We start from the raw sequence: 1144088 nt of genomic DNA on the forward strand, positions 1-1144088 counted from the left end.
GGAAGTACCTGATGATATTACAGGATTTCAGTGTTAGAAGCACTGGATGAATGAACATTGCTTTCCAATCAAAATCCCTTAGTATCCTTTGGGGAACAGATAGGAGATGATCTTGACCATCCATCTATATTGTAAACCCATTTGAAATACCTTCTGGCCTCTAGAAGGACTGTGGGAAACCTCTACTGGGATCTGATCTCTCCTGAGATCAGTTGGGATTTGTTTCATTCTCTGTTAACAGGAAATTAGGAAATAGCACTTTGTTTTCTGTTGACAGCAGACATTCTATCTCCTCTCCGGGTTGGGTTGTTTATGCTTCTTGAAGGGAGGGCACTCCCCGTGGTGCCCAGCTTTGTGCCTTGCTTGGTATTCCATCAGCATCTGTTGCTTGAGCATGAGTAACAGTGAGTAGAGAAAGAGCAGGTCTTGGATCTTTGTGGGTGTATAGTGGGATCCTCAGTTCACACCATGGTGGGTTGTCCATCCATAGGAATGGCCCAGGTGTGAGAATGGACCACTTGACCTGGGGAGGCAGTGTGGGAAGATGACTGCTGGAATGTTAGGAAATAGTCTTTAGGTGGGGGTTTGTAATTATTATGGGATGCTTTCGGGTGAACTAAACTTTATGTGAATGGCTTGTCTGGCCACTATAGTATTTGACTGGTCTTACTGAAAACGTAACTGGAGGTAAATGTCTGGAGAACACCTGGATTTTGGTGGGATTGGGTAGGACCCTAGGTTGACTCTCAGTTCCTGCGTGTCTGGAAATGATAAATGAGGGAATCTAGGGTCCGTCTTAGACATCAAGAGGCTTTGTGCCAGGACACTGCTTTGGCTCATTAAGGGATGAAGGTGTGTACAAGTTGGGGCGGGGACAGGGCAATGTGGGTAGCCTGCTTCACCCTCGCTGGTGTGGGTGTTAGACTGACAGCCTTGGAGATGGGGGAGGTATGAGTATGAATATTATGGGATGCCTGCCTGGAAAGGTGTAGGGGTGGTGGAGTGGAGGTGAAGTATTATGGGATGTGACTCTGGGTTGTGCTGGGAGTATTATCGTGTCTGGTTGACCACGGGTTCTTTGCAATTATTATGGGATGTCAGAGTGTGGGTGGGGGAATAAAATTATGGGATATCTTTCCAGTGTTAGAGCGAAGGAGATTAGCTGTCCATCTGTGGGGTGACAGTAGGGCTGGTGATCATTATGGGATAGCTCTTTGATAGGGGAGGAGTGGTTATTATGGGCCGTGCAACTGCAATGAATGTGTGAAGCCTGGGGGTCGTGTTGTGAGGATCTAGCCTGCAGGGTCTGAGGACAGCACCAGGGGGTTGGTTATTATGGGATGTCAGTATAGAAAGTGGGAGACTGATTATTACGGGATGTGTGTGGGAGGAGGCCGAAGTGTCAGTTGTTGGTGGGGGGGGTTGAGTTTCTGACTATTATGGGATATCAAACTGGGGGTGGATGAAGAGTGATTATTATGGGATGTCTGTGGGGGATGGGGATTGAGTATTATGGGATGTGAGGCTGAAGGGCTGGGAGGCGTGCTTATTATGGGATGGCCATGGGGAGGGAGAGGTGACGAATTATTATGGGATGTTAGCATTAGGGCCAAGAGTGAAGAAGTTGGCAAAGGATGCCTATTATGGGATGTCCGGGGGAGGGGGTAAAGGGTTAGTTGCAGAAGGTCTGCAATATCAAGAGATGTCAACAGCCCTGGCATATATGTGTATGGAGTGTGTATGCGTGGGGGTGGTGTGTGTGTGTGTGTGGGGGGGGTGGGGGTGGTGTCCGTGTGTATTATGGGATGGCCAGGAGGTGGGTGGTTGCCCGGGTGACACGCGCGCGCGCGCTCGAAGGGGCGTGGCCAATGGTTGCCGGAGCGACGAGGGGGCGGGGGTTGCCCGGGAGACCTAAGGAGGCGGGTGGCGGTAGTGGGGGGGGGGGTTGGAGTTGGTTGAGGTTATTATGGGCTGTCCGTGGGGGGGCGGGGCTTGTGCGGTGGGATTTCCCGGCCGGTGTTTCGGGCCCTTTAAGAGGCGACGCCGGAGCCGGAGCCATTTTCCCCCCTTCGGCCGCGGCGAGGAGGAGCCGGAGCGGGAGTGACACCGGGCCGGACCCAGAGCGACCTGCGGCGGCTCCGGGGTGAGGAGAGCGCGGGGTTCCCAGAGAGACGCCCCTCTCAGCCCGACCAAGCCCCGAGGGTCCTCCCTCCACCCAGCCGCTCCTCGGGTGTCCCCGGACCCGCGGACCGCCCCCTGCCCGGGGAGCCGACCCTGCCTCTCCCTTCGCTGCAGGGCGCCCAGCCCCCGCCCTCTCCCGGCCCGAGTCTCGCTCCCTGCGACTCCCACTCGGGCTTGGCCTCCCACAATGCCCGGCGCCCCCCTCGCCCTTTGCTCACTTGCCCCCCGGGACACGTGGCCCGGCCCCCTGCCCGGTGGGAGCTCCGACCCCTCACGCCCCTGCCTCCAGCCCCCCAGAGCGCCGAGCCTCCACGCCCCCTCGTCCCCGCTGCTCCTCCTGAGAACCCGAGTTGTCCCAGAGGACAGCCTTTGGAGAGCTGCCCTGTCTGGGGACTGGCCCCTCCCCAGGCGCAGGGAGGCGCCCCCCCCACCCCCAAGTGACCTTGTGTCCCCGAGCGCCTCGCCGCCGGCCGCCTCCCCCGGCCCCCCCCCCCCCGCGCCGCGGCCACTCGGACCCCCTCCCCCGTCACGCCCGGCTCCGTCCTGCGGCTTTCTCCCCTCCCCACGCCGGCACCGGCCAGCCCTCGGGGGCGCCGCTCCCTCTCGTCTGGGGGGCTCCAGCCGGGGAGCCGGCTTCCGGGCTGCCCCCGGGAGTGTGGAACTAAGTTCAGCCTGAGTGGTTCGGGTGCCCTGCTCGGGTGGCTGGGGGGGGGGGGCCGGGGGTGGGCGGAAAGCGCGGCGGGGTGGGGGAGGGGGCCGTGCGCGTCACTGACTGTTCTCTTTCTCTCCCCCCTCCCCCGCACAGTGACTCGGGCCAGTGTTGAGGGCCCCAGGCCGCAGGCAGGAGCAGCTGGGCCAATTCCCTGGCCGGGAGCGGAAGGGGATGGCGTCGGGCCTGGGCTCCCCGTCCCCCTGCTCAGCGGGCAGCGAGGAGGAGGATATGGATGCACTTTTGAACAACAGCCTGCCCCCACCCCACCCAGGTAACATCTTCCCCAAGGGCCCCGGGCAGGAAGGAGCCATCTGGGCCCTCCCTAGTGACTCTGGTGAGGCAGGGTTGAGTTTCTGGGCTTTCTCAGTGCAGTCTGAGGTGGAGGGCATCCGAAGGGAGTGGTTCCCTTCTGCGGAGCTCTTGTGCGAGGGAGGGGGGTGGAAGCCATGTGCCTCCTGGGCTCCGCGGACCCGCGGTGCAAGCTCGCTGCACTGTCTTCGGGAATGCTATGCAGATCCCGGTTGAGGGAGCTCGCCAAGCTGGCAGGCTTTGCCTGGTGTGGGTCCTTGGAGGAATGCAGGTAGCTGGGACCCCTGGAGGCTGTGCGGCGGCGGCGGCGGCGGGGTTGAGGATTGCTGTTGGAGGAGACTGGCCGGGCATCACTGCTAGCAGGATCCTGTGGTTGCTGCTGTGGAAAGGAAAGAGGGAGTGCGGGTTACTCTCTGATTATTTTTAGCTTGTGATCAGTTACCGGCTTTCTGTGTAGTTTCAACTGTGTGAAGTTTGAATTGCGCTCCTCAGCTGGGATCTAGAGCGCTTTTAGTCAGGCAGATGCTGGAATGTTGAGTGGGGTTAGGGGTAGGATGTCATAGCTTGTAGGATATACTAGGAGGGGCAAAAAAAAGGGAGGTGACACGCTGGGCATCTCTCTTCCCCTGGCAAGTGTACTTAATCCTGACTTTTTTCCCAGGAGGCTTCTGCCCTGTGCAGGTAGCCTGGGGTTTGGACTGGTGGCATGAAGTGTTTGTGTAGGTGTGCTGGGGGTTGTGCTGTCTGTGTCTTGGGGTGGCTCCTTGGATTGGTGGAACCCGAATGGTTATTACCACCCTGCCTGATTGGAATGGTTCTTGACTATTCTCAAATGATGATTGATGTCATGTTTCTAAGAGGATATCTTTTTCCTCTGTGTTTTCTTCTTCAGAGCACCTAGTTAAGTCACCTGTTTATTTCCTTGTTTTTTTTTTTTTTAGCTTTGTTTTTTCTACATGCCATCTTAATCTTCCTTGCTTATATTTTTTACTTTTTTTTTTTTTTTTTTTTTGGCACACGGGCTTAGTTGCTCCGTGGCATGTGGGATCTTCCTGGAGCAGGGATCGAACCCATGTCCTCTGCATTGGCAGGCAGATTCTCAACCACTGCGCCACCTAGGAAGCCCCCTTGCTTATATTTTTATTCTCATTCTGGAGTCTGCTGGTCCTGTTTTTGTTTCCCATCAAACATCTTTCATTTTTGCCTTCAGCTGCAAGTTGAGATGGTCTGGGAGAGATATTTCCACATTTGGCACTTTCTAAGTTGGAAGTCTTCTCTTCAACCCGAGGCCACTTAGGAGAGGGTCAGTCTTGTTATTGAGTCTTCAGCTGTTGGGATAAGAAACGTAGGCTTGAGTCTCATCGATGTGTAGGGCAAGGTGGCAGATTTCTGTGCTGTGGCCCAAGGTGGGGGGTAGGGCAGTGGAAGTGATGAGGTGGTCCCATCCTTTCTGTGCGGGGCGTGAGAAGTAGCAGTGACATCCAGCCAGTGCTGGTTCCACATCTTGGTTTCCCATTGGCCCCTTGGTCTGGGGCTGCCCCTGTGTTGATTGGGAGCCATGCGGGCTCCCAGGGTGAACTCTGCCCCAAGCTGTAGCGTGACCCAGTTTTTCCACTTGCCACACCCCATTCCTGCCCCTTTCCCAAATCTTCCTCTATATCTCAGCCAGTTTTCCGCTTGCCATGTCAGCACGTGTGGCTGAAAAGTCTGAGGGTCTTATGTGGGTGGTAGGGTGTCCCCTTTGCCTCCATGGATTTGTTCTTGTCTCCGCTTCCAGCTTTTATGGAGGTGGCAAAGAGGAAGAACCTAGAGATGTGGCTGACTGGGGAAGAGGGCAACACAGGGATTGCTGGGGAGAAGCCCTTAAGAAAATGATTCTTTCTGGTGAGATCCAGGCTGGTGTTCTGTTCCCAAGGGAATGGGAGGAGCTGTCTTGGGCCTGGCCCGATTCTGGGCTGAGAGGGAAAGGGGGAGGCCGATGGTGCTTTGTCCAGCCTAATATCTCCTGTTCCCTAGTATCTGCCTTGCACAGGAAGGGTGGAGCCAGAGGCATTTTAGGGCCAGTTCTGGCGGTCAGGAGCTGAGAGCATGTGTAGGAGGAAAGGAAGCACTCTGTTGTCCACCGTTCTCTTGGTGCCGCTCCTTTTTTCTCAGTGTATTGGGGTAGGTGGCTGCCTCTCACCTGTTGGAGGTAGTTTAGGACCTGTGGCCTGCACTCCAGGTTGAGGTGATGAGGAAACAGTTTCAGAGAGGTCTTGTGGGCTCCCACTCCTCAAGGTAAATCTTTAGGGTGTCAGAAAGAAAGTTGTGTGCTCTGACTGCAGCTCCACTGAACTTTTGTTAAATCCCAGCTCTGATGATCGAAAGCATAACGATTGAGGGAGTAACTCATTCCCTCACATGGTGTCACCCTTCAAGGTGTCTTGGGTTTTCTTGCCTAGGACGTTGTTAGGATGGCTTCTTGAGAACTGTGTCATCCCACAGTAGGTGTTAGGAGAGGTGGCATTTGGACCTGGGGCCAGGTAATAATTTGGGAAGTGCTTTGTGAGAGGGTAGTCTTTCCTCGGCTACCTCTCTCAACCCCACCCCCCTCCCCTACCACTTCCTGTCTGTCCTCTGTTGGCAGCTGGGTGCCCTGGGCTGGCTTCTGTGGTCAGGAGCCATTTTCCCTCTCCTCAGTGGGTGAGGCATTCCCTCCTCCTCTCTACTCCCTTCTTCACTCCCCGCTCCTTGGGTGGGGTGGCTTGGGAAGGAGGAGAGGAGGAGAGGAGGGAGCTGGTGCACTGGTGTGAGTGTCTGTTACATAGGAGGCTGCCTCCTGGCCTCTCCTCCCCCTCTGTGCCCCTTCCCACCTATGCCTGCCCAGGAGCTCTCAGTATTACCCCAGGCTTTGTGTGTGCTCCCAGCCGGGGAGGAGGTGGAGCCAGATGGGAAGAGGAGAGGGGGAGGGAGATGGTGACAGCTGGGCTGATTTGGGCCCCTGGGGAGAAGAGGCTACTGACCCAGGAGAAGCTAGGGAGGAACAGTAGAGCTGGAGATAAGGAAAGGAAGTCAGGTTTGGGAGTGGGTGTGAGATGGGGCTGGCATCCGAACCTGGGGCTTGGAGGTTCTCGTTGTTTTGAGTAGTGATGAGCCTGTGGGGTTGGTGAAGGCTGTGGTTTCTGGGACCCCTGAGCAGATACTGTTCCGGGAATGTGCTGAGGGTATATTCTTTAGTTTTTGCTTTCTGAGTAGGACCTTTTATTCTTATTCCCTGATTTATGGAATATTTGGTGACTAGTTGCAGGAGGACTAGACCTGTTTCTCTTACTTGGTTAACTGTATGCAGCTTGATTCAGCTGCCCTGGTGAACACATAGAGGACTCGTGTTAGGGATGAGGGAGAGGAGGCAGGGGTCTGGACAGCTGCCCGAGGTGGGCCTGCTCTGGCCCGGCAGACCTATTTCGGGCATATACAGCTCTCTCTTTGTCTGTTTTTGTCCTGAGTATCAGCTTCCTTCTGTGGCGTGTATAGCAGTTCTCTTCAGTGGAATCTGGGACAAGAGGTGGGGGAATAAAGTCTAAAGCCTCTGGATTAGGCTCTAACCTTTTGCTATTGATCTTTTCTCTGCCTACCTTTCTTTGCCAAATATATGTAGAAAACGAAGAGGACCCGGAAGAGGATTTGTCAGAAACAGAGACTCCAAAGCTCAAGAAGAAGAAGAAGCCTAAGAAACCTCGGGACCCTAAAATCCCTAAGAGCAAGCGCCAAAAAAAGGAGGTGAGTGGGTGACTGGATGTTCTGGGGAGCAAGAGGAAGCAGGGAGGAGCTCTGAGAAGGGCTGGAGGGGTGGGGGCCTTCGTTTCTTGCCCTGGAGTGGTGGGCCAGATCCTGGGCGTGAGCCTCAGGGCTGTCCTGAGGTCAGCATGTGTGTAGCATGTGTGTGTCTGTCTCCCTCTCCTCCCTTCCCTGCTCCAGCGTATGCTCTTATGCCGGCAGCTGGGGGACAGCTCTGGGGAGGGGCCGGAGTTTGTGGAGGAGGAGGAAGAGGTGGCTCTGCGCTCAGACAGTGAGGGCAGCGACTATACTCCCGGCAAGAAGAAGAAGAAGAAGCTTGGCCCTAAGAAAGAAAAGAAGAGTAAATCCAAGCGGAAAGAAGAGGAGGAGGAGGATGACGACGAGGATGATTCAAAGGTGCCTGGGCCTCCATCCTCTTCTCTGTGTTGTTAACTTCTGTCCTGTGTCTCCTGGACACTCTGCTGCCCCTTAGAGTGTTTTCTCCACCTATTTCAGATGATCTCTTCTTAGCCCTCTTACCCTGGACTCGCCAGCCTTAGTTTCAGTTCAGATTTGCTTAGCAAGTGTGGGCACCAGGAGTCAGGGCTTTGACTTTGCTCTCTCTGTAGGAGCCTAAATCATCGGCTCAGCTCCTGGAAGACTGGGGCATGGAAGACATTGACCATGTGTTCTCAGAGGAGGATTATCGCACCCTCACCAACTACAAGGCCTTCAGCCAGTTTGTCCGGTAAATGGGGGGGGCGGGGGGGGGGGCGGGTCTTGGGGGCAGGGGATGGAGAGCACTTGTGTAATCTTGTCTCACATCCCCCCCTCTTTTACTTTTAAACTTTTTCTCTTTTCTCTTCCTGCCATTTTTCCCCCTAGACCCCTCATTGCTGCCAAAAACCCCAAGATCGCTGTCTCCAAGATGATGATGGTTTTGGGTGCGAAGTGGCGGGAGTTCAGCACCAACAATCCCTTCAAAGGCAGTTCTGGGGCTTCTGTGGCAGCGGCAGCAGCGGCGGCAGTGGCCGTGGTGGAGAGCATGGTGACGGCCACTGAAGTGGCACCCCCTCCGCCCCCTGTGGAGGTGCCTATCCGCAAGGCCAAGACCAAGGAGGGCAAAGGTGACATGGGACTCAGTGGGAGTGGGGACTAATGCGAGCTTGGGGACTAGTGCAGGCTTGGGATGTCGAAGTTAGAGGAAGCACAGACATGCTGTTCCATCAGCCCAAAGATGGAAGCTAGGAGAGGGGAATGAACCATGGAATAGGAGGGAAACTGGGGACGCTGACCACTTAGACATGTTTTAGGTGGGGAATATATTATTGGGTTGGCCAAAAAGTTCATTCGGTTTTTCTGTAAGCTGGCTCTAGTAGTGCTTAGTTGTCTAACTTCATTCAAAACAATTTTGTTAGATTGTACTGTGATAGCTGTCATATCAGCGTGCATTTAAAAATACTTATCAAAATTGGTGAATTTTTGTGTAGCCATTTTAATATTGAAGATGGAAGAAAAAAAGCAACATTTTCGGCGTATTATGCTTTATTATTTCAAGAAAGGTAAAAAGGCAACTGAAACTCAAAAAAAGATTTGTACAGTGTATGGAGAAGGTGCTGTGACTAATCGAACGTGTCAGAAGTGGTTTGCAAAGTTTCGTGCTGGAGATTTCTCACTGGATGATGCTCCTCGGTCGGGTAGACCAGTTGAAGTTGATGGCAGTCAAATTGAGACATTAATTGAGAACAATCAACGTTATACCACACGGGAGATAGCCAACATACTCAAAATATCCAAATCAAGCGTTGAAAATCACTTGCATCAGCTTGGTTATGTTAATCGCTTTGATGTTTGGGTTCCACATAAGTTAAGCAAAAAAACCCTTCTTGACCGTATTTCCACATGCAATTCTCTACTTAAACGTAATGAAAATGTTCCGTTTTTAAAACAAATTGTCACGGGCGGTGAAAAGTGGATACTGTACAATAATGTGGAACAGAAGAGATCATGGGGCAAGCGAAATAAACCACCAACAACCACACCAAAGGCCAGTCTTCATCCAAAGAAGGTGATGTTGTGTATATGGTGGGATTGGAAGGGAGTCCTCTATTATGAGCTCCTTCCAGAAAACCGAACGACTAATTCCAGCAAGTACTACTCCCAGTTAGACCAACTGAAAGCAGCACTTGACGAAAAGCGTCCAGAATTAGTCAACAGAAAATGCATAATCTTCCATCAGGATAACGCGAGACCGCATGTTTCTTTGATGACCAGGCAAAAGCTGTTACGGCTTGGCTGGGAAGTTCTGATTCATCCGCCATATTCACCAGATATTGCACCTTCGAATTTCCATTTATTTCGGTCTTTACAAAATTCTCTTAATGGAAAAAATTTCAATTCCCTGGAAGACTGTAAAAGGCACCTGGAACAGTTCTTTGTTCAGAAAGATAAAAAGTTTTGGAAAGATGGAATTATGAAGTTGCCTGAAAAATGGCAGAAGGTAGTGGAACAAAACGGTGAATATGTTGTTCAATAAAGTTCTTGGTGAAAATGAAAAATGTGTCTTTTATTTTTACTTAAAAACAGAAGGAATTTTTTGGCCAACCCAGTATTTCCCCCATGTTCTGCTCTGTGATGTGCATTTGGATCGTATGATCTTACTTGCTTTCTCTTGATTTAGGTCCCAATGCTCGGAGGAAGCCCAAGGGCAGCCCTCGTGTCCCTGATGCCAAGAAGCCTAAGCCCAAGAAAGTAGCTCCCTTGAAAATCAAGCTGGGAGGTTTTGGTTCTAAGCGTAAGAGATCCTCGGTGAGAGCCCAGCCCATCCCCTGGTGAGGGTGCCAGGTGCCTTAGCTAACGGGGAGGATGTTGTCTTATGTCAGGGTTCAGCCTTCACAGTAGGCGCTGTAAGGATGTGCGGAGTTGGCTGTAGAACAGGTGACTAGGCTCCCTATGTAACTGTCCTTGCTGGGATTCCAGCACCCCTAGTAAAAGAGTGATCCCTTCTCCACCACTCTCTGCTTCCCCTTGGCCTGAACCTCTAACCTTCTCACCCTGCCAGAGTGAGGATGATGACTTAGATGTGGAGTCTGACTTCGATGATGCCAGTATCAATAGCTACTCTGTTTCTGATGGTTCTACCAGCCGCAGTAGCCGCAGCCGCAAGAAACTCCGGACGACGAAAAAGAAAAAGAAAGGTGTGTTTCTTTTCTGTGTCAGTATGTGATGGGCCTGAGGGGGGAATGATTGGGGAAGCATCTCCCTAAGGAGATAGGGGTTGGGTTTGTGGGGTGGGGGGAGGTAGTTTTTTTCTAATAACTGGGCTTTCCCTCTTCCTTGCCTAGGCGAGGAGGAGGTGACTGCTGTGGATGGTTATGAGACAGACCACCAGGACTATTGCGAGGTGTGCCAGCAAGGCGGAGAGATCATCCTGTGTGATACCTGTCCCCGAGCTTACCACATGGTCTGCCTGGATCCGGATATGGAGAAGGCTCCCGAGGGCAAGTGGAGCTGTCCACACTGTGTGAGTGCCTGGCCATCGTGGTCCTTTGGAACCCTCGAGAGGGAGGGTGGGATGATAAAACTCTTCTGGGCCCGGTGGGGGTAGAAATGGTGGTGTTGTTGGCTGTGGGCTTTGGGAAGCTTTCAAAGGCTCAGACTTGTGGGGTGGGGGGTGGTAGTAATCTGACTCTGTGGGTCTTGACTGCAGGAGAAGGAAGGCATCCAGTGGGAGGCTAAAGAGGACAATTCGGAGGGTGAGGAGATCCTGGAAGAGGTTGGGGGAGACCCTGAAGAGGAGGATGACCACCATATGGAGTTCTGTCGGGTCTGCAAGGATGGGGGGGAGCTGCTCTGCTGTGACACCTGTCCTTCTTCCTACCACATCCACTGTCTGAACCCACCCCTTCCAGAGATCCCCAATGGTGAATGGCTCTGTCCCCGTTGTACGGTGAGTGCTTGGCCCCAGCTGGTGGAGAGGTGAGGGGGGGTGTGGTCCAGCAGAAGGGTTTACCCCTCTTCCATGTAGGCATCATGAGGCTGAGGTGTGAGAGAGGCTTCTGGAGAACTACAGGCTTTTTAGCCCTGAGACTGGGATTTTCCTTCCTCATATAGTCATGGGATACCCTTGTCTTGAGAAACTGTAGGACTAACTTGGAACAGAGTTGATGCGTTGCCAGCTCTCCTAAGTGGGATGCAGCAGTATTCTTTTAGCCCAGAGTAACTTCTCCTGTCTTGACACCCAGCCTCGAGGTGTTGGTAGCTTGGTGATATAATAGGGCCACCTACTGCTGTTAGATCGCTTAAGAGAGGGATTCTGGGCTCCAGGTTTGTGACTTTTCTGTGCCTACTTGTTCTGGGTTATTGTGGAAGTCTAGCTACTGGCTCTGTTAGGCAGATAGGAGTGATAATGTCACACAAATCCTGGGTGAAGTCCAGAAACAGAAAGGGAATTCTATCCTTCTTTTCCTAGAAGGGTCCCGGGATTAGATCTTACTTGAAATGAGGTTTTTTGTTTGTTGGTTTGTTTGTTAAATTTTATTTATTTATTGGCTGCGTTGGGTCTTCGTTGCTGCACATGGGCTTTCTCTAGTTGCAGCGAGCGGTGGGGGGGGGCTACTCTTCATTGTAGTGCGTGGGCTCCTCATTGCGGTGGCTTCTCTTGTTGCAGAGCATGGGCTCTAGGCACACGGGCTTCAGTAGTTGCAGCACATGGGCTCAATAGTTGTGGCTCATGGGCTCTAGAGCGCAGGCTCAATAGTTGTGGCGCACGGGCTTAGTTGCTCCGCAGCATGTGGTATCTTCCTGGGGCAGGAATCGAACCCGTGTCCCCTGCAATGGCAGGCAGATTCTTAACCACTGCGTCACCTAGGAAGTCCTGAAATGAGGTTTTAATAATCCTTTGATGAGGTTGAAGCTGCCTGCGGGCTGTGCAGTCTCCTCCCTGTGGTAATGATGCTGTTGGGTCATCTCTTTTTCTCTTAGTGTCCAGCTCTTAAGGGTAAAGTTCAGAAGATCCTAATCTGGAAGTGGGGTCAGCCACCGTCTCCCACACCAGTGCCTCGGCCCCCAGATGCTGATCCCAACACCCCGTCCCCCAAGCCCTTGGAGGGGCGGCCAGAGCGGCAGTTCTTTGTGAAATGGCAAGGCATGTCATATTGGCACTGCTCCTGGGTGTCTGAACTGCAGGTAAGTCTGGGATAGAGGAGATGTGGGGCTGCAGAGAAGAGGGTAGTGAGAAAACAGCCTTGTGGATAGAAGGAGTGGGTGTAACTCCTGGGTGACTTCTTTCTCCTTCCGCTTGCAGTTGGAGCTGCACTGTCAGGTGATGTTCCGAAACTATCAGCGGAAGAATGACATGGATGAGCCACCTTCTGGGGACTTCGGTGGTGATGAAGAGAAGAGCCGAAAGAGGAAGAACAAGGACCCTAAATTTGCGGAGATGGAGGAACGCTTCTATCGCTATGGGATAAAACCTGAGTGGATGATGATCCACCGGATTCTTAACCACAGGTACCAGGGGAGCTGGGCCAGGCTGTGTTAGTCTTGGGCATACTGGACATGGGCAGCATATCCTCGGGGGGTCAATTAATTTTTTTTATTTTTTTATTTTTTATTTTTTGGCACACGGGCTTAGTTGCTCCGTGGCATGTGGGATCTTCCTGGAGCTGGGATCGAACCCACGACCTCTGCATTGGCAGGCGGATTCTTAACCACTGCGCCACCTAGGAAGCCCTCGGGGGGTCAATTAAGAAAATGGACGTCACCACTAACTTACACTTGGAGGAGACACTCAATATGTTATTAACTGACTGAATCCTGGTATTTGAGCCATAGACTGTAGGTTAGAGATCACTTTGGTGCAGAGACTGGTAGACCAGATGTATTTGGTTCTGAATACATGTGGTGTCTGGCCTTCTTAGAGCTCTGGCTTGGAACATCTATTGTTGGCAGTTTTTGAGAGAAGGTGAGCAGGGTGGCCTCCCGGCTCTGAGGGTTTTCTTGCTTTGACCTTGCAGCGTGGACAAGAAGGGCCATGTCCACTACTTGATCAAGTGGCGGGACTTGCCTTATGATCAGGCCTCCTGGGAGAGTGAGGACGTGGAGATACAGGACTACGACCTATTCAAGCAGAGCTATTGGAATCACAGGTGAGGCACTTGGGTGAGTGGAGCTGCTGCTTATTGAGGAGGACCCCAGGCAGCTGTGTGACGTGTCTGTCTTCTTTAGGGAGTTGATGAGGGGCGAGGAAGGACGACCAGGCAAGAAGCTCAAGAAGGTGAAGCTGAGGAAGCTGGAGAGGCCTCCTGAAACCCCAACCGTTGACGTGAGTCAGCAGGAGAGGGAGGGCAGCTTGTCGGGGAGGATGACGTGTTTCGTGTGCTCCAGTCTGACAGTGGGTTCTAAGGCATGATGTCAAGTGATCACTGTAGCTAAGATGCTTCACACAGTCTGCTTCTTCCCTACCTCTCCACATCTCTGTAAACCAGGGGAAAAATACTAGCATTACTTTATTTCCTCTTTTCCTCGTCAGAAAAATAAAAACATAGGTGTTCGTGTTTCTGTGACTGAGGAGGTGTTATATATGGAGGGGTCACACAACCAAGCTTTTATGAAACCTGATTTGGAACCTGGGTCTTCTGACTCCTTGGTTCATGGCTCAATTCCTCGGGGTTTTGTGTAATAGAATGTGGGTATAGCTAAGGTTAAAAAGAGAAATTTAGAGGGGGCATAGGTGGATCCTGACTGGCAATTACCGTATTGCCCAGGAGACTATGATGTGTCCTCCTTGGATATCTGTGGGACCAAGATCTCCATCTTGCCTTGCTTCCTGGAGCATCCTAAATGGAACACAAAGTTGTAATAACCGTTAAACACCTCTTTCCTCACCATTTTTTGTGACTCCTTTAAGTAGGATCTAGTGAGGAAGCGTAAGGAGAAGGCAGCTGCCATCTTATGGAAGGAAGGGAGTTGCTTGCCAGCTCTTGAGTTCTTTATTTCATCCTTCAGCCAACAGTGAAATACGAGCGACAGCCAGAGTACCTGGATGCTACAGGTGGAACCTTGCACCCCTATCAGATGGAGGGCTTGAACTGGTTGCGCTTCTCCTGGGCTCAGGGCACCGACACCATTTTGGCTGATGAGATGGGCCTTGGGAAGACCGTTCAGACGGCAGTCTTCCTCTACTCCCTCTACAAGGAGGTAGGAGAGCCGGGGCTGGTGGGTTTTGTGTGGGTATTTTGTATTCGTGGTCTTCTCTCACACTCTGAGGCAACAGAAGAAGGAAGAAAAAAATTAGTCTCTGACCCTGGAGAACAGTGTTGAGTGATAGTAAGACAGACACAAGTCCGCAGAGACAGACTGGAGGGAATGGAGCCGTGGGCGGGATTAGTGGTAGGTGCCTGGAGCTTTATACCCGGGGGCGGGGGGTGGGAGGGTTGTGCGCTGAGAGAAGCAGAGCTGTGGGCAGGACTGGTCTGGAGAGACTTTGAGTGGCAGGGGCACGTATGGAGGTGGGCGTGGTGCTGTGGGAAGGAGGAGGCAGGGCCTGTTCATGCCTCGGGAGGGGAGGGGGAGGGGGAGGAGCAGCGTGCACACGCCAGACCTCCACCCGCTCCTGGGCAGGGGTGGGGTGGGCACTGGGGTTGTGTGTGGGGCCTTCAGTCCTTATTCTTCTTCTCTTCTTCCTCACAGGGTCATTCCAAAGGCCCCTTCCTAGTGAGTGCCCCTCTTTCTACCATCATCAACTGGGAGCGGGAGTTTGAAATGTGGGCTCCAGATATGTATGTGGTGACCTACGTGGGTGACAAAGACAGCCGTGCCATCATCCGAGAGAATGAGTTCTCCTTTGAGGACAATGCCATTCGTGGTGGCAAGAAGGCTTCCCGCATGAAGGTACCTCAGTGGGAGGGAGACCACCCTTGGAGTGGGGGGGAATTGTTGCCCTGGGCCCCTCGTGCCCCAGTCCCTGGGTTGAGGCAAAAGGACAACAGCTGGGAGGAGGGAAACGCTCCCTTGACTTGGCCTGTACTGGAGGAGTTGGACATAAGTGACCAGGTTGCCGCCTTGTGCAGAAAGAGGCATCTGTGAAATTCCATGTGCTGCTGACGTCCTATGAGTTGATCACCATTGACATGGCCATCTTGGGCTCTATTGACTGGGCCTGCCTCATCGTGGATGAAGCCCATCGGCTCAAGAACAATCAGTCTAAGGTGAGGGGGGGAGGGAGGTATGGCTTCCAGTTTTAGTGTTCTAGTACCACCTACTCATTAAGGGGAGACCTAGGAGGACAGGAAAGGGAGAGAAAAAGGGTCTCTGCCTTCCTTCCTCACTCGTGATAGATAATCCTTGGAGGCCAGGCATTAAAAGAGAGGAGGACTTTCCTGGTTGTCCAGTGGTTAAGAGCCCATGCTTCTACTGCAGGGTGCACGGGTTCAATCCCTGGTCGGGGAACTAAGATCCTACATGCTGCACAGTGCTGCCAAAAAAAAAAAAAAAGTAACTGTGGACAGAAGATAAATTATTATTATCATTATTATTATTATTATTTTTTTTATAAATTATTTTTAAAAAAAGAGAGAGATGGAGGGTAGGGATGGGGACTTAACTGCTGGGTGGTAAAGCAGGATTTTGCAGATGTACTGGAGCTCTCTTTTTCATTGAATTCTACTTCTTTCCTTCTGCTTCACCAGTTCTTCCGGGTCTTAAATGGTTATTCGCTCCAGCACAAGCTGTTGCTGACAGGGACTCCATTACAGAACAATCTAGAAGAGTTGTTTCACCTGCTCAACTTTCTCACCCCTGAGAGGTTCCAGTAAGTGTGTGCTTGTTCATAATTGCTCCAAATTGTTTTAATTCTGCCTTTTGCCCATTTCCTGTATCACTTTCCTTTCTTCCTTTCCCCCTCTCCAGCAACTTTTTCTTTTCTCTTTCTGAAGCAATTTGGAAGGCTTCTTGGAGGAGTTTGCTGACATTGCCAAGGAGGACCAGATTAAAAAACTGCATGACATGCTGGGGCCTCACATGTTGCGGCGGCTCAAAGCTGACGTGTTCAAGAACATGCCATCCAAGACAGAACTGATTGTGCGAGTGGAGCTGAGCCCTATGCAGAAGTGAGTATGAAGGGACAGAAGCGCTAGCTCATTTTGTGGACACGCTTAGACATTTGTCAGTCTGAGCAGTGTTTCCCGCTCCTCCCCATACTCCACTGCAAGGCGTATGGTGACAGGAGCTAGCAAGGCCTAAAGAAACCTGTTGCCAGGTTGCTGGGGCCCAGAGTTCTTAGTTATTCCTTACCTTGTTTAGAATGGTGGTGGTGGCGCTTCTTAGGTTTTCTCAGTGCCAAAGTGAGCTATGTTGGAAGGAAGATCCCAGACCCGGGGACTGCCTTATGAGTCATATAAAGGCTCTTGAGTGTGGCTTATCCTGCTCTCTTGCCCACATAGGAAATACTACAAGTACATCCTCACTCGAAACTTTGAAGCACTCAATGCTCGAGGTGGCGGCAACCAGGTTTCTCTGCTAAATGTGGTGATGGATCTTAAAAAGTGCTGCAACCACCCATATCTCTTCCCCGTGGCTGCAATGGTATGTTGTGCCACCTCTTGTTCCTCCCTGGGTGGGAACCACTCCATTTGGGATTTCTTTTGATATTTTTTTCTTCTTTGCTTCTTTCTTCAGGAAGCCCCTAAGATGCCTAATGGCATGTACGATGGCAGTGCTCTAATCAGAGCATCTGGGAAATTATTGCTGCTTCAGAAGATGCTCAAGAACCTTAAGGAGGGTGGGCACCGTGTACTCATCTTCTCTCAGGTATTGTGTGGGGCCTTTTGGGGGTAGCAGTGGACAGCTCATTGACACAGGGGAGAGATTGTCATCTGATTAACCCTGTATTTAAACTGTGCTCCTTTTCCAGATGACCAAGATGCTGGACCTGCTAGAGGATTTCTTGGAACATGAAGGTTATAAATATGAACGTATCGATGGTGGAATCACTGGGAACATGCGTCAGGAGGCCATTGACCGCTTCAATGGTGAGAGGGGAGGAGTGGCTTTGATCCCGGCATCTTCACTCACTCATGGCTCTGGACCGATCACTTGTTCTTCTTGTGCATCTGCTTTTCTGTGTAGTGGTTGAGGGTTTTTTGTCAGTTGATGTGGAAGAGTACTTTTGAATGTCTTGATTGGAAGGATGTATTGGATTATTCCTAGGAGACTGTTTATCCCCTTTGGAGTCTTTGTTCTTTCTGCTGAAAAGCAGGGCACTTTATTTAACCCTCCTCATCGCGTCTTGAGGCCCAGGAGGGACCAGGACTTACCAAGCCCAGATAGCAAGTTAGTGGCAGGCTTGTCTCAGTAGCCACTACCACCTCCTTTTCTTTCTTAACTTTTTTTTTTTTTTTGGGCACACGGGCTTAGTTGCTCCGCGGCATGTGGGATCTTCCTGGAGCTGGGATCGAACCCGTGACCTCTGCATTGGCAGGCGGATTCTTAACCACTGCGCCACCTAGGAAGCCCCTTAACTTTTTAATTTGAAATAATTTTGAACTTAAAGTTCAAAAAATAATAGAGAGTCCATGTATACCCTTCACCCAGCTTTTTAAAAATAATGACTTATTATAAACACAATATGAGGATCAACCCCAAGGAATGAACGCTGGTGTCATATACTGCTAACTAACCTATAGACTTGAATTCAGTGTCCCCACTATTCCAGCGTCAGGATCCAGTCCCAGATCCACATCGCTCGTAATTGTCGTGTCTCTTCCGGTTCTTCATTCTTTCCTTTCCTTTCATGACGTTGATACCTTTGATGATGACTGGTCAGCTCTTTTGAAGAACATCTCTTAAGCTTAGCTTTGTCTGATGTTTTCTCACGATTAGATTGACATTAAACGTTTTGGGCAGGAATTCCACAGAAATAATGCTGTGTCCTTTTCAGTGCACCGTTCCTGGGGAGGATGTGATGCTGATAATGTTCCATTGCTGTTGTTGACCTTGACCACTTGGTTAAGGTGGTGTCTGCTGAATTTTCCCCTGTAAAGTTACTCTTTTTTTTCATTGTGATTGATATTTTGAGGGAGATACTTGAGACTATGGTGACATCCTGTTTCTCCTTAAACTTTCACACTGATTTCAGTATCCATTGGTGGACCCTGCTTAGGATTATTACTTACAGTTATTATTATTACTTTTGTGTTTGCCTAATGAGGCAGTTTTTTTTTTCTAGTTCAAGTATAGTTGGTTTACAATGTTGTGTTAATTTCTGCTGTACAGCAAAGTGATTTCGTTATACATACATACACACACACACACACACTTTTTAAAAAAATATACATTCTTTTTCATATTTTCCCTTATGGTTTATCACAGGATATTGAGTATAGTTCCCTGTGCTACACATTGGGACCTTATTGTTTACCCATTCTATGTATAATAGTGTGCATCTTCTAATGAGGTTTTGTATTTCTGATATTCCTTATACATTTATTAATTGGAATTCCAGAGACACCTCTAATGGTGTTTTTGGTTCCTCTCTTAGCACCGGGTGCTCAGCAGTTCTGCTTCTTGCTTTCCACTCGAGCTGGGGGCCTTGGGATCAATCTGGCCACTGCTGACACAGTTATTATCTATGACTCTGACTGGAACCCCCATAATGACATCCAGGTGAGCAGAGGTGCAGCCTTGGTCTAAGTAACTTATTGGAAATGCACGGTGTTCTGTGTGAGGGCTCTACCATCTGGAATTAGTTGTTTCAGGGGAAAACAATAGATTCTTTAAAAATGTCTTTTACCTTATTGTAATCCAGAGAGTTTGGGTTAGCTGTGGTCCTATTTTGGGTAATATTGTAGAGGGTGGTGTCTGGGGGCAGGGGTGCAAAAGGAAGTTTTGTGTGAAGGCAAGCTGCAGCTCCTGCCTTATGCTGTATTTAGCTTATGTGGAAGTCAGGGCAAGAGTAGAAGTAAGAAAATATGGTTACCTCAGTTTTTGGCTTCATTTTGTGCCCAACTCCAGGCCTTTAGCAGAGCTCACCGTATTGGGCAAAATAAGAAGGTGATGATCTATCGGTTTGTGACCCGTGCGTCAGTAGAAGAGCGCATCACGCAGGTGGCAAAAAAGAAGATGATGCTGACGCATCTGGTTGTTCGGCCTGGGCTGGGCTCCAAGACTGGATCCATGTCCAAACAGGAGCTTGATGACATCCTCAAGTTTGGTACTGAGGAGCTCTTCAAGGATGAAGCCACAGATGGAGGTGAGCTAGTCAGGAGCTTGTTTTGGTGTGGGGCTTGGCTTCTCTAAAGGGTATCTTTGATACCTAGGGTCCTCTGGGACTTGCTTTTTCCACTGCAGCTGCTGAAGCTAACTGGGGGTATGGACCCCTGATTCTTTATAGGAGGAGACAACAAAGAGGGAGAAGACAGCAGTGTTATTCACTATGACGATAAGGCCATTGAACGACTGCTGGACCGGAACCAGGATGAGACAGAAGATACGGAATTGCAGGGCATGAATGAATATTTGAGCTCATTCAAAGTGGCCCAGTATGTGGTGCGAGAAGAAGAAATGGGGGTGAGTATGAGTCCAAAGCAATGCTGTGCTTGGTGATTGGACCAAAAATTGGAATTGAGACCACGATGGTATTTGAGACAAGAGGAGAACATCTGTCGGCAAATTAGTACATTGATGAATTGATATACTTCTTCCTTTGAAAAGAAGTTCTATAACGTGAGCAAATCACATTCTCATCTTTGATGTGGCTCTCTGGCCACATTTCACACTCAAAATATTTACATTAGCTCTTCTTTATCAGAATCTCATCTTATTTTCTCTTATGTATTTTATTAGCTCTAAATAAATATTGGATTGCTATCTCAAGTCTCTCCAGAGAAAAGGTAAGAGAGAAGATACATACTGAGCCTGTCTCCCTGTGCTTTTTAAAACATTAGAATTGTTTTCCCTTTTTCTTTTCTTTTGTTGGTCTTTTTTAGTACAAAACAAAACATACTCAGTTATAAATGTTTGGCCTCTGTAATGATTTTTTCCCCCTAATGATATCATGGGGTATAAATTGGGGAAAAAAAAATTGCTTTCTCTCTCGGGTCCCCTTTTAGCCACCCAGGTCAGGGTTCTTTGAATTGGCATCAGTTTCTGATGGTCCTTGCCATCTTTTCTCATCTTTCCAGTCCACAGCCATCCCTCTTGTTGTATTTTTCTGATACATATTATCTTTGTTCTTGAAAGTGAGGCTACTAACTTCAGTTGTGTGTAACTGTGGCTGAAAAGTCTGACAGGTCATAGACCAGTAGTAGTGAGTCAAAACTGTCCTCCTGTTAGGGTGGTGACAGCATATGGGAGTGACTGACTGGGGAAGAACGTGCTGAGTGGTTTCAAGGGTGGGGTGGTACTCTCTCTCCCATTGATAACCTCTCCTGATGACTGCACAGGTATACAGACAGCCCTCTCGTTAGTGGCTGTGGCTGCTATTTACTTTATAATGTTCTTACATTTTATTTTTTGAATAGATAGTATAGCTCTCCATATCCGTTGTTCCTCCACATCTGCAGATTCAACTGACCATGAACTGTGTAGTACCATAGTATTTACCGTTGAGAAATATCCTTGTATAAGTGGACTTATTATGCATTTCAAACCTGTGTTGTTTAACGGTCAACTGTAATTCACCTGGTTCAAAATTCAGAAGTTACAGAAGTATCTTTTTCCTACTCCAATCCTTTGGCTACCTAGCTGCCTCCCTGGGGATACACAATTATGTATATGTACACACAAATGCCTTTTTTCCTTTTCAATTTAAGGAAAGTAGTTTCTTTCTTTCTGTCTGTCTGTCTGTCTGTCTGTCTCTCTCTCTCTTCCTTTCTTCCTTTCTTCCTTTCTCCCTTCCTTCCTTCCTTCCTTCCTTCCTTCCTTCTTCCTTCTTCCTTCCTTCCTTCTTTCTTTCCTTCCTTTCTTTCCTTTCTTTCTTTCTTCTCTTCCTTTCTTTCCCTCTCTCTCTCTTTCTTTCTTTGTTTTTAATTGTAGTTGATTTACAATGTTGTGTTAATTTCTGCTGTACAGCAAAGTGATTCAGTTATACATATATATACATTCTCTTATTTTACATACACTCTTTTCCATTATGATTTATCACACAGTTCCCTGTGCTATACAGTAGGCCTTGATTATCTATTCTATATATAAAAGCTTACATCTGCTAACCCCAACCTGCACCTCCATCCCTCCCCCAACCCCCTCCCCCTCGGCAACCACCAGTTTGTTCTCTATGTCTGTGATTTTGTTCCTGTTTCATAGATAGGTTCATTTGTATCATATTTTAGATTCCACATATAAGTGATATCATATGATATTTGTCTTTCTCTGACTGACTGCATTTAGTATGATAATCTCTACTTGTATCCATGTTGCTACATAAGGAAAGTAGTTTCTCATACAGGACGTTCTGTACCTTATTTTTGTCTACCTAATAAATCTTGGAAGATTTCGTCCAAATCAGTACATAAAGAGCTTCTCTTGACCCCCTTTTTTGCTGCATGGTATGTCATTTGGAAGTACCATAATTTATTTACTTCAAAAAAGTTGAGATATAGTTGACATATACTGTTATATTAGTTTCAAGTGTACAACATAATGATTTGATATTTGTATATATTGTGAAATGGTCACCCCAATAAGTTGAGTTAATATCTGTCACCCTACATAGTTACACATTTTTTTCTTGTGATGAGAACTTTTAAGAGCTGCTCTTTTAGCAACTTACAAATAAACAATACAGTGTTAACTGTAGTTACGATGCTATACTTAAAATTACCATGACTTATTTATTTTATAACTGGAAGTTTATACCTTTTGACTCTTCACCCATTTCACCCCCTAAAATTTATTCAAGTTCCATATGATGGATATTTAGTTTTGTTTCTAGTATTATGCTGTTAGCAGCAGCTTAATTCTAATGTAAGGGATTTGGAATTAGTGGTCCTGAACTCTCTGAAAAAAAAGTAAGACTGTCAAAGGAGCATAAATATTATTGGGATATAAAAGGATATATATAATTTTTTTTCATAGTTGGTAAACTTTTATGAAGTTTATGAGGAACAGAAAGGGCTTATGGCCCTTCTGTTTTATCTCTTGGGAAAATCTTTTTTCTAGTATTTCAGAAGCTTATCTATTCTACCTTGCTAAGCCTCTAACCTCTCTTTTCTGCATTTTACGGGCTCCGAACTGTATATGTGTCAATAAAAGGGGTTAAAAGAAAGCATAATGGTTCTTCATTCTTCTCTTGTGATAACAGCTCCATCCTATATTTTTTTCAGTTACCTTGACTGCTAATCTGTACATAATTACGAGGAACCATGTCCTATCAACTAAATTTCTTTTAAGTTCTTCGGTCCAAGCATTTCAGAGTCCAGTAATGAAAAGGAGCTAGCAGAATGGGAACTGTGAGGACCAGGGGTAGCTGGTGGTGCTGACTTCAGCACCCCTGAGTCCTGGCCCTCCCTCTGTCCCAGGAGGAAGAAGAGGTAGAACGGGAAATCATAAAACAGGAAGAAAGTGTGGATCCTGACTACTGGGAGAAATTGCTGCGGCACCATTATGAGCAGCAGCAAGAAGATCTGGCCCGAAATCTGGGCAAAGGAAAAAGAATCCGTAAACAGGTCAACTACAATGATGGCTCCCAGGAGGACCGAGGTGTGTGTGGCCGGCCCCGCCCCCCACCCATGGGCCGTTCCACTAGAGCAGTGGGCCCCGCTCATCTGCCCTCTCTCCCTCCAGATTGGCAGGACGACCAGTCCGACAACCAGTCCGATTATTCAGTGGCCTCAGAGGAAGGTGATGAAGACTTTGATGAACGTTCAGAAGGTGAGGGCTGTGCCTTTCTGCTGTATTTTTAAATACTGCTTCATCCAGCACCCCTAGCAGTGTTGCTCACGCATCCTTTTCTTCTTGCAGCTCCCCGCAGGCCCAGTCGTAAGGGCCTGCGGAACGATAAAGATAAGCCATTACCTCCTCTGTTGGCCCGTGTTGGTGGGAACATTGAAGTAAGTACCTTTCTGTTCTACGGATTGTTGGGTGAGTGCTGCTGTCGGGTCTTTGGTGGAGTAAGATCTGCTCTCTCTCACCTAGGTTCCTTCTCCCCCCAGGTTCTTGGCTTTAATGCTCGCCAGCGAAAAGCCTTTCTTAATGCAATTATGCGATACGGGATGCCACCTCAGGATGCTTTTACCACCCAGTGGCTTGTGAGAGATCTGCGAGGCAAATCAGAGAAAGAGTTCAAGTAAGTTGAGAGCTGGAATGGCTGATATGGAGCAAGCACTTTTAGTCTCTGGTCATTCTATAGTACTAGTGCAGGCTGTACAGGGAAACTGGCTGTTTCCTCTGCTGATGTTGGCAAGTGAAACTGTTAGTAATAGGGTTCCTTGTGTTCCTAGCGTCCCTGGAAGAGGACATGGGGCACGGTGTGGGTCTGGAGACCAGCTTTCAGTGCGATGGTGGGCTTTACCTCAGATGGAGCCATACTTGTTGTCTGGGGTGATGCCTGACTGCCGGGGGGAGAGAATCTGATCTAGGAATTGGCATGATTGCTGTTTAACCCATTCCCTACTTCTTTACTGCAGGGCTTACGTCTCTCTTTTTATGCGGCATTTATGTGAGCCGGGAGCAGATGGGGCTGAGACCTTTGCTGATGGTGTGCCCCGCGAAGGCCTGTCTCGCCAGCATGTCCTTACTAGGATTGGTGTCATGTCCTTGATTCGTAAGAAGGTGAGTTCAGAACCTCCCTCCATCATTCAGGGTTTCTAGGGGAAACTGTGGGGCCAGCAGGAAAGGAGCCTAGATGGAATTTGGGTCTTCAGCGTCTTGTCCCATTGCTGCAGGTTCAGGAGTTTGAACATGTTAATGGGCGCTGGAGTATGCCCGAACTTGCGGAAGTAGAGGAAAACAAGAAAATGTCCCAGCCAGGGTCACCTTCCCCAAAAACCCCTACACCCTCCACTCCAGGGGACACACAACCCAATACTCCGGCACCTGCCCCTCCTGCTGGTAAGTCTGCTTGGACTGTCATTTTCTGTCCTCTTCTTCTTGTCCTGGCCTATGCTTTTCTGCTCCCCTGTACTCAGTTCTAACAGGGGAGGCTGGCAGGACACACAGCAATCTCCCTCTCAGTTTAGGAGAGTCGTCCTAAGAATAGGGCTGGCTCTTAAAGGCACGAGAGGACAGTTTAAGATGAGACAAACTGAGGAGGCGTGACCTTCTCTCTGATCTGGGACCTTCTTCCTAATTAATGTCTATTATTGGTCTGCAGAGGATGGGATAAAAATAGAGGAAAATAGCCTCAAGGAAGAAGAGAGTGCAGAAGGAGAAAAGGAGGTGAAACCTGCAGCGCCTGAGGCCACTGTTGAGGTAAGAGATGGGGGTGACTGGTTGCCACACCAAAGGCAGATGGATAAGCCCGTTCTTCCTCTTGGATGCTGGCCTGTCTGCTTCAATTTCTGTCTCTTTCCTTTGCAGTGTACACAGCCCCCTGCCCCTGTTTCAGAGGATGAGAAGGTCCTTGTTGAGCCTTCCGAGGGAGAGGAGAAGGTAGAAAAGGCAGAGGTAAAGGAGAGAACAGAGGAACCTATGGAGACAGATCCCAAAGGTATGCACATTTTCACACACTGCAGATCCCTGTGAACCACAGTTATACTTGGACTTGCAGCCTGGCTGGAGGGAAGTCCGGAGGGAAGTCCAGAGGAAGTGACACACTGAAGAATCTTGTACTCTTGACTTTTTTATTATTTATTTATTTAATTTATTTGGCTGCATTGGGTCTTAGTCGTGGCACGTGGGATCTTCACTGCAGTGTGCGGGCTTCTCTCTAGTTGTGGCATATGGGCCCCAGAGCATGAGGGCTCAGTAGTTGTGACACGTGGGCTTAGTTGCCCCATGGCATGTGGGATCTTAGTTCCCTGACAGGGATTGAACCACGTCCCCTGCATTGGAAGGCGGATTCTTAACCACTGGACCACCAGGGAAGTCCCTGTACCCTTGATTTTTTTAATTTTATTTTTTTTTTAAATTTATTTATGTAGTCTATTTATTGGCTGCATTGGGTCTTCATTGCTGCACGTGGGCTTTCTGTAGTTGCAGAGCACGGGGGCTACTCTTCACTGCAGTGCTCAGGCTTCTTATTGAGGTGAATTCTCTTGTTGTGGCACATGGGCTTCAAGTTACAGAGCATGGGCTCAGTAGTTATGGTGCACGGGCTTAGTTGCTCCACGGCATGTGGGGTCTTCCTGGACCAGGGCTTGAACCCATATGCCCTGCATTGGCAGGCAGATTCTTAACCACTGTGCTACCAGGGAAGACCCGTGTACCCTTGATTTTAAACTGTGGTCTTTTTCTCCCTCAAGACATCTTTAATGACTTTAATCATCAAGATTTAGGTTTAGGATATAGTGTAGAACAGAGGAGAACACACTTCCTTAGATATGCTCTCAGTGCCATCTGTTCCCCCAGGTATTGCTGAGGTGGAGAAGGTGGAGGAGAAGTCAGCAGTTGATCTGACTCCCATTGTGGTGGAGGACAAAGGTGGGTGTTTGGAAAAGCGGACTGCTTTTAAAAGGATTCTAAAGCTGAAAGGAAGGACCTTATCTTCTGGACACCCCGCCACCCCCAGGCTCCCCATCCATAGCCATAGAATCATTTTATCCCAAGCGGAAGACTCCATCTCTCCCCACATGCGGCTGTCAGTGGGCCAGTGGCACCTTTTCCTGGGTTTAAGAAACACTTATGTGGAGAAAGGGTGGAGTAGATGGGTAGCTTGTAGCATATGGTGCATATGTATGGGTAAGGGCCATGGTGCTAGTTTCTGTCTGGAGCTGACATTTTTCTTCTGCATGTCCTGTAGAGGAGAAGAAAGAAGAAGAAGAGAAAAAAGAGGTTATGCTTCAGAATGGAGAGACCCCCAAGGACCTGAATGATGAGAAGCAGAAGAAAAATATTAAACAGCGTTTCATGTTCAACATCGCAGATGGTGGTTTTACTGGTATGAAAAAGAGGGGCCGCTGGGGTTAGAAGAATTCGAGGTGAAATCAGGGTTCTTGTCAGAAACCAGGGTACAGAGACTTTACCTCTCCTAGAGGGAATGCCGGGCTGACTGCACATTCCTCTGGGGTCCATTTTAGAAAGCCAGAGGCATGTTAAGTTGGGGATCAAGAATAAACAGCTTTTTGAATTCTCACAGATGTCTGCCTTTCTTTTTCTCCCCAACCTTCCCTAAATGCTCCTTCAGAGTTGCACTCCCTTTGGCAGAATGAGGAGCGGGCAGCCACAGTCACCAAGAAGACTTATGAGATCTGGCACCGACGGCATGACTACTGGCTGCTGGCTGGCATCATAAAGTATCCTTTGCCTGAGTCTGGGCCCATGTTCTTGTGAAGGTGTCTGAGGGTCCCATAGTTTGAAGTTCTTACTCTCCTTGTTTCATTTTTCCTGAGCAGTTAATTTTTCAATAGCCATGGCTATGCCCGGTGGCAGGACATCCAGAATGACCCACGCTATGCTATCCTCAATGAGCCTTTCAAGGGTGAAATGAACCGTGGCAATTTCTTAGAGATCAAGAACAAGTTTCTAGCCCGAAGGTTCAAGGTGAGCAGGATGGGGAGGAATACAGCATTGATGTGACGGCCTTTAAAGTACAGAAGGGACTGCAAAGGAGGAAGTCTGTTCATTCGGCCATGCTGATTATTGTGTTCTCCTGTGTACTTAACTCTGTATTCTGTGAAAGGCTTTGCTCCCAAGTATCTTAAATATTAGAGCTCAAGACATACAGACTTGAAAATTAACCAGTTGTTTAAGGGTTGACGATGACTGTGCCTGATGAATGACACAGAGCAGTGCAGTGGGTGTGCTGGGGGGACACTATAGGTTGGAGTGTTCAGGAGAGATACAGAGGTGGGATTGAATTGGATCTCTGAGGAGGCAGGGCTGTCAGTGTGCTGGTGGTACTTTTTTCTGCGATGAGGGGTGGGGTAGATACACAGGTGTAGAGCTCCATTTTCAGAACCACTAGGGCTGATACGCCCAGGACTGAAGGGGAGTTTCCTCAGGAATTCAGCAAATGCATATTAAGGGTTAGACTTGTGTGCAGACCATCAAAATGGGATACCATGAAGATGAGCCACGTGGCTCTTATGCGGAGTAGAACTGGGGGAGTAAGAAAGGCGCACTACAGTAAACCTTCAGACATCATGTGCCAAGTAATGGATGGCTCGGGGACAGGCCTGGTGCCTGTTCTCAGGGAGCTTCCAGTTTAACCTAGAGGCAGATGTGTGGTCAAATGAATGTCACTCTTTGTGTTGTAAAAGAGACTGCTGAATCCATAAGAAAGTTCTCCAGAGGGCATGTGGGGAGTGGGCAGAGAGAGCTCACAAATGCTTCAGGGAGAAGATGCCATTGGAATGAAGTTTTGGTGAATGTAATAGAGATTGCTGGATAGAAACAGAAGGCCCTTTGATCAAAAGGATTAGGTTAGGCAAAGACAGAAGCTGTAGAGCTGAGGGTGTTTGGAAACAGCAAATACTCCAGGTGGGTGTAGGAGACACTTGTGTTGGTGATGGTGGGAGGTACGTTGGAGAGAAAGGTATAAGGCTGGAGGTTGGCAGGTAGATTTTTGGCACCAGATAAGAGAGTTTGGACTTAACCTTATAGTTCATGGGCAGCCATTGAGGGTTTGTGTACAGAACTGTCACATAGTCATGAGGTAGTAAGGGCTCAGCTGTGATGCTGGTTGTGGAAAATGGATTAGATATGGGGAACAAGGGACTTCCCTGGTGGCTCAGTGGTTAAGACTCTGAGCCCCCAATGCAGGGGGCCCCGGGTTCGATCCCTGGTCAGGGAACTAGGTCCCACACGCTGCAACTAAGGACCCACATGCTGTAACTAAAGATCCTGCATGCTGCAGCTAAGATGCAGCTCAGCCAAATAAATAAATAAGTAAATATTAAAAAAAAAAAAGGGAATGAAACATCAAGGAATTTATAGGACTTATTGACTTACTGTAGGGATCAGGAGACTTTCTATTAGGGGCCACAGTATTTCAGGATTTGTGACACTCAACTCTGTCATAGTGTGCAAGCAGCCATAGGTGATAAACAAGTAAGAATGAATGTGTTCCAGTAAAACTATATTTACTGACACTAAAACTTTATATAATTTATATGAAGTGTTATAAACTATTTTTTTTATATAAACTATTTTTTGACTTTCAACCATTTAAAAATTAAAAACCCATCCTTGCTCTTGGGCCAGCCAAAAGCAGCAGTGGCCCAGATTTGGCCCACAGGCCATAGTTTGCTCACCCCTGAGTTACTTTATTGGATTTGAGATACAAAGGAGTGAGACTCCAAAAATAACTGAAGTTTTGAGTCTGAGTCACTGAGAAAGTTAAAGTATCATTGGTAGATCAGGTAATTGAGGAGAGGGAGCAGTTTGTAGAAAAGAGTAAGTTCAATTTTAGGCAAGTCATTTGGTGTTTTCCACAAGAAAATAACCTCCCAGTATCCCCACCACCATTAAACAAGTGGGATCAAAGTGATCAACCATGCATGAGTGGGATCAGAACAATCAGTGCTTGAGATACAGGTCTGAAAAGCACCAATTCACTTGTGTAGAGGTGCTGGCTGATGCCAGGATGGGAGAGAGCTCTTGGGAGAGTGCTGATCCTGGAGAAGCCCATAGTTTGGGGCGGGAGGGAGGGGGGTTGGTGAAGGAGATAGGGTATATAGGTTGAAAGTAGGTGCTTGGTCTGTTTGGGGGTAAGTTAGTAGGCCTTGATGGAGCCAGGTCTTGTGGAAGAGACAGCAGTCCATTATTCTCATACTGTCTTTTTTCTTGACCCCTAATGGATTCATTCTTTTTAAGAACCAGTGGATACTTGAGTAAAGTAAGTCACGTAAGTCATGAATCAACATTCTGTCACTTGGAACGTATTTCAAAGGACCTTTTCTACAGCTCCATCAGGCGACAAATGCAAGTGTTCACTGCATTATGATTTCTGGTGGTGGGGCCTGGAGGCAACCTAGGTGTTCGACATTGGGAGTGTGGCAGGTAAAATGCAGATTCACATCATGGAGCATTAAGCAACAGTTGGAAGCAACAGAATACACGTTCTATAACATAAATGGACCTTTAAAAAAGCTATGAAGTTGAAGTGGGAAAGGAAAAAAGCATCTTATAATGTACAGAAAAACATTCTGTAAATGAGAAACGTGCACATGAAACTATACTGTCTTCAAGAAAACTCAAAAAAGACACACAGTAGGTATATTAAAAGGGTTGCCTATTGAAGGAAAGGAATGGGAGTGAGATATGGAGATGAAAGAAAAGAAACAACAGAAATAATTTTAAAGAGTAAAACAACTTTAGTGCTAGGGTAGGTATATATCCATAGGATGGACTGCCAGGCAACCATTAAAAGTCATCTGTATTCTGTAATAACCTAAATGGGGAAAAACAATTTGAAGAAGAATGGGGGAAAAAAAGTCATTTTTTATAAAGAGCAGCTAATAACAAAGGAAGAGTCTTACTATGTAACTTTGAAAACAATATAAATAACGTACATAGAATCTTAATTTTGCAAAAAACATATGTAACGTAAAACCTCAAAATGTTAACAGTATCTCTCGGAGGTGGAATTGTGATTTTAATTCTTTACACATTCTGTATTTCCTAAATTGAGTATCAATTGTGTATAAGACTGAATAAAGGGTAACGAGCTTTAAAAACACGGGCCTCCAAAGTGGGTTAAAAAAGGCAGTGTAATGTTGAACTGGCCAGGTGTGGGGGAGCCATCCGTAAGGTTCTTTACAGGTTCTGAGAGGCCCATCAGAAATGAGCAAAGTGAGTGTCAGTCCAACTGCTGTCTCTTTCTCTCTTGTCCAGCTCTTAGAACAAGCCCTGGTGATTGAGGAACAGCTGCGTCGGGCAGCTTACCTGAACATGTCAGAGGACCCCTCTCACCCTTCCATGGCCCTGAACACCCGCTTTGCTGAGGTGGAATGTTTGGCGGAGAGTCATCAGCACTTGTCTAAGGAGTCGATGGCAGGAAACAAGCCGGCAAATGCGGTCCTGCACAAAGGTAGCCAGTGGCTCCCCTGCCTCCTCTGCCCCTTCCTACCACCCATGTACTTCTCAGGTCCGAGCCTGTTTCAGAACCCCTTTGTCTGGGAGCTTAGGGTATCTGGGGGATCCCTGCCTTCCTTCTCAGGAAGCTAACATCTTAGGGGCAGTCAAGGACAGTAGTTCTTTGCCTCTTAACTCTTGAATATATTCAAGTCCTTGGAGGTGGAAAGCAAAGCAGAATAATGTAGCGTCATCTGGGATAGTTTAGAGGTGACTCAGGTGATTAAAGATCTCAAATTCTAGACCGCTTTCAACATTCTGTTTCTAATTAAAGTTAAGACATTGTGAGGAGGTGGAGGGTGAAATGAGGAAAAGAAGGCTGTTCTAAAGGAAGAGAGAGACAGCTCCAAAGGTGCAGAGGAAAGATACTGAGAAAAGTAAACAATAGGAACAGCTATTCAAGAAGTGGAGAAAATAGAGACAATGGGATAAAGGGAGAGATGACTTTAAAAAACACAGACCCGTGGACAGTTGGAACTGGAATATGAGGAATAGGAATTTGAGTGTGGTGGAGCCAGGTCAGGTGACTCAGTGACAAAAAGACAATACTCCAGCACATCAGTCACTTGGTCATGGGGGGGGTGGGGGGGTGGGAAACTGGCCCACTTAATGGTAAGATAGAGCTCCGTCTTGACCACTATGGCTCACTGCCTCTTTTCTTCCCCCATGCAGTTTTGAAACAGCTAGAAGAACTGCTGAGTGACATGAAAGCCGATGTGACTCGACTCCCAGCTACTATTGCCCGAATTCCCCCAGTTGCTGTGAGGCTACAGATGTCAGAGCGTAATATTCTCAGTCGCCTGGCAAATCGAGCACCTGAACCACCTCCACAGCAGGTAATAGGACCATTTTCCTCAGGCCAGCTGTTCCAACAGAGCCATTCTGGAACTTGTAACTTTGCTATGTGTCCCTAGCGGTACATACAGGGTAGGTGGGGCTGGCTTACCAGTGAGTTCCCTTAGCATCAGGTGGGTTCCTGTGGTCTGGAATTCTGACTCCCTTGGCTCTCTCTTCCTATAGGTAGCCCAGCAGCAGTGAAGATCCAGATTGATGATACCACCTCCACCGCTGAGCAGAGACCATCCTCACTTTCCCTTGCCCAGCTTCTCCCCTGGGGGCCCGAGAGACCCTCGCCTTCCTTCTGCCCCATCTTCCAAGTTGTAGAGGAACAGCTCCCAGCACACTGGGGGAGGGAAGGGAGTGAGGGGCAGTCGTGCCCTTCCTGCTGGAGAGACATACAGCAGTAGCGCCGGCGCCATCTGCAGGGAGCTGGCAGGCTGGCCTTCTGGGCCCTGGCTTCTCCCCACTGTAACGTCTGTTACACACAAACTGTTGTGGGTTCCCGCCAGGCTTGAAGAAAATGATCTGAATTTCTTCCTCCTTTTGGTTTTATTTTGTTGGTTTATTTTGTGTTTTCTTTTCTCCTTTTTGGGGGTTATTCACAGTGGGCCGGGCCCCTGGGTGAGACACAGCTACCTCTGTTGGCATCTTTTTAATACCAGGAACCCAGCGGCTCCAGCCCCTGAGCAGCTAGAATTAAATAAAGTGGAAGGAAAAAAAAAGAAAACCAAAAGCATAAAAAACCACAGCAAATTTCTTGACGAAAATTGAAAATAAAAGTTTCCTTGTATTTTAGTGCTCTGGTTCGGTGTGGGTGCAGGTGCAGGTGGATGAGTGTGTCTGACGGGAGCCCTGGGACACGTGTAATTGGAGACTGAGGGTTTCCTTGTGTCCTGAGATGCCACGGAAGAGCCGAGTTCCGACCGTGTACGTGCCCCGTGCTCCGGGCAAGACGCCGCCACCCGAGCCCAGCGGGGCCCCCGGAGCCCCCCCGGTCTCACGGCCCACGCCGCGGCCTCCTGGCTCCGCGAGCGTGCGGAGGCGGATTTGTCCGGGCTGTGGAAGTCTCGTGTATAAAATGAAGGGGTCGTCCTCGCAGAGCTGTGAAGACAAAACCAATGAGGGGCTGGAACAACTTTAACAGCTAAGCACCACCTTGGTGTTCGCTGGAGAAAGGCTTTAGTCGGTTTTTCTGTTAACTTGTGGAAAGAAGTGAGGATGAGAGATGCCTTCCTCCCGATCTCCAAGATGGGGACGTGGGCACAGAGGACCGTTACCTGAGGGGCAGCGCGGGGTCGGGGGCCAAAGAAGAGGCGTGGGGTCCCCCGAGTTTGAGGCGACGTCGGGCGGAGGAGGGCCGGGCTCTGGCGCCTCGGCTTTCGGGTACCAGTATTTCCGACTGAAGTCTTCAGCGAAGCGGAAGGTCCACGTCCGAAGGGGAGGGCGGGGAAGCTGAAGAAGTCTCTTGGGCAACGCCTTCTCCGCCCGCGGGGAGAGCAGAGCGGTCCTCTTCGGAATCTTGCCCGGCCGCGCCGCGGGCCCTGGCGAGCGATAGTTCCGGCTGCCGCGGCGGGCTCGAAGGCCGGAAGAGGCGGGGCCTCGGCGGGCAGGCAGCGCGCCTGCGGGAGACGTTTCCGTGGTGTGGCGTCGGAGCTCCTGCCCCCGGCCGCACGTGGAGCACGGCGCCTGCTTCTGAAGCCCGTCTTGGGGCTGGATTGGCTTCCAGGAGAGTCGAAGCTTCGGGCGGGTCTGGAGGAAGTCGCGGAAGAAAGGGTGAGGCGCTGATCTGGACTGGGGTGTGGGGAGGGGGACGCGGTAGGGCGTGGGACCCAGGTCCCGGAACTCAGCGTGGAGTCTGGAGGTTTGTCCAGGCCTCCAGGGGCTGTGGGGCTGCGGAGTCGAGGTTCTGGTGGAGGCGACACCCTTTCCCGCTCCGATTGGCTTCGTCTGCGCACTACCTTTTCCTCACAACACGCGCCCCTTTACCGTCTCCCGTTTTGTTTTGCACAGTACCATGGGGCGCAAGTTGGACCCTACGAAGAAGGAGAAGCGTGGGCCGGGCCGAAAGGCCCGGAAACAGAAAGGTGCTGAGACCGAACTCGTCAAATTCTTGCCTGCAGGTAAGGGTCAGGCGTGCCACTCCCCACCCCCCGCCGCGCTTCCAGATTCTCCACCTTTTGCTCTGTTCTTCCATCTGTAGCGTAACCGCTTCGTTTTTTCAGTCTTTGTGTTCATTTCCCGTTCAAGCGGAATTTTCTTTTAATGAGTTATTAGGGAATAGTATGAATGAAATCTTCTCATTAGTGTTTAGAACTTAGGGAAGGTGCAACAGGGACACAAGTACCCATGCAAGGAGAGCAGTGGTTTAACATTGAGGGCGCTGAGGACGGAGTTAAGAGAGTTTGAAAAAATTTTGTGAAGAAGTTGGGTTTTGAAAAATGGGTGACATTTTAGCAATTGGAAGTTGGGCAAGGGGATAGTCCAGTCCCCGTGAACCGCACTGTGAAGGGGATGGAGGTGGGAAAGCAGAGATCTGGTTCTGCCATGGTTCTTAGTCTAGTGCATAAAAGACGGGGAGGGAGGGAAGAATGGGCAGGTAGTTGTGTTGACCATCCTATAAAAGTTGAGGTTTATTGAGGCGTTGGCAAGTGCTAAACACTATAGTGAACCTTTTGGACACATTATGTCACCTCATTCTCAGTGTCCTGTAAAAGAGGCGATGCCAAGGAAATGGATGCTGAGAGGTTAACTTGCAGACGGTTATTGAATGACAGAGCTGAGATTTAAACTTCCTATTTTTTGGAGAATATATGAACAGCAGTTTTAAAGCTAAAACCTACTGTGATTGGTAACTGATTAGTTGAGAGAAAGGGCAGAAGAAAGGTAAGTTTTGAATCTGTGTTACCAGAATGGCGATGATGCTATTTATTGAAATAAGTCTAAAGGGAGGCCCAGTTTGGGTCTGGTTCATGAACAACCAGATGGAGATCAGCTCCTGGTAGAGCACAGTAGAGTGAGTTACAACCTACTCCCTTTAACTAGTATCTTAATTCTCTCCTTTTATTTCCTCTCCCATTGCTTTTTTTCATTTCCCCCGTAAGCTGCCTGTATTGTTTTGTTTTGTTTTAAACAGGTGGTGATGAAAATTTCAAGAGGCTCTCCAGCCGTGCTCGAAAGAGGTGAGTGTGCATGTCCAGACTTACATTAGACAGATTAAATTGGTCCGGCTCATCTTTAGGCACATGATCCCATGTGATTATGCTGATGGAAAGGACTGTTGGGACTGTCAGCTTTCCCTGCACTGGGAAGTGGCAGAGCCTGGGTGTGTGTTCAGTTTCCTCACTCTTTATATGTTTTCAGGGCAGCCAAGAGGAGGCTGGGCTCTGCTGAAGCCCCTGAGATGAGTAAATCCACTGGGGCCAAACCATTGCTTGGAAAGGTAACAAAAGGTCAGTGGAAGTAGGAGCTGGGTGCTATGTGAGGAGTCTCCTGGGTCCTGGGAAGGGAGGGGCTTGCTGAGCATTTCTGAAGTGAAAGGAAAAGCCAGAGTACGTTCTTGGGGGTAGAAAGTACAGACTCCATCAGTATGTAGCCGCCATCAGTCCGGGATTCTTCAAACCCTTTGGGATCTCTGCAGGAGCTGTCCAGACACCCAGTAAGAAAGGAATCCCATCCTTACTTAACACTGCTCGAGGCAAGAAGCGCCCAGCACCAACCCATAGCAGTGAGGAGGAAGAAGAGGAGGAAGACTCTGAAGGGGATGGTGTGGTGAACCAGGGGGACCTCTGGGGCTCCGAGGACAGTGATGCTGATATGATAGATGACTACGGGGCTGCCTCCAACTCAGAGGATGGAGATGAGGATGACGGGGAAGAGGTGAGTTTTATCTCTCTGGGTCTTCAGGAAGCGATCCTTGCCTTTTAGAGTCTTTCCAGGTCCTTGAGACTATCTCCTGGTGACAAGGATAAGCCTGAGGAGTAGAGAAAAGGAATTTTAGTGTTCCATCACCATCACTGGTTTCATGGCACCTTGCCTTCTCTCAGCGCACATGCAGGTTTAGAAGAGCTATAGGATAGAGCACTTTAAAATACGAGGTTGCTCAGTGCTGGTGAGGGTATGGTGAGTACATGGACATGCTCAGTGCTGGTGAGGACACTTGTACGGCCCCACTGATGGGAATAGAAGTGCACACACTTTTTTTTTAAAAAGTGTTTAGTGTCTGAGAACCTAAAAAAGGTTTTTCTTTTTCATTTAGTAATTCCACTTTAGGAGGGTGATCCAGAATGCTTACTTGCCGATGTATAAGAAGTTATTATGTATCATACAATTAGTATTTGAGTACATTAGGAAAGTTCAAGCAAAATCAAATTGTATGGAATAAAAAGGACCGTTCCCATTTGCACCTCTCTCCCTCAACCCCCCCATTCTCTCTACAGAGCTACTATTTTGAGATTTCCAGGCACCATGTGGACTATAATGCCAAAACTCTGGGAACTTCCAAATTGCCTAATATGCTTAAGTGAATATTATGGTTCATTTGTGTTCTAAGTTAACATTTGGCCATCATGTCTGTGAAAATGCTTGTGCCCTAACTGAATGAGAAAAGGCAAGAAACAAAGTTGAAAATGCATCATGATTTTGACTATGTGAAAAATGTAGAGTTAAGTGTGGAGGAAAATATGGCAGAATGAGTGCCCAAGGGCAGTTTTTGTGTGTCCCCCCTTTGCCCCCCCAATGTATGTATGGGTATGGGAAGAATAGTTTAATGAACCTTTTCAATCCATCACTTTACTTCAATAATGGTAAATATTATGTCAATCTTATATTTACTTCTTTAAGGTCTGTATTTTTTCCTGGGAGCAAGAGTTGTGTTTTTATTTAGGAAAAAAACAGAGGTAGGAAGTATTACATGGGCTGGTAGAAGGGCAGGCTTTGCATCACCAGCCGCTTGTCTCTCTTTTCAGTTGCTGCCCATTGAAAGGGCTGCTCGGAAGCAGAAGGCCCAGGAGGCTGTTGCCGGGTGAGTTTTGGAAACTCTTAGGGTGGTGCATAGGCAGCGGCTGGGATGAAGGAAAGTGTGAGGAAGGAAGAGGTGTCTGCTTTGATCTGTGAACCACTCTGTTCCTGAACCTGTTTACAGGGGCCAGTGGAGTGAGGAGGAGACTGATGAAGAGGAGGAAGAGGAGAAGGTGTCCCCTGAGTCAGGCCCCAAAGAGGATGATGAGATGGAAGGGGGCCTGCAGATCAATGTGGATGAGGAAGAGCCTTTTGTGCTGCCCCCTACTGGGGAGATGGAGCAGGATATCCTTCAGGCTCAGGGGGAGGGGGAAGGGGGGTGCTTGGGAAGCGATTTCCAGGCCCCAGGACATCAGGCAGCAGTTCCTTAACAGGTCCACATGCCCAGGTTCCAGACTTGCAACGAGTTCACAAGCGCATCCAAGATATAGTGGGAGTGCTGCGCGATTTTGGGACTCAGCGGGAGGAAGGTCGGTCTCGTTCTGAGTATCTGCAGCGGCTTCGGAAGGATCTGGCCACTTACTACTCGTACGGAGATTTCCTGCTTGGCAAGCTCATGGACCTCTTTCCTCTGTCTGAGGTACTGGCTTGTCAGCCTGATGCCCTTCCTGCTTTTCTTTCCTCATTCTCTCTCCTCTTACCCTGTGTCAGAAGGCAGCCAGCCTCCTACTGTCTGCTTTTCTGGCTGAGCTCCTAAGCCAGCCTGACCTGCTCCCTGCCATCCTCTGTCCCAGTTGGTGGAGTTCTTGGAAGCCAATGAAGTGCCTCGTCCCATCACCCTCAGGACCAATACCTTGAAGACCCGGCGCCGGGACCTTGCTCAGGTGAGGGGTAGGCTTTGAGATTTGCTTGTCTCAGGAGGCACTGACTTCTGTGAACCCCAGAGACTCCCTCATCCCACTCTGACTGGGGGTGGGCTCCTAGTACCTAAGCATTTCTTGGTGCCGGCATGATCCCAGGAGGCACACCTAGTCCTAGTGTCCTGCTGGGTCTGTGTGGCCAACTGAGGTCCAAGGACCTTTGTGGAATGGGGAGCTTGACCCTTCAGCCTCTACTCCCTGTCACAGGGCTGAGACATCTGCATCATGATGGAAGTGCTACGTCACAGAGAAATGGGAGGGGGTTGTCTGCCTCATAGGTCATTAAGAAGGTGGTGAGACTGTGATTCCTGCTTCAGGAAAAGACACAACACACACGCGCACGCACACACACACACACGCACACACACACACACAAGCAATATTTTAAGCTCATCGTTCCAAGGGGTTCAGGGGCCCCAGGTTAAAAACCCTGGTTCCATGGTCTTCCCTGGTGGTCCAGTAGTTAGAATTCCGTGCTTCCACTGCAGGGGGTGCAGGTTTGATTCCTGGTTGGGGAACTAAGGTCCTGCATGCCACGCAGCGCAGCCAAAAAAAACCAAAAACAGAAAAAAATCCTGGTTCCAGAGGCAGTGTTGTGGCCCTGTGTGTTGTGTGTCTCCTGATGCGGGGTAACCTGGTAATTACCTTAAAACACTATAACCAATAATGTTAAGTTTTAGGATGGTAAGGGCACTGAGGCACTTGGAAAAGTGGGCTCCACTTCCAGGAGATAAAAGAACAGGAGCTGGCAATCTGCTCCTTTGGGATGGAGTTCAGACCTTGAGTTAGAATCTGAGGTTAAGGAAAAGGGCATCACGGGGCAAGACAGGAGAAACTGCTCAGTGCATCTGTGATGACTGTGTCCTGACTAAGCTCTAGCAGTTGTGGTGCCTCAGACCTCCCAGCAGGACCAGGGTTTCACGTCTCCATCTGCTTTTGGGGTAGAGTAGCCTCTGAGGTTTTAAAACCTTCATCCATCTTATTTTCAGGCGCTAATCAATCGTGGGGTTAACCTGGATCCCCTGGGCAAGTGGTCAAAGACTGGACTCGTGGTATATGATTCTTCGGTGCCCATTGGTAAGTGTTCCCCTACCCAGAGCCTTTCTGCCCCTGCCCTCGTCCCAGTGTGTCACAGGTGGGTCCTCCTCACAGGTGCCACTCCCGAGTACCTGGCTGGGCACTACATGCTGCAGGGGGCCTCCAGCATGTTGCCTGTCATGGCCTTGGCGCCCCAGGAACACGAGCGGATCCTGGACATGTGTTGTGCCCCTGGAGGAAAGACCAGCTACATAGGTATGAGAAGGGCTGGCGGGCTAGGCCTCAGCTGGCTCTCTGCTTATGAAAGGAGGTGGGGTCGGTGACTTGACGGTGCTCAAGAAACAGGCACAGGTGGTCAGCAGAGTGGGGAGGAGCACAGGCTCTGGAGTCAGCCCGGCTCCAGCTCCAGCCCCAGCCCCACATGTGCCTCTTACTGTCCACGTGGGCAAGCCCCTGGTCCTCTTTGGTCATCCATAGAATGGCGAGTGATGGTGCTGGGGTTGGCCATTAAGTTATGCTTGGGTCATGAGGGTTGGGGTGTGCATGTGCAAGTCCCTGCCACAGAAACCATTGCATAGTTGTAGCCATTTTTTTTTTTTTAAGCTCTTTATTGGAATGTTATTGCTTTATACTCTTGTACCAGCTTTTGAGGTACACCAAAGTGAATCAGCTGTATTTATACATATATCCCCATATCCCCTCCCTCCCGCGACTCCCTCCCACCCTCCCTGTCCTGGCCCTCTAAGGCATCACCCATCATCGAGTTGATCTCCCTTTGTTATACAGCAGCTTCCCACGAGCGATCTATTTTACAGTCGGTAGTGTAAATATGTCTATGCTAAGTTGTAACCACTTTATTAAACTGTTATCACTTGGAAGAAGTAACTTCGTCTGTAGGATCAGTACCAACGGAAGAAGCACCCTGGTGGGCTTGCTCATTACAGGGGCCAGTGCAGACTGGGTAGACAGTGGGGATGCAGCTTACTGAGGAAGGGATGAGACTTCGCCAGCAGATAACTAGGCTGGAGGGTGGCCAGCAGGTGTGGAGGCAGAGGAGCTGCTGGTGAGCACTGTGCCCTCCTCCCTTCAGCCCAGCTCATGAAGAACACAGGCGTGATCATCGCCAATGATGCCAATGCCGAGCGGCTCAGGAGCGTCGTGGGCAACCTGCACCGGCTGGGAGTCACCAACACCGTCATCAGCCACTACGATGGGCGCCAGTTCCCCAAGGTGGGGCTCCTCTGTGCGCCTCTCTCCTGAGGCATCTCACCTGCCCCTTTCCTGACCTCAGGATGTTGAGACTTGCCCCTGGGAAATAATCAGTATGGTTCAGGTTGCCAAAAACATCCAATGAGCCTACCCTTGTCCCCAGGTGGTGGGGGGCTTTGACCGAGTCCTGCTTGATGCTCCCTGCAGTGGCACTGGGATCATCTCCAAGGACCCAGCTGTGAAGACTAACAAGGTGTGGGGGTCAGGGGACTCGCTGAGAAGTTGGGGGTGGGGGTTTGCAGAGCTGAGTGGGAAGTGGGCAGCCAGCCACTCACTTCTCCCGAGGCCATCTTTTGGAATTCCAATGCTGTGGGTCTCTCCATCTTGGGACAGGATGAGAAGGACATCCTGCGCTGTGCTCACCTTCAGAAGGAGCTGCTCCTGAGTGCTATCGACTCTGTCAGCGCCACCTCCAAGACAGGGGGCTACCTCGTCTACTGCACCTGCTCCATCATGGTGAGGCCCTTGTCGCAGAGCGAGAGGGGCAGGGCTGGGGCTGTCTGCCCTCAGCGCCTCTTCAGCTTCAGCTCTGCTTCCCCTTCTGTCTCTGTCTCCCCCAAACGGCAGGTGGAAGAGAATGAGTGGGTGGTAGACTATGCCCTGAAAAAGAGGAACGTGCGTCTGGTGCCCACTGGCCTGGACTTCGGCCAGGAGGGCTTTACTCGCTTCCGGGAAAGGCGCTTTCACCCCACTCTGCGCTCCACCCGCCGCTTCTACCCTCACACCCACAACATGGATGGTTTCTTTATTGCCAAGTTCAAGAAATTCTCCAATTCTATCCCCCAGTCCCAAACAGGTAAGCAGTCTGCCCTTCTTTCCCTTCATCACCACCTTTGCTCTTTCTACCTCTCCAGAGGCTTTATAGTGTGACTGCGAGGAAGGGTGGATCTCTGCCTCCCTATCCCAGCCTCTGCACGCTTGGGTGAGAGACCCCTTTCATCCCAGCTTGAGTTGTTCCCAAGCCTGGAGCCCGTATGGGTATGTTAAAAGGTCGTGTGCATGGGCCTCTTCCTTGATTCTGCCAAATGGCTGCAATTATTCGGCACTAAATGCGTTCCCACTGCGGGTGTGGTTTTCTGGCCGAGGGTTGCCTTACTGGTAATAGACCGCTGCCGGTCCAGCCTTGTCAGCAGTGGGTTGGCACACGACTCCTCAGAACTGTCAGTTCTCTGAGCCCATCACACTAATTGCAGATCGTTTTCTCAGCCATCTTGAGGAGTCTGGCCTGGATCTCGGGGAGAAGGGTGGGGTTTTCTGAAACAAGCCTGAGGGTTCTGCCCGCTGGGATGTCACCCTGGGTTTAGTTGGAAGGGGGAGAGGCAGACTTCTTTGGACACAAACCTCATGGCTTTTTTTTTTCCTCCTCTTTATAAACAGTGCCTCTTAACAAAATTCACATCTGAATGTTAACAGAACAAAAACCTCTTTTAAGAAGTAGCCAAATTTCCTATAATTTTTTTTTGCTGTAATTGTAAAGATACATATTTAATATGTCAGTCTTCGTTAATGAAAACTAGCTTGTTTCTTGTTGCTCTGTGTGCCTTCTTATTTTCCTGCATGTCATCAAAATCTGCATTAAAAAAATATCTTTTCTGTTTAAAAGAAAAGCCCAGTGCTTCAAGATTTATTCAGGATTCATCTCCTGCTTAGAGTGTCTCATTACCTGCTGGCCTCAAGGGGGCACAGCTTCCTCTGAAAACCTTTTGGCTGAGGTATGGGTAGTGATCCCTTCTCTTTAATACAGGGTTCAAATACGAGTTGAGTAAAGGCCAGGTGATATTAAGTAATATGAATCTAGGCAGTCTGCCCTTAGGCACCTCCCAGTTGTGTGGAACACTTGGCCAAGAGATAGTACCGAGGCAGTTTCCTTATTTTAATGCCTCTACTTACCACCTCCACTAATGATCAAGACCCAGGGATGAGGCCTGTTTTCTCAAACCATCTGTTTAATTTTAACCTCAGGAAATTCTGTGACATCAACCCCTACAAACCTAGACTTGCCCAGCCTGAAAGGGCAGGTGACCCCCCAGCCTGAGAGCGGCAGCCAGCCTGCCAAACAGGCTGGAGTGGCCGGTCAAGCAAAGCAGTGGCTGCAGCAACGGCAACATCCCAAGAAGGCTTCTGTCCGGAAGCAGAATGGCATCTCCAAAGGGACAGACTCCGAATTGTCCACTGTGTCTTCTGTCACAAAGGCCCAAGCTTCCTCCAAGCTCCAGGATAGCAGTCAGCCTGCTGAAAAAGCAGCAGTGATCAGGGAACCAAAGGTGGCCGGGAAACTAAAGCAGCAGTCACGCAAACTGCAGTCCTTCAAGAAAGTTGCCTTCCGGAAGCAGCGTGCTCCTCCCAAGGGCACAGACAGAGAAACGTCTGCTGCACTGACCGTCTCCAAGACCCAGGCTGCTCTCAAGCCTGAGGACCGTAATCAGCCCCTTGGGAACACCACAGGGGCTGAGAAGGTTAAGCGGCAGGTACCAGAGCAGCCTTTCCAGAAAGCTGCTTTCCAGAAACAGAACGGCACCCCCAAGGGACCTAAAACTGCCACCACGTCCCGCCGCAGTTCCAGCCGGCCCCCACCAGCAAAGAGGAGAAAATCTCAGTCCAGAGGCAGCAGCCAGCCAGTGCTGTCTTCGATGGATGATTGAATTGGACTGGGGTGGCTCATTGCCATTGTTACTGGGTTGGAACTCTTACCTCTGTGAGGATGGCTTCCCCACTGGGAACGTGAGATTTAATAGACATTTTACAACCTCTGGCCACTGCGTGTTTTTTGAGGGGACTGGGTACTGGCTTTGCTGCTTAAAGGGTAGAGGTGGGAGGGTGGGACAGGGATCCTCTGAAGAGTGGGAACAGTGTGGTGTACTGAGAAATTAGGTCAGTTCCCAGGGACCCAGGGCAGGAGAGTCACGGAGTCAGAGCCTAGGTCTTGGAATTCAGGGGAGAAGAGGGCAGTTGGGGTGCAGGGAAGATGGATTTCGTGCCACCAGAACCATGGAGTACTGGAGGACCTGGGTTTTGTGTCCCTCTGGGACTTTGTCGGGATTCCAGGCATGGGCCTGGGTCCGCTCAGCTCAGGTCTCAGCTGCGGATCCGGAAAGCTCAATTCAGGTGCCAGCCTCCAATCGAGCCTTTCATTGGCTTCTTCCCTGCCCTCCTCCGCCCAGCTGACCTCTGCCCCTTCCACCGAGCCGTCTGATTGGCTGCCCCCGCGTCCCCCTGGCGCCTCATTGGCTCTCCTCCCTCTCCCTCCGTCCCTGCTTCTGCCAGGGTCTCCATCTCCCAGCAGAAGGCGCAGCCATGAATCCGTTATTCGGCCCCAACCTCTTCCTCCTGCAGCAGGAGCAGCAGCAGGGCCTGGTCGGGCCGCTGGGGGACCCCTTGGGAGGCGACCACTTGGCCGGCGGCGGGGACGTGCCCCCGGCGCCGCTCGCCCCGGCCGGCCCGGCTCCCTACTCGCCTCCCGGGCCGGGCCCGGCGCCCCCCGCCGCCATGGCGCTCCGCAACGACCTGGGCTCCAACATCAATGTGCTCAAGACCCTGAACCTCCGCTTCCGCTGCTTCCTGGCCAAGGTGCACGAGCTGGAGCGCCGCAACCGACTGCTGGAGAAGCAGCTGCAGCAGGCGCTGGAGGAGGGTAAGCAGGGCCGGCGGGGCTTGGCTCGCCGCGACCAGGCCGTGCAGACCGGCTTCGTCAGCCCCGTCCGACCCCTGGGGCTGCCCCTGGGCACCCGGCCGGCTGCCGTCTGCACTCCGTCGGCGCGGGTGCTGGGCTCGCCCGCGCGCTCGCCGGCCGGCCCCCTCGCGCCCTCCGCGGCCTGCCATCCGGCGCCCTCCACCTCCACCGCCTACTCCTCGTCGGCCCGCTTCATGCCTGGCACCATCTGGTCCTTCTCTCACTCCCGCCGGCTTGGGCCGGGACTGGAGCCTACTCTGGTGCAAGGGCCTGGCCTATCGTGGGTGCACCCCGACGGGGTGGGCGTCCAGATCGACACCATCACCCCCGAGATCCGTGCGCTCTACAACGTGCTGGCCAAAGTGAAGCGCGAGCGGGACGAGTACAAGCGGAGGTAGGGACCGGGAAGGTGGGGACGGGGGTCAGCTCAGGCCACACTAGGACCCGGGCAAGGTGTGCGTCCAGGAGCCGGGAGCAGTTGGGGCCCAAGAATCGGGGAGGAGTAAGTATGAGTACAAGTTCCTGCTGTGTGAGGAGGAGCTTGGAAGTCCTTAGACAGAGTCGGATACCCGGAGGCTAGAATCCACAGAGAATGCAGAAGTCAGACTCGTGACAGGAAGGAGGAGCCTAGGAGCAGAATACTGCGGGGGGGGCGGGGGGACCCTTGTTTTTCGTCTAGGCTGCAGTGTTTGGATGACTCTGTTAACTGTGGGGTTTTGTAATGTGTAAAAGGGACATGGGTCAGAGAGGCCGCATCTGGGCTACTGCTTACCCCCCAGTCTCAGCCCTCAGAGCGATTCTGATATAAGCTCCACATACTGATCCAAAGTTAGAGGCAAAGGGTGTAGCGTTAACTTGGGAGTCTAAGTGAAATGAGAAGCGGGTGGGGTGGGGCTGCACCTTGCAGTAGGTGATCCTGCCCAGAGTTTCCCAAAACCATCTCCTTGGAAGCAGCGTGCCTGCTCCAGTTCCATCCGAGAGGCTCCGGGGACCTCAGGGCATTTCTGGGAGTAGGTAGAAAAAAAGGGTGGGGGTGGAGAAAGAGTACAGGGAATTCCCTAGGGAACGGGGAAGGGACTGTAGTTGGCCCAGGGCAAGTGGAAGCTGGGGGATCTGAAAGTGCAGGGCCGAAGGCAGAGGAGGTGTGAAGAGGGACCCGAGTAGAAGAAAGTTGGAAATATGGACACACCCTTGATATAAGGCAACTGGGGCAGGCCTGGTCACTCTGAGGATGAAGCATTGGCTTTCTTCAGGGAACCCTGTGGGATAGCACAAGGGGCCAGGACTGCTGGCTGCATCCAGGTGGGTCCCCTAGAGGGTTGATAACCAGGCTGTTAGGACGGGAGCATGAGCATGGCCAGCACTTTGTGGACTCTGTGCCCAGGATACCGTGGTTGAAGACTTAAGATGACCATCGGAAGGAGGCTTTGCCTTCAGGTTTAACCTCTTAAGGAGCTACTCTGACCCCTTGTGGGCAGCTCTGGGAATTACCCTTGCAGCCCAGAGGAGCAAAGATTTGTCTGGTGGAGATTGGCTGAATGTTCTTGGAAATGACTGCTGAGTCTGGGGGCGAACTTCAGGGATATGGAACCTGCCAGAGTCTAGCAGATCACAGATCAGCAGGCTTTCTGAGGTTGAGTCCTGTCCTCATGCTGGCTGGCTTCCTTAGTCGTAGTCCATGATTTAAGTGTCTTTGGGAGTGTCAGTTATCTTAAAACCATCATTCAGATGCCGCTCAGAACCATCCTGCCCCAGCCCCTGTAGGAGTTAATTAGCACACTCAGCAGTGGAACATGGACAGTTCTGGAATACACCCATAACCACAGGAACAACTGCTGTTGTTGGGGCATTTTGTTTTGAACTGAAAGAGTATTTGTCCTTGGTCCAGCTGTCCAGGGCAGCAAAGAGTTATTCCTCAGGGGCTGATGAGCTCATGGCTCTGCAGCACACTGCTGTGCAGAGGGCCCCACGGCCGGACTTGGACGGTACGTGACACTGGCAGTTACTCCTTCTTCCACCCCAGATCCCCTGCTCTCATTCTGTTCTCTTTATAGCAACGCTATCTCCTGTCTGTAGCCTGGAAGACGGGGCACCGCTGGAGCACTAAACTGGGGAGGGGCTGAGGCCTCCTGCTTCTGTGTTCAGCTCCCCTGCCTTGTGTGACCTTGGGTGGATCTCTTTTTCCTGGTCTCAGTTTTTCCGATATAGGAGTGGTCCCTGCTTCCTCGTTTCACTCAAGGATGCCGTTTATTTGGAAGAAAAGTGTTTGCTCAGTGTAGAATACATGGAAATTGCTCAAGTTCTGCCCATGTTTAGAGAACCTTGTAAGTGAGACCAGATTTGAATGGAGGTCAAAATGAACCCATTTGTGGGAAAGTCTGGCTGGAATACAGATAGAATTCTAGTGAGCTTCCAGATGGTTTCTTTTCAGATTTTTTGTTTTAACCTCGTAAGATTTTATTAATCTTAATTCTTACCTAACTTCCTCAAGTTTCTACCTGAAACAGTTGAGTTCACTCTCCTGTCCTTCCTGATGTGTCTTGTCCGGAGTTATTGTCCCCTTGTCAGTCTCGCTTGCTTCCTCCAGGGATGCATGGACCCCAGGGGCGTCAGGGTACCACATCCCATGCCCTCATGTTGCAGATGAAGAAACCAAGGCCCAGAAAGACAAAGGTCTTATCTAAGAAAATACATAACCTGATGCTGCTGGGGCCCTTCGCTGGTCCTGACTGTCTGAATGAGAGTGCCAGAGCGAAGGGGAGGAGGACGTGGAGCCGGCAGGGAAGGCTGGGCAGGGAGCCAGGAAGGTGGGAGCTGGGCTGTGCTGAGCCAGCAGCGGCGGCCGGTGGAGTCCGGGCTGGCTGCCTCCTCTCCACCCAGCCTCCAGGAGGGGCAGCCGCGGTGATGTCAAGGATTTATTATTAGGAACACTGCAGTGCGGTTGTGAGTGAGGAACAGGACAGCAGGAGAGATGGGCCTGGAGGAGGAGCCCCGGGAAGAGAGCTGAGAAGCACCTGGGAACAGAGATGGAGGGAAGGGGAGGAGAGGACCGAATCCTGGGCCTGCAGAGTGTGTTCTCCGTGCTGCTTCCTCACCACCTTTCTGGTGTTGCAGTTTCTCTTTTGGTGCAGTTCCCCTCCTTTCTCAGCCTGGAGGAAGCTTTTCCAGGATGGGGGAGAAGTGCTGGGCTATTTCAGTGGGGTCTGAGGAGTCCTACTATTCCAGCCGACCTTGTGAGGCCCCCAAATCAACCCTAGGCAGGGGTGTTGCCCCCGCCATAGCCCTTCTGTCTCCGTGCTGAGGAGGACAATGCGCTGGCTTGCTCCCAACCTTGGCCAGGAGTGTCTTTTAGCCAACCTGTGGCCTTGGGCTCTGCATTCTGGAGCCCAGGAGGCGCTGCCTCTAGTTCTCATCCACCACGCTAACAAGGCACTTTTCCACGCTCCAGTTGCCCTGTCCCTCTGGGTGTGGGTACTTAGTGATCCCAGGCTCTGCTTGCACCCTGCATCTCTCTGTGGCTCACCTAGGGCCTCTGGGTGGGCAGTTTCTGGAGCCTGTGGGGATGGACTTCGAGCATCTCCTACCAGGCTCTTGACCAACTTCGTTGACGCCATGTGTGTCCCGCAGCTGCTTTTACAGGGTTAATGGTACCACAGAAGGTAGGGCAGCGAGCTAGAACGAGCTCTGTTCTGGTGTAGGCAGGAGGTGGGAGCCCGGATCTGAGGACTGAAGGTGGGAGACTGGGCCGGGTGGTGTGGGCAGAAGGAGGGGGACCAGGCCAGCTAGACAGCTGGTCGGGCCGGGGCCTGAGCTGGCCGGGCCCTGCCAGGAACCAGAGCAGCTGCAGTTGCTCTTAAATGATGCAAGGCCAGAGGTTCCCAGAAGGCAGCTGGTGAGCTGGGCGCTGGCGGGGAGCCTGGAGCCACACGTTCCTGCCTGGCTCCTCCCTGCCCGGCTCCTCCTGTCTGGGGAAGCAGACCCAGGGCCTCGGCCTGAGCCAGACAGGTGGGGGGCAGGGAGCGGAGGGCGGGGAGGACCCTGCACCCAGGTGCTCGTCCTTCACTGTCTGCAGGTGGGAAGAGGAGTACACGGTGAGGCTGCAGCTGCAGGAGCGTGTGAACGAGCTGCAGGAGGTGAGGGCTGCCCCTCCCTGCCCCGCCTTGTCCCGCCTTCCCCTGCCCGCTGCCCGCTGCCCACAGGCAGTGAGGCTCACGTCCGGTGTCTCCTGACTGTAGGAAGCCCAGGAGGCTGATGCCTGCCAGGAGGAGCTGGCCATGAAGGTGGAGCAGCTGAAGGCCGAGCTGGTGGTCTTTAAGGGGCTCATGAGCAATGTGAGTGTGGCCACACCACCCCTCGTCCCTCACCACTGCCGCTCCCCGCCACCTGCCCGGCTCAACCCCGAGGCTGCCCGAGACCAGGGAGCCGGTCTGTCTAGCTCCACCCTGTTCACCGACCGTCCCCTCACTTTATGGGCTTCCATGTGTTTCCCCCTTGCCCACCCCCGCAATGAAGAGAAGAAGAAAGAAGTCCCTGTGGCCTCCTTCATTATTCAAGGTTGTTTGCTCGCAGTGTGGCCCTGGGCAAGGTCCTGAACTGCTCTGCCTTAGTTTCTGGGTCTGTGGAATGGGGGAGTAAAGTATCTGCTTTGCAGGATGGTTCGAAGGTCGTGATGAGTTAGGACAGAGCTAGTTCACTGTCAGCTAATGTTGCCATCACTACAATACTCTCTGCACTCTCACAGTCAGTCCCTCTCTCTCTCTCTCTCTCTCTCTCTCTCTCTGGGAGCCTGCGTTCCAGGAGGGAGCCCCCTGCATGTCCCAGGCGCTGAGCCACGCCCTCCAGAGGTCGTCTGGCCAGGGAGCCAGTTGTCCTGGGCAGAGTGCTGGAGGGCACCCAGGAAAAGGGGAGCCTTCTGCTGGGAGGAGCTGCCTGACTGGGAGGATGCGAGGACGTTGCGGGGCCCTGAGGGCCCCCCTCACGTCTCCCTGTGCTCCCTGCACAGAACCTGTCCGAGCTGGACACGAAAATCCAGGAGAAGGCCATGAAGGTGGACATGGACATCTGCCGCCGCATCGACATCACTGCCAAGCTCTGCGACTTGGCTCAGCAGCGCAACTGCGAGGACATGATCCAGATGTTCCAGGTGAGGGCGCCTCGGCCCCGCCCCGCCCCGCCCCGCCGCCCCGCGCCCCGCCCGAGCTCCGCCGGGGAGAGGATGGGGCCCCCGAGAGCCCGGTCCTTGGCCGGAGCAGGGCCCTGCCCCTTCCCGGGGACCTTGGCGCGGCAGCCGGGCCCTGGCGGGACGAGACTGGGGGGCGAGGGAGAGGAGGCTGGAGCTGTCTCTAACGCCGTCTCTCCCCTCCCCTGTCTCTCCCGTCCGCCTCCTCGCCTCTGCCTCTCATCTTCTCTTGCTTCCTCCACAGAAGAAGCTGGTTAGTTTTGCTCTCAGGCAAGCTTCTTGCGTGCCCGCCCCGTTTCTCAGCTCCCCGGGCCTCCTGACCCGCCGGGCGCTCAGCGCAGACCCCCTGCCCTCGATCCTGCTGCTCTCCCCCTTCTCCCCCCCCCACGCCCATTCTCTCCGCTCCATTTCTGTCTCTCCCCTAGCCCCCTGGCTTCCAGATCTGGATGTGACTCAGGGTCTGCTTCGTCAGCTCCGCGTCCCCCTCCTCCTTGCAGCCTGAAACTTCCCTCTCAGTTCAGTCATTTCACTAGAAGACTTTTTTTTTAGAAAAGCAAGCCTCCGGGCCATTATGCACACCTTCCTGTGGTCACGGCCAGCCATTTCCCCCGTATCTTACTGCTCTGTTTTCTCTGTTTCTTGTCTGTCTTCCTCCTAGTCTGCAGCCCTGTCCCCATCCGCATCCGTCTGTCTCGGCGACGCTGGTGTTTCTGTTCCGTCTTGTAACCGTGTCTTCTCTCTGTCCGCCCGCCCTTCCCGCTGGTCCATGCTTCCCTCCCCCGCCGGCGCCCACGCCCTTCTCCTCACGCACCCGGCCTCGTCTCTGTAGTCTCTGCACTTGTCTCCCATTAAGGTCCCGTCCATGGGGGGGCGGAAGCGGGAGCGCAAGGCCGCTGTCGAGGAGGACACCTCCCTGTCGGAGAGTGACGGGCCCCGCCACCCCGACGGGGATGAGGAGGAGAGCACGGCCCTCAGCATCAACGAGGAGATGCAGCGCATGCTGAACCAGCTGTGAGTCCCGCAGGCCCCTCGCCGCCCCCTCCCCCGAGGCCGGGGCTCCCCCAGCAGCCCCCTCCCTGCCACCGCCGTAACGCGGGGCTCCCTGTCTCTAGGAGGGAGTATGATTTTGAGGACGACTGTGACAGCCTGACTTGGGAGGAGACTGAGGAGACCCTGCTGCTCTGGGAGGATTTCTCGGGCTATGCCCTGGCCGCCGCAGAGGCCCCGGGAGAGGTAACCGCCCTCCCGGCCGCAGGGCCCCAGCTCCTCCTCTCCGGGCACCAGGCCTGTCTCCTCCCTGCCCGCTGTCCACCCTGCGCTCTGTCTTCCCTTTGTGGCCACCGTCCGTCACCTGCTTCTCCCTCGTCCTTGTCATCGTCCCCTCTTCTCTCCAGCTGCCTTTAACCTGACTCTCTCTCTCTCTCTTCCCCTGCCTTGCCCTGTGGCGACCCGTCCCACCCCTCCCCTCTGGCCTCCCCCTGCTTCCCTTTCCACTCCAGCAGCCGGAAGACAGTTTGGAGAAGGTGATTAAAGATACCGAGTCGCTGTTCAAAACCCGGGAGAAAGAATATCAGGAAACCATTGACCAGATAGAGGTAAGGCCATGAGCTGAAGCCAAGGGGCCCAGGTTCCCGGTGGGGCATGAGTGGGACTACAGGTGCAATGGCCTCACCCCTGTGGGACCCCAGACACCGAGGCCTCTGCATTTCTTCCTGGCAGGGGAGGAGTGATCTCCCCACCGTAGCACCTCTGGTGGGTCCTTAAGACCTCAGGCTGAGGAGGGAGGCAGACAGATGTGGGTTCAAAGCTCAGCTCTGTCACTTGCTTCCACTGTAACTTTTAACAGACCTCTTCTTCTCTCTGAGACTTCTTTATTTGTAAAGTGGGGTTTGTTTTTTGGCTGCATTGGGTCTTCATTGCTGCGCACAGGCTTTCTCTAGTTGCAGTGAATGGGGGCAGGCTTCTCAGTGCAGTGGCTTCTCTTGTTGTGGAGCACAGGCTCTAGGCGCACGAGCTTCAGTAGTTGCGGCGTGTGGGCTCTAGAGAGCAGGCTCAGTAGTTGTGGCGCACGGGCTTAGTTGCTCTGCAGCAGGTGGGATCTTCGTGGACCAGGAATTGAACCCATATAAAGTGGGGTTCTTAATAATATCTCCCTCAGGGTTGTTTGACGGTCAAGTGAAATAAGGCACAGGAGGAGCGTGGGGCAGTGTCTGTCTCGTAATCAGCACACCATGTAGTCATTGCTTTCTTTTCATTGTTGTTGTTATTATGGTCAGTGCTCTAGCTGAGTCCACGCAGATGGCCTTGAACTTTGCTGCTGTCTCCGCTCAGCCTTTGAGCCGGTGGAGGAATCTCCATTCTTATTCCCTAGCCTTGAGGAACCTTCTCGAGATGCTAGTGGAGCTGGTGCTGTAACTTAAACTCTAGGCCTCTAGGGGTGGGGGGAAGGATTTGTGGCACCTGGGACAGAGGGGTCTTCGGGGCGAGCCTTGCATGTGATTCCCGTGAGCCCTCCTGCCCGAGCGTGAGAGGGTCCTTTCCAGGCACTCTGACTTGGAGATGAAGCTGGGGGGCTTCTGGAACTCTCAGCGTCTCTCTAAGCCCGTTGCCCTCACGGTGGCAGTGCAAGTTGAGGAGTTATTTTCCTACATTTTCATTCTCCCAACACACATCGGCTGGACCTACTCCTTTAAGCAAAACCTGTTGTCGTTGCTTTGCCCAGGCAGACAGATGCTCAGTTTTAAAGACACAGCCAGGGACGTCCCTGGTGGTCACGTGGTTAAGACTGTGCGCTACCACTGCAGGGGGTGACGGTTCGATCCCTGGTCAGGGAACTAAGATCCCCACGTGCATGGGCGAGGCCAAAAAAAAAAAAAAAATCACGGCTGGATACGTGTCACTAGCTGAGGAGCTGGGAGGGGGAACGGCACTCAGCTGCCCCGTTTACCCCATCCAGCTGTCCTCCTCCTCTCTGCACCTAGAATGGCCTGAGGGGAGGTGTCGGGAGGGCACACACAGTGGTGTTGGTTGCCGTGTTGCTTCTGACCATCCAGATGGGGCACCGGAGCTCCCTTTATCTCAGTGAACTTTGATCTCTCAGGGGCCCTGGGATGGAGGCAAGGACCATTTCCATCACTGGATGATAGGATCAAGGCCCAGGCGGAGGGTGGGAGGGAATTCCTTCTCCCACCCCTTCCCCTCTCCATCTGGCCCCAGCCTCACCTCTCTGCCCTGCCCTGCCGTCCACCTGGGGTTTTCAGTGTGGCTTTTGGGGTCGTCTCCTTCCCGCGCAGCCCTGCTCTAAACGTGTGGAGGCTGGCGGCTGTCCTAGCCTCGTGTTCTGCTGGAATGTCTGGTTCATAACCTTCCTCCCTGCCTTGCTGTGTGAGGGGCTGCAGAACCCACCTCTCCTCTTTAATGCCGGCTCTCCTGAGGTGCAGGAATTGAGATGCAGGTGGCAGCCGGTCTGGTCGAGAGCTGGCGGCACCATATCTCCTTCCTGGCTGAACAGTCCGCGTGTCCTGCCCCAGGACGTGCTGCTGCTGGGGGCTCCGACGGGGGTCCCAGCTCTGGAACCAAGGCTGTCGTTCAAGCCGTGCTCGCCAGGGCTTCTGACCCACCCAGGCCGCCACCTCATCCCCACGCTGCTGTCCTGACCATCTCTTTGTCTGGCCCTGTAACTGTTTTCTTTTCTCTCTGAGTTCCCATCCCCTCTGCCCAGTTCACATCATTCACGGGTGGTTTCCCGCCCTTTCTCTTTGCTCTCAGGCACTCAAGCAAATCACCTCCGAGCAATTTTAGTCTGCCTCCCCCTCTGGCCCCTGTTCTTTGTGCCCAAAACAAAGAGAGGCAGCAGATTGCCTCTGGCCCAGATCTTTTACCGCTGCTGCGCCCGCCACTCAGCTCTGCCTCGGGGCCTGTGGCACAGAGTCGGGCTCTGGGAGGGAGACTGCGTTTCCTTGACTCTGAGCCCCACATCTTGTCACGTGTAATGTGTCTCGAATCGGGCTGCATCTCGTGGCCCGTCGGACATTCAGCGCGGCAGGCAGCCCTTTCGTTCGTCTCTGAAAAGGGCTTGCAAGTGAGAAGAGTAATGAAAGGAAACTGGTGGTGAGAGAGCAGAGCCCCTTTCAACAGGGTGCAGCTGGCCTCGTGTGTCTCGTAGCTGCTTCTCGAAGTTACGTAGTGAGTCTCTGTCGAGGTGCGGGGCGTGCACACAGGGATGAGAGGCCCGGTGGCCAGCCCTGCCAGGAGCTGCCAGCTTGGAGAGGGGGACAGGCCAGGGGCACAGCGCTGTGTGGGGAGTAAGGGCCAGAGCAGGCCCTGTGGGAACCCTGGGAGGGGGCAAGGCTGTCCCCATGTGCCGCCCACCTGCTCAGGAACACCCCTCTTGTTTGCGCCCACAGCCCCCTTCCTCGCAGCTCTCGTGTGAGTCTGTTCAGAGAACGCAGGCTTGGAGCAGATCCCTTAGCAAAAGCCTCTGCGGGCGAGGCTCCCGGGGAAACTAGGAGCAGCGATGGTGTACCGGGTGCCTTCTGCCTTGAGCTGGTTTAGTTTAAAATCTGAGCCCTTCACCTCCGCGCCCCTGCCCGGGGTGCCCTTGGCAGGTTGGCCTCCTGAGGGCTGGGGGCAGGGGCCCTGCTGACCCAGCGGCCCTGCCCCGCCCCCGTCACAGCTGGAGCTGGCCACGGCCAAGAACGACATGAACCGGCACCTGCACGAGTACATGGAGATGTGCAGCATGAAGCGGGGCCTGGACGTGCAGATGGAGACCTGCCGCCGGCTCATCACCCAGTCCGGGGACCGGTAAGGGCACCTCCCAGGTGCAGGTGGGGAGGGGGCCGCATCCGGCACCCCTCGCGGGCGAGCCCTGAGACCGTCCGGCAGCAACTCAGCCCCGCCTTGCCATGGCCCAGCCCCGCGGCTCCCTGCCCTCGGCATTTGGACGATGTGGGTGTCCATCTGAGGTTGGACGGCCGAAAGCTCGCCACGCCACCGACTGGCGGTTCCGCTGCTTAGAAAGGCTGCTAAAACCCGGCAGGGGTCACAAGGGGCCGGTTTCTGTGTAAAGTCAGGGCCATAATTTGTGCCTTTGACCCTGGGTAAGTTTTTTAAAAATCACAAAACTGCTACATGGACGTGAAGCTGGGGCCACAGAGCCAGTGCGCTCAGGCTCAGGCGGCGGTGCATGCTGGGACTTCGGATGTTTCTGAATTCAGCCTCTCTGAGTCCCCAAGTTAAAGTGGGGACTGTCTCGCCCAGCAGGGTGGGTGGGGAGGTTCCTCCCTCCCCTCCCCTCCCCTCCCCACCTCCCTCACCTTGCATCCGCCCTCTCCCTGCATCTGCCCTCACCCAGTGATCCTCCTGCCCTGCCTGAGATGCTGCTCACCTGCCTGCCAAGGGTGGGAGGGGATGCCAGCCTTGTCGGGATTCCTCCCTGCCCCGAGGTTACAACCGGTGTTTTTTTCTAGAAAGTCTCCTGCTTTCACTGCGGTCCCGCCTAGCGACCCGCCGCCACCGCTGCCAAGCGAGGCTGAGGACTCCGATCGCGATGTCTCATCTGACGGCGCCGTGAGATAGGGACCTCCTCCAGCTCGGCCCCCTGGGACTCACCTAGGCGGGGGGCTGGGGGGCTCACGGAAGGGAACGCCGTTTGTCCTGCAGCACCGAGCCTGGCCCCGGGGACTGGGCGCTCCTCCCCAGCTTCCTCCCTCAGTCCTCGGCCTCTCTAGTGTTCTGGGGTGTCTGGAGCGAGGCTTGGCCTGCCCTTCCCGGGCGACTCCCTGCACAGCCGGCTCTCCTGCCTTCATGCGTGGGTGTCTGCTACTTGCCCATCTTTAAAACGCTGCCAGAGCGCTCGTGGCCCCTCATCCTCTCCACTGAGTAAGGAATGTGATTGTCCTTCCTTCCGTCCCTGTGGCCTCGAGCCAGCTGGCCATCTTGATTCTGTACTGGTGCTACCTGGCCCAGGCACTGGTATGAAGGGGATTAGGCTGGACGGACCTTCTGTGGCTTGTGCAACAGAGGGGGCTTCCCTCCGTGTTGAGAGTGGAGGGTGTGGGACTGAGCAGGGCACTGTGTCCCCGCTGTTGTCCAAGTGCTCATGGCTGGCTGCCCGTTGACAGCAGAGAGATGTGACTGTGACCCTTCCCTGGTGGAAGTGCCACGCATTACAGGGGCCTTAGTGCATCTGGTCCAGGCGGCTCCTGGGTCTGACTGGGTGCAGCATCGTGGAGGGAGAGGGAAGCTCCTGCTTGTCTCCCGGTCACCATCGGCTGACAGAAGGGTGAAGCCGCGTGTGCGCACGCACGGGTGTGTGCGCGTGCATGGGAGCATGTATGTGGGCGTGTGGGCGCGTGTGTGCTCAGGCATCAGCTGAAGGTGTGCTGCCTCCGTGCCTGTCACACACTGAGACCAATAAGCTGAGTAAGAAGACGTTCTGGACTCAGAAAAGCTTGGAGAACGGGGGCAACGAGACCGAGGGTCCCTCAGCATCACTGCCTGAGACAGGCTGGGTTGAGCTGACGTTTGAGTGGAATCTAATAATAATGAAACTGGCGACTATTTATTGAACACTTCTGTGTCACTGTTTCTAGTACTTTCTGGTGGTGGCTTCACAGTCCTTTCTGTGGGGTGCACTAGTTCTCATTGTCTCATAAACTCAGGTGCAAGGCCTGCCGGTGCAGAGGTTTTAAGTAACTCGCCCAAAGTAATGGTAACTCAGGTGGCAGAACAAGGGCCTCAGCCCTGGTCGCCAGCACCACGTCTGTGCTTTTTCTCATTAAACCCACATGTATCCAACGGGTGACAGATGACACGGGAGTAAAGCCATCCAGACCCTTCCCTTGGTTCAACCTACTGCAACCCCTCTGGAGACCCTAGGGCACCCACGCAGCTGCACTGCAGATGGTCACTAGGGCACTGAGACGTGCAGCTGCCAGGCAGAGCTGGCTGTGCTCCATGCTGCTGCAGAGGTCAGCTCGCTGGCCGGAGGCCAGGTGGACTCTGCCCTTCCTGTGCCAGTGTCACCCTCCAGGGAGCTGCAGGTAGAATGGTGTCTGGATACATGGAACCCGGCCATTCCTGGCTCGGCCACTGCAGTCTGGAGCACAGCAAGTCCCTGTAGCACCCAAAGGCTTCAGAGAGGAAACTGGGGCAATGTGAGGACAGGTGGCTCTCAGAGGAGCAGTGTCCAGGCAGCACACCTCTAGACCAGGGGGCAGTTTCTGCCTGGTTGGGTGTTCTCAGCAAGATCTAGTTCTCCTTGGCCCCAGGCCAGCCTCCCTCCCCTTTATCCCAGACCCTGGAGCAAGACAAAACCATAGGCTGGGTACAGTGTACTTTATTGATGGTACATGACAAGGTAGGGCTCCCTAAGCCCCTCCCCTTCCTCAGGGGGTCTAGGATGGAAACTGTGTGGAGGTCGGGAGATTCTCAGTGTGTTGGAGGATCGAGTTGGGGCAAGGACTCCCCAGCAGCTGAGGACCTCTCTCTTCCTCTCATGCTCTTGCTGGGGCTGGTGGTCCAGGGACTCACTCCTTGGAGGCCATGTGGACCATGAGGTCCACCACCCTGTTGCTGTAGCCGAATTCATTGTCATACCTGAAAGGAGGAGTTAAGGGTTGCTTTCCTGAGCCAGGCACCAGGGGGCAGCAGACAACCACATTCTGAACCATCATCCCCCACGCCCCAGCCACATACCAGGAAATGAGCTTGACAAAGTGGTCATTGAGGGCAATGCCAGCCCCAGCATCAAAGGTGGAAGAGTGAGTGTCACTGTTGAAGTCGCAGGAGACAACCTAGGAAAGGGAGAGGACCAAGTATGGAACCCAGTCTCGCTCACTGGGGCCAGATGGACACCAAATTCCCTGACCCATCAGTACCTGGTCCTCAGTGTAGCCCAGGATGCCCTTGAGGGGGCCATCCGATGCCTGCTTCACCACCTTCTTGATGTCCTCATATTTGGCCTGACAAGGTAAATAAAAACAGATGGTTATTCAAGTTCCAATCTTGCAACCAACCCCCCAGCCCACCAAACCACTTCAGCTGGAACTTACAGGTTTCTCCAGGCGGCAGGTCAGATCCACGACCGACACATTAGGGGTGGGGACACGGAAGGCCATGCCGGTGAGCTTCCTGTAGACACAAAGAAGCTGAGTCAGCACCACGCCTCCTGGTTCCCCAGGTCCCCAGGGCAGAAAAGCAGCAAAGTCTCACCCATTCAGCTCAGGGATGACCTTGCCCACAGCCTTGGCAGCGCCAGTAGAAGCAGGGATGATGTTCTGGGCAGCCCCTCGGCCATCACGCCACATCTTCCCAGAGGGGCCATCAACAGTCTTCTGGGTGGCAGTGATGGCATGGACCGTGGTCTGGAAACAAGGAAGAGGAGTGAAGGCCCTGCCTAGTGCTCACCATGCCACACCCCTCCTCCCTCCTCCCAGGGGAAGAACTAAGGGATACAGTGACCTGAGCAGATCCCTTGATGCCCCTCGGCCCCCCAGGGCCCCAGGGCTGTGCGCTGGAAGGGAGAAGGATCCCATCCTGGGTGTGAACAGAACGTGCCCTGGCAAGCCCGGGCTGCTCCCCGCCCCCTCCCCCCGGGTCAGTCATACCATGAGTCCTTCCACGATGCCGAAGTGGTCATGGATGACTTTGGCCAGGGGGGCCAAGCAGTTGGTGGTGCAGGAGGCATTGCTGGAAACAGGGAGGCAAGTCAGGGGCATGTCCATCGTGTACCACACAGCACCATCTGCCCACGTCTCCACCCCCTCTGCCGTGCTCACCTGACAATCTTGAGGGAGTTGTCATACTTCTCATGGTTCACACCCATCACAAACATGGGGGCATCGGCAGAAGGGGCAGAGATGATGACCCTCTTGGCTCCACCCTTCAAGTGGGCCTGCAGCAGAGGAGTAGTTACAAACCAAGGCTCTCCCTCTGCTGGTCTAAGTCCGCTTCCCCCAGTCCTCCTGTTACACCAGAGCCCAGTCAGCTCCCCTCCTCCACCGCCTGCCCGCTGCTCACCCCGGCCTTCTCCATGGTGGTGAAGACACCGGTGGACTCCACCACATACTCAGCACCAGCATCACCCCATTTGATGTTGGCGGGATCTCGCCTACAAGGGAAGACAGGACAAAGCTCAGGGACACGGGGTGCCATGGACCCAAGGGGGTCACTACGTTCTAGTACCTCCTCCAAGGAGAATTTCTTCCTGTTCTGTCTCCCACACTTACTCCTGGAAGATGGTGATGGCCTTTCCATTGATAACAAGCTTCCCGTTCTCAGCCTTGACTGTGCCGTGGAACTTGCCGTGGGTGGAGTCATACTGGAACATGTAGACCTGGGGGAACGAGGAAGAGCATCAGGCACTGCGCCTTGGCCAGGCTCTGCTCCCCGCCAGCCGCATGGGCGGCACTCACCATGTAGTGAAGGTCGATGAAGGGGTCATTGATGGCGACAATGTCCACTTTGCCAGAGTTAAAAGCAGCCCTGGTGACCAGACGCCCGATACGGCCAAATCTGAGGGAGACAAGAGGTGAAAAGGCATGGGAAGGGAGGAGAGGGTCCTCCTGGGTGTGTAAGCCACCCTGGCCCACTCATCCTCTTTCAGAGGGAGGAAGATGTCACTTTGCTACCACCAGAAAGTCCCAGGAGGGCTCATTCTATCTTCCTCCAGCAACCCTGCCAGGCCAGGCTGGCCACAGAATGAAGGCTCACATCCTGCCCGAAGTGAGTAGGCGGCTCAAAGACCTGCCCACCCCCGGTCATCTGAAATTTGCTGAGTGACAGGGTGGTGCACTGCTGCTGCCACCTACAGTCAGGCACGTGGCAGGCACATGGCATTCATCACGCCCACTATCTGCAAACGCTTTCCTGCTTTCCTGTCCGGCCCAGCTTCGGGCTACACCCTCTAGAGGGCAAAGACTTGTACACTCAGCATCACCAAGCACAAAGGGTAAGAGCAAAGGTCAGAAGTGAACGGGCCAGGGAAAGCCACCCCCCCTTCCCCACGTCCCTCCTACAAGAGGCAAAGACAGAGGGAAAGTGAACGGTCTCTCAACCCCTCATCCCAGCATTCCGAGTTGCTAAGTACCTGTGCCCCCTAGCTCTTTTCTAAAAATCAGGAGTGGGAGCAACAGATGTTTCGGTGTTGGGGGGCAGGGGCAGGAGGTGGAAGAGAGCAGAAGCCCAGGCCTCCAGCTGCAGAAAGGTCAGGCAGCTATATTTAACCCCAGCTCAGGGTGGACTAGGGATCTGGTTTCTGGAAGATGGGATGGGGAGAAGGGCAGGATTCCCGAGCCTCACAGACACCTAATCCTCCTGGTGACCTTTACAACCTGGCCTTTAGGGTTGGGTCAGCTCTAGGCATGGATGGCAAAAAGGTGCTTCGAGGAGGGCCGGTGTGAAGAGAGGGGCTGCAGCTCTGGGAGCCATTTTGTGGTGGAAAATTTCTAAGTACCCATGACTCAGCTTCCCCAGCATGGCACCAAGCCACCACTACCACACCTCTCCGGAAAAAGGACAGGAACCGCCCCCCCCCCCCGAAACACAGGACCACCCCCATAAACCCACGTTTTTGATTCATCAGAGAACCACTTAGGAAAAGCATCCTCTCATTCCTGGGGGGGGAAATCTGACTGGTGGTTTAAAGGATGGTCTAGGGTTAGCTTGTCAAACCGAGGTCTAGCTGAGCAAGAACGGAAAAGCCTGGCCTCACCTGGCTTACAGGAATAAAAACGACTCCACCCCATGAGGCAGGGGTAGGAGGATTAGTCACAGGCAAGGAAACACAAAGACTGAAGGGCTAAGGAAGGTTTCCTAACGGCGGTTCATTCATTTCCTTCCTAGTTGCAACATGGCGGCTGGGTTACCGCAGACCACCCCTCCCCGCTGGTTCCGCGAGCAGCTGTGCGTCCTGCATCCAGGGCTGGGGGCACCGACTGGGGGTGGGGGCATGCTCCTCCCCAGCACGTGACCCCGCAGGGCGCGAAAGGAAAGAAAGAGCTGGGGGATTAGGGGATGGCTCCAAGAACTGGAGACGCCTGTGTATCTGCCGCAGGTAGTGGAAGGCTCCGCCAAAGGAGGCGCAGCAGCCGGGGATGGGGACACGAGGCCTTGCGAGGGCCTCCTTCAGGTCTGAAAGCTGACCTTGAGTTCTCCTTGGCGGGGTACGACCACCCCATCCAGGCCCCCACGCTCTTGCAGAGACCTAGTAGGGCAAGACCTACAGACGCAATTCGGTGGAGACCGCAGGACTTACTGCCCCACCCCACCCCGTAACTCACCCGTTCACTCCGACCTTCACCATCTTGTCTCAGGGACGCAGCTGCGGGCAGAGGAAAGTGAGCATCAGAGCGCGGAGCCAAGCGGCTGGAGTCCGGCGCTGCCCTCCCCGCCCCTCCCCCAGGCCTCCATCCCCGACCTGCACTTCCGCACGTCCTTCCTCCCGCGCCAGCAATGCGGGGGCCCGGCAGCGCGCGACCCCGACCCCGGCCCCCGCAGCCGCACCCCCGGCCCGCGCACGCCCCTCGTCCCTTTCGGGACCGTCCCCATGCCCTTTGTGGCGCCTCTCCGCCAGGATTTACCTGGCACTGCCCAGAAGATGCGGCTGTCTGTCGAACGGTAAGGAGCAGAGAGCGCAGGGGGAGGCTGCAGCCCGGATTTATTGGGCAGGGGCGGGGCGGGGGCGTGGTGACGCGGGCTGGCCTCGCCCAGTCCCGGCCTCGGGGCGCAGAGGCCTGAGCTACGTGCGCCCGTAAAGTCGCGAGTAGCCGGCCTCCCGCTTCTTTTGGACCCGCCTGGTTCTTCAAATCTGCACGCACCGCGCGTGTGGGTTGAGGACGGAGAGGGGGAGGGGACTGAGACTGGTCCAAGGGAGGAGGGGACTGGGGATGGTGCCTGGCGGGGAGGAGGGGGGGAGTGCCGGAGACTGTGAACTCAGGGCCGGGGGCCCTGGTGAGAACTGAAGACATCCAGGAGCCAGGGACGTTAAAGTTGCTGCACGGTTGTAACGGGAGGGCTTGGGGAGTCGGTTGGATGGGGAATTGGAACTGGAGCCAGGGACAGCTTGTGGCTGCAGACTCCCCCTTCCCCTCCCCTCCTCCCCCCTCCCCCGCCGCCTTCGCTCCCCCACCCCCCGCCGCCTTCGCTCCCGCTGCCCAGCTTTCAAAAGCTGAGGAACTTCTCAAGGCTCTTCGGTAGTGACATAGACACTTCAGAGGAAAAGGCCCAGGAGGGGCCTCCCGCAGGGCCCTTCCCAGCCCCCTTTACCTCTCCCCACCCTTTGGCTTCGGGCCTCTCTGGGCCGGGGGTCGGAGCTGGGCACTGGGCTCTGGGGGCCTGGAGCGGAAGGAGGCTCAGGAGGAGGCATGAGGGGGAGGTTTCTGCACTGAAGGTCACGATGTCCTGCAGCGCGGGCAACCTGGAGACCTGAGAATCCGGGCAGACAAACCAGGCCCAGTGTGCACCGGCTGCTCTCCCCCAGGCCCGGGCTGGGGCCCTGGGGGCGGGATAGCATCACCGTTGGGGGCTGGGCCGGTAGAGGGCCGGAGGCCTCCCACAAAGTGGCTCCTGGGAAACCGGAGGGTTGTGCCGCCTGAGCCGGGAGACAATGCCCCTTTCACCCGGTCCAGCCCCTCCGGCCCTGGGCGAACAGCAGGACTTGAGGGCGGAAGTCCCTCCCCATCCTGGGACGTGCAGGCCAGCCCTGGGAGCCAGGGCCTCTCCTTCACTGGCTGCGTCCAGGGGATGTTGGGGGCAGGGTGAGGAGTTCAGAAGAGGGAAAATATTGGAAGGTCTTGGGCACATGGTGGGAACAGGCCCCCAGCCCCTTCCCAGTATGTGATGTGGAGGAAGGAATCCATTTCTCTCCAAGCCCAGTGAGTCAGAAGCCAGCGCTGTGCTGGGTTTGTGAGCTGAGGATGGAGGAAGAGCTGATTCTGAGGACTTGAAGGGTTGAGGGTTTAGAGGGGGTGGGGTAGAATGGACATTACCCATCAGCAGGTGCTGGGGGATGGAACTGGGGCCTCTTTGCTGGCCCAGCAGTAACCTGAGACCAGCCCCCTTTTCCAGCTGAAAAGCCCGTGGCTAAGTTTAGCCTGCCTGGTGATAACCTTTGCTTAAAAGGAAGAGAGCACGCTGTCCTGCACCCCGATGCAGCCTGTCTCTTCCCTTTCAGGGATTGCCCTCCCTCCTTGGGGCCCCAGATACGAGGTCAGCTGTGGCTGGCAGCCATCTGCATGGTCCATGCCCAGGCTTTGCAAGAGCAGCAAGAGCAGGGCCACAGGGCACCTAACAGTGAGGGGAGGCGGGAAGCGCCACCCTGACGAGTCTGCTGGGGAAGTGGAGGGGAGACAGCTTCCTCCTCAGGCTCCACTAGAACCACAGCGCTCTCCCTGACAAGGGCCAGGAGGCCCCCCCACCCTTCTGTGCTACCAGCACTTTCCCCTTGGCCGCATGCTAGTCATTTCTCATTACCATCCTTTGCTGAGAAGGAGCTCAGTGCTTTGGGAGCATGACTGACGCAGTCTGCTGTTGTCATGACAGCAAAGACACCAGTGTAGTCATGACAGCAGCCTCACTGCCTCCAGTTCAGGTGACTCAGCAGAGAGGGACTGGGGAGTAGGAGGGGGTGGACCAGGCCTGCATCTGAGGGGCTGACTTCCTGCAGACCCTGTAACATGGTGAGGCATCCCTGGAGACAGTCCCCAGAGACTGTCTAGAGCTGAAGGGGAATCATGACCTGATCTCCCATCAGCCTGGCCAGGGGCACAAGTCGGGGTAGGGGCAGGACAGAAGCCAGCCCTTGGTGGAGAGGAGGGTTTCTCAACTTCAGCTTCACTGACTGACATTTTGGGCTGGAGCGTTCTTTGTGGTGGGATCCGTCCTGTGCACCGCAGGGTATTTAGCAACATCCCTGGCCTCTACCCGCTGGCTGGCGGCTGGTAGCGCCCCTCCCCCTAGGTCGTGACCACAGAAATAGTCTCTAAACATTGCTGAATGCTTGCAGGGCACTGCTGAATGCTTGGAGGGCAAAATCACCCCCAGATTGAGAAGTGCAGATCTGGAGTCTAGACGCTGCCTACTTTTGCAGTGGGGCAATCCTGCCACGTGTGCGGAGTGGGGAGGTCGAGGGAAAGATGAAGCACTGAGGGGGCATTGAAACTGAGCAGACGTGGGGACAGGCCCCAGACTCCTGGGCTCACCTTCTCCTTCTGGATCAATAACCCTCTATCTGCTGCCTGCCTCTGGGCTAACAAGAAAGATGAAACAAAGACAAGCTTAGGAAAAACCTGTAAAAGTATATAAAGATATTTATTCATTAGAAAACAAGGAAACTGGCAAACATATATTTCAAGGAAAGCAGATCAACTGTTCAGTTAGGCTAGTTTGAGAATAAAGCTGCATGTTATATAAAGACCATTTATGCATTAAAAAAACAAGGAGACAGGCAAACAAGTATTTTACAAAGGGGATGGAATTCAAGGTCACTCCACAAGACACCTGCACAGCAGGGTAGGGAATGGGCAAGGCTGCCCCTAGGACCTGTGCCTGCGAGCAGATGCTCGGCGGATGGGGGTGGTTTTCTTGGGTGTCTCGTCTTCTGTCATCTCTGCTGACAGTTCTATTCAAAGAATTGGGGGAAAAAGAAAAAGCTGAGTCACAAAGACGGTGAAGCATAGGTCTCAGAACAAATGGGACAGTCCCAGAACACACTGCACAGGGAGGAAGGTGACCTCGGGGGTGGGGGCTACGCAGCAGGACCCCATCAAAGCCAGCCTCCCCCCAGCTGTGCTTTTCCTGGGCCGGGTCTGGAAGGGAGGGAGCACCTTACCTTCCTCACTGGACTCATCACTTGAGAAGGTAACTCTGAGTTTCTTTCTCGAAACTTGCTGCCAGGTGTTTGGATGCCGAAAGGTACTATGGCGGTGCTCAGGTGTGACAAAGTCATTGTCTGACGCTGCAGAAGCCATACGCTGGTGTCTAGAGACTAGAAAAGGCAGAAGCATGAGTCTAGACAGAAAAAAAAAAAAAAAAAGACCCTCTGTCTGAGAGGAGGGCCCTGCCTGGTCTCTCCTGAGAGGGGCTGCGCACGTACCAGCGGGTTGTTTCTTGGCTGATGGGGCTCTCTGGCTACTCCCTTGGCCAATCTCAAGTTCCTCTATTGCGTCCAAACCTCTAGTGTGACAGGCCCGAAGCTTCTGCTCAAATTCATCTATTACAGTCTGGAGGGAAAAAGAGATTAAAAGCAGGCCTGGAAATATAGTTGTTTCATGACTAAAAAGAAACAAGTCCGTGAAAAGACATGGAGGAACCTTAAATGCATATCACTAAATGAAAGAACCCAGCTGAGAAGAACACATACTGTGTGGTTCCAATGATATGACATCCTGCGAAAGGTGAAGCTGTAGCGACGGGAAAAGGATCAGTGGTTGCCAGGGCTGTGGGGAGGTGGGGTTAACAGGGGAGCAGAGGATACTCGGGGCAGGGAGTCTACTCTGAACACCACATAGCAGTGGGCACAGGTACATTCGTGGGAACCCTCAGCGGGCACATCACCGAGAGCGAACCTTCCTGGAAGCTGCGCTCTTTGGGCAATGGTGATGTGTCAAGACAGGTTCACTGATGTCCTGCTCTAGCCTCTGGCGGGGGACGTGGGAACCTGCAGAGGCTGTGCCTGCATGCAGGCAGGGAGCACATGGGGGAACTCTACTCAATTTTGCTTTGAACCTGAAACTGCCCTGAATAAAGTCAAAAGAAAGAAAAGAAACAAAGAATCAGGAACTGGAGACAGATCTCAGGTCACTCTGGTTACTTGGTTGCAATCAGCTGGGGTTAAGTCAGAAGCCTCAGAACACTGTGCAAGAAGGGCACAGCAGCTGGAATGCAGGAGGGGCTGCTCACCTTGCCCTCAGGCTTGGCTCCACGCCGCAACTTGCCCACAACTGACAGAAAGGTGCCGAAGACGGACTCGTCTGACAGTTTATCTCCAAAGCAGTCAAAGTTGTCCAGCATCTTGCGGAGGCCCCGCTCTGTGAGGGGCAGCTGCGACACGCAGTAGGCCAAGTCCCGGTACTGCCGCTCGGTTCTGCGGGTGGGAAGGACCGCTTTGTGAGGAACCAAAAGACCCAGGAGGGAGAGGCCTCCTTCCTCATCAGCCTCCCACAGCCCTGGGGATGCCCCGGGGGTGGGGGGCACTCTCCCTCTCAGCACAAAGAACCCTCAAGGAAGGCAGCCTACTGGGCCGTGCGGAACCGCTGACACAGCTTCTCCACCAGGCTCTCGGTCTGCTTGTCCTTGGTGATGTAGGAGAGGAGCTGCCTGCAGGAGGGGAGATGCAGAAGTGCCATCTTTGGGGGCAGCTCCAAACCCACTCACCTCCGGCACCAGCCCCGTGCCCTCCCCAGCACCAGCTTCCTGTCATCCTCCTGCCTTCGTAGCAGGCTCTTCTCTGCCGTGGCCCATGCCCAGGCCTGTCCCTCCTGCCCTCTCCCACACCTCAAGGAAGGGTCCACCCCACCCTCCCGAGGAATTTTCTCTGTGACTGAAAATTTCTAACAAAAGCAGCTGCCATCCAGTGAGTACTATGTATGTGCTTACCACTGTGTGAGGACTTTTACCTTATTGAATCTTTTCAAGAACTAATAAGGGGCAAGTATTTCTGGCCTCATTTTACACAGGAGGAACAGGCACAGAGAGGTGGTTATTGCTGAAGTCCACATGGCTAAAGAGTAGCAGCACAGCCAGAAATCACATATGGGTTTGTCTGATTCCTCAGCCTGCTCTACAGTGGAAAATGTGCCTCAAGGCCCAGGGAACTTACTTCATGATGGTGTGGAAAGGCTCCTCCTCCACTCCTCCCTCAGGGGCTGACAGGCGGCTGATGATATCTGGAAGGAGGTTATAGACTGCGTTGCCCTGAAAAAGAGAGTCATGTCAAAGAGACGAGGTGACCTGCATGCTCCTGCAGCAGCAAGCCCTAAGCTGCCCCCTGCCTCTCACCTTGTGGGAGAGCTCATTGAAGAAGTTCTTGGCCAGGGCAGCAACCTGAGGGGCAGGGTCGATGAGCAGCACGGCCATCTCGCTCACCTGCCCCTTCACCTTCACCATGTCCTTCAGGATCAGGTGGGTCATCACCAGCCCGGCTGTTTTCCGTACTTGCTGAGCAGGGTCCCGGAGGCTAGGAATGCAATCTTGAGTCATCAGGACCAAGACCATGGGCTACACCTGATGCTGGCAGGGAGGCCCTCAGTAGGAATGTATGGCCTCTTCTTCTAGTGCCATTTTAGAGGCAGTTAGAGGCTATCTAGAGTGGAAAGCTGGGTTTGGGGAAAGAGGCCAAGCCTGTCACCAAGGCTTTAGACAAGAGGCATCAATCCCTTAAGGGGCCACACTCAGCCAGGGCCTGCACAGATGTTCAAGGGAATGCTAAACCCCAGGGGACACAGTTCTGGGGATCTCACACTGACTTCACCACAGCCTCCAGGCTGGTGGGGATGGCGGACGTGTGAGGGTCTCTCACCGAGCATACAGATGAGGTGTCCAGGGGTCCACCAGGTTGGGGAAGCGGATGGCCAGATCCCCAGTAGCAATCATGAGGTTAGATCGAACGATGGGGAGTGAGGACTTTTCTAGCATGGTGAACAGAAGACGAAGCTGGGAGTCACAAAAAGTGGCGCTAGAGGCAAAGACAGAATCATCAGGGACACCATACCATCCCCCATCCTCCTGGAGCAGGTGATACCCACCCCAAGGCCTACCTGATCATGCAGAACTTGCCGAGGGCAAGTGAAGCAGCTGCAGAGAGCTCTGGGTTGCTATAGAGACCAGGGTTGTTGCAGACTTTAAGTAGAAGTGGAACAAAGGCAGCCAGTGTCTGTTTGCCTGGTGGAGGAACAACTCCAGGTTTGGGACAGGCCACCTAGCCAGGGAGAGGCTCACTCAGCAATCCTTCTCACCATCCAGCAGCTCCAGCTCACAGATGCCTCGGATGAGTTCCGCCTCAGTGTCATCAGCCGTAGCCCCGACCAGCCCCATCTCCTCCTCCATGGTGGCCTCAGAGCTTGGATTCTGACGGGAAAGCAGTCAGGGACCATGGTGAGCAGACAATTTTGATTCCAGCCTACCCTTCATTTCGTACGAATGGATCTGGGGAAAAGCAAATTCTGCAAAACCATTCACAGGCTTGTCACATGTATCTAAAGAGGAAGGATTCTTTTGAGTTAAATAGGAAAAGAATTAGGTCCCCTACGTTTGCGTTTAAGTTACCAAAGCATCCCACATCTCTTCTGAATTGATCCTCATAGGAGCATATAACTTCCTGTACACAGTAAAACAGATGGAGCCTGCCAGACAATGGTTCAAGGTCACAGAGAAAGTCAGACTTGATCTCACTGCTTGCAGGAACTCTGTGTCTCACCTGTCTGCCAGACATCATTGCCTCTAGTGGCAAGAACACAAGGTCCCATCAGGTGCCAGGCCCAGTCACCAAGGTTGCCGGAAAGGCAGTGGGGGCGCGCAGACTCTAACAAACACTGCCTCAGGCACAGCCTGTGTTTTATGCCAAGGTCCCTAACTCGATGCTCTTCCTGGGTGATCCCTCTTTGTTCTCACTAATCGTTTCCAGAGTAGTAGCAGCAAGGAGGCAGTCTCCATCAGCTCATTTAACAGGAGAGAAGCAGAGATCCCCAGAAGGATATGTGAAGGACCCAAGGGCCGGAAGCAAATCTGGAAAACACCTGGGACACGAACCCAAACGCCCAGGGGCGCCCTTCACCTTCTCCTTTGGGTTTTTCGTCTTATGCTCCTGTTCTTCCCGAAGAACTCGGCGCCGAGAGAGCTCTCCACTCACTGCCTGCTCCAGATGCACCAGCTGCTGCAGAGCCACGTCCCCGGCCAAGGACAGCAGGTTCATCAACAGGAAAGTGGGCAGCACGGTGGTGTCCTCTGCTGGACGGGGAGCAGGAAGGCAAGGAGAAAAAGACAGTCAAGTCTCACAGGCCCCCGGGCTGTTTTTACTGATGGCTCCCTTGCTCACGTGCTCTGCACCCCAGTGGAGAAGCAAGAGGTGGGAGTGGAGGGCATGGTAGCAGTGACTGGCATGGGATGAGTGACAAAAAGGGACAGGGTGGGCTGAGGGGGTCCGGGGTTGTTGAGGACGTGGTGGTGTCAGTGGCTTCTGGCCGGCAGCAGAAGCTGCCTGGGGCCCCTGGGCTCACCGACCCTCTTGCTTACTTACTCGGGGCCTCCTGGGGGGCGCTCTTTTCCCCCAGCTTTTCTAGGGCCTGCTTTGCACAGCCCTGCAACATCTGGGCACAGATCGCCTCAGGGCCCTCTGCCAGCTGGTAAATAAGGGTCACTGCCGCCTCTTTAAATGGGATCCAGAGTGGGTCTGGGTGGACAACGCCTGTGCAGGAGAAGGGAGAAGTTGCCACTGCAGACAGAGGACCCATTTCTGCCCAAGGCCCTTCATGGTAGCTCACCTTTTGTGACTATCTCCCGCAGTCGCTCAAATAAGCAGTGTTCCTGAGGCAGCCGGAAGGGAGGCTGACGTTTGCCCAGAGAAGGCTGTCAACAGCAGGGCAGACAATGTGGGTGGGTGGATGGTGGACAGGAGGACGCCCACTCTCCTGAGTTTGGACATCACCACCCCACATACCTTCCTCCTGTCAGAGATGCTGGTGATGGCACGGCACACCTGTTGGGCCAACCTGTAGTCCTGTGGAAGCTTCTCCTCCAGCCCTATGCTCACCAGTGTGTCTAAGTTGCTTCCCACGATTTCTGGTTTTCCTCTAGAAGAAAGCCATAGGGTTAAAGCTGCTCACGGACAGCCCCTCTGCGGGGAGGACAACACCAAGGGGGTTAGGAACCAGCACCCAACTCGGGCCTTTGAGAGCCCTGGAGCGCTACAGAGAGGCTCTGGCATAGGGCTTGCCCCGCGGCATCCCTCTTGCTCTGCTGACCCCACCATTTCTGCTGGCTGGGGGTAGACTGGTATGGTCGCTGTTTTATTCTCCGTTTAGGTGGCTGGGCCTGACTGCTATTACTGAAGTAGTCAAGAGAGAACCTAAAGGAACCTTCCCTTCCTCTCATCCGCCTGCCTGTCTGGATCTGAGCCTCACCGTGCCATCATCCCCAGAAGCATGACAGAGGAACAGCGCTCCAGAGGTGAGCAGGGCACCTTCTCGGTTGCCTGCTCCCACAGCACTTGGATCACTGGTGGTTTCAACTCATCCTTCTGCACAAACTCACAAAGCTGAAGAGAGAAGAAAAAGGGCTCAGGCCCCAAAATAACAATCCCCCTGATGCTTGGTCCACCTCCTCTGAAGAGAATACTGAAGTGGGTAAAGGCAATGTTTAAGAGCAGGAGAGGAAGGAGGAGCTCAGAATGTAGAGCAGGGGTCCAGGGAGGCACTTCCATCTCTGCTACTTTTCTACTCTCATGGCCTCAAAACTACACTTATTAAGATGACATACTGAAACTGATCTCATTGAGTTTGTGTGGATCTATAGTTTGGACTATATTCTGGAGATTTCTAGTAGGTTTTCTTGTTGTTAGCACAAACTCAACAGGTCTGAAATGGACGTCATCATCCTTTCTTGCCTTTTCATTTTGCCAACGGCACCAACACCAACAGCCACATATGCTTCAAACTTCAGAGTCACCTAATTTTTTGTATATCAGTCACTTAGTCCGACCTATTCTTCCTTTTAAAATGTATCTTCCATTAAAGTACAATTCTACAGATTTTCCTCCCGCCCCCAAAGTCTAGACCCCTGTCACTGCACACCTACAGCAGCCTACATGGACAGCACCCTGTCCCTAGCCTCTGCTCCAAGCAACCTGGATGCTGTGGTCTCCCCAGATGTCTATTCAACATGCCACAGCTCTGCTCGCCATGTAGAAATAGCTCTCCTTTGCCTACTGCATGGGCTTCTGGCCAGTAGCTACCCTAGGAGATCTCAGGCCAGGTGCCATCAGCAGGCTCTCCTTTTCCACAGCGAGGAGGAAATGTGGCCGGTGCTGGTGCTCCTCCCAGTGGACACTGGTGGTCAGCACCACCTCTGCCTTTGTCCCATAACCCAAACCCTTCAAAGCAGCTCTACCTCACTAGAATGCTGGTTTCCCTGGCTGACAAGGTTCAAGTCCTCGACTCTTGAAAGGCATCCAGGGATCGTCCCAATTTAGTTCCAACCCACATTTCCAGCTTTACTGTCTCCTCCAGATAACAATTTTGAGCCAGAACACAATCGCTTTCACTCTACAAAATAGGCAGTGCTCCTTCTTGCCTTTCTGTGTGAAATGTTTTCCCTCCTTTCTTTAATTCTCTAAATCCTACTCATCAAGACCCAAATTAAGTCCTGCCGCCCTCAGGAAGCTTTTCCCTCGAGTATTCCACCTCACTGCTCTTTCCCACACTACTCGTCAACATAACATACCAGGTTAAGAGTATGTTTTCTGGAACTCTTATGCCTGAGTTTGAATCTCAAACTTTGTCACTAAGCAGCTGAAATTAGCTAAGTTCCTTTATCTCTCTGTGCCTCAGATTTCTCATTATAAAATGCAAATAACAGTATTACCTCCTAGGGCTATTGTGAGGATTAAACAAGTGAACATTAGCAAAGTGCTAAAAACAGTGCCTGGCATAGCGTGTTATTATTATTATATTACTATTGCTATCATAACCATTACCTGTGCCACTTAACAATCTGCCGCATTGCTTTATAAATGTCTTGGGTTTTGGGCTGCTGACTAGACTTGAAAGCGAATAATCTTAGACTTCTTTGTGGGGCTAAGTAAGTTGCTGAACACACAGTAATCACTCACTAATACCTGCTGAATGAGTTTGTCGAAGTGAGGAGACTTACAATTTCCTCGAGACACTCAATGGTCCCAACTGAGGCATCCACTAGCAGCAAAGAGAGATTGTGAATCAAAGTCTGGGCATTGGCTCTGTGGGAACAGCAGAGATCAGGGGTCATTACATGACCAAGAAGCTGAACCTGGCAAACAGGTTATTAGGCAATCCCCCCACAGTGTCAGATAATAAATAACTGCTGTAGACTCACAGATTAGAGAACAAATCAGCGGCCACCAGTGGGGAGAGGCAAGGGGGAAGGGGCGCTATAAGGGTAGGAGATTAAGAGGTACAAACTATTATGTATAAAATAAGCTACAAGCACATGGGTAATGTTTTATAACCATAAATGGAGTACAACCTTTAAAAATAGTGACTTACTCTATTGCACACTTATATAATATTGTACACATCAACTATACTTCCATAAAATGAAGATAAAAACAAACCAAATAACTGCTCAGAATGGGTTTCACCGGAAGTTCAGCCCCACCCTAAGCCCGTTACAGACCTACTGCCTCTGGATCTAGAATGCCCCTAGAAGGATGCCCACTCCCCCACCTTCCTTCAGGAGACTAGACACATCCTGTGAGAAGGTGACTTCAGAAAAGTTAGCTAAGACAAACGTAGCTCATCTACCTGGCGGAGTCCCCCTTAGGTTTGAGGTAAAGCTGGCGGTAGGCGTTCAGCACAGCTTCCCGGACACCAGGCTCCTTCGACCAGATGAGAGGCAGCATGCGGCGCACCCCGAACAGGGCCTGGGGTACCCCAAATTGGAACACCATCACAAAGAATTCAATCACCTCCTGTACCACTGAGAGGACAGACACAAATGTCACCTATCTGCTTGGCAAAACTCCTCCAATACTTAAAAGACAGAACGTTTCTTAATGTAGTCACATGCGAGCCGAGGCCTTCCTCGTTTTCCCTGAGGATGCCAATCCCCTAAATGCCCCGTGAAATACTATATGCATACTCCACAGGGCGACACAAAGCAAACAGAAGAAAGAATCCAGGCCTTTCAAAGGAGCAAAGAGACATTAGTAAAATATGGACAAGACTGGTTCTTCCAACTCCAGGACCCAGTCCTTGCAGAGGAGACGCTGGTGTACCTGTAGTTGTGTGTTCATACATCATCTTGCTGATGATGCCAATGGCCTCTGTGATCTTCAGAGAGAAGCTGTAGGCGTCCTGCAGATACTGCACAAGCATCTCCTGCTTCACTAGCTCATCATTTTCCCTGCATTTCTCCGGCTCTGACATACTGGGCTTGTCTTTACAGCCAGTCTCTCCTGGGCCCAAGTTCTCCGCAGTCCCCTGGGGATTCTTCTCCTGGGTGGGAGCTGCTGGGCCTAGAGTTAGAGAATTACAGGATGGTTTTGCTTCAAGGGTATATGGGGAAACCCAACAGCTCTAAACACAGCTGAATATTTGTTTCTACAATAGGAAAGTTTTTTTGGGGGGACAGGAGGGGGGTTGTTTTTGTTTTTTTTTGCCACGCCACGTGGCTTGCGAAATGTTAGTTCCCTGATCAAGGATCGAACCCGTGCCCCATGCAATGGAAATGTGGAGTCCTAACCACTGGACTGCCAGGGAATTCCCAACAGGAAAGTATACATTTAGAATTTATTCTAAAATATGTTGGTTCGTTTCTCAAAAAGATTCCTTGAGTCCTCTATGGTTTGGAAATGCCCTTTCACACCCTGTGACTAAATCACAGGCCTGTGGGCTGCTTCCATTCCAGGGCAGAAGCACCACTAACTCCCCTCTGGCCTCTTTCAGCACCAGGTTGTCGGCCACGCCAGTGTCTGACATAAAATAAATGGTCCATAAATACAGCTGAAGTGTCTTGTTTGCTGAGTGAAGAAGGAAAAGGAATTTACCTTTGAACACAGTTCCTAAGAGATTCAGGAACCTGGTCTCCTCTGACTCCTCTGGGTCCATATGACAGAAGGGTTCAGACTCCCGGAAGTGGCCTAGGGCTTCTCGAGTGAGAATGATGGCCTGCCTGACAGAACATCACCTGTCACCAATTCGGCACCCACAAGAGTATCACTGCAGCCTTGTGTCAGGGAGCCTACCTCATGATTCCATCGAAAACCTAGACCTACTGATAGAGAATTCTGTCACTAGTATAAAAAGGGGGGGAAAAATGAAGATGCGTTTGACTGTGGGACTATACATTACCTCCAGAAGGAGGCTCCAGAACGACTAGTGTTGCCGCCCCACGGGAAGGGAACTGAGTGGCTGGAGAGCAGGTGTGGAAGGGATTTTTCATGGCACATTCTTGTTCTAATTTTAAATATTGTACCATGTGAATATATTGTCTAATTTCAAAAAAGTAGATTCCTGCTTAAAAAACAAAACAAAAACTGTGCCATTAAACTGTTAAAAAGTTATGTTGTAACACATTGGAAGCCAGAACCCCAGCTATTAAGAACTTCACCCAGCATTGACTGCCAAGGATTGCTGAAGGAGGAGGTGACATCTTTAACATGAGAAGAAGCCTTTTCCTAACTCAGCACTAGTGTGCTTGGAGGCAGAGCAGTTTCCCTTTAGGCTTCATCAAAGAGAGACACCAGAGGGGCGTGGTGAGTTACAGAGCCAGCTAGCCACCTTCTCGTCAGCCTTTTTTGAACAGGTAAGAAGTAAACTAATAACCTGTGGTTGAGGTTTAAGAATACCTGTGGACAGCTATAAGGCTTTTGTTGCCAAGCTGCTCTCAAGTTCTAGTCACAAAAATCTTTTCTCTAAGATCAGGGTTCATACTAGGTTGATTTAAAGATTAAGGCAGGATTGAGCAAGTTTGTTATTATTTATCAGCTCACAGATTTTGGAATTAGAAAGCTATTAGAGATCTTATGATCTAATCAATTATTTCTAAATAAATAATGAAACTGAGGCCCAGAAAGCTTAAGCAACTTACTTTACAGAACTAGAATTATACTTACAGCTTGCCTTCTTCAAATGAAGCAGGACTTTGGTCATATTTAATTATAACCCTATTTATATTTAGTAGTTTCTCTTTAAACATTTGTAAAAGTAGAAAAGCATGCTTAATTGTAGACTTTGCCTTTGGCCACAAATCTGGTGTTCATACTATTACTGCAATGAAAACACCTACTATCATCTGGTGACAGCATACCTGAAGTGCAGTTCATTTAAAAGAATATATTATTAAAGAATGTATGTGTGTGTATAATGGAGTCACTTTTCTGTACAGCAGAAATTAGCACAACACTGTAAATCAACTATACTTCAAAAACAAAAAATACTGTCTCTCAAAGGTTAACTCTAAACCTAACAGAGCATGAGAGAATAGCGCATTCTTTCACATACTTGTAACTAGCTTTGGCTAGCAACCGACGGATGCGTCCTTCCACCTCTTCGACGGTCTCTGTCTCGGCAACTTCCTCAGGCATCCCCTCTCCTTCCTGGGGCAGCTTCAGCAGCTGCTGCAGGGTAGCCTTCAACTCTGGCAGCATGGCTTCCCACTCCTCCCCTGGGTCCAGCACTGCGGCTGAATGAGAAAGTCTCACTTAGACTCTTGCACTGAGTTTCCGGCTGCAGGGAGAAGGATGTCTGGGGTGAGAACTGCCCCCATAGCAACTACTCACAAGCAGCAGCAGCTCGCCTCTGGGCCCTCATCTCTCGTAATTTCTGGGTTTCCTTTTGCAGTGGTCCAGCAAGATCAGTATCACTAAGCTACCAAGGTAAAATGAACATCAGGGTCACTAAGTCATTGAATTTCACCCGTTTCCATTTAATTTCTTCTCTTTTGGGTGGACCCAGACTGCTTACCTTGCAGGAAAAGGGATTATTGGCGAGAAAACTGGCCAGTAGCTGGATGGCATTTTTACAAACCAGCACCGACTTGTCTGCCAGACGCCCCACTGCTAAGGCCACCACTGCCTGGAAACGGGTCAGGGGCAGAGCCTATGTGGGACAGGAAGAGAGGATCAGATCCTGCCCCTCATCTTCCATTCTGCTTAAGATGATTGTGAGCTAGCCACTCATTCTAAGAAAACTGTTCTACGGGATGTGAACAGTTTAGGAGTACTATTTGTAGTGGTTAAGACATACTGTAGTCCTTAAATGGAGTCTGGAATTCTTGTCCTTGATCGAGGAAGACAATTACTGGTAGTAAAATCCTGAATTCTAGACTCTTCTTTGACATAGCTACTTTTCTTTGACCCTGGATTCCTCTTTTCTTCGGCCTGTACATAGAGGGGTACCGTGTATCTTTATTGTGTCAAAGGCCACTCACCTTCTGCTGGACGATTCGAGTAAAGAGTTGCAAAACACGGCTCCTCACAAAGGAGTTGACGTCATGGCCGTGGGCTTGCAAGGTGTCCAAGAACTGGTCTCGGGTGTCTCGGGCGGCCGCCTCCAGCTGATCCCCACTCAGAACCTGCAGCACCATCTCCGCCATGGCCGCCAGCACGGCATTGCGCATCATGTGATTCTGAGAGGGAAAGGAGGCTGGTATGAGCATCTGCACCCCCATACTGACTGTCCTTTCCTTAAACTCTTGTGCTCCTCCAGACACAAAGAAGCAGTAAGGCCTTTAGGCAAGGTTAAGGTTGCTTTTCTTAGCTCTGACTTTTTCTGATCAACTGCCCAGCAGGTATTCACTCCCAAGGTCAATGGAAAAAGCTGAATCCCAGAGGGCCTTGTCTGCTTAGAGGAGGATGTAGGGACAAAATAAACAAGAGCCCAGAGCAATCCTTCCCCATAAGGCTCACCCAGGTAACCATGGTGGCAGCTGAATATGAAGTCACATCCATCCACCAACACGTTTGAAAAACATTAAATACTACCTTTCATCTCAGACCTCAAAGCCTGGATCCTTACTAATAAACACTGCCTTTCCTGCACACTTCCCTTCCCACATCTTACTGACAGAGAAGCAGAAATCAACCCTAATGCTGCCCAAGTCCACTGCAGAATCTGGAGAATAGTGTTTGGGGTTTTTGCCAGGCCAAGACCCCAAGAATGGAGTCTTGCATAAAAAGTTATAGTATATGAGATGAACGAGAAGATTGTCTTTGTTCTTGACATTCACCAAGGACTGCCAGCAACAATTAGGGAAGCAGCCAGGTTAACACTGAGGGATAAGAGAGAAGACGTGTGGATCTGAGAACCAGGTGGCAGAAAGGGGCTTCATCCTGAGGAACGGATGGGACCACAGCTGAGTCACTCTCACTAGACTTAAGCTGTGGAACTGTCATCTCCCTGACCAGACCTGGATGAAACCAGCGTGATACTGAAGTAGGATTAATAAGTGCCTCTTTAATTCAATAAACTTCATCTGCTTCTCATAGGAAGGAACTGCCACAGTAATTAGTGCAGACAGCTTGACTTCATGTGAAAGTTACCTTCTTAAGAAACAGCCATGGACTTAAAACCCCTAGAAAAACCTGAGATCCCTAAGAGACCACCTACCTCTCCATCCAGATGATCTAGCAAAACGCACATGCTGGACATCAGGATGGCCGGGACACGCTCTGCTAATTCTGTCAGAAAGGCAGCGAAGCCCTTTGCCCCTGAAGGGTCCCGACTCAGCTCCTGGGGACACTTCTGTCCAATCTCTCTACACAGGGGAATAAATACAGCCACAGCAGTACAACTTAATTACTCAGGTCCCAGCAAGGGAAGGTAAAGCTGGTATCTAATATCTGAAGGAAACTAGTATTACACAGAGAATCGATTTCCAATCTTTAGCTTCTCCCCGAGGGAAATGAGAATTAGAAACTTAGAGAAGGAAGAGGCACCTTACAATCTCTCCTACTATGCTCTTCATTCCATAATCAGTTGCCCACAGACTCACAGCTGCCACCAGTATGGGCGCTAGGTGTTCAAAGTGCTGCAGCATCTGGATGATCTTCACAGTGGCGCCTGTGGAAATACCATCCATGAGAAATCGCAGCCAAAATGAAGAGGGTGGGGCAAAGTGGAGGGCTAACTCACTCAGCATGTGGTTGTAACGTGTCAAGGCGACACCAAGCAGGCATGTTATGGCTTCCCGGGTGGGGCGGTTCTTCTGGTGACTAATGGTGGGGTTCTCCAGGAGGCGGTAGCAGCAGCCAGTAACCAGACTGAGAAAGGAAGAGTTGAGATGATGACATCAGCTGTCTGGACTCAATTATATTGGTCTTGCCTCACTTATTCTATCTCTGCTGCCCCAGGCAGGGTCTTCTAGTTTTCTTTATTCTATTACCTTCACATCAAGTTGCTATGCTTTGGTGACCCCCAGATAGGTACTTCCTCCTTCCAGATTACCAACTGTCAGCCAGTTATGTCTACACAGAAGCTGAATATATGATAAAAGACAGGACAAAATCACTGATGACTTCTCATTGTTAAATGGCCAACTCAGTCCTCATCTTAGTTGACTTTTCAGCTACATCAGACATGGCTGCTCACTTTGTTCTCCTTGAAACATGCCTCATTTGGCACCAAGAGGCCAGACTCCCTTCTCAGTTTCCTCAGCTGGTTCCTCCTTCTCATCTCACCCTCCTGATGCTGCAGTGCCCCAAGGTACAGGTCTTGGATTTCTGCTCTCTTCTAGCTATGCTTACTGATTTAGTGATCTCATGGCTACAAGTACCATTTCTATAAATACATTATATTCCCAAATGTGTGCTCTAGTCAGATCTCTCTCCTGTCCTCCTCTAGCTCTGTATATTCCACATCCGAATCTGACATTGTTTGGATGTCTAATAGGGACCTCCAACTTTCTATGTCCAAAGCATTACTTCTACTGTTCCCCCAAACACGCTCCCACAGCCTTCCCCATTATTTCAGTTACTGGCAGCTCCATTCTTTCAAATGCTCAGGCCAAAACCCTGGGTGTCACCCTCAACCACGCCCTCCCTTAAACCTCACACGCATGTCAGCTCATCCTGTAGACTCTCCTTAAAGAACAAATACAGACTACATCCACTTCTCCCCATCTCCATCGCCCTCTTGGGTCTAAGCTACTGTCATCTCTTGCCCAAGTTACCACCACAGCCCCCTAACTGGTCTCCTACTTTCCTCCTTTCCCTTCAGAGTCTATTTCAACACAACAGCCAGGACGACCTTGTTAAAGGCAAGCCAGACCACCTCAACCTCACTGCTCTGCTCAGAATCCTGATTGGCCCCATCTCACTGAGAAAATGCCAAAGTCACCGCGATGGCCTATGAGAACCTGCAGTTGGCTCCCCACTGCCCCAGCCTCACAGCCTACCCCTTGCCCTGTCTCAGCTGCCAGCTCTGGCCTCAGAGCTATCACTTGTACGTGTTCAACACACTCCCTCCTTTGTCCTTGCTATTTCCTGCCCTTGCCCTAGCTCGCCCTCCAGATGCCCTCATGGCTCTCATTGCCTCCTTGAGGGCTTTGCTCAAATGTCACCATCTCAAAGAGGTCTTGCTAGAACCACTGATAAAAATTACAACCTTTTCCCATCAAACTTCCCATCCCCTCCACTATTTTTCTCCACAGTAATAAACCATAAGACATACTACATATTTTACTTATTTAACAAATTGTCTTCTGATCTAAAATATAAAGTCTAAGAGGGCAGAAACGCTGGTTGTCAGTGCCTTTAATGATATCAGCCATGCACTTTAATGCATGGGCATTAATGGCAAGAAATTCAAAGCAGTTTCTAACCTTCGTTATCTACTTCCTAACAACTCAATGTAACAGGTATACTTCTATGTATTACAGACAGAAGTAAGGCATGAAATGAAACATTTGAAAAGCATATCTAGCAACAGAGCCTTCATTCCTCACAGCCAGTAGCACCTGTGGCAATCAACTACCCACCTGACAAACTCCTCTTCGATTACTGAGTGGTTCCACAGGTGACAGATGTCCAACTGGAGCAGCTGTGTTAACAGCTGAAGAACTGGCTGTCTCTCTTCTTCCCAGTCAAAGCCATGGGTTGCCTTGGCCCGGGGTTTCCTACCCTAAAAAAGGATATATTTAGGAAAAAATAAGGAAGCAAAAAGGATCACCATCTGCTAGTCTGAGTGCCCAAACTATCCAGCCTTGAGACAAGGTAGAAGGTAAGACAGAAGTATTACAAGTTCCAAAATATAAAAGAGCTGCTTGTCAGTGAAAGACACATTGGGATACTTTTGAGTACCTCCTCATAAACCTTAAACAAGGCCAAAGGGAAGAAAGGGGAAGGATTCTCAGAATCACTGAATTCCATCTTTCCCACCAATTCCTATCTCCCTTGCCCCTATCTCCCCAGTGAGCCAGGAATACCAAATTACCTTCCCGCCAAGGTCCAGGTCCATGAGATGTGTCTGGCTGGTCATGGTCTCAAAGGATTCCAAGAGGCGTATCAGAGCATAGCAGTTCATCTTGAGGGCATTCAGGTGGGCGCTTCTATCTGACACGCTCAAAGTTGCATCATCCAAGATGGCAGGAAGTTCCTGGGAGTGGCGGGATACCACTGCGAGGGGCAGCATCTAGAGTCAGTTTCTTTCACTTTCATCATACGACCCAACTTCAAAACCCCCAGCACTTGCAGCCATCAGATTACCAAAGATCTGTGTTTCATCTCTCAGTGGCCACAAAACAAGCTAATTCCTTTGGGACCCCTGACCCTGATATCCCGAACATGCCCTATGCCTACTCTCTCACTCCAGTTGCCCCAATTTCTCTCTGGCAACGGGAAGAACTGCCTCTACTGAAGAGAGGCAGTTCAAGAGCAGGAAGAATTTATTGTTGGTCTGCCCTTACAGTGAACACACATAACTCTGTATTGCCCACCAAGATTACAGACCTTAATAGGTCAGAGGTCCCCGGGCTTAGCCAAACCAACTGAATCACCACAGCCTTGATATCATCATGTGGCTGATAAAATGCAAGAAACAGTAAACAAACAGCAACACACACCTTCCATCCCCTACCCCCTGACCCATAAACACCTTTTATCAGGAATTCCAGAGTATCTTCCTTGAGGCCAGGGTCTATACTTCGAAAGTGACTAAGGGAAAGAAAGTGTGGGGGGTGAGACAGGAACTTACAGAGCCCAACCTAACAGATCAGACTGAACCCGAGGACTCTAATGCTTAAAAATACACGTGAAATTGCTCAACTGAATAAATACGGTGGCAAGCTGGGGAAATGCTCATGAATAGAAATATCATCACCCAGAACCAGTTATCAGTGAACTATAATTTGGAACTTCAGGACTACATGCAAACTTAGGGCAACAGCCACCAGTTCTTTTTAAAGTACCAGAGGAATACTTTACTTACTGCAGAATGCTATAGATGGTATCAAAATGCTCCAGCATAGCCAGGGGCCCCTGAGCTCGAAAGGCAGCCTGAAATGCTATAAAGATGAAAGAAACTAATCAATACAAAGGGGAGAGGCTTTTTTGGTAAGTTCTTTTCACAGCAGAAAATGGAGTTAATTGCTTTTATTGGTAGAATCACAAAAGTAGACAGCTCATTTCAATGTAACCTATTATTTTTTTAAATTAATTAATTAATTTATTTATTCATTTTTATTTTTGGCTGCGTTGGGTCTTCATTGCTGCACGTGGGCTCTCTCTAGTTGCGGAGAGTTGGGGCTATTCTTTGTTGCGGTGCATAGGCTTCTCATTGTGGTGGCTTCTTTTGTTGCAAAGCATGGCTCTAGGTGCACGGGCTTCAGTAGTTGTGATGCATGGGCTTAGTTGCTCCACAGCATGTGGAATCTTCCCAGACCAGGGCTCAAACCCATGTCCCCTGCATTGGCAGGCAGATTCTTAACCACTGCACCACCTGGGAAGTCCCAATGTGACCTATTTTAATAATATCTGACACTTTGTCCTGTTTTACAATAAAGCCTTACTTGAAGTTTTTTTAAAATACTATTTATTTTATTAAACTTCGACCATTGAATACATACCCTTTAAAAAAAATTTATCTATTTACTTTATTTAATTATTTATTTGGCTGCACCAGGTCTTCGTTGTGGCACACAGGATCTTCATTGTGGTATGTGGGATCTTCAATTGCAGCATGTGAACTCTCAGTTGTGACATGTGGGATCTAGTTCCCTGACTAGGCATCGAACCTGGGCTACCTGTATTGGGAGCGTGAAGTCTTAGCCACTGGACCACCAGGGAAGTCCCCTTACTTGAGTTTTATGACCATATCTATGAGCTAGATGAAGCAAATAGTACTATGACTATTTTATGGGAAAAGAAATTCAATGTCAACATAGTTATGTGACTTGTCCAACTCAGTAATGAAAACAAACTCAAGATCTTTTTTTAAAATTTTGAAACTACAAGAGTAGCAAAACAGTACAGAGATTCTGAATTTTTCACCCAGATGTTAATATCTTATATAACCACAGTACAAGGATCTATTCTAAGTCAGTAAATGAACATTAATTCAATGCTATTAACTAATCTACAGCCTTATTTGAATTTTGCCAGCTGTTCTATTTTTGTCCTTTTCCCAGACCAGAAGCCAACCTAGGATACCACAATGCATTTAGTTGCCATACCTCCTTAGACTCCTTCAATCTTTGTCTTTCATGATCTTAACACCTGAAGTGTGTTTGCCAGCTATTCTGCAGAATGTTCCTCACTCTGGGTCTGTCTGCTATTTTCTCATAATTAGACTGAGGTCATGCACTTTTGGCTAGATCACTGAGAAAGGGAGGTTGGGTCCTTCCAATGCATGATACCCAGAAGTACATGATGTCAATGTCTTATTCCTGGTGACGTTAACTTTGTTTGCCAGCTATCTCCACTGCAAAGTTACTGTTTTCTCCTTTGCAACTAGTAAGTATCTTGTGGGGAGATACTTTGAAATTATGCAAATATCATGTTTCTCACCACATTCTGCCCACTAACTTAAGCATCTATGGCAGATTCTTGCCTGCCATAATTATTACTTTTACTAAATGGTGATTTGTCTACTTCCATCATGCCTTTTTATACTTACTAATGGGAATGCCACTATCAGGATAAGCTGTCACTTTCCCTTCATTTTTGCATTCAATTATGTTTATATCGGAAAGGGCTCATGGATGTTTCTTTTATCCTGTGTTTTAATCCATTCCTATTACTATTTATTTTGTTGCTCAGACTACCCCATACTTCACCACTAGGAGCTCCTTCAACTTGGCCTGTGTCTCTGACATGCTCCCTTCACTCTTGTTCTCTTATTTCTTATACCACCAGATGTTCCAGGCTCTTGCACCTTCCCTAGCTCAGTCCTGGAATTAATCAAATAAGCTTTGTACATTAGTTAATGGCATCTTCCTTGATTTATGATGAGGTAACATCTTGAAAAACCCACTGCAAGTTGAAGACATTGTAAAGTCAAATACACCTAACATACTGAATATCACAGCTTAGCCTAGCCTACCTTAAACGTGCTCAGAACACTTACATTAGCCTACAGTTGGGCAAAATCATCTAACACAAAGCCTCTTTTATAATAAAGTATTGAATATTTCTTGTAATTTATTGACTACTACACTGAAAGTGAAAAGCAGAATGGCTATCTGGGTACAGGATTGCTCTAAGTTTATGGGTTGTTTACTCTTGTGATCATGTGGCTGCCTGGGAGCTGCTCTCACTGCTGCTGCCAGCATCAAGGGAAAGTATCCTACTATACATTGCTAACCCAGGAAGAACTAAAAATTCAACATTTGAAACGTGGTTTCTACTGAATGCATATCACTTTTGCATCATCATAAAGCTGAAATATCACAAGCTGAACCATCATAAGTTGAGGGACGTATGTACTTGCATTACATTTTGAAATCTCAGCTTTCCCCACCCTTCCCCGGCTGCAGTTCCCCTCTCTCTGATTATTCCCATTCAGCATATATACATGTAATGTTGCCCATCTTAAAAAAAAAAAGTCCTCCCTGGACTCTGCCTTCCCCTCTAGCTACATCCTATTTCTCTGCTACTCCTTAAAGCAAAACAACCAGAAAGGGTTATCTAAACTCACCATTTCTAAGCTCTCTCCTCCCATTTTCTCATATATTCCAATCAGGCTTTTGATCCCATAGTGTTCATCTCGGAAACAGTGTTCAACAAGGTTACCAGCAATCGCCACACTGCTAGGTCCGGCAATTAAATGCGCAGCTGATGTTTCCTTTCCCTTTTGAAATTTCTCTTAATTTAGCATCTTTGCTCACTTTTTGCCTCAATGACTAGTCCTTAGTTTCTTCTACTGGTTCTTTCTTATCTTCCCAGCCTCTACACCTTAGCCTGTCTTAGGTCTTATGTCTCGAGACTGCTTTTCTGCACCATCAATACTCACTCCAATCTCATGGCTTTAGATACCCTCTATATACTGAATATGAAATCCCAAATGTGTATTGTTGGCTGGCGCCTCTCCCCTGAATTCCACGATCACATAACCAACAGTCTAAATCTCCTTCTCTCATATTCTACCGCATCTCAGTAAATAACAGCTCCATTCTTCTAGTTGCTCAAGTCAAAAAGCCTTATAATCATCCTCGATTCTTCCTTCTCTAACCCTGTAAATCCAGTCCAGTCCATCAACAATCCTGTTGGCCCTGCTTTCAAAATTTACAGTGAATCTAATCATTTATGATCACCTCCACTGCTATCACCCCAGAAGCTACCTGGTATGATTTTATCAGCCTCTTAATTAGTCCCCTACTTCTCCCCTTGCCCCTTACAGTCTCTGCTCAACACAGCAGATATACCTTTAAAATGTCAGACGATGTCACTGCTGTGCTCAAAACCCAATGGCTTTCAAGCTCACTCTCTCTGAAGCTAAAGTCTTTACCATGACCCACAACACCCTAGATCAGTGCTTCTCCAACTTAGATGTACATCCGAATTACCTGGGCATCTTCTTAAGAAATGGACTTTCTGATTCAGTAGTTTGGGGATGAATCTTCATCCTGCACTTCTAATAAGCTCCTAAATCATGATACTAATGCTCCTGGTCTGAAGACCACACATTGAGGAGCAAGGCTCTAGAATAATCTGTACCACTTCCCACCTGACCTCTTTTTTCCTAGCGTACTCCCCTCCAACCACATTGACACCTCCCCACCTCAGGGCCTCAGCACTGGCTCTCCTGTCTGCTTACAATGCCCTTCTTTGAGAACCTGCATAGTTAACTCCCTCACTTGTAAGGTCTCTGCTCAAATGCCACCTATCAGCAAGCCTTCTCTGATCATCCAACATAAAATGCCAGTCCATACTGTAATCTTTTTTCTTAATTAAATTAATTAATTCATAAAATTTAGGGGGGGCTGCCTTGGATCTTTGTTGCTGCACATGGGCTTTCTCTAGTTGTGGTGAGTGGGGGCTATTCTTTGTTGCAGTGTGTGCGCTTCTCATTGCAGTGGCTTCTCTTGTGAGGCACGGGCTCTAGGCATGCAGGCTTCAGTAGTTGTGGCATGTGGCCTCAGTAGTTGTGGCTTGTGGGCTCTAGCGCACATGCTCAGTAGTTGTGGCGCATGGGCTTAGTTGCTCCGCGGCATGTGGGATCATCCCAGACCCGTGTCTCTTGCATTGGCAGGCGGACTCTTAACCACTGTGCCACCAGGGAAGCCCCTGTAATCTTTTTATCTTGCTTTATTTTTCTCCTTGGCATTTACAACCATCTGACATACTCCATATTTATTTATTAGTTGTCGAAAGCCTTGAGAGAAAGAACTTTGTCACCTTGTCTGCGTTATTTACTATTGTATCCCCAGTGCCTAGAACACTGCCTGACACATAGCATAACATCAGTAAATACTCGAACAAATTAAATGATCTGATCTTGTATATTTACAGTAGAAGTTGTACTTATGGTTCTAAATACCAAAAGCAATGCAATTGTTATAATAAAAAGGACTCTTAAAGGGAGCAAGCATCCATGTAAAAAAAAGTGATGCAAAATAACGACTGGAAAGCAGCGTGCTACAGCATGCAGCTGTGCCGCTGGTGCCGCAGAGCCACGCAGCACAGAGAGAACAGTCTCTCTGTGGCACTGTCGGCTGGCCACCCACCAGTCAACTCCACACTCTGCCCTCTTCTTTGCTTACCACATGGTGATAGGTTCAGATTTAAGGAAGCTCCTAGGTAAGGATCTTGATCAATTTAGCCAATCGGGGTAATTCCATTTCCCTTAGTAGTAGTTAGGGAAGCAGGCACACGATCTAATTCTGGCTAAGTCTGTTATAAGGCTTCTGGTAGTTTTAAAATAAGAAAGAAGAAAAAGCACAAGATAGAAAAACCCCTTTTTCTAACTCTGCACGTCAGAGCAAGGAGCTGTCATCTGGCAACAATGATGGGAAGGCCAAGAAGAGAAAAGCTGGAGTTATATTATCAAGCTGCTTGATAATTAATGAACCCTACTTGTTGTAGAAGATAATAAACAAAGTAGATTATTATTCAGATGAGGAAACCAAAGCACAGAGAGAATAAGTAACTACCCAAGGTCAGAGCAGTGGAACCAGGATTCAAATCCAGGCAGCCTGGCTCCACAGACTTAATCTCTACTCTCTCTAACTCTCCAAAGCAACTGAATAGATAACAAGACACTTCCAAGAAGTACAGTGACATTATGGATGGGGTCTTGTGGATAATGTATGAATTGTTTTTGGTCACCTACAGGTTTCAATGGGTAACTGCACTGTGCGTATATTGTACTGTGTTGCAAATGTGCACATATGCTTTTTTCCATTATTGCACACTCTTGGAAATGTGATCTAGACTCTAAAAAAGTATTACCTGAAACAGGTCAGGTCAAGTCCCAGACGTTCTAGGAGCTATCTTCTCCTACAACTCTTAAAACCACCAGGACTTTATTTTGGCATAAGGTAAGAAGTAAAGATCTCGGACTTCCCTGGGGTTCCAGTGGTTAAGACTTCGCCTTCCAATGCAGAGGGTGAGGGTTCAATCCCTGGTCTGGGAGCTAAGATCCCACATGTCTTGTGGCCAAAAAACCAAAATATAAAACAAGCAATATTGTAATAAATTCAATAAAGACTTTTAAAAATAATCCACATCAAAAAACAAAAAATCTTGAAAAAAAAAAAAAGAAGTACAGATCTAAAATAAAATTCTCCCCAAAGACTAATGTATACACTAAGACTGTTTATTGAATAATCTAGCAAAGGTGGTCAGTGAACGTACTCTTCGTGTAACTCAACGCTAGGGAGAAAACAGTAAGGAATAGAAAAGACATGTTCCTTGCCCCCATGGAGCTTAGTGGTGCAGAGGAACAGATAGACAACATAATCACATGTGGGTGGTTGTTTTGAAGTGCTAGGCACAGTAGCAGCTATGGAGTCTTACCTTTAAGGTGTGATGGAAGATGTCTGATGGACAGTACCTCTTGCACCACATACTGATTCACCCCTCCACTTTTCAACAACTCCTCTGGGGATAAGGGCAGATGGAACTCGCACAGTTGGGGAGACATCTTTCTCCCAATGGCTCACAGGGCTGGAAGCCAAACAGCAAACAAGTCACGGTCTATACCTAAGGCTGTCTTTTTAATCTGGCTCTATTATTCCCCTCCTCCAATACATAACACTTTTTAGTTTTACATCAAGCTAATAACATTATCTTAGGGGGTGTGAGATTAACCCCGGACTAAAATCTAATTCTAGTTGTGACTCTGACTCTTGGCCATATCACTTAACCCCCTGGGCCCCATCTGAAAAACAGGATTACTGATCTCATTACTTTACAAAATTGCTCTCAGGATCAAATGAGTTAAGGGGTATTAAAGTATTTAAAGAACTGTAAAGTGGCAGATCAATGCATTAAATTAGCATTGTTATTTCTGTTTTCATGGGCAAAACTTCTTAAGTATATAGAGAATGTCTCATCTGAGGTCAGAACAGTGACCCAGTACGGGCTAACTGATTTCCTGTCTCCTGAATGAGAGAACATTAACATTTACTATTTGTTTACTCTGTGCCAGGTTCTGTTAGGCTATCTGAACATCATATCTGATATACGGTCTCCAAATGACAATCTCATGCAGTGCACAGTATTGATAATATACCTCAATTTATAGATGAGGAAGTTGAGACTTAAGAAAGGTTAAGCGATTTGCCCAAATTCCACTGCGGATCTATGAAACCTACTGTTTCTACCACGCTGTACCACAAGGACACACCCACTAGACCTCCCAGCCTAATACCGCGTCCTACTGCCGGATGCCAGATTTTCCCGGCCTCTCCTTCCCCGCTCCCCGCGAACACCACACCTTACAAGAGAACTTCACCCGCGGTTCCTCCAACTCGGCTCGTGGGGCTGAAATGAGGGAAAAACCACGGAGGGCACAACACGCACCAATCTGTGACGCAGCACTCCCGCGGGCAGAGTAACTGGCCAATACCCACCAAGCCGAGGCAAAAACCCGCCTCTGAGCCCAGGGCTGCGCGGGCAAAGCCGCAAGAGTGCAGTTCAAAACTCAACGGCCGAAAGGGGGCCAATCGCGACGCTCGCTGCAGAGACCGGCCAGTCAGAGCGCAGGAGCCCGAAAGCCCGAGGAGGGCGGGGCCTGGATTCTGGCTCGCACCCGGCTCCTGCCCCACAGGGGCCTCCTTCGCTGCGGCGGGTGGAGCGGAGGCCCTGGCGGTGCCTGCTGGAGGTACCACGCTCCTAGTTGGGCAGTGGCCGTGCCCCGGGACAGTGACCCACTCAGTCACCCCCCAGGACAGGAAGCAAGTTCAGGCCCGCAGTCAGAAGGCTAAGGCTCTAGTCCAGGCTCCGCCATCTCCTCTGCCATGTGACGTCCAACAGGTCACTTCACTCCCTCAGCCTCGGGTTTCCTCTCCAGCCGAATAGGGGGAATAAAAACGGCTACAGCGCAAAACAGCTGTGGGGCACAGAGAAAGAAAGCTCTGGGTTCCAGGTTCTGGACCTTCATCTCCGTCAGTTGAGGGACACCCAAGGAATCAGGAATGGGTGAATTTTCTTAAAATTCAGTTTTGGGGTGCCCTAAACACGAAGACGAGACCCTCAGTTCTCCTTGCGCTCCAAAACGTCCGGCGGGCAGACCGGAAGGGCCTCGGCGGGGCGGGGCGGGGCGTCTAGGCCCCTCTGCGCCGGAACCTGGGGGGCGGGGCTCGTGGCGGGGGAAGGCGGGGCCAGGCGGCCCCTGCGCCCGGAGCTACCTGGGTAAAGCCCAAGATGGCTGCGTGCGCGTAGTAGCCTGTGAGGCCAGCGGGGACGGTTCTTGTTTTCTCCTTGAAGGCCACGCCTGACTCTCCCTCCTGTGCTCGTGCGGTGGGCTGCTGTAGGGGAGAGACGAGAGCAATGGCCGGGAGCCTCTCTTGGGTGGCAGGCAGGAGCCTGTGGGGCCAGGTGCCGCTGGCCTGCAGAAGCTTGTTTCTGGGTAAGTGGCTGACGCAGAATGACGCCCCGAGAACTACTACTCAGTAAGCAGCTCAGATTCATTCCTTTTTCTGCCACATCCTTAGGTGTTCCTAGGTTGTTCCATGTAAGGGTCACCCTCCCACCCCGTAAAGTGGTTGATCGTTGGAACGAGAAGAGGGCCATGTTCGGAGTATATGACAACATCGGGATCCTGGGTAAGATTCGACTCCGTGGTGCAGAATTTCAGAACAGCAGTTATGCCGTAACGACTATCTTTTTTCACCCGTGTAGAAATGGTACCCTGTTCGATAGTAAGAACAAACACTTTTGTGGCTATTTACGTTGTGTTTGGCACTGTCCTGTGTGCCCTTTATTCATTAACACATTTAATTCTTATAACCTTTTCACTTTGCAGGTGAGGCACCTGAGGCACAGGGAGGTTAAGTAGTTTTTCCAAAGCTAGTAAACGGCGGGGACAGAATTTGAAGCAGTCTTGCTCCAGAGTCTGTGCTCTTGATACTGTAGTGTAATGTGTCTTGTCTATAAGTGCTACTCAGGGAGATGCAACTGTATTGGAGGCTTAGCTGGTGAAGGCTGGCTTCTCTTCTCTTGGAACTAATACCTCCTCTCACATTACACAGGAAACTTTGAAAAGCACCCCAAAGAACTGATCAAAGGCCCCATATGGCTTCGAGGCTGGAAGGGGAATGAATTGCAGCGTTGTATCCGAAAGAAGAGAATGGTTGGAAATCGGATGTTCATTGATGACCTGCACAACCTTAACAAACGCATCAGCTTTCTCTACAAACGCTTTAACCGACACGGAAAGTACCGGTAGAAGGGAAAGCTGGAACTGTGGAAGAGGCATATCTATCACCCAAGAGAAAGGGACAGTACTTTTCCTTATGAGGATAGGGATTTGTATGTTCTCAGTAATAAAATGGGACTTCTTTGTACTCTGTTATCCACGTCTTCATTTTTCTCTGGATGCTGATTTTATTCATTCATGAGACTAGGAAGTGGAACTCTTCCCTAAGTCTCATCATCTTAGGTTTGGACTTCACCACTTGCTCTTTGCAGTCTAGCCATACCTATGATGTTTAAAAAGTAGAAAATTATTATTGGCATCTTTTGACATTTGGCCCTTCATGTATTGAAAGTGGTAATTTTCGGTTGCCTCAGGGAGTTCCCTGGTGGTCTGGTGGGTGGGACTCTGCGCTCCCAATGCAGGGGGCCTGGGTTTGATCGCTGGTTGGAGAGCTGGATCCTGCATGCGTGCTGCAGCTGGGATTTCCCATGCCCCAAGTAAGAGATCCTGCAGGTTGCAGCTAAAAGATTCCGCATGCCGCAGCTAAAAGATTCTGCATGCCGCAATGAAGATCCTGCATGCAGCAACTAAGACCAGGCGCAGCCACAAAAATAATAAATAAAATAAATATTTTATAAATAAATACACGAATTGCCCCATAGTGCCATCATGTTAAATGATGCGGTGCATATAGTTAATCAAAAAGAAGGGTAAGTTAGGACTTCCTAGGTGGTACGGTAGTTAAGAATCTGCCTGCCAATGCAGGGGACACAGGTTTGAGCCCTGCTCTGGGAAGATTCCACATGCTTTGGAGCAACTAAGCCTGTGTGTCGCAACTACTGAAGCATGCATGCCTAGAGCCTGTGCTCCGAAACAAGAGAAGCCACCACAATGAAGAGTAGCCCTGGCTCGCCACAACTAGAGAAAGCCCGTGTGCAGCAACGAAGACCAAACACTGCCATAAATTAATTTAAAAAAGGGGTAAGTTATATGACAAAAAACAGCAATCCCTGGGGCTTCCCTGGTGGTGCAGTGGTTAAGAATCTGCCTGCCAATGCAGGGGACATGGGTTCAATCCCTGGTCCAGGAAGATCCTACATGCTGTGGAGCAACTGAGCCCGTGCACCACAACTGCTGAGCCTGCGCTTTAGAGCCCGCAAGCCCCAACTACTGAAGCCCATGAGACCTAGAGCTGGTGTGCTGCAACTGCTGAAGCCTGGGCACCTAGAGCCTGTGCTCCACAACAAGAGAAGCCACCGCACTGAGAAACCCGATCACTGCAATGAAGAGTAGCCCCCGTTCGCCACGGCTAGAGAAAGCCCACGCACGGCAATGAAGACAGAGACCCAAGGCAGCCAAAAAAATAAAAAAATAAAAACAGCAATCCCCTGCCTAACCCTAGTCTACCCTCCAGACTATCTTCTCAGAATGGAAAGCTTTCACTTCTTGGAACGGTTCCTGTATTTGTCATCATCATTTGAAATCATATGCCTCCAGCTCTTCATGGTTTATCTGCTTTACACATCTATTAGCTTCCTGTTATGAAAGAAGAAGGTTTAGTTCTCCATGATGATCTTAGTCGATAAAGAAAAGGGAATTTAAATAATTCAGCTCCTATTTATAATAATAAAAAAAAACCCTAGGAACAGCAGGAAATTTCCTTAATTTGGTAAAGGTGATGTCCTAAACAAACATTTAGTGGATTTGTATTCCCTTAAGATCAGCAAAAAACAAGAATGCCTACCATTACTGCTGTCCTTTAACTTAGTACCGAAGGTCCTAGTCAGTGTTATTAAAAACAAAAAAGGAAAGAAAGGAGGGAGGGAAAGAAGGAAGGGAGGGAGGGAGGGAGGAGGGAAGGAATTAAATGGCTATGAGGACTGGAAGGAAAGAGCAAATTATACGATTTTTACCTTGAAAACTTCATGCTGAGTGGAAAAACAGAATGAGATTTAAAACAAGATATCATTTATGTAAATTAAAAATACTTGCAGGGACTTCCCTGGTGGTCCAGTGGTTAAGACTCCGAGCTTCCACTGTAGGGGGCACGGGGTTCAAACTAAGATCCTGCCCGTATGCGGTGTGGTGAGGCCAAAAATAAAAACAAAAACATACACAGAAGACAGTACACATTTTGCAAAAACACAAAATTATAAACATCGAAGAATTTATAATGTTGTCTATGGTTGGGGAGGGGCATAAGAAAAAAGGGAGTTAAAAAATGAAATCTTTCTATGCATAAATGGAGATCACTGAAAAATGGAGTAACTCTGCCTTCTGTACCTGAGGTCCCCCAGAAAAACAATGTTCTGTTTTTGTCTTCAGGGTGATTCATGCTCTAAGAAACACTCATATTTGTTTACTCCTGTTGGTTTCTTAAACTTATCAGTATTCATAATAAGTCAAACACTTTAACACACTCTAAAGTCCCTTCTGGTATTTTTACCACATGTATGTGTAGTATCTGTGTATAATATTTGTTGTTTATTTTGGGAATCTAACACGTGCTGGATCAAGATAGCTGTGTTAGTTTTCTGGGGCTGCCATAAGTACCATATGTTGGGTGGCTTAACAGAAATGTATGGACTCACAGTTCCGAAGGCTGGAAGTCTGAGCCTATGCATTACGAGGGCTGTGAAGGAGAATCTGTTCCCTGCCTCTCTCCTGGCCTCTGGTGGTTTGCTAGCTATCTTCAGTGTTCTTCAGCTTATAGACTTATCAGCCCAATCTCTGCCTTAATGTTAACAAGGGGTTCTCCCTGTATGTGTGTCTCTCCCAATTTCCCCATTGTATAAGGACACCAGGCATAACAGAGTAGGGGCCTACCCTACACCAATATGACCTCATCGCAACTAATAACATCTGCAGCAGCCCTGTGTCCAAATAAGGTCGCATTCTGAGGTCTGAGTGTTAGGACTTCAACATTTTTGGAGGATGCAATTCAACACACAACTATAGCCTTCAGTCTCCCTAAGGCATTCTTATACCTTTGTTTTTGTTACTTTTCGAGATTCGTGATTCCTTACGGCTTCTATAGATTCTCCACGTTTGATTTTGGAGGAGGGAGCCGATGGTCCTTATTAATCATCTTGTTAGGAATCTGGATTTTCACTCCCCAGTGCCCCCCTTTCTTATAGCACCCATCCCTCACGCCTCTTCATTATAGTTATAGCAGCATTTTGGCTTAAATCAACAGGCAGTGTTTACATTATTAGGACTATTAAATGTTGTTTAGTACTGAGCCAAGTGTGTACTGTGGGATAACTTATGCTTCTTCTTATGCTATAAAACCCTCTTTATATCTTTATTGAGATACAATTCACATACAGTTCACCCAATTCGATGGCTTTTAGTATATTCCCAGAGTTGTACATCCATTACCACAATCAACTTTAGAATATTTTTATCATTACCCCGAAATGAAACCCCCTACCCCTTAGCTTCCACCCTCAATTCCCCCTCCCTCCCAGTTCTAGGCAATCGCTAATCCACTTTCTGTCCCTATAGATTCTTTTTTTTTTTAACTTTTTATTTGTTTATTTTTTACAATAAACTGCATATATTTAGAGTGTACAATTTGGTATCCCAGTCTCCCAATTCGTTCTCCCCCCAACCCTCTTCGCTTTCCCCTTTGGTGTCCATATGTTTGTTCTCTACATCTGTGTCTCCATTTAGATTCTTGCCTGTTTCGGATATTTCATCTAAATGGAATCATACAGCATGTGAGCCTTTGTGATTGGCTTCTTTGTCTTAGCATAGGTGCAAGATTTCTCCATGTTGTAGCAAGTATTAACACTCCCATTTCTTTTTATTGCTGAATAGTATTCCATTGTATGGCTGTATCACACTATATTTATCCATTTATCAGCTGGTAGACGTTTGGGTTGTTTCTACTTTTTGGCCATTCTCAATGATGCTGCAGTGAACATTCGTGTACTAGATTCTGGGTGGGCATTTTCATTTCTCTTGGGTATATACCTGGGAGTGGAATTGCTGGGTCACATGGTAACTCTATGTTTAACTGTTTGAAGAACTGCAGGCTCTTTTCCAAATTGGCTGCATTATTTTGCATTCCCACAAGCAGTGTATGAAGGTTTGATTTCTCCACATCCTCATCAACATTTGGTACCAACTGTCTTTTTGATTATAGCCATCCTCGTGGTTATAATGTAGTATCTCACTGGGGCTTTGATTTGTATTTCCATGATGGCTAATGATGTGGAATATCTTTTCTTCTGCTTGTTGGCTATTCGTATGTCTTCTTTTGAGAAATGTCTATTTAGATCCTTTGTCTACTTTCAAATTGGGTTATTTATTATTATTATTATTGAGTTGGAGGGGTTCTTTGTATATTCTAGATACAAGTACTGTATCAGATACAAATTTTTTTAGCTCTTTATTGGAATATAATTGCTTTACACAGTTGTGCCAGTTTTTGCTGTAGAACAAAGTGAATCAGCTATATTTATACATATATCTCCATATCCCCTTCCTCCCGTGACTCCTTCCCACCTTCCCTATTCCAGCCCTCTAAGCCATCACCCATCATCGAATTGCAGGTACAAATATTTTGATTTGCAAGTATTTTCTCCCATTCTGTGGGTTGTCCTTTCATTTTCTTGATCATGGCCTTTGAAGCATGAAAGTTTTACATTTTGCTGATGCCCTGTCTATTTTTCCTTTTGTTGCTTGTGTTTTGTTGTCATATCTAAGAAACCACTGCCTATCTAAGGTCATGAAGACATACAGCTGTGTTTTCTTTTAAGAGTTTTATAGCTTTAGCTCTTACATATAGGCCTTTGATACATTTTCAGTTAATGTTTGTCTATGATGAGGGGTAGGGATCCAACTTAACTTTTTTTTTTTTTTTTTGCTTATTGCTATCCAATTATCCCAGCACCATTTATTGAAAAGACTGTTCTTTCTCCCATTGAATGGTTTTGGCACTCTTGTTGAAAATCAATTGACATCAAGGTGAGATAACTTCTAGTCCTTATTCAACTTTTTGTTTTCCCTTAAGTTTATAATGGCCTCTTTTTCAAAATATGATTTTCTATGTATCTAGCTCTAATTTTTTTGTAAGTCCCATCAGATTTGTAGAATACTTGTTTATATTCTTTTTCAAATATTTAAACATGTCAGATACTTTATAGATTTTTTTCCCCTCTGGAGACTGTCCTGCAGTTTCCTCCAACCTCCTACTTCAGTCAGGACAGGTTGTTTCTAGGTCTGTGGTGCAGCTTTCATTCCAAATATCTCCTTCACCAGTTTGTGAAGGATCCAGCATTCCATTCCCTAGCTCTTCTGCCTTTCTCCTTCCTGTTTCCCAGAACACATTTTATGGTAGCCTACTTGGAAAGAGAAGTAAAAAATTTCACTCCTTGCATATCTGAAAGATGTCTATATTCTTTATTTTATATTGATACATATTGGTCTTATATTAGTTTGGCTGGTATAGAATTCTAAGGTAATGATCACTTTTCTTCAGAATTTTAAAGGCACTGTCACATCATCTTCTATCTTTTAATACTATATTGAGTTGCCATTCTCATTCCTGTTCCTTTTCCTTCCCTCTCTTTTTGAAAGCTTTTAGGATCTTCTTTTTCCCCCCAATATTCTGAGATTTCACAAAGATGTGTCTTGATGTGATTCTTTTCCTTTCATATGCTAAGCACATAGTGTGCTATTTAATCTAGAAAGACTTGTTCAATTCAGAAAATTTTTCTTTTTCTTTTTTTTGTAATATTTCTCTCTAATATCCTATTTTCAATTTTTAGAACTCCTATTAATCAGACATTGAACTATTTGGCTTGATTTTCTAATTTTGTTACTTCCTATCTCCCTCTTTGTTGGCTCTTGCTCCTGTTTCTTTGTTCCTTATTTGTTTCCAATTTTTGACCACAATTTATTTTTCTTGGAACTGTATCTGTGGAAATTCCCCAAGGCCTAGATTGAAGATGAGCTTATCCAGAAAGGATTTGCATTGCTTTGGCTGGTGCTTGGTGGCATGGGCAACCTGGAACCATTTAAAATTCTTTCTATTTTGTTTTTAGAATCAACAAGCAATTCAGGCAGAAAAGCCACACCTTTGGTTATAAATTGTCTGCATATATTTAAAAGGAAAAAGAAAAGATCTCTAGTAGGCACGTAGGTTCCAGATGAACAAATTTTCTATGCAGTCCCCCAGGGGCATTTCAGGTGTTCGTGTATTTTAAATCCACTCTTACATGAGGATATAGTCCTTTGGGGTTCTAGCTTTATGGTGGGGGCCTTGTATTAGACTTCCAACCTTATGCAGGCCCTGGCTGCTGTCTCCTATGCCACAGTGGCACCCTATGAGGCCACCATGTCTAAATTCAACTTTTAAGCAAATGTCCTCAAGGTAAAACAGGCTTCAATGCTCAGTTTACCTCTCCAGGTACCAACTTTCACTTAGTTTTTTTGTTTCTTAAATACTCTACTTTCTTGCCAGTTTACATACATGCATTTTTAAAATGATCTTTTAGGCAAAGGACCTAGAATAGCTCAACCAATTTTGAAAAAGAACAGTAAAGTGGGAGAAATAATTCTACGTGATATTAAGGTTTACCATAGCTACAGTAATTAAGACGGTGTGTTATTGGCAGAAGGACAGACACATAGATCGTGGATCTGAATAGAGAACTCAGAAACAGATCTGCACAAATATGCCCAACTGATTTTTGACAAAGATGGAAAAACAATTCAATGGAGGAAGAATAGCTTTTTCAACAAACAGTCCTGGAGCAATTGAACCTCCATTGACCAAAAAAAAAAAAGGGAACTCTTACCTAAATTTCACACCTCATACTACAATTAACTAAAAATGTATTATGGGGCCTCCTTGGTGGTGCAGTGGGTAAGAATCTGCCTGTCAATGCAGGGGACAGGGGTTTGATCCCTGGGCCAGGAAGATCCCATATGCCACGGAGCAACTAAGCCAGAGTTACTGAGCCTGTGCTCTAGAGCCTGCAAGCCACAACTATTGAGCCCATGTGCTGCAACTACTGAAGCCTATGCACCTAGAGCCAGTGCTCTGCAACAAGAGAAGCTGCTGCAATGAAAAGCCCGCTTACACAACGAAAAGTAGCCCCCGCTCGCCACAACTAGAGAAAGCCCGTGCACAGCAACAAAGAGCCAATGCAGCCAAAATAAATAAATAAAATAAATCTTAAAAAAAACACCTAGGGAATATCAGGATCATATTTTAAAAAATGGATTATGGACTTACAAATGAAACAAAACTATACAACTCTTAGAAAATAAAATAGGAGAAAACTATGAGACTCTAGGGCTAGGCAAAGTGTAGCACCAAAAGTGATGCATTAAAGGACAAGTTGATAAACTGGATCTTAACAAAATTAAAAACATTTGCTGTACAAAAGATTCAGTTAATAGCATGAAAAGACAAAAGACAGACTGGAAGAAACCACTTATCTGACAAATTACTTTATCTAGAATATTTAAAGAATTCTTAAAACTCAAAGGTAAAAAAATGAACAACCCAATTAGAAAATGGGCAAAAGACATGAACGGATCTTTCACCAAAGAGGCTATATAGATGGAAAATAAACACATTAAAATATGTTCAGCATCATTAGGAATCAGGGAAACAAAAATTAAAACCACAATGGTATATCACTAAACACCTATCAGAATGGATAAAACTTTTTTAAAAAAGTGACTACACCAAATGCTGGTGTGAGGATGTGGAAAAAGTGGATTCCTCATATGTTGCTGGTGGAAATCTAAAATGGTGCAGTCATTCTGGAAAACAGTTTGGCAATTTCTTATAAAACCAAACATTCAATTACCTTACTTCCCAGCATTTGAAATTTTGGGCATTTATCCCAGGGAAATAAAAATTTATGTTCATGCAGAACTGTACATGAATGTTCATGGCAGCTTTATTTGTAATAAGCCCAAACTGGAATAAGCCCACGTGTCCTTTAAGCAGGTAAATGGTTAAACAAATGTGGTATATCCATACCACTGGAATACTACTCATCAATGAAAACTATTGATACACGCAACTTGAAGGGATCTCAAAGATATTATGCTGTGAAAAAAAACAGTCTTAAAAGGTTATATACTGTGTGAGTCCATTTATTATAACATTCTTGAAATAAAGTTATAGAGATGGAGAACAAATTAGCAGTTGCTAAGGGTGTGGGATGGGGGTGCATGTGGCTATAAAGGGATAGCACAAGGGAGTCTTGTAGTAATGTAATAGTTCTGTATCCTGGTTGTGGTGGTGGTTATAGGAACCTACACATATATTGCGTAAAACTACACACACACACACAAACACACACGCATGTAAAAGAGGCAACATCTGAATAAGCTCTGTGGATTGTACCAATGTCAATTTCCTGGTTTTAATATTGAACTGTAGCTATACAAGATGTTACCATTGGGGGGAATCTGCGTGAAGGGATACAGGGGAACTTGTCTGTACTTTTTTTTTTGCCACCTCATGTGAATCTAGTGGGCATATTTAGCCATTCACGCTGCCAGAAACAATTTCTTCCATTTTGTTTGTCTTTCAGGGTTTATAATTTGTTTTCAATATTTACAAATTTTCATTTTGATGTAGTTTCAGAAGGGGGATGGGATAAACACATACAATCAATACATTATGTTTCTAATTGTTTAAAGGTTTTAAGCTGGTTGTAACATTTGGGTAGATCACCCTGGCAGTTTCTTAGAGGATGGTTACAAGTGAGGGCAAGACAAAACAGAAAGATATTACATTTCATTAATTTTAAGAGGTGCTTGGCTTTTTTTTTTTCTTAACATCAAAATTGGGATGTTTGACTATAACTATTAGCCAGAGCAGTCATACTGTATTTGTCATACTGGCTCATAAGAATCAAAATTTGCCAAATGGGTGTGTGAGGCTTGGAAGAAAATTCCAGAGACAGAAAAGGAACATTCCTTTAAGAAATGCTGCATCACCAAAGCCCTTGATAGCACGCAGAGAGGACTACATTGTGTGGAAATCATGCCCATCTGAGTCAAAGAAGTGAATCATAAGAGTCAGTGTCTGAATGTGAAGTTTTATGAACACTATTAGCATGTTACTCTTTTCCATTTTCCTTTTTAATGTAATTTCACGAGTGAAGTATGATAAAAATCTGTATCTAAAGAAATCTACACTTTCAATCAATATAAAATAAAAATGCGAAGTAATAAAGTATTACGCCACAATTTATTTGCTACCCTTTTACTTATCGGAGCATAAAATAATAGTTTTACTGATGGCGTCCAGGTAAGGGATAATAATCTGAAGTAGGACAGTGAGACGAGGGGGGAGAATCTTTGAAATACAAAGAAGGAAAACTTGATGAATTATTAGAGGACAGGTAAAAATGAAGAGGGAGAAAATCTAGCATAGTTTCCAAGTTTCTGGTTTGGGCAACTGAGTCGATGTAGTAACCAAGCTGGGAGGGGTCAAAGAGCAAGTTTGGGGAGGGGGAGTTAAATTTAGGATACAATGCGCGAGGGGCTGTGTAGAAAGGATGAACAGAGCTCTCCCGTATTTACTTTGGCCCCGGGAACCTGCGGTTCTGCCTTGACGGATTCTGCCTTGACGGATTCAGCCTCCGCAGAGCTGTCTGTCAAAGACGGGGAGGTGGGGTGGAGGCCGGCCAGGGCCCGGCGCCAGGGCAGTGCCTAGAGCGCGGAACCTCCGCAGCTCCCCTGGCTCCAGAGTCCCGGCCACCTCTGGCCCGGGCCCGCCCGCCGCTGTCTGCGGAAAAGGCGTGATTGGCTGGAGACGCCGGCGCTGGGGGCCACCGGGTTGCCCAGACTTGAGGAACTGCTCAGCGATTGGCTGGGAGGCACCTAAAAGGCCCCATTCAACCTGTGGAGCCTAGTTCCACCCCGCCCCGTCGCTTAGTTAGACAGGTAAGCAAACCAGAGACGTATTGATCAGATCTTGCCGGCACCGCACCTTTCCAGAGTCAGGAGGAGGAGAGAGCTGTGATTGGCCGATTTTCAGGGGCGGGCACTCTAGGGGCTTCGCTTCGGGACTGGCGCCTGTCCTGAGCGTGGATTGGGCTGAAGGATTGTCAGTGTGATCGGGGGGCGTGACCAGCACTAATAAAGACTGGAGCCGAGGCTGCAGCCGCAGCGAGTTTCACAGCAGCTACAGCTCCGGGTGGGTAGCCAGCGGCAGAGCTCGGCGGTGCGGGCGGCTTCACTGCAGCGTTTGCCGGCCGGGTGTCTCGCCGCAGCCTCGGGAGAGGAGACAGACCTCTCCTCCCTCTGTCGGAGACATGTGAGTTGACGCTGGTGTGGGGGTGCGCCACCTCCTTGCCAGCTCTCACCCCAGCGCCGGACTCTGCTGGACCGAAAATGGCGCATTGCAGCAGCTGCGGCGACGCGGGGAACCACGGCCGCGCGCCGCCCCCGGGCCGGGCCACCCCCCGGGGAGGAGAGGCAGCACCCCATCCCTGCACCAGCCGCAGCCGGCACCCCACGGGCGGAGCAGGGGCGCGGGGGTCCCACATTCATTGCCCCCTCTCCTCGCCTGCGGGGCTCCTCAGTCGAGTTTCGGGCGAAGGTGCAGCGCGCGGACACCTGGGAGGGGGCTCCTGGCCCTTCCTTGTCGTTGATTGAAGCTGTACTTGGGGCCTCTGGAAGGACTGTCATGGGTGCACCTGCCAGTTAGTAACTTGAGTTGCTCCTTAATCTCTGGATTTGTATACGCCCCTCACGCCGACCGTGACGCGTACCCCCCTCTTGGTAGTGACCAAAGCTCCAGAAACTTATCTGCCAGTTCTCTGGCGCCAGGTGAGCAGCTCACGGAGACCCAAGGGACAGTGGCTTGTGACTCCAAGCAGCCATTCATCCCAAGGCCACACGTATAGGAGGTGTTTTCCTGTCATTGAGTCTTAGCCAAATATTTGGCAGAGAAATAGAGCTGAAGATCCGTCCCCCAACCCCCCACCCCCGCCTTCCCTTTACACATTCAGTTTAGTCTCTAATCATCAATTTAGTCATCTGATCATAGTCACCCCCATCCCAAGATCCTGAGGGAGAACTATAGCTAGACAGATGGAGAACTTCCCGTTCTTTCCTGGAGTCCTGGCCTGGTCCTAGATGTTATTTGTGTTGCTTCTCTTGGTGACAAAAAAGGGAAAAGATTTACTTATGTTACATAGGGTTATAACTATCCCTGGATATGTTACTCCTGTGTGTTCCCAACTTCCAACAAGTAGTAAGTGAAATGGTCCCTTCAAATGCTTTATAACTATTTCCCTTTTTCTCTATTTGATTTCTACAGTTTTAACTGTATATAATATTCTACGCGTTTTGGCCAAGCCCTAGGATTCCTTGTGTTTTCATTTTGGAGAGGGGGAGCCTTCTCAGCTGACTGGTTCCCAGTAGCACCCATGTGGGATGAAAGGAAGGAAATAGGGAAAGCATGGTGACTAGAAGGGCATCACGGTCTCTGACCTTAATATTGTCATTGGTGCCACCAGCCTGGACTGCTTCCAAGACCAAACACCGGCTACTCCCTACTCATTGAATTTTCCACTTTCACCAGAGAACTAGATTGCTTAGCTTGGAGTAGCATAGGAGTTTGGTGGCTTCCATGGCATTGTATCTTTCCTTTGCCTCCTTTGTGCCTTAAAGGGAAACGGGAAAGCAATTCTTTTAGCTGGGATGAGTCGGGTGTAATCTGCTGGTATAGCCTCTCTGAGGGGTTATTCACTGTCTTTTTAGACTGAAGTTTATTTACTTAGAGAGGAGGAACTTCTGGATATTAGTTCTGTTGTGCGTAGTCAAGGCTTTTCCTTTTTGGTGAGTTTGTGATGGTTTCATCTGCAGTGCATTTATTCTTGGACTACTCCTATCAGGTAGGTTTTGTGAGATTCTGCTTCTGTTTGAGGAGTTTTTCTATCCTCCATCAGATTGGAGAGCTCTCTCTCCTACCTATGAGTTCTTCCTTGGCAGAGAAAATCTCATGCCTGAGGTTAGATTTCTGGGAATTCTACTTTAGGAGGTGAATTTAGCTTCCATGTATTGGGAGGTGGAGAGGAGTTTATTCTGAGGACCCCACACTAGATTATTCCCTGCTGAGGCTAAGGGAAAGAGAGAATGGTCTCTGTGTATAGCAGTGTAAACCAGGATTTCTCTTTGGGACATGAGGAACTAGGAGAGTCTCCTGAGACTTGATGCCAAGTCTAGAAAAGGAAGGGACAGAACGTCTCTGATGTGTGTATATTGAGGACCATTTCCAATATTTTTGCTTCCTGTCTATGCTCTTGGAATGCTTTGACAATTAACACAATTGCTTTGGGCCCCAGTTCTATCTAAGTGAAACCCCAGTCTTCTCTGCCAAAAAACAAAGCAAGCAAACAGTCCTGACGCACTCCAACTACAGAGGCCTTTGGTGATTCTCCAAGTTGTCCTTACAGCGACCATGATATACTAATCATTGTGTGAAACATAACCAATAACTGACTCCCCCCTTCAGCAGAGTCTGTCAGCTTGGCCTTTTATACTCAGGCTTTGCCAAAAAAAAAAAAAAAGTTGTTCAGTCTGTAAGCTTGTCCTGAGGGTTTAGTTTTTTGTAGGTAATTCTCCTAACCAGGACTGGAGTTTTCCAGTTTGACTTCATGTGAAAGGCTTCTGGGAGGCAGAGAAATGCCATTTAAGCCAAGGCTGGCCCATTTGTCCCTGTGGCCACTGTGCCAGAGGAAGTGTGAGTTTGGGTCAGAGGATAGCCCGAACAAGAGCTCTCGATGCCACCCTGGATGTCGCCAAGCCCCATCTGTTACAGGATCTTTCATCTTCTGTTTCGGGCCTCTGTGCTGCATCTCCCCGCTTGGTATTGCCAAGGAGCTGGAATCCCTTCTGTCTGCATGTAACCTTATCACCCTTGCTTTGGTGATATGGGGTGAGAATGTACGTGATTCCTTTCTTGGTCACTCTGCTCATTTCTCTGCACAGGTCTGCACCAGCTCAGCCACCCACCGAAGGGGCAGAAGGGGCTGCCCCAGGTGGGGGTCCCCCTGGCCCTCCTCCTAATACGACCAGTAACAGACGACTACAGCAGACCCAAGCACAAGTAGAGGAGGTAGGTGGATAGCTTTTTCTCTGAGAGTTTTCAAATCATGGAAGTTTGGAAATGTCTCTTTATCTAGAAGGGCAGCTAAAGGCTCTGGGAGACAGGGCACCCCATAGAGCTAGGCAGGGCGGACTTGCTGTTCTGTCCCTGGCTCTGGGGGAGCTTAGCCAGTTTGTTCCTGTGCCCCACTCAGGTGGTGGACATCATACGTGTAAATGTGGACAAGGTCCTGGAGAGGGACCAGAAGCTGTCAGAGCTGGATGACCGAGCCGACGCTTTGCAGGCGGGAGCATCACAATTTGAGAGCAGTGCTGCCAAGCTAAAGAGGAAGTATTGGTGGAAAAACTGCAAGGTGAATGTTCTTGTCCTCTCCCTCTTATTTTCCTGGGTCTCGACGCATAGGAGGCAAGAAAACCCTCAGGTTCCAATCTGTGCCCTGCAGGACCCTTGGGAGGAAATCTGGAAAACCTCTTTCTTGAGCTGCATTACCCTCGTTGGCCACCAGGGTATGCTAGAGTGCTTGCTCAGAACCACTAATGGGGCCTGGGGAGACCCTGAGGAGTCTGGAGGGGTTAGTCAAGCTGCTTTTTCCCAAAGGACCCCTGGAAAAATTCTTACCTGACCCTTCCTGAGACACACCAACATTGACACAATGGCTGGGGTAGATATATATTTAAATACCTGCAGCTTTTGGGAATGAGCTGAACACTTAAATGAACCAGTTGACTAAAGATCCAACGTCTGCACCTGCTCTGGTGTTCCTTTGAAAGCCTCCAGACAACAGGAACTAGGGGAAAAGGAGCAAGCTGCAGACCCTCTGATGTTTTCGAGAAGCTCCAGCTGTGGTGCAGGGGTTATTGTCTGATGGGGAGCACAAGGGGTTGGGAGGCCTTCGGCTGTCCTGGAGGATATGTGGCTTCTTCCACCGTCCCAAGGACGGAGGAAGTGCTGCTCCTGAGTCCCTAGCCCTGGCTGCTTTTCTCCTTCCCCAAATCCAAGGGCTCATTTTTTGTTGATGTTTCTCAGATGATGATCATGCTGGGAGCTATCTGTGCCATCATCGTGGTAGTTATTGTAAGTAAGTATCGCTGAGGTTGCTGGTGGGGTGCAGAGGTGGGAAGGTCCTGGAGTCTTCTCCCAGCCCTGCCTGCCTGCCTGCCTGCCTGCCTGGGGAGTGGGGCTGCTCTGACTGAGGTATGAAGATCGCTGCCAGGGGACCATCATCTGGTTCTGGAGGGCGGAAGGGCAGAGGTAAGGGACTTCCTTGACGGATGAGCCTTCCTTCTGCAGGACTGTGGGGGAACGTGGTCCCTCCTGTTCTGGGGAAGTGAGGCTGTGGTCTTTGTCACTGGCTTGGGTTGGAGGGAGACTGTGGGGATGGGACACCTACAACTACATCTGGATGTCTAGTAACCTGATGTAATTTGCCCTCTTGTTTTCTCCTGTCTCTTTCTCTTTTCCATCTGGGACCTCCTGATTCCTGTGTCCAGTCTACTTTTTTGCTTGAGAATGTGCCACCCCATGCCCTGTTCTCCATCGCCATCCAAACTCACGTCCCTCTCCCCGTTTCACCCCAGAACTTCCCCATCCGTCTTCCTCCATCCCAGCCTTGCTTTTCCATCGGCCACTCCTCCTCTTCTGTTGCTTTCATTCGCACTCTGTCCGGCGACACTAGAAATGCTGCTCGTGGTGCAGTCTTGAAGTAACTACCTGAAGAACAACAGCTGGCATCTCCTTCCTACCCTCTCATGTTCTCTCAAGTTCCCCCAAAGCCAAAAAGAGTTGGAGACCAAGGGATGGGGAAGGGGCGTAGCTGAGGTGATGTGCTCAAGAAGGGGCCAAGACTGGGGGGAGGGGTCACGACACTCTTCTCGTGTCCATGGTGTTGCCAGGAAAGGCCAGGCTGCTGGCCGGAGGAGGCTGGGAACAGCTGGGAGGATGCCCCCTCACCTGGAGCTCTTCTCCCATGCCAGGCCTGCACAGGAGCCTGGGCCAGGCCCAAAGTCCAGCTTGGTCCTGGTGCAGGACCCTCTTAGAAAGTCAAACCTATCTTTCAGTTATTTCCCATCTGTTAGTCCAACATTTTCTATGTCTTCAGGGATCTTACAACCTTTTACTTTGTCCTCCAGAGACCTGGAGAACACATATTAATAGCAAAAATACCAGGACTCTCGTTCCAATCCTAGAAGCAGTCCCACAAGCTCATACCTGGAAGGGGCTCTTGTTCATGTTTTCTACAGCATTCTGTATTGTTCATGAGGGCATCAAATAATTTCATTTATTCAAAGTTGGAGACTCACTTAATTTTAGTGATTGGTATAGATAACGAGAGAACGCCTGTTAGTTACAGAGAAACAGCGAGTCAAGGGCCTAATCTGAAAATAACAAGCTCAGAGGAAGCCACTTATTGCCCTCTTGTTGTGAGGGTCCTGTACTGTACGTCTCTTCCTGGTGATGAAGGAGGATGAGGTGTCAGAGGTGAGGAGCCCCGGATCCTCTGGGAGTCCTTCCCCTCACACCGCCCCCATGTACTTGCCAAAGACAGGGATGCGGCGAGAAGGCCTTGAGGCCCAGCCGCTGCTGAGTGTTTAGAGTTCAGTGCCCCTGGCGGCCCAGCCTTGGGGTGGAGGTGGGACGTCAGCAGACGGGCCTGCTTGTGGGCTGCTGTGCTGCTGTGGGGCCTTCGCATCCAGAGCGGCCTCTGTGTTCTTCCCGCAGTGCGTTCCCCTTCCACAGCACCCTGGCCTGTCTCGACTCCCTTTCCTTTCCTCCTCGTTGCATGGTTTGTGGCACAGACAGTGGGACCTGAGGACGGAGCTGCTCAGCCTGCCTCAGGGGCTGGTGCTGGGCTTCAGGACAGGCACTGAGTAGGACAGACCCGGGTGTGAGGAGAGGAGGGTCGGCTGGGAACAGAAAGGGGACCGCCCATGTCCCTTTGTTCTTTCTGTCCACGGTCGCCAGCAGGAGGAGGCGGAGGCCAGGCTGGGCCGGCTCACTTTCCATGCAGCCCAGCAGCATTTCGTGACGCAGAACCATTCTTCCTCTCCTTTTGCCCTGTTCCCACATTCCCTTCGTCCTGCCCCCAGGCAGGACAGAAGAGCTGGACGAAGGCAGTCAGTGTACCCTCCTAACGGCCCCCTCGAAGGCCTCCACTCTCCTCTGGGCTCCCCTTGCCTAAGGCAGGGGGTCACCGCTGGAGAAGAACCACCACTGTCCTCGATGTGTCCCAAGCCTGGGGCAAATCCACCCTCTTGGCCCGCCCCGTCACAGGAATCACTCCTGGGTTTCTGTCCCATCTGTCCCAGGTGTAGTTTGCTGTGTTCTTCTGGGGACGTTAGCCCTCCTACTCTCTTTCTCAGCCCTCCCTGTACCCTCTTCTGTGTCTTCGCTGCCCTCCTTCCCTCCCACCACCCATGTGCACGAGCAGATATGCAACTAAGCCCAGGGCTTGGCAGTCACGTGAGGCCGAGTCCCCACAGCCCCTCTTGGGTTTGCCGTGAGACGATGTGGGGTCTCCACTGTGTGTCTGTCATCATCTCTCTTTTTTCCTAACCCGTCTCCTATTTGTATAGAAATAATTACGGTTGTACTCCCACCAAAGGCATGTGGCATATTTACCAATTTCCTGTATTCTGAACAAAGGCAAAAAAAAAAAAAAAATACAACTTCCTACCACTACACCGACTTGGCTATTGTTTGGGTTGGAGTGAGTGCAGTGGGGTGGAGGGGACTTGTTTCTCTCTAGATCCTTTCTGAGGGTGCTCTGCGCCGGAAGGGTGGCTTATGCATGCTGTCAGTCTTCTTGAGATTAAAGATCTGGGTGTTGGCAGAGGAAGTGGGCTCTGCTGTCAGCCTTCAGCCCAGCTCTTCCAGGTGTGGGTGACAGGAAGCCATGGCAGGAAGCCGCGCGGGTATCTCACTGACAAACACCGCAGGTTTTCTCAGACATCTGCCACCTCCTCCCTCCAGGTCCTGGGCCAGGCCCCGAGGAGGCCCCCAGTGGACACGCTCTGCTCCCCACAGCCCCCATCCCCATGCATGGCTGTCTTCTGCCAAGTTCCACTGTGCTGACCAGGCCGGTTTTAGAAATGACTAAAAGGAGAACTCTCTCCCCTGCAGCCGAGGGAGTCGGCTGTCCTGAAATGCCCAGCAACTCTCCAAAGGTGCAGGAGCTTAATTGCGGCTCAAGGTTACACTGAGCAGCTGGGGTGGCCCCAGGGCCGCCTCTGAGGGACTTCGTTTCATACCTCGAACACGTTGCCAGCCAAGCAGCCAGGCTGGGGGGCAGGGTCCAGTGTGGGGAGAGACAGGAAAGTGGAAAAGCTTTGCTTCCCAGGACATGAGGGGCTTTTATTTGGACAGAGTTCAAAGATGGTGTGTGGTCGTCCAACCCTGACCCTGTCCCACTGTCCCTCACCTGCTCCTTTCTTAATTTTTTTCTGTTACTTTTTCCTACAACCACACCTCAAACCTGGCTCATGTTTTAACCTCCACCCAGACCTCCTGCCTTCCTGCCACCCTCTCACCTCTTCACGCTTTGTCTCCTGGCATATCAGCCCAGGGCAGGCAGTGAAGGAAGGCAGAGGCCCGCAGAAATCCAGAGCCAGAGTCAGTGATCTGTGCCTTCTTCACACCTTTTCCTGGGCGTCTGGGACTCGACTTAGAGTTCTTCTGGAAGAATGTGACTCTCTCTCACACCTAAGGCAGGAGAGGGGCTACCCAGAGTGCCTCGGGGTCTTGGCAGGCCTTGGTGAGGTAGCTAGGAGAAAACGGGAGGGGACGAGGTTGGTGTCAGTTGGGGTAGCCCCAAGAGCTGGGAGCTTGGAGTGGGGCTGGCTGAAACTCCGGGTGCTTGGGCTTCATCCCTGGTCTGGTGTGGCGGTGCCTAGAGCAGCTGATCTCCAAGTAAGGTCGGTCAGGGCCAGAGCTGAGGGCGTCCAGGCCCTTTCTTACCTTGGCGTCTCTGCAGCCCCAGGAACAGCAGTGCCAGGAGGAAGAGGCTGCTGGCGAAAAGGACTCCAAAGGCCGTCCTCTGCTCTGTAGGTGACAGAGGCGTGGACAGGGATCAGTGGCAGGAGCACACTGAGCGCTCACCCACAGCATCTGCCCTGGCAGGAGGGATGGAGAGCGAGAGAGAGAGAGTGAGTGTGTGCGTGTGCGTTCACATGCGTGTGAGTGTCCCTGGTCAAAGAGCTATCAAGCGTTCTCCTGCTCAGACACACAGTGGCACTGGGGCCTGCTTAGGGTGGACGTCTGTGTGTTACTCCACACAGAATCCTCTACCTCTTCCCACCTCAGCAACATTTTTTCAAATTGCTTTCCACGAGAGATTTAGTTTAGATTAGTTGTTGACAGTTAAACTGAAATTTTGTAAATAACTGGGGGATGATGTAAGCTGAGGCAAAACCCCAGTTTCAGGGAAGCTTACAGTCTTGTGAGCCACCAAGTAATGCATCTCGAGGTGCCAACTCTTCATGGTATAAGACCTTTCGACGGCATTCTGTGGCCTCACGATGAAGTTCCAGCTTAAAGGCCTGTTGTTATCTGCCCACCAGTAGCGGTAGGGGGGTTGAGGCTGCAGGGGAATCAGGCTGCCTGTTTCTCACGTTTTCTGTTTTACCATTTCCTAGGCAGGCGACCCTGGGCAAATTACTGAACATCATACTCATCTCTAAAATGGGAAGCATGAGAACCCGTGTGGGCCCACATCTGGCTGCTCAGTGCAGTGCTGGCTTGATGCAGAGCTCATTAAATACCATCACCTCCCAAACATCACAGTCACCACCCCCTTTCCCCACATACCCTTGCCTCTAGCCACGCAGGCCCCCCAATTCTTTTTAGCCTGTTTTATAATGAGGCCTTCACACCTGCCGTTCCTTCTGTCCTGGTGTTCCCCGCTTCCCGAGCCAGCTCACCCGGCTCATCTTCCTGACTGCCTAATCTGTCCCTCCAAGTGGGCTAAGGTCCTCAAGGGCAGGATGAGGAATTGTTCAGCCTTGGTCTCCAGCTCTCAGCAGTGCCTGGTACCCTGGAACTCGGGCAGGGAGTAATAAAGTCTTGGGGGACGTGTGGTGGGACCTCTGGAGGCCGTCACCTTGGGAAAGAAACAGCTGAAACTGTGGGAAGCAGAACAAGGCCGGAGGGCAGGAGCCATGAGCCCAGGTGTGGAGGTGGGGAAAGGAGGGTGCTCCCTTACCTGGCAGGGCAACCCAGGTGTTGGCCCTCAGGGGCTCCTCCAGGGAGACATGGGTGACTTGGCAGGTGTAAGTGGCACCCGCAGAGCCAGGCTCTGCTCTCAGGGAGGAGGAGATGCTGTAGGTGCCTGCCGCATTCTGCCGGAGGCTGGAGAAGGAGGCGCCAGAGACTGGGGCCGGGGCTCCACCCAGCCCCTCCCGGATCCATGTCACAGTCACATCCAGAGGATAATAGCCAGTGACACTGCAGATGAGGGTGGGTGGCAGAGCTCCGTTCGCCAAGCTCAGTTGTACTTTGGGGGAAGCTGGAAGAAAGGAGGAGTAATAAAACCCCACAGGGATCACTGGGACAGCAGAGGAGCCTAGAGCCTTCTCCTCCTGCCGCGCATAAGAGTTGTGGAGGTGGAAGTTTCCTCCTCAGTGAGGTGCCAGTGGGGGGTGGAGTTAGTGGTGGTGGTAAGTCCACCCTCGATGCAGGACATAAGGGGGTACAGTTCCCACAGGTAACTGAAAAACAATAGCAAAACCAAAGGCTGGCTTGCTTCTGTGCGTCTCTACAAGCCAGTGATTTTAAAGGCTATCCTTGCTGAAACAGTCCTCCCAGTCGGACCGCTCCCACGCCCCTCCTTGGTTTGCTGCTGCTCCTCCTTTGGATGTGGTCCAAAAGGACTGGGGTGACTGGAGACAGCCAGCCAGGGCAGGGCAGCAGGAAGATCTCAATGGAATTATTATCCTAGAGCCTGATGGGAGACTCCATCGGATGCCATCTGCGTGTCTAGGAAGGAGAAGGCATTCAGGTTGTGGGAATGCAGTCTGTCTCTCAGGAAAGTGCCCTTGTGTGTGTTCCCATTCTGGAAAACGCTCTCAGTAGGCATATCCCTTTCCCTCTCCCCAGGATAACTGAGTCCTGGCCTCACCTTGGACGTCGAGCTGGATGATCTGCTGAGCTCGGTATAGGGAGGTCGTGATCTGGCAGACGTAGGCCCCCTCATCCTTCAGAGTGAGGCTGGGTAGGGCGAGGGAGGCGTCCCCAGCCATGAGCAGCTGCTCAGGCTCCAGGGTGGCGCCCTCCCGCTTGGCCTGCCCCTGCCCAGTGGTCCACCTGTACACCAGGTGGCCACTGCCCTTATGCTGCAGCCGCCACTCCACAGCGGTGATGTCCAAGCCTGGTGCCACGGAGAAGCCACAGTGCAGGGAGGCTGAGGAACCCAGCAGGAGATTCAGGGATGGGGTCTGTGTCGTCACCTGGAACTCCACTGTGGGAGAAAGAGAGGGGTGATTGTGGGCTGCTCCCTCCTTGAGGCCACCTGGTCTCTGAGCTGCGGCATGCTGGGGGCGTGTTGAGAGGCAGCGTGCACACGTGGTGCTCTTAACCATTTTGGAGTCACTTATCTGTTGCACAATCTGATGAAAGTTATGGACCAGACAAATACACATGCAAAACTATGCGTTACTGCTGACCCTCAGGTGAGAACTACTGGAGTAGCGGTCAAAGCATTTGGAAGCCCGGCTCTTCCACTTAACTTGCTGTGACCTTGGGCCAGCCACTCAGTGTTGCCAAGCTCATCTGCTTAGGGCAGGGCTGCTGAGGAGACTACAGGAGTCAGAGTTTAGAAAAGCACACAGTGGTGGTATCTGAGCCAAACATGCTGAATCTCAGTCTAATGAGGAAAACAACTGGACAAATCCAAATGGTGGGACATCTATAAGACAGCGGCCAGGCTCTGAAGACTGTTCTGGAGTAGAGGCTGAAGGGACAGGACAACTAAATGAGATGCACAATCCTTGTCTGAATCCTGCACTTCAAAAACCAAACCAAACCAAAGCCCCCAAAGCTATAAAGAACACTACAGGGGCAACTGGAGAAGTTTGAATTTGGATTTTATATTTGATAGTATTACCGTACCAATTTTAAAATGCCCTAAGTATGACAGTCAGGGGCAGACCAAGCCGTGGTGGGGGGAGGTGGGGAGAGTGTGCCCTGGCAGGGATGAGTGTTTATCACTGATAAACTGCCAGTGTAGGCTGATGATGAGAATGTGTTCTTCGGTTATCTGCACACTGCACCCCCTTACTGCCCATACCCCGCTCCCCACCTTGCGTTGCTGCTGAGGCAGTGGTTCTACGATTATGGAGAACATTTCTGTCTTTGGTTGTAAACTAACACTTGCTATCCATGGAAGCATTTGGGATGAAGTGTAGAGATGTCTGCAGTTTACTTTGAATTAGTTACGCATGGGAGAAATGGAGAGAGGGTGAGGGAGGGGCAGAGGATGTGCAACATGTTAACAATTGGTGCATCTAGGTGCACAGTACACAGGTGTTTATTATATTATTCTTTCACCTTTTGTTTTTATAGGTTTGAAATATCCCGAAATAAAAGGGGGCAATGCCTAGCCATGCTAGGACTATGGTTGACACTGGACAGACATGAGGACCCCTTTTCTGATGTAGCAGGATAAATTTAGGTTGGACCACAGAATAGTTTGAGTGTTCTCGAGCTTTCTCAGGATAGGAGGGTTGGCCCCTAATCTCTGGACGTGGCTGTCTTTTCTTGGAGGCAAAATGTTGGATTCGATGAACTTTGGAGAAACCTATCATCATGTTCTTAATTTTCTGTGCCTTCTCTGATGTGCAAGGTTGGAGAGGACAAGGACTGGGTCCCACTGATAAGAGAGAATTTAACAAATTCTGCCGGCCTGTGCTCTCCTGTTTCCTCTCGAAGCATCAGACCAGGCTAGCTGTTCCCTGGGAGAAGCTGGTGCTCAGCTCACTAAGACAGCTGTGGACAGCATATGCAAATAGAGCATCACATGTCTTATGTCTTCCGGTCACCAGGGCAGGTGAAAATTATTCCCATTTCGGGTCTTTAGGAAGAAAGGACTGAGGCCTGGGGACACCCTGAAATGACCAATGTGCATGGAGGTAGACTTGTCCCCTTCCTTCTCCTACTATTCCCCCATTTCTGAAAATGAAAACTTTCTTTCTGCTACTATTCATTTTCTCACCTTCAGTCCGCACAGTCCCCTGGGGGCTCAGGGGCACCTTCAGTGTTGGATGCAAGACAGCCCCATTCTCAGCATCCCCGAGAGTCTTCATCACCATGGAGAGACCAGGTCCCCCTCCAGACACCTGCACATTGGTGATGAACCAGGCTGCTGTCTCCACGGTGGCCTCTGGCCTGGCCTGGAGAAAATAGCGGGAGATCTCACAGGTCACCTCTTTCCCACTGCAGTCAGCATGGAGCAAGGCCTCGGCCTGGGGAATCTGTACCAGGTTCACTGGGGGAGAAGAGGGCGGCACAGAGATTGAGTTGGATGGAGAACACCTGGGCTGATGGGAAGCAGGTGTGGGTGGGTGTCCTTGGGAACTGGGCTCAGGGACTGGAGGGAGCCCAAGACTGGGACACAGGGTGGAGGGGTCTTACCTGAGGCCTCGAAGGTAATGAGGGGGTCATCCTTGGCCAGTGTGCCCCCTTGGAAATCCGTGAGGCCTTCCAGGGAGCCATCATCTGGCACTGGCACCTGCTTCAGCACCAACAGGGCCTTCACCATGTTCTCACTGCTGGCAAAACCTCCATGGTGCCCACCTTCCCCCATCAGGAAGCAGTCCAAGACCACGTCCACTGCCCGCCACTGCCTTTCTGCTGTAGGGAACAGGCTGGGGTGAGCACCCGCTAGCCCAGAAAGTTACTTCTGTACTTGCTCCCCCTGCCCCAAACTGTTGAGTCATCAAGGGGTCATCTCGCCCATTCCTAGCTGCCTCTACGTCCAGCTCTGATCCTGTTTTACCCAGAACCAGCTTTCTGGGAAGCACCTTCTCCAGATACATATTTCTTGGTGTGAATTATTTAAAGTCCTGGATTTCCCTTGCTCAGAGGGATTTATGAAACTCTTATTTCCAACTATCAATGAAAACTATCTCTTCAAAGGAATTCTCAGCAAAAGCAAATAAGTGAGCAAAACTGCATTGGGAGAGGAGGCACGCTTGGTAGCTGGGGCGTTGGTAGCCTCTCGACTTCCCTGTCAGTCCCTAGGTTCTGCTCACTCGCTCGCTCTGTGGCACCGCAGGTGGCTCTTCCCTCCCCCACCTCTGGGGAGCACCTCCCGCGTGATCTCCGATCTACCAGCCAGGGGCTCCCCCTCCTCTCCTGAAGGTGTTCGCTCCCAGGCCAGCTGCCTCTCCTGTAGGACAGCGGCCCCACCACATCCACTGAGGAGGCCCTGTATTCCTTCGTTTGGCCCTTTCCCCAGAGTTCTTGGCCTCTCTCCCTGGCACAATGGGTTCCTTCTGTCACCAGCCGCCGAACCTTCCACCTGCTGGGCTTGGAAGGCGATTGGAAGTCATTCCCGGCCCCTTCCCCCTTCTGGGACCTCGGGAAGGGTGGCTACCTGATGCTTCTTTACCGCAACACACCCCATCAGCCAGCCCCCGACTCACCGGCGTCTGCCGCCCCGGAGAGAGCCAAGCAGACCAGCAGGCACCACCCCCGGGCGCCCATGGGGGCTGCTCTCAGGCCCTCCTCCCCCGCCGCCCTTCCTTTGCCCCTCGCTGGCCAGGTCCCGGCTGGAGAAGGGGCTCCAAACACCCCTGCCTGGCCAACCGCCGGGCCCCGTCAGTCCTCTCCGCCTACTTGGCTTTCGCTTTCACTTTGAGGAAGTGTCACCGCGGCTGCCTTGGCCTCTGGCTGAAGCCATCGGTGCTGGAGCCAGTCTGGTCACTGTTCTTTCTTTCCACCTTCTCCCCCGCAAAAAAATCCCCTGGTGATTTCGGGACCTGACTTCACTGCATGCGCCCTTTTGCCCTTTTGCTGCCGACCAGCCCCGAGAAAGTGAAGACAGAAGTACGAGAAGGGAGGCGGGGTGGCGGAAGGGAGGGACGACGACAGACGCAGGCTCCCCGAGAGCCGGGACCTTCCCCCACTTTCCGCGGACGCCCTACCTGCCCGCCCCGCCCCCACCCGCGTGGGCCCCAGCGCGTCTGCGCCGGAGAAAGCTCCGCCCCAGACCTCGGGTCTGCGCGGAGGGTGGGCGTGGCCTGCGTTGGGAGACTGACATTTCACAGCTGGAGAGCTGCCGGCGCTGCGGTCCGTGCGTTTATTTCGCCAAGCTTCTAGGTCAGCGCTACATACAGCACAGGGGCCTTCCGTAGGCGGAAGTATGTCTTCCACCTGGAGCCCCAGCCCTCTGGCAGCACAGGGGTGCAGCTGACACGCCCGGGCTCCTGCTTCCCGCCCTCCACCTCCTTCCCCTGGATCCTCGCCATTGCCAGTCTCGAAAAGGCACACAGGGCAGTTTCCCAAGTCTGCACACACAAAAGAGTCCCGGTGAGAGGGTGGTGTTGAAATTGGAGGTGCCAGCTCTCGATCCCCCTGGATGGCCGATGGGGCGAGATGGAGGCTAGGACTTGATTGCAGTGACGGCGCCCCCTCTGCGGAGCGCTGGCTCAGGGGTAGGAAGCGGGCTCTGGTTTTCTGTAATCCTCCTGAATGGGGATGGCACTGCCCTCTTCCTCCCTGGGGCAGCTGTAAGGACAAGACTCTGCAGGCGCCACTGGACTTTCTCCTGTGTCTGCAGAGGAAGAATCGGATGAGTGGTGATCGGCGGTGGAGGGAGGGTGAAGGGAGAAGAGGTGAGCAAAGGCTGGCTGCCAGGAGGGCCCCAGCTTAGAGGAGGGGAAGAGAGGCCACAGGGTGGGAAAGATGGAGCTGGAGAGGTTCAGATTGGGTGGCAAAGCCGAGATGGGGGGGGGGGTACAGAAGCCTGTATTTTGTCTCTTACTTAATCTAGATTTTCTTTGTTGATAGAGGAACAGGGCTCCGACCACGGTGAAAGCAAGAAACATTCCAGAGAGGAGCACAAAGATGCGGATGCAATCCTCGCTGCACAGGGACCTCTGGGCTGTGATGGGATGGGCAGGGGTCATGAGGGGGTTTGGGGGAGGGCCTAGCCCTTGACTCCCCTCAGCCCAGCCCTCCAGTCACCCCTGCCTCTCCCTGTTCCCCACCTTCCTCCCCTGCCCCCACCACTGGACCAAATTCTTTCCTAATCTCCGGACTCTGCTTTTCCCTCTTCCTACCCCAGCTCCTAGGAGCTTTCTGGCTGGCTTTCCTCCTGGACCCTCCTGGCTGGCTTCCCTCCTGGACTCTCCTGTATGCATTCCCTCTCTCTCTCTCTGTCTGTCTCTCTCTGTCTGTCTCTCTTTCTCTCTCTCTCTCTCTCTCTCTCTCTCTCTCTCTGTCTCTCTCTCTCTCTCTCTCTCTCTCTCTCTCTCTCTCTCTCTCTCTCGATGGGGGGGTTGGGGAGAGAACTCACGTGACCAGTGGGTCGAGAGAGTTGGGGCAGGCAGCCACCTGGAGTCAGCGAGCGTCTGAGTGTGCCGGCCTGTCCAGGCCTCTGGTATCTCTGGAAAAACAGAGACAAGATGGGTGGCAGCAGGGGGCCCCAGAGGGCACAAGGCTAGGCTGAAGGCCTAAGAGGCCCTGGGGGAGATGGGAAGGCGGAGACAGGATGATGAGGCAATTTATGTGAGGCTGGGCATGGGAGAGGGAATGCTGGTTGGGGTGTGACCTTACCCCAAATGACCAGACAAAGGGTTGCCTAGAACTCACTTTCAGCGTAAGGTGAGTGCGAGGGTAGTGGGTGTGGGCCTGGGGTCTGGGCTGGACCATCACACTCCGTACACTCCTTGTCCCTGCACTGCCAACCCTCGGGGCAGGCACACTCCGCGTTGGTGGTGAGAGTGCAGTTTCGGATGAGAATACCTGGTGACAGAGGAGGGGGAGGGAACACACAGGGTCCACTGGCTTAACCCCCTCCCCACCCCTCCCCCACGCCAGGCCTGCCCCTCCCCCACTGTCACCCAGTGCCTTTGCCATTTGGGTTATTGCTATTCAAGAAAAACTCAGGCCTTTTAGGAAATTCACGGTTCAGAAGTAGAAACAGCTTACATGATTTTTCCTCTCACTCATTGATGCTTTTAGAACTTCTTATTGAAGTATACTTATACAGAGCTATCCATGTGACAAGTGTAAAGCTTGAGAACTGGAACAAATTGGACCCACAGCTGTAACCAGCATCAGTTTACGAAAAAGATGACCCGTCGTGTTCCTTTCTAGTCACTAACACCCTCCCCACCAAGAATAGCCACTGACCTCCTGACTTCCTAACACCGTGGGTTGGTTTTGCCAGTTTTTGAACTATAGACATGAATCATGTGCATGTGCTCCTTGTGCTTGGCTGCTCTAACTCAGCTCTTTGTGAGATTAATCCCTAGTGTTGAGTGTGATTGCAGATCCTTCATCCTCACTGCCCTATTGCATTCCCCTGTGTGAATACACCACGATTTATTCCTCCATTCTGCCGTTAATGTGCACTTGGGTGGTTTCCAGGTTTTAGCAATTGGGAATAGTGCTGCTGTGGTCCCCGACAGGTTTTTAACTTTTCTGACATCCTTTGCCTCTAAAGTATAAGTTGTGTTCAAGTGTAGAGGTCAGGTGCTGTGTGGCTGCCAATCAGGGATCCTGGAGGAGGTGGGTAGGAAGGGCACTGCGTGGTTTAGGCTCATGGGTGGTTGGGTGTGAGAAGAGAAGGGTGACTCTGGGGAAGGTGATGGCACCGGATGTGGGCCAGGCCTAAGCGAGAGCCTGGTGGGGCAGGTGCACTCATGGGAACCCAGGGAGAGGAGCCCTGACAGGTGGGAGAGGGGTGCAGAAAGGGAAGTTTGAGGATGCCAAAGACTACCATCGACCCTAACAATTTCTTTAGCGTGTGCCTTTTGTCAGGTAGGGGCATAAATTCCTTATCATTCTTATTCTGTCTCATCTTTATGCCCCTATGGCTTCTCCTTTCTGAATTCTGATTCATTGTTGCCACTAGAATTTGGTTTCCTTGTGGCTCACCAGGAATTGTGAGCCAGCCTGGACAAGGATCCACATGGGAAGAGCAGTGATGGGGGAGGGAAGGGTGGTGGTGGAGAAAGAAGGGGGTAGGAAAGGTAAAGAAGATCAGGGAGGGTATCTTCCCAAAGGGATGGGAAGGGTTAAAGAAGGGACAGGGATTGGTTAAAAAATGAGTGAACTGCCATTGTTTTCAGTGGAGTCTCCAGAAACCTGGGAGTTCTCTTCACTATGTATAACCTGTGCACAGAATTCCACACTGATTTCAGGTACTTGCCCATCTTACAGATGGGAATACTGAGGTCCAAGAGGACCAAAACCATTCAGCCTCTCTCTAGTGTCCCGGAGTCCTGCAGCCAGGCGCTGCCTGAGTGCTTTGGGGATCTATATGCTGAATCTCACAGAGGAGGACTGTGGGTTGGGCTGGTCTAGAGAAGAGTGGAGGGAGCTCAGACTGGCTCGGTATTGGGAAAAGGCCTTCCAGTGGGGCCTGCAGAGTGAATTGGGGAGGCTTTGGCTAAGAAAGTCCCAATCTTGCCTGCACTGTTGCCAAAAGAAGCATCCATGAACAATCATATTTGTAAGTTAAGTAGACTGAGGAATAACTCTCGTGTGTTACAGATGTTGCCGTTTGACTGATTTGCAGAGGCAAACCCTTGTATTTATTTTCAAGAATACAGTATTAAAAGGCCTAGTCAGACTAAATGCATTTACAGGCAAGTAACGTCATGGTTCAGTTAAATAGTCCTCAAAGTTGTGCTGCTGGAGGATATTTGTTCAAAGGGACCACTTTAAATCTGCTGATCTCTGTACACTGGTACATACATAGTTTCTAAAATTCTGGCTGAAATGGGGAAATAATGAAAGTATTCATAATGCTGCTGCTATTTCATTTCTTAATTTTGAAAAAGATGAAATTACAAAATAAATAAAAATACAAGCCACATACATGTTCATTTCCCAAAACTGACTTTTGGACAAAAAAAGGTTGTTGTCCACTGGCCAGTATTGTCACGTCCTTAGGAAGATATATGCCAAGTTCCAAAACAAACGTGCACTCTGAGAATACTGCCAGCTCATCAGTGGAGGGCTGGGGGTGGGTTGCTCATCTGAAATCTAGGGTCCTAGAGCCACTTCCTCCTTTGTATTGTCTTGATCCTAGACCCCTTCTCAGCAGTCCCTCAAATTCCACTTGCTCCTTCCCTGAATCACTTCACAGCTCCCCCACCACATCAACACGCCCCACCCAGGGCCCCCAGTTTCCCACCATGGGCTCCACTTGCCGTAGTCTTGAAGCAGCTGAAGCTCTGATCCCCCCCTTTGCTTCTCCACACCCACCTTGCTCCCCCAACCGCTTGCCCGTCTCACCAGAGTTACAGTGCCGGCAGCTCTCGCAGTGGGGCCGGTTGTGGTGGTCTGGCGAGAAGGAGACCCCCGGCGTGCATGCACCACACTGAGTAGCCTTTCCGTGCTGGTCACAATCCTTTACCAGGAACGTTCCTGCAAGCAGAGGTCCAGGGTCAAGGCCCAAGGAAGGCAGCTCCCCCACCCTCTTCAAGGTGCTGCCTCTTGGCCTCTGCAGGATTCTGCTCCTCGCTTGGGCTCAGACTCCATCTCTGTGTCTCTCCACCCCAAGCCTGGTCCTCTCTCTCCATACGCAGCTGGCCCCTGACAAGACCTCCTCTTACCTGGCTCGCACATCTGGCAGCACCATTTTTCTGAAGTCAAGTAGTGCTTCTCTGGACAGCTCTTGGGGGCTGGGGTCGCTGAGAGCCCCGCCAGGGTCCCCAAAACCCACAGCCAGCAGGGAGGTGGCCGGGCCATGCCTCCTGCCCAGGGAGATCTTCCTGCCCCGGCTGCCTGCCCCGACTGTGGGCCTCGGGGGAGGGAGCTGGCACCTCCCCAGCCGGGCGCTGGTGCCTCTTTGCACCCCCCGGGCAGGTTTTGGAGTTGTCCCTGAGTCAAGTCAGGTGGCAGGCTGACCTCTGATGCCGTTGAAGCTCTATTGTAGCTGTTTTGCTCTCGGGGAGCTGCTGGCACCCCTCCCCCTTTCCCGTGCGCTGGGTGCTGGGAGGGTATTAAAGGGCAAGCTGTCAGAAGACCTGCTCTCTTCAAAAACGCCCCCGACACACCAGCCTCTCCGTGGTCTCTGTCTCTCTTCCGCTTGCAAATAATGTAACTCTGCCTGCTGCTTTTACAGAATGTTGGATGTCCACAGACACCCACTCTCCTATTCACACACCTGCACAGAGAGATGCCCCCCCGCCCCCCGCCCCCGGTTCATAGCTGCGTGTCCCCACACCTCTCCGCACATTGCTTCTTACACCGAGAACACAGCTGTTTAGGGAAGGAAGGGGAATCAAAACTGAGTACAGTCTGCACACTCTGAGCTGAAACTCCTGGCAGGCCAGATACATTCAGAATTTTTCCGATTTGGGGAAGAAACTAGCACCAACGACACCCTCGCGGGGCTGGGGCAACACTCACCACCAAGCCCAACATTTCTGTAGCAAAACTATTGCCTGTTTCAGGGGGGTGGATAACAGCTATAACATCCTCGCATCAACTGAAGTCTAGTTTTATGGCCAAAAGAGTTTGCTATGGGATTGTTCAGAATTGCAAACAAAGGACTTAAACCTGTGTCTCTTCTCTGTCAGGCTGTGCGCTAGGAGCTCACATGTGATCATTTAACCTTCCTGCCCGCCTGTGATACAAGGGGCACCCACTCCCAGCTGGCCCTCCTCACCCTACTACCATCTTTATCCTCCCCTTCCCACCTCCGGCTGTGTTCGCCATTGGTTCTGGAGCACCTGGGCATCTGCCCTCCCAGCCTCGGGCAGCGGGAATTACAGGTTGCTCCTGTGGGTCAATGCTTTCCTATTTCTGTGGTTCTCCTGGGAGGACTGATTTGGGTTTATTGGAAATAGCTGGACTTTCCCTTCTTTGAGTCCCAGGAACACATGGGTCACACAACCCACCCCCTTCCTCTTTCCCCCAGAGACTGGCTTGTTTCTCCAGGCCAATTTTTCATGCAGGGGCTCTGCTGTTGTTTCCACACTGCTCATAAAATCTCACACCCCTGTGGGCTTCTCTGTTAGATCTGGTCTCTGTCTCATTCTTCGGTTTCCTTTCTCTTCATTTTTTCCATCCTCCTGTCTTTCCCCAACCTCCTCTACTCTTCAGGAGGGTCCTCTCAAGTGGGAAGGCACACAGGGGTGTGATCTGATGAGTTACTTGTGCAAAACCATCCTTTTGGCTGTATGTGGCCGGGTGCCTGAATTTCCTCCTTAGAGAGCATTGCCCTTGGGACCTGAGGATTTTGCTGTCACCAACAGTCCTGCCCACATTCCTAGATTATGGTCTATATCTTCACTGTTAGATTTTTGTTTTTTGGCTATGTGGCTTGTGGGATCTTAGTTCCCTGACCAGGGATTGAATTCAGGCCCTTGGCAGTGAGAGCTCGGAATCACAACCACTGGACCACCAGGGAATTCCCTTCACTGTTAATCTTAAACTCCAAGGCGGGCATGGAGAGAGATGTGGGGACAGAGGAGACCATGGAAGAATGATGAGGAGTTGGGGACCTTTAGGGAGAAACTTGCCAAAGGGGGAATTGAGGATGCTGAGAATTAACAGCCTCCGCTAGACCCTGGGCTCCTCCACAGGAGGCCTCTGTTCTCTGGGCCAAGGCCCATCCCCTCATCACTTCTCTGGGGGGGCCTGGGGGAGGGCAGGAGCAGGGTCTGCCTGGCTTTCCTGGAGTACCACTGGCCAGGAGGAAGGCCAGGTTTCTGACCCTGACTCTTCTCTGGACGAATGGAAGGACTTCATCTGCCTTCTGTGCTATTTGCACCAAATGCTGGTGGGCCTTGGCCTGTCCTGGGCTGGCCCCCTGGACTGAACAGCCCTTCCTCTTCTGTACAGGCCCTGCAGGTACAGCCTGCTGACCTCTCCTTCCAAGTCCTCCACCATCCCTTTCTCTTTTGGGGTTCAGCTTCTCCTCACCTCTGGCTGGTGCAGAGATACACGATGTCTTCCCAGCAGCTGCCTCCCTTTCTTGCATCTCCGGAGACCTGCCCACAGAAGCCCTTCACCTTTGACGACTTTCATTACTTTTGAGAAGGTAATCTGGAGCAGGGGCAGCAGCCTGGATGTCAGCTGGGGTCTCCCTGCTCCTTATTCTTAGACAAGATATGCTGTGTCTTCCGGTCAGGGCTGGTCCCCGGCAGAGTGGGAAGGGGCGGTGCTGTGGAACTGCACGGATTCCAGTCAGTCGGGTGTGATGGTCACCTCTGCTTCTGGTTCCTCTTTCACCTGAAGCCTTATTCCTGCCTCTTTGTTCCTGGTTACTCCCGTACCTCTGCCCTGCCACAGGCCCCCGACTGGGGACAGAGGGCTTTCTTGAATTTTCCTCTGAACCAACTATAAGCAGAAGGCTGTTAGATGTGGCAGAACTTTTACTGAAGCTTTAGATCTCATAAGGATACAAGTTAAAATTGCATTTTCGGTATTCTGGTTCTTAATGGTCCTTCCCACGAAGCAGTAGGGGAGCTGAGCATCCTGGCTGTTCTCTCTCCTCCTTTTTCCACAGACTGCCTTTCAGAAACCTGTCAGACAGCATCTCTCCTCTCTCTTCAGTCTCTAATCCCCAAATCAGTCTTGGCCCTTTAGGAATCTGTAAACACGTCCTCAGAGGAACTAAACTCTCCCTTAGAAGAAAGTTCTGTTCTGTTACATAGACATCAGAAATCATGTTCCCCAGCCTTATCAGCCAAACCCTTAGTTTTTTTAGCCTTCTTCTCCCGACCCCGCCCCCCCAGGCCCTCAACACTTTATTTTATTTTATAAATTTATTTATTCATTTATTTTTGGCTGCTCTGGGTCTTCATTGCTGCATGCAGGCCTTCTCTAGTTGCGGAGAGTGGGGACTACTCTTCATTGTGGTGCATGGAGGCTACTCCTTGTAGTAGCTTCTCCTGTTGCGGAGCACCCACTCTAGGTGCATGGGCTCAGTAGCTGTGGCTCATGGGCTTAGTTGCTCCAAGGCATGTGGGATCTTCCCGGACCAGGGCTTGAACCCACGTCCCCTGCATCGGCAGGTGGATTCTTAACCACTGCACCACCAGGGAAGTCCGCCCAACACTTTAGATACTCCTTCCCAGCAACGCTTTGAAAGACCCACCAGGCAGGACAGTGGGGTGAGCTGCTTAAGGGTCTGGGTGCTCACATCCCAGTTCTGTAGTCCTGGGACTCCTCAGTCTGGGTGAAATGGGGCAATTCTGGGCAATTCTTCCAACCTCTGGCTGCTTTTTCTCAATCCCAGCTCCTAGTGTCTCCTAGCACATAAGGCACCTACTACATATTAGATGGTCCAGCCTCAGCTTTGTTCCCTGGCAGTTCTTTTTTTTTTTTAATTTATTAGCTGCGTTGGGTCTTTGTTGCTGTGTGTGTGCTTTCTCTAGTTGCGGCGAGCCGGGGCTACTCCTCGTTGCAGTGTGCGGGCTTCTCGTTGCGGTGGCTTCTCTTGTTGCAGAGCACAGGCTCTAGAGCACAGGCTCAGTAGTTGTGGTTCATGGGCTTAGTTGCTCCGTGGCATGGGGGATCTTCCCAGACCAGGAATCAAACCTGTATGCCCTGCCTTGGCAGGTGGATTCTTAACCACTGCGCCACCAGGGAAAAGTCCCTCCCTGGCAGTTCTATCCACAATTATAAAATTGAAGTTTCGGGGGGGCTAAGGCCACATTGACCTTGTAAATTCCACTCCTCATCCAGTTGACAGGTATTTGTTGCATGTCCATTCTGTGTCAGGTACCATCTAAGTAATGGGACACAATGATGAAAAAAAAAAATAAACAGCTGTTTTCTGCCCTTGTGGAGTTGACACGGCAGTGAGAGGCAGACATTGATCAGGTAATCTCGAAGACAAATGTGAAGTTCTTAGCAATGGCCATTAGTGCAGCACCATGATGGGGAGAGTTGGGGTACAGGAATTGGAGGGCTGGCGGGTATTTCAGCCAGGAAGCAAAGTTTAGCTGAGGTATGTGGTCTCTGAACTCTTGCCTTCTTGAGAACTGTTTCTTCCTTTGGTTTGGTTTTCCGGATACCATCCTATTCTTCCTTTGACCACTTCTCTTCTTTGCTTGGTGGTAGTTTTTCTTTTCTTAAATACAGATTATATAAAAGAGGGGTGATCTGTCCCTTGAAGACTTGGTAGAATTGCGTGTGTGTGTGTGTGTGTGTGTGTGTGTGTATTTGGAGTGTAGGTTTTTCACTACTGATTTAAATCAGGTTTTCAATTTCTTCTGGAGTCAGTTTTGGTAGGTTATATTTTTCTGGGAGATTGTCTAATCTGTTTCAGATTTATGGCCAGAAATGTTGAAAATCACCGCTAGACCTGTAGTTATTTTCTCTCCCAATATTTGTTTATACTTTCTCATTTTTTTCTTGATACACTTTGCCAGAAATAAGTCTAATTTATTAATTGCTTCAAAGAAACACCTTTTGATTTCGTTGTGTTTTCCTATTATGTCTTTGCTTTCTGTTTCATTTTACACTCTGGTCTAACTTTTATTCCTTACTTTTACTGTCCTTGGGTTTATTTTGCTGTTCTTTTTCTAATTTCTTGAATTGAATGCTTAGTTCATTAATTTAAAATTTTCTTCTTTTCTAATATAGGCATTTAAGGCTGTAAACTTCCCTCTAAGAATGGCTTTAGCTACATCTCATAAGCTTTGTTACATTGTGTTTTCATTATGGCTGGTTTATTTTTTCCTGTTATTATTTATTTTTGATCTATGTATTATTTATAAGTATATTTTAAAATTTCTAGATTTAGGTTTAAAATGTTCTCTTTTATTAATTTCAATTTTATTTTAATGTGGCCAGAGAATGTCATCTGTATGTGTAATATGGTAGGCAGAATGCTGGTCCCCTACTGATGTCTCCAACTCTGGAACTAAATATATTTTGTTACATGGCAATGGGGAATTCAAGCTGCAGGTGGAGTCAAAGTTGCTGATTAGTTGACCTGGAGATGGGGAGGTAACCCTGCATTATCCAGGTGGACCCAATGTAATAGCAAGTAGAAGAGAGAAGGAGAGAGAACCAGAGAGGTGTCAGCCTGAGGAGGATTCGGCCTGATGCTATGGACCTTGAAGATGGTAGAAGAGGGCTATGAGTCATGGAATGTGGGATGCCTCTAGATACTAGAAAGAGCAAGGAAACTGATTCTCTCCTGGGGCCTCCAGGAAGAAACACAGCCTGCTGACACTTTGACTTTAGCCTAGTGAGAGCCATTTTGGACTTCTAACCTACAGAACTCTGATAGCAAATCTGGGTTCTTTTTAGCTACTAAGTTTGTGGTAATCTGTTATATCAGCCACAGAAAATGAAAACATATAGATCCTTTGTTTGAGATTTACTATGTGGCCTAGTAGGTGGCTGTAAATGTTCCATATGTGCTTGAAAAGAGAAGTATGTTCCTAATTCATGGTCTCCAAACTTTTTTGATTTTGTATTTCATCAATAAAATGATTTTGAGCGTGTATCCTCAAATATATATAATACTTAAATATAAATTATAGGGACTTCCCTGGCAGTCCAGTGGTTAGGACTCTGTGCTCTCACTGCGTAGGGCCTTAGTTCAACCCCTGGTTGGGGAACTAAGATCCCAGAAGCCATGCAGTGAGGCCTAAGTAAGTAAGTAAGTAAGTAAGTAAATAAATAAATAAATAAATGTCATAGATTTTTTTTTTAAAGCTCTTTATTGGAATATAATTGCTTTACACTCTTGTACCAGTTTCTGAGGTACACCAAAGTGAATCAGCTGTATTTATACATATATCCCCATATCCCCTCCCTCCCACGACTCTCTCCCACCCTCCTGTCCTGGCCCTGTAAAGCATTACCCATCATGGAGTTGATCTCCCTTTGTTATAGAGCAACTTCCCACTAGCTATCTATTTTACATTTGGTAGTGTATCTATGTCTATGCTTCTCTCTGACTTTCTCCCAGCTTCCCCCTCACGCCCCCCCACCCCCTGCCCCCCACATGTCCTCAAATCCATTCTCTACATCTTCATCTTTATTCTTGCCCTGTCACTGGGTTCATCAGTACCATTTTTTTAGATTCCATATATATGAGTTAGCATACAATATCATAGATTATATACTCAAATATAAATTTTATATGAGTGTATATAGACATTAAAAAGGATGAGATAAAATTATAGTCATAAAAATATAAAAAGGATGAGATAAAGTAGAAGAAAATAAAGTTAATATGATTTTTACTTGTTTACAGCATAAAAGATCTTTTTGCTCTCACCTAAATATTAATATATAACAAAATATACAATACAATAATATTTAGTAATAATGTATTTAATAAGAGCAATGTAATTTAATGTTTCGTTAATTTTTTAAAAATCTCCCCATCATATTTTATACATAGTGACTAGGAGCTCTGGGTCTAAGTTCAAATATTTGGTTTTGATGCCTGACCTGGATGAAAAGGGGCTGTAGGTCAAACTGTTTCAGGTGTGTTTTCTGATCTTGGATCTCTTAGTGCCTCAAGACTTCTTCTGTTGGAATACTCTGGGACTCAGGTCAAGGGCATATTTCTTCAAAGTAGTTTTGCAGTTGATTTTATCAGACACTCAAGAAGTATTTTTGGCCTGAGACTAAGTTCTGTGTTATTTTCTTGGAGGCAGAGGATGTTCCCAACCATGTGGATAATATAAATTTGAACCCTAAATCGGAGTGAGCACAGGCTGGTAGTTACACATTTTTTAAAGTTAATTAATTAATTAATTAATTTTTTTTTTTTTTGGTTGTATTGGGTCTTATTTGCTGCGTGCGGGCTTCCTCTAGCTGCGGAGAGCGGAGGTTGCTCTTCGTTGTGGTGCAGTGGCTTCTCATTGCAGTGGCTTCTCTTGCTATGGAGCACGGGCTCTAGGCTTGTGGGCTTCAGTGGTTGTGGTTTGCCGGCTCTCGAGGGCAGGCTCAGTCGTTGTGGCGCACGGGGCATGTGGGGTCTTCCTGGACCAGGGATCTAACCCATGTCCCCTGCATTGGCAGTCAGAGTCTTAACCATTGTGCCATCAGGGAAGTCCCTGTAGTTATACATTTTCAAGACAATTTTTCCTTCACCCAAAAGTCAGACAGAAACAGATGTTTCCTCATTGAGGCTCTGTGTTGATGAGTGGATTTTTCTAGAGTTCCCCTAAAGGTGTCTAGTTTTATGTGGGAAGGTATGTTTTCCAACTTCTGGTCTTCTCTTCTGGACCCACGTGGGTGTTAAAACCTCAGCCCCCAGGGGACCAGAGCCCCTCTTTGGCAGCCCATGCACTTCCCCCAGCAACTTCCACTTCTGCTTGCTTCTCTGGCACCTGGCATTTCCCTTCCTTTGTTGAGAGCTTACCTCTACATGTAAAAGAATGTTATGTAGCTTTTCAGGGTTTTTTTTTTTTTTTTTGGAAGTCCCTTCTTCATGGGTGTTCTGTGGCCCTCTCCTCCCTGAGTACTCTTTCTGCTCTAGGGCTTGTAATTGTATGTGATAGATGGTTTACTTCTTTATCATTATTTTTAGGAACTTTATTATTATTTTTTTAAATAATTTTATTGAGATATAATTGACATACAATAAACTGCATATATTTAAAGTGTACAGTTTGATATACTTTTTCTTATTAGTAATGTATATATGGCAGTTCCAGTCTCCCAATTCATCCCACCCCAACCCCTGATATTTGGTTTAAAGAATTAATTTTGGTTTAAGATAAAACTGATCTCTGGAATCAGATATTGTGTAAATTGATATGTAAAGTATGAGTACTGACTATTGAGGTTTTCTGACTGCCAGTTATAAAGCCATCAAAGGGCAAAACCAGTAAAGGGAAATTCTCAAAGACGTCAGGGCAAGGGGAGAGAGGAGGATCCCAGGACCCAACCCACCTAGACCAGAGGATCCCGGGGTAGGTGGAGTGAGTATGGCTTTCAGAATCACACAGATTGGTGGTCCAAAAGCATCTCTGCCAGTTACTACCTGGATCATTTCAGGCGAGTCCCAGAACCTCTTTGAATCAAGTCTGCATCTGCTTGGGGACTGTGTCATGTTGGGAGAATTAGTTGTAACAATATGAATGAAGAGCCTTGCCCCGTTTGGGTACTCAAAAAATGTTCATTCCTTCCCTCCCTTTCTTGGTGTTTGAGGCTGCAAGTCCCAAGACACGGGCTTGAGGGAACAGCCAGTTAACCTGGGAATTGAAACAAAGGAGCATGAAGGAAATAAAGACTCCCTGGATGGGCCAGCTGTGCCCTGCGGTATGTCTGCTCCACGCGGCATGTCTGCTCCATGTGTTACACTCAGAAGGGCTCTGGTTATGCAGAAGTGATGTTGCAAGGCGGTGGGTGAGTAAGAGTCCATATATATGAAGTGTAAAACCAAACAAAACTAAACAATTTAGTTGTTCAGGGCTATACACAATAGGTGGTAGAACTAGAAAGAAAAGTAAGGGAGTGAGAGACACAACCCAGAGCTGCCTCCCCTGCTGGGAGGAGAATGATATGATCAGGAAGCTTCTAAGGCTCTGCTAATGTACTGGTCTTAGCATCGGTTTGCATATTGTTATTTCTGTATACGATTTAGTAAATTTGGTATAGTTCACGATACAAATTTTTAAAAATATAAATAATATAAATATATTTATGTATTCATATTTTGTATACAAGTAAAACACCTGATAGAATCAACTGCAAAACCACTTTGAAGGGACATGCCCTCGACCTGGACTTGCGATTCAAAATCAGAAAATGCACCTGAAACAGTCTGACCTAGAGCACCTTTCTTCGTCCAGCTCAGGCATTAAAACCAAATATTTGAACTTAGACCCAGAGCTCCTAGTCACTATATACAAAGTATTGGAGCAAAATTTTAAAAAAGTAATGAAACATTAAATCATATTGCTCTTACTAAATATGTTATTACTAAATATGGTTATATTGTATAAGATGTTATATATTAATGTTTTAGTGAGAGCAAAAAAGATCTTTTATGTTACAAATAAGTAAAAATAATATTATGTATAAATATTGTTCTCCCCAACTTTATCTTTTTATTTTTATTTTCATTTTTTTGGCTCTGTGGCGTGCGGGATCTTAGTTCCCTGACCAGGGATCAGACCCGTGCCCCCTGCAGTGGAAGCGTGGAGTCTCAACCGCTGGACCACCAGGGAAGTCCTTTAAAATTTATCAAGGTTTTTTTTTTTTTTTTTGGCGGCACCACATCTCTTACTCACAGCTCCCCCCGGCCAGGGATTGAACCCTGGGCTACGGCAGTGAAAGCCTGGAATCCTAATCACTAGGACACCAGGGAACTTGTTTTCCCCAACTTTATGTCATCTTTTTTTAATTTAAAAAATTAGAAGTGAAAATGGAAAAAATATTGAACAATTATAGGTAAGACAAATTCCCTTTGATCAATCTCCTCCCCTCAGCCCTGGTGCTGGTCCTCTCCCTATCCCCTCAGGGGTTATCACTGTTTCAGATTAGTACGGATTCTTGCAGAACTTTTTCTAAGCAAACAAATAAATTATATGTGTGTGTTTTATTTTAGGAACATTCATGGCCCAAAATGAGGGAGATCCCTTTCTCTTGTTAGGCTGTCGATAATAAACTAGTCCTTTTTATACAGCAGGGGATGAAAGTTCAGAACTCCCAGAGCAGACATCTGTCAGAAAAACAAACAAAAAACCCCAAAACCAAAACCAAAACCAAAAATCAGATGGATTTTTCTAGTAAAGTCCATTTTATTTCCTACTTAAAATATTATTAAGCAAAAATGAAATATTTCTCACTCTGATCTCAGCCCCTCTCCTACTGGAGACCCTTTGCTTGAATTTCTCAGAGCAGGAAGAGCTCCGGTCTCCAACGTGGTGGGCGAAGGGACCCTTGTACAGCCTGTGGTCACTACTTCTCCCTGGCAAGGGGCTTACCCCCGCCTTTTATACCTGAGATGGTTGTCGGCAAGGACTCCTAATTTTCACTTTCTCTTTCTTATTTGGGAATAGGAAGGTACCTCTCTTCTCTAAAGGAAATAATACACAAGCCTGCAGTAATTCTAACACAGAGTCAGAAAGAAAGCTTACAGAGCCAAGTCATGTGTTGGTTCTCTGCACTCGTTAAAAATGGTCTCTTGGAAATTAAACATCCCAAGGCTGGTTAACCCATGTTCTTCTCGTGTTGCTTTTAAAAGTCCATCTTTCTCCAGATAAAGCAAGGATTGTTAATTGGCCTCACACCCCAGCCTGCCAGGCAGAATTCTCCTAGGGCCCAGCACACTTGTGTTTTGGGTTTTGCTTTCATAAATGATATGTAGCACACATCCTTCTAAAATTTGCTTTTTATATCCAGCAATATGTCTTGGAGATCATTTTATGTTATACATGTAGAACTGCTAATTTTGATAGAGAATGGATGTACATAGGCTTTTTAGCCATTCTCCTATTTATGAATATTTAGATTCTTTTCCCATTTCACTATTACAAATGGTGTTGCATAAACATCTGATACTTCTCTGTGCCTGTGGAAGTGTCTCTTTAGCATAAACTCTGGGCATTGGTATCGCTGAGTCATAGGATGTGCACATTTTTTCACACACCCACCAGCCATGGGTTGAGAGCATGTCTCCTCACATCCTGCCAGCCTTTCATGTTAGCAAACCATTTTGGACAATCAGATTGGGGGAAAATGCCATCTCACTGTTGTTCAGAGTACATCCCTCTGATGATCAGAGAGCCCCAGCATCTTTCCGTGATCGTCGGTTGTTTGTATTTCCTCTTTGTGACTGATATCTTTCGATCCTTTGGTCACCACCAGCGTCTTCAAGTCCACTCTCGGCTCTTCCCTGCAAAAACCCTCTGTTTTGGGACCCAACCTACAGGACCTCTGCCAGTCCCGTGGATCCCTTAGGGTGTTTGCCATCCGCTCTAGGGGCTGAGACAAGCCTCCTTGTGGCGGGAGAGGTCACTTCTGTTCCCCCTGCAAATCTCCAGAGACCAGATCTGTGCGGAGGTGGTATCCCTTACCTCACTTGCAAGATGCCAGTGGGACTCTGGGGACCCCCAGACCCTTCTACTTCAGCACTAGACGCCTTCCTAAGATTACACTTTCTTCTGGCCCAGACTGAAGGGCAAATTGGTGCATGTTGACTCTTTTAAAGTTGAGATAAAATTCAACATTTTAACCATTTTATAATGTACAATTCAGTGGAGTTTAAGATTTTTCCCAACGCTGTGCAAATAGCACCACTGTCTAATTCTAGGACATTCCCACCTACCCTAAAAGAAACCTCATACCTCCTAGCAGTCAGTCCCACTTTCCCCCTCCCCCATCTCCCGGCAACCACGAATCTATTTTTGATCTCTGTGGATTTGCCTATTCTCAACATTTCCTATAAATGGAGTCATCTATGGTCATTTGTCTGGCTTCTTTCACTTTAGCATAATACCTTCAAGGTTTATCCATGTTGCAGCATGATTCAGCTACTTCATTCTCGCCTATGGCTCAATCATATTTCGTTGTGCAGATCACCCACATCTTGTTTATCCATTTACCAGTTGAGGAATGTTTGCGTTGTTTCCACTTTTGGGCTGTTAACGAAGGATGCTGCTATCAATATTCACGTACAAGTTTTATTTGAACTTTTTTTTATACAACTTTTTGTTTATTTATTTATTTATTGGCTGCATTGGGTCTTCGTTGCTGCGTGTGGGCTTCCTCTAGTTGTGGTGAGCAGGAGCTACTCTTGTTTTTGTTTGTTTTTTTTTGGCACACGGGCTTAGTTGCTCCGTGGCATGTGGGATCTTCCTGGAGCAGGGATCGAACCTGTGTCCCCTGCATTGGCAGGCGGATTCTTAACCACTGCGCCACCTAGGAAGCCCAGGAGCTACTCTTCATTGAGGTGCATGGGCTTCTCATTGTGGTGGCTTCTCTTGTGCAAAGCACAGATTCTAGGGTGCACAGGTTTCAGTAGTTGTGGCACGCAGGCTCAGTAGTTGTGGCGCATGAGCTTAGTTACTCCTCGGCATGTGGGATCTTCCCAGACCAGGGATAAACCCATGTCCCCTGCGTTGGCAGGTGGATTCTTAACCACTGCGCCACCAGAGAGGTCCCTGTACGTGTGTTTTTGAATTCTCATATTCCTGCGATTGGTATGGCTGGGTCATATGTTAATTCTATGTTTAGCTTCTTAAGGATCCGACAGACTGTTTTCCACAGTAACTGAAACATTTTGCATTCCCACCAGTGGTACATGTAGTTTCTCTACTTGCTTACCGACCTATGTCAATTTCCATTAAGAAAATTACAGCTGCCCCAGTTGGTATGAAGTGGCACCTCACTGTGGTTTTGATTTGCATTTCCCTAAGACTAACAATGCTGAGTGTCTTTTCATGTGCTTATTAGACATTTGTGTATCTTCTTTGAGAAATGTCTATTCAAATCCTTTGCCCATGTTTAAATCAGATTGTCTTTTTGTTGTTGAGTTATAAGAGTTCTTTGCATATTCTGGATACTAGAGTCATCAACTGTGTGACTGGCAAATATTTTCTCCATTGTATAGGTTGTTTTTCATTTTCTTGGTAGTGTCCTTTGCTACACTAACATGTTTAATTTTGATAAAGTCCAGTTTATCTATTTTTTCTTTTGTTGCTTGTGATTTGGGTGTCATAGTTAAGAAATGGTTGCCTAATCCAAGGTCACACAGATTTACACCTGTTCTAAGTTTTATAGTTTTATTTCTTTGATCTATTTTGAGTTAATTTGTGTATATGACTTGAGGTAAGGATTCAACTTCATTCTTTTGCCTGTGGACATGCATTGTCCCAGCACCAGTTGTTAAAAAGACTATGGTCTTGGCACCCACGTCAAAATCAATTGACCATAGATGTATGGGTAGATGTCTGGACTCTTGAGTTTATTTCATTGATCTGTATGCCTGTCTTTATGCCAGTACCACACTATTTTGATTACTGAAGCTTTGCAGTAAGATTTGAAATTGGGAAGTGTGAGTCCTCCAACTTTGTTCTTCTTTTTCAAGATAATTTTGGCTACTCTGTATCTCTTGCATTTCCATATGAATTTTGGGATTAGCTTGTCTATTTCTGCAAAACAAGGCAGTTAGAATGATAGGGGCTGCGCTGGATTTGTACATCAATTTGGGGAGTACTGTCATCTTAAAAATACGAAGTCCTCAGACTTCCCTGGCAGTCCAGTGGTTAGGACTCCATGTTTCCACTGCAGGGGGCACAGGTTTGATTCCTGGTCAGGGAACAAAGATCTCGAATGCTGTGTGGTACAGCCAAAACAAAAAAAAAACCCCTCTCCCCCCCCCAAAAAAAACAGAAATCCCCAATCTATAAGAACATAGGATATTTTTCCATTTAATTAGATTTTCCTTGATGTTTTTCAATATTGTTTTGTAGTTTTCAGTGCACAAGTCTTGTGTTTCCTTCATTAAATTTTTTCCCAAGTATTTTATTCTTTTTGATACTATTGTAAATGGGATTGTTTTCTTAGTTTCATTTTCGAATTGTTCATTGTTCGTGTAACACTTTGACTTTTGAAGGAGGCAACTGTTTTTCCCACAGAGTTGGAACCTGGTGCCTTGGGGGGTAGGTGTGTTACTGTTACAGCGTGTGGGCCTTTGCTCGGGGTTACCTGTGACTTATCTGAAGTCACAGATGGAGAATTTGATTCTGTGATGCAAAGGGAAACTTCTCTGACTCATCTTCCCCATACTTCCTTTTCTTCTAATGTCTCCCTCTACTGGGAGAGGAAGAGAGTGGTTTGGTGGCAGGGGCTTCCCCATCTCTCACAGTTGCTTCTCCTAATCTTGGGGCACCTCTGATGGCATTCCTCAAGGTGAAGGGCTGTGGCAGCCTTCCCTCTTATGTATGAGTTAGTCCAGAGTCATCCCTCCTTTGATGGGCATCTTGTCCATAGAGGAACATGGAGGGTGACAGGCAGGATCCTGGAGGCTGGTGGGGTCAGAGGAGTCTGGGGAGGGAGTGTAAGGATCAACCAGATGGTGAAAATGTGAGAAATGGAGGACTATTCAAGGTAAATCTGTGCTGCCTGGACCACATCCAAGGCCATCTCTTTGCTTGGTCACTTGCTAGTGGGCCCGTTGCTCAAGCTGTGAGTCTTGTTTCCACTGAAACATGAGATGCTGATGCTTACCTCATAGGGTGGAAATCAAGCACTGTTCCTTCTTGGGGTTGGGGCAGTGTGAGAGCTCAGGATTCCTGAAGTGCTCCAGAGCTCACATGGAAGGGAGAAGTCCAGCAGGAGGAGGTATATGGGACAAATCTCACCTTTACTAGAGCTCATAGTTAGCAATGGGAGCTTTAGGATGGGCAATGAGGAGGCTTCTGTGGCCGAGGAGACCCCATCACATTTTCACAGTAACAGAATGGGATAGGCTTGGTGCAGCTGCAAGAAGCAGGATGTTGCAAATTTGTATGTTTTGATATTTGAGGGCACAGAAAAAGTCTATGCATAGTTACTGGAATTTTAAACAAATATTAGTTTACTAAAGTAATCAATTGCAAAATCTAATTTTCCTTATACCCTTTAAGTTCAAATTACAAATTTTGTTATTCTATTATGAGTACAATAAAATCTTAAATCTTGCTTATTATTTTGCTTTAATTTCAGCCATAGATTTTGTTTGACTATTTGTAATAGAGTAAAACAATGATCTTCACTTGGGCATTTTTTTATGGTGGTAAAGTACACATAAAAATTACCATCTTAACAATTAAGTATACAGTCCAGTGTTATTAAATACATTCACACTGTTGTGCAGCCATCTCCACCGTCTGTCCCCAGAACTATTTTCATCTTGTAAAACTGAAACTCTATACCCATTAAACAAAACTCCATTTTCCCCTCCTCCTAGCCCCTGGCAACCACCATCTTACTTTCTGTCATTATGATTTTGACAATTCTAAGTACCTCATGTAAGTGGAATCATACAGTTTTTGTCTTTTTTTGTGACAGGCTTACTTTACTTAGCATGATGTCCTCCAGGTTCACCCATGTTGTAGCATACTGCAGAATATCCTCCCTTTTAAAGGCTGAATAATATTCCACTTTATGCATTTTGCTTATTCATTCACCTGCCAATGGGCACGTGGGTTGCATCCACATTTTAGCTATTGTAAATAATACTGCTGTAAACATTGGTCTACAAATCTCTTCTAGATCCTGCTTTCAATTCTTTTGGGTATATATCCAGAAGTGCAATTGCTAGATCATATGGTAATTCTATTTTTAATTTTTTTAGGAATCACCATACTGTTTTCCACAGTGGCTGTACCATTTTACATCCCCCTCAACAGCGCACGAGGTTTCCAATTGCTCCATGTTCTCACCAATACATGTTTTCCATTTTTGTTTTGTTTTGTTTTGTTTGATAGTAGCCATCCAAACGTGTGTGAGGTGATATCTCATTGTAGCTTTGTTTTGCACTTCTCTAATGATTAGTGGTGTTGAGTATCTTTTCATGTGCTTATTGGCCATTTGTCTGTTTTCTTTGGAGATATGTCTATTCAAGTTCTTTGCACAATTTTGAGGTGTTTTGTTGTCTTTGTTGTTGTTGTTTTATTTTGTTATTGAGTTATCAGAGTTCTCTCTACATTCTGGATATTAATCCCTTATCAGCTACATGGCTGGCAAATATTTTCTCCCACTCTGTGTGTTGCCCTTTACTCTGTTGATAGTGTCCTTTGATACACAAATTTTGAAAATTTTCGTGAAGTCCAATATGTGTGTGCATGTATATATATTCAGATTCTTTTCCATTATAGGTTATTACAAGATACTGAATATAGTTCCCTGTGCTCTACAGTGGATCCTTGTTGTTTACCTATTTTATGCGTAGTAGGGTGTATCTGTTAATCCCGTACTCCTAATTTATCCCTCTCCCCATCCCTTTTCCCTTTGACAAACATGTTTGTTTTCTATGTCCACGAGTCTGTTTCTGTTTTGTAAATAGATTCATTTGTATTATTTTTTAGATTTCCACACATAAGCGATATCGTATAATATTTGTCTTTCTCTGTCTGATTTACTTCACTAAGTATAATATTCTCCAGGTCCATCCACATTGCAGCAAATGACAATATTTCATTCTTTTTTTATGGCTGAGTAATATTCCGTTGTGTGTATATATACAATGTATGTATATATATCTTTTTTTTTTTTATTTTTTTTATTTTTTTGGGGGTACACCAGGTTCAATCATCTGTTTTTATACACATATCCCCGTATTCCCTCCCTTCCTTGACGCCCCCCCCTCGAGTCCCCCCCACCCTCCCTGCCCCAGTCCTCTAAGGCATCTTCCATCCTTGAGTAATGTATGTATGTATATCTTTTTATGCCTTTTTTTTTTTTTTTTTTTGTCACACGGGCTTAGTTGCTCCGTGGCATGTGGGATCTTCCTGGAGCAGGGATTGAACCCATGTCCTCTGCATTGGCAGGTGGATTCTTAACCACTGCGCCACCTAGGAAGCCCATATATATCTTTTTAAGCCAATTGTCTGTTGATGGGCACTCAGGCTGTTGCCATGACTTGGCTATTGTAAACAGTGCTACTTGCTGAGAGATTTAATTACTGATTAATCTCCTTACTAGCTATAGGTCTATTCAAATTTTCTATTTCTTTGTGTTTTAGTCTTGGTAGGTTTTGTATTTCTAAGAATTTATTCATTTCATCCAGGTTATCCAGTTTTTTGGTGTACAGTTGTTCATAGTACTGTCTTATAATCCTTTTCATTTCTGTAGAATAGGTAATTATGTTCCCATTTCATTTCTGATTTTATTTTCTTTTCTTTTTGGCTGCCCCTTGCAATTTGTGGGATCTTAGTTCCCTGACCAGGGATCGAATTCATGCCACTTGCAGTGGAAGTACAGAGTGCTAACCACTGGACTGCCAGGGAATTCCCTCATTTCTAATTTTAGTAATTTGAGTCTTCTCTCTTTTTCTCTTAGTTCATCTAACTAAAGGTTTGCCAATTTTATTGATCTTTTCAAAGAACCAACTTTTGGTTTTAATGATTTTCTCTATAGTTTTCCTGTTCTCTATTTTGTATATCTTTACCCTAATCTGTATTATTTACTTCCTTCTGCTAGCTTTGGGTGTAGTTTGTTCTTTTTTCTAGTTCCTTAAGTTGTAAAGTTAGGTTGTTGATCTGAAATATTGTTTTTTTTAATGTATAAAAAATTTGCTATAAAATTTCCCCTTAACTATTACATTCACTGCATCCCCCAAATTTTGGTATGTTGTGTTTTCATTTGCATTTGCTTCTACGTATTTTATAATTTCCCTTGTGATTTCTTCTTTGAGCCATTTGTTGTTTAAAAATGTGTCGTTTAATTTCCATGGCGTTGTGAATTTTACAGTTTTCCTTTTGTTATTTTTAAAAACAATTCTTAATATGTTTATCAGCCCTTTTGGTTTTTTGTTTGTCTTTTTAAATTGATTGATTGATTGATTGATTGATTGATTTCCTTGGCTGCATCAGGTCTTAGTTGCGGCACACGGCATCTTTGTTTCGGCACACCAGCTTCTCTGTAGTTGTGGCCCATGGGCTTCGTTGCCCTGCAGCATGTGACATCTTAGTTCCCCAGTCAGGGATCAAACCTGAGACCCCTGCATTGGAAGCTGGATTCTTAACCACTGGACCACCAGGGAAGTCCCCTCCTTTTGTTATGAGTTTCTAACTTCATTTCATTGATCAGAGAAGATACTTCATATGATATCTATCTTTTACAATCCACTGAGGGACTTCCATGGCAGTCCAGTGGTTAAGACTCTGTGCTTCCACTGCAGGGGGCACAGGTTCGATCCCTGGTCGGGGAACTAAGATCCCGCATGTTGCGTGGCACAGCGAAAATAAAAAGCTCTATTGAGATTTACTTTGTTTCCTAACATAGTCTATCCTGGGAAATGATATGTGTCATCGAGAAGAACGTGTATGCTGTAGTTGTTGGTTAGTGTTCCATGTACGTCTGTTAGAACTAGCTGGTTTATTGTGTTAAGTCCTCTGTTCCCTTACTTATCTTCTGTCTGGCTGTTCTATCATTATTGTGAGTGGGGCATTGATGTCTCCAGCTATTATTGTAGTACTGTTTATTTCTCCCCTCAATTCTGTCAGTTTTTGTATTATAATTTTTAATGATCTGTCATAAGGTGTGTGTATGTTTATAATCATTATATCTTCTTGCTATATTGAACTTTTTACTAATATGTAATGTGCTTTGTCTCCTGTAAACTTTTCTGATTTAAAGTCTATTTTTTCTGATATTAGTGCAGCCACTTCTGCTTTCTTTTGGTTACTATTTGCATGGAATATCTTTTTCCATTCTTTCACTTTCAGCCTGTTTATGTCTTTGGATCTCAAGTGAGTCTCCTGTAGATAGCAGATAGTTGGGTCATGTGTTTTTTGGGGGGGTTTTGGCTCATGTGTTTTTATCCATTCTGCCAATCTCTGTCTTTTGACTGGAGTGCTTAATCCATTAATATTTAAAGTAATTACTGATAAGGAAGGACTTAGTTCTGTCATTGTGCTATTGTCTTCACTATGCTTTATAGCTTTCCCCCTCCTCCATTTCCTGCATTCCTATCTTTTTTTGTGTGTTTAATTGATTTTGGGGGGAGTGAAATATTTACATTCTTTCCTCATTTTCTTTTGTGTATATCTATAGCTATTTTCTTTGTGGTTACCAGGCAGATTACATTTAACATCCTAAAGTCATAACACTATAGTTTGAATTTATACCAGCTTAATTTAAATAACACACAAAAACTATGCTCCTTTATAGCTCCATCTCCATATCCTTTCAGCTGTTTTTTTTTTAATAAATTTATTTATTTATTTTATTTGTTTATTGGCTATGTTGGGTCTTCATTGCTGCACACGGGCTTTCTCTAGTTGCTGCAAGCGGGGGCTACTCTTCACTGTGGTGCACAGGCTCCTCACTGTAGTGGCTTCTCTTGTTGTGGAGCACGGGCTCTAGGCGTGTGGGCTTCAGTAATTGCGTCACACAGGCTCAATAGTTGTGGTGCACGGGCTTAGTTACTCCGTGGTATGTGGAATCTTCCCAGAGCAGGGTTCGAACCCGTGTCCCCTGCATTGGCAGGTGGATTCCCAACCACTGCGCCACCTGTTGATGTCACAGAATTGCATTTTATATTGACCACTCTTACAATAATACCAGCTTTTATAATTGCCCATGTATTTACTTTTATTGAGATCTTTATTTCTCCATATGGCTTTGACTTACTGTCTCGTGTTCTTTTTTTGGCGCACGGGCTTAGTTGCTCCGCTGCATGTGGGATCTTCCTAGAGCTGGGATCGAACCCGTGACCTCTGCATTGGCAGGCGGATTCTTAACCACTGCGCCACCTAGGAAGCCCTCGTGTTCTTTTAATTCACCCTGCAAGACCTCCTTGAGCATTTCTTGCAGCGCAGGTCTAACGGTCATGAGCTCCCACAGTTTTTGTTTATCTTGGAATGTCTTAATTTCTCCCTCACTTTTGAAGGACAGTTTTGCTACATATAGTATTCTTTGTTGATAATATTTTTTCTTTTAGCATTTTGAATGTATTGGCCCACCGTCTTCTGGCTCCAAAGCTTCTGATGAAAAATGTGCTGATAATCTCACTGAGCATCCCCTGGATGTGATGATCTGCTTTTCTCCTGCTGCTTGCTTGCTTGCTTGCTTGCTTTTTCTTCTTTCTTTCTTTCTTTTTTTGGCTGTACCATGTGGCTTGCGGGATCTTATTTCCCTGACCAGGGATTGAACCCACACACCTCAGCAGTGAAAGTGCAGAGTCCTAACCACTGAACTGCCAGGAAACTTCCTCCTTTTCTCCTGCTTCTTTTAAGACCCTTTCTTTGCTTTTGCCTTTTGAAAATTTGATTATAATGTGTCTCATTGTGGGTCTCTTTGAATTCATCTTACTTGGAATTTGTAGAACTTCTTGGATGTGTATATCCATGTCTTGGCATCAAATTTGGAAAGTTTTCAGCCATTATTCCTGCAGATAGTCTCTCTGCCCCTTGCTCCGTCTCTTGGCCTTCAGGGATTCCCATGGTGTGTGTGTTGATCCTCTTAGTGGTTTACTACAGGTCCCTCAGGCTCTGTTTGCATTTCTTTTTTCTTTTTTTAAATATATATACATTTTTGGTTGTGCCAGGTCTTGGTTGCAGCAGATGGGCCTTAGTTGTGGCATATGAACTCTTAGTTGTGGCATGCATGTGGGATCTAGTTCCTTGACCAGGGATTGAACCCAGGCCTCCCTCATTGGGAGTGTGGAGTCTTAACCACTGCGCAACCAAGAAAGTCCCTCTGTTTGCTTTTCTTCAATCCATTTTTTTCTTTTTCCTCAGACTTCATAATTTCCATTGTCCTGTCTTCAAGTTCAGTGACTCTCTTTGCCTGCTCAGATCTGCCTTTGAATCCCTGTAGTGAATTTTTCACTTCAGTTATTGTAGTTTTCAGCTCCAGAATTTCTTTTAAGTTATCTTTAGGGTTTCAATCTCTTCATTCATTGTTTATACATTGTTTTCTTGACTTTCTCCATGTCTTCCCTATAGTTCTTTGAGCATCTTTAAGGTAGTTATTTTATAGCCTTTGTCTAGTAGAGCTGTCGTTAGGTCCTTCTCAGGGAAAGTTTCTGTTGATCTTTTTTTTTTTTTCCTTTGAATGGGCCATATGTTTCTGTGACTTTGTATGCCTTGTGATTTTTTAAAAAATATTTATTTGTTTATTTATTTATTTATTTATAGCTGTGTTGGGTCTTCGTTGCTGCACATGGGCTTTCTCTAGTTGTGGAGAGCGGGGCCTACTTGGTAGTGTGCAGGCTTCTCATTATGGTGGCTTCTCTTGTTGTGAAGCATGGGTTCTAGGCACACGGGCTTCAGTAGTTGCAGTTCACTAGGCACACAGGCTTCAGTAGTTGTGGCTCAAGGGTTCTAGAGCACAGGCTCAGTAGCTGTGGTGCACAGTCCTATGTGGGATCTTCCTGGACCAGGGCTGGAACCTGTATTCCCTGCATTGGCAGGCAGATTCTTAACCACTGCGCCACCAGGGAAGTCCCACCTTGTGATTTTGTTGTTGTTGTCGTTGATCACAGGATATTTGAATCTAATAATGTGTTAACTCTGGAAATCAGATTCTTACCCTTCCCCAGGGTTGGCTGGTTTTTGTTATTGTTATTGTTTGTTGTTGTTTTATTGTTTTTGATTGTTGTAGACTCTCTCTGTGCTGAGGATCAGTTTGAAGTATAAGTTTAAGATCTTCTCAGGTCTTTCCTGAGCCTTTCCCTGGGCATACATTGTCACTTTCTAATTTTCCCCATATATCCAGTTGTTTTTCAATGTCCTAGTCTTTCATGTCTGGCTCCTAAGAAAGGGAAAAGCAAAAAATGAAGAGGGGAAAAAGGCACTGGCCCTTTAAGTCCCCTGGCAGTCACTTCAGCTGGAGGGGGAGGGGCTTCTGACAGGTGGGGAAGGTGCAACAACAAAGGCTGCTGGCCTCTTTGCAGCTCTGTGATCCGAAACAGCAATCAACAATCAGGGCACAGGTTCCCAATATTTAGAAGACAGCGTCCTTTTCGCCCACCCTGGCCTCCACAAGCTGTGTGTAAGCTGCTCCAGGAAAACATGCACAGCTGCCTTCCACCTGGCTGGGGATAAGGGACGGGTAGCTGCTATTGTGCTAATAGCTGAAATTGACCAAAATTAACCACAATTTACCATCCAAGTGTCCCCCTGGGCATTGCAAGCCTTCAACAGACTCCGGAGTTCGAAAGCGGTTACATCAGACGGATTCTGCCCATGCAGTGGCTGTGTCAGAAGGAAGTCAGATTCCTAGTGCTTCCTACTCCTCCATCTTCCCAGAATCTTCCTCACAATTTTCACTTTAAAAAAAAATTACTTTTGACCATGTTGCGTGGCTTGCAGGATTTTAATTCCCTGACTAGGGGTTGAACCCGAGCCCTTGGCAGGGAAAGTGCCGAGAACTAACCACTGGACTGCCAGGGAATTCCCTAATTTTCACTTAAAAAAATTTCTTTAAAGCTCTTTTTGATGTAGACCATTTTTTGAAAGACTTTATTGAATTTTCTACAATATTGCTTCTGTTTTATGTTTTAGTTTTTTGGCTGCAAGGCTTGTGGGATCTTAGCTCCCCAACCAGGGACCAAACGCGGACCCCTGAATCGGAGGGCAAAGTCTTAACCACTGGATGCCAGGGAAGTCCCTCACTTTTTAAAATTAATATTTGATTAACTTAAGTTGAAAAATCTAAATTCCATTATCAGCTCCACTTACAACTAGAGTCCACTGAATGCCTTTAAATAGTTTAAATTGCATATCTAAATTTCACGTATATGATTTTCTTTTTAAGTATTTAGATGTACTACTGAACGGGCTCATGACCCTGACAAGAAAATACTCCCTAAATACTTAAGTGCTTTTTGTAATTCTAATGAAAGTTTAGCTATAGTGACTCATAAGTTCCCTCAAACTTTATAATTCTGTTCACCATCAACACTTTTTACCCCCTTCAACTTAGAATCATTCATTGAAAATCAGTTACACATTTTAATAGAATATTGAGGCTAATTTTATAGCTCTCCCATGCTAAATTCTTTTAAGCATTACAAAAACTTTAAATACTAAATATACACAGATTATCCCAATGATTAAAACATATGTGAGGAAATTCCCTGGCAATCCAGTGGTTGGGCCTCCACAATTCCACTGCAGGGGGCATGGGTTTGATCCCTGGTCAGGGAACTAAAATTCTGCACCAATTTGCCATGAGGTGCAGCCAAAAAAAGTAAAAAAACCCAAACATATGTGAAGCTTAGCCTGAATTTGATTTGCTTCATCACTTTTGGTAGGTATCAGTTAAAGTTTGACCAGAGAAGCAAAACTGCTGTAAGTGATATGGAATAAGGAACTGGTGAGGGGATCTGTGGGTGTCTGTTTCCTCTGCATCTGTGCCGGGCCTGAGATCACCATAGGTCAGCCAGGAAGACATGCTGGCTGTGAAGTGGGGGAGAGCTTGGACGGACCAAGTGGAACCTGCATGTGTCCCTCGCCACCTCCAACCTGGATGCTTTGGGTTGTCTGCAGAAGGACCTGGCACCCTCTGCCATGGAGAGGCACGAGCCTGGCCCAGGAGCTGGTGCAGCTGAAGGAGCAGATCTGACAGGAGCTAGAGGTCCTGCAGGATCGGCTGCTACCTGGGCGGAAAAAGTGAACCAGCTGAGCAGCTATGGTGAGTGGGGACCGCAGCAGCCTAGCACGCACGCTGACCTTCAGAGCAGCAGCTGCTGCTTCATGTCTGTCTTTCCACCTTTCAAACGTCACACACATTTCTCTCCTAGCCAACCTTAATCGGGAACCACACAGGGAGGGAATTCCAAGAAATGTGGTTTCATCTTAGCTAAGCTGACACAGGACAATGCCACCACGTCAATTCCAAAACTTCCTGGAGTTAAAAGGACACCTGTCCGCTAAGGGAACAGGTTTATCTCAAGTGGACAATGTCTGACCATGATCTGTGACTACCATCTCAAGAAGGCTTAAGTTAAATCTATTTGCCAGAGATTTGAGGCTAGGATGCTAGACTTGGGGACAACGTACATCTAGGTGAGTCTTCTCGATTGGATACACTAGGTTTCCGGAAATGTTTTAACCTCCATTTATAAATTTAATGTTTTTGATTTCGTCTAAGTCCATACCCTTCCAGGTTTAGATTTGCATCCTGCCTTCTGGATCCAAATTGCATCATCACTAGTGTACGTGGCAGCCTGGGATCCCCACCCACACAGCTCTCTAGAGATGTTTTAATAACATCCACGTGCATCTGCAGACCTCTGCAGGGCTCTGCTCACAACCCTGAAATCACGCTAAAGACAGACCTGGGTGAGGACCCTGCAGGCCCAGGAGTAACCCAGAGAGTGGAGAGGAGAGGTGTGTGCTCCATTTACCTCAGATCAGGATTTTCACAATTCAAATGGATTTTCACAATTCAAATTACGCATTCCAAGTAGACCCCAGGGAGGAATGTGGAGTCCAGGGTCACCTCTAGGGAAAGGACTGAAGCCAGCAAGAACATACACTAACTTTGCACTAATAGGAGTGACGAGGCCTCCTGGGGGACGCTGGGCGTGGGTAGAAGGGCTTTGCGGGCCGATTGTATAACCAGGAGCTTCAAGTTTTCGCTCGGAGCAGAAGCTTCTCAGAGCAGAGATGAGGCGCGTTGTCCCATCTGCCTGGGCGTTGGGTGCCCCCTCGTGGCGGAATAATGATTCTGTCTTCAGGGAGTCCCATGCCCTCTCAGGAATCCAGTCCTCTGGTTCCAAGGCCGGCACGGTTACAACATAAGGGCAGGGATGCCAGGCATCTGGCATCCCCCAAAGCTTCCCTATTTCTGCAGAGCAGGTGGGTTTCAGCAAGTCCCAGGGGTCTGGGGAAGCCCCTGAGGGAGGGCCGCTGGTATGGGCAGAGGGACTCAGTTTCAAGCACTCTAGTCTGTGGCTGTTGAGGAATCTGTCCATGGTGTGACCCAAAAGAGTATTATCTGATCTTAAAAGCCCCTGTACTTGCCAGCCTATTTTATCCCAGACACTAGACCAGTGGTTCTTACTCAGTTTTTCTGGGTCAAGGGGCTCCTCTGAGATTCTAAAGAAAGGATGTTGATCTCTGGAAAATGCGCACACACACAATATTATGGATAGAACTTCAGGGAGTTAGCAGACTCTCTGGGGATCTAGGGGACAGTTTGTAAAAGCTGCTACTCTAGACCTCTGCTTCTGTTAGTTTCTCAGAGGCTTGATGCCCTCGAATAGATTGGCTGCCTTTCTGGGGAGACGGACAAAGTCCACTTAAGAACAATATCTCTGATGAGGGAGGAAGAACTCAGGGTAAAATTTCCTCTCATGAGAGAAGTAATGTTAGCTTCAAAGAGGCTAAAGAGCTGCCTTGTGGAGAGAAACAGTCGTTCCTTTTGTGAAAATATCTGAGAAAGATAAATACCAGAAATAGTTAATGCAGATAATGAGATGAAAGACAATCTACTCTCTGGAAGGGTTTCCCAAAGCACTTCCTCTTAAACTCTGTTTCAGATGGTCTGAAATGCCTCTGAAAAGTCTCAGAGGCAAAACAAAATGTTTAAGAGATTAAAAAAACTCACAGTAGCCTGCTTCTAGAATAGAACTGAAACAAATTGATCCATGTTTCTTTAAGTTGCACCTTTAAAGGGATTTTCTTTTGGTTGGATTCTGTTCATTTACTCACCAGCCATTTATTTAATGCATATTGGACAAAAGAATTCTAGAGTTGGTAGGAACTTCCAGCATCTCTTATTATGATTCCTTTATTCTCATACAAGCATCTTGAGGACAAGAGAGGTAAAATGTCCCTCATTCATTCATTCATTCATTCAAGTTTATGAATCACTTCCTGTGTGTTAGGAATTGGAATCTGTATGAAGAATAAAAGAGGAAAAAACATTGAGAATAATTTGATGGGGGTAGACAGGTATGTAGGCAAATAACCATAATGCAATAAAGATAATTGCTTTAATGGAGGCGATTCCAAAAGCAGAGGAAGCTTAGCCAAAAATCCCAACTACATCCGCTAGAGTAAGATGACTTCACAGAGGAGGCAGAGGTTGAGCTGAGACTTGGTGGATGAGTAGGGGGTTGTTAGGTAGGCTGGCTATGTTTGCTCCAGGCTTTGGAAATGGTATGCAGGTTAGTCCGTGCAATATGGTGCCAGGCCAGGGGATGAGAGGGACCTGAAACCCAGCCATCTCTCCATTGGGAGGAGGAGGTATCTTTTCCTAATTTTCACAAAGGCACAGTATGGAGCACCAGTCCCGAGATATGGGCAGAGGCATGGACATGTACAAGAGCAAGTTATGTTCTGAGACCATTAGCTCAGAATTGCTAGTGTAAAAGCGGAGGAAGAGGTAATGAGTCTGGCAAGCGGTCTGGACAGGTGAGCGAGACCAGGTCATGATGGGCTTTCTCCATGGCCAAAATGCTAGTAGTGGCGATATTGGGAATGGAACCTGGGTGTCTTCCCTCCAGACCATTACTCTTCCTGCAGCATCAAATTAACTGCCTCTAATTAGATGCTGAGCTCTGTGCCGGCTGCTGGTGAGGATATGGTGAGGAATACGCACTGGCCTTGCCCTCAGGGTTTACAGTCAGAGAAGAGCATGAGACCTATGGACAAAGAGTAAAATGTGGTAAGTAGCAAATAGAAAGAGAAGAAGGAGCACAGGGCAAAACTCAGTACCCAGAAGTGATTTGCCTAAGGCCATGTGCCACAAGCCAGGATTCAAGATCAGGGATGTCTGATTTCAAAGCCCTAAAAATGCCCACACTTTTTAACTCAACAATTCTGCATCTAGGAATCCACCCTAAGGAAATAAATGAAGAGGTGTGCAGAGATTTAGCTGTAAGGAAGGATGGTCTCTGAAACATTTTTTGTAACAGCAAAATTTCCTTTTTGAAAGAAAAACAATCTGAATGTCCAACAATAAGACACTGGGTAAATCTATTGCATTATAAATGATGGAATACAAAAATAGCTATTGTAATGATGTTTTTAAAGTATATTCATTAATAGAAAAAAAGACTCAATACATTATTGAATGAAATAAGCAGGTTAAACCACATACTGCATAATACTCTTTTTATAAATGTATAGAAGACTGTATCCCTGATAGGGCATAGTAGTGATTAACTTAAAGAGATGTGACAACGGGTAACTTTTATTGTATACTTTTTGCTAACCTAAATCTTCTATTTTTTTCCTGTAATACTAGGTCTTACTTATGCCACAACAACAAATAAAGTTAGAGTATTTGCAAAGAGTTTCTAGCTCCTCTTCTGTAAGATGAGACATTTGTTAGGATTAAATAAGATAAAGCATTTAAACATTCAGCACAGGGCCTAACGCATAGTTAAGTGTCATTGTTTTCTTTTTTTTTGGATGTGGACCATTTTTAAAGGCTTTATTGAATTTGTTACAATATCACTTCTGTTTTGTGTCTTGGTTTTTTGGCCAAGAGGCATGTGGGATCTTAGCTCCCCAACCAGGGATCGAACCCACACCCCCTGCATTAGAAGGCAAAGTCTTTACCACTGGAAGCCCCTAGTTAAGCATCATTAAGTGTCAGCTACTGATGCTGCTATAATAACAACTACAACATCAACTACCACTGCTATCTAATTACTAGTCCTGTTACAACAGTACTACTCCCACACTTTGACTGTCACTACAACTACCATTACAGGCTGTGGTTCAGGGCCAGGACTTGAAACCACAAAGGGGACAGGCTGGGGCTCCACTGCTCCAGCAGCAACATTCTGATGGGAGGCAGAGGCAGAAATTAGAGGACACAATGGAGACCCCACTCTCAAGGCAGCTCCTAGTCTTGGTGACATCGGGTTCAGTGCCAGAGGGCTGGGTTGGAGCCGAGCACTTCTGCTTCAGGTCAGGGCAGCCCTGGTGGGAAGACCTGGGTGGGGTGGAGGGGCACAGGCTGGGGACTCCTCAGAGAGCTGCACTAAGCCTATTATTGCTGTGAAGTTGGTCACCCTTGCCTTTGTCAATATCACATCTGAGCACATCACACTGAGAATCCTGCTCCTCTCGTGCATCCACCCTAATGAAAATCTTGCCCACCAAAAAAGATCACCCTAACCCCCTGTACCACTTTCCTCCAAGCTCTAACCCAGCTCAGGGTTCTCCTCCCAAAGCCAGACCTTATCCCATCTTATCATCACTTCCCAAGTCTGCATTCAGTTGGTGGTACTCTCTGGACTCTGGATCTTCCTCTTCCAAAATTCTCTCCCATCTGAGGCGATGGACTGCTCCCCAGCACCTGGGTCCAGGTCAGCTCAATCCAACCACTTTTGGCTGTTTGATGGATGTGTTAATAGTACAACCCTTAAATTTTAAATACCCCAAAGATAAACTATTGTGCACTCTGCACCTGTGATAACATTTTCGAGGAAGATTTGCAGTGTGTTAGTATGCAGAAGCCCCTGAAAAGAGCTAGATTTTTTTTAAAAGAAGCTGACATTTGTTTTGAAGTGTAATTTACACACAATAAAACACATAGGTTGTAAGCATACCGTTTGATTGATTTTGACATCGTTATACACCCACATGACCACCGTTCCAATCAAGTTACGGAATAGTTCCACCACCCCACGACGTCCCCTTGTGCCCCTTTCTACTCTGTCTCCCTCACCCCGCCAAATACACCCATCATTCTAATTTTTATCACCATAGATTGGTTTTGCCTGTTTCTTCTCAAGCTCTATCCCCCTGCGCACCTCATTAAAACCTGTTTTAAAAAGTCAGTTAAAAAAAAAAGTCCGTTAAATGTGGATATCACCCCGTGTGTTTCTCTTCTAAGTACTAAATATCTTCCAATTTTTGCCCTTTGGGGCACTCTCCAGTGTAGTCAAACAAATATATTTAATATTTTGTTCAGAGTTTATATCTATCTATCTATCTATCTATCTATCATCTATCTATCATCTATCATCTATCTATTCAATACAAGCTATTCTGCCATTATCAGAACATGGTTTGATCTTTTAGCCTTGTTGTCAGACTTCACCTAATCTGTGTACAAGAATACTGAAGAACTAGCTAACTGTTTTCTGGACAAGAAAGTTCAGAAAATTCTGGCAGAGTCTAACTCTTATAGGGGAGCCAACTCACGTGTCCATCCTTGTAACACACTGAGATTCACCAAGCACTTATCGGCATCAGGCACTTTACTTGGAGCAGGAAGGTTTGAGGCACGATTCCCGCCTTCAAGAAGCTTACAATCTAGTGAGAAACCAGCAAACAAACCAATGCTTTGGTGTCCAGCAGTTTATGAAGCACATGCTCTGTCACGTTTAGTTTTCATTACAACTCTGTTGTTTCCCCCACGTTACAGATGTGGAAACTCTATGACCACAACCCCCAATTTCTTGCTCAACTGCTCCCTCTGTGCCTGTTCTTCACTCAGGGCTGTGGGTCTGTGGTCTCCTCTGCTTGGTTCCCAGCCATCAGCTCCCTCCATTTTCACTTCCCTTTCTGTCCATCTTAGATCCTACACTATTTCTGTCTCGCTCTTGTCAACACTGTAAAACCTTTGCCTCTTTTTTTTTTATTTAATTTTTTGGCTGAGTGGCGTGTGGGATCTTAGTTTCCTGACCAGGGATCGAACCCACGCCCCCTGCATTGGAAACGCAGAGTTTTAACCACTGGATCGCCAGGGATGTCTCTCCCTTGCCTCTCTGACCTTTAATCACACCTTTGTAGAGACACCCCAATCTTGGATGAACAGAACTATTTCCTTCTCCGTGTGTGTGAGAGCACCATGGGGCGGTCCACATGTCAGCACAGATCAGTACTTCAGTTTATCACCAAACTGAGCCTTCAGCTCTGCCTGGTGATCCTGCTACATCCTTCTGGTCAACCTGCTCTTTCCCTCCCTGCAATGACTATTCACGCTTCCTCTACTCAGACTTCTAAGCACTATCTCATTTTTTCACTCTCAACAGATGACTTGGCCTCCATCTTTGCCAAAAACCCAAATACTGCCAAACCTGCATTTCCACCCATCCTCACTCTCCTACCCCCTTTACAACAGACAAAGGTCCCTCCTCCGGTCTAAGGCCAGTTCCTCCACATACACTCTGAACCCCATTTCTTGTGGCCTATCAGGAACCTTCTGCTATTGATTATTCCCTCCCTTCTGAGGATCCAACCATTTCTTCTCTACTGGCTCCTTACCCAAAACTTTAAAATATGTTCAAGTTTCTCCTCATCTTAAAAAAAAAAAAAATCTTCCATTCTGTATTGTTAAGATGTCAGTTCCTCCCCAACTTGATTTGTAGATTCAATGCAATCACAACCAAAATCCCAGCAAGTTGTTTTGTGTTTATTGACAAACTGACTTTAAAGTTTATATGACGAAAAGACCCAGGATAACCAACTCAATATCAAAGAACAAAGTCATAGAACTGACACTTCAAGACTTACTATAATGCTATAGTAATCAAATTACTAGGGGATGGGTAAAAGAATTAACAAATAGATCAATGGAACAGAATAGAGAGGCCAGAAATAGACCCACACAAATGTAGTCAACTGATCTTTGGCAAAGGAGCCAAGGCAATTCAAGGGAGAAAGGATAGTTTTCAACAAACGGTGCTGGAACAACTGGACATCCACGTGCAAAAAATGGGTTTAGAACAAACCTTACACTTTTCACAAAAATTAACTCAAAATGGATCATAGACCTAAATGTAAAATGCAAAACTACAAAACCACTAGAAGATAACATAGAAGAAAATCTAGGTGATCTTGGGTTTGGCAATGACTTTTTTTTTTTTTTTGGTCACGCCACGCAGCTTGTAGGATCTTAGTTCCATGACCAGGGATTGAACCTGGGCCCTTGGCAGTGAAAGCTCAGAGTCCTGACCACTGGACCGCCAGGGAATTCCCCTGGCAATGACTTTTTAAATGGAACAACAAAAGTAACAACCATGAAAACAAACTGATAGATGAGACTCCATTCATACGTAAAGCTGCTCTGTGAAAGACGCTGTTAAGAGAATGAAGAGACAAGCCACAGACTGTGAGAAAATATTGGCAAAATACAAATCTAGTTAAGGACTTGTATTAAAAATATACAAAGAATTCTTAAAACTCAACAATATGTAACAAAACAAGCCAATTAAAAAATGAGCCAAAAAGGGAATTCCCTGGTGGTCCAGTCCTTAGGACTCTGCACTCTAACTGCTGAGGGCCTGGGTTCAGTCCCTGGTTGGGGAACTAAAATTCCACAAGCCATGTGGCAGGGCCAAAAAGAGAAAAAGGAAAAGCTCCCCTGAAAAAAAAAAATGGCAAAAAGATCTTAGCAAACATCTCACCAAAAGATATAGAGATGGCAAATAAGCATATGAAAGATACTCCACATCATATATCATTAGGGAAATGCAAATGAAAACAGCAAGATATACATACCTATTAGAATGGCTAAAATCCAAAACGTTGACAATACCAATCACTGCTGAATATATGGAGCAAAGGAACTCTCATTCATTGCTTGTGGGAGTGCAAAATGGCATAGCTACTTTGGAAGACAGTTTGGCAATTTCTTACAAAGCTAAACATAGTCTTACCATATGATCCAGCAACTACAATCCTTGGAATTTACTCAAAGGAGGTGAAAAATTATGTCCACCAAAAAATTTGCATGTGTTTGTTTTAACAGCTGTGAATATAATTGCCAAAACTTGGAAGTAACCAAGATATCTCCTTTAGGTGAATGGTTAAATATACTGTGCTACATCTACACAATGAAAAATTATTCTGCAATAAAAAGAAATGAGCTATTGAGCCACACACACAAAAAAAACATAGAGGAAACACATGTTGCTAAGTGAAAGAAGCCAGTTTGAAAAGGCTACAAACTGCATGATTCAACTATACGATGTTCTGGAAAAAGCAAAACTATAGTGACAGTGAAAGAGTCAGGGGTTGCCAAGGGCTTGGGAAGAGGGAGGGATGAATAGGTGAATCACAGGGGATTTTAAGGGCAGTGAAGCTACTCTGTGTGATACTATGATGATAGATAGTGACATTATACATTTGTCAAAACCCATAGAAGTGTACAACACAAAGAGTGAACTCAAAAAAAAAAAAAAAAGAATGAACTCTAATGTAAACTATGGACTTTAGTTAGTAATAATGTATCAATATTGGTTCATTAATTATAACAAATGTACCACTAAAGCAAGATGTTAATAGTAGAAGAAACTTTGTGTGTGGAGGGGGAGAAAGAGCATATGGAAATTCTCTGTACTTTCTGTGCAATTTTTCTCTAAACCTAAACTTTAAGAAATAAAGTCTAGGGACTTCCCTGGTGGTCCAGTGGGTAAGGCCCCATGCTCCCAATGCAGGGGGCCCAGATTCAATCCCTGGTCAGGGAACTAGATCCCACATGCATGCCGCAACTAAGAGTTCTCATGCCACAGTTAAAGATCCCGTGTGCTACAACGAAGACCTGGCATAGTCAAAAATAAATAAATAATTAATAAATAAATTTTTTTAAAAAAGAAAGTCTACTAATTCTAACAAAACAAAACAAAACCCACATTTCTTTAATTTCACGTCCCCTTGCAGCTACTGTCATTTTTCTTCTTCTATCATAGCATAGATTAGTCAAAGAATTTGTGTGATACAGATAATAAGAATTTAACTTACTGAATTCTTTTTTTAAAGATTTATTTTATTATTTATTTATTTATTTTATTTTTGGCTTCTTTGAGTCTTCGTTGCTGTGCACGGGCTTTCTCCAGCTGCGGCGAGCCAGGGCTGCTCTTCGTTGTGGTGCATGGGTTTCTCATTGCGGTGGCTTCTCTTGGTGCAGAGCTCGGGCTCTAGGCACGCGGGCTTCAGTACTTGTGGTGTGTGGATTCAATAGTTGTGGCACATGGGCTTAGTTGTTCTGAGGCATGTGGGATCTTCCCAGCCCAGGGCTCGAACCCGTGTCCCCTGCATTGGCAGACGGATTCTTAACCACTACGCCATCGGGGAGCCCAATTTATTGAATTCTTACTTTATGTAGATTGTTGTATTTACTCCTCACAAAATCCTATTGTATTGGTACTATTATTATAGGCTTGGAGCTTAACGTGTAAGATGTTTGAGTTACTTGGCCAACTTCACATCGTTGGCAAGTGGTGGAACCAGTGTTTGAGGACAGGCTGCTGGTCTTTAGAGGTCGTGCTGTTCAATCACTCTTCTCAAGGGCTCCATTAAGTCACTGTCCAGGGTCTCGGCATCGCATGGCCCTCTGGGCACCATTAAACAGTAGTCCGTGTAGATGGTGCCTCCTGTGGCACAATCTGAAAGGTGCCCTCCGCAGCTGTGGCATGTGGTGGCCCTGCTTTCTTCCCATCGAGCCTTCATCTCATTCCATCCCATGTCTTCATTGGACCTACTCTTGCTGAGGTCAATGACTACATAAATCCAAAGGACACTTTTCAATCTTCATCTTATTTGGCCTCTCAGGAACATCTGACATAGTTGACCACTTCCTTCAATTTAAAACATTTTTTCCCCAGACATCCTATTTCCTTGGCTTCTTCCTACTTCTTTGACTGTTCCTTTTCAGTCTCCTTTGCCATCTCTTCCTCCTCTACCTGACCATTAAATGTGGGAGTTCCACAGGGTCTTGTCCTAAGCCCTTTTCTTGTCACCTTCATACACGCCACAGGTGATCGTATCTATTCTTATGTTTCAGTTATTATCTGTGTATCCAGGACTCCCACATGTACGACTCCAATCTATTCAGCACCAACATTTGATTGTCTTACAGGCCCTTTATACTAAAAAATGCTCAAAACTGAATCCCTCAGGTCCTTCACCATGCGTAACCCAAAACCTTTCATTGCACTGTGTGAAATATACATCCTAGCAGAAAATTGCATAAGCATGTATGTATAGTTTATGAATAACTATAAAGTGAAATGACTATGTAATTACCATCTAGATCCAGAGATGTAGCATTACTGGAAGCTCAGAAGTCATCCATCCTCTTCAGTCGTAATCAACTTCTTCCTTCCTGGAGCGATGACTACAGTCTTTAGTGATGATCATTTCTTTGCTTTTTGTTATACTAGTTTCACCACTTAGGTATGCATGCCTAAACAATGTAGTTTCATTTTTTAAACTCTGTAAATAGAATCCCATTGTATGTTTCCTGTTTTGTCTTGTTTTTTCTCAACAAGATGTTTATGAGATTCACGTATACTGTCATGTTTCACTATAGTTCATGCATTTTTTCACTACTATATAGCATTCCATTGTGTGTCTACGCCATTATTTATGATGGTGAACACTGGGTTCACTTCCTGCTTCTATTGACACAATTGCAGGTGTACACTGGTAACCATATGTGTGTGTCTCTCTGGGTATATACCTAGGAGGGGACTTGTTGGGTCAGAGGGCGTTGTCAGCTTTACTAGATAATGCCAAACTGACTTCCAAAGTGATTGAACCAATTGGCACTTCCTGGACTGTATGTGGGAGTCCCAGTTGCTCCACACACTTATCAGCATTTAGTACCATGTACTGGCAGAGTTTTGAATTTTTGCCAGTCGGGTGGATGTGGTTTTACTTGTATTTCTCTGATGTCTAACAAGGCTGAGCACATTTTCATGTGTTTATTAGGCATTTGGATTTCCTTTTTGGGTGAAGTGAGGGTTAAAGCTTTTGCCACCTATATGTCTGGATTTTCACTGTCTCTTAGATGTTTTTCTGGGTAACTCCTTACTATCTGGTCATTTCTCTGGTACTTTTTCCATGATTTAAAAAAAAGTCTATTATTTTTAGTTGCTTTCAGCCAGAGGTTTGTACTGAAAGACCTAGTCTGTTATTACCGGAAACTAGACATTATTGTTTTCTTTTAAAAAGTATTTTTAATGAAATATTTCTGGCATATAAAAAAAGTGTAGATAATAATGTAACTAATCACACACGTAGCCATGACTCAGCTTAAAAATGAAACATTGTGTATAAAATTGAGGCACATTTGTATGTCCCTTTCCTCTCTCTTTCTTCCCAGGATAATATCCTAAATTTGGTTTTATCATTTCCGGGCATATTTTAATAATTTTCTACAAATATCTCTATAATCTATGTATATTTTGCATGTTTCTTAACATCATATAAATGGTATTAAACTATGTGTATCTTTTTACCAACTGGCCTCTTTTTTTTTTTTTGTCTCTACTACTTACCAACATGGGTAAATTTCAAACATAGGTGTATGTATGTTTTATATATATATATAAATATATATATAAACACAACATAATAGTAAAAATGAAAGAACTAAAGCTACATGTATCAACATTTTTTACTATTTACTATATTACTATATTTCACAATTGTATTTTATATTACATTGTATAAATATGCTCCAATGTAAACATCCATTCTGTTTATATGGCTTTCACCTTTTCAACTACTGCAAAACAATGCCAAAATCAATATCCTCACCTAGGTTTCTTTGTGCATGTGAACAACAAGAGTTCCTCTAGATTATACACCTAGAAATGAAATGTGTATCACATGTAAGGAAATGTATCTTCTGTTTTGCAAGTTATGGCCAAATTGCTCTCCAAAAGAATTTTATTCATTTATATTCCCATTAACAATGCATGAGAGCTCTGGTTGCTCCAAATCCTTGCCAATGCTTGGTTTCATCAGATTTCTTAATTTTTGCTAGCTCTGATGTGTGAAATAGTATCTTGATTTTTTAATACGGATTTTCGTGACTACTGACGAGGCTGAGCATCTTTTCAAAAAAAATTTTTTTTGGCATTCTTCATGAGTGAGTGGCTAGTTCATATCTTTTGCCTATTTTCTGTCGGATTGTTTGTCTTTTTCTTATTGATTTTTTTTTTTGACATTCTGGATAGTAATTCTTTGTCAGTTGTAAGAGTTGTAAATGCCTTCTGCTAGTCTGTCCTTTGTTTATAGTGTCTGTGAAAGGACAGAAGTTTTACATTTTAATATAATCAAATGTCTTAACCCTTCACATTGTTCCAGTTCAGTAAATGTCACCATCCATTCAGGGCTCAGGCCACAAGTCTGGGAGTCATCCTTTTCTCCCCGACTCTCCCCTACTTCCCACATCCAACCAGTTAGCAAGTTCTATTTACTCTGCTCCCCAAGTATCTCCAGAACCCATCTTCTTTTCATCCTCACGCCATAAGCCTTGTCTCGGTGACCTTCACCTCCTTTAAGTATGACAGCAATGGGCCCCTCCTAACACTGCCACCCCCTTCCTCTCTTGCTACCACCAAATCCATTCTCCCCACTGTCGTCACAGTAGCATTTAAAGTTGCATATCTGGTGGTGATCATTTTGAAATGTATAGACATATCGAATCACCATGTTATGTACCAGGAACTAACATAGTGTTGTAGGTCAATTGTACTTCAGAAAAAAAACCAAACAAACTCATAGGAAAAGAGATCAGATTTGTGGTTCCCAGAGGAGGGGGAATTGGATGAAGGTAGCCAAAAGGTACAAACTTCCAGCTGTAAGATAAATAAGTACTAAGGATATAATGTACAACATGACAAATATAATTGACACTGCTTATGTTATATATGAAAATTGTTAAGAAAGTAAATCCTAAAAGTTCTCATCACAAGGAAAAACATTTTTTTCTATTTCTTTTATTTTGTATCTGAGGTGATGGATATTCACTAAAACTACTGTGGTCATCATTTCATGATGCATGTAAGTCACATCTCTATGCTGTACACCTTAAACTTATACAGTGCTGGATGTCAGTTATATTTCAATAAAACTGAAAGGGACATAAATAAAGTTACATATCTGATCATTTTATTCTTCTGCTTAACACTCTTTAGTGGACTTCTGATCCAAACTGAAATGCTGGGAAGAATATTGCTCCCATCTGCATAAGAAAATAGCCAAAAAAAAACTGCACATGAGTTTTCTTGATCTCATCAGAGAACTGAGGTCATAGAACAAACAACCTGAAATCTAGAGGGTGACAGGCTCCTACACGGAGAAATAGCACCTGTGATTTGCTTCCCTGAGAAAGAGGATTAAACTAGAATTTTTAAACAAATTAATAAAGGCATCAGTATTGGCTATTGAGAGAGTGTGGATGCGCTGGGAGCTGAAGACCCAGAGGGGTTTACATTCTCTTTCAGGCTTTTCCTCCAGGAGCCCCACTGGTCACCTGCAGGAAGGCAGAGAAAATGGGGGAGGGTTCTGAGAAAGTTCACCCCCACACCCACTGCTGCTGGCTATCACTGTTAAAATTCCACTCTTCTCAGACAAGACTTAATCTGCAAGAGAAAGGTCATCAAAACCCCCAGGCCGAAGGCAATGATGGAAACCCACTGAAACTGGGGGAGGGGATCAGGGGAAAAAAAGAAGCTCCACCTTTGAGGGAGGACAGGAACACCTGCTGGATCCAGCAGTGCATCTGGAGAAGTGTAGGGAATACTCATGTAGGCCACTGCCCCAAGACCCAGGTGCATAGGGCCCGCCTAAGACTGTGGCTTATCGATAACACCAGAGAAAACGAATCCTCCACTTCCCACCACCACATGAACAGGCATCCTGTCAAATGAGCAGAGATACATCTGGGATAGTTTGCAAGAGACAGACTCTCTCTGAGGAACAGCACAAAAGAAAAATGCAAAGCCAAGGTCGGGGGGAGATACAAACAAGGGCATCGCTAGAGGAACTTGAAGACCCTGGTACTTTGAGGTGACCATCACAAAGCGAATTTTAAACCCAGTCCAACTCCTGACTAAGTGAATGGAAATGAAACCACACAACTTGGATTGGGACTGGAACTCACATGCTGGGACTCGAACCCAGCCAAAACCCAGATCGGGACTTGAAACCTCTGTCTTTTTTTTTTTTTTTAATTAATTAATTAATTAATTGGCTGCGTTGGGTCTTCTTTGCTGCATGCAGGCTTTCTCTAGCTGTGGTGAGCGGGGGCTACTCTTCATTGCGGTGCGCAGGCTTCTCATTGGGGTGGCTGTTGTTGCGGAGCCACGGGCTCTAGGCATGTGGGCTTCAATAGCTGTGGCACACAGGCTCAGTGGTTGTGGCTCATGGGCTCTAGAGTGCAGGCTCAGTAGTTGTGGCGCACGGGCTTAGTTGCTCCACGGCATGTGGGATAATCCCGGCCCAGGGATTGAACCTGCATCCCCTGCATATGCAGACGGATTCCTAACCACTGCGCCACCAGGGAAGCCCCCACTGTTTTTTAATTAAAATCACACACCTGGTCTCAGGACTTAATGAAGCTCAGTTTCTTTATGTTTCATTGCAGAAAGAATTCAGTGAGAGACAACGTGATAGGTAAGAAGTGGATTTATTTAGAAAGATACACATTCCACAGACAGAATGTGGTCCATCTCAAAAGGTGAGAGTGACCCTGAAATATAGGGTGGTTAGTTTGTATGGGCTAGGTAATTTCATAGGCTAATGAGTGGGAGGATTATTTCAACTCTTTTGGGGAAGGGGTGGGGATTTCCAGGAATTGGGCTATTGCCCACTTTTTGGCCTTTTATTGTCAGCCTCAGCACCTGTTGGTGGTCATTTAGCTTATGCTAATGTATTATAGTGAGTGTATAATGAGGCTCAAGGTCTACAGGAAGTTGAATCTTCCACCATCTTGGACCTAGTTGGTTCTAACCAGTTTATGTCATATCCTCAATGACTATGTCCCAGTTTATGTTGTATCCTCAATGACTATGTCATTCTTTTAAGGTTGTCCTGTCCCCTTCCCTCCTGTTTCAGCAACGCCTCACACTTAAAGGGCTGGCAGAAGGAAAAGAAATGCTCATCTCTAAGCATAAAAAATATTTACATCAGAATCTATGGTACTATACAGCATGTCCAGATTCCAACAAAAAAATCACAAGGCACACAGCAAGGAAAGGTAAGACACAATCTGAAGAGACAAAGAATCATCAGAACCAGACTCAGACATGATATCAGATGTGGAATTTAAAACAACTATGATTAATTTGTTAAAGGCTTTAATGGAAAAGGTAGACAACATACAAGAAAAGATGGGTAATTTCAGCAGAGGAAAGCATAAGAATCGAATGGAAATACTTGAAATAAAAACACAGTAACAGAAATGAAGAATGCCCTTGACAGGCTCATCGGTAGACTCCATACAGCAAAGGAAAGGACTAGTGAACTTGAATATAAGTCTATAGAAATTACCCAAAGGAATACCAGGTACAGCTTTATGGTCATGAATTTGATAACTTAGATGAAATGGACTGATTCCTTGAAAGACAACTACCAAAACTCACTCAAGGGGAAAAAGATAACCTGAAAGAAATCAAGTTCATAGTTAAAAACCTTCCAATAAATAGAGATTCCAGGCTGAGATTATTTCACTGATAAATTATACCAGAACTTAAGAAAGAAATAATACCAGTTCTACACAGACTTTCCCAGAGATTAGAAAAGGGAATACTTCCTAGCCAATTTTATAAAACTAGCTTTACTATAATATCAAAAGCAGACAAAGAAATTACAAGGAAAAAAAATTACACACACCACTATTCCTCATAAACATTGATGCAGAATTCTTCAACAAAGTATCAATGAATTGAGTAACGTGTAAAAAGGACAACATATTTGGTTAAACATTTGAAAATCAATTCAATGTAATATATCACATCAACAGACCAAATAGGAAAAACCATATAATCATCTCAGTAGATGTTGAAAAATTATTTGACAAAATTTAACATTCATTCATGATAAAAACTTTCAGCAAACTAGGACTAGAGGGGAACTTCCTTAACCTAATAAAGAATATCTATGAACAACCCACAGGTAACATCAAACCTAATGGTGACAGACTGAATAAAGATCAGGAACAAGACAGGATGTCCTCTCTCACTCCAGTGACATAATAAGACATATGTATTTGGTCTCTGCCCCCAGTTCCTGACACTGAGCTCCTAAAACCCTTTGTAATTTCCTGAGAGATAGGGCTGCTAGGAGCATCTTCTATTCTAAATTTGATCTTTGACTCTGGTTCCTGGCAGGGCTCTTAAAACCCTTGGGATTTCTTAGGTAATAGGAGTGTCATTTGTTCTAATGAGGTGACTCTGGGTGGGCTTCTGAGTGACTTCAGGGTGGGAACTGGTCACCCGAAAGACTAAGCCATGATTAGCAGCTTGGAACTTTCAGCTCTACCCACCCATTCTCCAGGAAAGGGAGGGGGCTGGGGATTGATCATGCTTACATGATGAGAACTCCATAAAAATCCCTAAACTACGGGGTTCAGAGAGCTTCTGGGTTGGTGAAAACATCTATGAGCAGGGAGGGTGGTGCTCCCTAAGCTCTGTGGGGACAGTAGCTCCTGTATTCTGGACACTTCCATGTTCTATGTGTCTCTTTATCTGGCTGCTCATTTTTATCTTTTATAATATCCTTTATAATAAACCTATAATAGTAAGCAAAGTGTTTCTCTTAGTTCTATAAGTTGTTATAGCAAATTATGGAACCTGAAAAGGCGGTCTTGGGAACCCCTGATTTGTAGCTACGCTGGACAGAAGTGTGGGTAACCTGCTAACTCTGGGTGCTTAGTGTCAAAATTGAACTAAATTGTAGCATACCCAGTAGGTATCTGCAGAGAACCGGAGGGTATCTTGCTGTGGAAAACCGACACATTTGGTATCAGAAGTGTTTTGAATAGAAACAGATCCTATGAATCGCTGCCAAAGAAGTGGAATTTGCTAAAAGAGCCTCCGCTCATGGAAACTTGTGGTTTGGGAAAGAGAAAGTATGAACGGGCGGAGGATGAGGAACCTTTGATCCCTCATGGCCATCCAGTCACGCACAGTCTGAAGCTGCCGCTGTGCTGTGACAAGTTACCAGTGGGATTTAGAAATGGTGGTGGACTCGATTCCCGAGGAGTTGGCTGACTCGATTCCTGAGGAGCTGGCTTATTGGATACACATGGAAATGCAAAATAATCAGAAGCAAATGCAAAATAGTCCGAAGCATGCTAAACACACAGTTCCCTGGTTATGGTTAGCTGACATACGGAAAATGAAAGTAGAAGAGAATGCTGTGGACCAAGCTCAGCTTGAGGTCAGTCTGAGCTTTGGGCACCAGCCTCAAAGCTGCTCCCAAGGGAAAAGTTATGCCAGGACAACAGAAAGTACCTAAGGCCTCTGCTTATTGAGAAGGTAGTCTACATGCGGGAAGAACAAAATCAAGAAGCTGCTGAAACCAGGGAGTATAATGAGAAGGAGCTGTCTCATTTTGTAGACTGGTATCGTCAGTTTCCTGAAGAACCTTTACTGAGATGGATTGTGAGAATACCTAATCTGGGGGCTGTGTCTTTGGTTTTGATGCTGCAGAGTGGAAGAGTGTGTTTGGGTTGACACAGGACCACTGTTGAATAATCACAGAGGGCTGGATGAAAGTGTGATTATCCTGAGAGGAGGGACTACCCACTCCTCCTATAAACACCAAGTGGAACACCCCAGATGAAGCGGCTTATATGCTTCATGTGCAAGCCCTGTGGGACTGGCTTTATGATGACCAGGTTATTCACCTGATGAACTTGCTCGTTGCCCAGGTCATCGGAAATGCTGTGATTAAAGGGGCCCCTTTAGACACATACCTTATATAACCTTCCTGCTGCAAAAGTGGACAACAATCCCAGAAGCCCTATCAGATTTGCTGTCTCAGCGTCCTTGTGTGATTCTTACTGACACCGAGACCATTAAAGTAATTAACAAGAAAATGGGGTGAGACAGAGGGGAGCAGCCAGGGCAGTCCCATTATGGTGGAAGTCTTTAGATGGTTATTGAGAAACCAGGTGAATGATGGTGGACTTAGGATGGTGTTGAAACAGCTGTTGATAAACTCTACTGAAGGTTGGACGGACCAAAGGTATCTCCTGCTGGTCCCCCAACATTAAAAGGCCCCAAATTAGTTTGTTCCATTTCCCCCATTTTGTAGGAGTTTTGAAAGTCAGAAGGCGAAGATTATGTTGAGAATTGTGTGGGGCAGTCGTTAGCTTAATCAAAGTAAAGACTGATGGAGGGGCCAGAGTCTTCTTGGCCCCACCCCCCCCAACTGGGGACTCAAGGCCATATGCAAATGAGTGGATAAAATGGCTGGGGTTGGGGGAGGAGGCTTTTCTGGGACTCCTTGACAGGAGAGCCCAATGCACTGTGGTTTCAAAACCTGTTGGTGAAGTCATAACAAGGCTAAGATTTGATTAGGAGGATATGCAGATGCCATGGTTGATGGAATTAAGGTGAAAGTTGGGATGAAAATTGATGTTGATGGTAGTTCCAAGACAAATGGAGTATCCTGTTGGGAAAGCTGCATTAAGACTGCTGGATAGAAAGACTGAGAGAAGGTCATCTCTCATTGGGCTGAATTGCATGCTGTTTTCTAGCAGTGATGAAAGAATTGAACAATGGTAAAAAGCCCCTATGTCTGGCTTTTTACAGACTCATGGGCTGTAGCCAATGGCTTGACCATATGGTCAAGGTAAACGGGCAATGGAAGACTGGACCAACATGGGGGTGCCTGTATGCGGCACGGCCATGTGGATATCACTCTGGAAATGCCCATCAGAAGAACCCCTTCCAGATTCAGAAGGTGATTGGAATGGCCAAGTGGACTCTTGCACTGATGCACTCCCTTGAGGTGGCCACCTGCGTCCATGAAATGAGTGGACATGTGTTTGTTGCAGCAATGCAGGGTGGGCTGGATCCAGACAGAGTCCTCTTCACATTCCCAACAGCAACTGTCCTCTCTGTCAACAAGAGAGACAGACTGCAGACCACAGAGATGGCTCAAGGAAGATTCCCCAGGGAAGCCCCGCACAGAGCTGGCAAGCGGATGACATTGGACCAAGGCTGGTAGTCCCGGGGGGCTATAAATGGTCTCTTCTCCATATCACCATGATTAAAAAAAAATTATTTATTTTGACTGCATGGGCTCTTAGTTGCGGCATGCAGGATCTTTAGTTGTGGCATGCAGGCTCTTTTTTTAAATTAAATTTATTTTATTATCTTTAAACAAATTATTTATTTATATTTAATTTTTGGCTGTGTTGGGTCTTTGTCGCTGCACACAGGCTTTCTTTAGTTGCAGCAAGCGGGGGCTACTCTTTGTTGCCGTGCACAGGCTTCTCAGTGCAGTGACTTCTCTTGTTGCAGAGCATGGGCTCTAGGCGTGCGGGCTTCAGTAATGTGGCACGCAGGCTCAGTAGTTGTGGCTCACAGGCTCTAGAGCACAGGCTCAGTAGTTGTGGTGCACGGGCTTAGCTGCTCCATGGCATGTGGAATCTTCCTGGATCAGGGCTTGAACCCATGTTTCCTGCACTGGCAGGCAGATTCTTAACCACTGTGCCACCAGGGAAGTCTGGCATGAGGGCTCTTAGTTGCGGCATGTGGGATCTACTTTCCCGATCAGGGATGGAACACAGGCCCCTTGCACTGGGAGCGTGGAGTCTTACCCACTGGACCACCAGGGAAGTCCCACCACGACTTTCTTTCATCTTGCCTGCCGCAGCGGTCCCAGGGCCAGGGATGCAACGGTGAGTGCTGGAAATGGGGATGATCCCTAAGCCAGAAACTATAACTATACCTTTAAACCTTTATGCCAGAATTCCTAAGGGCCTGATAGGGAGCAGTGAATGCTGCTGTGTTGTCTAGTGGTGGGAAGAGCCCACTAGTTCTGTACCTGAGTCACCCTCCCCTTATGAATGATGGGAGTGATCTGCTTTGTTTGGGGGATGGCAAATTATGCTCGGAGACAGAGACTGTCTCTGCCAATAGTTTCACACAGGTTCACTGCAGGAATCATAGCAATTTCACAAGCCAATAGTGTTACAGGGGAGAGCTAAATCGGACTCCATGTTAGATCTGTTTGTTTTACATTAACCTTCGTATTCTATTGCTTTTGCTACAAGTTTAGAATGTCACTTTATAGCCTGAAATATACGGGATAGCCCATTCTTGAACCTCTGACCTTTAAAGGTATAACACTTTTCCATTCATTGAAGTTGCAGAATAAAGAATAACATTTGCCTTGTTGGAGGTTTACAGGAACATCAGTGACTTGACCTTCGTGGACAGCTGCAAGAACAAAGGATCCTGGCACCAGGAAGTCTGCAATAACCAACAACACCCCCTTCCCTTTTTAGTAAAAAGAAGCCTGAAGTCTAACTCAGGCAAGATGGTTTTTTGGCAGACACGAGTCTGCCATGTTCTTGGTCTGCTGTCTTTTCCGAAAAAGTCGTGTTTCTTGCCTCAACACCTCATCTCTGATTCATTGGCCTGCTTTGCGGCGAGCAGATCGAACTTGGACTTGGTAACAATAGCGTACAGGATAATGTCTCTTAATAAGCCAATAAACTTACATACTCCAAACAGATGATAGATTGATTACACTAGTTTTTCCAAGACAGGGGGAGATGAAATGAATAAAATCCAAAGTTAGTTCAAGTTTTATTTTTATACAGGTTCGTACTCTGGAGAGACACTTGACCAACGAAGAGCTGACTTGCAGCTGCCAGTGCAAAAAGTGAAAGTCCTCATTGTAAAGCATGTTGCTAGGGAACGAAAGTACCAGTGTTGGGGGCAGGCTGGGCTGCTCCGAGGGTTATCACTCCAGGGACTGAGTGTTATCACTCAGTGACCAAGGGTTATCACTCCAGGGACCGCTGCTCTGCTTGCAACACTGCCTACGAGGAGTGCGTCATAGAGGCAGGAACAGATGTCTCCTCTCTTCCTGAGACTCCCGTGGGTTTATCACCACTGCCCACCAAGAGCGGCCTGGCCAGGGCAGGTGCAAGTGTCTCAAAATTGTCACAGAGCTGGATCAGCAAAGGGTAGCTTTTTTCCCAGACCGAACTCTGGATATTCTTCACAAACTCTCAGTATTTACAGTCTAGATGTTCTCCCTGCCACAGCTGCTTCTCCATGTGTTCTTATCGATTAGCCCCCAGCGGGGCCCCTCAGCAGCTGAGCTCTGCCTGCTTATCAGAGACAACAGATGAGATGGTGACACACAATATACTTCATTCTTACATCAAAACAACTGTACTTCTAAAAACAACTCTTTTTTTCCCTCTGTCATGAATAAGTGGATTAAAACAACTTCGCTGACATCATAAACAAGTAGATTTCAAATCTTATCAAACCAGTACACAATTTCAATCTAGAATCAATTTCGAATTTCAATCTAAAATGGAACCTGGGGGTAGGAAATGCAGACTCTCACGTATGTGCTCTCAGGAGAATGGAACGTAAGAACCGGAAGACTGACTTCCATCAAATGCCTGACTTACAGACTTACCTCTTGACCGATGAAAACCCACCAAGAATCTCTCCCCATCTTCCAGCCAATGAACTCACTGCTGGGACCCTGGCTGGACATCCCCCTCTTTGCCCTCCTTGCCTATAAATCCCACCCACCCCCAACCCTCAACCTGTAGCTTGCTAGAGCTTGTGTTTCCCAAATTGCAATTCCTCTGCTATTGCGGAATAAACTCAATTTCTGGTCATTGGAGCTTGCCTCAGTTTACCTCCTTTGTTTAGGTGGACACTGACAAGATCAAATGACAGCCTGCAAACCTGCATGGGCGGTGCTCTGGGAGACATTTTGCTCATATGATATGATGGTGAACCAGACCAACTGTCAATGACCAGATGGAATGTAGTGGTGGCCAGTGCCTTTGAACTCCTATTTTTCAGGCTACATCTATTACAAAGGATATCACTTGGGAAGCAATTTCTGAGAACTGCTTCTTATTGGGACTCCAAACCAGGTGGTGTATGGCTCCCAACAGACTGATGGCTGTGTAACTATAAATCTTGATGATCAAATTCTTAAAAAGGTCCCTGATTACAACTGACAAGATACAATGGCAGGATGCCCAATGTGCCACTGCCATTGGGTGCTGTGCAAAAATACACATCAACCTTGTTTCTGTGGATGGAAACCTATTAAGCAAAATAGGGGAAAACAATGAGTTCTGGATGGAATTAAATGGGTGGGTATCACGTGGTGGACTCAAGTTCCTGGAGGTCAGCCCCATCCTGAGACAAGGGAGGCTGTGAGAGGCCCTGGGGCACACTCAGACTAAATTACACCTAGGTACCACTCATCTAACCCCAGTATGGTGGACCCAACATTTTTGGATGCAAAACACGTATCGTAACTGTACAGGGGCACTTAGTACTCAATGGCAACAACATGCACAGTGCACTAAACAACACTGGCCCACAAGACAGAAAAGGGCCTTAGGGGACACAGGTGCTGGTCGAGGTATCCTGGGACAAATGGAGTTTGCTTTTAATGAAGAGTGTCATTCAGAGCAAAAGATTTATTAATTAGACTAGGCAGGGTGGAGGGAGTTCTCAGGAAGAAGGCAAATGATGTGAGTCAGCCTGGAAAAATAATGAGGCATTAGCAAAGTGGGTCAGGCAGACTCAACAAATACTACTAGATAATGCTGGGACCCAGCAACCAGGAAAGGGCCTGTACCCTGGCCCAACAGAGTCTCTTGACTATTTGATTACAGATGGAGGTTAAAATGGCCATGGAGCTGTGCCCCTCCATCCTGGTTGTGGAGGCTCAAAGGCCACACCCATAGGAATCTTGTGGCCCTACAAACTTATGGAAATTCTTTGGAGGCTTGTCTCACCCCAGATTAGGTAAAAATAAAACATATCCTGGGGACATACTAGGTGGCGCAGTGGTTAAGAATCCACCTGCCAATGCAAGGGACACCGGTTCGAGCCTTGCTCCAGGAAGATCCCACATGCTGCAGAGCAACTAAACCCACGCGCCACAACTATTGAGCCTGCATTCTAGAGCCCGTGAGCCACAACTATTGAGCCCATGTGCCACAACTACTGAAGCCCACACGCCTAGAGCCCGTGCTCTGCAACAAGAGAAGCCACTGCAATAAGGAGCCTGCACACCACAATGAAGAGTAGCCCCTGCTTGCTGCAACTAGAGAAAGCCCGTGTGCAACAATGAAGACCCAACGTAGCCAATAAAAAACAAACAAACAAACCCTGTAGTATAGTTAGTAGCTATTCTATAAGTCTAAAAGAACACATAATTTGTTCTATAAGTGCTGCACCAAATGTGAATGCTCTGACAGATATGATCATTTTGCTGTAAGGATTCCATTGCCAGAACTCCTATTCAATACTACACTGGCAGTCCTACCTAGCCAGTGTAATAAGGCAAGAAAATAAATAAAAGGCATACAGATTGGAAGGGAAGAAATAAAATTGTCTTTGTTTGAAGATGTCATGACTGTCTACATAAAAATCCTGAAGAATCTACAAAAAGGTTCCTGGGACTAAGAAGTGTGCTTAATGCGTTGTAAGATACAAGGCCAAAATACAAAAGTCCATCATATTTCCATATATCAGCAACAGACAATTAGAACTTGAAGTTTTAAAAATATAATTTATGATAGCCTCCCCTCCTCATGAAGTACAGATCCTGCATACAAAAGCTATACGCAGGATCTGTATGCTGAAAATTACAAAACACTGATAAAAGAAATCAACAAAGATATAAATAAATGGAGAGATACACTGTGTCCATGGATTGGAAAATTCAATATTGTAAAGATGTCAATTCTCTCCACTTTGATTCACAGACTCATTGCATCCTCACTAAAAAATCACCCGCAGGTTTTTTTTTTTTAAATAGAAATTGGCAAGTGTATTCTAAAACATATGTGGAAAAGAAAGGAACTGAAAGGAACTAAAAAAAGAACAATAGTTGGAGAAATTACATCACCCAATTTCAAGACTTAGGAAGCTACAGAAACCAAGACTATGGTGTTAGCAAAAGGATAGATACAGAAGCCAATGTGAGAGTCCAGAAATAAACCCACACAAATATTATCAACTGACTTTTGACAAAGGTAATTCAATGGAGAAAGAACAGTCTTTTCAACAAATGGTGCTGGAATAATTGGACATTTATATGCAAAAACAAAAAACTTCAACACATACCTCATTTTTTACACACAAAAAAAGTGGCTCATGAGCATAAATTTAAAAAGTAAAACTGTAAAACCTCTAGAAGAAAACCCAGGAGAAAATCTGAATTTGTGCGACTTTGGGGTTGGTGGTGAGTTTTCAGATACAACATCAAAAACACGATCCATAAAAGAAAAAAATCGATGAAATGAACCTTATCAAAATTTAAAACTTTTGCTCTGTGACAGATATATTGAAAGAATGAGTAGACAAACTGCAGGCTAGGAGAAGATATTTGCAAATCACACAGCTGATAAAGGACTTGTACCCAGAACACGTAAAGCATTCTTAAAATTGAATAAAAAAAAAAAGCTTAGTTTAAAAATGGGCAAAAGATCTAAAAAGACACTTCAGCTATATATGGATGAATATATCTGATTATATCTGATTACATATATGAATATATCCAGATATACACATGAATAAGCATGTGAAAGATGGTCAACATCATTCGTTGTTAGAGAAAAGCAAATTAATATCACCATGAGGTACCAACAGTTTACCTGTTAGAATTGCTAAAACCACCATCACCACCACCAGCACCACCAGCACCAGCAAATGCTATGGAGCAACAGGAACTCATTGCTGGTGAAAATGCGGGTGATAGAGTCACGGTCAAAGACAATTTGGCAGTTTTTAATCATGAGAAAACATCAGGCAAACCCAAATAGAAGGACATTCTATAACATATTAGTGCTCTTCAAAACTGCCAAAGTCATAAAAATAAGGAAACTGTCACAAATGAGAAAAGACTAAACAGTCATAGCCATTGAATACAATTGGTATCCTGCTTCAAATCCTGGAACGGATAGAGGACATTAGGGGAAAAACTGGTGAAATTCGAGTAACGTCTGTGGTTTAGTTAATTTGTATTTCAACAATGTTAATGTCTTAGTTGTGACTCATGTATCTTGGTTATGTAAGATATTAAAATAAGGGAAGCTGGGTAAAAGATATACCAAAACTCTTGATACTCTCTTTGCAACTTCTCTGTAATTCTAAAATTATTCCAAAGTAAACAACTTATTAAGAAAAGAGACCCCACAGTGAGGAATACACCCAAGAAAGTAGCTGATATTAGGCCGATGGACAGTACCATGTTTTGGTGAATATGTGAAGCAATGGGACTCTTGCGTTGCAGGTGGGATTGTAAATTCCTTCCATCATTTTAGAAATGTTTCAACAGTATTTACTATAACTATACATATTTCAACCTGATGATTTAGCAATTTGACTTCCAGGTATATACTCAAGAGAAATGAGAACATATGTCTATAAAAGGACATATACAAGAATGTTTGTAGTAACTTTATCCATATTTGCTGAAAACTTGAAACAACCCTTAAATTGGAAAAAACCAGGAGCGTGGATAAATAAATTTAGGTATATTCACACAGTGGAACACTATACAGTGAAGTTAAAAAAAGAAAACAAACTACTGATACTAGCAACAATAAGGATACATCTCGAAAATATGACATTGATCAACAGAAGCTAGATACAAATGGTTAATACTATATGAGTCCATTCATATGTAGCTCAAGTACAGGCAAAACTAATTGATGGGGATAAGCCATAAGTCACATAGTGGATATCTCTGGGAGATATCATGTGATATCACATATATCTCCCAGAACATATCAATGAACTGAGTCCCAGGCAGTAAGGATTCGAGTGGGGAGGGGCATGAAGTCTTCTTCTAGGATACTGAAAACATCCTATATCATCTGGAATGGCATCATGGGTATATACATAGCTGACAATTCCTCAGATTGTCCGCTTAAGATTAGCACACCTTATACACTTTACTGTATGTTATGACTTAAATAAATGTGAAATAAAAGAATACAAACTACAATGGGAAAAAAACTTAAGTGGTTTCCTACTGTTCTTAGGGTAAAGCCCCAAACACTTACTGTAGTTTATGTCTGAATTATCTGCTTCCTACCTACATCTCCAGCTTCATCTTTCTATTCCTAAGCTCCAGCCAAACTATTCTTCCAAATTGTTTGCACATACCGTTCCCTCTACCATGAGAGCTCTTCTTCCCCTCCTCTCTTCACTTAGCCAATCTTGATTATTCTTTGGGTCACATCTTAAATGTCCTCAGGGAAGCATTTCCTGATCTTCAAGCCTAGATTGGGTCTCTGATTATAGGTTGTGTTTCTCCTTTATAGTGCATATTTCACTGTAATTATTTTTCAAGCTTCAGAAGATTAGGTGGCAGGTTTGTCTTGTTTCTTGTTGTATCTTTAGATGTCTAGTACGTAGTAAATACTCTAATATTTACCGAATGCTAATTTTGAAAGTGAGGCTTCAATTAGTTCAACAAATGAGTGCTCAAGGTCACAGAATATGAACAGGACCCAAGCCCAAGATACATCCCCCAAACCATCTCCCTTTCTCCAGCTCCACATTGTAATAGCCTCCTACCTGGTCTCTCTGTTCCCATTCTTTATTCACTCTCCACTGGATTATTATAGATAATAATCCACCATTTTCTATTATCCATATAGCGGCCAGATTGATTTGTTTGTTTTGCCTGCGTCGGATCTTAGTTGCGGCGTGTAGGCTCTTTGCTGCAGCCCAAGGGCTTCTCTCCAGCAGCGGTGCGCGGACTCAGCTGCCCCTCGGCATGTGGGATCTTAGGTCCCCAACTGCTACTGTGCCCAAGCTCTCTCTGCTCGCCGCACGACAGGCCAATGAATTGGAGAGGAGGTGCTGAGGCAAGGAATGTGACTTTATGTGGAAAGCCAGCAGACCAAGAAGATGGCAGACTCGTGTCTGTCAAAAAAACCCATCTTGCCTGAGTTAGAATTCAGGCTTCTGTTATACTAAAAGGGGAAGGAGTGTTATTGGTTATTGTAGACTTCCTGGTGCCAGAATCTTTTGTTCTTGCAGCTGTCCACCTAGGTCAGGTCACGATGTTCCTGTAAACCTCCAACAAGGCAAATATTCTCTGTTCTGCAACTTTGTAGGTCAGAGGTTTGAGAATAGGCTATCCTGCACATTTCAGGCTATAAAGTAACATTCTATACTTGTAACAAAAGCAATAGAATACAAAGGTTAATGTAAAACAAACAGATCTGACATGAAGTCCGATTTAGCTCTTCCCTGTAACACAACCAGGGACCAAACCCATGTCCCCTGCGTTGTAGGACGGATTCTTTACCACTGGACCACCAGGGAAGTCCCCAGATTGATCTTTCTAACATGAAAAGAGATTGTGCCTCTCCCTTGTTTAAAACCTTCCAGTGGCTTCACTGCACTTAGAATATAACCAAATCCACACCTTGGCTTATGAAGTCCTCTGTGGTCTGACCTCCTGACTCCATCTGGAGCCACTTTCGCCTTTACCCACCAGATTTTAGCCTAGACTTACAGATGCCTAATTCCTCTACTATCCCAAGGGCCAAGGGCCTTTGCACCAGCTGTTCCCTCTGTCTGGAACATCCTTCCTCTTGGTCTTCAGCTCTGATGTCACTTCCTCAGGAAGGACTTGCATGACCACTCAGTCTCAAGTAGCTATAGGGTGACTGTCACTTTCTGTATTTCATTTTGATACTTATTGTTCCTTATTTATCTTCATTATCTGCCTCATCTCATGTGAGAAGAACTTTGTCTTTTTTTTTTTTTTTGGTTCAGCAGAAAATCTTTATTCTTTGATCAAAGAGTGGAGAGGGGTGAACTCCTGCTCTAGAGGATACACTATTCCACACACTATCCCCCAGAACTCTGTCCTTTTAGCTCTGGATCTTCGATACCTAGAACAGTGCTTAGCACATAGTAGGCGCTCAGTGAGTAAATATTTGAAATTTAATGAATGAATACCTCCACACTCCAGCTCTTTCTACAATCACAGATGCTTTCCCAGCTGTTGGCAACCACAAGCTCCTTGAATCAGGTTTCTCCACAGACCACTTAGAGTCATGCTGTCCGGAACAGTAGCCACTAGCTACATGTAGCTATTTAAATATGAAATTAAATTGAAGTAAAATTTCAGTTCCTTCACACTAATCACATATCAAGTGTTCATCAGCCATGTGTGCTGGTGGCTACCACGTTGGACAACACAGATAATACTTTTTTTTTTTTTAATTTTTTTTTTAAATTTTTTTTATTATTTTTTTTGGGGGTACACCAAGTTCAATCATCTGTTTTTATACACATATCCCCGTATGTCCTCCCTTCCTTGACTCCCCCCCACCTCGAGTCCCCCCCCACCCTCCCCGCCCCAGTCCTCTAAGGCATCTTCCATCCTCGAGTTGGACTCCCTTTGTTATACAACAACTTCCCACTGACTATCTATTTTACAGTTGGTAGTATATATATGTCTGTGCTACTCTCTCGCTTCGTCTCAGTTTCCCCTTCACCCCCCGCCCCTCCCATACCTCGAGTTCTCCGGTCCATTCTCTGTATCTGCGTCCTTGTTCTTGTCATTGAGTTCATCAGTACCATTTTTAGATTCCGTATATGTGAGTTAGCATACAATATTTGTCCTTCTCTTTCTGACTTACTTCACTCTGTATGACAGACTGTAGGTCTATCCACCTTATTACATATAGCTCCATCTCAACCCTTTTTATAGCTGAGTAATATTCCATTGTGTATATATGCCACATCTTCTTTATCCATTCATCTGTTGGATGGGCAATGGGCATTTAGGTTGCTTCCATGTCCTGGCTATTGTAAATAGTGCTGCAATAAACATTATGGTACAAGTTTCTTTTGGGATTATGGTTTTCTTTGGGTATATGCCCAGGATTGGGATTACTGGATCATATGGAAGTTCTATTTGTAGTTTTTTTTTTTTTTTTTTTTTTTATTATTTTATTTTATTTTTTGGGGGTACACCAGGTTCAATCAACTGTTTTTATACACATATCCCCATATTCCCTCCCTTCCTTGACGCCCCCCCCTCGATTCCCCCCCACCCTCCCTGCCCCAGTCCTCTAAGGCATCTTCCATCCTCGAGTTGGACTCCCTTTGTTATACAACAACTTCCCACTGACTATTTTACAGTTGGTAGTATATATATGTCTGTGCTACTCTCTCGCTTCTTCTCAGTTTCCCCTTCACCCCCCGCCCCCTCCCATACCTCGAGTTCTCCAGTCCATTCTCTGTATCTGCTTCCCTGTTCTTGTCACTGAGTTCATCAGTACCATTTTTAGATTCCGTATATGTGAGTTAGCATACAATATTTGTCTTTCTCTTTCTGACTTACTTCACTCTGTATGACAGATTGTAGTTCTATCCACCTCATTACATATAGCTCCATCTCATCCCTTTTTATAGCTGAGTAATATTCCATTGTATATATATGCCACATCTTCTGTATCCATTCATTTGTTGATGGGCATTTAGGTTGCTTCCATGTCCTGGCTATTGTAAAGAGTGCTGCAATAAACATTATGGTACAAGTTTCTTTTGGGATTATGGTTTTCTTTGGGTATATGCCCAGGAGTGGGATTACTGGATCATATGGTAGTTCTATTTGTAGTTTTTTAAGGAACCTCCAAATTGTTTTCCATAGTGGCTGTACCAACTTACAGTCCCACCAACAGTGCAGGAGAGTTCCCTTTTCTCCACACCCTCTCCAACATTTGTTGTTTCCAGATTTTGTGATGATGGCCATTCTGATCGGTGTGAGGTGATACCTCATTGTGGCTCTGACTTGCATTTCTCTGATGATGAGTGATGTTGAGCATCTTTTCATGTGTTTGTTGGCCATCTGTATGTCTTCTTTGGAGAAATGTCTGTTTAGGTCTTCTGCCCATTTGTGGATTGGGTTATTTGCTTTCTTGGTATTAAGCTTCATGAGCTGCTTGTATATTTTGGAGGTTAATCCTTTGTCTGTTGTTTCATAGGCAATTATTTTTTCCCATTCTGAGGGTTGCCTTTTAGTCTTGTTTATGGTTTCCTTCGCTGTGCAAAAGCTTTTAAGTTTCATGAGGTCCCATTTGTTTATTCTTGATTCAGATAATACTTTTTATCATAACAGAAAGTTCTATCGGACAACGCGGATAGACCTTTATGAACCCCAAAGGGAAGCTTTTTGGCCTCAAGTATGATTGCCTTTTGGGGTCTTGTTGCTCTGAAATGGCTTCTGAATAAACCATCCTATTTGACTGAATAAGCCACTTTATCGAACAGGGGTTTTGAGGGTCACTTTGTGATTTGAGGACCTCAGATGTATGCTACTTGGGACAAGTAACTCTTTTCATGATAAGTACATAGAAATGAACAGATGGCTGGAAGAAGATCTCTTAACATAGAACCATGTGACTCTGTGCTGAGAAGCGTAACGGGGGATGAGTTAATAACAGGCTGGGGAGGGTGAGAAGGTGTCAGTCCTAGATATTAAACTAAATTAACTCTAAAGTATAATTCCTTTAGGATGGATTATTACATCAGAAATGCCTTCAGGATGGACTTAGAGTCTGTCATACAGAGTGAAATCAGTCAGAAAGAGAAAAATATCGTATATTAATGCATATGTGTGGAATCTAGAAAAATAGTACAGATGAACCTATTTGCAAAGCAGAAATAAAGACCAAGGGGAAAGACGAGGGGTGGGATGAATTGGGAGATTGGGATTGCCATATATACACTATTATATATAAAATAGATAACTGATGAGAACCTGCTGTATAGTACAAGGAACTCTACTCAGCGCTCTGTGGTGACCTAAATGGGAAGGAAATGCAAAAAAGAGGGGATATGTGCATATATATAGCTGATTCACTTTGCTGTAGCAGAAACTAGCACAACATTGTAAAGCAACTACACCCCAACAACAACAAAAAATTAATTAATTAAACCAGAAATAAAAAGAAATTCTTTCAGCTATGAGACCGATAATGTAGACTAAGCTCACTTATGAAAATATAAAAGAAAATATTAGTAAACAGAATCCCAGAATTATATTAAAAGAATACTTCAAGATCAAGTGTGGTTTATTCCAGAAAGGTAAAGATAGTTTAGTATTAGGAAGCTTATTTATGTAATTCATCATATTGATAGATTTAAGGAAAAAAGTGTAATCATCTCTGTAGATGCTCAAAGGACATTTGTGTCCGTCTCATTAAAACTCAGTATCCACTGTTAATTAAAAACTCAGTGACATGGTAAGAGATGGATATTTCCTTGGCATAACAGAATAAATATATCTACTTCAACTCCTGCTTAATAGGAAGATACTGCAAGCATTTCCATTAAAATCAGGATCAAGACAGTGATGTCCAGGGACTTCCCTGGTGGCACAGTGGTTAAGAATCCGCCTGCCAATGCAAGGGACATGGCTTCGATCCCTGGTCCCGGAAGACCCCACATGCTTCGGAGCAACTAAGCCCATGCACCAGAACTACCGATCCTGCACTCTAGAGCCCGCAAGCCACAACTACTGAGCCCATGTGCTGCAACTATTGAAGCCCACGCGCCTAGAGCCTGTGCTCCACAACAAGAGAAGCCACTGCAATGAAAAGCCTGCGCACCATAACGAAGAGTAGCCCCTGCTCAGCAATGAAGAGCCAATGCAGCCAAAAATAAATACATAACTAAAGTACAAGGCAATGCATTTACACAGAATTAAAATATATTAGAAGTACAAAAATTAGACAGTAGAGATTAATTTCACATTACTTATAGCTGATAATTTAAGAAAATCAACTGAAAAAGTATTAAAGATGACAAGAAAATTCAGTAGGTGGCTGGGTGAAAAAAAAACAAAATAAAAATAAATTCCATTTCTATGGCCCTTACAAAGATGAAACACCTAGGAATGAACTTAATCCTCAAGATCTATATTAAAAAAAATTAAACATTAAAATACTACTGAGAGACAGAAAAGGAATCAAAAAACAGAATGGTATATCATATTCTTGAAAGGAAGACTAGCACCAAGAAGACGTTAGTTCTTCCTAACTAATCTATAAATTTGGTGCAATCTCAACAAAAATACCAAAAGGAGTTTTTTGTTTTTGTTTTTTGAATGCTAGATAAGCAGATCTTCAAGTTCATGTGGAAAAAGAAATAAGAAAATATGGCTGGGACAACTTTGAAAAAGAAGATTAAGAGGAGTCCCAGTAGATACTAACATATAAAGCTAAAATAATTAGAAGACTGTGGTGCTAGCAAATTAAAAAGACAGATCAAAGAAAGAGACTTGAAAACCCAGAAGTAAATTCAAATTCATACACAAATTTAGTTCATGATAATGGTAGTGTTTTAAATCAGTGAAGAAAAGAAAAATCATTGTTCAATAGATGATTTGGGGGAATGACAAGATAACATTTCATAATTATCCAGTAGAAAAATGGTAAGAGAAATGAACAGTTAGTGGAAAAGACACTACAAATGACTAACATATGAAAATGTTCCGTCACAATGAAATGAAAAATTTCACTCACAATAAAAAATGCAAATAAAAATTACTGAGTGGTAGTGAGATACCACTTTTCACCTTTCAGATTGGCAAAGATTAAAATGTTTGAGAGCACATCAAGGTTGGTGTTTCTGCATGAAAATGGCAGTTTAAACTGCTGATGTTCAATTACTATGGAGGGCAATTTGGCAATATTTATCAAAATAAAATATATGTATCTTTTGACCCCCAATTTTATTTCTAGCAAATTTTTGACAGCAATACTTCCACATGTGCAAAATGAGGTAGGTTATTGCAGAATTGTTTTTAATAGTAAAAACTGGAAATTAGTTAAAAATCCTTAAAGGGGTCTAGTTAAATGGTGCAGACATTGGGATCTCATACAATGGGATACTATGCAGATATAAAAATCAAGGAGAATGTTTTGATACCAATATGAAATTATGGCCAAGCTATTTTGATAAATGAAAAAGGCAAAGGGAAAAATACACAAAGAATATGCTACCATTTGTGGGAAAAAAAGAGGAAGTTATATACATGTATATATTTGCTTGAATATGCATAAATCAATAACAATAACAATAACATTGGTCCTTTCCAGGGAGGGGACTTTGGTGGTTGAGGGACAGGAGAGAAAGAGGGACATTTCACTGTTTACTCTTTGATACTTTCTGAATTTTGAGCCATGTGAATAAATTAACTACACCAAAAGAGGAAATAAATAAAGTTAAAACTAAAAAAGGAAAACTTTTTACTGTGATTTACACATATGGGTTTGCGTTTTCTCTCACAAAAGGAAGCCCAGAGGTAGCTGCTCACTGACGGCTGGGTCAGCTGCTCAATGATGCCTCACAAGCCAGGCTCTTTCTTTCCTTCCAGGACTTGCATCCTCAGAGAACTGTTTTTTTATCTCCATGGCTTTTCCTCATGATAGCAAGATGGCTGCCACACTCAGGCATCATGTACTCACACAAACATCCCCCAGACAAGAAAGAAGGGACAAGGAAGGCCAAAACATTTCTCCTAATGATGCTTTTTGTCCTGAGAAGGAAGACGTCCCTGTACATGTCATTAGTCAGAATGAATCCCATGCTTACCCCATTTCCTAGCAAAGGGGAATGGGTTTACTGTCCTGGAACTGGGGGAAGGGCCTCCCCTCGTGGTATCAAGGAATCTCTGCCCTGGTACAGAAATAGGGTTCTGTTCCTAGGAAAGGTGCAGAAGTACTGTTGGGTGGGTAGGGGAAAGAGTCCACTCAGCTGTCAACATGAACCACTCCATCTTTTGAAAAGAGAAATTCTTAATTACCCCAGGACCACATACCTTCATATCTCCAGCTACATTATCTTACACTTGATTCAGTCCATCTCCATCGTGGACTGTGGCCTTAGCTTCACATGGGTCTCCTGCACCCATGTTGACATTGGCTAGACTCAGTGTTGGCTTTTTCCTCCATGTGGTATAAGAGTGGAGCTCTCTAAAATAACATGAGATGGCCGAGGCTGTTACTGTGGAGGTTGTGACAGTCCCGGAGGAGTCCACAACACCCAGGATGAGGCCTGGACCTGGAAACGACAGCACTCTAGGAGCTGCTTGGTCCCTGCCACCACCACGCGGGTGCAGATCTGGGCGGGTCACTGCTGGCAGAACTTCCTCCACCACCCAGACTGTGACTCAGGGAGCGCCAAGGCTGCTGGAGCACATCAAGCGCATCTTCCAGGCCTACGTGGTTCTGGGCGGGGCCACCCTGCGTTGCAAGCTCAGAGACCAGGACCTGCACGGCCCAGCGTCGGGCCCTTCGAGGTGCCTGCCGCCTACCCGACTTGCCCCAGCCCGCCGCCCACCGCTAGGGCCGAGGTCGCGCAGCAACCACAAAGACCCCAGCTTTGATGCCTTCTACCAGGTGCACGGCGGTGAGCAGATCCGGCGGAGAAGGAGTTCTGCTGGGACAAGACCTGAGACACTTTCACCTTCACTCTGCTCACAGTTTTCATCATTAGGGCCTTTTGTTTTGGTTTTTTTGTCATAAATTTACTTATTTATTTATTGGTTGTGTTGGGTCTTTGTTGCTGCACACAGGCTTTCTCTAGTTGTGGCGAGCTGGGGCTGCTCTTTGTTGCGGTGCAAGGGCTTCTCATTGCTGTGGCTTCTCTTGTTGCGGAGCATGGGCTCTAGGCGCGTGGGCTTCAGTAGTTGCGGCATGTGGGCTCAATAGTTGTGGCACACAGGGCATCATTGTTCCATGGCGTGTGGGATCTTCCTGGAGCAGGGATTGAACCTGTATCCCCTGCATTGGCAGGTGGATTCTTAACCACTGTGCCACCTAGGAAGCCCGCGGCCTTTTGTTTTTAATCGCAGAGTGGAGGGAAGGGGAGTGGCCCCCAGCCAGCATCCCCCACCCCTAAGAAAATGGCCTTTCCCGTCGTCTTGAACTGGTTGCCTTCCATTGTCTACCTCTGCTGAGGTGCGAAGGAACTGCTCTCCCTCCTGGCTTCCCTGCCCGGCCCTCTTAGCCATTGACCTGCACATCCCTTTGGTCCAGAAAAGGAGGCTTTCCGATGCCTAAGAAAGAGGCCCCCAGTGAAGAGTCAGGAAAGCTTGAGTGAGGGGTTTCCAGAAGGTCCTGGGGTGCCTGCTTCCAGATGTTGTCAATTTCTGGAACTCTTGCTGTGGCTTCGTTGTAAAGCCCTGAGCAAGACGCGTCTGCTCCTGTCCCACGTGTGCAGCGTGGGGCTCCTCTGTAACCTTGAAAAGTGCAATGTGACCAGTTGTGGCTGCCAAAAGAAAAGTTTTGGGGTTGTACGAAACTCCTCTTTCTCTGGGTTCCCTAAGCCGCAGGTGAGATCTGACATAGTGTAAGGATGGGATCTGTGGGAACCTAGCCATTCTTCAGTGGTCAGCACCAGACCCCATACCAAGGGGGCGTGTCCCATGGGAAAGAAAGCAAGGTCATGAGCATAAGGAATGAGCCTTCCTGTGCCCATGCTGATCTAATGTGTGACCTTGGAGAAGTCTTCTGTGGGTGAGATGTTAGAGGAGCCAGTTGTTTGCTCTCTTGAGGTCTGCCACACTTGATTATCCATGTTCTAATGGGCTCAGTGATTAAGACACTATGCCAGTAGAGTCAGCTCTCTCCTTGGGACAGTGTGCCTGGCACCTGGTTATCCCTTGACCAGCCGGCCCCGTTGATAACTGTGCAGTTCATCCCTTCCCAGAAATAGAGCAACAAATTGGGAGTTTGAGTTCCCTGAATGTGGGCAGACCCCACAAGCCAAGTGTTTGAAACATGGCAACTTGGGGCTGTGGGAACTGGGGAGTCTGAGTAGATACGGCTGCTGAGGGACACGTGGTGGAAACTCACTTCCTTGGCTGAGGCTTTTTTTTTTTCTTTTTTCTTTTCCCTCTATTCCTAATGCTAACGCTAGTTCGCTTGCCTGACGCACAGTGAGGCCAAACAAACTGAAACATCATAGTTTGGAGCAGAGAAAGTTTTATTGCAGGGCTGTGCACGGAGATGAGGCAGCTCTCGCCCTAAAAAGCCTCCAGCTCCCGCAAGGGTTTTGGCAAAGCATTTTTAAAGGCCAGGTGCCTAGAGGGGTGGGATAGGGAGGGAGGGAGGGAGGCTCAAGAAGGAGGAGATATGGGGATATATGTATAAACACAGCTGATTCACTTTGTTGTACAGCGGAAACTAACACAACATTGTAAAGCAATTATACTCCAATAAAGATCTGAAGGGAAAAGAAAAGCCAGGGGTGGGATTGTGCAGGGTACGTGATCAGCTCGTGCACAATTCTATGATTGGCTGATGGTGAGGCAGCAGTGGTGTCACAGGGTTAACAGTTTCAGTCCCTGGGCTCCAGGAGGCCTGGGGCTATGTGCTCATGGTCATCAAGCAGTTAACATCTTCCATTTGGTGGGGGGTTTTCACATCTGCAAAACAACTCAGGAAATTTGTATCAATTACTATTATCTAGGTACTTCAGAGAGGAGCTAAAGCAGAGGATATGGGGGAAGGACTGTGCCTGGAAGGCCCCCATGGGGTCCTGCTCCATTATACTAGTTGGAGCTTAAACAATAGGTCATCAGTTGGCTATGAGACAGGCTGGGACCTGGGACCTTTGCTGCAGTGTTGCAATGCTTGCACACGGACACACCTCTCTTGGAGCAACAAACTACAAAGAAACTGTACGGGACTAAAAATAACTGTGTGCATGCCAGCAGTTGGGGCAAATTCTGGACCCCCAAAATACAAAGAAACCAAAAACCCAGCTGCCACTTTTGAGGAACCTGGAGGAAAAACAGGGTTTTGGGAGCACGAGCAGGGTACTGCATATGCCCCCTGCACACAACACCACCTCAGGGGTGGGCAGAACACCTAAGCCACCCCTCTGGCCTGACCCCTGGACACACCCCTACCCTCACCCCATGTAAGGAAAGAGGTTGCCCAACCTCAGGGAGCTAGCAAGCTAGGGAACCTGTTGTATGTTCTCTCTCCCCTCTGCTGCAGCGGGGGCCCCAATACAGCCTTTCCTGAATTTCTTGTCTGGCCTCTGGTCAATTTCTATTGCTAGCGCAGGGCCAGGATCCCTAGTCCTTATCAGCTAGAGCTGTGATAATCAGCTCTCTTAACTCTGAAGCACTGCACGTGGGCCGTGGATTAGCTGTGAGATGGTGGGTACTCTATAGTGTGTATGCACTATGGAGTGTAAAGCATTGGGATTGGAAAACCTTCGCAGGACATCTACTGCAGGGTGAGAGCCTAAGTCTAGGTTCTAAACAAAGCCAGAGGTGCTTTGCTACTATTAATACCAATTTCTGCACTCAGTATTTAGTGTGAAATCCTTGCATAACTGGGGATAAACCCATAGCTAGTTCAACTTGATCTCTTAGAAATCATTCAGTTTTCTCTAGCCTTGGAGGTCGAGGGCAAGCTCTTAGTCATGGCTTTGCAGTGACCATATGATTCAGTAGCAGAGAGTTAAGCCCACTCTGGTTCGGATATGCTGGGTTCAGCGAGCCTTAGTTTGGGGGAAAGGGCATGTGTATTTTCAAAAAGAACATTTAATGTTATTGTATTTTGTATTTGGAAAACAAGAGGCAAAGTCTATTTTTTTCAAAATACAAACTACTGGAAGTGAAGTTTAGTAAAATGTACAGAGGCTAGTGATTCTCAACCACGGAGTTGAGGCATAACAGAGTGTCCCTGGGGCAAGATTCTATCACAGTTTCTATCAAATAGGGTTGGGGTTCTTTGGGGTTTGTAAAAGCACTAGTGGCCTGTGATATCCGGGGCCTTTCTCTTGGGCTCTTTGACATAGACCTCTGAAGTTGTTTCTCTCTCAGTGAGGATCACAGCCAAGAACATTCCCTGGGGTGCCAGAACATGGAGGTACATAGAAAATTCCAGAAGGTGAGGGGTGGGGGAGCCAGACTCTGTGAAACTTCTAGAACATTCCATGCAACTCCAAACAGGGTAGTCAATAAAATTTATTAACCAGCCAAAAATAAATAAATAAATAAAAATAATAGAGAGAGAGAGATGAGCTGCATTCAGACTCAGTCATCCCATTATTAACTACCACTGTATCCACTTCCATCTTTTGAAGGCAACAATCAAGAGGCTGTCTTCACTAGTTTTCCATCAGCTTTCATTCCAGGCAGGAGCGCGTCTCAAAATGAAGGGTGTACTGTTAATGTGTCTTGGAGCCTGTATTAACCCAGCACTCGCAAAGTAAGGATGGGCAGTGCTACGGGCTGAATGTGTCCTCCAAAAGTCATATGTTGAAGTCTTAACCCCCAATATCTCAGAACGTGGCAATATTTGGAGACAGGATCTTTAAAGAGATAATTAAAGTGACGTCCTTCGGGTGGGCTCTAACCCAGTAGGACTGGTGTCCTTACAAAAAGAAGAGGTTAGGATACGGACACACACAGAAGGAAGACCATGTGAGGACACAGGGAGAAGACAACCTTTGGAAATCCAAGGAGAGAGGCCTCAGGAAAACCAACCCTGCCAACACTTGATCTTAGACGTCTATCTCCAGAACTGTGAGAAAAAAATTTTCTGTTGTTTAAGCCACTGAATCTTCAATACTCTGTAATGGCAACTCTAGCAAATTAACACAGGCACGTACAATCCTAAATTTGGTGTCACGTGGGGCTGCGCCTTAGCACCATTCCTGAAAAGATTTTCCCCTCTTTTTATTTTGTTGGAAAAAAATGTATACATTTTGTTTTTTATCTAAACACCTTGGAACAATGATGAAGGAGTCACGTCCTCTGGCTCTAGCATGTGGCAAGAGCAGGAGGACTTAACTCTCTAAAAATATAGCTCACATTATTCACTTCTCAAAAAAGGAAGTTGGATTGAATACTTTCAAGGTCAACCTTAAATAACCCATCCACTCAGTTGGATCAGAGGACTCCTGGAGTGTGTGCTTTGTAGCCTCCCCACCTTGAAGGGCCCCAGCAACAGTCATAACATTAGACCCAGATGGTGGCCTTTTATGGAAGGAGCAGTCAGCTGGCAGCAGCTACAATCCTTCAAGCTAAGACTGTCTCTACTAGGCAGCATGGTAGATAAATTCTGGGGGCCCGAACATTTACAAACAACAAGAGAGCTTGAGGAGGTCTAAAGTTCTTTTGGGGAAAAAAGAAAATATAGGCATACTTGGAGATGTTTCGAGTTTGGTCCCAAACCACTGCAATAAAGCGAGTCACACGAATTTTTTGGTTTCCCGTTGCCTCTAAAAGTTACGTGTACGCTCTATGTAGTCTACGAAGTGTGCAATCATATGGTGTCTAAAAACCAATGTACATGGCTTCCTTTAAAAATACTTTATTGCTAAAAAATGCTAACCATCATCAATAATGCAGGGTTGCCACCATTTGTAAAAAAAAAAAACCAAACCAAACCTCAATACAGCAAGGTATGCCTGCAAGACAAGCAGAAACAAAGTAAAAGTCACGAGTGCTCCTTCTGGGTTGAAGGAGGCCAGCCTCCATCTCTTCAGCAATAGAATGTGAACTTGGCCTCTCAATTGATGTCGATTTATGTCTAAAGCGTGTATCTTTCCCTTCATCCAACCCTGCCAAACACTTTTGCGCTTTGCCTTGAGCCTGGGGATTTGAGAGTTGGCTGAGACTTGATGCCTGGGGGACTCGCAGGAGGTCTGATGATTTGAGAAAACCAGCCCATTCAGAGAAATTCTCTTTGTATCCAACAGGCCTCTAGAGCAGGGGTCCCCTGCTCTAAAGTGTGTGGCAGGAGGTGTGGCCCTGCTAGGCCAGCGAGCAAAACTTCATCTGCCGCGCCCCATCGCTCACATTACCGCGTGAACCATCCCCCCCACCCCCACCCCCATCGGTGGAAAAATTGTCTTCCGTGAAACAGGTCCCTGGTGCCCAAAGGCTGGAGACCGCTGTTCAGAGCCAGCCTAACGGGGGGCACATTGAAGCCAGGGGAAGCTGAGCTGGGCAAGTGACTTACCCTCTCTGAGCCTCAGTTTCCTCATCTGTTAGATGGAAAGAGTCATCGTACCTGCCTCCCGGGGAGTCTTGAGGGTTGCTTAAGGTGATGTTGCACAGCACTGAGAACACTGCCTGCCACGTTTTTTTTTTTTGGCAGTGATCACTGGCCAATACTGTCGTCACCCAAATTCCCTATACTGGCCTCTCACACCAATACTTTGTGGGATTATAGTTTACAGTTTCGGCCTGTGCATTTGACATGGCCCCAGTGGAATAGTGTCTCTCTATAAATCCCAGGGAAGGGACTTCCCTGGCGGTCCAATGGTTAAGACTCCAAGCTTTCAAATGAGCGGGTTCTGTTCCTGGCTGGGGAACGAGAATCTCACATGCCACGTGGCGCAGGAAAAAAGAAATCCCAAGGAAATCAGCGATCTAGGTCTCAGTCTCTTTTTTATTTGCATGTGGTTACAACTCATAAATACACTCACTGTTTTCCTCCCCCTCCAAAACTCTCCTTTATACCTAGAACCCCACCCAAGCCCCTGGTCATAAGGACTCCCTTTTCTGTCTGGGAGGAGAGGGGAGGGTGGTCCTCTTGTCACTCTATCTTCATGTAGGGTCTCCCTCAGTCCACGTGAAGTGTGGGCCCTCGAAGGGCCCCTGAAGCTTGGGGGTGAGCACCACGGATCTGCCAGAGGTCCCGGCTGTGTCCTTGATCAAGTGACCATGTGGCTGGTTCCCTTCTGTGCCATGCTTGGGGTGCAGATGCCAGGGGGGCAGCAGTTAGCGTCACATGCCCTGTCCGTGCCTGAGGCCGAGCTGGTGCTGCCCCAGTGGGCGGGGGTCTGCGGTGGAGTCCCGGGCCTGCCCAGGCGCTGGTGAGAGTCCTGCGGGGGCACCGTTCCCAGCCAGTGCCGGCCCTGCTCTCGGAGATGCATCTGAGGCCCGGCCGCTCGGGGTCCAGCTCTCAGGGGCCCTCGGTCAGTCCTGTGCGGGGAGGGCGGCCTCGGGGAGGAAACGCTCTTAGGCCTCCCTTCTCCTGGCTTCTCCAGACACCATTAGGCGTGGGTGACGAATTGGGTCCTTGGCCCCGTTAGAGGGCGTGGCACCCCAGTGTCTCTGTCTCAGCCAGGTGCCAAGCTTTGCCATCCTCTTGGTAGGGTGTGGAAAGCCCGGGAGGGCCAGGGGCACCCTCTTCAGGGATGGGGTATGGAGGCTCTGGGGGGGCAGAGGGGTCTCCGGGGCCCCGTGCTCCCCCCAGTACCGGCCCGTTGTAGATGTAGATGTTGCCGGTGACGGTCACAGAGCCGCCGGTGACGTGAATGCCATTGGTACCTGTGGGAAGGAAGGAGGGGTGAGGGGGTGAGGGGGCAATGTTGAGGGGAAGGCCTAGATGCCCCCTTCATTGGACCTCAGCTTCCCCGGGGCCCCTGTCCGCCGTCTGCCCTTTCTGCTCTGTCCCCCTCCATCTGCTTTGCTTCCTTGAACTCTGTGTTCATTCCTCTGTTTCTTGGTTTTTAGTCTCTTCCCTTCTCTGTAGTCCAGAAGCTCTGGCTGCTGAAGTCTCCTCCTGTACCCGTGCTGGTCTCCTCATTTCTGCCTGGCTCACGCTCCCTCTCTCTGCCCACCCTCCCTCCCCAACCCCTCTGCTCCCTGCGCCCGCCCCAGGCTCACCATGGGCCACCTGGCCTTGCTCTGGGAGCTCAGCCTCCGGCTCCCTGGCCTGGCTCAGAGGACTCTGCTGTTGTAGCACCTCTTCCTCCAAAACTGGGCTCGCTGGGACCCCGGCCGAGGCCGGGGTCAAGTCTCCAGAGGTGGGCAGAAGTGGCTCTACCAGGTCAGGGTAGTGTGGGTTGACCCTCGGGGGCTCCCAGCTTCCATCAGCAGTATTTGATTCCTCTCCCTGCAAGACAGAGGCCAAGAACCAAGCCATGAGTGGGTCGCAGACCCCACCTTTCTTTAATTGCACACCCTGCCCCCCACCAACCCCATGCTTAGGTAGCTCAGTGTCCTCCTCTGCTCCGCCTCAGGCTCCCTGCCTCAGGGCCTTTGCACCTGACATTCCCTCTTCCTGGAGCACTTTCCCGGATACAACCTGATGGCTGGCTCCCTGTTTTCTTCAGCTCTCTGCTCAAATATCAGCTGATCACAGAGGCCCTCTCTGTCCACTCTGAGATAATACACCCCCATCTGTTGCCACTGTCACTGTCCCCCTACCACGCTTTATTTAGCAGTTATCACCACCTGAGCTATAGTTGTCTAACTTTATTCCGGCTCCACTGGTATGTAGCTCTGGGAAGGTAGACAGTTTGTTTTGCTCATTGCTGTTTCCGCTGTGCCTTGAACAGTGCCTGGCACAGGGTGTGCTTGATAAATTGTTAGCTGAATGAAGGAATGGATGTTGAAGCTGCAGACTCTTTTCCCGCCTGCCCCCCACCTGGTTCACTGGTCCCCCTGCCCCTCCTTGCTGCCTCCTCTGCCTTCCCCATTACCTCTGGATGCCTCTTGAGCAGGGATCCTGTAATAGAAAATGAAATGGCAGGCCTCAGACCCCCAGGCTTTCCCCCTCCGCACCCCCCACCATACGGCGCGGCCCACCCTGGGCTCCCAGAAGGCTCAGGCTCTCATTACCCTTATCTCCAGCCTCAGAATGGGGGGGCTGGATGAGGTGATGTCTATGTGGGGCGCAGATGTTGGGCATCTTGAGGGTGTGGAGGGGTAGACGGGTCAGCCCTAGGGGAGCTGAAGCTTCCCTCCAGACCCCTCTCCCATCTAGGTGGGCACAGACCCAGGCCGGCATCCCTGCCTGCAACCGGCTCCTTCCTACCCAGCTTTCTGCAGAGGGAGGGGTGGCTCTTCCAGGTGCAGGCGAGGACGGCGGTGAGGAGCAGGAAGGAGACCAGTGGCAGCAGGACGGCCAGCAGCAGCATGGGTCCTGCAGGACAGCAGACAGGACAGGGTGTGAGGACCCGAGGAGGGCGGGGCTGAGGGCCGCTCAGGAGCAGCTCTCCAGGCCTCAGGCCACCCAGACAGGACCGGGGGAGCAGCTGTCCCCTTCCAGCCCCACTGCCGTTCCTAAAGGAGGAGTTGGAGAAACTTCCCTTGGGTTACAGCGAAGGGGCACTAAGCCTGACTAGTGCCAGGAGAAACTCTGCCGTGGATGGAGATGTTTGGGGCAGGTGCGGGTGGCCACCGGCACGGGGGCAGCCTTCTGGGTGAGGACAGGCACTTGGGCAGCTGGTCTGCAAGGGCTGGAAGTGGGGGTGGGAGGCAGTAAGGGAGGGTGGGCTTATGGTTGCAAGCAGACTCAGGCCATCGGGTGAAGCCACGTTTCTGCGGACTTGACCATCTTACAGAGAGATCTACAGTAAGAACTGAGGTTGTCCTTCTGTAGCTGTGGGGGTGTTTACAGGGGTGACAGAGTCGGGATCCTGGCTTCTGAACTCTGCCTGTGGCTGCCTGGGAGAGGAGGGCTGCCAGGTCTCCACCCGCTGCTCAGGGCAGGTCGCAGGAGCGGGAGGGAAGTGGAGGCTGGGTTTCTCAGGTACCCACATGTAGCCATGGTGACTGCTGCCTTCCTGTGGACCTCATGCTGCCATCAACAGCATGGAGTCTACTATGCGCATCACCTGTGTCACCTGTGCCTGAGGAAGGTCAGGAGGACTTGGACATTTGCACACTGGGAGTTTGCCCTTGGTGGTCCATCTAATTCCGTGGCCTAAGGGAGTCCAGAATAGGAGGTGTGGGGAAAAATTAGACCCAGAGTCTTGGACACCTGGGCTCCTGCCCTGTTGTGTGTCTTTCATATACAAGATGAGGAGATTAGCTTACATACTTTCTAAAATTCCAGCTCTAAAATGCCAATTGTTTTTGATACACAGTTAAAAATTAATGAGGATGTGGAAAATATTTATGATATAGTTGAATGAAATATTGTTACAAACGTTCAAATGATTCCACCTTTAGAAAAAAAATTTATTTTTTTCTATGGCATAGAAAAATGTCTGGGAAGATATATTCAAAAGCATTGAGTGGATATGCTGGGTGATGGTTCTGTGAGTGATGTTTAGTTTTGTTTACCTGAATTTTCTAATTTTCTGCAGTCTGTATGTATTATGGGATGGACTTTGGAGTGAAAAAGATCTAAAACAGATCTTTATAACACCAGTTAACACATGCACAGTCTTGGGCAAGTCACCTACCCTCTCTGGGCCCTGACATCCTCACCTAGTCAGCAAGCATAACAATAGGACTATTTCATAGGATCATTACCAGGGTTAAATGAGTTAGTGAAAGTCAAGTGTTCACAGAGTGCCTGACACACTAGCTCTCAATAAACGGAAGCCATGATTATAAATACTTGGCAATTTTTTAAAGTTAAAGAAATAAACTTTCCCCTGATTAATAACGATTACAGTCGTTAGAAACATCCTGTGATCCTCTGTTAGGCCAGGAAACCATTAACTCCACAGAGAAGACCAAGAAAGCATCAAATGTAGAATCTTCTAATGATGGAAAGTGCAACCTACTACAGAGACATCCAGTGTAGTAAATGGATTATGTGATGTTGGCATGTCCAAAACGATGACAGGGATGTCAGTTACAATTACATCTCCTTGTGGGTGTAATATTATATATAACTTATATGTAGAAATACAGAATGTATAGCTTAAAAAGTGTGTGTGTGTGTGTAAGTAACCTGGCCCAAGGATACTCCAGTTTCTCTTTGAGGAGCTTTCCTTCTTGCCTCAACTCAGAGGAAAAGATTCATCGTTTCCTCATTTTCTTGGATGGTTGGAATCAAGGCATCTTGCCAGATGCCCCCTCCCCGTGCCCCTGGCCCCTCACCTGGCATCTTGGGGGGCTCCAGTGGATTTCTGCAGTTGGTGTCAGACCAAGCGGTGCCTGGCGCTGCCTCCACGAGGCCCTGGTCCTCACACCTATGGAGGAAAGAGCCCAGCTCAGGTGGGCTCCCGGCTGGAAGTGGGAGGGGGTCTGTGGAGCTGAGCACGGGGCAGGGCTGTCAGCAGCTGGGGCTGGGAGGGTGGGAAGGACGTGGACGGGGCCCCCTCACCTGGTGTGGGGCTGGCAGCGGGCACTGGGGGAGGAGGTGTTCTGGAAGTGCCCTGCCTTACAGGGAACACAGTCGTTGTTAGCCTCCTCGACTTCATCTGGCAAGAGAAAGACACGGCCGGCCAGGGTGAGTGGGCAAAGGGAGCTTCTGCCCAGCTGTGAGCTTCCTTTCCACCCACTATGGCCCCCTCCCCGCCCACCCACCCCAATCTGTAGTTTGCAGCATCCTTCCTGATCTCCGCATTGCCTAAGCTTCCTCTCAGTGCTAGGAGGACTCTGGAACCCTGCACCATCCCAATCCCATTTTCTGCAGCTCCCTTCTGTAAGTAAGCCTTTCTCAGGGAGGGAGAAGAGGCATTTCATGCCACAAAACTAACTGCCTGGGGCCTCACCATGGACACCGCACCATGCACCCTGACCCCATTCAAGATCACCCGCCCAGCCTCCTCCCCACCCTCTGCCCCCAGTGACCTCTGATGGCTTCGGTGCCAGGCGGGCAGTCGGAGAGTAGCTCGCAGTGTTCACACTCAGAGTTCAAAAAGACGCAGTACATTCCTGGCTGGCAGCGGCACTGGGTTTTGTGTTCACTAGTGCAAGGCGTGATCTCCACGAAGCCCAGCACTGGTGGGAAGACAGTGTTCAGCAGAGGGGGCTGCGCTCCAGGGATCCCAGCCCCCCACCCCCACCCCGGAACACCCCACTCACTCTGGTCACAGGGGCGGCACAGCTGGCAGATGAAGAGATGGTTCCAGTGCTCGTTGTAGGAATTTTCGGGGCACGTGGAACAAGTGGTGTCCTGGTCATGGCTACACTCAGCCGAGACGTGCGTGCCTAGGATGCGAGCAGGGCAGCAGGAGTGTCAGGGGACTGGGGTTCCACCGTCCCCTCTGCTGCTTGCTGTGTGACCCTGGGCCTGTCCCGGTGCCTACATGGGAGGGACAGCCAGTGTTTCTCACTCTCTGTTTCTGCCAGCTGGTTTTCCTGGGAGCTGGTGTTCACTTCCATCCAAGGCAGTGAGGCAGGCTGGAGCCCCCTGTAACCCACCTCCCTGTCCCGGACTTCCTCTGGCCCCCGCCTCTCACCTGGGCGGCAGCGGGAGCAGCAGACGTGATGTTTGGGCTCGTAGTACTCCTTTTCCTGGTCCCGGCAGGTTTGGTTCTCCGTGCGGTACGGGGGTATCTTCAAGGGGCGATGGAACGGGGGGGGGAGAATTATTCAGGGGTCAGCCAGGAAGGGCAGAGGGACTACAGAGAGGGCGGCCCTCACCCCTCTCCCCTAGCCAAGCCCGCCCTCACCCACCTGCACGGGCGTCTCCCTCACCAGCTGGGGCTGGGATGCTGCCAGGAGACCCCAGAGGCCCAGTATGAGTGGCCCCCAGGCCAGGCCGCAGGGGGAGGCGGCCCACAGCAGGCGCATGGCGGCCAGTCGGCCGGCCAAGCAGATGGGTGGAGGCCTGGGAGGAAGGTAGGAGGCCTGGACGTCCCGGGTAGTGGTGGCAGCAGCCTCCCGATCCCAGAGGCTGGGACAGGACTCAGGCCGACGTGCCCCCCGGGGGCTGGAGCGGCCGGGCCTGGCCTGGCCTCCAGGGCTCCAGCGCCAGGCTCAGGAAGTGGGAGTGGAGCGGCCGGCGCGGGGCGGGGACAGGGAGCGCTGGGAGCCCAGGCGGCTGTCTGTCGCAATCGGGAAGAGGAACAGGCTTGGCTGCCCGACGCAGGGCGGGAGGGGGTGGCCGGGAAAGCACGTGAGGGCAGCACGGCCGGAACCGGGCCTCCTCCCTTCTTCGGAGGCCTGACTGGTGAGGAGGATGCAGGGACAGGCCAGGCCCAGCTGGTGGGAAAGGGGTACAGACACTCCTCGGCTGGGTCCCTGGAAGCCCAGCTGGGGCACAGCTGACCTGGGAACAGATGGAGTTCCAGACAGAGCTCTGTGCAGCCGGCTGGGCATCAAATCCAAACAACGGCGGGGCCTGGGACTGTCAGACTTGGAGGGTGCAGAGACCCACGGAGAGCCTTGGATAGCCAGCCAGGCCAGCATCTGGGAACCAGAACTCCTAGTTGGCAGACTGTCTGCACTCCCTGGTTCCCGCCCTGTGGTGTGATTTTTAAAGATAAACTACAAAGGAGTTACAAGCCAGCCAGCCCTCCTCATACCAGCCCCCCTCTCCGCCGCAGTCCCCTGAGTCAACCCAGCCCACACATCAGTGGGCACGGGTCACCCACGAGATACTCCAGAGGGTACAGCGGCCCCTGCTCCCCTGTCCTCAGAGGATGAGGGGATGCATAGGCCGAGTTCCCACGAGCGGGCGGGCAGTCAGCCTGGGGCTCGGCAGCCACCGCCCTCAGTCCCAGCCTCTCCCATCGGGAGCCTTTGAATCCCTTTGAACTGGAGGGAGCTGACAGCCCACAAGACTAGGCCCCTCACGGTAAAGGCGAGGACACTGAGGGCAGGGTGCCATGTAGAGGAGACCAGGATTCCAGGGGTGCTTGGTCTGGTCCCTGCCCCGTTTCTTCCCACCATTTCCCTGCAACCCATTAACAGCATTCCCGTCCTCCCCCACCCACACCAGGGTGTCTGGTCTCCAAGCTCCTGAGCTCCTGGCTAACCAGTTGTCCCTGAAGATCACCTGGGCTCTGGGAAGCACCCCCACCCTGGGCTGCACAACCTGCACGCAGACCGCTCCCTGTGACCCGCTGCTTATTATCCACTGGCCACCGGGCCTTGAGCTCGGCAACGGCCTGCCCTGGATCTGCAAGTCTGGGCTCCTGGAGCTTCACACAGAGGCTGTCATGGACCACGTGTCCAGTACATATTCATGGACTAAACTGGTGATGCCTCGCCCACGTCACATAGCCAGTCCGCAGCAGAGCCAGCCTAGAGTTGGGGCTCCAGATGTCTGGGTCCCAGTTCATTCCAGCAACCAGGCTTCCTCCTTGTGACGCAGGGGTGCTTCCCTAGGCATGAGGGGCTGACTTGCTGTCTGGAGAGAGATCACCTGGGCACGTCCCCGCCCTCTCCCTGGAGGACCCTGTTCACACATCCTTAATCCTTAGCCTGGTTGGTCTTGCTGGCTGGACAGGCTCCTGGTGGAAGAGCCGCAAGTCCTGGTCAGGGATGTGCCCGGGGTGGAGGTGGGGGGGATCACAAAAAGGTGAAGTGGCCTGCCTGAACTTTAGACATCTCTCTCTTCCCCTGGCACAGGCCTAGGACCCAAACTCTGCCAGTGAACGTCCGAGGCTGCCCGGGAAGGGAAGGGAAGAAGTGTCAGAAAGGCATGCAGTGCTCAGGTCAAGGAAATGTGGGCGGGGACTGGATGCACCACTGAGCTCTTTTTTAAAAAATAAATTTATTTATTTTATTTTTGGCTGTGTTGGGTCCTTGTTGCTGTGCACGGGCTTTCTCTAGTTGTGGTGAGCGGGGGGCCACTCTTTGCTTGGATGTGCCGGCTTCTCATTGCAGTGGCTTCTCTTCTTGCAGAGCACGGGCTCTAGGCGTGTGGGCTTCAGCAGTTGTGGCACGTGGGCTCGGTAGTTGTGGCTCACGGGCTTAGTTGTTCCGCAGCATGTGGAATTTTCCCGGACCAGGGCTCGAACCTGGGTCCCCTGCATTGGCAGGGGAATTCTTAACCACTGTACCACCAGGTAAGTCCCCACTGAGCTCTTAAATGTAGAAATGTCTGTGTGAGTGGTGGGCCTTTTTCTATTTAAAAACAAATTTTTTAAAATTGAAATTTAGTTTATTTATAATACTAGATTAGTTTCAGGTGTACAGCAAAGTTATTTTTTCAGATTCTTTTTCATTATACGTTATTACAAGATATTGAATATGGTTCCCTGTGTTATACAGTAAATCCTTGCTGCTTATCTATTATATATATATATATATATATATATATATATTAGTGTCTATCTATCTGTTAATCCCATACTCCTAATTTATCCTTCTCCCCTTCTCTTTCTCCTTTGGTAACCATAAGTTTGTTTCATATGCCTGTGAGCCTATTTCTGTGTGTTTTTTTTTTTTTTTAATATTTTTTTACTTATTTGGCTGCTCCAAGTCTTAGTTGCAGCATGTGGGATCTTCATTTCGCATACAGGATGTTTAGTTGCGGCATGTGGGATCTTAGTTGCGGCACGCAGGATCTAGTTTGCTGACCAGGGATCGAACTCAGGCCCCCTACACTGGGAACATGTACTCAATCACTGGGCCACCAAGGAAGTCCCTGTTTTTATTTTGCATATAGATTCATTTGTATTATTTTTTAGATTCTACATATAAGTAATATAAAATATTTGTCTTCCTCTGTCTTACTTCACTTAGTATGATATTCTCTAGGTCCATCCATGTTGCTACAAATGGCAATATTTCATTCTTTTTTATGGCTGAGTAATATTCCAGCCATAATATTATTCTAATACTATTCCAATATTATATATATACCATATCTTTTTAAACCAGTTGTCTGTTGATGGGCACTTGGATTGTTTCCATGTCCTGGCTATTGTAAACAGAGCTGCTATGAACATTTGGGTGCACATATTTTTTGAATTAGAATTTTTGTCTTTTCTGGATATATACCCAAAAGAGGGATTGCTAGATCATATGGTAGCTCTATTTTTAGTTTTTTAAGGAACCTCCATACTGTTTTCCATAGTGGCTGCACCAATTTACCTTCCCACCAACAGTGTAAGAGGGTTCTCTTTTCTCCAGATCCTCTCCAGCATTTGTTATTATTTGTAGACTTTTTGTTGATGGCCATTCTGACTGGTGTGAGGTGATACCTTATTGTGGTTTCAATTTGCATTTCTCTAATAATTAGTGATGTTGAGCATTCTTTCATGTGCCTGTTGGCCATCTGTATGTCTTCTTTGGAAAAAAGTCTATTTAGGTCCCTTTTTTCTTTTTATTATGGAAATCATGCATAATTTATACATACACAAAAGAGGAGAAAATAGTACTGTGAATTCCCAGCTTCAATTCAGGCAGGTCTTATTTGTCCCATAGAACCCTCTCCTACTCTTCTAATCTCCTTTTAATTATTTTGAAGCAAATCCCAGACATATATCATTTCATTTGAAAACATCTCAAGATTTTACTCAAAGACAGGGACTCTTTCTCTTTTCATTGGAGTGTAACCTGTAAACAATGAAATGCATAAAGTACACTAATCTTATGTATACAGATCAATGAATTTTCACTTTTGTGTATTCCTGGGTATCTCCCCAGAATACTTCCTGCACCCCAAAATGTTCCTGCATGCCCTTTCCAGACAAAGCTCCCTGGTTCACAGGTAAGTAGCATCTCAGATCCTTTTAGCGCCAGCTGGTTGAACTATACTCTTCTTTCTGCTGCCAGTGTCATGTTGTCACTGCAGCCTTTAAGGACTCTCTGGGTCCTACGGAAAAAGTCCTAAGATCTGGACTTTAATCTTGGTCCCATCACTTCACCTCTTTGGACCTCTTTTTTTGTGCCAAATCAACAGCTGCTTTGCTTGCGGATCCGATCCGTTCTCCACCCTTCCCCTGCTCTGTTCTGTATCACTATTGGGAACTACATTTCCCAGAGTGCTTTTCCCTCTGGCTTCCCTGTAGGCTCAGCCAATAGGAAGACAGGTGGGCGGAGGACTTGGTGGGAAGAGGGAAGAAGCCAGGCAATTTTTCTGCCCCTCTGCTTTCTGACACCGCGTGCCTCTGGTCGTGTTGCTTTCTTCCATTCTTCCACAATCCCATTTCCTGCCAGGCAGCCCCCACTATTTAGTTTCTGCTACATAGCTCTGAGACTTCTGGGTCTGTAAGGCTGCATTATAAGGTTGTCTTTCCAGCCCTAGAGATGTGGCTGCTTCCTGCTTTGCTGTTTTCTGGGTTGCCTTGCTGTTCCCCATTGGGTGCTCAGCTCTTCCATCAACCACGAACCGATTCCCTGTGTTAAACTGCTTCCACTTGAGAGAGAGTGTTTCCTGTTTCTGGACCCTGATGGACAAATCTCATCTGTAAATGGTTACCATGCCTGCCCCAGCCTCCTCTGGGAGGATGCGAGGAGCCTCACAGGGTGAGGAGGCCATGAAGTCTTTGTGGGCAGGCATTGTCTCTGCTTCCTCCCTTTCGTGTTCTTCACGGACTTCCTTGACGTTTTGTTGATTTCCACGCGGCAACACCAGACTCGGACTGGGTGCCCCATAGACCCCCAGAGTGCATGGGAGTGAGGCTCTTCTCCAGGCCCCCTCCGGAGGGGGTTGCTGTGAGATCCTCCTTCCCAGAGGCCCATGAGGGATCCAAAAAGAGGGCTGGCAGGAATGGATTCTTTTTTTTTTTTAATATTTTATTTAAAAAATTTTTTTATTGGGGTATAGTGATTTACAATGTTGTGTTAGTTTCAGCAAAGTGAATACATATACATATACCCACTCTTTTTTAGATTCTTTTCCCATTACAGAGTATTGAGTAGAGTTCCCTGTGCTATACAGTAGGTCCTTATTAATTACCTATTTTACATATAGTAGTGTGTATATGTCAATCCCAATCTCCCAATTTATCCCCCTCCCCCCCGGGATTCTTCTAAATACTCTTCTGTCTCCCCTCTTGCCCACACTGCTCTCAGCCAGCTGCTGGCCTTGAATAGGGTCTGGTAAACACTGAGAAATGTGTAATTGATGAGAATCGTCCTTCTCCAGAATCTTTTCACTGGGGACAATACCTCAGCCCACTTGTTCTCAACTGGGGTGATTTTTGCCCCCCAGAAGACATTTGGCAATATCTGGAGGAGTTTTTGATTGTCACAATTCAGGGGGTACTATTGGCATCTAGTCAGTAGAGGCCAGGGATGCTGTTAAACATCCTACAGTGCACAGGACAGGGCCCCCACGACAAAGAATTATCCGAATGTCAATAGTGCCAAGGTTGAAAAATCTGGCCTTAACCCAAGGGAATAAACTTCTAATGGTGAACTTCTAGGCATCATGCCAGGTGACTGGACTAAGAGTGGCAGGGAGGGATTTTCTGAAACATCATTTTAGATTAAACACAAACTCATATTACGTAAGTGCAGGTAAAAGGAACACAGTTCTCCACAATGGGCAGCCAGGTGTGGAGAGCCTAATTAGCTCTAAGCAGTAAGAATAAAGAGCTCTGATTAACTGAGTGACTCATTTTCCCCTAGAAAGGGTAGAGACTGAAATGAAAAAAGTGAAGGAAATTTAGCTATATTAACAAACCATAAATTAAAGTGTTATCAGAGGAAATTAGGCTGTTGGATGTTTTGAGGATACTTTCATTTATTTTTTTTTAATTTATTTTCTTCAAGTATAGTTGATTTACAATGTCGCATTACTTTCTGCTGTACAGCAAAGTGACTCAGTTATACACATACACACATTCTTTTTCATCTTCTTTTCCACTGTGGTTTATCCCAAGATATTGAATTTAGTTTCCTGTGCTCTACAGTAGGACCTTGTTGTTAATCCATTCTATTTATAATAGTTTGCATCTGCTAATCCCAAACTCCCAACCCATCCCTCCCCTGCCCCCACCCCTTGGCAACCACAAGTCTGTTCTCTGTCTGTGAGTCTGTTTTGTAGATACGTTTATTTGTGTCATAGTTTAGATTTGAGGATTCTTTCTCATAGCACATCACTCTGTCAAAGATACACCTTAGATCTTACCCAACATGTTAATTCTGCTGTCTTCTGCCTGGTGGTGTGGGGGGTGGGATGTCAAAAATAGTGGCCACTAGACCCTGCGGCCACTGGTGAACAAGCCTAGCGCCTGTCCTCAGAGAACTCATAATATGATCCGTGCATATGGAAACACACACATGCACACACGCATACACCAAGATAAGAGTATACAGCAGTGCGCACTGCAATAGAGTTCTCAACAAGGCTCTCTTCCGGAGTGTGGGGGAGAAGGCGATCACTTCCACCATCTCCTGTTCCCTGGGGAACGAGAGGTAAGAAGACCTTCTGAACTCACAACCCTCATCCCCCTGCAGACCCTCTGGTCCCCCCTCTCTCCTTGTAGCCTTTGCACAGTTTATGGCCAAACCACAGGGTTAGAGGATGGCCGGTTCTGGGAGGGGGAAGGAAGGGCTAGGGCTGTGGTAGAGGCTGGGGGAGCTTCCAAGATGTGGCCCAGATCCACCACAGAACAGGACTCCACTCCTCTGGAAGTCTGGGAGTGGCACTGAGCTTGGAAAGGGGAAACTCAGCTCTCAATCTGGCCCCACCCCCAACTCCTGGATGACGTGGGCAAGTCATTTTGCTTCTGGGGCCTTGGTTCTCTGATGCATCAAGCAAGGGCTAGATACAGAGCCACCTGGAAAAGGCTTTTGTGACCATCTGGGCTGCCTTACACTCCCCGACCCCCTCCCTTTTATTGAGAGCCCTGGGGCCCAGAGTGGTAAAGTCATTTTTTTTAATTCTTTTTTTTTTTTAATAGTATTTCCCATTGTGATTTACCCCAGGATAAAGTATTGTTTTCAAAGTCACATCGTTTAAAAGCCAAAATGGAAGTCGTAGGATAATGCCTATAACATGGTCCCATTTATGGAAAAAAACTATATATTTTGTTTTTAAAAAATACACATAAGCCTATGAAAGCACACAAAAAGATGCTGATGGACATAAATGACCGTGGCTCCCTGGGCCGAGGGGTGGGAAAGGAATGGGACCGAGGGAGGTTTTTATTGTTCTGTAAACTTCTGTGTTGTTGGAAAATTGTGTTGTGAGAAAAAAGTGTTCACGTATTTTTTTCCTGCACCTCAAAAGATAATATTTAAAACAGGGCTGTGACACAAGTGCAGGTCTCAGATTTCTGTTTTTTTTCACAACAACACGCTTGCTCTGGCCCAATCCAGATCTGGAATGCTGCTGTCTCTAAGCTACCGCACCCTGACAGGTGCTACGGGGACACTTGCTCTCCGGCTCAGCCCAGATCAGGCCTCGAGATCCTGCTCACTGAGCCCTCGAGAGGAAAACTATTTGCCGTGCAGCCTTGGGCCAGTGGTTGGATTTCAGGCACCAGCCAGCAGATAGAAAAGGCAGGGAGGTGCCTCTCTGAACCTCTGAGATGGGACAGGCAGGGTGCTGTGTACCCTACCTGTAGGTGGGATGTCCCTTGGGGAGGTGGGGACAGTAGAGAGAGCTTCTCACAGGCCCTGAGGGCTGGTGGATCCAGGGACGCGCTGTGGGAGTGTGTGAACCTTCCTGGCGTTCAAAACCAGGTGCAGGGGAGCCCCAGTTCCCCAGGAGCCTGTGGCTGGTCTGTCTCGGGGTGCATGGCAAAAGCCCTAAGCTGACAGCCCCTCCCCGCAACAAAAGAAGAATTCTGCTTCTGCGCTGCGCTCTACTGCTATTTGCTTTTGTGTTCACAGAAAACTCGCTTATCTTTGCGAAGGGCAGTTTCTTCATCTGGAAAATGAAGAAAAACCCAGGCTTTCCCTTTCGAGGGGGTGTCCCCTATCAGGGAAGCAATGGGACAGCTTTGCAATCCTGATGGACAGCAGCTCTCACTTTATGAGGCCACAGGAGACCAGCCACAGACAGGGTTGTATCCGGAGCCCGTTGTTCCACAAGACCCAGCTGAGATGCCACTTTCTCCGGGCAGCCTTCCTGAGTCTCCCGGGTGGGTGCTTCTCCCTCCCTCTCCGCCCCCAGGCTCCCTGAGCCCTGGGCTCCCTTGGCTGTCACTAGGATCCTTGTCTTGCAGGATGTAGTCGGGGCCTGTCCTCTGCCATCCAGCTACATCAGTGCCAGGCGGAGCCGCGACTGCCCGTCCCAGGCCCGCTCCTCCAGGAGGTGGGAGAAGCCAGTGAAGTGCTCTGGGCTGCCTCCTGCGGGGCCGCAGTGGCAGCCCTCTCGGCCTGGGCTGTGTGGTTGGGTCTCTGTGCCTCCTGGGCCTGATTCTCGGATCCCTTCCCCCTTCACTGCTTGGCACTTCACTCTTTATTCTCTTGCTGGGTTGTTTGGGGCAGAGATTTTGGAGGAAAAACAAGGCCCCCTCACGGAGCTTTTCCTTCCTTCCAGGGCTGGTGCGGCCTTGAGCCAGGCCCAGCCTCTTCCTCCAGATCTCGGGCGAGGCCCACATCCCCTCTGCCTCCTCAGTGCCCACCGTCCCTGAGCTCCCTGGGCTCCGGGGCTCTGCCCAAGTGCCCTGCCTGACCCCTGTCTCCGAGCACACATTCCTGCAACCCCGTGACCACAACCGGGGACACTGCACATTCCTGGCCTGGCAGCCGATGGTGTAAAAAAGAACAGAATGTCCCAGGGCCCCGCCCAGCCCCCAGCTCCACCTGGGCCCCTCCCTGGGCTGGACAAGGTAGGGGTGGTGGTGAGGAGTCAGAAGGGAAGAGGCTGGACCAGCTGGGTGCTCCTTGTCTAAGTGCTGGGCAGGGCCAGGAGGCATTCTCACCTTAGTGATCGGGGAGGAAGCTTGCGGGCGCCTCTTCTCCTTCCTCTCCAAGGCCTGGGGGTGAGGCTGACCCAGGGGTGCCCGTGGAGGGATTCCCCAGGGAGGGGCCCTGGCTCCTGGAAGCCCACTCTGGGGTGCCCTCCCTGCTCTCCTTGGGAGGGAGGAGCTCCTTTTGAGGCTGGCTCCCTCCTCCTCACTCCCCCTTCTCTGCCTCTCCTCCATCCCTCCCTCCCAGTCCTCCAACTTCTCCAGTCCATCCACTTTCCTTTTCCTGCCTTCCCTGTTCTCCTGGTCCCCCCACCTAAGTCTCACTCATCCTGACTTGCCCTTTTCTCTTTGCTTTGCCTTCCTGGCTTTATGTTCAGGATCTTTCACCTGGTTCAAGACCTCTGACCCTCACCTGCCCTTCTGTCTCCTGGTCTCCCTGCCTGCCAGCCCCCCATCACTCCCAGGCCCTGACTCTTCTCCTGCCGCTGCTTCAACAGCCCCCCCCAGGGCCTTCCCAGTCCCCGTGCTCCTGGTCACCTGCCCTCAGGAGCCCTCCTCCCTCTGGAAAGCGCTCAGCTCTGACTCCTCCTCTGCCCCTCCCCCTGCCCAGCTCACCTTTAATTGAGATGCTAATGAGGCTGCTGTGGCTCCATCCCTGGCCTGCGGGCGGGCTCCCCGGGCCGGCTGCTGCACCTGTCAGGTGAGGGGGAGGAGAGGCCGGCCTGCCAGATTCAACTGGAAAGCAACCGGTCCCAGTCCAGCCACTAGCTGGGAGTGGGGAGCAGGAGACAGCCCAGACCTCTAGGAGCCCTGCAGTCCCTGGGACCGAGTGGGAGTCAGGTCATAGCCGGAGGTCAGAGCCAGAGACCGGAGGGGAGAGCCCAGACCAGAGGGGAGAGGGGGCCAGGCGGGGAGGAAGAGGAAGAGGGGCAGGATCAGAGAGGCTGGCACACGGAGAGGAGACAGGCAAGGAAGAGAGCCGAGAGAGACCTAGAGAGAAGAAGAAGGCAGAGAGAGGGACAGAGACAGAGAGAGGCAGAGACAGCCCAGGAGCTAAGACACGGAGCCCAGAGGAAGGAGACCAAAGAAAGGGATTGACTAAGCAGGGCAGAGACTGACTGCAGGGGAGACAGAAAGGGAGATTCTAGGACAGGAACCAAAAGGTGGCCTTATCAGGGAGGCTGAGAGGCCACTCCAGGGAAGCTCCGCTCCAGCTCTTCTGGCCCCGACTCCTGCAGGTCAGCTGGCTCCTGGGGAGGAAGGCGGGGAGGAGAGGGAGAAGGTGGGCTCAGGGTGGGAGGAGGGTGGGATGAGGGCATGGCCCCGAGATGATGCTGGAAGAGCACCCAGAGCCCAGAACTCAGCCCTGCCCTCCCCCTCCCCCCAAGCCATCCAAGGGCTCATGAAGGAAGACAAGCGTGAGGAGCCGGGGCCAGGCCCCGAACCGGAGGCCCCCCCGCCACCCACGGAGGAGGAGGAGGCCCTGCTCGAGTTCCACCGCTCCTACCGGGAGCTCTTTGAGTTCTTCTGCAACAACACCACTATCCACGGCGCCATCCGCCTGGTGTGCTCGCAGCACAACCGCATGAAGACGGCCTTCTGGGCCGTGCTCTGGCTCTGCACCTTTGGCATGATGTACTGGCAGTTCGGCCTGCTCTTCGGAGAGTACTTCAGCTACCCCGTCAGCCTCAACATCAACCTCAACTCGGACAAGCTTGTCTTCCCCGCCGTCACCGTCTGCACCCTCAATCCCTACAGGTCGGTCTCCTTCCGCCGCCTCCCGGGGCCTGGGAGTGGGGTTCAGAGGGTACAGGGGTGCCTCCGGGGCAGGCAGATGCTCAGACCCAGAGGCAGGAGACGACACTCCTGTCCCGAGGCTCCCTTTGGGTAGGATAGAGCCCGGACCTGATGGGCTGGCCGCCCTGCCCAGTGACGCCTTCCTAGTGCCCAAGGCTTCTGCAGAGCGGGCTTGTGGACCGATAACTTCCTCCTCCAGCCCTTCATCCTCCCGCAAGTGGGAGGCAGTGCTGTTAACTCCGGAAGGGCAGGGTAGGGATCAGCCCCTTCTCTGCATCTGGAGATGAATCTGATGGTGGTTCTGCAATGAGGCCATTGCCATCGTAGGTGCGGTGGGGGTGGGTGGTGGCAGCTGGCAGGGGCTGGGCCCTGGTATGGGGTCTCGGTTTAGAAGGGGGGTTTGTTTTGGAGAAAGCTAAGTGGGGGGTGGTGGTAAAGCATTCCGTGAGCCTCCAGGTGGGGGGTGGAGAGTCACAGATCCAGGAGAACAGGGCAGGATAGAAGCAGCCCTGGTCAGGCTGTTCCCCGAAAGGCCCAGGTAACCCTGCTGGGCTGTACAGTCCACCTGCCCAGGTGCCTGACTTTTACGTGCTTGGGTGTGTCCTGAAGTTTTAGGTTTCATCACTCTTCCTTGCCAATTTTCAGTCCGGAAGCCGGGGGAGGGGGTAACCATAGAAAGGACAGGAGGGCAGGGCTCAGTGTTTACACACACTCACCTTTTCTGTGTATTCACTCAGTCCTGCCACACCTTGGGACAGCCGTGGCAGGCCAGGCACGGCACTAGGCACCCAGCGAATGGGTTCGTCAATAATTCCTGCAGTTGTTGCTGAAGGCCAGGTACTCTGCTAGGTACTGAAAGATAAGATGGAAGAGATAGGCATATAAACAAATAACTTCAGCACACTGAGATAGGTACCATAAAAATTGCGAGGTGTAGTCTCTGCCTTCAAGGAGTGTAAGATTTATGAGTGTGCGTGTGTGGGATCGCATGAGTGTGTGTGAGCAAACAAATGGGGTGTGCGTGCGATTGTGGGTGACTGGCACTGGTCACACGTGGCGGGTAGTGTATTCCGTCGTGTCCGAAGGTGTGTTATGAACTAGTCAGGGTTGGGACGTTCTGTCCTCCAGAGAAAACAGTGCCGGGCCATTTCACTCATTAACCCTCTTAGAAGGTCCAGGGTAAGAGGCCAGTTACTGAGAAGCTGCCTCCTGCACCAGACACCACTAAGTACCCCTCAGGCGTCTCCTTTAATTCTCCCAACCGTCCGACGAGGCAGGCGCTGTTATTATCCCTGTTGTACATGTGAGGAAACTGAGGCAGAGAGAGAGAAGGCACCAGGTCACAGAGACAGCGGCTCCACTGCGACTCACCCTGTTTGCCTGATCACAAACCGCTGCCTCTTCTTAACACCCGAGATGATGTGAACGTGGAATAAATGGAATTTCAGCTCAGATGCTTACGTTTCTTTTCTGAGCTTGTTTTATTCCCCTTCTCAGCCTTCTTTCTCTTCCCCTGGTCCCTGTGGCTTTGTGTCTCTTCTTCCCAACCTGGGAGCCCCGCCCCCCCCCCCCCCCCCGCGGCCCTAATCTTCCCCCCACTTCCCCCACCCTCATCCCCTGGGGCAGTCAGGGAGGGGAGGGCAGGCAGACGTAAGGACTAGGCTCAATAAAATACTGGTAGTTGAAAGATGTGGGTGAGAGATGGACAGGGCAGGGGTGAGTCTATTGAGATGTGCATATTTTCCAAGGTTCTACAGGGTGCAGGGCCCTGGATGTAGTGGAAAAAACCCCCAGGGAATGAAAACCAGAGCCCCAGCCTCTGGGGCCTGCAGGCTGGGAGGCAGGTGTTCAAACAGAAAAAAAAGATCCCTCCTGCAGGACTTAGTGGGGAGTCAGGGAAGGCTCCTCAATGCCGGGGAAGGATATTGAACACCTACTATGTGCTTGATCCTGCACTGGGCACTTTATAAGCACTTTAATCCTGACAGGTCCATGGAGATGGGCATCATTATTTCCATCTTTGCCGATGAGGAAGTGGAGGTGAAGTAATTGAGCAGGGTCAAACAGCAAATGATAAAAAAATAACAATAATGGCTGACGCATATAGTACTTAACATGTTCCAAACAAATTAAAATTTTCTAACAATTAAATGATTTAATCTTCACAGCAGACCTCTAATGTAGATACCTGTATTACTCCCATTTTATTTTTTTTTAATGTTTTTTCATATTTATTTATTTATTTTTGGCTGTGTTGGCTCTTAGTTGTGGCACTCAGGCTCTTTGCTGTGCTGCAAGGGCTTCTCTCTGGTTGTGGCACACGGGCTCCAGAGCACTTCGGCCCTCTAGTTGTGGCAAGTGGGGTTAGTTGCCCCGTGGCATGTGGAATCTTAGCTCCCGACCAGGGATCAAACCCGCGCCCCCTGCGTTGGAAGGCAGATTCTCAACCACTGGACCACCAGGGAAGTCCCTACTCCCATTTTATAGATGAGGAACTGAGGCCCAGAGAGGTTAAGTAACTTGCCCAAGTTCACACAGGGAACTGGTGGTGAAACTGAGATTCAAAAATCATCCCCCCCTCACCTAGGAGCCAGGGCATCCTAGGTCAGCAGCTGAGTCGAAGACCAAGTGTGTTTGATCTCAAAGCTCTTTCTCCCATTGCGCTTTAAGGAGGGGCCAGGCAAAGGTTTCTAGGGTTGGGGGCTGGTAGGAGTCCAGGAGTTGGGAGGAATGGGGGAGGAGGGAAGGGTCCGGGCTGTTGGTTCCTGTTCGAGGAGAGAGGCAGGGTGGGTGGACAGGTTGATGCAGTCCGGTGGGTGATGACCCGAGTGTGACTCACGCTGCTAGCTGGTGTGGGTGCTCCAGGCAGAAGCGAGATGGGTGACTCGGACAGGGGAGGCAGGGAGGAGGTGGAAATCGTGGATGAAATAGAGGAGCTGGTGAGATAACTGGAGTAAGGCAAAGTCAGACCAGATGACCACCTGCAGGCACCTGGGCGTGGCCACCAGAGGGGGAGGGAGAAGGAGGAGGGTGGTTCTAGGCTGCTCTATAACTGCCAGGAAAGGGGACAAGACTGAAGACCTTCATACTAAGCAAGGAGGTGCTGAGAATCCAATGTGAAAGGTCAGCCACAGCAGTCCCTCCTTTCCGGTTAGCAAAGGGCTTTTTTCACCCAAGAGACAGACCCAGACACATCCACGTCCATGGCAAACAAAGCCCAGGAACATGCTTGGCATTCTTAGACAGCAAAGAAAGTCATGGAATCTTTCTTCCCAGAGATGGCAGAGCAGGAAGCATGGCAGTGAGAAGGACAGTGCCCCAAAGAGTTGCATTGAGGTAGGGGAAGGCTCTGAGCCAGCCATCCATCCCTGACCCTGGGTGGAGACCCCCGCAGGATCTGGAAAGCAGGCTCTCCATTGGTAGGCCTGCCAGGGACAGAAAGTCCAGACTCTTAGACCTGGTACTCCCCCACCCCCCCCACCCAGGGATGGACTCCTTCATGTCAGGAACCTTACTGCCTCTGTAGCAGCTGTTGCTGGAAAGTTCTTTCTTAGATAAAGCTGCAGCTTACCTCATTGTCGCTTCTACCCTCTGGTCCTGGTTCTGTCTCTTTGAAGCAACTCTGAAGACAGCTCCTTTTTCTGTGCCCGATGGCCATCAGTGCAGGTGCACTTAGGACCGTAGTAACTGCTGCAGTTCCAGAGTCCACTATCGCTACCTGATCTTCGTCACAAGCTTGCTGGATAAGGAGCGAACCATCAGCCCAGAGTCAGAGGAGAAGACGGAGCCTCTGAGAACCTAAAGACTTTGCAAAGGTCACCCAGCTGTTAGGTAGACGAGTCAGAACTGGAATCTGGTCTTAGGCTCCACTTCTGTTAAGACTGCAAAGTCACGGGGCAGACGAGTGGCAGGCAGTGCTCCTGTGTCTCCTTGGCTTTCTCTTCCTCAACACTAGGTTACTATTATTGTTCTCTTTAAAGAACAGTCATGATAATAAAAATAACAGCCGTAGTTATACAGTACCCGCTCTGCCAGGTATTTTTCTCAATACCTTTCATATATTAATTCATTCAATCCTTAGAACCACACTATGCGGCAGGTACTATTAGTACTCCCGTTTTACAGATGGTGAAATAGAGGCACAGAGAAGATAAAGTAAATTCTCCAAGGCTAACCATCTAGAAAATGGTGAGGCTAGGAAATGAGCATAGAGAGCTGATTAGAATTTAGTCCTGTAATGTTTCCTTTTACTGCTGTTCTTTTAATGACCAATAACAAACAAATCCCAGAATGTCAAACACACACCTTCCACCTGAGTTACATGTTCTCCTGTGAGAGAATAAGGGGCAGCCGGCTAGGCTAAACTTTTATGAGGGAAATAGCAGAGGAGGACTGTGAGGATGTGGACTAGGCAGTGATTATTGTAGCTGCACATTAGGACCTCCTGGGGCTCCTGTTAAAAACTACCTTGTTTGGGCTCCACCCAGTCCCACCAAATTTGACTCTGGTGAGTGAAGCCCTGCACTGATGTTTGACTTTTTCTTTAATTGAGGCAAATTTACATACAATAAAATGCACAAATCTTAGGTGCTCTTTGAGGCTTGGCAATCAAGATCTTGAACATTTCCATTAGCTGGTGACCTTTTGTAGTCAATTCCTTTCCCTCTCCCACTATCATTTTCTGACTTCCATCACCATTAGTTTTTTCTGTTTTTAGACTTCATATAAATGGAATCACACACTATGAATTTTCCTATATGTATGTCTGGCTTATTTTGCTCAACATCATGTTTCTGAGATTCTTTCATGTGTTTTGTTTTGTCTGCATCAGTCCCTTTTTACCGCTGAGCAGTATTGATGGACATGTGGGTTGTTTCAGGCTTTTTGACCATTATGAGTAAAGCTGCAATGAACATTAGCGTACAAGTCTTTACGTTTTCATTGCTCTTGGGCAAATAGCTAGGCGTGGAATTGGGGGAAATATCCAGAGGTTCATAAGGTAGATACAGACTTAACTTTGTAAGAAGCTACCAAACTGTCCTCCAAACTGGTAGTACCATTTTATACTCCCACCAGCAGCAATTCCAGATGTTTCACATTCTCACCAACATTTGATGTTGTCAGTCTCTTACTTTTAGCCTAATGGATGTTAAATGGTACCTCATTATGGATTTCATTTGCATTTACGTGAGGACTTATTATGTTGAGCACCTTTTCATGTGTTTAGTGACCATTTGTATATTTTTTGGGGGGGGTTCATTTTTAGAACAATTTGTCTTTTTCTTGTTGATTTGTAAGAAGTTTTTATATTTCAGGATTTCTTCTTTAGATATTTTTTATTCCAAGAAATTTTGCCTACCCCAAGGTCATGAAGACATCCTCTATGTTTTCCTCTACAGTCTTTACGGTTCCGAATTTTCTGTTTAGGTCTATGATCCAACTTGACTTAATTTCTGTATACAGACTAAGGTTGAGGTTTTTTTTTGTTTGTTTGTTTGTTTTTCATACAGTATCCAGTTGTTCCAGCACCATCTGTTTTAAAAAAATTATTTTCTCCATTGAGTCGAACTGGTGCTTTGGTCAAAACTCAGTTGACCGCATATGTATAATTTTATCTATTCTGTTCCACTGATCTGTTGTTTATCCTGACATAAGCGCTACACCTTTCGATTACTGTGGCTTTCTAGTCTTAAACTCAGGTAGAGTAAGTCCTCTAACTTGGCTCTTCTTTTCCAAAATTGTTTTGGCCATTCTAGATTCTTTGCATTTCCATATCAATCTTAAAATCAGTCTGTCAATTTCTTCAAAAATATCTGCTGAAATTTTGATAGAGATTGGGTTGAATCTAGAGAGCAATCTGGAAAACCTCATGAGTTTCTGATCCTTGAAAGTCTGCAACTCCTTTTATTTTGGTCTTTGATTTGTTTCAGCAGATTTTCAGTGTACAGGTCTTGCATATCTTTCATTAGATTTATTACCAGTATTTGATGTTGTTTATGCTAGTTAATATGGTTTTGTATTTGTGATTTCAGTTTCCAGATTTTTGTTGCTAGTTTGTAGAAATACAATTAATTTTTGTACATTGGTTTTGTATCTTGCAGCCTCGTTTTATTTCTAGGTGTTCGTTTTGTTTTGGTAGATTCTATCCCTAGGGCCCTGCGACTCTGGACTTTCATGATGGAGATGGTAATAGGCCCTGTATTGAGAAGAAGCAATGTAAAGATTTATACTGGACATTGCTTAATTTACGGTGTTTGGGCCTGCCCGAAACTCATAAAAACCGAGTCTCCGGTGTATGGGGGCGAGGGGGAGAGGGGTGCGGCCCGGAGTGTGCGGCATCTGCATTTTTAAAGTTCCTCGGAAGATTCTGGAAGTGCAGTTGAGAACCCCCGGATTTAGAAAGTGTCAGGTGGCAGATGGGCCCAAAAGCCACGCTCAGGGGGTAAGGCCCGCGCACCGCGGGTTCGTGGGAGTGTCTGGGCCCAGCGCGCCCACCCCCCTCTCCTGCCCTGGGAAAGGGCAGACAAGTTCCGGGGTTCCTTCCAGGCCAGGTCGAGTGGTAGGAGAGCGCCTCCCGCCTCTCCCTTACGATAAACAGGCGGCAATAAATGCTGTCACCGCCAGAGCTCACAGTCGCCTCCAGCCACCTAGCAAACACCCGTCTGCACGCCCTCTCGCCCTCACGATAGCCCGGGAGACCCCAGAGCTATTCCCTGCAGGTTTCTCTGGGATGAGCCGACCTCATCAGTTACAGACAGGGAAACTGAGGCCCAGGGGGGCCGGGGCTGCCGTGAGGCCGCCGCCTCTAGTCCGACCCTTTGCCATCGCCCCTCCCAGGTACAAGGAAATTAAAGAGGAGCTGGAGGAGCTGGACCGCATCACAGAGCAGACGCTCTTTGACCTGTATAAGTATAACTCCTCCAACACCCTCGTGGCCCACGCCCGCGGCCGCCGCGACCTGCGGGAGCCCCTGCCACACCCCCTGCAGCGCCTCCCCGTCGCGGCTCCGCCCCACGCGGCCCGCAGAGTCCGCCGCGCCGGCTCCAGCGTGCGGGACAACAACCCCCAGGTGAACAGGAAGGACTGGAAGATCGGCTTCCAACTGGTAAGGCCCGGGCCGGGGCCGGGCCCCGCCCCTCGCCCCGCCCCGCCCCTCGCCCCGCCCCTCGGCTTCAGCCAGCGGGGACTCGGCTCCGCCCCCTTTCCCCACCCGTCTCCGCTGCCAGTGATACGAAGGCTGACCCCGTCCGCTGGCTGGCAAAGTAAATAAATAGTTAAATATGGTTTGAAAAATAAAATTAAATAGCATCTCTCTGGGTGCCAGCTTGTGGCGGTTCCTCGCTGGGGGCCTCTGTGGGAGTGTTTATGGGGGCGGCAAGTCAGATCAACTGTGGATAATGCACTTTCTGAATTCCAATCCTCCCACCCCGCCAGTGGGGCTCAGTTGGGACCCTCCAGTGTGATGGGGCACTGGGGCTCCACCGGCCTAAGACAGAGAATAGGGAGACAGTAACAAGGAAATTTAAAAAGTAAATGGGAGAGAAGCAGGGACCGTCCAGTCTCTGCTCTGCTGCTGGGACAATCCGCTTGATTCCCCAGACTTCCCGATCTGTGAAATGGGGAGAAGAATCCTTGCTCCATCCTCCTCGGAGGCTGTGTGCAGCTCCTGGTCTCCTCCACTAATCCCTTGCTCTCCGGGTCTGCTCTCCTGGGGGCTTCTGTTTCTTCCCACTCCTGGTTCCCCACCCCTGTCTATCATCTTTAGGACCCCAGACCATCCATTCCTTGACCTTGGCCCCACCCTGCTTACCCTTGCTGCTGGTCCTCTGAATCTCTGGTCTCTGTGTCTAGTGCAACCAGAACAAATCGGACTGCTTCTACCAGACGTACTCGTCAGGAGTGGATGCAGTGAGGGAGTGGTACCGCTTCCACTACATCAACATTCTGTCCAGACGGAAGGACACCTCTTCATCACTGGAGGAGGACGTGCTGGGCAAATTCATCTTCACCTGCCGCTTCAACCAGGTCTCCTGCAATGAGGCGTGAGTTCCTCCCGTCCCTCTGGCCTGGCTTCATGCTCCCCATGGTGTCTCCTTTCCTGAGCCAGCCCGAGGCCCAGCACGGGCGGCACCCCGGAATGCTGGTTGACTAAATAAATGCCTGCAGGTGGGGAGGAGGGGGAAGCATTGGCTTCAGGTCCTAACCTCTGCTCCGGGAATCATCCTGCAGGACTTCTGCTGCTCCCTGCAGGGCTGGGTTTGAGTGAAGCAGCCTCAGATAGATGCCCTGGGAAGGCTGGGGTTGAGGTCTGGTTTTCAGAAACCAAGGGCTTTGAGAACCAAGTGTTCTCCACTTTTCTAAGTCCTCTTTCTCACTGGCATCCAACTCAAGAGTGTCTGGAAGGTCATCTGGTCCCCTGCCCCACTTTCTCAGATGACACGGGCAGTAGTGGTGTAGTGGACTGAGTCAGGGACTAATCTTCAGTTCCTGCTCTGGCTCTGTTTCTTCCCGGCAGGGTGACTCTGGCCATTTCACGACACCCTTCAGAGGCTTTTTCTTTGTTTGTAAAGTGGGGGTTGGGGGGGGAAATGAGATTCATTCAGTGCTCATTGAACAAATATTTTTGACTGTCTGGGCTACGTGCCAGTCTCTGTTCTAGGCATTTGGGATACATCAAAGAAGAAGAAGAAAAATCCTTGCCTTTTTGGCACTTTTTCTTTCTTTCTTTTGTTGTTCTTGTTTCTTTCTTTGTTTCTTTGTTTGTTTCTTTCTTTCCTTCTTTCTTTCTTCCTCTCTCTCTCTCTCTTTCTTTCTCTCTGTCTCTCTTTCTTCCTTTCTTTGCCACGCCACGGGGCATGCGGTATCTTAGTTCTCTGACCAGGGATTGAACCCATGCCCCCTGCAGTGGAAGCTTAGAGCCTTAACCACTGGACAGCCGGGGAAATCCCTTGGCACTTTTTCTTTTTTATTATTTATTTATTTATTTATTTATTTATTTTTTATTTGGGATATAGTTGTTTTACAATGTTGTGTTGGTTTCTACTGTACAGCAAAGTGGAGTTCCCTGTACTACACAGCAGGTTCTTATTAGTTACCTATTTTATACATATCAGTGTATATATCTCAATCCCAATCTCCCAGTTCATCTCCCCCACCCCACTCTCCTCCCTTGGTGTCCATACGTTTGTTATCTACATCTGTGTCTCTATTCATGCCTTGGAAACCAGTTCATCTGTACCATTTTTCTAGATTCCACATATATGTGTTAATATAAGATATTTGTTTTTCTCTTTCTGACTCACTTCACTCTGTATGATAGTCTCTAGATCTATCCATGTTTCTACAAATGACCCAATTTCGTTCCTTCTTATGGCTGGGTAATATTCCATTGTATCTATATGTACCACATCTTCTTTACCCATTCATCTATTGATGGATATTTAGGCACTTTTTCTCAAGGGATGAAGAGGAGGATAACATCTATTTCCAAGCGCATGAGATAACGAGTTGAGGGCACTTTACACACTGCAGCGAGTGGCGGGTCTCATTAGTCATGTGAGGTGACACTCACACAGGTGAAGTGACTTGCCCTAGGTCACCAGGCCAGCCCGAGCCAAGGGTCCTCCCCACTCTACTGCACTGCCCTCTAGGCATTCTTTCAGTCACATCTCCTGGCATAATGTCCTTGCAAAGAGGTCATGGCAGCTGCCAGCTCTCTGAGGGCTGGGAGAGGCTAGGGGTAAGGGAGGTCCCCTTCTGAAGCCTCTGGCCCCTCCTACCCCAGCCTTCCCCTCCCTGTTCCTCGGTGTTCAGGCACCATCTCCCTGCCTCTGCCTGGTGAAGGAAAAGTGGTGAGGCAGCATCTCCACTCTACAGGGACCCCTGCTTTTCCTTGTCCCTGTAGAATGTCAGTAGGGCCAGGTGTCACCTGCTTCTGCCCTTGCCCCTCACATGGAGCACACACTCTGCCCAGCACACACCTTTGTTCCTGTCTCTAGTTTTTGTGTGTGTCTAGGGACAGAAGCTGCCACTGGGGAAGTGAGACCCGCACCTGATCCTGGCTCAGCCCACAGCTGCCGCTGAGTGGCTCCGTCACCGTCTCACTTCGCCTGCCCCAGGCTCCCGCCTCTCCATCCACAGAAAGTCCATAGTTCATCTCAGTCTTGATGCTTAGGTCACTTCCTAAGTTCAGAGCCTCATCATTTCTCACCGGGGTTATTATAACTCTCCTAATTTGTCTCTCAATCCTCCCTTTCTTCTGCAGCCACAGGAAGCTTTATACTTCAGGGTCCTGCCTGCATGTCACTGTCCTTAACTACTCCAGTCAGTCCTGTTTAAAATCCTTCAGTGTCTCTCTGGCCTTTGGAATCGAGTTGAAGCTCTTTATCATGACTTTCTCAGCCCTCCTCGCCCCCGTGCCCAACAACCTTTCCCGCCTCCCTACAACCTTTTCTTTAATAACTTCTTTATTGAGAGATAATTCGCATACCACAAAATTCATCCTTTTAATGGGTTTAATGGATACAATTCAGTGGTTTTCAGTATAGTCACAGACTGGTGCAACTATTCCCACTGTCTAATTTTAGAATATTTTCCTCACTCCCTATTCCCTCTCCTCCTCCAAGCCTCAGGAGCCACTAATCTACTTTCTGTCTCTATGGATTGCCTTTTGGGGGCATTGCGTATAAATGGAATCACACAATATGTGGTCTTTTGTGACTGCTTCTTTCACTTAGCATGGTGTTTTCAAGGTTCATCCATGTTGCAGCGTTATATTAGTAATTCTTGCCTTTTTTTGGCGGGGGGGCGGTGCGTTGAAAGGCATGTGGGGATCTTAGTTCACTGACCATGGCTTGAACCCCGCCCCCCCCGCCCCGTTGGGGGACCTGTGATTTGCTGTCAAATCGTGTTCCTATTGCAGCAACATAAATCTGTGATTCCCTTCTCTCTGTTCCCAAACCTGTCCCAGCCCAGCTTTGGACCTACTGGTGGGAGGGACGCTGATGCGAGAGGCCCCGTTCGCCTTCGGATCAACCTTCCTCCTCGCAGCTCCGTGCTCACTGGTCTCACTCTCTTCCTTTTGACCACCCCCCTCCCCCTCTCCCCCTCTTCCTTTCCCTGCCATTCATTTGTTTGTCGACTATTTGTTAAAGACCTTCTGTATCTTCTGTATGCCGAGAACCATGCCGTTACCCCAGAGATGATTTGGACATGAGTGAGATGTGGCTCCTGTCCTCAAGGAGATTATAATCCAAATGGGGAACTAAGACTTAGACATGTGAGAAGCTAGGGATGCTGCAACAGTTCACAATGCAATGCAGCGACAGGAAAGGTCACAAGGCCAGGGAGGTCAGTTAGCCTGGTGGAAGGAGTCTGGGCTGGAAGCTTGCTGACCTGGCTTTGAGTCCCGTCTCATCCTCGCTGCTTGTGTGACCTTGGGCAGCTACTTGACCTCTCTGAGCCCGTGCTTCCTCTTCTGTGAAGTGGGGATGATGCCCACTGGAGTGACTGAGGGAGGCGTGGGCAAGACTCCCAGCACTAGTAGGAGATCAGGAAACAAAGGGCTCTGAAAGTTTTGCTCTCTCTGACCCCCTGCACTTTCCCCTCTGACCTCTCTCTCTCTCTCCTGAATAGGAATTACTCTCACTTCCACCACCCAATATACGGGAACTGCTACACTTTCAATGACAAGAACAGCTCCAACCTCTGGATGTCCTCCATGCCCGGGGTCAACAATGGTGCGCTGTCCCTGACCTTGGCCCCAGCCCCTCCCCCACTCTGTGCACCCACCTTGAGCTTCTGTCCTAGAGATGCTCGGGGCCTCACTGCAGCATGCCCGTCTGTATCCTGGAAAAATACGTCCATACATCCGTGGGCATTACGTCCATTCCAGGTGTGATAGGAATCCTGTCCCAGTCCTGCCTCCCCCTGCCCCTCGCCCCGAGCCCAGCTCAGGGGTTGCCAAATTCATTTGCAGGCCTTCCTGAACTTGCTGCCCTTGGAGCCTTTGAAACTAGGCAGGGTGGGAGGGCGGGTTTCCATCCCCTGATGTTTCTCCCAACCCCCCTCACTCTGTTCCCTCCGCACCCCCCAGGTCTGTCCCTGACGCTGCGCACAGAGCAGAATGACTTCATCCCACTGCTGTCCACCGTGACCGGGGCCAGGGTGATGGTGCATGGGCAGGATGAGCCTGCCTTCATGGATGATGGTGGCTTTAACCTGCGGCCTGGTGTGGAGACCTCCATCAGCATGAGTAAGGCAAGAACGCTGACTGGGAGGCCTGGGAAGAGAGTCTCAGAGGAGGGGTGGGGAGAGGGCCTGGGGGTGACAGCCAGAGGACCGGAAGAGGTCGTGCAGGGTGAGCCCCGACTGCATGGAGGTCTTCAGGAGCAGAAATCAGGGGTGAGGGGCCTGGCCAAGTGGGTATCAGCAAGTAGGGATCTGAAGAGTGGACATGGAGTGAGACTGTTGAGAAGGGGTTCGGGACATGCTTAGAGTTCCAGGGGATGCTCTGGGCTCAGTGTCCTTGGAAGTAGTCCTGGGGCGTGTTTTGAAATTATGAGGCAGACAGGAGAGGCAGCAAGGTAGGACATACAGCGTGGGACTGAGGGAACAGGTCAGGAAGATGCCTGGATCACCTGCTCTGACCTCTGACTTCTTGATGTCTCTGGGTTCACAGGAAGCCGTGGACAGACTTGGGGGCGACTATGGCGACTGCACCAAGAATGGCAGCGAGGTCCCAGTGAAGAACCTTTATGGTACCAAGTACACACAGCAGGTGAGGCCCAGCCTGTTTCTATGGCGACCATCTCCCAGGCCTGCAGTGTAGGTCAGCCAAAGCCACTGCGTGTGCGTGATGGGTGATGGCGATGGGGGAAATAGGAGTGGAAGGAGGGATGGAGGCACATTGCAGGGACTGGTTTGTCCTCCCCTCCCCGGCAATTTGGGGCTGTGTGGGGGAGAGCGGGCCTGACCTCCTCCCTCTTCACTCTCCCTTCCTCCAGGTGTGCATCCACTCCTGCTTCCAGGAGAGCATGATCAGGGAGTGTGGCTGTGCCTACATCTTCTACCCACCGAGCAACAATTCGGAGTTCTGTGACTACAGGAAGCATAATTCTTGGGGTGAGACTGCGGGAGGCCCACCCTACCCCCAGCCTGAGCCCAGGACAGTCCCAGGAGCCCTTCACCCTCAGTGCCCCTGCTGTGGCTTCTGGTTCCCACGGTCCCCAACAGGTTCTCCTGCCAACTCTTGCCTTCCAGCCCTGAGACGCTGCCCCTCTCTGTTTTCCGCTCACCCTCTGTCTCTCTCCTCTCTGTTTCTCCTTCACAGTTTCTCTCTGTTTTCGCTTCTGTGTGCTTATGATGGGATGGCCCCACTTAAAAATAACTTGCGGCAAAAGGAAGGAAGAGCACATGAGGGAGATCTCCGCGGGTTCCGCGCTCTACCTGTAGCTTCCCGGCTCAGCCCAGGACACCGGCAGGGCTGGTGCTGGGTGCTGGCGAGGCAGCACTGGGGGCAGGAAGAAAATACTAGAAGTTATGTGCATCTGCTTCAGTCCCTAACATCTTCTATTTTATGTATGTTTTATCGTGTACATAATGTATCAATTCAATAGGAGCAGGTATGTCATTTAGAAGTACATATGAGGGTGCGTCAAAAATTATCTGCACTCTGGTTATGTTAAAACTACTGTTGGCTACACAGCCAGCGTGCGGATGATTTTTGACGCACCCTCGTAGATTGGAATGGTTTATGGATGAATGTTTTACCTACAGGAGGGCACGATCAAAAGAATCTGGAGGGCACTAGAATCTCCTCCTGACCCTGGTCTAGGAGCTGACCAATCTTTCTACAGTGAGTTATTCAGCAGGGAAGCCGTGCCCAGAGAGAAAGAAAATTCCCAACAAGAGACTAGAAAATAGAGGGTGGGCGTCCCGGTGCACATGTCCTTGCCTGGTCCAGCCGACCCCTCTGAGGGCACATGGCAGGGGCACGGCGGACCCCAGAGTTGCGTGCCGCCTCTCTCTTGGCTCTGCTGTGTTCATCTTTCTGCCTGCTTTCTTCCCTGGCTCTGCTGCACTCAGCTCTCCCCCCGCCTGTGCTCTGCAGTCTCGGCTTCCAGATGCCCGGCTCTCTGGCTTTAGAGAATCACAGCTCACTAGAGCTGGAGGGAAGCTCGGAGGCCATCTGGCCTGACAGGCCCATTTCTCAGAGGAGCAAGCTGAGGTTCCCAAGGAAAGACGCAATGTCCCAGGACACGCAGCGCAGGACTCTGCCCGCTGCTCCCCCAGCCCCCAAACAGCGATTGCTAAGTGGTTGTGAGTTTGAAAAAGATCTGAGAGAAAAATAACCTTGCTGTTTGCTGAGAAGCTGTGAGGATGAGGGAGAGGAACGTGGCTGAATCACAGTCTGTTGAGTTTCCTAAGGACGGCTTACTCCCGGACTTCCCTGGCGGTCCAGTGGTTAAGACTCTGTGCTCCCAATGCAGGGGGTCAAGGAGCCCGGGTTCGATCCCTGGTTGGGGAAGATCCCACATGCTGCGTGGCATGGCTAAGAAATAAAGAAAGAAAGAAAAAGGATGGCTTACTCCCCAAAGAAAAGGGCCTAGCTGCTTCCTGCTCTTCCTAATTAGAGATTAATTATGTAATTAATTATATAAACCCTGGTAGAAGGATTTGGATCAGAAATGAAGAAGGACTTCTGGACTGGGTGACTAAAAGTAGTAAGAATGATAAAATAACCTTACTTAGAACTTGGGAAATAGGGGTGAAAGGGGAATTCATGGTCCCATTATTATTATTATTAATTAATTAATTTATTGGCTGCATTGGGTCTTCGTTACTGCACGGGCTTTCTCTCGTTGCCGCGAATGGGGGCTGCTGTTCATTGTGATGCGTGGGCTTCTCATTGCAGAGGCTCCTCTTGTTGCAGAGCATGGGCTCTAGGCACATGGGCTTTAGTTGTTATGGCACACGGGTTCAGTAGTGTGGCTCACAGGCTCTAGAGTGCAGGCTCAGTAGCTGTGGCACATGGGCTTAGTTGCTCGGCGGCTTGTGGGATCTTCCTGGACCAGGGCTCGAACCCATGTCCCCTGCATTGGCAGGTGGATTCTTAACCACTCTACCACCAGGGAATTCCCCTGGACATTTGTTAAATCACAACATGAGATCCTTTGTGACTGGGTTCTTTTAATTAGCATAATGTTTTCAAAGTTCATCCACTTTGTAGCATATATCAGGACTTCATCCCTTTTTATGGCTGAGTAATATTCATTGTGTGGGTAGGGCCACATCTTGTTTATCCATTCATCAACTGATGGACATTTGGGTTGTTTCCACTTTTTGGCTATTGTGAGTAGTGCTGCTGTGAACATTTGTGTACAAGTTTTGTGTTGAGTTGTCAATTCTCTTGGGTGTGGAACTGCTGGCTCGTATAGTAGTTCTATGTTTAACCTTTTGAGGAACCGCCAGCCTGTTTTCCACGGCGATGGTACCATTTTACATTCCCAGCAGCAATGAATTCCAATTTCTCCACATCCTCACCAACACTTGTTATTGTCTTTTTTCATTATAGCCGTCCTAGTGGTGTGAAGTGGTATCTCATCGTGTCTCATTATTCTTACACAAAAATTGGTCCCATTTTCCTCTTTGACTTTTAAATGTCTGTCCGTATTGTGCACATCTTTACAGAGGTGTATGCTGGTTGTGTTTATTTTTTATTGGACTAAGCTTAATTTCTTAAACATTTTCTGGTGCTGCCACTCAAGAGGCATCACTGTAATGCTACGTAATATTCTTGTGAAGTGGGTGACAGAGATCTTGGGAGACCTCTTGGGTGTGGGGTGGAGAAGGTGGAGGGGCCCTAGGAAAATGAGCAGCTCTCTGCACCCACAGGCTACTGCTACTATAAGCTCCAGGATGCCTTCTCTTCAGATCGTCTGGGCTGTTTCACCAAGTGCCGGAAGCCATGCAGGTGAGCATCCCCTCCCTGGAGCACAGGTTGGGCAGCTGGCTGCTTGGCTGGGTAGAATGCAGGGTCCTCAGCTCAGCTTTGAGTGGGAGAGCCCCCACGCCATCACTGAGCTCCTTCTCCATTCCTAGTGTGACCTCTTACAAGCTCTCTGCTGGTTACTCACGATGGCCCTCGGTGACATCCCAGGTAAAGTGTGTGTGTGTGTTTGTGTGTGTGTGTGTGTGTAACATTGTGGTCTTCTCTGGGCATATGTGTATGGGTGTGTTTGACCCCACCCCAACCCTGTAAGCCTGAAGACTATGGGGGTGACCCCACTGACACCCCCATCCTTTCACAGGACTGGGTCTTCCAGATGCTGTCCCGACAGAACAATTACACCATCAAGAACAAAAGGTCAGTCCTACCCTGGTTCCGGCCCTGGAAAAGAATCTTTGGGAGGGAAAACAGACCTAGGAAAGAAGTGGGATCGTTGATACAGTTGATTGGAGAGAGGTGTTTTTGAGCGGCAGAGAAGTTAACCCTCGGTTGTTTCTTCCCACCCTCTCCCCCACTCCAAAGGGATGGAGTCGCCAAACTTAACATCTTCTTCAAGGAGCTGAACTACAAAACCAACTCAGAGTCTCCCTCTGTTACGGTGCGTCCTGCCTCACTGAGGCTGGGATTCTCTTGGGCGTCTTAGCAGGGTGGCTGTCCGCGAACAAAAGGGATGACCTCTGTGGGCCAGAGGGTTTGGGCCTCGAAGGTGGGGGACCAAGCAAAGGGGAGAGGGTGAGGGTGAGGATTAGACGGGTGGAAGAAGGATGCTCGCTGGGGGTAAAGTCTCTGGGGGAGCGGGTGCCGGATGACGGGGAGAAGGCCCCTGAGACAGGTCTGGGTTTCAGCCATCCCCACGGGGGCCTAATTCTCAGTTTTCCCTGGAAGAAACCAACCAGCAGGCATGTGCTCCTGGGGGAGGGGGACAGAGGCCAGGGGCCTGGGGGCCAGGAGAGGTTGAGTGGGGTGGCTGGGGCCTCCAGGAAGGAGGGTGGGGCTCCTCTGCCGCGTGGTCAGCCTGCCTCTCTCCCTCACAGATGGTCACCCTCCTGTCCAACCTGGGCAGCCAGTGGAGCCTGTGGTTCGGCTCCTCCGTGCTGTCTGTGGTGGAGATGGCCGAGCTCCTCTTTGACCTCCTGGTCATCACGTTCCTCATGCTGCTCCGGAGGTTCCGAAGCCGATACTGGTCTCCAGGCCGAGGGCGCGGGGGTGCCCAGGAGGTGGCCTCCACGCCGGCCTCGTCCCTCCCCTCCCGTTTCTGCCCCCACCCCGCGTCCCCCTCCTCATCCCTGCCGGGCCCTGCCCCGTCCCCAGCCTTGTCAGCCCCTCCACCTGCCTACGCCACCCTGGGCCCCCACCCGGCTCCATCAGGCTCCACGGAGGCCAGCTCCTCTGCCCACACTCCAGGGGAGCCCTGAGAGGGAAGGACAGTGTCCCCTCCCCAAGGCGGCACTTCCACTGGTGGGCGGGGACCAGCCTTGCCAGGATTAAAGAATGTTTGGGACTTCCTCTCAGAGCTGCCCAACTGCCTTTGATGTGGGGGAGGGAAGCAGGATGGATAAGGGGCTGCGGAAATTGCCTGGAGAACCACCGCCAGCAGCGCCTTGGTTCCTGCCCTGTACCCGCTGGTCCTGCCTCAAGAACACTCTGGTTTCCCCACCCAGAGGGCAGACACATCCTTTTTTCCCCTGGATCGGCCAAGCCAAACTTGGATCTTTGACAAAGAACTTTCCTAGGAAACAACTGACGACCAGAACAAAACACAAACAAAGGCGCACAAAGGCACGCGCGGTTTCCTCCTCAAAGATGACTGGATTCGGCCCCCGAATGGCCCTGCACGCTGCTTTCCAGGGACACAGACGTTTGCTCCTTTTCTTGAACTTGGGTGGGGAACCCCACCCAAAAGCCCCCTTGGTTAGTTGCTAGGCAATTCCCTGTCCCTGACTCCCAGGACAGGGGTTGGAGCAGCCCAATGTAGTAAAATTAAAGACTTGGCCATTCCCAGTAGGAGTCCCAGGACTCTTCTAGCCTCACTACCCCATCCCCCGATGGAGCCACACGCCAGTGCCTCTGCCCTGTCCTTGTGCTTTGTAACTCTGCGTATTTGCTCAAGCTATTTCCGTAGCCTGGAAGCTTCCCCCACCGTCTGCTGGAGAACTCCTATGCATCCCTTAGACCCCTGCTCAGATACCATTACTTCTGTGCAGGCTTCTGCCCCATCTTGTCTTCCCCAGACTTGACCACTTCCCTCTCCTGTGGACTCCCACAGCATACCATAACATCCATGGAAGTGCAGATGCTGCATTTTACTTTCCTGTTTATTTGTGTCTGCGTCCCCAACTAGACTGAGCTCGTTGTGGTCAGGAATCAAGTCTTGTTCATTTATGTATCCTCAGGGTCTAGCCCAGTGTCCTGCTCAGAGCAAGTAGGCAGGTACTTAATAAATGTTATTGCCTAAAGAACGTCTGGAGAGCCGGATGGGGGCACCATGAAAGGGCCAGACAGTGGACGCCAGTCCTGGGTCACTGTCTGAGCACCTGGGAGGTCCTGGGTGGGGGGACGGGACAGTCTCCCACAGCCCTGGCTGCACTATGGAAATGACCATTCTTTGGGGCCTTAGGAGAGACAAACTATCTTGCTAGTTCTTCTGTGGGCATTGCTGAGCAACTGCTATGTGCCCATCACCATGTGCAGGTGGGAGGCGAAGACAAGTGCCCTCCCGTTAGGAGACGGGCTGTGCAGTGCTTGAGATGATGTGCCCCTGTCCGTGGCCTGAAACTTCATTCCTTCCCAACTTTGGTTACCATCTGTAATCCTCCTCTCCATTCACTGAGTACCACTCGCCACCCAGCTGCAACACCCTCATCCTCGTCTGCCTCATCTGAGCATCCTCACCTGCCCGCCTCCCCATCAACTGCCCAGTAGTGGTGGAGGAGGCAGAGGCTCAGGCCAAGTTCCTAGGAAGCTCAAAGCCTGTATATTCTCATCCTCACAGAGACAGCAGCATTGGGAATCTTCCCAGCTTTTATTTTAACAAAGGAGAAATTGAGGGATGTCTGAGTGGAACCCTGGTTTCCAGACCCCAGTTTCCTTCCCTGGTTCCTTCCCCGACTCCAGCATCAGACCTGGAACTCAGAAATCACTCTTCCTCATCCTCTTTGGGAATCACTTCCCCTGCTTCCTTGGTGTCACTTCCCTCAGTTGTAATTTCCCTGTCCTGAGGAGCCATGTGAATCTTGGGCAAGAGGGGGAGATGATGGAGGGAGCGGGAAGGTAGGAAAGGTTGTGACAAGGAACTGACGTGATGACGCCTCACTTCCTTTTCCTAGACTCAAGATGATGAGGGGAAAATGCTGGTGTCACAACAGGTTCCTCCCAGAGCCCTCAGGTTCAGCCTGCTCTTGTGCTCTCCGGCCACAGCCTAGCTTCAGCCCTGCCCCAGCCCGCCGGCTCCCTCTCCCCTGGCTGGGTGGGCAAAGCTGCAGCTGTTAAGGGTGACAACAATCAGCCCCACTCCCCTTCCTTGCTCTGCCTCCCCCAGCCCTTCTTGAGTGTCTCCTGCCAAAAGCATGTCCACCTTGAGGTGTTTCCTTCTCTCCTCCATCCCTCATCTATGTGTTCCTCCTGGACACTAGGGTTTTTTTTTTTTTTCTTAAGCTTTAAAAATAGTTTATTTCCTTCTTCACCAACACACAAAGACATGCACCTTCTGACCATTATTCAAGGCGTCACGAATTCCATAAAAAGTTATATTAATGTATCTGTCTTACATGATTCAAGACAAAGTAGATTTTAAAATCAAAAGAGGGGGTTGGGGTGGGATGAATTGGGAGGTTGGGATTGCCACATATACATTACTAACAAGAAAAAAATATCAAATTCTACACTTTAAATATATGCAGTTTATTGTAGGTCAATTATATCTCAATAAAAGTTCTTAAAAAAAACCCAAAAGGGTGCCAATTACGGGGGCTGGGAGGGGACTAGGGCAGGTACCAGTAATATGGGGCATGCGTTTTTCTAGAGTGTTTACTGAAGTCAGCAGTAATCAGCGCACATGCATCGTATGAGCAGTTATCCAAAATTAGCACATCCAGGAGAGGTGCTTAGACTCCTAGTTTCTCTTTCTCAGCTTGATCAGACTGGTAGAGAAGAGAATTCAAGTTGTGTCTTTTTCCTTAGCGAGCTTATCAGGTGAAGTGACTTGCCCAAGTTTATTATTCTTACAGAACCAGCCTGGAAGCCAGGTCTCCTGTGACTCAGCCTGTTTTCTTTCCTGTGACGCATGGGGTTGGAATGGCAGAGGCTGGAACCCACATCACCTTGACTGAGAGTCCAGTGCCCTTTGGATGACTCTGTGCTACTGGGGGGTGTATCAGTGTGTGTGACAGGTGATGGAGAGAGGGGGCTCTGTTATCTGAAGCTCTTTCCTCTTCGCCCTTTACTCCAATCCTATTTGTCCCTCTCCTATTTCCAGTCCTAGTTTGCCCCCTCCTATTTCTCCATCTCTCCCATTCTCTCCTTCACCGTGATCTCTTCTTCCCCGGAGGCGTTATGTTCACACTCTCACCTCCTCCAGGAGACTAGTTCACTGTTCATATTCCTGGATCCACCCACCTCTCATCATCTTTTTATAAACAGAATTTTATTGAACAGTTGAATACCACGTGTCTCAAGACTTTAAACTTGCTGAGTAAATAGGCATTTCTCCTAAACAATGAAAGAAATTCTCCTTTTGTGCCGGGCTATGTGTAATGGCATTGACAGTTGGCACAGGCTACTAAAAATTCCTTGTAACATTAAAAATTGGACATTGGCACCTGAAATTAACACAACATTGTAAATCAATCATATTTCAATAAAAATTTAAAAAAAGAAAGAAAAAAATAGGATATTGAAGTTGTTATGGTTAATACAAACTAACATTGCTGCTACCGATTGAATGCTTAGTATTCAGCAAACCCTTGCTACAAACTTTACATGTATTGACTCATCAATGCATACGATGGAAGGGTTTACCGGCATGCTTCCCATTTTCTACGCAAGAAGCCTGTGGCTCTCCTAGCTACTTTACACTGGAAACTGAGCAGTTTGACTCTTGCACTTTATTTCCATGACTCTGCTTCTTTAAGAGCTCTGCTTTGGATCCACTTCTATGGTACTTGGAGCCTCCTGTGTGTTGGTGGAGGTGACATTCTTCCTCTGTGAGTCCAGCTTCAACCCTCCTGTTCCTCAGAAGCTGGAGGATGGGATGGAGTGAAGTCAGTCAGAAGTGGGGGCATCCAAGCCCCTGGGACCACAGGGTGGGTGGCCGGGAAAGGGCCAGGGAGGGTGTGTTCCAGCGTGGGGGTGGGGTCAGCTGTTGGATCAAGAGGCGAAGGAAACCAGACCTCACTCCTGTCTGGTCTCCCTGTATTTCAAGCAACTTTGGCAGCTGGAGGACCCAGGGCCTGGACTGGGTCTAGGCAAGGTCACCGTGTCCAGAGAATATTTGGGTGAATGTTGTACCCCTGTTGTGGGATTCTTTGGGAGAAGTCCTCCACAGATAGGCCTGACATAAAATACCCCCAGAGGGACTTCCCTGGTGGTCCAGTGGTTAAGAATTCGCCTTTCGGGGACTTCCTAGGTGGCACAGTGGGTAAGAATCCACCTGTCAGTGCAGGGGACATGGGTTCAATTCCTGCCCCGGGAAGATCCCACATGCTGCGGAGCAACTAAGCCCGTGCGCCACAACTATTGAGCCTGCGCTCTAGAGCCCGTGAGGCACAACTATTGAGCCATGTGCCACAACTACTGAAGCCCGTGTGCGTAGAGCCTGTGCTCTGCAACGAGAGGCCACTGCAATGAGAAGCCCGTGCACCACGAGTAGTCCCTGCTCGCCGCAACTAGAGAAAGCCTGTGTGCAGCAACGAAGACCCAACACAGCCAATAAAATAAAGAAATAAGTAAATAAATAAATAAATAAAGTAAAAAAAAAAAAAGAATTCTCCTTCCAATGCAGGGGATGTGGGTTTGATCCGTAGTCAGGCAACTAAGCCCACGCAACACAACTAGAGAGAAGCCCACACACTGCAATGAAACATCCTGCACACAACTAAGACCTGACACAGCCAAACAAACAAACAAACAAACAGACCCTTAAGGAGTGAGAGGGTGGGGTCTGACTCAAAAGGACACGAGCCCTTCGTCTGAAGTCAGGAGTTTGGGGGCTGGGCTGGCTCTGCTGGACACATGACCTGCGTGTCTCTGGGCCTCAGTTTTCTCGTTTATAAAAACAAGGTGGCTGCAATGGATTATCTCTGAGGGCAATTTGTGATGATCTATGTACTGGAATATTTGGGAAAAGAGCATGAGGAATGTCCCAGTAACACCTGATGGAGAGAGCTGTAATTCCATAGCCCTGTCACGGATGTGATTGGACCTGATCTCATTAGGCCTCGTGACGTTATCATCCCCACCCACGAAGGTAGCCCAGGCACTACTGATCTCATTTCATAACCGAGGTCTTCTGAGAGGTCTCGCCATCGTTTGGAGGCAGAGCCAGGATCCGCACCTGGGGGGTCCCCGCCCAGTAGAGACTGGATGAGATGGGGGGGCGGGTGGGCAGGGCCCCAGGTCAGGGTTAGGCTTTACTCTGAGGTTTGGGTTGGAGGTGTAAATTCCTAAGAAAGTGAGAGATTAGGGTGTCGGGGAAGAACTCTGGGGAAAGAGCAAGAGGTTCTAAGGAACACTGAGGACTCGTTCAGCATCAGACGCTTACCTGCCGGTGTCAATAAATCCTGACCGCAACCTCAGGAGATAGGGGCTCTCCATTTTGCAAACTGGAACACAGGCTCCTAGAGTTTGTCCAAGACCACCCAGCTAAAAAGTAGACAATCCTCACCTGGAACCCAGCAAGTCTGACTCCAAAGCACTGAGTCTTTCTACTGTTGCTCATTTGGGAAAGGCCAGGCGATGGGGGAGCAGAAACGGCCCCCCCCAGAGCACCTAGGTGTTTGGGTGGGAGTGGTCAGACCCGAACACGTGGCTGCTGGATCCGGGCGCCCGCGCCTCTCACTGGCTGCAAAGGGTTAAGGCACCTTGGCCCCCTCCTCCCGCCTCCTCCTGCCTCCACCCCCGGCTCTTCCTGTCCTGAAGTTGCGACACCCCACTCTCCCTTCCCCGCCCACCTCCTCTCGCTAGACTTTTCTCCGAGTTCTCCGAACTCAGGCTGCAGTGCCGGCCTTCCGGGTTTGAGGTACCCGGGACCGGGCTGTGATCCCCGCCCCAGTCTCAACTGTTCACTCCCCTGCCCGCCGCCCGGGCTCCAGTCCGGACCCTGATCCTCCTGGGACTGTGTCGCTGCCCCTGTCGCCTCTGTCCGCCACCGCCTGAGCCCTGATGGGGGAGTGAGAGGCCACAGCTGGCCGGACATGGGCCTCCCCACCGTGCCTGGCCTGCTGCTGCCACTGGTAAGACCCAGGATGGCAGGCGGAGTGGGCTGGCGGGCCAGGGGCACGCGGGGCGGGAGAGCCGAGGGCCAGGCCCAGCCTCAGGCCTGCGCGGCCTCACCGCAAACACTGCCCCATTCATCCACCTTGAGCGGGGGGCAGGGGACACGTTTGAAAGGCCGGGAGGGAAAGGGAGCCCAGGCCTGGGCTGGGGGCGCCCCGGAATGTGGGGGCAGGTGCTCACGGGCTGGGGGGGGCAGTTTGTTAGGAAACCGAAAGGAGTGGGTGAAGGATGTTCGATGCTCTCAGAGTCCAGCGGGTCAGCGTGTTGGGCTGTGGGGAGGCGAGGCCGCTGGTGGGCCCGGCTGAGCATACCCTGCTGGAGGGCAGGGGCAGAAACTGAGTCCAGGAGAGGCCCTGGCTTGGGTTGGGGGAGGCTCGGGATGCTGTGCGTTGGGGGCATTTGGGAGGGGAGTGGGTAACTGGTTGGGGGCGGGGCCGCCCCGTGGCCTCCCCAGGCCCAGGCCTCCCACCTGGGGGGCACGCTTCATCCTCGGCCTGTGGCCTCTGTCTGTGAGACTGACCCTCCCCCCCCCACCGGCCTGCCCCCCAGCCCCCTCGCTAGGACCCAGACAACAGAGCGCTTGGTTTCTTCTTCCACAGCTCAGTTTGGGGAAGTTTGCAGACAGTTGTTTTCGTCACTGGAAAATGTCCCTTTCTCTTGCCTCAGTCTTGTTTCAGTGTATCCCTGACCCCTCCACATCCTGCGGTCATCCTGGGCGGAGACCCCACCCCCTCACCCCTACCTAGCTGGGGGGACTGCGTTGGCCACTTTCTTCAGGGTCCCTGCTCCTCCCTGGCCCAGGCACCACACCCCACCTCGCCTCCCCCGACCCCTTCTCCCCCCCACCTCTCCTTCCTCCAGGGGCTTATACTGTGTCTGCTCATCATTCCTTCCTTTTCTGTCAAGTCTCCCCAGGAGTCTCCTCAGAGGTCTCGGAGTCTCCTTCTTGAACCTTTCTCTCCAGTTCCTCCTGCTCCCTCTGCTCTAGTCGACATTTCTAGACCCTAGTTCCCTGCGCAGCAACTGCCGCCCCCCATCTCCTTCTTCCATTCTCCTCCCTCCTGTGTCCCTGGGCCCACCTTTCCCTTCTCTGTAGGCTGTCCTGCTCACAGGTTCCCTTGCTCCCATGCCTTCTCTTGTCTCCTGGGGGTAAATCACACCATCCAGTCCCGACCCCCTCAGGGACTAGCTGCCTGGACTTGAACAGGTTATGTAACCCTCCATGCCTTGCTTCTTTAGCTCTAAGATGGACAGAATCATCACTACCTTGTAATGTCGTTTTGAAGTTGAAATAGACGGATATATATTAAGTATTCCATTCATTTGTGCCTGCTCGGTGCTAGATACAGTTTTAGGTGCTGGGATTACAGCAGTGAACAAAATCTCTGCCTTCATGGACTATTCCAGTAGAGGAACGGCGTAGGGCAAACAGAAAGCACTCCATAAACGTTAGCTTTTATATTGTTAGTTAGCTTTTATATTGTTAGTAGTATCAGCAATGGCTGTAATTACTCAATGGATTCCACATTTGGAAAACAGAGGTGCAGGGACCCTGAACAGATGAAGGAGTGTGCCTGGGGCTGCGGCTGGTCCAGCCCAGGTGGGGGTGTGACAACTAAGGGACCAAGCTCAGCCTGGAGCTGGAGGGGAAACAGGAGGTGTACAGTGCTGGGTGAGGCTGTCCACGGGCTTTCCAACTGCCTGCCACTCAATGGGCAATGCAGGGAATGCAGGGAACACTCTGTGTGTGTGTGTGTGTGTGTGTGTGTGTGTGTGTGTGTGGTGTGGAGGTGCGGGAAGAATGCAGGGGAGACTGTAACAGAGCACACAAGACCTTGCTGCTCTCAAAGAGCTTACATTCTTGGAGCCAAGATAGCTTATAGCAAAAAATGATTTTAGAGCACTCTGGGGAAAATGGCCACAAAAGTGTTATGATGTGGTGCCCGTGGGAGGCAGAACTGGGAGGGGTGTGAGTGGTGTCCTGCTGCTTTTTCTGCTTAGCAGATCTCAGCTCCATTGCCGGGACTCCCGGAGCACTCCCTGCAGAGACGCAGAGACGCAGAGTCCACAGTTGCCTGTCTTTGACCCTGCCTAGAGCACAAGCCTGTTTATCTTGGTATCCCTGGCATCCCTATGGGACCTGTGCCTCTGTGCCTCTACCGTGCTCCTTAACTGTTTGTTGAATGAATAAAGGATGGAATGAGGGAGGGAATGCCTCATAGAAGAGTGGTTTGGGACCTGAGATTTAAAGCCACTGACTGGCAGGAGGCTGGAAAGAAGGGGGCCGGGTTTGAAGGAGAGTGGAGGAACGGAGAGATGGGATTTTGCGTTGGGGGCTGGTGGTGGAGGAAAGCTGAGCACCTTGGCTGCAGGGAAAGGACCCTGTTGAGGAACAAGAAGAAGTGAGAAAGAGAAAATTGGAGAAAGTGGGGGAAGGAATGGAGAGCATCTTGACTTTGGTCCCAGGTAGAGGAATTCATCCATTCATTCATAAATGGTTCTTTCAGGGCTGCTGCGTCCGGGAGTGTGTCCAAAGTAGCGGTGAGGTACCTCTGCAGGTTCTCGTTCAGGAAAGGAAGGAGTGACCCATGGAAATGATGTTCGAGGTCAGGCCCCGGAGAGGAAGATTCCCACACCTGTGGGTGCAAGTTGAAGCTTGAATGCAGATAAGAAAGAGTGTAGAATGGATCGGAGCAGAAAAGAGGCAGGAAGATGGTCGCAATGGTCTGAGTGTGAGGCAACCCATGGACTTGGAAAGAACTGAGAGATGAGGGAGGAGGTCTGGCAGGATGGACCAGATGGCATCCCAGGAGGGATGGGGGCCTTGATGAGAGAAGGGTGGCAAAGAGAAGTTGATGGTGTGACATTTGTCCATGTCAGGAGGTTGACGGATTCCATTTGGGGCCTCTTGAGGGTCTGGGGAATAGCCAAGTGAAGTGCGTATCTAACAAGCTAGAGCCGAGGTTCTCAGGCTCTTATCTGCCTTTGTGTCATTTGTAAGTGACACGAAACCTTCACTCACCAGGGATGCTCAGAAGGAGAGGAAGGCTGGTCAGCATCTCCTGTGAGGGTGCTTCTGATCGTGCATGTGTGTGGAAAGGAGAGGGGCACTCTCCCCTGGAGTTAAATATATTCCTACAGGGAGGCACTGACTCCCATCTTCCCACGTTGGTTATCACTGGCTTTAACTGGAGTGGAAGACAGATAATCATGAAATCAACAAATCAAACCACACTTATTTTACTCCTCCAGCCCTAGGTATGGAAGATGAGACTTTATCTCTGACCAAAACACTCTTTCTCATCTCTCATCACACAGTTTATGGTCTGTTTGGGGAGATCATATCTACTCACCCAAAGTGGTTATGTTATGGTAAGAGCCACAGTAGATATAGTTAATTCATGGCTTTAAAGTTCACAGGGTGGGGTGTGCATCTAAAGAGCTGGAGTGGGGGAAGTCTCATTAATGAGGGGCTTCATTAATGAGGGAGGGAGGCCGGGTCTCAACGGGGCCTTGGAGGAGAAACTGTCCTGAGCCCCCCAAAGATTTTGACATTGAGTGGACAAAACACATTTTAATTTAATGAACAAATTAATGCAGGACAGGACAGTGAGGCGGCTGGGTTGGAGCTAGACCACAGGGTCGCTCCGCTGGCAGCTCCTCCGCCCCCAAGCTGCAGCCCCAGCACAGGAAGTCACACTTAAAAGCCTCCCCAGGCGGAAGTTGTGGGGGAGTCGAAGGGGTGCTGGGCCACCCCCTCAACTCTCTCTCCACAGGCACCCCAGCTTCCTGTTCCAGGCGACAGGCACCCAGGCTGGCCGGAGTCTGGGTGCTCGGAGCTCACCTCCTATCTCTGCTGCTTTGCTGCAAGATGCAGCGGCTAAGCACTGGAGCCAGCCAGTGCCAAGGCCTGGTGCCTGCCGGTGGGGTTCTGAGGCCCTGGAGTCAGAGCGGGCTGCCTAGGGCGCTGCCGGGGACCGGGGTTGGGGGGCTTGTGAAATGGCGCTGTTTATCTTACATCTCTTCTTGCTTGTTGCCTCCCTCCTGGAACTGGGCTTTCAGGGCTGTGGAGTTTTTCCTGTGCTGCCAGTGGGCTTGTGGGAGGGGCTGTGGCGCCTCAGAACTGGCCTTGTTTCCTAAGGATTGTTGGAGGACCCCAGGGAGGTCCCCAAGCCCAATGCAACTGGCTGGAACCAGCCAGGCTGTGGGAAGGCAGTGAACCCGGGTGGGAGGGCAGCCTTGGTTTGCTCCCTTTTGGAACTGGGGAGTGTCAGGGGGCTCACGTGAGAACCCAGGGAAAGGACAAACCCGTGGGGGGACTGGCTGAGTGGAGGGACTGGCTGAACTGGGAGGAGGAGCCTAGGTGGGGCTGGGTCTAAAGGAAGGATGCTGAGGGGTGGGAAGGAGCTGAGTGGACCTCTGGGAGGGGCGGGTAGTGACCCGATGTGAGGAAGCCAGGGGTCGACGGAGACTTCCCTTTGGGATGGAATGGGATAGGGAGCCGTTTCCCGAAAAATTGGGCCAAGAGGGACTGAGGCCTGTTGCTTGGCCCTTTGGAGGAGAAGGGGAGGAAAGGGGGCTCTGAGTAGGGATTGGAGGGAGAGACTGGCCCACAGGAGGAAGGGATCAGATGGGGTCCCACTTGCGGACTGGTCCCTTCAGCCTTTCTGCTGACTCATGACCCTTGAGGAGCTGGGGGAACTGCTGGTTCCCTCTCCCTCCCCTAGATTCCCTCCCTCCCTGTGGCCTGAGTCACTGGGCGGAGCTGCTGGGAAAAGATTTCCCTTTCCCGGATCTGACTTAACCCCTAAAGTGCTGGAGATTGCGGTGGGAGGCATGTGGCCTGAGAAAGCCTCTCTCCCTTCTTCCTGGGAAGGATCCCCACTACCCCCCCCCCACCCCCACTTTCTTTTTCCTGATGCTGTCTTTGCCGGTTGGCTTTGCTCCCAGGCGCCTGGATGGAATTCCAAGTGCCAGTGACCTTAGGTGCTGTGAGCCTTCTTCAGGGAAAGGAACCACACTTTCAGGATTGGGAAGTCTTTCCCATAAACACCCCAAACTCTTCCTGTTGCCCTGGAAGCCCCAGGCCTGTTCTCAGGGGAGGTGGCACAGTGCTGGTGTGGCCAGGGAAGGGTGCTGCCTCTGGGTGGGAAGGGTGCCCTACGCCCCTTCAGGGTTGCAGCTGTGTTTCTGAGTGTGGCTTTCCCTGTCTGGGGCTGGGGCTGGGGCTGGGGCTGGGGCTTCCGGGCCGCTGCAGCGACACCCAGCGGGGGGCTGGGGCATGACCTGCCTGCAGCCTACCTGCTTTGGGCTGCCAGGCCCTTCTGCCCTGGGCTGGAGTTTCTGGGATCTGATTAGCCTGTTGCTCCCAAAGTTTAACATCCTTGGAGGACATCTTCTTATCTTTACATAAAGTGGCTTCTATAGCAGGGAAAACAAAATCAAGGCCCAGGGAAAGCCAGGAAGAGGCTGGTAGGAGGTGAAAGAGCGAAGTCTGGGTTGGAACTCAACATGGCCTCCTGGCTATGCCGTTTCTGCTCTGAAGCCAGGTCTGGGTAGGTGATTCCGGGGCAGGGGGCTTGGCCTGGGGCTGGAAGACAGGCTCCCAGGATGCCCTGGTGCTCAGAGGGCAGAGGGGCTCCCTGGTACCCCCTGAGCTCCTGGCTTGGTGATCTTTGAGGCAGATCCCCCACCTCTGGCTGGCTCCAATTGCATGTAACCTCCATGCTTTTGTCCGCTCCCGCCCCCGCCGAAATCTCATCACCTTTCTACCCGCATCCCTGACCCCGAACTTTCCCTTCTTCTCCGCTCCCCATTTGCCCTGGCCAACCTGGGGTATTTGTGCAGGTTTAGTGGTGGAAGGGAATGCAGCATGGAGTCTGAGGGCAGGATCCTGAGTGAGGTTTTGGTACATTTTTGTAAAGAAACTCTTCCTTTGGCCTCTGCCCACTGCCCAGGAAAGGTACCCACAGGGATATTACTCACCTCCACTCCAATCTGATGTTACCAAAAACCTTTTTAATGGCATAACATCATACAGGAATGTGCACAGATCCTAACTGTTCACCTCGGTGAATGTTCACAAAGTGAATACACTGTGAACCAGCATGCAGATGAACAAACAGCACCCCAATCCTTAGGGCTGCTGCTTGGAAGGAAAGGCCTGTTCCCAACCCCCAAAACTCCTGAACATCTGCCCTGGGTCCAGCACTAATTGCTGCTTTGGGGAAATAAGGATAAAATACAGCCTGCGACTGGGGACTACCAGCCTTGAGTTGGAGAAACAAAAAGGAATACACAGGACAACTCAGGAACAGTGAAGAAGGCACAGAGCCAGCAGCCTAGGCTTAGAGGGAAACGTGGAATGGGAGCGGGAGTGGCCTGGGGAGAATGTTCTGCTGAGAAAAGACTTGAGTTGGGAAGGCTTTAGATTTGCTGCCTCTAAGACCCCCACCCCTCCCTCTCCTGACGGGGCCTTCTCCATCTGACTCCTCCCCAGGTGCTCTGGGCTCTGTTGGTGGATGTGTATCCTGAAGGGGTTCATGGGCTGGTCCCTAACCCCGGGGACCGGGAGAAGAGAGAGAGTGCGTGTCCCCAGGGAAAATATAGCCACCCTCAGAATAATTCCATTTGCTGCACAAAGTGCCACAAAGGTAGGTAAAAGGGATACCTGTGGTGCTCCTTAGTTAGGGGGCCCTGCTTCCTCCTTGGCTGTTCCCAGATGTTCTAGAACATGGGGTCCCTGACTTGGCTGGCTCTCCCGGGCTGGGAATTTCTCCCTCCTTTCCTCTCCTATTGACTTTGAGGAGCTGCCAGGGCTGTCCTCGCGGGCCTGGGGCTCCCGGCTGCAGCCTAACCCCGCCCCCGCCCCCCCATCACAGGCACCTATCTGTACAATGACTGTCCGGGCCTGGGGCTGGACACAGACTGCAGGCTGTGTGCCCGCGGCACATTTACTGCTTCAGAGAACCACCTCAGACAATGCCTGAGCTGCTCCAAGTGCCGGAAAGGTGAGTCTCCAGAGGGGCGGGGCTCTAAACAGGTGGGTGTTCAGAGGAGGGTGCATGTCTGTCTCCAGGGGAGGGCACGAGGCTGAGCTGCTGGGGGTGGGCGGGGACGCGTGTACACAAGTGAAGGAGTGCATGGGTGTTAGCTTGTCTTACACAGAGAGGCACACCCGGTGGGGACGGTGTGGGCTCATACCCCATCTCCTCCCCTCACCAGAAATGTCCCAGGTGGAGATTTCTCCTTGCGCAGTGGACCGGGATACCGTGTGTGGCTGCAGGAAGAACCAGTACCGGAAATACTGGGGTGAAACTCTGTTCCGGTGCCTGAACTGCAGCCTCTGCCCCAACGGCACCGTGCACCACCCCTGTGAGCATGGCTTTCCCTACTCCCTCCTCGCCCCATCTCAGGAGGAAGGTCTCCACCTGGCTGTACCCCTGCTCCTCCTTGCTCTCTATTTAGCCCTCTGAGTGCGGGGCTGTCCTCCTTCACCTGTGCTGCATCTCTCCCCACAGGCAAGGAGAGACAGGACACCATCTGCCACTGCCACGTGGGGTTCTTTCTGAGAGATGCCGACTGCATCTCCTGTGCTGAGTGAGTACTGCTGCCAGTTGCGGGGCACTGGATCAGGGCGGGAGGGGGAGGCTGTGGGGGGTGCTCTGGCTCCTACTGGCTGTCTGAATAGGAGACACTACATGTCAAGATACCAGACAGTCCTCCCTGCCCCGCATTTGTTCCTCAAATCTTACAAAGTCTTTGCGGATAGAGGCTCATACCCCCAAGGACTTGCAGTTCTTTTTTAGACATTCAGACTTTTTTTTGAAGACATGCAGATTCTTGGGCGACAGGCTCTACTATCGATTCTAGGAATACACTTTTAAACCTCTGAAATCAGACTGCATCTTACAAAAGTTGACAGTGTATCATGGTTTCGTTGGCACGTGTGTGTGTGTGTGTGTGTGTGTGTGTAAGATGTAAATAATGATGCTTCTGATTACTGATCTTAGGTTTAATGTGGTGCGGTCTTTCCTCCCCAGTCCCTTTGACCGCGCCGCCTCACTCCTTCTGGCTCTGCAGAGGCTATTCTTGCATGCTTGCTTGCAAAGAGGAAACTCTGAAAACTCTAAAGTTGAGTTGCCCTGGGTTTAAATCTCAGCCTATTCATGTATTGACTGTGTAAACTTGGGCAAGTGACTTAACGTCTCTGAGCCTTAGTTTTTTACCTTTGAAGTAAGGATAATGACATCAGGTTGGCAAAGTTGTAAGAACCACACACACACAAAAATAGCTATAGAGTGTCTGACAAGAAACCATTTTCTTTTTCCCACTAGTCTCTTCTTAAAAGCGCTTTTACATCCCTTCCACATGGTTCTCACCATGAGCTTGTGAGATGGGCAAAATGACCTCTCCCTGCTTTCAGATCCCTGCTGAGAACTCACCTCCTCAAGTTCCTTCTAGGACCCCCGATGTAGTTCTCACCAGTCCATGCTGCCCAGTGCCAGCTCCCAACATGGGAAGATGCACTTGTTCTAGAGTGTTCTCTGGCTGCCCCAGCAAGATGTGTTTTTTTGTTTGTTTTTAAGATTTTTTTTTAAATTTTATTTATTTATTGGCTGTGCTGGGTCTTCGTTGCTGCACATGGGCATTCTCTAGTTGCTGAGAGCGGGGCTACTCTTCATTGTGGTGCACAGGCTCCTCATTGTAGTGGCTTTTCTTGTTGTGGAGCACAGGCCCTAGGCACGTGGGCTTCAATAGTTGTGGCACATAGGCTCAGTAGTGGCTCACGGGCTCTAGAGCACAGGCTCAATAGTTGTGGCGCACGGGCTTAGTTGCTCTGTGGCATGTGGAATCTTCCCAGGGCAGGGCTTGAACCCATGTCCCCTGCATTGGCAGGCGGACTCTTTACCACTGTGCCACCTAGGAAGTCCTTAAGATTTTTTTTTTATGTGGACTTTTAAAGTCTTTATTGGATTTGTTACAATATTGCTTCTGTTTCATGTTTTGGTTTTTTGGCCAGGAGGCAGGTGGGATCTTAGCTCCCTGACCAGGGATGGAACCCACACCCCCTGCACTGGAAGGCGAAGTCTTAGCCACTGGACCTGCAGCGAAGTCCCCAAGATGTGTTTTTTAATTGTTCACATGCGTGCTAGACCCCTCTCTAAAGTCAGGTGTTGTCACTAGCAGTGTCATCTAGAGGAAAAGCTCTTTAATCTCTCTTTGCCACTGGATTCTCATCAGTAAAACAATAATAAAATAACAATTCAACGACAGCATTTATTGAGCGCTTACTATATGTCAGGCATAATTATCTCACTCAATCTTTATCCCTGTTTTACTGATGAGGAAACAGAGGCTTACAGTGAAGTGATTTGCCTGGAGTCACACTGCCAGCCAATGAATGGGGCTGGAATTTGCACCTCTGACTGCTTTTAACTCTTTTTCTACATAACCTCTTCAAAATCTAATCCAGCTCTAAAATGAAATGGTTTGCAGGTTAACTAACGTTTCTTTCCTCTGCATCAGTTCCCAAGATAGGATTAATTTCCATGATATCAACAGATAGCTAAAATATTTGTGAAACCAAGAATTTCCAACAATCTGTGTGGTTTTTTCTTTTTCTTTTTTTCCTGTATTCCTCTTATGGTGGGCCCCTACTCACCAGCGCTCTCTCTTCTTTTAGCTGTAAGAACACGGAGTGCGAGAAGTTATGTCCAGCCCCACCTATAGCTAGTAGCAAATCTCAGGACCCAGGTGAGGAGAACTATCCTGGTGCCCATGCCCACGGGCCCTTTCCTCGTCTCACCCCTCCCCATCCATCCCGCCCTCCTACCTCCTGAGCCTCTCTCCTCTGACCACAACCTCCTCTGTCTCCAGGCACGACACTGCTATTGGCCCTGGTGATCGTCTTTGGTCTTTGCCTGGCATCCTTCCCCCTCATTGTTTTAGCATGCCGCTACCAGCGGTGGAAGCCCAAGCTCTACTCCATCAGTGAGTGGGGCCTTTGGGAGGGGAAAGGGTGCTGGGTGGAGAGGCAGGAGGAGGCTTCAGGGGAGGCGGGAGGGTGGGATGCACAGGCATGGAGGGAGATGAGGAGTGTCCCCTTAGTTTGCTGCCAAGGACCCCACTGGCACGAGGTGGTTCCGGATGGCTGGTGAGAGCTTGTACTGCATCAGTAGTTCTTTTGTCCCTGGGGCCACATAGGCCCTGAAGCATGTCACCACAAGTGCCCGGCACCAGGGCTGAGAGAGGAAGCGAAATTTGTGATGCTCTGTTTCTTTTTTCTCAGTTTGCGGGCAGTCGACTCCTGTAAAGGAGGTAAGATGAAACCCGGGAACTACCCCCAGCCTTCCCTGACTGTCCACTGTCATCTTGTAACACCCAAGTCACCCAGAAACACCTTTCGTCCTGGGGCTCCCCTGAGTCCCTCTAGCCCCAACTCCCATCCGGAATCCAGAAGAATGAAAGCTGGGGCTGTTTTTCCTCTTCCCCGCTAATGCTGTGCCTTCTCTCTCTCAGGGGGAGCCAGAGCCCCTGGCGCCGGTCCCGAGCTTCAGTGCCACCAACTTCAGTCTCACCCCCGGCTTCAGTCCCATCCCAAGCTTCAGTCCTGCCTCCAGCCCTGCCTTCACCCCCTGTGACCCGTCCAACCTCAGACACGCATCACACGCCAGAGAGATGGCCCCGCCCCACCAAGGGGCTGGTCTCATCCTCCCTGCGCTTCCAGCCTCCACCCCCGTCCCCAGCCCTGTGCAGGAGTGGGAGGCCAGCGCCCATATCGCCCCAGCACCCCCAGCGCCCCCAGCGCTCGCAGACGGTGAGTTCCTCACTCATCCCAGCAGGGCACCCCGGCCCGGGATGCGGGTGGGCGGGGCGCCCGAGGCTTGTGGGCTGGGACCGCGCCGCGAGGGCCGCCGCTCCAGGCTCACCGCGCCGCCTCCCCGCAGCCGACCCTGCGACACTGTACGCCGTGGTGGACGGCGTGCCCCCGCTGCGCTGGAAGGAGTTCGTGCGGCGGCTGGGGCTGAGTGATTACGAGATCGAGCGGCTGGAGATGCAGAACGGGCGCTGCCTGCGCGAGGCGCATTACAGCATGCTGGCGGCCTGGCGGCGGCGCACCCCGCGGCGCGAGGCCACGCTGGAGCTGCTGGGACGCGTGCTCCGCGACATGGACCTGCTCGGCTGCCTGGAGGACATCGAGGAGGCGCTAGGCGGCCCCGCCCCCCTCGCGCCCGAGGCCCGCTTTCCCAGATGAGGCCCCTCCCCGCCGCCTGCGGGCCGCTCTCTGGACGGCTGTTTCCTGCCCGGGGCAGCCCGGAAGGACCTGCGAGATGCCCTCTGGACCCCCTTTTTTCTGGAGAGGAAGGGTCTTGGAGGAGCAGGCATGATCTGGCAGACACTTTCCTGGTGCTACTCCCTCAGTGTACATAGCTTTTCTCAGCTGCCTGAGCACTGCCGGCGGGTCAGCTGTGTGTGTGTGTGTGTGTGTGTGTCTGTGTCTGTGTGATGTGGAGTGTGTGTACTCGTGAGAGAGGCTGAGTGTGCCAGGAGCCCAGGGCAGTGGTTGCAGGGATGAGAGGCACCATGCCTCATGCCCACTTCGGACTTAGAGAAGCCAGCAAGGCTGCTTGGGGGCCCCTGGTTGGTCCCTGAGCCTGTTTCCCAGTAGATAAGCACTCTTTGTATCCATTATGTACACTAATAGAACCTTTGTCCCCCTGCCTGGACAAGCACAGAGTAAGCTGAGCTGTCCCAAGGCAGGGGAGGCACAGAACAAAGGGGCCTCCCGCTGAAGCTGTGGACTTTTGTAAATACACTAAAACCCTGGAATTAAAGCCCAGCTCCTGGAGGGAGTGGTCTTTCTGAGTGGTGCGTGTGGGAGGCGGGGCCCCAGCCTTGATCCTGGCAGGTGGGATACCTCTGCCACCATGCAGCCGAGGGACAGAGGAGTCATCTGTACTCCGTCTGTGACACCCCACCCCCCAGGTTCTCTTTGCCCTGCTCTCATCTAGTGCTGGCTGGACAGTCATTTTTATGCACAGCTTTATGTGGGGCTGCGGTGTGTCTCTGATACATAAATGTACAGCTCTTGATCCCCAAAGTCCTCAGAGCAGGAAGGGCAGGGTGCCCGGAGAAGTGTCCTTGAGGTAGCGGCCAGGGGTGGAGGTGGTGACCAGCACTCTTAGGGAGAGATTTCCTCCGGGAGAAATGCCCAGGGTCCTTAGCGTTCCTCACGCCTCTCTGAAAAGGCAAGAGGCAGGTGTCAGGGAGTCAGACCTGGGGTGATGCATGAGGCTAAAGGCCCCTCCTGGCCACGATCCCCCTCTGGTCGCCCCCCCCCCCCCCCCCCGCCTCCTGCTCTGGCACCACCTCCGGCTCCATACTGGCCTTCCCCTCTGCTCCCTCCCATGCCAGCTTCCCTTCTACACTTACGATGTGGACAGGGGTGTGTCCAGATGTACGATGTGAATTCCGCGCATCCTCTGCAGTTGGACCCGAGTCAGCTTCCGAGGCCTGCTGTCCCCAGGCTCTGGGATGCCCTCAATCCTTTGGCTGGCCAGTTCCTCCCGGATCTCTCGGAGCATGTCCTCAGCCCGGTGGGGGTGGGGGGAGGGGCTGTGGCCGGGTCTCTGGAATAGGGGACCCTGTTCTTCCTCATCCCCTGAGGATTCCCAGGGGCTCTCCCCAGCAGAGTCAGCATGGGTTGGGGAGGGGGAGAGCTGCCCCCGAAGTTGGGCCCTATGCAAAGTTTCCACTACCACATTCTCTCCAACTGAAGTCCCATCTTCTTCCTCAGACGAGGTCGGTGGGTCTCCCCTGGGAAGACTGTCTCCTTTCCGGACACTTCCCTCTGGCAGGTCAGGGGCGCTTCGGCGATGGGGAGCTTGGGGGTCAGGAGGCTGGGGACGCAAAGGAACATCTCGGAGGTCCAGGGTGGAGAAGGTGAGGCGAGGGTCCCGACGAAGGGCCCTGGAGTGTAGATGGTTCAGTGGGGAGTAGGACTCCTTGGGGGAGCCTGGGACCAGAGTGCCATAGCCAGAGTCCGAGGTATCATCTGGTACCGAGGGAGCATCTTCATCTGTGTCTTCTGTCACCACCAGGTGAGGGATGACGGTCGAGGACTCAGGAGTCCTACAGTTAATAGCAAATGGTCAGAGTCAGATGAGATGCTGAGGGGTCAAGTTCAAGTCCTGGGAGGCTCCCTTGACCCCTCCATCCAGAAATGGCCCCTCCTCCAAACTTATTTTGGTATTACTTTTACACTGCACTGATTGTTTCTCTCATCTCACTGGCTAGACTGTAAGCTCCTTTAAGGCATTTTAGCCCCTGCACTTGGTCCAAAAGCTCGTTATCAAGTCTTTGCTGAGTGCTTCCTGAGCTCCCCTGAGGTTATCCCCTCAGTGATGGAGTCTTTTTTCTCCATAAAGATGCGGTGCAATAGCTGTGTTATTCTAGGTCAACCTCAAACTCTCGGGATTTGAACTAGCTGGGTCCCTGCAGCTCTGACATTCCGCAAATCCATACTGGCCTTCGGTTTCCATCCCTGGCCTGGGGAGCCTGTTCCTCTCAGGGATTTCATGTCTCTCGTGTCTGTTTCCTTCACCCTGCGCCAACCCTATGCTGGCTAACCCCATAAGCTGTCCCATGGGGCCTTTCACACAGCTGGTGCCAACATGTAGCCTGGGTTCCTCAATCTGGTCCCAATCCCCCCCAAAAGCTGTAATGCCATCTCCCAGCCTTGAGGGTTCCTTTTCCCTTCCTCGCTGCCTGTATGTAGTGCCCTACTCTGGGAGACCTTGTGCTCCCTGTGGTCTTACCTCCCCTCTGCACTGCTCTCAGAGCCCTCCGGGGAAGGCGTGGAGGGCCTGGTGCCTGGGGGCTTGCCGTCCTGGTCCCGATACAGGGCCAGGAGCTCCCTCTTCCGTTGGATGTACTCCTCTGCCTTCAGCTTTTGCAGGGCCACCTGGGGTGGGGATACTGACATTAAGAGCTCTCATTTATTGAGCACCTGCTGTATGCCAGGCACCACGCTGAGTGCTTTACATACATTATCTCACTTCATCTTCACCATTGCCCCACGAGGCAGATTTTTTTGCTCCTACTTTACTCCTGAGAAACAGAGACTCTGAGGTTAAGTAACTGCCAAGGTCATGCCATGGGGAAGTGGGACGGAGCCAGGATTTGAACTCTTGAGCTGCCCCTGAAGGCGGGTGGGATGAATAGAAGTTCCCTTTTCCTAGCTGGACTGTTCTTCCTGCCTCTCACGCCCCCTTGGCAAGCTCTCTATCTGGTCTGTTTCTTCCTTCAGGAAGCCCTCCCTTATTGGTGGTGATGATGGTGTAACTGCTCTGAATGATGCTGGGTCCTCGGGTAACTCTTTCTCCTACCAACAGGGCAGGCAGGGGCAGGCTGTGTCCTGGGCTGAGGACCCTGATGTCCTTCAGAGATGAGAGCAAGACAGTCCCAAGAGGAGTGGAAAGAGGATACATTACATTTTGTCTTCCTTAGCATTTTCATACAGGAGCCATCAGAATAAAATAGTGACATCTGAGAAGTGGTTTATAAAGCATTTCTACATGCATGCGGTCATTTGATACACACCATCACCCTGCAGTATATTAGCCCATTTTATAGAGGAGAATACAAGACAGAAAGATGAGTGAACTTGACGCAGGTCGCACAGGTGGAAAGAAGCAGAGGCCCCTGGGGCTGGGCCTTTCTCTGTGAGTCCTAGTTCAGTAACTGCACTGTTTTTCAAGGGCAGCCTTAAAGGGTCAAGAATTACCAAAGGACAACTTTCTCCTGGGGGAGGGGAGGGACGGCAAGGGAAGCCTTGGAGAGGCTGAAGGCGGAGGCTTGGCCAAAAGAGGCTGTGGCGGTGGCTGCTGCGGGCAGCTCTGATACCAGCACCGGCTGGAATGGCCTTATCATCATGGAAACATTGAAGCACTTTCATGCTGGTGAGCAAAGGGCTACTGCCTAAGCCTCCCACCTTCCTTCCCCAGGACTACCCTGCCCCCCAAGATCTAGCAGCAGAGGGATAATATCTGGCACAAGGGGCCTCTAGGACCACCCCACCCCCCAAGCTCTACTCTGATTTGTTGATGCCCATGCCATTCTGGTTATTAACTAATTTGAATATTCCCCTCACCCCACCCCTTGAGGTATATGAATCAGCAACTCTGAGGCACCTGGACCTTCCCAAACCCTCTCCAAAAATACGATGGGGTAGCGGGTAGCTGGGTCTGTACAAGGGACATGGTGGAGAAATGGAGGAACGGGGACAGGAAAAAGACCTCAGGCTTGTACTTCCAGTTTTCCTGCCCTGGCTTCCCAGTCACTGTCTCATGCAAAGATTCTTAGCAGTCTCATGAGACCTGGTCCGTTGACCAGAGCCAGGGATGATGGTGCCTGGGGGTAGGAGGCCAGCATGGCAGGCCAGGTCCTGTGACCTTTCCACATCTCCTAGCTCTGCTGAATGTGGGGAAGAGCAATGAGGGTGTTTTGGCCCCACTTGACCCACGCTCAAGTTTATGCTTGGGATGTCCAGGATAAAGATGGTGTGTGGAAGAAAAGAACTGGGAGGAAGAGGGGGCGGTGGTCTGGAAGGAACAGCCAATACCAGCATCTCTACTAAACTTACCAGTGGCCCCACCTGGGAAGAAGCAGGGAGGCAGGGGAGTGGAGTGGGGGTGGAGGAGCCGACACCTCAGGTACCGGGGGACAGGGCTGTTTGAAGTGCCCCCGGCCACTCCAAAGGCTCTCCAGCAACGCTGGGAGAATTTTCTCAGCTTGGGTAAGAGGAGAGACGTGTTGGGGGTAGGGTGGGAAAGGAAGAGGAAACTGGTGTCTGGGCCAGAATGTGCTGCCCCAACAAAGCCAAGAAAAGGGAGGGCTCTCCCACTACAGTTCTTCTTCCTTCGTGGAGAACTGAAGCCTTGGAAGGAAATGCCTCCTCTCCCCGCTGCCCCTGGAGTGGCTCCCAGATTCACCCGCTCTCCTCCCCAAGTCCCCCATCGCGGACTAAAACCATCTCCTGCAGATGCCCTTGGACTCTGAACGCAGACGCATTTCGCCAGTCAGCACCACCCAGGCACCACCAGCCAGGCACTCCTTTCTTCTAAAGATGACAACAGTAAACATGTATGGAGCCTCCATTAAGTGCTGGGCCGCGTGCCAAGCAGCTTACAAACATAACTCTCCCGCCCTGCAAGGCGGTTCCCATTATCCCTGCAGTTCCCAGGTGGGGCCTGGGCTAAGAGAAGTGAGGTAACTCCCGCAAGAACGCAGATCGTGAGTGAGAGCTGGGCTGGGGGCCCTCAGAGCCTGCCTTTTACCTCCATTCATCTCTTGGCCTTGTCTCTGATAGCTTTTTGTTCCTGGCACTGGTTCCTTTTCCTCTTCCCAGCCCCTAAATATGGGCATTTCCCAAGATTCAGTCTCTCTCCTCTTGAGAAGCTCATTTTCCCTAAAAGCTGAAGCCACTGCAGCCAGACCCTCTAGGAATAAACCAACATATGTACGTTTCGTAAGGCAGAGAAAAAACAGTCTGACCCCTGGGATCAGTAGATATTCCACACCCTCTTCAGTTTACAAAGACTGGTGGTAATGGAGAGAAGGATTCCCTGAGATTTTGGTGAGAGAATAGCAGAACAAACTCATTTCCAAGTTTCAGGTTTCTTACTTTTGTGAGGGGAGGTGGGGAGCTTGTGCACTGCTTGATTAGGTATCAGAAATGACATCCTCACCTCAGTTAGCCTGGAGTAAGACTCCTGGGTGGCTAAATTAGTTTGTGTAATAAAATACCAGCAATTTTTAGTGGTTCCCCTAGGGGTTCTAAAGAGAAGGTGGGGGGGGGCGGTCTCTTCCTGGGCTCAGGGGAGAGGTGTAGAGAGAAGGCCCCACCACACCGAGAGGGGGGATTCTGAGCCAGCCTGGAGCAGAGGTCAGGGGAGATGACCCCCATCCTGTCCCCTGCCTCTGGCTTCCTGGGGGCTGTCACCATCTTGTTTAGGTATCTAAGGAAGTGGCTAGAGGACACAAGACCTTGAGGTTCTGCCTTTCGTCCTTTTTTCTTTTTCTTTTTTTAATGGCAAAACCCTCCTATTTATTTTTTACTTTCCTAATTCCGAATTTTAAATACAGTGTTTAAACAGAGACTAAGCCTTGGCTTTCCTTTTCTCGAATGATCTCTCCACATTTTGATACGATATCATAGGTAAGACTGTGGGAAGAATGCTTAAAATTATTTAAAGAACAAGACTATTTTTATGCAGCCCCCAAAGTTTCAAAGCCCTAATTACCTAATGTGTAAATGACAAATCATTATAACCTACTCATTAAAGCAAGCCCTATAAGAAGCACTACTTTGATTTAAACTCATTAAAAATAGTGAAGTTGCATTCTTTAGAAATTGTCCACACTATGATCTCTTAACTTGTTCTAGATGCCTTTTCTTTTTTTAAAAATCGAGGTATAATTGACATAATATTATTTTAGTTTCAGGTGTACAACATAATGATTCAGTATTTGTGTATATTACAAAATGATTCACAAGTCTAGTTCACATCCGTCACCATACGTCGTTACATTTTTTTCCTTGCGAAAAGAACTTTTAGGATCTGTTCTCTTTGCAAGTCTCATAGTTCATCCTTATTTCTCACCTGAACTCTAGTCTGTGTTTCTATATTTCCACAAGCCCCTAAGAGAGCTCCACTTAGCTCTCTTCCAGTACCTCATTTCTAAAGTGCTTCTGTTTAAAACTAAATCTTGCTACCCATGCCCCATCCCACCCAGAAAGCAACAACTAAACAGACAGGTTTCCCTTTCTTATGATTTCAGTTCTGTCATTGCCAAAGCAGCCTTTCTACACAATAGGAACCTGGAGCAAGTTATCCTTTGTCCTTGTGGACCTGAGTTACCAAGAGCTGGCACCATGTTGCCTGCTTAATCTGAATGATTTCTTTGAATCTTCCCTATGAGATAAGGACTATTATTTATATCCATTTTGTAGGTGAAGAAATGGAAGACCAGGGAGGTCACATAACTCACCCAAGGTCATCCAGCTAGTAAGAGGCAGAGCTGGGGTCTGAACCATGCGTTCGGTATAGGAGTCTATCAGTCTCCCTAAGGCTCACCTGTCTCTTCCTTCTTCTTCAGCTCCTTTCTTCTTTTCTTCTTTTCTTTTTGCACCAGGTCCCTAAGGCCATGGCACTCAACCTCAGTGTTTCATACCCAGACTAGTACAGTAAATCTCCTGCCACCAATCTCTCCCTCCTCCAGCCCATCTGTCACACTGCCACCTGACAATTCAAGACAAAACACATGGATTTCACCATGGCCTTCCCTTGCTCAAGAATCTATGGTGGCTCTGGTGTCAACTTGCCAACCCAATTCAATTCAGTCTGGTCCAGTCCTCACTCTTCTGCAGGCCCTGGGGTCCCCTAGAACTCGGCCTCTCATCACTGGCTCCACACAAAACCCTTCCCTCCAGATTCAGACAGACATGGTCACTGTCCCCCAAATAAACCCAGCCCAATTTCTCCCTTGAGTCTTCTGCTCAGGGTCTTCCTCATCCTTAAAGTCCAACTCAAATCTACCCTCTTCTTTGGCCATTCTGCCCCTGTAGTGGGCTGAACAGTGGCCCCAGAAAGACAGGTCTGGGTCCTGACCCCCAGAATCTGTGAATGTGAGTGGCCTTGTTTGGAAAAAGGGTCTTTGCAGATGTGTGTAGATCCTAAGTACAGGATCTCAAGGATGAGGTCATCCTGGCTTTTGGGTTAATGACTGGTGTCTTTCTAAGAGACAGGAGAGGGAGGTTGGGACACAGAGACACATGGAGAGAAGACCACATGAAGACAGAGGCAGAGAGTGGAGTGATGCTGCCACAGGCTAAGGAACACCTGGAGCCACAAGGCGCTGGAAGAGGCAGCGAAGGATGCTCCCCTAGAGCTATGGAGAGGAAGCATGGCCCTGCTGACACCTTGACTGTCAACTTCCGGCCTCCTGAACATGAGAGAATACGTCTCTGTCACTTTAAGACACCAAGCAGTAACCAATACAGCTCCATCTGGGTCTCCCTTCTTTTGAACTCCTCTAGCTTTTGTTGCATAAATCTGTCCACGTCACTCCCATGGTTAACATTTTTACTGCCTCTGTGTCATTTACCAGACAAAGTTCAAGTTCCCGCAGCACGGCATCCAGAGATGGTCATGATCTGGCGGCGCCTCCCTCCCAGCCTTTCTGCCTCTGGGCTGCCCTGTGCTTGTTGCCCTGGTAATGCCAACCACTAGGCTGGTGCCGCTCTCAACACACGCAAGTGCGTTTGATTTCCGACACCTTCGACATGCTCTGCTCTCCATCTGGAATGCGCTTCCTGCCCACCTCGTTCCCCTGACGTGCTCCTAGGTATCCGCAAATGGTGCTCAGAAAGTAGCTCTCCTGTGAAGCCTTCTCCGCGTCCCTGTCCTCTGCACAGTCCCTGTCCCAACCAACCTGCCAGATAGAGTGAACCCTTCTCCGTCCCAGCTCCATTCCATCCACACGTTTCTGTTATTTGTATACTCGTTTGCATAGCTAGGCTGCAGTGCATATTCCGTGAGGGCAGAAATATCCTTTCATTCTTTTCTGACTCCCCAGCACCCAGCCTGTGCTCACCCAGCCGGTGCCCCATTCATGTCTGCTGAACAGAAGCTCAAGTTAATTGCTTCACAGCCTCAAAATCTTCAGGGGAGGCTGCCTTGGCTCTCCCAGGGACTGGCACCCTAGCTGGCAAACGGCTTTCTTCTGTGCTCTTTTTTTTTTTTAATACTTTTTTTTGGCTGCACTGCACGGCTTGCAGGATCTTAGTTCCCCAACAAGGGACTGAACATGCACCCTCGGCAGTGAAAGCACAGAGTCCTAACCACTGGAAAACCAGGGAAGTCCCTCTTCTGTGCCCTAAGGATGGTCAAAGCTGTGTCTCCCTCTTGAGGGAGCATCAGAGGGGTGGAAGTTCTGGTCTGAAGCTGGGTGCACCCCAGTCTCTCTCTCCTCCTCCTCCCCTCTTTTGCACCGTGTCTGAACTCCAGGGCCCCTGCCATCCCCCTGCCCCCTGCACCTGGCTTCACATACCTGGGCCTGCTGGGTCTTCTCCAGCCACCGGGCACGGTCTGTAGCGCTGGGACAGTGCACAGTGAGGGCACTGGAGACACACTGGAATTCGGTGAGGTGGACCAGTAGGAAGCTGCCTGGGTGGAGGAGAAGGTCTGCTTCCAGGGCTGGACCCTATCTGATCCCCATACCCACCTCTCCTTCCTCTGCTGATGGGAAGGGAGAAGGAAAAGGTCCTCCCAGGAGAGACATACTTGGGTCTCGGAGTGGTCGGCACACAAGCTTCTCCAGCATGAGGGGTGGGCGGATAACCTTGGCTTTGTCTGCCCTGCGAGGGGGCTTGGTCACCAAGAGCACATCAGAGAAGAGGAATAGGTACACATCCAGCTGGGGGCGAGTGAGGAGAGAGATGAGGGTCAGCTGGAGCACGGGGCGGGTGGGACAGGGCTCGGGGCTCACGCCTGGGTGTGTGGGCGGGTGCAGAGCTGTGGGACAGGAGAGCTGGGAGCTGTGTCAGTGTGGGCCCATCTCTCGCTTTATAGGCAGCAAAGTGGCTGACTCAGGGTCACACCAACAAGCAGAGCAAAGCCAGAACCACGTCTTCTTCCCAACACACACAGACACAGTCACACACACAGAGACACACACAGACAGACACAGACACACACATACACGGACACATACATACACACAGACACACACAGACACAGACACACACACACCCCTCTTCTCCCATTTCCAGCCTTCTGACCCATCCCGTCTCCCACCATCTCTCCCTTCTTTCTCTTTACTTCTCTCCCATCTTCTCTGCTCTCCTCTGCTCCCCCATAGCCCCCTCACCTTCCCTTCTCGTCCCTCTTTCACGCGTGCGGGCCCCTCGAGCAGCAGCTGCCTGGTGTGCTCGGGAGCAACCCCCAGCATGGGGGCCGTCAGGTCCAGGGTGGAGAATGGACGCAGGTTCTGAGGGGCGCAGAGAGCAGAGGAGCAGGGCACTGGGCATCCTGCCTCTTGGAGAACAGGAAGCATCCCAGGGCCTCTGTTTTACTCCTTTGAACCTGGGACCCCCCTGGGACCCTTCCCCGCCCCCCACCCCCAGGAAGGAATGATGGGCATACACACAGCTCGTGGCACCTCTGCCCCTCCCCCTCCAGGCCTCGGCTTCACCCCTTTTCCTGGGGGCCTTGCTTTCTCGGAGCGCCCTTCCCTCTGCCTCTCTCACCTTCTCCACCTCCTCGCTGGATGGCTCCAGAACCTCGTAGGGCCCGAGGCGCTGGGCTGCAGCCACCAAGCTCTCCTGCTCTTCTCCCTGGCGCACCTGCTTGTTGATGTGTCGGAGGAATGACTCCACTGCTGCGATCTAGGTGAGGGTGGGGCGTGAAGGGAGGACACTCAGCTCGTCGCCCGTACATCCCACCCAGCCAACGAGTCAGTGCCATGCTGTCACACACACATGAGGAAAGAGACCTCCTGGGGATGGGTTCCCACGCACCAGCCCCCAACTCCCGAGGAGGCAGGCGCTGCCGGCCCCTACCATGGCGCTCAGGGCCTCCCGGGCACGGGCCTCGGGGCTCCTCTTGAGCACGGCCTGGAGCAGCAGTGGGTACTTGGTGATGCGCTGGTGGGGCTTGATGAGCAGGTCCCCCAGCATCTGCCGCCCCGAGCGCTTGTGCTTCTCACACCACTGCCAGGGAAGGTGGGCAGGGGTCAGGCGGCTGCAAGCTACCCTCCCGGCCCGCCCCAGGGGCGCACTCAGCCTTGGACCGAGGTCCGCCGCGTCCCCCTTCCCCAGCAGCCCCCTCCCACCTGCACGAAGGTGTGAAAGAGAGGGTTGTTGTCCTGCTGCTTCCGGGCATAGGCCATGGTCTGCTTCACGCGCAGGCAGTACAGGACGTAGGGCTGGAAGCGCTGGCTGAACTGGAGGGACAGGTGTGGGGGCGGGAAGCAGGCGGGGGAAGGAGGGATGAGGTGCCAGCTGCGCAGCATGGGGAGCAGGCGGGGAGACCCTTAGTCCAGCTCCCGCCACTCCTGACCCCCCACGACTTCCAGCCTCCCTCTCTGGGTTCCGGGGAGGAGCTGAGGTCCCAAGGGGCCGACCTGCTGCTGCCCTGAGCTCCAGCCTCAGCCCCCGCCGTGCTCTGCTGCTTCGGACCTCACCCGCCATCAATAATTCAGCTGGACCGTTTTCAGGACACCGCAGATCCCATTTCGGCCCCGCCGTGGGGTGGTGACCTGAGGCTTGCCCAGAGCCCTGCTCCGGGGCAAGGGGGCCAACAACAGTGCCCAAGAGACTGTCCCCCTGCCTTGTTTCCCTGGCCTTGTTTGCAAGGCCTTGTTTCCCTGGCCAGCGAACTGGGAGGAAGTGGACCCTGAGGCTCTCACTTTCTCTTGTCACCCTTCATGCCCCGGCTGCCCCGTGGCCTTTCACATCCGCTGCCCCCAGCCCCTAACGAACACGTTGCCTAGGCCCCATTCTTGCTCCCCGCTGCCTGACAATGGGTCTCTGCCCCAGACGTAAGATTTCATGGTTGATGAGAGCTTAGATGTAGCCCTTCCCTGAGAGAGCTTCCCTCCGGGGCCTCCAGGAGCCCAAAGAGCCTTTGGGACAGAGGTCATACCGGTGGAATGAAGGTAGCAGGTAAGGTGGTACTGGAGGCAGGGTCTGTGCCCTTGGACCCCTAGAGTCGTGGCAGGATTCCAGTCTCCTGGGCATGCCTTGTAGACAGGATCCCTGAGGGCTCTCCCAGTCCCGCCCCATCCAGACGTGGTCCTTCTCCCCGCCTCACCGTCAGGAAGCCGTTTTGCAGGCTGACCGGGTCCAGAGGCTGGCCTGAGGCTCGCGTCTCCTCCAGGGTGGGCCCCAGCACCTCCTCCCAGAAACTCCGGTGGGCTCGAATCAGGCTGGGGACATTTCCAAACAGGGTCTCAGCTGACACCTGGAGGAGGGAGCTGGACTCAGCAACATGCCTCGGCAGGTGACCTGTGCGTGGCACTGGACATGGAGAGGTGGGGATGGCTAAGCCTGGGGGGGGGGGTGGCTGGGCTGGGACCTGCAGCCTGTTTGGGGTCTCGAGCAAGGAGGGGCGTGGGGAGGGCAGTGGGCGTCCTAGTAAACGGGGCTGTAGCAATTCAGCTCTCTGTGACCTCGCCCCTTGCCCCTCACTCCTTGGGCTCAGCCTCCCCCCCGCCCCCGAGTGCCCACTCACTTCCAACAGCAGACCCACTCGCTGCAAGTTCAGCAGACCGGGGGCTAGGAGCTGGAGGCAGGGAGAGAGGGGGTCTCAGCGCCTGAACGCCTCCTCTCGAACCCCAGCCTAGCCCTTCACAGCATCCCCACGCCCATCTTCAGTACCGAGAACCTCTCTCCTAAGACCCCGGGCAGGGCTCAAATCAGGGGCATCTTGGTATCCGGCCCCTCCCTCTCCAACAACCCTGCCCTTTCTGGTCTGGAGGAGGGGGGATGATTCGAGGGAGTCAGTAAACGGCCAAGGATGGGGCTGGGGCCGGGGCTGCGGGGACGGCTCACATCTGTCATGATCTTGAGCTTCCGCACGTAGATGAGCTCTGTGGTCAGTAGCTCCCACAGTGCTTCCTGCTGGTGGCAGAGCTCCCGGCTCATCTCCTGGGTGGGGATAGGGCTGGTTCAGCTGGGGAATGATGACAAGACCAGCAGCCTCCATCTGCTGAGTGCTACTGATCTACTTCATAGGCAGCATTTAACCCTCCACCAATCCTCCAGTGTGTAGGGGGTGTGGGGTCGCAGAGGAGCGACCAAGGCGACCCAAGCTCAGAGAGGCTTGCTGTCTTGACTGAGGTCTCACTGGTACGTGATGGGGCCAGGATCTGAAGCTATAGCACAATGCCTCCAAGTGCTGTCCCCACAGATCCCACTTCCCAAGGCCTTTCCCTCCTCCAGGGCAGATGTGAGATGTGTGCGTGTGTGTGCGCGCGCGCATGTCTAGGACCCCATGAGGACAGAAACCGTGTCCCAGGCCTACCTTGTGCCCAGGCACCAGCTCCTTCCAGGACTTCTCGATGGCCAGGCCGCTGTCGCTGCCCTCTCCGATCTCCCAGTGCCGCCGGTCCTCGGGAGGCAGGCGGGGCATCCCAAACATGCTGAATGTGTGCAGCCTCACCTCCAGCTGGTGGGCCTTGGTGACTTCCTGGGTGAGCCAAAGGGGGATTAGTCCTGGCCACGTCCTGGGCGCCCAGACCACCTGGCCCGGGAAGGGCTGAGTGTGTGTGTGTGTGTGTGTGTGTATGGGAGGTGGTGAGCAGCCCTGAGTGTGAGTGGGGACACGAGGGCCTGGGGGACGAGGATCAACCCCAGCTGAGATTACATGGGACAGGGTGTTGCTGGAACACGGATGGAGAGGCACCTTGTCTGCAGAAAGGTCCCTGGACAGAGGGGTCTGACCCGGGCTCCCTGACCAGAAAGATAGCTTTCAGGGCTTTCCTGAGACAGAACCCTTCAGTGGGACCTTCAGCTGGCGACCAGAATGGGACTTAGGGGACCAGTGGTCTCAGGAACATTTTGACACTTGACCATAAAGCAGACATTTTTACGAGGCAGCCTGGCTTAGAGATGCTCCCCGAGAGGGTCTCTAGACAGAGCTGAACCCCGCTTCTTGGAGGGGCTCCCATGCTCTCAGCTCTGAAGGTTTAAGGAGGACATCACGGCTTAGGCTGTGAGCTTGGGGATGGGAGGAGAGGGACCCTTACCTTGAGTTTAGGGGAGTGAGGTATCCCAGCCCCAAAGGGGCCTCCATGCCTCTTCTCTGGCTCTGGTTCTCTCAACTTCAGGGGAGACAGGCCTCGGGCCGGGCCAGAACCCTTGGTAAAGGGGACATAGCCCTGGAGGCGTCGGCGACTGGGATCCTGGAGGGGGAATGGGGAGTGTCTCGGGGGCGTCCTCGCCCCCAGAAGTCCCAGACAGGCAGTGGGGCCCAGCTTGGCTCCGAACAGCATCCCCCACGCCCGCTAGTTGGGCTGGCTCACCTCTCCCCTCAAACCAGTTTGGTGAGAGCTGCTCTGGCCCTGAGTCACCGCGGCCACCGCCAAGGAGGCCGCTGAGCCCGGCAGAGGGTCCCGGGGTAGAAGCGGGGCCTCATGAGAGCAGGAGCACAGGCACACACACGGCCGGGCTCTGCGTGTGCCCCAGGGTCCCCCCCAGCCCCCCGCTGCTCCCGTGTGCACAGCGCCCAGCACACACGCATTCTGGGGCCCTCACAGCTTCCCGAGCACGTGGGGATGGGGGCACACACACGTGCGGCCTGCTCCCCAGGGCGTGTCCCAGCCAGTTGGGAGTGGCTGCCCTTTCGTGTGAGGAGTTGAGGCCTGGGCCAGAAGTCTCCTCCCGGGCAGGCCTGGTCACATTCCTTGATCTGCCTGTGGCCTGATTTACCCCACAGACCTCCCAGTCTCCCTTCCTGCCCTCAGCTGCTTCCCAGGCCAAACCCTCCTCCAGTCAGGCAGGGGATACCCCCGCTGGAAGCAGAACTGATCTCAAGGTGGAGGGAGAGTCTGGAGGCTGAGGGAAAGACCGCTGGGCCTCCACGCCCCTTTCCTTGGTCAGCACTGGAGCCTGGCCAGAAGGGTGGAGCCAGAGTGGAGCCAGGCAGGCCCCCACACCCCTCCCCACCTGTAGAGTAGGGACACCTTGAACCTTTGCTCTTCCTCCAGGCCTGACTCAGAGGGAGGCAGGTCTCAGAGAGCCCACAGGCTCCTCCCATGTAGAGGTGAGAGTTTGGGAGGTGCCAAACCCTGGGTTTGATGACCTTCCCCACCAGCTCCCTGCCTCCGACCAGTCTGACAGCATGGAGGGCCTGGGCCCTCCTGGCTCTCTCTGCCTCACCTGTCCTGTCTGTCTGGGATGGGTGTGGAGTCCTGGGAGCCTGGCCCAGCAGGGGTGTCCTCTCCCTCACAGCCCAGGAAAGAAGGTAGGGGTGCGGGCCGGGAATAGAGCAGCCCAAGGCCTGGCAAGGGGGCAGAGATGTGAAAGCCGGGGTGTCCCCCCAGCTGCTCCACCTAGGTCACATCTGCCCCACACATTCTGGACTCACCAGCACGAGGTCTCCTCGGGGATAGAGGCCACCAGGAGTGCTCAGTGTGGAGGTCTGAAGCCGGCCCCCGTAGGTCTCAATGCGAGAGGCCACCAGTCCTTGGAGGGGACCCTCATCGGGAGGACCGAAGGGCTGCATCCCTTCTCTCCTGGGTCACCTCCCAAGGGTCATAGCTCCAATGTTCAGGAGAAAGGGGCCCCCTGAGGCTGCAGAGAATAAGGAATGGAAGGGCCAGGCTTTATCAGTGCGCGGCACCAGGCTGGAGACAGAGGGGGAAGGGGGAGGGGAAGAGAGGGAAGAGGAGGGGCGAGCGCCAAGATTACTTGGGAGAGCACAGCCGCCTCGTCTAGGACTTGGTGCGGGTCAGGTGCACCCCCACATGCTGCGTAGAAAGCCCCTTGGAACTATACCCGCTCCCTCACATATGCGTATTTCTGATACCAGCTCCTACACTGGCCTCAAAGGATGCTAAAGTCCTAAAAGTAGCTGGACGCAAGGGTCACGGACCAGTCCCTTGCTTTCCGGATGCCCCCCCCCAGGGGGGGATGCCCCTTGAACACCCTCCTCTCCTCCATACGTGGGAGTGAGGGTGGGTTTGGGGCGGGGAGCCACAGGGGGCCTGGTGGACACAGCCCCACCTGCCACCTATTTTTGCACAGCCCACAAGCTAAGAGTGTTTTTTACATGTTTAAATAGTCGGCAAAAGTCAAAAGAAGAATATATTTCACAACATGTGAAGATTATATGAAACTCAAATTTCCATGTCCATAAATAAAGTGTTATGGGAACACAGTCATCGCTCCTCCTTGGCCAATTCTCTGTGACTACTTTCCTGCTGGTTGTGACACAGACCATGGCGGCTTCAAAGTCTGAAATATTTACTATCTGGTCTTTTACTGAAAAGCTTGCCCCACCCCTTACCTGGACTCTCCGGGCCACAGACAGCTATCAGGCCGCTGGCCTTACAGACGAGCCAAGTAAGAGCAGGTTCTGTTTGGTCTTCCCCAGCCTCTGGGAACTCCTCCGTGGGGCCGGAAGCCGCGGGCGCGGGGCTCCATCCCCTCCTCCTAAACCTGGATAGAGGACCCGCTCTCTTGGTGGGCAGAGCCTGCAGAGGAGAGCCCTCCTAAGCGGATGCTGGTCTCCCTCCAGGTGGGCCCCAGAACCCCGCTCAGCCCTCCCCTTACTTTTCCTCTGATTTATGAGCAGGGGACAGCAACGTTCCCTGTCTCCCGGCCCCCTTCCCCCAAATCCTCCCTCCTAGGGCCCTGAGTCCCTCTCCCTCTTCCTCCCCAGGGTCCTTTCTGAGCTTTGACCCGGCTTCCTTTCCTCTCTGCCCCGCGCCCCCCGCCCCCGCCCTCCCGCCGCTCACCTGTGCTCGCAGGTGTCCCGACGCCCGCTGCCCCCGCTGCCAGCCCCCCGGTCGCCGATGGCTCCCCCGGCGATGCCGACCCGCGGCCGGGCCGGGTTTGGGACCCAGCGGCCCGAGGGACCCGGGCAGCGAGGGGCCGGGCCTGGAGGGAGGGGGCGGAGGGGCGGGGCCGCGACCTGGCTCCTCCCTCTCCCGAGGGCACCGGACCAGCGGCGCAGCGGGCGCGCGTGGGCCCCCGGGGACTGAGCTGCTCTGCCGGGGCTGCGGCCACCACCCTCCCCAGCGAGGAGGGCTAGCTCCGCAGGGACCCCTCCTCTGTTCCCCTCGCCCCCGAAGTGGCCACCCATCCTGGCCGGCCGGCCGGCCTCACGCGCTGCCCTCCGGCCCGGGGGCGGCGGTGATGACCTAGTGAGCCGCCGCAGGTGCCCACCTCGCTTTCCGAGTGCCGTGCGGTGAGTGGCCGGCTAGCTCCCCTGTCCCGGCCTCATCTTCCTCCTTTAACCAGACAGGGGAGCAGGACCTGCAGCAGAAGGGGTGTCGGGGTTCAGGGACCCCGGGGGCACTGCCCGCCTCTGGCCGTGGAGTCCAAAGTGTGACCCTTATCTCTGCTCTCCGGCTCCAGCCATCTGGTGGAAGGCTGGACTTCACCTTTGCTCCAGGGATGGTGCCTGGTGCCAGGCTGGGGCTGACCCAACACTTCTCCCAGGAACCAGATCTGGGGGTTGGGGGACAGGGGTATCAGGAGGGGGCACCCTCCCTCTTCACTGGCAAACAGCCCTCCAGGTCGTCCCCGCACCTACAGCCGCTAGTAAATAGACACTGTTCAAGGAAGGGCACATTTTCACATTCCCAGATCAAGACACATCATCTGACAGAATCGGGCATCAGGAGTGTCCATGAGTGTGTGGCCATTGTCGTCTCACAATCATGAAGCCGAAGACCCAGTGGGAGGTGAGGGGAGGGGGGCAGGTCTGAATGCCTCCAGCATTCAGAATACCTGTCCTGAGGTCGTCTTCCTATAAAATGGCTATCGGTGATGGATACAGCTCTGAAGTGTACGGACACTTTCAAAAGCATCCTCTCATTGTATTACAGGCATATTAAACCCACAAATGATCTGAAGTGTTCCAGTCCTCGCTGACTCTGATGACTCTGTTTTATGTGGAGGAGGAATCTTTATCCTTTGATATGTTGTAATTTCATCGCCCTCCTCCTATTCGTCCTCCAAGATTCTCTTGTTCTGAGCTTGCTGTTTATGGTGTTGCTCTGTTAGTTCAGAAGAGCTATTGGTACCTCCAGCTCTCCTTCGCATCCTACCTCCTGCTTCCTGCCTCCCAGTTGATCCGGATCAGTTTTAGGGAGAGAAGTTGGGTGGGGCAGGAACTGCGGCGGAGAGAAACCTCTTTTCCCATTCTTGTGTGTGTGTGTGTGTGTGTGTGTGTGTGTGTGTGTGTGTGTGTGAGAGAGAGAGAGAGAGAGAGAGAGAGAGAGAGAGAGAGGGAGAGAGAGAGATAGGTGGATCCAGGAATGACAAGAATAGCCATGAGGGAGAGAGAGCCAGTAAACAGGAGGTGGTGATTACTGGCAGGATTAAATGACACTCCAGACACTGCTGGTGCCAAGGGTGTCCTCCCAGTATCTCCAGGAAGGAAGTGGAAGGAGTAAGAGGGGAATTGAAATTGAGAGAACACCAGAGGCAAGCCCGGACTTACAGGCGCTGGGGAGAGGTGGCTAGACCGCCGGGTGGACCAGAACGTTAACCCTTTCACTTCCCTCCAGGCTGAGATCCCGTCTGCATCCGCCACTGCCGCGGGGCCTGTCTTCAGCCTCTCTGGGAGGAGAGTTTCCCACGGAAAGCTGGAGTCTAGAAGCTGGAGGAGTGGCAGGAGCGTGTGGGCTGGGAGGCGGGACTCCTGTGTTCTATTTGTTCTCTTCTGGCCTCCTCGGATGGGTCTGCTCACAGCCTCCCTTGTCCCTTCTGTGCTGTGGAGAGAAGACCCCTGCCTGTGACAGGCTGAGAGGGGGACACAGCTCAGGGTGCTGAATGAAGCCAGAAGAGTTGAGAGGTTGGCGGGTTGGCCTCTACTGAGTGGCGCTGTGGGGGCACCTGCATATGTGTCTTTCTTCCTGGCTGGCCCCCGCCTTTCCTCACATCCTTTCCCCCCTTTATTTTGGCCTCACCGCACCGCTTACAGGATATTAGTTCCCCGACCAGGGATTGAACCCGCGCCCTCGGCAGTGAAAGCATGGAGTCCTAACCACCGGACTGCCAGGGAACTCCCCCTAGCCTGAGTTCTATGCCTCCTCTGTGCATTGGTTTCTGCGGCAGTGCAGATGGTCCTAATCAAGTCTCCAGCTGGACCCCACGGCTAACGAGGCGTCTGTCTGTCCAAGATCAGAGGTCTAAGGATCAAAAGCCTCTGACTAGTACAGCATGAGGGTGACTCTGGGGCTGGCATAGGGACCCCCTGCTGCCTTCTCCTCTCCCTTACAGGCAGAAAGGTCAGGGAGACTCCCTTGATTCCTGAACTCTGCCCAGCCCACACCTCTCAGGGCAGGGTGGGGGTCAGCTGGGTTAATGAGGTGCTAGCAGGCACTGGCAGTGAGGCAGCTGATGGGAGGTGTGTCCTCCTCACTCCAGAGCTGGGGCGGGGTGGGTTGGGGAGGGAGTTGAGGGCTCCAGCTGGAGGCACCAGATCACGTGAGGCAGATAAAACCATGAGGCCAGGCCACGGGGCATAGCCGACAGTGCCTTAGACCAGAACTGATGCCCTCCTTGTCTTCCCCACTTACTGACAGTGTTCTCTGTGCCAAGGTGCTAGGAGTATATAGAATATGCATTCCTAGTATGAGGACTCGTACAAAAATAGTATAATTCCTAGTGTAGAGATAGTCTCTGAGTTCCAGGAGATTACAAATGGAGAGACAGACAGACTGATGGGGAACAGAACATTGATCTATAAGTTACAAATAAGGAATGAGCCAGGAGCTGGGGGAGCACTTTGGAGGGACTAAAAACTACATAAGGGAGCCAGGGAAGGCTTCATAGAGGAGGTGAACTTTGTGCTAGGACTTTAAGGATGAGTTGGAGTTTGCTGAGCAGAGTAGGAGGGAAGGGCATTTCTGCAGGACGGAACAGCATAAGCAAAGACACAGAGAGTGTTTAGAAAGAAAGAGGGAAAAGGCAGGCTTCCCAAAGACCTCGGAGAGTCTGCCCTGATGGTCTCCTGGGAACATCCCTCCCCCACCCCCCATCCTCCCCCCTGACCCCTGCTACCGATTTCTGGGTGGTGGCTTCGGAGGACAAAGCTCTTCCCGGCATTCAAGGACCTTGAAGGTATGGCCCCAGTTATACTTCCTGCCTTTCACCTGCTACTCCCCTGCTCCATCCCTGGATGTGTCCCCATTCTCTAAATCTGCCTCAGCTTCCCTGCCTCCATGCCTTTGCTCACTGCCTCAAGTCCCCCCAGCTGGCATAGCTAACGTTCCTGACCTCTTGTCTCCCCATCTCCACTTCTGCCTCCTTCAATGTCGTGCTTCCTCCAGGACATTTTCCTGATAATCCCTCAACCAGAGTGTCACTTTCCCCCTCACTTTCTATGCCTTGGCCGCTGTGTTTCTTTGAAAGGCACCACTCGTATTCTGCCTAATATGGCTGCTGTTGCCATATGTGCCCATGCACGTCACTGGACTCCCAGCTCCTTGAGGTCAGGGAGCCCCTAGCACAGAGTCCTGTGCAGGGCTGGCATCGGGGTCTGTGGAGTTGAACAGCCTTGACTTGCTAAAGGACCCAGATAGAGTGGACTTGTCGGTAGGCTCTGCCTACACTGTCATCTCACTGCTCCTGCCCAAAGGGATCGTCTTTGTTTTTTAAATACCTGGAATTCTTCCCTAACTTCTGTTGTGCATTCCTGGTCCATTACTGTAGCTTCAGCATCTCCTCAGTGGTGCTCCTTCTTTGTTTCGTTTTTTAAAAATATTTATTATTTATTTATTTATTTTTGGCTGTGATGGATTTTCATTGCTGTGCACAGGCTTTCTCTAATTGTGGCGAGCGGGGGCTACTCTTTGTTGCGGTGCGCGGGTTTCTCAGTGCAGTGGCTTCTCTTGTTGCGGAGCACGGGCTCTAGGTACACGGGCTTCAGTAGTTGTGGAGCACGAGCTTAGCTGCTCTGTGGCATGTGGGATCTTCCCAGACCAGGGCTCTAACCTGTGTCCCCTGCATTGGCAGGTGGATTCTTAACCACTGCACCACCAGGGAAGCCAGGTGGTGCTCCTTCTAAAGGCTGCATTTTAGCCCTTAGGATAACCACACCACACAAGTTTTATCTTGCGCACCAATGCTGATGGATGAGTAGTGGGTGTCCTAGATTATTATGTCCAGAAGGATTCTGTGGGTGACGAGGGCTCAGGAGAGAGAGCCCTGGCTTAGCTGTGCCTGCCTTGGTGGGGACCAAGGGCTCCCTCTGCCTCCGGGAGTTTATAAGATGCTTTTCTTACATTAGGCCAAGCCTGGGGCACTGGGAGAGTGTGGGGGCTTTGCATTTGGTGGAAGCTGATGGGGGAAAGTGTGTGGGAGAGGAGCTGGGGGCCCCAAAGACACATGAATCCTCTTGGGATTTCCTGAGGCAGATTTTGGAGTCTGGTGTGTGAATGTCCAGGTCTGTGCTCTGACTGGACCCCCACTGCTTTTTAAATTTTTTTTAAAAATATTTATTTATTTATTTATTTATTTATTTGGCTGTGCTGGGTCTTAGTTGTGGCGCACGGGATCTTTAGTTGCAGCATGCAGGATCTAGATCAAACACAGGCCCCCTGCATTTGAGGCACAAAGTGTTAGCCACTGGGCCCCAGGGAAGTCCCCTGTCCTGCTCTTGACACGATCAGTCCCCAGAGGCGCTCTGGCATCCTAGCCAGACCTGGAGGGCCTCCATGGTCAGGACCCCCGGCAGTTCCTTAGCAGGTGAGGCCAAGGCGATGACACCGAGTCCCCACCTGTGGAATACTCCCCGCTCCTTTCTCCTCCCACGTAGCTCAGGCCTTCAAGAATGATGAGAATGTGGCAAAAGTGAATAATCTCTGGAGGTGATTTAGCTGGTGGCTTTGACTTGCCTCCTTGCCCCCGTGGCCCGTGGTCTCCCCTGGTGGCGATTCCTGGAAGTGCAGTTAGATTTGACTTGGTCTGGGGGCCAGGAATGGATAGGCCCCAAAGCCCTGGCCTTTCCCAGTGGGATGGCGGCCATGTGGTCTCACCCAACACTCCTCCCCGTGCAGGAAGGCTGCCTCATGTCCTTGGCAGATGGTCCTCACTGCTGCCTGACAACCACCAGCAAGGCTGTTGCCCAGTCTGTGCCTTTGTTCAAGTGGCTCTGATTTCCTTCCTCAGGTGTGTGCTGACCCTGGGTGTCCACCTGCTCAGCCCCAGAGTAACTCAAAAGCACACGGAATGAAGCATTTTCAGGCTTTGGGTCGGTCTTTGCAAATGTTTTCAAAGCTAGAACAACTGGCCCTGCTCCCTCAACCATGGTCAGCTTCTGTGAGCTCTGTGGCCCTTGTCACTGAGGCCAGGCTTACGGCCAACCCTTACTTGTGACACGTGTCTTTTGAGGCTCATTTGCCCAGAGAGATTGACTGTGTCAGCCCATCTCCTTATGACACGTCTTGCCCAGCCCAGGAAGATGGGCAGGTGTTTCACTCCTAGAGCAGACACTAGCACAACAGGCGTAAATCATTTCTAACTTAATCTGACAAGCCTGAATTTCAGGAAGTTCTTTCTCATGCTGACCCAAATACCTCCTGCTCAAGGGTAAAATGATTTCCTCATGTTCTGGGGAATACCCTTCTCTGTATCACGGGGCCCTCTTCGGATAATTGAACCACAATTCGGGTCATTTTAGCAGCATCCAGAAGCCTTGGATCCTCTCTCCATCCTTCAGAGACCCAGGTTCTCAGTCTGGGACCACGTGAGCCGCACCTGGGTCTCAGGACCCATACTGTGTGCCCGGCGCCATGCTTAGCATAGACTAGGCAACTTTCTCCTCGGCACAAGCCAGTGGAACAGGGCTGCTGGTATTATCCCGCTTGATAGATGCAAGAATGAGTCTCGGGGGTAAAGGAATTTGGCCAAGGACACAGAGCCAGCACATGGAAGAAACTGGATTCAATCCCTGCAACCAACAAGCCTTCAGAGCTGGCATTTGGTCCAAAGGCTAGCCTCCACCAGGAGGCCTCTGTGAGCATTTGGGGCAGGTGATCCTCTGACCTCGCCCCCACTTTACTCCCATTTTATGCTCCTCTCCACCCTGAGTTTGCATTGATCCTTTCCCTCTGCCTAGATGACCTTCAGTCGTGGCCTCATACCTTCCTTACTGTCTTCGTTCAAAGGCAGGTCCTTCACAAGGGCTTTTGGGGCAGGTGAACTTGACTTCCCCAAGTCTCCATCCTTGTATGTAAAATGAGGATAATAATACTACATTTTAGGATCGTTATAATAACAACAGCTAAATTTTAATACAGCAATTACTAGGTGCAGTCATAATGTGGTGCTTGATGTGTAATTTCACTTAGTCCTCACAAAACCCTATGAGTTAGATATTATCCTCATTATAACAGATGAGGAAACAGGCTCAGAGAGGTTATATAACACGCTCAAGAGGATGAAATTAGCAAGAGGAAAAGCCAGGACTTGAACTCACCTTTGTCTGATCCCAAAGCCTGCACCTGTCACTGCTCTCCTGTAGAAAATAAATGGGTTACTGTGGGTAAGTCTGCAGTGGGGCAAGAAAACCAGAAGAAACCAGCTGCCTTGTTTCCATCCCAAAGGTCAGCTCAGCATTCAAAGAAACAGAACTGTAACTCTGAAGCCTTGAGAAGTGATGTTGGCCTTTGCCCAATGCTGTATCTTGGAGCACAGGGGCCTGCAGCTCACCAGCAGTAATGTTTCCTTGATAAAAAGCATCTTTATGGGACTTCCCTGGTGGTCCAGTGGTTCAGACTCTGCACTTCCACTGCACGTGGAACATGTTCGATCCCTGGTTGGGGAACTAAGATCCCCCATGCCTCGAGGTGTGGTCAAAAAGCGTCATTACATATCACCCCATCCCCAAAATATCAGTCCTCACAGCATCTGTTCAGCCTCTCCACTCCTCCTGTCTCCTCCAAGCCCTATTCCTGACTGTCCATCCCAAAGCCCCATCCCCTTGCCATTTTAAAGCCACCTGCCCTGGTCCTCTCTTTGGCAGGTTTCTCTGGGAAGCCACCATGTTTAGAAGCGAGTGCTCAACTCACATGAGAATGGAACACGCTTGTGCTTGGCATCTGGACTCAGAGCACGTCCAAGGCCAAGAGAAAACCCTGATGGCTGAGGGACCAACCGAAAGGCGATTTAGAGAATTGCGTTTCTCATGAGCCCCCCATTCCATCTCCCTTTTCCTTCCCCTCCTTCCGTACCTGGTGGAGGGAGGAAGAAAGAGTTATTTGTCCCTCCTGACTCACCATAGGACCCAGTTCTGTACATTCTCATCACCCAGAGCAATCCCCGCCTGACCCTTGGGCCTCTCCGGTTCCCGTGCCCTTTCCTACCTTTGATTCCTGTTGCTTTCACCACACGTGACACTTGTCCTGCCTTTACTGTTACCAAACTTTCCGTGGTGGGTGTCGCACCTCCTTAACTAGGCTGTGTGCTACTTGAAGGTAGGACCTTGTCCCTTCTGTGGAGCTCATGAAGGTGTTGGCTGCACTAGCTGATGGAACTTGAAAGAGATCCTAACTAAAGGTTGGACAGGAAGGTGGCTGTGGAATGAGGGTTAAGAATGAGGTCTCTGGAGCTTGCATCCTGACTCCATCATTGTGGTAGGTCATCCCAGGGTCCCACGCCTCCGAGGAGCATCGTCCCGTGCTGACTCTGGGTGTGGCCTGGTGATTTGCTTTGGCCAACAGAGTGGAAGACCTGATGATGATGGACCAGTTCCGATCTTGGGCCTCAGAAAGCTTTGTGCACGTTCCTTCTCTCTTGCAACCTTCCCACCATCCTGAGGACAGGCCCAGGATAGCCTGTGGAGGACCAGGTGGAGGGAAGCCATCCTAGGCCACAAAGGCATGAGGAAGTCCAGCTGAAATCAGCCTAGCCTGGCCCAAGTCAGAGAACCATCAAGCTGACCTATAGACTAACCCAATAATTATTATTAGCCTGTTATTAGACATTTGGTGGATAATTTTTCTGGGAAAATGCAGTATGAACGTGGCAACGGATAACTGCTACAACCATTAACAAGCTCGGTGACATTGGGCAAGCTGTTTAATCTCAATGTACCTCAACTTCTTTGTCTGTAGAATGGGGACACAGTGAACATTGTTGATAGCTTGCAACTGAGTCTCCCCTCCCTTGGTTGCTTCAGCTGAAGAGCTGCTTCACCTGTTTGTGCCCCCTTCCCCGGGGCAGCCTGCATCCGCTGGCCAGCTAGTGTGTGTGCAAAGGTCGGGTCTCCTTGTTCCAGTTTGGGACGAGTCTGCAAGGCCATCCTGGCTCCAGGGCTGTCTGTGGGATCAGTCAAGGCCTCTGTTGTGACCGTATTGTCTTCCTACTCCTCCCTATGCCCAGTCCGGCTCCATTTCTCCTCCACAGGGGTTGAATCCAAGAGTGCTTCCAATACACGTCTTCCATTTATATCTCCGTCTTAGAGTCTGATTTCCTGGAACTCACGAGTGAGAGCACAGGATCACGTGCCAAGTTCTGGTCACTGAGATGAAAGCAAAAGAATCACGTGATAATTTCCTGAAATGTTCTTAGGACTGTTGTCGTCTAGAGAACAGACTGGTGGTGCTCTACCAGGGGGAGAGGGGGCAGGGAACGGATTGGGAGTTAGTTAGGGGTTAGCAGATGCAAACTATTGCATATACAATGGCTAAACAACAAGGTTCTACTGTATAGCATAGGGAAATATATTCAGTATCCTGTGATAAACTATAATGGAAAAGACTATGAAAAAGTATGTACATATATGTATAACTGAATCCCTTTGCTACACAGCAGAAATTTACACAACATGGTAAACCAACCATACTTTAATAAAATAAATTTTTAAAAATACTATTGTCTTCAAACTTTGTGTTTGTTACCACCACCAGAAGAATTTTGGAAAACTGTATACATTCTTGCATATTCTTTAGGTCTAAAGTTTTTCTTTACAGTTTTAAATGTAATTTTTAGTGCATTATCTATATTAATGTTTAAAAGTAAAACTATTCAATTTATTTTAATTTTTTATTTAAAAAACAAGGTTTGTAAAAAACTTGCAAAATAATATACTGACTTCTTATATGCCTTTTCCTAGATTCATTAATTATTAACGTATTGAACTTAAAAAGAAATGTTTTCTTGGCATTGGACTTCCCCAGTGAGGGGGACAGAGCTTCCCTCGACTTCCCTACAGTTTTTCAGATAGGCAGCAGTAGGACAGTTGTTTAGCTCAAGTGTGGAGTCAGACAGCCTTGATATGAATCTTAGTTCTGACACTTATGCGGTGTGGCCTGGGCAAGTTATTTAATCTCTGTCTCAGAGTCTTTATAATAATAGTATCTATCTCATAGGGTTGTATGAGGACCAAGTGAGTTAATATTATAAAGTGCTTTGAATGTTACCTGACGTGTTATATGATCAATTTATATTTATGGTATAAATAAAATGCACCAATGGACAAATAATTATTATTAGAATAATTAGACTTTGGAGGAAATTAACAACAAGAAGAGAAGATACTTTAATACTCGTAAGTTGCAGAAAAGATGTATTTAATAACTGTTATTAAATGCATTATTTACAAGCTAATCACATCACAGTGTTGTTAAAGTTCATCTAATAAGAACAATGACAAACAAACAAACGAGCAGAAAAATGACTGATGATTGACAGCAAGCAGGAGACGTACCCAAATTAAAAAAAAAAAAAGAATGATTTTTCCATTATCCAATAATTTGGGGGCAAAAGTTAAGGAAACATTTTTTCCACAGGTCATTAAATGTTTGCAAAAATCTAAAACACCAAAGTGCCTCTGGTATATGTTCCTTTTATTTAAAGACGTCACGTTCAGCTGTCAAAAGTAAATGTGAAACTTTTCACTTCCTCCTGCTGGAAGTCATGCAAATACACAAAGGAGAACAGACCCAGACAGGAAGGCTGAGGGTGCCCGCCAAGCTCTTGCATGACTGAGAACAGCCAGGGCACGTGTGCACCTCAGAGCAGATCAGCACTGATTGCCCAGAATATTTGTAAGAATCATGAATATTTTTATGATAGACAGATAAAGCATGGCACTGGGCCAGGAGTTTGTCACTTGCGTGATATAAAGTACCATCACCTTTAGGACTTCACCTGCTTTGTGCTCAAGGGATTTACCCCCAGGAATCAGGTGTTCTTGGACAATTGGGGGTGTATGGAAATACATACGATCATCAGGCTTCCCTTGTGGTCCAGTGGTTAAGACTCCGTGCTCCCACTGCAGGGGTGGCAGGTTTGATTCCTGGTGGTGGAAGTGATGCATGCTGCGGGGTGTGGCTCCTTTGTGACATATCTGAATCCAGAACACCCCAACATGGGCCAAAATATCTTATTTTTTTATTTTTATTTTTTAGCACTCATTATGTACTCATTTTCTGTACCTGAATCCAGAACACCCCAACATGGGCCAAAATATCTTTTTTTTTTAAATTTTTACTTTTTAGCACTGCTTTATGTACTCATTTGCTATTAAATCCTTAAAAATTTTTTTATTGGAATATAGTCGATTTACAATATTGTGTTAGTTTCTCCTGTACAGCAAAGTGAATCAGTGATACATATATATATATATATCCACTCTTTTTTAGAACCTATCCCTATATAGGTCAGTATTGAGTAGACCTCCCTGTGTTATACAGTAGGTTCCTGTTAGTTCTCTATTTTATATATAGTAGTGTGTATGTGTCCATCCCAATCTCCCAATTTATTCCTCCCCCCACTTACCCCCTTGGTAACTATAAGTTTGTTTTCTACATCTGTGACTATTTCTGTTTTGTAAATAAGTTCACTTTTACCCTTTTTACAGATTCCACATATAAGCAATATCATATTTGTCTTTCTCTGTCTGACCTACTTCACTCAGTATGACAATCTCTAGGTCCACCCACAAAATATCTTCTTTTTAATTTCACATTGAGCCCATAACAAAAATACATATGTGACAGAAAAGACATGAACAAGGGTCACGGGCTTATGGTGATTCGATTAAAAGAGGATTCATCAGAACTGATATTTTGGTGTCGTTTTGTTTGGGGCCACAAAGCTTTTGCATTTCAAGCATTGATACTAATTAATAATAATTAATAACAAAATCCAGGAGGAGTGAGAGGCTGAGGCACACCCGAAGTGTCTGATGTGGTGTGGATTAAACATCTTCCCTCTCCATTAAACAAAATTATTTTCAGCAATAATCATGAAAAGAAATGATATTTCATGTTTGTCCTGACTCAACAAAAAAAGTTTAACCTGTAATTTGCCCTTCTTTTCACTGTTTAAAAATTTTAAACTCACATTAAAAAGTCCAAGTAGACAGAGGAAAGTAACTCAATTCATTTCTTTTGTTTTTACAGGCAAGGTGCTGTCATGGTTTGCTTGGAATCTACTGATTGAACACAGATACATGTTGCACAGAGATGGAGGTGCTGACCTATCGTGAAGGGAACTTGGATGATTCCAAAGGAGGGAATCCTCATAAACTCACTCTGGAAAGGGGTTCACGGGGCTGAGCTGGTGGGTGTCGAGGGCCCACTTTATAACTGGAGTTTTCTAGATTAAATTCTAGTTGAATATAATTTTTTTAAAGGTTAAATGACACAAATACGCCGATTTGAAGTTTACATATCTATTATTGAAAGCCAGTGGTAACCACAACATTTGTTTAGATTTAGAACTTAGACCAACAAAATATTTTTTCAGGGAGGAATATGTTATCACCGAGGTTGTTTATTTTATTTTTTAAAACTTTCTTTTTCAAATATTTATTTATTTTTATTTGGTTGCTCCTCTGGGTGTTAGATGTGGCGGGCAGGCTCCTGAGTTGCAGTTCGAGGGCTCCTTGGTTGTGGCATGCAAACTCTTAGCTGTGGCATGCATGTGGGATCTAGTTCCCTGATCAGGGATCTAACCTGGGCCCCTGCGTTGGGAACAAAGAATCTTAACCACTGCGCTGCCAGGGAAGTCCCTACTGAGATGGTTTAGAATCGCCCCTGGGTGATAATATAGAGCAGCCGGTTTAGGGTGGCGGTTAATGTTTTAAAACTCTCTGTGGACGATGAAGCCTATTGCCTGCCCTTGGTGGTGGTTGAGGGTGGGGGGCGTCCCAGTACCCTCCTCTTGCACATGGTTGATAAGAGGCTACCTTTCCTTTATAAAGTGGCAGAGCAGTCAACGGGCAGGTGGGACATGAGAACCAGCGGATGCCTTGAATGCAGGTGGGAATATTTTACAAAGAAAGTGATAGAGAATTTGAGGTGGTGGCAATCGATTCTCTTCCAGGAGTGTGCTGAGTACTCCTTGTAGATTTAATGCCCTCTATTCCCCGGGCAGCCAGCACAAGCTCTTGGCCCCTCTTCTCCTTATTCCTGTCTCCATCCAGCTGTCTGGGATGCAGACGCTGCCCTCCTGGACCATGAGGCTGAGGGACTCGTGGCTGAGGGACCACAAGGGCTGGCAGAGCGGGGAGGAGCCTGGGCCCCTGAGGACACCGTGGAGAGTGCCCTGACTTCACTAATGTGAGAGAGAAATAAGATTCCACCTTTCATGGGGTTTCTGACCACTTCCAGGGGTCAGGGAAGCCCCCGACATTTAAGGCGCCTGAGATCTGAAGCTCAGGCAGGAAAGCCAAGAGTGAAGAGCTAGCGTGGTGTGAGTTTGAGGAATGGAAATAAGCTCAGGTTCAAGGGGACCTTGGGGTTCGCGAGTAGGAACTCTAGAAGAACGGCTCGTAATTCATCTGTGAATTTGTTGGCCGGGCCCAGTGTCTTGGTCTGGTAGCTCTGCTGTTCTAGGAGGTTCTCGGAGGCCAATTCAGAAATCCAGGAACCTGCCCTTTCAGGGTTGCCCCGGGCAACCCCTGTTAGTAAAGATTCCTGTTTACTACCTTCTGACTCATACTCACCTGCGGTTTCTATAGTTGCCACCAACAATGAAACATAAATCCATTCCTGGAGGGTGGGGTCCTCAGGGTGGGGCTGTCCTCTTCCTTTTCTGGCTCGGAACCGGCAGAGTTTCCCAGACTATAGCAGAGGTGACTGGGGGAAGAGAGAGTCTTTCTCTCCGGTATCTCAGGTGTGGGTTTCCTTGGGAGGGGATGCGCAGAGGCCCGGACAAGGAGCTAACTGGGGTAGAGAGATAGATTTCTGTAGTCAGGCCTGGGGGTACATGCAATGTGTCCCTATGCTGATCAGAAGTCCCCTCTCTCCAAGTAATTATGGGGGGAGCCCAGGAGATGGAGAGAGAGAGAGAGAGTGCGTCTTGGGGTACAGAAGAGTTAGGGCAAGATTCACGAGACCTGGTGACTTTTTTCATCAGAGACGCACAGGGTTTGGTTCCCAGGGTGGCGGTGGGTTGAGAGGTGAGATTTATAAATGCAAAACTGAGGTGTGGGTGGGGGCACGGCGTGGGGGAACTGGTTGATGACAACTGGTGGGAATGTACATAAAGGAACCAAAAGAAAGGAAGCCAGAGGGACAGATGGTCTTTTTAAAAGACTATCTCATATTTATAACAGAATCACTTTGCTGTACACCTGAAACTAACACAACATTGTAAATCAACTATACGCCAAAAAAAAAAGACCACCTCATCTCATATGTTTGCACAAAGTCTTACAGGTTACAAAGCACCTGAGCGCCCACTTTCTCATTTACTTTTCACAGAAACTATGTGAGGAAGCCAGAGCAGGAAATACAATCTATCCTGAATGGGGAAACTAAGGCTTATCGAAGTTGCCTAACATGGTCAAGGTCAAAAGCAAGACTGGAATCTAGACCTTCTGGCTCACAGTCCAGTGCCCTTTCCACTCAACCAGTGTTTTTCAAACTTTGGCATCTACGGACCATTTTAGCGGGTGTCTGGTACACAAAAGCACCAAAATTTTTTATACATTTAAGAAATTATCACAAGTTTAAAAATAGCACAATGAAACATTTAAAAAGTAAATCAATGACAAAGATATATGTGTAACCTTCACTAAAGTATTTATATTGAGCTTGATGTTGGATAGTTTGAGTCATGGCTCAGGTTTGAGCTATATCCAGCCAGTTTGGGGTTTTTTTTTTCCTGTTTCCACTAAATTAAGACAAGTTAAGGAATGGCATTGAGTGCTTCATGAGAGAGTCTTAGATAACAGATGAAACTTACACTCAGAACTGTGCAGAGCATTCTCAGGCAAGATGGTTTGCGCAACCATCAGGACCCAAGTCTGCAAGTTGAAAGATTGACGGTTTCACCTGGGAGGTGGGGCAATTGGATTCTTTATTCAACCCTTGGCTTGGTTCAGCTTTGGAAAGTACTTCTTGTTCTGATGTACAATTACAAGTGTGTGTGTGTGTGTGTGTGTGTGTGTGTGTGTGTTAAAATATACATAACACGAAGTTTACCATTTTATCAAAGTGGTTTTAAGATATGCCCAATTATGTGTTTTTTACTTCTTTTTCAAAGAAATGAAATCTTGGGACATAGTGAAACTTTGACGATGCAACTGTGCCAGAGTTCTAGCTTTAAGCAATCCTGATATTTTATGTCCAATATTACAATTGTGAAATATTGGTCCTGGGTGACAGATTTTGAAATATCTCAAAGATATATTACTTGAGCAAACCATTTACAATTGGAGAAATGTTCTGCATTGGCATCATCAGTCATGAAGTGGCACCCCACATTTGAAAAACTCATGTAATGAAAAGGAAGAGGTAAAACTACATTTATGCACAGATGACATGGTCATATATATTAAAAAATACTCTAAAGAATTTACCAAGAAAACCCACAACCACAAAACCCAAAACAAAAAACAAAAACCCAACCCTAATTAGAGCTAATAAATAAGTTCAGCAAACTGAAAGGATGTAAGATCAACATAAAAAATCAGTTTCACTTCTATATACTGGCAATGAATAATCTGAAGGTGAAATTAAGAAAACAATTCTATTTATAAATAAGAAGAATAATGTACTTCGGGAGCACATATACTAAAATTGGGATGATACAGAGAAGGGTAGCATGGCCCCTGCACGAGGATGACACGCAAATTCGTGAAGCGCTCCATATTTTTAAACAACAAGGACCTACAATACAGCATAGTGAACTATATTCAATATCTTGCAATAACCTATATGGAAAAGAATCTGAAAAAGAATATATATGTATATGTATATATATATATATGTATATATATATATGTGTATATATATATAACTGAATCACTTTGCTATACACCTGAAATATTGTAAATCAACTATATTCAATAAAAAAATTAAAAGAAAACAAAACAAGAAGAAAATAGGAATAAAGTGCAAAACTTGTACACTTAACCAAAGAAGTGCAAAACTTGTACACTATGAAACTGTTGAAAAAAATTAAGAACATTTAAACAAATCTAAGGACATCCTTATTCATTGCTAGAAAACTTAATATTGTTAAGATGGCAATACTCACTAAATTGATCTACATATTCGATGAAATCCCTGTTAATACTGCTTTTTTTTTCCTTCCAGAAATGGACAGGCTAATCCTAAATTTCATATAAAATTGCAAGGAACCAAGAATAACCAATAGAATCTTGAAAAGAGAAGAACAAAGTTGAAGGATTCACACTTCTCAATTTCAAAATTTACTACAAAGCTACAGTAATCAAGACAGTGTGGTATTAGCATAAGAACAAACAAAGATCAATGGGATAGAATTGGGAGTCCAGAAATAAACCCATACATTTATAGTCAATCAAGGGTGCCAAACCATTAAATGGGGGAAAGAATAGCTTTTTCAACAAAGGATGCTGGGACAACGAGATATCCACATACAAAAGAATGAATTTGAACCGTTGTTTCACACCATATGCAAAACTTAACTCAAAATGGATCAAAGATCTAAATGTAAGAGCTAAAACTATAAAACTTTATTATTTTTTAAAATTTTGGCTGTGTTGGGTCTTCATTGCTGCATGTGGGCTTTTTCTAGTTGTGGCAAGCAGGGGGTGAGGGCTACTCTTCACTGTGCTGCGTGGGCTTCTCAGTGCAGTGGCTTCCCTTGTTGCAGAGCACAGGCTCTAGGGCTCTTGGGCTTCAGTAGTTGCAGCACGCAGGCTCAGTAGTTGTGGTTTGCGGGCTCTAGAACACAGCCTCAGTAGTTGTGACACACAGGCTTAGTTGCTCTGAGGCATGTGGGATCTTCCCAGACCAGGGATCAAACCCATGTCCCCTGCATTGGCAGGCGGATTCTTAACTACTGCGCCACCAGGGTAGTCCCTATAAAACTTTAGAAGAAAATATGTGAAAGTCTCTGTGACTTTGGATTGGGCAATAGATTCTTAGAATGTCAACAGAAGTACAAGAAATCAAGGAGAAAAAACCAGATAAATTGGACCTCATCAAAAATAAAACTTTTGTGTGTCAAAGAACACTGAAAAGAACGTGAAAATACAACGCACAGAATGGGAGAAAATATTTGCAAATTATATATCTGGTAGGGAGCTAGTGTCCAGAGTAGAAAAAGAACTCTTACAACTCAATAATAAAAAGACAACCCACTTAAAAAATGGGCAAAGGGTTTGAATAGATATTTGCCCAAAGAAGATAAACAAAGGGCCAAAAATCACATGGAAAGATGTTTTTAACATCGTGAGTTACTAGGGAAGTGTAAATCAAAACCACAGTGAGGGACTTCCCTGGCGGTCCAGTGGTTAGGAACCTGTGCTTCCATTGCAGGGGTTTGGTGCCTGGTTGGGGAACTAAGATCCCGCAAGCTTCCGTGTAAAAAAAAAGAAAAAGAGAGAGACGCTACTTCATATCCACTAGGATAGTTGCAATAATAATACAACAACAACAACAAGTGCTGGTGAGCATGGAGAGAAAGTGGAATCCTCATGCATTGCTACTTGGAAGGTAAAATGTTTCAGCTGCCCTAGAAAGCAGTTTGGCAGTTCCTCCAAAGGTAAAATATAGAATTACCATATGACTCAGCAATTTCATTCCCAGGTATATACCTGAGAGAATTGAAAACATATGTTCACACACAAGCTCGTGCATGAACATTGGTAGCAGCGTTTTTCAAAATAACCAAAAGCCAGAAACAACCCAACATGCATCAACTGAGGAACAGGTAAACAAAGTGGGGTCTGTCCATAAGTGGAATCTTAATTCAGCCTCAAGGAGGAGTGAAGTACTATTATGTGCTGCCACATGGATGAGCTTGGAAAACATGGTGCTGAGTGAAAGAAGCCAGACACAAAAGGCCACATAGTGTCTGATGCCATTTACGTGAAATGTTTAGAACAGGCAGAGCCATAGAGACAGAAAGTAGATCAGCAGTTGCTAGGGATTAGGGAAGGAAGGGAGTTTGGACTAAGAGCTAATAGGTGTGGGGCTTCTTTGGGGGGTGATAAAAATGTTCTGGAATTAGACAGTGGTGATGGTTGCACAACATAGTGAATATACGAAAAGATACGGAAGTGTACACTTTAAAATGGTGAATTTTGTTATGTGAATTATATCTCAATAAAAATGCTAAAACAAAAGAAAATTCATGTGAACTCCTTTGCCCTCGAGCATCCCTGTACTTCCGAGGGGTTGAGGGGAGGAAGCAAGTTCTCGTACTTTGCTGCCTATTTCTATGACCAGCTTGAAAAGAATGTATCCTTTGTGACTGCAGTTTGACTCATGGTGAAAATGTTTTCTATTTCCTTCAACACCTAATTGGGTTCAGGACACATATTGAGGGCTGTCAGTGGTTCTCTTTGGATTAGACAGTGTTTGAACTGGCGTTCGTATGATGATAATAACTCACCTTCAATGAGAGATTTCTATATGCCAGATGCTGCCCTAAGAGCTTTATATGTAGTTCTTCACTAATCTTTACCACAACTGTATGAAACAGGCATTTTTATTACTCTTATCAACATCATTCCCAATTTTCAGAGGGAAAAGCTGAAGCTCAGAGTCAGACAACCTCCTTTATTAGAATTTCCACCTCCTGCCTTCTTGCTCCCAAAGCCAGTGCTTCATCTGTCCTGATTCCAGTGTGTCTTTTTTCATTTACCAAATAATCTCTATTAAGACAAAACATTTTTCTCTTGCAGTAGAGAATTTTAGAGAAGTGGGAGAAAAACTTATTGACCCTTTTTTTTGCCATCATATACGTTTTTCCCCTTCTGAAAGCTACTGCACAGTGTGGGTATCAGGATTCTCCCCAGCCACAAAGAGAACTGAATGCTAGCATCCTTACAGGATGGTGATGACGCTTGAACCTGATTTGCCGTTGTTCTCTGACACCCAACAGTGGCATTTAATACAACTGCTTTCTCTCTAAGTATCTGTGTCACTAACTTCACAACTGGTTTGTCTTTCTTTTCTGTTGTGTGTCTTGTACTTGTGTTGGCTCTGAGGAATGAGGGAACCTTGGAGTGATGTGCTCTATTCTTGGAGACTTTCTCTGTCTCTATCACAAAATTAAAGTTTTATTCTGGGAAATGCTGTATTGCACTTATTCTGGAAAAAAATCTGTGGGCTCTAGCTATGACCAATACACAAGCTTTGATGACTTTGAGCTTCTTCTTCTTCTTTTATTTTTTTTTTTGCTTAGATCCATTTATTGATAAGGAAACTTGACAGCATCCACCAAAGCATTAAAAACAGGGAGAAAAAGAAGGGAATTCTAAGCATAAATTCCTGGACAGACGTCTCTGTTTAAATTGTGCTTGATGATGTTGAAAGCAGAGGCTCTGGATTGAGGCCTGCCCTGGCTCTGACAAGGGGGTGTGGCTGGGCAAGAGCGGGAAATTTCAAAGACCTCTTAGTGCCTCATGGAGACTTCATTTCCTGCTTGCTGCTGTAGCAAATTACTACTAACTTAACTCATGTTTACTTTTTTAAATTAATTAATTAATTAATTAATTTTTGGCTTCGTTGGGTCTTCGTTGCTGCGCGTGGGCTGTCTCTAGTTGCAGCAAGTGGGGGCTACCCTTCGTTGCAGTGCACGGGCTTCTCATTGCAGTGGCTTCTCTCGTTGTGCAGCATGGGCTCTAGGCGCACGGGCTTCAGCAGCTGTGGCACACAGGCTTATTTGCTCTGCGGCACGTGGGATCTTCCCGGACCAGGGGACTTTGAGCTTCGATCTGACATTTTAGAGCTGATAATGCATCGGGGACAGGGGTGAATAGCCAATAAAACCCAGTTTCCAGATAACGTTAGTGGTAGCTCCTATTTGCGGTTTCTTTTTCTATTATGTGCAAAATAATCACCCTTACGTTGTCCTTTGTCCCAGCCCCTTTAGACATTATATCCCCGCTGAAATCCTGTTCGTGGTTTATGGATGGCATTGTTCTGAGATGTCAGGTCCTCATTCCTAACTTCATTGCTACTTTTATGAGACAAGGAAGCAGTTTTCCTAATTTGGGGATATAATAGCACAACGCTATGGACACATAAAGGACATTTTAAAAGATAAACATGATGCCTTAGAGGGCTGGGATGGGGAGGGCGCGAGGGAGTCGTGGGACGCAGGAGATATGGGGATATGTGTATAGATGCGGCTGTTTCACTTCGTTGTACAGCAAAAACTGGCACAGCGGTGTGGAGCGATTGTATTCCAGTAGAGAGCTTGAAATAATTTTTTAAAAAAATGGATAATAAAATAAAATAAAAGATAAACAAAAACACGTATACAACAGGAAAATAAGATTCACCAGAGTCAACTGCTCCCATTAATTAAATCTTTAAGAATCTGAAATCTTTAGGATTGCAGCAATTATTAACATCGCGAGATGCCACGATAGCCGTAATCAATGGCATATTTCAAGCTTGTGAAAAGTGGGGAACTAAGGTGCTTATTACTTTTTTCTCTGAAACTACCAGTCTCCCTGAGGGCCCGGTAATACAGCTTTCCTTGGAAACATTTCAATGCTCCAAGAGATCTTTTTTTATTTTTATTTTTGGCTGCGCCACATGAGGCTTGTGGGATCTTGGTTCCCGGACCAGGGATCGAACCCGTGCTCCCTGAAGTGAACGCGTGGAATCTTAACCACTGAACTGCCAGGGAAGTCCCTCAATGCTCCAAGAGATTTTAAATGCCTAAGAAATAGGCTGTGGGGAAGATGACTGAAGGACAGAAGACAGGTGGACAGGGGCCATCCGAGATGCTGAGGGTGGGTTAGGGGCGGAATCCTGCCTTTCTCACCCTGCCTGGGAATCCTATGCAACAAGTCCATCCCACTACCAGGGGGCGCTGTAGAACTAAGGATGACCGCCTTAGACTTCCTGGGTTGCTTTATTCCCCAGGCATTTTTGACCGCTAACTCCTAGCGTTGTTTTTCTCCCTTATATTCAGAGTTCCTAACCTGGTGACTCTGGTTACACTTCTGGTGGACAGTGAACATCTAGAATTTATATGTAAAATAGTTGTGCCTGTGTTTAGCTGCATTTCTCTATCAAGACTCTAGAGGGAGGTTTTATAGTTTTGATCAAACTCTCAAAAGCAATTGTACCCCCTTGAGAGAGTAGAATGCAATGATGTTAGGTACTAATTTGCTGACATCTATCAGTGGCAAGCACTTGTAATATGTAATTTAACATAACAATCCTCAAAATTACCTTGCAAGATATCCCCATTTTATAGAAAACTAAACCCCCCAAAACCCTGAGGTTCGAAGAGATGAAAGTACTTTGCCCCATGTCACACAGCTAATAAGTGGTGAGGCTGGGATTTAATTCCAGGAATGGCTGCCTCTCACTGTGCTGTTGCTGCACTGAAAAAAAAAAAAAACCAGAGACTCACTCATTCATCAGCAAAGATGTAGGCGGGACTGCGTGTGTGCCCGGCACCCTGTACTGGGTACGGGGGTAGAGGGGGAACAGGGCAGTCCTGCTTCCTGCCTTCTTGGGGCTTAGTGCCCAGAGGTGATGGTGGTGATGTCAGCGGGAAAGAGGCAGTAAACAATTAAGCCTGTAATTGCAAATTGAGAAAAGTGCTCTGAAGGACATAAAGGGGACAGTGACATAGAAAAATGGGGGAATCTACAGATTGTTTGGCCAGGGAAAATCTGACCATGTTAGCTCAGAGTAAAGGGTGGGGGTTGCCATGGGAAGAGGTGGAGACCAAGCCTTCCCGGGAGGGAGGAGCCTGATCTGGGTACACATCTGAGAGGTGGCTGGCGTGACTGAGCAGGGGACCCAGAGCAGAGGTAAGAATGACAGAGAAGTCATTGGGGCTTTCTAGACCAGGTAGGGAATTCAGATCCTATCCTCAGAAAACTAGGAAGCCATTCTAGGGTTTAAAGCAGGGGAGAAACACCAGCTAATTTATGTTTTTCTTTAATTTAATTAATTTATTTAAATTTATTTACTTTATTTTATTTTTGGCTGCGTTGGGTCTTCGTTGTTGTGCTTTCTCTAGTTGTGGTGAGCAAGGGCTACTCTTTGTCGTGGTGCGCAGGTTTCTCTTCTAGAGCACAGGCTCTAGGCGCGCAGGCTTCAGTAGTTGTGGCTCATGGGTTTAGTTGCTCTGCAGCATGTGGGATCTTCCTGGACCAGGGCTCGAACCTGTGTCCCCTGCACTGGCAGGCGGATTCTTAACCATTGCACCACCAGGGAAGCCCCTTATTTTATTTTTAATTGTAGAAAAAACACACACACACAATGCCAAATTTACCATCTTAAATTTACCATTTACCAAATTTACCATTTTTTTAGGTTTACAGCTCAATAGTGTTAAGTACATTTACATTTTTGTGCAATTTCCAGAACTCTTTTCATTCTGTAAAAGTAAAATTCTGTACCCATCGAACAACAACCTCCCATGTCCCCCACTCCCACCCCTCTGGCAACCACCATTCCACTTCTTTCTGTCTCTATGGATTTGACCACTGCAGGGACCTCATGTAAGGGGAATTCTGTATGTGTGTGACTGACTTATTTCACTTAATACAATGTCCTTAAGGTTCATCTATATTGTAGCCTGAATCAGAATTTCCTTCATCAGGGAGGAAGAGGACCAGGATCAGAGGCCATGGTGATGGATGCATCTCCCACACAGATGCTGCCTGGGAGAGTGAGCAGAGTCGGGGGAAGAGCAAGCCTTGAGCCAGGAGTCTTCACGGAAGGAGAGGGAGTGGCCAAGAGGACAGAAGACAGCAGCAAGGAGGGGGACCAGGAAGAAGGGGGACGCGAGCTAAAGCTGATTGCCCGAATTCTTCAGAGATGTTTATACAGGGGTGGCAGGGGTGGTGGTGGGACAAAACTTCTAGAAGCAGCCATGAGAAGCCAGGAGGATGCAAACCTCACTTACTGCCCCTCAGGTACATAGGGAATGTGAGAATAAGATCAAGGATAGGTTTGGGGAAGAATTTTCTGACCTGGACAGGGCATGAGGCATGAAGACAGGCAGCTAAAGGAGCCCTAGGAGGCATCTTTTGTTCCCGGAGAGGTTTGGGAGCAGAACCGACCCCCTCCTCCATCCTTCATTTCCTGTCTCCCCATTTTTGGGGGCAACGGGCCACTGATGGGCCTGAGGCATGCGGGATCTTAGTTCCCCAGCAAGGGATTGAACCGGCGTCCCCTGCAGTGGAAGTACAGAGTCTTAACCTCTGGACCTGGGCCAGGGAAGTCCTCACATCTCCTTGAGGCCTGGTGGGGCTGCCTGGCCTCTTTGGTGGAGAGGTTTCATTTACCTATTGAACCCCATGGAATGCAGACACTCACTCTTCTAGGTACTGGGGAGACAGGAGTGAATAAAACCGAGGAAACGAAATCCCGGCCCCACGGAGCTGGCTTTCTAGCAGGGGGATTTGTTTAGGCGGGTTTCCATGCAAAAACACCCAGCAGAATAATGTACTCACCGGTGCTGGAATCTGGATGTGGGCTGAATTCAAACAGCGAGTCACGTGTATTGCCTGGGGGAAGGGAGAGGGCGAGAAAATGGAAAGGGTCCCAGCAACCTTGAACAAATCGTTTACTTTTCCTGGGACTTTTCCTGTTAGTTGATCTATAAAGAGGGGGGAATAATCTCTCATTCCCCAATTGTTGTAGAATTAAATGAAAATGTTGCCTAAATAATTAAGTGGTCTACAAATTGTCATTACACCGTGACTTAAGCCTTCATTTCCTTCTCTGCGTATGGATGCATCATGGCACCTGCCTCCCTCAGGGGGCTGTGAGTATGAAATAAACGCATAAACTAAGCATAAACGACTTCTGAAGCTCAAGAGCTGGATGGTGGAGACGCAGAGGGCTGAGAAGGGCGCGGGGCAGGGGGCGGAACGGCGGCGAGGCCGCCAGGGGGCGCCGTGGGGCGGCGGTGGTGGAGGAACCGGGTCTCGGGGGAGGCGGGTGACTCACCGCGGCGGGAGGGAGGATGAGTCAACCGTCCTCGGGCTTCCCGCGCCCGCCACGCCCCTGCCGCCACCTGACCCTCGGGAGGGGCCCCGGGGGCGCCGCCCTACCGCCGGCCGGGCCCGGGCTTCCCCGAAGTGGGGGTGCGCTGGGCCCAGCGCTCGGCGTTTTCTCCTTCTGGGCTCGGGGCTTCGGGAGGAGACTTCGTGCGCATCTGGGGCCCGGGCGCTCCCGGGCTGATCCCAGGGCGGCGAGTGCCAGCTCGGGAGCCGGCGGAGGCACTGCCCTGGGGCGTGGGGCTGGGCGGGGGAGAGAGGATTCCTTGCGGAACCGCTCCCGCCAGGCCGGCCAGGTCGGCGGGGGTGCCCTGGGTGCCGGGGATGCTCTGGGTGCTGGGTGGGCTGCGGGCGGCGCGGAGAAACGTGCGCCCCAGCCAAAGCAGAAAGCCAGCTCTACCTTGGGCGCCGCTGTTTTCGCCTCTTCCCAGACTAAGTCAGAAGGAAGAGACACCCTGCTCCCGGATGCAGGTGCCCGGTGCCCAGAAGGGCCTGGCTCAGCACCTTGGGGATCAAAGCTGCCTGAGATCTCACGGAGCCTGGGTCCCGGCCTCCCGAGCGACATCCGGCCCAGGCAGGGAGGTGACTTGTCCAGAGGCCTCAGAGAGGAGGCCGAGCTTCTGGGTCTGGACCTCCTGCTCACCAGGCCATGAAAAAATGCTTAAAATAGTGCCTGGCGCATAGTCAGCCATAATGTATAATAAACAATAAATGTGTATATATGTGCCTAATAGTTGATCTTTATGGGACACTTACTGCGTGCCTGGTATTGTCGCAAGTGTTCTTCATGGATTAGTTGTTAGATTCTCACAACTGCACTAAAGCATAAATACTGTTCTTATCCACATATGGCAGCTGAGGAAACATGCTCAGAGAAGTTAGGTAACTTGCCCCAAATCACACAGCTAGGAAGTATAGTGTGGGAGTTAAACCCAGACCCCCTGACTTCCGAGGCTGTGTGCCTGAGACTGATTTCAAATACTGGTGACTTCCAGGTGTTGACACAGAAATTAAGCAGCCAGTCTAAGAAAGAAATGGGAAATTTTATTCATGCCAAACTGAGGGTTATAACCTGGGAACAGCCTCTCAGAAAGCTCTGAGAACTGTTTGGCCTGTTAGAGGTCAGAGCACAGTTACGTAAGTTTTGAGAGAGGGCCGTACATTAAATGACATATTATTGCCAGTTTATACAATCCAGATCCCCTCATACAAAGCGTGGTCATGGGTTATTGTGTCCTCTTACAAGATTAAGCAGGAAAGTTATCTCTTAAGGAGTTGTGACCCTTTATAAGATTAAGAAAGAATGTGATCTCCAAAGGAGGTCAGGGTAATGCAGATGCAACACACACACATACACACAGACAGACAGACAGACACACACACACGGAGGGAGGAAGCCCAAATGTGCAAAGGAAAATTTTATGTTTAAATTTTTCTTGTCTTGCCATAAAATTTGAATTTTATCTCATCACAGGAGTGTGCTGAAGATTGTTTGCTTCTCAGGGTGCGCAGTGTTCAACCAAGAGCTAGCTGGGTGCTGGGGGAGGGGGTCCGATGAGCTCTGCCCCTCCTGCTGGGGCCCAAGTTCCCTGTTTCCCAGTCCACAGGACAGAAGAGAAGCACTGGGCGTCACTCTTGTCCAGTCGTTGGCTACCCCTGTTGTAACCGAAAGTGGGGTCTGGCTGCTCGTCGCTCAAAAGCCAGTAAAGAGGCCAGGCTGGTAGAAAGGAAAGTTTGCTTTATTTTGGATGCTGGCAACTGGGGGGGAGGGCAGACACCTATCCAAAGGCCAACTCTCCCCCCTACCCCGCTGCCCTGACCATCAGGGGGCAGGAGCTTTTATAGACAGAGGGAAGGGGCTACCTGCAAAAACAGTAGTCTGACAGTCATCTTGAAATTAACCATGAGGTGGTCTGATCAGCGTCACCTTGATTGTTTTAAGTACAGTTAGTCTTCAGTTCCAGGGTTAGTTTTTTCTCGTTTCCTTGAGGCCAGTTCTTGGAATTGTGGCTTCTGTCGTGGTTACAATTTGGTCATCATGTCGTTAACTACCTGGTGGGGGTTTCAGTATCTACAAAACAGCTCACGGGTATGGCTCTGAATATTATCTATAGCCCTTGAGGAGGAACAAAAGGTCCTTGATCTTGCTTAATGGCTAAATTATTATTATTTGGTCTCCTTTGACTGTTTTCTTTTGTTTCTGCATTTTCTCACTTCTCTGATTAAACTTATTCTTTGGCTAAAGTTTTTCCACAGACAGAAGGCAGGCTGAGGACATGGGGGCAAGGACCATAGGGTCCTGCTCTATTTCACTATGGCCCCAGGACCTGGTCTCCGGCCCCCATCCTCCCCCCTGCTCAGTCCAGTGGACCACACTCGCTGCTTTGGGGAACGTTGCCTTTAGCAGAGTTTCCCAGTTACCTGCCAACAGAATGAGGCCATCTTGGGGTTCATTAGAATCAGCTGGGGATCATGTTAAGCACACAGATCCCAGCCCATAGCAGCGCCGTGATCCCCAGCCTTGATCGTACACTGGTACTCAGCGGACTTGATGCCTAGGTCCTCCCCGCCGGAGATTCTGGTTGAATAGATGCGGGCGTCCCCCGGGGCATCGGCATGATCCTTGTATGCAGCTGAGATTGAGCACCGCTCCTCTGATGGTTGTGTCTGTAGGATTGAGGTGGCCCTAGGAATCTCTACTTTTAAGGACCTGCTCCTGTGATTTGCAGGTGCTTCCGTGTTTGCAGACCTCTACTGTAGAACTCATTTTCTTCTAATTGGCTTTGAAGAGTGTCCCAGATTCTTCTAACGGGACCAACCTCACAGGTTGTCTCAGAAACTTTGCATCAATTCTCCCGTACGAGAAAGGGAGTAGGATCCCTGCTCAGCCTTTCCTGGCCTCTGTCTCAGTTTATAGGATTTCTCTTCTTACTAGGCACCAGCATTCTCACCCACCCAGTCAGATTCATTTCTCGAAGTTTCTGGGAAGGGTGGCCAACTCCTCTGAGCTGGTGGTCACCTGGAGCTGAGACCCATGAATCCAGAAGGCTCAGACCAGAGATGTTGGCAGCCCAAAGACCTTAGGGAACCCTCACGTCCATCCTCTTTCCCCAGGTCTCAGTAGACTCTGTTATGACAAGTGATCTGGGTAAAGTGAATGCTTCTCCCCCTCCTCTGGGATGTGTTGTTATCACTTTTTTTCAGTGTTGCCTTTTGCCCTGGAGTAAAGTTACATCTGACATCTCCCAGCTTGATAGCCAACCTGTGTCTTTGGCTACTACGTGTTCTCCCGGATACTTGGTGCACATGTTAAATGTGAGGCTAGAAGTCTAGAGACCTGCATTCTGGACTGTGTGTCCCAACTCATATTGCAGCCCTCCTAATCCTCTCCTCTTCACTCTGGGTTTTCTGGCATCCCTCTGCGCCGCACCCCCCCCCCCAATCTCTGCCCCTGCCAGAGTGCTCCACCCTCCACCCTGAGCTGCCATCCATTGTTCTCCTTGGGAATGGATGCATCAAGGGAAATCACTCTGTTTGGGGCCAAGGAGGAAGGAAAGAAGGACGGGAAAGGAATGGGTGGGTGATGGAAAAAGTGACTGTCAGCCATTCCTGGACTTGGGCCTGGAAGGCAGCTCAGAGTGGTTGCCGTGGTGACCGTCAGATAAGCACACTGCTGTTTCCCTGTCCTTGGAACTGAAGGGTATTTGTTGTGCCTTTTCCTCCCTGCTCTGATAGCCTCAGGCCCATGCCTGGGATGGGGTAGAGACCCCTCAGATTTAACTCTCATGCCTCAGTTTCCCACCCTGACCAAAGGAAGATAAAGAGAATGTGCTGACTATTCTGTTTGCCCCTGCAGACCTTCCAGCCTTCTGCACCTGCTCTGCACCTTAGCCTGCTGACCTTTGTGGAACCCTTCTCCGAGCCTCCCTTGCCCTCTGGCCTCGGGAAGCCACCACAGGAGGCTTCATCATCCTGGGTGGTTTCAACCCCACCTGCCCCTCTATGATTAGCCCCGTCACCAAACTCTCCCTGGTCAACCCTTTCTCTCTGTTTGCTCCTGGGACCCTGACTGCTGGAGAAGTCATCTTAACAAGGAGGAAGGAAGGAGGGCAGTCACTTTAGGATGCCTTTCTCTGCCGTCAGGCTCTGGCAGGCTGGCTGTGTGGGTGGGGTAGCCTTGCAGGTATAATCTGAGATATACCCAGAAGGCTGCCCTGCCCAGAAATAGCCAGGCTGAAATCCTGAAGTTCAAGGGTCACTCTCTGGGTTAAAAAGTTTCTCTGTAAAGATCCCATATTCCCTGGGAAGGTGAGCACATTACCTTCATTCATTTCTCAAAGTGTCTTAGTTTTAGCAGGTAAGAAGCTTGACCGTAAGCTTCAAAATGCAAGGACTGTAGCTCTCTTCCTTGTGTAGACATGGGTGGCATGGGGCCTGGTAAAGAGTAGATTTGAAAAAAAATCTGCTGAATAAATTCATTCCCCATTCAATACATGTTCCTTGAGCACCTACTGTGTTCCAGGTGTTCTAGGTGCTTGGGATACATTAATGAACAAAACAGATAAAGATCCCCCTTAGGCAGAGAGACAAGAGACAGTACCTTTTATATACATACATAAACATATATGTATGTGTGCTTGTGTCCAAAGCCTGCCACCCCCTCTGAAGAACCCCACTGAACCCCACAACCCCACCCGGACTTCCTCTGTCTCCATTGCTCTAAGCAGACCAGTCTCCCTGTGTTTCCTTGGTATATCTGATCTCAGAGACAGTTGACAAGGAAAGCAAAGGCTCTTAACAAATGAGATGATTGTGGCTGCTAGGAGTTTTTAAAGTGAATATTTTATAATAAACCCCACGTTGCTGAAATTTAATGCAGTTTAACTGAGTGTATTAAAAACAATCAACTAGGGACTTCCCTGGTGGTCCAGTGGTTAAGACTTCACTTTCCAATGCAGGGCGTGTGGGTTCAATCCCTGGTCAGGGAGCTAAGATCCCACATGCCTCAGGGCCAAAAAACCAAAACATAAAACAGAAGCAATATTGTAACAAAGTCAATAAAGACTTAAAAAATGGTCCACATTAAAAAAAAATGGTCCACATTAAAAAAAAAAAAACTTAAAAAATAAAAATAAAATAAAAATCAGGTACTGGGACTTCCCTGGTGGTCCAGCAGTTAAGACTCTCCACTTCCACTGCAGGGGGCACAGATTCAATCCCTGGTCAGGGAACTAAGATCCTGCATGCCTTATGGTGCTGAAACAAACAAACAAACAAACAAACAAAAACCAATCAGGTACTGTCTGATCTAAGATGGAGATATAGGAGACTCCTGAACTTGTCTCCTCCCACAAATATAGCAAATCTAGAGCAACATGTGGAGAAATTCCATCAAAAGATCCAGAAATCAATTGAGTGACTTCTACACATTGGATGAATGAGAAAATATCCACATCAAAATGGGTAGGAAAGGCTGAGACACACTGGCCATAAACTTGATCCTATACAGCATCTCCCAGTGTCTCCCTGAGGACCTGAGGCTTTGGACCTGATATCTTGCACCCCAACTTTTAAGACTTCTACCTTTGAGGGATGGACCCCCAAAACACCTAGCTGTGAAAGTCAATAGGACTTGCATCCATGGAACCTGCAAGACTATAGTAAACAAAGAAATAGTTCTTAATGAGCTCCCCGCCCAGGGCTTAGTGTAGAGGGAGCAGACAGAAACACTCATCTCCGAGTCTTTTCCATAAAGAGTCCTATTTGCTTACCTTAAAAACTGTTGCCTCAAACAAACACCGACAAAAACAAAACAAATGAACAAACAAAAAACTGTTGACTCAGGGTCTGGCTTCCAATCAGCCTGCATCTAGATGCAGACTGAGATCCTCCACTTTGGGATGCTGGAAGTTCTCAGCATACCCTCAACTACTGGGCTATGGAGAAAAAGAAGGCAGCTTGGGCAACCACACAGGCTTGAAAGGCAACCAAGAACTCATTCTGAGCTGAATGATAAAGTTCATCTGCTACATCAGACCAGCCTGTCAAGACTGGGAGAGGTGGCTGTTTTGTCTATTGCACAGAAAATAACACAGAAAGTAAAGGAAAATGAAGAAACAGGAGAATGTAGTTCAAACAAGAGAACAAGATAAAGAAATGGACATAAGTGATTTACTTGACAAAGAGTTCAAAATAATGGTCATAAAGATTCTCACTGAGGTCAGGAGAACAACACATGAACAAAGTATAATTTCAACAGAGATAGAAAAATATAAGGAAGTACCAAACAGAAAGCACAGAGCTGAAGAATTCAATTACTGAACTGAAAATTTCAATAGAGGGGATCTATATCAGACTAGATCAAGTGGAAGAAAGGATCATTGAACTCGAAGACATGACAGTGAAATTCATCCCATTAGAAGAGCAAAAAGTAAAAAAGAATTAAAAAGAGTAAAGATAGCTTAAGGAACTTATGAGACACCATCAAGTGGACCAATATTTGCATTATAGGAGTTCCATGAGGAGAAGAGAGAGAGAAACGGGCAGAAACTTTGTTCAAAGAAATAATGGCTGGAAACTTCCCTCACCTGGGGAAAGAAACAGACATTCAGATCCAGTGAGCTGAGAAAGTTCCAAACAAAATGAATCCAGGGCTCCTCCCCCCCGCCTGTGAGCCTGCAGCCTCCAGCCGCCATCATGGCCAGGCAGCTCTCAGGGGCAGGCACTCCTCGCCGTGGACCTCTTCCCTCCTGTCCTCTCGGTCCATCACCTTACTGGTAACAATGTTTCTCGCCCTGGACCAGCTCTCCGGTTCCCACGCTCCTGCTCCCAGACCCTCTGTTTAGCTGTGGATCAATGTCTCGGTCTGGGAATGCTGGGCTGCGCTGCGGACCCTCCGTGTGTTTCTCACTCCCTCCCGTCTGCTGCAGCTCCGCCGCTTCACCCTCTTTGAGCTGTCGTGGATGCCTCCCTACCGGTTATGTCGGGCTCCTTGCGGTCCTTTCTGGCGTCCAAGGCCGTCTGCTGGTGTTCAGCTGGTTCTCTGTGGGAATTGTTGCATCCTTCGGTGCATTCCCAGTGCGTCTGTGGAGGGGGATGCATTCCGCGTCCCTCTACTTCGCCGCAATCTTTTTCCCCCTCCCTTAGCTTTTTAAGATATCATTCTAATATCATCAAGCTTCTACTGCTGCTAATGAAAAGAGCTCCCAGTACACCAATGCAGAAAATCTCAGAAGACCCAGTTGTCCTGCAGCATTGGCCAGCAGAAATATTCTCAGCTATTACCAACGTTGTAGTGCTCTCACTTAATATAACTCCATGAGCATCCCTCTTATTAGTTTTGTTAAGACTCGGTGAGCAAGATAGCTTCCTCCACAAGAGGGCAGACAGCAGTATCAAACAGTATCAGCAGTATTTCATCTTGTAGAACTGAAAACCACAGCCACAGAAAGAGAGAGAAATGAAAAAGCAGAGGACTTTGTACCAGATGAAGGGACAGGATAAAAACCCAGAAAAACAACTAAATGAAGAGGAGATAGGCACCCTTACAGAAAAAGAATTCAGAATAATGATAATGAAGATGATCCAGGACTTTGAAAAAAGACTGGATGCAAAGATCAAAAAGTTTACCAAAGACCTAGAAGAATTAAAGAGCAAACAAATAGAGATATGCAACACAATAACGGAAATGAAAAATACACTAGAAGGAACCAATAGCAGATTAACTGAGGCAGAAGGGCGAATAAATGACCTGGAAGACATAATGGTGAAAATCACTGATGCAGAAAAGAATAAAGAAAAAAGAATGAAGAGAACTGAAGACAGCCTAAGAGACCTCTGGGACAATGTTAAACACACCAACATTCACATTATAGGGGTCCCAGAAGGAGACGAGAGAGAGAAAGGGCCCGAGAAAATATTGGAAGAGATTATAGTTGAAAACTTCCCTAGCATGGGAAAGGAAATAGCTACCCAAGTCCAGGAAGCACAGAGAGTCCCAGGCAGGATAAACCCAAGGAGAAACACACCAAGACATATAGTAGTCAAATGGACAAAAATTAAAGACAGAGAAAAGTTATTAAAACAACAAGGGAAAAACAACAAATAACATACAAGGGAACTCGCATAAGGTTAACAGCTGATTTCTCAGCTGAAACTCTACAAGCCAGAAGGGAGTGGCATGATATATTTCAAGAGATGACAGGGAAGAACCTACAACCAAGAATACTCTACCCAGCAAGGATCTCATTCAGATTTGACGGAGAAATCAAAATCTTTACAGACAAGCAACAGCTAAGAGAATTCAGCATCACCAAACCAGCCCTACAACAAATGCTAAAGGAACTTCTCTAAGTGGGAAACATAAGAGAAGCAAAGGACCTACAAAAACAAAACCAAAACAATTAAGAAAATGGTACTAGGAACATACATATCAATAATTACCTTGAATGTAAATGGACTAAATGCACCAACCAAAAGACACAGACTGGCTGAATGGATACAAAAACAAGACCCATATATATGCTGTCTCCAAGACACCCACTTCAGACCTAGGGACACATAGAGATGGAAAGTGAGGGGATGGAAAAAGATATTGCATGCAAATGGAAATCAAAAAAAGCTGGAGTAGCAATAGTCATATCAGATAAAATAGGCTTTAAAATAAAAATGTTACAAGAAACAAGAAAGGACATTACATAAAGATCAAGGGATCCATCCAAGAAGAGGAGATAACAATTATAAATATATATGCACCCAATATAGGAGCACCTCAATACATAACACAAATGCTAACAACTATGAAGGAGGAAATGCAAGAGAGAAATAGAGACACAGATATAGAGAACAAACACATGGACACCAAGTGGGGAAAGTGGGGAGGGTTGCGGGGGGGAATGAATTGGGAGATTGGGATACCAAATTGTACACTCTAAATATATGCTGTTTATTGTCTGTTAACTGTATCTCAATAAAAGTTCTTAAAAAAATTAAAAAAAAAAAAGAATCCAAAGAGACCCACACTGAGATATATTATAATTAAATTGTCAAAAGTTAAATACAAGGAGAGAATTTTAAAAGCAGCAAGAGAAACAAACAAACAAAACCCCAAAACTTGCTACATGCAAGGGAATCCCCATAAGACTACCTGCAGATTTTTCAGCAGAAACTCTGCAGGCCAGAAAGAAGTCACATGATGTATTCAAAGCGCTGAAAGAAAGAAAAAATAAAAACAACACACACACACACACAAACAAAAACAAAAATAACAAACCTGCCAACAAAGACTACTACCCAGCAAAGCTGTCTTTCAGAATTGAAGGAAAGAGTTTTCCAGACAAGCAAAAGCTGAGATTGTTTATCACTATTAGACTGGCCTTATAAGAAATGCTAATGGGAGTTCTTTAACCTGAAATGAAAGGACACTAATTAGTAGCAGAAAACACATAAGAAAGTATAAATCTCACTGGTGTAGGTAAATATATAGTGAAATTCACAATACTCTAATGTAATGGTGGTGGGTAAATTATTTATAAATGTAATATAAAGGTTAAAAGAAAAAAATATTAAAAATAACTATAACTACATTAATTTGTCAATGAGTACACAAGGTAAAAAGACATAAATAGTGACATAAAATGTATGTGGGGGAAAGTAAAAATGTAGAGCTTTAGTATGTCTCCAAATTTAAATTGTTATCTTAGGTTGTTAGCTTAAAATAGAGTGTTATAAATATAAGCTGTTTTATGTAAGCTTCATGGTAATCCAAAACCTGTAGATAAATACACAAAAGATAAAAAGAAAGGACTCTAAAGATACTACAACAAAATATTATCAAGTCACCAAGGAAAAGAGTGAGAGAAGAAAGAAACAAAGGAATTAGAAAATAGCCAGGAAACAATGAACGAAGTGGCAATAGTAAGTCCATACCTATCAATGATTATTTTGAATGTAGATGGACTAAATTCTCTAGTCAAAAGACATAGAGTGGCTGAATGGAATGAAAAACATGACCAATTATATGCTGCCTACAAGACACTCACTTTGGCTTTAAGGACAAACAGAGGCTGAAAGCAAAAGTATGGAAAAAGATATTCCAGGCAAATGGAAACCAAAAGAAAGCAGAGGTAGTTATACTTACATCAGACAATATAGTCTTTAAGCCAAAGACTGTTACAAGAGACAAGGGGGTCAATCCAACAGGAAGATATAACATTTGTAGCTATTTATGCACCCAACAAGGGAGCACCTACATATATAAAGCAAATATCAATAGATCTCAAGGGAGAAATAGGGAGCAGTATAATAACAGTAGGGAACTTCATTACCCCAGTTTCAACAATGGACCAATCATCCAGAAGGAAAATCAATAACAAACATTATATCTGAACTACACATTAGATCAGATGGACTTAACAGACATTTACAAAACATTCCATTTAACAGTATCTGAATGCACATTCTTCTCAAATGCATATGGAATAGTCTCAAGGAAAGATTATGTGTTAGGCCACGAAACAAGTCTTAATACATTTAAGAAGATTAAAATCATATCAAGCATTATTTCCAACCACAATGGTATGAAACTAGAAATCAATTATAAGAAGAAAAATTTGGAAAATTCACAAATATGTGGATATTAAACATGCTACAGAACAACTAATGGGTTGAAGAAGAAACTGAAAGAGGAAAAAAAAATCTTAAGACAAATGAAAATGGAAATACAACATACCAAAACTCATGGGATGCAGCAAAAGCAGTGCTAAGAGGGAAGTTCATAGTGATAAATGCCTACATTAAGAAAAAAGAAAGATCTCCTATAAACAACCTAACTTTAGACCTTAAGGAACTATGAACAAACTAAACCCAAAGTTAGTAGAAGAAAGGAAATAACAATAATCAGAGCAGAAAGAAAAGAAATAAAGCCTAAATAGACAATTACAAAGAGCAATGAAACTAAGAGCTGTTTTTTTGAAAAGACAAACAAAATAGACAAATCTTTAGCTAGACTCACCAAGAAAAAAAGAGAGAGGACTCAAAATTACAAATGAAAGTGGGGACATCACAGCTGATACAAATGACCACACAAATACAAAGGATCATAAGAGATTGCTATGAACAATTATATGCCAACAAATCAGACAACCTAGAATAAATGGGTAAATTCCTAAAAACATACAACCTGTCAAGATTAAATCATGAAGAAACAGACAGTCTGAACAGATCAGTTAGTGCTAGCAAGGAGATTGAATCAGTAATCAAAAACCTCCAAGATGGGAAAGTCCAGGACCAGGTGGCTTCACCAATGAATTCTACCAAATGCTTAAAGAAGAATTAATAAAAATCCTTCTCAAACTCTTCTAAAAAATAGAAGAGGAGAAACACTTCCAAACTCATTTTATAAGGCCAGCATTACTCTGATATTAACACCACTATGCCACTATGGAAAACAGTATGAAGGTTCCTCAAAAAATCAAAAACAGAACTACCATATCATCCAGCAATCTGTCTTCTGGGTATATATCCAAAGGAAAGGGAAACAGGATATCAAAGAGATATCTGCACTCACATATTCATTGCAGCATTATTCGTAATAGCCAAGATATAGAAACAACCTAAACGTCCACTGATGGATGAATGGAGAAAGAAGATATATATACAATGGAATATCATTCAGCCATGAGAAGGATGGAAATCCTACTGTTTGTGACAACATGGATGGAACTCGAGGGCTTTATGCTAAGTGAAACAAGCCAGACAGAGAAAAATAAACATTCCATGTTATTACTTATAGGCGGAATTTTAAAAAGAAAAAGAAAGTCAAACTCATAGGAACAGAATGTAGAAAAGTGGTTGCCAGGGCCTAGGGTTGGGGGGCGGATAGGTAGAGGTTGGTAAAATGGTATAAACTTTCAGCTATAAGATGAATAAGGTCTGAGAATCTAATGTAAAACATGGTGACTTTAGGTGGTAACAATGCATTGTATAACTGAAATTTTTAAGACAGTGGAACTTAAATGTTCTTACCAAAAAAAAAAAAAGATAAATATGTGAGGTGATGGATGTATTAATTAACTACATGCAGGGAATCCTTTCATAATGTATATGTAAATCAAATAACCATGATGTACACCTCAAATATCTTAAATATGTCGATTATACCTCATAAGCCTTGAAATAAAATAAGGTAGTTTGTATGTTTGTGTGTCAGTGTTCTTAGTTGCAAAATATAAAACTCATTCTTGTTTTGGTCAGAAAAGGAATTTATTTTAGGATATTTGATTCCCAGGGAACTTCCAGGAGGACCAGAGAACCCAGCTTGCAGGATACACAGACCCTATCTACGACTAGGTCGGCAAAGGCTTGCCTCCATCTCTGGTCACTGGCAGTGCATCTCATAAGGTCAACACTGGTCCGCCAGACACTGGAACCCCCTCTACAGCACGCCTCCATCTCCTCCATTACCAGCAGATGCAGCACCCCCTGGTACCCGCTTCCTTACACTCTTTCTTCACTTTCCCAATTTTAAACCTCAGTTGGTTGCCTCAGGTGGGTGGAGCTGAGGTCACATGCCTGCTACCTGGCTACACAAAAGAGGCTGAGAAAGCAAGTTTTCTCGCTTCTACCAAGCTCTGTTAGTCTGTGTTCTTGGTTTTAGCCAACAGAAACGGACTCTGGTTAATTTAAGCGGAGAGAATTTATTGCAGGAAAGACAGGAGGAAAGTGTGGGGAGAGGGACGGGGAAAGGAGGGCACTCTTTTGTGGGGCACCTACCAAGTGCTTTGTCATTCGCATTCTTTCTTTTAATTTTCATGTCAACCTTGTGAATTAAGTGTTGTCACTCCCACTTCACAGATGAAGAAATCGAGGCTCAAGGAGCTTCAGTGGCTTGCCTGAGATCATATAGCTAGTAAGTGGCAGATGTAGAAATAAAATCTAGAATTTTCTGATTTAAAATCCCATGCTGTTTCTGGGGTTTACGTTTCTCTATTTTTGTGTGTATGGATTGCCCAAAATCTCCAAATATTTTCACTACTGCTGGAGTCCTGGCACCACGAGCAGTTCGGGTGGGTGGCTGCCAGGGGCTGTGGTGGCGGAGGCGACGGGAAGCCGGGCTGTGCCTCTGTGGGCCCTTTGTAGTCAGGTATTTATAAACCTGGACCTTCTCCCTTGTAACAAATAGCAGAGGTATTTCTTCTGGCTTTCAGAGTTGGGAAAGGTATCCTCCCCTCTGTTCATAGGAACGCTTCCAGGAGAGGCAGTGCCCGGGGGTCAGGGGAGGCCAGGCCAGCATGCGGGGTGAACGAAGGCTCCCAGGCTGCAGGTACCCCAGGGATGTGGGGTATAGGACAGGACACCCAGGCCACAGCCCCTTCTGAGAGATACTGTCCTGAACCATGTGGCGCTGCCTCCTCCCACCATGGATAGTCGGTCCCGCATCAGTACTCGCCCAAGGGCAGCCCCACCACAGGGGCCCTTGATGGGGCTTTGGTGTCAGGGCTGTGCCCACATCGGAGCGCTGGGGATGGGCTGGGCCTTGTGGGGGAAAGGGGAGAAACAGGAAGATGCCCAGAAAGAGCAGAAAAAGAGGCAGCCCACCCGAGATGGGGTCAGGCCCTGGAGCGCCCTGGGTCCAGGGCCCTGTCCCCTTCCTGAGTTACGGGGCCCCTAGTATGGCTGTTCCTGGGGTTCTCTGGGATCCTTCAGACTCTTCTTGCTGTGAGTTCCTTACAAGTACATTTCTAGACCTAACTGAGAGAGAGTGATTGTGGCAACCGAAGGAGGTGAATGAGGACAGTCCCAGATGGCAGGACCTGATGTGGTCTGCCCACCACATCCTCGAGGGCTGTGCCTGGGGGGCTGTGGCTGCCCACACTTGGGTCCCTGGTTCCTGTGCTTCAGGTTCACAGGAACACCTCAGGGCCAGAGCCTGAGGAAGGGGTAAGACGTGGACTGGAAGTCCAGGGGGAGGGAAAGGAAGGACCAGAGGGCCCAGGGGTGGAATGATGGGCTTCTGGTCATGACATCACCATGGAGCTCCATCGTGGGGTGTGTTTTCAAGTAGTGTGCTCCTCACTAGAGTTAAAGTCAAAATACTAGTTTGTATTTTAAAGCGTATATTTACTCATTTAACTCTTTCAAAATTCAGACGGCACAGAAGGGAATCCGCTGAAAGTCTCTCTCCTTCCCATCTGGCAGCTCCCCTCCCCCACACAACCTTTGGTGAGTTTTCGGCATCCTTCCAGAAGTGTTTCATGCCCAAAGAAGCAAGCACACGCACATCCGCCTTTTATTACACAAATGTTAGCACACGATTCCCATTGTCCTGCACCTGGTTTTCTTCATTGTGGATAACTGACTAACTTTCCCCCTGGGTGAGGGGAGATTTGAGGTCATCCAACAGGAGCACTTTCTGAAGCGCCTTTCTGCCAGGGGAGGGGGGAGTGGTAGGTGGCAGTCCGTTCTGGCCAGGCCCTGAGGGAGGGTGTGTGTGCGCGAGTGTGTGTGAGTGTGTGTATGTAAGTGTGAGTGTGTATAAATGTGTGGGTGAGTGAGTGTGTGTGCGAGTGTGTATAAGTGTGTGTGTATGTGAGTGACTGTGTGTGACTCTGTGTGTGTGTGTGTGCAAGTGTGTGTATATGTGTGTATATGGGTGTGTGACTGTGTGTGTGCGAGTGTGTAAGTGTGTGTATGTGAGTGTGTGAGTGTGTGTGCGAGTGTGTATAAGTGTGTGTGTGCACGTGTGTGTGCATGCATGCCTCCAGGAAGACCTCGGGAGAGCCCTAGCACAGTGGCCCCATGCTGCACCTGGTTCTAGGTCTGTTGTCTTAACCCTCCTCACATTTGGTTTCCTTCCCACAAGGGGTTGTGACAAGAATATCATTCGGGGTTGTTGAGAGGGTGGAATGAGGATGTATTGGGAAACTGTCTGGGAACCGTCATGTCCTCTGAGGTGAGCGGTTATTCTCAGCTGGACAGATTGGAAAAGGTTCTCTATTTCCCCTCCAGGGCAGGCTGCCCTTCTCTGCTGGCCTCCCGCCCACCTCCTCATTCTCCAGATGGTGACATCATCTCACCCCTGGGAGTAAAGAGAGCGTGGTGTCCCAGCCTCCCACTCCCACCCACCTGCCCACTGACTGGCACATGCCCCACCTCACCTCCCTCTCGCTGCCCATCAGAAGGTGCCTGAATCCTTCTGCCTTCACCCCAGCTCTCTAGGTCTTCCACCTTCCCTGTTTTCCAAGCTCCTTCCAATCAGCATTCCAACATGCTCAGGTTTTTGAAAAGTACCAACCCCCACACCACTGTCAGCTGCTGTTTTCCTCCCCCACTTCAGAGTGAAACTCCTTGAAAGATGAGCCTAAGCTCAGACTGTCACCACTCCACTTCCTTCACTCCTAGGCTGGTCTTTTTTTTTTTTTTTTTGGCTGGGCTGCCCGGCATGTGGGATTTTAGTTTCCCTCTGGACCAGGGATTGAACCCATGCCCCTTGCAGTGGAAGCGTGGAGTCTTAACCACTGGACTGCCAGGGAAGTCCCCTGTCATATTTTTTAATCCAACATTTATCAAACTCTATATATCAGGTGCTGTTCTAGGCACTTGCGTGTAGCGACCCACTGAATTCCTCAGAACAGCAACCCAAAGAGGTAAGTACTATTACTAGCCCATTTGACAGATGAGCACATTGAGGGGAGGATGTTAAGTGTGGTCACACTGAGTACAATCCACACCCAGGGAGTGAGCAGTTTCAGAACTCTGCCATCCACCTCCCGCGTGCATGGGTCCAGTAAACGGACTTGTGCTAGGTCAGCAACCAGCTCCTTGTCCAGACAATGGCACTGGTTGGTGAGATTCGACTCCCCCATCCTGCACCGGCTTGGGACACTTTGGTTTCTTAAATCCTGGTGTTCCTCTTTCTCTTCCCATTGTGCTCCCTTTCCTTGGGTGAGTGCACCCATTCCAGGGCTCACTGTGGGCTCACTGACCTCCTTCTTACCCACCCCCCACCCCCAGATCTGCATTCTCACCCAAGTCTCCTGCTGCCATCGCCACTCTACTTGCCATCCTTGTTTGGATGCTGCAGAGAGATTCTAAATGGCCCCCAACTGGACGCAAGTCATGCTCAGAAGTTTGTATTTTCTCATTCCGTCATGAGAGGCCAAGGAGGGCTGCTAGCCAGAGGTGGGGAGGGGCAGGGCGCTGTTGGATCAGATTAGGGCTTTAGAAAGACTCCAGCCCTGCGCTGTTCACCGCGTCAGTTAACTTCTGTGTAATACTGCGGTCTCAGTTTACAGGTCACTTTCTCAGGAGGTTTTCCCTGAGACAGTCTCCCCGAGTGCTCTCTGCGTCCTCGTCTGGCACTGTCAGATCGCTTCTTGTTCTGCACTGTAATTGTCCATTTCCTGGTTTGTCCCCCGCCCCCCACCCGCATGTTTGGTGAGTTTGTTTCCCTTTAGATCTGATGGCCTTGCATGGAGAGAGCACTCCACAAATGTGTGCAGAGTGACATTTTAATGACACGGATCTGCCTGGAGCTGTGGGAGGGAAAGGAATTGCAAGGTGGTGGTTTAGTTTAAGAGAGATCAAAGAGGGGAGGGATAAAGTAGGAGTTTGGGGTGAACATACACACTACTATATACAAAATAAACAACAAGGACCTACCGTATGGCATAGGGAACTATACTCAGTATTTTGTAATAACCTATAAGGGAAAAGGACCTGTTTATCTATTTTATATCTACTATATATAAAATACTATATAATACACCCTGAAACTAATACAACATTGTATTGAACACTGGGTACATTTGTCTGTGTCCGGCATCTCTCACCTTCCCCTCCAGGGGCAGAGAGAAGAGCCTGGGTTCAAATGGGGAGGATCTGGGTTCCCATCTCACTCCACCACCTGCTGCCGTGTGATTTAGAGGAAGTTCCTTAACCGGTTTGTTTCTCATTGACATAGGTCACCTGAAACCACAGGGCAACGGGCCAGGGCTCTGCTCCTGCTCTGTCCCCAGTTGTCCTTGTGCAAATGGCCCCCCTCTTGGTGCCCCTGTACCCCAACTGCAAGAGGAGAGCCATGACCAGACCCTTTCCAAGGGCACTTCCGCGTGTAAGCCCCTTTACCTCCATGTATACTTAGATTTTGCCTCTGAAAGTTCAACCCAGCAGGGAATATCTCTCCCAGAGGAAGAAAGTGGTGATGTTTCACCTTGTCATCCTACACCCATAAGACAGCACGCCCATGCCCACCTGGAGGAACGATGACAGAAGTTGTTTATGCAGATGGAGTGGCCTCCACCACAGAGTGTGCTGTTTACCCTCAGGGCTGCTTGGGAATCACACTGACTATGGATACCAAGGCTGGATGAGCTGATAAGACCCATGGCTGATAGAACCCCACAGTTTTCATGCAAAGCTTATCTCTTTCAGCTTCACAACAGTCCTGGGGGCACTGACCTAGGCTGCAGGGTGGGCTGTCGGCCTGGAGCCCCAGGAAGAGCTGATGTTGTGGTTCAAGTGCAAAGGCTGCCTGCTGCAGAACTTCTTCTTGCTCAGAGGAGGTCGGTCTTTTTTTCTACGAAGGGCTTCAACTGATTGGATGAGGCCCAACCACATTATGGAGGGCAGTCTGCCTTACGCAAGCCCACAGATTAAAGTGTACATCTCATCCAAAAACAGACCCATAGAAACACCCAGAATAATGTTCGTCCATATGTCTGGGCACCATTGTCTAGCCACATCAGCTTAACCATCGCAAGGGCTTTCTACTTAATCCCTACCACCTGGGAGGTAGGTGTTGGGTCTCTATTGACGGTGAGGAAACGGAGGCTCAGAGCAGTGACGAGGTTAACTCAGGGGAGCACGCTCTCACCAACGGGCATCTCCTGTGACTGCAATGAGAACGCTCTCTGGGTGTTACTCGAAAACCAAAGCAGGGACCCATGAGGCCATGATTAGAACCTGATGGAAAGGGATACCCCTTTCAATTTTTATTCACAGCTCTGTTTCTTCCAGGACTGACAAGGGTCTGGGCTTGGGAATCATGTATCAATTAGATAACCTATTTCTAATAATAATAATAATAATATCATCATCTTTGATTTGGTGCTTTATAGTGTTACAGCTTCATAGTTTGTTAAAGCTGAGCATCCGCAGTGAAGAGGGGAAAATACATCTCTGCTGTGTGGGTTGTAGTTCCTTAGATGAGTCTGTGTATCAATAAGCTAAGCACATCAAGATCACTCACAGTGCTGGAAATATTCCTAGTGGAAATAAGGGTGAATCCTTTTTATTTATGTAACAAGCTTTCCCAGGCTTCATTAGATTGTGGGTACTAAGGAAAGTCACAATTAAGTTAGCAGCTACAGGGAGAAAAAAAAAAAAACAAAAACAGAAGGGAGGCACTGGGCAGCTTCAACATCTAGATAAGACTGGCTCATTTCTTCATCCCCCATTTGGGAAAGTCCAACGTCTTCCCCACCGTTTCTAAGATGGTCTGGGGTGGAGGTCGGGGTTCCTTCTCTTGGTCAATTGGCCCTGACTTCTTGCTTCTGCCCAGGTCGTGATTTTATCACTGTGCTGTTCCTGTTTGTCAACTTAGCAACCTTTTTCCTTTATTTCAAAATCCACCTCCTCCTGCCCCTCTGTGAGGCATCTGTGTTTGTGGCAGGCTTTCCAGGTGCCCGGGGAGATGGAGGGAATGTACAGAGCAGCAGCGACGGCTGCACATGGGATATTAGCCCACGTGTTCTTATGAAACAAGCTTCTCACAGCATTTCCGCAGCCCAGCTCCGGCATCCCTCCCTTCCTTTGCCTTCCTCTCCCTTCCTTTGCCCTCTCATCACTATCCTCTTCCTTTAAGAAACAAAAATTAAATTCCTCCCATTTTCTTTTGCGGGGAAATTCCACCTTCTCTCGCCCAAAGTGTTCATCTTGGCTCCAGGCCTCGCCCTGGCTGTCCCGGGAGTGGGCAGAGGCTTTCTGAGAATTCTTTGTAAGAGAGGCTGGCCTCTTCCTGCCGGGTCTGGCTCCTTCCCCCACAGGAGTGGGCGCTGCCCTTCCCGCACCGGCCAGGTGAAAAAGCCACCTGTCTAGCCTGGGCAGTGGCATCTCCACTGTGAGGACAGATCCCAGTCTACCTCAGCTGGAATTCCTCGGCTGTGACCCCCACATGGCTTTGTGATTCGTCCTCCCCGTGACTTTTCCACCCTGGCCTGAGGGCAGGAGGGTCTGGTCTGGAAAGTGCACTTGACATTCTGGTGTCCGGCCAACTCTATGCTTAAGTGGACACCCAGCACAGTGTCCACAGTATCCCCCTCCACTGGGAATACTTCGGGCTCTTGTATTCGGGACCCCTCCCCTGCCTCTTAGGCATTTACGTACCCCATTCCCTGTTGTGGGCATTGAAGCCTGGACATCAAGCACCACGGAGTTCAGACTCCCAAGGCTTTCTCTAGTTGCAGTGAGTGGGGTCTACGCTTTGTTAAGGTGTGCAGGCTTCTCAGTGTGGTGGTTTCCCTTGTTGTGGAGCACGGGCTCTAGGTGTGTGGGCTTCAGTAGTTGCAGCATGTGGGCTCAGTAGTTGAGGCTCGCAGGCTGTAAAGCACAGGCTTAGTAGTTGTGGCGCATGCGCTTAGTTGCTCCGAGGCATGTGGGTTTAGTTGCACCAGGGCTTGAACCCGTGTCCCCTACAGTGGCAGGCAGTTTTGTAACCACTGCACCACCAGGGAAGTCCTAGCTCAGTGTATTTCTGCAATGATTTTTCATGATATCTTCTGTTTGCGAGGCAGTGCTACCTTTAGATCAGGGCCGGGTCCTCATTTCCCCACTCCCCACTCAGTGTGCTCTCCAACCCTCAACCCCTGCATGGACTTGACCCCAGGAGCTCTGGGCCCCAAGGCCAGGCCTATTCCAGGTGTCAGCTTGTGCCTCTGGCTGGTGTGGGGTCACGGGAGACTGAGCTGCTGGAATGGTGCTGACGTGCTGATTTCACGTGACTGCAATTGTCTGTCTAGACAGGAGCCCAGAAAAGGAGTATCTGGGCAGGGGCTTGGCCGACCTGGGAGTGGCCCTGGTGACAGGATGATCCAGACAATGTCCCACCTTCCAGGAGCCTATATTCTCCTTGGGGGAGACAAACTGGGGTGACGGGGCTGTGAAAAGCAAGCGAGCAGGTTAAGGGGGATAGATTACGATGAGGAGGCCCGTGGGAGTCCCCACTGATAAGATGGCACTTGAAGAGCAGTGAGAAATATGCCTGTGTGTATCTGGGGAAGAACTTTTCAGGCAGAACAGGAAGGCGGCTGCGTGCATGGCCTGAGCCAGAGGGAAAACGATGAGGACAGAGAGGTAGTGAGGACCAGATCCAGCAGAGAGCTCACAAGCCCTTGTACAGATTGGCTTTCACTCCAAGAGAAACCCTTGGGGGGTTTGAGCAGAAGAGTACATGATCTGACTTATATATTTAAAAGCGTGACTCAGACCCATTTGTGTTCACTGCTGTATGGTACTTCATCACGTGAAAAACACAATTTACTTGTCCACTGTCCTGCCATGAACTCTCGGGCAGTAATAAACAGCACTGTTAATACCATGGTTTACACATCGCCCATGTAAGCATTTGTGTTGGGTAGACACCTAGGAGAGGAATTGCTGGGATGCACATCATCTTGTAATGTCATAAAAAAATGCCAAGTTGTTTTCCAAAGTGCTAGTGGCTATTTACACTTCTGGCCGCACCCGAGAGAGCCGGCTGCCCTGTTTGTCTCCCAGTTTAGAGCTCCTTCCCAGATTCCCCTCCTGAACTTCATATATGAACTTCTGACCACGTATTGGATTCCCACCTCTGCTTAGATCACTGACTGATGTGTGTAAAATTCGACTCCTGATTCCCTTACCAGCAAAACTCTTCCTAAAGTCTCCCTGTATCTGTATAAGGCAACTGCATACTTTCCGCTGCTCAGGTCAAACACCTTGGCATCCTCCAGACTCTATCCTATCAGCAAATCCTATTAGATTGACCTTCTTAATTAGATCCTCCTCCTCTACTACCCTGGTCTAAACCTCCATCATCTCTCACCTGGATTAATCCAATAGTATCTTAACCTGCATCCTCTTCCTTGGTTTCCCTTGCAATCTATTCTCCAAACAGTGGGAACTTTTGAAGACCTGAGTCAGATCAGGACCCTCCCTCTCCCCAGATCCTGCAATGCCAGCCCACCTCATTCAGATTAAAACCCTAAATCCTTGGAATGGCCTGTGAGACCATCTGTCTCTTGTTTCCTATTTGACCCTCTCCTTGTGAGTCTCTCGCTCTCGCTGGCCTCTGCGCTGTCCCTGGGACCTGCCGGTACTCTGCTGCCTTAGCCTTTGCACTGGCTGTTATACTGAAATAGCTTCAATGTTCTGCTTTATTTGTTTATTGTCCGTTTCCCTCAATAAAAAGGACTTCACAGGCTGGGCCTTTGTTTTTTCACTGCTGTATCTCCAGCACCTAGAACAGTGCTTGGCACAGGGTGGGTCCTGGGTAGCTGTTTATTGAATGAATCAATGCGTGGATGATTATTATGAGCTGTATAATCTAAACCAGACAAAGAGGAAGTGACACCCGGAGGGGTGAGAGGCAGAGAGCAGGTGACAAGGTCAAGGGATGGAAGGCTCTGGGTAGGGCAGGAAAATAGTTGGGTTTGGAGTTCTAGAGGAAGCAGTTTGAAAGACAGGAGGAGATGAGAGGGTGTATACCTGGGTTGAGTGATGAAGGGGCTTTTTGTTCCCTTGCCTCATTGGCTTCTTTGTCTCAGTCTCCTTTGCTTGGTTCCTCCTCAACTTTTTGGTGTCTAAGACTAGAACGAAGTCATGAAAAAAATCTAGGCCAGTGTTTTTCAAAATGAGAGACACAGCCCATCAGTGCATTGTAAAATTAAGTTAGTGCAAAATGAAACAGAACAGAACAGGAAAAAGCAGAGCTCAACGTGCGTAGGAAGGGTAAGTTTCATATGATAAAGCTTTGTTTCATTGAGGTCTGTACATATGGTGAGTGTGTGTCCTGAGTCACATGTATGGTTGGGTCATAGACAAACAAATTTGAAAGCCATTGGCCCTGAGAGTGGGTGAGGAGGTGGAAGAACTCAGAGGTCAAGTGACTGGAAGGACTTTATTGTGAATCTTGAAATTACCAATGCTTCATAGGGATAGTGCTGGAGAGAAGGATATTTTACCAGGGTCAAACTCTTCAAGAAATGCCCGGGAGTCTGAAGGTGGTCTTTCCTCTTTGCCCCAAGATTTCTGCTTCTGACTCCCTCCGGCGGTCCTGCAGCCCTGAGCAGCTGCTGGCTCCTTGCCCACCAGTGATTCCAACCTGCCTCAGTATCCTAGCAACCTGGCTCTGATGCTGGGTCACGGCCCTGGGCTGGGTTTCCTCACTCAGACCTCTCACTCTTTCCAAGTGTGCTTATCAGGCCAGCAACACAATGTCAAGTTCAGTCACCATCTTTGGAGCCCCTCTGTGTGCCTACAAGCAACCCTGCAAGGCACAAATTACTCCTCATTTTATAGGGGAGACTCGGAAATTCAGACAGAGTACCTGTCCCAAGGTCACTCAGCATCAGAGACAAGATTTGAACTCAGGGCCATCTCACTCCCCAGTGTAGTCTTTGCAAAGCACCTCCCAACCTCCCCTACCAGCTGACTGATCCCCTCTTACAGACCATCCTCACAGCATAAGATTCAGATTTCATGCTTCAGTATAACTACAAAGCACTTCATTGCACGACTGTTGGATTCTATAGCTCTGACACCAGTTCTCTGACAGGAGCTGTTTGTCCTACAGGTCAACACTGTTCTGACACCAGCTCCCCAGAGACAGCATCGGATCCCACAGGTTGGGGGCTCAGTCCCACAAGACGCCGCCCCGCGCCCCCACCTACTTCAGATGTTAATACACATCCAGGTTGTTAACTATGCTCTTGACTAACTGGCTCTACATCGGCTATAGTGACCACTACCCCATCCATGGGTTCCAATAATTCGCTAGAGTGGCTATGAGCACTCAGGAAACCAGTTTACTCACTCGATTATGGGTTTATTACAAAGGATATTAAAGCATAGGAATCAACAGCCAGATGAAGAGATACATGCAGGGAGGTCTCCAAGGCAGGAGCTTCTGTCCCTGGGGAGTCTGAGGACCAGAACACACACGTGGAAGTGCTCTGTTTCACCAATCTGGAAGCTCTCCAAACCCCATCATTTTGGGGTTTTATGGAGCTTTCATTATGTTCACATGATGATTGAATCGTTAGCCATTGGCAGATTCAACCTCTAGCCCATTTCCCCTTCCCAGAGGTCAAGGGGTGGGACTGAAATGTCCAACCCAACGAACCTGGTTGGTTCCTCTGGCAACCAGCCCCATTCTTAGGTGCTTTCCAAAAGTCAGCCCACTAACATAACCTCAGGTGTGGTTGAAAGGAGTTGGTTAAGACAGTGGCGGCTTTATTGTTCTTATCACTAAGGAAATTCTAAGGGTTTTAGGAGCTCTGTGCCAAAAACAGGATGAAGACCAAATACATTTCTTGTTATAAATCACAATATCATAGGTTCTCCCACAGAGTTGAAGTGTAAACATTAAAATTCTTTTTTTAAAAATTAACTTTTATTTACTTATTTATTTATTTGGCTGTGTTGGGTCTTAGCTGTGGCATGTGGGATCTTTCCTTGCAGTGCATGGTCTCTTCGTTGTGGTGTGTGGGCTTCTCTGTAGCTGTGGTGTGCAGGTTTTCTCTCTCTAGCTGTGTTGTGCGGGTTCCGAAGCACATGAGCTCTGTAGTTTGCGGCATGTGGGCTCTCTCGTTGAGGCGCGTGAGCTCAGCAGTTGTGGCACGAGGGCTTAGTTGCCCTATGGCATGTGGGACTTAGTTCCCTGACCAGGGATCACACCAGTGTCTCCTGAATTGCAAGGCAGATTCTGTACCACCGGACCACCAGGGAAGTCCCTAAAATTCTTGACTGGCTACTGTCCCTCCGGAATGCTGGCCCTGCACCCAGAACTGCGATAGGGATACAGGGAAAGAAGGAAGACCTGGTCCTGGCACCGCAGGAGGATACCATCAGGGGACTTGAGATCTTAGAGAGCTTCCACACCTAACAAGTGACAAAACAGGCCTATGTCACAAGGCAGGAAAGAGTTAGAAGCCTTGGAGCAGGGAGTAATCATTGTTGTAATTGTTTACAGGCTCCCAGTCACTCCTTGTCATTTCTTGAGGTTTTAGTGCCTGGTAACATACCTCTTCCTCCAACACTGTCCCTATAACATCTTGGTGGCTTCATAGTCCAGGTCCCCTGCCCAGTAGCTTATACCTTTCACAGGCTGAGATGATAAAAGAAAAACATAGGACACATATGCATCTGGTTATAGTGTTAGTGAAACTGAGCAGGATCCTGTGGGGCTCCTGGGCATGGAAGCCTTTCTGTGTCCCCCGTTTCTTATTTGTAGGGAATAGACTCCCGCCTCCATGACCTTTCCTGAGTTCCAAAGGACAGAGGCAAACAGTTGCTAATCAGGGAAGTGGGGGCGGCAGGGGGGAATGCCGAGACAAGAGAGGAGCAGCCAAGAAACAACAGTGCAGCCTTGGGGCAGGGTACTTGTTCCCCTTCAAGGGGTACACATAACAATATGTTTGAAGATCTTAGCTTTTGGTCGTGGCTCATGGCTTGCAGAATCTTAGTTCCCCAGCCAAGGATCAGGGATCAAACCCGGGCCCACAGCAGTGAAAGTGCCAAGTCCTAACCACTGGGATGGCAGGGAATTCCCAGCATTCTTCATTCTGGAGAAGAGCACAGTTTGTAACCTCAAGAAGCTCATCAGGAGACCACCTGGGACCAGATTAAAGGAATGCAGGCCCTGCACTCACCCTGATCTTTATCAGCAGCCCTCCCTTGAACCAGTGCTATAAAACTCCTCACCACATCTCCCTGGGGTTGGGACACACAGTTTTTGAGGCACAAGCTTACTGTGTCCCCCTTTGCCTGGCCAAGTAATAAAGCTATTTTTTTCTACTTCACCCAAAACTCTATCTCCAAGATTCGATTCGGCATCGATGCACAGAGGCTGAGTTTTTGGCACCATTAGGGCCTGTCCAAAACCAGGTCCTACCTCAGGTCCAGGTGTCCAGAGGCCATGTGCCCCAGGTGAGGCTGGGACCCTCCCCAGCACTGGGCTTGAGTCTGGGGGAATGAGTCTGGCTTAGTCTGACCCATGATGGTAATTCAACTCCACATGCTTTGATTTCAGAATGTGTATGTGATCAATTCTGGCCAATGAGATGTGAGGGGATGTCTTCTGAGGAGATTCTGAGAATAGTTTTCATACTCTTGAAAAAGAGACACAATGAGGAACCATTATTTCTTCCATTTTTTTAGACAGAGACATTGTAGGAGATGAAGCCTTGAGTTGCTTCTGGCACCTTGTGACCTTAAAGGGACAAACTCAAGTGCAAAAGCCACAGAGAAGCTCTGCCTCTGAACTTCCTGTGTGTGAGGTTAAGTTCCTTATTGCTCCTGATACCTGTAGCCCAAAGCATCCTAACCAGCATCAGTGGCCCTGCCTGTAAGGACTGTGGAAGGTCAAGCAGAGCAGCTGTCAGTGGCAGCTGGATCTGTGATGCTAGTGTGACTCGAAGAACTGGGTTCGCTCCTTGGTGGATGTCGAGGCAAAGAGCATGAGAGGGTAGGACTTATTATTTGCAGCAAGTAAGGAGAACACCAGGGATTTTTCCCAAAGCAGTGTCTCCCCAACAGTAAAATTGGGGAAGTTTTAAGCTAAGGGTACATGTGTATTCATGGAGGGGCTTGGGTGGCTGACAGAGGCCAAGCGTCACTTGACTGAAGTCACGAGGGTCAGAAAAGGTCAACATCATCCTCCCTTAGGTTCCAGTTGATCTGGTGGTTGAGAGCTTCAGGCTAATCTTTACCACTGAAACAGAACTGGGAGTCTTCACAGCGGACATATGATCTTCGCTACTGTTACTTCTCTAGCCTGATAACAGTCCTTCAACCTTGCATTCTTTTGTTCCCTTCAGAGCGTTAATTACTGAGATCTGTTCAGGGGCAATCTCGGTGGCCAGGCTCAGATCCCCACAGGACTTGGGTCAAAAATGTCTTCTCTTCTGTCAAGAAAGCCATGCCTGGTTCTCTTTCTCGGGGGTCGTGTAACTGCTTACACAACCAGTTAAAATGAAGTACGGCATCGATGGCCCTACCGGTAAGGACGGTACAAGGTCAAGCAGAGCAGCAACCAGTGGCAGCTGGATCTGTGATGCTAGTTGCTGTAACGACAAGCCTAGAAATCTCAGTGTTTAGTACAAAGTATTTCTCACTGTGTCACTGTCACTGCACAGTCAGTCCAGACAAGGTGGCCTTTCCTGTGCTCCTTCAGGGATCCAAGATCCTTCCTTCCTTCCTCTGGGTCCTCGGGGTTCTACTCACTTAACTGGTGAGGAGGACACACCTGCTTCTTAAACACATGGCTGCCGGGAGACTGGCTGGGCAGCTGTTCCAGCAACAGCTGCTGCCTCTAGGAAGGGAGCAGGACCTCTGACCATCAGCGGGCGGTCTCTGCCACAGCTATTGTCGGGGGTGATGAGCATCTGAACTGGCCAAGGAGGAAGGAGGGACATAGTGAGGAGGAGAGGGAGGATTTTTCAGTGGGTGGTGCTGTGCCGATTGGAAGAAGAACTGATTGGGGTAGGACCTGCATTTGGGATGGAGAGTTACATACATTTGAGTAGAAAGAATGAGATCAGATTACAGTGTTTTGAATGTGTAAGTCTGCTTTGTTCTGTGTTTGGAATTCTTATGCGGATGGGCTCTATCTGGGTCCCCACCTGCTAATCACTAGGATTAGGGATGAATCCCACAGTAACCCACTGCATGGATAAAGGAAAGAGCTTCATTTATTTATTGGCGGGTGGGGGGTGGGAGGGGGTGGAGGAGTGGGAGGGGGGGTGGGAGGGGATGGGGACAGGAAATATTCACAAGTCCAGGGTCAGCTAGACCAAGTTGGCATGTTTCAGGGAAGGGCCCCTGGCCTTTTTTGTGGGGCAATTTCTAAAGCAGCCGTGTTAGTGAAGGACCTGTTAGTGCAAGTTCATGTGCCTAAGGCCAAACACACCAAAATCGTCGGGAGTTTGGAGCAGAGAAAGGTTTATGGCAGGGCCATGCAAGGAGACGGGTGGCTCATGCCCTAAAATAGCCCCGAGATCTCCAAAAGGTTTTGGCAGAGCATTATTTCTATTTTTATTATTTTTTAAATAAAATTATTTATTTGCTGCACACAGGCTTTCTCTAGTTGTGGGAAGTGGGGGCTACTCTTCGTTGCGGTGCATGGGCTTCTCATTGAGGTGGCATCTCATTGTGGAGCATAGGCTCTAGGCGTGCGGGCTTCAGTAGTTGTGGCACATGGGCTCAATAGTTGTGGGTTGTGGGCTCTACAGCGCAGACTCAGTAGTTGTGCTTAGTTGCTCCGCGGCATTTGGAGCATGTGATCCTCCCTGATCAGGGCTTGAACTTATGTCCCCTGAATTGGCAGGCAGATTCTTAACCACTGCACCACCAGGGAAGCCCAGCAAAGCATTTTTGAAAGCCAAATGAGGGAGGAGGGTCACAGGGTAGGTTAACAGATCGTGCACAATTCTCTGATTGGCTGATGGTGAGGTAACAGGGTGGTGTCACAGGGTTAACAGTATCAGTCCTTGGGCTCCAGGAGGCCTGGGGCTATGTGCTCATGGTCATCAAGTAGTGAACATCTTCCATTTGGTGGGGGGGTTTCACATCTGGAAAACAACTCAGGAAATGTGCATCAAGTACAGTTATCCAGGTCCTTCAGAGAGGATCTAAAGCAGGGGTTATGGGGGGGGGGGGGACCTGTCCCAGGAAGGCCCCATAGGGTCCTGCTTGGTCATAGACCCACAAGCTGCTTGGGGACCAGCCAGCCTGGATTTCGGTGATAGCCTCTGGAAACAGCCCAGCACCTGGAGACCTTGGCCTGGGATGTGGCTGCTCCCTGTGAGTTGTGGAAAGCTGAGAGTGGGGCAGCCCCTCCTGCTCAGAGTGGGGAATCCCAGAGACACCCTCAGACAGCCCTGCTCCTGGCAGAGCTGGGCCTGAAGATTTTGTAATCTTCGAGGAGGTGGAGTTCCAACGTTCATAGATTACCTTACCTTTGGTGCAGCCTCATGGGAGGAGTCAGAGTCCTGGGATTCAAAATAACAATTCTGTCTAGTAAGTGTCTACTATGCGGCACCTAGTACAACATAGTAGTACCTTATATTTGCACCTAGTAGGTTAGCAGGGCCTCTGGGTTGCAGTCACAGCAACTCTGCTCTGTTCCTAACGCGTGCTCTGTGGGTCAGTTCTCCCTGGCCCATTGGTGATGTGCAGTCCCAGCACTTCCCTGATGTCTTTTAGGATAAAGTCTACAGTGGCTTTGAGTTGCAAAACAGTCATCATTCCAGAATGACAAGGTTCAGCCTCAGATAACAGCCACAGCTTCCAATTATAGACAAAGTTATGACCCTTTTTCTTTGGCTGTGAGGGGCCTGCCCCAGGGGATGGGGTGTATGGCTTATCTCTGCTCCCCTAAGTGCATTTTCTGAGCTCCCAGTCAGTGCAGGTTTAGGAATCCCGTGCCAATGATCAGAAGCAAAGGAGGTGGTACTCCCAGAATCACCTTCTCCACGGAAAGCAGAGGTGCCAGTGGCAGCAGGGACGTGGCCCCTCCTCGGGGTCTGTCCCAGCTCTCAAGGCCCCTCCTCTGAGCTTCTAGGGCCTGGGAACCCTGCCTCTGGTCTCTGTTCCCCTAGTCCTATGGCTGGTAGCTGTTTCCTGTGGTTATTCTTTCTTTCTTTTTCTTTCTTATTTTTTTTTAAATTGGAGTATAGTTGCTTTACAATGCTGTGTTAGTTTCTGCTGTACGGCGAAGCGAATCAGCTATACATATACATATATCCCTTCTTTTTTGGATTTCCTTCCCATTTAGGTCACCACAGAGCACTGAGTGGATTTCTCTGTGCTATACAGTAGGTTCTCATTAGTTATCTATTCTATACATAGTAGTGTATATATGTCAATCCCAATCTCCCAATTCATCCCACCCCTCCTTTCCCCACTTGGTGCCCATATGTTTGTTCTCTACATCTGTGTCTCTATTTCTGCTTTATATATAGGTTCATCTGTAACATTTTTCTAGAGTACACATACATGCGTTAATATGAAACAGAGCAGGACCCTATGGTCCTTGCCCCACCCCAGGGTCCTCAGCCTGCCTTTTGTGTGTGGAAAAACTTTAGCCAAAGAATAAGTTTAATCAGAGAAATGAGAAAATGCAGAAACAAAGGAAAACAGTCAAAGGAGACCAAATAATAATAGTTTAGTCGTTAAGCATAGTCAAGGACCTTTAGCTCCTCTTCAGGGGCTATAGATGATATTCTGAGCCATGTCCTGTGAGCTGTCTTATAGATGCTGAAACAAGGTGGAAGAAGTTAACTACATGATGACCAGGCTGTACCCATGACATAAGCTGCCACAATTCTGAGAACTGGCCTCAAGGAAATGGAGACAAACCGACCCTGGAATTGAAGATTAACAGTACCTAAGACAACCAAGATGATGCTGGTCAGACCACGATGACCAACTTCAACATGACTGTCAGAGCTGCCTGTACTGTTTCTGCATGTAGCCCCCTCCCTCTGTCTATAAAAGCTCTTGACCCCTGATTGTAGGCAGGGAATCGGCCTTTGGACAGGCATCTGCCGTCCCCCAGTTGCTGGCATCCAAAATAAAGCAAACTTTCCTTTCCACCAACCTGGCCTGTTTATTGGCTTTTGAGCAGTGAGCAGCCGGACCCAACTTTTGGTTACAAATGCACGATATTTGGGGACTTCCCTGGTGGTGCAGTGGATAAGAATCTGCCTGCAATGCAGGGGACATGGATTTTAGCCCTGGTCCAGGAGGATCTCACATGCTGTGGAGCAACTAAGCCCATGTACCACAACTACTGAGCCTGCGCTCTAGAGCCCTTGAGCCACAACTACTGAGCCTGTGTGCCACAACTGCTGAAGCCCACTCTCCTAAAAGCCCATGTTCCACAACAAGAGAAGCCACCACAATGAGAAGTCCGTGCACCACAACAAAGAGTAGCCCCTGCTCGCTACAACTAGGGAAAGGCTGCGCGCAGCATCAAAAATCCAATGCAGCCAAATAAATAAATAAATTTATATTTATTTAAAAAAAATACAATATTTGTTTTTCTCTTCCTGACTTCCTTCACTCCGTATGACAGTATCTAGGTCCATCCACATCTTTACAAATGACCCAATTTCATTCCTTTTTATGGCTGAGTAATATTCCATTGTCTATATATGCCACATCCTCTTTATCCATTCATCTGTTGATGGACATTTAGGTTGCTTCCTATTGTAAATAGTGCTGCAATGAACAAAACTACAATGAGGTATCACCTCACACCGGTCAGAATGGTCATTGTCAAAAAATCTACAAACAATAAATGCTGGAGAGGCTGTGGAGAAAAGGGAATCCTCTTGCACTGTTGGTGGGAATGTAAACTGGTACAGCCGCTATAGAGAACAGTATGGAGGTTCCTTAAAAAATTAAAAATAGAATTACCACATGACCCAACAATCCCAGTACTGGGAATATACCCTGAGAAAACCATAATTCAATAAGATGCATGTACCACTGGTTATTATTTCTACATTCCCTCATTCTCTTTTTGATTTTTCAGTCCTCCAAAACTTGTTTAACCAATTCCCTACATTAAATTCTCTCTGTTGAATTACCTACTTTGGATTCTGTCTTTTTGACCAGACCGTGATTAAACATTGGTTATTTAACAATCTCCAACCCACCACAATTAAAAGCAGATGTAAATAATGCTAAATATAACAGCCAGTTATTTATGAAGGAAATGATGAAATATTTGCTTATATCAGCCAGAGTTTGATAAAATACTACTCTTCTTTGCCTTTGTCTTAAACCAAAATGTGCCCAGAATGTCATTCATGGACCAAACTACAAACTGGACAAGAGCTGACTCGAAGTTTCAAAACTGCTTAAGCCACCTGCCCGCCCCCCCCAACACACCCAGTCACTATAGCGACCCTTGGGTCAGAGGTATTATCTGTAGGGATGGTTGAGTCAAAAGATAATGGGGACTTCCTAGGTGGTGCAGTGGTAAAGAATCTGCCTGCCAATGCAGGGGACACAGGTTCGAGCCCGGCCCTGGGAAGATTCCACATGCCACGGAGCAACTAAGCCAGTGTGCCATAACTATTGAGCCTGTGCTGTGGAGCCCGTGAGCCACAACTATTGAGCCCATGTGCCACAACTATTGAAGCCCACACGCCTAGGGCCCCTGCTCCACAACAAGAGAAGCCACTGCAATGAGAAGCCTGCGCACCACAATGAAGAGTAGCGCCCGCTCTCAGCAACTAGAGAAAGCCCGTGTGCAACAATGAAGACCCAATGCAGCCAATAAATAAATTAAATAAATAAATAAATAAATAAATAAATAAATAAATAAATAAATAAAGATAATGGAAGGCAGGTTACAAGCAGAGGTTTTCGGTTTTGGGGTTTTTGTTTGTTTTTTAAACATTCCATTCCCTTATCTGCTGCTGTGTAGGACAAGCTCAAGAGTTTCTGTTCGTCACCAGTTTCTGTTAACTCTGTGGGGCATGTTTCCTTTTCCAGAATGTCATGTAGTTGGAATCACACAGTAGGTAGCCTTTTCCGATTGGCTTCTTTCACGTGGTAACATGCACTTAAGTTTCCTCCAGGTCTTTCCACAGTTTGATAGCTCATTTCTTTTTTTTTAAATTAATTAATTACTTACTTATATAGGCTGTGTTGGGTCTTTTTTGCTGTGCGCGGGCTTTCTTTTCAGTTGCGGTGAGTGGGGGCTACTCTTCATTGCAGTGCGCGGGCTCCTCATTGCCGTGGCTTCTCTTGTTGCAGAGCACGGGCTCTAGGCACGTGGGCTTCAGTAGTTGCAGCACGTGGGCTCAATAGTTGTGGCTCATGGGCTCTAAAGTGCAGGCTCAATAGTTGTGGCGCATGGGCCTAGTTGCTTCGCGGCATGCGGGATCTTCCTGGAGCAGGGATCGAACCCGTGTCCCCTGAACTGGCAGGCGGATTCTCAACCGCTGCACCACCTAGGAAGCCCCTCTTTTCTTTTTAATACTTTTAATTTTCAAAACTAACCCTGAGATATGTTTTATCAGCTCCAACTTACACATGAAGAAACCAAGGCCCAGGGCCATGTTCGTTGAATGCCAGGAACAGGTCTTTTGAATGTAGATCTGTTTCAGTGTCTCTGCCCTCGGGGGGGGGGGGGGGGGGGGGGGGAGACCAGAATTTGCCACCCCCAAATGTGTCTCTTTGGCATGTTAATTATTTTAAGTTGGTTATTTTCTAAGAAACAGGGAACCTGAGAGAAACCCTGCAAACCATAGAGGAGTAAGAAACATCCTTTTTGTAGGAAACATTGACATTTATAAGGGAAATCTCCATTTGTAAGAAACATTTTGTAAGAAATAGCGACATTTACAAGGAAAATCTTTTTGTAAGAAACATCGATACCCTTTTGTAAGAAACATTTATAAGGGAAATCTCCGTTTGTAAGAATGTCTTTCTTGTTGTACCAGGAAGAGAATGACCAGATCTCTAGAAACTCTTATCAATGGAGAAGGGATGACTTTAATCTGCATCACAACCTTACCCTGGTTTGCTGGGCTTTTCCTGGTCACCTCCCCTAACTGGCTATCCCCACCCTCCTCATTCTCTTTTGTCTTCTGCTGAGGATGGTATTTAAGGTAAGGATTACTCAGGTTTCCATCTCCCCTGTAGGCGGGTTAGAAACTTCTGTTTGATTTTCTCTTGTTAATCTGTCTCATGTCAATTTAAGCAGCCAGAGGAGCTTGGAGGGTAGAGGAAAACGTCTTCCTCCCCGACAGCCTCTCCCCTATGACTGTGGTCTTGGGCAAGTCCATGCCTCTTTGCCTGTCGATTTCTCCATGTGTTGAGGATATAGTGAGGCAGGTTAATAACAAAAGCAGGAAAGGACAAGACAAACGTAAGAGAACGCAAGCCTCAGGGAATAAGTAACTTATGGCCTCTTTCACAAGATCCTGCCATGGGCAGCCCAGACATCTGAGTCAAGGAGATAAGGGAAAACCTAATGTCTGCACTCTGGCTTCTGTACCTTGCTCCTGCATAGATAAGCATAGCTATAGGCTCCCAAAAAGCGCGGGAACTGGTTTATAAAAGGAGAAACTTGCCTTTGGTTGGGAGCTCAGTCTTTGGATGTGAATCCACTGGACCTGTAACGGTACAATAAACATTGCTTCCTGTATTGCAAGCCTCGGTGTCCTGCCTACATCTACCGATCCCTCCAACAATAGAATAATTCACGTTTCTCCCTGTCGACTGAAAAAAAAAAAGCACAACCTAAAAGTTGAGAATTATGTTTTATTCGGTGGATTTTCTGAGGATTTAAGCTCAGAAGGCAGCCTCTTAGGTAGCTCTGAGGGACTGCCCTGAAGAGGTAAGAGAGGAGCCAGGATATATAAGAGTTTTGGCAAAAAAAACCCAGGTAGTCGGAACGTCAAAAGATTACTGTTGGACTTCCCTGGTGGTCAAGTGGTTAGAAGTCCATGCTTCCACTGCAGGGGGCACGGGTTCCATCCCTGGTGGGGGGAATTAAGATCCCACATGCCACGTGGTGCAGCCAAAAAAAAAAAGTCACTGTTAATTAAAGAAAAATCAGACATCTCAAGTTAATGAATTTAGTGCTTTTCTATATATGAGAAGATGCAGGAGTCTGGGCTCCGTGAAATCCATCACTTTGATATGCACCTTAACTATCTAGGGCCAGCATATATCTAGGGCCCGCTTTTCTCCATCCTGAATCCCTCAGGGTACGCAGTCTGGGCAGCTGCAGTGACTGATGGCTTGGTGGCTGCAACATCCCTTGTTTACTGATATAGCAAGAGACATTTTTTCATCCACAGGGAAAAATGAGAACTTTAGCTTGGGAGACAGACTCTCAGGTAGCCCTGAGGAACTACTGCAAAGAGGTAAGGGGAAGGTCATTATAGGTATGATTCTGGTGAGGGGGTACATGCAGCCAAGCCCACATTTTGGCAGAAGGTTTGTAACAGGGAAGAGCTAAGTCGGACTCCATGTTGGATCTCTTTCTTTGACTTTAACCTTTGCTTTCTGCTGCTTTTGTTATTATAATCATACGTGATGGCCTGCCTCTGGGAACACTGCCCCTCTGCCTGAATGTTAAACTAAAGTGCCTCTGTTCAGCTCACAGGCAGACTTTCTGTCCTGCCCACCTGTGTGGATGGCCGCAGAAAAGGAGAAATTAACATATCCCCTCAAGGAGGCTGGTCATTCCCAGAGATGTTTTGCAAGACGGCTGGCCCCTTCACTTTACTTCCTCACAGCCTCTCCCTCTATGATTCTATAAAACAAACTGGTATCCAGACTCGGATAAGGTGGTTTTTTGGAGACACCAGTCTGCCACCTTCTCAGTCTGCTGGCTTTCTGAATAAAGTTGTATTCCTCGCCTCAACACCTCGTCTCCAATTCATGGGCCTCTCGTGTGGCGAGCAGAGCGAGCTTGGACTTGGTAACAGGTTGCTGCTGGCCTCGAGGAGCAGATGTGTCTGTTCATGATTTCAGTGCTTTTCTAGATTTGACAAGAGGCAAGAAATTGGGCTCGTAAAATCTTCTCCTGAAAATATCTAACTATCTGAAGGCCTGCTCTGCCAGCTTTTCCCAGAGCCCAGAGAGCCTCATTCCTGAACTCCACCTTGAACCCCTTTCAGGATGTGCTGAAGGTCAGTGGCTGCAGTGGCTAGTGACTTCATCCTTATAGAATTGGATAATAGCAGCAATTTTTAGCTGGCATCCCTGACTCTCAGGGCAGTCCTGAGGGGCAGCCAGACAGCCCAAAGTCTGTTGAGATCTATGGGTCCTTGCTGGGGGTGTTAGAACAGCCCCACTGGGTCCCCCACTGCCTGGCTTGGCCAAAAGTTCAGCTCTGCCTCTGTGGGGCATTGCAGAGTAGTGGGGATTCTACCCTAGGATAAGATCTGATCCTGTCTACATCGCCACAGGAGAAGCAGATGCTTTGGGGAAATTCAATTTAAAAGGAAATAAATCGAATTAGCTCTCCAAGGGTCTGCCAGCCAATGCCTGAGTGAAAACTATTACATTAGCTGCTCAGGCCTCTCCAAGACAGCATTAAAACTGAGGGTGGGGTGGGCTGAGCTAGAGAGCAGAGGACTTAGCTTGATGGTATAAAGTCCTAAGACTAGGATGAGCCCTGGCTTGGGACCCATGAACCTGCAACTGACTCTGCCACTGACTTTCCACGGTTCTTAGACCCTCGCTGTGACTTCCCTTTCCCAAAGACGCACATGCATAATCCCAGCCCTCTCGGGGTGTGGTCACACTTATGTAAAGAGAACACCCCTCAACAGGCCTCTTTACTCCGAGAGTTCCACTGCAGATACCCCTCGGGTGTGAATGTTATGGGGTGGGCTCTTCTAGGGAGGCTGTCCCAGGTGGTCCTCGAGCCAGTCAGCTCTAACTGGGAAAGGTGTCCAAGGAAGTCCTTTTTCCCTAATTTCCTGTGCTTGGGAGGCCATGGGGCATCCTGAACATGGACACTGCTCCCTTCACCGTAACCCCTGGAACCAGGGATTGGTGTCCTGACAAGAGGTGCCAGTAGGGATGCTTCTTATAGGATAGTGCCAACTACTGTTTAGATTCTTTGTTTGTTTTGGCTGTGAGGGTCTTTGTTGCAGCAGGAGGGGTCTTCATTGTGGTGCGAGGGCTTCTCTCTAGTTGTGGTGCACAGGGTCCAGAGCAGGTTGGCTCTGTAGTTTGCAGCACGTGGGGTCTCTAGTTGAGGCTCGTGAACTCAGTAGTTATGGTGCATAGACTTAGTTGCTCCACGGCATGGGGGATCTTAGTTCCCTGACTAGGGATCGAACCTGAGTTCCCTGCATTGGAAGGTGGATTCTTTTTTTTTTTTTTTAATAAATTTATTTAATTATTTTATTTTTGGCTGTGTTGGGTCTTTGTTGCTGTGCACGGGCTTTCTCTGGTTGTGGTGAGCGGGGGGCTACTCTTCGTTGCAGTGCGTGGGCTTCTTATAGCTGTGGCTTCTCTTGTTGCATAGCTTGGGCTCTAGGCATGCAGGCTTCAGTAGTTGTGGCACGTGAGCTCAGTAGTTGTGGCACACGGGCTTAGTTGCTCCACGGGCATGTGGGATCGTCCAGGACCAGGGATCAAACCCGTGTCCCCTGCACTGGCAGGTGGATTCTTAATCACTGTGCCACCAAGGAAGCCTGGAAGGTGGATTCTTTACCACTGGATCACCAGGGAAGTCCCTAGATCCTTTCCGCTAAGGGAGCTTGAGTGTGAGATCAGAGAGAAACAGAGATGCCATATACAGAGCCAGGGTGAGCCACTGTCTCGGGCTTCTGCCAGGTCTGTTGCACAATCCAGGCTAGAAGTACAGAATCGCAGAAGTCATGATGTGGGTGCTGAGATGCTGAATACCCTTCCCCCAAACCCCATTATTCAAGGGTTGAGGAGCTCTTTTTCTTTGCATCTTTGTTACCTGAAAAGTGGGTTTGCCTCTTGGTGGGTGTTGAGCCAAAAGACCCAACTAACCCAAGGAGTGGGAGGAGGAAGGATTTATTACTTGCAGCAAGTAAGGACACTGGGAGTCTTTCCCAAATCAGGGTCCTTCCCCAAACAGCAAAACTGGGGAAAATTTAAGCTAAGGGTCCATGCATATTCATGAAGGGGCTTGAGCAGAGGAGAATTCAGCCTAGAATTGGGGCAAAGGATGACAGAGTCCCAGCTTTAGTTGATTGAAGTCCCAAGGTCAGAAAAAGTCAACATCTGGGAGTTCCCTGGTGTCCCAGTGGTTAGGATTTCGGGCTTTCACTGTCATGGCCCGGGTTCAAAGATGCACGGCGCGGCCAAAAAAAAAAAAGTCAACATCAACATTCTGACCTCCACCTGGGTGGAGGCCTTAGTTCAAAAGTATGTATCAGACTGTTACGTTCCTTGCGGAGGAAATAGGATGCTGTTTTGTGGCTGGACTATTGTTTCTTGACTGCTTTTCCTGTGTTCCTGCATTCCTTTGTTCCCTTAAGATCACTGATTACTGAGACCTGTTCAAGGGCAAGCAGTGTGGCCAGGCTTAGATCACAAAACGGCTTAGGCCAAAGACAGCTTTTCTTAGGTCAAGAAAACCATGCCTGGTTCTCTTCCTCCGGGGACCCCCTATCCTATCTGCTCACATTCAGTCCAACAATGGCACTGAACATGGGAAAGAACACAATGATTTCAGAGAGAAAGCACTATTTTGAAATATTGTAGGGTTGTCTGTGGAAATATCCACTATTCCTATTAGTTTAATCTTTACTAGAGGTCCTCCCCTCACCCTTGCCCCCACCCCTGCACCCCAAGTGAAAAAAAAAAAGAAAGAGCGCTGGTTTCATGGGTATTCTCTTGGAGACCTATATCTTTATGAGATCTCTAAGATGCAAGGGATGTAGGAGTTCCTCAAGTTCCCATCTCCAGCTTCTCCTGGGGCCACCTTCATATCCCAGAGCCCATTGCTCTACTGGACAGCCCTGGTTTCAAGGAGTTTTCTTGGCATTATGACAAAATCTGTTCATCGTGCGTTCTCCTTATACCTCTGGTCCACCTTATAGGCCTCTAGATACTTGAAAACTAAGTTTGTCGTGCTGTTGGTTCGCCACCCTTGCCCAGGTTCAAATCCCCCTGGTCCCTCACTCTCTTCTTGGATGATGGGGTTCTGGGTCTGCCCCCTCCTGGTCTCTGGAGTTGACCACCGTCCTTTTTGAGGAGGCCCCAGACTGGAGCAGCATACTGCCCCAGGGCCTGCCTGCTGCATCTCTGGCTTTATTCTTTCTCTCTCCATCTGGACACCCACCTCTCTGGATGGAGCCCAGGACAGCCTTACCTCATAGTGTTGGCTTCTCTTAGGTTTGTACTAAGCTACATTTTCATATCTTTTTCCAAATGAAATTGTTTTCTATCTTGTATTTATGGAAGTGAGGTCTTCCAATCTAAAGGTGCTCCAGTATGTTTCTGTTAAATTTTCTCCTGTGATATTAATCCTGAGAGGCACCACTGTGTAAAATGTGCAATAAGACTAAAGAGATATAGACCTGGATTCAAATCTGTATCCAGTGTATTAACTGGATGATCTCGGGGCAAATATGTAACTTCTCTGGACCTCACGTTCTCCAGCTGTAAAATGGAATAAAACACTCACTCCTCTTTTGCTCAAGGAGATTCTTTCTGGACCCACAGCTACTGTCGCTGTTGGTTATCTATTGCCTTTTTGTGACCTAAAACTTCCCCCCAAGGTCCTGAGAGCTCTGGGCCATCTTGGTTTTCCCTCAGCTGGCCCTGGTGGCCAGCAAGCAGGGCAAGCTTGTTTTTGCCGGATGGAGGGCAGTGAGTGTGGCCCAGCTGCTCCTTCCCGGGTATCTGCCAGCTCTCACCATCCCTCCTCTCCTGGTCCTGGGCCTGGCCTGCAGGTCAGAGGGCGGCCGAGTCCTTACAACACACTCCACTCCCCCTCCACCTACCAGCTGACTAGTCAGGGGTAGATATTCCACCAATATTGGGTCAGACTTTCTCTCCTAAAACTTCAAGTGGGGCTGGTGGAGGTTGTGTCTGTATAAGCCTGGGAGTGAAAGCCTGCCCTCTTTCCACCCCTCGTAGGCTGAGTAGCAGAGACAACTGGTGTTGTTGGAGAACAAAACACAGCACCCAGAAGCGGAGAGCTGCAGGAGCACCCAGCCCGTGGTTCTAGTACCTTCTACAGCTTGGCTGTGTTTCCATGCTTGGGTTCTATGAGATACTACCTGTGTCCCTAATAAAGTGTTTGCTTTCGCTGAAGCTAGCCAGGTGGTCCGTTATTCACGACAAAATGAAAGGGTATGACCCTGGGGTATTTCTCGGTTTAAGCAGAACCAATCTGTTGTGCTGACTCCACCCTCTCCAGCAAAGAAGCCAGGACTGGGAAGTGTGTATATGGGACCTGCTTTTCCTAGAAGGAGCTGGCAGTCACAAGCAGTGTGGATATTACCATTTTTTTTTTCCCCTGACATGTGGGACCTTAGTTCCCTGACCAGGGATCAAACCCGTGCTCCCTGCTGTGGAAGCGTGCAGTCTTAACCACTAGACTGCCAGGGAAGTCCCCAGGGCGGGTATTACCATGAATCAAAGATCGTGATGCCATGAATTAAGACAATCTCATTCATTCTTACATAAATGATTGACCTGTTATTTCCGCTAATGATAGTTAGCACTCAAGTGCTCAGATTAATAGGGACTGAAGCCACAGAACAGCAGAGAGAACCAAGGATGCTAACCCAGCTGGCATTTTTTTTTTTTTAGTTGTGGTAAAATAAACCTAACACACAACTGACCATTTTAACCATCTATAAGTGTACAGTTCCCTGGCACTGAGCACATCTCAGTGTTGTGCAACCAGCACCACCATCCATTTCCACACCCTTTTCTTCATCCCACGTGGAAACTCTGCACTCATGATACAATAATTCCCCATCCTCCCCTCCCCAGCCCCTGGTTACCTCCAATCTACTTTGTCTCTGTGAATTTACCTAGTCTAGGTGCCTCATATAATTGGAATCACACAGTATTTGTCCTTTTGTGTCTGGGTTATTTTGCTCAGCATAATGTCTTCAAGGCTCATCTGTGTTGGAACTTCATTTCTTTTTAAGGTGAAATAATACAGTAAGTCTCCTGCATACAAACGAGTTCCATTCCGAGAGTGTGTTTGGAAGTCCAATTGGTTCATAAGGCCAACAAAGCCTAGGTACCCAAATAACACAATCAGCTATATACCACTGCTTTTACACTTGCTTCCGGACATCCTGGGCTTGAAATAAAAATACTGTACTACTGTACTCTCTACAGTACTGTACAAAGTACACAAAAGCATAACCACTTGTAGAGGGTGCACACATGTGACAAAGTATGCCAGACGTGAACTAACACGTGATTGGACATGTGAAGGCAAGTTTGCATCTTTGGTTGTTTCTGTTTGTTTCTTTTTAAATTAAGTTTATTTATTTAGGCTGCGTTGGGTCTTTTGTTGCTGTGCACGGGCTTTCTTTAGTTGCGGCAAGCAGGGGCTACTCTTCGTTGCCGTGTGCGGGCTTCTCATTGTGGTGGCTTCTCTTGTTGCAAAGCGTGGGCTCTAGGCACGTGGGCTCAGTAGTTGTGGCTCACAGGCTCTAGAGCACAGGCTCAGCAATTGTGGTGCACAGGCTTAGCTACTCCAGGGCACGCAGGATCTTCCTGGACCAGGGATCGAACCAGGCGGATTCTTAACCACTGTGCCACCAGATAAGTCCCATGTTTGCATCTTTGAAAGTTGGCAACTTGAAGGCTCATATGTAGGGGACTTTATTCCACTGTGTGCATCTACCACATTTTGTTTATCCCTTTATCTGCTGATGGACATCTGGGTTGTTTCCACCTTCTGACTCTCATGAATAAAGCTGCTGTGAACATTGGTGTTCTGATTTTGTAATGTAATGGTGTTCAGGGACATTTTGATTCTTTTTTTCTCTCTCTCTTTAATGTTAAGAAAGAGCCCAAACTGAATTAAGAAGAGGAAAATAAAAACAGGTTTGCTACGCTTCCATACTTCCCTTCTGGTGGTGTTTATCTCACTCTGTTGCAATCGCTGGCTTGACGCTCTGAACTGCTCGCTAGATTGTAGACTTTCTAAGTGAAGACTGTCTCTCACGTGGTGGCTTGGTGAGGGTGACTGACACCCCCCAGCGTGCCTCTTCCTGCTCCTCTCTGGTTAGAGTGGAGCACGACTGGAGGCGGAAATGGAGCAGTGCTCATTCCGCAGCTCACACAAATTGCTGCTGCTTTGCTGGGTCACTCAGCATCTCCATGTCCCAGCCGGTGTGTGTTTGATCCCACTGCATCGGTCCTGGTCTCTGCAGGACCCACAACACCAACGTCAGGAAAAAGAACGGACACGGATTTGTCTGTCCTCACGGGCTCCACGTTCTTGCTCTTGCCCATGTTACATCCGTCTGTCCTCCCTGACTCTCTGCTCATGGGTGTCAAGTTCCAACGTCAGAAGCAGACAGTAGTCTTACAGAGACTGCTTAACCAGTTCTAGTGATTGTGTAAGGTCAAATCCCTGTAAAAAAGTATTTAATATTCTGCTTCTGTTTAAACCCTGATGGGTATACCCTCATTTATTTAACCAACTAATCTCGAGTACCTACCATGCACTAGACAATAGGTGCTAGGTGCTGAGGGTACAGCAGGAAATAAGACAAAGTCCCTGCCATCAGGGAGCTCATGTTTACTGTGTGTTTTTTTTTTTCCTGAAATTTATTTTTATTTATTGGTTGCATTGAGTCTTCGTTGCTGTGCGTGGGCTTTCTATAGTTGTGGAGAGTGGGGGCTACTCTTCGTTGCAGTGCGCAGGCTTTTCATTGCTTTGGCATCTCTCATTGCGGAGCATGGGCTCTAGGTGCATGGGCTTCAGTAGTTGTGGAGCATGGACTCATTAGTTGTGGCTCACAGGCTCTAGAGCGCAGGCTCAGTAGTTGCGGCACACGGGCTTAGTTGCTCTGCGGCATGTGGGATCTTCCTGGACCAAGGCTCGAATCCATGTCCCCTGCATTGGCAGGTGGATTCTTAACCACTGTGCTACCAGGAAAGCCCTTTTAATTTATTAATTTATTTTTGGCTGCGTTGGGTCTTTGTCGCTGCACGTGGGCTTTCTCTAGTTGTGGCAAGCGGGCTTCTCAGCGTGGGGGCTTCTCTTGTTGCAGAACACGGGCTGTAGGCGCACAGGCTTCAGTAGTTGTGGCGTGAAGGCTCAGTAGTTATGGCAAAAAGGCTTAGTTGCTCTGCAGCATGTGGGATCTTCCTGGACCAGGGATCAAACCCCTGTCCCCTACATTGGCAGACGGATTATTAAGCACTGTGCCACCAGGGAAGTCCCACATTTACTGCTGTATCCTCAAGACATATCACATTGCTTCAAGAAAGAGTCCTCGACTAGGTTCCAGTGTTGATGCGTGAACAAAGGTGAGATCTTGGATCAAAATCCCTTCATCTCTCCATGCCATGATTTCTTCACTAGTGAAGTAGGGAGACCAACCTTCCCACCCACTTCTCACATAAACACAGAGCAAAGAGCAGGTGAAAGACATCTGAAAAAATAAGTAGCTCTAAAAGAAAAAGTAGGGAGGCAAACCCCCAAACCAGTTTGGGATGTTGTCATCATCTTTTATTATGTATCAAATTGTCTTTAACATAAGTTACAACCTGATTAAACGTGATAGATATTTTTTATCTATTTAAAGACACACACACAAATCTCTTTATATACAATATCTTTTGTCTAGAGTCTAGCAAATATAGTACCTTTCATTGCAGGATTTCTGCTTAACATAATAAGCAAAAACAAATGACCAAAACAATATAAACTGGAGCAAACCCAAATCCCCAAATCCCTTAACTACAAATATCAATACTGAATAAAGCCTTACACACACAAACAGAGAATAACGTTCGTTTAGAAACGCAGAATGAATACTAAAGTTAGTGGCAAGGAAAACCAAAAATTAAAAAACAACCACCCCCCCCCCCACAAAAAAAACAACAAAAAAACCCCAGAACCCCGAGAAAACAACCAGCGGTCTTCAGGGGTGAGCCTTCCTGCTCAGGCTGCAGTGCTGACTCTAGACCATCTCTCGGTTCCTGCGGATGGCGCAGCAAAGGATCATGCTGAAGATCATCCCAAATATCTGGAAGACAGCAAGGGGTGTGAGGAATTGCGCGGCTCGGCTGCGGGAAGGCAGAGGGAGAGGGGAAGACAGGAGCCAGTCTGGCCAAATGACAAGGAGAAGGTGCCCGGGAGGCCAAGCGAGGTGCAGGGTGTGAAGCAGGAGAGATGTAAGTGAGACAGTGGAGGGACCGCTGACCCGGGGGCTTCTGAGTCTGCAGCCACGGGCTACTGCAGGCTGTACAAGCCAGCTCCCTGGGAGCTCTCAGGGTGAGACAGAGAAGCTCAGGGCTAAATTAAATGCTCAGATTCCAGCTCCTCCGATTGTCTCTACAGGCCAATACTTTCACTTCCCTCTTTGTGTATGTCTGTGTTTTCTATTCTAGCTTTAAAAGTATTGTTATGCCTTTTACTGAAAGCTGCTTCAAGTCCTTCCCAGATGCAGAGCAGGGGTGTCAATTACACTGAGAGAGGAAGCTATTCTCTCTCTGGGAGAGTCTTGGCAAGGGGCAGAGGAAGGCCACGTCCTTTACAGAGTCTCATCTCTCTCTCATGGGGGAAGGAGGGGGACCCTAGGGAACCTGATGGGTTCTGGGGGCAGACTGGCAAGAGAGTAGGCTGTTGGAAGTTTTCAGTCTCCTTCTGTTTGTCCACTTTCGGATATCTTTCCCACCACAGTGGGAGGTGAGATAGTTCACATCCATGTTGCTTTTACTGAACTACTTTCGTGGGGCAAAGAAAAGCAGGTGTACAGTGAAGACATATCCTGGAGGTTATCCCAGGGTCACTAACAGGTCTGGGTGATCTACATCCTTGCTATTCCAAGTGTAGTCCATGAACCAGACACCGTGGAATCACCTTACATTTGCCCCCGAATCTTAATGGTTATGGGAATGGGTTCCGGAGACACAGAGTTCAGATCCCAGATGCTTCACTCCTGACCTCAATGTACTCAACTTCTCTGTCTCTCCGGGCCCGACTCTGTAAAATGGGAATACGAATAGTTCCCACCTCACGGGTATGGCGAGAGTTAAAATTGTTGATACATCCGTCGATTAGTTAAAGCAGTGCCCGGCCAGAGCAAGGGCTTCGTCAACCTTGATCCCTAAGGTTCCCTCCCAACGCCTCCGACACTCACCATCACCACAGCAATCCCGATGCCCACGGCGCCAATGATGTGGAATTTGTTTTGGAAGACCTCCTCGATGGCCTCAGGGCAGGACTGAGGGGGACAAACCAAGACCCAGGTCTCACACAGCCCCTGCTCCAGGCTCACCCTGCCCTCCCATGGCACCCATTTCACACCGGGGCGCTGGTGGTGGCCCTCTGGGGACTGGCTGGTGGATGGAAAGGAGAACCAGGAGGGAGATGGGAGGTGGGTCCCCAAAATCTGGGCAAGAAAGCAGGGAAAGAAGAGGGGTGAGACCCTGCTTTGGGGTCTATGTCTTATCTGGCCAGGGAGTTATTATTCTGACGTTTGGACATTTCTTCCAGCTCACAATAACGAGCTGCTCCCAGGTCTAAAAAGCAGGAGTCCAGGGACTTCCCTGGTGGCGCAGTGGTTAAGAATCTGCCTGCCAATGCAGGGGACAGGGGTTTGAGCCCTGGTCCGGGAAGATCCCACATGCCGCGGAGCAACTAAGCCTGTGCGCCACAACACTGAAGCCTGCGCTCCACAACAAAGAGTAGCCCCCGCTTGCTGCAACTAGAGAAAGTCCATGCACAGCAACAAAGACCCAACGCAGCCACAAGAAAAAAGCAGGAATTCAGGCCTGGGAGCATCACCTGTACACAACAGCTGGAGGGCCCAATCGTTGCAGGCAACTAGAATGCTTTGTTATTTCCCTGGCCTTTGTTTTGTTGCCCTTGAGGAAACAGAGGCCCAGGGCAGGGGAGAAAGGAGACGGCCACCCTGGGTCCTTCCCAGGGGAAAGAGGTGTTTAGGAAGCACTGGGATGTTGTCCTCCCAGAACAAGGGGGCCAAGTGCACATCCACTTTGGCAGGATTTGCCCAGAGCAGCTGGGCAGGGCACCAGGGTCATGTGCTAAGCTTACCTTCGTTGTGAGGTTTTCGAGTGCGTTCTTTTTGGGGCAGATGTCCGAGATGAACTGTTCCACTCCCCCAGCCAAACCACAGCAGTCCAGCTGCAGAGAGAAGGACAGGGATGGGGGTGAGAGAGACAAGTAAAGAGGACTGAAATAGAGATGCACACGCGTTCTGAAGAACGGCAAGGAGAAGGGCGGCGTCTTAGCGGAGTCAGCGTACCGCGTAGTGGATGGCTTTCAGCGTCTCCCGCTGGGGCTCGTCTTTGTTTTTCAGCTTGCTGTAGGTGTCCCTGTAAAATTTCTGGACTTCCTTGATCACCTGGGATGCACAGACAAGAGAGGAGCAGAGATGGCTTCTTTATGAACAAATGTCACCTGTTCCATCTTGTTCACGCACAGCCACAAATTCTCATGTGTGGAAATGTCACAGAGCAGACAAGCCACCGGGCTAGGGCCCACCCCCCTTGGGGCTTCCGGGTCCCCCCAGTTCCTCCCACATCCTCTAGGAACTGCTCCAGCCACTTTCCCTTCTTCTTGCACCTCTGTTTGGTCCCTCCAGCCCACCTTGGTTTGTTCCCTTCAAGCTTAGAAACAAAATTAAACTGCCTCAATCTAAGATATTAAAAACAAGCATTCTACTTCGGACCTGACTAGCTCTTCAGGCTTCCATCTTTGTTCTCCACTTAGAGACTGTGTGACTTTTGGCAAATCACCAAATTACCAAACATGAGTTTCTGCTTATGTGGAATGGAGATTATGACAGTCCTGATCTCAGAAGTTACTGCAAGGATTTCAAGGTGATAAAGCCTGCAGCACAGTGTCTGCTGCAGAGTAAATATGGGATAAGAACTAACTATTATATTCTAATATGAAGGAGACATTGTTATCCTCCTGCACCTGGTTGCATCCCTGTTTAACGAATGCCTGTCTCTTGGTCCCCACACCCAACATCAGAGAATTGACCAACATCCAACATCTTCCTTAGCATCTTTCTTAATTAGCGCTTCCTATTTCCATGGCTGTAGATTTTATCATCTGGATAATTCAATCTTCTTTTACCCCCTGTGTCCAGTGTCTCTTTTTTGCCCCTCCTGCTAAACGTGACAAGATAGCCCTTCCTACAACACTGTTCTGATGCAGGGACCACCCTGGCCGCCCCCACCAAGCCCATGCTCAGCTACGCTCAGACCCTTTCTTTGCCAGGAAGGCCCAGCCTCCAACTTTCCTCATGAAATCCCCTCTCTCCTTCAAAGTTTAGGTCAATGCCCCGCTCTCCATGAAGCCAGAAGAGAGTCTCCTTCCCCATCCCAGCTTTCACATCCCAAGGGGCTTCTGGATACAAATGACTTCTGTGACACTAGTCAAATGCACATCTTTCTCCCACACTAGGTGGCAAAGTTCCTTGAAGTGGGGACTACAGCTCACGCATCTCTGGACCCTCAGAGAGTGTGGTGCAGTCCTTGGCGGGTGGTGGCATGCATTCATATACTAGGGGAGGGAGCAGGGGGGTGTGCAGGCCACACAAAGCCATGTTTTCCTAAGTCGTGTTCCAGAGAAGTTGCAGGGAGGGCTGCTGAGGTGTGAGAGGCGGACACACTGACCCAGTGACACTGCCTGAACACCTGCTCTGTGACAGCAACGTCCAGGGCACTGGAAGCAGCAGCTGGCACTCATCCACACAGGGAAGCGTAAACGCTCACATCCCCTGCCCTGGGGAGCTCCCATTAGAGGCACATTTGATGGTTGAAGGCTGACCCAAGTGACTAGCCGGGATACCCTTCTGCCGCCATCACCCCATCCCCTAACTCCCTAGAGACCTAACGAGAAAACCTACCTCATCCTTGTGGGAATATCCCCAGATGGCCGCAGCTATTTCAATGGCAAATATCACCAAGAGGAAGCCAAAGAACTGGAAGGAAAAGGGCTGGGATGAGGCACAGTCCCAGCTGGCCAGCTGGGACAAGCAAAGAGCATTTTGGAGATGGGGCATCTGGGGACCTGGCATCCGGGGGCAGGAAGGGATGCTCGGAAGGGGCAGAAGGAGATAGGGATGCTCGAAGGGGTGGAAGGAGGTAGGGATGCTCGAAGGGGTGGAAGGAGGTTCACAGAACTGCCAGCACTCAGTCAAGGCCAGGAGGGGAAAGCCGCAGGAGGAGAACAGAGGCACAGATCCCAGAAATGGTATTTCTAAGGTGTTAACGAAGAGGCAGTGATAAAATACCCTCACCCACTCACAAAAATCATGGAGATTTGAGGAAAGAAGGAAGTAAATACACTGTAGAGTTCGAGGAAAATTGTAACAAATTTTGAAACAAGGAGGCAAGGGTACCTGTGGATTCAGGGAAAGAAAGCAAACGTGGTCCTCGAAAAAGGGAAAAGCAAAGTCCTGGCATTTAGTTGCCTAAGAGAAGTGATAAGACATGAGGCTCCAGAAAGGAAGAGGAGCAGTGTCACCACAGGGCAGTGGGGGAGGGGACAGGACAGCGATGGGGGCACGGCTCGGGGCTGGGGCCCTGGGGACCCGCTTTGCCCCATCCCACCCCCTGGTCTATGGGATCTTGGGTGGGGTACCTGCAGACCCGGGGCCGTGGGCACAGAGGGGACACTCACCAGTCCTAGCATGCACTGGGACTCCTGCACGGCCCCACAGCAGCCCAGGAAGCCCACCAGCATCATGAGGGCGCCGGCTCCAATCAGAATATAAACTCCTGAGGGGACAGGGCAGAGGACAGGAAAAGGAGCCGTTAGCCGGCGCGGGGGGTGGGGTGGGGGGAGGCCCAGGTACTTCCTGATCCCTTTCCCTCTCCGCATCCTTACTGCATCAAGCCCTCACTCCCACCTTACCCTCAGCCCTTCTGGAAGGTGTCCATTACCCCTGACCTAGGACAGAGAACATCCACGGGATGCCCAGATTCTACTCAGGACAGACTGGTCCAGTCTTGTCACCTGTTTCCACCTGGATAGATCCATTCCTGCTAGTTAAGTTAGACTCTCCTGACAAGCCTCCTGCGGGCCTCTACCTGACAGAAAAGGCTGTCAGAGCAAGCCTTCAGCAGGAAGGGGTATGCACATGCTCTGGGGGGGCCAGTTCTGCCAGATGCCCAGAGGGGATGTGTCCCTGCCCTACTGTCCAGTGGCAGCCAGGCCTGTGCATTAGCAACACCCGAGGGCATGAGAACCCAGCTCTAGTGCAAAGCACAGCCTGAGGGACCTTTATTTTGGTCCCAACTCTGCTATTAACTACTGTGTGATCTTGGATAAGACAGTTTCCCTCTCTGGGCTTCAATTTCCTTATTAGCAAAATGAGAAGTTGGTTGCTAGAAAATTTCAAAAGCTCCCTTATAGCACACCAATGAGACCTTACAGCTGCAATTCAATTACCCCAGGTTAAGGGTGGAAAGGCTCCTCCTTGCTAGAGGGAGGATGAAGGGCATGGTTTCTAAGCGCTCAATTGGGGTGTCCTATGGGGGGTGGGGGGGTGAAGGGCTGTGAGTTCCACAACTCTGGCCTGGGACAGGCGAACATAGTAGGACGTGGCCCTGGCCCTAGTCACTCCACACTCCAGGGAATGCCCAGAGGGGCCCATCGTGCATATTCTTGGGAAGCACAGCTGTCCTACAGTGACTGTCCCCTTACCCGGCTCCCCCGCCCACCCCTGTCTGGCCCCACGGGAAAACTGGCAAAGAAGTCCCAGGCCTCCCTGGCTTACAGGCATGTTCTGTCCACCCCTGGGAGAGCCTACTGTCACATGTCGAGAGCACCAAATGCCTGGGTTTGAAAGCCGGCTCTGAGACCCTGGGAAAGCCACTTATCTCTCTGCGTCACTGTTTTCCATCTGCAAACTGGGGACAGGGAAAATGCCCACCTCAAGGATTGCTGTGAGGATTAGGCCACATGCTCCAAATGTCCACAACAAGTGCTCGCTACTGTTAATCCTTCTAACTTTAATTTTTAAATTTTTTTAATCTTTTTGTTAAGGTACAGTTGATGTAAATCAGCTACTGTCACTCGTGACATGAAGAACGGATGACAATTGTGATGACGAATTTCACAGACACGCTGCTCCCTCCCTGCTGTCCTCTCACTGGGACCAGGCAGAAGCAGGGAGGCTTCCCCACAATACACAGCAGGACACTGAGATGAGAACCCTAGCAGGTGTCACCGTGATTTCACCACGCGACATCCGTACCCTCCACGCGGGCCCGAGCCGTGCAGGCAGCAAATGGTGCAGCGAGCCCCCAGCGGAGGCTCCGGGGCAGCACAGCGTGGACCGCACACAAGGGAGCGTTTGTCCTCGGCCCGTCCCCCCACATCTGTCGTGATGTCAAGTCACGTGGACTTGCTGGCAAACCCGGATGAATATGGGTATTGTTTCTGTGCACGCCTGGCCCAGACTGGGCAAGGGGACAAATGCAGCTTGTCCTCAAGTCCTATCCTCCTAGGCTGTCCACTCTGTGGGGCCACAGGCTGGACCTGGGGAGGCAGGACCGCCCCGCCCACGCAGAGGCGCCGCAGGAGAAGCGGCGGCGCTTCTGGGTCTGGGCTCTGACGTGGGGACCCCGGCGAGCGGGGGCAGGAACACGGCCCCCGTTTCTCCTTATCTCTCCATCCTCCCCATCGGGGCAAGATGGTAAAGGATGAGGTTGTTCCTTTGAGCTCCATCGCAGGGGGTGAATAAACAGGGGTGTTAGGAGATCAAAAGGATTTACAAGCACATAAAATAGAATTGAGAGGGGATGATTAGACAGACACGTTTTCTCTCCATCCAGAACCCAGTCCAGAAGCCCGGGCGACCCTGGCAGAAGGCAGGGGAGTTGGGTCGATGGCAACAGAGAGCCACTAAAGGAAAAAGCATTTCCCATGCAGAGAGAACATTCTCCTAATGGGCCTGTCAGTTAATATTAAATATTCATCCTTGGGCTCAGCAGACAAAGATTTTAGGACCAAGGGTCTCGGTTTTACATCTTGCTCCGACAGGTGCAGACTGAGGTGCCTCAGCCTCCCGGCTCCCCCGCCGGGATTAAGGTGAGCCGTTCCCTGGGGGCTGTTTATGGGGATTTTGACAGCGGCCATCAAGCTATGGGGCGGCTCCGCTGCGAGCAGCAAGCCCGGAAGCCTCCGATCTACCGCAGGGCGGGGGCTGCTGCTTCAAGGGGCCATCCAGGGCTTCCCCTGGGACAGGCTCCTCCCGGCCTGCACCCTGAGCTTGTTAGCAGACGCTGATGGTGATAAATGACAAAGCATTCCCATTTTTAAAACAAGTGGATGTTAGCTTTTGGTCTGACTCATGGAAAAAGTTATTCGTCACGGAGCCTTCTCTGGGATGACTGTATTCATTTGCTTCAGGGCTGTTTATTCTGCCTTTTTTCAGGCTGACATTATAGGCCTAGTCCAAAAAAAAGCTTCTGGTGAAGTGGTAGCATCTGCCAGGGTGTCTTTTACACAAGAGCCTTCTTTTCCACCTGTTTATTGGGGCTCTTGGCCTCGGGAAAGGAGGGGACACATCAGCCTCCTGTCATCACCCCCACCCCATCCTGCAAACAGCGCTCCCCACACCTGTTCGTGTGCAGAACAAAATCTGGCAGGGCCTCTGGCCTCCACTTGCTGAGAACAGTTTTTTATCTCCAAGCAAGTCAAGCAGGGGTTCTGAGCAACCCTAAGTCTGCTCCCCAGTGGCTCTCTCTTTGTCCCTGTCCATCCCACCGATGGCCGTTCTCATCAATGAGGCCACAGTGAACTCTGTGTGTCAGGCACGTAGGTCTCTGCCTGGAGAGGTGGGTGTATAGGCCCTGCCAGTGAGGATGGGGAAAACCAGGCACAGAGCAACAGAATAAACCACCCCAGGCTGTGAGCTGGACCAGGGAAGCCAGCTTAGCACATCTTGGGAATGCTACTGGGGGGTGGCTATGCCGGGCCTCTGGTGGGAGCCCCCCAGACACCCTCATTCAGTGGCTCTGGTTCTGGAAGGTCACCAAGGAGTTAAGAAGGGCTGCTGGCCTGGGACCAAGAAAAAGTTCCCCAACTTGTCTGAAGCCTGGGATTACAGACACTGCTGACAGGCTGAATCTCCAGGGCCCCAACTGGTGAGAAGGCCCATATAAGGCTGTCAGTCGTTCTGCATCCACTAGAGACTGTTCTGAAGGTTGCAAAGTTTCTTTCTTTTCTCGCTTCTCTGCCTGCTTATGCATTCTTTCTCTTCTTTGAAAGCTGTGGGCCTGCTGAAGAAAAGACACCCCTGGGTCCTTCAGGTTTCCTGAAGCGTCAGCTGTGTGGCCAGGCTGGCCTGTGGGTTGCCCCACAGATGGTCTGTGCCCCCGTGCAAGGGACAGTCACCCCATGCTGTCAGCAAGAGCAGCCGGGGTGAAGCTGGCACTCTCTGCTGGAAGAGGGGCTGCGGGTCATTGCAAAGGCTGATGTCATAGCCCGAGGGGGAAGGGGACACACAGGATGAAGCTTCCTTGGCCCTTTGCCTGGGGACGACAGTTATTCAGTTGCCCAAAGCACTCAACGAGGCGTGAGGCCCAGCCGGGCCCGAGTGGTCAGTTACTGACTGTGTTCTATGGATGTCACTTGCGTCACCCTCCAGGCCCTGGGCTTCTGCCAGGAGAATGAAGTCTTCAGAGCTGAGCCCTTTGTTAGGAAGGGGTCCACAGTAGAGGGTTCGTATCCATCTATCAGAGCTCAGGGGGCAGTGGCCACGGGGCCCCGAGTAGGGGTTGCTGTGTCTCTTTGGGATGTGCCTTCAGACCAGCTCCTGGTCACCTCAGGCAGGCACACGGGCCATCAGAAGGGCCCTGCAACGACCAGGGACGTAAGCCCGGGGGGTTCCCAGAGGCAGGCCTATATGCTCGCCATTCTCCTGCCACCTGCCTGACTTTCCCACCTGTCACCTGCAGGTACTGGGGGCCTGTCGCCCCTGACCACAGCTGGGGTGAAGTCAAAAGGCCTAGAGAGGGAATTCCCTGGTGGTCCAGGGATTAGGCCTTGGCACTTTCACTGCTGTGGCCCGGGGTTCAATCCCTGGTCCAGGATCTGAGATCCCACAAGCTGTGCAGCATGGCCAAAAAAAAACCCCTACAACAAAAGGCCTAGAGAGTTACTTTCTACTCCCATGCGGGGTGTCCTCCCCACAGTTCAGCCTGGATAGTCCCAGATGCAGCTTTCCTGGGCCTGGCTTCAAATCTGAGCCCTGATTCTGGGCGGGGTGGGGGAGGCATGAGCACGGGGGCATTATTCCTCATCCCCCACATCTAAAAATACAGAGTGGCGTCGGGAGGGGAGGGATAAATTGGGAGATTGGGATTGACATATACACACTACTATGTATAAAATAGACAACTAATAAGGACCTACTGTATAGCACAGGGAACTCTACTCAATACTATGTAATGGCCTATATGGGAAAAGAATCTAAAAACGAGTAGACTGGGACCACCCTGGCATCCCAGTGGTTAGGACTCCACTCTGTCACCGCCGAGGGCCCAGATTTGATCCCTGGTTGGGGAACGAGGCTGTCACAAGCTTTGTGGCAAATAAATAAATAAATAATAATAATAAAGAGTGGATATATGTATAACTGATTCACTTTGCTGTACACCTGAAACTAACACTACATTTAAATCAACTAAACCCCAATTAAAAAAAAATACTCAGAATGAGCCAGAGTCCTAGAAAACAACACAGATACCAGTTGCTGGGAGGGACCAGAGGTGTGGAGCCGGGCACCTGCACAGCATGGGGAGGCCAGGGACTCTCTCTAGGTCAATGCCACCTGCTTGCACGTGCCAGCCCCCAGCTCTGCTGTCTCCCAGCTTCCTGTTGTGACGTGGGGTGGAGAGCTCAAGGCCAGCCCTCAGCCCTGCCCCCACCCCGCGGCCCCACTGCCCCAGCTCATGGGGTGGCATTCCAGGCCAGCCGCAGCCACCGAAAAACTCACAAAAAAATGCTGTTGCTAAAACAAGTCAGGGCACTATGGAAACCTGCTCCGTAAAAACTCTGCGTGTGGAGTTTTAAAAAAAAAAGTGTGTTGTGCTTTTCTTTCCCTCACTTTCTTTCTGACAATAGGGAAACAAAAAACCCCAACTAACATCACCACCAAAAAGTGGAAGGCAGGGAAGCCATCCCCAGACCCAGGCGCCTGCCGGCCCATTGGCTCAAGGCAGGTGCTGGGAGGCGGGTGGGCGTCACGCGCTGCCGAACACCGAGCTCTTCCTGAAGGTCTGGGTGAGAACGCTCTTCAGACTGTCTGCGCCGTCTTTTTTTAAAAAATAACTTCTTTGGTGGGTGGAAAGGAAGTGACCAAACTTACACTTTGAGCTTGATGACATGACAGCATCCTCCTAAAAATAGGGGGCTGCTTTTGTTTCTCGCAAATGAAGTGTTTCCTATCCTTCAACCAGGCGAGGGGAGAGCCACAGGTTCTGTGAGCTGACTCAGAAACTGGGGAACTGGCCCCAGCACCCCCACTCCTGTTAGAGGTGCTTACATGGCAATATGCCGGTAAAAGTGACAGAATGATGCTAGAAAAAGATGCCAAAGGACCCGTGTGTAGAAAGAAACCTGCTAAATCTATTCATGTTCAAACTGGAAGCCTTTGCCCTAAAGCAAAAGCACTTTAGAAAACAAATAAGACCGAACACGCATGACCTGTGCCCTGGCGCGGGGGTCTGAAGGGCTGGCGCCTCTTCTAGTCTCTTGTATTAATCTGACTGCCATCCAGGAGGCAGGTCCTCTGGGTCTCTGAGCCCCTGTCTGAACCATGGGGAGATGTTCCCTTTCTTTCCTGGCTCGTTGGGTCCCCAGGAGAAAGCTTTTTAAATTAAGGAAATGAACCAGCCTTCTTAGATATGAAATTCAGAGAGAAATTCACGGGCAAGAACAGAGGTTCTGAAACCCTCCAGAGCGGCAGCAGCTTTGGCAGCCCTGACTTCACATCAGAGAATGGTCCAAACATCAGGCTTGGTCAGCGTGGAAAAAGAAACCACATCGGTCAAATGCAAATGCACGGGCGCAACTACACAAAAGCACAGCTGGCTGGAAAGGGACCCCACTAGCAATGCGGCTGGAGCAAAAGTCCTCCCCAGCCCAAGATCCTGGATCAACATGGACTCTCTGCAGCTGGAGGGAGCGGCAAGGTCCCCCACTCACCCGTGTAGAAGCTGGAATTATTATTTTCTTGCTCGAAGATGCTCTTGGTCTGCGAGTCGAATCGGAGCCATAGTCCGATGGCAAGGACTGCGATCCCGGCGAGCTGCAAGACACACAGGACGTAGGTGTGAGCCTGGCTGCCAGGGACAGCACGGTACCCTACCCCAGGTGAGCCACCCTCGGCCCCTGCCCCTCACCAGGCACCTGGTATAGCAGCAGGCGGCTGGGGGTGGGGGCAGGGGATCAAGCCATTTGCTAAAAATACCAGCTGGTTGGGAATAAACGATTATCCATCAGCAGTACAGGGATGGAGACATTGTGGACAACAGAATATTACACAGCAGTGAAAATGAACCAGCCACAATACTACCAGTGCATCTCATGATGTCAAACAGAAGAAGCAAAAGGCCCCGAACACACACAATATGATTCCATACAGTTAAAAACTACTGTTTAGGGGCGCATATACATCATAACAGAAACAGAAGAAAGTGATGACCATAAGGTCAAGTGAGTGGTGGCCTGTAGGGAGTGCAGGGTTTCTGATGAGGGAACAGCCCTGCGGGGGGTCGGGAGGAGCTTTGACTTGGGTGGTGGCAGCTCGGATATTCGTTTCATAATTATTCTTTACACTGCTTGTGTTTTCTGCACTCCTCTGTAGATGTACCATACAATAAAGAAAAGAAAAAAAATCGCCCAAAGGGCAGGCACACCCCTGGGCTCTGAGGGCAGCTGTGATTCCTGACCAAACCAGGCTGCTCAAGTGAAGCCTCGCCCACATCCGGCCCCTCCCTCTTCACACAGGGAAGCCTTACACGCTGACCCACCCGACTCCAGGTTTAGGTGGACACTTCCTTTTAAGAGTGATCCTTATAAACATCAGACAAGAAACCTCCAAGGGATTGTCCAATCTTATAATTTAGTGAAAATCCCATTTCATAGGTGGGCAAGTTGAGATACTGGACCCTAAAGGGCTGACTCTCCCAGTAAGGGAAGACTGAGGCATCGATCCTGGCCCCTCCCAGGCCAGCTGAGCTCCCCTCCCTTCTGCTGGCCTGTACCAGGGCTTGCCGGAGTGACTCACAGGCTGTGGGTGGTGGCCGGCTGGACAAGGGCATGTGGGCTCGGGGCCAACGCCCAGTCCCAGGTTTCGCCTGCCCGCCCTCAACAGAGGCGCCCTGTGTCAGAGCCCTGCTCCTTAGGGAGCTGGGTTCTCTGCCCCAAGGGCCAGGACAGCCTGCAGTGCAGACTGGCCTCTTCTCTCTGTTTCTCTCCTCTTCCCATGACTTTGCAGCGGGTTTGGACATGCTGGGTGGAGAGTAGAGACAGCAACAGTGGGAGAGGCGGCCAAGACCTCAAGACCTCAGACTGCAGTAGAGTTAAAACCTGTCTGTAGGGAGTTCCCTACCAGTCCAGTGGTTAGGATTCTGCGCTTCCACTGCAGGGGGCCCGGGGTCGATCCTGAATTGCGGCACAAAGATCCCACACGATGTGCAGCGTAGCCACCTCCCCCCCTCCAAAAAAAAAAAACAAACCCTTGTCTACACCCACAGTGGTGTCCACAGTGAGGGTCTGGAATTCCTTAGAGTTTTATCACTTCGGTTCTCCCATTTGGCAAACAGGAGTGGTAAGCTTGGATGCTCTGGTTCAGTTTGGGCTCTCCTGACTCTCAGGACCGCCTAGAACAGGGGCCCAGCTGGGAAATCTCTGTGTACTGGGGACTAAGCCCCAAGACCCTGGCCTAGCTCCCCTGGGGTCTTGGAGAGTTATAAAAAGAAGGTAGTACTTTCCCCTTCACTACCCCCAACACAAGGAGGCCAAATCAGACCCCTGAAAATGGAAGACAGAGACCACTGGCTTCTTTGGGGACATGAAAGCATTAACCTGAAAAGCCTGGAGGCTGAAGCGTCACACAAACTTGCAAGTAGTCCTAGATTGTGGTTGGAACTGAGCACAAACCCTGGCCTCAGTCTCCCCTCTCGCCCTCATCCTGGTGGGGCTGTCACTGAGAGCACCTGGGCCCAAGAGAGGCGTGTCCTTTCCTGTCCTTTCTGCTCTAGGCTGCACTTATCCAAGAATTATCCTCCAGTGGTTCTCCTTGTGGATAAAGTTACTCATCCACACCTTGCTCTGCCAGGGAAATTCTTAAACGAGTCACCACAAAAAGAATAAAAACAATCCCATTCGAAAGAACAAAGTTACAAAAGATGATGACGTAAAGATAGTGGTTCTGAAAAAAAAAATGATGATGGCTCCACTCTACCCACTCTGCTTGTTAGGGCAGGAGCTAGGTCTCTTTGGGAATGATTCCACGCACGGGTATGGCACCCAAATGAAACTTCCATTTTCAGTTTCAAGGATCCTGAGCCACTTGTCTACCTGCTCCACATGCACAGGTAGCAAGAAGAACACTGTGTGGAGAACTGGACCCAGAAGGTCCCACCCTGGTCAAGGACAAGGCCAGATGCAGGAGAGGAGTCCAGGGTTCCACTACATTTGGACCCCATGGCAAACCTAACATCAGGAGGGAAGAAAAGCGGCTGTCTCTGCAGAAGTGGAAAAAGCAGTAATAGATGTCAGTTTCTTATGCCTAAAAACTCACCATAAGCAAGGAGGAAGGTTCAAGAAACCCAGGAGGAAGGGAGGTCAGGGGCGGGACTGGGGGACTTGGTTCACCAAAAATCACAGAGAAATGAACCCTGCTGCCTGTTTTGACTGAATTTCTGAGTTAACTGGCCTGAGGCAATGCTGCCAACAGCTGCCCCATTTTCTGTAATGCTACTGGAGAAATTGCTTCAGTTGGCTGGAGGTCACAGGGGACTTGAGGGAGGGTGGGGGGGGGGGAGTCAAGGGAGGGAGGGAATACGGGGATATGTGTATAAAAACAGATGATTGAACTTGGTGTACCCTCCAAAAAAGAAAAAAAAAAAAAAATAGTGGCCTTCCCGGCCGTGCAGGCAGTGCTATCCAGGGAGTTCAGAGCACTTCCCAGGAGGGCCCACTTTTTGGTGTGCACAGAGGGCCTCCCCAGGCCTCCACCTGGCTCTTGCCCTCAGCTAGGAGAAACCAAATGGGAATGACCAGAAAAAGAGCTTTAACCTTTAGAAAAGGGTGCCACCCCAGTGTTCACAGCAGCACTATTCACAACAGCCAGGGCATGGAAGCAATCTAAATGTCCAACGACAGATGAATGTGGATAAAGAAGATGTGGTACATATATACAATGGAATATTACTCGGCCATGAAAAAGAATGAAATAGTTCCATTTGCAGCAACATGGGTGGACCTAGAGATGATCATACTAAGTGAAGTAAGTCAGACAGAGAAAGACAAATACCATGTTATCACTTACACGTGGAATCTAAAATGACACAGATGAGCTTATTTATGAAACACAAACAGACTCACAGACACAGGAAACAAACTTACAGTTACCAAAGGGAAAAAGGGATGGGGGAGGAATAAATTAGGAGTTTGGGATGAGCAGATACAAACTACTATAAATAAACTAGATAAACAACAAGGTCTTACTGTATAGCACAGGGAACTATATTCAATATCCTGTACGGGCTTCCCTGGTGGCACAGTGGTTGAGAATCCGCCTGCCAGTGCAGGGGACACAGGTTCAGTCCCTGGTCTGGGAAGATCCCACATCCTGTGGAGCAACTAAGCCTGTGAGCCACAACTATTGAGCCCATCTACGTGCTGCAACTACTGAAGCCCACACGCCTAGAGCCCGTGCTCCGCAACAAGAGAAGCCACGGCAATGAGGAGCCCCGCGCACCACAATGAAGAGTAGCCCCCACTCGCCGCAACGAAAGAAAGCCCGCACACAGCAAAAAAAGACCCAACACAGCCAATTAAACAAACAAATAAATAATTTAAAAAAATATCCTGTAATAAACCATGTTGGAAAAGAATATGAAAAAGAATATATATATATATGTATAACTGAATCACTTCACCGTACACCAGAAACTAATACAACATTGTAAATCAACTATACTTCAATTAAAAAAAAAAGTGCCAGCAAGTTATTGAAGGACTCCATAAAACAAGGGCATAGGAATCCGGGGGGCCAAGAAGTGGATGGTTCCCTCCCGCTATGAACAGCTCACGGCAGGAATGTCGGCCACACCGATGCCACGGCTGTATCTTACCCATCATGGCAGGACTGGAGTACACTGGGCGTGGATACTCAGACAATTTCCTGCTCATGGGGTCCCTGAAAGAGGGCAGTGACCTGCCCGCCATCACCAACTGGTCTGATAGGGATGGAAATAGAAGGTAGAGCCCGTCCACTCCCAGCCCCAGGCTCTGCCCTGTCGGCCTGGTTACTGCTTTCCAACAAAAGCCAAAGGGACACATTCCACTTTTGGGCCAGAAACCATTTGATAGTGCAGGGAAAAAGGAGAGTTTTCCTTATGGTTTTATTGGAGATTTCCTTATTTCCTGATGCATGCTTGTTTTCTTCTTAGAAGAGGGGCAAGGAGAAAAACACGAAACAAACCTAACCTGAGGTTAACATTCTACAAAATACTTGACCAGAATGTTTCAAAGCTGTCAGGGCGAAAAATGAGAAAAGACAGAAACTGTCACAGACTAGAGGAGACAGAGGAGATAGAACACCCGTCACATGGTATTGTGGGTGGGATCCTGGAACAGAAAGGGGACAGGACTGGAAAAACAGGTGAAATCCGAGTAAGTCTAGTTAAGAGTAATGTACCAATGCTGGTTTCTGCCGTGACAAATGTACACTGGGAATATAAGCTGTGAACAAGAGGGGAGACAGGGAGGCGTACACGGAAACTCTCTGTAGTATCTTTGCAACTTTTCTGTAGATCTAAAGCTGTTCTAAAACTGTGTGTGTGTGTGTGTGTGTGTGTGTGTGTGTGCATGCATGGTAGGGCCTCTCCTTCAAAGCTTCCTGTCTCCTTCAAGAACCTGTTCCATTAATCCACCTCTTTCCTGCCTCTGTTGTCTGTCTTGGCCACTGTTTCACTTTTTGTCAATATACCCAGGCAAGTCTGTCTATCCTAAAGGAAAAACCAAACAGAAAACAAACCCTCTCTTCCTCCAACCATACTGCTCCTCCGGGCTGCTCTGTGCTTTAACTCCTGAGCCTGTAGCTAACCTACCCCCGAGTCCTTAGTAAGGAGTCCCCGCAGGGCCCTCTGCCCTCCTCTACCTCCTGCATTTCATGCAGGATGGTGGCTGTTTCTCTGAAAGGCTCAGATGGCTTGGGCTGTCACCAAGTGTTAAGGCTTCTACTCTGTCCTCATACTTTTGGATCTCTGAGCAATGACACCATTGAACCCTGCCTCCTCCTCCTCTGCTCTTTAGGTGGAATCGCTCAAAGTTTCCCAAATAAGTCTCGTGCAGCCCCTCCTCCTGGGAGGCCATCCCAGCCACCAAGTCCAGCTGCTTCCCCACCAAGACATCCTCAGCTTCCTCCGCAGGAAATGCGACCCTGGCTCTGCACTGGTCCTCCCCAGCTTCCACCCTCCCTTCCTTCCTGTCTACACTCTCCTGGAGGGCAGGGTGACTTAGTCATTTCAGTAGCTCCCCTGCCCCATCCATACTTGGGACCGAACAGTCATTGTATGACGTCAATGAAAGAGAAGCTCTGAAGCCCACCGGAACTTCCTCTCCTGGGTCCTCTAACCTTGGACTTCTCATCTAGACCCATCTTCCAACATCTCACAACAAGGGTCAGAAACTACAAAGAACAACTACTTGCCCAGAATAAATACTGAGAAAGAGCCACGAGGGTATGTGATAAATGTCACGACGAGATTTAGGGGCAAATCCACATCAAGTCTTTTGGAAAATGAGTTTATAAAAAGTCCATGCCGCCCTGTCCAGTTAGACCCTTCAGTCCTCGACAAGCACACAGGTAACCCAGTTGCCTGGGGCGTATGCCAGCTTTAGGAGGTGTGAAAGCCCAGCCCTGCCGCAGGACCAGGCCCTCAGAGAACAGTTTCCTGTCCCTTCCTCTCTTGGTGCTGAAAGCACAACGCGTCCAGGGCACCCACGCAAAGATGGGGATTTCAGTGAGTCACACCCAGATCTATAGGGACAGGCCCAGAAATCTTATAATAAAACAACACACCTGGGGTTAGAGACACGTCTCCAACAGAACTGAAAACAAATCCAAAGCACAGTATTGCTTAGGGGCACCTGGCTTCTCTGGACCCCCTGCCAAGTTTGCAAAGCTGGTTCCAACTAGAACCTGAGCAGGTATTTGTGAACAGCAGCCCTACCTACCGATGGAAACACCTGAAGCAAGCTTGCAGAAAGACGGGGAGGTGACGAGGAGGTGATACGGAGGAAAAGCACAACCGGCTGCTGCAAGAGGAGGTTTCAGCGCGTGTGTGTTTGTGTGTGTGTGTGACCCTGCATCCCATCCCTCAGGTGGAAGAAACCATGTCTCCTTGTGGGACAAACCCCACTTCAGAGAAAAGTCCTCCCAAGGCAAACACACTGGGTGGTCTTGGCTGGCCCTCTTTCCTCGCAGTCCCCTCCGTCTTGACTTGTGTGACTTGACTGGTCACACATTTTTTAAAAGGACAAAGTACTCATGGACGCTTTCTTCATCCAGCTGTCTCAGCCCCGGAAGTGCTGGGCAGATCATTCTCCATAAGCAGTTTCCTTTGAGGCCGACCTCAGACTGCAGGGGTCCCACGTGCCACGCTGGGAGCGGCTGGAGGTGGGCGGTGGTGACAGGAGGGGGTCAGGGGAGAGGGCAGTGCTTTCTTCCTACGTCCCGCTGTCCTTCTGTGAAGCCCTGGCTATTTGGTGACTTTGGTGAGCCTGTGGTCATGGTCAGAGAGGCGGCAGACTTTTCAGTGAGGGACAGGAGGCATGATGGAAGGATCGGGGGGGCCCTGGCTCTGTCCGCCCACTTGCACGCCAGTGCCAGCCCCAGAGTGCTGTGAGAATCACCTGGTGGAGTTCTAAACACATACGAGTGCTCCCAGGAGAACACACACCTCTGCCGAGAATGGCTGCACACGTGGACGGCGTGGCCTCTGGGGCTAATTCTGGTGCTGCCACCCAGGAGCTGCGTGACACAAAGCTCTCTCCTTTGCTTCTCCGAACCTTAAGAGTTTCCATATGTAAAAAAAAAAAGAGTTTGATACCTTCCTGCCTTTGACCCAGGTTGAAGGTGAAGATTAAATGAAGTGATACATGTTAAACACTCTAAAAACTGTGATTGCTAGAACCAGCCAGATTCTGTGCGGAAAATAATGATGACGACAGTGGGTAAATCTTGGGAACGACACGAAGACCACAGTGGGGCGATTCACGGCACTCAGCGGCCTCAGCTGTGTGTCCTCTTCTGATCTGAGAAGGCGGCTGGGTGGGCGCAGGGCCACTGAGGATAGTGGGGGTCTGTCTTCTGTGAGTCTGTGTGAGTGTGGTGGTGGAGGGGTGGGGAGACACCTCCCAGAGCTCCACTAGGACCGGGCAGGATGGGCTGGAAAGAAGTGGGGCGGGAAGGATTGGGGACGGTTGCTAAGAGTGGAGGCCTCTGTGCTTCCTGGGATCTGAGGCTGTTTCCATGAGCGAATTAACTCTGCAGAAAGCAGTTATTAAAGGAGTGGATCACAGAGAGGGAGGGGATCTGACCTTTCTACTTCCCTCCTTTGGTAAAATCTGTATCAGCCCTGGATGTTTTTGCTTGTTTTTGTTTTTTTAAAGATTTTTTTTTTGATGTGGACCATTTTTAATGTCTTTATTGAATTTGTTACAATATTACTTCTGTTTCTTATGTTTTGGTTTTTCAAGGCATGTGGGATTTTAGCTCCCTGACCAGGGATCGAACCCACACCTCACCTGCACTGGAAGGCAAAGTCTTAACCACTGGACTGCCAGGGAAGTCCCCACCCTGGATTTTTTTTTTGTTAATGTACTGGGCTTGGGAGACCTCAGCATAGTTGCCCCCGGCACCTGGGAGGTCACAAGAGGCTGAACCCCAAGGATGCAAGATGCCCCACAACTCACGCTTGAAGGAGCCTCGGGTGTGCAGATAAGGGCCTCTGTGTTCACACGGCCTTTAAAAACAAGTCAGGCCACCTAGACCTGTGGGCTCCAGCCTCACCCATCTCCATGGCAACCCGGGCTCAGCATGGCATGCCAAGCCTTGATGGGCTGATTCACAGTCAGGAGCCTGGGCCGGGCACTGCCGGCAAGAGCAAACAGGAGCCAGCTCCCCACCGCTTGTCTCACCCTCTCCTGGCACTCTCCTCCCCGGAGCTGGTGTCTCTGGAAGGACAGAGCACTTGGGCAGGAGCAGAGGTCTCTGAGTCCTGCCTTCTCCAGGCCCACCACACAGGATAACAGCAGCAAAAACCAAACTCCACGCTGATAGGAAAAAAACTGCCATGACGCGCTTTCCTTAAGGATCACAAGTAAACTGTTAGTTCATGGCAGAACTGAAAGATGCCAACCAGGGCACATTACTAGCTTTAGTTTTATTGGAGACGAATGGAAAAGCCCCAGAGATCACAGTCCTGGAGAACCTTCCCAGTGAGGATGAGCATCCTAGGGGCCACCTCGTCCCCTTGGGGCTTCTGCTGAGCTGCAAATCTACAGAAGCCTGTATCCTCAAAGGCCACTGGGAGACTTTTTTCCAGGCTGGCGGCTCTCAATCCGTGGTCCCCAGACCAGCTGCAGCAGCAGCATCACCTGGAAACTTGTCTGATGTGCAAACTCGCTGTCCGTATCCTGGACGTATTCGATTAGAAACCCAAGTGAGGTGAGGCGCAGCGATCTGTGTGCGTGTGTGTGTTTTTTTTTTTTGGCCAAGCCACGCGGCATGTGGGGTCTTAGCTCCTGGACCAGGGATCAAACCCGAGCCCCCTGCAGTGGAAGCGCGGAGTCTTAACCACGGGACTACCAAGGAAGCCCCAGCAACCTATGTCTCAACAAGCGCTCCCAGATGATCCCCATGCCCACTTGAGTTTGAGAACCACTGCTCTAAGGCTTTCATTTAAACACTGAACAATTGGGAGGACATGGAAAAGCTCTCTCTGGGGGTTCAGAACTCAGAGACCAGCTTTCGAAACGCCAGTGCCAAAGGGCACGAAGCCACAGAGCAGGGACGTGAACCTCCCCTGGGCACAGGGCTCCTGCCGGCACTGGAAAGCCAGGGGGACTGGGGCTGAGGACCACCTTGGCTGCTGCATGGTGACAGGTAAGGGGGAGGATACAGGACAGGTAAGCAGGAAGGAAGCAAGAGGTAAGAAAGACATACTGGCTGGACAACGCCCTCTTGAACCCTCTGAGCGGGGAAGTCATAGTAAATGCTCGAGTCAGAACCTGCATTTGGCTTCTCCACGCACCTCCACCCACAGACTCACTCAGTGAACCCTCCTTCCTCAGACGCCAAAACGACTCAGGCAGCCCCTGCAGCAGGGCGCTCTTGGCAAAAACTTCCCCAATTCCTGCAGCCTGTGCTCTCCCTAGGACAGGCTGCCGTTGTGCACAGAAGTGGACTCTTCCTCAAATCACCCCAAACTCTAGGAAAACAACATTTAAAAAAAAAATCGAACATGTGCAGAGGCTGATGGTGAATGACCTTGTAGGTTATCTAGAGTTACGGTTGATGTGATTGTGGCAGGCTTTTCTGTCCATTAGTAACTCCTCCAGAGGCTAGGGAAAGGAAAATAATATAATAATAGTAGCAGTCACTATTTATGTGTACTCACGCGTGTCCTGCAACACGGGAGGTGATTTATGTACATCTCATTTAATCTGCTTGTCACACCTCATAGATGAAACGGAGAGGTTAAGCAACTCGCTCAAAAAGACATAGCCAGCAAGAGGCAGAGCTGACTCTGAGCCAGCAGCTCAGAGCCACACTCCTCCCAACACTGTGCTCCCTCCCTGCCAGCTGAACAGGAAGAGTGGGAACCCTCAAGGACTCTTCTAGGGGGACAAGAGGTCTGGTCTGGACATGCTGAATTTGGCAGGATGCTCTGACCTAGACCTTCCCCTGCCTGCTAGCTAGACGATTCTGATTCATGGCATCAATGCTGCCTGAGGCTAGGGCCAAGGGAGGGAATGACCACTGACTCCTCCTTTGGGTCTGTTCTCTCTCTCCCCTCCCCACTCCGTTGAGAATGGGAGAGGTGGTGGCCTCAGCGGGTCCCACCAGGCGAAATGCACCCTTCAGGGCCAGCTCTGTCTTCCTTTCTTTGCTTCCCACGGTGTCTACACAGAAGCAATGGTGACTTTGGCTCTGTGCCCTCCGGGACCTGACCTCAAGGTGTCCATAAGTTCTCCATGAGAGCAACCCATCCCTTTTGGGAAGCAAGAGGCAAGCGCTGAAGGAAAGGTGCCTCTGGGGCAGATTCCACAAGAGGGGCCTCTGCCGACTGGACATCCTTATGGGCCATTTCCAGCAAAGCCCCAAAGTGGTACCTCCCTCCCCCACCTTTCCCAAACCGGGGAAATCTCTGAAATGGGCATTCTGTAGACAGATGGAAAGATAAGTCCACTATTTCACCTTCAGAAAGGGAGGAAGCCTAGTGGTAAAATTTCAGCTTGGAGTAATGCCCTATGATGCGGCTTTGCAGAACTGAAGCAACACGATGTGGATGAATGTGAATGCTTAGGACCACCTAAACCTCTGAAAAATTCAAAGGAGAGGTAGCTCCTCAGGTAATCATAACCACACAACAGCGGCAGAAGCTGACAGCTGAGCTCTTGCTGTGATGTCACGATAAACAGCTTTACGTTAAATATCTTGTTATTGCTCCCAACGACCTTGTATCTTCATTACCCACTTAAGGAACATGAGGCCTAAGGAGAGTCATCAACTTGCTGCCTCCCCCCAGGAATCTGCCCTTCTAACAACAAGTCAACCCGTCCTTCCCCGAACAATCCCCCTGGGTCATAAAGGGTCCCTGACGCTCTGTGTTGCTCTTTTACGCAAGGCAGCACCTTGGAGATGGAGGTCTGAAAAGCAACAACCACCCCTCCCGCCCCCCGCAAAGCCAGGACCTCAGGGAGGCAGACTTCTGCTCTTTAGTGCCCTAAACACTGAAAAGGTTGTGGTACCTACCCCACCACCTAAATAACTCAACATAAAAAAAAAAAAATCGAAATTGTAGGATAAGTCTGAAGAAGTAACTCTGCCCAGGGCTCCTGAGAGCAGGCTCAGCCTGCCTGAGGACCCCTCGGCCTCCTTCCCGGTGATGCTGATGCTCCCGGGGGCCTCCTGGGTGGACGTGGGGAGGCAGCTCAATAGCTACAGCCGATGGGTGCCACCATCGTGCTCTGCTGGCCTCTTTCGGGCAACTGTGATCAGTTTGCTAACAGGGAACATTCCCTGGAAATCTCCCCTGGGAGACTGGCCGGGGAGAACAGGACTGATGGGAGACTTGAGTCCTACTGTTAGATCCTGTTGCCATTTTTAAATCTGAGGATGCTGGTGGGATGGCCTTATACCCTTCCAGGTAGTTCCGATCAATTCAACTTGAGATGAGCAAACAGGCTCAGAGACACAAAGTAACCTGCCCATGGTCACAGAGCAGACATGCAGTGACTCAGCTGTCAGCTCGCTCCCTCTGTCACAGGCATAGCACGCGCCAGGCAGAGGTCAGTTACTCCACTGCCTGTCTCACCCCTGGAGGAAGGGAGGTAGCTTGGTCCCCTCTCTGGGGTGTGACCGAGGATGAGGGGCTTTGTAAGCTTTTTCTCAGCACACCTTTATGGAAACTAGGCAATGACCTGGTCTGAATAAATTCAAGACTTGAGAAATCCTCCCTTCTGAGGACTGAGCCAGCATCACTTGAACACCAGAGCCCTTATTCTGCCTAAGAGGAGAAAAGTTTCAGCTAATACGAGGTGCTGGTGTTAAGTGGTTTGGGGCTGAGAGATTGGGAGGGAGGCCTCCGGCCAAGGTAACCTCCTTCTAAACAAGAAATCTCATTTTAAGTTTCCACTGCCTGCTCACCAGACGTGTAGCAGACATCAGCCAGCCCATAAATCCATTTTCTGCTGAAAGCATGCATTCTGATCTTAACCAAAATCATCTGATGTGGGGGATTGTTTTGGGGATGTTTTGCTTTAAAATCCAGAATATTGTGTTGTGTTTTCCATTGTGTACGCCTCACTAAGATGCCTGGTGATCTCCCTCTCTCTCTTTCTCTCTCTCTCACACACACACACTCTTGCTGATACACTTTAGCCACACTGACCAGCCAGCTCTCATTCCATCTGTAGAACTGGTTACCACTTGCTCATATGGCCCCAAGTGGTGGGAGATGCCCCTTGCCCCTTGCCCCATTCCTCTGCTCTGATCCCCTCTTCATTTTAGTCTCAATGATTAGACAGCAAGCCCTCCACTCTCTGCTGTGTCCCCCGGCCCACCTGAAGCACTTCACCTGACTCATTACATTTTCTCAATAGACCCACCAGGTAGGTAATATTAACTTCTGTTTTTCAGGTGAGAAGTCTGAGGCACGGAAGTTCAGTAGCTTGTCTTGAGATCACATGGTAAATAGGTGACTGAATGACAACCTGGACTCGGAAGAGTCTGACTGCAAAGCCCAAATTCTCCATCATTTTGCTAAACTCAGTCTTTTTGATTTGTTTTGTTAATTTCAGCGCTGGACTTTTTCGCTTTTGTCCTTTCTCCTTCCTAGTCATTTCTAATCCCATTTCAAAAGCAGCATCTTCTATCCTTAAGGGCCCCAAGAGAGCCCACATATAAGAGGAGAGGACCTACTTTCTCACGACAGGAAGGCACCCGCCACAGCCACCTGGCCTGCAGGTGCCATCGGAGTCTGGCCTCTCTCTGGGGGAGCTGTCTGATGGACAGAGTCTAGAGAGAGCCTGTGAATCCTCCTGCTGGCCTCTGGCTGGAGAGCTCTGTCTACACTCTGCACTGGCCAGAAATTGACTGCGGACACAGCACTGCTCTGGGAAACAGATTCTCCAGGATAACTTGGTACATTTTCTTCTCGTCCTCGCTTTGCCACTGCTGCAAGCCTGGCAAGTACAGACACTGCTGCAGCTGCCCACTGGCCACTGGCCTTGCATCCCTTATAGGAATGGCCCCAAGGTGCGACCCAGGGCCTTTGCCCTCCCCCCACAGCACCATCCTGCCAGCAGAGGACAAAGGGAACGAGAGGGCATCACTGCAGGCCCGTGTCACCGCCCCCGGAGGCACCTGTAACACATGGATCGTGCCAGTTCTCCACAGCAAGGGTCCCTCTCCCAGAACGGGAAGAGAATCTAATTTCTAGCTGAAATGAGTTTTCTGGTCTCTTAAGGGTTATCTGTCTTGGGGAGTCAGGGCTATAAGTGGATTGAAGGGGGGAAAAAGTACAATGTGGGACGATTTCCCCAGCCTTGTAGAAAGGAGGCTTTAAAACGTTTAAGCATAATAGTGATAGACTGAAATCCATGGCCCCCTCATCAAAAGAAGGCGCTTACAGTGCATCAGGGTGAGCAGGAGGAAGAGTCTTAGGGGGACGGTTTCCTGTCCCTGGAGGGCACATTCTGCTGAGGGTTTGGGGCATCAGATTGGGGCATGGATGTGAGGGGCACACTGTAACTGTTCATCAGGAAGGGAAGAGGTGTTTTTGATTCGGACCGGTAAATAACTATGTCTTAGTCCATTTGGGCTGCTATAACAAAGTACCGTGGACTGGGGAAAAATCCAAGATCAAGGCTCCATCCTCATGACCTAATCACTCCCCAAAAGGCCCTGCCTCCAAATACCACTGCATTGGACTTTAGGATTTAACATATGAATTTGGAGAGGTACAGTCTATAGCAAACTATCTTTAGAAATGCCAAACTTCCCAAAGAAGATGTACAGATAGCCAACAGGCACAGGAAAAGATGCTCAACATCACTAATTATCAGGGAAGTGCAAATCAAAACCACAACCAGACATCACGTTACACCTGTCAGAATGGCTATTATCCAAAGGACAGCAATCAACAAGTGCTGATGAGGATGTGGAGAAAGGGAAACTTGTGCAGTCTTGGTGAAAATGTAATTTGGTGCAGCCAGCATGGAAAAAGAGTATGGAGGTTCCTCAGAACATTAAAAATAGAACAACCATGTGATCCAGAAATCTCACTTCTGGTTACATATCCAAAGAACATGAAAACACTAATTCAAAAAGATACCTGCACCCCTATGTTCACTGCAGCACTATTTACAATAGCCAAGATATGAAAACAACCTAAATGTCCACCCATAGATAAATGGACAAAGAAGATGTGGTGTATACATACAATGGAATATTACTCAGCCATAAAAAAGAAAGAAATTATGCCATTTGTGACAACATGGATGGACCTGGAGGGTATTATTATGCTAAGTGAAATCTGAAAACAAATGAGTGAACCAAACCAAACCCAACCCATAGACACAGAGAACAAGACTGGTGGTTGCCAGAGGGGAGGAAGGCTGGGGAGGTGGGTGACATGGGTAAAGGGGATCCAGAGGTACAAATGTGCAGTTATAAAATGAAAAGGTCATGGTGATTTGATGTACAGCATGATAACTATAGTCAGTGATATTGTTTTGCAAATTTGAAAGCTGCTCTCATTTAAAAAAAAAAATTCTGTAACTTTGTATGGTGACAGATGGTAGCTAAGACTTACTTTGGTGATCATTTTGCAACATGTACAAATGTCAAATCATGTTACACACCAGAAACTAAAGGAATGTTGTATATCAATCATACTTCAATTAACACACACACACACTCCAAACTTCTATTGAGTTGAAAAGCAGTGGATGTGCAACTATGCATAATTTTGCCGATCTTTCATTAAAAACTTTAATAAAGCAATGGTACCACTTACCATGCTATTGATTCAATCAACATTAACTTTAAAGATAAATTAAAACTAAAATGTTATAGAAATCTGTTTTTAATTCACTAAAATGGTCTAATTTACTTTCTTGTATCTTTAACCCCCAGTCAAGGATTTTCTCCTACGATCCACATGTGTCGTTTCTGCCCTTAGACACTGACATGCAGCTCAGACTGGGAGGAAAAGGGGCCTCCTCCCAGCAGTCTGGAGGCAGGGGTTTGGTAGAAGTCATGGCCCCCATCTGCCTGGGTCTGAGAGGTGAATACTGGGTCCTTGAAAGTGTAGCAGGAAAGCTGTGGAGGGTGACTTCCCTAACACAGCCAGTATGCTCCCTTGCACAATGTTTGGCAAGAGGACTGAACAAAAGGACTTACTGACTTTCTCCGCGTCAATAGTCCACACACCTCTCCACCCAGGGATCGTCTCTGGAATCAGAGAGATCTGGCCCCTCTCCTCCAAGTCAGCAGGCTTCCTCCTCCCCACTACTTAGCCAGGTTGTACATCACGACTCAGGGGAGTCTCCAACGACCCCTGAGAGATGCCTCTCCCTTTCCAAGGTCCTCAGAGGCAAGGCCAGGGAAGGTTGGCCGAGACTTCTAGTTTCCATTGGGTATTCCCAGCAAAGACAAATCACTCAAACTCCAGGGCTAGGAATACAGAACACTCCTTAAATTAATCTCGAGTCCAAGCCACTCCTTGGGTGAGGATTAAGCTGGGAGTGAGGGCAAGGGTGGGTGGGGCAGCCAGCGCTCCAGTCAGGGCAGCTCTTGGTCCTTGGGGAACTTAGGGCTCTCTAATGCCCTCCTCAAAGTCCCCCCAGCTCCCCTACGCAGTCCCAGAGAGCAGTGAGGCAACCCACATCTCATGGCAGAAGTGGGGGACTCAGGACAGAGCAGGGGTTGCCTGGACACCAAGGGACAAAAATCAATTTGGGTTGTTTGATATGGGGAGGTCCATGGGTCTCTGGAGAAAAAAGCAAAGAAACAGGGACTGCATGTTTCTGGAGGCAGGTCCCATTGATTTCATGGGATACCCCCAAAATGTTCAGACCCGCCAGTCAAGGATGACAGCATGTAGTAATTAAAAACTATCCAGAACTCAGTATTTTTTTTTTTGGTGGAGGGGAGGAATTACTGGATGGATGTAATTAAAATAAAATTATCTCATCTGGAGACAGGATGCTGCTTTCCACAGCTGCCTGCCATCATTTGATGGAAAATGAACATGTCCCTGGACCAGCAATACTTTTTCCACAGAATGAAACGGGCAAGTGATCTGCAGTCAGACTTTAAAAACATAAATTAAAAAAAACCCTATTGTTTAGATTAGTGCTTGTGGTCTCCTGAATTCCCTCAGTTGCAAACAATTATCGCTGGGTGAACCTGGGTCCAATAGACTCTTCCTCAGATTTTCAAGCCCCCAAACCATGAAGTCAGTGCTCTTCTGTAGGTAGGAGGAAAAAAGACGGTTTCTGAAAGTTTTGGGTTGAAAAGACCTGCGGTGATCCAAATAAAGTTCCCCTGACTCCACCCAGGGGGAGGCAGGAACACCAAACAAAAACATGTAGCTTCCCGAAACTTCTCCACACGGCTCTCCCCAGTCTATCCAGAACACGCAGCCATCAAGGAGGCAACAGGACCACAGAGGCCATGGTAACCCGTGACCTCCGGTCCCTCGCCCTCACAGCCAGACACACCTAAGAAAGTCAAGGCTTGTGCTCTTAAGCAGAAAAGGTGCTTTTCTTAAGTCCCATGCATATTATTAAGTCCCAAACTGGGCAACCAATTCCAAAAGCCATGCTTCCTTGTAAAATGGAATCAAACAGGAAAACAAACAAACCAAATACAGGCACACAGATCTGTGTGTAAGAGGGAAGATTCGGGGGACTTCCCTGGTGGCCCAGTGGGTAAGACTCTGTGCTCCCAATGTAGGGGGCTCAGGTTCTATGTCTGGTCAGGGAACCAGATCCTGCATGCCGCAACTAAGAGCCTGCATGCCTGCATGCTGCAACTAAGACAGGGCGCAGCCAAAATAAAATAAAGAAATAAATATTAAAAAAAAAAAAGAGGGAAGATTCGCATCCGACACAAAAGGAAGCTGTGAGAACAGTGATGTGTGAGGTCTGAAGCCACAGAAGACTCACTTGGCAGAGTAAGTGCTCCAGTGAGGACGGCCCTCGAAAGGGCTGCTTATCAAAGCAGTTCCAAACTCAGGTCTGAACCAGCAGCCGCTTCCTTTGAGCGCAAAAGAGTAAGGTTTGGAATGGTGCCGTGGGCCACTTTGGAAAGAAAGGGTTGTGTGTGTGCGTGCGCGTGCATGTGTGCACATGTGTGTATGTCTGTGTGTGTGCAGAGGAATCCTCCCTGTTCCCAAAATCAGAAGTCAGATTGGTTGTTGACAACCAATGCAGGGCAAAGTCAGGGGAAAGCCATCAAAAGCCCGGGCAGGGAGAAGCCCTATTTTCCTGAGCAGATGCAGATACCTGGCCTCCCCTCCCCTCTCCTCAAACCTGCCAGCCTCTGTGCAAACACAGCCGGCTCTCGCAGGGCTCTGGCTGTCTGGGTGCCAAAGGTGGAAGCCATTTCATGTAAGAGCCCCAGCTGCTTGCTCAGCCCAGCACCGAAGGCAAACAGCTTCTGCGTGAAGCAGCAGGTTGGGTGGGAGGGGCTTCTGCCAGCACCACCCTGCTCGCCCATCCACGACCCTGGACCCTGAATCCCGGCATCTTTGGCTTTTATTTTCAGGAGTGGGGCTGCCCCACAGCCAAACATGTGGCCATGCATGAAATGGAGTCAGTGTCCTGATGTGGGAATTGCAGAGGCGGGTGGAGGAACGAGGTTGACAGTGATGTAGGAGGAGAAGGAGAAGAAGGGGGGACACGTGTAGACGTGGGGTGTGCACTTGGCTACCTCTCTGGTTTCAACTTCCGCACTTCTCAGGCAACAGCCGCTGCCCTCCCCATCTCATTTCCATGCAGGGATGACAAGTGCTACAGCAGCAAGTTTACTCTGCACCCAGGACTAGGCTCCTGGGCTAAGTGCATCACATGCATGCGCTCATGCAACCCACAGCAACCACAGGGGGTAGGCACCAGCTCTACCCCGTGATGGGGAAATGGAACCCAGAGCTGGTACTCTGAACACTAGGCGGCACTGCCACAAAAGGCTGAGGGCGGCCAAAACAGAGGACCTCTCTAGGCAGAGAGACCCCATCCAGGGGAACTCCAAGGTTAACAGGAAAGAGACGCGAGACACAGGCCCCAGAGGTAAAGGCCAGTGAAGCCACACTCTGAGCCAAGCCTGGGTACCCACTGCACACTTCCATTTCCTGACTCCTATTTTGGGTTGTGTGGGAATGTTCTTCACTGTAGGCCATGGGGGTGGGGCTGCTTTCATAGACTCAGCTTCTGGAGCGACCTTTTGGGACCATTTGCTCCAATCCACTGCTTTTACAGATGAGGAAACTGAGGCATGGAATTCAAAAGTGACCTGCTCATCCTGCTGAAAGTGAGCTCGGGGCAGAGCCGGACTACCACCCGGGTCCCCGAACTCTGGTCCAGGCCTCTGTCCATGTTTCCACGAAGCCTGGCTTAAGCCCTCAAGACACTGTTCCTCGGGAAAGAGAAATCCCCTGCTATTCCCATCGGTGAGGGAGGGGACGGGGTGAGAGGCAGTGAGTGAAGGGACATAGGGAGGTGGGGGTAGAACGTGAAAGCCTCGCTCCTGACCTGGCGCAGCCCCGGTTCCCCACCATACAGCTGAGGCAGCCACTCTGGCGTTGTAACATGTTTCCCCTCGCAACCTTTTTTGGAGGGTGGGTAGGCAAAGAGGTCTGAAGGAAACCCAGAAACAACTGGAACAGAGCTGGGAAGTGAGGGTCCCAGGGGCACTGGAAGGACAGAGTGACTGCTGGCTTGGCTGCAAGCATCAGAGGCCCTACTTCGGGAGGGTAGACAGTGAAGGCCCGGCTGTTACTGAGGGTCCCACAGGGATGAGCGTGTGCTCCAGGGAAGAGGTGCACCACCCCCCTTTCCTGCCCCAATCATCCCACTGCCACTAAGGTGGGCTTCTCTTCTCTGGACCCCTGCTGGACCACCCCTCAGCATCCTCTGTCCAGGAGGTGCTGGTGGCCCCAGCCTCCCAACTCCTGCTCTTCAAGGCCCACGTCAGGTCCCAAATACCAAGTTTATAAATTCCTGGTCTCAAGAGAGAAAGGCAAGTGATGACATCATAACAATCCAAGCAAGCAGTTCCCTCAGGTCAGAGCTTCCCTTAAAAGTTATTGAGAGCTTGTTGCTACCCTCCTTCCATTCCCACCCAGCTGGGTATGGCAGCTGGTGATGGAAAGCGCAATGGACTTGCAGTCAACCAGGCCAGCCTTCAAACTTTCCTCTGATGCTCTCCTGCCACACAACCCCAGCTAAGTCACGGAACCTCTCTGGGGACTAGTTTCCTGGGCACCAGTAAAATAGGGATAATGCTTCCTGCTCTGGCTGTATTGTGGGACTTGGAAAAGGACTTTGCAGGCTGTAACACACTGCACAAGGGGATCACGGTGTTCCTTTATTCCATCGCCTCCTAGGAGATGAGGGCTTCATCTCTACAGGGACCTGAACACAGGACGACTAAACAATAACTGATTCAGGGACATGCAGCTACTGCTGACCTCCCTACACCATCTGTTACCAGGTCCCCTTGTTGGTTTTGTGATGGAGACGGAAGAGGACAGGACTTAAGGGACCAAGGGGTTGGGAGTATTGGCTCGGTTTCTGTGACGCTGGGCAAGTCAGCCCCTCTCTGGTTCCTGCTTCCTCACTGTGAACAGGCCGGACTGGATGACCTCAAAAGTCAATCCTAATGCTACAGCTAACCGTTCCCAGAATGAGTTCCCAGAATGAGTCACTTCTGTTTCAGATGACACAGCCCATCAGCAGCACCTAGCCCAGACAGGGGCAGCTCTGGATTTGGGGGGGTGGGGGTGGGGCAGGCTGGAGTTAGTGAGAGGCTGACCACATACCGGAGTGGCCTGGGAGCCTCCCACCAGGCTCCTGCAGGTGCCACGGGGCAGGGGGAATGGAGGCACCCTGGGAGTCTGTGGGTCCCCACGCCCCAAACCGTCACACAGCCTAGGCAGATAGCTGAGGAGTAATTCAGAGACGGTGCTAGGGAGGAGGGAGAGGAAAACTCCTTAAAGGGCAAGGGTGGGGTGGGGCGGGGCGGGGCTAGTCCGCCTTCGACATTCTTTTCTTTTCTGGTGCTGGGGCTGGGGAGAGGGGGGAGTCAAGGCTGGCAACTCGCTGGCTGGCTGCTGGGACTGGTGGAAACAACAGGAGGAAGAGGGGGTGCCCACCGCAGAAGGGTCTCCCTAGAGCCGGCCATCGGCTGGGCAGGACACACCTATGCACCGTCCTCACAAGAGGAGGTGCTGGGTGTGATGACTCTTGCAAGGGCAGGTCAATCTCACACCCCAGCTCCAGAGAGGATTAAACCTCAGGAGATTTTCCCTGGGGTTCATGGGGAAACAGCTCCAAGGGAATAAGTACATTTTTGTTACAAGCCTCTGGTGGCATGTCCCTGCGTCTACAGCCATCTCTCTCCAGAGTGGCACAGGGCCTGCCTTTCCAAATGCCTTCCTGACTGCAAAGGGGCAAATACTGTCCACCTGTGAGCAGGGGATGTAGCCCTTGAACCAGGACACCAAGGTCCCCTATTCGTTGCTTCTATCTCTGGGTGGTCCCTTAATCCCCCAAGGGAGGGTGCTAGAGAGGCCACTCCCCTTCTCTGCTGCACGTCCTCAGGCTTCCCATTTGCAGACAGGCTGAGAGTGGCCGGCAGCGGGAGTCCCCCGGAGCTCCTTGGCCTGCGTCCTCCCCAAGTGACAGTCCACTCCCTATGGCCCCGCCCGGCCGCCGGGTGGGCTGGCAGGGGAGGGGGTGAGGCCGGCACCTGATCCCTCCCGGAAATGAAGAAACACAGGGCTCATCTCACCCATCTGCCCCACCTCTCCCCAGCTCTCCCGGAGTTCTCTCCAGTTCAGATACTTATCGCCCTTGGGGAAAAAAAAAATCAAGACAAGCTAGTCTTGCAGGTAGTTTCGAGGGAGCTCGGACTTTCTCACGGCGGCTCAGAGTCAAGTCTGAGATCATGGGGGCCTGAAGGTTCCTCCTGGGGATGGAGGAGGGACCTCGACTCTCATTCAGGGACGGGGTCCCGGCACGCTGACTTCCGCGTCCCGCGCGCGCCGCTTGCTCTCCGGCGTAAAGGTGCCAAAAGCTCTTGGCTGAGCCCCCCGGCGCTCAGTCCCTGGGAGCGTCCGCATCCCCCCTTCCTTGCGGCCCCGGCCATTCGGGGGACCCCACCCGGGTCACGAGCTGCACTGCCAGCCACAGTGCCCCCCGGCCAAAGCCTTGAGTCCCCAGCAGTGGGGTGCTCAGTTTCTCCCTCCTGCACTCGGAAGGGCTCGGGGTGGGAGCAAACACAACCCCCACCCCCGGCTCACTAGGGCCCCGCGCCCCCTGCCCGCTCCACCTCGGAAGAGCCCTGGACCAACGCGTCCGCCCCGCCCGTCTCAGCCCCGGCCGAGGAGCCCGCTGGCGGCCGCAGTGCCCCCTCCTCCCTCCAGGAGTCTTCCTCTCGCGGACGGGGTGTCCAGGGAGGACAGGTGGCCCCGGAGAGGAGCGCGCGGCAGTTGCGCCCACTCACCCAGAAGATGAAGTTAAACCCGAAGAGCAGGTATTTGATGCACTTGGTGCCTCCTTTGACCGGCATGGTGCGGGCTTGACTGGCCTGGGCCGGACTGGTGTGGGACGGGGACGCGTGAGGCCGGGACGGGCGGGACCGGGCTGCGGACCGAGGTGCTGGCGGCTGCGGGCTGGTCTCCGGGCTGCACTTTTAAAAAGTGCCACTCCTCGGGCGCGCGCCGCCGCGGCGCGCAAGTGCCGAGCCCCGCCCCCGCCCCGCTGGCCCCACCCTGGCCCACCTGCCCCGCCCCCGTCCCGTCCCGCCCCATCCCGTCTCGCCCCGCCCCGGTCCGCGGGCCGCTGCCCCTCCCGGCTCTGGCTGGGCTTTCCGCACCCAGTCCGACGGCCTTGACTTCCCGACTTCCTGCCCCTTTCCTCCCAACCGTCCTGGGGTCTTTCCAGGCTGTCATTCCCGGCCGCTTTCATCCCGGAGTTATGCGGAGGCCTCGCCCTTCCGGTTACTCGTCTGGATTCCGCCCTTCCCGAGTGCTCTACTTTGAGAGACCTTCCGCGGTGGTCGGGGCAGAGGCCCCTTACCCAAGGCCCACAGAATGAGGGTTCTTCTTGCTTTGGCTTCAATTTGAAGGGAAGCTGCCTGGCCCTCTGTGTCCCTGGGGCGGCTCGTTGCAAACCTTCAGTCGTGAAGCACATCAGGCGAAACAGGAGGAATTACAAGCTTGCCGTCTAGGTGGAAAGATAGGTCCGAGGCTTATAGGAGTAATTCTCAAATACCATCACTGAATAGTAATATGTTTGAGGGCTGGGCAGTCCTGCGTGCTTCCTGGACTTGCGGTTCAGATACCCTAGAGGAGAAGACAAAGGCTGTAGCCTGGCTTCTGTTCTTCCCTCTACTCCCCATCACCTGCCCTTTTGTCCTTTGACTCTGCCGACTTTGATGCACCAGTGCCAGAGTGCTTAGGGTATTTCTCTTCTGGTCAAAAATGTCCTGCAAATGACAAATGTTGGCGAGGATGTGGAGAAAAGGTAACCCTACGCTGTTGGTGGGAATGTAAATTGGTGCAACCACTATGGAAGGCAGTATGGAGGTTCCTTAAAAAATTAACCCAGCAATTCCACTTCTGGGTATTTATCCAAAGAAAATGAAGACACTACTTGAAAATATATTTGCACCGGTGTGTTCATTGTAACATTATTTACAGTAGCCAAGATATGGAAACAACATATGTTTCCATCAATGGATGAATGCATAAAGAGGACATATATACACAATGGAATATTACTCAGTCATGAAAAAGTGAAATCTTGCCACTTGCCACAACATGGATGGACCCAGAGGGTATTATGTGAAGTGAAATAAATCAGAGAAAGATAAATACTGTATAATATCACTTATCTGTGGAATATAAAAAACAAAAACTAAACAGAAACAGAGTGATAGATACAGAGAACAAATAGGTGGTTGCCAGAGGGGAGGTGGGTAGGGGTAGATGAGAAATCGGTGAGGGAGATTGAGGTACAAACTTTCTCTTACAGAATAAATAAGCCATGGGAATGAAATGTACAATGTGGGAGATGTAGTCCATAATTATGTAATATCTTTGTGTGGTGACAGGCGGTAACTAGACTTACAGTGGTGATCATTTTGAAATCTATAGAAATAGCAAATCACTGTGCTATGTATCGCAAACTAACAGAGTGTTGTAGGTCAATTATACTTCAAAAACGAGCAAACAAACTCAGAAAAATAGATCAGATTTGTGGTTATGGGGTGGGTAGGTGTGTGGAGAAGGGCAAGGGGAATTGAATGAAGGTGGCTGAAAGGTACAAACTGCCAGTTATAAAATAAATAAGTATACTAGGGATGTAATGTATAACATGATAAATATGATTAACACTGATGTAAGTTATAAAGGAAAATTAAGAGAATAAATCCTGAGTTCTCATCACAAGGAAAAAACATAAATATTTTTCTGTTTCTTTAATGTATGTGTGTGAGATATGGGTATTCACGAAACCCATTGTGGTAATCATTTCATGATGTATGTGAGTCCAATCACTATGTCCTACACCTTAAGCTTATACAGTGCTGTAGGTCAATTATATCTCAATAAAACTGGAAGAAAAAAATACTTTCTTCAGCTCCCCACATTCAATGACATAAGTCAAATTCCTCACCTAGGGACTTCCACTGTTGCGCAGTGGTTAAGAATCCGCCTGCCAACGAGCCTCCTAGATAGCTTCCTCCACAAGAGGGCAGACAGCAGTATCAAGCAGTATCAGCAGTATTTCATCTTGTGGAACTAAAAACCACAGCCACAGAAAGATAGAGGAAATGAAAAAGCAGAGGACTTTGTACCAGATGAAGGGATAGGCTAAAACCCCAGAAAGACAACTAAATGAAGAGGAGATAGGCACCCTTACAGAAAAAGAATTCAGAATAATGATGGTGAAGATGATCCAGGACTTTGAAAAAAGACTGGATGCAAAGATCGATAAGTTTACCAAAGACCAGAAGAATTAAAAAGCAAACAAGCAGAGATATGCAACACAATAACTGAAATGAAAAATACTCTAGAAGGAACGCATAGCAGATTAACTGAGTCAGAAGGGCAAATAAGCGTCCTGGAAGACAGAATGGTGATAATCACTGACGCGGAAAAGAATAAGGAAAAAAGAATGAAAAGAACTGAAGACAGCCTAAGAGACCTCTGGGACAATGTTAAACTCACCAACATTCGCATTATCAGGGTTCCAGAAGGAGATGAGAGTGAGAAAGGACCCGAGAAAGTATTGGAAGAGATTATAGTTGAAAACTTCTCTATCATGGGAAAGGAAATAGCTACCCCAGTCCAGGAAGCGCAGAGAGTCCCAGGCAGGATAAACCCAAGGAGAAACACGCCAAGACATATAGTAGTCAAACTGACAAAAATTAAAGACAGAGAAAGGTTATTAAAAGCAACAAGGGAAAAACAACAAATAACATACAAGGGAACTCGCATAAGGGTAATAGCTGATTTCTCAGCAGAAACTCTGCAAGCCAGAAGGGAGTGGCATGATATATTTCAAGAGATGACAGGGAAGAACCTACAACCAAGAATACTCTACCCAGCAAGGATCTCATTCAGATTTGACGGAGAAATCAAAATCTTTACAGACAAACAACAGCTAAGAGAATTCAGCATCACCAAACCAGCCCTACAACAAATGCTAAAGGAACTTCTCTAAGCAGGAAACATAAGAGAAGAAAAGGACCTACAGAAACAACAACAAAACAAGTAAGAAAATGGTAATAGGAACATACATATCGATAATTACCTTGAATGTAAATGGACTAAATGCACCAACAAAAAGACACAGACTGGCTGAATGGATACAAAAACAAGACCCATATATATGCTGTCTCCAAGACACCCACTTCAGACCTAGGCACACAAACAGACTGAAAGCGAGGGGATGGAAAAAAATATTGCATGCAAATGGAAATCAAAAGAAAGCTGGAGTAGCAATACTCATATTGATAAAATAGACTTTAAAATAAAAAATGTTACAAGAGACAAGAAAGGACATTACATAAAGATCAAGGGATCCATCCAAGAAGAGGAGATAACCCTTATAAATATATATGCCCCCAATATAGGAGCACCTCAATACATAAGGCAAATGCTAACGACTATGAAAGAGGAAATGCAAGGCAGAAATAGAGATACAGGTGTAGAGAACAAACACATGGACACCAAGTGGGGAAAGCGGGGAGGGTTGGAGGGGGAATAAATTGGGAGATTTATGAGATTGGGATACCAAGTTGTACACTCTAAATATATGCTGTTTATTGTCTGTTAACTGTATCTCAATAAAAGTTCTTAAAAAAAAAAAAAAAAAGAATCCACCTGCCAGTGCAGGGGACACAGGTTTGATCCGTCGGCCAGGGAGATCCCACATGCCGCTGAGCAACTAAGGCTGTGAGCCACAACTATTGAGCCTGTATGCTGCAACTACTGAAGCCCGTGCGTGTGCCTAGATCCTGTGCTCTGCAACAAGAGAAGTCAAAAATGTTGCAGAAAAAATCTGATCCCACGAGAAACCAAGCACAACACTCAGAGAGTTGGAGAACTCAGGTTTATTGAGCCGGTGGACCCAGACGAGCTAACGCTCCAAAATTCTGGGGCCTCGTTTCAGGGGAGTCTTCTCTTTATATAGGTTAAAACGTACAGCTATAATTGATACAAACTGATTGGCTACAAATTACTATAGGTCACGGGCAGTTACAGAGCTTGGGAGTTGCCAGGGGTTACACACATAGTAGGGGGTCCTAACAGGAACTTGTAGGAGCCGGACATTCCATTCCTATCAGGACTAAGGTCACAATTTGCATTCTCACATTGGTTGCAGGTTGAAGTTAATGGTCACTTAACAAGTCTATGTGCAAAGGGTCTCAAACAAAGGCTTGGGATGGGTGCCTGAGAGCAAGACAGTCTTCCCTTATCTGATCACTCTTAGTAATTCATTTTACTGCTTAACTGAGGGTGTCGAGCAGGCCTTTGCAAGATAGAGGAGAGGACGTTTCAATTTCCTCATCATCACCACAATGAAGGGCCTGCACACCACAATGAAGCACAGCCCCCACTTGCCTCAACTAGAGAAAGCCCGTATGCAACAATGAAGACCCAATGCAACCAATAAATAAATAAATAAATAAATAAATGTATTAAAAAAAAAGTCCTCAGCTTGCATCTGTAGGGAACAGTCTGCCCTCCCCAGCACCCCAGGCCTGCATGTGGCATGTGGTGTGTGCCCTCTGGCTGGCCTGTCTTCCCCTCTTCGCTTGTAGAAATTTTGTGGCTCCTTAAACATTGCTTTCCTGTTTCTCACCAAAGGATGAGGAGATTGCCCCTACTTTTGAAATCCTAAAACCCTTTCATATTTTTTTCAAAATGAAGTTTCTTTTGGTGTTGTTTATTTTTATTGCAAAAGCAAAACCTCCCCAATTACCGAAACATCAGAAGATACCAATAAACAAAAAGAATGTAACTCAAAATAACACTCACCAGAAACAGCTGGTGTTACCACTTCGAAGTTCATATTTTGTCCTGTTTATCGTTATTGTTAGATTTGTCTCATTGATCCATTCATTTGATAACACGTTTAGGTATCCTTTTACGAGGGTATATCCTTAGGGCAGGAAGGGGATGAGCGTGTTACAGGAGGTCAAGGAGAGAGGCTTGAAGGCGGGGGGTGGGGGTGGGCGGGTGGGCGTGGGGCTCAAAGGAGGGGCCTCTGACCCAAACTGGGATGCGTGCTGCAGAACCCCAGGAAAAGTGGTTGCATCCATGGGAGAATCGGGCAAAAGCTGGGGCCGGGGCTGTCTAGCGTCTGGGCTGGAGCTCACAGTGTGTGTGTGGGGGGATCATGTGGGGAGCTGAAGGCGGGGATGTCGCTACGGGTGCCTCATGGTCCTGGACTCTGCACTCGGGGGTGAGGGGTCACTGAGGTGTTCACGAGCAGGGAAACTGTGGTTTAGGTAGTTGGGGGGCGGGGGGTGGGGAGCAGGCAGGAGGCTCCTTGAGGACAAGGACCATGGTATCTCTGGGCCTTGGCTCAGAGCTTTGGGGGCTTAGACTGAAAGGTGAGGTGTATCAGGGCACCTGCAATCGGGGAGGGGGACAGCAGGAGAGGAAGGTGAGCTGGGGACCCGTGGAGGTACACTGGGAGGCTGTGGAGTAGTTCAGGTAGAGACCAAGGAGTGAACTAAGGTGGGGCAACGGGGGTGGCGGCTGGAGAGAGGGGGGCAAACGGGGAAAGGGGACAAGTGTGCAAAGGGGCGGTGAGGGCGAGAACAGAGTCAGGGCAGTGGGAGCCGCTGAGGATTTCATTCATTTCTTCTTCCAGCATTTCTGGAGAGCCTGCTCCATGTCCTGTACATACTGGATGCTGAGACGACACACTCTCCATCTCACCTGGAAGAGTCTCAGTGCAGGCCGGACCCGTACAAGCCCCGGAGTCTTTGCTCAGGGCCTTCCCAGGACAGGCCTCTCCCATATCCTCTGCTTTAGCTCCTCTCTGAAGGACTTAGATAACAGTATTTGATGCACATTTCCTGAGTTGTTTGCAGATGTGAAAATCCCCCACCAGATGGAAGATGTTAACTACTTGATGACCATGAGCACATAGCCCCAGGCCTCCTGGAGCCCAGGGACTGATACTGTTAACCCTGTGACACCACTGCTGCCTCACCATCAGCCAATCAGAGAATCATACATGAGCTGATCGCATACCCTGCGACCCCCCTCCCTCACCAGGCTTTTTTTTTTTTTTTAAATTTTATTTATTTATGTATTATTTTTTGGGGGGTACACCAAGTTCAATCATCTGTTTTTTTATTTTTTTTTATTTTTTTATTTTTTTGGGGGTACACCAGGTTCAATCATCTGTTTTTATACACATATCCCCGTATTCCCTCCCTCTCTCGACTCCCCCTCCACCCTCCTTTGAGTCCCCCTCACCAGACTTTTAAAAATGTTTTGCAGAAACCCTTCGGGGAGCTTGGGGTTTTTGGGGTGTGAGCCACCTTGTCTCCCTGCATGGCCCTGCAATAAACCTTTCTCTGCTGCAAACTCCCTTTCGGTGTGTTTGGCCTCACAGTGCCTCAGGCACATGAACTTGTGCTAATGGGGGAAGACGTGGCCTAGAACGCTCAGGGGCCGGGGTGTGTCCCCCGGTCTGCCTGAGCGGGGAGAGGCTTCCAGCGCAGGGGATGCGGCAGCTGCCTTTGGAAGGCGGGCCAGCAGACGAGGCTGCAGAGGGAATTCCAGGCAGAGGGCACCGTGTGCAAAGGCACGGGCATGAAACCACAGGCAGCCGCAGGGGAAACCGCCACAGTGGGTGAGACAGGGAGAGAAGGAGGACGGGGAAGGAGCAGCAGAGCAAACAGAGTTCCCTAAATGTTGCCAGGAGTGGCACGCAGAGGGTTTTGGTACTGCTTCCCCACTCCGCACCCCGGTCACTGCCCCTGGCCCACTGTGGCCGAGGATGGTTGGGGACCAGCAGCGCGTGGGGCACTCAGACCGGAAATCAGACAAGGTCTCACGGTGCAGTTCTCAGCCAGGGTCCACCTGTCTTCGGAGGACAGGTCTGAGGAGAGAAACGATTTTATCTTTTTTATATTCTCCTCTCGCCGCCCCACCCTCCGCCTTCATTCACACGCCCAGATGGGAGGAGTTGAGTAAACATTTAAGCTCATAATAGAAACTCCTTCTCAGGGTAATTGGGAGCACCGAGGTCGTCCGCCTGCCCCAGGAGTGCCCAGGGAATGGTGGCTACGGCCACTGTGACTGTTATTATTTACCCTCAAGAAGCAGTGGTGGGGGGCTATGGGGAGACATCAAATTACATACAGTCAAGGGGGTCCTTCGAATGCGGGTCAGGAGATCTGAGTTCTGTTCTTGCTCCCACCCTTCCGTTCCTGTTGGAGAAGCCACCTCCTCTGTCTGGGCCTGTGTGCTCACCTGTACCATGACATGTGGAGTTAGGAGATGTCAGGTCCCCTGCGTTCTGTGGTGCCCTGAGCCTCCGCCCCAAAGTGTGTTTGTTACAGGCGTGTAGTCCTACAGGCAACCAGGAAAGGGAGTGACGGAAAAAATATGGTTTGCTTTAACTGCAAGGGGAAAATCTGGGTAAGCCCCTGAGTCAGACATCACATGAAGGCGGTGAGGCCTTCCAGGCTCTGAGGCGATGGAGTGGGAAAATTTTTCTTCCGTTCCCTCAGGACATCCTGCTTCTGGAAAACCCCCTGCTTAGGCTGAGGGGCCACGTTGGCTCTTGTGTGCCCCCTGGTGGTAAGATTTGAACCCAGAGCTGGGGAGCTGAGGACGGGCCACACCCGTCTGCCTGGGACCCTGTTCTTGCTTCCTGCTGTGGGAGGAGGCAGGAGGGTCCACTCTCTTGGGCCACTGTGGCCCCCCAGCTGCCACACCAATGGCCATTTCTCCTTGCCATGACCCTGCCGGCCAGCCCTTCTTTCTAGACACCTCTTCTTTGCTGTGCCTGGTGTTGCACCATCTTGGTTCACTCCCTTCCCTTCTAGAAACGTCTTTGCTGCTCCTCTCTCTAAGCTCAAATGCCACCACTCCACGAAGGCGTGAATGCTCCGGTCTTTTCCTTCATGGATTTCCTTCATGTTTGGATCTCTGCTGTGTGACTCATGAGCCTTCATTGTGATCTCTTGTGTGTACACGTTTTGGAGGCGAGCTCCTCTAAATACACTTACATTTGTTAATTTCTGTGTTCTCCAAGCATCCAGGCCCTTGCTGGGCCAAGAAGCCCTCTGCAAACACGTGGAAAAACTTCCAGGGGGTGGGTGTCTCTCGGGCATGGCTCCTCCTTCCTCTGCTCCCCTCTTTCTCTGGACATGCATCCTCCCTTATTCTTCCCAACATGTCTCTTTTGAGCTGACCTCTCCCTAAAGTCATCATGATATCTGAGGGCCTGTTGGACATTTCCACTTTAATGTCCCCCCACACATGCCCACCTCCCAACACTCCAAATCTGTGAAGATACCACCTTCCACGGCAAAAAGGATTTTGCACATGTGATTATGTTAGGGTCTTGGGATGGGGAGGCTATCATGGCGTGCACACATGGGCCCAGTGTAATCCCAGGAGTCCTTAGAAGAAGAAGCAGGAGGGTCAGAGCCAGAGAAGGAGATGTGGAGGTGGAGGCAGAGGTGGGAGGGATGAAGGCAGCTCCAGAAGCTGGAAACAGCAAGGGAGTGGATTCTCCCTTAGAGCTGCTGGAGGAAGCAAATGTCGCCCTGCAGACTCATTTTAGGCTTCTGACCTGCAGAACTGTAAAGTCATGTGTGCTATTTTCAGCCAGTGCATTTGTGGTAAATTGTCACAGAAGCAATGGGAAACTAATAGACATCTCAAAATAAACTTCAAGATCAGACTTCCTAATTGCCAAGGGCCTCCCTACACAAGAAGCCAGCTTCCTTTCTCCTTGCTGCCCGCCACCCCCATCAGCCCCGAACCCCCACCTCACCTGTGAGTCCTCTGCCTCCTCTGGTCCCACACCTGCTCACTGAATGTGGTTCCTGCTTCCTCTACTGCTCCTGTCACTGGTAGGAGGTGCCACCGAGGCTGTCTGATCTGAAAATGAAGAAGCAAGCCTAAGGCAGGAGAGAGTGATGTATTCTGTGTATTATTTTTTTCTCTGTTAAAATGACAGGATTTTATTGTTGATGTCTTTTTAAAATTTTTCATCTTTTTCAAGGAAGTTACTTTTATCTATTTTTTCTTTTTTTAAATTAAAGTATAGTTGATTTACAATGTTGTGTTAGTTTCAGGTATACAGCAAAATGATTCAGATATATATGTTTTTTTCAGATTATTTTCCCATATAGGTTATTACAAAATATTGAGTGTAGTTCCCTGTGCTATACATTAGGTCCTTGTTGGTTATCTATTTTATATGTAGTAGTGTGTATGTTAATCGCAAACTCCTAATTTATCCCTCACCACCCAAGAGGTAATGATTTAGAGTAAAGAGCGGACGTCAAGGCTTCTGAGTCGAGCCCCGTGTTTGTTGCTCAACTTTCCTGCCTCCTGTACCACCCAAGATCGGGCCATGTCTTTGAAGCTCTTCCTCAGTCCAAACAACTGTCCCATCCTCCCTCTCGCCTTCCCGTCATTCACGGGTCCAGTCTGCACACATCAGTGGACTGACTGCTTTGCCATGTCACTGGACTTGGACTGCCTCGGGCAGCCCTCCTCCCACCATAACTTCTTTTCAGTGCGTTGAACACATGCATAGTCAATGTGCAGACCACCCACAGAGTATGGAGTTTATGATGCTTTCACAGAGAGCTGGGTGAGGAGTGACAGCTCTCATGCCAGAGAATACCATTCTCAAAACCCCTTTGGAACTTTCTTCAAACTTCCATTCTGTGAGGCACAACTGCCAGGTCCCCTGCACCCCTGCCCAGCCCCTGCCAGGCCTTGGCCCTCACCCTCCGGTTCGTGGGGAGCAACGTAGCCCTCCCTCGGCGTTTCCAGTCTGCATCCTCTACTTCCCACTACTCCAGCTCAGCAAAACAAATCAGGATCTGTCCTCTTTAGAAGATGGAGGGAAAAAAAAAAAAAAAAAAGGTGAGGGAGCAGGGAAGAATTGTAAGTAACTAATATTTAATATCATCCTTTTGTTTTAACTCCTAAAGCTTTGCATCTCTCTTTCCCACTCATTTTCCTGCTTGAAAACCTCCCGGCTCCACTTGCTTCTACATTGTTTGCCAGAACACTTATCACCCTCTAAGAGAGGAAAGAATTTTCTTAGCCTGTGTACTGTTTATAATCTGCCTCCTCCCTCTGGAATGTAAACTCTTCTACAGCAGGGATCACGTCTTATTCTCAGATGTATCCCAAGGGTCTTGAACAGTGTCCAACACATAGCAGGTGCACAGTAAATATTTCCTGAAAGCAGGAAAGGCTCATATCCTAATGCTAAGCTCACCATAAAGGCCCTCTGCTCTTTTGTCATAACCTATATTTACAATTCTGGTCCCTCTCTTGGGACACTGCATGCAGGCCCGCAACCTGTGGCTGGGTTCCCACCTCCTCTTTCCTCTGCCCCATCCTCCTCTTTTCTCCCCCAAAAGTAGCCTACCCATCTTTGAGGCCAGCTCAGCCTCAGCCTTCCCTGCATCCTTGATCATCCGTTGCACTGGCCCTCCCTCTCAGCACTCCTGTAGCAATTTCTTTCTGAAACCCGTTAGACTCTGATCAGACGTTGTCCTGGATGGTAATTTTGTGTTTCATGCATCTTTTTTCAAAACTCTCCCCGAAGGGATGATCAGCTCCTGTAGTACCCACAGTAGGCATCCTGCAGACACTAGATGGAAAAATAAGTCCAAAGAACTAACACTTGGATGGGCACATTTAATCCTCAGACAGCCCTCTGAGGTTGATACTCTTAGCATGTCCATGCATGTCCATTTTATGAGTGCGGAAACAAAGACCAGCATGAATTCACTTGCTAGGACACAGCAGAGTCAGAATTTGAGCCCTGGTGGTCTGGATCCAGAGCCCAGGTGCTAAACTGCCTCTCCCTGGGGTAAGTGGCTGTGTTAACATTGGCATGCTCTCTCTCTTTCTTGTCCGTTGGTTGTGGAGATTGGTGAAGGGGCTGCAGGTGACGCCACAGGGGTTGTCCCATCTTGAAGGTACCCCCAGCAAGCTGACCCTCTGAGTCTTAGGGGCCAACGACAGGTAGAGAGTTTGCATCTTGGTCCTCCCCTTGCTGGTGCCTGTCCTTCTTTCACAGCTGCGGAGACGGGCGGATGACTGCTTTTCCTCCACCACGTGGAGTGGGGATGGCTGCGGACCTCTGTTTTGGGTGATGGTTCTAGATTCCCAAGGAGGATTAGAGGCTGGACACAGGCCCCTCCTATGAGCTGTGTGTGTGTGTGTGTGTGTGTGTAGCAGACCTGGGACCTTTGTGCTTGGGTTCAGGCACATATGGGTGGGTGAAATATAGTTAAGATGAACATGAAGGAAACTAGCTGTGGCTGACGGCCCCCTGGGGCCCGTGGGAAGGGTTCAGAGAGAGGGGACATCACCATGGAGTATTGCCTGCAGAGAGGTGGGGTCTGGACCCCCTGGTGGGGCACAGGAGGCCCCGGTAACCTGGCCTCTGCTGATGCCCATCAGCCGTTCCTTCTTCTGACATCTTATATGCTTTAGCTATTTTGTACTACTTTTCTTTTTGTCCTTTTTCCTTCTCTCTCTTTCTTACTAACTCTTTTATTTTGGAATAATTTTAGGTTTACAGAAAAGTTGCAAAGATAGTACAGCTTCCCCCTAATGTTAACATCTTAAAAAAACCATGGTTTATTTGTCAAAACTAAGTACAGTACTATTAACTAAACTGCAGATTTTAGTCTGATTTCACCTGTTTTTCCACTAATGTCCTCTTCCTGTCCCAGAGTCCAATCCAAGATCCCATGTTGATTTAGCACTTTGCGTTCCTTTTAATTCTCTGAAGGCTCTGGGCTCATTCCCACCTCTCTGCCTTTGACCCTGCGATTCTCTTCATCTACAGTAACTTTACTGTTCCTAGCAAACTCCTATTCATCCTGCAGCAACCCTCCTTTCAGGGCAGGGATAATGTAGGGATTGGTGGTAGGAGCGGGGCTTTGGGATCTGGCTGTCAGCAATATTAAGTGCGGAGAATTTCCACCACTCCTTCCGTACTCAGGATCTCATTTGACTCTCATTTGGTTTTTATGTAACCTTCTTCATGCAAATCCAAGCAAATGCTACAGGATATTATCACTCACTTCCGGCTCCCCCAGCCATGGTTACTCAAGGTGCTGCTTCTACAGGTGACCTTCACAGGACCCTGCAGGCAGCTGGAGGCAAAGCTGGAACAGAGCTCAGGTCTCTGACCTCCAGGAGTTTCAGCTGATCCTCTGTCCTTTGTGATTATCTGCCTGCAAGTTTTTCCACTGTCTGGTCTGGGGTGCTTTGGTGTAACACTTGGCCGTGTGGTGGGTTTCCTGTGGTTTCTCAGCAGGCTGTACATTTAGATAAGATTGCATCATTCTCAGCTTTGGGGACTTTCCTCAGGCTGCTGCAGCCTAGACAGTTGTTGGTGTCCTCACAACCCTTCCACCCAGCTCTGCCAAGCAGGCCAAGAACCCCCCTCAGAATGGCAGACTCCTGGGCTCCCTGACTTCACCCACCTCCCGGAGCTTTGGCAGGACCCCGCCACCCCCACTGTCCTCTCTGCCCCCGACCCCCTGCATGGGATGCTCTTCTTCACCTCTATCCTTTAATTCTCTGTGTAGCATTAGATTTATGTTTTCTCCTGGATTTAATTTCTATGTAGATCATTCATTTACATGATTGAGAAATAAAGATATAAAAGATTAGAGAAGGAAGAGTATATCTCCTGGAAATTGTTATAGATTGTGCGAGATTTAGAACTCACATCAACCCAGTGCAACATGAGGGCTTTGGGTCCTGATTCAAACAGACCAATTATTTAAAAAAAAAAAAGTTTGTAGGCAATTAGGGAAATTTATAATTATTTAAAAAATTTATTTATTTATTGGCTGTGTTGGGTCTCTGTTGCTGTTTGTGGGCTTTCTCTAGTGGCTGAGAGTGGGGTCTACGCTTGGTTGTGGTGTGTGGGCTTCTCATTGCAGTGGCTTCTCTTGTGGAGGAGCCCGGACTCTAGACTCAGTGGTAGTTGTGGTGCATGGGCTCGGTTGCTCCTCAGCATGTGGGATCTTCCCAGACCAGGGCTCGAACCTGTGTCCCCTGCATTGGCAGGTGGATTCTTAACTACTGAGCCCCCAGGGAAGTCCCATAGGGAAATTTAAATACGAACTAAGTATTAGATGCTAGTAAGAAACTATTGTTAATTTTATTAGGTGTGATGACGGCATTGTGGTATATTTCTGAAAAACCGCCATCTCTTAGAGATACATATGGAAGTTTTTAAAGCTAGAGTGATATGGTGTTTGGGATTTGCTATACGTTTTCAGTCCTTTCCCAAAAGGTGGGGAGATAAATGAAACTAGAAAGGCAAAACGCTGGTAACTGTTGAAGCTGGGTGATGGGTAGAAGGGATTCACTAGACAATTCTTTCTAGTTTTGTGTGTGTTTGAACACTCCCATAATAACACAAAATATCTCCATCCAGCCTTGTCCCCCATCAGTCTGGTTCTCCTCCAACAACCGATGCTGGTTTTATGCATCCTTTATGCAAATACTAATACATATAATTCCTCACTCCTTCCTCCCTCCCTTTTAAAGCACCCTGCTCCTGGTGCATTTGCTTTTTCTCCTCTTTATCCTATGTGGTAGGCAGAATAATGGCCTCCAAAATGTCCACACCCTAATCCCTGGAGCCTGTGAATGTGTTACTTTATGTGGCAAAAGGGATTCGCAGGTGGGGTTAAGGTTAAGGACTTTGAGATGGAGAGATGATTCTGTATTAGCCTGGTGAACCCAGTCTAGCCACGTGGATCTTTAAAATCAGAGTCTTCCCTGGCTATAGTCAGGGGGAGAGGTGACAAAAAAGTCAGAGAGACATGGCAATGCTGGCTTTGAAGCCAAAGGAAGGGGCCACATACTGAGGGATGAGGACTGCCTCCTGAAGCTGGAAAAGGCAAAGAAACGAATTCTCCCCTGGAGCCTCCAGAAGGGAAGGCAGCCCTGCTGAGACCTTGATTTTAGCTCACACTCTGAACTACACAAGTGTTATATAATAAACAGCTGTGTTTAGGTTTGTGGTAATTTGTTACAGCAGCAATAGGAAACAATTACATTCTGTCTTGGAGCTATGTCTATATCAGGGCAGAGATGGCAGAAGCACCAGCTCCTCACTTATACTCAGAGTCTAGAGTCTTGACAGATCTGGGCTTGAGTCCCAGCTCTGCCACGTTCGCTGTGCAATTTTGGGCGAGTTACATCCCCTCTCTGGGCCTGTCTCCTTGTCTGTAAAAAGGTGATAAGAGCACCTGTCTCACAGGGTCGCCCTGAGGGTTAAATCACACAATATATCCAAAACATTTAGCGCAGTGCTTGGCACATAGTAAATGCTCAAGAAAAGACAGCTGTGGGACTTCCTGGTGGCACAGTGGTTAAGATTCCATGCTCTCAATGCATGGGGCTGGGGTTCGATCCCTGGTCAGGGAGCTAGATCCCACATGCATGCTGCAACTCAGACTTTGGATGCCACAACTAAGGAGCCAGCCTGCTGCAACTAAACCGCGGGGCAACCAAATAAATAAGTAAATATTAAAACAAAAAACAAACCAACCAAACAAAAGACAGCTGTGAATGATACTATTAACATTATAATTATTAGTAGCAGGCACTTCCCCTGGGTTCTCCAGGTCCCATTGTCCTGTGTTTTGACTCCTTAGAGACCTGGGGGGTGGCATGTAAATGAGCCCCTGTTTCTGCAGCAAACACCCTCTCTTGCCTGGGTCTGGTGTGTTTGTTTCTCTCTGTGTGGGAGCCCTATTTCCCTAGTTCAAGGTCAGCAGCTGGAGGGCTCGGCTCTGCTGGGTGTTAGGGTGAGTAATTGACCCATTAGTAGGCAGCTTCCGAGATACTGTTCTCTTACTCTTCACAAACTCAAGGTTCCCTCCTTCCCACACCAAGGGCAGGTCAAGGGCAATGTTGACCCAGGAAGGGCAGGCTCCGTGCTGCTTCCACACAGCACAGCCCCTGAGAGGGATGGCAATCTCCTGGTCCCTCTCGTTATCCCCAGTAGCCAGCTTTTGCGTGAGCTCACAGCCTCCTGAGGGCGGCCACTTACTGTCAGGCAATTCTGGTTATTAGAAAGGTTTCCTCCCCACCTGTGATCCCTATCCCTGCTTTGCCCTCTGGGGCCACCTGGAAAGGGTGCGCTTCCTCTTCTGCCTTTTAGATACGTGACCAGTGGCAGAAGGAGCGTAGGCTTGGGGGGCAGAGCTGTGGGGTCCAGTCCCAGCTCTGCCAGACATCCTGGGTGGCCTTGGAATTCAGTCTTTTTTGAACACTGTTTTCTTTTTTTTTTTTTTTTCCTTTTTTTTTCCTTTTTGGCCGCACCTCGCTGCATGTGGGATCCTAGTTCTCTGACCAGGGATTGAACCCGCACCCCCTGCCGTGGAAGCGTGGAGTCTTAACCACTGGCCCACCAGGGAAGTCCAGAACCCTGTCATCATAATCTATAAAAAAGGAGTGACATACCTACCTTTCAGGATCATCGTGGGACCTTACGGAAAACACCCCTACCTAGAGAACACCGGATAAATGCTGTGTCCCTTCCCTCATTCCAGGCCACTCCTGGGCTCCTTAACTCCTCCTTGGGAGGAGCTCTGGAGGCGGCCCCACCCCTCTCTGCTACTCTGGGAGGGATGGGCCAGCCTGGGGTGGGGGCCCGGCCGGCCGTTACTGCGTGGAGTCTTTCTTCTGCTGCCGAACAGCTTTCACCTCAGCGCTTCCCTGCCTGACTTCAGCCTTCTCTGGGCTTCGGCTTCCCTGCTGGGAAGAGGAGAGAGGTCTTCTCTTTGGGGGACCCATCCTCCTCTCCCACTGCGGAGACTGAGAGGCCCGGCCGACCCCTCCCTGCCCGCTTCTCTGGCCTCACTGTGCCTGATGGCTCTGGAACGCTCCTCCCCACCCCCAGCAATCCCACAGATGCTAATGCTTCTGCCCGACAGAGAAGTGCCGTCATATTTTTAGCTCCGGCCCTGGCCCATCGTACTGCACCCTCCCTGCGCGAACTTGTCCAGATCTGCAAGTTGTTTTCCCAGATCCTTAGAACCGCAGGAATGCTCTCGGTCACCACATGTACGTGGGCTCTGCTTACATTTCTCTCTCTCTAGTGGCCCCGTTTGCTTGCACACAATCTGTTTCTGCCACAAACACTCTCCAAAGTGTCTCCCAACGCCTTCCCCATCTCCTGTGCCCACACCCTGCCCCTGCCTCCAGGAGAGAGGAACAGTCCCAGGGAAGCCGCAGAGCTGGAAGGGACGAGGGAAGATGGCAAAGTGTTGATCCACACCCCTGCCCTGCCCACCCCCCACCCCCCAGCACACACATGCACACGCGCTGTGTTCTGCTTTCCGTGGCACGGGGTTGGCCACGGCTGGGTCAGCTCCGTTTTCCAAGGCAAAGCGGTTAACCGAGAGATTACGACACTTCCCCCCCCAGCTTACATGTATGATGAACAAATAAACAAGCACCCGCTTTGGGGACAAAGAGTCTTAAGCTGACACTCACTCAGCACAGCAGGCTTCTAAACTGAGACAGGCGGTCTCCCCGGGGCTGGCAGAGAACACTCCTCTGCCTTGAGGCTGAATTCCAAGCATCTTTAGCAGGAATCCCACTGTCAACATAGCTCCTGCTGGGAATTGCTCCACTTTCTGATTCTAGATGGGAAGCTCCTTGAAGACATGGGACATTTTGTTCTCAACTTTTAAAGTTTCCAGTTCCTCAGGGTAAAGCCCCAATTCCTCAGGGCCTACAACATGATGCTCACACTATATGGTGCATCTGGTCCCCTCCCCTCCTCCCCTAACCCGCACACACCCTGGACTCTAGGATGTGTCTTGAAACTGACAGGTACACTGTGCCTCTGACCTGGGCCTCTGCTGTTCCCTCAACCTGGATCCTTCTCCCCCAGGAGGCTTCCTTCTTTGGGCCTTGCTCCAAAGGATGCTTATCTGAGATGGCGTCTCACCTGGATGTATGGCCCTGCTCAGCCCATGCATTCCTGTCACCTCCCCTGCTCTACTCCCTCTGTTGCCTTTATCAGCTGCTGACATGGCAGCCATCGATGTTTTTGGTCTTTGTCTGCATCCACTTAAATGTGAACTTCACCGGGGCCACGGCTGGTCCTTACATTTGCTGCTATATCTCCAGGGCCTAAGTAGTGCCCACACTGGGTGTTGATACTTATTTGTGGAAAGCGAAGCGAGGGCTCAGTACGTGTGGTTGGATGAGTGACTTGCAGCAGAAGCCTCTCAGGACAGCTGGGCCCCCGGATAAGGGACTGTCCAGGGAGGGAGAGTGAGGCCTTGTGGCCTCCCCCCACCCCACCAGAGGGCTGAGTGGCCACCTGCTAGCCAAAGCAGGACACCCAGAATGGGGAGGGCTGGTGTGCAGGGGCTCCCCTGGAGGCTGGCCTGGGCGTGGCCAGAGGTGAGGGGTCCCTGGTCGGCAGCCAGCCATTGCTGACGTTCCCTTCCTGTCCAGTGACTCAGCCAGCCGGGAAATGTGCTAGGGAAGCGGCCCTGTCAGGGGTACAGTGGGGCTAGGGGTCAACAAAACAAGAACCTGCTCACCCACCCTCCCACTCTGCCCATGAGAAGGAGCCAACCCACCCACACCTCCATCTCAGACTGCTGGCCCACAGAAAGTGAGACAACGCATCCCTGGTGTTTAAGCCCCCAGCCTGGGGTCCCCTGTGTTGCCACCCCCAGGAATGAAGGCAGAGCCTCTCCTGCCCACTGATGCTCGACTCCTGGTCCCTTGATTTCTCCTGGTCCTTTGAGTTCAGGCCTGAAGGAAACGAGGAGCTACCTGTGAGGACCCTCCTGCTTCTGGCTTTCTTCACCTGTTATCTTGTTTCCCGCCCCCCCTCGCTTTCTCCCCTTCTCTCTGGCCGCCCCCCGCTAGACTGTAGGTCCTTTGTACTCACCCACTGCTGTGTTCTTGGTGCGTGGCACCCTGGAGGCACTCAGCACACCGTTTGTAGATGAATGAATATGTGAAGGAAGGAGGAAGGAATGGATTTCATATCCTTGGGCTGGTTAGAGAGGCTTTGACGAATGTCTGTGCTTATCGTAAGCAGGGGCAGCAGAGTCTCCCTCCTGATCCCACCAGCTGGTCAGGACCTCTCCCGCGTGGGAGTGATGCTTGGCAGAAAGTCCTGCGGAGGCTGCCTGGGTAGCCCTGGAGCTCTGCGGGCAGGGGGCCTGGTGGATAACACCTTTGCCTTAGGTCCACACAACTCACACCCAGCACTTGTCCAGCAATCGAAAGGCCAAGGAGAAAGGTTTCCAGTATTATGTAAGGCAGAGCCTGGAACTGGATCAGGAGAGGAAAGTGCGGGGGGATATTGGGGTACTTATTCCTCTTTCTCTTTACTCTTGCCTACCCTGCTTCCCTGTTGTGGGACCAAAAATTATGGGGTGGGGATGAGAAGGAAACAAAAGTCTTCTCATCTTTTATTCATAGATTCAACAAATATTTATGGGCTGACTATGTGCTGGACAGTGTGATTGGGCCTGGAGAGATAAGTAGACTCAATGCCCAGCCCCAGGGAGCTCAGAGCTGGACAGGGAGACGGACCAGTAAACCATCCCAGGACAAGGCTACGGCTGCTCTGAGTAGTGTCTGCGGGAACAGAGGAGATACTGTGAGTGCGGGACTTGGTGCAGTCTGCATGGAGGCGGTGCCATCAGAAAAAGGCCTTGAAGGATGAATAGGAGTTTGACATGTAAAGAAGGGGAGCGTGTGGGGAAGGGAGAGAGCACATTACAAGCAGGGGGAGTAGCAGTTGGCAAGGTGGAAAGATGTGAAAGGGCTGCGTGGGTCTGAGGTAACGGGCTTGGGAGTGGGGGTGGTTGGAGGGGGACCTGAGGCCGTAGGGAGAAAGCGTGGCCACAGCACCTGCTGAATTCTCCAGGCTGAGAACTCGGGCTTGCTCCTGAGAGTGTGGGGGGAGGGTGGTGAATCTAGGCCTCATGTGGACGTGCTGGTTATTCTCTGTTTGTCCCCCCTCTGCCAGCTCACCCCCTCTCTGCCCTGCTCTGACCTTGTACATTGCTTCACCCAGGCTCCTGAGCCCCCTGTCTGGAGGGCAGGAGGAGAGGGAGGTTGGGGTATCTATCTTCCATGGCCTTGTCACATTCCGGGCGGTGGCTGCGTCCCTCTGTGGCCACAGCTCCTGCCAGGCACCACTGCTCCTCCTGCCCCATCCATGGTTCCAGCTCTCCCGGGCTCCGGCTTCCTCACTCTTGTTCCCAGACCTAGGCATGTAGAGACTCCAGCCGCTGGGAGTCCCTGGGGACACCTCCACCCCTTAACCTTGCGTTAAGCTCTCTTTAGAAAGCCCTGTAGTCAGTGTTCCCTCTGCTTCCCTCTGGAAGCTGCCCTGGCTCAGTCAGATTCGGTGGGGAAAACTGCCTGGGGGTGGTGTGGACAGGAGTGGGGAGAAACGCGCAGGGATGCTAGCGGAGACAGGGGTGAAAGTCCAGGTGGGGGCTGGCGGGCTGGCAGTGGCCGTAGAGATGGAGGGAAGGGACCAGAGCTGAGAGGCCTTTCTGAGTTAGAACTGCCAAGTTTTGGTGCCACTGAGTAGATGGGGGAGGTGAGTGAAGGGAAAGATGGACCCTCCCTACCCCCAGTACCCTCTTGGAAGACAGAAAGTGTCGGTCTACAGTTGCTACGTAACAAGCTGTAAAATCTAGTATTTCTAGGTCAAATTCAGGACTGTGAAGTTTTTACTCAGCTTGCCCTGTCTTAAAAATACTTAGGTACCCTTGGAAAAAAATTTTTTTTTTTGGCTGCTCTGTACAGCATGCGGGATCTTAGTTCCCAGACAGGGGATGGAACCTGTGCCGCTTGCAGCGTAAGCACAGAGCCCTAACCACTGGACTGCCAGGGAATTTCGAGATTGTTGGTTTAGATACTAAAGGGGTGAAATTGTCATCCACGAGAGGAGGTTCAGAGAATAAGAGACAAAGCCACTGGATCGAGACGAGGCTGATGACCGTGTTTAATCCGTTTTTACACATGTGCACAGTCAGGCCACCTAGCGTCCATTCACCCTTTGGAGAAAAGGGCATCTCGAATTTCCTTTAAGGCTCTCTCCCTCCCCACCCTCTGCCCTTTTGCTTTGGGTGGGGTTGATCCAGCTCTATAAGTCAGCCCACTGGCCAAAGCCATGTTGGATCACCAAAGCCACAGTGATGGGTTTGGGGAGGGATTTGGGCTCCACCCAGAGCCAGTGAGACTGAAGCTGGGGTTTCTGGGGGAGAGGCAGGGGTACCTCCCTGATGGGCTTGAACCTGGATACGTAAACACTGGAACCATTGTCTGCGCTAGTTATCACCTGTGGCCTGAGGAGACAGCCCCTGAGAAATGGGGAGAAACCAGGTCTTTGAGGCGCCAGGCAGGCTGCACTGAAAGGCAGCCCACCCCAACCCCTGTTCTTTTCAGTTGAGTAAGCTCCCATTTGGTTTTTCTTTTTCCTGTTTCTTCCCCCTTTTTTCTTTTTTGTCACTTGCAGTTGAGAGAGTCCTACGTGAAGCAATGACCATCCTCAAATTTTGTCTTACATTCTAGTTCTTTTGGAGATGGTACCTCAGGTGGCAAGTACAATGGGATTTGGTCAGAACATCACAATTCCCCACTTAGGTTACACCTTCCATCTTGAGCCCGTGTTAGTACAACAGCACCAACGACACCGGACTACTTTCAAGGAAAAGTGAGAAAAGGAAAGGTAAACTGTAGAGTGATGTTCAAACTTTAATTATTGTTGTGATATTTTATGCTCCTCGAGGGCAGAAACTGAGGTATTTTGTTTTTGTTTTGTAGGTACGCAGAGACGGCCAAAGCCCCTCAAGGGAACTGAGTGTCCTTGGTGCTTATTCTCTTCACACAGCAGATGAGGACCAGGGATCTCAGAGAGGAAGCGTCAAGCCCAGGCCAGGCGCAGATGCAGGACTCCGGCGTTCCCACTCAGCTGAGGCCAGCAGTGAAGCCTCTTTGCTCTGAGATGAGGAGGAGGTACCCGAGGAGGACTCTGGCCCTGGGACTGGCTCTGTCACTGACATGCTGGGTGACTTTAGGTCACTTCAGCACCTGGGCCTCAGTTTCTGCATCATTCAAATGGGGTCAGCCCTCACCTGCAAGTTCTGTGTGCAAGTTCACTGACGAGCACACAGGGCACCCCCAGTGCCTCTGCTGCCTGCTGTGTGGAGCCACAGAGCCTCAGGGCTGCCTAGGGAGGGAGAAAGCTGGAGGGCTCTCCCCACCCCTCCATCCACCTGGGTTCTTTGATTCCCGGGATGTGAGATTTTGCAGACAGGCCTGTTCTCCCTGGGATGGGGCAGGAAGCTGGGGCACTGAGGGGTTAGAGACCCTCAAGGCCAGGTGGCCGTGGCCGAACTCACGCCCCAGCTGGCCCTGCACAGTCCTCTGCCCCGTGTCTGGACGGCAAGTGCCCCCCACGGTTGCTCACGGATGGACATATTCCATAAACTCAGAGGGGTGGGCTCAGGGCCTTGCTGGCCTGGCTGCTCTAAGGTGGCCTTGCTGTGGCCTGGCTGGTGGGGGCGCTGGAGGCCCAGGTTCCCTGGGGTTTCCTTGCGGGGTGGTGTGGCCAGTGGTCCTGGGGAAGGTGGGGACCTCACGGGGAGGCGCAGACGCTGTCTGTTTTGCTGGGCCTGGACTGTGAGCAGCTCTTCCGGCCATTGTGCTCTGGGTCATGAGAGACCAGGATGCCTTTGTAGCTGACACAGCAACACCCTGTACTTCCCCGCATTCCAAGGAAGCCCCTGAGTGTGGTCACTTACGGGAGGTCTCCCGGACCCCCCTTCCTCCCCCTGCCCTGGACTCCATCCTCCTCAAGAGGATGTGACCCTCTTCGTGGTGGAGGCCTCTGGCCACTCAGCTCTCCCCACGATGGGCAGCTGCGCCTCCAGATGTCCTTAGGTCCCGGCCACACGGCAGATCAACAGCAGAGCCAATGTTTTCTGACTTAGGGACTGCTTAAGACCTTTACACACTAACCTTGTCAGCAGTTCCACGAAATAGATATTATAGTTATCGCCCTTCCCGTTAATATGAAGGAAACTGAAGCTTAGAGGGGTCCAGTAACCCCCGCCCCCCAACCCCCCAGGACACAGCAGCAGTGAGCAGAGCCAGGTCTCAGACCTCATGCGTCTGAGGCTGGAGCCTGTGTTCTTAGCCTCCTGCCACACTGCTCTCTAGTTAAGCCTGGTACTTTGTGCTTTGGAGGTGGGTAAGGATGAAACAGAGCCATTCCTTCATGAGTCTTTTTTTTTTTTTTTTTTGTATAATATAAACTTTTAATTTTAGAACAGTTTTATTTATTTATTAAAAATAAGTAAATTTATTTATTTATTTTGGCTGCATGGAATCTTCGTTGCTGCGCACGGGCTTTTTCTAGTTGCGACGAGCAGAGGCTACTCTTCGTTGTGGTGCATGGGCTTCTCATTGCGGTGGCTTCTCTTGTTGCAGAGCACGGGCTCTAGGCATGCAGGCTTCAGTAATTGTGGCACAAGCGCTCAGTAGTTGTGGCTCGCAGGCTCTAGAGTGCAGGCTCAGTAGTGGTGGTGCACGGGCTTACTTGCTCCACGGCATGTGGGATCTTCCCGGACCAAGGATCGAACCCATGTCCCCTGCACTGGCAGGGGGATTCTTAACCACTGAGCCGCCAGGGAAGCCCCTTAGAACAATGTGACATTCATAGAATTACTGCACAGAGGCAGCACAGAGAATTTCTGTATATCCGATGTCCAGTTTCCCGTTAGTGACACCTTACATTAATGTGGTACACACACCACTATTAATGAACCAATATAGGTATCTTATTATTAAGTAAAGTCCACAGAGTTCTTTATTTTTCACGTAATGTTCCTTTTCCATTACAGGATCCCATCCAGGACCCGACCCCACATTACATTTAGTCATCCTGTCTCCTTAGGCTTCTCTTGGCTGTGACAGTTTTTCAGACTTTCCTTGTTTTTGATGGCCTTGACAATTTGGAGGAATTTTTCAGAGTGTTCCTTAATCAGGATTTGTCTCATGTTTTTCTCATGACTGGGCTGGGATTATAGGTTTTGGGGAGGAAGATCCCAGAGGTCAAGTTCCATTTTCATTACACGTCAAGGGTACGTGCTATCACTATGCCCTATGATGTTGATGTTGACCTTGATCACCTGGTCGAGGCAGTGTTTGTAGCTGTGAAGCTCCCCTTGCTTTCCAATATTTACCATACTTGAGTTATGCTTTGAGCAGTAGGAGGAGAAGCAGCTGGTAACTCTCCTGGGAGCAGGGAGAGGGAGAGAGGGCAGAGCAGGGTGATGGCAGGTCTCTTGGAGCAGAAAGGGAGTTTGCACCTGGCCAGGAAGAAAAACTGACAGCCTTCCAGGCAGGCTTGATGCAGGAGAAGAGTGACCAGGTCCAGGATTCCGGCAAGAGCAGCCACTCAGCTAGGCTTAGCGGCAGGAGGGCTTCTAGGAATTCCCTGGAGAGCCCAGCGAGAGGAGCTTCACCCCTGGGCTTCTGTCTCATTTTTCCGGGCTTCTGTCTCATTTTTCCGGACTTCACCTCCCAACAGAGTGAGCTGCAGTTATCCCAGAGATGTGCCCATGGAGCTGAAAGAAGTCGCTGCTGTTCCATTTTAAACTCCCCTTTACCTCCCCACTGGACCACTTTGCCTGAGAGTTCAGGATACGTGAATATTTGTTATCCTGAAATTATTCTGAGGATCAGTACCGTTAGATTGCATTGTACTTTGGGATCGAAAGTGTAAACTTTGCAACATAAATGTTTAAAATAGACCACAAGTTCCATAACCCTGTTTAGGCATTTCTTCATCTTATAAAATATATGTACTGGTAATCTCAAAAGATGGAAGTGGCCCGGGCCTCTTCATGTGACCGCAGAGAGAGTCTGCATCCTTCAAGCTTCAGGAGGCTGGGGAGGGAGGGGACTGGAGGGCCAGCTGGACCACAGCAGAGCTGGACTCTGTGATCAGACCATGTGTTTACTTTTGTCTGTCTGTTCCAGAGCGTGAGCTAAACGGGTGAGACAGAATTTGGTCCCCCCCTTTTTTTTTTTGGCCGCATCACATGGCTTACAGGATCTTAGCTCCCCAACCAGGGATTGAACCCACGCCGTGGCAGTGAGAGCCCAGAGTCCTAACCACTGGACAACCAGGGGATTCCTGAGATGCTTTGTTTTGAAGTGGCATCTGTGATTTTCAGCACAGCTCCTAACACTTGGGCTTGACGTTACACAATTAGAGAGAAAAACCTGTGGGTGTTTGGGGGTCTGGGAGTTGCATGTTAAATGAAGATACCCCTAGGACAGGAAATGACTTTAGCTGTTGGCACTAACAGAGGTGGGCAATCAGCTTCTTGAAAAGAGCAAGGGCCTGCGAGAGTGGACCCAAGACAGAGAAGTGGAGAAGGCTGCGAGAGCAGGGGTCGGGGAGAAGCGGGGGTAGGGTGGCGGGGGAGCTGAGTGGAACAGAGGCGCCAAGGGCCTTCACGAGTCTGTGGGAAGCGGCCCTGGCAACATCCTATTTACAGCCGAGTGACCTCAGATGAGTCACCCCCGTGATTCAGTTTCCCCACTTCACTGTAACAAGGGGAAGGTCAGCGGGTCAGGGGGGGACCCCTTTCCTCACCCTCCCATCACACTCTTGGTGCCACCACCACTGCCGCCGCTGGCTAACAGAACGTACCACACGCGGGAGCCCAGGGCGCTCTGGGCTGAGGGCTTGGCACCCATTACACACGCAACCCTGGGCCATGGGTGCCGTTCCCGCCTTAGCTTTACAGGTGGGGAAACCGAGCCTTCCAGAGGGTAAATAACACACCCGATGTCACACACCATGGATGGGCAGGTGCAGGGCCTCCACAGCTGGGGCCAATCCCGGTCAGGGGTGGGCACACTTTTTCTGCAAAAAGTAACTGTTTTAGGCTTTGTGGGTGACATGGAGTCTTCTGCTTTCTTTTTCTTCAATGTTTAGAAACGTACGAACCGTTCTCAGCTAGTGAGCTGTACACAGACAGGCCGACGGCTGGATTTGGCCCTCAGGCCATAGTTTACTGACCCCTGCTAACAAGTAAACAGAGATGCAAATTGCTGCAGAATGGTACCTCTTTCCAGCTTTCAAAGGGGATCTCAAACCCACTCAGAGACTCCTGGGCCTGGGAGGGTGGCAGGGCTACCTGTCTGGTTCAGGTGGGTGCCAGCTTCTCTGAAGATCTAGTGGGTTGAGGGCACCAGGGTCCCTCTGCCCCTCACCCTGCCCCGCCATCTGCCCAGCCTCCCCTCTGCTCCCTGCTCACTGGGGCCGTGCCTCTCTACCTCCTCAGCACCTATCTCTCTTTCCTTTCTCCTGGGACTTCTGCTCTCGGTGGGGTAAGGCCAGCTGAGAGGATCCACAGTCAGCTACTTGTCCCAAGCCTTTCTGCCAGGCTGCCTTGGTGGCTGGCGTGGGGTGGGAGGTGCTGAGGCAGAGCGGGGAGAGAAGGCCTGGGGGTGGGGGAGCTGCAGCCAGAGGGAGGAATGCCCCAGCCCAGGCAGGAAGCTGGAAAACCTCTTTGTTCCTCAGGCCTCCTCAGAGTCAAGGAGGTTTGGGAAAGGAAGCTCTGGTGTAAACACAGGGGATGCTATTTGTGTGTGTGGGGCCAGCCCGCCTGAGCCTGTGCAGAGGCAGTGTGGGAAGAGCTGGGGTCCTGGTTCTGGGCAGCATAGAAAAGGGTTAAGCCAGGGCTGCATGTGGGTTCAAGTCCTGACACCACCACTGACTCACTCTGTGACCTGGTCCAGATCCTCAACCTCTCAGCTGCTCCCTTTCCTCATCTATTAAGTGGGAATAGCAGTATCCATCTCAGCAGGTATCCTAAAGCTTATAAAGTACCACAATTCATTGAATGCATCCTACATGCCAGGCCCTGTTCCAAGGGCTTCTTCTATGCAGTTGATCTTCACTATTTGTGGATTCTGTATTTGCGAACTCGCCTACTCGCTAAAATTTATTTGCAGTCTCCCAAATCAATACTCAAAGTACTTTGAGGTCTTTCGAGAGCATGTGCAGAGTGGTGACCAGTGTGAGTTGCTGGACACTCATGTTCCCAGCTGGACAGGGAGTAGCTCAGTCTTGTTTCAGCTCAGACTCTCCTGTTCACTGTCTACTTGGTGCCATGTTTTTCCCACATTTGTGCTTTCTGTTGATGTTTAAAATGCCCCCCAATGGATGATGCCTTAGAGGACTGGGAAGGGGACGGTGGGGGGGAGTCGAGGGAGGGAGGGAATACGGGGATATGTGTATAAGTACAGATGATTGAACTTGGTGTACCTCAAAAATAAATAAATAAATAAATAAATAAAATGCCCCCCAAGCACAGCACTGAAGTTCTGTCTATGGTTCCCATGTGCAAGAAGGCTGGTATGTGCCTTGCAGAGAAAGTACCTGTGTTACGTCAACTTTGTTGAGGACTGAGCTGTAGTGCTGTTGGCCGTGAGGTCAATGTTAATGAATCAACGATTATATTAAAGTGTCTTTATTTTTTAAATTAAATTAATTTATTTATTTATTGGCTGTGTTGGGTCTTCGTTGCTGCACATGGGCTTTCTCTAGTTACTGTGAGTGGGGACTACTCATCACTGTGGTGTGCAGACTTCTCATTGCTGTGGCTTCTTTCGTTGTGGAGCATGGACTCTAGGCACGTGGGCTTCAGTAGTTGTGGCATTGGGCTTAGTAGTTGTGGTGCACGGGCTCAGTTGCTCCACAGCATGTGGGATCTTCCTGGACCAGGGTTTGAACCCATGTCCCCTGCATTGGCAGGCAGATTCTTAACCACTGCACCACTAGGGAAGCCCCTAAAGTGTCTTTAAACAGAAACACACATAAAACAAGATAACATATTGATTGGTTGGTGAAATGTGACCGCTCGCGGGAACCTAGCCCTCCCTGATTTCCCCCAGGAGTGGTGGTTCAGTATCTGCTAATTCAGTGTCCACAGAGACTTCATAGGGCATCACTACCTCAAATGACAAGAATCAACTGTGCTAACTCACTTCATTGCGACAGCTCTGTGGGCAGAGCTCTCATTGCGTGGTGGCTGATGATAAAAATATTTCACAACTGGGTGGCACAGACACCAACCCATAATCCCAGAGGCTGCTGTAGGCGGGGAGGCCATCTGCCCTGGGGTGTCGGCTGAGTCTGTCCTGGTAGCTTGATTCTGCCTCCTCTGTCTCCTTGTTGCACACACTGATGTGCACAGGTGGTGGAGTCTCTTCTTCCACAAGTGTGATGACATTGTTTTAGTTCTATCGAGTTGCATCAATCTCTTAGAGGCTGTCTTTCCTGGAAAATTCTGGTAGTGGTGGGGTCACCTCTGCCCCACATCACAGTAATTACCCATTAAATGTCCTGTTAGTGAGAAGAGAGGGCAAGGAATCTGGAGTAAAGGTCAGAGTTCAAACCCCAGAGGTTCGCCAGCCTGTGACCCTGTGCACACCCTCCCACCTCCCTAAGCCCTGGTTCTCTCCTGGGTAAAGTCTGTTAAAACTACCTCCCTCACCGGGTGTGGTGAAGATCAAATACAACGTCATGGGTGAAAAATTCTGTAGGAAAAAAGAAAGGGATTGAGCTCGACCCTCTCCTGAGCAGCTCACACAGGGAGTAGGAATTGAGCTTCAGGACATTGACTTTCAACCCACGTGGGGACCCACAGGCAGAGCTGCTACCTGCCCTTATTCTCTTTCCCTTCTTCCCCAGCCAGTGGATCCAGGTGGGGACTGGATGTCTCAGAATCCAGTCTCTATTTCCCAGGCTCCTTGGGCCACACAGCCAAGTTCTGGCCAGTGGGACAAGAGTGTGTCCTTAAGAGCAGGGCTGTCCCTGCCCCAGCCCTGCCCGTTCCTTCCTTCCCCATCCTGGCTGTCCCAGGCACGGATGTGGTGAGAAGCTTTCTAAGACCATGAGATATGGCCGGTCCCCTGGGGGATGGCTGAGCGGAAATAGATGGTGCCGGGTCTCCGCAGCCTGGATGACTTATGTACTGAGTAGTAGCTGAGGGAGAAAGGTTTTACATCTCATTCACACCCTGGTTATTTGGGTTGCCTGTTACAGCAGTCAAAGGTATAGCCTAACCCTGTGAGGATCAACTGGTGGTGAAGCAAAAGTGGTAGAACCAGTTCTCAGACAGGCCAGCACACCGCTTTTATGCAAGGATGGGAGCTGGGGTTGGGAGGGCAGGTGGGTGTGAGAATAACCTCTGGAAAGGGCCAGGCCAGCCCCCAGCACTCTTTGGGTCATTCTAGGAAGACTTGCTGGGGAGGCAGGTCTTGGGGATATCAATGGCATGAGTACACTTTCCTCCACCTGCCCATCCCCCCAGGCCTCCCCTCTCTTCCTGGCCCCCTTCCCCTCTCTCTGATCATTTGCGGCCTGTACCCCACCCTCTCTCCCTGGGAATACAGTCAGGAAAAATAAGACACGGTCCTGCCTTCAAGGCGTGATGTCAGACAGACTCAAGCCACTGAGGTCCCAAATATCAGGCCATCCTTGACCCTCTCTTTCTCTCATGCCCTGTAAAGACTTCATCAGCACATCTTGTCAGATCAGCCTTCAAAATGGAGCCGGGGGACTTCCCTGGTGGTCCAGTGGTTAGGATTCCGAGCTTCCACTGTAGTGGGCACGGATTTGATCCCTGGTCAGGGAACTAAGATCCTTCAAGCTGCACAATGTGGCCACAAAAAAAAAAAAAAAAAAAGAATAGAACCAGGCCCTTGATACCACAGCCACTATCCTGGACTAAGTCGCCACCACCTCTTGCCTGGCCTTTGCCATTAGCTCCCTACCTGGTTTCCATGCTTCTTCCCTCATCCCTTCGCCCATGGTCTGTTCCCAGCAGAGCTCCCAGAATGATCTTCCTAGAACATAAATCAGACCACGTCCCTTCTCTGCTCAAAACTTTCCGGTGGCTCCTGACCTCCCCCTGAGTAAACACTAAGTTCCTTTCACTGGCACACAAAACCCTTCATGATGGGCCCCCTGGCCTCTCTGGCCTCGGCCCTAACCATGCTTCTCTGTTCCCCTCATTTGGGGCTGCCTCGGGCCCGGCAGGTGTGCGCCCACTCAGGCATTTCTGTGCAGCTCTCTGCCCTGAATGTTCTTCCCTAGAGATTCCATGGCTTGACCCTCGTATAGGCCTCTGGTCCTGTGTCACCTCCTCAGAGAGGCCCTCCTGACTACCCTCCATAAATATCACTCACCCCCATCACTGATCCCTTTACCCTCTATCCTCCTCCTAGTGCTGTCACCATCTGACTTATATTTGTTTCCTTGTGTCTTAGTCAGCTCAAGCTGCCATAACAAATGCCCGTGGATTGGATGGTTTAAACAACAGACATTTATTTCTCATGGTTCTGGAGGCTGGAAGTCCAAGATCAAGGTGCTTGCAGATTCAGCTCTTGGGGAGGCCTCTCTTCCTAGTCTGATTTCTCGCTGGACCCTCACATGGCCTTCCTGGGTGCAGGCAGGCAGAGAGATCTTGAGTCTCCTCCCCTTCTTATAAGGGCACTAATCCCATTGTGAGGACCCCATCTATTCTAGTCCTAATTACCTCTCAAAGGTCCCACCTCCAAAGACCATGGCTTGGGGGTAATGAGGGTGTCACCATATGAATGTTAGGCGGATATAAACATTTGTTCATCAGCTTCCTCCCTCACCAGGTACAAGCTCTTGGAGTGGATCGTCTGACACTCTGGGGTCTCTATCACCTACAGTGATGCCAGCGCACAGGTAGGGCTCAGCTGATGTTCCCTGGATGGGTAGTAGGGAGTTAGAGCTGACAGACAGCTCTAAGAGAGTTAAGAACAGAGCTGCCCCTGCTTGGGGTTCAGGGAAGGTAAGGTGGACCCGAGCCCTGGAGAGTGAGAGGGAGAGAACAGGCAGTCAGGAGCTGGAGGGAGAGCTGGGTCCATTAATGGTGGAACTTTGCCTGGGGTGGTCAGGGGAGAGAGGTAGGGGTGGGAGGGAGAGTGAGAGTGCCAGTGGCGGGTGGCTGTGTTGGGGGAGAGGCGGGAGGCAGGGGGAGGTGGTCGGCTGGGCAGAGGGGATGGGGATGTGGGCGGAGCCTTTCCCAGACCCTGGCTGGCGCTGAGTCCCGGATTCTGCTGGGCGCCTGCTGTCCGCTTCCAGGCCAGACCGTTTGTTTACTTGGCCAGTAGTTTGGGCAGCCTTGGGTTTTTCTTGCTGAATAGTTCTTGCTGGACTCCAAGGGAGGAGTTAAATAAATACTGGCTCCCAGATACGGGAACCAAAATTCTACAGGAAATGTTGAGGTGGGAGAGAGGGAGAGGACCAGTCCTGGGCTTCCCCTGCGGGCGGGGAGGGGTGGGGAGGAGCCCCCACCAGATTCTTTTATCCCAGCGTACGTGGGAAGTGAAGCGGGTCATCCTGTGTTTTCCAGTGGAAACTTCTTGGTTCTTCTTTATAGCATTCATTCTTCCATAGAGCTGGTAAACATTTATTAAGCACTACCTGCCACTAGTAAGCTAGAATGATTTAGAAAACCTTAGTAGGGCAAAATTTCTATTCAATGTTCATAGCGTCCCTGTTCTGTAATTCTTAAAACTTTCCCTGTGCTGATCCCATGCCCTAGAGGGGCACTCTATGCCCCGGAGCAGCGTGTGCTGATAAATGATTACCAGCCGGCTTTCTGCAGCCTCCACTATGGCTACGTTTTCAAGCTACTGATGTGATGTTACTGAACGGGTTTGTTTACCTGACTCTCAGCAAGCCAAACGGTGAGACACTGGGGTTTGCAGCAAAGAAAGAGTTTATTCTCAAGGCAGCCAAGTGAGGGAACAGGAGAATAAGTCTCAGATCCACCTCTTCCAGGGCTAGGGGCTTGGGATATTTATGGGATAAAGAAGCAGGGGAGTCTTACACGTGGGGAAAGGTGATTGGAGGTAGAGAAAAGGTGAGGTAATTGGTATTCTGCACACATGTGTCTGGGCCACGTGCTTCTTCATGGGATGCATATTAAAAAAAACGGAGGCACTCAGCATGATCTGAGGTGGAGTTTTGGGCCCTCTGATGTCAAAAGGTTGTTCACTGGACATTGGTACAGGCCCAGTTTTAGGGTCAGTGGTCCTAACTAGTCTTAGCCGTCTCAAACTGGACATGAGCTGACTCCACGTTTCTGAAAAACAACTGAAGCCTCCATTACTATGGCAACCCATATGTCAGTGGTGCAATCTGTAGGGGTGGTTAAGGAGTCTTGCAATATATTATTTAAGCTATATGAAAGTAGGAGGGTAGGCAGTTAAACAAAGAAAAATAATAACTAAGTTGAGCTTAATAAGTAAAGACAGGTTATAAGCAGAGGGGGTTTAACAAGCTGTTCCCTTACCTGCTGTTCTGTAAGACAAACTCAAGAATTTCTGTTAGTCACCAGCTTCTGTTAACGTATGGGGTGCGGTTTCAATGTCACTGAATGTAAAATTGGAAAGAGTTGTGTAGTAACCACACCCCATTGTACTGAATTCCCACTGTACGGATATATATGGATGTATAACCTCAAGATTATAGATAATTGTAAAATGTAGAATAATTGGGAAATGATGAGTTTTTAGTGTTTGTTTTCTCTGTTTTAAATATAATTTATTTAATTATAAGTTTATATGAGTAAATTTTTAATAACTACCTAATAACAGATTTGCAAAATTCTTAAAAATATAGCCATCAGCTCTTGCAAGCCAGAATAAGCTAGTTCCAGTTCTCACTGCCTGGGAGCTTGTGAGAGATGTAAACTCTCAGGCCCCACTCCAGACCTACTCAATCAGAATACGATTTTAACACTTTTAACGATGTCCTTAGGTACTTTGTATACATGTTAGAGTTTGAGAAATGTGGCCGTAGAGGTAACTCCTGTTTTTGATTTTGTTTGTATCTTTTAGGCCTTTTTCACAACATAGATGTATATATTTTAAAATGATTTTTTTCTGGATTTTTCTTTGGACAATTTAAAATAGATTTTATTTTTAAGAGCAGTTTTAGGTCCACAGCAAAATTGAGCAGAAGGTATGGAGGTTTCCTATGTACCCCCTGGTCCCACACATGCACGGCCTCCCCCAATATCAGCATCCCCAGCAGAGGGTACTTTTGTTACAATTAATGAATCTACCTTGACACATCGGTATCACCCAGAGGCCACAATTTATATTAGGGTTCATTTGGTGCTGTACATTCTATGGGTTTCCACAGTGTGGCGTCTTAACCAGTGGCCCACCAGGAAAGTCCCTAGATTTTCAAATATTTATCTTATATGTGGTTACCTTGCCAACATTTCTATTAATTTTTAATATTTTGTCTGTGGATATTTTTGGGACAATTATATCATATGTTATTAATGATAGTTGTGTTTCCTTATTTCTGATCTTTATGACTCTAATTTATTTTTCTTGTCTTGTTGCATTTACCAGTGTGCTTTAAACAGAAGTGGTAAGATGGGCATACATGTTTTTTATTTGAAGGGGACTGATGTTACATTCTTACATTTCCTCATTAGAACAGGTTTTTTAAAAAATTGAAATATAATTGATTTAATGTTATATTAGTTTCAGGTGTACAACATAGTGATTTGATATTTTTATAGATTATACTCCACTTAAAGTTATCATAGAATGTTGATTATATTTCCTGTGCTGTACATTAAATCATTCTACAATTTATTTTTCTTGTCTTATTGCATTTGCCAATGTGGTTTAAACAGAAGTGGTAAGATGGGCATACTTGTTTTTTATTCGAAGGGGACTGATGTTACATTCTTACATTTCCTCATTAGAACAGGTTTTTTAAAAAATTGGAATATAATTGATTTAATGTTATATTAGTTTCAGGTGTACAACATAGTGATTTGATATTTTTATAGATTATACTCCACTTAAAGTTATCATAGAATGTTGATTATATTTCCTGTGCTATATATTGAATCATTCTATCTTGTTTATTTTATACCTAGTAGTTTGTACTTCTTTAACTCCCTCTATCTTGCCCCTTCCCCCACCCTTCTCCCCACTGGTAATCACTAGTTTGTTCTTTGTATCTGTGAGTCTCTTTCTGTTTTATTATATTTGTTCATTTGTTTTATTTTTTAGATTCCACATATAAGTGAAAATATACAGTATTTGTCTTTCTCTGATTTACTTCACTAAGCATAATACACTCCAGGTCCATCCATGTTGTTGCAAACGGTATCACATACATTTCTGTTAGTTGATATTAGTTAGATTATTTTCTCCTATTCACAGTTTGCTAAGAGTTTTTATGAATGAGTAAATTTGTCAAATGGTTTTTCTGCATCAATTGAGGTGCTTAAGTTTTTATGCTTTAATTTTAGTGTGGTATGTGATGATAATAGATTTTCTTTTTTTTTTAAGATCTTTAAAAAATTGTTTGTTTGTTTGTTTATTTATTTATTTATTTGCTGTGTTGGGTCTTTGTTGCTACACACGGGCTTTCTCTAGTTGTGGCGAGCGGGGGCTACTCTTCGTTGCAGTGCACGGGCTTCTTATTGCAGTGGCTTATCTTGTTGCAGAGCACAGGCTTTAGGCATTCGGGCTTCAGTAGTTGCAGCACACGGACTCAATAGTTGTGGCTTGTAGGCTTAGTTGCTCTGTGGCATGTGGTATCTTCCTGGGGCAGGGATCGAACCCAAATCCCCTGCATTGGCAGGCGGATTCTTAACCGCTGCTCCACCAGGGAAGTCCCGATAATAGATTTTCTAATGTTAAACCACTCAAATTTCTGGAATAAATAAATTTTGGTCATCATGTATTATCTTTTCAATATACTGTTGTATTTGGTTGCTAATATTTTGTTTAGGACTTTTTTACTTTGACACGTTATTTATGGTCATGAGTAAGTCTGGCCAGGGATTTTTTTTTCTTATATTGTTCATGTCTGGTTTTGGCATCAAGGTTATATTAGATTTATAGTCTCAATTAGGGATAATTTTCTTTGTGGCAGAGTCTGCTGCTGATTCTCTAATAATTTTTCTGACCCTCTTTCTTTAACAACAGAACTCCAATTTTTAGCCGGACACATAGCTAAAGATTATATTTCCCAACCTCTCTCATAGTCCTTCATGTGATTAAATTTTGGCCAGTATCCCCTCATCAGTATCATAGTAAGTCAACTCTTTATAGATGAAAATCCCGAGATTTATGATTCCTGTTTTGAGAAATAGCTACCTGAGTCATTTATTTCTAATTGTGACTAGTTTCATTAAACTAAAAATATGATCTAGTATATAGACTTCATATATATTTATATTTGTACGTTCGGGTAGGATTAGAGAAATATTTTCATTGCTTCTTTTTTTTTAATTTTTTTTTATTTTTTTATTTTTTTGGGGGGTACACCAGGTTCAATCATCTGTTTTTATACACATATCCCCGTATTCACTCCCTTCCTTGACTCCCCCCGCCTCGAGTCCCCCCCCACCCTCCCCACCCCAGTCCTCTAAGGCATCTTCCATCCTCAAGTTGGGCTCCCTTTGTTATACAACAACTTCCCACTGACTATTTTACAGTTGGTAGTATATATATGTCTGTGCTACTCTCTCGCTTCGTCTCAGTTTCCCCTTCACCCCCCACCCCCTCCCATACCTCGAGTTCTCCAGTCCATTCTCTGTATCTGCATCCTTGTTCTTGTCACTGAGTTCATCAGTACCATTTTTAGATTCCGTATATGTGAGTTAGCATACAATATTTGTCCTTCTCTTTCTGACTTACTTCACTATGCATTGCTTCTTGATGTATACTTGCAGCTTCTCTAGGTAACGTAAGTGGAAAGAATATCAGTTATTGAAGTCATTAAACCAGTCACTATTTACTTGAAAGAATATCAATTATAACCACTTTCCGTTTTTAAAAAGATCTTTAAAGATTTTTATCTTCAGTTGTAAGAAAGCTTGCTCGTAAACATGTGAACTGACACAACTTTCACACTAAACCGAAAATATTCCAAATTTTACATTCATTGTGGCCAGAACCGAGAGAAGCTGACCAAATGCAGAGCAGTATTTTTCAGTTTCTACAAAGAAATATGGCCTCTTGTTTTTCTCGAATCACAGCTCTCTTGCTGTGTCTGGTTTTTTCCACGTTAGACGGAGAAGTGGCTACAAAGAAATTTCTGCGCTCTAAAAAAATGATGAGGCCAGTGGAATGGTAAATGGCAACCCATGATGGGCCTCATTGTTGGAGATGAAAGAGCAGGTGGAAGGACTGGCACATTCTAGAGAACATGCCCATCCAAAGAGGCGAGACCCTCATCTGCTGATTGTTCCCTCATGAGGATGGGGTCCAGTCTTCCTGCCAGTGTTCCACGTGACCTGGAAGTCCACATTTTAATGTCAAAGATCCTGAGATTTTAATATTGGCTCCAAATTGAAAAACAGAGACAGTAATTAAACACACACACACACATAGTTACACACACACACACACACACACACATCTGACTCTTTGGGGGAAAGCAAGGGCCAGAGAAGTTTCATATCTTTCTCAAGGTGGAGGATAAAGTAGGTGGAGACTCTGACCTCCAGGACTCTGAGACTTCTTCCGTTTCTGAGATCCTGTGATTAAGTATATGCAGCTATTAATTACAATCAAGGGCATGATTATATCCTACTGTTTGCTTGTTGCAAGGGCAGGAGCCTAAATGTCCGAGGCTTTCTCTTCCAACAAGAGGCTCCATCCTCAGTAAATGACGTGAGGCAGGGGTGGTGGCAGCTTGCTCAAGGCCCACGGTTTAGGATCTGTTAAAGTTTTTCATGCAAATTATAGCAGGTAAATTCAGTCACACAGAAAGAGAGGTTGGAAGTTTAGGAAGACAGAAGAATTTGTCCTTGAGCATTTGCGGAGGAAGAAAGAGATATGTGCTTTTTCCTAAATCAACAAATGTTTTATAGCATGGGAGAGGCCGTTTCACATACAGAATGGTTGTATTTCAGGAAGGCATAAAGATAAGGGGAGAGTTCCCGTGGTTCCCGAATGAGAGGGTAAAAGCTTCCTATGAGAGGATGTGGCTGGTTCACAGAGGCGTTTTCTATGTTTCAGAGCAGTCATCTGGAAACGTGTACTAATGGAATTCAAACCAAACCATATCATCCCAAACCCTTTTCCCGCCAATGAAGTCTGAGCTCAAAGGACTCAGCCTGTGTTTCGCAGTAAACCAGGGAGAGCTCAGTCGGAGATTCTGGGACCCTTCAGCCCTTTCAGGATGCCCACTGGGAGAGTCCTAGAGAAGGTGCCCTTCCAGCTGTGAGACCTGGAGTCTCCGCTTTGGGATTTGAGGGCGGGGCCCTAAGAAGGCTCAGCTTGGACAGCATCCGGGGGTGCAGTGGTTGTGTGAGGCAGAGAGCAGGAGTCGGGGGCTGGGGTGGACTTGGGCTTTCCCACTTCCTCTCTGTGTGGCCTCTGGCAAGTCACTTTCTTGAGCATTCACTTCCTCATCTGCAGATTGGGAACGACCCTGGCTTCTCTAGTTGTGGCGCACAGGCTCTAAAGTGTGTGGGCTCAGTACTTGTGGCATGTGGGCTCTAGAGCATGTGGACTCAGTACTTGTGGCATGCAGGCTTAGTTGTCCCACGGCATGTGGGAATCTTAGTTCCCCCACCAGGGATCAAACCCGTGACCTCTGCATTGGAAGGTGGATTCTTAACCACTGGACCACCGGGGAAGTCCCCATGCAAACCATCTTTTGGGTTCTTTATAGGTAGCTTCCTTTTGCCCCTGGGCCTTTGCACATGCTGGTTCCATGGCCTGAAGTGCTCCTCCCATCTTTTGCTTGGTTTTAGTCCTATTCATCCTAGACCTCAGCTCAATTGGTGCCGCCCCGCCCCCCATCAGTTTAGGCTGGAATCCTCTATTACAGGTAAGCATCCAGAGCACCACTGCCTTATAGACATAGGTCTCATCTCCATTTGTAGTTATGATTTGTTTAGATTTATGTCATCCTTTTTTTCCCCCACTGAAATACTGATCATTATTGAATTGACTGAAGTGACTTGCCGATTTCTTTTTTTTAAATTTTTCTTTATTTATTTTATTTATTCACTGCGTTGGGTCTTCATTGCTGTGCATGGGCTTTCAGTAGTTGCAGAGAGCAGGGGCTACCCTTCACTGCAGTGCGCAGGCTTCTTACTGTGTTGGCTTCTCTTGTTGCGGAGCACGGGCTCTAGGCTTGCAGGCTTCAAGAGTTGCGGAGCATGGGCTCATTAGTTGTGGCTCACGGGCTCTAGAGCACAGGCTCAATAGTTGTGGCCCACAGGCTTAGTTGCTCCGCGGCATGTGGGATCCTCCCGGACCAGGGCTTGAACCCATGTTGCCTGCATTGGCAGGTAGATTCTTAACCACTGCGCCACCAGGGAAGCCCTAGATTTACGTCATTCTTGTCACTAGACTGTAAGCTCCACGAGGGCAGAGGATGACGTGGTTTTGCTCAACTTTGTATCCGCAGCCCCAGCCCAGATACGGGGTAAACGTTAGGACTGCAGGGTGATTTCGGGAGTGTAGGCAGCGAGGATTCTGGGTTAGGATCCTCAGCACGAGCTTATCCTCTCTGGATAAGCTCTGTGTTCACACCTTTTCTTCCCCTCCCTTTAAGCCATGCTGTGCCCCATCCTGTGATATCACATTGACGTCCGTATATAGTGCATACATCAAATTATGGCAACTAATTATTAGTGATAGGTGGGGGTGCCTCTGTGTCCATCAGGAGAGGCAAACAGCTCTGGTCCAGAGAACAGCCAGTTGGAGCAGGAAGTGGGTTTCAGAACAAGGGGCACAAAATTAGTAGATGCTACTCTGTCTGGAACACTGCTTGGGAGACTTGAATTATTAATAAAAATTCTAGGAAGCCCGGTAGCTTTTCCCTTCCAATTAAGGGAAGATAAATTCCAAGCACGCTTCCAAGCACCATTATTGGTTTGTTTGGTTTTTTTCTCGTTTTGAATACTTTATGTTGATATAATATTCATAGAGAAAGTATACAGATTATAAGCTCCCAGTTTAATACTTATTCACAGACTAAACACCCCTTCTCATCACCAGCACCCAGGTTAAGATATAGAACATCACCAGCACCCCAGAAGCTCCTCTAATACTCCCTTCTAGCCACACCCCTGCCCCCCTCCATCCCACCCTACCCCACCCCTGCCCCACCCCCTGCCCAGGGAACACTCTTCTGACTTCTAACAGCATAGGTCTGCCATTTTTCTGTATCCTATGCAAACGGAATATCCAGTAAGTACTTTCCTGAATTGGGCTCCTTTTTCTTTTCTTTTAATTAATTAATTTATTTATCGATTGCGTTGGGTCTTTGTTGCTGTGCACCACCTTTCTCTAGTTGTGGCAAGTGGGGGCTACTCTTTGTTGCGGTGCTTGAGCTTCTCATTGCAGTGGCTTCTCTTGTGGAGCACGGGCTCTAGGCCTGGGGGCTTCAGTAATTGTGGCTTGCGGGCTCTAGAGCTCAGGCTCAGTAGTTGCGGTGCACGGGCTTAGTTGCTCTGCGTCATATGGGATCTTTCCAGACCAGGTATCGAACCTGTGTCCTCTGCATTGGCAGGTGGATTCTTAACCACTGCGCCACCAGGGAAGCCCTACATTGGGCGCCCTTTACTCAATGCTATATTGTGAAGTTCATCCACACTGTTGTGTGTGGTCGTAGATCATTCTTATTGCTATGTGATAACCCATGGTGTGAACAGACCATAGTGTATTTTTCCATTCAACTGTGGATGGACGTTTGGGTAGTTTCCAGTTTGGGGCTATTACAAATAGAAGCATTGCTAAGTTTAGTTCATTGTAAAGAGGTATTAAAAAGTAAATCTAACTTTTTTTTTTAACTATGCTCTTTTAACATTTTTCTTTACATTTTTCTCCTCCCAAGGAAGCGAGAATCTGATTGGGTCAAGAAAGAGCCTATCCTTTTCCTTGGAATTCACAGTTCATGCTTCTTCTTCCTTCTTGGATCTGCAACTTCACCTGTAAGCTGAATTCTTGATAACCTTCTGGTTTATTCTCCCCTCTCCTCCCTTTCCTAACATTAAAAAAAGAAACACCCCTTTAAAGACATTGTAAGCACATTGCCAAAAAAAGTGGTAACTCCAGAAAAGTTTAGATAAGAAAGCAACAACCTCCTGCCATCTAGAGATAACAGTGCAAATATGCTTAGCTGTTTCTCCCCAGTGTGTTCTTCTACATCTGTTTCACCTGGTTGAGATCACCTCCTTTCACTTCAGATTATACTGCAAGTATTTCCCCATGTCGTTTGTTACTGTTCTTCAACATTGTTTCTCCTGGCTACGTGATAATACCTCCCATGTGTATGCCAAAAGTTATTTGACTAATCTCCTAAAATGGGACGTTTAGGATACTTGTGCTTTCATTTTGACAATCAGAAACAATGCTGCGGTGATTATCTTGGAGGCAGATCTCTGTCCTCATTGAAGACAATTTCCTTAAGCTACTTCCTAGAAATGGAACTTACTGGATCAAGAATATGAACACTTTGAAGAAGTCAGGTACAGGTACATCACATGTCGTGAAGGTGCTGTGTTTGGTACAGACAGGTGCTATTTTAATTCTCCCACCAGCTTTAAGAACTGAGAGCTGGAAAGAACACAGTTCACTGCCTCGTCACACATTTTTGAGTATTGTTTAACATGGAGTATCTTTGTATGGTGTGGTTTTAACTATTTTTGAATCTCTCTTCTGATTTATTTTTTGACCTGTGAGTTATTTGAAAGTATGTTTTCTTATGAAATTAAAAAAAAACGTTTATACAATTTTTAAAGGTTACACTCCATTTACTGTTATTGCAAAAGATTGGCTGTATGCCCCATGCTGTACAATGTATCCTTGTAGCCTGTCTTACACCCAGGAGGTTGTGCCTCCCACTCCCCCACCTCTATATTGCCCCTCTCCCCTCCCCACTGGTAAACACTAGTTTGCTCTCTGTATTTGTGAGTCTGCTTCTTTTTTTTGTTGTTATATTCACCAGTTTGTTGTATTTTTTAGATTCCACATGTGAGTGATATCATACAGTATTTGTCTTTCTCTGCCTGACTTAGTTCACTTAGCATAATGGCTTCCAAGTACATCCATGTTGCGGCAAATGGCAAAATTTTGTTCTTTTTTATGGCTGAGTAGTATTCCATTGTATGTATGCACCACATCTTCTTTATCCATTCATCTGGTCATGGTCACTTACATTGCTTCCATGTCTTGGCTCTTGTAAATAATGCTGCTAGGAACATTGGGCTGCACGCATCTTTTCCAATTAGTGTTTTTGGTTTTTTTTTTTGGATATATACCAAGGAGCAGAATTGCTGGGTCACATGGTAGTTCTATTTTTAGCTTTTTGAGAAACCTCCATACTGTTTTCTGGAAGTATGTTTTCAAATATACAAATGTATAAGGATTTAGTACAGTCTGTTTGCAGGACATATATTAAGTTAACCTTAAAAATGCATTCCAATATACATTAGGTACAGACAAACACTGTTTGATTCCACTTACACGAGGTACCTAGAATAGTCAAATTGATAGAGTCAGAAAGTACATTGGTGGATGCCATTGGACTGGGGATAGGGGGTGGGGAGGAGGAATGGAGAGTTAGTTAGTGTTTAATGGGGACAGAGTTTAAGTTTAGGAAGGTGAAAAATTCGGGAGATAGATGATGGTGAGAGTTGCACAATAATGTGAGTATACTTAGCGCCACTGAACCGTACAGTTAACTATGGTAAAAATAATGTTTTATGTTATGTGACTTTTACCACAATAAAAAAATTTTTTTAAAATCTTTTAAGATGACTTTTAATTTAGTTGTATTATAGTCAGAAAATACAGTGTGTATTTACTTATTCTTTGAAATGTGCCGAGAATTGTGCATAATTAATTTTTGTAAATGTTAGGGTGATTAACCATCTAAATTTTGGGGGCGCTGAGGGGTTTCCTGGGGCAAAAGACTTTCAGTGCTACAATCAGGAAAGTCCTGAGCAAACTGGGCTGATTTGGTTCCTCATGTATACCTGAGAATAATGTGGATTCTTTCATTATTGGGTGCAGAGTTCTAAACAGATACATTAGTCAAGTTTATTTATTCTTTTAAAACAAATTTTAGTTAAAATTTTTATTTTGAAAATCATAGATTTGCATGCAATGGTAAGGAAGAGCAGAGAGAAATTCACTGTATCCTTTACAGTTTTCCTTCATGGTAACATCTTGCAAAACTGTAATAGAATATTGCCAGAAATCAGTGTTGATACAATCCACCCACTTTTATTAAGGCTTCGCCAGCTTTACTTGTACTCATTTGTGTGTTCGTGTGTGTGTGTATTTTGCTCTGTACAATTTTATCACATGTGTAGGGTTGTGTATCCACCACCAGGTCAAGATATGGCCGTCACAACAAAGGTCCCTCCTTTTGCCCTTTTATCACCACAAGCATCTTTCTTGTTCCCCCTCCCCCGCACCCCTCTTTCTTACCTGTAACCCTTGGCAACCACTAATCTGTTCTCCATTTCTAAAGGTTTGTCATTTCGAGAGTGTTATATAAATGGAATCGTACAGTATGTAACCTTTTGGGGTTGGCTTCTTTCACTCAGGTAATTCCCTGGAGATCCACACATGTAGTTGTGCATATATCAATAGTTTATTCTTTCTTATTGTTGAGTAGTATTTTGTTTGGCTATTAACCCAATGAAGGACACCCGGGTTGTTTCTAGTTTTTAAGTATTAACGAATAAAGCCTCTATGAACATTCACGTATAGGATTTTGTGTGAACCTAAGTTTCTATTTCTCTGGCATAAATGCCCAAGAGTGCAATTACAGGCTTTAACAACTGCTTAAAAAAAATCTTTATTTTACCAACTTTACCTGCTTGACTAATGGATAATTGAGAAAGACTTTAAAGTTGATTTAGTGATGTATGTATTTTGAAACTATTTTATAAGATGCATACGAATTTAGAATCTATAACTTTCTGTCTATATAAAATTATCAGTACAGCCCCAGCTCCTGGGAGAGTGGTTCAGGAATTCTACTGGGCTACTAGAAACACCACAAGAGGTAGGGGGTTAAGCCCTCTCTAACTGTGGCAATAATAATGTGGTGTCCTAGTTACTGAGAACATGAGAAGATTAGTCTGAAGTTGTGCTTCCTTTTGATAGTGGGCATTTCATTACCATGATGGTCATCATGAAAGCAGGAAGTGAGCATACTCTTTCACCCACAGATGTCCCTCGAGAAGAGGAAGTGGAGGAGGATGGCTTCCCTTTAGCTGAGGTGCTGGCTGGGAGCTGGGAGCCTGGCTTGAGAAATTTGGCCTGTTTGTTTGGCATAAACTGCTAAGAAAGTTCTTTTTCCTCTGGAGTTGGCATAGAGGAGATGCCACAAAGTTACAAGGAAAAGGCAAAGATGAGCTCTGCTAGGAAATCTCTCCTCCCTTGAAGTTCTTTTGCATTTGTGTTAGCTCCACCCTGAAGAACTTACTCCCCAGGGACCGTCCCCCTGCCTCTGGGTAGCACTGCCCCGAGTGCCTCCAACAGTCATACCTTCCCATGTGTCCTTTTTCTCTAGTTGCATCTGCTCATCTTCCCAGCTCAATTCTTCAGGCTCTTACACCCTGACCCTCAGGGATCCCTCTTTCTTGAGCTCATAGCACTTCCTGTTTTCTCAACACCAATTTAGCCTGGAATCACCCCCCCCCGCCCCGCCCCCGCCCCAAGAGAGCAGGGTGCTCTGCCTGTGTGAGTTTCCTATCGCTTCTCTAACAAATTGCCACCAACTTAGTGGTTTAAGACAGCAGTAGTTTGTTATCTTACAGTCCTGGTCAGAAGTCTGAAATGGGTCAAAGTCAAGGTGTGGGCAGAGCTGCATTCCTTCTGCAGGTTCCAGGGGAGAATCTGTCCCTCGCCTTTTCTGGCTTCTCCAGGCTGCCCTCACTCCTTGGCTCTTGGCCCCTCGCCACTCCAACCTCTGCTCTGCGACCACCTTCTCTGACTCTGGCCCTCCTGCCTCTCACGTAAGGACCCTTGTGATTAGACGGGGCATCCCTAGGACAATCTAGGATAATCCCCCATCTCAATATCTGTAACTGAGTCACATCTACAAAGTCCCTTTTGCCTTGTAAGGTGACATTCACAGGTTTGGGGACTAGGATGAGGACGTCTTTGGGTAATTACCTGGTTGAGTGTACCTGTTCTTCTCTTCTCAAGCCCATGGCCCTCTTAAGGCTCTCACTGTGCATCTTCTGGAAGAGTCCATCAGCCCCCTGACTGATCTTCCTTGTCCATCCGGCCCCTCTACAATCCCTGCCCACTGCAGCCAGAGTGTCTGGCCCAGAAAATACAAACCTTTAACCCTGACCCAAGGTCCTTGACGAGCTGTCTTACCAGTTTTTCCTATCTTATCTCTTACTAGTTTCCTTTACATGTGTTAACTAACATCCTATTTTGGCATTTATTTATTCTAACGTGCCCCAAGCCTTCCTGCTTCTATGGTTTTAATTCTTTCCTTGCATCTGAAATGTCCTTTGCCCTCACTTTCACTTGTCACAATCCTATTTGGCCTCATCATCAAAGACTTTAAAATGTGGATGACCACTGACCCAGAAATTCCACATGTAGGCATTTCATACTATGGAAATAATCCTAAAGGTTATGAATAGATACATCGTCAAAGATGTTCATTGCAGCATTGTTGTTGTTTTTTTAAAATTTATATTGAAGTATAGTTGATTTACTGTGTCTTGTTAGTTTCAGGTGTATAGCAAAGTGATTCAATTTTATATATATACACCAATATATATGTATGTATATAATATTCTTTTTAAGATTCTTTTCCATTATTGGTTATTACAAGATATTGAATGCAGCATTGTTAATAAAAACAAAAATGTAGAACCAACCTAAATAAACATCCAACAATATGGAGCTGGTTAAATTGTGGAATATCAAGAAGTGAAATACATAGTGAACAAAAGCCAAAATATTAATGCATTCAAAAACACAAAATATTCAAAAGCAAATAAAGCACATTACAAAACCCCCTGTATAGGAAGACTTTATTTAAAAATTATATACACACACTAAAAAAGACAGGAAAGCAACATTCTAAACTGTTGATGATGTTGTTTCTGGGTAGTGGGACTATTGGTAATTTTTATTCTCTTATTTTTTATTTGTCCATACTTCCCCCCACCATGACCACATGTTACTTTTATAATAATAAAATAGTAACTAAAAGCATTAAAAAAAATTATTCTACCCACCCTACCCAGGCCAAATGAATCCTGTTCCTCCTTGAAGCCTTCCATAGCCATCATCCTGGTTGAAGGTGAGGGCTCTGTCCCTTGACCCTTAATGTCAGGAAAAGGGGGAAAAAGGAGAATAAATACAGAAGGTTATTGAGAATTCAGCTTATAGGCGAAGTTGCAGATCCGAGAAGGGGGTAGTAGAATGAACTATGAAATCTAAGGAAAAGGATAGGCTTTTTCTTGACCCAATCAGATTCTTGCTTCCCTAGGGGAAAAAAATGGAAAGAAAAATGCTAAAAGAGAACAGAAAGAAAAAAAAAAAAGAAAAAAAAAAAGAATTGGATTTACTTTTTAATACCTCTTTACAATGAACCAAGCTTAGCAATGCTTCTATATGTAATAGCCCCAAACTAGAAACTACCCAAGTGTCCATCCACAGTTGAATGGATAAATACGCTGTGTGAAGCTCTTATCTTGCCCCTTTTATTTGTGTTTAAGAAGTTGCTACAGAGCAATGTCTAGGTGTGGGGCTTCGTCTCTGTGGTGTGAGGCTGTAACACTGCTCTGCCCTGGTGGGGGGAGCCCACTGGAGAGGGGTGTCCTCAGACATCCCAGACATCACACCACAAGGCAGGCGGGCTGTGGCTCAGGGATCTGAAGGGTCATTTTTGCCAAGGGTCCTCCCCCTATGTCTGGAGGCAAAGTGTCATCTGGGAAGGCAGGCTGTTTTCAAAATTCCATTCCTGTTCTCGTGCAACGGGTGTTCTGATTAGGGAGATAAGGCAACAGCACATCGTATGTTTATAGGAAAACACAAAAATTGCTGACAGATATCTTGTGGGTCCTTGCCAAGTGGTAGTAAGAGGGTAAAGGAAGGTGAGGTCGCCAGGGGTCAGGGCAGAGGAGCCTTGCTCTGAGTTGGTGAACCGTCCTGTCAGGTCAATGCATTTAGGCCCCAGACTGTATGTAAATGTAACCCAAACAGTCAGGTAGCTCAGGGCTGCTGTGGGCCACAGTCTAGAGCTTTCATTTCAAATAGTGTGTTTTTATTTATTTTATTTATATTTTTTAGTCTGCGCCGAGGCATGCAGGATCTTTGATCCCCAAACAGGGATCGAACCCACACCCCTTGAAGTGGAAGCGCGGAGTCTTAACCACTGGACCCCCAGGGAAGTCCCTCAAATAGCATGCTTTCGTAAGCAAAGAACTTTACAGCATTCCAGGAAAACCAGCAAGCTCAGTGGAAAGAGTAACTCAGAAAAGGTTCCCTGGGCAATTTTCAATTGTGTTAACTGATCAATTGCATTTAATATATAAAATATCTATTGAAACCACTGGGCTTCAGCAATCCCACTACTGGGCACATACTCTGAGAAAACCATAATCCAAAAAGAAACATGTACCACAATGTTGATTGCAGCACTATTTACAATAGTCAGGACATGGAAACAACCTAAATGCCCATCAACAGATGAATGGATAAAGAAGATGTGGCACATATATACAATGGAATATTACTCAGCCATAAAAAGGAATGAAATTGAGTTATTGGTAGTGAGGTGGATGGCCCCAGATTCTGTCATATAGAGCAAAATAAGCCAGAAAGAGAAAAACAAATACCATATGCTACTTCACATATATGGAAGCTAAAAATGTGGTACTGTTGAGCCCAGTGACAGGGCAAGAATAAAGATGCAGATGTAGAGAAAAAAGATGCAGATGTAGAGAACGGACATGAGGTAGGGGGTGAAGGGGAAGCTGGGACGAAGTCAGAGAGTAGCACTGACATATATACACTACCAAATGTAAAATAGATAGCTAGTGGGAAGCTGCTGCATAACACAGGGAGATCAACTCAATGATAGGTGATGACTTAGAGGGGTGGGATAGGGAGGGTGGGAGAGAGGCTCAAGAGGGAGGGGATATGGGGATACATGTATAAATACAGCTGATTCACTTTGTTGTACAGCAGAAACTGGCACAACATTGTAAAGCAATTATACTCCAATAAAGATCTAAAGAAACAAACAAACAAAAAACCCCAACAAACCACTGGGCTTAAGCTGTCAAATGTAAAACGTGATGGCTTGGCCTCTGACTTGGGAATTTCCTGAAGAAAGTGGCCCCTGTGGTGACGGCAGGAGTCTAGGTATGCTAAATGGGGTCGGAGGTTGGAGAGCTGATCCCCCTGCAGCCCTGTGCCCTCTGCTCGCAGCACCAGCACACTTTCCGCTGCAGGTGGTGGTTTACACAGCTCCCTTCTTAGCCGATCAGGAGTCCCAACTGTACTCATCTATGTTCCCCTGTATTTAGGGAAAATAGTTTTAATATTCCAGTCAAGAATGTTATACTCTGACAGAAAAGAAATTCCAGTGTCATTTAGAAAGAGTCCTGAAAAGTCATACTCGTTACGGCTGCAGAATGACAAATGGGTGTGTGACTCTGGTCTGATGTCACTGTCTGATGTCACTGTCCCCTAGCAGAGCAATCCCATGACTTTTTCTTTGCAACTTCCCCCTGACCCACTGGTGAGTGCTTTTTTAAAAACCTCTGTGTTGGCAAATTGGAGAGCAGCTGACAACTTCCTCAGATTTTGAGTAATTCTTTCCTTGTGATGTCAGCCCTGGATCTATTTTTTAATATTTTATGCTAATTAAACATCACAGGGAGTTCAACAAGCATTTTCCGGAACACTTAATTGAGATTTGCTCAGAGCCACGCACTTGGAAGTTACAGGGATGGGTAAGGCGTGGTCCTTTTTCTAGGAGAGCAAAGAGTAGAAGAGATAAGATTTAAAGAGGAAAATATACGGCAAAATGAGTTCCCCTAGAGACATCAGGGTGGTTCAAAGGCAGAAAAGTGGTTTCTAGACAGGTAAGTGGGGGATGAAGTGGGGAGGAAAGAAAAGTCTCCTGGAATAGTTACACATGTAGTAGAAAAAACATGAACTTTGCATCAGACAGATGTGGATTCAGAGCCAGCTGCCTTTTTGTATTGGAGTGATCCTTTGTAAGTTACTTAGCCTGTCTGGGCCTCAGCATCCTCATCTCTGGGGTGAATGGTTGTTAGAAGCTGTAATGGGTTGAATGGTGCCCCCTCCCCAAAGGATACGTCCACATTCTCACCACTGGGACCTGTGAATGTGATCTTATTTGGAAAAAGTGTCCTTGCAGATATACTTAAGGATATCAAGATGAGGGTACCTTAGATTACCTAGATGAGCTCTCATGACAATTGTCCTTTCGAGAAACACAGAGGGGAGACATAGAGGGAGAAGGGGAGACAGTGTGAAGACAGAGGCAGACATTGGAGTGATGCAGCCGCAGCCAAGGAAACTCTGGAGCTGCCAGAAGCTGGAAGAGGCAGGAAGCTCTCTCTCTCTCTCTCTCTCGGAGCCATTGGAGGAGGTTGGCCCTGTTGCCATCTCGGCTTCAGACTCCTATAGAACTTTGAGAGAATACATTTTGTGATAGTTTGCGGTAGTTTGTTATGGCAGCCCCAGGAAACTACGTAGGAGGATTGAGTGAAAGAACGCATGTAAAGGACGTTGCAGAGTGCCTGGCGCCAAAGGCCGAAGGGAAGGATAATGAGCAGAGAGGAGGAGTAGGGGAGAGGGAGGGCCTTTTGGACGGTGGAACCGTGTGAGTGAGCACAGGAGGTGCCTGGGGGGCGAGGCCAGTGGGCGATGGGTGGGGTGCACAGTGGGATCGGGTGGGGATGTGCATGGGGGGCCGAGAGGCAGTTAAGACTGTTGGACGTGAGGCCCTAGGAGGAGGAAGGTCCATAGAAAGGGAAGTGGTGGAGTCTCCAGGGGTCATTGGCTGCCAGACCCAGAGGTCATGCCAACAGGCCCTGGAAGTTGCTGGACTGCTTTTCTTTAAGGAAGTCATGTTGGGGGACTTCCCTGGCGGTCCAGTGGTTAAGACCTCGCCTTCCAGTGCAGGGGGTGCAGGTTTGATCCCTGGTCGGGGAGCTAAGATCCCACATGCCTCATGGCTGAAAAACCAAAACATAAAAACAGAAGCAATATTGCAACAAATTCAATGAAGACTTTAAAAATGGTCAAAAACAAACAAACAAACAAACAAACAAAGAAGTCATGTGGGCTTGGGAAGGAAGAAGGAGCAAGAGGGGTGGACTAAAGATTTTAGATCAGTGTTTTCTGAGCCCTCTTAACCCCCCTGGATTCTTGTGTCACCCTGACTATAAAGAAAATTAGGTTCAACTTGATTTAAGAAATTCAAGAAAAAAAAAAACAAGAAAGAAATTCAAGGGATGTGACATATCTTGCAAATGCAAGCTTGCGGACTAAGATTCACATTCCCCACAACAGATTTGAAGATGAATTGAAAACTTTTGTAATAATTTTGGAAGGCTACCCAAGAAGCTGGAGACAGTATTGCCCCTGAAGAAGCAACTAGGGGACTGGTAGGGTGACCAACTATCCCAGTTGGCTGAGTAATGAAAATCCCATGTCCCCAAAAGTCCCTCAGTTCAGGGTAAACTGGGACATTTGGTCACCCACTTGAGAGGAAGGGAGATTTAACTTTTCGCTGTGTTTCCTTTCAAACACTTTGTGTTTGTGCTTTTACTTTGCACCCATGATACCTAACATACCCCACCCCCAGAACATCAAACAATCCCCCAAACCCTTGTAACACAAAAAAATCCCATCATAAATAAAAATTGAAGGTAAATGAAGAACTGAGAAAAACATTCACATATTAATGTGAGGAAACAAAAAGATTATTCCTAATCTCTAAAGAGCTTTTACAAATCAATAGGAAAAGATAAACATCTCTGTTGAAAATGAGCTAAAGACACTAGCCAGAAATTCACAAAAGAAGAAATACAAATGGACAATATTAGAAAACGTCCCCCCAATAACTAAAGAGATGAATATTAAAAAATAATCTTATACCAGTTTTTGCTGGTTAAATTACCAAATAACAAAAAAAGAATTGTCTTAGCTCAGGCTGCTGTAACAAAATACCATAGACTGGATGGCTTAAATAACAGACATTTATTTCTCACACTTCTGGAGGCTGGAAGTCCAAGATCAAGATGCTTGCAGATTCAGTTCTTGGTGAGGGCCCACTTCCTAGCTTTGCAGATGGCTGTCTTCTCTCTGTGTCCTCATATGGTGGAAAGAGAAAACGCTGGTGTCTCTTCTTCTTCTCATAAGGGCACTAATCCCGTCATGGGGGCCCCACACTTATGACCTCATCTAACCCTAAATACCTCCAAAAGGCCTCATCTCCTTATGCCATCATCTCATTGGGGGTTAGGGCTTCTACGTATGAATTTTGGGCGGGCTCAAATGTTTAGTCCATAACTAATAAAATGCCATGGAAGGGTAAATTGGGATAGTTCCTGGCAGGATGTATATAAGTCTTAACAACTTTTGTGACTTTTAACTCACTGATTTCTTTCACATCTAGGAGTTTGTTTTAAGGCAATAGGTCTTGTTTGTGAAGATGGGTGTGCAAGGATGCTGGTCCCTTTGCTATTTGTGAAGGCAAAGCCAACACACCAAAGTCACTGGCTTCAGGGCTTTATCTTATAAGTGAAAATTTCAACTGTCCAGAAAACTAGAGTGGATGATATAAAGATATCCAAGTTCCAGGCATCCTTTTTTAAAATTTATTTTTTATTGAAGTATAGTTGAATTACAATGTTGTGTTAATTACTGCTGTATAGCAAAGACTCCGTTATACATACATACATACATATATATATTCTTTTTCATATGCTTTTCCATTATGGTTTATCACAGGATATTGAATATAGTTCCCTGTGCTATACAGTAAGGGCCTTGTTGTTTATCCTTTCTATATACCAGTTTGCATCTGCTAATTCCAAACTCCCCGTTGATCCCTCTCCCATTCCCCCCTCCCTTGGCAACCACCAGTCTATTCTCTATGTCCCTGATTCTGTTTCTGTTTCACAGATGGGTTTATTTGTGTCATATTTTAGATTCCACATATAAGTGGTAACATATGGTATTTGCCTTTCTCTTTCTGACATGCTTCACTTAGTATGGTAATCTAGTTGCATCCATGTTGCTGCAAATGGCATTATTTTATTCTTTTTTATGGCTGAGTAATATTGCACTGTATATATACACCACATCTTCTTTATCCACTCATTGGTTGATGGACATTTAGGTTGTTTCCATGTTCCAGGCATCTTAACGTGTTTCTATATTTGTCTCATATTTTTTAAATTATTAAGTAGATAAAACATATACAGAGAGGTATGGCCCCTCATGTACCACCCTCTGGATCCCATCATCTCTCTTCCTCCATAAAGGTGACCACTACCCTGAATTTAGTGGTTATCTACCATGTATATTGACTTCTGCAATTAAACATTTGTAAGTAGTAATATACTGTTTTCTTTTACATGGTCTTTATTTAGCTTTACATAAATGCTGTCAAGGTGCAGAGAACCACTGACACTTGCTTTTATTTTCTGCTCAACATTATTTTGAGGATTTATCCATGTTGGTAGATGTAGCCTTGATTATTTTTGACTGTTGTTTGGTATTTCATAGAACAAATGTACCACCATTTATTTATTCATACTTTGAAGTGTATTTAGCTGTTTACACACTTGTGAACTACATTTGCTTGCTGTCACAGTGAACATTCTGTGCAAGTTGCTTTGTGCACGTAGGTGAAAGTTTCTCCAGGGGATATGCCCAGGCGTGCATGTACTGGGCCATGGGAAGAGCATCTTTAAATCTAATAGCTATTTTCAGATTTTCCTCCAAAGTGATATACCACTTGTCCTCGCAAGAGCAAATAGTTCCAATAGGTCCACATCCTGGCCAATCTGATGGGAAGATAACTATGTGGTTTTATTTTGGATTTCCCTAGTGACTAGTGGGGTTGAATGATTTTTCATATGTTTACTGGCCAGATGGGTTTTCTCCTTTTCTGTGAATTGCCTTTTTATATCGGTTATCTGTTGCTACTGGGTAATTTGTCCATACCTTAAATTTTAAAAAAAAATTAAGATGTAATTAAAAAATAAAAAGAAAGTGAATTCCCTGGTGGTCCAGTGGTTAGGACTCTGTGCTGTCACTGCCATGGCCCAGGTTCAATCCCTGGTCGATGAATTAAGATCTCACAAGCTGCGTGGAGCGGCTCCCCCCCCCCCCCCGAAAAAGATATAATTGACATGCAACATTAATTTGGTCAGGTATACAGTATACTAATTTGATATTTGTACATATTGTGAAATGATCACCTCAGTTAGTCTAGTTAACATGTTAACATCTATCACCACACATAGTTATATTTACAACTTTTTTCCTTGTGATGAGAACTTTTAAGACTACTCTCTTGACAACTTTCAAATACGCGACACTGTTTTATTAACTGTCGTCACCATGCTGTACAATACGTCCCATGATTTACTTCTTTTATAACTGAAAGTTTGTACTTTTTGACCCCCTTCACCCATTTTGCCTACCTCCTACCCCCTGCCTCTGGCACCCACCAATTTGTTCTCTGTTTCTGTGAGCTTGGTTTCTTGTTTTGTTGTTGTTGCTGTTGTTACTTGTTTGGTTGTAGATTTCACATATAAGTGAGATCTTTTGGCATTTGTCTTTCTCTGACTTATTTCACTTAGCATAATGCCCTCAAGTTTCACTCCACGTCGTTGCAAATGGCAAGATTTCCGTCTTTTTGTGGCTGAATAATAACATTCCATTGTATATATACCACATTTTCTATACCCATTCCTCTATCAACGGACATATCAGTTGTTTCCATATCTTGGCTACTGCAAATGATCCTCCAGTGCACATGAGGGGGCAGATGTTTCTTTGAATTAGCAATTTAATTTCTTTCAGATATATACAGAGAAGTGGGATTGCTAGATCATACGGTAGTTCTATTTAATTTTTTTGAGGAATCTCCATATTGTTTCCATAGTGGCTGTACCAGTTTATATTCCCACCAACAGGGCACAAGTGTTCCCTTTTCTCCATATCCTCACTGACATTTATTATTTTTTACCTTTTGATAATAAAAACTTACCTTTTTGATAATAGCCATTGTCCACTTTTATTGACAATTTAAAATTTGAGATTGTCTGAACTATTCTTAATCTTTTGCTTTCCATAAGTATTTTGTATCAGCTTGTCTAATTTCATGAAAAACTCTGTTACGTTTTGATTGGAATTGCATTTAATTTACATACGAATTTGGAGATAATTAGTATCTTTACAATCCTGTAGTTTAAGTAAGTATGAACACAAGTGTATCTCCCCATTGGATTTTCTATTATGTCTTACAACCAAATTTATGATTTTCTGGATAATGTTTGTGTGCAGATTTTATTGTATTTATTCTTAAGTGCCCTACCGTCTTTGTTGTTTTACTAATAGGGTCACTTCAAAGATTACATATTGTAATTATATAGAAACACAATAGATCTTAAAGATTAATCTTATTTTAGCAAACTGCTGAATTCTAATAAAATTCCCTTATGTAGAACTCTCTGAAATTTTTCTATGTGGACAGTCGTATCTTTAAATAATAACTATCTTGCTTTTTCTTTTTGAAGTTATATACCTTATATTTCCTTTTCTTTTCTTTCTTTCTTTCTTTTTTTTTCTGTACTGGCCTGGACGTCTGATCCAATATTGACTAGCAGTGATAATATTGGGCATTTTTGTCTTGTTCTGTCTTGTTTTTAAAGGGAAAGTGAGTGGCCTACATTTTACCATAATTGCAAGGTTTGCTCTATTACTCAGGTCAAGGACATTACCTTCTTTTTGTGGGTTACAAAGATGTTTTTGTGTGCTTGTTTTCCATAAGTGGATGTTGTTGATTTTTACCCAAAGCTTTTCCCACCTTGCCTTATAATTCAATAATTTTTTTTTCTGTATACATTTTGAGCTGATATTATGAAGTGCACATAATTATAGCTTCCCGGTACATCTATCTTTTTATCATCTTTGTATCCTCTTTGTCTCTAATAATGACTTTTTTCTTTGCGGTCTGTTTTGTCTGATAGCAATAATCAGCTTTCTCTTGCTTATCATTTGGCTTTTCTTTCTTCTTCTCTTTTTTTTGATTTACCGTCTTTGTGTCTTTCTGTTTTAGGCCTAGCTCTTGAATATTGCTGGATGTGTGTCATCCAATCTGATAATCTGTTTCTTTTCACTGTTGGTTATCATTGTTTGGGTTTTTTGCTATCTGATTTTATACTATTTGTCTTGCTGTTTCTATGTTTTCTCCTGGGTCGATCTGGTTTTCTTTATTTCCAGTTGCCCTCCCCACCCCCCCGCCCCTCAATGGGTTGGAAAAGGTACATTCACTTCTATTCTTTTAGCATCCTCTCTTAAAACTTGACTGTGTGTTCTAGCCTCCACAAAGCCTACGGTTATCACCTCTTTCTTTCTTCCGAGCAACACAAGGACCTTACTACACTTTCACTCTCATCACCCCTTCGCCAGCCTAGGTGCTATTGCCGTCTGGCATTTTGGTTCCATCTTGTATTTTAGCTCTCCAGTTTAGCATTACTATTGTCATTGCTTTATGCAGTCACTGCCTGCTCCTCTTTACCCCTGTATTTACCAATTTCTTTCTTTATCTTTTCCTCTGGCATTTTCTTTGTGGGTTTAATTTTCTTCTTCCTCAAGTACTTTCTTTAGTAGTTCTTTCAGAAAGGACAGTTAATAATAAACACACTGCTGTTTTTCTGAAGAACATGTATCTACTTTCCCCAATCTCTGAAAGGTAATTTAACTACCTGGTTAACCCCTTCACACATCCCCCTGACCTTAACCTTCCAGTGCTTCTTCGAGACTGCCTGGGTCTGCACCTCTGTGCCCGCGGGCCGAAGTATTGAGGCGCTAATGTACCCAGGAGCAGCCTTTGACAATTAAGGACCAGTGTAGGGTATTTTAGAAATACCTTTGCTTTCTTGACCCAAGAGTGGGATGATTCTGAGGCATGTGTCTTACCCTTTGTCCTAGACTTTCTTGATGGAATTAAGCTCAGTTGCCCATGTGGCGGTTGGCTTAAGAAATGTCTTTTATTCCCCATATCATGTCCCCACTTGCCTGCTAGTGTTTCCTGCTTTCCAAAATGAATTATCTGCACTAAAGTTCTCAGGGCCTGGTTTGGGGGGTGGGGAAGTGGCGTTTGAACTAAGGCAGTGTGGATGGGAATCTACATTGAAGGACATTTTCTCAGCACTTCTTTTTGAATCTTCTCCTTCTATCATTTTTCATCTCCTTATCTCTTTGAATAATTTCCTCAGCTCTATCTTCCAGCAAATTTTTCTTCTGAAATGTCTGGTGTTTGTATTTGAATTTTTACGTATTTATTTATTTATTGGCTGTGTTGGGTCTTTGTTGTGCGTGGGTTTTCTCTAGTTGTGGCGAATGGGGGCTACTCTTCGTTACGGTGCGCAGGCTTCTCATTGCTGCAGATTTTCTTGTTGCAGAGCACAGGCTCTAGGCGTGCGGGCTTCAGTAGTTGTGGCACATGGGCTCAGTAGTTGTAGCTTGCAGGCTTAGTTGCTCCGCGGCATGTGGGATCTTCCTGGAGCAGGGATCGAACCCGTGTCCCCTGCATTGGCAGGCGGATTCTTAACCACTGTGCCACCAGGGAAGTCCTCTAATCCTGCTTTTGATTGCGATGACTTCTTCTTACCCGTGACGGATTGTGCTGCCAAGTGTTGTAAAATTTGTGATTTTGACTTCATTCTCTAGAGAGCTTTATCTGTGGGTATTGTATGTAACCTGAGAAGAAGGTTTATCTTTTTAGATACTTTTGTGCTTGTTTCTGCTAGGAACTCCAGGTACTGGCCCAAGACTCACATCTGTGTCCACTTCTCAGTTTGGGAGTTCCTGGACGGTGTGATCATGTCAATTTGAACCTGAAATCTGCAGGAGTGCAGGCCCATGGCTACAAATTCTAGAGAGAGACTTAATTTTCCCACCACCAACCAAGACAGATGGAGACAGACAAGTTCCGTATCTTCTATATTGGTGGCTGGATTTTTTTTCTGTGTACCTTTGGAAGGTGGTTCCCTTCCAGGGTTTCAGCTGTATGCAGGGGACTTGTTCCAGCTCTCTGCTTGGGCCAGACCCAAAGCCTCATCTCCTGTTCTTGCAAGGCTTGGCCTCGAGCCTGTGGGGTGCCCAGACTCACGAGCCTTGCGGACCTGAGCTGCTTCCTGTTCATTGGAGTGTCTCTTCCTCCTTAATCCTTGATCCTTGGAGGTAGTCAACATGTTCCTCCCACTTTAGCTGCGCATTTCTAGAACGTTTGTTATATTTAACACAGCATTTCAAGGTGTTTTGTAGTGGGTGGATTTTCAGGTTATCTAGTTAAAAAAAAAAGTTGGAAATGGAAATCCTTAAGTGCCTTTTCTGCTGCATCATGCTAATTATGCCTCTTCTACCATTTCTTCCTTGAGAACATTCATCTTCCTCTCCTGGGGCAGTAAAGGGAGTGGTGAGGTGTGAGGCGTGTGTGGAGAGGGGAGGGGTTTGGGACAGAAGGTTTCCCAGACACGCAGGGCAGGTGTCATGATGTGAGAAGAGCGGGGTGGGATTCCTCACTGAGATGTGTCTTAGGCTTCCTGTCACAGAGCCTGGGGTCCCAGCATGGGAGTCCCCATCCTCCTCTGTTTTATTGGCTACTTCTTTTAGCAAGAATTAGTTTAGCAGATGATTGAGAATTAGGCTCCAGAGAATTGGAGGTTGGGAAGGATTGGTATGTGTGGTGTGCATGTATGTGTTGTGTGTATGTGGTATGTGTGTTGTGTGTGTGTTGTGTGTGTGTATGTGATGTGTGGTGTGTGTGTGGTGTGTTTATATGCAGTGTGTGGTGTGTATGTGTCTGGTAATGTGGCGTATGTGGTGGTGTGTATATAGTGTGTGTAGTGTGTAATACGTGTGTGTGCTGTGTGTGTGGTACGTGTGTATATGTGGTGTGGTGTGTGTATGTGGTGTGTATATGGTGTATGTGGTGTGTATGTGCTGTGTGTATGGTGTGTATGTGGTGTGTGTGGGGTGCATGTAGTGGTGGTAGTGTGTGTGTGTGTTGTGTGTGTGCGGTGTATGTGTGTGTGTATGTAGTGTGGTGTGTGTATGTGTGTGTATTTTGTGTGTGTGGTGTGTGTGTTTGTGTGTGTGTTGTGTGTATGTGGTGTATGCGGTGCATGTGGTGGTGGTGTGTGTGTGTATGTGGTGTATGGTGTATATGTGGTGTGTATGTGGTGTGTGTATGGTGTGTGTGTGGTGTGTGTGTGGTGCATGTAGTGGTGGTAATGTGTATGTGTGTTGTGTGTGTGCAGTGTATGTGTATGTGGTATGTGTGTGTATGTGGTGTGATGTGTGTATGTGTGTGTATTCTGTGTGTGTAGTGTGTGTGTATGTGTATGTTGTGTGTATGGTGTGTATGTGTATGTGGTGCATGTGGTGTGTGTATGTGGTGTGTGGTGTGTGTATGTGGTGTGTGTGGTGCACGTGGTGGTGGTGTGTGTGTGTTGTGTGTGTGTTGTGTGTGTATGTGATGTGTGTATGGTGTGTATGTGGTGTGTTTATATGCAGTATGTGGTATGTATGTGTCTGGTAATGTGGCATGTGTGGTGGTGTGTATACAGTGTGTGTAGTGTGTAGTATGTGTGTGTGCTGTGTATGTGGTGTGTGTGGTGCATGTGGTGGTGGTGTGTTTGTGGTGTGTGTGTAGTGCGTGTATATATGTGTGTGTTGTGTGTATGGTGTGTATGTGGTGTGTGTGGTGCATGTGGTGGTGGGGGGTGTGTGTATATATGTGGTGTGTATATGGTGTATGTGGTGTGTATGTGGTGTGTGGGGTGCATGTGGTGGTGGTGGTGTGTGTGTGTTGTGTGTGTGTTGTGTGTGTGTATGTGATGTGTGTATGGTGTGTATGTGGTGTGTTTATATGCAGTATGTGGTATGTATGTGTCTGGTAATGTGGCATGTGTGGTGGTGTGTATACAGTGTGTGTAGTGTGTAGTATGTGTGTGTGCTGTGTATGTGGTGTGTGTGGTGCATGTGGTGGTGGTGTGTTTGTGGTGTGTGTGTAGTGCGTGTATATATGTGTGTGTTGTGTGTATGGTGTGTATGTGGTGTGTGTGGTGCATGTGGTGGTGGGGGGTGTGTGTATATATGTGGTGTGTATATGGTGTATGTGGTGTGTATGTGGTGTGTGGGGTGCATGTGGTGGTGGTGGTGTGTGTGTGTTGTGTGTGTGTTGTGTGTGTGTATGTGATGTGTGTATGGTGTGGGTGGTGTGTTTATATGCAGTATGAGGTATGTATGTGTCTGGTAATGTGGCGTGTGTGGTGATGTGTATATAGTGTGTGTAGTGTGTAGTATGTGTGTGTGGTGTGTGTGTGGTGTGTGTGTATATGTGGTGTGGTGTGTGTATGTGGTGTGTATGTGCTGTATGTGCTGTGTATGTGGTGTGTGTGGTGCATGTGGTGGTGGTGTGTGTGTGGTGTGTGTGTATATGTGTGTGTTGTGTATATGTGTGTGTTGTGTGTATGGTGTGTATGTGGTGTGTGTGGTGCATGTGGTGGGGGTGGGGGTGTGTATGTATGTGATGTGTATATGGTGTATGTGGTGTGTATGTGGTGTATATGTGGTGTGTGTACGGTGTGTATGTGGTGTGTGTGTGGTGTGTGTGTGGTGTATATGTGGTGTGTGTATGGTGTGTATGGTGTGTATGTGGTGTGTGTGTGGTGCATGTGGTGGTGCAGGTGGTGGTGGTGGGGGGTGTGTGTGTGTAAGGCCAGGGCACCAGAGGCAACTGGAAGCATCTTCGGGAAGAGTGCTAGCATCTGACGGTCCCGCCATCATTTCAGAAAGGCCTGGACTAGTGACCAGGCTCCTCATCTTTAACTTGCCCGTTCTCTGGCCAGGACCCAAACGGACGGTTCCCGCCGGGGCCGTGGGGACCTGATCCCGCACACCTAGCCGGACAGGAAGCGCTAGCTCTCTCCTTCCTCCAAACACGCAGCTACATTGGCTTAGGTTGAGGTGTTTTTCCAAACTTCCCTGGAGCCTGGCCCTGGAAACCGGATCCAGAAGCTCTGCTGCTCTGCCCTGGGTTCCTCCCCAGCCTGGACCAGCCTGCCCCGGACCACCAGCCTGCCTCGTCCTGCTGTCTGTGGGGCACCGTCTGTGGGAGGACCAGGGCCTGTGAGGGGCACTGGGAGGGCCGGGCAGCTGCTAGGAGGCCTCCCACCCACCCGTGCAAAGCCTTATCACCTTGGAGGTGTCGCCGATACCATTTCCGTTCATTGTTTCCTCTCAGTCAGCAGGAGCGGCCTATCCCGTGCGTGGCGGCTCACAGCTACTGTGGTGGGAAGGGGGGGGCTGACGGACGTCACGACTTGGGCTTTATCTCCCCTTGGCCGCAGGGAGTCTGCAGCCTGGGGATCGCTCACCAGCAGGACGGTCCCAAGCCACAGCAGTGCCCAGAGAGCATGGCCTAGGGCGGGCGGCACCACCAAGGAGGCTGAGTTTCCTGAGGGGCCTTGGAGTCACCCGCAGCCCCCATTTGCAGGGGAAGGTACGGTCTGTGGGGAGATGGGCTGGCTCATGGTGGGAGGAAGATGCAGGACTGATTCCCACCCCTGGGGAGCCGAGGTTCTCAGTCCCTGGGCTAGTTTGGCGGGAGATTCACAGCCAGGGCCCCTCCTAACGCCGCATCCTCCACTGGCCTCTGGGGGTCCTGTGGCTGCTTCTGTGCCTGCCTGGGCCTTACTGCTGTGACACTTGACCAGACAGGACAGGAATGAACCTTGCCTTCACCTCTAGGAATCTTCTGGAAGCAGCCTGATGTACCTGTGTGTTGGGCACCTACTCTGAGACCAAACCTGGCCATATCAGACATCAGAGTGTTCCTTCCACAGATGTATAATGGATGGGGTTTTCCTCTCCCTTGTGTGGCCGGAGGGGGGCATTGGATGGGAAAGGAGACCACCCCCCCCCTCCACCGCCCCAGGGAATCTTAGGTGACAGACTCTGGGTGCTGGGTACTGTGCTAAGTGCTGGGGTGGGGATGAAAGAGGAGCTGGTGTACATGGTGGGTGACTGACGCGCAAGCCTGATTCCTGAACCTTCTTGAAACTGGCTGCCCGTGGTAGGAGCAGAAGCGTGAGACAGTGCCTGCTCCCCAGTGCGCTGGCAAGCATGAAAGGATGAAGAGGGGGAAGGAGTGGGGTGCCCCAGCTCTGAGCTGCGGCGGGAGCTCAGGGAGTGATGGAGGTCAGGCTGGCCTGGGGGCGTGTAGAGGCTGAGCCAGGCCTTCCTCTCGGTACGCCGCAGGGACCGCTGTTTGGGGAAGGGTGCCCGGGGTCCTGGGTCATGGTGAGTGACTCTTGGGCCTGGCCCTGGCCGCAGGATTTTTTGGGGACAAGCAGTTCATGTTTAAGGGGCAAATGGAAGTCATTCTTTTCTCTTGATTAAAAAATTCTCCCCACTTCATGCACGGCCAGTAGCAGGTGTGGGCAGCCACCTGTGTGTGCAGCGATGGCCGCTCACCTCTCCTGTTTCTCCGCAGATGAGTCCTGCCGGGCTCGCCACGGTGCTGCTTGCTCTGGCCCTCGCCTTGCCAGGTAGGTACCAAGGTGCTGCCACTCTTCACTCCTGCCTCAGGGCCATTGGGAACCACACCCGCCAGGGATCAGCAGGTGTGTCTGGAGCTCACCCGTGTGCCCAGCCCCATGTTTGGCTCGCGTTGGGCTGCTGGGGTCACTGGTTGCCTGGTTAATTCCTCTTACGAAGGTTCTGCAGGGTCCACTGCCCCTGACTTGTGTTTCTCAAGGAGCAGGTATCTGCAAATGTCTTCTCTGACTGGGGAATTAAGAAGCTCCAGGGCCACGTGGAACAGTCCTGTATGATGGGGATGGAGGAAGGGGAAGAAGGAATCCAAGACTTGGGTAGATTATTAGCTTTAGAATGGATTGTGGAGCTCATCTAGTTGTACAGATGTACATCCCATAGTACCGATGAAGAGACAGAGGGTCAGAGAGGAAAAATGACTGCTCCAAAGTCACAAAGAACCAAGATCAGAGGTCTTTTCTCCTGGGTCCCAGGCCAGCTCTCCTTCACTGTACAACACTGCCTTTCTTCCTTCACTGACATGCTGAGTCTGTGAAAGGCAAGAGAGACCCTTTTCTGACCCTAGTCTGACCCTAGTCTCCACTTAGATGAGCTTGCTGCTCACACGTTAGTCTGGGGCAAAATGTACATTTGTCATACCCTCTGCATCTTCCTACCAGGTGGGTCCCGTGTATATCGGGGGATCCACAAAACTTGGAGATTGACTGCTGTGGTTTCCTACCTGCCAACACACACACACACAGTGTGAGGGTGGCAGGAGCTAGCATATGACCCTGCAGGACTTAACAAACACTTCACAGATTCTCTGTGTCAGGCACACAGGTTGATCTGTTTAGAATCTGATATATTCAAGATATACCAGTAGATTAATACACAAGAATGCTCATTACAATCTATTTACACATCAGAAAACTGGAAAATGCTAGAATCTATACCAAATACATTTTGATGCAAAATGTAATGCAGCCACCAAAAATCATGTTTTGGAAGTATGGCATGATAAATTCTTTACAATGTATTGAGAAATAAACAGGTTATAAGTAGTTTGCTCAGTATGCTGACAAATTTGCAAAAAATTTGTAATTGTATATACACAGTAAAATAGAAATAAAAGATAAACACTAAAATGTTAATTCCAGTTATTGCTGAATGTTGGTTACAGATGATTTTAACTTCTTTTTACCATTCTTCCATATTCTCCAAATTTTCTCTAATGAACATGCAGTACATTTAGTATCAGTGAATACATGTCATTAAAATGAATGGATTTCCTGAAAAACAGTTCTTCCATTATTGCTGAGTCCTGGGTCATATTTGGGGGCTGAAAGCAACAGTTCTAGTGTCATTTAGGATGGAAGGTACTTTTCCGTGGCCTGATTTCTAACAGATGCAGCCTCATTTCTACCAGGCTGCAGTGGTTTGGGCTGGTGGTGCCCACTGTGCTCACGTGTGGCCTTTCCCTCTAGGAGCCCTTTGTGGAGAAGGGACTCTTGGCAGGCCGTCGATGGCCCGATGCAGCCTCTTTGGAGGTGACTTCATCAACACCTTTGATGAGAGCATGTACAGCTTTGTGGGAGGCTGCAGTTACCTCCTGGCCGGGGACTGCCAGACACACTCCTTCTCACTCGTGGGTGAGTCCGGGGCTCCTGACGGGAGGAATTCAGAGCCGGGGACAGCACAGCTCAGCCCTGGCAGGTGGGGGCCGTGGGGATCGGGGGTCGAGATTCTCTATTCTCAGGACAGTGCCTGAGTGGAGAGGATGGTGAGGAATGGCCTCTCCGTGACGTGGGGATTCCCCCGGCCTCTCCGTGGGTCTCTTCCTGTGGGAGCCTGGTGGATGGAGAGAGTCTTTGTGCTTCTCTGGTTGTGTCTGTTGCTCTGGGTCCAGGCAATGCTCTGGAAGCCCCAAAGCATCAAGAGAAACGATGACCCGGAAGGTGGTTTGTAACAGCCAAAGCCTATAGAAAGGGGAAGGAAGGTTGCGTGCTCTTGCTGGAATTCAGAGTATCCGCTGACATTGAGCACCTCCTGTGTTCCTGGCAAAGTGCTGGTACCTTGCCCGTGTTATCTCTGGGCCCACGCAGCAGCTCTGAGATGCAGGGGCAGGGGCCATCACCCCTGCTTCACAGGTAAAGAGCTGAGGCCCAAGGAGGTTGCGTGATCCTCCCAAGGGCTGACAGATGATAAAGGAAGAGCTGGATTTTGATGCTGGGCTTGTCAGGAAGGATCTTTCTTCTGTATTAAGGAGAGAGGATACTTTCCAAGGCTGGGGGTGGGGCTGGAGGCAGTGATGGAACATTGTGGTTTGGCGACCTTCACACTCTAACAATTAACGAGATGTGTGTGGTGCATGAGGGAGGGATGCTACAAAACCCAGCAAAGGTGGAGTGCTTAGCCTTGGCGGGAGGAGGGGGCAGCGGTGGGGGAGGGAGATGGCAACGGACAGACCCACACTGTTACAGCAAAATTTTTCGTGACAGTTGTTATAAGGACAGTGAGGAAGACTTACTCAGGAAGGACCACTGCAGTGAGGGTTTTGCAGTAGGAGAAAGAGAAGGGCTGCCCTCTGAGTATAACACGGATGAGTGGGGATTTATAGCCAAGGAGCCTGGTGAGGGTTGCTGGATGGAAAATGACTAAGAGGAAACAGCAGGGGGGTGTGGAGGAGTCTGGCTAATCCTGACAGGATTCTTGCTGAAGGCAGGCCGGGGGATACAATGTCCAGGGTGGGCTACAGGAATGTGATCGGATATTGAGGGTAGCGGATTTCTGCTAAACAGACGTGAAGGATTCTTGCTAAAACTGGACGAAGCAGGCCAAGGACAGAGCCCAGATGGGGACCTAACCTAGCAGAGGGCTCAGAGGAGCCTGAGTCAGGTTTGGTCAAGGAGATTTGGTCAAGGAGAGCGTCTTGGTCAACATCCAGACCCACATGTGAGATGCAAGCTGTAGGGCTCTTGGGGTCGTTACTCCATCAGTCAGGAAGGAAGGGAACACCACCCTCGGTGTGCCCGACGCTGGGCAAAGTTCTGCTTGGTTGCTGAGTGAGCTGACAGCGGGTCTTAGCTCTGGGTTCTCCTGCTTCTTTCTTTCAATTAATTAATTAATTAATTTTTGGCCGCACCCCCATGGCATCTGGGATCCTAGTTCCCTGGTCAGGGATCGAACCTGCAGCCCCTGTGGTGGAGGCGTGGAGTCCTAACCATTGGACTGCCAGGGAACTCCCATGGGGTCTCCCGCTTCTTTGACTGCCCCACTTCCTGCCCAGCTTCTCTGCCCCCCCACCCGCCACCCTACCCCGCCTCTGCTGGAAAACCTATCCCAGTGCGACTTCAGTGCTCTGGACTTCCCTGGAATGCCATTTTCCCTACTCCGCGAATCCCTCAAGGACAAGAACAATGTCACCCTCATCTTTGTTTCCTTAGCTCCTGGGGTCTCTGTCAACACCGAAGGGGGGAATCCAGGAAGCACAGTGCTCTGTTGTACCGAAGCGCTGGTTTTACGAACAGCATGGCATGCTGGTCGTGGGGAGGGGGTTTTGCTCCTGCCGTGGGGACAGCAGGAGCACAGGGAAGAGTCTGGAAGGGGCGTCTGTGGGTGCTGTGCAGCCCAGTGTGGCGGGAGCCATGGTTCCCTAACTCCAGCGCACATCAGGCTCACCTGGAGGCTGGTTAACACAGATTGGTGGGGTCCCCCCCAGGGTTTCTAAGTCAGTGGATCTGGAGTGGGGCCTGAAATGTTCATGCCTGACGAGTTCCCAGCTAGTGCAGATGCTGCTGGCTTGGGGCCCCGACTTTGAGAAACACAGACCTGGGGAAGAGTGGGGTGCGAGACTGGGTCATGAGGGGAGGCGGAGGGGACTGGCCTTTGCTGTCTGATGGGGGAGTTTGGTTCTTGATTCTGCAGGCGATGAGGGGCTCGTGCAGAGCCTCAGCAGCAAGCATCAGGAGGAAATTGGTTCTTCACCAAGATGGTCTTGAAAGGGAGAGAAGCGGGAGGCAGGGTGGCCTTGGCCATGACGGCCAGGACCAGAGACTCCCCTCGGGCATGACGAATTGAGGAAGTCATCCTGAACTCTGAACTCTGGGGACCCACTTTGCTTCAGAGGCAGCAGTGGAGAGAAAAAAAAAACCCTCACCTTCCCCAGGAAGCTGAAGGCCCAGGTGGTCTTTCTCCTCAGGTGGTCCCGATGTTAATTTTTGGTGGATTTCTCCACCTTAAAAGTCATGGTGCGTTTGTTTCATTTGTTTTTTCAGAGTCCACATGTAAGATCATACAGTGTTTGTTTTTCTGTGTCTGCCTTATTTTGCTTAACACAATGCCCTCAAGGTCCATCCATGTTGTTGCAAGTGCAACCGTGGGGACCTGGGGGCATGTCTATCAAGGTCAGGGTGACACCGACCCCTCTTCTACACAGCCATGCGGGTTGGTGCAGAAGTCTGGCCTCTCTGGTCGCCCACCTCGGGGTTTCAGGGGCCGAGGAGGAAGGGCAGGGCTGAGTTAGGCCTCTCTCATTCAGAGCATGTCTGTGGGGTAGGCCCTCTCTGTCCTTCTTCTTTTCTTATAGCAGCTTGCTCTTATCAAGTGTCAATTTTCTGGAAGGTAATTGGCCTAAGTCAGGCTGGGTGACTCACATTTCAATGTAGATTGGTTTAATCCCCACCTCCCCCCAAAATCATGCTGCTAACATCAGAGAGCGTGGGTGGCTCATTTCTCTGATTTTGGTGGTGGTGGTGGCAGGAGGGAGAGAATCTGAGGAGCTGGGCTGCGCAGGGGGCCTGGCACTGCTGCTCTGGGGTCTGGAGGCGCTGGGTCAGGGGAAGGGGCCCGGCAGTCCTGGATGCTGCCGTTCCATCCTGCACGCACAGCTGTGCCCTCCGCCACGCCTCTGCTCCATTGTTCTCCAATAACATCCTGTTTCCTAGCCTCAAAATCACAAATTCCCGTTCCTCTCCTGCGGACCTTGTTCACATCCTGGGTAAAGTGTTTGTGTCTGAGCACGGAGGGCCACCTGGTGCAAAGGGGAGGCCCCTTGCCCTGATCTTGGCTCCTCGTCCGTCAAGCTCCATCCAAGGTCCCAGGTCAAGTCTTCTAGCCCGCCAGCACGGGGACCTGGGAGAGACCTTGGGAGCGCTGGTGGCCCCCGAGCCACGCTGCTGTTTGGGATCTGGCTCCCAAACCAGCCCCGAGAGAGCCCCGGACAACCAGCAAGGTTCTGAGCGAGCTCCCAGCCTGAGCCTGTGTCTCCACGGCAGCACGTGGCCGGGTCAAACCAGGTCGCTGTTACGCGACGTTCATAGCTGTTGATGATGATTGCTGTTTTGGATGATGACGCCTGCCTCGGAATCCCAGGAGTGGAGGTTGGAGTGTTTGTTAGAGATGCAGATTCGTGAGTCCCACACTCTCGAGTCAGAGAAAGCGCTGGGGTCTGACTCCACTTCCAGCTGCCACCTGCTTCCTAGGATGCTCCTCGCTTACCTGGGAAGGAGCGAGGGGCACACTTGCTCCCTCACTTAGAGCCTCAGTCCCTGAGTTCAAGAGGCCAGACAGGAGATGGGCCCGGGGGGGGGGCAGAGCTTCCGTGGCTTGCCTCTGGGATGGGCACTTCGCCCAACTTCCTGGCAGGTGCAGGAAACGCAGACCTGCAGCTCTGCGGAGCATGGGCGTGTCCCCCGGCCCTGGGCTCACTGGCAGTTTCTTTTCTTTTTTTGACCGCACACTGTGGCTCGTGGAATTTTTACTTCCCCGACCAGGGATTGAATCCAGGCCCTCGGCCGTGAGAGCGCGGAGTCCTAACCACTGAACCTCCAGGGAGGTCCGTCGCTGGCAGTTTCTAATGGCTCATCTTCCTAATGGCTGCATGTCATCAGATGCCCTCCCGAGTTCTGCGGGGGGGGAAGGAAGCAAATAAAACATAAGGCTGATAGAGAGTTCTCCCCTGCATTAGTGGTTAACTGAATCCCGAGTGCTCAGATGCCCCATCAGGTGGCTTTGTATTACAAAGGGAGGTTTGGACTTGGAGTTAGAAAACCCCAATGTGGGCTCTGCCCCGTGTCAGCCGTGTAAACCAATAGTTCTTAACCAGGGTGATTTTGCCCCCAGAGGACACTTTGGTGCTGTCTGGAGACATTTTGGGGTTGTCACAACTCGGGAGAGGGGTGGATGCTAGTGGCATCTGATGGGTAGAAGCCAGGGATGCTGCTAATTGTCCTTATGTACAGAGTGGCGCCCACAACAAAGAAGTATCTGGCCCCCAATGTCAATAGCGCCAAGGTGGAGAAAGCCTGTTGTAAACGTGGGCCTCAGTTTCTCCATCTGTAACATGGAGTCAGTCTAGGTCAGTGTTTTGCAAACTGAGTCACAACCTACGAGTCATAAAGTGAATGTAATGGTTGCAACCAGCATTTAAAAAGTTACATGGAGGACTTCCTAGGTGGTGCAGTGGTGAAGAATCCGCCTGCCAAGGCAGGAGACATGGGTTTGAACCCTGCTCTGGGAAGATTCCACATGCCACATAGCAACTAAGCCCGTGCGCCATAAAAAAAAAAAAAAAAAAAGTTACATGGAACAGAATAGAAGCCATCAGAAAGTACCAGAGTACAGGGCTAGGGTAGGGATGTTATGTGAATTGTGTGTGTGTGTTCACTGGGTCATGAAGTCGTCGCGTATTTACTCCACTTTCTGGGCAAAAACATTTAAAAAAATTCTTTTATTGAAGTATAGCTGAATTACAATGTTGTGTTAATTACTGCTGTATAGCAAACTGACTCACATATATATATACACACACGTTCTTTTTCATATTCTTTTCCATTACGGTTTATCACAGGATATTGAATATAATTCCCAGCGCTGTACAGTAGGACCTTGTTGTTTACCCATTCTGTATATAATATTAATAGTTTGCACCTGCTAACCCCAAACTCCCAATCCAACTCTCTCCCACCCCCCTCACCCCCTCAGCAAACACCAGTCTATTCTCTATGTCTGTGAGTCTGTTTCTGTTTCGTAGACACGTTCATCTGTGTCCTATTTTAGATTCCACATGTAGGTGATATCATATGGTACTTGCCTTTCTCTTCCTGACTTACTTCACTTAGTATGATAATCTCTAGTTGCATTCATGTTGCTGCAAATGGCATTATTTCATCCTTTTTTATGGCTGAGTAGTATTCCATTCTGTATATGTACCACATCTTTTTCCATTCATCTGTCAATGGACATTTAGGCTGTTTCCATGTCTTGGCTATTGTGAATAGTGCTGCTATGCACATGGGGATGCGTGTATGTTTTTGAATTATAGTTTTGTCTGGATATATGTGGGCAAAAACGTTTTAAAGCCACTTGTTTAGATGGTCTCCAAGCTCCTTCATGCTGCCACAGTATGCGTTTCTGAATTGAAGCCTTCTCATTCCAAACCTCCCCTTGCTGCCCCAGCCTTCGGTGTGCATTGCCCGCTCTCAGGCCCCCCTTGGCCGTCCAGGGACAGGAATTCCACAGCCTCCTGTAGTTCTGTTCTCACGGGGGATCCTGATCCCAGCATCCCTGCCCCCACCTCTGCCAACGGTCCCCTGCCTCATGTAGCGCTGGGCCCCGGCAGTTACCGGCAGTCTCCTCAGCTTCCAGATGCCACCCCTCTTGGGGCCACGCAGAGGCCACCCTTCAAATGCTTAAACCAGCACCTGGTTTGAGTCCCAGCTCCCGTCAACACTCACCAGCTCTGTGATGATGGGCAAGTGACCCCGAGTGTCAGCTACCTGCTGGACTCAAGTCCCACGGTGGGTGGAGTCAGGCTGCATCCCCTTTTACCTGGAAAGGGTGGGAGCTCCCTTGCACCCCAACAGTGGGAGGCGCGAGGCTCTGTCTCACATTCTCCTGGTTCCCTCTCGTTTGACTTCCAGCTGGAGTCTTGGCTTGCCCAGCCTGCAGGCCCTTTCTTCAATGTAGTAATGACCTCTTGGCTTTCCCACAGCACCTGTTGAGCCCTGCTTCCTGTGGAACAAGTGATTGTTTAGGTGATCTTACATCCTTGAGAGCCTTGAAGAACTACATCTGCAACTGCAGGATGGTGGCTCACCCCAAGCTGCCTGATTTCAGGCAAAGTGTTCCCTACTCACCCTCCAGTAAACACCCCCACCCCACCTCCCACCCCACCCCCACTGGCCGACTAGCTCTCAGGAGCCCTTTCTGAATCCTCATGATGGGGAGGGAGCACCTTTGAGGAGAGGCACCCAGGGTTCCTCTCCTGTTTCCAGGAGTGAGATGCCTGTGGCTCAAGGTGATGTACTGGTTGAGTTACCCAGTGAAGCAGGGGAAGAACCGCCCATCTCTCTTGAGAATGGGGATGGACAGGAATTGTACTGATGAGGAGGAGGTGGGTTCTGTGGATGGGAGGAGACTCCAACCTCTTGGGCTCATTGTACCTCTGCCAACAGGCAGGTGGTGAATGGGGCTCCCTCCAGGCTGGGGTGTGGTGATCAAGGTCAGCTCCAGCAGAGGCCGGGAAGGGATGTGGTCATTGGCCCATTGTGAATGTCGAGGGGCAGAGAAAGCTCCTGGGAGGCACCACAAACTGAAGGCTGTTGCCACTCTGTCCCATTTGTTTGCTTTTTTTCAACATTTTATTATGGAAAATTTCAAACATAAAGAAAAGTTGAGTGAATAGGACAACGAACACCATATACCCATCACTCAGATTCTACCCTTAACACTTGAGTCTATTTCTCTTATCACTTATTATTTTTTTCCTTTGACTAATTTGCTGTCAGAACATTTGCTCATCTTTGGAAAGATTCACTTGCTGCAAAAACAGTTGCAAATGAAAATGCAGTTCGGGCAAGACTCCTCAGTGGGACAGGACAAAGCCCTTCCCCGTGGTTGGCACCTCCTTTGACCCCTGCCAGCGTTGGTCTGGGCTCTGCAGATTGTGGCTTGTGGGCTGTGGGTGGGCTCTAGGAGTGGGATTGCTGGATCATATGGCAACCCTACTTTTAGTTTTTTGAGGAACCTCCATACTATTTTCCATAGTGGCTGCACCAATTAACATTCCCACCAACAGTGTAGGAGGGTTCCCTTTCTAAGAGAACGTTTTAAAAAACACATCCCAGAGTTCCTGTCACCAATAATTCACATTGTGGCTTTGATTTGCTGCCTTACAGTGCATTTGACTCATGCTTATATTATCTGTATACTTTGATTGTAAACTCCCAGAAGGAAGATGTCAGGATTTTACATTTTTCTTTAGAGAATTACAAGAGACTACTAGAGGGGTATGTATCCAGAGGGCCCTTAATCAATATTTTTAGATGAATGGAAAGATGAGGGAGCAAATGAGATTTTTAGGGAGATTTTTGTTGCCCGTTTGTTAAATCTTTGGGGAAAGTTTTCCACTGAGATAAGATTGTTGAGAAGATTGTGAATAAATGTATTCACTTTTTTGGGTGATAATTGCTACCAAGGTTGAATAATTCTTTTGTCTTTCAGGGGACTTCCAAGATGGCAAGAGAGTGAGCCTCTCAGTGTATCTTGGGGAATTTTTCGACATCCATGTGTTTGTCAATGGTACTGTGCTCCAGGGGGACCAGAGGTAAATCAGAGCCCAGAAAGTTAAAATTAGAAGGGGCCCTGAGAATCCCCCTGTACTCACCCCTCATCTTTTGGATTAAGGAGTGGGGCCCAGAGAGAGGAAGTAGATGTGCCCAGAGGAAGTGAGCAGGGTGGGTGAGAGCGTGGTGTCCCGAACCCTGGACTAGGCCCTCAGCCTCTGCAGTGCAGGGTGGGGTTGGGTTTAAAGGTGGCGGGACACCCAGAAAATGGATGAGAAGGCCACTTCCTGAGCTCCTCCTGTCCTTCCAGCGTCTCCATGCCCTATGCCTCCAAAGGGCTGTACCTAGAAACCGAGGCTGGGTACTACAAGCTGTCCAGCGAGGCCTATGGCTTTGTGGCCAGGATTGATGGCAGCGGTAACTTTCAAATCCTGCTGTCGGACAGACACTTCAACAAGACCTGTGGGCTGTGCGGCAACTTTAACATCTTCGCTGAAGATGACTTCAGGACTCAAGAAGGTAAGTTTTTCTGGGACACTGTTCCCTGAAGGCGTGGTTGCGCTGCCCTGCTCACCAACCTTCGCTATGACTCCTCCCCTGGTGTTCCACCCTCTCGTCCCCACCAGCCCCAGGTCCTCACCTCAATTTATCCTGCCAACCTTATCTCTTAGTGTTCTACCTCACTGCCTAGACCCCCTATCAAACCAGATCTTGGGGCTCCTAAGACCTGATTTGGTTCAACTTTGATTTCCTCACATGGTGGATGGTTGATAAATGCTGAATGGTTTGAACAGATCCTCCTGAGCCACTGTGATGGAACTTTGCAGATGAAATCTATAAAGGATGGTCCTAGGAAGTCCCTGGCGGTCCAGTTGTTAAGACTCCGCGCTTCCACTGCAGGGGGCCTAGGTTCAATCCCTGGTTGGGGAACTAAGATCCCACAATCTGCACAGTGTGGCCCCCCTGTCCCCCCCCCCCCAAGAAAAAGAAAAAATAAGGATGGTTCTCTAAACTGTCCAAAAAAGCTAGTTTATGTGTGTTTGTGTGCATGTGTGTATTCATGAGCAACAGGAAGTAATATGGACAATGTGAAAACCACTGCTAATCTTTATTCTTCTGTTAATTTCAATTACATAAATTTTCAAGTAGTTATGCACCTTTGCAAAAGCTGAACGTTTGTGTATAGCTTTTCCTTCTTCTTTATGATTAAGGGGTAAGTGTGTAGAGAGACGGTTGATGATTCCTTTCATTGGACTAGAAAATAGTAAGATCATTTGTTTCTGTCTTCTCCAGCACTGATTTCTTAAACTTTTTATTGTTCAATATGTACACTTGAGGCTATCAATTTTCCTTAAACACTGACTTAGCTGTACCACATCAACTTTGATCGGTAAATATTTTCATTTTCATTTAGTTTAGAATTTTTAGTTTAGAATTTTCTAATTTCCATTCTGAGTTCTTTCTCAACCTATTAAATGTGTTTAAAAATGTTAAATGTTTAGAATTTTAAAAGTTATCTTTTGTAACTAAATTGATTTCTGATTTAAATTAGAAATTTGGGGAGATTTGTTTGTGGCCTCATACATGATCTTTTTTGTAATTGTTCTATGTATGCTCCAACAGAATGTTTTCTGATTGGTGCTGGATTCTGTACCTTTTTGTTGAACCACCTTTTTTAATTGAGTTATTCAAGTCTACTATTTTTTTTTTTTGCTACTTTTTGTCTGCTTCATTTACCCATTACTATACGAATAATGCCACAATGAACGTGAGTGTACAAATAGCTTTTCATGATCCTGCTTTCCATTCTCTTGGGTATATACTCAGAAGTGGAATTGCTGGGTCATATGGCAATTCTTTGAGGAACTGACATACTGTTTTCCACAATGGCTCTACCATTTTACATTTCACCAACAGTGCACAAGGGTTCAAATTTCTCACATCCTCCCCAACACTTATTTTCTGGTTTTTTGATAGTTGCTATCCTAATAAATGTGAGGTGTATTAATATATAGATTTTTGTGTAGACATATGCTTTGATTTCTCTGGGTGAATAATTAGGAGTGGGATTAGTGGGTGGTATGACAAGTGTGTGCTTAACTTTATAAGAAACTGCCGGATTGTTTTACAAAGTGGCTGTATCATTTGCATTTCTACCAGCTATGTATGAGTTCCAGTTGCTTTGAATCCTTGCCACCATTTGGAATTGTCACATTATTATTATTATTGATTTTAATAGATATGTAGTGGTATCATTATATCTCACTATTGTTATTTTAGTGTAACCTAATCTTTTCTGTCTTGTTACTGTGAAGTTTTGTCTCTTTTCATTTATTTTATATTAAATTGTGTTGTTGATGTATTTGGATTTATATTAACCATCTTATTTTGTACTTTCAACTATTATTGCTTTTTGTACGCTACTTCTTTCCATACTACCCTCACTATCCCCCACCTTGTTTGCATAACCACTAAATTTGGCATTATTATCATAGTTATACATAATCAGTGCTTATTTGGATATGCCTTCATGTTTAACAGGCTCTTTGCTCATAATTTCTCCTTGTATGTTACTATTTTTTTGTAGGTTCAATTTCTATTTTTCTAAAAAACATCCCTTAATAGTTCCTTTTCTCAGGGTCTGGTAGTGATAACCAAAACAAACACTCCTTCATTCTTATGTGATACTTTAGCTAGGTATAGAATTCTAGGATATCAGTAATTTCTTGTAGTGCTTTGAGGATGCTGTTCCATTGTTGCTGTGGAGAAGTATGTTGTCAATCTAATTGTCATTTCTTTGCATGTCTTTAGTTTTGTGTATGTCACTTCATTGATTTTCAGTACTCTGAAATTTCACTGTGTTCTTTCTATGTGTGGGTTTTATTTTTATTATCTTGCTTGCAACTTATTGTGACTCCTGAATCTGATGTTCCTACCTTTCATCAGATATAGGAAAATTTCAGTTATTTTCTCTCTTCTTTTATACATATGTTGGATGTTTTTATTCCACATTTTCCTCCTCTTTACCTTACTTCTATTTTTATCCCTCTTTGTTCCTTGGATGTTGTGCTAGTGCTTGCTGATGAGAATCAATCGTGTGCATCTTTTCCAGCTCCACCTTCAGTAATGTCATGTTGGTAGATTGAAATTGGCCATGGTGGGAGTATTTACACCATGGAAATGAGCAAATCCTACAAATCAGGGCTTTGCTACGCCCCCCTCCCCAAGAGCTGGCTTATCAGCACATCACTACTGAGATCTATCTTCTGTTCACTAATTCTCTCTCAGTTCTAATTGACAGATGATGTCTAATCCATCAATTGAGTTTTCTTTTTTATTTTATTGACTATATTTTTAATTTTAAAAGGTAAACCTGGCACTTTTAAAACTCTATTATTTTTCTTATTGTCTTGTCCTTCATCAAGTTTTGATTTCTTCTTTATAACAATAATTTAAAATGCATTTGTTTTATAACCTCTGTAAAAAACTTTATTATCTCAAATTTTTAGACCTCAAATCATGTTATCTTTATGTCTGCTGGTAGAAAGTAGATTGTTGTCTATGTTTCATTATTTTGGATTGTAAGCTCATCTTTAGAAGGGTTTCATGCTAATTTTTCCACATAGAGTGACCGAATCTCACCAAAAAGTATAAATTGGAATCTCAAGGCTACATGAGGACTTTCCCACAACTATAAATTCTCAGAGGAGATGTTTCCCCTCCTATCCAGAGTGCAGAGGAAGAAAATAAACTTCCATATTATTTTCCTGCTTCTCATAATGGATTTTTTTCTTGTCACCTTTCTCTTGGAAGGGGTAGTCCTTCAAGACTTCCAGCTTCACAAAGGGGTCTAAGCCCATCTCCCTACATCATGCATACCCAAGACTCATTTTCTCCCATCTCCATGGAGCTGTTAAAACCCAAGCCCCTTGGTTGGCAAGATTGCCACCGTCACTCTAATGCCCTGTAGTCAGAACATTAAGTTATATTTGCCAGCTCTAAAACTTTCTTTACTTATTTTTGAACTTTCTTTCTTCGATTCCTCCTTTCCTTCTCTTCCTTCTTTTTTGTCCCTTGTAACTCCTTCTATTTTTTTAATGGGATTAAGCACAGATTCAACAGGATATTTGTCCTTTCAGTGGCACAGTTTTCAGATTTTTCTAATCTGCTGTACTGCCAGAAATGGAAGTCCCAGCCCTAAGATGCCTTTTCTTTCCCCAGGCTTTAAGTTTTAAAAAACTAAAAATGGTTTGGGATTAACAGATACACACTACTATATAAAAAATAGATAAACAACAAGGACCTACTGTATAGCACAAGATATATTCAATATCTTGTAATAACCTATAATGGAAAAGAATCTGAAAAAGCATATATATGTATGTATAACTGAATCACCTTGTTGTACACTTGAAACACTGCAAATCAACTATACTTAAATTAAAAAAAAAACCCAACTAACTAGGGACTTCCATGGCGGTCCAGTGGTTAAGACTCCACACTTCCACTGCAAGGGGCGTTGACCTTTGGTTGTGGAACTAAGATCCCACATGCTGCATGGTGTGGCAAAATAAAAACAAAAACAGAAAACAAAACAAAGCAAAACACCTAACAAAAACAAAAAAGAAAACAAAACTAAAAACGGGACCTATGTTACTAGGGAGAAGGTGGTGCTTATTGAGGGGCTCTGGTGATATTTTGGAAATCACCCACAGAGGACTGTGGGTTTTGTTTTTTTGGTTGGCAAAGACTTGAGAGTTAACCTTGCTTCCTGACATCATGGGAGTCTGTTTGGCTGGCTTTAACTCTGGCTCTCAGAGATTTTTTTGTAAGCGAGATGAATTGTAATTCCATCTATTAGACATCCTTATGCCTCACTTCAGAATTAGGCCATAGGGTTTCACTTCCTAAAAGGTCAGGGATGGAAAGAATCAAGAGGTCCTCTAGTCTAACCCATCATTTCACATATGAGGAATCAGGCTCAGAAGATTATGGGATCAGCCCAAGATCGCAAAGTTTGATTGAAGGAGAGCTGAGACCAGACCAGGGATCTTGATTCTCTCTTGGTTTTCCTCACCCAGCACAAAGCCTCTTCTCCGCCTCTTCCTTGAGATGGTGTATTAGAAGCTGGGCAAGCCTGTGTGGTGTGGTGACTAAGAACCCAGAGAACACCTATCACAATGCCTGGCACACAGTAGAAACTCCACAGATTTAAGTGCATTCCCTTTGGCTTCTCCATGTATTAGTTTCCTGTGGCTGCCAACAATTTACCACAAGCTTGGTGGCTTAAAACAACAGAAATTTATTCTCTCACAATTCTAGGAGGCCAGAAGTCCAAAATCAAGGTGATGACAGGACCATACTTCCTCCAGAGGCTCTGGGGAGAATCTGGAGGAAGTATGGTCATCCTTGACTTGTGGCTGCATCATTTTAATCTCTGCTCTCTCTGCACATCACCCTCTCTCTGTGTGTCTCTGTCTGATCTCCCTCTGCCCCCCTCTCTCTCTTTCTTTGTTAGGATTTTTTTTCTTTTTTGATATGGACCATTTTAAAGTTTTTATTGAATTTGTTAGGCTATTGCCTCTGTTTTATGTTTTTTTTCCTTTGTTTTGGCTGTAAGGCATGTGGGGTCTTAGCTTCCTGACCAGGGATCGACCCCACACCCCCTGCATTGGAAGGTGAAGTCCTAACTACTGGACCACCAGGGAAGTCCCTGCCCCTCTCTTTTAAGGAGACGTGTGATTACATTTAGGGCCCACTCAGCAAATCCAAGATAAGCTCCTCCTCTCACAATCCTTTATTCAATCACATGTTTTGCCGTATAATGCTCACAGGTTCTGGGAACTAGGAAGTGAACATATCTTTGGGGGCATTTTTCCTGCTCACCACAGCCCAAAGGCCAACTCACTATACTTCCAACGTCCTGCTTTTCTTTTCTTTTTCCAGGGATAGTTCCTTTCCTATTTCCAAGTGCATGATTTGACCTTGAAGTGTGCTTCACTCTTCCAGACCTGGCTATGCAGAGGGACTGCTTGCCCTGCTGTTCCACTAAGTCCCTTTGCAGTGAAGAGGCAGCAGTGCAATTTGGCACTGACTCGGCACTAGGCCGGGCAGGCCCGGAAGGCCGTCACAGTCTCTTGTGGGTAGCTGATGGGAGCGTGACTGCTATGAGTACCAAGGCACAGATGCTGTGAGAGCACGGGGGATGCAGTGATGGGGATGCTTAGGTCATGCCACATCCTTAACTTCATTCCTCAAAAATATGTCGAGTATCCACCATTTAGCAGCAGATAAGAGTTTAGAGATAAGAGGCACAGCCTGGGCTTTCTCACTTTTTGAGATGACCCACACTCTGTCTAAATAAATCCACTTCTTACCTATCAAAAAAAAAAAAAAAAAAAGAGGCATAGCCCGTGCCATGAATTATGGAGCTCACAATTGAATGAGGGGTGAATATAAGCGAAAAGGATATTGACACAGAAGACGAAAAGGACTTTGATAGAGGGATGGCCAGGGTGCTGAGGAGGCACCCAGCCAGGCTGAGGAGGGAGACAGAGGGTCGAGCTAGTTCAGAAGGGCTTCCTGGAGGAAGTGGTTCCAGGGCTGCATCTCCAAGAATGAGTGGCAATAGTCAGGGTGATAAGGGGGTAGAGAACATTCCACACAGAGGGAGGAAGGCGAGCAAAGGCCTGAGAAGTGCGAGTGGGTGGGCTTGTTCCTCATCTCCTTTCCTGGCATCTTCCTCACTGCGCCCATCTGTCCCGCTGCCCCCCACCAGACGGTGGCCAAGCCAGAGTGCCCGTGCCCTGAGCGTTAATGCTGGGGTACCCCCGCCCCAGATGCCGATGTTGGAATCTAAAGAGAGTTGATTCAGGTGACAACAGACCTAGAGATCTCACTTAGAAGTCCTGGGTCTCATGACTGTGTCTTCATCCTCCTGAAACTATCTCCACAGGGACCTTGACCTCGGACCCCTACGACTTTGCCAACTCCTGGGCCCTGAGCAGTGGGGAACAGCGGTGCCAGCGGGCATCCCCTCCCAGCAGCTCATGCAACGTCTCCTCCGAGCTGCAGAAGGTGGGTCCTCCCAGGCTGGACATGGTCTGGGTGGTGCGGGACTTCTGGAGTCAAGAGCCAGAACGACATCCGGTCGCAGGTCCTCCATCCAGGGGAGGAGTGGGCCCACCGGCTGCTCAGTGTCCCATGGGCCCCGTTCCTGCTGAAAACCAGCTGTGGCTAGAGTCAGGCTGACTCTAATCCTGATACTGTCCTTGGCCTTGAACTCTAGAGATGGGCCTGGTGCAGAATGAATTGGTACAGAGAGTGACTATACTTTTCTGTTTTACATTCCACCCCCCTCTCAGCCCCAAATACCACCATCATCACTTGCCACCTGTCTGAAATTCTGCGGTAGAAAACCATTCCTTTTTAAGGGCCCAATAAGTGGTTGTTATAAAGCACAAGTGAGAGGCAAGGCCGCAAGGTCTCACCAGAGCATCAGCAGGAAGGGGGTTACTTTACATTTGGACAGGGGAGGGAGGAAAGCAGAGGGGAGGGAGGAAAGCTGGAGGGAGGGGAGGGGCAGGACCTGATGCCACCAGCTGGGATGTTGTAATAGTTTCCTGAGGCTGGGGTAGCAAATTATCTCAAACCCAGTGGCTTACAGTGACAGAAATGTATTCTCGCGGTTCTGGAGGCCAGACGTCTGAATTTGGTTTCAAGGTGTCTGCAGGGTGGGCCCCCCCCCGGAGGCGCTAGGGGAGAGTCCCCTCTTGCCCCTTGCAGCTCCTGGCAGCTTGTGGGGCTCCTTGGCTTGTGGCCACATCTCCCCACTCGCTGCCTCTGTGGTCACACGGCCTCCTCGTCTGTGTGCTTCTGTCTGGAGACTCAGAGGAGGTGGTGGCTCCTCCTACCCCTCCCTACATGGCCCTGCTTCTCCCCGTACTTAGCATCTCTTTCCCCTTCGGGGTTACCCTTTGTGATCCCACTTGGAGAGAAGGGGATCTGGGTGGGAGGGAGTGGGCAGGACTGCACCGTCTCCTCCTCCTGCAGGTGGAGATGGCCTTTGTGCTTCTGTGTATGGGGTGTTGGGAGGATGACGCTTTAGGTGGGGAAAGACCTCCCTCAATGGATGACCCCCTCTCTGCCTTTGGGGTCAGGCTGCTGGGCTGAGGGAGGAGGAAGCAGCATGGCCCTGGGATGCAGCTGAGCCCTCGTCAGCACATAGATGTCCTGTCCCGGCTGCGCTGAGATTTACAGTCTGGGGAATGGGTTCCTTGGAGGTGTTGTGAGTCAGGTTCCCTGGAAACGGAGGTTTGTGGGCAGGGGAGGCTCTCGGGGAGTGAGAGAGGCAGGGCTGGGCAGGGGGAGAAGCTGGACACTGTATAGTTACGACTGAGGCCTCAGCTGGTCCTTCAAGGAGCTGTGAAAGCTGGGGTGGCCCCATGGGGCAGGGAGGCCCACACTGGCCCATCGGTCACTGGGTGCAGGCTGCCTCTGGGTGAAGAGGCAGAGCGGCTCCCCTGGACTGAGGGGAGTGCCTGCAGAGTGACTCAGCTGTGAGGCCCCAGCAGCCGACACCCTCAGCTTCTGGTGGGTGAGTCCTTCTGCTCTGAAGGGCATCTATACCGCATCCAACATCCCCCGCTGCTTGTCAGCGTGACCTCCCTGCCTCCCATCCAGGGAGCAACCACGCTGTTCCAACCCACAGTCGTGCAGGGAGAAGGCGGCCCCTGCTTACCCCCAGGGCCACCACCATGATGGGACGTGAAAGGCCAGATAAGCCCCTCGCCTGGACCTGTGTGGTTCTGCAGGGCGATGAGGAAACCAGAGTGGGGTGGGGGGTGTGGGAGGGTTGAGGGGTGCTTACTGGGGGGGGGGGGACGTGACAGGTGGTGGTGGTGGTTAAGGAGCTGCCCTAAGTCACCAGCTAGCATTGCGGAGTCAGAATTCACACCCTGCTCGCCTCCTCTCCCCTCTGCTGTTCTGCCTGCACCATCTCAGGCTGCCCAAGTGATTTCCACCCTTGTGTTTTCCTTCAGGAGTTGGGCTCCATGAATCTTTAAGTTCCTTTCAGCTCTAAAACTCTTGGATTGTGTGTTTCCCTGGATTGGGCTAAGAGATGGTTGATAATAAGTCTCAGTAAATATTCGATGGATGGATGTAAATTAGGTGGTGTAGTTTATCTAGGGATTGGGACACTCCCACAGTCATAACCCCGAATCCTTCATTTGTAGAACAAATCTGCATGTAAGCAGAGAAACTCCAGCCTTCTCCTACTCCAGACGCTAAATAACTAACACACACACACACACACACACACACACACACACACACACACACCCTCCACGTTATCGTGAGAAAGCTTCATTATTAGTTACCCAGTCTTTTTATTTTCACGGAAAAATTTGATCTTCTGCACCTAGGGGTACGTCAGGCCCAGGAACATGCTCTCGGCTCTGCTCAATCCAGCTGCCTAGACAGTAAACACAATTTCCAGTGTATCGAAAAGTACATTCCTAATGCTCCTTCTTCCTGGGCTTCCAGCGTTTCAGTCGTGCTAGGTTTTCCAGCTCGTCCAGAATCTCTGTCACCTGGAACGTAGCCCAGTGCTGGCAAGGGACAGAGGCAGCGTTCTAACCCCGGAGGGGGGGAGGGTATTTTCCTGGGGAAGGGGGTAGTTTCCTCTTCTTTCCAGGAAAACTTTGAAGTAGCGATGCTTGTCCTTGTAGTTCCTTCAGTGTTTCCCATCCCTGGGCCACTTCCTGGCTTTGTAACTCTGGGCAAGACACTTGCCTTCACCAGGCCTCAGCTTCCACATTTGTAACACAGGCATAGGACCAGCCCCTGCTCCGTGGGGCGGCTGTAAGGATAGGAGAACGCGTGTGGAGTGCTTAGCCCCGTGGGGCTCGGCTGTTATTATTATTGTTATTGTTATTATTATTACTGTTGGGTCTATGTTTGCCCCTGCAGGGGCAGCACTTTGAGAGCAGGAGTGGGAGAAGCAGGCCAAGCACACGAGGTGCTTTAAGCATAAGATCAAAATTCATTCTTTCGTTCCTCTCTCCTTCCAGATATAACTCCGATCTTTTGCGGGGGGGAGCTGAGCACAGCCTGGGGTTAGAAGGAAAGCAAGGTGCCTAAACACACGGACATGGAGGCGTGGGAAAGTGCAAATGCCAGCTTTTCTTCTGGAGCTGCTTGTACCCCAGGCGAATTTCAGATTCAGGGTACTCCAGGAGCTCCGTGTGGCGAGGACAGGGGCGGGGAAGGGATTTTATCATCTCTTTCTTTTATTTCCAAACGTACACTTCCATAGTTGGCTGGTGGTTCGCAGTCTCCTGCCCTTTTCAGTGTTCTCTAGGCAGGCGTAGGATTGCAGGGTTGTTGTGAAGGGTGGGAAGAGGGGAGGTTAGTTTGTGAGCTGGGCGCGGGGCACTGTAGGTACCTCTGATACCAAGGATGTGGGCTTTGTCTCACGTTATTTGGCAAACACAGGCAAAGGACAAAGGAATACTCTCGTATACAAAGGAATACTCTCATTTACCCCGAAGAAGTGGGAGGTGAAGACAGGATTTTCAAATGGGGAACCTGATACAAGGACCGGGTAGAGGAGGGAGCCGGGCACTTTGTCTCCAGGAGACAAAGAGGGCGGGGGCGGGGGAAGTGGGGCGAGAACCCAGAGAGGCCTCCTTTGTCTCCCAGGTGTCTTTGGAGGCTCCAGCTGTACACTCGCTACTCACTTTGTCTCCTGGGTGCCTTAAAGTTCTTACTAACCAGTGTCCTGGGAGCAGCTTAAGAAATTGGTTACCAAGTTCTTAGTGCTGGGCCAAGGCCCCCAAACACTCAGACCTCCCAAGGCACAAGCTCCTTCTAGCTCCGGACTCCTGTTTCAGGTTGTTTACCTGAGAAGAGAGGCGGGGCTTCGTCTCAGCCAGTCAGGCTGTGTTTGCCCACGAGCGGGGCGTCCTCATTGGCTGGGAAACACAAAGACATCTCCTGGGAGGTGATTAATGTGATCTCTGGAATTGTCCACAGCCTGCTTAGTCCCGCGAGACTCCTGGGTTCAGAAGTCCGGACTGGTAAATGGCATTATTTACAAAGATTTGCCATTGTGGCTTCAAGAGCCGTATGCAGTGGCAAGATGTTCCGTGGGGCAGACGGTACTGACTGAAAAGCTCTCCTTGAGCCGCCAGAATCTATTCTCCCACTTCTTTGGAGCTTTCTGTCTCTGTAAGGTGGCAACAAGGAGTCAGCTTATTCTGAGAGCCAGGTCATATTACTCATACCCGGGGGATGAATGTTTCCTTGTTATGCCAACAAAACCCGGAGCTTCTCTACTGGGACAGATAATGGCTTGTTTGCACGCAGATTTGAAGTTTTATTCAGCTTTTCAGAGGGCAGGACTGCTGGAGGCTGGGACTTAGGGTGCAGACCTAGTAAGGAAAAGCTACAAGCTATAGATGCTCAAATAGTTGGTGTTAATTTGCTGGTAGCTCTACTACACAAGGAATGTTTTAGAAAGACCCTTAGGTCACTTAAAAAAAAATTAAATTCTGTCAGTCTGGGGAATGTCAGCAAGGGCTGAACCTTATACAGGGATCTTGTTTTTGTCCTGCAGTCCCATCTGCAGCATGAAGCCCATGGCTGCAGGAGGCTGGATGTGGGTTGCAGCTGGTCCATGCAATGCTCTTTCTAATTAGCAAAAAGGCACCTCTTTCTGATGATGCTTTACCATCACCTGCTGGGAAATCAGCGTAGTAAACATTACAAATGTACCTAGAACACACGTGCATCTGTATGATGTCTGTCATGGGAACGGTAGCCTTTGGTGTGCTGCCACCACCCTGTCTGACCTGCAGAACTATACTCAGTGGCCATGACCTGGGCCTCGCTTCCACTGGGAGGTGTAGTCGATGCAGCCCTGCTCCTCCTTAGGATCACCTTCTTCAGAGTGGAGAGCCATCTCCTGCTTCTGTCACTGGCATCTGAATATGAGGCTACTCATGTTACCGAACTCCAGTTTTTAAAGGGAAAAAGGGGAAGAATTTTCAGTGAATCATTGAGATAGAGGGTCAGATTCATTGCCGTCTCCTACTGGGTGCAGGCTTGTCGACTCCTTGTGATCTTTCTCTGAGATGCTATATTGTTCACACAGTTTGTTCGGGAGATTACTGAAAGGGAAGCTGGGGAAAAGATTGGTCTCCTGTTAATGACTTATTCTTCATTTCTATTTCTTTGATCTAAGGAAAGAACCAAGAGGTTAGGCAAAGTATTGTGTGATCAAAAGATTTGAAAGGTGTGCTTGGGTTGGAGGGTGGTTAAAATATAGCTTTGCTAATGTGACAAGACAAAAGGGACCTCCTGCAGAGAGCTCTTCCTGAAAAAAGCTGCTTACACTTTCCTGCTTCTGGCCCATTGAGTTCTCTCCATACTCTCCTCAGAGTTGATTCTCAAGGTGACTTGTCTTTCTTTTCATCAATGTTAGGAATCTCAGACTCATCATAACTCAGAGTGAGATGAGATTCGAGAAGCTTTTAGTCCAGCCCCCTGCCCACTGCATGAATGCACCTCACAAACTATATCCAGATAGGCAGGTGGTGCTGTAACCTGGGCTTTAAGAGTCAAGTCTCTGAGGCATCCTTGCCAGGCTCTTTCCAGCCCTCATGCAGAGCTCAGCCCTATGTAGCCCTTCTTGGCTCCCTGAGAAGTCTCGCCTTTCTTCTGTCCCCAGTTGAAGATGAAGCCCTCCCTTGGTGCCCTTGAATACTGGAGAAGCAAGATCCTTGCAGTCTGGTTTCTCCAAATCTCATTCAGGACTTCCCGTCCAATTGTACTCCCATCAGTTACCTGACAGTCCCAGGTTTCCTTGTTTTCCACTGGATCTGAATTTGGTGTTTATTTGGTGAACACAATCCTTATTCCTTTTGTTCTTTTGCTGTTCATGTCTGAACATTTTTCTCCCCCTCTCCTCCTCCTCTGAAAGAGGCTGCTGTTCACCTGTAATTCCTCTTCCCCCCAGGAAGTCACCTGTCCCTACTGGAGCTAACATTTGTAAATACTCATGTTTACTTTGAATGATGGTAACATGTCCCCTCCAAGCACAAAGAGGCACATGGAGTACCCATTCTGTTGGGGACAACGCAATTTGCTCTACACATCCTCATGAAATATTGCCCAGGACTTTTAGTGGCAAATTTCGTACCCAGCTCTTTCTCCTGTTTCTGCTCACAGTCGCCCTGGAAGGAAGCTCACAGGCCTGGAGTGAGGTGATTCGGCAGGGGAGGGGCTGAGTGCCCTGCAGAGCTGGGGGCTCACTGGCCGCACCCACTCCTGGCATCCTAGTTTCCTCTCCCGGCCTCCTCCATTCACTTCATTGGGTGACTGGCCTGGAATAGACTTTTCTTGGAGATTGGGAAGAATTTTGTTATGTTTGTTTGTTTGGTAGAATAGTTGTGATTCACAGACCAATTGTGATTGGAGAGTCTGGTCCGGGGAAGGTCAGTAAATCTCAAGAAGAGAGCCTTGTAACCCAGGAGCCCCAGAGGAGCTAGTTGTCAGGTGACCTTACCTGGTTCTACAGCTGGTGCCCACCCACTGTGTCCCAGTGTTGCTTACATCCGAGTTGGGGTTTAAACACAAGTACACACACACATACACACATACACATACAAACACATACACACAGATACACACACACACAGATACATAGATACACACACATACACACAGATACACACACACATACACAGATACACACACATACACATATACACATATGCACGCACACACACACACACACTCCCCTTTTTGCACCGTGAGAACTGCTCTGTAAGTCATCCGTAAGCTAAGAAGTGAAGATTTATTTTGGGTGCTTTGCTGAAATCCAAGAATCCAGGGCACAGGCTCTGGTGTCGCTTGCTTTGCTGTGTCCTCGTGTGGTTGCGCCCCTGCTCTACAGCTCAGTCTCCGCTCTGAAGACAAACAGAGCTCTGCCTGACACTGACGGAATAAACACCCTTTTCCTTTCAAGCAAATCCCCTCAACCCACCCAAGTGCAGGGCAGCAGAAGGGGCGGTGATCCTGTGGGCTTTGAGGGGGACAGTGACCTTGGCCACTCTGCCCTTGGGGGTCTAGCCTCATAGCAGAGATTGCAGTTGCCATCGGGTTTCAAGATCTCCATCAAATTAACAAGATGCAAATGCCTCCCTAACCCAGCAGCCTCAAAATCCTCCCACGAAACATTTCCTAAGTGGCTTTCTTTCCCTTACTCTTCCCCCTGGCGAGGACAGAGCTCTTATCACAGAGCTGATTATCCTTCCTGACTAGGAGCAGGATGGGTGGAATGGTTCCATCCCCAGAGCTTGGACAAGACCCAAAGTGGGAACCTGGGGCTGGTACTTGGCCCTGTCCTCCCAGCCAGCTGGTCTTGCCCTCATCCCTGCTCAGATGCTGCCCAGGAGAACAGGGCGGAGGGGGAGAAGGGGCCCTTTGGAGGGCTCTGTGGCTATCTCCCTTGGCACTGGGGACTTCAGTGACATATTCAGTTACCCTACTTCTCACGAGGGCTGTACTGCAACTATCTCAGAGAGAGGAATGTCCAACTCCACAAAAACCCTCCATTTAGTGGAAATCTATCAGCCAGTTTCATGGGGTCTTTTCAAGATCTTGGAATGTGGGTGGGAATTCCAGGCCAGGCAGAATTTATAAATAGAATCAGCAACCCTCCCCCACCCATCCTTGCAGGCTGACCAATGAGAAACTGTGCCCTGCCACGGAGAGGGGGTGAATTCCTGAACCCACTACTTTGGACCAGTTCAGATCCAGGCGCCTCCAGACCTCCCCCAGGGGCAGTCTCAGGACACCCACCCCAGGGCCTGGCTGAACAATCTTGCACTTTATATATTAGCCTCCCCTTTCTTTGTTCACTTTAGACCTAGGAATGCCCTCCTCCCTTCTCTTTTGTCAGCTGTTTGGGAACCAACACAATAGCTAAGCTCCAGATCTCTTGGTGCTGTTTTCTTTCCCTCCCTCCCCCCCTCCCCCGCCCCGCCCCCGCCCCCGCCCCCATCTGCCCCTGGGGAGGTGTGCTTCTTTTCTCTCCCTCTCCCTTGAACGGGCTTGGCATCTCCAGGGAGGAGGCCTGGTTTTCTCTAATGAACTGAAAATGTGATTAAGCTGGGCTCCAATTGGGTCTGCACACCCACCCAGGCAGGGTGAGGTCATGGCTTGATGGAGCTGGGCTGGCGCTCTCTCGCCAGCCTCTGGCACCACAGACGAGAGATGCAGGAAGACGGGAGTAGCTGATGCCAGGCATCAGAGCCAGGGAGATGCTGGAAGTGAATTAGCGGATCCTCTTTGGTCTCCCTGCCAGGATGGTTTAGCAGAGAGCTGAGGAGAAGCCATTTTCGAGCTGTTTGGCTAGTATTGACAGCAGGCCAATGATAAGATTTACAAGCACTTGATTGCCCTCCCTGTGTAACGTCATTTAGTTTTGTTTTGCAGCAAAGTCTAAGGCAGGCTTTGCTGTCTGTGTGTGTTAGGACTAGGTCCTGCAGTGCTGGGACACCTGAAGTAGAAACAGCTTACACAGTGTAGAAGTGTGTTTCTCTGTCGTTGTCAAGGAGTTCAGGGTGGGATGCCAGTACGGATGCCATGGTGTTGGGGTGAAGGGTCCTTCTGTCTCTTTTCTCTGTTAGCCTCAGCCTCATGGCCCAAAATGGCAGCTTAAGTGTCAGGCATCATGATGACATTCCAGCAGTAGGAAGAGAAGTGTTGAAAGAAGCATCCCTCCTTTGGAGGCTGCTTCAGGGGAGTTGCACACGACCGTCCTGGTTGTGTCCTGGGAGGGGCAAAGCTTAGTCTTATGGCCACTCCCAGCTGCAAGGGAGGCTGAGAAATGGGATCTTTATTCCCAGTGGCCATGTGCCCAGGGGAAGGTTGACAACCAAAGGTTTTCTGACTAAGAGAGAAGGGAGGGATAGATCCTAGACAATTTTCAATCTCTTCCACAACCTCCCTCTTTTAAGGGTGAAGACATAAAGGTGCAGAGGGGAAATCATTTTCCTGAAGCCACACATTTTGTGAATGACGGGGCTGGTGCATCTAAAACCTGCACTCCATCCACTGTCTTCTAATCTGCTTGATGGGAAACAAGGTGGGGAAGGTGGGTGCATCAGGGGTGGGGAAAACCAGGCAAACTGTGGCTGGGTGGCCGTGATCTCAGGTGGCCTCTGCCTGCAGCGGCTTAAAGCAGGGTTTCCGTTCCCAGCCAGAGACTGAAGTCAGGCTGCGGCAGTGAGAGCACTGAATCCTGGCCACTAGACCACCAGGGACCAGTGGCCAGTGACAAGGCCCTGGCCCGTCAGCTGTGCAGAAATGAATTTCCACATAGAGATGGAAAGTAGTAAAGCAAGGAAAGTGTTTATTAGGAGGAAAAAGCGTACTGTATGTGTGGACGGACATGCGGGCAGACTCGGAGAGAGAGTCGTGCCCTCGTGGCAATTTGAATCACTTTTATGGGGCATTTCTCCTGGGTTTCTTCGGCCAATCATCTTGTTTTGCCTGCTGAGTCCGTATTTGGTTTATCTCAGGGTCCTCCCGCCTGTGTGTGCACGCATCTCTTAGCTGAGATGGATTCTAGTGAGGAGGCCTGTGGGTAGGTTGACATCACTTACTATGGGGCGGTGCCCCCTCCCTCTTTGACCTCCAAGGAGCCTTTCTGGGCATGTGTGGTTGGGAGGTTTTCCTTGGCCTTGAGAATGAGGAATATGTGGTCTCTTATCTGGGCAGGGCTTAGCTTTGCCTCCCTCCTGCTACTTTGGAGTTTCTGTCCACAGGGGACAAACTCCAGCTGTTCAGCCTGGGGCCATCTATCTCCGGCCTCAGCAGGAGCCTGACCTGGATGGAATCAGGGTATGAATCCAGCTCGGCGACCCAGCTCGGTGGCTCCTTCACCACGACAGCCATTAGCAAACTAAATCCACCAAGGGTCCCTTTACATTCTAAAAAGTGATTGAGGACCTCAAAGAATCGTTGTTTATGTGGCTTCTGTCTGTTGATATTTGCCATGTTAGATATGCAAATGGAAAATTTAAAACATATCGATTCATTTAAAAATAAGAAACATTATATTTAACATGAAGACCATCTTTTGAATAAAAATAGCTAAAAATTCCAGACCGAAAATAAAGTTTTGGGGAGAAGAATGGCATTGTTTCACAGTTTTACAAATCTCATTACTGTCTGGCTTGAGAGAAATCAGCTGGGTTCTCACATCCCTGTCCACAGTGGGCCTGTTGTGATACCACACATCATGTAGCCTTTGGAAAATTCCACTGTGCATTTGTGAAAGAATGAGAGCGTAAAGGTCAGATAACATCTTAGTGTTATTATGAAAACGGTTTTGACCTCGTGAATCCTTGAAAGAATCTTGGGAGTCTGTATGGGCTTTCTGGACCAGGGAGCTGATCTTTGAGACGTGTTGACCTACTGAATTCTTTACTCTCTCCTTGCCTCAGTTTCCAAATCTGCAAGGCTGTATTCAGACTTTCTCTGAGGTTTGTGTTCTTTGAAGGGGTCTTCAGGCCTCTGAAGGGCCCATGTTTGGGAGCAGGTGACGTGGTGATCTCTGAAACAGCTTTACTTGTTGGGTGATGGAGAGTGCAGACCACCATGGAGGGGAGGAGGCGTTTGGTCTGCCCGTCCTTGAAGCAGGGAGATGGGCGGAGACTGTTTGGAGGGCTGTCCGGCTGGGGGTTCTCTAGGGCAGTGGCCTTGGGTGGGTGGTGAGAAGCTGCCCAGCTACCCAGGAGCTTGTGTCCGCATAGCCCACCCAACACTGCCGAGCTTGACTGTGCCAGCTCCCGTGGATGAGGGGTCACAGAGACATGCCTACGTCGTGCATGGCTTGGGTTCCAGGCATGGGAACCCAGGCCTGCTCACCAAACCTCTGAGTGAATGGACTGGCCTGGGATGAATCAGAGAAGGTACCTCCGAGTGCTCTACTCCGGATGTTACAAACAAAGGGTCTGGAGGCACGAGCTTAGAAGAAAATAGAAACTGATTCAAGGAGAGTCTATAAGCTTGGGAATATGACAGGGGCCAGAACTAGCTGCTAAGAGAAGCTGAGGCTACTGACCTATGAGAACAGTGTCCCAGGAACAACTGTGCCTTTCTTTCCTGGGGTGTCTGTAGGCAACATTGGGTTTGACTCGACCCTAATTACTCTGTTTCTCCTCCTGCCTGAACCTGGCTGTCGGCCTTGCCTGGTGTGACCTGAAACCTAATCCTGTGTAGCGTCCAGAGCGAGGTTCAGACTGTGCATCCTTCCCTGCTATCCCGGCTGCAGGTTCCTTCCTGGCCGCACCGTTGAAAAGACAGCCTTAAATTGAGATTACATCTTCAGGGTCTTCAGGCTGTTATGTAAACCTTTCCTGTGGAAACACCAGGTGCAAGTAGATTGAAAGCTCCCTGAGAACTGGAGGGTATGACTTTCTCATTGTTGTGTTCACGACTGTAGATCCAGCATTTTCTAATTTCCTACTATTGTGCGTCTTGGGAATACACTCCTGTCTTTGAAAAGCCTGCAGGGAGATGGGGGAGACGGCCCCAGAAATGGAGACAAGAGAAGATGCACCTAGAGGCCTGTGGGAGCATCGAAGTCCGGGACTGAGTCTGTGGGCCTTGCCTGCCACAGTACCTACAACACGTAGTATGCCCACAACACATAGTAGGTGTGCAAGAAATTGAACAAGACATTGGGGTATGTTCAGAAAACCATCAGTAATGTGGGACGTGGAGGAGGGGTGAGCCAGAGAGGGAGGCTGGGCTCAGACCGTGAAGGCCAGGCCTCCCTGCCTCCCTCATGTGCTGAAACTTTGCCCTCCAAGCTGGGGTAGGACTTAGACTTGCCTTTTCTATTGACCACACAGCCAATGCTTGCTGAGCAGAGGCTTGGTCACCTCCTACTGGTCCATGTCTCTCCACTGGCTCTGCAAGGACACCATAGCTCCATCTTGGACTTGTGTCCATGGAGATGTCCTGTCTCGGGACGTGGCCTGGCCTAGCAGGGTTACCTGTTGTGTATCAGGAAAGCCTGGGAGGCAGAGATGTCAGGCTAGGTGTGCTGCTGTCTGCCACTGCAGGGTAAGGCCAGATGGGCTGCTGGGGCTGGTGGATGTCTGGAAGTCCTCCCTGGCCTTCACACTGTGGTCACCCTAGTGACAGAGCTCAGGCCAGGGCTAACCAGAGGAAGGATGGAAAGACAGACTTTACCTTTTGTCTGAGAAAGAAATCATCGACAGATTTCAGGTGCAAATGGTCGAGGCCATGGGAATTGTTCTAAGGGAGGTGGCTGTGTCTGCAGAAATCCACTCCCATCCCACAGGCAAGTGATCAGAAATCACCCTTCTTGCTAAGGCTTTCTGTAAACCATTTAATACCTCCAGGGACTTCCGGGGAAATGTGCTGGAGTACTGTTCCCACTTTTCCTTTAAGCAGGGAAAAGACAAAGGTGGGCCAGCTGGAGACGGGCCTCGCTGGACTCTGCCTCCCTCCCCCAGCCCTGGGAGGAGGAGGGGGCACCTGGTCTCCTGGGTCTCTTCCTTCGTCTGGCTTGTTCTGTGTCCACTGAGGTGCCTGGTCCCTGTGCCTGCGGGACTGCTCTAAGCCACTGTCCTACAGCCCCGGTGATGGCAGCAATCGCTAGATAAACCCCATGGAGTTGCCTTCGGGGGCTTTTCTCTGTTTCCAAATTGTGTGGGGACAAGAGCTGGGCAAGAGCCCAAGCACCTGGCCCTCCTGGGGGTGCCCTCAGCTGCCCTTTAAGAGTCCAGTGACCTCACTTTCTGAGTGGCATTTCTGATGGGCCAGGCAGTGTGACAGAGTGGAAAGAACCAGATACAGCCCTTAGCCTCCTTTCCTGAGTCTCACTTGCCAGTGATAATGGAGATTTTTAGACCTGCCCATTAGAAAGAAGAGTGGGTTCCTCCCCCAGCCCCCCACTGGAAAGAAACCCACTTTGTTCTGGAGGAGTGTGACTCCCCCAAATGAAAGATCAATGAGAGCAGCCCTCTGTTCACCAGGGAGCTCCCAAAATACTAGTGAATTGATAGTGTTGCTGTGGCAACCATTCATCCCTGTACAACCCAGGCAGATGGAGGTGGGCAAAGGGACAAAGATGCCCTTCTGTCCTGCTGGTGACCTGCTCACGGTTCTGAAGCTAAGCCTGATGGTGGGAAGGACTGTGGAAGGGCTCCCTCTGGTGGCCAGAATATCCATGACAATGCCAATGATGGTACGGGGGTCACCATTTCTTAGGCTAACCTTTTACATGCATTATTCCATTCAGTCTTCACTTCAGTCTTTCCAGACTGAAGGCACTGTTATTATTGTCCCATCCACAGAGGAGGTGGGGTTAAGTAAGCAGCCCAGGTCTCACAGCCAGCACGTAAAAGAGGCAGGAGCTGGGCCTGGAGCTGTGAAGTCACAATGAGTCCAAGGTGGGACTCTCCCTGGCAGTCTTCAGAAACCTGTTTCCCCGTGTGAAGCACTCAGGTGGTGAATGGAAGGATGCTTGTCATCACCTGAGGCCTCAGGGACTTGGGACCCATGGCAGCTGCCTTTGTTCATTGGCTGTTTGCTTGGCGCCAGGCTCCGTGTGTCCACCCGCGAGGCAGTGTCTGTAGTTAGTGTTCTCCTCTTACTCTAGGACACCCGTCTCCAATGAGGGGCGAGGTTTGCCTCCATCCCCACGCCCTACCACCAGGCAGTGCCAGAAGTGGGCTTAAGCCTTGGCGTTTTCCCGTCCACACAGGGAGCTAGCTCAGAAGGGTTGGGGTCATGGAGGGAGGGAGAGGTGCTCATTGTCCTGCCCACAAGCCTGCCTGATGCTGCAGCTTTACAATTAAGCAGTCCATGCGGCTGCTGCTTTTCTGAGGTGCAGAGGGAACCAACTACACCCAACTGCTTGGGCCAGCTGGCCCTGGTGCTTCCCTGGGTGGTTCTCCTGGGTGGTGAGAAGCACTGGGTCAGATTTCCATTCCTCCTGATGAGGCCACCAGCCTGGCTCCTGGTTCTTCTTTTACACAGTTTTGCTCTGACCATCCTTTGTACAGTTTGAGCAGAGTGGATTTTCCTTTCCTTAAAACTGGTCACTTCTTTCCTCTTTTTCATGGTCCCCTTTAGGAACGTCGATTTGCTCTGACTTACCCTCCAGGGCTCAGCCTTTCCTTCAGATGCTCTCACACTCCTTTCATTTTCGCTGAAGTCCTTTCACCAACAGCTGACTTCCATTCACTTGGAGGCATGTGTATGCAGGAATGGAATTGTGCACCAGTGGGGATCACTTTATGGCAACAATACTACGTTGAGTCAAATCTAAGACAAAGCGTGATATTGACTGTAAGATGCGCCCCGATTGCAGAGGTGTTAACTTGTGGAAAAGGTGTGCATTTAAATTACGGAAACACGGAACACAGAGATGCTCACAAGTACGACATACAGGGAGGGGTGTTTGTGCTAACGTGTCCGGGAGTCGTCAGTGAGAACAGTTCCAAACCTGCCTGCGTTATGGGGCTGAGGTTGTCAACAAAGTGATAAAACCCAGGAATATCCCTAGCCTGGCCGTGCCCCTGGCCCACTCTGTAAAGTCCTGGCATGTTTTTGCTGATGGGAACGGGTCCGGCCTGCTCCCAGGAACCATCTGCGGAAGGTTTGCTCAACTCCATCCCCGACACACCGAGTTTAAATCTCTGAGGATGAAGCCTGGGAAGCTCTACTTTATAAAACTCCTTGTCCCACCTCCTCGTCTGTGGTGGAGGAACCAGGGTCAGGGAGGCGAGGTGACCCGGTGGGTGCGGAGCAGATGCTGACTGGCCTTCCTGGACTCTGAGCCACTCGGCCTCCTGAGAAGTTCAAGTTCAGCTCCTTTTACGCGTCTCTCTCTGCTCTTTCCCTTCAGAGGACGCTGCCTGCAAGTGCAGGTCAGAGCTCTGGCCTCTGCATTTCCAGGGCTCAGTCCAGGAGGTTGCCCTGGTCTCAGGACACCCTACCGAGCAGGGGTCCAACAGTGTTCCACTGACCGCTGGACTGTTTCATTGGACAGATGTTGACAAGCACCTTCTAGGTGTGAGCGAGTGTGCTTGGGTTTCTGGGCAGGACGGGTCTCCAAGCACCAAGGTCAGGGGATGCCAGGCCACGTGGGGTGGCGGGCTCGCTTAGGTGGCCTCTCCCTCCCGCAGGGCCTGTGGGAGCAGTGCCAGCTTCTGAAGAGTGCCTCGGTGTTCGCCCGCTGCCACCCCCTGGTGGACCCCGAGCCTTTCACGGCCCTGTGTGAGAGGATGCTGTGCACGTGTGCCCAGGGCCTGCAGTGCCACTGCCCTGCACTCCTGGAGTACGCCCGGGCCTGCGCCCAGCAGGGGATGCTGCTGTACGGCTGGATGGACCACAGCGCGTGCCGTGAGTCAGCAACGGGACCCCCACCGGCTGGAGTGAGCGGTGTCCGTCCAGAGTGTCACTCCACAAGTGTTCAGCCTGTCACACCCCAACCAGCCAGTGCCTGCCAAGACTCACGTCCTGGGGACCAGTTCCCACCCAGCTCCTGCCCTCTGTCTCCTTATAACAGAGCGAGTCCCCCCCCTTAATGGCTTCAAGGAGGCTTGAAAGGCCCCCTAAGAATCCCTGAATTGCTTCTCCTGCCTCTGTTCTCACTCCTCCCCTCCCTTGCTTTCCCCATGAGGAAATCAATCCCCTGGACTCAAAAACTGTAGAATCTCAGCAGTTAATGTATGAACTGACCGGGAGCAGGGCAATGGCCAAAGTGTCCCCGGGTGATCTTGGGATCCTGGCAGGCTTTTCTCAAGTTCCTCCCTTTCATTTAATCCCTTCTCTCCTCCATCTGGTGCTCACCATCTCTCCCCCTCCCCCTCTAATCTCCTGGGTCCCTAGTCACTGTCATTGTCACCACCCCCAAATTATGGTGATTAAGTAGGAGCTTCTCCAGTCTGCCTTGCAGGCAGCCTCCTCTCCCCCTCAGACTTCCCACAGATCACACGGGCTGATCTGATCGTGCAGGGGAGCAGCCCAAATATTTACACTACACGCATGCCTTTCAGTTTGTGTTTTTCAGCTTATAAATTAGAGCTTTTCATCTTTGCTGTGGGGGCGTGAGGAGGGTGGCTATTAGCAGATGTGTTCTGCTCTGGAAGGGGGAGGGGCTTTTCTTTTGGGTCTTTGAAGGTAGGGTGGAGAGATGCCTGAGGTATCTTGGAAGAGAAGTGATTTGGGATGCCAGGATGCTCTGGCCCTTCTGGTCCTTCAGCCTGAGCGTCAGTCAGCAGTGGGTGGAGAGAGAGAGGAGAGCAGGCCTTGTCCAGGAGGGGCTGGGTCTAGCGGCGGGGTGGAGGCTTAGGTGAGGGCCCTTCTGCTGCTCGGTGGACACAGAGGGGAACAAACATTCCCTGTGCGGGGAGTGGATGTGAGGCTGTGCGCCCGGTGTTGGTTGGGGCGTCTGATTGGGCCCAATTTCTTGAGGAAGAGGAGCCCTCAGAGGAGGGATGGGATGCAGGACACCATTTACCCCTGGCTTGGCCTTGGGGGCCTTGCATTTTCAGCCCAGAGGCATTTGGTATCACCCTGAGGGGGTTTTAGGCAAAAGGGACAGAGCAGAGAGAACCCAAAAAATGTCCACTAGTTGTTCATGGAGATCAGATGACCGAGGGTAGAAATGGTGGTCCCAGGTGACCCTGCTGAGTCAGGCCCCACAAGATGGAAGATGCTCCTTCAGGGCAGGAGTGGTCGGCGGGGTGGCCTTGGGGGTGACGTTGGCCTTTGGGGTGCCACTGAGGTGGAGATGGCCCCTGGGTCCCTGAAGACAGATGGGGGTGGGGCAGACAAAAGGGGAACAGGGGCTCTGAGCATCGCGAGGCTTGTGAGATACTGCCCTGGAGGGGAATAGCTCCGGGGAGACTTCCGAGTTTTCCATTTCAGGACCAGACTGCCCCGCGGGGATGGAGTACAAGGAGTGCGTGTCCCCCTGCCCCAGAACCTGCCAGAGCCTGCACATCAATGAAGTGTGTCAGCAGCAGTGCGTGGATGGCTGCAGCTGCCCTGGTAACAGACTTCCCACTTTATTTACAAACCCGAGACCTCACCAGTGCCCTTGGCTTGGGGAAGCCAGATGAAGGCCGCTTGTGTTTGTTCCCCGTTGCCGAAATCGGAGACCTTTTATTTATTTTTTAAAAGTCTTTGTACAGAGTGATCAGGATCGAGCTGGTATTTATTTTTAATTTATGTTTTCCTGTTGTACTGTATCCATGAAATCACATGTGTCTGGGGAATAGAAGGACGGTTTGGGTTCCAACAGTGACTTTATTTGGGGAGCACGTGGCCCTATCTGAGCTGCAGTGTTTTCTTGGTTAAGTGTCAGGGGATGGTCTGGAAGAAAGATAGTCTAAACTGTTTCCTGGGTTTGCCATGTGAGCTCAGCTGAAAAAGAGCTTTGCACGCGGAAGTCTTTCTCAGGAGAGACCTTGTGAGCTTTGATGAAAAGTTCTGGTGAGTTACTGACAGTGAGTCCTGTGTGTTTTGACTCACGACTGCTTTACTGGAGGACCTTGAACAAAACACTTGTCTCCATGTCTTCATCTAATAGGATGGAGATGAATAATCTTCCCCCTCTCCCAGTGCATTGCTGTGAAAGATTAACAGAGCACAAGTTCTTTGAGCTTCCTGGAAGAAGCCTTCAGCCTAGACTCATGGCTTCTCTACTGGAAGGCCTTGAACAAAACTCTTTCCCCAGTTTCTTCATCACTAGAGTGGAGATAAATAGCTCCCCTCCCTCTGACTGCAAACTGTGAAAGATCAGCATCGCAGAACGAGTCCTTTGAGCTTCCTTGCAAGAAGCTCTGAGCCCGTGATGATCACCTCGGGGGCTTCTGTGGTTGTGAGATGAGTAATAATGATGACAAGTTTGAGTCTTTGCCTTGATGCCCTTGACCCAGAGGGACAGCTCCTTGATGAAGGCCGCTGCGTGGAAAGTGCCGAGTGTTCCTGTGTGCATTCTGGGAAGCGGTACCCTCCAGGTGCCTTGCTCTTGCGAGACTGCAACACCTGGTAATTGGGGCTGAGCAGTGTGGTTTGGGGGAGCCACCAGGGGCTGTGGGAGGGGCAGCTGGGCCAGCAGGGGCAGTTCGGGCACCGGCAGGTGGCACAGAACCTGGCCTGGGCTGGGGGTGGTTTGGGGAAGGGCGTGGAGGGGGTGGAGGTGGATAATGGGGAGAAAGGATTATATACACGTCTGCCTGGAGGATTCCGGTGGAGGAAGGCCCCTTTAGGTGCAAACAACATCTCTAGCATAACCTCCCCGCCCCGCCCCCCCCCCCACCCCGCAGCCCCAGCTATGCTTCACTAAGTGACCCTGCTTTGCCCCTGCTTTGCTCAAGCCATTTCCTCCAGAAGCCCCTCTGGGTGTTCCCTGGATTGGCTCTGCCTGTCCCCTGCACGCCGGGGGTGGGGTGGGGGGGATGAGGACGGGGAGATGAGAACGCCTCCAGGCCTCTTCTCTGGCTACCTTTCCCTACTGGGGCAGGCTTCCAGGAGTCTTGAGAACTGCCCAGTGCAGACCAGGGTGTTACCCCTGTCAGCAGCCTGCCCTTCCGGTCTTCCACCAGCTCTGTGTGCGTGTGTGTGTTGGAAGGGTAGGAATTTGACTGCTTGGTGCCTGGGTAGAGCCCCTAGGTTTCTCTCTTCTTCTATCTGTCTGTCGGGGTTTCTTCCCCTTGGCACTGTCTCCATGATTCCTCTGTGGCCCAAGCCCCGTCCTGTACACCTTCAGCCTCATGAAGCGCCCTCTGTCGTGAGCGCCTTTCTTCTCCCCGACCCCTCTCCGGGGGCTGTGCGGTGGGTGGGCGGTGCCCTCTCTAAATCCGTTCACAGATGCCTGCGTTTGCAGACCCACCCCTAACCCGTGCTTCTCTCCCCAACAGCATTTGCCGAAACAGCGAGTGGGTCTGCAGCAACGAGGAGTGTCCAGGTAGGCGAGCTTCCCTACCCCCCGCCCTCCTCCCAGTGGAGAGGTACAGCCTCCCTTACTAAACAGGGAGGACCACGTGGCCAGGCAGGGAAGGTGGCCTCTGCACAGGCTGGATGCAACCCTCCACCACAGCTCGTGTGCAGAACCAGCTGTGCTAACCTGCTCCTCCCAGGCAGCAGAGGGAGGCTGCAAGACGGCACCCAGGCAAAGCTTTCATTGTCCTTTCCCCTTCACCTGTTTGCTCAAAGGATTACGGTTGAATGAGCTGCGAAAACTGCAAGATCACAGGTGACTAAACAAAGATGACACAAATTCCTTGGAAAATTAAGAGGAAGAAGGGCCTGGTAATTCTTTAAGCGTGAAGTGAGAAATTTCTCGAATTTTCTGGAATGCCCGATCCAAAGACCTTGGCAGGATCTGCGAGCTAGGAAAACCAGGCCACCCAGGGATCCCTCGATCCTGTCCCCGCTCTGGAAAGTCTATTTAGGAAACGTTTCCTTATAATTTCTGCCCTTTACTTTCTCTGTTTACCCCCAACTCTATTCTATTTACTGCAAATTTTGCCCATTCAAAGCTCCCTCTGCTTTACCTTCTCGATGACCCTGGCTCTTCTCCTGATGCTTCTCCCCTTTCGGTCAGTCACGCGATGTTTGCTACGTGTTAGGCACGCTCTTCAGTACTTTACACGCATTACCTCATCACCACAACCTGTGAGGCAGGTGTAATTTATTCTCGTTTTACGAAAGAGGAAACAGATCCAGAGAGGTTAAGTAACTCATCCAAAGTCACACAGCTGCTGTGAAACAGAGACAAGACTCAAACTCACAGCTCCCTGACTTCTATGTTGCCTTTCCCTTTACTCTCCTTCCTAGTCCTTGATCTATCCCTTTGCAGGAGGACCTCTGCCATTGTTCATGAGATCTGGAGAGGCCCCACACTTAAAGACCAGCTCAGCCTCAGTTCCAATGCTGGATACTACTTTGTGGGTCCCTGTGTTTGTAGAATGCAATAAAAAACTGGAAGGCAAATAGCCAGATGATAGACTCCCCTCCTGTTGGCCCTGAGAGGCCATGTTAGCTTTGGTGAGCTGGCAGGGGGTCGAGTGTACATAGCTGGGATCATATTTGGGGTCTGTGGCTTTAGAGTCACTTAGGACTTGTCCAGTGCCCACTGTACTGGGAAAATTCTGGAACTAGATGGAAACTAGAAGGAAAGTGGACACCAGGACGAGGTCAAGTAGTCTGCCCAGGGATGGCCAACCGGGCAGTTTACCTTCTGTGCAATTCTTGAAGGAAGCACGAAGAACAAAAGATGCTCTTGCAAGTGATAGCAGTACCCCAATTTAACAGAATCATACCCTGTGAAAGACCTAAAGAGCCCTGTGAAAGACATGAGGTTGCTGCAATGGACCTGTGAAAAAACTTTTAATATCTAAATAATAAGCATTTATTGTATAAGATCTATGAGGTACAGTGGGTGGAATTAGGAATTTAGCTTATCGTGTTTTGTCAGATTGACTACCAGATTAGGAAGTCTTGAAAACCACTTTCTATGGGGAGGGTCTTCTACCCATCCATCCATCCATCTATCCATCCACCCATCGATCCATCCACCCATCCATCCATCCATCCATCCAACAATTATTAGATTATATCAATAATCTAATTATTATAAGATCTTATGGAAAAACCCAAACAAACTTTTTGGCCAACCCCAATGTTTAAACACCCACTGTGTACTTGATGGACTGCTTGGTCTGGGGTAGACAATGAAATCCCCTGGTCTTCAATTTAAATTTTGGATGGTAACTTTGCTGAGGATTCAAGAAATTTTCTTGATGTCTTGGTGGGAAGATAGCTAGTTCCAACTCTGCAGTCTACTGAGTGGTTGGATGTTTTTGCCAGCACAACCAATAAGCGCTGCATGCTCAAAGGCTTGGCCCTGACCCTCTTTTTCTGGTTCTGGAGCTTAGTTGGTCCTTGCCTCCCAGCCCATTTCTACCTGTAGCGCACAGCATATTCCTACACCTGCTGAGAGTCAGCTGGCGGGGGGCTGTCTTATCCCCCAGTGTAATGATTGCTGGCAGAGCTTCTAGGGGAAGGTTCTGGAAGGGGATATGCCTGACTCTGCTAGTAAAGCAAAGAGCAGGCTGGGGCTTCTCTGCAGTCCCTGGAGGAGATGACATTGTGATTCTTAGAAATAGAGATCTGGGTTTTGATTCCCTGGAGTAAGATGAGTGTGTACTAGTTGTCTATCACTGTGTAACAAACGGCCCCCAAACTTAGCAAACAACAAACATTTATTATCTCAGAGTTTCTGCAGATCTGGAATCTGCGTGTGGCTCAGCTGGATGCCTCTGGCTCAAGTTGTCTCATGAAGTTGCAGTCACGTTATTGACTGGGGCTGTGGTCTCATCTGAAGGTTCCTCTGTAGTAAGGGAATCACTTTGAAGCTCACTCATGTGATGGTGGGCAGGCCGTGGTCCCTCATCTTGCGGCTCTCTCCATGGGGCTGCCTCATGACATGACAGCTGGCCTCCTCTAGGGTAAGTGACCTCAGAGAAAATGAGGAAGAGCAAGACAGAAGCCATGGTCTTTTAAAAACCTGCTCTCCAAAGAGACATCTTTCACTTCTGCTATATTATGTTTGCTAGAAACAAGACCGCATGTCCAGTCTACACTTAAGGTGTAGACTTTGGCATCACACAAAGACATGAGTACAGGAGATGGGGACCATGGAGGGGGCATCTTGAAGTCTACCTAGCACAGAGAATCTCGTGCTTGGGAGTGGGAGGGAGAAAAAAGTTGCCAAAGAGAGCCTCAGTCTGCACAGAGGTGGGCAGGAGCTTCTGTTACATGCTCCCTAGGCCTTTAAAGCTCCCGGCATACCTCTATTCTGGTTAGGATTAGGGCAGCCCCAGGCAAAACTGTGGTTCCCCCACGGCCTGTAACCCTGAGCCTCTCTCCTCTTCCTCTGCAAACCATACTACCCAAGAGGCTCTGCTACTTTAGTTTCCACTGAATCATAAATGTTTGATTAGGATTAACGAGGAAGGAGCATGCCTGTTAACAGGGACTCTCCCTCAAACAAATAAAGCTCTCGTGATAGAATTTCAAACTCCTGATGGAAGAGTGTGGAAGGTACTCTTCTGGAGCTGGGAAGTTTATTTGTGGCCCAAGTCCTGTGAGCATGGAAAGGTAGCATGGTCCTGTGGCTGGGAGTGTGGGCTGTGGACTCAGGCAGCCTGGCTGGAGTTCCAGTTCTGCTGCCTATAAGCTGGGTGACTTTTGGCAAACTGCTTAGTCACTTGCAGCCTCAGTTTCCTCATCTGTGAAATAGGATGATAACAGCAGCTTTATCCCGTGAGAGCTGTTGTTACTTGACACACAGCAAACACTCAGTAAACATTAGCTGTTTTCATCTTCACAGCCACACTGTTTCATTAAGCAGGGTCAGAGAAGGATGGAGACAGGAAGGAGCCGGGGATGGGGAGGGGAGGGGCGGTGCGAGGCGGGGTGTGGCTGGGGAGCACCCCCGGAGGGCAAGACAGAGCCAGAGCTTCCCGTGGACTTGGCCTTGGCGTGGGAGGCTGTGCGCCTGCCTGGTCTGGAGTGGGAGGGAGGACCTTCGTGCAACGCATTACTCATTTGGTTTGGGTTAATTTCTGAGTTGTTCTAACCCAGTCCTGTCATTCAACCTTGGGATTCAAGCTGGCTGTTCTAAACCTTTGGGGAGGAAGATAAACTTCCTTCCTGGCTAAGAGGGAAAGCAATGAGTAAACCAGGACGATGCCTCTCCAGTAAGAGCACACATTTCTAGGTACCTGGGCTCTAGGTACCTGGGCTTGCCTGGGGGATCTGACTCCCTGAGTTCATGGCAAGTGTCCTGTGGCTGCCTCTGCCCACATTGGGGTGTCTGGAGTCACACCAGACCTCCTTCAGGCCAGGCATGCATCACCTTTCCTGGCCAAGGCTTTCCTCTGCTGTCTCCATGTCCAGACCTGGGTGTACCTGTGCCCCTTGGCACCTGCCACGTGTGCCCAGTATCCCCATGAAATCAAGCTTCTTGAGAACCGCATCTGACCCATGCAGCAGTACTGGGTGGTGTCAAGTGCGTTGAGCTCTGGAGTCAGACAGAATACCCATGTTCAAATTCCTCTTGGGCCACTCTGGGGCCTTGGGCGAGATTTTCTCTGTGCCTCAGTTTTCTCTTCTGTAAACTGGAAATAATAATGCCAGCCTCATGAGAGGGGAGCAGTAAATGAGGTGGTGCCCACAGAGCACTTAGACATGCATCTTACACTTTTGATCGAGATTATGCTATTGTGATTTAGAGGCAGGTTTGGTGAATATTTATGCCGGGAGGAAGCCTGAGTTGCTTTGCAGAAGGTCTGTGTGCTGGCCTTTCTGTAGCTGCGTGGAAAAGGGTAGAAGCCAATGAGCTGGGCAGAGCCGCCCCGTCGAGGAGACTCCTTTCCTGCAAACAAAACCTCTTCTTATTTAGAAGAGGTAACGTGTTCCATCAAATGAGAGACTTTTTCTTTTCTTTTTTTTTTCATTAGGAAGGATTTTTATTCCTGTAGTGGACTTGCTTTAACTTCTGGCTGTTCTTGGTTTTATGCTATTTGCTATTTTAAGAATCACCTGCTTTTCATCCATTCACCAACCTTTTATTACCCACCTACTGTGTCCGGTGGTGGCCAGTGGCTTGTTGGGCTGCCTTTTGCTGACTGGCTGCGAATGTCTTGGGTGTCCTCTGGGCAGAGCTCGGATGAGCGTCACCGTGTGGCTTATTCTTCTGGCTCCTGTTTCAGCCCCCAGGCTCATGGCTCCCCAGCACCTCACCCAGCTATGTTCCCGGGTTTCCTGGTGGCAGCCCCATCCCTCAGTTGTACCAAGGAGATAAGCTAAATACAGTATGTAGGTTTCTGATTCCTGAGAAACTTCAGAACACTAGTCAGGGGAGGTCAGAGCAGGAAATCAGATCAGAGGTTTAGATTCTGGCCAAAAGTTTTTGCTTTTGAATCTTTGCGTATTTTCTCGTTGACCCCCCTTTTCCTGAGCATTGTCAGAGATAACGCAAGTCCAATTTCTTTGTCAGTTAAGAGTGCTGTTGAGAAAACAGAGAGAGGTTGTGGGGGAGAATTCCCATCCATTGCACTGCAATGGGGTCGAGACATTTGATACAAAGGGTGTGTCACTCTGTTTGTAGAACGATGGTGGTTTCTGAAAAATAGCTGTTTTAAAAAGGCTTTCTTGTGACACCCGTGGATTTGGGATTCCAGCGTGGCTACAATCGGCCGGGACGACCCTTGCCCCTAACTCATTGCCTTTCCTGCTCGGACTTCCACCAATAGTGGTCCCTGACTCGTGCCCTTCTTGGGGGGCAGTACAGTGGCACGACCTGCCTCTATTCACACGTGTGACACCGCATGTGTGTGCTTTTCCCCCACAACAACCAAGTCTCTGACTTTCTGGACACCACCCGGGTGTCCTGCAATGCAATACAGTTCTGACCCTGACTACCCAGAGTGAGCACAGACCCTGCAGGCAGAGGTCTCCGGCCAAGTGCTCCTGCTTCTGATGTCAGCCGTGCTTGCTAGAATGGCTCGCAGAATCAGGCGAACACTTTACTTACTATTACTGGTTTATTACAAAAAACCTTGTAAAGGAGACAAATGACCAGCCAGGTGAAGAGGTACACAGGGTGAGCTCTGGAAGGGTCCTGAGCACAGGAGCTCCTGTCCCTGTGGCGTTGGGGTGCATCACCCTTCTGCATGTAGATATGTTCACCAACCCGGAAGCCCCCCCAGCGTTGTTGTTTAAGGGTTTTTAAGGAGGTTTTACTATAGGGTTGGCCAAAAAGTTCATTTGGGTTTTTCCATACGCTGTTACAGAAGATGTTTCCATAAGATGTTATATATATATATATATATAAATAAAAGCATGACTGATTATTAACTCAATCTCCAGCCCCTCTCCCCTCCCTGGAGGTTGGGGGTTGGGGCTGCAAGTCCCAACCCTCTAGTCGTGCTTCGGTCTTCTGTAACCAGTCCCCATCCTGAAGCTGTCGAGGGACCCGCCAAGAGTGGCTTCATTAGAATAAAAGATGCTCTTCTCACCCAGAACATTCCAAGGGTTCTATAAGCTCCGTCAGGAATCAGGGACAAAGACGTGTCTATTTCTTGTTATCACAGAAGCTGATGCTGGTGAGGGTGAGCTGGGGCCTCCCAATTTTCTCCTGATTTCTCTGGGTTGAATGTGCGCCTCCTGGAAGGGGTCAGCTGCTCTGGGGACCAGGCAGAGGGACACTCACCATAACCTGGGGCTACTCCCCTGCCCCCCCCCCCACCCCCGCCACCCGCACAGGTGATCTGTGGTCCGAGGTACACTGGGCCAGCAGCACGGGCCTGCACTGGGGTCTGGGGAGGATGGAGTAGTGGTTGGGTGGGGGTGAGTCCAGGGCTCGAGCTGCAGGGTGACGCCAGGGAGTCCCCGTACCCGCCCCCAGACGTGTCAGCCTGGCCAGGGAGCTGGCTCGGGTGGTGGTGAGATCACGGACCGCTGGCGTTCTGGGCCCCCACTGGCCCCCGCTGAGGTCACAGATGGGTTTGCCCAGGAGGAGACCTGAGCGCCACCCCTCAGCAGGGGAGGGGGCGGGGACGGGGTCTGGGCTCCCCCTCCCCCCCCACTGCTCTGGGCTGCCGTTCTGTGCGTTCAGGGACTCTGCTGGGGGTGGGGCGCCCCGACAATGCCGCACTGAGAAGGGCCTCTGCAGGCCTGAGGCGCGGGCCCCAGCAGAGCCGGAACCCGGAGCAGCTGTGGGCGAGGGCTGGGGGCCGCGGTGAACCGCGAGCCCGGAGCCGGCGCCGTGGGTTCTGGTCCCGCTCGACCACTCCCTGGGCGTGACTGTCACTCCCCTGAGGCGTGCAACGGACCCATCAGGCCCTGGCCTCTCGAGGCTAGAGGACTGGGGCCTGAATAGAGTCCTCCCGTGGAGCCCCTCTCTAGACTGTGGGGAGGAGCGTCCCCGGGAGGCACCCTGCTGGGACGCCCAGTCTCCCCTCCCCTGAGTCCCCCCGAGGGGACCCGCTGGAGCACACACTCTCCCCCCCGCTCTGTGCTCCCCCAGGGGAGTGTCTCATCACAGGACAATCCCACTTCAAGAGCTTTGACGACAGGCACTTCACATTCAGTGGGGTCTGCCAGTACCTGCTGGCCCGGGACTGCCAGGACCACTCTTTCTCCGTCGTCATAGAGACCGTCCAGGTGAGCCCCTCCAGGCAGCCCCAGGGCCACCGCGGGGGTGAGGGGGGCAAGGTGGCCCCGTGTGCACTTCCTTTCTCTGGGCAACCGAGCAGAGGGGAGGACAGACAGGGCACACAGGGCTCCCCTGAGGACCCAGGTCTCTGATTCCCTTTGGAACAACAGGCCCAAGGAGCAAGGACAAACAAGGCCTAGAATGCTGATCAAGGACCAGAGCAGGACGGCACTGGGCGTGGGGAGCACAGGGAGGTGGTCACGGGGAGGCCTGGGCTTTGGGCTTCCCCATCGCACAACCCCAGGGCACTTCCCAGAGATCGTCCTGGGAGAAGGGAGTTGTTCCGTGTGAGAAAAGCTGAGGCTGCCTGCGTGGAGGTCTTTCCGAGTGAGTGGCTTGGGGGTTGGGCTGCTGGGCGGGGGTGGGGGTGACATGCCTCTGCGTGCCCCTCCCGGCAGTGTGCTGATGACCCCGACGCGGTCTGCACCCGCTCGGTCACCGTCCGCCTGCCCAGCCTGCCCAGCAGCCTCGTGAAGCTGAAGCACGGGGGAGGAGTCGCCGTGAACGGCCAGGACGTCCAGATCCCCCTTCTGCAAGGTGAGCGCCCCGCTCCCTGGCAGACCCCCCGCCCAGCTCGCCCTCAGCACCCCCGCCCCTCAGCAGGGCTCGCTGCCGCCTCTTCTTCAGAAATGTGAAGGAGAGCTATCTTTGGAGGGCAGGCTGGGTGTCCTGGCCCGCCTCCTGCAAGAAAGGAAGGCTTCCTGGAGGAGGAAGACGAGCAGAGGAAGCTGGCTGGGGGCAGGGTGGCTGGTGAGGGGTCAGACCCCAAGACGTCATGGAGCAAAGCCAAGTGACCCCATGACCTGTGGGAAAATCTACCTGCTCAGTGACTTTGCCAGGTTGCAGTGTACCATTTTGCACAGCATAATTCTAACCTTCTCCCTCAAAGTGGCTCCCAGACCCCTCCCTCTTCTTCTTCACGACCCCACGGCCCAATATCCTGGCACTGCGCATAGTGAGTGAACTTGGGCCAGTGGGCACACAGCGTGTCTGTGTGCGTTTAAGGCTGTGCGTGTCTCCCCAGAAGATATGTTCCCTAGGGAAAGAGGTGTGTCTCCTACCTCGTCTCCAGAGAAAACTGGAGCTTTGCACACAGCACCGTGCCACCGTGAGGACTGAGTAACTCAGCCTGGAAGCACGTGCAACAGCAGAGGGCCCAGGGAATGCTCAGGGGTTAGGGGTTCAATGCAAAACGGATCCCAGCTCAGGGCACTTGCTTCAGCTAAGGATGCAGGCCCCGCTGCTGCCCCCTTGTGGCAATATTGGGGAATGGCAGGCTACAGCAGGGATATGGAGGTACCTTCCTGGGGAGCCGGATTTGCCCTACACCCATCTTGATCACCTTTCCTCTGAGACGCACCCCACCCCCCAACCTTAAGCCTCATGGACATCCCCAGCTGCCCCCTAACTCACTGCTTTCATTGCTACAGTCCTTTGAGAGATACCCCATGTCTCCCTACAATTCATCTGCCTGCCACCCCCCCTGCCCTCTCTCCATCTTAGCCTAAATCCCGCCCTTGTTGGGTTCCAGGTGACCTCCGCATCCAGCACACTGTGATGGGCTCCGTGCACCTCAGCTACGGGGAGGACCTGCAGATAGACTGGGATGGCCGCGGGAGGCTGCTGGTGAAGGTAGGTGCCCTCCCGAGCGTGGCCACCCTGCAGCCAGGCCTTACAAAGTCCCCGTTGTGCTCTGGTGGGCGAGCTCAAGGGTGGGAGGGGAATTCCCCTCTCCCCTGGCCCTGTGCCCCCAGAGCGAGGAACAGGCCTCTCTGTGTACGAGAGGCTGGGGTTTGCTGTGCAGATCTCCCTTGTGCAGCCTGGGAGTTCCTGCTTCTGCGCTCTGGTACCCAAGGGCCTCCAGACTGGGGTGGGCTGGGGAGGCAGCTGATTTGCTGCCCGGGTTTGTGGCTGCAACAAGGCCTGGGATCAGGGGGTGTTCCCTGCGGTGCCCACTGTGCGAGTCACAGCTGAGACCCCGCGTCACGTACCCACGGCCTGTGAAGGGTTGTCCTGGGAAAGGCCCAAATCCCTCCCCTGGTCCTGGGGCCTCTGCAGCCTAGGGCCCACTTCCCCTCCTCTCCGCGGGCCTAGAGTCACACTTGGATAGGGATGCATCTGTTTCACAGGGCTTCTAAATATGGTTTTTCCTCTGGAAATTTCCCTAGAAGGTATTGTCACCGCCATTTCATAAACGAAACAAGCAAGGCTCATGGGGGTTGGGAGACGTGCCCAGGACTGCACACCCAGATCCGCTCTCCGGGCAGGGTCACCCCCACTAGACCAGTGCTTCTCTCATCTTCAGATGCCTTTGCACTCTTCAAAACTGTTGAGGACCCTGAGATCTTTCATAGAGGTTATATCCATTGATACTTACCAGATTAGAAATTAAATCAAAGACATTAATTAATCCATTAAAAAATAACAATAGTAAAGCAACCACACATTAACACAAACATTAAAAAAATCTGTTTTCAAAACAAACTTAGGTTGTGAGAATACCATTGTTTTATGTTTCTGCAAATTTCTTTAATGGCTGGCTTAACAGAAGACAGCTGGAGTCCTATCTACTTCTGGGTTCAGTCTTCTGCAATATTACATGTCATGTAGGCTCTGGAAAACTCCACTGTGCACTTGTAGAGAACGAGAGGGAAAAAGCCAAATAATGTCTCTGTATGATTATGCAAACAGTTTTGGCCTTGTGGCCGCTTTGAAAGGGTCTCAGTGATCACACCCTCCCACAGGTCCCAAGACCACACTCTGAGAACCCCTGCCCTAGATATATTAGGGTCCCTGGAGGGTCCCTCCTGTGTCTGGGGGCTCCCGTGTTCCATAGGCCCTTGGTAAGATCCTGTGATGGGCGTCTGAGGTGTCCCCGATGTCATCCTGGTGACCTCCATCCTTGTGACATCATGTTCTTTCTATTGTCTTAAAGTCCCCGAGAGAGTTCCAAATGAATGCCTTTTTTTTCCCTTTGATAAAATATAAACCTATGACCAGACCACATGGCATGAAGGTCTTAGGGATGTCCTTGCCAACCCCTCATGCACGATTGGAAATAAAGGTCCATCATTTCTGGAGCAAGAAAGCGACTTGCTCCAGGCCTCACAGTTATTTGGTTACAGAGTGAGAGCAGAACTCGGGTCTCCTGCATCCTGGTCTTCAAGGGAGGCACCCCCATTAGCCGCCCCACTTTCTCAGGCACCTCCACCACCCCAAGAGGGTGCCCTTGATCTGCGTGCCCCCCGCCCCCAGCCTTCAGCAGGCCCATAAGTGTCTCGTCTTGGGTGGCTGACCTCCCACCCCCCCTCAGGTTTATCTGTCTCTTTTGAGGAGAGAAGGAGGATTTTCTGGGAATGGGATGCAGGGTTATCTCTGGGGCTGGGTTTGGTCAGTTTGGCTAACAACAGCAACAACAACAACAACAGACTCAGGATGGGGCAGACAACCCCAGGGCCTGGGGAATGTCCTATGTGTTTTGGTTGGAGGAGGAAAGGGGGTGTTTGTGGATGGGGCTGGAGGGGGTGCATCCCCGTGCTGGCCCCGGGGTTTGTGGGGATGCCTAGTGGAGGACTCTGGCTAGAGGAAGGACCCTGGGGAGCGGCGGGGGGGGGGGGGGGGGGCGGCACACCCATCCCCCCAAAGGCAGCCGGATGAGATGCTGCCAGTGGCTCCTTGGGAAGGTATGGATGCCCCGACCTGACGTGCGGGGCTCGAGGACCCAGGCAGGGGGGCCCGGCTGGCTGGGATGCAGGCCTAGCTCAGCCTCAGGCAGAGTGGAGTAGAAAGGACCCTCTGACAGTTTTCGCTTCATTAGAAGTGTCCCTGATGTGAGGTTTATTTCAAATAGCAAATAGCAAACGTGTTCTCCAAGCCCCTGATCTTGGGCAATGGAGGCAGGGCGGGGGGACGGGGGTGGCAGCCCTGACCTGGCGTCCACAGACACACCCACGCTCCTAACCCCACCAAGCCAACCTCTGAGACGGGCCCCAGGGACAGAAGGAGACAGTCTTAGAGAGTGGAGGATGGTGGAGGTGGCAGGCCTGGTGGGTGCTCTGGATGGGACTTGGGGAGCATGAGGTACTCAGGGCCTGAGAATCAGGAGGGAAGAGAGAGGACGCTGGGATGGGGGCGAGGGGACAGACGCATCCCCAGCTTCACTGCTTCACCGGGGCTGGCCTTGGGTGTTAGCGTCCAGAGGAGAGCCTCGCTCACTCACGAATCTGTCCAGACGCTGTTCAGCCATGCACTCCCTGAACACCTGGCTGAGGCTGCAACAGTGAAACAAAGCAGACCAGAATCCTGGCTTCATTTAGTTTAAATTCTAATGGGGGGAGATGGACAAGAAGCAGAACCAATAAGGAAATTAGAAGGTGATAAATCCCGGGGAGGGAGATAAAGTAGAGCAGGGGCAGGAAGTGCCAGGTGGGGAGGACGGACATTTTCATTGGGAGGTCAGGGAAGGGCTGGTGCCTGACGTGCCAGCACCTGCTATTTGTCAAGCAAACAAGGTAACGTTACTCCATCCTCTTTCCTATTAATGACGTTTACTTGGTACATTTTACATGGGTCCAGAGCCCTCAATAGATTGTTCATCCTGCATCTTATCGAGTTAGAGCTGGGAGCTGGAAGGGGCTCCAAGAGATGACCGTACAGAGCCCGGCCCAAGCAGGTGTCAGAACACAAGGAGGTCCCGTGGCCACAATTTAACTCTGGTAAATTGCAGAGCAGGAGTCAGGGCCCTGGGGTCCCAGCCTCTGCCCTAGTTTGAACCAGGACCCCCCACCCCCCAATAGAGATGGGGAGATGCCCCCGGCTGTACCGTGAGAGGCAGGCTCAACTCCCCAAGTCATCCCTGCGTGTGCACCCTGGGTTCAGAAGCATGGAGAACAAGCCACATCTGTTGGCCTGCACCCCTCCTGGTCACCCTCACAGGCTGCCCGGGGTCCTTGCTGACCCCCAGCTCCTTCCATTGTGATCACAACCCTTAGGGTCCTCTTGGCTCAGGGCCGTTTGTTTCTCAGTGATGCTCAGTGGCTGAGTCAAAATCAAGAAGGTAGGAAGGTGTTTGTCACCCAACGTATGTTCCGAGAAGACTTGGACCATAAACGCTCGGCCTGCTTTGCCCACGTGTGTGACAGAGATAAGTGTGCAAGAAAGGGGCACTGGCTTTGCACTCCATTCCCCTGGGTGTCTCCTCTGACAGTCAGGGTGGCAGCGCTCCGCCCATGGGCTGGCCCCAGCCCTGTGACCTCCATCTTTAAGTGACAGGATAATCTCTAAATCCCTTCCTGCAGGACAGGTCTCTGATTCTAAAGATTTCAGCGCGGGCATGGAGCTACTGGTTAACAGACCTCGCAGTGCCCCTGTTTATTTTCTTTTGCAGCCTAGCGCTTAGCTGTGGTTTATTAAAGTCATATTTATTCCCCCCCCCCCCCCACCCGGGGAGCGTTTTCTGATGAAAACCGTCTCATGAGGGCAAGGAAGCTGCGGCTGCTTTGGCGGCTGCTCCAAGGCGGTCTGTCCCCCGCAGCTGTCCCCGGTCTATTCGGGGAGGACGTGTGGCCTGTGCGGGAATTACAACGGCAACCAGGGGGACGACTTCCTGACGCCCGCGGGGCTGGTGGAGTCCCTGGTGGAGCACTTCGGAAACGCCTGGAAGCTGCGCGCCGACTGCGAGGACCTGCGGAAGCAGCCCAGCGACCCCTGCAGCCTCAACCCGCGCCTGAGTACGTGCGCCCTGGACGTAGAGCCTAGAGCTCCCTCGGGTTCCAGGGCATTCCGTGGAGGGTGCGCCCACGGCGGGAGAGGGGGGAGGCGGCCCCCAGAGCCCCGAGCTGCCCGGAGTTCCAATGCGTTTCCTGGGCTGTGCGCCCGCCGTGGGGGAGTGGCAGGTACGCCCCCAGGACCCTGAAATCCCCGGGGTTCCAGCGCATTCCATGGACGGTGCGCCCACAGTGAGCCGTGGAGGGGCGGGGGGGGGGGTCTTTGTTTTCACCGTCAGCATTTAATTATCTGTATGTGGATCATTTATTCTTCAAAGTCTCTTTACTGAGCACCCTCTGTGGGCCACACCCCGGGCAAGAAAAGGTGTGGACGTTCTTCCCCTGGATGTTCTCAGTCTGTCGCAGCAACAGCTAAGATAGATGCGTAAGATAGATGCGCGGGGCTGCCCAGGGGCAGATTCGTCTGCGGCAGCGTCTCAGGCCTGCATCTACTGCGCCCTCTTAGCCGACTCCTCAGGGAACCGTTTCTCCCTGGGAAATGCGGTTGATGATGTTTTTAAGCCATCAGGAAAGTATATTGGCTGCGGGAGAAAAATCACAGTTATTCCCAGAGGAGAGAATTTGTTTTTGCTGCGGGTGCGGCGAGGGAGGGGCTGGAACGGGGACTTCGAGCGGGAGCCGGTGGCGCTGGCCTCCGGGTGCGCGCGCGCGCGCGCGTTCCCTGCGGTCTACTCGGGCGGTGCGGGGGCGCCCCGGACCAAGCCGCTCCTCTCCCCACAGCCAAGTTCGCGGACGAGGCCTGCGCCATCCTGACGTCCCCCAAGTTCGAGGCCTGCCACAGCGCCGTGGGCCCGCTGCCCTACCTGCAGAATTGCCGCTACGACGTGTGCTCCTGCTCGGACGGCAGAGACTGCCTGTGTGGGGCGGTTTCCAACTACGCGGCGGCCTGCGCCCGGAAAGGCGTGCACATCGGGTGGCGGGAGCCCAGCTTCTGTGGTGGGTGCCCTCGCCGCCTGCCACCCCTCCATGCTGCGCCACCCAGCACGATCCGCTCCGCTGCCCTGCAGGCTCTGCCCTGGTCCCGTTCAGGGCACTCCCTCTGCTTGACTGCATCTGGAAAGCAGGCCAGGGCATCCCCTCTCATCCCCCTCCCCTCTCATCTCCCTGAAGGACAGGGCAGTGGGGATGGACCTGTACCTGGAGGGCAAGTTGACCCCCTACCTGGCCTAGAACCTTGGCATCCCTGCCTGGCAGAGATTTTCCTGTGGCTGCTGCCACCTAGTGTGGGATACACATAGGGCTGGGTTGAGGAGTCAGTGGGTCCCAGATGCCCGTGGGTCCTTGCATCCCTGGAGGGTTGATGAAGTGATGGGAGATGCAGGTGCCAGTCCTCTGCTTATAACTTCAGGCAAGCCATCGGGGCAGTCCCCACCCATATCTCTGGCACTGTGTACAGTCACGTAAAGTAGAATAACATCGTTGTGCCCAGATGATGTGAGAATCTTACCCCTCACTGTCAGATGCCTGGCACCTGAGTTGGTATCTGCCCCACCATCCAGTCCCTGGTTGGTTGTTATGTTGCTCTGGGAACGTTTCTCCAGTGCCCTTCGTGGTCAGGCAGTCACAGTGCTTTAGGGCCTGGACCTTCCTTTTTGAGGCAAGTTGGAAATTTCCTACCTACTAGGTGCCTGTCACACTGAGCAAAAGAATAGTTAGATTAAGGCAGGGGCAACCAAGGGAGGCTTTCTGGAGGTGGTGCGCTTGACCAGGCTTTTAAAAGGCACTTTCTTGGCAAGAAAAAGTATGTTTTTGATGGTGGAATAGTCATACTGATGTGTAGAAGTGAAGTCATTCAAGGAGGATAAGGTCTAGTGGATACTCTGATTTATGGGGGGAAGTAGATGCGTTTGGAGACTAAAATGTCAGTGGTTCTGACAGAAGCAGGAAAATAGGAACCACAAGAAACAGTAAAGGACTTAATATTGTGTATTTCAAGAGAAGTTTAGGTTTCAGGGCTCTAGAAGTCACTATTTGGGGTCAAATGAGCCGACTCATGATTCGTGTCTAAGAGACCTTATAAAAACGAGACGCAGAGACACAGTAAGGACGAAAGATGCGTGTGGTTGTGTCCTGTCCCTCTAGCCTTGGGGGGTCACGGGGTCACGGGCCAGCAGCTGGCAGAACTGAGGCTGGGACCTCTCTGGCAGCTCACTTCAAGCCCCTCACTTCACCCTCCAAAACCCTTATTAGCATTTGCTGTTCAGAAATTGGGGGACGGAGTTTGGAGTAAGTGGCACCTGTGACTATGCTTTGGTGGTCCGCCAGTGTTGGAACATATACGCTATGGCTGTGCTACAGCATCTGAGGGATTTCCTAATTTAGGACAGTCTCCCAGAGTGCTGAGGGCTTACCAACATATTCTTTAAACTCTAGGAGCAGCTTTCTTTTTTTTTTTTTAATAAATTTATTTATTTATTTATTTTATTTGTTGGCTACGTTGGGTCTTCGTTGCTGCACACGGGCTTTCTCTAGTTGATGTGAGCGGGGGCTATTCTTCATTGTGGTGCAAGGGCTCCTCATTGTAGTGGCTTCTCTTGTTGTGGGGCACAGTCCCTAGGTGCGTGGGCTTCAATAGTTGCAGCACATGGGCTCAATAGTTGTGGCTCACGGGCTCTAGAGCACAAGCTCAATAGTTGTGGCGCACGGGCTCTAGAGCACATGCTCAATAGTTGTGGCACACAGGCTTAGTTGCTCCGCAGCATGTGGAATCTTCCCAGAGCAGGGCTCGAACCCATGTCCCCTGCATTGGCAGGTGGATTTTTAACCACTGCGCCACCTAGGAAGTCCAGGAGCCGCTGTTTTTAACCCCCACCCAGAACAGAACAAGAGGGGGTGGGCTGACCCCACAGCAGCGGGTGCTGAGCTTTGGCTGTAGTTTCCTGATTCCTGAGGCTGCGTGGAATGGCAGGAAGTGTGGGTGGTGGGAAGGACCTGTTCCCGGAGACTCTTAAAGACAAGAAGGGTCTGTCTTTCTGAGATGAACCAGAGAAACCCAGCCAGTGGCCCTGGGTTGTCCCTCTGAGGCCCGAAGAAGGTGGGCAGGATGCCTGGGTTCCTGCCTCTGTCCTGCACCCCATGTTCCCTTCCTGAGAAATGAACAGACTCCCTAAGCCACCAACTCCATCCCTAAGAAGAGGCCACACCCCTGGGGACACTCAGGGAGCAAGGCCTGACTGTGTAGCAGCTTTGCAGGGTGCCGTGGAGAGAGTCCAGAGAAGCACAACAAACGTTTTCCTTGTAAACTGGTTATGTTTCCTTTAGAAAGACAAGACCTGGCAGTCAGGGACCAAGTCTTACCCAACCTGGTGCAGCCCCGGCGGCACTGTGGACACACACTCAGCCTCTGTTAAACTGATGCACGTTACATCTGGGGAAGAAGGAGAAATTTAACACAGCTCTGAGCCAGCTCCCCAGAGGGAAAAGTCTTCTCGGCTGCTGCTCCTCCTGGATGGGGGAAATGTGCCCTTAGAGTCGTAGGTTCGATGGATTGAACGGGATTCCCATCTTTACGGCCCAGCGCGTCCCATCTTAACCTGCCTTTGCTCTAAATATTCATCCGGTGACCCAGCCTCTGCTGGTTCAGAGGAAAGTCTGTGTCTGATATGGTTAGAGCCCCTCCCCTCCCAGCTTCCCTCAAACACTGCATCTGGAGCAGTTGTAGGCGGGGAGGCTGCAGGGCTTGGCCACTTCTGAGGTTCACGGCCAGACTTGCCCTGTACAGCTTCCGTGGGACACAGCCAGTGAGTTTCTGCCGTAGAAGTGGCTTCTAACAGGGAGAGGAAGGGGTCTGATGGTCCCGGGAGGAGGGTCCCCAGAGTGAGGTTCTCATTTCTTGGGCGACAGCTGATCAGCAACGGGAAGGTGTATTGAAAGAGCCAAGTGCCCCCCCACGCTCCCCACTGAAGAATTCCATCCTCAGGATGCTCAAGAGAGGGCCGTGGGCACAGAGTGGGCTGAGTGCTGGCCGGCACCCACCCGTGCTGGGTCCTCTCAGGAGAGGACCTTTGTCTGGAGCCTGTGGCGCTGGGGCTGCGTGTCCCGTGTTATCACAAGGGCAGTAACAGCGACCGCTCACCACGTGCCAGCGTGACTCTAAGCTCAGCGTTCACGGCGACCCAGGTGGCCATTATCTTTATATTCCGGGCGGACACCGCTCACTAGCGGCAGGACTGGGACTCGAAGCCGGGAATCTGGAACCCAGCGCCCAAGCTCTCAGCTGCTTTGCTGCACTTCCTCTTGGCTTCTGTCCGTTGTGCTGTTTCTGTGTGGGAGGCCGGGGGTGGGGAGGGCTGTGGGTAGGTGGGTGCGGCCCGCTTTGCTGGGGCAGGGCGAAGAGTGTCCCGGCTCTTTGTGACAGGCACATCCCCAAAGCCCGGTTCCTAGGGGACTGTTTCCTTTCTAGAGCGTAATGGTTAAGAGCCTGAGCTTTGGGGGTCACAGAGAGGTGGGTTCGGATCCCGCCTTGGGCGCTTCCTGGGAGGCGTGACCCTGAGGAGTCCCTAAGTTTCAGGTTTCTGACCTCTGGGGGGTGGGGTTGTGAGATCTAACTCACTGAGAGGCACCAAAGGCACAAAACGCACGTGAAGAGCGGGGTATTCAGTAGGTGCTCAGTTAAGGGAGCTGTAATTGTTATATCGCCAGGGGAGAAACGCCCTTGCCCATCCGTGCCAGTCCTTTTTAACATTCAGAGCCCTAAAAGCCACCAGGATTTCTGCTGTGTCCCAGGCTTCGAGAATTCAGAGATGACCAAAGCATGGTCCCCTGGTTAAGCAGGGGAGAAAATGTGTACATCTGTAAGTAGAACAGACATTTGTGAGCATAAAGACACACTTTTGCTCCCGGTGGGAAGAGAAGGCAGTGCCCATACAGATATAATTGGGGGTCCCAGTGGCTAGGGGTGGTGCCCCCGGTCCTAGAACCACAGTCCTAGTCATCTTAACGCGTCCACTGAGGACCGTCCTTCCCCCACCCTCTCTCCCCAGCGCTGAGTTGCCCACGCGGCCAGGTGTACCTGCCGTGTGGGACCCCCTGCAACCTCACCTGCCGCTCCCTCTCTTACCCGGATGAGGAATGCACTGAGGTCTGCCTTGAGGGCTGCTTCTGCCCGCCAGGGCTCTACCTGGATGAGACGGGGGCCTGTGTGCCCAAGGCCCAGTGCCCCTGTTACTATGATGGCGAGATCTTCCAGCCTGCAGATATCTTCTCGGACCATCACACCATGTGGTAAGTCAAGCAGTGGGACCGGGGACCTCAGGAATGGCAGGGCTGGGAAAGGTGCTCCACGTCCTTCATTTCGTGGATGGGTAAACCAAGGCCCAAGACAGGAAGTGCCTGTCCAGCATTGCATAGCAAGTCGGGAGCAAAGCTGGCCTTTCACCTTTTCTTCTGACTGCTGTGCTGGGCCGGGCACTGGTGCTCCAGGTCGGCAGTGGGAGTAAGTCATGAACAGTAAGCCAGCTGTCACGCGTGCAGCCCCATTTCCCTGCACTAGGTCTCAGCTTCCCTTTTCTAGAACAAAAGATGGGAGTTCTCCCTGCCCCCCTCCCCTTCAGCCTCCTGTCAGTGTTCTTGGACTGAAGCATTTGAGCTGGGAGAAAATATACTGTAGCAGCATCGCCTCAAGGGTGCATCCCTGTCCTGACTTGCTTCATGCATTTCCCCAAAAAACAACAGGTCGTGCACGCTTCCTTCTGTCCTTCGCCCAGGCCTGTGGTCATGGTCAGTTTCAGCAGGGCTGTCACGGTCGCAGAAAAAATTTGTAACAGAACATTTATAAACACCTCCTTGGCACTGGTCTTGTCCTGGGTGCTGGGCTAGAGATTGTGATCTAAAGATGAACCAGTCGCACGGCGGGCCCCAGAGAAGCTGACAGTCTGTGAGGGAAACCAGTTGAAATGTCCTGATTACGGAACATTTCAGACATCAAAGTGGAGATATTAGTATAAGGAGCCCTAATGCATCCCGCCCCAGCTTCTGTGATTATCATCACTTTGTTGTTTTCATTTGATCTGTTCCTTCCTCCCTTTTGTGGTTGGAATAGTTTAAAGAAAACCTCAGCTATTATTTCATCTCATCTGAAAATACTTCAGTGTGTATTTCTAACAGATAAACACTTGGAAAAATAAACCTAACCATAATACCATTGTTAATCTAAACATTAATGGTCATTTCTTAATAACATCTAATATTCCATCCATGTTCACTTGCTCCTGATTGTCTCAAAATTTCTTTTTATAATTGGTTTGTCCAAGTCAAGACCCAATCAAAGTCTGCACGTTGCATTTGGTTCATCACTCCAGTGAAATTAATTTGCCATCCCTCCCAATCTCTTACACCCAAAGTAGGTTGTCTGCACTTGTATTGGGTTGGCCAAAATTTTGTTTGGGTTTGTAAGCTGTTATGGAAAAACCTGAACAAACTTTTTGGCCAATCCCATATTAAAACAGTGATGGTCCTTGGGCCTGGATTTTAGCAAAATGTGTTAAAATCTCCCCTCTAAACTGTGACCTCATAAGGAGTAGAGACCATATCTTTGGCCCTGATCCCTAGTACCTAACCATTCTGACACAAAGTAGGTACCATTTCTGTTTACTGAGATGAAATAACTATAATAATTGGTAGACTCACCATATCGGCGCCATAAAAATTCCCGCTCATTCAGAAAAGGGAAGGATCTCTTCTATTTGGGAGGAATTGGGGAAGACTCAATGCAGGAGGTAACTTTTGAGTTTGAGGAGGATTCTAATAGCAGAAGTGAAGTGGAGTGAAGGGTTTTGGGGGTGGTGCAGAGGTCCAGGGATGGAAATGCACAAAGCATGCTCACCAGTCACCAAGGCAAGTCCTCTGGGGGAACATGTGTGTGCATAAGGGAAAGATAAGACTTGGGGGAAGTTGGGCCCAGCATCAGGGGTCGGTCTTTGAAAGATAAGGTGAGGACCAGTGCTTGAGCAGGAGGCCCTGGGACCTTGAAGGGTTTGAGCAGAGAGCAAATAGAATCAAATTGTAGCTTTAGGGAGTGGGCTTTGGAAGCTGCATGAGGTATGAGATCAGTTGTGGGAAGATGTTGACAGTCTGGTTGGAAGGTAAGGCCCTGGGTCAAGTCATAGCAGCGGAGATGGAGCAGGTCATCAGCTGGAGATGCTGGGAAAATACGCAGAGCGGTAGGATGTTTGGGAGGAGGAGGCATGTTGAAGGTGGTCCTAGGGTTCTGAACTTGAATGCTTAGGAGGACAGCGAGACCAAGAGCAGCAAGAGGCTGTTTGTAGGTGGAGGGAACATATCAAGTTTGGTTTTGGCTTTGACTACCTTGGGTGACCAAGAGGGCATCCTGGTGAATGAATGGAATCAATGGCTGGAATTATGAGATTGGAGCTTGAATCAGAGGTTGAGGCTGGAGGTGCCAGTTACAGCCATGAGAGTAGCTAGGCTTCTAAGGGGAGAGGACCAAAGATGCGGGAATGTTCAGAGCACCAGGGGAAGAGAAAGGGGATCCCACAAGAGAGGCCAAAGAAGAAAGGCCAGCGGAAAGAACAGAACCAGGAAAGGCCCAAATCATGGATGTGAAGGGAACAGGGGAGTAGTAGCACCTTCTGTTGGCTTGGGCATTTGGCCTCAGCCCAGCGGTTGTTTTACTATAGTTGTTGGGCTATAATATTCAAAGTGTTTCTCTCTGGGACCTTGAAACAACACTCTTAGGCAGGCAGGGCTTGCTTTTAGTAAGGAATTCGAGGCTTAGAGAGATTATCACTTTCCTAAATCATTCAGCAAGTGGCTGGAACCCAGGGACTCTTGAGCTCTTCATGTTACACAGAGGAGAGGCTGTTGAATTTGGCCATCAGAAGGTCACCGTGGCCCCCTTGTTTCGTGGTGTGGTGAGGAAAGAAGCCAGAGTGTAGGAGGCTGGGGTGACTCAGAGGGTAGCGGTGTGGCTGGTTATTTTACCATATCGAAGGCACAAGGAAGGTGGGGGGTGGGTGCACGGCTTCTGGGTGGGTGGGGCCGGGGGGTGGCCCTGTCTTCAGGCTCTTCTCAAGGTTTGAATATCAGTGGCCTTTCTGTGACCACCTCCTCTTCCTGGCCTCCTCTTCAGGCACCAGTGCTGAAAACTATAGACCATTCATCTCTTCCCTTCATTTAGAAAATTGGATTTCAGGGAGAATGTGAGTTGGAGGGAACTCAGGGTTTGTCTGTGACTGTTTATTTTATTTTTTATTTTTTTAAAAATTTACTTTATTTAGTTAGTTATTGGCTGTGTTGTGTCTTTGTTGCGGCACATGGGCTTTCTCTAGTTGTGGCGAGTGGGGGCTACTCTTCATTTTGTGGTGCACGGGCTCCTCATTGTGGTGGCTTCTCCTGCTGTGGAGCACGGGCTCTAGGCACGTGGGCTTCAGTGGTTTTGGCACTCGGGCTCAATAGTTGTGGCTCACGGTCTCTAGAGCACAGGTTCAGTAATTGTGGTTCACGGGCTTAGTTGCTCTGTGGCATGTGGTATCTTCCTGGTGCGGGGATTGAATCCGTGTCCCCTGCATTGGCAGGTGGGCTCTTAACCACTGCACCACCTAGGAAGTCCCTGTGGCTGTTTGTTTTTATTCTTCAGACAGCACACTGAGGAATCAGCCCTACCAGGGCAAGTGCTAGTGACAACTGCCTGTGGAGAGGTGGTAGGAAGGTGCAAACACACGTGGCCTGGAGGCTTCTCCAGACCATTCATTTGGTCATCTAAACAGCCATCACAGTGGCGTGCTCACTCCAGGTAGGCCAGGTGTGGGCCAGCAGTTGACTTTTAAACTACCTGCAAAGGTTGTTTTTTTTTAAGGAAAATTAAGCTTTTGGGTCATGTCCAAATGACAGATACAACATGGCATTTGGGGGAGGATCTTTTTAAGCCAGGTGTTAGTTAAAAACCAGAAGGCAGGGGCTTCCCTGGTGGCGCAGTGGTTAAGAATCCGCCTGCCAATTCAGGGGACATGGGTTCGACCCCTGGTCTGGAAAGATCCCACATGCCGAGGAGCAACTAAGCCCGTGTGCCACAACTACTGAGCCTGTGCCCTAGAGCCTGTGAGCCACAACTGATGAGACCGTATGCCGCGACTACTGAAGCCCATGTGCCTAGAGTCCATGCTCCGCAACAAGAGAAGCCACCTCAAGGAAAAGCCTGCACACCGCAACAAATAGTAGCCCCACTCACCACAACTAGAGAAAACCCGCATGCAGCAATGGAGACCCAACACAGCCAATAAATAAATAAATAAATTTATAAAACAAAACGAAAAAACCCAGAAGGCACAGGATCTGCATGTACCCAGAGAGGGAAGGGCAGATTCCCTTGTTCATTCAACAAATGTTAATTGAACAACAGTCACATTAAAAATGTTCAAAGTCATTATAATCAGAGAAATGCAAATTGAAACAATGACCATGACTTCATATCTGTTAGACTGGGGAAACTTGAAACCTGGATAGCGCCAAGTGTTGGCAGGGCCGTGGGACATGGGACTCCTGACCTGCTACTGGCAGACACAGACTTGTTCAGATACTCCTAGTATCGTTTCAGAATCTCAGTCTGATAATGTCACATCCCTGTTTGGACTCCTTCCATACCTTCCCCTCACGGGGCCTTAGGATGAAGATCAAATCCCTCCCACGGCCTCCCAGGCCCCACGGGGTCTGACATCTGCTACCTCTTCGCTCTCCAATGCCCGCCTTTGAATCCTGAAGGTGTCTTGCTCCCTTCAAACACAAGGCCAGTTGCACCTGGGAGAGCCACCTGTACAGTCTGTGGGAATTGGACATACACACCTGGTAGTCCCACCTGGGCACATGTACCAAAGAAGTTCTTACGCAGGTTCTAAGGGCACGTGTTTGAAGATGTTAATCACAGCCTTGTTTGCCGTGGTGAGAAGTAAGGGACGATCTTCCATGGCTTCTACCCTCTTGGATCTTTTTTTTTTTTTCTTCTGTTTTTTGGCCATGCCATGCAGGATCTTAGTTCCCTGACCAGGGATCGAACCTGCAGTGGAAGTGCAGAGTCTTAACCACTGAACCTCCAGGAAAGTCCCTACACTCTTGGATCTTACAGTCCAATGGCAGAGAGAGATGTTAACCAAATAATAACTCAGATGCACGTAAAGTTACAAGTGTGGTAGGAAATAAAGTATGTGGTCTATGAAAGCTAGAAATGGGATGGGGACAAAAGTGGTTTTGCGTGTGTGTGTGTAAGTGATGTGAGATCAAAGGAAGCAGTATGTGCAGCAACCCTCGCATTTGAGGGGAGCAACATACCTTCAAGATTAAAGGAAGGCCAAAGGGCTGGAGGGGAAGGGGTAGCTCAGACCGTGTGGGGCCTGGGAGGCCATGGGAGGAACTTGACCTTCATCCTAAGGCCTATTGAGGGGAAACTATTGAAGGATTCCAGCAGGAATGTGACACAATCTGATTTGGGTTTTGAAAAGATACTCAGGCTGCCAAGGAGTATGTTCTGGAGGGAGGCGAGGAGGGATGCCGGGCATCAGTCAGGTTGCTTTTGCACCATCCAGGTGAGAGGAGGCGCCTCAGCAGTGGAGATGGAGGTGGGTGTGGATTCCAGAGATACTCCGGACACCAAGCCCAGGGCTTGGGGATGGATTGGGTGTAGGGGGTGGGGAGAAGGCAGTGTCAGGGCTGAGCCCTGGGTTTCGGGTTTGTGAAACTAGGTGGATGGTGGTTTCATTTAAAGAATCCGAGCCCTGGAGGAAAACTTGCTTTGGAAGGGGGATTGTGAGTTCAGTTGCAGATACACTAGGCCACACAGGTGGCCGTTACGTAGGCATTTTTTTTTTTTGTCCTCATAGGCTTTTTTTTTTAATTTATTTTTTTAATTGGAGTATTATTGCTTTACACTGTTGTGCCAGTTTCCACTGTACAACCAAGTGAATCAGCTGTATTTATACATATATCCCCCTGTCCTTTCCCTCTTCAGCCTTCCTCCCATCCTTCCTATCCCACCCCTTTAGGTCATCACCCATCATCGAGTTGATCTCCCTGTGTTATGCAGCAACTTCCCACTAGCTATCTATTTTACATTTGGTAGTGTATATATGTCAATGAATGTTACTCTCTCACTTCGTCCCAGCTTCCCCTTCCCCCACTCCCATGTCCTCAAGTCTGTTCTCTACCATATGACCCAACAATCCCACTACTGGGCATATACGCTGAGAAAACCATAGTTCAAAAGGATGCATGTGCCACAGTGTTCACTGCAGCAGTATTTACAATAGCCAGGACATAGAAGCAACCTAAATGCCCATCAACGGATGAATGGATAAAGAAGATGTGGCACATATAGACAATGGAATATTACTCCGCCATAAAAGGGAATGAAATTGAGTTATTTGTAGTGAGGTGAATGGACCTAGAGTCTGTTATACAGAGTGAAGTAAGCCAGAAAGAGAAAAACAAATACCATGTGCTAACACATATATATTGAATCTAAAAAAATGGTACTGATGAACCCAGTGGCAGGGCAAGAATAAAGGTGCAGATGTAGAGCATGTAAGCATTTGAATATGTGGATCTCAAGTTCAAGGGAGAGACCGTAGCTGCTGATGTGAATCTCTCTGTAGTTGAGGCTGGACCTGCAAATGGCACACACAGTAGGAGGAGGAGAGAGGGGCTGGGATGGGCCCGCAGGGCGCTGAACTATAGTGGAGCCTGAGAGGAGCAACCAGCAAAGTGGGAGGAAAACCAGGAGGGGTGTTTTGTTTTCTTTTTCTAGAAGGATGGAGCAGGCAACAGGGCTGACGAATGTCAAAGGGGCTCAAGTAAGAAAAGAAGTGAAAACAGTTACACTGGGTCGAGTGGCAGGGAGGTCCCTGGTGGCCTTAGCAGCTGCGTTTCAGCGGGAGCCCGGCTGGAGGGGGCAGAGCACCCTGGGGGAGGCGGGGAATCCCTCCAAGTCGGGCTGTGACCTTCCTCCCTGCAGCTACTGCGAGGACGGCTTCATGCACTGCTCCACGAGTGGACCCCCCGGGAGCCTGCTGCCCGATGCGGTTCTCAGCAGCCCCCTGTCCCACCGCAGTGAGTACCGCCCCATGGGCTCTCCCCTCCCTCTGCCCAGATGGGGTGGGCGAGGGAGCTGGCTGCATTCAGGCACGTGTTCGTGTATGTGACTTCCAGGCCTGGATGTGCCTTTGCACGTGCACATCCCAATTATTGAGGCGGGAAGAGTTTTCCTGTGATGGGGAAAGGCTGACTTGCCCACAGGATGGACCAGGGAGATCTCTCTTCTGCCCACGGTGACCTTAACCAGGGAGCAGCTGTGGGTGCGTCAGTTCTTCACGGCCTCATTTTACCGAGGGACCTGCTGGCCAGGACACCTCTGTAGAAAGCGTCTCTGATGGATTTGAGAGCAAGGAGTGTGGACTCAGCGCCTTCAGTCTGAAGGTCCTAATAGATGCTGCGCCATTTGAGGACAAGGCGCAGGAGGGAGACCTGGTGGGACCACATTCGTGGTTATGAATCAGAGGGTCCAACACCCTTGCTTAGAAAGGAGCCTCTTAGTAGGAGGGAGCGCGTTCCCTTTAGGCAGATAAATGGGCTGTTTTCAACCTCCAGCTTGACTTCTTCTCCCTGCTCTCACCTTCCTAAGGGCCTCCCCCCCCCCCCCCCGCAGTGACCCAGCTCTGTGCCTGAGTTTGTTTGCGGCGGGCCGGGTGGGGAGTCTGCCCCCCCACTCTCCGTGTGATTGACGGGACAGCATCTCAGCCTGGAGCCAGGGCAGGATCCGAAACACATAGGCAGCGCCACAACTGATATCAGAGCTTATGACCTCGTCCCAGCCCGGTTGGGCTGCGGTAACAAAATACCGCAGACTGCCGTTTATTTCTCACAGTTCTAGAGGCTGGAGGACTGAGAGCAGGCTGCCTACGTGGTCAGGTGGGGGCCCACCTCTGGGTCCTCGCCGTGTGCTCACGTGGTGGAAGGGGTGAGGGAGCTCCGTGAGGTGTCCTCTAAGGGCGCTAATCCCATTCGTGAGGGCTCCGCTCTCATGACCCGATCACTTCCCCCAAACCTTGCCTCCTAATAGCATCACCTTTGGGTTAGGATTTCAAGTTGCGAATTTTGGGGGGACACAAATGCTCAGTCCATAGCAGACCTCAAGGTCACTGCATCTCTCTGCCTCTTTCTTCTTCCCGCTGTCTCTCATTGTAATGTTTTTTTTTCTGACATTGCACGCCTCTCTGTTGCATTCTGCCTCTTAGGTCTGTCTTTCACACCTCTCTTGCCCAGGGTCTTCGAGCCTAGTCACAGAAAGTTATCTTTTTTCAAAGTCAGGAAACTCCTAGAATTCTGTGCCATTTGGAAAAGCCATTTAACCTTCTTAGGGTTTCAGTTTCCTAACAAAAGTTTCCATATAAAAACAAAGCTGGAAATCCTTGTCTGTAAGAGATAGTAAATGCTATATATGTAAGATACAAATGCTAGTCAGTGCGTCAGGGTTTTTGAAAGTCAGGTGCTGTGTCATCTGCTGTCATCATTTGTTCAATCAACCAGTGATACCTACCAGTTGTCAGGGAATAATACATCAGTGAACAAAGCAGACCTCTCTCCCCGCCCCGCCTTCATGGAGCGTATGTTCTAGCGTGTGGGTGGGGTGGGGCTGAGCAGCCAACAAAGAAGGAAAATAAATGGTACATTGGATGGTGATGTCAGACGGTGATCAGGTGGAGAATGACAAAGCAGGGGGCCTGGCAGGTAAGAGTGTCCAGGGATGGAGTGTTATAGGTTTAAACAGAGTGGCTGGGACAGCCAGGGGCTGGGCAGAGGATGCCACGTGAGCAGAGCCCCCTTTAAAGGGTTTATGATTAAGTTAACTAATTTGGGGAATGGTTGTGTTGGGGCAAAGTTTCCTTTTTAGCACCCAAACCCAGGTCCTTTAAAGCCTGGCTCTGGATGTTTCTGGAGTGTGTCCTGATTCAATGCAGCGGGCAACAGCAGGGTCCAGGGGAATGAGGACCATGGACCATCAAAGGGATGCTGAGCTTGGCAGAGGGATTTTCAGGGCTAGGCAGAGCTCAGATGAGTAGGTGTGGCTGCTGTCCAGGGCCCGGCTGGAGGTCCGGCAGTGCCTTGTCCCAGGGCGTGGGCAGCCTGAGCCTCTGGGAATGAGTGACCCCACGCAGGTGGCAAAGGGAGGTCCATTCACCCCTTCGCTAATTGCCTCTTTGGTTTTCCTGACTCCAAGGCAAAAGGAGCCTGTCCTGTCGGCCCCCCATGGTCAAGCTGGTGTGTCCTGCAGACAACCCTAGGGCTGAAGGGCTCGAGTGCGCCAAAACCTGCCAGAACTACGACCTGGAGTGCGTGAGCATGGGCTGCGTGTCCGGCTGCCTCTGCCCCCCAGGCATGGTGAGCCACCCAAGCCGCAGAGGGGTGGCGGTCTGCGGTGTTCCTGCGGGCAGGGGACAGTGATGTGGGCTGTGGAGACAGAGAGAGGAAAAAACAAGAGCTACGCAAGGATGGCAGTGGGGCTGCAGGGAGTGTGGGGGCGGTGGTGGGGGGAGTCCCCTGTGGCCGAGTCAGCCGCCAAAGGCAGGGAGGGAGCTGATGGGAGAGTCGGGGTTGATCTTGATCTTGATGAGAGCTGACAAAAATACAAGAACGTAGCACAATGGGGCCCTAGGAAGCAAGGCAAGTATTTCCAGAAAATATTTAAAAGAGCAAACAGGCATTTCCTCTAGAATTTTCCCAAGGGCTGCATTTCGTTGTGTGACGATAAGAAGACACACACACACACACACACACACACACACACGCACATGCACACACACCCTTGCACGCACCCTCACACACACACACATTTTTGCATATGATTTGCATTTACGTGTGTAACTTTCTATATCAAGGGAAGACGTTGCCATCAGCAAGCCCCGGTCCACTAAGTTCCACACTGAGCCTTGTTTTCCTCATCTGCAGGGTGAGTCGTGAGGTCTTGACCAGCTCTTAACGTTCCGTGACTCTGGGACTGGGGCTGCGGCTGCAGACCGTTACCATCGGCCAGCTCTTCCTCGTGGTCCCCGAGCTGCTGGTCTGCAGCCGCCTCGTTCCTGGTGCCTCCTGAGCACACCCAGGCCCCCTTACCTCCCTCGCAGGTCTAGTCTTAGGACATTTGTATATTAAATATACATCGATTACTCTTGTCACCCTGAAGGATGCAACTTCTGGCTTTTTGTCTTTCAAATGCATCCTATCTTCTTTCTTTCTCTGACTCCAATTCCCCATACCCAACCTGAGCGGTGAGGGCTGGGGCGGGGGTTGTAGAGGCCAGAATTGGTGAGGAGAGGCAGGATGGCTCTCCTATGGCTGTAAAAGGCATTCGTGATGCCCAGGCCTCGGCTTGGGATCAGCGTCCTGGTCTGTGGGAGCTGAAAACTTGGACCCGTTGCCAGCGGCCCTTGGGAAGGCTGCGGATTGGGGTGTGCGCAGGGCACATGGTCTCTCTCCTTTCCCTCCAACCGTCTCTCCTCCAAGATGGACAGACTAGCTGTTATCCATTCTCCCTGAGTGCTCCCCTCTGTCTTAGCCTCGGAGGATTCTAGAACTCTCTTTTCTAATGGGGGAACTAGAGAACTAGGGAACACCACCAAACTGAAAGGTCTTGTTTGGTGCCTTAGCAGAAGGAGGTATAAAGGAGGAGGAAACTCAGATAAGAAATAGGAGGGGGAAGGGGAAGCTTCCGCATTGTTCTTTGTACCCCGGCGGGCTTTTATTTTGACTTTCCCTTCTCCATACTTGGAGGAGAGCTCCTGACATCAGAGAAGGCTCTGGCAAAAAGAGGGACGCCACTCAGAGGCTGGCAACGTCAGCTGGGGCTCTTTCAAATGAACCTTTTTTTTTCCCCACGCAGGAGATAGTACAGGTAGTCTTAAATGTTAGTAACCACAGGAACTGTGTCATCATCCCCAATCCCCAGTGGAGAGTGAGGCCCCGGGTGCGGGGGGAGGATGCACCCTTAGGGACGCGCGGGCACTCCTGCAGCCTCTGGCCTCCCGAGGACAGTCTCTGGACACCTGTCACCTAACGAGGTGTCTCCCACCCCAGCCGCAGGGGGTTGTGATCTCGAGGCTTGTGGAGTAAGAGACTGGGCTGTTTTCACAACTGCTTCATCCCGATGCCGGCAAACAGTTGAGGCCAGATCGGCCGAGCAGGAGAGTCTGGGTGATTTATGAAGTGCGTGGGTGCTGATCACCACCCGGGACGTGTGTTCTCGGCCTCCACGTAGAGGAAAAGGAGCCGAAAACACCGCCTTCGGGCCTGTGGGACCGTGGGCACGTCCTCTGAGGGTGTTTCTCGGTTGGCCGTCCCCTGTGGGAGGTGGGAGGCTGTGGCATGTCCCTGAGGGTTTGGGGGAAGAGGTCAGGGGTTCTGGGGACTGAGGGGGGAGGGAGCAGCTCTTTCCCGGGGGCAGGTCTATGGGGAGCGGGAAGAGTAGGAACAGGGGCCTGAGGGCTGAGCTCCCAGCCAGGCCTCACTGCTTCCTGGCTCCTCGCTTTTGCACAATCATTCACTTTCTCTGAACCTCAGTTGCCTCGTCTGTGACATGGGCACAGAATCCCTCTTCTGCCTTCATCATGTGTGGGCCTGAAGGAGTCATGTGTAAAAGCATTTTTAAAACCAGAAAGTGTTATGGGATCATGGTAGTAGCTTTAGTTGTTCTTTTCACCCACAACCAAGGCTCCGTCTCAGAGGCTGGGCTGGACCCCTCCTCTAGTCCATAGGAGAGATCTGGGAAGGACCTGTTTTCATAAATTTCCAGTCTGTTGTGGACCAAAGCTTTTGTAAATACAATAGAAATGAATTATCAGAAAAATGAAGCAAAAGGTGATGATATACAAACATGAATAACAGACATGATATATTGCACATAATTTTCTAAACACCTACCCTCCAGTCTGCACTCACATCATCACAGACCCTCACTCGTCCTGGGGACCATCCCCCTCTTTGCAATTTGTTCCAGCCCTGGTACCCACTCAGATAAGGCTTTCTGCTTCACTCCGTCTGCTGCTGACACTGGTGCCGGGGTCTCCTTGCATGGGACGAGGGAGGGATGGGGATGCTTTTTGACCACCCTGATGGATGGTTGGTGGAGAAACTGCGTGGGTTGGAGCCCCGAACATTCAGACTTGAATCTGGGCTCCTTAAAGGAGTGGCAAGTCACTTCACATCTTTGTGCCTGATATTTCTCACCTGTAAAGTTGGGTCAGAAGGGCTGTGGGGAGGACAGGGGATGACAGTGATGGGCTCATGGAAAGTGCTTTGTAAGTAGTGGTTTAATGACCACGATTGTGAGAAGTTCATGGAGGAAAACCATGAACCATATTATGGACAGAGATGCTATAGGAAGTTAGTGTACACAAACAATTTCTTGGACCTCAGTGTCCACTTGTAAGACCCACTAGATCAGTAAAATGAGGGGGTTGCCCTAGAAAATTTCCCAAGTCTTTATCTATGGTTCAAAAATTCTTGAGTGGATTTCCTACCTTTAAATTAGACTACTACCTGCTTCCACCACGAGGTGGCAGCAAAGCACAGCCCACTGACCGGCTCACTTCCACCCAGTCACTGCTCTGATTGTCTCCAGGCAGAGCCAGGAGCCCGAAAGACTCACGCTTTCAACCCCTCCTACCACACAGCAAGAGAGAAAGGACACAAAACCATTCAAGGCTACATAATTTTGTAGTGGAAATCCTGGTTTCCTGACTCCCAGTGCAGTATCACTGTCTGGGAGATGTTCACTTATGCTCTGAAGTCCAGTGGTCACATTTTCCAAACTGGTACCCAGTTCTGCTGGTATTAGGAAACCTCTCAGCAGCTGGGAAGTGTGTTCATTTCCCTGGTGCTTGGACGCCCAGTTTTCTCACTGGCCCACTATGAAGCCGGAGAAGACTTTGGTGCTGCTTTTCGTGTTTTTGTGTTTTTTTTGTTTTTGATTTTTAATATTTATTGGAGTACAGTTGATTTACAATGTTGTGTTAGTTTCTGCTGTACAGCAAAGTGAATCAGTTATACATGTATCCACTCTTTTTTTAGCTTCTTTTCTCATATAGGTCATTACAGGGTACTGAGTAGAGTTCCCTGTGCTGTACTGTAGGTCCTTATTAGTTATCTATTTTATACATAGTAGTGTTTATATGTCAGTCCCAATCCCCCAACTTATACCTCCCCCCCTTTCCCCCTTGGTTGGCTCTGCTTTTTTTTAAAAAATTAATTAATTTAGTTATTGGCTGTGTTGGTCTTCATTGCTGCACACGGGCTTTCTCTAGTTGTGGAGAGGGGGGGCTACTCTTCATTGCGGCAAGTGGGCTTCTCATTGTGGTGGCTTCTCTTGTTGTGGAGAATGGGCTCTAGGCGTGTGGGCTCCCGTAATTGTGGCACACAGGCTCAGCAGTAGTGGCTCACGGGCTCTAGAGCACAGGCTCAATAGTTGTGGCACATGGGCTTATTTGCTCCGTGGCATGTGGGATCTTCCCAGAGCAGGGATTGAACCCATGTTCCCTGCATTGGCTGGCAAATTCTTAACCACTGAGCCATCTAGGAAATCCCTGGCGCTGCATTTTGAAAGCTTGGGCTCAGGGGCCCATCCAGAGAGGGCCTCTCATGTGCGCATTGTAAATCCTACGAGATATAATTCTAAAAGGCCCAAGAAAGCCCTCCCGTCTCAAAGACATCTCCTACAGTTCCTATGATTTGCCACCTAATCAGATTTACTGAAATATAATGGGTATGAATTTAGTTTGGTTAACAAAAAAGAACTTTAAAAAAGCTAATCTTATAAATCCTCATAGGAAGTCATTCACACTTTAGCATGAGTTGTTTCATCAGATTCTTTCCTTCTAGCAAACATCTACTTGAAGGTAACTGCATTGAGCTGGAGGTATTGGTGGGGAGGACAAAAGAGAGTTGGAAGGCAAAAAAAGAATTTGGAAAATGGGTCCATATGGCAGGGTGAAGATGGGGCCTTTTCAGAGAAGAGTAACAAAACCAATTTTTTTCTACTTCATAATTTTTCTTGGGGCTGATCAAGACCCAGAACCGTATTCTCAGCACGAGCCTTTCTTACTCAAGGTGTCATGAGCTGATGAACAATAGTGACAACTATCTCTGCCTGTTTTCTTCTGAAGTCCTTGAAGGACGTTTGTCAACTTTATCTTATCCTTCTGGTGTCCCAAAGGGACAAACACTAGGCAGGAATGGTTTTCTTCTTTTTAAAGATGAAGTGTAAGGAAGTGACTTAAAATTCACTTCGGGGCTGCTGTACTGGCCCACCGTACACGTGGACCAGTTCTCATCTAGATCCTGTCCATCTCCTGTATTGCGTCTTTATCTTTCTATCTCTGTGAAGTTTTTTTTTAACGCTTTAGGATTCTGGGTGCTTTTGGCTGGGCTGGTGATTTTGATCTTCTCTCCCAAGTTGGCAGCCTCCTGCTGATAAACCTCTCCTCCCCCTTTAAGGTTATGCTTTGCCTCCCCTCCGGCTATGACGTAGGTCTAACCCACGCCCCGTCCTCATTCGATACCAAGGTCCTATTTTAATATCGTAATCCATTAGTTAGTCATCTCCTTTCACTAAAATAAGCAGGGCAGAGAGGAGCCACGTGGTTTGTCAGTGAGAACTCAGAAGCGACGGTCGTATCTCATGGCCAAGCTAGGATTTGAGTTTTCTGTCCCCTGGAGGGGGGCTGGGCTTCCTGGGACTCACCTCTGGCCCGGGGGAGGGCCCTGGAAGGGAGGGGCTACCTGGGCCCTGGGTGTGCAGGACTTTTTGTCAGTGGGTTGACCACCCTGGAGAGAGGTAAAAACATCCAGCGCACAGACCAAGAGGCCTGGGAAACCTGCCCCTCCACCCCCCACAGCCTGCTTCCGCTCAGGGGAGGTGAGCGGGGCTGCTTCCTGGAATCCATCCTGCACCGCTTCGCCTCACATCAGGTTTCCCATAATGAGGCTCGTTGTCTGCTCTCCATTAACTGCAGCAGTGAGGGCTGGCGAGCGGGTCCGGTCCCCAGGGAGGTGGCCGTCATTCCCGGAGTAGCCATGAGGTGGCAGGCCTGGGACTTACATCAGAGCTTGACAAGCTTGGGGGACGTGAGGTGAAGCCTGATCTTGAAGTCTTTGAAGACTTAGGGTGGAGGGATGTTTCCTACCCTCCCTGTTCCCTAATGGGCGCCTAAGCTCCTTCTCTTCCAAGGATGTTGTGGTCCCGGGAGGTAAGAGCCACCCTAGAGTGTGGTCCACCTGCATCTTCCTCACTCTGGCTCCCATTCTACCCCTTCCCTTAGGCCCCGGGGACTCGGCAACCCGCTGGAGGCTGGTGGTGGTTGAGTCCTGGAGGTGGTTCTTCCCACCACTTCTAACACATGCACATGTATACACACACGTGCACACACACATGTACCCACAGGCACACACACATGCACCCATGTATGTACAGGCACACATGCATGATCACGCATGCACACACACATACACACATAGGCACGTACACACACACACATGCACCCCCACACAGTGCACCTCCCCAGGCACACACCCGCACACACCCCCCCCACAGGTACACACCCACACACGCACACAGGCATACACACACACAGGCACACATGTGCAGACACACACATGCAGGCACACATGCACACAGGCACACGCATGATTTTAGTCTGTGATCCTTGACATGAAAGCCCTTTGTGCAACCCGAGACCGCCCTGTCCCAGGGCTTTGTCTGGCTCCAGGCCCAGGGAACCCAGGCTTGTCTGCGGAGTGACGGGGTCGCACGGATGCTGGGGGGCCCAGACCAGCAGCTTCTCACCCCTCAGGTGGCTCTGGAAGCAGAGTGCTGTGGTCCCCTCGCCCAGGGTCACACAGAGCAGGTGTCCAGGGCTGCCTCCTGGGGTTGGGACAGAAGCAGATCTACATGTGGGAGCAGAGTGGGTTTGGTCAGCTCTTCCGAAGGCCACTGGGGCCAGTGTGTCTCCATTCTTTTCCTCTGGCTGCAACATGCCTGAAGAGTGTCACTTGTCGCATAGTAACTCCTTCACTGGAGGGCGGGGAGGGAGGGCAGGCCCCGAGAGGGTGTGTCAGACCCTCAGGGGTCGCGGTGACGAGCATGCACAGGGGCTTGAAGACCCCCAGGCTCTGGTTCTGGTCCATCCCTGCCTGTGGCCACTATTCAACTTTCACCTCTAGGGCGTTAAGTACATTGTTAACTAATGAATTCATTTTATTAAATATATTATCCATTTTCTTCAACTATAAAACGTAGTAGAAGCTCCATGAAGAACATTCAGAAAAAAAAAATTAAAAAACCAAAAAAGAAAGAAAATAAGATTCCCTTATCCCAGCCCACCAGAGGCAACTTCTATAATTCCCAAGCCTTTTGGAGGCAACGTCTATATTTCCTTCAAGACTTTTTTGGAAACATATACATATATATATTCTTAATTGGGACCATATGTGTATGCAGTTTTTTCTCTCTCTTATTTTAAAAATTAGCAGCATAAGTAATTCTCAAAACTTTTAAGATTTTAATAGCTGCACAGGATACCATCACCTGGAGATTCCTTAATGGGTTTAATCATTTTCCTATTGTGAACACTTTATTGCTTCCATTTTTTTGGAGTGATAATCTTTATGGGCACATTAATCTTTGCCCATAACTCTATTACCTTTGGAGAGATCCTCTGGAAGAATTACTGGGTCTATGGAGATGCACATGTCAAGGGCTCCTGATGTGTTGCAGAGTCTCCACCAGGTCTGAGAGCAGAGGGGGTTGGAGTGTCTTCATCTGAGCTGGGAGGACCAGTGTAGATGAGAGAGAGCTGGGATTCCAGCCCCAGCCTGGGCGTGGACTCCCTGGGTGCGGCTGTCGGATCACTCGCTACAGCCCCAAGACTTTTGGATTGCTTTCCCTTAGGTCCGGCACGAGAACAAGTGTGTGGCCCTGGAAAGGTGTCCCTGCTTCCACCAGGGCAGAGAGTACGCCCCTGGAGAGATGGTGAAGGTGGACTGCAACACTTGGTGAGGCCAGGAAGGGTTCCGGGAAGGCTGCGGGCAGATGGCAGGGAGGGGTGGGGGTGGGGGTCTGGCACTTGCCCCGTCCACCCGTGGGAATGTGGCTGCTCCCTTCCTCCTCCCTGTGCCTCTGTTTCTCCATCTGTCAAATGGGAGACTCTTTATGATCCTGTGTGCTCACCCTGCATGGACACTCTCTGGAGAGCAGTGTTTCCGTGCAGGGAGATGGGCCTGGGGAAGAAAGGGCCATGTTCATCACTGCACCTGTGACCAAGCTGCTCCAGAGCATGGGATCAGGGTCCTTCTCTGGCCTTGTGTTGTCCCCCAGGCATATTTGCAGTGTGCTTGCCTGGAAAGGGACTGTCCTTCACACAGCCCCAGGCTCTGCTCACTCACCCCGCCTTACTTTGAGGCTGTGCAGAGCTTTAGGGGAGAGCCACGGGGACAGGCACGAAGGGTCTGAGTGTCTGGGGCCGGAGGTCTGAGCGTTCCACCTCTGACACCCGGAGCGGGCTTCCTGATGTCTGCTCTGTCACGGGGTGGAGGGATGGGGCCGTACGACAGCCGGCAAGTTGCTGTGGATTACACACTGCATACACCAACCCTCTCCTGGCAGAAGTTCACTGCTGGTCGCCATTTCCCTGACTCAGAATTTTCCTGTCATTCTGGACGTGTGTCCCCTTAGCCTCAGGGGATTTCAGCTTCAGTGCCTGTTCTGTAGAGACCCCGTGGCCTTTCCCAAGTGATGTCCCAGGAGGCACGTCCGGAGCAAGTGGTGACAGTGTCCCCGGGTCACCTCGGACAACCAGAGCCCTTCTTCGCCTGTTTCCCCTATGTGATGGGAGGGCAGCGTGGCTTCCCTCTCCTCCTGGGCCCCCTGCCCTAAAAATGTGTGGGTCTATGACTGCAGGGCCCCGTGAGGTCCCATCCATAGGTCACAGACCTGCCCACTTCCCGAGGCCTCCTGGAGGATGGGTGGCGTGCTTGCTGTCCCAGTGCCCGGACAGTCCCCACTCCCCAGCACCCCCCCCTCACCCCCCCCACACCTTTCCCAGTGTCTGTCGGGACCGGAAGTGGAACTGCACGGACCACGTGTGTGACTCCACGTGCTCCGCCCTGGGCCTGGCTCACTACCTCACCTTCGACGGGCTCAAGTACCTGTTCCCCGGGGAGTGCCAGTACGTCCTGGTGCAGGTGAGAGCTGGGGGCCGTGGGGGGCCCCCAGGCTGGATGCCACCCGATGGGTCTGGGGAAACAGCTCTGGGGGCTGGTTTCTACGAGAGTGACCGTCCAGCCCCTGGAGAGGCAGGGCTCAAGACTGCCGTGTTCCTCCCGCTCACCGGGACGCCTCTCGGGATGGGACAGAGCTTATTTGTTGACGGGCCTTGGTGTGGGCAGGCTCCCATCAGCCCCAATCCCAGCACAATGGAATGAGAGAGGCTCCCTTTACTCCTGGTAGACAGGGCCTCAGTCAGGGGACCAGCGGGGGGTGGAGCCCGGGCCGGATTTCCGCCCTGGCACCCTCCCTGCCAGCATCCTTGTGCAGTGAACAGCCCGCTTGAGGATGGTTGAAATGACCCCTGGAGTTTGCTTCCTGCCTTATGATTCTATTCTATTCTATTTTTTTTTTTTTTTTGCCGCACCGCGCAGCTTGTGGGATCTTAGTTCCCCAACCAGGGATCGAACCCTGGCCCTGGGCGGTGAGAGCTCAGAGTCCTAACCGCTGGACCGCCAGGGAATTCCCCATTCCGTTCCACTCCATTCCATTCCATTCAATTCCACTCCACTGCATTCTCCACCTTTTACATTTCCAACCTCGTGCAGCTCAGAATAGGGAGGGGGCGAGGGGTGTGGGTACAGAAGGTTCTGCTGCCCGGCAGGGCGAGAAGCAGCCCGGGGCATCCTAGCTGCTGAGTGGGGCCGCTCTGCTCCCTCTCCCGCCACGTGGATTCCTGTGAGTTTCCCTCACTGGTTGACACCGATGTGGGTGAGCAAGGAGGGCTGAGCGCTTTGCCTGCGAGGATGAGACGGCTGGACTCCGAGCAGCTTGAACAAGTGTGGTCTCTCTGTCTCCACTCTCGGGGGAAGAGGGGAGTGCTCGGTGTTGTCTGCAGGGAAGACCACAGACTCGCAGGAGCCTCAGCCCCAGAGGTGGAGCTGCAGGGCCCGAGAGCGTGACGCCCACCCAGCGTGCAGGGAGCAAGCCCCCCGCCTCCTCCCCCAGCCCTGGGCTGGCCGCAGAGAGGCGGGTGGCGTGCTGGGGAGACGGGCACACCCCGCCAAATGGTTTTACCCATACCCAGGAACCCTCTAGGGCGTTCCCACATACCATCTTTCGGTTACCTGTCTGCCCCCCGTCTTGATAGCAAAAGACAGGCTGACACCAGCTCTGGGGCGCCACTCCCCAGCCAGGTTCAGATCTGGGCACCCAGAAAAATACGACATTTCAGTGCAGTGAGGAGGGGCTGGTCAGACCTACCGTCCCCGCTCTTTCTGCCCAGGTGAAGCTGCCCAGGTGGGCCAGTCAGAGCCCCTCCGAGCCGTGCCCCTCGTGGGGCCGCTTTTCCTGCCCCGCCGCCAGTGCCGGTGTCCCCTCTGATACTTTGTCCCGAGTCCCCCTCCCTTTCCTGCCTTCCTCCTTGGGAGGTGTTATCAGGACTTTCTTCTTCAGAGAAGTCTAGGCTGGTGACAAAGGACTTGTACCTTCGCTCCCTCTTTTAACCTTCACGACCCCGTTAACCCACAAACCTGTTTAACCTAGCAATCCCAGTAACCCGAGGCAAACCTGTTTAACCTAACTGTGCCATCAAGTTGGTGATCCCATCTTACAGAGGGGCACATCGTGTGTGTGGAACATGTGTGTATGTGAGAGAGAGAGAATGTGTGTGTACTTGTGTCTGTGTGTACGTGCGTGCGTGTGTATTGTATGTGTGTGTGTGCACGTGTGTGCACGTGTATGTACGGGTACATGTCTGTGTGTGTATATGAATGTGTGTCTGTGTGAGCCTCTGTGTGTGTGCATGCGTGCGTGTGTGTGTGTGTGTGTGTGACTACTCGACATTATCCAGTAAGTGGCAGAAACAAGGCCCACACCTAGCTTTTCTAAGTTGACTGCTTTTTTTCCCATCACACCACAGTAATAGCTGCCATGGGAGGTATTTGCCAGAAATGTGTCCCTTTTGCTTCCTTTCTGTGCAGTTCCCCAGCGAGGACCAGTGCTCCCTCACCCTCTGTTCTGCTCTGGAGATGGTAGTGTTGAGTTAAAAATATATACACACACAACGTGAGCTGCGAGTTGAGTTTTATTTGGGGCAAAATGAGGACTGCATCCCGGGAGACAGCATCTCAGATAGCTCTGAGAAACTGCTCTGAGGAGGTGAGAGGAGGAGCCAGGATATATAGGAATTTTGCAACAAAGGACAGGCAGTTGGGAATGTCAAAAGATTCTTGTTAAAGAAAGAAAACCAGATATCTCAAGTTAAGGAATTAAGTGCGGTTCTATATATGGGAAGGTACAAGCTCTGGGCTCACTGAAATCATTCCTCTGATGTGCGCCTCAGCTATCTGGGGCCAGGATCCTGTGTTTCCACATCCTGAGTTTCCTCAGGGCTCACCGTGGGGAGTGGCTGCAGTCTTTTCAGCCCTGAGTTTTCTCATCTCAGTGGCTCCCGTTGGAGGGCCGCAATCGTTGATGACTGTGACATCCTTTGTTTATTAATATGGCAGGAAACCTTTCATTTATCAATATTCCATTTATCGGTAGCTCAGCCGGTGTTGCTGGGTCCAGCGGTCTTTGGATCCAGTTCTGGGCCAGCAGTCCAGAGGGCCTCCACCAGAGCTTAGAGCCGCCAAGCGCCATGTGGCCCGACTGTGCTGGTTCCCCGGCGGAGGCTGGACGAACAGGCTCGGGGGGCTGCAGGCTGATGCGTCCACACGCCCTCTCCCTGTGTCCCTCCTGCTCTCCCTCCTGCCACTCCCCACCCCCACCTGACTGTAGGCACCTGGTTCATAGGCTGAGGATGACACACCTGTGAGTGTCCTCTGTCTGTGTCTCTGTCTCTGTCTCTCTCTCACACGCACACACATGCGCACACACACACACGCATGGACACAGCTGCCTCCTGTAACATATCTCCTGACGACTGTCTTTCCCCAGGATTACTGTGGCAGTAACCCTGGGACCTTCCGGATCCTGGTGGGGAACGAGGGGTGCAACTACCCCTCCCTGAAATGCAGGAAGCGCGTCACCATCCTGGTGGAAGGAGGCGAGATTGAGCTGTTTGATGGGGAGGTGAGTGTGGGCTCGTCCCTCCAGCCTCACGCCGCCCCTGTGTCACCTGATGAAGAGTACGGGCGAGCGTTCGTTCACGATGTGTGCAGCCGGTGGAGACAGGAGGGAGCGCTGTATCCCCTGACCTCAACTCCTCCTGTGAGGGGGCAGGTGGCAGATGGAGACAGATTACACGATCCATTTTAGTAGAAGGAAGTGCAGACTTACATGTGGAGAAGGGTGTGTAACTGTATCTGCACCAGCATGGGAAGGGCCAGGGCTGACCTCCAGAGGGCAGCAGAGATGGGGGGGTGGGAGGACTTTCATATAGGAATACATATATTCACACGCATATATATTATATACCCACAGTTGTGTGCATTATAGATACAAATGTGCACACACCTATGCACATATATTATGCATACAAATATATTATATACACACATACATGTTATATACCCATAGTTGTATTATATATACAAATGTGTACACACATATATGCACATATACTGTATACATCATATATATTATACACACATATACATATATATTATAGCCCATATTTACCCATATTATATGTACAAATATGTACACAGGTGTACACATGTATACACATATCTTATTCACACAAATATGTACATACATATATACACACATATATAAGTATATACACACATATACATACAAATATATATACACACATATATAAATGTATGTTTTGGGAGGTGATGGTGTTTGGGAGGATTTTTGCTTTTATGTTTTTCAGTTCTTTTCAGATAAAATCTTTTCTAAAGAACTTGAAGTGCACAGACTCAGGCCCTGTGTGCTAAGAGCTCACGGAGGGGTTCTCAGAAGTCTGCTGGAGAACCACCCAGGAGATCTTGTTTAAGATGCCGACCTTCAGGTCCACCCTGAGGTTCTGACTCAGGTCTGGGTGGGGCCCAGGAGCCTGCGTCTGAAGTGGCAGGGCTCGCTGGAGCACGGCTGTGGTTGTGCTGGTCTGGCCACATCGGTACTCGGGAGACCCGGGTCTGGGCTCATCCCTTCCCTGTATCTGCATTTTGTTCCGTGGCCTTAGCTCGTATCCTGCTGTCTGGCAAATACCCACCGCTGATATCAGGAGATGGGAGGTGAATTCTCCTCCCTTGGAGAAGTTAGCTGTTGAGCAAATGGGATCTGTTGACTTGGGCCGGAGGCATCTATTTCAGAGACAGCGCTACTTAGGACAGAAGACAGTGGTGACATTGAGTGGGAGGCTCTGCCTGTGGTGTGTCCCCAGGGAGAGGGCCTTTCGAAGGGGTGACAAGTTCTTAGTATCAGCCTCAGTCTTATGGGTTAGATGGTCAGCCACGCACCATGAAACAGCCCAGGAGGGCTCGACAGCGGCAGCGAGTCAGCCCGGTCGAGGGCTCAGGTCCTGTGGAGGCTGAAGTCTGGGGTTCCTGCCTCCAGTGCTGAGCTCTCCTGTGCCCCTGTTCAGCTCTGACTCCTGATGACAGCCTGGGAGTGGGAGATGGAAGGAGAGGCGAGAATCTAGGGCTTATTTTAATAAAGGGGTAGATTTTTAAATCAATTGCCTAGAGGTGCTTAAAATCATCACCACATCAAAAACCTGTTTAGGGTATCACGTTTATTTAATGATCAAGTGTTCAAAAAATTCTTTTCGTGACGTGGTGGGTGATCTTCTGCCAGTTGGTTTCATTGTATTTTTAGTCTCATAATTATGATTTTGCTGCCACCTCTTCATCCTAGGGTTCTTGGAGAGAAATAGGTGAGATGAATGCAGCTCTGGCCAAACGGGGCAAATGACCAGCTGCTCTGGAGGGCCGTGGGACGGGGGAGAGCCATGCCTCAGGTCTGACTGTCACCGTGCTGGTCTCACAATGCATCCTCCCTCAGGTGAGCGTGAAGAGCCCCATGAAGGATGAGACTCACTTCGAGGTGGTGGAGTCTGGCCGGTACATCACGGTGCTGCTGGGCAAGGCGCTCTCCGTGGTCTGGGACAGGCGCCTGGGCATCTCTGTGTTCCTGAAGCGGACTTACCAGGTGGGTGGCCTTTCTCTGCTTCCTCCTTGTCGCGTCTGTGTGTGCCTTCAGCTGCCTGAGCAGCGGCCCAGGATCCCCACCTGCTGTCTCGGGGGAAGGTGGGTGGTCACCTTGTCCAGGCTTCCACGCGGCGCAAGTAAGACAAGTATTAGAGTTCACCTTGGCTGTTTTCTGAGACAGGCTGTCTGCGGAAGGATGGAGGGTCCCTGGATCCTGCAAACAGTCCCTTGACTGGCCTTGCTAGGCAAGCAGTTTACATACACAAATGAAGGAAGGAAAAGATTGGGCACTAGCTATTCTTAAGGTTTATTAACCTAAAGAGGCAAACGCTCACGCGTGATGGGTGTGATTATAACACCGCAGAGCATTCCAGGTGCGCCTCCCACGGAGACACAGGCCAGCACCTGCCGAGGGCTGCGATGAAACTGCTTTGGGGAAGGCTGCTTGCAGTATCTGTCCAGGTTCCGATGGTTTGCTGGGACTTCATTTTCTCTAACCAGCATGAGTGTGACAAGTGCTCTGTCTGCCCTGGTGGCAGGACTGACCTTCCTAACATCTGTTCTACACACTGTGGATACTGCAGGGAAATAACTATATAAAACTATGTAACTATATATAACTATACATAACTATATATAACTATAACTGTATGTAACTATATAACTATATGTAACTATACATATATAACTATATATGACTATAACTATAACTCTCTCTCTCTATATGTATATGTATATCTTAACTTTGTGTTAGTTTCCCATTGCTGCTGTAATGCATTACCACAAACTTAGTGGCCTCAAGAGGCAACACAAATAGATTATCTCTTCTGATTCTGGAGGTCAAAAGTATAAAATTGGTCGGCAGGGCTGCATTCCTTCTGGAGGCTTTAGGGGACACTCTATCTCCTTGCCTTTTCTAGCTTCCAGGGGCCACCTGCATCCCTTGGCTGTGGTCCTATCCTCCACCTTCAAAGCCAACAGCATAGTATCTTCTACTCTCTCTCTGCTTCCCTCTGTCACATCACCTTTCTCACTCTGACGCCTCCTGTGCTGCTTATAAGACCCTGTGATTACACTGAGCCCACCTGGAAGATCCAGGACAGTCTTCCCATCTCACGTTCCTTAACCTAATCACACCTGCAAAGATGCAATCACATCACATCTTGTCACATATGGTAACATATTCCTGGTTCTGGGGATTAGGACATGGACATCTTTGGGGGCGGGCATGGTTTTGTCTACTACAACCCTGGTGGAGATCATATTCTAGGGGGGATCTTATGTGTTTTAGATTGGTTGGTCTGATGAGACCTGTCTCGAAAGGTGTGAGTAGAGTCTTTGGGGAAGGGAGGGAGGGGGCCGTATAAATATGCTGACTGGAGAATTTGGGTGGGCGGAGTAGCAGGTGCCAAGGCCCTAAGGTGGACAGTGTTTGTGCTTGGACAAGGAGGCCAGGGTGGCTGGAGAGGAGGGGCCAGGGGTGATCGGTAGTTAACAAGGGCAGGGCTGGGGCAGGGGCCATACCATGGGGGCTGTTAAGCCACGTAAAGATCTTTGTCCTTTCGTGCACCTGTGAGAACACTCTTCTTGCATGGTTCCCAGCAAAATAGAATAAGTCACATCTCTTTGTCCCAAGGCAGGGCTCCAAATATGTTCTAAGAGCATCACACCTTTTCTTTTCCTGGCCAAATAGTTCCAGTTTTGTCCATGGTTCTTACGTGGTGGTTTCCATCCACTCAGGACTTGTATACTGCAGCCCATGATAGGTGAACACAGAGAGAAATAAGATACTATGTCAGCCCTGGTGGCGTTTAGTATACAGCAGAATCCTGGCCAACGTGCTCTGAACAGGCTGCAGTTGTCCAGGTAAGGGACTCACTGTCCACAGTCAAGTAGGACTAGAACGCTCCCTCCTCGGACCTCTTACACTCTCATTGATGTAACGTTGAACCAGCTTCTCTTCTGCTCAGACCCTTACTGGGGCAGCTGATGGTTTACACTGCAGAAACCAGGGCCCAGGCTGCCGAGTTGGCCATCCAAGGGACATGGGTGGGCTGCCTCTCTTTGTGAATGGCCTTGGTCTCCTTAACCTTAACCTGGGGTTGATGTGGAAGCCGATAAAAGGCCTTGGCAAGGTCAAGGCTTTGCTGATCACCCTGGTCTCCTCCTGGGTCTCTTCTCCTGTCCCCTCCCATCTTGCTCTTCCTCAGGTAAGCCTGCCTCCCTTCCTGCCTGGAACCCTTCTTTTCCTGACTCAGCGAGCTTGCTCTGAGGTTCACAAAGCTTACACTCCCACCTTGTCCCCCAGGAGCAGGTGTGTGGCCTGTGTGGGAATTTCGATGGCATCCAAAACAACGACCTCACCAGCAGCAGCCTCCAAGTGGAGGAAGACCCTGTGGACTTTGGGAATTCCTGGAAAGTGAGCCCGCAGTGCGCCGACACCCGGAAAGTAGGTCGGGGTCTCTGTGTGGACCGTGGGCGGTAGCGGTGTGGCCTGCAGGGGGTCAGGGCTCGGGGAGAGGGCCTCTTGGAGCCCTTCTGGGTTGACTGTCCTGGGCCCATCAGTGTACTCCTGCCCTGTTCCCCAGGCACCGCTGGAGTTGTCCCCTGCCACCTGCCACAACAACGTCGTGAAGCAGACGATGGTGGATTCCTCCTGCAGGATCCTCACCAGCGGCATTTTCCGGGAGTGCAACAGGCTGGTGAGGGCGGCGGGGCCCCTGGGGGCAGGAACTTCTAGCTGTGGACGTTTCCAGGAACTTCAGAAATGATCTGTGGCTGCTCACCTCTCTTGGCTTCAGGCGGGGAAACAGAAAGAATAACCGAGGGTGTATAAGGAGAGCAATGCCTGGCAAATCATTTTTCTTCTGTGCGATGCATGCTTCTCTGTGCATGCGCCAATGCTGCTCTTCCGGCCTCGTCTTAGGGTTTGTCCCCCACGGATTATCTTGTCTCTAACATTAGAGCAGAGGTGGTTTCCTTCTCCCATCCCGTCATGTCTCTGGCCCTGGTGACCCAACCCCTGCCCCGGGTGCTCAGATTGTCTCATGGAAACTCTTTGCTGGTCTTAAAGCTAGGTTTCTTTCTTTCTTCCTTCCCTCCTTCTCTCCTTCCTTCCTTCTTTCCTTCCTTTTTCTTTCTTTCTTTCTTTCTTTCTTTCTTTCTTTCTTTCTTTCTTTCTTTCTTTCTTTCTTTCTCTCTCTTTCTCTCTCTCTCTCTCTCTCTTTCTTTCTTTCTTTCTTTCTTTCTTCTTTCCTTTCTTTCTTTTTCTTTCTTTCTTTCCTTCTTTCTTTCTTTCTTTCTTTCTTTCTTTCTTTCTTTCTTTCTTTCTTTCTTTCTTTCTTTCTTTCTTTCTTCCTTTCTTTCTTCCTCCCTCCCCCCTTCCCTCCTTCCTTCCTTCCTTTCTTTTCTTTTCTTTTCTTTTCTTTTCTTTTCTTTTCTTTTCTTTTCTTTTCTTTTCTTTTCTTTTCTTTTCTTCCTCTTGGCTGCACCACACGGCTTGCAGGATCTTAGTTCCCTGACCGTGGATTGAACCCATGCTCCCTGCACTGGGAGCGTGGAGTCCTAAACATTGGACTGCCAGGGAAGTCCAGATCTTGAGCCCACATTTTATGGCTTCTTTTTGTGTCTGTATCTTTTTGTGTCTTATCACATGGTGATAAGGAATTTCCCAAACAAGGTTCCATGCTGTTTTCTCTCTGTCTCTGTCTGAATGTATATACGCAGCCTTGTGTATGTGTGGGTTTGTGTATATTTGTGTATGTACATACACACGCTTGCACACATGGCCGGGTACACACGCGTGCTGCTCTGCGGCACCCCCCTTGTGGGAGTGACTGGTTGAACACCTGTATTTCAGCTCTTTCTGTCCATCCAGTGATTTGTAGTCTCTCGGGACCCCGAGGGATACTTAGGATCCCCGGTTTGGTGGAGACCCCAGGCACCTTAGCCAGGAAGGTGGAGATGGTGAGAGGGTCAGGGAAACCAGGGCTCTTGGGCACAGTGACCTGTTTAATGTCCGAATTCATTCTGACCACAGCTGCCCTGAACGAGGTGGGTGTGTGGTGGCACGTCTGGGGCAGGCGAAGGCAGGAGGTTACTGAAATTAAACGTGGATCGAGGAGGGGCTTCTCCTCCTGGGAGATTTGGGGTTGGAGTCAGGGAGCACCGGGCTGGCCGCGGTCCAGCACGCTAGCCCAGAGCACCTCAGCGAGACAGTGTGAGTGGTCCTCATGTGTTTCCTTAGTCTCTTTACTGAGTGGAGGCCAGGAAAGTGCGTGTGTGTGTGTGTGTGTGTGTGTGTTGTGTTTATGTAAAACACCCAGACACCCATGAGGGTGGGAGTGGCTCATGGGGATAGATAGATGTCTGAGCAGGTACGTGGACAGATGGATAGAAAGGAATGTTCTTTTGAAAAATTCTCAGGCACATCTCTTCTAGGAGAGGCCGGCAAGGCTGCTTTTCCCCCTTTTCTTGCTGGAACCCAGATGAGAACATAGGATTTCTGCCTTTTTACCCATTCCCTCCTTGGAACCATTGCCTCCCATCTCTCCTTCTGCCCTGGAGCCCCTGTTCCTACTCTGACCACAAGAACATTCCCGCCTAGACCAAAGAGGGCCAGAGTCCCCAAGTGCAGCCTGGGCCACCGGCATCTCCCTTGCAGGTGGACCCCGAGCCATACCTGGATGTTTGCACCTATGATACCTGCTCCTGCGAGTCCATCGGGGACTGTGCCTGCTTCTGTGACACCATCGCTGCCTATGCTCACGTATGTGCCCAACACGGCGAGGTGGTGGCCTGGAGGACAGCCACGTTGTGCCGTGAGTCCTGCTGTCCCTCGCGTTCCCAGACCCGCCCCCTCCCTCCTCACGCATCTAGACCTTGAGACCTTGTGGGGTGAGGAGGGACACCTGGGAGGGCGTGAAGACAACACCTGTGTGGGGGTGATGGCCAAGGCTAAAGGGGGTTAGCACATGCGTGTGCGTGAGGAGGGACAGGATTGAAGACAGTAACGGGGAGAGACTCTTCTGGAGAAATTCTGGGAGAGGGAGACGCGGGAGTGGTGACAGAGAGAAGAAGGAGGTCAGAGTGTCTAATTGGACACGATCACGTCTGCCATCATGATCGAGCAGCTCGGACATTTATGTCGCGTCTTCCTTCCTGCGTATAAGTGGCTGATCGTTTTTGTACGGAAAACGGATTCCGAACCACTAGGTTCCTGGTTCAGGGGCTCTCAAAGCCCAGATGCCTCTCATGTGGGTGACTCCATAGTTCCCCAGCACCTTCCTCCCCTCCCCGGGGCCATCTGTCCAGGGTTGCCCAGGGTCGCCTGGTGCTTTGATAACGGTCCTGCCTGTTTTGGGGTCTGCACAGCCCAGAATTGCGAGGAGCGGAACCTGCGGGAGGACGGGTACCAGTGTGAGTGGCGCTACAACAGTTGTGCTCCTGCCTGTCCGGTCACGTGCCAGCACCCCGAGCCGCTGGCCTGCCCTGTGCCGTGTGTGGAGGGCTGCCATGCACACTGCCCTCCTGGTGAGGCCCTGGCCCTGCATGGGAAAGGGGTGGGGGGCCAGGATGGTCCTCAGAGAAGCTTCATCTCAGCCTCGTCCCGGGGCTCCCTGTCCCCAGCCCCATGGCCCTAGGTCCTGTTTCCATGTCCTTCCACCAAAACCTGGCCAGCTGTGGTTTTTGTCAAGCTGAGCTCCCATGCAGTGCTTCTGGGAGCCTATTTATGGGCTTCTTATCTAGAGCAGCACTTTCTGATAGAACTTTCTGCAGCGCTGGGAAATTTCTATTCACGTGTGTGTGTCTGAGGAATTGAATGTTCAATTTTACTGAATTGAATGCTACTTAATTTAAATTTAAATGTAACCAGCCACACGTGGTTACTGGTTATTATTGGTTACTGTTATTAGATAGCACAGACCTAGAGTTATCAGATGTATTCTTGGCTGGAGGAGCAAGAAGACCCTTGGAGATAAGATTTGCTTTGTCCTGGGGTTTGGAGGAGATGAGGTGGGGGAAGGAACACCCGCTCCCAATTTTGCAGAAGGAAGGATGCTCCTTAAGTAGTAGGTGACCCTTGCAGGAGGCAGGCAGAGCTGGGACAGGCCCTTTAGTGCAAGGAGAGTCTTCCTTGTGGGAAAGGTGGGAACTTTGGCTCCTAACAAGGGGCTTCTCATGCAGGAAAAATCTTGGATGAGCTTTTGCAGACATGTGTCAACCCCGAAGACTGCCCTGTGTGCGAGGTGGCTGGCCGGCGCTTAGCCCCTGGGAAGAAAATCACCTTGAACCCCGGGGACCCTGAGCACTGCCAGATCTGGTAAAACAGCCCCCACCCCCTGGTTGCCTGAAGTGATGAGTCTTTCTGTCTAATCTGGGGGACTGCTCAGAAGTGTCGGTTTGGGGAAGAACGTCCTGTTCTTGTTTACTTTGCTTCTCTGTCTCTGAGGACAGGCTATATTTCTTTCCAGGAAATTTCTCTCAAGAGATTTAGGTTCTTTACCTCTTCTTGCTGAAGGAGGGGTGTGGTCTCTTGTCCTCGGAGGTGGCACCTAGTCCGGGGACAGGTATCTATGGAAGTCCGGTTTCTTTTTTACTGGAGGTGGGGATACGGGGGAGGAAAGTGAGGTGGAGCCCCTGACCTCACAGTGGGGCACAGACACCTCAGGCCACGGCCAAGGTCCCAGGATGTGGCTCTCATAACTGGGGGAAGTCATGGGTCACTGCCCCCAGGCTCCCACCCTGATTGCCTCTGGCGGCTGGCCTTGGGGAGGTGAGGAGGAGTCCGGGGGTGAGCTCTGAGCTCTCTGAAGCCCTCCTTCTAGGTTGGGAACATGTGTTCCCGTGTTGATATGTTCAACACCACTCCTTATGGGATCCGAAACTCGAGAACGTAAACTCGCCGGGGAAAGAAGGGGCTGTGGCCACGGCTGCCAGAGTCAGATCCTGCCGCCACCATCTGTGCAAACAAGAGCGAGCACTGCCCGGGGGAGATTTTCTAGCAAACACAGGAAACTAGAGAGTATGTCACTCACGCTCTATTAGCCAAGGATGGAGGCCCTAAATCATGTGGACCCCATGAGGAAGTAGAGTTAACTTCCCTGTAAAACCCTTGCTGTGCTGAGACAGGGCGTGGAGGGGTTGTGAGCCGCAGGGCACCCGGGGAGGGCGGCTCCCGGGGTCCGCGCTGTGGCTGCGAACAGGTGTGGACAGCAGTCCCAAAGCAGGCTGGGAACATCACTGGGAGGCACGCCACAGGGATGCTTCTGGGCTCAGGGCACTGCTGTCCCCTCTGCCACACTGTTGAGAGCAAGTTGCCACAAAGGCCGGGTACGTGAAGGAGAATGGTCTAGCCTGTGTGGGTTTCCGCCACAGGCATCTTGATTTCTCCTGTCGTCTGGCAGACCCTGCCACTTTCCAGGACACGGGGGAAAGGGAGAAGTGACCAGGGGATTGGAAGTTTGGCCTGATGGGGTGTGAGAATTTGTGTGGGGGTTTGGGGACTGGGCACAGGGCATAGCCAGACCTTGGCACGTGATGGGTGTAAACCATGTGTCTGTTACAAGAAGGAATGAATGAGTCATTGCCTTTCTAACATCTTGGAGACCCCCGAATACCACTCCCAATACTTTATTCTGCCAGATGAAGCTGGAATGTTGAAACTTTTTATTTTAATTTATTTTTTAAATTTTCTATTTTTTTCTGCATCAGGTCTCAGTTGTAGCACGTAGGATCTTTCATTGCGGTGCATAGACTCTTCATTGCAGTGTGCAGGTTTCTCTCCAGTTGTGACATGTGGGGTTTTCTCTCTCTAGTTGAGGCATGAAGGCTCAGCAGTTGTGGCACATGGGCTTAGTTGCCCCACGGCACGTGGGATCTTAGTTCCCCAACCAGAGATCGAACCTGTCTCCCCTGTATTGGAAGGTGGATTCTTTACCGCTGGACTGCCAGGGAAGTCCCCTGGGATTTTGAATATTTATTCATCTCTCTGAAATCATTTTACTCCAGTTTTCCTCTCTTCCTTAAGGCCCAACATGTTAACATAGTACAGAATTCATGCAGCTTAAATTCTGTTATAATAAATACGGAAAAGCATTTATCTTCGATTGAACATTTACGAGTCCCAGTCAGCGTCAACATTTTAGACCAATACTTGTCTTTGGAGATATTTGGGAGAAGCCTTGGATTATAACTAAATATTTGTGTTGCTAGCAACCTAGGTTGAAAAAAACCAACTTTGAATGTCTGTGTGGATTGCTGAGAAAGAAGAAAGATTCTTTTTTAGGTCCTAGGGTGGGTGAAAGCTTTGACTTTCATGGTAATCAAAACTCAAGGGGTGAGTGAGTGTGAGTGTGTGTGTGTGTGTGTGTGTGTGTTGGGGGGCTGCTTGGGGAATGTGTTAAACATGGTGTCTCTCTCAGGTGGGGAGTGGTCCTTGGTGGCTCGGCTTCAGTGGGCTGGGAAGTGCCCAGAGGTTCTTCCTGAAACGTTTTGTCCTCTCCCCTCCTGCAGTCACTGTGACGGTGCCAGCCTCACCTGTGAAGCCTGCAAGAAACCGGGGGGCCTGGTGGTGCCCCCCACAGAAGGCCCGGTCAGCCCCACCACCCTGTACGTGGAGGACACCCCGGAGCCACCCCTGCACGACTTCTACTGCAGCAAACTTCTGGACCTGGTCTTCCTGCTGGACGGCTCCTCCAAGCTGTCCGAGGCCGACTTTGAGGCGCTGAAGGCTTTCGTGGTGGGCCTGATGGAGCATCTGCACATCTCCCAGAAGCGCATCCGCGTGGCCGTGGTCGAGTACCACGTTGGCTCCCATGCCTACATCGCACTGCAGGACCGGAAGCGGCCGTCGGAGCTGCGGCGCATCGCCAGGCAAGTGAAGTACGCGGGCAGCGAGGTGGCCTCCACCAGCGAGGTCTTGAAGTACACGCTCTTCCAGATCTTCAGCAAGATCGACCGGCCTGAGGCCTCCCGCGTGGCCCTGCTGCTCTCGGCCAGCCAGGAGCCCCCCAAGCTGTCTCGGAACTTGGTCCGCTACGTCCAGGGCCTGAAGAAGAAGAAGGTCACTGTGGTCCCCGTGGGCATCGGGCCCCACGCCAGCCTCAAGCAGATCCGCCTCATCGAGAAGCAGGCCCCCGAGAACAAAGCCTTTGTGCTCAGCGGTGTGGACGAGCTGGAGCAGCGGAGGGACGAGATCATCAGCTACCTCTGCGACCTCGCCCCTGAAGTGCCCGCCCCCACGCGGCGCCCGCTCGTGGCCCAGGTCACCGTAGTGCCCGAGCTCCCGGGGATTTCAACGCAGGGACCCCAGAGGCGCTCCATGGTCCTGGACGTGGCATTCCTGCTGGAAGGGTCGGACAAGGTGGGCGAGGCCAACTTCAACAGGAGCACGGAGTTCTTGGAGGAGGTGATCCGGCGGATGGATGTGGGCCGGGACGGCATCCACGTCACGGTGCTGCAGTACTCGTACGTGGTGACCGTGGAGCACTCCTTCAGAGAGGCGCAGTCCAAGGAGGACGTCCTGCAGCGGCTGCGGGAGATCCGCTACCAGGGCGGCAACAGGACCAACACTGGGCTGGCCCTGCAGTACCTGTCGGAGCACAGCTTCTCGGCCAGCCAGGGGGACCGAGAGCAGGCACCCAACCTGGTCTACATGGTCACAGGAAGCCCGGCATCGGATGAGATCAGGCGGATGCCTGGGGACATCCCGGTGGTGCCCATCGGAGTGGGCTCCCGAGTGGATGTGCAGGAGCTGGAGAGGATCGGCTGGCCCCAGGCCCCCATCTTCATCCAGGATTTTGAGAGGCTCCCCCGAGAGGCACCTGATCTGGTGCTGCAGAGGTGCTGCTCTGGAGAGGGGCTGCACCTCCCCACCCTTGGCCCCGTCCCAGGTATGCAGGTCTTAGCTGGGGGTGGCCTTGGTGGAGACACGATTCTCAGGTTTGGATCCTTGCTTCCCTGCTCTGACCCCTCGGTCAGACCCCTGCATTCAGAGTGCCTGTGTTTCCTCATCTCCCAGGTGGGAGAGGCATCTGTCATCTTTTTTGGGGGGGAAGGATCTCTTTGTCTGAGTTTGAAAATCCAAAGGGAATGCAAGCCTATTATTAAAATTTAAACAATACCAGGATATGGAGTAAAAAAAAAATACAAGTCTTATTTATCATGTAGCCTCATCCTCACACAATTCCGCTCTCTGCCTTGGAGGTAACCTGTTAAATTTGGTGACTGTCAGCTTTTTACTAGGTGGATAAAATTATTCTCAGTAGCTGACATTCTTTGGGGTAAGGCTAGGAAGTCCGGGAGATTCTGGAGCCAGGCTGGCTTAGTTTGAATCTCACCTCTGGCACCTACTAGCTGGGTAATTTTTGGCAATTATTTTGGTGATAATTTGGGGGTAATTTGGGGCAAGTACCTCTGTGTATGTAGTCTCCTTGTCTGTAAGATGGTGGTAAGAATAGCACTTACTTGTAAAATGCTTAGAACAGTACCCAGTACTCAGCAAGTGCTCAAAAATGGCTTAACTCCACTGCTATTATTATTTTCTTCTTAACCGATACTAAAGACGAAGCAATCCCTAGTTCGTGCACATCTTTACTGGGTGTGTTTGGGAGCATCCCTGAGTCACTAGCCTTCTTTGCCTGTCTCTTGATCCTCACATGTGTGGTACGTGCCTTTGTTTCTCTGTTTTTGTTTTAATCAGAGCCACCGGTCTATCTCCGTTCTCGTGGTATTTCAGTAATGGCATCATAAATCTCAGAGCGGCGCTTAGGCCAGAGTTTATTTCCTCACTGAGATCGTGACCCGGTTCCCAAACACTAACACGAGCTTTAGGCGTGTGGAGTCAGATCACTTTCCAGTTCCTCGCCTGCCCCATGAGACCCGAGGACACACAAGCCCACCTTCCAGGGATGCGCTGCACCGTTTCCTTTTGTCAGCTGCCCATTTTCTGCTCCAGTATTTCACTCAGATCTAGAAGAGCTGCAGCCTCTGAAACGGCGGGAGAGAGGCTCCCATCTGTAACGTTTAAACTGCCTTTGGGTGGGGTTGGCGTCTCCCCAGTGCCTCCAAACCTGGGGTCCTACGGCCCCCTGCCCTGCTGCCTGGCACCAGCTGCCATGGGACAGGACCGGGGGACACGCCTCTGTGGTCGGTAGTGCCCTGCACACCCATTGAGTGTGTGTCTGCTGCAGGGGCCTGGTGCCGGTCCCCTGATGCCCTTGGCTGCTCCCCTCTGCTCTCTTTGCAGACTGCAGCCAGCCCCTGGATGTGGTCCTCCTCCTGGACGGCTCCTCCGGCTTTCCAGCTTCTTACTTTGACCACATGAAGAGTTTCGCCAAGGCTTTCATCTCAAAAGCCAATATAGGTGAGTGAGGTGCCCGAAGGGGCTCTTCTGGGGCTCGCCTTTATCCAAAGTGTGACTTCTGTGCTCCCTCTCCCGTCAGGCCCTCAGCTCACCCAGGTGTCGGTGCTCCAGTACGGAAGCATCACCACCATCGACGTGCCGTGGAACGTGCCCCCGGAGAAGGCCCAGTTACTGAGCCTCGTGGACCCCATGCAGCAGGAGGGAGGCCCCAGCCAAATTGGTAACGTGCTCTCGGTCTGGGGTGCAGGGCCCGCGTCTGGTCCCAGTTCTTGGCATAAGTGACCGAGGGACCCTAGCCGTCCGCTTTGTTCCTTGACCTTAGTTTTCCTTTCTGTAAACCGAGGGCCAGGTGCCCTTCCTGATCTCACTTGTGTGTGAGACTGAGTCTCTGAGTCACTCCGTTTCGATGACTTAAGGACCCCCTTTGGAGACAGGATGCTCAGCTGGCCTCAGAACCAGCTTCCCTGCATCAGGACTGACTGTGTGGCGCGCTCTTCGTTCTCAGGGAATGCACTGGGCTTTGCTGTGCGATACGTCACGTCCCAAGTCCACGGTGCCAGGCCTGAAGCCTCGAAGGTGGTGGTCATCCTGGTCATGGGTACTTCCACGGACTCAGTGGTTGAGGCCGCTGCCGCTGCCAGATCCAACCGTGAGTGTCCAGGGTGCAGTCCTGAGACAGCCGCCTCGCCCCCACCAATCTGCTAGAGGGCTCAGAGTGGCCACTGGTTACTTTTGGACATCCTGTCTGATTTTGAATACTTAATACTCACATGTGGCCTGGTTTCAAACAGCAGGAAATTGCCCATTCCCTGTGTTATTTGGAAACCAAGCAGTAATAAATGTGTGTTTATCCTTCATTTGTCTGCATGCTTTCGACTGTAACTTTCATCTTCTCCAAATATTTCCTCTGTGTCCAGGGCTAGGTCATACCCCTGCACCTGTGGCATCCTTGGCCCCTCTCCACTCTGAGACTAGAGTGATTTGTTTTGGCGCCTTGAGAACCTTCAGGGACCTTCCTATATTCAGAGCCCCTGTCCAGTCCCAGCCTAAGGGGCTCGGGGGTGCAGGATGGACAGGAGACCAAGGCTGCTACTTTAAGAAGGGGATGGATGCAGGTGTGCCCCAGGCTCAGTGCCTCGTGAGAGCTTGTGCTGTGAACACCAACAGCATGTGAGCTGGGGTGAACTGGGGGAGTTGTCGAGCTGGGGGTGCAGTGGGTGAGTGGGATGACGTGACATCTTCTCATGCCGCCTGGAGAATGGCTTACCTTTCCAAACCCCACTCTGTCTTTCCTCTGATGTCTTCCCGAGAGTTATTCGCTCCCTTTTCTGTGCTGCTGGAACTACTCAAAATGTGCAGACCACATTGTTTTTATGTTATATATCTGTTTCTTGCATGAACTGGGGATTCTTTGAAGGCATGGGCAAAATCGTGCTTATTTTGTATCATCTATGCATGATGCACAAGATCGGTGGCCATTTAGTGTTTGTTGAGTGAAAGAATGTGATGTATTGGTGAAATCTATTATTTTAGGGAAAAGGACCCCGAAAGGGAAAGAATGTATATTAGGATGGTACAACCAGCTTAGAAGAGCTGACAAGCTGCTGTTAGGAAATCAGCTCTAATCTTAAGCAAATTGCAAATACCTAGAGAGCTAATTGGGAGAATTTCAAGATGGAGACTTTTCTCCTTTAGTATCAAGAGTCCAAGAAAGACTTTCATTGGGGAAGGAAGCAGCTGTAGTCTGAAGGAAACAGATGTGTTGCAGGGCACAGCACTGAACCATTCAAAGTCTCAGTTTCTGTCTGTAGTTGCACATACCTCGGGCTCAGCCCTGTGACTGTGACATTTTCTCTTCTCTTCTTACACTCACCTCCTGGGTGGTCTCATTCCGTGTCATTCATGTAGATACATTTATGCACCGTTGATGTCAAAGTTCCTGTCTCCAGCCTGGGTGTCTCACCTCAACTCCACCTACATGTTCTAACAGGCAACTCAGTGTAAACTGAATTCCCAGCTTTCACATCCAGATCTCCTCTTCCTACAGTCTTTCCCATCTTAGAAAATGGCAGTTCCATCCTTCTGGTTGCTCAGGTCAAAAGCCTCAGCATCCTTAATTCCTCTTTTTCTCTCATACCTCCATCCAATCCATCAACAAACGATAGCTCCGTCTTCAAAATACACTGAGAATCCCGCCACACCATACCGCCTGCACATCACCTCCACCACTGTCTCCTGGTCCAAGCCCCCATCATCTCTCACCTGGATTATTGTAATAGCTTTCTACCTGGAACCCCAGCTTCCACCCTTGCCCCCTGAAGTTCATAATCAGCACAGCAGCTGTAGCGACCCTTTAAACATTGACATCAGCTCACGCATGTCTCGCCTCTGCTCCCAAGTCTTGGCTGGCTCCCATTTCTTTCAGGGAATATGTTAAGTCCTCCTCATGGCCTCTGAAGCTTTGCATGATCTGTGTGCCTCTCCTTCTCTCGCTTTTTCTTTCCCCACCCCCATGCAGTTTTCTGCCCCAGAATCTTTGCACTCACCGTCTCTCTGTTCAGGATGTCCTCTGGCTCCCTTGTGTCCTTCATGTTTTCACTGCACACATCTCCAACCATCCCGTATGAAACAATAACCCTCACCCCTACCCCTGTAACCCTTAACCTCCTTAGCCCATTTTGCTTTTTCCTAAGCATGCATCCATGTCTGAAATACGAGACATTTACTTACTTGTGTGTTTGTTGTCTGTCTCTCCCCAATGTGAGCTCCACGAGGTCAGGACTTGATCTGCTTGGTTTACTGTTTCCTCACTGCTTAGGATAATACCTGACACAGAGCAGGAGCTCACTAACATATGTTGATTGACTGAACGTCCTCCTCACAGGGTCAGTGTGAGTGGCCAGTCTGAAAAACACGAGGCTCTATACAGACGCTGGGTATAGCTTCAGCCCAGCCCCTTTTGAACCTACCTGACCAAAGGTTGACACAGACCCCTTCTTGCTCCTCTGTAACCCTAGGAGTGACGGTGTTCCCCATCGGAATTGGGGATGGGTATGACGCAGCCCAGCTGAGGATCTTGGCGGGCCCAGGGGCCAGCTCCAACGTGATGCAGCTCCAGCGGATCGAAGACCTCCCCACCGTGGTCACCCTGGGCAACTCCTTCCTTCACAAGCTGTGCTCTGGTGAGTCTTGTGATGTCTTTCCCCCTCAAAACAGAAACAAAAGCAACCAAACCCATCTAGAGACTCAAGAGTTCCATACACAAGATTTAGCCTTGAAGTAAGATTGTTTTATAGGCTAAGACCTGTAAATTTCTACTTGTGGGAGGTTGTAAGACAAACCTCCAAGGGGCTACCAGGAAATTCTCTGAGTATAGCTCTCCTTCCATCCTTATTGTCCATGCTAACTTATGCACAGGGCTCTTGGACAGAGAAACAGAAGACAGAGGCAGGGAACCCTAACGTCTTTAGATCATGGACCCCTTCCCCATGCCCTGCACTCACCCTCGGCATGGGATTTAGAAAAGCAACAAGGATTTACCATATAGCATGGGGAATTATATTCAGTATCTTGTGGTAATCTATAATGGAATATAATCTGAAAAAAACGTAACAGTCTCTTTGCTGTACACCTGAAACTAACACAATATTGTAAATCAACTATACTTCCACACACACAAAAAAAGAAAAATGAAAAGATTAAAAAAAAGAAATACAACAACATAGAATCTAACATCAAAATGCCATAGTTAAGTTGATTTAAGTTTAGAAAGTTTTTAAATTTTATGTATTTTCCTCATGTAATTAGGTGTGAGCCAAAACCTACCACAGAGTTATTGTCCTTCCTTGCTAGATGATAGCTCTCCAAGGAACCTTGAAGATCTCTCTTTTTTTGAAAAAAATATGTATTTATTTATTTGGTTGCATGCAGGCTCCTTAGCTGCAGCAGGCAGGCTCCTTAGTCGCAGCAGGCAGGCTCCTTAGTCGCAGCTCACTGGTTCCTTAGTTGCAGCACTCAGACTCCTAAGTTATGGCATGCAAACTCTTAGTTGCAACATGCAGGGATCTAGTTCCCTGACCAGGGATTGAACCTGGGCCCCCTGCATTGGGAGTGCAGAGTCTTACCCGCTACGCCACCAGGGAAGTCCCTTGAAGATCTCTTTTAAGTTTCCAGGATCTTGCTGCATTTCCCTCCTCTCACTAGGCACTGATCTACATTCAAAAGACGACAAGGAGATGTTGACTGTGGTTGTTGCCATGTTATCACTGTTGTGTCCCCGTAATGACTAATAACCACAAAGAGCATAGGATGACCACCTCCTAGTCTGCTGTGCCTGCATCCTCACTGCTAAACCCACTCATGTTCTTTTCAGAGTTAATCTAACTTCAAGGACCAGCCAGGGAGCTGAGTGAATGACTCAGAATTTCTGGGTGGTGAGTGGGAACGGAGGTCTTACTTGTGTCTGTTTCAGGGTTCGTCAGCGTTTGCATGGATGAGGATGGGAATGAGAGGAAGGTACGTTCCTTTCTGTTGATTTTGAAGGAAAGAAGAGGAATGTAAATTTGGGGCCCTCATTCCCCTGGTGAACTTTTCCTCCTTTGGTCTAGGTCCAGTTCTCCCTCTTACCATTATAACCTTTTTTTTTTTTTAATTTAAATTTTGGTTTGGGGTGGGGATGAACCCATCTGTAAGTCCTACATTCTGTATCCTGTCTGCCTGCCATTTAGGCCCAAGGCCTAGTCTTTATGTCTCCCAAGGGGGTCAGTTGCCTAGTGGATATTGAAGTGCCTCAATCCATCATTCCCTGCCTGAACCTGGTTCTTTCTCTGCAGCCTGGGGACGTCTGGACCTTGCCGGATCAGTGCCACACAGTGACCTGCTTGCCAGATGGCCAGACCTTGCTGAATAGTCACCGGGTCAACTGTGACCAGGCACTGCGGCCTTCATGCCCCAACAGCCAGTCCCCCATCAGGGTGGAAGAGACCTGTGGCTGTCGCTGGACCTGCCCCTGTGAGTTCTCTGCTTCCCCAGCCTGGACGGTGTTCAAGAGGCAGCACTTTTACCTTATCTGTGCAGAGAGGTAGACCAGAAGCCCATTTCCCACCTCCACCCATATTCCCTTCCTCTTGTGTCCTCGGGATGTGTTTCCATTCAGTCCCAGGTTTCCCTGTTCCCTTTTTGTGCCTTTTGGAGGGCACGTCTCCAGATAAGGCATAACCAGGAGGAAGAACTGATTTTCTGAAGTCAGTGCTCAGCTTGGCTGTTGGAGAGTCAGTCTTAGGGGGTCTATGCAGTGCAGGTATTGCAGTGAGAGAGTTGCCCCCAGGAAGCTCTCCCATCACACCTGTAGCTGTTTGAGCGTTGGATGCAGGGTGTATCATCACAGTGGCCTGGCTTAAGAGGAAGACGTAGTCAACTCCATCGCATGCAGACCTATGGAGAGTGTTCATCTGTGGGGTGGGCCAGCCCTCGGTCTCGTGGTTGGGAGCAAGGGTTGCTTATGGCCTGCTCAGCAGTAGATGGATGAAAATGTGTTGGACAGACACAACTTGTGGGCTGAAATCAAAACTGTATCTTGTATCTCCCTCTCCCTTAAGAATTTACTGAGGAGGATAAATGTTCTTTTTGCCTGACTGAGAACGCTACCGGACCTCACGTCATTTCTGTTTGTTTATAAAGAGTTCTGTGGTTGCTTTAAGACATAAAACACAGTCTCAAATTGGTAATTAGATGCCCGCTCCTGGGTAATAATCAAGACTGTGAACTTGAGTTAGAGTTGGAACACCTCCCTCATCCCAGTGTGGGCTGCCTGTATCTGGGAAAGGGGCGTGGTCAGCCTCCCTCCAGCTTGGAGCCCAGAGGGGGAGGGGCTGGAAGGGGATTCTGTGAGAGGACCCTGCACCCTCTGGCCTGGCAGGTGTTTAAGGCAGCTGCTTTTTTCTTACCAGCTCTCTTGAGTGTGTCTTTGGTATCAGTTGCATAGTCTATGTTCTTTGGCTGTCTACTGCTTCACCCTGCCATCCTTCTGGTTTTCTTGTTTGTTTTGTTTTGTTATTTTGTTTAGTTATTTGTTTTTGCGTGCAACACCTCATTGGCTCTCTTTCTCTCTCTCTTTTGATGTCCTCCTTACTGTGTAGCAGAAGTTCTCTTAGGATCACTTTTAGAACACCACCCCGGGCCATCATTCCTCTGTAGACCCTATACAGAATACACATAAAGTAGTTTCAGAACTGCTAACCAATACCTTTATGAAAAACAAATCTACTAACTATAGTACACCATTGTACACAATTCTTTTTGTTTTTAGCCTTTGGGTATATAGTAAAAATTTCCTCAAAGTTATTTAAACTCGTTTCCCCCTTCCCTTCTGTGCACTTACTTTATTCATTACCATTTATTGTTTTTCTAAGTTTTCTTTCTCTTTTTTGGATGAGGACCTTTTTTTTTTTTTTTTTTTTAAGTCTTTATTGAATTTGTTACAACATTGCTTCTGTTTTACGTTTTGGTTTTTTGGCCTCGAGGCATGTGGACGCTTAGCTCCCCAACCAGGAATCAAACCCACACCCCCTGCATTAAAAGGTGAAGTCTAAACCACCGGACTGCCAGGGAAGTCCCTTGCATTTGTTAATTTGTATCTGTTTGTATTCCATCTTGAATTTTCCTCAACGGCCATCCTAGCTGATTCTATTTGTTTACTTTCTATATGTGAAGCATTAACATGGTTCTTAATGTCAGGAGTCTATAGAAAGATATACCCAGAAGTCTCCCTATCAGTCCAAAGAGAGCAGAGGAGATAGGAGAGGATCACAGAAGTGAAGTCATTTACCCAAGGTCACAGGGCAAGCACGTGAGGGGACAGAATTCAGACCTGAGTTCTCTGGCTCTGAGGTACCTATTTCACAGGGACAGTTTATCTCTGGTGGGCAAAGCCATTTGCATTAATTTGCCGAGTTAACACCATTTCTTTGCCTTGTGACTTACTATGTTCTCCTAGCAGCTGGGCTGGACTCCTTAAGACTTGACTGTATTCCCAGCTGGAGTGTCTGGGACCACTTGCAGCGTGGATGTCAGTGGGGTGGTTGCATTCAGGACCGTCGCTTGGAAGTGACTGACTGCTCAGGACGTGGGGGACTTTGAGTGGAAGAGCATCTAGGGCTACTCAGCCCTGACCGATGGTGCATCGTTTGCCAGTGGCCGTGCTGTCTTGGTATATGGGTCACTCGTGCCGGTGGAGGTCACCCGGACCTGGTGGAAAGTGAGGGCCGTTAGTGGGACCTCGCTGACCTGCTGGATCTGCCTCTCAGTTCTTGGGTTTCCATTTCCCCACCACCATAGACGTGGTCATGGTTTGTCTGGAAAGCTCATCTCCAACTTCACTGAGGTCCTAGTTTTCAAATCATGTGTGACTGTGGTGCCTTCCATGGGGGGATTCTTACAGAATCATCTGATGTAGATGCAAGGTGATCAGTCTTTCTAAATGGTATTTTAATAGAAACCCTGAGAACTTGCTGATCGTGTGAATGAACAAGTGGTGGACAAGGGTGTGCTGAGACCCGATCATTTGTTTTGGCTTCAGGAATATTTCTCTTGCGCCATCTCTTAAGGGATCAAGTCAACGTGGCCACTTGTACCATTAGTCACTTGGCAGCTGAAAGGACATGTGTTTCTTTAGGGGAACTTTCTTTACAATGAGATCATGAGCTCGTGGTTTGCTTAGCTTCTCGTGGTTTCATCGAGTCATAACACCCCTGGAGCCCCTTTGTTTCCTGGGCCAAAGCATCCTTGTGGAGGAGATCATTAACTTTGCACGTTACATTTTTTGGACGCAAGGCTCTATAATTTGCTACATTTTAATGGAATACTTGTCCTTCTAAACCTTCCCTAGGAAAATATTTAATGGCCAAGTGTTACCTAAGCTGCTCAACCTCTCAGAATCTCCATTTCCTAATCTGTAAAAAGGAGGAAATTAACCTCTATGACTTCAAAAGGCCCGTTCAGCTCTCAGCTCTGGTTATCTGTGTGCAGCGTGTCAACACCTGCCTCTTCGTCCCGATGGGAGTCTGGACAGGTCATATCCATCCTGTGCTCTCCCTGTCCAGGTGTCTGCACGGGTAGCTCGACTCGGCACATCGTGACCTTTGATGGACAGAATTTCAAGCTGACTGGCAACTGCTCATACGTCCTATTTCACAATAAGGAGCAGGACCTAGAGGTGATTCTCCATAATGGTGCCTGCAGTGCCAGGGCGAGGCAGGCCTGCATGAAATCCGTGGAGGTGAAGCATAACGGCCTCTCGGTCGAGCTCCGCAGCAACATGGAGGTGAGAGGTGCTTTCTGTGGGTCCCGTGGTGTGGCCGCAGCAGACGCTTGGGGGAGCCGCATGGACCTGGTGGCAGCTGTTTTTAGCTGGCGCTCCTATTGGGGACTCAGCCTTCTGCCCGATCAGCAGAGCGCCACCTTGTGGGAGGGGCTTATTGCTGTCTCCTTCGTGATGTGGTTTCATGTTGTTCTGGGCCCAGATTTGAAAGAAAGGGTCCATGTTCTTTTTTCTTTTTCTTTTTTTGGGTGTGGCTTGCGGCATGTGGGAACTTTTAGTTCTCTGACCAGGGATCGAACCCAAGCCCCCTGCAGTGAAAGCACAGAGTCTTAACCACTGGACTACCAGGGCAGTCCCAGAAAGGGTCCGTTTTTGATAGCATTACATTGTGAATGTAGTGCCAAGTTTCTGGTACTGGTAGAAGATTAAGGTTGACACCAGGCTGTTTGTCCAGCAGGCATTATGTGCCCTTGTACCTAAGGCCTGCGACCCTTCCAAAGGAAAATATTTAGGGCCTAGATGAGGGCCTTTGAAAATATTTAGGGCCCAAACTAAATGTGTGGCCCTGAAACTCAAAAATAAAACTGCAAAACTGATAAAAATAAATGTTTGATTAAATGTTTATAAGAAGTTGCATCACGCCAACTTCTTGACATGTTCATTTAGAAATCGTAAATATTTCATTAACGTGAAAGCAACTTATGGGTTAGGTCCTCTCCTCTTGCAAGAATTCTTAAGTGTGCACAGTGATTGCTGAGAAATCACAGCTCCTCATATATATATATGTGTGTGTGTATATATATTTTTAAAATTTATTTAATTTCTTTATTTGGTTGCACCGGGTCTTAGTTGTGGCAGGCAGCCCCCTTAGTTGTGGCACGTGAACTCCTAGTTGCAGCATGCATGCGGGATCCAGTTCCCTGACCAGGGATCGAACCCAGCAGTCCCCATCCCCTCGCCCCCTGTCCCTGCACTGGGAGTGCAGAGTCCTATCTACTGCACCACCAGGAAAGTCCCTTGTCATATATTAAACGTGTAGCTCATAGCCAAAAATTTAAAATTATAAAAGGCTTTCCAAAATTTTTATAGCAAAAATTTTATTCATTGTGGGATGTGAGTACATTTTAATATGTTTGATATGCTATATTGTGGGGCCTCCAAAGAGTTAGTGACTAAAATAAAATAAAATAAAATAAAATAAAATAAAATACTTAAAGTAGTTCTATTAGATGCTCCTGGAGATAGAGCCCCGATGAGTTGGCAAATAAGCAACTTCCCTAGCTTATCTTGAGGAGTCATCTTCCCTGTTGTGTGACTCAAGGTTCCTGTTAATCCCTGGGCTTTCGGGTTCCGGATGCATGGCTGTCTGTTCAGTATTATAAGAGTCCACTCTTTCGCCAAGCTCTGCAAAGCCCTTTTGTCTTAGAAGAGCTATTGGAAAATGTCTGGCTTTGTGGATAACAGTGGAGTTGAGTGGGGTGAATGTGTAGTGTCTCTACAGAACTTCAGAAAGAGGCTAAAAGTGAAATCCTAGAATTGCTTGTTGCCATGACTACTGATGGGTGGTTTTCTTCTTTGGGCAGGTGATGGTGAATGAGAGACTAGTCTCTGTCCCTTACGTGGGTGGGGACATGGAGGTCAGCGTCTATGGTACTATCATGTATGAGGTCAGATTCAACCATCTTGGCCACATCCTCACCTTCACCCCACAAAACAACGAGTTCCAGCTGCAGCTGAGCCCCAAGGCCTTTGCCTCAAAGATGTACGGTCTTTGTGGTAAGAATATCTTCTGACTCTCCTCCCTGACATAAACCGTCCTTGTTCTATTCTCAGTGCCCCTGGCCACTGCTATTTCTGGGTCCAGTAGCAAAGTTCAGATGCTGGCGGGGGTGGAGAATGGCCAGGTCTCCAGCATCAAGGGGTTGGCACCCTGAGCTCCCAACCGTGTCTTTCCTTGTTTCTCTAGGGATCTGTGATGAGAATGGGGCCAACGACTTCATGCTGAGGGATGGCACGGTCACTGCAGACTGGAAGAAGCTGGTCGAGGAGTGGACGGTGCAGCAGCCGGGGCAGACGTGCCCGCTGGGTCCCCAGGACCCATGTCCTGTCTCCAGGGGCTCCAACTGCCAGGTCCTCCTCTCGGCGCTGTTTGCCGAGTGCCACAAAGTCCTTGCTCCAGCCACATTTCACACCATCTGCCAGGACAGTTGCCACCAGCAGCAAGTGTGTGAGGCCATTGCCTCTTATGCCCACCTCTGTCGGACCAAGGGGGTGTGTATCAACTGGAGGACCCCCGATTTCTGTGGTGAGTCTCCATAGGCACCCCCAAACGCTGTGACGACCAACAAAATAGGGGACCTGCTCAGTCTCTCCCAGCCTCACATTTTTTAAAATAGTTTTATTGAGATACAATTCACATGCCATATAGTTCACCCATTTCAAGTGTATAATTCAGTAGTTTCTAGTATATTCACAGATGTGTGAAACCATCACCACAGTCAATTTTTGAACATGTCCACCGCCTCAAAAAGAAACCCCAGGGACTTCCCTGGTGGCACAGTGGACAAGATTCTGTGCTCCCATTGCAGGGAGCCCAGGCCCCATCCCCGGGCAGGGGGCTAGATCCCGCACGCATGCCACAACCAAGAGTTCACATGCCTCAACTAAGGAGCCCACATGCCGCAACCAAATAAATAAATAAATATTAAGAACGGCCTCATATTTTGAATCTGGGCAGTGAAGATCAAAATCTATGCACCCCCTGTTCCCTAGGATTCCCCATTCAGGATCAGATAAGATGGTAGACGTATAAGTACTTTGAGTGTAGAATTTCTGTGTAATGAATTTCTATGTCAATGAAAGCATGGTCCTCTCTAGCAGTAGTTCTGCAGTTCGTACAAATGTGATTTTAATGTATTAGACACATCTAGGCATCAGTGAAGTACAGAAGAAGCAGTCATCTTGAACTTGGAATTGCACCAAGCTTTAGAATTGCACCAAGCTTTAGCAAAGGCTCACAGAGCAGCGCATGCCTGAGCAGGATTTTGAAGTGTGAGTGGAATTTTACCATTTGAATACCAAGAGACTTCTTCATTACAAACACCACAGGATTGCTAGTGTAGACACCTCCCCAAGGTCAGCTTCCTTACTTGGACTTGGCATGTGTTTATTATTTAACATGTCGGGGATACCAATATAAATCAGATATGGCTCCTGCCCTCAGGGGGTGCTGGAGTGATATGAATACTGAACTTCAACATCCTCAGTTTCTAATGTAATCCCTGAATTTTTTTTTTGAGGGAAATCAGTGTGTACAAGCATCTCGGAGTCTCCGAGCTTGCTATTATAATGCTGTCATGGCTTTAGCTGGGGCTGGAGGACTTAGGCACTCTAGCCTCTGCTCAGCTGGTGATCACTTTCCCTTAGTCTTTCTGGACCTCAATTTCTGCATCTTGGAATGAGCTAGTTGGACTAGAGAACCCCTAGATGTCTTGGCACTCTGAGTCCCTGTGGATGACACAGCCTCCTTCCAACCTGCCAGCAGATGAAGGGGAAAATGCTAGTTTCTGAGTTACTGGTCTTGCCTTCTCGGCTTATTAATTTGTCTACCTCCTGGCAATTTGCCGTGCATTTATAGGAAGGTGTTTGGTGCTCTAAATCCTTGGAAACCTTCTCTACCACCCGCCTTGGCACCGTGAAAATGTGAGGAAGGGGTTGAGCAGGACCAGAGTGGGAGAAGTGGATTACTTTGTAGCTTTTCTCCCAGGGCAGCCCTCCATAGCTGTGGATTCCTTATTTAAGTCTTAAGAGAATTTTCAAAGCATTAAGTATATGTGTATTCAAAGAAAAGAACCATGGAACTTCCTAAGGATACACAGACTCACATGTCAGTTGGGATTAAATTTGGCTACAGGTAAGAGAGAAGTAAAGCTCTGTGGCACACAGCTGATCGGGGGAGGCGGCTCCAGCTCTTTCTGGGTCTCAAAGTGAATTCTAGTTCTTTGCGCCATCCTCACTTGGGTGTGCCTTTTCCTCATGGTTTAAGAAGGAGCTCTGGCCATCACATCCAGGTTCCAAGCGGCAGGATGAGGGGAAGGAAAGAAAAGGGCCAGAAGCACAGCTGCCTTTCAAAAAGATTACTGGAAGCTGCTGTAAGAGTCTACACTTGCTCTTATAGTTCATTGGTCAGAACACAGTCACATGACTGCACTTAGTTGCAAGGGGGATTGGGAAATGTTGTCTTTATTCTGGGCGGTCATGTGGTCTATTTCTGTGGAAGATGGAGAGAATGAAAATTGGTGGAAACTAGCCATTTCTCCCCAGCAAGATCGTGAGATGATCAGCTGCCTTGAACCTGAACTGCTTCGCACTGATGGTGTGGGGCCTTGAGAGTGACCCCCTTCTCTGTCTGCAGCTGTGTCGTGCCCGCCATCCCTGGTTTACAACCACTGCAAGCGTGGCTGCCCTCAGCAATGCGAGGGCAACTCGAGCGCCTGTGGGGACCACCCCTCGGAAGGCTGCTTCTGCCCGCCACATGAAGCAATGCTGGAAGGCAGCTGTGTCCCCGAGGAGGCCTGCACCCAGTGCGTCAGTGATGATGGGGTCCGGCACCAGGTAGGAGCCCTGGCCTCTCGCCCTCTGTGGGGCCAGTAGAGGGAAGTGATTGGCCCCTTCTAACCTTGGCTGCAGGGCTCGGCTCTTTGGGGGGGTCCCTGAGGGGTAGGGAAATAGTACGGCACAATGGCTTTGGAGTCAGACACATCTTGGTTCAAATCCCGATCTGTCACGAGATGAGTTAACTGTGTGATCAAACACCAGAGTGTAGCAACACATCACTACTACTACTGTTTTTATCATTATATTCATGTAAGTAGAACGCTAAGAAGCCGGAGGGGATGGGGAAAGAATATTTTATATGGTGATGTCTACCATTATCAAGATATATAATGTACCTTGCATTGTACTAAGCACTATCTACTCATTATTTCAACATTTTTCATAGGTGTGTTTTGCAGGCAAGGAATTGACAGTTACCTGTGGTCAAGAGGGATTAAAGAACACCAGCTAAGCAAGCTAGACAGGTTTCTTTACTGCATGCCTGTTTAGAGCTTTTGATATGCTAATGTACATTACAAGGTTTTGCTTCTCAGACTTACTAGACCATGGAATTTGTGTGTGTGTGTGTGTGTGTGTGTGTGTGTGTGTGTGTAGCATCCCCTCGGACTAGGGTTCCACAGAACACACTGAGATATCTTACATCATCTCACTAATTCTCACAAAACACCTATGAGAAAATGAAGGCTTAGAGAGCTTGGTACCTTGCCCATGGATGCAGTTTGTACGTGATGGGGTTGGGAGGTGGAGTCAGTATCTGAAGCTCTGTCTGACTCCACAGAGCTTGCTTTTTCCGATATATGAAGTTACCCTTTTCCTAGGTCCCCTTTGGGCTGATTTGCTTGGAAGTCATCGAGTCATTGAGTCGTCAGTTCTCTTAGCCTTTTAGGAGTCATTATTTTGAAAGGCTATTTATTTACCAAACTCTATTTATTTACCAACATCTTGGCCTCAGATGGCAGTCACATCTCTCCAAAGTTGCCAATGTGTGTATTGTCATGCCTGGGGCAGTGCGTGTCTGTGGACATGTGAGTGTGGGCAGTGGGCACTGCCCTTTATCCTGGCAGTGATACCACAGAGCCTGGTAGAGGGGGAGCATGTTTGGCTTCTAGCAAAGGAGGATGTGTTCTGTGACTGTGGGCCTCACCCGAGACCTAACATCTCCATCATCACCAGGGAAGACCTTCATCACTAAGTAGACCAGGTCAGGTGACTTAACACTGAACTTAACACTTGACACTTGAACTAGGCGAATAGATGGTGAAGCTAGCTAACCAACCGGAGAATGACGCAAACAATCATTCCGAGATTACAATATTCTGTCCCTGACACTGAAGCCAGGAAATGGACCATTTCATTTGATTCTCCCCAAAACTCCATAGGGTAATTATTACATGTCCCACTGAGTGAATGAGGGAACTGAGGCTCAGATGGCAAGAGGTGACTTAATAAGACTCTATTCACTACACGAGGTCACCCCATAGTGTCCTGCCATTGATCTCATGGAAACTGTGAGCTAAACTCTGAGCTGACTGGGTGCCCACGTAAGCATGGCGTCCGTCAGGCTATGGCTTGGATGGTTCCACTAACTCCGTTTTGTTGTTGGGCTTTATCATAGTTGGACCCCTTTTGTTCTCACAGTGTAGTAGGTAAACCAGGAAGGAAGCCCAGTCACACTCTACTGCCATATTTCAACTTGCCAAATTAAGTAAATATCTATTCCCCCCCAAAGTTGACCAAACCTTACATGGTTCTGCCTGACTTGCACAGCTCCTGGGCTCCTGCTGGGAGCAGATGACATGTACTGTTGTCATGGGGTGCTGACACCCAGTGGTCATTTCAGGCTGATTTTGCTGTTGGTGGCCAGGTGCTCTCAGAGGGAGGCAGAAATGGTCTTTACTCCCTTCCTTGGCATCCTGGGATTGGAAGGAAGCTCAAGTTTGCATGTCTGGCTCTGTGAGTCAGATGTCTGCAGGGTCCCGAAGGCAGGAGGCTTGTGAACTTTATCTTAGGGTCTCCACCCCCTATCCCACTCCTCCTTCCTGGCCCTATTTCCCCTTTTCACTGCTCCCCGCCCCTTCAGTCCAGCCCGTTGGAAGATGCATCAGAGTCCCTCAAATTAATGCAGTATTTTGACATAGAAACAGTCTGATAAATACATTTTAAAATCAAGTGACATAAAATTCATTCACAAAAAACCATGAAGGGAACACAGCCGGTTTTAGTTATTTCAGAAAATATGGTTTAAACGGATGAAAACAAATATCCAGCCACCTGCAACGCCAGCTTTTACTCTCAAAGCAGAGAGAGAATAAAAATCTAATATGAAGAACATTTCCATTAAATGAACTTTCTTGAAACTGAAAAATAAAGCCCAGAAAACTTTTCTTCAGGGAAATAATCCAGGGTAGAAATCTCTTGTGGTAACTTCGGAAGGGCAAAATATTTACCAGTTTCCATAGCTCTTGTTTACTTTACAGAATGCACTCTGCCTTTGTAGCCGGCTCTGAAGGGAGACAGAGTCACACAGGGGCTGTCCCGCCATCAGTGTTGGGGGGTCCCCCACCCACACCCCGCTGTGCTGGGCAAGCACTGCTCCAGCTCCGCTAGGACTGTCTGAATCACCCAGATGGCGACCCTCATTTCCTCTCTGGTCTCTGGTGTTCTGTCACAGCTCAATGATTTGCATCTTCCCTCAAATCCTGGCTGTGGTGGGTGGCGCCTGGTGCCTTGCTCAGTCCCTTCTTTGACCGTGGGCTCTGAAGACTTCAGTTTTCCCTTGCCACATCCTCTGCAGGCTGTTCTCCTGTCATCTTTATTTAGTCTTTAACCCCAGCCAGTTCGCTTACCTGTTCTGTCCAGGTGACAGTCCTGCACCAGCCCTGAACCTGGGGACTGAGACAGGGCTGCCTGGAGTCGGCTTGTCCTGATACAGGAGTGCCCTCTGCTGGCCTGTTGGCTTCACAACCTGAGGGGCTTTCAGAAGCTCCGCCTTTGCCGGAAAGGGCTGTTTCTCAGGGGCCATAGAATCTGCCGCCTGCCTCATTAAAGCTTCCCGGGGAAGATGGAAATCCCTGAAACAGGAGGTTTAACACCCTCTTTGGGTCATCTATTGTGATGTTGCCCAGGAGAGCTGGAAAACTGCATTATTCATTCTTGAATTTTAGATGTCTGGAGTTCATTTTAAAAAAGAGAAAAAACCCCTAATATATAAATATATATCTCCTTTCTTATCACGTTTGCCATTTAAACATCTAAATATAGGTCCCTAGATTTCCGGTTTTCTTGGCATCACCATCAGTGTAAAAGAGCAGGAAAGAGGCCGAGCAGAGAGAAGCCTGGGGAAATGGAAGCTCCACCCCCCCCCCCCCCACCACTCTACCCAGTCTCCCTGTCCCTGTGCCCCTCCCTGGGTCTTCCCAGCCCCTTGGAGAAGGTGGAATAGTAGCTGCTGCAGCCTCTGTTCTGTTTCCTGGTCCTTGTGCCTCCCTCTCCACCTGCTGGCTAGCACCAGGCTTGTCCTTGTTGAACCCTCTTCCCTTTGAGGTGGGTCCTGCTCACCAAGCCTCAGGGCTTCGCCTTGCCCACCAGGTTAAGCACAATATCCTACACCGGACAGGGAAGTCCCCCAAGGATGTGAGGCCTCTCTGGAGCCCCCAGCCCTAGTGAACTCTTCTTTTGCACTCCTGGGGCTCTTTGATTTTTTTATTTTAAAAATCAGGTGTATTGAGAATTCACCGACAGTAAATAGCACCAAATGTAAATGTACGCTCTGATGAGTTTTGACAAATGTGTGCATCTGTAAAACCATCATCGCAAGATAATGACATTTCCGTCACCTCCAAAAGTTTCCAGATGCCCCCACCTCCCATCCCCAGGCAACCACAGGTCTGCCTTCTGTCACTATAGATGCATTTACATTTTCTGGAATTTTATATAGATGGACTCATGCGGTGTTCGCTCCTTTTTTGCCTGGCTTCTTTCGCTGCTGAAAGATTATAATGCTCTTGAGAGCCATCCATGTTGTGCGTCCCATAGTTTGTTTCTACGGCTGAGTAGTATTCCGTGGTGTGAGTGCATCACAGTTGAGCGATCTCATTCAACTTTTCATGGGCGAGTCCTATTTCCTCGGCTTGGCCGTCAGCCATTCGAGGGCTGGGACAGTGTGTCCAGTGCCCGTCACTCCCACAGCCCCACAGGGGGCCGGCTGAGCCTGGCGGTTGTGGTCTGGAGAGAGAGCGCGTGGTGTGAGGGGCCAGGATGCCCAGTCCACCTGGTCAGGCTCCTGGTCTGTGCCTCACTGTCATCGGTGGTCAGTGTAGGTAACGGTCATATTCACCCGATAGGGTTATTGGAAGGAACATACAGTGAGTCAGTGTAAAGCCTTTAGGGAAATATCTTGAACATATGTAATGCTACTTATTACCAGGAGGCAGCAGAACACAGTGTTAAAAAGTGGATTCTGGGTCTAGATCCCGGCTCCAAGCTGCAACAGTGTGACCCTGAGCGAGTACCTCCGCTGTCTCCTTGGACAAGTGGGGATGATAGAATATCCCGGCAGTGGGGCTGTGGTGAGGATTAAATGAGTCGTTTACGTAAAGCCCGTCAACTGTGCCACGTGGCACTCGCCCCTCTGATGTGGGCTGTTGCATGCGTGCAGTGAGTGGAGGGTGTCAGGGGAAGCATGGGAGGTTTAGTCCCGCAGGAGGAGGGCAGCCCCAGGCGGGGATTTACCTGGAGATCTCCCATCTCCCACCCTCTCAGCGGCTGGTGCTGACTGTGGTCCGTGGAAGCAGACAGAATAAGTAAGACCTTCCTGACCTGGGAACGTTTTAACGGCCTTTGAGCGGCTGGATAAGAAGGCATTTATTCAGGGGTGATTTCACTGGAATTCCTCTTGATGGCCGGGTCTAAAGGGACTCAGTCCTGGCTCTGCGGTCCCGTCTGTGCTGTTCACAGCCTCCCGCTCCTTGCAGAGTCCTGGGAGGCAGGCTGGGGGGCCCTCACCTCACAGGGGAGGAAGCCGGGCCCTGGCACAGAGGGTGAAGCCGACCTAGGAGTGGGGGTCTCCCTGGCTCCGAAGCCCTTGTGCAGTGGGGGTGCCTGCTACCCTGAGGATGCTGCTGTACCCCCGGGTGACCCTCATCTGGAAACTGGACTCTGTCTCGAAAGTCACCCTCCGTCCCAGCAATGTGACGGTTCTGAGAGGTCTGCTGTCCCCGCTTCAGCTTTTCCTGCCACGTAGTCTTAAGTCCATTGCAGAAATGAATGGAATCTTTGTCAAGCTGCATGCCAGCTTCTCCTTTGGCTTGGAAAGCGGGCAGGGGAGTGACACAGGCGTCTTCATGTCTTGCCTTGCTTCGTTTTAGCGTCACCATCAGAAGGGCTACGATGAAAGCGCCACATTTTCTGAACCCCGTGGTGTCTCCTTCCCCTGAGTGTACAAAGCAGTGTCCCTCCACCCCCCCCCGCCCCACCGCCTCCCGGGCTGATTCATCTGCGCGGCCCTGACCCAGGCGAGGCGCGGGCGTTGGGCCTCCCTGGGGAGACTGAGCTGGGGATGGGGAAACCCGACTTCCGTGAACTCCCGGGCCTTCTCTGAACCTCATTCTCCCTCAGCTCCTGGAAACGTGGGTCCCAGACCACCAGCCCTGCCAGATCTGCACGTGCCTCAGCGGGCGGAAGGTCAACTGCACGACACAGCCCTGCCCCACGGCCAGAGGTGAGGCCGCCTCCCGAAAGGCTCCCTCCGGGCCCTGAGGCCACCCCGTGTCCAGACCTGGTGGACCAGATCCACGGGTGGATTCCCTGTGCCAGCCCCATCCTCCTTCCCTTGCGGGGCTGGGGTCCCCTCCCTGCATGCGGGTAGAACTCTCGGGGAGCGGGGATGTGTGTGTGTGCCTGTCCTGTTGTCCCCCCCCTTGGCCCTCAGCCTCGGTCTCCCGAGGGCCCGTCTGAGGGGACAGCAGGACACACCAGGGAGACTCATTTGTCAGCGGGCCTGGCTGGCTCCTGCGGCCGAGAGTCTGCGGTGGGTACCGCTGTCTCTCTCTCTGACTCTGCGGCGTCTCCTCCCCCAGCGCCCACATGCGGCCCGTGCGAGGTGGCCCGCCTCCGGCAGAGCACACAGCAGTGCTGCCCCGAGTACGAGTGCGGTACGTGTCACCCAGGGCATGTCTCCGGGTCCACCCCCACCCCCACCCCGGGGGACCAGGTGGTGGTGCTGAAGGGGCGTGTGGTCAGGAGCAGGATGTGGGTTTTCCAAAGCCTGGGAAGGGTAGCCTCTGGAAAATAGGATTTGCTTCTTAGAAAGATTCTGCAGTGACTTTTTAAATGTAAGGTTTGAGAGCATTAAAGAATGGGGTACAGTGTTCACAGAGGCATGATTTGCAATAGCCAAAACATAGAAGCAGCCTAAGTGCCCATCAATGGATGAATGGATAAAGATGTAATACATATACAGGATGGAATACTACTCAGGCATAAAAAACAATAAGATTTTGCCATTTGCAATGACATAGATGGACTTGGAGGGTGTTATGTTTAGTGAAATAAGTCAGACAGAGAAAGACAAATACTGTATGATATCACTTATATGTGGAATCTAAAAACTACAACAAACTAGTGAATATAACAAAAAAGAAACAGACTCACAGATATAGAGAACAAACTAGTGGTTACCAGTGGGGAGAGGGCTAAGATAGGGATAGGGGATTAAGAGGTACAAACTACTATGTGTAGAATAAATAAGCTACAAGGATATATTGTACAGCATAGGGATATAGCCAATATTTTACAACTATAAATGGAGTATAACCTTTAGAATTGTGAATCACTGTGCTGTACGCCTGTAACATATAATATCTATCTATCTGTCTGTCTGTCTATCTATCTATCATCTATCATCACCCCTCCCCTACCCCCTCCCCTTCCCTCTATCTCCACCTCTATCACCATCTCTAGTTCTGCTTTCATCTCATCATCACCACGCATGTGGACCAGGAGAGGTCTACATGAGTAGGAATGTAGTGTAGGGAGCCACTCACTAGTACAAGAGCGGCCTCGCTGAACTCTGCATGTCTCTCTCTGGGGCCCTCAGTGTGTGACCTGGTGAGCTGTGACCTGCCCCCGGTGCCTCACTGCGAAGGTGGCCTCCAGCCAACACTCACCAATCCTGGCGAGTGCAGACCCAGCTTCACCTGCGGTAAGTCCTCCCTCTGTGGGTGAGGAGGGGGTGGTGCAGTCACTGTCTCCTGGCCTGGGAAGGCGTCCTGTATTCTAGTGAGCTGCGACTGGGCTTGGGGTGTGTCTGGAACAGAGGGGTCAAGGTCACACCTGGACTGGATCCTCTAAGAATCCTCCCAGCTGCAGGCTGTGATGGGGAACCCGGCATGGGCACAGCTGCAAGCACCCTGCTCTTGGGCTTTTTAGGCGGCAGTTGGACCTGAGATGAAGAAGCCTCCAGATCTAATCTTTCTTTGTTCCCATCCTCCCGTAAGCCATGGAGGGAGGCGATGTGCTCTTGGTTTGTCCTCATCACGGAATCTTATTCCCAAACATATTTATAGATTTTTCTCCCTCTGTATGTTTATGTATTTAATTTCTAAATACTATGATTTAAGCGTAAAGTGGGACTAAAGAAAGTTTTTGGACATGTCAAGAAACTGACTTCTGTGTTTAGCTACTGAGAATATCCACTTTAAGTCAATACCCACTTCTTGTTCTGTTGATTTGGAATCTCACGCAAGGTCCCAGATGGAAGCCCTTGAGGGTGGGAGAACACATTGTATCGGAAGGAAGCTGGGAACAGGCAAACACACAGGGTGGGATTTGGCCTGGATAAAATGGCATTGTGGATTTGACAAGACTGCTGTCATTTTTCATTCAACTTTGTAGGTCATTTATTATTCCAGGTACTGTGGTTGGGGATAGGATCTCATAAGCTACCAGCTTATAAAAATGCTAGCCAGTACCTGTGTGCCCAGGGCTCTCTGGGTCTTAGAAATGCTACAGCTGTAGTCTCTGAATATCTGCAGCTGGAGGGACCCCCACCCCTTCCAGGTGTGCCTGGAAAGGTGATGGAGTGGACACCTCGCAGCCTTCTCTTCTCCATTAAAATTGCTTCACGTTTCACGTTTGCATTAGTGTTCTTATTTTCCTGCAGACTAACTGCTTTTTGGTATGATGGACCATCTCACACCTCCTGAGCTGGGCTCACGTGTGTTTCTGACTTAATATACTGGGGCTAGAGTTCCCTGGGACCTTATATCATAGCTGAATGCTTAGGAACCCAGGCTGAGTCCAGTGCTCAGTGTGGCAGGACCGGGGCATCACCTCGTGCCGCCCCTCAGCCTGCAGGAAGGAGGAATGTCCAAGGGGGTCCCTGCCCTCCTGTCCTCCACACCGGACACCGGCCCTTAGGAAGACCCAGTGCTGTGATGAGTACGAGTGTGCTTGCAGCTGTGTCAACTCCACGGTGAGCTGCCCGCTGGGGTACTTGGCCTCCACTGTCACCAATGACTGCAGCTGCACCACCACCACCTGCCTCCCTGATAAGGTAGGGGCTGCTCGACTCCATCTGAGACACATGCTCCTTGTGGAAGGCTTGCCTTCCTGCCCAAACAAGTGCTATGTGGCCTGGTGCCAGGGGTGAGGTTTTGGGGGGGCGATGCTGTCTGCATTCCATCTCAGCCTAAATCTAGTTAGCTCAGGAGGTTAGTACAGAGACTCTACCATGTTCTCAGCATGGCCAGGTACCATAAATGATTCTAAACACATACATGATTGTAAAACCTGAATTATAAAACAAGATGCACTCCCAGAAATCTCATTCTGCCCTTTAACTGAAGGTGGGGTCCGGCTGCTCACCGCTCAAAAGCCAGTAAAGAGGCCAGGCTGGTGGAAGGGAAAGTTTGCTTTGTTTTGGATGCCAGCAACCAGGGGGGAGGGTGGACACCTGTCCAAAGCCTGACTCCCCCACCCCCGCCCTGACAATCAAGGGGCAAGAGCTTTTACAGACTGGAGTGGGGGGGGCTACATGCAGAAACAACACAGGCAGCTCTGACAGTCATCTTGAAACTGGTCGTCGGGGGTCTGACCAGCATCGTCTTGGTTGTTTTAGGTGCAGTTGATCTTCAGTTCCAGGGTCGGTTTGTTTTCATTTCTTTGAGGCCAGTTCTCAGAATTGTAGCAGCTTATGTCGTGGCTACAGCCTGGTCATCATGTAGTTAACTTCTTCCAGCTGATGGGGATTTCAGTATGTATAAGACAGCTCACAGGACATGGCTCAGAATATTATCTGTAGCCCTTGATTGGAACGAAAGGTCCTTGACTTTGCTTCATGACTAAACTATTTTTATTTGGTCTCCTTTGACTGTTTTCATTTGTTTCTGCATTTTCTCACTTCTCTAATGAAACTTGTTCTTTGGCTAAAGTTTTTCTACAGACAAAAGGCAGGCAGAAGACATGGGACTGGGGGGTGGCAAGGACCATAGGATCTTTCTCCGTTTCACCCTCACTTGCTCTACCTTGTTCCGTCTCTCCCCTCATAATTTATAATTTTCATTGGTGTATCCATCTATTTTTCTTTTTGAAAATATAAGCAAATTTTATAGATTTATATTGATTCCTGTTTTTCACCAAAAGGGTAGCATATTATAAATTCAGTTTTGAATGTTTATTTTTTCATTTAACAAACTTAGTAGAATTATCCTCTGTCAGCATATGGAAATCTGCCTTATTCCTTTTCACAGCTGCTTAGTAACCTCTTGCAAGGGTGCAGCTTAGTTCATTCATATCGACTGACATTTGAGTGGCTTCCGTCTTTAGCTATTTCTAGTAATGCTGTAACGAATAGCCTTGTGCGTCTGTCATTTTGTATTTTTGCCAGTGTGTCTTTTGGGATAGATTCCTAGAAGTAGGATTCTGAGTAGTAACATTTTTAAGGGCAGCTTCTTAATCAAAGAATAAGGGGTCTCATTCACTGAGTTCATTGCACAGAAGCTGGAAGACTGAGCAGGTATAGGGAAACGGTTTAAAAAATGTGTACTGTTATTATGTGGATAAACGTGGAGACATGTTTGTAGCTTTGGAGGACACATTTGGGATAATTTAAAACCTACCTTTAAGTCTCATGATCAAAGAGTTTCTTTAATACCTCATTTTTAGAAAATAAAGTCTGAGTGTCGTATATCACATGCATCACAGGCTTTACAATTCTAATCATAAACAACCGTCAGGATCTTATGTCCCACGTTCCATCCACAGCCCACAACTCTTCCAAACAGGATCTCTTGTCTCTCAAACACATCCCACACTCTGTGCCTGAATCTCTGCTTGTCGTTGGTGGGCATCAAGGAGACACTCATTCATAACCCCTGCCCCCCCACACCCAACCTTCGGCCACTCCTAATGGGGCAGAGGACTATACATGGGTGGGTCCTAAGGACATTACTAGGTCTGAGAATTAGGGTGCAGCTTTCCGTGTGATGCAGGAAGGAGTTAAATGCAGTCAGGGCAGTGATGCTAGAGGGTCAAGGCAGCCAGTGTGTTACATCCCCACCTGAGGGCTGTGAAGGGCTCACAAGGGCCATTCCCGGGGTGGACCTTCCTAAGGCAGGTGGGCAGGGGAGGGAAGAGGGCAAACTCTACTACGTAAGCATCCCTTCACGTGGGCGGAGACCATGTTGTTTCCATTTATTGCTGTAGTCTCAGCACCTGCAGTAGCTTCCAACACGCCATAGATGCTTACTCACCTGTTGTTTAGATGAACCGCGTGAGCTTACTCATGGAAACCTTGTCTACAGGTGTGTGTCCACCGGGGCACCATCTACCCCGTGGGCCAGTTCTGGGAGGAGGGCTGTGATGTGTGCACCTGCACGGACCTGGAGGATGCCGTGATGGGCCTGCGTGTGGCCCAGTGCTCTCAGAAGCCCTGTGAAGACAGCTGCCAGCCGGTAAGGGGGAGCAAGGGGGTAGGGAAGTAGGGGAGGGGATCCCAGGAACGGGCAAGGAAGCCCCTTTAGGAACCTCTGGTTCAAGGCCAGAGGGGAGGGACATGCAGGGGAGTGGGGCTGGATAAAGGAAAGAAGCATGAGGAAAGGATTGCTGTGTCGTCCTTCTGTGAGCAGTTCTTGCCTGATGGTCACGTCTGCTGTGTGGCCTTGAGTCCATAGGGCTAGGAAGTTGGTCTAAGCAGAGACGTGGATTATTTGCCTAGAAAACAGCGCTTGATTTTTTTTCCTATGTCTTCCCCCTTTAGACATCTCCTTACCCTACAGCTAGTACAGACATATGTTCTGAATTTTCTGAGATGGTCCCGTGTCAATATACCCTAGTGTTTCTACACAGGTTGGTGATTTTCCAGAGCAGTTTATAATTTGAGGTATAGTTTGGGGGTTTGAACCCCCAATTCAGTTTTTACTTCTTCTTGTGGTGGCCTGCCCCTAAGGCTCCTATGTGCTTGGGGCGCTCTATTCTTGCACACTGAAGACTGATCAGACTCTAGAAAAGGGGAATCGCAGTCTGCAGGGGGAGTTACGGGTCAAATTCTGCTCGCTGGTTAAATGCTGTTATTGTGAGCGCACGTTCTTGTGCCTGACGCACCGAGAGGCCAAGAGAAACCGAAACGTCAGAGTTTGGAGCTGAGAGAGGTTTATTGCGGGGCCACGCGAGGAGGTGGGTGGCTCCACTCGAAAAAACCCCCGAGCTCCCAGAAGGGTTTCAGCAAAGCCTTTTTAAAAACCAGGTGAGGGAAGGGGGTTGCAGGGTACATGATCAGCTCGTGAGCAGGTCTCTGATTGGCTGATAGTGAGGTAACAGGATGGGGTCACAGGGTTAAGTCCTTGGGCTCCAGGAGTCTTTCACATCTGCAAAACAACTCAGGAAATGTGCATCAAGTACTGTTTTCTAGGTTCTTCAGAGAGGAGCTAAAGCAGAGGCTGTGGGGGAGATCTATGCCAGGAGGGCCCCACGGGTTTCTGCTCAGTCCCATCACTGTTAGCACTGCATTATTATCAGTAGAAAGTGATGATAAGAGAAGAGGAGTCGGGGGCAGGCTGCTTTGGTAACGGCGGTGAAGGGAAGGCTCTTGATGCTTTTTTCCAGAAGTGTGTGTGTGGCTTGGTGATGGAGGGGAGGGCCTGAGAGTGAATCCAGAAATAGGGGAGTCCGTTCAGTTCATCTGTGTCTCTACCCGCTTTGCTGGTGCTGAGGAGGAGCGGGGCTGCCAGGCCCCTTGGGAGAGGAGGATGCTGTGGTATCCAGGTGTGCCTTTGGGGAACACTAAGTTTTGGAAACCCATCAGTCTCCATCTCCTCCCACAGGCCACAGGAGGCAGTGGAAATAACTTGTTACCAAGTAAAGAGAGTGCTGTTTAGAGGTCGTTTTTATAAAATGGGCACCTAGTGTGTTTTGTGTTTTGGTAGGGAGTTTTGATTGCAAAGAATGGAATCTACTCAAGCTCGCTAAAATAAAAAGGGGATTTATAGGGAAGACAGGAATCACTCAGAAAGGAAGTGCAGGGTATTTATGGATGGGCCCTGTGGTTGTACAACTTTTCTCTCCGCTTGTCCCGTGAGCCCCTGTCTCCACTTTTCTCTGCCCATCTATCTGGCTCCTCCTTGCTGCGGGCCTGGAAGGGAGTTTCGCTTTCTCAGAAGCTTCATTTGCACATGGCTTTATTGAACCTGGCTTCAACTCAGTGTGGCTTCTCAGGTCCAGGGTTCACCCTGTCCAGTCGGACCTATTCAGTCTCTGGCTCCAGAGATGAACTTCTCAAGAAGAACATAGATGGGCTCAGCTTGGCCCATAGATTTTGGACCCTCTGTTCAGTCCCCACTCCGGTCCAGTCAGCTGCTGGGGAGGGTGCGGGGCATGGGGTGTGAACCTGGCTGTCTAGAGGCTGTGGGGCTGGAGGCAGGTTCAGGAGGATAGTGGGTACTGAGGTCAGGAATGCAGGAGAGGGCATCACGTCCAGAACTCCTGACCCGGTGATGGCTCCAGGAAGGAGAGTGGCCTGCCTTAGACACTGAGTGTTCACACTTTCTGGGAGGAGAAGGAGACGCTGAGGTTTAGTTACAGCTGAGGGAGTGGGGAGGCTGGGCTTTGGTCTGTATTGTGTGTTGAGTTGAGGTGGGAGTTCAGTGAATGGCCTCAGGCTCCATCCTTCAAAGGGAAGAGTATCAGCTCTGGTCAGACCCCAGAGACATTTAGACTCATTTACCTGAATTCATTTGTCATCTAGGCTGTGGCCAAAAAAAAAAAAAAAAAAAAAAAAAGTGAGAGAGAACATTACCACCATATCACCCTCTGATTCTTCCTTTATAAGACACTGTCTGCAGCAGTACACTTTCCCCAACCACCTCCATAATTAGTTCTCTACTTGTCACGTCAGAACAGTGATGTAGAGCAAGCAGCAAAGGGCACTGCTGGTGTCCCAAAGCATTTAATAGTGTACTGTGGCCTTGCTTCCACGTTGACGACAGGAGGAATTCCTGCTCCTTCATTTGAACCTCAGAGGAGCTTTTCTTTGAAGGCTTATTGTTACTAAGTCCAAGCTCACGCTGCTCACCACAGGACAGGCCTGGCGGGCTGAGAAGTTGGCAGGCTAAAGACTCAAAAGAACCATCTTATTGGGGTTTGGATGCCAATTTCTTTCATAGCATAGGGAGGGGGAGGAGGTGAGGAAGTAAAGTAAAAAGGCGGTAAGATTTCCAAATATCCCCTGGAATGGCCAGCCTCGGGGACGGGATGTGTTAATTTCTTCTTTCTTGCAGCCATCCACAGGTGGACAGGGTCCGGATGCTTCCCTGAACAAAGGCACTTTGGTTTAACATTCAGGCAGAGGGGCAGGGTTCCCTGAGGCAGGCCATTATGTGTAGACAGTATCCGTTTAGTGAACAAAAGCAATAGGGAGCAAAGGTTAGAGTGAAAGAAACAGATCCAACATGTAGTCAGATTTGGCTCTTCCTGTTACCTTTTGACCACCTAATTCCCCACCCTTAGACCCCAGGATCAGACTAAATCGCGGCTTTAGGAACTGTGTTCTCAGCGACTAAATGCAATCCATATGTTTAATTCATCCTGGTGATATTCCTCCACAAGGAAGAAGAGGCAGGGCTGCTCCTCCCACTTGCTGGAAAGCAGAGGGGCGGCACAGGGGGTGGAGTTGGCCGTAGCTCTGCGGCTCATCCGAAGCCAGCAGACATGGGCGAGTCCTGGCCCCTGGCCCAGGGCCCTTGCTGTTGGGCTGGTCCAGCCGGCAACACCGGCCTCGTGAGGCCAGAATGACCCGGCCAAGGGACAGGGGCCAGCACTCCGTGCTGCCACCTCCATCTCAGCTGTGGCAGTTGTGCTGCTAAATCAGTGAGGGGCTTATTTTTCAGTGGCATCTGCTTCCAGGTTGGGTGGATGTCAGACCTACCTAATTCCACTCTTAATTGGGAAACCAGCGAAAACAAGATAGAGAAGAAAGGAGAAGGGTCTCAGATGTCTGTTTTGGACAGATATAAGCTAGAGGGTTTGGAGGAGTACGGGGGAAACAAAGAGAGATGAAAGTATAGGATGAACCCAGGTTGTGCAGGAAGAAACCTGGGTTGTTGGACCTGTGGAGGGGCATCTTGCAAAGAGGGCAGCCCTGAAAGCTGGGGGCGTGGCCAGGAGCATCTGAGCGTGAGAAGCTGGTGGGGTTGTGGGAACCGGGCGTCCAGCCTGGGTCATGCATAACCCGCAGTGTATTTGCCCGTGGGGAGGGGGGGCAGCAGAAAACATGAAGAATGCACGAATCCAGACCACTCCGCACCCTGAGGGGGACGCCCACAAGTGACTCTAGATCCCTAAAGGCATTGATGCCTCTGTTCTCTGCTCCCTAGTGTCTCGGTTTCTTTTGTGCCATTTTGTGTATCCTGCCTTGTAGCGGAGGACGTGTTGATCGTATCATCCTAATTTGTTGGCTCCTCCAGAGCACCTAGTACATCACAGGTGCATGATAACTAACTAGATCTCAGCTGATCAAAGACTGAGGACAGCTCACCAGGCACCGCTGTGACGTGGGTTGGGGTGTAAGTAGGTCCCATGGAGATGCCGTGAAGTTGAGCCAGGTCTCCGAGGTCCTGGTGTTCCCCTGGGAGAGGCACCAACTGGGATGGTACCGAGTGTTGAGCGTGTCCTCTGACTTGGCCCTGCTTGTGAGTGCACTTGGGGAGCAGAGCAGGCGTGGGGCCCACCCCCACCAGAACGGCTGCAGTTCGTCCTCTCTGAGATGCTGCCCAACCCTGGGTTCTCCTCCCTTGGCCCCTGGAGACAGCCTCATGCATCATCATTTTATCTGTGTTCTGTACATTGCTTCAGAGTTTTCATTGGAGGGTTTCAATCCAGGTTCCCCATGCTTTGGCCAGGTTGGAGGACCTCCGAGATAGGATAGGCTGGCAGACTTCAGACTTGCAGGTTGCTGGCTGCCCTGGCAGGCTTTCTAGGGAAGGTTGGCCTCATCTCCCTGTGCCCCATACTACTAGGTAAATGTCAAGTGACTACCTGGGGAAGCCCAGCTCTGCACGTTGGTGAGAAGTCCTGTGTCAAGACACTCATGTCATGCAGGTAATTAGCCCTGTTAGAGCAGAGCCCGGACTCCAGGCTTCTAGAATGTTCTCCCCTGTCAGTAGGGGACCCTAGATTTGGGCTGTGATAAACACCAGGTCAATTGGCTGCTGCTGTGTGAACTCGGAGCGTCTTTTATACTCTCGTAGACTGGCTCTTGGTCTTAGGTGGAAGCTTGCAAAGGGCAGGGTTGTGTCTCTTCTGCTGGTGTAAGAAACGTAGTGACTCAGTGGGTGATGCTTCCTGAACACTTTGCACGATCGTGGGGCTGGCAGAGGACAGAGATGAAAATCTCCGGTCCAGCTGTCCCTCTGCAAGCCCCAGGGCTCCTCTGCACACCTGCCAGGTAGACCAGACGCCTGTGTCTTTGCTGCCGGCCTGTCCTGACGCACCGCCCTCTGTGTGTTTTCAGGGCTTCACTTACGTTCTCCATGAAGGCGAGTGCTGTGGAAGGTGCCTGCCGTCTGCCTGCGAGGTGGTGACTGGCTCCCCGCGGGGAGACTCCCAGTCCTACTGGAAGAGTGTGAGTCTGGGCCAGGGAGGGTAGGACGGAGGGCAGGGGCCTCACCAGCCTGGTTGTCCATCTGGGGTCCAGTGCTGGCCTTGGTTTCAGCCATAAAGTAGAAGCTCATTCCCTGCCTTTTGCTTTCCCCACAGAGAGTTTAATGTGGCTGTTGGTTTATCCAGATGTCAGCTGGGATTACCTTGCTCCTGGGGAACTAGTTAAGGTTGCCCCAAACTTCCCATTGTGTGGATTTGGGAGAAGCCCAATTCCCTCCCTGTGAGTTGTGTGAACTCCTGTGGGTGGGGGTTCTGTTCTCCTGTTTAACCTGTGAATCTGAGGACCTGCTTCCCCTGGTGGCTGGTGCAGGGCTGTGCTGTGGGCCTGCCACCTGCCACCTGCATAGGCGGCAAATACTGCTCGTACCGCACTGGCCACCTCTGACCTTTTCACTGATTTCTATTGGAGAGAGATGTAGGCCAGAGAAGCAAACTGAATTTCTGTTCCTGGAGCCCCTGAGCTACTTCTGCAGCTCCGGCTGCAGCCCCCGACCATCTCCCCACCCTTGTCTTCTCCTGCCCAGCCCCCCACCCCACCCCAGCAAGATCCGCTCCCCCGAAGCAGAGCAGGGTAGCTTCTCCTTCATGGCCCAGAAGGCTCTCACTTTGGCTGTGGACACTCATCAAGCCGTTTTCTGAGACACAGAGGATCCTTCCCCGGGAGTCTTAGCCCAGATGCCAGGATGCTAGCAGTCCTTTTACTCTGATGGATAAAGGTGAAGTGGGGATGCTAAGCCCTGGAATCCTTAGGAGGTGGGTGCTGGGAGGGGGTGAGGTGCACCTAGGGGCCTTCCCCTCCTGAGTCCTCCAGTGAGACCAAAACACATTCTGTTTAGAAGGAGGGCAAAGGGTTAACTGTCCTGCCCTGAACATGCTCATCTCCTACCCCAGCCCACCGGCCTCCTCCCCCTCCTCCTCCTCCTCAGTGGTGACAGAAGCACTCGATGAGTTTCCCACAAGGGTTCCCATCTCCGTCTTCTGATCCCGGTACCTGTGCATTTCCCTGCTGCGTCCCTCCTCCCAAAAACTTTCAGTTTTTCTGCTCCCCATCCATCCTGGAATCAGGCTGGTTTTGCACCTCCTCCCCAGGGTCAGAGGCTGCTCCATCCTGGTGGGGGCTGACAGCTGGTCCCTTTGAGGCTCAGCATCCTGCCCCCCACCTGCCGTGCCTCATGCCGCCCTGGTCCCTCACCTCCCTATGGGGCTCCCTCGGCTCTGACTCACATCAGTATTTACAAAAGAGTTTCCCTCCAATTCAAGCCTCCGTCTTGCCGACAAGACTAGGGAGTCTGCAGTGGCTCTGGGAACACAGAGGGACCAGCGGGTGTGGGTAGGCACAGGTCCTCTTGAGCATCCAGAGTTTGGCAGGTAGATGATCCGAGTGGGGCGTGGCCTGCCGCGGGAAGGTGTGGGGACGGCGAGGAGAGGGGAGTCAAGAGAGAGGCTGCAGTTGCTGCACTTTCTGCTTCTCTTCTGGAAAGGGAAGAAAGGGGACGGCAGCCGGGAGATGTCACCAGGCGCCCCCCGCTCGGGTGTCTGGGAGCTGGTTCACATAGACCGTGCTCGCGGTCACGCATTGTCCAGGCAGAACCTCTGCAGGGACCTTCTGAATGGTGTTCTGGACACTCAGTGCTCCTTGCCTGTGGATCCAGCCCTGGGGACAGGCCACCTGTGTGTGGGCTGGAAGCTCGGGGCAGATTGCAGGGCCGAGGGTCAGACACCAGCATCCCTGGTCTTCCCGGCTCCCTGTACCAGAGGAAGCAGCACGAGGCTGGTGCCGGGCTGAGTTTTCCTCTGTATCTTCCTTCTGCCACCTCCCCATGCAGCCATCCCTGGTCAGTCAGCTCCCAACCGAGCTGAGGGCGGAGAGAGCATCCTCAGGTGTCCCCAGGTGCTTCCTCTGGTGGCTCAAGACTCTCTCTTGGGAACACACTGGGCTCTGAGCTGGGATCTTGGTCAGGGTGACTCTGACCCAGACTCACTGAAGGACCCGGGTGAGCTGTCACTCCCTCCCGCTGTGGGCCTCATCCTGTGGGCAGGGCTTAGCCTTTGCGCCGCGCTCACCTCCAGGGCCGACACCAGCTCCTGAGGGGCCCGCCCACTCCTATGGGAGCTTGGCTCCCAGACCGACTCGGGTGCTCTGACCACAGGTTGGCGCTCACTGGCCCTCCCCCGAGGACCCCTGCCTCATCTACGAGTGTGTCCGAGTCAAGGAGGAGGTATTCGTGCAACAGAGGAACGTTTCGTGCCCCCAGCTGGATGTCCCCACCTGTCCCTTGGGCTTCCAGATGAACTGTCAGACCTCGGGCTGTTGCCCCACCTGTCGCTGTGGTAAGACGTGCTGCCAGGCCCGCCTTGAAGGCTCTCTTTCCTCTAAGGCGCCCGAATCCTTGCCTTTTGAGCCGCTCAGGGACACAGGCAGGATGAAATCTTCCCGTCTGTTCCTAACACTCTGGGGAGAAAGCAGATCAGATGAGGGAAGTGGGACAATTTCCTGAAGGTCATCACTGTGCTCAGTGCTGGCTTTGCACCTTGTCTCATGTCATCCTTATGACAGTTCCCACCGGGTGGGTACCATTATACCTCAGTTCACTTCCCTGAATAGTAGAACTGGGATCGGACCCAGGCTTCTCTGATTCTGGAGACGCCTTCTCAATCATTCAGCTGGAAAAGGTATTCCAACTGCCCCTCCCTCTAACTGCATCAACCAACCAGCCAGCCAACCAACCAGCCAACCACACAATCAACCAGTTAACCAACCAACCAGCCAAACAACCAACAGCAGCAGCAACAGCCAGCTCACCACCACCTGCCGTAAATTCTTTGTGTGATTTTATCTTGGGACTTAAAGTTTCCAAACTAGAATTTCGTTCTTTCACAAGTTCGAACCTCCTCCCACTCACCCTTTCAGTGTGAAGCACTTAACCAAGGGCCCTCCCCTCGAGGCCTCCAGAGTGGGGAGGAGGCAGCCGCCCTTCCTCTGCGGGCCTGGGGTCAGCATGGTCACGTGGGCTCTGGCAGAAGGACCCACGGCGGGTGGCGTGGGGTGGGGAGGAGGACGGGCAGGTGGAGGAGGGAGGCCCAGCCCAGGGGGAGCAGCAGGTCTCGGGTCTGCGCCGGCTGTGCTGTGTTCCGCCCTCTCACGCCTGCGCCTGTCTCTCCCCAGAGCCCGTGCAGGCCTGCGTGCTCAACAGCACCATCATTGAGGTGAGCTGCCGCCTCCTCCAGGGCATGTTGGGGTGCAGGGACAGCGCGCTGTGGTAAGGGTGGGCAGCTCAGCCACCTGGAAGTGCAAGTGAAAGGAACCAGAGAGACCTGCCCCACCCACACTTTCGTTTCCTCCAGGGCTTCCCAGGTGGCCTGGAGCGGAGCCCCTAACTCTCCAGGGCCTGGGCCCCGCTTTCTAGCTCTCACCTCCTGCCCCCCACCCCAGGCATGAGCATTTCTTCTGTGCAGCTCCCGTCTGTCCCCTCTCTCTCTGCGCCAGCTCCGTCTCTGCCGGAAAAGCCCTCACTCTCACCAGAGCATCCTTGAGGTGGGGGGCGGGAGAGGGAGCGGGCCTCCGGGGACAGGAGGTGAACTGGGGTGATGGGTCCTGGCAGCGTTGGGCAGCCGGGCCCCCACACCTAAGGCAGACAGCTCATGGGGCTGAGGTGAGTGGGAGGGTCGGGGGTCAGGGAGTCGGGGTGCCGGGAGGCCTGACCCTGGCCCCGCCCCTCTGGTTCCAGCCCGGGAGAAGCCTGATGATTGACGTGTGCACGACCTGTAGCTGCACCGTCCAGACGGGGCTCATCTCCAGATTCAAGGTGGAGTGCAAGCAGACGAACTGCGAGGCCTGCCCTGTGGTAAGAGAGGGTCGTGGGGGGCCTGGGGGGTGGACGGGTCCTTGTGGGACCCAAGCAATGGGACCTCACCGGGCGCTTTAAATGAAAGCGTTCGTGATGTTCTGATTATGGACAATATTTGGCAACTGTAAGGAAGAGACTAAAAGTCAGCTCCCCAAACTGCATTTCTCAGAAATAATTATAATTTAGTTTTGGAAATTTTAAACATTTTCCTCCTGTGTTTGCACAGGCTGACATCACTACCGTTCTTTGAAAACATTAACAATTAGTCAACAGATATCCAACACTTACTAGTGGGTCCACAATTATTTATCGGACACTGCTGTGTGAGAGTTCTACACAGCATTCTTTGGAGGGGATCTGCCTCAACATATACCTTTATTATTGGACGTTGAGGTGGTTTAAAATAGTTCACCCCGTTTTTGCCAGGTCAAGATGACTGTGTTTGCTCTGAGCACCTCCAGAGGGGGAGTTCTGGGAAGCGGAATCATCATTTTCTAGCTGGGTAGAGGAAAGTGTGCACTTCACTCTTCTAATCATGACTCAGACCCATTTCAGGGAGCTGGACCCAATGCTCAGGTGGACGCCTTGGTTTCCTCCGCAAACTGCCCTCTGCGTCTTAGAAAATACAGCTGGTCAGATGAGCTTCTTGTGAGCTAGATGCACAGAATATAATAATCGCTCTTTCAGATGGTGGGGCAATGGGCGGGGTCTGGGCGGGGTCCGGGAGGAATCCTTCATCAGAGGAACTGCCCAGTGGCCAGTGGGGAGGGGCGATGGGGGGGGGGGGTAGGAATGAGGAGCACTCGTGCTGGTGCGGTCAGTGCTCTTGAGGACAGGGAGTGTTCTGCACCTGTGCCCTGCATGGCACTTGGCACCAGGTAGGGGCTTAGTAACATACACAGGGAGGGAAGGGGTCTCTAGGAGACACGGCTGTTTCTGATAGAATGGCTCAAGGAGAACATTCCTGCCTCAGTTGGAAAGAAGCCAGCGAAGTATGCATTTTTGCTTTTTTTAATTTAAAATTCCAGTTGTTTTAGGGTGTGTGTGTGTGGAGGGGGGCCGTGTGTGTGTGTGTGTGTGTGTGTGTGTCCTGCTCTCTACCAGTGCCCTCTGGTGGTCAGATGGTGGCACAGCCACCTCCCCTGCATCTATAGAAATCCAGCTTTAGAATCCAGTCTAGATAGATTTCTAAATATATTTAAATCCACGGCCCCTTTTGGTGTGTGTACTCTTCCTTGCCGCCCAAATCCCTATGTCTCCCCAGGGCACTGTACTCACGTTCTCCCTCATGAGAGCCCCAAGATTAGCCCTGCTGTGTGGCTCTCAGCCTTTGCTGAGCTCTGCCTCTGATGCCCCCATTCTAGCTCAGCATCCTTACCTGGTCCCGTCATGTGCCTCTGCCATGAAGGGCCTCCGTGAGGCCTCCTGCAAGTGGGGAGCCGTGATGGGTCAAGTTTAGGTCAGTCTGTTTGAACTGCCGACGTCCGATGGAACTGTTAGCCTCCTCAGAGAGGTGAGTCCTCCGTCTCCTCCAGGGGAGATGATGCTGATACCTGAAAGGAGCCCAGCAGCTGGTGTTTGTACTGGTGGGTGGTAGAGACGAAGGAAGGCTTGAGGAAGAGAGGTGACCCTGACCGGGAACATTGAGAAGGCCTCCTCAGGGAGCAGGACCATGGGCTGACCTTGGGCAGTGACCTCCCAGGAGGGGGGATGGGGACAGCCTGGCAGATAAGCAAGAGTTAGAAAAGGGCAGCAGGGAGATAAGGCTGGGGTCCTTGAACAGCCGATGTAGTTTATGAAAAAGGTTGAGGAGAGTTTGGGGGGCATCCCTGGACACGGGGAGCAGGGCTAGTTGGCCGCTCAGACCTGAGCAAGCGACCTCTGTGGCTGGCTGGGCACCTGGCCGCTCCTGATTGGCTGCTCCAGCGAGAGCCTGGTCAGCACTCCCTCCATGTCCGCCTGGCCACCGTGCAGTGCGTTCCCCATCAGCAGTGGCCGGAAGCCCAGTAGGGCTCAGACAAGCCTGTCACCTGTGCAGCTGTGTTCTCGCCTCATAGGGTCTGTTCTGTTTACTCCGGTGAGTGGGTTCTGCCTGCTCCCTGTCCTCCTCCTGTTCCTCTTTCCCCAGTCCCACTGCACCTCTGAAATCATTCCCCACCTCCTGTCACCTCCCACCCCCTCCTCCACTTCCTGCTGTCCCTCTCCTCCCACAGCGCTCACCATCGTTCCCTGTTCTTGGCTTCACCGTGCCCTCTGCCTCTGTTGGCTGGGGGGGATTGTGCCTCCACCACCCTGTCCCTTCACTGTGCAGCCCCCTCCTCCGTTTGTCCCCCACCCCTCACTTCTCCTGTAAAGATTTTGGGCACATTTCTCCTTGGGCTTGCTGAGTGGAGGGTGTTTCCTAGTCTCTTCTTCTAACATTCACTAAAAAATGCCCAAATCCATGCTCCTATGAAATTTTGCCTGATTTAAGCCTCATTTTATTTCTTCTTTCTTTTTTTTAAAAATTAATTAATTAATTAATTTTATTGGCTGTGTTGGGTCTTCGTTGCTGCACACGGGCTTTCTCTAGTTGCAGCGAGCTGGGCTACTCTTAGTTGTGGTGCGCGGGCTTCTCATTGTGGTGGCCTCTCTTGTTGTAGAGCACGGGCTCTAGGCACGTGGGCTTCAGTAGTTGCAGCACATGGGCTCAATAGTTGTGGCTCACAGGCTCTAGAGCACAGGCTCAGTAGTTGTGGCGCATGGGCTTAGTTGCTCCGCAGCATGTGGTATCTTCCTGGGGCAGGGATCGAACCCACGTGCCCTGCATTGGCAGGCAGATTCTTACCCACTGCGCTACCTGGGAAGTCCCTTATTTCTTCTTTCTGACTGTAACCACTCACATGCACTCATGCTGTTTTTTCCCAGCTCTTTCTTCCTTTCCCATCCACCTTGGTCCACACCTTCTAGGAATTGTGCGTTTTTGAAAACACAGTTAAAACTCACCAGTGAAATACTACCTGATGGCCTCAAATGTCAGCAGTGTCTTCCTGCCTGTGTGTTTTCTCTGTGGCTTCCCCAGTGAGTTCAGTGGCCCCTCATAAACTCCTAACCTCCCCTGCTGGTTGGGAGCCGTCAGTCCACGTGCAATTAACAAGGGAGCCATGTGAGAGGACCAGGTCTTCTCTCTGGGGCTCCAAATTGACCTGGAAGATGTTCATAGGAGAAAAACCTCAGGACCCCAAGGAATGAATCTCTAAGTGGTCATTACTAAATGCAGCAGGATGAAAAAAAGAATGACACTGTATTTGGTTTTCACAGAATGAAATTTAGTCTTTTAAACACCCCTACTTTACCCCGTGTAAGGAACCAGCTTGCCCCCTCTTTGGGAGGGAGTGAGCATGGGTACCTGTTACTTGTTCTCGTTCCCCGCTTGTTGCAGCAGGGGCCCCAATAAAGCCTCGCCTGAAAAACAAACAAACAAAGCAAAGCAAACAAAGAAAACTTTACTAGACTTTGTTCTTCCTGGTTCGGCTTCTGCGTGTGTGGGGTGGGGGGGCGGGGGGGAAGAGTGAAAAGAGCTTTCATTTTAATGGAGGGAGGAGACCACTGATGATCACTTTTTGGTTGTTATTTTGTTAACATGGTTTAAAATACTTTGCAAAATAAAAAGTTGGTTACCTTATGTTGTCTCCCAGACTGGGGGGCATTTTGGTAAAACAGTGAAATCCTGCTGCCTGGAAGCTGCCGCTTCTTTCCCTACTGTAGGCGGGAGGGATGGATCAGGAAGGCAGTCACGACTGTGACAGAGTCCAGTGGGGGAGGATGATTGCTTGAACTAGGTGACGACAGAGGACCCTGGAATGAGAAGCAGTGAATGAATTCAAGATGCACTTTTTGGCAAAATCTGGTGATGAGTGGGGTAGGGCTGGGGTGGGGGAATGAGAAAAAGAGAGAAGACCAGGATGACCCCCCCAGATTTCTGGTTTGAGCAACTGGGTTATGAAACCATTTACCATTTGGCCTGCTTATGATTGGGATCTTTGGGGGAGGTTAACTGAGGCTGCTTTTTCTCCTGGATACAGGGTTACAAGGAAGAGAAGATTCAAGGCCAGTGCTGTGGGAGATGCCAGCCTGTGGCTTGCACCATTCAGCTACGAGGAGGACAGATCATGATGCTGAAGGTGGGGGCACGTTGAACTCAGGAGTCCCCTTCTGATCACCATCTGGTTTCCTATTTGGGGATCTTTTCTTTTCTTTTTTCTTTTCTTTTCTTTAGAACTTTTATTGAGATATGGAGATCTTTTCTTCAGGAAAGAGGGACTAAGTTTGGGTCGATATTGACTTTTTGTACCTATTTCTGATTTTATAAAGAAAAGATGGATAACCTTTAGAAGGTACAGAATTTTCTCTTTGATTTAATTATTTTGTCACTCTCCTTGACAAGAGTGTAGTTGGTGTAGAGCCCCATGACTGGGATTTGGTTGATCTTTAAGATTTTCTCCAGCCTTGATCACCTATGAGACTGGACTGGCAATCAGGGTGACACAGACTCGGACCTGTGAAAGCCAGAGTGGGCTGGTGGGTCTGGGAGGTGGTACCTGGTTCACCTCTAGTTCAGTTATTGATTGACTAATTTGCCTTCACTGTGTCTTAATTCTTTAAGCTGTTAAGTGGTCAGAAGAGTTTAGGGATTCCCTGCACGTATGCAGCCCTATTCCCAGTCAATAAGTTGTAAAACTGGACGCCACCTCTATTCTGGGTTCTAGGTGTGAAGACTTTGCACACACTGTCTCAGTCTTGTTCCATAGTCCTCGAATTGTGTCAACAACTCCAAGGAGTCAAGGTCATGGTCTGAAGTGGCTTTGTAACCCCAACACCGTCTTCAAATGTGCTCTGCCCCCCTCCCTTCTTCCCTTTCAGCGAGACGAGACGCTGCAGGACGGCTGTGACAACCACTTCTGCAGAGTTGACAAGAGAGGCGAGTTCATCTGGGAGAAGAGGGTCACGGGCTGCCCGCCCTTTGATGGACACAAATGTCTGGCCGAGGGGGTGAGTAGCCGGAGCTCAGGCCCTGCTTTCCTCTTGACTGTCTACATCTTTGACTCTAAGAAGAAGGTTCTTCTGAACAGCAGTCAAGCTCTGCCGTGAATCCCCGTGTCCAAGGAGCACCCTGACCTAGTTTAAAAATCAACCAAATTACAGAATTAAAGCCTGTGGAAAGGCAAAGCTCTCTCAATGATACGATGCTTTAAGAAAATACCTGCCCTTGGGGGAGACTGGATCTGGGATCCTTGAATGGGAAGGTGAGAGAGAAAACGGATTTCCAGTCTCACCTGGGAAGGATGATCCCGCTGACTCAACTGGAAGAGAATTCGGAACAATCAGAATCATTTCAGCCTGGCTGCGTGGGGTGGTCAGTGTGCTCACATTTGTGATGGGAAAGCCCACTTACATCTGGGAGCTTAAGCTCAGGGCTGTGAGTCCAGAGGCAGGACTTGGCCTGGAGTGGCTGAAAGTGTCCACTGTGTACTATTCGTGCCTAATCTAGGGCTTTGCTGTTTTCTTAGGGGAAAATCATGAAAATTCCAGGCACGTGCTGTGACACATGTAAGTACTTTACCAATAGCTTGTCCCTTGAAACCCATCTGGTCCAGTCCAGGGACAGTTCTTTGGAGTGAACTTTATTCTAGAAAGATATTGCAGTCATTGTGTTCCATTCTGCAGGGAATGGCCACCCCGCCCTGCATGTCCTCGGACTGCCCCCTGCTCAAGTCCCCTTTCAGATGCCTGCGAAGTGGTCTCTTCCTCCTTCCTTCCAAACTCCTGACAATCTCTAGCCTCTTACCCGCCTTTCCCCTCTCGGAGTCTTGGGTTGGTCACAGCCCTATCACGAGAGAATGTCTTCTCTCGGCCACTGGAGCTCCTTGAAGACAGGCACCTTGATTCACAATCTCGACAGAGCAGACACTCTATATGCCTCTAGTCTTTGGGTGTCGTGCAGCCATCCCGGAGAGAAGGGAAGGCAGCGGCTGGCTTTGTTTTAGTTTAGCTGGCTTTTCTTTGTTTGTTTTGGGGTTCGTGGGCCCATGTTCCTATGTTTATTTTGGGGTAAAGGAAGAGTGAAAACACGAATACCTTCAGCATTCAGTCATTCATTCTTTTCTTGAGAGCTCACTCTGCCAGTCCCTGTAGTTGCTGTCACCACATTGCAGGTTGCTGAAACACAGTCTGAAAGCATCTCTTTCTATGGCTCCTGTCTGCATGGTGGAAGAATGTGAGGTCAGGAAACCATCAGAGGAGATGCATTCTCTCTGAGGCTATTACCTGCAAAACCAGCAGCAAGGCAGAAAGGGGCCTGTGTTGGTCTGTGCTTTCAGGAGGTGGGGACCCTCCATAAGTAAAAGAGGCCAGACTCAGGGATTTAAATCTACAGCGAAAGAATATAGTGTGTTGGCCTCAATATGTTTTCCTTATTCACCCTCTTCATGTGGTTGGTAGGCTTTCACTTTCAAATGACATTATTTGGAAGCTGGGAGGCCAGCTAATATGTACTTAAGGTTGGTTTAGATTTGGAGCCATCTACGCATGGAAAACTCCCAGCGTTTGGATGGGCAGTGGTGAGCTGGCATTAAATTTTAGAACTATCAGTGGGCCAAGCAGAGATTCAGATCTGAATGCCATTAACCCCTGTATGTAAGGAAACCCATGCCAGTGGCCTGGAGACAGCTATACCCAAAGGGGAGACTCCATAAGGGCTCCTAGAATCAGCCCCCACGGAGACAATGACATTTGCAGGGATGGATAGATATTAATTGTATTTATTGGCTACTTCATTGCCTATTAGCTTTTGGATATAGTTAAAAGCACAAGAGGGTTGCTCTGATCATTATGGTTTTTAGCGTCTACAGTTATATAAAAATAAGTCTCCTCCATCGACTTCGCTAAAGCACAGCACATCTAGGCTCCTCCTGTAATCAGAATTGCGCCATTAAGTGAGTTAAACCCCGTGATAACTATATCTCTGAATATGAAGAGCCAGGAGACGCTGAGGGGAGCCAGGACCGTAGACGTGCCCTCCGCATGGCTGGCTTTGGTGATCTGGTTACTGTGAAATTGACCTCTTTCCAGTAAATGAGGGAACTGGGCTGGAGAGTATTGTATGGAAGAACAGGTCCCATCTCTCACCTGTCCTGTAGGTGAGGAGGCTGAATGCAAGGACATCACTGCCAGGCTGTCCGTCAAGGTGGGAGACTGTCAGTCTGAAGAGAAAGTGGACATTCACTACTGCCAGGTAAGAGGTCCTCAGTGAAAGAAACTGGGAGCTTTTTTTTTTTTTTCTTTTCTAAACTGGGAACTTCTGACCCCAGAAGGAAAAAAAACTGAGCAGTGATTCAACATGTCCTTTGAAGAGAATGGAGAGTTACTTACGAAAGATGGGAGCTATGTTTCCTGACAATCAATCAGGCATAGAAATTGCAGCTAGAGGGCTTGGGTGTGAGCGTTCCATCAGCACAGGCCTTTCAGACCTCCCGAGAGCTATGTCTACACATTGCCTGGCTGGCCTGGATTTCTCTGGGCGAGGCCAGGCCTGCTCGCTTGGAGGAGGACAGGTGGAGGAAGCAGGCTGCCCCAGGGCCCTCCCCACCCTGGGACTCCTCAGCCCCTCAGCGGCCTCCTCTCTCTGCCCCACTGTAGGGAAAATGCACCAGCAAAGCCCTGTACTCCATCGACACGGAGGACGTGCAGGACCAGTGCGCCTGCTGCTCGCCCACGCACACAGAGCCCATGCAGGTGCCCCTGAGCTGTGCCAACGGCTCCCTCATCCACCACGTGGTCCTCAACGCCATGCAGTGCACGTGCTCCCCCAGGAAATGCAGCCAGTGAGGCGCTGCCCCGCCGCGGACACCCGACGCCACCAGCTCAGAGACCCCTGCTCGCACGCGCGCTCTGCTCCCGGGCCTTGCCGGGCTCACAATAAAGGCCGATCTGTCACCTGGCCAAAGGCTCACGGTTCATCCAGGCTGAGACGGTTGTTGTAGGCTGGGCTGGCGCTCTGAGGCTGGTGCTGAGGGGGGCGAGGGGAGCACAGGCTCCGTCCGTCTGGAAACACTCGAGCCCCAGGGTCTGCAGGAGGCACCACCCATCTCGGGGAGAGAGTGGCATCTCGGCTTCCACGGGGAGGGAAGGGGACAGTGAAGGCCAGGCCTCCTCCGAAACAGCCCAGTGGCTGAAGGAGAAGGGATTTGCTCGGGAACACCGGGGTCTCCAGTCTCTGAATCCAGGGGCTTCTGAGCAGAGCAGAGGGGGGCCCTGGGGCCAGGCTCCTGCCCAGCTCTGGCCAGTGTGGCTGACGTGGGGGGGAAGGAGTCCCACCACATGTGCAGGGGCTCCTCTGAGCCCTCATCTGACCCAGTGCCTGTGTCCTGCAGCGGCCCCTTTGGGAGGGCAAGAGGCTGGGGGCTGGGCAGCTGGAAACACGTAGCTGGCAGGTGCGGAATGTGGTCCCTCCCAGCACTGGCTTGCCCAGGTTCCACATATGGCCTCCACTTGACTGTGTGTCCTCAACAAGCCCCTTAGCCATTCTCAGACTTAGTTTCCTCAACTGGAACCAGGAACATCAGTCTCACTCTTGCAGTTGGGAGGGTAAAATAAGCGAGAAAGTCCCAGAGTAGCTGTCAATTGCTCTGAAATAACGGAAAAAGTGACAAGAAAAAAAATGGGGAAATCAGGTCTCAAAAGGGGACCCTAAATATCTCTACTGTTAGTGACAGAATGTTGAGGATTTCCTTTGTTCTAGGGGGGTGAGGGAGCCGAGTTTCTTTTGGGGTGGATGCCAGAGGCCAAGGATCCTGCCCACTCCAGGATCCTTTATTGGACGGGGAAGGGGTGTAAATAACACCAGACCTCACCAGGTCCCCAAATCACTAACTAATGCTGTCGCTCTCAAGAAGAGATCGTCCTTTCTTAAACTTTCATGAAAAAAGCTTACATGTATATGCTGGTGAGACGGTGGAGACTCTAGGTGGGGAGAGAGCACCCACGAGAATAGAGAACCCATCCTTGCTAGGAGGGAACTGATGGAGGGCTGGCCTTCATTCAAGATCCTCCTAACCCAGGAGAGACTCAGCTCATTGAACGTACTGGACGATGGAGCTGGAAAGAATTTAGACATCATCTCATCCACTGCCCTTTTCTGCCTCTTTACAAAGGAAAGAGCAGCTCAGAGAACTCAGTGACTTGCCAAAAGTCACACAGCTGCTGGGTGGCCGGGCCAGGTTCAGAACCCAGGTACCTGTGTTGCAGAAATCGGTCTGTCAAGAAACGAAGCACCACACTCGGAGGGTTGGAGAACTCAGGTTTATTAGGTCGGCGGCCCCAGATGAACTAATGCTTCAAAGTTCTGGGCCCCCAGCTCAGGGTGAGGTTTGCTTTTATAGTGCACATGTTTACAGAGCATGGAAGTTTCCAAACAGAAACTTACAAGAGCAGGTGCAGAACATTTCATTTTTAGCAAAACATCTTAAAGTTACATTGGATTGTTAGGTCATCCTGTTTTTCTCCGTGCAGCAAGCATATTTCACAAAAGCAAAACAAGCAGGGAGTTATTTTTAGCTGAGTGTAAGTTTCTAACTTTCCTCTTCACTTGGGGACAAGGACTCCTGGGCCAGTCCACTAGTGCCACACCCCCCCCAGTGCTGACAGGTTCGGCCCTGTTCTCACAGGAACCAGTGACGGCTGCATTTCTAGGTCTTTCCGCTTCTGTCACTGCTGGGGAAGAACCTCCAGGGAAGATACATTACAGGCAAATGGCATGGGTTGTGTTGAGTCATTTTGGTGGGGAGTTTAGCCGGGTAGTGGGAAGGAGGAATGGAGAGAAGTTTTATGTAACTGCTCAATAATTCAAAGGCTGTCATCCTCCATCCATCACCCCACCTCCAACTTTGAGTAGCCTCTAAAATCTCTGTAGGAATCCAGATCCCTCCAGAGAATTACCTGTCTCTCTTCTGACTGATCGCCTAGCACTCCACCTGGGGAAGAGGTGCCACTGGAGGCATTGGCACAGAGAAACTCAGCAGGGAGGCTACCTCTTCAGTAGAAGGTGTTAATTTTCCAACTACCTCCATAGCCTGAGTTCTCCTCATATTTACAGATAGGACAATTTACTACCAGGAGAAAAGCTGAGTCAGAAAATTGCATGCTTTGATTTTAAAAAATGGCAGGGAGCAGGGTAAAAAAGATGCAGAAGGAGAAACTGGTAGTTGGGTGTGTCAGGAGCTCTCCCCACTTTGCATGCATTTCAGGGTGGGTCTGCCTCTGGTTTCAGGGACTCTCTTTTTTGTCACCCTCAGACCAGATGGGACAGTCCCCTAAAGTGAGAGTCTTAGGGGGAGCCTCAAGGAGAGAGTATGCAGGGACCAAGGGACTAAGAAAGTGCTAGAAGGAGAGAAGAGAGGGAATGGATAAGGAACCACCATGCTGGAAATGTTTCCAGTCCTGTTGACATTGAAAACACACAGAGGAGGGTTCCCAGAAGTGATGGAGAAGAGTGTTGTCTCAAGCAGCCAGGAGCCGTGTTAAAGCACAGACTTGAACAGATACAGCCCTCAGAGGCACAGTGCCTGACTGCTCACACTGCAGTCTCCTCATCTGTGAAATGGGCTCACAGGCAGTAATTACCTCATAGAACTGTTATTAGAATTAAATATTTCCTCTGGGGTGCCGAGGCAGAGGAAGTCTGGGTCCACATCAGCCATGAGTAACTCACGGTGGCCAGGATACAGCCCGGGGTTGGCACACACTGCTTTTGGTTTTCCTTCTGCTCGCCTTTACTGCCTCAGGTTTCTCACCTATCAAGTGGGGAGCAATCTCCACCAGCCCCCCCTTATCAGCACAGGAGACAGGAACATCCGAGGTCATTCAGAGCCCACCTGACATGTATTGTTAATAATACCTTTTCAGTTTCGGGGTCCCTGGTGTTAATGCACTTGTTTAGCTTGGGGGTATCTTGGAATTGTAGATTCCGTTATCCAGAAAGGCTCTTTGGAGGTCTTCTCTTCTACCGCCCGGCCCATGGCTAGGTACCAAAGCCATTCCAGAAGGATAGAACTCCTCTTTTTCCTGGGATGGACCTTTCACCACCTACCTCCTCCGCTGGTCCCAGCATCTCCCTCGGCAGCTTTTCTAAAACCTGCTCCTCCCCTTGCTTCTTGCAGACCCTCTTCCTGTCCCTGGGGCAGGGTTCCTCCGCTCCTGCTCTGTTTAGTCTAGAGAAAGGTGGGGACAGCTGCTGACAGGTAGAGTGCAGGCAGGTGTAGTGGGAGGGTACGGGGGGTGGGGGTGGTGGGGGGAAGCCTCCTACCCCCACCCAGGCGATCAGGGACAGGGCAGCGGGAAGCAGGCTTCCCGGGCAGGATTGGAAACTAATCAGCCAGACGGTTCACGACGTAATCCGGCTGAATGATCACACCCGAACCAGGTTAGGAGGGGCGGGGAGAGCAGCAGTCTTCATGTCTCTACCCTCAGCTTCATTAACCCGAGCGTGTCCCAGACTCAACCCTCCCGCAGGCAGCGCGCTCCTTTCTCCACGTGGCGCGACGAGCGCCCGTGCGCCCAGGGCGCAGCAGCCAGAGGCCGGGTGGCCTGGGAGGGATGGGGGAGGAGAAGGCGGCGGCGGCAGCAGGCAGGGGCGGGCACGTCCAGACGGAGTTGAGCCGCGATGGAATTAGCCCCGAAGCTGAATAAGCCAGTGCACACGCCAGCGCCAGCGCAGCCGCGGAGCAGTCCGGGTTTCCCGTCCTGTGCGCCCGCAGAATGGCCACCACCGCTGGGCTGCGTGGTGAGTCTTCCCTCTCCAGGACCCTGGTCCTGGGCATCTGGCAAGCTGTAGGAGGGAGTGGGGCTGGGAGTGAAGGAGATGGCATCTAATTTCTACCCCTCAGGACTGGTGACCCCAGGTGATCCTGGAGGGGGTGGTGCATGAGCTGATCCCTTTCTCCCGGGGTAGGGAAGGTGGGGGACACCCGAGCAGTTTCCTGGACACTCATTTCTTATCAAGGAGAGGAGAGGTAGGACAGGAGGCAGAGGATTGGTGCAGCGGCTTTTTGGTGATGAATTACCAATTCCTACCTCTTTATCTTCTCCTTGTTACAAGTCAGGGGATGTTCAGTTTAGCGCATCTCAATGTGAAGCAAACAACCGAGGTTTAATTCAGAAACAGTCTGCTGAGGACAGAGGTTCAAATTCAACCTCTGTAATTTGACTTTTGCATCCCTAGAGAGTCTTCACAGTTTCAAGACGTCTCCTCCAGCCCTTATCCAAACCCACACCCAGGAAGGGCATTTACATCTCCGGGTGCAGGGAAACACAGGCGAGTCTTTCCTGGGGGCTTTTTTATTTTTCAGAGGAAAAGCAAATTAAGGCAGTGTTTGGGGGAGCAGGACATGCTCCTGCTGCACCACCAAATGATGCTGAGTAGACAGATCCCTTAGGCAGGGTTGACCTTGCTTGGGAAGGGATTTTGTTGGGTGTCTTGTTTCTGGTGGTTTGTGAGAGAGGTGTGGAGTGGCAGGGAGGGGGGGTGCCCACTTCATTGGCATGAACAGTGGGCAGAAGGGACTGGAAGGCAGGCATCAGCTGCAGTCCTGAGACTGTGAGCAGGTGTGGAGAGACACCCCGGGGCCATGTGGACACTGGTCCAGGACAGAAGTTCCCATGGAACATGGTTAGGTCTCAGCCCAAAGGCAGGTGGCAGGTGAGAGAGGATCTTAGACAAGGTGGGGCGCTTCTGGAGGACGATGAGATTCTGGGTCCCTGCACTGGCCTGGGCTTTGTTCTTGGGACCGGACGTCAGAGCCCTGCCCCAACTGCTGGGCGTCCAGGGCCCAATCACCCCCTCACTGTGTCCTGCCAGGCACCGTCATTTTGGAAGCCAAGCATCTGAGAAGGTCCTTTCCAGGCATCTGCACTGCTCTTTGAGTTGCCTCTATGTGGGCTCTGGGCCTCTTTGCTAGCTGATGGAGGAGGCTGTGAAAGGAGGGGATGGGTTCCAAACACCAGCCTCAGGTTCTGGTCCAGTTTCTCCCTGTCCCTTCTCTGCCCTCTTCCACTACAGGGCATGGCTAGGGGGCCAGAGGCACTGGGGACTAAAGTGGAGCTCGTCTTTCATTTTCTCTAATGAGGACCCGATTTTCTGGAAATCCACCCATCCTGTGGACGCTTCTGCTGGCTGAGAGGAGCTTGTCTGTGCCTGGCATCCCTAGAGTACACAGAGAAGGAAACCTGACCACTAGAGATGAGAATCTTGCCTCTAGCTACAAAGTAGAATCAGTCTCTATTTGTGATCAGGTGGTTGGGGAGGAGGAGTTTGAACAGAGATTGCATTCAGTGAAAGAACCAGCCACTGGGACACCTGGAGAATGTTCTAGCAAAGGCAGGAGAGGTGAAAGACCCCGTGACAGCAATGTGCTTGGGCTGTCCAAAAAATAGGGGGCAAGCCCAGTACCTGGAGGAAGAGGGAGAGGGTGAGAGTGAGTGGAGTCTTGGGGCTCAGGCTGTATGTTTTTGACTTTCAAAGAGAAAGGGAAGAGTAACTTTTATCAAGCATCTCCTGTCTGTATACCAGACACCATGCTTTGCTTCCCAACAAATTTGGGGGTCAGTATTAAGTCCATTTATTGAGGAGGAACCTAAGGTTCAGAGAGGTTAGGAAATACCCGTTACATTGTATTAACCTCCGAATCATCAGAGAAGGATAAATTTGGAATTCAAACTCATTTCCCCACCACCTTGCCTTGATACTTTTGTTCTGTTCTTAAGAAGCCATTAGAGGGAAGGGTAGAGGCAGCCAGGGAGGGGTGGGTGGGAAATGTGGATGGAACTGAGGCCCTTAGGGAGATGCTAATTTTGCAAGGCTGTTAGGTGGTGCTGTGGTCATACTCCAGGCAAGCCTTGCCTTGACGTGACTTCCAATCTGAAATCATCGTGGTTAGTTTATTTAGTGGGGTCAAGCCCAAAAAGGCGAGTTGGCATCAACAGACTCCTAAGGCAAGATGCCACTGTAATCTCCGCTTGGGACATGACTTCCTGAGCACAGATTTCCTGAGTTCCTCATCTGTGGTTCACAGGCACGTGGGAGAGACTGACCCACGGGGGGCAGAGGACTTGCCCAGGGTCTGATGGGCTCTGGCAAACCTGGCTTATGCTCATTTCTGTGGATATGCACACCAGGCACCTGGGCACGCAGCTCACATGAGTTCAGAGCACACCTGCCAAGCCAGTGCTCAGTTCTGGAGCTACAGCGATCAACAAGGGCACACACTGGCCCTTCAGGACCTTACATTCAGGACTCTAGGTGCCCTAAGATGATCTAATAGTGTAGCAGCCACATCCACACGAGAAGGAGGAGCCAGAGTCACGTATGGGCTTGTTTCAGGCCACACCAATGAAATTAGCCCTGTCCATACTTCAGGTATTTCAAGATGTACTAGAGGTCTTTCTTTGGCTCCTACTGACAACCCTGCCCTTCCACCAGAAACTCTAAGAAAATAATTTATACGTCTGTCTGGCTGACAGCTCTCCAACTAAGTTAACTTGTGCTGAAACTGAGAAAGGATGGCAGTTCTCACAAGCAGCCGGGGTCAGATCCTCCCTCTGGGTAGCAGACACAGGTATAAAACATTCTTACATCTTCTGACTGGTTTACTGAGGAAGGGATAATTCCCACTTTCTAGCCTGTTATTCATCATTAACTGATTAAAATAGCTTAAAAATTAAGAAGTAATGAACCAAGCCCATTGTGAAAAAAATTAAATGCAAATAAATAAAATACCTATTTTTAAAATGTTGGTAATTATTCTTCATCCTAACTTTTTTTAAGCAGTTGAACTTTAAAAAAGATTATTTTATTATTATTATTTGGCTGCATTAGGTCTTCGTTGCTGCACATGGGCTTTCCCTAGTTGTGGTGAGTGGGGGCTACTCTTCGTTGCAGTGTGCGGGCTTCTTATTGTGGTGGCTTATCTTGTTTTGGAGCACGGGCTTAGTTGCTCCGTGGCATGTGGGATCTTCCCAGACCAGGGCTCAAACCCATGTCCCCTGCATTGGCAGATGGATTCTTAACCACTGCGCCACCAGGGAAGTCCCACCCTAACTTCATTTTAACCCATTTTTACTTTTGCCTATATCAGTAACTATTTCTATTTGTTATTTATTAATCTTCAAGCAAATCACACAAAAGGAAAACCTAGATACAATAGAACTTAAATCAAGGATAAATTAACTAAATGCTAAATAATGAAAGATTGGAAACATATTCTATCAGAGCACAAACCTACCCATGAGCCTCCTGACAGGCAGATCAGAAAAGAGATAAGTTATGTGGGTCTCATTGCCTAAGAAAAGGAGACTAGTTCATCACTGTTAAACTTTTTAAGAAGAATGTCACAGTGGTATCTGTGTGACATATAAGACACTGCCCAGCCTGTTGAGCTATAGTTTCATTAATAGCTTTTTGGAAAGAATATTATTTTTCACATGGGCATGTATTATATTGTTTCTGATTTTTTAAAAAAATATTTATTTATTTATTTGGTTGCACTGGGTATCAGTTGCAGCACTTGGGATCTTAGTTGTGGCATACATGTGGGATTTAGTTCCCTGATCAGGGGCCCCCTGCATTGGGAGCACGGAGTCTTACCCACTGGACCACCAGAGAAGTCCCAGGAGCAACTCTTATCCAAGTCTCTGTTATCATTTCCTTTCATTGTGGATAATGTGCTTCAGCATTTCTTTTTTTTTTAATTTTTATTTATATTGGAGTATAATGGATTTACAATGTTGTGTTAGTTTCAGGTGTAGAGCAAAGTGATTCAGTTACACATTTACATATATCCCTTCTTCTTCATTTCTTAAAGTGCAGTTCTGCTGGTGACAAATCCTCTCAACTTATTTACCCACCTAAAGCTCCAGAATTCCAAACCACAAAGCACAGAAGAGATGACTTAGGCCAGAAATCCCTCTCTGAGCATCTTTTCAGCATCTTTTCACATCTACTATGTGCCAGGCTGCAGTAAAGGTCAAAGGTCCCTACCTTTGAGAGTCTCGCCCCATCTGCAAGTGTGAGGGGGCTGTCCGGTCTGTCAAGTTGGGGGAAGTTTGAGCAAGGCTGTGAAGCACAGGTATTTGACGTGGATGGTATTTCCCTGGGCTGAATTACTGCACTTGTAAGGGGAGTTACTTACTATTGTCTACATTAATGAAGGGTGCGTTAGGGTAATGCTCAGCTGTATTTAGTGTTATCCACATAGTGAAGGGCACTCTATTAAGATAGTGCTCAGCTAGCTGCTCCAACGAATAGGCTAAAAAATAAGGAGTAAAATACAACAATAGTTTACATCTTGCTAAAGTGATAGTTCTGGGTGGGTAAACAAGTTGGTGGGGTGGCTCTTTTCCACAAAGCTTTTCAGGGACCCGAGGTGATGGAGGCCCAGCCAACTTCAGCCATGACTTCCGAGGTGGCCCTGAGAATTGCCATTCCAGTTATCTGAGCGGGGGGAAAGACCGCGGAGGACACAGAAGCATGCGTGGAAGGTTTCTATGGGCCAGGCCTAGAAATAGCACATATCGCTCTGCTCACATTCCTCTGGCCGGAATTCAGTCTCATGGCGACAGCAGGGAGGCTAGGAAATATGGTCTAGCTGTGTGTTCCGGGAGAAGAGGAGGACATGCATTTTGGTAAGCAGCCTGTAGTCTCTGTCATAGGGGCCTATCAAAAATGGTTAGTTTGGTGTGATACAGTCACACTTACTATATTGTACTGAAGTTACAGATTTAGACATTTGTCTCCCCAGGTAGGCTCTGAGATCTTCAAGTTTCAGCACCCCGGACAGGACAGGGTATGTGGTAAATGCTTATTAAATGGTTTTTGAATGCTTGAATGAATGAATGGTAAGGTGGTGTGACAGTAGCTGATGAATAGATTCAGCTGCTTCTTTTTATCTTTTTTAAAATTATCATTGAAGTATAGTTGATTTACAGTGTTGTGTTGGTTTCAGGTGTACAGCAAAGTGATTCAGTTACACACACACATGCACATTTTTTTTCATATCCTTTTCCACTGTGGTTCATCACAGGACATTGAATATAGTTCCCTGTGCTACACAGTAGGACTGTGTTGTTTATCTATTTTATATGTAGTAGTTTGTATTTGCTAATCCAAAACTCCTAATTTATCCTTCCCCCACCCCCTTTCCCCTTTGGTAACCATAAATTTGTTTTCCATGTCTGTGAGTCTGTTTCTATTTTATAAATAAGTTCATTTATATTATTTTTAAAGATTCAACATATAAATGATATCATATGTTATTTGTCTTTCTCTGTCTGTCTTACTTCACTTAGTATGATAAATTCTAGGTCCATCCATGTTGCTGCAAATGGCATTATTTCATTCTTTTTTATGGCTGAGTAATATTCCATTGTATATATACTACATCTTTTTTTTTTTTAATTTTTATTGGAGTATAGTTGCTTTACAATGTTGTGGTAGTCTTTGCTGTACAGCAAAGTGAATCAGCTATACGTATACATATATCCCCTCCTTTTTGGATTTCCTTCCCATTTAGGTCACCACAGAGCACTGAGTAGAGTTGCCTGCACCATACAGTAGGTTCTCATTAGTTATCTATTCTATACATAGTAGTGTATATATGTTAATCCCAATCTCTCAATTCATCCCACCCTCCCTTTTCCCCCTTGGTGTCCATAAACTTGTTCTCTACATCTGTGTCTCTATTTCTGCTTTGCAAATAAGTTCATCTGTACCATTTTTCTAGATTCTACATACATGCATTAACATACGATGTTTGTTTTTCTCTTTCTGACTTACTTCACGTTGTATGACAGTCTCTAGGTCCATCCACGTCTCTACAAATGGCACAATTTTGTTCCCTCTTATGGCTAAGTAATATTCCATTGTATATATGTACCACATCGTCTTTATCCACTCCTCTGTTCATGAACATTTAGGTTGCTTCCAGGTCTTGGCTATTGTAAATAGTGCTGTAGTGAACATTGGGGTGCAAGTATCTTTTTGAATTATAGTTTTCTCGGGATATATGCCCAGGATTGGGATTGCTGGATCATATGGTAGCTCTATTTTTAATTTTTTAAGGAACCTCTATACTGTTTTCCATTATGGCTGCACCATTTACATTCCCACAAACAGTGTAGGAGAGTTTGTTTTCTCCACACCCTCTCCAGCATTTGTTGCTTGTAGATTTTTTGATGATGGCCATTCTGAACTGGTGTGAGGTGGTCCCTAATTGTAGTTATGATTTGCGCAGTTGCGTCTTTTAAAATAATATTTAAAAAATTAAAAAAGTGATATCTGGCTAGTGTAAGTTAGAGAAAGTGAAGGCATTGTGAATCTTCTTTTAAATGTGAAATACATACTTCACTGGTCCTTGAAACCCAAGCAATTTGATTCTTTGGGACTCAGAATTTGAATCTGATTTGTCCTTAGGGAATTCAATTCTTTGCAGCATTTAAGTACACACCTTTATGAAATGAATACATTGGGTTAAAGGAAAGAGAAAAAGAGAAATTATAAAAATAATTCATGAATCAGAGGTATGGTTGCATATTAAAATTTTTTTCCAATAAAAATTTTATTATGAAGGATGTAACCAAGGTGTTTAGCTGTGGGACTTGGCTATGAACCTCTGAAGTTACGTGAAATGATAAAATTCTACCCGAGGGCTACATTTTAAGAAAGCTGCTTTTTCAATGTGTGGTGTGTCACAATGGTGTTACATACTTATCTCTACGGTCCTCCTGGAGAATCACGTATCTGTGCTGTCAATTCAGAGGAAGATGCGTGCCTTCCTGTTTGTTACGGCAGGTAGGTGTGTCTCCAGTTCTTCTATAAGGTGTGTCTCTAATTGTGTCACGTGGGCTTCTCTAGTTGCAGTGTGTGGGCTCTAGAGTGTGCAGGCTCAGTAGTTGTGGTATACAGGCTCTCTAGTTGGGCTATGTGGGATCTTATTTCCCCGACCAGGTATAGAACCTGGGCTCCCTGCATTGGGAGCACAGAGTCTTAACTACGCAACTAGAGAAGACTGCAAACAGCAACAAGGACCCAACACAGCCAAAAAAAAAAAAAAAAAAAGATATGCTTTTATGCTTATAAAGTGTATCAACTCATCAGGCACAAGTTAACTACCTTTAATGAAATCTAGCATTTGCCTTTACTTGGCTTGTGTAGACCCATTGCTACCCCTTTTGATTCTCAAGCTGGTTTTGTGATCAAGGCTCTAACTTTAACAGTCAGAAGCTGCGTGGGTGGGTCCTTCCCCAGGTAGAAGCACACATCTCTGCTGTAGCAGTGGGCCAAGCTCATGGGTGCCAAGTGTGGAGATTTTCCTTCTCCATTGAGACGCTTCCCTTGCTTCTAGGCTCAAGCAGCACCCAACTTTTTTTTTTTTAACACTGAGGCCAAGGCAGGTCTCTAGTTCTAAATATTTACCTTCACTGTGCTAAGTGGCCCTTCGTTTTATTTGTCCTAAGCTTCCCTTGTTCACATTCTAGGTGATGCTTCTTCCTTCTAATATTTCAGGACCTGTGACTAGGTCTGTGCTCACATTTTTGACTCTGTTAGTGATTCTATAGACCAATGGTCTCAACCCTGGGAGCACAATAGAACACCCCAAGCAAATAAGTCCGGATCTTGAAGTGGAACCAGACATCAATGTTTTAACCTTCATTTAAACTTTGTAGGTGATTCCAGCGAGCATCCAAGGTTGAGAACCACTCTGTGCCCATTTGTCCTCGCTTTTACTGATCGCTGAATCCTCATATTTTAGGTCTGATTTCCCATGGCACGTTGCCCTCTACCCTCCCCATAGAGTGGTGCTTCTATTTCTCCTTCTCCAGAACTTCTTCTCCTAGTTCTGTCCTTTGGAATGTGCTGATTGTAACTTCACTGATAGGCAAATGAGGACACATCTGGTGAGGGCAATCTGTATTTGGCTAGGACACCTAGTAGAGGCGAAGTTATGAGACATTAAAAAAGATGTCTCCCAAGTGTTTCCCCCACTAGTTATTACGGGATCTCCAGTCCCCCTTAAAGTCCCACCCAGTAATTATGGGAGTCCCTAGGAGTGTCTCAAGTGTGTACATGAACATTTTTCCAAGCTTCTGCATGGTGTTATCATCGCAAAGGATGCTTGCTGTCGAGACTTCCCTTTTCTGAAGCTGTGGGAAAGCACTTGCCCTACTCCCAAAGCTGATTACGTGCTCGTCGTCCTGCTTGGGGCTAAGGATTCAGTGGTGAAGAAGACAGGCACGAGTCCTAGCCTCAAGGCGAGTACAGTCTAGCAGAGGAAGGTTTGTCTATATGATATGAATGTACTTATACCCATTAACAATGCTGTAACATAGAGAAAATTGCTGAGCAATTTCTAATAGACTACAAATGTGCCTGGGATGTTTTATAAAAATCTCAGGTTCATCCATATCCCTCACATAGGCTGAATCCCTCTAGATTCATCCAGGCTCCAGCAGCTTCAGCGGGGAGCTATGATTGAAAGAGCTGTCTTAGGCATTAACCTTAGGGCCAGTACATTTTGGGCAACAGAAATCTGTTCCACCTTCTTTGGAGAGAAGGGAATAAGAAAGAGATCATCGGTCTTGGTTACACCCAGGAGGAAGAGAAGGGTCAGAGATGGGAGATGTTTGTGGGTGAAGGAGGAGGATGAGGGCTGTATACCCAAGAGAGGAGTCAGTCAACCTCATGAAAGTGGGGTGTGTGTGTGTGCGCGCGCAGAGGGCTGGGGGAAGGATTACAGTTTGCTCACAGTTGCATCTTCATGCTCTTTCATGTTAATGTACTTGCAAAACAGGTTATAATTAACTAGCTAACAGAACAGCTTTGACCAGTTATGTTGTAGACGGGCCACATCCCCATGACACAGAGGGAAGGGCATCTATACCTCAGTCTCATCAGTCTCACACTTCAAACCACAGTGTAGGATGGGCTGCCAATGAATAGGTCTCATTTGGGCACCTTATCTAAGTCCCGATCTGTGGATTTTGTCATGGTGGGAAGCACTTCCTGAAATGATTTTCTTATACCTTTCTTTGTCCCTGGTCTTCGTTTTTAGGACCTTGGATCTGAGCATTGACTGTAAATGCTGTTTCTTAAAAGCCTTTTTTAAAGAGGTGAGGGATGTTAAGAATGTCCAGGTAGCAAAGGACGAATGGAGTAGTCTTGGCTGTCCCTCTTTCTTTTGCACCGTAGAGCCTAGTGGTTAGAAGTGTAGACTGTGAGTATGTCACTTACTAGCTGGTGACCTTGGGAAACTCACCTGACCTCTCTATGCCTGTTTTCTCATCAGTAAAGTGGGGACAACAATAATACCGATCTCATGGCATTACCATGAAGACTAAATGAGTCGATACATGGAAAGTGCTCAGAACAGTGCCTGGCACATGTCGGGTGCCAGCTGTTAGTGTTGTAGTTGTTGTTATGATTAGGGAAGGTCTGTGCCCAATTCAGAGGGCACTCCACTCATTCACTCACAAGAAGGGATTCTCTCATTCCCTGTATTGTTATCTCCAAATGTTTACTGAGCCCCTATTGCATCCAGAGTTCTGTGCTAGGAATACACAGATAAAAAAGGCAAATTTTCTGAACTTCTTGAGGACTTTCCTAAGTGGTTAGGAAAGGCTTGGTGTAGGAGTAGGACTTTCTCTGGATGAGATTTAGACAAGTGGAGAGAACATTCCAAGCAGGGGTGACTGTGTGAGCAAAGGCACAGAGTGAAAATCAGTTTGGAGGCAGGTCTGGCTAAAAAGGAATGTTATTATCTGATGGATGAATTAGGGACCAGAGATATGTAACAGCCAGATATGGAAGTCTTTGAATCCCAAGTTGTTTGTAAGCCCCAAGACAATGGAGGTTTTGAGTAGCAGAGTGACTAGTGAAATAAAAGTTTTATACAAGGTCACCTGTGGTGGCAAAGGAGTTAGGGATCCATCCATCCAATCATCTATCCATGCATCCTATCATCCATCCATCCATCCATCCATCCATCCTATCATCTATTCATCCATCCATCTATCCATCCATCCATCCATCCATCCATCCATCCATCCATCCATCCATCCTATCATCTCTCCATGCATCCTATCATCTGTCCATCCATCCATCCATCCTACCGTCTATCCATCTATCCATCCATCCATCCATCCATCCATCCATCCATCCGCCCATCCATCCTTCCCCTGACACTCCACTTATCCTCACCATAGCCAGAGTGATCTTTCTGATGTATCTAACCATGTTGCTCTCCTGCTTTAATGTTATTATAACTTGCGAACCATGCATGTTAGCAGAGTGGGATTTGCGATGGCTGTCGCATTTAGGAGAGACATTTAGGGCAGAAGGGAGAACCACTCCAAAGACTAAAGATCAGGAAAAGCTGGTCACCTTCTAGAAGCTGCAAGTAGTTCAGTGTTTCCAGGGTATGTGTGTGCGCGTGTGTGTCTGTGCGTGCGTGTGTGTGTGCGTGTGTGCGTGTGTGTGTGTGTGTGTGTGTGTGTGTGTGTGTATGGAGTGACTGGCAGGAAATAATTGACATGGGGAAGATTGACGTGAATGATAGTAAAGAGCCTTGCAGGCCATGTTAAAAATTGTGTTCTATAAACCAGAAGGATCCTTTCTTTGCCCCTCAAATCCCACCACATTAGTGGCCACCTCTTGGGACTATGTGGGAGGAAAAGGAGCGGGAGGAGGGAGGCAGTCCCTGCTTTCAGGAGGTTGATGATCTGAAACAGCCAAGACCAGCGGCTGTTTGCAAGGGACCATGTAAATGATTGCCTTTCTCCCTGGAATCTCCTTTCCTCTCTTGCCCATTGGAAGATGCTTACTTATCTTTTCTAGGTGCATCTCAAAAGTTGAGTGTTCTGGAAGGCCTTTCCCAATATCTTTAGGCAGAGCACTTCTGTAGGTCCTTGTTCAGATTCCAACTTTAGCTCTTCTCTTATTCTTGAAATTATCTCCTTATTAGTCTATTTTCCTTCCTTACTTGTCTGCCTTCCTTGGGAGCACCTAGGGCTTGACAGGAAGGAGCGTGTGCTATTTACCTTGTCTTTCCAATGTGTTATTCAGTGCCTGGGAAGTTAAATGGTTCTAGAATGAATAGAGACGTGGAAGATTATATATATGTACATTCCCCCCTGTCTTCCCCCCATTCCCAATGGTCAATTGTACCTGGAGCATGACATGACAATGCAATGGGGGAGGGGCTGGAAGGGGGAGGGTAGGCTGTGTGTGGGTGTTGGGAGATGAAGCAGCTTAGACAGGTAGGCGGGGCTCAGATGATGAAAGGTCCTGTGCACCAGTCAGGCACTTTGGTCTTCATCCTAAGAAGAGTGGGAAGCCACCGCATGGGAGTAAATTGTCACCAGCTGCATGGTGAGTGGAGATCAGAGCTGCATGGGAGTGGAGAAGATGAGTGGCAGGGAGGCCAGTTAACGCTTATTATCCAGGTTCAAGGCAGGGATGCAGACTGTGGCGGTATCATCTTCAGGAAGCGGGCATTTGCACATCAGGGGAGAGAGGGCTGCCTTTGAGCAAGGCGGTGAGATGGGCAGAGCTGAGGCAGATCGGCAGATGGTCCTTTAGCGGGGAGGGGACTGGAGGGCAGTCCTTCTGTCACTTTGGCCGCGTTCGGGGGCTGAGAAAGGTGACATTCAGCAGGACCTATGGGGCAAAGGGTGGGGCCATCAGCAGGGCCATGGGGTCCAAATTTTGTGTTTAGCGTCTCAAATTTGGACTGTTGTCCTGGATCAAATTCATGCAAGAATGCAGGGTGAGACCTCAGGGGAAGGGTTGACTCTGAAATGAAATCCATCCATCCCAGGATGCTTGCGAGGCTCCAGGTGAGCCTCTCAAAATCTGAAAGTGCTCAGGTGGCTCTGAGGCTCCCGAGGGCCTGCCTGTCAGTAGGACCACCCCTGCCCGGTGTCTTGTCCTCAGCCTGGGAGGGCATGGCTGCTCTGTTCCCCTCAGGGCAGCCCTGGCCTGTCTGGTTTTGCTGGAAGCAGTGGCCTCGGAAGGCTGGTGACGGGGGCTACCCTATTTTTCTGGGCATCTCACACTCATCTGCCAGTGGTTGGTAATGAGACAGTGATGATGCCATGAGAGAAACTTCGAGGGAGAGCCCTGCTGCCTGGAAGCCCAGCTCCCACGGGAAACCTCCTCTTGCTGCTGCCTCTCTTGGAGGCTCTGGAAAGCTTCTCGGGTCCTGATAACTCACCTCGTCCTCCTCTGTGCCTGGGGAGTCCACTTCCTGCTCTTTCTCTGTCCAGCCTGGCACTGCCTGGCTCTTGACTGTGTGTCCTGGTCCCTTTGCTCCACTTTTCCCACCATCACCTACTGTCTGAGCTTTTCTCACCCCCGCTAGCTCGCCACATCCTCCTCTTACCCTTCTGCCCTATTTAGAGGCCCCTCCTAGCTCTGAACCTTTGCTGAGACCCTGAAGATTCCTGCCACCCTGTCTGAGAAGTGTGGCATGATTTGAAGGGTCTGGAAAAAACTTCCACCTTCCAGCACCTCCCCCCTTGCCTATCTCAGTGCACGGCGCCCACTATTAGATGGTGTTCCTTCAGGCAAAGCCTCCTTCCCTGTAAACATGCACGTCTAGTGATGTCTATAGAGCCTTTAAGTTTTCAAAATGCTTTCACTTAGATTATCTCAGGGTGTCAGCATGGGGTGTTCATGCTTTGGGGTGAGTTAGCTTCTTAGCCAAGGCAGTGGGTGTTGGAAGCCCCTGGTAGTGGATGTGGAGGGAGGGATGCAGGCTCAGAATATGGGGACCAGGCTGGGGAGGGGCCTTGGGCAGCCCAGGGAAGGGACAACAAAAGGGCAAGACTCGGAAAACAAGCTCTCTTTGTTTTTCCATTTAGATTTGGGCTGTTCCCTGCCCCGAGTCTCTGTCCTTTTCTTTCAAAATCTCCAATCCTGCTCCTTCTCCATCTGCCTCTGTAGTGCAACCTGAGGTGCCTGCAGGCCAACTTGGTGATGGAGATTAGATCCAACTAGGAGGGGCAGAGTTCATCCCGGAAACACCCTGCTCTATGGGGTAAAGAAGTGTGTGGTGGTCCCAGATGTGTAAGGAAACCAGCTCCCCTGTAGTGATGGGGGGGGACAGCGGGGGCCTCTCCTGCCTCATCCAGGAATGCTTCCAGGAGGAAGTGCATAGCAACCAGCAGCGGAGTGCAGGGGTAGGGGGAGCAGAGAAGTCAAGGTGGCCAGAGATGGATGGAGGGGCGCGCACTGCAGCTTCGAAGTGGGATTCGATAAAAATCCTGTCATTTTCTGTAGCTCACATGCTTCCAAGGTGTTTTACTCTTTCCTCTTACTGTATCATCATACTCCCTGAGGAGGAAAGAAGCAAAATGACATCCTCCCCCAAATCGTGGAAGTAAAAACTGAGCTCAGAGAAAATACAGTATTTTTACAAAAATGTGGCCAGGACTAGGTGCCCAGGGTCCTCCTGGCTCTGTGTGGGGCTTGCATGGGGCGGGGGGCTGGTGGCTGCTTCTGGGAGGGTAGTGGGGTGGGGAGGGTGTGGGTACGTCCACCTCGTGCTTCTCAGGTGGCCTGGGCTACCCCCATGTAGTCCCAAATCACGGTCTGGTATTTATTGATTTTTTATTCTTGGCCTGACAAAGACTGTCCACCGTGCCCTTGGACCACCACTCGGAGAGACTGCAGGTGCCGCCAAACCACAAGCCAAGACCAGGATGGCCCTCCTTCCCTTCATTTCCTCCTGCCCTCAAAAGGGCAGCCCCCTTATCAAGTGCCCCTGTGGCTCCACGGCCCTTTAGCCTCTCCACAAATGGAGCAAATCAGAATATTCAGAAAAACTTACGTTTCAAAGAGATGAGGGATGGGAAGTAGGGCAGGAACAAGGCTGGAGGATACATGTCTCACCTCTTAGTTCATGATGAAGATTTTATACTCAGGCAACGGGACCTGAGTTGAGGGGCTTTAAGAGGGAGGGGGCAGTAAAGTGATGGATAATTTTGAGAGATCCCTCTGAGGGTGCAGGAGGAGGGTGGATTGGGCGCCAGATGTGGACGTGGGGATGTGCTGCTGCCCAGGCAGGGCCGCCCCTGTCCATGCTCAGCGGGAGGCCTTTGGTCATTTCCATCAGGTCATCCTTGGACAAGGTGTGGAGGGCTCTCCTTTCCCCACACCCCTACACTCCAGGAGCCTTATGAGGGTCTGGACAATTGGAAGATGGGCTAATCTCACATGGGGTGATCAGTTGAAGTGGTCATTTGGGGAGCTGGGCAAAGGCTTGAGATATAGAAGGAATCCCTTAGACTGGACAACCATGGGCTGTCACCAATGGGTTATCTTTCCTCAGCGACACCAGACGATCAAGGCTGCTGCTTGAGCCCCACTCTCCGTGGCTCCCTGCTGATCAATGGGGTCCACTGCTCGAAGCTCGGAGGCCTTCCTTGGCCAACTTGACATTTGTTTGTGTTCCCCCACACCTACCCTCCCTCTCCCTCCGCACCGGCTCAGCTTGTAGCATCTCAGTCATGTCCGGGGTGGAAGGAGATTAGCTCTGCGTACAGTATCTGAATATTTCCGTCTCACCTTGGATCAGTAGCTTTTTGAAACAAGAATGTGCTTCTTTTAGGTTTTCTGGGTCCCTAAGGACCAAAATTGCAGGTGGCCTGGGGCTAGAGGAAGACGCATGTTCCAGCCAGAGGGAAGAATCTATGCAAGGTCCTGGCAGGGAAGGAGTGTGATGCTTCAGAGAGAGCGAGAGCAGAACAGTACGGCTGGAACTCAGAGCACCCCTAGGACATGGGGACAGATGAGGCAGAGATATGAACAGGCCAGATTCCGCAGGGTCTTCCAGCCTGAGCGCATGGGAAGCCCTGGAAATCTCCACATGAGAGGCATCATGGCCTGATTGACATTTTGGAAGGACCCCCTGGCTGTGTTGTGGGGAACAGTGATGGGGAGCAGGATGGAAGTGGGGGGTGTTGGAAGGCTGTGGAGTAACACAAGTGAGCAAGGATAGTAGCTTGGACTAAGGCGGTGGTCATGGAGGTGGTGAAAACCAGATGGATTTGGGAGGTATTTCAGGGGTGAAATTTATAGGATCCAAGACAAATTGGATCTAGGGTGTGAGGGAAGAAGGCTATCAGGGCTGCCTGTAGATTTCCGGCTCGTGGACTGAGTGATGGTGGCAGAATTCATAGCAATGGGGACACTGAAACAGTGTCACATTGCTTAGAAGATCGTAAGTTTGGTTTCAGACGTGTTGATTTTGGAGGGGGGATGCTCTGAAACATCCAAGCAGAGATGCCAGGTGGGCAGGGGGGTGTGTGCCTCTGGTGGCTAGAGGAGAGTCCTTGTTAAAGGTTGAATTTTGAGAGTCAGCGGCATAGAGCTGATAAGGAGTCATCCATGTGGATGTGAGTGCCCAGGGAAAGAGTTGACTGTGGAGGGGAGGCCCCAGGTCCAAACCTCATGAAAACCCAACTAGCTGATCCAGAGACGGTAAGCTATGCCCTGCCCTCATGGTACCCTACCATTTCTGATTCCAATTCCAGTGGTTTTTTTCCCCACACCAAGCAGTTCTGCCACACCAGCTGGGTATCCTACAGTTCAACTCAATTCCAACACTACCTGGTGACAGCATCAGATCCCACAGGTGAAAGGCTCAGTCCTACAAGACTCCCTGCATCCCATACTCGCTTCAGATGCCAATCACAAGTCCAGGTTGTCACCTGTGCTTCAGACCCACTTGCTGTAGATTGGAGGTGCCCATGACCCCCTCTTGGGTTCAATTAATTTGCTAGAGTGGCTCATAGAACTCGGAGAAATGTTTTATTGAGACTCACTAGGTTACTGGTTTGTTATAAAAGGATACAAACCAGGAAGAGCCAGACATGCAGAGGACAGGCTATGTGGGAAGGGCCTGGAGTGCCGTGCCCTTCAGGTGTGCTACACTCTCCACACCTCTACCTGTTCATCAACCTGGAAGCTCAATGAACGCCATCTTTTCGGGGACTTCATTACATAGGCACGATTGATGAAATCTCTGGCCACTGACAGTGACTGAGGTCAATCTCCAGCCCCCTCCCTTCCAGGAGGTCAGGGGTAGGAGGGGGGAGGAGGGACTGAAAGTTCCACCCTCTCATCACAGGGTTGGTTCCCCTGGCAACCAGCCCCCATCCTTAGGTTCCCTGGGGGCTTTCCAAAAGTTACCTCATTAACATAACAAAAGACACTATGATCAGGTTTTAGGAGCTCTGTACCAGGAACAGAACAAAGACCAAATTATCTGTTTCTTATAATAAATCACAATACCACATACCCGGAGCCCAGGAGGGTAGCTAAGTCACAAACACCCAGGGATCTCTTGTTCTAGGCAGCTTGTGCTAACACTCAAGGGAATGGGGTGAAAGGAAAGTCAAAATGGAGTTGGTATTGCTAAGAGAGCTCTCTAAAATGTCACTGTTGCCTGGAATGTCTTTCTGGAGCTGGAATGGGTGAACCATAGGCTGTGCTGTAATCGTTGGTTGTGGGGAGAAGGTGGGTATGAAAGCAGGGCCCCAGGCAGCCGTGATCCGCGTGTCAGAGGGCAAGTGGAGGGACCAGCCAGGATGGCCAGCAGGGAGCTGGAGGCCAGCCTCAAACCCTAGGTGGCACCTTTAGGGGATGGTGGCTCCTGGATAGTAGTTTGACTAAAGCTTTGGGCTGACTCTGAATCTGAGCTACCCAACTCACAGCTGTGAATATGAATTGCTGTCAAGAAAGGGTGGACCTTGAGTGAGCATCCCCTGTATCACCTGCCCAGGCGATGCCCCTGTATCACCTGCATCAAAGGCATCAGGATGGTCTTTGGCTCTTTAGACATGCATACAGAGGTTTCCAGGCCTTCCCTGGGGTGTAGAGGTCTGTTCTCAGTTCTGCCCTGCGCAGAAAGCCACAAGGCGAGAGGGATGAGCAAGACCAGGGACCAAGGAAGGAAGCCCCTCCCCCTGACATCCTGAACTGGAGGCCCCCCATCGCACCACCGGCACGTGTGCCCACTCCTGCCCTTCCGTGTTCTGTTCCCTGCCTTCCTTTAAGACTCAGCTTCAGGCTGAATTCCTCCTGAAGCTACTTTGACTTTCTACCTTTTCGGTCTCCCTCAATGTAGACCAGAGCCCACAGTCTAGAAGCAAATTATGGACTCTTTACTTGCTCATAATTGCGTTTCCTGCATATCATCAGTATCTTCATAAAGAGATGATACATTTCTCAAGCACAGGGACCCGATGTCCCAGTCTTCCTGAAACTGCCCAGCAGAGAGCTAGGCACATGGGGGCTGCTCCACAACCTGGTAACTGACCAGAAGCTTTGTTTCCAGAGACCAGGAGGAGTTGCCTTTTATTCGTTCCTTCGTTCATTCATTCAGCCAGTGCTAAAGGCTGAGCTGGATGTATAAGGTGTTCTGCTCACGTGGAGTGTAAAGTGAAAACATGAGAACGATGTCGCAACCGCTTTGTGTTGCGCACCCTTAGGCTAATGACTGTGCGGGTGCTTTGCCTGTGTAACTCTCATTCTCATTCTCACGACAATCCTGCAAGTTTGGGATGCTCCTCATTTTACAGTTGAAGAAACAGGCGCGGAGGCCTCAGAGCCAGCACGTGGCAGAGCTGAGGTGTCAGCCCAGGTGCCCTGAAGGGCTGTTCTGGGAGGGGCCAGGGCGAGGCTGGGCAGCACTGAGGTCTTGGTGGGGGCATCAGGGGCATGGGGACCCCTCAAGGGCTCTGGAGGTGGCCTTTTGGTCAGAGGTCACCCCTGCCCTGCGCCCACTCTTGGTCTGTCCTTGCTGTCTTCTCGAGGGGTGTGGGGGCTGCGAGGGTGCCGCTCATGTTGTTGCCGCAAGAGCGACGCTGAAGGCTAAGCCTTTGGCATTAATTCAAGCTGTCTCTCCAAGACATTCCTCACCCACTCTCCCCCCTGGGCGCCCTTGTCTGGGAATCCTAAGAGATTATGACAGCCATCACCAGGAGGGGCTCCTGCTGGTGGCTCCAGGCTCCGTGCGTGTGTGCGCGTGTGTGCGCGCGTTTGCGCGTGTGTGCGTGCGCGTGTGTGTGCGTGTGTGTGCGCGTGTGTGCGCGTGTGTGTGTGAGAGAGGGAGGGAGAGAGATGGAGACACCCCCCACCACTGCAGCCACTGTGAACCTGGCTAACGAAGCCTGTGAGGACTGAGCGGGCAGGTGGCTGTGGGGAGACGTGGCCGTGTTCTTAGGGCCGCCCTAGGGTCCCCCCCTCAGTGCCTGTTTCTCTGTGTCCCGTGTCCCCAGGTTTCCCATCCCCTGAAGCTGCTGTCGCCCTCTGTCCTTATCTCTCACAGACATCCCCTTGCTCCCCGGCTCCCCACGCCGGCTGAGCCCACGAGCAGCGATCAGAGGGGACCAGGGCCCCGAACACGGACAGCAAGGCCTCCAGATGCCGGGTCCCCGAGCCCAGGGTCTGCAGGACATTTTCACCCGAGGTTCCAGCCAGCCCTCTGGTGGAGAGAGCTCCCCCAACAGCTCTGTGAGTACCGGGGTTGGGGGGAATGGATGGGCGGGACTTTGGGGGTGGCCCAGGGAGCCTGTTGACTGGGGGTCTCTCCACATGGGGGGGCAGGTGTGTGTAAGGGGGGCGGGGTTTCTGTTAGGACCTTTTCTTCTCCAGACTATCCAAGTCATGAGGACACACTGTCCCAGCAGCTCTGGGGTCCTCTGGTCAGAGGAGGATGGGAAAGGCGGAGCTGTGAGAGGCCCGGTGGCCCTACTTGTTGGCATGCAGACTCCCTGGCTCCCCTCCCTCAGGCTGCAGGAACCAGACCTCTGCCGGGGCGGTTCCAAGGCTCTCCCATGTGCCTGGCGCTTCATCTGGTTGCCCAGGTGACCTCTCAGGTGGCTGCCGAGGCAGCTGGGTATCAAACCGGTAATAAACAGGGAACCACCCAAAGGGGGAGGCAGGTCCCTCCCCCGCTCTGCCTCCTTTCTCCTCCTCTTCTCTCAACCTCCCATCTCTGGGAGCGGTCGGGAGTGGACCGCTCTCTCTGGCAGCGTCCTCGCCAGTGGCTGGAGACGAGGAGGAGGAAGAGGAAGAGGAGGGGGAGGAGTAGGATGTGGGGCTGTGAGGGAGAGAGTGTACAGTGAATCCCCGTGGGGTAGGAGTCAGGGTGGGCCAAGCAGCTAGAAATCGGCCTTTGTCCCAATGGATCCGGAGAACCTGCCGGTGAGTACTGCGTATTTGCAGACGGGCCCTCGGATCTGCAAGGAGGTGGAGGTGTGGTGGGGCATGCGGGGGGCCGCGTGTGAGAGCGCACTCGGATAATGCGTGTGTGCACAGTGTGTGCGGCAGCGTCCGCAGGGAGGCTGAGAGCGGGGGTACGCGCACGTGCGGGAGTGGGCGTGGGGCTCGGGGTGCGGACGCAGGCAGGTGGTGGGATGCGCGGGGTTCACGCTGCGTGTGCATCTGTGTACGTGAGCGTGCGTGTGTGCGTGGGCGCCGCAGCTGCGGGTGGCGCGGGCCCGGACGGGACCAGGGCGGAAGCTGGCGAGTGGAGGCTCCGCGGGCAGGATGTGGTCGATGAACGTGGGCCCCCTCTGTCCTTTCCCTGAGGCGGTGAGGGCCTGGCTTCCTAGGGCTGCTGGGGGCTCAGAGCGCAAGGTCAGCCTCCCGCGCCTCTCACCCCTCCCTCACTGGACCTCGCCGCCCGTGTCCCGTCCTCTCTGGCCAGGTCATCAACAACTACCTGGAGGCCAGCGGGCCGGTGTCCTCGGAGGACCGTCTGAGCCGCATGCACTTCCACGACAACCAGAGGAAGGTGGACTACGTGCTCGCCTACCACTACCGGAAACGCGGGGCGCACCCCGGCCACGGCTCCTCTGGCCACTCGCTGGCGGTCATCTCCAACGGCGAGACGGGCAAGGATCCCCAGCCGGGTGCTCCCGGTGACATTGAGCTGGGGCCGCTTGACGCCCTGGAGGAGGAGAGGAAGGAGCAGCGGGAAGAGTTTGAGCACAACCTGATGGAGGCCGGGCTGGAGCTGGAGAAGGACTTGGAGGTGAGGTCGGGCAGGTGGCAGAGGGTACCGGCAGGGATGGCAGTACGGGCTGGGCTCCTGGTGGTCACCGTCACCTGCAAGAAGCCTTTGGCTTTGTTCTGGCATCTGGCTTTTGTGTGTGTGTGTGTGTGTGTGGTGGGCAGACCAGATTTTCTTGCTCAAGGACTTGAGGAAGGAAGAGTTTTGGGATCCCGGGTGCTGGTAGTGCTGGTGGTGGAGTGTCCATCTGTTCTGTGGAAGTTGACTTAGAGATAGAAAGCAAGACATTTCTTGCTGGCTCGCCGTCCTGTGGCCTTTGTAATGGTTTTCTTGGGATGAAAATCCGGTTTGCCTGTTGAACTTTGGATTAAAATTCCTTTATATAGGAGACTTACATTATTAAGGAATGTGCAGGAATTCCCTGGCGGTCCAGTGGTTAGGACTCTGAGTTTTCACTGCTGGGGGCTCGGGTTTGATCCCTGGTTGGAGAACTAAGATCCTGTGAGCTGCTTGGCCAAAAAAAAAAAAAAAAAAAAGAAGAATATTAAGGAAAGTGCTTGCCTGGCGCCCTCAGGGAGTTGATTACTTGGGAGCTGAACATCAGATATATTTTATCAGCTTGTATGTATTCTGACCTCTGATCAGTAGCCAGCCTATGGAAATCCGTTTATCTACATATTCATTTATCCACCCATCCACCCATCCATCCACCCATCCATCCAGTCATTCACTTCTCCATTCATTTCTTTATACCACATGACCTTTAAAGATGACCTGCCCTCACCATCCCCTCCAAACTCATCTCCTACCTCTCCTACACTCCCGCTCCGGCTCCAGCTCACCGGCCTTATCTTGGTTGTGTGTAGGTCACTGTTACCTCGGGGCCTTTGCACTGGTTGTTTCCTCTGCCTTGGGCCCCCTTCTTCAGACCTGTGCATACTTGGTCCCTTACTTCAGACCTCTGCTCAAATGTTACTTCCTTCCAGACCTCTTCCCTGATTGTCTTAAAGTCCCCCCACCCCATCATTCTGTGTCTTGACCCTGCTTCACTTTTCTTCATCATACTTAGCACCTGAAATAACATGGTAGATTTATTTATTTTTTTGTCTGTGCCCCTACCGGCTCTATGAAGGCAGGGGTCTCGTGTGGTTCACTGCTGTATCACTAGCACCTAAGACAGAGTCTGGCCCATAGTAGAGCTTAACCAGTGTTAGTTGAATAAGTGACGTCCCCAAGTCTCAGGGTCTTCATCTGCAAAATGATAGACCCCCTGCTGGATTGCAGTTTTATGTGCCCCATTAGTAGCCGGGGCAATGAAAACATCTGGCACAATGTCTGGTACACAGTAGGTGCTCAATAAATACTCATGATGATTGTTGGAAAGGGTGTCATGCTGAGAGGTGGGGGTGACATTCTCATCAGAAGCCTGTTTTGTGAGATTCACATTAATGCCATCCTGGAACTGGAGGGGACTCCCCCAGAGGTCATGAATGCATTTTGCTGTCCCCAGGCAGGACGGCCTGAGGCCCGGCTCAGACCCTTATGCTCCAGACTTTTAAACCAGGAGCCCCTTCTCTTGTTATTCTTTGTACCAGTGTAGGGACAGTGTGCTCTCTTAGGGCTGCTCGGGGCTCCCTTGCTGTGGGAGTGCAGACTCTGACTTTTGGAAACCCAAACCTCTGATTGGGGTCTGGTAGGAGAGTTTCTTGAGGTAGTGGTGTGTTTTGAGGGCCGTACAAGGAGCTCTTGACACCACCACCGTGGGAGGAGGCTGCACCTTCTCTGGGTGTCAGGGAGTCAGGGAGGCTCAGGGAGTGGAGGCCTGGGTCTCATACAGCTGCTGAGTTGGGAGACAGCAACCTGCTCCAGAGGTGGACTTTGGAGTCTGAATGTAGATGTTCACATCCCAGGGCTGGTGACCTTGGGCAAGTGACTCGACCTTTTGAATCACAGTTTCCTTGTGTGTAAAAAGGAATAATAATACATTCTTCATTGGGTTGTGATGAAGATGAAATAAGACAACCAAGTAAAGTATCTAGAACAGTAACAATGAATGTTAATGCGTTGTTATTATTGAAAGCTGCCAGATTTAGCAAATAAAAACTCAAGATTCCTAGTTAAAATGGTAATTTTTCTTCATTTTATTTATTTATTTATTTATTTTTGGGGGGTACACGAAGTTCAATCATCTGTTTTTATACACATATCCCCGTATTCCCTCCCTCCCTCGACTCCCCCCCACCCTCCCTGTCCCAGTCCTCTAAGGCATCATCCATCCTCGAGTTGAACTCCCTTTGTTATACAGCAACTTCCCACTGGCTATCTATTTTACAGTTGGTAGTATATATATGTCTGTGCTACTCTCTCACTTCGTCTCAGCTTCCCCTTGACCCCCCGCCCCCCCAAACCTCGAGTTCTCCAGTCCATTCTCTGCATCTGCATCCTTGTTCTTGTCTTATTACTGAGTTCATCAGTACCATTTTAGATTCCGTAAATATGAGTTAGCATACAATATTTGTCTTTCTCTTTTTGACTTACTTCACTCTGTATGACAGACTCTAGGTCTATCCACCTCATTACATATAGCTCCATCTCATTCCTTTTTATAACTGAGTAATATTCCACTGTATATATATGCCACATCTTCTTCATCCATTCATTTGTTGATGGGCTGTGTTTATTTGTGGCTGTGTTGGGTCTGCATTGCTGTGCATGGGCTTTCTCTAGTTGTGGCTACTCTTCATTGCAGTGCGTGGGCTTTAGACACATGGACTTCAGTAGTTGCAGAACTTGGGCACAGTGGTTGTGGTGCGCACAGGCTTAGTTGCTCCACAGCATGTGGGATCTTCCCAGACCAGGGATCGAACCTGTGTCCCCTGCATTGGCAGGCAGATTCTTAACCACTGTGCCACCAGGGAAGTCCTATGTGACTTTTTAAAATAGCCCCTACCCTTCACCCTTCCCTGCCTGCTACTTTCACAGGCAATCGTTCGTTCCAGTGCCTGGTGTTTCTGGGAGATGTGTGGCATCTTTTTTGCTTTATGCAGTTTTTTGTCATTAAAAAATGGGTGTTGTTGTTTAGAACGATTTTAAATTTACAGACAAATTGGACAGAGGGCTCCCCTATCCCACATCCAGTTTCCTGTATTATTAAGATGGTACATTTGTCGCACTCAATGAGCCGATATTGATACACTGTCATTAACGAAAATCCCTACTCTGTTCAGATTGCCTTAGTTTTTACTTTCTCTCTCTTCTCCTCCAGGATCCCAGCCCGGATCGCAAATTGTATTTAGTGTCATGTCTCCTTAGGCTCCTCTGGGTGCTGACAGCTTCTCTGAGCTGTATGCATTTTTAATTTATAAAGAGGGGCTCTGTTTTAAAACCCATTCTGCTTCTTTCTTTTTGCCCCCAGCACTATATTCTTCAGACCGTTCACATAGTGCACGTGCACCTAATCCCTTTTTTTCCTAACAGGTGAGTACTTGTTTACCTTGTTGCTCCCCTAATGATAACGGGCACCTGGTTGCCACCCAACAAGGTCTCGAATGAATTGTCACCTCTGTCATGGGCCAGTGTCCCATGATCTTCTCCACCCCTCCCCCACCCCCACGGCATGTTGGCACTAAACCCTGGTTAGAGCTGGAGACCATGAGGGTCTGAACAACATTCTGGGGGCCTGTTGGGGTCTGAACCATTCTTCCCTGTGTCAGGATGCTCAGCCTCTGGCCGTCAGCAGCAGCCTGGAACTGGCCCCTCACAGGGGCGGGGACATTGCTTGGCTGCACCTGGTGGCCATTTGAAGAGCAGGTGCAGTGGCCGCACCTCCTCGGCTGTTCCCACTCTTCCGGGCTGGACTGCCTCTTATGCTCTGGTTTCACTTTGATTTGAAGACAGGTGGAGAGGAAATGGGTTTCTATTAGCGATCCATTAAAAATACTCACTTAGCCTTACAGGTCAAAAGAACTTTGTACCACCAAACTCTAATTGATTGAGTATCGTGGAATTCATTTCAACCTAGTTGGTATCTGGGCGTGCTTTAGACAAGAGGAGAACTGGTGCATGCCTTCTGTTTGGCATTTTACTTTTCATTTTGTGTACATATTGCCATGTATTGACAAGGTCCATATTTGTATTTTAAAGACTATTCAGTATTTATTGGTTGACTAAGTCACAGTTTGCTCTGTTTTCTTAAGTTTGGCTGTGTGATTAGAATCTCATCTAAAGATCTCTCTGGAGGGACTTCCCTGGTGATCCAGTGGTTAAGACTCCTTGCTTGCACTGCAGGGGGCACAGGTTCAGTCCCTGGTCAGGGAACTAAGATCCTGCACACCCCCCCCACCCCCCCAAAAAAGACCTCGCTGGAGTTGCCTCTGTGTGACCGAGACCCCTGCATCCTCACTGCCAGTTCGGATGAATGAGGGCCCCCTGTTTGGAGTTGAGCATCACTGCCCAATGCGAGGCTAATGCAAGCAGTTGAGAGACTTACCCAGCTTTGAGCCTCCAGTCGGGCTGTAGAGTAGGTAGGCTGAACAAAGCCTCCTGTGACCCACCTCCTTCCAAACTCTCCCAGACCTCCTGCCCTGACCCAAAGAGCTAGGAGGACAGAGGCAGAGACTCGGATGCTTGGGTGGCACCAAGGGGAATCTAGGGGGTGGGTGAGCCTCAGAGCCAGGGGCATGCGATGCACTTGGTGGGCCTGGAGAACATGCTTGTGGACTTGGGGGTAAAGACCTTTTCCCAGCCTGCAGGCCCTTAAATTCCAGCAGGTGTGGCCCCAAACTTCATCTCTGTGAGCAGCTGATCTTCCCAACTGAGAGTGGAGAGACGGCATCGACAGGGAGACCAGGCTTCCCCTTGCTTGGCACTAGCTTTCCAGGGATTAGGGCACCAGAGAACCCACAGCAGAAGCTGCTTTTATTCAGCGTGGTCTGGCATCTCCAGCAGTTCCACAGACTGCTTTTGGCAGAGTCAGGTGTGGAGGGGGCAGAGTGCCAGATGGGAGGTCCCAGAGGCTTGCAGCTTCGTTCAGGAGGCAGAGCTCATCTCTCTGACCTGTTGTCGGGTGGGAACCCAAGAATGACCAAACTCCTCTTTCTATGCAGAGAGGAGACCCCCTCCCCCTCAAGACAAAGGATGTCTCTGGCACCTGACTTCTCATCCTATAGCCCTGAATCCTGACATTTCAACCCACATTACTGTGCTGTGTCAAAAGGAGTCATCTAAGGGACTTCTGGGGTTTGGGACATCGTGACCTCCCAGTGGGGCTCATTTAGGGAAGAAGCTGGCGCGCTGGGAAAATCAAAGGCTGCCTCACACTTTTCAAACCAGAGGCCACTGTTTCTTGACCTTTGTCATCACCCCTTTTCAGGGAAGAGTTTTTATATATCGAATTAAACAGCTGATGGGAACCTCTGTCCTCCTAGGCCTTTGGACAGTGGTAAGGCAGCTTTGGGAAATTGCTGTATCTTTAGAGTGTGATTTGGTCTATGGCTTTAAGGAAGGAAACTAACTCTCCTGAGTCCTCCTGTACGTCTCATAATGTGGGATCTTGCTTCCACTTGTACGCCCTCATTGAGTCTCCATGAATATCCCGCAAGGTGAGTGTGAGTCCCATCTTTTTAAGGAGATGAGGAGACAGGCTGGTAGATGCTAGCAATTCAGCCATGGCGACATCTGCCGAGTGATTCAGCTGGGATTTGAACCCCGGCTGAGACCTTCTGGGGTCTTTGCCATTCCAGGGAGAAGGGACAAGCCCTAATAGCAGTTTCCTGTTCTTTCTTCCCCAGAATTCACAGAGGTTCTCTGCAGGGGCCAGGAGATATTGATCCAGGAAAGGGGACTGCTTTAGGGGGCTCTTTGTCCTCCTTTATAGGGGCACGGGGGTGGGCACAGCAGGGACCACGGCCAGTCTGGGCCTTTTGCTCTCCTGCAGGCTGCAGTGGCCTCCCTGAAGCACCAGGCCAGCCCTGGTGACCATTTCTCCCTTCATGGTATCAGTCTGCAGCCCCACCTATTAGACACTCCGACCTGTGCTGTCTTCTCTCTTACCTATATAATCTTGCTGTGCTGGGAAAGCTAGGACGTTGGAGATTCCCGAATCCTTGGGAAAACCTTGCTGCTTGCTTTTCTAGGGTGACAGTGTCCCCTGGAGGTCTTCCTGTCCATCGCTTTGCCTCAGGCCCCAAGCAGGCTGTTAAGCACTGGAGTGGGGGGGGGGGGGTGGTGTATTTCTATGGGTTGGGGTCCCCACACCCCAGTTTATGGCATTATAAGATTAGTCTGTTTCCTCCTCGGGAATCGGATAGGGGTTCGCAAGGCTATCAGGAGCGCAGGGGAAATACGAATGTGGCGTTTAAACATGCCCCCGTCCATCCTGTTACTTGGCGATGCTGCCGTGCTCTCACGGGTGTGGTGGCAGTCCCGCAGCTGCTGACTTGCACTAATGACTGGGGAAAAGGTGATGATTTCCCCCTGGCTTTGGATGTGTTCCTGTCCCACTTGCCCCACCCTGAAGCAGAGCGCTGGAGCCTGGGGCCTCTCACCTGCCTCTTTCCTGCCCCAAGGGAGCTTCAGGGAACACAACAAAGACAGCTCCAGCAGCCCCCGCCCCCGGGACTGCACAGCTGAGCTGAGCAGAGCGGAGCTGGGTGGACCTGATCTCCCGGGTGGCGGGGGGGGGGCTCCAGGCAGCTGGGGGTGGGGATTCAGAGAGAAGCAAGGAGGGCACATCAAGTCCCGCAAACCTGGGTTAATATCAGTTTCTGTTTTCAGAGTTTGTAATTAAAAAATTAACATTTGTGACCAGTATGGAGGTTCCTTAAAAAACTAAAAATAGAACTACCACATATGATCCAGCAGTCCCACTCCTGGGCATTTATCCAGAGAAAACTATAGTTCGAAAAGATACACGCACCCAGGTGTTCACAGCAGCACTCCTCACACTAGCCAAGCTATGGAAGCAACCTAAATGTCTGTCGACAGATGAACGGATAAAGAAGATGTGGTACATGAATACCGTGGAATACTTCTCAGCTGTAAAAAGAATGAAATAATGTCATTGGCAGCAACATGGGTGGACCTAGAGATTGTCATATTAAGCCAAGTAAGTAAGACAGAGAAAGACAAATATATGATATTTACATGTGGAATCTAAAAAAAAATGATACAGGTGAACTTGTTTACGAAACAGAAATAGACTCAGAGACATAGAAAACAAACATGGTTACCAAAGGGGGTGGAGGGGGAGTTAAATTAGAAGTTTGGGATTAACATATACATAGTACTATATGTAAAATGGGTAAACGACAAGGACCTGCTGTATAGCACAGGAAACTATATTCAGTATCTTGTAATAAACTTCAATGAAAAGAGTTTGAAAGACTATATACATATAGTCTTTATATATATATAAATAAAACTGAATCACTGTGCTGTACACTTGAAACTAACACAACATTGTAAATTAACTATACTTCAATTATAAAAAAGAAAAATTAACGTTCAATAGTCTCATTTGATGCTCGTGGCACCCCCACTGGGGTATTTGGGGCAGCTCTTGTCCCCTTGTAGGAACAGAGGTGTCTTGCCAGACTGCTGGGGAGCAGGGCTGTGCCTGGAAACTGGGTCTCCTAACTCCTGTTTCCCTTTTTTTTTCTTTTTTTTTATAAATTTATTTATTTATTTATTTATTTATTTATTTATTTAATTTATTTATTGGCTGCATTAGGTCTTCGTTGCTGCACACGGGCTTTCTCTAGTTACTGCGAGCTGGGGCTACTTTTCATTGTGGTGCGCAGGCTCCTCATTATAGTGGCTTCTCTTGTTGTGGAGCATGAGCCCTAGGTGCGTGGGCTTCAATAGTTGCGGCATGTGGGCTCAATAGTTGTGGCTCACGGGCTCTAGAGCACAGGCTCAATAGTTGTGGCACACAGGCTTAGTTTCTCCGTGGCATGCGGAATCTTCCCAGAGCAGGGCTCGAACCCATGTCCCCTGCATTGGCAGGCGGATTCTTTACCACCGTGCCACCTAGGAAGTCCCTCCCCTCTTTTCTTACAGCAACTCTGCAGGGTGGTGTTTGGCCTACGTGGTCCCCCCACCATGCAGACTAGCGCTGCCCAGGTTATGAAAGAAATTATTCTAGTGAAAAGCAGGCCGAGGGTTTAAACAGACGTGGAAGGAGCTGGGGGCTGGCTCTTTCTCCAGTCCTTCATATCTGATGTCTTTTATTGACCAACACACTTCTAGTGGTCTTAGGGTTCCTTCAAAAGGGCTGGAAGGAGGTTCTGGGCTTTGATTACCCCAATCCCTGCTGCAGGAGCAGAGGGCAGGCATCAGTGGTTGACCTACTGAGGGCTTCTGGCCTAGGCACCCCTTGGCCAGCTTGTGTTTTGCTGGTTTTCGGTTACCGGGGGCAATCTGTGAGGTACCGGGAAATGGGGTCATGGGATATGAGAGCTGGAGAGGCTTGGAATTTCTCTCAATTCTGTAAGAGAGCAGGAAGTGAAGAGGATGTGACTTGTACGAGCTCACGCTGCTTGTTATACCTTCAGCAAATGAGATCCTGATTATAGAGTCTGTGCAAACAAGTCACGGGGCGGGGGTGGGGGGTGGGGGTGGGAGGTGGGGATGACCTCTTTCTGTTAGGTCTGTCTTGCTTGCAGCTGACATGTCATCTTCCTAGGAGACTGGTGTCTGGGGCTCCTCGTATGACTGTCGGGGGTCAGTGGCCAGTGCTTGTTCTGGCTTAACACTATGCTCTGCTGGTGGTTCAGTATTTTGTGTGTCACTCCTGCTCCTACTCTCATTCACATCAATCTCTGTGTCTGGTAAAGAGAGGGTCAGGTTGGTCCCTGTCCTGCTAATCATCCCTCTTCACGGCAGTGCTAGATATTTTGGGCTCTGAGACAAACGTGGAGAAAGAAGGCCTTTCTCCACTTGTCATTTGCTAAGTCCAAGGTCTTTGTCAGCCAGAGACTGCTTGGGTAGCCACTTCAGCTGTAAAGATGGCGCAAAAGGGAAGCAGTTTCCAGAGGAGACCTGCCAGGCTGTGTCTTGGGCCCCCTCCCTCCTGCCTCTCCTTTAGCAGACATTCATCTACGAGGTGCCACGTCCTGGGCTGGAGCTGGTGCCACAGAGGCCTCTAGTCTATTAGAGGAAGCAGACCTGACCACAGAGAGTCACACGATCAGGTCTAAAAGTGCAGTTACAGAGACGGGAGGAGAGTGCTAGGAGAATGACCTGTGGTCTGGGTGACCAGGACAAGTTCCAGTCCTGCCTTAAAGCTCTAGACTGAATCACCTTTCCTCTTCCTGCCCCCAGATGCTTGGGGCCCAGCACACCTGAGTGGGTTGTGTTTGCTACTCTTATCAGATCTCCAGGGAGGATTCCACCTTGGCAAGCTGGGATGCTGAGGAGGACGGTGTGAGTTTAGAAGGCTTAGCTGATGTGGGTGTTGTATGTAGTGTCTTTCTTAGAGCCTCTGAGGTCTGGAGACACCCAATGGTTATATCCAGTGCTTGATGGTTGGTGAGGATGGTTCTGGGCCACCAGCCCGTGTCCCCTTCTTTTCAATGCAGATGGGGTCTCCTTGCTACCCCTGGTCTGCTCATTAGGCTGCCCTGATACCTTCTATCTGATGACTGCTGGGACTGTGTGGCAGCCTCAGGGGTTCCTAAGTCTCGGGGCTTTTGTGAATAGCATTCGTAAACTTGGATGGTAGAAAACTGCACTTTATTTTCACCAACATTTAGCTGAAACATGGCATTTGCTTCAGTTAAGGATATAGATACAAACTGACATTACTGTGAGCACCTGTGAGTTTGTCACCAATGGAAGTCACACATAGCTTCTTATCTCATTGTAGTGGGTGCCCAGATCTCTGAAAGCACTTAGACTCATCACTAGTTTGAAATGATGACAATTTTTAGATGTGCTGCTAGGGCTTGCTCTTTGGTGCGTTGTTAAAGAAGCAGATGTATTATTATATCACACATTTATGTTTAAGTATTTTGATTCCTGTGTAATGAGTCTCCTTGTTATTTTGTATAATTATTTTACACATTTGAAAACATTCTGAGAAGGGGTCCCTAGATTTCATCTGCCTGTCCTTGGACTCCAGACCCCAAAAACAATTATGAACGCTTCAGCATCACCCCCCAAACCTAGGAGAAGCTCAGGCGATGGGTGACTGTCCTGCTTGGCTGCTGTGTGAAGGGAAATCAGATGGGGAGGCTTATGGACTGCTTTCTGGAGACTGACTGGCTCAGAGAAGGTTCACGAGGAGTCCGGAGGCAGGGGCATGATGTGCAGGCCTGGGGACTGAGCACAGCTTGGCTTGGGGCCTGCACGGCTAGTTGCATTTGAAAGTGGGTGGTTTGGTCCATGACGTGCTTGGACCCAAGAAGGAAATGGAGCAGAAAGAGGGGCATTAGAAACCTGGGTTCTAGGTTCCGTGTGGCCACCAACTGGCTTCTTTCTGGACCTCAGCTTTCCCATCTGGAAATTGGACAGAATCAGGGACCCACAAACTCTGGACCTGAAGGTTCTGGTTTTCCAGGACTTAGACTGACAGAGTCTGTGATAATATAAGAATGGAAACTGTTTCCTCAATGTTTTCAAAAATTGCACTGACAAAGACAATATTTTCAATTTAAAATCGTTCTTGCATGTCTTTCCCTGCAGCTTTCGGAAGCTGTTAGCACCTGGCTGGCAGTGCGTACTTGCTGAGGGTAGGGGAAGTGGGTGAGGAAGCCAAAGAATATTAATGGGAAGACGGAGAATTGGCCCATCATGTTTAATTTTGCAGTTGGTTTTGGTGGTGATTTTCTCTTGCCTACCCTATGAGTTCTTCCACTAAAATTGTTTCTAGTTTGAGTGTGGGAATTAAGCATGTCGGTATTTTAAGCCGTTTGTGAAGTGTTCTGCGAGGAGCACGGTGACCTGGGCGCGTTGTCCCAGCTCCTGCAGGTCCCCGGCCCTGCCTGCTTGAGGGTCCAGCACAGACAGCTCCTCGCTGTGCATTCTGCTGAGAAGGCCCACTTTTCTGGGCGAGCGAGGGATGAGTGGATGGCGAATCCCAGCAGGGCGAGGGTCTTTGTCCAGGGGCGATAACGCGCCTGCTCACATCCAGGCCACAAACAAAAGTGACAGAGCCCCCGATGTGCTCCCTGCCTCCCCTGTTCTGGGCACCGGGACTTTAGGGGGACAAGCTCAGGGGACAGAAGGAGCAAAAGGAAGGAGAATTGGCAGGGTTGTCAGCCTTTTGCCAGCTGTGTCACTGTCCTCTGAAGCGGAAGGTGCACGGTGGAGACCCCTCCCGCCCTCGGCCCTCTATCCCTCTTCCTTGCCCAGGAGCTCGGCTCAGGCCACCAGAGTGTGTGAATCTCCCGTGAAAGTTTCATGGAAATGGACGTGTATCGCGTGGGGGCTCCCAGGGAACCCTCGTCCATCCCCATGTCTTCCAGGATGTGATCACCATCCCTCGGGCATCGCTGGTGTGGGAGTCGCTCTGCTGCCTCACACCCTTGACGGCCAGCAGCCCGACTCTCTGTCCAGCTCCGCAGTCTGGGGCCCGGGCTGTGGACCTGGACTAGGGGACCGCTGGTACTCTTGTAACGGTCTCGCTGCGATTCCGCTGGGGGATCGCTTGCCGTCAGGCGTCGAGGGGTGGGGGAGCCTGCCGGTAGATGTTCCTCCCTCCTCTCCGAGCTCCTCCAGCCCAGGGAGCTTACACTTAGCTCATCCACCGGCCCTTGGAGGGTGGAGGCTTCCCAGGCCTGGGAGGGCGAGTACCTGCGGGGTTTAGCACCTTTTCAGGATCAGGAAGTCAGAAGGAGTGGGATTTGGAGGCTGTGCTGTCATGTTGTGTTTTCTTTGTCACGTGCAGACTCGGGAACCCCCAAAGCCTCCGGAGATGAAGCCTGGGCCCCCCGGCCTGGGCATGGGTTTGCTGTTGGCACTCTGCCCTTGCTGCCTGTCGGCGGTCATGGCCATGGTGCTGTGTGTTGCTATGTCCTGCGCTCCTGGTGCAGCTGGAGGGGATGCGTCCAGACTGATGCGGGCCAGGGCCTGGGAGCAGGGCTGTGCTGGCAGAACATTTAGAAGACCAGTGGCTCTGGCGGTAGTTGTCTCCTCCCGTGACCTGGACTTCTGTGGCGGCAGAAGGTGGAGGGAAGAACTCTTGAGTGTGGAGGGTGGCAGGCAGGGGTCACGGGCGTGGCTTTTGAGCATCTTCTCATCTGAGCCCTGGAGCAGCCCCTTCCGTGGGTGAAGGTACTTCACAGGCTGTAGGATGTCCTAGAAAGAAGTGCATTACTTCCCCAGGTCTTTGTGGGAACGGCTTAGGCTTGCTTCTTGGGTCAAGTTTTCCTCTTTGCCCATGGGCCCAAGTTAGCTCTCTCACCTGCCATGTGTTGCTTTAGTGTTCCACGATTTTTACCCTCCCTATGAGCTGAGTTGAATTTCCTTCCCATTTTCTCAGTGAAAGAACATGCTGATGTGTGGATTAGGCCTCCCCAAAGGCAGGAGCAGCAGGGAGATACAGTCACGAAGGCACAGGTGCTGACTGCCTCTTCTCTGGGTTCCTCTGGCAAAGGTCTCACAATTTCAGTTATTTTAATGCTGTGATGATGATCCTGAATACTGCTGCTCACCTGTTTCTTGATAAATGGTGAAGAGCCATTTACTGTTTGTACTGTTACTTGCTGAATGTTTTTTGCCAAATTGTTCACTTTTTCAACTTTATTTTAAAATGACATATTGTATCCGTATCATCAATGGAAAACCAGCCCGCTGGCTAGTAAACAGAAAATAACCACAAAGTTAAACCACAACCGGAGCACCACAGCACCACTGATTTCTGGCTGGATGCAGATGGCTGCGGAAGGTCTGCGGAGCCGGCTCGCTCTTTGTTGAGAAGGAAGCTTATTTTGTTGTACACTTGAAAGTAACATGATGTTATATGTCAATTACACCTCAATGAAAAAAATAGAAAGGTTAAAAGAAAGAGGGACGCTTAGGTAGTGTCAGAGAGGTTAAAGATGTGTTGACATCACATGGAGACTTTATCTTTGCAGATAATTGAAGAGGGACTTTCTCAGTATTTAAAATTGTTACCTGATGCTCTGTTGTATCTGTCCTGAATCTGATGCTCCTCGTACTTGCGCAGAGTTACCAAAACACGTAGTGCGCCCTCTGGAGCCTCACTTATTCCCCCGCAGATTGAAGACTTTGAGAGCAGGGGTTGTGTTTTATTCCTCTTTTGTTTGTGCAGTGTCTGACACACAGTAGAGACTCACGTGTGTTGACTTGATTGAAAGCACAGTGTGCAGCAGAGACAGTACCCTGTAGAGTGGTTCAGGGGAGGGGGGCGATCCCCAAGAGCTGGAGTTGGCAGGGAAGGCTTTCCCAAGAAGAGGGACCCCCTCCCCTTCCCTGAGCCCCGCCCCCACTCTCAGCAGCCTGGAACCCTGCCCGCATTTTCTCTCCCCCCCCCCCACCCCCTCCACCTGATCCCTCTCCCCTTCCTGCTTCTCCTTCTGCAGCAGCTTCCCCAGCCAGGGAAGAAAATGCCATAGCCGTCGGAGGCCTCTCAGAGACCCCCACCCTGAGGGGAGGGCAGAGGGCAGCGAAAACTAGAGGAGGAATTGGGAAGAAGGGTGGGGGAGACAGACAGACAGACAGACAGACAGACACACACACACACATACCACCCCCCACCCCCGGTAAACCTGAGACCTCTCAGGCTGCCCTTGGTCCAGCGTTGAGAGGAAGTTGATGACCTGCCTGGGGGAGAGGTTGAGCCCTGGGGGCTGTTAGCGGATTTCCCCGTCTTTCCTCCCTGCCTCCCTCCCCAGTTCTTTCCCTCTTTCTCTCAGTGTCTCCAGCTCTGCACTTGGGGCAAATCCCACAGCCCAGGGTGATTACCGTTGCTGTGGACATGTTGATGTTTGTGTTTAGGCCAGGCTCGTCTCCATGATGTGATTATGAAATCCTTCAGAACAGACAGACACAATTTCCTATGGACCGTATGTTAGGAACCATCTGTGTGACCAAGGCTATGTCTCCAAGGCCTGTCTGGCCCTGGGACCTTGCTTTCATCTAGTCACTGGAAATCTCCTTCTCGGTGTTGCCAGGAATACCTGTTCTCTCCCTCCTGCCACGGGGGCTGCAGGGATCTGGACCCTTCCCTCCTTGAGCATCTTAGTGCTGCTTTTGAAGATATTAGTCATGACAACAAGTACTTCTACTTTGCTCAGTACATAAAGCAACTCACTGAATCCTTGTAACAACCCTGTAAAGAATTTACTATTACTACCTTTATTTTTCAGATAAGAAAACTGAAAAATCAAGGTCAAGATCAAAGAGCTAGTGCCAGTGAGGGATTCAGACCGTGCATCGGAGTCTCAATCACTGTAGCATCCCGGCTCTCCGGGGATAATGCTTCTGTCCCCTGAGCTTGGTGTGGGGAAGGGGGAGTCCTTATTCTTACCATCGAGATTGTCAGCCACCAAAGCAAGTTCAGGAGAGGAGCTGGGAGCCTGTGAACTTGAGAGTGTTCTCTCCTTACCTCTCTGGCCCCTGTTCCGCCCCCTCAGTCTTCCCCCTTACCTGCTGAGGCGGGGAGGTCATGGAATGGGGAACGGTTGGATCCCTGCAGATACCTTTTAATTGCCCGTGGACTGTGTTTGTGGCAGGAATCTCTCTGCTCAGGGCTACCCCTGAGACAGCTGGGTGGAGTTGGACCAGCAAGTCAGGTGCGAAGTGTCAGGGGTTCCCAGGAGGGTGAGGCGGGGGGCTGACGCTGCAGGAACTGGGGAGAGCTTGGGGCAGTGTGGTGTCCGGGGCCACTTTGGACAGTGAGCCAACATGGAATGTCAGCCTCCCTGGGAGCGGGGCTGGGAGGATCCCTACGAGTGTGTTCTGCCTTTTCCTGCCCGTGGGCATCAGGAGGGGTGATGGCGGGACCCGTTTGTCTTGGGTGCCCAGCCTCTGTCGTCTGTGGCTTCTCCCATCTGGTTCTCCCATCTCTCTCCCCTCTTCATGTCCACTCTCAGATCTTTCATTCAGACCCCCCAGGACAGCCCGGCTTTGCAGCAGCTGCATCTTTAATAGGGGTCAGAGCCATAGGTGGTGGTGGAGGACTGGGCCCTGGCAGATGGAGCAGGGTTCTAGAAATCACGTCATAATGACCCTTTCCTTTTTTTCACGGACCATGGCCCCAGACAGGCCTCCCTGTTTCTTTTACCCCCACTTTCGTAAGCTGCTTACGTCAGAGCCTCAGGCCCACACAGCCAGGCAGCATTTGGGGCGGAGAGTCCTTTGTGTGCTGAGGCCCGTGCTGGCGGGGAGTGAGGAGGAGGATGTTGGTACAGTCAGCACACTTGCGGTGGGGGCGGGGTCAGTGTTCAGTGAAGGGCACAGAATGCAGATGGTTTCTCAGGGTCATGCCGGTGACCCCTGTAAACGTGAAGGTTATTCCACGGGTGGGCACATGTGGCAGGCGAGTGGTTAATCTGCTCACGGCCTTTGCGTTCTGGGTCATTCCCTCCTGCTGTTTGGATGCTCAGGAAATGGAAGAGGATTCAGTCATTAATCTTGGCCTGAGCCGAGCGGAACCAGACAGAGGTGCTGGGATCTTCCTCCGCCAAACACAGAGTGTCCTTCCCTCCAGGACCGAAGAGCTGTGGTTGACAGAGGCTGCTGCCGGCCTCCACTGGTTTGGGTAATGGCACATGATCTGCACAGACCCCGTTGTCCGCATATATCTCTGCGTGCAGCCCAGCTGACTTGCTACAATGACTGGAGCCGGGAAGGGCAGGGCTGGAAGGTTTCCTGAAGGAGAAAGTGCTGGTGTCAAGTGAGGTTGGAATCCCAGCTCAGCCACTAAGTGATGCCTAACCTCGGGCGGATCCTGTGATGTCACCTGTCACTTTAGTGTTCTCAGCTGATCTGTTTGAGTTGTTTTCAAGAAGAGTGGCCCATTGGGGGTGCTTGATAGTTGCCAAGGAAACAAATGAGTGAATGAGAGAACATTCGTCAAGGTGTTTAGAGCAGTGCCTGGTGCATGTCAGAAGCTCAGCATAGCTGCTGTTCTAGTTCCTTCTTCGTAGGTCCAAAGATCCCTGAAAGACTTCTGTCTTTTTCTGGTCTCCAGGCTGACCTGTCTGCAAATGGGCTGGGCTCTCCCATTCTAGTTCTTGCCATTCGTCTCCTGGCCCGGCTGCAGGGACTCACGTCAGGCTCTAACACGTGACAGTTGTTCAGATGCCCCTGAGAGAGTCCTTCCACAAACTTTTTTTTTTCTTTTCTTCTTTCTGGAGTCTCTGGAAAGTTTGCCCAAGGGCTAAAACCCAATATCAAATACCTCACCAGGAGGCTGACTGCTGCCCAGGAAGACTCACCTGGAATCATCGGGACCTTTGCATGGATAGGTGTCCATCTGTGTGTCCTGTTCTGAGCTGGAAGTCTCGCCTGCTACACTGAACCCCTGTGTTTAAAATTCTCATTAAATTTTAAGGTATATTAATGTAGCCTGTTGCAGAGAGCCCTTTCTCAAAGTGAGTAATCAGCCTAATTTATCTGCTCTCTAAACCCAAACTTCCAAATCTCAAGTTTGATGGAAGTGAGTCACACGTGTACCTTTCTTACTGCGCTTTAGTGAGAAATGCAGTGCACTGGATCTAAGCACCATCTAGCCCGTGAACCTACCAGAGGAAGAGAGAAGAGAAACCACCTCTTTTGCTTGCTTGCGCACTACCTCAAAACTCAGGAGGGAAGTTCTTCTTGAGGTCTAACCAGCTCCCTCCAGAGCAACCATACGTTGGTGAAGGAGCCGGTCAGATGGCATGCGTTTGATTGGCCCCGATGGATCTAAAGCTCATAGGGCTTTGTCTCGGGAGTCTCATTTTGAGACTCCCACGTGCTAGGCAATGGAGCCAATGGGAGGATTGGGAAATATCTTCCTTGAGAGCCCAGGGAGCGGGGAGTCTGGCTGTCTGTAGATCAGAGCTCTTCCCAGCTTGGTCTCAGACTTAGGACAGGTCGTGTGACTTTCCCCAGATCTTAAATTTCAGTATTTTCAGTTGGTGTGCGTGCCTCCATCTCCTGCCTCCTGTGGCATCTACGGGCAGGTCCGTTCCCTGTTTTCTGCAGAATCACGTGTCCCTAGGTTGGCTGTGTGGAGGTTGTCTGAAGGTCATCTAGGCCATGCCCCTGACTTTGGGACAGGCTTCCTATGTTCCAATGCTTCAAACATCTTCCCGGGGATTTCTCCATCCCCTCGGATAATCTCTCCCTGCGCTTCGTAGTGACAAGGTTCTTTCTAGAGTCTGACTTGACCCTCCCTTGTTGCCATCTCCACCCCATGGTCTACCTAGTCCTGGCCTCCAGGGAGGCAGAGAACAGCTGCGGCCCCGCCCCTGCTCCTTCCTTGTTCTTGTTCGGGCAGCACCTCCATGTATCCAGCCCGTGAATCCCCCTGCAATTTCTTTGTCACCAGATCACATTGCAAGCTCCTGTCCAAGTGCTGTCTGGCTGCTTCCTGTTCCAGGCATCTCCCTCCCCCCTGAGTATTTGTGTTTCTGATTATTTATCCCCAGATGCAACGGCCGCATTTTTCCAGGTTGAATCTGCTTGTTGTTACTTCCTGCCCTGCTTTGCTTACATCTCCAGGTCCCTTTTGCAGCCGCTGCTGCAGGCTTGCTGGGTGTGGAAACGTGGGTTTCCAGCCTTTGGAAAGCAGACCCTTAAGGCAGTGGTGTGGGGAGAACCGGGTCCCCCGCCGAGAGGGGCCCCACCCCGTGTGAAGTCAGGGACTCCCCAGGAGAACATCTAAATGGATGAGCACGGAAAGCCATCAGGCCCAGCCAGCAGGGGGGCGACCGAGACCAAGCCTATCCCAGCTGTCCGGCCTGCTCGCGTCTCTTGGGCTGAGAACAAGGAGACGCCTGCCTGCCCTCTTGGCCTCGGCTCTTTCCAAACAGCCATCACCAGTTCTAATTAAATACTCAGCAGAGGCAGCAACGAGCCCCAGATGAGGGGGTCGGGGCCATTTCCTGTCTGGGGAGGGGGCCAGGCCAGGATGGCAGGGGCCACGAGGTAAAAGCAGAGTGAGCGTGGTTGCACCCCTAATTCTTTTGGAAAAGGGAGAGTTTATTTTACTTTAGTTTTTTCTATCTGATTTTATTGTCGGCTCTGAGGACTCAGAAAGTCAGAGCTGGAAGGGACCTGCTCTGAAAGTCTTTCCTGCTTGTCTCATTTTACAGAAGGAGGCCCATGGACTTGTGGGAACTCTCTCTAGTCCACAAAAGTATTACCAGTCCTCCTCAGCCTTGTAGAGGGGTGCTGAGTATTAGGCGTGGAAAGTGAAACCTCTTGTGACCAGGAGGGGCTCAGAGATGGATGTGTTTCAAACGACCTTATCTTGCCTGCATCTCTTTACCTGGAACCAGAGCTCGAAGGCCAGGTTGGGGGCCTGGTACCTCTCCGGCCTTCCAGGGCTCTGGGTTCCTGTGACTCAATTGAAGTACAGGGTGTGGATGGGGGTGAGTTGGGAGGCTGCTCCCAAGAGCAATTTAGGACTTGAGTGGCAGAGGGAACCGGTAAAAATGGAATTCCTGCATCCATTCCCCTGCCCAGTTCTCTTCTTCCCCATCCCACTATAGCTGCAGAGCTTCTGAACATGTTGCTAGTTAGGAGGCTTCCTCGGAAGATGCTGATGAATTTGCAGTGATTTTAAAATTCATCTGGGGAAATAAACAGCTGCAGATTGAAACAGAAACACACACACTTGTGCGGCTGTGTCTCCGCCCCATCTAGAGAAAGCACACACACCCAGGCCACGCAGAAACACAGGAACCCGTGTGAATGATCTGAATGACCACCGTGCAGAGGACAAGGGATTTGCTGTTCTGCAGACAGGTTGTGCCGGAGTCTCCTGGGTCTTAGGAACACGCATCTGGAATCCTAGGGACCTTTGCCTCTCTGGGTTGCGGAACTCTTTGCGGGAAATGCTTCTCTCTTCGAAGAGGAGGACAAAGGGAATAACATTTGCGGGTTACATTCCAGATGTACATTCTCTTAACAAAGTTACTGTGAAGAGGTGCTTATCGTGAAATTATCATTCCCATTTTATGGAAACTGAGGCTTTGGGAGATTAAGCTGGGACTCCATAGCAGAGGGGGGCACTTTCTGTGACGCGGTGCTGCCACCTTCCTCCTCGCCTGCCTGAGGATCTCAGCATCCCTGGTCTCTGAGGGGCCCTGTGATTTTGGTGGGGTAACTGCTAACCCACCAAGTGCATCTGTTTCCTTCCCTGAAGATGGAAATCATGCAATTTGGCTATTTAGTTGAGTTGTTAGAATTCTTAATTACATGAAGCCTGTAGGTCTCTGAGATGAGATCAGAAGTGAGTAGTAAAAAGGTAATTGCTGGCCTTCTAGGCTGGAAGGAGGGTCCAGAGGGATGGTTTTAATCAGAGAGTCTGTTGGTCCCTACTAGGCATGGCTGCTGTCGGGCAGGCAGCAAGGGTCTTTTCCACTTTTGTGAGAGATGGCAAGCTTCTTGGGCTGTAGCTTGGTTTTACATGCTCACCTTTTTTTATGTTTTAGAAACCCCTCTTTTAACCCTATTACTGGTTATGACCTGCGCACTCTTCCTCTTCACAGCCAGGTTTAAAAAAAATAAACTTTTAAATCAAAGTGTAATGTATATCAGAAAAGCGCACAAATTTTAGGCGTACAACTAGATAAATTATCAGGAAGTGGATACACTTGTGTGACTACCACCCAGATGAAGACATTGAACCTTTCCATCCCCCCAGAAGCACCCCCCACCCTGCGCCGCATTGGGCCTCCGCCCCAGACCCCCATCCAAAGGTCATGACTGTTCTGACTTCTAGCGTCACATGTTTTGCCTGTTTCTTGAACTTTTATATAAATGGAATCATTCAGTGTATATTTTGTGTTTGGCTATTTTTGCTCAACTTTGTGTGAAATTCAACTATATTGTTGTCTGTAGTGGTGGTTTATTTATTACTATATGGTATTTATTTCATTTTCTTGAATGTACTACAATTTACTTATCCATTCTACTGTGGATGGACATTAGGGCTGTTTCCTATTTTTTTAAATTAATTTTTATTGGAGTATAGTTGATTTACAATGTTGTGTTAGTTTCTGCTATACATCAAAGTGAATCATTTATACATATACATGTATCTATTCTTTTTTAGATTCGTTTCCCATATAGATCATTACAGAGCATTGAGTAGCGTTCCCTGTGCTATACAGTAGGTCCTTATTAGTTGTCTATTTTATATATAATAGTGTGTATATATCAGACCCAATCTCCCAATTTATCCCTCCCTGCCCCCTTACCCCTGGAAACCGTAAGTTTGTTTTCTACATCTGTAGCCCTATTTCTGTTTTGTAAATAAGTTCATTTGTACTGGGTGTTTCCTGTTTTAGGTTGTTATGAATGGTGTTGCTGTGACTGTTTTACAAGTCTTTTGTGAATGCATTTCTGATGGGTAAATACTTAGGAGCAAAACTGCTGGTCAGATAATGTGTATATGTTTAGCTTTAGTCAACACTACTGAACAGTTTACAAAGAGTTTGTACTAATTTATACTCCTCCTTAGTGTTTCTCCACCTACTTGGCAACACTTGGTATAGTCAGTCATTTAAATTTTAGCCATTCTGGTACACGTGTAGTGATATCTCAGTGTGCTCTAAATTTGTATCCCCTGATGGCTAATGAGATGATAACCTTTTCATATGTTTTTTTCCAGCCATTTGTGAAGCGCTTGTTCAAGTCCTTTGACTGTTTTAAGAGTTGGGTTGTCTGCCTTTTCCTCATGGATTTGAAAGAGTTCTTTATATGGTCTTGGTACCAGTCTTGTGTTGAATATCTGTCTTGCACATATCTTTTTTCCACTCTGTACTTTTCCTTTTCACTCTTTAGTTGTGGTGGATAGAGGGTCTTAATTTTATTTTAGTCCCATTAGTTGATCTTTTTCTTTGTGATTAGTGCTTTTTGTGTTCTGTTTAAGAAATCGTCACCTATCCAAGTCCCAAACATATTCTTTAGAGTTATCTTTATTGGTTAACCCTGCACGTTTAGATCTACAATCCACATAAAATTGGTTTTCTTGTGTATGTGGCATAAGGTGTGAATCAAGATTAATTTATTCCCATGTGGATGTCTAGCATCATTCTTCCCCACTGCTCTGCAGTTAACTGTGTCGTAAATCAAGTTGGGGGTCTGCTTCTGGACTGTTTCATTCCATTGGTCTGTTTGACTATCCTTGTGCTAATACCTCACCATCTTTTAATTTAATTTAATTTTTTTATTGACATATAGTTGATTTACAATATTGTGCCAATCTCTGCTGTACAGCAAAGTGACTCAGTTATATATGCATTCTTTTTAAATATTCTTTTCCATTATGGTTTATCACAGGATATATATATATTTTTAATTTTTTAATTTTTTAATTTTTTTATCACAGGATATATTTTTTAAATTATTTTTAAAGAACTTTTGTTGAGATACGATTGACATACAATAAACTGCATATATTTAAAGTGTACAATTTGATATTTTTTTCTTATTAGTAATGTATATATGGCAATCCCAGTCTCCCAGTATCACAGGATATTAAATATAGTTCCTTGCTATACAGTAGGACCTTGTTGTTTATCCATCTCATATATAGTAGTTTACATCTGCTAATCTCTAACTCCCAATCCTTCCCTCCCCCACCCCTCTCCCCCTTGGTAACCATAAGTCTGTTCTCTATGTCTGTGAGTCTATTTCTGTTTTGTAGATATGTTCATTTGTGTCGTATTTTAGATTCTACATATAAGTGATATCGTATGGAATTTGTCTTTCTCTTTCTGACATTTCACTTAGTATGATAATCTCTAGTTGCATCTGTGTTACTGAAAATGGCATTCTTTCTTTCTTTTTTATGGCTGAGTAATATTCCATTGTATACATACCACATCTTCTTTATCCACTCATCTGTTGGTGGACATTTAGGTTGTTTCCATGTTTTGACTACTGTGAATAGTGCTGCTGTGGACATTGGGGTGGATGTAATACCTTATCGTCTCAATCACTGCATTTTATAATGTGTGTCACACTTACAAAGTTATTTTTACTTTCTACTTCCACATTTTGATTCCTTAGTCAGATCTTTCAATCTGCCTTCTGTTCCCATCACTGTGCCCCAGATGTTCGTGTCTAGATGACCAATGTGCTCTAGTTGGTGCTAAACCTAACAAATGTTTCAGTTCTCAGCTTCCTTAACCTTTTAGCAACATTCAGCACAGTGGACCATTGCTTCCTCTTTGAAACACCACCTTCCCCATGCCAGACTTTCCTGATTTCCCTCCTACTTCTCTGACCACTACCTTTAAGTCTTCTTGGCTGGGATATTCTGCTCCATCTGATTTTTAAATGTTGGGCCTCTTCAAAGCTCACTTCTAGGCTCTTCTTTTCTCATTTTACAGTTATTATCAAGATTTATTTTATTTCCAACATCTCTGTTGCCATCTTTATGGTAAGAGAGCTCCCAAATTTATAACTCATTAGAATTTTCTTTGGATTATGAAATCATGGATTATCTCAATCAGAATGTTTTCCTTGGTGGATCCCTTCCTGAATTATTTTTAATCCAGATTTTTTTTTTAATCATACTATCTCTTCTCTCTGCACCCAAATCAGTTGGGGCTGCAGACACGGGATTTAATTTCGTTGCGCTTCAGTTGCAAAAAAAAATCGCTAATTGGGGGACAGCTCTTTCCCTCCTTCATGAGGAAGCTGAGAGAATTACCTGAATTATTTCTGTAAATTTCTTTGTTCTCTTTAGAGACAGGTCATATCCCTACAAAAGGGTAGCTGCCAACCCAGTTAGGTTTCTGTTAATCACCTCTCATCTTTGCTGCTACTATGTTCATCTTCATTCTGACCTTCTAGAATGATGGGGTTTAAAAGAAGGGGAAGATGAAGGCACCGGTGAATTTCTCCCACTGCAATTGGTGATTGATAAGCCCCTCAATTTTTTTCCATCAGAGTCCCTTCTCAAAGAACATTGGTGACCCTCAAAACCCTAGAGGCTCAAGTTCCCATCTTCAGCCTTGATTACTAGTCCGGGAGAGGGACTGAGCTGCCCTTTCACTCAGGTGTGGGATTGGGGAGCGATTCTACTTATTTGCTTAGCTTAGGCCCTATGCTCCCCACCCGACCCCAATACTTATCATACTCACTTTGGATCTTTTCTAGGCCAGAATCATTCCCTGTATCTCTTAAAGTTGGAGTTTCAGTGTCATAAGTGGATACTAATCAGGATTTCAGTTAAATGTAAAGTTCTTTTCTGTAGTCCACTGGTTCTCGGCATGACCTAGAAAATTTGTTTATTTCTTTGTATGGTTTTGTTAGTGGTTGCTCTAGGATTACAGTAGATATACTTATTTTTTCACAGTCTACTTAGAATCAGTATTTTATCACTTTGAGTGGAGTGTACAGATTTTACTACCATAAAAGTTCCTTTACCTTCCCACTTTGTCTCATAGTTTTCTTATATGTTACAGTTACATAATTGAAAAATCCATCAGAAATGTTACAGTTTTTACTTTTAACTGTCACACATTTTAAAAGACTCGAGAATAGAATAATAGTGTATTTTATTTATCCAAATATTTACCATTTTTGTGGCTCTTTCTTCATTCCTGATATTCTGAGTTTCCTTTTGGTCGCATTTCCCTCTGCCTGAAGAATTTCCTTTAGCAATTCTTTTCAAGCAAGTCTGTTGGCAAAAACTTATCTTAGTTTTCCTTCATCTGAGAAGCCTTTATTTTACCTTCATTCCTGAGTGATATTTTTAAGATGTGGAATTCTGAGTTGACAATTCTTTTCTTTTAGCATTTTCAAAATGTTGTTCTACTACCTTCTGGCCTCTGTGGTTCCTGATGAGAAATCTGTAATCATTCAAATCATGATTTCCTGTTTATCTTTGGCTACTTTCAAGATGTTTTTCTTTGTCTTTAGTTTTCAGCAGTTCGATTATGATGTATCAGGGTATGGATTTCTTTGGGTTTATTTTGTTTGGCATTTGCTGAGCTTCTTGAATTTGTAGCCTTACATGTTTCACCAAATTTGGGAGGAAGTTTTCAGTTATTATATTTTTATTTTTTTCCTGCACTGCACCAATTCTTCTGTCTTTCTGGAGGTTCAGTGGTGTTAATATTAGATCTTCTTGGTATTGTCCCACAGATCTCCAAGGTTGGGTTTGTTGTTTCCAACCTTTTTTTTCTCTCTGTATTGTTCAGATTGGATAATTTCTGTTGATTTTTTCAAGTATCTGACTCCTTTCCCTGTCACCCGCATTCTGCTATTGAGTCCATCAGTGAACTTTTAATTTCAGTTATTCAGTTTTCAGTTCTAACATTTCCATTTGGTTCATTTGGTGTCTTCTATTTCTTGGCTGAGAATTTTTATCTTTTTGTTTATTTCAAGATTGTTCACCCCTTACTTCTTCTTCTTCTTCTTTTTTTTTAAATAAATTTATTTAATTATTTTTTGGCTGCATTGGGTCTTTGTTGCTGTATGCAGGCTTTCTGTAGTTGTGACGAGTGGTGGCTATTCTTTATTGTGGTTTGCGGGCTTCTTATTGCAGTTGCTTCTCTTGTTGTGGAGCACAGGCTCCAGGCACGTGGGCTTCAGTAGTTGTGGCATGCAGGCTCAGTAGTTGTGGCACACGGGCTTGGTTGCTCTGGGGCATGTGGGCTCTTTCTGGACCAGGGCTTGAACCCATGTCCATTGCATTGGCAGGCAGACTCTCTACCACTGCGCCACCAAGGAAGTCCCCACCCCTTACTTCTTGAGACATTTTTATACTAAGTACTTTAAAGTGTTTGTCACATATTTCAAGTATCTTTGCCTTTTTGGAGTTGGCATCTGTTGATTGTCTTTTCCCATAAAGACATTTCCTGGGTCTTTGTCTGCTCAGCAACTTTAGATTGTATCCTGGATGTCTTCAATATAGTGCGACTCTGGGTGTTGTTTGAATCCTCGTGGTATTTTTAGCATGGACTTGGTCTGGTTGGGTTCAGGCTGCGAGTCCTGACCAGCCTTCTGTGGGTTGTGGTTTCAATATCAGTTTCAGTTTCAAATCCTTGCGCTATTTGGCTCTGTCCTATAGAAGCTGCCAAGTGGCCGGTTTGGGACATGGGCAGTGGTCCACCGCCTTGTTCAGCTTTAAAGTATGTCGTATGCTGTTGAGGGCCAGAGCCCTGCATGTGCAGCTCAGGGGTGGCCAGGGATTCATGACCAGCTTTATGGGGTAACCTTGCTAAGCTCCTCCCTCTCCACGGTCTTCCTGGTACCTTCCAGTGTGCCAGCTTCCCCTTTGTCATCCTGCAGCTGAGCTTGGATTCACTGACTCTCCTGAGCCACACACTTCCCACAACTGCTCCTGTCGGGGGTGGGCAAGTAGTGGGAGGACAGAGAGAGAGAAAAAGAAACAGGGGTTTGTGCCACCCTCGTGGGGACACAGCTCCTTTGTTCAGAGGAGGAGGTTCTTCTCCTATAGAGTTTTAGGGGCTTGTGGGCTAAGGTACCAAAGAATGGAGAAAACAAAAAAGGGGGGCTTGCTTCCACTCTCTCTGAGTGTTGAGTCGCTGCTTATTTCTCAGGCTGGAATTAGAGGGCTTGTCCTGGGGCTCCTTCTGTCCACGCTGGTGACGCTCACTTCTGGGTCTGGATTGCCTTGAGACTAAGCACGGGGAAGCCAGAGGAAGACACCACTCGTTTGGTACTAGTTCAAATACCATTCTCCTTCCCCAAAATGCCTACTACTGTTTACGTTTCAGAATTCTCAAATAGTTACTCTGTGCCATCTGTGCAGGTTTTGTAGCTTCATTCAGAAGAAAAGACACAGGGTGTGTGCTTACTTCATCTTGCCCGGAACTAGAACTCCTGGAGGGCTTGTGTAAAACACAGCTTTCTGGTCCCCACCCTGAGAGCTGTTGATTCAGTGAGTCGCAGGTGGGGCCTGAGCATCTGTATTCCTAACACATCCCCAGGTGATGCTGATGCTGCTTGACTCAGAACCGCATTGTGAGAAACACTGATGTAGTCTGTCCCTTAGTAAAGATGGGAGAACTCTTTATCCAGAGTAGAATATAAGCCAAGTTCCTTCATCTTAATAAGATTAAGCACCCGATGGTTAACTATTTAATAAGCTGAGGGTGAAAGGACAGTGGAAATCCTTCAGCTGAGCAGTGAGGAGATTAAAAGAAATAAAGCATTGTGGAGTTTATTATAGGTTACTTGGCCAAATAGGAACTATGGTCGATGCTCTATTAATAGAGAACTTAAAATTTGTGGAAATGTTGTGATAGGGAATTTCTATTATTAATATATCTGCTTTAAATATGATTTTTAAAGTAAAAGATCATGGAAATCTAGTAACTCTTGAATTTCTTTGTGGGATATGTCTTTGAATATAGGAGAGACAATAAGAGAAACTAAATTTTCATCTCAGTTCTGAATAACAAAGAAAAAATGGTTGTCAAAAGAACCACCCCAGTTGCCCCTGCCACCTGGGCAATGATGAAAGTACAGAATATGGGACATGGTCAGATATACATACCAGACTTTTCATGTACTTTTTTAAATCAGAGAAAGGGTAGATATTATCTGAATAGGTATCACACAAATCTGAATTTTAGAAAAAAGAAATTCAGTCCAACTCTCTAGTCCCTAACACAGGATTTGGTAAGTGATGGCTGGGTTGAATTCCTTCTATCTCACACTTTCACATGTGCAATCCTAGAAGACAGAGCAGCTCAAGAATAATTAACTTCTGATCAGGTTATTTATAAAGACAGAGCAGTCTGCGGAACTGTTCAGACTTGTGCACCTTTGCCTTGGGCTTTGGGTGGAAGGCCTTCATTTGATGGAGCCCCAAAGGCATCCAATAGGGTCTTCTTCTATCACCCAGTACTTCCAGTGTGACCAGCTTGGAGCACGTTCTGCTTTGGTCTGTGGACTGGCGCAAGACTGCCAGCATCCCAGAGCAGCTGCCAGACTAGAGGAATGGGCTCTGCAGCCACAAGAGGACTTGCCACCTTCCCTAGACCCCTGGGGGCAATTTTCCATGCTGCCAAGGACTCAATACTGGTGGGAATTATCACCTCTGGGCAGAACTGGTTTTCCCAAGATGCAGGTCTGGGCAGGAAAAAAAAAGGAGTGGAATTTTAAGCCCCAGGGTCCATAGATTAGAGGAGGCACATACCCGATGAGCCCTATTTTCCATCCAAGTACCTCCTTTTGCTTGTCCATAGACACATTGCCTCTGTCTTTCATTTCTGAACTCTTAACCCCAAGAGCCTGCAATATTTGCACAACTGCCATGAGTCCTCCAGGCCACCAGGAGGCAGTAAAGAGCCTTGGAGGGGCACTCCGCCAAGTGAAATTCTATAAGCCATGAAGAGACCATGGCCTCTTTAAAGAAAGATTTTCATCTCAATTCCCTCCACTTGGGAACCCCACTTGGTCATTCGTGGGTTGCTTGTGTGTCTGGTGGCCAGTGCACCCAGTCAACTCTAGCCCTCTCAGTGTGTGAGAAATGGAATATTTCCTGCCATATCAGTTAACCAAGGATGTCATGGTCACCAGTGATTGCAGCCACTGTGGATGGTGAGCTGGTGAGCCCTGAGGAAACTCAGGATGTGAAAACACAGGATCCTGGCCCCAGGTAGCTGAGGTGCATATCAAAGGAATGATTTCAGTGAGCCCAGGCTCTTGCATCTTCCCATACACAGAAAAGCATTAAATTCCTTACCTTGGGATATCTGGTTTCTTTAATTAACAGTAATCTTTTGTTGTTCCCAACTACCTGCCCTTTGTTGCAAAACTCCTGTATATCCTAGCTCCCCTCTCACCTCCTCAGAGCAGTGTCTCAGAGCTATCTGAGATGCTGTCTCCCGGGCTGCAGTCCTCATTTTGCCCCAAGTAAAACTTAACTTGCAGCTCTCCACTGTGCATTTTTTTTAAGTCAACAGTGACATGGGGGCTATGTAGAGAAGAGGGGACATGGCCCCGACTCCCTAGAGATCCACAGTCTGGGGGAGTTAAAGACACTGATAAGACACTTATCTTACAGTTTACGGGTCCTGTCTTGTGGAGCTGTCCTGAGTCCTCCTGCCTGGGCTCCTGGGCACTCGTACTCAGGTCCAGATCTTAGCAAGTCTCTTCTGGGAGTGCGATTGCCTGTTTGTCCTCCTGTTCCCCAGACACGTCAGCTCTTCCAGGGTGGGGGTCACACACAGGGAGCCCATCTCTGCATCTCTAGGCACAAGCAGCATAGAATAGTGGGTAAACACTTGTGCTTTGGGGCCACACAGACCTGGATTCACATCCCGGGATTCAGTAACTGCCAAGTGCTTTTTTTAATCTCCCTTATTAAGCATTTTCATGAAAAATAAAAAAGTGGACACATCAGCAGTACCTACCCCACGGAGCTTCTGTGAAGATTCTAGAAGCTGATGCTCTTGAAGAGCTTCGACCGTGCCTGGCAGACTGCAGGGGCTCAAAAAAGTTAGTCCCTCTACCCCTTCTTTCTCCCCTTCTTCCCTCCAGAGCCTCACACAGTACTTGGCACAGAGAAGGTGCGCATAAGACATCAGCTGAATGACTAAGAAAGTGGTTGAATTAAAAACCAATTGAGGTCCAGCAATATGGCTCATTGGCTCCTGGGATAGTCGCCCCTCATCCCCCTGGAAACAGGGGTCTGGTCTGCAGAGGAGCAGGACCAGCCCCCCCCCCCCACCCCCCGCCACAGGGCAGGTGCAAAATCCCTGTAGAGGAAGCAGTGGTTTCTCAGGGACCCTTCGTGACGGATCTGCCTTGAATCATACATTTTTACTGAGGGTGCTGCTATGTCAGGTAAGGTTACTCACTTAAATAATTTAATATTGGAAGATGTAACTTTCACTCTCCCATGTTTCAGTGAATCCATCATTAAGTTTCAGTGGGGTTTGAGGCTCGTGAACGCAGCTCTTTTCCATCTGTGAATTTTATTAATTTCTTATTCCTTTCTGCTTTTTATCGAGTCAAGCCTAATTCTTGAATATTAGTAGATTCAAGAGATACAACATTTACTCTGAATTTTATTATTGTGGTTAAATATATATATTTTGAATAACATATACACACATAACATTATATGTACAATTTAAAATCATGTAAAATTTACCATTCTAACCATTTTAAGTGTACAGTTTAATGGTATAAAGTACATTCACATTGCTGTGCAACCCTCACCACCATCCATCTCCAGAACTTTTTAATCTTCCCCAGCTGAAACTGTATCCCCTTGACAACCATCATTCTACTTTCTGTCTCTATGAATCTGACCATTCTAGGCACCTCACAGAAGTAGAATCATACAGTGTATGTCCTATTGTGACTGTCCTTTTGAGTTCTTTGATTTCATTTAGCATGCTGTCTTCAGGGTTCATCCACGTTGTAACATGTGTCAGAATTCCCTTCCTTTTTAAGTCTAAATATTCCACTGTGTGTATATGTCACATTTTATTTATCCATTCATCTGTCAGTGGACAGTTGGGTTGCTTCCAGCTTTGAGCTAGTGTGCGTAATGCGGCTATGAACATGGGGGTACTGATATATATTTGAGTTCCTGCTTTCCCTCCCTGCTTTTAAACTTGCTTGGGAGGGCCAGGGCAGCTTAGATTTGGCAGCTGGTAAGGGCCTGAGGGGGCTTGTCTGTCTAGGGCTCCTCCTCCTAAAATGCAGGTCCCGAGTCCCAGATCAGGACTCTGTTCAGAGTCCTCTTGGCCCAGTCCGGGCATCTCTTTAGCACCCCTGGTGACAGGATCTGCAGTTACTTCTGGTTTTCCCTGTCGTGGGGAAGGGCAGTGGCCCAAATCACTAGAAAGAGACAAGAAGTTTACTTTGGCTTTGGACGAACTTAGCTTTGATAGAGGAGTATTCCGTTTCCTGAGTATGTGTTGATTCGTGTCAGAGGCTGTAAACCAGTTGGGTAAACTAGTAAACTAGGCTGTACTAGTCAGGGTCTTAACTAGCTGTGAACAGTCCTGAAAATCATCCTCATTGTCACTCGTTAAGGATTGCATGGTTCTAAGGGATGTTTCAAAGAACTCAGACTGTGCTGGTGGTGTTGCTAAGTGGTTAAGGACTTGGATGGTGGATTTCGATTGCCTGGGTCCAAGTCTTGGCTGTGCCACTTACTGATGCCCTGGGCACTTTACCCGATCTTTCTCAGGCTCACTTTTTTTTTTCCATCTGTTAAAGTGGGAAAAAGCATAATGTCTACTTGTTGGGTTTGTTGAGAGGATTAAATGAGATAAGGTATTCAAAGCCCTTAGAACAGTGCCTGACATACGGTAAAGCTGCTCATTAAATAGTAATTACTGCTCTCATCATCTCTGCTTTTATTCTTACAGCCATCTCCCTTTATCCAGCCTTGGTCATGACTCAGTACGTACGAACCTCAGACAGAGCCTGGTCTGTGTCTTTCGTGCATTTTCCATTCCGTTACTCTCTTTCTGCAAAGCCCTGAGACAGCTCCCCCAACGTGAGAGCGTGGTGAAAGCTCTGACACCTTGTAAAGCCTCACTCCTTCCTAATAACTTTCTATATGAGTCAGGGGCCACCCGGAGTGTTTACGCTTCCGGACCCCAGGAGCGGGGAAGGGGTGGCGGCTGCCACTGGCTTTGCAAGCTCCCGGGCAGCCACGGCCAACTGGAGAGGTCGACCCCACCAAAGGAAATTTCGTCCGGCTTCCACGGAATAGGAATATTAATCTGACATGAGGCCAGAGCAGACTGGACCAGAGGGAGATGAAATAGTGGAGCAAGAATGTAGTGCTTTCTTGGTGGAATCAGGCAGCGGATGGCTGCAGCAAATCGGAACCAGATTTTTGAACATGGCTCTGATGGTGCTGGATAGGGAGGTGGTGGTCGTGCCTTGGGGTCCCCTCCACTCCTCGCTAGCAGCCTTGCCCTGGGGCTGTGTGGGTCCTTCTTTTCTTCGTCAGGCTGGGGAGAGAGTGTGGGCTTGTGGACCTGCCCTCTGGGTTCCTTCCATTTTTGTTCAGTCCGTTTTCTGACCAGATGATCTAGAACAATCTGCGGGCCCAGCGTGTTGTCCTAGGTCGTGGGTTGTTGACAGAGTCCTAAATAATGGAGTTTTCCTTTCAGTGCACCTTCCGGAAGCAGGGGCTGAAGACCTCCACCGGGGCCCCCAGGACAGTTTCCTGGTGTTGGAATTGCTTTTGTCTGCTCTCCGCCTGTGGATGGCGTGGAGAGTGCCGGCAGTCCTGGGCCAGGACAGCCCTGGGCCCTGGTGATCTGACCTTGCCCTCAGGCCACCTTGCCCTCTGCGGTGAGTGCTCTTCATCGAGAGATGCTTGAGGCTCCAGCAGCAGGAAAGATGGGGACAGGGAGCGAGTGGGGGGTGAGAAAGGACACAGTTTGTACTTGGCACTATGCCAGTCTGCATGTGGGGCTGGTCAGGTGGGCGAGGGTGACACGTCTGAAACCTGAGATGCTGCCCTGAATGGATGCCGGGTCATTTCATCCTCTGCTCTCATGAATTTTACAAGGTCCTGTGGCAGCAGCTAGAATCGCTGCCCACGCCGGCTGTGATGTAGTGCTGCCTGGCACCTTGACGGGTGACAGACCCAGATTCCAAATGTGCTTCCTTTGATTTACTGCCAGCGGGACCATGTGATGTCACAGTTGAGTGGTCAGGGTCTGGGGGTGGACGACCAGGTTTCCCATCTCCATTTTTTACTATCTGCCTGATCTTGGACCACATTTTAAACTCTTCTGTGCCTCAGTTTCTTTCTCTGTGAAATGGGGTGATAATACATGCTTACCAGGGCTGGTGTTGGGATGAAGTCAGAGAATGCATGGGAAGGGGTTCGAGGAGAGCCTACCATCCAGGGGTTGAAATTCAGAAAGTGCCATCTGTAAATTTCTCCTGGGGTGTTCACAGGGCACTCATCTTTGTGAGATTTACAGCTTTAACCAGCTCTCTTTGGTGCAGGCACAGTGTTACAGAGCTCAGACCTTTTGGCTAGGGGAAAAGGCCACGGTCTGTCAACATTAGCTATTAAAATTATTAATTATAAATGTCTGGCACTCTTTAAAATGCATTAAATCAACCCAGAAAATGTCAGCGCTAGAAGTGACCTATGACATCAGTCATCTCATCCTAATTCCTGATTTCACAGAGAAGCCAAGGTCTAGAAAGGCACATTATGCCAAGGCCCCGAATGCAGGTAGTAGGACAGCAGGAGCTTGAAGACCTGACTTCCCAGCCCAGAACACACACTGTGTTCCTGGGCTTCTCCTCCGAGCTGGGAAAGAGTCCTGCAGGACAGCCAGAGACCCAGCAGTCGAGCAGACATCAAACACGCGTGCGTAAACAAACCCACCCAAGGGCCTGTGCTGTATTTCCAGTCGACGGCATCAGTGACCGAGCAAGAGAAATGACTCAGGATGTATATTAAACAAACAGTTAAGTGACATTTCTGTGAGCATTTGTACAGAGTGGTTGTGAATCTGTGAGTCACCTCTGGGACAGGCTGCATCTCGGGTCTGGGGCAGCAACAGGCTGGCTGGACCTGCCCCTGGGGGAGGGGCGTCTTCCTCCTTGGGGGACCCTCCATTCTACTGCGCTCAGCGTAGGCTCTGTACCTGAGCCTCAGGTGTTTAATTGACCTCAGTTTTCAGGCCCCTCCCTTGCTGGGGACCGACAGGAAGCCTGGGAAGGGAGGACTGAACGTCTGTGGGACTTCTGGCTAGAAAAGCTGTATGGGCCAGTGGATTTCGGGGTTTCCCTAGCGATGGGCTCACGCGGAGCCTTAGCCACAGGGGCCGTCTCTGTCTAATGCTCCTCTTTGCTTCCCTGCCTCCCCATCCACCTCTTAGCCTCATCCTCTTCTTGAGGATTTCTCTTTCGTCTCCTCCTCTTCTGTCCTCCTGCCCGTCCCCTCTCCAGCAAACAGCCCTCCCTGGAGAGTACTCAGCAATGGCCCCCGACCCTGGTGCAAGCAAGATTTGACCCCGGCCTTTTCTCTTGAGGCTTCATCCGCTGCTGGGCTTTGAGTCAGGAAAACAAAGGCAGCTCTGTGTAGGGATGTGGGCGACCAGGCGCTCTCCCCTTTCCTCCATCCCTCTGCTCCTCCCAGATGATTCTCTCAGACCACCCAGCTGTCCCATCTTTGATGTCGGTTTCCTCTGAACCTTGGAAAGAAGACCCGTCACATGGCTCTGGTCCTTTGGCCACTGGTCCCTCTGATGTCTGACCAAGCTTCGAAAGTCCTCAGTGCAGCCGGTGGGCCAGGACCTGAAGCTGGCACAGTCCCTACTGCCTGCCTGTGGGGAGGCGTGCAGAGCCTTGCCTTTCTGTTTGAAGGTGTCATTAAAGGCCACAGCTTTCCAAATTCCCTTCCTGGAGAAGTGGAGAAGATAGAGCAGCATAGGGGATTCTGAAGTCAGGTGGTCCCAGGGAATGACTCCAGACTTGAGTTTCCCATTCATCAAGAGTAGACTACAAGCCTACCTCTTACCTCCTCCTGGTACACGGGGCCCTGATGGAAGCTTGGGTTGGAGAGGAGCATTATTTCTTTCAGATCGTGAGAGAGGTGATGGGCTGCAGTGGCAGCCCCTGATACAGGTTAGGGTTAACTAGGATGGCTGTTGTGAAACCCCAGTGTGAACCTCAAGATGTCAAGATGTTTTTGCCTGTGACTTTCCTTCTCTTTCTTAAAGACCCTTGAGACTCTGCATTTGTTCTCAATGCTGTCCCGCCTTGCTCTGTCAATCGTGGTTTTCGTTTGGGAATCTCTTTCTCTGCCTTCCCTAGCCACCCACCCCATCCCACCCTCACCCCCAACGATAGCCTGAAGGAGTTAATTCAATCCTCAGCCCCCGCCAGGAAGTCTCTGTTCGCCTAAGATGAGCATTATTGAAATCACTAATTTATTTCTATAGCTTCAGTCTCCAGCCTGGAATGGAACAATGAGACCCAAAGTGTTCCAGACACATTGTTTAATAAAGGAACATTCCTCCAGCTGAACTGTATGGCTGTTGGATTTTCTGGTTTGATTGGTTAACCGTTGTAAGTGGTTTGGATTTCTCTGTTAGAGCTGGTGGGACAGGGTGGAGGGGGAGTCTGAGGGTCCATGAGCCCCCCTAGTTGCTATATCGTTACTCCCCTGACCCTGACCTCTTATCTGGCCAAAAGGTTTGACTTCTGTAACATTGTCCCCCATAGGAGAATTGGTTAAAGCTGTAAATCTCACAAAAATGAGTGTGCTGTATGGCCCCAGGAGAAATTACAGGATTGCCCCTTCTGAATTTCAACCCCTTTGGCTTTGAGAAGGCTGTTGATTTTATTATTGATCATTGAGTTTGATCTGATGCATTTCACAGAGACTTGGCTCTGCCGCCGTGCTGTTGGCTCCAGGGGCAGCAGCTACGCCGATGACGAGTTTTTCCGTTTCCCCCGCCAGATGCAAGAGCTGGTAGGGTAGACGCAAACTTACTCCTCCCTTCCTTCTGGAAAGTCTGATTTGGATGCATGCATATGTGGGTTCCTTTGTGTTACTGACGGCGTACTTTAAAAATTGCTCTTGACATGCTGCCAGAGGCAGGGGGATAGATGGAATGACCTTTGGAAGACCCTTCTTGGTAAAAAGAGCTATGAGTTTGTTTTTTTTTCTTGTTATTCTGTGGACTGTACAGGTCTTTCTTTCTCTCTTTTTCTGGAGATATAGGTAGAATACTATATAACTTAGCCTGGAAGGGATGCCCTGAGGTCACCTGTGTCTAACTCTCTGACTCTGGATAGAACCATCGCAAATACAATCCATGGTGCAGACAGTGGGTTCAATTGGGGGTAGTCAGTATTCATCCATCCCTCCATATATCCATCCATCCATCCATCCTTCCATCCATCCATCCATCCATCCATCCGTCCGTCATTTATCAAACAACTGTTAAAATCTAGGAACTATGTTAATCTGCTCCCCATTATTTAATTTCTTTTGGTGTTTCTATTCAGTGAGACTAGAAGACCATTTCAATCCTTTTCAACTTGATCTTTCTTTTGAATTTGACCACTTCCTCTTACTTGTTATTTTTCTTCCTGTGGTTTCCAGAGTCTGTGACGCGAGCTGTCCCTGCACGTCTGCTCCTGTGGGCATCCTTCTTATTCTCTTTCATGTGTTCTTTCCCCCTTACCTACCATTGGAGTGTCCGTGTTCTCAGAGTTCTGTCTTCAGCTTTCTTTTCTCCTTTTTCTTTTCCTCTAACTCTTTCTGGTCAACCATGTCACCATGTCTAAGTTATGATCTACTTGCCTATGATGACCCTCAAATAACTTCTTTAACCTGCATTTCTGCCATGTGCTCCTGGCTTTTAGATCTGTCTCCTGACCATGAGTGTCCGGATGTACAGAAGCATCTCAAACTCAACATGCTCATAAATGCACTCGGCATCTTCTCTGTCAAACTTGTACCTTCATGATTCCCGGTCTTGGGGGTTGTCCTGACCATTCTCCTTCTCAACCACACAAGAATCTGGAAGCTTCTGTAGATGTCTCCCTCCCCTCACATCCATGGTTAGTAAGTCATGTCAGTCCCACTTCTCATACCTGTTTCCACCACCCCTTCCCCATCGCCACCATCCTACCTCCAGCACTCACGATCTCCGCTTGCGTTACCTGTGTCTCTTAACTGGTCCCTAGGTTTGCCCTCTTCCAACCCTCTGCTTGCCGAATCAGACTGATCTTAACAAGGAGCAAATCTGATCAAGTCAATTCCTTATCTAAAATCTTTCCGTGACTTCTAAGCACCTGAGAACGTCACGCTCCTTAACTGTGTTGTAGCAGGTTTCTGTGATTAACCTCATGTTTTTGCTTTATCTCTACCCTCAGGCTTTGCCCCAGACACACACCTGAGGCTGCAGCCATACCAAACCACCTGCCATGCTGCTCCGCCTCCGGGCCTTTGCCCATGCCCTTCCCTCCACTGGGAACGCTTTTCCCTCCCCCAATGTGCTGTTTTCAGCTCAAGCACTTTCTCTCCTGTGACATCTTCCTTTACCTTCTGGGCTCCTCCTCCCCACTTCTGTCACACCTGGCACCTGTCTTGATACTTTGCTTTTGTGCCTGTGTCCCCATGAGACAGTGAGCTCCTGGGGTGGGGGCGGGGATGGTGTCTTCTATCCCTGTAACCCCAGTGCCTCACACAGTCTTGACCTGGAGGGAGCTCAGGAGCTGTTTCTGGCTCTGCAGCCCCTCAGATAATTTTTCCTCTTCTGCTTCATATCTGAGCTACAGATACTTTGTCACTTGTCACTTTAGACTTTCTCTTCTATCTTATCACATCAGAAATCCACCAGAAAACGCGAGGACTTCTGAAAGGAGCTCTGTTTCTCGTGTTTGGGTGCAGTCAGCTCTTATTTATCTGCCTGCAGCTTCATCTGATGTTTTCATTATTTGAAGGAAAAATGATGAATCTAGACTGAGCTTCACTTGGCTCTGTAGCTGTGACCCTGGGGCTGCCTCCACCCGTCTGCCCTCCATCCTCCTCCCTGGGGGCAGGGGATGCACACATTTAGTATCGGGTCATGTTTCCAATGGGGAAGGATGAAGAAATGCTGCTGTGTTCTTGCAGGCCCTGCACAAGTGCATGTGTCCATGAGGATGCTGTGTAAATCAGTGTGGGAATGGATGTCCCCATAAATCTGTTGGCTTCTTTAGGGATCACTGTCTAGCTTTGTCTGTCTTGGGTACTTGTTTCTATGCTGTGTGGACCGAGCTTAAGAGAAAGTCAGTAATGTTGATATCCAGGACATTTATATTCTAGTTAGTGAATTCATTCATCAAATAGTTGGAGCACTCTTCTTCTCCGGCTGATAAGACAGTGGGGAGCAGAATTGGTCCCTGCCCTAGAGGGGGCAGCGTGGTATTATAGAAAAGCATACGCAGATCACACAGACCCTGGTGTAAGCCTTTTTTAAAAAAAAAATTTTATTTATTTATTTTTTTGGCTGTGTTGGGTCTTCGTTGCTGCCTGCAGGTTTTCTCTAGTTGAGGAGAGTGGGGGCTACTCTTCATTGTGGTGCGTGGGCCTCTCATTGTGGTGGCTTCTCTTGTTGCAGAGCACGGGCTCTAGATGCTCAGGCTTCAGTAGTTTTGACACCTGGGCTCAGTAGTTGTGGCTCTTGGACTCTAGAACGCAGGCTCAGTAGCTGTGGCGCACGGGTTTAGTTGCTCTGTAGCATGTGGGATCTTCCCGGACTAGGGATCGAACCCATGTCCCCTGCATTGGCAGGTGGATTCTTAACCACTGTGCCACCAGGGAAGTCCCCCCAGGGTAAGCCTTGATTGCATCACTTCTTACTGTGTGATCCTGAACACGGTACTCAGCCTTTCTGAGCCTCAGTTTCTTCACCCAAAAGAGGATTATCCTACTTCCCTCACTCCCCTCATTGTAAAAATTAGAGCAAAAATACCTTAAACATCATCTGATTGCTGCAGTGCGTTACACTTCATAGAGAGACACAACTGCCGTCCACTATTACAGCAGCGATTGTAATAAATTGCAAAACCCAAACTCTCCAGTCTGCTTTAACGGACAGTAAAAGCTCAAGTTTAGAGTGTACATTCCCTGATACAGTCTCTGTCCTTAGTGTATTTACATGTATTAAGGCACTGAATCTGTACAATAATCTTTTTAGGTAAGTACTTTTATTATATTGTAGAAGGGGAAACTGAGGCACAGGAAAGTCAAATAACTAGTCCAAGGTCACACACTTGGTAAATGGTTGGCTGGGATTTGAACCCAGGCAGTTTTGTTTCATATTACGTGCTCTTAACATATTACTCTGTTTCTCTATATTACTCAGGTCCATAATGTTTCTAGTGAATAATTGTATTTGTTTTCTAAGGCTGCCATAAAATAGTACCTCAAACTCGTTGGCTGAAAACAACAGAGGTTTATTCTCTCACTGTTTTGGAGGCCAGAATCCAAAATCTGGGTGTCAGCAGGGTTGGTAACTTCCGGAGGCTCTCTCCTGGCCTCCAGTGATTGCCAGTCTATGCTGTCCCTTCGCCTGTGGCTGCATCACTCCAGTCTCTGCCTCTGTCTTTACGTGCCTTCTTCTCTGTGCATCCTTTCCTCTTGTTTATAAGGACACCTCTCATTGGGTTTAGGGCCCGCCCTAATCCAGAATGACTTCATCGTAACTGATTACATCTGCAATGACCCTCTTTCTAGATAAGGTCACATGCTGAGCTTCCACGTGTGGACATGAGTTTCGGGGAAGACACTATCTAATCCATGAATAGTAACTATGGGTTCTTTATTTTAAAATGGGAATTGATGAAGTGTTTATTTACTGGCACTCCAAAAAGCAAGTAAAATAATTAAGATTGTTATTAATTATTATTAACTATTAATTATCATCCAAGAACCTGATTATATATTAGAAGACGATTCCGACAAGTTTGGGCTGTGGCCAAACAGTGGACTAGAGGGACCCTACTTCCTCCTCAGCTGGCCCTGGCCCTGCCCAAGCCATGCCGTGAAGCCCCTCCACCCTCCCACCCCCTGCCTGGATTTCCCTCTAGTCAAACTCCTTCTTCCATTTCCCATCCCATGTGGCCTAGAGTTCCTTTACTTTTCTTGTTTCTCTCCTCTGAATGGGCTCTGATTTGTCGGCCCCCTTGAAATGCATCCATGAGAATAGAGAATAGAGAAATAGTTTCCCCTCTGTTGTTTGAGATGTGGCCAAGGTCCCATGGGCTTTTCACGGTGGCCGTGTTGTGCCGAGGCCCCAGACGTGGTTCTGCCTCTCGCTGCGGTGATTTTGAGCCTCCCTGTGCTCAGTCTGATCCTCTTTAGAACGGGGATCATGTCACTTAATCACAGGGGAGCTGAGGGTCAAGCGGCCCGATGTGTCTGGATGCCCTCTTACTGGCAGCATGTGGATGTGTTGGGGTCGAGACTGGGCGTCTGCTGTAGGTTCAGATGAAAGGGTCTGGGCGCCGGCAGACGTCTGCCCTCTGTGCTCAGTCCCAGTCTCAGGAGGGTTATCTGGCGGGAATAGTTGGCGTGGGAGGGGATGGAGGAATGGGTCCAGGAGGTTGAACGTCTGGTCCAAACTTTTGATCAAGAGATGCACCCTTTGATGTAGTAGAACGGAGTTGCCTCCAAGGGCAGGGCTGTGGCCAGCGGGCCAGTTCGCCTCCCCTGCGTTCTCTGGCAGGTACGGTACAAACTTGAGTGTCTGGGTTTCAGCCCGGGGCCATCCTCGCATTAGGGCTCATCTGCCTCTTGCTGTCTCAGGTCCGTCCTAGTGACCATCTCCCTAGCTTATGAGAATGTGAAACGTGCCATCGAATCAGAGCATTAACAGGACACATTTACTGGACACCTACTATATACAAGGCACAGTATTAGACTGGGGTTCAAGAGGGCAAAGACACGGAGCCAGCCTTCAGGAAGCTTCCCGTCCAGTATAGCAGACAGATGTGGAACAATCACGGCAATGAGAGAAGGGCCAGGTGGGGGTGTGGCTGTCCAGTAAGGCCTGACCTAGGTCAAGGCCTGGCAAACTGGGGCCTGCAGGCCAAACCTAGCCCACCGCCAACTTAGGTAAATAAAATTGTGCTGCACATTTGGTACATAAAATGTATTGTCTGTGCTTTTCCGCTTCCACAGTTGAGTGGCTGTGATATGTAGCCAGCAAAGCCTGCAGTGTTTACCATCTGCCCTTTTACAGAATAAGCTTGCTGACCCCATCCCAGATGATGGGTTAGCAGGAGTGGCATGGGGGGAGCTGTGGACACCTGAGTGAGGTTGGCCTGGGAATGATGTCAGAATGCACGCAGGTGGGGAGGAGGTGTGCGGGGCTGGGAGGGAGCTGGGTGTCCAGAGATGCGTTTTCATAGGCACACGGAATTGCAGAGAGGGATTCTACCCAGCAAGGCTCTCATTCAGATTTGGAGAGATCAAAAGATTTACAGAGAAGCAAAAGCTTAAAAAGTTCAGCACCGGGCGGAGCAGCAGGACATGCGCTCACTCCTTCTTGCAAGAGCACCAGAATTACAACTAACTACTGAACAATCATCGACAGAAAGACGCTGGAACTCACCAACACCCCACATCCAGAGACAAAGGAGAAGCCACAATGAGATGGTAGGAGGGGCGCAATCGTGTTAAAATCAAATCCCATAAATGCTGGGTGGGTGACTCACAAACTGGAGAACAGTTATACTGCAGAAGTCCACTCACTAAAGTGAGGGTTCTGAGCCCCACGTCAGGCTTCCCAACCTGGGAGTCCAGCAACGGGAGGAGGAATCCCCAGAGAATCAGACTCTGAAAGCCAGCAGGATTTGATTGCAGGACCTCCACAGGACTGGGGGAAACAGAGACTCCACTCTTGGAGGGCACACAAAAAAGTGTGCTCACCAGGACCCAGGGGGAAGGAGCAGTGACCCCATAGGAGACTGAACCAGACCTACCTGCTGGTGTTGGAGAGTTGCCTGCAGAGGTGGGGGGCAGCTGTGGCTCACCGAGGAGGCAGGGGCACTGGCAGCAGGGGTTTTGGGAAGTGCTTATTGGTGTGAGCCCTCCCAGAGTCCGCCATTAGCCCCACCAAAGAGCCTGTGGGCTCCAGCACTAGGTGGCCTCAGGCCAAACAACCAACAAGGTGTGAACACAGCCCCACCCATTAGCAGACAAGCAGATTAAAGTTTTACTGAGCTCAGCCCACCAAATCAGATTAAAGCTTTACTGAGCTCCACCCACCCAGCCCTACCCACCATCAGTTCCTCCCATCAGGAAGCACACAGGAGGCTCCTAGATAGCTTCCTCCACAAGAGGGCAGACAGCAGAATCAAGCAGTACCAGCAGTATTTCGTCTTGTGGAACTGAAAACCACAGCCACAGAAAGATAGAGAAAATGAAAAAGCAGAGGACTTTGTACCAGATAAAGGGACAGGATAAAGCCCCAGAAAAACAACTAAATGAAGAGAAGACAGGCACCCTTACAGAAAAAGAATTCAGAATAATGGTAGTGAAGATGATCCAGGACTTTGAAAAAAGATTGGATGCAAAGATCGAAAAGTTTACCAAAGATCTAGAAGAATTAAAGAGCAAACAAACAGAGGTATGCAACACAATAACTGAAATGAAAAATACACTAGAAGGAACCCATAGCAGATTAACTGAGGCAGAAGGGCGAATAGGTGACCTGGAAGACAGAATGGTGATCATCACTGATGCAGAAAAGAATAAGGAAAAAAGAATGAAAAGAACTGAAGACAGCCTAAGAGACCTCTGGGACAATGTTAAACACACCAACATTTGCATTATAGGGGTCCCAGAAGGAGAAGAGAGAGAGAAAGGACATGAGAAAATATTGGGAGAGGTTATAGTTGAAAACTTCCCTAATATGGGAAAGGAAATAGCTACCCAAGTCCAGGAAGTGCAGAGAGTCCTAGGCAGGATAAATCCAAGGAGAAACACGCCAAGACATATAGTAGTCAAACTGACAAAAATTAAAGACAGAGAAAAGTTATTAAAAGCAACAATGGAAAAATGACAACTAACATACAAGGGAACTCCCATAAGGGTAACAGTTGATTTCTCAGCAGAAACTCTGCAAGCCAGAAGAGAGTGGCATAATATATTTCAAGTGATGAAAGGGAAGAACCTACAACCAAGAATACTCTACCCAGCAAGGATCTCATTCAGATTCGATGGAGAAATCAAAAGCTTTACAGACAAGCAACAGCTAAGAGAATTCAGCACCACCAAACCAGCCCTCCAACAAATGCTAAAGGAACTTCTCTAAGTGGGAAACATAAGAGAAGAAAAGGACCTACAAAAACACAAACAAAACAATTAAGAAAATGGTACTAGGAACATACATATTGACAATTACCTTGAATGTAAATGGACTAAATGCACCAACCAAAAGACACAGGCTGGCTGAATGGATACAACAACAAGACCCATATATATGCTATCTACAAGAGACCCACTTCAGACCTAGGGACACATACAGACGGAAAGCGAGGGGATGGAAAAAGATATTCCATACAAATGAAAATCAAAAGAAAGCTGGAGTAGCAATAGTCATATCAGATAAAATAGACTTTAAAATAAAAAATGTTACAGGAGACAAGAAAGAAAGACATTACATGAAGATCAAGGGATCCATCCAAGAAGAGGAGATAACAATTATAAATATATATGCCCCCAATATAGGAGCACCTAAATACATAAGGCAAATGCTAACAACTGTGAAAGAGAAAATGCAAGGCAGAAATAGAGACACAGGTGTAGAGAACAAACACATGGATATCAAGTGGGGAAAGCGGGGAGGGTTGGAGGGGAATGAATTGGGAGATTGGGATACCAAATTGTACACTCTAAATATATGCAGTTTATTGTCTGTTAACTGTATCTCAATAAAAGTTCTTAAAAAAAAAAAAAGGCAGAGAGAGAGAGAAGGAGGCCAAGGGTGGGTTGAGCCAGCTTGAGAGGCTGTGAGAACAGGGGTGGCATGGATTCAATGTCAAGCACCAAAGATGCAATACCTCAAGTTGAAGGGTCCTTGTGGGTCATCTGACCCCACCCTTCATTGTGTAAGTGAAGGGTGGGAGCGAGGCCACGTCTCTGAGATTATCCAGGTGGTGATGGCAGCTCACGTGGGCATCCTGCCCTCCTCCCTGATGGTGAGCTGAGCCCTGGGGCTGTGACCCTGTGACCTGGCTCTTGGGGGATGGGCTGGGAGGCATGGCTCCTTTCCAACAGCCACCCACCCTTTTTAACAGCCCCCAGATTCCCAGTCTTTTTTCCTAGCATCTTATAGGGTCGCTCAGTCTGTAAGCTCCTCGAGGGCAGGGTCTGTGTCTGGTTCCTGTCTCTGAGTCTCTCCTTGTCCACACTGGGGACCTTGTGGATGCGGGCAGGGGCCTGGCCGCCCTGCCTCGGGTGGGGTGGGGGCATAGGGCCGTGTCACTGCTCCACATTGACAGCTGGTGTTACGAGGTTTCCGAGGCTGTCCTGAGCCCTGGCCGGCTCTGCAGCTCCCCGTGCGGTTTGTCACACACGCTCTGGCCACCTGCAGAGCTTTCTTCCCAAACACTGCACCACCCCTGAGCAGGGAGCGTCTTCAAATGCTGAGTGTCTCCCACGCAGCCCCATCAGGTCGGGGAGGAGTCTGTCGGGATGCCATGTATCTTCGGTGATGGACAGAAACACCTCATTTGTCCTGACGTGTTGACGGAAAGTCCAGAAGAGCAGCCAAAGAGGATGCTCTGGCTCAGCCCATCCCTCATCCATGGGACGTGCTCCTCCCACCTCCTTTATGCTTTGAACGGACTCCCTGGCTTCCCCCAGGTGCTGGGCCAGCTCTGGCCCAAATCCCCCAGAGAGTCCTGGACTGCAGGGACGTGGATGGGGAGGGGGATGCAGGGGGCATGTGGTGCAAAGCGAGGTGGACAGTATTTGCCCGCAGAGTCCGGCAAACGATGGACACTGTTTGCCATGTGCACGGCAACCGCAAAGCTGTCCAGAGTCAGGCTTAGCTGGTCCAGCAGGGGAGATGGAGGATAACGCAGGCCAAAGTTCAACAGCCAAGGATACCAGGTGTCCTGAGGGCACGAAAAAAAGAGGGTTGCTTTGGGCACTTCCGGGCACAGTTATTTAGTTCTGACCCTGCAGGGTATCCTACTCGATCCTCACCCCCTCCCTTTCACCCCTGTTCCTGGCCTCATTCATCTACAGTAGCATGGAAATGGGTCCCTTACAGGAGCCTTACTGTGCTGCCCAGGTTACCAAACATTGAAGAAAAAAAAAAAGGCCCCAGTGCAAACAGTACCCTGTCACCAAAGGAAACACATGATGTGCACCTGCCACGTGGGCGCTGGGGACAGTGTCCCCACACCTCCTCACATTGTCTTTTTACAATGGCCCCTTGAAGTGGGGCATCTCCTCCATTCTGTGGACCAGGGCTCAGGGAGGTGAAATCACCACCAAGGCCATACAAGGTCATAAAAGAATTGTAGGGCTGTCAGGTTCCAGAGCCTGTTTTTTCTTTTCTTTTTTTTTTTGCATTATACTAGCCACCTCCTAGGATCAGGCGCACATCTTTTTCCTGAGAAAAAGACTGTTTAGGAAGCTTGTTCAGAGCCCTGGCAGGGTTTGCCCTGTTTGTGGGCAGAAATGGAGGTTTGGGTAGCATGATTCTTAAAAAACTGAGATATAGTCCTTGTACTGTAAATTCCACCCTTCTAAAGTGGGGAGTCCAGTGTTTTCGTATACTCACAAAGCTGTGCAGCCATCACTCAGGTGGTGTGATTTAGCCCCTTTATAAAGGCCCCTGGACCTTCACCCTCTCGCCCATCAGCCGGCTGTCAGTTGCTGGAGGGTAAAGCCTTCAAAGCCCCTGTCTCAGTTCAGGTGGTGGAATCAGACTTTCATCGGCCTCCTATGCCTCAGAAGGGTGGCCTTGTCAGAGACGGACAAACTAGTCACTTGGAAGTCCCCGAGTGAGGGGACCTGAGGTTAAACTGTGAGCTTCCGGAGGACATCCCAGGACCTCCATTAGTTGGAAAGGATGTGGGTTCAGTGATGTGGGTAAGTCAGCCCGTGGGAATGCCCAGGCCACAGACCCTTCAGGGCAAGGCCACAGGCAGGCAGAGGAGCCTAGGGAGAGGAGAGCTCTCGGAAACAGCTGGCTACCAGGACGGGGAGAATTGAAAACACATTTTCCTCTTATCTTTTTTACCTGGACTTGGTTAGAGCTAGCTAACATCCTGGGGTTAGTTTCTGGACTGCTTCTCTGATTCTTTTGGTTGCAGGATGAGTAAAAAGAGCTTAGAAGATGCTACATCTCCAGATTTCTCTGGCCTCAGAAACATTTTCATGAGGCTCCCTGAGCACATCCTGTGTGCGAGGCCTGTGAAGGATTCTAAGTGGGGTATGGTGGGCTTTCCAGCCAGCGAGGGGCTCCTTGTGGGCTGGGGCTTTAGGAGACCTGGGTTCTTGCACTGCCCCTGGTAGGTTTCTGCCATTCCTCTGTTGGTTCCATCAGTCCTGGTGGACTGTGTGGAGTGCTTACTCCACTCCAGGTGTGGTACTTGATGAACAAGACAGGGGCCCGTCTTTAAGAAGTCATCCTTTGGGACTCCCTTGGTGGCGCAGTGGTTAAGACTCCAAGCTCCCAATGAAGGGGGCCTGGGTTCAATCCCTGGTTGGGGAACTAGATTCCACATGCCGCAGCTAAGACCTGGTGCAGCCAAAAATAAATAAGTAAATAAATAAATATTAATGTTCATGTGCCTATTTTTTAAAAAAGTCATCCTTCTACTTGATCTTTTAAAAAATACAGATATCCCTGGAGGGGTTCTGCTTTGGCCTTCTGGTCATTTGCAACCCATGTAAATGACTTTTTCAGATTGTATTCTTGAGATCAAGTTTTGCTTTGGGGCTGTGGGAAGGACACTGAGCGTTGCTGCCCTATCTCTCTCTGGCCATTTTCCTGTGGATCAGCATCCAGGGTTAAGATTGAGGCTGCAGCCAGCCCATATGGTATCTTCGTGCCAGTTAGAAAAAAGTCTCTCTTCCTCAAGATACTTTCCTTCCATTTTTTGAGAATTGCCTTAATATGATGTTTTTGTTTGATCAAGACTTTACTGCCATCGCCAGAAAGCTGACCTAGTAAATAATACAGCTCTAAGATATCTTCTCTATGGTTGGTGCCCCCTTACTGTAGCATCTTTGTGCAGTGTGTGACCTGCACAACTGCACGTGGCTGCCTTGGTTAGGATAAGCACTTGGTTAGGATAGTTTACCCTTGCTGGCTGGTACCTGCTGCATTTCTCATCCAGTAGAGTGGTGCTGCCCCCTGAGGAGGGCCTTCGGTCCTTTCAAGTTTGAGAATACGAGAACAGGAATGGGAGGCTTGGAGAAAGAAGACAAGAAGAAACACGGTTCTCTGTAGATGATGTAAGTCTCTGTGACTCCTGGGTTTTCCCAGGAGGCTGGGAGCTTTGCAGCCCATCAAATTACATTTGTGGTAGGAGGTTGGAAAGGCCAGTTATTGAGGCCAAAGTGCTAAGAGAATTCCTGCCCTTCATGAAGTCAAAGGATCTCTTAGTGGGACCGGACCTCCGAGTCTAGCCTTATCAGTTTATAGGTGAGAATGAGGAGAGCCCAGGAAGGCACAGGTGCAGCACCAGAGGCACAGATGGGAAGTGGGGAGTTGGCACAGGGCCTGGGTCTCTGTATCTCACCAGCTTACGCCTTGTCTGTCCCCCGCTCTTGGAGGCTGAGTGATGCTGGGATAATGTGGGTCCGAGGAGCGGGAAAGGCTATGGGCTCTCTCTCCAGGGACCTCTCAGGATCATGAGTGTCCTGTGGGCTTGGGTTCTAAGAAACCTGCTTCACGTAGAAGGCACTCGAAAAACACCTTCATCCTGGCCTCTCCCAGGGAGATTTTCCAGCACGTTTGGCTTTTACTTCTCCTCCTCTTGTTCCTGATGCCAAAGGAGACTGAGTTTCAAAGCAAGTGTTTGGTATTGGCGTCCTTCATCCCTTAAAACACACACGTTTGCTGAGAAAATGTTCTTGGAATTCTTGGGTTTGGAGGGGCTCCTGCCCTTCTCCACGGGAGCTTGACTTGGCAGTGGCCCCAGTGGCAGCAAGGTTCCCTGTAGGGCCAGCGTTATACCTTCTTCTCCCGACTGCTATTGATCGTGGTTATTAGTTATGAAGTCTTCATCTGAAAGGGGGCGGGCACGCCAGGGAGACCACTGGAGCCTTGGAGAAGCCATTCCCTGCATCATGGCAATATCAGAAGAGTCTCCATCACACGACGGGGACACACGCCTCATTGTGTTCCCCAGATGCAGCATTTGTCCTCTTGCCCCTGGACCCTGAGCGAAGTTTGGTTTGTGTTCTGACCTGCAAAGGGCTAAACAGAAAACATGCATTGACTCGGGCACCGTGCACTAGGCATCGCACTAGCATCGAGGGCATAGAGATGAAGACAGAGAAGTCCCAGACATGATCTTGACCCACGAGGGCCTGCAGACAGAAATCCTTCTCTTTTCTGTGTTGTGGGAGATGATGTCAACCCTCCTTTCTGTTGAAAGCCTCCTCCAGGCTTAGCACTGTGGTGATGCCTGCAGGAACCCGGTGAGCTGCAGGGCTGGGGCGTTGTCCTCCGGGAGCTGAGAGTTTGGTAGAGACAAGGGAAGTCAGACGTGGAAAGATGCACACCAATCAAACATGGGGCTGCTTGTCACAGATGAGTGACAGGTGAGCAGTCTGGGAGGGCTTCTTGGAGGAGGTGTGAATGGAGGCCGGCCTTGGAGAGTGCTGCTTGGCCCTGCCGCCTGGGTCCTGGGCCCGGGTCAGCTGTGGCCACATGCGCCCTGTCTGGTCTCACCTCCAGGCTCTGAGCCCGGCTTGCTGCGTCTCTCTTCTTGCTCCCCATTCTCCCGCTTGCCACCTGCCACCCACCCCAAGCCTGCAGCTCCTCAGCCTTTTCCCAGCTTTCCCCTCCTCCCCCCGCGAGGGTCGCTGTTTCTGATTATTCCCCCCCACCAGTTAAAGTTACTTGCATTCTTCTGCATCGACTCTCATTTTGTTATTTCCTGTCCCGTATTTTCTAAACTCCCCAGGTCCCTTCTCGTTTATTTCCCCATCCTCCGTGGTGCTGTTCACAAGCACTGCCCCATTTGTTATCATCTGCAGATTTAATTAGCGTGGTTGATGACCCTTTTCTTCCAGACTGGGGGCCGTGGGGAGGGACGGGCGGCCTCCGGCAGGGCCAGCTCCGCGAGATGTGTGCGCAGAGGCTCGCCGTGAAAAAGCCTGTTCTGGCTGCATAGAGGGGACGTGTTCCAAACTGGGCTCTCGCCTCACATAGGGAAAAAATGCCCCGGGAGCCAGGTTTTTCTGGGAAAGAAGGGAGGATGCTGGAAACTGGATTGCACGAACCCCCTCGGTTCACATTCCTCTGGCCAGAGGACACCGCGTGCAGAATCCAGTTACGATCGGCTTGAGCACCTGCTTGTCCCGTGCCAGGCGCTGGGCAGGGTGCCTTTCTCGTCTTCTTGCTGATCTTCACAGGCACGCTGTGGGCTCACTGCTACTTCTGGGTTATTATTTTTCTATTTTAGTGAAAAGGCAACTGAGTCTCAGAGAGGCCATCTCACATATCCGTGGTCACACGGGGAGTACGTGGCGGAGTGGGGAGTCGAAGCCGAGCCTCTCTGAGCTTTTCCTTTAATGCCCTCTGCTTCTCAGGGACCCCGTCTGCTTCAGCCCCTGGCCTCCAAACCACTTGAGGCTGACGGATTATTTTCATGGTCCCCTTGGCAGATGGGCTAATTCGGGATATTTTTGGAAGCCCGCAAAACAATCAACTTCTTTCTTATTTTTTCTCATTACCGTCGATGGGTATCTTCCCGAGTGTCCCTGAACAGTGCATCTGTATCAGGCCAGGATCTAGGTTTTAGTTAATTGAAAAGCCTTTACTTATAATCCAAATTCTCTAAGCTCTACCTTAATATCCCTCAAGGCTGAGTCCAGTGAGGTGGGGGTGGTGTGGGGGGAGGAGGACTGGTGTGACAGGTACTAACTCTGGCTTTCAGGTCGTCTGATGATCTGTGAGCAGCACGGTGGTTTCGATGCCCGCTCTCTGAGCCCTAGGGCAGTGATTCTTGATGGTACGTTGTATGTTTCAGGGAGGACCATTTTTCCCTGGGTGAGACTTCCCAGTACCTTCAAGCATGTTTGGCCTCCTTCTTTCTATCCACTAAATGGTAGTGATGCTCCCCAGTCATTGTGACAAGAAAGCTCCCACCCGTTGCTGAAGGGCATGGTACAACTCCTGTGGTTTGCATAACGGAGACACAGAGAACATCTCAGGACCAAGTAGGGGTGAGCAGGCGGAGCTCTGTCCTCCCAAGGTCAACGTGGGTAGCCCCATGCAGTATTTGGTTGGAAGAAAGGGTTCTTTGGCTGAAGAGAGCTTGTAACTAGGTTGTAGAAGATTTTACAGCTTCCTTGTGCTTGTTCAAAGCCTGTCTCCCTGTGTAAGACCTTGGTTATGAGGGGTTAATGACCCCTAGAAGGAGGAGTCAGAGCTGCACCTTCAAGAAACCTGCCTCCTCTGACCTGGAGGAGGTCACAGCCACATGTGGGAGGCTTCTCCTTTATTCTGTTGACCACGGCCTAGACCAACCCCAGAGCAGATGGACAGTCGCTGCTTGTCTGCTGTGCTTCTTGGTCTCGCTAGAAAATGGGAATGTGTTCCCAACTCCGTTGAGAAGGAGAAGGGGGAAGACATTCTCTCAGGGTTCCCTGATGGGGGGACTTCTGTTATTCTTTATCCTGTTGAAGGTATAATGAATCCAGGGGAATGCACAGGGCTGACTCATCAAGGTCACTGTTGTCCACGGGCAACAGCAAATCGTGGGCGGTGTGACCAGCACAGGTAGCATCTCAGCCCTTGGCTCCCGAGCTTCACTTCGCTTCGGGCAGGCTCATCCCACTCCTCTTCATGCCACCCACACCCTTTTGCACATGTAAATCCCATCATGAGATTCAAAGTACCGCTCAGGTTTCCTTTCCTCCAGGGCATCTTTTCTGGCTCCTCTAGCCCAGAGTCAGCTCTTCCACTGGTTTCTTATATCATTGAGCACATTGACAGAAAAACCCAACTCAACTGGCTTAAACAACAAAGGAAATTTATAAGTTCATGTAATCAGAAAGCCAGTTTAAGTAGGTCTGGTGAGGATTGATCCAGCAGCTCAAACGATGTCCCCACAGACCCTCTATTTCTCCGTCTTTCTGCTCAACCTTTTGCAGGGTCCACTCCATCCTCTGCTTACTCAGTGGTCCCTTGGCTGACCCAGACCTTCCCTCGACTGCCACTCTTCTCCCCAGAGTTCTGGCAGAGAGAGAAAGCTGCTTTGTCCCGAAACCCTAGCCAACATTTCCTCACATCTTATCAGTTCCGATTGCATTACAAACATGTCCCAGAACCAATTGTGGTGGCCAGGGGGATGGATTTGCCGATGGGCTCAAGCTAATCAGGCTCATCCCTGGAGTCGATGGTAGGGTCAGTTCTACTGAAAACATATGGCTGAGATCCGGGTGGCGTATTTCTCTGGGCGCAAAGTCTGGCAATTATTGATGAGTGAAAGGGGAGACAGTGAACAAACAAGCATTGATTAGTCGCCCTGTCCACTTGGACATTAATCACCCAGTGGTGATGTTATTCATCTGTCTTGTGTGCTAGGTATCATTTGTCTGGTTTCCAAAGAAACTGGAAGCCATAGGCTGGCTTATATTTCTTCTGTGTGCCCTTAACTCTTTGCACATTGCTAGTCACATGGTTGTTGCCCAATAAATACTTGTCGAATTGAAATACGGTGGGATGATTGAATCGTAGGAAACAGTGAAGATATTCCTTAGGGAGTGGGTGAGTCATTGCCCAGACAAGACAAGGGCGCATCTGTCGGAAGGGAATTAATGACTGATGGCATGAAGGTTTTATAGAAGTGTCTTGAGGAGGGAAGACAAGTATCTAAATCAAAAAAGTCACAGAAGTTTTGAGTTAGGAGGAATACGAAGAGATGGGTACTTTGAGAGGTAACGTGATGGGCTTTTAAATGCCCGGAAATGATTTTCTCTGAGTGGGACGTTTATCATGTGGTCCAAAGGAATGCAAGTCCAGAAGGAGATGCTGGGCATTCCTGCCCAAAGGGTTGATGGCTCTTGAATTTGGTGGTGCTCTTTGCTGATCCATAGGGTGACTTTATGATTTATCATCCAGTCTGGAACATTTGTGCTCATGCTGAGGCGGAAGACATAACCTGGTACTGTCCCAGACCAGCCAGGACCTGTCAGTGATCCTTGGTCTAGGTCTCCATCAACCATCCAGCTAGGGGACCCCCTGCCTCTGCTCTGCAGCTGCCTTCCATTTCTCTGGGCCTTGATGTGATTGCAGTGTCCTGGTGGGGCGAGGGATTGCTGAGAGCTGGTGTCTGCAGCATCTGATTCCACTTGCAGGATGTCAGCTGTCCAAAATAGTTCTGTTGTGACGAATACGAAAGGGCAGCATTTTCCTCTGGTCTTTCTTCGGTTTATCTATGACCTTTTCCCCTCTATGTGTGCTTGGAGCCTGGTTTTGGGAGAGGCCCTGTCTTTTCTGCCAACATCTTCAGGGCCTATGGATTTTTTATCCTTGTCTTTGGTAGAAATTGGGTCTATGGCTCCTGCATTCTGTTCTGCCTGTTACTTCCCGCATTCTAAATTCCCAAGGGAAACATTCTCCTTTATCCTCAACTTCATTTGGGGGTGTTCAGGGAAGCCAGAAACTATTGCCATGGTGGGCTCAGCTATGATGTCCCTGAAGTGGGATCCAAGAACCATGGTAGTATCCCCGTGGAGGTCAAGGGCATGTGCTTTGTGGCCCAAGGGGCAGCAGGATGCCCTGCACTTTGAATCTCAGGGCAGAGGTTTGACAGTGGCTTCCCCTGAACTTACTCTTAAAAAAATCCTTTTAAGGACTTCCCTGGTGGTGCAGTTGTTAAGAATCCGCCTGCCAATGCAGGGGACACAGCTCCGCTCCCTGGTCCAGGAAGATCCCACATGCCGAGGAGGAACTAAGCCCATGCACTACAACTACTGAGCCTGCGCTCTAGAGCCCACAAGCCACAACTACTGAGCCTGCGTGCTGCAGCTACTGAAGCCTACGTGCTCTAGAGCCCATGCCCCTCAATGAGAGAAGCCACCGCAGTGAGAAGCCTGGGCACCGCTCGCTGTAACTAGAGAAAGCCTGTGCATAGCAATGAAGACCCAATGAAGCCATAAATAAATAAATAAATTTAAAAAACCCATAGTTCTCAACTTTAACAGAAGAAAACAAAAACAAAAACATTGCCTCTGAGTTTCCAGAGCTTTGGTGACTCGCCAAAAATGGTGCAGCTGGGAAGGGACAGAGCTGGGGCCCAAGACCCAGTCGGTCTTCAGACCCTAATACCCATGGCCTTCCCATGACCAATCTGTCCCATGACGATGGTGAAGAGTTCCCCCTTCTTCTGTGGGCTTTTGAAGTGGAAAGAAGCCCAGGGAACACTTAATCCCAGTCGGTTGCTGACTCCCCATGTGGTCCCCGTCCTTCCAGGGTGCTGGGCTGCCCTGGGGGCCCCTGCAGCTCAGGGATTAAGTGGGGAGCTGGCTCTCTTGGTCCTTGCTGTATAAGAGGGTCTGAGTCTTTAATTTTTGCTGGGCTCCCCGCTCCCCAGTTCATCTTCACCTGGGCTTGAGCAGAGGTTTCCAGCATGGCTCCTGTGTGGAGTGCAGTGATGTGTGATGCACGGATTGAAGACTATGCTATCAGGTCGAGGGGGCATCTCTTCTGGGCACCTGTCCATTTTGGTAGCTGATCCAAGGGGTCCCCCCAGCACAGAAGGCTGACCCCCCTTCCAGGAACTTTCAGTGATGGCTGCTTCCTTTGACAAAATTATGGCGAGAGTGGCTGAGTTTCCATCTCCACAGGACTGTCCACAGGTTGTCCCCAATCTTTGCTTGGGGAGGAGAAGCCTTTTCTATAAGAGGAGACTTGCTGCTGGTATTCTGGGGGGGTCCCAGGGACAGGGTTCAGTGGGCATTTGGTCCTGCCCTCCGTCTTTGCTGATCACTCAGCCATCTTTCCCTTGGCCTGGGGAGGAGAGGGCTGGAGAGGAGAGTTATCTGGGACCTCTCTGGAAAGCAGGTTTTCACCTTTCCTCCTCCGGTCAGGACATTCTTCCCTGTGTTTGTTTAATTCCAAGCCACTGTGTCTCTAGGAGACTCGGGCAGAGCCTGCTCCTGGGCCATGGTTGGAAGTTCCTGAAGGAAGTTAAGACTTTGGTCTTAACGATGACAAAGGTAGACCAGGGTGTTCCTCCATGGGGCTGTCGTGAGAACCCTCTTATTTCCTGTGCCCAGGGCTACACCCCACACTCCTTCTTAGACTGTGCTGATGGTTGTCCTGGCCACAATCTCAGTACCGCCTGGTGTAAGTCCTCCAGCTGCTTGGATGTCAACCTCAGTGATCCGAGAACGTGGGAGCCCCGGGGGCTCGCCTCACCCTTTCCGTGGGACCGCATGCCCTTGGTCCTCGCACATCTGAAGTGACCCAGGTTGGTGACATCTGGGAGGCGTCTGCCCCCTTTGTCCCTCTCCACTGTCTCCAAGCTCACCCTCCCTCCCCCGCCCCACCCCTGGCAGCCCCGCTGTGGGCTGCGATGTACTGCAGCCGGTGTTCTCACGGCAGGGCCGGCCCAGAGCACACGCAGGCGTCCAGGGTCAGCGTCGGGGTGGCTTGGCCGGGCTTGCGGGGAAGGAGGCTTGTGGAGTATCGGATTCCAGTGTTTGGCCGGGACTGCCTCCCATTCACTCTGGTCTCTCTAGAGGGAGGACGTGGTCCTGTGAAGCCACATCTTTGGAAAACAACAACGAGACATAAACAACACGGATAATCTCACCAGGAGTGAGCCTCTGGTCCCTAACAAGGGCTTTGAGCAGTGGCTGGAGCTCTAGAGAGAGGTCGCTGGGGGCACGGTTACCCCCACCCCAAGTCCCCTGTCCCCCATCTACCTAATCTCTTGTGTGGGGGCACAGGACTGCCCTGGGAGCCCCCAGGGACATGTGATGCTGTCATAGACACCATGGATGGACCCTATGTCGGGAGACCTGGATTCCATTCCTGGTTCTGCTACTGGCTAGCTGTGTGTCCATAACCCAGCCACTCAGCTTCCTGAGCTCCAGGTCTTCATTTGCTGCTTGAGAAAGATGTGAAGCATCGCTGGAGGGCTCTCCAGCTCCGGAGTCCTTTGGCCAAATCAGTTCATCTTCTGAAATGCACCGTGGCCATCAGCTGGCCCTGCTTTGAACCGTCAGCACGGGGGTGTTGAATGGTACATAGAAGTCTGATGCTTGGCAAGTAAAGAGACCCAAGACTTCTACATTTGAAGTGTCCTCTATTCTTCACAGCATCCCCAGTTCTTCTCCTTAAGGCTGCAGCACCCTTACAAACCTATAAGGCAGAGAGGTTCTGGGTACCTCCAGCTACAGTTCAGTTCAGGCCGTGTTTTGTGAGTGCCAGGACAGGCTCATGCTGAAGCAGTAGACCTCTAGGGATGGGAACTGTGACCTGAAAATGCAGTGAGAACCTGCGGCTACCAAGAGGAACAGAGACGCCCTCCTGCGAGGTCTTTATGGGGCTCCTGATAAGGTTGGAAACTTGAACAACTTTAGTCGTTGGCACAAGACAAAGATTCAGAAATGACACTTATGGGTAGTTGAGTTATTCTCTCGAAACGGAACTAGATTTAAATTATGTTGGCTACAGGCTACCGATTACTTTCTGGGCCATGGTGGCCAATTTTTGGAAGTTGATCATGGGATCCAAATGGAACCAGTGAAGTGTGTTTGTGTATGGAAGTTGTAAGACATACTTACGGAGGCTTTACCCTATCCCGGGTGCCCTGGTGGCTGCTGAGGACAAAGCAATCAGTAGGACAGATGCAGTCTTTGCCCGCATGGAGCTTAGGTCTGGCTCGGAAGCCAGGCGTAAGACAATGACTGCGGGAGTGGTCCGTGCTAGGAAGGAGGGGCGTAGGGGTGTACAGGTAGGAGGGGGACCACGTGTAACCCAAGGCTCAAGAAAGGCTGTTCTGAGGAGGTTCTGAAGTGGGAAGCTGGCTGGACCTGTTGGAAACCAGTGAGAAGGGCTGTGTGGCTGGGGTCCAGGGAGGAGGGGGGAGGGGCTGTGTCCTAGAGATCATGACTGCAATCAGGTCTGCTGTTGGGTCAACTTTAGAGAAGAAGGGAGGAAGGGAGAGAACGGCCGATGAATTAGGGCACAGGTTCAAGGTGGGGACCTGACTTTGCCTCTTGTGAACTCAGGTTTCTGTTGGTTTACTTCGTGGTGAAGGAAACCAGCTGACAACACACCTTGAAAGAGACCGAAGGAGCCGAGGGTCAGGGGATGGCTGAGGACGGTCCCTTTCCTCGGATGGGAGCACTGACAGCCTCTTCTTGGGTGCTTCGTCCTGATACCCAGGAACTGAAGAGACAGAATTTGTAGGGTTTTATGAAAAATGGAATCGCTGTGAAAGGAGCGGCATAGTTTTGTGAGACATTTCAGTTGAGCTGGAGAGATGTCCTTGCCCCATCATGTTTTTCACATTTCTTACCCCTGGGATAGTTGCATCCCCAAGGTGGAGGGGTTTGCGCTTTCTTCAAGAAACCTTTGTGCGCTGGTTCTCCTTTCTCTGATGACAAGAACCAAATTATATGTTTCAGCTCATTTTACATGAACTTAAAATTTTAGTTGCCTCAGAGATTTGGGAGCCCCTCTGGTCACCCTGATACTTATTTATGAAATCTCTTTTAAGGATGGAGTATATGCTCCGATGCCTAATCTCTTATACTTCATGTTAAAGTTTGTGTTGGTTTCAGAAAGTAATGCTTTCTGACCATGTCCTTAAAGTCTGGAGGTGAATAATACTTGGAACCTGTGAATTCCTTTAGGTCCACAGGACATTTTGAAACTCCTATAGATAAAAACTTCAAAGCAGTAAACAAACCAGGATTTTAATCTAACAGGAACGGTTTTCCCCACGTCTTTTCTATCAATTGCAGGAATTCTATGAGGACCTACTCTGTGTCCAGCCTCTGCCGGATGCATGGGGGACACAAAGTGTCAGATACTTCCCTGCAGTCAAGAGGCTGTCATCTTAGTTGAGCAGAGCGAATCCCCATCGTTGCAGTGGCTGACGTCATTGAACAGTCTGAGTTCAGGCATCACAGCAGGAAACTCACATCCTGTATCTCTAATCCTCATACCAGCCCTGCGGCGGTTCTCGTCCTCCTTATTCAGATGAAGAAACCAAGGTTCCTTTGGTTAAGTGACTTGCCCAATGTCCTACAGCTGTAAAATCCAGAATCCAAATCCCAATCTATTTGAATCTGAATCCCCAGCTCTTTCTGCTCCCCTCCTACGCCTAAAGGAATCCAAATCCAGGGTAGAATGAAAGGCAATTGGGCCTGGAGAACAGGAAATTTATTTTTTATTTATTTATTTATCTCAATCTATGTTAACTTCCAATTTTTGATTCCTGGGTTAGTAAAAAGAGCTTCTGCATTTGGTGATGGTTCTGCTGAGGGATTTTCAAGTATAGTATTCCTTTTTTTTTTTTTTTTTTTCCGGGGAGACATAGCCAGTCACACCAGTTAATATTTCACATCAGCTTGGTGTTGTTCTTTTTATGAGAAGGTAACGATGTCGCACAGCATGAAAGAAACATGATGACTAGATGTTAGCACCAGCACAAGTGCATTCCAGCTTTTATTTTCCCTTGAAACAAGTTCCATTTGAGCAGAGTGGAGAAGCAGCATGCTTTGCTGGAGGGAACGAATGCCCCCATGTTGGGGAACAATTTTGCATCACTTTAATACATGGTTGGGCTGCAATTGATAGAGCCTCTAAAATCGTAGGGGCTTAACAAGGTGGAGTCTTACCTTTCACATAAAAATCCCAGAGACAGCCCAGGGTGGCTGGGCTGTCAGGACCCAACTTCTCTCTTGATACTTTGCTGTTTCTGGCCTTGACTTTGACCTTGAGGTCTAAGACACTTGTATCCATGTTTCAGGTCATAGATCCAGGGGTAGGGAAGGGATGAAGGGGCAGAAATCATCCACTTGCATCTTTGTTGGGGGCTGTCACGAGCTGCTTCACCCCTTCACCTGTACCACATAGGCCAGGCATTAGTGCTGTGGTTACCCAACTTCAAGGGGGATGCAGTCTTCATTCTGGAAGGCCATGTACTTAGTTAAAAAAGAAAGGGAGAATGGCTGTCAGGGGACAGCTAGCAGCCTGCCACCAAGGCCACAGGATTGGACCCTGGCTCTCCCGCCCCTTTCTTAAACATCTGCAGCTACTTAATGGACATTTGGTACACATTTGAGGCATCACTTCCAGATAGAGTTAAAAAAAGGGGCTCATCACAATTTAAAAACAAAGATGAAACCAAATATTTTAAAATCAATAATAGTCACGATTTCATCTTAGTGAGAGGGATGGTACTGTCTGCTGTCTTTCACCGAAAACATCATTTCTGGGGCCACAATGGAGAGCTGGGGCTGCAGGTCAGCTTCACAGATGTTTTCTTTTCTCCTTCTTTCTTTTCACTAAATTAGAAAAGCTAAAATTACCATTAGAAGTGGCAGCAAGTGATTGATGACTCTGTCTAGTAGTCCTGGTACTGTGGCCACAGATGGACAGAGAAATTGGGGCGATTTCTCACTGAAAGCCACTTCCAGGGTTTTGTCAGAACTGTGTCCACTTGGGAGCTCGAAGGCTCAGTGTTTTGTCTTAGGACTGCCTCTTGGATTCCTCCCATCCTTAGGTTCAGTTTTAGTCTAAAAGGCACGTCTTTATGTTCTGTTGCGGCCCTTGAATGTGGTTTTTAACTATGCGCGATAAATGTCCTGTCTGTCTCTCGTGAGGGGAGAAAACCACCAGACAGAGCATGGACTGCCTGGATTCGAATACCTTTTTTTTTTTTTTTTTAAATCATACTGTCTTTGTGACTTTGGGCAAATTATTTGAATTTTCCCTGCCTTGATTTCCAAACAGTAAGAGAGTGTTCGTACCCTGTAAATATTCTACAAGCCAAAGCACACAACCTCCCTTCTCCGTCTGGGCCCACGATTCACACTCAGAGAAGATGCGTTGCAGTGATATGTGTTATTTTCAGGTATTTGTCAACTCTAGACCTTCCAAGACTTTCAGACCACATTTCAACCTTCCTGCAAGCTTACTCCTGGTTTCTTCTTCATTCTTCTCCCTTAGAAATTAGCAGCTTTCATCCCCAAAGTGTGGGTAGCTTCTGGATGTCTGACTTATTGAAGGGATCGTGGAGTGCCATTCAGACTTAGATGGTCTCCCCTTGCATAAAATATCTTTTTGTCTTATTCATCCTCTCAGAAACCCGAGTGAACCCCGTCATAGTGCACGTTGGTGGGGAAAGCAGTCTTCTCCCTGCTACCTGGTTCTCTGCCCGGCACACGGGGTGATGTGCGCAGACGCCTCCACTGGCATCTTCAATGCTGAACCGAGACCGAGGGCGTGTAGGCGAACACCAGCTGGCCTTCGCAGGTGTTTTTGGAGAGGGTTGTCACTGCTTTTCTGTGAGCAGCATCACTTTGACTTCACGCAGGGTGGGCGCCTTCTTGGTCTTGGCCTCCGTGCATCCTGCTTCATGAGATGCGCAGGAAGCCAGCAAACCCATCTTTCCCCTGTAGCGTGGTCTGGGGTGGGGGGAATGCAGCAAGACGAGCACGTCTCTCTGCAGCGCACAGTCGCTAGGACCCGGTTCCCTCTCTGCCCTCAGCAGCTTTGTCCTAATTGTCAGTGGCCCGCGGGCCAGCGGTGCCCGGGTTTCTGTGATTCCCAGCAGTCACGGGGTGAGGAATTTTGCTATTGGCTTGTTCTGCTTTCTTTGTGAACACAGTGTTTGTAATAGATTTTGCAGGTAGCTTTAGAAGCTTCACACCAATATGGGGGCTTTTGCCCATTTTTCCTGCTTGTTTTGGTCTTTTTTCATTCGGTGACAAAATGAATTAATGTCAGAAAGTGCATTTTATTTTTCTTCCTTTGTGTGCTTGTTCTGAAAAACATTTGAGGTTTTCTTTGAAGGTGAGAAGAAACTGATGGCTTCATGTTGTAATCTGAGCAGTTTTTATAGCAGACACTGTGCCTGGGGCCAAATGAATTGCTGTAAGTAAAACCTAAGTTTCAGATACTCATCGCTGTGTTTCCTTCCCTGACTTTCCATTTTGGGGTGAAACCAGTGCACTCACAGGATAACTTGTCCTGGAACCTCGGTTCATAGCTATATTCACACGGAGTCCTGCCCATGGTTGATGTTTATGCTGTTCTGTTGAGTTGTACCATTTACATTATTATTTATGTCATTACTTTTAGGCTTAGATGATCCATTTTTGTGATTTGGGCTAGGACACAGCAAAATAATAGAACAAAAAGTATAATCTTAACAATGAAAATATTTGTACGGAGACAGGTTCCAGATTGCTCCCCGAATCCATCAGAGGTAAACCGACTATCTGCTGTAACTACTATATATAAAATAGATGATGAGAATATACCAAACAGCACAGGGAATTCTACCCATTATCTTGTAATGACCTGTGATGGAATGGAATCTGCGTAAATACTGAATCACTGTGCTGTACCTATGAAACTAACAGTATAAAATTTGTAGAATCAACTATACTTCAGTGAAAAAGAAAAGGGTTAACGGGGTTTCCGTGAAAATTGTAGTTGCTTACATTTCAAATCTCTGAACACAGTTGTTTTAACTCCCCTTTTCCTCTGAAGCCACCAGACCTCCAGGGACCACACTTTGGGAACTCTTCCCCACTTTGGAAGAGAGCGTTTCTGGACCAGAAGTGGTGAATAGGGTCTTGGTGGGAGGGGACTAGCCCCCGGTGAAGTGCAAAGAGAACAAAAACCAGAAACTGAAGAAATAGCAGGCCAGGGCTTCTCATTTGGGAGATTTGGGGAGCCAGGAATTTAAGCTATGTCCTCCTAAGTGTTTCTTCTTCTTCTTCCTTGTCCCTTACAGAGTAAAAGCCAGGGCTCTGTCTTTGTCCGGATCCACGCCCCGTGGCAGGTGCTGGCCCGAGAGGCGGAATTCTTGAAGATCAAAGTTCCCACCAAGAAAGTATGAGCGTGTTTCTTCTGGGTTTGGGGCCTCCCAAGGGCTGGATGGATGTGAATAGCGTCAGGAACAGGGCTGGGTGGGATGTGGGTTTTGTGGAATTGAATCACACTTGCCTCCTCGGGGGCCCTAAGTTTGGGACAGTGATGTGGGTGAGACGGGGAAGAGGTGTGGGGGAAGGGCTGGGCTTGGGAGACCGTGTCACCTCTGGGCAGCGCTGGGACGTGCTCCATGAGAAGCTGACCGTCACCCTGGTGCAGCTTCCTTTTTTTTAAATTTTTTAATTTTTTTTTGATCCAGCTTCTTGATTTCTCCATTATAGCCCGCTTCTCCCTCCCTCCCAGCATGGCCAGGCATTTCTTTAGAGCGAGTGTAGCAATGAGAGCAGACTAGCAAGCCTTGCCGACTGAGCGTGCAGCACGCGGGGAGAACAACACCAGGCTTGCCGTGAAGACACCTCTTCTGGTTGTGACTCTGGCATTAGTGTGGTGTGCTGGTGGGTTTCTGTAAAATAGAGGGTTCTTTCTCATGCAGGTTGATCAAAGTCACCTGGGGAATGTGTCCACAGTGTTCATGCCTGGGCCCACCTGGAACTGTGATTTAATAGTTGGCTGCTATGGAATGAGGCTCCGGCATCAGTATTGTGAAAACAAAATCCCCAGGAGGTTTTGATGCACATCTGGGTTGAGAGCCACACAGTTCAGATGATTTTTGAGGTCCCTTTCAGCCATTATAGTCTGTATAATTTAAAAATTTCCCCAGGGACTTCCTGGGTGACAGTTTGCTTGCATAAGAAAATTCAGCAAACACCTCCAAAGAGAAAGGAAGCGTGCCCACAGACTCACTCTTCTGTTTTTCACTAGGTGTGTTAGGAGAAAGAGGTGGCTCTTGACTTTGACCACTTGAGGTGTCTCTAGAAAGGGCCTTGGGGCAGGTGATGCTCGAGTTTAAGTGTAAATGGTCTATGGGTGAACGCTCTCTCTCTGTCTGTCTGTCTCTGTCTCTCTGCCACACACACACACACACACATACACACACACACACACACACACATCAGTAGTTTTATTTCACAGGTGATGGTCTAGCTTTGCAGAATGGCATCATTCTGCCGTTACCATAACGTCCACCCTCCCCTCGTTAACAGAACCGCACACTTGCTGCCTTCCGCACCGCTGCTCTTATCACCCGCCTTCTCATCACCATCTCCACCATCAGTAGCATGGTTAGGGTCAGCAAAACATTTGGATTAGCGTCGTTGGCTACATGTACACGATCTTCAGTACCAACAGATCTACTGTCTCCACCAAAAATCACTCATCAGATACCGTCATGTGTGACGCTGTATCATGCGTCCCTTACTCAAGAAGGATGAAGTCTGAGGTTCTGTTCTTATAGACTTATTAAGGTGGATAATACATCGGTGGCAGGAGGACAAATGACTATTGAACAGTAAACAAACACGGCATGAATATTAGCTACAGACATCTTGTCAGTAAAAGGTACATGTGTTGGGGTTGCACCCCCAAGTGTCTTGGTTTCACAAGGACCATGCGGTGACCTTTTCCCCTTCAATTGCACTGCTCTGTTCTCTGTCTCCTGGTTTTCGACCCCTCACTCCCAATCCCGCTGTCCTCAGGTGCGGACACCTCTCCTGCACCGATGCTCTCCCTGTCTGCTGGCCACACGACCCAAGTCAGCCGTGGATGGTGGCGTCTGCTTCCCTCTGGGGGTGTCCTCACTTAACCAACCTTCTTCTTCTCTTTTTCCTGTCTTCCTTCTGACTTCAATATGTATACTTCTTCTCCTTTCTCTGGCTTATCGGTATAGCTAACGTTCTCCATCTCTTCGATTTGTATCTTGCTTCCTTTGTTTTTATCTCTGCTGGCTGATCCTTGGACAGAAGGTGAGCAAACTTTAATGCCTTTGATATTGCTTCTCTCCCCAGGACAATCCTTTTAGTGGGAAACGCAGAGACCTAGGAGAAATGTGCATCCTTCTTCTCTCCCCTCTTTGTCTTTCTTCTGCGCTGGCCTTCCATCCTTCCTTGCCCTCATGCTCTTCCATCCCTTCTTCCCTCTCCCTTTCACCTCTCTCCTGATGCCGCCTCCTAGCCTCCCTCTCTGTTCTTGGAGCACCTGTCCGCACCTCCCTCTCTATCACCTCCTCCTTCTCCTCATTCCCGGTCTCAGCCCCCAAGTAGTGCTGGTCCCTCTGGTCTCTGCGTGTCCTTCTGCAAGCTCATACCTGTGCGAACATAGTTCTCCTTATATGACACATCTGCCCTCAGAGCTTATGTGCCCCTGTCCACTAAACCTATTGGAAGTTACCATCCATTGTTTAGGAAGTACCTGCACTCGAATATGCAGATAAGATGAGTAGGACAAAGAGGTATTATGATGCAGCCACCTCTGAGTTGCCTTCCTTCTTTTTCTTTTTTGCATTTCTTTTTTTGTAATTTAAATATATTTGATGTATAATCTTGTGTAAATTTAAGGTGTACAACATGTTAATTGGATACACTTATGGATTGTAATATGATTGCTACTGTAGCAATAACTAGCATCTCTGTCATGTTATATAATTATCCTTTCTTTTTAGATATGTATATATACCTTATATAATAAGATGTATAAGACATATCTTATTATATATTATACTATTATAATTATATATTATATTATATATTGTATATATTATATATAAGCTATATCTCATATATAAGATATTGTTACATAATATCTTATATGTATCTTTGTGTGTGTGTGTGTGTGTGTGTGTGTGTGTGTGTGTAGTCTTCCTTATCCATTCACCCTTAGGTGGACCCTTAGGTTGTTTCCTGCCCTCCTCCTTTTTTATTTTGGAGGCACAGGGTGGTAAACACTGCATCAGACGAGTCCTTGGAAGACCAGGCTTCTGGCCTTGGTTCTGCACTCACTTGCTGTGTGATTTGGGGATGTCACTTCATCTTCCAGAGCCTCAGTTTCCTCGTCTGTGATGTGGGCATAGTGACACCTGCCCTGTTTTTCTTAGAAGGTTGTTGTATGGACCCAGTGCTTAACCAGTGCTATGGAAACACAAGAGTTCATTATTGTGTCTGTCTTCCCAAACATTTTTACACGTACTCTCAATTCCTAATTCCCCAGTCACCTTCCCTCCTGACAGAACAGGCAGCCAACACTGATGGAGCTCCCGGTGGAAGGGGTCTGTGGAGAGACCCTGAAGGGCTCAGAAACGATCTGAGCCCTCAGAGTTTACAGCCAAGGGCACGACAGGAAGAATACCCACACCCAGACATCCCAGCACTGATTAAATGCTGTGTCAGGTAGCAGCCTGTTAGCACAGCACAGATTCTGTCTGGGAGGATGCTGGTCCAGGGAGTCTGGGAGAGCAAAGCCAGGTGGTGGCCCCGATGAGCATCGGATGTAACAGAAAGAACTTTTCCCCACAGTGTCTAGGCCCCAGACTCCACACAGGTGGACCGTTCTGGCATCCTTCTGCGGGTTCAGCCACAGGGCCCCAGATCTCCTTTGTATTCACAGAATGCAGCGGCTTACAGTTGACCTCCCAGGAGGTGTCATAACCACGAGAGGGGAATATAACTTGGTATGCTGGGTGGGATGCCAATTCTAGGGGTAGGAGTAGGGATGGGGGTGGGGGGTTAAACCCAGTTCCAGGGGTGAGAAAGGAGCATGCAGTGAGGACGAGACAGGGCAGTCTGTGCAGGGCTAGCGCTGGGTCCAGTGGCGTTTTCCCCTCTTTTTAATGGGCTTGGGAAGTGACTACACTGAGAATACACCCCATTTGCAGAGAGCCACATCCTGGTGGTGGAAGGGGGTGGGGGGGGCAGGGAGGAAGACTGAGGCATGGGGTGGGGTCACTCAGCATCCTCCGGGCCGGTGGAGGCCGGTGGAGGTTTGGATCATAACTCAGCAGGGTCCGGAGAGACTGGGAAGACGGGGAGGAAATCGCAACATGGAGATCTCCAACCTGGACAAGTCCATAGTAACGCGTCCAGGGACATGGTGTCCCGAGCACAGATATTAACTGGGAGGGGGGATCTTGGAAGGAAGCCTCTGTTTTCCAAAAACAACAACAGAAGAGCCAGTATTTTGTGAGGGACATGCGGTGTCCTTGCACAGGCAGGGGGCGGGGAGGCCTCGCCTTTGGTCGCGAGCAGCCTGGGAAGGTTTGAAATGGGTGCTTTCTCACCTCTGCTCTTTACCAGCGTGGTCAATATCTATGTTTATTTCTCATTGACTTTTTTATATATGTGAACGAACACGCCACCTCCCCTCCCCCCACCACTCTCACCCCTGATGTTCAGTTAATTCTCCAGGTGCTGCCTCCAGGAGAGACAAGGCCAGGAATGGATGAGGACGAGGTAACAGAGTCTCTTGTGGTCACATTAAGGAAAGCATGTTCATCCCGCCAGAGTCCACTAAATTTGGAAGAAGGGACACGCCTGGGATGGGTGAAAATCACTTTTGTCCATTCTGTCAAAGCTTTTGTAGCCTTGTTAACGGAATGATTGGTATTACAGGGGTCACGTTGACTGTTCTCAGAAGCCTGTAAGGACTTTAGCTTACGAATCCTTTGCATGCATGTAGATGCTCTTCACGTCCAGCCAGTGGTACCTTTTCAGGAAAGCAGGCTCAGAGTGCCACTCATCTTCCAAACAGGAGTAATGAGCGTGTCACAGAGGCATAGCCTGTATTGTGACTGTTGTCGGTATTGTCATTCGTGTGTGATGTGTGTAGGGTGCACAGCGGGCACCGGATTGAGGCTGCTCCTTCCTGCTGGTTCCCTTCCCAGCAGCATCTGCAGTGTCGGGTCCAGTTCTGCCCAGACAGCCAGCAGCCCAGATATGCACTCGCTGGAGAGGCAGGAACAGATGGCCTCTGGACTACGTGCTGGGGATTCCTGTTTCCTAGAGCATGGGTCCTTGGGGTGTACGTAAACATAACGGCTCCATGTGCGAGGTCTGTGATGCGGTCACAGGGAGAGCCAGCAGGAAGACTGCTCAGGACCCACGGCGCAGGGGCGAGAGCTTGAAGGTGCCCGTTTCAAAGGGTGGACAGCAGGTGGGACAAGTGGAGCCCTTGGGCTCTACCCGGGGCTCTGCCTTCATGAATCTGGTTTAGTTGAGTCACGTCTCAGCCTGTTTCCCCAAACATGTCTTGAGATGGATTACAACCAAAAGCATCAATACAAATGGATCGTTTTGAAAGAGGCCAAATAAAAATGACTCATTAATTTGGGGGGAAGTAGGAAAATGCAGGGAAAATAATGATCATAGAAATAAAAAATAAGGATTATGGGCACAAGGGAGACAAATTCATTCTGAGCTTCCTGGTAGCCAAGGCAGAAAGGACCGTGGTTTAAATAATCTGCAGAAATAACATCTGTTTGATCAGAGGAGGAGAACGTTTTCCTGTTGCTAAAGCATAATTTTGTGTAAAGGATGTGAACAATATAAGGGACATATTTTCAGTAACGAGTTCATGTAAGGTGCTGGAATGTTCTTCCTATGGCCATTTCTTTTTTTTTTTTAAGAATTTTTATTGAGATACAGTTAACAGACAATAAACAGCATATATTTAGAGTGTACAATTTTATGTCCCAATCTCCCAATTCATTCCCCCCAACCCTCCCCGCTTTCCCCACTTGGTGTCCATATGTTTGTTCTCTACATCTGTGTCTCTGTTTTTGCCTTGCATTTCCTCTTTCATAGTTGTTAGCATTTGCCTTATGTATTGAGGTGCTCCTATATTGGGGGCATGTATATTTATAATTGTTATCTCCTCTTCTTGGATTGATCCTTGGATCTTTACGTAACGTCCTTTCTTGTCTCTTGTAATATTTTTTATTTTAAAGTCTATTTTATCTGATATGACTATTGCTACTCCATCTTTCTTTTGATTTCCATTTGTATGGAATATCTTTTCCCATCCCCTCACTTTCAGTCTGTATGTGTCCCTAGGTCTGAAATGGGTCTCTTGTAGACAGCATATATATGGCTCTTGTTTTTGTATCCATTCAGCCAGTCTGTGTCTTTTGGTTGGTACATTTAGTCCATTTATATTCAAGGTAATTATCGATATGTATGTTCCTAGTACCATTTTCTTAATTGTTTTGTTTTTGATTTTTTAGGTCCTTTTCTTCTCTTATGTTTCCCACTTAGAGAAGTTCCTTTAGCATTTGTTGTAGGGCTGGTTTGGTGGTGCTGAATTCTCTTAGTTGTTGCTTGTCTGTAAAGCTTTTGATTTCTCCATCGAATCTGAATGAGATCCTTGCTGGGTAGAGTATTCTTGGTTGTAGGTTCTTCCCTTTCATCACTTGAAATATATCATGCCACTCCCTTCTGGCTTGCAGAGTTTCTACTGAGAAATCAACTGTTACCCTTATGGGAGTTCCCTTGTATGTTAGTTGTCATTTTTCCCTTGTTGCTTTTAATAACTTTTCTCTGTCTTTAATTTTTGTCAGTTTGACTACTATATGTCTTGGCGTGTTTCTCCTTGGATTTATCCTGCCTAGGACTCTCTGCACTTCCTGGACTTGGGTAGCTATTTCCTTTCCCATATTAGGGAAGTTTTCAACTATAACCTCTCCCAATATTTTCTCATGTCCTTTCTCTCTCTCTTCTCCTTCTGGGACCCCTATAATGTGAATGTTGGTGTGTTTAACATTGTCCCAGAGGTCTCTTAGGCTGTCTTCAGTTCTTTTCATTCTTCTTTCTTTATTCTTTTCTGCATCAGTGATTATCACCATTCTGTCTTCCAGGTCAGTTATTCGCCCTTCTGCCTCAGCTAATCTGCTATTGGTTCCTTCTAGTATATTTCTCATTTCAGTTATTGTGTTGCATGTCTCTGTTTGTTTGCTCTTTAATTCTTCTAGGTCTTTGGTAAACTTTTTGATCTTTGCCTCCAGGCTTTTTTCAAAGTCCTGGATCATCTTCACCGTCATTATTCTGAATTCTTTTTCTGGAAGAGTGCCTATCTTCTCTTCATTTAGTTGTTTTTCTGGGGTTTTTTCCTGTCCCTTCATCTGGTACAGAGCCCTTTGCTTTTTCATTTTCTCTCTCTTTCTGTGGCTGTGGTTTTCAGTTCCACAAGACGAAATACTGCTGGTACTGCTTGATACTGCTGTCTGCCCTCTTGTGGAGGAAGCTATCTAGGAGCCTCCTGTGTGCTTCCTGATGGGAGGGACTGATGGTGGGTGGGCGGAGCTCAGTGAAACTTTAATCTGCTTGTCTGCCAATGTGTGGGGCTGTGTTCCCACCTTGTTGGCTTTTTGGCCTGAGGCTACCAGCACTGGAGCTTACAGGCTCTTTGGTGGGGCTAATGATGGACTCTGGGAGGGTTCACGCCAAAGTGCACTTCCCAGAACCCCCGCTGCCAGTGCCCCCGCCTCCTCAGTGAGCCACAGCTGCCCCCCACCTCTGCAGGCAACCCTCCAACACCAGCAGGTAGGTCTGGTTCAGTCTCCTATGGGGTCACTGCTCCTTCCCCCTGGGTCCTGGTGAGCACACTTTTTTGTGTGCCCTCCAAGAGTGGAGTCTCTGTTTCTCCCAGTCCTGTGGAGGTTCTGCAGTCAAATCCCACTGGCTTTCAAAGTCTGATTCTCTGGGGATTCCTCCTCCTGTTGCTGGACTCCCAGGTTGGGAAGCCTGATGTGGGGCTCAGAACCCTCACTTTAGTGAGTGGACTTCTGCAGTATAACTGTTCTCCAGTTTGTGAGTCACCCACCCAGCATTTATGGGATTTGATTTTAATGTGATTGCGCCCCTCCTGCCATCTCATTGCAGCTTCTCCTTTGTCTCTGGGTGTGGGGTGTCTTTTTTGGTGAGTTCCAGTGTCTGTCTGTCGATGGTTGTTCAGCAGTTAGTTGTAATTCTGGTGCTCTTCCCTATGACCATTTCTTAAACTGATTCTGGATAAAAACTGAGGATGTCATGTTCAAATGTGTTCAAGGAAGGCTGTGCTACTGAGTAACGTAGGTTAGCTTCTGATGAGCTAACTTGGTTCAAGGATAAAGGTTTGAGCAGGCATGTCATCTCAGGCTTTAATTCTCTCCATGGAATCCATGTTTTGAAATTTTGTTTAATCTACTAAACTGCATTTAGTAAGGAATAATTCATCTTCTCATTTCCATGAACTGAAAACATACAGAACTGCCATTAAGCATTTTCTGATAAGTGTGAGAAAATCAGTATTATCACGTTACACTAATGTAATTCCAGTTAAAAAGCAAAGAAACGTGACATTTTAGTTAGCTTGAGTGGCCCTTAGGAGGAGAATATTTATTCCATTAAGCTTTGTAAATTATCAGAAGCTGCTCTCAGTTACCTATTACTGGCTCTCTAGAGATTCTGATTTGGTAACCGTGGCTTTTGCAAATGTCCCACGGAAGGACCCTCCCCTGGGGCTTCTGGTGCCAACCCAGCTTCAGGGAGCACTCAGCCAGGTCAGGACCCAGGCACCTCTGCCTTCTTAGTTATCCAGATTTGAGGATTGAATTAGTAAGGTTTCTCTAGAGAAACAGAACTAACAGGGTGTGGTGTGTGTGTGTGTGTGTGTGTGTGTGAAATGAGGAATTGGCCCAGGAGAGTGTGCAGGCTGGGAAGTCCCAGGGTCTGTTGGCAAAGCTGGAGCCCCAGGAGAACTCATGGTGTAAGTTCCAGTCCAAACACCGACAGGCTCGAGGCCCAAGAAGAACCGATGTTTCATTTTGAATCTGAAGGCAGGAAGGGGCTAATGTCTCACGTCAGCAGGCAGAAGGAGTCCCCTCTTACTTGCACGAGGGTCAGACTTTTTGTTCTATTCACATTGCAGAGGGCCGTCTTCTTCACTTAGCCAGTCTTCTTCACGCATTCAGATGTTAATCACATCTGAAAATATCATCACAGACTCACCCAAAAGAACGTTCAACAAAGTGTCTAGGCATCCCCATGGCCCAGTCAAGCTGACACGTGAAATTAACCATCACGAGGCTTGTACTTTTAAGGTCTGTAATCTTCTTTGTAGTGGATTGAGTAGTGGTGTCCAAAAAAGACACGTCTCAGTCCTAAGCCTAGAATTTGTGAGTTTGATCTTATTTGGAAAAAGGGTCTTTGCAGATATAATTAGTTAAAGATCTCGAGAAGAGATCATCATGGACTTGGGGGGAGGGGGTCAAATCCAGTGACAAGTGTCTTTATAAGAGAAAGAGATTTGAGGCACACAGACACGGGGGAGAAGGCCATGTGGAGACAGGGGTGGAGACTGGAGCCGAGGAATGCCCAGGGCCATCAAATGTGGGGAGAGGCAAGGAGGCCTTTTCCTTAGAGCCTTTGGAGGGAACATAGCCCTGGTGACATCTTGATTTCAGACTTGTGGCTTTCACGACCGTGAGAGAGTAAACTTCTGTTGTTTCAAGCCACCCACTTTGTGGCAGTTTGTTATGGCAGCCCTGGGAAACTAATACACTCTTTCTGTGGGCAAGAATGACAAGGAGACAGTCCTGGACCTGGTTCTCTGGTCAGCTTGTTGCCTTGCTCTGCATTCCAGGAATCCACATTGCATCTTCTAAGATTGCTTGGAATAGGCTTGCTCACTTCTTGGTGCTGGGTTTTGGAGTTGTCTAGAGGAATCTTTGTATGAGGGTTCCTCCTGCATCTCCTTCGATGTCTCTGTCTTCCTCACATTCCATCCTGCTTTGATGTGATTGGAGAGTCGAGGAGAGGCTCAGCTTAGCAGGATGGTGGAAGGACACTTACTGTGGCTAAGAAGACCAGCTTATTCAATTCAACAACTGTTTTTCCATTTATAGTTCTGTTTCTAAGGATGATTGTTGGTTTAAGTGAAAGCTTCTGCCTCGGTAAGAGGTATCTGTAAATAAGGATGTTAGTATGTTTTAAAGCTTGAAACATTTCATCGTTCTTACCTTTGAGGAGAAAGATTCATAAAACTACTCTCAATGATCAATCAATCAATGATCAGTCAATCAAAACAAAATATCTGAAAATGAAAAACCTTGTAACCATAGATATAAGTTGATAAATAGATAATTAAATTGATTTTTAGATATAGCTAATGCTTCCTGTGTGCTCTGCGCTTTGATAAGAACCTTATATGCATTAATTGTTTTTATCCTTTCAACAACAGTATGCAGTAGGTACTAGCTTTAGCTCCATTTTATAGATGAGGAAACTGAGTCTCAGAGAGGTTAATAAACTTACCTGAGGTCACACAGCTTGAGGGAGATGGCTTGAGGACTCAAACTCATTTTGTCTGACTCCAAGGCCATGCTCCTACCCTGCCGCTTCACTGAAGAATCCATAACTGGGCTGGCGGTGGCAAGGTCTAGAACAGCATTTCTCAAAATGTATGCTGTAGAATATAGTCTTTTGCTTAAAAAAATTTCCGTGATCTGAAAAAATCTAGGAACACTAAATATTAAAATTTATCTGACCAATTAAAAGTTCTGAAAACCCTGCAGTAAAGGACATGGTATAGTTTTGTTCAACCCTTTTCCTGCCAAATGCCTGTTAATACCTTGGGGAGACAACGGTCTGCAGAACGTACTCTGGGAAATTCCATCCTGGATTAAATAATCCTAGGCTGGAAAGGCAAAGCACTGACATTTTTATTTTGTCATTGCTGTGGACTAGACCATATGCTGGGTTATAGTGTTCTCATCTGTAAGGAGTTTGGACCTTATATTCTCTGTCAAGGCTTTAAGTGCTGTGGCCCACATGTCAGCCAAATGACAGTTTGTGAGATTGTTAATTCTGTCCTCCTCTTATTGATTATAGCTCGGGAGAGATACCCCTTGGAGTTAGTCACACTCTGATTGGGTCCAAATATCTGAGTAAAAAATGTCCTACATCTGCTGCCCCTCCACGCTGTGGCTTAAGTGAGGCAGTACACTTAGCCTGTGGGTGCCTGTTCCTCATCTGGGTCACCCTTTGTCCCTGAGCCTGGTAACATCACTGGCTTTTCTCCGAGTTCTGCACATGCTGTCTTCCAAACCATGCCTTTCTGTGGAGTCTGCACTGAGCTCCCTGATTTAGACCCTCATCCAAAGGAGAGTACTTTGCTCCTTCCAGGGTTTGAGCTTTTTCAAATGCTTTAAACGTTTGCCTCTGGTCCTGGAAGGATCTGCCCATCCTCCCTAAATAAGCAATAAGAAACTCACTTTCCTCATGACCCTCCTTTGTTCTGTCAGCGAAATTGATCTCACCTTTTCTGGATTCTTAGTCAACCTATAGTTAGTATTTTTCTCGCCCATTAGTTTTTCTCTAGCTGCTTTGGATGCCTTACTCTTTTGCCTCCAAATGTACCATAAGCCCCCCAAGAGCAGGAACTATAGTTTGTATCCTGTGTAGTCCCTGCAAACTCTAGAGTGGTGTTACATAATAAATACTCATTGATGCCAAATCATTCTTGCTCCCCCAGCCCCAGGATTTGGGGGCTGTGGTCCATAGGACAGTGGTAGGGGGTTTTAGCTCACAGCTGTAATACAGTCCAGGCAAAATTCAGGAACAGAGTCAGATTCTTTTTCCCTCCTCACCTTGACTGTCTCCTTCCTTCAAGTGGTGATTTAATTCCTCTTTGGGGCTATTTTGATAGTTTAATGACTCCTCCCTGGTGACCAGACAGTAAAAAGCAGGAGAAACTCCATGAGCTTTATTAAGGATGGAGATCTTATTACAGATCCTTGTCCTGGGAGAAGGGCCTCTGTCTACTCAGCCTTCAAGATGCCTTTCAGGACAGATTCTTTTGATTATCATCGTAGATGAGTTTTGAGTGAAGCAGCGCTGTGGCCGGTTCACACTGGTCGGCTGTGGGTGGGGTCTCCCCTTGTTGTCACCACCTGTTCCCAAGCCTTTTTTTTTAAGATTTATTTTATTATTTATTTATTTTATTTTTGGTTGTGTTAGGTCTTCATTGCTTTGTGCGGGCTTTCTGTAGTTGTAGAGAGCAGGGGCTACTCATTGCAGTGGCTTCTCTTGTTGTGGAGCACAGGCTCTAGGCACGCAGGCTTCAGTAGTTGCAGCCCATAGGCTCAGTAGTTGTGGTGCACTGGCTTAGTTGCTCCGCAGCATGTGGGATCCTCCTGGCCCAGGGATCGAACCCATGTCCCATGCATTGGCAGGCGAATTCTTAACCACTGCGCCACCAGGGAAGCCCCAAGCATTTGTTTTTGATAGTGATGCAGCTAAGAGAGTCGGGTTTATAGTTGATATCTTTATGGACTTTTTGGTGCCTGCTCTTTGATTGGTATTTAAATGGGCTGGAAAGAGTGCAGAACGCTTCGACTTATTCTTGTTTGCTTTCTGTAATGCTTCTCATTTTCAAAACTCAGAAGAAAATAATCGGTGCCACCTCCGTGCTGTGGTTTCCGTGCGGAACCTGAGATGGCTCCTGGCCACCTTCTGGACGTACACGCAGGCCTAGCAAGACCGCAGGCCATGGGCTGTTAGCAGACAGGCCTGACTCAGGGCTCACAAACAGTGACTCCAAAAACATGAAAATGTAACGGGAAGTGAACTTGAATTTTCTAAATTGAGTTGTTTTTAGGCTTATGATTGAAAAAAATTGAAAGAGAAGTGGTGGTTTTCTTTTTGAAAGCCTCAAGGCATGTTCAACTGAACTGGGGCAGTGCATGCCAGATGGCCTGGCTGGGACCTGGACCGTGGACCCCGTGCTGATGGGCTGAGAGAGGAGGGCAGTGGGCAGAGTTTGTCATCCAATGTGGGGCTCTTCTGAGGGTGAGAGAGCTACTAGTAATCCTGCCAGGACAACAGTAGTAAACCAGGACTGTTCTGAGTAACTGGGAAGCTCAATAGGAGATGTGGGGGCGGGGGGCCCAGCGTGGCCGTGGCTGTCCCTGTGGGTGGACGGGAGGGGCCCGTGGAAGGAGAGGGGCAGAGGAGGAGGAGGGGTGGTCAGCTTCTGGTACCTGGGGCTCACGAGCAGAGTTCTTACCCAGGAAGAACTGGGCTCAGTGATGTGCTGGTTCATAACAGCTCTTGAGATCTGATACATTTTTCAGAAACTCTGCAAGCTGATTGTTGTAGCATTGATGGTTGAAATTGGCCACGGTGGGCATATTTACACCAGAGCAATCAGTGAAGGTTCCAAACCAGCCACCTGACCCTTCACGCCCAGGTGGTTGGTAAGCGTTTCCCAGCTCACCATGGATTGGAGCCCCGAGAAGGGGGACGGGGTACACAGAGTGCCACCGTGGACTAGAGCTGTCCTGTGGGGGGACAGGCCGGAACCCGAGGGTGTTGTGTGATCCCTGCTGCAGACATTAAAGTGCCATTGCTCGGAGAGGGGCCGGCAATGACAGTGTCTCTGCAGGGACTCTAAATGGGTGCTGTCACCTCTGATGCAGAAAGGAGCTTGCTCACTCTGCCCTGGTCACATGATCTTCCAAAATACCAAACCTGTTTTCCTCTCAGGGCCTTTTGCTGCTCTTCTCTCTGCCTGGGGACCTCTAGATACTCACAGGACGCACTCCTCTGCCTCACCGGGGTCTCTGCCCAGACAGACATCCCCGACCACCCTATGTGAAGCGGGCCTCCGTCTCTCTCCATCCCCTTCTCTTGTTTTTTTCTTTCTAATACTCAGCACTGCTGGATACTGAGTAGCCTATTTGTATGTTTGTTTTACTGTCTGTATCCATACTACACTGGAAGCTCCAGGAAGACAGGGGTTTGGTTTTGCCCTGTCTGCAGCTCCTAGAACGGGGGCTGGTACAGAGCAGGTACTAAGTCTGTCTTTGTTGATGAATGAAAGAGTGGATCACACGTGCCAGGCCTGATCCATTGGTGGTGGCTTACTGGAGAGTGATGCTGAGGTGTGTTCCGAGGCTCCATTAAAGGGCATTGGAAGGAGTGCTGTGATCCCTCAGAGTTCACTTTGGGGGTTGGGGAGGCAGCACCATAGTATAGGTACCATAGCGGCCATCCCTGAGCTGGGTCCTCAATAGCCCCTTCAGTTACCAAAGCATTTAGGAAGAGTCTTATTATACCTAATTATACCATTATATATAATGGGCTGTGTCTAAGGGGTCCTAGCCCTCTGAAAGGTCACATTTTTCATCCATCATCCATCCATCCATCCATCCATCCATCCATCCATCCATCCATCCCTCTATCCACCCAGTGAATAGTTATTGAATATTGCTATGTCTGAGATACTCTGGTGGACGCTGGTGATGCAGTGTTGACTACAACTGGTCCTGGCCCCATGTGGCTTCGGTGTGGGGAGGATTCAGAAGTTAAGTAGCTGGTGATGAACTGGGAGGCACAAACAGAAGAAAAAGGCACCAACAGAAAAAGGGCAGAGAGCCAACCAGAGGAGACTAATTTAGATGAAGGGGGGTGGGGCAGGGTGCGAGAAGGGGCCATTTGAACTGACACCTGAGGGCTGGGTAGGAGTTTACCAGGTGGGGAGGGCAGGTGAGAATCTTCCTGGAAGAGGGAAGGACATGTCCTCCCGCCCCAAGTTAAGATAACCCTGACCTGTTTGGGGAACTGGGAGGAAGCCAGTGTATGCAGCGTGGAGACTGGGGGGCTGAGGGGGGTGGGGGCGCTGAGCTTGCAGCAGAAGGCAGGAGGCATGGCTTCCAGGGAGCTTATCAGCCATGTAAGTAGTTTCGATTTTATCCCACATTTTGAAAGTCAGCAAACATTCATTCCTGTGTAGAGGACATACTGCAATGGAATTACAAACCATAAGTGAATCCAGAGTTAGACCTCAGAGAATGTGCATTTTGTAAACATGTCACTGTCTGCATTCGGCGAGGCCATGGACAGGAAATTGACCTGTAGGCACAGGGTGGGGTGGAGGGACTGGTGAGCTCCTGTTCTTGGTGCGCACATGGAGGCTCCTTTGGGCTCCAGGATGCAGCTGAGCTGAGTGGCTCCTGGTGCTCTTCGCATTCGGATTGGTCGGTGTTTAACACCCACTCTTGTGGGTAATTGGGCTTGTGCACGGAACTCTTCAGGTCCGGGTGCAGTGCATGCGTGTCTGCGTGCATGCCTCCCTCTCTCTGTCCTATCAGGCGCTAGCGGGGCTTGAGAACAGTAGATGTATTCTGCTGCATCTTTGGCTTCTCTTCCTTGTAGCTTCTTTAGTGCAGAGGCGTCCATCCGCCAGCTTATGGGGCCACCTTCTACACTCTTTGGCTTCCCTGTGTGTCTGAGCCTTTTGAAGTGAAAGGTGAGCAGGTGATCATCTTCAGCTCAGTCAACCCTCAGTTGTCCAGTGACCAGAGGTGCAGAGGAAGGCACAGAAACGTTGGAAGGGGAAGACAATCTGGATTAGTGTCTGTTGGGCCTCGGGGTGTAAGCAGACATGTGTTCACAGCTGGGCTGACTCTCCATATTTATGCCTGATTGCTGTCCTTACCGCTGACTTTTCCTATGAGTTGCAGAAAGAGGCCTTCTTAGATCACTACAGTAATGAGGGACTCATGGGTAATCAAGATTATTTTGTTTTGAACTCATATGGTTATTCCTTAGCCTTGATCTTTGCGGGGGAGGGGGGGATGTCATTGGATCTCCTAATGTTTGCGTGACATTGGGCATTTTAGTAAAACTTTCTGTGCCTCAGTTTCTTTATCTGTAAAATGGGGACAGCAGCCTGTATCTGTCTGTGATAGACAATCACTGCAGCCTCGGTTCCTTGCATCCCGGGAAGAAACATAATTCCAGTGCAGGAAGGAAACAAATTAGCCCTGAGACCACACTGCCGTGCCCCTCTGGAGGGGAGAGGCTGAGGGAGACGTGGGGAGAAAAGAAGTAAGGAAAGAAGGAATCTTAGTAAACCTCTTAGCCTGTGACAGTGAGGCCAAAGTGGGCTTTTATGAGAACCACATTTGAGCCCTGGAATAAAAAAATTAGAGCAACATACTTTAAAAATTATTTTGATTTTAAGCACATGAAAGGCGTATCGTGTACCCGGGGAGGGCATAATGAGGGACAGCTGGCGAACATGTGTCTTGCTATTTCTGAGGATGTTCCTAATTCTCCGATGTCCAAGAATAACAGTAATAATGATGCCTGTGCTGATTGTATTAATAATACTAAAGAGGATCGGGGCGCCTTTCCTGGACCTTGCGGAGCACAGGGCAAGAGCAGGGCTGCTGGCTTGGTGGGGGCTGAGAGGGAGCTCTGGCCCACTTCCTTCCCAGGGACCACAGAGCCCTTCTAAGGATCAGAGGTTTGAGAAGAGAGCCTAGATGAGGGGGTCCAGAAACCCAGGTTCTGAGGCCTGGTCTCACCCCTGACGCTGCCAGTTCCCTGCCCCTCTGACTCTCAGTTTCCCCGTCGGTAGCATAGCGATGCGAAGGCGGCGGGCAGGCCTGGCTTATAGAGTCTTCGTGGACCCTGGTGACGTGGAGCCTGTGGGATTCCAGTGCTGAGCATCCTGTGTGTGGAGGGGTCATCCTCACTGCCCGGCTTCTTCAGCTCTTGGCACAATCAACCCCCAAACTCAGCGCCTGGCACCCAGGAGATGCCCAGATATGTTTGTGCTGTGAATGTATGTTTCTTTTTCATTAAATGTCTAAAGCCAAAGAAGGTTAAACTCGGATAGTGCTTTAAAAGCCATTTAGTCAAGTTCTGTCTTTTCTGATTTGTGAAATGGGTCTGGAGTGGTGCTCAGCCTCGGGCTAATTATCCCCACTGCTGAGTGGACCCCAGGACTCTACCCAATGCCCCGCGAATGGTGAGTGTTCCATCCGGGCTGGTGGGAAGAGGGGCCGTTCCCCACCCTTGAAGATGGTTTTTCTCCAGCACCCAGTGCTCAGGGAGGACTGTCTGCAGGGTTCTTCCTGAAGCTCTCTTCTCTTGGCTGCTCTGTCTTGGAAGCTCTGGTTGCCCTGGTCTCCACAGACCTGTAGCTCTGGCTCCTCAGCCCAGGGAGTGTGCTGGGCTCCATCTGGTTCCCCTTCCTGCCCCACAGCCCTGGACCTCTCTCTGGGCTGGAGAGAGCCCAGGACTCCCCTGCTTGTTTCCGGTCTTTCGGGAAGTCATTGTTGCCCGATGTCCGGTATCTTGAAAACTGCTTTCTTAGTCTGTTTGCGCTGCTCTAACAAAATACCACAGCCTGGGGGCTTGTATACAACAGAGCTCTATTTCTCACAGTTCTGGAGGCTGGAAGCCTGAGACCAGGGTACTAGCGTGGTTGGGCGAGAGCCCCCTTCCAGCTTCGTAGCTGGCACTTTCTTGCTGTGTCCTCACGTGGAGGAAGGGGCTGGGAGTGCTGTGGGGTCTCTTTTATAAGGGCACCAATCCCATTCATGGTGGCACCACCCTCATGACCTAATCACCTCCCAAAGGCCCCACCTTCCAATACCCATCACATTGGGCATCAGGATTCAGGATATGAATTTTGCAGGGACACAAACATTCCAACCACAGCAACCACTATTTCATGTTGTTTGTTTGTTTGTTTGTTTTTTGTCTGGGTGTTTTGGTTGGTTCAGGTGGGGTAAATCTGGCCCCTGTTACTCCATCATAGTGGGAAGTGGAAGTTCCCCATTTCTCTCTTTAAAAATGAAGAACCTGAGAGGGAAAGCGACTTGCCCAGAGTCACACAGCTCATTAGTGTCAGCAAGGACCAAGACTCCCTATTCATTATTGTGCTCCTTCTGTGTGCCAGGCATGCAGGGTGTGCTCCCTGCTCCCCAGACGCCCACAATCTGTTGGGGAGACAGATGCGTGAACCATGAGTTAGAGCAGAGGGTGGCAGATGTTATGACACAGATATTCATTCACAAGATGCTAAAGAAGCATGACAGCAGATGGGTGGCTAAGGAAGGTACCTGGGAGAGCTGGTAGTTGAGCCTGGTGGAGAAGGAAAGGAGGGTAATCCAGGTGGAGAAGGAGGGGGACGTTCCAGGAATAGGTACAACACGTGCAAAGACACGGAGGCAGGAAGCAGGTCCTTTGTCCTGCAAGCTTAGCATCCATGGTATCATGCACGGGGCCGCCTGCTGTGTTTGACTGTGGTCATGGGCTGGGCTTAGTCCCGCAAAGTCCCTGGAGTCTGGGAAGTGGGTCGTGGTGTCCGTCTGGGTGTGTGTGTAGGGCCTCCGTCAAGGCTGTGTGGTGGAGGTCGCCTTGACGGTTCTGGTGGGGCTCTGGCCTTCTGCACCATTTACATTTTTCCCGGAGGTAAATGCTGCCATTTGCAGGGATTTGGAGCACCCCCCGCCCCGCAACTTCAAGGAACAGGCAGAATTTATCCTGGTCCCATTCCACCATTCCTGATCCCTCCAAAGACATGCCACAGGCTCCATTCTCTTTATTATTTATTTATTTATTTATTTATTTATTTATTTATTATAACTTTGTTTATTGGCTGTGTTGGGTCTTCGTTGCTGCACACGGGTTTTCTCTAGTTGTGGCGAGCGGGGGCTACTCTTAATTGTGGTGCATGGGCTTATCATTACGGTGGCTTACCTTGTTGCAGAGCACAGGCTCCAGGTGCATGGGCTTCAGTAGTTGCGGCATGTGGGCTCAATAGTTGTGGCTCGAGGGCTGTAAGTGCAGGCTCAGTCATTGTGGCACTTGGGCTTAGTTGATCCGTGGCATGTGGGATCTTACTGGACCAGGGATGGAACCCGTGTCCCCTGCATTGGCAGGCGGATTCTTGACCACTGCACCACCAGGAAAGTCCCCCATTTCCTTTAGCCCGATCCTCCAGGGAACTCTGCCAGACCACTGCTAAGAGGAGGGTGAAGACCAGCTTGGAGGTGCTTAGCTAACCTTCTGCCAGGACGAGGTCCTGAGGCAGATGCTGGGTTGTTAATCCTCACGGACTGAATACAGGCCCTCCAGGCCTCTGCTGGGGCTGGGCTCCTGAGTGCCTTTGGAGCTGGCGGGGACAGGTAGGGAACCTTTCATCCGGCCAGTGCCTTTGGGTTGTAGCTTTATTCTCCAACTGGGTTTCTTTTTACCAAGGCCTGTTCTGTCCCTAGCTTGGGTCCTGCAGTGGCAGCAACTGCTGTCATCAACCCTGGGTCCCCAGAGATTTATCATTCGGTCATTCGTTTAACCACAGGGGATGGTTTGGACAGCGTCCTGCCTTCATGGAGATTGTCTGGTGGGGCAGTTAGACATGAATCAAATAATCATTCAAATAAATGTAAAGTCACAACTGTGATACGTGCTGTGAAGGAGAGACATTTGGGTCCATGAAGTGCTATGAAGATGGGAATTGACCTTGTCTGGAAGCCAGGAATGACTTCCCCCCAGAAAGTGACAATTGCGTGAGAACTCAAGTGTGAACTCAATTGGTGAGAGGGAGGGAGGAGATGCAGGGTGTGAAGTGCTAAAAATACTGCACCAGGCCGGCGGCTGGGTACAGTGAGCAAGGGATTGTGGGGCTGGGAAAAGGTGAAGCCTTCTACAGGGCCCCCCGGGCTGTGTTGGGAATTTGGGTTTTTATCGTAAGAGCAGTGGGTAACTGTTAAAGACTTTTTCTCAGGAGGTGACATGATCAGATTTTTGCTTCAGGAACATCACTCTGACTCCAACGGGACTGAATTAGAGGTGGATAAGAGTAGGGTTGCCAGATAAATTACAGGATGCCTAGTTAAATCCAAATTTCAAATAAACAATACTTTTTTAGTATAAGTATATCCCAAACTGCACAGGACATACTTATACAAAATTATTATGTTTCTTTTTTTTTTTTAAATCTATTTATTTATTTGGCTGCACCCGTTGCTGCATGTATGTGGGACGTAGTTCCCTGACCAGAGATCGAACCTGGGCCTCCCACGTTGGGAGCCTGGAGTCTTACCCAGTGGGGCACCAGGGAAGTCCCTATTGTGTTTCTTGTATAGTTTTTTTAAATATAAGTATGCTTCCAAATGTTGCATGGGAATACTTATATTAAAAAATTATTTCATTAAAAATTAAAATCCATTGTTTACCTGAAATTCACATTTAACCAGACATCTTGCATTTTTATTTGTTAAATCTGGAAGCCCTAAGCAAGAGAGGTGGGAGGCCAGGTATTGCTGTAGTTGAAGGCTCCTTAGACTAGGAAACCAGAGGTCGACATGGGGAGAAGTGGACAAAAGAGAAATACCTTCGGTTGGTCCAGGTCTGTCATTTCAAGGCATCTGGAACATAGAGTCCATCAGCTTCCCTCCTGTTCAGAAACTTGAATTTCCATGTACATGCCATTTAAAGACGCACAGTTATAGGTATGATGAACACACTGCAGTCTCAGTGCAGGACACAGAACTGGTCTGGACCTGCCCTAAATGACCTATAAGACATGACCTATGGGACATGACCTATGGACGGGGTAAGGGGTCATCTTTATGCCCCCGTCCCTCCAGGCCCAAGGATGCCCCAGAGGGGAGCTCTCTGCATTGCCGTGACCGCTGGCAGGAGGGCCAAGAACTCTATGACAACAGAAGCAGTAGCGTAACTTGCACACTGTTTTTCCCAGACGATCACTCATGTTTTGGCAGAGGCAGCAGTAGAGTAAAGCAGTCAAGGTCGCAGGCTCTGCCACAAGGTTCCCAGGCTCCAGCACTTATTATCTGGTTGACACTCTCTGTGTGATCTTGACTGAGATTCTTAACCTGTTAACCTATCTCATCTTGAAGATTAGTGCTGATGGAAAGAGAAAAACAAATACCATATGCTAACGCATATATAAGGAATCTAGAAGAATGGTGCTGATGAACCTAGTGACAGGACAGGAATAAAGATGGAGACGTCGAGAACAGACTTGAGGACAAGGGTTGGGGGGGAAGGGGAGGCTGGGACGTACTGAGAGAGTAGCAGTGACATATATATGCTACCAAATGTAAAATAGATAGCTAGTGGGAAGCTGCTGCGTAGCACAGGGGGATCAGCTAGGTGCTTTGTGAGGACCTAGGGGGGTGGGATGGGGAAGGTTGGAGGGGATATAGGGATATATGTATACATGTAGTTGATTCACTTTGTGTACATCAGAAACTTACACAACATTGTAAAGCAATTATACTCCAGTAAAGATGTATTAAAAAACAACAAAAACTAGGGGGCAAAAACAAATGTCCTCTAATTGGTGAGATACAGCAATAAAAAAGAACAGACTACTGATAAAAAAAAAAAGATTAGTGCTGATGTACATCAAGAGCCGGGCGTATAGGAGATGCTTAGAAGTGGTCTGTGCTCCTAGAAGTAAATGGTCCTCTCATTTCAGAAGGCTGGCTCCTCCTCCTTGGCATGCAAGCCAGCTTGATGAATTTCGCTTCACAGCTCTGATGCTGTCCTCGTTCACACCCTTCTCTGACTTTTCTATGCGTTTTGATTTAATTTCAATTACAGAATTAACACAGTTCTAGTAAACAAAGAAACCAAAGTCATGAAAGTATTGATATATTAACTAAGGTTAACAGCTTCCTTTCACTTCCGACCCCACCCCACTGTCCATCCCATGCACTGGCCTCCGTGTACCTTTCTTCCGGAACCGCTGTGGTTCCTCTATCAGAACCCCGAGCGCCAAAGAACCAGGCCACTTAACCCTTCTTAAATCCAGCTTGAACTACGACTACTTTTGTGTTTGCTTGGAATGTCTTTGCCAATATCTGTTCAAGCCTTATTCATTAAAAGTATTTATAAGGTAAGATTAATAGAAGTATGCTCAAAGAAGGTAAAGCATGTGTAGAGGCTAAAAATAAATGCCCATCACTCAGGAAGTGACTAAACAAATAAGGACTCATATCGACTGTGTAATACGGTGCCTCCATGAGGGTAGTTCTACATGGACTGACCTGGGAAAATATGTCTCTGGGATATACTGCTACACAAGAAAAGCAAATTGTTAGAACAATATGTGAAATACGATCACAGGTGTGTCTGGAAAGGGCTTCAGTTGTGTGTGTTTGGAGAGAGTAAGTATAAAACATACTCCAAAATGTTAACAGAGGTTTTCTCTGGAGGGGAGGGTGGGATGGAATTGGAAGTGAAAGGAAGCTGTTAATGTTAATATACTTTTATGGTTTTGGTGTCTTTTTTTTCTTTTTCTTTTTCTTTTTGGCACGGCATCTGGAGTCTTAGTTCCCCGACCAGGGATCAAACCCGTGCCCCCTGCAGTGGCAGTGTGGAGTCTTAACCACTGGACTGCCAGAGAAGTCCCTGGTTTTGGTTTCTTTGTTTGCTAGAACTGTGTTAATTTTGTAATTGAAATTAAATCAAAATGCATAGAAAAGTGTATTAGAAGAAATAAGCTGGGTTTGTGTTTCAGTTGTTAGATTAGGGAGGTTCTCCCCCTTCCCCCCTGATGATTGTGGTTTTATTAAAGAACAGAAAAGCAAGCAAAAGAAGATTACCTTTCTGTTCAAGTCCAGCAGACATGCTGCTCCCTTTGTGAACCACTTTTCTGATTCCTCCGCTGGATGTGCTGTCTCCTTTCTCTGAGCCCTCAACGCATTTTGTGTGTCGTTTGTGACATTTATCTCCATTGATTTACAAGTGTTTGCGCATGTTTTACAACCTCTCTAGATTTAAGCATCTTGAGGCTATCATGATAGAGAACACAACCAGCTCTCAGGTCGGAGGATCTGGATGTGGCTCTTGTTCTCGTCATCTGCTGCAGCAGCAGGACAAATTCGCCCCAACTTGGTCACTAAGACACAGTCATTTTATTCTATGTTATGAATTTTTGCTCAGTATGTTGTGCAGAGCCAGACGGGGTGATTCCTCTGCTCCACGTGGTGTCGGCTGGGGTCATGGTGGTATTTGGCTTGGAGTTGAGCTGGACAGGAGGGCCCAGGAAAGTCTCCCTCAAATGATTGATGCTTGGCGGGCAGCCAGAAGGCTGGGTTCAGCCTCATCCTTCCCTTGTCTGAGTCCTCTCAGCATCTCTCCATGGACTTCCTACAGGTGGTCAAGAGACAAGGCAGACCAAGGCAGAAGCTGCCCATCTTATAGGGTGAAACTGGCATAGTGTCCCTTCTGCTGCACCGGTCAGGCAGCCACAGAGCCCACCCAGACTTAAGGGGGTGGGAACAGAGGTGCCAGTTCTTGAAAGGAGAACTTGTGTAAACAATTTGTGGCCATTGTTAATCTATCATAGCTTTGCTATGAGAAGTACAACCTCTGTGTCTCAGTGATAACATCCGTAAGTTAGAAAGACCAGAAGCTATAATGTATGCAGATGTACTCTGTGAGTTATGAAAAACCATGGGTACTATAAATGCCAGGGATTATCTTGGTACTAACTCTGTGCTTTTTACTCAAGGCAGGTACTCATTAGGTGCTTAGTACTTTGAAAGCAGACATTTATCAGGTATTTCCTAAGAGGAGCACTATGGAAGTGATGCTGGGTGGTCACATAGGGGTGTGGTCTAGTGGCAAAGTACAGACTTGGGGTGGGTTGACATGAGTTAAATCCAGGCAGTCACCCAGTTACTCTCTGTGTGACCTTTGTTGACTCATCTCACGTTTCTGAGCCTTGATTTCCTCGTGATAGCAGGAGAATGCTATTATCTAGCAGTGTGCATTGGAGCTCATTTGGGTAAAGCACTTAAGCAGGGTGACAGTCACACAGTAGGTCTTCTGTGATGATATAACCAAGCCGTATAGAAAGTTTGGACTCCTCACTGCACTCCTCCTTCTCTGCACTGGTCACCTCCATTTGCACAAATAATTGAGGGGGTTCACCACCTTGTGAGAGCAGTGGAGGAAGGGCAGGACCCTTCTGATGGCTTTCCCAGTCTCATCCTCTCCCCAGAGTGTCCCTTACAGGGGATCTGAGCCCCCTGCAGCTCTGGCTGTGAGTCCTTCTCCTCTGAGGGTTGGATGTGGCCTCCTTCTCACACCTGTGGCTTTGCCTTTGTAGACGTACGCGATCAAGGCAGAAGGCAGCATCGCGAAGACATTCAACAAGATCCTGCAGAAGCTGAGCGCGCCCCTGAAGCCCCGAGTGCCTGAGCACAGTAACAACAGGATGAAAAACCTCTCCTACCCGTTCTCCAGGGAGAAAATGTACCTGTGAGTGTTGGAGCTTCGGGGGTGGGGCTGTGCGGGGAAATGGGGAAGCGCATCAGACACCACTCAGTGCCTCAGCTCATGACTGGGTGTCCCGGTGCCTGGGAGGTGGGGAGGAAGGCTGCTCTCAGGGTGGACTGTTCCCCATGTCTGCCTTCTGAATCCCCTTCCCTGAACAAGATGATCTCAAATAGCTCCTGAATATTCGTCCAGCGGCTCTTGGGGAAACCTGCCGTTTTAGTCCTTTTGCATGGTGGATGGAGAATCAGGGAGCAGACCACCAGAAACTTTGGGACTCTGTGAACAAAATGGCCCCATACCTGTTTACCTTCTTCAGGGGGACCGCTCTGCCCTGTTCCCAGTCTAACAGGGTTTCCACGTATTGTGATAACCCAGAGAGACAGTGGGTGAAGCTTCTCGATGTCTGTCTTCTCAGCTACCAGCTTATGCCCTCACTGACCCTGAGGAGACCCCCTCCCCGCACCCCACCCTGCGGGAGGGGATAAGAGCTCTTCTTGGGGATGGCTATTTGGGAAGCCTTTGGAAGGGGGAGTCGTGATTGGGAAGTGACAGGTGCAGAAGCCAAGCGCTGATTCTGTTTTAAGAGCTAACGAGAAAATAGAGTATCAGGAGTGATAGGAGACAGAGAGGGAAAGGAAGGGGCTTGGGAAGGCACAGAAGGTATAGGATCTGTCCCTTTGGAGGAGATAGCATTGGTGGGTTGTGTTTCTGCCGTTCATTGGGTACCATCTCCACCCATCTTTGCCATATTAGATAACAATTCTGTATATGTACGTATGCTCCCTCATTGAATTCCTACCCCCTAATGATTCTGGTACCAATTCTGGTCACCAGTTCCCATGTGTGCAGATTTCCCCACACCACCAAGAAATTCTCTGACACCAGCTGGGTGTCCTACAGTTCAACTGAGTTCTGACACTAATTACCTGAAAATAGCATCACATTGCCCAGGCTCAGGGTGCAATGTCACAAGACTGCTCCGTACTTCAGATGCCTAAGCAAGTTCAAGTTGTTACCTGTGCTTCTGACCGACTGGCTACAGTCAGAGGTTCCTATGATCCCCTTCTTGGGTTTGCTTAATTTGCTAGAGTGGCTTCCAGAACTCAGGGAACCAGTTTACTCGCTAGATTACCTGTTTATTACAAAGGTGGTTAAAGGATACAGACAGGTGAAGAGGTGTATAAGGCGAGGTCCCAAACAAAGGAGCATCTGTCCTTGTGGGGTTTTGGGCTGAGCATGAAAGCGTTCTGATTCACCAACCCAGAAGCTCTTCAGACCTCATCCTTTTGGGTTTTTTTATGGAGGTTTCATTCCATAGGCGAGATTGATCAAATCACTGGCCATTGTTGATTGATTCAACCTCCAGTCCTGCTCTGCTTCCCGGAAATCGGGGGGTAGGACTGAAAGTTCCACCCATCTATTCCTGGTGGTTTCCCTGGCAACCAGCCCCATCTTTAGCAGCTTTCCAAAAGTCACCTCATTAACATAAACTCAGTGGTGGTTGAAAGGGGCTTATTATGAATAACAAGATACCCTTTTCACCTTATGGCTCTGAAGTGATTTTAGAAACTGAGGATAGGAGACCGCATACTATAACAAATGGTCCCAATGATCTTATAGCTCAGAAAGTTCCCAGGGTTTGCGCAGCTGTGAGCACAGTGGATGAAAACCAAAATATGTATTTATTATAAATCACAATGTCACACTCCTGTTGTGAAGAGGCCGTCCAGATAGAACTATCCCTGTACTATAGAGAGGAAACCAATGTCCAGGGTCTGTCCAAGGTCATGCAGCCGTAAGTGCTGAACTGGGACTGGCACGTGGGCCTCCTGACCGGCTGTTCTTTTTACACGCTATGCATCCTCAACGTCTCCCCTCCCCCGGGCCCTTCCTCCACGCCAGCCCTGGCATCTGACCTGCCGCCTCCCGCACAACTCCTTTCACTCAGCTTCTGTGATCCTTCAGGGCCAGTTCTTAACCCCCAACCAAAATATGCTCTCCATCCTCTGAGTTTTCACAGCAGTGGCCTCTATATGGTCACGTTCTACTCTGCGTCAGTTACTTGGAAACACTTAACCCCCGGGGCTGGGCTCCCTGGGTGGGGTGGGGGCATGGTTCCGGCATCTGTGTGCCCTCCAACACAGTGCACGATGCACAGTTGCATAGGTGATGTTTGAGGGAAAGGTCAACATTGGAAGTTTAGAACACCCGCAGGTCTTGCATAATTAGGAGTTTGGTATCTAATTGATGTGACAAAAGTGACATCACTAAATGAAATTTTGAAAAACAGTCGTAACCCCCACATCCTGAAACTTTACTCTTTTCTGTTGTGGTGTTTTTTGTTTTCTTTTTTTTTTGGCCATGCCAGCCATGAGGCTTGCAGGATCTTAGTTCCCTGCCAGGGATTGAACCTGGGCCCTTGGCAGTGGAAGTGCTGAGTCCTAACCATTGGACCGCCAGGGAATTCCCTGTTGTTGTGTTTTTACTGTCTTTGTCCATGCATAGGAACTCTTCATACACTTTCGTTTTTAAAACTTACCATAGGACTTCCTAGGTGGCGCAGTGGTTAAGAATCCGCCTGACAATGCAGGGAACACGGGTTCAATCCCTCCTCCAGGAAGATCCCACATGCCACGGAGCAACTAAGCCCGCAAGCCACAGCTACTGAGCCCATGTGCCACAACTACTGAAACCTGCAGAGCTGTGTTCTGCAACAAGAGAAGCCACCCAGCCTGTGTTCTGCAATAAGAGAAGCCACTGCAATTGCAATGAAGAGTAACCCCTACTCACTGCAACTAGAGAAAGCCCGTGCACAGCAGTAGGCCCAATGCAGCCAATAAATAAATAAATAAATAAATATATAAAAAAAAAAACTTACCATAGTATTATATTTTTCTATCATAGTCTAAAATTTTCTACTGTATTTCTAAACTTATCATAATTATAATTTTCAACGGCTGCATCATAATATATCCTCTAGGTTTTGGAATTGCGCCTTAGCTCTTTATCTTTGTTGTAAGTAAGTTTGTAATGAACATTTTAATTTATGGAACTTTTTTCTTCCATTGAATTTATTTTCCTGATGATATATTTCTATGATACATTTTCATAATTACTGGGTCAGAAAGAGTGTAAACGTTGTGTGTGTGAGTGTGTGTGTGTGTGTGTGTGTGTCTTACACATCTTGCTATGTTGCTTTCTAGAGGTTTGCTCTGGGCCTGGGGTGACAGTGGTCCCAGGACAAGAATAATGAAGTGAATTGACCTGCTTTCTTGGTGTCTCCAGGTACAATGTCCAGGACAAGGACACCTTCTTTGATAATGCCACCCGTAGCCGCATTGTAAGTAAACGGGTTAACCTGGTGCGTAACCAGCTGTGGTGGGCTCGGGAGGGGGATAGGAAGTCTGAATCTGCTTTGACAGGACACCTCTCACCCTTCCTGCTGCCTCCCATCATCCTTTGCTTGGAGTTGTCTAGCAACTGAGAGCAGCATCTGGGAACTTCCCAGCCCCGGTAGCAAAATAGCCAACAACTCTCTTCCGTCTTGGCTTGAGAGGGGTGTCTCCTCTTTATGGTTTTCCACTCAGGTCCTTCTTGGAATCACAGAAGCAGGGACTGTCAGAGCTGCGGGTGGGGGGTACTTTCCGCTAGTCAGGTGACCCCCTTCTTGACAGTTAAGGAAACTGAGGCTCTGAGATGCAATGAGTTGAAAAAAAATTTGGACAGATCGTTTGTGTCCAAACGAGGACTCATTGCTGGGCCACTGAGATTTTCTTTCACGCCCAGAAGAGTCCTGGGCGTTGCTATTCCAGGGAATGCTAGAGCGGGACACTTTGTCCAAGGACACAATTACTATCCTGTTCAATAGCAAGCCAACATTCATGACAGTAGCCGTTCTTCTACTGTCTTTTTACCTTTTGAAGTCAAGGTTTTGGATTTTGCAGGATGGTTGATTCCAGTGAGAAGCTGCCTATGACCTGGGCCCTGCGGCCCCACTCTGAGCTGTAGGGCGTCTTGGTTCACTGATCTGTGTATCCTCTCCCCACCTGGAGGGCATCCAGCCTATGGACAGAAGAGGGGAGAGAAAGAGGGGCCCAAGGCACGGTGGTCACTTACTCAGGCCACAGAGGAAACATAGCAGTGTGTTTCCTTTGAGCCCTAGGAAAGAGCTTAAGTTTCAACAGGAGGAATAAGAGTTAGGTATCTAGAGGGACTTCCAAGCCAGCAGGGTGATGAGAAGGGTAAGGAGGGACAGGGGATTGGAGGAAGCTACGGAACATTGCCAAGTCACGCTGAAAACATGGCCCTGACTCTGCGTGCAGGATGGACAAGAAAACACCTCGGGCCCCATGGCCTAGTGTTCTAGGAAGATTTAAAGTGGGCATATGACTTCTTTTATCTTCCTATGGAAAGAAGCATAAACTTCCCATTGTTTTAGTTGATGCTGTTACAAGCTGTTTAACTCTCCCGACGGCTTGGGTCCCACGTGTGGGGGGCAGTCATAGGGCGTTGTGGAAATTACGCGATAATTGCAAAGTGCTTGTAAAATAATAGACTGCCATATAAATGCTGTTCCTAATTATTACTGCTGTTGAATACTGCACCGTATTATAAGCGAATTAAACATTCTTGGGCCCCATTCTGCTGGAAGTTATTTATTTACCACTCCCTCTAGGTCTGTGGCTGGAACGTGGGAGTGTGAGTGGTGATGGAGTAACACATCTTTTCTCCTTCTGGAAGCTTCATCCTTCCCCTCCTGCCCTTTTCCCAGTCCACCCCACACTGTGACGGGGGGAGAAAAGAGCCTTGGGTTTTGTCCTGGGGTCTGCTCTGCCCTGGACGTCGGTCTGAAGACCTTGCCTGCATCTGTAAACATCTCCCTGTGCCCCACTTCCTTCCTGGCATCTCCTCAGAGCCGGGCGCAGGCGTGGATCCCCTTGGAGGGCACTAGTTGGCCCGTAGGTTTCTGGTGCCCCTGGGTCCCTGCTTCCTTGGCTGGGATCCTCTCAGCATCCTGCCCTCCCGTGTGAGCGATAGGATCCCTGCAGCCCCACAGTCAGGGTCCCTGAGCAGCAGCCTGCCGTGTGCCCAGGATGCGCTCTGAGACGTGGAATCTTGAGGACATGCGGGACTAGCTCTGACTGGGGGAGAAAAACAGAGGAGTGATAGCTTCAAGGACCAAGATGTAGGTGGACCTTTTCCAGTTGCCTGAGTGTTTTCATGGGTCCTCAAAGCAGCTCTGAGAGACGGCTCCATGACAGAGGGGGCTGCGGGCCCTCAGGACCTGCAGGGAGCTTGCTCAGCACCCCTCCCCAGCAAGGCACTGTCGGGGCTGGTGGGGAGGGAGCCCCTCTTCCTCGACTTCCCTCCCGGCTTCCTCCTGGGCTCTCCAGAGGGTTGTGGGTGTGGGCTCTCCTTCCCTTCTGCAACTGCAGTCAATTTATAGCCTTGTCTTTATTTTGCAGGGGTGGGGGCAAGCGGGGGGGGGAGTGTGTGTGAGGGGGTTAGCTGCTTTGTTTGAATGTCTGTGAGCTTGGCACATGCCTGCCCCCGTGCCCCCCACCTGGGCTGGGGACCACGTGGCCGAGGCACCCACGGCCCTACTGTCATCCGTTTTAGGTGCACGAGATCCTGAAGCGCACAACCTGCTCTCGAGCCAACAACACGATGGGTAAGGACCCTCCCACCGCGGGCCGTGCTGATGGGTGGCCGGGGGGCCAGGGCCATCCTTTCAACAGACAGAGAGCAACACAAACAGACGCCCGCACGGAGGGGGCACCCCGCCTGCCCCCAGGAGCAGAGGGAGCCCCATTTCTCGTGGGTCTGGGGCTGCTCCCCAACCTTCACCGCGGGTCTCTGTCCTTCCTCTCCTTTTCCTGGACCACTGCCAACACCTTTCACTTGATCCCAGATATTCAGCTCTTTTCACAGTGTCTAAAAGGTTTTAATAACCACCCAAATCGTGGCAGCTTTTTATTACTTTGTTTTTAAGAAGAAAGGCATCTTAGAGGCCTTTTAGTCCAAGCCCCTCACTTGATGTCTAAAGAAACTGACCCCCAGAGAGGGCAAATTAGTCTGAAGAGGCCTCTCCTGAGTTCAGCAATACCTTGTCATCAGGTCTGGCTGAAGTTGTTTGCCTTGTGGTTTCCTTTTTGGAACCGGGGGTGTTTGTGTTTGAAGCAGGACCCTCAGCATTTGGGAGCTTGTGGTACAAGGCAGGTGGCCCAGAAGCTGATGGGTGGTGGAGGGGACATAGGTAGCGGCAGGGGTGACACAGTGAGCTTATGTCCATGCGAGGGTGTGCTGTCCACATGATGTGCCTGCAGGTGGGATGCTCTTTCCCAAAGGGGCTGCTGTCACTCGTCACTCAACACACTGAGGTGGCAGACCTTTGCCTTTTGAGGCAGCTTTGTGTTGAAAGAGTCATTTAGAGGCAAGTCTAGGCAATAAAGTAGGCAGTCAAGTGGAGGAACAGTAACCACGATGGCAGTAATAATAGCTGATGTTGGAGAGTTGGTGTGGAGCCCATACGCTGCCTCGGGACCGAGGGAAGGGGACTGAAGAGGGACTCAGAGCAGGTTTTGGATAGCGACAGTATCATTAGGACATGAAGACAGTGTAGGACCTCCAAGGGGGCCATTTTATATGACTCTGCTTTGATGCATTCATCCACTCCAAAATTTTAAATACCACTCCAATTTAAATCTTCCAAAAACCAAGTCCTCTATGTGAGGTTGTTCATCTGGAGCACAGTGCTGCTGAGACGAGGCTCTGAGTGAGGAAGGTGGTGCGTTGGCCTCTCAGTGCTGTGGGACGGCCCGGAGCCCTCACTTCGAGCACTTGTAACCGAGGACCACCAGAGGCAGCAAGAGGTCTGAGGGTGTCCTTTGTATTTTCTCGTGGCCTCTATCACAGTTCCGGAATTTACCCTCATTTCTAGTCCAGTTCACTCCCCATTTCCATTCATATGCCTTTTATTCTCTCACACCCTCCTCGGTTGGACCAACACTGTTCCCTTGGATGTCACAGGCGACTTCATCCTGCCCGTGTGTCATGGCCTTTTCTTCCACCTTCATCTTCCTATATCCTTCCACACCCTGTCACGGATCCTCCATCTCTTGATAGTGGTGTCCAGGGAGGGGCCGCTGATGTCCTAGTCTATGGTCCTCCTGTTTCTACCTCCTGGACCACACTTTCTTTGCTTCCTCTTTCTTCTCCCCCATTTTCGAGGTTGTCTTCTCCACGTTCCCTTGGCCTCTTCACTCTCATTCTGCAGAGAAGACTTGCAGCTGTGAATTTCTATTTCCTGCTTCTCTCTCCCATTGCAAACCAGCCTTTCCAGGCTGGATATCTCTGGTGAGATGTTCCCAGAACCTTGAAATCAATGACTCACTATGTCCATTTCCATCTCATTCCTCTCTCGTCCTGTCCATCTCTCCTGCTTCTCTTCCTGTTAACATGACTACTGCCCTCTCTGGTTTTGCTCCTGCTGTTCCCTTTGCTGGAATGTCCTTCCCTATGTCTCAGTCAGACCCACCCCCAGACCACACACCTCTGTTCTGCAGAAGTTCTCCCTTTATGTCCTCTCCTCGGAACTTGCGTCAAGTTCAGTGCCTTTCTTGGTGATTATCTATGTCCGTGGCTTAGACTCCAGAGAATCATTGAGATGTGTTTGGATCATCTTTTATCCCCCAGTGCACCTGGTTGGCCGCTCTGCAGGTTCCACTCAATCGATTTGCTTTAGTGAATTAATAAAATGTGCTCAGCAGCTAGTTTCACAGCAGTAGCTGGTGAGTTCCCTATGATGTGTGTTTGTGGACAAACAACTTAACTTCTCTCCAATTCAGTTTTCCCTTTTATGTAAAGTGGGGATAAGAATTATCTGTCTTGCAGAGTTTTTGTAAAGATTAAATAGGAAATTGTTAGTTTGTTTTGTAAACTGAAAAGTCCTTAAAAACTAAAGTTTATTTTGAGGGACAGCCTCTATATTGTCTAAAGGTCATTAAAGACCCTCTGCTTTAAGACAGCAGTTTTGTTTTTTTTCCTTTGAGGATCTAGTGGGGTGTGTGTGTGTGTGTGTGTGTGTGTGTGAGATGTCAAAAAGTCACACATCGTAAGGACTTTGTTGTTGAGTAGTTTTCAAAGTTTGTTTCTTTTTTGACATTCGGAAAACAGTTATTGAGCACTGGCTATATGTCAAATGATGTTATAGAAACCTAGAGATAGCAAAATGTGTTTGACCTAATTTCTGTCCCCATGGGGCTCTTAGTTTAGCCGTGCGGACAGACATATAAACAGATAATTATGAGGTAATCTGGTAGGTATGATATTAGACGTGTACCGAGGGCAGAGGGAGCACAGATTCGGAACAGCCAGCTCCCATGGTTGCATCTAAGTATCATCATAAGTCATCTAGTGTTAGCTTCATGGCCCTCCAGGAAAGGAGGTGTGTCAGGAATTAGCATCTCCAGTTACAAAGGGCATAGAGACGATGGGTGGCTTGTCCAGGGTCACATACTGAGACACTGTCAGAATTGGGCCTAGGGGCTTCCCTGGTGGTGCAGTGGTTAAGAATCCGCCTGCCAATGCAGGGGACATGGGTTTGATCCCTGCTCCCAGAAGATCCCACATGCTGTGGAGCAACTAAGCCCGTGCTCCGCAACTACTCAGCCTGTGCTTTAGAGCCCGTGAGCCACAACTACTGAGCCTACGTGCCACAACTACTGAAGTCCACGTGCCTAGAGCCCATGCTTTGCAACAAGAGAAGCCACCATGCTGAGAAGCCCAAGCACCACAATGAAGAGTAACTTCTGCTTTCTGCAACTAGAGAAAGCCCGCGTGCAGCAACGAAGACCTAGTGCAACCAAGAAATAAATACATAAATTAAAAAAAAAAGAACTGGGTCTAGAACTTGGGTTCCCTCACTTGGAACCTATTTCCACTGCTTTCAGGATGCAGGGAGCTTGGCGTGGTGCTCAGCTGAGTCTTTACGGGCTGTTGGGTCCACAGTAGTCACTGATGATTTACTAGCTCCTAGCAAGGGACACACGACTGAACTCTGCTTCCCAGCAGAGGAGAACGCTGAAGGCCAATTTTCAGGTTCTTTGACTTCTGCCTGGGAAAATCCAGTACCTAAGGTTTTTGGCCAACTTACCATCTTACTCAGAAGATCAGAAAGAATGAGGAATGTGATAACATTGTGAGGCCTCAGGATAATACGGACCTTTGAGCCCAGGGTAAATTTTGATTTTATTGCCATTCTCTCTGGTTTTATAGAGAAACACACATGGGCTAGAATTGGCTTAGATTTCCTCCAGAGGAGGGTTGCCTCATAAAAATAAAAGAAAAAGGAAGAACTGGATTGTGTGTGAAATTGTTTTCCAAGGTATTTCCATTGATCCTTCAGCCTCGGAATTACCTTTTATGTGGTCATCACTTTTGTGACCAATTTACAAAGCTTTATTCCCTTTCTCGTTGTCCTCAATCACAGTGGGAATTAAAAGATGGAAAAGATGGTAAAGATTAGAAATAGAAGATGGAAAAATAAAACTAAAGTTGATAATAATTCAGAAACACTCCCGTTTACCTGGTATTATCACTTTCATCTTTGCAGAAACGTGTTTTTGGATGCCTACTTTTGTAAAGCACTGCTCTGTATACAAGATGTATGTATTGATTTATTTGTAGTCCTGTCTTGTTCCATAAAATTTTGAGGTGGCTTACGGGAAAAACAATAAAACAGCATAATATAAATCATAAATAAAAAAATAAGAAACAGGAAAAACACAAATTAAAATAGAATGTTGCAACTAGGAGGAGAAAAATAGAATACAAATATTCAAACCATACAGCCCTCTAGTTTCTGCAGTTGGGCTGCAGATTTGACCTTGAACCAAAGCGAGAGGGGAGTACAGTCAGTGGTGTAGCTCTTAATGTCCTCAGCAACATCTTTTTATATAGAAGTTTTTCTCAAGTCTCTCATACAATTCCCTGCTTTCTTATATAGAATGTCAACATATAGTCTCTATATAAAAGCATATGTAAAGTTTCTGTAAGATTCAGCATCATCCTTAAGAACATAAGGTTATTTAAGTTTCCTTAAGGATTATCTAAGTATTATTAGGGTTGTTTGCCCCACACTCTCTGATTTTTTTGAATTCTTGACTCTGGTAACCTCCTTCTCCGAGCTTTGCTCTTATAAGATTTGCTTTGCTATTTGGGAAGCTCATTAGAATTTGGGGTAGAGAGTGAAAAGGCATTGAAGAAGGAGCTGGAGGATTCTGTTGTGGTTGGGTACATACCCTTAGGGAAGGGGTCGCATGAGATTCGAGACACTTTTTCTTCTGGGTTCTCTGTTGTAAGAGCTGAGATAACCAGGTAAGAGATCTCTGTACACACAAGGTCTTCCTATAACCAAGATAGTAAGGACCTCTTGCATGTGTGTCATTGTATGTTTTGCAAAACACGTTCATACTCTTTATCTAATGTGATCCTTTAAACTCCTATGCAGAGTAGGTTCGATGGATATAAACTACTTTCATAACAGCAGATTGAAACCCACGTTTCTTGGTTCTTCTTCAGTGCTCTTATAGTTAATCAGTTATTGAAGTTATTGGGAAAGGTTTTCTAGAGAAGGTGGAAGCTGAGGTCTTCCCACTGTGACATCCATTCATTCAATAAATGTTTATTCGTATTCCACGTATAGTTCATGTTCTAGACCTGGGGGCTAGGGTAGGGAGTCAGACACAGGTCCCTGTCCTCATGGGGCTTACAATTGAGGTGACATTTAAGAAGAGCGAATAAGCCGCATGGCTATCTAGCGAGAGAGATGCGTGCAAGGAGAGCAAATGATACAAAAAACTGACAGGGAACCACTCCAGGGAATCAGGCTAGGGTCCCACCAGGAGCAAATGACACACTGAGGCGAGCATCACGGAGGGCGGAAATATCAACAGAGAGACTGTTTACCGAAGGGCGGGCAGGGAGGTGGGGATGCCAGGGTCGTGTGGTGACCTGCAAGAAACAGCAGGAGAGCTATTACCACCTGTGGACCCATGAGGCGGGACAGAGATCCCTGCCTTGCAGATGGAAGAACTGGGCAGAGGGGGCAGCGCTGAAGGCAGCAGGTGACGTGTAGGGTGGAGGTTCCTACCGCCCTCTGACCTGCCACACCCCGGAGAAATCAGAGCACACGGGAGCCCACTCATGTCAGATAGAGAAGCAGAGAGAGTGTTTTTTTAGAAGGGGTTAGAGAGGATAGGCTGGAGAAGTGCCAGTTACAGCTGTGGGGCCAGCAAACCATGAGCCTTTGGTCAAGTCAGGGTCCCTCACTGGGCCCATTTCTCCCCTTCAAACCCAAGGAGGAACCCCTCCATGTTCTTGAAGCTTCCTTCAAGTGCTGACATTTCCTAGATTTTGCTTGGAAGGAGCAACATGGTCTTCTTTCCCTGGGAGCTGGCCAGGCCCGCAAAGGAACCAGCTTTCCTCCAAGTGCGCAGAGTCCTGGGCCCAGAGCCATGGGACTCAAGGCCACACCATGTCCATGGGCCTCGGAAAGGATGGAGGGGATGGTTACAGTGAAAGGCTTGGCTGTCCAGACCCTGCCTGGATTTGTGAATCAGAATCTAGGGCCAAGGCTGTACAATCTGCAATTTTTTTTTTTGCATTTCTTTTTTTTTTCTGTTTTAAATTTTATTGAAGTGTGGTTGATTTACAGTCTTGTTAATTTCTGCTGCACAGCAAAGTGATTCTGTTATACATATATATATTCTTTCTCCTCCCTGAGAGAACACTCACCCTTTCCCGTTATGATTTATTGAAGGATATTGAATATGGTTCCCTGCGCTATAGAATACGACCTTGTTGTTTATCCATCCTATGTATACTTGTTTGCGTCTGCTAGTCCCAAACTCATTTTTAACCTTCTCCCCAGGTGACTCTTAGGGACTCTAAAGGTAGACAAGGATGAGAACATGATGGACTGCTACAGACTTCTTGCCCTGCCTACGTCTGGGAGTGGGAAGAGTGGTCCACGTGCTGGCCTTCTGGGGATCTGACTGTTGCTTCTCTGAAGTCCTCAAATGAAACCAGGCCTTCTCTGTGAAGGGCTTAATCTTTGTTTTGGTTTTTCTAACATTCGCTATACGGACATTCAGCATTCGGTCCCTTTCAGTGTCCTAGCCAGCAGTAGGGTCTCTTGGACTTTCTGTTGCCTTTTTTTCTTTACTTTTTTTCTTCTTTGGTGAAAGGAGGGGCAGCAAGGCAAAAATTAGCAGAAGAAGGCAAAGGGGAGCTAAAAGGATTGGCATTTGATGACTGCCTAACTTTTAATTTGGGGGGCAGGTCTTCTGTAACCTCCCTGAGAGACAACTCACCCTTTCCCTCTTATTCACCCTGGAAGTGAGGGATGGTGGGGTGGTGCACGCATGGTGTCCACAGCCTGGATGTGCTTATGAGTTTGGAATGTGCAGGGTGGTGATAGCCTGTGAGCCATCACAGACTTGGTCTAGCCCGATGGTGCCTCCTAATCAGCATAACATCAGGTCAGCGGTCAAGGTCAGGGCCGTGCAAGTTCACCCCATCCTGGAATGCCTTTCAAGCGCACTTTACTGTGGAGAGAAGCCCAAGCCTCCTTGACCAACACCTTTCCTGTTCCTTCATATGGAAGTTGTTGTCTTTTCATGAACAAAAAATTACAGCTTGATGGAGCTACATTTTCATAGACATTTTGGTGTCAGAGCATTTAAACAAATGTATGCTTTGGGCATCTTCGCTCCCAACTCAGGAGACGATGTCTTAATTATTTTGACCATCTTAATTATTTTGACCGAAGCCAGACCACGTTGTGTGATGTAAACATCTGGTTTATCATTCATCCAGCTGAACTGGTTTATATTTTGTTAGAAGAAAAGGCTTGGGATTAAAGGCATTTAAGTAATTAAGCACACGTCAAGACAATTTGGTGATGGGTAAATATAGTCTCTGTTAAATGCACCGTCTGGGGGGCTCTGGTTTAGATTTACATCCGGCTGGAGGACAGGGATGAAAGCGGAACGCTGGGTGGACTGGGCCCTGTTCTGGGGGGAATCAAAACCAAATGAGTTTTCAGGAGGTGAGTACCATCCCTCCAAGTACCTGTCCCGGTATTTGGCCTGGAGGGGACGGAGCTGCAGTCCCTATCACCTGGTGGCACGTGTAGATTTCATGAGATTCTTGCTTTGGGAGGAGGAGCGGAAATGGTGCTTTGGGTGATCCTTTGTGTCCAGGAAACCAGAGATGCCTTGGAAGCTGAATGCGGGGCCTCAGGTTTTGTATTATGAGGGTGTTTTCAGGTACCGGTCTCAGGCTCTGAGCCCGCCCTGCTCTGGTCCTTGACCCTGACCCTGGGGATGCAGAGGAGCTGTGTTGTTAGGCTTGGCTGGATCAGCAGTGCCGTGGCCAGTGCTGGGCAGAGAGAAAAGGTGAGCCTTTTCCCTGGGGGATTATGGTTCTAAGCAGCAGGTGTGAAGTACCTGGTGACCTGAAGGGAGTCTGGGGATCAGTAAAGAGGTCCTGGGTGGGCCATGCTTTGTTTGAGCCAAGGCACTGCTTCTGTTTGGGGTGAGAGGGGAAGAAAAATGCCCTCTGTGCTCTCTCCTTTTGGCTGGCCCCCCTCCTGGGAGTAAGAGGACAAAAGATTGGGTTTCTCTCTCTATCCCTGGGTCTAGAGCAGAGAGGAAGGACTTTGGATGTCATCCTGAAGAAGAAAGCTCTGCTGTTATGGCCAGATGGGTGATGCATGATGGAACCAATTAGCCCTTTTTGCTGAAAAGAAAGGAAAAAGTTCAGAATTTCAGTTTTCAAAGCAGTCTTTTTTTTTTTTTTTTTAAAGCATTTGATTATTTTCTTCTTCTTTCAAACTGATTTCCATGCTTGTTTGGGGGTAGAATCTTGGTGTCTGAAGTCTGTGGCTGAGAAGCCAAAGCAATTCCCATTCTTGAGTGAGGTTGTGGATAAACAGTTACTTTTCAACTTACCTCTCTCCCTCCCCGTTCCTCCTCCTTTCGTGTACCATCCCCTCCCCCCACCCATCAGCCACTGCCGGGATGGGCCATATGATACCACCCGAGAAGGGGCAGGTGCACAGCCATAGGGTAGAGACATAGTTAATTACAGCATCTTGGGGCTCTGGTTACCTGGTTTAGGACAATTCAGGTTTGATGACCTGAATCGTCTTGGGTCCTCTCCTAGGAAGCAGACTAGTCAACCAGAGTTTGTTTCCTTCATCAGCATGGGTTGCCAAAGAAAATAGGAGTAGCAGGAAGATGGATGCCTGTGATAAATGGGAAGAGATGCTGAGAGCACTTTCACCATAGGGCTGCTAACTCTTCTGGGTCACAACTGTTATCCCTTCTGTTTCCCCAGCAGTGAGGTGGGAGTCATGGGAGACTCCAGTGGGAGGGGCGTGCCCCCCGGCCTCAGGCACCTTGCAGGCCTTGGGAGGGCACCAAACAAGGAGTGAACAACATTCTACAAGCGAAGCTGGCATTCAGTGCCAAGGAACTTTATTTCAGATGAGACGCAGAGTGCATGGCTTTAGACCTCTGATGATTCCAGATCTCTTTTGAAGCCCTGGCGGCAGGACCCAGGAGTTCAGGCTGTCAGCTCCGTGTTCTCAGACACTGGGCTGCTGTACTAAGCAACGCTGAGAATGAGCAGGAGAGCTCCACACCTGCCGAACTTTTCCATGCAGTGCTGGAACTGTCTTCAGGGTACGTGCTGCCGCCGTGGCAGCGAGGGGGAGGGTGTGGGTGCAGGCACTGGGTGGGGTCGTGCGTGGGGTGCAGTCTAGCCGGAGCCCTGCCTGCCTGTGACGCTTCAGCCCCATCCATGTCGACAGCTCCTCTGTAGCTCTGAACCATCGCCTCCCCGTCCCGACTTGGGACCCCTCCCCTTGATGGTTGCAGGATAGCTTCCCATTGCTGTGGGTGTGGCTCTTGAACTGATTAACGACCATCAGAGTGAAATTGTAGTCTTGAGAGGAAGACAAATCTGCAGCTGCTTCAGCCCTGGGGGCACCCCTCCCCCACACAGACTCCCTTTACCCCTCCTCCGTTTCCCTACCCCCTACAGTTATTTCTGATGTTTTCTGTGCATGCCAAGGAGGAAACGTAAAATCGGGCAAGGACTGGCCCTTAGGTGGTGCCGCAGAACCGAAATCTCAGCTCGCAGCTCACTGGAAGAGCGGCCGCTTCTGTTGGGCACCCCTGCAGCCTGCCAGGGACCTCTGCTTCCACGTGGCCCCTGGCTGGCTGTTCTGGCGTCTGAGGCGAGCAGGGGCGTGGTTTGAGGAAAAGGCGGCTGATGGAGGGGGGAGGATTGCTTGAGAGCCTCCAGGGCTCCAAGCTTGTGATGGGGTGCTGACTGGGTGCGGGAGGTGGAAAACCACGCATTTTAACGAGTCACGGTTGTCTCGCTTTGTCACCCAGCCTTGTCGTCTCTCCAGAGTTGGGCAAATGCAGATTACTTAGCATTTGGACATCATACATGTTTCGCTCCAAAACCAATTTTCTCCTCTTCGCGCGACTGTTTACAATCTCTCTGGAAAGAATGGTTCAGGGCGGAAAGTGTGTTTGAGACAAGGAAAATCATTGTGTACCAGAGACCCTCCCCCTGCCCCCCACTGAACATGCATCCCCGCGTGGCAGGGTCCTCGAGCTGGTGAGATATGATGCCTCCCTTCTGGGAGCCAGCTACCTGGGGCAGACTGTCCCGAGTCTCAGAACACACAGAGCACTTTATAATCTCTGAATCAAACCATGAATGAAACAAGCGATTAGCAGTGCCTCTGGGCTGAGCAGAGGCGTCTCTGTGGTGAGTATGTTGGAGTTATAGGGACAGACACACTCCTTCACGTAACATCTATTTGGCAAGGTCTGCTGTGTGCCCAGTGCTGTGGCATGCTGTGAAAAAGGATGCATCTCTTGTTATGTGGTTTTCCAACTTTGTGGTCTCAGGACCTTCTTACACTTTAAAAAATTAAAAAGGGCACCCACAGGGCTTTCGTTTAGGTGGGTTACATTGATCAATATTTATTGTATTAAAAGTTAAAACCGAGAAGAGTTTAAAGTGCAAGGATACACAAGCCCACATTCCATTAGCTGTCGGAGGATGACATCATCATAGGTCTCAAAACTCCGCTGTAGACTCGTGAGAGAATAGGAGTGAAAAAGCAAATAGTGTCTTAGTACTATTATAAAAATAGTTCTGACCTTATGAACCCCCCAGGCGGGCCATGGGGACACCCGGGGTTCCCCAGGCAACACTTTGAGAACCACCACCTTAGGGATCTAATAGTCTAGGCAGTCGCAGACGGTAATATGCACTGCCCTGCGAAGGAACAGGGAGGGGCCAGAAATGAGTTCAGATAAAGTGCGGTGGGATGCTCTGCCAGATACTTTTATTGATTATAATTACAGTAATTAATCCATATGGTCACTCCTATGCTGTCACTGAACACGGATATTCTCAGCGCACGGCTGTGGCCGTGGAGGAGGTGGTGGTGAGGATTCTGGGACTGGAGGGATCCGGATATGTGAGGACAGGACGGACGTGACGTTTGAGAGAGACTATCTGATATTTAATCATAACTTTGCATTTGGGAAATGAAAAAAATATTGTTCTTATATTAAGAAGTAAAGCCTGAAAGAAACTTCTCGACTGGCAGGATCTGGAGGAGAGGGCAGGGGTTCTCAGCTGAGAGGTGGGGTTGGGGGAATTAATATTTATCAGAAGACCAACGTCAAGTTTTAGAAACCCCTGCCCTGTAGTTACCGTTTTCATTTTCTTTCTTCCGCAGGTATTAACTCTCTAATAGCAAATAATATCTACGAGGCTGCCTACCCCCTGCACGATGTGAGTACCACCTCCATCAGTCAAAGGGTGAATACCGCGGGCGGCACGGGGGTGAATGTGTGGGCAGGGAGGCAGGAGGGAGCCACGACATTGAACCACCTGGGCTGGTTCTGGACCACTCGTGACTGACAGTAATTCCCAGTTTGATTTTTGCCAGTTGTCTCAAACTGTCTCAGTTATTTCCCCGGTGGCAGAACGAACTGGTTTTTATCAGAGTCTCCCCTGTACTCCCTGCCATGATTTTGGGGAAAGTGGGAGAAGACAGATATGGCATGTGGGGGGTTAAAGGGAGATGGGGAAAGTGGGTGGATGGTGGGGAGGGCAAGTCCCAAAGCTGGATAATACACAGCCTGGACCGTCAGGCCCTCAAATGACTGAGAGTGGTATTTTATATGTGATAGCTTTGTGTGGATGTGAAATTCCTCATCCTTTGATGCAAGCACCTATTAAGTGTCAAATTTTTTCTATCTTGACATTTTTGAAGGAAATCTCTCAAAATTCCTTATACTGTTTGGTTAAGAAAACAGAGAGACTGTGATTAAAGCTTTTCTTGGCTGAGAGTAATGTTATAAACATCCCATAATACAATGCAATGATATTCTTCAAGATGATTCATGAGGAACTTAACTGGCCCATGAACTCAGTGCTCCCAGGCTGCCCCTGTCCGCCCTATCAGTTGCTTTAGCATCTGCCACACAGTGGTACCAAATGAGACCCCTGGGGTGGGGACCCCCGAGAGCCCGAAGGAATTTCCCAGGTGACCTCCCCGCCAGCATCCTTGGTGTGGGCACACGCAAGATGTGGTTCTGCTGGGTATGGGCGCGGGGGGGGGGGGGGGGTTTCCTGATGTGCTGGTCTGTTTCCAGGCTCTGCTCTTGCATTTGCTGTGAGGAGATGCAGGGGGGTCTCTGAGGCCTGTGAGGGGAACGGCCTCATGTGAGAAGCTGCCCACAGGAAACACAGCAGGTGCTGGTGTCCAAGGAAGCGGACCAGTGTCTCCTTACGTGTCATGCACTTGTCCTTCCTTAAATGGGAGTGAAAGAAAAGGATGACATTAGAAAATTTAAAAGAAAACCCTTTCTCTGTTTTTGATCATTTCATCGGCTTTCTCCTCCTCCAGGGTGAATATGACCGTCCAGGGGACGACATGAATGACCGAAAGGTAAGCCGGCCTGATGCTGTGCCGAGGGCTCTGGGCTCGAGGACCACGCAGGGGTGGGGTGGGGCTGCGCAGACCTGTCCTGGGTGTTCTATTTACTGCTTACCTACTTCCAGCCGTTCTTCCACAGCTCCGGTCCCTAGATGTTTGGAAATTTGAGGGCATTTCTGGTCACTGATGTGACTGTGTATGGAGGTGCTACTGGCGTTTAGTGCCTGGTGGACTAGTGATGCCAACCGTCCTGAAATACATCCGACAGTCGCACACAGAGGCAGCATCCCCACCCCTGATCACAAGAGGGCTTCAGCTGAGAAACGATGAGCGTCCAGATCCCCCCATTCATAGATGGGGAAACCGAGGCGTAGAACGATTGTGTACCTTGCCCACAATAGCACCGCCACTATAAACAGAGAAGGGGCTAGAGCCCCTCTGACCCTCAAATCCAGTGTTCATGCTAAAAGTGTACCAGTATCCATGCCATGATGGCTTGTTTGGGGAGGGTCACCTTCAAGTTATTCTTCTTATCCTCCAGGCAGACAGGTGGGGTACAGCCATTACCAACTTATAGATGAGAAACCTGCTGCGTATTCCGGGCAGCTAGGAATGAGAGGGTATATTCAGGGGAGGGAAGAAAGTCCCTTTGGAGGATCCCCCCGTGTCAGTCACAGCTCCTGTGTGGACAGCTCTGTCCCAGGCCTCCATCTAGATCCCGTTTCTTCCGTTTGCTGGTACTCTGGGAGCACAGGTGCCACCCTCCCTGCTGCGGCACAATGCTCTGAGCATCACCCAGCTTCTTTAGTAGGGGCTGCCTGTCCAGCTGTCACCCCCCTCGTGCCATCCTCCCATCCAGGTTCCCCAGCCTTCAGCGACTCTGGTGAACAGAGGAGGGTGGGTGAGGGTGGGCGGGATGAGAAATAGAAGCCCGTGTACCCCCCCTTCCCACCCCCACTCTGCTGTCTGGAAAATCATTCATCCCCCAAGTTGCTTTTGAGCAGGCTTCTTTTTATCCTGCCTATTAGTCCCTGTTATGAAGTGTTAAGTATTAAAAACATAAAAAGGTCTTTTCCAGAAATACTGCTGTGATTGTTTACACATGTCTCTGCCCAGGGAATCTGCTGTAGTTTTTCGATGTTTTAACCGCATCTGTTTTCTATCTGATACTAATAGTCTCGGTGTTTAATTTCCTGAAAAGTCCCGGATCAGATTTAAAGGCAAAGGAGGCAGCCTTTCTCCCCATGTCTCACCTCGCTCGCCCCAGCCATTTTCTGTCCTCCTACTTTTCCATTTCACATTCCTCCCCTTTAAAGAGTGATCACCACCCACTGCCCACCTAAGAGACCACTTGCTGGGTGCATGGTGACCCCCTCAGCCCGTCAAGGTTGACTGCTTTACGAGAACATTCCAGAGACCAGGGACACACAGAACTGCTGGGAGAAATCAGCCAGCCCCCTGTTGTCCACCGGGAGGCAGAGAGAAGCAAATTGTAGATGATCCAAAATATATGTACCTTTGCCTGGAATGATATTGTATTGTTGTTAACAATAAAACCTTTTAACAAAAAGATTCCCTCCCAGGAGTTGGTTTGCTTAGGCCAGTACTTCTCCCAGTGCCCACCCCAAAGGAGGGAATGGGTAGCATCCGGCAGGCAGGGAGGAGCCCGCCAAGACAAAGCTGCATCTTGGTGGAGAATCCCCAAAGCTGATGTCAAAGCCTCACCCAGTGAGGGTGGACAAGTGTCTTTGGAAGACAAGCAGCCCATTGCTTGTGGCTTTCCCTCCCGTTTGCCAGCCCGTCCTGGCCTCCTTATTTTCTTCTGCCAGGGTCACGGTCAGGGAAATGAAGTTTACAGTGAGGGGAGAGAAGAGAAACCAGGAGTGAGAGTGACAGCTTTGTTCTGTTCCTTTGGGTTGGGAAACGGATACCCAGCACAGCAAGGAGACGGGTTCCAATGTCTACGAAATGATTGTCCAGTCAGGGGTAAAACCCCGGCATCCAAATTTCAACTGGCGCAACTGCCAGGTGGACGCGGTCTCTTGTGTGTGGCAAGGGGACCGCTCACTGCAGTGCAGGCTTCCTTCCTGGAGCTTCGGAGGTATATGGGTGGCACCTAAAAGGTGTCTTGAAAGAACCAGCCCAAACCTCTGAATATGTGCAGCACATTTATTCCTGTTAGTCTTATTGTAATAATCTAGTGTTCTTCCGGAGGGCTGCGGGAAGGATTTTGCTTGGGTGCAAGGGAGAACCCTTGAATTTGGTGCTGGAGGAGGTGGAGAAGGGTTGAGAACTGATGGGAGATCGCCCCTCTGGGGGCCTTTAGGGGTGATCTGCCCATCCTGCCGGTACCTGGGGTCCACCTCCCCTCTTCCCTGTGGCCATTCCTGGGATCTGCCTCGAAGGCCTAGGTGAGAGTGATCTCCTTCCCCACAGCTGCCTTGTGCAGTCTGCAGTCTAGATGACTCAGCCCCCTCCTGCAGGGCAATTTGAGAGAGGCTCCCTCCCTCTGGAGAGCAGGGGTTTCCTTCCTTTCTAGAGAGCAGGGCTGCGAGGGTGTGGAGGGCCCCTCCCTCTGCCAGCAGCCACCTCATTCCTTATCTGCCAGACTTACCTGCTTTTCTCTCGCATCCTGGGGAAGGGACTGTCACCATCTTCTGAGGGCTACCCGAACCCCGCCAGCTCCCAGTGGCTTCCCTGCCCTTTTACAGGGAACCCTGGGGCACAACCTTGGAAGATGAGTTCCTCTAGCAGTTTTTAAACCCTTGGTCCTTGATTTTCCAGCTTTTACAGATGATTGCGTTCTCTAGTGGATGGTTAAAATGTGACTCACTAAAAGGTGTGCGAAGAGAGTCAGTCTTGTCTTTCTCATGGGAAAGCTACTTTTCTTCTTGGTTTCACTTGAGGACTAGTTTTCCCATCCTGCACAACTCCGTTTTACTCATGGGGAAGTGACCTGCCAAAAAGTCAAACAGGTCATTGCAGGATCCAGGGGTAGAATTCCTTCCTCTCCTATCCTGGTCCACCCTGTCCCATCAGTGCCTCTAAGCCGGCTGCAGCTGGCATCTTTCTGACTGTCCCAGGTCCAGCTGCTCTCTGAAGAGCTTGTGGCCTCAGGGAGGGCCATGTGTCTCACACATCTTGCTGTTCTCTGGCATTGCAGCTGGTTTTAACAGTTGGGTTCTTTATAGTCTCATGAAATACTTAAACCAACCGACCCACCGTCAGATGTGACCCTTAGGGAGCTGACCTGGCCGCTTGTAGGCTCTGACCCGTCAGATGGGGTGGTCCCTGTGGCTTGTTGCTTCTTGCCCTAAAGGTTTGGGGTTAGCCCACTTTCCTGGAATTACATCTGGGACCTCCGAAATGAGGCTCTGTCCACCGAGAAGGAGCTGCAGACCCTCCCGACTCTATTCGCAGGCTTTGGCCAGTCGGACATGGCATAACTCTTAGGGGGAGAGTAGATTTGCTAGGAGCTCATTGGAAGGTTCTAGACTCTGCAAGTTTGAAGGGACTGTTGCAAGTTACGGTGGTTGTCCTCCTGCACTTGACTCACATGTGCTAATCCCTGTGGGGGAGAGACTCCCGGCAGCCTCCCTGCACCCTGACTGCTGATCTGTCCTGGGACCCTGTAACTTAGTTCCAGATCCACCTGGTTTGGAACTGTGTGCAATTAAACATCTGTAGAGACAGGGAAGGGCCTACAGCACCCTTGACCCAGCTCCTGCCTTCCCTGCCCGGCAGAGCTACACAGGCATCACTGTGGCATCACCTCTTGGGTCTGACACCCTGGAGCTCCAGCTCTTCCAGGGGTGCCTGTTGATCTCCGCTGTGTCCATCTGGCCCGTCTGCATGGAGTGTGGGCAGCTCTCTTGGCTCATCATCTGTATCCACAAACTTCAGATTGCAGCGCTGAGAAAGGACTCCTGGACGTTTTGTCCAGCTCGCCTGGGAGCCAGCCGGGGGCAAAGCTTGGGAGCCTGGCTCTTAGTTTAGATCAAAGCCAGCTGGGCCATACTGGCTTCCTGGAGTGTTTTCAGTTTTCCCCTCCAGGGCAGTGCAGACAGGTATTCTCAGGTTAGGGCTGGACTTGTGACTAGGAGAGGAATTTGCCCTGGAGGTCAGGGCCTATGAGGAGGCACTGATGTCCCACAGCTCTCGCGGGAAGCCTTGCCTGTCTCTCCTGACGCAAGCTGGCCTCCCTGTGGGTCACAAATGATGTCACTGTGACAACCAGGTGCTAGTAAGCCCAGGGTTTGCACTGGGGAGAGGGAATAAAAACCCAGGGCAGCAGAAGCACCCAGAAGATGGGGAGGAAGAGATGCAATAATAACAATAAGGTCAGGTTTGGAGCCACCTGCCTGGAAAGAGCAGCATAGGAACTCCCGGATTCAGATCTTCCTCTGCTCACCATGCACTGTGTAACCCTCTTTGTGTCAGGTTTCCTGCTTTGCAAAGGGTGGGACTGTGGGTGCAGCTGGCTGCATCAGGGTCCTTGTAGTTTCTGGTTCTCTTTTGGGGTTGTTGGGAGATATAGTGAAAATAAAAGTCTATAGCCAGGAAGTAGGAATGCCAGTTCTTACTTCAGTGCTAATATCATGTCTTTAAAGATTCTTAGGTGCAAAGGATGGCTTCTCGTAGGGCCGATGTTCAGCCAGCTGTCCATTAGAGTCGCTTCTGCTTGCCAGGATTCCACGTGAATTCTATGTGATGTGTGAGAAGGTGTGATGTGGACGGAGGATACAGAACGTAGGGTAGCAACTGTGCTGTAGGTTTGTGGGTTTCATTATGCACTGGTGTCTGTTCAGCATGGAGGGCTGGATGATGTCTAATGATGGTTCATTATCAAATTACTTTATTTGCTGGTGGATGACCTGCGATGTTTACGGGTCAGGAGTTTGGAACGCAAGTGTGGTTTGCTCCCTGGATCGATACTGCAGGCCAGTTCTCTAAAGGTGTTGTGCAAACCCCGCAAGATGGCACGGTCTGACGTGTCTGGTGCATCCTCTCCTCCCTTCACTTCTAGAATGTGTTCCACTCGGGTTTTGCCTGCACCCTGCCCCTGGAACCAGTCCGGTCAAGGTCATCCATGACCTTCAAGTCACTGGATCCAAGGTCATTCTCAGTTCTCATCTGACCCCATCCATCAGTGGTATTTGACCCAGCCGCTCATCTTCTTCCCTTGGAATCCCATGGTCCCTTGACTTCCAGGATGCCACCCACTTCTAGTTCTGGTCCACGTCACCGATGCGTCTCTGCCTCTTCTGCTCTTCTTTGTCACCCCCTTGACCTCTGAGTGGTAGAGCACCCAGGGCCATGTGTCAGGCCTCTTTTCTCTTTTTTCTTTTCTTTTTAAAAATGTGTTTGTTTTTTAAAAAAACTTATTTATTTACTTATTTATTGGCTATGCTGGGTCTTTGTTGCTACGTGCAGGCTTTCCGTAGTTGTGGTGAGTGGGGGCTCCCCTTCCTTGCAGTGCACAGGCTTCTCATTGCGGTGGCTTCTCTTGTTACAGAGGACAGGCTCTAGGTGTGCAGGCTTCAGTAGTTGCGGTGTGTGGGCTCAGTCGTTATGGTGCACAGGCTTAGTTGCTCTGCTGCATGTGGGATCTTCCCGGACCAGGGCTTGAACCCATGTCCCCTGCATTGGCAGGCGGATTCCCAACCACTGTGCCACCAGGGAAGCCCCAGGCCTCTTCTCTACCTGTTGTCTGTTTGACAGTTGCGTCCGTAACTTAATGGCTTTACAAATCATGTCCTCCCTGCTTCTGGACTCTCCACTGAACTGCAGACTTTTACACCCAGCTGCTCACTCTGCACCCCCACGTGGATGGCATCGCTAGCGAGCACATTCCCAACGGAACTCTTGGTTGCGCCATCCTAGCCTGGTCTTCCCCATTGCAGTGAATAGAATCACCAGCTACTCAGTTGCTCAAGTTCTCATTTTCTCTCACCCCACGTCCAATCCAACACTGAATGTGTTGGCTCTACTTGTAAAATGTAAGCCAGATCAGCCACTTCTCACTACTTGTTCCACTGCCTCCGTGGTACAAGCCACCATCTCCCCTTCCCTGGACCATTACAATAGCTCCCCTACTCCTGTGCCAGCTCTCACTCTGTTCCCTGTGCAGCGGGCAGAGTGAGCCGTCTACACTCTAAACCAGATCGTCCCCCCACCCATCCCACTGCTGCCAACCTCCTAATGGCTTCCTTCAAAGTCCGAAGGTCTTAGCTTGGCCCACAAGCTGTGACTGATCAGGCCACCCCAGTCCTTTCTGTCGTTATGTCCCAAGATCCTCCCCTCTCTCAGCCCTAGCCTTCCTGCTTCCCTGTTTTTCCTAGCACTCGCCCTTTCCTTAAGCCTTGGCACAGAAAGAGTGTTCTTCTAGCTAAAACATTACCCACCCCCCACTTCCTTCCATCTCAGCCCAAATGTCACCTACTCAGAGAGGCCCTCCCTTCCCATCTTTCTTTTTTACGTACCTATCAATAATTACTTTATGTTTTAAATTAATTTTTATTGCAGTACAGTTGATTTGCAGTCTTGTGTTGGTTTCTGCTGTACAGCAAAGTGAATCAGTTACACATATACATATGTACACTCTTTTTTAGATTCTTTTCCCTTATAGGTCATTACAGAACGTTGAGTAAAGTTCCCTGTGCTATACAGTAGGTCCTTATTAGTTATCAGTTTTATATATAGTAGTATGTATATGTCAGTCCCAATCGCCCAGTTTATCCCTCCCTCCCCTTTCCCCCTTGATAACCATAAATTTGCTTTCTATATCTGTGACTCTATTTATGTTTTGTAGATAAGTTCCTTTGTACTGTTTTTTTAGATTCCATATGTAAGTGATATCATATGATACTGGTCTTTCTCTGTCTGACTTACTTCACTTAGTATGATAATCTCTGGGTCCATCCATGTTGCTGCAAATGGCATTATTTCGTTCTTTTTTATGGCTGAGTAATATTCCAGTGTGTGTATATGTACCACATCTTCTTTATCCATTCCTTCGTTGATGGACATTTAGGTTGCTTCCATGTCCTGGCTATTGTAAATAGTCTTCCCCTGTCATCCTGTCTAAAATAGCATCCTACCCCACCCCCTTCTTCGTATTCTACTCACTACATTGATTTATTTTTCTCTGTGGCATTTATCAGTTAATATTTGTCTCCACACACAAGGGGGTGAGCTCTGTGATGGCAGTGACTTTGCCTGGTTTACTGCTTTATCCAGTGTCTGGACAGGGCCTGGCACAAGGTGGATATTCAGTCAATACTTATTAAACGAGTGAATAAGTGAACGCCAGGGCTCATCTGGCTGGACTCAGCAAAGCAAGGGAGTGAAGAGTGAGCAGTTTTGCTTGGTGGGTACCACACACGCACGTGTGATGAAGATCGCCTCTATCATTGGGGGTGGGGAGAAGTCAGCTTCTACAGCCTCCTGCCTTTGGAGTCTCCCTGTGGATATCTCATGAGAATTTTCCTTGAGGCTGGGCTTTGGGGATTCAATTTTGACTTACCAGGATGGCTTTGGTGGAGGGGTGTGTGTGTCAAATGCTGACTTGCTAAGCTGGATAAAAAAAAAGGTGACTAGTTCCCCACTTCACCTCTAAATTGGTTCTCTGTTTTTCTTGTTTAGCTGCTGTATCAAGAATGGGCGCGCTACGGGGTGTTTTATAAGTTTCAACCTATTGACCTCATCAGGTAAGACGTGGGAGGGGACTCTCGGGAGGACCCAAAAGGTCTTTGTCAACTGCCTTGGCCCCTGGAAGTGTGTTGGTCAAGCAGAGGGCTCAGGGGTTCTAGGCTGTGACCCCCCTGCTCCGTGTCCTATGGAGAGGGGTGAGTAGAATTCTCTTGTCTATTATCGTCCCTCAGATTTGTCTAGAGAAGGATCTGGGTGAAACAGATTCTTGGGTCACGCCAAGTAGCCACAGTGTTGACCAAGAGAAGGGAAGACCGGGCAAATCATGTAAGGAATAAGCCGGCTGGTCTGAGAGGAAGTGCGGGCTTTTTATGGCGTCTCCAAAAAATTGGAAGGGAGAAAAGAATGGGTCCTAAATCCCTCCCTTCAGTGCTACCTCTAAGGTGATGCCCTGTTGCCTTAGAAAGTTCCCCAGTTTCTACAGAACGTGGGTGAAAATCTTTTTGAGAGAACTTTCTAGAATGCAGTAGGTCTGACTCGCCTGGAATGGGTTGAGGACTCTAGGAACTCCACGGGCTGTTGAAACCCCACCTCTTTCCCAGAACGTTGGGAGACCCCCTGTGCAGTGTGGGACCGCTGGGCTGAGGGCCTGGAGATTGGGGTCTTGCCCGGGGCCCGGCCACTAGGGGTGATTGTTTCTCTGAGCAAATCACGTCCCCTCTTTGATCTTTGGCATCCTGCTTTTCTGAAACCGGGAGTCTGAGCTGAGGGCTCTGAGGGGAAATTTGGTCAAGACGCTCATTTGGAAACGGGGACCCTCGGCCCTCGGCCTGACGTGGCAGACTTGCTGCCACTCAGTCACCTGCGGCTCATCCTAACGAGCTAAGTCATCAGCCAGCGAACTCAGAGAGTGTTCCTGGCCGCTCGCCCTGGGCTGGGACCGCGAGAGGGGCGGCCGCCAGAAGGATCGAGTCCAGAGGGAGGGATTCCAGTTTCTTCTTGGAAGAAGGCAGCAGGCTGGGAGTCACAGTTTCGGCAGGCCCACCTCCCACGCAGAGACGGGACGGCCCTCCCAGGGCGCTTGGAGCCCGGTTGGATGTCTCTAGACAGCAGGTGTTTGTTCCAGCTGAAGACCGTTAGCCAAGGCTCGGGGGTCAGGGAGCGGGGCCACGGATGCCGGTGACCGAGGCCCTCTCACCCGGCACCTCCCGTACCCTCGCGGCCTTTTGGGAGGCACGGCCACCTAGACTGTTCTCTGGGCCGCACCAGGGCTGCTTCCTCTGTGCCTGGTGGGCTTTGATCTTCCTCTCTGCCTCTCCGGTGGCCACCCACGCTGTCGCCTGTGTTCTCCAACTACTCATTCGTTTTCTTAAAAATATGATTCCAAAAACTAAAAATTCTCCAAACCGGAGAGCCCCATCTTTTCTCCCGGAGGCTTCAGGTGACCGGCCGCCAGCTAAGTGGGCAACAGCTCCTGGGTGCACTCTGTTTCGGCCATCAAAGCAGCCTCAGCTGCAGGGGAAGAGTTGGCTTTGGAGCAGAGCCCTGCTCTGGGGCCTGGCAGTTCCCAAGGACGCGGAGCCCAAAGCTGTCCAGACGGGGCACCGTGTGCTTGGGGCTGGGGGCTGTCCACTGCCGCTCAGATCAGAGGGCTCGGGGGCTCCCGCAGCCCCTGCCTGAAGTTAGTGGCTTGGATATGGGGCTTGGATGTGCCTGGAGCCTCAGGCATCTCTCAGATACTGGCTGGAGGTCCGGGAATGGGACATGGGTAGTATGGGGGGAGGGGCGGGGGGGCGGTGGTCTACCCAGTGGGGTAAAGAACTTGCTCTGCTGGAGAGAGAGGAGGTGACCGTAGTGGGGAAAGAGGGAAGAGACAGAGGCCTTAGGGGCATAGGTGGGTAGCAGAGACAGGGAAACTAAGCCTGGAGGGCTTGTAGAGAGGAGACTGGGGTGGCAGGTGTGGGAACAGCTGCCCGCACTCAGCAGGCTCCACCTAAACTCGTGCGTCCCAGTCACCTCTTTCCTCCTCTCCATCTGCCCTCTCCCACGTCCCAGTCCCCAGTCTGACCCCAACTCCTATGGGAGTGTCTTCAGCGCCACTTCTCTCTGCTGCCACTTCTCCATCCTTCCTGCCACCACCTGTCAGGACCTAGTGGCCCACAGGGCTCAGCCCGAGGCTCCCGTGACCCTGTGGTCACACCTCTGAACTGCGCCCTCTTCGTGCTCATGTGGGAACTGCACCCATGTGATCTGTACTGAAGCATCCACAGAGGCAGGGGCATCCTGTCCAAGTTGAAAGTGACTCTTGCAAAGGCCGGCAGAGGTATTTCCCGCCCGTTTCCTTGGGCCCCCAGCTCCTCATCGTTAGCACCGAGCTCCATGCCTCTCCCTGTGCCCGGGGTTTGGAACATTTGAAAGCACGGAGCAGCTGAGAGCCCAGCGGGGGTGGGAGATCCATTTGCATGTTCCCCTTCCGCTTCCGCAGCCCTTCAAGCCTGAACTTGACATTTGGGGTTCGGGGTTCCTTTCCCATGTGTGGAAAGTGGGCAGTGTGTGGGGGGGGCAAGACGCCCCTTCCCTGCACACCGTGCCCCTCCCTGGGCATCCAGGCCCAGCAGGCTGCACTGTGAAACTTCTGATGGGGGTCCAGCCCCGCAGGGCTCTCCACCCTGCATCCTGCGCTTGCTCAAGAAGCCTCAGAGCCTGCAGACCTGAGCGGAGTGCCTGCGTGTGTGTGTGTGTGTGTGTGTGTGTGTGTGTGTGTGAGACTCACCTAGGAAGTTCCCCAGAGTGATATCCAACAGGGACCCCTATCACAGTAGATTCTTCTGGGAACTCTGCACCTGCAGCACTTGTGCCCTGGCAGAAACGAGGTTTGTGATAGAGCCAGTGGGGGAGTGATGTCTTAACTGGAGGGAGATGGCCCTACTGGTCGCTTGGGCCACACGAGTGTCTCTGCAGACGGAGAAGTAGATTTCTGCCTGCACTGCCCTAGGTTACCTCCCTGACATCCCAGGAGGGAAACGGCCTTTATTTTCTGGGGAACCTGGGGGCCTGGGCCTTTCGGATTTGTTCAGGGGTGATCCCATAATCGTCAGTGCCCTGCTCTGTCTTTTCACTAAAATGAGTATCCGCTCACTGGCTGATTTTCTTAGCTGGGAGGTTTTGATATGTGTGAGACAAAACAATAGGCTTTAAACATGTGAATTAGATTTAGCTACTAACTATACTTTGCTGAAGTTGATATACAAAATTGTATTTTAAAGCGTCTGCCGCTGGTTCGCTGTGACAGTGTGTGGAGGAGAGGGGCCCACAAGCCCACCGGGCTCAGGAGATGTGTAGATGTTGACTTTGGGGGAGGTACCAGGGGCATCGTACACAGGCAGCACCCACTGTGTCAAATCGGGATTACAGTTTAGAGAGGGGAAAATGGCTTTTCTTCGCTCCTCTTTCAGGAATGCCATTTCACAAGGGAGGCTTCCTGAGATCAGGCCCTGGACTGGACGTGAACCCATCCCTGTGGCAGGTCTGGAGTCCTCTTAGAAATGTCCTACTTCCTCAGTGACCTAACACTGATGTCTGTGCCATCTAAAGAGGCTTTGGGCATCATCTGTGGATGGCAAGAGTGGCACTGTGCCCTCACCTTGCTACACACCTCTGTCATCATAGACTCCCAGCTCTCTCCAGTCCCACCAGTAGAGAGCCCAACCAGAACCCTGGCATCATAGGAATTGGCTTTTCCTTCTCCTGATACAAGGCAGAGGTCCTGGTCCTTGCCAGAATTCCCCAGAACGGCCACTAGAAGGTTGCAAGATTGGATTCATCCCACCGCGTCTCTGAGCCCCACTTCTGCCCTCCAGTCCCTTCAGGAGGGAGACAGAGGGAGCCATTCTTTCTTAGGAGGCTTCTCAGCAGGCCAGGCTTAGGAAGGACTGGCTGCAGCTGGTTTGTGGGAGGGAATGGAGAGGAAAAAATGTTGATCAACCCGTGATGGATTATTTCCTGAGCCCTGCTGCCTCCTTCTTGATCCTTCCCTGGGATTTATACAGGCAGTTCAGCTCAACGCAGTAAACATTTACTGACGCTTGCAGCGAGCAAGTCTCTGTGCCCTCATCATGGGGAGGTGCAGCGAGGGATAGGGTGGCGTCTGTATCTTCAAGGATCCGGCAGTTACATAGGGAGACAGACCTGTGAGAGGCAGACCTGTGCAGCTTTTCAGGACTGTAATATAAGTACAAACATGATAGGACAGGACAACCGATGGAGAGTAGTTGCTACTAGAAGAATAAGGGAAGACTTCCTGGAGGAGGTGGCACTTGAATTAGAAATGTTGCTTCCTGAAGGGCCGAGCTTAAAGGTCCTGATTGTGTCTTCACCGCCAGCCTGGGCTGCCCCTTATATGGACTTGTTGTTGAACCTGGTATTGATCGCCAGAAATCATAGTGCCCCAAAGCCGGCTCCCTCCTGAGTGTCGATTGGGAGTGATAAAGTCAAGAACTTGACTTGCAGGCCTCGTTCACCTGCACGGACTCTGTGCCAACCTAGCTCGTGTCCTTGGACCTGACCTGTAGGTTAGCAGAGCATCTAGGGTTGGAAGGAGATGAGGCTGGACCCAAGAGAAGAAGCCAAGGAGAGGTGACATGCGGGGCTAGCACCTTGGTGTCTGCAGGTCTCAGCCTTTGAAGTATTGGATTTAGCCAGGAAACATTTTGCAGGCTGGAAAGAAGTAATATCTCATGGGCCTGAGAAGATTTTTCTTTTACCTCTGGGGCTGTAGGAGCATAGTAGACAGAGAAAAATAGGCAGTAGCTGGTTGAGGCAAGGCAGAAACAGGGAAAATGATGTTCTCTGCTGTTGTATTCTGGCCCTGTTTATAGACCAGGAGAAAAGTCAGGCTGTGCCCCTCTCCTCTCTCCTCCCTCCCCCTGGAGTGCTACTCTTCTCCAGTTCTGCACCCTCCAGAGGAGAGGAGTTGGCCTGGGGCTGCCAGTGGACCAGGAGTTGAATGCAGTGCCCCCAGCTTCAGGCCAAGGCTGCACCCAGAGGCCGTCCTGGTCCCCTAAGGGTGGCCTCCCTGCCTTCCATAGCTGGTGGCTCCTGGTTCAGATCAAACTGAATCTTCCTTCCAGGGGTACCAGCTGTATGGTACCTGGTGGCTCCCACAGTGCTAGGAGGCTGCACCTGCCACCCATGTCCACCCAGGGTTGCAGGACCAGAGCTGGGAGGGGGTGAGCATCTGGTTTACTAGCTCGCTGCCTCCTTGACGCCCTTACATCACATCCTATTTCCCAAGGAGAAGAGAAGCTGATATAAGCCTGAAAATATGTGACAAAGCTGTAGATCTCCTGTCCCCTTGGCCCTTGTGTGCAGTAAACTCTGTTATCCAGAACCCCTGGGACCAAACCATGGCATCACAGAGGGGGGAGGAGCTTAGAGGTTGGCTGACCTCAGTGCCAGGCCATGGAAGTGGGGATGGAAGACTTCCTCTGCCAGCATATTGATCGAGCAAACCCCCAGCCTCAGTGTGAGTTTTCTTGTAATGGGGGGCGCCTGGCCTCGAAGGCAGCTTGTTTGTCTGCTGGACATTTCTAGCCACTCGAGATGGTCAGGGAGCCAGAGCAAGAACTCTGCCCATTTCCCCCGCCCCGTTTCAGTCCAGCTCTGATGCCTGGAGCTCCATGGAGCAAGAGCATCCTGTTGGGCAGGCCAGCCTTTAAATAGTTGAAAATAGCTCTTGTGTCCCTAACAGTTCTGCACACAAAACATGCCTGGACTCGCTGTGTGTCCTCCTGTGACGCAGGCTCTTCAAACGGCCTCATCATCTTGCTTGTCCTCTTCGGGACCCACTGGTCTGGGAAAGTCAGAGCAGGGCCCTTCCGCGTGCACACCTCACCTGGTGTGGTGAAGCCGACATGAATTTGCAGCGACCGTGTGTCAGACACGGGTGCTGGGGTTGGGGGGAGATGAATTATGTATGGCTCCGCTCTCAAGGATCTCAAGCTCAAAGTCAAATCCCCAAGCGTGTAGATGACCATGTGGCTTTTCTGGAAAGTGGAGGGACAAACTGATGGAGAACATTTTCAAGGAGTAACTGTGAGGCTGTAGAAAAACAGCATATAGATAAGGTCATGGGGGTGGAGGGAAGCTGACCCCCAGACCGGTCATCTCTGATGAGGGGCTCAGGGCTGTCAGCTATGCCTTAGGCAGAGATATTTGGGGGTGACTCTGACTCTTTCTGGAAACATGCATGGATGTGTGGCAGTACCCACGGGCCCCCGAAAATCTCAGAAAACATTTTAGGATCACATGCCTTAGGGATTTACCAAATCATGGTAACACCTCACGTGTCCAAGTCAGGTCGTCCTGCCTAGAGAAAAACCAGCCAGGCCAGAACTGTTTCAGCGAAGGAAAAGTAAGATGATCAAAGATTTGGAGAGCAGCCATACGAAGACAGACTTAAACAAACAAGAGCTCCTCCTCTAGGAAGAAGTGGAGGGGGAGGGAGGCCGCACTTATTAAAATAGAAGATGGATAGAGTGATTGTCCATGTGTTTATCAAATCCGGAAACACTGCCTAGAGACGTACCTCTAGACTGAGAGCCGTGGGTTAAGGACGAGAACGCAGTTTTGACTCCAGCTTTGTAATATTTGTAACATTGGGGCAAGCCATTCCCTCTCGAACCTTCATTTTCTCAGCTATGAAATGGGGATCGTAACACCTGTCCTACCTGCCCCACAGTATCATTGAGAGCATTGTGATATAGTTGTGTAAATAGCGTGATGATGGACGTGGGTCTGGTTAAGTAAAGCTGTTATTTATCTGCTCCCTTGGGGGAAATTATACTGTTTTCCAAACTAGCAGAATTGTACATAGTTCTTTAGCTCAAAAGTCTTGACAAATATTGTATAATCATAAGACTATGATTTGTTGTAAATCAATGCACTGTAATTATGTACTTTGCGTGTGTGTGCTCTGTGCCTCCCAGCGACCCTGCCAAGTGGATGTTCTTACCTCCGTGTTATGGGATGGGGGTGGGAGGGTGGCGGTACTGAACTCAGAGCCTGTCTGACTCCAGAAACTATGTGTTTGCCCTCGTACCATGTGGCTGAAGGTGACTGAGAGCTCCGTCCAGCTGGATGTCAGGCGAGCTGAGCTTCCAGATACCTGGCGTTTATCCTTCCGATCAGCAGCCGCTGAGGGACATCTGGTGTGGTCTGGTGGGGAGCAGGGCTCACCGACAAGGTCAACCCCTTCTCTGTGATGGGCCATTCTCTTGACAATACTTTGTCTCAGCAGGAGTGATGTGTCACTCCCTAGAGCTGTTTATTAGGGGAACCCTGAATGCCATCTTTTTGGTTTCTCATTTCTACTTTTCATAGTCTTCTTTTTTTCCCCCTACTTCTTCCATGTCATCAGGTTGTGACCTGTCACTTCTTGCTTTTGTCAACCAAGTGGATTCCTTCCCGACTCCAATTCGCTGCTCTGTCTCCATTGCAGGTTTAGTAACCTGACTCCTGAACAGGTAGCATCGTGCATCAGGGAAGCCTTCTCGGCAGCCTGTCCGGGAGTCTGCCTCCTGGCAGGTGTGGGATTTTGTGGATGCTCTGCCGTTGTCATGGAAACGTCTTCTGGGTGTTTCCCAGTGAGAGTGAAATGGTGTTTCCCAGCGAGAGTGAAATGGTGTTTCCAAGACGGGACCAGAGTCAGTGTGACAAGGCAGGTGCCTTTGCCGTGAAGAGCTGCATTTTGTTCTTCTTGTTTGTTTTGAGAGGTCACAAGAAACCCAGACCATTGAAGATTTTTCTTAAAGTGGAGCTCAGAGTCTGTTGACGCAGGATTTGGTCCCTACATCAGGGGTCTACTGGATGCCGACCTTTGTCCTGGGTGTGGTGTCAAAGCGAAAAGGGGGGAAAGCAGGAAGCGTGAAGTGTAATGATGGGAGCCCAGGTACTCACAGTCGATCTGATGGAGGCCACAGAGGTAAAGTGGTACCCAACAGGGAACCCGTGAACTGAGCTGTGTGTGGATGGGCTGAGGGCAAGGTGGTGGGCAAGGGAATGGGCCAGGGGTTCTGGAGAGGTTCGTCTCCAGCTTTAGTGTGGCCAATAAGAGAAAAGTTAGACTTACACGGGACAAGTGATTTTTGAGCAGAAAGCAGAGATTCAAAGGAAACAGAGAGTGTAGTTGGGAGATTTACAAGATTCAGGTTAAAGTATTCTTGGTCAGGAGATGCTGACAGAAGGGGAGGCTCAAGAGGGCCTGGGACTTCCCTGGTGGCGCAGTGGTTAAGAATCCGCCTGCCAACCTAGGGAACATAGGTTTGATCCCTGGTCTGGGAAGATCCCACATGCCGCGGAGCAACTAATCCCATGCACCACAATTACTGAGGCTGTGCTCTAGAGCCTGTGAATCACAACTATTGAGCCCACGCACTGCAACTACTGAAGCCCGCGTGCCTACAGCCTGTGCTCTGAAACGAGAGAAGCCACCACAATGAGAAATCCATGCACCACAATAAAGAGTAGCCCCTACTCTCCACAACTACCGAAAGCCTGTGTGCAGCAATGAAGACCCAACGCAACCAATAAATTAATAAATTAAAAAAAAAAGAAAAAAAGAAAGGGCTGAGGCTGCAGACAGCTGAGAGGAGAGCCCTGTGCTATGGGAAGTGGTTGGAGGAGGTATCTGAAGCAGTGTAGGGGGAAGAAAGTCTAGACAAGAGGCTGTGATGATGGGGAACAGAAGGAGATGCTGTCAGATGGTTTCTCTGGGATTTAGGTGGCAAAACGGAGCTTGCGGGGGTTCAGGACTTTTGTGCTTCTAGCTGGGAGGTGAGAATGGATATGTCGGAACCAGTTTCTCACTCACCCTTTCTTGGAAATCTTTGGGCAAGTCGTTCAGCCCTTTGAACCTGGTGCACTTCCTCTCACTGAGAGAGAGAGAAAGAGGGGCATCTTTGTGTCTCCACAAATCCTCTAGGCTGCGATGCAGGTAACAGTTTGTCTGTGGGAGGCAAGGACCTCAGGTGATCTGAGGGGCTGATCTTGCCCTAGAAGGAAGGAGGGGACTGGCTGGGGGATGAGTCACCATGAACACGGCCCAACTGTTTGATCCCTCGAGCCACTGTTTCACTGCGTGTCTCTGGAACCCCCGAGCTCCCTGTTCCCGCTAATGGTATTCTCCTGAGTGATGCTCTCCACCCACACCACATGGGTATGTAACCAACATAAACAGAAAATGTCTTTACACATTGAATAACATCCTTGGAACACACGTTACAACAGCGACCACATGATCGCTCCGTTTAATTAGCCGGGCACGCCCAGGCGCTTTGCACAGACACATGCCTCCGTTTCATGAACGGAAAACTGCAGCATTTTGTAGGTCTGGAAGTCACAGACATAAGGAAGAAAAAATTAAAAAAAAAAAAAAAAAGCTTTGAGATTCTTGCCCGGGAGACTGCTGTCCTCCAGTACCTTTTGGGGTTATCTCAAGATAGTCAAAGGTGTAGGTAGTTGGGTGACTGCTGGAGATGGCTGCCTGCCCTGGCAGGGTGGCTGACTCCGACATGGAGAGGTTGTGACCCTTGGCCACATCCCCCAGCCCATCCCAGGGCCTCTGGAAACCCTCCTTGAGGGCTCAGGACTTAGCTGTTGCCTCAACCCCGTCAGTTTCTTTCAGAAGATCCATATTAACTCAACATAGTCAGGAGAGACAGAGAAGAGATTGGAGGACTGGGATCTTGAACTTTTTATTTGGATCATATTTTTATTTGGAACTTTTTATTTGGAGGAGGGTAAGGGCAATGGCTTAGTTTCTAGCTGTTATCAGTTCTGACAAAATGGCAGTATTTCCTTAGGCTGATGTGCAACCCAGTCCTCAGCCTTTGGACAGACAGGCAAGCTGCTCATTCTCCATGCTTACTCCCCGGTCTGTTTCCCCTTCCTGTCAAATCCTGGGGAATCACACTCCCGTCTATAGGCATCCTAGCCCTTCGCTGAAGGTTTAACCCTGGGGGTGAGGTTAAGCTCTCTGATGATACAGCAGCCAGCCAGAAGCATCTCTCAGGGGACATCATGAAAGAAATAGGAGAGTCCCTAAACTCAAACCTCTCACCATCCAGTTGGGAAGAAGACTCTGCTTTGGGAAAGAGATTTAAGAGAATATCTAATTCAGTTCTGTTTAATGCAGCATATTTATTGGGCATCTTTGCTGTGCTAGGTATTGTTTTAGGTGCTGGAGTTAAAGTGATGAAAAAGGATAGATGGGGACTGACCTTGGGTGATTAGATAATTTACTGTCTCACCTGGGACACTCTTGACAGTGAAAGGGAGCATTATCAATGGTTATGCTGAGTGTACTAGTCAGCCACTGTCACAATAATGCTGCATAACAAATCATCCCCAAATCAACAGCTTACAATAATGGTTGTTTCTTTTTCTTGCTCAAGGGTCTGTAGGTTGAGTGGAAAAGGTCTGCTTCAGGCCAAGAGTTGGCTGGGCAAAGCTCCAGGCTTCAGGCTGTGATCAGGTCTCCACAGGTCTGCACACTCTCTGTAGATCAGAAAGTAGCTGGGTGTGTTCCTCTCATGGTGAGTCACAAGAGCACAGGAAAGGAAGGAAAACACACACAGTGTCTCTTAAGGCAAAGCTGACATCACATCCGCTAGGGCTCCACTGGCCAAAGCAGTCATACGGCTGAGCACTGATCCCTGTTGCTGGGAATTATACTCTTTCTTAGGGGGAGAGGAGTCGATATTTGCTGAGCACTGGTGTAATCTGCCCCACTGAGACAACAGGTATAAACCAGGACTGTCCCAGGAATATGTGGACCTGTGGTCCACCCTTGTCTGGTCTCACGAAGCTTATCATCTAGCAGGAAAGACAGATCATGTATAGCTTTTTTGGTAATTTTAAATTTTTATTAAAAATATTTTTTTTTGAAGTATAGTTGATTTACAATGTTTTGTTAGTTTCCGGTGTACAAAGTGATTCAGCTTTCTCTCTCTCTCTCTCTCCATATATATATATGAATATATATATTCTTTTTCAGATTCTTTTCTGTTATAGATTATTACAAAATATTGAGTAGAGTTCCCTGTGCTATACAGTAGGTCCTTGTTAGTTATCTATTTTATACATAGTAGTGTGTATATCTTAATCCCAAATTCCTAATTTATCCCGATACTGTATAGTTAATTGTGGGTGTGACACGGGTTACCCTAGGGGAGTATGAGGATCATGGGGGCACAGTTATAGGACAATCCAACCTTACTGGAGGAGGCCAGCTGAGGAGGTGACATTTAAACAAAGATTTGGCGCATGAGTGGGCCAGGCAGGGCTGAGCAGAGTCACGAGAGCAGCTCACGGTACATGGTACTTCCTGTGTGCCAGGCGCTGTTTAAGCCCTGTGCATTTGCTAACTCGCAGCGACCCTTTGAGATATATATATATATATATACCCTCAGTTTATAGATCAGGAGTTCAGACACAGAGAGGTTGTTAAGTCACCCGCCATCACACAGCTAGAGAGTAAGGAAGAGGTGAGGTTTGAACTCCTAAGTCAGGGGCCAGAGTTCGTTCTCTTTGCCACAGGATACGCTGCCCATGACAGGAAGAGGGGGCCTGGGGTGCCTGGTGTCAGGTCTGCAGTGTGGGGAGCAATGGGGGCCAGGCTGGGGCAAAGCAGGGACGAGGCCCTCGAGGATCTTCCCGAAGCCACAATCTAGCCCATCTGAGATTCAAACCCAGGCCTGTCTGACTAAAGAACTGGTGTGTTTTCCCTGGTACTGCGTGGCTGGAGGTGGCATAACGGTCCGTCCACTCGTGGGGCCCTTGAAGGTTTGGGGCCGTATCCAGGGAAAAGAGCCTGTCCTTGAAGGGCTCAGCTTACGTGGGTGCAGATGTGTGGATGGTGCTGATGTGGGCTGCTTGCTTTTACTTTGAAAGGACCTGGGACTCCTCTGTGTGGGGCGCTGGAAGGGACCTGAGATCATGTATGGTGTGCCAAACGGGATGGAGGACACGTGGGGCTTCTGGGGAGAAGAACGGCTTCTCCTCCCGGATGGCCTCTGTCCTTGCGAGAGGACTTGTGGGCATTCTGGGGAGTGTGGCTCTGAGCCCAGGCTCCCTTCTCTTCTTATCCTCCCCCTCCACATCCTAGTAACCTGCAGGTTTCACTAGGTGGTAATCGGTGCATGGCACTGCCTCTCCCCGTTCACCAGCAGGGATGTCTTCCTGGGTGTGATAGTGACCACGGCTGACACAGCACTTATCCCACACTCACTGGGCACCAGCATCACCTTGCCCAGTGTGGGCCTGATCTGGTCTGATCTTCAAGGCACAGTCATTGTCCCCTGTTTGCAAGATGAGGACACTTGCAGTGCAGAATAGATAAGTCACTTGCGTCAAATCTCAGGCAGGACAATTCCAGAGACTGTTATCATAACCACTTTGCTGCACTTCGAGGGAGGAGACTGTGCTGGTGAGACGCACAGGCTGCTTCTTGAAAGGGGCCCCACGGTGGAGGGTGGGGGATAGTGGATGCATGTGGTCAGGTGTTCAGATGGGATGGTACAGGGTTTCTGGGATCCTTTAGAATAAAGCAGATCTGGTTCCTTAAAGGGGGTGTTGCCATAGATCATGGGGACTTAGGAATTTTAGATCTGGGGGTCTTTGAAAGCCATTCTCTTATTTTACATATAAAAGAAGAACCAAATCTTCTAGCAGAACTCACAAGGCAGAGGGACAGAGGTATCATGTCTGAGGCCACTTCTAAGTGAGGAATCTTTACTATGTAAACTGCTGACATTTAATAGAGACAGTGGGGGGCTGGGAGGTGGAAGGCCATATGGGGTTAGGGGTGGTGGTGATGCTCCAGGCAGGTTGATTGCCTGCCTCCTCCCTCACCTCACAAGGGGGTTGGGCCAGGTAATCTGTAACATCCCTTCCAGGGCCAACTTTCTAGGATGTACAGGGTAGCATCTCAAGCCTGAAGCTGGTCTGGGGGCAAGACCCAAGGTCTCCTCAGGGGGCAAGTTGAATTTGGGATTGGAACTCAGAAGTCTGGACTCCAGTTCTGGACTCCGTCCATTGGACTCGCCCCCACCCAGGGGCACCCCCGCGCCCACATCCCTGGATTCCTCTCTTCTCTCCCTCAACCTCTCCCCCTTCCCAAACAACCCATCTCTGTTTTCTTTTGCCTCTCCGGCTTTGATCACATCTGGAGCATTTTGTAGGGTTGATGAGTGTGTGTTTTCCTGTTGGGACACATGGTGTCTATCAGAGGCACTTAAGAAGCCCGGATGAGTGGAAACGTCTACGTGGCATCTCAAGGGCTACTGGCCTGGAGGGTGGATGGCAGCTGCGTGGTAGGGGACCTGGCAGAAGGGCCAGCTGATCTTGGGAAGTCCCGGAGGCCCAGCCTGGGGTCCGCCGCTCCAAAGGGCTCTGAGTTGTGCTGGTGGGTTGCACGTGTGCACGTGTGTGTGTGTGTGTGTGTGTGTGTGTGTGTGTGTGTGTGTGTAAAGGCCTGGAAGGGCCCCTCTGCCTTGTTGCCATGGGATGCTGCCTTCAGTGCTTCGCTCTCCATGGTAACCAGGACTCTTATCTGCGTATCTGGGAACATAAACCGCGTGTGGGTCTCCTCCAGGTCCACAGTGGGTGATGGATGCACCGTGGGGCTGGAAGGCAGCAGCGGTGCTGTCTGTGAAAGGTGACGATAATTTCCAGTGAGCTGCCTGGCTGGACCAGTGCACGTGAGGATGGGTGAGATGCAGCGTGGGCTTCACGGAGGGAAGGAGCTGGGAACGTGCCCGCTCCAGGCCCCCAAGGTCAGAACTCTCTTTACCCCCTCCTTGGTGTTGGCCTTTCATCCCTGGAGTCCCGGGTGTGGGCAGGAGGGAGTAGACGTGATTCTACATGGGTGAAGATGCTCTTGGCAGGAAGAGTGGTGGTGGTGGGAACAGACAGAGCTTATGAAGGTGATTCTCAAGGACTGAGGTCCCACTTGCCCTCCTTTTCTTCTCTTTCTCCCTTTTATGGGTGGAAGGGCAGTGGGTGTGCCCGGCCAACTCTGTTTACCTTCCGTTTGGAGCCTGACCCCCGACTCCCCCGAGGCTGTCTTCTCTGCCCTCCCCAGTCCCCCTCCCCGAGGTTTTTATCTCCAGGCTTCTCAGCTGTGTGCAGCTTCTTCTACCTCCGTGGTCCCCTTGAACTTTCTCCTCTCCCCTCATAACTCTCGGGCTGTATTTATCCCTTTCCTTCCGTCTCCTTTCCTTACCCAGCTACTCCAGCTCTGTTCACTCCTAGTGACGTCTTCCAGACCTGGGGACCAGGCACCCCCGTCTGGGAGTTTATAGGCCTAGGGTGGGGGGTGCTGGGGCCTGCTCCACCGTGTTCAGCCTGGCAGCTTGTTTATGTGCCTGCAAGTCTAACAGAGCCCAGCCCTGTCTGTCCACGGCTCGGATTAAAGTGCAGACGCCCCTGGAGTCGCTTGGGAACGTAAACAGCTAGTGGGTTGAGGACTTCAAGCAGCGAGCAAACTTGGCAGGAGAGAGGCCGGGTGAGGGCTGGCCGGGGTGGATGTTCTCGCTGATGTTTCTCCAGGCTCCCTGACTTCTTGGATTCCAGCCTCCAGAGCACCTCTCTCGGGCAGCACATCTAGGAGTGAAGCCCTCTTTGGCTGTGTGGGGACAGAGGAGAGGGGATGTCCCAGTCTTTCTTCCATTTAACGTGTCCTGCTCAGGAAGAGGCCTTAAGAGGAGGGTGGAGAGCTGAGGGGCTGGCCAGGGGCACCACCCTGGACCATCTGACACTGGGACACAGAGTCCAGGAGCCGGAGCCCAAGCTCGGCTGGCAGGGCGCCCCTCCCGTGGGGGCGGGGTCAGGCAGCCCCGTGCTGTGACCTGCTCGTTCATCCATTCACTGGTCATTCAGAGGACTCAGTGCTTCAGCAAAGGCCTGTATGGTGGCAGGAGCCGTCCAGGCAGAGCTGCTGAAAAGCCCTGGCCCTCGAGGAGCTTGTAGTCAACCTGGAGAAAAATAAGTGAGCTGGTGCCTCCAGAATGTGATGGATGTGTGCAGGGGGCTCTGGGAGGAACAAAAGAGGGGCTCCCGCGTCCGTCATGGGATGCCTCCTGGAAGATGCGAGGACGGAATTGAGGTTTGAATAATGACTTGATGTACATGGCTGTAGAGGAGGGGGATGGGCACCCCGGGTGGGGAGACCAGCATGAATCGAGGCAGGAAGTGGGGAAAAGGCCCATCTTGCAGGGGCGTCCAAGGAGCTGAGCGAGGCTGGAACAGAGAGTGTTCGTGATGGGGGGCGGGGGAGGTGTAAGGCAGCAAAGGGAGGCAGGCGTCCAGTCATCAGCCTTACCCTCTTAGCTCAGGTGATGTGGAAGGACTTTGGTGGGAGACTGGTGACGTCAGACTTGAACGCTATTTGAAGGGTAGAGAAGGCTCCCCTAACTACGTTTCCCAGGAGTGAGTCACAGCAGGGCCTTGTGGAAATGGGGCGTAGGCTGGGTCTCCAGTGGAGACAGGGTGCCAGGGTGAGAAGAACAAAGCTGGGAGACGAGAGCTCAGATGAGGAAACTGAAGCTCAGGAAAGACAGCTCAGGAGCCCAAGGACATGCAGACAATTCGCAGCAGAGCTGGGGCTTCTGAGTGAAAGCCGAGCAGGAGCAGTGACCCCACAGCCCTGCTCTAGGGTGGCTCTGTCTTCTCCATTTTCAGCACCACCTGTTACCTGTGGGAATGAGAAGGAGGAGCTTTCATGGGGCCATTTCTACAAAATCCACTTACAGATTGCAAATTCACCATCACCCTGGCCTCCGGCCCTGATGCTTTTTAAGAGCCAGGGGTTCCTGCTTGGACTTCATCTCTTTCTGCTCCCGGATCCCCTGGGGGAGGAGATTATGAAGAAGGAAGGCAGCGCTGATTGGCTAGCATCCGTCAAGGGGGTTGTGTCGCGGGGTTTCAACACAGGCTCTGGGTCCTTGAGAGTGGGGGGCACACGTCAGATTTTCCATTGGTACACAGTTACCTTGAAAGAGAAAAGAATCTGGGGATTCCTTGGCTGTCCAGGAGTTAGGACTCCACACTTCCACTGCATGGGGAGCAGGTTCAATCCCTGATTGGGGAACCAAGATCCTGCATGCCGCATGGCCAAAACAAACAACCCCCCCCCCAAAAAAAAAACCAAACAAATAACAGAATCAAGATTCAAAGTGTTCTTGAGTCAAAACCCAACAGGTGAAATTCTTCAGTGGTAAACGTAAAACCTGTAAATGCAGGACAGGACCCAGGGGATCTGATTTGGCGCGCGATTGTGTGAGAGAGGTGGGGGAGGCGGTGGGAAGTTGGCCACAGCTAAACGTGAGCTCTCAGTGTGTTGTCAAACATGGGCTTGTCTTACCCTGAAGTAATGAACCTACGGGGTACAGGCTGTCGATAGTGATGATGTCACTGCCCTTGAGCTGTGGGTCCACCGTGGATGTTGTGCTCAATTCTGGAGCCCATTTTAAAGAAGTACATTGACGCTGGAGAAGAGTCATGGCTGTTGCAAACAGGTGGCCCTAGGGAAGGTTTCAGCCAATAGACATTTAATAGACTATGTCCGTGTGTCTGTTTCTGTTTCGTAGATACGTTCATTTGTGCCATAGTTTAGTGATCACTTATAAGTGATATCACACGGTATTTGTCTTTCTCTTTCTGACTTACTTCACTTAGTATGATAGTCTCTAGGTCCATCCATGTTGCTGCAAATAGCATTATTTTGTTCTTTTTTATGGCTGAGTAATATTTGTGGTTGCCAATGGGAAAGGAGGGTGCGGGAGGGATGGATTGGGATTTTGGCTTTAGTAGATGCAAACTGTTATATATATTATAGAGTGTATTAACAAGGTCCTATTGCATAGCACAGGGAACTATATTCAGTATCCTGAAATGGAAAAGAGTATAAAAAAGACTGTATATATGTGTAAAAATCTTTTTTTGGTTCAAAAGATTTTTTTAAAAAAGCATCAAATGTGAATATGTTCAGTTGGAACCTATGCTCTCTCGTTCCCTACAGCTCCTGACATCCCCTGTTGTCTTAGGTCCGACAGTTCACATTTCCACGATGTGTCTTACCCATTTCAACCTGTGCCTCCTGAGTTAAAGTGGTGGTTCCCAGTTCTAGCAGCTCACTGGAATCGCCTGGGAAACCTGCTAAACACAGATTCCCTACTTCCAGTCCTGGCCATTGTGGAGTATTTGGTATAGGACTAGCTTTTCTGCCATCAACAAGTAGAAAGCTAGTTAAGTAGATATGTAAAAACTATTTTCAGATATCAGACAACAGGCAGTAATCCCTGCAAGAATGAGATTAGCCCTATAGTTGCTCTGAATGAGGACAAAATAAAATAGCAAGATGGTAGACTCAAACCTCACCACGGTGGTAATTCCATTAGTATAAGTGGCCTCAATATCAAAAGTAAGAGGTAGAAATTTTTAGGTTGGATAAAAAAGCAATACGCAACTATATGCTGCCTACTGGAAACATACTTTAACTATAAAGGAACAGATAGGTTAAAAGTAAAAGGATGAAAAGAGATATACTGGGACTTCCCCAGTGGTGCAGTGGTTAAGAATCCACCTGCCAGTGCAGGGGACACAGGTTTGATCCTGGGCTGGGAAGATCCTACATGCCATGGAGCAACTCAGCCTGAGCGCCACTACTACTGAAGCCCATGCACCTAGAGCCCATGCTGCACAACAAGAGAAGCCACCACAATGAGAAGCCTGCGCACTGCAGCAAAGAGTAGCCCCCGCTCATCACAGCTAGAGAAAGCCCACATGCAGCAATGGAGACCCAACACAGCCAAAAATAAATAAATAATCTTTTTTAAAAAAGATATACAATGTTAACAATAATCAAAAGAAAGCTGAAGTGGCTATATTAATATCAGACAAAGCAGGCTTTAGGGTAAGGAATATTATCAGAGATATGGGTAATATTCATATTGATAAAAGGGCAACTCGTTAAGAAGACATAACAATTTCATTTAGGATTGTGTGAACCTGATAACAGCTTCAAAATACATGCAGCAAAAACTGACAAAACAGAAAGAAAGACAAATCCACAGTTATATTTTGTGACTTCAACTCTCTCAGTAATTAATACAACAAGTAGACAATCAGTAAGAATATAGACTTGGAAAATGTCATGGAGACACTTCTAATGGATATTTATAGAGCAGTGCACCCAAACTGCAGCACACACGTTATTTCCAAGTGCACATGGACCATGTACTGAGCCAAACCATGTTCTAGCCCATAGGACAAGTTCCAGTGGTTTTTAAGAGTTGAGGTCATGTGGCATATATGCTCAAACCATGGTGGAAGTGGAATTAAGGTAGAATCCTTCACACAAAGGCCTCCCTGCAGCTGATCCTGCCTCCTGTCCCTCTGTGTGTGCAGGACCACACCTTCTTCATCTGCTGCAAGCTGACCAAAGCAAGCTCAGTCATGCACGGCTCTTTTTGAATAGACACTGGGAGCCTTGGAAGAAGTTTTGAAATAAGGGACATTAACAAGTGTGAAAAAGGAAAAAGTTCATATGACCTGTTCCGGATGTCCCAACTGTTTATATATTTATATTTAGCTAATTATATATGTAACATTAAAAAAAAAAACCCATTCTTTTATATTCTCTGACCATCTCCTTCATGAAAGATTTACTCCAGGCAAAAACCTTAATTCTGGAGACAGAACTTTGTTACTCTTATAACCAATGTTGGGGAAACAGAATCTGGAGACTCAGCTAGACCTGGGGCCATTTAGGAGTTTGCCCTCAGGGATCATCTCTAGGGCCAGAGCTACAGGTCTCCATGGATATTTATAAGCAAGGATGGATGCATGTCTGAAATGTATCTGTTTAGTCCACGCTGTTTGAAAGTTTGAATACCTTTCACCCAACGAGGGTCCTTTTCTAACATTTGTTATGCTAGTCAACAGGCCATTATTTTTACCCATGAAAATCCATTTCTGACACTCGCTATGCTAATTAGCCAAGCTGCGCTGGTGAATTGAGATAACAGAGATAGAAATACCACCTGTGAGCGTGGGCTTTCTGAGCAGAGCACCTGCTGGACACCTGGGCCTTCTTGGCCGGCACCTATGTCCTAGCTTCAGTCCAGTAAGAACCATCCTCTCACACTTTATATGTTGAGGTATTTGAAAGTAAATTCTACACATTGTAACATTTTCTTAGACAGTGTCCCCTTCTTTTAAAGATGCCCAGAAAAGGATGCCTACTGGCTCCCCTGACGACCTATTCCTTTGTCTCCCGAAGTCATCAAGGTTTCCTTTGCTCCTTCCAAAATCTGCTTCCAGGGAGCTCTTTATTCCTGTTTTCAGAGCCTTGTTCAAAATGCGTGCGGCCCCTACTGCCTGCCCCACCTTGTAACTTTGATTTAAGACATGATTCCTGAGGGCAGAGAGCGAGTTTGGCTGTGTTTCACTGCTGATTATGTTTACGAGGGGAGGATCTTTCTGCCGCCATGTAAATGGCTATTCACTTTCTCTCTGTGGTTGTCACACTAATTGTTTTACACTCAGATAATTATTCCCAATGATTCCTTTGTTCACTTGTCATCTCTGCTGAAGTCAAAGGATGGATGGGACATGTAGGGAGGTGGGATGAACTAATGGACGTTTCTCTGTTTTCTTCTCTGAAGGCTTTTGAGGCCTAAGAAATCAGATGTTGCTACTTAGAGGACAGAGAACAGGCTACAAGACTCCCATAAAATGGGGAGCAATTGGTTTCATTTGTTTCTTATTTTTTATTTTGCAGTAATTTCACTTAGAGAAAAATTTCAAAAAATAATACAAACAACTCCCTACTGTGGGTACTCAGATTCGTCAGGTCATATTTTGCCACATTTGCTCTGTCATTTCCTCTTTCTGTCTCTCTATGACTATATTATTATTATTAGACCATTTAAGGGAATGTGGCAGACATCATGCCTCTTTATTCCTGAATATTTCAGTGTGTGGTTTCTAAAAACGAAGATTTTTTTCTCACAGTGTAATTTTCAAAACCAGGAAATTTAACATTGCTGTTCTATCATTATCTAGCCTACAATCCATCCTGAAATTTCAGTTGTCCCAATAGTGTCCTGTACTACAATGAATGGTTGGCCTATCTCGTTAGTCTCCTTTAATTTGTCATCTCTGTGTCTTCATGGCATTGACATTTTTGAAGAATAAAAGATCGTTTTGTTGAAGGGCTCTCCATTTGGGTTCGTCTGAGGTTTTCAGTAGGAATCTTACATGGTGATGTGTGTCCTTTTCCATACGTCACAGCAGGAGGCCTGTGCTGTCTGTGTCCCTTTTACGGTGATGTTGGCTTTGACCCCTGGGTTTTGATCGTGTTCACCAGATTCCTCGGCGCTGAGGTTACTGATTTTCCTTTGTAATTATTAAGAAATTTATCTGGAGAGTCTTCGAGATACTGTGAATATTCTGTCCCTCGTTAGATTTTCACCCATTACTTCTGGCATGCAGGACTTTTTTTTGGATTATCGTATTTGGGGGCAGCATTTTGAGGGGAAAAGGATTGGTCAAACTTCTTACTAAAGGCTCTGTTCCCGTGGTGTGTGCCCTGAAAAAAGGAGGATTTGGGGGTTATCTAAATTAAGAATAGAGAAGGGAAATTAATTTAATTTTAAATGACAGTGTGTGTGTATTTGGGAAGGGGGGAAAGTGAGCAAAAATGTGAAAGTTGGGGAAGGAACCTAGGTTAGAGAGAAGGGAGTCAGCGAAATCTCCTTGTTGACTGAGCTCTTGATCGGATCCTGTTAATGAACAGTACGTTTCTATAATTAATCAGAGGAGCAACCCATCAGCTTTCCCATCTTGGATATAGAATCCTGGATCTAGGGGGTTCTCCAGAGACCATCAGATTCACACCTCTGCCTCTGGGAAGGAATCACTGGAAACATCAGATGAGTCAAGCTCTTCTTTCCTTTTTGATACTTCCAGAGGGAGACACCCCTGTTCTCTTTCTTGAATAATGCAGAATTGCGAACTTGGGGAGTAGAAAGAAAAAGTCAGATGAGGTCCGTACCTTTAGGGAACCTATATATGATCTTTGAAGAAAAATGCCTCAAATGCCTGTTCCCCACCCTCATCAAAATTCTGTCAGCCTTTAATCTAAAATCGATTCTACTGCTTTTGAACAGCTCTGTCTGGACTCTGACACTTACCTTATTTGGCACTTAACATTGACTTTCTCATACCGTTTGTTACACTTGCATCTGGGACCGGTCTTGCTTTGTCATATTTCGTTGATTCTAAGAGTCTGCTGATTGCAAAGTACACATTTATTTCATGGAATACTTAAAAAATGACAGTATTTAAATTGATGAAATAGGGTTTAAGAACACTGGTGGTAGAACCTATCATTTGTGCTGGTTCATTCATTCATTCAGTGTTTACTCAACAAAAATGATGTGCTAGTTTTTTGGGGTGGGGGGGAGTACGAAGAATCCCCTTCAGCACTTGGCTGAAATTCAAGAAGATAAAGAAAAAAGTTGGAATTGGATAAACTTGAGTTTGATCCTTGTTCCATTATTTCTTAGCTTTACAATCTTGGGAAAATCCTTTAACTCCTCTGTGGCTCAGTCCTCATCTCTAAAATGGGGTTGGTCATACCCATCTTGTATTGCTGTTGGGAGGCCTGGTAATAATATCTGAAAATCATCTAGTTTAGTGTCTGACACATAACACAACTCTTATTACCCAATAAATATTTGTAAACAGATGGATTTATAGGCATGTGCTTAACATGCTTGGTTATAAGCACGCTGCAACTGGTCATTCCTTTGGATGTCTAAATTAGCTTTCCTCTACTCTAATGGAAGCTGTTCTGTTCCATTGCCATGGAGATGAAGCACAGCTGGACACCAACCCTCTGGTAAAGTTTGAGGACAGAAGTGAACTCAGCCCTACACATTGGTCTTGAAACTGTAGGGAAATGACATGGCACCTTACCCATCTTAAGGTTACACATTTGGGGGCCATTTCTCCCAGTCCCCTCTGGCAAACAGCACGTCTGCTCCCACCTGATTGCAGTTACGTTCCTGGCTGTCAATGTTACTGACGGGGCCGGGTGCCACTGCCATTTGAATGTGTCAACCAGCTCCAACTATTTTCCTAGTGTGTTCCAGCCTTGCTTAAAGCCGTGCTACGCATTTTGGTCCCTGCCTGGCTGTTCTTTTTTTTTTTTTTTTCCCCTTTTCATTTTGAAATCTGTGTGTGTTTTTCTGGCAGGAGGAGAGGAAGATGGGGGTGGGGAGATCCAGTCAAATCCATATGTTTGCGATGCATTTGCCCCGAAATAATAAGAAAGCAATGTTGGGAAAGAGCCTCTTAGGGGCCACTTTTACAAGCCCCACACTGGTCTCTTCATCTCCTCAGCTCATGCTACCGCTTGCCAGGTTTGGAGAGGATCAAGTTCACGTGAGGACACTGCTCTCCTCTCCTCTCCCCTTTCTTGCTGTCTTCATCCCTAAGATCTTGTCTCCTTCTCTGTATCCTCTACGTGAGGTGAGGACAGATGATTGAATCTTCACCTCTCTGGAGCCTGCGTGAGGCTGTAGCTGATTATTGCTACCCGTGACCTCACCACCTCATCTAGAGATTCCTTTTAGCATCCGCAACACGAAGGATTCTTGGTTCATGCTGGTGACTCAAGCTACAGCTCCTTGGCCCCTGTGAACGCCCTAACTCCAGTGGCTTTTTTATTTTCTTCAAGCTCATGTCAGTTTCCACATCTGATGATTTTTAAGCTTGCTTGCTTGCTTTCACCTCAGTCCTTTATATATATATGTTGAAGAGCTCTTTATCCTTCATGCATTTGCTGTCATGTGTCTTGGGTTCCGAAGGAGCTTGGAGGAAGGTTTGGATGACAGTGTCATGATCTTCCCCTAAGCTCTGGAAGCCGAGTTCTTTGGCGCTTGCCATTTTCCAAAACTTTGGAGTGGTCCTCCAGGCATCATTCTGCACTCAGGTAGCTCAGGAGCCATGCCAGGGATTGGAAAGCATGTAACCTTTGACTCAGGCCTCAAGTTCTGCTGGAGTCCTGCATTTGTATAGCAATGAGAAGAAGGCACTGGAACCAAGGCTGCATCTAAGCTGAAAGGAGCTCCTCATCCTCCAGTCCTTAAATCAAAAGACGCTGATGGGGGGAAAAAAAAAAGGTGCTGATGGGGTGGGTGTGGGGAAAGGTCTGCCCACATGCAGGTTTTTCAGGGAATCAGGAGCCTGCTTATAGAGCCTGGAGCTCTATGCCTCCATTCCTAAAGGGCTTCTGTGTGAATCACCTGAAGTGTGGGTCTTCTACTTGCCATTACTTGACACACAGAGGTGCTCATGTCACATGTTCATCATTCATGCACTCAAGAGGAACTTAGCAAGTGATGGGAAAGGGCAGGGCCTTGTCCAGGGCCCAGGTGGAGAGGAAAGGTGTATAAGGACTGGAGGTGCTTGCAGTAAGGCTGGGGAGACAAGACACAGTCCTGTATGTCATACACACAGAGAGAAAAATAAGCTGATCAAGCTCAGGCAGTGGAGGCAGAAGACATGGTATCCGTCCCAGCATCCCCGATCATAGCTATTTGGCTTTGGACCAGTTTTTTTACATCTGTGACCTTCACTTTCTTTTCCAAAGAGTGGTTGGGAGGATTGCGTATGATAGGGTGTGTGAAGGTACTTTATATACTAAAAAGTGCTGTGCAGATTTTCAGTTTTGTTGATCGGAATCATAAAGTTGCAGTACAACGCAGAGGAACTAAGTTCTAGAATGTAATAGATGAGGTATGAAGACATATATCTGCTCATTGGTGGTGTGGAGTCCAAGGAAGGAATGATTGGGTTGGAGGGATGGAATGGACTTGGGGAAGGAGTTTTTTGGTGGTCTTTCCCATGTAGCTTGGGCATGCCTGAGCATCTTTACCTCCAGTCAGCACATGTGAGGATGGTATTCAGTGTGAGTTTTGACGGCTTTTAAAGCTGCTTTTATGTGAAAGTGCTGAGCCCATGCTCCTCTGTTCACTGCTATCGTGTGTTACTCTCCACACAAAGGCTGCGGGGGTGCTGGGCAGGGTATTGGGTGGGAAGGGTTTCTGGGCTAAGGGAGTATACCTTCTCAGGGGCGAAGGAAGTCCATCGGGGAGAGGTTAGAGGGAGAATACTATCCTGACAAACTCCTAAAGAAGAGATTTACGGTGCACAGGATAATACATCTTTATAGTTGGAAAAACAAGTTGGAAGCTTTTTGTTTTCATTCTTCCATCATTTTTAACATGACTCACGGGCACATGGTGATCCTCTGGGTCAAGATGAAACAATGGAGATTTTTCCTGTTCTGTAGGATTTATTTTTCTCTCTGTGTGTATGATATACAGTTATTACTGTTCTCTAATCCATTAATGATATGCTTTTGGTGGAGGAGGGAGGTACAGTTACCAGTGGAGAGAAAGGGTTTGGAATTGGCAGAACATTGGGATGGTGGAAAGGATCAAAACCTCTCAAGATGGACAGACTTCGGTTGGAAATTCAGTTGTATAGCTAACTGGATGTGGACCTTGGGCATGGGATTTAACTTCTTTGAGGCTGGTTTTCCTTTTCTGCAAACTGGGGGAAGAAGTCCTAGCTCATAGGGTAGGGATTAAACCATCTATGTATGTCAAAAGCTACAGCTCCTCGGTAAATGTTCTTTTCCTTCTCTTCCGTGTTGAGTGAGAGGTGAGCCCATTTGGGCAAAGGGAAGTCACCAAGATGAGGTGCAATGCCCAGCAACAGAACGAACAGGTTTCTTCTTGTTTTTTTTTAAATAAATTTATTTTTGGCTGCATTGGGTCTTTGTTGCTGTGTGCAGGCTTCCTCTAGTTGCTGCTAGTGGGGGCCACTCTTTGTTGTGGTGCTCAGGCTTCTCAGTGCGGTGGCTTCTCTTGTTGTGGAGCACGGGCTCTAGGCATGCGGGCTTCAGTAGTTGCGGCATGTGGGCTCAATAGTTGTGGCTCATGGGCTCTAGAACGCAGGCTCAATAGTTGTGGTGCATGGGCTTAGTTGCTCCGAGGCATGTGGGATCTTCACGGACCAGGGATTGAACCTGTGCCCCTTGCATTGGCAGGCAGATTCTTAACTACTCCACCACCAGGGAAGTCCCCAAACAGGGTTATTCTTAAGGTGAGAAGCGCACCTTGAATTTGAAAGAGAACCAATGAGAGCCCAGTTGGGATTTCACATGGATGAACCCTGAGGGAAGAACACGGGCTGTAGAAGCTCAGGAAGGGCCTGGCCTATGGCGGGGATGAGTAGACAGAGCCTGGGAGGGCTGGTTTCTGCTTCAGCTTTCCTGGAGGCTCCACCAGGGCATAAGTGTTGTCAGAAACATCGACACCAACATTTCCCATACGTTTTTAGTTAAAGCTGGGCTTCGTTTTATTTTACTTTTTTCAGATATTTAATGGAGTATAATTGCTTTACAGTGTTGCGTTAATTTCTGCTCTACAACAAAGTGAATCAGCTGTATTTATACATATGTTCCCATATCCCCTCCCTCTGGAGCCTCCCTGGCACCCTGCCTATCCTACCTCTCTAGGTCGTCACAGAACACTGAGCTGATCCCCCTCTGCTCTGCAGCAGTTTCCCACTAGCTGTCTGTTTTACGTTTGGTAGCGTATGTATGTCAACGCTACTCTCTCACTTCGTCCCAGCCTCCCCTTCCCTCCTGTATCCTCAAGTCCGTTCTCTGTGTCTGCATAAAAGCTGGGCTTTGTATAAAGACATTGCTTCATCAACCTTAACATAAACTATAACTGGTTCCTGGGCATGATTGTCACATGTCATAGTGCTCGTCTTTCTTTCTCCTTGTGAATACTGAAGAACACTGAAGAACACTTTTTTTAGTCATATGGGAAAAAACTTTTATTTTTTTTGCCACCTGCACACATTCTGGATTTGCAAAATCAGAACAATTCTTCAGCCTCTTCTTATCCTAGCCTCAGGCCTCTTTTCTTTCCAGAAGAATGTGGAGGAAGGCGGCCACCATAATTTGTGCTGGCATCCTCTGCTTTTGAATTTTAAAAGCACTGTTCGAAGGCTGTCTCAGCGGATATTGGCAGTGACTCAGTGAGATGAAGGTCATTTTCATGTAACGGTGACACCTCTTGCTGGGGGGCATGAAGGAGGGCCATTCTGTGACAGCCGCGCAGGCTGTTTACTGAACAGGGCGCCTGGCCGACGGGGTGCACAGAGGCTGGAATCCACCCAGTGCTCTTGCCAAGCCATGAGCTCTGGTGCCTCTTTCTCACGCATACTGAAGGGAGAGGTGGGTCTGCCTTGGACAGAACTTCTTTGGGCTTTGGTTTCTCCATCTACCAACTGGGAGGAATTTTAGCATCCCCACGCTAGAAGGATTGCGTGTTTTTGAGCCCATATCCCCTTTCTTTCTCAGCTGGATTGGGAATCAGCACCGGATGATGGTGGTGGTGAGGATGGTGGTGATGCTAGCTAGCGTTTCTGAGTATTTGCCATGTGCCAAGTGCTGTTTCAAGCGCTTCTTGTATATTAACTCACACAGCTCTTCTGCTTATGATGTAAGTTCTCTGTTATTCCCGTGTCACGTTGTGGTCTCTAATTGTGGCTCTGCCCTGTTACCAACAGTGATTTGGGACAAGTTTGGTAATGCCCTGCAGCCTCAGTTCCCTAATCTGTAAAATGAGAGGACTGTAACAGATTAATAATGCCTAACTCCCCTCACCCCCTTTATTTGACTCTTGAACCTTGTACTTTCTAGGAAAGAGGTGACACACTCATTGGGTAATTAAGGGTTAAGGGACATCCACAAGACACGGAGGGGAAGCACCCCAGGGGCCCGCAGTAGGCCCAAAGGGGCAAGAGGAGGTTATGGTTACAGAAGCCAGAGACAGCCACGGCTGATGCTACCGCGTAGGTGAGGCCCCTGGCAGGAGCTGGGGACCCACTGGCAACCCAGGGCTTTGCAGCCAGACAGCGGGGGGAGATCAGTGCCCCACTGTCTCTATTCCCCCACCCTTTGGTTTCCTGTGGGTGCCTCCCACTGGCCAACCCAGAAGCCAGAGAGCCAGGGGGCCTGATTGGTCACCCTCTTGGGGCACAGACCAGGAGTGACGGGGTGGGTCTGCAGCTCTACACAAACCACTTTCACAGCAGCATGTGCTAGGCTCCTGAACCCCCTTAGGAATTGTTTTTAAGTCAATATTATGTGTAATATGGTGGAGAAATCATTCTAAGTAACAATATTTTATTTCAAAGAAATATTAATGGATATGGTACTATAAAATTTATTACATATGATCTTTTATAATATTCATTATACATGAAGACAAGCTTACCCTTTTCTTTTTTAACAAAAGTGGCACACACTGTTTATGATATCACATTGAAGTATGCAAGGAAAAAAAACCCATGTTCCAACCAATACATTTTTAAAATAGCAGAGTGTGTTATCTTTGGTTTGGGTAATGATGTATATAAAAACAGACTGAAATTTTTTATGATATTACAGCTTTGAAATAGACAAAAAACCACTTTCATGACCTGAAATTTGGTATGTTTTGCACTTTGAGTTTAAAATTTAACTGGTTTAGGGTCTAATATTTATCCTTCATTCCCAAATGATGAGGTAAAGGATAAAGTTTTAGGCTACTTTTGCAAAGACTTCTCCGTAGACTACTCTTGGTGGTTGGGGACAATCTTTATTTTTATTTTTTTCTTCCAGTTTTACTGAGCTGTAATTGACATCCAGCACTGGATAAGTTTAAGATGCACAGCACGATGATTTGACTTACATGCATTATGAAGTGATTACCAACTTTAGTGAACATCCATCATCTCACATAGATACAAAATTAAAGAAAGAGAAAAAATTTTCCTTGTGATGAGAACGCTTAGGATTGACTCTCTTAACAACTGTTATATTTAGCATACAATAGTGTTGATTAAATTTTCATGTTGTACATTACATTCCTATTACTTATTTATCTCGTAACCGGAAGTATATACCTTTTGACTGCCTGCCTCCAATTTCCCCTCCCCGTATTCCCTCTGGTGACCACAAATCTGATCTCTTTTTCTATGAGTTTGTTTTTAAATACAGTTGACCTACAACACTATGTTAGTTCCTGTTACACAACATAGTGATTCAATTTTTTATGCATTTCAAAAGGATCGCTATGATAAGTCTAGTTACTATTTGTCACCGTACAAAGATATTATATGGTTATTATATTCCTCACAATGTAGTCACGTGAGGAATACTCGTGACTCATTTATTTCTTATCTGTGACTCATTTATTTTGCAGCTGGAAGTCTGTCCCTTAATCTCCCTCACTTGTTTCTTTCCTCTCCCCACCCACATCGCCTCTGGCAACCACCTGCTTGTTCTCTGTATCTATGACTCTGTTTCTTTTTCTTATGCTTGCTCATTTGTTTTGTTTTTGAGATTCCACATATAAATGAAATCAAACGGTATTTGTCTTTCTCTGTCTGACTTATTTCACTTAGCACAGTACTCTCTAGGTCCATCCATGTTGTCACAAATGGCAAGATTGCATTCTTTTTTAATGGCTGAGTAATATTCCATTGTATATATATACTGCATCTTCTTTATCCATTCATCTATTGATGGGCACTTGGGTTGCTTCCATGTCTTGGTTATTGTGAATAGTGCTGCAGTGCATGTTGGGGTACATGTCTTTTTGAATCACTGTTTTTGTTTTCTTCAGGTAAATACCCAGGAGTGGAATTGCTGGATCATGTGGTAGTTCTATTTTTAATTTTTTAAGGAATCTCCATACTGTTTTCCATTGCAGCTGCAATGTACATTCCCACCAACAGTACACAAGGGTTCCCTTTTCTCCACAGCCTCACCGACACTTGTTTGTTATCTTTTTGATGACAGCCATTCCGACAGGTGTGAGGTGATATCCCATTGTGGTTTTGATTTGCATTTCCCTGATTAGTGATGTTGAGCATCTTTTCATGTCCTGTTGCCCATGTTTAAGACTTCTTTGGAAAAATGCCTATTTGGATCCTCTGCCCATTTTTTAATTGGGTTGTTTACTTTTTATGGTATTGAGTTCTATAAGTTTTTCTATATTAAAAAAATTTTTTTCTTTGTTTCAACTTTTCCAACATTTTTTTTGTGTGTGTGTGCCATGCAGCATGTGGGATCTTAGTTCCCTGACCAGGGATCAAACCCATGCCCCCTGTGGTGGAAGCACAGAGTCCTAGCCACTCGACCACCAGGAAAGTCCCTTTTTGTATATTTTGGATATTAACCCCTTAGCGGATATATTGTTTGTAAATATCTTCTATTCAGTAGGTGGCCTTTTGTTTTGTTGATAGTTTCTTTCAGTGTGGGAAAGCTTTTTTGTTTGATATAGTCACATTTGTTTATTTTTACTTTTGTTTCCCTTGCCTGAGGAGACATATCCAAAATATATTGCTAAGACCAATGTCAAAGAGCTTACTATGTGTTCTTTTAGAAATGTTAAGGTTTGGGGTTTTACATTTAAATCTTTAATCCATTTTGAATTTATTTTTGTGCATGGTGTGAGAGAGGAATCCAGTTTGATTCTTTTGTATATAGCTGTCCAGTTTTCCCAACACAACTTACCAAAGAGGCTGTCTTTTCCGCATTGTATATTTTTGACTCCTTTGTCATAGATTAATTGCCCATATATGAGTTCATTTCTATAGGCTCTCTATTCTGTTCTATTGATCTATGTGTCTGTTTTTGTGCTAGTACCATATTGTTTGAATTAATGTAGCTTTGTAGTATAGTGTGAAATCAGGGAGCCTGATATCTCCAGCTTTGTTCTTCTTTCTAAAGATTCTTTTGGCTACTTGGGGTCTTTTGTATTTTCATACAAATTTTAAAATTATTTGTTCTAGTTCTGTGAAAAATAACTGGTATTTTTATAGGGATTGCGTTGAATCTGTAGATTGCCTTGGATAGTACAGTATTAATATTTTTATAATGTTAATTCTTCCAATCTATGAGCTTGGTATATCTTTTCATCTGTTTGTGTTGTCTTCAGTTTCTTTCATCAGTTTCTTATCGTTTTCTTAGTGCAGGTCTTTTACTTCCTTAGTTAGATTTATTCTTAGGATTTTATTCTTTTTGATGCTTTCAAAAATAGGTAAATAGGATTGCTTTCTTAATTTCTTTTTATGACATTTGTTTTTAATGTATAGAAATGCAACAGATTTCTGTATATTAATTTTGCATATATATTAATTTTGTATATATGCAAATTTTGTATATATGCAACTTTATCAAATTCATTGATGAGTCCTAATAAATTTTTGGTGGTGTCTTTAGGAATTTCTATGTATAGTATCATGTCATCTGCAGACAGTGATGATTTTACTTCTTCCTTTCCAATTTGGATTCCCTTTTTTCTTTTTCTTGTCCGATGGCTATGGCTAGGACTTCCAATACCATGTTGAATAAAAGTGGCAAGAGTGGGCTTCCTTGTCTTGTTTCTAATCTTAGAGGAAATACTTTCAGCTTTTCACCATTGAGTATGATGTTAACTGTGAGCTTGTCATATATGGCCTTTGCTATGTTATGTTCTTTCTATACCCACTTGAGAGTTTTTGATCATAAATCAGTATTGAATTTTGTCAAAAGCTTTTTTGCATCTATTGAGATGATCATATAATTTTTATTCTTCAGTTTGTTAATGTGTATGACATAGATTGATTTGTGGCTCTTCAGCCATCCTTGCATAGCTGGGATAAATCCCACTTGATCATGGTGTATAATCTTTTTAATATATTGTTAAATTCAATTGCTAATATTTAGTTAAGGATCTTTATAGCTATGTTCTTCAAAGATATTGGCCTGTAACTTTCTTTTTTTGTGTGATATCTTTGTCTGGTTTTGGTATCAGGGTGATGCTAGCCTCATAGAATGAGTTTTAGAAATATTTCTTCCTCTGCAAATTTTTGGAATAGTTTGAGAATGTTAAGTGTTAACTCTTCTCTAAATGTTTGGTAGAATTCACCTGTGAAGGCACCTTATCCTGGACTTTTGTTTGTTGGGAGGTTTTTTGTTTATTTTTTATTTTTTAACTGATTCGGTCTCAATACTGGTAATTGTTCTGTTCCTATTTTCTACTTCTTCCTGGTTCAATCTTGGGAGAATGAACATTTCTAGGAATTTTTCCATTTCTTCTAGATTGTTTGTTTTATTGGTGTATGATTGTTCATAATAATCTCTTATGATCCTTTGTATTTCCTGGTGTTGGTTGTATCTTCTTTTTCATTTCTGATTTTCTTGATTTGGGCTCTCTTTTTTTTCTTGATGAGTATGCCTAAAAGTTTATCAATTTTGTTTACCTTTTCAAAAATCAACTCTAGTTTCATTGACATTTTTTATTTTTATAACTCTCTTTCATTTATTTCTGCTCTGATCTTTATGATTTATTTCCTTCCACTAACTTTGGATTTTGTTTGTTCTTATTTTTCTAGTTCCTTGAGGTATAAGATTAGGTTGTTTATTTAAGATTTTTCTTGTTTCTGAGGTAAGCTTGCATCACTGTACCTCCCTCTTAGAACTGCTTTTGCTGCGACCCATAGATTTTGGATCACTGTGTTTTTGTTTTCATCTGTCTCCAGGTATTTTTTATTTCTTCTTTGATTTCTTCAGCGACCCATTGGTTGTTTAGTAGCATATTGTTTAGCCTCCATGTATTTGTGTTTTTTGAAGTTTTTTTCTTGTACTTAATTTCTACTCTCATACCATTGTAGTTGGAAAAGATGCTTGATATAATTTTAATATTTTAAAATTTCTGAGACTTTTGTGACCTATCATGTGATCCAGCATGGAGAATGTTCCACGTGCACTTGAAAAGAACATGCATTTTGTTGCTTTTGGATGGAATGTTCTATATATATATCTGTTAAATTCACTTGGTCTAATGTGTCATTTAATGCCAGTGTTTATTGATTTTCTGTCTGGGTGATCTGTCCATTGATGTAAGTGGGATGTTACAGTCCCCTACTCTTATTGTGTTACTGTCAATTTCTCTCTTTATGTCTGTTAACTTTTGCTTTATGTGATTAAGCAAATATATGCACATTGGGTGCATATATATTTACAATTGTTATATCTTATCAATTGATCCTGTTATCATTATGTAATATCCTTCTTTGCCTCTTATTATAGTCTTTGTTTTAAAGTCTATTTTGTCTGATTTAAGTATTGCTACCCTGGCTTTCTTTTCATTTACATCTGCATGTAATACCTTTTTCCATTCCCTCACTTTCAGTCTATGTGTGTCTTTAGATTTGAAGTGAGTCTCTTGTTGGCAGCATATATATGTGCCTTGTTTTTGTATCCATTCAGGCACTCTGTGCCTTTTGATTGGAGCATTTAGTCCTTTTACGTTTATAGTAATTATTGGTAGATATGTACTTATGGCCATTTTGTTAATTGTTTTTGCATTGTTCTGTAGTTCTTTTTTGTTCCTATTTCTTCTTTTTCTCTTTTCCCTTCTGATTTGATGACTATCTTTAGTGTTGTGTTTGGATTCTTTTCTCTTTTGTGTGTATCTACTATAGATTTTTGGTTTGTGGTTATCATGAACTTTATATATAGCAATCTCTCCATGTGTGTCTCTCTGTCTCTGTCTCTCTCTGTCTCTCTCTTCCCCCCTCCCCCCCAAATAATCTCAACCTAAAATAATCATCATTTTAGGTTGGTGATCTCTTATGTTCAAGGGCATTTTAACAATGCTGCATTTTTACTCCATTCCCCATGTTTACTGTTTTTGAAACCATATTTTACATCTCTTTATTTTGTGTATCCCTTAACTACTTGTTGTGGATATAGATGATTTTGCTTCTTTGTCTTTTAACCTTTCTACTAGCTTTACACATGGTTGATTTACTACTTTTATTGTATATTTGTTTTATTAATGAGTTTTCCTTTTGTAATCTTTGTATTTCTAGTTGTGGCCTTTTCTTTTTTGCTTAGAGAAGTCCCTTTAACATTTCTTGTAAAGCTAGTTCAGTGGTGCTGAACTCTTTTAGCTTTTGCTTATCTGTAAAACTTTTGATACCTCCGTAAGATCTGAATGAAAGCCTGCTGGGCAAATTTTTTTGGTTTTAGGTTTCTCCCTTCATCACTTTAAATATATTGTGCCACTCCCTTCTGGCCTGCAGAGTTTCTGCTGAAAAGTCAACTGATAGCCTAATGGGAGTTCCCTTGTATGTAACTTGTAGCTTTTCCCCTGCTGCTTTTAATGTTCTCTCTTTATCTTTGATTTTTGCCATTTTAATTATAGTATGTCTTATTGTGGTCTGCTTTGGGTTGATCCTATTTGGGACTCTATATTTCCTGGACCTAGATGTCTGTTTCCTTTCCCAGGTAAGGGAGTTTTCAGCTATTATGTCTTTTTTTTTTTTTTTTGGCTGTGTTGGGTCTTTGTTGCTTTCTCTAGCTGTGACAAGTGGGGGCTACTCTTCATTGTGGTGCATGGGCTTCTCATTGCAGTGGCTTCTCTTGTTGAGGAGCATGGGCTCTAGGCACACAGGCTTCAGTAGTTGCAGCACACAGGCTCAGTAGTTGTGGTGCATGGGCTTAGTTGCTCCACAGCATGTGGGATCTTCCTGGACCAGGGCTTGAACCCATGTCCCCTGCATTGGCAGGTAGATTCTTAACCACTGTGCCACCAGGGAAGTCCAGCTATTATGTCTTTTTTTTTTTTTTTTTTTTTTTTTTTTATGGCACACGGGCTTAGTTGCTCCATGGCATGTGGAATCTTCCCAGAGCAGGGCTCGAACCCATGTCTCCTACCTTGGCAGGCAGATTCTTTACCACTGCGCCACCTAGGAAGTCCAGCTATTATGTCTTAAATATGTTCTTTGCCCCTTTCTCTTTTCTCCTTCTGGGACTCATGTAATATGAATGTTAGAACACTTCAAGTTGTCCCAGAGGTTTCTTAAACCTCACTTCTTTATATTATTTTCTGTTTAGCCAGAGTGATTTTCTGTTTAGCCAGAGTGATTTTCATAAGTCTTTTTTCCAGTTCACTGATCCATACCTCTGGATCTTCTGATCTCCTAGTGATTCCTTTTAATGTATTTTTCATTTCACTTATTGTCTTCCTTATGTCTGTTTGGTTCTTCTTTATATTTTCTAACTCTTTGTTAAAAACTTCTCTGTTCATCCAATCTTCTCCCAAGTTCTTTAAACATCTTTACAATCATTACCTTGTTCTTTTTATCTGCTAGATTGATTATCTCCTCTTCACTTAGTTCTTCTTCTAGGATTTTATCTTGTTCTTTCATTTGGCATATAATTCTCTGATGTCTCATGTTGCCTAATTTGCCGTTTTTATTTCTGTGTATTTGGTAAATTGGCTATGCTTCCCAACCTTGGAGAAGTAGCCTTTTGTAGGGGAGGTCCTGTGTGTCCCAGCAGTGCACTCACCTCTGGTCACCAGACATACATGCTCTAGGGGTGTCCCCTATGTGGGCTGTGTGGATCCTTCTGTTGTGGTAGGCTGACTTCTGTGGGTGGTCTGGTAGGCATGACCCCCAGTCCAGTTGGTTGCCAGGCCATGCCTTGTATGGGGGCTGCTGGCTGCTGATGGGCAGGGCTCAGTCACAAGGTGGCTGGCAGCTGAGACTGGGAGGGTCCTGGGTCTAGTGCTGGCCTGCTTGTGGGTGGGGATGTGTTCTGGGGTGGGTGGGTTGTGGGGTTGGAGGTCCTGGATCTAGTGTTGGCCTGCCAGTGGGTGTGGCTGGCTCTTGACACCCCAGAAGAACTGGCTGACTTCAGGTTCTGAGGTGTCTCAAAGCTGGTTTTGACCTGCTGGTGAGTGGGGCTGGATCCTGGGGTGGCTGGCTGAGGGATTCAAGGTATCTTGGAGTTGATGTCAGCCTGCTGGTGGGTGGGGCCAGGGACCAATGTGTCCCGGAGCTAGAGCTGGTCCTTTGGTGGTCAGAGCCAGATCCTGGGGTCTCCAGCTGCAGGGCCTTGGGGGTCCCAGGGCTGATGTTGGCCCATCGGTGGGCAGAGCTTGTGGGCAGGGCTGGTTCCTAACGTATCAGGCTGTGGAGTCCAGAGTGTGCCAAAACTTTTGTTGGTCACTGATGGGTTGGGCCAGATCCCAAGGTGGCTGGCTGAGGGGCCCAAGGTGCTGGTCTGCTGGTGAGTGGGTTGGGTCCTGATATGGTGGGCTTCAGGGCTGCAGTGGTCCTGGGGCTGGTGGGTGAGGCCAGATCCTGGGGCTAGTGCTGGCCCACTGGTGGGTGGAGCTAGGTCCTGGAGTCTCTGGCTCTGGGGCCTGGAGGTCCCAGAGCTGGTGCAGGACTGGTAGTGTGTAAGGCTGGTCCTGTGGCTAGTTCCAGGCCCACTGGTGGGTGGTACCAGGTCCTGGGGTCTCTGGCTCCAGAGCCCTGGGTGCTAGAGCTGGTGTGGGCTAGCTGGTGTGCGCGATCGAAGCCCAGGCAGTCCTAAGGCTAGTGCCAACTCACTGGTGAGCAGAACCAGGTCCTGGGTGTCCTGGGGCTTGTGCTAGTGCACTGGTGTGTGGGGCTGGGTCTTGGGACCTCTGGGGTGTAGGGCTACATCCTGGGGCAGCTGTAGTCTCAGAAAGTCTTAAGGCAGCCTGCCTGCTGGTGGGTGGGACCATGCCACTGCTCAAGTAGTTGCTTGGCTTGGCCAGAGGTGTCCCAGTACTGATGCCAACAGGCTGGTGGGGACAGCCAGGTCCTGGCACTAATAAGCTAGAGAGAGGATTTCATAATGGCGCTTGCCAGCTCCAGTGTTCTCGTGATAGGAGCAGCTCCTAAAATTGGCCTCCAGCAGTGTCTGTGTCCCCAGGGTGAGCTACAGTCACCTCCTGCCTCTCCAGGAGGCTCTCCAAGATCAACAGGTGGGTCTGACCCAGGCTCCTTTCAAATTACTGTTTCTGCCCTGGGTCCTGGAGTGTGTGAGATTATGTGTGCATCCTTTAAGAGTGGGGTATCTGTTTCCCCACAGCCCTCTGACCCTCCTGGAAGTCAGCCTTAGTGGCCTTCAAAGCCGAACATTCTGGGGGCTTGTCTTCCCAGTGCAGGACACCTAGGCTGGGGAGCCTGATATGGAGCTTGGACCCCTTACTCTTTGTGCAGAACTTCTGCAGTTGTCATTCTCCTCCGATTGGTGCGTTACCTACCCGGCGCGGGGTAGGTTTGACTATATGGCGTCTCTGTCCCTCCCACCCTTCTCATTGTGGTTCCTTCTTTATATCTTCAGCTGTTGATGACCTTTTCTGCTAGAATGTGGTTTTTCTCATCAGTAGTTGCTCTGTGAATTGTTGTAATTTCGGTGTGCTCATGGGGGGAGGTGAACTCAGGAGCTTCCTACTCTGCCCCTGACAGTCTAACTCGCAGTAAATGAAAAGCCAATTGCATACAATTAGATATGATAGCTCTGCCTCCTTTAACCTTGTTTTTGGTGATGAGAAGTCTTTATATATCATATAATAATTTTGATCAGTTATATGCAAGTTATGGATCCTTGAGAGTTTCATGTAGGGGCAAATGTATTGACTTCTTTCTTGCCATTTTTATGCTCTGCATTAAGGTGTTATATTTCACCCTCAGTGTTCCTTATGTTTCCATCTTTATTTAAAGCTTGGTTGTGGGTAAAAAGTAAACAATATTTCAGAATGAAAAGGAAAGCAATGTGAAAGGCCAAAACTACTAGGTAATAGATGGCTGGCGGACTAGGTGTGAGCACGTGGCTTTAATCACTGTGTGACATGTTCTTGGAAACTCTCACTCTGCTCATTAATAAACAGAAAATGTCTAAACAGTTATTTTACGTATTGCTTTTTTTACAAATGGAAATTGGAACAGATGCCATCGCTGCCTTTTTCGATGTGAATGAGCTTCTGGAGGTCACAGGGTTTTGTAAACCACTGAGTGGAGAATTCCGCTTTAGCTGATCCTTAGGGTCCTTTTCAGTATTTTATTAAAATGCTAGAAAATAAATCATAATACTTTATAAACTGGGAGGCTCAAGTCTGCATTATCTTCTACCGTGTTACCCAAGAGGTACACATCAGGGGTAAAGTGTAGGCTTGAAATCAGGCTGCTCTGAATTGAAATCTGGACTTTTCTCTTGTTAGCTGTGTGACCTTACACAAGTTTCTCAATTTCTCTGAGCTGTGCTCAGCTCACGCAAAGAAGAGGGACAGGCCCAGTAACCACCTAATGGGGTTATTGTCAGGACTTAGCATCCATTAAACAAATGGTTATTAAGCCACTGCTGTGTGCCAGGCACATTCTAGGGACTAAGGGGACAGTGGTGAGCAGGACAGAAAAGTCTGCTCTCATGAAGCTTACATTCCAGCAGTGGAGATGGACAAAAACAGGCACATTTAGAAAACAATGTTAGGGGATTTCCTTGGTGGTGCAGTGGTTAAGAATCCGCCTGCCAATGCAGGGGACACGGGTTCGATCGCTGGTCCGGGAAGATCCCACATGCCTCAGAGCAACTAACCCCATGTGCCACAACTACTGAGCCTGCACTCTAGAGCCCGAGAGCCATGACTATTGGGCCCATGTGCCACAACTATTGAAGCCCACTTGCCTAGAGCCTGTGCTCCACAACAAGAGAAGCCACTGCACTGAGAAGCCAGTGCACTGCAACTGAAGAGTAGCCCCCGCTTGTTGCAACTAGGGAAGGCCTGTGTGCAGCAATGAAGGCCCATTGCAGGCAATAAATAAATGAATAAATAAATAGAATTTTTAAAAAAGAGAAGCCTTCTCTTAAAAAAAAAAGAAAATAATGTTAGCTAACGTTAAGTGTTATGAAGAAAAATGAAGCAAGAGGAGAAGTTAGGTGCCCTTTGGGATGGGATGAACCCAGGAGGCCCTTCTGAGGAGGTGATGCTGGAGCAGAAACTGAGGAAGCAAGGACATGAGCGTGAAAGTATGAGGATGGGGTTCCAGGCAGAGGGCACAGCCACAGCAAAGGCCCTGAAGTTTGAGCAGATAGGGTGTGTTTGAGGGACAGTAAGGACCCATGAGCTAGATCCAAGCCAAGAGGGGGACTGTGGGAGAAAGTGAAGTTGGATTTATTTCAGGGGGGTCAGAGCGTTGGGCCAAATCAAATAGGACCTTGTAGATCATGAAAACAATTTTGGGTTTCATCGTACGTGTGATATAAAGTCCTAAAACCACCTGGAGAAGAGGAATGAACAAATCTGACAGATTTCTAAAAGGATTCTTCTGGCTTTGGAGTAGCAAAGAGATTTTAGGGGCACGAGTGGAAGTGACCGAGGTGAGGGATGATAGCCATTGGTCCAGAATGTGAGTGATGGAGAGGGTGAGGCATGGTTGGATTTGGTACATTTTTGAAAGTAGCATCTAGGCTTAGATGTAGATTGTGAAAAACAGAGGCAACAATGATTACTTCTGTGTCTTTTCCCGGAGCACCTGGATTGAAATGTGGAAGACGGGGCAGGGCAGTTTAAGTGTGACAGCAGTGGCAGAGGCACCCGGAGTTCCACCTTGGCATCATTGACCTTGAGACTCCTATTAGTCTTCCGCAGGGAAATGCCAAGTAGGCTGGTGGAATTGAGAGGCTGGAAACCAACAACCTGGAAAAACATAAATACGCTGCTTTTCTCTGATTCCATCCCATGAACTGGGGGCAAATCTCATAACTGGGAAATGAGCCTTTCTTGACGGTTTTAGGGTCATTGGGAATCTACAGCCATCACTGTGAACTTTTATCATATAAGATGTTCTTCTCTGTTTTGTGGTGTTGTGTGGTAGTTAAGAGCAGGGGCTTTTGGACCTCGACAGATAAGAGATTTTGGATCATCTGCAACCCAATGGCTTCACCAAGGTATTTCATCTTTACGTTTGCATTTGCTCATTTGTTAGATGGAGCTATAATACCTGTTTCTAGGAGTGCCATGTAAGCTTGTGAATTTCATGCCTTGTCCATGGGTCTCTGGCTGAGGGGGCTTGTGGAGCCTGAAATCCGGACCACACTCTGCTCCCTGAGCCTCGTGCCTTGATGGGGGACTGTCCATCCCCAGAGGAAGGAAGCTTTCCATTCATCCAAGGACTCTATGGGCAACCCTGTATCCTTTCACAGGATTCTTGTGAGGATCGTTAGAGAGAGTGCACACACAGCATTCAGCTATTTTCTTTTCTTTTGGCATGGGGGCGGGGGCATGGCTGCTAACCGAGGTCCACCTACCTGCCGAAGGAAATACAGAAAGCAGTAGAAAGACAGGGGTCAGAATGTGCCTTGAGTGTTTTTCTTGGATTCTGAAGATGATCCTGCCAAGGCTTTGGTTTCTGGAAGCTTGGTTTCTTCCTGCCTTGTTTTTCTTGCTTTAACTTACTTTCTCAGCTTTGACTTCTCATTGGCCTGACTTTTCCACCTGCCATTTGCACCTCCCTTCTCCAGTTGTGCCCAGACTGGATGCCCCACACATTGGGTCCCTGGCCCTCTCAGGTCTCTGATCCTGTTTGCCCCTCTGAACACATCTGCTATATGCAGGGCCTGGGATGGACCACGTCAGCCCTGCTGATTCTGGCTCCTGGTCCTGGTCCTGCATCCCGTCAGCCTGGCCCCACCGCTTCCCTCGCTTCGCAGACTGTTCTTTATTTGGAAACCTTTTAAACGAGAGGACTTGGCAGCAGAGAGGGAGGCACTTGACAGAAGTGGCACGGGAGAGTGTTAAAGACTTAGGGTGCTCTGATTCCAACCAGTACTTTTTTCCCTCTGGAACTTCGGAGCAGCTCCCGTCCCATTCGCTGGCGTCTGTGTTGTCTCCTAATGTCAGGACTCGAGCCAAGCCCGATTTTCACAGCCCTGCCACCCTGAGCCCAGCCCCTTCTCACTGTACTTTCTGAATTTGCCCCATATTAGCAAACTTTTATTTCCAGAAGGGGGGCTTTCTCTTGGCCTCCCTGGGAGGCTAAGAACTCAGAGTCTTCTGGCCTCGGATGGTTGCTCAGAGGAGTCAGCAGCTGTGTCTGCTGCCTGTGCCCTGCAGAGGGGGAGGCAGCCCGGCTCCTGCTGTTGGCTTTGGCAGATCCAGCTGTTCTTCCCAACCTTGGGCCCGAGACACAGGGCTGGGTTTGGGCCCTGGATTGCCAGGGTGATGATGAGAAGGCAGACTTTGGGAGGCAGGGGGAGGGATAGTTCTGGGGAACCTGCCATCCTGTGACTGGGGTCCTTTCTCTTGAGCACGTCTGTACTCACTAGAGAGAAGGACCGCGTGCTTGGGGTCTTGGGATTGTGGGTCCTGAGGAAAGAACCTGATCAGCACCCTTCTTTAATAAATATGAACTCTATCTGCACCCAGAGTGTTGCAAATCCCTTTGATGTAGATTCCCTTCTTGGGTTTTTTTTTCCAGAAGTCTTTCTGCCACCCCTTTCCCACGCTGGGGGCAGGTAAGTGGTGGCACATACTCCCTAGGAGTGGGGTGGGGGGTGGAGGGGATAAGACATGGAAGGGAGAATACGCTTTCCCAGTGCGGGAGGTTGTTATAAGGAGAGGAACAAGGGCACAGAAGAGTAGGCGTCAAGGGGTGATTATCCTGGCCCCGCCCTATCTTGGGGTCAAACACTCCGAGTTAGGAGTGGGAGGTAGAGGCGAGAGGAGTGGAGACACAGATATCTGGGGGTGAATCCTAGTACTCAGTGTTTGCCCCTCATCTTAGGGTGAAGCCTTAGGAAACAAGTCCTATAGAGAAGCTCAGAGCCCACACCTGATGCCAGCGTGTCCCGGGCGATTGGGAACAGCCGAGGGAGGTATCTAGGTACATGGGCCTGACATAGCGCCCTCTACAGCCCACAGCCCGCAAATAGGACCTGGGGAATCCAGAGGTTCTCATGGACCGGCGACCTGAGGAGGCAGGGGCTGGGACCAGGAAGAGGCAGCTTGAGCCACAGGTGCCATCGGGATGCCCTCGTAGGACCCTGAGGACCTGGGGGCCCACCCAGTTCAGCTCAGCTCCGAACAGCAGAGACCAGCACAGGGCTCCAAGGTCTAGCCCAGGGCATTCTAGGGGACAGCCTCCCCCAGAAGCTCCCTCCCCGCACCCGTGGTAAGGATGCACACACATCCTCCTCGCCTAAATACTACCTCACAAAGGGCCTGATCGGGGAGACTCCTTGAGCCGGGAGAGCCCGTTCTGATGGGAACTTGAACCTGGAATTGACTGAATATGTAAGCCAAAGAGACTTTTAAAAAATCTGAAAAGATCTAGTCACCTTGAACTGTTTTGCACATCTGAATCCAACCTTAATCCTAACACTAATTTTTAATTCACGTGGTAAGATTTGGTGAGCATTAAATGAGATACTGTGTAAAAGCACTTAATTCAGGGCTTAGCCCTTGTTCCCCGCCAAGTGAATGTCCCATCCCTCCCCTGCTCTCCAGTCGTGACCCCTCATCAATCACAGAATGCTCACGTTATCTCTAGGCGGAGGATACAGGAGAGGACGCTGGTGACTCAGAAGGCAAAACCCGTGCTGGCTCAGGTTTCATCAAAGAGAGGACTGGCTGCCTGGCTTCTGGAGCTGGGAATTTCCAGGCTGTCTTCCAAAGAACCAACCATTATGAACTTTAATTAAAGGCTCAGAGAATTCTCTGCGGAGTCCGTGCACCTGCCCCCAACCCTGCTAAGGGCGCCTGAGTCTGTGTGCCTGTCATCTGTCTTGAGGGGCCAGGAAAGCCTGACAGTTCAGCTTTTGTTAGATGGGGAAGGAAGGTGCCCCACCTGCCACCGTGTCTGGTAATGTGGGCTTGGCGGGAGTTGAGAGCAGCAGCTACCCTCTGGCTGGCACAGCTACCCCCCCCCCGCGCCCCCCCCCCCCAACACCCATCTCCTGCTCCACTCTGGTCTCCTGAGGATGGTGTGGGCATCACCGCCTTGGTTTCCGGGCTGGCCGCCTTGGTCTGGAAGCCGTGTCTTTGGTTGGCCTTCTGAGCTGCCTTCAGATAAAAAACCCCCTTTCAGAGCTGGTGAGAGTCTGAGCCTGAAGGGTATGCATGCCTGACATGGACCACACGCTGTCTGGCTTGAAGGCAAGGGAATGGGTAAGATGCCCTCCAGCGAGTCTGTTGGCCGGCAGATTATAGGACATGTGGTGTCTTCTTAAACCATTTTAAAATCAAAATGTAATATACATAGAGAAAGGTAATGTACAAAAAATATACAACTCACTGAGTTTTTGGAAACTGAACACACGCTTACACCCATTACCCAGATGAAGGAAGAACAGTGTTAGCACCCGAGGTCCCCCCACCCCCCCCACCCCCTATCCTGTTCCCTTGTAGTCACTGCCTTCCTCGGGCTAATGACCATCTGGATTTAGCACAGTTATTCTGCTTTTGAACTTTAAAGAAATAGAATTGCACTGTATAATAATTCTTTTGTGCCTGGCTTCTTTTGTTCAGATGATAGGTGTGAGCTGTGTCCATATTGTTGTGTGTTCTAGTATTTTGTTCGTTCTCCTGGCTGTGTGATATTCTGTTGGGCAAATGTATCAGAATGTATTTATCCATTCTGTTGCTTATAGCCGTCTGGGTAGTTCCCAGTTTGGGGGTATTATGAACGGTGCTGCTGTGACCATTCTTGGTGTGTGTTTCAGCTCACAGACTCCCATCTGTGATGGGAAGATACTTAGGAGGAGAGCTGTGGGGTCACAGGGGACGTCTGTGCTCAGCTCTGGCAGCCACTGCCAAGCCACTTGCCAGTGGCTTTACCTGTGTACATCCCACGAGCACCATGTGAGCATTTGGAAAAATATGGAGCCATTCCAACCTTGGCATTTTCCCTCTTTTTTTGTTTCTGCCATTCCCACGAGTGTGCAGAGGTGTTGTGATTTCATCTGTGTTTCACTGATGATCTGATGCTTAGGGAAGCTGAACACCTTTTCATATGCTTATTGGTCATTTGGATACCTTTTTTTTTTTTTTAACCAATTATTCCTTCATGTCTTTTGCCATTTCTTTATTGAATTATCTGCCTGATTCTTATTGATCTTTGGAAGTTTTTCATGTATTACAGATCCAAGTCCATTGTGGGGACATGTGTATGTAAATATTTTTCCCATTCTGTGTTTTGTTTTTTCACTCACTCACTAGTGTCTTTTGATGAACAGAAGTTCTTCATTTTAATGGAGTAGATCACATCAATTTTTAGAGTAATATCCTGTAGAACAGTTAACGTTTATTGCTTGCTGTGTCCTCGTATACCTTACTCATTTAACCTTCACATAGACATATTTTTCAAATGGGAAAAATGAAGTTTAGAGAAGCTGAAAGACTTTCCCAAGTGTGGGAACAGGTGCTTGCCCCGTCGTTCCTACTCCACAGCCTGTGTCCTGTGATCTCTGCTGTTCCACAGAAGGTACTAGCTAATATCCATGGGCATCGTTCAATCCTCTGCTGCCTTTTGTTTGGGCTGTACATTGCTTTCCAGTTAAATTAGTTGCCAACATTTAAGAATTAGGAGAAATACAGATTTCCAGAATTTTTTTTTTTTGAAAATAATATCTGATAATACTGGTCCTGTTTTCCTACATGTCACCTGGGCTGCTGGAGCTGAGTACCTACTGCTCCCCATAGATGGGCCTGAACCCTCTAGTTTTTCACTGGTGGTACTTTGATTGGTCCTTCCTGGCCTGCATCAATTGTTTATGTTCCCTGCCTGGCTCCTGCGGACATCTGAGTTTTCAACCCTGCTGTCCTGTTTCCTGTAAGTGACATAATTGGCTCTTCATCCTTCTCTGTTGCATCTGTTCTTACCTTTGTGCATCCTGACCTTCCTGTCTCCTTTTTCCAGACATCTAGGCTCTGTGCTCAGGCTCCCTGTCCACCTCTCTAGCCAGCAGCATTTTTATGGATAAACAGAGTAGTCAGCTGCTTATGTGGGGCAGTTAGAAGAACCCCTCAAAATATCCTACCCCTTCCTTTAAGAGGTAAAAGCATTATATCTCCGTCAAGCTTGGAATGCTAACATTTTCCTGAAAGAAGTGACAAAGTACCCCAGTAGGATTTAATTTATCAGATCAGCTCCTTAAGCAAAAGCCTAAAAGGCAATGAGAGAGAAGATTTGTAGATAGTATGGCTTAGGAGAGTGGTCAGGGAAATCTCATGTCTCCGAGTGGCTGGATGCCTTGGATGGGATGCTGTGATGGGAAAGCTTCAGAGCTGGAAAAAAGTGTGAGATCATGGTCGGGGATGGGGGTTGGATGGGTGGCTGTGTGGTCCTTTTAGAACTTAGCATATTTGCCCTGGGCATGTCTTCTACCCAACCATTTCCTTTTCTTCTCTAAATCCCTCCTGTAAATCAGTATAATGTGGACATTAAGAGCTGGAATCTCAAGTTAAACTCACTGAATTTGAATCTTGTCTTTGCTTCTTACTGGCTGTGTGACCTTGGGTTAACCAACTTTTTGTACTTTAGTTTCCTCATCTGTAATTTGAGGATAATAACATACTATCTCATAGGGTTGTGAGGACTAAAAAATAAGATAATATTTATACTCTTCTTAGAATGGAGCTTGGCAAATAATTAGCCCCCAATAAACATCAGTTACTGTTGCTGCTGTTGTTACGTTGGCAAGAGCACCAGACATGGAGGGGACCCATGACAAGAGATCAAATTCTTGCTCTGATACTGATCCTCTGTCAGGCACTGGCCGTGTGACCTTAGACAAGTCTGTGTATCCAGGGAGGGTCAGTGTGCTCACCTGGAAAAGATATTGTGAGAATGAAAAGTGAGGTGAAACAAGACAATCAAGATGAAAGCACCAGGGCAATTTGTGTTTATTATGTCTCATCTGTCTCCTGCCTTCTCTCTTCCCCTCTCTTCTTCTGGAGATGGGTGATGGACTAGTGAAGAAGGTGAGGTGAACATCCTTGGAAAAATAACTAATAGCATCACATTCACTGACACGGAAGATAAGAACTGTAGTGATGTCTCTTTTTTATTCCCAATATTGGTAATTCATGTTTTATCCTTTATTTTCTTCATCAGTCTGACTAAATATTTATTGATTTTATTAATCCTTTCAAACAACCAGCTCTTGGTTTCATTGATTTTTCTCTTTCTAATTTCATTCATTTCTGCTCCCCCTTTATTATTGCCTTCTTTCTGTTTGCTTTGAGTTTAATTTATTTTTCCAGTTAAAGTGCAAGCTTAGGTGATTGATTTAAAGCTTTCTTGTTTTAGAATGAATATACATATATGTATAACTGAGTCACTTTGTTGTACACCTGAAACTAACACAACATTGTAAATCAGCTCTACTTCAATAAAAGAAATTCTGGATGAACTTTAAAAAAAAAAACACCTTTCATGTTTTGGTACCAAGTATTCAATGCTATAAATTTCTAAGTATTACTGGCATTCTAAGTATAATGGCATTCCACAAATTTTGATATGTGTGTTTTTATTTTCACTCAGTCAAAAATATTTTCTAATTTCCTTTGTGATTTCTTCTTTGACCCATGGGTTATGTAGAAGGATATTGTTTAATTTCCAAATATTTGTGGATTTTTTCCGGGCAGATTTCTGCTGTTGATTTCTAGTTTAATTCAGTTGTGGTCATGGTACAACATTTTTATTATTTCAATTATTTTAAGTTGGTTAGATTTGCTTAATGATTCAGAATATGGTCTGTCTTCATGAATGTGTATTGCAAAGAATGTGTTTTCTGTTGTTGTCTGGTGGAGTGTTGTATAAATGTCAATTCGGTCAAGCTGGTTTGAAGTGCCTTCTATATCCTTACTGCTTTTCTGTACTTGTTCTGTCAACTACTAAAGAGAAGTACTGAAGTCTCTAATTTATACTGGAGGTTTCGTCTGTTTGCCCTTTCAGTTCTATCAGATTTTATGGCATGCATTTTGATCTATGCATTTGACATATGTATTTTACTGAATATGTTTTGGATTATTAGGTCTTCTCAGTGGATTGATCACTTTATGATTATTTGATGTCCCTTTTTATACCTGGTAATGATCTTTGAACTCAAGATTATTTTGTTTGTATCAGCTTGCTTTTGATTAGTGTTGGCATGGTATGTCTTTTTCCAGCCCTTTACTTTTATTCTATATATGCTTTTATATTTTAAGTGGGTTTCTTATACATTTATACTTAATGTAATCATTAATGTATTTGTATTTTAGAGTTACCATATTACTATTTGTTTCTCCTGTTCTGTTTGTTCTTTGTCTCTGTTTTTCCTCTTTTCCCACTTTCTTTTAAAATAAGTGTATCTTATGATTCCATTTTACTGCCAACATTGGCCTACTAGTTATACCCATTTAAAAAACTTAGCAGTTGCTCTAGGGTTTACGAAATACGTCATTAACTTGTCACATTTTACTTTCAAATACTATTATACCACTTCACATAGAACATAAGAATCTTACAACAGCATACCTCGATTTCTTCCCTCCTATCTTTTGTTCTACTATTACATACATTTCACTTTGATGTATACTGTAAACCCCACAATACATTGTTACTGGTTTGTTCTATAGTAATGTTTCTCAGAGTCTTTTTCCATTGTTTCTTCCCTAAGACACTTTGTAAACATTTTTTTCCTAAATCCCCTCTTTCCCCTTGAAATACTACAAACGTCCTATATGTCGGTTTATATTCTTTGACCTTCTGGAGGCCTAAAAATAACTGTAATAAATAAGATAGTTTTTGGCTTCCAAAGAACCCGTTTTATCCCCCTCGGGACGATATTGCCCCTATTGAGTCATAAAGGCTTTAGACAGTGAATTTTCTTTTAAAAAGATCAAAATAAGAAAAATGTCTTTATACTTACCTTTCTTTTTACTATTTCTGGTACTCTCTGTTTCATTGTGTGGATCTAGATTTTTAACTAAAGAACTTCCTTTAACGTTTCTTGTGCAGATTTGTTGGCAATGAATTTCCTCAGCTTTTGCTTGCTGAAATAGTCTTCTTTAGTCTTCATTACTTTTCTTTAAAAAATCCTATTGTATTCATGAGGCTTCTTTTTTTAAATTAATTTATTTGTTAATTGGCTGTGTTGGGTCTTTGTTGCTGCACACGGGCTTTCTCTGGTTGTGGCGAGTGGGGGCTACTCTTCATTGTGGTGTGAGAGCTCCTCATTGCGGTGGCTTCTCTTGTCACAGAGCATGGGCTCTAGGCATGTGGGCTTTGGTACTTGTGGCACATGGGCTCAATAGTTGTGACTCACGAGCTCTAGAGCACAGGCTCAGTAGCTTAGTTGCTCCATGGCATGTGGGATCTTCCTGGGGCAGGGCTCGAACCCATGTCCCCTGCATTGGCAGGCAGATTCTTAACCACTGTACAACCTAGGAAGTCCCTTGTCTTCATTTCTGAAAGCTATTTTCTATGTGTATAGTATTCTGGGTTGACTGTTTTGTTTTTTTTACCCCCATACTTTAAAGTTGCCACTGTTATCTTATGGCTTGCGTAGTTTCTGCCAAGAAATTGTCTATAAATCTTACCTTTGTTCCTTTGTATATAATACCCTCCTTTCCTCATTCCTATTCCCCCCCCCCCCCCCCACCAATCCAGTTTAATTAAAGATTTTTCTTCCTCTGTTTGGTTTTCAGAAGTTTGATTGTGATGTGTCTAGGTAAGTGGGGTTTTATATTTGTTTTTGTATCTATTCTGCTTGGGGTTCTCTGGAGTTCTTGGATCTGTTTTGTTGTTTTTGATTAATTTTGGACAATTCTTAACCATAATCCATCCAGATATTCCTTCTGTCCTGTTTCTCTTAATCCTTCTGGGACTTCAGTTACATGTATGATAAATCCTTTGATATTGCCTATAGCTCTTGATTGCTAGATTCTTTTTTCTTCTTTACTCTTTGTATCTTAGTTTGGATAACATTCATTGACTTATATTCAGGTTTGTTGAGTCTTCCTTTGGCTGCATTCAGTCACCTGCTAAGGCACTCTAATGAAGACATTTTTTTCATATCTGATGTAACTTTTTTGCTCTAGTATGTCCATGTTATACTTTTGTTTTTTATTTTAAAATCTGTTTGATATGAGTATTGCTACTCCAGCTTTCTTTTGATTTCCATTTGCATGGAATATCTTTTTCCAACCCCTCACTTTCAGTCTGTATGTGTCCCTAGGTCTGAAGTGGGTCTCTTGTAGACAGCATATATATGGCTCTTGTGTTGTATCCATTCAGCCAGTCTGTGTCTTTCGGTTGGTGCATTTAGTCCATTTACCTTCAAGGTGATTATCGATATGTATGTTCCTATTACCATTTTCTTTGTTTTGTTTTTGTTTCTGTAGGTCCTTTGCTTCTCTTATGTTTCCCACTTAGAGAAGTTCCTTTAGCATTTGTTGTAGAGCTGGTTTGGTGGTGCTGAATTCTCTTGGCTGTTGCTTGTCTGTAAAGCTTTTGATTTCTCCATCAAATCTGAATGAGATCCTTGCTGGGTAGAGTATTCTTGGTTGTAGGTTCTTCTCTGTCATCACTTTAAATATATTGTGCCACTCCCTTCTGGCTTGCAGAGTTTCTGCTGAGAAATCAGCTGTTAACCTGATGAGAGTTCCCTTGTATGTTATTTGTCATTTTTCCCTTGTTGCTTTTAATAACATTACTCTGTCTTTAATTTTTGTCCATTTGACTAACTCTATGTCTTGGTGTGTTTCTCCTTGGATTTATCCTGCCTGGGACTCTCTGTGCTTCCTGGACTTGCATAGCTATTTCCTTTCCCATGTTAGGGAAGTTTTCTACTATAATCTCTTCCAATATTTTCTCAGGTCCTTTCTCTCTCTCTTCGCCTTCTGGGACCCCTATAATGTGAATGTTGGTGCATTTAATATTGTCCCAGAGGTCTCTTAGTCTGTCTTCAGTTCTTTTCATTCTTTTTTCTTCATTCTTTTCTGCATCAGTAATTATCACCATTCTGTCTTCCAGCTCTCTTATTCGTCCTTCTGCCTCAGTTAATCTGCTATTGGTTCCTTCTAGTATATTTTTCATTTCAGTTATTGTGTTGCATATCTCTGTTTGTTCTTTAATTCTTTTAGGTCTTTGGTAAACTTTTCTTGCAACTTTTCAATCTTTGCCTCTAGTCTTTTTTCAAAGTCCTGGATCATCTTCACCATCATTATTCTGAATTCTTTTTCTGGAAGAGTGCCTATCTCCTCTTCATTTAGTTGTTTTTCTGGTGTTTTATCTTGTCCCTTCATCTGGTACAAAGTCTTTTGCCTTTTCATTTTCTGTGTCTTTCTGTGGCTGTGATTTTCAGTTCCACAAGATGAAATAGCGCTGATACTGCTTGATTCTGCTGTCTGCCCTCTTGTGGAGGAAGCTGTCTAGGAGGCTCGTGGGTGCTTCCTGATGGGAGGGACTGATGGCAGATTGGGCTGGGTGGCTGGAGCTCAGTAAAACTTTAATGCGGTTTGGTGGGTGGAGCTCAGTGACACTTTAATCTGCTTGTCTGCCAATGGGTGGGGCTGTGTTCCCACCCTGGTGGTCATTTGGCCTGAGGCGACCCAGCACTGGAGCTTACAGGCTCTTTGGTGGAGCTAATGGTGGACTCTGGAAGGGCTCATGCCAATGAGCACTTCTCAGAACCCCTGCTGCCAGTGCCCCTGTCTCCTCGGTGAGCCACAGCTGCCCCCCACCTCTACAAGCAACCCTCCAACACCAGCAGGTAGGTCTGGTTCAGTTTCCTATGGGGTCAGTGCTCCTTCCGCCTGGGTCCTGGTGAGCACACTTTTTTGTGTGCCCTCCAAGAGTGGTGTCTCCGTTTCCCCCAGTCCTGTGGAGGCCCTGCAATCAAATCCCGCTGGCTTTCAAAGTCTGATTCTCTGGGGATTCCTCCTCCCGTTGCTGGACCGCCAGGTTAGGAAGCCTGACATGGGGCTCAGAACCCTCAGGACTTCTGCAGTGTAACTGTTCTCCAACTTGTGATTCACCCACCCAGCATTTATGGGATTTGATTTTAACGTGATTGCGCCCCTCCTACTGTCTCATTGTGGCCTCTCCTTTGTCTCTGGATGTGAGGTGGTTTTTTTTGGTGAGTTCCAGTGTCTTTCTGTCGATGGTTGTTCAGCATTTACTTGTAATTCCGGTGCTCTTGCAAGAGGGAGTGAGCGCACATCCTCCTACTCTGCCATCTTGATTCTTCCCATGTTATACTTTTAAATTTCTGTCTCTCTATGGAAAGTCCCAATTTTCTCATGTGTGTGTCCTTCTTTTGTATTAGAGTCTTCCTTACATGTTATTATAATTATTTTAAAGTCCCTGTATGATAATTCTGGCATCTAGAGCAACTTTGGTTTTGGTGATTTCTCAAGATTTTTTATTGAATTCTGGACATAGTGTTTGAAAGGACAGTAGAAACTGAAATAAATGGTATTTACACCCAGAAATGGGCTTATGTCTCTTTGTCAGGCAGTTCGTGAGGGGAGTGGAGTCAGTCCAGTCAGAGGTGGAGGTGGCTTTGGATTTTGGTGGTGTTAGAGTCACTCAGTGTACTGTGGACTTCAGACGCCTTCAGCAGCAGGATGCTGTTACCATGTGCTTCCTGTGGGCCGTGGAGCACTGGAAATTGGTCCTCACCCTTCCCTTTCCGTCCTTTGCCACAGGGGGCCTCTCTCCTGCCCCTCCTCCAGTGTCAGACTACTGATCCTTATTACTCTGTGCTTAAGGCTTTTGATTTGAATGAAGGATGGTTCTGGGAGGTGATGGGCTTTCAGGCCTGTGTGCATCCAAGGGGGCTCTCTGGTTCCTACCTTGCCCACGATTTTTCTCATGAGTAGCCAGGTGGCGGTCGTCGGGTGGGATCTTGAGTGCAAACTCCTCTTGCGGCTGGAGCTCCCAGTTATTCTGATCTGTCATGCTGACCTGCATTCAGCTTCCAGAACCTTAAAAATGTTAGCTATTTCTTCTCATTCACTTTTATGGTGAGGGCCTTTCCCTGCCATGCTCTGCCAAACACGAAGCTGTCACGTGTCCCATCTTTCTTTGGAGGAGCTCATCATTTTTTTTTTTTTTTAAATTCAGCTCACCTGGGGGACTTCCTAGGTGGTGCAGTAGTTAAGAATCCACCTGCCAGTGCCGGGGACACAGGTTCGATCCCTGCTCCAGGAAGATCCCACATGCCGTGGAGCAACTAAGCCTGTGCACCACAACTATTGAGCCTGTGCTCTAGAGCCTGTGATCTACAACTATTGAGCCCATGTGCCACAACTGCTGAAGCCCATGTGCCTAGAGCCTGTGATCTGCAACAAGAGAAGCCACCATAATGAGGAGTCTGTGCACCACAACGAGGAGTAGCCAGGTAGCCCCCGCTCGCCGCAACTAGAGAAACATATTGCTCCATGTGCAGCAACGAAGACCCAATGCAGCCAATAAATAAATAAATAAATAAATTTATTAAAAAAAATTCAGCTCACCTGGTTATCTTGCAACCTCCACTGTCTGATGGGCTCATGAAAAGTCCTGCTTTCACAGATTATCCAGCTTTCTTTTGTTATTAGGGTGGAAGCTACATTTCCTGGCAATGTCTGCTTCCTAAGTGGAGGCTGTGCTCTGTTGGTGGATGCATAGATTTTATTTGTTCTCCTTATTTTCTAGTCCTTTCATCAAAGGGTGGGCTGGGCTCCTATTTCCCTCCTGTGTTTTATGTCAGGGGTGCGTGAGAAATAAAATATACTTCTCTGTGGGTTGTGTTTTTCTCATCAGTTATTCATAATCAATATTCATCTAAGGGAAAACCCCTCTTTAGAGGCTTGCTGTGGTCATTTACTAACTTTATGAAGTGGGGAACAAAAAGATATGGGTTGGTACCTTTTCTTTTTAAAAGAAATCACTTTTTATTATAAAAGTAATTCATGAACAAAGTAGAGAGTTAAAAAATGCAGAAAGATAAAAAATAAATAAAACCCACCCATAATCCCATCAGCTAAAGAAATCATGACTTGTATTTTATTGAATTTCTTCTAGTCATTTTTCTATGAATGTATCTATGTTGGTTTGTATACATCAGTATACGTGTCCCCAAATTTGTGTGTTTTGTTTAAATAAGCTGGTTTCAAAAAGGTGTGTTTTTCTCTGAGTTGAGTACTGTGGCACTCATGAAATTCCAATATGTTATTCATGTTTGTCTGGTAAAGATGCCAAAATGTATGGCATTTTTTTTTTCAGTTTGCTGTTAGGGCTGGGTTCCTTCTTGCAGCTTCTTTACATGAACAGCCAGGACAGGTGTGTATATGCGATTCATTTCAGAAAAGAGCGGTTGTTGATTCCCTTTGCTGAGGTCTCCCCTTCCCCATGTAACTTCTGTCCCTTTCCATTTGTGCCAACCCATCGTCAGGTTTAGAGCAAACAGAAAGAAGGAAAATCTGTGATCTTCTCAATATATGTTTTATTTTCTTCGTTTTCCAGAAAGTATTTTGGAGAAAAAATTGGACTGTACTTTGCCTGGCTGGGATTATATACATCCTTCCTCATCCCGTCTTCCGTCATCGGGGTCATCGTGTTTCTTTATGGATGTGCAACAATCGAAGAAGATATTCCCAGGTGAGTCAGCTTTAAACGAAAAGGCTCAGTTCCCACGTGTAAGTCATTTGCAGTTTCATCCCAGTTGCAAGTACATTGTACATTTCACATGTTTCCTTCCAAAGGCTCACCCTCTGTCCTCCTTCCCCCTTCCCTTCCCTCTCAGTCCTGAGAGGTGTGGGAGCAGCGGATTCTGGGAACAGCTTAGAGCCATGCTGGGTATGGCCACTTCCTTTCTTGGTCAAGCTCTTCTCCAGGACCAGGGTCTGATTAGGCAGGTGGAAGATAACTGGTGAAAAATAAGTCATGACTGAGAAAAGCTTTTTACCCCTTGGTTTCATGACTTTTTCCCTCTGGTTTCCCAGACGAGCAAAGGCAGGAAGTGTTGAGTGGCACTGGGTAGGGAAGGCGTCTATGTGGTCAGACACTGCTGGGATAAAATGCTGTGAGGCCATCTGCAGAAGCAGGCAGCTCTGGAGCTGAGGACGCCTCAGCCCTGGCTCAGGATTTCAGAGACTGAAGGAGGTGACAGGCCCTGTGGTGGGGCTCTTGGGGATCCAAGAGACAGAACAAAGGCTGGTCCTGATGGAGAAGAGAGATGCTACAAAGAAAATAGGCACTTAAAAAGAGCATCCTTTAGGACTGACTGTGTACCTCACTCCCTGACTCTGGGTTTCCCTGGCTGTGAAATGGTGATAGTAACATCTACTTCATGGTGGTGTCGTGAGGACTAAAGTAGACAGCGTCTGGCACACAGCAAAATATTGATAAATTATTGTTGCATGAATCAACTTATGTGGAAATAGAGTATAAGAGACAAGAGACACTTAACCAACATTTAGAATTTAAAGCTCTTGCCATCTCCAGAACTGGCTTTGCAAACCGAAGCATCATTTGTGTATTTTACTTTTTTTTTTTTTTGGCCGTGCCTCGAGCCTTTGGGGATCTTAGTTCCCTGACCAGGGACTGAACACAGCCCCCTTGCAGTGGAAGCAGGGAGTCCTAACCACTGGACCACCAGGGAAGTCCCTCATTTGTGTATTTTAATACTCTTTCAGTTGCAAATGATAGAAACGCATGTGAACTAGCTTAAGCAAAAAAAGGGAATCTATCCTTAGGGTTCTGGTGGGGGGGCCCTCAGGGGACCCAGTGATAGGCATGTGACTAGCCCAAGGGACTGTGGAAATAGGGACGCGTGCTATTTACTACCTGTCTCTGATTCTTTCTAGTATTTCTTTGTTTCACTGCAGAGTTTCTCCATTGGATGTAGGCATTGCTGCTGGTAGCTCATGGGTGTCATATCTCAGAACTTTATACTTGATTGGTTCCAAGTGAGAAAGTCCTGTTGAGTCTTTTTGGCTTAAGTGAAGGCTCTGGGCCAGTCAGTTGTGGCCGTGGGGAAGATGACACTGGGCCAGCAGGGATGCTCCCTCAATAGTCTGGGGGATGGGGACACTGGTCAGCCTGCGTTGTCCACTGCAGTTGGGGTACAGATGCGGGAAGTCGGGGCCAACCTGAGTAAACGGCCAAGAGCTGTGCTCTTTGAGGAAAGCGTATCCTCCAGTGATAGGAACCAGGTGGCTCTTGCCACTGTGACTCTATAGAAAAGCTCTTGCAAATTAGAGAAACTGGGTATGGCCGTGTCAGTAGCTATCAAATAAAGCTAAATACTTTGGTGTAAAGGTAAAGGTTTGATATGTTTGTGTATAAAACTCTGCTCTCATCTGTCCAGGATTCTTGACTGGAGTTCTGGGACCTTTGTTAAAGGAGCTATATTTTCAGGGCTCTGCCTTCCATAGCATGAAGGAAGAACAAATACTTACCAAATTCCTGGTGTTAGTTGTACCAGGCATGGCGATAGGTGGCTTTTGTGTGCTGTTTCTTTGATCTTGTAGAGATCAGTGTTGTCAACAATAGCTGTTATTATTCTCACCTCAGAGAGATGGAGACATGAATGCTACATGAGGTCATCACTTAACTTGTCCAACTTCAGCAATTAAAAACTGTCAGGGTTGGCATTTGAGTGCTACCTGCTCCAGTGTCTTCGCGTTTTCCGGTAAGCGGTGCAGTCTTCCCCAGGGCTCTTACCCTCCTCGGCAGCCCAGGTGCTCCAGCTACCCCTCATCCCCGGTGCATCCTCAGAAAACACGGCTCAGTTGCTCAGTTGTGATCCCTGGGAAGCTGGGTCTCAGGTTGATCCAAGCTGAGGACTCCGTATCATGTGCTGAGAACCAACGCAGTGCAGTGGGTAGGGTATCTGTGTGCTGGTTTGCATCAGTACTTAGAACTTGTGCCCTGGTTCCCTACGCAGGAATGCATGTGACAGCGACCACTGCAGCTGAAAATGACCATGGTCTACACAAGCTGCAAAGTCATTTATCCTTGCACACGCGTGGACACCCATATACGTGCAGGTTTAGATGCGTGTGAAATGCGGACATTATCACTGCAGATGTCTCGGAGTGTGTGATGTTTTACAGACTATGGATAGCAGCCCATTAGTGGATTATAGAATCAATTTAATAGTTATCTTTTAAATGAACTAGAGTAAGGTAAGATAGAGTAGAATGAAATATATCATTAGTATTCATCACGAGAAGGAAGTATCAGAATTGTTTCATGACATTTACTTTAGTGATGTTAGTGTGTTTATGGAAGGAGGGTATGTATATGTTCACATACTGGAATCTGTTGTAAAATTTTTTAAAACTGTTTTTTAACTTTCTGTAACAAAAAAAAGTTTGAAATTGGCTGTTATAAAGCTTGAAATTTTGGTTGTAAGTTTTTCAGACTCGGGGTAGGGTGTAGCAGATCAGGAAGGTGTAAATAGAAAAAATTAAGCATATTATGCAGTGTTTGAGAACTGCTCCTTAATCATAGTTGCATAGCTCTCAAAAGTCCAGGTTCTATGGGCCTGATGAAAACTCACAAAATACCACTCCTCATCAGCAAAGGAATAGCCTCGACGTCCCAATACTGAATCCAAAGGAATTCGTACTCTTCTAGGGTCTGTGTCTATCAGCCATTCCTAAGCATGATTAAAAATTTGCACGTTTCATGGGATGATTTTAAAGGTTTCTAATTTTGGCACTGAGCCTGGAATTTAGCATCTGTGTATCACTTTAACAAATGTTTTATTTTGAAGACAGTATAGATTCACAAGCCGTGATAAAGATAGCACAGAGGGGCCCAGGGTACCCTTCATCCACTTTCCTCTAGTGATTATGGCTTATATAACTACAGTACAGCATCCAAACCAGAAAATTTACATTATGTGGAACTTTATTTTTATTTATTTATTTATTTATTATTTGGTTGTGCCAGGTCTTAGTTGTGACAGGTGGGCTCCTTAGTTGCGGCATATGAACTCTTAGTTGCAGCATGCGAACTCTTAGTTGTGGCATGCATGTGGGATCTAGTTCCCTGACCAGGGATTGAACCCGGGCCTCCTGCCTTGGGAGCACAGAGTCTTATCTACTGTGCCACTTGGGAAGTCCCATATGTGGAACTTTAAGTGGCACCTTTTATCACCAATAATAATGTGAGATGCAAGCATCACTTGTAAGTAATAATTCCATATGTGCATGATACATCTATAGAACCTTCCTCGACTTAGCAAGGGGTTGGTTGCATTTGTTCCCCATTGGCTTACATGCATAGGAAAGACTGGAACATTTGTTTAAAGCTGTTTACTCGAAACCATATTTTAAAAAAATGGTTAGTTTAGATCTGAGACCTTAATAGCAGATGTTCTGTCTGAATTTCCTGAATAATTGCCTCCCTTTGTGGCTAGTACAGCCCTGTGTCACCTGACTGGTGAGCAGTGGGTCACTTATTGAGAACACCACCCACTCTGGGGTCTTGGTTCACCTATGGTCAGCCATTCATCAGCCTTCTTCTGCCTCCCAGAGAAGATGATAGATTGAAGAGATACAGTATAGCCACTGTTACTTTTACGTAGGAATTTGTGGCTAGCACAGCTAGTGAATGACCCAGACCTGACTTCAGTTCTAGGGGAGCTTCCCCCATCTTTCAGCTTCTCTAGAGGCAGCCTCTTTCAGAGACTACAAAGTCCTTTTAATGCCATCCTAAGGCAGAATTTCTCCAGAACCCTGTTTAAATTGCTTGCATCAAAAAACCCAAAAGAGGAAACAAAAAAACCCCAACCCAATATACATAGAGCATCTGACTTCAAGCTTAAATGATGTGAGGAGTATCTGTACTACCATGGCTGCCATTTGTGCAACTGATTGGCAGTTGACTGCATTCTAATTTTAAAACCACTTAAATGTACACAGCACTTAAGTTTCAAAGTGCACCGAGTTGGGGGCTAATACTTTTTTTACTCCTGACCTTTTAGCATTGACTAGTATTGACTGAGATTAGGTGTTCTAGGATTACTCCCCCTCCCCCCACACCTTTATGTGTTAAAAAAAAAAAAAAAAAACACCTCTGCAACAAAGATATGAGAAGAACTCATGTCTTCTCAGACACGGCTTAGAAGCAAAGCTCTTTACTAGACTTTGTGCAGACTCACCATTTTCCATGTGAGCCTGTTTTCTAGGAGGTATATCTCCTCTCTGGGAAAGCAGCAACTCCTCCACCAGGCAGCCAACATGTGTCTGGCCCAGAAGACTTAAAATAAACCCTGCTCTCCAGTTACCAATAAGCTCATGCCCAGGTGAAGCTAGCACGGCTGAACTTATTATTAAGAAATTACTATTCAATATTCTTGACGTGAGTGAGTCACCACCCTTGACACTTGCCAGTGGAGAGCTTAGCAGCAAGTCAGTGGAGGAACTGGGATTTATCCTCAGAGACCTGGAGTTTCCATTCTCTCACACAGAAAGCCTTTCCCTGCCATGGCTCATAAAAAACAAGCCTGAAAGCTGGGGCTTGACGGACAGTGACAGCCCTGGGTGAATCCTTTTGACTGCTTAGCGATGGGGAACTAGATGTAGGCATCCTGCAGGTTTCTGGGTTTTATCTAATCCCGGGCTTCAGCACCCAGGTACCAGCTCCTTCCGCCGGCAGCCGCTTCCGACTGTGCTGTGCTCAGTAGCGCCCTCTGCTGCCTTTTTTGACGAAATCCAGCTGTGGCTTCAGCCTGGGATCCCCTGCCGCCCCATCACTGTCTCCTCCAGCTGCTCTGTGAGAACAGCCAGTGCTTCATTTTCATGAAGTCTCCAGTTCTCCACCCCTTTTCCCCAAACCATGAGCTTAGCCATCTACCCATCCCCCAGGGGTAGTGTTACACACCAGAGTGATGAGTTCATTCATTTTCCTACCAGAATGTAGTGTGGAGGGTTAACTGGGGAAGCCAGTTAGGGCTGAGAACGCTTCAGTTCTTATTTGCAAGCACTCCTAAGAGCCTAAATTTATTGGGTCCAGCTAATCACCTAATGAATGAATGGAATTTCAAATCTATCCATGAATCCTGTAATCAGAAATACGTTGAAAATAGGTGAGAATATAGGTGATGGTTGATTTGTGCTTCTTTCTCCGAGTATCTTGGAATCTAGGCTTTAGAAGAATTTGCCTTATTCTTCCAGCCTCCTTCATCCTGTCTTCATGGTTATTATATTTATTTATGTTTTTGCTTTTTAAAACTTTTTTTCATTTTTTAAAATTTTTATTGGAGTATAGTTGCTTTATAATGTTGTGTTAGTTTCTACTGTACAGCAAAGTGAATCAGCTATATGTATACATATATTTCCTCTTTTTTGGATTTCCTTCCCATTTAGGTCACCACAGAGCATTGAGTAGAGTTTGCTGTGTTATACAGCAGGTTCTCATTAGTTATCTATTTTATACATAGTATCAGTAGTATATACCTGTCAATCCCAGTCTCCCAATTCATCCCACTGCCCCTTTGCCTCCTTGGTATCCATACATTTGTTCTCCACGTCTGTGATAATTCTTATTAAGTCGAAGTTACTAATCCCCATCCTACAAATGGTTACGTGGCTAAGGCATTTAGAAATGGACTTCCACCCACCTGACTCCATTCTTCATGTGGCTTCTCCTTTCGGAAGGAGGAGCTTGTGCTGGTCCAGCTGCTCACTTGTGTTGGGTCCTGCGTGTGACCAGCCTTACACGTTGATGAGACAGCCCGTGCTTGAATGAGGATGAGGGAATCTAACCTCGGCAGGGGATTTAATCGCAGCTGTTGATGCTCCCCACCAACCCCGCAGACTCAGCACATCTCGAATGGACTTTATGTGCCATCATCCAATGCACAGCATCTCTGATAGATGGTCACTAACTTTCTGTTGGGCCACTTCTAGTGACAGGGGGCTCCATACCTCAGAAGATAGCCCATCCATTTTTTAACACAAGATATAAGAGATGTAAGACTAACACTCCCGAGGGGAGGAATCCAGTCCCAACTCTGTAACACACCTCGCTGATGGAGCTGCTAAGCGCAACCAGGGATTCGGAAGCGGAAGCTGTTTTGGGGGGCAGTGGACTTGGGGAGGGTCCTGCTGGAGCGCCACCACCCACACCCTGACCCAGCAGCCTCTGTCTTCTGCAGCAAAGAGATGTGTGACCAGCAGAATGCCTTCACCATGTGTCCCCTGTGTGACAAGTCCTGTGACTACTGGAACCTCAGCTCAGCCTGTGGAACGGCACGGGCCAGCCACCTGTTTGACAACCCTGCCACCGTCTTCTTCTCCATCTTCATGGCTCTGTGGGGTAGGTCATCACTATGAGGCTTGCTTCTATGGGGGGGGGGTACCTTTAAATAGGTACAGTGATCAAGCTCTAAAGCCCATATCCTTTGGTTTACTTCCTTTGTATTTAGTCCTTAATGTCTCAGGAAGTATTTTAGGGACAATCGCTTTCTTTCCTTTACTCATACATATGAGTAGAACTAGGAATCCCCTCTGTGGCTTTATATGTATTTTTCAAGGAGATAATATTAATCTTGTATTAATCTCATGTAGGATTTATTTGGAAATCGAACCCATGCATGCTTTGAAAACCCCAGCACATTCATAGGCACTTCCAGGTACATCGCCTAAGACGTGCAAAGTCCTAGATGTCATTTGGTGTCACAATCAGAGTGGTGGGGTGACTGCCATGGTCACCTTTATCTGGGGGTTAAAGTGGGCCCAGACCCAGTCTCCTGCCTCCATGTTCGGTGCAATTTCCGGGACACTGCGAGTGTAGACTGCAGAGATTTTACTTAATGCCAGAGGGATGTTTTCAATATTCTCACCAAAGGGATTTGTGAAGGAAGGAACAAATAGTTCCTTCATTTTCCTCCTCCTCCCTTCCCCCCAGAGTCTCAGGGTAATAAACTTTCTCTGGGCCACAGCCATCTGACCATAAACACACACACAGACACACACGCAGACACACACACATTCTATTCTTACAAACTAGAATAACCTGAAATAACCACCCTGTGGTCACTGGACATTTCTAGGAAGACACACCCATGGGTGTTAAGGAAGGGACCAAGGGGACATATTTCAGCCCATTGGGAGTAGCCACCTCCCTTTCACTCATCCATACAGTGCAGGCCCTCATCTTTCCCATCGGAGCACAGACCGACAGGGCCACGATCCTGCTGCAGAAACTGCTAGGTTTAGCCCGGACTCCACGCAACCTGGAGGACACGCCAGGACGGGGCCGTGAGTCACACATCCCGGGAGTGTGAGCAGGAGAGAGGCGAGGTCTGTTCCAGCACCGCTGCCAGAACTGGACCCAGTGGCCTCCATCTCCCGTGGGCAGCTCTACGTGGGTGGAGATGGAACTGGGCTGGAAAGATTCCAGTGAGACCAGGCCACAGAGGAAGGCGTCCAGGGGTGACTGTTCTCCCAGGGAGAACGACCGCTGCCCAGGGGCAGTGTCAACCCACAAAATAAGGGCAGGGAGTCGGAGGACATGGCACCTGTGGCCGTGTAGCGCTGGAACTGTTCACAGGAAGGGTCGGGAGAACAAAGTGAAGTTGCAGCTTGTGGCCTGGGCGGTCCCAGGCAGCTCTGTGCCTCCTTCTCAAAAATCAGCATCTTGTAATCACCCCAAATCCAGTTGAACTGATGGGAGCCCAGAATACACATCCATGTTTTGATATGTCACACCATCATTGCCATGAATCTATCTTGCAGATATTACCGTGATTGAGTAGCTGACGTGTAGTAACTCTGGTCCACCATCACTTAAGACCGTTCCTGGGATGTGTGTTTCCTTGTCGTAGGGAAACTTGGTTTTCAGCTGTACCTTCCCACTTTCAAATCCCAACAACTGCCTCTTTTCTCTGCTCAGTGGATGAACAGATACCTCCCATCCCTTCTGAGGTCTGCAACCATTTCCCCACCCCTGGCTCCTCTGGCTTCCTCTCACTTAGCAGCAGCGCAGGGAAAGCAAATAGGGTGGGATTGTGTCAGCGCTTCCTGGCTTAGCATTTGGCTTTGTTATTTTAACAGGCTTGCTGTGTGTTTTATGTGATTGTGTATTTGGTTACAGCAGCCATGAGCCCCTGGGCATGACTGCCTACAAATTACAATTAAAAATAATAGTGATACCTCTCATTACATGGTTATTATGATCCGTGGTACAGTGCTGGGTGGGCCTGGGCCAGGGCCCAAGCCAGCCAGGAAGAAGGCTGGGAGAAGTGGCGGGGCTGCTGGTGGGGCAGGAGTAGGGCTCCCTGAAACAGGTCAGCAGGACCCGGGGCTGGTGGAAGCGTCAGGCCTGGCTCCTCTGACGTTCTGCCTTCAAACTTCAGGGAACTTTGGGAAGACAGTGAAGTCCTGTTGAAGAGTAGGGAAGGGAGAAGCAAAGGGATGAGGTTAAGGACACTGGCTTCCGGGTCAGGTAGTCCTAAACTTGGGTTTCAGTCCCACCCTGTATCAGCCAAGGTGGACCTTACCCGGTGTCACTGAAGTCAGGCCTCTTAGCCAAGGTGCTGAGTAACCTGGGGCAGAGGGTGGTCCTCAAACTTGGAGCATCGCTGTCCTCATCTGTCAAGTGGGTGAAGTACCCTGTCCTGCCCTGTAGTGTTCTCTTGACCGCGAACGGGACGTGTGTGCAGAGCCCTGCACGTGCCTGGCACGTGATTCCCACCGGGAGCTGGGAGCTGCTTTCCATCGTCATGATGGTCCTCCGCGTCCCTGTGTCTCCCCCTCAGTGACTCTGTTGCCCTGTCATCTGTTCCCAGTCTGACTTCTCTCCTTCACAGAGACCACGGTCTATGTGCAGAGCCCTCTCAGGCACTGGGAACAGTGCAGGAAAAGGAGGGGCATCCCCCTTGTTTGGAGAGCATCCCCAGGCCAAGACCAGGGTCCAGAGGTCAGGATGCTCGCAGGTGAAAAGGTCTCAAATCCCAGGGACAAAAGATACAGATTCACCAAGTGAAACAAATGTAGCTTTAAGTAACCATCCACTCAGCCAGTCTGTTTGCTGTGCTCAGCCCTGTGCTGTGCCCCAGATGAACAGATGCAGGTAGGCGCCGAGGAAGAGTGTGCAGTCCTGTTACTACACTGCACACCTGAATGGCAGCTGCTGGTCCAACGCGGCAGGCAGTAGAGGGCACCCAGGCTCTTACCAGGGGTGGTGTTGATGGGTAGGGGTGGCCTCAGGGACTGTCACGCCCCTTGCTTTTCCAGGGCACCAAACCTAAGGGCGGCAGGAGTGCAGAGGAGCAGGACCTGGGAGACTGATCTTATGGGACTTGGTCAGGAAAGGATGAACTGGTCAGGAACGGAAGTGGGCAGCGCTGGAGGGTAGCATGGGAGAGGGTGCAGCTTACACAAGCTGGGGATGAGGAGGACAGCGAGGTGATGCCCTCAGCAGCAGTGCAGGCATGAGGTGTGTATTGACAAACAGTGGGAATAGATGTGGACAGGTGGGTTAGACCAGATGTACAAGGTCCCCATATCCAGAGGGGAGAATCTAGACAAGAGGCACCCCTTGTAAGTTTGCGGGTGCTGTTGACATCCTCCCTCTCCCCGCCCCTCTGCGCTCCCCAAATGCCATTGCTCTTCAAGACTCCGCTCAGCTGCTCTGGCAGCTGGTACCCCCTCTTCTGCATGCCCACAGCCTTTTATCTGTGTTGTTCTTAAGTCCCTGATCATTTTATACTTTGTCCTGTAGTTATTTAAAATCTCTTCTCATAGACTAAACAACTTGAGAGCAAAATCCACACCAGATTCTCCTAATCTCCCTCAAAATGTCTAGAACAGTGTTTTGTATATTGCAGGTACCTTAGGTCTAGGTTTTGTTTGTTTGCTTTTGGTTTTGTTTTGTGTTTTGTTTTTAGGATTAGGAATTCATTCAAGCTTGCTCAAATAGTAAAAGATTATAAGAAAGTAAGAAGCAAGCTCATGGATGCAGGGAATTAAATATAGCCAGTCCTCTAGGGAACTGGAAAGGGAGGAGCTATCAGAAACTTTTTCTTTCACCTGCTGCATGGTTTGTCCCAGTTCTGCTTCTCTTTGTAGCTCTTTGGGGTGAAGTTCAATTTTCAAATGAGAGAATCTGATTGGCCCATCAGCAGGCTCCGGATGAGGTGTCCAATCCTGGCATAAGAAGCCATGGCTATAGAGCCAAGGGAGCTGGTTCTTTCTGCAGCATGTTGGGCTTCCCTATGGTTGGAGCAGGCAAGCTGCCGAGTGTGTCAGATGGTAGGCATTCAACCAATATTTGCTAAGCAGTTGGAAGAATGAATGAATGACACTTCAGGGAGATGAGTCTCCCAACTGCATGTGGGATTGGGGTGAAGACTGAGACCTTGGACTCAGGTAGAACTACAAGGAGATGTTACGTAACCTCAGAATGAGATGATTTTGGCCCAGAGAAGGGAAGTTGTGCTTGGGGCAGAAAGATGGAGAAAAAAGTGAGAGTGTTGAGGAGGATGCAGGAGAAGAGGACGTACAGGGAAGATGAGGTTTGTCAAACAAGACTACAAACCATCAAACCCTTCCATTCTTAGTTCCTTCATCCTCCCATTCTTCCTTCATTTCTTGAGATCAGTGTTTACTCTTTTCTTAGAACCGAGAAATAGGAAAAAGGCTGTGTATGTGTGTGTGTGTGTGTGTGTGTGTGTGTCTGTCTGTCTCCCTTTAAATATATCTATTGGCCTATCCAGGGTGTGGAGCATTTTGAGTTGTTCCAGCTAGAAGTTGGGAGAAGGGAATAAATGCTTTAAAGAAAGTCCCTAAATTTGAAATTTATAAGTTTATCCCCTCTTGGTGAACCCTAAGAGTGCTCAAAATTAATAGAATTTTTTTCTTTCTTTTTAAGCTACCATGTTTCTCGAGAACTGGAAGAGATTACAGATGCGACTGGGCTACTTCTGGGACCTGACTGGCATAGAAGAGGAAGAAGTGAGTTCTGTTTGGGTCTTTGCTTTGCTTTGCCCCTGGGAATAGATTGTCTTGAGTGAAATAACCATATTTGCTATCACGGCAGCCAGTCACCTGCCAAGTCTCGCTGTGGCCCCTTTCCTAGCTTGGCTCCGTGGGCTAAGCCAGGGTTGATAGGCACTGAGGCCAAGAGTTGAAATCCTCTCTCTTCTCTTGAGCTGTAAGACTGTGGACTTGATGGGTTACCAGATGTCCTTGTGACCCTCAGTGGGAAAAAAATGGCCCAAGAAGCAAGCCTTGTGGTGACCTCGAGGTTTAACTCAGCATTCTTCCACCTCCCGTCTCGTTGGTGCTCGAGAGCATGAAGCCAGAGAATGTGACCCAGAGCATGGGTGGGTCCAGATGCTTCTGTGAGTGTGCTGAGGGTCAGGAGGAGGCATGGGTGCCAGGTTCCAGGTGCCTTGATGCTTATGGAGGAAGAAAGAACCACTAACCCAGTGCCCTGTCAGCCAGGACAGCATGTGTGAACTTGGAGCTGAGGGAAAGCACATGTTCTTCTAGAGTCTAGTCTTATGGACAGATGTTTAAACAAATTGACCTTCCCTTGGGGCTGCTTTGAGAACTAGGGCACCCGCGGATGTCAGTGAGTTGACGATGACCAGTGTGGGCATGGTTGCTCACAGTTATCTATTCCCATTGCCTGAACAGCTAACGTGAATGTCGGATAGGCAATTCCGATGCCATGGGCACTGTCGATGCAGTGCTAGGGACAGTGTCCAGAAGGACCAGGAGGTTCCCCCAAGTGCCTGAGTACCCCGTGCACAGGCTGGCCACAAGCATATGGTGGCTGCCTGGGAAGCAGGCCTTTTCCGTGTTCTCCACCACTCATTGATGTGCCTCTCCTTGGACTGGGGACCTCTGGCTTTGTGACCCTGATACTTTGTGACCACGCTAGTGAAATCCCTAGTTTAGTCTTGCTCTCAAGTCTGTATGACTCCTCTGTCTGTGATGTGACATCCTCTCTTCTCCTTAAAGTTCCAAGTCATCAGCTTGCCTTTGAGCAGGTGGGTATTCCATGACCTTGGATTGAGTTCACCCATGCACTCCATCCTAGTCCTGTGTGTTGAGCATATGCCCAGAGACTCACAGTATTGCAGATTCTGTGGCAAGTGCGAGAATGTACGGATGGATTCTGCCTTCAGAGAGGATACAAATTAATTAGGAAAAGAAGCCACAGAGAATAATAGAGGCAATTGTATTTCTTGCGGGGGGAAATGGCCAAAGTAGTGCTTCCCATGGAAAGAGCTGTCAAAGTTGGACTGTGTGGGTGATTTTGTCCTACTGGTTTGATTTGATTCCAGGAGACAAAGGGAGGAAAGAGGAGAGAGCAGAGAGTTGCGGCTGGGTGTGGGTAGGTGGTGGGGGTACAGCTCCTTCTCTCCTAAGGCAGGGTTTCGCAGGTCTCCAAGGAGGAGAAGAAGCAGCATCCTGGGATCCAGGCCTGTGCATGGGGGGCCAGAAACAAGCTAGGTGTGTCTTTTAAGTAGTGTTGAGGAAGCCAGCAATTATCTCTGTGAAAGAGGACATGTAAACGCACTCACACAGAGAAAGGCATCGTCAGGACTCAGTGCCTTTAAACGCTCAGCCCCAGGCCCCTGCCAGGAGTGAGACGCTAAGCCATTTTTGTTTCTGTAGCCAGGTTTCCAGTTTCCTGTTTAACCCGTTGAGCCATGGTCACTTCCTGAGAGGGGCGTGGTTTCAGGAACTCCTGTGCAGGCTGAGAGGGGCCTGGCCAAGCCTGGGCTCTCCCCTGGCGTGAGAAGCTGTTCCTGACGGGCTCTTTCTGTGAGGTTACTGGGGGCGGGTCAGTTCTGCAGCATCATCGATGTGCTCCTGCCTCCCACCCTCCACCCCGTGTGCAAGCCCGGGGCCAGGCGTGGCTGAGAGGAGGGACGGCAGCCGTGTCTTTCTTCCCATGTGTTTCGATTTTGGACTTGGATATGAAGCATGCTTTAAATTGAGTTGAATCTGAACATGCACATCAAGTGCCTGTTGTGGACCAGGTTTTGGTTTGGGAGGTGGAACTCTCTTAGACATTGTCTCTGAGCATCTCCAAAGGGTTGCCTTCAGCTGAGGGGCTATTTAGTCTCTGAATAATTAGAATACAATGGTGAGTTTGAGAGAAATTCCTTCTGGTCAAAAAAAAAATGCTTTTTAAAAAAAATCAGGATTTTGAAGACTGGTTGAATTTTAAGGAGCAGCAAAGGGAGGAGTGGGTACCCACAGGAGGAAACCGCCCACAGGAGCCTCAATCCAGGGAAGCTTGGTGTGTGGCTCAGAGTCAGCAGGGTACCTGGAAAGTCTAGTTGGCTGCAGGAAATAGGGTTGGGCTGCAGGAGGGGGCAGAGCAACAAATGCAGGCTGGTGGCCAGGCCAGGGAGGGTCCTGGTTGCTGGTCTGTGTCTCCTTAGGCCATTGGAAGGCATGGAGGGCAGGATTGGAAAGCATTGGTGACTTGCCCTAGGACTTATATGAAGTGTTGTGAGCAGGTTTAACCTGCATTTAAATGAGGAGCGAGAGGATGGCAGATACTACCTGGGCCTTGGGGAGAAGGATGCAGGGGTCCTTGAAGGTCATGATTAAAACTTTTCTCTCTTATAATCAGATTCTAGTCTCAGGAATCCTCCCATGGCCAGCTGTCTGGAACCCTCAGACAGCCTTCTTCCCTGTGGTCTTCACTAGGAAACACCCCCTGGGGGGCAGGGGGGGTGACTCCCATAGAGACCAGAGCCATCTACCCTCTGTCCCTCCCCCCTGGGGTGCCCCGTCCATACGAGACACCAAGGAAACCAGCAGGGAGGACGGGGAGGAGGCTGGAGAGCGCGCCTCCTGGGGCAGCAGCCCCCGGTTGAGGGCTCTCTCTGTGGAATGGGCTGGGACCCGAGAGACCCCTTTGGAGCCTGTTGGAGGAGGCTTGCCAAGCGTCAGGAGCCTTTGCGCTAAGGTGGATGGTCTTCAGCTCAGTGGCGCTTGATGTGCATGTTCAGATTTAACTCCATTTAAAGCATGTTTAATATTCAAGTCCAAAATCTAAACCCATGGAAGAAAAGACGTGGTCGTCCTCCCTCCTCTCAACCGATGACCTTCCGCAGTCAGCCCCCACGTGTCCCTGGGACCCCTCAGAGAATGTGGCCTTATCTGGACACAGACATCCTCCCTCGCCTCTGTCTCCCGTCTTTGTCCACCACGTCAGGATTTAGCTGCCCTCACGGCTTCCCGTCACACAGGACACAAAATCCCCTACCTCCCCGCCCCGAGCCCAGTGTGTGACAGTGTTCTCCTCCTGTCGGATCTTCCAGCCTCGTGGGCCTGCATTTTATCCGGGCTCCTTCCAGGCTTTGCACTGGCTCTTGCCTCTTCCTGGAAGGCTCCAGTCTCACCTAGCCTAAACTTTCTTGCCTAAAAGAAAAGCCTAGCCTTTTCCATCCCAACCAGAAAGATACCCTCCACTGGCTGGCCTTGCCTCAACCTCCATTCGGAAGCCGCCAGCCAGACATTTCTCTGGTTGCTCTTATCCCCACCTGCTGGTTTCTCACTTGTGAGTTTGTTTGCTTACTGGCACCTGCCTCCACCTGGAGATGTGCTCCTTGAGAGGCTGGGCCTGTGTAAGCCTCAGAGCCTGGAAAAGAACTCCCAAAGGCTCAGAGCGAGGTAGATGCTTCATAGCTCTTTGTTGGAGACATTTTTTTTATTAATTTTTTTTGGAGTATGGTTGCTTTACAGTGTTGTGTTAGCCTCCACTGCACAACAAAATGAATCAGCCACACACATACAGATAACCCCTCCCTTTTGGACTTCCCTCCCATTTAGATCACCACAGTGCATTAGGTAGAGTTCCCTGTGCTGTACAGGATGTTCCCATCAGTTGTCTATTTTATATGTAGTATCAATAATGTATATGTGTCAATCCCAGTCTCCCAATTCCTCCCACCCCACCCCTTTCCTCCTTGGTACCCATCCATTTGTTCTCTACGTCTGTGTCTCTATTTCTGCTTTTCAAATAAGATCGTCTACACCATTTGTCTAGATTCCACATGTATGTGTTATAATATGATATTTGCTTCTCTCTTTCTGACTTAAACTTTACTCTGTATGACACTCTCTAGGTCTATCCACGTCTCTACAAATAACCCAAGTGTTGGAGACATTTGTTGACTGGATCTCTGGGTTTACCTCTGTAGATCAGCAAAGGCTGGTCCTGAGCTGGCCTGGGGCCTTCTTTCAGGCCAACCAGGTGGAAGTAGCTTTGGGAAATAGTTCCCAGAGTCTTGGTGGGAGGGGTTATGTATTTGTGATGGTTTGGCATCATACCTGCCCCCATCCAGGGAGGTTGTGTTTAAGGGTGACCTGCCCATAGCTGGGTATATTGGAGCAATCCTCACAGGATCCAGATTCTGCTCTGACCAGGAGCTCAGTTGTCCAGGTCCTTGCCTTTGAGGAATCCTTTGACCTCACCTGACCTTCTTGGCTGTGAGTAAGGAGATCCTTGTTTGACCTGCTTCAGTTGGAAAGCAGAGAAGCCTAAGACTCTGCTTTGAGAGCCTCGGACTCCTGTCTATGTGCCAAGAGTGCTCAGCTTGTTCTAAACAGATGAGGAGGGTCTAAACCAGGGCCCAGAGTGCGGTGAAGTGGGCCACAGCCAACACCAGAGGGATGCAAGGACACTCCTCTACGTGATGTCATGTCTTTGGAAAGTCAAGGGCAGGTCAGGAGCCTCCTACAGCCAGTGGGAAAGGCCCCTCAGCTCCTTTGCAGAGGATGCAGCTGCCTTTACATGGGAGAAGCAATGCTCACTTGAAGGACTTTAGAATCCAGATCATGGCACTCGACAGAAAGACACGGCTATAGTTCTATAGTTAAAATCTTCCATAGGAATAATATAGAAGAAAAGCAACCAAATTTCAGAGGCCGTGGAGGAAAGCTTCACAGCACATCTCTCGAAGTGTTTCTGCAGGATGGTAATTGCTGGAGGCGGAAGGAGTGTCATGGGACACGGTGGGTTGAAGAAGATTCAGCAGGTGTCTTTGCAGGAGAATGTCTCAGGGCTTTCCTTAGGCTTGTTGCGACTCTCAGGTGACATATTGTGTGGTACTTCCCAACATTCTAGACCCTGGAATCCTTTTTTAGCTAAAACCCTCCTGGCACACACATTAGGAAATGCTTTTGGAGGATAGATGAAGGGGAGAGACCAAACGACGTGAGCTTCGCGAGCGTTTAGAGGTTTGTGTGCTCCCTGGGGTGCTATTTACCGTGAGAAACACAAATTAATACACACCGGGTAGCGGATTTTTATAGTCGGATAAAAAGACTTCCATGTGCAAAACAACTAGGAAATAATAAAAGAAAATTACGTAATCAAGAACTATGTGTCGTGTAAGCTATAAAACTCTAGACTATTTGAGAGGGGGGAGACTCCACCAGCTGTGTTTCAGCGGGCAGGGAAGGTCCATCTCTGAGGAGCCCGAGTGATGATGGAGAGCCTGCAGAACTCTGGAATGGCTCCTCCTCTGTTGTGTTGGTTATTCTTATTAGCCATGAGCCTAGTTTCTCCTCTCCGGCATCATGGCATGTCTTCAGAAAGCCAGAGACAGGTCAGGAGCCTAGCTTCTTGGCTTTTGGAACCTTTGAGGCATGAACAGTGATGAGAGAAAGTGTGTTCTCTGGGCCTGCTGGGAGCCAGCTCCGGAATTCCTGCCTCGGCATTCTCGGGAAATGATGCAGGAATGTGAGGTCCTCACACCGGTAGATATTGGTCCTCGGAAGCTGCAGGGAAGACCGGCCAGTGTGGCCAGGTGTACACTGTTAAGCTCTCTTTGAAAGTAAGCCATGCATCTTCCTGCCCCAGCATCTGCACTGATGGGACCGTGATCTTTCTGATGAGCCAGACGCTCTTTCCTATGCCTGGTGACTCACTATCCAGGTTTGTATTGCTCAGTGGCCCGGTGATGTCTCTTGAGCATCGATGTACTTGCCAATGAGTTACTCACCTAGACTGAACAGGAAACAGGTCCAGGCAAATGAGTTTTAAGATTCCCTGTGGCCACCTTTAACTTTGATGTTTATTGCTGCCATTTTTAGCTTTCAGGAGAATGGCGCAGGGAAGACGTTTGGTCCTTGCCCTAATTCCCAGCTCTGGGGCACATCTGTTTCTCCAGCTGGGATTTGGCTCATTGAAACTTAAAATTGAGACCTGAGGATAGATGGTGGGATGACCAGATGCAGCCCCCAGCTCTTGGTTAAACTGCTGTGTGTGGCGGTGTGGGGCTTCTCTTTGTATCAGCTCCTAGTTAACACTTCCTCTCTCCTTTCTCTACACTGGCGCCACCCCCAGGAACGTGCTCAGGTTTGGTTTTCAGTGTGGTAACCAGTGTTGTGTGTCCCCTCTCCCTGCCACGTTGTGTCCCTGGTCTAGATGCCTTGTGGTTGTGTGTGAGGTGGCCATTGTGTGTGGTGTGGCAGCTCTTGTCCCATAGCATCCGACCCCACATCCTGACTTACTGTCCTTGTGGTGTCAGGTTATACCCCGCAGGCCAAGGTTGGCCTCCACCTGTTCACTAACCACTCTGTGACTCTGGGTTTTAGGAGCATTCGCGACCTGAGTATGAAACCAAAGTTCGCGAGAAGATGCTGAGAGAGAGCAACAAGTCTGTGGTCCAGAAACTGGGAACTGGTGCAGTGGAGACTGAGGATGAGGTAAGATGCTGGCACCTGGTGCTCACCGTCCTTTTTATTTCTTAAGATCCTGCTGTCATTTCGCTGGGAACACCTTTGCGGATGGAGACTGGGGTTTGAGAAGGGCTGACAGGACGGAAAGAGAGCATGACCTCTCTCATTGCCCCGCAGGCAGAGCTCATGGGGAGTGGGGTTCTGCCATGACTTGATTTACCTCTCTTTCCTCGGGTGGTAAAGAGATGAAATGGGAGAGCAGGTCGGAAAAGAGAGAAACTGTTTCAGGCCTGGTTCCTCCGGACTCCATCGCCTATACACTGAGTAACCATAGCAACCACTGCCAGACCAACCAGTGCACTGACAGCTAACCTTTATTCAGTCCTTGCTGCAGGCCAGGCACTATTCTCAGTGCATGATATTATTTTATTCTCGTAATAAATTTATGAGGCTGGCACAATTTTTTCTGTAAATGAAAACTAATGAAAAAAGTTATGTCCACAACTTAAGTCATTGGCTGGAGGTCACCCAGCCAGTGAATGGCAGGTGGGTCTGGGACTCCAACCCAGGTGAGTCTCTGACCGTCTGGGCACCTAAGCACTATGCAAGGATAAATGGAGAAAAGGTTCTTAGGGCTGACAGAGGAAAATCCGCGCCTGTATTTGCCTGAGCTGCTCACACACTGTTCCTCACATTTCATTTTCTCTGGATGGGCCTCCAGAGTAGGGAGGTGAGGGTGAACATGGCTTGTGAGTCGTATTTCTGAGTTTTATGGTGGCATTCAGACATGGAAACAGACCTTCAGAATCTGTGCTGTGATCTGTAAATACTCGCGGTGCCTGTGAGGTGGGGGTACGTTGGGAGTGCTCCTCTTTGGCAGCTCCGGTCTGCTCTGAGCGCCACCCTTTTTTGAAACCAAGAGTGTATATGTGTGTGTTTATGTCTTTCCTAATCTGGTTCCCGAAAAAAGTCGAGATCGACAATCTGTTGTTTTTACATGTGTCTTTTCTCCATGTTGGATTTGAATTCAAATTTCATTTAATTTTACATTCTTTACGTTGGAACCATTCATGTTAACATGCAAATTTATTCAAGCACCAATACAGAAGAAGGTGGTGTTTTTGAGCCCAGAATACTAGCTTTCTTTCTTTCTTTTTTTTTTAAGAAAACAGAACTTAGAAGAGAAAGGGGGTGGCTGTCTAAGTTATTATTTCCCTAGAAAAAAAGTAAGTCCAAGACCACCAATTATTTGCGGAAATAATGAATTCATCCTTAGGAAAGGATAATCATCACCACCACCATCATCAGAAAGCAAGCATATTGTGTCCTGTTGGCTTTGGTAATCCCATGCAACCTTCTGTCTCCACCCCAGGGCAATATACAGTGGATAATTTTATGGAAATCACATGTAGCTTTTATTGACCACTGCCTCATTTAATTTTAATTCCATAGACGGGAATGCCGAGGAGCTGGAATTGCGTACATTGAGGCTGTGGTTCTGATATAAACACTGCTTGGATATATATGCATGATAGGTCAGATAACTTTCAGGAACCATGAATAATTGAAAAACATCTGAATGTATTATGAATGATACATATGTTTATGTTTTAGCATTCAACATCTATTTTCATTACACTGTTGAGAATGCAAAGCTCAAAGCATCTAATGCCTTGTAGGCACTGGGGGGAAAATGACCTTCCCAAATGAGCAGTGTAAGATAAAAATGGCCTGGAATTTGATTGTCAGCATCCTTCCTTGTTCCCTGCACCCTGTTAATATTGGAAATGCTTCTGTTCTTGCTGTAAGTCTAGCCAAATGTGGGAGATGAAGGGAGGAGCGCATGTTGCCGTCTGATGGGAGGGATGCTTCTCTTGTCTACGGGAAGACTTGAGGTCAACACCCATGGCAAAACAGGGCTCTAGGGGCACCGTTGTGGGTGGGATGTATAGGAAAGGTACATTCTTCTGGGAAGTAGACAAAAATCAAGAATCAAAGTCTAGGTGATGGTCTTGGACATGCTTCTTTAATCCCATAGGCTTACCTTGCCTCTGCCTTCTTTGTAACCCTGAGACTGCATGTCCCATCTCTCCTTATATTTCTTCCTCTTGAATGATAAAAGCTACCATTTATCAAGGCCCAGATGGTAGAGGAAATTAGCGAAGACAGAGCTAGTTGTAGGGGAGCTAGTAGTAAAACTCAGCTCCACCTGATCCCCAAGGCCCATTCCTTCTTAAAAAAATTTTCTTTTAAAGATACCAAGTCCATTTTATAAAATATCTTTATAAGTGATTTAATTCTCAGATCGTAACATTTAAATTATAGAATTCAGTGGTTTTTAGTATATTCACAGTTTTGTGCCGTCATTCCCATGATCTAAGTTTAAAATATTTTTATCACCTTAAAAAGAAACACTGCACTCTGGGAAGCACGTCATCTGCTTTCTGTTTCGATAGATTTGCCTTTTCTGGACTTTCATGTAAATGAAATCATGCACAATGTGGTATTTCTGTTCTTTCACTTAGCAAAATATTTTCATGATTCATCTATGTTGTAGCTGTATTAGTACTTCATTCTTTTTTATTGCTAAACAATATTCCATATTTTGGATATACCCAATTTTATTTATACATTCATCAATTGATGGACATTTGTGTGGCTTTCACTTTTTGACTATTATAAACAATGCTGCTATGAACATTTGTGTACCAGGTTTTGTGGTATGTTTTCACATCTTTTGGATATATACATAAGAGTAGAATTACTGGGTCATATGATAACTCCAGGTTTAACATTTTGAAGGACTGCTATAATATTTTTCAAAGTGGCTGCACCATTTTGCATGCCAACCAGCAATGGAAAAGAACTCAATTTCTGCACATCCTCACCAACACTTGTTATTTGTCATTTTTGTTTTATCTCTCCTAGTTGTGTGAAATGTTACTTCACTGTGATTTGAATTAGTATTTCCCTAATGACTAATGATGTTGAACATCTTTTCACGTGCTTATTGGCAATTTTTATGTCTTCTTTGGAAAAATGTCTATTTAAATCCCTTTCTCATTTTTAAAGGTGGGTTAATTGTCTTTTTATTATTGTATGAAGAGTTACTTACATAATCTGAACACAAGTCTCTTATCAGATAATATGATTTACAAATATTTTCTCCCATTCTGTGGATTTTTAAAATTTAATTGATGATACAGTTTGCTGCACAAAAGTTTTTTGATGTAGTTCAATTCCTCTGTGTTTCCTTTTGTAATTTGCACTTTTGTTCATTACTTAATCTGGTGTCATAGAGATACACTGCCAGGTTTTATTCTAAGAATTTTATAGTGTTAGCTCTTATATTTAGGTTTGTGATCCATTTTGAGTTAATTTTTGTGTATGATGTAAGTAAGGGGTCCAAATTCATTTTTTTGCATGAATATTCAGATTTTCTAGCCCCATTTGTTGAAAAGACTATTTTCTGCATTGAATTATCTTGTCACTCTCATCAAAAATCAACTCTTAGTCCCTCCCATCAGGAAGCATGCATGAGCCTCCTAGATAGCTTCCTCCACAAGAGGGTAGACAGCAGTATCAAGCAGTATCAGCAATATTTCATCTTGTGGAACTGAAAACCACGGCCACAGAAAGATAGAGAAAATGAAAAAACAGAGGACTTTGTACCAGGTGAAGGGACAGGATAAAACCCCAGAAAAACAACTAAGTGAATAGGAGATAGGCACCCTTCCAGAAAAAGAATTCAGAATAATGATAGTGAAGATGATCCAGGACTTTGAAAAAAGACTGGATGCAAAGATCAAAAAGTTTATGAAAGACCTAGAAGAATTAAAGAGCAAACAAACAGAGATATGCAACGCAATAACTGAAATGAAAAATATACTAGAAGGAACCAATAGCAGATTAACTGAGGCAGAAGGGCGAATAAGTGAGCTGGAAGACAGAATGGTGATAATCACTGATGCGGAAAAGAATGAAGAAAAAAGAATGAAAAGAACTGAAGACAGCCTAAGAGACCTCTGGGACAATGTTAAACGCACCAACGTTCGCATTATAGGGGTCCCAGAAGGAGAAGAGAGAGAGAAAAGACCTGAGAAAATATTGGAAGATTATAGTAGAAAACTTCCCTACCATGGGAAAGGAAATAGCTACCCAAGTCCAGGAAGCACAGAGAGTCCCAGGCAGGATAAACCCAAGGAGAAACACACCAAGACATATAGTCGTCAAATTGACAAAAATTAAAGACACAGAAATGTTATTAAAAGCAACAAGGGAAAAACAACAAATAACATACAAGGGAACTCCCATAAGGGTAACAGCTGATTTCTCAGCAGAAACTCTGCAAGCCAGAAGGGAGTGGCATGATATATTTCAAGTGATGAAAGAGAAGAACCTACAACCAAGAATACTCTACACAGTGAGGATCTCATTCAGATTTGATGGAGAAATCAAAAGCTTTACAGACAAGCAGCAGCTAAGAGAATTCAGCACCACCAAACAAGCCCTACAACAGATGCTAAAGGAACTTCTCTAAGCAGGAAACATAAGAGAAGAAAAGGACCTATAGAAACAACAACAAAACAATTAAGAAAATGGTACTAGGAACATACATATCGATAATTACCTTGAATGTAAATGGACTAAATGTTCCAACCAAAAGACACAGACTGGCTGAATGGATACAACAACAAGACCCATATATATGCTGTCTACAAGAGACCCACTTCAGACCTAGGGACACATACAGACAGAAAGTGAGGGGATGGAAAAAAATATTCCATGCAAATGGAAATCAAAAGAAAGCTGGTGCAGCAATACTCATATCAGATAAAATAGACTTTAAAATAAAAAATGTTGCAAGAGACAAGAAAGGACATTACATAAAGATCAAGGATCCATCCAAGAGGAGGAGATAACAATTATAAATATATATGCCCCCAATATAGGAGCACCTCAATACATAAGGCAAATGCTAACAACTATGAAAGAGGAAATGCAAGGCAGAAATAGAGACACAGGTGTAGAGAACAAACACATGGACACCAAGTGGGGAAAGCGGGGAGAGTTGGAGGGGAATGAATTGAGAGATTGGGATACCAAATTGTACACTCTAAATATATGCAGTTTATTGTCTGTTAACTGTATCTCAATAAAAGTTATAAAAAAAATCAACTCACCATAAATGTAAGAGTTTATTTCTGGACACTTAGTTCTATTCCATTAATCTATATGTGTGTCCTTAGGCCAATACAACTTCTCTTGATTAATTACTGCACCTGTGTAGCAAGTTTTGAAATTGGGAATGTGATTCTAAATTTGTGCTTCTTTTTCAAAATCGTTTTGACAATTCTGGGCATCTTACATTTCCATATGAATTTTATGACCAGCTTGTCCATTTCTGCAAAAAAAAGCAAGATGGAACTTTTGGTAGGGATTGAGTTGAATCTGTAGATTAATTCAGGCAGTAGTGCCATCTTAACAATGCTAAGTCTTCCAATCTATGAATATGGTATATCTTTCCATTTATTTAGATCTTCTTTAATTTCTTTCAAAAATGTTTTATATTTTCAGTGTACACGTCTTGCACATCTTCCATTAAATTTGTTCATAATTGTGTTATCTTTTCCTTGTGATTGCAAATATAATTGTTTGCTTAATTTCAATTTTGGATTGTTCATTGCTAGTATATGGAAGTACAGTTGATTGTTTTAAAAAATAATTCTTTAATATCAAATTGTCAATAAGTGATCAAATTTCCATTTCTCTCTCTCTTTTTTAAAAAAGTTTGTTTGAATTAGGATTTAAATAAGATTCCCTCAATTAAATTGGGAAAATATAGTTGATTTTTGTATGTTGATTTTATATCCCACAACATTGCTGGATTCGTTTATTAATTCCGATACTTTTTAGTGGATTCCTTAGGCGTTTCTATTTATAAGATCATGGCATCTTGAAGAGAGAGAGTTTTACTTCTTCCTTTCCCAACCTGGATGCATTTTTTTCTCTCTCTCCATCCTCCGTCCCTCCCCTCTTTCTTTCTAATTGCCCTGAGTAGAATCTCTTGTACAATGTTGACTAGAAATGATGAGAATCAACTTCCTCGTCTTATTCTTGATCTTAGCCTTTCACCATTAAGTATGAAGTTAGCTGTGACCCACTGCTCTCTAACTCTCTTTATAATGCTTCCCTGAGGAGGATTCATATCATATCATCAGGTGGCCAAGCCCATCTCTGGTCTCTCCCACCTCAGCTGTCAGGTGGGGAGATTGGATTGTAGCCTCTGCATTTCTGAGAGTCGGTGCTTTTCTTTACTGATGTGAATGATCATGTCAGTCGTTAGCCCATAACTTTTGGGCATAGATGGTCTCATTTATTTTAGGTGATGGTAATTGGGCTGTTTTAATATCTACTGTTATCATTTTCAAGGGTGAGGGCATAGTGAGGATGGTAAAACGATGAGATTAGAAGCAATATTTATGGAGTGCTCACTCTGTGTGGGTCTTTACAGGTTTTATTTCATTTAAGTCTCAAAACCATTATTATTTCCAATTTGATACATGAGGAAGCTGAGGCTTATTTATCTATTATAGAAAGAAGGAACTTGCTCGATGCTTATGTATGGCCAGACAGTCTGACTCCAAACAATGCTGTTGAGCTCTACGCTCCTCTGCCTTTAGACTGTGTGCTCTCAACAGATCCTCAGACACCCCTGAAGAATCCTGCTTGGTTCTTCTTCCTTATCCTGAAGGCAGGAAGGAATGTGGTATTTGTTGGAAAGATGGGTACGAGACAACTGGCAACCCTACTTTTTCTTTAGTGGTTTTGTGTAAACTTTGGTGGGCTGATGCTGTATTTGCACTGAGGACACCAGTGAGTAGAATTAGCTCAGTTGCCAGCAAGAGGTTCAACAGACAGTAGGGAGAACTGGGGACTGTAAATGCAGAGATATATTGTGTTTGGAAGAATACGGAGCTGGGACTTCTAATAAAAGAATAAGCTTGGTTTATTTACTTATTTTTCTCCTGGATTAGTTGGAATCTTTTCTGGAATAGTCTATCCTGGACAGATTTGCAGGTTTCCTCAAGTTTCCCTCCAGGGCAAGATTTTTCTCTGTTCATGCAAGATGATAAAGCTCTAAGTTGAGAACAGCTGGCGAGGGGCTGTGACTTTCGGGATTGGCGGGCGGTCCTGATCTTTGCCTCCCACCCCTCTGACCCTTCTTGTCCCAGCCATACCTCCTTTCCTTTCATAAACTTCGTGCTAGTGAGGATGTCATGAGAAAACAGAGCTCGTGCCCCATAGTTCAAAAGAGGGGAAAAAATCCGAGGAACTGATTATAAAGGTGTTAGAATTGGGGAAATGAAGGCAGACGGGCTGGTGAGGTGAAGCAAAGATTAGCACCGGGGGGGGGGGAGCTGCTCCCACCTTTAGGGCTGGAAGGACCAGGAATGAGGTTGGTGTCACCAGAACTCAGTGGGTGCAGGAGGTGCAGCCCTTTGTGGAGATGCCCTCTGAAGCAGGTAGAGAGGATGAAGGAGAAAGACCCTGAGTTTCCCCCTCCTGCCTTTGAGTCGAACACCAGTGCCCCCCATTGGCCAAATCTAACCACAAGTCCGTTGATAAATTACTCTGATTAATATAGCTTTTAGGGTTTAGCATCTGGCAACACGGAGCAGAGGAAGGGAACAGCGGAGAGTAGATCTGAGGAGCAAGTGGCAAAGGACTGGCACAAAGATCCAGCCATAAGTCAGCATCACTTTGGGACCTACTAGCCACGGATGGATCACTTGTACCAGGTCCTTGCACTGGGGAGTTGAGAGGCTTTTGGGGGCTAGAAAAAAAAATCTGGCAGAAAGCACAAGAATGCTGGCCACTGACATAAGGAAAGCATATGTGAGTGGTCAGTGGCTCCAGTGGTTCCTGGGCTGTTGAGAATGTTCATGTGGGTGGGGAGGGTGTGCTATGCTGTGAGTGTGTGAGGGTGCATCAGTGTGTGTGTGTGTGTGTGTGTGAGAGAGAGAGTGCCATCGAAGTGACACAGGTGGGGTCAGATACCTGAAGGCTCCAATGAGGAGGGAAAACATATTTTTATGTCAGGGAGCAAAGAGCACGTGACAAGCTGGGGAAATGGCACTGGTGGGTCCTGAAAGAGTCTTCTACAAAACTTGTCACTAAGGGGACTTTACAGCAAAATCCTGAATGTTTATCGAGCGTGGGTGCAGGTACCTGCCCCCGCCCCCGCCTGGCTCTGCCTGTGATGCCGCATTTAATGAATGTTTTATGGGGAACAGTTGCCAAGAGGAGGCTGGTGGATAGACGGGTGTTAATTTACTGCTCAGCGCACCACCCTGGGGACAATTATTTCAAAAGGAAACTCATCTAAAGTTAAAGTATTGAAACATTTACAACAGATGCCTCTGGCAGGCGCAGCAAACAAACATGTGGAATAAATTATGCATCGTTGAAGACCTGTGCTGGGAGGCTGGACCCCAGCAGGAGGAGGCTGGGAGCTGTCAGAGCTGGGCAGCGGTCCGTCTGGGCGCTCACTTGGGGCCGAGGGGCAGTTATCAGAATGTCCTGTGGAACACAGTTCCCTCAGGCCCTCCTTTGGAGGCACTAGATACCTAATGACCATTAGAGGATCAAAAAAACCCCATAACTCTAAGTAGTTCTCTCAGACTCTTCTCAGGGATGAAAAAGCTTCCTCTTTGGGAAAGGGAAACCCTGGGAACAGAGAGACACTCGATTGGCTGAAGTGTCACATAGCAAGGAGCTGAGGGGAGGCTGCACCCCAGGCCTGTTTCTGGAGTCGAAGGCCCCTCCTCCTCTCTATTCTCTTCTGTTTCATGGGCTTTCAGCGTGAAGGCTGAGCTCTGCATCTTGGGTCCCGTCTGGGCCTCCATCCTCGCCCACTGTCCTCAGGAGCTGAGGGGTAACCGGCGGGGAGGAGGCCGAAGGGCGGCCAGAGGAGCCGGGCCTGTGGCTCTCAGACCAGCCCCTGGACGGGCAAGGACTGACCGAGGCCTGGTCAGCTCTGAAACCCTGCCACTCGTCCCTGCTCCCCCTGGATTTCTCATACTTGGTGAGAAGGACAGGGATATAGGTCACTGTGTGCAGGGTAGCTCCCTGGGTGGAGCACAGCTTACGAAGGAGAATTGCTACCGAAAGCTGCCGCCAGCAATTTTATGTGCGTTCCTTTTTATTAATTCAATTTAATTTTAATTTTATCGGTTTGCTTATTGATTGATTATTAGTTTCTTTTAATTAATTAATTTATTTAATTGGCTGTGTTGGGTCTTCGTTGCTGCACACGGGCTTTCTCTCCTTGCAGTGAGCGGGGGCTACTCTTCATTGTGGTGCGTGGGCTTCTCATTGCGGTGGCCTCTCTTGTTGCAGAACATGGGCTCTAGGCACGTGGGCTTCAGTAGTTGCGGCACATGGGCTCAGTAGTTGTGGCTCATAGGCTCTAGAGCGCAGGCTCAATAGTTGTGGCGCATGGGCTTAGTTGCTCCACGGCATGTGGTATCTTCCTGGGGCAGGGATCAAACCTGTGTCCCCTGCATTCGCAGGCGGGTTCTTACCCACTGCGCCACCTAGGAAGTCCCTGATTTTTAGTCTTTATTCATTGTTTCTAGCCCTGGCTCCTCTTTTTCTGTCTGTCTGGCTCTGTCTGCCCTCTCTCAGGGAGTGGTCCCCCCTTCACACCCGTGGGTTCCCCCCACCTCCTCCCTGGGGCATCCTCACCCAGGGAAATGAGTCAGTGAGCCAAGGAGCAGAGAAGTGGATGTGGCTGGGACTGGGGAGTTGTCCATTTGACTGAAGGATGGGGGCGTCCTCTTAGAAGGAGCTGAGGACTTCCATGGAGAATTTCAGGGTTCGGCTGCCCTCTCCCTCACGGGGGGGTCTGGCCCCAGGCAGGCGGGGATGTGTGGACCTTGTCAGTTGCCTTCCAGCAACAGCTCCAGACCAGCCAAGGGGCAGGGGCGTCTCTGCCATGGCAGGCAGCAAATGTGATGGGAGTGGAGCCGGCAGACCGACTCTGGGAAGGCGGCAGGAGGGATCTGCCTGGAAAGCCCCTGGGGACTCTGGCCACCACCCCGGGAATCAGTGTGGAAGGAAGGGAGGGAGGATGGAAGTTTCCTAAGAGGGACCCTCCCTGCACAGAACTTAGCACTGATGGGAGTGGAGTTGGAAGCTAAGGTGATGTGTGGGTACGTTAACATCGTGGGGGGTTTACTTATCATCGTATGATTCATACGTGAGAATATTCTCCTCAAGAGAAATTCCACAGTACAGATAAAACACAAGTCTCCGCGGGGAAGCATCTCCTCCCACTGTTAACTGTCCCCCTAGAAGGATCTACAGTGAACAGCTTAGCTTGTTCCTTCCAGACCTTTCCTTATGCACTTTTATTCTTGTATGAACCTGTGTTTGCTTTGGTTATGAGTTTATTTACACACACACACGCACACACACACACACTCTCACACTCAGAAGAGAGCCATGAACAAATGGTCTCATTTTGTCAAGAAAGTTTCTTAAGGCAGGAAGACTATGTTTCCCAAACTTTGCCCCCCAGGGCACCCCAGGGTGCCACAGGGAACTCACAGAAGTGGTGACATTTTTAAACATCTTTGAGGGCAGCCCAGCAGTACCTGGCATCTGTCAGACACTGCAGGAGCCACTACCCCAGCAGGGTCAGTGCTAAACCGCAAGACGCCCGTCAGCGTCACCAGGTCTTCGAGAAACTGAGTTTGCTGTGGCGGCAGCATAGCTTCTGCACAAGTTTATTGTGAAACAGAGGATGTGAGTGTCCAGTCCAGTGGGATTCCCAGGAGGGGGTAGCCAGATAGTGTCCTGCAGGTGGACACATCCTTTTAGGAAGGAGTTAGGATGAAGAATGAAATTAAAGATCAGTTTTTCTTTTAATTTCTGTGTATTTTTTCCTAAATGGCTACTAGGCTGTTTGGACATAAATCCTTACTAAATTATTTGGACTTAACTCCTCCTTAAATGGAACCTTTATGTCTTTTTTTTTTTTTCAGTCGAGGGGCATTGTGTAAACATTATGGATCCTTTAAGGGTACAGGGGACCAAGAAAGTTTGGGGACTCCTGCTGGGTAAGAGCTTCCTGTCCATAGAGGCGTAAGCGTGGAGGAGATGGCCAAGGGCAGAGAAGTTTAAAAAGATAAGTAGCGGGTTTTGAAGAAGCAGGACTTTATTTGGGGGCAACAGTCTGTGGCAAAGTGTGTGCGAGGCAAGTGCCGGGTGGGCTGGCTGCTTCCACACTGGCTCTTGGGGTGCCCGCCTGCTCCTCTTGTGGGCCTCATAGGGGATCTACCCCAGCATCTTCTCTCTCTGTCTCTGTTTCTTTCTCTCATCTCTCTCTCTCTCTCTATGTGTGTGTATATACGTGTGTGTGTGTGTGTGTGTGTGTGTCTTAGGAGGGGACTGACGGTTCTGATTATGGCCATCCTTTAAAATCCATGAGATTTAAAAATAAACCTGACAACTCCTTATCCAGAAGACTTTGCTTGACTTACAGTCTCCGGGTGGCTCAGGCTTCACGGAGGAGGATGCCAGAGGAGCATAGAACGTGCCCATAAACATCGCCCTTTGTGGAGTCTGTGAATTATGCATCACATCCATCACTCCTCGGGTGGCCCAGGCCATCAGATGGGGAGCTCTGGCCCTCTTCACCTGACAGCCATTCTCAGCAGCAGAAGTCCTGGCTAAAGTAAGACTTTGTCCTGTGCTCAGTGTGTACATTTCTACTGGCTTGCATCTATATTAAGACGTTACAAATAAGGAGAGTCCTGAGGCCTGGGTCATGGTGGAGAAGCTGGAGACAGACAGGCAGCCTGGGAAATGAGAGCGCAGTGGGGGCAGTGGTGGGGTGGGGGGAGTAGCGGGTCTGCCTCGGAGCTGAGGCTGGGCAAAGTCACGATGGTATTCCAGACCAGACCCTCATGGAAAACACAAGGCCCAAATATGTGCAAGGATGGGGAGTGTTGGAACAGCAGAGGCGCTCACAGAGGCCAGCACATACCACTGGGATGTGTGATGTTTGCCATGATTGACTTGCAGTTTGCACTGTTCTTTTCTTCGTCTAAATGATTTTTCCATATACGGCCTGAAGCACTTAAATTAAATTTGTCTTTTGCTGCCTGGGCCAAGGTCATTATTTCACATCCCTAGAATTCACTGGAAGCACACATAAGCCCATCAGGTTCCTTTGCTCTCTTGTCCTTCATGTGCTAGAGGAGTCAAAAGTGTTGGTTTAAAAAATTCCTCCCGGGTCAAAGATGTTCTGACTCCGTGTCAGTCTTTGATACGACGTCTGAAAAGGAGCTTTCAAAGAAAACGGGTAGGATGGCTTTTTTATGGAAGGAGAGGCTTCCCCTCTAAGACCTTTTATTTTTTTAATTAATTAATTAATTAATTAATTGGCTGCGTTAGGTCTTTATTGCTGTGCACGGGCTTTCTCTAGTTGTGAGCTGGGGCTACTCTTCATTGTGGTGCATGGGTTTCTCATTGCAGTGTCTTCTCTTGTTGTGGAGCATGGGCTCTAGGTGCAGGGACTTCAGTAGTTGTAGCTCGTGGGCTCAGTAGTTGTGGCTCGCAGGCTGTAGAGTGCAGGCTCAGTAGTTGTGGCGCACAGTCTTCATTGCTGCTCAGCATGTGGGACCTTCCCCGACCAGGGCTTGAACCCATACCCCCTGCATTGGCAGGTGGATTCTTAACCACTGTGCAACCAGGGAAGTCCCTTTTAGCAACAATCTCCTGAGCTAGTGAAGTCGCAGGGGCCCCCCTTTCTGTCCACCACCACGGCCTGGTAGCCAGGCTCCAGCTGGCGTGTAAGGGCCTCCACACAGCACCTGCCCCATCGCCCAGTGGACGCAATGGTCTTGTAGACGCTACTTCCTTAACTTTCATGAAGAATAAGGAACTAGGAAGAAAAGAAAAGAGTCCTTACTTTAGGTTTCTTCAGATGCAGATCCGAGCCAGTGATTCACATGCAAAATTTATTTGGGAGGGGAAAACCCTGGTAGTGGAGTGGGACAGTGACAGAGGGGAGATGGCCACCAACAAAGGGCATATCATCAGTCAAGCCACTGCTGTGGGCAGCTGGAGTGTGTCAGTCCACTGGGGAGTTCTGGGAGCTGATCTAGAAGTGCACTTTACAGTTCTCCTGTGTGAGGCGTGAGAAGCTGAGTATATGCTGGTTCCGCCAGTCACCACTGAGGGGGCCTCCGTGTGTGTGTGTGTGTGTGTGTGTGTGTGTGTGTGTGTGTGAATTCTCCTGCACTTCTGGCCTGCTTTGAACATGCACATAAGCAGAAAAAGCTCAGGTCACCAAAAAAGGTCTTCAGGCTGGGACTTTGCTGGTGGTCCAGTGGTTAAGACTCCTCACTTCCTCTGCAAAGGGGTGCAGGTTCAGTCCCTGGTCAGGGAACTAAGATCCCACATGCTGCGCAGCCAAATTTGTTTTTTCTAAAGTCTTCAGGCAAAGTGGTCCAGAGGCTTGCCGTTGGAAGTTGAATCTGTCCGCTCCATGGTAAGATTCACAGAGATTGGGGGCAAACGCTGGCCGTATCAGGATCTTAGGTCCTAAAGTGCCTCAGTTCAGATCTAGCCAGAAAATCAGAAGCCAGGATTCCGCAGAGGGTATTTCATACAGGGAAAGTTAACTCAAAAGGTGTCAGAACTGCCGACAAGCTCAACAGAGGTGGTGAAGCAACACAGAAATCAATAGCAGCTGGGGCAGGAGGTGGTGTCCCTGGAGCCCAGGGCCAGGGCCACCTGGTGGGAATGGAACCCTGACTGAAGTGATTTGCTGGGAGATGCCGGCCAGGGAAGGGCAGGCCAGTGGGCACGGCAAGGATGGAGCGGTGCAGCCACAGTGTGAAGCAGGTGGACAGACAGGGGAAACACTCTGGGCTCTCCTTCCACCCACCTGCCAGTCTCCCACCAGCACCTCCCATTGGCTGAATCTGGCTGGAAGCCAGCTGGCCATGGAGTCTGGGAAATGTGTGTTCAGGGACCACCCCTCCTACGTTATGAATTAGAGCAAAGAACGGGCAGCTCTGAGAGGAAGCAGGAGAGGACTGCCACTGGTCACGACCCTGACGTAATCCCACGCCTTTCTCCTCCAATTCCACCCCTCCATCTGCTTCATGACTCTGTTGGGTTTCTCACCCCCCAAAAGCAGAATCTGGGAATGTCTAAAGAGTTTGGAGGGACACCACTTTGGGAAGGGATTGGTGATCAGAGGGGGACACACTTCACACCCTTGTTCGCCCCTGTTCTGAAGTTTCCTAGGGCTGTTCCTCTGCCTTCTGTTCTCCTATTCAGCCACAGAAGGACCATCCTGGGGGTCATTGAGGAAACACCATATCTTTTTTGTTATATTGTAATGTATTTGACATGTAACATTGTGTAAACTTCAGGTGTACAGCATGTTAATTTGATACACATATATCATAATATAATTGCCACTGTAGCGATAATTAGCACCTCTGTCATGTAACAAAATTATGCTTTCTTTTCAGTGACTGGAATCATTAAGTTCCAGTCTCTTAGCAAGTTTGATGGTTATGATACAGTATTATTGTGTACATTCGCTGTGCTGTGCATTAGGTCCCTAGGGCTTATTTACTATGTGTTGCGAATTTGTACCCTTAGACAGCATCTGTCCTATCTCTCCACCCCCATCTCCTGGTAACCACCATTTTACACTTTGTTTTTATGAGTTTGGCTTTTTCAGATTTCATATGTAAGTGATACCATATAGCACTTATCTTACTTTATCCGACTTATCTCTCTTAGTATAATATGTGCAAGGTCCATCCATGTTGTTGCAAATGGCAGGATGTATTTCTTTTTCATGGCTGAATAATATTCCATTATATATGTGTAATATACATATTGTATATATTTCACATATTCCTTATCTGTTCACATGTTTAAGGGCACTTATGTTGTTTCCATATCTTGGCTCTTGTGAATAATGCTTCAGTAAACATGGAAGTGCATATATCTCTTTGAGATCCTCTTTTCATTTCCTTTGGGTATATACCCAGAAGTGGAATTGCTGCATCACATATACTTTTAATTTCTTGAGCAGCCTTTATATTGTTTTTTACAGTGGCTGCACCTATTTACATTCCCACCAACAGTGCACAAGGGTTCCCTTTTCTCCATACCTTTGCCAATATGTTATTGCTTGTCTTCTAGATGGTGACCATTCTAACAGTTGTGAGGTGGTATCTCATTGTGGCTTTGATTTGCATAGGAAGCCACATCTTGAATACACCCCTTTTCCTATTTTCTTCTCCCTTAGGCTTGCCAAGGTTTGGTCTTTGCTCTGTGTCAGTGAGGAAGGTTTCCTTACATTTTGAAGGACATGTTTCAGAACCTGGAGCATGCTGCATTTTGTTTTTCTCTCCTAAGTTATTGCCATTTAGACATGTTGACTTTTATCTGTTCAATAAAACAAAATGTCAACATTACTAGAAAGAGCAATCTGAATAGATACTAACCTTGCTCCTCCTCCCCCACCCCCAAGAACTCCCCATGCTTTCAGTGGTTACCTCATTCCTTCTCCCAACTTCCTGGCAAGAAGCGTGTCCACGTTATTTCAGATGCAGCAGCCCAAGTGAGATTTTTCAGGACTAATTGTGCACAAAGTTCAGAGCAAAGCTGTTGCCAGTCCCCACTTCCCTTGGTTACTTCTTTTGAATTGGGTTCACTTAATAGCTGACTTAATCCATAAAATGCCCAAGAACATAGTGATCTGTATGTCTATTTTTTTAAACATCTAAGATCAAATAGTAAATGTATTTAATATTCATGGGTTACTGCCTGCTATGAGAATGATATCCCACAATCCCAAGCAGACCAGATCGGGAGTTCAGTGTGAAATGTACACTGGAATAGGGTCAGTGGAGGTGCCAACCCAGAGGCAAAAGGAAGCAGGTCCTTTAATGGGAGTGGTGGACAGAGGATGCGAATTTGCTTGCATGTCTTACACTGTCTTCCCATTTGGGGGCCTAGAACAGAGGGACACAGGGAGGGAGGTGACCTGTGATTTAACTGGCCTTCCATAACTGTAATCTCTGTAAAACAAACTCCTTTGAAAAGAGAAGCCCCAAACCAACTCCTTTTGGGCCTTTCTTATTTCTGTTATCTTTCGGCTTTCAGCTGAAATCCCTGAGGTGTGGTCAGAGGAGAGCCTCTGAAATGCAATTCCATATCTTCTGGGCTTACTTGGACGTTCTGTTTTCTCTGACAAATGGGCACTGGCTTGTCCTGCGACTGGCAGTAGATGAGAAAGGGAAGGACAGTATCCCGAGCCTCGGGGGATGGCCGTGTCCTGAGCCTTGGGGGATGCGGGTCCTCTCGGCAGCTCCTCCCTGGTCCTCACAGAGGTCATGTCCTTTCCCAGTGTCGGAAGCCGGCCGCAACACAGCCTGAAGTGCTGGCCTTTGCCAAAAAACAGCTCGCCCCACCAGTCATTCCTCACCCACAGATTGTCTGAAGTCAACGCCTCGTCTGGGAGCTGCTGCTGTTGCTTTTGTTCAAAAATACTCATACTTTCCCAGCAATACTACGTCCAGGGTTTTCTGCATCAGGGTTTCCTTTTCCTTGGTCTGGGGCCGCTCGGCCTGTGCTGAGGATTTTCATGGCACGTTTTGACCATTTACATCCCTGTGGTGGAGCTGTGTACCCTAGAGAGGTTAATACTCACCCAGGGCCAAGCTGTCCTGCTCATCAGTGGCCCAGAGTTTGCCCAACTCTGGGACCGTTGGACCCAGCCTCATGGTCCCCCAGGAAGGCCAGACGAGGTGGTGTACAGTTGGCTGCAGACAGTTGACATCCAATTCATTTTTATTATAATGGTGCACGGTCTACCAGCCAACGTCCATAAATTTGATTCTGAAGTTGGGCACCTGCATTGAGTTTAGAGAATTTGCAGCAGGATGTTTGCCCTGGAAATGTACTCAGCTGAATATTCTCACTCGTTAGCGTGGGGTGACTCCATCCAGGAATCTCAGCGAGCTTGTCTGTAAGCATGAAGGAATTAATCTTCCCAACACTACAGGGTGCTCTTTGCCAGCTGGATTATTTTAAGGGAAGTGACCAGCCCAGGGGCCTGTAGTGAGTCATGAAAGATCTCACTCGGAACCAGAGAGTTTGGACTGCAGGGCCCTGGGTGGAGTCAGGGACCGCTCTGGACCCTTCCACCCCCAGTGCTGGGAGTGTCGGGTGGGGGGTGGTCAGCAGTCAGTATGGTAACTCTGGGGATGCCTGGCTGCCTTCCAGCTCAGCACCTCCTCCTTCAATGCCTTCCTCACCAGCCCCCTCAAACCATGGCTTGGTCAAACTGAGTAACTTTTATTTTTTCCAGTATATACAAGTAATATATGCTAAATGTAGAAATTCTAAAAAGGGAAGTATAAAGAAGGAAAACAATTCATCCAGTTTTTCATCTCCTAGAAAAACTATTGTAACCCCCTTTTTAATGTATATTGTCACATGGTTGAAAAAAATCAGCCTGTGTAGTTAATTTTATGTTATGATTGTCACTTAGGCTGAGAACAAGTCCCAATCTTATTCAACACCATTCTGAGCATCCTTTCAGTAACTGCATAACATGTCATCAGATGGATGCACTATAGTTTTCTTAGCCCTTCCTTACCCTGTGGTGACCTTAGGATGATCACACTTAATAATTTTTTTCCTGAAGTTTAGGTTATTTGGATTAATACATCATTTGAATGTATCACAGTTCTCTTAGTCTTTACCCTATGGTTGAACATATAATGAACATACTTGTGTTTATTATTTCAGGTGGGGGAGGCTGGGGTTATTTCAGGAGAGTTATATTCGTAGAAGACATTACCGGAAGCTCAAGATCTTTACTCAGTTCCTGGGTTCCTAATTGCGCCTGTTTCTTTGCTTGGCGAGGGAGCCAGGTAGATGCAGCCCTTGGCACGTGACCGTAGAGGCAGCTTTATCATCATTGTCTCTCTTGCCGCTGCTCAGTTGTTCACTGTGAGTGAAGCTGGGTTGGGTCATTTCATTTATGTCCTAGAACTCTCCCATCGATCGGGTACCCTTCTGGGAGAGCGGGAAGACTGTTCTTCTCCCATGTGTAATGGGAAGCACATGTGTGAGAGCAGATATTCTGGAGCATAGGTGGGTCACTCTCTTAGGCTCTGAGGTCTGGTACTGGTCAGGGAGCCATTTCTCACATCCTGGGAGTGGGTGGGTTACTTGTATCAAATCCTGGAACTGTTCACGTCTTCCGACCCCAGTGCTAATGTGGAAAAATGATTCTGGGGCAATGGATGGCTCATGAGTGGCTTCTCCAATGAAGATATTTCATCAGTTGAACTAAGGCTGGGTTTTGGCAGGGGAATCAGTGGGACAAATCGTGAGCCGTGGTTTTAGCTCCAAAAGGAAATGTATCCTCGTTGGTAAATCATCAACCAAAAAAGCATGAAACTCCTTCTGATAACTTAAACTTCTGGACGCAATTTAGAGGGCAAGTAGGGTCGCTCTGACTTCCGAGAAAGGGAAAGGATTTCTTGTTGTTGAGATGTCCACTTTTTTTCTTGCAGCTTTCCAACATGTACACACAAACAGTGTTGACCTAAGTAAGATATTATTAATCCACAGAAGAGCACTTGGTAAATACTTTAATATGATGTTCTTTACTTTAGTGCCATTTTTCATCTGGCTGGGAACTCTCCGATAGTCACTTTATCTCCCTGTATCACTGAGGGTGGACCTTCACACCCTCAGTACTTTTGATGACTTACGAAGATGCAGTATTAGCCCCTAAACTGATCTAATAGGGCTCTTTGGATGTGCAGTGCATTTGGTGTCTTCTCCATCTTTGCTCTTCCAATCATATATAGTTTAAGATGATGGCTTCTTATTATTTCATGCTGTGATCCTAAACTGAGCACCTTTGAAATTCAAAAAATGTAAAGTCTTACTCAGGGTTAAAATAAGTAGATCTCATTAAAACAGAAGAAGAGGAAGGAGGGGGGGTGGAGGAGGAGGAGCAGGAGGAAGGACTATAGGTACCACTCGTGGATAACAGCGAGCGCCATATTATAACCCCATTCTTGGGACTTCCCTGGCTGTCCAGTGGTTAGGACTCCATGCTTCCACTGCCGAGGTCCTGGGTTCGATCCCCGGTCAGGGAACTAAGATCCCACAAGCCATGTGGCATGACCAAAAAGAAAAAAATAGCCCCATGTTATTATCCCCATATTATAAAATAATCTCCATGTTTTTTAGCCTTTATCCTGTAAGTGGAGTGTGGGGGGTATTTCTAGGTCTCTGGAGGCCTAGGTGGAAGATAAAGCCAGTGGTAGCACCAAGCTGGTCCGCCCTGGGGATTGGCAGATAATTCTCAAGCCTGGTGCCCAACCTGCCACAGCCTTAGCTGCAGTGGGAGGTCCCAGAGCCAGCCTCCCTGCCTTCTCTGTCCTTGTCTAATCCACCTTTGACCAGCAGGAAGTGGAGCAAACCCTTATCTGAGGTTCCTTCTTGACCTTCCTTTGGACTCAGAGCCCTGGACATGTAAGCATTGGATATGGAAGCAGAGACTGGGGACTGGTGTGAATTTGGCTAAGATGACTCTGTTTTTTAAGCCTTCGCCCATTCAAGGTCCCTGTGGAGTGACCTGGTAGAGTGGCAGATGAGCCACTACGTGGGAAAGTGAAGAGAATGGGCCAGAACGTTGGCGGGCCTGTGCGAAGCAGGGAGGTTCCTCAAAGTGAGCAGGCTCTGGGCCAGATCCCGATATGAGATCTTGTTTCTTCTGGCTTTCGCATCTTTTCTCCGGTCTCCTGTCTCCAGCAGAAGCTGGGAACTGGCAGACAGAAGGGGGGCCTGAGGTGGGTCACCAGGGAAGGGAGATGAGTCTCTGGACCTACTGAGCCCTGATAAGAAGGGTTATGCCAGCACCCTCTGGCCCCCAGGCTTTTTTAGCCTATTTCATGGTTGATGGAAGAAGGATTCAGCCTGAGTTGTCCTTGTTTTGGATCCAGCAGAGGAGTTTGGCAACTTGAAATCTGGAAGGTGGTCGGGCAGCCAGCGTGAGTCACGCCGCAGGGACCGTGGTAACAACAGTTCTGTAAACAAGCCAGGATCCCGGTCCCCCAGAACCCCCGTGGGTCAGCTTCCATCTTTCTTCCTGGAAGCCCCATAAACCTTCCCTCTCTGCGCTCACCTTCTCGGCTGTTTGATTTGTGCGTTGGCACACGGAGCCCGGGGATCCAACACCCCCTTAACGAGCTGCCAGAGTTTCCCCACATGGGAACCATGCCTTGCCTGTCTGCTTTCTGCAAGGAACCATTTAAAGTGCTTTGAGACCCCAAGAGACCTTACAGCACCAGTTTCTTTAGTATCTGTATCCTTGAGTTAAAAAAAATAAGACAAGAATAAATGCATGTGTGCTACTCTTGGTCAGTGACACCAGCTTTGAAAGACTCAGTGGTCTCAGCCAGAAGCCTTGAAGTCACCCTCCGTTGCTCCCGTCCCCTCCCCCTTCCCCACGTCTGTCGGCCACTCACTGAATGTCTCTTGTGTTTGTCCCTTCCTCTTCATCCTCTCATCCCGTTTTCCTAGAGTACGTCAGTGACCCCCTAACTGGTCTCCCGCCTCTTGTCAGGCCCCCTTCCAAGCCCATTCTCTGGGGCTGTGTCAGAAGGCTTCATCCAGAATGCTAATCTGATGATGCCACTCCCGTGCCTAAAATCCTCTAATGCTCTCCAGAGTGTTTGGGATTATTTTCAAGCCTCTTGGCTTTACCCACAAGGCCCGACACGACCCACCTCTCCAACTTCCCCTTGCCTCTCCCACATGACCCTCAGTGGCACGTGTGTCCAAGCCACTCGCAGTTCTCTGGGTACGTCTGGCTGTGTCATGCCTTAGTGTCTTTGTACGTGCAGGTCTCTGCTTGGAATGTGCTTTCCCCCTTTTATCCAGCTCACTCCTTCTTGTCCTAGAAAACTCAGGGCTAAAGTTATCCCCACTGGGAGCCAGCACTCACACCCCAGGCAGACTTAACCGTTGGCACTTGTGTTCACATCCTAGGGCTGCTATAACAAATTACCGCAACCTGGGGGGCTTGAAACAACAGAAAGTTATTCTCTCATAGTTCAGGAGGCCAGAAGTCCAAAGTAAGGTGTTGGCAGGGCCACACTCCCTCTGAAGCCTCTAGGGGAGTATCCTTCACTGACTCTTCCGGGCTCTGGCGGCTCCAGGCACTCCTTGGCTTGTGGCCGCATCCCTCCACTCCCTGCCTCTGTCTTCATGTGGCCTTCTTCCCTGTGCATGTCTCCTATAAGGATGCTGGTCTTTGGATTTAGGCCTCCACACTAAATCTAGGATGAGCTCATCCCAAGATCCTTAACTTAGTTTCATCTGCAAAGACTCTTTTCCAAGTCAAGTCACATTCACAGGTTCTGGGGGTCAGAACTTCGATACATGGTTTTGGGAGCCACCATTTAATCCTTTGCAGCCCTGTAACATGTGGTACATTCCCTTTAAGAAGGGAGTTTCCCAGAGACATTTATAAGCATGAATTGATATTCCTGTCTCGCAAGATGAAATCTCAGAGATTTCCCTTCTGTGTGACCTTGTGTCTTTGGCTTCTAGCCTGGCTGCCTCTCAGTATGACCCTGTCATTAAAATTAAGAAATAACTACCTACGGGCTGTTGGTAGGTCCTTTTCTTTAGCTTGAGCTGATCCAGGCAGGTGTAGAGGCAGAGACTCAGACAACATCACCTCTGGGAAGCCCATCCAGCTCAAGGAACCTGTTTCTGCAGTTTTGTTTGTGTTAGAAGTACATTTTGAGGGTGAGTTCAAGGAATACCCAAAGGAAGGCCTTGGAATAGTACAAATCACAGGGAGAAGCCCAAACTCGTTCACCTGCATTCTAATGTATATTGTCTTGAGTACGATGATTATGTGCACATTTTTAAAAAGTTACCAGATGGCTGAAAGGGAGCAGTTGAACATTTCTGAGCATGTCTCGGCATTGCCTGGATTCCCTGTCTTTCAAATGAGAGCTTGGCTTTGGGGAGGAGCTGGTTTTGGGGACTTGGTCAGTAAATTAAAGTGCCCTGCATTTATGAGATCTGCAGCTTTTATGCTCTGGGCAACAGTTTTGTTTGTTTGTTTGTTTGTTCTTCAAGCAGAACTGAGAAGAACATAACTTCCAATTTCCTGGTTTTCTCTATCTGCTTGTGGTTAGAATTTGCCCCTTGAGTCCAAAAATCCCACCTGCCAATCAGCCTACAAACGATTAAAGTGGCCCTAATATGTGCCATAAACTCCTCCATAGGCCTGGGTAGATAAAGCCATCTTTTGACTATCTCATATCCTTTGGAAACGTGAAGCTTCTGTGGTTCAGAGGGTTTCCTCTTTGGTTACATAAGGATGTGAAAAGAATTTGGCAAGAAACTCCTAGCTCCTGTTTCACCATTGTCCTCTCTCTCCGAGGCCTCCTGTCCCAACCCACATTAAGGAGACTGTTTATGGGAAAGAACCTATAAAGTCAAACTGTTCTTTTGGAAAAAAGAGGATGCAATTAATTTGTAATGTTGGGTAAACAGTTTACAAAAGACTTCAGTGTTCTGGGTCATCTCTGCCCTTTGTCACTGACAGAAAAGAGTCCTGAGTAGCAGGCCGCCTTCTCTTTGCATCTCTGAGGAGCTCTTGTAGCTGACAGGATCCAGGCTTGCCCTCCCCTGCAATCGCCTGTTACCTCCTGGCCTGCCATCCCAGAATCAGAGCCTCTATTGTCTTGGGCTTTCATGGAGATCCTCCCATCTTTAAGAAAACTTATAATCACAGAAATATCACTTCCAGCTTCTCCCTCTCTTCTCTTTCCTTCTTTCACTGCCTCACTAGCAACCTACCGGCACTTATTCCTCCTCCACCACGGAATCCTCAAACCCAGATGGCCAGATCAGCACACTCAACATAAGACACATTCCAGGCCCTGCCCTCCAGCTCCCTTCCCACTCTCGTTTTGCAGTTTTCCGCAATTCCCACCGCTGTTCTGGATCCCCTGGCTGGACCCTCAGCCCACTCCATCCCTCTGCAGTGTCATCCATGATCCATATACCCTCTGGCCCAAGATGCCTCCCGTGCTTACAGAACAGTTGGGCTGGGGCCCGCGTTCTGGGTTCCAGCCAAAGGCACTGGGACTGCATCCCTACCTCTCAGCTGAGGTTTGGGCACCCCCAGATTTCCTCGCAGTCAGATCACACTGATGGTACGGAGCGGGCAGGGAAGGACAGTGGTGATGGTGATGGACTCACGCATTTGCCCTAAAATTGTTGCTTGAAGAACATGTAAAGAGATTCTCCAAGGTTGGAGTATGAATGCAGGGCCATGTATGAATGCAGGGCTGTGTATGAATGCAGGGCCATGTAAGTGAATGCAGTTGGGGTGAGCTCACTGGTGAGGATGCTGGGAGGTGTCTCAGGCCCCCTCACAGCTTCCCTGGAGGCTTCTGGCTGGTTGCCAAACCCTGAGTTGAATGGGACCTGAGTCTGGCCCAGTTTTTGATCTCTTTCTGCTTGTCGTAGTGAGGAGGTTTAAGTACTTGGAAGGCGTTGACGTGTAAGATATTTTGATAAAGAAGACATCAGGAGGAGGAAGACCATCAACAGGAAGGGTGCCCTCCTACCTCTTAAAGGCACGACCCAGAAGTTGTGCGTGTTACTTCTGCTCATCTCCCATGAGCTGGAACTCAGGCAGGGGCCCCTCCGAATGGGAAGGGAGGCTGGGGAATGTAGTTTTTATTCTGGACATCCACAGACCCAGCTAAACCCAGGAGCTCTGGCACAGTGAGATGGGAGAATGGCTTTGGGGAACCACCAGCAACCTCTGTGGGCTACAATACAGTTAATACCCAAGTGGAGGCTCTTGGAAAAGCCAAACTAGAGGGGATTTGCAAATGACCTCAAGTGACATTTTGTGGAATCCTTTATTCAGTAAGTATTTATTGAGCCCCTGCTGTGTGCCAGATACGGTGCTAGGAGCCAGAGATGCAAGAGTGGGTAAGAGACATGATCTCTGCCTTCATGACGCTTACAGCCTGTGGGGAAGACAAACTTTCAACACGGAAACGACTCTTTATATCATAAGTTTATTCAGTGTTGATAGTATCTTCAAGGATAGGGAAGTAGGGACAGACACAGCGCGAGATACTTAACAGTTCGAGTATGTCAGGTTTGTTTGGGAAAAAGGATAAAAACCACATGTAGGTGTCTTGTTTGAACAACTGGGAGGTGGGGATTAGGAGTCCCCCTAAGACTGGGGGGACTGGAGGAGAAACAGTTGGGGGGAGAGATCGTAGTTCAATTTTGGGCATATTGAATCAAGGTATTTCTGCAACATCCAGGTGGAGAAGTTATTTAGGCAGCTGGATCCAGAGCTCAGAGGTGAAGTCTGGGCCAGAGATGTAACTTTGACATTCAGATGGTATTGGAAACATGCAAGAGGATGAAATTGGGATGTCTTGTCTGTCGATAAATATGTTATTATTTAGAATATAACATTTAGAGTGTGATGAACATAAGCCAGTTTACCAGCATCAAATAGAGTGAAAATTCCATATATGCCGTTGTTCATAGGGTGGAGAGACCAGTGGAAAGCTGGGAAGGCTGGAAGTGTTGGAAGATGTTTCAGAGATAAGCCCTGAAGACTCACAGATTTAGGATAATCAGACTGATGTGCTAGAAAGTTAATGCAGCATCTTCTGGGGGAAGAAAAAAATCTGGGAACTCATTAGGCCTGGGGAAGACTTCAAAGCCCCAAACTGGTCAGGAGACTTGCTTCCACCACATCCTAACTGGGTCAGCTTGGGAAAGCACTTGGCTTCTCTGAACTACTAGGATTAACACCTGTCTTCTCTAACTCACAGGGTGGTGTGACTGTCAAGATCAAACAAGATCCAGATCCAGATGAATTTTGTAAATCATAAAGCTAGGCAAATTTGGAAAGCTAGATTGTTAAATAAAATTCAAGGTCCAGAGAGGACAAGTCATTTTCCCAAGGTCCCTGGCTGGTAAGAGCAGGTGTTGGGAACAGAGTTCTTCTGGTCTTCCAGCTTTCAGAGGTGACTGAGCTTTCTGTGCTTCCCAGCTCCATGTCCTTGGGCAATTTATCGAACCTCTATGACTTCTGTTTTCCTCAGATGTGACTTAAGTGATAACCCCATAAACTCAAATAGAAAAGATTTTTTGAATGTTTATGTATGCCAGGCACTGTTCTAGACCACAGGATCTCAGCAGTGAGCAAAGCAAAGTGCTTGTTCTTAAGGAGCTTCCATTCTGGAAGTAGAAGGGCAGTGACAGAGATGAACAAATACATATATTATGTATCTGAGGGTAAGGGTGTCCCCTTACTCTGAAGCAGAGTAAGGGGACAGAGTAAGAAGGTGGAGGGAAAGGTATTATTTCTTAGGAAGATAAACAGGTAGAGCAGACACCATCATGAAGTAAGTAGCAAATGGCGTGGATATCTAGAGAAAGAGCATACAGGCAAAGAAAACGTAAGTGCAAAGGCCCTGGCGCAGGAATCTTCTTGATGTGTTTCGGGAGAGGTGGGAAGGCAAAAGGGAGACTGGGGAGCGTGGTCTGAGAGATTGCCAGAGACAGGTTCATGTAGGGTCTTGCTGGCCACAGCAAGGACTCAGATTTCCTTCTGAGTGAGATGGGCACGGTTTTAAACAGAGACTTAAGTGATAATATGCGTATTTGTCCCATTGGTTGAGTTTCTGTGAGGTGCAAATAAGGTAATACATATGAAATTGCTTTATGAACCCGGAAGTTAGATTCAAGAATATTTTCAGGGTCCTGTGACTGGCCAGGCAGTCAGAGAGCTGGGATAGGACGGCATCCCTGACCTGGGCCATCCTCTGTTTCCATGATCCTGACTCTGTCTCAGAAAGCATGGGGTGCATTGTGCATCTAGGACCAGGTTGAACCCTTGGGCAAAGTCAAAGCCACTTCTCTCCAAACCAGAGGGCTTTGTGAACCTCCTAAATCTGGCAGCACTTGACTTTGGAAGGAGCTACACAGGATTTGCCATCTTAAACGGGTAGAAAGAAAGGAGCTGAAACTGTCCAAGGCAATTGGGGCCTGGACAGCAGAGACTATCTTAAATTAAATGCAGACCTCTGCTCAGGGCTGGACTTGAGAAGCTAAAACATCAGGACTTAAGAGGAATAACCAACAGTTATGACAAGTTTTAGAGAATTCCTTTAATATCTATTTAGGAAGCCACAGAGTGGCCAAGAACAATAGAGTCAGAATTTGTAAGAATTCCTAGTTGTTTATACAGTCTTAGGCAGGGATTAAGCAGATGTACTTGTGCGTGAATTGGGGTCCTCAGAAGTGACCTTGTGTTACACACCCCTCTGAGGACCAGCTCTGATAGATGATTACATCTGGCCAAGGGCTCTGCCTGGCCCTCCCCTTGTGTGGACAAACAGACGCGTGATCCCGGAGGGTGAAGAGGAAAGGCCACACCGTGGTTCTTGGCTGGGGAGCCCAGGGTTGGAGTTCTGGCACCCTTGCATCTTCACTGTTTGTTTAGGATAGGTTGAATTTACTCTCTTTTCTCTCTGCCCTCTTTTTTTTTTTTCTTAATATCCTTTTCCGCCTCTCTTCTTCTCTCTTGCCGTGAGCAGGGGACATTAACCAACGTTTGCCCTCCCCTCTATTAAAGTCATATTTGTTTGTAAGATAACTATGTACATATCACACACTCAGAGTTCACCCCCTAAAAGAAAATATCAGCACAGAATCTCCATTCCCAATAAAATATGCCTATGTGCCTACAAAGTGGGCCTCATAAATCACCAGCTCTTAAGAAAATAAAGTGTCATAATTTTTTTCTGTGCAACTTTGTTGGATTCCAACTGTACAGAAGCCATAATGATGAACAATCTGTTAGTGAAATTACGTTTCTTACCCAAAGGTATGATGTTCCCAGAAATGACAGGCTATTGATATTCCAATTTCAATTACTTTAAGTAGTTAAGTTTTAAAAACATAACCACCTTCATGTCTCTGTATTTTTCAAACAATGCTTGTTATAATCTAAGGTTTCTTTGCCTGTGGTTCCCTTATATCTGAATCTTGGCAGACTCTGAAATGGAAACGTTTCCTCTAAAAGCACAGAAAACATGGGGTACAATTGAAAAGATATATAAGCAATATGTATAGGATAGATAACACATGCACACACACACGCACGCACACACACACACATTTATTCCTGCACTTATTCTTGCTGGAGAAACTTACTCTGGGGGTTTCCAAGGGCCGAATCAGGTCCAAGTGGTGAAAGTTTCAGGGAAGACAGATTTCAGATTCCTCGGGGAAGAACTTTTTTAACAGTCAAATCTGCCCACCAACAGAATTGGCTGCATCACACAGTTCAGTACAAGGCTGTTTTTTTTCCCCCCAAGGACTTCGTAAATACCAGAAGCTTCCAATGACAGAGTTGTTATAAAAAGAGCATTATTTTATGCCTGCCCATTTAAAAACTGTGCTATTATAAAAAGGAGAGACGGAGCTGCTGTCGTGGTACGTGGTGAGTGTGACTTTCTGAGCTGGGAGTGACTGGTTGGTGATGTTGCAGAAGCCACATGTCTGGGGGTGGAGGCAGCCTGTGATGGATACGGGTGGCAATCTTGGTAATGCAGGAATCACGAGGGCTCTCAAACATTTATGTATTCCGGCAAGTAGCTAATGCTTTGAAATACTTAACTGCAATTCTGCAAATGTATTATAGGCCATGAATCCCTCCCTTTTTTTTTTTCCAACCTTTTGGCTCTTTTGGATCTAAGACTGAAAAATTCCAAAAATAGCATGCCTCTTTGTCAGGTTAGATCTGGGGCTTCCTACAGAGTGAAGTAAGTCGAAAAGAGAAAAATAAATATTGTATATTAGCACATATATGTGGAATCTAGAAAAACGGTACACATCAATGGTTTGCAAGACAGAAATAGAGACACAGATGTAGAGAACAAACATACGGAAGCCAAGCGGGGAAAGTGGCGGTGGGGGGTGGGGTTGGATGGAGATGAATTAGGAGATTGGGATTGACATATATGCATTAATATGTATAAAAGAGATGACTAATAAGAAAGAAAATCAAATTGTACACTTTAAATACGAGGGTGAGTCAAAAATTATCTGTACTGTGGCCGTAGAATTTATAGAAGTTTTAATATAACCAGAGTGCGGATAATATTTGACTCACCCTCGTATACGCAGTTTATCGTATGTCGGTTATATCTCGATAAAACTCATTTTAAAAGGGGGAGAAAAAAAGACCCTGGGCTTTCTGAATAAGTAATCCCTCATTGCAGTGAGGTCGCCACTTTTGGAAGGGCTCAAATAGAAGGCTATTGCCAGAAGCATTAAGTAAGGACTGTCTGCTTTGAGGGGTTAGAGGAAACTGATGATTTGCTTTTAAAGTTGTGAAATATTTTGAGCTCACAGAAGAGTCTCAAGAATAAACCAGTGAATACCTGTAACGTCGCGGCGCAGGTTTACCATGAAGAACATTTTATCATATTTGTTTTAGATCTTTTTTTTTAATGTCATTGCAAATACAAGTGAAGCTTGTGCATAGTGCTTCTTTTTACACTCCTGCTGCTCCTCTTCCTAGGGGTGACTAATATTCTGAACTCTGCATTTACTGTTTTCATGGATATTGTTGTGCTTAGTAAAAGCATGCATGCACCGGAATGCTATATGGTATTTGTTTGCATGTTTGTGAACTTTATCTGAACGGTATCATACTGGGTGTGCTATTTTGTTGCTTGTTATTTCCCTCAGCAGTGTTTTTAGGTAGATTCTTTTAGATAGATACTTTGATATGTGTAGCTCTACAGCAGTCAAACTGAATTACCGTATTCCTTAGATTAGCATCACATCATCACCTATCCGTTTTCCTGTTTAAGGTATTGAGGTTGATTTTTTATTTTCTGCTACCAACGATGCAGTTATGAATCCTCTTACACATGCGTTTGGGAGCATTCGTGTAAGAATTAGCTAGGAATGGAATTACTCTTAGAGGACACTCATCTTTACAGCATAAAATCAAATTGTTTTCTAAAATGACTGAACTAATTTATACTCCCACTAATTTATACATCCCTACGAGACCTTGCTGATAGCAGATTTTAATTTTTACCAGTGGGTAATTATGAAATGGTGTTTTATTATAGTTTTAAATTTAAATTTAGTCAAATGTATTTTTTGTGTGTATATGTGTGCCTCTTTCTATTTTGTTTAAGAAATCTTTCCCTAGACCCCACAAGGTCATAAAGATCTTCCATGTTTTTTCCCTAAAAGTTTTAAGATGTTGCTTTTCCACATGAATCTTTGAACTAACTGGAATTTATTTTTTGTGTATAGTGTGTAGTAGGGCTTCATTTTCATGGTTTTCTAGATGGTGTCTTTATTTTAAATTTTCTGGGTTACTAGTGAGAATGGGCATCTTTTCCTTTGCTTATTGGTCATGTGAATTATTTGTTCTTTTAGTTTGCTCATTTTCCTGTTGAATATTTTGTCTGTTGATGTATAGGAATTCTCTGTATATCATGGATACTAGCCTCGTTCCTTGTGTACTTTGCAAATATCTTCTCCCAGTCTGTGGCTTGTTTTTTACAATGATTGTGGCATCCTATGATGAATATTGGCATAGTTTTGATTGTCTGATAGAGTTTGCTTGTAAAACCTGAATCTGGTATGTATTCTGTAGCAGTGGTACAGTTTTCTTTTTAAATCAATTAATAGATCAAGTTTGCTAACTGTGATTTTCAAATTCTCTGTAACCTGCTGAGTTTTGTCTTCTTGTATTATTAGTTACAGAGTGTGTTATGTTGAAATCTCCCCTGTAGTGGAACATTTATGAAAATTGACCATATACTGAGCAGGAAGCAGGCCAGAACATGTTTTACAGAATTTATAATATAAAAATCGTATTTTCTGACCACAATGCAATTAATTTAGAAATACATTTTTAAAGATTACCAAAATTACCCCCACATATTTGAAATTGAAAAAAATTCTTCCACAAAACTCATGGGTCAGAAAAGGAAGTGAGAAAATATTTGGAATTTAAGGATGACAGTCAAATATTGAATTTGTCAGTTTCTCGTGCAGTCCTAACACTTTTCGACTTATTTGTTGCTACTTAGCTAGAATGGGGAGATTGGTACATATATCTAGAATTGATTCTTTCCTTATTGCATCACGCTTAAAGAAATTGTTGTTTAATATATTTTAACAAGCGTTGGTGTGCTTTCTGTGCTTGGAAGGGGTCTTCCCCACAATGAGTATACTGCTGTCAGAAATGGAGTGCCCCTTACATTTTCTGTATAGCCAATCACATCTTCTGCAAATAATGACAATTTTTTTCTCTTTCCAATTCTTACACTGTATTTGTTTTCTTACCCTACTGTGTGGCCAGTGGCTTTAGTACAGTGTTGAATAAAAGTTTAAGTAGTGGGTGTCCTTATTTTAGTCCTAATTTTCAATGGAATGCTTTTAATATTTTATCTATTAATAGGATATTCACTGTGGTTTTTTGTTGATATCATTTAGCAGAGGAAAAGAAGTTCTCATCTGTTTCCATTTTGCTAGGGTAATTTAAATTAAATTATCAAATGCTTTTTCTATATCAGTTCAAACAATCGCGTGGCTTTTCTCCTTCAACCTTTGAAATGTACTGAACTTTATTAATAGAGCTCTTAAGTTAAACTATGCATGCATTCCTGGTAAAAACTAAGTTACTCATTAGGTACTTACTTTAGTGTATTGCTATATTTGTTTTGCTTGTATTTTATTTAGGATTTTTGCACCTATTAGTGAGATTGGACTAGAGTTTTCCTTTCTTGTACTGTGTATCTGCTTTTGGTGCCAAGATTGTAAAAGTTGGATGTCATGAGTTTGCAGTGTTGCTTCTTTTTTATTCTCTGCGATATGTTATAGAAGGGCAGGATTATTTGTTTCTCCAAAGTCTGGTAAAACTCATTTAAAACATATCTGGGCCAACTTTTTAAAACAAATCCAGCTTTTTGTGGGTAGATTTTTAATTTCAGATTTTTTTTTTTTACTGGTTTTGTCCTATTCAGGTTTTTATTTTCTTCTTGATTCCACATTGTTAAATTATGTTTTCCTAGGAAATTGTCCATCTTGTATGTATTTTCAAATTTATTGTCATGAAATTCTTCATAGGATTGTCCCTTGAAGTTACTAACCTTTGTGGCATCTGCAGTTATATTGCCTTTGTGATTCCAAATATTGTGCTACCTTTCTTTTTAAAAATCTGGTCAGTATGTCAGATGTTTATCTATTTTATTAGTCTTCTAAAAGATTTTGGTTTTATTTATCCTTTCTATTTTAAATGGAATGTGATTCTACTGTTTGCTTTCTGTTTTATTTTTTCCTGCTCATCTATTGTTTGTTACTTCCTTCTTTCTTTGGGCTTACTCTGTTGTTGTTTGTCCTTGGATGTTTAACTCACTAATTAACTGTCTTATTGCTTTACTAACAAGAGAGAGCATGTATACTTTGTATCCCTTAATTTTCCATCTATTCATTCTTTCTTTTTTTTAAAACATTTAATTAATTATTTCAATCATTTGTTTATTGGCTGCGTTGGGTCTTGGTTGCTGCTCACGGGCTTTCTCTAGTTGTGGTGAGTGGGGGCTGCTCTTGGTTTCAGTGCACGGGCTTCTCATTGCAGTGGCTTATCTTCTTGCAGAGCACAGGCTCTAGAGCGCAGGCTCAGTAGTTGGGGTGCACAGGCTTAGTTGCTCCATGACATGTGGGATATTCCCTGGCCCAGGGCTTGAACCCTTGTCCCCTGCATTGGCAGGCAGATTCTTAACCACTGCGCCACCAGGGAAGTCCCATTCTTTCTTTAATTCAACAAATATTTTATGACAGGCAGTGTTCTAGATGCTGTTGATTCATCGGTGGACAAAACAACCCCAAAGCCCTGCCTTCATATTCTTAAAATTCTATTTTGAAATCTTTATTCCATGAGTTATTTAAGAGTGTGTTTTACATTTCCATTGATGTAGGGGTGGGGAGGTTTGTGTCTTGGCCATTTCTAATTTACTTGCATTTTGTTTAGAGAATGTGGCATGTATGATATTGTCTGGGGGCGGAGCGTACTTTTGAGGTTTGCTTTGTGACCTGGAATGTGTTTTAAATTTTTTTTTGTAAAAGTTCCATGTGTGCTTGCAAAGAATGCTGACCAATGATCTTAAGACTCTTTTCAACTTGGTGATTTGGTGGTTCCACGTCAGGGTCAATCATGCTCGTGATGTGAGACGTTGATTGAAGCCCTGGTTAAAAGGGCCTAATTCCTGTCGAGTCTGCCTCAGTAGAGAGCCAGGAGCTGTGCTTGGTGTGCTTTCTCTGCTCTAAGACAAGAGTAGAATGAGGGCCCGCCCCCTTTTCTTCCAGGGAGCAAGGGACAGAGAATCATGGCTTAAGTAACTCAGAGAAACCCATTAGAGGGTGTCCACAGCAGCAGCCTGGCTGCTGGGTAATGTTACTCAGACACTTATGCAGTACTTAAGTGTGTAGCAGCCAACTAGCAGTCAGGCACTGTTCCCAGCGCTGTGCAAACACCAACACACTTCATCTTCCTACCAGGCCTTGTAGAGTTCAGTAGCATCCCCATTCCTCTGGCAAGGGAACTGGGCCACAGAGAGAGTGAGTTCTAAGGTCTCACGGCCAGAGGCAGAGTCAGGATTGAGTTCCACAGTCTCTCTCCCAGGGGCCGGGATGTTGCTTCCCACTCCGACCTCATGTTAGACTCTTGTTCAGAATACCTGGCCCCTGGCCTCACCACAGACATCCGGCATCCCAATCCCTCCAGGGGCAAAGTGTTGAAAGCCACACCCTTCACATCTCTCCAGGTTGGTTCCGATAGGTAGCCACGTTTTAGAGCCACTGTCAGCCCATTTCCTTCTTTTTACAGGTGGGGAAACTGAGGCCGGAAGGGGGAAGGGATTTGCTCACTAGTTCATGGTGTGTAAAGAAGCAGTCTGTTTCCCAAGACTTGCGCCTCTGTAAGCTCTGGGCAAGGACGCTGGGGAGTTGGCGGTTCTAGCATTGCCTTGGGAAGCCTGGCCCACCACCTGCTCATGGGCCTGACAGCTCATCCCTTCCCAAGAGACTCCGTGGACACTGGATTCTGACCTTCTAGCCTCCTCCCTCTCTCTGACTTTCTCCTGTCCTTGCATCTTTGTCTCTGTTTGTCTGGCTGCCCCTCTACCTCTTGAGTAAAGCCTTTCACTAAGGAATTGAAGCAGAGATTCTGGAAGCCTTGGGGATCGGTGGGGGCTGTGGGGCACCTTCTTTTGTTGTGGATATGCTTTTAGAATCAAAGGGAGCTGGTTTGGGTCCCAGAGCTGCTACCCTCTGGCTTTGTCTTATTGGACTGTGTGACTTGCAATCCTCTCTCTTTCTCATCGATAAAGACAGGCATAAAATACTGACCCTGGAGTATCTCGGCAGCACTGAAAGCATGCTTGGATAGTGCCTGGTTCATGGCAGCACCGGCAGCAGGAAAGCGTGGTGGTCGAGGCCCCGCTCTCTGCCAGGCACAGAGCTAGGCTCAGAGGAGGCAGCAGTGGAAAAAGGGGGCAGAATCCCTGCCCTCAAGGGGTTTGCAGTCAAGTAGGGAGAGACAGACCACATGTGAGTAAGCAAATACCTGTATCACGTGCACAGGAGCAACTTGCATTGTGAAGAAGGACAGAGCAGAGTGAGGCGTAGACAGTGAGGAGCAGACAGCAGTGGCCCCTCACCCATAGCAGTCCGTTGAGCAGAAACATTGAAAGTGGAGGAACAAGGCAGGTAGCAGTAAAGGGGTAGGCTTTCGGGCAGAAGGACAGGCAGTGCCAAGGCCCCGAGGTAGAGCGAGCTTGTGGTGCTTGGGGAACCACAGGAGGCCAGTGTGGCTGCACCAGAGAGTCCCTGAGAGAGGACGTGGCTGGAGGTGGGGGCAGGGAAGCAGCTGGGATCAGATCGTGGAGGGTCTCCACACCTTTGAGGACGGTGGATTTACTCTGAGTGAGATGAGAGTCTCACTGGGACTCTGAGCGAGGACTGACATGGTCAGACTCACGTTTTGGAATGTTCACCCTGGTTGCTTTGTGGAGACTAAACTTTAGGGGTCAAGGGCAGAGAAGGGAAACCAGTGGGAGGCTGCTCTGTGGTCCAAGGGGCAAAGCAGTGGCATGATCTAGGCAGGTAGCCATGGAGACGGTGATAAGTATCCATCTTCTGCCTGTATTTCAAGGGCACATCTCTCAGTATTTGTTGTTTGTTTTTTTTTTAAATTTATTTATTTATTCATTCATTTATTTATTGGCTGTGATGGGTCTTCGTTGCTGTGTGTGGGTTTTCTCTAGTTGTGACAAGCGGGGTTACTCTTCAGTTGTGGTGCACAGGCTTCTCAGTGCAGTGGCTTCTCTTATTGCGGAGCACCAGCTCTAGGCACGTGGGCTTCAGTAGTTGTGGCACGTGGGCTCAGTAGTTGTGGCTCACGGGCTCTAGAGCACAGGCTCAGTAGTTGTGGCACACGAGGTAAGCTGCTTCGAGGCATGTGGAATCTTCCCAGACCAGGGATTGAACCTGTGTCCCCTGCATTGGCAGGCGGATTCTTAACCACTGTGCCACCAGGGAAGTCCTCAGTGTTTGTTGGTGGAGTGAGTGTGAGGTGTGACAGAAAGAAAGAAAACAGGGATGACACCAAGATTTTGGCCCAAACAATTGGAAGAATATTGGTCAAGGAGGAAATCAAGTGTTTAGTAGTGAGTGTGTTACCTTGTGACAGCTGTCATCCATCCATGCAGAGGTGGAAAGAGGCACCTGGAATGTCCAGGCTGCAGGCTCATCTGCATTTAGATGATTTTCCAACTGTGAGTTTCGTTTCCTTGAGCTCACCCAGGAGATGCACATAGTTAGAGAAGAGAGATGCCCGAGAACGAAGCCGGGCTTGTCTAAAGTTTGGAGGCTCAGATAATGAGGACCAACCAAAGTAACCAAGAAGTGGTGAGTAAAATAGGAAGAGAACCAAGGAAAAGTGGCTTCCCAGAGGGTCAGTGAAGGAAATGGTTTAGGTGGGAAGGGGCCGTTGATTGCATCCGTGTTGCCGGCAGACAGGATGCTCCAGGGTGACTGGGGATGGGACACAGGGGATGGCCTCTTGTCATCACTCGCAGACCACCAAGGCCATTGCCATCTTCCTACAGAACCAGGCCAGCTCTGATGCTGGCATTTCATGGTGAGGCTGCAGGGCAGGAACATTGCACCCTGCACGTCAGTGCTGTGAACCACTGCCAGTACCTGGACTTAGATTATTGCAATCATTTGAGCCTGATCTTGGCCTAAACCCAGGCCTGGACCTAGGAGCTGTGAGCCCATATCACAGAGGAGGGGCTTAAGGGAACCCCTAGTGGCACCATAAATTCAGAAGTCTGTACATATATCCTACCAACCCGATGTCAACCAACGAACAAGTTATAGCTTAAAGAAGGTAAGTGTTTTGCCTTATATTACACATCTAAGCATATATGTTCCTTGAGTACCTTACACTAAAAAAATAATAAAAAGGACAAAACCTAGGAATCCTCCTTGAATCTTTTTGTTCCCTCACGCCCCACATAAAATAAGTACCTTTGGTTCTGCCCCTGAAACATATCCCTTATCTGAACTCCTTCACCCTCTCCATCCCTGCAAACCTAGTCCAACCCCCCATCACTTCTTGCCTGAATCACTTGCAGGAACCACCCGGCTGTGCTGTCTGGGGTCTTGTTCCCTTGTCGTCTAGTCCTCTGCACGTGACCTGGGTGAGCTCTCCAAAAGTGGGATCACATTGTGACACTCACCCATGTAAGAGCCACCAGTGGCTTCCCCATCAAGGCCTGGTCCCCACCTCCCTGTCTCCCTCTCCATTTCATCTTATTCATCAGTCTTGATCTGCATTCACTCTTTTTTTCCATCCCTCAAATATAATAGTTCATATCTATCCCAGGGCTTTGACTTCCTGGTCCTTCTTCTGGAAGGCTCTTTCTCAGTGTCCCCTTGGGCTGCCTGCTCTCCGTTCATCACCCTCCCAGAGAGATCTTTCCCAGCCCTGGCTGTAGTGGGCCCCCTGCCTTAGCCCGTGTGATTTTCCACACAGCACCATCAGGACCGGAAATGGCCTTGTTTATTGATTTCTTACTTCTTTGCTGATGGCTCATCCCCTCTATATGTCAGCTCCCTGAAGATGGGCAGCCTGTCAGGCCTGTAACTGCTGTGTGCTCCGTGTCTGGAGCAGCACATGGCATTATAGGTGTTTAATAAATGCCCGCTGACTGATCAACAATCTCAACTTTCAAAATTAATTTTAGGTCGAATTTCTGACTTTCATGAGGTTTCCTGCTTTATTTTTATGCTCAGGATGGAGAAATTTGTTCCAAGTACAATATAATAAAAGTGGTGATTCTGCCTGAATCTTTGAGCCAGTTGAGGTCTAGGGTGAGGGGACCTTTCTTCCCAAGGTAGGAGCCGTAAGATATGGCCCCCTCCCCTCCCAGCCTGTGTGTCCTCACCATCAGTGCCACGATTCGAGGTGATCTTTGGGACACTCAAAGTCTCCCTGGGACAGGAGGAAACCTGGGCAACCACTCTTTGGAACTTTCATCCCAAGGTGACTTGGTTGGTGCCCCAGCTGGAGCCAGAAGAGACCAGGCACAGAGCAAAGGGAAATTTCACCTTGCAGAGGCTGCAGACTTCCAGGAATCTGCAGAGCTGGCCAAGTTATGTTAACACGAAGCTGGCCAGGAGCTTTGGCTGCCTCGTTTTCCTCCTAGAGATCCAAAGGCAGTAGCAACTGTGGATTCCCTAATTTCAGAGCACTCACTCTTACTGGGCTTCTTTTTTTTTTTGTCTTTTATTTTTATTTTTTTAAAGCTCTTTATTGGATTGTAATTGCTTTACACTCTTGTACCAGTTTTTGAGGTACACCAAAGTCAATCAGCTGTATTTATACACATATCCGCATATTCCCTCCCTCCCGCGACACCCCCCAACCTCCCCGTCCCGGCCCTCTATGGCATCATCCATCATCGAGTTTATCTCACTTTGTTATGCAGCAACTTCCCACTGGCTATCTATTTTACAGTTGGTAGTATATATATGTCTATGCTACTCTCTCACTTCCTCCCAAAAGGATGGGCTTCTTTTTTTAAAGAGTATGTCGTTTCAGGGGACTCCTGAGTGGGAAGACAGTGAAGCTGAGGTGTGCAATTCTAAAGCCATGGGTTTTGATCTGGTTTTGGGTCCAGATCCAGAGAGGCTCGAGGCCCTTGACACCTTCCCCTCAGTATCTCCATCAGCTCCATCAGGTAGTTCTGTTGCGGGTACCTGCGATAAGAAGCAACTTCATCCTTTGGTCCAGCTGGTCCACTGATTCTCAGAGCGAAAATCTGCTTGAGTGATTTTTTTAAAAAAAAAATATTTATTTATTTATTTATTGGCTGCATTGGGTGTTCATTGCTGCACACAGTCTTTCTCTAGTTGCGGCGAACAGGGGCTACTCTTCATTGCGGTGTGCAGGCTTCTCATTGCGGTGGGTTTTCTTGTTATGGAGCACAGGCTCTAAGCATGCAGGCTGCAGTAGTTGCAGCACTCGGGCTCAGCAATTGTGGCTCGAGGGCTCTAGAGCGCAGGCTCAGTTGTTGTGGCACATGGACTTAGTTGCTCTGCAGCATGTGGGATCTTCCCGGACCGGGGCTCGAACCCTTTGTCGCTTGCATTGGCAGGCGGATTATTAACCACTGCACCACCAGGGAAGCCCCACTTGAGTGATTTTTAAGCATGATTTTTCCCCACAGGGAACTATACTCAATATCTTGTAATAACCTATAATAGAAAAGAATCTAAAAAAGAATACTCTATAACTGAATCAGTTTGCTGTAACATCTGAAACTAATACAACATTGTAAATCAACTGTATCTCAATAAAAATAAATAAATAAACTTGACTTTGCCCTGCTGTGTCTGATTGTGCAGGGCCCACAAAAAGCTGGCTTCTGGACGTGGCCTGAGACTTAAACCTGTCACAGCTAAACTCACACACTGCCCACGGCGGGGAGGGAGGGGGAGTCTGTCTTATGTCAGCATCTTGTACAAGCAGCATTTTAGCCTCCTTTCTCAGAAAAAATCATTTCCCAGTTGAGGACTCGAAGAAGGGAAGAAGAATGCAAAATAGGCTTAAGTTCAGCAGCAATTTCTTGAGCGTTTACTATGTGCCAGACACAGGGCTGGCAACTCAGCGAGGTCATATCCTGAGCTAGGCCCCAAGGGAGACAAAGCCCACAGCAGGATGGCATTCTGCCTTCAGCCTGCCCATGGCCATGGGTACCCTGCAGGGGTCGAACTTCACTTGCTGTGTGTGACACCGACATTGGAGGGGAGCAGGTCTCAGAGGTGGGGGAGAAAGTGGATTTGGAGGAAAGGTAAGAGCCCAGCATGGGAGGGACCCTGAGCCAGTGAGCTTAAGAGCAAGACCTCAGTCACTGTGGGTGAGCTGGGAAGCCTGGCCCTGGGGGTCACACCTAGTGAGGAGCTGGGAGGCCAGGCCGTCCTTTAGAGCAGCAGGTTCCAGGTCCCACCAAGAAGATGCTGAAATGAGGCCAGTTCTCACCTCTCAGTCCTTTTACTCAGAGTTGACCCCTTCTCTCTCACATTTGTAATTGCCAGCTCCTCAATTTCTCCCATCCTTTCTCTGAAATCAGTTCAAAGATTCTGCTCTCCTCATTCTCCCTCAAATACGGAGCCCCCTCCAGCTGCCTTGCCCTAGATGCCAATAGCACCCATTTTCCTGCTGTCATTCTTCTGGAGATTCCTGCCTTGATGTCTTTACAGCCCATTTGCCCTTTAATAACCTTGCCATTTGTGGACTTCCCTGGTGGTCCAGTGGTCAAGACTCGGTCCTTCCAATGCAGGGGGCACGGGTTTGATTCCTTGTTGGGGAACTAAGATCCCACATGCTGCATGGCCAAAATAATAATAATAATAATAATAACCTTGCCATTTGCTTCCCTCCACAAATCTTCCGAAACGGGCCATTCAAGAGATCATCGTGACCTTCCTCCTCAATACAGCTGTGGCCTTCACTGCCGCCTTCCCCGTTCCTCCCTGCATCTCCATTTCACATCACGATTTGGGGCGTTGGCCCCTGAAACTTGCACTTTTTGTGTCTGACAGCAGGACAAGGACTTAGGAGGCTGGTGGCTGATTATCCAAAATACATCGAGCAGGAGATGCACTTGAAAAGCATTGATGAGGGAGGGGCTCTCCCAGCTTCATGATGAGCAAGGGGGCGAGGAGGGCTGAGTGGAAGAACGCCAGCCTGGATGAACCGGGTGCCCCCTAGACCCTGTGATGCTTTGACCCGTTTGCAGAGTAATAGGCAAATCTGGATAAATGGGGCGCCTCTGTCCCCAGGTTTGGGTGAAACAGCTGAGATTTTCACCTCTTGGGTCTCAACGCGTTATATCCAGTTTCGCAAGGACTTGAGTAAGTGCAGATTAGTCAAGACTTTACGCCTCCCTCAACCAGGAGGACGGGAGTCAAGCTTTTGTTTGGAGCTGGGGCTTTAAGGATTGTCTGGAAGCACATCCTTGTAGATGGTGGTAGCCAGAGCTGTGGGCTTGTCAAAAGAGCCCCCAATTAAGCAGAGAGAGGAGGCTGGTCTCGTTGTGAGGGACTATCCTTGCCAGACCTCCTTGGAGCACTTGGCTGGCCTTTGCCTCTTGGGCCCCCTTTCAGGCCAGGCTGCCTCCCCTTCACTAATTTCCTGAGCATTGCATGTTCCAGAGCCTTCCCTGCGCCCCCGAAAGGAGTGACGGCTCAGCCCACTGCTCAGGCCCCGATTCACGGGTCGAGTTTTGACATCGCCCCCACCACCGTTGTTCCTGTTTTCTTCTTCATTTCTGTTCCCCTACAAGGTCCTAATCATTGAAGTAGGAACGTGGAAGCAGTGAGCTTGGTGTGTTGCTGGATACTGTTTTGTAGTGGCCTCGTCAGTTTCCCTGGCTATCCATGACCATGATACAACAGTCCTCAGAGTGTGTGCATTTTCTTAAAGCTTTTAACTCTCAGTGGAATTCAGGCAAAGGCAGGAGAGGGAACCGGTGTGGGGCATCGGGCCAGACCTCCTAGGATCCTTCTCAGCAGGCCCGTATTTGCTGTGTAGCCTTGGGAAAGTTTCTCTCCTTCTCTGTGCCTGCTCCCCATGCATTTAACAGGCATCAGCATGCTGGTCCCCTCCCTGCCTCAGAGGGAATGAGCGGATGAATGAGATCATGTCTGTAGTGCGTGGAAGTCCTTGGAGAAAGGCACTGCGGAAATTCACAGATGTCGGGTGTTTGGGCAGTACTCCGAGTTCTTGGAGAGCATGGCCTCGTGCAGGGGACACCTTGATGCTGCTCGGCGATGAGTCACGGCATCCACAACCTGCGAGGGGGACCGGGTGTCCTCAGCCTCCATGCAGGTCCCCACTGGTCAGCCCAGCCCAGGCTGATGGATGCCAACTCCATCCAGGGAGTTTCTTCAGCAAAGACACTGCGCATGCTTCACTGGAAGCTTATCCTCACTTTGGGGAGGGGGTCTCCCCAACGTGGAGCTACACGAACTCTCACTTCCTTTTGTTCCATATTCCATGGGATGAAAGAGCTGAAGGTTACTCCTTCATATTTATTTAGCATCTGTTCTCTGCCTGACACAGGTTGGGTGGTGAGCAGGATAGACCTTCTGAGCTGATGGTCTGGTGCAAAAGGCATATAATTAGGGTGTAGCATGAATTGTGCATAATTGTAACAGGTGGAGTCCGTTTATAACTCAGCTTAACTCAGGTGGTTACAACGTTTTTTGTCTCTTTCAGGCGGCTTCTCTCTCTTCCTTCACTTTCTCCTCACAGTGGTGACTCCATCACCCATTCCCCCCCCTCCATCCCAGGATAAATGCATGCCTACCCACATGCTCCTTGAGCCTCCTCTTCTGGAATTTGAATCTTTCACCCTTGCTGTCAAGAATACCTTTGCGGGCCGGGATGGGGAGGGTGCGGGGGAGTCGCGAGAGGGAGGGAATATGGGGAGATATGTATAAATACAGCTGATTGACTTTGGTGTACCTCAAAAACTGGTACAAGAGTGTAAAGCAATTATATTCCAATAAAGAGCTTAAAAAAAAAAAAAAAAAAGAATACCTCTGCGAAACACCCAGATTTCCAGAAACACTAGGTGGGGCTTGGTCGATGCAAATGAGGCCAGGGTAACAGAGTAGGATTGCTGGATTTCTGTGGTATGCACGGGAAGGAACTCAAGGGTATCTCTTGAATAGGTGTTATAAACCCCCAGGAAGAGAGCATCCCCACCAATGACAGTGACCCAGTTCCCTGGGAGTCAGAGCAGCTGGTGTCCTTGGCTGGGCTGCTTGCTGCCTGGTTTTAGCTTCATAGAGGGCCCTGGGGAGGGACGGGTGGTCCCCTAATGTAAAGGCCTGCAGCCTCTCCTTAAGGTGCCCCCAGACCTTCAACGGAATGAATTGCTCCTCTTTTTGCTTGCATAGGATTAAATATCCTGCTATTTTATTACCAGTGACAATGGACTGTGTTTATGCTCCTGCTTAATGGTGTAAGTTTGTTTCCTCTTCCACACCATGTGCTTCTTTGGTGGGGGGTGGGAGAGTGGGGGGAGGGGTGGGGGGGGTGGCATGCGTATCTAATTTGTCTTTGTCTCTCCATTAATCCAGCACATAGTAAGTGCTTCATAAATGTTTGGGAAGGGAAGAAGGAACACAGGAATTTTATAGATTTGAAGTCCGTATGGAGAGTTTTGGAAATTCCTGTCCGTGGTACCTAGCTAGAAGTATAAGGAGATGAGTGTTTTAAGAAAGATGTTTTTTTATGCAAACGATGTGGGTAGTATCTCTGTTGGGTGAGCAGAGCAGGCTGAGAGCCTGTGAGAGCACACGTGTGCTGTCCCTTTCTTGGGAGGGAGCAGTGAGCAGGGGGTGGTGGGCTCTATGGGTGGGTGGGGGGAGGTGGGAAGGGAGCTGCCCCAGGGCCTGATCCTGCAGGGGTCTGCCCGCCAGCTCGCTATGTAGAGGTCAGCCCACCTTGTCTGGGGGGCCAGCCTGTCTCTCTGACTGATACCCAAACTGTGGCTTTTCCACATGGGAAGAAACCAGTCTCAATACTATGATCTCTTCCACCACTTGAGGGGGTGCTGCTCCAGCTGAAGGCTCGGGAAACAGTCAACTCCCCTGCGGGCAGAGTAGCTATTTCCAGAAGCCAGGCTGGCCCGAGAAGGCTGAGCAGTCCTGTGTAGCTCTTGGCTCTCCCTTGAGGTTTCTCCCCTCCGACCTGGCTGATGGAAGGGAGGTGGCGAGGGAGAGGGTGGTGGTGACAGAAAGAGCCTGATCTGGCCAGGTGGGATGGATTGTCCCCAGACCTGACTCCTCTCACCTTTTCCAGGTTCACAGAGATGGCTGGGGACACCCAAGGGTCTCCTTGGTGCCCTGTAAGCCCCCAGCCTTCATACTGCTCTTTCTCTGCTAAGGGGCCAAGTTCAGAGACAGCCCCCATGCCTGACCCCCTGTGGGGAGAGGGCTTATCACTCAGGACCACGCTAAGATGGGCACAGGTGGTCTCCACATCACACCGAGTCTCCGCTGTGTACAGATCTGGCATCCAAAGAATCCTGATTTCTTGAGGACCTACTGTGTGCCTGACACAGAACTAGACCTTTCCCCTATCTCATTTAATCCCCCTCACGTCATCTCTGGAGTAGATTCATCACATACATTGTATGGGGGGAAGGTGCTCACCAGATAGGTCATGTGCTAAATCTGCTAGGCTTGTAAGTAGTGGAGCCAGAATTTGCACCGAGGGCCCAGGACTCCAAAGCCTGGGCTTTGACCCAGCGTTTCAGCACCAGCCTCTCCGGAACCTCCAAGGGGAAGACGAAAATGAGTGAACAACATGGGCCTTATTCTCAAGGGAGTCACGGTTAGGATGGGAACCTATATAACCACATGGGACGGAGGCACCCAAAATATCTGCAGGTGGGTGTGAGCACATGCCACATCCCACACGCTCAGAGGGACAGAGGGCTTTAGAAGGGACTGCAGTCAGCAGCGATAGGTTTCCTAGAAGTGGGGTTTTGGAGCCAGGCTGCAGGATGGCTCTAAGGCCACGAGAGCTGTTGGGAAGATGTTGTCCTCCTTGGAGGAGCGATGTTGCCAGGTGGGAGGCCGGCTCCCAGCATGGTGCCCCGGGTCTGTACACTGGTTCTTGGGACTCAGCCTTGTTCCCACGGGGTCATCAACGCCTTGATGGCAAAGCCCTTTGCTGGTTTGTTATCATATTGTGTGTCCAGCCCATGGCAGGCGCTCAATGAATATTTGTGAGTTGGTGCTCTGGTTCCTCGGAGGGACAGTGGTGCCACTGTTGGCTGTGAGCCAGGTGCTGCAAACTCGAAAGCAGCTGGCATTTCCGGTGAGGCCGCCTGCCGCCAGCTCTGGTGCTGTGTTGTGAGCCGAGAAGCGCCAGGGCCTGGCAGGGGTGTGGGCGGGACACCTGGCCTGGGGGCCTGGGGCAAGGGCTGGGCCCGTGGGCCCATCTGAGCTTTGTGACAACAGGGCGATGTGGAGGAGAGGGGTGTTTACCGTCTCCTCTCTCCACCCTCGCACCTGCCGCAGTGAATTATAGATGTTAGGACACTGCACCACATTGGGACAGAAAGAGAACCCAAGTGGAGAGGGTTCAAGAGAGATGAAGCTAGGGATGGAGGCAAGACAGCTGGGGGCCGAGCCTTGGAAGAGCCGGACTGGCCGGCGGGCACACTTGGGGGATGGTCACTGTGTGGCCTCCTCCAGGAAGCCCTCCCTGCCCTTCCCTGCCTGCCAGCACTAAGGTCTCCCTGCTCCCTCCTCCCTCTGAAGTTCTCTTACCCGGGTCATCTGTTTGCTTCCAAAGCATACAATTATGGTGACTATTTTCTGAATGGAAAATCAGGACATGGGATGGAATGATGAGAGTGGTGTTTACAGTTGAGATCATCCAGAAAGCTCCCCTCTATGTGGCCAGCACAGAGGTGATTCCGTAGCTCCTCCACCCTGCCAGGGTCTGATTTGCCTATTTATATGTGTTGTGATTTGTTTTTAAAGTCCTCCCTTGTCTCATCAACTAGATTCAAGTCCTTCAAGGGGAGAGGGTGTACGTGGCATTCCCTTGGTATTTTGGAATCTCTTGCAGATCTCTGCCAGTTCATCTGCTTTGGAGAGTGGGGGAGAGACATTGGAATGTTTCCTTTGTTTCTTGATTTTTTTTCCCTAAATAAGATAATTTAGGATCTTGCCTGAGCGGTATTTTCCATCTTTAATTGTGGGGTTCAGTAGAGAGAAGGGCAGGAGAAGGCTTCTATGTTGATAATAGGGCAGAGAGCTGAGATAGCATGACCCACAATCCAGGAGTGGGATTTGCTTTAGTAGGCACAGGGTAGACACGTCCCAGGTGCGGCGGCGAGGAGGTACCACGAGGGGACCCCGGTGATAGCATCAAGACTTCCGGTGCTCACAGGGCCCTGCGGGTCTCCATTCCTCTGCTCTCTCCTGATGCATTTAGATATCTCTGTGTGGAAAAGAGAAACCTAGTGTTTTCTCATCTCTCCGTCTGCCCCCAAATAAGACCAAGCTTCACCCACTCTGCTCAGATGAGTCTCTTTCTTGGGTGCTCACAGAGGATACCAACCAGATGGTTTGCTCCTTGAAGGTGGAGGACCGTAGCTCATCATGTCATTTCCCACCCACTGGGCCTGGCAGTAGACGCACTGCAGCATTCAGTAAACCCTTAACACGCGGGGGACGAGATGGCCAGTCCTCTGTGTTGCCTGTTCCCCTGTGTCACTGCCTTTACAATCACAGGGTCCTTCAGTGCCTAGCAGTCTTTCCTGGCCTGCAGGACGTGACCTGAGCCAGGCACACAACGGTCCCAGGATGCTGGAACTGAACAGCAGGCACTGCAGGGGCTCTTAGCCTCTTGCCTCCTGCCTTTGTGGCTGCTGGGAACTCGGTTCTCTTCACCCCAAACCCACAGAACCTCACCCTCATCACTGACCTTCCACATCCTCCCCTTTGCCTGGCTCCACCAAGGGTGGGGCAGGGAGGGAATACAACTCAATCAGGAGCATAAATATTTCCCGAGTAGATACATTCAGTCATCTCTCAAAATCTCAAAATTCCAGCATTCACAGCCCACTTTGTGTTTTAGGAGTTGGAAAAATTTAGGAATTCAGAACTGCAGGATGGGAAGCCTAGAAAGAGAGGCACGGGTCTTAGGAGAAAGTTCAAGGGCCACTGATCTTAGCTTATCTCTCTGTAACTGTTTCCTCCCTTCTTCCTTGGAAAAAAGGAAACTCCATTAAGCAAAGGAACTGATACCGTTGAAAACTTAATTTACTAAATACAGCAATGGGTCTCTGCTTCCAAAAGTTTTCTTTAATTATGTCTCCCGCCCCTATGTTATCCAGCACAGTCTATATCTATTCTTATCCTCTGGATTTATGAAGGAAACTTCCCAAGACTGACCCTCCGCCTTCCTGAGGGTCTGTCAAGGGAAGTGTACGTTGCACAGGGAAATGAGAGAAAAGAAGGGCTGAATAAATAGCCTGTTGACCCAAGAAATAGCCACGGGGGCCTCTAAGTAGTAATGGGCTTCAGGGAGTAAGAAGAGGGTATGAGGCTGCCTAAGGAAGGAAGAGGTTAGAGGAGGAGAGTGGATTTCCTCCCAGGTGGAAGTGACCCCAAGAGCAGTAGGGAATTTGTTCGTTAACCTTTGGCGGGACTTGCCCTTTTCACATCATTCCCAGGGATGTGAGTGGGAAAGCAGATGGGGTCAGAACTTCTCAGCTCTGGAGCCTCCTCCGTGCCTGGTCCCAACCCCAAAAGCTGTCCTTAAGGGGCTTTTCTCCAGAGACACCCTGTGTTGGCCTCATCCTTGTGGGAAATTGTACCCTGGCACTTGGCCTCACCCTGATGCTTCTGTGCCATGACCTTGATGTCACTGGAACCAAAGTCACCAAATCCATAAAATGTACAGCCAGTGTGAGAGGTGGAAGGGACCAGCCTTACACATCACCAGCCCCCCACCTCCACCCTCCCTTTACAGAAGAAGGCAGATGGGGGAAGTGACTTTCTTGAAGTTACCTGGCATCCCAGGTCTGTTGATGGGGATGCTGCCTGGGTCTCCTGTTCTGGGTTTATCTGAGGTCTCTTCCCTGCTTGGGGATCACCTTTCCACGTGGAGCACAAGGTAGTGCCCTGGTGTAAAGCTCTTTGCACAAGTTCTGTGGCCAGTGCCAGTGGTGCCAGGGCCTTGGACAAGTAACACATGCCCCCTCCATTCTGGATGTGTCTCAGCTTGAACCTGGGGCAAAAAGCTTTTCCTGCAGAGCATGCCTTCATGCAGAGGCCGGTACTTATAGGCAATTACCCTGTGTCCCTCCTTTACCCTGAGACCACCTGGGAGTCACCTCCCATCAGGCCCCAGGAGAGAGTTCTGGCAGATGGCTAGTTCCCAGTATCCCCCATCTGCTTACCATTCCCTGGGATCCTCCCTGTCATCACTGCAGGGCCTAGAATTGACAGAGCCCTGAGCCGAAGGGAAAACTTAGTAGTCCCAGTGGTGTTTCTACCATGTCTCTGACCGGTGCTCATGTAGCCTCTGCTTGAATGCATCTAGGGACAGAGAATTTACTACTTTGTAATAATGTAACTACTTCTCCCATTTGATCAGGAATCCCATGGTTTCCACCAGTGGGTCCTGGCACTGCTCTCTGAGTCCACGCGGTGGAGGCAGAGCCATCTTCACAAGATTCTCCATCGGAAGTTGGAAGGCAGCTGGCCTGCCTCACTTGAGTGTTTTCCATTCCGAGCAAAGCACGTCCATTTACGTTATTCGTTAAGGAATGACAGTGTTTACGGATCCTTTCCTTTTCTGGTCACCCTCTCATATTTGTCTGTGTCCATTTTAAGAAGAGGGTGCCTGAGAAGGACTCCCAAAGTGAGTACAGTTGGACTTTGATGTGTTTCGAACATTACACATCTGTCAACATGATCCAAGTCTGAGAGGTCACATTACACTTTTGGCTCCTGCTGAGCCCAGATGCAACAGACCCCCCAAGTCTTGTCCATGTGAGCGGTCATTGGCAAGCGCTGACCTCACCCACATGCTTTTTGGAACCTACACGTAGTTCCTTACACTTATTGAGGTCAAACCCGAGTTGTTAATTTCAACCACTCTTGCCAGGCGACCAGGAGCTTCATGGGCACACCTCCTGCCAGCCAGCGTATTATTTGCTCTTTCTAGCTCGGTGCTATTTGCACGTTTTAAGCTTGCTGTCTCTGTCTTTATCCAAATCATTGATAAAAATATTGACCAGGAAAAGGAAAGGGACCATAGCACACTATCAAGGACCTTTCTTCTCGATTTCATTGATCAATACTCCCTGGGTGTTTTTACTCAACCAATCACAAGCCCATCTAATTCCATGTAGTACAGAAGATCCCTGCAGAGATGGTGGTGTTAGGCCCACCTCTGTGGTATGCTCCATTAAATCTCTTGGAAAATTTTAAGCCCGCTCCCCAGTGTTTGCCTCACTATATCTCTTTCCACGGAAACTGCAGTCCCAGACATGTCAGTTTTTCCTTTGGCAGAGAGGGGGCTGATGATTTGGCTTCCCAATCTAGAGGCCAGAGATACCCTTACCACCCAGTTGGTGCCCTGAGGATTTTGGCTCAGGAGTGGGCAGAATTGGAGCCAACTTCCAGGCACCAGTCCAGGGCTCTGGTTGGCCAGTCCCTTCGAATTCTTAATATAAATGATCCTGTCACATCTGGTGGAGAGAAGAGGGATTGGGATCAAGCTATGCAGCCAGCATTCCAACCTGAGGGTCTTTCTAAATTAGCATCAGAGCATCTTCAAGGCCACCCCCAGGAAACACATCAAACTCTGCCAGCTTCCATCAACCAGGGACCACTACCTCTGAACTGAGACTGGAAGGTGGGGCATCTCAGCAAGGAGCCAGGTCCCATCCGGGCCCCAGGTGTTTGCTGGCTTCAGGGAGGAAAGCAATGTATCTGTCTTCCCACTCTTTCCCTGGGAATGGATTTTCTCCCCTACCGCTCTCTGATCTGTCCTCCCTCTTACCTATGCAAACTCTGCTGATTTGTTTTCACAACCTTCCTTCTTTCTGAAATGCCTTCCACCGCTCCCACCCTCCACCATGGTCCAAGAGGATGTGGATGGTGGGAGAAGGAGAGGCCATCCAGGGATATTGCTGTCACTCTGGAAAGGGGCGCTCCGGGGATGAGGACCTTATTTTCTGTGGAGGAAAAGATGGGAATCTCAGTTCAAGTCCCCAGAGAGTGAACTCTCCCTTTCCTAGGAATGAAGGACCTTTGGAAAGGTGTGAATCCTCACTGGTGGCCGTTGCCTTTGGAGGGGGTAGCCGAGCCTTCCCCTGCTCCTGGCACTAGCAGAGGACCACAAGTAGAATCATGTGGGTGGCATGATCATGTGTCAAGGGATGCAGCTGGATGGGACCCACATGGCCTCTGAACTTTAGAGGAGGGGACAGCATAGAGAAGTTCCCCAAAGCACCTGGGACACCTGACCAGGGGCCTCGGCAGAACAGAATGTCTGTCCTTCCCCTTTCTGCAAAATTTCCGGTTGCCAAAAGGGGAGAAGAGGTGGGTGGAGAGGGATGATGCTGTGAGCTGTCTTCTTTCTCGGAGGAGGACACCAGGTCCACGTGGATACTAGCATGGTAGTAAATAATAAATGATAAGTTTTAAATCTGCGGACCTTTAGGGGTAGAATAATGTTCCCCATGCATGTATTCTGAGCAGTGAGTGGCATGACACTGTTGCCCTCTGGGCCATTTTGGTTGCATTCCCGCCTCCTGTAGGTCTGACTTGTGCATGGACCAGAATGTGCCCTCCATGCTCTGCTCTCCTTCCCAGTGGGTGTCAGGGGCCTTCCCAGGACCACCTACTTTCCCCACTTCTCTCCTGGTGTCTTCCTTTTCCTGTGCCTTGGCCTCCTCAGTCCTGAGGAGTCCTTTTACTTCTCCAGTGCCTGAAACTCATATGTTTCCTTCTTTTCAATTTGGTGTCAGCTTTGCTGTTCATTTTAACAGGGACCAACCTCATTTTTAGCATTTTTATTTTTCAAATATTAGGACAAGGAGACCTTAAAAATAAGTTACTGTATATTTTACCTCTTTATAAAACAATTCTCGTTTACTGAAGAAAAATTTGAAACTACAGATCATTTCTTTTTTAAAGCAAAGAAGAATCATGCCTCGCGTGATCAGTGTTCACTTCTTGGCTATCGTCTTCTAGTCTTTGTGTGCATTTATGTGTCTGTTGTGTCAATAAGATGGGATGTGTTTTGAGACCTGACTTTTTCACCTGGTAACTATTGTGAACAGGGAGCCACACTTTCTCTTGCTTTTTTTAAAGCTCTTTATTGGAGTATAATTGCTTTACACTGTTGTGCCAGTTTCTGCTGTACAACAAAGTGAATCAGCTGTATTTACACATATATCCCCATATCCCCCCTGCCACGGCTCCTTCCCAGCCTCCCTATCCCACCCCTCTAAGTCATCACCAATCATCGAGTCTCTTGCTTTTTGACATGGTGTTCCTAAATCCAAACAGAGCGGCATCCTCCTGTTGTCCACCCCCTGGCTGTACCGGGTGATGGCCTGGCATGTTTGTCTCTTGGCCGAGCCATGACAGGATGCTTTCCATTTCTTCCTCTATATCCATAAGAGCTTCTTTCTGTGGGTGACACCCTTCCAAAGTGCCTTCCTTACCATGGGGTCCAGGTGCTCAGAGAGCTTCTTCCCCTTCAGGAGGGGTCGTTGGTGGCTCTTGCTAAGAAGCCTGCTGTCCTTTGGCCCCTCTCCCCCACCATGACAGGGAAGAGCAGTATGTCTGGTCCCTGGCGAGGAGAGAGGCTCTGATGAGGAATGGGAGCAGAATGGTACCCAGAAGGGCCTCCTGGAAGAAGTGTCATGGCTTCAGGTCCAGGAGCCCTCTGTCTGGGAGAGGTCTGGGAGGAAATCACTATGCGAACTCCAGGAAAGGGGGAGGTGGACAGAGACAGACCTCTCGCTTTAGGAGGGCTTTTCAGCTGGCATTGGAGGCCCTGGGCTCTCTGTGGGCCCTGAGGAGGGGGCACACGCATGAGCTGTGCAGACGGCCATGGCGGAGGAGAACATAGAGGTCACAAAACCTTTATTTTACAGACAGGAACCTGATATCTAGAATGGAGGGGTTCTTACAGCAGTAATAGCAGAGCTGGGACTGGGGCCAGGACTCCTGGCTCCCAGGACAGAGTTATTGCTGCAGCTCAGCCTGAGAGCGGATCTGAGGACTGACCTGGCTGGCGGAGAGGCATTGGGTCAGGTGGACAAGGGCGAGTATGGCTCCTCCTTGAAGAACACCAGGAGAAGGATCAGTGGACTTCCTCTTTCCTGTGAGAAAGGCCAGGGTTTGGGGCCACGGGGGCCTAGAGGAGGTGGCGCTGGCATCTGTTCCCCTAAAAGAATCTGGTCAACCAGGACGTGTGCCCAGTTTAAGTTGAGACTAAGACTAAGAGACCCAGCCACAAAGAAGTGGTCCCTGCCCTCAGGGAGTCTAACCAGGTGCTGTATTGTGTGGTGGAGACTCTGCCTGGTGGGGAAGCACAGAAGAAAAGGATGGGTAATGATGAGCTGCAGCTGGAAGAAAACTTCTGGAAGAAGCTGGTCTTACAAGGACGAGTAGGGTTGGTGTATATGTAGTAGCAGGAAGAGTGTCACATTTGATGGTGGAGTCACATTACCTAATCTCAGCTTCCAGCTTCTCAGTTACATCCATCCAACAATCCATCCATCCTATCCACCCACCCATCTGTCAACCATCCATCCATCCATGCACTCATTTTCTTATTCAACTAATATTTATTAAGGGCAAGGAACTGCTGTGGTTTAGGGAATACAAGAGTAGACTCAGGAGACAGCCCTGCTTTCACGGAGCTTATGTTCTCGGAAGGTCCATAGTGACCTAGGGCAACTTCACCTTCCTTCCCTGAGCTTTAAAGGTGGAGCACTGATGCCTGTCTCATGGAGTTGGTATGAGTGAGTGTGAAGAGAATGATGTAGACTGGATGAGAAGGCGGGTATGACATCCTTCACAGTGCCCAACACAGGTACCTGTTGCCTGCAGGCTGTCACTGTTATTATTGTCATTGTGATGACGATGACAACGACGATGATGGTGATGCTGGTGATGGTGATGCTGCTCATGGTGATGCTGGTAGGGGTGGGGGTGGTGATGTTAGTGGGGATGGTGATGCTGCTGATGGTGATGCTGGTGGGGGTGGGGGTGGTGACGACCACAATGATGATGGTCATGATGGTGATGATTGGAGAACAAGAGCTGATGGGCAGACACTCCCCCAGTATCTGGGAGTGGAAGATGGCTTATGGGAAACAGGAAGAAATAAGGATGGGGATTACAATGTGGGAGGAAGCCTGGAGGGAGAGAGTTAAAAGCCAGTGAGCAGAGTTCAAGCCTGACGCTGTCCGCAGTGGGGGTGGCAGTGGTGTTCTCTTCTGACCAGACTATGGGTTCCTAAGAGCCATAATAATGATGATAAAATAAGTAATAATATTTATCCAGCGCGAGCAACCTACCAGATACTTTGCAAACATTTTGCAAGGATAATTTCACTTATTCCTTATAACTCCCCCAGGAGGCGGAGATGAGGAAACTGAGGCTTGGGGAGCTGAAATAATGACCCCAAATCACCTGGTATTACCAGGATTCATCCCCAGCGCTCGGAACCGCTGCACTCAAGGTGGCCCAGCTGGAGTGTGATGGACGCGGCTGGCAGCTGGATCCCAGCAGAGCTCTGCGCTTTTCACAGGGGGCGGGGGAAGGGGTCCTTCTAGGAAGAGATGGCCACCACACCCCACAGAATGGGGAGCTGCAGGCCCCTCATGGCTGTTTTCTGTATTCAAGACAGTGCTCTTGCCAGGGCTGTGCAGTTCCGTCGGTGCCGTGACTGCAGAGATTTTCTAGGGACGTGTGTGTGGGGAGGTTGATGTGTTTGGTGGAAAGAATGACCGGGTGGGTTCCCTGAGGAAAGGTCAGGATGAGCGCCCAGGTCACTCTTTGGGGACGTGAGCTGAGATTCTCTGGGGGCCTGGAAGAGACGCATACCTTGCAGATTAGTTCAGAAAGTTACCTGCTTAGGCAGTTTGCCTCTCCTTTCTTTTTCCCATTAGCTCTGGCAGATTTACAAGGATCTCCACCGGTGAGTGGACCATGGCAGTGGCCTACATCTAAAGCAACAACTAATTCACAGGAAGCGCTTCCCTTTTGGAATCTCCGTCAATATTTTTTTTCCTCCGGAGGATCTTCCTCTTTTGCATCTGACTAAAGCTGGTGCTGAAGAAATGTTATTTCCCGGAGCAGTCTGATCAGAGACTAGAGATGCTCTGGTTGGTGAGGGCGCGTCAGGGGCCATGGTTGTCCCTGGAGAACCAGGAGGGGGCAGTGATGGTGGTGCTGGGAGAGGGTTCCCATGCCTTCCTCAAACCTTGCTCTTGCCACGTGACCCCCACTCAACCCACTCACTCTTGCGGTCCAGTCCATCAGTGGGCCCAATCATTGCCTGCAGTTACCATGAGAATAATGCGATCCCCAAACGAATATTGAATACAGAGAAAACTGTGATTTCTGCTTCTCTGGTGGGAAAATAAGAAGGGACCCCTGGCGTGGGAAAGGCTTGTGCTGGGCTGGCTCTCAAGGAGGCCAGTTCTCTGCCTCTTTATGATTCATCTTCTAATCCAGGTTCCATTTCATTGGAATTTAGTGGTCATTCAGATTCAACTAATATTTATTTTATGAAGTGGTTACTGTATGCCAAATCCTGGGCTTTCACATACTTAGGTCACTTAGTCATTTAAAGAGCAGAGGCCTTAAGGTTTACCTTTGCGTGATGGATGAGAAAATGTTTTGCCGAGCAAATAAGTGGTGAGTGCAAGGTTGCCAGAGGAGACTTCAAAGGACTTAAGAGGACAGACTACTTCCAAGCAGCCTGCCAGGACTTCAGAAGTGCTTCCTGGCATGGGCAGACAGCAGGTCCAGAGATGGGGCGATGCGGCAGGAGGTACCCAGGCTGGAGAGTCAACAGAACTCGTTTCTGGTTCTGCGCCAGGTCCCTGCCATGGCCCAGGGCCATCCAGTCCCTGTTTCTCCAGTTGGACCATGAAGATAGCCCAGCCTTCCTCAAAACCTCAGTGAAGGGACTGGACAGAGTATGCTGTGCACTTCCTGTTGTGTAGAAAAGGGAGAAAACATGAATACATGCACGCACACACTTGTGCTTGCTTCCGTGTTCATAAGACATTCTGTAAGCTTAGTAGAGAAGTGAATAATAGTGATTGTGGCCGAGGAACGGAGAGGCAGGAGGGGGTATAGCTGGGAGGAAGGTGCCTCACGTGGATGCGCTGGGATTTTGATACATTACCCATTTAAAAACTAAATGCATGAGAACTTTCCTGAAATCCAAATATGACATTATGTAGAACTTCCAAACTGTAGGAAGTTCTCTTGGCATGACCTGTTCTAAGATACTAATGTTGGCACTTTCTGATCATAATTTCTCTTTCTAAGTGCCCCCACACTATCTTTTAACTTGTTCATTTCTAGACTCCTGCTGGGGTGGATGTTATTCCTCAGTGTCAGGTCACTTAGCAGAGATTTTCGATGTACTACTTCTTTATCCCTGCAAACGTGTGTAAGCGCATACACGCACACACACGTGCACACCTCCCCACTGCACCCCCAGCCCCCAAACACACACATATAAAAGCTGACTCCTACACTGTTGGTGGGAATGGAAGTTGGTGCAGCCACTATGGAAAACAGTATGGAGGTTCCTCAGAAAAGTAAAAACAGAACTACCATATGCTCCAGCAATGTCACTCCTGGGCATATACCCACACAAAAGTATCATTGAGAAAGATATATGCACTCCTATGTTCATAGCAGCACTATTCACAATGGCCAAGACATGGAAGCAACCTTAATGTCCATCAACAGATGAAGAGATAAAGAATATGAGGTGTGTGTGTGTATAGGTGTATATATATATGTATGTATATACACACATACACAATGGAATATTACTCAGCCATAAAAAAAGAACGCAATAATGCCATTTGCAGTAACAGGGATACAACTAGAGATTATCATACCAAGTGAAGTCAGAAAGAGAAAGACAAATAAATACCATATGATACCACTTATATGTGGAATTGAAAATATGGCACAAGTGAACCTATTTACAAAACAGAAATAGACTCTGAGACATAGAGAACAGACTTACGGTTGTCAAGGGAGAGGGTGGGGGGAGGGGTGGCCTGGGAGTTTGGGGTTGGTAGATGCAAACTATTACATACATTAGAGCAGAATGGATAAACAACAAGGTCCTACTGTAGAGCACAGGGAACTATATTCAATCTCCTGGGATAAACCATAATGGAAAAGAATATTAAAAAATGAATGTATATATGTGTATAACTAAGTCACTTTCTTGTACAACAGAGATTGGCACAGCATTGTAAATCAGCTATACTTCAATAAAAAAATTAAAAAAAAAAAAAAAACCTGACTCCCTTACACCAGATAGCTGACATCAGGGGTCCTCCACACACCCTAGGCACAAACCTGACCTGAAAGAAAGCATTTGGCTTCAAGAAAGCATGGATTCAGAAGAATTAATTCTTCAACCCAAGGGCTCTGCTTTTCAATCAAGAGGGTTCAGAAGGCCTGAGTGCAGAATGCTACCAGGCCTCTGTTACCATTCATGGTCCCTGCCTACACGGGGGATGAACAGCCTCCACGAGAATGCGCGGACAGCACCTCGTGCCTTGTAATGGACCACAGTTACAGAGCGTGGCTGCGACTTTTTTTTATTGCCAGTGTCTTAAAGTTGACATACTTTTACATATCCTTGGATTGGAGGGTGGCGGGCCTGGTCATGGGTTTAGCTCTTGCTCTGCTGATGACCATTTGTTTTTTGACCACCCTGGTGAGGCCACGGAGAACTTGGCACAGGGGGACTCCGGACATGGTTTGAAATGTACACTGACTTACAGAGCGAAGTAGAACTTAGGGTGGGAGAGTGGAGGGAACCTTTAGGGGCTCTCCCTGCCAGCCCCCAGCCAGGATAGACACCCGGGAGTGCCACACACAGTGATGTGTGTGGAAGTGGCCTGTCACACAGCAGACACCAGTGGGAGGTTCTGAGGTTGGAGAGTGATGGGTAATGTTTTCCATGCTCGCTGGTTTGTTCTGGTTGGGCCATCCCATTTGTGGCTGCAAGAGCTTGAGAATACGTTAAAACACGGGAACAAACACAAGCTAACTGGTGATTTTCCTTGAGCAGAGAGATCGCTAGGACATAGGCTTTGGCACACTGTGATCAGAGTGAAGAGTATTGTTGACTGTGTCTCCATGCTTTCGAGTATTGTTGGCGTCACTTACACTCTGTTATCTTTTCCCTTCAAGGGGTTATTTGGGGAAAATTGTATACATCCCAGTGTTGAACTCCCAAACAAATGCAAGCTGCACAGCCCCAGAGCTGCAGATGGGCACGTCCCAAGGGCAGCCTTTGAGAAATGTGTTTCTTTTTGCTCAGCTTAATCTGCCCCTATGCCTTGACACACACACACATAGACATACACATACACAGACACACACATAGACACACACAACACAGACACACACACACTTCTTCCTTTGCAGAAGTGATGTGTAGACCTTTTTCTCTCCTTTCTAGAGCAAATCCTTTTGCGGGTGAAGACTATTGTAATGATATATTTGTCTCTTCGTAAGGTCAGCTAATAGATTAAAATATGTCACGAGCAGATTTGAGGAAGTTGCTGAGAGGCAGGCCGGTGTGTCACATGTCTTTGGCATCTCCAGTGACATCTGTCCCGTGCCCTGGGGACTCAGCAGATGCTCACGGGTGATGGTAGTGACTCCGAAGAGCCCCCACATTCCTTGAATTTTTCCAGTGAAGTGTAGGAAGGGGTCCCTGGCACAGGAAAGAATGGTGGAAAACTGTCTTCTCTCATCTCTTGACTTTTTCTGCAGTGATCTAGCTGGAAGCAAACCTGGACCTTCTGAGATCCCCTTTCTGAGGGCAAGTGTGGTTCTGAGTGAGTGGGTGCCAGCCACGCACACTGGTCATCTTCCCAGAGATGGAGAGCTCGGTGGTGGGGGAAGGGGTGGTGGTGCAGGGAAAAGCATAGAGATAGGAACCTGGGTCCTAGACCCACGTCTGCCTCCAGTGTTCCATGGAACCCACAGGTCTCTGCGCCTCGGTTTCCTGTGGGTGACATGGGACTAGTCAGAGCTGCTTCACATTGTAGCCAAGAGGATTGTTTTAAATACATGTTTTATTAGAACAGGTCAGACATGCACAAAAATAGAGTAATTAGTAGAATGAACCTTCATGCTTCATCACCTAGTTTCAATAATTATCAACTCATGACCAGGCTTATGTCATCTGTACACACCCATTATTACTTTCAACCCCTGAATATGAGGACTTAATGAGATGAAACAATGGCATATAAGTGCCTTTTAGGGTACCTGACAGGTGGTAGATGCTTAGAAAATGTCTGTGGAATCTGAACTTGTAATAGTATGAACTTTATGCTTATAACCTCCTGACATCTGTGGGTGGCCAGAGGGCACAGTGTTTCTTGGTGTCTCACAGATGAGAAGACCTAGTCCTTAGGTCAACGGACTTGTCTAAAGTCGTGTGGACACCAAGGAATCTGAGGCTGTCACTGGAAGCCAGATCTCCCAAATCCCATGTGAGTTTGTGGTTCTACACTCTGCCGCCTCTGTTAATTTTTCCTTTTGGACATCTTCGCAGGGAGGAACTGGAGACTTGTAAAGTTTTATGTGGCCTCACAGTTTAAAGAGAACCTCTTTATGGGACTATAATAACCACATATCCACAGACACAACTGCTAACCCTCTTGGAAGGATCCGAAAATCCAGTTCAATTCATCAAACGCTTTGTGCGTTACTGTGTGCCTTAACCTCCAGAAAGCAGAAGATGAGTAAGATGTAGTCACTGCTCTCAGGGAGTTCCCCTTCTCATCTGCACCAAGACACGTAATCAAAAAGAGCAGAAAGCAATGCATGCGTATCAGCGGCACACATCAAGGGCTGAGGGAGCGTGAAGGAAGTTTATCTAACTCCTAGCTGCCACCTCTAGTAAGGATTATCAGTCCTTCCGAAAATTGCAGCCATGGAAACGTGGCAATTTGTGCTTGCCTTTACACAGTCCTAAAAGCTGACTACTAGGTTTAAGGATGTCTGTACCATCTCTTCATGAATGGAGGGTCTTCGTTAAGTCAGTTTAACAGATCACTAGGTTAAGAAAGCCTCCACCAGTGGAGGTGCTACCTACTAATCTATTAACAATATCCACCATGAAAGTGAAAGCCAACTGGGAAGTGTGGGCCAACTGCAAAGTTAGGAGGCCTGATGTGAGCAAGACTGCTCTCACTTCTGACACCAGTTGCAAGTTTGGTGGGGGGGGGGGGGTCCCTTGGGTTTGGTGACTCACTAGAAGTATTTGTTGAAAACTATTATACTCGCAGTTATGGTTTATTACAGGGAAAGGATATGGGTTGATGTCAGCCAAGGAAGAAGCTGATGGGTGGAGTTCAGAAAAGTACCATGCACAGAATGCCACTGTCCTCTCCCTATGGCGTCAGGATGGTGTCACTTTCCCAGCAGCAGTGTGTGACAATACAGAGTATTGCCAACCAGGGAAACCCCCCTGAGCTCTGGTGTCTGGAGTTTTTATTGGGGCTTATGTACCATCTGCATGGCTGTCCTTGAGTCTACAGCCTGTCTATGGGGAGAACTGATACTGCGTGGCCCACAGACCTCATCATAGATCACATTGTTGGACCGTCTGGTGGCCAAGTCCCCCAGGCAGACAAAGACATATCTGTCAGGTGTGGCATTCTAAGGACCTCGAGATCACTGCCCAGGAGCTGAGGGTGAAGGCCAGACCTCTCTTTGGTTGAGGTTACTTCTTTTTTTAAATAATTAATTAATTAATTAATTGGCTGCATTAGGTCTTGGTTGCTGCACACAGGCTTTCTCTAGTTGCAGTGAGTGAGGGCTACTCTTCATTGTGGTGTACGGGCTTCTCGTTGCCATGGCTTCTCTTATTGTGGAGCACGGGCTCTAGGCGTGTGGGCTTCAGTAGTTGCAGCACGTGGGCTCAATAGTTGTGGGTCACAGGCTCTAGAGCGCAGGCTCAGTAGTTGTGGCGCACAGGCTTAGTCGCTCCGCGGCATGTGGGATCTTCCTGGAGCAGGGATCAAACCTGTGTCCCTTGCATTGGCAGGCGGATTCTTAACCACTGTGCCACCTAGGAAGTCCTGAGGTTAATTCTTTACCACACAACCACCAAAGGGTTTTCATTTGAAAACATATCAGTGGCCCGCTTTGGGGGGAACCAGAAACTTTGGGGGTAAAAAAGAGATGGATGTACTAGTGAGCATAGTTCGGAAAATCATTTTACTTTCCAAGGTAAAATTTGGTAGTAAGGAACTTGATATTTTTTTCCTTCTGACTCATGAATGGTCACACAGCAAATCAATTGCACACCTGGGGCTAGAACCTGACTTCAAGGGTGTGTATCCTTAACACAAACCAGTGGTGACCGTGAGCTTGCAACTCTAGGGCAGCCTTAGGGTAACTGCCTGATATTTTCCTCCTCAGACTCAAGAAGGAGCAACAAAAAGGGCCAGCAGGGGCCCCTCGCTCTGGACAGGAGAATTTGAGGCGCTCTTTCCTTCCCTTTTGTCTTCCCTCCTTTTCTTCCATCAGAATTTATTGACTCCATGGTGATAAGGATGGAAAGGGAGAGGAAGAGAGAGGAAGGGAGAACAGTTTCCTGGTTTCCATAGAGCATATGTTGTCCTAGTAGCTTTCTTCCGGGTTGCCTGCTATTTTCGGGGAAGTTGATTTCCCTTCTCCATCTCAGCCTCAATCTTCAGTATTCCATTTCTGTATCAGAAACAATCAAGATGAGATGCGTTATCCTTAAGTTCTGATCTGGCTTGTGTGGAGGCCCAGGGAGCGCTGGTTGTTCTCCGCCCCGGGGCCTGGAGATGGATGGATGGTGGTGAGACCCAGGAGAATGCAAGCTTACGTGTTAAGCTGTGCATTTTGTTCGCTAGGTAAAGAGATGCCCTGTGCATGTTCTGGAGGCCAACTGCAGCCCCTCCTCGGGGTTACGCATTTGGGAGGACTTGAGCTCATTGGAAAAAACAATCCCCTAGCTGGCGACGGGGAGGTGGCCGGCCCCTGTGGTGCAGAGCAGCGGGCCTGGTTGGAGCAGCTGAGGCTGCAGATTCCCGGGCAGTGACTTCCTGGCACTGCAGTGAGTCAGGGCCTGGAGCCCAAGGAGATGATGTGCGTGGACTCCCCGGGGGTGGGGGGTAGGGATGTGGGCAGCCTGAGGGTGGGGGGTTGTTCCCCCAGGTGGACATGCCACTGTGTCACCCTTGGGCCATGGCTTCCGGCTCCAGGTGGGGAGAGGCAGGGCCCGGTCTCTCTTTCTGGGGCAGCGAGTCCCTTCTGAGCCTGGGGTGCTCATGCCTGGGTTGGTCCTGCCTCCCTCTTTTTTTCAGAGAGAGGGAGAGCTACGAGAAGGATGGAAAGAGAAATTTTTCAAGTTAAGAAATAAGTCCAGATTGGGCAAGGAGAGACCGTGTAGACAGCAAGGCTGTTGTCTGGACAGCCAGACAGGAGAGTCTTCGGTGGGGGATGAGGTGAGAATAACCAGGAAGATGGGTGCTCGCCCTGGGCCACTAGCCCTTTAAGGCTCTGAGCCAGAAGATGGGATGAGAAGCTTCCAAAGCTCAACACTGACTTGCAGACCAAACCCAACACATAACTTGTGCGAGGTCTCCTGGTCCCTTTACCCTCTGTGTTTCGTGGAGACGTGCAGACCTGCGGGGAGAGGATAGACACGTGGAGGGTCTGTGGAAGGAGAGCATCACTAAAATGCAGGGGGGTGGACTGTTGATTGGCTTAAGGTCAGGTCATTGTTTATTGGCAGAAGGAAAAAATGCGTTGCTGGGACTGGAGTCCTGGGTTGGGATCCTAGCTCAGGTAAGGGGGTCAAGCAGCTTTTCTCGAACTGCCCTGGCACTGGGTAGTTTTCTGCCAAAGAAATTCCATGACCAGTTGAGTCTGTGAATGCTGGATTAAACAAAGTTACTACAGGACTTCTCCAAGCCTCTGGTATGTTGTGGCAATTACATTCTTAAAAGAGAGATTGTGTGGAACATCTGTGAGTACCTGAAAAATACAATTTTCTGAAGAACACAGTATGGGGAACGCAGAAGAGCTAAAAAGAATATTAGGTTGGACTTATTCAGATCTGGATTAAAATCCCAGCTCAGCCGTTTACTAGGGAACTAGTGTAACCCTGGTCAAATAACTAACCTTTTTGGGCCCTAATTTCTTTGAGTATAAAATAGCACTAATAATTCCTATCTCATGAAGTTATTGGCAGGAGTAAATGAGATCAGATACATAAAGAATTCTGAAAAGTACCTGTAACTTAGCACACAATGAAGGCTGGCTGGCTGGCTAGATGGATGGATGAGTGGATGGATGACAGGATGGATAGAACTATCAGTCTTGGACCGCTATCCTGGCTGGTGGTAGGGGCCTGCATGCACTGAGCTCTCTCAGTAGCTCTCTCTGTGCACAGCCTGGGGAGGGGGGTGATCGTGACCAAGGAGGAAGCTGAGCAGAGACCACCTGCACATCCAACCACAGAGCATCCATCTTCCTCCGTGTCCTCCTCTTTCTGGATTTTTCTTCCTCTCTTTGGCTGCACTTCCATCTCTGTGCCTGGACCTGGTGAACCCCGCTGAAGCCAAGCGTGCCAAGGATGGGCTCTGTCACTGTCCTGTGACTCTGGCCAGGATGTCCTCGGCCTGGCAGGACAGAGCTGACTCCCAGCCACGGAGAGCCCCAGACCCAAAGAAGAGGCACATGTGGCTGGGGCAGGAGCTCCCCTCACCTACAGTGCGTGTGGGAAGAGCCATCCCTTTCATGAATTGTTTCACTTATTAATAACACAACAGGACGGTGTGTGTTCTGGTGGCTCTGGCTGTGTCTCCAGGAAGCACCAAGGCTGGCTTTGGAGACGACTGACTCTTCTCCTGAAGGGTAGTGGAGGCTGCCTCCCCGGACCCGGGGACCCCTAGGTTTGAAGAAGATCCAAGAAGCACTTCTGCATATCTTACCCAATTTTCCTTGCTGAGGTCCCTTTCCATTTGTCCTGGCCCTTCCTTTTAATGAAGAGGAAGAACACCGAACCACTCTTCTCTATTAGTTAACAAAATCTGAAGCCAAACCAACAAACACACGTTGCCTGCTGGCAGGGTTCAGCATCACCAAACACTCTGAGGAGAGTTAATGACAGAGTCTTCTTGCCAGTTTACTGTTGTTGCGAGTCGCTGAAAATGTGTTTCTCATGCAGTCCTAGTGAAAAACAAACACTATTTCAGATGTGTGTCATCTAAGCGCCTACCCGTGGTATCGCAGTGACGGCTCTGACCATGGCAGAGACCAGAACTGATTGATGTTGTAACAGAACAACGGACAAAGCATCCTTACTCTTTGGACCAAACCGCATGGATATTGGCGAGATCCATGATTTATTCCTTTGCACGGGAAATCTTGCAAAGGGCAAACTAATCTTTAAATAGAAGTTACCAATACATCTCCTGATGTCGTTTTTTACACACCTCTGCTTTCGAGTGCAGGGCAGTGAGCATCTCTTAACAGGTACCCTTTAAGGTGCTCTGCGCATAGTGGGGAATTTTAAAGCCCAATAAATGCCCATAATGCAAGGTAACTGAAGTGATGAGATGCTGGCTGGGCTTCTGTGACAGGATCAAACAATTAGTTTGACAATCAAAGCGCACCATGGCTTTTGGCCCCAAGTGTGGCCGGTGATTCGGTGGTGTTCCTGCCCTCAGCCTTTGCCTTCTGACTCCTTGAGCTACCGGGACAGCACGGTGGACCTGAAGTTTATCCCTGGGCTCCAGTGTGATCAGTGTGCCTCTAGCCCCACAACCAGCTTGCGGATGGGAGTGGGGGAGGGGCATGGATGGGCTCGGGCAATGCCACTGACATGACGAATTCTGTGCTGACGCCTCGCATGAGGGAACTGTCTCCAAGCTCGTTTCCACCCTGTGAGCTCCTCTCGGAGAGTCTGTTCACAGAGGGACAAACCACAGGAATACGGGCCCTGGGGCAAACACAGCAAGGGAGGGCCGCGTGTCGAAGAACAGGATTTCCCTAATTGGGCTGAGCTGTAGCATCGCCCATGAGACATTTTCAAAAACAGATTCTTTCACCCCCACGATTCTGATTTAGTCGGTCTGGGGCCGGGCCAGGAATCAGCGTGTTCTGAGAAGTCCCCTAAGCGACGCTGATGATCACCCAGTGTGGGAGCCGGTGACATTGCCCTGGGCGTCCCATTCTAAGACCTCCCCCTTGCACAGCGGCAGCCTGTCTTCTCTGTGGTCTGAGCCTCTGCTGGGGGCTGGGCTGCCAGCTCTCTTCTTTCCATCCTCCAGGGCTCAGGGCCTGCTTCTTCCCCAGGCCCCCCAGCCATCCCTGGCACAGGAAGGTGTGGCTATCCCCTTAGAGCATCATCGTGGTGCAGAGGAATAGATGCAGACGGGAATGCAGGGCCACGGATTTCCTTCCATGTCTGTTTAGTATTGGAATTGTAAGTATTGAGGTTGGAGAGGGCAAGAAGAAGGGGGGATTTCATGAACAACTCCAAGTTTGTAAACAAATGTTCTACAGAACAGTTTTCCGTTCTGTGGGCTAGAACATAAGGAAAAGGCCTCAAATTGAAGCTTGAGGCTTGTGGATTAGACTAAGAAGTAATGTGTGACCTAAGAGGACAAGACACACCAGAAGGAGCTAAGTGACTGCAGGGTCTCTGCCACAAGGTCTTCATAGTGATAGCAATGACCTCCCTGCCTAGAGGCAGGGCGTGGGTTGGAACACAGGTGAGTATCACTCAGGCTGACACTCTTCCCTGTATTGTTTTCCTTGCAAAAAGCTGTCCTTATGGGCACATGCCTGTGGAACATACGCTTGACTCTTTATTTTAATTGATTTCTTATTGAAGTAAAAAATATAGTTGAATTACGTGTGTTAATTACCGCCCTACAGCAAAGTGACTCAGTGATACACACACACACACACACACACACACACACACACACACACACACACACATATATATTCTTTTTCATATTCTTTTCCATTATGGTTTATCACAGGATATTGAATATAGTTCCCTGTGCTCTACAGTAAGACCTTGTTGTTTATCCATTCTATCTACCAGTTTGCATCTGCTAATCCCAAACTCTCACTCCAATCGTCACCGCCCCCCTCTTCCCGCTTGGCAACCACCAGTCTGTTCTCTGTGTCCTTGATTCTGCTTCGGTTTCATAGTTTCATTTGTGTCATATTTTAGATTCCACATATAAGTGATATATTATGGTATTTGTCTTTCTCTTTCTTACTTCACTTAGTATAATAATCTCTAGCTGCATCCATGTTGCTGCAAATGGTATTATTTTGTTCTTTTATATGGCTGAGTAATATTCCATTATAGATATGTACCATATCTTCTTTACCCATTCATCTGTCAGTAGACATTTAGGTTCTTTCCATATTTTGGCTATTGTGAATAGGACATGCACTATTATTCTTAAGGTGTTAAGATTATCATGAGCTTTCTGCATTTTCCTCTTAGGTTTTGAGATTGTAGCCTGAGGCAGGGGCACAAAATTGTTTTGTGGGCTCTTCCTGTGTGAAACTAGATTTGACCCACCAGAGCCTAAACACTCAATCCCAGCCTTCTGTGCATCGGGCACCAGCAAGATGAGCTGTGCTGTTGTTTCCAAATCAGTACTCACCCCCTGAGCCACACACATGCAACTGCATACCACGCGCCAGGCTGATCTCAGCATTGGAGGTCCAGCGGGGAGCGGCACCCAAAGGCTGCCTGTCCTCACAGAGCTTCTGTCTCCCTGCAGGAGGCGGAGAGGAGATAATAAATACATGAGATAACTTCAGATAGTGATAGTCGTGGTAGAGAATAAAAAGGGCCAGGGGATGGGCTGGGGCCTTGGGAAAGGCCTCATTGGAGGGGCGATGCTAGAGTTGAGAATGAAAGGGTGAGCAGAGGACCCAGCTGCGTAAAGAGGTAGAAGAGGAGGAAGCTTATCAAGGTCTTGAGCTTGTCATGTTCAGTGAAGAACAGGAAGGAAGCCAGGGTGGCTGGAATGGAGTAAGAAGGGATCGGATGGTTGGAAATGAGGCTCAAGAGGGGCCAGAGTCCAGATCACATCAGGCCTCAGAGGCCATGGCATTGGCTGTAGATGTATTCTAACCGCTGAGTCCGTGGTCATTCGGTTTAGGTCTTTGTGTGATGTTCTAGATAAGGTTATAGATCAGTGGTCCCCAACCTTTTAGGCACCGGGGACTGGTTTTGTGGAAGACAGTTTTTCTACGGATGGGGTGGGGGGGATGGTTCAGGCAGTAATGTGAGCGATGGGGCGCGGCAGACGAAGCTTCCCTCACTCGCCTGCTGTTCACTTCCTGCTGTGTGACCCGGTACCGGTGCACAGCCTGGGAGTTGGGGACCCCTGTTATAGATTAAGGATTCAGGCATATGGTACTCGTAGAGGGCACCGATGGCTTGGGCCTGGCCTCCTCCTTTTACAGACAAGGAGGTCTGGAGAGGGACTATGACTTGGCTGCCCTGGGCTCTCATACAGTGTTGGGGCAGCCCATCTAAGACCCGTTTTTCCACTACCGCAATATAGAAGGGACTCCTCTTCAGAGAGTGAGTGGGGAGGGGGTGTCTGCAGTCCGAATCCAGACAGGCCACACAGTGGAGCAGTTGGGATTGGGGTAAGGGAGGGGGAGATGCTCAGTCTAGTACTAGAACCCAGGAAGGCCAAGGCTGCCTGCTGGGAAACAGAAGAAGTGAAACAGCAAGCTGTCCGGGAGGGCAGAGGGAGCAGGCTAAGCAGGCTGGACCTCAGGAGGGGAGGGAGGGAGCCAGAGTCAGTGTTTCTGTGTCTGCTAAAACAACCAAGCAGCCGGAGGAATACAGCATGTTTTCCATCTGAGCCACACGTTAACACTGCGTTCTGCCACAGGCTTCATCCATGCCTGTAGCTTTTGGTGCCGTGCCACGTGACTGCCTCCTGCCCCTTTGCCAGGATTGCCTGCCTAGATTGAGGCCCTTCCCAAAAGTCTGTCTCTGTCTCTAGATGGCTCTGGAGGTCAGTTACAGGCAAGCCCACAGGGCTGATGGGTAGGACCTGGAGGCTCAGCCTAGGAGGCTGTGTGTGCTCCGATATTGCTTTGAAACCTTCTCGCAGGTCACAGATGACCTTCGTGGCAAATTGTAAAGGATGCTTCATGGTCTTAACTCACTTGATCTGTTAAGAAAGCTTGTGTCCACTTCTTGAACCTTCCCTCCCCAGGCTTTGGTGGCACTACTCTTTTAGTTTCCTTCCTATGCTCTGGCTACTCTTGGATCCATTCATTTTTTTAGATGCCAGGGCCCTGGAGAGGCTGCCCACTTGGGAGGCTGTTGGACTCAGACATGCTGGACTCCGGAGCTGCAACTTATTGGCTTGTGAGCAAGGTCCTTCACCTTCCAGAGCTCCCTTCCTCTGGCAGTAGGGTGGGGATAATAATCGTAGCTTCAGGGGCTATTGCCAGAATTAGATGGCAGTGTCTCAGTGAGCTGACTGTCAGTCACACCACGGGCACTTTGAAAGTGGTAGCTCTCATTGCTCTGTATGCTTACAGGCTGAATGGCAATGCTCAGCAGGAAGGAGCTGGTTTAAGAGTGTGGCTACCACAGTGTCATCCCCTGATCAGTAGTATCTCTGGCACCAGCTCCAGCATGGCCTGGAAACTTGTTATAAATGCAGATTCTCAGGCCCACTCCAGACCTACTGAATCAGAATCTCGGAGGGTGGGGCCTGGAAATTTGCTCTGCTGTCTTAAGATGCATGCGAAAGGGTGAGAACCCTGGTTTAAGGTAAGAAGGAGTGAAGTCCTTGAGGAGAGTGTGAGTTTGGAAGGAAAGGTGGAAGGGCCAGCCGTCAACAGGAGAGGAGGACCATCTCTCCAAGTGAGACAGGAAGGTCAGTGAGTTAACCTTGTCCCCTGCCTAAACCCTGCCGCTGCCTACACTCTAGCCCCTTGTCACTGTGACGCACTAGATAGTACTATATGTTATATGTTGTGACAGCTCAGAGCTTTTGCACGTGGCACTTTCTCTGGAATACCTTCATCTCTCTTTTCATCCTAGAAAATTCTTATCATTCTTTTTTTTCTTTTCAGAGGTTTATTCTTTTTTATCTTATTTTATTTATTTATTTATTTATTTTTTTTTTGGGGGGGTACACCAAGTTCAATCATCTGTTTTTATACACATATCCCTGTATTCCCTCCCTCCCTCGACTCCCCCCCACCCTCCCCGTCCCAGTCCTCTAAGGCATCATCCATCCTCGAGTTGAACTCCCTTTGTTATACAGCAACTTCCCACTGGCTATCTATTTTACAGTTGGTAGTATATATATGTCTATGCTACTCTCTCACTTCGTCTCAGCTTCCCCTTCACCCCCTGCCCCCCCAAACCTCGAGTTCTCCAGTCCATTCTCTGCATCTCCGTCCTTGTTCTTGTCTTGTCTTATCATTCTTTAATCACAAGTAGAATGTCTCTTCATCTTTGAAGTCTTCCCTTCTCCGTCTAGGCAGGTAGTTACTCCCTTCTCTGTGTTCCCACGCCATGTGTCATATCATCTCATAATTTGTGTTTGTACTTCTCAGTTTCTTTCAGTGGTTGGGGGCGTTCCCTAAGAGCAAAGAATGTGAGCTATTCTTTTCCACATCTGCAGTGCCTAGTGCCAGAACAATGCAGGGTACACATTTGATGTTCAGTGAATGCTTCCTGCATAGAAACAGAAGTAACAACTCACAGTTATACAGAACTTACAGTTTTCCCAGCACCATCGCACATGTGGTGTACTCATTGAGTGCTCAGTGGGGCAGGTTTACCAGTTGTCAGATTGAAGATGAGGCTGTAGAGGCACAGAGAAATTAGATAATGCCCAAGGTTGCTCACCTAATAAAGAGGTAGAGACAGGGATGAAGCCCTAGTCTTGTATTTCCAAATGTACCATTTTCCCCTCTCCTTGACACTGTCCCCCAAATATTTGCAGGAACAGAGGCTCAGGGTCTGAACATTCTAATGGAAATTAGAGCCTATCTATTCACAACCCTCCGGTTATTAGCTGGAGGGGGTGGGGCAGGTGATGATGATGGTGCTGGCTTCCTGCCCGTGTAGGCTTTCCCAAAGAAGGAGGACCACAGCTGGCTCCCTCTGAAGCCCGAATCCAGTTGTGTCCCAGACGTGATGCTTCCTGAGCAGTAGGCATTTATCCTCTTCATTCTCCTTTACTGAATGCAGAGCAGTCTGCATCAGTTTAACATTGGTATAACTGAGCATCTCTTCTAAAGCTCTGCTTTAAGTACATCTAAAATGATATAAAAATCTGGATTAAAAGGAGGAATCTGCAACTACTATCCCATCAAGGAGGTGAACTATAACTCCCTACCCCTTAAATATGGTCTGTACATAGTGACTTCCTTCTAAAGAGTAAAGTATGAAAAGGGGGGAAAAGAGTAACTTTACAGCAGGGAAACTTGACGAACACTTACCTCCAGCAAGCGATCAAGGTTCACATCATTAGTGACAGATCATATTATAGCCTGTCCCTTTGATATGATGAGATGAAAATGGCACATTACCTCTGTGGCCTTCCTCCCCAAACCCATAACTTCAGTCTAATTAGGAGAAAAACTTCAGACGAGCCCATATTGAGGAACATTCTACAAAATCCTTGACCAATACTCCTCAAAACTGACCAGGTCATCAACACCAAGAAAAGTCTGAAAAACTGTCATAGTCTAAAGGAGCCTAAGAAGGCATGATGTCTAAATATACTGTGGAATCTTGGATGGGATTCTGGAGCAGAAAAGGGATATCAGGTGAAAACTAAGAAAATCCAAATAAGGTGTGAACTGCAGTTAATAATAAGGTACAGTATTGGTTCATTGGTTGCAAAAATGTACCCATACTAATATAATAGGGAAACTGGGTGCAGAGTGTGTGTGTGTGTAGATGTGTGTCACACACTCACATGCACACACACTCTGTACCATCTTTGAAGCCTTTCTGTAAATCTAAAACTATTTTAAAATAGAAAAGTTTATTTAAAGAAAAGAAAGTAGAGGAAGGCATTCTCATATGTTCCTGGTGAAAATGCAAAACTAGCCCAGCCATTTTGGAAAACAATCTGGCAGTTGTTTGTAAACCAAATATACACTCAACCCATGACTCAGCATTTCTACTACTTGGTATTTACCTAAAGCCTATGCTCACACCAAAACCAGCACACAAATACTTCCTTCTGATGGCTTTACTCACAATCGACGACAACTGGAAGCAATCCAAACATCTCTCAGCCAGGGGCAGTTAAATGAAGTGTGGCACATCCATACGGTGAAACATTACTCAGCAATAAGAAGGGACAGATTTCCGAGACTGCAGCAGCAGTGAATCCCAAATGCAGGGCACTGAGTGAAAGAAGTCAGACTCAAAAGGGTCCATACTGTGTGAATTTACTTCTATGACATTTTGGAAAAGGCAGCACTAAAGGGATGGAGAACAGGTCTTGCCAGGAGCTGGGGACAGAGGGAGGTGATGGACCACAAAGAGACCTGGGGGCAGTTGAGGGGGTGAGGGTTCTGTATCTTGAATGTGGTCATGGTTACATGACAATATACACGTGTTTATCAAAACTTGCAGAACTGCACACTAATAAAGGTGAATTTCACTATACGTAAATCATACCTTAATGTAAAAAAAAAAAATACCAACTCAGGGATAATTAGCCACTTTTCAAGGTTGCCCTCCAAGGGATTTGATTGAATGGTATTTTCATCTATTGCATTTGCAGTGATTGCATTTCCAACTGTTCAGTTTGCCAAAAGGACACATGTAGTTTGATGTGAATGTCACCGTGCTACTTCCTGTTTGGAGACGCGGAAGTGGGAACCATAGCACAGGGACAAGGACACAAGCGTGGACGGTAGCTAGGCGCTCGTGGCTTAACAATGGTGAATTAGCTGAGCGCTTCCTAACCACCTGCCTCTGTTATAATCCTGAACCTGATCAGACCTTACTTCAGTGTGATGCCTTAGAGTTGACACAGCTGTCTCCCAGGCATTCAGCTGTGGGAGTCCTGTACGACCTCTGCCACTTTCGTAGGACAAGTGTTGTCATCTCCATGTTAAAAGGCAAGGGAGGGGCTGAGAGTTCTCGCCTACCTGTGTGTGCAGATGCACTAGCTTGGCCCCTCCACAGGTTGGCTCATTAATATAAAACGCGTGGTAATTTGGTACAATAGATGTAACCATCTACACATTTTACAGATAAGGGATGTAGTTACTTTACAGACAAGGAAATGGAGATTCCAGGGATTTCCCAAGGTCACTTGACTAGTAAGTATTAGAACCAAGAGTTGAGATCAGAAGTTCTGATTCCAAGTTCTACTTTTCTTCTGCAATCCCGTTAGCTGGTTATGTGACTTTCGCACAGAGTGTAGTTAGTTGGATGGTATTTTGCCATGAATCTTCACATCTTTCATGTGCCAATGAGTGGCGATTCTAATTAGCTTTTGCTATCAGAGTCAGTTATTATACATAAAGGCCACTTGACTGTCATCTTTACTAGTATTTGGGAGCTTGGAAGGCAGTCTGTAATCTTGGTGTTTCTCTCGGTGCTTGTGTTTGGAAACTGTCTGAATGTAGGAAAACTGTGTGTCTGTTGGAAGCTTTCACTTCCAGAAAAAAAAGGGCTCGTTGGTGTAAACATGGGCGGAGAGTGACTTTTCAACAAACATCAGAACATCTGTATCAAAGCGAGTACTGTCCTTTAGGGTAGTTGCTTTGAGAGGACATTGATTTCCACTTGTTTTTAGTTATGCCTCATGTTTATGCAAAATAGTAACACCACCTTCCTTACCAGGATTAGCTCTGAAATCCTTCTTCGTGCGTCCTCTGTGGCATCTGAGCTCCTCCTGTGCAGGGCTGAGCCTTCTCCTCCCTGTGTCCTCTGTATCCAGCACAGAGCCTGGTCCGCCCCAGGCACTCAGACCGTGTTTGTTGAGTAAAACAGACCCGAAACTCATTCGATTTCGGACAGAGTTGTCACTGCGGGGTAGAGGCTGGTCCGAAGACACCTCATCCTGCTTGGTCGTTGGCCTGAAGAAGGTGGACATCACCTGGCAAGAACCTTAGCCGAAACCATCTCGGCCGCCTGCCTCCTCCCTTGGATTTATTAGTCATCCTCTACGATTGTACTTATTTCTGAGCCCATTTCATCTGGGGCCACATTTCCTGCCCTCTGCTTGTACTTTCCTGTCCCCCATTTCTCCCAGGACTGTCCATCTCATCCCCAAGGACCACTCTGAGCCTGGTCTCATCCTTACTGACTGCTTTTTCACCACTTCCTTTCATTTCACGGACCAAGCACAGGTTTTTCCACCTCCCCTTGCCCTGCTTCCCACTCAGGGAGCCCCACTGGGGAGGAACTGGTGACACAGAACCTGTAGCTGGAGTTCCCCCTTTCCTCCCCACCGCTGGTATTTCTGAGCGCACCTGGTTTGCTGACCTATAAGGCAGAACCTCTCATCCCCAGGTCAGAGAGCAGGAAAAGAGTCAGAGAATCATCCAGACCTTAACTGTAGTGAGAGATGCCTCAGGATGAGCCCCACGACACATCCCTATACTTCTTTGCATAACCCCTGTGGAGTTATCATCTACCTGCCCACCTTCAGTTTTCCTCATCAGAATCTTAAAGGAAAAGACCACTGGTGTGAGTGAAGCTGAGAATGAATACTGGAGGAAAAGAGACAGACATGCTAGTCCCTTTTGATGTTTGGCCTCATTTAGAAGACTTGCTCTAGTCCTAGTAGAAATAGATCACTATAGTCCCACCTGTTCAGGATGGTCACAGCTGCAGTGACCTTGTTCTCATTGTGTGATGGAAAGTCTGCTGGGCTCGGAGTCTGGAGACCTGATCCTGTCTGGGTCTATGAGAAACGGAGCATCCTTTGTTGATGTCATCAGAAAATGAAAGCGCTCGGTACTGAATGACTGCAGCCTTAATGCTCATTTCCACCCCATTTTAGCCAGCTCAGCCCTGTGCTCAGCTCCAGACACGCCATGAGAAAGACACACCATTCCTTTCCTCCAATCCCCCCACCAGACTCACTCCCAGGGTAACCCGCATTCCCAAACCAGCAAGCATTTTTGGTGTGTGGGTGTCACCTCTATCTCATTGGACCAGGAGCCCCCCAGGGGCAGTGATGGTGTCTGCCATCCTCTGTCTCCCACCATGCCTGGCCCCAAGGTCTGCACACAGTGGGCACACAAAGGTTTAAAATAAAAAAAGTCTTTTTAGGCCAAGGAGGCCTTTCACCTACAGTACAGGCTTCCAAAGACTAGATGGCACTGTTGCTAGAGCCAGATCAGGTGTGTTCTGAGATCATGGCAAGGAGGGAAGAGAGCACCGAGCGGGGCCTGGAACTCTGGCTTGCTGAGTTAGATTCAGACAGGCTGCGGAAATGCAGGGGGCCCTACCTCGCCGGCATGGAGGGCTTTGCCATTTTCCTGGCATCCTCCCCAGGGTGGCTTCAGATGGTCTTCACAACAGCCCTGTAGTCTGTAGGACACTGTATCAGTTCTAAGCGTAAAGAACCACAGCTCAGAGAAATCCGGTGCCTGGGCTAAAATTATGTGGCAATTAATTGGCAGAGGTTTGTTTTCGTTTTATAAATTTATTTTATTTTTGGCTGTGTTGGGTCTTCAATACTGCATGCGGGCTTTCTCTAGTTGCGGAGAGCAGGGACTACTCTTCGTTGCAGTGTGTGGCTTCTCATTGCAGTGGCTTCTCTTGTTGTGGAACATGGGCTCTAGGCACGAGGGCTTCAGTAGTTGTGTCGCACGGGCTTAGTTGCTCCGTGGCATGTGGGATCTTCCCGGACCAGGGCTCAAACCCGTGTCCCCTGCATTGGCAGGTGGATTCTTAACCACTGCGCCACCAGGGAAGCCCTTATTGACTGAGGTTTTACCATTCATGCCTTGTTGGCATCACCCTACCAGTGAGGGTCCTTAGGGGCTGTGGAAGGAGGATGTGGTCAGGGATATGGTGATCCCAGGAGAGCAGCCTGTGAACTGGACCCAATCTGGTTCTCAGTCATACTGACAGCAAGGCATCAGCTTAACCTGCACCTTGAATGGTCTTCGTTTGTGACCAGGGGAGAACAGCTGTTTTGGAGGAAACAAATGACAGCATATATGACAAATGACAACACATCTTTGAACAACAAAAATTGTGGGTAGTTTGTACACTTTGGATCTAAGGTCAGTGGTTGATGTTTGATTTAAATGATGATCTATTTTAGGATGCTTCCCTGTGGTCATTTGTATCTGTCATCTGTCTCTTGTTTTACCCTGATCATGTGTTTCTCATTAAAATAATACAAAACAAATAAAACCATCCTGTGCATTAGCCAGGATGGAGGTCACGACTGTGCCCACTTTACAGATGAAGGAGCAGAAGGTCAGAAATATTAAGAGACACTGAAGATGGCACAGCTGATGAGTGGTTGGACTAAAACTTCAGCCCAATATGAGGTTGAAATCAAATATTGTCCTCTTTTCACCACAGATTTTCCAGGCTATCTAGAAATCACAGAATTAGGAGGACTGTTATTGACGCGGAGGGTAAAGCATCAGAGATTAGAAAAGTACCGGAGTCGAGTGATGAATGACTAATGATATGCGCATTTATGGAAGACTGAGAGACGTTTTATACCTGTTATTTGTGGCATCTGATGGTCTCTGTTCTCCTGTTTCTCCCCAGGATGATGAAGATAAGCTGACCTGGAAAGATCGTTTCCCGGGTTACTTGATGAACTTCGCCTCCATCTTGTTTATGGTAATTTCTTGGCGGGAACACCTGCTCGTGACGTGTGCGTGTGGATCCTGCTGTGTGAACGCTGGGGGTGTTAGTCTGTTTTGCTGTGGCGATGATGAGGGGCTAGTGGAGACGAGGCCACTGTCCTTCTAGAGGGACAGGATCTCCCTTGATAGCCAGGCCATTGCTGCTGTCGGTCACTTGAAGAGGGGAAGGTGGTTCCTTCAGACAGAACGCCAGCCCTGGGAAGGGTCAGTGGCCTTCAGTGGCCATAGAAGGGGGTTCTGTCTTCCCACCCTGGACCACAGATGTTTGAAGTTGGAGCTTCTAGGGGTGGGTTGTGAGAAGGTGTCTCCCACGTCGGGGCGGTTGGAGACCTTGGAAGGAGGTCTTCCCTGTGCGGGTGAGGTGGCTGTAGGATGGTGGCAGCCTGCTGGGGCTGTGAGCTGGCTCTTGCTGGTGGCCGGTGGCTGGTGGAACAGCATCTGGAAGCCACAGAAGACAACCGACTTGGGCTCTGTAAGCCTGATTCCTTAGCCTCCCTGTAGTTGCTGTGTTTGTTTCCTGGTCTTCTCCCGTAGAGTTTGGAAGAGCCCTGTGGAGAGACCCAGATGGTCTCCGCTGTGTCGGGGAAGGTGAGGAATAGGTCTGTGATTCATGTCTAAGTTGAGCAGTAAAGGGGTAGCGGGTTGTTCCTGGGAGCCAGGAGAGGTGAGACATGAGGAACTGAAGCGAGGAGACTTCAGGTGAAGGTGAAACTCAGAGGACTGAGCTTGGGGCACAAAGACACCTGGCCCTGCCCCCGCCCCCATCTATGTAGGTAGACGCCTTCTAGCATTCATGGTGGGAATTTCTGTCCTTACGCATTAGTTGCGGGGTTGGAGAAGGGCTTGCTTATTCCAGAAATGAGGACTGAAATCATATTAATTTTCTGACCCCACTGGCCAGAGGTGACTCTGACCCTGGCCTGAGGGTATTTCCATTATTATTAGCTTTGTGATCGTTGAAGACAGGAACCATGTCCTAATCTCAGAAGTTTAAAAAGTGAAGGATGCCTGGGCACCTTCTGATTCAACACCTCTGAAGTACAGAGGTGCTGGGTGCCTTGCCAGCACTTAGAAGCCTGCACTTGCTATCTCCTCATTGCTTATCAAGAGTGGAATGTATTCAAGAATATGTGGGGAGTTGCGATGTGTTAAATGGTACGAAGTTTAATTTAGCGCTTCAAACCTCCCCAAATATGCATAATGTTGTCAAAGAGTTTATTCATTCATTCAAACAACATTCCTTGGGTGCCAACTATGTGCTTGACACTATTCTTAGGCGTTGGGCATAGCGTAGAAATTGCAGTAAAATAACCTGTCCCTTAAGGAGTCTACAGATAAGAAATATGTGTATAAATAAGAAAATGGATAAGTAAAATAGACTTCCATCTCCAGTGGTAGGTTAGGATATTTGTAGCATTCAAACTTGCTGAAAGTAACAAAAAACTGTGGATAAATATATTTTTCAATCTTCTTAAAGCTTGAAGGATGGACGGGATAGTCAGGAATACTAGACTGAACTTGAACCAAAGAAACAAATATCTGGGCACGAATGCTGCTTTTAACTTGAGGACATTTTCCCATCGAGGCAAACTTGGGCTTTGGTTTTGGTAGTTTTTATGGGGCAAAGAGGATGGAAATCAGGGGGTATGACTGGCTCAAGGAGAGCTTCTAGCAGGAAGTGCTCACCAAATTAAATTGGAACTCCGAAGGGCTGCACTCTTAGAATGAAGATAAGGACTTCCCTGGTGACGCAGTGGTTGAGAATGCGCCTGCCAATGCAGGGGACATGGGTTTGATCCCTGGTCCGGGAAGATCCCACATGCCATGGAGCAACTAAGCCTGTGGGCCACAACTACTGAGCCTGTGCTCTAGAGCCCATGAGCCACAACTACTGAAGTCTGCGCACCTAGAGCCCGTGCTCTGCAACAAGAGAAGCCACTGCAATGAGAAGCCCGTGCACCAAAACAAAGAGTAGTCCCCACTCGCCACAACTAGAGAAAGCCTGCAGGCAGCAACAAAAACCCAACGCAGCCAATAAATAAATAAATAAATAAATAAATTTAATTGAAAAAAAAAAGAATGAAGTTGAACAACTACCACACCCCTGGCCCCCAACTTTGGGACTTCAGAGAAAATTGTTGTTTTCTAAGCAGAATAGGGAAAAAAGGAAAACAAAATCCCTGTCCCTGAGAAGTAGCCATGGGCAGTCCCCATGGTGGATTTATAGCCTGGTGCATCACAGAAGAGGACTGGGAACCTCAGGTTGTGGACTTGGTCTGAAACTAGCAGTGCTCTCATGTGCCCAGCAGAAGCAAATACAAGTTCTCCCTGGAGGATGGCAGACTCATGCCTCAAGAAATCCCCCAAAAGAATTTTCAAGGGCGATGAAGAGAATACAACCAATTACACAAGACGTTAAAGCACCTTGAGAAAGAGCAAGGACAGCAAAGACTAAAGATGTTGGAAATACCAGTTACAAGTTAAAACATCAAGCCTGAAAAGTCTGCAAAGAATAAGGAACTATTGGAAAAAATGACCTAGAAGATTTGAAAAGCAGTGAATAAATCTGTTAGAAATAAATATATGAATATGAAATACATATATATGAATATTTAACATGTTCTACATGTATATGAATGTTTTATATATTATAATATACATATATCTAAAACAACAAATTAGACACAGCTTAAGAGAGAACTTGTGAACTGCAGTACAGGTTAGAAGAAATTATTCATAATGCAGCATGGGGAGGCAAAAGATGAAATATATAGAAGAGAAATTAAGAGATTTGGAAATATTGATAGAATGAAAAGATTTAACATACATTTAATTGCACTACGGAAAAAAAGGAAAGAGAAAAGTTAATGAATGAGATACAATGACTGATGGTTTCCTAATCTGCTACAGAATTCCAACCCACAGATTGAAGAATCCCCATGAAACCCAAGTAGAAAAAAATAAAATAAATCTACAGCTAGATTCACCATAGTGAATCATAGACTATATGAGACACAAGAAAAATCTCAAATGCAGTCAGAAATCAAAAGACAAATTACCTTTAACAAAGAGACTGTTAGATTGATCATTGATTTCTCATAGCAACTGGAAGTGATCTGCTATCGTCAGTGTGCTGAAAAGAAAACAATTACTAATCCAGAATCCTATAACCAGGAAAAATATCATGTAGAAATATTATGAGGATAAAATGAAGATATTTATAGACAAAGACCAAGAGTTTCCCACCAACTGAATCTTTCACTAAAGGAATTCTAAGAATTTACTTCAGATGTGATCCCATATGGAAAACCATAGTTTTAAGAAGAAACAAAGAACAATCAAAATGATAAATAAGTGGAAAACTCTATAGGAACCTTGAATGTGAAAACAATAATGGTGATGCCTCATGGAGTTAAAAATAAGGTAGAATTAAAATATACACAACAAGTTGGGTGGACAATAAATAGAACAATAGTGTTCTAAGGTCCTTATCTTGTCTCCTTGACGATGTATATGGAAGCACAAAGGCTAAGAAGAGCCAAGACACTCTTGAAGAAGAATCAGGAGGGATATGGTGTTCTGCCAAACAGAAACTTAATATAAAACAATACTAAGTATGACAATGTGGTGCAGGGGGTGGAAATAGGGTATTAGACCAATGGAACAAAACAGAAAACCTAGAGTCAGATCCATGCAAATGACAGTGCATATAAGTGCAGAAAAAGTGGACCCCAAAGAATTTCATCATGGGATGTAAAACAGAGAGAAGTCAAAGATGACTCTGAGGTTTTTATCTTCAGAAAGCTAGAGTTATCCCTAGGAATCCTGGAGTTGCATTCATGCAGATGTAAATCTGGAGTTCAGAGGAAATGCCCAGGCTGGAGCCCTAATCAGATGGTGGAGGTGGTATTTAAAGCCATAAGATTGTGTGAGATCCCCAGGGGGGTCAGGGTAGATAGAGAAAGTCCAAGGACTGAGTCCCAAGACACTGTACTATGAAAATTTGGGAGCATGAGAAAGAGCAGAAGAGAAGGTTGAAAAGGAAGAGCCAGGAAAGAGGGGAGGATCCCGGGAGCCAAGAAGATATTGAGAGGGGAGGGTCTTTCATTGTGTCAGATGCCACTGATAGGTCAGGGAGGGAGAGGACTGAAAATAGAAGCCTATTTACTGCCTGAGAGAAGACCTCGTAGCATCACCATGGTCACTGTCTACAACAAATAGACATCACTGTTGACAAACACTGAAAACCAGCTCAGTGGAGGTTCATCTCCTCAATCTTTTAATTTTTAAAAAATTCCATGGAGACCTCCTAAAGCTAGAATGGAGGGTGGGAAATTTTTTGTGTGTCATTCAGAAGTAATAAATGATTATCTCTTATCTTCCATTTCCCAACCCCACCTAACTCCAAATCTTGATACAAACAGGAGATTCTGTATCAGAATCAAGAACTCATTGAGGTATCTCACTCTGCCTGGGATCCCCCAGCTGTAGCCAGCAGGTGTGGAAACTGGGAGTAGAGTGGTAGTTAGGTCACCTCATATAGGTGGGTGTTCTGGACTAGTCCTGGTCTAGGCTTGTTGACTGAGATCATCGTGAAGAGCGCTCCTTTCTACTTTCAAAAAATTCCGGGTTGGACAATAAATTCTGTAGTCCCCTACCAATTTGAATTTTTTAAAATCCTTATTTTGCACTAACTTTTCCCCATATTTTTCATTAGAAAAAACAAACCCAGTCTTCTCCAGAAAGTGGCTTGGCATTTCTCTAGAACAAAGTGTGGAATTTGAGATAAAGGGGTCAGGATGGTGTTTATAAAAGAGTGTTTTTTGTTATGTAATTAGCCAAAGGCACCTATGGCAACAAACTTGAGTATCAGATATCATTTCCCCCTCCACCCCCTGTGACTAAACCTTGGCAGAAGAAACCAGGACCACGACCATGAGGAAGGTTTTAGTGATGCCAGTCTGTCATCAGTTGGGGATATTTTTCATGGCGTGACGAGTGCAAAGAAAAGCCCAGTGCGGTGTTCATGTTCTGCACCCATGGGAGAGGCCAGGGTGGACAAAGTTGAATTTTCTCTTTCTTCTCCAACCTAGTGTGTTGAGCTAAAGTTCCTTTCCTTTTTGAATTAACCCTCTTTTTGTTTCCTTTTTATGTGGGAGGGGATTTCAGAGGCAATGTGCTGCCTCTAGAGCTGGGTGCCTGAGTTTTCCTCCCACACCCAAGACAATCACTGACTCATGTGTGTATCTCGGGAAGCGGCCATCAGAAACCCTCTTCCATCACTTGAATTCTCACGATGGCCTCTTAACTCATGTCCCTGCTGTTACACTGTCCCCCTGCAGATCATCAGCCTGCTGATCTTTTTCAAATCTAGGTTAGGTCATATTATTCCTTTGCTCAAAACTCTCTGAAGGCTTCACATCTCATGAGGCGTGCAAGCTGACATCCTTATCCCACAGGGCCGACCTTCCTCCTCTCTGACAGCCGTCTTCCACTCCTACTCTCCCCCTTGCTCATTGCTTCAGCCACCCTCTGCCTGAACCCCCGTCCTCTGCTTTCCTCTTTTAGGTCCTTGCTGAAATGTCACCTTCTCACCTATGCCTTTCCTGACCCTGCCCTGTTTTAAGTTGCAGTCTATATCTACACTCCCGTTTGGCTTTGTTTCTAGAGTATTGATCACACCTGATATACTATCTATTTTACCTGCTTATGAGTTTATTGTCTGTCTTTCCCCACTAGAAGGTCAACACCATGAGGGCAGAAATTTCTGTCTGTTTTGTTCGCCACTGTGTCCCTGGCACCCAGAACAGTGACTGGCACACAGTAGGGGCTCAAGACCTGTTTCACGAATGACTGCATGAGAAAATAAATTAATTAAGCAGGTGCCAGAGACAACTTGGTATGTCAATGATAGAGTCGTAGGTGCGTGTAGTTTTTCAAATTGAGCTGCTATGTGTCGGGCTCTCAACTGGGCGCTCTCTGCTGGTTCAGCAGGGGTTGCTCTGCCCTGTGCATTTTACTTGCTCCTCCTTATTCTTCCAACAAGCCTTCCCCTTAGGAAATGGTTCCAAACCTTCTTCTGTGGCATTTTCTCTGACTAATCCCCCTGCTCTCCGCTCAGATTGTTCTAGAAGCTCCTGAACTGAGGCCCATCACTCTGTCCCGCTGCTACCAGGCTCATCCTTGTTGTATGGTTGCCATGGTTTTCTTAACTTCGATTCAGAATGCAAGTCTTGGAGGGTAGGGACCAGACCAGCTCTCCTTCCCACCTCTGTCGCAGTGTGAAATTAAGGCTCTGTAGCATGCCTTCCACTGCAAATTGGCTATGTTCTCAAGTAAAGCTATGGGATTCAAACACCAAGAGGCACAAGGATGTATTGTACAACCCGGAGAATAGAGCCAATATTTTGTAATAACTATAAATGGAAAGTAACTTTAAACAGTTGTATGTGTGTATATATACTTTTTATATATACACCAAGAACCACAGAGGCCATGATAGGGGACCAAGTGCAGAGGGGCGAGATTGCCCAGAGCTGAGGGTCAGCAAGTCTTTACCAAGCAGGCTCCCCACTGGAGGCACCTCTCTGTGATGGCCTGAGGCACAGAGTGCCGTACAAGACCAGTCCCCACTTTTGGCCTAGTTGGGAACCTGATCACATACATGAAATACACTTACTGCAGCACAGTAAGTGGTCAGAAAATATTCATTGAATTTAATAAACAAAATCAATCATGTAGCCAAAGTGATGAAAAGAGTGCTGGATTTGGTCCAGAAGTCCTGGGTTCTAATGTCAGGATGGGATCGTTGACGTTGGAACCATAGAGCAGGGTTCACATCCTAGATGGCACTAAATTGCATCTACAAAAGGCATATCTTACATGGCTGTTGTAGGGATTTGTGCTAGTGTAGCTATGGCTTGAATCATGAAATGAAGAGAACACACATGGATTAGCTGCTGTTGATGAAGATGTCATGACCATGAGTATCTCGGCTTTGCCATGTACCACCTGGACCTTAGACCAATCCCATTGCTGCTACCTTGGCCTCAGTTTCCTTGTATATGAGATCAAGGGCTGGATGTGGGTGATCCCTAAATGCTAAAATTTTTAAATTCCTACCATGATCTAGGAGGCTAGGGTTGTAGTCTATGCCTTGTGACCTTGAGCACATCGCTTCACTTTCTGTGCCTGTTTCCTCCTCTGCAAAATGGTCGTGGGACTGGGTCAGTGCTCTCCAAGCTCTTCCGGCTTGAAAACTGTGAATCTTGAGGTGCTTGTGGGAAACACCAAAGGAGAGGTTGAGAAGCGGATTTCTATATTGAGATGGAAAATCAAGACCAGAGAAGTTAGGATGGCAAAGCACAGCATCCAGGGCTGGGAAGGGACATGGAGGTGGAGCCGGGGCGGGGGAGGGCTTCCCTGAGTGAGTGGAGTGGCGCCTCTAGAAGAATAGGAATCTTGTTAAAAAATGCAGATTCTGAGTCAGTAGGTCTGGACTTGCACTTGAGCTTCGGCCTGTTTCTCAAGTTCCCAGCTGAGGCAGCGGGTCCAAGTCACACTTTGAGTGGCAGGGTAGTGTGTTCTTACCCCAGCTTGGCAGCGGGACCTCTTAGAGAAGGAGGATAGAAGCTGATCTCCTCCCCACCCCGTGGACCCCAAGGCAAGGGATGTTTTTGCCATTGTTGTTTTCTCCAGTCATCCCCCCACACCCAGCCCCAAATACACACACACATACACACACACGTACACACACACTCTCTCTCGCTCTTCGATGCCCTGCGCCCCCCCCCAACCTCATCAATACTTCCATCACTGGCCTTCACTGCAAAAGTGATTTTGGGGGAAAAGAATCTCACACCACATTTTCCAGGCCCTTACTGTCTGGCGATGACAATCCCAGAGGACGGGGAAGTGCAATGTCTATATTGTTGGAGGGCGGTGATCTCATGTCCAGGTTTCCCCACGTCCATGGTAGTCATCCCTCCCTGGTTGGTCCTGGAGGCCAGGGTTCTGCTTTCAAACCCCACCCTCCATCAGAGGAGGGGCCTCCCATGGAGTGTTTTTTCCATCTACCCTCTCCTCCACTCTGACACACATGTGTACACACACACACACACACACATCCCCTCTAGCCAGAGGCCCCTGCCATCCTGCCTTTCTTATGGAGGGCTCCTTTTTTTCACCGTGGTCCACAAGGCAAGCACTAATGTTTGCAGAGCACATGGGGATACACGGCTGAGGCTGCCACCAGCACCCCCAGAGGTCTCAAGATGTCTGCACACGGACACATCTGCAACCCATTCCCCGTCACAGCCCACCAGAGTGTCATTCATACTGCTTGAGGAGCACTGCCCGAGCCAGAGTCCCCTCCCCTCCTCTCGCTTCATCACCCCTTCCTTTCTCTTCCTTCCTTTTTTTCTACGGAGGGCACACCCCGTCGTCCAGAACAGTGTGTTTTTTTCACCTGCCCCCTTCTCTCCCCCTGTTTTCCATTTAGCCCTCCGCAGCCAGCGCCCACCCCCCCTTTCCTGCCCCCAGAGGAAATGTGACCTGAATCTTTCCTTTCCTGCAGAAAGAATTCTAAGAAAGAAGATTGCACTTGACAGAAATGAGTTAGAACTTTGCTCTGAGTGGGCTGCACACCTTGCTGTTCCCTCTCTGCCCTCTGCCCGCCCCTCCAGGCACTGTCTTCCCCTCACATCCTTCTGCATCCTGGAAATGGCCCTTCCTCCACTGTGGGGAGAGGGGAGAGGGAGCCGGTCTAGGAGAGCGCCTTATTATTCTCAGGCTCGGCAAAAAGGAAATGGGGCTGGCCCTGGAGGTCAAGGAGCTGGTAAACGTTCCTTTAAAGCAAAGTGCCTAGAGATCTCTGCGCCCAGTGAGAAATCTCAGTCCTCCATTGCAAATTACCTGGTAGAGAAATCTTAGAGTGATGCTGTATTCACCCTGAAGACTGAGAGTCTAAAAGTCTCACTGGGGGTTTCTTTCCATTTTTTCTCTCCTTTGGGCAGCCTTCCTGCACCCACCTCATCAAGCTCTGACTCTAACCCTTCCCAGCTCACACAGCTTCAAGGGCTCCCTGTTGCCTTTCATTGAAGGCCAAGATGAAATCCACTTGCTCCCGCAGACTCTTCCCTGAGCCCCTCTGGACTCTCAGTCCTGTTCACAGCTACAGTCTTCATTTGACACAACTACATTATTTACTATTTATTATTTACTCTGGTTGAACGTAGTCCCATAGTAGATTGACAGCTCCCTAATAAAAGATAGCACAGCACATGTGTCACACACACCACTGTATCCAGTGTTTCAGTCTTAGGTGGCTTTTTTTTTTTTAACGTTTTATATATATTAGTTTTTATTTATAAGACTTCTAAACAGGTTTTACAATTTTTTGTAATTGAATGAAAGACTTTTGAAATTTTATGGTACTTTACAAATTTCAGAAGTTTCCCACGTGATTTCCTAGAATCCCATAATAACCCCCTTTTTGCCCTTCCCCTATATTCCCCACCCCAATGGTAACCTTAGTTTGTGTGTGTGTTACAGGCCATTTGGAATCTGATAAAAATGAAAGACTTTCTCTCCTGGAAAATGCACCTATGTTAGGAATTTGCATGAATGCCAAGGTTGGCAGTGCCTTGCTGCCCACAGGTGGACCCCAGATTAATGGTACCTGATGTAACACAGAGTCTAGTAAGAGGTGGGCAGTAACTGTCCACTGACGTGTGACTCTTCCTTTTTTCCGGAACAGATCGCCCTGACGTTCTCCATCGTCTTTGGGGTCATTGTCTATCGTATCACAACCGCGGCTGCTCTGTCTCTCAACAAGGCCACACGCTCCAATGTCCGGGTGACGGTGACGGCCACGGCGGTCATCATCAACCTTGTGGTCATCCTCATCCTGGACGAGATCTACGGTGCAGTGGCCAAATGGCTCACCAAAATCGGTACGGTGTCACCCCATCCCATGTTTGCCCCAGGCCCCCTTCAGTTCAGTGAGTGCAGGGTTTTTGGTGACAGTGACCCAATATAACAAAAGGACGGCCCAGTGCACCTGGAGAAATGAAAAGGTTCAGGTGTGACCTTGTAGGGCCTCCGCCCAGGCAGGACTATTTCCTGGAACCTTCTCGATCAATAGCCCAGGGTGATGGCCTTGTTATCCCCCAGGATTAATCATGGGGTCTGTTCTTTGTAGCCCAACCTAGAAGCAAGAGGGGTTCAACACTTCCTGCTAAAAAAGGACAGAGTTTTAGTTCTCCTCATTTTCCCAGCAGCATTTATCAAGTTGGGAAAGCCTCTTGACACTTGAGCCCAAGAGGGTCTTATCTACCCCTGTATCGTCAGAGCAAATCCACGCATTCCCCAGGCCCTGAGCAGACTTCAAAGAGGCGTATCAGGCTTCCCAAGCTTCCAGCCAGTGAGAAAAATGCAGTGGCCTCAATATTCAGACATGTCATTTGAGCCACAAGCTGCTGTTGCTTGAGCACCACTTTCTGGCACTTGTGCTTCTTAGACGGGGTGGTGGGGGAGGGGGGAGAGAGAGCTGAGACCCTTTGCTCACTGTCTTTATCCTGGGTGGCCTGGAGGCATCTCTTTCCCTCACTGGATCCAGGGACCAAGAGTCCCAGCCTCTTACTAACCTCCAGGGAGTTGAATTAATGATGGGATGTCTCTAATGTACTAACCAGCTGGAAGCAGACACTTGACAGGGTAACCCTTCTCAAGAGAGCCTTTCCCAGAGGCTCAGAGAATTCCAGAAAGGTTTCACTAATGCCAGTGACTCTTTCAGTGCCTTCCCCAGCATGACCGCTACTTGCGGTGGGCACTCACTTTGGTTTCCGTGTGGATGTAGGAGATTTACCATCTGGCCATTCTGCTGTCTTTGGATATGTACATGTTTATATAGAAGTGTTATCTGTTTCTTTATAACGTTTCTTAAGAAAAGTGAGCAGAGAATTCCACTTCAGTGTGTTTGCTGGGATACAGGATTCCATGGAAGCACTTAGGACAAGCATCCCACACCCCCGGGCCTTGGGGGAGGCTGCAGGTGGGGGCATCCAGTTGGAGAGCTCGGAGATAAGTGGACATGGACTTCAGACAGACACGTGCTGGGGGAGGAGGGGAGGCAGGAGGAGAGGAGGGTTCCCGGCAGAGGAAACAGAATGAGAAATCCAGTGCTGAAGGGGGAGATCTGACCCATTGGGATCAGGAAAGGCACAGGGAGAAGCGGCACTTGGCTTGGGCTGGTATGATGGGTAGAATTTGGGGGTCTAAACACCAGGGAGCGGAAGGAGCAGAGCTCAGCAGACAGAAGAGAACACGAAGCATGTCCAGGACGCCAGGAGAGCCCCTGTGGTGGTGCTTAAGGCCCTGGCAGGTCCAGGGCACAGCATGGTGGGAAATTGGGTCCAGAGAGTTGGCTGAGCCCAGACATTTTGGTGGAAGACCTTGAATGTCAGGCTGAAGACTCTGCTTATTTTCATAGACAATGGAAGAGTATTTGCTGAGATTCAAAGGGGCATCCAGTAAAAAGTAGCATCCTCCTGGCCTGATTACTGAACCAGCTGAGAAGTAACACAAAGACAGATGGAGACAAAAACTGAGATTTCACCTTTAAAGCTGAAAAAGGCTGCATTGGAGGAAGCGACTTAGCAGGAGAGCCAAATAGGCTTCCTAATCCAGATTCCAGGCAGACTGGCCTCCCCGTGGCAGGTAACAGTGGGCAGGGCGGCCCTGCAGGTTTTAGGACATTGAGGTTGGGGGGTACAGGGCACAGAAGAATACCTGCCTTCTGCAGGCCATTTGCTTCCCCCAAAAGCACAGAGCAGAGGGCAGACGAGGGATGCCAGTGTCACCTTTCACACCGACCACCCAAGAGGAGAAGAAAGGAGTGGCATGAGGAGACAAGGCAGGGAATTACAACTAATCACACTCCCTTCATGGGGGTGGAAAAGGCAGGAGTGGAAAGAAATGTCCACCATCCCCTGAACAGCTCCAGACCGGACACCACTGTGGGGGTTTTGAAGAGTGTGATGGGGTGGGGGGAGCTGTTTGCAGAATGACTCCAGCAGGATGCACGATGCCACAGAGTGGAGGGAGGCGGGGAGATCTAGTGTAAAGGAGATTGTTGAGTGTGTGGGCAGGAAGTAGGGAGGGAGGAGCCGGAAGTGGTGATGCAGAAGTGTCTTCTTGGCGTCCATCTGTGTTGCATTATTTCACTTTTCTTGCACAGCTCCCGACAGTGTTAAAGATCCAAGATAGGGTGTCAACAATCAAAACCTCATTAACAAGTGTTTAGTGAGTCCCTCCCACTCGGCTCAGCAGGTTCTCTTTGTCTTGGCCATGAGACCCTTTCCACACGGAGAAGCTGCACTGGCTGTTTCTAACAGCTCTCCCTTCCTCACCCAAAAGTGCAGGCTCTTCCAGGCAGTTAAGCCAATGTCCCGGGGTCCGTACAAAAGTCTGCGTGCCGGAAAGGAGGTGAACTTCTAACAAGTGCATGTTGTGCTTTGTGGTTAGTTACTCACTCACGAAGCATTTTTATCTTGAAAACGAATTTGGTCATTCCATCTCATCTTCGCAAAAACCATGTGTGGTCAGTAAGTATCAGTATTACACCCTCACTTTACCAAGGTTCAAACTCAGATGCTACCTCTAAAACGCAGATGGCTTTTGTGCTGTTTTGATGTGCGTTTCTCAGTTTCTGGATCAGTGTGTTGGGTCTCAACTCTGGACCCCACGTGGGCATTGTCCCGTGTAGTTGCTCTTGTCTGTCTCAGACTGGATGTTCCCAGAGGTCACAGAAGGTGCTGGTGACTAGCGGAAGGACCAGGGAATTGGGGAGTCCAGTGGGGAGAACCATGAGCTCCAGACCTGGCTCCTCCTCCCTCCCCCACCAGCTGTGTGGCGTTGGGTGAACAGAGAGCTTTGCTGGACCAGGTTTCAATAGCCATTCCTTCATCATTTTCTTCCTTCCTGTCTGCTGATCGTCACGCCCTTCTGGACTGTTGTCAGAGCCTAATGATTATGCCGTTGTCTTCAGCCTCTTCCTTGGAAAGAGAGCTTCCTTGCGCCCTTAAGTCAGATCCAAACTAGCATCTGAGAGGATCTCAACCACCTTCTTCCCCGTGTCCACCTCCACTCCTGCCAACCACTCAACTCACAGTCATCCCAGATTACCCTGTGCCCCGCGCAGGCTGCAGTAACTGCTGTGATGACCCTCAGTAACCTTCCCCTTAAAGGAACTCTTGAGGCTGCCTCCCCCGTGAATTTTTTTCTGGACACTTGGCCCTCGGTGGGTTTCCACCCACTTCTGGGCTCCACCGGCACAGACTGTTCCCTCATTGGTTCATCCCTCAGATGTTATTTGAGTGCTGGGAACACAGGTAAAGAGGAAAGATGTGGTCCCTGCTCCTGCTGTACTGACACTGCACTCGGGGAAAGATGCACAGTAGACAGGAACATTTCATAGTGGGTGAGAGAGCAAACCAAGGCGATGTGGTGGTGGTTTGGGGCTTTGTACTTCAGATGAGATGGTGGGGAAAGGCCTGCCTGGGTGGTAACATGGTAGCTGAACCCTGAGTAGGGCAGGAGGCAATCTGGAGGGAAGGCTCTAGAAAGAGGCTACAGCAGAGGCAGAGACGAGGGCACAGAACAGCTAAGGCAGAAGCAGTGGGTATGCAGTACCACAGACTGGGGGGCTTAGAAGCCAGCAAGGTGGCCGGAAACTTGAGATGCTTCCTTACCTGCTCCACTCACTCAAAGTCTGTCCCATACCTTCTGACCTCATTCTCTTGTTTCCCATAATAGACCAGATGAGGCTTTCATCTTAGCATCTTGGTCGCGTACCACAAAGGTGTTTACTGGTTCTCTCTCACATTGCGTGGCTGGGGTGACGGGGCAGGGTCTCTACTTCTCTACTTGCTCAAAGACCCTGACCGATGCAGAGGCCACATGGGCACCGTGTTAGGGACAGAGAGTGGTGGAGGGTCACGTCGAGGCTGTCACAGAGGCATCATTCATCACCGCTGCCCACAGCACACCAGTCAGAAGCAGCCTGATTAGGAAGAAGCTGGGAATGCTTAGAAGCTCGTGGACCTTCTCTGAGCTGGAAGGGTCTCTGCCACTTGCTCCAACCAGGCTACGAAGCCCTGGAGAACAGTCACTCTGCCTTAGGTTTCTTTTCTCTCCTCCCCAGCCTGCTCCCTGGTAGACTGTAGCCCACGCTTGTTGGTGGAGTTATTGGTGAAATGCATCTCTCTCTTTGCTCATGCATTCAGATTTTTTTTTCAAGGAATGTCCTAGGCGAGGCATTCCTGTAAGCCACAGGAGAGGCTAAAGTGAGTGTTTGTGTATTCACGGTTTCAACTCTGCCTGCTGACCAAAAGATTTGAGAAAATATTAAGGCGAATCAGGGAAATGCAAAGTTGCCATGATGGGGCAGTGACTGAAGATGCAACGGAGAGATCCAAAGACTAGAATTTTCCTTAATGGCAGAGTTCACACCCTAATGAGATGGTCACGCACAACAGGGTGTGACAGGCCCACCTGCAAGCAGAGGTGTGGTTTCAGAGCCCCTAGGCCTCCATGGGAACATAAAGCTGTGGATAAGGCCACCTGATGGACTGAGGGTCCTGCCAAGCTTAGGGACTTTCTTTGCCATTCTCACACTGGGTTTAATACCCGTCTGGCTTCCTGCCCCAGATCTCCTGATGGATGAGGAGGTGGTGACCACATGCTTTGCTCACCAGGTGCAAACAGCTGGTGTAAACAACCCCAATAAGTTCCTGAGTGTTTCCTGCAAAGCTGGGTGATGGAAGAGCCCTTCCTTAGGAGGTCCCTCAACAGGCCCCAGTATCAGGCCCATCTGAGGTCTGTTTTTGCCACAAATATTTATGACAAAAGATAGAATTTGTTAAATGCCTTCACTGTGATTGATGGGCTCTGCAGTGGTGCATAAAGACAGTACCTGTCTACCTGGTGGCCAGGATAACAACAGTCGTGGGCTTGGGTGCAAGACATTCTATCATCTGGAGGCGATGTGGTCTAGGTGATGCAGGGACTGACCTGAGGCCTGTGGCTGGAGGATGGTGTTGCTGGGGAAACAAAGATGCTTTGGGGCCTTGTTGGCCAAGGCCCAGTTCAGCAAGCATTAGTCACTGACATTTGTGAGGATCTCAGTGAATGGGTGGGACAAGGACTATCTTAGCCTCCAGTGATCTGTTCTTTCCTAGAGGGGCCACAGGGGGTTGTACGGAAAGAACCTGGTTCCTAGAGGAGGAAGTAAGCAAGAACTGGGCAGAATATCAGGACTCCAGGCTCCCAGGCAAACAGGGTGGGGCTCGGGCGTCTTGGGAGGCTAGGGTCTGAGGCAAGACAGCAGGGATCACCAGGCAGACCAGCTCAAGGTGAGCTTCTGTGTCAGTATGTTAAGGCTGCTATAACAAAATACTGTGGATCAGTGGCTGATAAACAAAAGAAACTCATGTCTCAGAGTTCTGGAGGCTGGAGTCCAGGATGAGGGTGCTGGCAGGGCCGGGTCCTGGTGAAGGTCCTCTTCTGGGTTGCAGATGGCTACCTCCTTGCTGTGTCCTCACATGGTGGAAGGGACGAGGGAGCTCTGTGGGGTCTCTTTCATAAGGGCGCTAATCCCATTCATGAGGGCTCCACCCGTGTGACCTAAGCACCTCCCAAAGGCCCTGCCTCCTAATACCATCACCTTCGGGGGTTAGGATTTCAACATGTGAATTTGGGGGAACACAAACATTCAGACTATTGCAGCCTCCTGCTTGGTTCAGGGCACAGGCTACACTGTGCCCTTGGGGCAGTGAGCCTCCAAGCCCAAGCACTGGGGAGCAGGATGTCTAGTGCTCCTGAAACGGCAGGGTCTTATCATGACTAACATAGGTATGGGTCTGGCTTGGCCTGGAAGGGTCCCCATCTATACTCTAGCTGAGGGGAATTCTTCTAGCTCCAGGCAGAGTGAGGAAGGCAGGGCTGACACCAGGCTTCTCAGCTGAATAATCCAGCTGCCATCAGCTTGTGTTTGTAAGCATGGTTCTCTGACTCCAGCCCCTCCTCCTCTTCTTCCTCCTCTCCTTTCAAAACTCTGCAAAGTTCCAGGCTGTGTGTGGGACTATATGACTCATCTTTACTCTCCATCGAGTCTCTCCTAGTTACAGCGTTGGGGGCTCACTCTATGTACCTGAGAAACGATTATCATGTCAAATCAAAGCGTCAAGTTCTTAGGAAAAGGCTGTGTTTGTGAGTTGTTTAAATATTGCTGATACCCTGCTCCTGAGTGTCGCTGCCCCAGATGCTACCAAACTGGGGGCAGGGAAGTGGAAAAGGAGAGATGGGGAAAGGACCTGATTTTCCTGGCACCCGTTGTGTACCAGGCACTGGCAAGCATTGTACGTACAGTGTTTCACCTAATTTTCACGTTAGCACTGGGAATTGGTCATTTTTTTCATTTTATTTGTGAGAAGTCTGAAGAGGTTTAGAAACGTGACCAAGCCTCGTGGTTCATGGTGGTGTGTGTATGAGTGTACACACACACACACACACACACACACACACACCCTGTGTCAAACCCTGTTCTAAGCACTTTATGTATGTTAGTATATTGAATCCTCAAAACAGCCCTGAGGGCGTGGGTGGTCTCAACAGTCCCACAGACCCAAGGTCCTCTGGCTGTGAGTGGTGAGGACACTGGACCTGGTGGCCTTGCTGAGACCATGACACTCCACTGCCTGGTAATACGTAGCTGTCCTTTTGCCTTGGGAGATTCTAAATGTGTTGGGAAAGCAGAAGAAAACACAGCGTAGGCTCCAAAAGATTTAAAATGCCACACACCCACCCATAAAAGTGTCAGGTTGCAGGATGGGGTGCTCTGGGGACAAGCGGGGAGACAGTGGGAGCAAGCCCCCCGTTCAGGTCCTCAGGCATGAGGAGACCTCTGCAGGTTCACAGACTTTGGGGTCTCATGTGCTTTATTAAATTTAAAAAAAAAAACAAAAAAACTTTTTTTGAAGAATTGAAGTACCACCAGGAAGTCCTGAGTCCAGACTTGCACATCCAGTCCAAAGCCATCCTTTGCTCAGGCCGATTCTGACCACTAAGGAGAGAAGAGAGGAAGGAAAAGGAGGGGGAAACTCAGAACCAGAGGCCACTGGGACATCACAAATTGTTTAAAGAGGAGCATTTTGGGTATACAGGGATGGCTCTAATTTCCCATCAAATGTGCACGACATGTGTTTTCAGAGCAGAGGGTGAAGGGCTGCTTTCTTGGCTCTGAGCACCAGGTCAAGGGTAGTTGGCTTCCCTGTGGCCTGCACCTGCACAGGAGCGTGCTTCCGGAGCAAGGGCCCGTGTGCATGTGTGTGCGTGCGTGTGGGTGCGTGTGGATACATGTGGGGTGTGGAAGCATGTGCGTGCATGTGGCTGTGTGTGGGTACGTGTGGAAGCATGTGCGTGCATGTGGCTGTGTGTGGGTACGCATGAACACATGTGCGTGTGTGTGGATGCATGTGGATGTGTGTTGGTGCATGTGGGTGCGTGTGGGTGCGTGTGGGTCGGTCTGGGACCTATGCCTTCCTGGGGGCGGGGAGACCACAGGGCTGGCCATTTGAAATCTGACCTGAGACTCAGGTCTGTGGGGTTGTCTTTCTGCTCTGCCACCAGCTCCGGACTCCCTGGGTGGCCTCCTGCCCGTCTCAGCTGGGAGGCCCGGGGAAGGGTGTGGCCAAGGTGGACTGTGCCATTGTCTGCGGCCCCCTCTCTGTGCCGTTGGAGTGGAGTAACTGTAGATGTCTTCTGGGAAGCAGAGGGGACGGTGGGAGGCTGCTGCCAACAATGCAGAGACGTGAGCGTGCTTATAGCCCACGCTCTTGAACAATGCATTCCAGTTACGTGCAACCATTATTAGTAACACTGCTGCTTGCCATAGCTTAGTATAACTGGCACGAACTCCTTCCAGACTTGAGCTGTAACTATGAACGTGTCTCTCTCGTTTTTCCAGTTAATCGCTGAAGCACTCATCTCTCCTTTTAGCAAGAAGCCCGATACCATACTTCTCTTTTCATTTGAGTTTTCTGAGAACCCAGAGCCTTAATCCATGAGAAGGAAGGAATCATGGTGGTCATTCTCTGTTGGCCATGTTTTCCCTCCAGGCCCCTTCTCCCCCACTCTCCATGTGGTCTGTGCCCCGAGGCGCCGCAGATTCCATCCCCAGGCCCCCCGCATGCTGACTGCTGGCTGTGTTCAACCAATGGGAAGCAATGGAAGTTGCTGAGGGGGTAGAGGAGACGGAACTGGGACCATTTCTTCCCTGATTCACCCTCACCTCTAGCAAAAAACTGTGCCTTCATTAAAATCCCTTCCTCTGAACCATTTGAGGTGAATTCTGTCTCCTGTTGGGAAGCTGACTAGTAGTGGAGGTCAGGCCAACACCCACACTTAAACAGGGAAATACCTGGAGTATGACCAGCCCTTCACTCCTTGGTCTGTGTGCTACACCGCATTGCTGTCGGATGCTGACCTTGTCCCATTGGACAGGCGAGGCTGGACCACTGCTGAGATGGTCCCTCCACACCTCCAGTCCCGAACAGGCCACTGTGCTCTTTAAGGAAGGACGGTGCTCTCCTTCAGAGGAAGCTCCATTGAGGTCTGCAGCTATCGGGGTGCTCTGCTTTCAGGACACATAACACTTGCATTGCTATCTCCAAGCTGTCATTCATCACACAGACCCAGACTTCCTTCTCCCTGGAAAGCCACCCTAGCTGCATACAGCTTGTCTTCATAAACTTTCAAAATGCAGTAGATCTGATGATTCCTCATCCTACCTCTCTTTGAGGCAGGTGACCCTCAGTGACTATAGGGGCCCTCATCACCCCCAAGTGGTACCAGAGTGCCCACCCCGGCCTTCTGAGAGGGCTCAGTCAGAGATCTTGGGGTAACTTGCTGGCATATCTCTCACCAAAGAAGAGGAAACAAATGTACAAATGAAAGGTCTAATAGAGTGCCTTGCTACACTGTCCTGCTAACAGCAAATGTCTGTGATCTTACACTGTGCTTGGTCTTCACAACATATATTTCAGGGAGGTAGGATTTTAGGAGTTAGGATAGTGAGCTTCAGAAAGGTGAATTACATATCTGAGGAAACTGGGATAGAAAAGTCTTCTCGTTTCCAGCCCAGGGTCCTCCTCTGCTCTTGTCACAGCGTCGTGTCAGTTGCATCATAGAACACAGAGGACCAGAGCAGGGAGGATTTGGGATATCACCCAGTCCAGCCTCCACATGGAGGCCATGACTTGCTTGGGAATCAGATGCCTCAGAGCTGGCCAGGAGCTTCAAGGATGGTTCTCAAGTCACACAAAGCCCCACCCACCCTGGGACATGACCCAGGAAGGACGCAAGCACACAGACCCAAGGGCTCAATGAGTCCAACTCTGAGCTCTCGATTTTCCCTCCAAACCTGTCACTTTCATCATCCTTCCCATCTCAGGAAACAGCAGTCACATGCTGGTACCAGAACCCAAGCATCTCTCCTAGATGGCTCTCCTTTTTTCACGCCTAGACTCCTGCCTGGTAAGTACTGTCTACTCCACCTTCGGACACTTTCCGGCTCTGGTCGCTTGTCCGAGGTCCCTCCTACTATCGGTCGCGTCCTGGTTTGTCTCTCTGCTTCTGCTTGTCCCCACTCCGTGCTCACGTGCACATGCCTCCTTTCCTGTGGTCCTTCTGACACTCAGCATCACTGCCTCTCCCCTAAGGTGACTTCCCGCCGTGCGTCCCGTGAATCTCAGGTCCTTCCTGTGGCTCTAGAGCCCCATCCTCTCTGTTCCTCTGCCTCATACTTTCTCCTCGCGCTGAATGCTCTGGTCCCTGGACTGTCTCTTACACCCCCCTACCCCGGCCCCCGCCAGCTCCTCCTTCAGGTGTCAGCTGAGAGGTCACCTCTTCAGAGGCCTCTCTTGGCTACTCCGACTAAAACAGTCTTCCTGTCACCTTTTCCTCCACCTTTTCCTCAACACACTGTCGTGTTTGTCCCCTCCCTCTTCTGGACTGTATGTGCCACGTGGCGGGGAGCTTATTGGTCCGGTGCACAGCTGTATTCCCGTTGCCCAGTTCCTAGCACACAGTGGTCACCTGGTGGACATTCGTTGAGTAAAGAAAGATACTGATGGAAAAGGTAAAAACATTCCCTTTGGGTGGTCTTTCCCCTGGAAAGACACCAGGGGATGGGCTGAGATGGGATTATTCCACCCCTGCTTGCTGGGGGCTCGGTTTCTAGACCAGTGAGTGTGCTTGCAAGATGACCCTACCAGTGTTGTGTCTGCAGTTATGACCTGGGCACACTGACCTGTTGTGTCCCTGCTCCCTCATTGCCGTGGGGAGAGCATCCCCACAGAGTGGGTGGAGCCGTTGAATGGGGAGCCCATGTCAAGTATTGTACAGCGCTGGGCACGTGGGGGCGCTGGACATGGAGTTCTCAGGGATGCACCATAACAGAGCGCTGCTCTCTCTCTGTCTCCCTCTCTCTCCAGGTGCTTGCTTCCTTTTGTGTCCCCTTTCCTTAAAATACTGTCACCTGGGGCTGGGCTGCTAGAGCACGGTTGGTCTCCTGTCCCTGTGTCTGGGGGCAGACGTCATCTTCCTGACTCTAAGGGTGGGACCCCTTGTGCCCAGAAGCTCTCTAGGGCTCCAGGGGTATCTCAGGAACACCCACGTGTAATCTCCAGCTCTGGGGTGCTCAGCCCCCTTGGGCAGTGCACTGGCTGCCTGGTTACCCAGCTGGCTGGCTTCTGCCAAGGTGATTCCCTCCCCACGGCATACACAGGGCAACAACATCACCCGGGAGGCTGCGACCGCCCCCCACCCCCAGCCCACCCACGCGCGCACACACAGATGGAGGGAAGGCCAGATGGTTGGGCTGTCAGGAAACATTGCTGTTTGCAAAAGCTGGATCTGCCCTGGGGGAGAGGCAGGGAGCGCTGCGGCGCCTTTGCTTTCTGACTCAGCCCCCGTCCTGCCCAGTGCGGTGCCAAGGCTGGAACCGGTTGAAATTCACACCTGAATGTCTCGTTTTGTCTTGTCAACATCATTCTGTGTCTGCTGGATTGTTGGAGACACCTGTTAGGACGCGCTGCTCTTCCAAATTTCAGATTCAGCCCCTGACCTCCTCTCGCTCTCCGTGCTGTTTCTATATGACAAGGATGGCGCTCTTGGGACTTTGAATTCTGAGCTGGCCCCCTGGGACTCACTTGGGCTTTCATACTAATTATTTTCCAAGGTAGTTTACGGCTGGGTCATTTATACTCATATATTTTCATGACACAATGCACCAGAGGTTTAACACTTAAAAGAAAGGAAAAGAAAGGGGGTTGGGTAAGGGCGCTGCACAGGAATTCTCTCTGAGGGTCCCTCCTGGTCCTAGAGTCTGACCTTTGTCCTAAATCTGCTCCAGCTGGTGGCGAGTGGGTGAAACTATCAGACGGCCCCCAGTCAACCTGGGGTGGCTTCCTGGGAGAGGTGAGATTTCAGGAGCCTGTCAGTGGTAGAGAGGGGTGGCATTCTCCCTTCTCATACTCTCTCCATGTTGACTCTCTCCTCCATCCCCATAGCAATTAATATCTAAAGACACTTTATGTGGAGTTTTAAGAAACACAAGGCTGGTGCATTTTCTCATGGGCTCGGATTGGGACCACTCTAGATTCTGTGTCCTGTTAGGGGATGGTGCCCAGTGTCCTGAAGTGCCCTACCTGTCCTGTAGACATCATCCCACCCCAAGGGGACCCTGCAAAACCTGTTCATTTCACTGTCACAGGCGGGCAAGGCTCCTCCTGTTGGCTGTTGGAAGAGACACATTCCAAGATTGGCACAACATTGTAAATCAACTAACTATACCTCAATTAAAAAAAAAAAAAAAAGAAACCCAAAGTCATATAGAGTTCCAGGGTCCCCATTCTCTCCCTCTTCTGGGCCATGTTCCCTGGAATCCCCAGAAGCCTCAGCAAAGCACCCAGTGTGGCTGCAGAACTTCTCTGCCGTGGGGCCCCCGGCTGATTTAGTGGCCTATCAAGGGGATTTGGATTGTTTATTGGAAATGCCCATTATTTATGGTGGCTTACGGCCCTAAAAGCATAGGCACAGGCTGTTTTTAGAAATAAACGTAATTAATAATAACCAGACCCATGATTTATCAGGATGGAGGAAGGGAGTCAGTCATATCCAGTTGGAGCAAAGAGCTCTGAAAGAACCGGATTCTCTTTCCAGAGACCTTGGAGGAAATTCCTGTAGGGATTGGGAGATCTGAGTACAAAATGTTCAAAGGCGATTATAAAAGAAAATCAAAGACACGTGCCTCTCTGTACCTCATCCTTAATCCCCTTCTAGCCGCATTTACAAGGTGAGTTTTCCAAATTTTCAGATCCTCAGACCTGATGACTTATTTTTCAGGTGACGTCGGTTTTCATTTTCTTACCCCCAAAATGTTTAAAAGTGAGAGACGAGATGTGGTTAAGTTATTGCTGATTGGTTGCCTCAGGCGCACTGGGCAGAGGCTCAAATTCCTATTGAAAATGTTCCCTCCCCCGCCCCTTCCCTTCCTGCCTGCCTGCCTTCCTTCTTGTCTTCCTTCTGTTGACTGAAAAAAATGCACAGCCTAAAAGCTGAGAATTCTGTTTTATTCAGTGGACTTTCTGAGGACTTAAGCCCGGGAGGCAGCCTCTCAGACCACTCTGAGGGAGGTAAGGGAGGAGCCAGGATATATAGGAGTTTTTACAACCAAAACCAGGTAGTCAGAACATCAAAAGATTACCGTTAGTTAAAGGAAAGCAGATACCTCAAGTTAATGTATTTAGCGCTTTTCTAAGTATGGGAAGATGCAGGAGTCTGGGGCTCAGTGAAATCATCCCTTTGATATTCACCTTTACTATCTAGGGCCAGTATCCAGCTTTTCTCCATCCTGAATCCCCTAAGGGTGCACAGCCAGGGTGGCTGCACTGGCTGATGGCTCGATGGCTGCTGCATCCTTTGCTTACTGATATAGCAGGCGACATTCTTGATCCACCCTTCCTTCCCTCCCTCCCTCCCTCCCTTCCTTCCCCTCACGCGCTGCTTCCCCTCCTCCTCCTCCTTCCTCTCCTCCTCCTGTTTCCCCTTCTCCTCCTCCTTCTTTCTCTCTGCCTCTCTCCATTCCCTTTCCCAGTCTCTCTCCTTTGTAACCCAGATACAACAGGGTGCCGTGGGCAGTCTCTGTTCAGGCCCCTGTGCTCATCTTGAAGTAGGACTTAATCCTTTGGCACATCCCTCCCTTAAGGACCAATCCAGGATTCTTTGAGCACTGGTAAGGAACGCAGGTTTTAATGAATCTTTACTGGAGATTCTGCGGAGAGGCAAGTGATGGGGGTGGGGGCAGCTGGGGGGTGGGGGCAGTGGTCACACTGTAAATTTCACAGCAAAAGTTGATGAAAATTTCCACCAGGCATCCCCTCACCTGTCACTCACATTTCTTCTTTGGCAGCAGCCCCCTCATCCCCCTCTCCCTCTTCCCCCTCCCAGAGCACTGGGTTGCACCTTTTTTGGGTCCTGCATCTACCTCCAGCACCCCCACCTTTATCTTAAGTAGGGACTTTAACTGTCTCTGGCTGCTACTCTCTATCTTCAAACCATATCCTACTGAACAGACAAAGGTCCCTCCTTAGGCTTTGCCCTCCTTGGAATGTGATAGGGAATTTTTAGTAAATGACAAGTATTATTTCAATGTTCCAAATAATGTTTTTGTCATGTCATTCATGTACTCAATAAATGTGCACAGTAGAGTACTATACATCTGACACCACCTGTGGTCCTCCCAGAAGATGTGTCTCTCTGACCTCACTCATTGTAAAAAAAGCCATCCAAACTGTACGTGGTGGGGATGGGCAGGAAGGTGGGGAAGGTGATGGGGTTAACAGCCACTTGGGGGTTCAGAGTCGTGAGATCTTAAAACTGAAAGTGACCGTAGAAATCAATGGCAGGCATTTCCATCTGGGCCTCAGAATTGTTTCCTTTGGTCAGAGTGAAAAGAGTCAGGGTGCAGAAGGAGATGTGGGTCTGGAGCTCAGGGAGGGCGTGATAAATCAGCAGGGTGGACCTGGCCTCTTTGTAGGGCAGGATTTGTAGCAGGGAGGGGAAGGCCTTCTAGATTAAAGGTTGGTGGTGGGGGGTGTTGCTAACGTACGTAAGCTGAAGAAGAGCTAGCAGAAGTGGCCCGTGGTACCCATAAATGGTGAGTGCAAGGCATTATCCGAACGCTTCCTGGGCCAGGCCGCGTGGGACTGCCCAGCACTTTTATCCATGGGCCTGCATGTGTGTCCATGCAGGTGTGGCAGGAAGGAGAAAAGGGATATTGTGGTAGGCTTTTCCAACCTCTTCTATAGAATGATGACGATGTTTCCAGACTCCCTAGCAGGCGATGCTCCCGTCAGAATTGTCTGGAGGACCTCAGAAAGCTTGGGCTGTGGTTCTGTGGGATGGGGACAGAGGATCACCTACAGGTGATCTCTTGCCAGAAGAATCCTCTTGCTAAGTGATCCTACCAGCTTGTTCTCCATTGATTGTGAAAGTGATCAGCAATTGCATGGAAATGATGCCCAGAACCTCAGGGGGCTAGTCATGTGCACAAACATCCAGCCTGTGATGGCCCAACTCTGTTGTGGAAAGCAGGGCTGCTGGACCTGCATGATGGTGATGATGATGGTGATGGTGATGATGGTGATGATGGTGGTGATGGTGGTGATGGTGATGATGATGGTGATGGTGGTGATGGTGATGATGGTGATGATGATGGTGATGATGATGGTGATGATGGTGGTGGTGATGATGATGGTGGTGATGGTGGTGATGGTGATAATGTTTAGGATAACATCATTTATTGAGGTCCACCATGTGCCAGGTACCAGGCTGAGTGCTTTATAAACATTCACATCATGTATCAGGGCAACCCTGTGAAGGAGGTATCATTATCCTTTTTACATAACTTCACTTCTCCAATTACATCTAGCATTTGAACTCAAATACGCCTGATGCTAAAATCTGCTCCTACAGCCATCTCTGTAGCAAAACAAAACAAGCAAATCATCCCTCCCCTCAACACACAGCTGAGAGGGATTGGGAGCTCTGTGAGTTCTGCATAGCCTGCCAGGGCCTCTAGGACAGTTTGCCAGCATCATTGAACTAAAGTGGGTTTCAGGATGGAGGGGAGATTGGAGAATGAACAAGTTTTCAGTGTTGCTGGCTCTCCAGGGATGATACCACGTTTCTCAGGGGGACCACTTCAAGCAACTTTCATTTTCCCTTCTTTCAGCCTTAGGGAAAAATCAAGGATCACAATAGTGATGGTAGTGCTAGGGAGTTGCTAAGCTTTCTCATTCTCAAGTCCCCTCCCAGGGCCACAGGTGCCCGAGGGCTCACGTCTGCCTGGGGCAGTCTCCTTAGCAGGCCTCTGCTCATGCTGGAACAGCTGCTGATGCTGTGCGCCATCCTCTCTCCATACTATTGTAGGATCACCAGGGTACAAGAGGTCACTGTGCTGTGCGGGAAGGCAGATGGTGGAAATGCAGCATCCTTCTTCCTAGGATCCCCTCTGCCATGCTAAGAGAGGCAGTCAGAACTTGCTGCTCGCAGGGTAAATCTGGAGGAGACTTGGCCATTTTCAAAAGGCTTTGACAGAGACCTGGCTCAGTGAAGCTCCTGGAAGAAGTGGTGACATCTTCATTCATCCTGGTGTGGCACCATGCCATGTGTGCTGGGGACACAGCCGGTGCTCAGTGAATGTGGACTGAATAGTGACAAACATTTCTTAAGTACATCATGTCAGGCTGGGGGTGGAGGGTGGGGAGGTGAAGGAGGAAGTATGGTATAAACACTAATCAATCAAAGATCCCAATTTCAAAGTGTAATGTAGTAAAAACTGTCTTTGGAGACAAGTAACTCTGTCCCCTACTGGCTGTCTGGTCTTGAACAAGGCTCTAACCTCTCTGGGGCTCAGTTCCCTTTATCTGTAAATGTGAGATGTAATCCCTTCCCTCACGTAGGTGAGGATGAAATAAAGAGCAGCTTGGAGCAGACAGTCAGTTGTGAGCAGCACGCACATCCCATGGCTGCCCCTGAGGTCACTGCAGCTCCCTGTCTGCAGGTGTTCTCTGGCTGTGGGAATGTGCTCAGCCTATGCACAGGATAAGCTGGAAGTGCCAGCGAGTGCATCCCAACAGTGACCTTCAGCCAGTGAGGGACTCCTGCTTGCTCAGGCCTCGGTGTAATGATTCCAAGGCTTGCTTCACACAGTCTCTTAGAAGATCCCCAGTGGGACTGAGTCCAAGTTGTCTGTGGCATCAGTGCATTTATGAACATGCCCAGGTGATCTTCCCTTGCTTCTGTGTCTCACCACCCCACTCCCTCACCAAGCTTCCTGGGAGCACCGCCCAAGTAAACCACTTACTCCCAAATCCTTGACTTAGAGGGTAACCCAAACTGAGACCCAGACAGTCAATGAAAGCTACTATTGTGATTTTCAAAGGGCAGAAACATAGATAATTAGTACTGAGAAATGTAACATACTGCAGAGGACAACAGGGAGTACTGCCAGCTGAAGGCATCTGGGAAGGCTTCAGGAAGGAACTGGTGGGGACATTTGATCTGGATGTCAAAGAATGAGAAGGCTTTGGGCATGAGGAGGTGGGAAGGGCATTCCAGGGGAGAGAACAGGGTCATGTGTCCACTATTCTAATCCTGTAAAAGCTATTGGCAAGTCAGGTGGGCAGACACATCAGGTGGGTCGACACATGGGCTGATCAGAACACAGAACTCCATGGCAGTTGTGGACTGTGCGCGTTGGCCCTGTGCTCAGCACACTTTGGGCTCTAGGCATAGTGCACATGATGCAGGGTTACTGCTTTCCTTCTGCCCCTGAAGCGTGTGGTCCAGTAACCTCTTATCTTTGCCAAGCTCTTTGTCACGGTCTGCGAAGACCCCACTAAGCTCTCTGCCCACCTGTCCACTGGAGCTCCCATGGGTCTTGAGTCTTCTGAAGGCACTGATGCGGTTTCCACTCAGTGTTTCTCGGTCCTCCTGGTAACATTGGCTGACACCCCTGCTTGGACCTGATAGAACACACTGGCACTGTGCCCCCTGAGGTTGAGACCTTAGGCTCAGGCTGTTTTTGCTTCACTTACACATTTGATGAGCCTCCATCATTTGAGTGAGTGGACCCAAGATGCCTCAGCCTAGCCCAAGGATGTCCAGAGGAGTGCTTTCCTGCTAAACACAAAAGAGGAGAGAAAGAGGAGCAACACCCTGGTGCCCAAGGCAAGCTGTTACTGCTTCTTGATTTCCATTGACTGGTTAACAAGGCTTTTTGTCAGGGATGTTTGTTCAAGTAAAATCTCTATAGAAGTGGCAATTATGCAGGTAAATGCTGAATTCCTCTTGATGAAGCAAGGGTGGTGGGAGGACATTCTGCTTGCTCAGACCCCTCTTTGAGGAGCACAGTGTGAAACCATCACCTGTGTGGATCAGAGGAGGGCAGCGGAAAGAGACAGGTGATGATGTACCCTTGGCCTTCTGTAGCCTCATATTACCTGGCAGACCATTTGGGGCCTCCTAGGTGAAGTCAGTTCCAAGGTGCCAGGAAGATAGATCTCTTGGTTTCTACTCCAAAGGAGTAAACTGTCAGATAATGGCTCATGTCACAGGGTCACAACTCTGGAGAGGTGAGAAATCTGTCTCTCAGTCTGATCAACTTTGCTCTTCTCTTTCAGAGGTTCCCAAAACAGAGCAGACATTTGAAGAGCGCCTGATACTCAAGGCTTTCTTGCTAAAGTTTGTCAATGCCTACTCACCCATCTTCTATGTGGCCTTTTTCAAGGGGAGGTGAGTATCTTGGTGCTGTACATGGAAGGGCAGTTGGTCATGAAGACTGAGCCCTCCACTGGAGTCAGCCTGTCCCCATAGTCAGTATACATCCTTGGCCCCATTCCCCACTCCCGTTGCCACCTGGCTGCACTAAATCATTTTGGATTAGCATCTTCAGAGTCTGATAACATGGGAAACTGCAGTGATTCAGCTCTGGGACCTGAAGGGTTAGGCTGAGAGGAATTTATGTCTCCTAACTTTGAGGACATGGCAGGAGGGAATTTCATGTCTGTCTAGTGTCTCTTACATCTTGCAATGCAGCTCTGATGCCAATGACTCAGAGTTAGTGTGGACTTTACCGATGAGGAGCACAGTCTCCCATAAGACTGCCCTCACCTCGGACAGTACTGCAGTCTCTGGGGTTCTCAGGCCACTGATGGTTCTGCCCAACTGGCTATAGCCACTGACCCCTTGGGTTTGATGATCCTCTAGAACAACTTATAGATCTCGGAATGTGCTATTCTTAAAATTAGTGTTATTATCACAAAGGGATACAAATCCAAACCAGCAAACAGAAGAGGCACATAGGGCAAGGTCTAGGAGCATCCTAAAAAGAAACTTCCATGTTCCCAGGATGTCAGCTTCCTGGCACATCACAGTACACCACCAACAGGGATGCTCATCCAAGCTTCAGTGTCCACAGTTTTTACTGGGGTCCCATTATACAGGCGTGATTGAATAAGTCATTGCTCATGTGACTGAATGCAGTCTCCAGTCCCTCTCCCTGACCTGAGGTCAGGCTGCTTTTACTTGGCTCAAAGCCCCAACTCTCTAATCACATGGTTGGTCTTTCTAGCACTGGCTTCCCCATCCTGAGTGATCTCATTAGCATAAACTTAGATCTAGTCCCAGGGGCCGACCATGAATAACAGAGACACTCCTATCAGGAAATTCCAAGGATTTAGAGGCTTCTCCCAGGGATCAGGGACAATGACCAGGCATATCCTTTATTATATAACAGTCCTGGGGGTAAAATCACTTCTGATAAATATTGTTTATGGTCACATCAGTTGGCTCCCTCCGAGATTTCCCAGTAGTCATCAACTATGCCAGGAAAGCGTCCCTAGAACTGAAAGCTCATCAAGCAGACACTGATAGCAAGAACTGTCATCGCCCACATTTTATAATTTCCTATAAGTATGTTTGTGACCCAGACCACAGCCCTCTTCTCAGGACCTCTGCCCTTGACGCTCATGAAATTATAGTAGCAGAGAGGTTCTCCGTATTCATGATTATATATGTCTTTGGTGATTTATGTCTAGATTTAATATAAATAGAAACTTGCATACATATGATATTCCAGGAAAAAAATGATAGGGTTCTGACCCTTAGATCAATCTGTGGTGAATTGAGAGAGAGAGTCTTGGCAACAGCACCCTGTAATCTGCAGCAAGTGCTGTAAAAAAAGGTGTAAAGAAAGTGTGAGGGGAACACTTAATTATGGAACAGAGACAGGAAGGCTTCACTGAGGAGGAAAGTCAAGCTCAGCCTCAAATAGATGAGTAGGATTTCAATAGATGGGTGAGAGGATGACATTTCAAGAAAGTAGGAGGCTTCTATTGATCTCTCTGGTTCCATGGTTGGTTGGTACCTCCCTGCCTCCCCCACCTGCTCCATCTTCTTATCCTCCAATAAAATAGACCCTTAGGTCTCAGAAGAGGAATGAAGCAGGTGTCTTCCATCCCTTTGAGTTATTTTCAGTTAGAAGTCTGGGTTTTTCTTTTCTGGTGCCAAGAATCTCCACTTGCAACTTTAGTCCATCTTGACCTTCATTTCCTGGAAAATCAGAAGCCCTTGTGGAGGAACTGCAATCAGAACTCAATTCTTGACATGAGCTCAGGGAAGAAGGTGCAGGACAGTGCACTTAGGGACAATCCAAAGTTCGCTGTGTTTACGCTCTGAAATGATCACACACACACATGCACGCATGCATGACTGCCCCAGCCTTACACCAGACCCAGCCTCAACCCCCTACCCCTGGAATTTGACCAGGTTAAGAGGTGAACCCTCTGAGAAAGATGAATATGATGCCGCTTATATGTGGAATTTTTAAAAAGGCTACAAATGAACTTATCTACAAAACAGAAATAGAGTTACAGATGTAGAAAATAAATGTATAGTTACGGGGGAGGTAAAGGGCAGAGGGATAAATTGGGAGATTGGGATTGACATATACACGCTACTATATATAAAATGGAGAACTAATAAAGACTTACTGTATAGAACAGGGAACTCTACTCAATACTCTGTAATGACCTCTATGGGAAAAGAATCTAAAAAAGAGTGGATCTGTGTGTATGGATACCTGATTCCCTTTGCGGTACACCTGAAACTAACACAACATTGTAAATCAACTATACTTCAGTAACAATTTTAAAAAAAGAGGGGAACTCTGTGTGTTACAGGTGATTGTTAGCTGATAACAGGTGTGAACTCCTTCCCGGGTGACCTGCCCTGGCCAGTTCTTCCAAGGAGGAGATTGAGCGGCCGGTCCCCTCGGAAGACGTGCCCTCAGGCAGCCCTGACTTCCTCTCTTTCCCTAACCCTTCCCACACTTCTCTGTTTCAGGTTTGTGGGCAGACCCGGAAGCTATGTTTATGTGTTTGATGGTCACCGCATGGAAGAGGCAAGTACAGCCACTGGTGTTTCATGCCCGGCTCGTGGTTTTAGGTGCCCCTTCCGCCCCTGCCCTGATCCTTATCCCTGCCCACCCCCACAGCCTGGCTTGGTTCCCGCCCTTGCCTCTCTGAGCTCCACCTGGCCTGACCGCCCCTTCCTTGCTCTTCTCCTGCTGCAGTGCGCCCCTGGGGGCTGCCTCATGGAGCTCTGCATTCAGCTCAGCATCATCATGCTGGGGAAGCAGCTGATTCAGAATAACATCTTCGAGATCGGAGTCCCGTGAGTAATGAACTCTGCTCACCCCTCTCCTTGCCGCCAGGGCTGAGCCCGGCAGTGCCAGACTTCCAGCAGGATCTCGTGGCCTCTCCTCTTCTAAGACAGATTTGTCTCCCCTGTCCACTCACCAGTACCTTCCCCGTGAGGTCGGGCCCCTCCCACAAGTCTTGTTTGCCAATCTGATGTGGAATGTTTGAGGCTCAGAAGGATTAAGCGCTTGCTTAGGTACCCATAACAATAAGTGACAGAGCTGGAAATCAGGTATCTCTGACCTCAAAGTGCATCATACTTTTAATGCTATGTCTTCCTGTAACTAAAAGTGCGGTCCGGCTGCTCACCACTCAAAAGCCAATAAGGAGGCAAGCTTGGTGGAAAGGAAAGTTTGCTTTATTTTGGATGCAGGCAGCTGGGGACAGGGGTGGCAGACGCCTGTCCAAAGGCCAACTGCCCACCTCCTACAACGAGTGGGCAAGAGCTTTTATAGGCAGAGGGAGGGGGCTACATGCAGAAACAGCACAGGCAGCTCTGACAGTCATCTTGAAATTGGTCACGTGGTGGTCTGACCAGCGTCATCTTGATTGTTTTAGGTACAGTTAATCTTCAGTTCCAGGGTCGGTTTGTTCCCATTTCCTTGAGACCAGTTCTTGGAACTGTGGCAGCTTATGTCATGGCTACAGTCTAGTCATCATGTAGTTAACCTCTTCTACTTGGTAGGAGTTTCAGTATCTGTAAGACAGCTCACAGGTATGGCTCAGAATATTATCTATACCCTTGAGGAGGAACTAAAGGTCCTTGACCTTGCTTAATGGCTAAATTATCATTACTTGTTCTCCTTTGACTGTTTTCTTTGGTTTCTGCATTTTCTCACTTCTCCGATTAAACTAATTCTTTGGCTAAAGTTTTTCCACAGACAAAAGGCAGGCTGAGGACATGGGATGCAAGGACCATAGAGTCCTGCTCCGTTTCAGTCCCAGTGAACAACTAAAACAGGCTTTTGATATGGTAGAAGGATGAATAGGAAAGATTGAAACACAATGTAATCATTTAGAAAAATCTCTAAGGAACTGTGGGCTGTATGATCTTAGGAGGGGAAGATAACATAGCTGGTGAAACACAGAATGCATGTTCATGTAGATTCTCTCCCCTCCCCTCCCACGTGGTTTTTTTTTTTTTTTTTTTAAGAAGGACTTCTTTCATTAGGTTTGCGTTGAGATAGTCATGAAAGTAAACACTGACACATGGCCTCTGGACCCAAAAGAAAACGATGAAACAGGTGAAAATCTACCTTCAAGTCAAAGAAAAATGTGGCCCCCTCTGCCTTTCATTTCCATTGCTTTTGTAGTTGTTAAAAAAAAGAGAAATGTTTCAGGGGATATTTTCAGCTAACCTGGCACTGGAGAGCCAGGGAACAACAGAGAAGATCAGGGGTAACTCTTATAGGCTGGGCCAGTTCTGTTTAGGAGGACTGGATGGACGGTTTGTACCAGGCTCAGAGTTCTTTGCAATTTCTTGAAATATTATCCATTCTGGGATGCAGTCATCAGACAGTCCCCACAGGATTAGGTGAAGATACTGCTGCACACTCTCTCTCTCTCTCGATTTACTATGCACATTATTTTAATGGTTCTGAGAAGTCCTGCAATAAAGAAACTGGTTTAATCCCTTTCTTTCCAGCTGCATTTGTTCATGTCATTGGCCTGGGTTCTTAGTTGCAGACCTTAGAGTCCACTCTGGCTAGTTTAAGTGGCAAAGGAATTTGAGAACAGTAAGTGGCCAACAGAATATTCTTTAAGGGCTAGAGAGCTGGGCCCTGAGCTACATAACCAGGAATAACACTGTCCACACTGCAGGAGGGCTTGCAGGGAATACCAGTGCCTCCATCTCTTGGCTCATAATGGCTCAGGTACTAAAAAATGAGAATTGGATACCACAGAGCTACACCCACAAAAACTGCAGTGTGAGTCTTCCCTCTGTCTTCATCAGCTTGAGTTGCTGTAACAAAATAGCATCGACTGGGTGGCTCAATACAGACATTTATTTCTCACAGTTTTGGAGACCATGAAATTCAAGATTAAGGTGCCAGCAGGTTTGATTCTGATGAGGAACACCATCTCCCTGTAAACTCATGTGACCTGTGCTCTGTGTGTGTGTGTGTGGGGGGGGGGGGGGGGAGCTCTGGTGCCCTCTTCTTCTTTTTTTTTAATTTTTATTTTACACTGGACTATAGTTGATTTATAATGTTAGTTTCAGGTGTACAGAAAAGTGATTCAGTTTTATATATATACACACACAGACACACACATATATATAGTATCTATTCTTTTCCCATATAGGTTATTACAGGGTATTGAGTAGAGTTACCTGTTCTATACAGCAGGTCCTTGTTTGTTGATCATCTATTTTATATATATTAGTGTGTATATGTTAATCTCAAACTCCTAATTTATCCCTCCCTCTACCTTTCCCCTTTGGTAACCATAAGTTTGTTTTCTAAGTCTGTGAGTCTGTTTTTCTTTTGTAAATTAGTTCATCTGTATCATATTCTTAGATTCCTCATATAAATGATATCATAGGATGTTTGTCTTTCTCTGCCTGGCTTATTTCACTTACAGTGATATCCTCTAGGTCCATCCATGTTGCTGCAAATGGCATTATTTCTTTCTTTTTCTTGACTGAGTAATATTCCATTTTAGGTATATACCACATCTTTTTTATCCATTCATCTGTTGATGGACCTTTAAGTTGCTTCCATGTCTTGGCTATTGTAAATAGTGCTGCAGTGAACATTGGTGGTGTTCTCTTCTTATAAGGGCACTAATTTCATTGTGGGAGCCCCACCCTCATGGCCTCCTCTAAAGGTCCCACATAATTACCTCTCAAAGGTCCCACCTCCTAATACCATCATATTGGAAGTTTGGACCTATGGATTCTGGAGGGGACACAAACATTCAGTCCCTAACACAAGCCTCTGTTTCTTTTTCTTTAACTTATAGACAAGATTTGTATGCAATTAAATAAGGAAAGATATATATGAAATGGTCTTTACCATCTCAGAGATTAGTTTTTTTAGTTTGAGAGACAAAATGGACTGCATGTGAGTGGGTGTTCTCTCTGTGGTCAAACTCTGTCAGAATTCAGCCAATAAAGTTCAGGCATTTCGGAGCAGTCAAAGAAGGCTTCATAAGCAGGGGGCTGCGTCTGTGTCTTGAAAGAAGGCTGTCACTGTCCAATGTAACAAGATGGTCTGACATTATTTTGTTTAAAGAAACAGTTTCCCTTGGGTGTAGATATCTTTTCTAAACAAACAACAGGCTGACTCAGGTTTATCAGAACACTTCCTGACTCAGGTGTTGCTTCAGGAGAAGAGAAGGTGGTGGTCCCCTGACCAGTCTTGGGGCGTACCAGGGTCATGGCAAGGGCAAGAGCCCAGAATCTCTTTCAGTTGCTGAACCCTATGTTCCTTGGGCTGATTGGAACCATTAGCAGATGTATATGATCCAGTTCCTTTCTCCAGGAAAAGCTACACCAGTCACTGCTCCCATCGGGGGCTGTGACTGTCTGAAAGGTCCCCAGGGAAGGCTATTCTTTGGTCTTACTCAGAAATACACTTAGAGAGCTAAAGTTATAATGGAGAAAATCCAATTTATCTGGAAAGAAAACCCTTTTTCATGAGAGCCCTACTTTGAGGAATGAAAATCCAGAACATTCGCTCCTAAGACTTTGCCATCCTAGTCCTCAGAATGAGTCTCACCATGCCCCGTCGTCAATTTAGGCTGTTTTTCTGTCCCCATACTGGAACAAACTCAGGGGGCACTTGGGCATGTGCTTTTTCTTGGAGGAGATGGAGGAGAACATGGTCTGGGCATCTCTCTCTGCTTAAGGCAGCCACTAGTCATCAGTTGGGAAATCATCAATCTCGAGAACCCGACCCTCTGAAACAGCACCCTGCTCTCAGCTTTCTGATTGAAACCCACTCAGTGATAGTCATCAGGCAAAGCTGGTGAGACACACGGTCACTGTGGTCTAGGAGCTTACCATCTCAGAGAGAACACGTTTGTTATGGACAAACATCCAGAAAATATACAGACCAAAAGAGATGTGCCAAAGCCACATCTGGCTCCTTTGAAGCCATGAGCCCAGCTCCTCCACCACTGCTGCAATCGCCTCCAAACATCTGGGGAAGACACCTGTCTTTCCAGTACATGGAATGGAATTGGAGACAGCTTGCGGGCATGAGATGCCCATTCTTTCATTCCCAGGCATCTGCTCTACCACTTAGCCCATCCACTCTGGACCCAGAAGTCTTTTTTAGAGTGTAAGAGAGGCAAGAACTTAGTCATGTCTTTGGACAGTAGGTTGGATGTTTCCTACCCATCAACTCCATCAGCTCCATGATAGATGAAACCTACACACAGCTATTTTCCTTGAAGGCTAAATTTTCATCCTTGTTCTTGATGTGTGTTTACTGTGCCACACTTTAATTGATGATATTTGCATATTAATTCATAAAGCTCTGAGCAAGTCACTTCCTATGTCTCATTATCCTCGTGTCTTGATGAAAAGGATATAATAATATATAATAATACATAATGTATAACAGGATCTAATATATATTTAATATGTAATAATGTAATAATCTCTAAGGTATTGTCATTTCTGCTCTAGCATTCTGTGAACCTCTCTATTCAATGAAACTGATCACTGCTGATTCCAATACAAGTCACTTCTCTTGTAAAAGATTTTTCCTCATTTTAGTTCCTAGTCTGTTAGTGGACACATATGTCCTGTGTAGTTGAGTTCAAGGATGTAGAGTGAAAGTTATTCCACCAAGCCCTACAGTCTTTTATCTTCAAAGCTCTCTGTAATTCTGCAGGTTGTGATTTGAGTTTGTTCTCCTAAAAGCACTGCGATTATGATTATTCCGTGTCCCACTCAGAGCCCACTCTTAGTAGATTAGATCCATCTGATCCAGAGCTCAGGCACCTGTCAGTATCCTTACGTATGACAGAGTTGAGAAACATGAAATAACCAAGAAAAAAGGGTAGTCTTTTCTGGGCAGAAGAGAAATGACAGTTGAACCTGACGGTGAGAAAGGAATAGAGTAAATTATAAAAACTAGACCCAGTGGTCTTTAACTCTTTGGTGGAGGCAACACATCTCTGTAGGGCAGAGATTGTTCAACAGCTCTGGGTTTAAATCCAGGCATGACAATATACTCACTGGGAGACCTTGGGAAAGTTATTTCTAGAAAGACACATGGTTACGTAAAAATACAGCTTGGATATAAGCTCAGCTGTCTAGAAAAGAGGAAATGTGGGCATCCAGGTAAGGAAGAAGCATTCTTGGGGGTTACAGGTAGCCAAGGTGTTATAGAGTGTCATTACCTTTTATGTTTACAACGGATGCTCTCTGAGTGTTTCAAGTCCAGGGAGTGAGCTGAAAAGACCTTCTCAGGAACAGTGTTTTTCTCTTCTGTTCTGGGACCCATGGCTTGTGGTTCATGGTTGCTCTTTGGTACCTTCAGAGCCTGCATCCAATTATTTCCCTCAGGGAGATAAATATTGATGTTCAAGGCCAGACTTGGTTTTTAAAAACAGAAGCAAGTCTGGTTAGGTAGGTGATCATACTGGATAAGAATATTTGGAGTAAAAAATATGATTATACACACAAGATTGATCATCTTTCATGTTTATTATCTACTTCTGAAAGCAATTTTCTGGGGTTCTTCCAAAGAAAATTTTGAAATGTTAAAGACTATTGAGTTGACCTTTGTTAGTAAGCCTGGTAGTCAGCTCTAATTTATGTATCCCCCTGAGAATGCAGCGTTTTCCTTAGATTCTGTGTGCATGCATGTGAGTTGCAAAAAGCACCACCACTACGATTTTGGTGGCTTCTCAAGTCTACCATCCCAGCAGGCTCCCTCAATTAGATTGTTTCCCAACCTTTATTCATTTGTCAGCCAACTTTTTAATTGTTTTCCATTATCTACCTAGATAGCGATTTGCATATTAATTTTCTCTAAACCAGTTCACTTTTTATTTAAATCCATCATATTTCTGAAAATGGAAAACTAACACTGTCAGATACTGTGAATAGCAACTTACAGTAGAAAGAAATACAATAAAAATGATCCATTATTAATCAATGACATTAGCCTAAGATCTGCATTCTCTTTATTGAAAAAGAAGTTGTGCGAGTCCTGGGGCGTTGTTAAAAGGGTGCTAGTAAGAGACTGGGATTTTCTTCTATACTACAATCAGAGGGACGAGCTGAGGGCGGTGAAGGGAATAGTTCTTCCAGGTGCTCTAGATGTAAGGCCAAGTCTACTGACCTTCCAAAAACATCACATGTACTGCTAGTGGACTGTGTCCTTCACTTGGGAGATATTGGCTTAGAGCAATGTTACTACCTCTTAACCCCACAGATCTCCCCGGGGCTGCACAGATACTAGGCATGTCCACCTGGTACTGTACTGTACTGTACACCTGCCCTTTGGTACCCGGATAAGTGTCTTCAGCTTCCAGACCTCTTCCTTGTTACCTTTAAATCTGGCAGGTGCCCCAGACAGGGCCACCACCAAAGGCCAGCTCTGTCCAGGCATCATCCAGACAGAAGTGTGTCCCACTTTTGCTAGGCCTGCTTCAGAGCCCCTGGAGATGAGAAAATGAAGTGCTTTCAGAGGAGACAGCAAAACTGGAGGCAGTAGGTGCTTTAAGGGCAGCTCTGTGACCAATGAGGATCTGATACTAGATGAAACTGAAGTCGTGTGGTGTGGCCTTGAACTCTCCCTACTTATGCAACCCCAGGCTCCTCGGGCTTGACACAGTTGCAACAGATGCTTTCCAGGGGGCAGCCAGGTGGGTTTCAACACAACTGGGCCCCAGGATAATGCTCACTGGCAGCTCCTTCTGAGATGACTTCAGACATGACTGGCAGCAGGGCAGAATCTGATCTTGTGCTATTTATTACCTGGCCTGTTGATGGGGATTTTCCTCATCTTCACCCCCCCCCCCCCCCGCCACCTGCCACGTTTCCCTTATGTGTTTGCGCAAAATGGACTTTGGATCCAAACAGCATGGTGCCCCAAAACACACCACAGCGCATCCCAAGTCCTCGCTATAATTTTATCTCAAACTCAGCTCCAGTCTTCCGTGAAGCAAAATCGGAAATGGTCTTTAATCATTCAGAGAGACGAATGTGTGTGTGTTTGTGTGTGTGTGTGTGTGTGTGTGAGAGAGAGAGAGAGAGAGAGAGAGAGAGAGAGAGAGGGTAAATGCTGTCTTTGTCAGGTGCTAGGTTCTTTCCTAAGCAACATCTGAGATGGACAGAGCAGATGGATTAATACTTCTACTGGCAAAATGTCCCCCAGTCCCTATTCTTGTTAGAAGCACCGGATCAGCTCCCCAAATAGCTACAACATACCCCTGGACACAGCCAGGAAGATTTCATAAACTTTCTTCTTTTTGTGATAAATGGGATAAATATTGTATTTCAAGACATAAAACAGTCTCTCTTTAAAACCATCACAGGCAAAGGAGGCTGTGTGTTCCCCTCAGTGCAGTGGAATCTGGCTGTGAATCAGAGGTTTAAGGAACAAATTTGGATCCTGTCCTATGTCAAGAAGAGGAATACCCAGCTCCGAGGTTAATGTGTCTCTCTTCTTTGGCCCCTTCTGGGCTTGGTTCTGCCTTCTTTCATGAGGCTCGAGGTCTGTGGAGCCAGGGTCCATGGAGGACTGCCCGGGGCCCCGGTCCCCGTGGCCTGGAGGACAAGGTGTGACCGATGACCACCGTGGTCTCAGGGTGAGCCTGTGGGGGCACAACCAGGGGAACGGCTCGGAGCCTTCTGGACAGAGTTTCTCAGACTTGCATTAACAAGGGACAGAGAAAGAGCATATGAAAAGGAGACGGGGGTAACATCAAAGGAGTTATTTTAACAAGCGAGTGCATCATACGGTCGGAATCATAATCTGACGTTTTCCAAATGCCCCATCTGTGTGTTATACAATGTGCAGGATTCCTGTTAAATCCTGCTCTCGAGGGACTTCCTTTATTAATGTTTTTAACGGGCACTGAGATTTCCAGGAAGGAAACTCTTGGGAAGGGGGTTTCCTAAGAATCATTTGTGGCTTTTTGGACCCACCCATGGCGTATTGCACGGCTGACCGTGGGCTCCTTCCTCAAGCTGCCCTCTGCCCCTGCCTTCTTTGCCACAGAGTCTCGCAGTTGAGTATCTGTTCCCATGACTGCTCTTTCCTTGCCCTCTGAAGGCTCTTTCCCCTCCGCTCCATCCACAGGAGGTGTTCATTGCTAGGATTTCCATTGTTCTCTCTGGGTCTCCAGCTCTAACCCTGACCTGTTTTCAGAGCTCTAGGCCACATATACCTGCTTCCTAGACCACATAGTCCCTACTTAATTGTCCCATGGGACCCTTCATTTCACAATTCCTCCTCCCCCTCTTCTCTTGTGTCCCCCAGCTTAGCCAGCTCTGCCACCATCCACACACACCGCCTGGGACTCGGGAATCATCCTCTTCCCTTTCCACATGCAGTTCCCCACCAGCTCCTTAACCCCACCTCCTAAACATGCCTCGACCCCTCTACTCCCCTTCATGTCCATGGCAATCGTCCTGGCCTCTGCTGCCCTGCTCTCTCACTTGATCCCCTGCATCCAGATGGCTTCCAAGGTCATCTTCATGAACTTGCGCTACCTCTAAAGTCATCTTTCATCACTTTCGCTCTCCTACTTTATGCTCCGAGCATTTTGAATTCCTTCCAGTCCCTGCAGTGAGCCATTGTCACACTGTCTTTGGCTGTTGCACAGATAAATCCATTTGCCTAGAAGACACCTTCCCCTGTCACCGCTCTCTCTCTTTCCCATGCTGCTTCTATCATCTTTCATTCTTCGGTTGGTTTACACAGCTCTTCCCCAGGGAAAACTTGTAGGTTAGGTTGCCCGTAATTCCCTAAATTTCTCCCTTTATATAGTCACTACACAATATTGGCAACACTTATTTGTGTCTACTTTCCCAGCTGAATTACCTTGTTAAACACATCAGATGTCTTTGCTTTTCTTTTTTGGTTTTGCCTTATCATTTTTAAGAATTGAAATACAGTTTATTTGCAATATTGTGTTAGTTTCAGGTGTACAGCAAAGTGATTCAGCCATATATATATATATATACATAAAAATATACATATAAGTATATTCATTTTCAGATCATTTTTCACTGTATGTTACTATAAGACATTGAATATAGTTCCATGTTTTATATAGTAAATCCTTGTTGTTTATTTTAGGTAACAGTTTGTATCCACTAATCCCAAACTCCTAATTTATCCCTCCCCGCCCCTTTCCCCTTTGGTAATCATAAGTTTGTTTTCTATGTCTGTGAGTCTGTTTCTGTTTTTGAATAGATTCATTGTTTTTATTTTTTATTAGTTTTAAAATTTATTTATTTATTTATTTATTTATTTATTTATTTGGCTGCGCCAGGTGTTGCAGCACTCAGGATCTTTGTTACAGAATGTGGGATCCAATTCTCTGATCAGGGATCAAATGCAGGCCCTCTGCATTGGGAGCATGGAGTCTAAATCACTGGACCTCCAGGAAGTCCCTGTATTATTTTTTAGATTACACATATAAGTGATATCATATTTGTCTTTCTCTGACTTACTTCAGTTAGTATGATATTCTCTAGGTTCATCCATGTTGCTGCCAGTGGCAATATTTCATTCTTTTTTAACACATCAGATGTCTTATTGGTCACATTCTTTTCCTTGAGACCGTCCTTTAGGAATCCTCCATTATCCTATTCAGTTCAGAACTGTTTGTTCACTAAACCTTCCATACAGCTATCAATCCTTGTTAGGTCCAGCACTTTTTCTGGTGGATTCTTCGTTTGCCAGATTCCATGCTTTTTTCTCTCTTCCTCTATATCCTTGGTTGGTGAAATTCATCCTCCAGGAACTTCATGAGAATGGAGGCATAGAAATATATCTTTTTTGAAAACTTGCATGTTTGAAAATGTCTTTATTCTGCTTTTGCATTTGTGGTATACTTTGGCTAGGTATAAAATCCTATGGTAAAAATCATTTGCCTTCTCAATGTTAATACATTTCCCAGGAGTTGTCTGTCATAAAGGGCTGATGTTGAGAATTCTAATATCTTTTTTACTTCAGATAAATTTTAGAGAATCTACCTTTGTCCGTCTGGACCTGGAAGCTGTTAGAATTCTTTTTCTTCTTCCTAGAGTTCTGAAGTCTCAGGGTGATGTGCTTTGGTAGAGGTCCTTTTCTTTCATCATTTTGGTGAGTAGGTCCTTACAATCAGAAAGTGCATGTCCTAGGACTTCCCTGGCGGTCCAGTGGTTAAGACTCTGCACTTTTAATGCTGGGGGTACAGGTTCGATCCCTAGTTGGGGAGCTAAGATCCCAAATGCTGTGTGGTGTGGCCAAAAAAATTAAAAAAAAAAAGTACATGTCCTTCACCTCCTGGAGATTTTCTTAGATTTCTTGTGTAGTTTCTTCCCCACCATTTTCTCTGTCTTCTCTCTCTGATTAAATGTTGAAGTTCATAGATTAATTTCCTTCTCTTTTCTTTCCTCTTGCCCATATATGTCTTTGGTTCTGTTTTCTTTTTTTTCCCTGAGAGGTTATTGATTTTTAACTTCCTATCATTTTATTGGATTTATTTCAGACCCAGAGTTTCCCTGGTTCCTTTTCTTCTCTGAATAAATTTTTTGCTTCCGTTGGTATTGGGAATTGGTGGTCACTTGGGCAAAACGAGTGGGCAGAGACATTAGGGTCTACTGTTCCTCTGTGTATAGTGCATTGACTAATCACTACCCCTGCCTTTGGTGATACCTGATGCCCGCAATTCCTGAGACTTTCTGAGATTTTGCAGCATGAGTTGACTTGCTTTTCCCCGCCACCTTCCACTGTAGGCACTTGGTATTCAGCCAACATAGCTTTGCTAACTCCTTCATTCACTGTTCATCTTCCAAGATATTCATTAATACCTCACATACTCTACTGTATTCATGACTATTTTCTTTAACCTCATGGCTATATACATTTTAAAATTCACTCACTATCATTTTAGTAGCATTTCAGAAGTGGACAGAGATATATGCATGTGTTTAATTTTCCATGTTTAATTAAAACTATTTACTATTCTTTACTAAATACGTGGCCGAGTTTTCTGATTACTGGTACCTGGAGGAAAAGTCTCAATTTGAGTTCTGGTTCTAGGACTTCCCTTCCTCCTTCCCTCTCTCCCTCCCTTCTTTTCCTTCCTCCTTTTTTTGTCTCTCCTTCATGGTTTTTCTTCTTCATGGTTTTTCTTCATCCTTTCCTCAGCCAGTTCATACTATTTGGCTTCAGAATCTTTAGGCTTCATCTAGCTTTTCTTAATTTCTTATGACCACAGAATTATTGCTTGCTATCTTACTGTGAAATATTTTATTTTACTGTTGCTTCTATGAAACCCAACTCATTCTTTAGATCCTCCTGTGATAATGAGGATGAGGATGACGATAAGAACAATGACAGATATATTTATGGAGTTTTTGGCATGTACCATTAAGCCCTAAATTAAGCATGTTACACACATTATCTCCTTCAACTGACCTTGTGGGCTAGTTAATATTTATTTTCTCATCTTATAGATAAGAAAACTAAAGCTTATGGAGTTTTCATAACTTGCCCAAGAAAATATAGCTGGGGAGATGTGAAACTGGGTTTTAAGCAATGATTTTCTGACATCAAAAGTCAATTACCCACTATACAATACTACAGCTTCTTGATGGCAAGTAGTATTAGACAAGACACCAATCAAAACATTATTTTGAACCGTTGGGTTTCTACTTCCTGCCAGAACACTTTCTAACAGTAGAATGAGATGCCTAATGATTTCGAGAGTGCTCCTCTGGAAATAGCTACACAGGGGTTGGATGGTCTTGTGTGAGGATGTGTGTGGCAGGAGGATTCTTGCATCTGGATGGAGCATGGACTTCACAGTCCCTTTATTTTATTTTATTTTATTTACATTAATGATAGTTAACAGTTATTGAGTGGTTACCTTTTTCCAATCATGGTTGCTATTCAAATTGCCTTTATAAGCAATTTACAGATTCAATGCAATCCCGATCAAATTACCAATGGCATTTTTCACAGAACTAGAGCAAGAAATCTTACGATTTGTATGGAAATGCAAAAGACCCTGAATAGCCAAAACAATCTTGAGAAGGAAAAATGGAGTTGGTGGAATCAGGCTTCCTGACTTCAAACTATACTACAAGGCCATAGTGATCAAGACAGTATGGTACTGGCACAAAAATAGAAAGGACGATCAATGGAACAGAATAGAGAACTCAGAAGTAAGCCCAAACACATATGGGCACCTTATCTTTGACAAAGGAGGCACGAGTATACAATGGAAAAAAGACAGCCTCTTCAATAAGTGGTGCTGGGAAAATTGGACAGCAACATGTAAAAGAATGAAATTAGAACACTTCCTAACACCATACACAAAAATAAACTCCAAATGGATTAAAGACCTACATGTAAGGCCAGACACTATAAAACTCCTAGAGGAAAACATAGGCAGAACACTCTATGACATACATCAAAGCAAGATCCTTTTTGACCCACCTCCTAGAATCAGGGAAATAAAATCAAGAATAAACAAATGGGACCTCATGAAACTTAAAAGCTTTTGCACAGCAAAAGAAACCATAAACAAGACTAGAAGGCAACCCTCAGAATGGGAAAAAATAATTGCCTATGAAACAACGGACAAAGGATTAACCTCCAAAATATACAAGCAGCTCATGAAGCTTAACACCAAAAAAGCAAATAACCCAATCCACAAATGGGCAGAAGACCTAAATAGACATTTCTCCAAAGAAGACATACAGATGGCCAACAAACACATGAAAAGATGCTCAACATCACTAGTCATCAGAGAAATGCAAGTCAAAGCCACAATGAGGTATCAGCTCACACCAATCAGAATGGCCATCATCACAAAGTCTGGAAACAACAAATGTTGGAGAGGGTGTGGAGAAAAGGGAAGTCTCCTGCACTGTTGGTGGGACTGTAAGTTGGTACAGCCACTATGGAAAACAGTTTGGAGGTTCCTTAAAAAACTACAAATAGAACTACCATGTGATCCAGTAATCCCACTCCTGGGCATATATCCAAAGAAAACCATAATCCCAAAAGAAACATGTACCATAATGTTTATTGCAGCACTATTTACAATAGCCAGGACATGGAAGCAACCTAAATGCCCATCAACAAATGAATGGATACAGAAGATGTGGCATATATATACAATGGAATATTACTCAGCTATAAAAAGGGATGAGATGGAGCTATATGTAATGAGGTGGATAGAACTACAATCTGTCATACATAGTGAAGTAAGTCAGAAAGAGAAGGACAAATATTGTATGCTAACTCACATATATGGAATCTAAAAATGGTACTGATGAACTCAGTGACAATAAGGATGCAGATACAGAGAATGGACTGGAGAACTCGAGGTATGGGAGGGGGCGGAGGGTGAAGGGGAAGCTGAGACGAAGCGAGAGAGTAGCACAGACATATATATACTACCAACTGTAAAATAGTCAGTGGGAAGTTGTTGTATAACAAAGGGAGTCCAACTCGAGCATGGAAGATGCCTTAGAGGACTGGGGCAGGGAGGGTGGCGGGGATTTGAGGCGGGGGAGTCAAGGAAGGGAGGGAATACGGGGATATGTGTATAAAAACAGATGATTGAACCTGATGTACCCCCCCAAAAAAAATAAAATTAAAAAAAAAACAAAACCTATATGTGCCCACAAAATAGAGACAATATCTGCTATCATATAATTGGTAAGGGACTAGTCTCCAAGCTATATAAAGAACTGTTACAAGTCTACAACAAAAAGACAAATAACCCAAGACAAAATGGGCAAAGGTTTGGGGGAGGGAGGGATGAATAGGTGAAACACAGAGGATTTTTAGGACAGTGAAACTACTCTGTATGATATTATAATGACAGATATGCATTGTTATACATTTGTCCAAACCCATAGAATGTACAACACAAAGAGTAAATTCTAATGTAAACTATGGACTCTGGCAGATGATGGGTCAATGCAGGTTCATCAGTTGTGACAAATCCACTACTCTGGTGGGAGATGTTGATAACTGGGGAGGCTGTGCATTGGTGGGGCAGGAGATGTAAGGGAAATCTCTGTACCTTCCTCTCGATTTTGCCGTGAGCCTAAAACTGCTCTAAAAATAAAGCCTATTAAAACAAAAAACAAAAAACAAATTGCCTTTATATACTTTATCTCATTGAATTGATTCTAGGACCTATCTTTTAGAGTTATCCTCATTTATTAAGGAGGAAATGGAGGCTAAAGAGATTGATTTGCACAGGGTCAAACACTAGGGAATAAAGAGCTGAGATTTCAATTTATAATTATCAGGAACTATAAGATAAAGACAAAAAAATCAGAATTTTTCCTGAATGAGCAATAGCCACAAGCAAGTTCGAACAAAGGAGTGGATGAAGACTCACTTGGGAGGTAAAGTTGACCTTCTGCGTCCCATCCTCTTAGTTCCCCTTCTCTTTCTGGTTCTTGCTCTCACGAATTGTGTGTGTCAATCCCAAGTCTCCTTCATGGAGACCTTGACCATGAATTGTGGAGGGAAAGAAACCTGGGCCAGAGCCAGAAGACCTGGGTCCTTATACCAGGCTTTGGACTGGAAGCAACTCCCAGCCACTCAGTCTTCTTAGCTATAAAATGGTAATAATTACCTTAAACTATAGGCACAATCCCTTTAAGCATTTTTTTAAATTAATTAATTAATTTATTATTTTTTGGGGGGTACACCAAGTTCAATCATCTGTTTTTATACACATATCCCCGTATTCCCTCCCCTCCTTGACTCCCCCCCTCCTCGAGTCCCCCCCACCCTCCCCGCCCCAGTCCTCTAAGGCATCTTCCATCCTTGAGTTGGACTCCCTTTGTTATACAACAACTTCCCACTGACTATCTATCCTTTAAGCATTTTAAGTCTATGCTTCTGACTGTTCTGCTATTAGTTATCCTTCCACTGTCTCCTAGAGACTTTCCCTTAGAGCAATCAGCAGAACTGGGACCTCACTTCTTATCCTAATTTCATTCTCTATGTATTGTGTATCAGTGGGAGAGATGAAAAGATTGTACCTGCAGGCATATCTTAGCATTTAATATTAAAAATAATAGTAGCTCTCATCTATTGAATGCTTACTATGTCCAGATACTGTGTAAGGATGGTATAAACATTGTTTTACTTCATACTCATACCAACCCTGAGAGGCTGGGCCGTCATTATCTTGTTATCATTCTAGACCAAAAACGTCCTAAATGTGGCTGACTTAGTCTACTCAGGCTGCCATAACTAATACCATAGACGGGGTGGCTTAAACAACAGAAATGTATTTTCTCACCCTTCTGGAGGCTGGAAAATCCAAGGTAAGGCCTGGCAGAGTTTGAGTTCTAGTAGGAACCTTCTTCCTGGCTTTCAGATGACCGTCTCCTCACTGTGACCTCACGTGGTAGAGAGAGATGGCTTTCTCTTCCTTTTCTTACAAGGCAAACAATCCTTTGGGTTAGGACCCACCTTTAGGACCCCATTTAACCTTAATTACTTCCTAAAAGCTCTGTCTTCATCTTCAGTCACATTGGGACTTAGAACTTCAACATGTGAATTTTGGGGGGTACAGTTCACCCCGTAACTATGATGGACAACGTTTAGCTCGGCTTTAATGGACATGTGCTGCTTATGTTATTAAGACCTGAAAATGTTTGAGCTGGAAAGATAGCATCTTTCTAGTACTTTCTAAACATCCTCCCCATGAAGAGAGTGGACAGATCACCCATGATACAGTAGGACTGTCTCAGTGTTTGACAGGAAGGGCCAGCTCACTTGTTGCTTATCAAACAGCGGGAAGAATTCAGTTTCTTTGGATTTGAAGAAACTTGTTCCTTTGCAGGACAATCCTTTTATTATCCTGACAAAGGACCTCCTGAGATTGTCTTTAAGAGAAAAACAGTCTCCTTAGTGTTCCTCTCTCTGTCCTTAGATCAGAGATGGCCCCAGTATCAAAACTTAGTTGTTTTTCATTTTCTGTCTGCAGAACTAACTGTCTCCTCCAGAGGCTTTTGGCGACTGGTCCCTTTCTTTTCCAGGAAGCTAAAGAAACTATTTAGGAAGCTGAAAGATGAGACAGAGCCTGGAGAAGCTGCCTCTTCCCATTCAAAGCATCCAGAGCAGTGGGATCTAGACTACAGCTTGGAACCATACACTGGACTGACGCCGGAGTACATGGAAATGAGTAAGATCCCATGGGCTTTCCTTCTCCTGGGGGTGGGTTCAGATAAGGGGCCAGGGAGAAGGTTAGGAAAATGATTGGGGCAGCCTCTGCTGCTTCCCCAGCCTCACAGCTGCATAATGTCGCCTTCAGTGCCACGTGGAAATTGAGGAGGATGGGGTAGAAGAAGCCCTGGATTGAGAGCTAGGAGCAACTTATCACCAGCTTGATACTCAAATGGTGCCCTCTTCTCTTTGGGCTGCCTCTCCTCATCTGTCCAATGAGACGTGTCATCTGTCAGATTCCTTGCCATGGTTTCTATCATGGGAGGCAAGTTGGGAAGTCTGAAATTTAAGGATGGAATTTCCATTAAGGAAGAGTAAAGTAGTCCTGTGACACTTGGGGCAAGGAGCTTATAGGAGAGACCCTCACTCTGATGAGGCACGGCTGAGTAAAATGTCAGGTTTTCTCTAAAATTGGTGGGATGTTTTGGGTAGGGGGCAAGAGGAAGCTTTCTAGTTACAGAGTCTCTGATTGTTCTTGGATGAGGCTTGAAAGCAGGCGTGCATGTAGCATATTTGAAAGAAAACAGTCATTTCAGACGTGGTTTGGAAGCCACGCATTCTCCATCATGAGCAGAGTTCCAGCTTGGACCAGCTGCCTTCAAACGCTTGACTACTTGTGAATAATCCTGATGTTTCATTGGGGTGAATATTTGAGAAGCCTGTTTCCCAGACTTGGAACTAATGAATTAAAAACATAGGACTGAGAGGGCAGACATATCATCTAAACGTTGACTCAGTCTAGAGTGGATGGAGAAACATCAGTCAGATCCAATGAAAGAATCGCTCAGTACTTCACATCATTGGACCCTCATTGTGTTTGCATAATGACTTCTGCTTTTTCTGGTTAATCCCCCCCCCCCCGTTTTTTTTATAAATTTACTTATTTATTTATTGGCTGTGTTGGATCCTTGTTGCTGCACACGGGCTTTTCTCTAGTTACAAGTGGGGGCTACTCTTCGTTGCAGTGCACAGGCTTCTCATTGTGGTGGCTTCTCTTGTTGCGGAGCACAGGCTCTAGGCACATGGGCTTCAGTAGTTGTGGCACACGGGCTCAATAGTTGCGGCTCAGGGCTCTAGAGAGCAGGCTCAATAGTTGTGGTGCACAGGCTTAGTTGCTCTGCGACATGTGGGATCTTCCTGGAGCAGGGATCAAACCCATGTCCCTGCATTGGCAGGCGGATTCTTAACCACTGAGCCACCAGGGGAGTCCCTGGTTAATCCCTTTTAACAGGGGATCACTAATGCCTCTGTGTACCAGGGACCTCACTCATTGTTTCTAATTGATATTTATCCTCTCTCTTCTTAAGAATCTGTGTGTGTGTATGTGTGTGTGTGTGTATTAAGAGTAGAGGGATGGACGGGATCTAGGTTAGGTGGCTAACAAAGTTCTCTTATAGCCCTGGGGTTTCTAAAATTCCAGGCAAAGCCTGAGCTTTGTCATCTGAATAATCTCACCAGAGAAGAAACAATCATTATGTCTGCTTAAGGAACAATAGGCAAAGAAAATTTCAAGACGCAGTTTGTGTAAACACACAGCTCCCTGAGGCTTTTCACCTCTCACTAAGTGCTACCTCTCATCCCTCTCCAGCACTGAACCAGATATTTACACAGAGACGACCGCTTGGATTTCAGATGTCATTCTGCATCTGCCGTCCTCTCAGAAAGAGATGGCTGCCAGATTGAGGCTTCCATTCAGGAAGGGGCTTACACGGGGACTCCTGTAGCTCTGTCTTTCAGCACCCTCTTCATGTCCAGTCCCTCCTCTCAACCACTCTGTTATTTGTGTAGATGTTGCATGCCTGTCTGCCTATCTGTCCAGAGAGCTGGCTATTTCAAAGCTCCCTCTCTTGAGTGATTAAGAGCAGAAACCCTGGAGCCATACTCCTCGGGTTCAGATCCTGGCTCTATCACCAGCTAGCTGGACAGCTTTGGGTAAATGGCTAACCCTAACCCTAGTCCTAACCCTGACTTCGTGGGATTGTCGTAGCAATGTAGAATGAATTAATGGCTGCGAAATGCGTAGAAGAGCATGTAGCACATACAAAAGCTGTGTCAAGTGTCAAGTGTTGTTGTTTCTCTTAATGGTCTTGAGGCTCCTGGACAGTGGGGTGTCAGGAAACATGCTGTACTTTGTCAGCCACTGTCACTGAACAGACACACGTTATGTCGTGTTCAGACTCAGGCACTTACCAAAGAATGAGAAGAGGAATAAACAAGAACTAGAAGACTTGGTGGCTTCTGGAAGAAGTTCACCCCAAGACTGTAGGGAGTGAAATGCACTCCATAGATTAAACTAACAAACAAGCAAACTACTTACAGGTTATAAGGGAACAAAACAACCATAAAACAGAAAGTTTGAAAATAGAAGAAGGAAACATGTCTCCAAAAACTTCGCTCATTCAAGCCCAACTTTCATTACCATTTTGGTGCCATGTCTTAAGCCCCTTTTATTATTTTTAAATAAGTATTTTAAACGTTTAAATATTTTAAATATTTATGATTTTAAAAATAAAGTGATCGTGTGCACACATTTCTCTCTTTTCGGTTAGCATTATATGAATAAATATTTCCAAATTGTCATATAATCTTTGAAACCAACAGCTGCGTAAGAAATCAACCCTCTAATGAATGGGTCATAGTTTATTTTCTAATGAAGTACACTGGAGGCTCATTTTCCAATTTTTCCCCTATTTTCACAATCCAGCATATATTATTTTCATGCATGTAACCTTTTCTACATTTAGTAATTATTTCCTCAAGATAGACTCCCCTAGATGTGATGCCTCGATCTAAAGGAGGGCCATTGTATGGTTCTTGACTTACTTTACCAAATTGCTTTCAGAAAGGACTAGACCAATCCCCTTCACCATAGACCATGTACGAGATACTCTTCCAATGAGTACAAATTATTTATGACCCCGAAGTCAAGGGATATGAAAGAATGACCAGTGTATAGTCAGCTTGAGATTCCCAGCCCCCAGGCCCACCTTGTTCCACCGGCTGCCCTGAATATTCCAGACTCATTCTTTCAGACTTAGCTTTTCAGTGCTTTTGCTGCAAAGTCTTCCTAGACCAAGTCGCGTGATTCCTGAGAGGAATCATTAACTTTTTGCTTTTTTGTCCCAGCGTTGCACTGGGTGCACACACTGATGGTGCATCTTACAGAATGATGATAATATTGCTCATATAGCTGTTCTTCTGCAGACCCATCTAAAGAGCCATGAGTGACTTTTCATGACTTTTCATGTCCCTCAGAGCCCAGCACATTCCTTGGCACGTGACAGACACTCAGTGTGTCTGATAAACAAAGACAGGTGAGGGAATGAATGCATTTATTTATAATGAGGCAAGTTTTCTTAACAGAGGTAAGTTTTTCATAATTTTAAGTGGAGAATGAAGGATCCTTTGCAAAGCAGGGCTTGGTTGATGGTGGGTGGGGGATGTCCTAAAGAGGTTTCCAGCTCCAGGTAGGAGATTGGACTTGATCCACGAGGTCCCTTCTGGTCCTGAGGGTCTACATGTTAATAATCAGAGTGAGGGAGACCATTCCAAGGAAAAAGACAGGCAAACCGAAGAGTCTCATGGCTGTGACAACGCAAATGGTGGTTTTGGGGTAGGGAGGGAACAGAGAAAGACCTGCAATTATTCGACAACCGGAAGGAAGGTCTGACAAGTTTGAGTTTCACACCGGGTCGTAGGGAGCAGGTGTCAACTCTTGGTCAACGCTGTGACTGTGTGTGAACTCTGTTTGCCTTGAGGAAAATGGACTGCAAGTGCAGGAGGGGACTAGTACGGCTAAAGCGGGAATGAGGCAGCACAGGTGGGCACATTCATTCATTCTTGAAACATTTATAAGGCACCCAGAGGGAGAAACAAGTTTGGAGCCCAGAAGAGTCTCACCAGCCATTCAGGTTGATATTGATTTAGCCTCATCTGGGGGAGGCATCCCGGACCACACTTGGGCTCCGCCTGCTGGATTCCACAGAAACTCACTCACAGAACTCTTTAGGCCATTTTGCTAAGTTAGCAGTCATTTTAGAGACATGACTGTTTTATTTTGTGTTTTCTATAAGTGCAAGGACAATTTTTCTTTCTTTCTTTTTTAATATTTATTTATTTATTTATTTAGGCTGCTCTGGGTCTTAGTTGAGGCATGCAGGATCTTTAGTTGCAGCATGCGAACTCTTAGTTGCGGCATGCATACAGGATCTAGTTCCCTGACCAGGGATTGAAGCTGGGCCCCCTGCATTGGGAACACGGAGTCTTACCCACTGGACCACCAGGGAAGTCTCAGGACACTGTTTCTGAGTTAGATGTCTTTCATCCCTAGTATCTCAGGATTATCCTCTGCACCCTTTAAGGGAGTATTTGCGCCCATGTACAATCAAAGACTGGGCTGCAGAATAAACTCTACCAAATGATGACTTCACCGAGCAGTGTAGGCTAAGAGTGGTTAGCAGTGGGCTCTGGATCAGCCGCCAGGCTTCCTGTCCTAAACGTGCTGTGGCTGGTCACATGGCCTGATGCTTCGAATCAGTCAGGCCCGATTTCCTCGTCTGAAAAGTGGCTTTGATGAACGTAACCTACCTTGTAGGATGCTTCTGAGAACTAGGAGATGAATCTGGAGTAGTTAAAAAACAGTACTTTTTCCGGATACGCTCTCAACGCGTATCAGCCACCATTGTTAGTGTCAAGAGTCTGGTTTCTGTCTCTTTAATCTAGGGATTGACTAAGAACAGTCCAAAGCCCCTGAGTAGTGAGCCCTGGAGCTTCTTCCCATCCCATCAGTGCAGGGTCAGACAGTAATGTTTATAGACTGAGGGTACGAGATTCCAAGGCAAATCTAAGAATCATGCTCAGAAGCCTAAGATATAAACATCCCAAGGTGCTTGTCCTTCCAGAAAACACGGAGGCCTTAGGGCTCTGCTTGTCAAGTCTGGCATCTCAGGTGGGCTCTTCTGTCGTCTGTTTATCTAGACCCACAAAGGTTTGTTCCTCTAATCATCCAAAAAATAATCGCTGTTGTCTTCCTGACTCAGAAATTCAGTTATCCCCCTAGAGCCTCCTCTGATTTCTTAAATGCAGCCCAAGCTTTGAGGCCCTCAGGCCATTCATGTGGGTGAGGAGATTAATTTCTTCTTGTCATTGACATTGTCATTATAGGAGATTTCATTTTTCCTCGTTGTGAGCTTACAATTCTGTCAAACTCGAATAGGAAAGGAGATGCATTGGTGATTGCGTATTTCCTTATTTATCTGGAGTAAAAGCCAGACTGTTATTTTGAACGGGCAAGAGCTGTCAGTCTCCGCTGCACTCTGGATATGCCCACCAAGACACGTAAGAATCACTCAGTTGATGGAAACGCATGGGGCAGATGCGCGCCCCCGCCCCACCCAAGACCAGGGCATCCACATCCTTGCAGCTGCATCCAAGTTGTCTCATCAAGTTGCATAGTTGAACTACAGCATTCAGGAGGCGCATGCATGAATTGGTGTAGACCCTGACGTCTCTGTGACTCCTTTCTGACTTTGCAACACCTCTAGCTGGGGAGAGGGCTACTCAGGATGACCCAGAGCCTTTTTTATTCATGGCTCCTTACCTCACTGACTTTGCCTTGTCTACTGAAAACAAAATTGCACCACCTAAAACCTGAGAGTTATGTTTTATTCGGCAGGCATGCGGAGGACTTAAATCTGGGAGACAGGCTCTCAGGTAGCGCAGAGGGACGGTTCCAAAGAAGTAAGGGAGGAGCCAGGATATATAGGAGTTTTTGCAAAAAACAAAGAAATGGAACAAACAAAAAACAGGAAGATCAAACGAATGCTGTTAAAGAAAAACCAGATGGTTGAAGTTAATGAATTTAGCACTTTTCTAAGTATGGGAAGATGCGGGAGTCTGGGGCTCATTGAAATCATCCCTTTGATATGCATCTTAACTATCTCGGGCCAGTATCCTGTTTTCTCCATCCTGAATCCCCTCAGGGTGCACAGTCAGGGTGGCTGCAGTGGCTGATGGCTTGATGGCCGCAACATCCTTTGCTTACTGATATGCCAGGTGGCTTTCTTCGTTCACGGTCTTTACTAAGAATTTTGGATTTCCATGTAAGTCCTCACCTGTCCTCCTTTGAATGACTACAGATGCATCCTAACTGCTTCTTTTCCTAGTCCCTCTTCACCTTTCCCTTCTCAGCTTTTAAACTAACTTTTCTAAGATGCAACCCAGAGCCTATTAGCTTTTCTACTTAGAATCCTTCAACGTTAGTTACCGACTTCCTTTCAAACGAAGTTCAGACTCCCCTAGTGCAGCATCTGAGGGTATCCACATGTGCGCATCTGGTGGGTCTACACTGGCCTGTGTTGGCCTGTCTGCTGCTGCAGGTTCTTGCCGAGCTGTTCAGGCTCAGACACATCTCCTAGAAGCACTGTTCGGTTCTCCCATCCTCTGCTTCTCTCTTCTCCTTTACCTGCTCTGGCACAGGAGGAAATGGGAGTGCTCGGGCAGACACTGAGTCTTACTCTCTGGTTGTAGCACTCAGCCCAGCTCCTGGAACATGGTAAGGGCTCAGTAATCTACGAGTATTTCTTGAAAGAATGGCCCTCCCACTCCCTTTCCTTCCATGGCAGAGAAACAGAGGCCTTCCTGCTCTTTATTCTGTGGTATTTGGTCCAGCTTCCCTTTTCATGGTGGACATATTATTTTTTAAATTTAATTAATTTTTTGCCACGCTCTGTGGCATGTGGGATCTTAGTTCCCTGACCCGGGATTGAACCTGTGCCTCCTGCATTGGAAGCACAGTCTTAACCATGGGCCCGCCAGGAAAGTCCTTTTTATTATTTTTCATATATAGCAATTTTCATCTCCCAAGACCAAAGCGAGCCATGTTTATTATCAGAGTTTCCCTCCAAGAAAAGTCTGGTTTTCGTTTGCTCCTTGGACTTCAGGGATCCAGTCATTAGTGGAAGTGGGCAGAGAGGGCAGTGTCCTCCCCTAGGCTTGGACTTGTACTCAACCCAGTTTCATGTCTTGGCCTCTGCAGTGCCCCCTCCTGGCCACCTCCTGGGGCAGTGCTGTGTCAGGGCCTGTGCCAGGCACTGGGGGCGCAGAAGCAGCAAAGGGAGCTGGGCCCTCCAGGACCTGGGGTCTCACAGCAGAGAGAGTTGGGCCAACAGCTACAAGAAAGGGCCTCCTTGTCACAGAAAAAATGCAGCTCCCTCTGCTTCCTTCCAAGAGGCTGGGTCTCTGCAGCTGCTGTGTGACCCAGCAGAGGTGTGTGACCAAGGACTGTTCGTTCTCCTCTCCCCCCAGCCTGTGATGCTCACTTGCTGAGCTTCCTCGGGTTCTAGAAAGTGCCGACGGAGGCAGGACAGACGCTGCACTGGGAACAAGAGTCTTGTCTCCCAGCTGCCACCTCAGGCTTGTGTTGAGACTTCAGACAAGGCCAGGAAGAGACTTCATCTTCGGGGAAACCCTTCTCAGTCCTTCTGCTTGGAGACTTGGTTCTGTGACTCTTTTCTGGGTTCTCTACCATGTTTATGGTCTCACCACCCTCCAGGCCCCTGGCTCAGAAGCCAAGACATCACTGTTCATTCACTCTTCTGTCTCCACACCTCCCCTCCAGCGGGGCTGGCCTTTCTATGCAGTGTTTCTGGAAGCTGCTCCTTCTTTTCCGTTCAGCCTCTTAGCCTCCTTCCCCTGGTGCTTTCCCTGCTACACCCTCAATGCCGCCACTCACAACCACCAGCATCTCCCTACAGCCCTCTGGATTCTTTCTAAGATGTTGGTCTTATCATCCATTGTTCAGGGACCTCCAGGATTCCCACACCCTGAACAAGGCTTGGTGAGACATCTTTTCAGTGTATTTACCCTGAGATCCTTTTATGCATTCTTGGTGCTGCCAAAATGAACCCCACCAACCACTCGCCACCCACAGCCCACACATCACTCTTTTCCTGCCTGACTGTGCGTGTTTCCCTTGCCCTGGGCTTGCCTGTGCCTTCTCACTCCCATGGTCAAAACCAGTTCTGTGTCACCTCCTCCTCAAAGGGTCCCTTCCCTCCCCCCCCCCCCCCCCCCCCAGTATTATCCCCCTCTACCACAGGGTTTCAGACAAGCTGCCTCCCAAGACATCCATGCCTGTTGGAAACTGATTTCAGGGCCTTGCAGGGGTCCTGAAGACATACTGGATAAATCTGCAGAGGGGTGACTGAATAAATGAAGGTGTCGTTTATCTTGCTTTGCCTCATCCAGGCTGAAACAATCTTACTTCTAGTAGTGCTGGCATCAACTCTCACTTATTAACAGGCTGATAACCCGGTGAGTGGATTCTCAAGAGTGGTGGCTACCCTTGCTTCTCTGCCACCGCCGCCTCCTTTCATGACCCCTCCCCCTCCCCTTTGTGTCTGCCTTCTCCCCTCCCCCACCCCAGGCCTATTATGAGCTCCTTTCCAGGGACTAAGCCAGGGAAATAGGAGAAGGCATAATGCAAGCCCATCCTTATGCTGCTCACAGGTAGCCGAGCTGGGAAGGAGCTTGGTGGGAGAGAAGATTCAAGTCCACAGACGTCTGAACCTTGCTGGAGGAAATGGTTTCTGATATCCCCGTCGATACCCAAGGCTCGGTGGTAGGAATCGTGTCATGATTTCCGATTTCTCTGCACCCCTGTCTTCAAAGCCCCTGTGACCTTCAGATGATCACAGTCAGGCAGAGGGAGCAATCTCTCTCCTTCCCTCCTTCCCAGGGAGTCTGGGGTCTTGGGTGTGAATCCAGCCCTGCCTGTATCCAGCAGGGTGACCTTGGACATGTCACAGCATCTTCCTGGGCCTCATCTCCTCCTCAACATCATAGGGAAGGTGATGAGTTTTTCCTTGCAGAGGTGCAACCCGCTGGCCTGTGGTCCTAATCAATTGTATAATGTGTCACCAGGAATGCTCTACTACCACTAATATATTTTGTTGATAAAAAGTCTAAGGTAAAACAGGGTCAGTGTCACCCTCACCTTCTCCCATTTCTAGATTAGTTTTGAGTGAGCGAGCTGGAAGTTGTCTACAGGCACAAAATGTCGTTAGCCCAGTAGAAGCTGGTGGTGCCCAGAATTGTCATTTATCAAGTGTCTGGACAAGAATTAAGACTTTCAAGCCAGGTTACCCAAGGGTCCCTTAACCTGGACCAGGTAAGCCCCAGGGTCCCTTACCTGGACCAGATCACCTCCAGGGTCCCTTCCAGGGCCGGCATCCTAGTTCATACATACCAGCTGGATAGTACGTCTCAAAACCAAGAGACCCAGGGTGTGACACAAATTGCTTCAAGTCACCCCGAAGACTCATGAATGGAACTGAGGCTAGAGCCTTTTTCCAGACCATTCCACAGGAGAATCCCATCAGAGCCTATAGGAACTTGGGCTGCAATGGAGGCATGGAGTTGAGTGAGTTTTCCTCTTTCCTTCCCAATGGGCTAGACCTCCCCAGTCCCAGGAAGGCCCTTGTCTTGGACTTTGAACAAAAATGAGAGCAGTGAAACCGAAGCTGCCCACTCTCTGGTGTGCCTGACGTGGTGATCCCCGGCCCCGCTCTCAGCTGTCAGCTTCCTTCCCCGCGATCGCCGGGACCACCCATGCCGACAGGAAGAGCGCTGAGCCCACTCGGGGCCTGTCGGTTGCAGTGGCCAGGCAGGCCATCAGCCGAGGGAGGCAGCAGGGAGAGATGTATTATATTTACATTTTTCTAACTTGAGCTGGAACCAGGGCCCAGCAGGCCTGGGGGAGGGGCCACGAGGTGAAGGGGAGGCTGGGAGTCCGCCTGAGGAGGGGGCCGTGGGGGTGGGGAGCCCCCTCTGGGCAGGATTGGTGGTGGGGATGGGCTCGTTCCAGACAAAGAGAAACCCGAGAGGGAGGGATTAGGCTGCAGAAACCTGTGAGGGGAGGGCCGGCTTTCGAGGGAATCTGGAATATCAAGCCCTTTTCCTGAAGAGCTTACCAAGAAGGACTTCAAGGGTAATCTCCCCTCCCCGGCTCGGAGGGGCGGGAAGAATGCCGGCCCAGGAGCCGCTGTGACATTAATCATCACCGTCCCCAGCCCCAGAGTGGGCTTCAAAGTGCCTTCGCCGCAGACCCCTCACAGCCCCGTTGTGGAGTTTTCCTCAGGGCCTGATGAGAGGAAATTCTTTAGTTGCTTTAAGAGCTGCGTGTGAGCTAAGGTCTCTGGACACTCACAGCCTTTGACTTTGACAGAGTGGAATTTGGCATAAAAATGTAGGCCGGAATTTAATCCTCTAACAGGAGTTTGGTGACACGTTCCAAAAGAATCTGTTGATAAAAGTTTTTTATCACCGTTTTTTCAAATAAGTAAGTGATGCAGTTGAAGGCCAACGACTTAGCTTCCTGTAATTCACTAAATTGTGATGGGAGCTTCTTGAGGGCGAGATTTTTGTTTTATTCACCGCACCTAACCACAGGGCCTGGCATACAGTAGGTGCTCAGTAAACGTTTGAAGATGAAGGAAGAAGAATGAAGAATGAAAGAGGAGATCCTGTAGTGAGGACCTTGAAGATAAAGTGATAATTAGATACTACAGACATGACCATTTTCAAAGCTCTCCAGACACCCTGGATGTATTGATTTAGCTGGGATAGTCTACCTTCTCCCCTGCCCCCCAGGGGCCAAGATTCCTTATTTTGAGGTGCTTTTAATTAGGGGATGCTATCCCCCTAAGGGCAGGTCTCTTTCAGCAGTACGAATTAGTGGACGTGTAAAATTATCTGGGTAGGTCAGGCAAAATACCCCATGTAATAGTCAACTTCTGGTATGATGATGCTTTATAACAAATATCCCAAAGTCTCAATAACTTGCAAATGAGCCAGAGAATAAAGAACAAAGAAAAGAGCTGGTTCTAGGCATCACTGAGTAGCCTGCATGGAAATGATCAAGTAAACGTGGCCAGTAGAAGAGACTGAAGCTTCAGATAGAGCAATGACTTAGGTGACACCCAAGATTCCTTCCAACTCTCATACTCTTTGGTCATGGACAGTAGGGATCACACTGGGTAATTTCCAAGTTTTCAAGAGAGACTGATGTAGAAAGTGATTCACAAGTCTGCCTTAGCTGTAAGCGATGAAATTTTCTAGAATATCTGTACAACATCAGTGCTGAAGCCTCTGTATTCTATCACACAACTCCAAGTGTGTGTGCTGCAAGGCAGTGGCTCAAAGGACCAGGAAATTCCTTTCCCTGAGCCATCCTGTTTATACAAATTGAGTTTTCCCACTGGATAATCAGGCACCTGCCATCTTCTCCAAATGCCATTAAACACAATTCAGGCAGCACGCAGGGTCTCATTCTAGTATTTCTGGGAAGGAGGGTGAGTCACAGGTCATGTCTCTCCTTTCCTTTTGAAGCACACATTATCTGTGCTTGGAGCCCCTGTCCGCGTGAAGACTTAAGAGAAAAGGCAAGAGTATATTTGGATACCATGCCTGGAAGGCTCCTGCTGTAGAGGAGATGCCCAGTCAGTGCTTGAGAATTGAGTGAGTAAGTGAGTGAGTGAATGGAGGCAGTATTTTAGGTAAAAATACTGGGAACTCTCTCTATCCCATTTCTCTTCTTGCTTTGTCAACCAGGAAGCTCAGAGTGAACTTTGTTGCTCAACCACAGCCCAGCTGTGGGTCCTTAGAGTTTGCGTCTCCCTCCTTTCTCTGTTCTTTATTTCCTTTTTTCTAAAACACCACAAACTTATGTGTTCTTTTCACTGACTTTGCCCTAGGCCTCAAGGAATAAAGGAACAAAGCAAACAAAGTCCCTCAGGGATTTATTGCTTGGGAATTTCTTTTCAACCTCGACTATTTTCATTGCTTTTCCACCTCACTCGCTGCATTACCCCATCCAGGATGGATGGATGTATGGATGGATGGTTGAATGGGAGGAAGGACGCATGGGTAACTGGCCTTCACATCCCATTTTGCAGATGGAAAAAGTAAACGAGAATGAGTAAGCCAGGCCATTCACTTGTTTACTCAGTAAACACTGGCTGGAAATTCACCAGGTGGTTCTCTGAAAGTCAGAAATGACTCAGTAGAGCAATTTCAATTCTACATTTAAGAAGCTGATGTAAGATTTTTGAGGTGCCACAAATGCAGGGCAGACAGGAGCGATGACACAGAAAACATCAGGTTCAGCTGCAGTGTGCCCCCCACAGAAGGCACGTGTACGTGGATGAAGATGCTTTAGGGAGAGAAAATACCTGCACAGATTTGATGGGGATGCTGGTATCAATGAAAGTTCATTCTCTGACAAACAGATGAGAGAGATCAGATTGGAGAAGATCCAATAAAGGAAACCTAAGATGCGTGAGAGTAACCAGGCAAGGGTAAGGGATGCCATTGCCTTAGGGTTGAATATTTACATTTTTTGTGCTGTGAAAGGACCTTGAACTCCGTGGGCATCAGAAACTATATTTGTTTCCCAGCTTCATCGATTTCTAGGTATGTGGTCCTGGGAAGATTATTTCACCTCTCTGAGGCTTTCTCACTTATACAATGGAGATAATGATACTTGACACTGAAGATTATTTTATGAACCAGAGAGCATGCTGCCTGCACTTGGTAGGTGTTTAGGAATTGTTGGTTGAAGCTCCGTGCCCTCTGAGGGTTTGGAGTTTGGCTCAGACGAGATAGAAGAGGAGCAATGGGCAGATTTTTCCAGAAGACCCTAGTCTCCAGGCCTTTAAGCCTCCTGTGGCTGAAAACCATGTTCTCCTGCCTTTTTCTGTGGCCATCAGCTGGGTTTACGTCTGAAGACTCCCACGACCCTAGGCTCTGTTCCCAAGGCAGCAAAGAGCGCTGCTTATGGACTGGACTAGTCTGTATCCTGCTATCAACCTGAGATCAGCTGTTATAACTAGACTCTGAGCTCTTGAGTAGAGGGACTCTCAAAAAGTCATTGGTCCTCCCTCCTTCAGCTAAAGGAGTTAATATTTCACAATTCACGCAGGAGTGAGGAAAAGTGGGGACTAAGTCTCCCTTAATTACAAAGAAATGGAAAAAACATGTCTTGCTGATCTGTCCTTGTGCTGCGTTGATCTGTAGGCAGTAAACTCTGAATACTTAAGCCTTGACTTCAAGGCTGGTCTTTCCTGTTATGACTTCCAGGGTTTCTGAGTTGAATCTGATCCATTATATAAACCCCAGGTGACCCTATGCAGATTGAAAGGGAATTCCACTTATTGTCTTTATTTCCCAAGTAGTCTGTGAATTTGGATGAGTGGATTGGCAGGAAGGATCTTAACTACCAAACACACAGCAAACCTTCAGATGCCTCTTTGACTTCTTCAGGTCAAGCCCAATGATCGTGAGTCTCTGAAGCCTCCACGGACCCACTGGTGAGAGTGAGTTACCTCTGCCCTGGTACTCGCTGCACTCTGTTAATGCTGCCCTTAGAGGTCTAACTCCAAGACGTGGCCAGGATTTGCTTACGTGTCCATCTTCTCCACTACATCCTAGGAGCTCTTGGAAGGATGACACAGTGACCTATCTGTCTTTGTTTCCTAGCAACGAGCATGGTGCTCAGTGTCTAGAATGTATTCAATAAAGGCTTGGGGATGAATGAGTGAAAGAAGGAATGAATGAGTGAGTGGTGAATGATGGACATTGAGAGCCTTCTTAGACGTCTGTCAAGACTTCTGCTATTTTCCTAAGCAATAGAGGTCCACACCGAGGAACCAGTTCACGTGCCTTCGTCTCGCTATCTCTTCCTATTTATGTGGTCCATCACCACTTGTGATTGTTACATCAGACACTCAGTGCTGAGCACAGTTGTCTTCCCTTGCCCTTAGGAGAAGGGGATTACTGGGCACAGCCTGGAAATACAGGCTGAAATAAACAGTGATGACCTTCCTGTGCTGTGTTTTTAACTGTTTATATTAATGGGCTGTTTCTAGCTGAATCTTTTTAGCAGCCACCACCTCAGTGAGAAGACAAACTCAGGCCAGTGTGTTCCTGAGTCCTTCCCTTGCGCTGCTTATAGGTGGTGTATGACAGGGAGGATTCTTAGCTCCCAGCTTTTTAATCCCCTTAAGCAGATTCTATTATAAAATTACTGAATTTACTAAATTATAGAAAGTTAAAAAGGCTATAGTTATTTTCATTAGAACTAGACTCTCCTAACTGACTGGTTTTACAACCAGCTTTCTTCAAAGCCTTCTGCACGCGTGACCACGCGGAGAACTGCTGTGTAGACGTGTTAGAACCTCGCGGCCCCCTCTGCCTCCCCGTCACTGAGCACAGTGATTTCCACTCACACGTTTTAGTTGTCTGCCTCTTTTCGTGTTTGTTTTGTGTTTACAGCTGATGACAATAAGTTCGTATTTATGAAACAAGATAAACATCTGCTATGGGACGGGAGCCACACAAAATTGTGGGGCCTCTGAAAAGAGTTAGAAATGTCTGTGGTCTCAGGGGGCTTGCCATCCAAGGAGCAAGTCAAATAAACAAGTAGAGGGACACGTGTGCAAGGGCATTATGGGAGTGAGGAAGAGACGTGTCCATGGCTCCCAGTCCTGCCTGGGAGAGGGGGTGGGGAGCAGGGTCAGGAAGAGCCTTCATGGAGAAGGTTAAGTTTGAGTTGAACCTGAAATATAAACGATAATCCCTCCAACAGACAAGAAGAGAAAGCAAATGACAGGTTGCTCTGGTACGTCCAGGGGCTCAGGAATATGGGAAGCAAGGTGAATTTGGGGAAGTCCAAATGGTTTTGAAATGATTGGAAAGCAGGCCAACTTGAGCTCCAAACAGCCCAGCTCAGTATCAGCCCTGAGCACAGAGCGTGGGTTGGGGAGCACATGCATCTGGAAAAAATAAGTTAGGGTCAGATCACAAAGGGTCTTGAATGCCACACCAAGGATCTGGATGTTACCATGTGTGTGGGGGGGGTGGGGGGGGGCGGGGGGGGAGCTGTGTGATGGGAGGGTAGATATCTTCACTGAAGAATTTTAAATAAATTAAAAACAAATTATGTTCCATCGAGAGCTTTTCCACCAATCCTGGCCTGTCTGCTTTATCCCACCTGATATACTATTTTCTTCTTTAAAGCAGATTGTCCTGGAATGTCTTTCCTGGATGCCATCGCATTGAGGGTAATCCACTCCTCCTTGTTATTTTAACCTCAGCCCAGGTAATCAAGGCCAGGATTTTAATTGCCTCTGCATCAGGCAGCACAGGGCTGGTAGTTGCATATTTTCAAAGGAGCCTGCCTGGCTGGGGATTGAGAAGAGAAAACCAATAGGGTTTGTGCCTACAAGGGTTTCCAGGCTTCGTGCTTTCAGCTCGGCATTTCTGGAGTACTTGACAGCAGGCTTTGTAAAGATTTAGTTGAAAATCAACTTATGAATTCCTCCCTAATTGGCTTGGCCAGGTTTAATCTGTTGTTGGTCGGGCCAAGCTGGCTTCTATTATACAGCACACTGAGGATTTCCGGCCTTGCTCTTAGCCTCGTGGAGCCTGGCTATTTTTAGAAGCCAATCTTGGTGTTGGTGAAGGCTGGTATCATTGTGTCCTCTGAAGTGACCCCAGAAGGCTGCCCATCTGATAAGGTATTTAGAGCTTCGCCCAACAAAAGCAAGCCTTGGAGTTGACATTTGTGTGCCAGAGGGTTATGGTTTTATATATATTTTTTTTCTCCCCAAGATGAAACAAAGCTTCCTCTTTGTTTCTGCCTCTCTGGGTTGATTCCTGGAAACAGGCAGTGTACCCAGTCCAAGCAGGCAGCACCTGCAGCCAAGGAACGTCTTCAGAGGGTGGCTTCTCTTGGCCCAGGACACCCTGGAGTAACATCAGAGGAGGCACAGGACTGTGGCTGTCACTGGCCTTGGCTGAGTCCACCCTCTTAAGGTTGTCCGGTGCTGAACACACAGACACGCCTGGAACAGGAAAGAGAAGAGACATGTCATGATGTTGGGATCATTTATGGGCACTGTTAGCATCCAGAGTCACCACTGGAAGTTGTGTGGAAAGAGAGGGACCAAAGGACCCTGTGATGGAGAGTTTGTGAAGGTGAAGAAGCAAACCATCAGGGCAGCGTCAGAGGAGAGGGTTCACATCTGCTTTCGGAATTCAGTGAAAGGAAGCCGAGGAAGTGGAGAGTCCCGTTTTTCCCTATGATCCTGGAAGGACACTAGATTTCCGAGTGCCGTTCGCATGAGTGTGGAGAGTGCGTGCCATATCTATTTGTAGTCACTGAGGTAACTTGCCCCTTCCTTCCCCCATCAGTCCCCTTACTAAGTCTTCGTGGGGGCTTTGGAGAGTTTAAAGGACTTATAAGAAGAACATTTGCTCTGTAGACCTGAACTCATGAGAGTCAAGAAGACAACTTAGAACTCCAGAAATAAAGATATGCTCATCTATACTTAAATACAGACATGCATTTTATAGGTTTCAGAAAACTAGTCTAACATCTGTTTTGCTTTCCTTGTGAATTCCGTCCCCCTCCATCCCCACTTGCCCTCACCCCACCCGACTCTAACGTGAATTCCTCAGCAAAGCCTCCTTTAAGAGGTGTGATAGACCCTGCATTTTGAACTGGCTCCCAGAGCTTGTTTTGGAAGATTTCTTCTCCCCTTCAGCCAGCTAGTTAGCCAGGCGGTCATTCCAAGGACCTGGCCTTGACAAACCTGTGCCTTCTGGTACATCTTATCACCAACTGGCAGCTGCTGGTGTCCGAGGGCCTGTGGGGGATTCTCTGGGCATCACGGGCCGTGGCCGTGATAGAGCTAGGTCAGCAGAAGCCTTAGCCCTCAACTGTGGGCCAAATCTAAAGCAGGTGTGCTGAGTGAAGTTCTACACATGCTCTGTGTCTTGAAACTTCTGCTGTGGTTAGGCTTATCCCTCTGTGAACACTTTATTTTATTTATTTTATTTCATTTCATTATTTTAAGTTTGGATCCTGGTTTACTTAGGTATTCTAGAATCTTGATGCTTGTCCAAGAGAATGAGAATCACAGCATCACAGTAAATCAGACCTGAAGGGAATTTAAACCTGTCTTTTCAACTTAAAGATGAGGATACTGAAGCCCAGTGAAACAGAGAGGATTGCTCAAGGACCTGGGGCTAGTGAGAAACATATCTGGGGCTAGAAGTCAGGCCTCCTGACCCTCCTTCATTGTTTATACCTTAAATGTATGTCTGTTTAAGGTGTTCATATGCAGGATACATTGCAGCCATCTGTGCTCCAATAAGAGTAACAATACGCGCAACCGTTATAGAACAGTTATGAAGTGGCAGACATTGTTTTGAGCACCTTATAAATCAATATCATTTACCCTTTTGTCAACCTATTGGGTGGGTGTTATTATTATCCTCAATTTATAATTGGAGTGACTAAGACGCAGAGAAATTAAAAAACTTGCCTTAGTAAGTAGGGAAGTCTTATGAGATTGACTTTCCCGAGACTCAGGTCCAACTTTGCATCAGCAAATCTGTACTGAGCCCTACAAGGGATGGAGCCCTGCTTTTCCAGCGGGAAATGAAGGCATGTGAGTAGATCGATCATGGCAGCACACAGTGGTGGCTATAACAGAGGGTTGGGAGGATGGGGACATGCTTCACCAAGGAGGTGGCACTTGACCGTACTTGGGGATGCATAGTAGTTTGCAAGCTGGAGAATGAGTGCTTGTGCACCAGCAAAGGGGAGGAGCCAACATGTTCTGGGAGAAATCCAGAGTCCTGGAAGGCAGAAGCATGATGGTTGTGGGGAGATGCTTGGAGGCGTGGCTAGAGAGGTAGCTTGGGAGCAGATGGTCCAGTACCCATATCCCAAGATAAGGAATCTGGATTCTATCCAGTAAATACAGGGGAGCCAACAGAAATGCTTATGAGTAGGTTAAGTGATGGGCTCAGATGGCTGGGGTCTTGGGGCTGAATAGATGTAGAAGTGTGGGCAGATTGGTGACAGGAAACCAGGTGGGGGTGGTTGCAGTTGTCCAGGGGGCCTGGACTCCTTACGCCATCTGATTGGCACAGGCTGCCTCCACTCCTTTGCCTGCACTGCTTCAGCACCTTGGGATGCTGTCTTTCATGCACTGTGTCTGCAATGACAGGCCCATCCTTCAAGTCTAAGCTTAGGTGACCACGTGGAGCCTCTCCTCAGTCCCCACCCTGAGCAGGCTTGAGCTCTCCTTCCAGGCTCTCCTTTGTCTTAGTGAATTCTTGCTTCTCTCTTGGCACACAGGTCTCCTTGTACATCTTTGTACGTTTCTCTCTTCTGCTTCACACCTGGCTCCTTGAAGGCAGGTCCAGACCTTTGCCACCTTACATATTTGACACAGTGCCTGACATTCGGTGAGCTCTTGGTACATGTGTGATGAATGACTCTATTTTCTAAATAAGGCAGTGACTACGGATAGGGAAAGAAGAGGCCAACTTTGGGAGATGGTTTTTAAGTTACATCAGGGGTTGGCAAACAAATCCAACCCACTTTATTTACTGCTTTTGTAAATAAAGTTTTATTGGAACACAACCAAACCCGTTGGTCTGTGTTTGTCTACAGCTGCTCTCACTCTGCAACGGCAGAGTTGTCATTATGACAGGACCATACAAAAATAGTTCCTATCTGCTCAGCCATGAAAAAGGATGAAATACTGCCATTGGCAGCAACATGGATGGACCTAGAGATCATACTAAGTGAAGTGAGTCAGACAGAGAAAGACAAATATATGATATCACTTATATGTTGAATCTAGAAGACAACACAAATGAACTTTTTTACAAAACAGAAACAGACTCACACACATGGAAAACAAACCTTAGTTACCAAAGGGGAAAACAGCAGGGGAGCGATAAATGAGGAGTATGGGATTAGCAGATGCACACTACTATATATAAGGTAGATAATCAACAAGGACCTACTGTATAGCACAGGGGACCATATTCAATATCTTGTAATAACCTATAGTGGAAAAGAATCTTAAAAATTTTATATATATATATATATATATATATATATATCTGAATCACTTTGCTGTATGTCTAAAACTAACACAACATTGTAAATCAACTAAAGATCAATTTAAAAAATATTTACTATCTGGACCATTGCTGAACAAGTTTGTTAACCCCTGAATTCAATGACTAGGATTAGTGACGGGAGATAAAGGTGATGGAAAGCAAGGAGTTGAGACCTTTCCTTTTCTGGTATCTTCTCGTCTAAACAGAGCTTTGCACCCAAGTAATGGCACTGACCGCTAGGCCTGTGGGTGCTGAGAAAGAAGTGCCCCTGCTGCGGGGCAGGACGGCACAGGAGCCTGAGCCCAAGGTGGACAAGAGACCCCGTTCAGAAAAGACAGGGGCCAGAACTGCAAGGCAAAATACGTCTAAATCCTGCTGCCTCTCGTGCTGTTCTCTCTCTTAGTCATCCAGTTTGGTTTCGTCACCCTCTTTGTGGCCTCCTTCCCTCTGGCTCCTGTGTTCGCCCTCCTCAACAACGTCATTGAAGTGCGGCTTGACGCGAAGAAGTTTGTTACGGAGCTGAGACGGCCAGATGCTGTGAGAACCAAAGATATCGGTATGTCCCCTGCCCAGAGGCAACGCAGCCCACCCCTGTCTCCCCAGCTGCCCCCCTCACACTGTGTCAGGCATCCGGAGGCCTGGAGCATCCCTCGCCCCATCATCCCTTTGAGCTCCTGATGCTCCTCTTCTCAGGTCTTGGGAGGCCACATTATCCACCCTCGCTGGCCTTTCCAGACAAGCCCATCCCTGGGGAGCCCAGCAGAACTCCACCGGTAACTTGCCTGCAAAGCGTCACACTGACTGCTGCCTTGTCATCACTGGGCCGAGGGCGGGAGTGAGCCAGACGCTCTTTTGTTTCTGTCTTACAGGGATTTGGTTTGACATCCTCTCGGGCATCGGCAAGTTCTCTGTTATCATCAACGTAAGTGCTTGTGTTCATGACGCGCTCGTTCTGTGGGAAGGGCTATCCAGGAGAGCTGAGGTCTTCAGGGCAGGAAACCAGTCCTGTCAGCTCCCAGCTTCTTCCATTTGGAGCTCTGGTTAAAACAGCACCACCCACCCCACCCTGGTTAATAGCATGTACACGCCTTCTAACTCATCAGGCTGTCGCCAGAGCTGTGCAGCTTTGTCATTCATTTTGCAAAGAGCAAGAAAGGTAATTGCCCACCAGAACGCGTACCTTGGCCTTAAGAGTCCAGATCAGATCTTTCCTCAGAGGCAAGAGTCAGGAGGAAAGAATTCTACGTATCTAGCCATCTCTTTCCTTTCTTTATCTTCTCCGGAGCCAAACAATACCTGGAGCATCGCCCAGGCTGCAGTTCCTAATTATCGCTCCTCCGAGTTGTCAATGTGAAGTCTTAATTATCCCCGTGGACTCCGGCGCTGCTTGGTTAAGATAGGACATGGAAGAAGAGGGAGTCCTCTCTGCTCTGACCTCCTTAACTGCCTTGCCAGACGTGTCCATGTTTCAGAGGAAATTCTGCTGGGTCCAAGCCAGCAGCTCCTCTGGCGTCTGCGTTCTGTACAGATGGTGGCCAGGCAGGGCCTCCTCTTCCATCTCTCGAGACAGTATCGTCCAGCTCAGCATACATCAAGAAAGCCACAGCCCCCTTTCCCTTGGGAGTGAAGCGATTCTGGCCATGACCTGGCTCCCGACTGAAAGCCGATGAAATGGCATGAGGTGTGCAGAGAGGCAGAGGGGATCAGCCCATCACACGTAGGGTGTTTGATGTATGAAACACATGTCTCAAGGCTGAGAAATCAGGTGCAGTTTGGAAAATAGATCAGTAGCTACTCTGAAGTTGTGCCTTCTAGAAAAGAGCCCCTGAGTACCAAGTGTTTTTCATCTAGACAGCAGAATGATAGGACGTTTTACTTCCCCGGCCTTTCTAAGACTTCTTATTTGTAAAAGATAGGAGAGAATAAGAGTCTCACCAAATCAGATCATTCTGAAAATTAAATGGGATGAAGAAAGGACGTATGGCCGGTGCTCCATTAATTGCAGCTGTATTATTACTCACTCTCAGGTGTGGTGATGGCCATGCATACTCGTATACACATTTAGAGAACAACACCTAAACTACATTTTTTCAAAGGGCTTTAATTGTTGGTGCTGACGACAGTATAAACACCTGCCAAAAAGATTTAAGATTTTCTTTGCAGAAAGTGCCCCCCGCCTCCAAACAGGCAATCGTTCATCTGTCGTTTGGTGTGCTCTGCAGACATTTATAGAGAACTTAGATACGCCAGGCGCTACATCGGGTGTGTGCATTCCATCCAGCAGGACCTACTCCTTCCCTCTCCGTGTCTCACTTTTTCTAAGCAAAATGGATGAAAGAGCGACTTCTATTTGCATGATGGGCTAAAAAGCACTGAGAGATGATGGTCCAACTGAGGTTCACCATGGTACCATATCCTTGGTGTTCCTGGCTTTCTGACATCCCTCAGGGGCAGATGTATTCAATACATGGCCATTTGGTGTCCTTGCCTATCACACTTAAGTGACCCTCTCACCACTATCAGAGATTTTCTCAGAAAATCTTCCACTCCACTTTGGTGTGGCCAAATGCCAGCATCAGTTCAAATATCTCAGAGATGATTCGTGCTCTCCTGCACCAAATGGTCCAAACTGGCTTAGCATCCTTTGCTTCGGTGGTTGTAATTCACTCTCTTGACAGCCACTGCCTTGTGGATTTCCTTACATGTATCAAAGATGGGAAAGCCAGGTAAGTCGGTGGCGTGAGCTCAGGGATAAGGACTCTGTGTCAATCAGAGCAGCCCCTCTAGATGGGGAGCCCAGGAGGGGATAGTGTCTTAGTCAGCTGGACCTGTGCCACCCGGGCGGCATCCTTCCTGACTGTTCCTCAGGTGCTTGTGGTTCTGCCCCCAGGCTTTTGTCATTGCTGTCACCTCCGACTTCATCCCCCGCCTGGTGTATCAATACTCCTACAGTCACAACGGGACTCTGCACGGCTTTGTCAACCACACCCTCTCCTTTTTCAACGTCAGCCAGCTGAAGGAGGGAACGCAGCCCGAGAACTCCCAGTTTGACCAGGAGGTTCAGTTCTGCAGGTAAAGTAGTCAGGAGCAGGAGGGCAGTGGAGGACTGGAAGCAGCAGGTCCGACTGGTGATCTGGATGACCTGGAATTGTGTCATTATTCTCCTTTGCCTCTGTCTCCTACCCCACCCCTCCAGATCCCTATAAATCAATTTCAATGAGTCGACCAATATTTATCGAGTGCCTTTTGCTAGACACTGTGGAGCAGACAAAAAAGTATATAAGTTCATCCTTACTGTTAAGGGAAGGTCTGGTTTATGGTCTGGTTGGGAAGAAAACTGAACTGATAGGACACTCCGGGTTATTCAGTGATTGTGTCTAGTGTGGACTGTGAGCCTTAGGAGTGTTTGAAGGAGAAGGAAAACAGTGAGGGCTGAAATGGAAAGGGTAGGCTTCTTGGAGGGGCCGTGAGGAGTTGTAGGGCAAAAAGAGAGTATCCTAGGTGGGGAGTCAGCATGGGCCAGGTCATGGGGGTGGGGATGAATCTGGGGCATTAGATAAACACTTAGGGGCTCGTTGATGGAGTCAGCAAGCAGAGTGCTTAGGAGATAATAATAGGGAATCATATAGGAAATATAATATATACAATATGTAGAGCAACCCCTAGGGTAGTCTAAGCCAAAGCATTGTTGAATTTGGATAGGAAGGATGAAGCAGACAGTGAGAAATCTTGAAATCGTACGGGAATTTTAATGTGATACAATAGGAAGTTACAGACTTTTTTAGGGCCAGGGACTTATAGGCTAAAATGTGGGTTTAGGAAAAGTTAATCTGGTCTCAGGGAAGAAGATGGACTAGACCTGGGGGAACTCAAGGAGGGCAGCTGAGATGTTACATCATTCAGACATGAGCCATGGTAGTCATGCACCAGAGAGGTGGAAGGAATTCAGAGGGAGGGAGAAAATGAGCTATTTAATATCATACATCGCAAAGCTGGGGACCAGAGACATGAGAGAGAGTCTGAGTCAGGGATAACTCCAAAGTTTGGGCTGAAGCCAGAGGACTGGGAAATTGTGGGTCTGTTGACAGGGATGGGGAAGATGCCAAGAGAATCTACTTTTATAATAAAATAGATGAATTTTATTCCAATCATGTTGCATTTAAAATGATGGTAGGAAATGGAAGGGGCAATTTCCATCTAACACCTAGAGAGAGTAACTGGAATTCCTGAGAGGACCAGATTAGAGTCATGACTGTAATTTGTCAGCACAGGGATCATTGACGCTGAGAAACAGCTTACCTCTCCACTACTTACCTGAGAAGGGCAAAGGAAGAGAAGAAGAGCAGAGGGGAGTAAATTCTTTAACCCTTTTGTACCTTGGTTAAGTGATAAGTCCTTTTAAGTCCTCATAAAAAACTCAATCCAAGATCACACTCCATGTACTTAAACAAATAGAACAATAACTACAGCAAACCCCAAACCTTGAAAAAAGTATCAAAGGACTCATTTAGGGCTTTCTTGGACCATCCCCAGTAGTGTCTGATGTAAAAGCTGTCAGTGCCTCTATCGAAGAAGCAGTGGCCCAGTTGTATTTGCAGCAGTGATGACCCTGGGCATGTCTGTCATGCTTTCCCACCTGGGATGCCTTGGTACCCAAGGTCAGACTTTTGTAAGATGGCTGCCTAGGTTCAGACTCATTCTGAACTGCAAAAGAGAGAAAACAAATTTGTCTTCCCAACCCAGATGACTGAGTTAAACAACCTTCCCAATATGATTTAAATAGAAGGATATTCTGGTCCCAGGAGCAATAGCTTTAGGGTTTAACTCTGGCCAACCAGAAAGGCTCAAAATCAGGGACCAGATCCAAGAATAGATAAATCCATTTATTCCTAGATACTGATTTATACAGCCTAGATGTTTCTGGCATTTTCACATCTGGGGCTGTACTGAGTCTAACTCTTGGACTTGAATCATGAGCAGACAGGTTTGCTGCTACCCCGCACTGCCCAGCGGCCACTGCTGGCATGCCAGACTGTCTGTCCATGGTACTGGATTCTGATCTGCAGATCCGCTGTACACAGGGTCTGGACCAGCTGGTGGAAGTCTTCTGGTAGCATCTAGGTCTGCTCCAGCAGGGTAGATGCAGTTAGGCAACACCTTCACATTAAATGAACGGGCACTGAACAGTGAGAAAGATAAGGTCATTTTTGTAACTGGAAGGTACAGAAATCATCTTGTTGAAACTCCTCATTCTACATGAAAAGAAACCAAGGCTTAGAAAGTTGAGGAGTTTTCCAAGGTCACAGAGGTTTCTAGCCACAGATCCTGAAGTAAGACTCACATCTAGCCAAGGACACAAGCCTCAACCCCTACACACAGTGGGGAGCAGCACGAGTGTGACTTGTTACATGGGGAAGCAGGCTAATACTGTTCCTTTAGTTGGTCTAGAAGCACAAGACTATCCAGAGTACCGAGACACCTTGCCCTTGACCATCAGATCTTCCAGTAACACTATAGATTCTCTTTCCAGATACATCAGTGGCTTAACCTGATTTAAACACAAAGGGGCTTTATTTTTTTTTAAGCTCTTTATTGGAATATAATTGCTTTACACTGCTGTGCCAGCTTTTGAGGTACACCAAAGTGAATCAGCTGTATTTATACATATATCCCCATATCCCCTCCCTCCCAAGACTCCCTCCCACCCTCCCTATCCTAGCCCTCTAAGTCATCACCCATCATCGAGTGTATCTCCCTTATGCATCAACTTCTATCTTACATTAGTAGTGTATATATGTCAGTGCTATCTATCTTACATTTGGTAGTGTATATATGTCAGTGCTACTCTCTCACTTAGTCCCAGCTTCCCCTTTGCCCCCCATCCCACCCTGTGTCTTCAAGTCCGTTCTCGACATCTGCATCTTTATTCTTGCCCTGTCACTGGGTTCATAAGTACCATTTTTTTTTTAGATTCCTTACATATGAGTTAGCATGCAGTATTTGTTTTTCTCTTTCTGGCTTACTTCGCTCTGTATGACAGACTCTAGGTCCATCCACCTCATCACAAATAACTCAATTTCATTCAACACAAAGGGACTTTAATGCCTCCATATTGAAAGTTGAGGATAGTTCTAGTGGGGTAGACTTGATTCAATCAGCCCAAACCAAATCTTTCTCCATCTTCCGACTCTCCTGTAGTCAGTGATGACTATAGTTTCAAGCTCTATATGACTGCCAGCAGCTATAGGCCAGTATCATCCTGGGTCCGAGTCCAGTGGGGGAAAAAAGCCTATAACCTCTTTCCCAGCGATCCCATAAAAAGTCTTGCTGCAGCTTGTCGGCCAGGATCACTATGCACTTCCTACAGAACCAATCACGGTAGCCAGAAGAATGGGATGCTTTCCATGGTCTTTGGGGCCGTGGAGGTTGGGGCTTGGGGTTGGAGGTGAAATTATCTCCATCTGAAGCACATGATCTGAGGGTAGAGGGTAGTTCCCTCCTCCTCTGAGATCTGAAGTCAAGATGTACAGATGCAACTCAGCCAAAACCACAAGTGCCCAGGAGACCAGGTGTTATTACTGCACACGGGTCGCATCCAGCTTTGCTGTATCTGCTGTCAGAGTCACTGGACTTTCCAGCCACCTGTCAAGCCCTGATCACGCTTTTCTCCATTGTTTCCATGAAAGTATTGTGGCTCATCTGCAGCCCATTAAGTGGCAGAGTTAACACTGGGTGCATGTGTAGGACATAAATTCTGTATTTCTGTCAAGAAAATGTATCCACAGAAAATAGATCATTCCAGGATCAAACCAAAAGAGGTTTTGTAGCATCCACTGTTGCTTCCTTCCTCGGGAGCAGCAGGGATCATAGGTTCATTGTGTGCCTATTTTTGAGACTTTATTACAGGCTTGGCATTGGTTATCTAATAGGGAACAAGGTGCAGTGCCTCCCTCAAGGAGTCTAGGTGGACGAGACGAGTAAGCAAACAAGCAGTGAAAATAGAGCTTCCGTATGTACAATCAGGGGACTGCAGGGAGCTCTCTGAGCCCTGATGGAGGAGGCCATGTACCTAACCTGGACCTAAGTGTCTGGTGCAAGAGTGGCCAGAAAGAGCATCCCGTTGAAACTGCTCATTCGTGAAATCAGGCCAGCCTAGGGGATGGTGAGCAGAGCAGGAGGAGCAGGGGTGGATGGGAGGGAGCTCTCAGGCAGTGACAGAGGTCCAGGGAGAACAGGGTGTCCCAGGTAGAGGGGCTAGATTGTGCTCAGTGGTCAGAGCTGGAATGAAAGGGGTGAGCTGAGAGAGATGAGGCGGGAAGAAAAACAGAAGCCAGACCAGGAAGAGCACGTCAGTCACGGGAGGTGTGTGGACTCACCTTAGGGCACTGGGAGCCACTGTGGGGGGGGTGGAGGGGACTTCTCACTGGTGTCATCTCTGACTGTGCTGTGAATAGCAGTGGGTTACCTTGAAAATAAAGAGCTGCCCTAATCTGAAATGTAAGCAGATGTCTGGAGCCTGAGATCATTGCATCATCTTGATATGCTGTCTTAAGTGGGTACACTTTGGGGGCTACCTTTCCTAGGTGGATGAAGATTGCTAATGGAAATCTCTACCTAATCCAGTGGGTCCTACTCAGTGCATACCATGGGGACCTGTCTGGCTCACCAAATTCTCTGGAGATTTAGGAAGCGGAAGTGTAAACTACTGATGTCTTTGTAGGCCAAGATTTGTCAGTGGCTGTCAGAAATAGAAATGAAAGGGGTGGGGTGTGGAGGAGGGCAGAGAGAGAGGGAGAGAGAGAGAGAGAGAGATTATGAGAAACACAGACAACTCTAGAACCAGCCCCAAAGCCAGCGTTTAGAACGGCTTCCATGGTGGGAAATGAAAAGTGTGCCCTGATTTTCTGGCAAGTAGTGTTGGGAACTCGATGACCCTTCTTATTCTTAGCTTTCCGTGACCTCCAGAGATAAATGGGGTCAAATTAAACTGAGGTCTCCAGCTCCAGCCCGGCCTCGCCAGGGATAGAGGTATCTTAAAAATAGCAGTAAGTTAGGACAAGTCTCTGGCTGCCCATTTGAGATGCATTCCCAGCATTTTTGGAGCCACGTCTGCCTCAACCATCTAACTGCCCCGGCAGGGCTGCTCCGTAAACAGCCCTGTGACGTCAGTCTGCGGGCATGATTAGTGGCCATTTGACAGGGTCAGGGGGCTACCATGTCCTACAGGCTGGATGGTGACTCAGGCTCCTGGCTCAGCGGGAGCGGAGCAGAGAGGTCAGCGGGGCAGTGCCTGGCCAGGGTCCTGGGTCTCAGAGCTCAAGGAGCCCACCTGGCCTTGGGCAACCCACTGGGTCTGCTTGGAGATGCTGAACATCTGGAAGCAGCATCCTTCGGTGGCTCCCGCGGGATTTTCGGCAGGACCCAAGTTCTCTCCTAGCCCAGGGTCCTGGGAGCTCCCTTCAGGGTTTGTCTGCCTCTCTGTCTGCTCCTGGCCAAGACCGGAGGGTGCGCCAGCTTCCCACGGGGGTGCCTTCCCTCCTCATTTCCAGTCACTGTATGAACACGGGCCTGATTAATTCCTAATGGCCTGTGCTCTTTTTCCCTTATTCAAGGTCAATTACAGAAGACACTTTTAAGCAGCTCAGATGGTATGAAAATATTACGTATCATTGTGTTCAGCACTAATGTGACATTACTTTCCATTGGAACTATTAATTTTTTTTTTGCATATCATGTTTGGAGTTGAGAAATGCATTTACTAACCGATTTATAACGTCACTAAAACATCATTTTAAAAAAAGCCATTTCTGGATGTTGATGACCAACCCCTCCGTTTGCTACCTCGGCAGTGATTCTGTATCGTGGTGGATTGTGGCCCATCTCACTGTCACTGGTCAACCCTGCGAGTGAGGATGGGAGGGGATGTCTGAGCCAGGAGTCTCTCTTCCCTCTCTGCACCGCAGTTTCCCCATCTGTATAAGTGGGGACTTGGGATAAATGACCTCCAAAGCCTCTTTTCTTTTTAGTGTAAAAAATTAATAGTAAATTACACATGTATGTGTAATATATTAATTTATTCATGCAAAAAATTCTAAACATTGCAGGCAGCCTCTCCAACTCTGTCCCACCTCCACCCAGCCCTGCCCAGCCCTAGGCATCTACCTTCCCAACCGTGGCCACAGTGACACATTTGTGTAACTCTTTCTCAGGCATTTTTCCACGGATTAACATAAGAATGAATTTATAGAAACTTTAAGATGTTGTTTCATGGGCTCATTTTATAATAATGAAATATATTTTGAGTTAATAGGAACCTTATCTCTTTAAGTCATATATAAATTTGACTCCATGTGATTATTTCACAGTGTTAGAACAATCTCTGTAAAATAGGAATGCAGTTTTTTGTTTTTTGTTTTTTGTTTTTTTTTGGGGGTACACCAGGTTCAATCAACTGTTTTTATACACATATCCCCATATTCCCTCCCTTCCTTGACGCCCCCCCCTCGAGTCCCCCCACCCTCCCTGCCCCAGTCCTCTAAGGCATCTTCCATCCTCGAGTTGGACTCCCTTTGTTATACAACAACTTCCCACTGACTATTTTACAGTTGGTAGTATATATATGTCTGTGCTACTCTCTCGCTTCTTCTCAGTTTCCCCTTCACCCCCCGCCCCCTCCCATACCTCGAGTTCTCCAGTCCATTCTCTGTATCTGCTTCCTTGTTCTTGTCACTGAGTTCATCAGTGCCATTTTTAGATTCCGTATATGTGAGTTAGCATACAATATTTGACCTTCTCTTTCTGACTTACTTCACTATGTATGACAGATTGTAGTTCTATCCACCTCATTACATATAGCTCCATCTCATCCCTTTTTATAGCTGAGTAATATTCCATTGTATATATATGCCAAATCCCAAAAGAAACTTGTACCATAATGTTTATTGCAGCACTCTTTACAATAGCCAGGACATGGAAGCAACCTAAATGCCCATCAACAAATGAATGGATACAGAAGATGAGGAATGCAGTTTTAAAGCTAAGAGATAGTGTTGGTTTTTGTACCACTTTTACTTATTGTATGTGAGTCAGCCTCACTTAACACTATAATTTTGCTCCTGGAATCTTAGTATAAAAATATATTTGGGTCAACTGACTGTTGCCATTAATTGCATCCTTCTTTTGAAATTATGAACTTTTTTATTATAAAAGTAATTCTCTATATATGTATGTGTGTATATATGTGTGTATGTGTGTGTATATATATATTCCTTTTATATATATGTATATATGTGTATGTGTGTATATATATTCCTTTTATATAAAACATATATATAGAACATATATATAAAAGGAAAAGACTTACTTCTCTGCCCCCACTCCAGTCACTCTCTCCCAGAGGAAACCGTTGTGTCCATTTCTGTCTGCAGAAATCACGTTCACATGTGCTGTCTTATTTACTGCTCACTGTGTTTTCCTTTAACATTCAATGTGTACAGACACACACACACACACACACACGCGTGTTCATTTGTTCATGGTGGGGTGAGAGGGCTCTCCCGTGTGCATGTTCTATGTACTCGGCCCAGTGATGCACATTTTTTTGGCTCCGTGTGAATTAGAACAGTGAGGTCCAGAGATGTGGAACAACTTTCTTAGGTTCTTACAATTAGTAAGTGGCCAGCCACGCCAGTGCAGACTTGCTTTTTAGACACTCTAGTTGTTTCTTTACTGGAAGACTCCCTTTATTACAAGACTCCAGGGAACTCTCAAACTCAAACTCAATGTTAAGGCTCAAAGAAATTAAAGGAAGACTGAAGGGATGAGGGTGAGATCTGGGAACCATTCCTAAAATTATATCCCCAAGCTTCAATCCCAGGCAGTAGATGCAGGAAGTGACCAGATGTGGGGTTCGCCCAGTGCTTGGCCACCCAGTGGGATTTTAGAAGATCCAAAGCTCTCAAAACCAGGGGAGAGTGTACGGCTTTGAAAAGCATTTGAGCCGATGGGAACGGAGCAGAAGTTCTCCTTCCCATCAGCCTGAGACTTGCCTGCTTTGTGCCATTTACCTGGACCTAGAGCCTGAGAGAAGCCCCTTGCAGTTGGGCATTGGTATCTTGAGTGCTCAGAAATCCTCCTGAAAAGCCAGGAAGAACCGGAAGCAGGCGTGTACATGCTCCATCCTCTTTTAACAGAAGAGGTGTATTTCTTAAGTCAGCTTCGGTTAAAGGAGAAAGAGCAGCTTCCACTTATTCAGTCCCCTGATACGTCTGGTAGTGCACTGAATGGTCTTCATTACAACTTTGTGAGATGGAAAGTCCACACCTCATGGACGAGGACCCTGGCCACCAGGTCGTTAGGACAAAGAACTGAAATGGTGGGGGTGGGATCAAGCCTTCACCTGCTGACTCCAAAGGCCATGCTTTTGCCAGTGCTGTTGCCTGCACTGGGCTTGGAAGAGAAACAGACAAAAAGGGAAACAGATAAGCAGACAACTGTCACCAGGTTGGCAACAATGAAGTCCACTAGCCACCCTGTCTTTTCTGGACATTTTTAATCTTAAAACCAATGGTCTCTTTGCTTAATTAGTGTCTTCTCATTACTCAGTGAAAACATTTAATACGCTTGACTTCTTAGGATGAATTTTTTTTTTTAAATTCTGAAATCCGAGCTTATACTGGAATGTAAATAAGCCATCGTTTACCTGGTGTCAGAGGTTACTGGAATCAGTGTTTTTCAAACTATGAACTCATCAGTGAGTTAGGAAATCACTTTAGTGGATCATGATCAGCATTTTAAAGACTAGGATAGGAGAATTAGCAGAGAACAGGAAAATATCAAGTGCACGGCACACAGCAAGGGTGAGTATGTTGTGTGATTTTTATTTCCATGACATATATGTACATGTGCACGAATGTAAAATGCATTGCTTACTCCAGGTCACAGTTTTTTTTTTTTTAAGTTAGCTTTGGAAAGAGAAATGTGAACAGATGTAGAATTCATAAAGTTGTGCGTTGCTATTTTCTGGGCATAGCTTGCCCTGTAGTTCCTGACAAAGCACCCTTCATCCACTGGCACAGATGGATTGCAAGTCGAGCTTTCTGAACGTATCTGTGTGTTAATCTTTCCCCAGATCCTTGATTAGATGGATGGGCCTACCAGATTAAAAACATGTTTTGGACACTCAGGGAGGGCAAAGTGACATTTCCAAAAGCTGTGCTGAGTTAGTAGCAGAAGTGGGACCAGAATTAGATTATTTATGGATTCTTTGCAGACTGGAAAATAAGAGGGGTGAGCAATGGCTGTCATAGTGAGGTCAGTGAGCAGCTGTTTCTTCATCGGTGGAGCTAGGAAACAAGAGAAATGGACTTTGATTGCAGCAGCAGGGACTAGGCTGGACCTGGGGAGGGATTTCCTCATGGTACAAAGTCGGGGAGCGGGGGTGTATCACTCCTCCTCCAGAGGTCTTGAGAAAAGCAAGATAAATTCCCTTCTGCCATGGTGTTTTTGGGGGACAGCAGGAGGGTGGATGAGCCTGAGTTTTTTCCCACCCAAGATGTCCCTATTCCCTTGGCCACACCCTCCCTCTCTCCCATGAGCAGGCGTGGTCTGGAGCTGGCCGTGTTTCTGTCCTCAGCCACGGATGGCGAGGATGAACCCCGTGGTGTTTAGCTGGGCTGCAGTTAGCTTTGCTTTTCATCTGGATGTCAAACCAAGCCTGCAACAGCTGTGATCAGCTGTTGGAAGAGAGGAGCCGGGGGGGAGGGGGCAGCTCCTGGCCTCTTGCCCAGCCCTAGTCCAGAGCTGGGCATCCACCTCTCCATTTGCCTCTTTCTGGGGCTGACTTACCGCTATGACTTTTTCTGCCTTTTTGCCTGCATCTCTTTTCATCTTCCTCTTTTTTTTTTTTTTTCTCTTCTCCCCTCATCTCTTCTTGGGCCATGCTTCTACATGGAGCTTTTAGAGCAGCGGGTTCATTCAGGACAGGGGAAGGTTCAGAGAGCACCCACTGCTCAATCCTCCACCCCAAACAGCAGCTGCTGGCCAGGAGCTTTCTGACAGTAGGAGAAAAGCCCAGATTTAGCCAGACTTGGATTCTCACCTTGACTCCACCCCTTGCTGCCCAATCATTGAACTTCTCTGAACCTCAGTTTCCTCCTGGGTTATATGGGGATATCGATGCCTGCCTGAGGATCTTGTTGTAAAGTGAGGAAACCTCCAGAAAAGCTGCTTGCCCAGGGATGGATGTACAGCGCACGTTCAGTGTATGCTTGTTTTTCTTCTGGGCCCCGCCTGAGACAGAGTCCCCCCCCCCCGCTTCCTCAGTAGCCGTGCACCCCGCTTGGTGGCCTGAAACCACCCCACCTCTTACTTCATCCCAGGGCTTGTTTTGCTTTTACTGAACATCAAAGATTTGTTGAATTCCATGGAGAAGACAATTGTGTGAAGGGGCATAATTCTTCTGTACCAACTCTTGTCATTTTTCCAGGCTTAGAAAAAAAGTGAGTTGAGAAATAAGCCATTTTTAACATGAGTCATCCTAAGATGGGGGGGAAAGGCAACAGCTCAGACAAGCCCTAGACCTCTGCATGGGCTGAGCTCACGTCAGACACTGACATTTTGTTTCTTAACCCACATGGGCAGATGATAAAGATGGTTAGTAAAAGGGGATACTGTGCGACTGTGACACTTACCACTGCTCTCCGCACATTCACTCAGCCTTCAGCTTGCTCTGAATCCGCCATCAGGTGAGACCAGCCCCTCTCATGGCTGTGGTCCCAGAGCAGCTGGCTGGAGAGGATGCCCAGGACCGTCTGGCGGCCGCTGCGTCTTCACTGAGCCCCGGGCTTTGGAGCACTGTACACGGGGTCTCTGGCCCCTCAGAGTCCACAGGCTAGTGGAGCCAGGATGGATCCACTGTCCTGGGCTCCTCTCATAATTCCTGGGCTCCTCCGGAAGGAGAATCCAGAGGAAGGTCCGGGGATGTTGGAGAGAGAGTAAGAAAGACACTTCTAGGTTGCCATGGGCTTTTTTGGACTTCGGTGCTTTTTTGGACATTGTTGGCTGGGCTGTGGATTTCTCGCCTCTGCCCCCTACTCCCCAAGTCTGAGAGCCAGTGGTTTGCCTGCGGCTTTGACCTTTGAGGTTACACCCAGAGAACTAGCTCCTTCCCTCCACCTCCTCCCAGTCTTCACACGGCGTTTCTCTTTGGGCAGGTTTAAGGATTACCGGGAGCCGCCCTGGGCCCCAAACCCATATGAATTTTCCAAGCAGTACTGGTCCGTTCTGTCTGCCCGTCTGGCTTTTGTCATAATCTTCCAGGTGAGTTGTTCAGATAAGGCACAGCCGGTCAGGATCCGGGCTGCAGGGGTACAGACGGCCCCATCTCCAGGTTTTCCGGGGCGCTCTGTGATGCACGGGCCTTTGCGTGTGGCACATGGCCCTGAGACCCTTCCCTGGGTGAGGGCTGTCATTAACGGATGGCTTTGCAGAAGAAGAATAAACCGCACAGTAAGGATACAAGACAGATGTGGAGTAAGGTGCCGGGTGGAGATAGATTCCCATTGAAACCTAAACGCAGAAAGTGGGGAACAGCAGGGGAGAACCGTCTTCACTCAAAGGCAGACACACAGCCCCGCCTGGTCTCCGCGCCCAAGAAAGGGCTCGAGTTCTGACCCTTTCTTCCAGCTCTCCCTTTGTTGTATAGTTTCAACCCCTGAGGCCCCTGGTGGGAAAAGCCCCCAGAGCTCCCAGCCACCCCCAGTGAACAGCAGACTTGAGCGGCGATTCCTATCTCCCACAATAGCCGAAGCTACAATTCCATCACAGAGATTCTCCAGGCGCGAGGCCTCTGTTCTCACTGGGGTCCTGATGGCCTTGGAGCAGGGCTGGGGTACCAGCCCAGATCCCTTTCCCGTTGGCTCCCCCCAGGCTTTTGTATTCCCTGAAGGCGGGTCCCTGGAGGGCCCTAAGGTACCCTGCCCGGGCCCCCAGCCCAGGAAGCGGAGAAGCACCCCGGCTAGTCTTTCCCCTGGAGAAGCAGGCATTCTGCCTATGGAGAGATGGGGCGATGTGTGTGTCCGTGTGCCCGATCCTCACCTGTCCCCTGGCTGCCCCGCCCCCCACAGGAGGCTCCTGTGTCACATGTCGCTTTCACTCCCCGGGAGCACTCGGTTTAAAAGGCGAGCGTCTGACTTGACAAAGCAGCTCCAGATCACCTAAGGCACCTGGGAGCCCCTGGGAGCAGTTTTTGGTTCCCAGGTCTTCTCCGGGCCCTGGGAGCCCGCAGGGTTCAAGGTCGAGCTGCGGGCGGGTTTGGAGTGTGGAAGACAGACGGCAGGGCTCTCATATCTCCTGGGCTGTCCCTGTCCTCTGGGTCTAAGGCGCCCTCTCCACGTTTGCGCGTGAGCAGACACGGGGGGCTGCCCTTTAGTGGGCGGTGGCGGCACTGCGGGACCACTTTCAACCACTTAAATAGAAAATGCTCCCAGGAAGAGGGGGTTTTTTCCTACCCTAAGGGAGGGGATGTGGCTTACTGCAGGGAGAAGGAAGGCAGTGGCAGGTATGCACAAAAGCTCAGAACCAGTGAAGGCGGGCAGGGAGGCGGGGCCCAGGCAGGCGGTGTGGCCAGGAGGCTGTTGACAGTGGAGTCGGCCGAGGTTGGAAGTCAGTGCAGAAACCAAGGGTCCACCTCTAATATGGAGGGCAGAGGGGTGGCTGGGAGGGAGAGAGGGGCGGCTGGTCCAGGGAGAGGCCCTGTAGGGGCTGTTGGGCCTCATAGCCACTTCCTGGAAAGTTCTGGAGCCGGGGTCCTGGAGGCAAGAACAGGATGCATTGAGGGGGAGGGGGAGGGGAGGGGAAGAAGCCATCACTAACACTGTGGGTCTGGGCGTGCCGGGGGGCCCTGGGAGGTGGACACGTCACGACTCCAGTTTCACCCGGGCCCCCCGAAGGGCAGGGACGCTTGTTAACTGAGATCACCCGCTAGTCAGCCGAGAAGCCAGAACCCAGAGGCCCCCTGCCCACAGATCTGGGGTCTGTGCCGTCACCACTGCCCACCCCGCCCACCCCAGGAGGGGGGCTGCATGGAGCCCTCCAGCTGGGGCCTCTCCTCTCCCCTCCCCCCGCCACCCTCACAGAACCTGGTGATGTTCCTGAGCGTCCTCGTGGACTGGATGATACCCGACATCCCCACCGACATCAGCGATCAGATCAAGAGGGAGAAGAGCCTGTTCGTGGACTTCTTCCTGAAAGAGGAGCACGAGAAGCTCAGGCTGATGGAGGAGCCAGCCCGGAGGAGCCGGGGCACCAGCCATCGCAGTGGGAGGAGCCCAGCGGCCAGCCTGGCACCCTCGGGCCGGAGCCAGCGAGGCAGTAGTGTGTCCTCGGGATCGCAGCACACCAGTGTGTGACCAGCTGAGACCAGCATGGGGCTGTGCACCCACACGGGTGCGGTGTCCATCCTTCTGCAGGATCTGGCCCGAGGGGCTCTTGAGAAGGGTTTATGTGTGAAGACAGAGATTAGAGAGAGGAGGCAGAGAATGGGCGCAGGAGGGAAGAGAATAACGCTGCTTCTCAAGCTTGGGTTTCTTTTAGGTCCTTTTTTGAGCTATATCCTTTGGGGAGTTGGTTCCCCATTTTGCATCCATCGGTGGAAGAATTGGGTCTCTCCATCCCAGGGTCCCAGGCACCTTGAGCCTGCCCTGTGCCCCCTCAGACCTTCCCTGAATTTCGGTGGCCGCAGGCCATGAGAAGCACAGGCCGGGCCCTGTTTCAGCCCCGTCATAAGTGATCACCACCCCTCTTCCCACCATCACCCCGAGAAAACCCTGTGCGTCACTGTCACAGCCTCAGTGGATCAAATTAAGTCCCTGGGCTAATTGCTGTGGCCTCTGGACCTGATGGTGAGGAGCAAAAGTCCAGACCTGGGCTTGTCTCCAGGCTTGTCTCCTGGGATGCTTTGAGCTAAATGCAACTAACCATCCTTTTATGCAGGTTCAGGTTTAAAATAATAAATTGAAACATTATTTATAAAGATGCATCTCCTGGTCTTTGGTTCCCTCTCTCTTACTTCCTACTGATATTTGTGGAGCCCCTACTGTGTGCCAGGTATTGTTCTCAGACTAGAGATACAGCAGAGGACACGAGGCACAATCCTGCTGCACGGAGTTACGTTCTGGGGAGAGACAGACCGCGAGCCGGTGAGTGTGCAGCATTTCAGACGGTAATAAGAAACATAAAATAGGATACGGGAGACAGGAAATGTGAGGGCATGGGAGGAGGGGGTTTGCCGTTTTATCTACGAGTTAATGACAAACCCAAGACAGTGTAGCGATCACATCTTGCAAAGCTAATGTCATTGATTAGTAGCAGCCTCCCGAGCTCTGCAGGGCGATTTTCAAGTGTAGTTGGAAGCAAAGGCCAAGCATCCTTTGCCATTGCCTTTCACGCATCCCACACACCAGCCACCCGCTGCCCAGAATCAGCTGTGCAGCTCCCCCCACCCGCCCCCCGCCCCCACCCCAGCTCCCTGTTCCCTGCAGGTCAGTGTGACTAGCATCCAACTTGGTCACAGTGGAAGCTGCCAGGAGGGCCACACCCCAGAGGAGGTGTTGGTTACTTTAAGGACACACTGAAGTTTTAGGTTGGTTTCCCGGTTTTTGATTTTCATGCCCACCATCGCTTCTCAACATTCTCTCTCCTTGTCTGGATACCCTACGCGTTAGGAACGTGCTCTTCCCATAATAACACATTACTCTCCGCCCACCCCCCCCACTCCTCCATCCATTCATTTATTTTTTTTTAAAGAATGCTTCAGAATTTTATTTATTTATTTATTTTTTGGCTGCATGGAGTCTTCGTTGCTGCACACAGGCCTTCTCTAGTTGTGGTGAACAGGTCTCCTCTTTGTTGCAGTGAGCGGGCTTCTCAGTGCAGTGGCATCTCTTATTGCCGGGCACGGGCTCTAGGTGTACAGGCTTCAGTAGTTGCAGCATGCAGGCTCAGTAGTTGTGGCTCACGGGTTCTAGGGCTCACAGGCTTCAGTAGCTGTGGTGCACGGGCTTAGTTGCTCCACGGCATGTGGGATCCTCCCAGACCAGGACCTGAACCCGTGTCCCCTGCATTGGCAGCTGGATTCTAAACCGCTGCGCCACCAGGGAAGTCCCCTGCATCCATTCATAATCTATAATATATGAATTCAGCAGCTTCTAAATTCTTACTTATATTAACCTGTCATGGATAATCTGGAAGAGAGGTGAAGACTCCCCCTAGCCCTCTGGAACCTTACTCTCTTGCATTTCCTGTGCCACTGAAGGGCTGTACCTTTTCCTGAGATACATACATCAAATGTGTGTGTGTTTTCTGAGATACATTCTCGCTAGTAAATGAGATTGGATTGGGTACCGCTTTCGTCTGTTCCTATCCTGACAAGTACAGTTCCGTGGGCTCTCCCACAGCGTGGCATAAATAAAGAGTATGGATAGGTGTGGATGGCTCAGCTTACCTTCCCTGGAACCATTCTACTCACCTTTTACAACCCCAGCCCTGGGCATCCATGTCTCAGATCTCCTAACCCCCTTCAGCCCAGGTAAGCGGTGTCCAAATTTCCACGCCTGCACCGACCCATGGGGGTATCTGCTCCGCTCAGCCGCAGCAGAGGGCACCAGAGAGCAGAGCCCACCCTTCAAGGCTGAGCCACAGGTTCTGGAAAACAAAGCAGATATTTCTTCAGCAGGCAGCCCTGTTTGCACATCTGACTCCCCTCCCGCTCCCCTTCCTCCTCTCCCCTGTCCCCTGCACAGCAGAGGATGGCAGTGTCCCCAGAGCCACCTCCCTTCAGGACCAGCCGTGAAGATGTCCTGTCTGGGATACTCATCCAGGCACAGTGGATCCCAGCAACCCTTCCCGCCTCCCCGTGTTCCATGAAGCTTTATCTGCAGAAAGCAAGTGCAAGGCGAAAGCCAGATGGGAATTCCAAAAAACAGCTCTACATTCAAGTTCAGGAACCTTCATGTTTCATGCATGTTCTTTCTCTCCCTTCCTAACAGAGGCCTGAGGCTTCCCGGCCAGGATGTCTTCCTCAATTAGGGGGATGAAGCCACAGGTCATAGGAGAAAGAGGCAGACTTTTGACATGGATCCCACATCTTAACCTGCTCCATGTTTTCCCCCAGCACAATGGCCTCTGGTTGGCCTGCCTCGAATTCCTCCGAGAGTATGTGTCAGCTTCTATCAAGAACCACATCTGCCTGGTCTGAGTGAGGCTGCTTGTTGGGAAACAGATGAGGCCCCTGAAATAGGCTTCATCCATCCTATTCCCCGGGCCACCTTCCCACTACACTTTTAGAAACTTTTCTCAGCGTCTCCCTCATCAACTTCAGACTTGGTTTTCTCAGCTGTCCACCCCAGACTTCACTCCACCTGCCTCTTTTTTTTTTTTTTTTTTTTTATTTATTTATTTTTGGCTGCCTTGGGTCTTCCTTGCTGCTCATGGGGTTTCTCTAGTTGTGGCGAGTGGGGACTACTCTGTTGTGGTGCGCAGGCTCCTCATTGCCATGGCTTCTCTTGTTGTGGAGCACGGGCTCTAGGCATGTGGGCTCAGTAGCTATGGCTCGGAGACACGGTAGTTGTGGCTTGCAGCCTCTAGAGTGCAGGCTCTGTAGTTGTGGCGCACGGACATAGTTGCTCCAAGGCATGTGGGATCCGGATTCTTAACCACTGTGCCACCAGGGAGGTGCCTGCACCTGCCTCTTTTGAATCTTTTCTTCTCGCTTCGATTTCTCACCCACTGTCTTTTCATTAGGCTGAGTTTTCCCGCTTTATCTGTCTTCTCAGTGGCCCGTCTCCTTCCAGAAACCCCTGGGAAGCGCCTCTCCACGTAGCTGGGCAACATACGTAGAGCACTTTTCCACGTCATTATGTCAAAAGCAGACAGTGTTATTAACATCGGCAGATCCTGGCTTTGTGGGGCCAGAGCGTCTACAATTTTAGGAACTCTAAGAAAAAGTACCCCAGTGGTGAAATAAAATTTGGTACAGAAGTGAATATTTATCTAGCATGAAAAGAGAAATCACAACAAAATATACACTTTAGGCTAACACGAGAAACACCACAAAAGGGACCTTCCTGGCAGTCCAGTGCTTAAGACTTTGCCTTCCACTGCAGGGGGTGCAGGTTCGATCCCTTGTTGGGGAGCTAAGATCCCACATGCCTCGGGGCCAAAAAACCAAAACATAAAACAGAAGCAATAGTGTAACAAATTCAATAAAGGCTTTAAAAAAAAATGATCCCCATCAAAAAAAATTCTAAAAAAAAAACCCACTACAAAAGCCATAACAACTTCATTATTTTTATTAATTCACTGACTCGCTCACCTTATAATAATCCTGGTCCCTCCACATCATTGTCTGCAGGCTCTTTAATTGCCTTTTCATACCAATATTTCCAGTAAGGAGAAGAGAAAGGAATCCAGTCTTTTCCTCTAGCAAGTTTGATCAACATTTACTTTTTATATTGGATAGAAACTTAAAAAATTTCTTTCAGTTCCCCAACTCATTGTTGGTCATTTCATGTGAATTTTAGGATTATGGTCAAATTTGGGAACGTGTCTATCAAATTCCTTTCATGGATAAGCTCTAAGATTGAAAAAATGTTCCAGACATTTTAAACACAGTTTCACCTCTATTCTCTGTACATCCTTAGAGTGCCAGGCACCCTTGGAAGGGGCCTTGGAGCTAAAACTGCATTAGCTTCAATGTCAGTGTGCCTCTCATCATTAGCCCTGTTTTGATAGCCGCTGAAACTGGAGCCTGGAGTTCACACAGCTGTTAAGGACTTCAGTGCCGGGGTGCAGGCTTCTGTTTCTTGGGTTTCATGGCGCCTCCCTCAGAGGCCCACGGAGTAAGGCCAGTGACGGGGACAGTCCTAGTGATGATAGGCGGACAGTGACCACCTGCAGAGCAATTACCAGCAGCCAGTTCCTCCGCTAAGAACTGCACACTCTTCACCATCTTTAATCCTCACAACCTCCTGGGAAGGGTCTTTAGTCCCCATCTTACACATAACCCGTAGGAGCCACACCACCAGCTCGGTTTGCAAGCCTTCCTTTTCCTGTGAATCACTCGAGCACCCACATGACTGTTAATAAAGCTGGACCAAGAGGACATCAGTGTCTCCTTCTTGAGGCCTCCTGCCTTGGATTTCTCCAAGTTCTCCAGGGCCTACTGATCCCAAGGGGGCCTTTCAGAGACACCCTGAAGAGACAGCAGGGGGTATTCTATCCTCTTTGGCTAATGCCACACGGGTGCCACAGGAGATATTTGCCATTGCACATCAATGCCCTTGCTACACTGACTTCTGACCACAGCAAAGTCGTGTCCCACACTTGGGCTCCACAAGTATCCCCCAGGGCTCTCGGCCTCACCACACAAGTACCAAATCCAGCCCCTCCTCAGAACTCCCAGATCTCTGTATTAAGCCAGTTTCCCCAGCCTAGACCCCCCCTTCCACATGGGGACCTGCCTTCTGTGGCCTGATGGTCTTTCCCATCATACTGACCCACTCTGATAGATACCGATTTGGGATTATGAGTTGGGGGGTCTCCAAGTGTCGAGAAGAATCCATCCCTTCCCTCCAGACCAAGCGGAATCTAAGCATTTGCCTCTCAAGCTGCAGACGCTTCCATGCTCCCTCTGCTCTGGGCAACCCCTCATTTACCCAGAAGGAAAGCTCTGTGTCAACTTTCCCTGAACCCAGAGCCTCTAACCTCACTGGGCAGAGCTGGTTTGAGGGCTTGGGCAGGGGTTGCTAACACCATCACACTCAGAGGATTTGGAGGCTCAGAGAAGCTCTTTCTCTGCTCAGCCAGGAGGAGGCTGCACCTGCCTCACCCCTGAGCCTGTGCCCTTACCTTTCGCTGGATAAAGAGAAGGCACGGTCCTCAGCTGTCTCTTTTGGGTACAGCCTTGTGGGGACAGAGTCTTTCATGTGATGCCGAGCAAACATACCCTAATAGGAAATGCACCCCTTTTGGGAGCCAGACGTAGGTTCTCAGGCCCGCTGTCCTGCGGGGCAAGCCCATAGCTTCTCTGGGTTGCTTTCCTTGTCTGGAGTGTGGAAATGACAGTGGCCCATCCTCCTCCTCAGGGCTGTCCTTGATAAGCCACAGGGCATGGGACCAATGTCCGGGGGTGGCATTATAATGAACAGATCCATATCTAAGATGCGAACATCATCACCAATGACTCAGAGAATTGCATGACCGGTAGAAGATCCATTGGTAGACACTCCTGTCGCCGGCAGTGAACCAAAAGTCCAGGGGAGGCCCTTCCTAGAGGGATGGCACAGATGCCAGGAAGTACAGTGTTTGCTGGGATCATCTCTGCAGGGTACCTGGCACTGCCTGTCAGCATCCTTGACCTCCGTGCATTCCTAAACTCCATTTCAGGACTGGGTTGGAGATGAGTAAGCAGTTGAGGAAGACCTCAGAGGCCATGTCACTGCCCAGGATTCACTAAAGAATTATTCTCTCCACCCCCCCCCCCCCGCCCCGCCCCAACTTCAGTTAACGTGCCTCGGCTTTTAAAACAAATGTCTTACTTTGATATTGAATATGTACATAGTGGTTTTTTAAAAACATTGTATCAACTCCATTAGAAACATATCAAGTGATGCACAAGTATAAGTTTCAGTCATAAGACCATGATTTTCAGAAAATGCATTAATCTAAACTAATTTTTCATGGTTTTTGTGGTTTCCTTGAGCAGTTCCTTCTAAAAATCAACCAAAGAAAGGAAGTTGATTGTGGGAGCAGGGGAGACTTCTGGATTCAAGTGCTTCATCATCAAGACTGAAATCCCCTCAGAGGAAAACTAGCTTTTCTGCTGATCTTTGGGTGATTCTTCATGGAATCAAAGCACGTCTGAATCCAAGATGGTGACGCCGGTTGTTCCGCTGCCTGTTAGGGATGCCGCGTACAGGCAATATTTCAGCACCACTAAGTTAGGAAAGGCCAAAAGGACATTTAGAGAGCTGGCAACCAAGGACAGGCTTTCTGAAAAGTGCCTTCTACCTTTCGGTGAAGGTCTGCCGTCTCAAATCTATTTCCAATAAGTGTGGAAATGAAGAATCAGATGAGAATTGGAAATCACCAACTCAGATGAGAATCTATGTTGAAAAGATATTACGTGGGATTTCTCTGCCCCTTATTGGTGGGAAGTCATGTGGAAACCAAAGGGTCAGATAAAAGCATGTCTCACTGGTAAAGAATTTTTTAAAAACAGAAGCAATTTCTGTTTCTTTATATATCATCCTCTTTCAAAAGAGATTTGAAGTTGCTATTATAATATTCAAGATAGTTAAACTAGAGTGAGAGACATCAGAAGCTCCATGCAGAGTGTGCCAGGCAACAGATAACAGAGGGATTGTCAAGTCACTAAAGTATTAAAGCAACAGAGGCTGCCTAGCTTCCCTGAAATCTAACTGGACCCCTTGAGTACATGACCCCCACTGTTTGGTCAAGAGTATCGCTCCAGGGTGGCTGTGGCTCCCAGCTGCCCAGCCCTGGCCCAACCCTTCTTGCCTGCACCATCCCCACTCAGCAGTGCCCTCTTCTCAGTTCTCATGCCCAGGACTCATCCCGCAAGCTTCCATCAGCCTGGTCCCTTGTCTCTGGGCACACCCTTTTGTGATGCTTCTCAGGACAGGGAGGGAGACTCCTGGTCCACTGGGGTCATGCCCCCCTGGGCTCAGGCTTAGAGGCCCACCAGCTCCCTCCATGACCTCCTTCCTAGTTCCCTCTTTTGTTCTGCAAGGGGAACTGCATACACATTGCGGGTCTGGGCTTGGAAGGGGCGTGGGGAGTGAGGGAGATGGACCTCTAGGCGTGTAACGGCCACTCATGGGGACCTATTTCAGACCAGACACATCATGTTTATTATTGTAATCCTTACAAGGACCCATAACCATAACCCCATTTCATGGATGAAAATTTGGTGCTTTAAGACATTCTCCAAGCCGCTCAAAGACACCTAGCAAATACACTCAGAAGCCAAAGGTGAAACCTCGGTCTATCCTGGAGGCCGTGCCCTTTCCTCTCTGCCAGCCTGCCACCTATTTCCCCCAGCCTTCCCCCATTATTTAATTATATAAGCTCTCTACTTTACCAAACCTGTTCATCGTCATCCCTTCTGTATTCCCGTGTTCCTTTCCTGGGCTTTTGCTACATCTGGATGCTCGTTTCTGGTTTGCCTCCAGAAAACCCATGGACTTACACTTGACCTCAGGTTCCTACTCAAGGTGACACACCTTGATCAGCCAGCCTTTTCTTCCTACTGTATTACATGGACACAGTCCTCTCTCCCACCCCCACGTCCTCACTCTTCCATTCCCAAACCACTGTGGTTCTGCTTGTGACCACCAGGCTTAATGTTCCAGCACCCACCCCTTGGAAAGGTATGCATGTTTGCTCATGGGCTTGACTTCCTTTAAGGGAACTTACTGATTACACATTACTAATCTTTAGGGCCCAAATCCTAGCACAGTGCCTGAACACAGTCTGCACTCAGTAAAGGTTGATCACTGCAAGGAAGGGATGGAGGGAGGGAGGGAAGGGGAAACATGGTGTGGCATAGCCGCTGGGGTAGTGAGGAGGTGGGTCAGCAAGGAGGTTTTCATCAGAAAGCAACAGTGACCAGCCACTGCCCTCCACTCTCCAGACCCCACTGCCTCACTCTCTGCAACTTCAGCGCAGAGAATCAGAGCTGACATGTCACTGACACACCAGCAGGGCCAGGCCAGGCACCAAAATATTGAAATCACTTTTTTTTGTTTGTTCACTTAATACAAAAGAAACATATAAGTGATAGTAGCATTGCTATTTTCAAGAAAAATATCAAAGCCAAAGATATAAACAGACAATTCATAGAGAGTAAATACACATAAAGAAGCAAAGCTCGCTTTTGCTGGTATTCGTAACAAACTTGAGGCATTGGCACTGTTTAGATTGGCAAAATGTTTTAAAGTGTACCTAAAAGTGTTGTATAAACCTTTTCATTTTATTTTTTTCTGTGATCTCATCAGCTTTATTTATTTATTTTTAAAATACTCCTTAAAAAATTGGAGTAGAGTTGATTTGCAAGTGTGTTAGTTTCAGATGTACAGCAAAGTGATTCACATATATATGTACATATACATGTACACATATGTAGATATGTATGTACATATATGTATATGTACACACACACACACACATATTCTTTTTCAGATTCTTTTCCCTTATAGGTTATTACAAATATTGGGTGTAGTTCCCTGTGCTGTAATACTGAAATAACTTTGTACTCAATTATAAATAACCGCTGCTCCCCCCACTTTCCCGAAGGGTACTCTCAGGCCACTACAATACTTACTCCACCTCTGGTCTTCACCATGATCCTGGAAGTTAATAAAAGAATGATGTTTGTCACAGTAGGGGACCTGGGGACCCTGTAATTGGTAGGCCTCCTGGCTATACCGAGTGTAAAATGTTGAACTAGGTCTGCATAAGAGCACCAATTCCCGAATGCTTAATCCTGGAAGTCTCATCAGTTCCTGCTTACCTGCTGTCCTATCCACCCAGAGACTCCCCTTCAGCAGCTTAGAATCCTTGGATTTGCTCAGAGCCTCTGAGTGAAGGTTGTCCCCTCTTGTCTCAAGGCTCTTAAGCCACAGCTCGCGGCCAATGTAAACAAACCTGAAAGCAACTGGCTGAGTGCACGCCAAAAGAAACAAGCCGGGTAGCTGCCTACCTTTGCCTTGATTCCGGTACCTAAGCTAGATTCATGATGGGAAAAGCTCTGGCGTCTGTCAAGCTGGCTTCTCAGTGGAAATCTTAACAGAAACGTTTGGACCTTCCAGATTTCCTGACAAGTCTGTAGCAAAGGCAAAGATGTGCGTGTCTCCAATTCTCTATGTCCCCCCTTCTTCCCCTGACTCCTCTAGCCTCTTTCTGAAGGAAGAGGTGATTAGCATTTCTAATCCGATCCCGAGGGAATATATTGATCATAGCTGACACGTTTCCACATCCCCAAAGCCCTGGCTATCCTCTGCCTTTATTATGTCCTGGTGAATATACTCTGAGCCGATTTGGGGGCCTTTCCAATTGGTTCAGAGTGTGGGGGCTAAGACCCATCTGCACTAAGGTAGCTTATGTTTTCTCAACAACATTATGATGGGCTTAAGCACCAAGGAGCCCATGTTCATGAACACCTGCTATCTCCTCCATGGGACACATCTTTTCCAGAGAGGGAACAGTGCTCACTATTTTTCCTGCCTACATTTAATTCAAGTTTATCTCCTCTCTCCTTCCTGCTGAGAAAGGACTCCAAGATGCAAAAATGTACCAAACTGGTCCAGATGGTGGTGACATGACTCAGAGACACACTGATAATCCCCATGGCTTCTGGGTCCCTCCAGAGGTCACCTCACTCATCCCATTGCCTCCAAGCCATAAACCATACCAAACTCATCCTGGACTGTATGCCAAAGACCAAACAGGCAAATGAGCCCAGGGTTTGGAATCAATTAGTCTGAGATGAAAGGAAACCATGTTCCAGGAAAAAGAGAGAATGACAAGTAGGACAGATCACGCAGACCAGCCTTCTGATGCCATATTGCCCATGGCCAGCAGTGGCCGACCACAGGCCAGTATCTTTGCAGCCTTGGTCACTGTTGATTGGTGTAGGGAACAGGTGAGAGAGGGCAGTGGACTAATTTTGAAGAAATTAAATGCAGAATTTATCTGATTCCAAGTTGTTTTTAGGGAGTGGAATTCTACAGCCATCAGGAAGGATACCCCAGTGGCCTGGGCTGGCTTTGGTGGGAATTGTGAGGAGTGGGTTCCCGGGGATAGGGGGCAGCCCCACAGCTTCAATCTTTTCTCACCTGAAGCCTCTGTGCTTGAGGTTCCTTTGCCTGAGGTTCTCATATCATCAGTTCCCTAACTCTATTCGAGGCTCTGTTCAAATATCACTTCCTTAAAGTGGCCTTCCTGGGCCATCTTCCGGGGCTGCCTCTGGGCTTGCAGGGGCACACCCTTCTGGGTGTGGTCTGCTGTTGGGAGGACAGACCCAGGAAAGGAGACACCCAGCCTTGGGAATGGCCTTGGGCCACTTAGAAAACTCTGGGGTCCAGACATCTGCAAGGTGGTCTAGAAGGGGGTGCTCCTCACTGCATGAGGAGGGGTGAAGCTGGGAGATGGTGGAGTAGACCCAAGGCTCCTCCTGACAGACAGAGAGGATGGCCTTGCTTCTCTCCTCGAGGTCACAGAGCTGCAAGACAGCCTCTGCTCCAGCCATCCTTGCATTCTAGGGAAAAGGAGGGAGGGAGAGGTAAAGAGGACCTAGCAAGGTAGTCTCCCTGTCACTGCAGGGTGCACATCACTGCCTGGGACTTCCTCACGTGCCACCCTATCTGGAGGGGGCGCCTGAGAGATGGGGTTTTCATTACTGACACTTTGCCCATCTCCCACCAGAGTCAGGGTTCCACTGGTGACAGAAAAGAGGAAAATATTTCTGCACAGGTGATTAGTACTCTCTGCCCCACCCTTCCACATGCTCTTCCTGGGACTTTGAATAAAGAAGAAGGTCTAGTTTGAAGCTGAGAGTGACCCATGGACCCTCAACCAGGTCTTCCTCCCTCCCTCTCTCCTTCCTTTCATCTCCCCTCTCCTCCCTTCCCTCCATTTCTGTGGGGTGAGGTCAGAGGGTATGCCTGAGGATAGCTCTGTGTGGACAGCATCCCAATTTTGTGACTGCAGAAGGAAGGAGGAGTCATTCTGCTGGCATTTATACATAAAAACCAGGGAAAAACTCTGGTTGGGTGACAAGCCCATCCCTGGGCCATTGCCAGTAGTCACAGACATGATTTACTATATTGTCCAAGTCTGGTCACAGAGGGATTCAGCCTGGCCCACAGGAAGCTGGCATGTAGTCCCCAAGTTTTGCCATTTCTTCCAGGTAGCCTGAGGGTCCTCACATAGCTTGGTTCCTGGAAGTCTTTTCTGAGGGCCCGGGCAGCGATGCAGCAAGTTTCTCTGAGACCACAGCCCATGACCCCACATGCTCAGAAATAAGACACGTCTCATCTAGAAAGTGAGAAGGTGGTTCAGATTGACTTTTCAAGTCCCTTCTGACGTTCACAATCAGTGGGTCCAGGATGTGGAAGTCTTGGGGAGAGTTGATTACAATAATCCCAGGTATTAGTTTGGAATATGCTTAGTATAAAGTCCCTTGCTGACAAGCCTGATCATTGCATCCTGGAAGCTGCCCTCCAGGCTTCTCTGGATCCAATGGTGGCAGTCATCATCTCCATTTTACAGATGATGTGCAGAGACTTACCTTGTTCTAGTAAGTGGGAAGTTGGCCCCCTAGACCACCACATCCAGTGTTCCCTTCTCTCCAGCACATGGGCTCATGCTCTTAGCCCATGGCTACAGCATCCAGCAAAGAGCTCTTGCTGACTAGCTAAGATCCCTGGAGAAGGGGGTCAGGCCTGGCATGTGCTCTTTGCCCTCTCCCAAACCTCAGTGACCACCCATCCAGGGGCCAGCTTGTTCCCTCTGACACTTAAGATTGGGTGTAGTGTGAGGGCTCCTTCCCCAGATCTCTCCTATTTCTCCACCACCCCCACCCCCACCCCCCGCCACACACACACACAAGCTCATGCCACGGGTATCATAAATTCCTTCTTCCCAGTTTTCTCTCTGCTCAGATGTTCTTTCCTGAGTTGTACTCATGATGACAAGGGGGAGATAAAAGGAGTGGGATGGACATAAAATTACTTTCTAATCTTGTCTGTGCTGCCTGAATGTGTCAGAAGAGTTCCACTTTTGTTGTTACCTACTGATGCAGGCATGTAGGGGATCATTGGTCCAGGGGATATTTTTTCGTGAGTGTTAGAATCTCATCTTGCTAATCTATTAGTTGACAAGTCTGCACTGAGCATCTGCTCTCTGTGTGGTTTAGAACAAGGTGTTAAGGGGGCACAGAGGCGTGAAGGTACTGGAATTTAGATGGGCAAGTAGACAATTGCTTTTGAGAAGGCACCATTCTCAGGAAGCAACACCCAGTGCTACATTTGTGAACAAGGAAAATCTTGGTGGGCAAGGAAGGGTTAGCTGTTGACGTGCCATTTGAAATGAGCCAAGGAGGGGGATTGGATTTTCTACCGATGGAAAAGGGGTGGGAGGTTTCCAGTTGCCCAGGCAGTAGCTGGCTGGGCTGGATGGGGTGGTGGCTGTGGGGACAGAGAGGGAGGTGTAGATAGACAATGAATAACATGCAAATTAGGGCTTAGTGCTTTATAAAACTCTAGAAATCTCTAAGGCATGATCTGGGCCCTGATATGAAAAATGGAATAATTGGAGAAGACATTTGGCATAATTAAGTGAATCTGCATAAACCAAATGGGAAGCCGTGAGTCCTGGCCTAGAGCTGTCTATGGGAGACCAAGCCCATGCCTCCCTCACCCCCTTGCAGTCAGGTGTGGCTAAATAACCAATTCTCAGGACTTCCCTGGTGGCTCAGTGGTTACGAATCCGCCTGCCAAGGCAGGGGACATGGGTTTGAGCCCTGGTCCGGGAAGATCCCACATGCCACAGAGCAACTAAGCTCGTGTGCCACAACTGAGCCCACATGCCACAACTACTGAAGCCCTCTTGACTAGAGCCTGTGCTCTGCAACAAGAGAAGCCACTGCTATGAGAAGCCTGCACACCACAACAAAGAGTAGCCCCTGCTTGCCGCAACTAGAGAAACCCCATGCTCAGCAAAGAAGACCCAATGGCAGCCAAAAATTAATTAATTAATTAATTAAAAATATAAATAATAACCAATTCTCCTTAGTGTATTAATGTGAGTTGACTCTCAGGTCAAGGTTTTAAAAGGAGGGTGTGCCTTCTCCACTTGGATGTAGAGCCACCAGTAGAAGGAGGCTGAGTCCCTGAGTTGGAATCTTGCTAACCAGGAGCGCCTTTGCTGGAGCTTTACGAGAGATACACTTCTATTGTGTCCAGCTACTGAAGTCTTAGGGTTGATTTACTAGAGCAGCTAGTACTTTCTTAGCTCTTCTCATTAGCCATCCCCTGCAAGGAGATCAGATAATCCCTTCGCAGCATTTTCTGGGACCCTGTTCTAGGGCTGAGGACACACAAGTGGGGCTTGCGTGGAGAGTCAGAGCTTAGGTTGAAATGACTGCATCTGTCACTCAGGGTGTTCTGACTCTTCCCTGCTCCCTCCCATGTGCCCAGGAGAGGACCAACCCCAGCACCTGCCCATCTCTTTCCCTTCAGCACTCAGAATGGACAGACCATGTGTTCTTCCTCCTGTTTCCCACAGACCCCCTCATGGGAGAGTCTGGTCCATTACAGAAGGAGAGACACTAATTTTTTATTTTCTGCAGTTGACTATTGGAAGATCCTTGATTATGTATATAAATTTACTACAGGGTCATAAAATACATTGAATACAGTTTCATAATTTAAGATGTTACTTGCACCAGGCAGCTTTCCGAAAACCATTTGTGCCATTTCCCCAAAAAGGCATAATGAATGAATTATGATTATTAATTATTACTAATTATTCATAATTGATGAACTGGAAGTGGACCACAAGGAGAAGGAAAATAAAGGATGTGAGTGAGTGAGTGGGTGAGTAGGGGGTGAGTGTGCTTGGGCTTGAAAGGCCCTCCTGACCCCACAGGCAGAAGGTCTGTGGGTCTCTCTGCAGGGCCAATCTTGGTGGAATGGGGCAGTGTGTCTCTGTCCCCATCCCAAGCCTCCCTCTCCTGGCTCCTGACACCCTGGTCTAGCTCCTCTCCACTGCCACCTGGAGCCCATAATATCCTATTCCTGGTCCCAGGTAAGCATACTGATGATGGTAACTGTCCCAGGCTTGAATTATTTCCCTTCTCAAGAAGAAAAAAGTTGTGTATAAAAGGGCCTTGTGAATTCTGAAAAATAGTTAAGGCTCAAAAGAAGGAATTACTGTATAATTCAACAGTACAATTTAATACAACATAAAATGCTGTAACCACTTTAGAAAATTGTGTGCTATTGGTTCAAAAGCTAAAATACACATTCCCTAGGGACCACTCCTAAGGGTTTGCCCCTCAGAATATAGCCAGCAGATATGTATTTATTTGTGCAACTAAAGACAGATAAAAGAACGCTCATACCAGCATGATTCGTAATAACCCTGAACTGGAAACAGACTTCGTGTCCATCAACAGTACATGGATAAGTAAGTTGTGGTAAATTGACCAGTGGAATACTATACAGCAAAGAAAAATACAAACTCTGATGCATGCAAAACATGAATGATTCTCTCACCCGTGAACTGACCAAAACAAGCCAGACGTTCCAGATATTTACAGCATGATTCCACTTACAACAAGATCAAAGATGATAAAAATAAAGTGTTTTTATGGAAAACAAGAGTACTGGCTATTTTTGGAGGTCACTGACTGGGAGGGCAGAAGGGAGGCTTCTGAGCACATGAAGGTGTCTTCTCTCTCGGGGCCCAGAATGTTCTATGCCCCTGACTTGGGCCGTGGTTTCATGTGCTTCAGATTTATGTACCTTATTGTGTGTATGTTGCGTGTACTATACATTTTCAATGTTAAGATAAAAGGAAGCTTTGATAGTAGGGTTGCAGTCACTGTGGCAGGGGGCAGCTGAGGTACTTTAGGGCTAGGGGCCACTCACAGAGCAGCAGACACTGGTCTGCACAATGAGCCCTGAGCCCATGGAGGGGCTGGGGACTCCATCCTTCTAGTCTTCAAGGAGCTTTGGACACCACATGGGAAGTTCAGTGCTTTAGCCTCTGTTCTTTCTGTATGAGAACTGACCTCATCTCCAAAGGAACCAGTCGTGTGAAAGCTTGGACCACCCCATCCTGGACGGGGCGGCTGTGCTATCTGCCAGACATGTTCTCCTGGTCCTTTCACTCTCCCACTTTGCCGAGTAACTATTTTATTATCTCTTTTCTCCCCCTCAAACCTTCAGTGGTTACTCCCTCATCCTCACGCTCCTTCACGGAGAAGGTAAGAGCCACTGGAGGATAACCTCTACCCTACTCCTGCCCCACATCCTCCAGCCCCAAGTCTCCAGCACATTTCCAGCTGGCCACACCCCTTCATGCCAGACCCCACCCTCTCTTCTTCTCTAGTGAGCAGCCAGCCCCTCCTGCATCACTGGTTTTCCTCTTGGGTCTTTTCTATTGGCACACAAACAAGCTGTAATACCTCCCACCTTAAAATAAAAATAGAAAAACTCCTCCTTCCAATTATTGTCCTATTTATCTGCTCCCCTTTAGAGCAAAATCCCTCCAGAGATGTGTAAATCTTGTCTCCACTGGGAAGAATTTTCTGCGTTCCCTCTTGAACCCTCGGCATCTGGCCCTTATCCGCACTACTTGTCAAGGTGGCTCCATCCAACAGTGGCTCTCGATCTTCACTTTAGTTGATAACCAGCAGCATCAGTTGGCTGCCCCTGCCTCCCCCCCTCCCCGCCTTCTTGATATATGTCCATCCATCTCTCTAGATTTTCCCCCTTCTTAACTGATGACTCTTTCTCCATCTCCTTTCCTCCTCCTTTAAAAAATTTTTTTTTCTTTTGTTTTATTGTTTACATCTGCCCCCAGGCTTATTCCTTGGATCTTCTCTTTTTTCTCTCTCCCCTTACTCCATTATTTCTCATCCAGTGTCAGGGGTTTAAATACAAACTCCAAACATTTATCTCTAACTGACCGCTGGGCATGGTATGAGTATCTAATTTTATCTCAAATTTAGTATCTCCCAGAGCAAATTCCTCTTGCCTGATTCCCATCACAGCATATAGTGACCCTGCTCTCCAATTGCTTAGGTGAAAAGCCTTTCCTTGTCTCAACCCTCTAGTGCCTTTCTCAGTCCAAAGAGTCCTTCTTTCATCCAAATGCCAGGAGAAGACTGAAAGGCCACCCACAGCCTTTCTCAGCTAGGCTGATGGAAACTCCATCTTCCCAGTTGCTCAGATCAAAAACTTTGGCTTCATCCTTACCTCCTCCCTTTCTTTCATGACCCACATTTGCACCATCAGCAAGTACTATCAGCTCTACTTTCCAGAACTGGCTTGCTTCTTGCCAGCCCTGCCACTTCTCAACCACTGTCACCTCTGGAGGATTATGACAACAGCCTCCCAGGCTCCTTGCTTCAGTGCATTCTCCTCCTCGCAGCTGGATCAGGCATCTAAACCTGGAAACTGTCCATGCCGTTCCTCTGCTCAGAACTTCCAAGGGGCCTCCCTTCTCCTTCAAAGTGAAAAACAAAGTCCTTAACACTCAATCTGGAGCCTGTTTCCTCTCTGACTTTGTCTGCTACACAGAGTGATATTCAGAATGTTAAATGGCACACGGATACCACATGGGCACTAACTAACCTGAACAGGTACCCACCACAGGGCTGGAAGAAGGACCAGAAGTTGTCCTACTCCACCAGGAGTTCCCCCATAGCCACTGGATATGGGCGTCCCAAGGAGGAGGACTTTGTGGCCAGTGTCATGGTGAGTGGCATTTGAGAGTTTGGAGAAGTGGCCACTTAACCAACCAGTTTGGAAGGTTTTCAATATTTGAATGATCAAGACTCATATATAGGTACACGTTGGCTGAATATCAGCATTGCCGCTCCCATTTTCTTCTGTTCATTCTGCTCCTGTCCTGCTGGCTTCCTTCCTGCCATGTGCCAAACATCTGTGTGTGGGATGCTCTTCTCCCCGTGTCTCTCCCCTCAGTCCTGCAGACCTCTGCTCAAATTTCATCTTCTCAGAGAAGCCCCAGCCCCTCCATCTCCCTGGTCAGTATCGTTCTCCAGAGCTTTCTCAACAACCTGATATGCCCTCTATCTACTTGTTTATTTTTTACTTTCTGTCTTTTGCACTGGAATGTGGATTTCTGGAGGGAAGGAGCTTTGCCTTTCTCTCTGCTACAGCTCCAGTGCCTGCTCCATAGGAGGTACTCTACAAAATTATTGAATGAATAAATAAATGATCACTTTGTCATTAAATAAAACTAATTGTTAGTACCAACCATCCCACTTGCTAGGATAAAGCTCAGAACAAGGAAGAACTTTTTGAGAGTCAGAGCTACCCACAGGTGACATGAGCAGTTTCAAAGAGATGGTGTGCTTCCAGTTTTGGGAATCTGTGCATTAAGCTGAGAAATCTGGGCTCCACCAGTCTGGGCTTCAAGTGATGCAGCTTAAACTCTCAGGGCCTCTGTGTCCCCATCTGCAAGATGGGGTAATAACCCATGACAGTGGGTTGTGATGACAGGGTATACTAAGTCCACATCATAATGTCCCACACATATTACATGTATAGAGTTGGTTCCTTCCCTCTTTCCTCTCTAATCCTTGCAAGAGTGTGGTGGTCCTTGGGTGGACATATAGCTTCAAGGATGCAAGGCTGGATGGGGGATGTGGATTCAGGCAGAGATGGAGATGGGGGTGGGGCAGGGATTGGTACCATGGCTCCTGCTGGGATGGCTCCCAGGCCTGTTGAGTTGGAGGGCACAGAGCAGACCCCATCTGTGGCACCAGGCCTTCTGTGATGATCTGGGAGATGTGACAAACACGAACCCAGATCATGCGTATTCAAAGCCCAGTCTGGTTCCCTGGCACAATTGGCAGAATGGCCCATCAGGTAACAGCTTGCCTCCTTGAGTCAAACGCTAACTGGGTCGTTTGGGTCTGAACTGATAGGGCAGGATGGGATCCCAAACACTACATCTTTTCTTTGAATTCAGGTGGACTGTCTCTAAATGAAAGGTTCTTATTCAAGATTCCGTGACTCCCAAGTATGTTTGGGTAAAATTCACCCAAGAACTTGGATGGGAAAAATACATCTTTCTTTTGCTAATGTCTAACTGAATTTGAAGCACATCATTCTGTTTTGAGTCCAGGCAGCAAGCCACATTACTGTTAGTGGTACTGGTGACTTTGTCACCAACAGAGTTCACAGTTTCACGTCACACTCTAGTTGTTGCAAATGTCACAAAATATCAACACACTCATCATTACTTTGAAACAAGGATAGTGTTTAGAACTGTTATTTAATGCATTACTAAAGACAGTGTTTATTATATTTTTCATCATATCTGTGTAACTGTGTTTCAAGCATTGGTTTCATTTGTAATCCTATGTGTTCCATTACATTCTTTGTTTTTTAAAAGCATTACTCTGAGAAGTGTCTATGGATTTCAACAGACTGCCAGAATGATCTATGGTTCAGAACTCTTCTTTAAACCATCTAGAAGAGACAGATGTATGTTGTGCTGTGTCGTGTGTGTGTGTGTGTGTGTGTCCATGGACCACATTCACACATAGGTGTGTTTGTGTTCCTGACTCAGAATAAACCATCAATCTAATTTCTGAAACTCTCTCCTCCAGGTCAAACTTTGATCCTTTCCTTCTGACACAAAACCAGGTTGCCCTGACAGCAGGCCTGGAGAAGAGCTACCTGGTCTTCCCCTCACAGAGGTGAAGTCACCTGGAGCCATCTCCTCTTGCAGGTGATTGGCTGGGTCATTCCTTATCCCTGAGCCCCATTTCCCTGCCATCATCTATCCACCCAGGACCCCACCGGCACTGATGATCTTCCTGAGCTGGCTCCTGTTTCCCCATCTGTTATTCACAGAAGACTTGAGCTTCTTTGCAGGTCCAAAAACTTCATTCTACTAAGAAAAATAGAACACTGTACCCTCAGCTGAGAATTAGTAAATTGTCAGATCCCCATGTAAAGAGATGGGGGCTTCAGAAGGACCCAGGAAACTGCTGAAGTCGGCATCCAGGTCTGCTGTTTCCACCCCTACTTCTCCAACAACGTTGGTAAGACTCCTTGGTCTGAAACCACCTGAGCAGTCACCTTTGCTCTTCTTCATTTTAATGAGATAGGTTAGGTCAGAGGAGATAAGAGAGAAAGATGGCAGAGTGGGATGTTCAGAATTGACCAAGAACACCCCTAATTTGCAGCTACTGAAGGCTAAGAAGTTCCCTTCCCTGCCTCTGTCTCGAGTGGCTTGACTCTAGAGCCAGGAACCAAGAAATAAAAATACAGATGTGTAATGAGCAGATACTCTCCTTGGCCTTGAGGATGCAATGATGAATAACACCAGAGAAGAAGGTGAAATGTATGAAAAGAGAACAACATGGGAGATTATATTAATCTTTTAAGTTGCAAATTACAGAAATCTAATTCAAACTAGTTCAAGGAAAAAACCATTTATTGGCTTATTCATTAACTTAATGAATGTGTCAGCTTTCCCTAGATTTTGCTGCAGTAACAACCACTCCCCAAATCTTAGCATCTTACTTTTATGAAGGTTTATTTCTTAACCATGTTATATATCCTCCAATAGGGTAAGAAGGACACAGACTTTATTACTGGACCAGATTGAGAGAGTGGTCTTTTTCTTGGTCTTCTGAAAGAGGAACAAAGCAATAGTGAAACCACACATTCGTTCTTCAAGCTTCTGCTTGACAGTAGAATGTATCACTTGAGCTTGCATTAGTCAGATAACCACAATGGTCAAAACAGTCATATGGTCAAATCTGGTATCTGTGGTCGGAGGACATATCCTTGTTTTACAGGACAGAGCCTCATGGAGGGACCTGACAGAAAGGGCAACAAACATTTTAGAGAACACTATCGTCTACCACAATGAACATGTATTGAACATCTCTTTTGTGCCAGGCACCGTTCTAGGCACTGGAGATACAGCAGTGAAGAATACAAACAAGGTCCCTGCTTTCACAAAGTTAACAAAATTCTTCATGATGATGGGGGTTCTGAGATGATGTAAAAAGGGACCAATAAACAAATAAGCAAAAGAATCAGATCACGGTAAGAATCATGAAGAAAATAAAGCAGTTTGATGAGATACAGGGCTTGGTGGGCTACTTTGGATTGAGCTGTCAGAGAAAGTGATATTTAATTTCAGATCTAAATGAAAGGAAAGATTTACTCATGTGAAGAACCTTAGGTCTTTTGTAAAATTCTGGAGGGGGGCGTGGGGAGAAGGAGTCTGACCCTCTCTCTCCTAACACATGTAACAATTCCTGAAAAGGACTCTGAGTGGCCAGATGTGGGTCACATGCTCATCCCCAAACAAACTGGTCAGAGTAAGAATGAGGTCTTATTGGTCAGCATGGGACATGTGTTTGCCCCTCCAGTTTTTCCCCTTGATTGATGACCCATCAAAATCACATGGAGGAGGGTGAGGAGCAAACCACAATAAAGAAGGGACTTGGGACAGGAAAAAGAACAAGGTGTCCCCTATGCAGGACTGTAACAAAGCTGGCTGGTCAGTCACGGCTAAAATGAGTGTGATTCTTGACCAGGAGACCTGGATGCCAGTTGCTGCTCTCACAGGAATTAGCAAGGACCCTCGTCTCAGTTTCCTTACATGGAAATTCTTACATTAGACAATAAGTTCTCTTCCATTGCATGACTGTGATTTTGAAGTACTCCTTCCTATCCAGATTCCGTGAGGATGTTTTGGTTACAAGTTACAACGTTGACTCAAAAATTTTAAGCAATGGGGGTGTTTATTTTTCACATGAGCAGTCACAGCAGGGCCAGCTCTGTAGGTCAGGTATATATACTATTATTTCATTCATACAAAGTTTGAAAGCATGAAGAACTGAATGATTTACTGTGCAGGGATACAAAGATATGTGAAAACAAGGAAAAGTGGAGAAATGATAGACAACATTTTAGATTACCTTTGGGGATTAAGGGAGCATAATGGATCAGGGTGGCTAATGTTCTACTGTTTGAGCTTCATGAATATATTTATTGATTTTGACACCCTTTTCTTTGTGTTAGAAATACCCTTTGTATATACTCCACATATAGAAAAATAAAGATTTGAAAAAATATATCACAAGAAAATACATATCAAAAACATAGCTAAGGTGTCAGGTTTTTTTTTTTTTTCAGATAAAATGGATTTTGAGGTGAACTTCATCCAATGCAACAAAGAGATATTATATATCCATAAAATGAATAGACAAAGATAAAACAATGATCACTAAAATATATGCACCTAATAATAAAGCATTGAAATATGTAAGTTAAAAAGCAGAGATGGGAGAATAAAGATGGCGGCAAAGTACAAGGACGTGGAATGCATCCCTCTCCACAGATGCATCAGGAATACACCAAAAGATGCAATAATTGCCACAGAGAACCAGCTGAACACCAGCAAACCACCTCAGACACCAGAAAGGACTGCAAAGATCCTGACATAACTGGGTAGACAGAGGGAAAGAAAAAAAAAGGAGAAAGAGGAGAAGAAAGGAAAGGGATGGGTCCGACACTGTGGGGCTGGGGGATCTGAAACAGGGGAGATTGCCGAATTTGGGGAAACGTCCCTTATCTGACGGGGAAACCCCTTCTCCAATGGGGAATTTCCCTGACTCAGAAGGGAGGCATTTGGGACTGTTCAAAGAGGGTGAAGCAGCTGATCTATGGCAGATGGGAAAGAGTGAAAAACATGGTGGGTCCACACCACAGCTCAGCATGTTCGGACTGAGACATCAGTTCACAGCTGAAAAGGCCGTCTGGGAGCTGGAACATGGGAACAAGAGAACTGGTTCAGGGTGAGAAATATTGTTGGCAGTGGGGAGACTGACTGAGAGGACAGGAGGGAAGAAATCTGCACTAGAGAGTGCCTACTGTGGAAAGCTGTGCAGCCACAGTGGTCGCTCGATACTGCTGACTCACAAGCAGTGGGGAGGAGCCTCGGGTATAGCCTCTCTCTCAGTGCCTGCAACGGACAAAGGAAGGACCCCTCTGGACCTGGCTAACACACTCAGGGATAACAAAGGCCCCCAGGCAGGGCTGGCCTACAGTGCCTACAGCCAAAAGTCTGTAGAGTGGCCCAGCTCTGGAGACATTCTGTTTACATCTGAGCCACTGGTGTCCCTCTGCAACAGGCACTGCCTGAGCCGCCAGAGCCACTGCAACCCAGGCAGGGTGCCACTGCTCACTCACCCCCAGGGGAAGGAGACACTATTGTACCCTCTCTCTCCCCACACACCCGTGCTTACAGACGAACAATAAAGTAAGCTCTGCTGATAGCAGAGTAATACAAAAAACCCAAGGCAGGTAGAAGGACACTTACAGCTGAGACCCCAAGGAAACAGAAATATTATCATTAATTCTCTTGATCTGGTCCATTCTGGGGTCAGTTCTAATTTTGTTTTTTGGGGTTTTTTTTTTTTTGTTTGTTTGTTTGTTTGTTTGTTTATTACAATCTTAGTCCTAAGGGAGCTACACATTTTATAACACATTTTTATTCTATTTTTATTTTAGCGTTTTTATATATTTCCATTTCTAGCTAAGTTTTTTGTATTGCCGACTGTATCTCTCCTACCTTCTTTTCATCTCTATCTTTTGTACATTTCTATTTTTTTCTTTTTCTTTTCATATTTCCAGTCACACTATGCTCTTCTGTTGCCCTGTCTTCTCTCCTTTTTTAGTTTCTTTTATCTTAATATACTGATAAGCAATATTATTGGTCTGCTCTGTTTCCTTGCTTTATTCTCCAGATGACACACTGCTTTGGTCTTTATTATTAGGTTTTGTCTTTATCTTAGTTCTAAGTAAAATTGTTTGATTTCATTCTGAGAATCTTCAATCTGTCTGGTGGTACTCTTGCTCTTTTTTTTTAAATTTATTTATTTATTTATGTATTTATTTATTTTATTGGCTGTGTTGGGTCTTGGTTGCTGCACACGGGCTTTCTCTAGTTGTGGCCAGCGGGGCCTACTCTTCATTGTGGTGCATGGGCTTCTCACTGCGGTGGCCTCTCTTGTTGCAGAGCACAGGCTCTAGGTGTGTGCACTTCAGTAGCTGTGGCACATCGGCTCAATGGTTGTGGCTCATAGGCTCTAGAGCACAGGATCAATAGTTGTGGTGCATGGGCTTAGTGGCTCCATGGCATGTGGTATCTTCCTAGGGCAGGGCTTGAAACCGTGTCCCCTGCATTGGCAGGCAGATTCTTACCCACTGTGCCACCTAGGAAGTCCCACTCTTGCTCTTTATTATATTTGATCCTAGCTTTCAAAATCTCCCTAGATTTGTGTTTGTGTGTGTGTGGTGAATTTTTTTTTTTTTTTTGGTTTTGTATTTCTTTTGGTTTTCTCTTTGTCTGATGGCATAGTGGGGTTCTTCTGTCAGGTGTTTCTAGTGCCTTATGTTCTATTGGATTCAGTATTTGTGTGTCTTATACATGTATGTGTTTCCGTAACTTAGTATTTGTTTGACTCAACACTTTGCCATTAGTCTGGGGCTTGGACAGTCTTCTTTAAACCCCTTTAATACCAGGACAAGCAACCTCTGAAGTTTGGACTACTCCATCAGAAATCAAGTAGGAGGCTCTGAGGAGGGAGCACTGAATCCAGGATGCTAGACTACTAGGGAGTCCTCAGACACAGGGAAAATTAACTGCAGAGAACTCTCACAGAGCCCTGTATCAGAGTCTAAGACTCAGCTTCATCTGACTGTCTGCAACTGCCAGTGCTGGACACCTCACACCAAACTACAAACAAGACAGGAACACAAACCCACCCAACAGCACACAGACTACCTAAAGCCATGTTAACCTCACAGATACCCTAAAACACACCTCCTGACATGGCCCTGCTCATCAGAGAGAAAGGACACAGAGCTATACACCAGAAAGCAGACACCAGACCCCCCCCACCAGGAAGCCTACTCAAGATACTGGACAAACCCCACCACAGGGGGCAGAGGGCAGAAACAAGAGGAATTACTACTAGGCAGCATAGGGAAAGGAGACAACAAATCCTATAAATTAGACAAAATGAGAAAATAAAGAAACACCATGCAGGCAAAGGAGCAGGAAAAAAACCCCCAAGACCAAATAAATGAAGAGGAAATAGGAAAATTGCCTGAAAAAGAATTCAGAGTAATGATAGTAAAGATGATCCAAAATCTTGATAACAAAATACAGAAAATACAAGAAACAGTTAATAAGGACTCAGAAGAACTAAAGAGCAAACAAACAGTAATGGACAACAAAATAACCAAAATTAAAAATACTCTAGATGGTGTAAACAGCAGAATAACTGAGGCAGAAGAACGAATAAGTGAATTGAAAGATAGAATGGGGGAAATAACTGCCACAGAGCAGGAAAAAGTAAAAAGAATAAAAAGAATGGAATACAGTCTCAGAGACCTTGGTGACAACATTAAGTGCACCAACATTTGAATCATAGGCATCCCAGAAGAAGAAGAAAAAAAGAAAGGCCTTGAGAAAATATTTGAAGAGCTTAGAGTGGAAAACTTCCCCAACATGGGAAAGGAAATAATTAATCAACTCCAAGAAGCACAGAGAGTCCCATAAAGAATAAACCCAAGGAGAAAAACAGTGAGGCACATATTAATCAAACTAATGAAAATTAAACACAAAGAAAAAAATATTAAAAGCAGAAGAGAAAAGCAACAAATAACATATAAGGGAAAACTCATAAGGATAACAGCTGATCTTTCTGCAGAAACTCTGCAGGCCAGAAGGGAGTGGCAGGATATACTGAAAGTCATGAGAGAGAAAAACCTGCAGCCAAGAATACTCTACCCAGCCAGAATCTTATTCAGATTCGATGGAGAAATCAAAAGCTTTACAGACAAGCAAAAGTTAAGAGAATTCAGCACCACAAAACCAGCCTTACAACAATTGCTAAAGGAACTCTTTTAAGTAGGAAACACAAGAGAAGGAAAAGACCGATAAAAACAAACCCAAAACAATTAAGAAAATGGTAATCAGAACACACATGTCAATAATCACCTTAAATGTAACTGGATTAAGTGCTCCAACCAAAAGACACAGACTGGCTGAATGGATACAAAAACAAGACCCTTCTATATGCTGCCTACAAGGAACCCACTTCAGACCAGGGGACACATACAGACTGAAAGTAAAGGGATGGAAAAAGATATTCCATGCAAATGGAAGTCAAAAGAAGGCTGGAGTAGCAATACACATATCAGACAACTTAGACGTTAAAGTAGAGACTATTATAAGAGACAAGGAAGGACACCACATAATGATCAAGGGATCAATCCCTGAAGAAGATATAACAATTGTAATTATCTATGCACCCAACATAGGAGCACTGGAATACATAAGGCAAATGCTAACAGCCATAAAAGGGGAAATCAACAGTAACACAAAAATAGTAGGAGACTGTAACACCCCACTTACATCAATGGACAGATCATCCAAACAGAAGAAAAATAAGGACACACAAGCTTTAAATGACACATTAGATCATGTCAACTTAATAGATATTTATAGGACATTCCATCCAAAAACTACAGAATACACTTCCTTCTCAAGTGCACACAGAACATTTTCCAGGCTAGATCACATCTTGGGTCACAAATCAAGCCTCAGTAAATTCAAGAAAATTGAAATCATATCAAGCATCTTCTCTGACCACAATGACATGAGACTAGATATCAATTACAGGAAAAAAACTGTAAAAAATACAAGCACATGGAGGCTAAACAATATGCTATTAAACAACCAAGAAATTGCTAAAGAAATCAAAGAGGATATCAAAACTATTCAGAAACAAATGACAATGAAAACACAACAACCCAAAACCTATAGAATGCAGCAAAAGCAGTTCTAAGAGGGAAGTTTATAGCAATACAGTCCTACCTCAAGAAACAAGAAAAATATCGAATAAACAACCTAACCTTACACCTAAGACAGAGAAAGAAGACCAAAAAATCCCCAAAGTGAGCAGAAGGAAAGAAATCATAAAGATCAGAGCAGAAATAAATGAAAAAGAAATGAAGGAAACAATAGCAAAGATCAATGAAACTAAAAGTCAGTTCTTTGAGAAGATAAACAAAATTGATAAACCATTAGCCAGACTCATCAGGGAGAAAAGGGAGAAGATGCAAATCAACAGAATTAGAAACGAAAAAGGAGAAATAACAACGGACACCGCAGAAATACAAAAGATCATGAGAGACTACTACAAGCAACTATATGCCAATAACTTGGATAACCTGGAAGAAATGAATAAATTCTTAGAAAAGTACAATCATCCAAGACTGAACCAGGAAGAAATAGAACATATGAACAGACCAATCACAAGTATGGAAATTGAGACTGTGATTAAAAATCTCCCAACAAACAAAAGCCCAGGGCCAGATGGCTTCACAGGCAAATTCTATCAAACATTTAGAGAAGAGCTAACACCTATCGTTCTCAAACTCTTCCAAAATATAGCAGAAGGAGGAACACTCCCAAACTCATTCTATGAGGCCACCATCACCCTGATACCAAAACCAGGCAAAGATGTCACAAAAAAAGAAAATTACAGACCAATATCACTGATGAATATAGATGCAAAAATCCTCAACAAAATACTAGCTAACAGAATCCAACAGCACATTAAAAGGACCATACACTGTGATCAAGTGGGGTTTATCCCTGGAATGCAAGGATTCTTCAATATATGCAAATCAATCAATGTGATACATCATATCAACAAAGTGAAGGATAAAAACCATATGATAATCTCAATAGATGCAGAAAAAGCTTTTGACAAAATTCAACATCCATTTATGATAAAAGCTCTCCAGAAAATGGGCATAGAAGGAAATTATCTCAACATAACAAAAGCCATATATGAGAAACCAAAAGCCAACATTGTTCTAAATGGTGAAAAACTGAAGGAATTCCCTCTAAGGACAGGAACAAGACAACGGCGCCCACTCTCACCATTATTGTTCAACATAGTTTTGGAAGTTTTAGCCACAGCAATCAGAGAAGAAAATGAAATAAAAGGAATCCAAATTGGAAAAGAAGAAGTAAAATTGTCACTCTTTGCTGATGGCATGATATTATACATAGAAAACCCTAAAGACTCTACCAGAAAACTGCTAGCACTAATCGATGAATTTAGTAAAGTAGCAGGATACAAAATTAATGCTCAGAAATCTCTTGCATTCCTACACACTAACAACAAAAAAGCAGAAAGAGAAATTAAGGAAACTGTCCCATTTACCATTGCAACAAAGAGAATAAAATACCTAGGAATAAACCTGCCTAAGGAGGCAAAAGACCTTTATGCACAAAACTGTAAGACACTGATGAAAGAAATCAAAGGCAATACAAACAGATGGAGAGACACACCACGTTCTTGGATTGGAAGAATCAACATTGTGAAAATGACTATACTACCCAAAGCAACTTACAGATTCAACGCAATCCCTATCAAATCACCAACGGCATTTTTCACAGAACTAGAACAAGAAATCTTATGATTTGTAGGGAAACGCAAAAGACCCTGAATAGCCAGAGCAATCTTGAGAAGGAAAGACGGAGCTGTGGAATTAGGCTTCCTGACTTCAAACTATACTACAAGGCCACAGTGATCAAGACAGCATGGTACTGGCACAAAAATAGAAAGGAGGATCAATGGAACAGAATAGAGAACTCAGAGGTAAACCCAAGCACATATGGGCAGCTTATCTTTGACAAAGGAGGCAAGACTATACAATGGAAAAGAGACAGCCTCTTCAATAAGTGGTGCTGGGAAAATTGGACAGCAACATGTAAAAGAATGAAATTAGAACACTTCCTAACACCATACACAAAAATCAACTCAAAATGGATTAAAGATCTGCATGTAAGGCCAGACACTATAAAACTCCTAGAGGAAAACATAGGCTGAACACTCTATGACATACATCAAAGCAAGATCCTTTTTGACCCACCTCCTAGAATCATGGAAATAAAATCAAGAATAAACAAATGGGACCTAATGAAACTTAAGAGCTTTTGCACAGTAAAAGAAACCATAAACAAGACAAGAAGACAACCCTCAGAATGGGAGAAAATACTTGCCAATGAAGCAAAGGACAAAACATTAATCTCCAAAAGATACAAGCAGCTCATGCAGCTTAATACCAAAAAAGCAAATAACCCAATCCACAAGTGGGTGGAAGACCTAAGTAGACATTTCTCCAAAGAAGACATACAGATGGCCAACAAACATGAAAAGATGCTCAGCATCACTAATCATTAGAGAAATGCAAGTCAAAGCCACAATGAGGTATCATCTCACACCAGTCAGAATGGCCATCATCAAAAATTCTAGAAACAATAAATGTTGGAGAGGGTTGGAGGAAAGGGAACTCTCCTGCACTGTTGGTGGGAATGTAAGTTGGTACAGCCACTACGGAAAACAGTTTGGAGGTTCCTTAAGAAACTACAAATAGAACTACCATATGATCCAGTAATCCCACTCCTGGGCATATACGCAGAGAAAACCATAATCCAAAAAGAAACATGTACCATAATGTTCATTGCAGCACTATTTACAATAGCCAGGACATGGAAGCAACCTAAATGCCCATCAACAGATGACTGGATAAAGAAGGTGTGGCACATATATACAATGGAATATTACTCAGCCATAAAAAGGAATGAAATGGAGCTATATGTGATGAGGTGGATAGACCTAGAGTCTGTCATACAGAGTGAAGTAAGCCAGAAAGAGAAAACAAATACTGTATGCTAACTCATATGTACAGAATCTAAAAAAGAAGTACTGATGAACCCAGTGACAGGGCAAGAATAAGGATGCAGATGCAGAGAATGGACTGGAGGACATGGGGTTGGGGGGGTGGGGGGCGAAGGGGAAGCTGGGACGAAGTGAGAGAGTAGCGTAGACATATCTACACTACCAACTGTAAAATAGATAGCTAGTGGGAAGTTGGTGTATAACAAAGGGAGATCAACCCGATGATGGGTGATGCCTTAGAGGGCCAGGACAGGGAGAGTGGGAGGGAATTGCAGGAGGGAGGGGATATGGGGATATATGTATAAATACAGCTGATTCACTTTGGTGTACCTCGAAAGCTGGCACAAGAGTGTAAAGCAATTATATTCCAATAAAGAGCTTAATAAAAAATATATATATCATTAATCTTTCTAAAGTTCACAATTACTCTTGGTGAGGTAGACATACAATTTCATTTTTCTTCAATGTTATTGTTCTTTTTTTATGATTTTGTGGTGATTCATTCATATATACTTAGGAAAAGAATACACAATGTGAATGTGATCAGACTTTTTTAGCATTGAATTCTATTGTGTTTGTCTCTTTGCCTATCTCTGAATCAAAATTACATTTCTTTTATTTATTTATTTATTTATTTATTTATTTATTTATTTATTTATTCTTTTATTACATTACTATGGGTTTGTAGTATTTTCACAGTTTCCTGTTGAGTAAGATGGCTATCCTGACATTTTTCTTTCACAAAATTTAATTAGCTATTTATGGGTCTACATTATTTGCTACACATTTGGAATGAACTTATGTTCCTCAAAAAATCCTTATGAGATTTAAACTGGGAATACAATAAACTTATAGATTATTTTAGAGAGACTTGCCATATTTACAATGTAAGGTTGATAATTCATGAATAAGATACATTTCTTCATTTATTTCAATGCTTTCTTATTAATTTTTTTAACTTTATGTAAAGATCTTATACATCTTTTTTAAAAGCTAATTCTAGTTTTGCCTGCAATTTTGATGAAGTTGTTGATTTTTACATATTTCTAATACATAAAAATATGTATAATATAGAAAAGTTTTTGCAGGAATAATGTAATGCTACTGATTTTTATAAATCGATCTTACATTTGTCAACATTGGTGAACTCATGTTAGTTCTGATAGACAAGCTGATAGTCCTACTGATTTCTCTATGTGGATAATTCTACCATCTGCCAATAATATATTTTATCTATTCGTTTTCTATCATTATTTCTAATGTTTACTTTTTTTTTTGGTCTTATTATATTTGCCAGTATTCCAGTACTGTATTAAAGAGAAGTGGTCATAAGGAGCATTTCTTATACTGAACTGCAGCTTAAACAGAATAAGTCTAAAATTTCTTTCTTGGAGATAATTTACACTCTGAGAATTTGGTATCTATTCTTAATCAAATAAAAAGACTTCTATTCCTGGTTTTTTGAGAATTATTACTATTTTTACTATTTTTCTGAAAAGCTGTTGAAATTTGTTTAATGCACTTTCTGCATCTATCAAGATAATCATATCCTTTTATTCTTCTTTAGTGCTTTATTTTAGTGAATTACTTTGAATTTTTATATTATTACTCCTTCTTGAAAATATTCACTTTGATCATGAGGTATTATTTTAAATACACAGTTGGATCCAGTTAACAAATACTTCTTTTTCTTTGTTTGAATAGTCTTACATACGTCCAGAAATATAGTAAGTCTTTTGAATTATCATTTGCTGGTTTTGTAATCAAGGTTATAACAGACTCATAAAAAGTTGGACTGGTTTTTTTTTCTCTCCCTCTCTGTTCTGAAATAGTATGCATAAGACAGATTACACATACAGCTTCAGAGCTTAATAGAACTCTCCTATAAAACTTTTTGAGTTTGGGGCTTTGTTGGCACATGTGTGAATTTTGGGGGCAGAATTTGATATTTAAACATTTAAAAGAACAATTGATTCATTCAATTTTTCTGATTTTTTTCTTCTGCTGGTTTTGCTTTTTTTTTCAGAATTTCATTCATTATACCTAAGTTTTCAAATATTTTAATGAAATAGTTCATGGTAATTCTTTTATTCTTTTAAAATCTCAGTTGTGTCTAAAGTTATTTTTTCATTCATTCTGTATTTTAAAATCTGTATCTTGTCTCTCTCTCTGTTTCTGTCTGCATCTTTTTTTTTTTTTTTCCAGCTGTGCCGAATGGCTTGTGAGATCTTAGTTCCTTGACCAGGGATCAAACTTAGGTCTGGCAGTGAAGGCACTGAGTCTTAAGCACTGGGGTGCCAGGAAATTCCCTTGTCCCTTTTTTTCACATTTTGATGTCTCTTCAGAAACTTATAGGAAGCTTTTCACAAAACCAGCCTTTAGTTCGGTTAATTCTTCTACATTTTCAGTTCATCATTTTGTTGATTTCTGCCCTTATTTAAATTTTCTATTTCCTTCTTAGTTCTTTGGGTTTACACAATTGCTCTTTTTCTAATTTCTTGAGTTGAGAGCTTAGCTCGTTTGTTTTTGTTCTTTCTTGCTTTGTGATAGATGTATTTAAAGCTCTAAATTTCTCTCAAAGAAGTTGTGTCCCACATATTTTGACATGGTGCTTTCGTTATGTTTGGTTTTAAGTACTTCATAATTTTCCCTGTGATTTCCTCTTTAACCAGAGTGTTATTGGTAGTATGCTTTTTAGTTTTCAGGCATATGGGATTTGTAAAAACTATCATTTTGTTATTGAGTCCTAATTTTACAACATTATGGTCAGACTGTAGTTTGTGCGATGTGGGTTCTTTGGAATTTATTGAGGCTTCCTTTGTCACTCAGGTTTAATATTGACTTTTGGGAATGTTCCAAGTGTTCCTTGAAAGATATGCATTCTGTATTTATTAGGTGTGAAGTACATATGTATTAGCTCACGCTTATTAATTGCCTAGTTGTATAATTCAAATCCACCATATCTTTCCCTTTTTAAAAATTTTTTGTTAGTTTGATTGGTTAGTTTAATGGAGGAATGTGTTAAAATTACCAACTACAATATGTGATTTACCTATTCAATAGTTATGTCTCAGCTTTTTTTTTTTTTTTAAGCTCTTTATTGGAATATAATTGCTTTACACTCTTGTGCCAGCTTTCGAGGTACACCAAAGTGAATCAGCTGTATTTATACATATATCCCCATATCCCCTCCCTCCTGCAATTCCCTCCCACTCTCCCTGTCCTGGCCCTCTAAGGCATCACCCATCATCGGGTTGATCTCCCTTTGTTATACACCAACTTCCCACTAGCTATCTATTTTACAGTTGGTAGTGTAGATATGTCTACGCTACTCTCTCACTTCGTCCCAGCTTCCCCTTCGCCCCCCACCCCCCCAACCCCATGTCCTCCAGTCCATTCTCTGCATCTGCATCCTTATTCTTGCCCTGTCACTGGGTTCATCAGTACTTCTTTTTTAGATTCTGTACATATGAGTTAGCATACAGTATTTGTTTTCTCTTTCTGGCTTACTTCACTCTGTATGACAGACTCTAGGTCTATCCACCTCATCACATATAGCTCCATTTCATTCCTTTTTATGGCTGAGTAATATTCCATTGTATATATGTGCCACACCTTCTTTATCCAGTCATCTGTTGATGGGCATTTAGGTTGCTTCCATGTCCTGGCTATTGTAAATAGTGCTGCAATGAACATTATGGTACATGTTTCTTTTTGGATTATGGTTTTCTCTGCGTATATGCCCAGGAGTGGGATTACTGGATCATATGGTAGTTCTATTTGTAGTTTCTTAAGGAACCTCCAAACTGTTTTCCGTAGTGGCTGTACCAACTTACATTCCCACCAACAGTGCAGGAGAGTTCCCTTTCCTCCAACCCTCTCCAACATTTATTGTTTCTAGAATTTTTGATGATGGCCATTCTGACTGGTGTGAGATGATACCTCATTGTGGCTTTGACTTGCATTTCTCTAATGATTAGTGATGCTGAGCATCTTTTCATGTTTGTTGGCCATCTGTATGTCTTCTTTGGAGAAATGTCTACTTAGGTCTTCCACCCACTTGTGGATTGGGTTATTTGCTTTTTTGGTATTAAGCTGCATGAGCTGCTTGTATCTTTTGGAGATTAATGTTTTGTCCTTTGCTTCATTGGCAAGTATTTTCTCCCATTCTGAGGGTTGTCTTCTTGTCTTGTTTATGGTTTCTTTTACTGTGCAAAAGCTCTTAAGTTTCATTAGGTCCCATTTGTTTATTCTTGATTTTATTTCCATGATTCTAGGAGGTGGGTCAAAAAGGATCTTGCTTTGATGTATGTCATAGAGTGTTCAGCCTATGTTTTCCTCTAGGAGTTTTATAGTGTCTGGCCTTACATGCAGATCTTTAATCCATTTTGAGTTGATTTTTGTGTATGGTGTTAGGAAGTGTTCTAATTTCATTCTTTTACATGTTGCTGTCCAATTTTCCCAGCACCACTTATTGAAGAGGCTGTCTCTTTTCCATTGTATAGTCTTGCCTCCTTTGTCAAAGATAAGCTGCCCATATGTGCTTGGGTTTACCTCTGAGTTCTCTATTCTGTTCCATTGATCCTCCTTTCTATTTTTGTGCCAGTACCATGCTGTCTTGATCACTGTGGCCTTGTAGTATAGTTTGAAGTCAGGAAGCCTAATTCCACAGCTCCGTCTTTCCTTCTCAAGATTGCTCTGGCTATTCAGGGTCTTTTGCGTTTCCCTACAAATCATAAGATTTCTTGTTCTAGTTCTGTGAAAAATGCCGTTGGTGATTTGATAGGGATTGCGTTGAATCTGTAAGTTGCTTTGGGTAGTATAGTCATTTTCACAATGTTGATTCTTCCAATCCAAGAACGTGGTGTGTCTCTCCATCTGTTTGTATTGCCTTTGATTTCTTTCATCAGTGTCTTACAGTTTTGTGCATAAAGGTCTTTTGCCTCCTTAGGCAGGTTTATTCCTAGGTATTTTATTCTCTTTGTTGCAATGGTAAATGGGACAGTTTCCTTAATTTCTCTTTCTGCTTTTTTGTTGTTAGTGTGTAGGAATGCAAGAGATTTCTGAGCATTAATTTTGTATCCTGCTACTTTACTAAATTCATCGATTAGTGCTAGCAGTTTTCTGGTAGAGTCTTTAGGGTTTTCTATGTATAATATCATGCCATCAGCAAAGAGTGACAATTTTACTTCTTCTTTTCCAATTTGGATTCCTTTTATTTCATTTTCTTCTCTGATTGCTGTGGCTAAAACTTCCAAAACTATGTTGAACAATAATGGTGAGAGTGGGCGCCGTTGTCTTGTTCCTGTCCTTAGAGGGAATTCCTTCAGTTTTTCACCATTTAGAACAATGTTGGCTTTTGGTTTCTCATATATGGCTTTTGTTATGTTGAGATAATTTCCTTCTATGCCCATTTTCTGGAGAGCTTTTATCATAAATGGATGTTGAATTTTGTCAAAAGCTTTTTCTGCATCTATTGAGATTATCATATGGTTTTTATCCTTCACTTTGTTGATATGATGTATCACATTGATTGATTTGCATATATTGAAGAATCCTTGCATTCCAGGGATAAACCCCACTTGATCACAGTGTATGGTCCTTTTAATGTGCTGTTGGATTCTGTTAGCTAGTATTTTGTTGAGGATTTTTGCATCTATATTCATCAGTGATATTGGTCTGTAATTTTCTTTTTTTGTGACATCTTTGCCTGGTTTTGGTATCAGGGTGATGGTGGCCTCATAGAATGAGTTTGGGAGTGTTCCTCCTTCTGCTATATTTTGGAAGAGTTTGAGAACGATAGGTGTTAGCTCTTCTCTAAATGTTTGATAGAATTTGCCTGTGAAGCCATCTGGCCCTGGGCTTTTGTTTGTTGGGAGATTTTTAATCACAGTCTCAATTTCCATACTTGTGATTGGTCTGTTCATATGTTCTATTTCTTCCTGGTTCAGTCTTGGATGATTGTACTTTTCTAAGAATTTATTCATTTCTTCCAGGTTATCCAAGTTATTGGCATATAGTTGCTTGTAGTAGTCTCTCATGATCTTTTGTATTTCTGCGGTGTCCGTTGTTATTTCTCCTTTTTCGTTTCTAATTCTGTTGATTTGCATCTTCTCCCTTTTCTCCCTGATGAGTCTGGCTAATGGTTTATCAATTTTGTTTATCTTCTCAAAGAACTGACTTTTAGTTTCATTGATCTTTGCTATTGTTTCCTTCATTTCTTTTTCATTTATTTCTGCTCTGATCTTTATGATTTCTTTCCTTCTGCTCACTTTGGGGATTTTTTGGTCTTCTTTCTCTGTCTTAGGTGTAAGGTTAGGTTGTTTATTCGATATTTTTCTTGTTTCTTGAGGTAGGACTGTATTGCTATAAACTTCCCTCTTAGAACTGCTTTTGCTGCATTCTATAGGTTTTGGGTTGTTGTGTTTTCATTGTCATTTGTTTCTGAATAGTTTTGATATCCTCTTTGATTTCTTTAGCAATTTCTTGGTTGTTTAATAGCATATTGTTTAGCCTCCATGTGCTTGTATTTTTTACAGTTTTTTTCCTGTAATTGATATCTAGTCTCATGTCATTGTGGTCAGAGAAGATGCTTGATATGATTTCAATTTTCTTGAATTTACTGAGGCTTGATTTGTGACCCAAGATGTGATCTAGCCTGGAAAATGTTCTGTGTGCACTTGAGAAGGAAGTGTATTCTGTAGTTTTTGGATGGAATGTCCTATAAATATCTATTAAGTTGACATGATCTAATGTGTCATTTAAAGCTTGTGTGTCCTTATTTATAATGATATATATTTTAAAAGTAAAATTATAACACCATTAAATAAATAGGTAATATATTTATAATTTTGTGGTGGGGAAAGAGATATTAAATAACACTTTCAATTCAATAACACAGATCACAAGGAAATAAGAAAAGACAGATTTGATTTTTTCAAAATTTGTGTTTAACCAAAAGCATCACTGTCACAAGATAATAAACCAGTAACAGATTGAGAGAAGATATGTGCAACAATAAAAAATAAATATGGGCTTATTATCTAGGTTATTCAAAAAACACAAATCAGCAACAAAACATGGGTGCCCAGTGGAATAATGGTAAAAAGATATACACAATGGGGTCCCCACAATGGGGAAATCCCAAGTGGCCAAAGAGTACATAAAGAGATGTTAAAGCTCAGTAAACGTAGTAGTACCAGTAGCTGCAGTAGCAAGTTATACTAGTAGTACCAGTGCTAGCAATAGTTGTACTAGTAGTAGCAGTACTACTAGTAGTAATAGTAGAAGTAATTACTAAACAAATATGCACTACATCTCATTAATTCATTTGTTCCTCATGATAACCCCGTGAATAATTATATTACTACCTCCATTTTATAGATGCAAAAACAGGCACCGAGAAATGTCTTACCCAAGGTCATATAGCTAGTAAGTGATGGAGTGAAGATTTGAACCCATGCTCTTAACTACCACAAAACCCAAAACTGTGTTTTCATCAGATTGTCAAGGATGCTGGTGAGGACCAGGGAACAGAAGGAAAGCTTTGACTCTTCATGCACTACTGGCAGGAGGGTAGACTGGTTCAGAGGTTCTGGAGAGAAATCTGGGAATAGTGAGCACAAAGGATGTTTTCACTTAATGACTCAAGCCCTGGTCACAGAAGGATGTGAACAGAGTTGGATGGAGACCTGGTCCACATCCCTAAGAGCCTGGACCAGTGAAAGGGATGGGGCACCATGGAACACCAGGCAGTTAGAACCAAAACTGGGAAGAACATACAGCATCATGGGCAGATTTTAAAAACAATTTTAAATTAAAAAAAAATAAGAAGAAACGAAGTCCGCAACACATTGCCATTTATGTAGATAAGATATACACACATACACAATGTCTTTTACATGTATACATTCCTATTCAAGGATTTATACCTAACATGGCAGGGGTGGGTCAGAGGACTGGGGATCAAGGAAGAAGAGGAAAAAGATAATGAAACAAAGCCAAGAAGAGTTTTGCAGGAGCACAGCATGCTGAGGTCTGAGAAGGATGATTCACATTGCATGCCCTACCTCCCAGGCCAGTCCTCATTTCCAGATGCCGCCCGCTCACAAAGCACTGTTCTTGTGGGTTCTGCCTGGTTATTGTGGCCAGAACTCAGACTTGCCTCTGTGAGACCATGGCTTCCCTGTGAAACTGTGTACTTCCTGGAACATGGAGTTTTGGCCAAGTCCAAGGTCTCATGCCCTGAGGCCGGCATCTGGTGCTCAGTGGCCGGTAGGGATGCGGAACTAGGTCCCAGCCAGGGTGATGCTTCAGGAGAGCCTGTGTCCTCCTCCTAAGGCCCACCCAACTCCATCCCACCCACCCAGTGCTGAGCTCAGCAGGGCCTCCTACCAGAATGCCTGCCCTGTCACTGCTGCCAGGCTCAGGGAACCACAGCATCCTGAGCCAGAACCTCCTTTACCCTTTGACTCCACAATACGAAGGGAGATCCCTTTTTGCTCCTTGTCTTTGCTTCTCTTAGATAGCCCACCCTGCTCCCATCCCCTGTGCACCCAGGCCTGGCCTTGGGCTTTGATGTTGCAAGGGTCAGACTGCTAGGGAGAGCCCAATGTCCTTTCCCTGTGCTGCAGCTGTGTGGGCTTTCAGCATTTCCACATCATAACACTTATAGATGTGTTTCTTTCTAATAAGGTCATCTCCTGTGTATGCAATTAGTGTCCCCTGCTAGGGACATAGCTCTTGAGGGACAAGGCTATCCCACCAGCCAATTTCTTGGAAGTGTGTAGCATGGGCCCTGGAATAGCTTTCATTCTGCTCTTTTTCCATAATGGATGCACTGGCTCTGAGTCAGGCAAACTGTGGCGTCACAGTCTTCCCACTGTCCCAGCCAGCTCACCTGACTGGGGTGTAGTAAGACCTGATTGGGAAAACCAGCAAAGCTAAGGGGGTAGAAATAATAACCCCTGTGAGCCTGGACCTTACAGTTTACAAAAGCCCTTTCACATACACGTTCTCTTTTAACTGTTACAACTTCCGGGAGGTCCAGTCCTCCAAAGCCACACAGCTGCAGGCGGCTGGGGCAGAGTGGTGGTCTCTTCTCCTGCATCCCCCTTCAGGATTCCTCCAGATAAGCTGAGGCTGCCCAACTGAGGCCTTTTTCTCATGTGTGGGCTCCCAGGGGAGGTGGGCCCAGGCCTCTAGCCAGTGCTGCTGCACAAAAGCAGGACTCTTTCAGGGCTACCTTACAGTGGGGAGGAAGTGACCTGCTTTAACAGTGCTTTCCCCAAATGGCCTTTCTCCTAATAAACCTGAGGAACTCCCTCTTGGGCTGCAGGAGATGCTGACTCAGACAGTCAAGTGCTTCGGGCCACACGGTAGCAGCTTCCGCTGTAAATACCCTAGACTGCATTTAGACATCACTAAAGCTGGGTAGCAGCAGGAAGCCGGTCTGGGCCCCGCTTCTATCCTGGTCTCACTGGCTCTCTCCTCACACACACAGGACAGAATGCACCCATTTCCTGCACTTCTCCCTCACTGATCTATCCCATGTCACCCATCTCTGTCCCTAACCTTTGGGACATAGAAGGGCTGGCAGGTGAGCTCTTGATGGAAATCAGGGTCCCTGCCTTCTTGGCCCCATCATCTCTCCCTGCTATCAGTACAATGGGTGATAGTAGGAAAAACCCAGCTCTGGGGCAGGGCCTGGTCTTAGTAAACAGCTGTGTTAATTTCCTGTGGCTTCTGTAGCAAATGACCACAACCTCAGTAGCTCAAACAACAGAAATTTGTTCTCTCACAGTTCTGGGGCCTGTAAGTCTGAAATCTGTTTCACTGGGCCAAAATCAAGGTGAGAGCAGGGCCACAACCCCTCCGGAGGCTCCATGGGAGGCTCCCTGTTCCAGGGATCCATGCCTCTTCCAGGGCCGGGTGATCTGTGGCTGCATAACTCCAGCAGTCCTCAAGGTCAGCATTTTCCAGTGTGCGCATCTTCACGTGGCCTTCTCTGCGTGTCAACAAGTCTCTCTCTGCCTCCCTCTTATGAGGGTACATGTGATTGCATTTAGGACCCTTCCAGATAATCCAGAAGAAATTCCCCATCTCAAAATCCTTAATTTGATTACATCTGCAAAGACCTCCCCCTCACCCCCTCACTCTGTATAAGGTAACATTCAAAGTTTCTAGATACTAGCACGTGGGTATCTTTTGCAGAGTTGGGAGTGGGGGTTCAGACTTCTACAACCACTAGCTCCTCATGTGGGCTGAGAGGTTTACTGCCCCTTTCTGGCCTCAGTTTCCCCACTTGTGAAGTGTGGGGCCTGGGTCACATGGCCTCTGGGGCCATTTGTTCACCTCTCCCCACAACCCCATCCCCTGGGTGGCCTTTCCCTGATCTCCCTGTCTCTCCCCTTGGCCCTAGAGGCCGTCTCTGAGGGTGGGGGCACCTCCTCCTCCCCAGCAGGGCCGAGTTTCAATGGCCCGAGTTGTCCGGTAGTGACTGAAAGCCCTGAGCAGCCCATGCTCTCACCTGGTGCCTGTCAGACCTGTCAGCTGCCCCACACTGACACCTGCCACCAAGCTCAGGAGCTTTGCTGAGGGCGGGGGTGGGGGGCAGGGCAGGGCGCTCGGCCCAGGACAGTGAGAAGAAGGAGACAAGGGCATTGGTGGGAAGGCAGATGAGCAGGACCATCTCCCCCCAACAGGCACCTAAGGCAGCTTTGCTTCGGGGCCTCGGTCAAGTCCCTCTGGGCAGCCTGGGTGCCCCCAGGAGCACTGAGATGTAGCCGAGCCCCTGTCCCGCCGCCCCCTCCCCGCCACCCCAGCTGCGCAGCTCCCTGTCATAAATGCATGACCTCATGTCTGGCTGCCTGGCCTTCTGGAGCCCATCCAAGGAGCCCAGGCAGGTGGGTACCCTAAAGCCTCGGCATGAGGCAGCCACCACTGCTGGCAGTGCTGTCAGCCCAGTGCTCTGGGATTTAAAAGCTGGCTGCAAGCCTTGGGCTCGGCTGCCTCTCTGCTCCTGTGATGTTGCTTAGGATCTCCTGCACTGCGAGGTGACCTTGTGTCAACTCCTTCCAGCATCCCTGGGCCTCTTCTCTCCTCTCACCTTGGCTGCCGGGACCCTTAGCACCATCAGCTGTTATCCAGTCACATCTCTGTGTCTGAAGTACATGCACCATCCATCTCATTCCTCAAAACAAAACCCAAGAGGTGTGCATGACTCCTGCCTTTTTTTATAGGTGAGGAATAGAGGCTCAGGTAAGTCACGGATCGGCCCGTGCTCACCAGCCTGGGATCTGAACGTCACTTGGCCCGACTCCAGAGCAGGCCTTGCCCCCACCTCCACTTCTGAGCCGGTCCCCACATGGAGCTGCCCCAGCCTGACACGCCTGCCCCAGCCTCTCTTCCAGACACATCCTTCTCCACCTTTCAAGCCTTGATCACCTCTCACCAGCATCATCGTGACCACTCTTTCCCAGCAGCCTCCTTACAGCCAGGTTCTTTCCAGTCCACACCCGTCCTCACTGTAAAGTCCCTGCAGACACTGGGTGAGGGGTGACCGATCCCAGTGGAGTCCTGGCCAGGCCTTGGCCTTGGATTTCTGATCTGCAAGGGCCGGACAAATCCGTTGTCCTTTTGTCCTCACCGCTGCCCTGACCTTCTTCAGCCCCACCAGGCCTACCCACCAAGCCTGCCGGAGAGACAATAGAGAGCCAGGGCTAGCCTCGGCCCCTCCCCACAACCTCCCAGTGCCGCCCTGGGTCTGGAAGGCTGGGGGATCTGTGGAGCACCTGTGTGGTCCACGCCTCCCACACAGATGCCAGTCTTGGGACACATCCCCTGGACCGGTTCCTGCCCACCCTCCCTCTCTTGGCAAAGAGCACATGCTTGGTGACCACACAGACTGGGGTTTAAATACCAGCTCTGCCAGCTGGCAGCCCTGTTCTAGAACCTCCCTATGCCTCGGTTTCCTCCCCTATACGTGGGCATCACATGGCTTCAGAGCATCGTAAGGAGTGAAGGGGCCCAGCATCGCAGCTTGTAAGGCAGGACTGGTTAAGGGGGCCTCATCTTACTGCCTCCCCTATCCTCCTGCCCCAAACCTAGAGCCTGGGGCACATCAGCCCTTGTCCCTGGGGCTTGACCCTGGTGTCCAGCTGCTGCCTGATGCTCTGAGTAGAACTCCCGGGCCTGCTGACCCCCTGGTACTGCCTGCTGCAGCACCCTGTCCACCCCCGTCTCTCCAGGATGGAGCCCAGCTACCCTGTGCCTCAGGCCTTGTTCTTCTCATCCTGGTGCCTCTGCGGGATACAGTCCCAGCCTGGCTTCCAGCCTGGGGCCTGCCCAGCTGGGGAGGGCCAAGCCACGCCCCCAACATCCAAGTCCACTCCCTCAGCCTCTGCTTATTCCTTTGCCCCATCTCCCGTTGGCACCTCCTATCCCAGCTCTCACAGTCTCCCCTCGGCTGGGAGACTGCTCCTTGTGTAAAGATGCAGACCCTGGGGGCCCCTGCTTGTCTACAAAACAGCAATCTGAGGAAGAAGCTACAGCTGCACACAGGTGCCTTGTAAGTTCTTTCCAGGCCACTGTGGAATTCTCAGCAGATGGAGAGGGTGCATGCAGTGCTTTAGGTGTTGATATGATGACAACTTTTCAATCAATTTAGAGCGGATTTTTACAAGGTTAGGTGAGAAATTACAGTATCTCAAGCATGGAAATGGTCAAGACAGTGCAATCATTTCCCATGGGGATAGCAATAAAAACCAGTCAGGACTCAGAATAGGCTGAAAAAAGAAAATCCAGGCCTTTGCAGCTACCACAGCTGTCCCTACACCATCTATCCCTGTGCTGGAAAAACTCTCCCCCTCTTTGCCCTTCTATGAAATTCTGCTCCAAACCTACAGTCTCTAGAGCTTGTTCCCACAGGGTAGGAGAGAGCTGGAGCCGGGCTGGGAGGACCCAAGAGGCCACCGAGACTCCTGGCTCCTAAGCATGGCTTCTCCGCGAAATCACTGCAGGTATCTGTAAAAATACAGATTCCAGGATTGTGCTCCAAGCCCACGGACTCAAAACCTCTAGCAGCAAAAGCCCGAGAAACAGGATTTTTAAAAAACATCCACTGGTTTCTTCCAAACACCAAGACTGCGAAACCACTGGCCTGGCCCATCCCCTCATCCCCAGGTGAGGAACCGAGGGGCAGGGTGGCTGGCTCAGGGTCAGAATCAAGCACAGTAGGACTGGATAGAACCCCAGAGGGGGCCCCGGCTGCCCCAAGGTCCCATTCCTGTTGCCCCGCATCCAGCCTGCGCTGCGCTTTCTTACAGCTGTGCCTGTGGCCACCGGTGCTGGGGCCCTGAGGTCACACTGCAGCTCTAAGTATGTTTCATCTGTAAACTGGGGGCGGCCGTGTAGTTTCTACTTTCCTCTGATCCTGCCCAGGTGGCCTGGGACTGGGCTCTGCCCAGGGGATCCAACCATGGGATCTTTCCAACTAATATTGCCTCCAGGAGAACCGGCCATTGAAAATAGTCCTCTGTGCCATTCCAATTTTTGGAAAATTTTAGATATGTCCACATTCTCTTATATTTCTAAGCTCTGCCATAGAATACATATTCCTCTTGGGATAGGTCACTCAGGCGGATAAAACCTTGAATTGTTGGGGTGACTCTTTTCTCTTCTCCAAAGTATAAAGCGCTTTACTGAGTATTACAGTCCCTGCTTTGCCTGCAGGGATGCTAAGAGGCAGTGGGGGACGTGGATTTAAAATATCTCGGGAAAACGGGAGAAAGTTGGTATTCGAATCCTTAATTCCTTACTTCTGGATGGTAATATTCCATCCAACAAGGACAATTCACTGGCATCCTAAAGTAAGGAAAATGTTTTCTGCATCTGATTTCATAGTAAAGAAGACAATATGTCCCCATAGCTTTTATGTGGTTTTCTGTTTTGAGGATGAAACAAGCACCAGCCCTCCCACCCCAAGTGAAAAATGAACGTTTCGTAGTTCACAAAATACTTTCACATGCGTTATCTCTCCCTCTTGGCTCTCAAAATCCTGGCAGAGGGACTTCCAAGGTTGCGCAGTGGTTAAGAATCTGCCTGCCAAGGCAGGGGACATAGGTTTGATCCCTGGTCCAGAAAGATCCCATATGCTGCAGAGCAACTAAGCCCATGCACCACAACTATTGAGCCCATGTGCTGCAACTACTGAAGCCCTCACACCTAGAGAAGCCATGGCAATGAGGAGCCTGCACACTACAATGAAGAGTAGCTCCTGCTTGCCGCAACTAGAGAAAGCCCGTGTGCAGCAAATGAAGACCCAACACAGCCAATAAATAAATAAATAAATTTATTTATTTTTTTTAAAAAGTCCTGCAAGAGTGGCACTGTCCTATCACCATCAGACTCTGTGCAGACAAGGAAATTGAGATTGGGTTTAAGGGGCTAGAGAGCCTTTCTTCCCACCACTCTTTCTCTGAAGGCAGAACTGGCCCTCCTGGGGTCAGACCAGCCCCGTTAGTCCCATGTGGCCTCAGAACCCTGCCCGCCCCTTCCGTCATTTGTAAGTCCCTTGCTCTGCTGCCAGTATTGGCTGAGGTTTGGGGAATGCCTACCGTACCGTGTTCCGTTTACATTCCTTGCCCTATCTTCCCCATACAGAACCCTTGCACTTTTGAGTAAATACGCTGAGACCGAGAGGATGTCCTATAGATTTTCCAATTGCTCCTCTAGATCGTTTCTCCACCCCTCTCCACCCTGCTCTGGGCTGCAAGGCTGACCTACAGCAACCCAGATGGATGTCACCAATGGGCTCCCTTGCCCACTGCCACGCAGATGGGTCCAGCCCATCCAGAACTCCCACAGGAGATGCAAGGTCAGCGTGCTCCCTCCCAGCCCCTCCCTGCAGAGTCCCAGAGCCTGTCAGTCAGCCCTCGTTACACCACACTCTCTATCTGCAGTTCCCAGTAGACAGCACGGAAACTTCAGGCCAAGTGGTGGTCATGGCCATGACCTGCAAAGCCATATTTGAGTCCGAGGCAGTGCCTGGGACTGCACTGCCACCTGTGCCCACACTTTTGTAAAGATTCCCTTAATAGACTTTGCCTCAAATTATCCAATTTGACTGTGTCTCTGCTTCCTGCTGGAGTCCTGACTAATACAACAAGGCCACGGAACTCGCCCCAGGTCACACAGCCAGCAAGTAGCAAAATCCAGGTTCAAATCCAATTCTCCATGACACCCTGCTCCTCTGTGTTGTGTGGCTTCCCTCGTGAGAACAGAGATTTGCAAAGAGTGAGACCCTTCAGGAGGCAGCTGGCCTGCTGAGGCCCCCATGCTTTCTTCTGTCTGGAAGTGCAGCCTGAGTCGGGGCAGGACACTCCCAGCTGTCCTCTGGCTGGCCACCTGCTGGCTGTCCTCCCTGAAGCCAAAGAGTGGGGACCCGGCTCCACCTGGGTGTCCCCGGGCCTGGAGCAAGCAGGCTTCAGGAGACACTGTGATGTTGGGTTTTTTGTTTTCTTTTCCAAGTCCTCCTCTAACTGAAAATGACCCAATGCAGCTGTCAGCCCGGAGGCCTCAGTGTCTGCACCCAGCCTGTGCCAATGGCAGACATCATTGTTGTGATGACATCGAGTACACACCCAGGAAGACATGGACAGCTGTTTGTTTGTGCCTGACCAGAAGGCATTGAGTGTTAGGCCTTGGGATTCCCAAGGGCTGGCAGTACTCCTAGGAACCAGCGACCCAGGGGCACAGAGACTATTCCACCAGGGGAGGGGGTGGGGGGAGGGCCTGGGAAGGGGGGCTTCCACCCTGTGTTACAGGAATTGAAAGCACATGTGCAGGGGTTCTGCCTCCAACATGATCCCCAGAGTGACTTTCTCCGGCCTCAATTCCCAGGCAGAATTTGCCTCCTAGAGGTTGACCTCTCGGTGAGACAGCAAAGACCCAGGCTGACTTACCTATTCTAGGCCTCAGATAGAAGTAATGTTAGTACCTCTCAGGTTGGGAAGGGGGAAGGCATGATTTGAAGAAGGAAAAACAAAGGCATGTTTGTTTTTTAACAGAGAAGCAATGGGGTTGAATGCACACCTTCTGAGTTTCAAGTCACGTTTGAGCTCTGCTACAGACTTGTCCACTCACTCAATGGTTATTTCACAAAATGAAACTTTTGTTTTTCATTTTCTTTCTTTTTTAAGTTAATTTTTATTGGTGTATAGTTGATTTACAATATTGTGTTAGTTTCTGCTATACAGCAAAGTGAATCAGTTATACATATATCCACTCTTTTTTAGATTCTATTCCCGCATAGGCCATTACAGAGTATTGAGTAGAGTTCCCTGTGCTATATGGTAGGTTCTTATTAGTTACCTAAAAATGAAACACTTTAAACTATTAGGGGGAATTATTGTGAACACGTAGGCATTCATTCCACAAATATCTATTTCACAGTTGGGAACAGCAAGGTACTGTCCCAAATTCTAGGAATCTGGGGGCACCCAGGACAGCCGAGTCCTCTGCACTCAAGCAGCTCATATTTAGCAACAGATCAGTAAAGAAACAAATGCTTAATATAATAGAAGGTGGTGGTGAGCAGGGTTCAGGGATAGCGAGCCAAGGATGCTGTGGAGAACAAGGGGTGTGGTGATGGTGCTTTTAGCTCTTGTGATCAAGGAAGTTCTTTTCAAATAGATAGAATCTGAGTAGAGATTGAAAACTCTTGAGAAATGGTCCACGAGAAGAACTTGGTCAGGAGGGCCACAGGCAGAGCAAACAGCAAGTGCAAAGGCCCTGAGGGAGGGAGGTTTGGCAGATTAAGGAAAAGCAATACTGCCCGTGTGACCAGAACAGGGTACCAAGGGGCCAAGGAATGGGAGATGTGGTTAGAGAGGTGGTCAGAGCCAGATCATCTGGGGCCCCACAGGCTCTGATGAGAAGTTTGGACTTTATTGTAAGTGGGTTGGGAAGCCATTGGAGAGTTTTGAGCTGGGGATTAACATAATCAGACTTATGTTTCATCAGGATCTTTCTGCCCACTGCTTAGAAAAGCATGTAGGGGAGAAGGATGGAAATAGGAAGACCAGTTATGAGATGTTTGCAAAAAATCCAGGTGAGAGGTATGGGGTGGCTTGTTTGAGGATGGAGGTGACAGAGGCGGTGAGAACTGGTTGGATTCTGTATATATCGTGGGGGTATAGTTACAGCATTTATAATAGATACAGTATAAAAAAGGGATAATAGAGTTTATATATAAATGTCTATAGCTTTATTTTTACACAATATGCCTGTATTTTTGGCCTGAGCCATTAGCTGAACACAGGAATCATTTACAGAGGAGGGAGATGGGTTTGGGCACATGGCTGCAAATCAAGAGTTTGCCTTTGGGGACTTCCCTGGTGGCACAGTGGTTAAGAATCCGTCTGCCAATGCAGGTGACACGGGTTCGAAGGGGACAGGGGTTCGAGCTCTGAACTGGGAAGATCCCACATGCCACAGAGCAGCTAAGCCCATGCGCCACGGTTACTAAGCCTGCGCTCTAGAGCCCATGAGCCACAACTATTGAGCCTCTGTGCCACAACTACTGAGGCTCACGCACCTAGATCCCGTGCTCTGCAACAAGAGAAGCCACCGCAATGAGAAGCCCGCACACAGCAACGAAGAATAGCTCCTGCTCACTGCAACTAGAGAAAGCTCTCACAGCAACAAAGACCCAATGCAGCCAATAAATTAATTAATTAATGAATTAAAAAAAGAATTTGCCTTTGAATAGTGATGGTATTTGCAGAGAGAAGTGCGATTTGAGTAATGTGGAGAACTATAAACTCCTATGTAATATAAATACCTTTCTCATTGAGATTTCTAACTGTTGATCATTGATTTTGACTCTATCTCCAAACTTTTAGAAGGTACAACTAAATCTGAACCTAATGATGAATGAGCATAAGCTCCTAGGGCTTTTTTGCACATTTGGGATCATAAATTAGTAAGTTCCTTGAGGTCAGGGGCTCTGCCTCATTTATAGTTTATGGCAGACTTCTGACCAATTGTTGATTGAACAGATCGGGAAAATGGAATAATTGCACAAGAAAACAGGTCGGTCCTCAGCAAAATTATGGACCTGGTCATGCCTTAGGACTCCCGCTTCCTTGGCCTGCTTGATTCCAGAGACCTCACGGAGGCCTCTACCAGAGCACCCTAGCAAATCTGCACCCCTGAAAGAGTCCCTTCCCAAGCATAAAAGAGATCATTTCTGCATCTGATTTCCCCTTTGCCCACTAACGCCTGCCGCTAAGACTGAGATGAGATGTCTGTTCATCCACCCTGTGTGTATAATCTGTATTGCAATTCAAAAGACTGATTCTTTGGATATGGTACAAGACCTTTCGTAGCCTGTGCTCCAGATTATCATACTAAGTGAAGTAAGTCAGAAGGAGAAAAACAAATACCATGTAATAACACTTATATGTGGAATCTAAAATATGACACAAATGAATCTATTATGAAACAGAAACAGACTTGCAGACACAGAGAACAGATTTCTGGTTGCCTAGGGGGCAGGGTTTGTGCAGGGTTGGACTGTGAGTTTGGGGTTAGTAGATGCAAACTATTACATACAGAATGGATAAACAACAAGGTCCTACTGTAGAGCACAGGGAACTATATTCAATATCCTGGGATAAACCACAATGGAAAAGAATATGAAAAAGAATGTGTGTATGTGTATAACTGAGTCACTTTGCTGTACAGCAGACATTAACATAACACTGTAAACCAACTATACTTCAATTTAAAAAATTAATTAAAAAAGAAGCAACAAAAGGCTGATTCTTTGAGTGACAATGTCAGATACTTCACGCTACCCAGTTTTTAAGAGACCCTGAAAAATAAAATTGCATCATGTAAGTACTTGCACGTATGCCTTGATGCATACTTACAGGAAGGAGGTTGTATTTTTAAGAAATAGATTTGGCAGTGCAGAGGCAGGAAGGGCAGACCGTGGGCAAGGATGCTACAGGGTGCAAAATAAGGGAGGACTGGGATGCCATGGGGGGAGACCTGGGGAATTTCATCTGCCAGCTACTGCTGCGTAACAAGCCACCTGAAAACAACCATTTGTCATTCTCACAAGTCTGTGGGGTGCTGTGCTTTTCTGCTGGTCCGAGCCAGGCTTGACTGATCTTGGCTGGGCCGTTGGCTCACTCGTGTGTCTGGTGCTCAGCCGGCTGTTGGCTGATCTAGAACGGCCTTGGCTGGGCCCACTATGCCATGTGTCCCATCCTCCAACAGGCTAGCCTAGGGCTACCTTCATGGTGGTGACAGGGGCCTAAGAAGGAGAAAAGATTGTGCAAGACCTTTTGTAGCCTGAGCTCCAGATTCACACATTGATACTTCTAGAGCATCATTTTGGCCAAAGCAACCATCAAGCCAGTCCAAATTTAAGGAGTAGGAGGCTAGGCTCTACCTCTTGAAACAGGTGTGTGGATTTACAGTACATTGCAAAGGACTTACACACAGGATTGGGCGAACTGGGGCCATTTTTGTAGTCAATCTACCTTAAGAGGTAACTCTGCTTTTTCTCTCTTGTCAAACAGGGTCCTCATGAAGTGTTGTAGTGGCAGGGGAAGGACCAGCCCCAGGGAACAAGCAGGTAGGGGCCTGGACATTGGAAAAAAGTCCCTCTGCTTCCTGTAATTCCTGGGGATGCTAGGTCCTGAGGCTTCTCCTCCCCTTTGAAGATGTTCCCTGGGCAAGGGCATCAGAAGCTCACAGCCCTCTGGATGGACCCTGGACACCAGCCAGCAGCATCTCCTCCCTTTACAGAAAACTGAGGCCCAGAGAAGGGAAGTGACTTGATCAAGGTCACACAGATACTGTTTCCTGCAGGAGAATCAAGATTTGTTTGGAGGGATGAGAAGTCTCTTCTTTCCCTTCTTTTTTCTTTTTCAAATTGCAATACGTCACTTTAATTTCTTGATGAACTTTTTTACACATAGTAACTAAAAGTCAAAATTTTCCATTCTTATTTTTTACCATTTTACTTATTGTTTAAAATTTATTTTTAATTGAAGTATTGGTTGAATTACAATGTTCTGTTGAGCTTTGTTGTACAGCAAAGTGACTCAGTTATACATATATACATATTCTTTTTCACTTTTTTCCCACTATGGTATATCCCAGGATATTGAATATAGTTCCCTGTGCTATACACTAGAAACTTGTTTACTTTTTGACTTTTAAAATGTAAAATGGCATCGCCTTCCAAAGTGAGGGAGGAAGTCAAACTTATTAGGTTGTAGGAAAACATTTTAGAAATGAGATAGGGATTTCAGGACTAGGTAGGGTGTGGATGTGATCTACGAAGGAAGAGAACACTAAGGTCGCAGATGCTGGGGGGTCATCCCAATGTCTCCGAGTTGCCTGCCTGGTAGGAACCCTAATGGAATCTGATCTCAAAGTCCTCGTTTGTGAGCAGGTTATATTTGATGGGGAAAAAATGCCATTGGTTTTCTTTCCTGATTCAGGTCTGACTCCCTAAGCCTCCACTCTGCTCCACTGTGTTACATTTTCTCCATCTCTTCATCAAAGAAAATGCACACCCTGGGTCTTCAACACCATTCATTTGTTCAACATAATCAAATGTATTTATTAAATGCCTACAATGTGCTGGATAGTTTTTGAGGTGCTGGGTCATAATTCAGCCAAAAGAGCAGACACAGTCCCGGCTTTCAAAGTGCCTGCATTGTCACTGGCAGGAGGATGTTGGGACGTGGAACAGCAGGACGGTGGCGGTGACAGTGGGTGGTTACCTTGGGGAGGTGACCTTGAAAGCTGCGTTCTGAAAGACAAGAAGGAGATGGCCTCGGGGAAATCCAATGAGAGAGATTCCAGTTGGACAGACCAGCCAGAGAGAGACTCCCTAAAAAACCTATGAGGGGAAGTTTCCATCTGCAGCTCAGCCTAAACTGTCACCTCTAATACGTAGCAGGTTCTGCTCTCCAAACAAAGAGTTTTTGTTGTTGTTGTTGTTTGTTTGTTTGTTTGTTTTAGCTTTGTCCTATTTGAAAACACTGTCAGAGTTGGCTCTGAAACCATTTGCTTGGCTGACGGGGAATAAACGGAGGGCCCCGGTGTCCTGATGGCCGTGAGTGGAGCCAGTGCCCTGGTGTGTGGGGCAGGAAAGGGCTGGGCCTGAGGACTGCATCCAATTTCCCCTCAACCCCAGTAACAAGATCTCAGCTACTTGACAAGCAGTACCTCTCCCCACTTCCCGCCCTGTCATCCCTGCCCCCTGGAATTCTTGGGCTGAACAGCTGCGCTGGGGGCTCAGTTTTCAATGAAACCATAAAATACTCCTGCGGGTCTCTAAGACGATGGCATTTATGACGGGGGTGGGCCAGCTTCCCTGTGCAGACACCCCCTCCCCAATTCCCAGGCTCACCAGCCCAGACGCCCACATGTCCCCCAGCCCGCTCTTAAGCCTCTGGGAACAGCAGCGTGGGTGCCTCAGAAGGTCTGAGCCCAGGGCAGGCTGGGGGAGGAAAAAGACAGGCAAATCCAGGGAGCAGGAGGACCTTTGCCAAGCAGCACCATAAGCCATCCAGCAGGGCATCCACTTGGGTCGTACACCTTGACCAGAATCCCCACCACCCACCCCAGGCACACAGTTACCTCGGGGACACGGTCTGCTCTCTGGTTCAAGGACAGGAAAGCCCTCACTGGCTCCAAGAGGGGAATGGGGTGCAACCTACAGTCCCCTGCCCTCTCCGTCCCTGCCCTGGGCTCTTCTTTTAACAGAGCAAGTCCTGGGCTTTCGTCAATTTCCTTTGACATCAACATGCACGTTGGACATTGTGTGCTGATACCCTCAGACTCCCACTACCAGACTGGACCTCCAATGCCTGGGGCCAAACCTTACAAGCTCCCAGGTGGTGGCCTGGCCTGCCAACCAGTGGTGCAGTGACAGCCCCGAGCCCCCTGCCTTGGGCACAGAGCTTGTGCAGTTATTTTACCCATTTGCTGTAATTTTGTCTTCATTGCTTTATAAAAACAATGCAGTGGGAAGCAGAGGTAAAAAGCATAAAACAATATAAACGGGGTGAAGACAGGTGTCCAAAGGCATGCCCCAGGAGGGACAAAGAAGCCACAGCAGAGGCTCCACGGCATGAAGCCCACTGTGTTGCCATGGATGCCGACTTGTTCCCGCCACAGACCTCTGCCCTGAATACTCTTGCCCTGGACTCACAGGTGGCTGTCGCCCTCACCAACTTCCCACGTCGTTGCTTAAAGCTCAGGGTGTCAATAAGGCTTCCCTGACCCACCTACTTCTTTACTCTGTTCTACTTTCTCTCCCCCACACCCCAGAGCACTTAGCAACATCTAACAGACTTATTTCTTACGTGTCCTTTTAATTGCCTGTCTTCTTGCATTTTAGACTGTAAGCTCCATGAAAGATATGTTCCAAATGCTTAGAATGGTATCTGGTACCACAAGCACCACCCCTGTTCTTTAATATTGACATTTATTAATATCAATGAATGTCAAATTGTAAAGGAACTAAATGAACAAATATGGTCAAAATATGGAGAGTATGTTGCAAAAAATTGTGCCCGAACGTTGAGGTGTAGTGACAACGTGACAGCTTCTTTTAGATCCCTGGGAAAATATACCCCCATGCCTTGTAAGTCCGTGATTATGCTTTTGAATATTTGATTTTCGTGCACAATTTCAGAAACACGCTAGACATGACAATAGGGGTGGCATCTGAACAAGCTGAGCCCAGAGTTAGAGCAGATACAGGTTATGGGCAGAGTCCAAGGCAGGAGCATGCAATCCAGGAAGACTTCTTGGAAGAAGCAGTATGACCTGCCCTTCTGGGGGTTGATGTCCAGCATGCAGTGGATCAGGATTTGTAGCAGGGCTTTGCCAAATAGAAATGACCCGGGAACTGCAGCCTGGGCCTGTCTGGAACAATCCCTTGAGGGAAGGGGATGGGGGGAGCCCCTGACACAGGGATGGGGACTGTCCTGTCCCCACTGCCAGTTTTCCCTGACTCTCCAGCTCATGCCCCTAATAAGAACACTAACTATCTTGCAGTAAACAGTTGGGAAGTGTTTGGTCCCCAAATAAGTGCTTGACCTGCAACAACAACTCACTTCTCACGGTAACAATGACCCTGTGTTATTGGATACCGTTTCCTCCATTTTACAGGTGAGAAGGGCAGGCTCAGAGGGGCTAGTTTATCCTGGGTTACACGATGAATATAGGATGAGTTCATGTCACAGCTGCAGCTGTCTGGCTCCAGGGTCCACACTTAACCACTGCGAGGGCCATGAAGGCCACGGGCCACACTGGGGGACAATGGGACTCTTCCCACCTAGCTCTAACAACTCTCTCAGCCCCAGGGAATGCAGAGGTTCTGCCTAAAAGGGAAAACAAAAAGCAAACCCTGTAAGGCTGCTGAAAAAGACAAAGAGAAAAACCTTATCCGGGAAACCAGAGAAAATCTTATTTGGGTAGCCCAGATGACCAGAGTAGACAATGCTCCTAGAGCCAAACTCATTTTGGGTTCAGGAAACTGTTTCTCTCTCTACTCACAGACACTGAGAATGGACAAAAATTCATCCTAATCTCACAGAAATTTGCTCCAGCCTGGGTCCACGGGTCTGAAGGCTGTTGTTGCTGGCTGGGACAAGTGGTGGGGTGCCCAGGGTGCTGGAAGTATGTGTATTTGGTTCAGTCGTTCTGAGCCCCACTTTCAACCTTGGCCAGGGCTGTTTCACCAGGAAGCTAAGAAGCTTCAAATCTCCTCACCAGCTCCAGCCGCTTCCAGAGGCTGGGAAGGGCCCTCACAACGTATTCATGTATTACATGGTTTCAAAAATCTTGTAAAAGTAAGATTAAAATTATTATGATATTAAAAAACAAATTGAAGCAAAAATTTTCAGATCACACTAAAGTGTTAATTCATTAAGAGGAAGAGATAAATTTTCAGTAGAAATGATACATTTCCAATAGAAGTGATGAGTAGGCTCTTAGATTGTTATATAATCCAATTAAAGGAAAGGAATGAATTATATGTTCATATTGGAAAAAGGATTGTCCTTCTTGTGCTGATTCAACATAAACTGCTATCATTGATAAAGATAACGTAATCATATGGTGGAAACAATGATGGCAGGCTGGTTAATGAGCCTTTAAGATTAATCACCACATTAAAAAAAATGGACACATCCTGACATTTTTCAGCTGATATGTGGAAGAACCTTAATAGAGGTTTTCCTAAATTTGGTAACAATTCTGAAAATGTACATGTTATTACCAAGGATACAAACTGAAAGGAACTTTTCTGAAATATTAATATTAAAAAAACAAAATTTGATCAGTAATGTTACAGGGGAAGCTGAATTCTCTTTCTATTCTTTCTATAGAAAATATTATAAAACTATTGTCAGATATGAAGAATATGCAGACAAAAATATGGTAAATAACTTATTAGAGATGTATTGCCAGGCACTTAATGAAACTCTTAGTATTTCATTTTCTATATTTTCTGATTTTTTAATGGTACTTGTAGGCTTGTAACATTTATAATTTGCTGTGATTTATTTTTCTACTTTAAGTACCTGTATTCCTTTGTTAGGGCTGCCGTAACAAAGGGCTAGACTCAGGGGCTTAACTTAGGGAATGTATTGCTTTACAATCCTGGAAGCTAGAAGCCCAAGATCAAGGTGTCGGCTGGATTGGTTTCTTCTAGGGGCCTTGAGGGAAGGGTCTATTCCAGGCCTTTCTCCTTGGCTTGTAGATGGCTGTTTTCATCCCATGTCTTTACATGGTTCATCCTCTCTCCATATCTCTCCCTCTCTCCCTCTCTGTCTCTTTCTCTCTCTTAAATTCCCCTTCTTATAAGAATAACAATCAGATTGGATTAGGGCCCACCCTAATAACCTCACTTTAACTAAAACACCTCTTTAAAAACTCTATCTCCAAATACAGTCACATTGTGAGGTACAGGGGGTTAGGACTTCAACACTTGACTTAAAGGAGGGGGTTGGTATAGTTCAGTCCAGAACAGTAATCTCATTTTGTGTTATTTATTCAGAAGAATCCACATATGTTTTTAAAAAGTTTGAAGCAACAGAAAAATCCGAATCCAAGCATATGAGTATCTCTTTTGTTCTTGGAATCCCTCTTCTGAAGTTCATAACCTCTTGCATAGAAGAAGTCTTTCCAATTCAACAGACATTGCTAAGGACCTACTGTGTGCCAAGCCGTGCTCATTCTGGGGCTTCACGGGTGCGGGACCTGGGCGGTGACACTGGGCCCTGTGCGCAGGAGGGCTCTGCACTTGGGGTTTATTGTCTGCTGTCACCATCTCAAAATTCTTAATTCTTTGCCTTTTTCACGGGTCCCTGCAAATTCTGCAGCCAATCCTGGGTGGGGGGGGGGGGATAGATGAGGCTTCTGGTTACAACCAGGTTAGCTCTAGAAGGCTGGCTAGGGTTTTCCCTTGTGAAAAAGTGGGAGGTGAGCACCCCAGGAAGGAGGATCAGCGTGTGCCAAGACATGTGGGAAAAGTCAGGGAGCACTATGTGTATAACCTGGAATTCTCCCTCCTCGTGCATCAGAAGAAACGAGCTCTGTATGCAGAGCATTTTGGGGCTTGAGCTGCAGATGTGGAGATGAAGGTTCAAGTGCTCTAACACTCTTCCCAGGATTCAGCATCCTTGTCTGCCACTGGGGGAAATTCACAAATTCAAGAGTCTGGACGTCACACACGTGCTTCCTCTTCTTTTCTGGCATCACTTTTGAGTCAGAGCAGGGAGAGATCATGTGTGTGTGTGATGAAGGTTGTGGTCAGGGAAGGATCTGAAAGGGCCATGCCAGAGTGGGGAGGTGGGCAGGTCTGAGAAACAGGGATTCAATCAGCGGGGCCATTCTCAGTGTTCCTGAGAGAGAGACGTGGCTGGAAAAGGGGCTGGGGGACACTGTCCGTGACCCCAAGTACCCAGCCAGAGGGCTTGGACTCTGGGCGGTGGGGGGGCTCTTGGAAGCATCTGGGTGGGACCTGAAGAAAGTGGCATTTGATGAACATTCCTGTCTGGGAACACTCCCCAGCAGCTCCTTTCAAGGCTGGATCACAGAGAGGAAAGCCAGCTCTGCGGAGGGCTCCTCAGGGTGGGGTGAGACACTGCCTGTCTGTCCCTCGGCACAGGACGCGCCACACAGAGGAATCCGTGGGGCAGCCAGGAGCCTCGTGCTCCCAAGGCCACCGGGGCGGTGCCCTGTCTTCCTCGCCCTGCCTTCCAGAGGAACTGCACCCCAGCTGCCCTGAAGTGAGAAGGGAACCCCGGTCGCCAGCCCAGAATGGGGCCTGTGGGTTCCAGAGGCCAAGCAAGGTTGCCCAGCCCACCCCAAGGAGGCTGAGTCCACTGGGCTGACGGTCGCACTGACATGAAGCAGGGTTGTGTCAAAAGTTCAGGAGGAAAGATGACAGGATGAGAAGGAGAGGAAGCGATGTGGACAGAGCAATTATCCTGGGATGGAGACCCAGCATCTGGACTTCCAGCTGCAGGAAACCAGAAAGGGCAGTGACCAGAGCTGGCCCTCCCACCAGGCCATAGGGACCAGGGAGTGGGCAGGGTAATGCCGAGTGTTGGGTCAAACCCAGGTGAATGATGGAGTAGCCCCACCGCATCCTGAGTCTCACATCCACCTTCCCCAAATCTGGCTCTCAACCTGCCAGGGTGCCCCCACCTCCAGGCTCCCCCACCCCGCCCCGTTAACATGACTCCGAGCAAGTCCATCCTCCAGAGAAGATGTAAGAGAGCATCCTGGGATCTAGACTGGGGCCATCTCAGGGCTGGCCACATCACTCCTACCATTCCAGGCAGGCCTGGGTCTGCACAGATGCAACGCGGCAGCCAGTGCAGGTGGTCCAGGGGAACAGGGCACCGGACGGTGGAAAGACAAAGCTCGGAGTCCTTAACAGATGAGGCACTGGGGCCCATGGTGATCCATCTGTTGAAGGTCCTTCTCCTGATTAACTCCCACAGAACACAAGCGCCCCTCTTCTGTAGGACTAGGTCTGTGCTCCTGAGCCCAGCAGGGTGGGCTGCCCCCACTGGCCCTTGCTGTCCTCACTCTTTATATCCCAACAACATGAACCCATTAGTTGGCTTGATGCAAAGAGCCCCTTATCTCTGCCCTAATGACAAGCTGTTGTGGAAGCTGTTGGAACCCTGGTCACATTGCATCACAGCTGTATGTGTCCATCTCTCCAGGGGGCTGTGCTGTATCTGACCCGGTGTGGGTCTGACCCGGAGATGGTGCTGGGGAGGAGGGAAGGGACGTGGCCCATCTGAGGCTGCGCCGTGGGACCAGGGCTCCAGGGTTCACCCCCGGAGAGCCTAACAGGCACCCTGGGCTCTGCTTGTCTGTTCTCCATCTCTCTCGCCTCTCGCTAAACTGAAAGGACCAGAATGGGGCAGCAGCCGGGGCAGCCGTGAGCATGGTGGAGCTGCTGTCTGCTGGAGCACGGGCAGAAGAAGGGGGATGCGGCAAAGGAAGCTCTGGGACATCAGGACTCCTCCGCTTCACAACCGCCTTTCCCATCCCATTGGACTGCACTTTTGGAGCCTCGGGTATTTTTAAAAGGGCTTTAGAAAGCTTCCATATTTGGAAATCAAAAGTGCCAGAAGATTGCCTTGGGCTGCAGTGTGAGGGATTTGGGCAAACAAAGAGACTCTTCCCTTGAATGAGGGTGGTGATCAGCAGCCCGGCATGTGCGTCTGTGTGGTGGGGCAGGCTGGCCAGGTCCAGCTCTTAGGGGGGTTGGGGGAGGGGGAGCCACTGTCGGGAGAGCTTCAGGGATGCCACGTGGGCTGCCAAGTGCCTTTCGTGTTTGCCTTCCAACCTGATGACACCCAGTGAGGTGGGCAGAGTGGGTGTCAGGCTTGAAGGTCTTGTTAAAATATCAAATGATTGCTGTGCCAGTTACTAATAACTGTGGTCCCACGCCCCCCTGCCCCGCTGAGGGATCTTCCACTACCATTGCGTTCCCTGGGGGTCCACAGGAACTCCCTATTCTCAGACTTTCAAAGGCGGCCCCGGGGAGCCCCCACGACCCTGCTCCAGCTAACTCCTCTCCAGTGGTCCTGGCTGCCTGTTCCAGCTACAGACATTTTCACTCTCACCCTGAGAGGTAGGTCCTATCATCAGCATCATTTTATAGGACACTGGAGACTGAATGAAATCAGGCAACTTGTCCACATGATGACGGGTCACATGATTACGAAGGCAAGGTGGAGTAAGGGAGGATGCTCTGGACTGGATGACAGAAGATCTGGTTCTTATCCCCATTCTGCCCTACATGTTCGCTGTGTGGCATTGGCTGGATTGCCTAACCACTCTGAGTCTAACTGGCTTCAGTAGGTTGAGGTGGGAAGCAGTTCTAGTGGACTTTTTGGAGCTTCCCAGAGACCACCCCACTTGCTTCTGCTTCCATACCATCTCAAAACTGTCCCCCCTGCCACAACTCTAAGGTAGGCTGGGACTGTTCCCAGGACACTGTGTAACTGATTAGGAATGTATTTAGATCCACTTTTCAGGAAGGAAACTGAGGGTTGTGGAGTACAAATGACTCAACTATACTTCCAAGAAAAATCACTATGATGGGACCCTGGGGGTAGTTTTCTTGAAGCATGTCTTAGATGAAAAGAAAGTTCTCTTAGGGTACCAGAACCAGAAACCTAGCCTTGGGTTGGGCAAATCTCCCCACCTACCCTGGTTGAGGAACTGCCAGCAAGAGCCAGAGGCTCAGGAATTCAGGGGGCGTGGCCCTGATCATGCCCCGCCCCCGCCCCCACCCCCCCCAGCCCCACCAAGGGCTTTCAGCACCTGCAGGGGACCAGGGCAGCAGGAGGGAGGGATCCAGTCTCATTTCTCTGGAATGAAACAGGTTTGACAGGGAGAAAAGTCCCTCTGAGGGCGGGGAGGCTGGTGAAGAACACTGCCTAATGCTGGCCTCTTAGGGGAGAAGCGGGGGCCTGAGGTCCCGAGAGAAAGCTTCATCCTGAGAAACACAGGAATGGTTCATGGACTGGGCCCTGTTTGTGCCTCTATTGCCAAAGCTTGGCTTCCAATTTTTAGTTAAGGATCCTCTGCTCTAATTAGGGCCAGTCATCGCTCAGGGTATATGAACATGTGTTTGACTTCCCTTAGGCATACTGACATTTCACGTCTTGAATTTCATAGCAGCGAGCATTTTAATCATGAAAATATATAGCGTCTTAACCCCCATCGCCCTGCCCCCAACTGCCTGTCTACCCCACATTCCTTCTCTATCCTTTTCACTGTTTTCCATCGATTTCTTCTGAGTGGTTAGCACTCCCTGGAATTATTTTATATGCAGATTAGCTTCTTTCTTTCTTATTTTTTTCTGTTACACCCTCTAGACAAGAAGCTCCATTAAGGTGCGAGACTCACCTGCCTGTTTGTCACTATACTAATCAACGTCTAGGAGGAGAGCAGGCACATAGTTGGTCTCAACATTGGTTGAATGAATGTGAGCTTGAATGGATGGACGAATGCTCAACTGGTACATAGTGTTCTTTATTCACCAAGGTAAACACAGCCCTGGCTCCTGACCTTGTGTTTTGTTTCCCTTTACTCATATGTAAAAGCTGTTTTCTTCCAGATTGAGTCCCACCCCCACCCCCCGGAACATTTCATCAGTGTAATAATGGTGTCTCAAACCTTTGCACTGAAAGGACATTATGATTCTGTACTGTTGAGTTGCTCGTCTCCCAGAAATATTCGCCCACCTCATCATAGCCATCTATGTAACTAAAGACCAGCACAGCCTTCCATCCTGATCCGTTCTCCCTTAGGTTTGACCCAAATCCTTCCTGTTGTAGCTGCAGTTTATTACGGGGATTCATTCACCTGTATGTATAAGAAATATTGACTGACTGCCTACTGAGAGCTTAGTGCCCAGTGTCCGGGACATGATTTTGACAAAACCACCATGATAGCTCCCTAGGGAGATCAAAGCCAAATGGGGTGACACGTCAAAAAAGGACTTACACCAATACCCAGGCAGCTGCCATTTCAGTTGTGTCCTGTGATATAAATGCTGGGTGGCAGGATGGTATAAAAGGATGGGGAAAGCTAGACTCTGGTTAACTTAGGAGGTGTCAAGAAAGGCCCCCCCATGGAAAAGGGATGGATGAACTGAGGTCTGGAATAATAAACGGAGGAATTTGTAAACTGAGCAGGAAGCAGGCAGACCAAAGGGAGCGGAGGACAGAGGACTAGCACCCAGGCAGAGGGAATGGCATGTCTGGAAGCCCCGGAGCAGAATGGGGCTTGGCTCTTCCCAGGATTTTCTTAAGAGAGAAGCAGATTTTATTTTCCTGATTGACCAATAAGCTTTCAAGGAGACAAGCCAACAACTGGGAAGGGTCCTGGCCTGGAAAATAGAAACACAATAAGTCCTTTTGGACCAGAATCTTTAGAGTTTGGCTTCCCAAACATCTGAGGTGTCTCTGACAGCAGCATCCTCGAGATGACCACTAAGCCACACCCCTGCGGAGTGATGCTGGTGTGAAGACGCAGATGCCCTGGGCCTCAGCATATTATTTCCATCTTCTGGGTCATCTCCAGTGGAGGTCTGACCACAGATTCCTAGAAGAGTCCAGATTCCACACCCTAATTTGCTTCCACTGAGCTTTGGCTAGACCTGTTTGTAAGTGGAGAGGTTTACTTATGCTGGATTATTTCTGGTTGAGTAAGAGCTATTCTTTGATCATTCCAAGCATGCTTCTTCTTGACAGTGACTTGTCTATGGATATCTCTGCCTTAACATCCCACAGGCACCTCAGACCCCTTATCTATCATTCCCATCTTCAAGCCCATTCATCTTGCAGTCTTCTTGAATTTGATCTAGAATCCTGCCTCCAGAACATAGTGGTCAGCTTCCATATGTCTTCCCCTCACATCTTCCGCATTCAACTGGTTACCAAATCTAGTCGATGACATCTGAAAAGTGCTCCTCTCATCCCCAGTTTCTCCTTGTCCCCTCTGCTTCGTCCTAGCCTGGGTCCTCCTGTGTATTATTTATTGCTCATCTTCTAACACTCACTCCAACCATCTGCCTCCAGTCCATCCATCAATTATTCTGCCACCAAAATCATCTTCTTAAAAAAATGAGGAAAAAAACTTGTGCATTCCTCCTTACTTAATAAACCAATGATTCTCAAAGTGCACAAAAGCATCTCCTGGGAACTTGTTAGCAATGCAAATTCTCAGGCCCCACCCAGACCTAATCATTCAGAGACTCAGGTGATGGACTTCAGGTGATTCCGACACTAAAGTTGAGGGTCCTCAAGCAATTAAACCCAAACATTACAGCCTTTTACACATGGCCTTGAAATATTTGGTCCCAACTTCTCTCTCGTGCTTCGTACAGTCATAAAATTCTCCTTACCCCAAACCTTTTACTTTTCTCTACATGTATTAGACCCTTTCACCACCCTGCACGTTTGAAGGCTATTCTTCCATCTGGAATATCTTTCCCTTCAACCTTCCCTGGCAAACTCCTACTCGTCCCTACAAGCCAGCTCAGAGTTGCCTCCTCAGGGAAGCCTTCCCTGACTGTTTTCAGCAGCATTTAGTTGCTCATTTTCTGGGTTCCTGGAGCCCTTTTGTTGACAATCTAGTTATAGCTGTTTTATCTGTAGATTTGGCTTCAACATAGGGAGTGGATTCTATCAGATAATTAGAGCTGTTATAAAACAGCACCTACTCCTCGTGAGCAGGTGCTTGTGGAGAGGACATGAACATTATTATCAAGGGTACTCTCAGCAGCTATACCTGAAGGTCCCATCCTTTCTACTCACTGTTCTTCCAGGAGGGATGACATCTCTTGTGCTGAGTCCGTTGAGCAGGGTGACTGACACCTAATAGGCATTCAATGGATTAAAGAATGTATTGAATGGATAAAAGGTGGATTTCTGATTGTAAGGGAGGATGAAAACTTCCATCCAAATTTGAAATTCCTGTCTTCTATCCTTTTGCAAAAGTCCCCAAAGGATATTGCAACCATGCTGATCTTTATTCTTCAGGGAAAAGCTGCAACCACTAACTGGCTAGTATAGTGGTTGATAAGTTACTGGGTGAGGGATGGATGGTTTGGGAGTTTGGGTGGGAGACCCACTTCTCTTTCCCACCTACTGAAAGTCCCTGCTGCAGGGAACCCCTGTGCTGGTGAGTCTGGCATCTCCCTTGGGGGTAGAACAGTTGCTGGGAATCCACACCGCACTGACCCTTTAATTGTTCCTTGTGCCACATGCCTGCCACCCTCTTCACTCCCCCACCCCACTGGAATTCAGGTCAAGGTCCCCTGAGGCACTCAGCATCCTCCCCATTGCTGTCTTCCTCACCCAGTGCAGAGTTAGTGCTTCCAGACCACCCAGACCTCCCGGGCTCCCATCTGGGCATGTCCCCTTACCAGCTGTACCACCTTGGGTAAGTTACTTAACTTTCCTTAACCAGTGTGCTCAACAGCGCAAGAGTTAAAACTACTGGGAGCCTTACAGGGAGGAAGCAGCCAGTACATGATAACCATTACTATGATTATTTATTCTTCGGTCTGAACTTACCTTTCACCCCTTAACCCCAGCACCAGTTTCCAGCACTTTCCTACCCAATCAGAAAGCCCACAGCTTCAGCCCCTTCTGTTTTGGCTGCTGGAATCTGCCTGATGCTGTTTCTGCCTGTAAATCCTCAACCCCGACTGGCCTGTTTTCTAGCCCCAAGAATGTTCATGTCCCATATGCTCCCCAGCTGGCTACCAGCTCAGTCTCCTAAAGGTTAAACTCGTGTTCCGGAACATTCTTTTCAAGCATTACCTTTCCTTAAAAAAATGCAATACAACAATGGTTGGGAAATCAAAGCAGCTACACACACACACACACACACACACGTCCACCCACCTCCCTGCATCTCCATGTGAAAAGCCAGCTATAACTCATTAAGCTGGGCTTCACCATTTCCCAATAAACTTTTCTGTTTTCTTGCCACAGAGGGTTCTGTCACGGCACCCGCAATGTCATTACCGAACCTTGTGCCAATTCAACTCAAACTCCTCAGAGGCAGCCTGCCTCTAGAAAATTCTCAATACGTTTGGGCCTTCACCTCCCCACCTCCTGGGCCCCCCACCCCTGGCCCCCACCTCAGCCCATCTGTGCTTGTTTTGTTGGCCTTTTGTACCAAATACAGGCCCAGGACGGAAGGAAACAAACCCATGGTCCTTCAGAGTGCTTGCGACCTCGCTGTGGTTTTGCTAGTCCAAGCCAGGCCATTCTCCATCTGGAAACAAACAAAAGCCGAGGGGTTCTGGTCAACTCAGAGGCACTTGCCTTTCAGGCTGTTGTGAAACACGTGTGCCTCGTGGGCAGCCCACCGGCCCGCTGTAACTTGAGAAGCGAGTACAAGAAGTTTGGGTCTCAGATCTGGAGGTGGGAACCTGGTGGAAGAGGGGTAGGCTGAAGAAAGTTCCAGGTGAGAGAATCAGTCTTTGGGGGCTGCGGGTCCTCCTGGGTTTGTGGAAAGAGCACTTTCATGGCCCTTGGGCCCACTTTGTGGGGGTGGGCTGGGTGTTCTATATGGTTGGCTGCTGCCAGGCCTCCAAGGATGCTGGCTGAGGCTGAGGCTGGTGGGGCTAGGCCGGGCCTCGTGGGACAGCCGGTGTGGCTTTGCACGGCCAGGGCTGCCAGAGCCCGAAGCCCGGGGGCTGTGTTTTCCGGGTGAGGTCAGACAAATCTCCAGGTAGCTGGGAGATGACGACGCGGATTTCATTCCTGCACACATGTTCGGAGGTGATAACATACGTGCAGATGGTTTCTCCAAGCCCGGGTGGAGGGTTTCCACACTGACGAAATGAACTAAAAAGCAGACACAAACACATGCACATACTCATGCATGACTGGGGGAGGGGAAAACAACCAAAGTCTTAAAAATGCCAAACCCTAAACACCAACCTGGGGAAAGCATTGTTGGATGAGAGAGAGAGGGAGAATAGAACAAAGCCGCCCCATAAATTTGCAAGAAGGAACAAAACTCACACCTACCCACACACAAACTCTTCAGAAAATCAGGCGTGTTGCTGGCAGTTCTGCTGAGAAGGGTTCAAGAGACTTGTGGAAGGGAAATGGGTGAACACTATCCTGGCGACTGCCTTCCATGCGGAAGGTGATTCGGACCAATCTTCCACCGTGAAATTGGTAAATTCCTCTCAGAATTCCAGAGTGAGGGCTCCTGAGAATCTCCCAAAGCTAATCACCAGGGATAACCCTAAGGGGGCTTCAGATGGGCCAGGAACTGGATATTTTCATTACACTGCAAAACAAAACGATCTAATGAAATAGGCACTACCCTCATTTTATAGACAAGGAAGCAAAGTCTCAGAGAGGTTAAGTAACTTGGTCAAGTTCACACGACCTGTAGAGGAGAGCCCTTATGAGAGGCCAGAGAGAAGTCCCAACCAATGGTCAACAGAGCTTCTGACCATGGCAGCCATCCAGGAAGAGAGGACTGATGGCCTGGACACTGCCCCTCTCTGCAGTTGGAGCTCGGATGCTGAAATGCCCGCTTTGGGACAGGTGAGTTAGCCAAGGTCATGCAGCCACTGGCAACAAAGTCAGGCTAGAACCTGCCTTCCCTCCAGCCAAGCACCTCACCATGCAACACACCTCTCTGTTTCATGAAGTTTCAGTAAGAAACTAGGCAGTGGGGGAAGATGACAGAGAGAGCAAGGACACCTCCAGGAGCCAGATGCTTGCCCTCCAATGCCCTCCTGTCTCAGAGATGAGTTGAACTGTCAGCCATCACAATGATAAACGGGTGCATCGGATGCAAAAGTCCTCCAGTGGACCTTGCGGAAGGCTCTGCCCTGGCCCGGGAGTCTATGTTGGCTTTGGCAGCGCTTGGATGCCCTCTGATGCCAGTATAATTGCTGAAAGGGTACTGTGACCCCCCCTCCCCCACCCAGCACGAGGACTGGGACAGAGCCGCCCCATAGCTTGAAGCCCAGAGTTCCTTTTAGGCCTTTTTCCATCATCCCCAGGTTCACTTCCTCCCCCAAGCTGCATTTACCCCAGAAGCAAGCTGCTTCAGACTCACTCTCAACATGTAGGCAAACTCCATCCATTCCAGATGGGGCCTGGGACTCAGCCCCGCTGTTTAGGGACTGGGGTCTCCACCACCCAAGCCCATCTCCCCAAGCGGCCAGACCTTCCAAACAGGCCCTAAACCCATTTGGAGTAGAAGTTCCAGAAGAGGAACATAAAGGCGCCTTAACTCCAACCTAAGAACTGGGCTTGAATCAATCATAAGACTCCCAGTATCCCATCGGCAAGTTTACTGTGTTCTTGATGTAGGCTTGTGAAGCAGGAGCTTCCAAAGGTTTCCATGCAGAGAACGAAGCTTTCCATTCCCCTAGCACTGCACTGTTCATTCTGAAATGCAAGGCTGCAGGGTGGGGAGAGGTGGGGAGACTAGTGATGAGGAGATAGGACAGCGTCATCACTCAAACATGGATTTCCACCTTCCCTCTGCCACTTACCTGCTCAGTGGCCATGTGCAGGTTAAATCCTCAAGCCTCAGTTTCGCCACCTGTAAACTGAAGATGACAATCACTACCTCAAAGGATTTGTGACAACTCACGGGGGATGGCAGTGTTTGAAAGTGTCCAGCACGTGGTGGGCACATGGTAAATTCCTCATTTCCTGCCCTCGTATTTGGGCATCCAGAATCGTGTGCGATCTGATGATGTTCTTCACAAAAGCCATTGCCGTTTGCTGAGCCTGTTTCAAAAGGGTGCCATCCCATAAAGGACACAGACTCTATCAGGCGTGTGTAATAGCCAGATCTCGGGGCGTAGGCTGCTCCAGATATCGAGGGCACACACGGGCCTTAGATGGAGCCAGGGACGTGCGGAGAAGTGACCAGACAGGGTTTCAGAGCAGTGATGCAGGGCCCATAGTGGGATGGTGGGTACCCTGTGCTTCCGACCAGATGGGAGATAGGCGTCCTTAGGCGCCAGACCCCAGGGGATGAACTGCTTCCCAGGCGAAAAGCACTTGGAGGGCATCACTAGTGTCTGCCTTGGCAGGAGAGGTGTGGCCATCACCAAGTGACCCCTCGGCTGTTGTGGACTGCTCCTGGGATCAGTAGGCACCTGGAAGATTCCCTCCAATTGGGGTTTTTACATCTAAGGGGATGAATCAACCAAAAATGATACAGAGCTCATGTATAGTAGACTCTAAAAAAGCTGAACTCATGGAAGCAAAGGGTAGAACTATGGTTGCCAGGGGCTGGGGATGGGAGAAGAAGACATGCTGGTCAAAGAGCACAAATTTCGAATTTTAAGAGGAGTAAGTTCGGGGGAGCTCATGTACCGCGTGAGGACTATGGACAACAACACTGTGTTGTGTACCTGAAAGTTGCGATAAGGGTAGATTCTAAATGTTCTCACGATAACCACAATGGCAATTATGTGACGGGGAGGATGTGCTAACTGACCTTATTGTGGTAAACATTTGGCAATATATACGTGTATCAAACCATCACATCGTACACCTTGAACTTACACAATGTTATATGTCAATTATATCTCAATAAACCTGGGGTGGGGGGAGAACAAAAAAACCAAGAAACAAAAGTGATACAGAGGAACACGATACCTAAGTAAAGAGAGGGAGGGAAGGGATAAGGAACTTCTGTTGTTGAATGTCTACCCTATGTTGGGACGCCTATCACAGTTATGTAGCTGAATCATGGCACTCCGTGAGGTAGGCAAGATCCGCATCTGACTTTCTGACTCCAGGACGCCTAGGCTCAGTGAGCCTTCAAAACCCTGCCCGCAGTCACAGGGAGGAGCTGGAATCTGAACCCAGGTCTTGACTCCAAAGCACCAGCCTTTTTCAGTTCCTCCTGCAGCACCAAAAGAGACCAGCAGAGGAGGGGGAGGGGAGGCTCCGGGAGAACCTCTTAGGAGCACATTTCTCTTCTATGTGCAGATGACTCAGGATCCATTTCTGCTTCTGGGTAACCATACAATTATTTCTGTTACAAACAGTTAAAAAATGTTTCCTATGTGCCTCAGAGGATGAACACCACTTACAAAAAAGCAAAACAAAAACTGGAGCCAAAAAAAAAAAAAAAACGAAAATTCAACCCTTAAACAGTCTCAAACCCCCAAACAACACATGTGCTGAAAAGAAACTTCCAAAACGAAAATTGCCAGGTTCACTGTTATTGTTTCGGGACCGTAACATCGGAGCAAATCATAACTCTAATTGGCAAAACGGACAGCAGAGAAAGGTGAGGAGGTGCTGGGCAATGAGCTTGTTGGCCAGAATTAAGGGTGCGGCCCCGATCGCCGAGCCCCACTGCGACGGAGGTGGCAACAGTTCTTTTAATTAATCAATCAACCACGAAGCATCCCAGAAGGGGGGATACAATTGTGTCTACACACAACTCTGACATCAGCCGATTTTTACAAGTTTACTAAAACGACAGTCATGGCCTTGACAATACTGAATGCAAAACACTGGTGTACACAGATTTTACAGGGCGGCGGCTCCCGAGAGCCGGGTTACAGGATTTTTAACAGACGGGAGAGGCCTGAGGGAAGGCAAGCACACGGATTTTATTGAGAAAAAAAGCTTATATACTGTAGGGTTGCTGAAGTTTAATAAATAAAGGTCACCTTATAATATATAAAAACAATATAAACATTTATATGCTACATGCATATCGTATAATTTAAAGTAATAATTTATCTATGGGGAGAGATGCCAATCTATGTTCTTCCGATTTTTCTCGACAAGGCACACACGCAGGACGTGTCTATCCTTATCCAGCGCCAGCCGACCAGTTTGTTGTTTTCTGACGTCAGCGCCCGGACGTAGGTTTGCGAGGTTTTGCACTGAGAGTTCCAGTGTTTATCGTCAATGCCTCTACAACCGTTCTTGACAGGCCTGGCCTCCTTACATCTCGTCTCATAAAAATATTGTTTGACGGGAGAGTTGCCGGTTTTGATCTCTCCCAGCACCGTGACCTGGTGTCCCCGAATGTCGATGGCCGATGACTTGTCCGTCACCCACAGGCTCTCGCTGTCGCACACGGAGTACTCGCCTCGGTGGCTCTTGTGCGCCGCGTACCTCTTCCTCCGCGCCGTTCTGTTGGCCGCCACGGGGCTGCCCACGTAATCCTCCACGAGGTACAGGGGAGGGGGCTCCAAGGGGGTGCTGTCACTCAGCAGGACCCGGGGCGAGTTGTAGCGTCTCTGATGCCGCAGCAGTTCGGGGCCCATGGCTGTCACCGGCTGGAATTCCGACCTGGCGGGCTCCCGGGGGGCCTCTGCTTTGGGCAGGGTGCTCTGGTAGTTTTCCTTAACGTCCACCATCTGCTTGGAGAGTTTGTTTTTTAAAATATCTGCCTGGAGCAGCTTAATAATCAGGGAATTGAGCGAGTCTTCCGGCAAACTCCTTTGATCCATGCTGTTACCTTGGATGCCACGGAGATAAGTGAGAAATATCACATAAAACAAGATGGACATCACCTTGTTCACCTGTAAGATCTGAAAAGGAAACACAGGGGTTAATAGCAGGCGGTGGCAACTGGGTCTGTGTCATCCTGGACCAGAGTCTGAGGATCCCTGAGAGGCAACAGAGAGAGCAGGGTACCACCATCCCAGGGGACCATCCAGACGCTGCTGTGCTGGCCAGATACAGAGGCTGTTTCTCTCCCCTTCTCCTGGGAAATACTGCCTCTTATGAGCCCTCCTTTCTCTACTAGATGTCCAAGTGTCTTCACCTCAACAATCTTTCCTCCAGCATTGCGGCTGTGTGAGGGGAAAAGAGGTGTGTGTGTGTGTTGTGTAAATAACAGAGAGAGGGCAAGATAATCTTTTTCACAAAGAAACCAAGAAAATCACTAGAAGACTTAGGTTTTTTGCAAAGAAACCAAGAGCATCACCGGAAGAACTACAGCTAGAAGAGTCAGGTCTTTCCTGAGGACCCGGGTCACACAGAGGCTGATGTGGTTGCCTCCAGGCATTCAGCCTCCATCTCTTTCCTGGACAGACAGCAGCTGTCACCTTTGCACCCTATGTCTACCATCCGCAGCTTTCTGCTATGTGTGGATGATGTCCTGCCACTTCTTTATTTATTCAGTTATTAAAAAAAATGTTTTTTGGCCACACCACACAGCGTGTGAGATCTTCGTTTCCCAACCAGAAACTGAACCCACGCCCGCTGCAGTGGAAGCGCTGGAAGTGAGGAGTCTTAACCACTGGACCTCCAGGGAAGTCCCCTGCCACTTCTTTAAAAGTCCCTTGAGCCTGAAAAGACCACATCCCACTCTACCTTGGCAAACTACAACAAAATGGAACCTGAAAATGATAAACGCGTATGTACATTTTTAGTCAAAAAATATCAGTGGCAGCAGCCTTGCAATTGTCTCAAGAATCATGGTTCTCTTGCTCCCTTCACTGCAGCCCCTGAGGTATCTCAAAGGAACGGATACCCTGAGGCTGGGGGCTGGGCCAGTCGCCTCTATATCCATAGCGTCAGAGATGGTGCGTTCTTGGCCAGACCGGTGGAGCTATTCTCCTGCCCTTGTAAATGACCATATGGGCTTCGACCCATGCTGTGAGAGGGCCTGAGTGTCAGGTGCTCTGCCGACCTCTCCAATGGACATACTTGCCAAGGTGCCCACCTGATCTCCAGAGACCCTCTCCACAAGTTGGCAGCCCCCTCCAAAGCACCGCCTGCAGAAGATGGAGACACAGCTCAAATTAACGGGCTGTGCTTGCCCTGAAGAGCAAGATTCCCTGTTAATCTTTCGTGTTTGACTTTTTAAGTTCCCACTACGAAACGTGCCTTTTCATGGTTCTATTTCTAATTCTGCTGTCTCCTTGTTTCAATGGCATCTTCACTCATCAATGCTCTTATTCTGTTGCCATAGTAGAACCTCGACTTGGGGATTCTGCGGAGTCCTTGTGGAATTAGAGGGCTGATCTCGACATACCTTCATTGCGGGTCGCTGCCTCACTAGAGCACAGCCCTGAGTTTCCAAGGGTTGGCACTGGAAGGAGAGTGTTCCGGTGGGGAGGGGCGGCTGCACTAATGACCCCTCCCGTGCCCTGTGCATCACACCACTCGCCTCGAGGGGCTCACTCTGTAATCACCACTGCAGCCACCTCACCGTCCCCAGGGCTTTCTCGTTTCCTCTTTAAAGCTCTAAGCATGGAAAATAAAATCCTTCCCTTTGTTCACCTTTGGTGTTTCGAGAAAGACTACTAAACCCAGGGGGAGAAGAGAAGGGAAATAAATAAAGGTGGCACAAGACATAGAAAAGCAGTCCTGCTTACCAAGTACCTGTGTCTGAGCCTGCCTGAGTTAAGTTGCTCCCGGGACTCACAGAGGCATCCTCTTTCCCCATCTCGCCTGAAGAACTGCACTCTTGTCCCCAAAGGCCAACAACGTTGCTGTCACTTTCTTCCAACTTCCTCCTCCTGGCTCCCGGCCTGTCTCTCTGATAAGGGGACCGTCTTCCTTCCATGGGAACCACTCTCTGGACAACTGACTCCTTCAAGGTCAAGGCTGAGAGAAGGATTCTAGCTTTGCTGCCCACCCCTAGAGATTGCTCCTGGGAATTCTACTATCCTGGGAAAATGGTTCCCATGGGATAACTAATCCCCCCTCCAACTCTGCATAAAAGTGACATCCCCTTCAGTCTCGCAAGCCCAACAAAATCAAACTTGAACAACACAAAAAGTGTGGTGTACCTGCAACTAGAATTACACCCCCTTCTCCCTTCCAAAACAATACAGCTGCAATAAATTAATTTGGGATGGACAGGCTATCAAAAAACAATTTAAGAAACCCCCCAGAAACCCAGCCACTCTCAATTAAGAATATGCAGGCTACCTCCTCACAGGGAAATGGATCAAGTGTGATGAGTGGAGGAAGGTCCCAGGTCAAGTAAAAGTCCACACCTGGATTAGTAAGGTCATTGTAAGGCTGAGTTGGTAGGAAGAACATTGATGGGTTGGGCTGCTTTACGGGAGGTGGCCTGTATATGGAACCAAAGGGCGTAAGAAGGAGAAGAACATTTAATCCATTCCTTCATTTTATAGATGAGGAAAGCCCAAACTGCAGTTTAAAGAAGAGGAGACACACGCGAGGGCAGAGAGGGGGGCCCCACACTCCGGGCCCGGTGCTCCTTTCCATCACATCATGATCGGGCTCCCACCCCCCACCCCCCAGTCCTGCTCACTCATCATGAGCCACGTGAATAAGTTTTATGGCCCACGTGACCCTTCACCTGGCACACTTTCATCGTCCCCTCTCCTGCTGAAATTCTGCACACTCTTCAGTGCCTGGTTCAGAAGCTAACTTTTCCACGATGCTCCCCTGATAGCAGCGGCCTGACCTCCTCTGCATGTCCCCAGCATGGTGGCAGGTGTCACAGCCCTGAGGGTAAGACCTGACTCTCTCCTCCAAGGCCAGGACCCCTTTCCTTCGTTCTTGTGTCTGCTTCTCCGCTGAGTCCACACCGCAGTGAATGCAAAGTGGGTACAGTGAGTCAGAGATGGGCCGAGAGTGGCTGAAGGCAGAGACACCTACCTAGTCTGCAGGGCCGAGGGCAAACATTTCTCAAGGGCAGGATGGCAGCAGGAGGCGTGACCACGTTAGGGGCGACGCTCTGAGCCCCCAGGTGCATGCTCTATGATCCCATGTGACTCCACTTACAAAACCCACAGTCAGAGATAAAGTTCCTCAGAATTTCAAGAAGGTCACCACAGATTATTAAACGCTGAGTGCAAGGTCCTCTTTCGGACTGCTGGACCCTGTGTGATGCCCCGGCTGTGGGAACTAAGATGGTCTGTCTTGGTGAAACTGTTTGAAGGTAAGAGTGGAAAGTCGCTGTTGCTCAGAGGGAGGTGCAAAGGCCATAGGATACTGCGAGGCAGGGTGCTGTGTGCAGGGCTGTGGACGGGAGCTGTGACTTTAGTGCAAAAGGGCATGGAGGGCCCGGGGCTGTGGACAATGAGAAAAGCCCGAGACCGCCTTCCTTGCTCCCCTAGGCAGGGGTGGGGTGTGGGGGGAAGATGGTCAGGGAGGAAGACTTCATCACGGATATTGCACAGAATTGCCAAAGCACAGTGATCGTACAAAGCAGACTAACTTGTAGTTGATTTATTATTGTTTTCCAATAATTTTCAATAATTTTCTACAGAGAATTGTAGAAGGTGGACTGTTCTACCATCCCATCTACCTCTGGGAGCCCCAAGGCAAACCCTGCTCCCCCTGCCCCTCAGGTCCCAAGCATACAAATTCAGCACAGAGACATCAGGACAGCGCTGGTGGGGGTGGGGTGGGACAAATGAACAAAATGAATTATATAAAAATTCCCAAATGGCCCTTAGCATAGGTCCTACCCATTTCTGGATCTGGACGGTTTCTTACCATCAAGTCCAAAAACTTGTCATGATACTTTGGAATAAGTTCTGGGAGTAAATCATCTGCAGGCTGGTAAGTGTTTCTAGATGTTTGCAAGGCTGGGTTAAAACCCAGCAGGCTTCCTGCGGACTCCACTTTGATAATGGGCTTTCAGCTTTTCCGGAGAGAGCAAGCCCGAGAATGTCGCTAATAAAACTCACCCAAACCCAGATGTTGAAGCTGGAGGGGGCCACAGATAACCAGTTCATTTTCACAAATAAGGGCACTGAGACCCAGTGTGATGTAAAGTGGACTGTGTAGGCTCAGACTGTTAAATGCCGCAGAGAAGGACAGGGGATACTTGGTTCTTAAGTGCAACAGAGATCACATGGCTCGTGCACAATCAAGGTCATTCTCAGGGGTGAATAGTGACATTGCTATGAAAGCACTTAGCACCGTGCCCGGCACATTGTGATCCACCGGACATGTTAGATGAACATGAACCTGAGTTATCTGTGGCAACAGAGACGAAGCACACCTGCCCTTCACACACACAGCGGGTAGAAGAGGACTGGTTCCCTGGAGTGGGGAGTGGAAAAGGAACGGCAGTGCCACGCAGGGCACATCCCTGAATGTTTTGGTTTAGAGAAACTTCCATGCTCCTTCGCTAGTAGTGACTGTCGTGTAGAGAGCCCCCGTTTAAGCAACGATCCTACTGCGTTCTCATTGGCTGCCCGTCTCCTCTTGGATAAGGGGGCCACGTCTCTCTCATCCCCTCATCCCTGACGTCCGGCACAGGGCTGCCCTGCTGCCGAGTCTCCAGGTCTAGTTACAGAAAGAGCACCTACTACAAGCAAGACCTACCAAGACACGGCTTCCTGGCCTGGGATTCTGTTTGGGTTTCTGCCAAGCCTGGTTTGGAAGCCAATCAACTCTGCCTTCTTCTCCCAAAGAAAATATAGGCCTGGCTCTGAAGCAGGCCAGGGTCCCCAGGCTCTTCTCGGCTATAATTGGAAAAAGACCTGTTAAAGACCTCCGTTAGACCCCTTCCTGCACTCTCCCCAGTGCCCGTTTCCCCTGCTCAGAGTTTTCCAAGATCCTGACCAACTCACAGATGCTATTTTGCTCGCTTAGAAATGCTTTCCCACATATGGTGTTTTCCCAGTCCCTGGAGCAACATTCCTACAAGGTTTCACCATCCCTCAAAATACTCAAAAGAGAGCAATTTCTGATTCCTCCTTTTTGGCTCAGTGTACATGTACACAGAGGGTTTGGGGTCTGCAAGGAGCAGCTGAAATGGAAGAGAAGCTGGTGAGGACCGTGGTACAGGGTCTGAGGCCACAGCCACCCAGGCCTGTCATGCAACACATGGGGGACAGGGATTGTCACCGCTGAGTTCCAAGTCACCTCTCCATGACTAGCTCCCTGGCATGGGCATGCCACCACCTCGCCATGAATCCCCAGACTGCTTATTGCACGTGTACCGAGTGAATCTGTAGCCTGGGCAGAATGGGCGCACCAAGCACAAAAAATGCTCTGTGCCGGGAACTGACATATATTGCATCTTTCATCTTGGTAACAACCCCTCGGAGGTAGATAGTTGCATTTCTCATTTCAGATGGGAAAACCGAGGCATGAGGAGGTTTAATAATTAGCTAACAAGCAGCATAGCCCAGACTGGATGGCCGTCTGACTCTGGAGCAGATGTCCTGTGCTGTGTGTGTGTCTGTTCCAGCTCTCATACATTCCAGAGGAGGCTCAGGTTCCAAGCCTGGAGCCAGGACAGCTCAACCCAGTAGGCTAAGCATCCCCCCAAGAAGCCTCTAGGCAGCTCTCAGCAGAGTTTCCAGGGGCTTGAGGCCACCATTCCCATCTCCTTCTCCTCCCAGATTTCCCCACAAAAGGGAACACAATTCTGTCTCCTCCCATCCCTCCTGGGCCTGATGCCCTCCAAGGTCAAGGCCCTCTGCAGGTGCCCGCCCCATGCATTGCTTCATACAGAGCACAGAACTTACCACCTCCAACCCTGGGTTTGGCCCTGGCACTGGACATTGGAGTGAATTGCACAGAAGGCATAAAGTCTCTGCTCTAGCTTTCCTTGGGGAGGAGGTGTGAGATCAAAGGTGGAAACACCTTTTAATTGGCCAAGTGTTGAATATGAAAATCCTAGAGATCTCATGATGTCCAGGGCAGCTGCATTCGCGGGAGGTAAGTGCGCTTTCTGGAGGAGGTGACCGAGGACACTGGCCAGCTGTAGCCAGAAGGACCTAATTCTTTGGAAAATTTCTGCAGCAGTGACCTGGTCTCTGACGAATGCTAAGGGCTCCAAAGACCACATCCTGCCAGATAACCCTGATATCTTATTCAGGGAGTGAAAGGGGAGAGAGGTGGGGAGGCGATAGATTTAAGGCAGAATGACCAAAAGGAAAGGAATGTGGTGGAAACATTAAACTAAGGCCATATAAAAGGACCAGCCAGGCTGGTTCCCCTATCTTAATTGCAGAATTAATTCAAATTGGCTTTGGTCTGAACATGGGTCCTGAGGCCTCAAAATGAGTCAGTGGGGCCACCCGAAGATGTTCTGAGCCCTGACGAGGCTGGGAGCTGGAAGAGACGGGTCCCGGCAGAGCCTCCGCTGGGGATTGTTCTGGTTTTGATTAATCTCTTTATTAATGATCCGGAAGCGGGAGAGAGGAAGAAGTGGCAGATTAATTAAAATGCACAGATGACGCTTAAAGGGAAGGCGCTATAAACACTGGTGAGGACAAACCAATTATTCTCCAGCCCCCATGGGGGCGGGCAGCTTGGAAGGAGCAGGATGAGGTTAGACTGGAAACACGTAGGTTAACTCACTGGGGGCAAGATGGATCCAAAAGCAATAAGGGAGGGAAACGCTTGTGAGAGGATGGAGGGAAGGACCAACCTGGGGTGGCTGGAAGGAGAGGATGAGACATGAACTCACAAGAAAAGGGCCGTGTGGGTGTCCACGGCACCCTTCCACCAACAGCCCTGCATGCATCCCTGAAACCCACCTCATTCACTCTTAGTGCACCTCTGAGGGTGGCCACTCTTACAATTCCCTGTCTTAGGAAGCACAATATACATAACTGAGCTCTAGAGAGGGTAAGAAATGGAGCTGAGATCAGAGAACTAGTCAACGTCTGTCACCAACGATGCTGGAGAGCATGGTCTAAATTCCCCCCAAACCAAAAAGGATCGCCTCTCTGCTATATTTGGTGAGACCTCATTTGAGACCCCTGATTCCTGGGCAGGTCTGCATCACAAAGAATCCATACGGATGACAGCAGGGGCAGGGAGATGGATTCCTTCCCTGTTCTTTAAAAAACCCTCATTATGCATAGTACCTCTTCCTGAAACTTACTTAACTCAGAGTTCTGAAACTGACTGACACAGACAACGCTTGGCCCAAGATGTGAAATAGGACAAGGTCCTCTGCTTTCAGGGGATGCTGCTTCCCAGTGGAAACAAGACATCCTGCCAACAGGGAAGGAGGGTTCTAGGATGAAACAAAACGAAATAGAGACCTCAGAAGGGTGGCTCACCTCCCTCAGAAAGAAATTGCTGAAACCGATCCCCCTTGGAGGCCAGAAAATGAAGACTAGAGACACCAAATGGACAAGGAGCCAATCTCCCAAGAGCAAGCTAAACACCCTGAGCTGGACATCGAAAGCTGAGAGTTTCTTGTGCACAGCTGTTGGAAGAGGAATTTCACATTGTTCAAAGCATCCCCTCCTCAGGCCCCAAGGCAGTGAGAGATGGAAGGTATGGCACACGTCAAAACAATATGCACCGCAGCTCCGAGCGGAAGGTAGTACAGTTATTCCCCGGGCCATGGAACCCTCTGGCTTGGCCCCATCTTGGCAAAGAGATCTGAAAGGAGCTCGGTATGCCGACACAAGCCCCAGGAAACCCAGATTTACTTTATCCCTTATGTACGACCAACTCTCATTTCATGGCCAGAGGGTGGACAAGGAAAGATCTGCAGAGAAAACCTGAGTCAATCCAGCTATTGGCCATAACGGTGTTTAGCTAGTAAATTCTGTTTTCTTTGTTCTGGGCACTAATACTCACCTGCCACTGATGGAAGATGTACATACATAGGCTTTTGTGCGCGTGCGTGTGCATGCACGTGGACACACACACACACACCCCCGCCCACACACACACTGTAGCCTCCCTAGATGAGGATGGGTTACAGTTGAGTTATTTCCAAATTACTGTATTATTTAATATTCTGAGACATCTTGATTCTGGTTTCCTTTTCGGCATCTGAGTATTTGGGTTAACTCCATTTTTCCAAGTGTGGAAACACACAAGGGAAGGTTGCTTCCATTACACAGAGAGCTGGGGGCACAGCTGGCGTTAAAGGCTTAGTGTCAGAGAATAACCTCCCTAAGCAAATGCAACTTCTTGTCCTAGATGTACACCTCGTGTTTGAGTTGGATTTATGCATCAAGCACATGCATTAGCTGTGAAGTGCTACCCAGCTATAAGTTAATTGTATCAGAAGGCTGCTGACTATTAAGTTTAATAATTATAATAAATAATAATGATGACCTATTATCTACTTTGTCTGCCCAGCCAAGAATGGGTCTCAAAATGGCAGAATAAGGAAACTGGCTTTATCTTGAGAGCTGGTAGAGAAGAGAAATCCCAAGTCAAGACTCCCATTCACCCTCCAGATGCCTCTTCCAAACCAAGACCACAGCTGGCTTGGCGGCACCCAGACCTGTGACTGCACCCGCCAGAGCAGCAGCAGCAAGGCCGGGGTCAACCCAAACCGTCATGGTTTGGCGCTGGGGCCTGTGTCAAATATAGCCTGTGTCTCCCCCTCACGCCTCCCCCGGCCCACAGCCAGCCTCCTTCCACGAGGATGAGGGATTAGCAGATGGTCTCCGGCTGCCTTTGGTCTGGACGCTCTCTCTACGAAACTGCGCCGTCTGGGGACTCGGGGGGCAAAGCCTCCTTCCGCGGCTCACCCAGCCACAATCAATCACCCGAACCCCATGCCAGATTGGGAAACCAAGGCAGGAGAGGTGTCTGCATGGAGATTTCCTGAGCCTCTTTGCACCCACTTGCGAAGGGAGGCTGGCACGGACACACGGGCAAAAAAAAATCTATCTTCCACCCAAACCCGAGTGTGTGGTAGGCATGTCATAAACATTATCATCCAATCCCAAACTGTCTACCAACTCCCGTTCCGGGCGGCTGGGCAAGAACATAAACCAACCCAGAGCTTGTCCTCTGAATTTTGGCACCAACACTGGGCCCAAAGCTGTCATTCACCACAGACACAGTCATCATAATCGCTTGTAATAACAGCTAGTATTTACTGAGCCCCACCATACGCTGGGGACCTCTCCAGACACTTTACACGGATTATCTCAATTAATCTGCATGGATACGATTATCATGCCCACTTGTCAGCTCAGGAAACTGAGGTTCAGAGGGATTAAGTCGTTTTGTCAGAACGCACACATCAATTGAGAGGCGGAGCCAGGGTGCAGACTCCTGTGTGACTTCTAGCCAATACTGCAGACCACCTCCCAGCGCGTCCCAAGAGTCCAAGGCACTTGCCACTTTCTGGCAGGGAGTGAGGCAGTGAGCCGCTCGCGGGGACATTAATTCTTCTTTCCTCGTTCTGAGAAAGAGACTTCCAAGACAGGTCCTCTGAAACGCCAAGGGGACACTTCACCGTCCAAGGCTGGGCATCACCAATTCACAGTGGCTGAGAAGGGATGTGTGCAACACGGGGCCGACTCACTCACTGACCTGTGCTTTAGTTTCTCCAAATGTCACACATTCCTTTCCTCTGTCCTTACTGAATGGTAAAGAAGACCGAGAACCCAGGGGTTCTTTGTGAAATTTGCCAGATTTTTGAAGGCGAGACAGATTTCTGATTATTTGGTTTTCATGGGTTTTAGTACGTTGATGAGAAGAAATAAAGCAATGTGGACTTTTAGCGCATCTCCCACTTTGATTTATGAATAAAAAGCAACTCTGCCACTGATCCGCTCTGTGGCTATGGGAGAGTCACTGTCCCTCCTGGGGTCTCAGTTCCTAATGGGCTTTCTCCATAGGGCTGATGCTGGTATTTTGGGCAGGACAGTTAGTTCTCCATTGTTCAGTTCTGTCTCCCACACGCGAAGCTCTGCCCCCCACCTACTAAATGTCAATCATGTCCCCCAGTCATGGTGACGACCGAAAAAAAAAAGCACTCACACTTTTCCAGATACCATCTGTGGAGGCCTTATCCCTCCTGGTTAAGAATCATGTAACATAATGCTGGTGGACTAAAGTGGTTCTCAGCCGTCTTTGACCCTTTTTAGAATGTGATAAAAACTAAAGAAACTTTCCCCTAAAAAAACACATGTGCACATACAGGAAACAGTTTGCAAAAAAAAATTCAAGGCAGTTCACAGGCTTCCCAAGGCCTAACCCAGAGACCCATAGATCCTCGGTGAAGAATTCTTGAACTAAAGAGTTTTTCAAAACTTCTTTCCAACTTTAATACCCTGTGCTTCTATGACCCTCTGCCAACCCTGAGCCATTTCTTCAACAGACAAACGATCCTCAACCCTGGTCTCATCTTCTGGTCCTTCCTGCTTTTCTGTGTCCTTTTGAAGTTACAGAGCCAGGCACTGGCATCCTAATCTACCAGGATTCTCATATAATGGGACGGTTACAGCAGGAAAGTGACCTGCCCCAAATGCAACAATAAATTTGTGAAAGATCCAGAACCAGAAGCCAGCTCTCCAGAGGCCCAGAGCTGTGCTGCCCACTAGAACCAACACAGAATAGTAAATAGAAGGACACCCATAGGGAAACCTGCCCACAAGGCATGAGCACCAGCAGGGCTCCAGGGGGTGCAGAGGAATCAAGCTCAGCAAAGCTTGTGGGATGCTGCTCTGTGAGAGGGCTGGAGCCCTTGCAGCCTGACTCAGCCAAAGAGGTAGCCCACGAGGCAGACCCCTTCCCTTCCTTTTACACACACTTGTGCAGCATCAGCACCATCGTCTAGTGACAGCCACATTCCTCAAGAGCTTTGGGATGTCATGCCTTTTCCCTTCCACCTCTGGTCCTGTCACCATTCTGGATGACTCTACCTCCAACTTGATGGCTTTTCCATCCCTTTGGTTCCCTGTTCCTCAATGTCCTCAAGACCAATGCTCTCTCTTGTCTTTGAAAACCTTGCTGTTTCTGAAGAGCTTCCCTCTGTTCTGGCCAACCGGCGTTATGATTGTGAGTGTGGCTGCACACTGTCTCAGGAGGGGAAGGTGGAAGAGGGAGGGCTGCAGGGCAATCACAGAACATGGCCCAGGGGGACATCCCGGAAGCCTGAGAGGAGGCTTAAGCACCAACAGAGGCTCTCTTTAATATCAGGTGGCAAAAGTGGGTAAGTTCATCGTGCTACAGCATGGTGTAGCCAGAAAATACATTGGGATCAAATATTGTGCACACGCAGGTTGCTAGTTTAAAACTGCCGATTCCTGACACTGCTCCCACCTAGCAGTGGGGTCCATGTGTTCTTCCCTTGTACATGGGTGGTCTGTGGCTGTTATGACCAATGCAGAACAGAGGAAGTAGCATTATGTGATTCCAAGGCTAGTCTGTAAGTGGCTGTTGGCTTCTGCCTGTTCTTGGGGCCTCGAGCCATCACGTTGGAGACTACCACCCCACCCACAACCCCATGGTCTTCCAGCCAGTCCTGCCAAGGCACTCGTCTTGTGGGTGAACCAGCCTGGGTGGTCCATGCCAGCCCATCAGCCAGCTCAAAACCACCAAGGACCTCTGTCCAGGCCACCTGACACCAAAGACTCTCCCAACCCAGCTCTACCCAAACCCCTGACCCACAACATCATGAGAAAGGACAAAATGGTGGGGTTTTTATGCCACCAAGTTTAGGGTGTTTGTTACACAGAGAAAAATGAACAAACACCCAGAGCTAGAAAAAGTACAGAGGATGAGAGGTGTCACCTTTTAGTGCTAGTGGTGACATTTCATTAAATTTGCTCAGAAGCGTCTGAGTACATTGCTGGAGGATGGATCTAAAATGGACCTCGGGGATCATCACCGCAACCACGAAGAATAGGACCATTCCCATGGAAGAGGCGAGCCGTTGGGCACCTGAGGCTCTGTCTGCAGCCAAGGGTCTGATTGCAAAGGGGTGACGCAGAGCCAGGGGCCCACCTCTGCTCCTGGGGACTTCAGGGCAAGTGATTGTGGTAGGGGGAGAAGGAGGGAGGGAGAGAGACACAGAGAGAAAGAGAGGGCAGGAGGGAGGCAGGCAGACAAGGCTTTCTTAAACAGTGGGTTCAGCAGAAGCCAAGGCCCCTGCACAGTGGCTTCTGTCCCAGCTAGGGAAAAACAGGGGAGGAGAGACTGCCCCCCCAAAACCACTATGACTGCTGCCCAGGGGATGTCTGCACCTAGATCCGTCCGTGATAGGAACCGCTCCACCCTGCCAGCACCCGCAGCTGGCTAACCCTGTACCAGGTGACATTTTCTTCCTAGAGGACAGGGACACGCGCACCAGCATGAAGGTATGAGCCCTGGGGTCAAAATGGCTTCCTGGCAGTGACGTAGAACAGGCCACACTCCTGCGGCCACTGGTACCTTGTTCCACGGTGGCCGGGCGGTGCCTGCAGCTCTCTACCATCAGAGCAGAGCGGGAGGAGGAGGAATTCCAACCCACAAATGAGCTGCTGGGAAACAGGCCAGCAGAGCATGTGTGTGTGAATACCTGTGAGTGTGTCTGTGTATGTGAATGTGTGGGGTGTGTGTGTCTGAGTGTATGAGTGTTTGTGTGTGTGGGAATACCTGTGAGTGTATCTGTGTGTGTGTCTGTGTATGTATGTTTGTGTACCTGTGTGTGACTGTGTGTGTCTTTGCGTATGTCCGTCTGGGTCTGTATATCTGTGTTTGTGTGTCTGTGTGTGAATGTGTATGTCTGAGTGTGTCTGCATGTGTATGTCTACGTGCGTCTGCGTCTCTTGTGTGTATCTGTGCGTGTATCCTATGTGTATCTGTGTGTGTGCGCGTGTGGGTGTGTGTGCGCAGTGTGTCAGGAGAGAGATGCTGAGGGGAGACATCCCCAGGGTTGGAGGAGCTCAAGGCTGGGTGCTCCTCGCAGCTTTCCCATTCAGTCTCCGTGGGACCTCGGACAAACTTTGGTTCTACCCCCCAGGCATCAGTTAGCTCTTCTACAAAGTGAGGGAATCCGGGTAAATCATCCTAAGATCTTTGCAGTGTCTGCAGTCTGCCGACCCACAGCAGGGCAGAGGCAAGGCTTTGGGCTCCCTACTCTCTCTCTCTGGTCCCCAGGGACACAGGCGGGTGGGAGATGGCTCTGGGGTCCTGCTGACCCCCCGCTCGCCCCCTGCCAGCTCTGCCCATGTAAGGAGAAGGCACATGGCCCCGGTGGCCCTCTCGGGTCTCCGGGAACTGGAAACATGTAAGGACAGGCTGGAGAGAAGCCCGGGAGATAGAAAGAGAAACTCTGGGTCAAGTTTGCATTTCTCATTATTCCTCCAACCCTTCTCAAATTCCTTTTGTTTAGAAACCTCCTTGAGTTTCGGAAGGCTGCCCCCTCCCCCACCCCACCCCTGGAAACGTCTAGGAGCTCCTTCAGCCTGTAACCCTTCTGGATAACACGTTCCATATGGCGGTCACTCTCTGCATGAGACGTGAGCGCTCCCTTTCCTGGTCACCTCCTCTGTGGTCTCCCCACAAACCTCTCCCTAGAACAAGAAGCAGCGAGGCTTTCCATCAGGCTGGAGCCGCTGAACCTGGGGATTGCTGCAGCTTTGCCTCCCAGTGCCCAGAGCGTGCTTGCCTTGGTCCCAACCTGCCCACCACCACCGACAGCTGCACGAGACCCTCCTTGAAGCTCTGGGGCCAACTGAGCAGCACGGACCCAGCTTTTGCCACGTTACTTGCTGAGAGCGTGCTTCTGCAGCAAAGCACACAGCCCTCTATTGTTTTCCTTTCCCACCCCGCTCCCCCTCCTTCTGTGGCTACCCACCGTGGTAAGTAAAGACTGAGGATTTTTCCAACACAACTTCCAATCCTTTTTGGGGGGGATGCGAGCAGACCTTCCATCCCTCGTCCCCCGACCCCTACCCCATGCCCTCTGCCCCCTCTGATGCATCTTTTGGTGACTGAGCTTGCCATGCACAGCTTCACACAGTTCTGGTGGTCTCTTCAACAGACGAAGAAGGTAGGTTTTCACCGCTCCAGAGGGTTTGAGTTGGAAGGGCTGGATATAACCTCCAATAAGACCAGGGAGCCTGAGAACTGTGTGGTGCTCCTTTTCCTCAAAAGCACAATTGTACTTAAAGGCTCCAGGCCCCCATGGGTGCCCTGGAGGCAAACAGAGGCTACCTTGAGACAGGGTGCGAGGCAACCCCTTAATCTAACAAATGCATCCAGGAGAAGTGGGCAAAGCATCCACTGAGAGGCTCAAGGCTTTCACAGACACAGGTCACAGGCAGAGGAACATCCGGCTACACGGCAGCACCACCTGCCCTCTTCAAGGACAGAAGGATGCTACATTGAGCACCTACTATATGCCAAGGACTACAATTTAAAACTTACATCCTACTGTCTTTAGCTTTTTGGGTGGAGATGAAGTTAGGAAAATTATAGAGAGGGTACTGCTATTTTAAAGCTGAGAAATTTAGGGCATAGCATAGGTAAGTGATGGGCTCAAAGCTGTCACAGCCAGAACGAGAACACTGCTTCCTGACTCCTGATCCTACACTCTCAAAAAGTACCCTCTCTATTCTCAAAGTCCTAAAGAATCCAGAGGACAGACCACATGCCTGTGATCGCCCAAGAAGCAGAGATCCTTCATCTCTCTCTGAACTTTGGGAGAGTCACTATAGTTGCAAAATGCAAACCGCACTGTTTCTCTAGGTCCACTGCCTCTTTGATGCACCAATTTATACAAAGTGGATCATTTCCAAAGCTGGGCCACCTCTGGCTACTGGAGCATCTACCTGTGCAGGGAGTGGGGGAAGAGGGCCAGTCCTTGGCCCAAGTCCTGCACCTACTTCTTTCTAAGCCTCCCCTAGTCTGCCCCTCCCCCATTCCTGGCTCTATCTCGTCTGAAGATTTATTGTATTCCGGAGATCAAACAACTGGTTTGATCTCCAGAATACAACAAGTGTGTGTTGAAAACAATCTTTCTCAACAATACCTGTATTAAGAGAGTGACCATAACTGTGAAGGAAAACATATTCGATGATGGGCTTGGATGATGCACGAGGCTAACGAGACAACTGCACTAATAGAATTGGAGGATCTGACTTCAGAAGCTCCAATTATGCTTGATGGGCTTGGCAAGGAAGCCTGCAATTTGGTGCTAATGAATGGATTACCAGGGAAGGTAAGTTGGAACCCAAGAAAGTGCAGGCATGTGTCCTGACACCATGCTGGGCATGCAGCAGGAGGGCCACCGAGGACCTGATGAGCTGAAGTGGAAAAAACTTGGAGATCTTAGGACAGGCAGTCATTTCTGGCCAACAGACCAGCTCTTCTGCCTCTGGACCAATCTGCAAAGCATTTGAGCCATCTATTTCAGGGAGATCTATTTTGGTTTACTAGAAAGAATGCTCTAGCGAGTTTCCAGGCGTGCAGTCGAAATGACCAGATTCACTAGATTTAATAGAGAGGATTGCAAAACAGTTCTTTCCAGACCTGAGGCTCAGTGATTCTATGTAAAGGCAAGACACTCCACCACGGCAACATGGATGGGACCACAGCGATGCATGGGAGCAGTCAGTGACCTCCACCTCAGAGTGGGTGAGTCACATGGTGGGGAGGAAGTGATGGCTGCAGACTGTGGTCACACTGAAGGGTCTGGAAGTATACTGGCGTTGATTCAGAATGTGGAACTTTTGATGCTATAACATGATACGTTTTAATTCCCCTTGGTGATGTTAATAACAGAGTTGGCTAGTGCCACACTGACAGAATTTATGAAGCAAAGACTCATCCAAGAACAGGAAGGAATGACCTCAGTTTGTACCCTACTTACGCCTCTGAAAAGGTTGAGTGCAAATCACATTTCTGTGAATTGAATTGTATTTTAAAGATACTAGGAGGGTTTGCAACAACAAAAATCTTACTGTGAATTCCTATGGAAGGCAGTAAATAACCACTCTTCCATCAAGAAAAGATACATACTTGACTAGTTTTAGCTTAAAGCAAAGTGCATCTTTAAATGTAGAGCAACTGTGCTGTAAGTATATCACAATTCTACAATGAACATGTGTGCTTTGAGATTAAATTCTTCACCGAGGGAATAAGACTTCATTCTTTGATGAGCTCTTCAACTATCTGGGTGCCCTGTAAACATGCATTATTCCCTATGGCTTATTCTTCAGGAAACTAGAAACCAGGGAGAAGAAAAGAGGTAGGAGGATTTTTCTGCTGGAAGTTCCCATTTTTTCCACCCCCTAAGTGCCCATAATAAATGACACATGTGTCTTCTTCTCAAAGATCCCAATAAGGAAAGGAACAGAAGGAAGAGAAAGCAAATAGAAATCAAGCATTCTGAATGAAGTGAAGGCTTAAGAATAATTATGATATCAATAATGATGTTAGCTAACCTCACCGAGCATTCACTCCTGCCTCGAACTGCGCTAAGATTTAATTCTGCACAATCCGATTTAATTCTGCGATAACCCTCTGAGGCAGGTCCCACAGTCAACAGTTTCTTACCTGAAACCTTGTATATTACTGTACATTACCTAATACTCTCAACCGGTCTGGGGCAGCACCTGTGATTAAACAAGGTAATATTTCTGTTGCAAAATTATACTCAAGAGAGATAAAGATTATGTCAATTCGAGCCATATTTTGCAGCCAAAGGAATCTGCTGAAACCTTAAGAAAGGACTGTGGTTTTCAGAGCTTTGTGGAATTGTAAAGAAGCGCTTGAGACTGTGCATTATTCTCTCTATTTAGTAAATAAAGAAACAGAACCCCAGTGAAAACAACTTGCCCCAGATCACACCATGGCCATAGTAGAGCTGGGATTCAAACTCAAGTATATCTGACACCAAAACTCATCTCTCAACCACCATGCCATCTGGGTGATGTTTCTCCTCTCAGAGACCAAGAGAATGCAGAGGCCATATTGACCCATGATTGCATACACCCCTTTTATGTTTAAAGAACTTTTTCCTTAAATAAATTTCTCTAGAGAGATTCTCTTTTCATGTTATAAAAATAATAAGAGCACACTGGAGAATATTCTAAAAATGTAAAAATACATACAGAAATCTATCAGCTCCCATAAGTGCCATGATGGAACATTCATGCCCAGTCTTTTCTAAACACATGCAAAGTCTTTCTATGCATTACAAAGTTGAGATTGTTGAATACACATCCTTCTTTAACTTTCTTACTTAATCTTATAATCTAAGCATTCTCCCATCATATTAAAATTCTACACACATAAACAAAGTTTGGACGGCTACGTAACATTCCATCCTAGGAAAAGTGCCATAATTTACTGGATTACACCCCTTTTGCAGGAAATGTATTATTTCCAATTCTCCATTCACATAAATAATGCTGCAATAAACATCTTCCTGTACAGAGCTGACCGTGGGTCTGAGTTATTCCCACAGTCCTTTGCTTCAGCCCCTCTTCTACACCCCCGTCACATCTGCCCTGCACCTCCCCAGCCTCAGGTCAATCAAGCATCCATTTCTCCGGCGGACACGCAGGCTGTGGAGAAGGGGGAAGGGTGGCACGGGCACTGTCTGGTGCCGAGCGAATTTATGGTCTCAAGTTTGGCTCAGCCCTTGCTGTAGATCAACAATTTTTTGCTCTTCTTCCTAAGTCAGGTCTTTCTTCCATTCCTCACAATGGCTCTCTCAAAACCACATTTATCTCCTGAGGTCTCAAAGCACAGAAAGCTTGCCTCCTACTTCAGAGAAAACAATGAGAGTCCCCCAGGTAGGAGCTCCTCACGCAGTACCCCACACGCATCTTCAATGCACACAGCTGAAGGGACCAGATGCCTTATCACCCTAACCAGCACACTTTTGAAAGTGAAAGGGGGTGCTATTCACCATTTGGTCAGGGTAATGGTTGCACAGCAGGCCTGCCCTGGGTCAGCCCGGACCCCACGCTCACCCTGAATCCAGCCATAATTTCCTCTGAGTGTCTGGGTCATCCCTGTCACATTCCCTCTCTAACAGCACCCACAGCGACACGCCGGTCCCACCCCCCCTTGTTCACTCAGAAGCCTCCTTCCATAAGGGCCTCCATCCCAACCCTATCTTCCATCTGCCCCTCTCTGCAAGTTTCCTTTCCTCAGTAGACACAGACAGACCTCAGAGATTGCCTGCTCTGCGGGTTCAGTTCCAGACCACTTGCAATAAAGCAAATACCACGATAAAGAAAGTCACACGAATCTTTGGTCTTCCCAGTGCATATGAAAGTTATGTTTACACTATACTGTAGCCCATAAAGTATGCAGTAGCATTGTGTCTAAAAAAAAAACAATGTACACGCTTTAATTAGAAAATACCTTCTTGCTAAAAAATGCTAACCATCCTCTGAGCTTTCAGCAAGTTGTAATCTGTTTGCAATCGTCACATCAAATATCACTGATCACAGGTCACCATCACAAATATAACAATAATGAGAACGTTTGAAACACTGCCAGAATTCCCCAAATATGACACAGACATGAAATGAACAAATGTGTTTAGAAAAATCGCACCGATGGACTTGCTCGAGGCAGGGTTGCCACAAAACTTCAATTTGTAAAAAAAAAAAAAAAAAAAAAAAAAGCAATGTCTGGGAAGTAGGATAAATCGAAGCCCAATAAAACGAGGTGTGCCCATGATGGTCGCATATTACCAACCTTCAACAAGGAAAAGAAAATGGCTCTCCCCTAAGGACGACTACCTGGTCCTAGCCCAGCTTCATATAAAAGCACCTGCACTGGTTACCTCCACTTCTCTACTCCTGGCACTGGGCCCTCCTGAAGCAGTCCTCCCAGAACAGCCCTGGGTCTCTTTTTTGAAAGTCAGGCAGAATCCTCGCAGCCCTTCCTTCCTTAGCCTCCCGACCTGCCTCCTTCAGCTTCTGTGACTCTTCCACGGTTTTCATCCATTACTGGTGTTTAACCTTTGCACTTTTTCAGTGTTGTTTCCCCAAATCCTGTCTCTCTTCTCCTGCATGCTTAGGACTGTGTGATCTCATACACCTGTTTGTGTGGGTCACTTCCACATCCATAGCCCCAGCACAGACCTCCATCCTAAACTTCAAGCCTGAAGATCCAACCTCCTCCTGGACATCCCCATTTGAATGTTTCAAAGGCATCCCAGGGGCAACGTATCTGTAGCAGAAGTCACCATCTCCCCCCAAACCCGGCTCTTCCTCTAGCCCCTGTGCTTGCTCTGGAAAAGGGCACCAGAAAACACCAGAGATAATACTTGAATCTCCTGTCTTCCCTACACCCCCCAATAGCAAATTGACCTTCAATTCCTGTTTTTTTTTAATTTTTTTATTTTTTGGCTGCACCGCACAGCATATGGGATCGTAGTTCCCAGACCAGGGATCGAACCCGTGTCCCCTGCCCTGGAAGTGTGTAGTCTTAACCACTGGACCACCAGGGAATTCCCATTCAATTCCAGTTGATTCTGCCTCCTCCTGCTTCTCACAATCCATGCCCCTTTGCCCTACGGCCCATGCTACCTTCCCTGCCGGGATTACTCCTGTGGACTCTTAGATGGTTTCTGAGACCCCACTTTCACCCTCTCCCAGACTCCTTCGCATTTTCTCTCCACACTGGAAAGGAAGGATCTTTCTAAAGTGGAGCCTAAGGGGGTCGCTCTCCAGCTGGAGAAATTTCCGTTCTTTTCTAAAACCTTCGAGGTGAAGCCCAAATTCCTCAGCCTGGCACGAGGCCTTTCCTGGTCAGGTCTTGGGTGCCTGTCTCACCAGGAGGGGCTGCGGTTCTGAAAACCACGAAGTGCTCTCAGGTTTTTGAGGACCCCTGATGACCCCCTTTGCCGGCAGTATCCCCCCCACCCCTGCCCTTTATCTGGCTGATTCCTGTCTGTCCCTCTGACCCCACTCCTACACCACCTCCCTAAAGACATTGCCTTTCAGCACATTCTGTTATAACCCTTCTTCTCCTTATCCGTCTCCCCCACTGGACTGTAAGCTCTCCTTCTAGGTCTGATATCCTGAGCATCTATAATGGTGCTGAGCTCACAGCAGGTGCTCAGTAAAAGGTTCTGTGAAACACAGTCACTGGATCGAAGGGATGGACCTCTTAAGAAGCGTGCTCATTGATGATTTTGTCCTGATATGATTATTACTAGTTCTCCCTTTCATGCACACTCATCTCCAAAGGCCCTTAACATGGACTAAATGCACCCTCTAAGGATACTTAGTCAAGAGCAACAGAGTGGCTGGCATGATTCAGCCGAGGATGCTGTGAGGGTCGGGAGAAGGAGTTCCTGGGTGTCCTAGTTGCTGACGATGACACGGGTGCTCTCACACAAGCCTGTGTTCCAGCCACTGCAAAGAAGGATTCAGATGCCAAAGAGGAAAATCAAAGTTTCATTTCCAGTAGCCCCAGCCAACCGCCCAGAAGCGGCACGGCTGCCTCTCTTTAGGAAGGAGCGGTGAGCAGGAAGGCAGCTCTTCCCTGAGGTACAGAGAAGGACTCTGGCACCAAGATGGGAAGGCACAGAAGTCTGAAGCCCCTCTGGACTTGCATCTCCTCTCACTCGCCACCTCCAGTTCTGGCACAGGGTCAGGATTCGACGGGGAATTCCTGGGGCGGGGAGAGAAGGCACGAGACTGGAGAACCTGCAAATAAAAGCGGGTGGGAACCAGTACCCAACAGGACTCGAGGAGGTGAGACTAGGGCTGGGCCCAGATGCCCCTCAGCCACTGCCGTGAAGGCCAAGTCCAGGCTGGGGCGAGGCCCTCGGAGGGCCTCCTATCAGGTCAGGGACCCTGTGGGGCTCTAGATGACCACCGGCTTGCACTGTGCCAGAGGGCAGGGCCCATCTCCCTCAGCTCTGCAGCCCCAGTGCATAACACAGTGCCCGGAACCACGTGGGCTGCAGGATGCTGTGTGTGCATCAGAAAGAACTTACTCCCAGGAGACGGACACGGATCTGGGAAGAGCTGGGCAGGCAGAAAGTAAAGAGGAAGAAGGCTTGACTCTCTCACAGTGACATAAAGAAAGTTCAGGGTCCCATCTTTAGCAAGAGCTCTGAGGGGAGGGGAGGCTGCTTTTGAAGTAAATAGGACAGGAACTCCGCTGGACCCTCCCTGGAATACATACACCTGATAAGTGAAGCTCCGAGTGGGTGCTCTCCCAACCCCCCAAAAATAAGGCTGGGGAACTTTTTTTTAACCCTTAAGAAGTTCACTGAATAACAGCTCTGGGGGGTAAATTAACACAGGCATCAAGATGGAAATCTGAGGTCACGGATCCTCTAGAATAGAAGGCACAAGGCTGCTTCTGAGGCCAACTCCTGGTCTCTGCCCCTGCCCCTTCCCAGTGCTGTGGCTTTCTCCCCCAGCATCACCCTCCCAGGATGCTGGGGACCGGGGGCTGGAGAAGAAAGGCGCAAATGGGAAAAGAGACCAGAGATGACGCTCAGCCAGCCTTGAAAACCCGCCCAGTTTCTGCGCATCCTGGGAGATTAGCGCCTCCCCTCCCCAGCCCAGGCAGGTTCAAATGATAGCAACAGATGAACTGACCAGAAAGAGGGACAGAGAGTAAGTAACCACTAAAGGGAAGAAGTGAGGATGGGGGCCGTAGTGGCTCCCAATGTCATAATAGTAATTCCTGACATGCACACTGTTCTGTATATTTTTCAAACTCACCATTACAGTAGCTCAATAAGATATAAGGACCGATATTTTCTTTTATTTTATGGTTAAGAAAACTGAATCTTAGGAAGATGAAATGATTTGTCCAGTGGCAAACAGCCAGGACGTGACAGAGTTAGGCCTCCATCCTCCGACTCTTCTTTTTCCTAAATACTTACCCACATTCCATGCCTGATGGTGTTGTGCCTTCAGACCACATCACCCCCCAGCGCTCTTTTCATCAACGCAGCCCTGGTATTCTTACCTATTACATGATATTAAACAATACTTTCAGGTTATTCCCTCTTTAGAGCCTGATTATGTATAGATGGCGACCTGACCCTTGGCTAAATCACAGGCCTCTTGCCAGGTGATGCTTTCTGGAGAGCATCTCAGAGATCACATTGATCAAAATGAAACCAGGCAAACACTGACAATGTGCAGACAGAGGTCCAAGCCTCCCAGCTCAGTTTTCAGTCTTGTATGTAACGCATTCCTACACCAGACTTGCAGGGCTCATGCACGGCATTGGGGAGAGGGTTTCCCCATCTCTCTGACTCTTCTACCACTGACCAAGACAAACCCTGCAGGTTGCCACTTTTTCCCTTCTGCTCGGAAGCAGAGACTCCGCCAAGAGATGCATCCTGGAATACTATAGAGAGCCAGAAATCTCTCCCTAGGGAGAAAATCCAAGTCTCACGCAAAGCTCCTCCCCTCTCTCCAGCGCCTCTTCGTGCAGACTTCCTACTCTTCTTACCCGGCCCCTCCCAGGCCCCCTTCCTTGTCTCCAAGAAGAGCTTCCAAGCAGTCCAGCCACAGAAGGAAACATGTGTAATAGACAGCCAACTCCTCTGAAAGGCCTCTGGGAAGGGCCACAGCTCCCATCAGCTCTCTGCACCCTTGTGCGCCAAACGTTCCCCCACCCTCTCTCCCCAATCTTCCTACTGCAACTTTCAGTCCGTTTCCTTGGGGTATGGTCTTGGTGGGAACAAAGTACCCACATGATCATGCTTCTGTATCTCAGGACTGAAATTAGGATTTCCATACACTATTGCATGAGAGTTTGCCAAACTCACATAGGCCCTCTGTGCGACAGATGAGGAGGCCCAATGAGAAAGTGACCCATTTAAGGTCACTCCCCGGTTGAGGAATCCAGATGTCCCAAACCCTTGTGAACTGCTGTTTCCAAAGGCCGTCTGCTCCACATTAATAGTCCGTGAAAGAGTCTATAAAAACCAGAGGAAGTTTTAGTGCCTTCACGTCAGTGAGTCCCCACACAGACGATACCGGTGGACGAATAAACTATTTAAATGTCTACTGCAAGACGTAGTCACGGGGCGGAGAGGAGCCCAGGGGTGACGAAGGAAATGGACTGCAACTCACGTTGCCAGAAGGAAGGGCTGGGGCAGGAAGCAGCTCCAAGCAGGTGTTGACAACATGCCCAGCTTCTGTGAACCCCAGCAGCGAGAGACACGCACTTTCCTTTCAAAATAAGAGCCTTTATCAGAAGGCATCTGGGCCATGTGCTCATCTTACAGCCAGCCTCGCTGGGGGAGAGGCCTCCAGGCTGGGTGGCATGCCCACGCGATGTTTGGGGCTCTGCATGGGAGAGGAAGATGAGGCTCCTGGTCCCACAGTGCTGCTGGGCCGGTGGGGGTGGGCCAGGGCAGGGGAAGGAAGGATGGTGTCGAAAAGCATCTCTGGCCCTTGGGTCCCCCTTCTCCAACCACTGCACCGGGGACCCCGGAGAAGTCAGGGCACACTGATGGCAGTAAAGAGGAGCGGACAGCCCCTGCCCTGCACCCAAGGGAGGGTTGGTGGTTCTGGAGGTTTATCAACTGCACAGATGGCTGCTTGGGCTCCAAGCGGAATACCCTAGGAACACGGATGTCCCCACTTCCTCCTTGGCATCCAGACCGTGACCAGGATTTGGGAATTAAACTTCAGGCTGAGGGGGTGTTTTCCTGCTGCAAAACTTGAATGTACTAGACACTCACTCTTGGAGCCTGTGGCTGTTAATCCAGCTTCCTGCTCTCAGTAGAAATAAGAAAGAGCTCTTGTCTCCATACCAGAGGAGAGGAAGAATCCCAGCCATACGATTCTTCCCCACTAAAACCTCTATGACACAAGTCTCCCCTTAAAATGAACTGTAACAACACCAAAGGGAAATGGGGTTCTTCTCATTCTGGTTTTTAATTACTGGGGGGTCTCATTAAATTAAAAAAATGGATAATTTAAGAAAATAATGGATGGCATGGGTCTAAAATTATCCCAAAATTAAAAAAAAAATTAAATGCATGGTTCAAAAATTATTTTTATATTATTTTGGAATGTGAAGGAGACACACAATCAACAAGATCTGTGACCTTCAAGGTAGGTTCGCCAGTGTTTCGACATTTTGCTTTGCTGGTCAGGGGTAGTTCTAGATTAACTGTAAAATCCCATCCGATTCTCTGTTCATGCATAACTCAGTGAAGAGGTGCGAGTTTCCCCTTCATCCTGTGCACTAAGATATCATTGCACCCAGGAACATCGCTGACCCCACCATGGTGAAGCCTCCCCCTCCCCAGGGCTCTGCACACTCCAGCCCCTCCCTGTCTAAGTCACATTCCTTCCCCTCCAAACCCACCCCTCCCAGCCTCCTGTCTGGCTCTGATGTCCTTATGCGCTGAATCCTCTGAACTGTGGCTCTAAAATGATAAAGTTAAATGCTCAGAATTCACAAAAACTTTTCTCCCTTAAGTGGCTGCTCTGGCAACGAAAAGCTAGGACTTGCCAGAATTGTCTGTTAGGGATTTACAACACGGATTCAGCAATTCTACTGACTTCTCTTTCCCAGGTGGCTTCCAGTCTCCTCTCTGAGGTGATGAGTGCTAATGACTCAACAGGTTTGGTTTGGTTTTGTTTTTGGTTGGGGAGGGCTTCACCCTGACCTGAACTCATGTCTTGCTTCACCGCATCCTGGTATAAACAGGGCAGGTAATTACTGGCTAGTAGAATTCAGTCTGTTGGGGTCACCGAGATTCTACCACTGAGCTGCCAATTCTGAGCTCCTATCTGTTGTTTCCTAGGGTCTCTGTGCATCAGGCTTCCCAGGGCTGCATCACCTCTCTCCCTCCAGATCAAAGAAAGGACTTAGAAAATGAATGGAGACCAAGGAGAAAACGCTCCGTGGTATCCGGGAGACATGTGTCAAACAGACAAGCAACTCGCCCACCTCACTCTTCACGACTGCGTTACATGGATGGGATTTACACTGGGAGAAGAAAGAAGTCTGCCCTCAGTTTATAATTTGTTTGTGACCCAGATTTACATAGCTGTTCTTAAAAAATAAAAAAGAGCCCCTAGGGTTCTCACAATGAATCCAGTTGAGGTGACGTGTGTTAAGATACTGACTTGGAGAAGGATGAAAAGAAATTACAGGCATGATGGAAAATGTATCCCTCTTTCAATACACGATATCCATACATTACATGTAATATATACACATATATATGGATTTGAGAGTGTGTATATAAAACAGCCCGAGGGGTGGAGGCCAGAGCGTGAATTACATGAACAAATCAAGGCAGAGTTGATATCACCGAACAGACTGTGATTATGTTGATTGAAACCAGATTTAAAGAACCAGGGGGATTTGTTTGGGAACAGAGAACAGGACCAAAATATTCCCTCAGAGAGGAAATCTCATCAGAGGAAAACCCTGGTGGGGGTGGGGGTGGGCAGCAGGAGCAGGCAGGGGGGCAGTGGCTTCATGGAAGAGTTTGGGAAAGTGGGAAGGAAAGGATGCGTCTCTCCACTTTCATGGTGTACGCGGTACCCGGCATGATGGAGCCAGCGGAGAGGATGGTGGACAAAGGAAATCTGGGCAGGGAGGGAGGGGGAGGGGACGAGAGGCAGCCAATAAGGACCTTCCGGTCTATCCCTCTGTGACCACACGCTGGGAAATAAATTCACTTCAATTTAAATTGAACAGCGATTGAATAGTGAAATATACCTCATCTCGAACTGTTGGAATTCAAGGGTGGACATTCATCACGTGCAGGTTTGAAAGAAGCAAGATTAATGGACAGGTCTAGCAGGAAGCATCAAAAGACTCTTTTTAGACAGAACATTGGGGGAGGGGGGAGGGGGAGGGGAGAGAGAGGGAAGAGTCTGGCATTGGGCCAATCCCTTGGAGAATTCAAAATTTCACCTTCTGGACCCTCATAGCTGCAGGTGACCACAGCCAGACCGAATGACAACCCCCCTCAGATACAACACAAGGCCATGCTCACCTGGGGGACCTCCCCGAATACATGCTTTGAAGTGATGGCGACATGTAAAAAAAAAATCCTCAAGAGCAGAATTTTATGACTCAGAGGAACTTGGAAATCATCTAAGCCCTCAGCCTTCATTTTACAGACAAAGAAACCAAGGCCCAGGAGCTATGAGCGGCCCAAGGCTATACAGCCAGCCAACGGCGGAGCCAGAAGTGGGGTTTGAGCCTGCAATTATGAGCCTACTTTTCTTTTTTTGAGTTTTTTTCCCCAAATTTTGTGCTTCTCTTGTGACAAATTCTGGAAGACACTCAAGGAAATACAGCCTAAGAACAGGGGAGTGGAATACAGGGGAGGACCCACCAGCACACAAAAGGCCTCTTCCTCCCAGGCACCAGGATGCCGGCATTTGGAGAACAAAACTGTTCTCTTTGGCTGCAATGCTCTCATTCCCATCATAGGGAAGGACAAGGGACAAGATCTGGTGGAGATCACAGAACCCAAACCCAGGACCAGCTCTTCCTAATCCTTCCCAATGCTCCAAAAAGGGAGCCTGGCGGACACCTCCCCCCACCCCCGTTCAAGAGCACAGAGGAAGAGTGCAGGGGTGGCCCCTTCTGTTCCTGCTGCTCCCTCCCATCCCCCATTCTTCCCATGAACAAAACCAAAAAGTACAGAGAGTTCAAGTTCCCCCTTCCGTCCCAGGGAAGATGCTGCCAGTCCTCCTGGGAAATCCCAACCTGCAGGCTTTCTCCCCTGTTCATTTTGAAGTGGAAGAATGTCCATGTTCAAGTTTGAACAAGAGACTGTACGCAGAAAACAAAAAAGGCAAATAACATGCCGGTGAGCAGTCAGGGCCCTCTGGATAGGTCTCTCCACCGCGTCTGAGCAGATTTAGAGTTCCTGTTTCTCCTCTTGTCCCTTTTCCTGGATGCCCCTCAAGCAGACATGGGAGCACACATGTCACTTCTGGAATGAACTGATGGCTAAAAAGTCTCCATCAAAAGGAGCATTTGTCAGAAGAATTACAAGGGAACCAGAAGTTGTTGTAAAAGACCCCCCTGGGGCTGGCAGTACATTCTTCTGGCATTATCCTTGCAGGCTGGGTTTTGAGGCACGTGGGTGGGGGGGGTGCAGCAGTGAGGAAGAGTACGCAGAGATGGCCTCACCACGGGCTGCCGCAGGACAGAGCTGGACTGGCCTTTCAGAAGAACACGCTTCAAAGAAGCCAGTAACAAAAGGCACATGCTGTATGATTCCATTATAAAAAACGTCCAGAATATCCAAAGACATAGAGAGTATATTATAGTTGCAACGGCTGGAGGCAGAGATAATAGGGAGTTACTGTGAGTAGGTACAGGGTTTCTTTTGGGGTGATGAAAATATTCTGAAATTAAATAATGGTGCTGTTGCAGAACTCTGTGAATATACTAAACACCACTGAATTGTGCATTTTAAAATGGTGAAATGCATGATATTTGAACCATATTTCAATAAAGCTGTTTTTAAACAGAAAAAAAAAAAAAAAAAGAACACACTTCAAGACATGTAAAGCTCTAGTAGCGACCCCTCCCCCAGGGCAAGGTTAGAGGCAGCTCAGCCTGGAGACCAAAGCATGGTCCCAACGATGCCTACAGATCCCTGCCAGGCCCTGCTTCTGGCTACCTTGGCTGGGAGACAGCTTGGGATGTTCAGCACCTTTCAGGAAAACTGAGCCACATATGGTGGACGGACGGCTGATTCAGGGACCTGCCTTTTAATCCCGGCCATGCCACTTACTCAAGCTAGATGATCTTGAGCAACTCCTGTCACCTCGACAGGGAGCTAAGTTTCTTGTGACAACACTTCTGGAGCAGCCCCACCTGGTGCACAGTTCCTAATAGATAAGCAGGGATGCTGGTGTGATGGACACAGTGGGCGTACCATAAGCGTTCCCTTGGTGGAGCTGTTGAGTGGGGTCGCTGGCCTGGGACTCAGATCAGTTCCACTAGGTGCGTGGTACAGAGTGGGCTTTGGGGCAAGCGGGTGGACTGGGAGGTCAGACAGACCCACGCCCAGAGCCTAGCTCTGCCATCTCTGGCTGTCGGACTGTGGGTAAATCTCACACTTTGTGTAAGCCTCAGTTTTTCCAACCGTAAAATCAAGCTGATGATGTCTACCTCACAGAGCCGTCGCGGGCATCACTGGGGCATCGCATGACATACGCCCAGAGGGCACACCACCTGGTGCATGGTAAGCCTTTGATAAACAGTCTTTCCATTCATTTAGGAAAATTCCTGCCTTCAACTTCAACTTCCCCACGGGTACGGTAATAGGCTCTGCCTTCTTTCTGCCTCACGTGAATTCCGTGCAGGCGAAATACCATAAACATACACTATCATGGCGTTACTGCCTTACAAGGCGCATATAAAGAGATGTCATTCTCAGCAGCCAGGATCTTCCCAGATCAAAGCTGTGTCAGCCGCCCTGCTCCTAGGACAGCCTCCAGCCAGGGTCCTCCACCACCTTAAATTCAGCTCTCCATGAAGCTTTCCCCAACCATCCCAGCCCATGTTGGCCTCTTCCAAGCTCCAGGGTCCAGTGCTCTGGGCGGGACAGGATACCTCTCAGTGGGGAGTGGGGGGTGGCAATGAACTGAGGGAAGAGTTGAGCTTTGCATCCTGGGTCTCACACTTGCTACTTGCGTGAGCTTGGATATATCAACTCATCTCGCTGAGTCTCAGTCTCCATATCCGAAACAAAGTGATAAAACACCCAACCTGTCCACCTTAGAGGGCTCTTTCCAATCTCAACTGATAAATCTCATCAGTTTTAAATGAAAACGGAAGAGAATGGTGAGGATGGGAATGATGACATCACTTCATGTGGCTGACTTGCCTTCCTAATGAGGTCATCAACTGTGCAGGTTCCCAGAAGCAGAGTTCTCACAATATTCTAGCTTAGAGTGTCCCTCTGCACCCCCCCACTTCTGGGATGTAGCGCTCCATATCAAGACAGGAAAAAAACAGCATGTACTCAATAAATTCAAATAAATAAAAGCACTATAGAACATGGTCGTTCTGAGTAGCGACAGCTGAGCATCTTCCTTGGACCGGAGTCCCTCCGCTTGACCCTGTACCACGATCACCTGGGAGCAGTTATTATTACAGATTCTCAGGCCCTACCCTTGGCTTGCTGAGGCAACATCATTAATGAATGGGCCCAAGAATCTACGTTTAAAAAAACTCCTCCTTGGGACTTCCCTGGTGGCACAGTGGTTAAGAATCCACCTGCTAATGCAGGGGACACGGGTTTGATCTCTGGTCCGGGAGGATCCCACATGCCGCGGAGCAAATAAACCCATGTGCCACAACTACTGAGCCTGAGCTCTAGACCCCGCGAGCCACAACTAGTGAACCTGAGTGCCACAACTACTGAAGCCCACATGCCTAGAGCCTGTGCTCCACAACAAAGAGGAGCCAATGCAAAGAGAAGCTTGAGGACTGCAATAAAGAGCAGCCCCTCTCACCACAACTAGAGAAAGCCCATGCACAGCAATGAAGACCCAACACAGCCAATGAATAAATAAACAAACAACTCCTCCATGATGACCCTGATAAGCACAAGGTCTGGGACCCACTGCTCCCTCCAGGTTGACCTGTCTCCCTCGAGATGCCCACACCCCACTCAACACCTAGTGCAGGAAATGGTCAGAAAGCATCTGCTGAACTGAGTGGAAATTCCAAGTTGGTGGGCCTGCTACATAGACCTCACTGGGACCTCACATGGGGAAGGAGCAGCCATGCTGACTACCTGTGTCAGAGCAGAAAAAAGGCAAAGCCCAGCTCAAACCAAGGCAAGAACTGGACCTCTGACTTTCTTATGGGAATAGATGTCACTTTGTTCCCACTCCCATCTCAAAGAGGCATGATTGATAAAGGAAGAAAGATGGAAGGAAGGAAGGAAGCAAGGAAAGAAGGAAGGGAGGAAGGAAGGGGGAAAAGATGCTTCTATTACCTTTTCATTATCATCACAAAATCATAGATGTCAGACCTAGAACTGGCTAATTCGACCTCCTGATTTTATGGGTGTGGAAACTGAAGCCCAGAGAAAGGCAGTAGCCTGACAAGTCCTCACAGGAAGTTGGTACCCTGAGAGTGTGGTATAATGGAAAGGGGACTGAGCCAGTTCTACAATTATCCAAGCATCCGCAGACCTGCCAAGATCCCACACGGGACCTGCCCTGGTGCCATACTTATGTAAGAGACTTCTGCTTCTGAAAACTGACCTCAGCAAAAGAAAGAGTCCTGTCTCTTAGGCCACGCCCCTTACAGAAACCCATCCTCACTACACCCTGCACCCTTCAGGGCTCTTATCTCTGCATCCTCACACTGGTGGCTCCTCCTGCCTGTCAGTCCTATCCCCCTACCCCTGCCCCATTCCAGCCCATCCATCTAGAGCTGCTGCAAGACTGATCTCAAGGGCTACAACTGCCGCCTCCTCCATGAAGCCTTTGAGGGATCTGCCTCCTTCAAACTCCCAGGGCATTTTGATGATTTTCTATTTTGCCACATCCTTTGTATGTTTCTTTATCCTTCATGACAGTTTCTAAGCTGTATAAGGGCAGGGGCTACATTTTACACTTTTCAGTGCCTCACGCTGTCTGGCACACATGCAGGTAATCAATGTCTATTTGTTCAATTACAACAAATCTTGCCCTGATGCAGTGATCTGGGTCCTGCCCCTTTCATTCCAGAAAAAAGGACATAAAGGCCTTGACTAATCTTTGGTATGAACGGCCCACATTTGAGTGGAAAGACAAACAAGGAAAAGTCCGAAGAGAATTTGAAGCCACATGGAAGAGATCTATTCCACTCGGCTTTTTCACTGCAGATCAGTAGGACGGGAAGTAAAATGCACTATGTGTAATATATATATAATGAGAAAGGCATTTGGAAGTCATTGACATCTCAGGATGTGTGAATTTATGACCCTAAGGGTTCAGTTTGCTCAAAGAATGTCCCCTGAGGTTGCTGCTCTGAAAATAATGCCTCCTCAGCCTGGAGGCGGTGTCCTATGCCAGTCTGACATCATGTTGAAGGAAGCGGTCCTGGGGCTCCCCTACACATCCCTCTGCAGTCTTCTGACCTTGGGATGGGTGAACTACACTGAAATCTCTTCCAAAACAGCCTGTCCTACCACCTCCGTGGGTCCCCAGTTCTCATCACCACCAGCCGGAGCACTAGGACAATGGGCTGTACAAACATCTCAACCAAGATCTCTTCTGGGACTTTCCTTAGTCACAGTGGAGATGCCCTGCACAGCCAAGGTCTAAAGCAGACCTGGTGTCGGCACAGGGCTACACACGCAGTGTGTCAGGTCCTGACACGTGGGTGTGAACTCTGTCCTCCCAGGGTAACAAGTGACCATTATATTAGTTTGCGAAAGAGAGATTTAATAAGACTCAACATTATGACGTTAAAAGAGGAGGACAGAGCCCCAGCTGTTCCCCATCTGCCTTCACCAAGGACATTAAAACTAGAAGCAAGGGCGAGAGAAGTACTATCTATTGTTCTCCACATGGGCGGGGGTGGGGGGTGGGTAGAGGGGCCACTGCAAACTTGTGTTTGGTCATCACTTGCTGAGTTGTTACAATGTGCCAGGCTCTGTCCTAGACACAATCACATATGTTATCTTGTAAGTTATGTGTTACCTTACTTAACCCTTACCTCAGACCTCTGTGATAACCACTGTTTCCTTACTAGAGAGGAAGAAGCTAAAATTAGATAATCATTATTAATAATTAATTATCAACAAGTAGCTTGGATACTAGAATTCAGGTATTCTGACTCTAAGCCTAAGACTCTTTCCATTAAACTAGAGGTGCCAAATGGGTTTCAGTCTAAGTTCCAAATCCAGCTGATTGATATATAGCTCCCTAGAGACCTGTGGTGAGGATTAAAAGGCCTTGTGAAGGTCAGTGGGAATGAGTGTTATGATTGATTAGTGATGTCTGCTGTGGGCAAAGAACTGACAGTGGGAAGAAGTGCTGTGATTGATTAGTGATGTCTGCTATGGGCAAAGTGGAGAACAGTAGTATATGTGCTGAATTTGTCACCCTCACACTAAAGCACACTTTGGTGAAATAACAGGTTACTCTGTTATGAAGTTTTACCACAAATCTAATTCTCCACCACAGCCTGTAAAGTGTTCCCATGCACATCCCTTCAAACGTTTTCACCATTCTCTCAATTTTTTCCCCAAGTCTTCTGAGTTCTCCACATTTCTCTCTAAGTGACTGGTCCCCAAAATAAGTTTTGGATCAGCACGGCTTATGGATACAGATTTCCCTTCTCCATCTTCTTCCTGTGGGCTGCCCCAGCTCGACCTTCCTTATTATCCAGAAAGGCCCTTTGGGGATGGAAAACATTCTCAAAACACAGAGGGGGGATGTTTTACATGACCCTTGACAACTATTCCCTGGGACAACCATTACTGATGCAGGGCTGCAGCTGTCAGGACACAAGGGATGGAGGCTGGGAGAGTGGGTGTGCCGATGGGGAAGGGGGTGGTGAGAAGGCAGGACCAGCCTCGGGGGTCAAAAGGCTGAGTGTGGGCAGCTAAGAAATGGCTTTCAGAGTTTAGGTGAAACAGCACTGCCTGTTTGGAGTGGGGGGCTGATGAGGGCAGAGGGCAAGTTTAACGACCAATAGCTATAGAGCCTAGAAGTGATTTACTGCCTTGCACAGCCAACCATTAAAAAAAATCAGGAGGAAAAGAGAGAGGGAAAATGTCTTTTCTTCATTTTAACTCCACTGTCTTAATCGTCGAAGTCATGTGGACATCACGCTGCAGACAGAACTGACCGCAGCGGAGAACTGGGAGAAACCAGATCCCACTCTGGGCCCCCTCTAAAGCGATTAAACTCCTATCAGACCAGGCCAGACCCCCTGACAGCAAAGACGTCATGCTTAGAGCAGCGACCCCGGGAAATGCTCATTGGGCAAATCAAGACCTTAAAAAATAATTACGGTTCACACATCCTGAAGCAATAATGACTTCAAAACTGCCTTCACGTGTGATTTATATACAAGCATATTTCCCACTTGAACTTCTCCCCCATTCCCCTTCTGCTCACTCCACCCAAATCCAAGTGGTTAGAAAGTCAATATTCTTAGGTCCTGCTAAAAGGTCCAGATGGAAAAACCCTGGTCTGTATCAGGAGGAAAAGAACTGCTAACACCACCTGCCATTAAAATTCTTCTACACCCAATTGTGCATGAATGTGAGTATGTGTGTGTATTCCAAGAGGTTCAAAGGGAAAAAGAGAAAAATTAATTAAGCCTACATCTCTCTGCCAAGGAATCAAATGCTCTCTGGGGCCTGGTTTTGAGGCAAAGAAATGTACTCCTACAGGGCTGTTGGTTCTGATCCAGTTTATTGTAGAAAGAGGGGAGAATGAGGTTAAATCAGGGGTGGGAGCACTGGAATTGACCTTGACCTCTTTTGTCGTCCCTGGGAAGGTGGGCCAAGTCGTAGGAGGGAATGATCACTAAATATGCATGTACTCTATGCCAGGCATTGGCCTGCAGGGAGGTAGAAAGGGACACATAAAGAAGGAGAAATCCCTTGGATCACCGGACTTGTGGTGACGAAAGAATAAAATGGAGACCAGTTCTGCTTTCAGGAGGTCCCAAGGGGGAACTGACAGCTGGGATCAGGAAAAGGGAAAAAGCCAGAGGATAAGCTGGCCCCTCAGGACAAATTGCAAGTTGAAATGAGCATCTGGAACGGCGAATCAAATATCTTTTCAACATCAGCCTTAAAGACGGAAACCAAGAGCTCATGCCTGTGAAGGAGAAAGAATTAGAGGCTGAGAACCCAAAGAGAAAAAAGTGGCCCTGCACAGGCCCCACTGATGAAATCGGCTCTCGGACCATAGCCCCTTCTGGGAAACAACAGCTAAAGCACCTTGATAACCTGGCTCTGGGACATCAGCTGGGCTCTGTCTTCTTCTTACGCTGCAACTGCAGGTGTAAAGAAATGGAAATGAAATTTCACACCAGGCAAAGATCCCAGACACATGCTCCTCTCTGAAGATAATTGAAATGTGAAACAGCCCCAAAGAGGATGGAATCACTTCTAAGACCTCTGGGAAATAACTACTTGCTGGGGTGGGAAAGGCAGAAGCCAGTGCCCTGTGTCCCTCGAGCAAGGGATAACAGCAACATCTTTGAGAGTGAAGGACAAATGCATCCCTAACAGGGCCTGGGGGCTTCCCAAGGCCTCGTGTCAGATGCTCCACCACCAGCAGGGAACTGGCTGTCTCTAGGGAGCCTCCAAGAAATTTTATGGGGGTCAAGGAGGAAGGGTGTGGTCCGTCTCCCTCCAGACTTCATCCCATCTGAGAATCCAGAAGAGGAAGCGAAGATGAACTCTCAGCACAGAAAGGAGAGGGCCAGTTTGATGGGGGTGGGGGGAGCCAAATCAGGTGCTAACGCTGTGGGGAAGGACAGTGTCACAGCAGCGCTCGCCAGATGAGGAGTGTCGGCGTAAAGGGAACCAGCACGCCTGAGCCACCGCCTCACTGTCAGGGTCACGGCTGCTTCCCCACCGGGCTGATGGGATGTTCCCTGGGACACCAAGAGCCCAGACAGAAGAGTGAGTACTGTCTCATCAAGGAGAGGAAGGCTTTGGGCATGTCCATGTGTGTGGGCACGATGTGCGTGTGTATCTGTGTGTGTGTCTATGTGTGTATATCTATGTGTGTGTGTGTCTGTGTGTGTGTCTATGTGTGTGTATCTGTGTGTGTGTATCTGTGTGTCTGTGTGTGTGTCTATATGTGTATATCTATGTGTGTGTGTACCTGTGTGTCTGCGTGTGTGTCTATGTGTGTATATCTGTGTGTGTGTCTGTGTGTGTCTGTGTGTATATCTGTGTGTGTGTCTGTGTGTTTGTGTGCACGTGCAAGCATACTCCCTTTTTCTACATCACTGGTCACAGAGAAGGAAGGAACCGGTCCGTCTACTGCCAAAATCATTTCAGAGCTTGTTTTAAGAGCCTTTCAAAAAAAAAGGAATAAGCTCCTTGTGGGAAGGGATTAAGCCTCACTTCACTTTTTACCTGGCTGTGCGGCACAGAGGGACTGTTGCCAAAGTGAATGGGCTTAGTCACCTGTGCTGGGAATGTGTAATGCCACCCTGAGGAAGCTGGTTCCTTAATCCCAGGCCTGATCTCTGATCCCTTTCCAGGTTTCTGCTGGGCAAACCCCTTTCATTCACTCATTCCTTCATCTGACAACTGCATATTGACTTCATTTGAAGCCAGACTCTATGTTCAGCATGGATGGAAATGATGTTACGAAGAGTTCCTGCCCTCAAGGAGTCTGTAGTCTAGGAAGAAAGCTGTGGAACCAGGAGTTAGAATAAGGAACGTGGGGTGTTAGGGAAAGTCGAGGGTGCTTTGGGAGCACGCGGCAGGGAGCCCTAGTGAAAGACAGGGGATTAGGGATAACCTCCCAGAGGAAGTGGTGCTGAAGCTGACACCGGAAGGGTGACAAGAGTCAGGCAAGAGGCGTGGGGGACAGAGGGACTGTTCCAGGTGGTAGGAACAGTACCTGAGTCCGGAGTCTCAGGGGCAAGACGGGGCATGGTGTATCCTGAGAAACCACAACGCAATCCAGTAAGACTGAAGGAGAGAGGGGAAGAGGGAGAGAGGGGAAGGACGGGGAGGGGATTGGAAACTGAGAGAAAGAAGTATAAAGGGGATGGAGGTCATGTCAAGGGGAACCATGATAAGATTTCAAGTAGAAACAACAACCCAATTATCTTTGCAAAGTGTGGGGAATGGCAAGAGATGGAGATGAGGGGACCTAGACGAACTCCAGAGCTATCTCTGAGGTTAGAGTTCGGATGACGTGGAGGCTGCCTGATCGTGGGGACCGGCAGTGGGACAAGCTAAGGATGGCACCCAGACCCTGACTCGACCAAACGCGGCAGCAGGTGATTTCACTGACTGAGCTGGGAAACAACGGAGCACATTCCCTGGAGGTAGAGCAGTTTGTGGCTCAGAGGGACCCCACGTGCAGTTTGGGACACAGAGCTTTTGGCACCCACAAGACATTTGGGTGGAGCATCTACAGAGCAGCAGGGTATACAGGTCGGTAGCTTATGAGAAAGCCCCTGTATGTCTGGGAGGCAGCCCCACACAGATATGAGAGACCACTGGAATGTTCGACATTGGCTATGGAGAGCGTGGAGAAAGCAGAGCCCAAGGCAGAGGAGAAAAATCCAGCTAAGAAAATCGGGAAGAGACTGCAAGAGGAGGGGTGGAAAGCAGGACCATGTGGGAGATCAGGGAAAAGAGAATTTCAAGAAGATGACAACATGGAAAGGGCATTCGGAGGCCCAGTAGGAGGAGGCCGGCCTCTCTGGCTGCAGGGACAGGGCTGTGCGCCAAGGAGGCTCCGGGGTGTGTGGGTAGTGGAAGCCAGGTTGCAGGGCCTCTGAGCATCACACGCACACTGCGGAGATGGCATCTCCTTGAAAGAAGGTTGGTCATGGAGAGGACAGAGAGTCAAGGCAGGAGCTGGAAGGGAGGCCTCCCAGGGTGGTGAGAGGGGCATCAGGTTCGCAGACCCCTGGGTCTTCCTGGCAATGACATTCCTGACTGTATCGGGTTCATTTCCACCTTCTGACCATGCCTAGGTCAAATCCTAATATGCCATGGGTGCGTGCAGTGCCTGTTGTCTCTGGAGTTCAAAACGCTTCATGAATATCTCCCCTGCTCCCATTCCATGCCTGTGTAGCGAAAGTAGAAAGATGGTCATCTTCCCCATTTTGCAGGTGAGCAAACCCAGGCAGAGGCGGTGCTGCACCCCGTGGGTGGGGGCGGGGCTGGAAGGCAGCTCAGCTCCCCTCTCCCTGCCCCAAGCCCCGCACCCATCTCTCTGACTAGCAGCTGCGTGTGCTCAGCATATTCAGCTACTAAGAGAGTCATACGGGGACCCTGGGGAACGTGGGCCCAAACCACTTGACCTAAAGAAACTCGCTCTGTTTCCCTGTCTGTTCCAGGAAGCCTGGTAAAAATCCGGGTGAATATCAGAAACTGAATCTGGTCCTCATCAATCATCTGTGCCGAGCTGCTGAGAGGGAATCTTACACAAACCTCTCCTCCAACAGCCAGACACTTAGCAGGATAACGCTGGGCCTCCAACCCCGAATCACCGCTCCAAGAGGGAGGAGTGGAGGTGCAGGTGGGTCCCCAGAGTTCCCAGCCGGACCGAAGCAGAAGGAGGACCACATCTGCCCAGCAAGCGAGCTCTCTGAAGAGCGTGTGCGACCCTGCCTGGGGCGGCTGGCTGTGGTTGGCCCCAGCAGCGAGGGGATGGATTTAGTAACACTGGTGAGGCTCCACCTGGGGCTGGAGAGGTCAAGGCTCCCAGGATTCAGTACATTTCTAGAAAGAGCAGAGGAAGCTAGAGTTTGCTGCAAAATCACAAAAGGAGAATATCATTCATTCATTCTTTGCTCATTTAATCAACGTGGATCCATGTGATTCTCAGAAAAGGGCTGGTAATGCCCCTCCTAAAGGGCATTTGGAAATGGGAGGGAGGTGTTCCTGGTTGTCAAGATGATTGATGGGAGAAGAGGCTACTGGCAGTTAGTGCCTGCAGTGCATCCTGCATCCCTGAGAACTGTCCTGTGCAAATGACCACAGCAGTCCTGCTATAAAAAGGCAGCATCCCCTGGAGACCCGAGACCACCCACTGACTGCAGAATTCCCAGGATGCTTGAAGGAAGACGTCATCTGTAAGCAAACAGCTTGCCTTCCCTGTGCCACCCTCTTTTTCTCCACTGGACCCTGCAGCACTGAGCCTCATCCAGTGGGCCACTATGACCCCCAGCTTGCCACAGTTGGTCTGCTTACCTAGACTTCGTAGACCATCTGATTCCTACCATTTATGCCAGACCATTCTCCCAGGGTACCCTTCACGCTCTCTGTCAGACATGGAAAGGGCTTCAGTAGAAGGATGAACAGAGCCAGCCTCCTGGCCATCAGCATCTTTGAATCAGCCAAGTGTTCCCAGCTCGGTTGCTGAGTACTCTGAGCAAGACTTTACCTCTCTGAGCCACACCTACCCTTCCCTTTCCCATCACCCATTTAAACAGGATGCAGACCTGAGCCTCCACTGCCCAGGCTGCAAGCAGGCTAAACTGGATGGTATAAGCAGGCCTTGGGCTCCTTTGAATACAGGGGAGGGTGCGTATGTGTGTGTTTCGTGAGTCTGCGTGTGTGTACGGTACTGAGGCAATTGTGGGCGATCAGGACCCAAAGGTTCATTTAATCTGTTAGGGCAGCACTTCAAGAGTCAGAGCCTGGGCCCTCAGCCCCCTGCCCAGGCTGCAGACATCTTCCTCCCCACTCCCGGCTCACTCCCGGCATCCAGCCCGCACAGGCACGGGCGGTGTTCAAGAAGCTTGGCATAGTCTCCCAGGGCTGACAACGAGGGAAGACAGATGTGTGCAGCCCCAGAGTAATGGGAATCATGAAAAGGAGTAGCCGGCTTCCATGTGGGAAGAGACAGGAGTCGGGAGGGGGTGGGGAGCAGGAGCCAGATGTGCGCTGGTGACCCTGGGCAGGGCGCCCCGTGCGGAAGATGTTTCCACCGGAAGAGGGGCTGCGCTCCCTGCAGGGGGCTGGGGCCCAGAGCTCCCATTTGCTCCACACATCAGGCTTTTGCTAACTCTGTTCTGGTGGGAAAGGCATCCTAGAGAGGAGCCATCCACCTCCCAGCCTCACCCACAGAGAAGCAAAACGCCCAGGCCACAGGCGCACGGCCTGGGGGCAGGGCTGGGCCATGAGTCACACTGCGGAGGACCCTCCTGCAGCCTCCCCACCCCCCTGGTGCTCCCTTCCTGATCCTGCTGCCCCTTCCACACTCTGCTCTCCCAGACGGCCATCCCTTCCCTCCATTCCCCACCAGCTGGCCTCCGGCTGGGCTGCTTTCTCTCTGGATCCCGGGATCCCAGAAACTCCCAATGCGTTAGGAGAGAGAGGCAGGGGTCGTGTGGAAAATACAAATGTCTGGGTTGAGACAAGGAAGGCAAGACATCCTCCTCCTTGACCATCACTGCTGCCGAGACAGAGACCCCTGATCAAAGGCCTTGGCCCCCATGCACCTTAATCCTGAAATGAGCTGACTGCACATTTGCACACAGTCTGCACTGCCCAGGGTGAGTGCGGGCAGGGGTTACAGACCCCCAGTGTCTTTCCTTCTTGCCCTGGGTTGAACTGTGCCTCCCCAAAAAAGATATGATGATGTCCTAACCCCCTCCCCGCCACAGGGCCTCAGAATGTGACTGCACTTGGAAACAGTCTTTACAGAGATAATCAAGTTAAAATGAGGTCATTAGGGTGAGTCCCAAACCAGTATGGCCGGCGTCCTTATGAAAAGGGGAAATTTGGGCCAAGACAGACACTTACAGATGGAAGACAATGTCAAAGCACTCAGGGAAGGAGCCGTGTGAAGCTGGCGGGTTCCAGTGATTTGTCTACAAGCCAAGGACCACCTCAAGCTGACAGAAGACAGGAGAGAGCATGGGATGGCTTCTTCCCTACAGCCTTCTGATGGAGCATGGCGCTGCCAACACCTTGATCTTGGACTTCTGGCCTCCTGAACTGTGAGACAACAAATTCCCATTGTTTTAACCCACCCAGGGTGTTATGGAAACTCCAGGAAAACGTACATGCTTCCCCACCCTCGTGGTCTTCCCAGGCTGCCTGCCACACTCTAGGCTTCACTCTGTGTCCACAGCAGATGATGGAAGGTTGAGTTTTGTTAACAAGCCACAGAGGATGAGCTGAGTCCTGTATCTTGTGGATCAAAAGTGCTCCTGGGAATGAATTGGGAGATTGGGATTGCCATACATACATTACCAGTAAGAAAAAAAATACCAAATTGTACACTCTAAATATATGCAGTTTATTGTATGTTAACTGTATCTCAATAAAAGTTTTTAAAAAAAACAAGTGTTCCTGGGACTTCCCTGGTGGCATAGTGATTAAGAACCCACCTGCCAATGCAGGGAACACGGGTTCGATCCCTGGTCCGGGAAGATTCCACATGCCGTGGAGCAACTAAGTCCATGTGCCACAACTACCGAGCCTACGCTCTAGAGCCTGCGTGCCACAACTACTGAAGCTCTCGCACCTAGAGCCCGAGCTCTGCAACAAAAGGAGCCACTGCAAGGAGAAGCCCGCGCACTGCAACAAAGAATAATCCCCGCTCGCTGCAACTAGAGAAAGCCTGAGAGCAGCAATGAAGACCCAACACAGCAAAACAAAAAAGTGCTCCTGGACCATGTCTAGGAACTCAAACCAGACCCTGCAGGGTCCCCAGCAGCCCCCTTCCTCCCCTAAGCAGGCACCCCAGAAAGTCTCGGTTGTCATGCCACTCCCAGTGTTGCCGGACAGGGGAGACCTTCTGGACGAATGTCCCTGGTCTGTGGTCAGCCAGGTAAAGATCCCAAACAGGTGGGGCAGCTTGAAGGGGCAGGAGGCTAGGCCATCGGGAGAAGAAAATCCTCCAACCACCCCAAACATCCGTTAGGAGAACAAATACCAACTCAACGAGGATCAAAGAAATTTCTAAGTCACGGAGAGAATGGCTTGACAAAGCAGCACACGGATAAAGCCAACTGGAGCTGGCCTCAGGAAAAGCTGAGACCAGCTCCAGTTCCTCCTAAATGGAATAAATAAACTGGTGAGGAGGGAAAGTCCAAGCAGGGTGGGAGAGCAAAGTGAGCACATGAGGGCAGATCAGGGAGCCTGAGGAAAGCCACACTCTGTGAAACAGCAATGTCTCAGGGAGGGGGAGAGGGAAGGATAGGAGGATAGGAAGAGGGGAGAGAGCTCTCCTGGGACTGGAGGAAACGTCTGGCCAGTAAGACACACGCCAGAGTACTGACACCCTTGTGACACTTTAGACGTCAAAACAATATGAATATAGATAGGAATCATACTAATCCGTTACTGATTTATCCAGCTTAAAATTTATTTCCTTAGGGGACTTCCCTGGTGGCGCAGTGGATAAGACTCCATGCCCCATTGCAGGGGGCCCGAGTTCGATCCCTGGTCAGGGAACTAGATCCTGCATGCATACTGCAACTAAGAATTTGCATGCCACAACTAAGGAGCCCGCCTGCTGTAACAAAGACCTGGTGCAACAAAATAAATAAATATCTTTTTTAAAAATAAAAACAAAATGCATTTCTTTAAAGCTGCCTTTTATTAAAGGTTTCCCACGTGCCACGTACTGCTTAAAGCATTCTGCATGATTTGCTCATTTCCTCCTCATACGATTCGATGAGTTAGATTTTTATTCCCATTTTCCAGGAATCTAAGGATGATAGATGACTTACTCAAGGTCACCCCACTAGTAAGTGAGGAAGTTGGGATTCAAAGTTAAGCTGGCCTGGCTCCCACATGCAAGTGCTTTCCCATTGCACCACGTGAGATGTGCACTTTGTTGAAAGGTACCTTCTAGAAATCTCCTCTAAGAAAGTAACCACATCTATGCATAAACATTTATGTAAAAGGATGGCTAACTATAGTATAAAAACAGTGGCCAAGATGCAAACATGCCACAGTCATGAAACAGTTAAAGGGTGGCAAATGACCGAATACTATGCAGTGAAAATGATCTTATACAAGTAAACTTAAAGACACAGAGGAAAGCATATAAAGAAACATTCAGTGGAAATTTCCAGTTAAAAATTATTCATCAAATATGACAAGCCCCCTTATTTAAAAAAGAAAAAACATACACAGAGTCTCATATACATGGACACAGAAAAACACACTCAAACGCACACACAGAAAAAAAGAACTCCAGGGGATATATCATAAAATGTTGATGGGATTTCTGGTAACTGTCTTCCCCTATGCTAATATTTTCCTAATTCTCTATAACGGACATATTTTAGAACAGCTATTTATTTCATGATTGTAAAACAATGTCGTACGTGGTTACTTGTGAAAGGATCCCCAAAGCTTCAGCTGTCATCTTTTCCATTTCCCACTGACAGGATGCAGGAAAGAGGGGACTCGAGGAGCCCCAATCAGCAATATGGTACTTCCTTGGCCCTGATTTTAACCTAGGAAAAGTCCAAACTCTAGAATTAAGGAGGCAAATGGTTTGCATTTCTGGTTAGATAAAATGACCAGGTAAGTGAACTAAGCCTGCTGATTTAAGAAGGCATGAAGCAAGGACCATGTTCAGAGGTGGAGTGGGATGGGGACACTAGGCAGAGGGGGACTGTCACTTACTGCATCTCATAAATGACAACCGTGCCATTCAATTCCAGCAAGAAGGGTGAAAAGCACTGAAAATGGGGGTAGAGTGGGAGAAAGGGAATCATTTATAAATAAGCAAGAGGGTGTGTGAGGTGATGGTTAGGAATACAGACACCAGAATCAGAAAAGAGTGATTCCAAGCCCAGCCACCACTGCCTAGCCATTTAACCTTGGCCAGCTTACATGGTTCTTCCACAGATACTAACTGAGCAAGTACCACGTGCTAGATAGCATCTCAGGTGCTGGAGATACAGCAGTGCAGCAAGGCTACAAAAAAGCCCTCCACTCCATGGGATTTGTTTATATTAGGGAGAATAAGAAAACACATTAGAAAAACAAGCGAAATATACAGTTTCTCACATGATCTTAGGAGCAATGTAGAAAAACCTGTCCATGCATCAGTTGCCTTGTCTGCAGAATGGAATGGAAATAAAACAGCTATTTCCTCAAAGAGTTGGGAAACTTCCTGAGATCACACACAAAGTACTGAGCATGGTTTCCAGTTCCATAAATATTAATGATCTCCATCCTTTTCAGATTAAAAGAGTCAAATCTACTCTTCTACTGTGAGTGAAGACATAAGAATACCATGAGAAACGGCTGCAGCCATTCAGAAATTGCAGAGGCAAAGGGGATTCAACCCCTGTGATGAGGGAAAATTAAGCCAACCACATTGTGGTTTTGGGTTTCCTAATGGCTAAAAGAACACAATTGCCCTTACCTTGGGGTGCATCCAACCTCATAAGAAGTCAGGGGAATCCCTGATCACTTCTTTTGATAAAAGTAATATCTGTCCTTTGGTTTCTCCTACTTCAGGATGCAATTTAACAAAAGACATGAGATCTGGGCGTTTCACCTGCTCCCATGTCTCCTAAGGATGCTACATAACAAACTGTCCTTGCAAGAAAGTCAGTTGCTCCTGTAAGCCCACACATTCCCGGGGACACTGGGAGTCAATCGATAAAGACGCAAATGGGGTTGTCCCAAAGCCAGGTGGAGCCAGATGACAGACCACAGTGCATCCTCCCACCTAGGCTTTTAGAGATGAACCCCCAGAAGTCAAGGGTGTTTCTGATCCATGACCTAACCACTGTCCAAGGGCCAATGAATCCCCACGGGAGGAAGGAAAGAGACGACATCTGGGCTAGGAAAAAGAAAAGCTTTCCAGAAGTCACTTTTTAGAAGCCTTGGACTCCAGCCTCCTGGAGAGGAGAGAAGTCACCAGAGGACAAAAAAAGGGCGTGAAGAGATAGATGTGTGAATTTGTATGTACCTGTGCCAGTCAATGCATGTGCAAGAATGTTTTAAGTAATGGGATGCAGGGCTTTAATCTGATGGATTATCTTGGGGTTTCACAAACCAGTGGTTTATTTTTGGCGCTCCTCAGAGGGGCTCAGTGATTTGTTTGCACTTGACACCAAAGAAGATCACTTGTGATGCTTTTCCTCTTCTGTGTAAAGCCAGGTTTGGCACAGCCCTGTAAACTCAGGAGTTGGAAGTGCTAGGTTTTTCCCCAAAGCCCTTCTCCTACACCCAAGGGAGTCCTTTCCTTCTCCTACACCCAAGGGAGTCCTTTCCTTTCCTGGGTAATGGGATGGCAACAAAACAGCAAAACAGGTACCTGATGCTAATTCAGAAAAACACTTCAAGAAGGCAGCATCTCCAACAGTACAACCTACAAAGCAGGACCCATGAGATGGAGCAAAGGGTTAAATTTGGAACAGATGAGGAGACCCCCGAGAGGAGTTTCCACAAAGTTCAAAGAATGCTCTGAAGGGGAAATAATGCAAACCAAAAACAGCAAAAGGGAAGAGGAGCCATGAGGGGATGTAACAGGGCCTTTCCCCCAAACCACGATGCCCTGGAGCAGGGGAGGCTGCTGCTTTGAGATGCAGCTGCTATTACTGCCCTGCACAGTCCTTCTCCCTTCCAGGCATCAGTCAAACTTCAAATGCTCCATGCCTTTCCCACCTCTGTGCCTCCGTCTGTGCCATCCACAGCTACCCCCTAATTCTCTTGCCCAATCCAGGGGTCTCCTCATCACCCACCAGCAGTCTTTGGGGTTCCAATTGCTCTCTGTGGATAACAGTCCCATGGCCTTAATCATTTTTAGCTTGAGTTGTGTTTAGTTGGGGGTATCACCTCCCCAGATACATCATGAATTCATGGAGGTGAGGAACCGTGCATTTTTGTATTTGCCACCAGCAAGGGCACAATGCCTCATTACCATGTCAGGCACTCAGGAGCTAGCGGCTGGAGAAGCAGGCTTTTCAGCACCAGAGTTTATGCCCATTACATCACCGAGCCGAGTACGTTTTTCAGATTAGATAAATGAAGCACAGTGAGTATTCTATTTTTCTCTCTCTTGTGCTCCTGGCTACAGCACACACGGTGCTCAGGCTGGAAAAAGTCAGCTCTTTCCGGGGGTCTTAGGAACCCAACAAGGTCAATGGCATGTCTCCCTGCAGAGACTTGGATTGTTCCTTCTTCTATTGACAGCTTTCTTTTTCTTACACTCTTTTCTCTCACTCGTCTGGCAAGTTCTTCCGGCCGTACTTCCAAAACAGATCCTAAATCTTCTGGTTTCTTCATGCCCCCTCATGACCACCGGAGTCCAAGCCACTGTTCTCTCTTACCCTCTGTACTGGCATCCGGTTTATCTCATCGCCTCTGCAGCCTGTTCCCCACAAAGCAGGCAGAGCAACCTTTTACAAATGTTAAGCAGATGACACTATTCCCTGCTCCAAAGCCTCCAATGGCTTCCCAACACTCTTGCAGGGGAAAAGCTCTAGCTTCCCACTGTATTTGGAATTAGAAGCCATCGTGGCTTCTAATTACACACCTCAACTCATCACATGAATAAACTCTGTAAGTGGTCTATGAGGCCCTACATGATCTAGCTGGCCTCTCTCACTCTCTGCCTCAGCCACACAAGCCTTCTGCTGTGTCATGAACGTAACAATCTCAAATACCCTCTCCCAAGAGGAATTTGAAAAAGAACAGATACATGTATATGTTTGATTAAGTCACTTTGCTGTACACCTGAAACTAATGCAACATTGTTGATCAACTGTGCTCTAATATAAAATGAAAAGTTAAAACAAAATAAAAAGTAAAAACAATAAAATACCCTCTCCACTGTCTATCACAGCACTTGATTTTATTATCCATCCTGGCCCTAATCCCCACAGGAAAATTTCATTTGTCTGTCTGTTTGTCTGTCCATCTACCTACCTACATATCTATCCATCCATTTACCTACTTGCTTGTTTCTGTATTTAAGGATTGTTTCCAGTGGAATCTAAGCTCCTTGAGAGCTGAGGGTTGACCTTCCTCATTCTGTGCTCTGTCTCCTGCACCAAGAACAGTGTCCCAGCACAAAGCAGGAGCTTACTAAATATTTGTGGATAGAATGCTCTTTTTGGACACTGATGTGAGAATCACCTGCCAGCAGAGCCAAGACTTTATAACCCTGGCCAGGAATGAAGCAGCTGCTTTTTCCAGTTACCCAGCTGAAATTTCCCATGGGGGAAAAAAACAGAAGCTTTTAAAGACAACCATAAAGATACACTCAACCAAGATAGATCCATCAGTGCTGGAAAAGTCTTGCCAAATTCTGGGACCCCTCATGCTGCTGGAGTTCAGTTCAGTGTAACCAGCATTTCTTACAGACTGTATTCGTTCCTGGTGGATATAACTAGAATAGGGACCTTACCTGCAAAGAGTGGACAGACTCACAGGGGGAGGCAGACACATGAGCATCTATAATGTAGTAAATGCTATGCCAGAGACATGGTTCTGGCCTCAGGGAAGGCTTCCTGCATGAACACTTGTAAAGGTCAGGAAGGCAAACGGAGTCAGGAGAGAGATCCTAACCTTTGGGAATAACAAGAACAGAAGTCTGGCTGTGAAAACCCCCCACGGAGGCAGGACACTCAAACCTATCACGTGAGGCAGGCAGAGTGGGTCATGGGGCCAAGCGCATCACGTCCCAGGGGTTCAGACTGTACTTGACGGGATGTGCAAAGTCTCCCGTGGACCTTATTTATTCAAACATACACGTGCTGGGTAACATGGGTGCGTTCACTCTATTTTCATGAGCGACAAAACTGTCCATCCACGAAAATCCCAGATAAGGCAGGAAACAAAGAGAAGACTGAGAGGCAGCCCAGTTTTTTGTGTTGTTTTGGAATTCCCAACTTTCATTTGGTGTAATAATGAAGAAAATATTTTTATAAACCAGGGTTGTTTCCGAAAAGGGGGTTTAAAACAAAGTTAACTCAAACATGAGTCTAACGATTAGATCAAAGATGACAATAAGAGAAGAATTTCACCAATGAAATTGTGTGTTTCTCACAGAACGGTGTGTGGTTTAAAGGAAGGATTAAGGGAACCCGGGCAAACAACAAATCTAACCCTAGACAGAGGAGATGTGGTGTTCGTGGGCAACACGTGAATTGTGGAGTCAGAGAGATCTGCATGCTGCTCAGGGCTCTGTTGGGCAAGTGCTTAACTTCTCTGAGCCTCAGTTTCTGCATCTGTGAAATGGGGGGAATTATGTTTGTCTTGATGAGGGGCTAAGCGGATGGGATTGTGCACAAAAGCACCAAGCACAGTATAATACCCAGCATTATCTTATATTGCATATAAGCAAAAAGCCAATAAATCCTCAACAAATCTTTTAAAATCATCACATTAAGAACCCTCCTCTTGGATCAGAAGCTGGTTCTCTATTTGCTTAGGGTTTAAGGATCTGAATCTCCCCCATTTTGGATATTCCCAAGGCCTTCACTGTTTCATCTGGGGCTCAGATTGGAAAAGGCAGGGAATTAAAGCGAAAAAGCTCACACAAACCAAGACCTGCCTGCGTACCATGAGGATCTCACTTTCTGAATATGAGGCAGAGCTCAGGGGGAGCTTCGGAGAGAAGAGCCTCAGATCTACTCTTGGGAAAAGCAGCTGAGTCAGGGATGCCAGGGATGCTGGCCTTTCAGTGCCAGGCATGCTCTGGGCTCCCTGAGCTACCCAGGGTCTATGGGGGAGGTGAGAGCACCCTGATCAGACCTCACCATGCCCTCCCAAGCTGCCTGCAGAATTCATCTCATGCCCATCTACTCCAGAGAAGACCCTCATTTGGACTGTTACTTAAAGACAAAGACCAGGGATGGTCCCAAATGGGACACGTAAACCTGTCCTCTTCCTCTTAAGCGGATGCTCCATGAGGTCCGCTTATTTGTCACCCATATGAGTCTGCCCTTTGTTCACTGCACCCCCCACCCCCACCCCTGCCCTGGTCCCCACCAGAAGCCCTTAGGAGAGGCCCTGCCCTACCCTGCAGCCCAGGAGGAGACTGGCCTCTCGGGCTGCCCCTCCCTAAACTCACCTGAGAACCCTCCTGTGTCCCAGAGCTGTCTTCACTTCTGATGTGATCTACTGATCATTTTCATGGGCAATCTGAGGATGAATGCTCAGCCCACAGGCCTGTGCTCTGAGAAGAGCTGCACCTTTGTTGAAAGGGTGAGCCTCTGAAGTTATGTGCTACGTGACATGCCCCTACTCCCTGGTCCCCAGCTAACGAACTAGCACGAACCTCTGACTCCAGTTGGGTCAAACAGATCTCACCCTAAGGAATTTGGAATGGAGGCCCTGGGAGAGTCAGTTGGTAGGCCTAGAATGAGAGAGAGGTGGAGAGCAGGGTTTGGAGGCAGAGAGAACAGGGCCACGTGGTCCTGTAGACAGAGAAGGGCCTCCAGCCCCCTACATTAGTCTCTTATGAAGTGTGGCTACAGTTCCTGTCCTTGGATTCCCTAAGATGGCCCTGTATCTGGTTATTTCCCTCTTTGGGTTAATTAATAATATTATGTCATGATGGCATCAGCCAACATGTACTGAACCTTGACCATGTTCCAGACACTCTATAACTTATTTAGTCTTTCCAAAAATGTAATATCCTTTTACACTTAAGGAAACTGACTGAATCTTAGCAATACTGTCAAGATCTCATAGCTAAGAAGAAGCGGAGAGGGGATTTAAAACCAGGCCGATGTTCTATTTTAATTACAATAATATGCAGCTAACAAAGCAGCTTTTTCAATCTATAATAAGCCCTTGCTCTGGGGCAGGCCCTGTGCGAAGTGATCTGAATTATATCACCGTTATCTCCACTGTGGCTTAAACATTTCACTTGGGTTCTTAAGAACTTTGAGGAGATTCCCACTTCAGGATGGCAGACTGAGTACCCACTTCAGTCCTCCTCCACCTCCTGTATCAAGTCCATACATACAACAGAAAACACCTTAAACCTCCCTTCCTGTTTTCCAGCCCAGGCCGTCATACATGGCCAGGAACTGTTACGGAATCCCTAAAAAAGGTACACGTTCAAAAAGCCACAGATTATTTAAGAAGCTGAAGCCAAGCACTGAATCCACATGAAAAAAAAATGTAGGAGAATCTGCCACAGAAGATAGCCCGGCAATAACAGTAACCAACCACCCTCCAAGGAGAGCCAGCACCATGAAAAGAAACAGCAAACTTTACTACGGGAAAAACTCAACCCCCAGGAGGCAGTTAAGAGTGATGGGAAAAGGACTTTGAATATTTCATGATCTCAAAGATATAAGGCGATGCATCCACACAATGAGAAAAGGGATGTTTCAAAGGTATTTTTGCGATGATGAGATAGTAAACAGTAAGGCAGGGGAGGTCATCTATGAGCTCTGCAACCGGGTCCACGACGCTGCTGGGAGGGAAGTTCCATTTTGCAGGTGAAGATATAACGGTGCAGAGAGAGGATAAGGAGAGCAAGCATCTGGGGACAAACTTGGGGGATGGCCTCGCAGAAAGGGGTGAGAAACCCACACCCACTTAATCTCAAGTTTCCTGGACCACATCATGACTGCCCCATGCCTGTCTGCTCCCAACATTTGGTCCCATCCCTGACATGAGCTTACACCCCAGAGGACCGCATCAGAAAGAGGTAAAGGAATACATTGATGCTTCCAAGTCTCAGCTGTAACTTACTTCCCGTGGTGCCCCCTGAAGGCTCCCTCCCCAACTCTCAGTGCTTCAGCATCTCTTTTAAGGAAAGTTTTCCCAGCCTGACTTGGAGGGAGAGCCGCCAACCAAAAAGGACAACGTGCTATTTGCATCAGAAGATACCAGTTTCAACCAAAACACACACTTGTAAAGGAATTTACAGCTTACAAAGCACTTTCCTATGCATTATCTCATCTGAAATTTTATACTAATAGGTTAAGTCTCTGGGGTTTATTATCCCAGTTTACAAAAGAGCACACCAAGGCTCCAAGAGGTTGTGACTATTGGTGAATAGAAGCAGGGTCCTCTTGCTTACATTCCTTCATCATGAGCTCTAAGGCAGAAAGAGCCAAAGGAGCATTTTCTCCTTAACCTCCTGTGCATCTCTCTACAGAGGGATTATCGGAGGACCAGTCTTAACTCCTCTTATGGTCAATGCATCTAATATTCCTCAGTGCTACAGTTACCTTTCAACTCAGCTTATGGTCCTGAATGAACATGTTCTAGATTAGACTTTGGGAAACAAAATAAATTGCCCAGAGCCCAGATATAGTATCATATTTTTTAGATTCCACATAGAAGCGATTTCATGTGATGTTTGTCTTTCTCTGTCTGACTTCCTTCACTTAGTATGATCATCTCTAGGTCCATCCATGTTGCTGCAAATGCAAATGGACTTATTTACAAAACAGAAATAGACTCAGACATAGAAAAGAAACTGATGGTTACCAAAGGGGCAGGGGCGAGGGATAAAGTAGGAGTTTGGGATTAAAATATATACACTATTATATATATAGTACATAAACTACAGGGACCTACTGTATAGCACAGAGAGCTATAGTCAATATTTTGTAATAACCTATAAGGGAAAAGAATCTGAAATTTTATATATATATATATATTCTGAATCACTTTGCTGTACACCTGGACCTAACATGACACTGTAAATCAATTATATTTCAAAAGAGCCCAGATATAAATACTTCAGCTCATCTCTTGGCCCCCTCCTTGAAATACTACTGTCACTTGAGTTAAAAAACAGAAAGCCATTGCTCAGGGTGATGGCTGTGTGATGCAGGGTTGGTGGGGTGGAAGCTACCCGTTGCGGAGAATGACCTCAGTTTCACCCACAGGATGTGTACAGACAGCCCTGTGGGTTTCTGCTTCCATTACTTTTTCCAGGGCTTGTCTCTGTCTCTGGTGGGCAATCCCCGAGCAGTGCTCATGCAGAACAAGACCCCTCCACCTCCCTGCCCCCTGCTGCAGATCACAGCTGCACCACCGTCCAGCCTCCCACCCCCACCCCAGGAACCACCATCCTGGGTCCCACATCGGGTTGGCACAGCTCACTCCATCATAGCTCCCAACTACACTCAGGCCATTCAGCAGTCCAGAGAATCCCAACTCCAAAGGCTTAGAGACGCATGCACTTAGCCACGGGTGCCGGACAGCCAGCCCCAGCACGCCTGCCAGCATCCACAGGGATATATATCCTCTTGTGAACAAGAAACCCAGCAACTTCAACAATTCCACATGGTCCACTTTACAATTCGGGAACACACGGTTGGCCGTGTAACTGCTTCAGACCTCACTAGCTTTTTCAGACCTTGATCTTTAGCTCCCTTCTCTGACCCTCTACTCCCCTGCCCTCCTGCAAACCCTGGCTTCCTAACGGCAGAACGGCAAGAGAACACTTGCCTTCTGATAAAGAGGCCTATTGGTTAAAGCCGGTCCTCAGGGTGGGCCTCTTGGGAGCACTGTCATCCTAAGCCTGGTGCTTGGGTGGATCCTACAGACCCGAGAGGGAAGAGAGGTGCTGACTTTCCCGCTGAGCCCTTGATGTCAGACTTTGGCAGCCCTGCTCCATAATAGCACTGGCACTGAGAGTAGGGCCTCTGACTGGTATGCAAATTCCCAGAGAGAACCAGGCAGGAAATCTGATCCTGCAGAGACCACAAACCATTCTGCACTCTGAAAGCACTGTGGATGCTGTGCCCTCCAGCCTCGGGTGAGAGCTGCCCCTGGGGGGGGGCAGTTGGGGGAATTAATGAGATGACGTGTACAGAGGTACCTGCACAGGGACTTCCCTTGGCGGTCCAGTGGTTAGGACTCCACACTTCCAATGCAGGGGGCACGGGTTCAATCCCTGGTCAGGGAACTAAGATCCCACATGCCATGTGGCATGATCAATATAAAATAAAATAAAATAAAAACCAGAAAAGTACCTGCACAGCATCCAGGCCCTGGGAATGCTGGTCTCTGTCCCTCTCTCTCTGCCCCGCTCCCCACCCTCACTCTCAGCATCCCCCTCAGTAGATGGAGTTGAGCTGCACTTCAGGATCTGCTGAGCCCCAGTGATCTGCCCTCCTGGTCTCCCCTCTCCTGGTCTCCTCTTTCCTAGGTGGATGCCGGATGATTACGGAGCAGGAGATTCAGCTCAAATGAGCTGAACATCCCTCAGTGCAAGTGCAGACAGCCCCCGCCTTATGACAGTTCGACTTAGAATTTCTGGACTTTACGATGATGTGAAAGTGATACACACTCAGTAGAAACCATACTCAGTGGATCTTGAATTCTGATCTTTTTCCCAGGCTGGCGATATGCATAGATCCTCTCTCGTGACGCTGCCCCGCGATCATGATACACTTTCAGCCATTCTGTACCCAGATGGCCCTTCTGTTCTTCACTTGCAGTACAGTATTCGATACATTATATGAGATATTCCACACTTTATTATAAAACAGGCTTTGTGTGAGATGATTTTGCCTACCTGTTAGGCTGATGGAAATGTTCTGAGCACATTTAAGGTAGGCGAGGCTAAGCTGTGATGTTTGGCAGGTGAGGTGTATTCAACGCATTTTCGACCAACAATATTTTCAACTTACAGTGGGTTTATGGGGGCCTCACCGAAGGGGACAGATGCCACGGCGAAGCTGCAGAGGGGCAGGGACGGGGCAGAGGGGGTCCCACTGTGAGCTAGTGGTTCTCAACCTTGGCTGCACCTTGAAACTTCCCGATGAGCTTTAAGAAATACAGATGTCTCTGTCCCAACCTTAGATGTTCAACTTGAGTTGGCCAGAGTCAAAAGATTGCAAAGTGCAAGCTAAGAACAGGACAGGAAGAACATGGGAGAGTCTTCATTGAGCAGAGAACTTCGAGAAGACACAGGAGGGTCTCTGGTTCCCTTTGCCTTCACCAAGGGGAATTCCTGCATTCTCACAGGCCAAGCTGCTGGATGGCATGCTGGTGTCTGTCTAGGTCACTGTCACACACACTCCTTATCTGTGCTAACCAACGTGACCTCGCAAGTGGCTCTCTATAGGGATCCACTACAAGCAAAAGAGGTTCTGTGGAATTTGGTAATTTTCAGAAGACTTTGAAACACACACACACATTGATTCATAGGAATCATCTATAGATGGAGCTGATGTCCAGAATCTGGGACCCCCCCCTCAGAGGCCCCAGAAACCTCACCATCTGTCCACATCCCACTTCGAGCCTGTGAAAAGGTCTGCAGAGCAAGCAGCCCCCTCCGGAGAAAGTCACCATCACAGTTTCAGGTTTTCTGGAGTACAACTCCAAAAGCCACTTTCTTTTTTTGATTCAGAACGAAATCAAATTAGGATGGAAATGTATAGAAAACGAAAACAGGTTTAGGGGGACCTCCCACGGCCAACTGACCTCTCAGCATTGTTGCTATGCTGGTCCCTGCTTCCCCACAGCCAGAGCCCCACTAATCCATGACCTGTCCCCTATCCCCCCAGCCAGCCCTATCCTTCATCTCCCCTGGGGCCAGCACTGGTCAGAGAAACCAGTGAGCAAGTCCAGCTCGATGCTCCCCTTTGCGTTTCATTTATCTATTCACTTGTTCATTCCTTCTCCCATCAATCCAATCAACAGTCTTTTTCCCACTGGACAACTATTTAGGAAGAGCCATCTCCCATACTGCACCAGAGTGATCTTTTTTTAAAAAACAAAAGGCTGATCGTATCCTTCTCTGTGCCACCTTCCCTGGCTCCCATTGCCCTTGAAGTTAGGAAAAAGCTCAGTGTTGACCCTCCTTCTTTGCACCTCCCTGGACACGTCACCTGACACTGCTCCTTGTGCGCCACGACTTGGACCGCTTTCAGTTCTTTTAGCTCTTGGTTTCCCTCACCCGGGGCCCTCTTTCCATCTGCATCCTCACCTGGAACTCTCCTCTCCCCCATTTCCTCCTACTTTCACCCACGATTACAAATCACATCACAGGCCATCAGAAAACCTCCCACGGAAACCGCTGGGAACAGAGTCTCTCCCTTCACATTGGCTGCTCTTGGAAGAATTTCCCTTTCCATCTCTGTCCCAGCCTCTGCTCACTCTCTCTCTTTAGGCAAGAGTCACAAACATCATTGTGTCACAGGAAAACACATGATAAACAAAGGGACGTCTTCTCCAACCCCTAACCTTGTTTCCCCACTCACAGTAAAAAATTGGACCTGCTCTAATGGCTCCACCCTTGACTGTGCCTCTGTCGAGAGGTCCTCCCAAGAACTTGGGAGACTTTCTGCAGACAGACAGTAACTTAATACAGCAGCCCCCAAAAGGAGATGTAAACAGTGAAGAGGGACTGGGAGGAGAGCTTCCCAATTCATACAAGAGCCAAAAAGTAAAAGGGAAATGTCAGAGGATTAGAGTGACAAGCTGAGGTCTCTCTACCAGTAACCCAACCCCAGTTCAACCTGATTTTCTAGTCTTGCTAACAGACCACAATCTAAAATATCTTTCTCACTTGTTCTTGCTCTCTCTCTGTCTCTCTCTCTCTCTCTCTGTCTCTGTCTGTCTGTCTGTCTCTCTGTCTCTCTCTCACACACACACAAACACACACATACACACGCACCAGAAAACAAGTACATGGAATAAATACACTGAAGGTTTTCTTGATGATCATTTAAATGCTAAGAAAAAAAAAAGAGAAAAAGAAAGAACGGGAGACTGAGCTTTGGAAAGCAACTTTCCCTCCATTTTAATCCACAGCCATAGAAAGTCTTAGATACTTTTCTTAAAACTCCATAAAAGCAACGGTAGAATGAATTCTAACATGAAAGAATCGTAGACCTGAGCTATGACCAGCACTAGGATACTCATGCAATTTCTTTTGATAAAACTACCCTTGACTCAAACACTATGCAGATGTATTTTTGGAAGGATGGTCCAGGAGAGATACGGAGAGAAGGAGCAGGCAGACACCTCCTGAAAGCCGTTCACCTCCCTGTAGCTGTACAGAACCAGAGGTTACTCTGGGAAAATTCTCTCCCTCCCACTGTGTGTGGGGTTGTCAGGACAGGACCACACCTTGAGATGCCCTCCCTGCAGAGGGGTGCAGGAGGGATTCTGGCTCTACTGGTCATTGACATGGTAGCAACAAGGATCGACCTCCCTCTGAGTGCCAGGGTGGATGTGATGCCGGGTCAGGGATGGGAGAGCCCTAGGACATCAAAACCAACAGCTCTGGGTCACAGGAGCTTCTAGATCCCCAGACTCCCAGCTCAGAGCCTGTTCCACGATATCACACAAGTCTCAGGAGGTGCTCACCGAATCCTGGGGTTGCTAAAAGGAGACCCGGTCAAGCTGCCCACACTTCTCTCTCCCAATCGCTCCATCTACAAAGACACTTCCTTCCCTCAAACCCCCAAAGCATCTGGGGTCCCTGCCACTCACGTGCCACCTACCAAACATATCTTGCCCCATCCTATGGTCTATTTCTTTACAGGTGTGTCCCAACTCCCAGCTAGACTGCAAGGCCCTTGAAGGCAAGACCTAGCCTTCCTCTTCTTGGTACTCTACACGGTACCCAGGTATCCAGCACGGTAATTAAGAAGAATCAAGAGAGGCATGAGGCCCCCTTCAAATAACACTTTTATTAAGCAGATAAGAAAGGCATCTAACAGATGTGTCATGCTCTTAAAAGGCCCCCTTCTAAATTCCAATGAAGTTACTTAATAAGGACCTGATGTCTATTCTCTTTCTGCTGGTATCTGGACCCATTAAAAACAGGATGTGAAAAAACAAATGCCGAGGAGCTCACTGGAGCAGGAGGGACGCATGGAGGACAGGAGTGGACAGTAGATGGCAGTCTGTCCCTGTGTCAGGAGTGGTCACAGAGCCAATACACAGTGCAGCTGGGAGAAGCAATGCTTACGAGCCCCAGGCAGACGCACCTCCTCGGCCTGGGCCCACTACAGCCAAAAGCAGGGCTACTTCTGGAAAGCACACTCGTGAGCACACACACCTACACATCCACCCAGACCCAACACCTGTACAACATGCATCTTCCCCAAAACTCTCCCTGGGAAGAACCAAGGGCTCCCATGACAACGGGCTCTGAGCGTCCACTGCCAGGAGGCTTGGTCCGGCCTTGGGAACTCAGGGGCGAGAAGTGAAGGCTGTTCATGGACTCTCCAGCCTGCTCCTAGTCAAGAGGATTCCCCACCATCATTCACACCAACATACAACACCCTAGCCCGTACCCTGCACTTGAAGTTCCATGCTCATACCGCCCCTCCCTGGAGCACAATGATGTACCTGGCCCATCACCCTCACCAGCTCCTAGACCCTGGAGCTCAGAGCTCAACATTCATCTCTGCATCTTCTCCAGCACAGAGCACAGGACCTGAGACATGGCAGTCACCAACAGGACGCTTAATGAATAATCTTTAAACACGTGTTTTCTGAGTGTCTGGAGATAGATGGCCCTAAGTCATGTGCAGCGACACCCAATTCTCCTGTGACCAAAACCCACATTTTCAGAAGAGCTTGGCAGACTAAGACACAGGGGAGAAGGGGTCTCTAAAGGGAGCAAGAACAGCCTTTCCTGATGGGCAGGCAGTGAGCTTCATGACCTCAGCCTAGGGACATGCCAAAATGGGACACAGAGAACACAGCTCTGGACCCTTGGGAAGGTGCCTCACCTCTCTGAGCCCAGCCTTTCAGTGCTGGACTCCCTGATAACCCATCATACATTCACTCACCCAACGCATTTCATCCCTGCATTGGGGACACAGGGATGAAAAGACCAGGTCCCTTTCTTTGCAGAGCCCATTTTCTAATGAGAAGATAGGATGCTGGGTGGTATAACACAGGAGATTGGGAGGGAGCCCCAGGCTCCCTGGGAGATGCAGGGAGGCTTCCAGGAGAAGGTGATGGTGAAGTGAAGATGTGAAGGATGCTTTCAGTATCCCTGGTGAAGAAGGAGGGAAGAGCACTCTAAGCCCAATATATACACAGAATAAACCCTCCATGGATATCTCAAATTCAAGAACAGATGTATATTTCTGCCACTCATACCCTCTTGCAATCAGACATTTCCCTCTACATTCAAGCCATATCCCCTTAGTGATCCACCCATCCAGGCTTTTCTACTAGCCCTCAATTTCCATAATTACTGATAAGGCAGGAAAGATGTGGGGGGATCATCTAAGCCAGGAGTCCTTCACTCTCCATGGAGCAGAGACTCCCCAAATTGCACAGTGAGGCTCTGGGACAGTTGGGGGTGGAGTCTGGAGTCTCTGCTCATAGTTCAGGATCTTTCTGATTTCACTCACCGAATTCAGCTACCCAAAGAGAACTTCATCCCACAGAAACCTCTCCCTACGCTTCCAACTCCCAAGCCAAGATCTGCCACAAATCTGGCAGGCTTGCCTCTTCAGCACTTTATAAACATGCACTCCTCCATATGTTCAAGGACTTATCTGGCATCATATAACTTCATTTCCTCCTCCACCCCCTCCGCATCTCTGCACATAAGTCCTCCAGAGCATCAGGGATACCCGGAAATCCCAGGCACAGGACACAGTGAGGCTTAGGGAGCAGCAGAGTCATGGAAGATGTGACCTGTCACCACTGGCAGGGTCCTCTTGACCTTCCCATGAATCCAATTCCCTCTCTTTTCCAGAAGAGGAAAGAGAGGCCCGTGGAGGGAGAGTGATTTGCTCAAGGTCGTACAGCTAGTTTGAGTCCTTCGAAAGGAGAGGTAAGGTGAGCTGCGCGAGGAGCAAGGTGGGTTTCAGTAGATCTGGGCTCCTTCCCAATGACAGGACCCACGAGTTAGGAAACAGGTGATTTCTAGAGCTGCACATTCCCTCTTGGACCAGTGGAAGCAGGGGTTGGATATGCCCCATGATCCATCAGTAGATCTGCTAGACACGGAATGGAAATAATCCCAGACTAGGAACTTGAACTATATTCCCTGAGGGATGGTTTGGAGCCAGAGGGGGAGGATATTTTTAAATGCCAGGGGCTCAGACCTAAAAACAGAGGGGGGGGGCGGGGTAAGACCTGACTATCATAAAAAAAAAATGATAATAATAGGGCTATGCCCTCTTACGAAGGAGGAAAGCATCACCGTACACATGGAACGTTGTTTTAAACAAAGCAAACACATATCTTTCAAGCACCCACAATTTCACAGGCATTAGGTTATGTTGTCCATTTATTATTAGTGCACTGCAAACACCTTTTGGCAACAGAACAAAATCATTCTCATTCATTGCTTTGAAGATGTATGTGTGGGAAAGTGATGGGAAGGTAACGGGGAAGTCAGCAGAGGGAGAAAAACAAGAGCCTTCAGTCTCACCCTTCAGAGATGGTGGCAACGTGCACCCTGAGAATCCCTCTGGCTTCCCTACCAGAAGGGCATGTAGTAAGCAAGTGTCAAGGCCGGAAGACTCTACAACTGCTCTGCTTTGATCAAACAGAGCCTGGGGACTCCAGTCCTTGGCAGCACCTCCTGCCTTCAACCTCTCAGCAAGAAATCTACATTCAGTCTGGCCCCGTTATACATGGAGGGAGCGCCCCAGCCTTTCAAGAAAAGCCATTTTCCAAATTCGGAAGGGCCCTCATGTTCTCCTTTCTCGTTTACTTTGACTCTATGCAACCCTCATCACAGGACTCAAGAAAGCTAGGACCTACCACCTCTCGTGGGCGAGTGGATCAAAACCAGATGTCCAGCTCCAATCTCATAGTGTTTACAAGGAGGCAACTGTGGCTTAAATCAATACCCCCATTCTGGAAGGGCAGATTCCCTTGTCAACAAGACAGGAAGTAAAGGGGGAGGGCAATGGGAGCTAAGACAGACTTCATACACGCTTTCGAGCAGGTGGCCAGAAAGCCTCAACATTTGTCTTGCACCTGAAAATGAACTTTCCCATGCGGCAAGTTACCTGGTGGGGTGACAGACTTTGCAGTGGGTTATTGAGCCATCTCCCATCTAGATAACATCACAGAATGCAGAAACAGAATCTGACTGGCAGGTGATGGTCTTGGGATGGCCATAGGCTTCAGGCTTCAGTCAGCATATCGAGATCTAGCTGTGTATCTGTAAGCACATCCCTTAACCTCACATAACCTTAGTCTCCCCACCTGCCAAACCACCATCTTCAAGGTGGGTACTTCTCTTAGTCAGAAACACTGATATTGGGACTTCCCTGGTGACACAGTAGTTAAGAATCTGCCTGCCAATGTAGGGGAAACTGGTTTGATCCCTAGTCTGGGAAGACCCCACATGCTTCAGAGCTACTAAGCCCGTGCGTATAGCAACTACTGAGCCCGTGTGCCACAACTACTGAAGCCTGTGCGCCTAGAGCCTGTACTCCGAAACAAGAGAAGCCACCACAATGAGAAGCCCGCATGCTGCAGCAAAGAATTGCCCCTCTCGCTGCAACTAGAGAAAGCCCGAGTGCAGCAATGAAGATCCAACACAGCGAACAAATAACAAATAATAAATAAATTCATTAAAAAAAAAGAAAAGAAACACTGATACTAACAGGCATTCATGTGGAAGCATTGGTTCCACCAGAAAGCCAAACCCCACCCCTTCCAGCTCTGTTACACACTGTGCAGGCGAAGCCAACCTCAAGAGCATTCTTGGCCAAAACAAAACACTATGGCAAATTCTTTGCATGCCTTTCTGCCTTTGACTCAGCCATTCCCCAAAGATAAAAACGGGAGTTCATTGAAGGTGTGCCAAGATGCACTCCAAGTAAAGCATATTAGCACTGATTGAGTAGGAGGATGGGGCTACTGTAGACGTCTCAGATGGTGCAATTGGAATGGAATTTTGAGATCTGTAGTTCACATTCTTCATTTACAGATGGGTACGTCAAGGCCCGTAGAGACCGTCCAGGGTCTAAGGTCTGATTAGTGACAGAGCTCAGTGGCAAGCTTGGTCCCTCATCTCCAAGTCAGCAGGCTTTCTGCTGCCCCAGGCTGCTTACAATGACCTTGGCCTGGGATCTTTTGAGGTCAGTAAGCTACCGTTTACTCCTACAGCTCTGGTCTTGAATGAGCAAGAATCTTAACCCGTTCAAAAAAATCCCTAACTGAAGAAATCCATAGAAGATTGGAGGCTCAACAAATGTCTTTTCTGGAGATGCTGCTGAAAAGTGAGCAATCACAACAGACCACACCAAAGTGCACGTCAAAATCCTTGTCCAGCGAAACCACACTTACAGTATGAGGTTAGTTCTGTAAGGATGCCAGAGCCACAGACAGCCTCTGGTGGTTCTCAGTTAGGACTGCTTGAGAAGGACCACAGCACAGATGTGGACACGAAATAGCCAATGCATCCTCACCACCCAGAGGTGCATGCACACTTATCCCTTTGGTATTTTTAGGTAGCAGGAAAGGCTGACTTATGGAAAACTATCAGTAACAACAAGAAAAGACTTTAAAGATCTTGGTCCATCTACATGTACTTTCATAGGTTCTAAAATGAGTCCTCTGAAAGGCTTCTTTCATCCAGCCTTGATCTTAATAGAAATCTGTTCAGGCAAGAATGAGGTTCTATCTGTACTGGTTTCATACTGCCTAAAAGTTCACACATCCTTCATCCCCAGATACAAATGCCCTGAAAAAAAAAGCTGCTCCCAACTTCTTTCACAAGCTGGCTCTTCTGAAAGACACAATACAATGACAGTCCAATCTGAGCCAGGTGCCCATATACCTGCCGCCCATAACACAAGCTCTAGGAATGCCTCCTGCCCACCCAGGGCCCCTCCTGTGCTCCTGTGTCCCCCAGCATGCACACAGCCCTGCTCGCCTCTCTCTCTGAACATGCCTCTCCATGCACAAAGTACATCCACAGAGCTTATCAGCAGCACCATACGGGTCTTAGGCTGGTCTCCAGGAGAAGATTTGGTCCTTCTCCAACAAACTCAATTTTAAAGAAAACTAAGTGGAAAACCCTAGCAACGGTCATTAGTTCAACATCCCCACCATCAGAAACTGCCTGCCTCATTAAAGAGTAAAACAGCAGCTGGTGAGGCTGGGTGGGTTTGAAGGGTCTTCTGTGTCCGCCATCGGACTCCCCGCTCTCCTTCCTGCCAACACGTGGGTTTACATTCCTCACAACTGGGGTGGGAGTGCTGTAACTGCTCAGGAAAGGGTCTGGAGAAGCCTGGAGCAAGCTGGGGAGGCCTGAACATCTGATCCGTCTGGAGGGGAGCTGCATAGATGGGAAATGTTATGTAATTAAACTCTGCTGGCCGGTCCCGTCTGGGGAATGTGAGAGCCATCAGCAGTGACCTCTTCCAATCAACTTAATTGGCCCAATCTCGCCAAGAAAAGCAACAGAATTGGTTTAGTGCCTCATGGAAATAGCTTAGCTCCTGACTATTTATGGCCACTGAACTCAGGGATGGGAGCCTGACTCCCAGCCAGCAGTTGACAGCATGTGCTGACTTCTGGGAGGACTCGGAGGCTTGAGTGGGTTTCCTGGCTCCTCTTTTTTCTTTTTTTTTTTTTTTTTGGTCTCCACTTTGTCTCTGGGGAAACTGGCTGCACCGACTTGCTGCCTTGGGTGTCTGCTACTTTGCAGATCCAAAACCCATGCCCTCCTCTTACAGGCAGGCTCTGGTCTGCCAACGATCCACAGCCCAGAGGAAAACAGACCTTGGTAGTAAGCCAGGATGGCTGGACTTTGCTCCCCTTTTATTCTAACATGCCAAGAACAATGACTATTTTCTCTGTGCTCGAAATCACATTTCTTTTGGCGTTGCGGTCTGCAGAAAAGGAACGTGTCTGTCTCGGATAATTAATAACATTGATTTGTGGACCACCTTTCTTCTGAATAGTTCAAAGACCTTTTATGAATACAGATTGCTGTCAACAATAATCGAGGGTTGGTTGCCTCCACTTTATGGATGAGTAAGCTGAGGCAGTTGTGGAAAGTTCTGTTTGCACCGTGGGTGAGCAGCAGACACTCAGCAGGCATTAAGACTGTTTTACCAACTCGCATTGTAAAGAGAAGGAGGCCTGGGACCCATCTGTACAATGGTTCCCATCCATGCAAGCGCCTGTATTAAACTTGGCATCACTTCTGAATAAAGTTCTGTACCTCTAAATACACCAGGCTCTGACTGGGAAGGAAGTAGAGTGAACTTTCCTCCTCACTGAGTCATGGCAGACAACGCCATTTTACACAAAGAGAAACAACAGAGGATCAGAGAGATGAGAAAACTTTCCCGAAGTCACCCTGCTCCAAAGTGGCAGAACTGGACTAGAACCAAGTCATCCCCAATGGGAAGCCTTCCACCTCCACCATGCCATCCTCAGAAATGCTGCTGTAAGATCCTCTAACCAAGGATCAGACCCTGCCTCAACCCTCTTACGTAGATGAATTTCCCCTACAAATAAGGCAGAATCTCAAAATGGCACAGCTATCATTTCAGGAAATCAAAAGAGTCATGAGTTAAATGAGGTTTGTCCCCCCCCAAACATATGCCCTCATATGAACAGACGTTAAAAATGAGGTTCCAGGTCAGCAGGTGTGTGCGACCAATGCACACCCATCCCCTGCTCTTGCTGGTATGAACCCAACCCACCTCACATTCCCCTCCCTCCCCAAATGCTTCCTAAAGCCTGAAACCCCCCTTTTATCTGTACCTTTTAAACTCTGATACACACCTGAGCATCCAAGATGATTTTCATCCTTCCTCGGACACAAAGAATTCCTGCAAAAACATACATTCCACCTCCCCCACCAGAACCAGAATATACACCCCTCCTGTCCTCCAGGCTAGCTTCCCCCAGCCAGGTACTTCACTCCAACCCCACAGCCTGTGTGCGCGCACACACACACAAACGCACACGCACATACACAGGTTAGCTTTACACTTACAGCTCAGAAGTCATCAAAGATTAATAATCACTCCCAACCTGCATCTTCCTTGCCTCTTCCTGATCGCTGCCTCACCCCTTCTCCAGCTCCACGTATGACGCCTCGTCCCTGCCATGCTCTAGGAAACTCAACCCTCCAATGTATCAGGACCTGCACTCTGACCTGGCTTGCTGCACCCCTTCATTCCCAGCCCGCACCTCCTACAAGAAACAGTAACAGCCCTAAGATTGCTCCCAACACACAAAACTATCCATCATCTCTATCTTTCTGCACCCTTTTTACAAAACCACAGATATATTTCAAGTCAGCTTCCCTTTGGCCTCTGAGATTCATAAACATCTCTAGAAACTGAATTACAGTTCTTGAAGAAACCTCGACTAGCACCCAGCTCTCCTTGTTCCTCCTAGCAAAACTGAGGCGGTCAGCTGAGCCCTGGGAAGGAATTTTTCCAGGGCACTGTGCCACACCCCAGTACCCAGCAATGGACTGGGCATCCAGTGAGCATCCCATAAATTTTAATTGATAATCAGTAACAACTGATGACAGTGAATTCCTCTATTAAATAAAAAACCCATTACACAACATAACACAACGCCTATTCCTGCCACTAGGCATGCAAAACACATTTCTCTGCTCACTCCAATCTTACACACACATCCCCACCCTGTACCAACACACAGAGGACTTTTCCCCTTAAATGTACATCCCTCGTCCTAGGCCTTCTCCAATTCCCCCCTCTCTGGGAAGGGGGAGAGGGGGAGAAGGCAAAAAACCACCCCAGCATCCTTCTCTGCAAATGCCCCCTCTCTCTGTAATAAGTGCCTGAGCCCACAATTCTCTGTTCTCCACATACCCCATTGCCATCCTGGCCAAATTTCCCAGTACTCACTCATGAAGTTCACATTCCGCTCTTTGCAGATAATCTCTCCCCCCAACCCCTTCCCTTCCACAATCCGTAGGCGCATAGCCTAACCTTCCACACACGGCCCCCACACAGCCGCCCTCCCACGCCACACCCACTCCGTGTGTCTGTGCAGGCACGTACAAGCCATCTGCTGCAACACACAGTACCTCTCCTCCTGCTCTGACACCCTTCGCAGGCACAGATTTCTCATTAGCTACACCTATGTTCCCACATGCTCTCACCTGCTGCCCAAACAAGAGAGCCTCAGCAACACACACCTCCACCTGCAGGCAGAGCAGGGGAGCTCCCGCACTCTGGCCACCCCCATACACACCTTCAGGCAGAGACTTTCCAAAAAAACCTCCTTTCCTGACCAAACAGAGCGCCCAGGAGTCCTGATCGCCCTCCGTAGGGCAGCAGACCCCATTCACACAGAGCCAAATCGTCCACTTCCAGCTACAAACCAGTCCACACCAGCACAGAACCATACACGCTCCCTAGTGCAATCCCGCAGGCATACTACTCTCCCCCTAACACTGTTCAGAGCTCTTTCTTTTCATCTCCTTTTCTCCCAACGCCATATCCAGGTCTGAGCTTTTGAACCCAAGGTAGAGGCGGCTGGATTTTATCCCCTGAATCCTACCCCTCCACCTTCTTTGTGTCGGGGGCGGGAGGGGGGCAGGCTGAGGACGCCGGAGAATTTCTGAGCGCTGGGAAAACAGAACCCATCGCAAAGTTCTCTCCCGTTCCAACTTTCTCCATCCTGACATTTGGGCAGAGGGTTTAGATGTGTCTCTGGCTCGCCGTTCTGCAGAGCAGGAGAGGACATCTCTTCATTAAAAAGCACTCGCCCAGCACAGCCCGTAAGCGACTGAGTCCCGGGGTGACACCCACCCCCTTTAGCCCGCCCCCCACCCCCCGCTCGCAGCTCCCGCTTCCTGCTCCTCCCGCACATAAACAAGTTCAAGGCGCGCAGTCGCCAGCTCTCCAGCTCCAAGCTCGGCGCTAGGGCTGCGTCCAGGCAAGCTGCCTGCACTCAGGCTCTGAACCTGCCGCCCGCCGCCAGAGGTCGAGACCAGACGGTCTAGTTCGGTGTTTCCTCCACCTGGAAGCCCCCAGCCACACATCCAACAACAGGCATCCTTACTAGTCAGCAACCCCCACCCTGTTCGGCTCGGGGGTCTCCTTTCAGTGCCTTTAAGGAACGCAGCAGCCAAAATGCCCCAAAGAAGCAGCGTCTCCTCGCGGCGCACCCACTCGCGCCCGAAAGCAACAAGCAGAGTCCCCTCCCCCACCCAGCTCCTCCTTTCCCGAACCTTCAACTCCCAAGCGTCCCAAATTTCCTTTAGAATGTGAGTAGAGCTGCGGGGCCACGGAGCAATTTGGTCCTTGGAGGTTCTCTGAAGTCCGACCGAGCTGCGCGGGGCCCCGGGCCCCCCAGCCTCCGGGCACCTCCCATTCCTGGAGCTGGCCCAGAGGAACTGCGAGGAACTCCCCAGGGACCGCCCGGCCCCAGTGCCCGCCGCTCCCCAGCGGGGACCCAGATGCGCGGGCCGCGCGCGCATCTCCAACATCTGAGCAGACCCAGGGTGGGGTGGCCGCTGGCCTGGACCAGCCTGGGGTGCGGAGTCGTTTCCGAGAAAGCTTTGAGCCCAGGCAGGGGGACTCCGGCAGGTAGTCGCGCCAGGCGAGGAGTCTCAACTCCCCAAACTGGGAAGCGACTCTCCGGGTCCGGAGCTTCGCGTCGCCTCCCCTAGCCCCCGCCCGGCCGGGGATGGGGAGGAGAGCGGAGAGCTCTGCGCGGTGGCGAGAGGGGCACGTGGGGCGCGTGCGGGAAGCGGCGGCGGCACCCTCGCCCTCCGCGCCGTGCCGGATCCTCCTGCCACCCCCTTTTGTTACGCGATGCGCGGGGGGCCTTCTCTGCGAGAGCAGACGAGTGTGTTAGTGCGGGGCTGGAGGTTCTGCCGAAGCCCTTTCCTGCCCTTCCGTCGTCCCCCTTTCCTCTCGCCTCCGCCCCCCATTTCCAATCCCGGTCCCTTAAACCTGATCACTTTCCCAGATATTGGGCGGTTTCTCCGGCAGCCGAGGGACGCAGAGAGGAGGTGGGGAGCAGTGTCGGGGTGTGTGTGTGTGTGGGGGGGGGGGGGGTGGCTGTTCCCCGGCGCAAACTTCGGGAAGGCACGAGCCGGGGAAAGTGCGGGAGCGCGGCGCGATGGGGTGGGGGCGGGGTGCGGAGCCGGGGCCGCGCACGGGTCCCCCGGCCAGTCCCCCCACCCGGCTCCCCGGCCCCGAACCTGCCCACCCAGCGTCCCTGCCTCCCCTTACCGTGGCAGAAGTAACCATGGCATCCGTGTGACTGTTTCCAGGGACGTCGACATGAAGAGAAAGGTGGACGCGAGCTCGGTCATTCAGTCTCCCCCACCCCGCTGCCGCCACCCCCCAGCAGGGGACAAAAAGAGAAGGAGAAAGAAAGGAGAGGGAAGAAAGTAGTTGCGCTGGGCTCTCTCGGGGGCCGCGCGCGGAGCTGCTCGGTAGGGAGAGGAGCCTTCAACTCTGAGTCCCGTGAACATAATCTGCGCGGTTATAACCAGCCAACCCGGCCAGATGGCTCCGCGCTCAGCGCCTTAACCCCTTCGGCGCCGCGCCGCGCCGCCCGCCCCCGCGCCCGGCCCGCCGCGCACACCGGCTCCCCAGCGCCCCTCCGGCTGGGGTCGGGGGCCAGTGGGGGGACCGGGTCATTTCCCCCAGCCTCTCTTAAAGAAAAACACCCCCAACTTCCAAGTTGGTAGTATTCTTCAGTTTGCCCCTCCATCTCCCTTTTAGAGATGCAGGAAGAAACGAAATATTTAACTTTTCACTGCACTTTACCCGTTCATGCCTTCAGCCTGTCTTATTCTTTTTCTTGAAAGATTTCTTTTTCCTTTTTATTTAAGCTTTTTCTTTACAAAGCAGAAGGGCCTTTCTGGCCCCTTGCCTCAGGCGGCTTGCGTCTAATAGGCAAACTCCTGAAACTTTCGACCCTTCCAGCTCCAGATTTCTCCCCACCCCCTACCGAGCCCACCCGTCCGTCCTTCCCCCTCCCCACCCCCCGAGCATGCCTCGGGAGGTCGTTCCCAGGAGTGCCCACCACTCCGGTTCCAGCACCCAGGGGAATCAAGCCAGAGAGGTATGGCGTTGGGAGGTCGGGGGACCCAGGGAGGGGCGGGTGTGTGCGCGGGTGTGTTTGTGCGAGCGTGAGCGTGGAAGGGAAAGGGTGATGAATAGGAGCCTCCCATTCCACGCAGCCTTCAACTTCTCCTAAGCCCCTTCCTTCCAAATGAGGGTCGGGCCCTGCAGCCGAGCGCCCGCCCAGCACCCAGCAGTCTGCACGAGGCGACAGCGCGGGAAGCAAAAAGGCAAGCGACAGACCAAAGCTTCTGAGCGCTCCGAAAGTAGGGACGCCCACTTCCCCGTCCGTAGATTTTTCGAGGAAAAATGGTAGGGGGCAAGAGGCAAAATCTCTTATTCGAGATAATTTTAGCAGTCCATCAGACCCCACTTGTGGCGAGCTCGGTCTCTCTAAATTTACCGAGTTAAGTCATCTTGCTTTCGCCCATTTACCATCAAGAAAAGTGGGGGAAAATGTCACTTTGGGGGCAATGAGAAATCCAGAGCCTCGGAACGGAGTTTTGTTCTCCTGTCCCCCCCCCCCCCACCCCGCCCTCCGGGTCGTGGCGTCGGGGACCTCATCTTCGAGCCTCCCGCCCCCCTTCTTCCTCCCTGCCACCTCAGCCACCCCTCACCCCATCTCTTGCCAGGACCTTTTGACTTGCGCGCGATGGGGGAAGGGGGCTGAGTAGGTATCACTTCTCCCCTCGCTGCCCTGCCATTCCAGACATCTAATAAGCAACCCTCTCTATGTTTCAGCTGGGGTCCAAGTTCAAAAAAAATTCCAAATTCCTTTGCTTGTTTGAGAATTTGGTCAAACACCAAGAAGTAAGGGCACCGCACCTACCAGATCAGGCCGAACCCGACGCAGAGAGAGGCTACAGGTCCGAAGGGAGGTAGGAAAAGATGGGGAGGTTGGGGGCTGCGTACTAGATAGATTGTACCTGCCTCATCATTCTCCTGGCTGCTGGAGGTTGCCACATCGGAAACGGCCAGAAGCGCCCACTGAGGCCCAGGGGCGGCACTTCCCGCGGTCCCTGAGGAGAGTAGGGTCCTCTTTCTGTGCCTCCCTCGCGCCAAAAATGTTCAGGTCCTCCTCCGGGCCAGATTAGGCTGCCGAGATGTCCCCTCCACCCGGCGCACGGCACCCTGAAGGTTTGGACTGGGCGTGCTCTGCTAGGTCCTGGTTTTCTCTCTCGGCTCTGGCCCGCCTCCCTGAGCTCCCCTACTTCCCGCACTTGCACCCCCCCGCCCCACTGCCGCTCAGTCACAGGCGGGATTCAGGCCCCAGATTCAGCTCCTCTGGCCAAGTTCTAGGGGCTCTTCTTTGGAGCTCCAGGTCCTCGGGTAACCCAAAGATTGCAAGGAAAGAGGTGGTTGGCTCCCGCTGCAGCGAGGAATGGGTTAAAAACATGTCCTGGCCGATCTGCCCGCCGCTCGCCGGTCACCCGCAGCCTGGAGGGAGGAGGGGAAGGAAGAGGGGCAAACTTAAATTTGAAAAAGTCAGAAGAAAGAAGAAAAAAAAGAAAGGAAAACGACGAGAAAGCCTGAGTTTAAGACCGATTTGTTCTGCAGATGCTGGGCGCTGACTGGCGGCCTCGTTTTGCCAGGACCTAGATAATCCCAGGAAAAGTTTGTGCCTTTTCCCAACTCGAGGGGGTTTTGTCCTGAGCTAGTGGGTCTGTCTTTGCGTGCAATCAACACGCCTTGTAATATGAGAGGTGACACCTTAATCTTGCCAAATATGCTTGGTGCCTTGGGGAGGAGGGGGGAGGAAGGGAGGGAGGGGCTGAGGGAGGAGAGAGGAAGCGGAGAGAACCAGGCAGAGGGTGAAAGATGCACTTTGCTTACTTTTTCCCAAATGGAGAGCCACTGGCCCTTGCCCTTCTGGAAGGCCCTTTTCAGACAATCTTTCTGGAGCAGGCAAACTGCCTTTTCCTTACTGCTCTCCTTTCGAATTCAGAGCTAAGTGTTCTCTTCCCGCTCTAAAGACTGATGTCCAGGTCCTCCCTCTGGCTTATAAGTGATAAGATGATCAAGAAATAGGGTGGCTAGAAAAAGGAGTAGAAAGGTGTATTTTTTTAAAGATAGAGTAAAAGACGATTGCGTGTAGTATGGAATCATTTTAGAACTGCAGAGCATTGTGACTTCTAAGCAAATCCATTTTTCAAAATAGAGACAGATCTGAGTGGTTGTAGATAGCGGAAAGCAAAGAACAAAGCTAGGAAATCAGCTGGGGAGTTCATGCCCGGAAGAAAGTGCCGGGTCCGGTGAAGTCCATCCAGAACTAGGTCTTTTTGGATCCCTTTCTCCAAGTTGAGTCCCTGGTCGCAGCCTTGGCCATCCATCTGTTGCCTGTATTTTTAGGTTGCTGAACTTTCTTTTTCTCCCGGCTGCATCTGGGTGTCAGGCCCGCCTCCTGAAAGTGGTTTGTGAGAACAGGGACTGGATCTGGTGTTTGGAGGTCCATTTTAAAACTCTCTCCTAAAGCAAATTTCTAGATCTTGCCTCCTACCCACCCTTCTCTTTTGCAACAGCACCACTCTGTGGTTGAAACACTGAACAGAAACAGAGTGGAAACATTGGCTGGAAGTGTGCCTTTCCCTTGTAAAAAGCAGCACTTATGGCCTCGACGTTTGACTTAAGTGGACTGTATGTTTTGGGGGTGGGATGCTCAGCATGCGGTCTTGTGCTCTAGCTGCCTGTGGCTAATTCATTGTGACACGTTGACCCAGGAAATGAGAGAATTGGGCCAAACGGGCCTCCAAGGACCCTTTCTTCTGTGACCGTGCGTGGCAAAGAAAAGCAGCGTGATTTTCCCTGTGATCAGCTAGCTAGCCTTGAACATTTGTCTTCTCTCATTGTTTTGGTTTGTTGTTGTTGTTGTTTGTTTGTTTGTTTGTTTTTCCTCTTGCCTTGGAGATTGTGCCTCCACACCTTAGCTGATCCTCAAATATTTGCAAGTTGCATCTTCCGCGGCTGGAGGGCACTACAGAGAAGTTCCGCAGAAAGGCTGAGGCTCCTTTCTTGGGCACTGCGCTGTCCCTCCCTACCACCACTCACTCAGACTGCTGCTTTGCCAATGAAGCCTGAAAGTCTGTTTCTGAAACAATTAAGTGAATGCAAAAGGTGTTTGCACAGGGACTGGGAATTTAAGGGTCAGGGATGACCTTGGCTCCTGACACTCAAAAGATTCCCGGCTGCCCACCCATCACTGCACAGGTCCTAACCAGTGTTATTAACCAGCAGTCACACAAACATCACACCCATCAGCAACCCCGCCCAAAGGCCCTGAAGAGTCCTGTGTGAAGCATTACTGTTTTTTTCAAAGTGGGTGCAGCTGTCCACAGAAACCTCATGCCCAGGTCTTCCCTAAAACGTCTAACTCGAGAAAGTGCTGTTATCAGCACTGATCTCTGACAGAGCAGGGATCTCCGAGGTCAAGGTCTCTGAGCCTCTGTGTCCTCACCCCACATTGAATAGTTGAGGAAATGGAGGCTCCAGCCTGGCAATGACTTTCCCCAGGGAAACAGAAAAAGCCTGGTAACAGATCAGGAACTAGGACTCGTTCAAAGAAAGGAGTTTGAACTCATCCAACCCCAGGTTTCATGTGGCCTTCTTCACTTCGCAGCTGTGTGTCTTTGGACAGGTTCTGAGCTTCTCAGTGCCAGCCTCATAGGAGTGTGGTGAGGATCAAACGAGCTTATTTATTTAAAACACTCAGCATGGTGCCTCGTATCATGTAAGCCCTGACTCCCAATCCAATGGTGCTTGCCCTGAAATCCTGCCACCCCACTGGTTGGGGATCATCCTTTAGAAAGACTGTCCTGTTCTTTGTAAGCTGTCTTTAAACACATCATTAATGTAACTCATGGGTATATATTTTCCCCTTTGGACAAAGACAGAAAGAAATCAGCAGAATGAAGTAGTGGACGTATTTAGAATTTTTATAGCATCCTAATATGGACCTCAATGAGCATGGAAGACATAGTTGAAGGATTTCAAAATCTCGTCTTATTCATTCTTTGCCTCTAAGGCAGAACCACCTCATCATTTAAAGGAAATTCCACTGTGTCCTTTAACTCTTAACAGCTTGCCTAGTATATTCTCAGTTTGTTGTTCTTGCTAATTATGTTCTAGAGCTTACGTTGAACAGTATAATGAGTTACACTGAACAATAATGGTTCAACCCATTTTGTGAAAGAGCATACCGATTCTTAATTATGTTTCAAGAAATTGCCCAGAATAATAGAGGGAAGGTATGTATTCCTACCACACAGGTGGATATAGAAATCATAATAAAGTCTCCTATTTCACCAGTCATGACATGAATTCCTCACCACCCTATAAATTAGCTTTACCTTGCTCCAAGCTCCACTCGTAAAAAAAATGACATGAAGGTTTCCTAGGTAACTAATGCATTTCCAGAGGGCATAGGCCTCAGGAGACAAAAGGGGCAGGGAAGGGGGTGGGGAAGTGAAGAAGGAGAAAAAAAACATTCGATTAGACCCATGTGACATAAACAAAATATTTCATGGGGAAGAACTCGTAAAGTTTTATTGGCTGGGTTCGATGTAGCTATGGCACTGCCATTAACTCCATCTTCGGGCAATAAAATACTCGCTAGGCTATCTTTCTCATCATGTGAGCCAGCATCTCCTGGTCCAGGTTCAGAGTTACAGATGTTGAGAGTAACTGTTCATCTGCCGAGATGTGTCCACTCACCAGCCAGCTGTTTCTTGAGCCCTCCAAGGGGTATTTAGACATCATCAAATGCTGGAAGTGAAAAACAGGGTTGATTTGGATGTTTCAAGAGATGCAGATGTGTGTGACCATATAGACTCTGAGTCGCTTGGAGCAAGGATGTGAGCCTCAGGGGAAGGCTGGGGTCCATGTCCTGTTTCAAAACATCCAGCCTGGTGGTCTTTTCACTGCATTTCCGTCGTCTGGGGAAGGGTCTGTATGCTAAAGAACCTGTGAAGAGGACATGGAAGGTTGTAGGAGGCGCTTAGGTTTCCATTTATGCTTTGAGAACATTGGTTCATCCTGAAAGGTGATGCAATCCAGGGAATCCAGTGAGCTGGAGACTCAGAGAACAGGCACAACGGAGAGAAAGCAGCCCTGCCAGCCTTTGTGAGCTCAGGGAATTCACTGAACTTTTCAGCTCCTTGGTTTTACCATGTATGAAGGGGACTTGGCCTCACTTTCTTGTATAATGGGAATATAAATAAGAAATTTAAAAAAACACATTGATTGGGGTACAGTTGGGAGTTTCATATTATCTGCTCTCCTTCACCTTCAGAAAATAGAGTGACAGTGAGATGCCAGCTGGTTTCCAGCCACAGCCAGGTGACTTCTTTATGCAAAGCTCAGCGAGTTGCTGACTCCTGTGGCTGGAGTGTTCCTACCCATTGCTACGGTGTAGAGTGAAGTTTGCCTTTTGTCCTTTCCATGGCTTGCTGGCAAAAGGGCACAACATACAAGTTCTTGGCTGGAAAGTCGACTATAAAACCTGAGGCCTTTCCATCACACAGTCCCTTCCACTGGGTGTTGAAGGTGTTTGGGGATCTACCTCCAGTTAAGAACTTGGGTTGGGATTAGGGATTAGTCTTCTGGCCACACCCTCCATTTACTACTCTTACAGGGTAGTCAGGGGCAGGGAAAGTGCAGGAGGTAAATCCATAGCAATCCAAAGCTGCAGCTTTCCCAAGGATTTAAGGCTAAGTAGGGCAGGAACCCAGGTCTCCTTACTGCTAATTAGGAGCCCTGTCCGGTCCAGCCATGAGCATGACAGCGACATACAATAAAATGTCCTATGAGTGCTCTTCTCCTGTACATCTCTCCTCAGGATTCCAGCCCGGGGGGCCCAGCAAAGGTCACCTCGTCCATTCTCCCACCCCCAACACCAGTCCTCACTCATCACTGAAAGGACAGGCTCAAAGTGTGCAGGGCAGGGCAGGCGGCAAGGAAGGTTCCCCCTATTGTCCACATCTCCATGAAAACATTCTTCTCTCCAACAGTCTACAAAAACCAAGGACAGGGAGTTAATCACTGGGTCCTTTCCTTTAAAGACCTTGTGCCCGGACTTCCCACGAAACATTCAAAAGAGATGCTTCCCAGGGGCCAAGGAAAGCTGCGTTCAAGTTAAAATGAGCTTACAAACCACTTCTCTCCCTAACACACACAAATATCTACAGACACACCCCTGCGGCCACCCATCTGAAGCTTTGCTGTATTTACTAGTCCATTCACGGTCAGGTCTGCCCCTGTTCCCACCCTAAGCGCAGGCTGTCCTCAGACCCCCATTCAGAATGCAGGTAATGCTCCAGCCGCAAAGAGTGCCCAAGCTGGGGTCCTGTAGAACCATAACCTGCCAGCGCAGCTGGGAACCTTCTTAACAAGTCATCGTCATCATCAGCTTAACAACAGGTAACATTTGAGTGCTTAATGGGTACCAGGTACTGTTAATAATATTAGCATTACATACCAGGTACTTTTTTAAGCACTGTGGGTGTGCATGTATATATACGTATATGTGTATGTATATATACGTGTGTGTACATGTACCAGCGTATATTCATATCTTATAGACATATGTGTATCTAGGACATATACATATATATCTCCTAGAATAGGATAAGGAGACAGAAAACCTGGTTCATGTCTGAGCTCCTGTGTGATCTTAGGCAAGCTACTTATCCCTTCCTAGTCTTCATTTTTTAAAAATCTGTTAAGCAGAGATGATAATAGTACCAACTTGCAGGGTTTTTCTAAGGATTACATGATATATGAGTAGGTGTGATTATTATCTCCATTTGATTGATTTAAAATATTCAGGCGTAAAGAATAACTTGCCCCAGGATACCTAGGTAGTGAGAGAGTTGCAAAACAGAGGTTTGAACACAAACCGCTTGTTACCTCTACAGCATCCGACCTTGAGAAGGTGGTGTTTTTACAGATGAGGAAACATGCCTAGAAGAGGACACGCAACTTGCCTAAGATCACCCAGAGGAGCTCAGGTGTGAGCTAGGTCTCCTGCCTCTGGTCCAGGGCTAAGGCCAGCAGTGGCAGGGTTACATCATTCGTAGAGTCAATTCTTCTGGGTTCAGGGTCATCCTAGGACGGTAAGAGAAGGAAGGAGATGGACGAAGGATTATGGTAGGACCAAGTCCATCCACAGGCCCTTTGTGAGCCTTCGTAGATGGAGGGAACTCACTCCAGAACAGTGACTTGGTATGTGGAAGAAAGACTGATTTCAGCACCCTCCCAGCCCCTCAGCAGATGTCTTTGCCAGGACACAGCCTAGATAACAACACACCAGCCTTGGGTAAGAGAAATCCCACAAGTAGGCAGGACAAAACGATGCAGTGCCGGGTTACTAAGAAACTCTTCCAAGGGGGCAGGCCACTGGCTTTGCTCCAAAGATTAAAAGGCCTCTACTCCAAACTACTAGTAGTGTTGGCAACATCAAGACTTACAGGGAAAAAGTTGAGCCTTGAGTTTCTAATAAGTAATCAGTCTGTAAATGCCCACTCCCAGACCACAGAACGCTGGATGAGAACATCATGGACAACTGATGTATTGTTACATATGTTTCCTTTGAATCTCATCCAGTCACAAATGTACACTCATGCGAACGTCTCTTCCTGTAGTTTAGACACAGATTTGAATGCCACTTCTAGCTCAGACACAGCAGGCAAGCCAACAGTCAAACCTGCCTGTGAATGAGCTTTAAAACCCAGAGCTGCTTCCAACATAGTAATCATGAGACATCAGATTTATATTTTACTGCTCCACCATGTCCAGCCTCTCTGCCTCCAAACAAGGATAAGAGAATTCCACTGGTCCTCCTCCCACTGCTTCAAAGGTCTTTTGCCAAAAGTTTTCCACAGTGAGTCCAAAAGTTAGAAATTAGCTCCTGTGGTGCAAAGGGAAAGAATAACTTTGCAAATGATGGCAGTGATTATCTTTCCACCTGTATCGATCTCCCCCCACTGACTTTATGGACATCTTAAAAATAAAGTCAACACAAGAGATACATGAAAAAGTTGGAAATAGCTTTCTATACATGGGTGTTACTAAACCCCAAACAGGGTATTTTTCCCAGGGTTAGCAGGGAGTCCATGGTTAAGATAGGAATGGACTCATAACCGGTAGGTGATTTACACTGGTCCACACTGTGTATCTCAGACAGGCTGCAAAGTAGAACCAATGTGTGAAGGACAAAATCTTTCAGCGTTGGAAGGTGGCTGAGATTCCCTTAGTGAAATTGCTCATTTTACAGAGAAAGTTGTTAAGACTCAGGAAAATGAAGGGACCAACCAGAGAGCACACAAAAAAATGAGACTTGTCAGTGAGAGTGTGGAACCCAAACTCCTGACTCCCAAGATGCTGCTCTTCACCTGCTCTGTCTGTCCAGCCCCCAGGAACTAGACACGACTCCTGCTTTCCTTCTGAAGATGCCCCCTTTCCCTCTAATTCCTTACCTTTTCTTCTTTCCTCTATTTCATTATTTACTTCCACTTATTCTAATATTTCATTGTCTTTATTTTGTTCCTATTGTGCACTACTGGCAAGAGGAGAGAAAATTAACTTAACATGCAGAAGGCAAGGTTTCAGTAGGAAATGGAAAAGAGTTTTAATCACGGAGAGGTTAAAGGACAGCTTCAAACATGAAATGGATACTTTCCTATTTTTGATGACATCGGTCAGTCCTTTCTGAAACAAGGATTAATTAGACCAACTCTATTTTTCAATAACATTATAAATAACCATTTAAGATTCTCACCTGAATGAATCTTTATAAAAAATCTTCTTTCCTTTGTATTAAAACAGCAAAAGTATCTATCTTTGCTAAAGGAATGTTTCTTTGGTAGAATTTTTAATTTTATTTTTGTCTTGCAATAAAGTTATCAGTAAAACCTGGGGTCAGGTCCTTTGCTATCCTGTTTACATCCTATTTCCTTCTTTGTAAAAGAGCTGACACTGTCATCTGTTATTGGCATTAGGGACCTCACGGGCTTATGGCCATCCAATAAACAGGAGTTGCAAAGGCCCCAATAACTAGAAGGTCATGATGTAAATGAAAAAAAAAAATGTAGCTGTTGTGTAAGACTCCAAAGGATAGAACTAAGATTGATGAATGGAATTTCCAGGGATGCAAATTTTATATCAAGACAAGGTGATAGTTCCGACACAGAATTTCCAAAATAAGAATCAATTGCCTGCACAGCTATAAGTCACTGGACAAATTCAGGTTTAAGACTACCTTGAAACAATGTTGTGGGGGATGTAAGAACATTCGATACACAGAGAAAAGATCTAATACACATATAATTAGTGTCCCATAAGGGGAGGAAATAGAAAATGGTACGGTAGCAATATCTGAAGGTTTAAGAATTCAGAATTTTTGAAAATTGATGAAAGACACCCACATATTCAAGAAGTTCAGCATACCTGAACAAGATAAATAAAAAGGAAACCACACTTGGCACACCACAATAAATCTGCTGAAATTAAAGGCAAAAAGGAAAAAGTAAAAGCACTAGAGGGAAAAAAGACACATTACCTTTGATTGCAATAAGACTTATCAATGACTTTTTAACAGAAGCTATGGAAGTCAGAACACAAGAGAGTATCAAAGTACAGAAGAAAATAACTGTCAATCTTGAATCCCTTAGTTAGTAAAAGTATCCTTCAAAAATATGTGAAATAAAGTTATCTTCAGATAATTAAAATTTGAGATAATTCACTACTGGAAGATCTGTACTAAAGGAATTATTAAAGAGATTTATTCCTGAATGAGGAAAAAGACTGCATATAGAAGTGAGGAAATATAGGAAAGGTCAAATGTGTGGATGAACAAGTGTGGATGAGCCACAAAATAGCTTGTAGAAACAAATTCATGACAGAAACAGCACAAAAGGCAGTACATTGTAACTAGATGAAATTTCCAAGGTTCTTGTATTCTTTGGAAAGCCATATTAATAGTAATGTAGATTACACTTTAATAACTCAAAGTTACACGTTGTTGTCTCTGTGATGACCACAAAATGAATAGAAAATGAAGATGCTAATGTGGAGGCTGGGGAAAATATTAATTCCAAAAAATGCCAGAAAAGAGAGAGAGAAAAAAAGGAACATGGCACAGGTGAGAGAGAACTAGTAGCAAGGTAGTAGGGAATTAGACCCAAATATGTCTATTTATATATTTACGAATGAATATACTGAAATAAAGTAATGTAACTACCTCAATTAAAGAAGACAAGATTTTTAAAAAAACCATTACATGGCAATTACATGAAGGAAGTTTAAAGCAAGATGATTGTAAAACATACACCATAAAAATATTTTCAGAATGAAAGTGGTGTAACTGTATTAATATCAGATAAAATAGAGACTAGGGCAAGACTCATTATTGGAAACAAAGAGGGACATTTTATAATATTAAGTTTCCATACACTAAAATCATGTATATATTATACACACACACACACACACAGGAGAAATAGACATATCCACAATCATAGCGAGAGATTTTAATACACCTTTCTTCATAACTGGTAGATTAAATAGACAAAAAAATCAATAAAATTATAAAAGATTTGTACAAGGTAAACAAACAAACTTGTTGACAACAATATTTAAAACTCTGCACACAAGGTTTCCCAAGCACGAGTGTATAATAGTAATTAATAGAATTAACAACATGCTGATTCACAAAGTAAGTCTCAAAAAGTTTCTGAGGTTTAAAATCATACAGAATATTCTCTAACTACAGCCCAGTTAAGCTAAGAAATCAATAACAGTGAGAAAACACCTAAATGTTTGGATAGTAAGGAATATACTTTTACATAACTCATCAATTAAATATTTACAAGGTGTATAAAATTTTTTGAACTGTATGACAATGAAACATGATATAACAAAACTTGTAAGATACAGCCAAAGCCATGATTAAAGAAAAATATATGTAGCATCAAATATATACGTTAGAAAAGAATAAAAGCTAGAAATCATGTAACTAAATATCATCTCAAGAAGTTAGAAAATGAAGAGTTCATAGTATGCAAGTAACATAGAAGTAAGAAAACAATACGTGTAAGACCCGAAATTAATGAAAGAGAAAATAAAACGACTATTTATGGAATAAATAAATTTTAAAGTTGTTCCTTTCAAATGTCTTTATAAATGACTAATATAATTAATATTAAATTATGATTAATTCTACTACAGCTAATCAATAAACTACAGAAGGCACAAAATACTGATATCAAGAATTAAAAAGAGAATCACAGATTCTAAGAATTTAAATGAAGATATTTAAAAGAACACTGTGAACAAAATTATATCGATGCATTTTGGAAATTTATATAAAGGTTACAAATTCCTAGAAAAAGCACTAATTCCCTAAAATGATACAAGAATAAATAGAAGATGTGAATATTCCTATATCTCTTAAAGAATTTGAGTCTGAAATTTCAAAATTTCTTGAAAGAATTCTCTTGGCTTAGATGGCTTCACCAATGAACTCTCCTCAGTATTTAACAAAGAAATAACATCATTTTTACACACAATCTATCAGTGACTAAAATGAGGGAATACTTCCTAAATTGTTTTATGAGGCCAAAACCTGGGAAAGGACACTACCAGAAGAAAAAAAAATTATAAGTCAGTCTCTCTTATGAATATAGATACAAAAGCCTTGAAATATTAGAAAGTAAAATCCAGGCTATTTTAAAAGTATAAAATCATTTCCAATTTGTGTTTATTCTGGGAATGCAAAATTGCCTTAACATCGAAAACCAGTCAAGCAATTCACCACGTGAAGAGGATAAAAAAGACAAACCATCTGAATATCTTGATAGATGCAGAAAAATTATTTGATAAAATTAAAATTGCATCCATGACAAAACCAGCAAACTTAGCAAACTATGAATAGAAGGAAATCTCTTGATTCTGATAAAAAAGCATCTACACACACACACACACACACACACCTGCATGCTCGCTCACCTATCTACAAACCTATACGAAACAACATATTTAGTCATGAAAAATTGAAAGATTTTGCCTTGAGAATATTAACAAGACAAGGCTATCTGCTTAGTTGGAAGTCTTACTTACAAACAAACAAACAAACACATACATAAAATATAAGGGTTGAAAAGGAAGAAACAAACTTCTCATTATTCATGGGTAACATTATTGCATATGTATAAATTTCAGAAGAGACTCCTGATAATCTATTTAAATTCAAAAGTGCATTTAGTAAAATCAGTGGTTATAAGGTCGCCACACACATAAAAAATCTTTTTAGTTATTAGCAGCAAATAACTAGAAAATAAAATCTAAAAATACCATCTCCATAGAATAAAAACATTTGTATCCAACAATACCTCTAGTAAAATCTATGCAACATAGATACAATCATTTTAGAAAACTATTGTACAAATATTCATTGAAGTTGAACATATAATTATCTTTGGCCTGGCAATTTCACTCTGAGGTATATACTCAACAGAAACATGTTGCACTTTGTAAAATGTAGTAGCAATATTTTGGAAACAACCTAAATACCCCTCAAATGTAGGAATAAATCAACTGTAGCGTATTTATACAATGAAATACTCTATAGCAAATTAAATTTGATGAATTACTGCTGCATGCAACAAACAGATGAATGTGACTACCAAAATGTTGAACAAACAAAAAGAAACAGATACAAAAGAATGCATAATATCTAATTTCATTTTCAATAAGTTTCTAAAAGAAGCCAGACTAATTTGTGGTTTTTGAAGTTAGGACAGTGATTGCCTTGAGGACAAAAAAATGTAGTGCTTAGAAAGAGGCAGAAAAAAAAAATTAAAAAAAAAAGAAAGAGGCAGAATGAGGGCTTCTAGAGTACTGGTGATCATGTCTTGATTTCAATGATAATTATATGAGTGTTTACTTTTCAAAAATTTATCGTCATGTATTTATCATCGTGGCACTTCTCTGCATGAATATTATAGCTCAGTATTATTTTGTAAAAAAGAAAACACCCATTTAATTAAGTAAAATAAATTAACCAATCGATTTAAAGAAAAATTAACTTTATAACAGTTTTAGTGATATGCGTACATGGGAAAATTATTATGTGGCTTGCAAAAGACAGACGTTTGGGAAATATGGAAATTGTGGCAACTTATATTCTGCTTATTTCATCCCTTTTTTAAAATATCTTTTTGGTGTCTGATTAGGCTGAGGACAAAAAGACAGTCTATCCTGACTCTAGGTATTTCCAACCCCTCACTCTTCCGCTGCCTACATGGCCACACCACACTTTAGAGATTGTCTTGTCTGTTTCCTCTAATTTTATGAGCAAAGGTATGAAGCAACAGGGGAAGTTTTAAATTATATAACATCTCCAGTCGCTAGTCTAGCCTTCATTCCTCTCATATTTCAATAATGCTTGATGAATTTGACCTATACGTGCATCTGCTTCTGCGATGTCACTTCTGCTGTTTGTCCTGGATGACCTCCATCCTAAAATGGGCTACTTTACGTGAGAGGAGAAAGAAAGGAAAGAAGAAGAAAGAAAGGAAGAGAAGAAGAAATAGAGAAAGAGAGGAAGGAAGCAAGAAAAGGAGGAAGGAAGGAGGAAAGGAAGGAAAGAAGGAAGGGAGCGAGGGTGGAAGGAAGGGAGGGAAGAAGGAAGGGAGGAAGGAAGGAAGGGAGGAAGGAAGGAAGGGAGGAAGGAAGGAAGGGAGGAAGGAAGGAAGGGAGGAAGAAAGGGAGGAAGGGAGGGAAGGAGGAAGGAAGGAAAGAAGGGAGAGAGGGAGGGAAGGAGGAAGAACAGAAGGAAGAGGAAGGAAGGAAAAAAGAAAAGGAAAAAGGAAAGGAAAAGGAAAGCACAAGCTTTAGAGTCAAACTTGTTTTGAATCCCAACTGTTTTAGCCCCTTTCTAGCTGCAGAACTTGGGCAAGATCGTTAACAGGTAATTGCTTCTCTGAGCCAGTGTTTCCTCATCTTCAATGATGATTAAGCAGGATAATATATGTGAGGCCCTTGGCACAGTGCCTAGGATGTAGGCATCACAAAGTACGGGTTCCATGTCTCCTCAGCAACAGATGCTTCAAGTAAGGGATTAAGAGGGAAGAAGTGATCTCGAGGTGTTGTGTGTCTCAGGCACAGGGTTCTTATTCATCACACACCAGGCTGATGAGTGGAAGGGAAAAGTTAAACTGTACTGAGAAAATCTTTAATAGATCCCTCAGGGGGCCCATACTCTAAAAGTGTTTGTTGAAGTAAGTTCATGCAAAGACATCATCTCCTGAAGGCCCCTGTCAAAAAGTATAAATCGAGAGGGGCAATTTGGGGCTTGTTGGCACTTATCAGTGTATCAGATCAGCTGGGTTGGGTAAGGAAGGTACATTCTGCCCAAAAGAAGCAGGTACCCCTCTTAGGGGGGCAGCGTGGTTGGTGTACCCCTAGGAGCCACATGTGAGCAGGAGAGAGAATTTTGTCTAATGGTTAAGAACACAAAATCTGCAACCACTCTGCTTGGACTCAAATTTCTTAGCAGTTCTGCAGGTTTAGAAAAATTCCTGAACTTTTCCTGTGCCTCAGGTTCATAAAAGGGAGATGCTGGGTGGGTGGAGAGGATGAAGGGGAGTAGGGTACAAGGACCAGTCTAAGGAATTTCTGCAAGAGTCGTGTCTGCTTTTATTTCTGGTTCCTTACTTACAGTGTCCTTCCATAAACATGTTTAAATTTCCATTACTGTTTTGCCAAAATCAGTTGCCCCAATGAGGCCTGTTTCCTCTGAAAAACCACTTAGAATTTAGACAAGTGATCCTGTGTAATGGAGAGCACATGGGATTAGGAGTCAGAAGACAGAGGTTTTAAGCTTGTCTCCATCATGAAGACACCATGTAGTACACATGAGGCCACTCCCCGTCCCCCACCATGAGGTTCAATTTTTATCCGCAAGATGAGAGGCTGTGTTAGAGGATCCCCAAATTCCCTCCCAGTTCTAAAATTTTATGACCCTTTTAAATTTGCCAATAGGTTTCAGGCTCCAAGATTATGAATGTGTTTGGAACATGTCATGACCAGATGCTGTGGCCAGCTGACCTCATGGGACATCTTTCCCATTCCTCATCCTGGGTCTTGGGTGAATAACTAGAGTTTTCTGTTCTCCATGATAAATAGATAATGGGAGAGATTTTTCATATGTATGTATATGGGGGAAATAAATGGATTCCAAATCTATTTGCAGCCTCCATGGGGAAGAGGCAAAGAGACACAAAGAGGACACTCAGTCACTTTAAATTTAAATCTTATGGAACTCTCCTGCACTGTTGGTGGGACTGTAAGTTGGTACAGCCACTATGGAAAACAATTTGAAGGTTCCTTAAAAAACTACAAATAGAACTACCATATGATCCAATAATCCCACTCCTGGGCATATACCCAAAGAAAACCATAATCCCAAAAGAAACTTGTACCATAATGTTTATTGCAGCACTATTTACAATAGCCAGGACATGGAAGCAACCTAAATGCCCATCAACAAATGAATGGATAAAGAAGATGTGGCATATATATACAATGGAATATTACTCAGCTATAAAAAGGGATGAGATGGAGCTATATGTCATGAGGTGGATAGAACTACAATCTGTCATACATAGTGAAGTAAGTCAGAAAGAGAAGGACAAATATTGTATGCTAACTCACATATACGGAATCTAAAAATGGTCCTGATGAACTCAGTGACAAGAATAAGGATGCAGATACAGAGAATGGACTGGAGAACTCGAGGTATGGGAGGGGGTGTGGGGTGAAGGGGAAACTGAGACGAAGTGAGAGAGTAGCACAGACATATACATACTACCAACTGTAAAATAGTCAGTGAGAAGTTGTTGTATAACAAAGGGAGTCCAACTCGAGGATGGAAGATGCCTTAGAGGACTGGGGCAGGGAGGGTGGGGGGGACTCGAGGGGGGGGCGTCAAGGAAGGGAGGGAATATGGGGATATGTGTATAAAAACAGATGATTGAACCTGGTGTACCCCCAAAAAAATAAAAAAAATAAAAAAAATAAAATATATATATATATAAATACATAAAATAAAAAACAAATTTAAATCTTATGTCTTGGGACTTCCCTGGTGGTCCAGTGGGTAGGGGCCCAGGTTCAATCCCTGGTAGGGGAACTAGCTCCAGCACGCCACAACTAAGACCTGGTGCAGCTAAATAAATAAATAAATAAATAGATAAATAAATAAATAAATAAATCTATCTTCTGGCTTCACTAAACTACATATTAACATACGGAGTGAATTAGCATTTATGATCTTAGACAATTGTTTATAACATTTGAGACTCATGGAAAAAGGGACTAGATACTGAAGTGAGCAATTGTGTTCATTTTCAAAACAGTTGAGAAAGATGATTTAGAACTCTGTAGATGAAATTGAACATTCTAGAAAAGATTATTAAATCGATGGCTTTGAGTTCTTAGGCTGGCAGGTGGCCGTCTCTAAGATCTAGGAAGGATTCACTGAAAATATGCCACAGAAGCTGAGCTGGTCACCGAGGAATTAGGCTGTCTCCGTGAGTTGAGGTCAACCTCCAGTTAAGTCCCAAGAGATATAAACAGAGGCCTGTGTCCAGGTTCTGTACTTTCCATTGATGACCTGGAAGAAGATAAATGTTCAAGCTTTCCAAATTTGTGGATTACTCCAGTCTTGGAAATATTTGTTGATGTTTTCAATGGCAGAAATAATATACAAAAGATTTTTGAAACCTGTAATGCTGTGTGAAAACCAGCCATATCAAGTTTAAAATGTAGGAAAAGGATAAAAAATTCAAGTCCTGCATTTTGATGCAAAGGCAGTTCTGCCAGGCTAGGAGTTCAGTGATTGGGCGTGACATTTCGTGTGGACCAGAACGGGAGGGTCAGTAGAACACAGACAGAACCAAGATGGTGATGTAACCGTGGGCTGCATCCAATGAACTTCAGCTCCATTTCAAGGAAGCTAATCCTAGGGAAACTGATCAGACATGTTGGAGGTAGAGGGGAGATGGAATTGGCAGACGTGCTCAGGGTCCAAAGTCCCTCACAACCGATAGTAGAAGCATCCTAGTGCGTCCCAGCGCAGTGTTTCATCCTGGTGCTTTGCAGCTCTGAGTGCAAGAAATTGCCTTTTCTCTCCACTGGATAGTTTATCTTGTACATGATTATGTCCAGAGCACCAGCCCATTAGCATGACAAATAAACTCCACTGAAATGTCCCCATTTATTGAATAGTTCCTTTTAAAAGCATTCTAGCAGCAGCTCAAAAGAGCTTTCAAAGGCAAAGTGCTTTATCACTCAGAGAAGGTGCTCAAGGGTGTATTTCACACCCACAAGCTGAAGCTGGATTCCAGCAAGCAGTCCTAGTCTGCAGTCTGAGACAGCTTCAAGAAGGAAGGCAGCATCACAGCTTATTAAATAAGGGAGAGATCAGTGGTTAAGAGCTGGGCTCGGCCAGTCAAGTCCAGGAATAGGGTCACATCCCAGCTCAAGAACTTAACAGCCGTGTGACCTTGGGCAAGTCAGCTGATGTTTCTAAGTTTTGATTTTCTCATATGTTTAACGGGGATGATAATATTACCCACCTACAGAGTTGCTGTGAAGCTCAAGGGAGATGATGTAGAGAGTTCTTATCATGGTGTCTGGCAGCTTGTGTGAGCTCTGACCTCGATAGATGTTCACCAGAGGGAACTGTACAATCTCTCTAGTTCTTTGACATGTAACCTATTCTAAAATGAGGACCCTGGTTTCATGCCAAGAAACAAAAATGTCATCATACCCTACACAGAACAGTGACTGCCCATCTAGTATCCATTAACCGAGAATATTCATGATGACAGAAAGGTATAAATTCAACAATTCTTTAAAAGTGATATTTATTTAGACAATCCTAACATGCACATCCCCCTGCAAAATAGTAGCACATAGACGTGCAAAACATACGTGTCTGCAGCAGCCTAAACATGCTGACCCAGGAGGACCACAGATACAGCAATGTGTTGGCATATTTCCATGTGTATTTTGAGGCAGTGAGGGTGGGGATGAACTCTTCCCCTGCACAGCTGGAAAAATCAGGCTGTGGTGGGCTTTCCAATGAGGATCCCCTCCCACTCGGATACCAGGGCTACTGCTTCATTTCACATCAGGGCTTTTCTCTCTCCCCTTTATGTGCCTTTCCATCACCCTGTGGTACCCAAATCCAGCACATTTTAGATAAGAGATGGCTGATAAATGTCTGAGCGACTAATGGACTGTCAGTTATATGTTTTTCCATATCATTTGGGTGAATGGTTATTTTAAGTGATTGAGCTGAAATATTAGGATATGGTTAGAATAAAAACATTCTTAGATTTGAACAGGCCTTAACCCAAAGAATTAATTAATTAATGTAGGAATTCCTGGTACACAAATAGGCCAATGAACCATATGTTTGGCCCCAGCATCCTGGTAAATCATCACACCATGTACAACTTGAGAGGCTCTGCCTGAGGACAGCAATCGCTCGGGTGTGGCTCTTCTGCTGTGATCCCCTTAGCTCATAGTTAAGATAAGGTATAGGTTATATGGCATTTTAATTTATCCATTTGTATCTGCCTGGTCCCTATCAGACAGCACAAGACTTCTCTGGACCAGGTCGTAGTCATCTCTGTACCACCAGTGTCTGTCATTAGCTCAACAGATACAGGTACTTGACAAATGCTGAGTGAAGGAATGCAAAGCTATAAGAAAAAACGTCAAGTCATATGACTCTCTTGAAACAAGAAAATACTCTACTCTCACACTTGCAGAAGGCAAGTTTTTGATCCCAGTGGTGAAGAAGCCTCATCTGGTCCAGTAGGTGGACCCACCTGACTCAATTCTCAGATGGAAGTTCTCCAGCATCATTTACAGGACTTGGTCTTGGCATTTAGAGCTGGACACACCAGGCAGCCAGCAGAAGGTGCAGACTTCTCTTGCAAGAATACTGTGATGGAGCTAGATCTCACTTTTCTAAGAAGGAATTTAATTATCCAACAGCTGATATGTCCATGGAGGCTCCCCATAACTTTTGGGGGCCTCTGATCTCATTCCTTTTTGCCCTCAGCATGTTTGGCTCAAGTACAAGGGAAATCAATGGCATTGTGCCTGTAGGCCAATGACCTCCCAAATCTGACCTCACTGGCATTTGTCTGTTCTGAGAGATTAAGAGAGTGTTGAATGGATCCCATATCTTTGCAATGAGGGCTCCCACCCCAGTGCCTTCTTCACGTCCTAAAATGGCCCGAGGTGCTGCAGTCACTTTCTAAGTGGGCTCTCTGTCTGCACCTCTCCCCACGCTGGTGCTTTCTCCCCACTGCTGTTTCAGGAATATGTCTAAAGCAACAAAGATCATCAAGTCAGAACAGCCACCCTTCTCCAAGCATCAACCCCGCTGTTGAGCCCACAGGATGAAATCAGTATCCACAGCACACGTGCCCCACCCTCTAGCCTCTGGGCTCAACCTACCTTTTCTGTTCTATATCCTAACCCTCCCCTGTAAGACACCACGCTACACACCCAACTGTTTCGATAGGACCTTACCATGATTTTGTGTTTGCATCCTCTGTTCCTTCTGCCTGGAACTGCACTACATATTAAATCTCTCCTGAAATAAGAAATAGAGCCTGCAGTTGTGAGGGTTTCCCCAGATATTCAGAGGAGCTCATTTTAGCAAACTTGTATGAAAGTCCTATTCTGTCCAGGAGATGCATTCAATCTGTTGGTCCTTTACAAAAATTGAAGTTTTTTTTATTTTCATGTGAATTGGCTTACGATATCTGTTTTACTATGAGTGTAGGGGGCTGCTTTGCTATTATGAGCTGAACTGTGTCTCTCTCAGATTCATATGTTGAAGCCCTGACTCCCAATACTTCAGAATGTGATTATATTTAAAGATAGGACCTTTAAAGAGGTGGTTAGGTTAAAATGAGGCCACTAGGCTGGACCCTAATCCAATCTGAGTGATGTTGTTATAAGAAGAGGAAATTTGGACACACGCACAGACACGAGGGGTACACACACAGACACTAGGGGTACATGCACACAGAGGAAAGGCCATGTGAGGACACAGAGAGAAGGCAGCTGTCTGTAAGCCAAGGAGAGAGGGCTCAGAAGAAACCATCCTTGTGGACACCTCGATCTTGAACTTCTAGGCTCCAGAACTGCGAGAAAATAAATTTCTGTTGTATAAACCCCCCAGTCTATGGTATTTTGTTATGTGAGCCCTAGCAAAAAAAATACACTTGTAACAAACAAAATGTTCTTATTCGTCTTTGAGTTCTTTAAATTCTTAGTACCTGGAGCTTCTTGGAACATGGCAGATAATCAATAAAAGCATATCAAATGGCAGAAAGAATCCGGGATTGGTATCACCCTACAGGGCTTGGAAGTACGTACCGCATTCTGGGGGAAAAAGGCATATCCCGCTGCAGAGAGATCTGGGGTGTTCCAAGGAGTCTAGGGCAGTAATAAAAATGATAGGGGTTTAGGGCACTGCTGTCCACTGCACATCACCAGCTGGGCACATGTTCAGGCACCCTCTCAAGACATCTCTTCCCTCCTGAAGACCTTTATATCCCTTTGGGATGATGGTGAGTTTCTAGGTTTTTGGCTTGGTTTTCCTTTATCATAAGGAAACAAGAGAAGGTCTCCTTTTTTTTTTCATGTCAAAATTTATTAGTATAACCTCCACCCCACATACTGCCTTCCACCTCTTAAAAATAGGACATTCCTGTTTAGTGACATAACATGCCAGCAACAAAGACAAATGGAGGGCAGCAAGAAAAAGAACCCGGGAGGCTGTGAATTGCTTTCTTTCTTTCCCATATAAATATAGTAAGAGAATGTCCGATGCATAATTGCACTTTGGCGAAAGATCTCGGCCCATTTATAGGGGAGGAGTGAGGATGCTGCTTTTTACTGAGCCAACTTCTTTTCTACTTGAGGGAAAATTGATGCTGGAGCCAAGTTATACCCAGCCTGACTTTTTCCCGCTCTTCCTCCTCAAATGACAATGTTTCCAGATTGTTTTCTGGGATTAATGTTCCCTTTTCGACCTACCTATGGTAAAGTTCCTTTACCTATGTCCTCATAACACATTCACTTGCATAGTCTTGTGAGTACCTCCAGTTTATACTTGTTAGTATATGTTTTATTTACCAAGTTCACAAAGATTTTGTTTCAACATATGACTGCCTGCCTGCCTTAGCGTCTGATGTCCATAGATGCTCTACAAATGTCTGTATGGATGAATGAATGAGATTACCTTGTTTTCCCTACCTTCACCTTATGCCTACACACACACACACACACACACACACACACACACACACACACAAACACACACACACACACACTGTGTTGGTTGATTGGCTGTTGCCTGCAGCTAAAGGGAGCCACCCTGGTTGAATGTGTAACTCCAAGACACAGGGGTCAACAGAGAACTTATAGAATCAGTTAAATCCTAAATGTTAGAGCCAGGGAGATGCTAAGGCCATTCACCTCACACTGGCAGAGCCAGAATGGAAACAGGGCCTCTTGACTTTCAGTTCTGGGCCCAGCCATCATTTGTGGCTGTCTCGTGGGGGGAGACTAGTTCACAACCTTGTCCAGTGATTCTGAAAGCTATCCAACATGCTGTCAAGAAATTCTAATACAGTTGGGCAAAGAGAGAGTATGGAGGTGGAGTGGATTAGAGGGAAGAGAGCAGTAGTCAGTGGCCCTCTTACAAGCCCTGCTGGGCAGCCTGGCTGGGGAATTTCTCTTAGGTCCCTTCTCTGCATGCGTGTGTACGTGCCTGCGCGCGCGCATGCATACACACACACACACACACACATAATTCTCCATTCTACTACCTTTTCTTGATAGCTCTCAAGCTTGTACCTGCCTGGTAGGGTGTCTTTTCCCACACTTGCCTTTAAACAGGATCTTGGGACTTCCATGGTGGTCTAGTGGTTAAGACTCTGTGCTTGCACTGCAGGGGGCATGGGTTCGATCCCTGGTTGAGGAACTAAGATTCCTCGTGTCGTGTGGTGTGGCAAATAAATAAATAAGCAAACAAGGTCTTATGCTCCAGCTGCTAATTCTTTATTGATGCTACCAGAACTGCCCAATCTCAGCTCATGTTGTGTCAATTGCAGTGATTCCAGAAGAAGAAATGTATTAGCCCGAAGAAATGAATGGTGGCATGCCAAGTCTTGCCAGAAAGCCAACTGGAATGAGATTATTTTAAGGGGAAGGGGCTTCCTTAGGTGACACCACAGACGTTTCCTGTATTTTAACCTGACTGCTTGATGTGCTGGGCTACAGACAGCTTGCTGCAGAATTTCTTCTTTGATAAGCGCTTGGAGAGAAGCCTGATTGGACTTAAGTCTTCAGTACAGTGAGGGGACATCTCACCTACTTTGGAAAACCTGTTCTCTTAGAGCTCTATGCAATGCTAAGGTTTAAATATGGATCAATCTGACCACTTTGTATTTGCTCAATAACTCATTTAGATTCTGATTCCCAGAATCTCAGTGTGCAATTCTGCAAGAGAGAAACACCATGTCTCTGCTTCTTTGTGGGGGGCGTGGAAACTAACGACCTCAAGCCTGTGGAAGCCCTCCAGAGTTGAAGACAGGGTTTCCCCTATTGGACAATGCAGCTGATGAATGAGGCAACGTTAATTAATGAACCTAGAATGAAAGGCTTATGGTCATTCATTCATTCGGCATATATTTATTCACAAAACAGCTTGGTTTTGATTTTTCTCAAGGAGGTTCCAAAATCTTGGAAGTATGAAAAAGTCCAACTCTGTTATTCTCAGACATAAGGGGCTAGAGAAGAAAGAATCAAATTTCGGCTTCAATTTGAAGTCTTCTGGGTCAAAGCATGTCCTATGTGATGTAGGTATTATACTCCATTTCTGTACTTCTTGTCACTTTCTTACGGGGGCCCAGGAAGCCCTGTTATTTTATTTATTATTATTATTTTTTGCACAGCTAATACAAGGATGCCATGGTTCCTCCAAATTCATGTGTCCCATGCATTAGCAGTAGGATTGATTTTTAAAAACCTAGCATCCTGTAGAAGTGCAAAGAAAAAGGATGATATTTTAAAGGGGCTCTCCGCCTTTCAGGCAATTTGGAAACCATTGGTTTTGTGAACAAGTTCGGGCTTCTGAATTAGTAAGACCTGGGTTCCAATGCTCTAGTTTGAGAAAACTAGCTCACCTCTCGAAGGCCTGTTTCCCCATCTCTGAAATGGAGACAATTACACCTCCTTCAAAGAGTTGTGTGTGCATATGTGTGTTTTGGATTAAAAAGAGAAAATGCCTATGAAGTGCTTATCACAGAACACAGTAGGTTTTCCATAACTATCAATTGCTGTGTCCTCCAATTTCAATCCTGAGAACTGACTTAAGCCACACTGATCTCTCCTCCTTTGCATCATGTCTGCCTCTTCTTTGGATTCTCAAAGCCTATTGCCAAGTGCTCCTATGCAACCTCTGTCAAGGACACTCTGAACAACTGATTGGTGTGCACCGAACCTCGAGAGGTTGTTCATATTTGCTTCTCTGGTTTTATGGAATTCAAACATGATTATGGAGGTAGGAAAAATTAGAGAGTAGCATTGACATTTATACACTACCAGATGTAAAGTAGTTGCTAGTGGGAAGCAACTGTATAACACAGAGAGATCAACTTGATGATTGGTAATGACCTAGAGGGGTGGGATAGGGAGGGTGGGAGGGAGGCTCAAAAGCGAGGGGCTATGGGGATATATGTATAAATACAGCTGATTCACTTTGTTATACAGTGGAAACTAGCACAACAGTGTAAAGCAATTATACTCCAATAAAGATCTGGGGGGAAAAAAAGAAGTACTGTTGTAACAGAAAAAAATAAAAATAAAAAAATAAAATAAATTTTAAAAAATGAATCAAAGAGTCAATGCTCCTTCTTGCATCATATGGTAAAAGAGACCTTAGTTAAGAAGCATTTTCTGTCATGGCAAGCCTCTATGTAGCTGGACTTCTTTACTTCATGTGTCATCACAATTCAAAGAATATTCTGGAGGCTGCTGAATCCAGCCAAGGGCAACGATGCACTCACCTTGGAAATCTTCCCCAAGTATCCATCAATTTCCCAGGCTCTCCAGCGAGGGCTGCCTGGCCTCACTCATTTAATCAGCCGGGCAGCGGGAGCAGAGATGTTGCACTGGGCTCTGGGCATCTCCATTATGCTGTGTCATCAGAAGGAAATGAACACTACCTTATGGAGTAAAGTCAGGGACAGACTCTGGCAACATCAGACCAAGGAGCTTCATCGAAGACAATCCCGTTCAACCCAAGACTTTAAAGGACAGGAAACCAAGGCTCGGAGAGAGAAGGCGCCTTGCGCAGAGTGACACAGGTACTGTAGCTGGTGACAGATCTCGGGCAACAACCCCCACTTCTAGTTTGTGTGGCTGCCTCATTTGGTTCTGGCACGACAATTCTATGGTCTTTGGGATCCGATAGGGTGAAGTTTGTCGTCATCATTTATTTTCAAACTTTGCTGATTCTCCTAATTACCCTTCTTTCAGCTAACATTGCTTGAAGGTCACAGTGAAGAGCAGGGAGGAGTGAACTAATGGGCCAGCGAACGTGGCTCTCAGCCTGCTGTCTGGCTGCCGCTGGCACCGCCCTATGTTAACTACATGGTGGACAATGAGTGGCTTCACTGGCTGCCAGACAGATAGTGTTCCTTGCCACTCAGGACTTAGGAAAGCAGGCAGTTCCGTCTTCCTGGTCCTCACAGGGCCTACCCTACAGCAGGGGCTTGGTGACATCTTGCTGAAAGAGTAAATGAGCAAATGGACCGATAGATTCCTACCCACTGGAGTTGCTCTCTCTTCACCCTCGCTCCCTGGTGTCCTTGTCCTTTTGTCCACAGTGCCTAGAATCACGTAGTTTGAGAAAGGACTTCCCAGAAAGGAAATTCTGGGTAATCAGATCCAACTCAGTCCCTTTCCAGAATGGGTCACAGAGTGACTCCGTGTCAGGGCTGGGACCGAATCCCAGCTTTTGCGATTCCTGGTGCAGGAGTTGAGTTTTCCCTGCCCATCTGTTCATTCTATTCTCAGCGTGTCCTCCCCAGGAACATCTCAGACTTTGGCTCTTAACCTGGAAGATGTGTCCCAGGAGCTGCTTTACACACTCACCGTACAGAAAGGCGGCGTGACAGTAAGTGTGCAAAGCATGGCTGATCCCCTGCACTGAAAGATTTGCCCTCAATGGGAACATCCTCTCCCTTCCGCATCATTTTCCTGGGAACCACGATTTGAGAGCAAGAATTAGGTTAAGAGAATTGTGAGTCTCCATACTGATGTTCTTAGTTCTCTTCCTAAGACTTCCAGTAATAAGCCATGTAAATTAGGGCACTTGCTATCACAAGGCAGCCTGAAAATACAGTCTCTTGAATGAGATAGAAGTTTGTTCTCTATTTCCTGACAGTCTGAGGTGAGCAGCTCAGATAGGCAGGAAGCCTTGTTCCTGGAGGTTGTACAGGGACCTAGATTCCCTTCATGCTGTGGATCTATTCCCTAGGGTGTTGTCCTCTGCATGATGGAAACTGGGTCTTGACCAAGTCTCTCTTCCAGACTGTGAAAAGGGGAAAGAAGTGAGATGCAAGCAATTGCCTTTAAGCAATTGATATGCAATTCGCAACCTGTCACTTTTTCTTACTGGCAAGAACTTAAGTCATAAGGCTCCCTCGATCTGCAAAATCCTGAGAAACATAGTTTGTAACTGCGTGGGTGTGTGTGTAATTAATTTTATGTGTGTTGAGGAGTGGTTCTATTACTAAAAGAAAGAAGGGAAAATGAATGCCAGGGACAAGACAGTTAGCAGTCTCGGGCACCGTGGCTGAAAAACCAGGTTCTTCTCTGAGCCTTACTAAGAAGAAGAAAAATCAGAATAGAGCACCTTTATTGACTACATCCTGAAGGCCAAATTCTGGGCTAAGTAGCTGATGTCTATTATCCTATTTAGTGCTCAGAATAACCCTGCAACATACATGCTATTATTATTTCTCCATTCTGCGTAAGGAAACAGGCTGGGATTACATAGCTAGTAAGGAAAAGCTGAGACTGGCACGCAGATCTAGCTGACACTAACGTTCGTGGTCTTCATTTTTATGCCATATTTTCTTCTTGCTTACCATTTGAATTCCAAACTGGGAACTCCTGTTTGACAGGATGGGCTAGGCAACCTAAAACTCTCAGTCAAACAAGGAACATATCCACCCCGCACTGTTCTGTTAATTATACTTAATGTACAAGCAATCCAAGGCGACATTCACAGACAGGTTATTCAGTCATTCACTCATGGAGGAAAAAAAAATATTGGGCACCTTTCAGGGAGCAGGTTTGAGGTTAATCATTTGCTTATTCAATGCTGAGCAAATCGGACATAGCCTCTGATTTTTAAGGAGCTTATAAACTAGAGAAGGAGGTGAACGTTAACTCTGTAACAACAACTAATAATTCCACAACTAAACATGGTAGTAAATATATACTATAAAGAAAATGCCATAAGAGAAAATGCGAGGAAGCACTCACTTTAGACTGAAACCTGGGAAGATTTCTCAGAAGAAGCATCATCTCAACTGTGCTTTGAAAAGTGAACAGGAGGCATGACAAGACTGTAGGCTGAAGTCTCCAGGGAGAGGGACCAGCCTGGCAAGGACTTGAGGCAGGAGGGAACTAGACATGTTCAAGGTGTGGGGAGGGGACAAACTTAGCTGGAGCTTGGCCAGGCTGATGGGGGTGGGATGCTGGTAGGAGATGAGGATGCTCTGGAAGGCCCAGGTCAGGCCAGGGAGACCCTTGGAGGTTGTGTTAAGGACTGGATCTTTATCTTGCTCCACTGGGATATTGGCAGGAGTGAAGCAATCTATTTGCACTTTAGATGTTGCTGATGTCTGGAAAAGGGAGATGGGAGAATCAAGAGGGAAAGAAGAAGAAAGGTTGAAAAGCTATTGCAAGTGGTTCAGGTGAGAAATAATGGTGGCTTGGACGAGGGAGTGGGGAATGGGGGTGGAGGGTGTGGATCTGGGCTCCATTTGGGGTTGAGTGATGGATTGGATTAGAGAAGCTGGAGGGAAGGGGCTCCTGAGCCGAGTTAAGAAAGAATGACTCTCACAGGTTTCTGACTGAGGGACTTGGTGGATGGTGGTATCTGCTAGTGAGACGCGAGAGACAGAGAGAAGGACCAATAGAAGGTGATGGACTAAGGTGATCAGCAGAGTGGGCTTGGTGAAGATTTTGAAACAAGTTACGGCTAAGGGGCAACAAAATTAGGTCAGATCCGCTCTGGGTAGACGTTCGGCACGCAGGTTACACGTGCTCGTTGAGAATTCCTCCATGAGGGGCTCTTTGGGGGCACAAGTCAGTTTACCAGATCAATCCAGGGATGTTGTGGGCAGGGCTGCTCAGACTGTGCTGGTCAGGAGCTGACCCTAAGTCTGGGGCGAGTGATAGGGTACCCCAGAGGACCAATGCGATAGAGAAAACAGGCTTGAAATTACTTTGTCTTTCGTTTTCTCATAAAAGCTAATGTGAAAATTTTTTCTATTCCATAGACCTATATTTATGTATAATATACATGTATGTGTATATAATATATATTGTAAAGAGATTAATATTATTAATATTAAATGCTCTCCAATTACTCACAATCAAGTGAAACTGACCATCCAGGAAAAAGTGTCTCATTTATATGTTGGTTTCATGTATCTCCTGGCATAAAGCCAGGTACTTTCAGGGCTATGTGTCTCCCTTTCTGAGAAATACGACTTACAATGAATAAAAATCAGAATAGGTACCAGTAGATCGGGCTTCACCGTCATCTCAGGTCTTGGGCGAGACGCTTCCCATCCCTCACACGATGATGATACTGTCCATCTACCCTCCCGCAGTGGCTGACTTCCCCGTGGCGCGTACACATGGGTCATTTTACTCTTTATCTGACCTGAACAAGAGGTGCTGTGCCTTTCTGCCCCAAGCCCTTGTGGTGTGTGAAGACCAAAGTAAGGAGAGCAGAGATAGCAAAGCTCTGAGGATACCCCGTGCTCCTGGAACTGAGCCGGGACACACACCACGGACAGATGCACACACCGGCTTCTTGTCTGAGGAAGAAGCTCTGTCCCCAGTCCTGGGCTCCTTGCACAGAAGTGGGAGCGGGAGGCCTGGCTGGGAATGACCTTCATTAGCTCTGAACCAGTTTTTCCTCCTCTCCCTTTCCCCCCTTAGAGATTTATTTATTCATTTGCCTTGGCGGAGTTAATGGGGACTGAGGCTGGGATGGCGGGTAGCCAGTAGTGGATGGAGAGTGTTATAGATTGCTTCCTGCAGGGTAACGCTGGGGGCGGGCAGGGCGGGAGGAAGGGAGGGAGATGGGAAGGGGAGATGGGTGGCTGAGGTCTGCTCTAATTGAATACCTAGTGATCAAGATGGATGGTCCACCCCAGGGAGCAATTAGAACTTGAAGTAGCAGGAAGAAAGAAGAAGGAAAAGGCTGGGTGGGGAGTGAGAAAAGGAGTCATGGGGAGAAAACCCCAATGGCGTCTGGATCTCAGAATAAGGCAGATACACCAGGCGACAGAGATGGAGGTGGGGTGGGGGCGGGGGAAGTCTCTGCAGTGCACGCATCCCAACAACAGGTCCAGCCCAGGGAGGAAGCCGCGGTGTGATTTAAGAAAAGCCTTCCTGTCTCCCCTCTTGGACCTTTCCCATGTTTAACGATGCATGAAATTCATTATTTAGGTTTGGGATTTTGAGTCCCCTATGGGAGGCAATCATTTAAGCTGTGGTCCTTGTTTTACACCACGGTGTGAAGGAGGTGTGTGGTGGTGTGGTAGGTGGAGGGGGGTTGTTAAGAGCAAACCGATACCTGGAAAAAGCAAGGTAGAGGACATGAGAGGAGGATGAGAGGGAGTGGATGGGGACCCAGTCCTATAGCAAACGTGAAACAGCTTTGTGCAGATGAGCTACCAAACGAACACAAGGATGCTCGGCAATGACGTCACCGTCCTCCTGCTGATGCTCACCTGTTCAGTGTGCTCTCTCTGATAAACCTGTGCTTGGAGCCTTAGCAAAGGAGGGCCATTGAGATGTACTTTTTGCCAGAAGATAATATTTGCTATTTTAAAATATCACGAAATCCTGTTTGCTATTTTTTTAAAGTCATCATGAAAAAAAAATCAGAATTTGGGTGAATTTACTTTTTATTATCATCTTTATTGTTGGAATGACATGGCTGGGGACATCCTACATTTTTTGATGCTTAAGGCTTTAAAGAACATCCTTCCAGGAGGATGTGATGGTCAAAGGCCATCCATCCTTAAGAGCAAATCAGTCAGGGGTCACCCTGTTTCCCATCACACAAGAACCAACCACTTTTTTCTCTCCTTTTGTTCTTCTCTCCCTTTCTTTTATTTACCTTTCTCTGCCTTTCTCTGGTCAGCCCTGACTCCCCAATCAATTTATCTTTCCTCCTCTTCCTCCTCCTCCTCTTCCTCCCCATCCTCTTCCCTTCTCTGCTCCGCTTTCCATCACCACCCCCTTCCAAACAAACACATGTTGGGCATCTGAGGGTGACATCATTGCTGAGCATCCTTTTGTTCGTTTGGTAGTTCATTTGCACAAAGCTACTTCGCGTATGCTATAGGACTGGATCCTATGAGGAAAGATAACGCAGGTTTTTATTTTTTAATTAGAAAAATGTATGGCTAAAGAAAAATGAATCCTTCAGTCCCAACATCCACCTACTCCAACTGCTTACATTTCTCCAGCACATCTAATAACTGTGCATACATGAGGATGTTTATACAACATGAAGGGACTTCCCTGGTGGTCCTGTGCTTAAGACTCTGTGCTTCCAATGCAGGGGGCAAGGGTTCGATCCCTGGTTGGGGAACTAAGATCCTGCATGTCATGCAGAGCAGCTAAATTTTTTTTTTAAAAGTTATATAACAGAAGAAAGATGTTCTCCTTTGAAGCTGTCCAAGAATGCAAGACCCCACTTCAGGAAGAAGTGAGTAGCTTGTCAATAGAAGGTATTGTGGTTTCAATTGCACCCCATCCCATCACCACCAAAAGATAAGTCCACATCCTAAGCCCCAGTACCTGTGAATGTGTCTTATTTGGAAATTGGGTCTTTGTAGATGTAATTAAGCTAAGGATTTCAAGCTGAGATCATCCTGGGTTCAGGGAGGCCCTAGATCCAATGACTGTTTTCCTGAGAAGAGAAAGGAGTGGGAGATAGGGGACACAGACTGGGGGAGAAGGCAGAGACTGGAGTGATGTGGCCACAAGCCAAGGAATGCCAGGAGCCACCAGAAGCTAGGATTGCTGAGGAAGGCTTCTCTCTAGAACCTTCAGAGGGAGAGAGAACCTGCCTGCTGACACCTTGATTTCAGACTTCCAGCTCCAGACTGTAAATGTATACATTTCTGTTGTTTTCAGTTTGCAAGATTGTGGTGATTTCTTGTAGCAGCTATAGGAAACTAATACAGAGGGGGTCAAGCAGGGGATTACGCCTCCTTGATAAGAATGTTACCAAAGGAATCTGAGAGTCAGAAAAGCAGGTCGTTTGGCTGGGTGACTTTCAAGGTTCTTTCTAATCCTCAGATTTTATAACTCAGAGGGTTTTTACTCAACTGCATTATGTACTTACAATTTATATTTAAGGTAATTATATATTTAAGGTAATTTTATATGACTGTATATATATTTTCATATATTTGTCTCTAATGACTACATAATTCCATCAAATGAGTGCATCATAATTTCCTAACCCGCTCTTACTGTTGACGCAAATGGTTTAAATATTTTCGACTCTTGTAAATAATGCTGCTGCAGGCCTCGATACTCAAGCAGCTATTTTTCATTTGATGTCCTATGATAGCGGTTCTCAACCAGGGGTGAGACAGTGGCTCTGTCTGAAGTCTTTGAGGATCACATGTTGTTGGCAGGGTTGCTACTGTCATCTAGTGGGTAGAGGCCGGGGACATCCTACTTACAGGACATCTTTCCACAGCAAATACTTTCCAGTCCAAATGTCAACGGTGACGAGACTGAGAAAACATGCCTTAGGATAAAATCTTGGGATGGAGTCAATAGGTCCTTGGGTTTGACTCTTGACATGTGTTGGAGGAGTGTAAGCACCTGCCGGACAGCCACGTGCTGGCCAGTGGCAGAGCCAGGGCCACCGCTAGGACAGACTGCCGTCATCATTCCAGCCCAGCGGCCTCTCCTCCATAGTCTAAAGCCAGGAAAGTATCCAACAAGGTGTTTCAGGACTGAGAACCAACAAAAGATAAATACACCTGGACCTTCAGTGCTGAAGCTCTTGATGACTTTGGGAAAATGAAGTTTGCTCCTCTTCCAAACAGAACATCGATTCCCACTGTGTTAGGAAGACTTCCCTAAACACTCCAGTCCACACTGCCTGTGTCCTCATGAATGCCCCTCATTGCCTGCACTGCTCATGAAAGTACTTTAAATATACTGGCACATGGTAGGCCCTTAGTAGATGTTTAGAAAATGTCTGAATGATGATCGGTTTGATAGCTTTCTGTGAACTGTCCTGGGTATGAATAGAGTCTGGTCTGAAACAGTGACTGTCAGAAAATACACGCTCATTAAAACTTGGAATGGTCCAGGCAGAACCTCCAGCCTCTCCGCCATCTCCTGAGACTCGGGGGCTGCTCCCCATCGGGTAGTGGAGGAACCCATTCCATTCGTGCTCTCGGAGTGTGGTTCAGAGGTTGGCCCCTTCCGTGTCACCTGGGAGCTCATTAACAACCCAGATGGCTAATTCATAGTTTACAGTCCATCACCTCCCTAAAGCCCAGAGCCGTGTTTATATGTGGTTAGATGAAGAGGGGTCCCCCTCCCCCACCACGATCGCAGAAGGAGTTGAGGTGTTCAAGAGACAAATCTGGGCAAGACACTCTTCCTTGTCAGTGAATGTGATGAAATCATGTAATAAAGCACAGGGCAGGGAAGGGGCACGTACTCCTTTAGCATAATAAGGTGAGGATTATTATCTTGCCAGCCACGTAAAATGAATACAAATATCTCATGAAGACCAGACAAGAGTCTTGAGAATGACATTAATTATCATGGGATAACGTGCTAGTTTCAGATCCTTTATGGGGAAAAACAGTTACAGTCCAGAGTAAAGCTGTTTGCCCTCATTTCTGTTCCTCTGCCCTTAAGCATCGTCTAGAATGCCCACCCCAATCCAGCACTTCCTACATGCTGGAAACCAGAGCGTGTACCTTCTTTTCACCAAAGTGATAGAGATGGTATTAGAAAAGGTCACTAGGATTAAGAGGATGTTTTGGGCATTAGGAGGTTGAAGAGATGGGGATTTCATGACTCTATCAGGAGGATGACACATCCTGGGCAAAGGGAGGGGGAAGAGACAGCAAAGGAAAAGTTCTTGAGGGAAAAGAGCTGCAGGAAGTTGGAGAGAAGAGTGAAAGAGGGGTCACCTGTGCAGGTGGTGTGCCTCCCCTCTTTGTGAGGTGCGAGGGGCCCAAGGAGTGAGGCCAGGGGCTAATGCCTGAATCCCATGTCCACCCTTTCCCCTAAAGCTGAATGAGTGTGACCAGATTCCTTCAGTAGGAATCTGCCTCATTGGATCCCAAAGTGTGTTGGGAGAAGACAAGAGAAGAAAGAGAAGGAAGTCCCCACTCCCACCCCAACCCTCTGGTCACCTAATAGGTATAAACCACACCCTCTTCATGGATTATTGGATGGCAAGAAGTAAATGCCCTTAGACTGTGAACCAGCTGGAAAAAAGGTAAGTAAAATGCTCCTTAAGTAGCATCACTCTCTGTGGGACAGTAAACAAGGGTCTTCTACGCAGGTTCTATTCAGATAAGAAACTGAGACCCAAAAGGTCTATCAATAGCAGGATGGTGAAATAGAATTTTGGGTCCAACACATCAAGCATCTGCTTCTCCCCATATCTGACTGTCTCTGTGCCCCTAGGAGGAGAGAGGGGGCCCATCTATATGGTCTCTGGAGGACGGTGGTGGTTGTCAAGCAAGGGACACAGTGGTCCACACAGCCAAGGTGGAAGTTGTCCCTTTCTGTGTACCACATACAGTTCACACATTCCAGTATGTGATTCATCACTCCTAACTTCTCCTCTCCATGTTGCAGTGAAACTGAGAGGGGCTTTGCTCACCAAAAAGCATCTGGAGAGTCTGTGAAAGGCACTGATCATTTCAGCAGGTGTGTGCTTCCCTGAAGGACAGTTGGATTGTAGTGAAGCAGGGGAAAGTGTGTAATGTGGGCTGCAAATAGGAAGTCCCTAGTGTCTGACATGCAGCAGGACACATGCCCTGGACTCCTTTCAGAGGGAGACTTCATAGCCTTAAAGGAGCAAAAATGTCTTTCTTGCAGCAAAAAAATATTCATAATCTTCTTCTTATCCATCAAACCTCAATCAAAACCTCTTTCTTGCTGTTTTACTTATTTTTCAATAAGTGAACACATTGGCTTACCTTACTTCCTTTGCCTCTTTTCCTTACTATCTTTGCTCGTTTTGTCCAAAGTCATGAAGGCTGGGAAGCGGATGTGGAGGAGCCAGTGACCATGGCGATGAGATGATAGATGATAAGTAGTACTTGAACATTTAACACATATATTTACTCACGCATTCAACGAGTAAACATACTTACTGAGCACCCGGCATATTGGCATCTGAAGGACAAGCAAGAGGAATAAGAAGGTGCTAAGTTAACAAGATAAAGCATGCATCCTGATTACTACTATACCAAGAGAAAAATCAGTGCCCCAAGATGTACATATAAAATAATATAGGATTTGAGGAGAGAACGTTCAGCTTCAGAATTCATAGAAGGCTTTGTGAGGTCTTGAGATGATATTTTGGTTGGGCTTAAAGAGGATTCAGGCATGAGAGAATGGAAAGTAGTAGGGTTTACTGGCAAATAAACCTGACAAAATAGTGACAAAGTTAAATATTGAGGATGGTAAATTATATAGGTTCGGTGAAGTAGAGGTAAAGTGTGTGATGGAAAGTAGTGGAAATTGTGTTTGGGAAGATATGTTGGTATCAGATGGTGGTCCATATTTGGTGGATTATGATGGCCTCATAGGAGTAGAATATGATAAGCGTGGTCCTTCACCCACACTCACAGACACAGGAGAGTGGAATAGTTATGAGGAAGAATAGTTATTGCGCTAGTTCAATGGCCCAGAAGAAAGATGATGAAGACCTGAATGACAGCAGTAAGAGCTGGGATGGAGAGGAGAGTTTGGCTGGGTAATAAATTGCAGATACTGAATTGATAGGATTTATCACTGATCATTTATCAAGCCAAGGGAGGAAGTGAAGTTCAAGATGACTTCAAGGTTTCCAGATGGTGAAGCAGAAATCAGAGGAATCTATTATGAAAAATGGGAAACAGAAGAAAACTAGCTGATTTTGGAGGGAAGACCAGTTGTTCAGTTTCGGAAACATTGTGTCAGTCCACTGGGCTATCTAAGTGGAGATGTATAGCAGCTCTTTTTCTGTAATTGCAAGGTTGTAGTTTCAAAATAAGGAGACTTCAGAATAGAGATTATAATTAGAGCAATCAAACTGGCTGATAGTGTCAAAAACAAGTCTAGAGAAAGAGGAGAAGAATGGAGTAGAAAAGAAAGGAGAGGTGAGGTCAGATCTTTAGATAAGCTATGGTTTAAAAGGCAAAAAAAAAAAAGGCAAAAAAAGAGAGAGAAGTTAAAGAGAAAAGAAATTGGAGAAGATAAGAAGGAGGAGAGGGAGGAGGAGGAGGGACCAAAAGGAGTAATTTGAGAAGCGGGAGGACAAAAAGAGCACTACAGTGCATTGGAAGCTGAAGCAGATATGATATGATCAGGTTTGTTGTTTAAAATGGAAAACCAAATAACAGTGGTTTAAAATTTTAGAGATCTGTTTTTCTTTCACAGAGAAGAAATCTGAGATAAACAATTAATAGGCTGGTGGGGCTGTTCCATGTTGTCATCAAGGACTCTGGCTCATTCTGTGCTTCTGTTCCATAAACTTTTGTATATAACTTCCTTGTTAACATTTGCCTCATGGTCCAAGGTGGCTGCTGGTGCTCCAACCATTATGTCCACGTTACAATGAATGAAAGAAGGAGGGAATGGCAAAAATGCTTGTGTCGTCTTTTTGCACTACTTTTAGATATTCTCCTCTAAGTCCTGTCAGACAACTTCTACTTCCATGTTATTGGCTGTTGTTAGCAGCAGTGAAGCTGGGAAAGGTATTATTTGCATTGCTGCCTGGAATAAACTCAGAGTCTCTTTGTAACTAAAAGGGGAAATGGATATAGTGTCTACCATAGAAGCCAAAGGTGGAGAGTGTTTCCTATGGTCCAGAAAAGTCAACAGAAGTGGTTTTCAAAGTACGGTCCCCCAATCAGCAGCAAACAATTAACTAACAAGCAATTGGTATCTTAATAACCCCTCCAGGTGATTCTGATTCTCCTTAATTTGAGAACGATTAATCATTAGGTTTAAATGCTGCCATTTATCTCAAATTTGTTGCTTCAATAATCATTGTTTGAGCAATCACCACGTGTCAGGCACAGTGTTGGGTCCCTCTCTCTCTATATTATATCATTCAACAGGTGGTTTAGTTAAGGGACCATAAGAGCAGATAATAATACTTAAAATTACACTAAAAGGGTTAAATATTTCTTTGTTGAGTTAAAAAGGCCTTATTACAACCCAATGACATGCTTCTGAGTATTGCTTCTTATCTCACAGGACTAAGCAAAAATTTGGCTGTGACCTTTGCGTTTCTCTGAATTTTTAGATTGACTTTTGACCAAAATGAACCTAGTTGAATAACTGGTCATGTGTACAGTGTGAGATGGTTCCTGATAGATGACACTCAATTATATGTTACTAAACTGAGGAAGAGAAGAGGCACATTATAAACCTAAAACTCACCAGTAATCTCATAGCTGTAAGATGATGTAACCATGGACACTTACTTCCCCTTATAGCTTCAATAAGAGCTGTGAATAGACAGAAGTAGACTGATTACAGTTTTTCTCAGTTCATATTTCCCTTACAAAGAGGCAAACAAGCAAATGGTCTCAAAAATGGTTAGAAAATTGAGGTAGGAAAGACTGCAGTTCTAGATAATCTTCTTACCAAATAATTAGCCAGAAGAGTTACTGAAGTTTATTTTCATTTATTCATTTATTTAAGCAATGTTTTCAAAGTTCCTACTACATCAAGCATGGCATGGAGCATAGGATCAAAGTCACGTAGACCAGTATCTGCTCTTCAGGAGTGCACGTGTGCTCTGTAAAGAGGGGAGATAGGTGGGAGAAATACACACTGTTGAGAGTTGCAGTGGTGACATGGATGCAAGCTTCCATGAGGCACAAAGGTCAATTCTTCCTGGAGAGATAGGATTCAGGATTTCACTCTTTTAATTGGCTTCTGTTCCGGATTTGGAGTTTTTCAAGGGCGTGAATTCATCTCTGTATCACAGAAAATCTTCCCTCTTCTATTCCCAGTCCATAAGCCCCATAAGCCTCAGTTTGTGATTATCCTGCTGCAGCCAGTGAATGCACAGATAGCAATGTCTTGACTATTCAGAACGTCCTCCTTTGCGAGCTTGCTTTAGATTTGCAGACTCATATCCAAGGGTTAACCCTGAACTGTAACTATTGTTTTGGTCAACTGTGTGTGTGTGTGTGTGTGTGTGTGTGTGTATGTGTGTGTGTGTGTGTGTGTGTGCGTGCGTGTGTAACATCTGCAGATCATTAAGAATGTCTAAAAACCCAACCCCATCAGGCTGAAACACATCATTGTTCTTAAACCCTGCTACCCCATAAAAGTTTTCTTTGACTCAGAAAGGAAATATTTGTTCCTACATCTGCTGTTGGCTGTTACCAAGTGACTTCCTATGGCCTTTGGTCAGATGCATTTTTCCCCCTATGTTGACATTTTCTTCCCGAAGGTCATCCTAAGCTCCTCCAAGACACTGTTCATACACAAAATGTGGCGAGACAGTTCCATGACACCGAGGAGGTGGGCAGACCATTCCCAAGAGTGGAAATCTCCTCTGCTTCTTCTATTCCCATTGTAGAAATGTCTACCCAGGCTGTTGTACGTTAATTCAGCTAACCAACCTATACGGGGATGAAAAATAGAAGACCTGCACGACCATAACGTTGTGTTGTGGATGGGACGGTAAAGAGCCTAGTCTAGTGGAATACAGAGAGAGAGGTGGATGGAAAGACAGAAATAGTTCAAGGATTTTTGTATCTTAGGAGAAAGAGTCTGGATTTCCTGTGTCTTAACCAGCCATGTGACCTTGGACCAATCATGTCCCTTCTCTGGCCCTGATTTCTTCTTCTATAAAAGGAATGAGTGAGTTAGAAGCCTCCTCTTACAGGTGATGAAGAGGAGGCACTTAAAGCTGTTGAATGGTGTGTTGGAAGGGTTTTTAGGGAAGATTCATCTGAACTGTAGGGTGGATGGCATTGAGGAAGTGTGGGATTCATGGAATCACCTAAGAGGTTGTTTCAGGAGGCCAGGCTGCTTTCTATTTTGCACTTGAGCTCCTGACCCCTGGTCTGAAGCAAAAGACATCCTCTCTCTGTGCCCATCACTCTGTTCTCTCCCTCCACTGCTCAGAATTCCAAGTCAATGGTAAGGCTGACTGATTGGTGGGGTCTTTCCTTGGTCTCCCAAAGAGTTCAGTGTAACTTCTCCTTCTGGATGGCTGCAGGATAGGGTCTCAGGGATAGTGGGGTCTGCTCTCTTCCCCTCTGGTTCTTCAACAGCCAGTTAGAGTGTTCAGCAGAAGCAGGCTGCCACCATCAACACGAAGGATGGGCTGTAGTTTGTCACTGAATTCAGTTTGTCAGTTGCACATGCAGCTTCAAGAGTATCCTTAATGGGAACAGCTCTCCCCTCTCTGGGCCTCTTGGCTCCTCTGCTGTATGAGGACAAGCACCCTCCCCTGCCTTTGCCATCTGTATTCACCAAACTTCTTTATAATGACATTTATGTTTGTGCTGAATTTGTACTGTCTGAGCTGACCCTCCCTGAAGCTCTGCAAGTAGGTGGGGCAGAGGTTGTTGTCTCCATTTAATTTAAGAAGAACCTGAGACTTGGTTTTGGGGTTCTCTACCCAGTTCACAGAACTACTGAGTTTCAGAGCTAGACTCCCCTGAGTCCTCTAACTCCAAATCCATTGGTTGATTCTGGTACCAGAGCCCAGTGAATACTGCCAACTCTGGAGAGACTCAGATATTGAGGAAGGAACACTCCAAACTCTCTCCTGTGCTCCAGTCTCCAGTCAAGGACCCTCATTGCCTGTACCAGTAGGAACCTGGGTGGCATGAGATTCTGGCTGATGCTACAGAGAAGGGCAGAAAGTGGATCTGGAGGGGCAAAGAGAGGCTCCCCAGCATACCAGGCATCTCGTGCTTACCTCCATCATTGCACATATATGTATAGCAGTTTACACTGAAAAATGACATCCTCAAGCTGCCAGTATTTAATGCCTGCTCCTCTAGGGTAGAAGTTCATAATCTTCTCTGGTATAATTCAGGGGATCAGTGAACTTGAGTTGATAAAAATGACATTCTTTGCTTTCACTAAACTCTAACTGAAATTTAGCATATCCTTCAATTATGAAATAGGCAAAAAGCCAAGGTAGAATTAGCAGTAACTGTGACATTACCATCCATAAGATATTTTTATGTATATTACAGATTTTGCAGATATCTGGAAATATGCTTTACATTCTTCACTACTTCAAAATTGCAGTAATTTTTAGACCTGGCTATAGATCATGTTATTACACATTAAAATGTGTTTTTTTTTTAAAAAGCACATCTATTATTGTCTCACAAGATTTGGTTTATTAAAATTATTTTGACAATTGTATGTCAATAAAACTGATATCGTTTTAAATCCCACGTACTGTATGCACTTAAAAATTTTTTTTCTGAGTTCATGGATTCATCAGACTGTCAAAGGGGTCTATGGCAGAAATAAGTTTCAGGAACCCCTATTCTCTGGGCAGAAATCCTGGAGCAGAGGTCTGGGAAAATCCTGGAAGACTGCAATTCTGTTAAGAAAAACTTCTTAACACATCTTTGGTTATAGGTCAGATCCTATCACGGAAAAGAAAAGTGGTGTCAGAGAGCTGAACTGTTTACCATGGGTTGTCCAGAGAAGCAGACATGATCGGATTGTGAAAGTGTTGCTCCTCTAGGGGTTTGGGTCCCTGGCTGGGGAGTGAGGGCAGAGAAGCGGTGATGGGGTGGGAGGTCACAGTCTAGGACTGGAAGGGGAGGGTGGATGTGCTTGAGCAGGTGTGATCACTGCTACCAACATCGGGCTGTCTGTTTCTGTTCCGCCCTCTGGATATGTTTGTTACAGCCCAGAGTCAGTTCTCACTTGGGGAAATTAGGGCAAAGCAGTGAGAGGAAGGTGTAGCAGCCTGAGACGCGATACTGAACCCCCAATGAATGGAATGGGCAAAGATAATCCAGACAGAGGTGACAAGCAGGACAGATATGCTGGTCATGTGATTCTTGGTGTTGCAGAAACCCTCGGGAAGAGGATCTGATGAAGCCTGGATTCCCGCAGACACACAGCCTGGGGCTTGGCTATGTTACCATTCTGCATAGATTCTAAAATCCCAAATGATTATAAGACAACCACAGCTCTGTGCACCACTAAGAAAGAAAAATGCTGCCAATTACAGTTGTGAGACATCAATTGTACCATGGATTCTGATTTCAGACATCTTAACATGGGAATAAATGTGTCACTCAAAATTGGTGAAATATGGTACTTCAATACTGAATTGAAGAGTGTCTCCCCTCCAAGGGTGGCGGGATGTGGAGGTTTTCCGTTATAGCCATTGGTAGCCTTGATCTTTTCCCCCATCCTGTGAGCCCACTGAGAACGAGGGCTGTGTCCTAGCCGTTATTGTGTCCCCTGCACCAAGCACGATGCCTTTCTCCTGGTGGCTGCTCCAAAAATGTTAGTTGTATTAATTACTGACTGGCTGAAGGCACTGATGAAAGAAGGAATTCACGAAGAGTGCGGTTCAGGGGCATATTGAGGTGAGGTGGGGAGTGGAAGAAGCCACCCACCCCAACAGGAAGGATTGCTTTATCACTAACATTTTTTAACTTAAACTTTTAATTTTATATTGGCGTATATTTGATTAACAATGTTGTGTTAGTTTCAGGTGTACAACAAAGTGATTCAGTTATACATATACATGTATCTATTCTTTTTCAAATTCTTTTCCCATTTAGGTTGTTACATAATATTGAGTAGACTTTCTTGTGCTATACACTAGGTCCTTGTTGGTTATCCATTTTAAATGTGGCAGTGTGTATCACTGACCTTTGATGATTGTTTAGCTCATGGCAATAATATCGATAGAAAGCAAATCAACTTTTTATCCATTTTATGATTATTTTTAAATCCTCTGCCCACAGTGCATCCCCTGACTGCCTGCACCCAGGGCAGACCACTCCCTGTACCCCCATCCCCCCAGCCTGCCCTTTCAAATGTAGGAGGTGGTGAAACTCCAATTCACTGCACAGTGAATCAGACCAGAATGAATGTGACTGACTGGACGTTTCTGGTTGTCCGCTTAAGCAGTCATGGCCTCAATTTATTTGAGATTTTGCCCTGAAACCCTGCAGACACTGAGGAGCACTGAGAAGATGTACTGAGCTCAGGACTGAAACACTGAAAGGACAAATGGACGATACTTGTTAAGTGGTTTCCATCGTACTCCAGGTGATCCTGCCCCCCACCCCCCACCCATCTCCCTGTGGGTGAATCAGCACTGCCATTCCCCTAAGGATGCCATCGGCCAAGGGAATGATTCTCCAAGGGAGCTGCTGAACATTTGCTTAGTGAGTTTTGAAATAACCTCTGCTTTCAGCAGAAGTGGGAGAGGAGAACTTCCACATGGGGCAGCTGCCCCTGTAAGCGCTGTCTCCCAACCGTGCATCCTAGGGACCGAGAGCTCAGTAAAGGGATGAGGGGATGGGGAGAGATACTGACTGCAGTCACGTGGCTTGTTGGGATGACTTGTGGGGCCTGGGGCGGCTCTGTGTTCATGAGTCACTTGAGCTAAGTTTAGTGCTGGCTTCAGTGGCAGAACAGATGGGCAGTCAGAGCAAAGATATGCTGCTGGACTCTAGCCCGGCACGACCCCATCCTATTGGTCAGCCAGATCTGAGCTGACACAGACTCCGACATGGAACTATGCTCCCAGGTCCTGGCAATGGCAGGCAGGGGACAGGAATCCATGACTGCCCATCATACCTTCTATACTCATTCATTCAGAAACTCTCAGTGAACACCCATTATACAAAAATGAACGCAAGTCCCTCCATCAAAGGGCATGGAATTAAATGGAAGATGGACCATAACCACACAGTTATATCAACAGGATACAAAGAGATGGGAAATGGATGAGAAATAACAGTGACTGCAGCGTGGATGGTGTTTTACAGTCAGTAAAGCATCCTCTCAAATCTATCATTTTATTTGCTTCAAATAGTCATCATGGGGGGGGGGGGTGTATTATTATCCCCAAGTGACAGATCAACATGCTGAGAAGTGAAATAAGTTGCCCAGAGGAAACAGATTGGAGGGAGCTGGGGGTGTAGACCTCCTCCTTCAATTCCCAATTCAGAGTCTTTTTCATACCACTCTGCTATTATGTCAGCCTTTTTTTAGGATGGAATACTCATTAGCTAGGTTAGGAGAGCGTGAGGCTGAAGAGTCCTAGTTCAGAACAATATTGGTAATTTAATGATTTTGACATCTCCTGGCTTTACCACTCTTTCAGCCTCTGTTTCCCACTTAACATTTCATTGCAATCCACCTCCTTACCCAGTACTGTATTTTTTCCTTTCTTGGGTATGAATGTATTTTATCCTCTTTTTTTCCCTAATTGAAGTATAGTTGCTTTACAATGTTTCAGGTGTACAGCAAAGTGATTCAGTTTTATTTATTTATTTATTTATTTATTTCAGATTCTTTTCCATTATAGGTTATTACAAGATATGTAATACAGTTCCCTGTGCTGTATAACTTCTTTTTTTGGAAAGAATATAACTTGGTTGCTTTTATGATCTTAGAGTATTTCTATGGATAGAAAGGGGAAGGTGGGAATACATTTGGTTATTTTACTTAATTCTAATGCAGATAGGTAGATAGATAGGTATAGGTATGCAGTAGTATTCTTTATTATTACTACTACTTAATAATAAGATAGAAAGCACTACTGATTATCGCATTTAATAACATATGGTTTAACAACAATATTTGTATATGATTATTTTCTGAGAGCTCTCCATGCTTGTATTTTTTTAATTTTTAAAATTTTTGTTTCACTTTTTATTGAGGTATGATTGACATATAACATTGTATTGGGTTTAGGTGTACAACATAATGATTTTTGATACTTGCACATTTTACAAAATGGTCACCACAATAGGTCCAGTTAACGTCCATCACCATGTGTAGTTTCCCCCAACTTTTTTTCTCACGTTGGGGACTTTTAGGATCTACCCTCTTAGCAACGTACCAACATGCAATACAGTATTATTAATACAGTCGTCATGCTGTACATATATCCCCAGGGCTTATTTAAGTTTAACTTATTTAACTGGAAATTTGTTTCTTTCGACTCCCTTCCCCCATTTTGTGTTTTATCCTCTTAATATCTTGTCCTGCTTCTTCAGGATTCATATTTCTCTGCATCTCTGGAAGGGCCTGTGTCCTGGACAAGGGGGATGGGCAAGTTGGTGGGAAGGGTGGATGTGACATTTACGGAGGGGCTGAGAGAGTAGTTGGATACACTCCTGGACGCCTTCACAAAACCTTTAGTTCCTGCCCAGTACCTCTCAGGGTTGTGGTGAGAATTCAGCCCAGGGGCGGCCATCTCACCCTGCACCCCAGAAACTCAGACCCACATGCGATTTCTTCAGGGAAACCCACCCTTTCCCCACATAGGGAAAGCCCGGGGTGAATCACTTGAGTTGGAATCTGGAGAGAAGGCCTCTTTTAAGTCCATTATATACCTTTTCAGGCAAGAAATAGAGCTTGCTGTTCTAGGGTCTGTTATGATCCTCTGATGGCCACGCGGTGGGTTTTCTAGGCTGAACTCAAACATGCTCCCTGGTTTCCCTTTAGATGTGTATCTTGCCATTTTTAAATTCCAGCTTTTAACACAAAACCTAAGTGTCTGCAAGACCAGCTCTGGCCATACTTCTGATCTGGAGCAATGAATCCTGCTGGGTGTCACTTCCTAATAAGATGATCTGGGCATCACTGGGATGTGGGGAGAGCGTGAGCTGGGGTGTGGTAGGGTGAGGGTGGGGGTGGGAATGCCCACGCAGTTTATTGATAGTTGGCAGGATGACAGTCTTGTTTCATCACATGATGAGTGTTTTCGAGGCACTGAGCCAAGACCAGTCATAAACCTGTCGGGGGAAACATCTCCGTGAAATATTCCTGAGCTCACAAAGCAAATGTCCACAGAGGCAGCACAGCTCACCTGGTTCACTCCTGGAGGCGGCTGCAAAACATGGGATCTGGCGAAGGTGGAGGTGGGTGGGCTTCTTAGATTGCAACCCAGATCTATTGAACCCTAAGTTCATGTTCTATTCACAGGCCCAGCATGTAGGTGATCTGGTGATAGTCATTCTGGTTCTAACTCTGCCCCTAATTAATTTCACGACCTTGGTTATGTTACTTATTGTCTCTGGCCTTTGGCTTCCTCCTCTATAAGATGCAGTTTTGGAAAAGTTGACCTCTGGTTCCCTGGGGGCAGGGACTGTGTCCCCCAGGGCATGGAGTGGCACCTGGCACTTAGTGTAACGGGAGTGCCTAGAGAGACTGAACCAGTGTTCCATGATTCTATGAATGTCCATTATTATACGAGCTCTGTGAATGAGAAATGTTGCCACCATCAAGCCATCACATTACAGCCGCCCCCGACGGTGAGCCCTGAGGAGACTCAGAATAGAAACGGGATGCCCGCCATCAAGCCATCAGCCCCTGCAGCCACCCCCAACGGTGCACAGTGAGAGGACTCAGGGTGGGAAGGAACCGGACAGCTAAGGTGCGTATCAAAGGAATGATTTCAATGAGCCCAGACTCTTGCATCTTCCCATGCACACATCTCATTAACTTGAGTTATCTGGTTTTCTTTAATTAACAGTAATCTTTTGATGTTCCAACTACCTGGTCTTTGTTGCAAAAACTCCCGTATATCCTGTCTCTTCCCTTACCTCTTTGGAGCAGTCCCTCTGAACTACCTGAGAGGCTCTCTCCTGGGCTTGAAGTCCACTGCAGAAAACCTAATTCTCAGCTTCTAGGTTGTGCATTTTTTTGCAGCTGACAGCTCCATGTCTTTCAGTCTGCTCTCTGTTTGTTTATACAGATCTTTCACGCTCTGCCTGTTTTATAAGGTGAGCTGTTAAAACAAAGAAACTCTTTCCAGTTCATTCTATCAGCATGGTGCCCATTGCAATGCACTTATGGCAAAAGAGGCTTGACTTGTTCTATTAATGGTGATAATGACAGGGGTGGGGGGGGGGTGGCCATATGGAAACTCAAGGTGTTATAATCCTTTCCCTTTTCACACTTTCTTTTAAGCCTTTGGTTTGTATCACATTAATGTTCACTTCATTATATGTTACTGCTTTAAGTGCATGGGGAAGTATGTGTCCATGCGTGTGTGTGCGTCGTCCTGACTTCAATGCAGCAGACCTATTTTTGTTGTTGTTGTTGTTGTTTGTTTTTTGTTTTGGGGGTGTTTTTTGGCCAGACTGCGCAGCTTGAGGGATCTTAGTTCCCCAGTCTGGGACTGAACCCGTGCCCTCAGCAGTGAAAGCACAGCGTCCTAACCAATGGACCACAAGGGAATTTCCTAGTGAACCTGTATTAGTTTTGCTTTTCCAACATCTGTTTTCCCTCCTTCTTCTAACACCTCAGTTTTTTTTAGGTAGCACCTCTCTGCCTCCCTCACATTCTATACTGTGTGTGGAGCTGACCCTACCTGCTTCTGGACTGTGGTTCAGCCCTGGGTAATAGAGCATTAAACCCTCCTGGCCACCAGGCTTTCTTCAGATACATGCACGTGATTGGATCAGATCCAAAGAGACTCAGTTCTAGAACTTATTTTTTTTTAAATATAGTTAAAAGAAAATAAAAAAATAAACAAAAACAAATAAATTGATGTATAGTTGATTTACAATGTTGTGTTAGTTTCAGGTGTACCTTAGAAAAGATACGTGCACCTCAATGTTCATAGCAGCAATATTTACAACAGCCAAGACGTGGAAGCAACCTAAATGTCCATTGACGGAGGAATGGATAAAGATGTGGTACATATATACAACGGAATATTACTCAGCCATAAAAGGAATGAAATAACGCCATTTGCAGCAACATGGATGGATCTAGAGATTGTCATATTAAGTTAAGTCAGTCAGACAGAAAAAGACAAATATCATACGATATCACTTATATGTGGAATCTTAAAAAATCATACAAATGAATTTATTTACAAAACAGACTCACAGACATAGTTTTAGGACTTTTGATGAAATTGCTGGGAATAAAGACTTTATCTTTTTGCTGGACTTAGAACTGTGTAGATGTAAGCCTCTCCTACCAGCAGCCAACCTTCTTGCCTCCACCCTGAGGGGGAAATTTGTCTGAGAATGGAGGCTACACAGAAGAAAGCAGAGCCTAGAGGTAGAGAAAGATACTTTTGAGCTCCTGGAGCGAACTGAGCCTGAAGCCAACTCCTCCACACTTTTAGTTGTGGGAGCCCATCAATTCATACTCTTAGTTAGGCCAGTTTGTGTTTACCATCATTTGCAACTGAAGGTGTGATAACATCCCATTAAAATGTGACCCTCTGGACAGTCAGAACTGGTTTTCTCCCTCTTCCCTCCAGAGCCTCTCTCATGGTCAAGACCAAGTTGTATGAATGCCCAGCCTTGGTTTTGTCTCCTTCTCTGGCCTGGGTTTCAAGCACAGCCTTGCACAAAGCCTCAGGTGGGGGTGGCCTGGGGGCTGGGGATGTTGGGTGGAGCCTGAGCTGCAATTATCTGATACCACAAATGCTTCTTCTAACCTTCACCTACTTTTATGGTTGTTTTCACGACAGGTTCCATGGAAGGTTCAAATAAACCAGATATTCACTTTTGTCATTTTAGGGAAATTTCCTGCTATTATATATGTCATTTTTTTCTGGCCTCTGTTGAGTTCTTGACTGCAGGGAAATAAATTACATAAGTTATCTACATGTTGAATTATCTTTCCTCTCCTCCACGTCTATTATGTTCCAACTGATTTTCTCACATTATATTTTTCTTCTGCCTCTGCTAGGATTATCTGGAGTCTTTTTTCTATGTTAACACTTTAATTTTCAACTAAAACTGTCTTTGTTTTCATGGTTTCTTATTTATTTTTTGTTCTGTAGTAGTATTGTTTTTACCTCAAAACTTTCCCATAGATCTGCAAACCTCTCATTTTATTGTTTTATCATCTGGTCTTTTACACTATTTTTTTTATAATTTAGTTCATATTCCTGGTAAATTTTTCCAGAGTGTGAAGCATAAGCACCTTGATTCTGTGCCTTGGATTATGTTTCTTTCATGTTGAGATTTTTTTTCCTGAATTTTGCAGTTGGTGCTGCTGTTGTTTGCATATGCTTATTATTTCTTTTTCTTCTTTCTTTTTTTTCTTTTTGGCTCATGGTTGATGTGAGTAGTTTGCCCAGAACTTCTAATTGTTCTGATACCTGTACTAGATGATTCTGGCTCTGTTCCTTCTCCTTCTTTGTATGAGAGCTGTGTGTCTTCCCTGTTTACCTAAGTCTGGAAGGATAAGAATTGTATTTCATCCACTTCTCTGTTTGAGGGACAGACAGCTTAGAGGAAGTGTCAGCTGGGGCCACACCTTCTTTGTTTAATATCCTGTATCAGAAGTCACCCCTGTGGGGTGTGCATCCTTTTGTCCTGGGAAATCTCCCCATATTCAGAGCAGATCCCAGGGACTTAGCTTCTAAGAGAGGGCCAGCCTATGTTTATTTCCTATTCACTGTCTCTCTTTAGTAGCCCCATGTACTCCCACCCGACCAGAGATGGAGAAAGATAAAGATACCTGCATCATCCACCTGTCCCAAATTCAAGAGTTCTAATAAGAACTTTCTCTCCTTGGGCTCCACCTCTGGAAGTTTTAAGTTTGAGCTTTATCTCTTTCCTTGTTTGGCAGCTGATAGTAAGTTTTTACTGAATTAAATATTTTAATATTATTTAATATTTTTGCTGAATTTTAGTATATTTTTTCCCCTAGGTCTAAGTGAGGGAGACACCACCAGAGGCAGGATGGTGTCCTCAGAAGAACAAAGGCCCTGCTACCCTCCAGACCAGCTGTGGGACCCTGGTGTCTCTGAGATTCAGTCTGTCCTCTGGTCAGGAGAACGGTCACAGTTGCCTTGCAGAACTGTGGTGCGGATTAGGGATGCTGCATGCAAGATGCTTGGCATGCGATATGTGCACCAAATGGTAACTTATTGGGTAGGATGGGTGCTGGACCACATGGGCAGCCCTCTGTGAAGCTGTGCAGCGTATGAGGGGTAATTATTTCAGGGCATGGGTTACCATGTGCACTGTTCTGTGCTATTTATAAAACTGCTTGTTTCATAAATATAATTGATACATTTATAAATATAAATGAGGAGATGATAATTATCTGGGGGTAGGATGCCATTTTTGCCTACACACCAGTGTGGCCTTCTGATTTATTGTTCTCTCTGAGTGTCTGCCTGGGAACTTGATGACATCATTAGGGACTTCTCTTGGTTTACCACATTTTCTTTCATTTTTTTCTATAGATCAGGTCACATAAGGCCACAGGCAGAACTGTAATCTAGGGCAGAGGGACAGGATCTTACCATTCCTGGTAGAGCTAGGATGATGTCTCCTGAAAGTATGAAACCCACTGTTTTTTCCGCCCACCTTTCTCCCCACCATATTTTACAGTAGACAGTGAGATTTTCCAGGTAATGAGCTATCCCTAATGCCTAAACCAGGCCTGGCCATGGGTGGGGCTAGCACTTGGAGTTTCCTGATGGCTCTGAAGGCCTGCGTTGGCCCTGGGTACCTCTCTCGACCAATTAAAAGTGTTTGTAGGATGGCGGGACCCACTGGCCCAGGCAGTGGCCTCTGCATGGTGTGAAAATCAAAGGCCAAGGTGAGGAGCGTGATGACCTCATTAAATATTAGCTACGATAAAGCACATATTTCAAAATCCATGCATCAGGCCTGCCACAGTCACTGCAGAAAAACACAGGCTAAAACCACGAAGACAGCAGAAGAGAATGCAAGAGCGCGGTGGGTCTACAGGGATGCACATCTGTCTCCATGGGCACTTGAAGTGCTGATTTCCTTGTCTGTGAGGTTGGGATGATAACAGTACCTCCACATGGTTCTGTTGTTAGGATCTGTGTTTGTAGGGTGCCTGGTGTATTGCCTGCAAAAAAGTCAGGACTCAGTAAAGGAAATCTGCTAATGTTATTTTCTTACAGTTATGCTTATTTACTAGTTAATAGTCAGAGCTCCTGGGAGGCTTGCACACATGTGCACACAAGGAACTAAGGCACTGTCATCATCCTCCAAGTAGTGATCATGGTCCACATGCAGGAAAACTGGGGACTGAACCTCCTCCTCATTCTGTCTCCGGAGACTGGGCACAGGGGAAGGGACAATTTATTTTGTTGAGTTATAGACAATAGGGTGCTCGGAGAGGTGTGTGGAACAGGGTTCACCTGGCGTTGGCCATCAGTACATATTTGTTGAATGAATGTAAATAATGACAAATCTTCTCTTAAAAATATCTTAAAAGAAAATGGACTTGATCTCTTAGACGCGAAATACAGATGAACAACAAGCAATGGCTTCCCAACCGATGACACACCAGGAAAGAACTGAGAGAGACTGTAGGCTCATTTGGTGGGGGGGAAGATAGGATGAATTCAGAGCCGGGGAAAGAAATAAATATAGTCCTTGGACTTTGAAGACTCATTGATGAGAATCTTTGATATTTAAGAACTACTGAAAGGTGGATGTCTTCAAAAACTATTTGTGTCTCCAAAGAAGATGTAAAGATGGCCAACAAACACATGAAAAGATGTTCAACATCACTAATTATTAGAGAAATGCAAATCAAAACTGCAATGAGGTATCACCTCACACCGGTTAGAATGGGCATCATCAGAAAATCTACAAATAAATGCTGAAGAGGGTGTGGAGAAAAGGGAACCCTCTTGCACTGTTGGTGGGAATGTAAACTGATGCAGCCACTGTGGAGAACAGTATGGAGGTTCCTTAAAAAACTAAAAATAGAACTACCATATGACCCAGCAATCCCACTACTGGGCATATACCCAGAGAACACCATAATTCAAAAAGACATGCACCCCAATGTTCATAGCAGCACTATTTACAATAGCCAGGACATGGAAGCAACCTAAATGTCCATTGACAGATGAGTAGATGAAGAAGATGGGGTACATATATACGATGGAATATTACTCAGCCATAAAAAGGAACGAAATTGGGTCATTTGCAGGGATGTGGATGGACCTAGAGTGAAATAACTCAGAAAGAGAAAAACAAATATCATATATTAATGCATATATGTGGAATCTAGAAAAATGGTACAGATCAACCAGTTTGTAAGGCAGAAATAGAGACATAGATGTAGAGAGCAAATGTATGGACTCCAAGGTGGGGAAGCAGGGGTGGGTGGTGTTGGGATGAATTGGGAGATAGTGGTTGACGTATATATGCTAATATGTATAAAATAGATAACTAACAAAAAAAAATTAAAAAAAGAAACTTACCAAGAGAGTATAACTTGAAAATTCTCACCAAAAATAAAGGGGTAAATATGTGAGGTGATAGATGTGTTGATTTGATGGTGGGAAGCCTTTCCCAATGTATACATTTAACAAAACATCACATTGTACACTTTAAAAATATTATAGTTTTATCAATTAAAGCTGACTCAATAAAGCTGACTAATAAAAAGCAGATGGCAAAACTCCTAAAAAAGAAAAACAAATTTTTGTGTCACAAACTGAAAGAGGCATAGGACTTTTTGAGAGTAAATTAAAACAAGCCAACAACTCAACCCAAAGTAAGACAACCCAGTTAAAACCTCATGCTTCAGTTTTAGGTCCTGTTGGCAGTCAGGGTCCTGGGTCCTCAGCTTATTCCTCTGTTCAGAGTAGAGGGATAAACTAATGGGTGGGGCTGTGGAAATGGAACCCAGAATAGCCCTTATTTTGTTACTTGTGAAATACAGCCCTAGTTCCTTTGTTCCCACACTAATGTTGAATCTTATTGAATTCCCAACTGAGGAAATTCTAGTATGGGCCAAGGAGTGAACTGGAATGGAGTTGTGAAAGAGAGAGGGTCTGGGGGTCTGTGTGTCGAGGGGACAAGGGAGACAGCAGAAAGAGCCCACGTTCTGACTCTGAATCTAGCTCTTGTTGACAATACTGCACTGTCTCCTCCAGCCAGGGCCACCTGATTTAGCACTGGATAATTCTTGAATGCTTCTGCACCTTAGTTCCTTTCCCGTTGAAATCAGGAAACACACCTTATACTCTTTGAATCTCTCCAAATGCCTAGCTTAGTGAAAAAAAGAAGGGCTTACCGATTGCCATGGATTGACAGATATTCATTCGTTAGCCATGGGCACCAGTATGCATTAGACCTACCGTGCAACTGAGCATCAGATGCCAGCCGGGGTGCAGCATAAAAACCACCCATGAGAAGGAGCTGACTTAGCCTCTAGAAATTTCTGGCATTTATGACTTTTTATTTTTGTCCTTGGTAGGGAGAAATATTAGGGAGTCAGGCCCATTGGGTTGTCAGTGGGAAACTATGAGGAATGGGGCGTGAAAACAGCAGTTATAACTGCATGAGGAACTTGGGTGGACATCTTTGTAGGGTTGGCATTTTGAAGGAAGGATAGAAATGTGTGTATGTATGGGCACCAGCAAGAATGTGTTTAAAGGCCTATGCTGGTGACTTCTACACAAGAAAATGTGGGAAGAAAATAAAATTCTGGGGCATCCAATTTTTTGCAATAGGTCATATTTTTAAAGGAAAAAGGTATGAGACTGCTACTCACTTTGGATATTTTTTTCTTTTTCAGCAGTGAGAGCATCTTTTCTGCACCTGCCCAACCATGTCCTTGGGCAACAGGCAGGTCAAAGCTGAGAGAGGACACCTTCAAGTCAAAAGAGCCATGGGTGCCTCACTGACACCAGTGCCACCACTCCAACCTTAAGACACAAAGACCATGACATCAAAGCTTGGCCCGATATGTCACCATGGAATTCCTAGCCAGATGTTCTTATCTAAACAAGCAGAGCAAACGTAATTCCTGAAGAAGCCCATACTTTAGATGCTACACAGTGGTCTTAAAACCAACCAGCATCCTTGAGAAGATTATGAGTGGCAGATATTTGATTTTTTTTATCACCTTTTTTGAACATTCTTCTTCTCAGTAGCCCAAGCTTATAGGAATGGCAATGCTCTAGACAGCCAACTGACATATTGCTAAATACTGAGAGTCTCTGTGAGTGTGTTATCATGTGTATGTGTGTGAGGACTGGACACACAAATACGGAGAGTGAATAGAGAAGAAATCTATACAATTGATTTTGAAGAACATTCAATAATGCTGATTTGGCTACTTAGTTCTTGGGCTCCCATCACTACAGAATCAAATTCTCTCCTTTTTTGTATTTTTTGATTATCACTGAATCCTTCTCTTAGAGAAAGAAAAGATGCAGGCTTAGGTTCAGGTCAGATTTTATTATTTCATAATTGATCTAGACAAAAAGAAGTTTTTAAACTAGGCTTCACATAATGAGGCAGAATTTATGAAATGCCCCCTTGGATCTATCACCAGATACTTTTAAGAGAGAATTAATCATAGACCCCAGAGAAAACGAGCAGCTGGAGGGGAAGCTCTGGGGAGGGGGTTGTGGCTGAGCTTGGCAGAGAGAAAGGAGGCAAGAAGTGGGTGGAGAAGGAGGCTGAGGGCTGCATTACCTCATCCCTTTGGTCCTGAGTTTCGTTGCAGTCTCTGTTCTGCTTTCCAGAGGGATGGAGCCAGGCTCTCTGTCTTCTAATCTATCCTGAGCACTGTGGCCCCATCCGTGCTCCTAAATCACAGCTCACTTCTCATCACTCCCCTTCTAAAGAGTCAGAGGAGCTCCCTGTTGCCTGCTAAATCAAAGCCGGCTTCCCTGCCTCACTTGCATCCCTCCCAGGACTCAGCCCTTCGCAGCCCTTCCAACACAATCTCCCCATCGCCCCCTCCTTCCAGCAGCGCAGCCTTCTCACTGCTTCCTGCACAGACCCAGCCTTCCTTACCTCTGTGCTTTTGCTCCAGCTGCTCTTCCAGATGGGAATATTGTGGGGGGTGTAGCTCAGGGGTAGAGCATTTGATGGCAGATGGGAAGATTGTGCTGCTTCTCGCCCCCACTCCCCTCCAAGCCCCACCTCCTCCATAAATGCCCCCTCCCTGACTATTCTGGTCCTTTCTGAAGCTGCCCTTCTCTGAATCCAGTGATATCTGGTAGACATTTAAGAACAATCTCTCCAGGGGAGCAGGGGGGAGCTAAGTACATTTATATACATACATGAATTTATTATAAATTTTACTGATATAAAGAATGGGTAGTACACAATTTATAAGTAATAATAAAATATATAATACTCTTTACTGTAAATTCTATGCAGCCAATGATCACAAAACACTTTCACTGATGTTCGCCAGACTCCTGTATGTGTAGCCAACCTATGATTGCAATTGACAAATGCATTGTTCTGTTGTGAATGCTGGTTGACATTTTAATGAATAAAATGAAAGTGAAACAACAAAGGCATGTCACAATCTCACTTGTTCAATGACTTGAGAGGCTTCTTTGCTGAGTTGGAAAATAATTTTCAAATACTCAGGGTGTGTGTGTGTGTGTCTGTGTGTGTGTGTGTGATTCACAAGTTACCAATTACACACACTCCTCATTTAGTTTGCATTAATAACATTTCTCCATCACCTTGTTAAGTTTAGACGGTCAACCAAACAGTAAACTAAGCCCCGATTAGTAGCGTTTGCCAATTCCTATGGTGTAAATAGTGCTGCCATGACTTATGTCAAGCTACCAATGTGACATTGCTGAGTGTGGGGTTGGAAGTATGCAGTAGCATAATGTTACCCAATGTTTGTGTCAGACAAGCACAAGAGGCAAAAATAACCCCAAGTTCATAATGATAGAAAAGTGTCACATAATTAGGAAGGGATGAACTTTGAGTATTTATAACTTTTCTTTTGAATATATTTAATTATGAGTTTATAGACTGTCATTTTTAATGTTGGTTGACAAAATTTCAGAAAATTTTCGGGTCTCAAAAGCCCATTTAAGTTGTCAGTACAAGTTGACTGAATCACAACACTATCCTATTCCAGTATTCAGAAAACTAGGAAGTGCCAGGCACCACATGAGGCACTTGGATAAAGAGATGGATACCTCCATCCTCGCCCTTGAGGATCTCACGATCCAGTGGGGCTCACGGATACGTTAACAGATCATGACAACAGATCATGACAACAGATCATGACAACAGATCATGACAACGTTAACAGATCATGACATCCAGTGGGGACCACGGATACGTTAACAGATCATGACAGATGTGCACTGTGATGGAGGCATGGGAAGAGAGTGAGGATTCTGAAGCCCAGGAGGAGGAGGCTGTTATCCCATGGCTGCAGTCACAAAGGCTACACAGGGGAGATGATTTTAAATGGAATCCAGTAAGATGATGGGGAAAGTGGCAGGTGGAGTGGATGCGGCTAGGCATGAGAAGCACATGCGCAAAGACTCATGTTCCTGCAATGGCAGCTAATTTGGTGTGGCTGGAGATGGGGTTTGTGGTGAAGAACAGCTGGAGAGGAGATTATTTGGGAAGGCTGGAAGATGATTACGAAGCACTCATAATCATGACCACACATTTCTATGCTTAATTGCGCCTTAGTTTTTCCTGAGTGTATATTTTCAAACGTTTGCTTCTTACGAAGACAAAGCTTATTTTTTACCCATGTACTACTGACTCATTCATTTATCTGCACACCTGCCTGTGGAGAGAGCTCAAGGAAGAAGGGCATCCCTACCTCCTAGAACTTTTTGGATTATTGGCATATGGGATCTTGGTGGAACATTTTTTTCTTCTTGAATGCTCCGACTCCTTTGATCTCTTTTATTCCAGACAATGGAACAAAGAATTCTGCTGCCCACTATTCAGGCAGACCAACAGAGAGGGCCCAGAGTGGCAGAGAAGGCCCAGAGAGGTAACAGAGCCAGATGAAAGATCTAGTTATTCTGACTTCCTGTTCAAGAATCTGCCTACTAAACCCATGATTCTACCTTAGTTTCAAATCTTAGCCGCCTCCGCGTGCCTCCTGGATGATTGTGTACTTTTCTGTAACGTGGTGACGTGGAAAATATTTGAAATGGAAAAGGATATTATATGAATCAGATAACTGGGTTGATTGGTCAGCTTGAGCAGGCAACACACAAAATCTCTGAAAAAGAGTCAAAAGCTTGTCAGAAACATTTTGGAAACCAAAACTTTTAAACCCAGAACTGGAAAAGGAAGATCTTGATAATTGTTTTGCTTTGTGTGTATTCAGTACATTCAAATAATAGGAGAGCCTGGTTTCCAAACATACCAAAGAAATTTATCACCAAAAGAAGGACATTTTACTGGATTTCAGATTTCTAGCTGTTGCCTTGATGGAGAATATCTGATTTTCAAGATTTTTGTAAGCCCAGGGGAAAAGTAGATAGCATGGCTTTCTCTCCCTTGATGGGACGGAGGTGTATGTGGGGGCTTATGGACACTGTGACAAGTCAATAAGGGCTGAGAAGACCAGATGGACTGGGTGGCAGGTGAGGACACTCAGTTTCCTAGTGAGAAATTCTGAAGATACTGATGGGGAGAGGAGTCTTCTCTCTACTGGGAGCTGTAGAAGGACTCCAGAAGGCAGAGAGCTGTGGAAACACTTAAGAAAAACCACCAGCTACCCAACTACATGTATCAGGATTACCTGCACAGAACAGGGGGCAGGAAATGTTTTTACTTGCTCTATAGAGATACCCCCTCAGCATAAGTTTGCCAAGTAGAAAACCTGCCTCAGGGAGTCCTTCCCATTTATCTTCACAACCTCGAATGATCTAGTTTGGTTTCCCACCCACCCATCCAGGATGATGCCTAACAGTCTCTTCGTGCACAAGAGGAGAAGTAAAGGGAAAACTGAGCCGTCTGGATTCTAGCTCTGACCCCACCTTGGGAAGAGATATTGTGGTAACAGGGAAGAGCTACATCGGACTCTGTGTTCAATCTGTTTCTTTGACTTTAACTTTTGCTTTTCATTGCTTTTGTTATCATAATCATACAGGATGGTCTGCCTCAGGGAACCCTGCCCCTCTGCCTGCATGTTAAACGAAAGGGCCTCTGTTCAGCTCACAGGCAGACAATCTCCCTGCCCACCTGTGAATGGCTGCAAGAAAGAAGAAATGATCGCATCCCCTCACCGAGGCTGGTCATTCCTGGAGACGTTTTGCAAGACTGATGGCCTTTTTAAGTTCCTTCCTCACAGCCTCTCCCTCTCTGACTCTATAAAAGAAACTGGCATCCAGACCCTGATAAGATGGGTTTTTGGAGACGCCAGTCTGCCATCTTCTCAGTCTGCCAGCTTTCCGAATAAAGTCGTATTCCTTGCCTCAACAACTCATCTCTGATTCATTGGCCTGTAGTGTGGCGAGCAGAGTAAGCTTGGACTTGGTAACCTTGTTGTTAAATCCACTCACAATCTGGACCTTGGTGGTTGAGACCATGCCAGACCCTAGATCAGCCCGCCTTGCATCCCACGCTTACCTCCGTCATAGTAATTATTACATAGCTTTGTAACTTTCTGGTTATTGATCTCTTGCTCCACTGGACTATAAGCACCCTGACATTAGTCATTGCCTCTCATCCATCTATTTCCACCCTCAAACACAAGCTTACCCATTAAAGGATTTAATAAATATTGGATGAATACATTTTTAAAAATGAGTTAGGTGACACTAGGCAAGTCATTTTTCGCTCTGGGACTCAATTTCTCTGTTTTTAAGGTCAATCATTTGTATAAAGTCCCTGGCAACTGTCATATTCTACGCTTCTCTATATGACTCCTTCACCATAACATAACTTTACAGGGTCAGAAATCATGTATTACTCTTCTGAAGAAAGACTCTTTACCTGCTGATAACTACAACTGATGAGAAGGCAAAATCCTCACCATATGTGCCCTCTGCCTCCATCACTCAGACAAGAGTAGAAAAAGCATACATAAAAGTGGATAAACAAACAAACAAAAAAACTTTCTTTTGTTTTTTTTTAAATTCATAGTATGTATGTATGTATGTATGTATGTATGTATTTTTAGCAATTTTGAATTTATAGAAAAATTGAGCAGAAAGTAGAGTTCTCACATCCCCTCCATACCCTTGCGGATTCCCTTGTTATTAACGTCTTGCACGACTGGGGTGCAGTTGTTACATTGACGGGCCTTTGTTGTCATATTGCTATTAACTAAAGTCAGTGGTGTACATTAGAATTCATGGTATAGTCTATGGATTTTGATAAATGTATAATGGTGTATATGCCTCCTTATAGTGTCATACAGGATAACATCACTGCCCTAAGAATCCCATGTGTTCACCCATTCGTCCTCCCTCCTGCTCCCCTTCCTCTGGAAACCATCATGCTGACTCTGGCCTCTGTATCCTGACACCGAATTAAATCTTGGAGAGAGAGTTTTGGGTGAAGTAGAAAAGAATAACTTTATTACTTTGCCAGGCTAAGGGGGCCACAGTGGGCTAATGCCCTCAAAATTGTGTGGCCCCATTTGGAGGGCGTAGTGAGAAGTTTAATAATAATGGTTCAAAGAGGGTGTGATCATATCGTGGTCATTCTTCTGATTGGTTGGTGGTGAGGTAATGCGGAGTCAGCATCATCAGCCTTCTGGTTCCAACCAGTCTGGGGTCTACATGCTTGTGGGCAGCATACAGTTAACTTCTCCCTGGTTGGGGTTCCAGTTTGTGCAAAACAGCTCAAAGATATTGTTATGTGTATCCCTTGAGAGGGAGACAGGACCCTACCCCAAGGCTGCACAATTTTTTCTTGACTGTTCCTCCCTTGTCTCCCCAACCCTTCCCTTCCCTAATTAACAACTGTTTGAATCTGCCCTTAGGAACTCAGGGAAAGTCATGGAGGCTGAATGAAACCTATTTCCCGTAATCAAGAAATGGGGGACACAGAAAGGCTTTTGTGCCCAGGAGCCCCACACAGTCTTGCTCAGTTTCAACCACCCATCTTTTTACTGTCTCTATAGCTGTGCCTTCTCCAGAAGGTCATATAGTGGGAAACATACAGTAAGTAGCCTTTCCATACTGGCTTCTTTCACTTAGCAGTACATGCATTTAAGGTCCTTGCATGTCTTTTCATGGCTTGACACCTAATTTCTTTTTATTGTTGAATAATATTCCATTGTCTGAATGTACCATAGTTTGTTAATCCATTTACTACAGAAGGACATCATGGTTGTTTCCAAGTTTTGGCAATTATGAATAAAGCTATTATAAACATTCATGTATAGGTTTTTGGTGTGGACCTAAGTTCTCATCTCATTCAGGTAAACACCAAAGAATGCGATGCTAAGCACATGTTAAGAGTATAAATTTTGTAAGAAACCACCAAACTGTCTTCCATTTTACCTTCCCACCAGCAATGAATGAACGAAAGCTCCCTTAATTAATTAATTTTTTATTAAGTAGGTTGTCTTATCAACACTTCTGACTTCATATGTCTAAAACTGTTTTACTGTCTCCCTTTTGGAATCTCCTTATCTTGATGAATGGTCCCACCATCCATCCGGGAACTCAAGCCATCTCCTCCTCTTGTAACAGGAAAGAACTAAATCAGACTCCAAGTTGGATCAGTTTCTTTGACTTTAACCTTTGTTTTTTGTTGCTTTTGTTATTATAATCATACATAATGGCCTGCCTCAGGGAACACTGCCCACCTGTGAATGGCTGCAGAAAAGAAGAAAATTAATACTTCTCCTCCCCGAGGCTACTCATTCCAGATGTCTTGCAAGACTGATAGATAGCCCTTTTTACTTTACTTCCCCATGCCTCTCCCCCTCTGATTCTATAAAAGAAACTGGCATCCAGACAGCCATAAGATGGTTTTTCAGAGACATAGTCTGCCATCTTATCGGTCTGCTGGCTATCTGAATAAAGTTGTATTCCTTGCCTCAGCACCTCATCATTGACCTGTAGTGCGGTGAGCAGAGGAAGCTTGGATTTGGTAACACTCTGTCCTTCACCACCCACCACCCAAATGAATTAACCACTAAGTTCTGTTGACTCTCACACTTGCATTTCTCTGAGATTTGTTCCTCTTCTCTATCCTTTCAGCCTCTATCCATGAAATAGCTTCCCTCTGATTTGCTCCTGCTCCACACTGCAGGCAGTTGTCTTCCAAAATAACATGTTGCTCCATCGTTTAAACAAAACAAAACAAAACAAAACTTTTGAAGTTCTCCCATTGACTTCAGGTTAAAGTCCCAACTCCCCTGGATGGCCTGCAATGTCTTCAGAAACCTTGCCCTGCTAACTACCCATCCCCAATTCCCTGCCAGCTAGCTATACCATATGCTGTATTTGCGATTCCCTAAACTTGTAAAGCTGTGGTAAACCATTGCATATGCTGCTCCACTGGATTTTCTGGACAATTTCTGCTCAGTTTCATGACTCAACTCAAACATCACCCCCCTGACCACTGGGAGAGTAAGGAAGTCCTTCTCTAAATCCCCAGTGAGTCTAGCTGAGTTATCCTTATCTCACCAATAGGCATTTATTCATTTATGGGTCTTTCTTCCCCTCCCACTCCCATGTCTGTGAATTCCTGTATCCTTTAAACCTAGCCCACTTATAAAAGTTTGCTGAAATAATTCTTTTTAAAGGGCAACAGCAGGGATGAGGTTGGGGAGGGCTAAACGTGCCTCCAGTAGAGCCCAATCATTTCAGAGAATGCACATCCACTTCACCACCACTGGCTGATTTAACCACACAGGACTGGGAAACAGCAGGAGAAAGGGCTCTGTACCCGCCAACCATATGTATTTCCCCCTTCTAACAATTTTGAATTGTTTCTGAGGGAGAAGAGGCCAAGGTCATCGCCAACTCCTACGCTTGTATGGATGAGGGAGGGAAAATTGTAAAATGCGAGACGTGCAATTAGTTAGATGGCTGCAGAAAGACCATAAAAATTACTCATTGTCACGGGAAGGATTTATTCTGGCTCACGAAAATTATCCTGCTTCAGAGAACAGGTTTGAGAGTCATTACAACAATTCTGCCTGGATCTCCATGGGCTGGAAGCCTGGCCCTCTAGGTAATCTCTTGCAGGTGCCCTTGTGTGCAGATAGGCAGGGAGTGGGAGGGGCCGGGAAGACCTCTTAGGTGGCAAGAGCCATCCAGGTTCTGGGTCTTCCTGATTTTCTTGATTATCAGTAAAACTTCTCATGCTTAGCCAGTTACTTTTGCATTTCTAACACTGAAATCATTTTGATAATCTTGGACATTGTGCCCCAACCACCCGCCCCCGCTGCCCCTGCCCTGCATTGGGTTAGCTAAAAAAAGTACTCAGAATGGGGTGATGGCTTGACCACTCAGCCTGTCTGAACAAGCCTCAGACTCCGAGATTCTCCAGCAAGCATAGTTTGTCCTTTCTAACAAGCCTCCTCCCAGCTCTTGAACCTGTCCCAGGAAGGATCCTTAGTGATCTATTTCATATGCTTCCACGTTACGCGCGTTTTTAGCGACTTGAAAGTCATTTCATGGAGTCAAAGGAATCTGAGTTGAAATCCCAGCTCTATCACTTGCTGGCACGTGACCACAGGAGCCCTTGACATGGTTCTGGGCAGCATATTCAGGAACCAAACGTGGTTTCCCTGCAACAGTGATGGGTTGAAATATCATAGCTTTGTTGCCTTGTAATTAGATGGGAGGATTTCCTCTGATGGAATCCACACATTTGACTACAGAGCAGGGATGAGCTGTAGGTGAGAGTCCCAGAGTGAGAGGGTCCTGGGACACAGTCTCCCTCATCTCTGCTAGAACAACCCACAGCTTTGGCCTGCCCTTCCCCCAGCAGGACCTCAGAGCTTCTGATCTGGGGCCCCTAGAATCCCACTCTGCAGACACATCATGCTTCTTTAGTCCTCCAAGTGACTTCTAAAGGTGCTAGGTGTTCTGAGAAACGCTGACCCACTGGGAATAAAGGTGGCTGGGCTCCCAGGGTGGGGAGAACAGGGGTGGTGGATGTCGTTGGGGTTTGGGTTTTGATGCTGGCTTGGGAGCTAAGTCCCTGCATTTTTTTTCTGTTCTGAAGCAGACTTGTTTCTCTGTGATTTTGGTGTGCAAAAAATAATGACAAAAATGACCGAATTAAGATCATGCATAAAATCTTCACATTAAACTTTCTTCAGAAAAAAAAAAAAAAACAACTTTCTTCAGGGGCTTCCCTGGTGATGCAGTGGGTAAGAATCCTCCTGCCAATGCAGGGGACACAAGTTTGAGCCCTGGGCAGGGAAGATCCCACATGCTGCAGAGTAACTAAGCCTGTGCGCCACAGCTATCGAGCCTGTGCTCTAGAGCCCACATGCCACAACTACTAAAACCCATGAGCTGCAACTACTGAAGCCCGTGCTCTGCAACAAGAGAAGCCACCGCAATAAGAATCCCTCACACCACAAGGAAGAGTAGCCTCTGCTCGCCACAACTAGAGAAAGCCCATGCTCAAAGATGAAGACTAAATGCAGCCAAGATAAACAAAAATAAATACTAGAAAATAAAAATAAAATTCTACACTTTTATCATCTGTTCTATACATGGTTGGGAATGGGATTGTTAGAAAATAAAATTACCCAAAGGAAATTTAACCTAAGTTGTTCTATCTCAAATACCATAAAATAAGAATTTATAAGACTATTATTTTTATTTAGTTTAATATTCACGCTTTATCTAAAATCTAGATATTCATAGCCATCCTGACCATCATTTCTCTAGTTTTAAGAGCAAGTTCTCCATCCTTTCATTCAAAATGCACATGGCTCCCCCATGACAGTCATCTCCTCCCCTCCTTACAGACCTGCCTATCAGTCACCCTTTCTTGGTTCCATAATGCAACCCTTTTCTAATTGTTCATTTCCCTTAATTAAGTCTTAAACATACTTGATTCTCTCCTATTCTGAAGATAACAATAAAAACAAGATTAAATCTTTTTTGACCCTTAGTACCCCTGTATCTGCAGAGTTTTTCTTCTCTTCTCACACAAACCTCTTGAAAGAATAGTGGATATTTTCCTTTGTTCATTTCTCATGAATCCAAGTTTGGGAAGAATTTTTCCCCTCTAGCCTTTTGTATGCTGTTTTGTTTCTGGCACTGTTTTGTTTTAGGGATGAGGAAGGACATGAAAGAGTAAAGAAACAGGATTTTTCATCTATCTGCTCCTGTGGAAAAGCCATATGAGAAGACTGAGGATTTTGTTTTAGCACAAGCACCCATTCTTCTTGCTTGGCACCACAATAAACTTTCCTCCACTCCTAATAAACAAATAAATATAAATAAAATTAGTAAAGAAAGAAGGAAAGAAAATTTTAAAAAGAGAAAAGAAAAAGCCATATGATGTCTGATTAAAATAATGTTGTAGTCTATTTAAATATTTAAAAAAATCAAAGTTTGTGAAATAGACCCAATCCTTTCAAAATCTACTGTCTCTCTCAGAGTGCATTAGCTTTCTAGGGCTGCCGTAACAAATTACCATCAATGTGGTGACTTCAAACAACAGAACTGTATTCTTTCACAGTTTCGGAGTGCAAAAGTCTGCAATCAAAGAGTCAGCAAGGAGGGTCTGGGGTAGAATTCGTTCCTCACTTTCTCCTGTTTCTGGTGGCTGTGGGCATTCATTGTGGCTGCCTTACTCTGCTCCTCTTCTGCCTCTTATAAGGACACTTATCACCGGATTTAGGGCCCACCTGGGTACTCCTAGTTGACCTCATATCAGGACCTTTAACTTAATTGTATCTACAAAGGCACTTTTTCTGTGTAAGGTAAAATTCATAGCATCTGGGTATTAGGATATGGACATAGCACTTTGAGGGCCACCGTCCAATCCATTGCACAGAGGGCGAGCTAATAGAATGCGATGGTGGAAGATTAATCTTCAAGTTTTGAAAAGTGAATGTAAACATTGAATGCAGATTGTAACTCAAACAGGATTTGGATTCAAAGGATAAAAAGCTAAAATTGAGAGAGGCTATGTATTCTGGAGTACTTACTCTACCAAGATTATGAGCTGTCACTAGACTGATTTTCCTGTTTTGGCACTTTTTCCCTAACTGTTCATAGTAGATACTTCTTGTCTGGCTCTTCAGTATGCATTTCATTTCTTTTCTTCCACTTGGTAACAGTGTTGGGAATTTCTTCTCAGTCACGAAACTCCTGGTGAAGCCCCCTCCATTATACAAGGGTGACACACATGACATGGGCTTGGCCAGTCATATATTCATTGGCCAAAGTGCTTGGTTTCGAGATGAACATATGACCCAATCAGTCAATGAGATTTGTGCTAGGATTTTTTAGAGAGGCCGGGAAATTTCCCCTAGAGACTTGAACTTCAGATGATCGGAGACTGTTGCTTTGAAAGCTTAGGAACAAAGCCAGCACAACGAGGGCAGAAGAAGGCCTGCCCATATCACTTGACCTAAGTCACTCCTGAAGCACTAGCCATTTGTTATGTGAGCCTACAAATTATGTACCTTTTATTGTTAAGCAAGTTAATAGATTTTCTGTTACTTGCAATCAAGAGTCCTACTTCATTGATACATTCTTTCAAAATAGAAGGAAAGTGTTTTAAATACTTTGGATATTTTGAGCTTAAGTTTGTACAACCAAGTGGATTTTAGTGTACACAGTTGTGCAACAATCACCGTTATCTGATTCCAGTACATTTTCATCACCCCAAAGCCAAGCCCTCTACTTATTATCAGTTCACCTCTCTCCCCTCACCTCCCAGACCCTAGTGACCAATGATCCACTTTCTGTCTCTGTGAAGCTGCCTGTTCTAGACACTTCATACCAATGGAGTCCTACAATATGTGGTATTTTTTGTCTGGTTCTTTCACTCAGCATAATGCTTTCAGAGTTCCTCTGTGTCTCATGTATTAGTCCTGCATTCCTGTTCATTGCTGGAAAATATTCCACTGTATGGATATATCACATTTTCTTTATTCATTCTTCAGTTGATCGACATTTGGTTGTCTCCATTTCCACTTTTTGGCGATTATGAATAATACTGCTACGGACATTTGTATACAAGTTTTTGTGTGGGCATATGTTTTCCTTTCTCCAAGAGTGGAATTTTTGGATCTTATGGCAAATTTGTGTTTATCTTTTTGAGGAACTGACAAACAATTTTCAAAGCTGGCTGCATCATATTCCCATCCTGCCAGAAATGTATGAGGTTTCCAGTTTTATAACCTCATCAACACTTGTTATTGTATATCTCTTTTTATTATAGCCATTCGAGAAGGTGTGAAATGCTATCTCATTGTGGTTGTGATTTGCATTTCTGTAATGGTTATAGATGTTGATTACCTTTGCCTAGACTTTTAGGCCATTTGTATTTCTTTTCTTGCAGAAATATCTATTCAAATCCTTTGCCCACTTAAAAATGGTTTATTTGTCCTTTTATTGTTGATTTGCAAGATCTATCTATCTATCATCTATCTATCTATCCATCCATCCATCCATCTATCTATCTCCAGGATACAAGTCCCTTATCATACATATGTTTCACAAATATTTTCTCTCCATCTGTGGGTTTTCTTTTCATTTTTTTAATAAATTTATTTATTTATTTATTGGCTGTGTTGGGTCTTCGTTGCTTCGCACAGGCTTTTTCTAGTTGTGGTGAGTGGGGGCTACTCTTCTTTGCGGTACATAAGATTTTCATTGTGGTGGCTTCTCTTGTTGTGGAGCACAGGCTCTAGGTGCACTGGCTTCAGTAGTTGTGGCACGTGGGCTCAATAGTTGTGGCTCGTGGGCTCTAGAGCGCAGGCTCAGTAGTTGTGGCGTACAGGCTTAGTTGCTCTGCAGCTTGTGGGATCTTCCTGGACCAGGGCTTGAGCCCATGTCCTCTGCATTGGCAGGCAATTCTTAACCACTGAGCCACCAGGGAAGCCCTTCTTTTCATTTTTTTTTTAAGCTCTTTATTGGAATATAATTGCTTTACACTCTTGTATCAGTTTTTGAGTTACACAAAAGTGAATCAGCTGTATTTCTTTTCATTTTTTGATGGTGTCTTTTAAAGGACAAATTTTTTAATTTTGAAATATAACAATTTATCTATTTTTCCTTTTGTTGCTTGTTCTCTTGGTGTCACACCTAACAAAACTTTCAAGGACTAACTCAAGGTCATAAAGATATATTCCATTGTTTTCTTCCTAAAGTTTTAATGTTTTAGCTGTTACCTTTATGTCTGTGATCTACTTTGAGTTAATTTTTATATATGGTACAAGGAAGGGGTCCAAATACATTATTTTGCCTGTGCTAGGTATACCAGCACCATTTGTTGAAAAGACTATTATTTCCCCGCTGAATCATCTTGACACTTTTTATTGACTATCATTTGGTCCCATGGGAATTCCCTGGCTGTCTAATGGTTAGGACTCCATGCTTCCACTGCAGGGGTCAGGGGTTTGATCCCCAGTCTTGGAACTAAGATCCTACATGCTGCTTGGCACAGCTAAAAAACAAAGAAAGAAAAAGAAAGAAAGAAAGAAAGAAAGAAAGAAAGAAAGAAAGAAAGAAAGAAAGAAAGAAAGGAGAAAGAAAGAAAGAAGAAAGAAAGAAAGAAAAAGAAAGAAAGAAAGAAAGAAAGAAAGAAAGAAAGAAAGAAAGAAAGAAAGAAAAGAAAAGAAAGAAGGAAAGATAGAGGAAGGAAGGAAAGAAGGAAGGAAAAAAAAGAATATCAGTTGACCATAGATCCATGGGTTTATTTTGGGGATTTCAATTCTAGTCCATTGATCTATATGTGTATCCTTATGCTAGTACTAGTACTGTTTCTTTGAAGTAAGTATTAACATTGAGCAGTGTGAGTCTTTCAACTTTGTTCTAAGACTATTTTGGCTATTCAAGGTCGGTTGAATTTTCATAGGAATTTTAGGATCTGATTGTTAATTTCTGAAAAAAGGCAGTGGTATTTTGATTGTGATTTTGTTGAATGTGTAGATCACCTTGGGGGGAATACTGCCATCTTAATATTTAGTTTTCTGATCCATGATCATAGGATGTCTTCTTATTTATTTCAGTTCTTTTTAGTTTCTTTCAACAAAGTTTTGTATTTTTCAGTTGTCTTGCATATGTTTTTTAATATATTCATTCCTTGCTATTTAATTATTTTTGATGCTATTATAAATGGAATTGTTTCCTTAATTTCATTTTTTTCATAAAAAATGAAATTGTTCATTGCTAATGTTAATGTTCATTGCTAAAAATCCAATTGGTTTTTGTGTATTGATCTTGTATCCTAAAAACTTGCTGAACTGATTTAATAGTTCTCAGCTTCTCCTGGATTCGTTAGAATTTTTCTACATACAAGATGATCAATCATATGATGTGCGGATAGAGATAGTTTTTCTTCTTCCAATCTGAATGCCTTTTATTTAGTTTGCTTGTCTAACTTCTCTGCTTAGAACCTACAGTATAAGGTTGAATGAAAGTGGTGAGAATGAAAATCCTTGTCTTGTTCTTGATGCAAAGATATTTCATCTTTTACTATTAAGTATCACGTTAGCTGTGGGATTTTCATAGCTCTTTATCAGGTTGAGGAATTTCCCTTCTATTTCTAATTTGTTGAGTGCTTTATCATAAAAGAGTGATGGATTTTGTCAAATGCTTTTTACAAATCTTTTGAGATGATCGTGTGGTTTTTGTCCTTTATTCAATTAATATGACATATATTGGTGTTAATTTGTCTTTAAATGATTAATGGAATTAGCCAGTAAAACCATTAAGGATTGGGCTTTTTTGATGAGATGTTTTCTTGATTAATTCATTCTCTTTTTTATATGTCTATTTTCTCTTTCTTCTTAAGTCTGTGTTGGTAGTTTGTGTTTTTCTAGGAATTTGCTCATTTTATCTAGGTTATCTTTTTTGGTGTATTGTTAACAATATAGTACTTTTATTTCTGTAAGATTGGTAATGATGTCCAATCTTCCATCACTCATTCCTGATTTTTACAATTTGAGTGTTCTCTCTCTCCCCTTCCCCCAATCTCTCTCCCTACTCTTTTCCTTTCCCTTTTTCTGTTTGTCAGTCTAGTTAAAGCATTGTCGATTAAAATTTTTTTCTAAAGAAATAACTTTTGGGGGCTTCCCTGGTGGTGCAGTGGTTAAGAATTGCCTGCCAATGCAGGGGGCACAGGTTTGGTCACACGTCCGGGAAGATCCCATATGCCATGGAGTAACTAAACCCATGTGCCACAACTACTGAGCCTGCGCTCTAGAGCCTGTGAGCCACAACTATTGAGCCCTCTTTCCTCAACTACTGAAGCCCTTGTGCCTAGAACCTGTGCTCCACAACAAGAGAAGACACCACAATGAAAAGTAGCCTCCACTTGCCACAACTAGAGAAAGACTGTGAGCAGCAACAAAGACCCAGCGCAGCCAAAAATAAATAAACAAATAAATAAATATTTTACAAAATAAAGAAATAACTTTTGGCTTTATTTTCTCTATTATTTTCACTTTTCTGTTTCATGTATTTCCACTCTAATTTTTATTATTTCCTTCCTTATGATTGTTTTATTTTTAGTTGGCTTTTCTTTTTCTAGTTTCTAAAGGTGGAAGTTTAGGATATTGATCTGAGACCTATCTTCTTTTTTAGTGCGGGAATATACAGCTATAAATTTTCCTCTAATCTCTGCTTTAGCTACATTCAATAAATCTTAGTACCTTGTGGTTTTGTTCTTATTCATTTAAAAGTGTTTTTAAATTTCCCTTGTATTTCTTCTTTGACTCTGTATTAGGGTGCTAGGGCTGTCACAACAAAATATCACAGACCACATGGCTTAAGCAGCAGAAATTTATTTTCTCATAGTCTGAAGTCCAGAAATCCATGATGAAGATGCCATTAGGGTTGGTTTCCAGTGAGCTCTCTCTTCCTGACTAGAAGATGTGTTCTTTTCTCTGTAATCATATGAAGAGAGAGGGATCCCTGGTGTCTCTTCCTCTTTTTATAAGGATACCAGTCTTATCAAATTATTTTCCCACCTTTATGACCTCATTTAACTTTAATAGTATCCTTAAAGACCCTATTTCCAAATATAGTCACATTAGGGATTAGTTCTTCAACATATAAATTTTGTAGGCACACAATTCAGTCCATAAAAGATGGTTGGTTATTTAGGAATGTGTTGTTTAATTTACACATATTTGTAATTTTCTGAAATTTTCTTCTTTTTTTAATTTCTAATTTTATTCCATGTGATTAGAGAATGTACTTTGAATGATTCCTATCTTTTTAAATTTCTTGAGGTTTTTTTTATGATCTAATGTATGGTTTATTCTGGAGAATATTCCACATGTGCTGGGGAAGAAATGTGTATTATGCTGTTGTTAGGTGGCATGTTTTATGAAAGTCTCTTAGACCTAATTTATTTACAGTATTGTTCAAGTGTTATATGTTCTTGTTTTTTTTTTCTCCTAGCTTTTCTATCCATTATTGAAAGTGGTCTAGTGAACTCCTACTATTATTGTTGAATTGTCTATTTCTCCCTCCAATTCTGACAGATTTTGCTTCATGTTTTTTGAGACTCAGTTGTGAGGTGTACATGTGTTTATAATTATTTCTTTCTCATTAATTGATTCTTATCATTATACAATTGTTTTCTTTGTCTCCAGTAAAAATTTTTTTCTTGAAGCCTACTTTTGTGGTTAAGTAAAGCCATTCCAGTTCTCTTTTGGTTACTTATTGCATGGAATTTCTTTTTCTATAGTTTTAAGTTTCAACCTATTTGTGTCTTTGATCTAAAGAATGTCCCTTCTAGATGGCATACAGTTAGATCACTAAAAAAATCCATGTGCCATCTTCTTCCTTTTGATTGTGGTGATTAATCCATTGACGTTCAATGTAACTACTGCTAATGTAGGGTTTATATTTGTCATTTTGCTATTTGTATTATATATGTCTTATGTATTTTGTTTCTTTATTCCTCCATTTCTGTCCTCTCTTGTGTTAAATAAATATTATCTAATGTTCCATTTAATTCTCTTGTTGTTTCTCTTTGTACATATTTTTGAGTTATTAGTGGTTGCTCTGTGGATTTTAATTAACATTTTAGTGTATAAAAATCTGGAATATATTAATACCAACATAATTTTAATAACATACAAAGATTTCGCTTCTTTTTAGTTCCATCCTCTCCTTATGTGTTGATGTCACCATGACGTCTCTATGCAGTGGGTGTCCATCAACACAGATTAATAATTACTGTTTTTACAGTTGTCTTTTAAATCAGATAAGAGAAAGAAATGTTACAAACAAACAAAAAAATGCCTTTATTGGGCTACTCACAAGCTTGACTGTGAGAGTGTATTCCTCCTTAAATTTTGCTCCCAAAGCATCTCACTTAAGTCACCCTGGTCTCAGCTCTGCAGGTCATTTCATCCTCACCTACACCTTCCTTAAATGCCAACATTTTTTATTTTCTTTGTTTTTCACAAATGTGGGTGATGGAGCCCACACATAAATGATTGAAGCAGCTCAGTGGCTCTAGATGCCATGTTGCCTGCTGCAGACTCAGAGCAGACATCACAGCCCTCTAAGGAATGGTCCCTTGTGCATTGCTCACCAGCCAGGGGCTGCTGCAAACAAAGGAGGGCGTGGAGTAGCAAGGGGAGGAGGTTCTGTTGGGGAGGAGGTCTTCTGTTAGAGCAGGGTCCCTGTGTCAAAGAGGCTCCTTCTGGGAATTGAGCTCTATGGAACCACAGGTATGCACAAAAAGGGAAAAAAGAAATCAATGAATGCCTGGTCTGTGTTTGGGCTTGTGGAAAAGGATTGCATTTCCTTTCCTTTTGTCTATTCATAGATTCTCAGACCACTAATTCCTTTAATCAATAGTGGAGATTTGTACCAGGTGTCTCAGAGATGCCAGCATTTGCTTGTTGGGTTAATGCTAATTAATCCCCTCTCTTGCAGAGCCAGCTCAGGGACTTCAAGTAGAACCCACTTGGGGGCTGGCTTCTCTAGAGCAGTTTGGAAGCATGGAACCAGGGATGCAGTGGCGGGGGGGGAGGGGGGGGGGAGGGAGAGGGGCAACCTCTGTTTTACTAGGCGTTGCTTCTTTGTACTGAGCTTCCCAGTTTACAAAGCACTTTTACATTTACCTTTCATCAGGCAGACAGGTCAGAGGTTACCACATCTCCTAGAAACTTAGCAAAAAAAATGCTGCGAATTAAAATAGGGCAATCATGGATGATAAGATACATTCCAACTGCAGAGACATTAAAATGTGATTAAATAAATATGTGTGTGTATGTGTGTCTGTGTATCTTGGAATCAACGAAATTTAGTTCCACGCCTATTTAACAGGCAAGAAAAACTAGGGTCCAGAGAAAATAAAAGACAAAACTAGGCTCCTAGTTCACTAGTTCCTGGTCCTCTGGTTCCCAGCTCAGTGCAATTTTTAATACAAAGCCTGTAACACAGTATTTAAGGGAACTTGGGCAAACCATATACGTACTTTGGGCTTCACTTCTCTCATCTGTGAAATCAGGATAAGAATATTTGGTTTCCCTGCCCTAGACGGTTATTAGGAGGCTCAAATTAGATGGTGTGGTTGCTTCTCCTATTTTTTTCATCAACTGACTGAGTGTACTGAGTGTCTCCTGAATGGTGAGCACTGTGTCAGGTTCGAGGAGACGAAGGGAGACAGATAAGTCCCCTGCCTTTGTGAGATTTCAAATATAGCACTTTGCAGAGGACTATATGATGAAGAATTACTGTTGCTGTTGTTATCATAGGAGATGCTGGCAGAAAAGCCCTTGAGTGGAGCCTAATGGGGTTGACAATGAAGGAGCAGTAAGTGGTGGCCCACCTTTGCCTAAGAGAAACCTCAGATATGGTGCCGAGAATTTTCTCGGGGCTAATGAAAACAAACTGAACGTCTAAAATTGGAATTTTGGCCCCAATGCTCTTCCCCATCCTTTCTTTTTTTTCAGATCTCTATTGGAGTATAATTGCTTTACAATGTTGTGCCAGTTTCCCCTGTACAATAAAGTGAATCAGCTGTATTTATACATATATCCCCACATCCCCTCCCTCTTGAGCCTCCCTCCCACCCACCATATCCCACCCGTCTAGGTCATCACGAAGCATTGAGTTGATCTCCCTGTGTCTGCAGCAGCTTCCCACTAGCTGATCCTTTCTTACATGGTAACTCTGTATTCCCTTCTCTAGTGCCTTGAAGTTGCCGAGGGCTTTCTCCTTTGCAGGTCTTATTCCCATCCTTTCATCTTCTTGACTCTCTTTGGAAAAATCCTACCCATCCTCAAGACCAGGTTTTATGGTTATTTTTCTAATCACCTCAGACCACCGTGATTTCCTGCCTCCCAATTCCTTCTGCATGTTTTTGAAGCCCCGGTCCTTCAGCATTCACCATGTTTTAATTCACTGATGCTATCTCTGTGCTGGTCTTCCTATCTAAGGAAAGGACCCTGTCCTCCCTCAGAAGCCACGTGTGGATTAATTTATTGCTGGTTGAACTTTATCTCTCTCTCTCTCTTTTTTTTTTTTGGCTGCACCACACAGCATGTGGGATCCTAGTTCCCCGACCAGGGATCGAACCCATGCCCCCTGCAGTGGAAGCGTGGAGTCTTAACCACTGGACCACCAGAGAAGTCCCTTTATTCCCCATTTTAAACTGCCTTAGCATCCTCATTCTTGGACTCTGTGAAGCAGAGAGTGAATGCCACCTTTTATAAAAGCTGAGTTCTAGCAAAAGTTCTCTGTGGTGAAACCAAAGCTAGAAACTAGTACAGCATCTCCTCCCAAGATGTTCTTCAAGTTGAAAGCTGAGGACAAGTGACAAAAGAACCTCCTAAGGCACAAACAATGGGCCCCGCTCCACTCTGCTTTTTGTTGTATTCTTTTAGCACATTCTCCATACTCTGACCTTAAGAAAAGAATGGAATTGGTATTTAACCCTCGGAGAGAGTGAGGTTAGCCAGGAAAGCTCCCCAGTGCCTGGCAGTGTGTTAGCGCTTACTAAATATTTGTTGAAAGGAATGAATGAATTAGTAAACAAAAGCTGGGCAGCCCTGTGAGGGGGTGGCCAGGGGAGTGGCGTTGGCACCCGTCGTTACAACGGTGCCAATTCCTTCTTTTGCTGATGGACTGCTGGTCCCATGGCTGTCTGGGAGATAGCTGTAGGATCGCAGCATCTTAGAGCCTCAGACAGGCCACGCCCACTTCCATCCCAGGACCTTCAGACAGTGTTGTTCTCAGTGCCCTGGGGTTGTTCTTCCTCCATATTATATGTGTGGTTTGCTCTCTTACTTCATTGAAGACTCTGTTTAAATAAAACCTCAGCAGAGAGTCCTTCTTTCAAAACTACATCTTCAATGACACCTTCCATCACTATCTCCCTTTCTTCGTAGCATTCAACACACACTCAGAATGGTTATGATCCAGATGAAGGCACCACCTGGGAATATGCCATGCATAGCTTGTGTGGCCATATGCAGTGATCAGTTTTTAGAGGACATCTTATGTATATACTGGTTTATTGGTTCAAGTCTGTCTCTCATCACTAAAATGTAAGCTCCATGATAAAGACTTGGTTGTTGTTGTTCACTGAATCCTTAGTGCTTAGAACAGAGCGTGGCATGCAGTAGGTATTCCATGAATATTTGTTGGCTGGAAGGATGGATAAATAAATGGGTGAGACCTGAGGCTAACTTCATCTTCACTTCTATAGTGTGATACTGGTCTCTTCCTTACATCCCTTGTTGAAGAATGGAGACCAGGGTTCTAACAACTTCCTAGATCCATATCATGTCAGAGCTTGTGGACATTAGCGACCACCTCACACACACCACTTATTTACATGTGCAGAAAGTGAGGCTCTGTGAGTGCTGTGGTTCTTCCCAGCTCACCCTAACACGTTCATGGGCCAGCGGCAGAGCTAACCAGAACCCGGACCCTCTGATGATCAGCCCGGTACCCTTTCGTTCTGCCTTGTTCACACGTCCACTTGAGTGGTGGAAGGTTTAATTTCTCTGCAGCATAAAATAGACTATACTTTGGGTCAGAATCTTCTTTTTGAGATTAGCAGTTGCAACTAATTTGAATGGCCCAGGATGACTTTCAAACCACTCTGACCATTTGAACAAAGCCACAAACACAGGTTGTTTTCCTAGGATAGACCTACTTGTAAGAAACATCTGACCCCACATACGAGAAAGTTCCATTCTGCCAGGATCTTCCTGTCAAGCATTCAGAAGACCAGTAAATGAGCCTTTTTTGGTGCAGTCACCCAAAAATATCATTAACGACCCAGATGTTATATAGGCAGATATATACAGGGAAGCCAGCCTTGCAGGAGACTTCCCTGACCACCCATTCCAGGCTCATCATGAAAAAAGAGAAGGTCCAAGTGTATTCAAATCCATCAAGTCTTTATTGAGGGCTTCTTAGTACCTAACACTAGGTTTCAATACAGCTTTAAAGATGAGGGGAAAATTGCTAAGGATCAACTGTGACAAGCTGTATGTGGGAAAGAGGGTCAGAGGGTTCAGGAAGCGCTGGATGGGTCAGAGAAGATTTCAGGGAGGTGGCAGTGATTCCACTGAGATTTGAAATATAAATAAAATTGGTAGAGATTAAGTACATCCAGAATACATAGAAAAATGAACAAAGCCATGACAATGGGAATGCTCTAGGACCTGGACTCCAGGTGTATTTATAGGATAGATTAGGTTCTAGTGAAAAGTATTTTTATAAGTGGCAGAGGCATATTGTGTAGAATTGGAAGTCAGGAAGAGGAATCAGACGTGATACTGTAAGGGACAAATTGTTGTGAAAGTATAGTCAGATTTTTAAAAAATAACATGATGGAAGGAAGGCACTAGGAAGTTGATACAGGTTGGTTTGAAAGGAAAGGAAGACCACAACTGAAGGCAGAAAAGCCATGTTGAGAGATGAACCAGGGAGGAAAGAGTTTGATTGGCAGGTGAACACCATCTTTGCACACAGCACTCTCAGCCTCCGGCCTTCTCAAATATACCCTGACTTGGGTGAGTAGATCTATTCTTTTACATTTATTTATTTATTTATTTATTTATTTATTTATTTATTTAGGCTGCATTGGGTCTTTGTTGCTGCGTGCAGGCTTTCTCTAGTTGTGGAGAACAGGGGCTACTCTTCTTTGCAATGCATGGGCTTCTCATTGCAGTGTCTTCTCTTGTTGCAGAACATGGGTTCTAGGCACGTGGGCTTCAGTAGTTGTGGCACGGGGGCTTTGTTGCTCTGCGGCATGTGGAATCTTCCTGGACCAGGGATCGAACCCATGTCCCCTGCATTGGTAGGTGCATTCCTAACCACTGCGCCACCAGGGAGCCCTATTCTTTTAAATATCAGAGAAATAGATCCTACAGCTCTCCTCTGAGCCCTGCCTCTGTCACATGTGACCCCAGAGGTTGGAAAGTTCTTCCTTTGGCTTAACGTTAATCTCTCCCTGGCTATTCATGCTTTCCTTGCTCTGTTCCCAGCAGTGAGGAGGGAAAGGAAATAAAAATTTCATAAAGTCATCCTAGAATGGCACTGATGGAGGATATCTTTGAAATCATTCAATTCTACTTATTTCTTGAAAAGATCAGGAAACAGAGGGAGAAGGCCACACAGCTCCTCTGGCTGGACTGGGAGCTTCTACGACCATTCTCTGTGACACTCCAACTCCATTGTCATTAAGAACCTCTCCGGGACTTCCTAGGTGGTGCAGTGGTTAAGAACCTGCCTTACAATTGGACATGGGTTCAATCCCTGCTCCAGGAAGATCCCACATACCATGAAGAAACTAAGCCTGTGCGCCACAACTACTGAGCCTGTGCTCTAGAGCCCGTGAGCCGCAACTACTGAGCCCATGTGCTGCAACTACTGAAGCCCGTGAGCCTAGAGCCCGGTGCTCCTCAACAACAGAAGTCACCATAATGAGAAGCCTGTGCACTGCAACGAAGAGTAACCCCCGCTCTCTGCAACTAGAGAAAGCCCACGTGCAGCAACAAAGACTCAATGCAGCCAATAAATAAATAAAAATAAGTAAATAAACAAATTTATTAAAAAAAAAAAATAACCTCTCCACATCCTGCTGCTCCCCCCATTCCCGCAAGTTCAAAAGAGAAGTTTTACCCATCCTCTCTGGGAGCAGTCAAGATGCAAAATTCTCTAAATGGTTTATTTGGGGACCAAAGAATCATTACCTTCAAAAGGAAGTATTGATTTGGCTGACCATCCCTGACATCCATTGACAATTTTTTTTTAACTATTTATTTATTTATTTCATGGCTGTGTTGGGTCTTTGCACAGGCTTTCTCTAGTTGCCGCGAGTGGGTCTACTCTACAATGTGGTGCATGGGCTCCTCATTGCCGTGGCTTCTCTTGTTGTCGAGCAAGGGCTCTAGGTGCACAGGCTTTGGTAGTTGTGGCTCACGGGCTTAGTTGCTGCTCTGTGGCATGTGGGATCTTCCTGGAGCAGGGATCGAACCCATGTCCCCTGCATTGACAGGCAGATTCTTAACCACTGCGCCACCTAGGAAGTCCCTCCATTGACAATTTACCACCTCCTGTGTTTGTTGCCAAACCCATTACTCTCTGGGCCTGGAGGCAAACACCCCTGGGGTCTGACCTATTTTTGACCTTTGACATGATCCAGAAGCTTGAGCAGATTCCTTTTGAGCTCCCTGACTAACCAGCTGTGGGCACAACCTTTATGACATGGTTACCTATCTTGGTTTGCAGCTCCAGGCAATATTTCTTCCTCCTCTTCACAGCTCCAAAGCTGTCCTTCAGCTTGGCATTAGGTGCACATAACTGAGCCTTGAAATCTATTCCTTTCTCTAATGCTTTGATTGCAGGCAAAACCACAAGGAAAGATTTCCCACTGGAAGCCCACTTCAAACACACATACTTGGAGTGCGCCCACTAGAATAGGGTTTGGGAACGTACAGATAGGAATGTACAGATTCATTTATGTGCCATGAATTTCTTTCTTGACCTGGACCTAGGACACTGGCTAAGAAGAGGACTGTCTTCATCTCAGGGCAGTCTTACTGCTGCCAAGTTATTTTTCTGATTCACCCAACTTTCCCCCTTTTCCCATCCTGGCTTCCATTGCTCCATGTTGGTCAGTATATAATAGGAAGCAGAATGTGCTTACATATTGGAAACTGAAAAATATGCAACTCGTTTAGTGTGGGAACTTTCCTGGGGGCAGAGACCAAGCTTACCTGGTGACTTGGGGAAGGACGTGCACATTGAAGCAACCTGAGTCTAGAACTTGACCTGCAGAGGTAATCTCCTGGGCTAGCTAAGGATTAGCCTTTGTCAGGAAGATAGATTCCCAAGAGTTCTAGAGAAGGAGTTTTCAGGCTGCTCCCGTGTCCTGCTTTAGGAGCTCCCATGTTCTCATGTAGGAGCCAGAAGCTCCTGCTGTTAGAACCTTGGCACTGGAGGTGATCTAATTGATAAAAAGCCCAAGGGCCACCAAGAGGAAGTGATGTGGCTCATTGGGCAAGGCAGTGTACAGATGACTCTGAAACAGAGGACTCACTCCTTCTCAAGTCTGCATCCTGTAGGCAGGACTTTGGAGCATAAGGCTCCAGTCTAAAACACTGGGTCTGTGTCAGAGGCCCCAGTGGGGGTCCTGAGTTACATCACTCAAAGACCCACTCTTCTGGTCTTCCTTTCTCCTTGGACTCACTTTGCCTCCTCCCTATAAACACTTATTTGTCTCCAAAGGCAAATAAATCTTATCTTATTTTCTCCTTGAACTGAAAAGACAATTAAGATGTCACCTACGGTCTATTCCCTAATCTCTAGGCAAGGCTACAGTGTACACAGCAGTCATCCTCTTCATGATCCAGGCATGCTTGGATCTGAGACTGATGTTGTCACAATGGGCCCATTCCTGTAAAGAATTTTGTCAATGAAGTTTGATTTCAAAAACATTGAAGGTAATAAAAAGTCAACCCAATTAAGAAATGGGCAAAGGATTTGATTAAACATCTCTCCAAAGAAGACATGTGAATGGACAATAGCACATGAGAAGATGCTCCACATCCTTAGCCAGTAGAGAAATGTAAATCAAAACCACAAAGAGATACCACTTCATGTCCATTAGGATGGTGTAGTCAAAAAGATAGAAAATAGCAAGTATTGATGAGGATGTGTACTTTCACACATGGCTGAAAGGTATTGTATTGTGTTGTGTTGTATTGTATTGTATTGTATTGTATTATTTTTTGGCTGCGTTGGGTCTTTATTGCTGTGCATGGGCTTTCTCTAGCTGCGGCGAGTGGGGGCTACTCTTCATTGCAGTGCACGGGCTTCTCATTGTGGTGGCTTCTCTTGTTGCGGAGCATGGGTTCTAGGCACGTGGGCTTCAGTAATTGTGACATGTGGGCTCAGTAATTGTGATGCATGTGGTTAGTTTCTCCACGGCATGTGAGATCTTCCCAGACCAGGGATCCAACCCGTGTCCCCTGCATTGGCAGGCAGATTCTCAACCACCCTGCCACCAGGGAAGTCCCTGAAAGTATTTTAAATGGTGCGTGCCATTTGGCATGCATAATAACCAAGACGTGAACACAATTCAAATGTCCATTGATTGATGAGTGGGTAAACAAAACATACTGTTGTATGCCCATACAATGGAATATTATTTGGTCATAAAAAGGAATTCAGTACCTACATATGCTACAACATAGGTGACTCTTGAAAGCATTCATCTAAGAGAAGAAAGCCTATTACAAAAGACCATATCTTGTATAAATAATTCCCTTTATATGAAATGTCCAGAATTGGCAAATCCAGAGACAGAAAGTAGATTAGCGGTTGCCTAGGGCTTGGAGGAATGGGGAACACTGCTCATCAATAAGGGGTTTCTTTTTGAGGTGATGAAGATGTTCTGGAATTAATAGTGGTGATGGCTGTACGACTCTGTAAGTGTACTAAAAGTCACTGAAAGTACACTTTCAAGTGAATTTTATGGTGTGTGAGCTATTGAGCTATTTTATAATAGCTCAGTAAAGCTATAATTTTTTTAAAAAGCCATCACAGGCAGAAAACAAGCACAAGAAGAAGAAAGCAGACAATTGGAAGGAACCAGGCAAAATGAATATATCATAAAACAAATATTTACTTTTTTTGGCGCATGATATAATATATTCCTGATGAAACATGTATTTTTTTTTTAACGCTGTTTGTTAAAAATATATGATTTTCCCAAACTGAAGCTGCCCCAGGAGCCATTGCTAATGTGAGCTTCTGTACCCTTTCTGACATGGGCAGCCTAGAAAGCCCTATTTTAAGGCCTTTATTGAGTTTTCTCTTTTCACCTCCCCTCTTTTGTCTGCACCCCTGACAGGAAGTTTACACTGAGCCCTTCTCCTACAGTCAGGAGGAGGGAGCTAGGTACATGGGTTCACGTTGGCTGTTCTCAGAGCTGGAGATTGGAGGTGAGGTTGGGTTTCTTTGATTTTCTACTCCAGGGATGAGATGCTGTGGGGAAGGGTAGCTACGGGATGGGGATCCAGATCTCTGACTCTCCAGTGGAGTCACACTGATTCTATTCTGCTGAGTGTTAGGGATTCAGAGACTATTCTGTAATCCAAAGAGGAGGGTGTTTGTCACAGGGAAGGTTGACAATAGCAGCTAGAAGCGTCTGTACAGAGCACTCCACTTGGCATCAAGAGGCCAGTATCTTGGTCATCTGCATGACCTTGGAGCAGCCACTTAATGACTCTGGGACTTGGTTTCCTCAGCTATAAAAATGGGAACGATAACTCCCCTTCTGCTTGAATTTCATCATCACAGGAGTTGTTAGAAATCTTCTAGCACAGGCTATTTCTAATCCTACCCGCTCCTAGATACTATCCTCACTCCCATCCACCCCCTGGTAGTTTTGACAAATGACTGGCCAGTCTCCATATAGGTTAACTAGTCCTAAAAAGTCTACAAGGTATTAAGCTGAAGTTTCTCAGCTTGCAAGTCTTCAACAAAACCCTTAGGTGCCCCCACTCTACCTTCCACACGACAGAAGCTTGAAGACCAACATCTAGCATCACCTGCAGCTTCCTTTCTCCAGACTAGATCCCTCCACTTCATCAAAAGCTTCTTACGTGGCAAGGTTTCAGGTTCTCTGCCACCCTGGTTATTCTATGAATGTATTCCGCAGGGCCAGCTTCTCTAAATACTAAAACTAGTACTGAAAAGTCCACAGAGTAGAGAGGGGCTTCACCTTCCTTCTGGACAGTGCCTTCTTATTATTTAGTATAAACGTATTAATATTAGTACACATTTGCCTCTGTTTTTGTGGCAACCGTATTCAAAGGTAACTCACATAGTACAATCTGTGAAACCCACAAGCTCTTTTTCACACGAGATTCTTTAGCAGAGTCTTCTTCAGTCCTTTTGCTTGTACCCTTTATTTTTTGGACTAAAGGGTCAGATGTTACATTATCCCCATCGGACCCCATGGTTTCAGCCCATTTCCTGCACTGCACATGAATATCTGATAATACAGTGATGGTAAGGAAGGGATCAGGGAAGCACAGAGATATCAGTTCTGCCCTTGAGGTTCTCTGTAGAGAAATCAGTGTCTGCAGATGTAACACCAGGGCTGCTAGAAGTGTGCACACAGAGAGATACTCTACTTACTCAAGCCCAGGCTTCTGCCCTGTCCAGAGCAAGTGTGTCCTAGTCATGCCATCCTCGCATCCTGTGCCAGGAGTCATAGGGTAATCTTTTGAGCCAAAGTAGAAGGCTTCAGAGAGGGAAGCGAAAGGAGAGTAGGTAGAAGAAAAGAAAGGAGGTGAGAAAGAGAAAAGGGGGTGGGAGACAGAGTGAGAAGTATGATGGATGATTTTTGCAGTGGCTACTGTTTTGGCTGCATTCCTGTATGTGAATTCCGTGGGACACCTGTATTGTTATAATTACAGTTGTTGTTCAGTGTCTGTGGGGGATTTGTCCTAGGACTCCAGTGGGTACCAAAATCCTCGGATGCTCAAGTCCCTCACATAAATTAGCTCAGTATTTGCACGTCCTCCTGTATACTTTAAATCATCTCTAGATTAGGGATAATACCTAATATATAAATGTTATGTAAATAGTTGTAAATACAATGTAAATGCTATGTAAATAGATGGCAACATGCAGCAAATTCAAGTTTTGCTTTTGGGAACTTCTTGCAATTTTTTTTTTTTTTAGTATTTTTGATCCTCAATTGGTTGAATCTGGGGATGAAGAACCCGTGGATACGGAAGGCTGACGGTAGTTCTATTTTCTTTGTTTTTTAATTTATTTTTTGTTTATGCTAAATCAATGTGTTTTCTTTTGCTTGAAACAGTCCTACCAATCCTAAATAATCTAAGAACAGACCCAAAATGATGTTAATGATCTTAACAAAAGTGGAAACTGAGGCCAACATGGCTTCAATCGATTATTTGAAACTCTACAACAGCCACTGAAGAAATGATGAGGTTGTTAAGCTGCCCCAGGGCCATCAAGAATGGGTAAGGGAATCTAAATTTGTTAAGCAAAGAGATGTGAGGGCTAATGGTATTTACAAGGACATGAAGGGTTTATGAAACATACATGGAGCAGTTGCTTTAACTAAAACAGAAGGAATTCTGGTAGGGCACGAAAGCTACTCCCTAGGTCATCAAGTGTCTGAACAGTCTGCAGCTTCTCCCCCTGTGGAACTTCAAATGGGATTAGAAACCAATGATCCTGGATGGTGAGGCAGTCAGCCACCATTCCTGAGCACCTGTTACGCATCTAGCAACACTCTGCATACACAAGAAATGCCATACACAACCCTGCCCATAAGAAGCAAACAATATAAGGCAGCAGGGAATTAATTTTCCCAAGGTGTGGTACGGATCTACCCACTACAAGAAATCAGTAAAGGAAAATTCAGCACGGTCTGAAATTGCTGGGAAAGGCTTCAAGAAAAAGTTTGGACTTGAGCTGAAGTATGGAAGTATGAAAAAGATGTCAATAACTTGTGTGATAAGGAGATAAGAAGAGATACAAGAAAGGGGAGATGGGAAGGAGGGAGAAAGTGCATGAAGAGAGGCTGCAGTGCAAGCCAGAAATAATGGAATTAGCACCCTTGGCATGAGGAAGGGAGCTTGGTTGATTACTGCCTTTCCCATCCCCCTCCTCTTTGGTCCTGCTCTGCTTTTCTCTTCCACGAAATCCCTTCTAACACTAGAACTCTCTGAACTCCTAAAATACTCTCACCACTCTTGTATGTTTTAAGACCTGGTCTTACCAATGTCTATATCATTTTATTTAACATTTTTATCTTTGCAACAGGATAGTAGCCCTTTGAGGATAAGGATTATGTCCAGTATGTTTTGGCATTCACCCAAAACTCAATGCAGTAAGTTGAATTTTAAGTTCTCAGAATAAGTAAATAGATCGGGTGGAATCTGGGTATCATTTCTGCCTCTAGCCTTCTGGGAGCTGCTGCCTCTTTAACTGTTAATTCCTTATCACAAGGCTTTGCTGAGTGAAGCCAGGTGGTAGGTGTGTGAAAGAGGAGCTGGAGCCACTGCCCCTCTGGACTGTGCTTCTCTTGCTATGGCGGTGACAGCTATCTCAGCTCTGCTCTGGGTAGTAACTAATCCCAGTTCTGGCACCCAGGCCTTGAGTATAAATTAGGTGCACTCAACAAGTCAGGAAGCAAGTAAAGATTTACATTAAAATTGGAAGGAAGGACCTCTGTTTATCTCATTGTCTGCTGACATAGCTTCATGAAGATGCCAGTTCTGAGTTGGAAAGGGCAACTGGTTATAGAATATTAGCATCCAGAAGGACCTCCCCTTGGAGCCATGTAGGAAGTATTGAGATTGCCCCGTCACATCCATCCTGATGGTCTTGTTCTATGCAAATCAAATTTTTCGGTGAGAAGGCAGCATTTGCCTCTAGAAATGAAAACATCTGGAATCTTATGATTAAAGCGGACCGAAATCATCTGCTGGTCTTTATTTCTCTTCTGGACTTGAGACCTCTTTGGCCCTACTATGAATCTGGTTGCAGATCCTGTGGCCATGTAGACCCTGCCCCTGGGTGCACTGCTGGTGGCCCAGAGTGGCTGAGGTGGAGAAGAAGAACTAGCTCCCAGGGAGTGGAGTTTAAGGGAAAACCAAGCTTCTTTGGGTTCATAGTATATTGGGTTCCACCCTCACTGTGCCATTTTTCCGCTGTGTGTTCTGGGCAAGTTATTTAGCTTGAGTCTCAGTTTCCTCATCTTTAAAATGAGAATAACAATGCCAAACCAAATGGGTGGTTGCAAGGATGAGACGAGACCACACATACATGAAGCCTCTTGCACAGCAGCTGGGCAGAGTAAGGACATGATAAGTGACAGCTATGAGAGTTATCACCACTCAGTACCTCTGGAGCATCCTCCCCTGCTCAGTCCTGCTCAGGATTGGGTAGAGCAGAGGGGAGGTGATGGGTCTGAGAGTGTGGCTGGTTGTCTGTGTTGGTCGGCAGGGGTAGGTATGTCCCGAGAACACTGCCATGTCATGGGTGTGTCTCAGCCTCAAACTAGTTTGGAGCATCTCTGACAAAGATGAGTCAGGTCTGACCCACATGGGACGCTCAGGTTCTGGGCAAACCGTCCTTCCCATTCTCCCTTCTGGACTGTTCCCCAGGAAAGGATTTAGCAGTCACACACCCTTAAACTTCCTACATCTCTTTTTCTAGGTCTCTTCCTGGTCTTTGGACTCAGTGGAAGAGCTGGGGCCATTTTAGGGACCTCACCTTATCCCCATTAAAAGAGCTGATCATAGCCTGTGCTTGATATACCTACTTGGACCTCCTGGTAAATGACCGTATGCCATTACCTGTTAAGTGGATCAGGGCTGGACTAACGTGGGGGATGACTTGTTCACCCATCTGGTATGATCTGTGAGAGCACCATAAACCTGGCCCAAACCATCATGTCATTTACCTACCATAGAGGCAGAAGTTCTGCCCTTCTAGAATCCTTCTTAGGCATGATAGCTTTGTAAAGCTACAAATAACTCTGAGAGGGGAATTATTCCTAAAGTCAAAAGCAGTCATTAACTTCTTTTTTTTTTCTTTTTAATATTTATTTATTTGTCTGCTTCAGGTCTTAGTTGCGGCATGCGTGTGGGTTCTAGTTCCCTGACCTGGGATCGTATCCAGGCCTCTGCATTGGGAGTGCAGAGTCTTAGCCACTGGACCAGATGTAAAATGGCTCAGAGGGATTTCACTCATCATAGAAAGAAAATATTATAAGACTACAAGAAATAAAATAGAAGCGTTGAGTGGAAGGGCAAACAGGTGAGATGCAGCCAATGACTTCACTCCGAGTGTGGAGCCCTGGGGGACAAGAAGAGGCTGGCTTTGGGTTGCCTGGAGAAATCTATTGGGAGGCAGGTAGGAGAACAAGGACAAAGCTTTCACCCACTTCCCAGTTCTGTTGAGATTCTCAGGAATCATTCTTTCTGCCCCTTCTGGAACAGAGAAGTCAAGTTTGGAGACATAAGGCAGACCCTTATCAAAGAGTGAACACATGTAGCAGGATTAGGGCCCGTGGACACGAATAACTCCACCAGGCTGGCCCTGACATCTTCCTGATCTGCTCTGAAGGGAGGGATCTGCGGGCTGAGACATAACCTCACCGCCAAAGCCAAAGTATGTCACGGAGCTTTTAATAACCCTGCCTGTCCCTGCCTCCCCCACAAAGGGGAACAGCTGGCCTCACCCTCCCCTCTTTTCATTGTCACTTTCCCTCTGTGATTCCAGGACATGGTCTTCGAATGGGTGTCCCCACGCTGAGAAGCATGTTTCCAGGATGCTAGCTAGCTGCGATCGTTTGATAATTTCTCTAGTGTTATTGTTGCTGCGATTGTCTCTCTACGTGATGGTTACAAAAGGCAGTTGGGGAGATTCGGTGTAATTAGGGGCCCGTCGGTCTTTTCACCTGTTTGCAGTTTCAGTCCCACCCATGTTTGCTGGGGCCACCCAGGTCCCACGACACCTCCTGCCCTCAGCACAGGAGAATCTCAACACAGCCTGGGAATGCTTCAGCCCAGCCCCTGTGGGTCGGGTCTACACCTGGGGACGTCCCATCTCCCCGTTGGGTGCCTCTCTGTCCACTCGTGGGGATCCCCAGCAAACCCACACTCACCCAGCAGCAAGCACCAGCCAATTGTTCATTTCCAGGAATTTCGTGAGCCAGTTGACACCACACTGGCAGCTTGAAATTAGTCATGGTAGGGGGTGGGGGGGGGGGGGCGGTTTACATCGTGGAAATCAACAGATGCTCCAAAATGTCACGCTCTCTTCTTCACTCGGGAACCCTGCTCCTCCATGCAGCCTACCTCCTTTTCTTTCTTTTCTCTCCCACATTCTATTTTCCCAGATACGTGACCTTTCTCTTTTGCTCCCCACTGGCTCTGATTGGAAAGGATCTAAGAAAGTACTTCCTGCTACTGTATTAACAGATAGTAATAACCTCTACGCCTCTGGTGACACCTACACTTTAACTTTAGGCAAAACCTGAAACCAAGGGGATAACCCTGTAGTTCTCTGCATGGCATTCTGAGTAGCTAGTTTGGGGTGGGGACCTTCCTAGAACCACTGCTCCCTTGAAAGTGGCCCCAGTGCATTAGGTGGCAAGGCCGTGTCCTCTCCCTGCCTGGAATGATGCCAGTGGCCTGGCCTGGAGCCAGGAGGTCAACGAGATGAGTCCTTCCCATCTGCGATCTCAGTCCTAGGGCGTGTTTTCAAAAAAGTGGGTGCCTCCATATTTGAAGCGTAAAGATTGTGCCAGAATCTTAACCGAATTCTTCAAGATTCAATATTTCCTTCCAGTTGAATTAAGGTCCCCAAGAAATAGAAGTGGACTTGAAAGGGTGTGTGGGTTGAGGTTTTAGCCCCTGAGGTCCCTGGGATGCTCCTACTTTCGTGTCCATGGAGAGAGGAAGCCACCAGCCTCTAATGAAAGGCATGCACTCTGAGATGGCAAGGCAGTTAATGCTCTGATTCTTGAGCTATCTTAAGTTTTCTTAGCCGTCTCTCCAATTCTTTCAACCTCCCCAAGGCCCTTCCTTATCTCACTTCAAATTCTCCTTGAATGGAGCCCAGGCTCTGGCAAAGATCTGTCTAGGGCAGGAGGTGAAGAAAGAATTGCTCGAAAGCTTTTACATGTCACGTTTCAAAAGGAACAGAAGCCCTGTCACACTATGCTGCTGCTCTCATAGGATTCTGCATTGGGGCAAGGCTTCACGTGATGAATTATGCATGATAATGGTCAAACCTTGAGTTTTGTTTTTGTTTTTTTAGCTCTTTATTGGCATATAATTGCTTTACACTGTTGTGCCAGTTTTTGCTGTTCAACAAAGTGAATCAGCTGTATTTATACATAAATCCTCATATCCCCTCCCTCCCATGGCTCCCTTCCACCCTCCCTATCCCAGCCCTCTAAGTCATCACCCATCATTGAGTTGATCACCCTGTATTATGCAGCAGCTTCCCACTAGCTATCTGTTTTACATTTGGTAGTGTATGTATGTCAACGCTACTCTCTCACTTCGTCCTAGCTTCCCCTTTGCCACCCCCCGCCCCGTATCCTCAAGTCTGTCTCTACATCTGCATCTTTATTCTTGCCCTGTCACTGGGTTCATCGGTATCATTTTTTTTTTGATTCCATATATATGAGTTAGCATATGGTATTTGTTTTTCTCTTTCTGGCTTACTTCGTTCTGTATGATGGACTCTAGGTCCATCCACCTCACTACAAATAACTCAATTTCATTCCATTTTATGGCTGAATAATATTCCATTGTATATATGTGTCACATCTTCTTTATCCATTCATCTGTTGATGGGCATTTAGGTTAAAGCCTTGACTTTTGTTTGTATATCCCAGAATCAGGTTAGCTTGGAACGCTATAGAGAGTATTGCACTTTACTGTGATTCCTTGTTCTCGACCATGACACTTACAACAGGTGTAATTAATGATTTGTGGGCTTACTTGTTTAGATTATGTCTCCTTCCCTAAACTGTAAGCTTCATCAGGGCATCAGGGTCATTGCCATCTTGTTCATCAGTGCGTCCCCAGCCCCTGGCAAGTCATGGTTGCTCAGTAGATACTCATTAAATGACCTTAATATCTTTCCCAACAAACTAGAACTTCTTCTCCTACTTTGAGTTTTCTCTAGTTTTTCCTCCTATGGTATCGTTACCTGAACTTAATGGTACTGAAGTACTATTTAACCAGCAAGCAGAGGGGTCTAAAAGCACAAGTCCTCTGAAGGCTTTTGCTTTTCAGCTCCATTGTAATTCTTTTGGAGAATCCACTTGCTAAGTCCAACTCAAGACTGTAAGACCCCTAAGACCCTGAATCAAGTTGTTAACATTTTGGTGACCCAATTAGCTTAGCTGCTTAGACTGGCTTATTAAAGAGGCTGTGGTGAGGATGAAGCTGAATAGGGGATTAGAACTATGTCTTGAACCTCATCAATTTCTTGGTTATACAAGGCTTCTGGGAAGATGCTGTGTGTGGCTGCACAGGTGCCCATCTTCCTTGCTGGAAAACACCTCCTAGGTTTGTCCTTGCTGGGTCAACAAAGGCAAGTGATGCCCCACCCTGCCACAAAGCAGGATATTGGTCCTCTGCTCTGTCTCCCAGGGCTGTTTCCAGGAGTTGGGATCAGGGCTTCAGGGGTCCTTTAACAGGAAAAGGCACAATGATGAGCTGTCCTTTATGTAGAGAGAAGATGATACTGACCTACTCCTTTTTTTTTAATTGAAGTACAATTGATTTACAATCTTGTGTTAGTTTCAGCAAAGTGATTCAGTTATACATCTATCTATCTATCTATCATCTATCTCTATATATATATTCTGTTTCAGATTCTTTTCCCATGTAGGTTATTACAGAACATTGAGTAGAGTTCCCTGTGCTATACAGTAGGTTCTTGTTAGTTATGTATTTTACATATAGTAGGGTGTATGTGTTATACTGATCTACTTTCAACAGGGCATGTGCTGAAAAGTGTTTTCTTAGCAGCAGGACTGGGCTTCTCCTGACTAATGCAGTCTCTCTGACTAGGTTTTCTTGAGCACAATGGATCTTTAAGGCCAGGACTGGGTTATAGACAGTCTCAACTCCTCCTAGTATCTGTGGCATTTTCTTAAATTCTGATGACGTCTTTCAAGGTGCAGTTTCAGACCCCTGACTGCTCCTCTTCCCAGTCCCTGACTCTCACATAGAGCATATTGAAATCTGGCTACAGTCCCCGAAGTCGTCTCTTGCTAACTTGTCCTTAATCAGTCCTGTAGGTAACTGCTTCCCAAACATGACCACTAACCTGCTGGGAGTTCAGCTGGTCTGAACAAAGGTTCTCAAAGTATGGTCCCTAAAGCAACAGCATGGGTGCATCCAAGGACATGTTAAGAGTGCAAAGTCTAAGGCTCTGCCACAGATTGATGTATCAGGGTCCAAAAATCTAGGTTTTAAGAAACTCTCCAGTTGACTCACATTCCAGCTATTCCAAAGTTGAGAACCACTGGCCCATAGAATATATTTTAGCCTCAAAATTCTGACAGTTCTAAGGCCAACCATAAGGATCAAAAAGTGGGCAGTGGCCCAATTCCTGGAAATCCCCACCCCTTCCCAAAATAGCTGGACTCCTCCTCCCACTTATTAGCCTATGAAATTACCCACCCCTATAAAAACGGACAACCCCATACCCTGGTGCCCTTTCTCACCTCTGAGATGGCCCACACTCTGTCTGTGGGGTGTATATCTCCCAGGGCCTCACTTACCTTTTGATTTGGACTGCATTCTGTCTATGGAATATGCTCTCTAAATAAATCCACTCCTTGCCTATCACTTTGTTTCTCATTAAATTCTTTCTGTGATGAGACATAAAGAATCTGAACTTCAGTAGGTCCTGAGACCAGATGTGTGATTTTAATGAAAAGGCAGTGGATTCAAGTCCCAATCTGGGTTGTGCAGTTTCAAAATTGTAAAACAGGAAGTCTTTTAAAATATCATATTGTTCATCCTCCTTATTTTTGAGATGAGTAAATTGAGGCCGGAACGATTTGCTCAAAGATACGGTACATTGCTCACAGAGCCTGGGTCGCATGGGTTCATATTCCGAGCTCTAAGAGTATAGATCAGAGTGTTCCCAGGAGGTTTGGTCTTGGAAATGTGTCCCTGTCTCCTGTCAGGGCAAAAGCCAAACTTTCTTGGGCTTTGACCTTCTTGACTGTGATACAGATCCCTCCCTCCCCACTTCTAATCTTTCCTCCTAATCTCTAACCACACCCAAGAGCAGAAGTATCTTGCAGAAAGAAAAAAAACCTCCAAAGGCTTGGTGCAGAAGTGTGGTCTCTCTTCCGGAGCGCCAACAGGTGATTCCCAAATGCAATTGTCCCTCAGATTCCCTGCATGCCTGAGAACAGATGGGCAGTCTGTGGAGGACTCCCTCCTGGAATTTTGGGAAAACCTATTCACAGAGGTGGGGGAGGGGCTGCAAAATGTCTCTGAACAGGTTGGCTGCAAAAGCACAAGGCCTGGCAAACTTCGCTGCCCTTAAAAAGGAAAAGAACTAGCTGTGTTTGGGGTTGGTCCATTATCACTTGGGGGAAAAAAAACAAAACAAAACCTTAAACCTCCTTTCCAGCCTCTGCTGCTTATGTCCTTCCAACTCAGGACGATTGCCAGCTTTAAATTTCATCTATCATTTGAGACCATATGTGGAAATTCTGATCACTGACATTTTTATTTTTATCTCTCAGACTGAAAAAGGCTTGTCTCTCTTCCAAACCATCTTATTAAAAAGGCTAGAGTTGACTCCAAGTGCTGTAGGCAGAATGGTGACAAGTGAAAGGCAGTGAGAGGGAGGGAGAGTTGGGTGCTTTGGGAAGGACAGTGTTGTTGCAAGTCCTAGCCTGTCTCAGGCTCTCCTGGAGGTGCCTGCATCATTCACAAAGACTCCCAAGACCTTCAGAAGCCTTTGACTTAAACCATCTGCCCATCTTCTCTCCCCTAAACACAACGCTGTATGTTTCTCTATCAAAAGAGGTTTAAACAGTAAATTGCTGGAAGAAAACTGGTTCCTTCTGCTTCCAAAAAATTCTTTTTGTTTTTTTTTTTGGCTTGGGCATTATGTTTTTGGCTTTGGGTGCCCTGATTCTTTGCCTTCAGGAGATCTGTAAGTTAATATTTGCAAATAAATGATCACTAAAAGCCAGTACGGGTCATGTGGAACTAACACCATTTCCTCCTTTTAAAAATGGTTACCAGGCAGCAAATCAGAAGAATGCTGTAGTTGTATAGGGTATCTTTGTTTCAGAAAGGCATTAAACAGTTTTTCATGGTAGCCATGTTCAAACAAACAAACAAAAAACATAGAATTAAAGGTTGTCTCTGTGTCCTGCATGTGAATTCATAGCGGTCATCATTCAACTTGAACCAAGGTCACTTGTGTCGTGACCTGTGCCCTCCCCCACCACACTTTGCTTGTCTCTTCTTCAGTGATTTCTACAAAAGCATAGAACGGCTGGTTATCAGATTTGTGTGAGGTATAGCACAGAGAAAGACAAACACTCTAGATAAGAAGATGAAGATTTAAATGTCCTCAAAAGTAAGAGTGTTTAACTAAAGCTAAAAAGTAGAATTTTTAACTCCAAATCCTGCAATTAGCTACATCAAAAGAAGATGAAGGAGACTGGGCGGGCATAATAGTCATCAATTAAAACAAACAGACAAACAAACAACGACTTGGTATTTCCATTGACCATAAGCTCTGATATGCAACTGCCAAGAAAGCCAGACACATTGGGGTTCTATTAATAGAAGTATACAGAGCAGATCAAAGGAGACAATGGCCCCACCGCACCCTGCACTGGGCAGACCACAGCTGGACTATCGCCTTGTCCTCTTCTGCATGCCACATTCTGAGAGGGACATTGATAAATAGGAGAGTATGCAGAGGGCCGGAAGTGGGATGGTGAACAGCCTGGAATCTGATTCATGGATGCTCCAAGAAATGGGAAAGTTCAAGAGGTTCCAGAAATTATAAAAAAATGTAGATTTCAGCACAATGAAAGGAAGATTTTCTAATAACCAAAGCTACCCAGTAATGGTCTATCTTTTTCTCATAAATTAATGAAATAAGTTTCAAAGAAAATGCTCCAACTCAAGCTGTAAGATACATCTGATATTTTATTGGGAAGATTTCTCTATAGCATGGCAGGCTATATTATATGAGTATGATTTCTAGGTCCTTTTAAAGACTGCTTCCAACCCAAAGATTCTGTATTTGGGCTAGTTTTTCTTCCACATCAATACCCTGAACTGGAAACCATGAGTTCTGGTTTTCAGATATGATTTTGCTAAGAACCAGCTGGGCAAGTGGCTTCTCTCTGGGCTTCATTAGTTTTATTTGAAGAGTGGGAGGGATGAATTACATGACTTCTAAGATCACTCTTAGGAGGAATAATCAATTACACTTTTTAAATTATAAAACTTACTGAGTTAGAGAAGTGATCACTAACGAGGTGAAACTAGACTCTTTGAAAACTTATTTTGCAAAATGAATATTCCAAGATCTGCTTGAAGTCATTTCTTCTTTAATTCCCCTGTCCCAGTCCCTGACAGAGAATATCTAAGAAGGTAGCCCACTAATTTCTGCAAATGGACATTTTTCAGCAATGGTGGCCATAGGACTCTTTTTCCAAAAAAGAAATTTTCATATAATGTCCATAGGAAATATTCAATGTTTTTCTATAGTGTTGCAACACTAAAAAGCTGTAAAAATCTTAACACCAAGCCTCATAAGCACTGTAGAGATGCCTTTAGTCCCAGCTGGTGGAGAACTAACTACCTACAGCCACTTCAAGAAGTGATTTCAATGTTTCTGTTAAAATTTAAAACAGTCTTACCACTTGACCAGCGATTCCATTTCTCACTATTGACCCTACAGATATACTCACGGGCGTGAAGAGGTCTGCACAAGGGTGGTCATTGTAGATCTGTTTGCAATAGTAAAAGCCTGAAAATATCTAATTGCTCACCACCTTGGGAAAGGTTAACCAAGCCATGGTATATCTATCCAAGGAATACTATGCAGCAGCCGAAGAGAGGGTACTGATGAGTGAAGAGCTATACTTCACGCTAGTGAGTGAAAAAACAAAAACAAAACCAAAACCTAAGTTGCAGATACAATATTCAACATAATAGTCCACCACAGCTGATGTTGTTTGAACTGTACAGGGTGGGCCCTGCACATTGCCTTTGATTTTTCTGAATTAGGGGCTAACATTCTAAACTGAGAAATTTTACATTAAAATATAGACTTATTCTTTAAAAGAAAACTGGCTTTTAGGGAATTCCCTGGTGGTCCAGTGGTCCACTGCAGGGGGCATGGCTTCAATGCCTAGCTGGGGAACTAAGATCCTGCCAGACACACAGGGCCGTCAAAAATAAAAAAAAAAAAAAATTGGCCTTTAAATCAAAGCTGATACTCTATTGTGTATATAACATGTATAGAAAGAAAACATGTGACGACAATGGCACGAAAGGTTGGGTGGGGGGAGATCGGAAATATTCTTAGAGTATACATTAAATGGTATAATGTTCTTTGAAGGCAGGCTCTAATAATTTAAAGACGATTATTGTGAACTCTCTAGAGTTCACCTCTTACAAAAATTAAAGAAAAGAGGTATGGCTAATAAGCCACTATTTTAGTCAAAATAATAAATTTCAATAATTTATTATAAGAATAATAAAAATACTGAATTAATGCAAAAGAATACCAAAGACAAAGAGCAAGGGGACAAAGAATAGATGGCACAAATAAAAAAGAAATAACAAGATAATCAATTTAAATCCAAAATTAAATATACTAAATATAAAAGGTGTAAATACTCTGATTAAAAAAACTGACATTGGAAAAGAAAACGACTCAGCTAAATATATTTTTTAAGAAATTCAATTTAAATATAAAGACACAGGGACTTCCTTGGTGGTGCAGTGGTTACGAATCCACCTGCCAATGTAGGGGACTTGGGTTCGAGCCCTAGTCTGGGAAGATCCCACATGCCGTGGAGCAACTAAGCCCATGTGCCACAACTACTGAGGCCACGTGCCGCAACTACTGAAGCCCATGCACCTAGAGCCCATGCTCCACAACAAGAGAAGCCACCGTGATGAGAAGCCTGCACACTGCAACGAAGAGTAGCCCCCACTCGCCACAACTAGAGAAAGCCTGTGAGTAGCAACGAAGACCCAATGCAGCCAGAAATAAACTTAATAAAAAAATAAATAAATATAAAGACACAGATAAATTAAAATAAAGGGGTAGAAAATACATGCCAAGCAGATACCAAACATAAGAAAGATAGAGTGGCTACATTAATATCAAAAAGTAGATTTCATGAAAAGGATCACAACCCAGACACAGGATGTTTAATAATAATAAATGAATCAATCCCTTAAGAAGTAACAATCACAGAAACATTCATCCATATAAGTCATATTCTGGGCCCTGTATCAAGTCTCAATATATTTAGGATGGTTAAAATAGTATAAAACCTGATTTCAATCACAATGGAAAAATATTGTAATGTAGCTCTTAAGAATTTTTAATTAATTGTAAATGTATGAGGGGAATGGGTGGGAGAAATAAATTTGTTTCTTGTATTCAAAAACGTGGAACTGAACTTCTTGACTTTTAAGCCTGAACAAAGCATGATTGATTCTCCTACTCTTCAATTCCTTCAAGGCCACAGAGCCTATTATAACTTCTCCAGTCACCAACATAGTACGTAGACATGCCTTTTTACAGAAGAAAAGTAGGCAGTTGCTCATGTGATATATTCTGAAACACACCATGAAAAGCCTCTGCCCTTTGCCCCCAAATATTTCCCTCACTGCCTATCATGGTGACCACCTGTAAAGCTGTGTTTGGGCATTTGTTCAAGTATAAAACACTTGAAAACCCAAAAGAGCTGTGACTGTCAGTCACGAACAATTTAGAGATTACTTAATCGAAGGTAAACAACTCAGGCAATTAAGGAACCAATGCATTTTTATGGAGGGAAATGAGAAAGCATCAAAGTGCCCAGATCATGGTCCTATCTAAGCTGAACAAGCCCAGAAAGGATGCTTCTGCAGATGCCCTGGAGAAGCTTATGGGGAGAGCATCATCAGGAGAAAAGAAAGAGAAAGCAGGCAGAGATCAGGATACAATGCAGACCCAGGTCTATTCACGATTTTCTTAGGACCACCTGTGTAGTGGAAAGGCAAGACGATTAATGCCAGCAAAGTTGATCCTACCTCCACTGTAGTATTGTCATAGATCTGATGAGAATGAAGACTTACTCTCTCACTTTTTTGTGTTTCCCTGGGGGATATGAATGACAGAAACATGTCCTGGCAGGCACCCCATGGGAGACAAGGCCTTTACCATGGAATGTTCCATGACGTGGACCCAAATGGCCCCAAAGGGAATATTTTCCTAAGGGGTCCTGGCTAGAAGATTTATTTTGTTGGATGGCATTCCTTTGTTTCCCAGGGTCTAACTAGATGTCCTGGCTTTACCCATGTCCTTAACCATAAGATCATCTTTTGAGTTTGCTGTGGTCATGGATAAGCTCTTACTTTCTGCACCATGGAAAACTGAGAGAACCTGGCGGGTGAGACAACTGGTCACCTCCTGGTGTGATTTTGAAACAGGTGGGAAGGGTGCAGGGCACAACCTTTAAAAGAATGACATGGCCACAGGACATGACAAAAACTAGTTAGAACCAACTAGTCCAAGATGGCAGAAGATTTGACTGCCCATGGACCTTGAGCCTCATTATATGCTCGTTGTAATACATTAGCAGAAGCCATGACAGTTCCGAGGCCGACCATCAAAGATCAAAAAGTGGACGGTGGCCCAATTCCTGGAAAACTTTTCCCTGTCCCCAAAATAGTTGAAATAATCCTCCCTCTCATTAGCCTTTGCAATTACCCAACCCACAAAAACTAACCACCGCATATTTCAGGGACTCTCGCCTTCTGAGATGGCCCACACTCTGTCTGTGGAGTGTGTTTCTCTCTAAATAAATCCACTTCTTACCTATCACTTTGTTTCTCACGAAATTTTTTCTGCAATGAGACATCAAGAACCCGAGCTTCACTAAGTCCTGAGGCCAGGAATGTGATCTCAATTAAAAGACCGTGGGTTCTGTATGTCAATTATATGTCAATAAAAATTCTTAAAGGAAAAAAAGAAAAAAGAAAAAAGACCATGGGTTCAAGTCCCTATCCGAGTTTTAGCTGGGTTCAAGTCCCAGCACGTGGGTTCAAGTCCCAATCTGAGTTGCATGGTTTCAATTTGAGGAGTCAGCCCTTCCTTTAAAGCCACTTCCTTCCCCCAAATCTCCCTTCTTACAGTTACGACTCATTCTTTTGACTGAGGCCAGTCGGTAGTACACTTCTGCAGGGCAAGATATGGGCCTTATCCATCTTTGAATCCCTTTAAACCTGGAGGGACAATTCTTTGTTCAGGACTCCTCACTGGCAAGCAGGTTCTATCAGTATTGGTTGAATTGTGTTGCATTAAGCTCTCTTAAAATGCAAACCTTAATGCAAAGGATGCAAAAGAAGCTTCATGGTCTTGGTAACAATTGCCCATAGAAATTGGTAATACTCTGTCCACAGAAATGCCTTATCAGCAGCTGTGTTTCTGCTGGGTGACTCTAATCCCACACCAGTTAGATGCAGGGTGAGTGCCAGATTGAAGCTGAATCAGAACTGACCTTAGGAACAAGGATTGGGAGTTGGGGATGAGTCAGCATCCTTGACAGTGTGGCACTGGGTTGTGTGTCCACACACTTCAGCTGCCTTGGACAGCTATGTAGTTCAACTTCTCTGTGGATTCCATGAACTCCAGTATCCTTCCAATAATGCTCATTTTTGCTTAAGCCTGCTTATATTGAGTTCTGTTACTTTTTAACAATAGACATACAACCAATACAGCGTTTTGCTTCCCATTTCTGACAGCAGGAACCCAGGCAGCATGACCTGAAGAAAAGAACTCAGGCTTTGAAGTCAGACAAAAACGGGCTTTGAGTGCCAGCTCCATGACTTTCTTTCTTTCTTTTTTTTTTATAAATTTATTTATTTATTTATTTTATTTATTTATTTGCTGTGCTTGGTCTTCGTTGTTACACATGGGCTTTCTCTAGTTGCTGCAAGCGGGGGCTACTCTTCATTGTGGTGCACAGGCTTCTCATTGTAGAGGCTTCTCTTGTTGTGGAGCACGGGCCCTAGGCGCGTGGGCTTCAATAGTTGTGGCACATTGGCTCAGTAGTTGTGACTCACGGGCTCTAGAGCACAGGCTCAATAGTTGTGGCGCACGGGCTTAGTTGCTCCATGGCATGTGGGATCTTCCCAGGGCAGGGCTCGAACCCATGTCCCCTGCATTGGCAGGTGGATTCTTTACCACTGTGCTACCTAGGAAGTCCCCAGCTCCATGACTTTCAATGATCTTTGTGACCTTGAGGAATTTAGAGCTAATTGCTCTAAGCGTCAAATTTCTTCATCTGAAAAATGGAGTTAGTGATCTTTATGTCATAGGATGGTGATGGGGCAGAGAAAAGCAAAAGGCCTGGCATATATAGTCACCACGTGAAAGCACTCGCTTTCCCCTCCTGCTTTTCCCTCCAGTTCCTTTATTGTTTCAGTCACTCATCAATTATATTTCCACAGGCAATTTAGACACTCTGGAGGGTCTGAGAAACTTTCTCTTTAATGATCTTGGACAACTTCTTTTGTTGTCCTTTCAAGTGTGCTAGTAAAAGCACAATAAAGAATGTGACGTGGAGGGCTGGGCACTGAATTAGGGAGAGGAGAGCTGGTCCCAGACCTGACTCTGACCATGGACACTGCTGTGTGAACTTATATGTCACTGCCCCTCTCTAGGCCTGTTTTCTTGTCTGTGCAATGAGGAGGTTGACCTAGACTAGTGTTGTTTTAAATTTTTTTATTGAAATATAGTTGATTTACAATGTTGTGTTAGTTTCTGGTTTACAGCAAAGTGATTCAGTCACACACACACACATACTCTTTTTCATATTCTTTTCCATTATAGTTTATTATAAGATATTGAATATAGTTCCCTGTGCTACAACAGTAGGACCTTGTTGTTTATGTATTATATGTATATATAGATATATAGACTAGAGTTCTTAAAATGTGAATCAAGTGTTGTACCCAGCAGGGGCACTACTGCCCTTTTGAGTGGGATCATTCTTCATTAAATGGAAAAGACTGGCTCTTATATTACATAATGTTTAGCATCCCTGGTCCTCACCTTCCAAATGCCAATAGAGCCTTTGTAACCAAAGCATCACTCAGGTTTGCAGACTATGCAGGTGGTATTGCCCAGGTTAAGTACCATTCTGTTAAGCAGAAATAAAATCGTTTCAGTGATTCAACAGGTACAGGAGATGTTGAGTTAAGCAAAGTTGCATAGGTTTCTTCAGAGTAGGATTTCTCAAAACCCTTACTATGTGCATGTACAGAGTGAATGGATCCAGTTTCCCTTAACCCAACTCTTAGTTGGGAGTGAGCTTGGGGACACTGATAAAGGGCAAATATGTGTTCCGGGAAAACTGTAGTTTGAATCCTCACTGTGAACTACGAGCTTCTTCACTCATATGGCTTCCACCACTTCATGCCAGTAAAGAGCAGCACGTTGTCTAAGAAAGAAGGAAATAGTGAAATACTTTTCATTGTTATTAGAGAGGCCAGTAAAAGGAAACTCTGATGGTTGTACACTTTGTCTGTCTACAAGCATTCCCCCTCCTGGGAAGAATAGTGAGAATAAGAAGGTCCAGGTGGGAAAGCTAAATGGGACGAACACTATAGCTAGAGGATGAAATGGAAAAAATGGAGGTGCCCAGTGTCCACACCTCATTGGGATTTTGCAGTCCAAGTTCACTGAGGCAGCCACACAGAACAGTCAAAATTCCTCCACTGTCCTCACCAGTGAAGACTGAATTTTACGTTTTCAGGCCTCACCTCCCTATCCAAACATGGGCTCTGCTCCAAAGATATACAGCTCAGACAAGGAGTTTACAGCATCATCGGCCAAGTCTCTCTTGAAGGTTTGGAACAGATTCTCTTGATGGCCATTAATATTTTCATCCAAACCCCACTACACAACTTGGTCATTTTTCAATTCCCTGTATATCCTGTGATGGGTGGTGGCTGGTTGGATGAAAAAAGATGACCAGAGCTGGGGTCAATGAGAAAGGTGTTCCCATCAAAGATTCTGAGGCACTTCAAGGGAACCTCAAGGAGCCCCAGACAGGGCTGTCCAGACAGCTCTGGGAAGAGTCAGACCAGGGACTGTGGAGTGGCTGGGTTAGAAACTTAACTGTAAAAGGTGGTGCTCACAGTTATTTGAGGAAGGAACTGTTTAACAGGAAAGAGTTAAATTGGACTCCATGTTGGATTGGTTTTGTTGACTTTAACCTTTGCTTTTTGCCGCTTTTGTTATTATAATCATACATGATGGTCTGCCTCAGGGAACACTGGCCTTCTGCCTGAATATTAAACTAAAGTGCCTCTGCTCAACTCACAGGCAGACACTCCGCCCTGCCCACTTGTGTGAATGGCTGAAATTAACATATCCCCTCACTGAGGCTGGTTATTCCCAGAGATGTTTTGCAAGACTGATAGCATTTTCACTTTAGCTCCTCACAACCTCTCCCTCTCTGATTCTATAAAACAAACTGGCCTCCAGACCCCGATAAGAAGGTTTTTCGGAGACACTAGTCTGCATCTTCTCGGTCTGCCAGCTTTCCAAATAAAGTTGTATTCCTTGCCTCAACACCTTGTCTCTGATTCATTGGCCTGTCATGCCGTGAGCAGAGTGAGCTTGGACTCAGTAACAATTTCCCTTCTCCTCAAAGCATTTTTTAGCATGTTATGAAATGCTGGTATTCCTCAGCACGCAGTTTGGGAAACTATGCCATAGAAGAGTACTTTTTTTTTTTTTAATTATTATTTTACATTGGAGTATATTTGATTTGCAATGTTGTGTTAGTATCAGGTGCATAGGGAAGTGATTCAGTTATACACATACACACATCCATTCTTTTTCAGATTCCTTTCCTATATAGGTTATTACAGAATATTAAGTAGAGTTCCCTGTGCTATATAATAGGTCCTTGTTGATTATCAATTTTATATATAGTAGTGTGTATATGTTAATCCCAAACTCCTAATTTACCCCCCCCCCCCCACCTTTCCTCCTTGGCAACCATAAGTTTGCTTTGGAAGTTTGTGAGTCTATTTCTGTTTTGAAAATTAGTTCTTTTGTATCATGTTTTATATTCCACATATATGTGATATTATATGGTATTTGTCTTTGTTTGACTTACTTTACTTAGTATGATAATCTCTTGGTCCATCCATGTTGCTGCAAATGGCATTTTTCATTCTTTTTCATGGCTGAGTAATACTCCATTGTATATATGTACCACATCTTCATTCATCTTTTGATGGACATTTAGGTTGCTTCCATGTCTTGGCTGTTGTAAATAGTGCTGCTGTGAACATTGGGGTGCATGCATCTTTGAGTATTTCTATATCTGTGGTAAAATAAAGTCTTTTTTAATGTCTAATATTTCATGGATTAACACATTTAAAATTACAATAAAAATGCATTGCTAGAAAAATGAAAAACAAAAGCAGTCACACAAAACATGAGCCAAATATTTTATTATTAGAGTCAATGGTCATAGAATGACTCTGTCAAAATGCTGAAAACGTTTCCAGCTGTTCACTACAGAAAGTTCTGCAGTTATTTCATTGTAGACACATAACAAACAGTTGGTGGACTGGCCCAGTCCATGGACCAGGCATTGGTACCACTTCCATACAGCATCGCATTGTCTCCTTTCTTGTACCCTTCCTAAGGTGAACTCTCCCATTCCTCACGCATGCCCTATGCTGCGTATTGAGGATTCTCATGATCAAAAGGCCAACATTTGTATCAAAACATGACCTGTGGGCTTGCGTGTAACTCAAAGAAGCAAAATGAGAAGAACTCAAGCTTGGTTTTGGAATTCATTTCTTTTAATATAAAAGAAAGAATTTTCTCTGTCTGGAAATTGTAGTTAGCTGCCTTTTCATCTTTCATCCTTTTATTTAACTGATGATATATCCAGAGGTAACTGGGACCTTAAATGAAGAGAAAAAACAGACAATTTCAATCTGAAAGCAGTGTCCTTCTTGGCATTCCTCTGGACCAGTCCAGCTTCCCTCTTCTGTCCAAGGGTTGACCTCACCTACGTGACACTGTCCCAGTGACTACCTTTGATAATCACCTGAGCCTTCTAATCTATCTACCTCTCTGCAGTTGGTCCACTGTTTACACCTTATAATACCTGGACTTTCACCAGATCTCTAATATTAGAAGGATACCTCAATTTGCCCCTGCCTTTTGGAATATAAATGTGCCAGTTTCCCAGATATAGATGAGCGGTACATTCCTGGGAAGATGGACTTTGGGGGTTGATCCTAAGAAGGGAGGAACTGGAGATGAAAAGTGATCTGAATGTCAAGGCTGAGACAGAGACCAAGAAAATTTGTCAGTGGAGGAGTTGTTATTCAGAAGTGGGGCTCCTCCTGCTATCAAGGGAGGATGAATTAGAGGCATAAAAGACAGACCCCAAAAGAGAACCAGCATTTGTCTTCTGTTACATCAACAACTAACTTGGATCTAGCTAAGATGGAAAACTACTCTGAGATAAGCCACACAATAAATGCCTTGGGATCTAAGTAGTTACTTTTTAAAGTGAGGCATATTAAGGTGGCTCTGCTATTAGTAGGAGGTGGAGAGGTATGTCCTGAATATGAGAAATTCCACAATTGCCCACCAGACCTCTCTGTTTGGGCAAAATCTCCTGCTTCAGTCTCTACTGACCAGGGTATAGCAATTGTCTCCCACCAGCCCACATGACAGCTAACACAACACAAGAGGGTAAAAACAAAACAAAATAAAACCCCAAAAACAAACCAACCGAAAACCCCACAAGTATCTCTAAACATTACACCGAAATAAAATAATGGAAAATTCGATAGAAGGAGTCATATGTTGCAAGGGAATTAGTATTCCCTCCTCTTGCACATCCTTCCAAATGGAGAGACAGCCATCAGAATCTGAGACAGGAGATGTGACTTTTCTAGTCGATGAGTTTGGGATGAGCAATTGAACCTGCATACTTCATCTCTTCTTCTTTGGGACATGCCTGCAGGGAGCTTGTGTCCTGAACATTTCTGAAACATTCTCTACCCTTAGGGAGTGGACCTGTGGTTATCCAATACTGTTTGTGCCTGAGCAGAAGTGAGTGCCTAATTGGGGGTTCAGTGTTAGGAATCTAACTGTTGCCACATGTTTAAGCCATGTTCCTTGACGTTTTATTAATAAGAAGGGAAACATCTCATTCTCTAAATGTCTATTCTTCCATCTCAATTTGTTCAGCATTCAGGCTTGAAAATGGATAATGTTATATATTGACCTCCTCAGGTCTTGAAATAATGCTATTTACATTGTTTTCTTTTGGAGACAGGGTCTCTGATAAGATCACAAAACCTACCTTGTGGGGTTCTTACAGAATTTAATCAATAAGTGTTTAAAAAGGCCTTTGTGAATTCTGGTGTAATACACTGATGTACATCATTGAGAGTGAAGATGACAATGTCAATAATAATGACAACAATAAACTGACAAATGAACATCTCCATCCCAGTCCTTGCCACCAATTCCTGTTCTCTATCTTCTCCACACTGCTACACCATCCAACGTGTGTCAGGCAGATGGTGAATGCCCTTAAAGCATTTAAAACTCATGTATCTCTATAGATAAAATCAAATACTCTTTAATTTTTGATTCTAGGAAAAGTAGTTACAAAGAAAACATTTTGGTAGCATTTACCCACAGTATTTGGGGCTGTGAAGATAATGTTTTTTTCTAGCAAATCAGATTTTAGGGCAGTAACAAATAGGAAGCTGTTGGAATATTTATTGGGTTCCTAAGAGTCTCCAAACATTCTTGCTCTGACAGTCAGAATCAAAACAAATGCCTCCATGTCTTAAACATTTCCTGGTATGATGAATATTTCCCTTTATTTAGAAGAAGAAATAGTTTGAGTTGTGAAGTTGCACTTAAATAGTGCTTTAAAAGAACACACATTTAGGACTGCTTTTTAGAAGATGCCTTAATTTTTCAACCTTTAAAAATTGTGGGAAGAAAAATATAGAAATGATATTTCCTTTTTCACAAGGCTGTTTTGAAAATTAATGAATTAGTGCTTATTAAGTGCTTGGCTGAAAGGAGAGGTGAAAAATATCAATCATCTCTATTATTCTCTTCCAAATGTTCATCTGCCAGTAATAAAAGCCTGAGCCCCAGGCACAGTCTTTTGTACTCTTGTGTTTGGAAAGAATCACCTACAAGTTTCCTTTATCCTGGTGAAACATCATAATTAATAATTCATCCATTATACTGTCGCAGACACAAGGCCAAGGATGCACCGCCCTGAGCGTTGGCAGGCCCAGCACTGCTCTCTCTTGCTCAGCTGCCTGTTATTTGTTTGCAGTGCAGACGTGGCCATGGCAAAATCCCATGAGGTCTGAACAGGAGGCCAAGGGCACCCTCTTGGTTGATCCATGATTTTGAAAGATGCTTTTGGCATCTTGCATGGAGATGGCCACCAGTCGTGGAGTCAGAAGACTTCAGGAGGCCAGAAGTATTAAATGGAGAGGGCATGGGTTAGACCTGCACCAAGCCTAGAGACTGAGGGGGCACTTTTCCTAACTTTTCCTTTCTGGATTAGGCTAGACTTCTTTTACCTGAAATGTCAGTGAGTCCCTGTTGGACCCTGCCCATAACACATGCCCCTCTCTCAATGGAAACTCACATGTTAAATTTCAATTGAAGGCATTGATGAATGGTCAAAAAGTCACTATAAGAAATACATCCCATGCAGATGCAGACAATGGACTGGAGGACACGAGGCTGGGGGAGCGGGGGCACGAAGGGGAAGCTGGGATGAAGTGAGAGAGTAGCATAGACATATTTACACTACCAACTGTAAAATAGATAGCTAGTGGGAAGTTGCTGTATAACAAAAGGAGATGAACTTGATAATGGGAGATGCCTTAGAGGGTCAGGACAGGGAGGGGGGCAGGGAGTCACGGGAGGGAGGGGATGTGGGGATGTATGTATAAATACAGCTGATTCACTTTGGTGTACCTCAAAAACTGGTACAAGAGTGTAAAGCAAATATATTCCAATAAAGAGCTTAAAGAAAGAAAGAAAGGAAGGAAGGAAGGAAGGAAGGAAGAAAAAGAAAGAAAGAAGAAAGAAAGGAAGAAAGAAAGAAAGAAAGAAAGAAAGAAGAAAAAGAAAGAAAGAAAGAAAGAAAGAAAGAAAGAAAGAAAGAAAGAAAGAAAGAAAAAGAAAGAAAGAAAGAAAGAAAGAAAGAAAGAAAGAAAGAAAGAAAGAAAGAAAGAAAGAAAGAAAGAAAGAAAGAAAGAAAGGACATCCCAGGACTTCCCTGGCAGTCCAGTGGTTAAGACTCTGTGCTTCCACTGCAGGTGTGGGTTTCATCCCTGGTTGGGGAACTAAGATCCTGCTTGCTGCACAGTGTGGCCAAACGGGGGGAAAAAAAGGAAAAAAATCCCTCCTTCCAGAATTTACAATATATGGGAAATCCTAAGGAATCATCATCTCTCTCCTTTGCCACCACGACCTCATGTGCTCTGACTTTCCTCTGGCCACAAGCAAACGTCAGCTATTAGGCCAGGATTAACAACTGAATGTGCTAAGACAGCCTAAAAAGAGAAGCAGTCAGGAGCTAAAGAAACCATCTATTAATCCAGGACTGAATAGGCAACAGGAACAACCTACTTAATCTGTCTGCTCGTGGCTGTCAGACATTGGTCAGTGGCCAAACCTCCCTAGACAGACAGCAGGGCAACCTTCCATCCCATGATACTTTCTTTTTAGGGTCCATGTCATGAGTTGGTAACTACTGTAGTATATTCCTTGATGACATATTTCAAGCAGAGTAATAGGCTGGATGGGTCATGGCACTGATTTAGAAATGTGTCATTTCAGATTTTAAGTTGCATGGGATCTGGGAGTGTAACTGACTTGTTTTATGGATGAGAAAACAAAAAGCTCATAAAATGATTCACCCAGAATTGCATACTTGTTGGTACCAGAGCCAAAACTCCCAGTGCAGGCATCTAGAGGTCTCCCCGTTACTCGAGCTCACACCTCTTAATTATGCACTCCTAATTTGCCCTCCTCTTGCAAAGAGCAGACCAACTGTCATCTTGTAGATTTCCCCTCAAGCCCCATCCCAACCCCTCTTTACAACACCCCCACTCTGCAGATTAGTTGTTTATGTGTCTAACTTTGCTAGGCTTTCAGCCCAGGTCCCCACACGCAGTAGGCACTTAACACCATTTTATCTACTTGAAATGGCATCGGTCATGATATATGGAAAGAAGTCAGAAAATTCGAGTGGTGGGAAATGTACACAGTGTGAAAGACTTGCCTTAAACGGAAAATCAGAAATGTCAAGGAAAATCTGGTCCAACAGCTCAATCTCAAGGGATGGGTATAAGGGAAAACATATAATACAATTAAAGGATGAGAGCTTGTAGTGCAGTGCTGTATTTCCACTTTCAGTTATTTTACGTTGTAGTTCATTTTGAGCTCATTGTCATGTTAAGTCAGTTTGAGAAAAAAATTCTCAGATCAAGATCAACCATATTTGGATCATGAAGTAATCCTACGCCTTCCTCGCTGTGACACAAACGCTAAAACAGTATACAGAACATGGAGCTTAGCGCTTCATCCCACACAACCGTCAGCCACTAGGAATGTGGGTAAGGCGTGTGCCAGGGCCCCCCAGTGCTGTGCGTGGAGGCTCTGTGGTCAGGGGATGGAGTTTGGAACAGTGGTTAAGAGCACAGGCTTGGGACAAGACCAGAGAATGAATCTTAAGTTGCCAGTTCTGGACTAGTGACCTTGGAGAAATGCTGAATGCTTTGAGAGCCCGATTTCACATCTCAGAGGCTTGTTCTGAAGAGAAATTAAAATCCTAGTCTCCATCCGCACACACGCAGTAAACACTCAGTGAATGGGTACTGTGCGGATGGTAGTTGGTTTTGATTATGGAAGAAAGCTCAAGTTTTGTGCTTTTTCTCCTTGCCCTGCCTACATCCTGTCCCATCATCCTCTTGTAATCTACCCACACTGTCTAGGGGAAAATCACTCCTGGAATCAGCATGGAGGTATTGTAGTGGTTACGAGTTCCAGCTCTGCAGCAAACCATCAGAATTTAAATCATAACTGGAAAAGACACATGCACCCCAATGTTCATTGCAGCACCATTTGCAATAGCCAAGACATGGAAGCAACCTAAATGTCCATTGACGGAGGAATGGATAAAGAAGATGTGGTACATATATACAGTGGAATATTACTCAGCCATAAAAAAGAGTGAAATAATGGCATTTGCAGCAACATGGATGGACCTAGAGATTGTCATATTAAGTGAAGTAAATCAGACAAAGACAAATATTATATGATATCACTTATATGTGGACTCTAAAAAAAAAGACACAAATGAACTTACTTACAAAACAGAAAGAGACTCACAGATGTAGAAAACAAACATGATTACCAAAGGGGAAAAGTGGCGGAGGGGGTAGGGGGAGGGAGAAAGTAGGAGGTTGAGATGAACAGATACACACTACTATATTTAAAATAGATAACCAACTACTGTATACAACATGGAACTATATCCAATATTTTGTAACAACCTATAAGGGAAAAGAATCTGAGAAATAATATTTATATATATATATATATATATATAATATATATATATTTGCTATACACCTGAAACTAACACAACATTGTAAATCAACTATACTTCAATAAGAAAAAATAATAAGCAAAACAAAACAAAACAAAATCTTGGCTCTGCCTTTTATTAACTGTGAGACTTTGGGTCACTTATTTAACTTCTCTGTGCCTCAGTTTCCTTAATTAACAATGAGAATGATAATAAAACCTACTTTATTGTGTTGCATAAGGATCAGATTAATCAGTACATGAACTTTTTGGAACATGCTTGATGTCAGCTAATTCTCACCTTCTAACTCTTTCGGAGAGTCTTCTGCCAATTTGTGTTTCCCTCCCTCTCGAGACCCTGCTGTTGACCTATCCATGAGCAAATGTCACGAAAGAAGGAAGAGAATACGGTGGGTACAGTCCTAGACCCATGAACTACACAGAAGCAGGGGGTCATGGCAGAGCCAGGAATCAAATCTGGGATAGCACTCAGGATGCAGGTTCAGGTGATGTCCGGAAGTCAAGACAGGATTCAGATAAGCACCCAAGGCGGCAGAAGCAAGACAAAGCAGTCAGAACACCTAAAAACCTTGAAACAGGGGCAAAGCCACCCAAGGAAGGAACCCTCTTAGACAAGGGCTATTTTTAGAGAATTTTTCAAGGCGTGGTCCAAAACAGCAGCTGTACAGCCATGCATAAGGGATGTGATTTATTAATTTACTTATTTATTTTTGTGTAAACATGTATTGAGTGCTTGCTAGGTGCCAAGCATTGTTCTAGGCATGAAGGATTGAACAGTGAGTCAAATAGAACCCCTTGCTCTCATGGAATCTATATTCTGTGTATATATTTATATTTATACTATAGTAATTTCTATGCAAGATGCATTCACACATAGGATAAAATCTGAAGAGTAGCCCCTGATTAAGAGCTCAATGCCAGAGATGAAGGCAGTGGTTATGTGCATTTTCCTCCCCACACCTACACTCCACCCAGTGTATTCTGTTCCTCTGCATCCCTATGGGGCTAAATATTGGAAAAGGACATCATTAGAGAGGCCGTCTTTGGTCCTCTCCTATTTACAGCTAAAATAAACAGTTTGCTTGGTACCTTTTTTAAAAAGTTAATTTTTATTGGAGTATAGTTGATTTACAATGTTGTGTTAGTTTCTGCTGTACAGAAAAGTGAATCATTTATACATATACATGTATCTATTCTTTTTTAGATTCTTTTCCCATATAGGTCATTACAGAGAATTGAGTAGAGTTCCCTGTGCTATACATCAGGTTCTTATTAGTTCTCTATTTTATATATAGCAGTGTGTATATGTCAATCCCAATCTCCCAATTTATCCTTCCCTCCTTTCCCCCTTGGTAACCATAAGTTTTTCTACATCTGTGAGTCTCTCTGTTTTGTAGATAAGCTCGTTTGCACCATTTTTTTTAGATTCCACCTATAAACAATATCATATGATATTTGTCTTTGTCTGACTTCCTTCACTCAGTATGACAATCTCTAGGTCCATCCTTGTCGCTGCAAATGGCGTTATTTCATTCTTTTAAGTGGCTGAGAAATATTCCAATATACCACATCTTCTTGATCCTTTTAGTAAGAAAATTTTATCTTCACAACTCACACCTGATCACCAATCTTTTCCCACTAGCATGAGTCTGGACATGAGGTCTTCTGGTGTAACCTCTTGATACTCTTGGCAGATTCTGAAAGATCATGAACCCAGTCAAGATAAAGCCAGGCTGGGGAGAGGTGCATTTAGCTTTGGGGACAGTTAAAGAGCATGCAGCCTTGTGGAGGATGCGGGTATCCCTTCTCCCCGACCTGGTCAGTTACCACCAGCCAGTCTAAAGCTGCTGTCCCCCGTGGCCTGTGCTGAGAGGCCCGAGGCTAGTGTATCTGCCCGGTGCTGACCACGCGCTTTGCTGCCCAAGTTTGGGGCTGAAGCCTCAGCATCTTGATGTCATCACTGCCTCAGTCTGACTGCCGGCTCCCCAGAATCTCAAAAGGATAGTGTGAAGTGGTCCTGGTCTCTTATAGAGCTGGTGGGGATTTCTGTTGTCCCCCAGTTACTATGGAAACCCCTTCCACAAATAAATATTTAGATCAGGATGAGGAATAACCCCCCTTAAAGAGTGTGTGTATTCTATTTTCATGCTGAAAGTATTTGAACGCAGTTCGGAGTGGAACTTCACTGGCAATAGCCAACTCTTTTCAGAAGGCATGTTACTTCTCTTTGATTTTGTGCTACCCGTTCCCTAACTTCTCCTTTTCTCTCTCTTCTTCGTACTGTTTAGTGTTTCTTCTTTTTCTGTTGGTTCTTCTCTCTTTATATTTTCTCTCTCCTTTGTGTCCTCTTGGCACCTCTTTTTCTCTTTTCTCTTACTTTGCCTTCTCTCACTGTAAAGCGGAGGGTATCCTGAGCAGCTGAATCTGCATGGAGCTGGTTTTGATCAGCTCTGGTCCTTGAGACCATGAATGACAGCAGTCCCTGTCCCTTGGCTGCATGTCACTGTGTAGGCCTGTGGCCAAGACCCACTTCCGGTGCTTGCTGGAGAGATGCTGAGAGGTCCTCCTGGCTGGAGCACAGATGGTGGGTGATGGAGTCCGGATGCCGAGACTTAGGGCAGGTCAAAACAATGATCGCTCAAGTGTAAACTGTGCTAATTGCTGAGGACAAAGGGAGAGCCAGCCCCAGTGGAGTATGTTTCAGGGTGGAGTCCCGAAGCGAGAGGTGGCTTCTGTTGCTTACATGTTAATAGTAAGAGTCCTGGCCTAAGCTTCTGGACCGCCTTGTTTTAAATTCTCTTTTATTGATGTAGAGACTGAGCTCTACTATTTTACCCCAGCATGCAAAATTTGATTTGGATCATTTATAGGTCCTTTCCTAATGGAGGAGACATTTTCTTGAAAGACATCTCATTTAAAGCATTATAGACACAGAGATAGATGATAGATGATATAGATGGACATACAAATATGTTGATAGACATAGAATAAATACATACATACAGATACACACACATATAAATACACAAATATGTATACACAGTACACAGTGTGTGTATACACACACACACATTTGTTTTTTGTTTGGGCTTTTTGTGGGGCTTTTTTGTGTTTTTGTTTTTGTTTTTTTGCCCGCATGGCTTGCGGGATCTTAGTTCCCTGATTGGGGATTGAACCCAGGCCCCGGCAGTGAACGCGCCAAGTTCTAACCCCTGGATCACCAGGAAACTCAAGGGAATTCCCCCCCCCACACACACACACAATTTTGTTGTAAAATAAAACACATAAACAGAAAACTTTACAAAACCATATCCTAGTGAATTTTTATGAGGAAAACACCCTTCAATCCACCCAGGTCAAGAGAGAGAACTTTGCAGCCCCCAAGCAACACCTCCCATGCTTCATTCCAGACTCAGCACTGTTCTCTCTCTGAAAAGAACCACTCTCCTGGTTTTACAGTCATCACATCTGTGCATTACGTTGTGGTTTTATCACTTGAGTGCATCCCTAAACACTGTAGTTAAATATTGCACATTTTTTAAAACCTGGCCTTTTCAAGTTCCTTTAATCTGCAGTTTCTTCTTCTCCACCCCCGCCAGCCCCTGCCATTTTCCTTACAATTTGTGTTGATGAACCTGGCATGTGACCTGCAGGCTAGATTTGGCTGGACGCAGACTCCTGGTGCAGTTCAACATGCGCCTTTGTCCTCTGAGTTTCCTGCGAATTGGCAGCCAGAATCTGAGGTTTGGCCCGACTCAGATGTGACCCTTTTACAGGACTACAGTGGGTGGCATGTTCTTTCAACAGAACGTTGTGTCTGGTTTATAATTTTTTTTTTTTAATGTGAGTAGCCATTGAGGCGCGATACCTAAATCCATTCATTTATTGAGGATTGGTGACATCTTAATCTATTATTTCATCACACATCTAATACCTCAACTGTTTGAATAAGGAAACACTTTTTCTCATCCAATACTTTGTTACTCAGAGGCACAGTTCATATAGGAGGGGTAGGATAAATGCTAGAATCTTATATTTTATTTCAGTTTTCAATAGTGAGTTGGTTCCTTGTCACCCCCTGAAGGTGATCAATTGCAAATAGCATTATAAATCTGAAATATTTCATGGGTTTCAATTTATTGCAGTTCTTTTCTTTATAGAGGTTTGAAGTTTCCCCTCTTTAGGTACTGAGAGCCTTTTCATGTTGGTTGCTGAGTCCCTTTGACCGGACCCTACTAGTCAGTCATGGCTGTCATGCTCTCCTGTGTCTCAGGATGGACCTAGTTAACTTTGAATATTCTCTGAGAAGCTCTGTTTTGTAATGGGAAACAGCATTTCAAGGCTACAACGTGGTCACTGGAGATGCTTATTACTACCGGCTTATACCTATATAGATACAGATATGTAGATATGATCTTCTATACACACATGTAATGACTTCATGTGTACATATAGAGTTTCCATTTCAAACCCATGACTGCATGGCATTTCCTCAACCTCTTCTAAGTTATATGTATGTGTCTCCTCCCATCCATGTTTGTAATCCTGGCTCTCAAAGACACCAAAGATTGAATGACTTAGAATGTCCCGTGATGATTCGTTTGCTCTAGCCTGCATTACACAAACAACAGTCTCAACATAACAATATTAATATCTCCAATTATGATTTCTCAAAGAAGATAAGAAATTGTATATGTACTTGCCATTATCCCTTTTGTTTTTTATGGTTATACTATGTATTATCTGAGTGTATATCTATGTATCTATCTTCCTTCCATACTATACTCATTCCTGCTTAATCCTTATTTAATCTCAGATCTACAAGTGTATGTATTCTTAAGCACATGTATATGTAATTTAGTGATCGCTACTACTCCTTGTGTCTATTTCTCTCTAGTTTTTTTGGTTGTCTGAAGCTCATTCTCCAGTAATTCCCTTGGGAAAGGCTTATAGATACAAAATTCTCTGATGCTTGATATTGCTAATGGATAGAAAACATTGAATAAGGTAAATAAGTGGCTTCATTTTCCTGGGGTACGAAAGTCTGATGATAAAATTACTTTTTAATTCCAAGTAATGCATTATTTTTTACCTAGATGCTAACATAGTTTTTAATTAAAAAAAGTTAGTGATGTCAGTAGAATACATTTTTATGATTATCATTCTGCATTGATATTCCCAGGTACATTGTGTTCTCTATCAATGTCTGGTTTAAAATCCTTTTTTTAATTTTAGGAACATTTTCTTGATTTTAGTATTTGTTCTTTTCCTTTACTTTGGTTTTTTTCTTCAGAAACATCTGTCATTGTGGTGTTGGATCTTCTTTGTGTATCTTTAATATTTGTCACTCTGACAATATTTTTAATCTCTTCATTCTTTTCTGATTAAATTTCTCCTTCTTTTTTGAATTTATATTTCTTCTAAGTCATTATCTGTTGCGTTTATTCACTCTTGTGTTCCTCCTAGTTTAGTCTTCATTTCTAAACTGATTTTTCTTATTTATTTCTATTTTTCCCCATAACTTTATTTTTGAGTTTTTCAAATTCTGACTTCTGTTGCTTTCTCATATCTTAGTTAACTTATTTAAGTTACAGACATATTAAGTTACAGATTTGCTCTTTTAAAACCATGTCTTTCTGGCAGCTTTCATTGTCTGTAGGGATGTTTTGCCGAATATCCTCCTTTTTTTCTCATAGTAGCGTTATATTGAATTGATCTCAACACATGCTCATATGTTGAGTTGATAGGTTAAGATTTCCTGACTGTTTCCTCTCCCCTACTTTTGTTTGCACCTTATCTTTCCTTTTTTCTCTATTTTTTTTGTATTTGCTTCATTTTATTTCACCCAAAGAGTTTATCCTTGGTATAGGGCCCTGTTTTATAAGAAAATCCTGGGGTTTGACTCTTACATGTCTTTCAGGCCTTAGAGCAGGACCCTTGTATTCACCGGTTATTGGAGTAAGTAAAGCTGCTTCCAGCTTTAACTGTGGTTCGCGTATACATTCCCTGCCCTTTGCAGTGACCCCATATTGGCTATTTGGGTTTTCTGGTCAGTCAGGCACCCAGTTTTGCCCTCTGTTTCCTCCTGCACGGATGCTGATAACTTGCAGATCTTGTGCCTCTGGTGGTTTGCCCCGGCCCACTTGTGTATTGTCAACTAGTTTTATTGTAAATGTGGTCCCTGGGTTTTGGTCTTGCTATCTACTGACTTTATCTCTTTTTAACATATGGATTTGGAAACTCCCCCAAATACGCTGCTGTTGCCACCTCCGTCTTTCACCAGTTCATCTGTTATTGCAAGCGAAGTCGGTGCATATGTGTCCCTGTGAGTGCTGCATGTGGGCTTCTTATTTTTTTTAATTTAAATTTAATTTAGATACAATAACATGCATAGGACTTGAGTGTTCAGTCTGATGAGTTGTGAGAACTGTAAGCACTCCTGTGACCACCACCCAAGGTTCCATCCACGCGGAGCAG

The 1144088-nt window shown here is 47.9% G+C and overlaps 17 protein-coding genes, 1 long non-coding RNA gene and 3 other non-coding genes across 60 annotated transcripts; 11 read left to right on the forward strand and 10 right to left on the reverse strand.

Moving 5' to 3' along the window:
- Nucleotides 1–1972: 1972 nt before the first annotated feature.
- Nucleotides 1973–31760, forward strand: CHD4 (chromodomain helicase DNA binding protein 4). Of its 5 annotated transcripts, none has more exons than XM_057700767.1 (40): nt 1973–2143; nt 2987–3164; nt 6840–6961; nt 7181–7375; nt 7588–7706; nt 7844–8085; nt 9639–9766; nt 10020–10155; nt 10303–10481; nt 10668–10907; nt 11942–12145; nt 12264–12469; nt 12976–13107; nt 13187–13283; nt 13967–14158; nt 14651–14851; nt 15031–15168; nt 15649–15770; nt 15895–16068; nt 16402–16543; nt 16637–16768; nt 16872–16989; nt 18498–18622; nt 18971–19208; nt 19350–19525; nt 22477–22657; nt 22742–22828; nt 22919–23007; nt 23110–23243; nt 23584–23728; nt 23842–24007; nt 24270–24367; nt 24476–24605; nt 25466–25537; nt 25857–25994; nt 26241–26349; nt 26464–26596; nt 29891–30086; nt 30803–30966; nt 31151–31760. In XM_057700767.1, the coding sequence occupies exons 2-40, from the start codon at nt 3065–3067 to the stop codon at nt 31166–31168; spliced, it is 5718 nt and encodes a 1905-aa protein (XP_057556750.1). In that variant the 5' UTR covers nt 1973–2143; nt 2987–3064; the 3' UTR covers nt 31169–31760. The 5 variants fall into 5 exon arrangements, with proteins under 5 accessions (XP_057556750.1, XP_057556748.1, XP_057556749.1 ...); XM_057700765.1 differs by having other exon boundaries at nt 1986–2143; nt 7160–7375; XM_057700766.1 differs by having other exon boundaries at nt 1986–2143; nt 7160–7375; nt 22480–22657.
- Nucleotides 24047–24185, forward strand: LOC130834228 (small Cajal body-specific RNA 11). The gene has a single exon (XR_009048614.1). It is a non-coding gene; the product is annotated as a small Cajal body-specific RNA 11 (non-coding RNA).
- Nucleotides 31761–32522: 762 nt separating the features above from the next.
- On the forward strand, nt 32523–41905 carry NOP2 (NOP2 nucleolar protein). Of its 2 annotated transcripts, XM_057700769.1 has the most exons (16): nt 32523–32743; nt 32981–33090; nt 34104–34149; nt 34331–34419; nt 34608–34846; nt 35935–35990; nt 36111–36271; nt 36367–36566; nt 36721–36810; nt 37836–37923; nt 37999–38139; nt 38975–39114; nt 39257–39346; nt 39487–39609; nt 39721–39949; nt 41116–41905. In XM_057700769.1, the coding sequence occupies exons 2-16, from the start codon at nt 32985–32987 to the stop codon at nt 41793–41795; spliced, it is 2478 nt and encodes an 825-aa protein (XP_057556752.1). In that variant the 5' UTR covers nt 32523–32743; nt 32981–32984; the 3' UTR covers nt 41796–41905. The 2 variants fall into 2 exon arrangements, with proteins under 2 accessions (XP_057556752.1, XP_057556753.1); XM_057700770.1 differs by lacking the exon at nt 39257–39346.
- A 539-nt stretch (nt 41906–42444) lies between these two features.
- On the forward strand, nt 42445–54558 carry IFFO1 (intermediate filament family orphan 1). Of its 2 annotated transcripts, none has more exons than XM_057703862.1 (9): nt 42445–43217; nt 46896–46956; nt 47059–47154; nt 47826–47966; nt 48856–49013; nt 49115–49235; nt 49502–49597; nt 52678–52808; nt 53474–54558. In XM_057703862.1, the coding sequence occupies exons 1-9, from the start codon at nt 42448–42450 to the stop codon at nt 53580–53582; spliced, it is 1683 nt and encodes a 560-aa protein (XP_057559845.1). In that variant the 5' UTR covers nt 42445–42447; the 3' UTR covers nt 53583–54558. The 2 variants fall into 2 exon arrangements, with proteins under 2 accessions (XP_057559845.1, XP_057559846.1); XM_057703863.1 differs by having other exon boundaries at nt 49505–49597.
- Nucleotides 54559–55328: 770 nt separating this feature from the next.
- On the reverse strand, nt 55329–59718 carry GAPDH (glyceraldehyde-3-phosphate dehydrogenase). Its single transcript, XM_057702656.1, has 12 exons — nt 59588–59718; nt 59288–59328; nt 57422–57521; nt 57236–57342; nt 57027–57117; nt 56786–56901; nt 56615–56696; nt 56220–56371; nt 56060–56138; nt 55886–55969; nt 55704–55801; nt 55329–55604 (listed from the first exon to the last, which is right to left on the reverse strand). Exons 2-12 carry the CDS (start codon nt 59308–59310, stop codon nt 55535–55537), a joined length of 1002 nt encoding a protein of 333 aa, XP_057558639.1. The 5' UTR covers nt 59311–59328; nt 59588–59718; the 3' UTR covers nt 55329–55534.
- Nucleotides 59719–62296: 2578 nt separating this feature from the next.
- Nucleotides 62297–86855, reverse strand: NCAPD2 (non-SMC condensin I complex subunit D2). 5 transcript variants are annotated; one of them, XM_057702383.1, is made up of 32 exons: nt 86155–86855; nt 85147–85296; nt 79121–79196; nt 78788–78846; nt 78128–78309; nt 77673–77815; nt 75830–75957; nt 75634–75757; nt 75305–75452; nt 74127–74324; nt 73661–73795; nt 73477–73564; nt 73199–73379; nt 71743–71867; nt 70972–71211; nt 70499–70673; nt 69870–69954; nt 68123–68256; nt 67660–67792; nt 67484–67568; nt 67240–67407; nt 66778–66950; nt 65960–66071; nt 65762–65885; nt 65524–65679; nt 65004–65181; nt 64825–64919; nt 64242–64322; nt 63906–64089; nt 63100–63226; nt 62836–62991; nt 62297–62625 (listed from the first exon to the last, which is right to left on the reverse strand). In XM_057702383.1, the coding sequence occupies exons 2-32, from the start codon at nt 85271–85273 to the stop codon at nt 62540–62542; spliced, it is 4206 nt and encodes a 1401-aa protein (XP_057558366.1). In that variant the 5' UTR covers nt 85274–85296; nt 86155–86855; the 3' UTR covers nt 62297–62539. The 5 variants fall into 5 exon arrangements, with proteins under 5 accessions (XP_057558366.1, XP_057558364.1, XP_057558363.1 ...); XM_057702381.1 differs by having other exon boundaries at nt 86087–86855; XM_057702380.1 differs by having other exon boundaries at nt 86074–86855.
- Nucleotides 78386–78714, reverse strand: LOC130834245 (small nucleolar RNA U85). Its single transcript, XR_009048629.1, has one exon. It is a non-coding gene; the product is annotated as a small nucleolar RNA U85 (small nucleolar RNA).
- A 108-nt stretch (nt 86856–86963) lies between the features above and the next one.
- On the forward strand, nt 86964–88139 carry MRPL51 (mitochondrial ribosomal protein L51). Its single transcript, XM_057702385.1, has 3 exons — nt 86964–87202; nt 87288–87398; nt 87825–88139. Exons 1-3 carry the CDS (start codon nt 87124–87126, stop codon nt 88019–88021), a joined length of 387 nt encoding a protein of 128 aa, XP_057558368.1. The 5' UTR covers nt 86964–87123; the 3' UTR covers nt 88022–88139.
- A 10021-nt stretch (nt 88140–98160) lies between these two features.
- On the forward strand, nt 98161–109750 carry VAMP1 (vesicle associated membrane protein 1). Of its 2 annotated transcripts, none has more exons than XM_057702186.1 (5): nt 98161–98291; nt 100973–101099; nt 101284–101442; nt 102117–102168; nt 109644–109750. In XM_057702186.1, coding segments are annotated over exons 1-5 (378 nt in total). In that variant the 5' UTR covers nt 98161–98289; the 3' UTR covers nt 109682–109750. The 2 variants fall into 2 exon arrangements, with proteins under 2 accessions (XP_057558169.1, XP_057558170.1); XM_057702187.1 differs by lacking the exon at nt 109644–109750 and adding an exon at nt 102581–103355.
- Nucleotides 103384–112220, reverse strand: TAPBPL (TAP binding protein like). Of its 4 annotated transcripts, none has more exons than XM_057702183.1 (7): nt 111918–112220; nt 110712–110930; nt 110293–110470; nt 108202–108540; nt 107287–107589; nt 106044–106127; nt 103384–105849 (listed from the first exon to the last, which is right to left on the reverse strand). In XM_057702183.1, exons 2-7 carry the CDS (start codon nt 110793–110795, stop codon nt 105806–105808), a joined length of 1032 nt encoding a protein of 343 aa, XP_057558166.1. In that variant the 5' UTR covers nt 110796–110930; nt 111918–112220; the 3' UTR covers nt 103384–105805. The 4 variants fall into 4 exon arrangements, with proteins under 4 accessions (XP_057558166.1, XP_057558163.1, XP_057558165.1 ...); XM_057702180.1 differs by having other exon boundaries at nt 103412–105849; nt 110293–110565; nt 110712–110927; nt 111725–112215; XM_057702182.1 differs by having other exon boundaries at nt 103416–105849; nt 110293–110565; nt 111918–112216.
- A 125-nt stretch (nt 112221–112345) lies between these two features.
- CD27 (CD27 molecule) lies at nt 112346–117005 on the reverse strand. Of its 2 annotated transcripts, XM_057702184.1 has the most exons (6): nt 116870–117005; nt 116550–116681; nt 113895–114047; nt 113599–113688; nt 113065–113184; nt 112346–112854 (listed from the first exon to the last, which is right to left on the reverse strand). In XM_057702184.1, the coding sequence occupies exons 1-6, from the start codon at nt 117003–117005 to the stop codon at nt 112730–112732; spliced, it is 756 nt and encodes a 251-aa protein (XP_057558167.1). In that variant the 3' UTR covers nt 112346–112729. The 2 variants fall into 2 exon arrangements, with proteins under 2 accessions (XP_057558167.1, XP_057558168.1); XM_057702185.1 differs by lacking the exon at nt 113065–113184.
- A 64204-nt stretch (nt 117006–181209) lies between these two features.
- On the reverse strand, nt 181210–187537 carry LTBR (lymphotoxin beta receptor). Its single transcript, XM_057702069.1, is given in 12 exon segments — nt 181210–181888; nt 181890–181912; nt 181914–182131; nt 182471–182699; nt 183289–183314; nt 183624–183731; nt 185645–185736; nt 185871–185967; nt 186341–186490; nt 186575–186700; nt 186952–187048; nt 187169–187537. Coding segments are annotated over 12 exon segments (1317 nt in total). The 5' UTR covers nt 187286–187537; the 3' UTR covers nt 181210–181854.
- Nucleotides 187538–195987: 8450 nt separating this feature from the next.
- On the forward strand, nt 195988–216661 carry SCNN1A (sodium channel epithelial 1 subunit alpha). 4 transcript variants are annotated; one of them, XM_057702067.1, is made up of 14 exons: nt 196278–196329; nt 196868–196957; nt 197646–198015; nt 204892–205159; nt 205906–206096; nt 209689–209792; nt 210149–210312; nt 210734–210832; nt 211059–211176; nt 213949–214027; nt 214156–214213; nt 214365–214420; nt 214586–214661; nt 215098–216661. In XM_057702067.1, the coding sequence occupies exons 3-14, from the start codon at nt 197660–197662 to the stop codon at nt 215476–215478; spliced, it is 1950 nt and encodes a 649-aa protein (XP_057558050.1). In that variant the 5' UTR covers nt 196278–196329; nt 196868–196957; nt 197646–197659; the 3' UTR covers nt 215479–216661. The 4 variants fall into 4 exon arrangements, with proteins under 4 accessions (XP_057558049.1, XP_057558050.1, XP_057558051.1 ...); XM_057702066.1 differs by having other exon boundaries at nt 195988–196957; XM_057702068.1 differs by lacking the exons at nt 196278–196329; nt 196868–196957 and adding an exon at nt 196964–197495 and having other exon boundaries at nt 204892–205123.
- Nucleotides 216662–221228: 4567 nt separating this feature from the next.
- On the forward strand, nt 221229–233405 carry TNFRSF1A (TNF receptor superfamily member 1A). 2 transcript variants are annotated; one of them, XM_057701419.1, is made up of 10 exons: nt 221229–221511; nt 228054–228207; nt 228436–228564; nt 228779–228928; nt 229075–229153; nt 231240–231310; nt 231434–231547; nt 231846–231874; nt 232076–232373; nt 232504–233405. In XM_057701419.1, the coding sequence occupies exons 1-10, from the start codon at nt 221473–221475 to the stop codon at nt 232809–232811; spliced, it is 1371 nt and encodes a 456-aa protein (XP_057557402.1). In that variant the 5' UTR covers nt 221229–221472; the 3' UTR covers nt 232812–233405. The 2 variants fall into 2 exon arrangements, with proteins under 2 accessions (XP_057557402.1, XP_057557403.1); XM_057701420.1 differs by lacking the exon at nt 228054–228207.
- A 177-nt stretch (nt 233406–233582) lies between these two features.
- On the reverse strand, nt 233583–250939 carry PLEKHG6 (pleckstrin homology and RhoGEF domain containing G6). Of its 12 annotated transcripts, none has more exons than XM_057701409.1 (18): nt 250792–250939; nt 249510–249599; nt 248629–248815; nt 247708–247913; nt 246368–246523; nt 245644–245808; nt 245172–245267; nt 244852–244902; nt 244432–244581; nt 243452–243562; nt 243180–243329; nt 242868–243005; nt 242489–242608; nt 241903–242035; nt 241670–241785; nt 235375–235520; nt 233990–234688; nt 233583–233797 (listed from the first exon to the last, which is right to left on the reverse strand). In XM_057701409.1, the coding sequence occupies exons 4-18, from the start codon at nt 247843–247845 to the stop codon at nt 233788–233790; spliced, it is 2379 nt and encodes a 792-aa protein (XP_057557392.1). In that variant the 5' UTR covers nt 247846–247913; nt 248629–248815; nt 249510–249599; nt 250792–250939; the 3' UTR covers nt 233583–233787. The 12 variants fall into 12 exon arrangements, with proteins under 12 accessions (XP_057557392.1, XP_057557391.1, XP_057557389.1 ...); XM_057701408.1 differs by having other exon boundaries at nt 249510–249884; nt 250792–250938; XM_057701406.1 differs by lacking the exons at nt 249510–249599; nt 250792–250939 and adding an exon at nt 249080–249232.
- Nucleotides 250940–264305: 13366 nt separating this feature from the next.
- Nucleotides 264306–264408, forward strand: LOC130834269 (U6 spliceosomal RNA). Its single transcript, XR_009048651.1, has one exon. It is a non-coding gene; the product is annotated as a U6 spliceosomal RNA (small nuclear RNA).
- A 50729-nt stretch (nt 264409–315137) lies between these two features.
- CD9 (CD9 molecule) lies at nt 315138–348614 on the reverse strand. Its single transcript, XM_057702934.1, has 8 exons — nt 348405–348614; nt 326855–326957; nt 320318–320415; nt 319542–319616; nt 317928–318026; nt 317717–317806; nt 316800–316883; nt 315138–315683 (listed from the first exon to the last, which is right to left on the reverse strand). Exons 1-8 carry the CDS (start codon nt 348468–348470, stop codon nt 315618–315620), a joined length of 681 nt encoding a protein of 226 aa, XP_057558917.1. The 5' UTR covers nt 348471–348614; the 3' UTR covers nt 315138–315617.
- A 6197-nt stretch (nt 348615–354811) lies between these two features.
- Nucleotides 354812–364229, reverse strand: LOC130833589 (uncharacterized). The gene is made up of 5 exons (XR_009048498.1): nt 364145–364229; nt 358407–358509; nt 357435–357546; nt 355795–355900; nt 354812–355531 (listed from the first exon to the last, which is right to left on the reverse strand). It is a non-coding gene; the product is annotated as an uncharacterized LOC130833589 (long non-coding RNA).
- Nucleotides 364230–407193: 42964 nt separating this feature from the next.
- On the forward strand, nt 407194–537948 carry VWF (von Willebrand factor). 3 transcript variants are annotated; one of them, XM_057702124.1, is made up of 52 exons: nt 407194–407581; nt 408575–408629; nt 410103–410267; nt 418120–418222; nt 418492–418700; nt 425137–425258; nt 440423–440639; nt 442170–442292; nt 443183–443294; nt 444167–444213; nt 451345–451481; nt 451932–452070; nt 453065–453165; nt 457067–457262; nt 458040–458255; nt 462302–462542; nt 469279–469373; nt 471541–471701; nt 479260–479363; nt 480413–480551; nt 483514–483648; nt 485530–485676; nt 487984–488124; nt 488264–488377; nt 490339–490495; nt 491049–491207; nt 491862–491997; nt 494190–495568; nt 496924–497040; nt 497120–497260; nt 497546–497689; nt 500058–500222; nt 501512–501555; nt 501873–502050; nt 505140–505360; nt 506941–507133; nt 507324–507662; nt 509772–509971; nt 515591–515693; nt 516052–516126; nt 517071–517175; nt 518323–518528; nt 520777–520926; nt 525978–526088; nt 528277–528457; nt 529293–529333; nt 529855–529971; nt 534039–534137; nt 534877–535005; nt 535524–535563; nt 537153–537247; nt 537652–537948. In XM_057702124.1, the coding sequence occupies exons 2-52, from the start codon at nt 408575–408577 to the stop codon at nt 537838–537840; spliced, it is 8433 nt and encodes a 2810-aa protein (XP_057558107.1). In that variant the 5' UTR covers nt 407194–407581; the 3' UTR covers nt 537841–537948. The 3 variants fall into 3 exon arrangements, with proteins under 3 accessions (XP_057558107.1, XP_057558105.1, XP_057558106.1); XM_057702122.1 differs by lacking the exons at nt 407194–407581; nt 408575–408629 and having other exon boundaries at nt 410111–410267; nt 487990–488124; XM_057702123.1 differs by lacking the exons at nt 407194–407581; nt 408575–408629 and having other exon boundaries at nt 410111–410267; nt 418627–418700.
- A 3655-nt stretch (nt 537949–541603) lies between these two features.
- On the forward strand, nt 541604–899101 carry ANO2 (anoctamin 2). Of its 8 annotated transcripts, none has more exons than XM_057702096.1 (27): nt 541604–541792; nt 560391–560575; nt 561774–562100; nt 593333–593516; nt 596576–596667; nt 621882–621980; nt 645827–645978; nt 649282–649336; nt 651616–651667; nt 662834–662889; nt 664010–664051; nt 671684–671748; nt 724193–724327; nt 730842–731002; nt 735560–735642; nt 742264–742374; nt 815729–815803; nt 825587–825782; nt 843636–843747; nt 846358–846415; nt 846587–846687; nt 862918–863063; nt 882492–882644; nt 882958–883010; nt 884979–885160; nt 896302–896407; nt 898225–899101. In XM_057702096.1, exons 1-27 carry the CDS (start codon nt 541768–541770, stop codon nt 898495–898497), a joined length of 3279 nt encoding a protein of 1092 aa, XP_057558079.1. In that variant the 5' UTR covers nt 541604–541767; the 3' UTR covers nt 898498–899101. The 8 variants fall into 8 exon arrangements, with proteins under 8 accessions (XP_057558079.1, XP_057558078.1, XP_057558080.1 ...); XM_057702095.1 differs by lacking the exon at nt 541604–541792 and adding an exon at nt 553369–553426; XM_057702097.1 differs by lacking the exons at nt 541604–541792; nt 724193–724327 and adding an exon at nt 553369–553426.
- Nucleotides 899102–964219: 65118 nt separating this feature from the next.
- On the reverse strand, nt 964220–1032360 carry NTF3 (neurotrophin 3). The gene is made up of 2 exons (XM_057702649.1): nt 1032131–1032360; nt 964220–966366 (listed from the first exon to the last, which is right to left on the reverse strand). Exons 1-2 carry the CDS (start codon nt 1032146–1032148, stop codon nt 965587–965589), a joined length of 798 nt encoding a protein of 265 aa, XP_057558632.1. The 5' UTR covers nt 1032149–1032360; the 3' UTR covers nt 964220–965586.
- Nucleotides 1032361–1144088: the final 111728 nt, after the last annotated feature.

The sequence above is a fragment of the Hippopotamus amphibius genome, chromosome 12, assembly GCF_030028045.1.
Source record: "Hippopotamus amphibius kiboko isolate mHipAmp2 chromosome 12, mHipAmp2.hap2, whole genome shotgun sequence".
Classification (NCBI taxonomy): domain Eukaryota; kingdom Metazoa; phylum Chordata; class Mammalia; order Artiodactyla; family Hippopotamidae; genus Hippopotamus; species Hippopotamus amphibius.

Bases quoted from the DNA above. Each gene is read 5' to 3' on its own strand.
- CHD4 (XM_057700763.1), top strand. From the start codon at position 3,065: ATGGCGTCGGGCCTGGGCTCCCCGTCCCCCTGCTCAGCGGGCAGCGAG. The intron at 10,908-11,941 runs GTGAGTGCTTGG...TTTTTCTCTTAG, and splicing joins GGCTCTGTCCCCGTTGTACG to TGTCCAGCTCTTAAGGGTAA. The intron at 13,108-13,186 runs GTGAGGCACTTG...TGTCTTCTTTAG, and splicing joins CAGAGCTATTGGAATCACAG to GGAGTTGATGAGGGGCGAGG.
- NOP2 (XM_057700769.1), top strand. From the start codon at position 32,985: ATGGGGCGCAAGTTGGACCCTACGAAGAAGGAGAAGCGTGGGCCGGGC. The intron at 36,272-36,366 runs ATATCCTTCAGG...TAACAGGTCCAC, and splicing joins TACTGGGGAGATGGAGCAGG to ATGCCCAGGTTCCAGACTTG. The intron at 37,924-37,998 runs GTAAGTGTTCCC...TCCTCCTCACAG, and splicing joins TGATTCTTCGGTGCCCATTG to GTGCCACTCCCGAGTACCTG.
- IFFO1 (XM_057703862.1), top strand. From the start codon at position 42,448: ATGAATCCGTTATTCGGCCCCAACCTCTTCCTCCTGCAGCAGGAGCAG. The intron at 43,218-46,895 runs GTAGGGACCGGG...CACTGTCTGCAG, and splicing joins CGGGACGAGTACAAGCGGAG to GTGGGAAGAGGAGTACACGG. The intron at 47,967-48,855 runs GTGAGGGCGCCT...TCTCCCATTAAG, and splicing joins ACATGATCCAGATGTTCCAG to GTCCCGTCCATGGGGGGGCG.
- GAPDH (XM_057702656.1), bottom strand. From the start codon at position 59,310: ATGGTGAAGGTCGGAGTGAACGG. The intron at 57,522-59,287 runs GTGAGTTACGGG...TGTCTCCCTCAG, and splicing joins GTGAAGGTCGGAGTGAACGG to ATTTGGCCGTATCGGGCGTC. The intron at 56,139-56,219 runs GTGAGACTTTGC...TTGTGTCTACAG, and splicing joins GTCATCCCTGAGCTGAATGG to GAAGCTCACCGGCATGGCCT.
- NCAPD2 (XM_057702383.1), bottom strand. From the start codon at position 85,273: ATGTCTCCCCAACTGTGCGAGTTCCATCTGCCCTTATCCCCAGAGGAG. The intron at 73,796-74,126 runs GTGAGTGGCCTT...TGTCCCACATAG, and splicing joins CTCGAATCGTCCAGCAGAAG to GCTCTGCCCCTGACCCGTTT. The intron at 64,920-65,003 runs GTGAGAGGCAGG...TCTCTTTTTCAG, and splicing joins TCAATGAGCTCTCCCACAAG to GGCAACGCAGTCTATAACCT.
- MRPL51 (XM_057702385.1), top strand. From the start codon at position 87,124: ATGGCCGGGAGCCTCTCTTGGGTGGCAGGCAGGAGCCTGTGGGGCCAG. The intron at 87,203-87,287 runs GTAAGTGGCTGA...CCACATCCTTAG, and splicing joins CTGCAGAAGCTTGTTTCTGG to GTGTTCCTAGGTTGTTCCAT. The intron at 87,399-87,824 runs GTAAGATTCGAC...CACATTACACAG, and splicing joins TGACAACATCGGGATCCTGG to GAAACTTTGAAAAGCACCCC.
- VAMP1 (XM_057702186.1), top strand. The intron at 101,443-102,116 runs GTGAATGTTCTT...GATGTTTCTCAG, and splicing joins ATTGGTGGAAAAACTGCAAG to ATGATGATCATGCTGGGAGC. The intron at 102,169-109,643 runs GTAAGTATCGCT...TTGTTTTTATAG, and splicing joins CATCGTGGTAGTTATTGTAA to GTTTGAAATATCCCGAAATA.
- TAPBPL (XM_057702179.1), bottom strand. From the start codon at position 111,785: ATGGGCGCCCGGGGGTGGTGCCTGCTGGTCTGCTTGGCTCTCTCCGGG. The intron at 110,566-110,711 runs GTAAGACCCCTC...CTTCTCCCCCAG, and splicing joins CATTACCTTCGAGGCCTCAG to TGAACCTGGTACAGATTCCC. The intron at 108,541-110,292 runs GTGAGAAAATGA...TTTCTCCCACAG, and splicing joins GGGGACTGTGCGGACTGAAG to TGGAGTTCCAGGTGACGACA.
- CD27 (XM_057702184.1), bottom strand. From the start codon at position 117,005: ATGGCCCGGCCACCTCCCTGCTGGCTGTGGGTTTTGGGGACCCTGGCG. The intron at 113,689-113,894 runs GTGAGTTCTAGG...CTGTTTTTCCAG, and splicing joins GCACTCACCTTACGCTGAAA to AGATACCAGAGGCCTGGACA. The intron at 113,185-113,598 runs GTGAGTTCTCTC...ATCCCATCACAG, and splicing joins TCTCTCGACCCACTGGTCAC to CCCAGAGGTCCCTGTGCAGC.
- SCNN1A (XM_057702066.1), top strand. From the start codon at position 197,660: ATGAAGGAAGACAAGCGTGAGGAGCCGGGGCCAGGCCCCGAACCGGAG. The intron at 198,016-204,891 runs GTCGGTCTCCTT...CGCCCCTCCCAG, and splicing joins TGCACCCTCAATCCCTACAG to GTACAAGGAAATTAAAGAGG. The intron at 210,833-211,058 runs GTGAGGCCCAGC...CCCTTCCTCCAG, and splicing joins GTACCAAGTACACACAGCAG to GTGTGCATCCACTCCTGCTT.
- TNFRSF1A (XM_057701419.1), top strand. From the start codon at position 221,473: ATGGGCCTCCCCACCGTGCCTGGCCTGCTGCTGCCACTG. The intron at 228,929-229,074 runs GTGAGCATGGCT...CTCTCCCCACAG, and splicing joins CGGCACCGTGCACCACCCCT to GCAAGGAGAGACAGGACACC. The intron at 231,548-231,845 runs GTGAGTGGGGCC...CTTTTTTCTCAG, and splicing joins GCCCAAGCTCTACTCCATCA to TTTGCGGGCAGTCGACTCCT.
- PLEKHG6 (XM_057701409.1), bottom strand. From the start codon at position 247,845: ATGCAGCCCTTCGGTCCTCCCGATGAGGGTCCCCTCCAAGGACTGGTG. The intron at 243,330-243,451 runs GTGGGAGGGGGC...CTTCCCTGGCAG, and splicing joins TCTTTCACACCTTCGTGCAG to TGGTGTGAGAAGCACAAGCG. The intron at 242,036-242,488 runs GTGAGGGGGCTA...ACTCGCCCCCAG, and splicing joins AAGAGGGACGAGAAGGGAAG to CTGGATGTGTACCTATTCCT.
- CD9 (XM_057702934.1), bottom strand. From the start codon at position 348,470: ATGCCGGTCAAAGGAGGCACCAAGTGCATCAAATACCTGCTCTTCGGG. The intron at 326,958-348,404 runs GTGAGTGGGCGC...TGTGTCTTGCAG, and splicing joins GGTTTAACTTCATCTTCTGG to CTCGCCGGGATCGCAGTCCT. The intron at 318,027-319,541 runs GTAGGTTTTCTC...TGTGCATCCCAG, and splicing joins GATATTCCCACAAGGATGAG to GTGATCAAGGAAGTCCAGAA.
- VWF (XM_057702124.1), top strand. From the start codon at position 408,575: ATGAGTCCTGCCGGGCTCGCCACGGTGCTGCTTGCTCTGGCCCTCGCC. The intron at 458,256-462,301 runs GTGGGTGCCCTC...CTCTCTCCCCAG, and splicing joins GCGGGAGCCCAGCTTCTGTG to CGCTGAGTTGCCCACGCGGC. The intron at 535,006-535,523 runs GTGAGTAGCCGG...CTGTTTTCTTAG, and splicing joins ACAAATGTCTGGCCGAGGGG to GGGAAAATCATGAAAATTCC.
- ANO2 (XM_057702095.1), top strand. From the start codon at position 553,399: ATGGGAGTAAATTGTCACCAGCTGCATG. The intron at 825,783-843,635 runs GTACGGTGTCAC...CTTCTCTTTCAG, and splicing joins CAAATGGCTCACCAAAATCG to AGGTTCCCAAAACAGAGCAG. The intron at 883,011-884,978 runs GTAAGTGCTTGT...TTCTGCCCCCAG, and splicing joins AGTTCTCTGTTATCATCAAC to GCTTTTGTCATTGCTGTCAC.